Here is a 1153433-nt window from a genome sequence, read left to right on the forward strand (position 1 = left end):
AGATGGAAAAAATAGGAGTGCACATTTTGCGATACCAGCAATAGGTCATGCTCCATAATTAAAGTTTGTGGCTTTCTAGGAGACAATGAAAGAGCTGCTGCAGGCAATCGTGTTTCAAGAAGTTTCCTTCAGTGGTTTACATTTTCTCTCACCGATGGCTTAGCTCTGCAGTAACTATTGCCCTGCAGTTCCATAATATAAACCCCCCAATCTAACATTTCTTACTTTTTCCCTGCGGCCCCATAATATAAAACAAATAGTCCCACATTTCTCAGTTTTTCCAATTAGAAACCTATGCCAGGGACCGTAAAAGCATCTACTCTCTATGGGATCCATTGCCACCAAGACAGCCGGCGTGGGCATCAATGCGGGGTGGTACAGTATGACATTTGGATCAACTTGTTGATGGTGATATAATACAATGTAAAAGATAGGCAGCAGATTTCAGTAGCAGGCAATAGCTCTCAAAGTAATGTTGCCTTACAAACACATGTCTGCCATAAGAGAAAACGATTGGTTAGGATCTCTGCAAATGTTTGTCTATATTAGACTTGGGTCTTGAGTTTGGCAGACAAATTAATCCGAATATGACAGATATCCCATCCACCTTATTACGAGTGCCATAGGATATAATGTACTCATAATAAGGCAGACAGGATATCGGTCATGTTTGCGACTGGGTAACCCATTCATCAAACTGTCATCAGGAAGTAAATTTGATACTTTGTACAACACTCTTACCTTGAGCCCTGCCACACATCCATAATCATAAAGGGGAGAGGCACAAATTAACATCTGTGTGTCACTACTTGCTACCTATCTTATTATACCTGCCATGAAATACGATCCACTCCCATTGGCCCTCCCATAGCCTCAATGTGTAGGTGTTGCTAAGAGTCAAATTTGTGGATTTACTAGCTTTTTAGCAGAAAGCTGGGAGCAGCAACCTTCCCATCAGAGGAAGACATGCCATTGCTGGGTGTTGGGCCTGTTCAACATCTCTGCTTCAGAGGGCATTTCCCTCGGGACAGGCTATCAGACTAGAGAGGTGACTATGTGCCCCTGACTTTTGCCTCTGGTTATGACACTCGACATCCAGATATGAGTAAGACACAGCAACACATAGAAATTGTTATGTATATCAGGCTGTTTTTCTTTTAACAACTGTACTGCACCAAAGGCAAAGTGCACCAACTGTGTTGAATAAATAACAAGCATTGGCAATCCCATTGGGCCTGGCATACATTTTTGTTTAGAAATCAGTTTAAACATATGGCACGAAAAGCAAAAAGAAATGGTAAAATAAAACATGCCACGGTCTAAACATGCCAGCCATATGCTTGCAATAAAAACTCTAAGTTAAAAAAATAGCTATTGTAAGTACTTTTAATAGAAAATATGTTTGCTTCCTAGCAGGCATATGTTCTTAAGAACAAGTGTAGAAACCAATTTTAGTTTTAGGGCCATCACAGGAAATTATGATTCCCTACAACATGCAGAAAATGTACTATTCGCTTTGAAATACGATAACCTGAAGACACAGTGTAAATGTACAAATATGACTAAAAAATAATAAAAGGACAAAGAATGTCATGTAAAAAGCATCGGCATAGTTAAGAATTGGCTGATGAGCTCTGATTCTTTAGTGCATGTGCCCTTGTGATCTGGCAACATGTTGTAGCTTAGAATGAAAGATAATATCGCAAGTAGGCGGATTTTACGCTCTTCCCTTTGCTCCCCCGCCTATGACGTTATGGTGGGTGAAATCCAAAAGTTAACGACAGTTCAACAGACCAATGGTTAAAGAGGGCTGACCAAAATCCTTCTGTGTTTTTCTAAGAGTATGTATTTGTATTATATCGTACTAGCAGCCCGCCCCAGCGTTGCCCGGGGCAGAAGGGAGCTGGGGGCGGCATTTGAGGCTTGCGTGCACTAAGGGCTCCCGCCCGTCCCTCTGTGCGCACCCGCTCCCGCCCCGACCCCCTCCCACCGGACTCCCTCCCGCCCCGACTCCAATGTGTCCCTTTACCTTACCTGAGCCGCCGCTGGGGGCAGCATTTGAGGCTTGCCGTCCCTCTGTGCGCACCCGCTCCTGCCCCGACTCCAATGTGTCCCTTTACCTTACCTGAGCCGCCGCTCCATGTCCGCCGCTCCTCCTCGTCATCACGCACGTCGCGGCCATCACTACGTCGCGGCCAGCGCAGCGTCGTGGCCGGCGCTACTTTCAGGGCAGTACTTTTTTTTTAAAGTTATATTTTTAGATTTACGTTTTAAAAATGTTTTTTATAGCCTATGTCCATCTGCACACCCTGCCAATTTCTACGATGTATCGGGTGTGTGGATTGGCGCTGTGGTTCCCGAGTTTACCTGGCTCAAAGGTTTGCATTCTCTCTTTATAATAGTAGTATAGATTAGGATAACGAGTGTTCTAAAGCTGAGTCTAGGCCGGGTCTATAAAATGATATGAACGGCATATGAATAGCGTTTTGAAGAGAAGTTGGAAATGTGACTTTTTAATTGTATGCCTAGGCAACGTGAACATGTCCCACCCACAGCACAGTCTTTCAGGAGTGAACTGGGGCTTATAGTATACAAGATTCAGCCAGCTCTGAATTTAATAATCAGTTGCACTGTACGAGTAAGATAAGGTGTAGTGTAATAGCTGTAAAAGAAGAGAAACATTTCCCCTCCAAGATATATGGATTAAATAATAGCCATTTGAGGGTTTGAGAGTAATGCCTCCAGTCCTGCCATGGTGTCTCTTTATTCCCTAGTTGATTCTAGGAGATCTAACACTCTAAAGGAAAGTTCTTTTTAGGGGTGGGGATTTGACTCTGTAGTAGTTAATGAGATTATTGTCCTAAAAGCTAAGAAACAGGGATGAGAATGCTAGAACATGGTAATCGAATCAAACATTTTCAAATGGAGAAAATGAAAGCATTGAAAATTAGAAATGCACCTTTCCGATGCATGATAAACGGCAAAGCTGTCAACTTCAAACGGTTGAAAACCTTCCAATAAATGATGGCAGAGATTCAGGCTGCAGTCTTTCCGTGAGTAAATATTTCATGATCACGGCTTGCCCTGTCCAAACCATTTTCTTACAGACACCTGGTCCTCGTCTGCAGCGGTAGCCATCCATGAAATGGGGAGCTGATGTCAGGCTTGGTGTTCACTGTGACAAATGTGGCTCTGTCCTCTCCAAATGATGTGAAAACTGAGGTTTTGCCTGAGATGATCGCGATCGATGAAGAACTGCCCGGGTTTACGAATTCGCCGAACCAGCCTTTGGTCCTTATTTATGAGGCCTTGCGTCACTTTAGCGAGGCTGGTGCGTCACTTTTTTGGGATGCACCAGCGGCGTACAAAATGCGCCTTGTTGCGCCATATTTAAAAAGTGACGCATCTAGGTAGATGCGTCACTTTTTAAACCCCTGCGCCACATTATACCTGCGTTACGTATAATGTATGCAGAGGGGGCGTTCCCCCCCAAAAAAGCCTCATAATAGTGACGCAGTGAAATCTATGAGATTTCACTGCGTCACTTTTAGGATGCTGTTGCGTCAAAATCTTGCGCCTGCCTCACAGCAGGCGTAAGACTGACGCAAGCCCTTTCACATGGGGCTTTCCCTATGTGAAAGGACGCATTGCTGGAGTTGTGTCACTTTTGTGACACACTCCAGCAATGCGTCACTTTTGCGCTTACAGATGCGTCAGAAATACTGACGTATCGGTAAGTCCTTGCGACATGATGCGTCATACATTAAATATGATGCATCATTGGTGTCGCAAGGAGTGCGCAGTGAAAAGTGACGCATCACTGTTTTCACGCAGCGATGCTTCATTTTTCATAAATGAGGCCCTTTGTTTCTAGGTAGTTAAGTAAAGAAGCTCCAGGTTTGACCAAAGATACCCTTATGGGGCTGATTCGAGTGTGGTCCGGTGAAAAATAAGGCATTGTAACATCACACATGGAATTAGCGAGTCAGGTGACGTTACTGTGCCTTTCTCGTTACATTCCGAATTTCAACATCTGGAATGAGCTATAGCAGCTCAAAAGTAAAATCAGTTTCCTGGGTATGTTTCTACTTAATGTTTGCAAATGGATATGTGCTAATAAATACTAAGTCATGTGTAACACTGTTTCTGCCAAACACACAAGGTTGTGGCATTATGCAGGACCACCAGGCCAGGCTTCTCCGTAATGACGGAGGAGTGTCGGCCCACTGCTCAGAGCCAGCAGATGAAAAATAAAATGATAATAAAACAATGGTGTTATCATTTTATCACTGACTGACTGAGCCGATGGAATCTAGGATTGGCCCTGGCCAGGCCATGGCAGTAAGGAAGAGTTGTGGACACTGGAAGTGCGCTTGTTGGTTTGGCCATACGTCTTAGGATGGCCAAATCGACATGCACACTTATATTTCTCCAACCCAGCTTCATTGCACAGCCAGGTGTAGAAAAGACACATGCTCCCTGTGCCTGAGCAAGCATCAGACCAGAAAAACGCTCTGGTCAATCACACTGCTTCTCTCATGTTAGGTAAAGCATCAGACCAGCATCTGTATTGGGTGAAGAGCCTGTGCTGTGTGGCTCATGGACTGCAGGGAGGAGAGGAGCGCCGAGGTGGACGGCAGCATCAACGGAAGGTAAGTCTTTTATTTATTTATTATTATTCCCCTACCCCTCAGCGCCACTCCAACACTTTAAATTGGGGGCAGCTGCCACTGAGGATTACCAGGCCACTTGGAATCAGCGCCTATCTTGGACTCTGAAATCCTGGTTAAAATGCTAATTTCTGATTTACTGCAGAACTCAGTATGCACCTATTACATTAAAAGGGCTACTGTTGTATACAATTCTTTCACAGGGCTTATTCTTTCAATGCCAGCTTGATTTTTTTTTTTAAAGTGAGCGATGTCAGCTTGATTTTTTTTTTAAAGTGAGCAAAAGGTTATTTTTGTTTTGCAGGAATGAAACCTTAATTTGCCTAGAGCATATTTTATTTTGCTAGCATCACGGACAACAGCTCTCCCATCTTGTTGCAGTTCTCTTACTACTGGTACACATTTGCCCTTTTAAGAAAGAGAAGTCTGACGTCCACAGTATGAACTGAATGTTACAATTTTTAGACAGAAAGTGGGGGAGATGGGAGGGGGAGGAATTTCTAAGTAATGCTGTGATCGATTATTCAGAACGGTTACTTCTGAGGCTTGTTGCAAGAAGTGCAAATTGCAAGTGAGTTTGTCTTCTCTTTATTGAGCATCTAGGGCCAGATTTTTGAAACACTGGTTGCAAAATACAAGTCACAAATGCTGAGTAGTTGTTTTGAAAACAGTTGGAATTTTGCAAACCGACCTGACCTCCTCTGGTCATGGGCCATTTTGAAACATATACAGCTGATCACATAACACTTCCTAGACATATGCATGTTCCATCTACTCCTGCTTATCAGGCTCTGATAAGACTTCAATTCAGATCTCACAAACATTTCCTCCTTACGATCAACTTAACCAGCTAGCACACATCTCTTCCTCTGCTATTACTAGACATACTCTGCATCTTCTCAAAGGTCCAGATAGGTACTTAACTCCAGATATTTGACAGACCCAAGTATCAAAATGAGATATTCAATCAACTTCAACAAGAATCCCACTCTAGAAAAATCACAGTCGACCTGTCACCTTTTATCATGAATGAGATAAATAGATCAATTGAGAAAGGACTAAAAGGTGGTTGGCTAACTAAAAAAGAAAAGACATTCCTTATAAATAAAAACCCAAGTACTCCGGAATTATATATACTATTGGAAATCCACAAAGACCCCTTATATCCACCAGCTCATCTAATATATCTGGGGGGAATTCAATCTAGACCCCCTAGCAAAATATGTAGATGTTTTCCTAAAACCTTCGAGACAAGAGATCCCAAGTCATGTAAAAGATGCTACAGATGTGTTGAATAAATTGAGCCAAATTAAATTTGATGGTGAAAAGGGCCTGTTTGCTACTCTTGATATCACTAGTTTATTTGCAAACATTTCACAAGATGCTGGTCTTAAAGCAATGGAGTATATTTTGGAAAATAGGCATCATCCACACAAAGTCCCCATGTGGTTCATCTTGGAACTGGCACAAATTTGTTTAAAGATGAATTTCCTTTACTTTAATAACGAATTATATGTGCAAGTAAACTATACCGCGACGGGGTGTTCTTTCACCCCGGAAATGGCCGTTATGTTCATGGTGAAATATGAAGACAGATGGATATATTGAGAAAACCCTTTTAGACATAACATCATGACTTAGAATAGATTTATAGATGATATATACATGATTTGGAGAGGTGGAGATGATTACCTACTGGAACGTGTGGACTGGCTTAACAAGGCAGTAGATATAAAATTTACATCACACTGGTGTAAGGATTAAATACATTTTTGGGACCTCCCCATAATTAATTTTTTTGACCTCACCATTAAGCAAGAAGGAGGCAACATTTTTACTACACCATACACAAAAGAAACTGTTAAGATTATGTTCCTATATTATTCAAACTGAAAAGAAACGTGCTCCTACACTCCTATTTGTCAATGTATTCAAGTTGTAATCTACTTTTATTCATTTAACTAAAGTGTGCGTGCATCTACCTGCATGAGAGACGAGGCCCCCCTCTCTCTCTATATAACACAAAAAGAGGGCTGAGGAAACACCACAGCCTAGCTAGTGCATAGCATCAGACACTCAATGTCTCATATAGTTTCATCTCATGAAAGCAATACATGTTATATAAATGTACCAAAATTGATTGCAACGTTTGAAAATTCTTATATTTCAAAATATAATTTATACAAAAACATATTAGCAGTCCTATAAATCAAGTTATCAGGGCGAAATATTTTCCAATGTCTTAAGGAATAAGGTAAAAATTATGTGAAAAATGCCATTTTACATCTGCAATTCAATACATATAATTTTGTACACAAAAACAATCCCAATGCATTTCGAGTTCGTCTCTGAACCCTTCGTCAGGGGTAGAAGTAGAATCCAAAATGTGAAAGATACAGATGATAAGGTGGTTCGCCACAGCAATCTATAATACAATGTTTTCATAATTACATGAAGACTGAGTGAGAATTTGGACTCAGATAATAAGTAAAATCACAGCTAAATGAACATGAAAAGAAAAAAAAGAAAAGAAAAAGAAGAAGAAGGAAAAGAATGGACCCATCTAGATCCCAAGCACGTATGTTAAAGATAAAGGCTCAAAAAATGATGTGTATCCCTCGTGCGCTAATCGTTGCGAATAAACAGAGGCCACCCATACTGGGTGTTTACACACGCACCTTATGTCCCATTTGTGTAAAAAAGTGCCAACAAACAAATAACAGTAAGCTTACCCAGTCAGGGCAAAGGTTCTACAAAATAAAAAGCACATATGTAACCGCCTGTATTCACGTAAAAACCACATACCACTTCAAAAGTTGTCCGTGAACATAATATTCTTACCCCTTCTAATGTAGAAATTAAGAGATCCGCCCTTTAGTATGAAGTATGAAAGACCCTGTATACAAACAATAATCCACTTTTAAGTTTCTTAAGATCACAATAACTAGTCACATGATAAAAAAAACACTGAGTCAGACGTACCGACTTACTGAAACGACGTTGTTTGAACTATCAATCTTCGTGTGCGATGCCGGGAAAAGGTCTCAAGCATTCAGGTTTCTCTGAAGAAAGAAACGTAACTACTGTCACCTCTCTTATAGGTCTTTTACCAATGTCAATAATCATCCAAACTGAGGAAACAAAGCCTCACCTCCGTAGAAGCAACAACGCTGCCGACTGAAACGCCGAACAAGCAGGTTAGCACGCACGTCCCCGCACTTCCGTCTGCATTTAAAGAAGCTGTCTCACCATTTCTCCTGTCATCACGTGGTCCTCGCCGCAAAAATCAACAAAAACTTTATGCACACAGTGTGCTTATCACAAATTATTTTGCCTCTTCCTGATGAATACCTGCGGCTTCATGAATTGCTCTATCTGCCGCAAAATGTTAACTCAAGTGGCAATGAAATAGAAAAGTAACGGAATTAAAGGGTATTATGTGGCTGAATATGCGTGTCACGCGTTCTTGTCTATAGTGATCTACTATCAAGTATGGCGTCAGACGTACCCTACCAGAAATAGTAACTGATGAATAAAAAATAAAACAAAACGAGAAATAAGCATAACTCAAAGTGGAAAATTAAAAAGGTTAAAGAAATGTGAGTGCAAATTCTTTACATAAATGAAAATGAGTTCATAATGTACCTTAGTAACAGCTATTATCTACAGAAAACATACCATTTCGTAATGGTCATTGAGGCCCCCTGGTGTAACAGCTCCTAAGTTTTTAATCCAGTATGTCTCTCTTCTCGCTAAGGATGTGTTTATTTCCACTCCTGGACTTGTCTGAATTTGTTCCAAAATTGTAAAGCGTAACTGTGGTATAGTATGTGCAGCCTGTTCCCAATGTACTGCTAATGGTGAGGTGGTGTTATGGTTACGAATCCTGCTCTTATGCTCAATTATCCTGGTTTTTATTTTCCGACTCGTTCTCCCTACGTACACTAGCCCGCAGGGACATTTAATTGCATATATGACTGCTTCCGAGTTACAATTGGATGTGTGTTGCAATTTTATAGATTGTCCAGTGTGCGGGTGCATGAATACATCTCCCGGGATGACATTACTACATTGTCCACAGTTGTAACACTTGCCCATGCCTTTAAACACTTGTGTATTACCAGGAAGTTTTGTTTTGAGTAGATCTCATAAGTTTCTTTTTTTTATTTTTTTTTATTTTTGAAAACCTTTATTTATGTAGATGGTGACACACAAATACGGGCCTACAACCCAGAGGCCGGCCACGGAACAAACTGGAGAGCACCAATAGCAATAAAAAGTACGGAGTGGTTACGCAATACTACACAATGCTGCGAGGTCATAATGCTAACTGAGCGTAACCCCCCGGTAAAGGATCACAGAAGGTTAATTTTTATATATAAGAGTAAAGGATCGGTCGTATAATAAGCGTCCTGGTACACATGACGGGGAACAGAACCAACAACATTATAATAGGGAATCCGCCAATCAGTCATCAGAATAGTCCAAAGCGTTCAAGCCATAGATGCCCTTGCTATTCTTCTTCAGTCAGTGTCCACCCAAAGCCTCATGTGCCCAAAGACAAGCAAAACATCACTCTCATGATAATCAAATCATCAATGAGATGGAGAAAGTTGCAATCACTATACAACCCAACCCGGAGAGTAAAAGAAAACGAAACTATTAGAAAAAAAAAAAAAGAAAAGGAAAAGGGGAATCCACGTTACTGTACCCGCCCCACGGCGACAATGGCGATCAACAATCCAGACAGCAAACATTCTTAGGGGCGGGGCGGCTAAGTCAGGAAAAACAAAACCTGAAAGTACCATATCGTATAGGAATACCCAAACCTCCCCCCCCCCGGGCACTCATCCCGCAGGGTGCACGCACAACAATGGAGACCCAAGAAAAGGACACAAAAGAGCCATAGAAAAAAAGAACTATCTAATAGACCCCCATCCTCCCGCCCCACCCTGCACCCCTGCAGAAGGCTATGGCCTACCCCTCCCAGCAGCGTGCCTGTCGCCCTAAGCATGAACCCGAAATATAGAATGAGATAATGTAGGGAAAGGGAAAGAAAACAGATAAAAAGGAAAAAAGGAAAGTCAGGGGGGAGGATACTATGTAACGAGGCGCACGGCCCCCGGCCCCCGCCCATACAAACATTCTAGTGTAGCCCAAAACTAAGCTGGCATGGTTTCAGGTAGCCATACATGTTAAGGATTCGACAAATTGTCTCAATTGGGGGCAGTCCATAACTCCGTGCATCAAAAAGCAGTCCTCCGGGTGAAAAACCCGGGTTCACCCCAGTCCTTTCTTAGCCATCGCCTCGATGTATGGAAAGGTAGCGGGCATAAAACAAAGTGGTGAGAAGAGGTCATGGAGTAATCGTTGAACGGCCAATGGAAGCCACCCACGGGATCTCCTCCGCCGAAGGCAATACAAAAGCTGTTCACAGCAGTCATGTAAATCAGTGTCAATGATCGCCAGCGAATCTTCCCGCATGCGATCCAAGCCATCGCCGCCCCCGCCAAAGTGCAGGAAACAAACAGTAACCACCTCGGGCCCATCCGCATCTCTGAGGGACGGCTCGGGAGCAGTGGCGATCACCACATCGTCTTGCACACAAGAATCCCGGGCCAGGGTTGCTTGCCATATCTTCAGTGCTCGTAGGACGTCGCCAATCGTGGGTTCACACTCCCCAGTGAAGATCACATCACGACACAGAGGTACAGCATCAACATCCCAGGGCGTTCCACAGCGTACGGCATCAGCCGCCATTTTGTGATTGCTGCGCCGACTTTTCGAGACCGACTCCTGAGGTGGGCTCACAAGCAGGGCCCCCGTGGGATCCCCCTCAATCATCCAAATAGCAGCCTCGGTGCAAAGATGAGGGCCACCAAAAAAGAGGGACCCGCCGGCGCCACCGCTCCGCCGAAGCCACAGAGCGATGGAAGTCAGAATGGCCGGGCGAGGCAACAAGGGGGGAAACCACCAGCACGGCGTCCCCCACACACAACTTGCCGCACCTCACCTCTGGACCACCGGACGGTAGTCCCAGGCGCGTTCAGTTGCCTTCGGCTTTTTCGCACAACGGCCTCCTCCGGCCGGCCTCCACCCGAGGCCGCCGCCGACACCGTCTCGCCGGCTACTTGCTGAAGGCAAGGCCCCTGATCTCGTAAATTTCTTGATCTGTTGTGCGCAAACAAAGGTTGAGCCCAAAAGATATTAGAAAAATCTGGCTCTTCCTCAATGATTTCCCAGCGTTTCCGTATAATTCTCTTTATTTGAGAAGCCTGGGTAGAGTATTTCAACACAAATACTTCTCGTTTTAGGGTTTTCTTCAAACTGGGCTTCAGTAATTGATCCCTGTCTTTTAAGGCAACGGTTTCTGCCGCTTTGATTAGTGTTTCAGTTGGGTAACCTCTGTCTTTAAATCTTAGTAGCTGTTTCTCCATTTCTTGAGTGCAAGTGTCATCTTCCGAAGTTATTCTTTTGATCCACATAAGTTGTTATACTGGAAGGTGTTGTTTCAGGGAGATGGGATGAGCACTTGAGAAGTGTAAGGCTTTATTTACATCCGTTGGCTTCCAATAAACTGATGTCGCCAAGCCAAATGCAGTCTTCATAATCTTGATGTCCAGAAAATGTATACTTTCATTGCTCATGTCATGTGTAAAATATATCCTAGGATTACACCGGTTGTGTTCAAGTATGCATTCTTCTAGTGACAATTTAGAACCCCTCCAGATCACCAATATGTTGTCTATGTAACGAAAAAATGCCACAGTGTTTTCTTTCCATATCGGGTGTTGCAAGATATGTGTATATTCGAAGAATTATTCAAAGCATCATCAAAGAAACCTTAAAGTTAATTTACCTTCTAGTCAATTCTTGCGAATCAGAAGAATCTGCTGCAATAAAGAGGACTATCTTTCAGTGCAGAGTTACTAATGTTTATGTTAAAAGAACATCAATATCCACAATGACTCTTTAAACAAGCAATGAAAGGGGCCTGGTATACACCATGGGACTCTCTCCTAGAACCCACAGAAAAATAAGAGCTGGTTAGAATGGCTTATGTGACGTTTACTTCAAGTGTGAACAATGTGAAGAAAGTCATCAGAAAACATTGGAATGTAATCTGATCATTGGACTCCTTTAAAGAGGTACCCCTGTTTGTACTGAAATGTTATATGAACCCTAAAGGCAAATAGCTCTATTCAAATACAGAAAAAACCACAATGGAATCTGAGAAGCCTTTAGGGACTACCACTAATACTTGCCCACCACAAATGGGGTAACTGGGGTGTATGCAAGAATACTATTGAGGGGACCAAGGTTACATAACATTAAAATTAAACACATTGAATTTATGAACTGTAAATCAAAGATTGCCACAGCGTGTAAACCTGCCCCTGCCAAAAAGCTTATATTGGTAATGCCAATGGTCCAACATGTTTTGCAGCATAACCATGTGATCTCACATTTAAAATGGACAGTATTGTGACCGGTACAAGTGAAATCTTATGGAGAATCTGCCTTACATAGATAGACAAGAGACATTTAAGATGATGGAACTACAGACGGCTGGTACAGTACTAAATATAATTTCTGAGATCACTAATATTTTTTGAAAAAGTCTGATACATTTGTTCCCAGAAATAGCTGTTTGAAGATGTTCTGCTGTAACCAAAGTTTAAAATTATTGGATCTCCAAGTGTTTTCGGTTTTACTATTTCTGCATAACCAGAGCGAGTTTTGTCATGAGTCGCTTGTAAAACCATGTAAGAGAACACTGGAAAAAATATTATTCTACCTGAGAGTTCAAACCGCTCTTCCTTGCAGCCCTCTTACAGATAAACGACCCAACTAGTTAACAAGAGGAAATAACTTCCTTCAATATGTTACTTTAAAACTACATTTGCCAGCATCCTTCAGGTAGTATTGATTTCCATCCACAAACAATATATTTAGCAAGCCCGTCAGCCCTGTGAATGCCATTCTACCTGATGAGTGCAGCTTCCTACAAGGTACACGTGAGTGTTTTTACTGTAACAGAGGCAAAACTCGATACAAAGTGGCCACATGCTGGATAACTACACAGAGCCGGATTGTCTTTGTTAAATCGTGAGTGACAATCACTCTTTCAGATGCACAAATATCCTAACGGTTAACCACTTCAGGTCCCTATAAGGGGACAATACTTTACTTCTTTTAGGTTCCAAGGCAATACCGTACGTGCTCTAGGGGAGCACATTTAAACAACTTACTCCATAAGGGTTCAGCGGAACAAATAAAGCGCAGGTACCAACCTTGGGGTCCAAACGTTTTCTCCCCTGCTATTAGATTATTCAGTAAGAGAACCGGACATCCTCTTTGATGTAGTGGGTATGTATAAAATTTATAAAAATTAATAAAGTCACTGAAATGGATAAACTATTACTTAAAAGAAACTGCCTTTTTAATTTAATAGCCATACAGTAATGGATACACGCCCTGATGATGACCTCACTAAAAGTAATGTCCCGCCTCTATTGATGTCGAAACTTGTCAGTGACATTTAATGAGAGGAGCATGGAGGAGTTTCCCCCTCTTTAAAATTGAAATTAATCTTTGAGAAAGAACTGAAAAGGAATTAGAATATACATTCGTAAGGTGGAAAAAATCTTGTTAATGTACCACACCTTCCTCACTTATGGGATACTATTGAGTGTTTATATACATAAAGAGAGTACATTGATATACACTCTGTATTTTGTGCTTGTTATCCTGGAAATATGTCTACACCTGAAATGTATATGTTGTATCTATATTTAACACCTTGGCTGCTAGGGGGTTTTCCCGTTCTGTGCTGAGCATACATGATCCCCATTGTTCATGACAATGTCAACTCGTCATAAGCACAGGGCAGGTAAAACCCATGACGAGTTGACCTTGTCATCAGCACTGAAGGGGTTAAATGGTACAGTTTTATGTACTTACATGATGTGTGATATGTAATCATGATGATTTGGTGTATAAAAGTACAGCTTGTCCTTTTTTTTGCTTTACATAAAATGAATTATTTTAAGTGTTACAATATTTTTGAGTGCCCAAATATAATTCAATAAAGCTGGATTTTGAAAAGGCTTATTGACACACATTATTTGTGTTCATGCCGTGATGGAATAACTAATATGGTATCTACGGCTAATAGCGAGCCTTTTGTTTTGACTGTACCTCCAGATATTCCCATTGTCACATCTACCAAGGTCTCAACTTCCACAATAGCCCCTTCATTTACTTAGTACTGGACACACATTCCATGATGAGTACAATCAATGCCCTCACAAGTCAAACCATATTAATATTATATGCCCTCACACACTTCCACTTCTCTATGATGAACTTAAAAAACACTGTCAGAGCCCCCTTCTTTTCTGCTCTCTCCTCAAATCTTCCAAATCACAACGCAAGTCGATTCAATAAAATAACGGAGAGTACCACCCAATCAGATTCATGCACTCATTATCCGATAAATACATTAAGGAGCTATAGTCTTCTTACAACACATTATATTGTAACTCATAACTCAGCCTCTCCATTTGAAGAGATTACCAGCCTGATTCATCAAGCCGAAATCGGCTCGCAAAGGGCCAGATTCTGAGAATCTGACCCTTTGCGAGCGCTATTTTTGCATTTGGGATTCATCATCCCAAATGCAAAAATCGGTAATAGCAATTTCGCTATTTTGCGAGGAATTACATTTAAGGAATCTCAAATAGAGATTCCTTAAATGTAATTCATCATCCATTTTAAAATTGCGAATTCGCAATTTCGCCCCGCTATTTACCGCGAGGTCAACCCTTGTGGTAAATAGCGAAAACTTAGAAAAATGCTTTTAAAAGCATTTTTCTAAGTTGCATGTTGCACACACACATGTCCTCTGGACATGTGTGTGCGCAACACCTGTTCAAATTTGCATTTAAGGGGTGCTACAGGGTGTCCTTTGGACACCCCTGGCACCCTTTAAATCACTATCTTATTTGCGATTAGCTAATTGCTAATCGCAAATAAGGAATATGTAGGAATAGCATTTTTATTTGCGATTTCTACATGAATCCCGTTTTGCGAGTCTGTAATAGCGATTCCTTATGAATCGCTATTAAAGACTCGCAAAACGGGTCTTTCATGAATCAGGCTGTAAAATCATTATGCTTGACAAAGTGCTTCTACATTGAAACAACAACATCAGCTCCAACCCTTGCAACCTTACTAATATTCGGATTCACACATCTTATATCACCAAAACAGAGTACTGCTTCCTCGAATGTGTTCTTCATAATTGCAGAACACTTAACAAGCCGACCGATTCGCTTGATAACCTTGGTCTACTCTTCTTAATGGAAGTGTAGGTAACAGGACCCTCAGAACCAGTCTTGCATCTACTTCTTCCATAGGGGTTCTCCATAATTCATCTAGAGCAGGTGCTGGAGCCGAGTGGCGGTGTTGCTGTGATTCATAGATCAGACATTCATCACACATCCCACAATTCTGATGAGTTATCCACTTTTGAGTGTTTATCTATCAAAGTAAAAACTGCAGAAAGGCTACCCAACAATTTTTCATCTCTTGTACTACCCTTCAGTCGAAAATGAACTATTAGCTTGAAAGATGCTAGAACTCTTGATAAATAGCACCAACTTTAATGTAAACCAGATTCTCCTTGATGATTCAATCTCCATTGAAGACACCAGAGCAATGAACAGAATTCTCTTCTAGCTTATTTCTGAAAAACAATGACTTCAAACATCTTTTGCCATGTGATAGGTTCAACGGCCCACCTCCTTTTAAAAAAAAAAACAGACACTGTGAAGAGTGCAAATACCATTTCGAAGGCTGGTCTTCTTGCTTCATAGTTCTGTTTACCCTGCCCTGCACCAAATCGTATGTTATGGGTCAATTAAAGTTACCAGCAAAAGTGTATTGGAACATAGGATCTCTTTGTTACTAATAAATCCCAGTCCTAACCCTGATGACTGAACAATATAACTCAATATTACCTGAAGGTGCTGATGAACTTGCTCTTTTCAAACTTTCAATCTGATTAACTCACCAGAAAACTACACAAGAAAGGAAACTACTTACAGTAATAAAAAGGATATAGTGATCAAGTGCATTTTCTTTTAACATCACTAATCTGAGCTCTAAAACCTAAATATTCTGAAAATAACTTGAAAAATCAATCTAAAACGCTATTTAAACTTGAGAAAAACAATTCCCACTCTCTTATCTCATTCACCATCTCAGACTCTATTGATAAGTGCAAAACAACTCGCAAATGTCTTCAAGAATAAAATAAGGAAGATTGAATGTTCACTTACCTCCTTGTCCTCAGAATTTGTCTTTGATAACCTAACCTACAAAGACACTAATTCCTGGTCATTATTTCTAAATATTTCTCATGCTGGGTTGTGTAAGATTATTGTAGATCTTTAGAACTTCATCTCACTTCTTCAACCCCATTACTGTTAATGTAGTGAAAGACATCAGCCCTTCTCTTACCCTATTCCATACATCCATGGTCAATGTCCACCTAGGGCAAGGCATAGTCCCGAATGCCCTGAAAAAGACCTAATCACCCTGCTAGGTAAAAGCAGAGAACTGAACAAGAAGATTTTACTAACTTTAGTCGGATCCTGAATTTTCCATTTCTGGCTGCAGCACAAGGTCTGTCATTTTAGACACTGTGGGTGATGCGCTCTGTCAGACAGTAGAAGCTGTCACTGCAACCTCTTTGACCTGTTAGTGGCATTGAACACAGTATATCAGGTCTCTCTCTTAAAAACCATGGAATGGTGGTTGGGAATCAAGGCACATTCCTCAGGTTGGAGATCCATACTTCCCCAGGTGCTCTTTAATCTGTAGATGAAACCCATGGGCTCCTTCCAAAGGAAATCGAACACCTTCTTTCATCTCTATTCTGACGATTCCCAGCTGTACCTCAAGCTGCTCTGCTGAGTATACTGTAAAAGAGACAAACAACATAAACGACCTCCAATCCAGGATGTCAATACCTGAAATTCAACTCTTTGAAGACAGAGTTCTTTCTCATCCCTCCCATTAATTACTCCACAACTTTTCAAGCCTGGATACATATTGCAAACCTTCTGGATTATGCTAAAACAGCTAATTCATTAGGTTTCATTCTCAGGAAAAACCTTAACATGCAAGCACTCTTTTATGTCCTTTCTAAAAGTGTGCGCTACCAAATTAGACTCCTAAGTGGAATCAAATCCTTAATCCAAGCAAATGACTTCAAATTGATGATACAAGTCCTAGCTCTAGTTACTCTCTGCTATGGCATCTGCTTCTTGCTGGTACCCTGAAATCTCGTTTACTTCATTAGCAGCAGCCAGTCAGTTCTTCATTTGTAAAAATATAAGTTCTGGTCCTCAAATTGGATGGCATGTCTTCAGTGTGACTGCTGCCCAAAATCTATATAACTCGCGAGCTGGACGCACACCGCTCAGGAGAAAGAGTAGCAGTCCTCTTTTCTTTTCCAGTGATGTTCATGAAAATAGAAGAAGGGGTACCAATGCAATAAAATGACACTGTATTGGCTGTCCTTCTTTGTCCCTGCTCGTTGGAAATAAGGAAGGCTTTATAAACCGGCTCTTCCTCAGACAAGGACCAAGACACTGCATGAGGTAGGAATAAGTGCCGGTGGTGGGCACAATGTAACCAGTGAGAGCAGCTCTCAATGCCATGGCTCATCTGTTTTCCGACCAGGAGTTCTGACCCATTACACCATTACTCCAGTTTGTTCTCTCTCAGCTGGCTTGATGATGAGAATATTCAGAGCATATGGCATCATCAGGTAAGCCTCTTTGTGGACGATCTCCCAACTAAGTAGGAAACTGATCATCTCAGGTGCCTTACTTTTTTTGCAAAGTTAAAACAATCTCCCAATAGAAACATAAGCATTCAAGAAAGCTAACACTCGAAATCAATATTTCTCTGGCAGTGGACCTAAAGTGTGGAACTCTCTACCACCCCACAATAAGTAAACACTACCTACATGCACCTCGAAGAATGAATGCAAAGTACTAATCTTCCAGCAACACTTCCATGCAGAAATGTTTGCAGGGTGAGTTACCCATATCCCCATCTCCCGTTATGGGCCACTAGAGGTTTACAATATATTGACTTTGTTAATTACTGAATAATCTACCTGTATATTTGTCTAACCCTATTCTAGTTGTGTTCATCCACTCTGAAACCTGTTCTTGGTCCCCCTAAAAGTTGAACCTCTGTATCAATTAATGTCGACTGACTTTAATCTCAGCTCTTTCCTCCCAGTTTTTGTTATATATTTTTCTTGTTAACTATAAAGCGCTGTGCTACAATAGTGGGCCTGATGAACCCAACATACACATAAATCATCCAGCTTTTAATTTAGCGATCTTTCAAGCTACCACTCGGACATTAGTAGAATGTACACCACATTAAAAACAATGGGGCAGATGTATCAAGATTCCATTTTGTGATTTCTAACTAGAGATTTTTAAGAAATTGCTATTTAGAAATCGCAAAATGGAATGTATGTAGAAAATCGCTATTTATTTGCGATTTCTTAGTCTTCCTTATTTGCGAATTCGCATTTTGCGAATTCGCAATTAAGGAATAATTTCCCGTGCATTCCTATGGGCCAGGAGGCCCATAGGAAGGATTGTGAAAATATTCGCAATTTGCGATTTGCAATTTGCTAATTGCAAATTGAGAATAATTTCAAGGGTGCAGGGGTGTCTCAAAGACACCCTGCTGCACCCCTGAAATCTACATGTTTGTGCATTGTGCATATGGCGCACATACATGCCCTATGGGCATGTATGTGCGTCACATGCCACCTTCACAAATGCCAAATAGGGCATTTTAAAAAAAAATCGCAAATTACCACCAACTACAAGTTGGTGGCAATTTGCGATTTCTTAACCCATATTCGCAATTTCGAAAACCTACATACATCGCATTTAAGGAATCACAAAATTTGCGATTCCTTAAATGCTTAAGCAAAATAAGGAATCACAAATTTTTGCGATTCCTTACTTTGCGATTTTTTGATACATGTCAAAAATGCTAATAAGCTTTTTGCGAGTCGCAAAGGCCGGAATTCGCAATCGCAAAAGGCTTGATACATCTGCCCCCAACATTCTGTGATTTGGTGAATGTGTTACTTCTGTCTCTCCGCCTTTTAGCCAATGACTGCTGGTCACATGGTTGGACAGGGACAAAAAATAGGCCTAGGGACCAAAATAAAATTGCCACTCACTGGTGAATTAGAAAGTTTAAAAAGTGGCAAAGGTTTCCAAATTGGGGCAATTTTGTACTTGGAGAGACAAGCTTTACATTTGGTGTGAAAGCTATGAACATCTGTTTGTATTCGAGCTTTCTGCAAGCGATGTTTTTTTTAACATCAGGGAAATCCACTATAAAGGATGGCCCAGCAGAACCTATTACAGATGGACAAGCAGCCAAAAACCGACCGACGTAATAACCTGTCAGACCACCCCATTGGCCACTGCCTGATTGCCCAATTGCCAGTCCGTCCCTGATGCTGGTAGTTGTCTTGGTACATTGTAGGGATTTTGTTAAATACATCAGCTTCTTGTCAGTCGGTTGCAGTCGGTAATATCTTAGTGATAAGAACCGTAATTTTGAAAGAGCTTCTGTCGTGTTTTGACTGCCACTGCCCTATCTATATGAAAAATAATGGCGGATACTGAAGAAACCTGTGAGAAAGAAGGAGTGTCTCTGATCTTCAAGAGTGAGCTTAGCTGGTAAATTTGGAAAAATATTAACACTTTTTAATTACTGAGGTCCAATCTACACTAACTTAGAAGAACCCATTTTGTACTTACCCTTGAAGATAACAAAATTTAATTGTGTAACCCTTTTATTTTTGTGAAAGGTACATCATGTTATTGTATTGTCTCGCACTGTTGTGACATATGCGTAAAAACGAGCACTGGCATTGTCCATCCTGCTGAAAAGATTTTTTCCTTTTAAAGATTGTTTATCTTGTTCTCTAACATATCCGTCTTTCTTGCTGCTAGAGATGGCTTTCGGCTGTCTCCGGCTCAATACACTCATCGTTGACATTCTTCAGCAGCTTTTCTCAAACAACGTGATTCCCCCAATGATTACAAAACTTTTCACTGGATTTTAACAGAAGCTGCGTGTGCCACTATGTCAGTTCCCCCACTTGTTTGGAGCATCGTAGCGCAAAGCCTGCAGCACATGAAGTGGTTCAAAAGATGCAGCAGTTGTTATTTTCTACTGCACTGTACTGTGGAAAAGTTTTGGGAAACTGAGTTAGCGCTTTAAAAAGCAGCAGGGAAAAGAGCTTCTGTCTGCTTTTTGCAGACTATATAGTCCTGAATGGCAACATTCATACCTGCTTACTGTGAATATGAACTGTGCAGAGGTGTTCGTGACTGACATAATTTTAGATAAAGGGATCAAGTTACCATTTTTAAGTGTAACTACAGGATTTTCCTTATTATTCTCAAATATGTAGTCCTGAACATACCATTTGGGGTTGGCGGAACTCGCGCAGTTGACTCAAAGGAATTCTGATGTGTTAAGTAAAAACTCTGAAAGTTTCCTCTGAGTTCTGCTACCGGGTGAAATCGACAAATTTTGCTGATTTTGAGTATGGGTAGCTTGTTCCGTGCTGCAAAATCAGCACAAACGGCACCATACTTCATGCCAGAGGACACTGCTTCTTTGCTGTCACTGGGGTAGATTTTCTACTTGATTAGCAGCTTTCTCACAGTGAACAGTCGCAAACCACCTGCCCGCGTTGAGAAAATCTTGCTGGGTGCCATCCTATCACCCAAAAGTCACGCTAGGGGGCACCAGTTCTCTCTCGAGCTCGTCAACTTACTGTTAGGGAGCCGCTCGCGAGAAAGAACTCTGCTGCACAGAGGTTGGCTGAGGTTTGCCAGAACTCCATATTACAAGCATAAAGAGGAGTGGGCAAAACTCAGCGGACTCCAATGGCGGAGTGGAATTTATCGCCCATCCCTACTTACAATGTGATAAAGTTGACTGGACACATCACCCGAACCCTGAAGGAACTTAATTTGCTTTCCCTTCAAGTTCTCATCACCTTCAAAACCATCAACATTACTTAAAAGACCATCATAATGCCAGCCTCACCTATTTGGTAGGGATGCCTTTTCCTCCGGTGGATTCCGCTAACTCCCCTGCTGCACTACACCACTCTCAGAGCCAGGAGATCGACTTATTGGAGATGAAGAAGTGAAAAAAATTAAAGTTTACCTTCTCCATCCACATCCTGAGACAGCGCAGGTCCTCTGCATCGTTAGCCTTGAAGGATCTTCACTGGTTACCAATCCTGCAAAGAGTTCAATTTAAATCACTTTGCATCGTCCACAAGGCTGTACACGGAATGGGACCCAAACCGCTGCAAAGAAGATTTACCTGGTATCTCCCAGCCAGAAATCTTCGATCGTCGTCAGCTAAACTGGTCTGCATACCCAGATTTTAAAAAAAACAGCTGGGGGGTACAGCCTTTGGCTCTGCGACCTCAAGAAGGTGGAATGAATTACCAAGGGATCTTAGACAAAATGAGAATCTAATGCTATGCAGAAAGAAACTGAAAACGTGGCTCTTTCCCAGAAATTAGCTCAGAATAGTCACTTACCCCTCTACTAGGCTCGTACAAATGTACGCACAGTGTTTTTAGGTAATCTCAGCGCCAGGATACCCGTTGGGTAACAGCTGCGCTATATAAGTTGGACTTACATTACATTACATCTAAAACTACAACCTTGTGAACATCAGAACTGCCCTGCCCCTTCGTCCAATTAGAGAAGGAACTGAAAAACTTCTCTCTTCAACAAGCACTAGGGGCTACATGCATGACACAATTTTTCATTCACATACGGTGCGAATCGTGAAATTTGGTCATTTGTGAATACAATATAGCCTTTCATGATGTTTGAAAGGCTTTGTAGTCACAATTTTAAGTAATCACTAAAATTGTGATTACCTAAATTTCGACTACAAATAGGGAATTGTAAATTGCGATTCCCTTAGCACATGTACCGCAGATTTTCTAAATGCAAACTATGCATTTAGAAAATGCTATTACCATCGACTCTAAGTCGATAGTAACCATATGCAAACTTTGAAAAATGCACAAAAATGCATGTGTGTACTTTACATGTGCACATTTATTTTTTGAGGGGTGCTTCGGGGGGCCTTAAGCTCCCGGGCACCCTTGTCTTTGCATTAGCTAATTTGCAATTACCAATTAGGTAATCGCAAATTAGATAATACAACACCATTCACACCAATGGGCTTTTAGGACAATAGGAACAAATGGCGAAGTACTACCTAATAGCGATTACTTATTTAGTGAATCACTATTTGGTAATTTTAAGGAAATTGCTCAATCTTTGACGATTCCTTACATAATAGGATTTTGTAATTACCAAAAAGCGATTAGCTAAAAATCACTATTTGCTAATCGCAAAATGCTTTTTTGATACACGTGGCCCTAAATCTCAACACAATAGAACTGTTCTACCCATCATACTGCATCTTGTAAACAGTTCTCCAATGCACTTCTCCTTATCCTTAACAGCTATCTGTTGCTTCTATCCAGGTTTCTGGTTTGTAAATACCTATGCATACATAAGTGATTACTCCAACCAGGGTGCAAAGGAAAAGAGATGGGCTGATTCAGCTATTCATTCTTAGCACTGGGAAATTTGAGAGTGTTGTTTACATGGCGACTGAGATGTGTAATTTGCAGAACGGAAGGTGTCCTGTACAAGGTAGCTTTAGGAACATTTGTAACTTTTGATATGCTAATAAGGAAGAATAGGAAGACCACAGAAGAGCTCTTTGCAGCTATCCTTCTGAATAGCGTTTTAGGCTGAAATTGAAGACCCATTTGTTTCCCAAGGTTTTAGTTGCAGTAGGCTCCTTTTGCTCTTTCCTCCCCTATATGGTGGGCCCGTTCTGTAGTTCTGACGGTATGCATTCACAGCGCGGGGACGCACTGTACTTCTGTGTAACCATGCGCTTAATAAATGTTTTTATTATTATTTCATGTGATGCCTATCTTAAATCATGGTGGACGAAATCACCCACCGTACTTATAGGGCATCGGTTCCTCGTGTTTATCTCAATTAAATTATTTCCCAAACTCAGAGAAAATAAGTACCATAATCATTAAATTCACAGCATATCTGTTTTATCATCACGGAGGGGCACACATTAGATACCTATCTTTGGCATTACACATTCAAAATGGGAAAGGGTCCCCTCTAATGTTTTCATACAATAGTCAAGTTTACTGTAGGACTGCCACACAAGAGTATTAAAGCTTCTTTAGCGCTGGCAGCCAAGTATATTCAAATCAATGCCCCCAACCCCCTCCCCCGAAACAAAACGCAGGAGACATTTGTATTTTAGAATTAGAAATGTGCGACGTTTTAATTTTCAGAGATGGCTTTTGGGCGACGCAGCAGCAATGGGTGCTCACCTGAAAGGGGGGGGGGGGGCAAGCAACTGAGTTTGGGGGTGGGGTGGAGGCGAGAGATAGCAATAACTGAGTTTTTTGTGCCAGCTTTTAGGCAGCAAGAAAACTCCTGTTATTAATTTTTGTGCTACAGAGAGAGATCAGAGTTTTGTCTAGTGGCAGATTTGACTTGCCTTAAAGTAGCACAGAGGGTTAATGTGCCTGCTGCAAAGAACAGATCTGCATTTTATGTGGATAGCCGAGTAGATTTGTAAAGCCAGTCTTTACCAGTGCTTTAAAACAAATGCAATGCAGATGAGAGAGGGGCTATGGCGAGATACGGGGCAGTTTTACTGGGTGGTAGTTAGGGGATCGGTGGAGGAGGTCATGTGGGTAAAGGGGGTGGGGGGGTGGGGGGGGGGGGGTCAGTACTTTTCAGTCGCAAAGTCTTCACATAACTTCTCCTGCAGGAAACCCGTGCTTCTAAAATGTTTGCAGAATTAATAGATTAAAACTTTATTTTGAGAACATTATAACACTGAAAGTAGGGCTCTGGGTGTGAGGACGGTTACTGCAAAAACAATTGTGTGTCGTTTTTTATTCAAAGCAAATGTTTTTTCCACAAAAGTTTTCATCTTTTGCCGATTGTTGTGCAGCTTGAGAAGTTTTTCAAAAAAGCTTCCTAAAGTTTGAAGAGTGCGTTCCCCTACATGTAAGTGTTGGTAATCTTCGGTTTCCGTAGTGGCATAAAATGTAATGTTCAGACTGGATTTTGAAATCGCTGATTAAATTTAAAGCACAACCGAAATGGAAATTCGCATTGGTTGCAATATTAATCCTGCCGAGGAATTCTTTTTGTTCCTTTGAATGGGCAATCTTATCCCTTGGCAGACTGCTATGAGTGAAGAATGGTGCAGTGCACGCAAAACGCTGTTGTCAAGAGATAGATGCCAGACATCCTTTTCTCCGTGCCTTCTTTGCTAAAACGTGTCAACGAATGAGGCGAGCTGGGGACATCAATATAGTGACTGCCTGCGTTGCTATAAAATAGGATGTCAAGTAGTGGCCGTTTTTTTTTCTTTTCTCGCTGTGCATTATAGATGCCAACTTTTACTATTCTGAGGAGGGCCAAATGACCCGGCTGAGCTTCTCAGGGCAGAGGTGTGTGTGGGAAGGGAATTTTTTATTCTGGCCCGGCGTCTTTGGTGTACCATTTGTAATTCCTATGAATATTTGCACCTGAGCTTCTCTGTTACAATACTGAGGTGCGCGTCTTAAGTTGGTCCCACCTGTAACTGAAGACAATATTTACAAGATGCTCATCACCAGCAGGCTGGCCTACGGCAACATTGCTACTCAACCTCCCCTGCCACATGCACATCACACCATATCACCAGAAGCATCACTGGTTCCCAATCCACAAACGCAGCAAATTCAAACTTTTCACGCACACTGTTAGAACTGGGTGTCTCTTGTTGGCAGAGGCAGGTACTTTTGACCAAATAGGGACCCTTGCTTCTAGTCAGGGTAATGGGGATACATTCTTTAGATAACCCCTGCTCACCCCCTTGGTAGCTAGGCACGAGCAGACAGACTTATCCCAAAGGCACTGTGTGAATTATTTTTGCCAACACTCACAGTAACATAGTGAAAACACAAGTTCTTTGTGCTTGTTTGGTGTAATCTCTATTTTTCCCCTGTATTTGCGCTTATTTGTGCCTGTTTTTACTGTAATCTCTTTTTTTTCCGTGTTTGCTCTCCTTCCTTGTTGTCCGCCTACCTCGCCGCCCCCCGCCCTCCCTTCCCGCCACCGCCGCTTGTCCCCGCCCCTTTTTGCCTTCTGTAACCCTCCCCGCTCCCGCCTCCCAGCTGCTCCGCCCACCCGCGCACTTGGCCTTAAATGGCGACCGTGCGACGCAGGTGAGTGTGACCCACTTGTGGGACACCCCCGCGCCGCACGGCCACCAGCTGCTGCGTGTGCCCCCTGGCGCCCTCTGCCTCGCTGCTGCCTCGTTTGCCGGCTGCCGCCGCTGCGAGTGATTTTGCCCTTGTTTTTACGGTTCTTTGTGCTTGTTTGGTGTAATCTCTATTTTTCCCCTGTATTTGCGCTTATTTGTGCCTGTTTTTACTGTAATCTCTTTTTTTTTTCCGTGTTTGCTCTCCTTCCTTGTTGTCCGCCTACCTCGCCGCCCCCCGCCCTCCCTTCCCGCCACCGCCGCTTGTCCCCGCCCCTTTTTGCCTTCTGTAACCCTCCCCGCTCCCGCCTCCCAGCTGCTCCGCCCACCCGCGCACTTCGCCTTAAATGGCGACCGTGCGAACGCGCAGCGGTCACGCGCAGCGGGCGCGCCGATTGTGCGCCGAAGGCGCGCCAAAGGTAAGCCCGTCTGCGCCCGTCCGCGACCGGATCGCGCCCAGCGCCAGGACCCCTGGCCCACGAAGACCCCGACCTACCCGCCTGACGTACTCCGCCGCCACCCTCATCGCACTCAACACCAGCCGACTCCCAGAATGCCACCAAGCCACTCCTAGACGCACCCACGGACCTTTCAGCTGCCACACCTGCAAATTCTCCTGCATCCGGCCCAGCCCCGCCAAGTCGAACACCAGCAGCACCCACCTCAAGTGCATCCTGCTCAACACCCGCTCCGTCCACAGACACGCCATCGAACTCTGGAACCTCCTAGACGCCACAGCCCCTGACATCGCCTTCCTCACGGAGACCTGGATGAACGCCTCTTCAGCACCCGACATCGCCATCGCCATCCCAGAGGGCTACAAGATCGTCCGTAGGGACCGAAACGCCAACCAGATGGGAGGAGGCATCGCCATCATCCACAGGAACACCATCCGCCTCACGACCAGCACCGACAACACCCTGACCAGCGCCGAACACCTGCATTTCCAGATCCACACCAACCCGAACACCACCCTCAGAGGCACCCTGATCTACCGACCCCCTGGACCACGCACGCATTTCAGCGAGGACATCGCCGACTTCATCAGCCCGCATGCCCTCCCCTCCGCTGACTACATCCTCCTGGGAGACCTCAACTTCCATCTGGAGAACAACAACGACCACAACACCAGCACCCTGCTCGCCAACCTCGCCAACCTGGGACTCAAGCAACTGGTGTCCACCCCCACCCACCTCGCCGGACACACACTCGACGCCGTCTTCTCATCCAGCACAGACATCGACTTCAGCCACGCCACAGAGCTTCAATGGACGGACCACAGCTGCGTCCACTTCACCTTCAAGAAAACGACGACCCACCATCACCAGCAACAGACCGCCCGCAGAAGCTGGAACAAGATCACAGCAGACCAGCTCGCCACCTCCCTGAGCCAGCACCCTCCTGCCAGCTCAGCGAACCCCAGCCAGGCCGCCGACAACCTCACGAAGTGGATCAGCAACTGCGCTGACGAACTCGCCCCGCTGAGGACCCCGCCTAGCAGACCCGGCAGCAAGAAGGCCCCATGGTTCACCGACGAACTCAAGAGCTCCAAGAAGAACTGCCGAGCCCTCGAGAAAGTCTGGAAAAGGGAACCGACACCGGACAACAGGACCTCCTACAAACTTGCCACCCGGAAACACCACCAGCTGATCCGCGCCGCCAAGAAAACAGCATTCAAGGACCGGCTGGACAACAACGCACACAACGGCAAGGAACTCTTCAACATCGTGAAAGAGCTTTCCAACCCCAGCGCAGAAAACAACGACATCACCCCATCGCAAGACCTCTGCAACTCCCTCGCCTCATACTTCCACAACAAGATCACGGACATACACAGCAGTTTCAACAACCAACCAACGCACACCATGACCGACCATCCTCCCCCCCCCACCACCACCCTCCACGCCTGGACCCCGATCAGCACCGAAGACACCATCCGCACGATGAACTCCATTCACTCCGGATCACCGACCGACCCCTGCCCTCACCACGTCTTCAACAGGGCCGACGCTGTCATCGCACCCCACCTGCGAGACATCATCAACACCTCCTTCGAAACCGCCATCTTCCCTGAGAGCTGGAAACACGCCGAACTCAGCGCCCTACTCAAGAAACCAACAGCGGACCCCACCGACCTCAAGAATTACCGCCCCATCTCGCTCCTCCCGTTTCCAGCCAAAGTCATCGAGAAGACCGTCAACAAGCAGATGGCCGCCTTCCTCGAGACGAACGGATCCCTCGACCCCTCACAGTCCGGCTTCCGAGCCAAACACAGCACCGAGACCGCCCTCATCGCCGCCACCGATGACATCCGAGCCCTGATGGACAATGGAGAAACAGCGGCCCTCATCCTCCTAGACCTCTCCGCGGCATTCGACACGGCGCCTCAGCAACATCGGAATCCAGGACAAGGCGCTGGAATGGATCATCTCCTTCCTCGACGGGAGAACACAGAGAGTCCGCCTACCACCGTACAAGTCAGAGGCCTCCGAAGTCATCTGCGGCGTCCCCCAAGGATCATCCCTGAGCCCCACCCTCTTCAACGTCTACATGAGCCCCCTCGCGGCCATCGTACGCAAACACCACCTCAGCATAATCTCCTACGCCGACGACACCCAGCTGATCCTCTCCCTGACCAACGACCCCGCCGCCGCCAGAGCCAACCTGCACGAAGGGATGAAAGAGGTAGCCGAGTGGATGACGACCAGCCGCCTGAAACTGAACTCGGACAAGACGGAGGTCCTCATCCTGGGCTCCTCACCCTCCGCCTGGGACGACTCCTGGTGGCCCCCCGCCCTGGGCACCGCACCCAAACCGACAGACCATGCACGAAACCTGGGCTTCATCCTGGACTCCTCCCTCTCCATGACCAGGCAAGTCAACAACGTCTCCTCGGCGTGCTTCAACATCCTACGCATGCTACGGAAGATCTTCTGGTGGATCCCCACAGAGACCAGGAAGACCGTCACCCAGGCCCTCGTCACCAGCCGACTGGACTACGGCAACGCCCTCTACGCCGGCACCACCGCCAAGCTCCAGAAGAGACTCCAGCGGATCCAAAACGCCTCAGCCAGACTCATCCTCGACATCCCACGATCCAGCCACATCTCCGGACCTCTGAGAGACCTTCACTGGCTCCCCGTCAACAAGAGAATCACCTTCCGCCTCCTCACCCACGCACACAAAGCCCTACACGACCAAGGCCCGAGCTACCTCAACAGCCGAGTCAACTTCTACGCTCCCAAACGCCACCTCCGATCAGCCAACCACGCCCTCGCCGCCGTCCCCCGCATCCGAAGAGCGACTACAGGAGGAAGGTCCTTCTCCTACCTGGCCGCCAAGACCTGGAACTCCCTCCCGTCCGACCTGCGCCTGACCCAAGACCACCTCTCCTTCAGGAAGAAGCTGAAGACCTGGCTGTTCGAGCAGTAGCGGCACCCCCCCCCCCCCCCCCAGCGCCTTGAGACCCTACGGGTATGTAGCGCGCTTTATAAATGTCACTGATTGATTGATTGATTGATTGAAAACACCACACCAGTTTAGAAAAATAAAGTATCTTTATCTAAACTATACACACCAAAAGGACAAAATCCAACTTACACAGTTTAAAAATATGACTTTAAAAAGGTTTCAAGAACGTGTACCATAGAAATCTATGGATGTGTGAGTTTGCGACAAAGTACCTGGAGGTGCGACAAAAGTTCCCAAGCCAAACAGCTACAGTGTCGAAAAACAAAGATATGCGACACTCCTGAGACCCTCGGGAGGCGATGCGACAGCCCCCTGCACGCAGTGGATAGGTTGTGTCAAGTCGGGTATGGAGAGGGAGCGATTCGTTGAGTCTTTGTGCCAGTTCTGGGTTGCAGGTGATGCATTGGGAAAGCGTCTCAAACAGGTACGATGCGTAGATCTTCGGGATGCGACAGCGATAGTTGCAGCAGTGTTGCGCGGCGTTGGTCCTCTTCAGCTGCGATTCCTCGATGCATCAGTTCTTGTGACAGGCGCTGCGACGATCCTCGCTGCAGCACGGCGATGCAATGGAAATCTTCTCGCACCGTTGAGATGCGCCGGTGAAACATGCCGCAAGAAGAGCGATGCGACGGTGTTTGCAGTTCTTTTCATGCTTCTTCTTCTTCCAGCTCCCAAACCACAGCAACAACCTCCAGAGGCCCCACAACTGGATCAATCATTCTAGGCAGATCAGAACTCACACAGCAGAGTTCAGGGGGAGCTGGAGTGAAGTCCTTTTGTTCCTGGGACTTCAAAACAGGTGGCTAGCTCTCCTCAGGCCCTTGGAGAACTTCTTCAAGCAGGGGACACAGCACAGACCAAAGTCCTTCTCCTTTCCTTGGCAGAATAGCAACTGCAGGTTAGCCCCAGAACACACAGCAAGGGCAGTCCTTCTCTTAAGTTTCTCCAGCTCTTCTCCTCGGCAAAGGTTCCTCTTGAATTCCATGAGGATCTAAAGGTCAGGGGTTTCAGCTCTCATATTTATACCCCCAAAATCTTTGTTCTCTAGGTGTAGGGGGTCCTGGACCCAGTCCAAACCAGTTCTGGGTGCACTCTGCCAGTGCACAACTTCTTCCTTTGTTAGTGTGGGCCAGGGTCATCAGACACACCACATTGGGTGGAGCCAGCATTGTGTAAGGCTGGCACAGCCCTATTCAGGCCCAGGTGCTACTCCTCCCACCACTCCAAATGAAGATCTGCCTATTCAGCCTAGTGCTGACTCACCCAGACTCCTGAAGCCACCCCAGATCCTGTCACTCTAAAACCAGACAGTCATTTCACAAACAGGCCAAGGCACACAGAAAGGTTGAACAAGAAAATAGCCACTTTCTTAAAGTGCTATTTTCAAACACAGAATTTAAAAAACATCCTTACTAAAAGATGTGTTACTGAATTCTGAATTCAGGGCTACCCGGTTCCAATTTTCTATCTCACTCCTATGGGAAGGTATGCAGGTAAACATGGTACACAGCATCCCCATTCTGTCCTATGGGCAAGATAGCCTTTCAATAGTGAACAACGACATTGGCAGTATTTCACTATCAGGACTTGTTGCACATAACAATACATGTCCTACCTCTCACATACACTGCACCCTGCCCAGGGGGAAACCTTGGGCTTGCCCCAGGGGTGTCCTATGTGTAAGAAAAGGGAAGCCTGGCAAGTGAGTGCACTGGCCAGGTCAACATGGCAGTTAACAAACTGCACACAGGCACTTCGGTGGCAGGCTTGAGATATCTTTTCAGGGTTTCTTATGTGTGTGGCACAATCAGTGCTGCAAGCCCACTAGTAGCATTTGAGTTACCGTCCCTAGCACTCTCAGTGCACTTTACTAGGGACCTACTGGTAAAAAAAAATATACCAATCATGGATAACCAATCACAATAACAATTTACACAGAGAGCATATGCACTTTAGCACTGACCAGCAGTGGTAAAGTGCCCAGAGTCCTATAGTCGATTCTATAAGCTTTATTCGGTTCAGATAGAACAACCATAAAAGCACAGTTAAAACAATTTTTAAAAACCAATACAGTTCATTGAATTAATGGAATACAATCATAGTTATTAATACAGCTTAAAACAACATACTCTTCCATGCATGAATTGATCTCAGAATGAATGTAGCAGTAAAAAAACAAATAGGCTCTAGCATTGTAAACAACAAACTCATCTGACCATCCCCAGTCACATCAATTATAGAAAACACAACCCGGGGAGAAAGATCTTCTTCTGATGGTTGGCCTATATTGCCATCAGGGGTCACTCCTTGCTCTATGCTTAAGTCCCTTTCTTCCGAAATAATTATGACCCCCTATGAACTTGAAGCCTGTCCTGATAACATCTGTCCGCCTGGCCTCACAAACCCTTGTTGACCATAACTCCTAGGGCCCCCCATTCCTTTAATATGGCGGGCAGGACTTTGTCAGTCATTCTCTTCAAGGGTACTGAGTGGTTGAAATCTGTTATAGGTGGGAAGGGCAAAATGTGGCAATGGTGCCATTGACCAATTAGCTCTACAGTATTCCTGATCTACTCCCGTAGATATATCTTGTTTTAAATGGCTATAAAAGAAACCAAGTGGAAGGAGTACAATACTAAATTCATTATCTGACAGAGCAGTAGCTCTTTCCAAAGTAATCCTAGCATAATGTGGGTTCTTAAAATTAATAATAACACAGTCACCCTTCGTTGATTTTCTTAAAGGGCCAATCCAATTTACTCGTCTAGTCATAAGGATCTGGTCTGCATGATTAACAGGGTAGCCACAATTTCGATTTAGCCAATCCACCACTTTATTTTTGAGGGATGCATGTGTTTCCATTAGACACGGACTGAGAGGGGGGACATTCACCAAAACTGCCACAAACTGACAGCAATCCGGGGGTAAATTAATAGATCTAATCCTTTTTCCTTCCTCTGGTTCTTTCTCTGTCCGATTTATAGGCACCTGTATAGTCTCCATATTCCTAGGTCCTTTATTTCTTGCATCACAGGGATAGCTATTCCACAAAGATTGCTTTCTTTGGCCTAAATGGGCTGTATTGACTACTGTGTCAGGTACACTAAGATTGGAGCTTGCCACTTCTCCAGTCTTCCCATTCCTGGAAATATCAGATACAACACCTAGGACCGATGTTATTCCTATATTTTTACCGTCATGTGATCCTTCCTGCTGCCTAATTGTATTTTCTTTAGGTAGCTCATTAGGGTGGTTAAATACCCCACTAAGTCTAGCAACTTCACCATTTAATTTATCTATTTTATCATGAAGTGGTTTGAGATATGTATCTAATTTGAGAATTAAGGCAGCAATGATCTGATTAACCTGCGCATCACACATAATCCCCATGCTCCACTATAAGGTTAGGAGATGGAACTTTTGTGCCTTTACTGGCTGTCCCTTGTTTTTTACTGTATTTTCCTACAGCTCCTTTTCCTTTATGGAGTAGGTGATCCATTAGAAGTCGGTAAACAGCGAACTTCTCTAAGTTCAGGGGAATCTGAAGCAGGATCTGGACATAAAGAATTCATTGGACTCTAAATTAGACTCTACTTGTAAAGCAGTCGCATTTACAGGGCTGGACACGCTACCTAATCCTAATGAGAGGCGACGTTCTGCCCTGTCTATTTCAAAGCTAATGACCCAACCGCCTTCACAAGATAACAATCAATGGTGGAACCTGGGGGCTCAACTACATTATTAATTCCTTTTTGTAATTTACGTTTCGACATGTGAATAATGTCGTGTGTATTATGAAAAATGTTACAAGAGCCAAAAAGCCCCCAGTTGCCAATTGCTAGCCTTATAATATGCTTGGTGATATTTATATCGAAAAAGAATACACAAGTACCCCTATACACAAAATATTGTGAGTATTACTAGTATAAAACAAAACACCTAAAAATTGTACTTTGAGTCCGATTAATATTGTATGAATAATACAATGGTAAAATATAATATCAAATATATATATCCTAGCCACTTAATCAACCTTAGTGAATCTTAAAATAATTAAAGCTTATCGATCACCTAAATTTAAAAAATAACATTAATTAGTGTCAATGCCGCAAGAACTCTAGGGTAGCTTGTGCGGAGAACCGGGTTGCATAAACATTGCACTTCGAAGCGTAACCGGCAACTCATGAGTTCTTTGTTAATCCGTGATTACAAAACCAGGGGGGTTTAGCCCAGCCCAGCCCAGCCTCGCACAGTCTCGGACGGGCTCAGATGGGCCCGCCCTTGGCCCGGGCTTCGCACGGCGCACGTCCGCACGTCCGCACCCGTTCCACAAAGCAGGTAGCGTGATGGATTATATTACAGCTGGTGGTGGGAGGAGGCGTAGGCAGGACAGCTGGTGTTGGACTTGTGCACTCCTGGGACCTGGAGTTTTATGCTGTTCCGATATGCCCCCACACAAAAGTCAGCAGCTGCGAGGCATCACCCGCGGAGTGGGTGGCGCGAGAGGTTTAAATGCGGCTAGTGGTGGGAGGGGCGAAGGCAGGACAGCTGACTTTGGCCCCGTGTGCTCCTGGGACCTGGAGCCTTATGCTGGTCCGATATGCCCCCACACAAAAGTTAGTAGCTGCGAAGCGTCACCAGCAGAGTGGGTGGCGCAAGAGGTTTAAATGCGGCTGGTGGTGGGAGGGGCGAAGGCAGGATAGCTGGCATTGCCCCGTGCCCTCCTGGGACCTGGAGTCTTATGCTGGTCCGATATGTCCCCACACAAAAGTCAGCAGCTGCGAAGGGTCACCTGCGGAGCGGGTGGCGCGAGAGGTTTAAATGCAGCTGGTGGTGGGAGGGGCGAAGACAGGACAGCTGTTGTTGGCCCCGTGCGCTCCTGGGACCTGGAGTCTTATGCTAGTCCGATATGCCCCCAAACAAAAGTCAGCAGCTGCGAAGCATCACCCGCGGAGCGGGTGGCGCGAGATGTTTAAATGCGGCTGGTGGTGGGAGGTGCCACGGCAGGACAGCTGGCGTTGGACCCGTGTGCTCCTGGGACCAGGAGTCTTATGCTGGTCCGATATGCCACCACAGAAAAGTCAGCAGCTGCGAAGCATCACCAGCGGAGAGGGTGGCGCGAGAGGTTTAAATGTGGCTGGTGGTGGGAGGGGCAAAGGCAGGACAGCTGGCTTTGGCCCTGTGCGCTCCTGGGACCTGGAGTCTTATGCTGGTCCGATATGCCCGTACACAAAAGTCAGCAGCTGTGAAACGTCATCTGCGGAGCGGGTGGCGCGAGAGGTTTAAATGCGGCTGGTGGTGGGAGGGCCGAAGGCAGGACAGCTGGTGTTGGCCCCGTGCGCTCCTGGGACCTGGGGTCTTATGCTGGTCCGATATACTCCCACACAAAAGTCAGCAGCTGCGAAGCATCACCCTCGGAGCGGGTGGCGCGAGAGGTTTAAATGCAGCTGGTGGTGGGAGAGGCAAAGAGAGGACAGCTGGCGTTGGCCCCGTGAGCTCCTCGGACCTGGAGTCTTATGCTGGTCCGATATGCCCCCACACAAAAGTCAGCAGCTGCGAAGCGTCACCCGTGGAGTGGGTGGTGCCAGGTTTAAATGCGGCTGGTGGTGGGAGGGGCAAAGGCAGGACAGCTGGCATTGGCCCCGTGCGCTCCTGGGACCTGGAGTCTTATGCTGGTCTGATATGGCCCCACACAAATGTCAGCAACTGCAAAGCGTCACCCGCGGAGCGGGTGGTGCGAGAGGTTTAAATGCACCTGGTGGTGGGAGGGGCAAAGGCAGGACAACTGGCGTTGGCCCCGTGCGCTCCTGGGACCTTGAGTCTTATGCTGATATGCCCCCACACAAAAGTCAGCAGCTGCCAAGCGTCACCCCTATAGTCAACAACCACAGGTCAGGAAAAACAAAGGAGGAAGAAGCAAAAAGTTTGCGGATAACCCTGCAAAAAGGGCCATTTCCAACACACACATACAAAGCCCTACACAATACAGGACCAGAATACCTGAACTGACTCACAACCTTTCACCAATCCACCAAGCAATACTAAAGCACTGATAGCTAAAAATCGGCACCTGGAGGAAAGATAACACAATAAATAAAATTTGCACATAAACAGAATAAATTCCAAGTCTCTGGTTGACAACCTGGGGACCCTATTACCTGGAGATCCTTTCCGCTTTCCAGGTCTGCTTGCTTTCTTGACCTTGTTGGAGTTCATCACACCTTGAAACCACAAATCAAAGGATCGCTTATAGATAATATTTTTATTTTACTTGTTGGCATATCTTTCCTACTACAATGGTCCCATTCTCATTCTAATGGATGTTTGGTCAACAGACTTCAGTAATGGGCTGATCATTGGCATCTATCAACGTTCGCCCTACTGTCTTCAGTAAAGCTATGTCAGCAAAAGAGGCTTCCTCATATTAGCATGCCTGATCCACCAGGCTGCTCTAACTCATACAAAGAGCCCGTAGTGATGACCCAGGTCAAAAGGAATTCAGGGAAACCAGGTCAGTGGAGGTGTGCACCACGGAGAGAGATCTCTCCTTCTACGGCTCCTCAAAGAGTGGCTTGATGAGGTGTTCTAGTGAAACTGTGAATGAAGCCGGCCACATGGTGCCTTGAGAAATGCCATTGAGAAGTGCTAAATGCATGGAGCTACCTTCTAGAAGGCGTGTTGAGAGCACAATACATTTTCATAAAGGCTCTTGACAGATGCAAGGAATAATATACTGAGAGAGCAAAGGCAGATGTGGAGGGTAAGAAATTGGGTTACTGGTTGAGGGGGGTGAAACCCTATTCAAGCTGCAACCACAATCATTGGCAGGGTGAAGTCACAAGCAAACCCCAAATTGACCTGTGCTCAACTCTCTGGTAACATGGCATAGAGCAGTCAGATTTAGGGGTAATGTGTAAAGTATTTGTGCAACACTTCATACAGTAGTAAAATGAAAACACTACATTAAAAGGACCTCACACCAGATTAAAATAATTGAGTGAATTTAAATATATAGAACAAGACCACAACAACAAAAATCCAATCAGTAGAATCAGAGTTATGTAATTTTAAAGATTTAAGTGAAAATATCATGAAAAAGCACCAACTGTGTATATCTGGTTGCGTCAGACCAGGACAAAGTCACAAGTTCAGTATGATCGCGATGGAGTGTGGGCCAGCTACAGGGGCCCACTTAGGCTCGCTAAACAAGAGTACCTTAAATCTTGGTTGATCAGCATTGCGAGGTCTTCCATCTAGAATGTGATGCACAGCCAAGGTGATACATTGGTTCCAGGGAGCTGCGCAGCTGCGATGCAAGGTCCTGTATCTTTGTCAAGTAAGCCATTGATCGAAGACACTTGTGATGTGAAGACCTGCATCGAGGATGCATCTTACTCAGGCTGGTTCTGAAGAAACTGTTGGGCTTGTGATGCAAATTTCTGCATCGTCGGGGGTCAACCGCCATCAGCGAAAAGTTTGCTGTGTGAGGGCCTTCGTTGGGGATGCATAGTGCAGCACGGTTCCTATGCGGCTGTAGGCTGTGAGGTCAATGCACAGTCTTGCACTGGAAGATCCCTCACAGCAGAGGTTATGTGTCATATTTGCAGGAATCATGGATAGTCTGTCAGAGCACCTTTAGGCCCACATCCAAGTGCCCAGGCCTGGGGTGGCACCGCTTCTCAGGGCAGGACTCACAGTTGCAGATTATAGGTGCTGGTTACAAGAGACTAGCCTTTGAAGTCACTCTGGTAGTCCTGCATTCAAGTTACATGGCTAACCCTTTTCACCCAGGCAAGAAGGCAGCAGGTCAACACAGCAGGCAGCAGTACTTCATGGCAGCAATCCAATGGAGTGGATGTCCTTTCAGCAGCACAGCAGTCCTTCTTTGTGGTAGAGTCTTCCACAGTTCCAGAGGTGTACTGAATTGTTGGTGTCTGAGGTGCAATATTTATACCTGGTGCCTCCATTTGAAGTGCACAGGCTTTCTGCCTCCCCTACCTTCATGTATGCCCATGGTAGTTCCTGATATGTGGGGAGTGCAGGAGCGAGTTTGATATATACGAACTCGTGAGATTGAATGCTGCGTGATGGTATATGCGGCATGACTGTGTCTAGTCTAGAAGTGCCACTTTTAGAAGTTGGCATATTTGGGTAATTTGTGTCTGGCGTGTGATTGGCTGGTGAGCCTGGCCCAGAGTGCATGGGCCTGCTGTGGATTGACTGTCTGGTTTGAGGGTGACAGGGGCTGCAGAGCCCCAGGAGGTTGTCTGAGTCAGCCCGTGTATGAAAGGCAGCATCTGCTGCCAGGGAAGTGGGAGGAGATGGCACCTGATAGTGAAGGGCTGTGCCTGCCTGACCACAATGCTGGATCCACCCCCCGCTGGGCGACTGTCACCTCTATCCCTGATACTGAAGGGACTTCCCTATAACCAGTTCTATCTGGTTCTCACACTGCCTGCACAAAGACTTCAAAGACTTTTCCCTGTATAAGAAGGGGCTGTGTCCCCTTCCAATTTGTTCTTGTTTTCAACTTGAATCTGCCAGGGGCGTGCTGCTGCTTGGGCCCAGGGGAATCCCTGGGCCCTGCCCAGCCCCTGGGTGCCTGGAGGACTTTGTGGGGACCCCTCTGCCTATCCTGGAAGGATGGGGGACTTTGCTTTCACCCCCAACGCCTGGGGGCGCTTTATCTCTGATGTTAGCGCAGGGAGCGCTTTAAATTTCCTTTAGCGCTTGAGAGAGCTTTATTCCTGCTCTAAAAGCGCCTGGGAGCGATGTGGATTGTCATTTAGCGCTGGGAGCGCTTTATGTACTTTGCAGGTGCCCACCCTGCTTATGGTGGCCCTAGCGAGTGCCCACCTCGCTTATTTGCTATTTTTAGATTTCTATGCGAGGGAGCCCACTCCTCGGTAAATTCTCCCCCAGCATCTGAGTCCCAGAAACGGGCCGTCGCACTGCCCGCGGCGACCCGGAAGTGCTAGGCCGGCCGGCCAATCCCAGCGCGGCCCCCGGAGTAGGACCGGAAGTCCCGCCCTGAGGCCGCGGCACGAGGGAAGAAGGCTGGTGGTGCTTGCGGGGCTCCCATGTGCTGAGGGAGCCCCGGGAACGAAGGAAAGCGTGAGCCAGCGAAGACCCGGTCCCGAGATGGGGGACCGGGTGAACAGAAGAGCGTGGCCTGCTGCTGGGGCTCCCGTGTGCTGAGGGAGCCCCAGGGAGAGAGAGAGGACCGGCGCGCTGAACCGGTGAGTGGGGCAGAAGCAAGGGAGGGGCGCCGGGACACATTGTCGGTGTCCGCCCCCCCCCCCCAGTAGTGCCAGCTCGCGCTCATTGGCAGTGTGAAGCCACGAGGGCTTCAAGGGCGGCCCCGGTTGGCAGTGGGTCGCCCCAACGTGAGGGAGAGCCCGGAGAGGCTCTCAGGGGGCCTTTTATAATTTTGAGTCCCCCGAGTGGGACTCCTACGGAGTTGGGTGACTTCCCTACGAGCCCTGAGAGGCTCCAACGAAGGCGCATATTTCTTCAGAGCCTGAGAGGCTCAGGTGCCATTCTGATTTACGAGCCCAGTAAGGTTCGAGGGCCATTTAGTTTCACGAGCCCTGCGAGACTAAAGGGGGCACAGTTGTTTTCAGAGCCTGTGTGGCTCCAACGTTTGGGACATATGCGATGTCCAGAGCCTGTGTGGCTCCAACGGTCTGCGCAGTGTGATATAGAGCCTGTGTGGCTCCAACAGTGGGTGCAGTTTGCGCCCAAGGGTCAGTGAGGGCCCCATCGCAGTTTGTCTCCAGCTGCCCAGCAATTAGTGGGCAGCTACACCGTTTAGGCGCAAGATGGAGAGCGAGTCCCTGAGAGGGACAGAGATGGCACAGAGGTGCCCGGCCAGTCACAGCTGTGCAGCACTTAGTGCCAGCGACAGCGTTTAGGCCCTTGTGAGTGTTCCCAGGTGCCCAGCAAGTAGTGGGCACCTGCTACGTTTAGGCTTGTGCTTTGACTGGCGCTGCATGGCAGCGCGCCCTGACATTTGGACACAGGGCGTCTTAGCCCCAACAAGGCCAGTTGGCCTAGGGACTGCCACAGAGGGTGGCTTATGTAAGTTCTGCGCAATGTGATTTCTATGTTTTTAATAGTAATTGCCTACTGTGTGTTTTTGCGCTATTGTATTGTACAGGCACCTCTGAATGTTTTTAGGCATCATGTGTCTTCCTTTTCCCTGCGCTGCACCTCTGAATGTTTTAGGCATCATGTGTCTTCTGGCGCTGCACCTCAGAATGCATTTTTATTGCATCATGTGCCTTGTTCTTAACACCGCTGAATGTGTAGGTTTATGTATCATGTGTTTCTCTTTACTACTCCTCTGAATGTATATTTATGCATCATGGGTAATGTGTTCTTTCCTAGACCCCTAAACGCTGTATGATACTTAGGTGGTTTTCCTTACACCTCTGAATGTTTTAGGCATCATGTGTTTTCCTTTATTACTCCTCTCAATTTGTTTCATGCATCATGGGTAATGTGTTCTTGTTTATACCCCTAAATGTATTGTATTCTTAGGTGGTTGTTCTTTTTAGTACAGGTGGTCCTAGTGAGGTCCTGATGCCTGTTCCCAGTAGTTACTGGATGTGATTTATAACTGTTACTTTTTGCTACAGTGATTTTATATCCTTTTATTCTAATTTCTGACAAGTATTTCTATTTCTAAAAGTGTTGATTCTGACAGTGGCTCATGTGGCCCTGTCTTGTAAATAATCCCTTATGAATGTTGCCCGTGCCAGTTGGCACAATGTACATGTGTGATTTTTTATCTGATTTGTGTTTACAATACAAACGTTATTTTAATATAACCTTGTGTGGAGTCCCTTTTGTGGTGTGCCTAGGATGTTGTTGTTGTTGTGTGCTGGTTCAAATGCTTTACACATAGCCTCTGAGTTTAGCCTTACTGCTCATGCCAAGCTACCAAGGGGGTGAGCAGGGGTTATCTTGGCGTGTGACTCCCTTGCCCTGACTAGAATGGTGGTTTCTGCCTGGCTTTGGCGTCAGCCTTAGCCAACCAGAAATAGCCAGTTCTAACAGAGCCTATGCTAGGATGACTTATATGTATTAAAAAGGAAGGTTTGAGACTAGCAAAAGGTTTATTTTGCCAGGTTGAAATGGCAGTGTAAAACTACACACACAGGCTGAAATGGCAGGCCTGTGACATGTTTAAAGGATTACTTAAGTTTGTGGTACAATAAGTGCTGCAGGCCTACTTGTAGCATTTAATTTTGGGTCCTGGGTACATGTAGGACCACTTTATGAGGGACTTAAGGGTACATTAATTATGCCAATCAGGGAAAAAACAATGTCACCATGTTTTAACCACATGGCTGCTAGGCGTTTTCCCGTCCTGTGCTGCAAATTATTGTTTTTTATTGTTTTATGACGAGCTCAGCTCGTCATCAGCACAGCTCAACTGTGCATCATGACGAGCTGAGCTCGTCATCAGCATCGAAAGGGTTAAGTAGTATGTACATGCACGTTAGCACTTGTTAGCAGCTGCAAGGTGCACAGAGTCCTATGGTCAACAAAAACGAGATCAGAAAATTATGGAAGAGTAAGGCAAAAAGGTTGATAGGTCAAATGGAGAGAATGAACAATCTATTGTGTTACAGAATGTGTCAAATCACAGTCTAAGTCTAAGCTTTACGCCATGTATGTCCAAACAATTACCAGGCACTTCTCAGCATTACGCCCATTCCAAATATCTTTTTCTTTATTATCTACGAAAGGTGGGTTAAGGAGCATTTTCCTCCAAAAAAGTAAGGTTGTTAATGATTTACAGTGGGTGCATGTTTGCTAGTATTCTCAACAGAGAACCTTTTGGCACTTCTAGTCCATGGGGGGAACAGTCTTTACAACGAGGTCAGAGCCACTCACAGCCTTTACAATGATTCAATTACAATAAATGCGTCTTCACCACGAATGTCTTCAGAACGAATGTAGTATTGTTTTTTTGGGTGTGAAGGGAATTTTTAGGGTTTAGTGTGGGTATGAGTTTTTGGGTGGCAAGGGTATTTTTAAGGTTAAGAGTGGGTGTGGGTTTTTGGGTGGCAAGGGAATGTTTAGGATTTAGGGTGGTTGAGGGTTTTGTGTGGCAAGGGAATTTTCAGGGTGTAGGGTGGGTGGGGGAATGGGTGGCAAGGGAATTTGTAGGGTTTAGGATGTGTGTGCGTTTTTGAGTTGCAAGGGTATTTTTAGGATTTATAGTGCATATATACAAAATCTGGGGTCTTCAACCTTTTCTGTAGTGAGGGCTACTTTTGATCCGTGAAAATCATTGTGAGCTACTGAAGGCTAAACAGCTTGTGCATTGTTACCAGACACTCCCAGCTTCACCTACCGTACAAGTCAGAGGCCACCGAAGTCATCTGCGGCGTCCCTCAAGGTTCCTCGCTGAGCCCTACTCTCTTCAACGTCTACATGAGCCCCCTCGCGGCCATCGCACGCCAACACAACCTCAACATAATCTCCTACGCCGACGACACCCAGCTGATCCTCTCCCTGACCAACGACCCCGCCACCGCCAGAGCCAACCTGCACGAAGGGATGAAAGAGGTAGCCAAGTGGATGACGATGAGCCGCCTGAAACTGAACTCAGACAAGACGGAGGTCCTCATCCTGGGCTCCTCCCCCTCCGCCTGGGACGAATCCTTGTGGCCCCCCGCCCTGGGCACCGCACCCAAACCGACGAACCACGCACGCAACCTGGGCTTCATCCTGGACTCCTCCCTCTCCATGACCAGGCAAGTCAACACCGTCTCCTCGTCGTGCTTCAACATCCTGCGCATGCTTCGGAAGATCTTCTGGTGGATCCCCACGGAGACCAGGAAGACCGTCACCCAGGCCCTCGTCACCAGCCGACTGGACTACGGCAACGCACTCTACGCCGGAACCACCGCCAAGATCCAGAAGAGACTCCAGCGCATCCAGAACGCCTCAGCCAGACTCATCCTTGACATCCCACGACACAGCCACATCTCCGGACACCTGAGAGACCTGCACTGGCTCCCGGTCAACAAGAGAATCACCTTCCGTCTCCTTACCCACGCACACAAAGCTCTCCACGATCAAGGCCCGAGCTACCTCAACAACCGCATCAACTTCTACGCTCCCAAACGCCACCTCCGATCTGCCAGCCACGCCCTCGCCGCCGTCCCACGCATCCGTAGAGCCACCACAGGAGGAAGGTCCTTCTCCTACCTGGCCGCCAAGACCTGGAACTCCCTCCCGGCCGACCTGCGCCTGACCCAAGACCACCTCTCCTTCAGGAAGAAGCTCAAGACCTGGCTGTTCGAGCAGTAGCGGCACCCCCCACCCCCAAGCGCCTTGAGACCCTACGGGTAGGTAGTGCGCTCTATAAATGTCTTTGATTGATTGATTGATTGACCTTAAGCCTAATGTCCGTAGAGTCCGATACTACAGTATGAACAAAATACTTTGACTAGGGGCACTATGACAGGGCTGCCATGTGTATCATTGAGAGCGTGGTCTTTCAGGATCTATGAACATGGCTGCCTATGCCTCGGATATATTTTTAGGGGTCACTGAGTGCATGTGTCATATGAACTTGCAGCACAGGGCATGCAGCAGGGCACTGTTTCATATGTAGCACACACATAGTATAATTTATTTTAATTGAGAGAAATTTTAAGTGCAGAAAATGTTCTGCAAACATGTTCATGATATGAAACATTTTTCTGCACTTTTAATTTCTCTCATCAAATAGAATCCTGTATTTTTCAGTTGGACTTAAGACACAGTGTCTATTGGCCACTGGGAGCAAGATGCCTGCTGTTTGCAAATAACATGTCTTATAGGGTAGCACACCAACTGTTTACTCAATGAATTCTGTTTATTTAAGTCATGTCCATCACTTTGCAAATGCCACACTTAAAATGGGACAACATTAAAAGGAAGAGTTAACTTAATCATTTAATAACTTTTCATTTTAATGTTCTCCCATTTAAAAGCATTCAAAAATATTATTGTTTTCACAGCTGCAACACTGATTTGACAAGGGATTTCATTTAGGAGTTAAATACCTCAGTGCTTCAGTTGTTCACCTCCCTTCCCATGCACTGCTCTTTATCAGGTCCTGCAATCTGCTGTCTGAAAATAATAATGTAAAATAAGCACAGCCTTCCCTTAAATTTAAAAGGAAAATATGACCATGTGCTCATTCAAAATGAACTCAAGGCTGAGAGCTACTCTGATGGTGTCTGTAAGCTACTGGTAGCTTTAAATCTACTTGTTGAAGGCAACTAATATATGTGTGTGTGTATGTGTGTACATATATTATAGAAAAAGGGTTTATTCTTACCTTCAAAATACTTACATTTTTGTGTTAAAGGAATGTTTGTAAAAAAAAAAAAGAATATTGGTAAGGACATTCATTGTAAAGACCTGTTCGCTGTAATGGAGTCGTCGTAAAGGCATATGAGGTTCAGTCATACAACTGTTCCATAGTCATTATATAGGACTATGTAGTGCACTGTTGTTATCATCTTTACTTCTGGTGCCCTCAAGGCTGCTTTTTGTCTTGTGGCAACATTCAAGTGTATTATTCACTCAACAACAGCGTGTAAAAGATTCAACCTCACGCCAGAAAAAAGGCTGCAAATCGAATTGTTTTTGTTTGCTAGAGATAAAGGAATGTGCACTACCCTTAGCTTGACGTTGAAAATTGAGAAAAGGATTTAGTTGTATTGGTCGTTGTAGTATCCTGTCCATGTTAATGTTATGCCTTTTCACCACCTGCTCAGTCAGTGGAATGTTGCAGTGATGATGCGCTTAAGAATGTCGGGAGTCTGTGTGGAGATGCCACAGTTGAGATTGGGCTCAGTAGCATGCTGGCTGCTTCTGATGGGGCTTATTTACAGAACATGTAACCTACTACAATAAAACATCTTGAAGTACATCAGCCTGTATGGACTGCGTTTATACAATGATTCTGCGACTTTGCGATTTTGATTATTCCTATAGCCCAGAAGTTATTGAGATGTGTTCTTTCCTCATCTGTGTCTTTTTCTTCTTCCTGGCATAGTGATCCAAAATACACAGGATTATGGCATGGTGTGTCGGAACCTCTTGAACAATAGGACCAATTACACTCTCCTGACAATAGACCCTACCCCTGAATTGAAGGCACGCATCCACAACCTGGTGAAAGATGCAGAAGAGAACTAATAGGTCTTCAGGCAGGAGGCTGCATTTCTTATGGCAGGTGGAAGCACAATTCCGTATTTCTATACTCTGCCCAAGATGCATAAGAACAAAAATCCACCTCCGGGCCGACCAATTGTGTCGGGAATCGGATCTCTCCTCGAACCCCTTTCGACTTTCAGTGACCATTACCTAAAACCCCTCATACAGAAGACCTCCACGTATCTCAAAGATACTAAAAATCTCTTACAATTACTAGAACAAGTCACTTTTGCGGAAAACTCCATCATCCTAGTCACACTTGACATTGAGAGTCTCTACACCAGCATTCCCCAGGACGAGACTCTTAGAGTCCTAGGAACAGCTTTAGACTCAATCATGTGGGATTACAGAACACCTAAAGAATTCATATTACAATGTGCGACCATGGCCCTAAAAGAAAATTATTTCGAATACCAAGGAAAGTTATACCTCCAGTGTACCGGAACTTCCATGGGCAGCACTTTTGCTCCGAGTATAGCCGGACTATATGTCCATGACTTTTCGAGACCAAGCATATCTTACCAACCAACAACCCTTTCACCTCCTCCATAGGATTATGGAGGAGGTATATTGATGACATCTTCCTGATCTGGAAGGGTGGAGAGACTGATCTAGAAAAATTCTTTACTTGGATAAACACCCTAGATCCATACTTAAAATTCACCCATTGCTCCAGCAAGCAGTCAGTGGTATTCTTGGATGTGGTCATTACAGTGCATGGCACGGTTCTAACAACTAAAAGTCATTACAAACCAACAGCCAAGAACAATCTGCTTGAATTCTCAAGCTTCCATCCAGGACCTCTTAGGGAGAACCTACCCTATGGCCAGTATCTTAGGATACGTAGGAATTGTAGTGACATTAGGGACTACAAAACCCAAGCAACTGACCTCACGGAGAGAGTGAAATCTAGAGGTTATCCTACCAGGATTCTTGACAAAGGAAACAAACGTGCAAGGAACCAAACGCGTGAAGCACTTCTGGTGGATACCGTCAAGGAATCCGCAGATATGCCTCTCACATGTGTTACCACATACAGTTGTCTATCATACGCTATGAAAAAGTCAGTCAATAGACGCTGGAAGATCGTCACGAGTAACAAAAGGACCTGTGAAAAACCACTCTTCTCGTTCAAAAAAGCAGGAGCCTGAAAGACTCCCTGGTACATACATGACCAAAAGCAGCGACGTCTAACTCTCTCACTGAGAGATCCATCACAAGTACATGGGATTTACCACCAATTACCGGACATTATCCATGTTCAAATTGCAGTGTATGTCACTTGACGTCACATACGAAACAACTTTCTTTGGAACCAGGCAGAACATGGACACAGATGACACACACAAACTGTAACTCCACCAATGTGGTCTATCTGATCACGTGCCCCTGTCAGAAAAGATATGTTGGAATGACTACCCGCAAAGCGAAACAGCGCATCTGCGAACACCGCAGTAACATCAGATGCCATAAAGTAACAACCAAGATGAGTGAACATTTTCTCCAACATAATCACACCCCAAATGACCTTCACTGGACCATCATTGAGCAAATCACCACTGAGAGAAATACTGCCAATATCCTTTTTGAAAAAGAACAACGCCGGGTATACAGACTGGGGACCCATCTGAATGGCCTCAACGACCAGATCCCCTGGTCTTCAATACTTAAACATTAGGATCTTCTAATGATTAGAGATCTCCCTTCTACACCCTATCTGCAAGTTACTAATGTGACGTTATGATATTTATCTTTATTGATTACGTCATGTAGAAACTCGTGTCCCTTAACACCTCAGTGTGTATCATTAAATGTGCCAACAGACACCTTTTATGAAATGACCACTAACAACCTGTGTGTTTTTAGTCCTCCAATCTCAGTTGCTCGTTAGTTCCCTCACTAGTTGACTCCCATGAATCTCCACTGCTAGCGTTTTTAGACATTCTTTATAAGCGCTTCTGTAGTTATTTTTGGGCCTTTCTGTACCTTTTGAGCCCCTTGCGCACTTTCCCAGAAATCGATAAAGTTACAGTAAATCAAAACATGAACTGCTACTGCTTGCGTTCACAGCCTCTCTCCCACAGTGGAGAAGTGTGGCTCACTGGTTGGAGGAGGCAGACCCTGAAGCAGAGGTCAGGCCCGGGACCAGGGTTCAATTCCTGACGCGGCAGGGTCTTGAGCCCAAATATCCACGGACTAGATAATTCTCGTTTCGGTGCCTACTCGAATCACGGGTTCACACTCTGCAGCTCTGGGCATTAGCCTGCTTAATCTCCACTATGGCCCCCTCGTGGAGGAATGCCTGGCTTTCACCTTGGGGATGCCCAGTACGGGTATCTCACAGGTAAAAAATCCAGGACGGGTTCCCAAGGCAAGCGCCGAGATGCCTCTGGGTAATCGAGCGCTATATAAGAACGCATAATAATAATAACATTCTAAAGTGATTGGCTGCCTCTCCGCCTATGACGTGGAGTGAGTGGCTTGCATTCCAAGCCTCACTCTCATGCCCGTGTTTTGACTGGTCTACTCACCTCCCCAGCAAACTCCTCCCCCGTCGGCTCTCTTCTTTAGCGTTCTCCGATCCCGGTACCCCATCCATGAGGTCCGGTAGTAGGAGACGCTAGGTGCCGAGCGGGTGTCAGGCGTTGCGGGCGTAAGATCCTTCCTCCTTCTCTCCATCACAGAGATAAGTAATCTGCGATTTCGCTACATACTATGTGTCTAACCCTCTTTTCGTAATTCTAATGTCCCTCTACAGGGTGTGCCATTGTCGCCTTCACCCCCCTCCCGAGACCTATGGGGTGTGGATCTTTTAACTTACAAGTGAGAAATCCTCTCAGTATTCGTCAGTTATTTATACTGCTTTGATGTTTTTACATCACTACTGGCCCTACATTCGGGCCCTTTGATCGCTAAACCACGAGTGATGTATAATCAGCCGCTCTGTCATACGGCCATTTCTTCTTGCCATAGTGCATGTTCACACGCTTGTCTGATTCCCAGAACAGCGTTTTCTTGCACTAACATACCTGTTATGGCACTATGCTCACTCATATTGACTAGCCTTTAGCACGTCCACGCAGAGATCATTCTTGCAGAAAACATTACAGACGGATCGCACTAATTATGTGTTGTTGTCTTCTTTGTATGTATGTCCCTTTCATTTTCAGACTATACAGGTTCCTCTAAACTGAGGGAAAACCCACAACTTGATGGTTTGTTTTTTTGCACCCTTTAATTTTCACACCTGATTTTAACTTTGACGTCCTCTGGTAAGGGTAGGCCTTAGCGCGCCCATACCGCTGAGGTACACTACTAACGGTCCTGATGAAAGCCCAGTAAAATTACACATAGATGGGCAGAAACATGTCGACCCCACTCTAAGTGGAAATATCCAAAACATTATTTGGTAGATTCCCAGACACATATATTTTTTATTTATGTCAGGCTGACCACTGAATAAATCTTTATTGTGGTACAGCCCTTGACATTTTTAAATCACATTCTTTTGACACCATTGCCACGAATAACCAGCTCCGCAGTAACCTGGCATTGTAGCACACCAGGGAGGCATTCGGCTTCTCCTGGTGGCCCCTTTGATGAAGCATGTCACCGCCCAGGGTGGTGAATGAGGGCTTCCTAAGAAATCCCTAATGATTTCCAATGTGATTCATTTAGGTTGATTTTTCCTTCTCTGTTTTCTGTGCTTATACATTTGTTTTTCACGACACTCTTTTGTTGTTTGAAAAAATTATTCCTATAGCCCAGAAGATATTGAGATGTGTTCTTTCCTCATCTGTGTCTTTTTCTTCTTCCTCGGTGAGGCCTAAATAATATGATTCTTCCCAACACATTAAGCCAGGGCTCCAAGTAACTCGTCACTTTGATGTACAAGAATGCTCTCTTCTACAAAACAACAAAGAGCAGTCAGCTCGAGTGTTTATTAAACCAGGATAAAATTGCAGCACTGTCAAGTAGTGCGTCGAGAGACAGGCGAGCGATCGGCAGCTCTTCACCCTCCTCATCACTTTGATTCGCACATCTTTTGTGGTTGCTTCTCTGCTGTCAAGCCTTGTGTCATTATGATGATTCGGTCCACAAAGAAACTGAGAGAAGTGAAACAACATACCAAAAAGAACATTCTTCTGTAAGTCCAGAGAGTGATACTCCTTCATACTTACAGTTTGAATACATGGACTATCTGGAGTGATAATATTTTTGTTATTTTTTACTGTTTCACATTTGGATGCTTTTTAGTCTAAAAAACATGTGTAAATGCTGTGCTATTTTCGCCCTTTCAACTTGCAGCAGTTATCACTCAGTAGCATCCTCAAAATCTATGTTTGTGTTTTCTACAGACAATAAACTCGCATTTGAGAGTTTGAGCTATTGGCCTTGTAAATAACAATGTCTTTTACCAATGTGGTTTTTTTGGAGTGGAGTTGAGGCATGTGGTGTGGAGTGGAATTATGTGGGTTGAATTGGAATTGTTAGTTATGGAATTGTGTGGTGTGGAATTGTGTGAAGTGTAGTGCATTTGTGTAGTGGAATTATTTGGCATGGTTAACAGAAAGGGGTGAGAGCTGCACAGAATAGACAGAATGGAGGATAGAGAGTGATGGGTAGCTTGTGCACAAAGTGGTGAATGAACTCCAGTCAGAGGAGCAGAAAGATTTTGTGAAAAATAGAGAAAGAAGGAGACGGCAGGCCATAGTCACATAAAGAGGGAGAGCCTGTGTACAAGAAGAGGAGGAGAGCGTGGGTTTGACCTGAAGTGAGCCACATCAGAAGCGGGAAGAGTGCATGAGAGAGCGAGAGAAAGGTGTAAGAACAGAGTGCAATAGAGAGAGAGGGAAGAGTGGTGGGGCACCCAGGTGGTTGGTGGAGGCGAGAGGTGAACCAGTGCACAGCAGAAGGAGGTATAGGAAGGTAAAATGTGTGAGCATGTAGCATAGAGAGGAGACAGATAGTTGAAACGTTCAGTAAAATAAATTGCAATAATTTATTTCACTCCGGCTGCCATTATTTGTATGCAATCCCGGTAAAAAAAAAATATCTTGGCTTATTTATTATTATCATTTTTTTACTTTTTCAGGAGAGGCAACTAAGCCCCTAGTCTTGTAATGCCAACCTCAACATTCCTTTTCATGTTGAGGAGACATCTGGTAATATTTTCATGAATTGGAAAGCGTTTAAAATCAGCGGACAAAGTGGCAAATAGTTAGGCATATTTTCTGTACGGCAGTTTGTCCGAAATGAACAGAATGACTGGCCCAAGGTGAAGTTTGCTCTGCATATCAACTAAATCCAACAAGAAAAACTTACTTATGTCAGTGTAATTTACCTACAACCTAGTAATGGCTCTTCAGTGTGAGTAATTAACACAACAAACCAGCCGTTTGTCTGTACAACGCTACATGTCTTTACGGTCTCAAAGCCACAAGTACCTTTACAAAAATATGAATAGCATTAAAAGTGGTGTTTTGTGAGAAGGAAAACGCCAGAGGAAAATACAAGACAGCTTACAATCCTGCAAAGATGTTCCATCTTTTTCAGATTAATGGATCTTGGTGATATTCTTGTTTACTTTTATTATTACACCATACCCCCTCCTTATAGTATTCCGTAAGAAGCGGCAGATGGCGAGGTAACTTAGCTGCAGGGAATCAGCAGTATCCCACTAGTGCCAAAATGTCAACTTGATGAGAAGCTATTACTGCACACCCAAAGTTGGTGAGGTAAGAAGAGAAGGCACACTGCACACTTCGGGGCATGCAGTGAAACTCGTTTTAACCACTCACCTATTCATTCCCTAATCGTGCATTACTGACACTAAACACTGCTTGCTGTGCTGGGCATGGAGCTAAAATGACAAGTGCTGAACTGAAAACCAAAGGCAAATCCTGGTTAAAAAAAAAAAAAGTTTAGACCTGCCCATGTTTCACTGAGTAAGTGAGCCCGGCCTTCTGCTGCAACTACTGGGGCGACCGAGCACAGCACGACTTATAGCAATCTGTCCCTTCCTTTGTTGATTAGTCTCCATATTGTTCTTCCCTTACTTTCTTGTTCAGTTACTATGGCACTGGCTTTTTTTCTCAAATGTTGTTGACCTTTTCTGCCTATTTGACTCTCATTATCCTTTTGCTCACCTCTACTGCTTAGCTGTTTTCCCTCCTTTCTTGTGTTGTCCAGTCTCTTCCTCGCCTTGTGTTAGCTCCCAGAACCCTTCCTCCTGATTCGAGCAGCACACCGTAAAAACAATCTGTATTATAGCAAACAATAATGCTTCTCGTTAGATAAAGCTTCATAGTCATCCCTGACAGGAGGTGTGTTGTTAATCGGTATACTCAGCCTGTGGGAAATTAATACGTCTACCCCCCACGTGGGGGCAGTGACTGGTGGAATAGGTGTGAACTGGGTGTGAACTGGGCCAGGGAGTCTGGGCCGAACCCACTGTATACCGTAACCTGTAAACGGTCGAAGGTGTAGGTGATATATGGACGAATTGCTCCGCCTAGTGAGAGCTGGCCGGACATCTAATAGTCAACGTGATTCTAAATATGCGTTTATGTCAGATAATGATGTACTTTTTAGTTTTATTTTATGTTTTTATATTCGACATGGAACATGCTAATAAAGGCAAGTAAAAATAAATAAAATAGAGAATACATCTACCTAGGCCAACACGTACAAGCACAAACCATTGGCATTCATGCCAACTGCCGCTTCTGGATGTCTAGAATGACCTCTTTATAAAGAGCATTACTGAAGTGTATTTCAAAACTCGGGTAGTATGCGTCCACTGCACACACCTCGACTTTTAACTAGGTAAAATGTAGAAAGACTGCATCTATTTCGTTCGGTTACAAGCTGGTAACAGAGCTCTAATCCATAACCCTCTGCCCTAGACACAGCCACGACCAATGCTTTGCAGTGATGTCAACCTGCCAAACCATGCCAAACCTCAAAGCTATGAACCAGCTCCCTCCAGGGACATCATCCACTGCCGCTCTGCAATCGGAATCTCCGATGACAAACCAAAGTCCAGAGAATTCATAACGGGAGACTTCTACCTTGAGGCCAAGAGGGTCAGAGATCCTTCAGACGAGCGCTTTCCTGATTCCAGTACTCTCCTGAAGTACACATAGTTCTTGCAGTCCTAAAGAGGTGTGTCTCATTCATCAGCTATATTTTAAAACGTGAATCCGTGAGATGCATGTCACAGTGTGTTTTAAGTCACGCCCGCCGGAGCCACTAAGCTGTTGGAACGGGCCTTAGAGGCAGGGAGTCAGCGGGGAGGGAGCCAGCGAGCGAGCAAGAGATGTGATCACGCCGTGAGCCATACGTGTGCACATCTCCTGTCCTCTGAGTAGTGCGAACGCAGCTAGACACTTGCCGGGGAGCGAGCAGTAGGTGTGATCACGCCGTGAGCCATAGGTGTGCACATCTCCTGTTCTTCGAGTTGTGCTGATGCCACTGTATGCATGCATAACTCTTGTCATCTCTACGCCTTCACATGTCCTGTCCCCCTTCGGCAACAAAGTCGACAACAATAGATGTCACCAAGGCAAGCAACGCATGCACTATGTCGCTAGGCGAGACCTAAAAAGGGATGGAGCAACAGACCACTTATAAATATGTACCTTGATGCCCAAAGAGGGGCCTTAAAGAAAGCTAAAGGCGTCTCCCTCTCCTCCTGGAATATTGAGGATGAGCACTGCTCTGATGGCATGCATTGGAGTAAGGTCAGAGGAGTCATCCGCTCAAAGAGATCACACTCTTCTTCTGTGGTTCAGCAGACAGTGGCAGGGCGGACTGGTAAACAGTGTGCTGAGGCAAGAATTTCTTCTGTATGTGCCCAATTGGAATCTTGATTTTTGGGGGGCTTGTGCCACTCTAATCCAGCATGTTCAGTGGCCTAAACCTGTCCATGGTACTGCAAGATCCAGAGACTGTTCTATGACATGGAGGGGTGCACAAAGCATGCCATCATAGTTGTCATTCAAGACTGTCCATACCCAAGGTGTATCACATAAAGCAATGTTCCATGTTTTGTGAATCTGTAGAGTAACCAATTTCTTTTTTCTATCTCAGTGACAGTGAGGTCCATTGACCCTTCCACTGTTATATGAAACCTAGAATTTTGTGCTGGCATTCTTTGTGCATTTAATTGTTTATATGTGTAGTACGTATGAAACACATTTATGGTAGGAAAACTCTGTGTGTTGTAGGAGTCTTAATACTGGGGCCAGTGGGATCCATGTTGCATGCCACTAAGTTAGCATGTAACAATATGGACAACGAGGACAGCTTCCACAGATGCTGGAAGTGTTTTGCCTGCAGTCTTGTGGATGGAGGGTGGAGACCCAGCCATTGACGTGAAGGACATTGGAGACAAGGCTTCCCTTTGAATTTCAGCAAGGGGCTTGTCAGCAAGGGACTGTTGATTAGTTCATCCCCTTACTGCCATTTAGTAGATGGTAGAGGTGAGGGGGTGGGGTGGGGCAAAAGATTCTGTTATTCAAAGGGTAGATGTTTCTAGACAAGGCATTCTCTTTTAATTGTCTCTGAATGCTGCTATAGGAAGACATATGGCAACCAAGTGTAGAAATCTCAATTGTGTCCATGTTATGGATACTCCTGCTTGTAACCAGTCTCATTGATAACTGCTGTGAGAGCCATCACTTTGCATAAGGCTGTGTCTGAGGAGCAGCTTGAAAATGACATCTAAAAGAGAGCGAACCCAAACCATTTCAGAAGCCTTAAATTGTTATTCCCAGCCCCTGTCTGGAAAATGTGTACAAAGGTGGGATCGATACTACCTCACTTAGTTCCAGTTCCAGGTTCTTCTTGACAAAGTAAGGGTGTGCTCCACAGAGTACCTGAAGAGCTGCTGCACAACCACACAGCGTTCTGCCTGACAACCAGTCTCCCAGAGGTGAGGGGACATCACCTGAAGTCTAGACCTTTTGGGGGAGGAGCAGAAGTTCTGCATTAAGTGCCCAGAAGCCTGCCTTCTTGTTTACAGGGATGAGCATGCTTGACCTTGCAGGAGAACATACTGCCCAAGAAGAGAAGCCCAGTGTGTTCCTGATGTGAGATTTACTCAGTGAAAGTGCATTAACTCAGAGAGAGAAGCCATATGTAACCCATCCAGTGAAGGCGTCCCCTCCATCTCTCTGAGCAATTCCTGTGACAGCTACATTAAGACCTGTAAAGATCAAGACCCACTGTGTCACTGAGCAGTATGCTAAGGCCTCAAAAGACTAGTGCGACCACTGCCAACATCGGAGAGAGGAAAGCCACGGTGTCACTGCTAAGTGAATCCTGTTTGGCCTGGAGGCTTTAACTGCTGAAGACACTACCCCATGTATAACTTCACCTGAAAGTCACAACTGCTGAATCGGGCCACTTGTCTACAACCAGCCAGGAAGACTGCCAATGCTGAAGATGAGTGTTGCCCCGAGATCTTTTTCATCAGTTCCATTCCTTGCACTCTGTCACAAAAAGGACACTGCTCTCATTTCCCCCCAAAGGAGAGGAGCCACCCCTGTGATGGCAGGAGTATGAATTGCACCCTCGGCGACTGCTACATCTGCAGCTGTAACGAGCAGCTAAACACGGTGCTTCACCTGCAACTGGAAGATTAGAAAAGTGTGCTCAGACTTGTGTACTGCAAACCTTTGAGACTTTTGACAGAAGGGTAAAAGACATTGAACCGAGTTACACATTTGATCATTAGGAGTAGTTGATGCTATCTGCACAGGTGCCTGATTGCCACACTTTAATGCAATGGGGACTGTAGTTGTGGGATTCCGACCCAAGTGGGCACTGGAAGAGGAGAGGCTGTAGTGCCTCACTAATATATTTGATTTCGATTAAAACTCTATGTTAAGCTCCTATCGAATATATTGCATTTAGGTTTGCTGTAAGATAAAAGTACTTATTTTACATAAGAGTATTAATGGTTTTGATAGCACATTATTGTGCTTGATAGATCACTGGTGAGATCTGAACTATTGTCCACCCACCACATTACGTCCCTGACAAGCCAGTGACTGCTTGCTCTCCCTAACATGAAAGTCAAGTGCAGAATGAGTGCTCCTTAGCCCATTTTGCATATTCATAGTAGGAGGGACACCAGTGGCATAGGACCTCAACCACTATGGTTGAGGCCCATAACCCCCTACTGCCCTTTGTCCCCCGCCACCCTGAATACTGAGGAATACTATGGAACTATGGAAAGAATATTATACTGGACATTCTGGAAAAGCCTACATAAAGATCAAGGTTATGTATGTTTGACGTATCATGAGGAGATAAAGAATGGACAAACTAGATGCCAGCAGTTACAATTAGGTAGCCCCGCCCATATTACCTTTATTATTTTTTAGGAAAGGAATGTAAATTACCAAAATAATTTTCATTGAGCCAAATCAATTCTGGGCATAGTTAGGAATACATTTATTTTGATTCATATTGTTTTCAATACTAGAACAGTGAGAATTAACGGGTCAGACATAGGCACACACTCACTGACGTATGACTACATATTTCTACTCCAGTTCATCCTTCTGAGGTCTTTGTCAGTGGGGTATCACCTATCTCAACTCTATTAAATAGTGTTTATATTCCTTGTGATGGGCAAATTGTAGCTAAATGGATAAAAAGAAAGCTAATGTAGACGATTCTGTGACATTTCGGTCTCCAATGTCAAAGTGTACATGAGACTATCCTCAAATAAACACAAATGGCAAACCCTCTATATTGATCCTAAAGAGAAAAATTATAGATCAACATTAAAATATTAAGGACATACAAAGGTACTCCAAAGAAGTACACCTAGAAGATTTGACAAACACCCAAAAAACGTAGGGGCCGATTATGATGGAGGATTTTCCGCATCCTCCGGGCCAGCGGAAAGCCACCGCCGGCCCGGAGGATGCGGAAAATCCCCTGCGGACCCACCAAAGACCCACTGCCACATTAGGATGGCTGGTAGGTCTTGTTTTCAGTCTGCCACTTTTCCGCCGCGGTTGGCTTACAACAGCAGCGGAAAGCCCTAATATGATGGCGGTGTCTCTCAGACACCGCCAGACATATTAGGATGGCTTCCCAGACATGCTTTTCCGCGGCGGGTTCTCCGCCGTGGAAAAGCATACGGATCTTCACTTCGGGGGCCCGTTGCGGGCCCCCTGGGTGAAGGGGGCGTGGTACCCCCCTGCATTTACATGCAGAAAGCGGCAGACACAGCGTGGTGCCTGCCGCTTTGTGCATGTAAATGCAATGCATGCGTTTTTAACATTGCGGCGGGTGCATCTTGAACCCGCACCCGCCGCAATGTTAAAAATAGAGGATGTGACCGCCAGAGTGGCGGTCACATCCTAATTGCACAGGAGGGAACGCCGCAGCACATGCGGACGTTCCCTCCTACTCAGGGCTCGCGGACGGATGCAAGTCCGTCCGCGATCGTAATGTGCCCCTAAATGTGGGCCAGTCTCCCACAAGCAGTAAGTTTGAAATTGCATTGCATGCTGAATAACCGCTAAAACCAATGTAGCATATACAACAACTGTATTGTGAAGGATGAATAAAACCTCCTGCAAAGTAACTCACCACACTTTTGGAGTGGATCAGAAATGAATATCCAAAAACCTCCACTTAGGGTTATAGCCATATCCGAAGGGTGAAATATTTACAATTTGCACATTACATCTTTACTGGAAGTGTACAGCATCTTTTTGTAATTGTGCAGTGAGCTGCCTGATATGCAGTTTATATGAGCTCAAGAAATTGAAGAGAGGAAAACCTCGTGCTTTTTATTAAGACAGCGCAATGGCCAGCATAAAAAGCCAGTGATCAGCGGAGGAAGTATCCCAAGGGTTCACCTGTGGTAGAACCAGCAGCTTGGGGTTACAGTGAGTGTGTCCTCTCAGCGTCTTCCCAAATATGATAAGGATACATTAGCTTTTCCTGTGAATGCCCTTTCTTTGCTCTTGGACATCCTAACCATGGGCTTAGGAGACGCTTAAATTCTGGGGAGTATCAGGAGATGGTAGTAATGACCCCAACTAAATTACGAGTGGCCCACGGAAGATCGCAAATCCCCATTTACGTGTACAAGCAAGAAAAACCGTATGGTGTGGAAGTGAACGGGGACAAAGGAAATAAACATTTTGCAAAATAGTGATACCTATACCTTCTACAACATAGGAGGCACTGCCAGATGTGCTTTATATTGCTGATGCACTCGGGCATTAAAAAGGTGCTTTAGTACTTACAAAACACGACTACAGTGTTGATTTCACCCTCGAAGAGGCTGTGAAAGACTTAGAGTCCTGATACTTTGCATGTGTGTATGGCGTGTGTGTCACACAACTTCAGGTATTTGGAACTTCTGCCCAGGGACTTTAGAGAGAGGTGCAGTCCCTGGCAAATGCCTCCTGGTTTTGCTCTTCTGAGTGGACTATAGGCACCTCCATGACCATGATCACCCCTCACTAAAAGCAGCTCAACAGCTGCAGATTCAGACTAATAAGCCTGTAATGGCCCAGGCAAGAAAATATAACTTTTCCGAAAGTTATATTTCCTAATTAATTAGAGAAAATCTGACTTTACCAATGATTTGGATTTTTAAAAGCAGAGAAGGCATTGAATTTTTTCTGTAGCTTTTACCTACTGTATGATGTAAAATTGGTGATTTAATCTGCTTCACCAATATTTTATGTGGGAGTCGCTAAACCTAATACAGTGAAAAAAAGTGTCTGGTTATTGATTCTTTAAATTGGACATGTACCACTTGAGGCAGTATATTTAGGAGCAATAATGTACATTTAGGGTAGTATATTTAGTGCTTAGAAGCAGCTTTTATGTGTGTAAAACAGTTTATTTTCAAATGTCTTTGCAGGTTGCAGGGGATTAGCCCTCAGTGGCAGCATGTGCCATACTTTTAGGGTCACAAATTGTATGGCACAACAAAGTGCTTAAGTCGACATGTGGTATTGAACTTATACATGCCTATGTATATTTGTTACGCCATTAACAATTGTAGTCAGGTCCACTGGAATTATTCTTCAGGAGTGGGTCAAATTATGCTGCAGAGTTGAGCAAATTATGAGGCAAGAAAAGTCCAATTATGCAGCATAATGTGGTGCATTTTGTAGAAGTACTTAGTCATTTTGAAACTTGGTAAAGCTGTCTGGGCTCATTAGTACCAGTTTAACACCCAAATATAACACTAACAGCCTGATTCATCAAAGTCCCGTTTTGCGAGTCCATATTAGCGATTCATAAGGAATCGCTATTACAGACTCGCAAAACGGGATTAATGAAGGAATCGCAAAAAGAATTGCGATTCCTACACATTCCTTATTTGCGATTAGCAAATTGCTAATCGCAAATAAGGAATAACTCCCCATTCATTCCTATGGGCCAAAAGGCCCATAGGAATGAATGGGGAGTATTCCTTATTTGCGATTAGCAATTAGCTAATCGCAAATAAGATAGCGATTTTAAGGGTGCCAGGGGTGTCCAAAGGACACCCTGTAGCACCCCTTAAATGCAAATTGAAACAGGTGTTGCGCACACAGATGTCCAAAGGACATCTGTGTGTGCAACATGCAACTTAGAAAAATGCTTTTAAAAGCATTTTTCTAAGTTTTCGCTATTTACCACGAGGTTTGACCTCGCGGTAAATAGCGGGCCGAAATTGCGATTTCGCAATTTTTAAATGGATGATGAATTGCATTTAAGGAATCTCAAATAGAGATTCCTTAAATGTAATTTCTCGCAAAATTGCGAAATCGCTATTACCGATTTTTGCATTTGGGATGATGAATCCCAAATGCAAAAATAGCGCTTGCAAAGGGCCAGATTCTCAGAATCTGGCCCTTTGCGAGCCGATTTCGGCTTGATGAATCAGGCTGTAAGTAACAGAAAGCTAGCCAGTACAGTTTTCCAAAGGGCCTTCCACCGTGCTACAACATATGTTGCTGCATTTTTAGTAACTTTTGAACCATTTGATCTAGAAACAATTTGTTTTGTTAAAAGCTGCAGATTATTCAGCAGATGTCAGATTATGTGGCAAATGTGACAATTCTATCAGTAAAAGAAAATCGCCACAGCCGCACAATCGCAAATTTGAGTACCCCTGCTTACGGTAAAGTACATTATGCTAAATTTTGTTTTAAGCCAAGGGGTCAGAGCACTGAACTGCAGTATCCTAGGGTTAAAGTTCAATATTATCAGCTGGTGAGTCAAAAAAAAAAACTGAGGTGACCTCCAAAAATGGGTCACTTTGCAACAAATACATTATGGCTGCTAAATTTTTTCTCAATTGATGGAAAACAAGTTTTTTATTTAGTACTGGGCTCACTTCACATTAATCATGGATGCTTGGCACTAATCGGTGTGATGAAATCCCTACAGCATGAAATATTCTATGTTTCATCCACAGGTACCCAACAAAACATCAGTGTTCAATGCGATGATGTTGTACGTGATTTCATAGAAAAGCAATTTCATAGAATGCCATTACTGAGAAACCATTTAATCTTAACTATTTAATGGACATTTTCAGAATGAATGTCATTTACCTTTTCGTGGAAACTAGGGTCGATTAGGATCGCGGACGGACTTGCGTCCGTCCGCGACCCCAGAGCAGGAGGGAACCTCCGCATGGTATGCGGAGTTCCCTCCTGTGCAATTAGGATGTGACCGCCACCCTGGCGGTCACATCCTCTATTTCTAACATTGCGGCGGGTGCAGCTTCAAGCTGCACCCGCGGCAATGTTAAAAATGCACGCATTGCATTTGCATGCAGAAAGAGGCAGGCACCGCGCGGTGCCTGCCGCTTTCTGCATGCAAATGCAGGGGGATACCATAGGTACCCCCCATGTGCACCCCCCACCCTCCCTTCACCTAGGGGGCCCGCAGCGGGCCCCCGCAGTGAAGTTCCGTATGCTTTTCCACGGCGGAAAGCCCGCCGCGGAAAAGCATAACTCACTGGCCATCCTAATATGGTGGACGGTGTCTGTAAGACACCTTCACCATATTAGAGCTTTTCCGCCGCGGTTGTAATCCGACCGCGGCGGAAAAGCTGCGGACAGAAACCAGGACCCACCAGCCATCCTAATCTGGCGGTGGGTCTTTGGTCAGTCCGCTGCGGATTTTCCGCATCCTCGGGGCCGGCGGTGGCTTCCGCCGGCCCCGAGGATGCGGAAAAACCGCAATCGTAATGACCCCCTTAGTCTTAGAACTTCTTTTTGGTCTAAATTTGCTTTTTAATGCTTATTTTTTAAGTGCAAATGCACTGGTTGCAGGTCTTACTTTCAGAACTAGTTTTGAGGGAGGTATTTATTTCAGTGCTTCAGTTTTGTTGGAGATGTTTATTTCAGTGCTTCAGTTTTGTTGGAGATATTTATTTCAGTGCTTCAGTTTTGTTTGAGAAATGTATTTCAGTGCTTTACTTCAGAGGATATTATTTCATATTAATATCTGCTACATTGTCAAACAATTACTTTGGAGGTCTACACCGATTCATAGACCCTTAAACCCCCTTCTACACCCAGAGCCCACCTATATCAAACCCCTTAAACACCTTAGCACACCCAAACTCCACCCATCCCTAAACGCTTTATAACCCTCACCGCCCTTAAACATCAGCCATTTATGACCCTTAAGAACTCCTCATCCCACTAAACTACTAATCCCTAAACCCTTAAAAAACCTTTCTACATCTAAAGTCCACCGATCCCTGAATCTTTAAAACTCCTCACCACCCTAAACTCCATCTCATCCTGAACCCTGAAAACTCTTCACAAGTTCAGCTGCTATCCATAATTGAATCTTAAAAACCCTCATCAGACCCAAACTCCACCTATCCATGAACCCTAAAACCACTCAACACCATTACACTCCACCCATCCCTGAGACCTAAACACACCTCTCACACCTAAATGCCACTAATTGGTGAACTCTAAAATCCCTCACCACACCTACCCTCAATTAAATCTGTGAACCCTAAAAAGCCCTTTCTATGGCTGAATGCCATTTATTCCTGACTCCCTAAAAAAAACCTCATCACCCTAAACATTACTCATCCCTGAACCAGAAAACCCCGCAGAAGTCCTCAACACCACTCAATGTTAATGTAATATTGGATTTTTCCTTCAAATTATCTTTCCTTTAAAATGTGTCCTTTAATTTTGGATTTTTGGGATTTCTCAACACTGCCTTCCTTTGAAATTGGTTTTCCATGATTTGGTTTCCTACAATGTGGTTTCTCAGTTTTTGATTTCCATTAATTCACACACATCAATGGGATGTTTCTGAGCAGGGGGTATTGTACAGCTAATTGCACTGACTGAGTTTCTTATGAAATATGCCCAAACTAGAAGCTGTGCATCCTGGCTGACTCTCAAAGCACTGTGAACAATGCCCCCACTCAAAAATATGAGAGGTGAATAAATCCCTTTGATTTCCCCACTTCATAAACCCATGAGGCTAGCCTCGGTTGGAATCCCTTTACTGGTGCAATCAAGCAATCAGCATTTCGTTGATATATCCTTGATTGAGAGATGGTGGCTTGTCCAAGACAAAGTGTTTTTATTAAGTATACGTTTAATTACTCTGTAGTTCAAAAAACACCCAAGGGAATCATGTTGCTGCATAATTTAACATATTTTTAATGATGAGGCAGTCATTAAGGTTCCCATTCAGGAAATTCATGAGTTGCACAGAAGATACACAAAAGCACCTTTCTAACTAGGATCTAGTGTCGGACTGAGGATCACCTACTGTATATAATTGTGGTTTGCTTATATGTTAGTGAAACATGATAGCTTGATGGTGCTGTAGGATTAAGGCCTATTACAAGTGGGCTGGTAAATTATGACCAGTGCATGAATATGGACCCTGTTCAAGCATAGGTCGGAATTATGAATTGGGTTGTATTTAACACATCCGATCCTTTTTGGGTGCAATAAATAACTCAGCTGTCGTTAAACTTTGGCAGGTTAAACCTGCTAAAATATAACAGGGGGAAATGTATGGTATTTACCATACCAGGCGGAATTTGGTGCGTTTAACACCAAAATGCGCATGTTATTCTCCACAAACTCGTGATAGGTTTTCTTTATCGCACACGATAAATAACATACCCTGTGGTATCATTATTTATTATGTGCAATACATAACACCTAAACTCGTAATCAGTCCCTAAGTCATCCACCTCAGGGCTGCCTTACATGCTCTCTTCATGTACTCTAAACCTGCTAAGGTGTGTTTGAGACTGGTACTTTCCACATAACTTGAATTCTTTTTCATGTGAGTTTGGAAGAGTTATTGCTCATGGAGAGCTTTGAAATGTTCGAAATGTGCTGCTCTGCTTCATTGCATGCCTCCTTTACTCTCTGTCTCTCAGGTGCTCCCTGCGCCTCTTGGCATCTTTCTTCTTCCCTTCGCTTTTTATTCCTCATTGCTATGTCTCTCTTTCTGCATTGCTACCATTTGTAGCTCTCCTCTTTCTTTGTTTTCTTTTTATCGGTCTCTCGTTTCGTATATTTTTCTTTCTTTCGTTTTTATCTCCTAGTCTTTTAGTTACCTCCTATAAAGTCCACTCGCACCACAGAACGCGAGGAAGGAATGCGGAATGCCAGATATGCTGTAACACTTTGTTGAATCACAGATCTGCCGGCTTTGTGTTATTAATGATTTGGCAGGGCCAACATTACTCTGAGGATTCCCTGCCAACCGTAGTGTGTCTAGAGGACAAAGGTTCTTTGTCAGCATTGAAATTGAGCTTTGGGACATCATTATGGCCTTGTTTCTTAAAAAGATGCGATATACGATGTGGTTGTGGCTGTGTGGTCAAGCACTGACCAAACACTTATCCAAACGGTTTCCATAGCACCAGTGTCCTAATTGCAGGCGTTACTAGATTCAACATTGCTCTTAACTCCTTCGGTGCTCATGACGGGCTCAGCTCGTCATGAGCTGGGCTCGTCATAACGGCTGCGCTCCGCCCACGCGCAATTTATTCCCCGGCTTTGCAGGCGAATTAATCAGTGGGCGGAGTTGTGATGAGCCCAGCTCGCCATGAGCGCAGCTCCACTATGACTCATGACGAGCTGGACTCAGAACTGACACATCGCTACAGCTGTGCAAAACATCTTAAACACGTATCATTGCAACGGTCCACAAGCCAGGAAATAAGGTTCTTTTTTCAGTAGGCCTATTTGAGTCCCTGTGGTTGGCTCACATTCCAGTGCTGTTGGCCTGAACTTGTGACTTGGTCCTGGTCCAGCACGACTAGATATCCACAGCTGGTGCTTTATGCTTTTGGCACAATTTATTACTAAAACTTTTAAAATGTAACATTTCTGGTTCAACTAAGTAGATTTTTTCGGTTTGGTCTTGTTTTATTTATTAAAAACGACTCTATGTTTCTAACTTTGTTGTGGGCCCCTTTAGTGGTGTGCTTTCACTGTTCTACTGTTTGAACTTTTGCACAAATGCTTTACACGTTGACTCTGAGCTAAACCTAACTGCTCTGTGTCAAGCTAACTGAAGGTTGAGCACAGGTTAATTTTGGGTTTGCGTATGAATTCACCCTGAGAAGAATTGGGGTTGCTGCTTGAGAAGGGATCCACCCCCCTCAATCAGTAACCCAATTTCTTGCAGTCCACAAACTGTCCAGTAGTTTATCAGGGAACCATTAATGTACATGATTGCCTAGAGAGTGTCCAGAAATTGATGTGTCATTAGCAAGAGAAGTTTAACCCCTTCACAGCTGGGCAAATTCCCATGCTGTGCTGGGGGGCTGGGGCGCGCACAGCACCCCTGCGCTCATGACGAGGCCAGCTGGTCATGAGCCACAGTGGTTGTGTGCTCATTACGAGCTGAGCTCGTCATGACCACACCCGTTTCTTTAGAACGTTCGCACAGCAGGGGAATTAGCCCAGCGTGCGAGCGTTCTAAAGGTCATGACGAGCTCAGCTCGTCATGAGCACACGAGCAGCGTGGCTCATGACGAGCTCAGCTCGTCATGAGATTCGAAGGTGTTAATGGGGACAGATTGGCAATACCATAATGACACTCCCCTTTTGAGAGCTTGCCATCTGCTGAACTTCCTAGTCACCTGTGTTAAAAGCCTTTCTCTCATTTCAGGTTTTTTTCCATTTTGTTTTCGCCAATAGCAACAAGCATTAAAAATGCAATAGGTCTCGGATTTATTTGAGTTAGAGGTAATGGCATTGTAAATGGCAATGTCTTTTATCCATGTGTTATGGAGTGTATGCATGTGGTGTGTAGTAGAAATATGTGGGTTTTATTGGAATTGTATCAATGGTGGCATGCTGGGGTTTAGATGAATATGTTTAAAAGAAAAGCGCACCATACTGTCATTGCTACAATAGTTTATTGTGGGTGCGTTAACAATTGATGTGTGCACTGATGGCTGGTGGTGTGTGTGCCTATAGAAATTGTGCACTGATGGCTGGTGGTGGGTGTGCCTGGTGGAAGCGTTCACTGACGGCTGGAGGTGTGTGTGCCTGGTGGAAGCGTGCACTGACGGTTGGTGGTGTGTGTGCCTGGTAAAAGCGTGCACAGATGGCTGGTGGTGTGTGTGCCTTGTGAAAGGGTGCGCTGACGGCTGGTTGTGTGTGCCTGGCGAAAGTGTGCACTGATGACTGGTGGTGTGTGTGTGTCTGGTGAAAGCGTGGACTAACGTCTGGTGGTGTGTGCCCGGTGAAAGCAAGCACTGACGGCTGATGCTGTTTGTGCCCGGTGAAAGCATGCACTGAACGGCTGGTGGTGTGTGGTTGTGTGTGTGGTGGTGAGAGTGTGTGGTGGTGAGTGTGTGGTGGTGAGGGTGTGGTGGTGAGAGTGTGGTGGTGAGAGTGTGGTCTTTTGTGTGTGTGTGTGTGTGGTGGACTTAGTTCGAGTTTTCGTATCCTGCACACTCACACACTGCCCCTACACACACACTGCTCACCCTACACACTGCTCACCCTGCACATTCACACCCTGTTCACTCTGCACACTCACACACTGTTCGCCCTGCACACTCACACACTGTTCACCCTGCACACTCACACACTGCTCACCCTACACACTCACACACTGCTCACCCTACACACACACACTGCTCACTCTGCACACACACACTGCTCACCCTGCACACTCTCACACTGCTCACCCTGCACACGCTCACACTGCTCACCCTACACGCTCACACAATGTTCACTCTGCACACTCACACACTGCTCACCCTACACACTCACACAATGTTCACCCTGCACGCTCACACACTACTCCCTGCATACTCACACACTGCTCACCCTGCATGCTCACCCTGCATGCTCACACAGTGCTCACCCTGCACACTCACACACTGCTTACCCTACACACTCGGACACTGCTCACCCTACGTAATGCGAAAAGACGTAGCTCTGCCCTTTGAGTTTATATGTGTAGAGAGAGGTTTGTGTGTGGTGAATAATTCTCCCATGCTGTTTGTAAAGAGCTCGGTGTGTGCTACAGGGACCTGCGGTGTTCCTTTGCTTCCCCCACACACAGCCCCTCTCACGACAGAGGTTTCCTCCTACTGAGCTCAGGGCCCAGCAGTTGTGTATCCGCCCAGAGGGCCAGAGCCGTGGGAGCTGCTCATTTCCTGGTTTTCAACAAGTGAGGGAGAGAGATTCCGTGCTAAGAGCACGCGGTTCGCGCTGAGAAGCCCCCCAGTAAACTTCGAGCCGGTCAGCCTGGAGGGACCTTGCAGACTTGAGGTAATGGATGCAATGTTATGGTGTGATATATTTACTTCTTAAGCGCGCGTTTACGCATGGGTGTCTTGGCGCTAGCTTGAACCGAGTTAGAACCACTAGTGCTCATCATGCGGTCATACAGAGGCGCTACCTTTAAGGTTGGACAGCCCTGAAATATCCTGATCACACACATTGTGGTGTCTGGGGGGAGTGGGGATATCCCTATAGTACATCCCAGTCCAGAATGCTGTACACAAAGTTACACATAGATTTATAACTACATATGGCAACTCTTTGATAGATGTCATGTGCATGCACTTGAATTTGCTCATAATTTGTTGAAACAAAAGTAGCAATTTATAATAGGTCATTTTCACATAAAGCACTATATTGTTGAACAATTACGAACTTTCCTTATATTGGTCTGGGTGTCATTTTAAAACAAAGGCTGGGCATTTCGTGCCAAACTGCTTAGGTCTGTAACCACAAGGGGCCGTCGCGCGCAGTTTCTGGAAAGCTGTAGTTTGTGCCTAACATGCAGGCTGTGGCTCTGTGCAGTGTATACACCTGTGCAGTGCACCACGTGTACATCAGCTGAGGTGACCATTAGCTGCAGGTGCCTGCTTTGAGGGTCTGCACGCCACTGCAGCCATGCATTGCTGCAGCGCCTGTCCCCGCCCCGCCTCTAAACCACCACGCAGCGCTACAGTGAAATATATAAAGAAAGGGCCCAGGGGGGGCGCAGGCGGGCTCAAGCCGCGCAGATCTGCCAGACAGGCCGCACACAAAACGAGGTAATTTCAGAGTTCTGTTCGCTTGCTCTCATGTATCTTTTCAAAAGTTTTGAAAGTTGATATGGCATTGTTAGGCCCCGGAGTATGAAAATGAGCTGAGCAGCCCACCCCTCATCTCACTTTTATAAATTGAGAGAATGCACCAGTCGCTGCCTTGGCCTCACGGATACTGATTGCGAGTGCGACGTAATTACTCAACAGTAATATCCAACTACGTGTTACGTTTTCATGCAGTTCAAATCGGTGTTTCACGCACACACTCAATTATGATCATCATTGCAAATTTATTTTCCATTATATTATTGTTATTATTGCTAACGAGATCAACAAAAAAATATAAAAAACTGCTGATAATCATAACATTAAATTTGAAGCATAGACTGGTTCAGACTTCGACACACTGAACTTCTGTCTTAATTTTACTAAAAATACCAAAACAAAATGCCATATCCCACACCTTTTTACCGTTTTCTTTAATCTCGTACCACATTTGTGTCACAATTCGTGTGACACTGGTTGAATTTTGTGAATTATAAAACATTAGTAAAAGAACGCACTCTTTTTGCGGCTTCTTCGGATGTGTCAGACTCAGTTCTATTCACATTTTACCCACTCCTCAGCTTGGAGTGAGAGATAAATTTAGAAAATGTTCCCTCGTGGAAATTAACGCCCTTCAAAGAGCGCTTTTGAAAGGTCGCGCCTAATTCTGATTTGACTGCTGTTGCATACAATCTAGCCGGCCCGGCTGTGGCGCTCTTTCTAAAACATTCCCGCGCACTGTCCGCTCTGAGAGCGCACTAGAGCTCGAGTGGTGCCAGGCGCGCGCCACTGCGACCGAAGAGCAGAGAGTAGCCGGAGGCATCTGAAAAATGCACGGCGAAGAGCGGGACGGTTCGTGGAGGCACGTCTGCGCTGCGAGGGGGCCTATCCACGAGAACACACTGCAAAGAATGGTGCACGCGCGCCCAGCATCTGTCTTCAATTACCGCAGGCCCTGACAGCTGGTAATTGAAGATATATGCCCTTCTGCTGCGCGTGTCCGCACGGAATATGCAGGAAGCGGAGCAACTCTACAGCCTACGGCCTATTGCATGCTGGCTTGTAAAAAGACAGCCATGCGAGGGCCAATTGCCATGCAGCTGACATAAATAACGACCAAAAATCACGAGCTTCTCTGGAATTCGTAGGTTAGATTTTCAAAGTCCTCACTAAAGGACTCTTAAGCCACGCCCACTTCGTGGGATGAAGGCCGAGCCCTAAAAACCAGCATGTAGTCTTTTATACTGAGAGGTTAAAGTACCATTGAATAAACTGTAGGTCTATGAATATATATGTATCTTGAGAATAAGATCAGGGAGCAAAAAAGTGAGTAAAATGTAGTACTACACATAGCACAATACCTGTACTAGAGAAAGGCGAAAGATCAGGGAGGGGGGAAAATACGTTTCTATATATTGTGTTAAGTTAGCATGTGCTTATTAAATGTTTAAACGCCATATTTTCTTTCTGCTTCGGTTTGCACACGACACCTAATTGTTATTGTAGCTTTCAACCTAGACGAAAGATGTGATTTATTTGAGAATAATATGTTATTGCCTTGGTATCAGTCGTGCTTGGTACACTTGGTACAACTGTCTGCACACTGAGAACTGCACACTCTAAGAATAACCTAACACAAGGTTGTTGAAGGCCTGATCCTCGCACCACGTTAGTCATAACACAAATAATGTTGCTGCCAACATTGGGCTCTACGTGGGTTTAAGATAGAGTTACAGAGAATGAAACAACACACTTGATGCTTCGCATGCTGAGAGCTGGTAGCGGTTGATGTGATCTCCTCCTACTGAGAATTAGAGGTATGGGTCCGCCCTGCTAAGAACCCAGATGAGACCTTCTTAGATATAATATAATATGCTAATTAGGGTGCGCGAAATATAGGTGATACAGAATTATATAGATCTTTGCATCATAACATGCTATCACCTTTTGCTTATTATGGATTAGTGACTATGCTGCTAACTCTGATTTTTATAATATGTATATTGATATTATATAAGATGCTGCGTTTGAGAATGTTGCATTGAAAAATAAACATTTCAAACTTGCACGTGTGTTCTCTGCCTCCCAGTTTCGGTTTGTAATGATTATATAACGAAAGAGTGTTCATGTGTTCCACGATACCTGAGGTATTCTAAGTTCATGTTCTGGATTGTCTAAGTCATTGGGAAGTATTTACTACCGATGAGACACTGTAGCTAGCTTGGTAAGGGGATTTCTGAAACAAAGGTGAGTTCTGGGTCACCCTGACTCACCCAGGTTCTAGATCTCTGTGCACAGTTCTGTGGGAGAACGGAAACCCTGCTACATGGCGCCCGTACGTTGGTTGGCCTTATATCATAAGCCCAATATCAGCTTCGATAAGCTGGAGAATCTGCGTCCCATCTCCCTTCTACCCTACTTCTCCAAAGTGGCAGAGAAGGTGGCTAACTTGCAACTAATGCAATTTGTGGAGAACACGAGTCTCCTACACCCTACCCAGTTTGGATTCCGGCCCCGACACTCAACGGAGTCGGCTCTTCTTATGGTAACCGAAACCATCAGACAGGGTGTTGACGAGGGCCACTCCATGGCCCTGATCCTATTAGACCTGAGCGCCGCGTTCGACACTGTAGCTCATTCCATCCTGCTACAGTGTCTGAACAATGGAGGGGTAGGAGGCGCAGCTCTAAAATGGATCCAGTCGTTTCTATCCGGACGTGGTTTCCAAGTCAGACTGGGTGACTGTTACTCAGAGCGAGTGGCCCTCGATCAGGGGGTCCCGCAGGGCTCATCTCTGAGCCCGACACTTTTTAATCTCTATGTTGCGCCGGTTGCCACCATAGTGGAAAGTCACGGCCTGCGCATGGTATCGTACGCTGACGATACACAGCTCGTCATCTCCCTATCGCGAGCGCCCGGTCTGTCGGCAGACATCTTCAGAGCATGCATGCAAGATCTCGCTGCCTGGATGTCTGCCAACTGTCTCAAGCTCAACGGAGGCAAGACTGAGGTGCTGGTGGTGGGGGGAGACCAAGCAGCCTGGACATCAGAGTGGTGGCCACCCTGCCTAGGACCCACACCAGTCCCATGCCAGGAGGCGAGGAATCTCGGTGTCTGGTTCGACTCTAAGCTCACTTTTGGACCTCAGATCAACCGTGTGATCGGCTCATGCTTTGGGACCCTCAAGACCCTGAGGAAGGTCTTGGAGTTCCTTCCCATCAAAGCCCGCCAAACACTTGTGCACGCCTTAGTCACCTCCAAAATGGACTATGGCAACCTGCTCTACTTGGGGACCTTCGAGAAGAACTTAAACCGTCTGCAGGTTTTACAAAATGCCGCAGCCCGGCTGGTCCTCAGACGGCCCAGAAGATCAGCCTCAAAATCCGCGCTCCAAGCACTCCACTGGCTCCCGGTGAGAAACAGGGTGAAATTTAAAGCACTCTGCACGTGCCACCGGATTATCAACGGTAGGGCACCCCTCCCCTTGCAAGATCTTCTGGCACAATATGAGCCTGTGCGTGCCCTCAGATCATCCGGCACGCGACGCTTGGCCATACCTAGGGTGTCCAAAGCCAGGATGGGTGGTAGGTCCTTCAGGTACCTGGCAGCGTCCAGTTGGAATGAACTCCCTATGGAGCTCCGCCTGGAACCCTCAGAATCCACCTTTAGAGCTAAACTGAAAACTCTTCTCTACTCTCAATAGTGTTCCTCCTCCCTCCCCTCCAGCTTGCACCAGGATCTCAGCGCGGGGACACGCCGTTGGCGTCACCATGCGCTCTACAAATCTCCCTATTATTATTATTATTATCATGACACTCGAGTAGTATAACATTCAAACCCTAACGCCTTCATTCCCGTTTCCGGAAAACGGCAGTGTCGGAAAAACCTACCTATTTTTGAAATAGGTCTTTTTCAAGCTTGAATCTATCTGTAAAAGGTTTCTTTGAATTACTACCCAGTTGTGCTACAAAGTAATCTTTGTGTTTTCACTTTTCTGTGCTGGCATGGCACAAGCCGTGGACATCCCGCAGCATAGTCGCATTGCGGTGGATGACCATTTGCGGATGTATGATGTTCCTGTGGAAGGCTTGGCTGTTGTTCTGGTAGTGAGTGCGGAACATGCTTACCCATACGAACTGTTTTATTCGTGGTTGACGTTTCCGCCAGTGGACGCTAATTCTGGAGTGTTCCATTCATACACTGCTACAGCTGTACCGGCTGCGTATGCTCCGTACAGAGCACTGGAAGTTCCTATAGATGCATGGCAGCATGGATTTTGGTTTGGTGGCGCCCTACCACACTCATTATCGGCTTCGAGGTTAGGTCCTTTGTACATTCCGGGCACACCTTGGCCCGCTTTAGCTGGATTCACTCCTCACCCTCAACGCGCCACTTGTAACGTGGCTGATCTGCGGCGGCTTCATGAAGTCGCAGTGGCAGTGATTAGAGCGCTTGTTCATTACACTAGCCGTAATGTTCAAGACGCTGCCCCACGGGGCGCACAGCTTAGGGCAGGACATGCTGGTCTGAAAATCAATCCGGTCATGGTTAATTCCGTGATGGGTAAAAAGCCCCAAGAAAAGGATGATTTTCCTTTCTGGCTTGCTGAGAAATTCGGCCAGCTGGAAGCTGTGTTTCCCAACACGAGTCCGGGTGATAAACACCGGATTCTTACACTAAGTTTGCCGAAGGATTTGGCTCCTGACCTTGTTGACTGTGAGACCTGGGGCAAGACTTTTGCAGCGGTCTATTCGAGGTGCTATGGCTCCCCGTCTGTGACCAATCTAGGTGGGGTCCTTAAACGTGTTCAAGACGAACACGGACCGGAGTCAGCTGTTGAATTGGGTATGTGCCTGTGTGGCTCCTTTGATGTAGTTTGCGATCTGATCCTTGCAAATGTCAAGGGGGATGCAGTGAACTTACAAGTTGCTAACGCGTTAGCGTTGGTTTCCGAGGCTGAACGACCCCGACGGTTGGCAAGGATAATTGTAGCTGCTTACAAAATGGTTGGCCGCAATGCAATGGGGGTTAAAGCTTTTCCTGATAAGGAGAAGAAACAGCCCCAGGGTCAAACTTCAGAAACTAGTGGTCAACAAAAGTCCAAGAAGCAAAATTGGCCTAAAAAGCAGAATCAGGGTAAGCAACAACAACAATAAACACAGGTTTCTGCTCCTGCGTCTCCGTTGCCTGCGCAGTCGGATCGTGTTTATGATTTGCGCGACCGCGCGATGATTAAATCGCCTGAGGTTTCAGGCTTCTGACCAACGCTCTCCTCGTTCCTTTCAGGACTCATCGGCTCCGTCAACCGGTGGTGGAGGGGGCGGCAGGGGCAGGGGTGGCCAGCAAGGACTTGGTCAGCCCCGCCCGCGAAATGGTGGAGAGCAGCAGGAAGGCTCTACGCTCAAGAGACCACAGTTTGCCACGAAGAAAGTCGCCGCCCTGACAGCGCATCGTTATGCCCCAGATAGTGAGAACGCGGCTTCGGAATCTGACGTGGGCTCTGACCTTGCTGGACAGCGCAGCAGAGATTACCATAGTGAGAGAGGCCCTCCGTCCACTGTTGAAGGTGACAGCGACTGATTCTTATGTCGTGATTGAAACTGCTGACACGCATGTTGCTCCCCCTGAACGACTTTTTGAAATTGTCCTGTTAATTGAAGGTGACATGCAGCGAACTGTAAAAGGGGTATTTTGGGAAAATCTCTCGTCTACATATGACATTTTGCTTTCGGAGGCTGACTGGCCCCCACCTTTTGTTCTCGCAGCTCCGCGAGGGGAGGAGGTAATCCTGCCCAGTTTCGCGCACACTGTACCGAGAGTGGAAGCGCTGCATTTTGCAGAAGAGTGGGCTCTGGCGCTTGCGCCGGCTGTGTACCGTAATCAGTGTGGCTGGGATAAATTGTCACCAAGCCACGAGATTCCTTTACGGTCTCAACCACAGCCTCAACCTCAATATCCCATACGACGTGAAGCCAAAGCTTCAGTCGCGGCTATCCTTGAACAATTGGAATATCAAGGTGTAATTGAAACGTGTGTGTCACCAATGAATAACCCACTTTTTACTGTAAACAAGCTGGACGGCTCATATCGTTTGGTTTTGGATTATAGGCATTTGAACACGCATTGCCGTAACTGCGCAGTACAGAATACTCATGGCTCTGCGTTAGTGAATAGTCTTGAGCGTAAACGGTTCAAAACCACGCTTTCCAATGGTTTTTATGCCCATAGATTAGACGGTCTAAGTTCCAATGGACCAGTTTTACATGCGGCGGTGTGCAAAAAATGTTTCGGCGTCTTCCAATGGGCTATAAGAACAGTCCTGGAGTATTCTCCGCCCGCATAGTCTCTCTTTTGGAGAGCTTCGACCCAGTTGCTTGTTCATATGTGGATGACATTTATCTCACAGACGACGATCTTTGGGAGCATCTGTGTCGAGTAAATAGCATAATTTGTAACTTTGCTGACATAGGTTACAAGTTTAACTTTGCAAAGTCGCACATTGCAGAGTACACAGTGTTGTTTCTAGGTTACGAGCTTAACAACGAAGGGAAGGGTTTAGCACCTCACTTCCTGGAGAAATGCGCACAGTTGCGTTCTCCGACAACACTGAAAAAATTACAATCTCTGCTGGGATTTTTGAATTTCGGGAGGACTTACATTCCGGAATATGCCCAGCGTATCAAGCCTTTGTATGCTTTGATACAACCATCTTTTTCCAAATCATGCTGGCTGCCTGAGCATTCGGCCATTCTGCAGTCTTTGCAGGCTGATTTGCTCGCTTCTGAATACTTACAGACTCGTGATAACCAGACCAACCTGGTGATAAGGATTATCCCTGGGGCGGTGGGTTTCACGTACCTGACTTTTAATGAAGGAGATACAGTACCTATTGCTTACAAGTCACACTTGTACACTTCGACTGAACTGCGATTTTCCACTGTAGAAAAAGTTTTAACGGCTGTGCAGATGGCGATGCTTAAAGAACGTGCCCTGTCACAAGGAAAACGCATGTTGGTTGTTACCCCGTGTCCTGCCTTAGAGGCGGTTACGAAAGCCAGTGTACCTAATTCCAAAGCTTTGCACCCTCGGTGGATTCAATGGGCTGCATCCTTGACGTCCCAGGATGTCACGTTCATTTTTGACGCCACGTTACGGTCGCAGGAGTATTTACAGTATGAATTTGTTCATCCTGCTCCTTTAGCAATGCGGCCGTTGGAGGATTTTCATTGCATCATTTACACTGATGGTTCGGCGCAGGTTGCGCATGGCTCTAAACATGCCTACGTTTCCGCTTGCGCCATTGTGGTCGGTGCCATGGTGAACGATGAGTTCAAGTCCAGTGTCGTGCACACGCAGACGCTTGGGGACTGCACCGCACAATTAGCGGAGCTTCGTACTCTGATGCTTGCATTGGAGTACGCAGATCCTAGTGTGACGACTTTGATCGTAAGTGACTCTTACTACTGTGTCCAGTCTTACAATGAAAACTTGTTCTTTTGGATTCAGAATGAATTTCGTGACTCCAAAGGTAGCACAATAAAACATAAGACGATCTGGGTCCGAGTGGCGGAACTTAAAGAGAAGTTGCCACTCGTGTTTGTGATTCATACTCTCGGTCATCAGCGCGTGGGGGTCCACGCTGTTGGCAATTCGCTTGCTGATGAAGCAGCGAAGTCAGCAGTATCGAAATACTTAGTTGCAGCAGTCACGAGATCCAAAAGCAAAATAGATGATGACATCTTGGCAGCAGTTGCTGCAACAGAGAAGGGAAGTAAATATCCTGCGGGGTTCCCTTCTAAATACACATACCACTTAAGTCCCGATAAGGTTCCTTATGTGAAAATCCCTGAAGTTGGCGAACGTCTAGTTCCCAACTCGGATCGCAGGGCTGCTTTGATTACAGCGGCTCATGAAGGTGTGGCGTCTGCGCATGCGGGCGTCTCAGCCACTGTAACTCAGCTACAACAGAGGTTCTGGTGGCGGGGACTGTACAAACAGACGCGCGATTATGTCCTTCAATGTGACATTTGCCAGCAGATTAAGCCTTCAACTGCTGCGCGTCCGCCTCAGACACAGTTGTACATCTCGAATAAACCACTTGGGTGCGTTTATTTGGATCACTGCGGTCCATTTTCTTCTGATACTGCGTATAAGTACATCTTAGTAGCAGTTGATTCATGCACACGCTTTGTGTGGGTTTGGCCTCATCGGAGCGCTGATTCACGTACTGTCATTAAGGATTTGCGAGTCTTTGTGGGAATTTTTGCCTGTGGTACTTCCCATTCGGATCAGGGTCCGGCTTTCGCCTCTAAGGCGTATAAGGATGCTATGGTTTCGATGGGGGTCCAAGTCAAGTTTTTGAGCCCCTACAGACCTGAGGGTAATAGTGTAGTTGAACGAATGAACCGCGACTTAAAGCAATCTTTGACAGTTCGAGTTATAGGCACTGGCAGAAACTGGTTAGCCCACCTCATGGGCGTGCAGCGTGCGCTTAATAATCTCCCTAGAAGGTCTCTGGGTGGGCGGACCCCATACGAAATGCTCTTTGGTATCAAGATGTATGTACCTGACTAAGCATGGGTGGAAAATCCATTTCGCTCGCGGATTTTGCGGATTTCCGGTAAATTCGCAATCCGCGAGATTCGCGAATCTCCCGCAAAATCCGCAAATCCGCGAGCAGAGGATTTCATGGCTTGCTCGCACTGTTCGCGTGAGTTCGCGGCTTCCCAGTACAACTTCGCGCCCCGCGAATAAGCGCAAAATTGCAGAAATACTATCTTAGCAAAACTGAAACTACTTACCAGGTTCAAAAGTTCAGGCTCATCATTAGTAGCCATTTCCTGTAGTGCTTCCTGAGGGGCCCCTCCAGAGTTCAGTTGCCAGTTGCAACTATTATGTGACCCTGCTCTGAACCTCAGAATAGTTACACATATGCCACAAAGGTCCTGAATTACAGCTAAGGGAGACAAGCAGGAGCCAGGCTGGAGGTTCAAATCCATTAATCAGCCCCTAATTCATTATTGTCAGTTGGGGCAGGGCAGGTGTTGTAACTAATTTTGCAACAATGAAAGCACTTAGCAAGTGCAAAAGATCACTAATCAGGAAGCACTAAGGAAGCAGGTGCCAGCTAAAAAAATATTCTGTGACACATTAATCAGCCCCAAATTAATTCAGGTCACTTGAGGCAGGGAAGGTGTGCTTGCGTTGCCACAATAATGTACACTGACTGGACAACCAGAGGGTGCTGTGATGAAACAGAGGGTGGCATGGGTGGGCCAGAGGGTGGCATGAGTAGTCAGAGAGTGGCAGTGGTGACAGAGAGTGGCAGTGATGAAGAAGAGTGTCCCAAACAGGCTGGACACGTAGAAACAACAAGTTCGCGAAACTTGCGACCCGACAGGTAAGTTTGCGTTTTGCGAAATTGTACAAAACCCTCGCGAACTGGCAGAAACCCGGGCGAACACAAAAAAAAAAAAATCCGCAAATTCGCGAGAATTCGCGGATTTTGCGGATTGCGAGTTCGCAAATCCTCAAAATTCGCGAACGCGAGATTCGCAAAATTCGCCCATGCTTATACCTGACCTCGATGGGCTAGACTCCAAGGCCCAGGCCACGGCCTTTGACGTAGATGAACATTGCAATGTTTTACAGAATCTACAAAAGACCAGAGACAGTCTTGCAAAGGAGCATTTGCCCTCCACATCAGATGATGCGCTGCAGATCCCGGTAGTTGGCTGGCTACCCCGAGTTGGAGAACTGGTTCGAGAGAAGATCGATAACAAGAAAGAGTTTGGTCCCTCATATCGAGCACCGGTTCGAGTTCTTGGAGTGAAGGGCACAAGAACAGTCATTTTACCACCACTTCCTGGTCGTAAGGAAAACAGATTTATTTCTATTAACAATGTCAAGACACACAGGGTGGCCGATTCTTCATAGCATGACACCGGCTGTATCCTGTCCTTCCATGGTGAGGCACTCTGTCCTAGCAATAACATCTGGCGCAGAACAGGAGGTGTCCCTCGAGATGCCTGCCATATCCAGTCCTTTATTAAATACTATTCCTGTTACTAACATTGATGAGCTGACCTACACCTATCCTGCTGATTTATCAATGCCTGATTTGCAGACCCGTTTGGCCAACCAGTCCAGATTCTCTTTTGACTCTGTTTCGGAACTTTCAAAGAAACCCTCAAACATTGCAAGATATGCCACGTTGTTTAAAAAACATTTTTTAATTCCCCCTTGGACATACATTTGGTTGATCTTATTTTCATTTTATCTTTTTATGTCAATTGGTTTTGTGTTTTATTTTTTCCGTCTGATTGATGGTCACTACGTTAAAGAAAGAACAGGAATTTGGTACCTTAATGGAACATTGGTACCTCTTTCCTCTTCACATTCAGCGCACAGACTGAAACGAAACTTAAATACAGTTAACATTACTGCTTGGCCTGTCCTTGATGGGATTGTGTGGGATGCGGTTAGGTTTCAGATACATGGGCCCACTGAAGTGATTAATGTTCCAAATGTGCTTAGAGTAAACATGGGAGATGTGATTAAACAAAATATACGTTCTGATGATTGGGATATTCAGGCCGTAGAAGCATTATTCTCTGATTTGAAGTATTATGCTGCCTTCGATGCTGAGGATCTGTATACAGATTCTATTAATTATGGCGATTTGTTTTGTTTTCAACACTATGGTAATCATTTTTTACATAAAACAAATTCCAGGAGGGTTGCTGTGAATTATACACAATGGGAACACTGCCCTGCTCCATTCGGTGGCAGCTCCAATACGTTTCTGAAAAAATACACCTATTTTACAGACTTTAATCAATCAAATCCCGAGTCATTCTATTTTAAAATGACACAAAAGCCCATGTCCAAAGTTAAACTTACAGATACAAAAATGCTGTATTCGGCGTTCTTTCTAGACAAGTTGGCTGTAGATGGCTACGAGTTTTGGAAAGGAACAATTGACCTTAAATCGGTTTGGGGTACCAAAGATTGGCAGGTACAAGGCACTGAGGCTTTGCACCGTGCATGTCTCATCCCGCATCTCATGTTGTTTTTAAATTCAACCATTTTCCAAACAACATGCTTTGGATTGGCTACTTCTAAAAAATTAAATACACCGACCATCCCAGATTTAGAGGAATATACAGGTTGGGGTAATTTTACTGATTTGTCCATTCATGAGTTGCAAACTCTTTTACACAATTCGTCCTTTAACATTTCCAGTTTGGATTCCAAGGGTTGGCTGGTGTGGCATAGGAGTGCTGATTCTTGCCAACGCCGTTTTCTGGGTTTGGCTGAGGGGTTCACAGAAGTCAGACTCGATCCCCGTTTTGAAGAAGACTATACTGTCACGACTTAGTCTGTGGGGAAGCTGTGTCAGAATTGGTTACAACATTCCACATTAGCTGCAGTTAAACTACAGCTGTCTCTATTGAATGATAATGTGGATTTGAACGATTTTATAAAAGGCCCAGCTAAAGGTAGATCTAAACGATGGCTGTATGCGATTTACAATGAAATTTGGAAAGTTACCCAGGTTGAGGCTGCTAAACGCCTGAGAGCTATTGATCAAGCAAATTTAGAAAAGGTGCTTGCAGTTGTTGATAACAGTATTAACACGCTTTCTTCCCGGATTTACACGTTAAACAATATTGTGTCTTCTGTTGTTGACATTGTACATGATGAAGTGTCCGTGTTATATCATGGTCAAAATCAATTACGTCTGTGATGCAGTTTGCTTGGACACTACAAACTCTTAAGAATGGTCGAGTGCCTTGGAATTTTATGAACGTCTCATCACTATTTGCCCCATTTAATCTGACTGAAAAACAGCGCATGCTATCAATGAGAGATGCGACATTTTCTATGTTACACATTGAAAAATTAGAATCCTTGCCTTTTTCTGTGGCTGAAGTGACCGCTGCTACATGGCTTATCCATGGTGTGATTACCTTACCTTTTGCTTTGTATAAATTTACAAATTGTATGAAATATATAGCCATCGGGCGATATGAACCATTAGGCAGTGCTTTTCTCCATGAGACATGGTCTTTACCATACACTTATAGATGCCTAAAAGAGGGAAATGAAGTGAATCTGAATGGTGAAGAATGTACACAGTCACCTGACCGCTCACTAATATGCAGACACATCCAGTTGCATGGTTCTTGTAATCAGGACAAACCTAATTTGGCCTGTGTTTTGAAAGGGACACCAGTTCCTGCAATAGTTCCCACGTTCACTTTGTTGTCCAACGGTAGTTATTTACTTTTGAATAACGAATTTTGTTGTGGGTTAGAGGCCGGTATCGCATATGTGGTTACCGTGTCAGAAAGGGTGGTTTGCTTCAAGAATGTGTTATATCCACCCACGCATGGGAATTCAGATGTTTTAATTTGGCCAAGAATACCAACCTTGAAAGCTGAGTTCAATGGTTTAGGCCGTATAAGGGCCCTATTGTCTCAAAAGCAGGTGGCCCTGAGCTCTGCCCGCGAAACTTATGTCCTTCACATAGCAAACACACGCACAGAAGTACAGGCACTTTTAAGTACTGATTTGCCGTTTCATTTCTGCGAGCTGGTTCATCAAATCTTCAATGCCTCCTCCACAACTAGCCTGGCTCATTTTTTTAAAATGGTTAGCAGTGGTCTCGTGACTACATTTGAAAAAGTATTTGGTATTATCCCTGCGTTCTTTCATTCTATATTCGCTAGCCTGTTTGGCGGATTTCCTGTTTTGCTGGCTTTGGCTGCAGGCGTTCTGGTGATATTTTACTTTATAAAACATGGATGCCCATCCTGCGCAAGGAAACGCTCAGCACCTACTGATGCAGTTTCGCAACCGGATGCTTGATTACTATGGCTCCCTGCCGCTTGCGACTTTAAGCACGGCTTTTGGATTATCCTTCAGATTTTCCTATTTCACATGTGTCCAGCCCGTGTTTCATTGCCTGAGCCTTGATTTCGACTGGGCCATTGATTTGTGTCTCTGTTTACCCACTTCTCCTGACGTCAACTTTGATTAGCTGATGAACCCCGTAGTGGCTCACGAGCTGGTCTGTTCTGGCGAAAGGGTTATGGCTGTGGCAGCGATGCATGGACTAATGGGTCAGTGGGACATATTCGCAGCGGCGCATGACTTTCTGGCACAGAGCGTTCTCGAGAACCCACTGAGTTGTCCTCTGATGTTGCTAGAGGAATCGGTGTTGGAGGAGCACGTATGTTCTTTCCCATTGCTTAATTGGATGGCTGAACTGTTTTCGGATGATGACAGTGATTTCATGTTGGAAGCTGTGGCTACCTATTTTGCATATTCATTCAAGCCATGAGTGACTTTGAAGACTTCCATCATTATGGCACGTGACTTTTTAGTAATTCTGAATGGTGCCTCTTTCAATATGAACATTCGATTTTTTCAGATGTTCCGGGCCTATTAACTGAGAGTAGGCCTCAAGTTCGACTTTTTATATTTTGTGTGGCCACTATAGGCATTCATACATGAATTTTATTTTTAAATTTTACATACATTTACATATATTTAGCTTGGCTCAATATCATTGAACTCTGCTTTCATGTCCTGCCTCTCATAGAGTATTGGCTTATAATTTTTCTTTTTTAACTGTCCTCGGATCATTGGGGGGGTGTCATATGGTTACTACATTTCTATATATTGTGTTAAGTTAGCATGTGCTCATTAAATGTTTAAACGCCATATTTTCTTTCTGCTTCGGTTTGCACACGACACCTAATTGTTATTGTAGCTTTCAACCTAGACGAACGATGTGATTTATTTGAGAATAATATGTTATTGCCTTGGTATCAGTCGTGCTTGGTACACTTGGTACAACTGTCTGCACACTGAGAACTGCACACTCTAAGGATAATGTAATAAATTAAGAGAAATCCAAAGAAATGTAGATAAGTCCAGGTTTTATTCAGCTGCAGCACAGTACTTCCAACCTTCAAAACTCACAGATCCAGTATATCATTTCAGATCATAACAATTCTAAATGGAACCACCTGAATGGTGTGCATGTGCAACATAGGACAAAGGTTCTATTAAAAGGGAAATATGTACAGGGAAGGATTAAAAGGGAAATACCAAGAATTGAGAATATAACACATTTCCCCCCTTAAAGAAAAGAAAGGTACATTCAAACATCAGGATGCGTAAGTAAAAATCAACTATGGTACACATTTCGAAACTCTTCTAACATTCCATCTTTTCCCATCCTGAGTAACAACACTATTATGATAGACACGCATAACTTTCATTGGCTTACCAAATTTGTTCTCTCCTTTAGCAATGAACCCTGGTTTGCGAATCCTGACAACATCACCAACCGTGAATACTGGTTGTCTAACCTTCATCCTAGAATCATAATTACATTTGTACTTGTCTTGTTTGAGCTCCACTTTTTCAGCCACATCCTTAATATTCACATCAGTCACTTGTTGACTACAACTTTTCTTAAACCACCAAGGACATAATCCCGAAACAGGGTCTCTACCTTTTAGTAAACGGAAAGGAGAGACTTCAGTAGTGGCATGAGGTGTAATACGGTATAACCATAATTTCTCTCTCAACTTATCTTTCCACAGACCTCCTGATTTGCGAGCCCAAACCAAATCTTCCTTGAGGACTCGATTATATCTCTCCACTAGACCATTACCTTGTGGTTCATAGAGAGCTGTAGTACAATGCTTGATGCCATATGTGCTCAAAAACTCCGACATAAGTGAAGACTTGAACTGTACCCCATTATCGGATACAATACACTCCGGAGAACCTTCTCTGGAAAAAATCTCTTTTAAAAATAGAATAACACTTTCAGTATTTGGATGAGGCACTAGTTTGACCTCAGGCCACTTTGAGTGATAGTCCACAGCAACAATGGCAAATCTACATTCTTGTGGTAAGAAATTGAAAGGACCAGCTATATCAATTCCTAACTTTTGCCACGGATGATCTGGCCACTTTACAGGAACTAAAGGTGCAGGATCACACTTACACGATTTATCACTCTCAATGCACTCGGGACATTCCCTGACAAACTTATCCACTACTCTATCAACCCCTGGCCACCAGAAATTGGACCTAATAAGTCTTTTCATAGAAGACATTCCCATATGACATTCATGACTCATTTGTAAGATCACACTTCTTATAGCCAACGGTGGAATACATTTCCCAGCTCTGAACAAAAGATCTCCCTCAATGGCCAACTCATCAGCAACGTTGTAGAATGGTGTGATCTCAGCAGGAACACGTTCTTTGGAAGGCCATCCCAACCTCACATAGTCTCTGACCTTACACAGCAAATCATCCTCATCCATACCTCTCTTCCACATATCCTCCGATATAACTTTGTATTTTTCTGAAAACATTTCAGAAATACTGGTTACCACCTCTGTATCCTCTTCAACCCCAGAACTTGTACACGGCAACCTAGACAAACAGTCTGCAGTAACATTTAGCTTCCCAGGCACATATTCAATGTCAAAACTATATTCTTGCAAACGTGACATCAATCTTGCAATGCGAGCTGTGGCATTTAACCCTCCACCAGGTGATAGAATGCTCACCAATGGTTTGTGATCAGTGCGTATGAGGAACCTTGCACCCCAGATGTAATTTCGGAAATGCTCAACACCCCATGCACATCCCAACAATTCTTTTTCTATGACAGCATACCGTCTTTCAGTTTGATTCAACGATCTGGACGCAAACGCAACATTCCAATCTTCCTTTCCAGAACGTTGTGAAAGTACACAACCTAAACCATAAAGGCTGGCATCTACCGTCCAAATGCAAAGTTTATTCAAACAAAATGGCCTTAAAGTAGGTGCTGACACCATATCGAGTTTGACACTTTCGAAAGCATCCTGCTGTTTAGATCCCCACAAAAATTCTACCTCCTTCCTTGTCAACTCCCTTAACGGTTCCATCTTTGTAGCAAAGTTTGCAATAAACTTACTGTAATATTCGCACAGTCCTAGGAACGACAACAACTTGTCCTTACAATCTGGTGCAGGAGCCTTTAAGATTGCATCCACCAAGGATCTTTTTGGAGCAACACCCTTACCAGAAATTGTGTGTCCCAAATATTCTATAGTTTTTTGAAATAACTTACACTTCTTACTCTTAATGGTAAGTCCAAACTTATCTAACATCTTGCACACATTCCTCAAATGCTCCATGTGTGTTTCATCATCTTTGGAGAAAACCAAGATATCGTCTTGGAAACACTTCACGTACTCACTCATGTCCTTAAATATATGGTACATAGATCTCTGAAAAACAGAGGCTGCTGACGCCAAACCGAACGGCATCCGTTTGAACTGGAACAAACCCTGAGGTGTGATAAAAGCAGTGAGATGGCGTGACTCCTCAGCTAACACCACCTGATGATACGCCGATCTCAAATCCAACGTGGAAAATATCATACCACCTCCCAGCATACTCACGACCTCGTTGATATTGGGAAGAGGATGACAGTCTACTACTATGTTAGCATTTAGTGCTCTCAAATCTATGCACAACCTCAAAGATTTGTCAGGTTTGCGTGCCAAAACCATTGGCGAAACCCATTCGGATGACTCTATTTCTTCTATGACATCATTTTTTAACATGTCATTCAGTGCATCACTTAATTCTTCTCTAACATTAAGTGGTACAGGCCTAAGTTTTTGTACAACTGGTATAGCTCGTTGTTTAAGCTTAATAACATGAGTGAACCCACTTAATTTACCTAATTTGTCTGAAAACACACTAGGAAACTCATCAGAAAGAGTCTTCCAAACATTACTCTCTTCAACTGATCTGATTTTATCCTCTGACATATCACAATCATATGACACCATGACAGGATCTTTGTTGCGTGGATTCAACGTAATGTGAAGTCTGAACTGATCCCGCCACCCCAACACATTCACTCCCTTCACAACCACATACAGTTTGATAAATGCAGATTGGTCTTTAAAATACATCATGGAGGCAATGTACCCTATAAAATCAATACTAGAACCATTAAAACCTTTTGCCATGACATCGGGGGGACACAATTCACTCTTAGAAATAATGTTCTTGTACATTTCATCAAAATATCTTTCAGTTATGATGGTCCAAGGAGACCCCGAGTCAGCCATCAATTCTAACTCTACTCCTTTAAACCTAACTACACATTTTGGAGACTCCAAATAATCTTCTTCAAGAAGACTTATACTTATAATAGACACAATCATCCCACTTACTCTGTTGGGTTCATCAGACACAACACGTTCATATCTAACTAAACTTGAATCATAGTCTGTCTCATCTCTCACACAAGAAACTTCTTTTTTCTTGAAATAACTGCCTTTATCCCCAGTTTTCTTTCTGTCTTCTCTACATGAGTTGGAAAAATGACCCACTTTTCCACACTTGTTGCACTCCTTACCCAAGGCAGGACAAAATTTAAACGTAGCAACATGATTGTAACTCCCACATCTAAAACACACGATGCGGCTACGTGGTCCAAACTTATGACTTGGGGAACCTCTAGCAACATTGTTCATTGCACACACTTCTTCAGTTAACTTATCACTCTTACTACTCTTATTGCTTGTCTCCTCTATCGTCTTCATCCACTTGTTAGACTGTTCAAAAGCTTTAGCAGTAGAGATACACTCCAACAAAGTTGGGTTGCCTACAATCCACAATTGTTCTTGTGTTTTCTTGCACTTAACATTCACAATAATATTATCTCTAAGCATCTCATCTGTCATATTACCAAAATTACATGGCATCACTAGAGCTCTCAAACCTGTTAGAAAATCATCAAAAGATTCATTTTCTTTTTGCGTTCTGGTATAAAACTTGTACCGGTTTAAAGCTAGACTAGTGGTGGGTTTAAAGCGTGTTTCTACACGAAGCATAGCTTCATCAAAAACCCCATTATCACCAGGAATGGCTGGTAAATTTCTGAAAATAGCTTGCCCCTCGGATCCCAAACAATGTAAAAAGATGTTTTTCTTTCTTTCATTTCCCATCCTTTCCCCATCAATAGCCTTTAAATATGTCATAAACTCCTCCTTCCATCTATTCCACGGAATGGGAGGATCACCTTTGTTTTGCAAAAATTTTGAAGGAGGGTCGAACTGCATGTTAATCAGTAAAAGCAAAAAATAATTGCAAAATAAACAGTATCAATAATAGTAATACAATAAGAGCAAATTGCTATAACTTAATGACAGATAAGTTAATGAGTACACAAGCTGTGTACATCAGCGAAATTGAAAAGAAGTCAGCGTAGGATTCAAACTTGCAACATGTGGTAATTCTTCCTGTGGAGTGATTTCGTTGTTTAAATCACTTCTTACGCGCGTTGCAAACAGTTTCAGGCAGGCGCGCTTTAAAAGTACCTTCAGCAACGGTGTAAATAGATGTCCGCTCTTCGGTAGCGTTCAGCAGATGCGTTAAATATTGTTTTTAAAGTATCTTTACCTTCCGTTGTGAAGCAAAGCTCGCTCTTCGCAGCGCTCGGCAGTAACGTTGAAATTAAAGTAAACAAATATGGCGGCTACCGACGCGTTGCGCATTACGTCATGCGTTGCGTGTAGCTTCCTTCGTTACTATAGATACAGCGCATGCGTGTGGCTTTACTTGTTACCTTGGATACAGCTTCCTCGCCGGCGCATGCAAGCTGTAACCGAAGACTCCGCTTTTGAAGGAAAACACTCGTAAAAGTAAGATTTTAGTTTAAAATCTGCAGAATTACACAGGAAATGCTCAAAGTCAACGCAATTTTTGTAAAATGAAATAAATCAGGAAACTTGAAATGAATTGTAATTCCTTGCAGTAAATCCACAATGAAGAAGTTGAAAAACGAATCCTTTCTTGAATCTTTCCCAGTAGATTTACAAGTCACACTCCAGGTTACACATCCAACGATAGTTTCTGGAGGCAAATCCAAGTACTTTTGGAGAATAAATCCTCAATCCAAAAGCTTCTGGAAATGGGTAAATACTGCAAACAGCTCAAAAATTTCCCAAAATTCCAGTTTTGTACCACACCTGTGCTGCTGATGTAGAAGTAGTAGGTACTGGTCACCCTCGTCGCCAATTTTGTAATAAATTAAGAGAAATCCAAAGAAATGTAGATAAGTCCAGGTTTTATTCAGCTGCAGCACAGTACTTCCAACCTTCAAAACTCACAGATCCAGTATATCATTTCAGATCATAACAATTCTAAATGGAACCACCTGAATGGTGTGCATGTGCAACATAGGACAAAGGTTCTATTAAAAGGGAAATATGTACAGGGAAGGATTAAAAGGGAAATACCAAGAATTGAGAATATAACAGATAACCTAACACAAGGTTGTTGAAGGCCTGATCCTCGCACCACGTTAGTCATAACACAAATAATGTTGCTGCCAACATTGGGCTCTACGTGGGTTTAAGATAGAGTTACAGAGAATGAAACAACACACTTGATGCTTCGCATGCTGAGAGCTGGTAGCGGTTGATGTGATCTCCTCCTACTGAGAATTAGAGGTATGGTTCCGCCCTGCTAAGAACCCAGATGAGACCTTCTTAGATATAATATAATATGCTAATTAGGGTGCGCGAAATATAGGTGATACAGAATTATATAGATCTTTGCATCATAACATGCTATCACCTTTTGCTTATTATGGATTAGTGACTATGCTGCTAACTCTGATTTTTATAATATGTATATTGATATTATATAAGATACTGCGTTTGAGAATGTTGCGTTGAAAAATAAACATTTCAAACTTGCACGTGTGTTCTCTGCCTCCCAGTTTCGGTTTGTAATGATTATATAACGAAAGAGTGTTCATGTGTTCCACGATACCTGAGGTATTCTAAGTTCATGATCTGGATTGTCTAAGTCATTGGGAAGTATTTACTACCGATGAGACACTGTAGCTAGCTTGGTAAGGGGATTTCTGAAACAAAGGTGAGTTCTGGGTCACCCTGACTCACCCAGGTTCTAGATCTCTGTGCACAGTTCTGTGGGAGAACGGAAACCCTGCTACAGTAGCACAGTAAGCTCGTGGACTCGTAAAGAGTGATTCTTGAATCGTTGGCACCAACAAAATAATTGAACATACATTGCAGAAGAATCCATTTGAATTGGTAGCAAGTTTTTCGCTTTAAGCTACATATTCTATAAAAAATGGATCAACTTCTTTGCTTTTCCTCTGTGTGTAGGTATTAATATTTGCGGCACTAAAAAGCAGTCACCGTTAACTGGAATCACCTAAGAAGTAGACTTAGTTTGGGCCTCAATTGGAATTGATAAATGCCCACACAGAAAGGATGGTGGATGCCTATATTTTTTTTTATTAATTCTCTTTATACCTCAGTCTCAGAAGCATAGTTGTAATACTGTGCTTGTTTCATTATGTCAAAGTTCAGTGGTCCTTGCTCCTCGGTATTGGGTTTCTGTATAGTGAACAAAGACATTTTGCCCTATTATTGTTTTGGGAGAAAAGTGGTATAAGTAGCCAAAAAATGAATGTTGAGGAATGTGTAGCAGAGCATACACATGAACGATACACAAAAAAGTAAAGACAATAAGACTTTAGAGAAAGTGGAAACCGCCACACTTTAGTTATACTGAGATGTACTGGTCTGAGGATAACCTGATATCCTACTGAAGACTTAGCAGGAGACAGAAGGACCCTGACTGTATGAGTGAATATATTGAATAAAACCAAGCACGAATGAACCATTACTGGAATTAGACAACCTCGCCATGTCCACAAGTTCCCTGTTCTCATACATGTCGGTTACTGCTATTGTCTGTGTCTTGGTCCAGTATATTCTCTATCACTCATTCTTTCTCTCGCTCTCTTTGTCGCGTTCTCTATTTTTATAATGACTTCTCTGAAAGCCCATACTCCTGGCCCCCAGAATATTAAAGAAAAATCCAAGCCCTTGTAAGCACATCTGCTGTCCCCTAAGGCCTACAATGCCTGTGAGCAGAGAAGGCCTTAATCCATGCCTGTTGGTCTCCTCTCCTCTGAGGGAAGGAGGTGTGACTAATCCTAAATATCTGTGAGTCACAGTGGTCTCAGCTGCAGGAAAAGGAGTAAGGCCACTAACAAACACTGACTACTTAAAAGGGAAAACTGTCACCCCCTGTTGAGGTAACCTTTTCAGAATAAATCATTCAACAGTGTTGACTTTCTTTTTCTCACAGGGCCATTGGCCGCAATGAGGGCCTATCTACCTTTTCTATTGCCGTAATTCGTGAACAATAGGTGTTAGTAAAAGTTCATAAGCTGAGAGGTTGGGCCCACAAAGTGTGCGCTATCCTTTTAAACGTAAGTGTGTGCACAGCTAGCATATCAGCTGTGACCACAAGGCAACGGTGCAAAACGTTTGCAAGGCACAGGTACAGCTCCATCATACATTTTTAACCTAACAGTTTAAATGTAAAAATTGGTTCAGTATTTACTTTCAACAACCAAGCCCCGTATGGGTTGTCACAGAGCCGATTTTAACCCCATGTTGTCAGGTTGGCTCTAAAAGTAATTGCAGGAAGTAGTCTGTCGGCTCACATTTGAAATTTGACAGTTAGATGGGCGATGCCATTTGTATGTACTTGACAGGTGATTTATGCAAATGCTTAATAATTGTATTTAGTACGCCATCTTTGAAATCGTGACCTAACAGTGGTGAACGGTATGCGATATCCTAAAAAAACGTGTATTTGAGTCAGGGATTTGTAAGCAAATGATTCATGGATTAATCAGTCACACGTGCCGGTAACTCCCTGGTAGGCCTTATTGTGACGGTTTTCCCCATGAGACAAATCACTTTATTTTTGCTGCGCTTTTTAATTGACGATGTATACCATTGCCTGATTTGTAACATAAATAACATTTCAAACTGGAAAACACCAATGTAAATAAAATGTTATTCGTTATAGGACGCGGATGAGTAACTGCGTAACTTGTCATGCGGGGGCTGACATTGACAACTGAGAACAGCTGAATGTATGGATGCAATCTAAAAACAATGGATGGCTGCTGTCAAATTAAATACCGAATACAAAAGAGAAGCAATTCATAAATGCGTTATTTTGAAGCCAGGATGATACCATAAATAATGCTGTCACAAACGGGTACTGTGCGACTTGTAACCTTTGTAGTTTCATAGAAGAGGTTGTGTGTTTGACTGACGTTTCCATCAATGTACTGTCTTGATATGAGTGTATTGCTCGGAGATCCATTACAGCGGTTCTCTTAGGTTATACAGTAAGTGGCTGGTCGCTGAGCCATTTAACCATTACTCACTACTGAACTAAAATTTAACAACTCTTGTCTGTGAAAGCAGAGTTGACTATTAAAAACACAGGGGCATATTATCAAGGGGGTTTATCTCCGCTTTTTTGGCTTTAAAAGCCAAGAAAGCGGAGATAAAATTATCTCCCTATTACCAAGCTGTCGCTAACACCAGTTAGTGACAGCTAATAGGAGATAGCGACCATCTTGGGCCCCGCTTTGCATGTCAGTGATATTTATCACTAATGACATGCAAAGTGGGCGTGCCAAGATGTTAGCGACTGGAAACAGTCCCTAACATCGCTATCTCCTATTACCAACTTTTGGAAATATTCGCGCTAAGCGCGAATATCTCCAAAAGCTAACACCTGCCCTGAGCAGTTCTTAGTCATGTTATCCAATGGGAGGTGGATAACATGGCTAAGAGCATTTGCTCGATAATGCATGTATATCGCTGACTTTTCAGCGATATTCATGCATTGCGGCCGTTTTTTATCGCATTTGCGATAAACCTTGCTATCTGCGATAAAAATCGCCGATTTGCGGCGATAATTTTTGTCTCTAAACAAGTTAGAGACAAAAATTATCGCTAGTTGTTGGTAATATGCCCCTCAGTTTTAGCACTACACTATAGAAGCCCGTGATTATTTCGCGGTGGTTCATCTAGGAATGTTGTGACCAGATCTATCCCAGACACTCTACACACACTCTATCACAGGCCCAAATGCAATAGATGCACACACTTGGTGTGATAGCATCCCAACATAGTCTATGCAATTGTTAAGATGGTCTATCGTGTTTGTATGTAAGTTAAGCATCTATAATTGTGATGCCAACTTAATTTTAGTGTCGTAGGACAAATATAAAACTTACTGCCATGCATAGGCATACAAACGTATACAGAGCTGCTTGTGAATTAATCGGCAAAAATATCCAGATGGAGTTAACATTTGCCATTTTCCCAAGGCTATATTGACATTTAATGTCAGGTGACTCGTTCCATGGCTCCTATTGCCACTCTGCACTAGCAAAGAAGTCCACACATGGAGACAAATTTCGTTTTTCCTGTGGAGAAAGCCTTTCCCCCTACACTCCAAACAAATATGGTCTTGATCAGTTCTCTTTTCCCACACTGGGAGGAGAGTAACTCCAGCCCTGTGCTAAAGTAAATCTCTAACCATTTTCAGGGTGAAAACGAATTGGATTGACATTTGGAAACACCCACAAATGTACATGTTTGTGGGCATTTCCAAACTTCCAAGGTAAATCCATGGAATGCTCTCCTACCATGGAGGTGTCTGTACCCATAACAAAGGCCTTTGTGATGTCTTGACAGGCATACAAAAGCTATGGACACAAATATTCAAATATTTTCCGCCATGTATAGGGTTTTGTAGAGTTTATGGTGTGGCTCAATTTTCTAAGCTAGGGTTTAGGGCTCGTGGTGGCATCAGCCATGAATCCGAAGTGTGACTGAAAGTCTCAATGTCACATTTATGTTCTAAATCTCCATTAACTTTAACAGGCAAATGCAATGCAGTTTAGCAGGCATCCTGCAATTTTTTAATAGCTGCATTATCTTTCAATTTCACCGAGTCTGATGAAGAGCACTTCTACTCTTCTATCGTGCCAGAATCAAATATTTCTTACATGCGGCAGAACATCTTAATAAGTGAACAATTATCATTTTGTATGCCTATATTTCTTTCCAACAAGGATTGCTCCATGTGGTTGTATGGTACTTTTCTATTGGGATTAGATGGCCAATTTTAATTTACAGCTGCTTCGATTATTTCAACATGTGCTTTCTGATAAATACATTAATTTATTTTATTTTGAGAGGTATTATTAAATAAACCTCTGCCTTTAACATTTTAAAATATTCAAAGTTATATCTAACATCTCTTATATCTGATGAGCCTTTCCAAAGTAACTACTTTTACATAAATGTTTGCAAAATGATATCAGAATAAGATCAGAGGGCGTTTGAAATCTATTTCTCGACCCACTGTATTACCTGGGCACACATTTCTTTTAGACTAATCAATTGTCCGGTCTGCCATGCGTGAATCATCCTCACCAGTATGTTACGTTTAAATACTTCTGTGGTATTTAAGTAAATATAAATTTCAACTCATTGCCACCCTGCTTTCAGTGATTTTGTTACTTGAGTATGCCATGCAAATAACGGCGTTGTAAATCTTTTAGCAATCGTATTTAAGTATGGCATACATTTACAGAGAACACTGCAATTCGCCTTTTCTAAAGGAATAGATTTGTTTTGTTACGTTATGCACGCCAACATGTGTTTAAGGCTAAAAGTAAACCTACTGATTGCATCTTCAAATCGCAATCCCAAAAAATACCTCAAAATGTTCCAAAGTAATGAGTAGAGGCAATGATGTTTGATTTCCTGCATATTTTTCCACTCATGAAAAAAACAGTTTTCCTGTTCGTGGTGAGTAGAATTTAGTGATTAGACCTAAACCTATTTTCATGTCAAAATTTGATTTTGCACACCTTCAGAGAGAATGGTGTTAGGACCCAGAATAAAATGGAATGAAAGATTTTAAAAACTATTTTATGCTTTTTCGACTTCACAAACTGACAGGCCCACGAAAACCTATTGGCAAAAGTTTGGGTAAGCACTGGAAATCTACAACAATTACAGCTCCAGCTGTGTACTACTCCTTCCCAAACGTGCATAGGCATTTTTCCACTATTTCATAAATCAACCCTAATAACTTGCGCAGAAATGTACCTTTCCAGTTTTTTTCTGTACATCACCATGCTCTCTGAGTTTGTTCCCTTCCTTTTTGTACCCAGAAAGGTACCTATTCCTGCCTTTTTGCAGAAGAAAGTTTACAGGCAAAATATTTGACTGCTATTAACCAGATTCTCAAAAACTGGTGTAACAGTAGGTGTGACTTACTCTTGTATTAATGTTGGTTTACTCCTAAAATTCAGACGTAAGCCAGGAGTCATGGTTTCCTTCTGGAATTCAAGAAGCCGTGAGTAGGTAACACAAACTCTTGGCAAATTAGCCTTAAAGTGTTTATGGACACCCACAAACGCACGATTTCATTACAGTTCTCATCTCCACTGCCCATCCATAGTTCCACATTTTGTGCCCATAACCCTGATCCTGTAATGGAGGGAATCCCAACAGATTGCCAGAATGATACCATGAAAATCCATTGATTCTAACTCTGTGAAATTGCTTTTTACCCTAGTTTGCAGGGTGAACTAAGTTAAACTGGAATACCATTTGTGAATTAGGTCATAACAGTTTTATATTACTGCTAGGATCGCATTTCAACATTCCACATTACAGAAACAGATGATAAATATGATGTTTCGCAGTGAGAGCATCAATGTTTGCTTGTTGGTGAAATGGGCCTGAAGAAACATTGGTATAAAGCATTCCATTAGTATTTGCATGATTTAAATGCAATAACATTGACCGCTGGTTCTAGATGACCAGCTATAGGGTAAAGTAGTTATACTCAATGCTTACACTTGGCATCTTAACATACAAAAATGTTTACTTTGTGAACTAATTTAAGATATTTTTTATTCTTTTTCAGTTTCATCCTTGTCTTCAGTTGCTTGATTTTGTCTGTGTTTTCTACAATCAAAGAGCACCAGGATCTTGCTGCACATTGTCTCTTCATTCTGGTGAGTTAATCATCATCCTGAATCAAAGGTGTGCTAAGAACTGGCATAACATATTATGTTACGTTATGGTATGTTATGTTATTTTATGTTATGTTATGTTATGTTATGTTATGTTATGTGTTTGTTCAATTTCTGTCTAAAAGGCATTGAATTGAAAGAGGTATCCCTTTCTATATGTTTTCTGTATAATTAAAAAAAGAATGATCACCAAAAAAAGTAGCTCTAGTTCTGGGTGTATTTAGCCCAAAAAGTTGTCTTAAATATCTAGAGCCTTTGTGCCACTACACTGCTTCAGCTATGAAGTGAGGGAACTGTTGATAGTTTGCAGGGTGAACGATTGATCACCATTGCTTTAGAATCCTTTGGTGTACTGGAAGCCAATGTAATTGCCTTAGGATGGGGCAGATGTGATGTTGTTTGGAGGTTCAAGTTGGCAAGTGGACTGCCGCGTTTTGGCCCAGCTACAGCTGGTTCAAGGTTTCGGCAGAAGCTGACTAGAAAATGTAATTGCCATAGTCTAGCCCAGATTGAATTATAGCACGTAGCACAGCAACAGGATGACACATATTTATATAGGGAAGAATATTTTGATTATTTTAAAATAGTAGAAACAAGTGCTTGCTGTTTCATGGCTTGTGAACCAAACTGTACATTTTGATCCAAGGAAATCAGATTAGGAACTTCATTTGAACAGTCTTTAAGAGAACAGTTATAGCCCTACAACTCTCTTGTATGCAGAATGTTTTCTACCTCCTTGTCATTTATTTATTCATTAAGAAGTCTTGCGATGTGCTATGTCTGACATTTCAATTATAGTACAGGAAGGGATGGGAACACTGAACATTCTGAAGATGGAGTGGGTAGGGGAGGACGCATCCAATCAGAAGGGAAGAGCGTACAGCTCATGATCTACCTAGCAAGTGAAGTGCTTTCAAAGCAGACTTATTATGATCTATCTTGGCTAAATAAATGTTTGTTTTTGCGGTTTCTGAAGCCTGTAATTTAAAGTTATATGGAGGCCAGTATAAATGATGTTCCAGCAATCCAGAAGGGATTGAAGGGTACTACTAAGCTGCTTACAATGACCAGACAAGTGTAATTGTGATATTCATAAAGTATGTCCATAACTGGAGATTAGACCCTTTTACAAATGGTTTTACTGCAGGGTTATTCCCATTTTGTTTAGCTTCTTCCTCATATTTTTCCCAACATGTTTCTGTTGGCTTTAAGACTCTGGGCACTTTACCACTGTTGATCGGTGCTAAAGTGCATATGCTCTCTTTGTAAATTGTCATTATGATTGGTTATCCATGAATAGCATATTTTATTTACTGGTAAGTCCCTAGTAAAGTGCACTGTGTGTCAAATTCTACTAGTGGGTTTGCAGCACTGATTGGGCCACCCACACAAGTAGCCTGTAAATGTATCTCAGACCTGCCAGTATAGTGTCTGCACGCGCAGTTTTAAACACCTGCCAAGCCCTAACCTTCCCTTTTCTTACATGTAAGGCACCCCTCAGGTAGGCCCAAGGTACCCTCAGGAAAAACAACAAGTGATGGACTGAATGTGGATCAATGTCACACACTCCCCCAGTCAAAAGATCTGGGCCCAAATCCATCGTTTTTTTGCACTCCACACCACCCTGGGTTAGACAATGGCGATATGCAAATCAGCTCTGACCCTGTTGCCCCATGGGAACAGTCCAGTCCGAACTACAAAGGCCATGTCCTTCCCAGAACGGAATCAAGCATCCGAGGACCGGACCGGTTTCGAGGTAACACCTCTCATCAGCCCGGCTAGCTTGACTCCAAGTGGTGTGGAGTGCCTGGGACCCACGTCTGGGCATCCCCAGCGCACTTACGGCGGCAATTGCAAAAACAACAAGTGATGGACTGAATGTGGATCAATGTCACACACTCCCCCAGTCAAAAGATCTGGGCCCAAATCCATCGTTTTTTTGCACTCCACACCACCCTGGGTTAGACAATGGCGATATGCAAATCAGCTCTGACCCTGTTGCCCCATGGGAACAGTCCAGTCCGAACTACAAAGGCCATGTCCTTCCCAGAACGGAATCAAGCATCCGAGGACCGGACCGGTTTCGAGGTAACACCTCTCATCAGCCCGGCTAGCTTGACTCCAAGTGGTGTGGAGTGCCTGGGACCCACGTCTGGGCATCCCCAGCGCACTTACGGCGGCAATTGCAAAAACAACAAGTGATGGACTGAATGTGGATCAATGTCACACACTCCCCCAGTCAAAAGATCTGGGCCCAAATCCATCGTTTTTTTGCACTCCACACCACCCTGGGTTAGACAATGACGATATGCAGATCAGCTCTGACCCTGTTGCCCCATGGGAACAGTCCAGTCCGAACTACAAAGGCCATGTCCTTCCCAGAACGGAATCAAGCATCCGAGGACCGGACCGGTTTCGAGGTAACACCTCTCATCAGCCCGGCTAGCTTGACTCCAAGTGGTGTGGAGTGCCTGGGACCCACGTCTGGGCATCCCCAGCGCACTTACGGCGGCAATTGCAAAAACAACAAGTGATGGACTGAATGTGGATCAATGTCACACACTCCCCCAGTCAAAAGATCTGGGCCCAAATCCATCGTTTTTTTGCACTCCACACCACCCTGGGTTAGACAATGGCGATATGCAAATCAGCTCTGACCCTGTTGCCCCATGGGAACAGTCCAGTCCGAACTACAAAGGCCATGTCCTTCCCAGAACGGAATCAAGCATCCGAGGACCGGACCGGTTTCGAGGTAACACCTCTCATCAGCCCGGCTAGCTTGACTCCAAGTGGTGTGGAGTGCCTGGGACCCACGTCTGGGCATCCCCAGCGCACTTACGGCGGCAATTGCAAAAACAACAAGTGATGGACTGAATGTGGATCAATGTCACACACTCCCCCAGTCAAAAGATCTGGGCCCAAATCCATCGTTTTTTTGCACTCCACACCACCCTGGGTTAGACAATGGCGATATGCAAATCAGCTCTGACCCTGTTGCCCCATGGGAACAGTCCAGTCCGAACTACAAAGGCCATGTCCTTCCCAGAACGGAATCAAGCATCCGAGGACCGGACCGGTTTCGAGGTAACACCTCTCATCAGCCCGGCTAGCTTGACTCCAAGTGGTGTGGAGTGCCTGGGACCCACGTCTGGGCATCCCCAGCGCACTTACGGCGGCAATTGCAAAAACAACAAGTGATGGACTGAATGTGGATCAATGTCACACACTCCCCCAGTCAAAAGATCTGGGCCCAAATCCATCGTTTTTTTGCACTCCACACCACCCTGGGTTAGACAATGGCGATATGCAAATCAGCTCTGACCCTGTTGCCCCATGGGAACAGTCCAGTCCGAACTACAAAGGCCATGTCCTTCCCAGAACGGAATCAAGCATCCGAGGAACGGACCGGTTTCGAGGTAACACCTCTCATCAGCCCGGCTAGCTTGACTCCAAGTGGTGTGGAGTGCCTGGGACCCACGTCTGGGCATCCCCAGCGCACTTACGGCGGCAATTGCAAAAACAACAAGTGATGGACTGAATGTGGATCAATGTCACACACTCCCCCAGTCAAAAGATCTGGGCCCAAATCCATCGTTTTTTTGCACTCCACACCACCCTGGGTTAGACAATGGCGATATGCAGGTATCCTCAGGAGCAGGGTACCATGTATGTGAAAGGTGAAACATATACTGGTGTGTAACTTGTCCTGATAGTGAAATACTGCGTATTTCGATTTATTACTATTGAAAGGCTATCTGTCCCATAGGCTAACATAGGAGGTACTTTGTAACATCTTACAAATATAACTTTCCATTGGAACAAGATAGAAAAATTGATTTTAGGCTCTCTGAACAAAGAATTTATTAACACATCTTCCTTGGGAGATGGTTTTTACATTGTGTGTTTGAAAATGCCACTTTTAGGAAGTAGCTAACACAAGGAGATGATGGATGGAGCGCTGAAACTTTTCAGACACTCACACCCAGTCACAGATCTTGGTTGAATCCATCATCATTCTTTTGCTCACTTCGCCACCTCAGTTCAGACCCAGCTGCATGCAAATCAGTCTTGACCCTGTGCCTCATGGAAAAGGCTCAGCCCGAACTGACAAGCCAAGTCTTCCCTGAACTGGAAAAAATCATTCTGCGACCCGTTTCTGGATAACACCCTTCATCAGCCAGGCTGGCTTGAATCCAGTGGCAAAGTGAGCAAGGGACCCACATCTGGGCATACCCTGCCAACTTGGGGCGAACAAAGCAATCACAAGGTGATGATGGACAGAGCGCTGAAAATTTTCAGACCCTCACCCCCAGTCACAGATTTGGGTTGAATCCATCATCATTCTTTAGCTAATAAATGTGTTTGCACTTTTAGAAAGTAGGCATTTTCTTATTTAACCATTCTGTGTACCTCTGCTGGCCTGTTTATTGACTGTCTGGTTTTGGAGTGGCTGGGGCTTGGGATGTGCATTCACTCTGGACATCCACTGGGAGGTTGAGGTGTGTCCTGGCTTTCCTGGGTGACTCAGAGCTGATCTGAATAGACATTGGCCGCATTTAGACTGATGGGAGGAGTTTCACTTACAACCGAATGGGCAGTGTCTCCTCTGCATAATGCTGTCTACACCTCCTGTAGTGATACTGCACTAAAGAGGACAGAACTGGTTTGGACTGGGCTCAGAGACCCTTGCTACAAAGGGAAGAAAGCCTAAATGGAGTATACCGTTATCTCAGAGCCAATAAACGATGAGGGTGACTTCACAAACTCTTCGACTTCGCACTGCCTCACCGGAACAGATGCCTAATTGCCTATGCCACAGTCTTCGCCTGCCCTGGACTCGACACATCACCTCCTCATGGACACGATGCCTTGCCTACCCTATGGCCTTGATGTTGACACTGATACCTCACCTCCACCATGATGTGCAATATCCATTGACTTTTTTTCTAAGGTACTGCTATTTGGGGGCTCAATGCTGAGCACCTTGCAGTCGGTGCCGTACTTTAGATTTATGCCTGTGATGACATCATAATAGCCCCAGGTGGAGCTATTTGTTTCTACAGGTGTTATTTTTGCAAGAATCTCTTGGGTTGCCGTAAAAGTTGAAAGAAATTTTTCGGAGAATTTTTTTTTTTTAAGGAATTTGTTTTTTAGAATAACTATAACATAATCCCTCCGGTTGAATTAAAATGTTTATATTTTGTTAAAAACTATGAGGACTAGAACAAATTGAGTTATTATCGCAAACTCGATTTATAATATTAAAGTTTTTTCATTTAATAGTGATGTTATAGTACCCAACTCAAAGATGGCACTACCTCAAAAGGGATGCCAGTCATGTGATTTTCACACGTGACATAGAGGAGGAGGCTCCATGCACGCTACACGATAAAAACTCGTCAACTATGCGAGTCCGCGTTTGATCGAACCGCATAGGAGACAAGACGCCAGAGTAAGCGAACTCTGTGAACCTAATAGTTAAGCGTAAGGCATGAGCAACAGGCATAAGTGAGCGGCTACATTTAGCACGAGTAGTGCGCTAGAGCTCTAATCATCATGGAAGGGGGTGGTATAAGTAACATATGGTATACATAAAAAAGGTTTTGTAAATAAACCCATTACAGAGTGCAGTCTTAGAGGGGTACTGTCTTGAGGGGGAAGGTCAGTTATATATTGACAAAGGCTTACGTTATAACTTTATGGTAAACATAATATGAAAAAAGCCACATGAGAAGTAAGGTCCCTAGTAGTTAGATATTGAGATATGCTGTGAAAATTGCTTAAGTCGGCAATCATAACTCATGTTAATAGCTGGGAAGGGGATCCGTCATAGGTTTATGGTGAGCATAGTGAAATTGTTTTTTTTTTACGAATAAATAAATAGTGCCTTTTCCGAGAAGAGCCCTCTTTAGCAGGCATGGTAGGAATAAATTGTCCCATGCTTATGCTACATTCTATAACAATATGGCATGAATATGAAAATATCACACTATAAATATGGTGACAAATAGTTAGAAATTAAGAGATATTGTGAAAACTACTCTAGCCGACAATTGTAGCGTGCATTTTAATAACTACACTTGTTCAAATCATATGACCATCAGTGTAGGAGCGGTGGAAATGAATATTAGAGCACATATGCCCAACAGATAAATAAAATATTTGTATTAAGCGCATTAATATGTATTGTACTGTATGTAGAAGTGTGATAAGTGAGAGAAACACTTAAGGACTATGTAAACTGTCGCGTGTACCTAAAACCTATGCTTATATTTTTATCATAGCCAAGGATAAGTGCTCTGGTAACAGAACAAACTATTGAGATCAGGTGTATTGAGACCAGGTGAGACTTTGAAATATATAGAATGGAGGACATTGGAAGAGTAATGATAACAGAAGGGTGGTCCTAAAACTTAATCGATCCTCTTTTTATGTATAGGGTGAATCTGATCAGAACTGGATCACCGATTGAATAGGGTAAACCTCATATAGGATCATAAAGGAGATCCATAGGTAAAAAGATTGAGAAATCAATGATAATTACAATCTTGACTACAATAAAACATAGACAGAATAACAATTAGTTTATCCGTATGTCTTTAAGTGCTGTTTTGTTATATGTATATTGGATTTTTGTCATTTTGGTCTTGTTTGGTTTAGATAATAATACCTAATTTTTCTAAACTGGTGTGGTGTCCATTTGTAGTGTTTACACTGTGTTACTGTGTGTTAGGAGTACAAAAACTTTGTAGATTGTCTTTGGGATACGCCTATCTGCTTGTGGCAAGCTACCAAGGGGATGAGCGAGGGTTATCCAAAGTGTATATTCCCCTTACCCGGAATAGAATCGTAGGTCCCTACTAGGACAAAGATACATACCTCTGCCATCTAGAAACCCCGATATCTAACATTGGTTGTCAGCAGTTAGGATTGAAATTGTATGTGTACATGACCCACAGTGATTGGTGTACATCACTAGTTTGTGCAGACCACTACGCAACCACATACTGTGTTTTTTGGTTTTATTTTTGATTGACCATTGATTTATCCACGCACCTTGTCTCTAAGTGGTAAACCAGCGAATGAGGTTGCAGAATTGGAATTTGAGATTAGAATGTTGCCTACATACAATGTGGATTAACTCAAACAATTTAGCAAAAGATTTGGATGCCCAATGAGGAGCGCATCTAAGAAAGAGAAGCTGCAGAAGGCCTTGAGTGCCTGGTTGGAGCCCAGAGAAGCTGGGGAGACAGAATATGCAGATGTGGATATGGTTGTGCCACAAAGGAGCTTTAGGTCTCAGGATCTGCCTTGAGGGAGAGTGCCTTCCAGTCCTGGAAACAGTGGGCCTTCTACTAAGATGTCTCCAGAGGATATGGAGGGAAGACAGAGGGTCAGGGATCATGAATCGAAGGTTATGAGGCTCCAGCTAAACCAAATGGAAGAGAAGAAATTGATATTGGCACATGAGATGAGAATAGAAGAGCTTGATGAGGAGCTTGAGAGTCTCGAGGCAAAGAGTATCCTAGCTAAGAAAAAGGAAATGTGTGTAACTCAAGAACTGTAAGCGGAGTGGCACTAAACGGAATTCCGCAAAATTCCACGGAGTCACCTAAAAACTCGGGAATTCTGCTTCCCTCAGCCCTATGCAGCAGCAGAGTCCCAGAACTGGCTGAGCAGTGTACTGCGTGTTTGTCATGGAGGGTTCTTTCCCCCTTCACCTGACACCCAGACTGCCTCCTGCATTCACCGGCTTGCCTCTGCCTTGGCGATGATCCGTAGTGTTTCTTCTCTAGCCCTGTGCTGCAACTAATGAAACTGTTTTGCTGCAGGACTGGCGAGGACTGTGCATGCGTGTACATGGAGAGTGGAGACCTTAACCAGGTTTCCATTCCCCATGCACGCTCATGCTCAGTCCTTGCGAGTCCAGCAGTGCTTTCAAAGGGTTAGAGCCCAGGAGAAGAATCTAGCGATACCAAAGATGATGATGGACAGAGAGCTTGAGCAAATCAAACACTCACTCCCAGTCAACTAATCTGGGTTTAATCCACCATCATTCTTTAGCTCACTCCACCACCCCAGTTCAGACATGGCCATATGCAAATCAGTCTGACCCTGTGCCTCATGAATCCGAAACCGGTCCTATGATGTTTGTTTCCGGTCCAGGGAAGATATGGTTTGGCAGTTCGGGCTGCACTGTTCCCATGAGGCACAGGGTCAGACGGATTTGCATATGGCCATGTCTGAACTGGAGTGGTGGAGTGAGCTAAAGAATGGTGATGGATTAATCCCAGATCAGTTGACTGGGGGTGAATATTTGATTTGCTCAAATGCTCCGTCCATCATCCCCTTTGGTAAGGAGAAGGATCTGGCAACACAGAGGACAAGGAGACAGCCTGGGCACAGAGAACATTAACCAGAGATTTAGATAAGGACTGGGTAGGAGCAGATTTTCTTTGCTTGCTTTGCAGTAGTAGTGGGCGGCAAACCTCTGGCACATGGTGGAATCAGAGTTTTTTTGCCAAACTCGGCACTTCCAGCTCAAAGCTGAATGGCCAACTCAGCAAACTCCGCTGGTGCAGCAGAGTTTGTCACCCACCCTTACAGTAGACATGCCATGTCCTGGCTGGGGCCTACTTGATGACATGCCCAGCCGCTGTGATGTGTAAGGAGAGTTAGACCCAGGCTTTAAGAGAGAGGTATGGGAAAGCTCTCCTGCCAACTCTAGCTCTGGGGATACTTGGGGTGTGAGCTAATAGGAGGCTGGCTGAGTGGCTTGTTCTGGTTGTGGTGTGTAGAAGCTGTTGCCAATGATGTGAAGTACCTGGTAAGTGTGAGGGAGATGTTTGAAGAGTGCGAAAAGTGTGTGTCCGTGAATAAGGACTCAGTGAAGCTTTTTGAGGTGGTTGGTGATGTGAGTGCTGGGGGAGAAAAGTTGGAGTATGAATCTTGCTGCTGCTTTCTGAATGACCTTGATAAGTTTTGTGAGGTGAGTGGGGATGCCCACATAGACAGTGTTACCTTAGTCAATTTTGCTAGTTATCAGCACCTGGATTTTGAGGGGAAGACTATGGAAGATTGCCCTGAGGAGTTTAGGGGAGAGGGTGTGGAAACAGGAAGAGGCAATGGTGCCAGCTTTGTTGCTCATCAAGAGTTGCTTATCCTTCACTATACTGAGGTGCCTACTTTGATTAGTGGGGTTGGGTGCTTGCCCAAGTTCAGCTGTCCAACAGGCTGTCCAGAGAGCTGTGTCTTCTTGGAAGAGCCCTACTTATGTTTAGCCAGAGATGAGCTTGAGACAGTTGAGCTTCATCTAGTTGGCAACTTCGGACAGGCAGTTGGTGAAGATGGTCTAAGTGTGGGGCATATTGTCGGACAGGGAAAGGATGTGTCGGGTGTCACCTGTAAAGGAGATGATGTTGATACAGTGGGATCTGATTATGCCAGTGAGCAGAGTTGTGTATTTCCCAATGGGACTCTGCAGATTAGGTTGGTGGCTGTGGAGGTGTGAGCTGTCAGGCTGACAGACTGTGTGTGTCCTATGAGGAAGGAGAAAATCTATTGGAGTCGTGGAAGCACTGGATGAGGATGAGGTGTGAGACAGAGTCAAAATGGTGGATCTGTCGCTGTGTCCACCTTAGTCCATGATCAAGTGAATATCATCAGTGGCCACTATGAGGGAGATTTTGGTGCCGTGGGTGGCCACTAAGCCCCATTGATAGGGGTCTAGGAGGTGGTTTATTGAGATTTGTGATCAGCTGGAAAGCAGGGAGATAGGACGATAGTTAGCCAGTATCCTCTGACATTTTTGGAAGTTTTCTCTGGAGGAGAAGAATTTTGGTATGCTTCCAGGTGCCTGGAAGGTGGAAGAAGTGAGGATGTTGCTGAGGAACACAGTGACTGCAGAGCAGATGGGGCTTCAGAGTGGATGGATTGCATAGTTGAAACCGCTTTTGTCTGTAAAGCTGTTTAGTGAGCTTACCCTGTAGTTGCCTGTGATGACCATTCCAATCTGGTTATTTGTGTTTGAGAAGCTTTGACCACTGGTGTTCACATTTTATTTAATATGAGGGTATGGGAAACTTGCACTGTTGTTGATTACACTGTACATTAAAAGGGATGTAAGTTTCTTTAGTGTATTAGGTAAGCTATTACATCTGCTACACATGTTGCGCCTATTAGGTGTGTGTTTTAGGGGATCTTAGACTGGTGCTGCCTTGCTGTGATGTGTGTGTATCTTGAACTACTGCCCTTGTAATGTACTTATTCTATCTTTGAAAGAAGGTATCTAAGCAGATTTACACATTAGTATTCTGTTAGTAATTCCGACACATGAGCATAACCTATTCACTATATAAAAGCAAACCTTTGGCTTTGTCATTGGATGTTTTTTTTTCTTAGTGACCAACAGAAGCTTCAAAAACGTATGTCAATTTAAGTTCTTCAAAGAGGTAAATCAGATATCAGTCAGTCTGTGATGATTTCTTTAAACCTCGTTAAAACACTTTCGGCCAAAGGCTTACGTGTCATGAATAAATAAAATGCCATCGAGGTATCATAATATTGAAAAAACGCATGTTAAACACGAGGCAATTAAAAACGAAGGATACTCATATTGTTATGTATCACACTGTTCGGGTTATTAGGTAACACTTTTTTTCTCACTCCTTTTTCACATTTTATAGGCCTCATGGATTTTATCGGCCACTTTTGCTGTTACATCTGAATTTTGATTTCTTTAAAAAAGCAATAATTTCGTCCACCCTATATATGCTACTATCCGTTATGTCAATCTTTACTATTACTTATACATCATGAGATATCGTGAATAGAGCATGATGAAATGCTGACGCGTTTCCTTTGCTTCCATTGTGGTATTGCATTTCTATGTCACTGCTACACACCAACTTCCCAGTCATGTTCTCATGGCAAGTTATCATCTCTGGACGTCCTGAAGAGCCGCCTTTCTTTAAACCAGTACTGCACAAATGAAGTGTTTCGGATATCTGTCAAGGAAACACTCGTTTCCATATAATTGATTTCAAGTTCTGAGTACCCATTTTTTCGTGTTCACTACTGAGGACTTGCCAGTTCCTTTTTTGCTTTATTGTATAAGGCAGCCTTTGAAGGTGACCCAGGATGGACGTGAGAGACGATTTTCTGCATATCTAATTGTTCGCCATATTGTCTAGCTTTTGCCTCCAAGGGAACTATATAGAAGCACCCGTGCATTCTAACCAGCATTGCTTCAACAGATTACTCTTTAGCAAAACCTGCCTTTTCATGGAATGGTGAATAGCACTTGAGCTTACCCAGCCCTTTACAGACATATAAGCTGCATTGTCTAGTAATGTTCCTGTAGGAGGACGTCAAGGGTCCTACAATGGTACATTCACCATCCACCTTTCCAACTTCTCTATTGTATCTGAGGGTTTTACAAAGTGCCACAGTTCTGGCCCATAGATTATGATGCCTCCTATCTTTACATCCTTAGATTTGTCTTCAAAGATGGCAGAGTTGTAGCCAACAGCTCCAGCAAACTTGTTGATGCACTGCATGACTTCTAAGGCATGTTCTCAGCACTGTCTAAATGAGCATTTATTGTCTGCAAGGATCCCCGATATGGATTATGGGGGACACTTTCAAATCTTTTTTGTTGATTTGAAGCTTATCGCTGGTCGTTTTTTGGTGGTTTTCCCTATATTCACGTTCTTGCAGTTAGTTGATCTTCAGCTTGTTTGCCTTATGGGACTCTTCCATACATTCCGCTAGGCTGTTAGAGTCCTTGTCAGCAAAACAGACTCATATGGATATATAAGATTGGGTGTCATCTCAATATGTCAGAGATTAGTTGTTGTCAGTAGCAATGCAGTTTGTTTGTGTACAGATTGAGGGTCTAATGGGCACCCCTGCTTCACACCTCTGTTTGTATCCAGATTTCTGTTCCTTTGGCCAGTTTTCACCATTCGGACATGAATGCTTGTATGAACATTTGGGTTCATGGTCGTGGTCCTTCCTCAATAGCATCTCTATATTCATTGCTTCAATCTTGCTTTAGGTCAATATCTAGCTGATGTATTGGCCGATAGGGCTCTAGCTTATTCTCCCCTCCTTTGTTGTATATTAGGATCTTTACACTATTGTGCCACTATAGATCTGGGAATGAATAGGTCATTGTTAGGTGAGTTAGTGTTCTGTTCAATGTTAGAGTCTACCAGCTTACAATTTCATAAAAACGTTCTGATGGTATCATATTTGTTTCTGGAGCTTTCAGGGAGCTGGGTTGTTAATAGCCTTCTGGTTTATATGACTATCAAGCATCGTGCATTTTACAAAGTGTTCCATCCACATGGGCTCAACTACATTGACCTCTGTGTTTTTATGCTGGAATGTCAGTAGCCTGTACTACAATCAACCAAAACTCTCTGTGGTTTGCTCCATAGCTGCTTCTATGAACAGTCTCCAACAGTTCTCTTTGAACAGTTTTCTTTTCTTTACATATTTCTTTATAAGAGCTCCTGCATCATTTAATCTCATCCCTGCCCACTCCTTCATTCAGTTTCAAGATGAGCTGATGTTTGGCCTCTTTACACTCTTGAACCAACCACCTTTGTTTGCACTGGTGGGGCACTTTCATCCTCTCCACTGCTGATGTTACTCCAAATGTAGGACCTTGAGACACCCTCAGAGTTACTAACTCCATTGGTACAGTTGCAGACAATACACAGCATAAGGGGGAACCAGTATGCACTCTTTAGTGCCTGTGCCTCAGTGTGCACTACTGTTTCTCCAGGTCTGTGGCTGATATCTCCACAAAAGTACTTCGCACCACTCAGAAAAATATTCAATATTCAACGATGTGAAACAAGACCAAAATGACAAAAATCCAACATACACAAGTCAAGATATGAATTTTGCAAGATTAAATCAACATGCAGTATTTAGAAGTCAATAGCTCCAACTGGGGCTACTTGGTCACCCTTGTGCGGGGCAAATCCAAATGTTCTATCCGACCTCCTGGATCTAGGGTTGGATACAGGAGTCACGTAGATACGCTGACAGTACCTCGAATGCATCGATGCTTAGGGACGATGCGTTGAGATGCGGAGGTGATGTGTCGCTTTCGCAGGCGATGCGTCGGTTCCGAAGTTGGGTTAAGTCATTGAAGTTAAGAGGAATGTGTGTCAGTTCTGAGGCATTGATGTAGAACCATCTGGCTGAAGGAGATGCGTCATAGATGTCGGTGAAGCAGTGTCCGAGACTTCAGAGATACTGAGGCAAATAGAGGCTGCGTTGTAAGTCGAGGTCATTGTGTCGCACAGTCTGACAGTGGTGACCACAGCATCACTGCAAGCAATGTAATATGTTGTCAAATTCAGGGCTGCTTTGTAAGGCAAGGTCGATGTGTTCCACACTCAGCAAGCAGGGACCACAGCTTTGGTGCAGACAGCGACGATGCATCGGTTCTGCAGTGATGTGCCATTCCGAAATGACGCTTTGGAGAGTACAAACAATCACTTGCAAGCACCAATGACTTAATGTGGCACGGCAGAGCAGGACTCACAGAAGAGGAGCCCAGGTGCTGGTAGCAAGATGATGGTGAAATCTTTGATATCTCTGAGGGTTCACTGATAGAATATCGATGGTAAAAATATTGATGGTAAAAATATAGGGAAAAGAAATATAGATTGTAAAAATATCGACTCCCTATACTTAAACAGATAAGCACAAAAATATAAAATCAAAAATATTAAAGTTAAAAATCGATAAAAAAAAATAAAGAAGATAAAATAATATATAATAAAATATAAAATATTAATATCATCGTTAACAAAAAAAATAACATTTAATATACATTTTAATTAAATATAGAAATCAAACTTAATTAAAAAATATAAACAAACAAACATAATAATGTATACATATACATATATTTACTATAAAACATGTATTAACTATTATCTTTATTTAATTTTTAAACTTTTAAATGATATAATATCAATAATTTAAAATAAGAAAACATTCTATAATTAATAAACAAAATTAAAAAGTACATTTCGCAACACCATAAATACAACAGTAGGGAAAATGTTGGATAGCGAAAAAATTCAATTTACTATTCCAACTGCAATAAACGCAACAGTAGGTAAAGTGTTGGATAGCGGATGGGTAAAAATGACTATTCCCACTCCAAAGAGTGCAACAGTAGGGAAAGTCTTGAATAGCGGAGGGGTAAAATTTACTATGCCCACTCCATTGACTGCAAAAGTAGGATAAATGTTGGATAGTAGAAGAATTACATTTACTATTGCAACTCCAGTGATTGCAACTGGAGGGAAAATGTTGGATACCCGAGGGGTAAAAATTACGATTCCCACTCCAGTGAGTTCAACAGTAGGGAACGTGGTGGATAGCGAAGGGGTAAAAATTACTATTCCTACTCCAGTTTAGTGGAACAATAGGGACATTATTGGATAGCGGAGTGGTTAAAATTACTATTCCCACTCCAGTTAGTGCAACAGTAGGGAAAGTAATGGATAGCGGAGGGGTAAAAAATACTATTCTTACTCCAGTTAGTGCAACAGTAGGGAAAGTACTGGCTAGCGGATAGGTGAAAATTACTATTCCCACTCCAGGTAGTGCAACAGTAGGGAAAGTGCTGGATAGTAAAAGGGTAAAAATTACTATTCCCACTCCAGTGAGTTCAACAGTAGGGAAAGCATTGGATAACAGAGGGGTAACAATTACTATTTCCACTCAAGTTAGTGCAACAGTAGGGAAAGTACTGGCTAGCGGATGGGTGAAAATTACTATTCCCACTCCAGTTAGTGCAACAGAATGGAAAGTGCTGGATAGTAAAGGGATAAAATATACTATTCCCACTCCAGTGAGTTCAACAGTGGTGAAAGCCTCGGATAACAGAGGGGTAAAAATTATTATTCCCACTCCAGTGAGTGCAACAGTAGGGAAAGTACTGGATAGCAAAGTGCTAAAAATTGCTATTCCCACTCCAGTGAGTGTAACAGTCGGGAAAGTACTGAATAGCGGAGGGGTAAAAATTACTATTCCCACTCCATTGAGTGCAACAGTAGCAAAAGTATTGGATAGAGGAGGGGTAAAAATAACTATTCCCACTCCAGTGAGAGCAACAGTAGGGAAAGTGCTGGATAGCAAAGGGGTAAAAATTACCATTCACACTCCACTAAGGGGCCGATTCCGATCTGGGTCCGAAAACACTCCGACCGATCCGGATCCGGGGTGTTTTCAGACCGATCCGGACTCCTGCAGACCGACCGAGCGAGTACGATGCGGCCGTATGCTGTCAGACTCAGTTTGGTTGGACTCCCATAGAAGTCAATGGGAGCCGGTCGTACGACGCGTACATGGGCTCCCATTGACTGAATGGGTATGTCGCGAACAAGTGTGCCCCCTACAGTGGGTACGTGTGGGTGCCATCCGCACCATACATGCCTGTGTTGGGGAGAACCATGGGTCTCCCCCTGTGTCCAAGTCGTAAGGCTGCGGGTGACGGGGTGTCCGACGCAGACCCCCGAAGTTCAACTCCGGGAGCTATGTTATGTTATGTTATGTTATGTTAAGTGCGACTTATAGAGCGCGCTGACACCGAAGCTTCCTGGCGCTGACAGACAGAACAGGTGAGGGGGGAGTATAGATGACAAAAACTAGCCAGAGATGGGGAAGAGGTGGGTTTTTAACATTTTCCTGAAGTTCAAGAGGGAAGGGGAGGATTTGATTGGGAGAGGGAGGAGGTTCCAAAGCACAGGGGCTAGGTAGGAGAAACGGCGGCCGCCGAATCTCTTAGTTTTACTCCTGGGGGTGATCAGCAGATTGCGGTGAGCTGATCGCAGATTGCGTGTGGGACAGTGAGGGTGAATGAGGGATTTTAGGAAGGCGGGACCAGGGCAGTGAAGTGCCTTGAAGGTGAGACATGCCACCTTAAAGGCGGCCCTTCGATCGACTGGGAGCCAGTGAAGGCTCATGAGCAGAGGCTTGGCTGATTGCCATCTGGGGGTTCCATGAATCAAGCGAGCCGCTTGGTTCTGGACAACTTGAAGACGTTGTATCAGAAATTGCGGCAGACCGTGGTAGATGGCATTAGAAAAATCCAAACGGGAAAGTACCAGCGAGATAACGATTTGAGTAAGTGCCGCAGGGGGGAGAAGGCAGCGAACTTTGCGGATCCTCCGAAGTTGGTACATACAGGAGGAAACCACCGCTCCAACTTGAGCCCTGAGGGAGAGCTCGGTGTCAATGATGACACCCAGACTCTTTACTGTTTTTACTGGGGTAGGGGGGGAGCCGAACTCTGGAGGCCAGAACTGTGGGCCCCAGTAGGTGTGACTGAGCCCAGGGAGAAGGAGCTCAGTTTTACCGGGGTTCAACTTCAATTGGTTCTGGTTCATCCAGAGTTGGATGTGAAGCATGGCTCCATGGAAAGTTTTGATGGCATGTGGTGAGTTGAGAGAAAAAATGATTTGTAGATCGTCAGCATAATTGTAAGTGACGATGTCCCATTTCAAAAGTGTCTGAATAAGTGGCCGAAGATAAAGGTTAAAAAGGAGCGGGGAAAGGGAAGAGCCCTGGGGGACACCACAGGAGGTGGGGGTTTGTTTAGCAGTGTAGGGACCTAGGCGGACCGCTTGGGTTCTTCCCGTGAGAAAGGATTTGACCCACTCAAGAGCAACGCCTTGGATGCCCGCCTGTTCGACACGGTGGAGAAGGATGTTATGATCCACCGTGTCGAACGCGGCAGACAAATCCAATAGGACGAGGGCTTGGGGGGTTCCCGCGTCCGCATTACTCCTGAGTGTATTGAGAACTGCCAAAATGACAGCTTCTGTGGAATGGGCAGGTCTGAAGCCGGCCTGAGTCGGCTCGAGATAACAGGAGGATTCTATGAAGCTTGACAGGCAGCGGGTGACATGGGCCTCCATAAGTTTGGAGAAGTAAGGGAGGAGGGAAATGGGGCGGTAGTTCGACGGCACTGACATGTCAGCACCCGTTTTTTTTAGAAGGGGTACCAGGATGGCCTCCTTAAAGGAGCTAGGACAGATGCCACTGCTGAGCGATCTGTTAAGTAGGTGTAGAACACTATCTGGTAAGTTAAGGCAGATGCTCCGCAGGACAGATGGTGGACAACAGTCGTTCGGAGAGCCAGATTTCACGCGGGTGGCTAGTTCCGCCAAGGAGGTGGAATCTAGAGCAGGGAAGGAGGTGAAGGTCGAGGGATTGTTAAAGGAATTATCCGGTAGTGGTGATTGGGGAAGTGGGGGGATAGATTTTTTGATTATTGCAATTTTTTCTAAGAAGAAGGAGTTCAGGGTGTCACAGGCCACAGCTATTGCGAGCCGGACGCACTGACTCGATCTGGCTGTCCTAATCGAGCATCGTACTAGCTCAGTCGAGAAACGTCTCCACTGCCTGCCACGGTTTGCATGTGACTGAGTGTTACGGAGCGGTTCGGACCCAGAAACGATTCAGATGGAGATTTTGCGCTTGTTCGCATCGTACTTCGACATCCGGACCCGTGTACGTCTCGGACAGAAAATCAGCCTCCAAATCGGATCCGCTAATGCCAAACTCGATTCGGTGCCCTTCTGACCGAGATCGGAATCGGCCCTTTAGTCTACAGTAGGAAAAGTACTGGATAGCGGAGGGGTAAAAATAACTATTCCCACTCCAGTGAGTGCAAGAGTAGGGAAAGTATTGGATAGCAAAGGGGTAAAAAATACTATTCCCACTCCAGTTAGTGCAACAGCAGGGAAAGTTCTGGATAGCGGAGGGGTAAAAATTACTATTTCCACTCCAGTTAGTGCAACTGTAGGGAAAGTATTGGATAGCAGAAAAACAAAAATTATTAATAACATTTAAACAATTAAAAAAATTAAATAATCTTAATAACAAATAAACAATATTTAAAAAAATATACAATTAAATATATTGACCATATAAAAAGAACACATATTATAATGTTAATTACATATAACAAAAACCTACAATTATGATATAAAAAATACATTTAAGAACAATATTTATTTAAAAGGAACAAATATTCACAAACAAACAAATTATTTAAAACATACATTTATTTATTTTATTTCCTACCCTATAACATCACACCCAAAAAAAAGACATCAACATTTGATTGAAATTTATTTCCATAATAAACATAACTAATAATGAATTTAAAATAGATTATTAGTAGAAAAAGGCGCAGGTGATGAAACAGGCTCAAACAAAGATTTCGAGGATCTAACGGAGATCACTACTCAAACTTCTACCGACACGGGCAAAACAACTGGGGGCAAGAAAGGGAGAGGGAAGCCCAAAAATAAAGTAAAAAAGGCAATTGGTGGGCAGAACACTACAGCTCCACGTGGAAAAGCCATTTCTTATAATAGCCCTTTACGGAAATGGGTGCAGGCAAAGGTCGGTGTCAAGTCTATGGCATTATGACTCTCGGGTACTAATCCTACGGATGGAAGTCTACCGAAGGTTTATCCCCTGCCCATAATAGTATCCGACAGCTCTAAGTTGGGCTCCCCAGATGGGAATCTATCTACACTTTCAGTTTCCAGAGTGGTTCAAACTATAGAAAGCACTAGTTTGACTCAAGCGGCAACTCAATCGAGGGATGGGGCTACGGATAATCAGGAACATAAGACATCATAATTTTGTCTTATATTACAGACCTTAAATGAGCAAAGACAGGAAGCCCAACAGCATTATCTGCAAGTATGAGAAGATACCAGCAGAATGCAATACTCCCTGCTGGAGATGGCGGGTAAACTTGGAGAACTAACTCAAGATATCTCAGAGCTGCAGCAGAGAGTTGCGGGTGCTGAAGAACTGTCAGCTTGTACGGAGGTTCTTGTGAAAAAGCGTGGGGGCTGAGATCTCAAGCTTAGGCTAAGCTGGAGGATATGGAGAATCACCAGGGCGACAAAATCTTGGACTTTTCGAAATCCCAGAAAGGGCTGGAGGGGCAGGTCCGAGGGCCTAAATAGTCCAATTATTCCAAAAGGCATTTCCTGACCTCACCCAATGGGACTGGGATTCGCAGCTACAAAGGGTCCACAGACTATCGTTAGTCCAGAGGAATAAGGGGTGGTCAATACCCTCTGTCATTTTTGATCTACTTAGGAAACTTTCTATTGAGACAGGCTGTCTCATTGAAGGCTCGACCTAACTCTCCAGTCTCAGTAGAATCTGTCACCTTTTTTGTAAGGTCAGACTGAAGCAAAGCCACAATGGAAGGGCGTTGGAAGTTGCGACAGTTTATAGTTCCAATTAAAGCCCTTGGTGGCCAAGTTTTTTGGCAAGAACCAACGCATTTAAAAGTATTCAAGAGCGGCCACACATATTTTTTCATGAATGAAAAGGAAGCTGAACAGTCAGTGGCCAAGTGGCAACCAGGAGCTATGGAGAAGATGTAGAACAGTGGCCTGTAATAATTATGGACATGGTTAAAAGAATACTTGGTGTTTGAGGGGTTTCAGTGAAATCAAGTGGGGTTGCTAGTGATTTCTTGTATATTATACATATCTTACAAACTTGAGTATGAATAGGGTATATTAAGTGCAATCTTTAAAATTGGTAATGTAGAACGAAGAGGTGTGGGGTAGACCACCATGGCTGTGACTCTGTATGGCTGCCCAGACAGCGGCAGCTGGATAAAGAGGGGAGTCCTCCTCTATGGGACAGGGAAAGTGGGAAGGTGTGGGGTGGGGGGCAGGGGTCGGGTGGGTTCACGGGTGGGGGAAAAAAATCTAGTAAAAAACAACATGAGGATAATGCGCATCAAAAGCACCAATAGTAAGATCATCTTGGTTAAAATGAAAAAGGAAGGAAGGAAAAAATTACTAGGATGGATCGGTTGAGATGTTTGGCCTGGAATGTGGCGGGTTTGATTAGTAGAAATAAGAGGCGGTTAGTTTTCGAAGAATTAAGGATGTACAACTTGCAAATAGTTCTACTTTCAGAAACGCATATCTCCTATAAAGACCGAAGTTTATTAAGGCAATTAGGCTATGATGTAGTTGTTAGTTCAGATTTAAATGCTTCAATACGAGGAGTTGCAATTTTTAAACATAAGCAATTTAGAGCCGAGATTATTAATACAGCTTCAGAAAAAGGCGGCAGATGGGCTATAGCACAAATAATGATGGAAGGCTGTAAATATACGTTCTGTGTTTTATATGGTCCAAATATAGACAACTCCTCAGTTCTTGATTGGGGTAAACATCGAGCTGTTGGGTTGGGAGGGAGAACGGGTAGTAATGGGTGATTTTAATTGCATCATGAATTATGATATTGATACTACCAGACGAGAGGCCTTCCAGAGGATGCAGAAGACACATGTCACAATCAGAGAAATGGGCCGAATACATGCTATAAAGGATGCTTGGTGGGTATTACATCCAAATGTGGCAGGCTATACCTATTATCCAGCTGCACATAAATTATGCTCACGTATAGACATGGCCTGGGTATCAGATAAGATGTTAGAATCAAATATTATGGATATTTGCCCATGGGTCACTTCTGACCACAACCCCATCCTCCTCTCCTTTAGAATATCAGCAGAGAGGCAGAGACCTCAGCTTTTTTAATTTCCCAGGTATCTATTTTCACATACAGACTTTATAATGCAGCTTAAGGTATATTTGAAATATTTCTTGGAAATCAACATTGACTCAGCCCCGCCCACCGTGTGATATGGGATGCTTGCAAGGCTAGTATTAGGGGTTTTACTTAACAATTTATACTGAGACAGAATTATGAACACAAGAAGGAAACAGAGAAAACTATTGCAAATATACTTATAGAGGAGAATCAAATGGCTGAGGCGCTACTCCAGGGCTCGACAAATGTAGAGGATCTGGGATACACTTTGGTTGACCTTAAATCTGCTCTAAAAAACACACTCTGGGAAAAAAGTATTACTATTCTAAATAAATATCATCTATCCCAGTATGAGAGTGTGGAAAAATAGGGAAGATCCTGGCATACAAAGTAGCAGACGATAAGGCTAAAACTCTTATAAAGGTCATTAAGGGGCCTAATACCTTTGTCTATGAGCATCCCAATCAGATAATGGAACAATTTGCTAATTATTATCAAGAACTCTATGCCCCGGAGAATTGGCCTGTGTTGGGCGATATACATAAATAGAGGATGCAAAATCTGACTCATTACTAAGTAATCTGACAATGGCAGAAATCAAACTTGCAATTACTGCCTTGCCGTCGAGTAAAGCATTGGGAGAGGATTCAATTCCCCTGGAGTTATATAAGACATGCATGGACGAGCTACTTCCACTGTTCAGTCAGGTTGCTAGATTTATTGGAGCAGGAGGAAAGGCCCCTAATTCATGGAATATTACACAGATCGTATTCTTTTAAAAAAATTTAAAAAATCAGCTGACGAATGTGGATCATATAGACCCATATCGCTCATAAACACCGACGCAAAAATATTTGCTAAAATTTTGGCGACTCGTCTGGCACTGATAATGCCTGGCCTGGTGTCCCATGGGTTCATCTTAGGAAGGGATACCATGGCCCATGTAAATGTGGCTGTGCCAGCATTTGATGCTGCTAGGACTAAGTCAACCCCGCTCAGTATGATATTATTAGACGCTGAAAAAGCTTTTGACCGAGTGGGGTGGGACTTCCTTTGGACTACATTATCAGCATTTGTATTTAAAGGCCAGTTCTTACAATGGATACAAGCTTTATATTACCATCCTAGTGCCAAAATCAGCTATGCAGGGTTGCAATCTTCTAAGTTTTTAATATCTTGTGGCACTCGTCAAGGGTGCCCTCTGTCACCTTTATTATTTGCACTATCAATGGAGCCATTTTTGTCGGCTCTGCAAAACCAACCCCGAATAATCCCCTTTGTCTCTGTATCGAATTCTCTCAAAATCACTGTATACGCAGATGACATTGCAATATACTCAACAGATGTTGGGGACTGAATACTAATAAAACTCAAGTATTGATGAACTATAAGTCTCCAGCTCCAGTACAGGGAGTTTGTAGTGTTGCTACTTACTTAGGGGTTATAGATGAGATAGTTGCGTTAAACTATGAGGTATTACTGAAAGAAACAGTTATTCCACTAAAAAAGTGGCACAAGGTGCCTCTAGGTATTAGCGGGTGGATAAATCTAATAAAAATGAAGATTTTGCCTAAATTTCTTTATTTGTTCCGGTCCATCCCTTTGCCTGTTAATATTTCCTTTTTTAAACGTTTATATGTGATTTGTAGCAGTTTCATTTGGGGCTTCATTTAATCAGGGGGGTCTTGATTTCCTAGATTTCAAAATATATATTTTTGGTCATCTTCTCTTGGGCGTCTTCGCAGTCTACTAAACCCTAGTAATAATTTTATTTTTCATGTATTTATGCTGGGGGAAGATTCTAATATGTTTCTGCACAGAACTAATGACCCAAACTACTATGAGCGGGTCAAATTTAAGACCGCGCGGGATAGCGGAATTATTTGGCGTGCTATTCTTAATAAGTGCAAGACATCGCTTTGTCATCCTAAACTTCCCTCGTGGGATAATCCAAGCCTCCCAGAAATCTTTCATGATGGGGTGGGTAAGCATTGGTCTAGTTCAGGCATACAAAATCTGGGGGATCTGTATGATTTTAGCTGGTTTCTGACATTTGAAAGACTGAAGATCATTATATATTCTCTCAGAAAGCTTGCAGTTCAAATACTATCAAATTCGCGATTATTTCATACGTAGTATGAATCTTACAGCTATACTGGATTCTGATATATGGAATTGTTTATATGAGGTCAAGGATAAATCATTGATCAGCCCTTGATATAAAAGTTTTAACTCATATGAGGAGGATGATTGTGCAAGATTAGCTGAGCACTGGAGTCAAAGAATGGGAACCACTATCACAGTTAACACTATCTCGTCAGTACTCAGCAGTATCTGTAGGTCAGTACATTCTTCTAATCTGAGACTGCAGCAGTATAGAACAATATGTTTGTTATATTATACACCCAAAAGGATAGCAAAATGGTCTCAAATAATTCTACTATTGACCGGACAAAGTGTCCAAAGTGTGATCTATTGGCAGCTGACCTGAAACATATGTTTTTTCTCTGTCCGGAACAAGCAGAGTTCTGGCGAAGGGTTGCTCAAATTCTGACGCAGAAACTTGGGAGATCTATATCACTTACTGTATTGGATGTAATGTTGGGTGGGCAGAATAGGAATTCTAGCCAGAAAGATCTAGTAACTATCTTATTGGCTTGTGCCACCCTGCCAATAGCTCGGGTCTGGATCTCGCAGGGTCCACCACTGGTTCTGGAGTGGTGGGGACTGGTTAAAGAAACATATGATATGGAATTTGCACTAGCGAAAGTGAGAGGGGTTCGCTCAATATGTAAACTTAAAAAAATCTGGGTTTCATTTATTTAAAAATCTTTTCTTGGACACTCATGTTTTGCTAACATGATTTTAGGTTATTTACCTATCTACTGAGTTCTAGAAAACTGTATTTCTTTGTCTATATTGATGCTATGTATTTGTTTATTGCTATCTCCTCATGTTGTCAATAAAAACAATTGCAAAAGATATATATTAATAGAAAAAGATTTAGAAAAAACATTCATTAAGTACACATTCTTTAGCACTATCTATAATATCCACAACACACACCTAAAATTAATTACAAAGCTATTTTAATTAATTACTAATTAATCAATTTAAATTAATAAACACATAATTATTAATTGATTAATAACAAATAAATTACTTCCCACCCTTTACACCATTTATACCTATAAACACCACAAAACACACCTAACATTAATCACACAATTATCATAATTAATTACTAATTCATTAATTTAAATTAATAAAAACAAATACTTAATTAATTATTAATACATTAATTTACACATTTAACACTATAACATCACAATTATACAAATATTAATATATAAAAAGTATTCAACACATTTTAAATAATTAAATTACTTCCCACATTATTCCCCTATAAACCCATAACCTGCGACTGAATGAAACACGCAAATTTCAATTAATTGTTTTTAATAACTACTATAAACAAGCATTGGCATAGCCAATAGGTCCCGCCTTTGGGACCTTATAAGTGTTTAGCCATGGAACAGTTGATGTTGTTGCACCAAGGGTATTGTGCTGGATAACTAAACACTGATAAGGTCCCAAAGGCAAGGCCTATTGGCAATGCCAATGCTTGTTTATTTATATGTTTACTTACCTGTATTTGGCTGTATTCCGTAGTTTATTACCCCAAAACCTGCCCCTCCCCGCCCCAGGTCACCGCCCAGCAGCACTCCCACCACCGAGGTATGTGGCTGCTCAACAAATAAACTTTAAAAAAAACACACTGGAGGACATATTGACAGGTGGTAGCGTGACCATCTTCTACTGGGTTGAAAATGACAACATGGCTTTTCAATTCACCATGTGTGTTTCTCTTTCTGGCAGACACTTATGGTTGAATTGAATAACAATTCTACGTTGGAAGACAGTGAGCCCTTGCATTGGCCCACCTGACCTGAAATTAACTCTTTCCCCAAGGGGTTTAAGGAAATTCAAAATCCTTCTGTGAGGCAGAAGCTGAGGAGGAATTATTGAGGGGAGCTCCCTTAAAAGGGAACCACGCCAACCCCTTCTTTCTACCCCACATTCTTCTCTGACGCTGATTAGGCCTGGTCCTTATTCCTAAATAGGCCCCTGTCAATTAGCTTCTAAGCCCTGAGAAGTGGCCGCTAGCTGCCCCATTCACACGTGTGACGTGTGCTGGGGCTGTTGTCCGTCTTCTTTGACAAGACTCAGAAGGAGAGGAAGACAAAGCTGTTCGGGAGTCAGATGTGTCCGGTCCAATTAGGCAACGGGAATTAGCGCTCTTGTGATCTGTGCGGAGGGCTTAGCTGGCAGAGTGGCAAAGGAACTGAACTAAGCAGCGGAGGGGAAAAACTGAAAAATAAATGCATAAAACAAACAGCAGCAGATGCCTGACAAAGCAAGGGTTGAATGTATTAATCAGCGCATGCAGACGCCTGGGGCTAGAGTGTGCTATCGAAATTGCGCTGTGATGCCAAATGCATTCTTTCTTTTTGAATTGCTGCGAGAAAAACGGACTTGGCGTGGAGGCAATAGAATTTATGGTCCCTCTGGATTCATGTTTTTGATTCGCCGTTGCTGTGTCCATTTTGGCAAATGGTTTTAGTTACAATTCGAGAAGTTTATCTACATGCTGTGTATCTGTTCTTTGGGAATGTTAAAGTTCAACCTGGTAATTACTCAGCTGGGATGCATTCAGGAAAAAACGCAAGTTTAAATTCCTCCTGCTGAACTGTGACTTTGTGGTGCATTATGTTAGTTTGGATGCAATTCGCATCAAACCGCGTTGCGCAACAGAATGCATTGTGGTTGATGGGTAGGAAAACAAGCATTGGCAGCGCGGCCGTGAAAGGCACACGCCCGCACAGCAGCGAAAGTGAAAGTGATCGCGATCAAGGGCCCAGCAACAGTGCGCGCCTGTGCTGCGAAAGTGAGAGCACCTGATGGCATCTTTGCATGTCACACGCGCGCTTGTGCGCATGATAGTAAGCTGATCGCCGGCAAAGTAGCATTTTGTCAGAGCACCTACTAAATGTCTCGGCCAGTGCAGCGCATGCGCTGGATCAGGCCGAGACCTAAAAATCAATACAATTTAAATAATTAAATTACCACCCACCCTATTCCCCTGTAAATCCACAACCCGCTACGGAAATAAAATTGGAAAATTCAAATTAAAAAAAATTAATAACTGCTATAAATATTCAATAAAATGTATATAAGTAAATTAATTCCCACACTATTCCCCTATAAACCCACAATCAGCTACGGAACTAAAAACGCAAAATGCAATTGAATTTTCTTTATTAACTACTAACTTTGTAACACATATAATCAAATATAAACAATTCTTAAACAAAAAAACAAACATGACACACATATAAAATATGTACTAAAATACATACCATTAACAAAAAAAATGATATTTTTAACAGCTAAATTTTAACAAACGACATTAAACACTTCAATATTTTTTAAATCAATATTACTTACCTAAAATTGATGTTCTTGACCACAAGGATTGTACTGTTGATATTCCTGACCCACGATATTTTTGCCACAATATTTGTGCAATTTGATATTTTTACCTCAATATTCTTTCTCTGCATCATCCCCGAGTCTTCCAACAGGAGGCAAGCACGACAAGCCCTTGGAGAACCTTTAGAAATTCAGGATGTAGAGAGCAAACTCCAATCCTCTCATTCACAGGCACGAAGCAGCAGGCAGTAGGCCTACACAGCAAAGCAAATAGCAAAGTGGCAGTCCGACCTCGCAGCACAACGGCTCTTTTTCCTGGCAGAATGTCCTCAGTCCAGAAGTGTTCTGAGGATATGGTGTCAGAGGTTCAGTACTTATACCCATTTTAGCATTTGAAGTAGCGTGAGCACAAGAAAGAGCCCTTTCTGAGTCTTGCTACAGACATACTACTGGGGGCTAAGCAGCTCTTTGTGTAGGAACAGGTTCAGCTGATATGGGTGCGAGTGTCAGCTCCTCTCACCACTCTGTCTCAGGAAGACCCATCAGCCTGGTGATCGGTCATCAGGATATGCGGGGCAGACCTTAACTCCCTTTGTGTGACTGTCTAGAAGGAATGCACAAAGCCCAGCGGTCTGCCTGATCCAGATGTGTATTCTGGGAGCAGTCAGAGGCACAGAATGGTTAAAATAAGAAAATGCCAACTTTCTAAAAGTGGTATTTTCAGACCAGCAACCTAAACACCCAACTTCACAAAAAGATGTGTTTTGAAATTGTGAGTCCAGAGACACCAAACTCCAGTTTTCTATCTGCTCCCAATTGGAAGTTAGACTTGTAAAGTGTTACAAGACAGCTCCAATGCTAACCTGTAGGACAGATAGGCCTTGCTTTTGTGAACAACGAATTCAGCTGTTTTTCACCACTGGGACATGTAAAACTCAAAAGTACATTGCCCTACATTTTAAGTACACTGCACCCTGACACAGGGCCATGGCCTACCTTAGGGGTGCCTTGTAGTAACAGGGAAAGGTTTGGAACTGGCAAGTAGGTGAACTTGCCAGGTCAAAGTGGCAGATTAAAACTGCATGCTCAGGCTCTGTAGTGGCAGGCCTGAGACAAGTTTGAAGGGCTACTCTTGGGTAGCACCATCAGTGAAGCAGGCCCACTAGTAGCATTTGATTTACAGGCCCTCTGTACATGTAGTGCATTGTAGTAGGGACTTATCAGTAAATCAGACATGCCAAACATGAAGAAACCAAATGCCATTACATTTTAGACACAGAGCGCATGCAATTTAGCACTGGTCAGCAGTGAAAAAGTTCCCAGAGTCCTAAAACCAGTAAAAACTAAGTCAAAAACAGAGGTAGAAGAAGGCAAAAAGTTTAGGGTAACCGCGCAAAACAGCCATTTGCAACAGGAAGTGTACTAACTTTTCCACTGTTAATATTAATTCGAAAAAAGAACGACTCTATCAGAATGTTATCACGCAATCTAAATTGCATATGTTTTTAAAGTGGCATATGTTAAATTGCTTATAAGCTGTTTTTGCAACAAATTATTAGAAACATATTGGTACATTAATTTTCACATTACAGACACCGCATTTATTCTACATAGCAATAAGCATGCTATCTTGTTCTTATGACAGAGCAAAAAAACAAAGATTTAAGCTTTGTTGGGGTGGGTAATGCTGTAACTATGTATTATAAGGAATAAAGTACTTTCTGGTATATATTATTAGGATATTGCACATCTAGTGGGACTTGGGAGATCTTATAAACACACTTGGACTTTGTCCCTCTGTATGATTAAAGAAATTCTTGGTGACTTGAAATTAGGCCTAAGTGAAATTTTAATTATGTTATTAAATCTAAATGATTTCTGAATTGTGAGTTAGCCAAATTTAGTGAACCTTTTTGAAATTTTGCATTACTCAATTAAGCCCAACAGTTTGCATGTGAGAGGCCTATTTGTGCTAAAAAATGCCTCACCGAGAAACCTATTTTGCTAAAATCACTCTTCTGTTGGGCTCTTGTGAGGCATTTTTATGCAAAAAACTCACATGAAAAACATCACGAGATACCCTAAATCCGGGAAACATCCTTTACAACGCAACTTTTACCACGCAGTGCCTTTACATCGCAACTTTTACAACGCAAACAATTACAACGCTTTGCTCTGGGTGGCGCTCTAGGATAGGGAATAGATTTAATTTACTATCCAACACCTTCCCTACTATCCACGGGGACTGGAGTTGGAATAGTAAATTAAACTATTCACTATCCAGCACCCCTCAACACTATCTGTTGTAAAGGCATGCGTTGTAAAACTTGCGATGTAAAAGCATGCGTGGTAAAAGCATGCGTTGTAATGTCATACATCCCCTAAATCCATATTTAGCCCGAAGAGCCAACATGTCCAACATTTGCATGTAAGTCCATAAAGGTTAGTGAAAAAATTAGCTTTTTTAATAAAATTACTTTATAATGTACAGCAGAGTGCACTTCTTCCCTTATATTTCCTATTGTATTTTTTTGCTTGTTATTTAATCATGTTTTCCAACACGATTCCTCCGCTCATTAGCAGAGATGTGTGATATGTTTAACCAAGGAAAGAAGATATATGGCATTTGCATGTAAATAAATGCAGAAGATGGTTCATTTGAAAATGTTTAAGTATGTCAGTTTTGATCTGCTTCTGCTCAAAATATAGCCTAGGAAATCAGATTGCATGTTTGAAATATTTGCCATCAGATTTTGACGTAATTGCTTTTGATTTAAAAAAAATAATTCAATCTGCTTCATTTCACATTACAAATCAGTATGATGCCATTAATAAAAAACTACCCAACAAACTACAGGCTGTTGTAAGATTCTAGTAATCTAAGCAAATAGTATCACTGCTATGCTCATTATTGATATATAGTCCATCTGTCCTTAAACTTTCATTTATTTTTTTCTGATTTATACATGAAAAGAAGTGCTTCCAACTGTGTGTAATTAGAATATAGTGAGCCACAGAAGACTTCTGTGACTGCATATGGGCATAAAGAACTACTCGGAGTACTCATATACAGAAAATGTGAGTCAAAATGACTTCCAATAACCGTATTATGAATGTTAGAGTCAGTTGCAGCTGCTACGGAAAGGGGTGGTGGGTGAAAGGGGTGGGAGAAGAAAGAACCCCACTTACCTCTGTACCTCCGCCACCTCTTCTCCATCTATTTCGATTACCGGAAGCACACAGGCTCCCAGACTCACCTAGCCAATTATGACGCTGCTGTCACCAGCATGACAGCTGTGTTTCTGAGTGGTCTGGCTTGGCGTTCGGACAGGGACTGAGAGCATGTGCATGTTTTCCACCCAGGCTGTGCAATACAGCTGGGTAGAGAACATGCTAAGCGTGCATGACTGTTTGGCCGGCCCAAGGCAGACGGCCAAACTGTCATGCGCACCAACCACTCCTCCCCCGCTGACTGCAATGACAGCCCCACCCCAAAACTGGCTCAGTACGGAAAAATAAAATGATAACAACATTGTGAAATTCTCATTTTATTTGTCTTTTTTTGCGCTGCTCAGAAAGCAGTGGGGTGACGCTGCTCCAACTCAGGGGAGGAGCCAGCGTTGGTTAGGGTATCCCTTAAGCCTTTGGTACATGGTCATCACCCCCACTTAGTCACTTTGCCAGTGCTCAATTTGTACAAAAAAATAACTGCCAGGGCTCTTGACAGGAGGCCACTGCAGCTTGCACCACACATTGCCCCTGCTTTGCTATCAGTGATAGTAACAACACAACGACTGGCCATCTCACTGCGGATAATTTCAGGCCCCCAAAGCTGTAAGAATGGCTAGGACAGGAGGTAATACATTTTTTGTCTATTTTGAATTCATAATTTAGTGTTGCTTTGGTCATCTCTAAATTAGCCAAATAGCCCCACCTTGTGGCAGACTGTCACAAGCGTGGGTGTCACCAATTAAGTGCCAGTGCTACCACCACAAATCCCAGCTATCATGCTTCCTTAATGTTCAGGTGTGTAGATCCACCAATCTGGGTGAAAAGGTGCTCTCTTACAAGTCCTAGTATAATACTCCCATCCATACCCAGTGCTGCAAATATCCCTTTTTTTAGGTCGAGTGTGAGCCAGACCGTAAGCGTTGCTCTGCGAAGAGCTGGGGTAGTTCAGTACGGAGAGAGCTCCGCCCACTCCCCCACCCTTATCTTTCATTGGCTTGTGTGTTTGTCCTTTGTTAATGCTGCCGTCTGATTCACTACAAGGCTTGTTAGTCCCTCCTTATGATGGCCATGTTGTCATTTGTATCCTCCCATGGCTACTGGCCCCTTTACTTGGTTGTTACACAGGCATGCACTCATTTACTTTTGGAGCTGGAGCCCGCAGCAGCTCCAGTTGTTGTGCCTTCTTTCCCCGTCCACCCTCCCTTCCTTTGTCCATGTCTTCTTTTCCCTGTCCTCCCTCCCGTTGTCCAGGACTTTTCTCCTCTCTTCACCACCCCCTGTTGTCCGTGCCTTCTCCCTCCCCCGCCAGTTGTCTGTGATGCCTAGATGCCAACCATTTGCTATGCAATAGGTCTCGCTTAAATTGGAGACCTTTTGCATTGCAAATCCTTGTTATTGCTGGCTATGCCTGTTATATTTCATGTATTAGTTTAGTTTTAATTAGCTCCTAGCAACAAGGTTCTACTGTTGGAATCCGGTATGAGGAGTCCAGCAAAAAAGGTTGGCTGTGGAGCTGAGAGGTTGGCTCTGAGGGTCACTTTCTATAATCTTCATTAAATACTCATTTTAACTTGAATTGGCTCCTGTAATCACAAAAATGGCGACGAGGATGGGATCCAATTATTGAAGAGAAACATATGGAGAAGACTACAGTGATTTTGAAAAAAGTTATTTTCTTTTCTTCATATAATTCTGGATTAGAAGAAATAATTAACAGAGAAGACCCCCAGATTGATCAACGCAATCATCTAAAGTCAGTGATGGATGTCTAACTACCTTTGAGGATGCTTTCGTGAAATTTCGTGAAATGACCTTTGTGAAATTTGAATGAAAAACAAGGTTGTTGTGATTGAAAATTGACTGTACCTGAACATTGTTACTAGAGTGGATTGCGTGTTGGATTCACTTGAACTGGTGATAGCACTACATCCACGGAGGTCAGAAATTGTGTCTCAGGACTGGTGGCAGCTGTGTTTGAATATTCAGATATCACCTTGATTGTGATTTGGATATTTTCATGTAAACGTCCTTTTGTTGTGGCGAAAATTCCCTGGAATCCACGTTGAGAGGTGCACGAGATGCGGCGCGGGATGTAGAGCGCGGAGCGGTTGCCAAGAAATGAATACATAACAAAATTACAAATTGTCCCCGTAGGAGTTATTTAAATAGTTTTCTTCAATACACTTTTAGTCACAACAGTGATCTAACATTCATATGAAAGCAAGGAGGATACAGTCTTTTACTGGTATTTATTTTCATGCATTGTTTTCTTTATCAAATATGACATGGCAACAAAAATCCTACACAATGTACACATTTGGTTTCTCGTAGTATTTGACATCTTATGTTCTTTACATGGGAAATCAAGCTACCATGTGGACAGGATTATATCTCAACATATTATATTCATTGTAACATCACACAAACAATGGTACAAATGAAAAAAAAACGGTGTCGTGCGTCGACGTTTCGGTCGTTAGCTCATGTATATTTAATGTTTACATACGTTGACAGTGAAAATCCTTCAAAGTTGTTTTTCACTGTGGCAAGGCTGGCTCTCCCCTAGGGTAATACTGGGTTACACTATACCAACTTAGAGTGCTAAATTCAGTTTTGGAGTAGCTATTTTTATTTGTTTGAATATATTTTATTGGTTTTACAATATACAATCACAACACTTTCCAGTGCCTCAAGCAGTAAGTAGTGCAAACCATCCCTTCAAACCATCACATTAATCAGAAACAACGGTAATGTATCTTGGAACTGTAGTCACTTATCGCATTTTCTAGGGCGGGTACAATAATAAATGGAAAAGGAAATAAAAAAGTGAGCTGGGCTCAGCATCCTCAGACAGCGTACTGTAGTTGAGGATGCATGTCTTCTGCACGGCTCAGCGTGTATGATACAGGAAGGTGCTGTGCAATAGGAGTGACATGTTCCCGGTGCTTCGGTTTGCATGTATGTAAATAAGGCGTGTTGCAATAGGCAGTTGAAAGTGAACTGCTGTGTCTGTGAGCCATGAGGGCGGCATGCGGCTCTTGGTGTTTCTTGTTTTTCCTTTTTTTTTTTCTCTTCTCTTCTTCCCCCGCATCACGGCTGCGACTTGCGGGTTTGCCAGACTCACCGCCGTTTCTAGATCTTTAGTAAATGGTACGCCATACTTGGTGGTCCCGTGTGTGTGCGTTGTGTGCTGAGTGAAATCAAGGATTAGGGTGATATATTCAGCATGCTATGTCTCAACCTGTCAAACAAACGTGTCTTTTGGTTAAGCCGCCTTGACACCAAAATCTAAAATCCAACTATATACGAGGAAAAAGCAGCCAAGGGGAAAAAAGGTGGCTGAAATATAAGCAGAGGAATACTGGTCGAAAGGGGGAAAAAGAAAAGGGGGTGTGGAGTGTATGTAGGTTAGATGTATCCATCCATGGGTGTCATTAGCGTATTAGTGCTAGGGGGGTTGCTTGCGGGGGTCCATCGCGGTCACAACCTTTAAGCGTCAGGTCTCATGTGTCGTAAGGGAAAACAAATAAAGGGGGGGTGGGCAACTACCGCTTCGCGGGGTGGTGGCATCCCTATTTGACGTGGGTACGGTATACTGTGTGTTGGTGAGAGGGAATCCCATCCCATGCGCTTATCACTCCTCATCGCATCTGTTACTCAGTTCCCACCCAAGGGGAGGAGGGGATCTAGGTGACTAGTTGATCTAGGCACGCCTGGTGTAAAGACTTCAGTGTGTCGTCCCAGATTTGCACTATGGGGAATTTCCTGAGCCCTGCTATCTCTTCCCTTTTAGGGTAGTGCTTTCTGCCCTTGCCCAGTTGTCAAACGAGGCGAGCCAGTGCTTGATATGCGGGATTCGCTGTGTTTCCAGCGTTTGGTGAGGAGTCTCTTGGCTGTAATTAGTCCTCGGTCCCAAAATCTGGATAGATCTTTGTTGTGCTATGTCCGTTTATACAGGCATAGCAAACACGTCTCCCATGTGTGTTGCAGCTGTGTGTCAGTCCCTTTTGCCAAGAGCGACGTCACGGCGTGCCAGTACAGCTGTATCCTCGGACAGTTCCAGAGCATGTGGAGGAGATCTGCATCAGTCAGTGAGCATCTTGGGCACGCAGCAGTGTCTGTTGCGAAGTATTGGTTAATCTTATTCGGCGATAGGTATGCCCTATGCAATATATAGAATTGTATGAGCTTAAGGCGGGAGTTACGTGGGACATGGGTGAGTCCCTCCATTATCATTGCCCACTCCTTATCTGTGCATTCCTTTCCCCTGTCTGTCGCCCACTTGTCCCGCAATGGCTGGAGAGAGATCTGTGTGTGGGACAATAAAGCCTGCGCTAGCCAATGAATCACATGTGATCCGTTCCCCATGACATGCAAGTATTGCACCAGCTGATGCGTTGGCAGTTCCACAGTGATGTCTCCCCAGGCTCGCGCGTACGTGCGTACTATGGATGCGTGCTGTAAAAACTGCCCAGCCGGGAGGCCCGTGTCATCAGCTAGTGTCTGGAAGGGAATCAGGGTTCCATCTGTGTACAGATCTGCCATGGTGTCCACCCCAGCCCGCCTCCATTGGTCTAATGCAACTTCAGTCACTACCCCATCGGCTCGAGGTGTGCCTAAAAGAGGGAGTATTGGGGCATAGGGTTTCGTTGCGCGTGTGAGTCGCAGGCTACGTATGTAGCATTTGCGGGCCACAGCTAGATGTAGCTGCTGAGGGCAGACGACTTTGGTCAAGGGGTGAAACAGTGTATGGATCTGCACAAGGGTCAGCATTGTCGTGTCCGTGGCTGTGTCGCCCAGGTTCTTGCCGCTCAGCCAGCCGGCCACCCATTGCAGCTGTGCCGCAAGGTAGTAAAGTTCTTGATTGGGAACTGCAAGGCCTCCCACACCTGTGGATGCATAGAGCTTTGCCAACGCTACCCGGGGTCGTCCCGTGTGCTAAATGAAACTCCTGATCAGGGTTTCCAGTTCTCGGAAGATTCGGGCCGGAACATATACTGGGATGTTGGAGTAGTAATACAACAGCCTTGGCAGTATTATCATCTTTGTTAGTGTCACTCGGCTGGGTACATTAAGCGGAAGGTTCTTCCACAAGGATATTTGCGCCTGCACAGAGGAGATTGCTCTTATTAGGATGCCCTCCAGTACGTCAGCTAGGGACCTGTATATGTGAACAAAGAGGTGTCGGAATGTAGCAGGGTACCAGGCGAGTCGCGCGCTGTTGATGCTGATCTCATTTTCTTGAACGTCTGGGTTAAACGAGTATGCTCCAGATTTGGTCCACTTAACCCTGAGCCCTGACATCGCCTCGAAATTGCGGAAGATGTCATACAGCGCTGGTGGCAAGTGGGTCAGATCTTTAATGTACAGGAGCAGGTCGTCTGCATATAATGAGAATGCATGTATGTTGGCTGCCGTGGGATTCCCCACTCCGCACCCCAAGTTCTCAGTATTTCCGCAAGAGGTTCCATCGCTAGCGAGAAAAGCAATGGGGAACGTGGGCATCCTTATCTGGTGCCTCGTCTAACTCTAATGGTGTCCGACAGTAATCTGCCTGTGCGGACCCGTACTTCGGGCTTCTGGTATAGCAGGCTCACCATATCTATATATTCGTCCCCAAGATTAAACTTTCGTAATACCGCCATCAAGTAAGGCCATTCTACAGAGTTGAATGCTTTTTCTAGATCTAATACCAAGCACCCCGACTGTGGCCATTGCCGCGCGGCGTACTCTTGCACCCTAAACAGCCGCCTTATGTTATGCGAGGTACTCCTCGTAGGGACGCAACCATTTTGATCTCCATGCACTAGGGTGGTTACCAACGGAGCTAGTCGTTGGGCCAATGTAGAGGCTAGTATCTTCTAGTCAGTGTTTAAGAGGGCTAGTGGCCGATACGAGCCCAGCTGCGTGCTATCTCTGTCTGGCTTCAGGAGAGAGACGAGGTTAGCCTCATTTAGCATGGGGGGGAGAGAGGAGTCCTCGAAGGCTGCCGTGTATACTCGGAGTAGTTCGGGGATCAGTACGTAAGAGTAAGCTTTGTAGAACTCAGCGTGTAGTCCATCTGGGCCTGGGGATTTGCCGTTGGAAAGTGTGAAAATGGCTGCACGCAGCTCGTCTGGTGTGAGTGGGGCCCTGGGCCCTAAGTCGTCGCGCTGGTTATCATCCAGCTCCACTAGGGTAGTGGCGCTGAGATATTCAGTGATATCTCAAGAGTGACTCTCAGCCGAGAGCCGTACAGTGCACGGTAGTGCGTGGTAAAGGCCTCATGTATCTTGTCTTGCGTGTATACCATTACACCCTGTTCAGTTTAAATTGCCGTCACTGACGCCATGCAGTCCTCCTGTCTCATCAGCCAAGCCAACAGCCTACCAGGCTTGTCACCCATATGATGCGTGCGCGCTGAATGAGCGGCTTAATTAAGATGGAGTAGTTTCTGTCCTGTAACTCCAGTTCTGTAGTAGGGGTATCTCTGTTATAGTCATAATCTAGTGAATAGTCCCGCCCATGTGCGTGGACCCCGGCAATCAAAAATAATCTCTTAAGTTGTCAAATCATGCAGACACTGCAAGACACTTAAGAGAGAATTTAAAGACAAATAATGCAGCCTATCTCCACAGGCTACACTGTCCAGTACTTCAACTAGAAATTCCACCAAACAACACCACACACAACCCAGCCTGCAGTTTCTACCGTAGAGAAACTTGCCTCCACCAGTAAAAGACTCTGGAATGATAGAGAGGAAGGCATGGACAGACAAGCCCCATAGGCTGCCATTATGTGGCTTAAATAGGATACTGTGCCTTTAAGAGAACTTTCCAGAACTTTCTCCCAGTATCCCAGAATGCATAGCAGGTCCCTCTTACTTTCAGTTCTTTTTGAAGGTGCAGCACGCCAGACCTGTAGCATTCCTTACATGAAGAATTATCTCCACCGGGGAGGAGGGCGGGCGCTTATGACTATAACAGAGATACCCCTACTACAGAACTGGAGTTACAGGATGGAAACTACTCCTTCTGTAGTAGGGGATCTCTGTGTATAGTCATAATCTAGTGAATAGAATGGCAAGCCCATCCCCACACCAAAGCGGCAGTGGAGAAAGAAATTAAAACCACTATTGTGCGAACAAATTCCGCAGCGAAGCCTGTCCAACCTGAGCATCTGCCCTGGCATCAGTGTCCAGACAGTAATGCTTAGCAAAGGTATGAACCGACTTCCAAGTGGCTGCTTTGCAGATTTCAGCAATCGGCACGTTACGGAGCAAGGCTGTCGTGGCAGCTTTGCCCCTGGTGGAATGAGCCTTAGGCTTACCTCCTAAGGTCTTATTAGCTTTTTGGTAACACAATTGTATGCAGGACACAATCCACCTAGAAATGGACTGCTTAGAGGTAGCAAGACCCATCCTGACTGATCCATAATTGATGAACAATTGGTCTGACCTACGAATATCTTTGGTCTTATCCAGATAACATTTCAACACCCTCCTAACATCCAGGGAATGGAGAGACCTTTCCGCTGGAGATGAAGGATTCTGAAAAAACGTAGGCAAAGTTATGGTCTGGTTGACATGAAAATCAGAAATAACCTTGGGAAGAAATTTAGGGTGAGTACGCATAACAACCTTAGCCGCATGAAATACAGTATAAGGCTCTTGGCAACACAACGCCTGAATTTCACTCACCCTGCGGGCCGATGTAATGGCCACGAGGAACGCCGCCTTCCAGGACAGGTGCTGCAACGAAGCCTTATGTACAGGTTCAAAAGGCTCCTTCATCAACCTGGACAGCACCACATTCAGTTCCCATGAAGGCGAAGGAAGCCTGACAGGAGGGAATACTTTCTTCAAGCCTTCCAGAAAATCTTTGATCACAGGGATCTGGAAAAAGGAATTCTGTGAAGGGCATTTCCTGTAGGCAGTCAATGCAGCGAGATGAACCTTAATGGAATGAACATTAAGTCCAGACTGCGCCAAATGTAGAAGGTAAGGAAGGATGACATCTTCCTTACACGTCGTCGGGTCATGGTTCTTAGACTGGCACCAGATACAGAACCTCTTCCACTTGTAAGCATAGGAAGTCCGAGTGGAAGGTCTCTTAGACTCCTTCAGTATGTCCATGCAATCCTCGGGCAGATTCAGATGGCCATATTGCACTATCTCAGGATCCATGCCGCCAAACTCAAAGACGATAGGTTGGGGTGTAACATCTGTCCCCCGAACTTCGTGAGAAGGTCTGGCCTGCACGGCAGCCGAATGTGAGGAAGGAGAGACCGGTGAAGCAGGTCCGTGAACCACCACTGTCTGGGCCATTCTGGGGCAATGAGTATCATCCGAGCCCTGGACCGGGCCAGCTTGATGAGCACCGCCGGAATCAGGAGAATGGGAGGAAAGCGTACAGAAAGCTGTTCGACCAGTTGATCCATAACGCATTCCCCAGCGTTCCCTGCTGGTAGTACCTGGAGGCGAAGTCTCGGCATTTGCTGTTTTCGGCGGTGGCGAACAGATCTACGTCTGGAGTTCCCCACCTTGCGAAGACTTCTCCTAGTACTTCGTCATTTATGACCCATTCGTGGTTTTCCTGAACCAGTCTGCTCAGTGCGTCTGCCTGAACATTCTGCACACCTGGCAGATGGGTAGCCGTTATCGTCAGTCCTCTGGCTAGGAGCCAGTGCCAGATCGCCTGCGCCTCCTGCGACAGAGTGCGTGATCTCGAGCCCCCCGGCTTGTTGAGGTAATACATTGTGGTGGTATTGTCCGTCTGTACAAGCAGAGAGTTGGTCTGGAAGGACGGAAGAAAGGCCTTCAGTGCCAAGTGAACAGCTCTGAGTTCCAGGAAATTGATGTGATACGTGGCCTCCATCGGGGACCACGTGCCTTGAATCTGTAGGTTCCCAGAATGCGCTCCCCACCCCAGGAGAGAAGCATACGTCACGACAGTCTGCGAGGGAATGTCCTTGTGGAAGGGAACCCCTCTGAGGAGATTCTCAGCTGAACACCACCACTTCAGAGACTGAAGTGCATGCAGAGACAGTCGTATCTTGTCATCCCAAGATCCTTTCCTCTGATCCCACTGGTCTTCCAATCACTCCTGCAGCGGTCTCATGTGCAGCCGTGCATGTGGCATCAAGAAGATACAAGAGGCCATCGATCCCAGTAGAGAAGACACCATCCTCACTGTTGTAGATGGAGTTGTCATAAGAGCCTGAGCCTTCCGAAGGAGAGATAATAGTCGCTCTTCCGAAGGAGACACGCTTGCTGACAACGTATTGATGGAGGCTCCCAAGTACTGTATGCATTGGACCGGAGTCGGGACAGACTTGGACATGTTGATGTGCAACCCCAGCTTGTTCAAGAGAACGCACATCTTCTGGAAGTGTGCTCGCGCTTCCGAGAAGGAGGATGCCTTGATCAACCAATCGTCCAGGTACGGGTAGACAAACCCCTTGTTCTTCTGTAGGTGTGCTGCTACCACCGCCATGCACTTCGAAAATGTTTTCGGCGCAGACTTTAGTCCGAATTGGAGTACTGTGTATTGATAATGATTGGCGCCGACTTGGAACCGCAGGAACTTCCTGTGTTTGTGTGCAATGGGCACATGGAAGTACGCATCCTGTAGGTCTATAGCACATAGCCAGTCTCCCTGTTGCAACTGAGGATAAATCTGATGCAACGACAGCATGCAAAACTTTTCCCTGCGAATCCATCTGTTTGCCTGTCGCAAGTCCAGAATGGGCCTGAACTTGTTCTTGTCCTTCTTGCGAACCAGGAAGAACCTTCTATCGCCCTTTTCCTTAACAGGATATCTGCCTCCGCCTGAAGCTCGTGCAGCTGAAACCGCAAGCTGACCGGTGGAATTGCTGGAGGAGGGCTGGTGAACCGAAGACTGTATCCATTGCAAACCATATTCAGCACCCACTTGTCCTGAGTAATTTTTCTCCACTCTGCCAGAAAAAATGTAATGCTTCCCCCTACCGGAGTGGGTAACCGATCCGGGGGAAGTAAGTGCTCAGGGCCTAGACCCGGTCGGGCCTTTGGTCGCTGGAGCCGATTGTTGGCCTCCTCTGCCCTTCTGGCGTTCATGGAACGGCTTACGGAACTGTTGATGTTGCTGTGACTGTCCCGAAGGTTGGCCACGTCCCCTGCCCTGCCCACCGAACCGCCGCTGGAATGGGCGGTACGATTTCTTCACTTCTTTGGGCTTTTCCAGGCCCACAGCCGTGAGCGTTTCGGCCTCCGCCTTCATGCGGGCCATTTCGTCATCCGCATGTTTCCCAAAGTGGGTCTCGCCAGAGAATGGAAGGTTGGCTACCCTCTGCTGTGCGTCCGGTTTCAATGACGTAAGGCGGAGCCAGGCGTGCCGTCACTGGTTAACTCCATGGCAAAACCATGTGCCGCTAATAGGGATGAGTCTGCTGCAGCGCTGATAATATGATTCGCTACCAGCATCCCTTCATTCAGCACTTCCTGGAAGTCCTCTTGCTTCTCGCGAGGTAAGTGTTCCGCAAACTGCTGGAGGGAGTCCCAGAGGGTGCGGTCGTAGCGTCCCAACAAAGCCATGGCACTCACAGCCTTCATAGAGGTCGCCGATGTTCCACATACTTTCCTTCCTGCGATATCCATCCATCTAGACTCCTTATCCGGGGGAACCGTGGATGACGGGTGGTGGCATGTTGTTTGCGGGCCGCCGTCACAATCACAGAATCCGGAGGAGGTTCCGCCCTTAGAAAGGCCGGGTCCGAATCGGGTGCCCGGTATTTTTTCAGCAATCTCGATGGAGCGGCCTTCGTCACCGCAGGGGTGAGGAAAAGGTCCATGGCCGGTTCCTCCAGGCCCGGCACCAGAGGCAGCAGTGGACGAGACAGGTGTTTCTGGTGCAATGTCTCGAAAATGACTGATGTCTTAGGCGTATGCACCGTCAAAGATATGCCCAACTTCGCAGGGCCTCTCAAAAGCACATCATGAAACGCCACCAGGTCATCAATCGGAGACACCCTCGTGTCCGGTGATCTCGACAAGGTCGGAGAGTAGTCCCTGGTCCCTGAGGACCTCGTGTGAGAGCGAGATCTGTGCCTCCTATGGCGGTGTCTCGACCGCGTAGACGATCTGTGGCGTGATCGCTCCTTCCTTCTAGAGCGAGAGCGTGATCTGCCAGCCCGTGGCCGCTCCACAGGTTTCCGTGGGGGAGTCTTCCTCGGTTCTTCCTGGGGTCTAGGTTTCGGTGTCCCCTTAGGAGGTGTCGGCAGAGGAGGTTATGACGTGGACCTCGGTGGAGGGACCGGAGGTATCACCGACCGAGGGGCAGGCCCATGCGGTGGAAGAGGTGGTAGTGGTCGGCCTGGCGGAAGTGGAGGGTTGGTGGGAGGGTCCTCCTTAGGTACAGGCGGAGGTGGCGACCTGGGCCGAGATGGTGTGTACACCACCGAGTACACCGAGCCCGCTGACCCCTTCGGCGAAGGGGGCTGAGATCCAGCCCCTTCAGCAGGCGATCGCTTCCTCTTGCGTCCTCCACTAGATGCAGTCTGACTTCTGGCGCCAGAGCTCCTCTTGCACCACTTAGGAAAGGTGGAGCGACTCCTAGACGCCAATCTCTTCCTTCTCGACGCTGAGCGTCGCTTTACCGGCATCGAATGTCGCCTCCGCGACTCCGGCGGCGAACGCCGCCTCCGCGACGTTGATCTCTTCCTCCACGACGTCGAACGCCGCCTCCGCGACGTCGACCTCTTCTTTCTTGATGCCGTACGCCGCCTCCGCGACGTCGAATGTTCCGTTCTCGACGCCGAGCGTTGATTCCTCCTTCTCGAGGTCCTCGACGTCGAGGAGCCCCTCGACGACGACCGTTGTCTCGATGGTGATCGGCGGTGTCGCCTCGACGGCGAGCGTCGATGCTTGTCGCTACGTCTTCGACGTCGATAGGTCAACTCCGACGTCGACTATGACGATGCCGTCGACGGTGGTTTCGACGGCGGCCTCTCCAGGCCCTTCGACGTCGAATCGTCACGCCGTCTCGACCCGGAGCCCCGGGGAGACGGGGAACACACCGTCGTCATCCCTCTCGACGTCGTCGTCGATGCAATCGACGCCGACGGAGACCGGGACCGTTTGCTGGTCTTCCTGCCTCTGGGGAGCCCCCCAGAGGCCTCAGCAGAGGCAGAGGGAACCTTCCCAGCCTGCCCAGGCCCACCTGCAGCCTGCAGATGTCTCTCTTCAAGGCCTTGAAGCCTTATCTTCAGCCTGTCCCTCAGGGTCCTTGCTGAAAACCGCTGGCAGATGTCCCAGTCTTCAGGGACATGTTCTTCAGGGAGACAGACGATGCAGACGTCGTGTGTATCACTCTTGGTCTTCTTCCTTCCACATGCTGGGCACTTGTCAAAAAGACCAGGCATTTTAGAGCTCTAAAAGCCTGAACCAACACACAGGGGAGAAGAAAGCACCAAGAGAGCTAAACTCAAACACTTATACAAAAAAGTAACACAAAATCCAATAAACCCTTGAAACAAGGGAGAGCTCAATGCCAGGGTCCTGTTAGCAGGAGCCGGAAAAAAGAACTGAAAGTAAGAGGAACCTACTATGCATTCTGGGATACTGGGAGAAAGTTCTGGAAAGTTCTCTTAAAGGCACAGTATCCTATTTAAGCCACATAATGGCAGCCTATGGGGCTTGTCGGTCCATGCCTTCCTCTCTATCATTCCGGAGTCTTTTACTGGTGGAGGCAAGTTTCTCTATGGTAGAAACTGCAGGCTGGGTTGTGTGTGGTGTTGTTTGGTGGAATTTCTAGTTGAAGTACTGGACAGTGTAGCCTGTGGAGATAGGCTGCATTATTTGTCTTTAAATTCTCTCTTAAGTGTCTTGCAGTGTCTGCATGATTTGACAACTTAAGAGATTATTTTTGTTTGCTAGGGTCCACGCACATGGGCGGGACTATTCACTAGATTATGACTATACACAGAGATACCTTACTAGAGAAGGCGCAGTCTATCCAAAATCTCTCATGTTCCGCTCGAACCTCTGTTAACCTTTCCTCATTACCCTCTCCCGGATCCCGCTCCCCCTGTAGCAGGTCCAACTCTATCTGTGTCAGTTCTCTTTTCCAGCTGTTTCCTAGCATTAGCCTGCGTGCCCAGGCAGCGCCCCCTGACAACTACATTGAATGCGTCCCATTCTATTTGGGGGGTGGATGCATTGCCCGTATTTTCTTCAAAATAGTGTGGCACTTGGCAGATATGGCGTTTCGGAAGGGAGCATCTAGTAGTAAATCTGGTTGTAGTCTCCAGGTAGGTATGGGTGGATGTGGCTGTGTCCATGTCAGGTCCAGTATGTGTGGGTTATGGTCCGAGTGTGTGCGGCCCATATAATACGTGTCCGTAATGTGGGGAAGCAAGTCGCTAGACACCATGTATCTGTCCAGTCGTACATGCAGTGAGTGTGCTCCTGAGTAGTTGGAATATACCCTGGTGAGTGGATTGCGGCTGCGCCAGGCATCATGTAAGTCCCACTCCATGGCCCATCCCAAGAAGGGTCGCATGGCGCTCTGTACTGGTGTGCCAGGTAGTGGTGGAAAAGAGCGATCTAGTGTTATATCAAGTATGCAATTGTAGTCACCACCCAGCACCCATTGGATCCCGTGCCAAAGCGATAGGCCAGTAGACAGGTGTGTAAAAAAATCAGTTTGGTCCTTGTTAGGGGCGTACAACGAAGTCAGAACCACTGGGCGCCCGTCTAATCTGCTGTTCACTATCACAAACCTACCCTCCGGGTCTGTGTGTGAATGTGTGACCGCCAAAGGGGTTCCTGGTCTCACCCATATCATCTCTCCCCGGGCATAGGACGAGTAGCTCGTGGCACAGAGTTGTCCTCGCCACCTGCGGTGTAATGCGCGGGATTCCGGCTCATTAAGATGTGTCTCCTGCAGAAGTGTGACTTGAATGTGGTAGCGTGTTATGTATGAGTAAATTTGGTACCTGCGTGATGGTGTATGCATACCCCGCGCATTCCACGTACAAAGTTTTATTGTTGATATTGTGGCTCTTCGAAGGGGCCCCCCACCCGCTCCACCTGTCACCCCCCAGCTGGCCACAAAGGCTGTACCACCCAGGCACCCCCACATGGATTTCCTAAAGACACAACCACGGCTGCCCACTACTCCAATGTAGGAAAAGGGTGAAAAAACAATGCAAATAACACAATAAACCATAAAAAAACAATTCAAATAAGAAATACCAAAAGGTCGGTTGCCAAACATGCCGCCGTCCAAACTATCAAGGAGATAGTCAAAGTCTAAATCTAGGGGGGTCGCTGTGTGTTGAGCACTGTTGCGGTATCATAACTGCCAGGTATGAAAAGGGGGCTCCACCCCTCCCAGTTCCCTTGGATGAGGCTGTATTATTGCCAAGGGATCCATGATAGAAAAAAATGCCACACTCAACGTGTCCTACATGACTTGTCTCAGCTGGGTCGCCTCCAGGCGGGTCGTTGAATTCTTGCTGTCCCAAGCAGGCCAGGACGCCGATCGTCGAAGCCCCGGGACTCCAGGGTGGTCGCAGCCCTTCATCAGCGCAGTTGCCCCCAGGAGGCCAAGTGTCGAACATCCCCAACGTCCCGGGCCTGACACTCAGTTCCAGGTGCGTTCCAGTTCCTAGTTAATGGATCAAATCCGCCGTCTGTGGTGTGACGTCTGGTTGCTCCGTGGAGATCCGGGAATCTGGCAACCCGTAGATAGCCTCATCATCGCTAGGGAGGTCCCGAGGGCTGGCGTCCGGGGCCGTGTCCACAGTCGGGGACCGGCTGAGTTCCATCATCATGCGGAGGGCATCTTGTTTTTAACGTTACGTGATCTCTGCAGGCGGGCCAGCGCTCTCCACCACTCGTGTCCAACTGGCCAGTGTAGATCTGTTTCTGCGTTTTTGCCTAGGACCTCTGACTCGCTGTGGGCCAGTGACTCCTGATGCTTTCCGGGGAACCGTCTCCGTTCCGTTGTCTAATCATGCCTCGACGTCTTCCAGGTTAGTGAAAAAATGTGTATTGTCTTGTGCCACCACTCTCAGCTTTGCAGGGAACAAAAGGGAGTATTTCAGCCCCAGCTGGCGCAGACGCTGTTTAACTGCAAGGAAGGAGTGTCTTTGTCTCTGGACTTGTATCGTGTAATCCGGGAAGAACATTATTTTGGCGTTATCTATTCAGACTTCCTGGAGTAGGCATGTTTCACGTAGGATAGAATCGTGGTCACGGTAGTTCAAAATGCGAAGAAGCATCGGTCTGGGTTTGGACCGTGTTGGGAGTGGCCTCGTAGGTACTCGATGCGTCCGCTCCACCACAAAGTAAGGCGACAGTGTGTCCTCAGGCAATAAGTTCTTCAGCCAATCTTCCATGTGCGCCGCAGGTTCCTTCCCCTCCCATCGTTCCGGTACACCCACTATTCTTACGTTATTTCTCTGCACCCTCCCTTCTGCATCTTCCGCACTGTCTTCTAAGAACTCGACCCTGTTCAAGAGATCTTGCACGTGTTTATCAGTTTGAGTAACTCGGGGTTCGAGTTCCGACATGCTGTTCTCCACGGTCGCGGTGCGGTCTGCCAGTTTTTTGTTGTCGGCTCGTAGGTGAGTGAGGTCAATTGGTACACTGTCTATTTTTGTTTCCAGAGAGGCACGGCTGAGTTGGATCGACTCTTCCAACCTTTCCATTGCGGCCAGCATGGTGTCAAGTTTAGCCGCCATTTGGTCAGCATCAGCACTTTTTGCGGGTTTCTCCATTTTTCCCCGTAGCTGCGTTCCTCCGGTGCCGGTACGCGCTCTGGTGTCCCTAGACATGAGCAGCTCTGCGGGTGTGTGGCCTGCCCCTGTAGCGATGATGGGCGCTCGTCCGTGGGATGCCAGCGAATAGCCAGGGCAGTGCCGGGACAGTGGCGCGCGGGCTTCAGTATGGCGCAGAAAGGCGCGTCTCACCCAAGGTTGTGGTGTCTTGCCGTCCTGGCTGCACGGGTCCGTTCTGGCATTAGACACGTTCCGGAGGATACCCGCCCCAGGCAGACTATACCGAGCAAGGTAGATCGTTATCCCCTCGCTGGCCAAGCGTGACGTACCAGGGCCTTTACTGGGCCTCCCTTCAGCAGGTGTTCAGCTTATGTTGTACTGTAGTTGTGTCCTCGTCCCTTCTCGCTTATACTGTTCGGCGGTGTCCTCTCTCAGACGCCAGCCATTCAGGTCATCCCACAATGTGCCAGGCTACTCAGGAAAAGGGGGGCCGGGTCAGTGCCAGTCTCGTTCCCCGTGTATCCTCAATGTGTGGCTGAGGCGGCCCCTCCGCTGCACGCCCTCCAGATCCACCTTCCGTGACCAGCACACCCGCCGCCTCCTTGGTCCTATCCCTGCACATGGGGCTGCAGCGCCAGCATCCTCCGCAATGGCGGGCACGTGTCTCTCACCTTTTTCTTAGCGCTCCAGCGCTCATGGATGTTCAGCCAGCCGTATTGTGGTGTGTGTCTTGCCTCTCAGGTGCCTATGGGTTCCAAAGGCGGGAGCCTCAAGTAGCCATCATGTCTCTCGGCAGCTGCGGTCTTCCCGCACTCCAGGCCACGTCCAGGGCCAAGCGGCCAGGCCGAGACCCCGGGTCTCCCAGACTTAGAGCATCCGGTCCGGTCCCCAGGTCCGCAGCCACCTCGCCTTCCGACCACTTCTAGGCCCGCGGCTCAGGGGTGCCAGCATCTCCTGCGGCAGCGGGCGCGTCTCCTCCGCCACCACCTCAGTGCTCCAGCGCTTGCGGGCGTCTGGTGGGGCGATGGGTGGTAGGCGCTGTGCCCCCCGACGCCCGCTGATCTCAGCCGCAAGCGTCCAAGGCAGCCTCTTTATCTTCGCTCTGGTGTCCCTACACATGAGCAGCTCTGCGGGTGTGTGGCCTGCGCCTGTGGCGATGATGGGCGCTCGTCCGTGGGATGCCAGCGAATAGCCAGGGCAGTGCCGGGACAGTGGCGCGCGGGCTTATGTATGGCGCAGGAAGGCGCGTCTCACCCAAGGGTGTGGTGTCTTGCCGTCCTGGCTGCACGGGTCCGTTCTGGCATTAGACAGGGGCAGTGGTCAGTCAGTCTCTCCCGAGACACATTCCGGAGGATACCCGCCCCAGGCAGACTATACCGAGCAAGGTAGATCGTTATCCCCTCACAGGCCAAGCGTGGCGTACCAGGGCCTTTACTGGGCCTCCCTTCAGCAGGTGTTCAGCTTATGTTGTACTGTAGTTGTGTCCTCGTCCCTTCTCGCTTATACTGTTCGGCGGTGTCCTCTCTCAGACGCCAGCCATTCAGGTCATCCCACAATGTGCCAGGCTACTCAGGAAAAGGGGGGCCGGGTCAGTGCCAGTCTCGTTTCCCGTGTATCCTCAATGTGTGGCTGAGGCCGCCCCTCCGCTGCACGCCCTCCAGATCCACCTTACGTGCCCAGCACACCCGCCGCCTCCTTGGTCCTATCCCTGCACGTGGGGCTGCAGCGCCAGCATCCTCCGCAATGACAAGCACGTGTCTCTCACCTTTTTCTTAGCGCTCCAGCGCTCATGGATGTTCAGCCAGCCGTATTGTGGTGCGTGTCTTGCCTCTCAGGTGCCTATGGGTTCCAAAGGCGGGAGCCTCAAGTAGCCATCATGTCTCTCGGCAGCCGCGGTCTTCCCGCACTCCAGGCCACGTCCAGGGCCAAGCGGCCAGGCCGAGACCCCGGGTCTCCCAGACTTACAGCATCCGGTCCGGTCCCCAGGTCCGCAGCCACCTCGCCTTCCGACCACTTCTAGGCCCGTGGCTCAGGGGTGCCAGCATCTCCTGCGGCGGTGGGCGCGTCTCCTCCGCCACCACCTCAGTGCTCCAGCGCTTGCGGGCGTCTGGTGGGGCGATGGGTGGTAGGCGCTGTGCCCCCTGATGCCCGCTGATCCCAGCCGCAATCATCCAAGGCAGCCTCTTTATCTTCGGACTGTCGCGGCCGTCCAACTCCACAGGCCACACCCAGGGGCCCAGTGCTCAGGTTGAGGCCTCGGACTTTCCCAGTGGTGGCGCCCGATCTGGCCCGAGGCGCACGGCTGCGACACCTAAGGAGGATCCAGTGCGGCCGGGATCCTCCGATCTCCACTAAACTCGACAGGGTAGGGGGTCTTGGTGCCCGGGTGTTGCGCCCGAGTTTTCAGCCGGGTTCGTCAGATAATTTGTGGGGAAATACACCGGGAAGGGGAGCTCAAGACGGAGCTCTACCCGGAGACGTCCATTCCCGCTGCGTGCATAGCCACGTCCCCCTCAGTTTTGGAGTAGCTATAACAGTGGTTCAAGGACTTATTTTATAGCACTCCAAGTTAGTTGTCAAGTCAGAGATTATATTACTTTTTGTAAATGGAACTTTCAGAAAGTTGTCATTTTCCTTCCTAAGCCCAAATGGGTCTTCCTACCAGAGTGTAGTGCCACTTGGCTGCAGATGCCTTCCTTATGATGAGATGTTAATTGCTTCCAGACAGTGGACAAAGGGTTTGGGTGAGAAGAGGCTTCCCTCCTTCATTGACGACAGCACCGGAACCTCATTCTTCAGGAACCCACCATTGTCAAGCCTCTATTTGGATCCAGCTTGCCCCTCTGATCCATGGATGACTACCTTTTCTTCATAAAAGTTTCTAAGTCTAAAGTTAAACTTTCTACAGGAATGAATGTGGTCTCTATATCGACCCACGCTGAATTGTGGTCAGCCTTAACTTTTGACTTTGAGTCAGTTTAGCGTGACCAGATCACAGTGGTTGGAGGTTTGGGCTATCTGACGATATTTTTCATTCAGGTTTAAACATTTGCATCTCCAATTTAACTTATTGGATTTTTAGCATAATGGCTTCATTTTATTTGTAATAATATTGTCTATTTTTCTAAATTGGGTTGTGATTCTTCTTCTGTTGTGTTTTCACTTTATTACTGTTTGAGAACTGCATAAATACTTTGCAAATTGCCTCTAAGTTAAGCCTTCCTGCTATGTACCAACCTACATAAGAGTTGAGCATAGGTTTATTTACGGACTTTAGAGGTTCACCTTGATAAGGATTGTGATTAATATTTGAGGTGGGTTCTCCCCCCTCAACTAATACTTCAATTTCATATACCCATGAAGTAGTATTGCAATTCCACTGCAGGAAGGAAGGCACATCTGTTCATGCTGACCAAGTGTAACCAACAAAACCCCAATTATAACCACCCATTGTCAATAATACAAGATCTGTAGCAAACTCTAGTGGGGGCCACAAGCCATGAGCTGAGAACCAGGGGCAATACCAGTATCAAAAAATAATTTGGCTGAAGGAACCTCCTAGGAATTAAGCACAGAAAAGCCAAGAAACATCTGTCCACGAAAAAGGAACCCAGCTATACACGGCCCACATCAGGATGTTTGGAGTTCACATAACCAGATGAAAGATTTCCTGTTGGAAGATGTGAGCTTGGAACAGAAGGAAGCACACAAAAGGACCCATGTTTGACATCAAGGCTCAATAAAGTTCCAGTCTTAAAGCCAAATTCAAAAAGTCAGAATTCAACAATTGGTAAGTGGACTTGAGCCCTAGGTCCATTGATTAGAACACATGTATGCATGTTTAAAAAAACATGTTTTCAAAAGCCATGACCTGACTCCTGAGACTCTGTCAGCTCTTAGGCTAGACAGAAACCTTGTTCAGCGATAGGTTATTCAGGGTCATAGATGATCTGTTGTCTCCTGAATGCTTGTTGTCTTCAACTGATGAGGAGTACACAGAGTGGTAGCTGAAGTCAGTGATGAACTGCTATTTACCATGGTCCCAGTTTACATACAGGTAGTATAGATGCACACTCACTGCTGTGCACATTTCCATATGACTTCGCAGGAGAACTGTTGAGGCAGTGTGATGGATGCATGGTGTTATGAGCACCACCCACCCATGAAAGACCATGCGGTCCATCAGAGTGTAGCACACTCTTGCTCTTCGACAAGCTACCATTGGGTTGCTACCTTAGGTAGCCCCTATTAACTACTTTTGGGGGCACCGATTCCAACATTGAGGTAATGTCCTATTCAGCTGCCACCTCTCTAAAATGTACAACAGGATTCATATTCTGTACACCCTATTTAATTATTACTGGAAGTCTGGAAAATCCCACTGAATCATTATTGGAATCAACAGACCCCCACTGAGTTGCCATTACTGGGAACTGGGGACCCCAGCTTAAGCATTTTCGATGAATTGAAGCATAAAACAATACACAAGATATACAGAAGCAAACATGCCTTCACTGTTATTTGGCAGAGATTTTGGAATTTCCTATCTTCGAAAATCAGAATCAATTTGTCAGCTACATCGTTCAAAAGGCAGGTGAAAATGCTTATAGATGAACAAATGATTGCACTAGCTCCCATTATCTTGACTCTCTGATACTGATAAGTCACCTCCTGACACTATGCCTACTCTGTTGATATCTCTATTGGACTAGAAGGATTTCTTCAACCCAACCTGAGTACAACCTCATCTGGCACTATTGTTGTGAACTAATGTATTGTGTACTATGGCCTACCCTACCTCTCCCTCTCTCCCTTTTTTACAGTTTGGAAGAGCTCCTGGTAGCTCTCCATTCCAGCCTACTTCCCACTACCTCCGGTTCTTTTATTGTGATTGTTGTATGGTTTATTGCTGTTCTGATTTACTGGTTTGCTCACCTGAATATATGTAAAGCGCTCTGAAACCCTTTAGGGTCATCATCGTGCTAAACAAAACTCAAAAAATATATACATAAATTAGTCAAATACACATATGATTAAATACTTTATTTAATTTACAAATCAATATTTAAATAAAATCGAAATTGTAATTGCAATGGGAAGGTTGGAGCATTTCTAAATTCAAATGAGGCCATTCATACTTCATACTAAATCCCGTTGGACGCACGTAACCTGCCCCCACAAATCAATCTGAGCATCCTAACTTCATATTTTGCCTCCAATTTCAAATTCTTTCTCATTTACAGAACATTTTAAAATTTCTAATTTTACATTCTGCTTTTTTCTTTATATACAGTTTATTAACCTGTTAATACTATTTAATTTTCCGAGCATTCACGGATCCCCTGAGTAGTCTTCGCAGATCATCAGCGGCCACAGGTTAGAAACGCTGGTGTACAACACTGACAGAGCTCGAAACGTACTTTGTACCTCCGTCAGTTTGCTCTGGCAGTAGATCATTCTACAGCACCTGTGAGTTCCTTCTGCTGAGATCTGAGGCATTTATCAGTACAACAAGCAGACCTTACTACTGCTTGAAACCTGATGGATACGGGACATTCATATTGAGAAGATGTGCTCCAAGTAGCAGCGGCTCCTCTGCTAAGGCGGAGGAGCGCGCTCCACTGCTCAAAGAGTAGTGGAAAAAGGACAAATAAAATGATAATAATGCAATGTTATTATCATTTTATTTTTCTGTACTGAGGGAGGTTTGTGGGACCGGGCTGGGCTGTCGTCACAGCCTTAAGGTGAGGCGTGGTGGGGGCACTTAAGTGTACATGGTGGTTTGGCCAGCCGTCTTGGCCGACCCAAACAGTCAAGCGTACTTTGCATGTTCTCTACCAGCTGTATTGTCCTGCCTGGGTGCAGAACATGCACAGGTTCATAGTGCCCATCTGAGCACCGAACCACGCCACTCAGACCAATCACGACCCTGCTGGCATGGTGACAGCGGCGTCGAGATTGGCTTATGGGAGCCTGTGTGTGCTTCCTGCTTCTTGCAGGAACAGAAGAGGGCGAAGGCGAGGCAGCGTGTGGCAGCCAGGTAAGTCATTTTATTGATTTTTCTACCCCCTCGTCCGACCAGTACTTTTCGGTGGCTACCGCTACTGGTGCCAAGCAGTCTGTTTGTTGTACAAATGCCTTAGATCTCAGCAGAAGGAACACACAGGTGCTGTAGAATGTTCTATTGCCAGAGCAAACTGCCGGAGATACAAAGTATGTTTCGAGCTCTGTCAGTGTTGTACACCAGCATTTCTAACCTGTGGCCCTGGGGCCACTGGGGATCTGTGCAGACTACTCAGGGGATCCGTGACTGCTTGGAAAATGAAATAGTATTAACAGATTAATAAACAAGGGTGGCACAGATATTGGTATTTTTAGCAAAACACATGTGTTCGTTTGCGCTTTATTGAGCTGTCAACACTCAGTGTGTAGGCATATCAACTGCAGTCTTATCCATAGGGGCATTCTTGGATCTAAAAAATAGACTGATACATTGAAAGGGGCTAAGAACTTCCTGACAAGTGATCTCTTCTAGGTTGCACTGAGATGTCAAAGGAAGAAAAAACTCAGTAATTCTAAATTTCCTTTTCATTTGCAGTGTACAAGTGACTGCTGACATCTCAATTTCTCCTGTTTTGAGTATTGGCAACCTGTGCTTGATGCTTCTAACTGGCTGGATCTCCTATAATGTAGAATGTGAAATATGAAGCACAATAAAGAGTGCTGACACCTGAGTTGAGTTAGTATCTCTTAGCTGAAGGATGTTAACCATCAAGATCCTGGTTTGCTTATAAAGGGCATTGTAACATATTTTAGGGGAAGGGTGATGACAGGAGAGAGACGGCATTGGAGGATCCATTTTGAGAAACATAGTCATTGTCTGAGGTTTGAGGGGATTTCAGCAAGGAGCAATGCCTGCAAGGTAAATGCAATTCCAATACGGCAGGTGATGGCTGTCTTTTCTTAGAAGTCATTTGAAAGGCTCCTTGAGTTTGTTTAACAGTTCGGATTGGTGTTTCATGATTCACAAAACCTCTCGATAACAATCCTGAATTAAATACCAGTGGTCCAGCTTATTCTCCATCTATGTTTGTGCTTTACAAATACCAATTTATACATACACACATGAATATAGTCAATATATTCTACCCCAGGCTACAGAAATGCTTCCCTGCAGGTGTCCCTTGGCCTAATGTTGCATTGCAAACAGCAGCTCAGAAAACCGGACTGCTAGACTATTTCAAACTGTGAGTGGATATACCCAGGGATAAAAGATCATCAAAATTCAAAACCAACCTGTGGGTCAAACAAATTGTGAAAGGTTCTATGCACAAAGGTGACAAAATGGTAGATGTTATTCTGACATAGAACACTGAAATAATAAAAAGTATGACTAGAGGCACAGATGTGTTGCAACCCTCTCTGACCATGCTCTAGCTTTTGAATACGACAAGGATGCCACCACCTCTTCTGTGATTCACAGAACACAGGTGCAAGAGTGAGTCAAATGAAGAATCTCGACAAAAGCCTAATTTGTCCCAGAACAAAGACCACCACCAGACATTATGGACACTGAAACCCTTCTAGATGTGCTTCACAGAAACATTAGGAGAACACTGAACAGTTTCACCTTGATGGAAATTAGAAGTTCTAAACAGGTAACCAAAGTTACCAGCAAGTGAGATATATATTTTTTTGCCAACCTGAAAAGACCAGCTTGAAATGTGGAAGGCCCGTCAGAGTAATCTTACCTCAGGAGTTATAAGTGTAGCGATTACCCATAGCTGGAGAGCTTGTATTCGGAAATACCGATGCAGCACTACATCTCCCAGAAATCCCTGGGACCTGGTTAAACGGCATACGCCCTCTGGGGGCGTATAAAAACACTCTCGTCCCACCACCGGATGCTTGTCAATCCTTCCGGTTTATTGATCGTGTTTGGAACTAGCCTTCCGAGAGCTGAGGGTGCGCGGACGCTTGCCTTCCCGCTGAGGACGCCGAGAGCCGAGGGTGCGCGGATACACGCTTGCCTTCCCGCTGAGGACGCCGAGAGCCGAGGGTGCGCGGACGCTTGCCTTCCCGCTGAGGACGCCGAGAGCCGAGGGTGCGCGGACGCTTGCCTACCCGCTGAGGACGCCGAGAGCCGAGGGTGCGTGGACACTTGCCTTCCCGCTGGGAACGCTGAGATACTTTGTGAATTTCTAGTAAGTAGAAATCTGATATATACATTTAGCACGGCCGTGCTATCCGAGTGTAGGTATCTACTTTCCTTCGGATATTTCCCAGAGGATATTTTTGAACCTAACACGTACTAAAAACATATTTCCCTCCCGTTAGTGAATCGAACTACTCGAGGAGAGAGTTAACTTAATTTTCCTTCTTGTGAATCGAGCTGTGAGTTAACAGCCCCCCTCCCGCTTGAACTAGAGTCTCCATCTTTCCCAGAATTCAGGCCGTTTCAAGCGGTGGTTATTCGTAAGTGACTACTTGATTATATGTGTATATGTTACCACTGTGATCTTTGCCTGATAGTAGTACTAAACAAGTGTTCTTGTGTTTACAGACATTGTTGTGACTTGAAGTCATCCGAAGCCTTAGACCAGACCTTGAGGGGTGTCTTCACAACAACCTTTCCCGAGCAACTATCCTTCCCCTTACCTGGAGGACTACCTGTCTCCGATGTGTATGTCACACGGAGAGGGTCAGTGTTATCGGGTATAGGGAAGACTATCTTCTCTCTGTGGTCCCCGCTGGCTAGACACCTAAGGTTAGTGGCTTGTGTATTCTTCACTTGGGTTACTTGTCTGCTGCTAACCATGACAGATTGACAAGCCCAAGGAGAAGACTAGCCTGGGCCATGGATACGAGTGCAACTTTGGCCTCGTTACTTGAGGGTTTTAGCTTACTACAGCAATAAGTTCATGCATCCCGAGTTGAGAACCAAGAGCTGAGAAAAGATATGAACACCATGCGTAGAGAAGTCGCTGGCATGTCACGAAGAAATCCCGGGGCAGGGTCTTATATTAAAGAAGCCACGCTTCCTCCTCCAGGACAAACCATATCACAGCCCGCGACCCCAATGGCAGCTGGGGGTGGATTCTTTTCACCTACAGCCATACCTTCATCCTCCACAGACCACACTCCGACAGTGCACGTCATTCAGAACACTGGAATACCTTTGGCTCCCCCGGAGAGGTTCTACGGAGATCCCAAGAAATTTGAGACATTCTTAAACCAGTGCCGCCTCCACTTTTTATGTAAACTTTCCGTGTTTCAGGATGAGGCGACCAAGACCGCATTCATGATGTCATATATGGGTGGAAACGCTGCAAGCTGGACTATCCCTTTAATGGAAAAGAATGATCCCGTTTTACACTGATTCCCCGACTTCTGTTCCGCCTTAAGGAAACTCTTTGATCGAAAGACCCACATGTTATCCTTAGATAAAGAACTCCTGACACTGCGACAAGGGTCACAGGACTTATTATCGTACATCATCTCTTTTAACCGGCTCTTAGCCGAGACTGATTGGCCACAAGAAAAGAGGACCTCGCTGTTCTATCAAGGCCTGAGGAGTGAATTGAAGGACGTCTTGTCCCAGGTAGTCCAACTGCCTGCGACTTGCGAAGAACTCATCGACCTAACCGTACAATTAGATCATAGGCTGTTGGAGAGAAGAGGAGATCGGAGCAGGGGTGATGGACATGGATGGTATCCTAAATTCAAAAACCCACAGGAAGACAGCACCAAAAGTTCTGATGGTACTGAGCCCATGCAGATCGGGGGTATTCGAGGTCCTCTGACGTCAGAGGAACGAGAGCGACGGAGGAAAATGAAACTCTGCATGTATTGTGGAAAAGGGGGACACTTTATACGAGAGTGCAGAGCAAGAACCCCGCAAACGGAGAAGAATCCCGCACCAAGAAAGTCGGCTACTCTTGGAACACGAGAGACGTCGGAAAACTAGAACGTCCAAACCAGATTGAGATCTCTGGGATGGACCGGCAACCAACAATGATCTCCACATTACTTGCCAATACGATGATGCCTGCTGTAGCACACATGAACTTGCCAATATCCCTGTGGACAACCCGGGATAACTTCACGCAAATGGATGCGCTGTTAGATTCAGGAGCCACGGGAAATTACATGGACATTGACTACGCAGACTCCCTTGGGATATCGTGGGAACAGAAGAAAGAACCAGAACAGATAAAGGCCGTGGATGGATCCGCCTTGTCATCCGGGCCTGTTGTTAAACACGCAATCCCTTTGCGAATGCAGCATGGAGAACACACGGAGTATATCCAATTTGACTTGATTGCTGCTCCTCAGTTTCGCCTTAGGCATGCCATGGTTCACGTTACATGATCCTGTAGTAAGTTGGTCAGCTCGCACAGTCGCCTTAACCTCACCCTATTGTATGGAACATTGTCACAACCTTTTTTCTGTGTCTACGGAAGAAGAAGAACGTCCTAGTATTCGACAACTGGCTGTGGCAGGCTCCGAGAAACACCTATGCAGTACTTCCAGTCTACCTGAAATTTATAATGAATACCGTTCCCTGTTCGACAAACAGAAGGCTACCGGTTTGCCCCCACACAGGGTCTACGATTGTTGCATCGAACTCCTCCCGGGTGCAACTATTCCGTGTAGTCGAGTGTATGCCCTGAATGAACATGAAAACATCTATTTACAAAACTACATTGAGGAGAATCTTGCTACTGGATTCATCAGCCATTCCACGTCACCTGCTTCTTCGCCCCTATTCTTCATCCCGAAGAAGGACTGTGCAGAATTAAGACCCTGCATCGACTACAGGGCCTTGAATAACATCACGGTGAAGAATAGATACCCCCTTCCATTGATTCCAGTCATGATGGACCAGATAAAGGGCGCTTGTTACTTCACCAAGTTAGATCTCAGGGGGGCTTATCATCTGGTCAGAGTAAAAAAGGGCGACGAGTGGAAGACCGCGTTCCGAACAAAGTTCGGCTTATTCGAGTATAATGTCATGCCCTTTGGCTTATGCAATGCCCCTGCGGCATTCCAATTTTTTATGGACGAAGTGGTCAGGGGCCTTCTGGATACCATCTGTATGGTGTACATTGACGATATCCTTGTGTACTCCAGTACTCTCCAGGAACACGAACAACATGTCAAGGAAGTACTGAGTCGTCTGCAACAACACCAGCTGTTCGCCAAACTGGAAAAGTGCCTCTTCCACGCAACAGAAGTCTCCTTCCTGGGGTACGTGATCAACGCCAATGGCTTTCAGATGGAAAGTGGGAAGGTTGAGGCCATCACGAACTGGAAAACCCCACAAGACGTGATTCGGTGCAAAGCTTCCTCAGCTTTGCAAACTATTACCGACGTTTTATCAAGGACTTCTCAAAAATCATCCACCCCATTTCCAATCTGTTACGGAAAAACGTTCCTTTCAAGTGGGGTGAGGAGGCAGAACAATCTTTCCGCATTCTGAAAGACAGATTCACCCAGGCCCCCATATTGAGACATCCCGATGCCCAACTTCCATTCATTTTAGAAACCGACGCCTCACAGTATGCCTTTTAGTGGAGTGCTCTCACAACGCCACCCTGAAACAGGACAAATCCACCCAGTGGCCTTTTACTCAAAGAAGCTCAGTCCCAGCGAAGTCAATTATTCGATTACGGACCAGGAGTTGCTGTCCATCAAGAGAGGTTGTGAGGAATGGAGACATTACCTGCTAGGAGCACGATATACCATTGAAATCTATACGGACCATCGGAACTTGCTGTTCTTAAAAACAGCAAAGGCTCTAACTCCTAGGCAGTTGAGATGGACTCTCTTTTTCTCTGATTATGATTTTGTCATAAAGTATCGGCCAGGCCCTCAAAATGGAAAGCCCTTTGTGAATCATTAGCTATTGATGTTAGGCTCTCTACGAGTTACCACCCGCAGACAGATGGCAAAACGGAGAGGCTCAACCAAACTATCGAACAATATCTGCGTTGCTTCACATTGCAAAACTCGACGGATTGGGTCACCCTATTATGGCTAGCTGAATTCACGTATAACAACTCTGACCACTCCACCCTGGGTTGTTCCCCCTTCTTTTGCCTTCTTGGGTACCATCCGAACATTCTTCCATTCGAGTGGCCAGTAACAACCAACCTGCCCAGTATTCAAGAATATCATGCTCATTTACAGGCTGTACGGATAGACGCGAAACGTCACTTGGCGGAAGCTCAGGCATCGCAGAAACGCTATGCCGGCAAGAAACGCACTCCTGAACCAGTCTACCAGGTGGGGGACAAGGTATGGCTTTCCACTAAAAACATTCATCTCCGGGGTATCAACAAACTCAAACCTAGATACATTGGTCCCTATAGTGTTGAGGAAGTCATCAACCCTGTGGCCTTAAAATTATCCATTCCCCAGAACTGGAGGATCCATCCTGTTTTTCACGTGTCTCTGCTCCTACTTTGTCCCTTAGACACTAGATTGCCCGTTCATCCTGCACCGGTGTTGGTAGAGGGATTGGAGGAATACGAGGTAGAGGAGTTGTTGGATTCACGGATCCATCGGGGCAGAGTGCAGTATTTGGTTGGTTGGAAAGGGTTTGGGGTCGAGGAGAGAACGTGGGAACCAGAGCAGAATCTCCACTGCCCCGATTTGGTAACTCAGTTTCATCTGCAGAATCCAGGGAAGCCGGGTCAACCGCCGGGTCGGCGATCCTCTAGAGGGGGTTCTGTAGCGATTACCCATAGCTGGAGAGCTTGTATTCGGAAATACCGATGCAGCACTACATCTCCCAGAAAGCCCTGGGACCTGGTTAAACGGCATACGCCCTCTGGGGGCGTATAAAAACACTCTCGTCCCACCACCGGATGCTTGTCAATCCTTCCGGTTTATTGATTGTGCTTGGAACTAGCCTTCCGAGAGCTGAGGGTGCGCGGACGCTTGCCTTCCTGCTGAGGACGCCGAGGGTGCGCGGACGCTTGCCTTCCCGCTGAGGACGCCGAGAGCCGAGGGTGCGCGGACGCTTGCCTTCCCGCTGAGGACGTTGAGATACTTTGTGAATTTCTAGTAAGTAGAAATCTGATATATACATTTAGCATGGCCGTGCTATCCGAGTGTAGGTATCTACTTTCCTTCGGATATTTCCCAGAGGATATTTTTAAACCTAACACGTACTAAAAACATATTTCCCTCCCGTTAGTGAATCGAACTACTCGAGGAGAGAGTTAACTTAATTTTCCTTCTTGTGAATTGAGCTGTGAGTTAACAGCCCCCCTCCCGCTTGAACTAGAGTCTCCATCTTTCCCAGACTTCAGGCCGTTTCAAGCGGTGGTTATTCGTAAGTGACTACTTGATTATATGTGTATATGTTACCACTGTGATCTTTGCCTGATAGTAGTACTAAACAAGTGTTCTTGTGTTTACAGACATTGTTGTGACTTGAAGTCATCCGAAGCCTTAGACCAGACCTTGAGGGTGTCTTCACAACAACCTTCCCCGAGCAACTATCCTTCCCCTTACCTGGAGGACTACCTGTCTCCGGTGTGTATGTCACACGGAGAGGGTCAGTGTTATCGGGTATAGGGAAGACTATCTTCTCTCTGTGGTCCCCGCTGGCTAGACACCTAGGGTTAGTGGCTTGTGTATTCTTCACTTGGGTTACTTGTCTGCTGCTAACCATGACAATAAGGTCTGTTATAGGAAGCACATCCTTGATACAAATAGTCATATTTGGAATATCTCTTGAATTGTTTAAGAAATAACAAACCATACGTTTTTGAAAAATGTCCCCAAATAGCACCCAAAAATGCAGCAAGGACCACCTTAACCTTTTAAATCATTAAACGTATCATTAGGAAAACATCTAGCTGACAACCACAAGGAACTGCCATTAGGCCAGTTAGCTCCTCCAGCCAGTAACTCACCTCTATCTTCGTTCAAGCCTACAGCAGTGGTCAAAATGGAGAATCTGTCAAAAACCTCACCATGCTGCCAGGACCATGAACTAGGGAAAGCATGCTCAGCAGTAGCCAAATAACTCATGAAATTCCCCAGCCCGTCCATCCCAACAAACACAAAACATCCACTAATGACTGCATTTGTGAAGAAACCCAATGCTGATCTCAAGGTTTTAGCTTGCTTTAGACCTATTTCAAAGGTTTCTTATAAAAGTGTTAAAGAATGCTTAATGACCACCCGTTACGCAGCCTACTCTTGAATGTCACCAAAGTGATAGGAGCATGTGTATGTGAGGGTCTCTTCAATGTCTTGGCTGAAGCACAGCAGTTAGTTGGAATGCTTCGTAACCTTTCAGCAGTCTACGGCGCATATCAAAGGGAGAGCCCATTTAAACTATCTCATGTTCAGAGAGATGCTGTAAACTGAACCGTGCAAGGAACACTCCACTGTGATCAAGCAGAGTTCCATTCTGACCTTTCCGGTGGCACATGCTCCTCTTTGGATCGCAGACTACTGGAACTCATCTCCATCAGGAACCATTGTTGGGCATTTATTTGCTCTCCCAAGAAGTGCACCACCACTCCATGACTTCCATTGGGAATGCAGCCATATTGAGTCTTTTTCCCCCACCATGGTGCCCAAAATCACAGTCAAATCATTTTCTGTCCTTTATGCTACAGCTGCCTGGTGGCGAGCGGACCACTTCCAGAACACTGCTTGTATACTGGTTGGGTAAATACAGCCACAAGTACACAGACGGCTGTTCTTGTGTGGATGTGCTTAAGAACAAGCCTCCCACATTTTCTGATTACTAAGAGGAAGAGACCTTCATCTTACTGTTACTTCTCAAAAATTGCCGCACTTCAAAACTTTACCTTTGGCCTAATCCATCCCAATACATTATGAGTTCCAAGTGTCCTGTGACCTCTCTCCTGCAATTTAAGGGGCCTTTACTTGGAATCTTCATCTCAACACTTCAGGCTCTTTTTTATTGGGGTAATCGCCCACTTGACTAATGTGTTCAATCTATTATTTTTGACTAGTTAGGATGGGCCCTTTGTGGTTGTTCCTTGCCAGTTGCGGCTGGGATTATTCGCTGGTGGCTCATGCTGGTAAGGTCGCGCGGAGAGGGGGTGGGATAAATTTAATAATTCATTTTCAAAACAGAGCTGTCCGACGGCCGGGTCCCGCGTTTTCTCGGCTCCTGCTCTCCTGCCTCCGGCAGGAACAGGAACCAGGCAGCCTCCCTCCCCTCACCCAAGCCAATCACAAAGCTGCAATGGCAGCATTGTGATTGGTGGGAACGCTGCCCAGCCAGGGGCTTATGGGGAGGCCCTTTTCTCCATGTATGCTGCATTACTGCCTGCATGGAGAAAGGGCAGAGTGCACATGACTGTTTTGGGCAGCTCCAGAGGGCTGACCAAACAGTCATTGCGCCCTCAGGAATGGGGACACCACTCCTCCCCTGCCCAGCCCTGCTCGCAAAGCAACCCCACCCACCCGTGTGCCCTCAACCAAACCCTTCTGCTTTCTCACAGTGCGAGAAGCAGAATTATAAAATGGTAGTTATTTCCATTTTATGTTTCTGCTTCTCGTACTACGAGAAAGAAGTGGGGCGACACTACTCCGCCCTCTTGGAGGAGCCACCCCTGTTCCTTGCATCTGATCCTATTCTTTTCTGCTTGCGGCACACTCTAGAACCTGGCCTTTTCGACATTACAGTTCCTGGGAATTTCCCTACCTTAGGTCTGTCCTGACTCTGAAGGACTTTTCTTCCTTTTAAGACCTTTTTCTCCACTCTCAGAAGACACTAACTGCTTCCACCTGCATAATCAGAATGTTAAGGAGCACTGTAGCTACAGGCAGAAGGTGCAGTTTCCTTTGGCAAGCAAGTCATGAGAAAGAGGCACAATTGTTGCATCCATTCCATTCATCCAAACCTAGGATTGTTGCCCTCATTAGTAGAGCAGCAAGCTGTATTCTAATGCACCCTGAGTCTCACTTTTCTATTGAACCATGTACTAAAATGCTGTATGTTGACAGCAATTTGACAAGTGGCACTAGTTAAATACAACTGTAGGCAAGTGTTTCCAGTGTTTTATGCATAATTGTCCTTGCCCCCAGGCTTTGGAGAAGTAGAGGCTTCTTTATGCTGGAAGACTGGGAAAATCTTACTCATCTTCCTTTACCAAGAAGAGAGGAACACACATTTGATGTTCCAGTGATGAAAGTTCAAAGAGTTCTTTCTAGGAGAAGATCTGCCCACTCTTCTTTCAAAATGACACGCTCTTTATTCTTTTTCTTACAACATGGTTACACGCTTGAGACCCAAAATGTACTGACTCTAAGATTAGGCAGGAGTTCCCTCCCTATTCCTCTATTTGAGCGTGAACGGGATGAGGCTGGATTGTCCAGTGATGGCCCCTTGTCCTGTGTCAAGGACTGGAGAAAGTAAAAAAAAGCATCTAAAAGGTAATCTACATTATTGTCAGTTTTCTCCAAGAGGGCAAAATAATTTTTAAATAGTACAACAATTCGGAGTACTGTACATAGCTTGGGGGAGGATTACATGATGGAAGTAAATTTAGCTCATGCTCTGTCATAGAAGATGTCCTTAAAGTTAAATAACATTTCTCACTAGGAGTACTGCTGAAAAGATGCACCCTAGTTTGCTGGTTGTGGTCCTCTGGAGTTATTTCCCCAGGTGGTCCAGTTCCACTTGATGAAGCTGTTTAATATTAATGTCTCGGAGAGTATAGTCCTCAATGGAAGACACTTTATCCCAGATATCAATGTTCTCAACATCCGTTCACACTCACTAGGAGGCAGAGTCAGGAAGTTAAATTGCTTTTTCTGTGGATATGATTTCTGGGGCCACATCAGGAGTTACCTCCACCGGCGCCATTCCTTTGGCTCCAGCTTCCAGATTTTTTGCTGAGATTGTGTTAAACCCCTTTCAAGAATTTTATTTTCTTGCATGGTCATATATACTCTCCCATAATGGAGTTTCTTAGACATCATATTTTTCGATTATGCACCTAACAGGTGGGCGAGTCAGATACAAAAGCCATGGATAAAAGGCACACAGAGCTGATGGTAAATTCCAAATGTTTAAAAATAACCAGATTGCCCGGTAATTCCAAACACAGATTCACAAATCAAGCAGAGGTGCATCCAAAAGAGCCTATCTGCTATGATAATCAAATACTCATGTGATCTTGAGCTGATTGAAGTCGAAATGCACAGTTGGAATATATTAGCACAGGAGCCAACACTCCAGAATGAAATCTGCCTCTTCATTTATAAATCAGGACAATATCAGAGAGGTGCTGAGAGTAGAGGAGCAATTGCAACCAATTGCCAGAAGGCTCAGTAAATGCCAGATAGATGCCTGTTAGTTGTTATCTGGGAACACTAGGGGCTGCAAGCTGTACCCGGGACGCAAGCCAACTACCTCTGTGCAGCAAGCACACACACCTGCACTTTCCTAAGTCACCCCCGATCCCCAGAAGTGCCAGCAACCACCACCTTAATGGGCCCCCACCAGACTCACCATTAGTCTCTGCTGCTGTGTTATGGGAAAAGCTGCATATCACTATTTTACCAAAATTAAAAATATTGTTGTGCATAGGTATACATTTTTTACCAGGTCACAAAAAACAAGCAGAAGTATAGATATGTTCATTATAGCATTGTACGTATTAGCTGCGAAATGTGAATTTGATAATTTCACTTTACAATTAATCAGAGATCAACTAATTGCTAGTTGTCATTCTAAAAAAATTGAGGAGAGGTTATTAATTTGTAAAGATGCTTCATTAGATAAAGCTATCGGCTTTACGAAAAGCATAGAATGTTCGTGTGAAGAGTCATAATCCAATACAATAATATCAGGGGCAGTAGCTAATACAATTTCCTCAACTCAAAACAACGACAGCAAGAAACAGGGCTTTAAAACAGTAGCAAATTAATAGCCAAGTCAAAGACGTTTAAAGGATCCGTTGTTACAGGTGTGGGTCTTTTTCAAATGTATCTTCATTTAAGAATAGTCCAGCTGTTGATCAACAATAGAGAGTTTGTGGAAAAATGGGACAAAATAAACAGTGTTCGCTGTGTTTTAAATGAAAGTGAAGACAATGAGTATGACAATAGAATTATAATAAATAGTATGTACAAGTAGTCAGAGGCACATAATTACAGAACAGTAAAGTGATTGTGGATCCTGATATTGGAGTTTTAATTGATGGGGTAGAAATCAAACTTTTAGTAGACACAGGTGCACGCAATACCATTGTGTGACAAATTCAATCAATTTTGGAATAATAAGGCACTGCAACCTCCAGATGTGTTAACAATAGCTGTTGAAGGAATCAAACTAAAGTGTAACAGTAGGGAAAGTGGTGGATAGTGGAGGGGTAAAATTACTATTCCCACTCCGGTGTGTGTAACAGTTGGGAAAGTGTTGGATAGTGAAGAGGTAAAATTTACTATTCCCACACCAGTCAGTGCAACAGTAGGGACATAGTTGGATAGTGGATGGGTAAAACTTAAATATATAAATATGTTAAATATTTAAATACAAATATATGTATTATTAATTTGTTTAAAAACATATTATGATGTTAAATACATATGATAAATACCTACAAATATTATATTAAATCAAAATAAAAAATAAACTCCCAACAAATACATATTTTTAATTAGAAATTATTTTGAAACAAAAACATTAATTACATAAATGTACTTTTTTAAATTTCCTACCCTATACCACCCCACAATTCACAACCCACATCTAATGGTTTTTAAAATATACTTCCTTAATTAACATAAATAGTTACCAATTAAAAACAATATTATTAATTAAAAAACAAATTAAAACTTAAAAATTACTTCTAACACTTTACCCCTATAATCCCCACATCCCACAGCTAAAATTATACTGTAAAAAAACCGAATTGCACAATGAAAACCTATTTTCAATTAAAAAACTAATAGCATTTAACAAGTAATTATAAAGTAAGTAAAATAATTTACTCCCCACACTGTACCCCTATAACAGTAAAACCCACACACACGAAAATATAAACAAATACCCTAATTACACGTCAATGAACTAATTAGTATTAATGATCAACTAATTATTAAGGATTAAACATTACATTACTTTCCACCCTTTACCCCTATAAACCGCACAACCCACACTTAAAATAATTGCACAATTTCCATACTTAATTTTCAATTATTGAATTAATAACTAATTAATAATTAATTAAGCAAACATTACTTCCCAAGGGGGCAGGGCCCATGGTATTTAAATATACATGTCTATGGGACTGTTGCAATTAGCCTGAAATAAAATGTAAGGAGTTACTTACCAATGGTGTTGGCGTTCTGAATAGGGCAACCTTCTTTGTGTGTAATAAATTTGCGGCGTGCCTCGTCGCCGGAATGCCCTGCACCTCTTCAGCAGACCAGCGGCACTTGGAGTTCCTGGTGTCAGCAGGAGTCAGTAAATCCACTATTTCATGGCGTAAATATGGATAGTAACTTGTGTGTCTCTCCTCCACGACCTACATGGGGAAAGCAGTTTTTAATTTCACCTTCCCGACGGTACTCACTTTGACTACCATACCTAGAAAGTGAAGCATTGAGCACAAAGTCCCAAGGGGGCGGGGCACATGGTACTTAAATCCACATGGCTATCGGGATTGTTGCAATTAGCCAGTGAACAAGGGCATGGAGCCTTTAATGCATATGGCGCTTTGGGGGAACAAACAATGTAACTGCAGCCTTAAATAAAATGTAAGGAGTTACTTACCGATGGTGTTAACGTTCTGAAAAGGGCAACCTTCTTTGTGTGTAATATATATATATATATATTTATGTGAATGTGTAAAATTGGATTTTTTTTTTTTTTTTACAGTATTTCCTGTACGGTGTTGATACAGGCTACCATTATTGTCTATGGAAGTGTTCTGCAGTACCAATATTTGGCCATGTGTGGCGCTTGCCTTACTCCAAGCTTGGGTTAGAGAACTTTAAGACTGTTTTGTCAGTATTAGGAATGTAGTGGGATTAGAAGTGTATTTTGTGAATTGCAATTGTCTTAATCTAATGTCAGGGTGTGTTTTACACAAACATGTCCCTCCCTAAAACTCTCTTTAAATTTTCCTTAACCCTTCAATTCAGTAGCAATTTCCCATTTTCTCAAAGCTACCCTTGTCCTCCCCAAATTTACTGCTAAAACATATACCTACATGTGTGGAGAACACGTCGGGGCTGAGTGGTAGGCACAGAAAAGATAGGAGTGGTGGAGATGGAAGTCTCTGGTCATAGGTTTCTGAATTGCATTTTGTTGTATTGAAGGAGAACTACTTGAGTAGCACAATATGCAACTTAAGACACTACAGCATGCATAAATCTGGGATTGCCTATCAATGCAATGTGCAGTAATGACACAGGAAATAAAATGTCTAACTATAGCTAAATTTGAGCCGTTTCATTTAAGTTCTCCTTGATTTGCAAGTTTGAGTAAATCCTTTTTTGGAGACTGTGTTTTAAGCCTATCAGTTCATGGTGTGAGGTGGCAATTTTGTGGGGGTAGTTCTGCTGGAATCATGTCAGGTTTCATCTATGGCCATGAGCATTTCAGCAGTTCATGCAGTTTACTGCAGATATTTCTGTAAAATGTTCAGGGTAAAAGTAAAATTTAAAAAAATATGTGAAAAGGGTTCGTCGTAAGGTACATATTCTTTTCTGTCTTGTGCGTCTGCACGCTTCGTCGCAGAGTATCTCAAAGGTTTGTTGCCCAGAAGTCATAGTCTGACTGAAATAGGCCTATAATGTGTCATCTACCTTCACACATATGCAAATGTTCACCTGCCTTTTAATCTTTAAGTGACCCATGGACTTGCCGTGAAAAGTAATTCTTATAACAGCATGTATAGTACTTTTGAAACCTAGGCTGAAACTGATTGAAGTTCCAGGAGCTCGCAATGTCTAAGAACTCAGTCAATGGCCCACCTTGTCAAACATCCAGGAGAGATCAATGAACCGCCAGCATACACTTCTCTTCCTGTCAGAAGCAGTGAAGTGAAGCTATGTAATTAGTGCCCTTTGCTTAACCCAGGCAGTGTTGAATTCAGAAACCAGTGATGAGATCGACAACTTGCAGCAGAAAGGCCCTTTCCTCAACAATGTGTACCTGTACAAAACTGGTTTGTACACCTTCAGCTGGTCAGCTGCAGCCTACTTTCTGTGATATGTACGTGCAATACCAGAGGCAGTATCATGAACAGCTGCCCGGCGTGTCTTTACACTTGTGCACTATCCAAAGAGTGTACATTTAACTCAGAATTTCTCTGAGTAACATTTAACTCAGATTTGCAGGATTTGCGCAGATAGCAAAGTTCAGAAAGAGAGAGGTAGTCACTTTTCATTGTTTTCGACCTGTATTGTTTGCACTTCATGGACTAACTGAAAAGGTTTGAGTTCAATGCATATCCTTCAGACACTGTAAAGGTACAAAAACAAATGCTCGTCTCTGCCCAGAGCAACTGTCCCTTTTACAGTCCCAGTATGAGCACATGCCAACTGATGTGATAGCAGACATCCACATATTATGGGGCTTATTTTCAAGCCCCTTGTACAGCTGGTACGTCACTTTTTCCCATATTAAAAGTGAAGCAATGGCATCGAGAGGGCTTGTAAATAAGCCCATATATTTTTCATCACTTATTATGAAACGGTTCCTAACTGATAATATTTTAAAAACTGATTGGATTAAGGAACACCTTCTTTAAAAAAGTAATCACATCCCCAATTGTTGCTTTGTGCTCGATTACAAACTCAAATTCCAAATTATGGTGCTCATTAGGATGGTGGGTGGACCTGGGTCATCACAGTGGTTTTGGGACCGGCTCCAGACATGCGGCGGTCCCGTACCACGAATTAGGATGCAACCACCACCATGGCAGTCGCATTCCGCAATTTAACATTGCGGTGGGTGCTGCTGAGAGCAGGACCCGCAGCGATGTTAAATCGCATGGTAGTCATTTCACTGTACCACATGGCAGGCACCACACTGTGCCTGCCACTTGGTGCAGCGAAATGGAGGGGGTACCAAGTGCACCCCACCTCCCCCAGACACAGAAGGGGCCCGCAAAACGGGCCCAAACACAATCCCCGCCAGCCTTTCCACCATGGAAAGGCCTTCCATGCCCGACATCCTAATATGGAGGACGGTGCCTGCTAGGCACTGCCACCATATTAGAACCCCTGCTCCACCCGGCAGGCAATCGTGATGATTGCCACCGGCGTAAAAGCGGCGGATGGACTTTCTGTCTGCCGCAATACCCACCGCCATCATAATATGGCGGGGGTAAATTTCATGGCGATCGCGTAACGATCACCACCGCCTGCCCAGCGGTGGCGATCAATACGCCATCATAATGAGACCCTATGTTCTTATAGGTGCAGGCACATATCCAAGTGCAAGGTTCAGTTATGCACAGCCACACATTGTCCGATAGTCCCAAAATTCCTAATCTTTGCTTTAAATGGCGACACTGGTCCAATTGCCCAGATGTGCTGTCATTGTGCAAGGGCACAGCCTCAAAAGTCAAGGGCACATACCAAAGTTGTTGAGGAAAAGCCCTCAAATATAGAGGCACACCCAGAGGCGTAACGTAAAATATTCATGCCTCCCTGCAGAATATTGTTAGGCTCCTCTGAGGCTCACATACCTTAGAGGTATGCATAAACCTTAGGTTGAATAGGGGCTCCTGAAGGGTGGTGACACGCATGTGTTACGTCCCAGGGCACACCTTCTAAGGCTCAAATGCTTATACACAGCCATCATTGAAAGCTCACCTGATATACTTTGGCCTTGATTACGAGTCTCCCTGTGTCCTGCGTGATACATTATCAACCACTATACAAACCAACACCAACATGTTCAAAATGTATCAAGTGCGATAATTAGGACTGATTTAGGATTTTGTCCTAAAGTGATTAATACCATATATCAGAAGGATTTTGAAGCTTAATCCAGCCTATACTGTGCCTTTTACCCCCTGTAAACTCGATAGGTGTGACCTTCCAAAACTTACCTTGGGGAAATTGTGTGTTGGGGGAGAATGGCAAGTATGTTGTTAATGCCTATAGTTATAATTCTGATGTGTGCGGTGATAGAATTACCACACATATTGAAGTTTTCTAAGGCACTCATATTTTCAGGGAAATAACAGGAATATCATGGGAAACAGCCCCGCATGATAGCCTTATACTCCTAAACAACTGGTGCATAGGCAGCACAGTGTAAGCACTCATACTTGGACGTAGGTTGGCTCTAGCCTATTACACAAGGCCATCTGGACTCACATATTATGCAGAGAAACCTGAATCATGTAATTGTAGAGCAGGAAACAATAGCAGCAATCTACCCAATGTGAATCAAACAGAGTGTAACCACTGCATTCGACCAGCATCTACCATAGTCACTGTGGAATTTGTGAGTGTTCCTGGCCAGGACAACAATAATTACTGGTCAGTGCAGTGACTGCTCATTCCCACATAATTTACTCATTGCATAGTGAGATATGTTAAAATCCAATTTCCCTAAAGCAGCATAGTTTCTTACTCTTTCCAAAACATGCTTAAGAATTTGAGCCAAATGCAATCTACAGTGGCATGTATGAACTGCTGATGCATACACCCATTAGAAGACTAGGGGCCAGATGTAGGAGCCCTAATACCGGTCGGAAACGGCTGATTTTGGCCGTTTCCGACCTGTATTAGGGTTTTCAGATGTAGGGCATGCATTGGCCGAATCGGTATTTTACAGATTCTGTATTTATCGATTCGGTAAAATTACCGAATCGGTAAATACAGACTCGGTAAAATACCGATTCTGTAAATGCAGATGTAGCTGGCACATGTCAGAGTGCCACAGGGCTTTAAGAATCGGTATTTTACCACCCAATCCAATTGGGTGGTAAAATACCGAATCCAGGTGTGCATGCACATCTGTGCATGCACACCTGTGCCACGTGACACACAGACATGCCCATAGGGCATGTATGTGTGCCACATGGCACACAAGCCTGAAATTGGGGTGCTAGAGGGTGTCAAAGTGACACCCCCTGCACCCTTGCAAGAATAGGTAATTACTGAATCGGTAAATACCAATTCGGTATTCCACATTGATTCCTTTGGGCTTCAAGGCCCATAGGAATCAATGGGGGATACCGATTCGGTATTTACAGAATCGGTAAATACCGAATCTTACAGATTCGGTATTTACCGAATCAGAATTACCTACATTTCCCCCCCTCTAATTTACCACTTCTTAAATACCGAATCGGTATGATTCGGTATTTTAGAAGTGGTAAATTAGATTTACCTACATCGGGCCCAAGATACCTGAATTGCTTCGGAGAGAAATAATACAGTTCATTCGATTTGCAAATCACCAATGTGTGGTACCTGGAATTCAGCTTCAAAAGATTATTTTACCATAATATCGTGGTCAAAATATTGTCAGTACTAAAAATAGTGTGGGGCGTCATTTCAAGGTGAGTATATTATTTTTATTATCTTTGTAAATAATTATGTAAAATATAGTGTACTAAATATTCGGGGATATAATATACTTTTTATGTCATGTGTTTTGTATGTAATTTTATTTATACATATTTGTGAAATTATTCTTTCGTTTTAGAATTTTAAGATTTTTACCTTTTTTGGTTGTTGGGTTTGTTGGGGTATTAGTGGATAGTGTTTATTTTAGTTTAAAATTCCTTATTTTTCTAACCTTAAATATTATGTATTCATGAATTTAAAATAAAGCACATTTTATTTGATTTTTATTTTAGATTATTCATAATGCAAAATTGAATACAAATATGTTAAAAATGTGCTAAAAGTTTTGAAACTAAATTTATCTATTTCTATTAAAATATTTATTACGAAATACAATCTTTAGTGTTTTTTTATTCCCATGGAAAGTTATAATGCATTAAATTATTTTAAAAGAATAAATCTTTTATTTTATGTTTAGATGCTATTATTTATTCAAACCTACATTTTAATAATATAACTTCAATATTCTTGTAAGCTATATTTTGTAGTCAATATATATTTGTACTTTACATTATAAGTATGCAGAGCTTACTATTTTGATTTTCATATTTTGATGCTGACATCTTTGTACCACAATCTTTTTCTAGTATATATATTTCTGAGATACCTTCAAGCACCATATGCAGAGTTTTGAAGAACTTGAAATAAGGTCCATCTATGTGCTCCTATAATCTCACAACATTTTAAATATCTGTCAATGATAGAGACACAGGAGAGTGAAGGTGTTTGTAGAATTTAGCTATTTTGTGCAAGGTCATCCCCAAACTGTTTGCCCTCATCCTCCTGTTTTCTGCACTCATTTCTGTAGGCTTTTAGAACTCCGCGCACTTAACACATCTAACCTTGTGCTAACATGCTTGCGCTCTATCCCTTAAAATTTGTGAAATTGCCTTACACCCAATTACATGCAGTAAGTGATAATTCACAGTTGGAAGCAGGTAGGAATCTAGAGTTTGGTGTCTAACCAATTGTAATTTAATGCCCTCTTTAATGGTAAAGTCGGATTTTAAGTCACAATTCTGAAGATGCCACTTTAGGAAAGTTGGCATTGATAACTTTCAATTGGGAGCAAATAGGAAGTTCAAGTTTGGTGTCTGAGAAATTGTAATTAAAAATCCTCTTGAAAGATAGCAAGCTTGACTGTACGCCATGTAAGCAGGTACCGTGGAAGGCCATGACAAAGTCAAATGGATGGCAATTGAGGAGGAGGGGACATGAAGACACAGGTTTATTGAATTATTGCATATTTTTTTTCCATGTTGACAAATGTATAGCGCACAATGTATAAGTAGCTGTGACTCCTCAGTTAATCACATTGCAATGTAACGAGGTGCTGCTATTTGTTTGTCCCCCAAGGGGTTGGGGTTCAAGTTGTGTTCTGTTTTTTTTGGGTTCTTTTCTGGTTAATTTCCTTTATGCTTCATTGACACATCTGGGTGATTTGACATTCATGTTAACATGCACACCTTGATAATTACTGTACCACTTTGCTTCTCTATGCTGGGCTGCCAGTGATGACAGTAGGTATATTACAGTCTAAAATTATACTCCTGAACATGTATATGAGACAATGTACTGTGCGCTGCTTTCTTTGTCAAAACTCGAATAAATAAATTTAAAAAAGGAAAAATAGGGAAAGAAAAAAAAATCCTCTTGAATGGTAAAATCGGATTTTTAGGTATAATTTAGAATATTTCACTTTTAGGAAGTTGAAATTTACCTGCCCTATCTATTTGGTGCCTATTGCCTGTTCCTCGGTCACATGACTGGGTGTGGTTGACAGTTGAACTTTTATTATTCCTTCCACACAGTCACACAATGCAGGGATTAGGTGTGACTTGATGGGTCATCAGCTGGCATGGGGGGTGGAAATGGGCACACCCCACTTGCAACTAAATTGGTTTTGCCCTGTTTTCACACAAAGGACTTGTCGCAATTGTATAGTTCATGCAGCCAGCTTGGAGCAAGGGCAGGCAAGGCTGGAAATTTCAAGGACTTCAAAAGGAAACCCCTAGAACCTTCTCCTACTTCAAAGTGGGCCCAGATATAACTATTGGACCCTCAGACTCAACTCTACTGTATACTCCTCGACCTGTGGATGCTACAGAAGAAGGGTTGCTGTGCTGTGTTGCTTTACTGCCAGAAGGGCTGCATCTCTCCTGCTCTGCTTCTCTGCTGCTCTTTGGCCTGCTGCCCTGCTTGCTGAGAAGGAGGGCTGGGCCTGCACCGTTCATCTTAGGTTGAAGTGATCCCAAGTGTCAGCAGACTGACCTCCTGTTTTGAAGAGCTGACCTGCTGCCTGTTCCTGCAGCTGGACCTGCCTGAGCCCTGCGGTCCTCTGCTGGAGTAAGTTCCTGACACCAAATAGGAGCCTCTCAGGACCCTAGGAGTTGCCCCAGTAGAGCCTCTCTTCAAAGAAAGGGAGAAATCAATAGGTGTTGTTCTCTTCGCTGACTTTGCCACCCACCAACGCAGTTCTGGCGAGTCCAACTCATCATGCCACAGAGACCCCCAGTGACATCCGGCAGAAAGAGATCTGCACTTCATGCTACAGCATAGGCAGCTCGCTGTGACCTCCAATGCAAAGCTCCAGCAACAATTGTATGTGACACACAAAAGGATCTTTGCGGTACAGTGATACCCATCCATGACACCCGGCCTGCTCTTTGCGCTACATTGACCACCATCAGTGACGCTTTTCTTGCTCATGGCAACCCCTCTCACCGCGAATGGAACACTTCACGCTGGGATTTGAATGTAACTCTTTCAACAGATCTAACCTAGTTGCTGAATCTAGTCCGTGCTCTATTACAGTTGGCCTGAAAATGTGACTTTCACCTGTTCTCTCATGACCAGATAACCGGGGAAGCGCTTTGTGCTTTTAGGACTTTCAATTAGCTGAAATCTTTAAAATCGCATGTCTTTGGTTCTACTGATTGGGTTTTTGTTGTTTTGGTGTCAAATAATTTATAATATTTTGCTCTATTTTTCTACTTTGTTGTGGTATTTTTCTTGTGTTGTGTTTTCACTTCATTACTGCTTGACATACTGCATACATACTTTAGGCATTGCCTCTAAGTTAAGCCTGACTGCTTTTGTACTGATAGCACAGAAAAATGTAACTTAAAATAAGTGCCATACTTTACACTAGATATTAACATATAAATGCTTAAATAGAATGAAACTTAAGAAAATTTGACTTTTCTGAGAGGTACAAAATAATGTGTAGCATGAATTTTGCAGTAAGCATTAATTTCTATTGTAATTACACTACTAGGCCAGACTAGGCCTCTTCCACTTTCTAACTTTCAATTCATTGTCTTCTTTAATAAAGAAATGATTTTAGGAAATACTGAACTATGCAATATGATTTGATAAATGATTCACACTTGACTTGCTTAAACGTATCATCTCTGTTGGCTGTGCTGACTTTAAAAATGTATTTCTTTTCAGAAGCTACCTGTCCTCATTGAGTTTAGTTAGTTTTCTAGCTGCCAAATATTTACAAGAATGAATGCTGAATAGCATATTGAAACAATAATGCTCACATGAAGATGTGAATCTCATGACTTAATATGTAGGTTACAACTGGTATGTTTTTGCCTTTAGAACAGTTCATTGATACACAGTGGAGTACTGAGTAGCTAATAGTTTAGACTGCAGGGTTCTTGTGGGAACACAGAGTGATGCTAAAGCACGTGAACGTATAGCAACTATGTTGACTCTTGTCAGATAGCACCTTGTCGACTTTGTACATTTACTGTGGGAGTGAAGGAAGAAGCAGCAGACCATCGGACAATCCTTCCCTAGCAGCTCGAGTTGATCTAACACCAGCTTGGATTGTTAGATATGTTTTGTGTTCTATAATATATGTGTTTCTACTTAGAGTTAAGGCAGTACAATCCTCTCTAGGCCATTCTTCTGCAATCATCCCTTTTTCCCTTAACACTTTTTGCCATATTTGCTGTGAGCTACTGCTGATGGTGATCTCTGTTACCCACTACTTTGTATTTGACTGTTCTCTTTAATGGTTATTGCTACTGCTGTGGCTATTTTCTTGGCTTAACTTTGAACATTTGTTACTGTGACTGTTGGTTGATGCTGATTTGAGAGAAGAGACTTGGACGAGTTTCTGGAACTCCTAATCATGAAACATTCAGCTTTAATCTGATTCTATTTCAATGCTCCTTTAAATCTTGTTATTTTCTAAAGCACTCCTTAGGGGTTCCTGTAGGCTAGAATCCACTTAGAATAGAGTAGGGATTAAATTCCTTTACGGAACACACTGTCATTTACTAGCCATGATTTTCTCGATATTTCCATGAATGGATTTATCTGATTTACTCATTTTAATACAGAGACCAAATCAATATACTAAAACCTAATAGAAAATAAAAGTTGTTTGACGTGAACCAAAACTCTCATCATTGACTGAACTACATGACTAAATTGATGATGCTTATTGAGGGTTGGAGACCCATATTGTAAGATAAGAGTTGAACTGATTAAATAATTGAAAAAAGCTTCCGCACCAGCAGTACCAAGCTACCAGAGTGTTAAGCACAAGTTAATTTGGGGATTGCTAATGTTTCACACTGACAGAGAATGTGGTTGTTGCCAGTTCCAATAGAAAAATGCACTGAGATGTTTCAAAATGAATTAATCTCCAACAATCTTTCTTTAAAAACATTGACCACTTCCACTCTTAACTGTGTATTCAGTATTGTTAGATCTGGGGGTCTCTAGTTGGTAGAGGTAGGTACCATTGTCCAAATAGGGACCCTTGCTTCTGGTCAGGGTGAAGGGGATACACTCTTTGGATAACCCCTGCTCGCCCCCTTGGTAGCTTGGCACGAGCAGACAGGCTTATCAAAGGCAATGTGTAAAGTATTTGTACCAACTCTCACAGTACCACAGTGAAAACACCACAAATGGACTCCACACCAGTTTAGAAAAATAAAGTATCTTTATCTAAACTACATAAGACCAAAACGACAAAAGTTCAAGAATATAATTTTAAAAGATTTCTAGGGTTTGTCTCAAAATAATCCACAGTTGCGTCAGTTTTAGTCCAAAATACCTGTAGATGCGACAAAAGTTCCTAGCGACAACTGCAGCGTCGAAAAACAAACAATGCCTCTCTCCTGAGACCTGGGGAGGCGATGCGACAACCCCACTGCACGCAGCGGGCGTGTTGTGACAAATCTGCTGGGTATGGGGAGAGATGGGATACCTTGTGTGGATTCCCGGGTGCAGGTTCTCCGGTAGAAGCGTCTCGCGCAGGCACGATGCGACAATCTTTGGGTCGGCGACGATCTTCGGTGCAGCGGCGATGCGCAGCACAGCGTTCATCCTCTTCTGCCGTGGCCCCTCAATGGGATGGCGTTGGACTCTGCGACGATATGCGGGCCGCAAACATGCGGTGTGATGGTTCTTCACAGTGATGACAGGCTCTGCGACGATATTCTGCAGCAACAGGAATCTTACCGCACCGGAGCGAGGCGCTCCGCAAGCGAATGATGCGTCTGTTCTTGCAGCTGCAACAGGCGCTGCGACGATCTTCGCGGCAATGGGAATTCTCTTGCACTGTCATCGAGGCGATCCGCAAGTGAGCGATGCATGCAGATTGTAGATTCTCTTATTTTCTTCTTGTCAAGCTCCCCAAACACCAGGCAACAATCTCCAGAGGCCCCACAAATGGATCAAGCACTCTAGGAAGGTCAGAACTCACAAATCAGAGTTCAGTAGGGAAGCTGGGAAAGAAGTCCTTTTGTTCCTGGGACTTCTTAACTGGAGGTCAGCTCTTCTCAGGCCCTTGGAGATCTCTTCAAGCAAGGGGACACAGCAACAGCATAGTCCTTCCCCTCTCCTTGGCAGAATAGCAACTGTAGGTCAGTCCACAATCACACAGCAGGACAGTCCTTCCTTTCAGTCTTCCAGCTTTTCTCCTTGGCAGAGGTTCCTTCTTGATTCCAGGATGATCTAATTTTCTGGGGTCTGGGTATCCCTTTTTATACCACTATTATCTTTGTTCTCTGAAAGCAGAGAGGTCTTTGCCTAGTCAAAACCAGTTCTGGTCAGTCCTGGAGCACTCTGTTTACATGACTCCTTCTTTCCTTTGAGAGAAAGGAGCAGGGTTGTCAGCTGCCCAGCAGGAGGTGAAACCAGCATTGTGGAAGGCAGGCACAGCCTTATTCAGGCCCAGGTGCTACCCCCTCCCACCACTCACGATGCAGATGAAGCTATTCAGCCTAGGGCTGACTCATTCAGCCTCCTGGAGCCAACCCAGCCCCTGTCACTGACAAACCAGGCCAAGGCACACAGAAAGCTTAGACAAGAAAACAGCTACTTTCTAAAAGTGCCATTTTCAAACACAGATTTAAAAACCATTCTTCTTAAAAGATGGGTTATTAAATTCTGAGGTCTGGGTTACCAGACTTTAATTTTCTATCTTGCTCCTATGGAAAGATATGCAGGTAAACATTTTACACAAAATTCCCAATTCTAGCCTATGGGCAAGATAGCCTTTCAATAGTGAAAAACTAAATTGGCAGTATTTCACTATCAGAGCATGTCACTCACACTAGTACATGCTCTACCATTCACATACACTGTACCCTGCCCAGGGGGGTACCTTGGGCCTCACATAGGGGTGTCCAATGTGCACAGAAAGGGAAGGGTTAGGCCTGGCTAGTGGGGACACTGGTCAGGTCATCATGGCAGTTAGCAACTGCACACAGGCACTGCGGTGGCAGGCCCGAGACACCATTTTAGGGCTACTCATGTGGGTGGCACAACCAGTGCTGCAGGCCCACTAGTAGCATTTGAATCATCAGCCCTGGCACACTCAGTGCACTTTACTGGGGACCTACTGATGAAACAAATCTGCCAATCATGGATAACCAATCATAATAGCAATTGATTTATATAAAGAGCAGATGCACTTTAGCACTGATCAGCAGTGGTAAAGTGCCCAGAGTCCTATTGCCAACAACAAAACACACAAGATGATGGACGGAATGTTGCATAATGGCAAAACATTCACCCCCAGTCACAGATCTGGGTTTAATCCATCGTTATTTTGGTCATCAAGCCACCCCAGTTGAGACATGGCCATGTGCAAATAAGTCTTGACCCTGTGCCTCATGGGAACAGTCCAGCCCAAACTGCCAAGCTATGTCTTCCCTGGACCTGAATCAAGCATCCTAGGTCCGGTTTCTCGCTATCAGCCGTCTTCAGTCAGGATAGCTTGACTCCAGTGGCTTAGTGAGCAAGGGACCCACGTCTAGGCATACTCTTCCCACATACGGTGAACAGCAAAACACACAAGATGATGGACGAAATGTTGCACAATGGCAAAACATTCACCCCCAGTCACAGATCTGGGTTTAATCCATTGTTATTTTGCTCACCAAGCCACCCCAGTTCAGACATGCACATATGGAAATCAGTCTTGACCCTGTGCCTCGTGGGAAGAGTCCAGCCCGAACTGCCAAGCCATGTCTTTCCTGGACCGGATTCAAGCATCCTAGGACCGGTTTCTGGCTATCAGCCGTCTTCAGCCAGGATAGCTTGACTCCAGTGGCTTAGTGAGCAAGGGACCCACGTCTGGGCATACCCTTCCCACATAGGATGAACAGCAAAACACACAAGATGATGGACGGAATGTTGCACAGTGGCAAAACATTCACCCCCAGTCACAGATCTGGGTTTAATCCATTGTTATTTTATGCACCAAGCCACCCAAGTTCAGACATGGCCATATGCAAATCAGTCTTGACAAGGGGCCTCATGGGAACAATCCAGCCCGAACTGCCAAGCCATGTCTTCTCTGGACCAGAATCTAGCATCCTAGGACCGGTTTATGTCTATCAGCCGTCTTCAGCCAGGATAGCTTGACTTCAGAGGCTTAGTGAGCAAGTTACCTACGTCTGGGCATACCCTTCCCACATAGGGTGAACAGCAAGATGATGGACGGAATGTTGCACAATGGCAAAACATTCACCCCCAGTCACAGATCTGTGTTTAATCCATGGTTATTTTGCTCACCAAGCCACCCCTTTTCAGACATGGCCATATGTAAATCAGTCTTGATCCTGTGCCTCATGGGAACAGTCCAGCCGGAACTGCCAAGCCATGTCTTCCCTGGACCGGAATCAAGCAACCTAGGACCGGTTTCTGGCTATAAGCCGTCTTCAGCCAGGATAGCTTGACTCTAGTGGCTTAGTGCGCAAGGGACCCACGTCTGGGCATACCCGTCCCACATAGGGTGAACAACAAAACACACTAGATGATGGACGGAATGTTGCACAATGGCAAAACATTCAACCCCAGTCACAGTTCTGAGTTTAATCCATCGTTATTTTGCTCACCAAGCCACCCCAGTTCAGACATATGCAAATCAGTCTTGACCCTGTGCCTCATGGGAAGAGTCCATCTGAATTGTCAAGCCATGTCTTCCCTGGACCGGAATCAAGCAACCTAGGACTGGTTTCTGGCTTTCAGCCGTCTTCAGCCAGGATAGCTTGACTCCAGTGGCTTAGTGAGTAAGGGACCCATGTCTGGGCATACCCTGCACACATAGGGTGAACAGCAAAACACACAAGATGATGGACGGAATGTTGCACAATGGCAAAACATTCACCCCCAGTCACAGATCTGGGTTTAACCCTTCGTTATTTGGCTCACCAAGCCACCCCAGTTCAGACATGGCCATATGCAAATCAGTCTTGACCCTGTACCTCATGGGAACAGTCCAGCCCGGATTGCCAAGGACCGGAATCAAGCATCCTAGGACCGGTTTCTGGCTATCAGCCGTCTTCAGCCAGGATAGCTTGACTCCAGAGATGGTCCAGAAGTTCTTTAGGTCCTTGGGTTCCGCCTTGGGTTTCTTGAGTAAGGCGTTGATCTCGGCGTGCTTCCAGCTCTCCGGGAAGGTTGCTGTCTCGAAAGAGGTATTGATGACTTTCCGGAGACGGGGCTGTGCTGGCTTTTTTGAAGATGTGGTGTGGGCATGGGTCTAACGGAGATCCCGAGTGGATGTTGTTCATGGTCTTGATGGTGTCTTCGTCGTTGATGTTGGTCCAGGAGAGCAGGCGGTTAGTGCTGATGGTGGTCGTGGGGGCATAGGTCTCAGTGGTTGTAGGGGCGGTTGTGGCGCTGAATCTGTCGTGGATGTCATATATCTTGCGGTGGAAGAAGGTGGCCAGTGAGTCGCACAGGTCTTGCGAGGGTGGGACGCCATTGGTGTCGGTGCTGGGGTTGGAGAGTTCCTTCACGATGTTGAAGAGCTCTTTGCTGTTGTGCGCGCTGTTGTCTAGGCTATCTTTGAAGGAGGCTCTTTTGGAAGATCTGTTGAGGTGATGGTGTCTGCGGGTGTTGTTCTTGTGGGGTGCGTGGCTGTCAGGTGTTCGCTCACGGAGTCAGATCTTCTTCAGCTTTCGTATTGTATTGTACTGTATATTGGATTTATATAGCGCTTATCACCCAGGGGTCTCTAAGCGCTTGCCTTGGGAACCCGTCCAGGCTTTTCCCTGTGAGATAGCCCCTACAGGGCATCCCCAAGGTGAAAGCCAGGTATCCCGCCGCGGGGGCGTTGTGGAGATTAAGCAAGCTTAATGCCCAGAGTTGCAGAGTGTGAACCCATGATTAGGTCAGGCACCGAAGCGAGAATTATCGAGTCCGTGGACATTTGAGCTCAAGACCCTGCCGCATCGGGAATTGAACCCTGGTCCGGGTCTGACCTCTGCTTCAGGGTCTGCCTGCTCTAACCAGTGAGCCACACTTCTCCACGTCAGCTTTGCTTGGAGGTCCGGAGGTCTTCAGTGAACCAGCTGACTTTCTTGTTGGAGAGTTTCTCGATCGGGGCAAGGGTGTTGGCACAGTAGTTGATCCACTGTCTGAGGTTGCGGGCGGCGGTGTCAGGGTCGGTGAGGTCGGCGGGTGGGCCCTGGGTGAGGGTGGTGGTTAGCTGGTCTTCAGTGACTTTGCTCCAGCAGCAGCGAGGCATCTTTTGGGTGCGGTGGTGCATGGTGGGTTTCTTGAGGTAAAGTGGATGCAGCGACGGTCGATCAGTGGAGTTCGGTGGTGTGGTTGAAGGAGACGTGGGGGCTTGTGGAGAAGTGGGGTCAAGCGTGTGACCGGTGGAGTGGGTGGGTGTTGTGATGAATTGTCTGAGTCCGAGGTTGGCTAGGTTGTCGATCAGGGTGGTGGAGTTGGTGTTGTTGTTGTTCTCGAGGTGGATGTGCAGATCCCCGGGGAGGATGTAGTCTGTGGAGGCAAGGGCATGTGTGCTGACGAAGTCGGCGAAGGAGTCGCTGAACTGTGGTCGGGGTCCGGAGGTTCTGTAGATGAGGGTTCCTCTGAGGGTGGTGTTGGGGTCGATGTGGATCTGGAAATGCAGGTGTTCAGCGGAGCTGAGGGTGTCGTCGGTGTTGGTCGAGACTCTGAGAGTGTTCCTGTGGACGATGGCGATTCCTCCTCCTGCTCTGTTGGTGCAGTCCCTGCGGGTGATCTTGTAGCCTTCCGGGACGGCTATGGCTATGTCGGGTGCCGAGGCGGGGTTCAGCCAGGTCTCCGTCAGGAAGGCGACGTCTGAGGAAGTTGAGTCGACTAGGTCCCAGAGTTCAACGGCGAGTTTTCGGGCGGAGCGGGTATTTAGAAGGATGCATCTGAGGTGGTTGGGTTCTTTCCTGGTCGGCAGCATGGTGGGGCGGATGCTTGTGAAGCTGCAGTTCCGGCAGGTGAAAGCTCTGTGGGTGCGCTTCGGGGCAGCCAGGAATCAGGTGTGTGATCGCCTGGTGTTGAGTACTTGGAGGGTTCTGGCATCGTAGCGTTGTCGGGCGTCGTGGTGTTCGCGGGTTCCAGGGATCGTGGTGCTGGACGCGGTCCTGGCACGGACGGACACAGACGGGCCTCCATATGAGGGGATGTGGGAGGGAGGAGCAGCTGGAAAGCGGGAGCCGGGCAGCGAATGGGATTGCCAGGGGGCGGGCCGCAGAGACGCTGGGGCGGGAAAAACGGGCTGGGGCTGCAGGAGATCTGGGCACAGGAAGGAAAAACAAATGTAGGCAAGAAAACAAGTACAGGCACAGAGGAATAAAAACAAGTCTGGGCAAGTAAACAAGTACAGGCACAGAGGAATAAAAACAAGTCTGGGCAAGAAAGCAAGTACAGGCACAGAGGAATCAAAACAAGTCTGGGCAAGAAAGCAGGTTAGGCACAGGGGAAAAATACAAGATTAGGCAAAAACAATGCAGGCAGAGCCGTGCAGCAGCGTAGGGAGCGAACTGCCTGCCCAGTTCAACAAAATATGAGATACAAATACTCCCAAACAAACCACATCCTCTGAGATAACAGAGGATGAATTCCGAATTCCCCACAGGGAAGACTTCACTTTTCCTATCCAGATAATGCCTTAGAAACACAATATCAGTGAAAGAGCATTAGACTGTGATTGAGAAGTATCACCATTTTAATAACTAGTCCCGTATAAGACAATATTTATACTCTTTTGCTTAGGGATCGGTTATCAAAACCTCGAAGTTGGATAATTCATACCTCAACTATTAAACATGGCAGTCAGTTTAAAGTCTGCCTTGGACACCAGTGCTGCAGAAAGCGATCCTGAATCAAATAAATATAACTTACTTCTTAATTTGGAGGTACACTGTAATAAATATAATCATCAACATTGGAGTCAGTATGTTGGTTAGCCTGAAAAGGGCAAGTGTAAAGCACCCTAAAATAAATGTGGCGTTTGGTATGAGCCATTATTATTCATGCAGCCAAATCGAAGTAGTGAGGTTTCCACATATTTTGCTTGAAATGACGCTCAATTCAGAAAATTGCACGAAAACATGTGTGCTTCAAACCTTTTATCAATCTTGGCCCACCATCTGCCAGCTCATCGCTATAAAGAAATTGAAGGGAGGGACTCCAATAAGCATGTCAGCATAACATTTAAGAGCTAATAATAGTGCCTCGCCTAGTTCCTTGTTTTTTTTAAGAAAGGGTCCAGCCCTGCCTTTCTGTCTCACCTATTATATGTTGTATCCTAAAGAAATGCTAGCAGAAGGTGTTGTAATTCTAGTAGGCAAATTCACAGTCTCTTCTACAGTAGAGAAATCCAAGAGCATTCAAAATTATATCAATATTAGCCTGGTTGTAAAATAAATGACCACATTACAATTCTTGGTTATGGAACATAGATTACAATTAAAGCATAAAAAAGGCAGAGGGAAGCATAGAAGGGAAATGATTTTGAGAATGAATATGGGTCTAGTGGGGGGTTGGGTGTGAGGGAAGGGGTAATCAGTAGAATGTGGTGATTTGAGGGGGCAAAAAACATATTTTGAAAATGGGTAAAGAAGATGAGGTGACATTGCCCTGTGAGAGCGCACAGGAAAGGGAATGAAGGGGAAAAGGATTTGTTTAAACCTGTTATAAAAAAAAGATCACTTTTTTAAGACGGGTGGTAGCTCCACCTTGAAAAAACATATAAAAGGCAACTTTGAATAAAAAAAGACTTTCTATGAATTGTATTCAACCACATGGTTAAATATCTGGTTTACCCCAAAACTAATAGAGCATACAGGTGCACAAAGGGATCTTATGAAGACCAATAGAGACATTAAATCCCCCTGGTTAAAATACATCTCAACATGGTGCAGGCGATTGGGGCTGAGCAGATTGTGGGATAGTCCTGAGAACATTGGAAAGTCTTCGGCTGTTGTACTAAAGAAACAGATATTAGGCCTTCTTACATGATCTACAGTTAACAACGGCTTTTCTAGGTCATCTGACTAATCAGTTCTTTGAGTTGAAGCTTAGCCCAAAGTTTGACATTTTTCTTGACACAGTTTCTCCTCCTCGGACAAAAAGTATTTTTGTGAGTTTTCGGTTGAGTAGTCTACCACTAAAAACTTTTACACGTAAGTGGGCAAGAGAGTGAAATTCATACGAATATCCAAGGTGTGGGGTAGTCCCAGAGACAGAGGAACACAATTTGTTTTTTCTGCCCAGAATATCACGGCCCCCACAGGAAATGGATACACCCTGTCTGTATAAATTTGAAGGTAAATTCTTGCAAAATCGCATACAGAATTTTAAAAACGGACACCTCAGGAGTAAGTAATAGTTTTTTTTAAGGTTGTACTTTAGTGAGAGTAAGAGTTTATTATTTCCACCTTTATCTTACTATGGGCCAGATGTAGGTAGGCGTTTACCGGGTGGTAACGGCCGAATTCGGCCGTTACCGACCGGTTAGAGCAATTTGACATGTAGGTCCCTGTATTTTACAGACTCGGTAAATTTACCGATAGGTAAATTTACCGAGTATGTAAAATACCGAGTCGGTATCATTACGGATTCCGGTAAATTGGTATGTAGGTGGGACTCTTCTGAGTCCCACAAGCAGTACAAAATCGGTATTTTACCATCAAATACTACTTGATGGTAAAATACCGTTTCTGGTGTGCATGCACATGTGTGCATGCACACCTATGCCATATGACAGGCAGACCTGCCCTTAGGGCAGGTATGCCTGCCACATGGCACCCGAGCCTCTTTTGGGGGTGCCAGAGGGTGTCAAAGTGACACCCCCTGCACCCTTGTGACAGTCGGTATTTTCCGATGTGGTAAATACCGACCGGTAAATGCCCAATCTATCCTATGGGCTTCAAAGCCCATAGGAATGAATGGGCATTAACTGGTCGGTATTTCCCGCATCGGAAAATACCGACTGTTTCCGATTCGGTAATTGCACATCTGCATTTACCTACATCTCGGTACTTTTATTTTCCGACCTCTGAAATACCGAGTCGGTATGACTCGGTATTTAAGAGGTCGGAAAATAAAATTTACCTACATCTGGCCCTATATGTGAACTGGGTAAAATGTCTACATCCAAAAAAATTAAATGAATTGAACTAAATTAGGACACTTCTTTCTATGGTGTTGTTTGATGCTCATAAAGTGAAATATCGGCTATAGTAGTCCCCTGTTAGATTTGTACAGATGCAGTGCCAGAAGACTGATGTTGTACCTTTGGTATTAAAGGAAATGTTTTGATCAGATTCTTTCATATATTTGAGAAAATTCTCATGGTCTCTTTTATTTTTTTTACTCTTTTCCTGTACGAATTGTATTTTATATTCGTAATGGTATACATGTTTTTTATCTGTACACTTTGATGTTTATTGGTAAACTGATTAAAGCTTATTTGATGATGATGATGAAAACATCACACAAAACGGATCCCAAACGAAGTTAGGAAAATAGAGCAAAAGTTAATTCATAAAACAGGACCAAAACAACAACGGTTACAGTCCCTGGATTAGTCATGCTTCTGAAGTTTACCTTTTCAACTTTGTGCCAGGGTCCCGTTCATGTTGGAGAGGGCCATGAAGAACAAGAAGAGCATAGTGGGAGGCAGTCCTCATAGCGTGAAGAGCAGGCAGGGTATTGTGGACGGGTGGGCTAAAGCATCATGTTGGTGGTCTCCCATGAGTGGTCGATGCTAGAGTTCGAAGAGCTGGGCTGGCAACGCTTCACATAGAATTGTGCTGCAAATGGCGAGGTCTTTGTGCAAGCAGGCCAGTTCATGGTCGTGAAGAGCCCAAAAGCTTGATTTAGGCTTGCTGAGCCACACCAAGAGTACAGGACCTGAGGGGCGCCACTTGGGGGTCAGGGACTTGCTGTAGCTGTGTCCAGGGGCTGTTGCAGGATGATGGGGAGCATTTATGTCTCTGAGATCCAGATCACAAGGCCAGCAAACTAGCCCTTGTAGTCTTTCTACATTCATGATGAAGTTGCAGGTCCAGTTCTTCCTCCCCAGGCAGGAAGCACCCAGCCGCAGGTCAGCACAGCAGAACAGCAGTTCCTTCAGAGCCACAGTCCAGCAGAGTGGCATTCCTTTTAGCAGCACAGCAGTCTTTCTTACTAGCAGAGCATCCACAGGTCCAGAGTATACTGAAGAGTTGCAGCCCGATTCATCAAGCTAAATTGCTCTCGCAAAGGGCCAGATTCTGAGAATCTGGCCCTTTGCGAGTGCAATTTTTGCATTTGGGATTCATCATCCCAAATGCAAAAATCGCTATTTGCCAAATCGCATATTTGCGAGGAATTGGATTTAAGGAATCTCTATTAGAGATTCCTTAAATGCAATTCATTAACCATTTGGAAATTGCGAATTCGCAATATTTGGTCGCTATTTACCACGAAGTCTGACTTCGTGATAAATAGCGAAAAAATTGTAAAAAGCACTTTAGTGCATTTTTTTCTGTTGCATGTTACACACACACATGTCCTTTGGACATGTGTGTGCGCAACACCTGTTTAAATTTGCATTTCAGGGGTGCTACAGGGTGTCCTTAGGACACCCCTGGCACCCTTGAAATCGCTATCTTATTTGCGATTAGCAAATTGCTAATCCCAAATAAGGAATACTCCCCATTCATTCCTATGGGCCTTTAGGTCCATAGGAATGAATTGGGAGTTATTCCTTATTTGGGATTAGCAATTTGCTAATCGCAAATAAAGAATGTGTAGTAATCGCAATTTATTTTGCGATTCCTACATGAATCCCGTTTTGCGAGTCTGTAATAGCGATTCCTTATGAATCGCTATTAAAGACTCGCAAAACGGGTCTTTGATGAATCTAGCAGTTGGTGTCTGAGATCCAGTATTTATACACAGTTGTGCTTTAGAAGTGAGGGGAAACTTCTAGAGACCTACCTTAGGAGTGCACTGATGCCCTGTCTTCCTTGCCCTGGCTAACTACAAACAATTACAATAATACACTGTTCTCTTGAACACATTGTTACACCTTGAACAAGGTGCTGTTTTCATAAATAGAGATGAGGCAAGGGTTGTAATGAACTGACACATATCTATTTTATTTTAGATTATCCACACATTGAGTCAGATCAGAAAGTGAGAAGCCCTGATGAGAGTTCCATGAATCCCATTGGAACTTGAAACGCGTCTGCATTTTTTTGAGAAGCATTTTTTAAAGGAACTGATTGGCCTCTCCTTTTGTTCCCTTACAGTCTATATGGGATCAAATTGCACACGTTTTCTGTCAAAACAATGTGTAACAATGTGTTAAAGAGAACAATGTATTATTGTAATTGTTTGTAAATATTGCACATTTACAGTTATGAATTTTTGTTTATTTGTTTGAAGATCATGATTTTGAATGTATATAAATGTAAAGTGTTTCCGTCGTGATCAGATGCTTTAAGATCTATAAGAAGCCTTAAAATTAAAAAAAGTAAAAAAAGGTTAAATAAATAACCAGATCTAAGCGTAATATAATGCTAGTTCGTCATGTGTATCGGTTGAATTAATGAGCAGGAACAATAACCGGTAGCAAGGTAACTTCCCCAGTTTCTCAGTTTAAAAGGCCCCACCTCGCTAAGGTCCCAGGGCCAAACCTCCCTTTTGAACAGCTTTCTAAATGTTGCATTTTCAGAATTGCAATTTAAAATCAGACTTCACCATAAGTTACGATTTTAAATTGTGATTCCAGAGACACCAAACGTAACTAGTTACCTATTCACATTTGGAAATTACACTTATAAAATGTAATAAGGTAACTCCAAAGCTATCCTTTGGCAGAGGCAGGCCTTGCAGTAGTGAAAAACGAATGTAAGAATTTTTCACTACCAGGACATGTAAAGCTTAAAAGTGCATGTCCTACTTTTTAAACACATTGCACCCTGCCCTCCGGGCTGTCCACGGCCTATGCTGGGGGTGGCATATGTATTAAAAAGGAAAGTTTAGACGTGACAAAAGGTTTATTTTGTCAGGTAGAATTGGCAGTTTAAAAGTGCACTCACTGGCTGCAACGGCAGGCCTAAGATATGTTTAAAGTGCTACCTGAGTGGGTGGCACACCCAGTGCTGCAGGCCCACCAATAGCATTTATTTTTACAGGCCTTGGGCACAGATAGTGCCTTCTTAGTAGGGACTTACAAGTAAATGAAATATGTCAATTGGGTATAAGCCTATTGTACCACATTTCGAGAAGGGGTGCAAGCACTTTAACACTGGGCAGCAGGGGCTTTGTGTGCTGAGTCCTAAGACCAGCAAAAGTAAAGTCAGCAAAAACAGGAGGTCTGAAGGCAAAAAGTTACCATGCCAAGATGCCAGGTTTAACAATATTAGGAAGGAACTGCCCTGTTGTCACTGCTTCCTTAAAGAAGAGTGGTGATTCACTGGCGGCAAGCCCCCCCCCCCCCCCCCCCCGAGATGTGGGAACTGGTTGAAGGATCTTAAATATTGCAGGGAGTAGCTGGATATCTACTTGGGATTGATACCCCCCCTACAGCTAAATGTAAAGATATATGGGAGCCCCTCAGGGCATACCTCCTTCGATACTCCTAGATGTGACCTTAAGACAGCTGTCAGCACTGCACCTACACACAATCTACACTGAATTATAGACAGCACAGAATACAACCAAGATGCCCGTATTAAAAGCTGTAATGTAATTATGACCGTAACTGCTCTGATGATATAACTCCAGATGTAAATGTGGGATTTATTGGATTATGTCATTGATTCGTGGCTAATTGTTACTGTTTTCACTGTAGATGCCGCACAGATTTTGACTCTTGTTGACCCCTTTTAGACAGGTTTACTTTGAAAACTTTTGCAAGAAAGAAATGTAGACTTTGTTCCTAATTTGGATAAGCAAAAAAATGGTCTGATTTGTGTGCCTAGTGCACATAACATATATTTGGCAAGTTTATAAGCTTCTAGCTTTGATTTTCCATCAATGAGTACAGCTTCTCCGTCAGAGGTTCTTCCTTCAGTTGCTGCACTTCCTCATGACCCAGGAAGACACCTTAATGCTCGAGTGATACATTCAAAGCTGGGACTGTTTCTCCGTCGCATTGGCTGGCTGTGGTGTAATCGTCTTCTTCCCCAGGTGCCGCAATTGCAGGGGTTCCGGAGTTGGGACCGAATTGGCATCTCTACTTTGGCTGACGTTCTTCAGGGCATAACCCTCAAATCCTTTTCTGACCGTCAAAACGAATATGCCATACCGCACTCCCAGTTTTATAGGTATCTTTAGTTTTGTCCTGCCATCACCTGCATCTCTGTACTTTCTGAATTCAATCCATTAGAGGAAAAGCTTCTCATAGGTTACCTAATAAACCATAAAATCTCTAAAATATACCAAACATTGGTCACCCATAACGCGTCAACATTTGAGTCCCCCAGGGAAGCCTGGCAAACAGACCTTGGTCCTCGGGACAATAATGATTGGAGTGAGGCGGTGAAGTCCCCCAATGGGGCTGCCGTCTCTTCGAGACTGAGATTTATACAGCTGAAATATCTATGCAGAATATACTTCACCCGATCACGACTTTATAAAGCAGGCCTTATTGCTTACCCGCAATGTCTTTGTTGCGGAATGGAAGAAGCTACTTTCATTCATACAGTGTGGTCATGCCCGATTCTAGACACATTTTGGAAGAATATACATAGTTGCTTGGCTGAAGTATTGGGATGGACTATACCAAATACACCACGCCTGGCGCTCCTAACCATAGCAGACGACATCCGGGGCAACAGATATAAAAATCTATGTCCACATATCGCTATTGTGTGTCAGCTGAGGCTAGATTAGATAATTTGTTATTAGTACCCTGGACATGTAACAGAGACAATTCTTCAATGTTTCGTAATGCTGCAGTTTTTATATTATATATAATTTTGTTTTGCTTTATGTGTTATAGTTGATTTCTCCTTTTATATAAATGATATAATGTAGTTCATGTTGGTCAATATAATTTCATATATTGTATAATCACATTAATGTCGGTGATTATCATGTAGTCAAAGAAAATATCAAAAAAGTTTGTTCTTAAAAAAGAAAGCTGGAACAGTTTGTCACCAATCGCACTGCTGTATGAAGCACCATATTTAACCTTAAAAGTGATCAAAATGAACATCGTTGTTTGATGAGAAACTATTTTCAGTATTTAGAACGGTATATTTTTAAATGTGAACTTCTTACCGTACCATGGTACGTGCCAGATTGCGAAAAATTCATTCTCGTAAAGTATTAGGGGCAGATTTATGAGGCCGTTGCGTCACTTTGAGCCGCAATTGCGTCACTTTATTTGACGCAACTGCGGCGCAAACAATGCGCCCTATTTACAACGTGATGCATCTATGAGATGCGTCACGTTGTAAAGCACTGCGCCATAAGAAGGCGTTCCTGCGCAGGGGGGGGCGTTCCTGCGCAGGAACGCCTCCTGAAAGTGGCTGAGTGAAATCTATGAGATTTCACTCAGTCACTTTCAGGCCAATGCTGCGTCAAAACCCTGTGCCTGCTTGAAGCAGGCGTAAGGCTTGAGGCAGCATTGAAAGAAGAGGCCCCCCCAGAGCATTGCTGGAGCTGCGTCGCGCTTGCGACGCAACTCCAGCAATGCGCCACATTTCCGGCACAGATGCGTCACGCATCTGTGCCGTTTTTGCACCATGGTGCGCCGCATTATAAATGCGGCGCACCATGGGTGGCGGAGCTGTGGCACACTGTGGCGCACGTTAACTGGCGCATCCCTGGCGATGCGCCAGTTAACATAAATCTGTCCCCTAGTGTTTTTTGAGAATCACATGGCTCCTGAGCGAATAAGCAGCATCAAATAATACAATAATGTTATAATAACCTGTCAAAATAAGACCATACATATAGCAGTATGATTCAAGCAATCGGAAGCAAATCGGTCGCAAGAGAAATCAAATCGCTATTTCTGCTTAATTTATATAATTAATACAACCAGCTTCGTTTATAGTTGTCAAGTGCATGAGTCAGCTTTTCCTAGAATTAAAGCCCAGTTGGAATGTATTCAAACTTTGGCTGTGATTGAGCGGAAAGGCAAAAAGGCGAGCGTGCACTTGTGCGCCGTGCCTTTGTGTTTCAGCCTGGATCACGCTGAGCTGCTGCAGACATTTTCTTGAAAGGTAAGTACTAAGAATGCATTAGATCTTTGTACTAATTCTAATCCTGGTGAAAGATAATTACTAACACTGTGAACATATTTCAGTGTTAACGCTATAAGTGATTGGAGGAAATCTGATTGCTAGGGTGTCAGGGCGGGAGGCCACAAACTTGGCATGAGCTGCAGCAGAAAAAGAAATGGTAAATAGACTTTGGGGGAACGAATGTCTCTTCAACAGTTTTGGGTACAAACGTTTTAAATATGAAAACAAATTGCAGAAAGCAGCAATAGCAACAGTATTTTTGAAATACCAATTTCCTAACAATTGACTTATCAAGTCACGGGAAATGATAAAACATCCAGCACTAATAGGATACTCTGTAATCCAGAATGGCAAAACTGCAGCAGTGCAGCAAGACTATTCAACAGAGGCCGCTACGGCTTGCCAAAGTGATTTTTCACTGAATCACCATAGTGATGTTACTGATTTTCCAATATATAGGCTGGGGCTCTGCAAGTGTTACATGAAATAGTCAATACAGATTCCTCGTGACACAGTTTCCGCAGTTAAAGACACTGGGGTAGTTCCTTCGACCGGAATAAAGTCCTCCAAGTACATTTCGAATGGACTTCTACCAGTTACTACAGGTTTCATTCATTGCAGGAAAGCCTATATTCCCAAGCATTCCAGACCTTAGGAAAGAGTTTGAGGCCTAGGGTCCAGGTGTTTAGATCAGACTTCTTCACCCTGTATAATCTTTACATGTGCACTGATAGTCCCAACAATTCCGGTCCATTGTGAGTTCCCTATTGAGCAGTCTCTCTCGTTTCAAGACCTTTTTACTTCCAGAAGACAAAAGACAAAACCAAAGCAAACTGCTGAGAGTGAACTTAGACCCCCCTGTCCCTGGGGTAAAAATCAAGAACTTGACTGGCTGCAACCCTGAAGAAGACCTTTTCGACAGGAAAGCTGAAATGGAAGGGTTGAACAACTTCTGAGATATGCTTGTCCTCACATGCTCAAGTCCATATTGTCTAAATAGTATGGTGTCTCTAAGATCCTATGAGATTTGGTCTTTGTAAGCCAATTCTTACAGTGAACATCTTCATCTGGAAATCGATATTTCAAAACCCTGATTGCCCTCTCACTACTCAGTGGCAGCATTGCTCGGAGAGCTGTCACACTTGAAAGAAGATGATAAACAAAACATGAATAGTTTCCTGGCCTTTTCACTCAGGTATTCCTAACACTTGTATGGTGTGTTGGGAACACTAAGCGATGGGACAGCTTAAGAGAGAAGGTAGTCAATGAGATGGAAAGACCTTTGAAAACAGGCATTGTCAAAGACAATAAATCTCACCTACACAAAAACTGTAGGCTTGTCCGCTTTTTTAGCCATGCTGTAAAACAGTGCGACTGTTGTGCAGCATGGCTGAAAAAAACATTACGAAACGGCCAATGCAGACCACGTCACAGAGTTTTTTATTTTCTTTACTTTTGGCCATGCTGTACAGCACCTCTGCAGCTGTACAACGTGGCTTAAACACATTGACAAAGACAATAGTTCTTGCATAGGCAAGACCTGTTGGCTTTGACAGTGATTGCTTTGAACTGATGCTGTACATGTTTGAACTCTGCACAGAGCACATGCACTGGGTCCGGCTAACTAAGCCACCGTGCTTGTGCTCTGACCCCTAAAAATTGTCATATTTGCTAAAAAGTTGTCAAATTTGCTAACAATCCTAATTACAACTTTTAACTTACCTGTAAGTCCCAGGTATATGGTACCCGGTGTACTCTAGACCTGTACGTTAAATGTCAGTAATTGACTGCAGCACCTATTGTACCACCACAAGTGACCATGGAAAATATGACTCTAGGCCTGTCACAGCAGCCTGGCATGGCAGTTTTAAAGCTGCTAATATGGTGTGTTAAAATCACTCTCTTAAGAGGCCTAAAACAACCTTTTTAAATACCTATGCCATCTCTAACTAAGGCCCTAAACGCCCACAGGGCAAGACATGGTGTTTATCATGTAGGATATGTGTGCTTAAATTTAACTTGTCCTGACAGTGAAAAATCTCCAAAGTCGTTTTTCACTGTGGCAAGTGTGGCTTCACATAGACAAGCACTAGGTTACATTATAACAGCTTGCAATCTACAACTTCAGTTCAAAAATAGCTAGAATCATGATTTAAGTACTCAAATTAATAGTCATTTAAAACCCAATCTGATTATAAAGTCAGATTTTACATTACTATTTTGAAAATGCTCTTCATATTTTCCTGACTAAAAGCTTTAATAACTCTTTTAGAGATAATCCGTCAGATCGCAGCGGGCTGAGAAGAGTGAATTTCTGTCCAGGAAAGGAAACAAAAGAACATTCAGCCCCTGGCAGAGGCAGATGTAGCTCACACTTAGGCCTGTCCTGCCATTGTCCAAGTAGCCTGAGTGGCACCAAGTCCAATGGGGGGGCAAAGATGGCCTAGAACTGGTTTTACAGGGGGAGTTCATCATTTCCTCAGACACACGTCATTAGTGTGCCCAGACCTATGACCAAAGAAAGAAAGATTATGCCATTTGGAGTTTTCAAGAACAGGGCAGTGTGGAATTGTTTAGAGCCATACCACCCAAATTGAGGTCAAAGTGAGAAGGGTTGCCCATGGAAACTTTTTGCCCGTTGGTTACGGAGTGACATCCACTCACAAGTTGATACCAGGCATAAAGGTGTCACCCCTGGATATCTTTTTCAGAACACTGCTGAACCTGAGGACGACAGTAGAAAGACTGCACCTGCTCGACCCTGATTTCAGAAAGAGGACTGCACCTGTTCTAAACTGTGGAGAGAAACCCCAAGGGCTGGACCTGCTCCCAAATAGCCAGCCAGATTCCTATGACTGGATTTCCTGCGCGTCGACAACCGTCCACAGCCTCTTCCCTAACTGACTTTGCCAAGGCCAGAGTGGAAACATCCTCCAATTGCCACAAGACCTGCCCAGATACAGACGCCGGATTTTGCCCACACGGAGATCTTTACATTGACAACAACTGCCCTGCATTTCTAGCCAACACAAAGTGCTGACCTAGGACTAAGAATTCCTCAGCCCACCGTCAACAAAGTGTGCCACATATATTTGACAGGATTTGGGCATCTGCACTTAACATTATGTTCGTTATTAATAATTTTCTTCTCCAAGTAACTGACTTTGCGCTGTCACAGGGTATGCAGTGGGTGGTTCGTGTTAGCAGACCTCAGAAAATGTTGAAAAAAAAGGAGCCTAAAAAAGGACAACTGGAGGACAACGTCCAGAAAACGACATCAATAAATTATTGTGGTGGTCAATTTGTCACTTTGGAAAAAGCCAAAATGATTTCCCAACTAGCATGAAAGGGGCTTCCATGGGTGGTAAACCTGTACTGTCCTTTTTTCTAAAACTTTTAATTGGGTTTTAGGAGTACAAAAATTGTAAATTACAAAAATACAAAATGGAAAATATAAATTATAATAGTTATCAGTAAACAGAGAAATGTCCTTGGGCTAACATCTTAAAATGTTTAACCATTCTAAGATGACCAGTGGTATCAATTGCAAGATTACACCAATAATACTTTGAAAAATGTATTAGAAGTAAATATATGCTATATTAAAAATTAGTTTGTGCTCAGTTTTTAAGTGATCTCGCAGTGAATAGTAAAAGGAGTTTAGGATGTTCATCTACAACAAAACAAAATATTGGATCAATATGATTTTTGTAAAAGAGACCTTTTATCAGAAAGTGATGTGTGTTTCACAATCAATGTTAACTGACCTTAATGTAAACATTACAGCTCACTGTGTGATCACTTGAGCACTTACTGATAATTATTCTATTTTCTTTTGAAGTGGTTTTTGCTCCCTGTATAAACTGTTCATTAACCCACTTCTCAATCACTGTAGCGGAGTCTTCAAGCCATTGCTGTAAAAAAAACATTTGTAATTTACATTTGATATTTTCTCTGCCTGCCTTTCGAGTGCAAGTCGGTACAGTGGGTTTGTTCAGCAAAGCCCCTCATGGAAGGAAAATACTATCTATTCATCATTTCACAATGATGAGCTAGAAATAGCTGGTGCTGGGGTCTGTTGTTGAACTGGAACTTGAGAAAATGTAATGCTAGGCAAACTACTAAATGGCCCAAAACATGAACACATTAAAGAGATATAAAAATGTCAAATAGAAAAAAAGAGATTATGCTTTTCTATTAAGGGAAAACACTAATGGAAATTGCAACGAAAGAATGACTTTAACAACATAGTAAAGATTAGACTGGGAATTCCTCGCACAGAGAACATGTACCACGTGCTGCTCTTCGTTCCCTCTTTGTACTAATATCTGTTTTTAAACCGTGCTGTAGCCAAGAAACGATCCTGGATGAAGTTTCAACAAAACAACTGACACGTGTATGACATCATTAAGAAATAATCTAGATCAATTTCAATTATTCTTTTGATTCTTGATTTACTAGGTAAAAGGCTTGTCTTTGCTGGCGAAATTGAAACAAACCAAAAAAGGACTAAACTGTGGGTCCACTTGTGTCGATCGTATATGTCCGCATGCGCAAGAAGAAATACAAATAAAAACGAGGCTACAATTGCCCAAACATGGCAGAAGTATTTCCTGCTTTCTGGCTGATTTTGTAACTGTAGGGAGGGAATGAAAAGTCCCTTTTCCACCATTATAAACTGGCTCCTGTCTTCATATACTAGTTTAAATGATGTAGCGGCTAAGCTGGTATTTGTGGATGCAACGTACTTGAGTTTTAACCCCAGGTTTCTCATTTGACCACACTCTGTGACCGTGGCCAAACAGTTTATGTTCCTGAACCCCAGTTTCATTGTGAGCCAAAACTGTGACAAAATAAAGTGCTATATAAATGGCAGTGGCTGTACAGATGTTATACATTTCTTACAATAAAGAAGATTAGTATACGTTTTCATGTTACAATGTTCTCGTGATACTTTTAGACCAGGTGACTAATTAGGTTATTTAAGTAACTGCTGTATTGCCGGCTATTGGATTGAAAGATTGTCATAAATTCTTTTAGTATAAGGTCTCAACTGGATGTGCTGATTGCACTACTCAGACAGGGTGAATTCCGAGGATGAAGCCAAGTGCAACGAGAATCGATGCAAAACACATCCCAGAGGTTAGGGATTATTCAATGCTGTTTTTTTCATTCCACCAGGGAAGGGTAGGCTGAAGGACGAGGCCATGACTAATTGGTCCAATTTTATAGATCAGTCCACACTCTATAGGAAATGTATATAGTTTGTCCATGGGTTAAATTAAATATGCAACTCAATGATGAGACTCAAATTGCGCAACTAAATGCTCAAATCCAATGCATTAATATTTTTATTATTCCACAGATACAAGTACAAACCATTTTTAATACAAAGTACACTATTTTTTTGTGGGAAAATGCATGTAGTGAGAAAAAAGGATTGCATCCATTTAATGCACTTTGCTTCGTAAAATGGAAGCAATTGCTTAATCAATAACGTCTCCAAATCCATATGTTAAAAGGTTTCCTGTGTTGGATTGGATGGATTTCTTCACCACGAAACCAACGAAGACCATCTATAAGATTGTTAAAAGAAATCCATTGCTAACAGGGTTTTTGAAGGTTAGGGATCACTATCATATGATTTTCTCATGAGATTCTAGACTCACGGGTTATATCTGATTCACACGACCTTTGCTGCTGCTGTGCAGTTAGTCAATGCTGTCGCATTTGCTCTGATAATGGTCTCTTTCAGCCACAAAAAAACAGGAAGTCGTACCCACAAAACATATGTTGGCCTGCTGTAGCCTTCTTTATAAAGAGAGAAATGCTTACTATGAACTGATGAATTAGGGTTCAAAACATGCAAATCATATATGGTAAATAAGGATAAGAATTTGAAATAATTGGACTTAATGTCAACTTAGATATAATTTGATACTAACAGCTTAAGAAAAAGTATATTTAATATATACATTTGGAGATATTGTTGATGAAAACATTATTGCATTTTAAATAGGACTGAGGCTTATATTGACAAAATCTTTCCCCCACAAATAAAATTGTGTGTTAATTTGTATTACAATGTTGTGTACTTGTTCTATCTGTAGTATAATAAAATGCTTGTGTATATGGTGTAAAATACATTTGATATTAGCTTACCCGCCGCGCTTTGCTGCGATCTCAGAAGAAAGGAAATTTAAGGAAACTTGTTATGATAACATTCAATTTACATTGTGTCATTTTTATTGAAACTTATTCATTTTATTATGGAAAACATTTTAAAGTGTTGTTTTAATTCTGTTTATTTATTCGAGTGCTTGTGGATACACATTATTTTTTGTTTTTCCGTCTGGTGCGTACACAAATAAATTGAAAGGTTTTCCGACGCATGAGCTGGCCACATACAGTTGTCTATGTGAGAAGCACGGATTTTGCCAAATCTAGTCCACACACTTGCAGCGATTGTCCTTGTGCTTTGTTGATAGTCATTGCAAAAGCGAGTCGCACCGGAAACTGTAAACGTTCAGTATTGGAAAGATTATGAGGGCCCTGGTGGGCCGGGGGGCTGACCGATATTTAACAAATGTTTCTTTTTTTGTATTTTTTTTACCAGAAACCTTTGAGGGAGTGTCCTCAACAACTTTTAACAATTTTTTTTTTTTTTTGCCAGAAACCTTAGCGGGAGTCTACTCAACAACTTCCCAAAGTTTCATGGCGATCGGATGAATGGTGTAGTAATGCATAAAGGACAAATTGACAGACATACATTTGTTTTTATATATATAGATGAGCTCTCTCCTACACTGTGTACTTAGTTGCACAATTTGAGTTGTAATGTTGATGACAGTACAGGGTTCTGTCACTAAGATAGTATCTCCTGCAGGCCCATTGGGAATGTCTTTCATTCTTATTTATACCTGTGATACCCTATATACTTTGGAACTTGACTCAATGCTGAGCTTTCCATCCTATGGCCATAATACACTTCTTGCTTCAGGGGTGCAAAGGGAGTATCCGCACACTTTCATGACCCCGGGGCACTGTGGTGTTACAGGAGGGAGAGGCACCCTTCTGTAATAAAGATTGTGCCGGCTCTTCATGTCTGCCTGTGCAATCTCACAGTGGTTTTTCCCGATTTGCATGGGTGCTTGGTCTCATAAAAATGAGAAAACACTTTGCAGCTGGTGATGAGGCAAAGAAGTTGTCAGAGGTATACTGACTGTGCACTACAAAGAGGTAGCGCATAGTCCGTGCACCCCCGTCCCTGAGGGTGCCCTGTGAAAGGAGGTAAAGTGGATTCCATGGACCAACCAGACATCCACTAATCACTAATGTGCTGCATCCATGGCAGACAGGAGTTCACAGCTGCCCTAAGGTAGTGACTTAACTTCAATAGGGACAATGAAAAGGTCTCAGTGTGACCCACCTATTTGAAGATGCACCCCAGTGCAGACCAGGGACGTTTCCCACATACTTAAAACTGTCTCATGAATCAATTTGCATGTCACATAGGAGCATTTCTTCCTCTCGATTCAATGTAGGCATCTGGGTGGTTGTTAGTCACTGTGATAAGCAAGGCATCTTTGGCATGTATGAAACTAACATGTTTATTTCCTTTACCCATTTAGTCATGACATACCACGATGTAATTTTTATTTCAGTGAGAAAGTTTAAAGCATGTCTGCAGTGCACTGTATTCCTGCAGCCAAATCAGTGGGGGACTATCCCACCTTACAAGCTACAAGTTTGGAGCATTTACATTTGCACCTACGTAACTCAAGAAAAAACTTGACTGAATAATTGTCCTCACCATTTTCTTCGCAAGTCACTCACCTGGGCAATATCTCAAGCAATTGGAATGGGAAAGAATGGCACAGGAAATTGTATTTTGAACATCGCAAAGACAAAGTAAAAGATGAGAAATGTTAATGAGTTATTCTAACTTTAATGCTTCACTTATGCCTTATCCTCCTACACGTAACTCAATTATACTTGTATCATAAGCAGTTTTTCACAAGTATGTTACTCCAAACTACATTGAGTTTCCAAGATTCCAAAGCAAAACAGGACCTATGTGCAAGATTATGTATCAACCACCAAGTCCCTCCACACAAAGACTGGCTTCAGGTGGAAATATTAGACCTTTAGAGACATGCTTCAGAATACTCCTGGACCTGTTAAAGTTACAGAAGGACTGCTCTGCTGTCAGAGCACTGCCCTGCTGCTTGAAGGACTACTTTGCTGTTTGAGAATGAATGCTGGTCCTGCTTACATTCAACCCAGGCTGACTAAAGTGACTCCAAGGATAAATTGATTGAGCTGCTGCATGAGGTTTTGGGCCACAACAAGCTTCAGAGACCTCCTGCAACTCCTCCAGCTGACCTGCTGCAACTGGACTTGCTGAACCCTGCTGTCCTCGGCTGGATCGAGTCCCTGATCCCCAAGAGGAGCTTGGTTCTGGACTCTTGTCTGGCGTAAGAATTTAAAAATCTGCAAAAAATCCTGAATTTTGAGTTTCTCGCGACTGTGAGCTATGTTGCCTGCAACGACCACCAATGCAAAGTTCCAGGGAGACCTGCTCTTCTTGCTACAGCAACCGCCAACAACACCCAGTAACTCAAGAGCGGCACTTCATGCTACAGTGCTGACAGCCCATGGTGACCACCTGCTTGAGGCTTCATCAACGACCATCTGCAATTCCTGACCATATCCTCGCACTAAAGCAAGGACATCCCTTGATACTCGGACTGCTCTTCGCATTAAAGCGACATCCATCCATGACGCTCTAACTTCCCCTCGTAGCCTCCTCCGACACAAACACATTTATTTTTACCACACTCAGAAGGTAGCTCTTCTGAGGGACTATCCTGGTCCTTGTATCTGACCCACACACCATAGCAGTTAGCGTGAACTGGTGACTTTTCCCTGTTCTAGCACGAACACATTACCCAAAGTGGCACTTTGTGCTTTTAGGTATAATTTCCACTAAAAACATTGAACTTACATATACCCGGTTCTACCGATTGGATTTTTGTGTTTCTGGTGTTATTGTATTTATTGCATTTCACTTTATTTTCCCAAATTATTGTGGAATTGTTCTTGTGTTGTGTTGGCATGTTATTACTGTTTGTGTGCTGCATAAATACCTACTCATTGCCTCTAAATAAGCCTGCCTGCTTTTGAGCTAAGTTACCAGAGGGTTTAGCACAGCTTAATTTAGTGACTTTTGTGGTTTACCTGGACAAGGATTGCATTTGTTGCCCAAGTGAGACTTTAATGGCCCTCAACCAATACAATAATTTCTTACAAGCACATTTAAAATGTTAGATTTTTTCCTTTTCAAAGACATTAAATCATGAGTCAGCGAAGGCACAATGGCTATCTCTTTTACCTTTTTAGCATGGTCTCATTTCATTCAATCAATTTAAAAATATTGTTTTTGAATGGACTTCAGGTTTTTTATCAGCAATAGATATGCTTTTTTCTACTCACTGCCAGTTGTTTCAACACACTGAGGCCTAGATGTATCAAGCATTTTGCGATTCGTTAAGGCCGAAATTCGGCGAATTTCGGCCTTAACGAATAGTAAACTGACATTTTGCATTTTTTGAGATGTATGTGAAATTAGCAAAATAAGGAATCGCAAAAAATTGCGATTCCTTATTTTGCTTAAGCATTTAAGGAATCGCAAATTTGCGATTCCTAAAATGCCATGTATGAAGCTTTTTTATTTTGCGAATTCAGGTTAAGGAATCGCAAATTAACACGAACTTGAGGTTCGTGTTAATTTGCGAAATCCTTTAAAAAACCAAAATGTGGCAATTTTGAGTGTGGCATGTGACACACATACATGCCCATAGGGCATGTATGTGCGCCATATGCACACACATGTAAGTTTCAGGGGTGCAGCAGGGTGTCCATGAGACACCCCTGCACCCTTGCAATAATTCTCAAATTGCGATTAGCAAATAGCGAAATCGCAATTTGAGAATTTTTTCCAAATCAATCCTATGGGCCTCCTGGCCCATAGGAATGAATGGGAAATTATTCCTAATTTGCGAATTCGCAACGTGCGAATTCGCAAATTAGGAATCATAAGGAATCGCAAAAAAAAAGTGATTTTCAACATACATCCCATTTTGCTAATTCTTAATAGCGATTCGGTAAAAATCGCTATTAAGAATTCGCAAATGAGAACGATGATACATCTAGGCCTGAATCTTGGATGCCACTTCTGAGATTATCAACCTATTAATAAACTTATTCTGTAAAGTTTCAACTTCCACCTTTGAAGTGAGCAGCCCATGCTGAGTATGTGAAGCCTCCTCTGGAACAGCAGGTGGCATGGTTCACACCTGTGTAAGTATTCTACTCTCAATTATCCTCACGTTAATCTGTTGCTCTACAATGAGCATGCCAAGTCTGTAAAGAGGTATCGGACGTATATGTGGACAGAGACAATAATGAATGGTTGCAATGTGTTGCCTTCGAACTGCCCCATTAAGTTTACAATAGGCTTGTGTGGTCTTAAAAAATCTTTTTATGTTATTGCTATATATGCTCTAACCGTTTTAGATCATTTATTAAAAGTGACTCGCAAGTAACTGTAGAGTTTAACAATCCCAATCTTTTCATTAGCTAATGTTCTCCTAAAGTCACTTTCTAACTTGCAAAATCTTAGTCTTACTCTTATTTGTTGTCACTTTGTATCTCAGCACTAAGTTAAGAATGCATTGAGTTGATGTTGGAAGTCAGTTGGTATGAGAGAAAGTAAAGCCAAATCATGAGTGGAAAGTGAGTCTTCACCACTCGACCATAAGCTCACAAATTATATTTAACTTCTGAATGAAGCAGGTAAGTTGACCAAGAACAAAGTGAACAGTAATGGTGCTAGGACACAGCAGGGGTCTCCAACCTTTTCTGTAATAAGAGCTACTTATGTTCAATTAAAATCATCCCGAACTACTAATATTATTAGTAATGTAATATTGACCATATAAAACAAGATTACGTTAGTGGGCACCATATGCATAATTACGAGCAGTATTCACCTCTCTTCATCATACATGATTGCAAAAGTAATGTACAAAAGCCTTTGTTCAAGTGAAATGCCTCTTCGTGGGTAGGACCTAACTGCAATGCCCCTTAGACCAACGTAATAGTAATATTATTAATTCTTCCCAATTCTGATGGTTTATCACTCAAATTACAATTATAAATATATTTTGGATTTTTGACAATTTTTCTCCAAACATCAGCTTATACTTTCTGAAAATACACACATTTTGTCTTGAATATCCACTTTTCAATTTTGGTACACATATATTAATTCAACCAAGCAAATCTTCTTACTCAATAAAATGGTGTACCCACAAGAGAGCTACCTAGAGGTAGTTGGAGAGCTACAAGTAGCTCACGAGCTACCTATTGGAGATACCTGATTTTGGTTATTTCTTGTCCCAGTCATCACAGTCATTCTACAGAGGGGAGCTGTACCCATACAAGCCTTCTGGTCATTATTATAATAGTTGAAAGGCATGGCAAAATCCCTTGTCCATCAAGCTTCCCCCACAATAATCCTCCATTTTTACAGTAAAAGGCTGCCCGAAATTCAACAAAACAGGCAATTATGTTTCCATCAACTATATATTTCCATTTCAATATAATTTCATGCAAACATATAATGATGATTGCCTGATTCAAATCTAAACTCTGCATCTTTTACAGGAGCAGCTTGTATAGATAACAGCGGGGCGGTGGGATGGGTGGATATTCGACAGATGACCATGAGGGTAAATGTAGTATTTATTTCATTTTCCCTCGTTGTCTGTCAAATCCCCCTCACTCCACCACCCCACCACCCCAATACCCTACCGCTATTACCTGCACGAGCCACTCCTGCTCTTTTATGGGTATTACATTATCAGGTTCTCAGGCTAAACCCTATTCTTCCAAGGCCTCAAATACAATTCTTGAGAACAAGTTAGGTGAGCAATATAATTGGGAAATAAGCAAGTGTGATGATGATCTACCAGACTGCTCATATTTTCGGATATTATGTTAACATTAATACCATTCTATTAAATATAAATGGCCTAGTTTTTCAGCATGCATTAACACCGAACAAAGTATGCTAGCCAACGAGGCGGCTGTAGTAGTAGCAGCAAGTGTAGTAGCAGCAGCAATTGTAGTAGTATTAATGTAAGTTTACGGGGTACCAGGTTTTACACTTTTGTTGAATATTTATTATGCCAAATCTGCTGTTGGAGCACCAATATTACACGAACATAAGTATTACCAAATTCAACTGACCGAATTACAGTCAATCTGCAGTTGGAATGAATGTAATGAAAGTGAGGAGTGACAAGTGGAGTGAAGAGAGTAGGGAAATAAGGAGTGAAGAAAGTGGTGATGAGCATGGGGCATTTTTAATGTTAACTGAAGAAAATCTCCAAAAAGAATGTTTTTCTTCTTATTCTGAAATAGACATTTACAAATGTTAACAAGATGATAGGGGACGGTGAAAATGACAAGTTTAGGTACTGATTTAGAGTTTGGTGGATGCATGACAGATATCCTGAACACCATATAACAAGTGCCATAGGATTAAATATATTAGTAATATGGCTGACGGGGTATCCGCCACATTTGTGACAAAGTATCCCATCTGCCAAACTCAAAACCAGGCCATTAGCCTGTGTTTTTTTTCCAAGCCTCGGACATCTTCACTTCATGCCTACTGAAATTGCACATTTACCACTTGAACTTGTTTGCCACATTACATGTCAACAAGGTAAAACTCCAAGATGTTACTCTTACCAGTGATATTATCAGGGTCCTGCTTCACACTTCTGGGTTCCAGGTGAATATGCTAGGGTGACTTAGTAACATCAGAGTGCGGCTCAATAAGCCATATGCCCAGGGTTGGCTTCAGTGATGGTGGCACCCGGCATGACAAACTGTTTTGATGTCCTCTAATTGCCTCTTTATCCATGCATTGTCTCACTACCATCCTCCAACTGTGCCCCTCGTCTTTCCACAGCCCCTTTTCCAGTCCCATCTAGTTTGATAAGAATTTTTCAAGCAAAGGAAAGACAAAAAAGAACACTCAGTCTGTCAAGATTATCAGCAATGGTCATGGAAGGCAACTAACTTGATAAAAGGTTCTATATTTACTATCTTGTGTAGCAACATTGCTGTTTCTAGTTTCAGTTGTCATTGTCCATCTTTACTATATCCTTTCTTTTTTCCAGTTCTCCAGCTTTGATCCTGGAGTCTTCCGAAGAGCTTTTCCCAACATAAGGCTTTCGTATCATTAGCCATCTATAGGTTTATTCTTGTGTACTTGCACCATGGTTACCTCCTGTCAAATTGGGTTGTCCAACTTCTCTGATGTCTGCTTATTCCTGCTACTTTGATCTTTCTTTGTCTACTCTATGAGAAGATCATTGTAGTGGAAAAAAACAGACACCATTTTCATCACACAAGGAAAAGAAGATCCACCACCAAGGTAAGACCTGTACTTTTGGCTGAGTGTCCATTTCTAAAGATGGCCATTGTAAAAGGCAACTTAACCCTTTAGCAGCTGATAATGACACGAGAGAGCAGGAGATTTCTAAATTACATTCATAGTTAATCTGATGCCTCCAAGATATCATATACTAGTGAAAGTGCTCTATACCATTCCACTCCACAAGCAAATGTGCACAGAAATACATGACGATCACAGACTTCAGCATTCTACCCTGCAATGAAGAGAATTATGTAAGGCACACAAAGGCTAGATTAAATAAAAAAAAGTGTTAAAGCATAGTGTGAAACATGGTTTTGTACCTTTGAAAATTCAGAGGCAGCTGCAAATGATGTGAGTATAAATGTTGGGGCATCCTGCCGTTCATCCGACGTGACAAAACCATGCATCTTAAATGTATTCCTTCATTTTCAAGCAATCAATTATTTGTGTTGAATTATGTTTTGTACCCTATGCAGTATCTCTTCAAATCTGTTGTACATTATCCAATTGCAGTCACACTCATTTAAACTTCGAAGATCTGAGCAACTCCTTACATACTCTTTGCATATACACCCATGTCTAAATTAAGGGTGCGATACAGAAAAGGGGGGTGGTGATGAACAGAGTGTCTGAATTGAGCAGACCACTCTTACCCAGTCCAAAGATCAGGGCTTGATCCATCACCGTTATTTATCTCACTGCCCCATCCCAGCTCAGAACCTGGCTATATGCAAATTAGTCTGTCCCTGGCCCAGTGCATCATGGGAACAGGGCAGACCAAACTACCAAGCCAATTCTTCACCAGAAAGGAGACAAGCTACCGGGGACCGGTTTCTGGCATTTCAGCCTCTTCGGCCCGGCTTGCTTGAATCCTGATGGAGCAGTGAGAAAGGGACTCATGTCTGAGTATACCCTGCCACACCTATAGTGGCCAAAAACGATACAGAAAAGGGGGGTGGTGATGAACAGAGTGTCTGAATTGAGCAGACCACTCTTACCCAGTCCAAAGATCAGGGCTTGATCCATCACCGTTATTTATCTCACTGCCCCCATCCCAGCTCAGAACCTGGCTATATGCAAATTAGTCTGTCCCTGGCCCAGTGCATCATGGGAACAGGGCAGACCAAACTACCAAGCCAATTCTTCACCAGAAAGGAGACAAGCTACCGGGGACCGGTTTCTGGCATTTCAGCCTCTTCGGCCCGGCTTGCTTGAATCCTGATGGAGCAGTGAGAAAGGGACTCATGTCTGAGTATACCCTGCCACACCTATAGTGGCCAAAAACGATACAGAAAAGGGGGGTGGTGATGAACAGAGTGTCTGAATTGAGCAGACCACTCTTACCCAGTCCAAAGATCAGGGCTTGATCCATCACCGTTATTTATCTCACTGCCCCATCCCAGCTCAGAACCTGGCTATATGCAAATTAGTCTGTCCCTGGCCCAGTGCATCATGGGAACAGGGCAGACCAAACTACCAAGCCAATTCTTCACCAGAAAGGAGACAAGCTACCGGGGACCGGTTTCTGGCATTTCAGCCTCTTCGGCCCGGCTTGCTTGAATCCTGATGGAGCAGTGAGAAAGGGACTCATGTCTGAGTATACCCTGCCACACCTATAGTGGCCAAAAACGATACAGAAAAGGGGGGTGGTGATGAACAGAGTGTCTGAATTGAGCAGACCACTCTTACCCAGTCCAAAGATCAGGGCTTGATCCATCACCGTTATTTATCTCACTGCCCCATCCCAGCTCAGAACCTGGCTATATGCAAATTAGTCTGTCCCTGGCCCAGTGCATCATGGGAACAGGGCAGACCAAACTACCAAGCCAATTCTTCACCAGAAAGGAGACAAGCTACCGGGGACCGGTTTCTGGCATTTCAGCCTCTTCGGCCCGGCTTGCTTGAATCCTGATGGAGCAGTGAGAAAGGGACTCATGTCTGAGTATACCCTGCCACACCTATAGTGGCCAAAAACGATACAGAAAAGGGGGGTGGTGATGAACAGAGTGTCTGAATTGAGCAGACCACTCTTACCCAGTCCAAAGATCAGGGCTTGATCCATCACCGTTATTTATCTCACTGCCCCATCCCAGCTCAGAACCTGGCTATATGCAAATTAGTCTGTCCCTGGCCCAGTGCATCATGGGAACAGGGCAGACCAAACTACCAAGCCAATTCTTCACCAGAAAGGAGACAAGCTACCGGGGACCGGTTTCTGGCATTTCAGCCTCTTCGGCCCGGCTTGCTTGAATCCTGATGGAGCAGTGAGAAAGGGACTCATGTCTGAGTATACCCTGCCACACCTATAGTGGCCAAAAACGATACAGAAAAGGGGGGTGGTGATGAACAGAGTGTCTGAATTGAGCAGACCACTCTTACCCAGTCCAAAGATCAGGGCTTGATCCATCACCGTTATTTATCTCACTGCCCCATCCCAGCTCAGAACCTGGCTATATGCAAATTAGTCTGTCCCTGGCCCAGTGCATCATGGGAACAGGGCAGACCAAACTACCAAGCCAATTCTTCACCAGAAAGGAGACAAGCTACCGGGGACCGGTTTCTGGCATTTCAGCCTCTTCGGCCCGGCTTGCTTGAATCCTGATGGAGCAGTGAGAAAGGGACTCATGTCTGAGTATACCCTGCCACACCTATAGTGGCCAAAAACGATACAGAAAAGGGGGGTGGTGATGAACAGAGTGTCTGAATTGAGCAGACCACTCTTACCCAGTCCAAAGATCAGGGCTTGATCCATCACCGTTATTTGTCTCACTGCCCCATCCCAGCTCAGAACCTGGCTATATGCAAATTAGTCTGTCCCTGGCCCAGTGCATCATGGGAACAGGGCAGACCAAACTACCAAGCCAATTCTTCACCAGAAAGGAGACAAGCTACCGGGGACCGGTTTCTGGCATTTCAGCCTCTTCGGCCCGGCTTGCTTGAATCCTGATGGAGCAGTGAGAAAGGGACTCATGTCTGAGTATACCCTGCCACACCTATAGTGGCCAAAAACGATACAGAAAAGGGGGGTGGTGATGAACAGAGTGTCTGAATTGAGCAGACCACTCTTACCCAGTCCAAAGATCAGGGCTTGATCCATCACCGTTATTTATCTCACTGCCCCATCCCAGCTCAGAACCTGGCTATATGCAAATTAGTCTGTCCCTGGCCCAGTGCATCATGGGAACAGGGCAGACCAAACTACCAAGCCAATTCTTCACCAGAAAGGAGACAAGCTACCGGGGACCGGTTTCTGGCATTTCAGCCTCTTCGGCCCGGCTTGCTTGAATCCTGATGGAGCAGTGAGAAAGGGACTCATGTCTGAGTATACCCTGCCACACCTATAGTGGCCAAAAACGATACAGAAAAGGGGGGTGGTGATGAACAGAGTGTCTGAATTGAGCAGACCACTCTTACCCAGTCCAAAGATCAGGGCTTGATCCATCACCGTTATTTGTCTCACTGCCCCATCCCAGCTCAGAACCTGGCTATATGCAAATTAGTCTGTCCCTGGCCCAGTGCATCATGGGAACAGGGCAGACCAAACTACCAAGCCAATTCTTCACCAGAAAGGAGACAAGCTACCGGGGACCGGTTTCTGGCATTTCAGCCTCTTCGGCCCGGCTTGCTTGAATCCTGATGGAGCAGTGAGAAAGGGACTCATGTCTGAGTAAACCCTGCCACACCTATAGTGGCCAAAAACGATACAGAAAAGGGGGGTGGTGATGAACAGAGTGTCTGAATTGAGCAGACCACTCTTACCCAGTCCAAAGATCAGGGCTTGATCCATCACCGTTATTTATCTCACTGCCCCATCCCAGCTCAGAACCTGGCTATATGCAAATTAGTCTGTCCCTGGCCCAGTGCATCATGGGAACAGGGCAGACCAAACTACCAAGCCAATTCTTCACCAGAAAGGAGACAAGCTACCGGGGACCGGTTTCTGGCATTTCAGCCTCTTCGGCCCGGCTTGCTTGAATCCTGATGGAGCAGTGAGAAAGGGACTCATGTCTGAGTATACCCTGCCACACCTATAGTGGCCAAAAACGATACAGAAAAGGGGGGTGGTGATGAACAGAGTGTCTGAATTGAGCAGACCACTCTTACCCAGTCCAAAGATCAGGGCTTGATCCATCACCGTTATTTGTCTCACTGCCCCATCCCAGCTCAGAACCTGGCTATATGCAAATTAGTCTGTCCCTGGCCCAGTGCATCATGGGAACAGGGCAGACCAAACTACCAAGCCAATTCTTCACCAGAAAGGAGACAAGCTACCGGGGACCGGTTTCTGGCATTTCAGCCTCTTCGGCCCGGCTTGCTTGAATCCTGATGGAGCAGTGAGAAAGGGACTCATGTCTGAGTATACCCTGCCACACCTATAGTGGCCAAAAACGATACAGAAAAGGGGGGTGGTGATGAACAGAGTGTCTGAATTGAGCAGACCACTCTTACCCAGTCCAAAGATCAGGGCTTGATCCATCACCGTTATTTATCTCACTGCCCCATCCCAGCTCAGAACCTGGCTATATGCAAATTAGTCTGTCCCTGGCCCAGTGCATCATGGGAACAGGGCAGACCAAACTACCAAGCCAATTCTTCACCAGAAAGGAGACAAGCTACCGGGGACCGGTTTCTGGCATTTCAGCCTCTTCGGCCCGGCTTGCTTGAATCCTGATGGAGCAGTGAGAAAGGGACTCATGTCTGAGTATACCCTGCCACACCTATAGTGGCCAAAAACGATACAGAAAAGGGGGGTGGTGATGAACAGAGTGTCTGAATTGAGCAGACCACTCTTACCCAGTCCAAAGATCAGGGCTTGATCCATCACCGTTATTTATCTCACTGCCCCATCCCAGCTCAGAACCTGGCTATATGCAAATTAGTCTGTCCCTGGCCCAGTGCATCATGGGAACAGGGCAGACCAAACTACCAAGCCAATTCTTCACCAGAAAGGAGACAAGCTACCGGGGACCGGTTTCTGGCATTTCAGCCTCTTCGGCCCGGCTTGCTTGAATCCTGATGGAGCAGTGAGAAAGGGACTCATGTCTGAGTATACCCTGCCACACCTATAGTGGCCAAAAACGATACAGAAAAGGGGGGTGGTGATGAACAGAGTGTCTGAATTGAGCAGACCACTCTTACCCAGTCCAAAGATCAGGGCTTGATCCATCACCGTTATTTATCTCACTGCCCCATCCCAGCTCAGAACCTGGCTATATGCAAATTAGTCTGTCCCTGGCCCAGTGCATCATGGGAACAGGGCAGACCAAACTACCAAGCCAATTCTTCACCAGAAAGGAGACAAGCTACCGGGGACCGGTTTCTGGCATTTCAGCCTCTTCGGCCCGGCTTGCTTGAATCCTGATGGAGCAGTGAGAAAGGGACTCATGTCTGAGTATACCCTGCCACACCTATAGTGGCCAAAAACGATACAGAAAAGGGGGGTGGTGATGAACAGAGTGTCTGAATTGAGCAGACCACTCTTACCCAGTCCAAAGATCAGGGCTTGATCCATCACCGTTATTTATCTCACTGCCCCATCCCAGCTCAGAACCTGGCTATATGCAAATTAGTCTGTCCCTGGCCCAGTGCATCATGGGAACAGGGCAGACCAAACTACCAAGCCAATTCTTCACCAGAAAGGAGACAAGCTACCGGGGACCGGTTTCTGGCATTTCAGCCTCTTCGGCCCGGCTTGCTTGAATCCTGATGGAGCAGTGAGAAAGGGACTCATGTCTGAGTATACCCTGCCACACCTATAGTGGCCAAAAACGATACAGAAAAGGGGGGTGGTGATGAACAGAGTGTCTGAATTGAGCAGACCACTCTTACCCAGTCCAAAGATCAGGGCTTGATCCATCACCGTTATTTATCTCACTGCCCCATCCCAGCTCAGAACCTGGCTATATGCAAATTAGTCTGTCCCTGGCCCAGTGCATCATGGGAACAGGGCAGACCAAACTACCAAGCCAATTCTTCACCAGAAAGGAGACAAGCTACCGGGGACCGGTTTCTGGCATTTCAGCCTCTTCGGCCCGGCTTGCTTGAATCCTGATGGAGCAGTGAGAAAGGGACTCATGTCTGAGTATACCCTGCCACACCTATAGTGGCCAAAAACGATACAGAAAAGGGGGGTGGTGATGAACAGAGTGTCTGAATTGAGCAGACCACTCTTACCCAGTCCAAAGATCAGGGCTTGATCCATCACCGTTATTTATCTCACTGCCCCATCCCAGCTCAGAACCTGGCTATATGCAAATTAGTCTGTCCCTGGCCCAGTGCATCATGGGAACAGGGCAGACCAAACTACCAAGCCAATTCTTCACCAGAAAGGAGACAAGCTACCGGGGACCGGTTTCTGGCATTTCAGCCTCTTCGGCCCGGCTTGCTTGAATCCTGATGGAGCAGTGAGAAAGGGACTCATGTCTGAGTAAACCCTGCCACACCTATAGTGGCCAAAAACGATACAGAAAAGGGGGGTGGTGATGAACAGAGTGTCTGAATTGAGCAGACCACTCTTACCCAGTCCAAAGATCAGGGCTTGATCCATCACCGTTATTTATCTCACTGCCCCATCCCAGCTCAGAACCTGGCTATATGCAAATTAGTCTGTCCCTGGCCCAGTGCATCATGGGAACAGGGCAGACCAAACTACCAAGCCAATTCTTCACCAGAAAGGAGACAAGCTACCGGGGACCGGTTTCTGGCATTTCAGCCTCTTCGGCCCGGCTTGCTTGAATCCTGATGGAGCAGTGAGAAAGGGACTCATGTTTGAGTATACCCTGCCACACCTATAGTGGCCAAAAACGATACAGAAAAGGGGGGTGGTGATGAACAGAGTGTCTGAATTGAGCAGACCACTCTTACCCAGTCCAAAGATCAGGGCTTGATCCATCACCGTTATTTATCTCACTGCCCCATCCCAGCTCAGAACCTGGCTATATGCAAATTAGTCTGTCCCTGGCCCAGTGCATCATGGGAACAGGGCAGACCAAACTACCAAGCCAATTCTTCACCAGAAAGGAGACAAGCTACCGGGGACCGGTTTCTGGCATTTCAGCCTCTTCGGCCCGGCTTGCTTGAATCCTGATGGAGCAGTGAGAAAGGGACTCATGTCTGAGTATACTCTGCCACACCTATAGTGGCCAAAAACGATACAGAAAAGGGGGGTGGTGATGAACAGAGTGTCTGAATTGAGCAGACCACTCTTACCCAGTCCAAAGATCAGGGCTTGATCCATCACCATTATTTATCTCACTGCCCCATCCCAGCTCAGAACCTGGCTATATGCAAATTAGTCTGTCCCTGGCCCAGTGCATCATGGGAACAGGGCAGACCAAACTACTTTTTGTAAATATTTTTGTCCACCCTAAGCGTGGAAGGGTATTCTCAGATGTGAGACCCTTGCTCATTGCACCATCAGGATTCAAGCAAACCGGGCCGAAGACGGCTGTAATGCCAGAAACCGGTCCCCGGGAGCTTGTTTCCTTCCCAGTGTAAGAATTGGCTTTTGTAGTTTGGTTTGCCCTGTTCCCATCATGCACTGGGACAGGAACAGACTAATTTGCATACAGCCAGGTTCTGAAACTGGGATGGTGCAGTGAGCTAAAAAACGGTGTTGGATCTAGCCCTGATCTCTTGACTGGGTGAGAGCTTTCTGCTTAATTCAGAGACTCTGTCCCTCACCACCCCTTTTTGTAAATAAATTAAGGGTGCAGCAACAATGCAAAAGCTTCCCTGATTTGCAAAGGGGCACATGCTCATGCATTTTAGTGACAGCATCCCTGTGATGACGCCAGCACAAGATGTGCACTGGAGATATAACAGAAAGGCCTGTGTAAGGATTTGCACCCCCTTCTGTAGTACCATAGTGCCTTAATGGCCCATAAGACAGGTGCAAACACTATATACACCCCTATGACATTGTCTGACCTGCGGTATGCAAGTGTAGTGAAAGCTTGTCATCCACGAGTTTCACATTTTCGACAGTTGCAGTGTACACAAAATGTGACTGATATCAGGTGAAGCTTTGCTGAGTTAGTACAGTTTCTGCCACCTCCTTTTCCTCTCTCTTCAGATGGTGTACTTGGTACAAGGTATTGTCAGACGGCATAATCCCCGAATCCTGCAAGGTCTATGACAAGGTCAAAGTGTATTATTGTGAGCTGTAACCATACCCTTGACTTTTCCCCTGCTCTGATTTAGAACTGGAGGCCATACATCAGAAACCCTCAGCTTCAGATTTTCGTAATTTGACTGTGTCAAAACACTTCAATATCAAAATGAGCACTTGGAAAGGTAGTCATCTATCACAGATCGTGTTCTGTCTGTATCTCAAACTACTTTTATTATATGTTTAGAAGCAATCCTCTATTATACTCCATTCTACTTTCCAAATAGACCATCTTTTTTTCAGTCTCTGCATATTATATTGCATTATGTAACATGGATCCTACCTATGCCGTTGATCACTTTACTAAGCTAACAGAAACATTGCATTTTAATTAGGGTGCGGATTTAACATTAGAAGAGCACACAAGCTTATTAACTAGGATAAAGGTGCAGAGTTTCCATTTTAATGATATGTTATTCAATATTTAGGATCAGAATCATGCCGATGAATAGATATATTTGGAAATAAAGCATTTATTCCCTCTAAAGGAAATGGACCGTAGGCGGACAAAATTAAGCATATCCCATGATCTTTCTTAAAGGCTCAAAATGACGAAAATGTTAATGCGCCCTAAATGTCTTTACTCGTGTTGTGCTCTGACATCCTGTATTCACAATATATTTTTTAAAACACTGCAACTTAGAAGTAATCACTTCGTCTGTGAAGCTTAACAAATACTTTGCATCAATAAATTGTTACAACTACCTTGTATCCACGAGTGTTAGAAATTGGGATCTCTAGTTGGCAGAGGTAGGTACCTTTGTCCAAATAGTGACCCTTGCTTCTAGTCAGGGTAAAGGGGATACACTTCTAAAATAACCCCTGCTCACTCCCTTGGTAGCTTGGCAGGAGCAGACAGGCTTATCCCAGAGGCAGTGTGTAAGCATTTATGAACATACAGTCACAACACTACAAATGGACACCACGCCAGTTTAGAAAAATAAGTAATCTTTATCTAAACTAAACAAGACCAAAATGAAAAAAATCCACAACACAACAATAAAAAATATGACTTTCAAATGGTAGAAATAGTTCAGTTCAAAGCAAATTGCAGATGCAACACTTTTCACACAAAGTACCTTGGATGCCTCACATACACACACAGAAAAAGGGTCGCAGGGAAGGTGATCCATGGTTCCTTACTGCTGCGCAGGGGAGGTGATACGTCGATTCCTTACCAGTGAGAAGGTGATGCATCGGTTTCTTACTGCATCCCCCAACGATGCGACAGACCTGGCGCCGCGATGTGACAATCCGGGACGATGCATGGGTTCTTGCAGCCGAAAAGCAGGTCTTGCATCAGAATCAGTGCAGTTATCTCGGACTTCGGAGAGCGGAACACTCGATGCGGCGTGCAGCGATTTCTCGAGCTGCTGGCAGGCGCTGTGACAGTTTCTTCGGCAATGCATCGGAAACAGGTGCGGATGTGCCGCGCTTCTTGTATTTGCATTAGTTTTCCAGCTCCCAACAGCCAGAACAACCTCCAGAGGCCCAGAACAGCTACAGGCACCACTTGGCAGGTCAGAACTCCCAGCAAGGAAGTTCAGGGGAGCTGGGGGTGAAGTCTTTGTGTCCCTGAGGCCTTGGAGATCTTCCTCAAGTAGGGGAGCAAACAGCGAAGTTTTTTTCCCTTTCCTTGGCAGAAAGTAGCCACTGCAGGCCAACCACAGAATGCAAACAGCACAGGGGCAGTCTTCCTCCTCAGTTTCTCCAGCTCTTCTCTTAAGCAAAGGTTTCTCTTAACCTCCCAGAAGTGACCTGAAAGCCTGGGCCCTTCTTTTAATACAGTAAATCTCTTTGTTCTCTGCTGGCCCAGGGCTTTGAGCCCAGTCCAAACCAGTTCTCGGGAGCACTTTGCAAGTGCACAACAACTTCCATTGTCAGTGTGAGCCCTGGCTTTAGACACATCACAGGGGGGGTGCAGCCATCATTGTGGAAGGCAGATACAAAGCTATTCAGGTGCAGCTGCTACTCCTCCCACCACTCCAAATGCAGCCCAGGTCTTTTCAGCCTAGCGCTGACTCATTCAGACTCTCTGGAGCCACTGCACATCCCCAGCCCCAGTCACTCCAAAGCCAGACAGTCAAGAGACATCCTAGTAGAGGCACACTGGATGGCTAAACAAGAAAATACCTACTTTCTAAAAGTGGTATTTTCAAGCACAGAATGTAAAAATCACCCTCACTAAAGGATGCATTTTAACAATCTATAATCACGTAAACTAAACTTTATTTTGCTACCTTGTTCCCAGGGGTAGTTATGTTTATAAAGTGTTATTGCAAACTCTCCATTCTATCCTAGGGGAATAGGTTGCCTTGCAATAGTGAAAAACGAAATTTGCAGTATTTCACTATCAGTACATGCCACACACACCAAGGCATGTCCTACCTTTCACATATGCTGCACCCTGCCCACAGGGATATCTTGGGCCTACCTTAGGGGCGACTAACATTTAAGAAAAGGGAAGGTTAGGGACTGGCAAGTGTGTGCACTTGCCAAGTCGATAAGGCAGTACCAGACTGCACACAGGCTCTGCAGTGGCAGGCCTGAGTTACATTTACAGGCTGCTGATGTGGGTGGCACAATCAGTGCTGCAGGCCCACTAACAGCATTTGATTTACAACCCTGGGCACATACAGTGCCATATACTAGGGACTGTCTAGTAAATCAAATCAGCCAATTATGGAAACACCAATGCATACATACAATTTACAGGGAGAACATATGCACTTCAGCACCGATCAGCAGTGGTAAAGTGCCTAGAGTCGTAAAACCAACAAAAACAGGTCAGAAACAGAAGGCCACAAAGCAAAGAAATATGGGGATAAACCCACTGTAAAAGCCAGGTCTAACAATGAGGATTTATCACTACCATGCTTAGGGCACTACTTTTGGGAAAACTCTGGGGAGGGAATACCACAAACTATTCTCTCAGCCGTAGTAGCAGGCACAGAACATCTGCTAAAATATAACCAGTCATTTTTAAAGCAGTTCGAACTGAAGACTACTGTGGTTGGACTGCGTATTTGGCAGGATGTATGATGTGAATCTAAGGTATCTAGGCTCCCCAGACATATTCTGATAAGAATAAATGAGACTAAATAACTCCTGCATTCATAATGAAACCAGACTGGAATGGGGTGCACAGGGAGTTGTTTGTGTGGTAGATCTATTGACTTTCAGGAATGTTACATCGTTTGAGTGTCTGCTGACTCAATATCTTCATCGATAGAACCCCATCTATGTTCTTCCAGAGCAGATTTTGCAAGCCACATTACTTTAAATGGCTTACACTGTGGCTCTATGTCATTGATAGATGTTTTCTCAGGATTGGCTAGGATCTTGGTACCAGTAACCCAATTACTATTGAATGTAGCTTTAGGAGACTCAAAGCAACCATTTTAGATAATGTCCTGAGTAATGCACCAGTTAACTGGGAAGTTGCCAAATGGTGAAGATAGGATCCTCTCAAAAGACAAGCATGATTTCCAGGCAGCAAAGGCAATCATGCTATCCCCAGCAGGGATAGGCTCCTATTCAGTCCTAAGTATTCTGGCAGAAAACTGGCACACACTGATCTTTGGGTAAGTTCTTGCAAACAGGTTTCAGGCTACCAATTGGAATAACTTTTCAAGGTTTCCTGGAACAATCAAATAGGGAATATTCTCAGCAGATAACAGGGAAATGTTCTGTTCTGTTGTTTCTGACTTACTTCTTTAAAGGTAAAGCCATAATTGATGAGTCCCTACCTTTAGTCCCAACACCTACTTGTTAAACTATTTGATATGTTTCTTGGCCTTGCCAAGTACCCAATTGCAAGAGCTATTCACTTGCATGTAAAATTCATCAAGGAAGATTTTTTTTTTTAGCCAGGCTAATCTCCTTCCCGCCTCCCAAATGTATCACTTGAAAACCAGCTCAGCCCAATCTGATATAAACCAAAACAAGATATGCCACGGTTAAGGAAAACTGGCAGTCGGATGCAATGCCATAGTTTATTAGAGTGGTAGCAAGTCCATTCCCATATTGCTTGTAAAGTAAGAAAGTCCAGGTAAACACCTCTCATCCGTTTTGTAGCTTAGACATCAGGATCCCATGAATGGGAAAAGAGGCAAAGAGCGAATCACAGCCCTTTGTAAGAGTTAGTTGTTTTCTCTCTCTAGGCTGTAAGGTGGGATTTAATTTATCTTGACTTGAAAATTACCAATGTTTTCCATGATTACCAAGCCAATCCTAGCAATAATGGACACAATATTTAGTATGTGGAGATGTGGCTAATAGACCAACAGCCTGTAAGCAGTTTATGTAACTCCTATAAATATACATGAAACGTTCAGATGTGTGCAAGATGATCCAGTAGCAGGAATAGGGGAACATTATTTATGGAATACTCTAATAGCTTAACATATGTATATGGTCTGGTGAGGTCTAAAACTGCTGTGGCTCTCATATTATGGGAGGAGATGTGGCCTAACTGCTAGAGCTGTTGACCTTGAAACTTGGGTACTAGGTTTGATGGCCAACATTGGATGAACTTCTTGAGATCTTTGACAAATCACTTAATCTCCCCGTACTAAAAAAAAAGGCAATAGTGTAGTGTAATGTAATCTGGTGCTCTTGTAATGTAAACTGGTGCTCATTTAGAGTGCTATGTTAAACTGTTAAAATAATGAAAACAATATTATGTGCAGATTTAACACTTACCTGTGCCAGTCTTGTGACATGACGCAAAACCATGACAGTGCAGCGTTCCCTGGACCGGAATCAAGCATCCTAGGACCGGTTTAGTACTATCAGCCGTCATCAGCTAGGATAGCTTGACTCCAGATCTGTGACTGGGGGTGAATGTTTTGCCATTGTGCAAAATTTCATCCATCATCTTGTGTGTTTTGCTGTTCACCCTATGTGGGAAGGGTATGCCCAGACGTGGGTCCTGTGCTCACTAAGCCACTGGAGTCAAGCTATCCTGGCTGAAGACGGCTGATAGCCAGAAACCAGTCCTAGGATGCTTGATTCCGGTCCAGGGAAGACATGACTTGGCAATTCGGGCTGGACCGTTCCCATGAGGCACAGGGTCAAGACTGATTTGCATATGGCCATGTCTGAACTGGGGTGGCTTGGTGAGCAAAATAACAATGGATTAAACCCAGATCTGTGACTGGGGGTGAATGTTTTGCCATTTTGCAACATTCCGTCCATCATCTTTTGTGTTTTGATGTTCACCCTATTTGGGAAGGGTATGCCCAGACGTGGGTCCCGTGCTCACTAAGCCACTGGAGTTAAGCTATCCTGGCTGAAGACAGCTAATAGCCAGAAACCATGTCTGAACTGGGGTGGCGTGGTGAGCAAAATAACAATGGATTAAACCCAGATCTGTGACTCGGGGTGAATGTTTTGCCAATGTGCAACATTCCGTCCTTCATCTTGTGTGTTTTGCTGTTCACCCTATGAGGGAAGGGTATACCCAGACGTGGGTTCCGTGCTCACTACGCCACTGGAGTCAAGCTATCCTAGCTGATGACGGCTGATAGCCAGTAAGCGCTCCTAGGATGCTTGATTCCGGTCCAGGGAAGACATGGCTTGGCAGTTCGGGCTGGACTGTCCCCATGAGGCACAGGGTCAAGGCTGATTTGCATATGGCCATGTCTGAACTGGGGTGGAGTGGTGAGCAAAATTACGATGGATTAAGCCCAGATCTGTGACTGGGGGTAAATGTTTTGCCAATGTGCAACATTCTGTCCATCATCTTGTGTGTTTTGATGTCCTTCCATAACTGTCATTTAGTCCAACACATATTTATGCCACATAATCATTACTCTCATGGCTCGCAGCTTTTCTTTGATTGCATTGAAGCTGTCTTCAGTGGCGTTAATGGCCTTCATTAACTCCCAGCAAGTTATCTGGGTCCATAGCGCAGTTGCTTGTGCTTGAACAAACTGAAGGGTGCTGCTAAATAAGATTTGGGCATCGTTAAACAGCCTGTGCTCTTGCAAGACGTCTTCCCAGGATGTAGTACTGTAATACTCTGCAGTTCTTTTCCTCCGATAATGTTGCCTCAAGGTCGTTTGACGGCTCATGGGATGGTCATGCAGTTCAGAGATATCAACACCTGGAATCTCCAAAGAAGGGAGTGTGCACAGTCACCACGTATACAACCATTCACTACAGTTCCAGTACAGATCCATTAGACTGGAGGTGCCTCATTACATGTCGGAGTTGTATTTTCTGATATTGCAATTGATGTTCTTTCCCACTGAGACTGTTGCATTTCCCCTGGAACACAAAGAGAAACAATGGAATTTCTACCGGCTTGAAGAGTTGTAGTAGTATCTACCTAATTTAACCTAGATATATTCTCATCCCACTCTGCCTGACACCTTTGTTGTATACCATTATCAATCTTGTTTCCCTTCCATAAAGATAGGGACCTGCACTCAAACGTAATGCCATGGTGCATGACCATGAATGCATACAGATCCATTTACTCATAGATATGGTCCTTCTTGGTAATCATGTGACCTAGGTGTTGGGGAGTAATTCTTGCAGAAAAGTGTGGGTCAGAATACCCTAAAAATCCCTGTTGCAATATTTTAGCTCTCCAAGTTTCACCCTTGTACATCATAACCCCTGTCTGTGCCATTGCATCTAACTTAACTACAAGCTCTTTACAGTCTGTTAAAGCTTTCATGACATCTGCTCCCTCTTCCTCATATTGCATGGTACTTACTAAGAATGTTACCTTTCTGACCCACAGTGGTTGCATCTGTGCTTGTCTCCTACAAAGGAAAAAGTGTAACAAACACACGGTAACATTTGGAGGTACCTCCTTAGATGGATTTAACCTATCTGGACTCAAAGAGCAAACAAAACATGTTTTAGTAGTCTGCATACCTATCTCTGTCATGTGTTGACCATGGACGTCATTTAGGGGCTTGCCAAGGGTAGCAAATGTGACCCCTGGCTTGCCCTTGGGACCCTGACACTGTCTCTGTGACCCCTGGCCCCAAAGGCGGCAAAATCAATGCCAGGAACACAGAACAGCCCCTCCTTATGGACATCAGTTGGTGCTCCACGCTCCTTGTTTTCAGTCAATTTCTTTATTGCACTAATAATGAATAATATTACATTATTTACTATTAGTGTATTAAAAATGGAGTGCAATTAGCTGGGATGTGACATTCCCTTATAGCTGGGGTAAGTAAAAAGGCTTTTGAATTTATCGTGGGGGCGTGCTTGAGGGTGAGAATGTATTTATGTGAGAGTGTTTGTAAGAGTGAATGTGTGTGTATGTGTAAGTGTGTGTGTGAGTGAAAGTCAAAGGGCAGGTGATGTCAGGCCCACTACACCAGGCATTTTGGTGAATTGACGTCAATGGTGTTGCTATTGCATGTTGTCTAATAAGCCAGCATGAACACTATGGGATATATTTTCTTACTCAAGTACTGCTCTCTGCAAGCACTTAAAACTGTTGCATAACCCGTCCATTAAGTAAAATACAATTTGAATGTAGCTGCCAGCATAAGTAGACATTACAATACAAATTAAATAGCAACACATAATTGTGAGCTAGTAGGGTTCGCAAAATACTTCACTTGCGCTTTGTATGCTGACTGTTAGAACTGGGATTTCTGGTTGGCTAAGGCTTGCGCCAAAGCCTGGCAGAAACCACCACTCTAGTCAGGGAAAGGGAGTTACACGCCAAAGATAACCCCTGCTTTGGGACGGGAAGTCTCCTGCATGTCTCTGGAGAGAGTGCTTTCCCTGCCTTATGCTAATCTCCAGGCAAGTCACTCAAAAGCTACTGTATAGTTTCTAGATCCTACCTCAGTGAGCATGACAATCATACATGTCCACTGAGGGTCTCCCTGTTTACATGGATTGAGACCCTAGAGCTTGGCTCTGAGGTCAAGGGGGCATTCCTAGTGCACCCCTATTTTTCAGAGAGTGGCTACTGCCCTCTCTATTAAGGCTGTGGTAGACTGACAGTGATGGCAGCAATAAATCTATAGTCAGGAGGGGTGAGTCCCTAGGCACCCTCCTGACCAAGGCTGTGCAGTTTACCATGCCTGTGGGCCTGTTGCCTTTGTCTGACTGATGTGTGTTTGAGAGCCCGTGGGTGTACAGGGGAAGAATGGGGATTTGAGCCAGTGTGAGGAATGCGAGCTGTTCTGCTGGACATCCCAGCTCCCCCGCGCCCCTCCCTATTTCCTTGGAAAGGCCTGGTGGGCTGGGGGAGACACTCAGCTCTTATCTGGGGTTAGCTGCACTAACTGTGTGGAGAGGCCCCTCCCCCACTGGTCAGGGCATCCTGGGCTGGAGTTAATTAAAATTCCTTCTGCACCGCCTGATACAGGAAGGGACCTGGTACATGCTTGACCCATGCATTGAACACGCGGTGAATGATTTGTGATTGGAGGTGTATTCAGGATGCAAACCCTCTGATTGGATGAGCCTATCAATCAGAGGTGATAAAAGTCTGGCCTGAGTGGTCAGCTGTTGTTCAAGACTGGTCTATGGCTGAGGAGGGGGCTACATGAGAGCCCTCTGACGGTAACCAGCCGCGATCCCGTGGTGTGAAGGCAGGAGATAAGACTCTGTTCACTGCAGTCTGGAAGGAAGGCATCAGCAACATTAAGGAGCAGGTGGTTTCTGTGAGGCTTGGAGGAGCGTTCGCTTTGGACCAAGGAAATTACAGACAGCTGCCCAAGGTATGGAAAGGAAGCTTGCGGCACATCACTCAAGGTGTGGAAAGGAAGCTTACAGCACATCACAGAGGCTGGTGGAAAGAAGCTTGCAGCACATGACGAGAGCCAGAGAGGAGGAAGCTTGATTCTAGTTTTTGAAGGTGAGATCAAATCCCCTCTAGGCTCCTCCCTTGCGCTGTTGGAGCCTGTACAAGCAGTAACTGGGAATAGAGGCCAGTGAAGCAGGCCCCCACCTATCTTTTTGTGATCTCTGAGGGTATCAGGGTGAACTGGCACTCTGCCCAGCCACTACCCTCCTACAGCTAGCCAGTGGCTACTGGACTAGTGGGACTCCAGTAAACTGTGCCAAGACATCAGGCACCTATGATCAGATCCCTGACACCACTAGAGCGGTTTCATCACTCACAATGGGAGGGCACTTCTGTTGCTTTGGGTGGGGGGTTATGGGGCTGATCACGAACATTTGACTTCACATCATATGCTGAAACTATATCCTTTCAATGCAAAGTTTGGTATCAAGCTCTAGTGAATTAGAACAGCCCTGTGTAACATGATCTGTAATATGCAATGCTTACTGTGTGTTTTCATGTTAACTGTGTTTTTATAGTGCTTGGCGTCTAGGCGCTATAATACTGTTTGGGGTCAGAACTCTGCCCCAGAGGGTTCTAGAGACTTCTGGTTTTCACTGTTTATCCTAGTTTTATGTGTAGTATAATTATCTTATGTGTATTAAAGTACTTTTCTTTTATAAAAAGTAAAGCACTGACTGGACATTGAGTTTATCAGCTGATGGTACGGTTTACACTGTATTCTGAATGTCTAACCCCACCTCACCTCCTTGAGTAAGCCTTGGACTGCTCTGTCTCGCTACCCTGAGAGAGTCAAGTGCTGGAGAGGAGTACTTGGTTATCCAGTTTTGGGTCCCATAGTACTGAGGCCCCAGGACACCAGTGAGGGAACACTCCAGTTGATGCGATTGGAGCGCAGTTACCCCTGAGTGCCCTGGTGCCCAGGAAGCCGGGTCTAACATTGGTGGCAGGGGTGGGATCACTAGACTTCAGGCTCAGTGGACACTGAGGCAAGTGGATAATTCCAGCAGATATCCATAAGATATATGTAAAATGGCAGATAACATTGGAGAGGAATTGTATTGCAGAACTTGACTGTGGAGCAATTAAAGCAAATGTGTGCTGAAAGGGGTGGAAGGTCCCAAGGTCTAAGGACAGGGAGCACCTGATTAGCCACATGACAAAATGCTATGAGCAAGAGGTCACGGTTGTGCAAGAGTTGGAGAGCACTGTTACCACAAGCCTGCCAAGTCAGTCAGTGCAGGCTTCTCCTGTACCAGCCCCAAGGCATTCCCCAAGGCTTTCCCCTAGGTCAGGGGTCTCCAAACCGGTCCTGGAGGGCCGGATCCATGCCAGATTTTTTAAATTACTACATGTATCTCAATGGGGATATCCCAAAAATCTGGCATGGATCTGGCCCTCCAGGACCGGTTTGGAGACCCCTGCCCTAGGTATTCCCTAGACCTTCCCCTAGACTTTCACCTCCCCCTATCTCCAGGGCTACCTTTTCCCCTGTCCCAGGATTCGCCTCCTTAGGAGGGACTGAGCTAGCAGAGACCCTTAAACTTCAGCTGAAACTCCAGGAAGCTAAGGATTTAGCAGAGGAGAAAGCAAGGGAGTTTGAAAGGGGGAAGCTAAGGATGTCCCGCCAGGCAGAAGAGGAGCAGCGAAGGGTCAGACAGGAAGAGTGGGCTTGGAAGGAGAAAGAGAAAGAAAGGGAGAGACAGGAGAAAGAGAAGGAGAGGGAAAGGGAGATGCTGGAGAAAGAAAGGGAGAGACAGGAGAAAGAGAAGGATGGGGAATTGGAGAAAGAGCGGATAGCCCTAGAGAAAGAGAAGCTCAAGTTAGCAGCTGATAGAGGGCTTAGCTCTGTGGATGGTGCATCCACTTCAAAGTCCCAGGGAAAGGAAAATACCACCAAGGTACCAAAAGAATTGATACACATGTATGTCCCTGGCACTGATATTCTCAGTTGGATGCGTGCCTTTCATCTAGCATGTAAGGCTCAAGGTCTTAATGGTCAGTCCAAAGCAGCGACTTTACTGAGTCGCCTCCCTCGGGAAGGGACTGAAGTGATTGAAAGGATGCCTGAGAAAGACAGTCTGACATATGAGTGCATGAAGGATGCTTTAATTAGGCGGTTTGGGTTGAAACCAGCCCAATACTTGCAGAGGTTCCGTGAGAACAAGAAGGCAGAGGGGGTTCCTTTTGAGAATTGGGTCCATGACATAGTGAGAGACTGGAATGAGTAGATGAGAGGGATGGAAGCAAATGATTACCAGTCCCTAAATCAGGTGATGATTGCAGAGCGTCTCCGGGAGGAGTGCTCTGTCCCACTCAGACAGTATTTGTCTGACCTTCCTGAGGGATTATTTACACAGGACAGGGCCACGTGGGCCACTGTCAGGATCAACACTTAGCAGAAATTGATATAAGTGAAAAATAGATCATAAACCTACAACCAGTAACTACTGGTAATCACTGTACTCCACCTCAACCTGTCACATAAATTACATTATGTACAGTCACATCAGGCGTGAATTACATCCTGAGCCAACCTCACCTACATAAACACATTATGCAATCTCCTCACTAGTCTAAACACATTGGACCCTACCTCCTAAGTATAACTCACATTAGGGGTGTAAATCACAGTGAAGTACAATCTCACTAACACAAACCTCCATAGGTAAAACCATCTCTAGAGGTATAAAACACAGGGTGCGTAAAACATACTAAATGTATTACATTTCCTAGCACCACAATCACTTCAGCACATAAATCACATTAGGGTCTTGCGCCCTATACCTCTACCCGCCCCCCTGGCCAACTGGCCATCCAAGAAGGGGCTCAAATGCCCTGTGTCCAGAATGTCAGGGCGTGCTGCCAATGCAGCGCCAGTCAGGGGTGTGCCATCTGCGCAAACCTAAACGTAGCAGCTGCCCACTACTTGCTGGGCAGCTGAGAACAATACAATGGAGGCCTAAACGCTGCAGCTGGCACTAAGTGCTGCACAGTTGTGAAAGGTCAAGGTAGGTGCAAAGGAGAAGCGTGGCTCAGTGGTTAGAGGCGGCAGACCCGGAAGCTGAGATCGACCGTGGACCAGGGTTCGATTCCCCGCCTCGGCGGGTCTCGGGCTCAAAATTCCACGGACTCGACAATTCTCGCTCTGGTGCCTACTCAACTCACGGGGTCACACTCTGCGACTCTGGGCAATAGCTTTCTTAATCTCCACTACGACCCCTCGCGGCGGGATGCCTGGCTTTCACCTTGTGAACACCCTGCCGTGGTTTCTCACAGGGGAATACTAGGACGGGTTCCCTAAGCAAGCGCCGGGACGCTTACGGGCAGCTGTGCGCTTTACAAGTCCAGCACATTTACATTCACATTTACTTCCCACTCCTGAGTCCAAAAGCACATGTCCCCTGAAATAAATGCCCAACAGTACAGCTGCCCACTACTTGCTGGGCAGCTGTGAACTGTAAACTGCGGCATGGGCTCTCACTGGCCCTTGAACAAATCTGCGCCCACACATTGGAGCCATCTAGGCTCTGGAAATAGGAGGGGTCAAACTGTGGAGCCACCGGGCTCTAAAAGATCAACATGTCCCCTGGAGCATACTAACTCCAAAAGTAACTTTTGCACCCAAACACTGCGACATATTACAGGGGGAGACCCGGGCCTCTCTGGCCCCTCATGGACTCTTTGAAACGATTACTGCCCCCATCGTTGGAGCCACCTAGGCTCTAGAAAGAAACGTGCCCCCAAATGTGGGAGCGACGGGGCTCAGGAAAACAATTATGCCCCAAGACGGTGGAGCGGCCCGCTGCAAGACGGGGCCGCTCAGGGATGTAGCATTGTCCCTGTTGGCGCCCCGTAGGCTCTGCACCACAAAACATGCCCCCATAGGTTGAAGTGGTCCCCTGCACGACGGGCTGCTTGGTTTCTGCCTCTTCCACCCCCCCGGACTCACTTGTAACGCACCGAATGGGGGCGGAGGCAGGACTCTTCTCCAGGTCAGTGCGGCTCCAGATGTGGAGCCCTCCAGGCTCCGGGCTCACTCTTCTTCCGGGGTGGCAGGGCTTCTCCTGCGGGGCTTCCCGGGACTCCTGGGAGCCCCGCACTGCTGTTGCTGGCCTCCTCCGCCATTCTCAATTCACCCGGGCAGCAGGCGGGGCTCTCGCTCCTGAGAGCCTCACTAACGTCAGCTGCCATTAGCTTTACCTGGGACTCCTCTAGATGCCTCAGGGCTCCCTCCACTCACGGGATCCCTGCCAACCAGCCGCCATTCTCCATGCCTCCCTCCTCATGGCACGGCTTCCTCAGGACTTCTCTCAGGCCTCACGAGGTCACGCCCCTGTCCCAGCGAGGGTGCCTGACTTCCAGGTCACATTTGCAGCGGCCCGGCAATAGTTGAAAAGCGGCCCGGGCTGCGGCGGTGAGACGGGGGTGGGCACCCGCTGGGATTTAAATAACTAATCCGGGTAAAGTCGCTAGGTGGGCACCCGCACACATAATTAATTAAATAAGTGGGGTGTCACCCATAAAACAGGTTCCAAAAAGCCGGGTGGCAAGCCACAATGCAGGGTGGGGACCTGCTCTCTATAGCAGTAGCGAGGGGGATCCCCACTTTGGGATTCCCTCACACAAGCTGCAGCCCAGCGCTGCCATGGCTAAAAGCGCTCCCAGAGGGAAATGCAGCGAAGGAAGAACTAGGGGCATCAAAAGAAATGAAGCCAGAACTCACACGGTGCTGGGGCAGCCCCAAAGTCTCTCCAATGTCCAGAAAATAATTAAACTAGTAGAAGGGTCCCCAGAAGGCCTCCAACATCCAGGGGCAGGGCATCCAGGGGCTGGGCAGGGCCCAGGGAGGCACACCTTCCCCTTGGCCCCAGCAGCAGCACGACCATGGTAGATTCGAATTGAGCACAAAAACCAAATCATGGGATCACAGCCCCTCTTTTATACACAAAATCCCTTTGTTCCCAAAGGTGCAGGCAAGGGGCGAACCAGATGCAACTGGTTCTTGAGCACTTTGTTTTGCTCAGCTCCTCTGCCTATTCACAGAATGGGTCAGGGACATCAGACACACCACAGGGGTGGAGCCATCATTGTGGAGAGAAGGCCCAGCCCTATTCAGGTCCCATTTGCACTCCTCCCTGCCATCAACATACAGATCTCCCCATTCACCACTGGGCAGACCCAACCTGACTCCTGGAGCCAAGCACACCAGCCAGCTCCTGTTAATCACTAGCCAGACAGTCCAATTCACATTCACTGCACTCTCCACACATCAGGAACTACCATGGTCACACATATTCCCCATGCATTCCTACGGGAGGGCAGGCCACTCTCACCACACATACACAGAGAACGCCCACACTTTACACTGGACCACAGTGAAAAAGTGCACAGAGGCCTAAAATCACCAACCCCAAGTTACAGAAACAGGCTAGGAAAATGCAAAAAGTTTCAGGGTGAACCTGCCAAAAGGGCCAAGTCCAACACTGACAATGTCACTTTTGTGTCTCTCTGTCCCCCTCTTGATCCCCTTCTGTCTGTGGAAGTCTTTGAGGCAAAGCGGGATCCAGTCTACACATTTTTCATATGTATCCATGGTATTCTGCCATCCACCTTCACTGCAGAGGGAGTACTCATTGTCACTGAGAAGGGACCTCTGTACTTGAGACCCTTCTATTGCTGGACGAAATTCTCCACATAGACTTTCTGGCCAATAGGTGTCGGACTGGTCTGCGGGGCTGAGGCAGTCTTCTCTCTTCTCAATACCTGTTTAGAGAAGAACTTGACAGATTTCATTAGCTTGGCAAAATAACAACTCATTTCATCCTCTAAATTTTCAGCTGTCTTATTGTTAAAGGGATGGGCATGAAATGTCTTGTCACTATTTGATGTGGTGTTAAATGGGGATCTCTTCCTGATTGATTTCTGAGGGCGTACAAAGCCAGTGGCTGGAAGTGCAGCCATTTCTTTTGCAGAGTAGCACATAGTTTGCTTATTTTATTCTTGAAGAGGCCATTCAGGTGCTCCACTATTCCATTACTTTGGCGGTGATAGACAGATTTCAGTTATATTTATTCTAAGGCGGCGCAGATGTCTTGAAAGATTTCATTGACAAAATGAGTCCCATTACCAGAGCAGATCTCTTCCGCCACATCCCACCTCAGTATCACCTATCTTATCACAAAATTAGGTGCTGCTTTAGCATCATTATGTAGACAGGGTCCTGCCTCAATCCATTGTGAGATTTAAAAGAACCAAGTACTACAAGGTACCTATAATTGTTAGATCTTTCTATCATGTCGAAGAAATCTAACTGTAGATTTTTAAATGAACCTGTTGGGCTTGGTATTGTTGAGGTGATCACCTTTAATGTCAGCTTGGGGCTATACTGTTGAAATAGAGAAGATTCTGCAATGTGCATAGTGATCATTTCAGATATTTGTGGAATAAACCAATCTGTCTGTAATGTAGCAAGAAAATACTCTTTTGCAGTTTTTGCTGGAGGATGGAGGTGCACTAGAGCCGTATACAACAGATCTTGTGGGATTTCTTGCTTACCTGTAGGTGCTTGCCTATAAATGAGATCTGTTGGTGAATGAATGCAACCTCGCTGTTCCCACAATTTCCTTTTGTGAGGTAATGCCTGTTCTTGCAATTCATGCAAATGTAATTTAGCTGTCGAGTATATGAGGGTGGTAATTTTGTAGCATCCTGTTTCCTGCTTGTCATCATTCCCAATGTATGTTCATCACATTAACTACAATTTGGGGATGCGTTAGCTGCTTCTTAGGATAAGGGATACTTATGTGCTCTGGGCAGTATTGCTCTGGGGTTCAGTGTGATTTTCGTAGGCTCAGCTGCTTTAATCAGTCGCACATTGTGTGGTACCTTTGTCCACAGACTCTCAGCTACCATTGGCAAGTGCATTTCTCTTATTGTACTGTCTTGTGCATGTTTTGGCACTGTCCTATATCGCAACTGCACTCTAATGGGAATATCTATTTGAAATACCACTGTCTCAATTGATGGGCTATCGTCAAACATTACGTCATCTGATATATTTCTTAATTTGCCCTTTGCATTTGTAATAGTAACATAACATAACAGGTGTATTTGTAAAGCGCACGTTCACCCGGAGGTATCTTGGCACTGAATAACAGATTTTTATAGTTACCCAACTCAATGGTACTCATTTTATCGACCTCAGATGGATGAAAGGCTGAGTGAACCTGCTGGGGTTTAAATCTGTGACCATGAGGTTGAACACTAGCCCCTACAATGGACGCATTAGTCCATTGAACCACCAGGCCCGGCTTGATGCCAACATTGCTTGTCTCCTGTAAAAACATCTCAATAATGTATAATGTGGTTTTATTTCAAGAACCATTATCTATAGCACATATAATGTTCTTCTATGGGATCCACAGGATTCTCAGGTCTGAGCGATAGTTCTTTTGGTATCTGTGCTGACTTCCCAAGTAGAGCTGGTGTATACACTATCAAAGCATATATGTAAAGCAAAAAGGCCTCTATATCCACAGGAATTGTTCTGATCTGCTGTCCCAAGTCCTCATGAGCTATGAGTGATAACATTCTACCTGGGGTGGTACCAGGTGTGTAGCATACCATCGACCCATCTTCCAAAAAAGAGATGGTCACATTCAACTTGCTCATCAGGTCTCTTCCCAGAAGTTTGACCGGTGCCTCTAGGGAATAGAATAAATATAATAATGTCCTTCAATTCGCGTGTCTTCTATTTTCATGCTCACTGATTCAGTCAGGGAAATCCCTGCGGGGGTGGGATTTTGATTGCTATCTTATCACCTTTGATCTAAACCCCGTTCTGGTCGACTGAACCTTTGTTGCCTGTCTTTGAGGAAAGAAGGTGCATCCCTTACCAGGTTAGTTCAATCAATACTGGACTCCGCTCGGAAGGACCACAAACAACTTCTAGCTTTCAAGGATTTATTATAAAGTCAGGGTAAGTTGCAAATACAAGCATCTCAGCATTATATTCACCAGATACATGGGTACGATTACATACATGTGCTCTCTGAAAACCCTCAGACGAGCAAAGAAAACTACCAAGACTAGCTCCAAGATTAAAAGAGCTGCAAGCATAGACACATATTGTGATCTCTCAATCATTTACAGGCGGGATAAAAGGGTCAGGTTAGGCTGTCCCTACCCTGTTCTGGATGGTATCCCTACTTAACAGAATCCCAACCTACCAGAAGGTGTCAGCGGTGAATGACTCCCAGGGGAGATCACCCACTCTTAGTCTCTAGATGAAAGCCTATGGTCGCCGGTCATGACCCCTCTCTCTGCCTACCCATCCGCTCTCTAAAGGGTCCTCAGGCATCTGCTCTAACTCCACCCAGGGGTGCTGTCCCTAATACCAAAATACAATAACATTTGAGACGTCCCTTGTGAGACGCCCCTCACGTGGTGTTGCTCCTGGCTTTTTCCATGATGATCCTCGTTGGGGCCTCGTGCGTTAGAGTTGACCTTGCTTCTCAGACTCTTCTCCGGCCCGCCGATACCCCCCAACATTCCTAAACCCTCCTCCATGTCTGTTTCCTTCTCCTGAACAGAACCCTATTCATCCAACCTTTAATTGGATCCCTCCTCACACCCGCAGACAGACATTTGCAGTTAGGATCCCATTTCTCATAAACTTCTAACAGAAGTTGCAACATTAGGTCTCGGCGTCCTTGGCTCCTACCAATACGTGTAAATCAAGCATGGCTAAACAATTCAGGCCTATAACATTGCTCATAATGATTATATTCTTCAACTTCTTTTATTAATCAATATCTCGTGTTAATACTCTACTTTAGGACTATATAACACATCTATATAATATAAACCTATTGCAACATAACTACTAAATATCATTTAGTGCAATCCACGTCGTGCAAATGAATACCTTTCCCAACCCTTTCAGCTCTGGCCCTGAGGCCTACTGGGTTCCGTGTTTGCATCATGTCATTCCTTCAATTTAGCAGCTACACGACATGGATTCAGGATTAATCACGTCTAATAAGGTTATACATGTTCACACATTTCTGCATTAGTTCCACTTCTACATAAAATCTCTAGAATAACTACACATTTCGGAATACAGGTGAATATAATATTAGCACTCATGGCATTTCTCTTCATGATTGTGCGTACTGCATGTAAGTGTGATGCACTGCTACAATTCGTTCAGTTTGCGCTCTCTCAGTTCCCCCCTTTGATGACCTCTCGGGGTCATCACTAACATTTAAACTGAAGTGATTGCTAGTGCTCCTCGTTTCTGCGTTTCTAGAGCCCTCAGGCTCCTGTACTGATTGTCTTGTATGGCAGCTAATCTCTGTAGCTGTTCTCTCTGGGCTCTCTCCAATCTCCTTGATCTATACCATTTGTATGCCCTCACCAATCCCCACAACATGATCACACAGATCAATATTATGATGATAGGTTTCAACACATACCACGCGAAACTCTTTCCTATGTTGGCGAACCAACCTCCAACGTCACCCATTCCATGGCCCACTTTTTCCCAAACATTTTCTCTACTCAGGTCTTTGATCTCCTTGTGGATATTAGTTATGTTCATAATAACTTTCTCCAGGGGCTTTGAATTGTCTGGAATGTAAGTGCAACATTCCTGGACCTTCAAAGCCTTACAGACTCCGCCCTCTTTTGCTAGTAGGACGTCTAATGCAAGACGGTTTTGAAGCACCATGGCCCTTATCGATTGCATCTCTCCTTCCACCAGCATTAAGGACCTTGCAGTGCTAGCAGACAACCTGTCTACGACTGTTGCCAGTCGTCTAATTTTAACATCATTGAGGATCAGTCCTAAAAGGGGAAACACGGCTCCAAATACATCTCCAACCATTTCCGCATCTCCTAGGTCTCTTCTCCCCCTCGTTGAAGCCTTGCCCTCGATGATCTCTAAGTCTTGGGCATGGTATATTTTGGGGAAGATAATTGCCAAGTAACATGATCCATACCAGTTGTCTGGCAGTCTCACGTAGGCATTTCTTCCACACACAAAATATACATTTGGAATCACTTGCATTCCTTTCAAGAAATCTTTCGTGTAATATTCTAAATTGAAAGCATGCTCACAACTGACTTCTCCTACGTATACATTCTCATAATACGTTTTGGCTCTGTGAAGACATAACTTTCCTCTCTGCGCTTTATCCAAAGCTATTGGACCACTACTACCCTTTCTCTTGTGTGCCTTCTCTTCCTCGGTCCAATCTGTTTTCCATTGTCCTGATTTTTTCAAAATCTTCTGCCTTCTGTATCGATCATCCACCTGCCCTATAAACTTCTTCTCTATTTCTGACACCTTACATGTCAAATTATTTCTGCGGGCATGTGAAGTATCTAAGGTAATCCAAGGAATGAAGAACTTGGCCAATCTGTCTTCGCTCTTCCAGTAGTCCCATTTATTCATTTGTTTATAATTTGGGACTTCTGGTAACACTGAATCATAATTGGAGAAATAGTATTCAAAACTATCTCTCCCATAAAATATACTAAGCAATAAGCTACATGTAATGCCATATGTCAGCGGGAGGTGATGGTATCTAATGCCTTCATCTACAGACGCCGGCAACTGCATGCAAACATAGCAGTCCTTAACCTCCATGGCATCCACGTATTCATACAAAAGTTTAGCATAAGCGTTTGACCTAAAGTCACCTTGGGACTCATCCATGTGTAATCTGCGGGCTTCTGCTGCTAATTACGTCTTTTCCTGTATGTTTTCTCCTTTCTCACTAGCAACAGTGGGTTTTGGTGTCACTACAGGCTCCTCGTCTGATACCCTTGCCTCCCTCTCATGTCCCACTACATACGAAACTGTGACTACTAAAGCTATCAAAAATATCACTCCTACTATTAGTGTGCCTATTATACATTTGGCTCTACGATTCGGGGTGCCTGCCTCCATTTCGTCAGACTGTAGGATTCTCTTCCTTATTTCAACACAAAGCTCTTTTCTTCTCGTCCCTTTACAGTCTCTTTTGTTCCTTCAGTCTTTAGAACCACAACTGGAAGCTGGCAACTCCTTTGCAAAAGTCTTTTAAAGCTTCAACACAGACAACCCTAGCCCTTCTCCGTCAACTTATGGGAAGGTCCCTAAGAATTTCTGCTTCCTGGGCGCTAGGTAATCTTCTTCTTCTTGCTTATTTACAAAAGTCTTTAAGCATCTACAACTAATTTCGGACCTGCGGCTTGAATTGCATAGTTCAATATTTCCAGGCGAAGAATGTGCTCTTCATGGCTTGTTATCTTTGTTCCAAAGTCAGGGAATTGCAATTCTGTGAAAAACATGTGCTTTAACTTACTGAGGCGGGGAGGGCTGGGGAGTGTGAAAGTTAGTGACCCTTCTGCTTCGACTCCGGGTACTAACAGCTGTACTTCCACTGTGATGATGGGCTCAGAGCTGGACACCACCACCGCTCGTATCCTCCCTGTCTCCCGTTCCAAAGACATTTGTCGCCAGATATGTCCACTCAGGGGTGGCGTATCTTCTGCTAGGCACACGTACTCTTCTTGACCTTCTTAGATCTGGTGCTTCAGAGCCTTGAGCACCTTCCTCCGGGTCTGAGTCCTCTGATATCGGAGCAAGGGTTCTCTCTGGAGTTGACCTCAGGCTAGAGCTCCTTCTTTGTGGCCAATTAGCTTCTCCACGTACCCTTCTGCTCCTTCTCCTTCTGGTCTGTTCACGCTCTCTTTCAGACAGGTCGGTGTCTGATTCGTACTCCCAGCTACTTCCTCCTTCAGTAGCGTCGTCTGTCTCGCTGTTGTACTGACCGTCCTCAGCTTGGTCAGACTCGTTCTCTGCTTCCTCTGGCACCTCTACAGCTTGGCTAGCCCCCTCTATGGCTTCTCGGTCCGCAGCTGGACTTCTATCCGAGAGAGGAGCTGTTTCTTCCAGAGGTGCTGGAACCCTCCGCGTATGCGACGCGTGGATCCAATTGGGCAGGCCTCCCACCTTCACTGCGGTGTTTGTGATCAGGATGATCTGGTAGGGCCCTCGCCAGCGAACATCCAGGCAGCTTCTTCTCACGTGCTTTCGCACAAGCACCCAATCACCTGGGCACAGGTCATGGCACAGTTCTTGGCACGACGGAACTTCGGCAGCCTGCACCTGAAGGGACACAGAATGAATGGCGTCAGACAGCCCCTTACAATAGTCCAGGATCATATCATCTGTGATGTTTAACAGTGCAGCAGTTGGGACAGATGGCAACCTCATTGCTCTCCCCATTAACACCTCGTGAGGCGGCAGCCCCGTTCTTCTGTCTGGGGTACTACGGAGGCTCATAAGGACCAATGGCAGAGCGTCAGGCCAACTCAGGGACGTTGATGAACACATCTTGGCAATTCGGGCCTTAATGGTGCTATTTATCTGCTCCACGATCCCTGATGCTTCTGGTCGGTAACTACAATGCAATTTCTGATCTATGTTCAGGGCCGCACAAATCATCTTCACGAGCTCACTGTTGAAATGCGTTCCCCTATCTGATTCCAAAGAGGCCGGCACCCCGAATCTAGGGATAAGTTCCCTAAGCAGTAACTTGGCTACTGTGAGGGTGTCACACCTGTGTGTAGGGTATGCCTCGACCCATCTGGAAAATACGCAAACAACCACCAAGACATAACGTAGGCGGTTGCACCTTGGCATTTCAATAAAATCTAACTGCATTCGATTGAATGGACCTCCAGACCTCCCTATGTGGCTCAGTGCGACTGGTGTTCTTTTTCCTACATTCAGCTGCTGGCAGGTCACACAACGTTGGCACACTGCTTCGGCTGCTACTCTGAACTTAGGGTTATACCAGGTCTGTCTAAATACCCTCATCATTGCGTCTCTCCCTAAGTGTACTGGACCATGGATCTGTCTGGGCATTGGGCTCACCATCTCATTGGGTAGCACTGCTCTTCCATCTGCTGAGACCCAGAAATGGGCCTCACCTATTACACATCCTGCCTTTTCCCAGGTTTGCTTTTCAAAGTCAGGTGCGTTTTCTTGCATGCACTTCAGTTCGTCCCAAGTATCAACAGTTTCTAATATCATGGCTAATTCAGTTCTTACATTTATTCCGCCCACTTCCACCTCCGTGAAAGAGTACCCTTGTTCCGCGCAATACCTCGCAACTTCGTCGGCATATCTATTGCCTTGTGACACGAAGTCCATATTTCGAGTATGGGCGGTACATTTTACAACGGCGATTCCTGCTGGACATTGCAAAGCTTCCAACAGTAGACGCACAAACTCTCCATTTCGAATGGGGGAGCCTGAAGACGTCATGTAACCTCTTTGAGACCATAACTGCCCGTAATCATGAACTACCCCGTAACCGTATTGGCTGTCGGTGTATATGGTGACTCGAATTTGGTTGCTTGCCAGGCAGGCACGCGTCAATGCAATAATCTCGGCTACCTGAGCGGAGTGTACTCCTTCCAGGCATCCAGCTTCCACAATTCCAGAAATTGTACAAACAGCGTAAGCTGCTCTCAACTGCCCAACTTCGTCTCTTACACATGAGCCATCGACAAAGAAAATTTCATCGGGGTCAGTCAGTGGCTCATCCACGATGTCGGGTCTCGGTTATGTACATAGTTCAGTCACATCAAGGCAATCATGGTCTGTACATTCATCGTCATCGATATCACTTGGGAGTGGCATCAAGGTAGCAGGGTTCAAAACAGAGCATCTCTTGAGGGTCACGTTCTCTGCAGCAAGGATGACTTGCTCATAGCGCGTGAGCCTGCTGTTGGTCAGATGCTGTGTTTTGGTCCTGGTCATCAACAGTTCAACAGAGTGGGGCACGTACACCTCTAACGGGTGCCCCATCACGATATTCTCACAACGCTCGATACTGACACCTGTTGCAGCAACGGATTTGAGACATCCGGGCAACGCTGCGGCTACTGGGTCTAACGTAGCCGAGAAATAGGCAACTGGTCTACGGGCATTCCCATGAATTTGGACCAACACAGATAACGCACAACCTTCTCTCTCACAACAGTAAAGCAAGAATGGTTTATCGTAATCAGGCATTCCCAGAGCAGGAGCACGACACAGGTCCTCTCTCAGCTGCAGGAACGCCATCAAACAGTCTTTGTCCCATGGTACCGGATCACTCACTTCCTTGTGCGTCAGTTTTTGTAAGGGTTTTGCTTTCAGTGAAAAGTTCGCGATCCACTGTCGGCAATAACCCACCATCCCAAGAAACATCCTGACTTCTCTCTGTGTTTTTGGCGCATTCATTTTCATGATCGCCTCTATTCTGTCTGGTGACACTTTTCGTTTACCCTTCTCTATTCTGTGCCCCAAGTACTGCACTTCTGTCAGACAGTACTGCAATTTTCCCGGGGACACCTTGTGCCCATTTACAGCTAGGTGGTTTAGCAAAGCAATGGAATCCTCCCTGCAAGCTTCTTCTGTCTCTGACGCCACAAGGAGGTCGTCTATGTACTGGACCAGAACTGACTTCTGGGGCAGCACTAGACTTTCAAGATTTTTCTTCAATAGCTGGTTAAAGATCGATGGGCTCTCTGTATACCCCTGGGGAATACGACACCATGTTAATACGCGATTTTCCAGCTTAAAAGCAAAAAGGAAATGGCTATCCTCATCCAATGGGATCGAAAAGAAAGCCTGGCAAAGATCTATCACAGTGAACCATTCGGCTTGAAACGGTATCTGAAACAGTATCACTGATGGATTCGGTACCACCGGACAACATGAGACAACTATGTTATTAATCTTTCGGAGGTCTTGCACTATCCTGAATTTCCCATTTGGTTTCTGCAAACCCATAATCAGGGAGTTACATGGACTACCCACGATTTCCTTCAATATTCCCTGCTTAATCATGGACTCGATCACAGGCTTTATGGCTGCAATCGTTTCTGGAGTCAATTTATATTGGGGTGTTCTTGGAAACTCAGCATGCGGTTTCACTACAATTTTCACTGGGTCCACTCCCTTGACCAGTCCGATCTCTTCCCCAGTGAAATCCCACACTTCTGGTGCTACGGTCTCTCTCAGATCCCATGGGAGCTCATCCACGGTCAAAGTTGGATACAGCTCCACACATATTCTTGAATTTGCGACTTTGAAGTCCGCATCGTCATCATTGGTCAACACCTCCACTCCTTGTGGTGTGCAGTATATTGTACAATTTAATTTGCACAAAAGGTCCCTTCCTAACAGACATACAGGACTAGAATCGCAAACCACAAACTGATGCTCATCGCTGTATTTCCCTATTTTCACCTGCACTGGTTCTGTCAATTGGCTAGTCATTCTCCTGTTTGCGACCCCCACCACTTGTATGGTCTCTCCAGACATGGGCAGTCCTGGCACTGCGGCTGATCTTATCGTGGATCGAGTGGCTCCTGTGTCCACTAGGAATGTCGTGGGGCACCCTGCCACTTCGGCCTCAACGTAGGGTCCCCTTTGGTCCATGTCTAAGGCTGCCCCGAGGGTACTGTCTTCTCTTTCTACTCTCTGTCCTGTTAGTGGATCGATATAATAGCATTCTTCCCCTCCTACAAACAGAGGCATCTGTCTATATGTCTTACCCATGGTCCCTACTCTGGGTGGCTGGGGGAACTGGGCTCGTGGGGGTGGGGTCCCCCCTTTGAGCACCTTTCCTTGGTAGGGTGTTACCCCTCTCGCCGGAGTACTCTGAACCTCTTCCTCCTCTACCTCCTGTTCTCCAATTTCAACGTTGTAGGGACACTCGCGTTTCCAATGCCCCACCTCGTTACACTGGTGGCATCGAGTCGTTTTCTTCAATGCGGCTATATCCACCCTTGGTCTAAAGGTGGAGTTCTCCTCATTGCCCTTGCTCTGGCTATACTGTTTCTTACCCCCAGTTCCTGTTCCCTGCTGCTGTTGCTGCTGTCCACCCTTACCAGCTGCCTGCATCTGCACCACCATCAGTTTCTCTTTTAGCTTCTTTGCCTTGGAGTCTATCTCATCACAGCAGTACCTGGCATATCTCAGGATTTCATCTAAAGGTTTATTTTGCCAGCAAATCAAGTGTTGTTGAATCATTAAACTAATATCCGGTCTTAAACCCAAAACGAATTTAGACACAAATTGCCCTATATCCTTAGGATCCATTACATCCAGTCCGCTATACTGTTTAAACGCCTTCAGCAATCTCTCGTAATACTCATGAACGGTCTCTTTGGGTTCCTGTCTAGTTCGATCTATTTTGACCCAATCTATGTCCTGCATTGGCACCTTGTCTTTCAGCCAAGTCATCACTCTCTCGTATTTTACCATTACTGTCTCGGACGGCCCATTGGTCCGTGGATCCCTCTCTGGTTCTGCTGTGGGCCACTCGGCACTAACCTTACATGCGGTCCACAGATCTCCTGGTACCACTATGTCAAACAGTGTATTCAGATCTATCCACAGTACCTTGGAGATTTTCACGAACCTCTCCACTTGCTTATACAACTCAACGGGGTTCTCCCTCAATTTAGGGAAGGAGTTGGTAAAAGCTGCCAAGTCCCCCCTGCTCCATGGCACATGTACATAGTTCCCATTTGCAACCTCATGCAAACGGTATGCCTCTATTCTCTGTAATCCTCCCGGTGTCATACCAAGCATGCTTCTCCTGACGGTTCCCTTCTTGGACCATCTTTCTTCCCATTTATCCAGTGCCCTCCACGTTCTTATTCCAGTGATCAGTTCCCTTATGTGTGTTTTCAATCCTATTGTCCTTCTCTCATCTAGGTCTCGATCTGAATAATGTAGCCTATGGTTACCCTGTAGTGCTTTGGTCCTCGACAGGTCCACCATATATTTGCCTGCTAGTTCTACTAATTTCTCATGGATTGTTCTCGCCTTTCGAGTGATGTCCTTTGCCATGAACAGTATTTCATCCTGCTCATACATTTCCATTCTTTCTAAAGGCAGGGTACCATCCACCATGTCGTCCAGATCTGACCTTAAGCTGGCGACATCGAGTCTCTTGGCTTTTATCTCAGCTCGCAGTATGTCTTTCGAAGGGGGTTCACTGGCCTCTCTACCATCCCAACTCCGAGCCCTACGCTTGGGCTCAGGAGAGTTAAGGAGAGTTCTTCCCTCCTCCCATCTCTCTAAATCCCATGCTCGGCCATCCTGCCTTGGAAGGTGATGGAACACGGGCCTGTTACCCCCAATCTTATTTTGTCCACTCTCTCTTTCTTCTCTCTCTCCACGGCAGGTTTCCCTGCTATTCTCCCTCCGGTCGCCATTCTCTCTCTGTCTAGTATCACTCAGTATCTGGTAAGATCCTTCTCGGTTCCCCATATCCCCTGGACTTTGTTCTTGTCCGTAATCACGGGGGCTATGGCGAGGCCTCTCGCAACTCCCATTCTGTTCACCATTGCCAGGCACACAGTGGGTACACTTAAAGCTGTCTCTGTACTCCTGCGTTCTCCTGTCTCCTTCACTGTGTATTGGGCGAGACACCCCCCCACACTCGGGGCCCCTGTTTTCCAGGTCTGATCTACCTCCACTCCTGGCCCAATGGGTGTCTCCCCTACTGTCCTTTTCCCTCCCGTCCCACTCCGGACTGCTTTCATCAGCCCCGCAGTGAGTTCGGGTCCTGCTATCTTGGCTTTCCCTTCCAGCTTCCGCTGCAATGATGCTCTTGTGAGCCTCCACTGCCTCATCCCATTTCTTCATGTACTCACTTAGCTCCTGGAAGGATTTTCGTCCTGATCCCCTCAGATCCTCCGGCCATCTAGGGCCCCCCGGATCCCCTATCGGATCTACTGCTGTATGTACTGGGGTGCTCCAATCCCTCGGTCCTGGCAACTGACTTGGGGAATTGATCGTATCGTTCCTCCTTGCCATCTCTGCTCTTTCTCTGTCCCTCCGTACCTGTTCCTCCCCTCTAGCTCTTTCTGGGTCATAAATCGATACTATAGGCCCTATAGTAACAGGTACTTGCAGGGCATCTGGCAGTGCGTAAGATGTGGCACACTCCGTTTCCGGCACTCTTTGTACCACAAACCTCCCGACTACCTGCTGCACCTGGCTAGATTGGGACAGTTCTTTCTTTGCAGTGGGATCCCAATCGGAAATGGGAAGCGGTCCATGTTCCCCTATGCTGGCTCCCCCCTCTCCACTGGTCTCTACTCTTCCTGGCTCTTTGTTATACGGGGGTGGCCTATCTGTCAGTAACCTATTTATCAAGCTGTCCTCTGTCTCGCTCTCTTCATCTTCTTCTAATGGACTCTTATTTCCTGGCATTTCTAACACTGGGTACAGTTTATTTACTTCAATGTTATGCACTCTCCATCTTTTAGCATCCGCATCCCATTTGGCATCCTGCACTGCTCTTACCGATCGTTTCACCCTTTCTTGTCATCTATTCAGGTTCCTCTCGTGCGCTGCCCTAATCCATGCATTGAGAGCTTCGAACTGGGTCTGTCTAGGCATAGGTCTCATTGAGGTCATGACTGCTTTCAATCTGTGTAGCACCTCTAATCTGAACGTCCCATACTTTGGAAACGTCAGTTCCTCATTTCCCTCTGTAATCTTACTCCACTCTGATATCCACATTATTGTATGGAGCCCAACATTTGCCGCCATATAATAAGCCGGCGTACCCTCCGGCGGGGCTTCTTCTCCTTCATAAGATCTCCGCCTCTCTCTTTTAAACGCCGCTCTTAACCATTTAAAACACTTCATAATTATACGCACAATTTCCAGCCTCACTATTCTGTTTACTTCCTGATGACAATCCACCAATCCTAGCGCGGCTCTGCTAGCTGGCCTATCGCAGCGCGGTCTTGCTCCGGCCGGCCAATCCCAGCGCGGCACTTTCTGACGTCACTCGTCTCCGCTTCACAGCAGCACCCCTCCTTTCTCAGCTCGTCTCCCGGTCATGCATGCGTCCCATTCATACACCGAAAAAAGACTACTTCCGACCAAGCCGTCACTTCTCTTGACTGTACGTCCACAGTCTATCTGTAATTGTCACACCAATTGACGAAACGTCCTCCGTCTCTCTGATAGGTTGCTTACACACAGTAACTTCCGACCAGCGTCCGTTACTCATACACTCACTCTTACGTTCCCCCTATCACGGTCCTGCGGGCGATCAATGGTACCTCTTGACCCCCTTCACTCTGGTTGACAATTACTCTGGATGTCCGATACACCCGAACCACTTAAGCTCTCCTTGAACTTAAGATTTTCACCGGTTGCGCGCGCTCACAACCTGTTCCACAATCACTCTACAGGCATTCAACTCCGCCAGACATTACAACATAGATACAACACAAAAATACCGCAATCTAACACGCATGACCCTTTATACTCACTCTCGACCGATACTGCTGCTTTTCTGTCTCACGTCATCCGGACCTTCTTCGGCGGGCGGCTCTTCCGATCATCGATCTCTAGGGGCCTTGGGGTAATCTAACCTGGCCTAGGTCACCTTCCTCAAGAAGGCAACCATCCTCTATAGCTACCAACTGCGGGGGCGGGATTTTGATCGCTATCTTATCACCTTTGATCTAAACCCCGTTCTGGTCGACTGAACCTTTGTTGCCTGTCTTTGAGGAAAGAAGGTGCATCCCTTACCAGGTTAGTTCAATCAATACTGGACTCCGCTCGGAAGGACCACAAACAACTTCTAGCTTTCAAGGATTTATTATAAAGTCAGGGTAAGTTGCAAATACAAGCATCTCAGCATAATATTCACCAGATACATGGGTACGATTACATACATGTGCTCTCTGAAAACCCTCAGACGAGCAAAGAAAACTACCAAGACTAGCTCCAAGATTAAAAGAGCTGCAAGCATAGACACATATTGTGATCTCTCAATCATTTACAGGCGGGATAAAAGGGTCAGGTTAGGCTGTCCCTACCCTGTTTTGGATGGTATCCCTACTTAACAGAATCCCAACCTACCAGAAGGTGTCAGCGGTGAATGACTCCCAGGGGAGATCACCCACTCTTAGTCTCTAGATGAAAGCCTATGGTCGCTGGTCATGACCCCTCTCTCTGCCTACCCATCCGCTCTCTAAAGGGTCCTCAGGCATCTGCTCTAACTCCACCCAGGGGTGCTGTCCCTAATACCAAAATACAATAACATTTGAGACGCCCCTTGTGAGACGCCCCTCACGTGGTGTTGCTCCTGGCTTTTTCCATGATGATCCTCGTTGGGGCCTCGTGCGTTAGAGTTGACCTTGCTTCTCAGACTCTTCTCCGGCCCGCCGATACCCCCCAACATTCCTAAACCCTCCTCCATGTCTGTTTCCTTCTCCTGAACAGAACCCTATTCATCCAACCTTTAATTGGATCCCTCCTCACACCCGCAGACAGACATTTGCAGTTAGGATCCCATTTCTCATAAACTTCTAACAGAAGTTGCAACATTAGGTCTCGGCGTCCTTGGCTCCTACCAATACGTGTAAATCAAGCATGGCTAAACAATTCAGGCCTATAACATTGCTCATAATGATTATATTCTTCAACTTCTTTTATTAATCAATATCTCGTGTTAATACTCTACTTTAGGACTATATAACACATCTATATAATATAAACCTATTGCAACATAACTACTAAATATCATTTAGTGCAATCCACGTCGTGCAAATGAATACCTTTCCCAACCCTTTCAGCTCTGGCCCTGAGGCCTACTGGGTTCCGTGTTTGCATCATGTCATTCCTTCAATTTAGCAGCTACACGACATGGATTCAGGATTAATCACGTCTAATAAGGTTATACATGTTCACACATTTCTGCATTAGTTCCACTTCTACATAAAATCTCTAGAATAACTACACCTTTCGGAATACAGGTGAATATAATATTAGCACTCATGGCATTTCTCTTCATGATTGTGCGTACTGCATGTAAGTGTGATGCACTGCTACAATTCGTTCAGTTTGCGCTCTCTCATCCCCCAGATAGCACCAAAAAACCTTTCTGTGTCCATTAAAGTGTGAGAAAGTGGTAGTGTTCCTTCCTTTATACAAGATTTAGTGGTCCCAGTGTTGATTAAAAAACTATAGGGGTGACCTTATCTGGCTACAATCCCAATGGTATCCTAATCTAATCTGTTGTTTAATGATAGTATTGTACACATATTGGTTGTCTGTGGGCTCTCTCATTGTGTATAGCTGTTGTTTTTGTGTGTGATTCTTTAGAGTTTTATATGGCGCAAAATCTACCCGAAGGTATCAGAGCGCTTTACATCAGCACCAATTACGTTACAGAGTGACACATTTCATTTTTGTAGGCACAGGAAGATTAAGTAATTGGCTCAGAATCACAGGATGTTGAGCGTCCCTGCTGAGACTTGAGTCCGGTTTCCCCAGCGTCGAAGTTGACCACTCTACCTGTTAGGCTACATCCTCTCCTCAGAGGTTGGTTGGCTTCCCTCTGGACATTTGGGGTTGTGTAGAAATGGGGTTACCTCCTTGTACCGTTACTCCTCCCATTTGGACCTGTATAGACCCTCCTGTAGTATTTCAAACAACTTGGGGCATATTAAGTAACATTTGCCCTGTTCTGCAGTCTACTGACTTTGAGGGACCTGCAGGGGCTGTTGGGGAGCCCATTGCATCTTTTGGGCCCCATCTCTCTCTGCGAACGTACCCATCCCTGCGCCCGTTCGTTGTTTTTTTTCACACTGCTTTCCTTTGCAAAATGACCAACATTGCCACAATAAAAACACAGTTTTCCTGCCCTTTATCCTCATTGTCGATTTCCTTGCACAGGGTCGTGGCCCCCTGGAAAACCTCATGTTCCCTTTCTCATGTTACTTTCTGGCTGCCCTCCTGGTGCTTGCACCTGCACTAGCGATGTGATAGCCACTTGTGGTGCTGCTAAAAGTGCCCCTTCTATACTTGATTTTGTACGTTTCAGTTGCACTAACTTAGCTGTGGTCCTCTCTGCCTTTTTTGTCCTTTCCCTGTCCTTTTCTGTTTTTTCGTTTGTAATAATGTATTATATGGGCTTGTATTTCTGGCCATGGTTTAGCCTCTATTCCCACCACTCCGTCTAAGCTTGCTTGTATATCCGTCAGCATGCCCCGTTTTAGAACATTATAAAATAACATCACAGTTCCTCCTGCGTTTTCCCAGTTAACTCCTGTTTCCTGTACTCATCGTTCTTTCAATTCTGATTAATTCTGCAATGTCTTTAGTTGGTTTTATACTCTCTGCTATGAGGGCTCAAATGTCTGGCCTGTCTGGGTATGTCTGCTGGAGTGCATTGACCGATATTCCGGTGGGTCTAAGAGGATTTGTGCCTGACACAATGCAATATTATCACGAATACAAACAACTATTATCGGTGCCCGAGAATGTTGCCTGCAATTCATATTTTAAACACCTGAATCATAAATATCTGAGAGGAATGCACCAAGAAGGGCCTCTAATATGATGGTGACTGGTATTATGTGAGTTCGAGGGGTATTACATGGAAGCTGGGGTAATCCATGGAACACATAAATATAAATTCTAATTCAATCTCATCTGTTACCTCTCACAGTAAATATCAGTCCCACTCATAGGGAATTATTGATAATCTTTAGGCTTGTCTTGGGGCATTTTAATCAGTTTCAGCCCATGAATCTGGAATTTTACCCGTTAGTTGTATGCCAGTAAATAAATCAAGTAAGAGGGGCTGTATGACGGTACCTAAAATTTTATACATTTCCAGAGGAATTTTATCAGGACCGGCCGCCTTCCCGGAAGCCAGGCCCGAGAGAGCTAGTTGTATCTCGGTAATGGTGATTTCTTTATCAAGATCTATTTTAGTTAAATCATCTAAAGTTCTTATTGGATCTGCGCTGCCAATAAATTTCATCACAGCGTTTCTAACTTCTGTCTCATTATAAAGACTATCATCATCAGAGTACAGTCCCTGATAGTACTGTCGAAATACTTCTATTATTATTTTAAATTCATACAGGTCAAATTAATCCTGAAGTCCAAAACTCCTAAGATTTTATTAGAAAAAATACCACTTTTTGACATTCTTGCTACCAAATCAGCTAAAATATGGAAAATATATAAACCGCTATTAAATAATCTGAAGGATGATTTACAACACACAGAATCATCTTGGGCTGCCAGACTCTTTAACTCTAATGTAGATATCGATAAGAGTTTACTAATGGCATCCAAGATACTTATGTCCTCGAATTTAAAAGCCCAGCTATATAAAACTATATTCAACTTATGCTTTACCCCCGCTAAGTTGTTTACATGGGGAAAAAGATTGGACGATCATTGTCCAAGTTGCAGGCTCGGTCCTGCCAACTTAACCCATATGTTTTATGAATGCCACAAGCTAACCTCGTTAAAAAATGTGCTTGGTAAATATTGGGAAGAGGTATTCGGACATCAACTACAGGTTTAACCCACGTTATTTATTTTAGGTTGTGATAGTACATTGGGATTAAGTAAGCTCCAGGAAGCATGCCTGTTCATTGGAACAGCGGTTTATAGAATTCTTCTAGCGGCCAGCTGGAAGGATACGGCTCCTCCATCCTTTCATATGTGGCTGGCCAGGTTTCTGGCTATATATAATCAAGAAATGGCTGTATACTCAACTAGGGGGAGGCGCTCTAGATCAAGGGGTCAGAAAATTTGACAACCTGTTGAAAAATGGATGCAAGGATTAAAAGGTGGATCCTAACCAGTTGATATTTGATGTCTTGGCATACACTTATCCAATCCAAGCTATTTATATATGTAAATATGGAACACTCAACTGTTGCAAACTTTTCTTTTTTTTTTTCCCCATCCAAATTCTAACGCTGCTGTGATTATTGATTATTGATTCCTTTTGTATTAATCCAATGTCATTTTTGTTTTAGTATACCCTTTATTTTTTTTCTTTCTTCTTTTCTCTTTTTCCATAGAACATTTCACATTGCTGCTACAATTCTAATGTATTTTTCTTGCTGCTAACATATATGCTATGTATACATTAACTGCGGTGTATTTATTTGATGCTGCACAATAAAGAAATAAAAAGAAATGAATGCCTTTCTATATTATAATTGCCATAGGATCATGCAATCTAAAAATTTAAGGAATGAAATTCGCTCTTTCCCCCACCCCCTTTGACAGCAACCTGGGACTCTTACCTGCCCATCTTTTGAATAGGCAGACTTTAGTATAACAGTCGGCGTCTGCTTACCTGATATTTGCGCAATTTCTATTCAATCGAGGGCAGGCAGCTCTTCTCTCGGGCGCAATCTGGGACAGTCGAAATGAACTCTTGGCTGGCTCACCAAAAATGTTGCTGGATGAAAGAAAAAGATGGCACAACCTCTGTTGGCAATATAGTAGATAGTATATCTAAAAAGCCAATGCGCGTACGGAAGGTCAGTCAGCTCAGTGGAAGTTGAATCTGAGCTTTGACTGCCAATACGACAGCCAGTTTCTTTTATATTCTCGTAACCATGAATATGTCATACATTTGAATATTAAATGAATATCTGTTAAAGCACAACATTAGTATTAAAAGGTTATACTTCTGCAAAAATAGCTAGTCACATGTTTACTAAATGCGACTCAGGTGCCCACGTTATCAACTGCCACTACACTACTGGTGTCCTTGACTTGTCTCGTACTTGAAGGCTAGCAAAGCTCTACTTCCTACACGTCTGCTGCTTGGCGAAGCCTAACCTTCCACCTATTCTGTGCTGCCTTATCTACATATTTTCTCAGATACTTGTCTCTCAATGCAGGCTTGTGCCATTCCATTTCCACTGTGTTTAATTGTATTCCTCTATTCTACTAAAGCTCTTATCTACTTCCCTTCCCCTGGGGCCTGAATCCATCTGTGCTTTTTTTTATTCTGTCACCAAAGACAGTATTTCTCCTTTAACAGGTACATTTGTACACATCTTTCTGTTGGTGGTTTCATTGACATGAGTAAGTCTTCATTTTCTACTTTCATTATAACAGTTTGTGGGCCTGTTTTACTATTGCTTTCCCTATACTTACCACAAATATTGCATGCAGCAAGCACAAATGCATGTAGTCTTGCCTACTCTGAAAAACAGCTACACAATGTGTCATTGTAAAGTCAAAACAGTCCCATTTTCAAACCTGAGCCACTTTTTTTTAGCTATCTGATTCACTAATGGGGCCCCTTTTATTTTGGTGCCCAAGTCTATTTTCTGTCCCAGTCCAACGCTGGACATATCACACAACAACCAACGTATATACCTAAAACAAGCCAGGCCTTTTGTCTATGCCCATGCTTGTGAGCTGTTAAAGCTATTGTATTTTTCCAATGCTTGTAAGTTCTAACATATAAATGAAAAGCAACAACGATTTTGTTTGAATAATTAGAATTGAAAATATTTATATTAAAAAATGTGAGATTGTGAAATAAACAATACTAATGTCTGTGGAGTGGACAGCGGCCTTTGATTCAGACACTCATGTTCTCACCTTCACCCTGCTTATATCTGCAGTCTCTCACCCGAGACACTTATTTCTCTTCACAACTTTCTGTACTCCACCATCTGTGTATCTAATTAATTCCTTGGTGTGTGAATTAATTATTTAGGAAATGGATGACCAAGTGGACCTGAACAAAAATGGACACACTGAAAGGCCAGAAATAAGAAAGACATTATTTCAAAAATATACATTTTTATTATTTTTATAGATTATGTTGTAAAAAGTTTTTTATATGTTTTCACAATTATATGAACACGAGAATAAAAATATACAATCTTTAATCATGTTATGAAGACATTTGTTTGTTTGTAAATGGTTTATACATCATGAAACGAATGTTCCTATGGATTGTTTGAAAGGCTAATAATACACACATATCCATTCACACAAGGCCTAGCACGCGTATACATGAATTATGATAGCCATGACCATGTCTGTTCATTTCTTTTATGTTTAATTCAATTTATTCTATTGTTATAGGTCATCTACTGCTGGCACACTTATCCAAGCTTTATATCAACAATATTATGTTTTGATATATGTAAAAAGAACTGAGGCCTTGTGTGAATGGATATGTGTGTATGATTAGCCTTTCAAACAATCTATAGAAACATTGAATTCATGATGTATAGGCCATTTACAAACAGGTGTATTCATAACATGATTAAAGATTTAAAGATTGTATATCTTTTATTCTCGTGTTTATATCATAGTGAAAGTATATAAAACATTTTTACAACATAATCTATAAAACAAATACAAATATATATTTTTGTATGTTTAGGCCCACTTGGTCATCTATTTCCTAAATAATGAATTCCCACTTAGGGACACTCCCTAATTTAGGGGAACCCCTTTTTATTACATAAATCTAATGAATTCCTCTACAGAACCTTCCTTTCACATCTCTCCATCTGCACATACTTTATTTCATCCCCTCCACTTCAACATCCCCTTCACCCGACATACAATCCACCCACTCACCAGTAAACACGCGTAGTCATTTCCTTTGGTGATATCTATATTTCATCTGCTATCTAACTCTGTCACACAATTACCCACAGTTACAGTATTACTTATGCAACCCTTGCTCTGTGAGCTCTGCAGAGAGACCAAGGACTAGGTTTGCTTGCAGTCTGCACACCTGAATGACCCACTTTCAAGCAATGTTAGAAACTGACACTGTCTTCAGGCTCAGCTTTAGCACTCTCAATCGTGTGTAATCATGAACACTCACGCACAACCTGAATTCACTCAGACACCTGGAGGTGACTCAGCACAAAGTGTGCACTGCACAAGTGCATGAAAAAAAATCAGCTGAAACACAAAATCTTGAAAAAAGTAAATACTCCTAGGGAATGCAAGATGAAGTAAAACGTGAAAAGTAAAGAGGGATTGCTTAGATGATTGACTTAAGGGTTTTTCCAATAATTGTTGCCAAATCAATGAGTATTTTTGATTCAATATGAAAATGGTGCCTGCATGGACGCATTTCAAAGTCTGGTTTTAATTAGTGCCTGGACTTAAGCGCCTGATAAGATCGCATCATATTCTTTTAAACAGCACAAGATGATTTTTCGTAGTTTCCTGTTCTTAACCCCACTCCTGCTCATTAGCATATAATTAACCTACCAACCTATAGCTGTCCTCCCTGTCCCTTTACGCTGAACATCTACAACAATTCAGGAGCTACCCGGACCCAACCAACTCACACTAATCGGGACAACATACACTCAGCGCTTATAAACTCCTGCTCACTTCCCAAACACAAATATGAATTAGTGGACTTCCTAACAAACCATAACCTAGACATCTTATTCATAACAGAAACCTGGGGAGACCCCTATTCTGGTGCAGACTTCTGTACCGCAATCCCAGAAGGGTATTTCATAGTTAGACAGGACAGGATCAATAAAAAAGGTTTCGGACTGGCAATAATGCACCAAGATAAATGCTTGGTCAGGACAGAGAAAACCCCCACTATGACATGCAAAGCTGTAACATTTACCATAAAGTTCAACCACTCTCAATCCTTCAAAGGAACCCTCCTATACCGTCCTTCAGGCCCTCAAGCGGAATTCCTATCCGCCCTGGGCAGCCTTCTGGAACCCGTAGCAGGAGAAGCAGATTTCACCATCTTGGGTGACTTTAACTTCCATCTGGAAAGCCTCGATGACAAGGATACTGTCACCCTGCTCACAGAACTGGAGGCTATCGACCTCCGCCAATTGGTAACCAGCCCTACGCACAAAGCCGGTCACAAGCTCGATAGGCTTTTCACAAACAATACGCATCTATCACTAACAAAAACTGTACCCTTACCTGGACCGACCACTGGGCAGTCATTTACAACATTCAGGCAAAAAAAAATTCCCCTCACACACACACCCATACGGCCTACTCATTTCAGAGCTTGGAACGTGTAGATCAGCAGCTCCTCAAAACTCATCTGCTGTCCTCCAACTATGAGCCCACACCAGACCCTACACTAGCCTCCTCCAACTACTCAGAATGGCTCTACAATTCCTTTAACGCATTAGTACCTCTGAAAAATCTCTCTAAAAACAGAACCACTCGGTCAGTCCCTTGGTTCTACGACTCCATCAGACTTGAAAAACAACACTGTAGGAACCTTGAGAGATGCTGGCGCAGAGACTATAATATCACCAACAAAACTCGCTATAAGGAGCCATCTCCCAATATAAACATCTCATCATTTCGGAGAAAAGCAAATATTACTCCAATCAAATAGAATCAGCCCAAGACTCCACTAAACTACTCTTTCAGGTCGTCACCAAACTATCAGGATCCACAGTAAACCACTCACCAGCACCCACCCAGGACATGGGCAATGCTCTAGCCAGCGCATTTCAAGAAAAAGTCAGCAAAATATATGACAACTTTGCCACGCAACCTAAAACTGACTACCCGACCCCCATTTACAATAACGATAATTTTCCTTCCTTCTCGAATTTCAATCAAGTCTCACCCAAACATATCAATGACCTCATCCTAACCATCAAGTTAGGTTCCCCAACGGACCCATGCACAGCCTTGGTCTCAAAGCTCATTTCTGATCTACTAGCCCCAAAACTTACAGACATCTGCAAAGCCATGTTCAACACCGGTATCTACCCTGCCACTTGGAAAAAGGCAACAATTAAACCTCTGCTGAAGAAGCAGCATCTTGATCCACTAGACAGTAAAAAGTATAGACCTTTCACGAGCCTCCCCTTCCCAGCAAAAAAATGTGCAAAAAAGGTAATGAATCTACAACTAGCTCATTGCATCGAAGAAAACAATCTCCTGGATGAGACACAATTCGGTTTTAAGAAAGGACATGGTACAGAAACTGCCCTCATCAAAGCAGCAGACGAAATCAGAGCCATTCTAGACCAAGGGGGAGCTGCAGTTTTAATACTGCTGGATCTATCAGCGGCTTTTGACATGGTCGACCACACCACTCTGATCGATCATGTCTCAAACATGGGCATTAAACTAAAGGCCATAGAACTATTGGCCTTGTTTCTGTCCAACCGCACGCAGCTAGTGAGTTTCGTCGAATACAAGTCCTCTCCATTCACCCTCCCGGGGGTGTGCCACAAAGATCATCCTTGAGTCCGACACTGTTTAATATCTACGTGTCGGACCTGGCCAAGGTCATCAAGGCCCATGGCTGACATTATACGCCGATGACACACAGCTGGTGCTCGCAATTAACAACGATGGAGGAGCAATTGCGGCTAGTTTCCAAAATGGAATGCTTGCCATCAGCTCCTGGATGGTTAAGAAGTTCTTAAAGTTAAATTCCGACAAAACGGAGGTACTGATTATTGGTAATCTACACCCAGCATGGTCCCCTACCTGGTGGCCTACCACCCTGGGACCACCGCCCCCACAGTAACGAAAGTAAAAAATCTAGGGGTCATGTTCGACAACAAACTGGCTTTCACAGCTCAAACCAACGCCATTGTCTCTTCATCCTTTTACATGCTCAGAATGATTCAAAAACGAGTACCCTTTCTCCTGTCAAGTGCAGGAAAAACCCTGAGCAGCACCCTAGTAATGTCTAAAATTGACTACTGCAACGGCCTGCCGACAAACTACAGATGGTGCAGAATGCTTCATCTAGATTAATAACAGATACCCCCAAGTATAAATCAATTTCTCTGGTGCTTCAGAATTTGCACTGGCTACTATAATAAGCCGCATCAAATTCAAAGCCCTCTGTATTGCCTTCAAGGCCATTCATAATACCGGACCCAACTTTCTGAAGAAAGCCTTCTGTGTTCATGTGCCAAATAGAACCTTATGTTGCTCAACTGCCAACCTCCTTACGGTCCCCCGCACAAACAAGGTTTTCTGGGGTGACAAAAGATTCACTCTCGCCACCGCCAAACTATGGAACACCCTCCCATAGCAAATCAAATCCTGCCCAGCACTACCTGCTTTCAGGAAACTTATATAAACCTGGCTTTTCAACCAATGAGCTCCATACTATGTGACTACTTCCTCTTTCAGTCCTCAGAGCCAAGACACCCACCAGTATTTGCTCGCTCTACAAATTGCTTAAATAAATAAAAAAAGTTAAACAGTCACCGTTAGATGATCATGAAAGAAAGTGTGGCTAGGTTTGCTTGTTCAACCAGTAGTGAAATCTAATTACTTTTTCAGACAATCTTCAATGTATGAAAAAAGTGTGAATTTTTTGTGTAGTGGTTGCATGTTGCTTGGTCATTAAAAATACACAACCAAATTTTGGTATTTGGTGGCAGAATGGCTGCAGGTCTAAGAGAAACTCTGTAATATTATGAAATTTTTAAAACGGCAAAGTCCACACTCGATGATGAAGACAGTGAGTCAATAAAAAGGCTTACACTTTATAAATATCTAAGTACAAAGCAATAACTATGTAAGTAAAACTTAAAGGGTTAAATCTGAATAAATCATCAAATCTATAATGAAGAACCAGAGGGATATACCATCTATGGTTAATTATATCACTTTTCTTCTGATTGATTCATTACACAATATGTATGTTTTTTGCATGAAAAATGAAGTACAATTGCCAAGGTTTTATATTAATGGGACCTAATCAAGTCTTACTAATGGCATAAAAAAGCATCCATGTAAAATGTTATCACTTTCCTGTTCAATACCTTAAGGTGCCGTAAAGTATTAGCCACAGTAACCAGGCGAGCAAATTAACCGAAGGTTATTTAGTGTTTTAATGAACATTGCTGCTAAATACACCGAAAAGAGGAACAACAGTTTACAGTAATTAGCCAAGCTATTCCCTTGACCTCATCTCATCCCCCATTTCCCATACTAATGGAAGAATTATAATTCTGAATCCTAATGTTAGGCAGATTTAATAAGAGCTGGGCATTATAGGAGACATGCAATGCTGCTGTCTTGTCTCCATTTCTGATTTTCGTTATTATGCCAGCTACTTTAAATTGGCCAATATACAGATATAATAATGCTTTCCCAGATTAAACAGGCTTTGACATAAACAGTTATTGAGATGCATCCTTTTCCTGGATTTGACCAGATACCTGTATCACTTACAGGAACTGTAAACACATATGACAGGCTAATGCACGGCTTGTAATGGAGGCCCATTTTAGTAGAGAAGTGTGGCTCAATGGTTAGAGCAGCAGACCCTGATGCAGTAGTCTGGCCGGGACCAGAGTTCAATTCCCGCCTCGGCGGGTCTTGGGCTCAATTTCCTCGGACCTGATAATTCTCGCCTCGGTGGCTATTCTGATCATGAGCCCCACTCTGCACCTCTGGGCAATAGCTTGCTTAATCTCTACAACGACCCCAACAACGCTGAGGATGCCTGACTCCACCTTGGGGATGCCCAGGAGTGGGCTCCTCGCAGGGAAAGGCCAGGAAGGGTTCCTCGGCGGTATTCGTACAAGCGCCGAGATGCCTCCGGTTAGTCGTGTGCTATATAAGTGCGTAATTATCTTATTTTATTATTATTATTTTTCAGGTTTCACCTGCAGAACACTTGCGCTGTGCTTGTGAAATGTATTGTATTTAATAAAAATCTTAAAAGGAGCTCACATCCCGCCCCCTTGCTTTGCTTGCTTTTATTTGGTTTCTGTGCTTGCCACTTACTTTTCCTCCATTTCTATTGGCTGTAGCATACTGTTTCCTGTTGTTCCTAGTGTTTTCTCCCGTCACCACAGAACGGTTTCCATCCTCTTTTCTGAAACTATTTTTTTAAGGTTTTTACCTGCACAGCACTTGTGCTGTGCTTGTTATTATTTTTAAAGTGCTAGTATTTCTATTTGAAGGCTTAATTAGTTTGTCAAAAGTTTTTGCCTTCCGATTCAGTGTCTTTCATTAGTTTATCTGATTTTTGTTTCACTCGCACTTTACATTTTATTTCTAACACCAGGCTTGGAACACATCATTTTCCAAGCCTCACTTTCAGCTTTGAGCCCCACCCCGAGGTTTCACCTTCGAGTCCTAATTCCCCTTCCTCTATCGCTCTTGCACGTGAAAGAAATGACACCCACATGAAGCCGGAAACATCATAGGATGCTCTTCAGTCACGCTTGTGAAGTCCTCCTAATCCACAGCACCCAAGGGATATTGAAGCAGTGTGCTTCTGCCTTCATATGTATTTTGTCTCTGCATTTGTATGTCACACAGTCTCGCTCACCTATGTTTATTTTATCTGAGCGCTTTAAAATGGTGGGGTTACTGACTTTATTTTCTATTTCGGTGAAATAGCTCCACGTCTCCCATCCCACACCCACTAACTTTAATGTGCGTTTCCTGGTGAGCCCGATAATGCACCCAGAGACAGATACTGTGCTCACCCTGTGTGTAATTCACTCTTGCATATACTATACTTTGTAATAAAATCATTGTGAGTCTTTTCTACCCACCAGTTGACCGGACTCTCCCCCTCCTTTCAACCATCTGTCCGATCATTACGTCTCTCAATCAAGTCACCCACTCATGCATTCCCTGATTGTTCCTGTTCCATAATTCCCAGGGAGGAGTGACACATGGCAGCATACATTGGCTGCTTGTTGGGAGAATAGCAGCGGAGTAGAGGACTGATGGACTTCGCGTCCAAATATGTTGCAGTTCACTGCCAGAGAGAACATCATATGCGAGCTGGAGAGCGCTATTTAATATAAACTTAGGAATGCCAGGCCTCTTCTCTTGAGAATGGCATTTTTTCTGAAAAAGGTATTTGATACCATGCAGTGTCCAACAGGTGGTGTTGGGCTGTCCTCCACCAGCTGGGCAATGTCTGGAATTTTCTACACAAGATAGTGATTTACAAGGCTACTCAGCTTGAGCTGTTGCTCTTATGCAAAGGTGGTCTAAAGTGGGGAATTCATAGCTCATTCAGCAAATGGTGCAGTACGTACTCATGATAGTGAGTCCCCAGTCACCTGCATCAGGTGTCTGTCTGCAGACTCATAATTATTAATCCCAGACTCATCCAGCAGGTGGGAGTACACACCCCACAGAATTGAGTGTCTAAAGTTGACCGTTGCTAGTAAAACTGAGGGTAAATCTCAGTCCTTTTACAGAAAGTCACGGTCTGTGGGTAAAGTTGCTCGAGATAGCAAATTGCAAAGATTCTCCCCCCAAAATGCTGTCCAAACATGCATGAAAATGAATATCAACACTATTGGACAGTCTGTGAACAAGCCAGTCACTTTCAGCCTCCACCGGCACACACAGGTGGTAGTACACACCACACAGATTGAATATCTAAAGTTGTCCGTTGCTTGTAAAACTAAGCATAAATCTCATTATTTCTACAGAAAGTAGCGGTCTGTACGTAGAGTTGCACGAGATAGCAAATCGCAAAGCTTTCCCCCCACAAAAAGGCTGTTCAAACAAACATGAAAATGAAGTTACAAATTCCCAGTTGGCACACACAGGTTATATTCTACATTCAGTTTACAATAATGATACAATCTTCAGTTGATATGTTCTTTCAATTCTTGGACTTTATAAGTCAAAACATGATACTGTACGCCCCCGGGTGCTAGAGGGCCCGAAACTTTTCCAGCTCAGAAGAGGCCCCTCAGCCAACTGTGAGCAGAAGTGGCATGTAAAAAATGTGATTAGCAGCTTGACAGCACCTGTGGCTGTGTATTGCAACAGCAGAAAATAAAGTTAGTTATTGTGAGAAATTGGGTTACTGGTGTCAGGAATGGAGGTCTCTAGTTGGCAGTAGTTTGCACTCTGTGTAAGTAGAGACATCACTCTAGCCAGGGTAAGGGGATCACACCGCTAAGATAACCTCTGTTCACCCCCTTGGTAGCTTGGCATGAGCTTTATCTCAAAGGCAATGTGTAAAGCATTTGTACATACACTCACAGTATAGTGAAAATACCACACAATTACCACATCTTTTTAGGAAAATAACTAGTATTGAATAATGAATTTAAAAATGACCAAAATGACAAAAATCCAACATACACAAGTCAAGATATCACTATTCAAATGTTCAAAATAGTTTAGTCAATAGGAAACTATGGTGGAACCTCTTTTAGCACAAAATACCTGGGATGCCTCAAAATCAAAGACGAAAACAGGCAAAGGGGAGTTGAGTTGAGTGCAGGAAAAGCAAAGTGATGCATCAGTTCCTTACAACCCAGGGGAGGTGATGCTTTGGTTTCTTACAGCCAGGGAAGGTGATACGTTGGTTTCTTACTGCAGCACAGGGGAGGTGATGCGTCAATCTCAGGACAAGCAACCTTGTTTCCTTACTGCTGGGCAACATCAATAAAGAACTTGATGCCCAGGGACGATGTGTCAAAAATTCATATGGAGATGCGGCAGCAGAACAGGCGGTTCATCGATATCACAGCCATGAATCAGGGGATGCATCAATTTCTTCAGCCGCACAACTCTGCTTGTGCCGGAGTCGGAGCTTGTGCCACAAACGTCAGTGACACGTGCTTGGGACTCAGGTTGAGGGGATCTTTTAGCTGCACATCAGGCGCTGCATCCATTTTTCGGCTGCACAGTGGCAATGTGTTGGTTTTGCAACTGCATGGCAGTGCTGTGTCAGATGAACTGAGAGTCATTGCACTGATTTTCTAATTCAGGTCATCAGATTCTACTTCCAAGGGCCCAGGGACTGGATTTGGCACCACTTGACAAGTTAGGGCTCTCAGCAGAAGAGCCCAGACACTGGTGGGTGAAGTCTTTGATGGTCTTGAGAGTTCTTAACAGGAGGCAAGCACGCACAAGCCCTTGGAGAATCCTGGAAGCAGAAGGTAGAAAGCAAGGTCCAGTCCTTTCACTCCCAGGGCAGAAGCAGCAAGCAGCAGCCCAGCACAACAAAGCAACAAGCAGAGTGTCAGTCCCTCCTACAGCCTCCGGCTCTACTTCCTTGCAGAATGTCCTTTAGTCCAGAAGTGTTCTGAAGTTATGTTGTCACAGCTCCAGTACTTAATCCAGATTCTGCCTTTGAAGTAGGCAAACTTCGAAGGAAAGACTGTATAGTGCACAAGACCCTGCCTTTCCCTGACCTGGCTCCAGACACACTACAGGGGGGTAGAGACAGCATTGTGTGGGGACAGACACACCCCTATGCAGGCTATACCACTTTAGCTCAGGAAGACCTATCAGCCTGGTGATGGCCCATCAGGCTATTCAGGTCACACCTCAGCTTCCTTTGTGAGACTGCCTAGAGTGAATGCATAAACAGACTAACGGTCACCCTTCCTTAGACATGGATTCCACAGGCAGGCAGAGGCACAGAATGGTAAAACAAGTAAATGCCCCCTTTCTAAAAGTGGCATTCTCAAGCACAAAACCAACTTCACTATAAGATATATTTTTAAATTGTGAGTTCAGGGACCCCAAACTCAAAATCTCTATCTCTTACCAATCAGAAGTTATACTTGTAAGAGGTTACAAGGCAGCTCCAATGATAATCGAGGGGAGAGATAGTCCTTGCAATAGTGAAAAACACAATTTGCAGTATTTCACTATCGGGACATGTCAAACACACCAGTACATGTTCTACCTTTCAAATACCCTGCATCCTGCCCATGGGGCTACCTTAGGGGTGCTTTACATGTAGTAAAATGGAATGTTTGGGCCTGGCAAGTAGTCGTTCTTGCAAGGTTGACATGGCAGTTTAAAACTGCCCACACAGACATTGTAGTGGCAGGTCTGAGACATGTTTGCAGGGCTACTCATGTGGGTTGCCGAATCAGTTCTGAAGGCCCACTAGTAGCACTAAATTTACAGGCCATGGGCACACACAGTGCAGTTTACTAGGGTCTTACCAGTAAATCCTGAATAACCAATTACAGATGCAATTTACACAGGGAGCACTTACACTCTAGCACTGGTCAGCAGCAGGAGCGGACAGTGCAGGTAAGAACGGTGGGGTGGGGTGGGAGGGGGGACTTAACAGACAACGACGAGGGAAAATTAATTATCTATTTAATTTTCCCTCATCATAGTTTGTTGATTCTGGCTCAACCCCACCCACCACTCTTACCTACACCGGACGCTCTTGATCTGCAGGCTTAACTTAGAGGCAATGTGTAAAGTATTTTTTGCAGCACTTCAATCAATAATAAAGTGAAAACACAAGAAAAATCCCACTTCGAAAATTAGAGCAAAATTTTATTTAAAAACCAAGACCAAAATGACAAAAATGTAATCAGTAGAATTGGATATATGCAATTTTAAATCTTTAAGTGAAAAAAAGCCAAAAATCCCAAAGTGCCACTCGTGGCTTTCTGGTTGTGTGTGACCGGGAGAAGGTCACAATTCAGGGTGACCGCTATGGAGCATGGGTCAGATACAGAGAACAGGTTAGTCCAGCTGAAAAGTTACCTTCTCGGTCTACTGCAAAGAGTCCTGATACAGCATTTTCTGGGCCCACTTGGTTATCATTGGTTCTCCAATGGGCCTTTTTCGCCACCTGAGGGATGATGGGAGTTAGTATTAACATCATTCAAATTCAATTAACAGTACAACCCATTTGGCTACATAATGAGGACACAAAATTGGTAGCTAGGGTTAAGGTTTATCTCAAATTCAAAATCAAGTTCAGAAACACTACTCTTACAAACATGCTAAAGAAATAAAAAACAGCTGCAGGCAGTCCTAGCCTGCGGAAGATATCAAGGCAGACCAGTATAAGGCAAACAAGCAATTCATTCACAGCAATACAACAAAAGATTAAAAGTAATATATGATACTGAGCGAAGAGCCACAGGTTCTGTTGTCCATGCATGAATACATCTAAAATTCCTATGAAGAGTTCCAGCTAAATGGATGGTTCAAAATCTAAAGAGTCTCTAAATCAGAAATTTCCATAAAGGAAATTTCTATTCAAGCAATAGAAAATTAAGTAGGGAAGTTGTCAGCATTTCAGAAGATCGGTCAAGAGTCTTGTAGGGGTTAGAGAGTAAGTGTTAGCCTAAGCCACACTCAGCGACAAATCAAAGTAAGCATTGAGGTCTAAACCTCTCGGAGTCCAAAGGAAAAGGTAGTCTCTAAAGGGGCAGAGAAGGATCGAAAGAGACCTCCTAAAGTGTCTCTGGAAAAAGGGTTCTGAAGTCTGCTGGTGTGAATTCTAAATTATAACACACAAAGTCTTCTAGGTAACATCCCCTATGTACTCATCATCAGGGGTCCATTGTTCTCGTCCATGTCTCATGTTTCAGACTGCAACATTGGTGGTAATTCTCAATCAAGACATGGGAACATTTCTTCTCATGCACAAGTTAGTTTGTAACATTGCTCAATAGGACTTTAGGTTGACGCTCTGGTTCCCCATGTTCTTTTGTCAAAGTATTTTTCTCAGGCTCTCTCCTCTGTCTCTAGTACAGTAATGTATCTATTCTACAACTAACAATGCATGCAAATACCTGCAAGAAATGTCACATTAGCAGAGAATGGAAAATAGTATTTATGCAGTATGGTGAAATACAGGCCAATATAAGTTGTCTTCAATTGGCCTGTATTTCACCATACTGCATAAATACTCTTTTCCATTTTCTGCTAATGTGACATTTCTTGCAGGTATTTGCATGAAACTCAATGGTGCACATTTTATAAATGTGTGCACATTTAAATAAATTAATATAAGTTTAAAGAGCAAGCAATAAATTCACATTGAATGCAACATTCAGTAAATCTTTAAAATAGTCACGTCAGTATGGCTACGAACAACATTTAAATGAACTATATGAAGTATTAATGCACACATTACATAAACGTTCATTTTAAGTGAAATCACATTCTACATATGTGAGGGTGGTCAGTTATCTAAACAGTAAGTTTTGCTTAATATATTAGGGAAACACAACAAGATGATGGAAAGAGTGCTAAAACTGTTCAACCACTCACTCCCAGTCAGGAGGTTTGGGTTTAATCCTTCATTATTTTGCTCACCATGTCACCCCAGTTTGGACCCAGCCATATGCAAATCAGTTTTGACCTTGCACATCATGGGAATAGTCCAGACCAAACTGCCAGGACTAGATCCTCCCTGGACCAGAAACAAACATCCTAGGACCAGTTTCGGGTTATCATCCCACATCAGCAGCCTAGCTTTAATCCAGTGGCACAGCGAGCATGGGACACACGTCTGGGCATACCCTTGGCCACTTTAGGCAAACATAGCAAACACATCAAGATGATGGATGGAGTGCTGAATCTTTTTAACCAATCACCCCCAGTCAAGAGATCTGGGTTTAATACATTGTACTTTTGCTCACTATGCCACACCAATATAGACCCACCCACATGCAAATCAGTATTGACCCTGCTCCTCATGGGTACAGTCCAGCCCAAACTGCCAGGCTAGGTCCTCCCTGGACCGGAAACAAGCATCCTAGGACCAGTTTCAGAGTGTCACCCCTCATCAGCCAGGCTAGCTTGAATCCAGTGGCAAAGCGATCAAAGTACCGATGTCTGGGCATGCCCTTGGCCACTTGGGGCAACATAGTAAACACAACAAGATGAAGGACAGAGTGCTGAAATGTTTCAACCACTCACCCCCAGTCAAGAGATCTGCATTTAATCCATCACTTTTTTGCTCATTAATTTATATCACCCCAGTTTGGACCCAGCTATATGCAAATCAGTCTTGACCCTGCTCCTCATGGCAACAGTCCAGCATGAACTGCTAGGCTAGGTCCTTCCTGGACTGGAAACAAGCACCCTAGGACTGGTTTCGGGGTATCAATCCTCATCAGCCAGGCTAGCTTGAATCCAGTGGCACAGCGAGCAAGGGACTGATGGAACTGGTGCAACTTTGCATTAGCTGGCAGAGCGAGCAACAATGTTGTGGTGCCAATGGGTTGATTGGAGGTAGCAAGAGCCCAAAAATGTAAATTCAGCTCCACTGAGGCTACACCATGGGTCCAGGACCTGAGGAGAAGCACTTGTGGGTCAGGGTCTTACTTCAGCTGGATCTGGGTGCTGGTTCAAGTGCTTGTAGAGCCTTTTATGCCCCCGTGTCTCTAAACAGGAGGCCTGCCGACTAGCTAGTGAAGTCACTTTGGGAGTCCTGGTTTCAGCTGCAAGTCCAGTAAATCTCTGATTCAGCAGGAGGGAACCAGGTCCTCAATCCAGCAAGGCAGCAACCCAGCAAGGTGATAGTCCAGCGGGGCAGCACTCCAGCAGAGAGGCAGTCCTTTCAGCAGCACAACAGTCCTTCTTCCTGGCAGAGTCTCCACTGGTACATAAGTGTACTGAAGAGTTGGTATCTGAGGTCCTGGTGCATTCTTTGAAGTTGGAGAAGCTTCTAGAGGTTTCCCTTTAAAGTGTACAGGTTTCCTGCCTCCGGTGTCCTGGCACCAGACTAACTACGGTGGGTATGCAATCCATTATGTGGAGGCAGGATCTAAACTATTCAGGTGTAAATTGGGCTGTGCCTAACTCTGCCCTCCGATCCTGTCACCGATGGCCCATCCAGACACACACACCTAAGCTCTCTATTGTGTGTGGCTATCTAAAAGGAATACACAAAGACCAACTGCCAACTATACCCAGTCATGTGACTCAGAGACATGCTGTAGGCACTAAATGGCTAAGGCAGGATAAAGCCAACTTTCTAAAAGCGGCATTTACAAGATTGTAGCCAAAAATCTGAATTCACCCTAGAAAAGGATTTTTCTTTGCACTTCCAAAGACATCATACATGATCTGTTTACCTGTTCCCATTTGGAAGTTACATCTTATTAAATGTAATATGGTAACTCAATGTTATCCTATGGGAGAGCAGACCTGACAGTACTGAAAGAAATGTAAGTGATATAGCCTAAGGCATGTCAAAGTAGCCACAGTAACAAAAAGAGGCACAAGGTGAAAAGGAACTGGAACGAAATAGGAATCAAGCAAGGTAGATGGAGATAGAATGGTAGGGCAAAAGAAAAGAAAGAATGGAAAGAGGAAAAAGAGAACTGTAAGAAAAAAGATAAAATAAAGAAATGTAAGAAATGTGGGAAGAAAGATAAGTTAAAAGGCTATATGGATAAAGGGATAGGAGTAAAAAAACGACAAATGGCGGAAGGACAGAAAGATGTAAAGAAAAATGAAATGAAAATAGAAAAAATATGGTGGAAGAATAGAAGGATAAAAGAAAGGAAAGATAGAAAATGGAAATAAACAAGGATATAATTATGGGAAGGAAAGAAGGATAAAGAAGGAAACAAAGATGGAAACACGTAAGTTAGGATAGAAGGATAGAATTAAATAACATGGGCAAATGAAGGAAGGACAGTTGGAATGAAAATTAAAATTAAAATAAAAATGGAAAAAAAGGAACAAGAAGATTGAAGGAAAAAACAAATTAAAGAAAGATGGAATCGTGTAAAACTGAAACAAATATGGGAAGAGAAATAGCAAAGGAAAAAAGAAAGAAAGGAATATGTAATCAACTAAAGAAAGTAAAGAAACAAAGAACAGAAAATAGAAAAAGGACAGACAAGGTGAAATGAAAAATAAAGATTGCTGGAAAGAAATGTGAAAGGAAAGATGGAATATGGAATAAAATATTAAACGGCTATATTGGGGTAAGAGCAAAATAAAATAATAGTAAGGGAAATTGTAGTGAACAAAAGAGTAGATTGGATGAAATCCGAGAAAAAAGGAGAATTGTAGAGAGGTAAAGAGAAAGAGCAGTAGATTAATGGAAAAAGGGAGAAAAAGAAGATGGAAAGGAAAAGTTCAATACAAAATGAAAACACGAGGTATTGGGCAAATAAAGGAAATAGCAAAGAAAATAATGAATGCAGACACAGCCCAGAATGAGGTGAAAAGAGTGGATTGGGGTATGAACGTAAGAGTGGAAAAACGGTGCAATAGAGAAAAATATGGTAATTGGACAGAAGGTACAAAAAAGACAAACAAACTAAATGATAGGAAAGAGATTGAAGGCATGGGTGTAAGAAAGATGAAAGAGTATAAAATAAAAGATCAAAGATTTGGAAAGTTAAATGTTTCTACGAAGAATATTGGCAGCATAGGACTAGGAGCAAGGGGAAAAATAGAGGGCTAACATCCAAAGTGAAGGAAAACATTTAATTGAGAAAGACTGAGAAAGGAAAGCAGTCATATGTATACGAAAAACAATGAGAAGTGTGACAGAAACATTAATTTGGAATGCTAAGAGGAAAATTGGGAAAGGTAAAGGTCAGAGAGGTGGGTATTTGGATGAGAAGAAACGTGCGTAAATGGAAGAGAGAAAAAAGTAATGGAAGTGATCAAATGAGATGGTAATGAGTATGACATTGTAAGATTCAAGTGACAGTAATGCTGGCAGATATTCAAGTCTCTATTTAAGCACCATGGCAGCCCTAGTATGAGGTTGTGCTACCTGATAATGTGTTGAAAATCTAGAATTTAAGATGTCCTCCTTGGTATACTGTGGGTATTATAGTCATTATCAAGGCCCTGACATAAGGTATCCCTTTTTAGCATATTGGGTGCATTTTAGGCATCATGGGTCCCTGGTGTAAGGTAGCCCATCTTGACACTTTGTAAACTTAAGGGCATCATGAAGGCCCCTGACATTATGGAGGTGGTACTCCTTGGCATATTGTGGATGTGTCAGACATGATGCTGTCCACCCCTTGCATGATGGTGGCCTTGGCATAAAGTGGCTATACTTGCCATCTTGTCCGCATCCTTGATATCATTATGTCTAGCCGTAAAAAATTGATGTCCCTGACAGCTTCAATTTTCAATTGGAAGTTAACTCTTTTATTGGAAGTTATGCAAATGTACTTTAGCTCCACTGCCCGGGCAACAGATGTGAAGTACATCTACAGGTCTGTGACTTGAAAGGTGTGGATGTTTCGTGCCCCCCTAAGGTTTTGTTATGCCATGGAGCACACACATAATATGAACTGCAGGGCAGATTTACAAGCCCCTTGTGCAACCCCCTTGTGCAACCTGCTGAGTGATATTTACAAGCACACGTAAAGCCACCCTGTGTGACTTTACCTCAGCTTGTAAATGTCTCCACTTTCTCCGCAGAGAAAATTTTGGAAAAAGAGTGGGCAAATGGTGCATTTTCAAGCAAATTTGAGGAAGCAGGAAGGTTAGTAAAGCAATTGTGAATCTGTTGATCCTAAAAATACACATATTGGCCCCCCTGCCATTAGGTGGTAAAATCCAGTCATAATTAGAGTGCAGAGGGCCCTTCAGGCTCCTCGGCCCCAGTACCACCGCACCTGCTGCACCATTGAGAGCTATGCCCCTGGTTTCACGCACAATTCCACAGTATGCAGTAGGCAGCCGCTGCAGCTTCAGGTCACAACTGGCTGGAATGAATGAGCTGCCAGAGACGGAGGAGGGCAAGGGGAAGCCATTAAGCTCACCTTTTAATAATTATTCTTGGCAGAGATGCAGCCCTGAACCCAGGGCACATAGAGTCTGGAGTCAGAGCCGAGGGGGCAGTCCACCCGGCGTCTCTGAGCCTGGCAGCAATTATCGTGGGGTCACAGGACAGTGTCCTGTTTAAAGCAAACATTATAAACAGAACAGCAGAGGTTGTGTGCTTCATTAAAAAGTGGAGAGGACTCAGGGAAGTTCGGGGAGGCATTTAGGGATGTGGAAAATTAATTCGTGCTGATTACATTGTCTGCGCCATCTTGCCTTTTTCCCAATGCAACACTTTTTCGTACAAGGCAGCCATTTTAGATGCCTTGGTCAGACCCACTCTCTGCCCGCCGCCAATCCCCAGCGCGGCTCCCCACCCTCGTAACATACTTAGGCCACCTCCTGTCCAAAGACGGGAGGAAGCTCACACCCGATCGGATCCGGACCATCCTAGAGACCCCTGTTCCCAAAACTCAGAAACAAGTTCGCTCCTTAGTAGGCCTCACGCCCATCTCTCGGCAGTGGTTGCCAAACTTTAGTCTCATAATCAAACCTCTACTCTCTTTGTTAGCGAAAGATGTCCCCTTCCCACTCCCTTGGACCCCTGAATGCCAATCCTCCTTTCAAGAACTACGAGTTCCCCTTTGCTCAGCCCCTGTCCTAGGAACCCCCGACTACACCAAGCCCTTCTCCCTCTTCACCCTCGAAAGGGAGGGGTGCGCTTTGTCTGTCCTAACACAACCCATAGGTCCCAAACAACGCCCTTGTGCCTATTTTTCTGCCACTCTTGACCCCGTAGCCAGAGCTCTGCCCGCCTGCCTTCGAGCAGTAGCTGCCGCTGCCGTCTCTATCCGACAAAGTGAGGGGATTGTACTTTCGAATTCCCTCACTGTGCTGGTCCCCCATGCTGTCGACACCCTCCTGAACCAGACCAAGACTCAGCACCTGACTAGTGCACGACTGACTGGTTACGAATTGACTCTGCTTGCACCCCACATCACACTGAAACGATGTACCACTTTGAACCCTGCCACTCTGTTGTCTCTCCCTGATGGCGACCCCAGTGTGTCCCCTATGCATGACTGTGTGACCCTTACGGACGAACAAACTAGAAGTAGAGCTGACCTCCGTGACACTGCTATCCCAGACCCTGATGGAGAGCTATGGGTAGATGGCTCGTGCATTAAGCTCCCGACGGCACAACCTCGGCTGCCTATGCAGCCACCACAGCCCGGACGGTAGTTGAGACGGCCCGCATCACCCAACGGTCCGCACAAGCAGCAGAACTGATTGCCCTCACACGAGCATGCATCCTAGCAGCAGGCACAGTTGCAAACATTTACACTGACAGCCAGTATGCCTTTGGGGTGGTTCATCATTTTGGACTCTTATGGAAAGAAAGGGGATTCCTGACTTCACATGGCATACCCATCCTTCATGGAGATCTAGTCTCTGCCCTGACCGAAGCAGTCCTCCTCCCCAAGCGGTTAGCGGTGATCAAATGCCAGGCGCACAAGAAGGTAACAGATCTCATTGGACAAGGGAACGCACTAGCTGACATCACTGCCCGAACCACAGCCGAGAATAGGACGACCACACACATGTACGTGACTAGGTCACAGACGGAGAAATGGAAGGACGCTAGAGAACACATTAGGGACATACAGATGGCCTGCTCCCCCCAAGAACTGACTGAATGGGCACGGGTGGGACTGAAAGATGATGAAGGCTGCTGGCTGACAAAAGACACAAACAAATGGCTGCTACCCAATTCCTACTTGATCCCCATACTGACTATGGCACACTCCCCAGCACACATAGGATCTGCTCCCATGATTGAACTCATCACCGAGTCTGGCACAACGACAAGATTCCCGACTCTGCTAGACGCCTAGTTCAGCAATGCTTAATCTGCTTGCAACACAACCCAGGGAAAGGAACTGTTGTCCCTTGGGGTGGGTTCGGGGTACCCGACCATCCCTTTGAAGTCCTACAGATGGACTACATTCAGCTAGAACGTTGCCTGGGTTTGAAGTACGTCCTTGTTGTCGTGTGCGCCTTCAGCAAATGGGTGGAGGCCTATCCCACACGCGACAACACAGCCATGACCACTGCCAAAGTCCTGTTAAAAGAGTTTTTCCCACGATATGGCCTTTGTCGGATTTTATGGAGTGACAACGGCCCCCACTTCATAGCTGAAGTTATCCAACTTATCCTAAAAGGGTTGGGTGTAAAACAAAAATTTCACGCAGTCTTCCACCCCCAATCTGCAGGCCTGGTCGAGCGACACAATGCCACACTCAAGCTAAAAATGTCTAAGATTGTTGCCTCCACCGGACTGAAGTGGCCTGATGCCCTCCCATTGGCATTGCTATCAATGCGTTCCAACCCCACCAAGCACCACTTGACCCCCTACGAAGTAGTATTCGGGCGACCAATGAACATTTGGGCCGCGCCTAGGCCAACTTTGATTCATGACGTCCCAGACGTCCTAATGTCTGACTATCTGTACACCCTCACTAAAACCTTAACTGTCATTCATCAGCAGGTGCTGCAAGCCATCCCAGACGCTTCCAGGGGCCCATGACACGACATTCGCCCAGGGGATCCCGTCTTGATCCGCAACTTCCAGCGTGCCAGAAGCTTGGAACCTCGGTGGACGGGCCCCTGGCAAGTCCTAATCACTACACGGACGGCCCTTCGAGTAGAAGGCAAGCGTCACTGGGTGCATGCGCACCATTGTAAACGCGTCCCATCAACCCTGACGACGGAAGAAGACATCGTGACTCAAGAAGAGCTCCTGACAAAAGACAAACCATCATTAAGCTGTTACACCGACACAGAGGCACTCGAACTGGCAAAGTTTCCCGATCCCACCGTGCCGTCCAGAGAAGGGTACAACCTACGTAAAAAGGGTGGAGCTTCGGCAAAGCAGACCACTGACTAGGTAAAATCTCAGGGCGGTAGCCTAACACACTCAAGGTTGCCCGAAGAAGAAGTCAGAGGAAGTCGGTGGTTCTGCCCGCTACCGAGCACTCTGAAGATGATGGAAGCGCCCGATTCCCCAATGATGGAAGCAACCGGATATCCGAAGATGACCTACCGAAACCCGAAGACTGACAAGCTGCACAGCTCAAAGACTATAGCCATTTTCATTACCCTTCTCTTTTGCCTCCTCCTCATGACAACCTTCTGGATCATCGAAGAAAGCACACCCGCTCACAAAACGTTGCTCCCCACTGAACTGCCAACAACTACCAAAGAACACTTCTTGATTGCCCTTTCACCACAGCTCCGAGAAAGGAGCAGGGAGTTCTGGAACAACTCCTTTGTGCAACTGCTGCACCAACACAACCTTGCCGCTAATGCCACAAATTGCTGGATCTGCGGGCTGCTGCCCCACGCAACTGGACACTCCATCCCATTCATTCCTTCGCCTTTTTCCATACACGGCTCTTGTCTTGCCTGGCTGATCCTCCTGCAAGAGAGCTTTAAAGACAACGCCACTTCAGAAAGAACTGTTTCACGTTTCTACCACGGGATATGGCTGAATAAGACTGGGCGAACCGCTACTTCTTTTTGCCCTCTGACCTCTGGTGCCTCTATTCACATGGACATCCCTGCCAAAGAGCGAGTGGAAATGCAGGTGTTCCATAACCCAGACAGACCCACTTCCTCCTACCTCCGGAAACGAACAGCCGCCACTCTGACTGTGGCCTTGTCTATCGTCAACGTCTCGGGCCTTGTGTGCATCGAAGGCCTGGGAACGCAACTGGTGGGCCACAGCGCCTGCGCCATCACCAGAACACTGGATTCATCCGACCCTCCCTCCTTTGTTACTTCTCCAAATATGTACTTTGTTTGCGGCACCAAAGCATACACCTGGCTCCCCAAAGGTTGGGGGGGCACATGCTACATTGCCTTCATTCTTCCACCTACGTATGTGGCCCCGGCAAGCCACCACCGGCAAAAGCGTGCAAGGGACATCGACCAGGCCGACTCTACAGGGGCACAGTTCTTGGATGCCGCAAAGGGACTTGTGCCATTCTGGGGTCCGATGGCGAACAGCTGTGCCATTCGACATTTGACCCAGGCAGTTGAAACCACCATGAACATCACAGCCGGCATCTTCACCAATAACACCGCAGAGCTTCAGGCAGTCCGCCTGGTGGCTCTTCAGAACCGCCTCGTCCTAGACGTGGTTCTGGCAGACCGAGGAGGAGCATGCCGCATCATTGGGTCCAGTTGCTGCACCTACGTGCCAGACAATTCACCTTCTGTTTACAAGGCCATCGAACACCTCCATAGACTATCATCTGAAGTACACCAGGAACAAGAAGGATGGTCGCTTGGGAGCTGGTTCTGGGACTCACTGAAAGCCTGGGGGTGGAGGTTGTTCACATTCATTCTAATTCTGATTGTGGTGCTATGCGGGTGTTGCTTGGGTATCCAATGTTTGCCTCCTCTGTGTTCGTTATTTTCAAATTGCATTTGCCCAAAGACTTTGAACTTACAGACTGAACACATGAAAGCTTTGTATGATGCAGAAATACGTGGCATTATGGGAATCGACCCGAATTAACAAGTTGGCGAGAAATGTTAAAAGGGAGGACTGTGGAAAATTAATTCGTGCTGATAACATTGTCTGCGCCATCTTGCCTTTTTCCCAATGCCACACTTTTTCGTACATGGCAGCCATTTTAGATGCCTTGGTCAGACCCACTCTCTGCACGCCGCCGATCCCCAGCGCGGCTCCCCACCCTCGTAAGCTCCCCCCCCCCCCGCACTGGCCACCCCCGCTATCTCTCTCCCTCATGCATGGGCCATAAAACCCCTCCATCTGCGCTGCTCTTCCCTGGGAATCACACCCCGTGCCTGCCCGACACCTCCCTTTCTTCCTATTCACTATCGCACCCTCTGACACCCCTCTTCCTCCGTGTCCGATTGTCCAGGCCAGTCCCAGGCTATCACCTAGCCCTGTGGATGCAGTTTATGGCCCCAACTGTAAAGAATCGCCCCTCTTCAAAGGAGTTACAGTAGATCAAGGCCCCCACCCCATGAGATCCGTCACGCCGCACGCATTCCGGGAATCGGCGGAATGCCCTGCTGTTCCTGTCATTTGATGACGAGCCTGTATTATGATTGGGGAGGGCATTCTCACTGTAAGGGTGTGTGGGAATGGATCCGAAGCGGAAGATTACAGGGATGTCTTTCATACTTCAAAGTACCTTTATTGTAATAAAGAATGTCTTCCTGCCATAAATGCGTGTATAAGAGGCCAGGCCTCAGAGATGCAGTTAGAGCACCTCGAGAAGATTCCCTGTTGGTCTGATCTGATGTGTTCTCCTCCGGAGAAAATAAACCTTTGTTTCCTGCCTTCCGGTCTCCAGCGCCTGCCTCTTCATTGATTCATACTCTGTGGGATAAGAGGCGACATCGCTGGGCAATACTTAAGGTCATTTCTTTTGTTGATTGCCTTCCTGCTTTACAAGGAGTGAAAAACCAGTATAAGAGATACCAAGTGTAGTAATAAGAGTAGGGTGATGAAGAAAAGCCTGCAGATGAGGTGAGGACTGCCAACAGCGTGGGGTGGTACTGTAAATACGTTGGGGGTGACACTCGGAGATGGAGGTCCCTTTATACTGCAGGACATCTAAGTCTAAAGAAATGCTGTGATTTCAGAAAATCTCAGACTTTGTGCTGTACAGCGAGTGTGCATTGCGATATTATCCTCTAGTGTGCAGCCAATACCTGTGTATGTATGCAGCTAATACTCAGGCATGTGTGCAAATATGGCGATCGTCGGATATTACACGCATGTGTGTGTGTAAATGGTACGAATTTCAGAAACCATACCTTACAGCAAGCATACCAGCAAGAATAACCGAGTTACGCAGATGGAGTTGTGCAAAATATTACCAGTCCTGAATATAATGTTATTACCCACGTATGTGTAAGTGAAGCATGTACAGAGAACTTTATTCCCTCCATAACCGCTCTTTCTCCTGTTTGCTGTGTGTTTTCAAAGTTGTCCTACATCAGGTGTGCAACGCCCATTTGGCTCAACGGTCTTCAGCCCCCCACATCGTGTTTGTCAGGCCAGGCTGAGACAGCTTACCCGGCACACAGACAGTTTTTGAGCTGCCATCCGCACTGAGTACTTCATAGGTCTTTAAAAGACCATTCACTTGTTACCAAGGCTTTGTTGTTTTTTTCACCCCTTCTTAGAGCCCCTGCAACTCTACTCTGCCTATGGCTGGAAGAATTACCCCCCTGAAATTTCTATCCCCCCCCCCACGAAATTCGCCTCTAGTTGCACCTCTGCCCTACATACAGACTTCAGGGTCTCCCACCTGTGACACCGACGGCTGCTGAGAGGTGCCAAAGGCAGCAGAGAGCCAGCAGCAGGGGCCTTAGGCACATTCTTGCTAGTGCTGTGGAGGTAATGTCTCCACATTCCTTGAGCTGCGGATGCAATTCCTCGGTGTCCCGGCGAGAGGCTGGGACAGGTCTGAGCCATTCCTGCATCAAAGCACTGTATGGTGCAGTAACTGCATCAGTGTGCTATACATGGGATAAGCAAGTGGAGAAGTGAAACAGCTCATCCATTTCGAACATTCTACTAATTTCAGAGTGTAATCAACGAGGTCTCATCACTACATCTCATTAGAAGCCTTTTATTGGGCACACCATTATGTTAAAGTCTTATACCCTGCATGAAACAGAAAATACAGAGCAGGCTGTGATCATTTCATGTGGGTTTGCTGGCCCCGCTTCTTGGCCATTAGTATCACTTTCTCTTCCCTTCCCTTGGGCCTATGACTCCAATGAGTTCTGGTGTTCACCCAAAACGGGCGCACCTTGTGCGCACACAGCCGAACCCCAAGATAAAAGAAAACATACCTAATTAGTTTCAGTTTAATGTAACAATACTGCAGTCACAGCCTGCAAGACAGGCGGTGGGAGCAAGATGGTATTAAAATAAAGAAATTTACCTTTTTCCGGATCACGCACTGCCACCTTAGCTCCTGCTGCTCCTCGCCACGTTTAACCTAGGCAGCCTCCCTCCACTCCCGTGAGCCAATCACAACGCTAAAAGCACTTCCCCATTGCCAAGAGGGCTGTTTCTGCGCTATTCGTTTTGTGTGCTCTTAGTTGGCCTCCCACTATTCCTAGTTTACATTGTGTTGCTATTGCTTTTTGATAATTGTTTTTGCTCATTGATGTATTCTAGCGCCTTTATCTCAGCTGTAAGTTTTTGTTCCTTGAGTCACGCCTCCCTTGCTCTGTCTATCTCAATTGTGACACTAGTTCCCCTTATAGTTGCTTTAAAGGCATTCCAGAGTATATGTTTAGACATGGCTTGCTCTGTGTTGTGCATAAAATAGTCTGAAATGAGAGTTGTTATGGTCTTCCAGTTTACAAGTTCTCTTAGGATTTGAGGATTGAGGCTCCATTGAGGGGTGTGTTTACTAATGGGGCGAGCATCTTTCCTCGTGAGCATGAGATGTGCATGGTCAGATATTGATACGTCCGACATTGTGGCTGATTTGAGAGTAGGTTTGAGAGTAATTAGAACATAGTCAATGCTGAAGTTGATGCATGAACATAGGGAAAGTATATGTAATCACTGTCATCTGGGAGCAAATAGCACCAAGCATCTGTTAGTCCCAAATCAGCTATTTCTTTTTTCAAAAAAGCTGACATTGCTCCTGTAACTTGGTATATATGAGTTTTTCTGTCACATTCCGGGCCCCATGCTAAATTAAAGTCCCCTCCAACTACAATATGCACACTTGCTTCCTGAAGCTGAGTATGCTGCTGGAATTGGTCTTGGGCTGTGTTGGGGGTGTAAATGTTCAGTAGGATGAGGGATTGTGTCCCTTCCGATACCACTAGTTTTAGATATCTACCCTATGGGTCTTGGGTAATGTGTAGTGGCTTTTTCCCAGATGGGGCTTGCAAAAATGTGTACCCTCTGCTGTTTTTGAGGACATAGAGGCCCAATATTTATTAGATAGCATGCAGTGTGCATCCATCTCTAGTCCTCTCTGAGAAGGTGAGTTTATTGCAGGAAGATAATGTGGGAGAAAGTTGGTTTAGTATAGCAGAATTCATATTGACCTTCATAAGCATTGACTTAGATTGGCTGTCCTGCAAGAACAAACCGGCAAATCAGCCCCTCCCTCCCATCTGTCCTGGCAAAAACCTGTGGCCCAGAAACTCTTACAAAACATGTTTGGGCTTTAGCAATTGCTGCAAAAGATTTGATGTCCTTGACAAAATTGTTACCAGAAAGAAGAACTTATGCGACGAGCATTCTTTAAAGGAAGTAATTCTCCCAACTTAGGATCAATATTTATTAATTGGCCTTTGCACCATTAGTGAGAAATACATTTCTATCTCTCAAAAATCTGAAAATAGACTACCTGTTAGAAAGCTTATCGGGTCAATGGGTGCATCAGGAACTTTACCCTGTTCAACTAACTCAAAAACCTAGATGAAGGCAGCAACAGGAACAGAAAGTAAGCATAGACTTTTGAGACCCCCTTACATTCTTCTTAGCGATTTATCTAGCTACTCAGGAGTACATAGGATGGCATGCGGGTAGGGCGAGGGGGTTAGTCCAACCATGTGAAGTAATCTGATGTCAAAGGATGTGCATTGCTACCACTGATACGTTTAGAATTCTAGTGACATGTATGATTAGACAAGTTGCAGGGTGATTGCTTAGCTGTCTTTTTACAAAAATCTCTTTTCAATTGAACATTTGTTTTACATGTTTCTATCACACATATTGGATTAGTGTTCTCAAGCATACTGCGCCAGAAAAGTTCTTGTAGAATTAAGCACACATTTTATGGTGTCTGACCTTTGCTGATGCATTGCTAAGACTAAGCTTGCAACAGTACACATTCCAGTAAAACAAGCAAAGTAATTAGTTTACTGGCAGATATATTGGCAGTCTTTAATTGCAAATTACCCCTAATGCTAATTGCTCCCTTGGTTTTATTTAAAGTAACAGCTATTATGATACGCATTTTCGTTACTGATTTTTAAATTTAAAGATCTCTGATTGGTTGCATGCATTAGTCTTCTACATAAAAATAAAGGAAGCAGGTGATGCATGGAAAAAAGTATGATAGACGCTCTTCAGTGAAATTCATTAAACTCCAAGACAATGTAGCAATACATTTTTCTAATATCAGAAAACACGGGACACAGTAGGATGCACTAGATTTGAAGACTCACTTCAATTCCAGTGTTTATTGGTCTAAATGGTCCCATGAACCATCCAAATCTAAACTCGCCCTTAAAATATGAGAAAGCTAAGCCATGTCCATCCTCACCTGACTATTGAGATGAGGTCTCTGAACAAGCAATACCCAGGTACCAACTCTCTCTTGGTCCACTCAGTTCATTGACCCGGAAGGCGTTCCTGCCTTACTCCTAAGGAAATTTAAAGCGACTGTGAATTTTTGTTGTAGTCTGCGAGTTTCAGTTCTTCATTTCCTCCGGTATGTTTAGGTTCTCTGGTCTTTCCGCACAAGAGTTGTAGTTCTTGAGCCTAACCAGTGGGCCTTGACAGAGAATATTAACACCACCCATTGAGAAGAGAACACAGCACACAGTGTGATAGGTAGCAACACATTATCCATAATCTTTATAATATATTGTAAATCAGGCAGCTGTATGATAAAAAAAATGCTACATTTTGCTTGGCTCTATCCGGGCAATAGCTACCCAGGAATTTCATAGCTAGCACCGTCGACATACTGTAATAACGTTAAAGCCCATATATCATGATGCCTTCTTCCCCAAACATCTGCTTGTGAGGCTGCTGCTGCTGTTGGAAGCCCATGTTTTCTCAGCATGTCATACTTTTTTTCTCACATGCATAAGGAAGACATTTGTGAAGATATAGAAAAGGTATCCTCATTTTAGATTCCAGACCACCAATAATTGCCCAGAAACTCTTACAAAACATGTTTGGGCTTTAGCAATTGCGGCAAAAGATTTGATTTCCTTGACAAAATTGTTACCAGAAAAAAGACCGTATGCGGAAGAGCATGCTCTGAAGTAATTCTCCCAACTTAGGATCAATATTCATTAATTGGCCTTTGAACCATTAGTGAGAAATACATTTCTATCTCTCAAAAATCTGAAAATAGACTACCTGTTAGAAAGCTTATCGGGTCAATGGGTGCATCAGGAACTTTACCCTGTTCAACTAACTCAAAAAAATAGATGAAGGCAGCAACAGGAACATTCTTCCCTGCTATTTATCTAGCTACTCAGGAGCACATAGGATGGCATGCAGGTAGGGCGAGGGGGTAAGTCCAACCATGTGAAGTAATATGATGTCAAAGGATGTGTATTGCTACCACTGATACGTTTAGCATTCTAGTGACAGGGATGATTAGACAATTTGCAGGGTGATTGTTTAGCTGTCTTTCTACAAAAATCTCTTTTCAATTGAACATTTGTTTTACATGTTGCTATCATACAAATTGGATTATGACGTGGGGATCATTGGACGCCCCTTTGCAGCGCTCCTCTGAAATATCGGATTCAACCCGATTTCATATGCGGATGACACACAACTCCTCCTGGCCTATGATAAGGACACCCACAACATTCAAAACATATTTGTGGATGGCATGAAAGCGATAACATCCTGGATGAGCTGCAATGTCATGCATCTAAACACGGGAAAAACCGAAATCATGCTCTTTAAAGATGCAGTAACCAGCTGGTCCCCCAGCTGGTGGGCAGAAGAACTTGGCTCAGCGCGTTCTCCTAAACCAGTGGTTAAAAACTTAGGAGTCCTTATCGACAACAACTTGAATCTGGTTGACCACATAGCAGCAACCGAACGAGCCTGCTTTCATTCCCTCAGTCTGCTGTGTAAGGTCTTCCACTTTCTCCCCTCGTCTACTCGCAAGACCTTTATTCACACCTCAGGCGCCAGGATACCCGTAGGGTGGCAGTTGCGCGGTATAAGAAATAAATACAATACAATACAATACACCTTAGTACTCAGCCGCCTGGATTTCAGCAAGGCTTTGCTGATCTCCACCAAGGACTCTGATTTACAGAGTCTCCAGGTGGTGTGGTTCCATGGTCCCGAATTGGGTTCGATAGTTCCGAAACCCGATTTATAAAGATTGTCGGAAATGCATGATCTTGGTGTCAGCAGACCGCAAATGGCGAGTGTAACGTGTCTGAGTGTTTTCGTATGAATCGATATAGGAGAACACTCTGCATTTGAGGATTTAGTTTAAACCCTCGGGTTCCATTTTGTATGTGGCAGCCATCTTGACTATGGCTGAACGAGTCTTTGACACGTACGCCTTAGCTGACTTCTGGTTGACCTGGCCGAACTGACTCCTCGCCTGGGGCGAATCCCGCTGAGCCAGTTCCTTGTTCAGCAGCTGCCCTGATAAAGATCAAAGAACAGGACGTGGTCCGATTTTATGGCCCTCCGTTCCCACTCCTCTATCTCCTTTCCTTCTGTTTCTGCCTTTCCTTTACGACATGTTCATCGATCTGGGTTGAAGGTTTTATGATGGGTTTGTCCGGCCTGATCGAACAGGAAACTTAGCAAATGTGCAATCGTTTTGGTGGGCTGGACAACGGAAAGTGGGATTAACTTTGACTGTCGTGATTCGCTACTTTTTGAAATGCTACTTGTTTATTGGTCAGTTTTGTATGCACCAAATGTAAATTGTGATGTTGCCAGAGGCGTAATTTTCGGCATAAAAGACCGAGTTTTGTTCATTGATGTGGTGCAGTCTTTGTCGAACTACCCGTGTGTACTTCGTAGACCTCTGTCCCTGGTTGCAACCAATAAACTTTGGTCTTTGACATCATCGAGAAGTATCCCGTGTCTCTGTTTGCCAAGACAGGGGAATCCGGGGTCTTTGGGTGTTGCCCTGACACCGCTGGGTTATTGTAATAGTATCGGATCTGAGAAAACCCAGTACCTCAATTGGCGCCCAACGTGGGGCGACTTCAGCGGTACCGGTCCAAGCCAGAGGTTCGTGAGGAGCTTTGTGTGAAAATTCCAGAGGTTGGCCAGCCACTTCAGCGACCCCTGTATGTCGACGTGGTTCCGAAGGTCTTTGCTGCGAGGTTTCCCGCGTCCCGACGGCTACGAAGGACTGCTGCCCTGACTGTCGCCCTGTTTTGGAGCCTTAGACGTTTGTAGAGCGAGACGATTGACGGGTCTTCTGGTGATGCCATCGACAACTCATTTAAGTATAAAGGGAGCGTCTCCTAGTTCTTAGTTTGTTTTGTATCCTTTAGTGGATAAAATTGATTTGGTACCTGCAGGCCCCAAAGCCAAGGGATTCGTGTATTCACGAGCTTATCGATTTTAGATTGCCCTTGTTGTTTGAAGCTAGACTAGTGAGCAAAATGCCTGGTTTTAGCAGTCTTAGGAAGTTGTTTAGTTGTGGTACTATGAGGGATTCCCGGTTAGAGGATTTGTGTCCGGTTCCTCCGATTGGAACTCCTACATACGATTTGTATGTGAAGCATGGTGTGGGTCCTATTGGCTATAATGAGGTCTGGATTAGATACACGAAGAATGACGGTGTCCTACAGTGGCCCCGTTATGGTAGTTTTGAGACAGAAGTCTTAGATAATCTTGAAGTGAAGTTGTTCAAGAAGAAGGCCCGGCCGGCGATGTTTGACTCTTTCCGCATATGGCGTAAGGAAGCAAAACAGAAAGAAATTAAGTTAGCAAAGAAGAATAGAAAGGGTATGTCAATGGTGCAAGCTGCCGTTGCATACAGAGATAATGAAGAAGGGAAAGACAGTGAGCAGATTCTTAGAGTGAGAAAGTTAGCGGTAGACAGATGCTACCCAGTCTTGCCGGCTAGAGAGCAGAAAGACGAGAAGGATCTTGTGAAAGACCCTTTGATGTCGCATTTGCTAAATTCACCACCACCTTATGTGCAGAATGCTACGGCACCACCACAACCTGTTGTGGCCGCGCAAGCACCTGTTGCTTTGCCTCCTGTTATTCCTCCGCAGCCAGCTTCTTCGTTGGCTGTTGTTCCTTATGCGCAGCCTTCTCAAGGGTTGCCAACTTTGCCTTTTTCTGCTACTACTGTTTCTATGTCTGTTCCGACTATGGATCCTACTATTACTACTGCTTCGTCTCCTCTTGTCCTTCCGACTGTTCCTTCTCCTAGACAGCGGGTGACCGCTGCCTTTTCTAATTTCTAACTCCTATCTTGGGACAAATGGGTATGTCTCCTGTGAGTGAGCGTAGACAATCGCGTAGCCAATTGCCCGATACAGATGAGCGAGTGGTTTTGGGCCATATGGCACATAGATGGGTGACGTATAAGTCCCAGTATGATCTAGAAGGTATTATGGATGTTTTCCGACAATGGGAAGCACCAAAGCAGCGTTATGTTTTTGAGCTAATGTGTGTATTCCTCCATGAACAATGGATGGACGTATTGGGTAGAGTTCCTGTGGAATTGTCTCGATTGCGTTCGGAGTTTGCCAAAGGAACGATTGTGAGTTTACATGATGTCGAGAAAGCGGTATCGACGTTACTGTCGCTTCGTAGCGATGTCCCTACTGAACGGCTGTTCGAGCCAGATTCATCAGTTAGGAGGCATGCGCGTCAGTATCCGATGCGAGAGGTTCCTCCAGTATGGAGACCTGCTGATGCAAATGCTCATCCACCTGTTCAAGCACACTTTCAGTGTGTGTGGGTTCATGTACCATGGAAGCGTGCAGAAGTTCTAGCGTTTAAGCAGACTTTACCAGATCCGCGGAAGAATCCGGCAGGATATTATAAAGAACTTACGCAAACTGTGAGTTTGTGCGTCATGAATTTGGCGGATATAGACATGCTGTTTGGGAATGTTGTTCCACAGTCCATCTGGAATGTCATTCGACATACAGATCATGATAATGAATTGGGCGAATCGTGGGTGAATCTTGTTGCAGCAAATGATAGACAAGTTAGAGGTGCTAAGCCTGAAGATGTTATTGCTGAACTTCCTGGTAGAATTATCACTTTCATGAATACTTTAATGCCTGAAGTCCGTGTTAATTGGGACAAATTGTCAGCTTGTAAGCAGAAGAAAGATGAGTCTGTTTCAGACTTTTTCTCGCGTTTCGAGGAAACTTTTGTTGATCATAGTGGTCAGGATATGGCTACTGAGGGTGGCCAGAGATTATTCATTGATAAATTCGTGCACAATCTTCTTCCCGAGTTGTGTACTAAGTTGAAAGATTCCGAGAGTGCTTGGCCTGTTTCTACTTCGGCGCAGATTCTTGCTACGGCTCAATATTACGAGAATAGGCGTAAGGATGAGTTAGAGAGAGCGGATCAGAAGACTAAGGAATTGAAGACTAAAGTTCTTCTACAACAAGCTTATCCACCACGTGTTAATAATCAACGTGATTATCAGCAGCCTCAACAGTATTCGAGGAACTCGCAAAGAGACGAGACTCCTCAACAACAGCGTATTCAGTATGGGCCTAATCAGTGTGCATATTGTAGGGAAGAGGGCCATTATAAGAGTAGTTGTCCGGTTCTGTTGCAACGCGCAAATAGTGCTCCTGGTGTTAGAGGTAGAGGTGCTCAACAAGTGCCTAGAGGGAGAGGTCGCGGACAGAATGCGCGCCCTTTGCCTCCGCAGAATTCAATGAACAGTTTTGATCAACAGCAGAATTCTTCTGGTAGGTCTACACAGTAATACGTAGATGATTACTATGCTGAAGGCGATGGAGAGCAAGGTAATGATTGTTAGGACAGCCATGGACAAAGAGAGGAAGTTGTTTCAGTTCCGGTAGATCAGAGTGGACCTTAAGTGGAAGTGATTGCATCAGGTGTGTCAGAGCCTTTTCTGCTAGACACTGGTGCTACGAAGAGTTCTATTATGCATTCTAAACTCCCTGGCGCACCTTTGTCTGGCTTTAATAATGTTTCTATAGGTTTTTCTGGCGCCCCCGTTATGAATCCGATTTCCGTTCCATTGCCTCTTTCTGTTGGTCCTCGTAGGTTTGAAGCACCCCTTCTTTTGACTACAGGTTGTAATGAGAACTTACTAGGCCTTGACTTGTTGAAGAGATTGTATGCGACTTTGTATTGTTCTCCGTCAGGAGTACATCTTACTTTAGGTGAGAATGTAATCTCTCAGACTCCAGCTATTCACACCTCCTCCTGATAAGTAACTGCTTCTGACTGCTTCCTTCAGTTCCAGCTCACTATTCAACTCAGCTCTCTCTCCAGCTTGAACCCTCTCTCTCTGCCAACTCCACTCCACTGCTTACCACTCCTCCACCTTAACACGACTGACTGGCTTCGCCACCTCCACTCGACTCCAACTCTACTCGGCTCTCTGGCTCCGCCTCTGCACTTCACTGATATAGAATGCTGTTTCCTCATGGAAAGTTCCAGCCATCAGCCTGCCGCCCACCAGGTCTCTGCATCACCTCGCATCAAGGACACACACCCAGCCGGCCGGCCTTTTGTTGTGTCTTCCACACAGAGAATAATACAGCCTACCGATAAGGGCTGGCCCAGACCGGTTCTCTCCAAGTGAAAAACAGCCTTAACTATAAACTTTGCCTTTACCCTGAAAAGCCTCTCAGCTTCATCAAGATGGAGTCCCTCTAGCTCTAGGCCTGTAGGCCTGAAAGGGATGAAATGCCCCTTAGCTCTGTCAGAATACCTACATAAACCATACCAATGTGTCTAATATGTCAAAGCCAATAGGCAATAGACAGGTTAGAGCCAAGAATAAAGGATCTATTATCATATTAAGCAGCTATCCTCTTCTAGGTCTGGAAAAAAGGGCTTAAAAGGGCCAACACAGGCTAAGAATACCTATACTAGATGTGAGCAAGACTAAGGTCTATATCACTGCTAAATAGAGCCCAAAAACTCTGCCATTACACGCGGCTAACATACAGGGAAGTGACATGGCTGTATTTCTGAGCTGTTGATACTAGGCTCCGGTCAACTGTGATTCCAACAATAAGTAAGTGAAGGGCTTATAAAACGCACGAATGCCGAGGCGTTTAACAGGAAAGGGCATCATCAGGTAAGCTAAAGTAAGGCCCCCGATTGTGAAATAAAAATATCTGCAAACTAAGATTAGACAAAAGTTCAACTTCACAGCTTCCAGTGGGTCCTGAAGATGACAATGTCAATTTGAATGCAGATTTTTTAAAGCAGTGAGGAATACTCAAATTGGAAAAAACAAACAAAAAACTAATTTACAGGCCAACTGGCAGTTTCTTTTTCGGGAAATTAGCTTCTGGTGTGCAACCCTTGTAAAAGTCTGGTCCTCCGCGCTAGATGCATGTCCCCATTCTAAGTTATAAGTGTCTGCAGGAGTGTGTTTTGTTATGATTGTCTAGTAAATTTTTGGTTGGCCACTCAATACTTACAAAACTTGAGTCACCTAAGGTTCCTTAGCTCATTTTAAGCAGACGGTAAACAAGACTGTTTGATATCTTCATGCCCACCTAAGAACCTTCAGTCAGATCTGTAAATAAGTCACTATCACAGTGGGATTTTCTGTTTTGCTCTACCGTTTTAAGTATGGGTGTACGTGTTCTAGCGCGCAGAGGGATGTAGGTTAATAACGAAAAACACAGGGCTTGCTAACCCAGCACATGGGAAAAGCAAACAGAGATGCACCAATATCTGCATATTTCAATAATTCTCTGCATATTTCTGTTGATTTTGGAGAAAATAAATTCATGTATTGTGGGCTCAAAACCTTGCTTTCTGTTCTAAGTTTTGTTTATGTAGGCCAACATGGGCATGGCTTGCATTGGTGCAAAAGGTGCTGTGGCACTGGGCCCCAAAGCTCTGAGGACCCACTGAGTCTCGACAATGCTGCATGTTACTACTCAAACAGCAGTCAAAGGAGCCATTACCTTTGCTTGCATCAGGACCCATGGCCCCCTTGCAACACAATTGTATGCAAGCAAGGATGGATATGTGCGTTCTACCAAATATTTTAATTAAAAGAGTTCCTTGACCTATACAACCACACAACGACCCTGCGCCCTAGGGTGCCTGGGGAAGAGGTGTCCTGCCTCACAAATCCGGGAGGCAGTGATGCCCCGGCAGGGGTGCACACATGGGCACTAGAACATCCCAGAGAGAAATCTAGCTCCCTCCCATGAGGTTAGTTAGGACTGGAGCTGTACTTCCGTAGAGCTGCAGAAACTTTAAACATGCCTATTGCAAAGTGAAATATTCTGCTGAAACAGTTTCCATTGATTTCAGACTGAAAATGAATGACTATGAGTCAAATAAATTGCCGCAAAAATGCCGCTAAATTTCCATATTTATGCCGCTAAATTTCCATATTTTTGCCGCTAAATTTGCTAATCCATGCCGCTATATCCTGGGGGGTCTGTATAGTATTCAAAGGCCTAAACCAGATGGGTCCGATCTATCTGGCTGACAAAATGATCAAATACACACCATTGGGCACCCTTCGCTCATGAGGGAAAGGTCTTCTTGTCACCCCCCACATCAGACAATCCAAACTGGGGGGTAAATCATTCTCCTATCTTGTTCCCAAACTCTGGAATCAACTTCCCCGGGATATCTGTCTTTCCACTAGCTACCTAAGTTTCAGAAAAAAATTAAAAACTCATCTTTTCTAAAAAACACTGTCTGCACTACCTCTTTACACCTGCAGTGCGGAGATACCCCATTTTGGGTGATTCAGGCGCTTTATAAATAATATAAATAAAAAATAAATGAATTAGTGTTCTCAAGCATACTGCGCCAGAAAATTTCTTCTAGAATTAAGCACACATTTTATGGTGTCTGACTTTTGCTCATGCATTGCTAAGACTAAGCTTGCAACTGCACACATTCCAGTAAAACAATCAAAGTAATTGGTTTACTGGCAGATATATTGGCAGTCTTTAATTGCAAATTACCCTTAATGCTAATTGCTCCCTTGGTTTTATTTAAAGTAACAGCTATAATGATATGCATTTTCGTTACTGATTTTTAAATTTGAAGATCTCTGATTGGTTGCATGCATTAGTCTTCTACATAAAAATAAAGGAAGCAGGTGATGCATGTAAAAAAAGCATGATAGACGCTCTTTAGTGAAATTCAATAGTCTCCATGACAGTGTAACAATAAATGTTTGTAATTTCCGAAAACACGGGACACAGTAGGATGCACTAGATTTGACGACTCACTTCAATTCCAGTGTTTATTAGTCTAAATGGTCCCATGAACCATCCAAATCTAAACTCGCCCTTAAAATATGAAAAAGCTAAGCCATGTCCATCCTCACCTGACTATTGTGATGAGCTCTCTGAACAAGCAATACCCAGGTACCAACTCTCTCTTGGTCCACTCAGTTCATTGACCCGGAAGGCGTTCCTGCCTTACTCCTAAGGAAATTCAAAGCGACAGTGAATTTTTGTTGTAGTCTGCAAGTTTCAGTTCTTCATTTCCTCCGGTATGTTTAGGTTCTCTGGTCTTTCCGCACAAGAGTTGTAGTTCTTGAGCCTAACCAGTGGGCCTTGACAGAGAATATTAACACCACCCATTGAGAAGAGAACACAGCACACAGTGTGAAAGGTAGCAACGCATTATCCATAATCCTTATATTATATTGTAAATCAGGCAGCTTCACAATAAAAAATGTTTACATTTTGCTTCGCTCTAGCTGGTCACTAGCTACCCAGGAATTTCATAGCTAGCACCTTAGACATACTTCATTAAAGAATAAGCCCATATATCACGATGCTTTCTTCCCCAAACATCTGCTTGTGAGGCTGCTGCTGCTGTTTGAAGCACATGTTTTCTCAGCATGTCATACTTTTTTCCCACATGCATGAGGAAGACATTTGTGAAGATATAGAAAAGGTATCCTCATTTTAGATTCCAGACCACCAATAATTTCTATGAGAAAAACATGAGAGAAAACTGTATTCTCTTCAAGATGGTTGATCAAATCCCACCAGAGTATCAGCAATATTCACTGGGAATCACCGTGGAACTCCTACCATTTATTATCAGGGTGTGACCTATATGCAAGCTTGAAAAGACGAGCAATGCTGGATCTCCCATGGGGCCTAACTCTATTGACCAACACTCGAGAGTTCTCTGAAATTAATTCCCAGAGAGGGACAGGAGAGTGGCTGGGAAGATGGGGAGGGACTGCATGTGCCCAAAGGCTACCACAATGCCACTGCAGAGGAGGGCCGGCCTAGTTTACATTGTGTTGCTATTGCTTTTTGATAATTGTTTTTGCTCATTGATGTATTCTAGAGCTTTTATCTCAGCTGTAAGTTTTTGTTCCTTGAGTCATGCCTCCCTTGCTCTGTCTATCTCAATTGTGACACTAGTTTCCCTTATAGTTGCTTTAAAGGCATTCCAGAGTATATGTTTAGACATGGCTTGCTCTGTGTTGTGCATAAAATAGTCTGAAATGAGAGTGGCTATGGTCTGCCAGTTTACAAGCTCTGTTAGGATTTGAGGATTGAGGCGCCATTGAGGGGTGTGTTTACTAATGGGACAAGCATCTTTCCTCGTGAGCATGAGATGTGCATGGTCAGATATGATACGTCTGACATTGTGGCTGATTCGCGAGAAGGTATGAGAGTAATTAGAACATAGTCAATGCTGGAGTAGATGCATGAACATAGGGAAAGTATGTGTAATCACCGTCATCCGGGAGCAAATAGCGCCAAGCATCTATTAGTCCCTAACCAGCTATTTTTTTTTCAAGAAAACTGACATTGCTCATGTATCTTGGTATATATAAGCTTTTCTGTCACATTCCGGGACCCATGCTAAATTAAAGTCCCCTCAAACTACAAAATGCCCACTTGCTTCCTGAAGCTGAGTGGCTAGAGTATACTGCAGCAGTTGGTCTTGGGCTGTGTTGGGGGTGTAAATGTTCAGTAGGATGAGGGATTGTGTTCCTTCCGATACCACTAGTTTTAGATATCTACCCTATGGGTCTTGGGTAATGTGTAGTGGCTTTTTCCCAGACGGGGCTTGCACAAATGTGTACCCTCTGCTGTTTTTGAGGACATAGAGGCCCAATATTGATTAGATAGCATGCAGTGTGCATCCATCTCTAGTGCTCTCTGAGGAGGTGAGTTTATTGCAGGAAGATAATGTGGGAGAAAGTTGGTTTAGTATAACAGAATTCATATTGACCTTCATAAGCATTGACTTAGATTGGCTGTCCTGCAAGAACAGGCAAATCAGCCCCTCCCTCCCATCTGTCCTGGCAAAAACCTGTGGCCCAGAAACTTACAAAACATGTTTGGGCTTTAGCAATTGCTGCAAAAGATTTGATGTCCTTGACAACAGTGTTACCAGAAAGAAGACCTTATGCGGAAGAGCATGCTTTAAAGGAAGTAAGGCTCCCACCTTAGGATCAATATTTATTAATTGGCCTTTGCACCATTAGTGAGAAATACATTTCTATCTCTCAAAAATCTGAAAATAGACTACCTGTTAGAAAGCTTATCGGGTCAATGGGTGCATCAGGAACTTTACCCTGTTCAACTAACTCAAAAACCTAGATGAAGGCAGCAACAGGAACAGAAAGTAAGCATAGACTTTTGAGACCCCCTTACATTCTTCTTAGCGATTTATCTAGCTACTCAGGAGTACATAGGATGGCATGCGGGTAGGGCGAGGGGGTTAGTCCAACCATGTGAAGTAATCTGATGTCAAAGGATGTGCATTGCTACCACTGATACGTTTAGCATTCTAGTGACATGTATGATTAGACAAGTTGCAGGGTGATTGCTTAGCTGTCTTTTTACAAAAATCTCTTTTCAATTGAACATTTGTTTTACATGTTTCTATCACACATATTGGATTAGTGTTCTCAAGCATACTGCGCCAGAAAAGTTCTTGTAGAATTAAGCACACATTTTATGGTGTCTGACCTTTGCTGATGCATTGCTAAGACTAAGCTTGCAACAGTACACATTCCAGTAAAACAAGCAAAGTAATTAGTTTACTGGCAGATATATTGGCAGTCTTTAATTGCAAATTACCCCTAATGCTAATTGCTCCCTTGGTTTTATTTAAAGTAACAGCTATTATGATACGCATTTTCGTTACTGATTTTTAAATTTAAAGATCTCTGATTGGTTGCATGCATTAGTCTTCTACATAAAAATAAAGGAAGCAGGTGATGCATGGAAAAAAGTATGATAGACGCTCTTCAGTGAAATTCATTAAACTCCAAGACAATGTAGCAATACATTTTTCTAATATCAGAAAACACGGGACACAGTAGGATGCACTAGATTTGAAGACTCACTTCAATTCCAGTGTTTATTGGTCTAAATGGTCCCATGAACCATCCAAATCTAAACTCGCCCTTAAAATATGAGAAAGCTAAGCCATGTCCATCCTCACCTGACTATTGAGATGAGGTCTCTGAACAAGCAATACCCAGGTACCAACTCTCTCTTGGTCCACTCAGTTCATTGACCCGGAAGGCGTTCCTGCCTTACTCCTAAGGAAATTTAAAGCGACTGTGAATTTTTGTTGTAGTCTGCGAGTTTCAGTTCTTCATTTCCTCCGGTATGTTTAGGTTCTCTCTTCTTTCCGCACAAGAGTTGTAGTTCTTGAGCCTAACCAGTGGGCCTTGACAGAGAATATTAACACCACCCATTGAGAAGAGAACACAGCACACAGTGTGATAGGTAGCAACGCATTATCCATAATCTTTATAATATATTGTAAATCAGGCAGCTGTACAATAAAAAATGTTTACATTTTACTTCGCTCTAGCTGGTCACTAGCTACCCAGGAATTTCATAGCTAGCACCTTAGACATACTTCATTAAAGTATAAGCCCATATATCACGATGCTTTCTTCCCCAAACATCTGCTTGTGAGGCTGCTGCTGCTGTTTGAAGCACATGTTTTCTCAGCATGTCATACTTTTTTCCCACATGCATGAGGAAGACATTTGTGAATATATACAAAAAGTATCCTCATTTTAGATTCCAGACCACCAATAATTTCCATGAAAAACACATGAGAGAAAACTGTATTCTCTTCAAGATGGTTGATCAAATCCCACCAGAGTATCAGCAATATTCACTGGGAATCACCGTGGAACTCCTACCATTTATTATCAGGGTGTGACCTACATGCAAGCTTGAAAAGACGAGCAATGCTGGGGCTCCCATGGTGCCTAACTCTATTGACCAACACTCGAGAGTTCTCTGAACCTCTGTACACCCTTACTGCATGTGACCAAAAGCTACCACAATGCCACTGCAGAGGGGGCCGGCCTAGGTCAAGTCGGCACAAAGGATATGCAAGATGGCACTAAAGAGTACACGGTAGCCCGAGGCCAGTCAGCTAGGGATGACCATGGCCTGACAGGAGATTGAGGCAGGTCTGTTTGTGCCAATTAGAGACCAGTCAAAAGAGGCAAGGAACGAGCACAATCCCTGAGACTTTGGACAGCTAATGACTAATGAATGTGACTGGGATCAGAAATGTGAAGAAAGCACCTATTGGAGCCCATTATTAATGAGATACAGATGACATAGCCAAAGGAGCACTCCCATCCTCCACTATTTGCACTCAAGTTAATGTGGCGATACAAGTCCAACCAACGAACAAAAACTAACCTGTCCTGAAATGTAACTATCTGTGATAAATCTGACAGAGCAATAGCGAACACCCCCCAAACTTTCATCCCTTGCTGGACCCCAACCACTCGCCACACAAAGTCCATCCAATGGTCACCTGAATCTTCGCTGTACTCCCCTCATAGGCCCCTTTTAAAGTGGGTCACAGAGCCAGACAGCTTCCCTGAATACCTGAGAGAGAAAATCACCAAAAAACGGGAAATAGCCTTTACAACAAGGTTTTTACCAGGTGCCTTTACCATGTATATTTTTAGCACGCATGTTTTAACACATGTATGTTTTTATAGCACATCCCTTTACCATGCATTTAAGGTGAGTTGGGGGTCATGAAGGTCTCCCCGCACAAATATATTGTTTTTTATGTATATATAAACAATGCGTAGTAAGGGGTAGTGTTGTAAAAGCCTATGCGTTGTAAACAAATGCAGACTAACAAATGCGTGGCTAAGGCATGCAATGTATTTTCCTGCTTTGTTCCGTTTTACCACCCCAAAAATGAACTGCAGTGGTCTTTCTGAGCTACATTACAACAGTACATAAAATGGGACACCACATTAGTCAATGGGTCCCATGTCCATCGATAACCACGCAATAGAGAACCACAAAACAGACTTGCTATAGAAGTCACCCAGTCCCTGCAATATTACAGGACATTCCAAGTTACTGCCATACAAACTGAAGAGGAAGCTGGTAATGCATGTCTCTGAAGAAGCAAATTCAGAGGAGAATTACAAGCTTCTTTATTTTCACCTCTGGTCCATGTAACCATCCCACAGATCTGGAAACTATTACACGGTCCACTGTGGAAAATATGGCACTCACAAAAATGGACCTTCTAGCCAGTTTACACCTTTTCAAAATTAGATATAGGAAAGAGATAAAAGCAGATCTCCTCTCAAACCTAAATGAGGATCTAGTAGCTAAGATCAATCAATCTGGATTTGTATAGTGCGGCTAATCACCCTTGAGGGTATACAGGTGCAGAGAGTACTGCTGCAAGGGGCTCAGGAACAACCAGGTCTTGAGTCTTTTTCTGAAGTCCAGCAGTGATGATGAGGTCCGTAAGGGAAGTGGAAGTTTGTTTCAGGACTTCGCAGCATGGTAGGAGAAGAAGCATCCTCCACTTTTGCTGCGGCAGATGCGCGGGTGTGTGGGCGAGGTTGAGGCAAGCAGAGCGCAGTTTTCTGGAGGAAGGTGAAAATTCAGTTTGGGGTTGATGTATGCTGGACTCTGGTTGTGGAGGGCTTTGAAGGTGTGGATCAATATCTTCAACTAGCAGCTTTTCTGAATTGGGAGCCATGTGAGCTTCTTGAGGTGGGGGTAATGTGGGTCCAGTTGGGGAGAACTCAGATGAGTCTGGCCTGTGAGTTCTGAATTATTTGCAGTCTCTTGAGGAGGTACAAGGTGTTTGCTATGTAGAGTGCATTGCCGTAGTCCAGTCGGCTGGTGACCAGGGCTTGTGTGACGTTGCGTCTTGTGTCAATGGAGTGACACTTGAAAATATTGCAGAGCAAAGGGTGAGGAACTTTTCATGGTATGCTTACTGTCCGGGATGATGCCAGGGCTTGGTTGGACGACCGTAGCTGGCGGGTGGGGGTGTAAAAGGAAAGGCGCGTGTTGAGGCAATCCGGTCCAAGTTCGTAGAGGGCTTTGTGTGCGTGGGTGAGGAGACGGAACGTTATCCTTTTGTTGACGTGGAGCCAGTGCAGGTCTTTCAGGTGACCGGAGATGTGGTCTTTGGGAGGGATGTCTAGTATGAGTCTGGCTAAAGCATTTTGGGTGCGTTGGAGTTTTTTCTGCAGTTTTGCGGTGGTACCGGCGTAAAGGGTGTTTCCGTAGTCTAGACGGCTAGTAATCAGTGCGTGGGTGACGGTTTTTCTTGTTTCGGTGGAGATCCAGCGAAATGTTTTTTTGAGCATGCGTAGGATGTTGAAGCATGATGATGAGACGGCACTGACTTGTCTGGTCATCGAGAGTGAGGAGTCCAGGATGGTGCCCAGGTTCCGTGCGTGGTCAGTCGGTATGGGGGCTTTTCCTAGGGCCGTTGGCCACCACGAGTCGTCCCAGGCTGAAGGGGATGCGCCTAAGATGAGGACTTCCGTTTTGTCCGAGTTCAGTTTCGGACGGCTGTGCTTCATCCATTCGGCTACTTCTTTCATCCCTTCATGTAGGTTGGTTTTGGCGGTGTTTGGGTCTTTGGTGAGTGAGAGGATCAGCTGGGTGTCATCAGCGTAGGAGATGATGTTGAGGTTGTGTTGACGTGCGATGGTTGCGAGCGGGCTCATGTAAACGTTGAAGAGGGTGGGGCTGAGTGATGATCCTTGCGGGACGCCGCAGATGACTTCGGAGGCCTCTGACTTAAAAGGGGGGAGGCGGACTCTCTGAGTTCTTCCAGCGAGGAACGAGATGATCCAGTCCAATGCTTTTCCTTGAATTCCGATGTTTCTGAGGCGTTGTATCAGGGTGCTATGACAGACTGTGTCGAAGGCTGCAGAGAGGTCAAGGAGGATGAGGGCGACAGTGTCTCCGTTGTCCAGTAGAGTTTGGATGTTGTCTGTTGCTGCGATGAGGGCGGTCTCGGTGCTGTGTTTGGCTCGGAATCCAGACTATGAGGCGTCGAGTGATTTGTTGGTTTCGAGGAAGGCGGCGAGTTGATTGTTGATGGCTTTCTCAATGACTTTGGCAGGGAATGGGAGGAGCGAGATGGGGCGGTAGTTTTTGAGCTCGGTGGGGTCAGCTGTGGGTTTCTTCAGAAGGGCGCTGAGTTCGGCGTGTTTCCAGCTTTCTGGGAATGTGGCGGAGTTGAGGGAGCAGTTGATGACGTCTCAGAGATGGGGTGCGATAATGGAGTTTGCTTTGTTGAAGATGTGATGGGGGCATGGGTCAGTAGGGGATCCTGAGTGGATGGAGTTCATCAGGTGAATGGTGTCTTCTGTGGTGATTGGGTTCCAGGCAAAAAGGTTATTCGGAAGAGGCACAGGTTCGGAGGTGAGAGGGGTGGACTGGTTTACGGGTTGGTTGTCAAAACTGTTATGAATGTCGGCGATTTTGTCATGGAAGAATGAGGCGAGGGAGTCGCAAAGGACTTGAGAGGGGGTGATGTCGTTGGAGCTGGCGGTAGGGTTGGTGAATTCTTTGATGATGTTGAAAAGTTCCTTGCTGTTGCGAGCATTGTTGTCTAGTCGGTCTTTGAGTGTTGATTTCTTGGCTGTCCGGATTAGTTGGTGGTGTTTGCGGGTGGCGTTTTTGAAGGCGGCTAGAGTGGTAGTGTTTGGGTCTTTTTTCCAAGTTTTTTCCAGGGAGCGACAGAGCTTCTTGGATTTCTTAAGGTCATCGTTAAACCAGGGAGCGTTCTTGCTTCCTTGCTTGATTTGATGTTTTTTCAGGGGTGCAAGTTTGTCGGCTGTTTGGGTTAGCCATTGTGTGAGGTTGATAGCGGCTTGGTTAGGGTTCGTTGAATAGGTAGGGGGTTTTTGAAGAAGCGATGAGGAGATCTGGTCGATGGTGATTTTGTTCCAATTTCTTCGCAAAGTTGGTTGAGGGTGGTTGTGGGTCGTGGTCTTGTTGTAAATGAAGTGGACGCAGCTGTGGTCCGTCCAGTGGAGGGGTGTGGTGTGAGTGAAGGAGATATGCTTGCTGGAAATGAAGATAGGGTCGAGTGTGTGTCCTGCGTAATGTGTGGGGGTGTTAACAAGTTGTTTGAGTCCGAGATTGGCGAGATTGTCCAGAAGGGTGGTAGTGTTACTGTTGTTGCTCTTTTCCAGATGGAAATTGAGGTCTCCCAGTAGAATGTATTCTTCCGAGGGGAGGGCGTGTGGGGTGATGAAGTCAGTGATGTCTTCGCTGAATTTTGTACGGTGTCCTGGTGGCCTGTATAGGAGGGTGCCTCTGAGTGTGGTCTTGGGGTCAGTGTGGATCTGGAAGTGAAGGTGTTCGGCAATGGCGAGGTTGTCTTCAGAGCTGGTTGTGACGCGGATGGTGTTCTTATGGACGATGGCGATGCCTCCTCCTGTTTGGATGGTGCGGTCCTTACGGATTATCTTGTAGCCATCCGGGATGGCTATGGTGATGTCTCATTCAGTTATCTATGATCGTCATGCACCCTCACAAATTTGCCAACGTGGCCGAGGAGTCTTCTGACAGTGAAAGGATGAGCTGGGTATTATCGGCATAGGATATGATGTTCAGTCCATGTGATATGACGACGTTGGCCAATGGAGTCATGTTGGTGTTGACAGGGTAGGGCTGAGGGACGAACCTTGAAATACATTGCAAATGGTGTTCTTGGGTTCCGAGGAGAAGCGAGGGAAGGCAGATTCACTGGGTCCTACTGGTGAGGAAGGGCTTCTACTTGAGTTCCAATGTTGTGAATCCTTTTGATAAGGGTGTGGTCCGATACTGTGTCGAACTCTGCTGAGAGGTCGAAGACGATCAAGGCCGCCCTTTTTCTTTGGTCGAGGAGGGATCTGATGCTCCAGTGGCAGCTGGTGGAATTTTAAAGTGGTGTGGCATATTGCTTGCGAGTGTATTTCTGTAACATGTACAAGCTGTGACATTATCATGACACACGAAAGCACTGCACTGAGAAGCATTTAATAGTGCTAGTCCCTAAACATTAACCTATAATCATTCTGCCCCCACCCTGGTGACAGTGACATCAATGCACTAAGAGGCAAGGCAGTTGTCATGTGAACTCTGTATGTGGGCTAGATTCCATTACCAAGAGCAACATTTCAGTCTAATAAATCAAGCACACCATGTTTCTGTACAGCGTGCATTCTAAACATGTAATGTGCTCACGGTTAAGGAAGATCAGTGAAATAAAATATTCAGAGTTTTAAACTCACCTTGCCTGACGTTTTTAGGCTCTGTCCCAGTCTGTCCTGCAGGTTGGTGAGATGAGGCCAGAGTTGGGGTGCTGCCTGTTGTTAGAGAGGTGCCCGATTCCCAGCCACAGTTCACAGAGGAGCTGAAAGTGAAAGCTCTACTCTGCAAACACAGCAAAAATGCTATAAACAGATACCCTGAGCACAAGCATGCCCGGTCTATCTGTTCACAGCATTCAGCATGTGACTGACATCAGAGTCATGAGTTGAGTCTCATGGCTCTGTGAAGTCACGTCATACTAGCTCAAACGCATTCTTTTTTTTACAAAATGCAGTGTTACTTCATTAATTACAGCACAATCCACTGTGCTTTGATTAATGTAGTTAGTTGCTAACGTTGTAAAAAAAAAAAAAAAAGAAGAATAAATCACCTCCCCCTTTCCCCTCTCATCAGAGGCATGACTTGGGAAAGGGCGGGTCATCAATGTTGCTCAAGCAATAAGCAGCCTCTGGAGGTACAGGGCTGTACCACTGCTTTAAAACATGACGCTGCCTCATGGTCATTTGTGGACAGTCTCCGAGGACATCGATATGTTGATTTGCCGGGCAGACACCATGCCGGCCCATATTTCCAGAGGAGCATTAGAGCAATTTTGCAACACATGCGCATGTGTCACAAGAAAGCTGGCTGACTGCCTGCCATCTCTGTTGTCCGTGTCTGAACGTCATCCATCAGACAGGCAGTAGTGCTGGAGGAGTCCGATTCTTAGCACTGGCGCAAGGCTTCCACATTTCTTTTAAAATGCTAATGAACATCGTCACTGGTGTTACTTAGCATTTTAAAAGAAATATGAATGCCGGTAATTGCTATTAGCAATTACCATAATAGTAATTGCCAATAGCAATTTCCGGCATGAACCACAGTCATACAAATAGAGTGGGCAGAGTCCTAGAGTCCTAGAGCCCTAACAAAGAAATCACCACTGGCATCTGTGCCTTCAATCAAGGTAGTTGCGGTGCTGTGGTTGGTGCTGAATCTGGATTGGGAAGTGTCCCGAAGATTCTTGGGGCATATTACCTAGAAATAGCGATATTTATTGCTAAGTAGGGTTAGCAGGAATAATTTTATCGCCGCGCTACGACGATTTTTATCGCTGAGATACCTTGCTATTATCAAGGTTTATCTCAGAAACGATAAAAATCATTCGAAATGCGTGAATATCGCTGTCAATACAGCGATATTCAGGCATTACCGCTACAATGCTCTTAGCCATGTTATCCACCTCTCATTGGATAACATGGCTAAGAACTGGTCAGGGCAGGGGTTAGCTTTTGGAGATATTCACGCTTAGCGCAAATATTTCCAATACTAAGCCATTGTTGGTAATAGGAGATAGCGATATTAGCAACTGTTTCCAGTCGCTAACATCTTGGCACGCCCACTTTGCATGTCATTAGCGATAATTATCGCTGACATGCAAATCGGGCCCCAAGATGATCGCTATCTCCTACTAGCTGTCGCTAACTGGTGTTAGCGACAGCTAGGTAATAGGGCGATAAAATTATCGCCTCTGTAGCGGGAAAAAGTCCAGCTAAAGCGGCGATAATGGCCCTTGGTAATATGCCCCCTTGTTCTCCAGGGGACCGATTCACGGAACTAACTCAAGACAAAATCCTAAACTTTTTATTACTTTTGGTATTCACGGAAGGCATTTAGTAGTAGTAAAGTTAGGATTTTGTCTTAAGTTTGACTTAAGACAAACTTAAGACAGACTTAAGACAAAATCCTAACTTAAGTCTGTCTTAAGTTTGTCTTAAGTCAAACTTAAGACAAAATCCTAACTTTACTACTACTAAATGCCTTCTGTGAATACCAAAAGTAGTAAGTTTAGAATTTTGTCTTAAGTTAGTTCTGTGAATCGGGCTCCAGGTGTTCTGTGAGTTGAGGAAGGATAGCCTTTTGGAGAACTTTGGCGGGAAAGGGGGGCAGAGTGATGGGGTGGGAGTTCTTGCATATGTTGGGGTTGGCGGATGGCTTCTTGAGTAGGGGCTTGACTTCTGTGTGCCTCCATTCTTCGGGGAATGTGGCCATGGCAATAGATGAGTTGAGAATGGCAGTGTGTTGCTGCTGATTGTCTTGCTCTCGAGGTTGAAGATGTGGTAGGGGCAGGGGTCTGTGGGTGCTACTGAGTGGGTGGAGATAATGAAGGCTGTGGTGTCTTGTGTGGTGAGTTTTTTCCAGGTGGTGAGTGGGTGCGCGTGTTCCTCAGTTATGAGGTTGCAATGGCTGAGGAGGTCGGTGGGTTGGGTCCGAAATTTCTGTAGATGGTGGAGATATTGTTGTGGGAGAAGTCTGCTAGGAAGTCGCAGAGTTCCTGTGAAGGGGTGATGAAGTTTTTGGGGGCTGAAGGGTTTGTGAACTCTCCAATGACACTGAAGAGATTCTTGCTGTGGTTGAAGCTTGCTTCAATGCAGTTGGCCAGGGTGCTTCTTTTCGTATTTTCCAGGAGTTGGTGGTATTGGTTGAGGGTAGTTTTGAATGTTGTTCAGTCTTGGCTCCATGCTCCTTTCGGGTCGTGCTGATGCACCATTTCCTTTAGAGTCAATTACAGGTGCACTACATGCCTATTAGCTGCATTGTGTACCAACTGGATTGCTTGGAAGGCTTTTGAGTTGGCTGGGGGCAACTCTCTTGGCGCAGTCTGTGATCCAGATGGACAAGTTCTTGACTGCCTTCTCTAGTTTGGTTGGGTTGTGAGGACAGGAGGTGTTGGAACGTCAGTTCATTGGCTCTCTGAGATCTTGTTCTAGCTGTGGTGTGATGTGCTGGGCAGCTTGGGGGCAGTGGCAAGGGATCACGAGATGATGTGGTGGATGCAGCCATGGTTGGTCCAGTGGAGCTTGTTGACTTGACTGGCCATGTCGAGTGTATGTCCTGTGATGTGCATGGGATTGGTAACCAGTTGGGTGAGGCCGATGTTGCGTATGTTTTTGAGGAGGTTGGCACTGTTGGTATCGGTGGCGTGTTGAGGTTGCTGAGGAAGATGCCATTTTCGGAGTCAATGGTGAGTGAAGTGATGAACTTGGGAATGGTGATGCAGAAACTGGGGTGAGGTCCTGGAGGTCTGTAGGTGAGGGTGTCTCTGAAGGTGGTTTTGCTTTTGGATCAAGGTGATGTTGTCTGCAGTGGTGGTGCAGTGGATGGTTTCCTTGTAAATGATGATGATTCCACCTCCATGCTTATTGATTCAGACTCTGTGTGCAATCTTGTAGCCATCGGACAGGGCTGAGGTGAAGTTGGGTGCAGATGCGGAGTTGAGCCAGGTCCGGGTGAGGAACATGACGTTGGGGTTGAGGGAGGTCATGGTGTTCCAAATCTCGGTGGCATGTTTGCAGAGATATCGAGCATTGAGCAGGAGGCATTGGAGGTGGTCCAGGGTGGTCATGGTAGGTGTGGTGTGGTCACCATGTGTGCTGGAGCTTCTGTGTTGCAGGAGAAGTGGCAGTGACGGCTGGTGAAATGGGAGAGGTGCAGCAGTTGTTTTTGTAGTGTCCTGGGTCGAGGGCTTGGAGTTCAGCTGTGGTGTATCTCAGATGGTGGTAGGACCAGAGTCCCTGGCGCAGGCATAGTCCAGGCTAATGGATGCTGATGGGCTTGCCTCTGAAGTGCCTTTGGTGGGCTACTACAGGTGTCCACGCTGCAGCATCTATAAGAGTTACAAAACAATTGTTACAAAGCAATTGCCGGACTATGTAGTCCCATATACCAACAAGCGATCTGCAGCCTCCACAAGTAGTCCTGGGAAGTGGAACAGGCTACCAGTAGGCGGAAGGGCACGGAGCAGGAAAATACGGTGGGCACAGCGAAAAACAATGAACACAATAATAATGCAACAGCAGCAAAATACAAAACAAAAACACAGAAAAGAAATTTCCAAAGCAATTGTAACAAAGAAATTGGGGGGCTATGGCAGTCCTAGCTACCAACGAGCAATCTGCAGCAGTGGGGGAGTGGTACACAGGCCAATATATCGAGCAGCAAATCTACATATAAGTATTGACAAGGTTTTAGACAATGATACCAAGATCTGGAGGCTCGAATAATTTGACAGCTCCTCTAAAACAATGCTAAGCAGTACCCGGAATGACCAGCAGTATTCTTGAACAGTGAAATCCTTGAAAATCATGCAACGAGAGACAATGTATGAACTGGAAAAAAAAAGGAAGTAAAAAAACTGACATGGAAACCTTTCTGGTATGGTCATTCTCAACCCTGATTGGAGATGGTCACCCTGAAATCCAATTGAGAAGAGTGTTTCCAACTGGCCCACCAGGGTCAGATGAAACCACAGATCCAAAAGCTATTCTTTCCAAGGTTATAGTTTTATAGCTAAGGAACAAGTCTTCCGGACTTTAGGAGGCAAGGAGACAATCAAATTCCAGAACTTTAAATGTGTTCTATATCAAGATGTAAACCAAGCAAAAAATATACAATGGTTATCAACATAAACACCCCTCAATCATGAAAAAAACAGAAATTTCTCTTATCACAATGTGCAAATTTATTTAAATCATGTCTCAATTAAAAACATTAAAAAACATTAGCACATAAAAAGAGTATAGACAATATACAGAAAAGGAAGAGAGACTGAAAAACCTGTGATGTTCAATCTAACACATCGGAATGTTAATTCACAGGAATCTTTACAGAAAAGTCAGAGTTATCATGGATTCGTTCTGACAAGTCGTTCCGTGAATTTAACTTGAAAAGATTACGTTGACGCGTTTCGGTGTATTTGCTCTATAGGCACCACCTTTATCACGACTAGTATTTCATTACATACAACCAACTGAATAGGCGACAAATAGAAATACCATATAGATTATCCTGCAGAAATGTACCTCCTAATTGGTGATGGAAACTGAAAGTCTGTGTTCAGATGGGGTCCAGAAAAGTGGGCTGAGGATCTCCAGGTTGTGCCCTCCACCCGAAGGGGAGCTCTGTATTGACTACTTTATTTTATCATAAAGCAGAAAATGGAAGGTCAACTTCTCCTCTCAGCATAGCTTCTTTCCCTTTCTTTTTCACCCCACTTCCTTCTCTTTTCTATATGCATTTGCAAATGAGCGGGAGGAGGACGGTGTGTCCCATGGGGACCCAAGGCATGACCACACTTCTTGCGTAATGGAGCATGTAATGATCATGCCTACCATGACTCTCCTATAGATGAGGCGATTCACCCTAAACTCTGGTTAAAGGTCCTAATTCTTTTATTTTCAGGTACTCATTGTAGTATATGAAGTTTAGTTGTGTAGGGAAAATTATTGGGAAGTGGCAAGGGTTATAATAAATCTCTCTAATGGATCTTCTGCAGATTCACACCAAATTTAAGCCATGAGAGTGGGGAAGATGATGATAACTGAGAAGTCATGCTGCACTGGTGAGAGGGGGTGTCTTGATTCTGCAAGATGGTTAGAATTGCCTTATTATTAAACATGAAATACCTCAAGTTGCCCCATAAATCTCTTGCATGCCCAGTGGGAGAAACACTGTGGCATCTCAGCCCTAAAGGAGACATAGTTGAGAACGTCAGACAACCTTTGACTTAAACTTAAACACTACCCAATAGCCTACTGGTCAGTGTCATCGGCAAAAATAATGATGTAGCTATTTTCTTTCAGTAGTCATTTGAGTTGACCATAGTAAATAATCCAAATGTTAGACAAGGTACTCTTTAATTACCTTTGTTGACACACTGGCTGGGTGTGTGGAGGGAAGAGAGGTTTTTAAACTGGTTTAAGATGCTGGGAAAAATAGATCATAAAAGTCAGTCTCTCGCTCACAAGTTGAGGACCCTTCATCTATATGGTCCCAAAGAGAACAAGACATGAACGAGAGGGACTTCATATTTTGTGCCAGTGTTAATCAAATATGTTCTAGAATCTACTACATATTAGTAAGCAATGCCCTGATGTCACTTGTACACAAAGCTAGTATACATTGAGTAGTAATCTTTAATCACACACCAGGCAATCTAACCTTGCATTGGTCTCCTTTGATCCCCCTCCAAAGGGCAAAGGGTGATGCATCCTTCACTACCCACTGATTAAGATCACATAGATAAATATTTCTAACAAAATGACTCCAGTCAAATGGGCCCTCTATTCCTTTGGGATGCCTTTAGGCAGCCGTTCAGGCAAATACATTGGAACCATGGCAAGTAGGCCTACAGAATAAGGAACTTGAGCAGGGATGTAAAGATAACGTGTCAACCTAGGAGTGGGCTGATACTTCTTCTCCTTGATCTTTCAGGATTGTAAGGAGAAGAAGTATCCTTACAATCAGCCTGTCCCCAATTAGGAGCAGGTCTGAGCAAAAAACATCCGCAATCAAAATGCTATCCTCAATTTTTCCCAGGAAACAAAATAGATATCTTTCAGGAAGCTGTGCTGCAAGATCTATATAAATTGAAAAGATCTAAATATAAAGACACCGTAACAAAACTGGAGAGAGAATCCCTAGAAAATCTGATGAATGACCAACAAATTGTAATAAAAATAGCAGATAAGGGCGGCAATATCGTCATCTAGGACCGCCCTGCTTATCTGACAGAAGCTCACCGGCAACTGGAACATTATCAATTCTATGGGAAACTGAAAAATGATCCAACGATGCAAATCAAAAAAGAAATGGATGAAAAAATAAAAATCTGGACACAGAAAAATCTAATCGATGAAGAGGAATCTAAATATTTGACAGTAGATTTCCCAGTCATAGCAACTTTCTACTTCCTAACCAAAATACATAAAAACTCAAAAACACTACTGGGGTGCCCTATTCAGTCTGCAAAAGGCTCCTTACTAGAACCACTAACAAACTATTGATTTCTTCATAATACTCTATGTAATGGAGCTAAGTTTGTACATAAAGGACACAAGCGATCTGCTCAAAATCTTACAGGATATCCTGTGGCACAACAACTACCAACTGATCACAATGGATGTAATAGGGTTGTACACTAACATAGACAACACCTTAGGCACAAAAGATGTCCATTACTTCCTACAAGAAAGAAACATACATTATAGGAACCACAATGAGATGCTGATAGAAATGATCTTACTATGCCTAACAAAAAATTGCTTTGTCTTTGGAAAGGAGGTTTTCCGCCAATGTAACGGAGCGGCAATGGGGTATTCTTTTAACCCTAGTTACGCCTGTTTGGTAATGGGTTGCTGGGAAAAAGAAGTGGCATGGAATCCAACAAACAAAAAAGCAGAGAAGAAAATAGTAGGCTGGACACGCTTCATAGATGACCTACTAATCATCTGGGATAGGATTGTGGAGGATTTTCAGGACTACTTTGAAGTCCTAAACTCCAGTGTAACCAACCTAAAATTCACGTATAATATTAGCAGTGAGAGAGTAACATTCCTTGACACAGACATTTATATTAAAATCATGAAGATTGAAACCACCCTCCCTCGAAAAGCGACTGCCACCAACTCGACCCAGTTTCCATCAACCAGCATTGATATCTAGCATCCCATTCGGGGAATTCCTCCGCCTGCGTCAAATTTGCAGTGAGGAGGAAGAATGGCGGCAACACAGTGCAACAACAATGGAAAGATTCTCACAGAGAAAATATAACCAAAAAATTGTTAAAATATGTTGGACAAAGGCAAATGAGAAGTAACAACATGAAAGTCTAACCCCAAAGAAACTACAGGCAAACGTGGAACAAGAACCAATACGCCTAATTTTGGACTGTACTCAAGAATCCAAGGACATTGCCAAAATTTTAAGAAAAAACTGGAAAATCTTGAAGCTTGATGGCACAATGGGAAAATTAATGGGAAATCACCCTACCATCACTTATCGCAGAGCAAAAAATCTCAAGGACCGGCTTATGCATTGTCACCTAAAAAGTAAACACAAAAGGGATTTGTGGTTGAAAACAAAGGGCTTTGTGAAATGCCATTGCTGCAAATTGTGTCAGATTTTGAAACCAATGACAGAGATTGAAAATTTGGAGGATTCGTGAACTCATAACAAGCAAGAGCCAATACACAGTGTATATAATTGAGTTCCCATGCAAATTAAAATATGTGGGCAGCACAATTTGTGAACTCCAAAAATGAGTGCTGGAACATGTACGAGCCACAGTGAATAAGGATAGGAATAATGCTGTGGCAAAACATATGGAGTCACATCACAATGGAGATTGGAAGACCTTGAAATTGTATGGCATAGAAACTGTTCCCGAAAATGAACGAGGAGGAAATAGAGAAAAAACGCAACTGCAGAAAGAATCCCGACATATTCTTAACTTCAGAAGTCTGTTCCCTTATGGGTTAAATCAATCAGAAGAGTTGCACATGCATCTTTGATCCTCCCGGAAATTAAAACTGTTCATGTTCTTTTTAAACAAACTATGATGGCCTAAATATACAATTAGAAAGATTGGTAACATCAAATGGGCACCGGCATGATATGCACATGGACTACCCACTGGAGGGTTATAAAAGAGATGTGACTATCCCCAGGATGGTCAAAAGTAATGCAAACGCTAAAATAACAAATTAACCAAACCCCCCCCACGATTGGTGGTTTCAAAGAGAGAAATGGGACAATTAAGTTATATTTAAAAATAGACACTAAATAGCGGGTCCAATAGAAAATATATTGAAAGAAAATATATTGTAAATAATTATACAAAAAAGTTTAGTGAAATTGCTTAAAAAGGGTCATTAGCCATTAGTTTGTATATATTTATGATGGACTAAAAAATCTGTTGCATCTAAGATTGTGATAATTAGATGGCATATCAGGGGGGACTACAATAGGGGGTTGCTGAACTGTTCCTATGGAGAGTTAGGGAAGAATTAACTGGCGTGACCAAAGGTGTTAAAGTAACACCCTGGGGCATCCATTTTGTTGGATGTAGTTGCCTCACACACCCAGAAGGGTGTCATGCTTCATCATCGGCGGTTGCTCCTCGTCGGGGAGGCGGTGCAATCCCCGACGGGCTCACCTCAAAGAGAGGCTCTTTGGCGGAGATCTTTTTATCCAACAGCCTTATGGTGAGGTGGGGGTGTGTGGGCAGGGCTAGGTGTAATGGTGTGAGGGATATTAAAATGTAGCAAGGGGTACCGGAATTCAGTTTATTCTGGGGGTCCCCTGGCTGCAGTTAAAAAGTGGGGTTAGCTCACTAGGTGTCAGCAGGTTAGGTCGGGTGACCCTAGATGAGACTAAGAGTGAAGATGGTCGACATGTTTCTCGCTGTGGGTATAGTCACCCGCGATTCATCAGGACCTTAACAAAGTGAAGGGAAACATGCTAGTGTCATGTGTGTGATTATTGTTACCTCTGTGGGTTCTCCTATGCCTATACATAGAGAAAAAGGAAACAATGATTAAATACAAATCTGCATTAAAAAACAAGTCACGTCAATGCCAGGGCGTGTAAAGAAAGTGGCATGCTGTTGGTGCTGTGTGGCAATGAACACAACCACTGCATGCCTTGTAAATTGCGTGTGCAAAGTGCAAAGTGGGGAGCACACACAACTGCTGAGTCGGTGAGGAGGGTTGTGGTAGGGTGCTGGCTAAAAACAATGGTTCAAAAGTAGTTAAGAAGGGTAAGAATGCAGCAGCTTAGGTGAAATGCACTGCTCCTCTAGTGTAAAATGAGCAGGTTTAGTGTAACAGGCCCCGTTTGTAATATACTGTGGCTATATGTAAAACACACACACACTGTGACCAAATGAGCTCTAGGTTGGGAAAGCCCACGTGCCCCACTTACCTAATGGCCAAGGACTATGTGCCACATGAGGGGTCGGCGGGACAAAACATCAGGGATGAGCCCAAGGGTTTAGCTGGAGATAGAGCATAACATTGCGCCTGTGGGTTGCTGCTAAAACTAGTGTTAGTATATCTCAATGAAGTATTTAGGCTGAAAGGCTAAAAACCTCCATACTATCGCCCTCCGCTTATTTTCCGCCTATTTGACTCACCTCCATGCTCCTGTGTCCGCGTTGTTAGACCTACCCTTCTCCGCCGAGCTCGAGTAGATGTGTGAGCTCGGCGGCCGGGGCAATTTAAACCACATTGACAGGTCGGCGTGTGACAACGCGTCTCCGCCTCCTCTGTCAGGTCACATGGTTTTGGGAGGTTTTATGGCGGCCATCTTAAGGCGGTGAGCTGGTGCGCTTAGCGCTAGTTGATTTTAATTTATTGTGCCTGATCTTAACACTATTTGGCATGGAGCGGGGGAGTCCAAGGGACAGGAGTCGTCCCGTGTTGCCATAGAATTATCCCTGCCGACTTATGTGTAAAACAGCGTGTTCAAAAATCGCCCGGTCTGGTGAGTTAAATACACGGCGGCCATGTTGTGATGGGCACAGGAGCTGTCCTGAGCATACAGTGTCAGGAACGAGTTAAGGAAGTGGTGGTGTGTTGTAACGTGATATGCCTACGTACTGAGAGCCGTGTATGGCATGTGGGTCACGGTATGTAGTGTGTGGTGCCAGCAACGGAAATTAATGGAAAATGATGTTTATACTCTTGTGGTGGATCACTGTCAGGGGTGCGACCAGTGTACAGGATAAATGGTTGCCCATGGTGCAGAATAGGGAACTGGACAGTTTAAAGTGAGTGCCACGGAATATCTTCGTTGAGCCCCTGTTTGTCTGAAGACAGTCGATGGATCCATCTCTGTTCCTTCCGGAACAGAGCATTACTCGGGCAATTGGGGCTGGCTTCTAGTACCACCCATCTCATAGAATCTTCATTATGATTTTGTTCTACAAAATGTTTGCACATCTGAGTATGAGTCTTCTTGCAGCGGAAGTTGCTGCGGTGTTCAATGATTCTGGTTTTGACGGGACGGGTTGTCATCCCGATGTATTGTAGGTCACACGGGCACTTGAGCTTATATATACAGTGTGATGTATTGCAATTAGTGTGGTGTCTGATCTCCCATTTGAAGGTCTCAGAGAGCTGGATGGTCTTGAGTGTCAAGGTGTACCTACAAACACCACGGGGGGGACTACATATCCCAGAATCCTATGTGCATAGTTTTGAACTGAATAGGAAATGATGTAATGGTATTATTTTCAATAGGGAAATCGCAACATTCTATTGGGAATAACTTTGGCGCCGGTTGAGGAATCTGCCTGAAAATTTCCTCAAATTTGCCTCGCGGCGCTTCGGTCCTTCCCTGAAAGGTTGGGGCGGAATTGGTCAAGCGGGGCCGAGATGAAAGGAGGGTCCCAAAACGTGTTTTCCCCATGTTAATTTCCATAGGGCGGTCGACCTCACTTTTAGCCCGAACGGCTGAATGGATTTCCACCAAACCTGGCAAAATTGTAGGGACTGGTAGCTCGATGTGCCTTTGCTATGTCTCAAGATAAGTTCTCCAGTGAATTTTGAGTAATTTAGGTTCAAAAATATATATATATCTATAAGCGCGCCCGGGTACACGCACCGGGCAAGCTACGCGAGTTCGCGAGCGGAGAGCTGATTGGCTCTCGGGTGTCTGTCAACATTCCAAACAGTCCGGAGCGACCGCCATCTTGTGTCTCGGTAGGATCGAGACACAAGAGGTGGCAAAAACAAAGGGGGAAATGAGCGGAAGGGGGCAGGGTAGACCCCCCCTGACCCCCTAGGTTTGATGTGGGGGCCATAAAAGGGCCCCGCGGGGCAAAACATTTTTTTTTTATTTTTTTATTTTCGCAGGGGGGAACGCACGGTACACGCACCGGAGAGCGTACGGGAGAGCGTAGCATGGGGAAAACCCAGTTCATTCACTGCGTCATCTCTACGACCCTTTCTTGCGTCAATACGCCCCTTTTGCATACATTACACCTGACGTAGGTATAATGTGGCGCAGGGGTTTACAAAGTGACGCATCTACCTAGATGCGTCACTTTGTAAATATGACTCAATAAGGTGCATGTTTAACGCTGCTGATGCGTCACAAAAAGTGACGTACCGGTGGCGTAAAAGTACAAAGTGATGCATCTACCTAGATGCGTCACATTGTAAATATGACTCAATAAGGTGCATTTTTAACAGCACTGGTGCGTCACAAAAAGTGACGTACCGGTGGCGTAAAAGTGACGCATGGCCTCATAAATGAGGCCTTCAGTCTTCTACTCATGCGTCATAATAAATATATGACGTATTATGTCGCAAGTACTTACAGATACGTCAGTATTTCAGACGTATCTGTAAGCGCAAAAGTGATGCATTGCTGGATTGTGTCACAAAAATGATGCAACTCCAGCAATGCATCCTTTCACATGGGGCCAGGCCCATATGAAAGGGCCTGCATCAGTCTCACGCCTGCTATGAAACAGGCGCAAGATTTGGACGCAACAGCGTCATAAAAGTGACGCAGTGATATCTCATAGATTTCACTGCGTCACCTCTACGACCCTTTCTTGCGTCAATACGTCCCTTTTGCATACATTACACCTGACGTAGGTATAATGTGGCGCAGGGGTTTACAAAGTGACGCATCTACCTAGATGCGTCACTTTGTAAATATGACTCAATAAGGTGCATGTTTAACGCTGCTGATGTGTCACAAAAAGTGACGTACCGGTGGCGTAAAAGTACAAAGTGACGCATCTACCTAGATGCGTCACTTTGTAAATATGACTCAATAAGGTGCATTTTTAACAGCACTGGTGTGTCACAAAAAGTGACGTACCGGTGGCGTAAAAGTGACGCATGGCCTCATAAATCAGGCCTTCGGTCTTCTACTCATGCGTCATATTAAATATATGACGTATTATGTCGCAAGTACTTACAGATACGTCAGTATTTCAGAAGTATCTGTAAGCGCAAAAGTGATGCATTGCTGGAGTGTGTCACAAAAATGATGCAACTCCAGCAATGCATCCTTTCACATGGGGCCAGGCCCATATGAAAGGGCCTGCATCAGTCTTACGCCTGCTATGAAACATGCGCAAGATTTGGACTGAAGGACTGGGTTCTTTAAGACCCAGCGGTGCCAGGGCACAACACCTGAAACCTTCGTGGGTAACCTGCTCCGGCGTATGAATCACAGAGACACGGGACACTTCCTTCAACGTCAAAGATTCAAGGTTTATTTGCTGCAGGGAACACAGAGATCACGACAAGTACACAGCGTGCAACTTGGGGAGACTGCTTCAAATTGGTTCTGTGGATCGCTCCTTTTATACAGTTTTTACCCATAGGATTACATTGGACACAAAAGTTTACAACCCGGTTCCCACCATTATCCCCCAGAGGGGTCGCTTTGGTCACTTTGAAACACATCAGGTCCGGAACATAAGTGCGGAAACATTTGGCGGTTCCCAACTGTAAAAACCATCTTCCCACCATTAGCAAATTCCAATCAGCAGAAAAACAGATCGAAATAGGAACAAAGACAGGTGCAGAGGAAGACGGAGACAGTGGGGAGATCGGAAAGGGTGTAAAAGGGGAGGTATCGGGAAACACGAGATACAGGCATCAAAGGGACGTGCCTAATGAGATGCACGGCTGAGACAATAAGTCCGTGCGGCAAGATGAGCCTCGAGCGGCGCCATCTGCCTTACAGTAGCAACCCCCTCGTCATAAAGACACTTACAAAGAACATGTGTCTTCCGCAAATATCTTGGGAGTCCCAGGGTCGCGAAGCGGACAACGTCCGTTCGCTGGCTACTTGAGGGCAAGAGACAAAATGGATGCCGTATCTAAGATGGAACCCGTGGGTACAGATAAAAAAACCCACATAACAAACGAACGGTTTAAGTTAGCACAGCGAAACTGCGCACACTTTCTAAACTCGTCATTTGCGGTTCATAGATACCAGACTCGACTATATTCGTGCGAGTCGAAAACACCACTTACAATTGTCACGGAACCTCAGACGCTCCTTTTGCCCTCATGTAGGCAAGCACTAGTCGGAATCATATTCGATATTCATCAGACCATCGAGATGTTGCTGTAGCATAGCTCTGTCCAACCGAGTCCCCTTGGTAGCAGATGGTTGTCTCATACACGTTGTAGCACAGAGGCCACATAAGGCAGGACCACACTGCACACAAAGGCAACACGTGAACAGGAACATTACAACGACTCCGATGATCATCAGAATCTTCCAACCCCAAGTCGACATCAGGCCCCAAAACCATCCAAGTAGCGTCCAATCCCCTACATCCACGTGTATGGATTCGGAGATCTTATGCAACCTCGAGATGGCTTGATAGACAGTAGGAGCATTATCTGGAATGAAAATGCAGCAGCTCGAATGGATCACCTTACATACCCCACCTCGATCTGCTAAGATGACATCTAAAACCATACGGTTTTGTAACGTCATAAGTCTCTCCGCCTGAAGTTCTGTGGTGATATTACCAAGGGCACTGGCAGTAATATTAGCTGTCGATTCTACCACTCGAGTCAACTGTCTCAGGTTCCTACTATTGACCATAGGTCCCCAAAACGGGAGGAAACCCTTGAAAAAGTCTCCTGCCTCTTGACCGGCAGTATCCTCTTCACTAATTACGCCTCGCACAACTCTAGTCTTATGATAATCGGCATCTACAGTGAACGTCGGAGGCAACAGATTTGCAATAAAACATGAGCCCATGAAGTCAGCGGGCAACCATGTGTATGCACGATCATAACAGATAAAGTATGTACCCTTGGCAGCCAGAAACACAGGGGACGAGGACATCGGCAGAATGTAATTTTCAGTGCAAGCACTTGCTCCAAGTCGGGCTTGCGATCTTCGGCCACGACCCATAAGACAAAAATTACCAGTGTGGGGTACGACCCATATTGGAGGCGAGCTTTTAAGCTGCTTTTCACTAGTGAACACACTATATTCACCTCTACTTAGGACTCTATAGGCCTGTACCTCTTCTTCGGGAATAAGCGAAGGATCATAGATCTCACTATCTAAATCCTCTATTGCTATTGACAAAGGTTTTTGATACGAGGTAGGACCAGAGTAGGGGGAACGTGGTTCTCGAATGGGGTGGAAACCCAGTGCGCTTCGAAACATTGTTTGGAATGCTCGAGCTGACCCTTGGGAACTATACGGTAGCACCAGATATGGAATTCCCTTATCCGTAGTATGTGGCATCAACCCACACACCCAACAATTAGTAGTATTAACCACTAACTGATGCTGATGGAGGAGCTGAATAAAGGAATTATTGCGGAATTCTACACGTCTAGCCTGCTCGTGTTCCGGTAACATATGAAAGGAATGGGGAGAAGCAGTAGAGGTAAGATTAGGGTAAGAAGTAGGAGTAGGTGTAGCAGGTAAGAAGTAAGACATCGTGTAATACACCCCACCCGCCAATAATGCAGAAGCAGTCAAAAACAATACAAACAATTGGAATATGAAGCATTTGGTACGACTGAGTTGCTGCAGCTTGAATCTGTGGACTTGAGCTTCCTCCAAATCATTCAGCTTCGAGAATGCCATTCCCTACGACCGTCCGCAACGTTTCTTGACGCACTTCGTTCTGTGCAGCAATAGTCAATCCCTAGGAGTTCCTAGGAACCGACGGCCTTTAACCTAGCGTCAAGACCTACTGTCCAGAAGGAAGTACGCGCGCGGCCCTACGGCCTTCAATGCACAATATGTACGTATGCAAAAACAAAGTCTCTCAGCTGTAAAGGCAAAAAAAGTATAAGGAATGAAGCTCAATATATATACAGAAATAATTACAGTAATACGAAAGTTCAAAACTGATCACGGAAAACGGGATAATGCAGTTGTCAATACAGCAAGGCAAAATCTTTTTATTTGTCCTTAGTGCGAGATCGCAAAAAGTATCGAGTTTTCCCAGGACGTGTCTGCTCGTCGAACAGAGGATCCGTTGAAGAGACAGCGTCCTGCTGATCAGTTGAGTGTTCTGGTCTTGAGTCTTTTAATGCCAATTGTTCAACAGTGTCTTTCTGCTGCGCTGAGGATTCTTCAACAAGCTGTGCGTCGCTAAAAGGTACAAACGCCGGCAATGTTTCTGTTTCAGATGACGCAATGCCTCTCCTTACCCACGGGTCTGCCGGCAAAGGGATGGGGACTCGCTTGGTGTGCGTAGCATGCACCCAATTTTTGCGTCCCTCAAGACGAACGGCAGTCCTCGTGGCCAGGAGCACTTGATAGGGTCCGGTGAACCTCGGGTCCAGGTTATTTTTGCGTGAAAAGTTCCTTGTCACCACCCAGTCTCCGGGCTGGAGCTGGTGGCCTGGACCCTCTGTCTGCGTCGGCAATGCGTCGTAAACCTGTTGGTGAATTAACCTCAGTTTAGCAGTCAAGTCATGTAGATAATCGATCAACATTGGGTACTCAAGATCAGAAAACATTCCTGGCCTAGGAACCCCCCACACATTCGCAGGACGGCCGAACACTATTTCATAGGGACTAAGCCCTACTCGGGAGTGTACAGTCGCCCTAGTTGACAGTAATGCTAAAGGCAAAGCGTCAGGCCACGAAAGACCAGTCGTAGCCTGAATCTTCGCTAACTTTAGTTTAAGGGTGCCGTTGTACCCTTCAACCAATCCAGCTGACTGGGGATGATTGGCGCTATGGAATTTCTGATTAATTCCAAGGCCCTTACACACACTCTTCATCACACTTCCAACAAACTCACTTCCGTTATCTGACCACACGACTCTAGGCATTCCATACCGAGGAAAGTATTCCTTCAGTAGGATTTTCGCAGTAGACAAAGCAGTATTGTCTTTGAGGGGATAGGCCTCGATCCATCGGGAAAATGCGCAAACCACAACTAAAACGTATTTCAGGTTATTGCATCGCTCCATATGGATGAAGTCCAATTGAATCACCTCAAAGGGATACGAAGGAGGAGCAAAACTGCCATGAGGAGTTGGGGTTCCTTTGCCAGGATTGTACATCATACACACCATACAATTCTTCACCAAACGTTCAGCACACTTCGTAATACCGTCATTCTTCCACACAGGCGCCAGCAACTTACAAATACCTTTCGCGCTAATATGTGCTAACCCATGTGCCATTGTCACAACGGCCAGCACATACGCATCAGGCAACATCCATCTTTTCTGATCCGACAAATCAATCCAACAACCATTCGCATCCAACTTTCCCGTACTTTCTTTCCACTTCGTCTTTTCAGTCTCAGTGGCCTCACTCTGAATTGCTTTCACGCTCTCGATAGTATCTTCACACATACTTGACTCTGTAGGCCACCTAACCGAACTTGTCACATACATTCGAGTGCTAAGGTTCCGGGCAGTCTCCTTAGCAGTCTCGTCCGCAAACGCATTACCACGACCAACATCATCCGTCACCTTACGATGCGCACTACACTTAACAATCGCAACTTGCGTAGGCAAAGTCAATGCATCCAAAAGATCGTTCACAAGCTGGCCATGCTGTATCTTCGTACCGTGCGACGTCAAGAAACCTCTCTCTCTCCACAATCGTCCAAAGCTGTGAGCAACACCAAACGCGTATTGACTGTCGGTAAACACATTCACACGTTTCCCTTTCGCCAACACACACGCTCTAGTAAGAGCAATCAGCTCCGCAGCTTGGGCAGAATTCTGATTCAACCTTGCAGTCTCAACAACAGTATTCAATGTTACAACAGCATAAGCAGTAGTCACATCGCCATTCGGCAACTTAAAACATGACCTATCCACATACAAAGTGCCATCCGGATCTTCCAATGGGGTGTTTTTAAGGTCCACTCGACCTTTCGTTTCCTCTTCAGTCCTCAAGTAGCAGTCATGTTCTGCTATGTCATCTGACTCTGTGCTAATTGGTAACAAAGTTGCCGGGTTCAGAACGTTACAACGTTTTATCTGAATGTGGCTTGCCAAGAGCGTCAATTCGTACCCAGACAACCTCGCACTCGTCAAGTGCTGAGTTTTCGTTCGATTCAAAAGAGTATCGACTGCATGCGGAACCATCACCGTAAGCATATTATCCATGACCAATCCTGCTGATTGTCGGATGGAGACCGCAGCTGCCGCTGTTGCTCGTAGACAACTCGGCAATGCTCTAGCTACTGGGTCCAAGGTCGAGGAAAAATATGCACATGGACGTTGCTTACCACCAAAAGGTTGCGTTAGAACACTCAAAGCACAACCTTCCCTCTCGTGAACATATAACGTGAACGGCTTACCGTAGTCAGGGGTACCTAACACAGGAGCCGAACACAATGAATCACGCAGTTCAGAAAAACGTTTCTGACATTCTTCCGTCCATGGTAAAGGAGTTGAAACATCTTTGCACGTAAGAGCCACCAATGGTTTCGCTAGCAATGAAAAATTAGGAATCCATTGCCTGCAGTACGACGTGATACCTAGAAAGGCACGCACATCTCTTTGGGTTTTTGGCACAGCCATTCGCGCAATCGCTGCAATTCTCTCTGGGGTCAATCTCCTTCCCTCCTTTGACAATAAGTGACCTAGATAGGTTACTTCTTGACAACAATATTGGAGTTTAGAAGGTGACACCTTGTGATTTAACTCACAGAGATGTTGCAGCAACGACACCGTAGCAATTTTGCAAATGTCCTGAGTATCAGCAGCCACCAATAAGTCGTCGACGTATTGAATCAAGGCCGCACCGACCGGCAACCTAAATGCATCCAGTTGACCCTTCAAGGCTTGACTGTAAATAGATGGACTTTCACAGTAGCCCTGAGGAGCGCGTTTGAACCGGAAACTGCGTCCACCGAGAGAGAAACCGAAAAGGTCCCTGCTCTCTTCGGCAAACGGGATGCTGAAAAACGCATTTTTCAAGTCAATCACCGAAAACCATGATGCAGAAGCTGGAATCAGAGTCAGTAGCGCCGTGATGTCAGGCACAACAGGAAATTGAGGAACCACAATTTTATTTACCTCCCGTAAATCGATAACAAAACGATAAACAGGCGGTTTTGAAGGATCAGTACGTTTAAGAATTGGCAGCACAGGGCTGTTGCACACGTTTCCCCGAGTCTCTTCAATAACATCTTTCTCGATCAAATCATAGATGATCGCCAATAGTGCTCGTTCACCATCAAGGGAGATACGATATTGGGGAATACGTGGCAGCCGCACATTAGATTTCAACTGAACAACATAAGGGGAGATATCAAGCAGGCCCACGTCATTTGGACCTGTTGCCCACAAAGACGCAGGAAGAGAACTCAATTCCGGTGGGAGCTTATCGAGGGACAAATACATGGGAGAGACAACCCTCTCTCCCAACGTAAGCTTTACACCCGCAGGAGAACAATACAAAGTTGCGTACAAACGTTTAAGCAAATCCAGGCCCAAAAGATTTTCGCCACAACCCGTGGTTAAAATCAACGGAGCCTCTAGCTCGCGTGGCCCAATTTGAAGGGGCAAAGGGCGCGAAACTGGATTGCTAACAGGGGCGCCAGAGAATCCAACGGAAACATTTGTTAAGCCAGACAAAGGTGCGCCAGGGAGTTTCGAATACATGATAGAACTTTTCGCTGCACCAGTGTCCAACAGAAAAGGCTCAACGACGCCCGCTGTCGCAACTGCGACGTAAGGCCCTCTCTGATCAACCGGAACTGATACCACTCCCCCTCCTTGTCCTTGGCTGTCCTAGTAATTACTGTCGTCAGTTCCCTGATCGACGTAATAATCGTCTACATTATACTGCGCAGATCGTCCTTGCGATGATCCACGTTGATCGAAACAATTATTAGAATTGGATGAGTTATCTGAGCGATCGTTCTGAGCACCACGGCCTCTACCTCGTGACGTTTGCTGCGAACCACCACGACCTCCTCTAGTCGAGTTACCACTATTGCGTTCGTTTAAAACAGGGCAATTGAATTTAATGTGTCCCTCCTGTCTACAATAAGCACATTGATTGTACCCTAACGAGGATCTTTGGGAGGAGGAATCGTTACGGGTTTGGGATCTGTTTGATTGCGGCTGCGACCTATTCTGTTGCGAATTATTTTGATTTGACCGCGGAGGATACGCTTGTTGCAACAACACTTTAGTTTTTAGCTCTTTCGTCTTTTTATCAGCACGGTCAATCTCTTCTTTCTCTCTATTCTCATAGTATTGTGCCGTAGCCAATATCTGAGCCGAAGTAGAAACGGCCCATGCACTTTCCGAATTTCTCAATTTATTGCTCAAATCGGGCAACAAATTCGAAACAAATTTATCCACAAACAACCTTTGACCACCCTCCGTGCCCATATCCTGACCACTATGGTCGATGAATGCTTCCTCGAACCTCGTAAAGAAGTCGGAAACACTCTCATCTTTCTTCTGCTTACAGGCTGACAACTTGTCCCAATTCACCTTCATAGCTGGCATAAGAGTTTTCATTAATGTTATGATTCTTTGAGGGAGAGCAGCAATCAACTGTTCAGGCTTAGCGCCACCAACTTGCAACCCATCTGCCGCTACAATGGCCGCCCAATCACCACCTAGTTCGTTTGTGTGATCTTCCTGGCGAATCTTAGCCCATACCGGTTGCGGTACGACATTGCCAAACAACATGTCGATATCGGCAAGATTCATTATCGTAGCATCTACGAGCTGCGATAATTCTTTGTAATACCCTGCAGGATTTTTGCGAGGGTCAGGCAAAGATTGCTTCACCTGCAACACTTCTGATCTTTTCCATGGGAGATGTATCCATACTCTCTGGAAATGCGGCGGAATAATAGGAATAGCAGTAGCATCGCCTGGCATCCACACTGGTGGAACTTCCCGCATAGGGTATTGGCCAGACTCGTCTGGTTGTTTTTCAATATCCTCAACAAACAATGCATGAGGGATGGGAGCGGGACGAAGAGATAGCAATCGTTCAACAGCACGTCGAACGTTGGTATCCACTATCAGCCCATTTGCGAACTGAAGCTGGAGATCAGACAGAGCGGCGAGCACCTCGTCAGGCGCATCGGTCGCTATTTGATCATAAAGGAACTTACACATTTCATTAAACACATATCTCTGGGTTGGCACATTGAATTGACAGAATGTTTCAAGGACAACACGGGGTGGACTTCTCTGCGGATTTACCATCCAACCCATCGCCATATTATATAGCGCAACGCGTTCTCTGTTTCCAGGAAGCTGACTTCGTCTCTGAGGACCATCGGAACCAGCGGACCCATGAACAGGTCCGAGTGAATGAAAGAAGCTAGCCGCAAGAGGAGAATTGCGACTACGAGTAGAGGGAGAAGAATAAGACACAGGGCTAACAAGAGAAGGAGTAGAAACAGTAGCAATAGCAGGGGTTAACAAAACAGGAGCAGTAGCAAGAGCAGTAGCGGGAACAGGAGTATATGGAAGCGGAGGAGCAGTAGGAATAGAAACAGACAAAGGAACAGGAACAGTCGGAAGAACGGGTGCAGGTTGAGGAACAGGCGGAGGAGGAATAGGTGCAAGAACTGGTACGGCAGGGACCACAGGAGCTGCGGTACCCTGTACGTACGGAGGTGGTGACTTCATAAGATAAGACATTAAGGGATCCTCAACTGGCTCTTCCTTCTTTTCCGACTCCGTTGGTAAAGCGGGGTAACACTTATCTACAGTCATATGCTGTAATCGGTCAAACACTTCCTTATCCTTAACCTCCTTATCTCGCTGAAATTGCTCTGCTTTCTTCACTATGGTAGCAACATTATCTCGCTGACTACGTTTATTCTGTCTGATTTCTTTCTGTCGGGCTTCTTTGCGCCACAACCGAAAAGCATCAAACATGGCCGGCCTTGACTTTCTTTCGAACAATTTAATCTCTAGATTATCTAAGATCGGGGCCTCGAAGCTACCATGAGGTGGCCAACGAAGGTCGCCGTCCTTTTTCGTGTATTTAATCCAGTAATCGTTAAAGGTAACTGGGCCTAGCCCATGCTTACTATAGAGCTCATACGTGGGAGTTCCAACCGGAGGTATCAGACATGAGTCCTCCAATCGGGAATCCGTACCACAAAGTCTGAAACAACTAAACAGAGTACTTCGACCAGGCATCTTGCACACTAGCCGAGTTTCACAAACTTCAAGGGTTACGGGATTTACCAAGTCCCAGCAAAGAACAAAACCCTCGGTTTTTGGCGGCTGCAGTCGTCAAACAACACAACAAAGTACGCTAGCAAAGTGTCACCGACAAAAACACTCACACAGCGCTAACAACAAAAACACTCGCTAAAGTGTCAACAACCAAGAACTATGGGAGCGACCCACAAATACTTAACTCAAAGATCAATGGCGTCTCCAGGAAGGCCCGTCAATCGTCTCGCTATACCAAGGTCTACGCCAGGCGCCAAAACAGGTCTACAGTCAGGGCAGCAGTCCGTCGCAGCCGTCCGGAGGCGGGAATCTTCGCGGGAAAAGTCTTCGGGCCACTTATTTCGACAACAGGATCGATGAAGCGGAGTGCACCTTCCCTCGGAGATTTCACACGAAGTTCCTCACGATCGTCGGGCTTGGACCGGTACCACTGATGCAGCCCCACGTTGGGCGCCAACTGAAGGACTGGGTTCTTTAAGACCCAGCGGTGCCAGGGCACAACACCTGAAACCTTCGTGGGTAACCTGCTCCGGCGTATGAATCACAGAGACACGGGACACTTCCTTCAACGTCAAAGATTCAAGGTTTATTTGCTGCAGGGAACACAGAGATCACGACAAGTACACAGCGTGCAACTTGGGGAGACTGCTTCAAATTGGTTCTGTGGATCGCTCCTTTTATACAGTTTTTACCCATAGGATTACATTGGACACAAAAGTTTACAACCCGGTTCCCACCATTATCCCCCAGAGGGGTCGCTTTGGTCACTTTGAAACACATCAGGTCCGGAACATAAGTGCGGAAACATTTGGCGGTTCCCAACTGTAAAAACCATCTTCCCACCATTAGCAAATTCCAATCAGCAGAAAAACAGATCGAAATAGGAACAAAGACAGGTGCAGAGGAAGACGGAGACAGTGGGGAGATCGGAAAGGGTGTAAAAGGGGAGGTATCGGGAAACACGAGATACAGGCATCAAAGGGACGTGCCTAATGAGATGCACGGCTGAGACAATAAGTCCGTGCGGCAAGATGAGCCTCGAGCGGCGCCATCTGCCTTACAGTAGCAACCCCCTCGTCATAAAGACACTTACAAAGAACATGTGTCTTCCGCAAATATCTTGGGAGTCCCAGGGTCGCGAAGCGGACAACGTCCGTTCGCTGGCTACTTGAGGGCAAGAGACAAAATGGATGCCGTATCTAAGATGGAACCCGTGGGTACAGATAAAAAAACCCACATAACAAACGAACGGTTTAAGTTAGCACAGCGAAACTGCGCACACTTTCTAAACTCGTCATTTGCGGTTCATAGATACCAGACTCGACTATATTCGTGCGAGTCGAAAACACCACTTACAATTGTCACGGAACCTCAGGACGCAACAGCGTCATAAAAGTGACGCAGTGATATCTCATAGATTTCACTGCGTCACCTCTACGGCCCTTTCTTGCGTCAATACGTCCCTTTTGCATACATTACACCTGACGTAGGTATAATGTGGCGCAGGGGTTTACAAAGTGACGCATCTACCTAGATGCGTCACTTTGTAAATATGACTCAATAAGGTGCATGTTTAACGCTGCTGATGCGTCACAAAAAGTGACGTACCGGTGGCGTAAAAGTACAAAGTGACGCATCTACCTAGATGCGTCACTTTGTAAATATGACTCAATAAGGTGCATTTTTAACAGCACTGTGTGGTAAATATTTGATTTACCGTCTTAATTTCTATGCAGGTAAGTACTTAATCAATAATAACTCAATCGGAAAGAAAAAGGCAGAGTCCGTGGTGTTAGAGTTCTTAGGGGTTTTATTCCTTAAAAAGGAATGGTCATGACCTGGATATCATGTTCCTGCAACCACAGGGGTTCAGGAAGGGATAGAGCAATATTTTATTGACAATACATAGCTTATATACTTAAATCACATCATAGAAACCAATATAGTAGGCGTAACAGCTGAGAGAAGACAAGATAACAGCATCCACGTGTTAGTAATACGTAATCAGAAGGCGTGAACTAGGCGTGAACTAGAGGTGTGTGCTAGAAACGTCATAGGTAGGTGTCACAAGTGGGTGGCACAAAGCAGAAATGTTGCAATGTCAGCAGAAATCTGAGGCTTGGATGTGCGCGCAGCTGCATGACGTGTGATTGACGTGAAACTGGAGGGTGCAGGGGACTTGACATTTACACTGGCGGAAAGAGACAGAAGTCTGGCATGTCAGATCAACTCGTACTTCTATCATATCTGATATCTGATGTTTGGGAACCATATTATCTAAACGGAAAAGGTCTCTGGGGCAGAAGCTATTCTATACTGACTGTGAGTGCGTGTATAAGCGCCTAAGTGTCTACATGAGAATGCGAGGGGCATGGGCCTTCCATGGTAACAGGGCTATGAATTACTTGCACGTAGACAGTGAGGCCGGGCCCTTTGCTCTGCAGCTGGGGGGATGTTTACTTAAACTAGTAGGCAGGAATGTATTTTCGAGGAGCGGAACAGATAATTCGAAGGTTGAAGTCAGTCTTGGCAGGCAGCAGGCTGTGCTAAGCGCCGGGAGCCGCACAGAAAGTAAGTCAGAGGTCACGGGTACAGAGACAGCCTGGGCTGAGGCTTTCAGAGTCAGAAGGCAGGAGAAAAAGGCTCGATGGCAGAATTCAGGGCCTACTTTGCCAGAGCTGAAAAACGTGTAAAGTACACCACAAAAAGACGTTGGCATAGCATACTTAGGAACGGACTATTCAACCCATTCAGGGTGGGTCTGAAAGAGGACATGTTAACGTTGGACGCAAATGTATTTACGTCTTCATAGCTGGCACAGGAGGGAAGTTACATGCACTTTAAGCTGGTACATGGAGACGGTGGGGTACACGCTAGGGAACACAACTTGACCATAAAATTTATATTTCCTCATTCCCTCCTTGTTCCCTACGGACCCTTCATGATATATCGATCCTCATGAATCGATCAGTTTGTTCTTGTAACATCATTTGTTCTTCTTTCTTTCTTTCACGTTTTGAGAGAAAACTGGAATGTTCAATGCATGATGTGGCACACAGTCCACAAATCGCTGGCCCACACTGTAGGCACAGGCAACAACTGAATACTATGACTAGGCCAACGCCTAGGAAGGATAGGATCTTCCATCCCCAAGCAGTTAACGTTGTCCAGAACCAACCGGACCAAGTCCAGGTGCCTGGATTCTGATGTATCAGATTTGCAATCTTATGAAGACGTGTAATAGCTTTGTATACGGATGGCGCGTTTTCTGGAATGAAAACACAGCAACTTGACCCGATGACCTTACAAGCTCCGCCTCTATCTGCCAAGATGACGTCAATAACAAGACGATTCTGAAGAACAACAACCCGCATGGCGGACTGCTCTTCTGTTAAGTTACCTAGGGCGGAGGCAGTTTCATTTACTACTGCTTCAAGTGTTCTAGTTAATCTGCGTATTAATTTACTATTTTGGACGGGGCCTGTGAAGAAAAAGAATCCTTTATTGAAATCTGTGTACTGTTCCCATGCCGTTTCAGTGTAGTCGACAATCGGGAGATCCCTTCGGAGTCTATTCTTTACTAGATTTGTATTTCTGTGATAATCAGGAGGAGCTAGAAAAACAGGGGGCAGAAGGAATGCAATATAACAGGTACCATCCCAATCTGGAGGTAAGCGTATGTATGCGGTATGACCACAAACAAAGTAGGAATGACGGGTAGCTCTAAAGGAAGATTTACCTTGATCACTGAATTCGACCACAGTAGTACATTTACTATGACCTAAGTGTACTGAACCTTTCTTACTGACACATAATTCACCAGTGACTGGTAATACTGACATAGCAGGGAGAACTGGTGCAGCTTCGGATTCAACAGTAAGAATCATAAGGTTAATTGTGTAATTACCTAATCCATATACTTCATTTTCTAGATCAGTTCCTATTCTAGTGGGGAGTCCCTTCTTATCAGGGTAACAGACATTAAGCAGAACTAAGTTCAAGTTTCCCCAAACCCAGCTCCCTTTGAAAACAGCAATATCAGGATCTAAGGAATTAATTATTCTAAACCATGCACCACAGGAGCCATTGTGAGTGAACGGGTACGGAAAGAGGGGCAGAACTCCCTTGTATTTCTGGTAGGGAGGGAGTCGGCCACATATCCAGCAGTTTGTAGCATTATTAGTCTGATGGGAGTGATGTAACATACTAATGAATGTGTTGTTGCGCAGCGCGAGTCTGTAAGAAAGTTCGTGTGGAGGTAATTCACTAAACGAATGTTCAGCAGTGACATTGTAAGCAGATTGTTCACGCTTGAAAATAGGGTAGTAGATAGGAAGCAGTATACTGGCAACAATAATCAGAAGACTTAGGAAAAACATAATCAATAATGTCACTATACAGTGACTGCGGAGTGATTTGCAATATGTACGTTTCTTGAGTTGTCTCTCTCTCTCTCGATCTAGGGGATACATGTCAGAAACTATTTAACCGATTCACCTAGGGGAGGACTTAAACAATTAAACTGTCTGACTTGCTAGATCGAAGTTTCAGTCTATACTCCTCTTGGGGAGTTTTCTCTCGTTCGGGAACTTTAAAGTCACTTGGCTCAATACAGTCTTTGGAGGGGGTGGACGAGTCTGGGTCTGGTTTCAGTTCGTTGCACTTTTTAATATGACTCGTATGTATCCACCCCTTTCTGCCTTCCACCTTTATTGCTGTCCTCGTAGTAAGAAGGACGGTCTTCGGCTCTTTCCAGCGGGGCTCCAGCGGACTTTTCCTGTCAAAGTTCCTAATCAGGACTGTGTCACCAGGACGGACATCATGCGGCTTTACATCAGTGTTGTCAGGGAAGGCTGCGGCAACCTGTGAACGACATGATTGGAGTGCAGACATCAAGGAGGCAAGGTAATCTGTCAGCATATTACAATCGACATCGGTAATTTTCTTAGGAATGGGCGTCCCCCACATATTCGGTGGTCTGCCAAAAACCACTTCATACGGGGATAGTCCTGATCTCGAATGGGCAACCATTCTCATGTAGAACAGTGCAACCGGCAGGGCGACTATCCAGTCGACCCCTTTCTCTTTACATATTTTACCAAGGCGGGTCTTTAGTGTCTGGTTATGCCTCTCTACAAGGCCAGCGGCTTCGGGATGTCGGACACAATGGAATTTCCACTGATATCCTAGCAGCAGGGAAACCTGTCTCATAAGTTCGGAAGAGAATGGCTGTCCGTTATCTGAGTACACGACACGAGGCAAGCCGTACCGTGGGAAGAATTCTCGAACCAGCTGCCTGGCAGTGGTCGGAGCAGTGTAATCTGGGACTGGATATGCTTCGGTCCAGCGGGAAAGTGCACAAACAATTACGAGGACATATTTGAATCCTCGACAACGGTCCATCTGGATATAATCCATCTGGAGGACTTCAAAAGGGTGATCGGGAGGATGAAATCCACCTTGCTCTACGGGGACACTTTTTCCTGGATTGAACTGACAACAGATCATGCAAGTACGCACTTTCTGTTTTGCTGCTGCTCGTAAGTGTTTATTGTACCAGAGATTCTGTAAACTGTCTAACATCGCTTTCTCTCCTAGATGCGCCGGACTATGTGCTGTATTGATTATGATTTGAACCATAGAGTCGGGGAGAAACCATGTAGATTTTCCCTTCGTCATCCAACCTTGATCTGTCTGGATCCCTCCTAGTTCAGTCCATTTCTTTATTTCATCTGTAGTAGCATGTGTCTGAATATCGATTACATCTAGTGCGGGATCCCTGACTGTCATACAATGTGTCGGTACTATTGTCTTTGTCACGTCAGTTGTCTCGGTGTGAGTCAGTGCTGTATGTTTTGCTGTCTGGTCTGCCAGGTCGTTACCCTGGGAAACAGAATCTGTAACTTTAGTATGTGCTTTACACTTCATGACGGAAATGCCTGAAGGCAGATGTATTGCATCTAACAGTGCTTGAATGAGGGGACCGTGTTGAATCTTGGCACCATGAGAGGTCAAAAAACCTCGTTCTTGCCATAACATTCCGAAGTCGTGTACAACTCCGAAGGCATAACGGGAATCAGTGTATATGTTGACATTTCTGTTCTTGGCTAGTATACAGGCTCGGGTCAGAGCAATAAGCTCTGCCGCTTGAGCGGACAGTGTATCAATACGACATGTTTCTCTAACTTCGGTTTCAGTGGTCACTGCATACGCGGCCACTAATTCTCCTGTACTTGTTCTCATACATGAACCATCCACATAAAGTGTCAGGTCTGGATTTGTCAATGGAACATCGGTTAAGTCTCGTCGAGGCTTTGTTACTGCATTAATGATCTCTAGACAATCATGCGGGGCTGGATCTGTCATAATGGAAGGTAACAATGTTGCGGGGTTCAGAATGCTGCAGCGTCTGATTTCTATGTGTGGCTGGAATAGCGTTAATTCATAACCTGTCAGTCGTGCTATAGTCAAGTGTTGAGTCTGGGTTCTGTTTAAAAGAACCTCTACAGAATGTGGAACTTGTACTGTTAATTGATGTCCTAAAACAATTGAGTCGCTCTGTCTGATTGCTAATGCTGTCGCTGCTACGGATTTCAAGCACGCAGGGAGTGCCTGGGCTACTGAATCCAATGTACTTGAAAAATAAGCGCAAGGCTTATGTGAACCTGCTTGATCTTGGGTGAGGACAGACAACGCTGTACCATCACGTTCTGTAACAAAAAGTGTAAAAGGTTTGCTGTAACATGGTGTCGCTAAAACTGGTGCTTGGCATAAAGCTTTCTTTAATTCTTCAAAGGCTTGTGTGTGTTCCTGAGTCCAAGGGAGGGCAGTCGAAGTCGCTGCCTCCTGTGTCGTTAACTGAATGAGTGGTTTAGCTAGAAATGCATATTGAGGAATCCATTGTCTGCAGTACGAGGTGAGGCCTATAAAGGCCCGCACTTCCTTTTGTGTCTGGGGTTGTGGCATATTTACAATTAACTGAATGCGATCGGGAGTGAGCTGTCTCCCCACTTTGGACAGCAAGTGACCCAAGTACACAACTTGCTGAACACAGAATTGTAGCTTCGAAGGAGACACCTTGTGTCCCTTGTCGGCCAGAAAATGTAAAACTGTCAGTGATGCTTGTACACAATCGGGCTCACTTCGTGCGGTGATCAGCAGATCATCGACGTATTGCAGTAAAGCGGTGTTAACTGGCATTTGAATACAGTCTAGTTGTCTTTTCAGTGCTTGACTATAGATGCTGGGGCTTTCTGTGAATCCTTGAGGTGCGCGTGAAAATTTGAAACTTCGTCCATTTAAACTGAATCCGAAGAGATATTGGCTCTCTGGGTCAATAGGTACACTAAAGAAGGCGTTCTTGAGATCAATTACAGTAAAGAACGTTGCTTCTGAATCAATAGCAGTCAATAGGGAAGAGATGTCGGGGACCACAGGGTACTGTGGTACAATGCATTTATTCAGTTCTCGTAAATCAATCACCAGCCGATATACTGGCGGTGCATTGGGATCAGTACGTTTAAGAATTGGAATGATAGGGGAATTACAGATATTGGAGTCGGTCTCTACGACCACTCCTTGGGCGATGAGCTCTTCAATGATTTCCAGTAAAGCCACTACAGCATCGGGTGGTAACTTGTATTGTCTGATTCTGGGTAGAACAACACCTGGTTTGAGTGTAACACGGTATGGTGTGATATGCATACAGCCTACATCAGTTGGGCCTTGTGCCCACAAGTGATCTGGTACATTTTTCAATCTGACATCAAACTCTCGTAATACATAATGACCCTTGAAATCCCGCAGAAAGAGTCTAACTCCCTCCGGGGAACAACATATCACTGCTCCTCGAGCCTTCAATGTTTTGATACCTAACAGATTTTCTGGACATGATTTCGTAAGTAACAGGTCTGTAACACGTGATAACGGACCCACAGCCAGGGGAACGGGTTCTGATACCTCATTTACAATAGGCTGTCCTGAAAAACCAAGGGAAACATTCTGTGAGCCTGAGAGGGGTGCCCCTGGGACTTCATTATGGCTGATTGTTGTGCGGCTTGCCCCTGTGTCAATTAAAAACTTTCTGTCTTTTCCCAATACTTGACTGTGTACATAAGGACCCTCTTGATCTACAGGAATTTCAATAAGAGGCAAGCCAAATTCCCTCTCTAGGCTGTTTCATGTGTATCGTGGGTAATCGGGGTAAGCGGATTGGGCATACTGGTACATCTGTTGGGAAACTTGTTGAGTCGCGGCAATGGGCTGTGGCTGTGATACCGCTACTGTCTGTGCTGCATGTGGTGAAGCATGCATAGGCTGTGTATTCTGCATGGGCTGTACATTCTGTGAAGTCTGTTGCTGGGCCTGGTCCTGTCTTGGCGGATGCGGTCTTTCCTTAGTTTTACCTGTTGATATGTTATGTTTCAGAACTGGACATTCATGTACGTAGTGACCTGGCTGCTTGCAATAGTTGCATGTCCCTTTAACGGGAGCTGCGGCGTGACCTGTCTGGGTCGTACCCTTTCTCTGGCCGTCGGCTGGAACCGATTGGGCCACTAACATTTTCATTTTCGTGTCTTTCATACGTTTCTGTTCATGATCCTGTTCTTCCCTAATTCTGTTCTGATGGTATTGTAACATCTGTAACATCTGTGATGGCGTGTTTGCTTGCCATGTACTCTCAACCTTGTATACACGGTTTTTAACTGCTAACAGGGAATTCTCTACTAACTTTGATACAAAAAGATGCGGGTACGACTCGCTACTTGGTTTAAGACCACTATTAATAATGAAACATTTCTCGAATCTTGAATAGAAGTCACTAGTATCTTCATCTGGTTTCTGTTTACAGGCCGAAATTGCGTCCCAATCTTCCTTTCTAGTTGTCAGTAATCTTGGCAGAACCTGTACTATCAAACCCGGTAATGCTTTAGTTTTCTCCCCAAGGCCTAGCCCTGGGGTACGTTTTTCCTCCTCGTCTTCTATTTCTGCCCATACAATCTTTTTCTCTTCCACCTCCCATTCTTTTTCCTTGAGTTTCTCGTAGATGCCGGTAGGCAACAATACCTTTAACATTTTCATGATATCTTCATATGTGTAATCCCCCATCAGTAACATGTCTTTAAGTTCTCTATGAAAACCTGCAGGGTCTTTATCATGACAGGGTACTAGTTTCTTCATTTCTAACAGTTCTAACTTAGTCAGAGGCGTGTGTACATACACACGTTTCAAGGTCTGATCGGCACCCATAACTGGATGTACTTCTCGTAAGGGGTTCTGACTTTCAAGACCATGCAGACGCTCCATATGATACATTTTTCTTTCTGGGGGCGGAGCGGGAACATATTCGGAGCTTACGAAAGTGTTATATCTATGTCGTTGTTCTAGAATTATTTGTATTAACTTGGTACTTAGACCTCTCCATCTATCCATGAGTAGTGCTTCTAATGTATCGTGTAAGGGACCTGGATCGGAATGTTGGTTTCTGTATAACGTGAGGAGGTGCTGAATCATGTATACACCTGCTAATTTCTGCTCGTCTGGGGAAAGGTTCAGAAATGTCTGCGCTACTGTGTCATCATTGTATATGTTCGGATTGTCAGCCCATAATACTGCTGACCGGGCTAGTTCTTGTTCATCCATAGAATTGAGTACGTGGTACCCTATTCGGTCTCGAAGCCTTTTATCAGTCTCCTGGAACTGATGTTCAGGAGAATTCGGTTTTGTTATGCCAGAGAGAAAAACTCTCTTGCTTTCCGGACGAATGCCTTTCCTAAGGTAAGTTCCCTTACCTACATACGCTATCGTATCTGTAGTCTTTTCTGGTTCTTCAGGTTCTTCCTCCTCCTCCTCTGAAGCTTTTTCTTTCTCTTTTTCGTGTATTTCTATCACTGCTTTTCTTATTCTCTTGTACATACTGGCTATGCAACTTCCTTTATCATGTTTTCCTTCGGATATATTTTGACCCCACTTGTTGAGTCCATCTAATTCCTCCTGTTCTGTCTCAGGCCTGTCTCGTTCTCTTATTAGGCAATTTATAAAAAAACGTAGTATATATGCTTGAGTGTCAACTTTCTGATGTGCCATGGCATCCTTAATACTGTCTGGGTCTTCCCCAGTCTGGACAAAATGATATATTCTATCTAGGTGCTCTTTCATTCCTGAGAAAAACAGTAGGTAATCTGTAGCATGTCGTAAGCGTAGTGATGCTATCATCATTCTATCGTCTTTGCCGGGTACTGGATCATATCTGCAAACTGAAAGCGGTTCTTTGAGTATGTCGAGACGGGGTGATTGGAGCGAAAAAGGATTCTGCATATCCCTAAGGTGTAATCTGTGTGTTGGTGGCGGGGTCCGGTAACCCCCGGTCGCACCTCCTGAGGCGGAAGCCTGGACATGCGGGCCTTTATCTCTCTGCGGAGTCTGTATCTGTACTTGAACTTGTCTTTTAGTAGGATCAGGTAGAGGCGGTTTCGGTATATCAATTTTAGGTGCGGGAAGTGGTGGAGGTGGAGGAACGACAGGCTGTCGGACGGGAAAACCTGATTGCAGTAACGGTGGGATATGGTCTGGAGGCGGGTTGCCACCTCCGTCACCGTCAGTAGGCGGGACGCGGACAGGCAGATTAGTGTAAGCGGGTGCTACATCCTCTAGATAGGAATTCAGAAATATGTCTTTAGTAGTCCTGTGATTTACTTTAGTTGGAACCAATGGTGGCGGCAGATTTTTCGGTATTTCTGAAGTGGCCTCAGGCGAACCCTCGGCCACAAGATACATACCATTTACAAGATTGTTTCGTGCGCGGTCTATTTGTTCTGATTTTACTCGGATCCCTTCAGTAACTAATTCGTTTTCTTGGGCTTTATCTGATTCTTTAAGTCTGTCTTCTCTACGGAGTGCTTTTTCAGCACGCTTATGTGATTCCTTACGCCAAAATTCTATGGCGTCCTTCTGAGATTGTCTGGCTTTCTTTTTCCATAGTGCTTCTTCTACCTTCATGATGCACTCGGCATCCCATGTTCCGGTAACAGGCCATCTGTGTCTCTCGTCTAGATGCTTAGTATAATCGGCCCATAAATCTAGATACAATATGGCATCTAAGCCATGCTTGTGGTACATAAAATTTCCAGGAGTGTCCCTAGGGGGGATAGGAATTTCTTCCTCTAGTATCCCTTTCCTAGTTCCTATCTGCTTTAACTTGTTGAAAAACGGCATCTTGTTTACTTAATACTGAATGCTCAATCCTTGCTACTTAATATTGAATACAGCTGGTTACACACGAACACAATAATGCACATTAAAAACAGTCACACTCATACCACGACATTAATCACATGAAAAGACATTTGAGACATATATGACTACCCCCTATACCGGATGTACTGCTAAACAGCACAGATACACTGTCAGAGACAATGCAAAAACTTGAATAACTGATGTACTGCTAAACAGCACAGATACACTGTCTAAAACAGTGCAGACCGAATTTGTGTACCCAAACCCGTCTTGATACGTCCCAGCAATGGTACTCACCGGGAAGCACGGAAACAGAAGGCCTCGGAAAACTCGACTGGACTGGACCGGACTCGACTCGACTCGACACGTGGATACTTCGGAAACTGGTGGGCCTCTTGACACCTCGGACCTTGCTTCTTTCGGCTAGGCTCTGGTCGGGATCCTCCGCACTCCTCACCGCCTCGTCTGGGTGCTGATCGCAGTCTTCGTCACCTCCGTGGGCCAGAGGGAGATACAGGAAATCCTGCCAGTACGCGTAGTTTCCGTCTAACTGATGGCAGGGGACAGAGCTTGCAACGCACCAACCGGCGCGTGGGGTGGGGGAGGGGTCCCTGTTCGGGCGCCAGAATAATGTGGTAAATATTTGATTTACCGTCTTAATTTCTATGCAGGTAAGTACTTAATCAATAATAACTCAATCGGAAAGAAAAAGGCAGAGTCCGTGGTGTTAGAGTTCTTAGGGGTTTTATTCCTTAAAAAGGAATGGTCATGACCTGGATATCATGTTCCTGCAACCACAGGGGTTCAGGAAGGGATAGAGCAATATTTTATTGACAATACATAGCTTATATACTTAAATCACATCATAGAAACCAATATAGTAGGCGTAACAGCTGAGAGAAGACAAGATAACAGCATCCACGTGTTAGTAATACGTAATCAGAAGGCGTGAACTAGGCGTGAACTAGAGGTGTGTGCTAGAAACGTCATAGGTAGGTGTCACAAGTGGGTGGCACAAAGCAGAAATGTTGCAATGTCAGCAGAAATCTGAGGCTTGGATGCGCGCGCAGCTGCATGACGTGTGATTGACGTGAAACTGGAGGGTGCAGGGGACTTGACATTTACACTGGCGGAAAGAGACAGAAGTCTGGCATGTCAGATCAACTCGTACTTCTATCATATCTGATATCTGATGTTTGGGAACCATATTATCTAAACGGAAAAGGTCTCTGGGGCAGAAGCTATTCTATACTGACTGTGAGTGCGTGTATAAGCGCCTAAGTGTCTACATGAGAATGCGAGGGGCATGGGCCTTCCATGGTAACAGGGCTATGAATTACTTGCACGTAGACAGTGAGGCCGGGCCCTTTGCTCTGCAGCTGGGGGGATGTTTACTTAAACTAGTAGGCAGGAATGTATTTTCGAGGAGCGGAACAGATAATTCGAAGGTTGAAGTCAGTCTTGGCAGGCAGCAGGCTGTGCTAAGCGCCGGGAGCCGCACAGAAAGTAAGTCAGAGGTCACGGGTACAGAGACAGCCTGGGCTGAGGCTTTCAGAGTCAGAAGGCAGGAGAAAAAGGCTCGATGGCAGAATTCAGGGCCTACTTTGCCAGAGCTGAAAAACGTGTAAAGTACACCACAAAAAGACGTTGGCATAGCATACTTAGGAACGGACTATTCAACCCATTCAGGGTGGGTCTGAAAGAGGACATGTTAACGTTGGACGCAAATGTATTTACGTCTTCATAGCTGGCACAGGAGGGAAGTTACATGCACTTTAAGCTGGTACATGGAGACGATGGGGTACACGCTAGGGAACACAACTTGACCATAAAATTTATATTTCCTCAACTGGTGTGTCACAAAAAGTGACGTACCGGTGGCGTAAAAGTGACGCATGGCCTCATAAATCAGGCCTTCGGTCTTCTACTCATGCGTCATATTAAATATATGACCTATTATGTCGCAAGTACTTACAGATACGTCAGTATTTCAGAAGTATCTGTAAGCGCAAAAGTGATGCATTGCTGGAGTGTGTCACAAAAATGATGCAACTCCAGCAATGCATCCTTTCACATGGGGCCAGGCCCATATGAAAGGGCCTGCATCAGTCTTACGCCTGCTATGAAACAGGCGCAAGATTTGGACGCAACAGCGTCATAAAAGTGACGCAGTGATATCTCATAGATTTCACTGCGTCACCTCTACGACCCTTTCTTGCGTCAATACGTCCCTTTTGCATACATTACACCTGACGTAGGTATAATGTGGCGCAGGAGTTTACAAAGTGATGCATCTACCTAGATGCGTCTCTTTGTAAATATGACTCATTAAGGTGCATTTTTAACAGCACTGGTGCGTCACAAAAAGTGACGTACCAGTGGCGTAAAAGTGACGCATGGCCTCATAAATGAGGCTTTCAGTCTTCTACTCATGCGTCATATTAAATATATGACGCATTATGTCGCAAGTACTTACAGATACATCAGTATTTCAGACGTATCTGTAAGCGCAAAAGTGATGCATTGCTGAAGTGTGTCACAAAAATGATGCAACTCCAGCAATGCATCCTTTCACATGAGGCCAGGCCCATGTGAAAGGGCCTGCATCAGTCTTACGCCTGCTGTGAAACAGGCGCAAGATTTGGACGCAACAGCGTCATAAAAGTGATGCAGTGATATCTCAGATTTCACTGCGTCAGCTCTATGACCCTTTCTTGCGTCAAATCGTCCCTTTTGCATACATTACACCTGACGTAGGTATAATGTGGGGCAGGGGTTTACAAAGTGACGCATCTACCTAGATGCGTCACTTTGTAAATATGACTGAATAAGGTGCATTTTTTACAGCACTGGTGCGTCACAAAAAGTGACGCACCGGTGGCGTAAAAGTGATGCATGGCCTCTTAAATGAGGCCTTCAGTCTTCTAGTCATGCGTCATATTAAATATATGACGTATTATGTCGCAAGTACTTACAGATACGTCAGTATTTCAGATGTATCTGTAAGCACAAAAGTGATGCATTGCTGGAGTGTGTCACAAAAATGATGCAACTCCAGCAATGCATCCTTTCACATGGGGCCAGGCCCATGTGAAAGGGCCTGCATCAGTCTTACGCCTGCTATGAAACAGGCGCAAGATTTGGACGCAACAGCGTCATAAAAGTGACGCTGTGATATCTCATAGATTTCACTGCGTCACCTCTACGACCCTTTCTTGCGTCAATACGTCCCTTTTGCATACATTACACCTGACGTAGGTATAATGTGGCGCAGGGGTTTACAAAGTGATGCATCTACCTAGATGCGTCTCTTTGTAAATATGACTCAATAAGGTGCATTTTTGACAGCACTGGTGCGTCACAAAAAGTGACGTACCGGTGGCGTAAAAGTGACGCATGGCCTCATAAATGAGGCTTTCAGTCTTCTACTTATGCGTCATATTAAATATATGACGCATTATGTCGCAAGTACTTACAGATACATCAGTATTTCAGACGTATCTGTAAGCGCAAAAGTGATGCATTGCTGGAGTGTGTCACAAAAATGATGCAACTCCAGCAATGCATCCTTTCACATGAGGCCAGGCCCATGTGAAAGGGCCTGCATCAGTCTTACGCCTGCTGTGAAACAGGTGCAAGATTTGGACGCAACAGCGTCATAAAAGTGACGCAGTGATATCTCAGATTTCACTGTGTCAGCTCTACGACCCTTTCTTGCGTCAAATCGTCCCTTTTGCATACATTACACCTGACGTAGGTATAATGTGGGGCAGGGGTTTACAAAGTGACGCATCTACCTAGATGCGTCACTTTGTAAATATGACTGAATAAGGTGCATTTTTTACAGCACTGGTGCGTCACAAAAAGTGACGCACCAGTGGCGTAAAAGTGATGCATGGCCTCATAAATGAGGCCTTCAGTCTTCTAGTCATGCGTCATATTAAATATATGACGTATTATGTCGCAAGTACTTACAGATACGTCAGTATTTCAGATGTATCTGTAAGCACAAAAGTGATGCATTGCTGGAATGTGTCACAAAAATGATGCAACTCCAGCAATGCATCCTTTCACATGGGGCCAGGCCCATGTGAAAGGGCCTGCATCAGTCTTACGCCTGCTGTGAAACAGGTGCAAGATTTGGACGCAACAGCGTCATAAAAGTGACGCAGTGATATCTCATAGATTTCACTGCGTCACCTCTACGACCCTTTCTTGCATCAATACGTCCCTTTTGCATACATTACACCTGACGTAGGTATAATGTGGCGCAGGGGTTTACAAAGTGACGCATCTACCTAGATGCGTTACTTTGTAAATATGACTCAATAAGGTGCATTTTTAACAGCACTGGTGCGTCACAAAAAGTGACGTACCGGTGGCGTAAAAGTGAGGCATGGCCTCATAAATGAGGCCTTCAGTCTTCTACTCATGCGTCATATTAAATATATGACGTATTATGTCGCAAGTACTTACAGATACGTCAGTATTTCAGACGTATCTGTAAGCGCAAAAGTGATGCATTGCTGGAGTGTGTCACAAAAATGATGCAACTCCAGCAATGCATCCTTTCACATGAGGCCAGGCCCATGTGAAAGGGCCTGCAGCAGTCTTATGCCTGCTGTGAAACAGGCGCAAGATTTGGACGCAACAGCGTCATAAAAGTGAAGCAGATATATCTCATAGATTTCACTGCATCAACTCTACGACCCTTTCTTGCGTCAAATCGTCCCTTTTGCATACATTACACCTGACGTAGGTATAATGTGGCGCAGGGGTTTACAAAGTGACGCATCCACCTAGATGCGTCACTTTGTAAATATGACTGAATAAGTTGCATTTTTTATAGCACTGGTGCGTCACAAAAAGTGACGCACCAGTGGCGTAAAAGTGACGCATGGCCTCTTAAATGAGGCCTTCAGTCTTCTAGTCATGCGTCATATTAAATATATGACGTATTATGTCGCAAGTACTTACAGATACGTCAGTATTTCAGACGTATCTGTAAGCGCAAAAGTGATGCATTGCTGGAGTGTGTCACAAAAATGATGCAACTCCAGCAATTCATCTTTTCTTACCCTTCCACACCCCGTTCCTTTTCTACATTTTCTTTGAATATCCACATTCCCCATGTTCACTCTCCTTCTCCTTACTTTCCTTCCCAACACTCACCTTCTTTCAGTCCCCCTACTTCACTTCCTTTCTCCTCTCATACCTTTCTGTTCTTTCTTACTCATTTTCCTTTCCATTATCAATGCACTCCACTTCACTCACTCTTTTTCATTTTTTTAAGAATATAGCTCTTTGATGAGAATTGGAGGTAGTTCTGAAAAGAACTTTTTTTTTCTTCTTTTTACTTTTTTTAGAACAAAAACAAAAACAGGGAATGGAATCCCCTCAACAGGAGCAAAAAAAAAAAAAAATTAGGGCTGGGAATGGCAGCGATGGTTCTCCAATGCTCGAACCATGAGCAGAACACTCCCCATAGCAAAGTAGCTGATCACAGTCTCTGCATTTAAGGACGCCTTTGTTAAATGCAGGCTGAATGTTCGGAACCAGCTCTTGTGATCTCCCCCTCACCGATGTTGTTGGTCCTCCGGTTGATGTAGAGGCACCATCACTGGAAACCTCTTGTGCCAGAGCCCTGACACTTTCCCGGGCAAAATTCAGGGGGTGCCTCCTCTCCACATGGCGAATCATTGTGGAGTTCCCAAAAGAATATTTTTTAGTGGGGTCATCCCGTGACAGGACTGTGTGACAGATCCTGCACTCCACATTTTGGAGCATTTACCTTCTTCTGGTCATCAGGTATGGAAAAGAAATTCCAGAAGAAATGTTCTTTGACTTTTGGCTGAGGAGGCTCTTCATCGATGAATTCATTGGAGTCATCTTCACTGCTGGATGGTCTGGCAGCCATGATAATCCAAGATATCCAACAAAGAACCGAGAGCAAAAAGGCAGGTCTTTCAGTCACAAAAGTGAAAGAAGAAGTGAAGGAAATGGGTGGGGATTTCATTCTTTGTAAAAAAAACTGTTAGCAACCAATGAAAAGTGTTATTTTAAGGTCACATGACTTGACGCGCTTACGCTGCGCGCACCGAAGCGCTTCCGGGAGCGCTAACACGGCACGAACGTAGGCGTTTCCGGGGGCGCATACGCGACGCGAATGAAGGCGCTTCCGGGGGCGCTTACGCGGCGCGCCTAAGTGACGTTTTGATAGTTTCACGGAAATGCAAAATCATTTTCATTTCCTTATTCAAAAATACTGCTTTTATATGTATGGTACTAAATGTCTTGCGTTAATATTTACTTTTCATTCATATTCCTTTACACGAACGCAAGTAGCGCTCTGGGTGCGCTTTCCGGAGAGCTTACCGGTGCGCGCACCCAGAGCGCCCCAGGAAAAAATGATAAAAAGAAAAAATATATATATATATTATTATTAAAAAAATAATAATAATAATTAATACTTACACAAAACAGCAAATAAAAAAAATCGTAGGTTAGAAACTCGATATAGAAAGGAAATAGCTTTTTAAAAACCTTTGAAATTCAGTGAAAAAAACAGAGGTTTCACAATCGTTATAGTTAGGAATTAGCATTTAAAAAACCTTTGAAATTCACAAAAAAAAACATAGGTTTCACACCAGTTATAGTTAGGAATTAGCATTTAAAAAACCTATTAAATTCACTGAAAAAAACATAGGTTTGACACCAGTTATAGTTAGCTTGAAATTTTACTGACATAAAACCATTGAAATTCCCACTTTATAGTTAGTTGGACTCACTATAACTTGCTCGCCTGCAATGCACTGCTGATGACGTCACATATTACATCACTCATGACATGGTCAGTGACATCACTCATGACATCACTGATGACACCATCCTTGTGACAGAGTGACAGACCTCCTTTCAGTGTAATGTAATCCTTGAAACACATATTCAAAAATAGAAACTAAAATGTTCAAAAAAATTGAGATACCCATACCAGTTACAACAGCCAATTCAGTAATTCAACCAACTATATACACATCCACTCATTCACCAACATTCTATATAGTCACTCATACATATACTCACTCATCATATCTAGTGATACACCTATACATCCTGTTACACACCAACAGTCATCCAAAAGTTACTCGCACACATACTCACACATGCAAATAAACTATTGAACATCCATTTATTTGCATATACAGCTATACACCCACTACCCCCTTACTTCTAAGGAAACTTACACATACTTACTCTCTAAAACAATCACTTATAGAAAGACATACTTATTTAAACAGGAACTCTTACAATCTCTCACTCTCACGTATACTCACTTATATACATCAATACTCACATATACTAGATTGAAACAAATGTAGTTACTGATAAAGACACTAGTGAGACAGTCATTCACTCACTAACACACACATATACACACTCATCCACCCATACAGTCCTGCACATATGCTGTCTTCAAAACACATACAGTGAGTCAGTCATTGATGCATCTATGTGCTAAGTAATACCCCCACCAAACCATACAGACACTCATACTGATACTAAAAAAAATCTAATAACCCATATACACACACATGTAGCTACTCACCAACCTATGCAGCCACTTATACACAAAGTGAAACACTGATACATATACTTAAATGTTTAAACATTACTCGCTAATATATGTATTCACTAAGATACACTTAATAAGCCAGTTAACCAATCAATTTTTTTTTTAAACATTCATTTAGACACTTACTTAAACATTTATTCTTACATCGACCTTTTTCATATACATATAGAAAACATATTTATTTTTCAGAAAGACACACATTCACTGGATGGTGTCTTCAGTGATGTCATGAGTGATGTCACTGACCATGTCATGAGTGATGTAATATGTGACGTCATCAGCAGTGCATTGCAGGCGCGCAAGTAATAGTGAGTCCAACTAACTATAATTTGGGAATTTCAATGGTTTTATGTCAGTAAAATTTCCAGCTAACTATAACTGGTGTCAAACCTATGGTTTTTCAGTGCATTTAATAGGTTTTTTAAATGCTAATTCCTAACTATAACTGGTGTGAAACCTATGGTTTTTTCAGTGAATATATATATATATATATACCGGAAAGCGCAGTTTTCCGGCGCGCACCGGTTTGTGTCCCGTTAGTGCTATTGCCGCGAACAAAAACATCATTGTGACGTATCGCGTAGCCGCATCTGCATGGCATCTGCATGATACGCACGGCTTAAGTGCACCCGGAAGCACTTGAGCGCATACGATCGAGCTACATACCCATCCGACGCGCTTACACGACGCGCCCCTGGGCGCGCCCCGGGGCGCGTAGCGTAAGCGCGTCGGGTCATGTGACCTAAAAATAACACTTTTTATTGGTTCAGGACAGTTTTGGGTTCCAAATGATGAAAGCCCTGGTGATGTGACCTTAAAATAACTCTTTTCATTGGTTGTTATCAGTTTTTTTTTACAACTAATGAAAACCCCACCCATTTCCTTCATTTCTTCTTTCACTTTGGAGACAGCAAGACCTGTTTTTTCTGTCCTACCATTTTGTGCAAAGAATGGCAGCTAGACCATCCAGCAGTAGTGAGGACTCAGATGGCTTCATTGAGGAAGTAACTGGAAGTAGGGGTGGGTAACCCAATATACCCTTGCGGGCATGGGCAGTAGAATTGTTTTAAAAAAAGTTGCCAGCAAGGGGTTTGTTTGTGGATCTGTGTTAGACAGTATAGCGCAGTCTGTATTAGTTAGACTTGGCAGCTGAATGAAACAGTTACTGTTCAAAATCTTATGAATCTGTCAGCCCAAAACTATAGAAACTACCACACTAGCCCCATAGAAATGCAATGATTTGGACAGATTCTAATTCAACAACAAACTTGTGTTTTCTGGCAGTGAATGAGAAATGAAACACAAGAGAACAAGTGAAGCAACACGAAAAGATCAATTTTTGGAAAAATTATTTTTTATATTGAAATAAATCAATGAAAATCAAGGGTGTACAGTTATAGACAATTGCATGTGTTTCTAAAGTAAATGGAACTGAAAAAAACAATCCATAAATACAGAAGAAAGCAATCCAGTCAGAAAAACATTAAATTAAATTGAAAAAGAAGTAAATTTAATTTAATGTTTTTCTGACTGGATTGCTTTCTTCAAATTACAAAATAATTTTTCCAAAAATTAATCTTTTCGTGTTGGTTCACTTGTTCTCTTGTGTTTCATTTCTCATTCACTGCCAGAAAACACAAGTTTGTTGTTGAATTAGAATCTGTCCAAATCATTGCATTTCTATGGGGCTAGTGTGGTAGTTTCTATAGTTTTGGGCTGACAGATTCATAAGATTTTGAACAGTAACTGTTTCATTCAGCTGCCAAGTCTAACTAATACAGACTTCATTGAGGAAGAGCCTCCTCAGCCCAAGATCAAGGAGCATTTTATTTGGAAATTTTTTTCAATACCTGAAGGATTAAAAAAGGTGAATGCTCCCAAAGTAGAATGCAAAATCTGCCAAACTGTGCTTTCCCGAGCGGACCCAAAAAAGAAGTACAGTTTTGGCAAATCGACAATGATTCGCCACGTCCAACGCAGGCACCCCCAGGACTATGCCCGGGAGAGTGTCCGAGACGTGGCACGTAATCCCCCAAGGGATGGTGCCTCTACATCTACAGGAGGAGCCACAACATCAGGGAGAGGACGTGCAGCGGAATTGGAGATGATTCCAAACATTCAACCTGTTTTTAGTGACATTACTATAAAGTGCAAGCAATGCGATGAACTGCTTTGCTATGGTGAGCAGAGCATCAAGCTCATTGCACGCAAGAGGCAAGAACACCGCTGCCTTCCCCAGCCCTAATTTTTCCCCTTTTTTTTGCTCCTGTTGAGCAGTTTTGCATTCCCTGTTTTTGTTTTTGTTCTGAAAAAAACATAAAAAAAGAAGAAAAAACCTGTTTTTTTTAGAATTACCTCCAGTTCTCAAAAAAGAGCTATATTCTTATCAAATTCAAAATGAGTAACTGAAGTGGAGTGCAGTGAGAGAGGAGAGGAAATGAAAATGAGTGAGAAAGGGACGAGAGGGGGAAGGGAAGTGAAGTAGGGGGACTGAAAGAAGGTGAGTGTGGGGAACGTGAGTGAGGAGAAGGAGAGTGAACATGGGGAATGTGGATAAGTGAAGAAAATGTAGTAAAAGAATGGTGGTGTGGAAGGGTAAGAAAAGACTGACGCAAGCCCTTTCACATTATACCTGCGCCAGGTGTAATGTATGCAAAGGGGGCGTATTGACGCAAGAAAGGGTCATAGAAGTGACGCAGTGAAATCTATGAAATTTCACTGCGTCACTTTTAGGACACCGTTGTGTCAAAATCTTGCGCCTGCCTCACAGCAGGCGTAAGACTGACGCAGGCCCTTTCACATGGGGCTGGCCCCATGTGAAAGGATGCATTACTGGAGTTGCATCACTTTTGTGACACACTCCAGCAATGTATCACTACCTCTAAGCCCTTTAAAATATTATTTTACTGTTTCACTGGTTTTTCACCATGGTACGCTCCCTGGTACGCTCCCCGGTGCGCGTACCGGACGCTCCTCCCGCGCAAATCGAATTTTTTTCCTCCCGAGGGTCCCTTTTATAGGCCCCACGTCAAACCTAGGGGGTCAGGGGGGTCTACTCTGCACCCTTATGGTCAATTCCCCCTTTGTTTTTGCCACCTCTTGTGTCTCGATCCTACCGAGACACAAAAAGGCGGCCGCTCGGATTGTTTGGAATGGTTACAGACACCCGAGAGCCAATCAGTTTTCAGCGCGCAAGTCGCGTAGCGCGCCCGGAGCGCTCCCCGGTGCGCGTACCGGAGCGCAGCCATAGATATATATATTTTTTTTAACCTAAATTACTCAAAATCCACTGGAGCACATATCTTGAGACATAGCAAAGGCACATCGGGCTACCAGTCCATACAATTTTGTCAAGTTTGGTGGAAATCCATTCAGCCGTTCGGGCTAAAAGTGAGGTCGACCGCCCTATGGAAATTAACATGGGGAAAACACGTTTTGGGACCCCCCTTTTATCTTGGCCCCCGCTTGACGAATCCCCCCCAAACTTTCAGAGAAGGACTGAAGCGGCGCGAGGCAAATTTGAGGAAATTTTCAGGCAGATTCCTCAACCGGCGCCAAAGTTATTCCCAATAGAATGTTGAGATTTTGCATTGAAAAAAATCCTAACTATAACTACCTACTGGCGAGCGGCAGTAGGTAATATATATATATATATATATATATATATCGCAAAAACAATATGTCGGGCAGTACGGGGCTTCTAAATTGCGGGTACCGGATGCCCACAATATAAAAACCCAACTTCTTTCCTTCTCAGGAATAGAAAACGCAGGACACTGCAGGATGCGTGGTTCTTTTTATTACAGAATCAAAAGCTTCCTACTGACGTGTTTCACCAGTTACGGTTTGGTCACGGTCCAAACATTTGTATGATTCCAACAAATATTTAGACTGGACAAACTGAAAAGATTTCACTATAGCCAGCCCCAGATGTGGGTAATGAACCCAATACCCAAATAAGTACCTGTAACCTGATACCTTTTGAAAAACTGTGACATTAGAATGGGACACTAAAGGGACAATATCTACCTTATATAACTTTTGAATAGAAGTTTCCTTCATCACACCCGATACATATAAGCTGCAGTGACAAAGCGTCTTGGAACGGGAAGTAGCGGAGACCCAATAGAACCACTTATTGTGAGAAATCACAAAGAGCTCAGAGTATCCTGGAAGTTAAGCTCATTACAAGGTACTACTTGACTAGTACTTGCACCCAGTAAAACAAAATAAATTATTCTACTACATGGAGGGAATCTTGCTGAAAGTGGTGTGGATATTGCCCATCTTTCAAACCGTTCTGGGTGGAATCCTTAGTGGTCAGGAAACTATCTAGGATACCCTAAACCCTCAGATTTTACTATCAAATTACACCTCAAATCTTTCCTCTTAAAGCATCAAGCATCAAACATTGTCTGACCATCAGTTAATGTAGAATTGTTTGGAGGAAGCAAAGAGTAGCTTAGCTTCCTGCTAGATGAAGACAGAACACCCTCCAGTTTCACATTGGCTCTTAAGGTTGTTGATTAGTATGGAAATGAAGATATGTACAAGAACCCTACCTGGCTAACACAGAGACTCTGAAGAAACTCAGAAACCGCCTTTAGCCATCCTGTCCAAGGGTCTTTCAACTCTGTCATGTCCCCCATCATTTCAAGCCTTAACCCTCTTTACCTATTGATAGCAAATGTGAAATTTCAAAATTATATCCAGAAGTGGGGTGTGTGGAAGATGCCATGTATTAGAAACTGGGCAGCTGAAATGGATAGAGCCATGATCGCAGAGAAAGATGTTTTGTTTTCAAACACAGAGAATGTCCCAAAAAAGTGGGCTGCATGGAATGCTTATCTCCAACGGTGGAGCTACAATGTAGTGAATTTAGATCACAAGACCCATTTAATGCTGTCAGAGAGACAATAGACTGAAGAGTTATTGTGGTATTGATGTATGCTAAATAACATATACATGCTCTTATCTGATTGTATGTTTTGGATGAACTGCATAGCTGTGCCTTTTGTTTTGCGATGATGAATAAAAAGAGTTATACAAAATAATAATTATTTAACTCAATCCTAGTTTACCTGTGCTAACTATTCACCTGAACTAAAGTGCTGTTAAATCTGGGATCTTTTGGCATGGTCTCCCCTGACTTTGTGGCTTCCGACCTCCTGTTTGGACCTTGTTTTGCTTGCTTAGGACTTTGAGTGCTTTGACACTGCCATTCAGTGCCAAAGCGCTGTGCTTGTCGTATACATATTGATGATTGGTCTATACATGACTGGCTGGTTGAAGTTATCTGTAAGTCCCTTGTTCAGTGGTAAGAATTATACCTAGGGCATGTAACTCAGATGCTATTCCATGGGCCTGCAGCACTGGATGTGCCACCTATGGAGGAAGCTCTTCAAACGTACCACAGGTTGTCATGGTGGGGCCTGTGTTTGTAGGTTACTGGTACTCAGCTTGGTATTTAAAAGCTACTTGTCAAAGTTCTGCATGTCTCTCTGACTCTGAGCGGCCTTTCTGGGACAGGTAAACGGGGGTGGAATTGGCACCAGCATTCCGAGGGACAGGGTCCTGGCCCCACTAAAGATATTGATCAAGCCTCCCAGAGTAGGATGGCTGACAGGACTTAATTTAGAGGAGGCCTGTACATTTCAAACTTGGACTTTTGAACTGATCTCATCTTCAAAGGCCATTTTGGGTATACCTACTGAGGATCCATGCTCAGGAGGTTAGAGATTCTTTTGGAATTGGATCCATACTACCCTGCTTCAATGCTGGGACATCAACAAGCTGAGCCATTGGGGCAGGAGAGACTGCAACTGGATTATCCACAGACTTGTGGTGGCCTGGGGCTTGTTGTGCTCCAGGAAGGGGACTATCACTTGGTGGATTTTGCCAGGATGTTTCTTGCGAGCAGCTAATTGGCAGCTGTTGTGGCCTGAGTCCATGAGCACTCTCTAATAGCCAGTTGGCTGCCTCCTGTCCATGAAATACCAGGGACAGAACAAATCTCCCCATTTTCATGAGATTGTAAGGACTGTGCAGGGCATGGCGGAAACTGATGGAAGGTATTGTTGTTTGGGACAAGGACTGTCCTGATGTATGCTGTGATCACACTTAGCAGAGAAGTGTGGTCATAAATATCAGTGGCCGACCTGGGGTGCCAAAACATGAGGAGTATGAAGAATGCTTGGGATGTTTGGCGAGTACGAGGGACCCGAGCTTGCAACTGGAAACCTGTGCTAGATCGTACTTGGTAGTGTATGGTGTCCAAGAGGTGATGGGGGGGATGTTTGCTGAGTCTGAAGGACACGAGCCGGAAGCCTAGGCTGTCTCCGAACTCCAGATCTGGAGGGCAACAGTGAATGATATGTTATGGTATGTTATTTATATTTGTAAAGCGTGCTGTTACCCGAGGGGTGTCCTGGCGCTAATAGCACAACTCTACTGAGAGGCAGGGTGGCACGGAGAGAAATATAGCTGGGAGGCACCATGCGTTAAAAAGCCAGGTTTTGAGTTGTGTCTTGAAGGCAAGGAGGTTCGTGGAGTTCCTCAAACTCCAGGGGGGGCATTCCATGATTTGGCTGCACAATTAATGAAACTCCTCCCCCTCTACAAGACTTTCTTCGTGGGTGGTATGCACACCAGTTTAGCTCTTAGTGAGTGCACGGTTCTTTTGGGAGTGTACCATCAAAACTGGTGGGTCAAAAAAACAGGACCCTGACCATGTAGTACCTTAAAGACAATACAAAGGGCCATATGTATGAAGGTACCCATTTGCGAATCTCAAATAGTGATTTTTAAGAAATCGCTATTTGAGATTCGCAAATTGGTATGTATGTAGAAAATCGCAGTTTTTGCGATGTCCTAAAATTCCTTAATTGCGATTAGCAAATAGTGAATCGCAATTAAGGAATACTTTCCCATTCATTTCTATGGGCCAGGAGGCCCTTAGGAATGAATGGGAAGTTATTCTCAATTTGCGATTCGCCATTTGAGAGTCGCAAATTGAGAATAATTTCAAGGGTGCAGGGGTGTCCAAAGGACAACCTGTTGCACCCCTGAAATTTGCATGGGTGCACATGTGGTGCACATACATGCCCTAAGGGCATGTATGTGCTTCACAGTGCACTTTGAAAAATGCAAAAAAGTTCATTTTTTTGAAGGAATTCGCAAATTACCACCAATTTGAAGTTGGTGGTAATTTGCGATTCCTTAAGGCCAATTTGCATTTTTTTAATGCTTCTTAGATTGCATTTAAGGAATTGCAAAATTTGCGATTCCTTAAATGCAATTGCAAAATAAGGAATCGCAAATGTTGCTATTCCCTAATTTGCACGCAGATTTGCTTAATTCATACCATTAGGCCAAACTGCTTTCGCAAACGCTGAAATTCTGCGAATTTTGGCGTTTGATACATATGGCCCAAAGTGACTTCAATTGCACCCTTTTTCTAATGGGCAGCCAGTGTAGTCTTTTAGGGCCATATGTGCGAAGGTACCCATTTGCGAATCTCAAATAGCGATTTTTAAGAAATCGCTATTTGAGATTGGCAAATTGGTATGTATGTAGAAAATCGCATTTTTTTGTGATTTCTTAAAATTCCTTAATTGAGATTAGCAAATTGCGAATCGCAATTAAGGAATACTTTCCCATTCATTTCTATGGGCCAGAAGGCCCATAGGAATGAATGGAAAGTTATTCTCAATTTGCGATTCGCAATTTGAGAATCGCAAATTGAGAATAATTTTAAAGGTGCAGGGGTGTCCAAAGGACACCCTGTTGCACCCCTGAAATTTGCATGGGTGCACATGTAGTGCACATACATGCCCTAAGGGCATGTATGTGCTTCACAGTGCACTTTGAAAAATGCAAAAAAGTGCATTTTTCAAGGAATTCGCAAATTACTACCAACTTGAAGTTGGTGGTAATTTGCGATTCCTTAAGGCCACTTTGCATTTTTTTAATGCTTCTTATATTGCATTTAAGGAATCGCTAAATTTGCGATTCCTAAAATGCAATTGCAAAATAAGGAATCCCAAATTTTGAGATTCCTTATTTTGCACGCCGATTTGCTTAATACATACCATTAGATTCGCAAACGCCGAAATTCTGCAAATTTTGGCATTTGCAAATGCAATTTGGCTTGATACATATGGCCCAAAATGTCTTTGGCTACAAATGCAAATTTGGGGTTGCTATTCACCAGCCTAGCTGCTGCATTTTGCAAGATCTGCAATCTATTCAAATGTTGTTCTAAGATGTTCAAATAGAGCCCATTGCTGTAGTCTAGGCAGGACAGGATAATGAATGAGACGACTGTTCATACGCTGTCTTCTTGCAAGAACAGTTTGACCTTTTTTTAGCAGTTAATGGGAATGAAAAGTGGCCGAGGTTATCTCATGTATCTGGTGTTCATAGTTCAGTCTATCGTCCACTACAATACCTAGATTCTTTGCCTTCTTCGTGGGTCTGGGGAAGATGCCCAGAACTGCTGGCCACCAGTCTGGGGTCCAGAAATTGGCCTTATTTCCAAACGTGAGGACCTTCAGGCAGCTTTGTGATATCCACGATTTAACTGCTCCCATACAGTAATGGAAGTTCTTGCCGATGCCTACTTCATGTCCTGGTCGAAGTGACACAACTATTTGTGTGTCTTCTGCATATTACGTGAGGCTTAAGCCATAACATCTGATCAGGGGAGCCAAAGGCGCTACATGCACATTAAAAACGGTAGGGCTAAGAGCCAATCCCTGTGGAACACCACAAGGCAGTGAAAAAGATTTACAGTCAAAATTCCCTAAGGACACTATTTGTTTCCTGACCATTAGAAACGCTTTTAGTAACCTCCATGCCTTTCCTTTGCCTCCAATCTTGGACAAACGGTCCTTCAGAAGGTTACGATGGACTGTGTCGAAGGCCGCAGACAAATCCAGCATGAAGAGGGCCGCTTCACCACCTTGGTCCAGGGCTTTCCTGATTTCTTCTGTTGACTTTATCAATGCAGTCTCTGTACTATGCCGTGCTCAAAAACCATACTGTGTGGGATCCAGTAACTTATTTTCGTGAATAAATGCACTCAACTGAGTTTTTATTTCTTTTTTCAACACTTTTGCTGGTAGTGGGAGCCGGGAGATGGGCCTATAGTTATTGCATCCATTGGGTACAAGTAATTTTTCTTCAGAAGTGTGAGTATCAACGCGCACTTCTAGAATCTAGGAAAGTCGCCTGTTTCAAACATGGCATTAAATGCTGATGTCTAGCTGGTGGCAATTGGTTTCAGGGCTTATTTGGCCACTGTCACTGGGCAGGGGTCAGAGGGAGATCCGGATTTAACAGAGCCCGGTAACATCTTTGTGTCATTGATACTGAGTGGGACGAATTTCTCATGTATATGACATGCTCCTGTGACTTGCTTTGAGCCCACTGTCCTATTTTCTATGGCTCCCTGCAGGAGTTGGTTACAAGCTGAGAAAATAACTTCTACCGTTTTTGAGAACATTTTTACAATTTCCTGACTCATTTCTTGACTTGGCTCGACCCTAGGTGAGCTTGGGGACGCTAGCCTAGATACTGTTTTGTAAAGTTCTTTAGAGGAATTTTTGGCTGTGTTAATTTGGTTTAGAAAGAAGCACTTTTTTGCGTTGAACACAGCTTATTTATAAATGATGAAACCTTGTTTATAAACTTCCTTCTCTGATATAATGTATTTTTTACACCAGTTGCGTTCAAGCAGTTTATAAGTAAGTTTCTGACTTCTGAGCTCTTCTGAGTACCATGGAGAAGTTGGTGTGGCTCGTCTGGGGTGAACGAGTTCATCCGGACCTAGTTTTCTACAGGCTGCGTCAACCCATTGGGTATATGATCTGGCTGCATCTTCCACGGTTATTGGCTGTGGCCACAGGGTGGTATCAAGAAGTTCTTGTAATTCAGATCCCACCATCTTTTTCCAGTCTCTTGTTTTTATCTGATTTGAACTGCCCTCTGGTTTATGACGGTGGACTGGGGTGGTTAATGCAAATAGGATTCCTGCGTGGTAAATTCAGGCCAGTTGGGTCGTTCTTGTGTAGGTTAAATGTGGATGGTTGGAAAATACCCCATCTAGTGTATGTCCTGCCTTATGGGTAGGCTTGTTTATTAGGTGGTTCGGGTTAGCGCTGCTCATCAAATCTAGGAGCACTTTGGTATCTGGATCCATAGGGCTTTCCAGATGGAAATTAAAATCTCCCAGAATGGTGAATAAGTTGGAACAGAGCCCTTCTTCGAGTAGGGTCCCAAGCGTGGCTAGAAAGGGTGTTCTGGACCCTGGCGGTCTATACATTAATATACCCTTAAAAGAGTGATGGGGCGATATGCAAACAATAAATGAAAATGCTTCACAGGTCGTGCTGTTTGTTGTCTGCACCGCTATTTTTAGAGTATTATGATAGATTATTGCTAGCCTTCCTCCTCTCTCCATAGGTCTATTTAAGGAATACAAGAAGCCTGGTGGAGTGGCCGTCACTAGGTCTGGCCCTGACGCCTCATCCATCCATGTTTCCGTGATAAATGCCAGTTTTATATCCTGCTCTTCCAGGAGTCTGGCACACTTGAAGCTATGCTTCACTAAGGATTGGGGATTAAACAGTAGACACTTTATCACACAGTCATTGAGTTTTGTGTGGCCCATCCCAGAGGACAACTCACTAGGTCTGCTGGGTTTGATTCTCCTATATAGGATCCTGACAAGTGATCTATAGCAGTTTGGACAAGTATCTGTTGTTACAGAATTTTTGGGTTGCATAGAGATACTGTTACATTTTGGTCTGTCACTACCCACATTCAGCTTCAGCAGTTGCGCTCTGGAGTATTTTAAAGCTTTTCCATGTTCCTGCGGGACACGGGCAGCCTGCGTGGCTTTGCGCGATCAGCGCCCGGATCGGTGCAAACGGGCTTGCCTTAGGCACGTCAGCGGCGCCTGCGATGTGCATCCGCGTGCCCATTTATAGCGTGTTAGGGTAAAGACTGGCCTGTTGACCTGTCAGTGGCCCCTCTGTGTCTCCTGGGAAACGCTTACTCCACAGGATGTGCCCCACACTCCCACAACATGCAATAAGCCCTATGCAACACAAGTAACCAGTATTAAGCAAGTGGGTGATCAAATTCAAAGTTGCAGCGAAATTAAAAGTATTGAGTCTGACCGGCAGAGGGCTGTCAGGGCAAAGAGCAGCACAGTTTTAAAAGCACATTAAAAGTAAAATGATTATCACAATTTTAAATGAAGTTAAAAGTAATAGATGAAGCAACAATGTAGCTGCAGCAATGAGATTACAGGAAAGCAGAGGACCCTGTCAAATATCTCCAGGCTCAAGCCTCAGTAATCTGAGTGGCCTCAGTCCGATGTCGACGGCTCTCTCTCCCCAGACCCAAACCACAAGTTACTCTTTTGTTGGTAACATCGTAACTGAACCCGAGGGGTCTCGTTGTGCCTTGTGTGTACCAACAGCTGGCTGCCTGGAGCAACTGCAGCTAGCCCCTCTGCCTTGGGGGATACATTTCTCCGAATTAGAAACGCACCAGCTTCCTGAGTCGCAGTCTTTTGCATACGGGGGCAAAGTGATCCCGCACTTGTGAATGTGCCACTGGGTGCCTTGACGGCCAAACCTGGATGGGCGAAACCAAGTAACTTTACCTTCTGCTTTAGGTGGTGCCAACAATCCAATCAAAGTATCACCAGCGGGTGCAACGTGTATCGTTGGCTGTGTAACTTGAGTGGCTAAGGGGATGGGTCACGAGACGTAATCAAAATCTGCGATTTATCGACATTACAACTGTACGGGGTATGCTATATTTGAGAATACAGTGGTTTATGGTAATATGATAGCAGGAAAGTGGAATGCCTCTGATGCAGGAAGGATTGCTTGGATGGTGAATACCTCGGGGGAAGGATGCCCATACATTTTTGTAATTTTCGAGGCTGAGGGCATGACGGAGTAAATTAATTCCCAATGAGGGTACATATATGTTCATGTCTTCCTACTGCTGGGAGAGTTCCGCTAATGGGAGAGTTCGACAATTGCCTATAAGCACATATCCAATGTGTATGTCGTTTTGATTTCAATGTGTGAGCAATACAAATACCAGTGTTTTATATATAAGGTCTGCAGTCTTTTTGTAGTGTACTCACTGAGTTGCAAGGGTGGTACTGTGCCCATACTTTACACTTTGACCCTGCCTGCTCTGTGCCAAGCTACCAGAGGGTGAGCACAGGTTATGTGATGAGTTTATTGTACTCATCCAATCAAGGACGGTGGATTCTGTCTGGCTTAGGTGCGTCCCAGTTAGCCAGAAACTGCTGGGTCTAACACTAACCATACCTTTGCTCATCTTCAGATCATATTATTTCAACTTGGTGTGCTTAACCAGTGGTATATGGATTTTTCAACAAGGTTCCAGAGTCTCCCGGAGGAAAATTTATCAGTATTATCCATCTGCTGACTGGTTCAGATAACAAAAAAACAGTTGATGGAGGAGTACAAAAAAATGACTTTGAGGTCACTAATAAGAAAATGTAGGGGCATATTTACAAGGGCTTTATCTTAGCCTTTTAGGCTTAATAATAACATTATTATTAGGCTCGGATTTCACAGACAAAAAACCATAGAAATTCAGAAGTTATAGTTACCTAAGAAACTAAAACATTTGCACCCACAATGCACTGCTTATGATGGCACATATTACATCACTCATGACATGGTCAGTGACATCACTGATGACATCTCCAATGACATCACTGTTTACATCATCCAGTGAGTGTAAGTGTTTTATATGCATTTCTGATACTTAAAAATGTTTGTTTGTTTTGTGTATCTTATATAGCGCACAGCTACCCCAACAGGGTGTCCCAGCGCTTGCATTGGGAACCCGTCCTGGCATTTCCCTGTGAGATAACCCATACTGGGTATCCCCAAGGTGAAAGCCAGGCATCCCGCCGCAGGTGGCCCTAGTGGAGATTAAGCAAGCTATTGCCCAGAGTTGCAGAGTGTGAACCCGTGATTCGAGTAGGCACCGAAGTGAGAATTATCGAGTCCATGGACACTTGGGCTCAGACCCTGCCGCGTCGGGAATTGAACCCTGGTCCCGGGTCTGACCTCAGCTTCCGGGTATGCCTCCTCTAACCATTGAGCCACACTTCTCCACAACTACTGCATAAGTTAAATTACTATTCTTTCTGAACTACTAATGGGTGATACCATTTCTAACGAATGATCTGAGTGGCTGTGTAACTGCCTGTATCAGTGTGTGAGTGGGTGCCTGAATGGCTGTATGAGTGTATGAGTGCTGTATTGATCTGTCAGTGGGTGTGTGATTGACTGTATAGGTCTATCAGTGGGTATGTGAGTTTTCTGGACATGTGATTGGTTTTCTAGGTGTGTGTGTGTGTAGTTGTATGTGTGTGTGAGTGGTTGTATGGGTGCATGAGTGGTTGTATGGATGTATAAGAGGTTGTATGGATGTATGAGAGGTTGCATGGGTGTGTGAGTGGGTGTCTTAATAGCTCTGTGAGTGTGGGAGTGGTTTAATGGGAGTGTGCGTGCGTGTGGGCATGTATGTGCGCCACATGTGCACACATGCCCATTTCAGGGGTGGAACCCTTGCACCCTTGAAATTGCGCCCACAATTTACGAGTGCCTTTTTGGTTACTCCCAAATTGTGGGAACAAATCTTATTCAATCCTATGGGCCTCTTGGCCCATAGGAATGAATGGGTTAGTATTCCTTGATTGCGAATCTCAATTTGCGATTCGCAATTAAGGAATATTAAGGAATCTCAAATATTTTTGCGATTCCTACCTACATTCAATTTTGCGAGTCCTTAATAGGGATTCAGTAAAAATTGCTATTAAGGACTCGCTAAATTGAATTCACCTACATCTGGCCCTTATTCCCCTTAGCTCCATCCTGGAACGTTTTGGGATGATATGTCAAGTGGGAGCAGATGAAACAGGTAAGTCCCAAAACACATTTTCTCCATTCCTTTTTCCATAGGAACAGTTAACAGCGATTCTGCAAAAACTGCTGGATGGAATGACACCAAATTTGGCAGAAGGCTAGATCCTAGTCCAGAAAGAATGCTTTTTGTGATTTTGTGTAAATCAGTTCAGTAGTGTTTGAGAAATTAAGGTTCAAATCTCTGTATATTGCACTCTGTGGACAATTTGCGGATCCATTGCTGAGGATCCGCAGATCATGTCCCACTCAGATAGTTTGGCTGCAACTATTCTTGAGGGATCTATGAGTCTGAGCGCAGGATCACATAGGCTAGACGCAACCTGAGAAAAATGTTGCACTTGAAGATTCAGTCACCAAGTTGCAGAAACAAATTGGAAAAATGTTCTAAAGGGGCATTGTAGGGGCACCCTGAGCAATTGGGTCCTGGGTTCCAAAGATGTAAATGTCACCACTCAATGGATTCAGGGATCCATTACGACGCTCAGCAGGCCCCCCCGTGGAGACTCACAATGCATCCGCAGATCCGGAGGATTGCCCAAGCAAAAAAATAGTAAAGGTGGGTGGGTGCCCTGGGTGGGTTGGCCAGGCGGTGCATGGAACGAGGTGGGCACACAAACCCACACCACACACGGCAATGGATATCTTCCTTTACATAAAAAACTAGAAAATCACTCAAACAAACAATGGTTAACGTGACAGTTATAGCTAGTTGAAACTGTCAGTAAAAACATACTATTTTAAATTAACAAAACCACTGATATTCATCAGTTATAGGTATGTCAAGTAACTATAACTTGCGCCACCATCATGTACAGAGTTGTAATCGGTGATGTCATTTCAGAGATTGCAGTGATGTTATCAATGATGTCATAGAACATAAGCAAAAGGAAAAAGATGCCATAGAACATGTCATGTATGATGTAATATGTGAGGCAATTAGCAGTGCATGGCAAGGGTGTGAGTTATCATTACTTTTGGGCATGAGTTTTAGTTATTTGCGATTTCAGTGGTTTTGTTCATTTTAAACACTGTCTTTTAACTGCCATTTTCACCTAATTATAACATCACTTAACCTTTGCTTTTTAGTGAATTTCTATTTTTTTATGTAAAGTAGGATGTCATTGAGATCCCAATCCCTCTCATGTGCCCATTTCGTCACAGGCGTGCATGGCTGACTGTATAATGTAACAATATTGAGGATTTCATTTTAAGTAAGGCAGACCTCCTGACTTTCAAAGACCTACAGACTTTGTCACAGGATCAAAACACCAAAATATCCTCATGGGTGACAAGAAGAGCTCTACAAATCTACTGATTGATTGATTGAAAATATTAAAAGCAGGCCTATTACCTTAATCAAGAGGTCAGCACATCAACATGTAAAAAACAGACCATTAGTCTGTTACAAAGTCGCCAATAACTATAATCAAATGTTTAGTCAATAGATTTGCGCATTGCAATTTTTAATAAAGGGATTGTCTCTAAATATTTGAATAAAGTTGTTTTTTTAACTATTAAACACGTATTTCAGTCTTTCTTTAAACCATTTTCAGGCCACAAAGTGCAGCCATATGACCAACCTCAAGGGGTCACTGCACTCCACCTGAAGAGCATAGAACACCAGCTCAGAGTGTTTTAACAAAGTACGGTAAGCTCTCCTGGGGTCATGGCTTCAGGCACCCAGGAGATTTACTGTGTGTGTTTTTTTTTTTTTTTTTGTGGGATGATGCTGCTCTTCATGCAGCCCTCCACAACATTGAAAAATGCTTTGTGGTGCCCCTGCCACCTGCACAGTGAAAGACAGAGCGACTACTTTAATCAGCCGCCCAATATTTTACTAATGTGCTGCCCTCAAGGCACTGCTAATTTTGGAATGCGCTGGGGCAGCATAGAGGTGGGCAAGCCACTTATTAAGGCTCAAGCTTGAGGTCTGGCAATAGATCAAGGTCGTCTACGACCCTCGCGGACAAAGTGAGCTGAGGTTTAATGTGGCTTCTGGCTTCTGACTGACACCCAGGCTCTACCTTATGTCCTTAGAATTAAAACCAAAGCATAAACCTTTGGTGTTAAAAAGAACAGAAAAGGTAGCTAAATGGGGGAATTGCATAATGTGAAACTAGAAAACCTGGCTTTCCCATATGACCAAATTGTGTGATCCGAGGAAAATATTTTATGTTAAAGAGCCCCGATTTTTTTCATTGTCACATAAATGTCCATAATTTGTAAAGCGCGAACAATTACCCGAAGGTGTCAAGGCGCCCCCTCGGGAAGATTAAGTGAGCTATTGCCCAGAATCACATGGTGCCGGGCTGATTTGCCGCCGGCCCCAGCGATCGAACCGTGAGCGCGAGGTTCCGGAGTCAGTCACCCTGGCTGCTGCGCCACACCTTTTCCACAAAATATGACATAATCTTCCAACATGTGAGTTTGGGGTGTGCAATCTAATGTATTACGGTGAAAAGCTTCCTCATGTTAAAGAAATACCTTTTTAAAAAAAATGGAAGAGAGACTCATATTTTCATGTGATGCTTGTTGCATGATTTAGATGCTGACTATTTTCAGGGCTCGGCTCGGGCACATACAGATAGATTCCAGCCAGACCCTTGGCTTGGGTCTGCCTCAGCTCTCCCTGTTAATTTGTTGGCAGCGCATTCTATGTAATAGGGACCTGTTCTTGTCCAGCACACAATTATGAAGGTGTGCCACAGCACAAACAGGCAGCCGCAGGTAACAGCGGTGGGGCCGGGTAAGGAGGATTTCGAGGACGAAGCTGAGGGCAAATTGAATAAATACATAATTTTCCCTGTGCTTCATCCCTCGAAACCCCCCTTACCGGGCACCACCGCCCCACATCTGTTACCTGCACAGACCGCGGCTGCAAACATGGACTGTGCACCCTGTTTGTAATACAGCCCCTGGTGCTCCTACTAAACACGTGTTAAGAGATTGAGGTACTTATGAATAATACTTTAAATTAATTAGAGCCGACGTCAAGATAATGTTTCTTATTGCTTTGCTTGCTTTCGCCTTCAATGCTGAGCTTTCTGTAGTCCTTCCACACGTCCCCTGTCCTGTCGAAAAGAGCGCAATAAAATAGTTGACTGATTGGGACACCTTTCTTCTTGACAAGGAGATATTTGTAACTGACAGAAAAAGTACATATTTGTCACCACCAAATGATGCACATGCCAAATCGATTAACATCAGCTGTCAGCTCCTGTCATTGAGCTCCGCCTCCCTAGCTAATAGTTGAAAAGTACTAAATTGTGGGGACCGAGTGTGTTTTATTTTATAGTATAAAATCTCTGCATCCATTTTTGAGAACGTGGTGTAATTGGCATATTTTGCACACACCCCAAGCCTAGTTAAGAGTAAGGTCTAATTCACGTAAAACGGTGCTTTTTCGGTCAGATTGAATGGTTTTTTTTATGCTGTATTAAGTAAACACATTTCTGACAGTGACAAATTTAATTTGTGAGCACTAAAAGCTATCTGCATATAAAATGTGTCTGCTGTGAATTGCTGAGTGCTTCAGGCGGACCCACATTGCAGCATGTCGTATATTTTTCATTGTTGCCAGTGATATTTCAATAAACCCAAGTCTGCCCAACCAAGGAAAAGACCTCCAGCAGCTTTTACTGCTGTAAAATGTAGATACCGGTGACGCAGATCTGTTTGTGATCTGTACTTGCTGACAAATTCCATTACTCACGATGGTGTTTTTTTCACTTCCACCTTGTAGGAATTCGTCATGATTGTAGTGTTTGGGTTGGAGTACATCATCCGCATCTGGTCTGCAGGGTGCTGCTGTCGCTACCGAGGATGGCAGGGAAGGTTACGATTTGCACGGAAGCCATTCTGCGTCATAGGTGAGTATTTGAATACCACATGCAAAAAGTTGATTCATAAACCGTCACCAGTCTACAAGAAAAAGTGAAGTGTGTTCCTATCAAAATCTTTAATGCCCCGCGCGATTGACTGTAAAAAAAGTATTTTCCTGAACTTCCTGATGGTTGGCTCAACATTTAAAAAAATCAACTCTGTACCAACCAGTACCCTACAAAAGTGATCAGTGTTTGCCATTTGACCAGTAAATTACAAATAAAGTTGTTTGCTTTTCTGGGCGACCAAAGGCAACATTATGATAAAATCAGTACATGACTGAGTTTTCACCTTTGTTAAAAATACAGCTTAATTTCCAAAGTAATTTTCAACACAGAGAATTTGCATCAATTAGTATTCAAGTAGCAGCACCAGGGGCTTCCAAAATCATATAACTTTCTGTGGCAGTAATAACACAAATTACACTAAAAGAAGTTGAAAGAAGAAGATGCAGTGTGAATGACTCATCACCACAACCTCTCCCTCTTTATATACATAACAACTTGAACATTAAATAAAACAAGTGTACTTTCCTAACAAACTTTATTGATGCACAACAACTTTCATAAATAGATTCATTAATGCCAAGAAGCATAGATATTCCCTTGTGGAAAAATCCGCATGACATGAAACAATAACACATATGAACAATGGCTAAGTATTACTGATAGTGACACCCTTTCCCATTGATCCCTCCCCTCTCTCTTGCTCTAACTTTTAATCTATCATGCTCACCATCTACGAGTGGATGAACTTCAGCCAGCTGAAGCTCAACCCCAGCAAGACTGAGTTGGTTCTGATCGGTGGGTCCGCGAACCCTTGGAGTCCTAATTTCTGGCCCCCAGCCCTTGGTTCCCCCCCCTGCCCAGTCAACTCCGTGAAGAGCCTCGGTGTCATCATCTCCAGTGACCTATCGATGAGGCCCCAAATCAACTCTGTTACCTCGGCCTGCTTTTATCATCTACGCAGAATTGGCAAAATCCGAAGGTTCCTATCCTCAGAGGCTCTCATCCTTGTAATCATGGCCCTGGTCACCTCACGTATCGATTATGCCAACTGTCTGTACGTGGGGATTCCCGCATACCACCTTCACCGGCTCCAGCTGGTACAAAACCAGGCAGCCAGATTGGTCTTTCAACAACCCAAGTACCAACACGTCATGCCCTTGTTGAAAAGACTGCACTGGCTCCCGGTTGCGTACCGCTGTATTTTTAAAATGGGATGCACTGTTTTCAAATCTTTATCTGCTTCTGCCCCTGCCTTTATTTCTCTCAGCCTTAATCGTCACGTCCCCTCACGGCACCTCAGGTCCTCTGCTCACAATCTCTTGATTACCCCCAGGTTCAAACGGAAGAAACATGGCGGTGCCTGCTTCTCCTTCCTTGCTCCTTCTACTTGGAACTCCTTTCCTCTCTCAATCCGGCTTACTCCGGATGACATCACTTTTCGTAAAAACTTGAAAACTTATCTGTTCCAATTAGCTCACGATTAGCCCCGTACTTACCCACTTTCTCTCTCCACTTGTCTCTGAGCGCCATGAAACCAATTGGTGACCGTGCGCGGTAACAAGTACTTTTAACATAACATAACATAACACAAATCATTTGCTTCAAACCTAAACATCACATTATCTCATTGGTTTTGACACCGCTTGTTTGGTTTTACGCGCAGGCAAGAGAACTTGCCTCCACTTGGGTTTAGCTTAAGTATTGGATGACTAACTTTGGTGTACCAGAAGACAAAACCTTTACCATTCTGCTTTTGTGCCACGATTCATGTTCTTTTTTACAAACAGCATTCTTGGATACTGCATCCACCCTCACAGGAGATCTAATTTTGGACTCTCCCTTGGCCACTTGGGTGGGATATTTTACACTTAGCGAATCCACCACCTTAATCTCCCCTCTGACCACCTTCCATCAACTTGTGATTCATTTTCCCCACAAGTCCATTTGCTTGAGGGTGATATAGCGCAATGTGCTTGTGTTTTATCACATTGAATTCCAGAAAATCCTTTATCTCCTTCAAGACAAATTAAATTGTACTCCGTTGTTGGATACAATTTCTTTTGGGACCCTTTTCTCAAAAACTTTTTCTTCAGGACTTCTATGACCATGGTAGTATTGGGCTCCTCCATAAGTCTCCCTCCCACCACTTGCTGTAGCAGCCAAAACCACTATTGTGAATTTACACCTCTGTGGTAGAATGTTGAATGGACCAATAACATCTGTCTCTAATTTCAACTTCTGGCCCTCAGGTAGAGCACAATTCTCCAAAGGTACTGGCTCTGTTGTCAGCCCTTTGTCACTGATAGTGCATATTACACAAGCTTTAATGATTTCAATGACTTCTGTGTCCATACCTGGCCACCAATCACTGTCCCAAATTTTTCATTTTGTGATGGCTTGTCCCAAATGTCCTTTATGTGCATACAATATTTTCCTATCCCTTAAAACATTGGAGGGGAATGAATTTGCCACCCCTCATTACCATTCCATTCCTCTCAACCGACAACTCATCTACTAATTTGAAATAAGACTGAATGGTTACTGGTGACGCTTTCTCCTAACCCATCCCTCTTTGACATACTTCTTGACACTCTTGAGATCTTCATTAACTGACATTTCAATCATCCATTCATCCTCAATAAATGCATTGCCCTGACACACATGAACAGTAGCTATCAAGCGTTCCTCATCCTCCACCTTACACTTAATGTATTGTTCCTGATTAGGATCTGGGAAACGCGATAAATAATCAGCTCTGGTGGTTTTTCCTCCGGAAATGTATTCAATATTGAAATTATACTGCAAAAGCTTGGAGCTCAATCTGACCAGCCTAGGGATATGAGCTTTGATCACTGAGCCTTCAAGTATATTTACCAATGGAATGGAATCAGTTTTGAGAATAAATTTCCTCCCACAAATAAAACATTTAAATCATTCAATCGCCCAACCACAAGCCAACAGTTCTTTCTCTATAACAGAAATCAAATTCTAATTTTCCTTCAAAGACCTGAATGCAAACTCCAGAGTTGATTCACCTTCATCTTCTTTCTTCTTAGTAAGAGTGTCACCCAATCCGTTATTACTTGGGTCTAAGGTGATGATGGAATCCCTGGCAGAATCAAACAGTGCCAATACTTAGCAGAAAGTATGTCTTTCTTCAGAGCTACGAATGAATCCTGGCACTTATCACTCCAAAAGAACACTTGCTTTCTCTCGAGAAGTTGTCTCAAATGTACAGTTTTAACCAAAGATTTTTTTAATGAATTTATCACAGTAAAACTCCTAAGACGGATGGAACTTGCTCTTAGAACTGGATGCTTTCGCAATAGCTTCCACGAGACCGGTCCTGGGTTCCACTCCTTTCTCAGATATCACATTACCTAAATATCCAATGCTGCTTTTTGCAAGTTCACACTTTTTATCATTTACTACAATGCCAAACTTGTTCAACCTTTTAAAAACCATGTGAATGTGTCTGACATGACTTTGAAAATCTCACCCTGCTGCCAGGATATCATCCTGGAACGTCACGACTCCCATGTCATTTTTTAATATATCCTTCAACACATGTTGGAACACTGAGGCTGCAGATGCCAATCTAAAAGGCATCCTTCGGAATTGAAATGTGCCAATCAGTGATACAAACGCTATTAAATGTTTTGAGGATTTGTCCAACTCGTCTCAATGTTAAGCAGACACCAAGTCAATCTTACTAAACACTTTGGTACCTGTAAATGTAGTAGTTATATCGTCCATGAAAGGATGAGGGTGAGAATCTACCAATATTGCCATATTCAGGCTCCTCAGATCAACACAAACTCTCAGTTAACCCTTTTTTCCTCGCTATCACCAAAGGAAATAATCATAGTGATGAGTCAATAGGTTCTATAACACCATCTCTGCTCATCTTCCTGAGAATCTCAGTTAAGTCTTCCTGGACACTAAAAGGCACATTACTAGGCTTGTGCTTAACAGGGCACACACCAGACTATATCTTAATTTTGTGTTTAAACCCTATGATCCTACCCAGTTAATCACTGTAAACCGCCTTGTACTTTTCAGTCCAATTGTTTGTGGGATCTTGAACCTGCTCGCTGGGTCCACCATCTGTAACCAAAGGCACTTTAACCTTCCTTCCTGGCCTCAACGTCATGGCGAATAAACCCTGATGATACCAACCTAAAATATTCAATCCTTTTTTAAGTCATATGCCTTGCCAAATATCCTTCTTTCCTTAAATCTCATGTGACATTCAAAATAACCTTTAAGTTCAATCTTTCTTCCATAATATGTCACAGGATTTCTGTCCAATGGCAAAAGTTTCTTCTCACAACCCATGTTTGAGGCCATAGCTCTTTGGTAATCATTGTCATCCTCGCTCCTGAATCAATAAGTAGATTCAACACCTTCTCATCAGGTCTACTGTTATAATATGGGTCTACATAATTTGCCTCACCAACCTGCAAAACCAGTACTACATCCTTTCTACACTTAACTAATCCTCAGAACTGTTACAACTATTCTATCAGGCACCAAGTTCACCTTGTCCTTCTGAGATTGACACACCTAGGCAAAGTGTCCTATCCTTCCACATGTTCTACACTACACATTTTTCACAGTGCAAGGACGACCATTAGACAAATTACTTGAATATCCGCATCTAAAACAAGTGTTCTTTTGACTGAGAAATCCCTTCTTCACTTCTTTCTTTTTGGTAAACTTGTTGTACTACCCTTTTTGCTTAGAATTTGCAATTTCTTTAACCACAGCTACACCATTTTGTACTTTGCATGTCAGTTCCTTATACAACTTTTGGGGTAACTCTATACTCTTTACTATATCTATAATCTGCATAAGTGTGGGATTCTGCAAAGTTATCAACTTTTCCAGGACTTCTTTTATCCCAACAATGCCGAACTATCTGATCCCGGATAAGTTGTGAAGTGAAATTCTCAAATTCACACTCAGCAGCAAGCATTCACATAGCTGCCACAGAGCAATCTATTGATTCATCTTGGTGTTATGTTGCTTTCTGGTAAAGAACTTGTGTCTGTTATTATTAAACTCGGTTGCATGTCAAACTGCTTTTCAAGTCTTTGCACAGCCAATTGATACTCATCAATATCCTGTTCTTCGACTAACTTGTATGGTGGCAAATGTCCATATATGGATCCTCCCTCAAACCCTAAATCATGTTCTAACAAAAATCTTTTGCCGTCTGGACAATACCCGATGCATCCAATAGCACCAAGATATTTAGTAAATGCCCTGTACATATTCCTCCATGGAATATGTGGTCAACCAGTGTCTGGAGAAATGGCAGAGGGAATTAAAACTCTGCATGTTTATATGCAAGTACATCAAAACTAATCAGAGACAAAATCACACGTAAAACGTGAAACGTTCTCGCTCAAATTAAAAAAACCATACAGATTTAATTACTATGCATATGGGTGAAAAGACTAAAAAATAGAAACAAAAACTGTCTGTATAGGCGTAACATTACTGAATGTATCTCAGTATCACACACAACAAGGTGGCTGTTAAAGTATCACTGCTGGCCTCCAGCACTTGGATCACGTATAACACAAACTTTACATATAAAATAAATGGAGTTAGAGTTGGTTGTAACTGGAGAGTATATGCAAAGTTACTGTAAAAAAGCTGAGGTAAATGCACCGCTCCTGCTGACAGTATCATGTAAATCACACCAAAAACATGAATACCAGAGGTATAGAGTCACAATGTGTGTGTTTCACCATTGATCAGGGTATTTGCTGTCTCAATGTGATGTGTGCATATCACAGCTAATGCATGTTAGTCTTGAGACACGCATTAATAATGTGTGCATATCGCAGCTGATCCTCATGATCATTGTAATACGATCCAAACTCCTGTGATGTATGTGAATCACAGTTGAAAATGCCCCAATCAAAGATGGCCACTGACGTGCTTCAGACCCTCAGGCAATGTCGTGTGATGTCAGACATGGTTTTCAAAGCTGTGAAACCATGAAGAGAAAAACACACAGGGCGGGCAGTGCGCGCAAACATAGAAGTAACCACACGTTGGGTGAATGAGAGGCTACTACGCCCAAACTCAGCTGATCTACATGCTGCCTTGGAGATGAGCATTGACCATGCGCTAGACTCCAGACATGGCCTGCTAGCACAGCACTACAAAAGTCTTGAGACACGTATTAATAATGTGTGCATATCGCAGCAGATCCTCATGATCATTGTAATACGATCCAAACTCCTGTGATGTATGTGAATCACAGTTGAAAATGCCCCAATCAAAGATGGCCACTGACGTGCTTCAGACCCTCAGGCAATGTTGTGTGATGTCAGACATGGTTTTCAAAGCTGTGAAACCATGAAGATAAAAACACACAGGGCGGGCAGTGCGCGCAAACATAGAAGTAACCACACGTTGGGTGAATGAGAGGCTACTACGCCCAAACTCAGCTGATCTACATGCTGCCTTGGAGATGAGCATTGACCATGCGCTAGACTCCAGACATGGCCTGCTAGCACAGCACTACAAAAGTCTTGAGACACGTATTAATAATGTGTGCATATCGCAGCAGATCCTCATGATCATTGTAATACGATCCAAACTCCTGTGATGTATGTGAATCACAGTTGAAAATGCCCCAATCAAAGATGGCCACTGACGTGCTTCAGACCCTCAGGCAATGTCGTGTGATGTCAGACATGGTTTTCAAAGCTGTGAAACCATGAAGAGAAAAACACACAGGGCGGGCAGTGCGCGCAAACATAGAAGTAACCACACGTTGGGTGAATGAGAGGCTACTACGCCCAAACTCAGCTGATCTACATGATGCCTTGGAGATGAGCATTGACCATGCGCTAGACTCCAGACATGGCCTGCTAGCACAGCACTACAAAAGTTAGGGTGCCTACAGTTCCTATGCACTCAGGACTTTGGACTCAATTTTAGGGCAGCAAACGTGCAGTCAGACCGTAAGTAAATGAAGATAAAAATTTGCTCCTACTGGCCTCCCTAGCAACTCCTTTGAATTTTGAAAAAATAATCAGACGGGTCATGTCATTCTCAGAATACAGCATACGTGTGGCTCCTTGACTGTGGCCAGCTCGTAGCCAAATTTGTGGAAGTAATGACTCAAATTACAGCAAAGCAGTTGAAAAGTAGAATAGTCGGTTTATTGGCCACAGTATCAACAGCCTCAAGTCTTAAACTGACTCAGATAGAACTTTCCACTGGGTATCTTTCCCCTTGCATTTCACACCTTTAAGCAATGGAACACAGAACTTGGAATGCAGCGTGAAAGACTCATTACAATATGTTCCCTCCTAGGTCATTTAATATGGCACTTTTAATTGTCCAGATGAAAACTATAGTACGTACACTCAGGTATTTTTCACACTCATAAAAATACATAACCAGTGTTTGGTATTAGGTGACAATAGCTTATTTTATTACATCAACCACAAACCTCTGAAGTAGCAGGTGAAACACTTGCCAATTTTAACTTACTCTCAATACCTTGAGTACACAGTTTGAAATGTGAGGAATAAGACTTGATAAACATTAGGACCATATGATTGTGATAACACATCTTTCAGACTGTTACATCATGACATCATTGCAAGTCTTAACATCTTGATAAGCTTGTAATAGCTTCCTTTTTCTAGCATGGTTGTCAAAATATATGTATCATGGGCATTATATTATTTCTTTACAATGTGGACTATCAAGAATTTAGAAGACTGATGTCAAATAACCAGTGAGAGCCACCAATGATGAAGGCATATCACAGGCCCCCAACAAATGAATACACCTTAATGGGAGCAACCCCAGGTAGAGCTAGAAGGCAAAGGTTACCAGCAAGGCCACCTTCCCTCAAGCCAGCCCATAGCCCACATCAAAGTGAGTTTAGAGCAATTTCAATAGCACGCCCTCTCTATGTTTGAAATCACAAATATTTTAATATCTCTGATAGTCAAACAATTTCGGACTGATTTATATTATTTTTCAAATCATAAAAACACCTTAACTTCTCTTAAAAGTGCACTCAGTCTTTAGGTTTAATACAGCTTCGTATACATTATAGTAAAATGCATATTTACAATAATATATTATGTACCGATTTGTCTGAAAATGTCTTCACACTTTTGAGTTCTAATCATTTGGGTCATACACTAAGATCCGATCAATTTAGACATTTGATCTTCCTGTTTCCTATCTGTTGAGTTTGCACTGCTAAGGATAAATACATAACCTTAGGAGCTTCTTTAATAATATCTTTTTATATATGTTACCAATGCATGGTAACTCTCAGTGCCCGCAACTGATGCAGCTGCACCTGACACTGAATTTAGTTTGCTCTGTGTTCAGACCTAATTCATGGGTTTAAAACCACCCACTGCAAAGTTCCTTGTATGTTTACCAGTTTTCAAGCAACGATAAAAGTGTCCAGATAGCTTTAGTGATTACTGTTAATGCTGAAGAGAGATTGGATTTTGTCTAGTGGCAGTTTTGACTCATCGCAAAGTAGCACTGAGGGTTAATACTCCTGTTGCAAACAATGTGAACCATGCAGATCACATAACTGTATTTTATGTTTATAGCTCAGCAGGCTACTGCTTTTGTCACAGCGATCAATTTGTTACTTGCAGTTCTTAAGTCACAATCCTAATATAGCACAGTGACCTATGAACTGTCATCAAAGAGCTGCAGGCAAATTGCATGGGATAGGTTAAAATATTTTTTTTTGTTGCCATCTTTCATTATCCTAACGTTGCTAAGAAGGGTCAATTTGTGTAGAAATGCATTCTTATTAGTAAACCCAACCCTAAACACTGTGGTATGTTTTAAATGCTGAGTGTGGGCTTCTCCAGATCAGACACACAAAATATACTTCCTACCAGTATGGATGACGTGATTCTTACACCTTGTTATCTTCGTTGTCTTAGGTAATACTCCCTATAGACTGATTTACACACAAATGATTAATTCATTGTCTTTGTATAATGTGTGCTCTGACACCCTGCAATGGTAAGAATAGCGCTATAAAGCAAATGAAGTGAATGTTAGAGAGGGGCTATGGAGGGATAGCGGGTACTGTTGGAAGATGGTATTGAAGGAATTCATGGAAAAGGTGGTCAGTCGGACTGGAGGTGCGCCAAAAAAGATTAAAGCCCATGGTGCCACCAGCATGAAAGGTGGTTATGAAAACTCTCTGGATACGTGCAAAGTTTGAATCCTTTGTCAGTTCTTTGGGATTGTCCAATCTTGTCTGAAACATTACCATAAATTAGTACTGGTAGTTTGAATGTTGTGGCTTGATTTATGACTGTTTTTAATTGTCCAATATTTTATTCTGTTGTACTGCCTTACTTTCCCACATTATACAAACTGGGCTGCTGAGTTGAATTTTTTTGTAAATCTCTTTAACCTGAAAATAACACAAAGTAATTAGCAGGTTTACACAATGTGCCTGGAAAAGGACATATAACTTGTGCACAAAAAACACCAGGGCTCTCAGTACCAGCGGCCCACACATGGTGTGAAATTTATAGCACCTGATAAAATCCAACTAAGCAGATTCAGAATTTATCAGGTGCGATAAATATCACCAGAGTAAAAGTTTTTGGGGAATAACATGCTGACTTTTGTAGTTACCACATCAAAACCTGCATGAACTAACCAATACCAGGCATTTTGCCTAAATACATTTCAGCAAGTTTGACATGTCAGAATTTCTCAAGGTAAAACTACGAGGTTGTGATAATTATCACACAACTTGTATTTCCGATCCTTTGCACAGGTATCCGAATTTAGGATCGCGGACGGACTTGCGTCCGTCCGCGACCCCAGAGCAGGAGGGAACCTCCGCATGGCATGCGGAGTTCCCTCCTGTGCAATTAGGATGTGACCGCCACCCTGGCGGTCACATCCTCTATTTTTAACATTGCCGCGGGTGCAGCTTCAAGCTGCACCCGCGGCAATGTTAAAAATGCACGCATTGCATTTGCATGCAGAAAGAGGCAGGCACCGCGCGGTGCCTGCCACTTTCTGCATGCAAATGCAGGGGGGTACCATAGGTACCCCCCATGTGCACCCCCCACCCCCCTTCACCTAGGGGGCCCGCAACGGGCCCCCGCAGTAAAGTTCCGTATGCTTTTCCGCGGCGGAAAACCCGCCGCGGAAAAGCATACTTTACTGGCCATCCTAATATGGTGGACGGTGTCTGGAAGACACCGTCACCATATTAGAGCTTTTCCGCCGCGGTTGTAATCCGACCGCGGCGGAAAAGCTCCGGACGGAAACCAGGACCCACCAGCCATCCTAATCTGGCGGTGGGTCTTTGGTCAGTCCGCTGCGGATTTTCCGCATCCTCGGGGCCGGCGGTGGCTTCCGCCGGCCCCGAGGATGCGGAAAATCCGCAATCATAATGACCCCCTTAATCCTGAATTTGTGATGGGAGCCTCTGTGTCTTTCCCATTCCTTTTTGTTATTTATGCTGTTTTGTTGGCCTGTGATATTAAGTTTACTTTGTCTGATTCCTACTTTAGTACTGAACTTAACAGTGTGAATAAATGATTGAAATGGGTATCTGTTTGTAAGAATATTTATTTACTATTTATTTGGGACATTTTGGAGTATCTATTTTTCTGCGTATTCATTTCATTTGTAGTCTAAATCTTCAACATTTTTCCTTCTGTCTTTTTTCCCAGTATTTTTTGGTAGTATGTATCTAGGAGCCTTATGTACAAAAGGGTTTTCCACATTCTGTGTCTGTGGGAAAATCTGTGTGTACAGATGGACCTAAGTCACTTGCTTTTTAGTGTGGTGCTCTATTTGCACAGATTTTAAACAAGCATTACCAAAGCCAATAGGTCTAGCTGTAATGTGTTGCACACTGTATTCTCAGAAGCACACCACTTATTCTTTACTCACAAGCCTGGGTCTTTTATCTCTGGTGTAGTGAGCATAGGACCGAGAAGCAAGTCAGTGTCTGCCTGCTCTGGAGCGAAGGAACTTGAGCACAACCATGAGTGCATAAGAAGAGAAACAAAGTATGTGAGGGGGAACATAGGGCTGAAGCTTGGAGCTCAGCTACTAAGAATAAGTGCCAGCAGGTGTCCTGTACACCATGCAAAGTGTCTTTAAAAATATCAATTTATTCACTTTGTTAGAACTAACATCCTTGGCTGAGTCTTCCCCCAAACTTTTTGGCATTAGGACGCTTTGTACTTTACCACTGCTACCTAGTTCTAAAGTGCTTGTTTTCTTTCCTTTAAACATGATGAAATTGGCTCACATCCAATTGACACATTTAATTTACCTATAAATCCCTAGTAAAGTGGTACTACATGTACTCAGCACCTGTAAATTAAATTCTACTAGTGAGCCTGCCAACCACTAAAGTACACCTTCAAAACATGTTTCAGGCCTGCCATTGCAGCCTGTGTGCTGTTTTAAACTGTCAACGTGGCAAAATAACCCATTTACCAGGCTTAAACCTTCCTTTTTATACATATAATTCACACCTAAGGTAGGTGCTAAAGAAGCGGGAAGAGCAGGGTGTATTGTAGTTAAAATGTCCCAGTGAAAAACTCCTAAATTCCTTTTCCACTACTGTAAGCCATATGTCCTGGGTCACATGAATGTGATTAGCTTGGAGGTTGGTCGTTGTGTATTCCTCTCAGACAGTGAGGCAAAGGGGGAATAGGTTAGGCAGGATGGATGGGGCAGAGCTGTTGAAAGGGCTGCCTCCGGCACACACACAATGACACTGCACAAGTCTTTTTTCACCCTAGACATCTTGGAACCTTGACAGGTGAAGGAAAAGCTTTCCAGAACCAGATGTAGGGGTACCCTAGATGATTCCCCCAATTCAAAGACTGGCACCAGATATAAATATTGGACCTCCTGCATCATCCCTTCAGTACACTCCTGGACCTGTAGAAGTATTTAGAAGGGCTGCCCCGCTACTGAGGCCTGCCTAGCTTGTTCTTCAGAGGTCTGTCCTACTATTATCAGAGGACTGCCCTGTTGCTTGCGGCCTGCCTTGTTTCTCAGAGGACTGCCCAGCTGCTTGAGGTCTGCCTTGCTGCTTGAAGGGGAGAGGACCATTTCATTGAACCCAGAACTACTAAGGTGACTCCAAGGGCTAGTTGGCTGGCCTTCTGTGTGAACTACAGTGACATCACAAGCTCCAGAGACCTTTAACATTGAACCTGGCCTCTGCTGGAGTGAGACTTGTTCACCAAGTGCTGCCCCTCAGATCCTGGGCCGAGATTTGCATTGCAGCTCCTGATCGGCAGCTTTATTGACATCAATACAGCACAACACAACTTGGCACAGGACGTCACATCAAAGCTCAACACCAGACTTCACATCAAAGCTCCTGATCGGCAGGTCAACATCAGACCTTACACCCACAACATAATATAGACTCTCAACTATTAACCTGGTCCCTATATCCGACCCACACACCATCACGGTCAGCCTGAATTTGTGACTTTGTCCTAGTCTGCAGCAGTCGGGGCTTTGATCTTCAAGATGCTAGACTACACTATACACTTTAAAAATTCATAATTCTGGTTCTACTATTTTGATTTTTATTATTCGGGTATTATGTTATTTATCAAAAGTTACTATGTGTGTCTAAATTGAGTTGGGATTTTTCTTGTGTTGTGCTTTCCCTTAATTGCTGTTTGTGTGCTCCTTAAATACTTTACACGTTGTCTCTAAGTTAAGTATGGCTGCTTTTGTGCCAAGCTACCAGAGGGTTAAGCACAAGTTAATTTAGTGGCCCTTGTGGTTCACCCTGGCAAGGATGACGGTTGTTGCCTGGGAGGGGCTTCCACCCCCTGAACCTATAATCTAATTTCTTACACACTGATAACAAGTGCAGGAATTCCAACTGGAATGTAACTGAAGTGTACTGAGGTGAATTCAGAAGCAGATGTTGTCGATGTATTTTGTATAATTTAAAGGTGACAGACATGAAATTTAGGTAAACCAAGCAAGACTGCTGACCTACAGTCTAAACAGGATAAGATAAAAACCTGGATCACCAACCTTCACTCTTCAACTCGGAAGCAAGCAAGATATTTCCTTAACCTCTTCAAAGGGATAACAAGTACCAGTAGTCTTGTGGATATGCAGCCAAAAAGGAATATCATCGTTGATAGTAACATCAACAATTTTTGTCACAGAGAGTGGGCCAAGATCTTGTGACTTCCATATGAAGATCCAAGTCTAACACTGATTCTCTAGAATGATAACCTCCATTTTATCTTCATTGAATGTCAAAATGTGATTGGTCAACAAGCATGGGACCGAATCAAAACATTCCTGAAGTTTGAGAGGAAAGTCAGTGTCAATACCAGCTTGTTGTATCCAGAATTGAATATCAACTGTTTAGTGAAAAAAGGAACTTCAAATGAACAAATTAGTAGAATAGTTACATACAATTAAAGAACCCCACAACTTGCACAATAATATTGTTAAATAATTATTGACCAGTTTCTTTACTTGTAAAAAGAAAAGCTACTTTAATCTATACACAATTAAATATTAAACCTAAAATTGCAAGTGTAATCAATGAAATCAGGATCTATCTAGCACCACCTGAACTAGAGATCTGTTAAAGGAGGTCTCTTCGTGTTAAAAAATGTATAGACCTTCTCCCTAGTGTTCGTCAGGGAGTTCCGAAAAAGAAACCTTTTCCTCCTGCATTTTTGAAGCAGTTCACAGTGTAAACCCCCTTCCTTGAGCATTTGTCAAAGAATTAAAAATGTAATACCTGACTCTCCGGGTATTGAAGCAGCGTGGTGCAAGGCTAACTCGGGGAGGTGTTATAGGTTAGAAACACAGAACTGACCACACGCAAAAATAATAATCAATACATTCATATCCCACCAATACTTTTTCTTTAAAATTGAGAAATACTTTATTGCACACACCTTTTAGGGTCTCACAGAACTAAACTAACTAGGTAGCAAACCATTTACTATTAAGAAATATCATACTGAGAAAATAACACTATGTATGTAGTTTGCTCCCATTATCTGTGAGGTGCTGTGTGGCAATTTGTGCATGAGCAGGCTTTTGTCTTAAAACAAGTGATGCTCCTATGCTGGCTTATTTGAAATAAATATGTCTTTTCACAAAGAAAATGGTCAACTCTACAGGTTTTGGTGTGTCATTCAAAATGAAGAAAAAATGAGACGCTACTGCTTTATCGCCATATTTATTAATCAGTAAAGTAAGCCTGTAGGTTTCAACATGAAATAAATAACTATGACCATGTGGTTTCTGCCTAGCGATCTCATCAAACATTTTACAAATTCAGGTAAACAATGATATTAACCTTAAATATCTGTTAGCAGATATTAAGCATTTTCTAGTGCCAGCAAATGCACTCTTGACGTTGGTCCCTAGGATCAAACGTTGTAAGAGAGATGGCTCTTCCTTTTCATTTTTGGTGAATAAAGCTTGGAATCTGCTACTACGGCCTGGTATGATGGCCGGGTTCTTAGCCCAGGGACACTTCTCCAAGTAGATGTGCACTTTACATGCTCTACTTTACTTTACTTTAATTATTGCATTTGTCCCAGAGGTGACCATGTAAAATCCATTCCTTTTGTACTTGTTCGATAGTTCATAAAGTAAAGCCCCTTTGTGTGTTTTGGGCTTTTTTTGGCAAGTAGTTCCATAAAGGTTTGTTGGATTTGACATATGCTTTTCACAAGAGATAATTGAGACCTACTGCCTTTGTCATAACTTTTCTAAATAAACAGATCAGAACTATGGCATCTGATATAACTTTTCACGATGAACGAATCAGGTCTACAGCCTTGATCATTAGCTTGTCACCATAACCAACAAAGGCCCATCATTTCAGGAATAACCTAAGCATTAGAAGCACAGAGCTTCTGCTTAGTCAAATGCAGCAGACAGGGCGATTAGCATGTGAACGGAGCTACCCCTCACTCAATGATGCTTTTAAAGCTCTTTTTCTGTTGATCACATACAGTCTTGAGACAGGTGTGATGCACTAGACCTTTTAAACGGTGCACCACAAACTTTGTATATACTTAAATCTTTTAAAATCTCGAACACCAACCAATGACTGGCATGTTTCCATTACAATGACACAACAGTAGAAAACAAATGAAACCTACGCTACTACCAGTATCTACCAAGCCCATCTAATTCAGGCAAACATGCAATTCAATATAAATACCACTGACCAATCACATTTGTTCTTCTACTTGTAGTCCTCAGACAAAATCACACTGGCAATCAATTCACACACAGGAAGTACTGATTAAGCACTATACATACAAAACAAACGTATTCCAAGCGTATTAACCTTGACCACGGTTGTGAGGCAGATATTCAGTAGGACTATTTAGAAAATAGAAATGTGTAAGCAAGTAGTTCATTTATCAAGCTCTTGTTCATCAATGCGGAAGCAAGATCTGCATAACTGCAACTAATTAGAGGATACTGAGAGAGCTGAATCCTCAACTTGAAATGTGACATTCAGATATCCAAAAGGGTCCTCCTCTCAACCCCATCCCTTGGATATTGCTGCTTGCCTATATAAAATAGGGAGTGCAACAATTCCAAATGCTTGCTGATGACACCCATATTCATATGCAGCTAAACAATAATCCAGGAAAACATAGAAACATCACTAAATGCATTGACTTTCAATTTTATTTGATGGAAGAGTACTTTTTTTGACTGAATGGAATGAAAATAGAGTTCTTAGTTCTGGGAGCTACTTACTCTGCAAAGTTTCCTTCTGAATACCCTACAAACCCGTGCACTTCCCGAACACTGCATAAAATGCAAAAAATGCGTGGGTCATTTTGACACCCATCTGTCTTTCTCACCATTGACCCAAATTGGCTTTAATGAAGATTTGGAACTAATTGCTTTGTGTGAGAAAGAAAATCACTTTTAATTGTGTACATTTAAATATTACATTTTAATGTATGTTACCCAGTCAGTTGTGAATACATATCCAATGTAACAACATACATTTCCCGTCGTTCCTTTTGCTTTTCTGGCATATCTTTACCCCACCAGATTGACTCGTGTTCAGAAGAGGACCATTCTTCTTTCTGCTTGTAAGTTATGACTGGAGACGAGACTGGTGGTTCATTTTTAAAAGACAGTCTCCCTGACACTCACTAAACATGCAGGTGTCGACTTTCTCTCCTCTACTGTCTACTGTCTACTTCTACTTAGAGATCAGGCATCCTGAGTCGAGTCCAGGTAAGTATTGCGTACAGGCACAGCAGCAAGGAAGCACTTCTAAATAGGTATGGAAGATTCTTTAAGTTATAATCGAAGGGTTGTTTGAAGAGAGTGAGCAAGATCCTGTGTCACTAGAGGGTCTTAATAAAAGAGAAGGTGTATTTTTACCTCATTAATGTCTTCAGTCCTAACACATTCAGTCTGTCCACTCTCCTGTAAAGGATGCTGAATATGTAGAGCATTATCTCCAGTCCATCTTTTAACAAATGTTCCAAGGCATCAGATGGCATGTTCTCCAGTCGGGGCCAGCATGACTCGCGGGTGGGGGGGGAGGGGTCGCGCGAGGAGGAAGTCACGCAGGGTGGGGGGGGGGGATAATTTTAAATAAATGTAAAACAAAATTAACTTTCCTTAACGGCCTGTTCTGGTCTGGTCCTGCGTTGTCCCGTGTCCTCTCCTCCACACAGGAAGCAGCCATCAAGGCATCCTGCCTCCCCTCCCCTAAGCCAATCACAATGCTGCAATGGCAGCGTTGTGTTTGGCTCAGACGCTGACCGCACAGGCGTCTATGGGGAGGCCGTTTTCTCCATGTAAGCTGCATGCAGCCTACATCGAGAAAACAGAGAGTGTGCATGACTGGTTTGGTTGGCCCTGGGGCCGACCAAACAGTCAGCGCCCACAACAGTGGGCAAGCCACTCCTCCCCTGCCTGGAGCAGGACTGCCCACCTACCCGCTCCCAACCAAACCCTTCTGCTTTCTCGCAAGTGAGAAGCAGAAACATAAAATGGTATTCATAATGACATTTTATGTTTCTGCTTCTTGCACTGCGAGAAAGCTTTGGGGCGACGCTCTTCCGCCCCTGATCTTCTCATCTGTGAGTTCCTAAGCATTCTATTATCCCACAGACGGACTTCGCCTGAATATCCAGATTAAACACAGAACCTCTGAGCAGGAGGGCCACATCAGCAACTACATTTCAAAATGGATGACTATTGAATTTTTTAATGGGTAAGTAAAATATGAAGTATTCGAAATCAGGGAGGGCATATGAAGTGGCCTGCACTTCTTAGCAATGTGAGACATTTGTGGGTCCATTCTCATCACTGTAGCTGTGCTTTGAAATGGAGCAGCAGTATTAAAATAGTCCTGGTTTAGCCACTGACCTCACCAGGGGCCACAATAAAAAGTACTCAAAAAGCCTTTTGTGAACATTTGGTTGCCCACTTACTGAAAGTCAACATCTTGTTGGGTTTTCATGTATACTGTCATAATGGTCCTCTATCTTAAACAAAAATTGTTTCATGAGAGTTATGTACTGCAAACCAGATCAGTGTGAGACATTTTGGGTGGGCTTATTAGAGGTTCTTAGAGTTACAGCTGTAATAAATATTGTGTCCTGAATATTATTTACAAAAATATTTTTCCATTGGGTGCAGATTTTCTATTAAAACTCCAATCTAAAATCAAAATCCGGTATTTGTAAAGCATAAACTACTCACCCCTAAGGGTCTCAAGGCGCTAGGGCCGTCGGGGAGATTAATTGAGCTATTGCCCAGTGTCAGATGGTGCTGAGCTGAGCTGCTTCCGGTGATCAAACTATGAGCACTGCGCTCCTGAGTCAGCCACCCTGGCCTCTGCGCCACACCTCTCCCACCGCTGTGCTGCACTTCTCAATGGATCTAAGAGGGGGGTTCTACCCAAGGAATCCACATGGGACCTGGGTGATATATGGTGTAGGAAAGAAGGGTCCCAGTAGAGCTTTATACATTTGCTTAAATTTATTATAGAAAAATCAAATGTAATAACAAACAATGTCAGTTAATCACAATGCATGAGCCATATCATTTGGTCAATGAAAGTGCCCCAAGAAAGGAAAAGGGAGTGGGATAGCGTGATGCTGTGAAGGAAAAGGACAGTGAGGGAATACAGTTCGTGACAACTTATATATTGCAATGTTAATTTAGAATGCAATACAGTTTCATGGCTTCAGATCCCTGAGCCGAAGAAATTGGGGGATTATAACATATCCCAAATGTTTAAACTATTTCTGTTGACACCGAAAAATTCAGAATAATGGGGGAGTGTCAACTGAACAAGAGATGGAAGTAGCCGTCGACGTTTCGACCCCACGCTACACTTGTAGGCGTTTGTATAGCCTTACATCGGGGTCTTCATCAGGACAAGGTAATCAGCAAGGGAGCACTACAATATCTGCTCAGGTCGAGCAAGTGGCATGGTTATGTCCACATTAATCACGTCGGATAATCAAGCTGGATCAAAGGTTATGAGTATCCAGCTCCTATAACATCTCTCCGTAACGGCGGTTCGTCACTAAGGATCACATCAGATGTGCCGCGTCTTATCTTAAAATTCACGGAGTTTGAAAATGAAGCCTTTCGCGGTTATTGACTGCAGAAGATGAGCGTGGCTCGTTGGGGAGTTTAAATCACGTAGCATGAACACACTGGATCTATACAGCCCATGAGGGTCGGAGTATCCTTATCACATATCTCGGCGGAGCGTCGTAAAGATCGCATCAAATATGCCGCATCTTTGTTAAGCGGTCACGGAGCTCTAAGTTACAGCCTTCCCGCGGTTGCTGAATGCAAGCGAGGGAAGGCTGTAAATTAGAGCTCCGTGACCGCTTAACAAAGATGCGGCATATTTGATGCGATCTTTACGACGCTCCGCCGAGATATGTGATAAGGATACTCCGACCCTCATGGGCTGTATAGATCCAGTGTGTTCATGCTACGTGATTTAAACCCCCCAACGAGCCACGCTCATCTTCTGCAGTCAATAACCGCGAAAGGCTTCATTTTCAAACTCCGTGAATTTTAAGATAAGACGCGGCACATCTGATGTGATCCTTAGTGACGAACCGCCGTTACGGAGAGATGTTATAGGAGCTGGATACTCATAACCTTTGATCCAGCTCGATTATCCGACGTGATTAATGTGGACATAACCATGCCACTTGCTCGACCTGAGCAGATATTGTAGTGCTCCCTTGCTGATTACCCTGTCCTGATGAAGACCCCGATGTAAGGCTATACAAACGCCTACAAGTGTAGCGTGGGGTCGAAACGTCGACGGCTACTTCCATCTCTTGTTCAGTTGACACTCCCCCATTATTCTGAATTTTTCGGTGTCAACAGAAATAGTTTAAACATTTGGGATATGTTATAATCCCCCAATTTCTTCGGCTCAGGGATCTGAAGCCATGAAACTGTATTGCATTCTAAATTAACATTGCAATATATAAGTTGTCACGAACTTTATTCCTTCACTGTCCTTTTCCTTCACAGCATCACGCTATCCCACTCCCTTTTCCTTTCTTGGGGCACTTTCATTGACCAAATGATATGGCTCATGCATTGTGATTAACTGACATTGTTTGTTATTACATTTGATTTTTCTATAATAAATTTAAGCAAATGTATAAAGCTCTACTGGCACTTCTCAATGGGGCAATAGTTTTGTAAAAATATATTTAGGACAAAATATTTTTGGCAGACAATAGTTAGTCCATGATCTTCTTGTATCTCTTTCAATGGCTTTCCTCCCGCTTCTCGTATTTGTCCCTCCTCAGGAGTATAGCTGAGAGTGGATGTACTCTCTTGCTCTCGTCCTTTTGTCGCTTACCCCACATATTCATGCACTGTTTACCAGCACCCACCTCGCTTACCCTAGCTTATCCTTTGCTTCCTCAACTCAGTTTCATTTTTACTTATTTCGTTCTCCTCTGTAGTTCCCTCTCCCATTCTCTTCTCCCTTACCTGCTCCTCTATTGCTCCTACTTCTCCCCACCCATTGTGGTCCTTTAACTAAAGATTTTTTCATTTTATTTGCCTGGCAGCCGTCATTTGGTGCTGAGCAGACCCATTTTTTCAAAGTGCTTTCACTTGTTTAGATTCAGTTTTTTAATTTACCGCTCCAAGTGGTGGCCACAGTTTGGAACAGATAAATGATTTAAAAAAACAAATAGCAGCCTTGTTGTGCTGTATGCCTACACAAATGTCATCATCCCGGACTGTCATCCCATTTTGGCCTGTATGCTTGCATTTTCTCGTACATGTCATCTCACTCTTTATTTAAAAAGTTTTTGCTGAAGTTGTACAGCATCAGCAAAAAGCATTTTTGGCCAACGCTGCACAGTAGTGAGATCTACTGGTTTTGCAAATGAGTGGTATAAGTTTATTTGTTCTTTGCTTTATTCGTTTAATTTTTTGAACTTGGTTTAGCTTCGTTTTATGTTCCTACTTATCTCATCATCACGACTTTTAAGACACATTGTGCTTTGCTAGTACAATAAGGTGAGCACCTTGTCAACTTAGAAGAAACCATTGTTCTGCTTAACGAGATTAATTTAAACAACCAGGGACCTACCGCAAGAGACTGTTAGGTCAACCTATGGACTTCTATCCTTTGGTGGTAAGGAAAACTAATCACTCTTTCCTTTTTTGCAACACTATGCCAGATTCTACTTTTTCGCTCATAGTTACATTATTTGTGTTCATGAAAATGTGAAGAAAGTTACATTATTATTTCGTGCATATGTCAAAGTATCATGGCTATCAACAAAAAATGCTCCTGGGATTCAGTAATTTTGAATGTGTGTATCATCCACGCACAATAACCAATAACTATTGACTCATGAGCTGTACATGTCGTTTTTTCAGCTCGTAATAAAAGGTCTCTGACATGAATGCATCATGATCCAGCTTAGTGGATACGGTTCTCAAGTGTTTCCTATAAAAGATGTGTATCCTTCCCTTCGTTAACTGGCATGTCTTTCGAGAACCAGCATCCCCCTACGTGACCTGCAATAGGGTGTTGCAGTTTCCTGTACAGAGATGCCCCTGTGATTTGAGTTGTGAACAGAGATCGAAGTGGGCGGGATCGAAGAGGTGCGGAATGCCCATACCTTTTTAGTTTATGGAAAACCATTGCCCTACTTTTTTTGTACAAACAAAACCATCCCAGGGCTGTTAATTCTGATGGTTCAAATGCTTCAGCTGAAGTGTCATTCCGTGAGTCTCCTGTGTGTGAAACCAAAGCCAGGCAGAGAGCTAAACATGCCTTCCTGTCAGGGTTCCTGCTTACCTGAAAGAAATGTAAATGTGTGCACTGAGTTCATTTGCAAATTTAAAGGGTATTCTGCAAATGAAAAGGATGATTGGGAGTCGGTACTGGCTTTAATTGATCGAATCACAAAAAGCTTTGTGCTGACAATGATGTATTCTTTTTGAGTGGTTGTGCAAAGAGTTAACAGCTAGCTGTGAAGTGTGTGCTTTTAATTGTAATTGTATGTATATAGTGCTTACCACTCATGACGTGTTGAAGAGACAGTTATGTAAAAAAAACTCATTACGTACAGTCTGGGTATTAGTCAGGAAACAGGTCCTAAAAAAAGAAGTGTGGGGGACTAACCAAGTTAGGCAGTATGCAAGTGACATCATGGCACTTGACATCACAGTGTGTGACATCATAATGCATGACATTGCTCGTGACATCACAGGAAGTGGCAAAGCCCATAACCTCACATGAAGTGAGATCACAAGACGTGGCATTAGATCTTAAGATCTAACACATGTTTTTTGCTGGTCTATCATGGCAACATTTAAGCACATTGCTATTTTTAATAAATGAGATTTTGCGTTGGGGTTGTGCCAACAAAGTGACGTAACCCAGACACAAAATATGGGCCTTCATTTATACATTTATTTTTTAGAACCCTGCCAGAAAGAAATTGGCAACAAAGAGCAACTCAGTAGTAAGAATGTTCTTCTTAATTAATTGCAAAGTCTACATTTTAAAATATCTTATGGGGTTAATCAATCAATCAATCAATCAGAGTACTTGTAGAGCGCGCTACTTACCCGTGAGGATCCCAAGGCGCTGGAGGGAGGGGGGGGGGGGGGGGGGAGTGTGCTGCTACAGCTCGAAGAGCCAGGTCTTGAGGAGTCTTCTGAAGGTGAGTAGGTCTTGGGTCTGCCGTATGTGGGTAGGAAGGGAGTTCCAGGTCTTGGTGGCGAGGTAGGAGACGGATTTGCCACCGGAGCTCGTTCCTTGGATGCGGGGCACAGCGGCGAGGGCGAGGCTGGCGGAGCGGAGCTGGCGGGTGGGGGTGTGGAAGCTGAGTCTGCTGTTCAGGTAGGCTAGTCGGGTGTTGTGGAGTGCTTTGTGTGCGTGGGTGAGGAGCTTGAAGGTGATCCTCTTGTCGATGGGGAGCCAGTGTAGGTTTCTCAGGTGGGGGGTGATATGGCTGCGGAGGGGGATGTTGACGGTCAGTCGGGCGGAGCCATTTTGGATGTGCTGTAGTCGTCGTAGGTGTTTGGCTGGGATTCCTGCGTAGAGTACCGTATTTTCTGGCGTATAAGACGACTCGGCGTATGAGACGACCCCCTACTTTTCCTTTTAAAATATAGGGTTTGGGCTATATTCACTTGCATATTAAATGCCAACGGCGTATAAGACGACCCCCAACTTTTGAAAAGATTTTCAAGGGTTAAAAAGTTGTCTTATACGCCAGAAAATACGGTATGTTTCCGTAGTCCAGTCTGCTGCTGATGAGGGCCTGTGTCACCGTTCTCCTTGTTTCGGTCGGGATCCACTTGTAGATCCTGCGGAGCGTGCAGAGGGTGTTGTAGCAAGAGGGGGAGACGGCGTTGACCTGCTTAGACATGGAGAGGGAGGAGTCGAGGATGAATCCTAGATTGCGTGCGTGGTCATTGGGTGTTGGTGCTGTTCCCAGTGTGTTCGGTCACCAGGACTCGTCCCAGGCTGAGGGGTTGGATCCGAGGATGAGGACCTCCGTCTTGTCCGAATTCAGTTTCAGACGGCTACTCCTCATCCAGTCGGCGACTGCCTTCATTCCTTCGTGGAGGTTTGTTTTGGCAGTGTGTTGGTCCTTGGTGAGGGAGAGGATGAGCTGGGTGTCGTCGGCGTAGGAGATGATGTTGAGGTCGCGATGGTGCGCCACTAGTTCAAGGGGGGCCATGTAGACGTTGAAGAGCGTCGGGCTGAGGGATGAGCCCTGGGGGACGCCGCAGATGATGTCTGTGGCTTCGGATCGGAAGGGTGGGAGGCGGATGCTCTGGGATCTGCCGGTGAGGAAGGACGTGGTCCAGTCAAGGGCCTTCTCTTGGATTCCGGCTTCTAGGAGGCGTGTCTTTAAAGTGCGATGGCAGACCGTGTTGGAGGCTGCTGACAGGTCCAGGAGTATGAGGGCTGATGTTTCGCCGTTGTCTAGTTGGCGCCTGATATCATCTGTGGCGGCGATGAGTGCTGCCTCAGTGCTGTGGTTTCGTCTGAATCCGGACTGGGACTGGTCCAAGATGTTGTTGTCTTCCAGGTGGCGGGTCAGTTGCATGTTGACGATTTTCTCGATGACTTTAGTCGGGAATGGGAGCAGGGAGATGGGCCAGAAGGTTTGTGTTCCTTGGGGTCTGCTTTGCGTTAAGGCACCTGCTGCAGAGATCTTTGTGTACCAACTAAATCTCAGGGAATAATAATTATGGTGAAAACTTTGGAAGTGTACATATTTGCTGGAGAGATCTGCATTTTGTCGAGTCCCAGTTTTGAATCAAGGTAGCATAGTAGGTTAATATGTCTCCTGCAAAGCACATTATGTAACACGCAGATGACAGATTTTTATTTTATGTAAAGTGGATTATGGCTTTTAACATAGAGATCCTTATGTTACGTGCAGTTCATGAATTGTAACCCTTCCATTATAGCACAGTAAGGTATGAAGGTTTTGCAAACATGGTTAATCGTCAATGAAATATGCATATGTGGTGTAAAGCGTTCTGACACCCTGCATTGGGATGAGTAGCTCTATAGAGCTATAAAAGAAATAAAACAAAATAGTGGTATTGAAATTGGTATTTATGTAAATACTGGGACAGACCAAAACATCTGACATTCTTACTGTGCATGCATATCTCAAATATACAGGTACTGAACACAGCCAAAATAAAGCCTCTCCATTGCATTTAGGTGTGAGGCTCCCAATAGCTCCAAGCCAGCATACTCCAACAAAAGGAGGCCTGATAGCCCCCTATTTTTGGTCTTTGTTATAGGCCCAGCTGGAAACTGAAAAGCCCCATCCCCATTTGCATGTTGCTGTTCAGAAGGAAAGCAGACAACACAGAGAAGCCACTGAATGTGTCTCAGTGTCTTAAAATTACAGCGGGACACGTTTACCATGTTTCTGTGGTGGCCCAATCTCTTGGCAGGGTAGATGGCATCCCCCAGGTGAAAAGAGTGGGTAGACATTGTATACCTGCGTGTACCCTCGACTTGTGCCCTGGCATTACTAAAATCTATATTTTGAAAGCACCAAATTTTTCTTAAACTTCTTTGTGCATTTTGTACCAGTCTGTTTTATACTGTATGTAATGTAAGTTTAAAATAATGACTTAGATATTCACAGTACTTTCTGTCACAGGTTGTGACCTCCTTGCGCTAAAAATATATGTCACATTTCTCCACTGCAACAACCAAGATTTAATTCTGTAGCCCTCTGATTGCGCTGAGACCTCTGTTGGACATTAACTAATCGACGTTTCATAATGTACTATAGTGCATTTTCCAATGAATAACAACTTTTTAAAATATATTTTTCATTTAAGCTGACGGTGAAAGGCGAAAATAATATACAGAATATTTTGTTATTTAGCCACACATTTAGCCCTGACCCCCCCCCCCCCCTCCATCACCCTCTATTGCATGCACCATCACAGTTTGCATACTTTTTTAATGCACTTCGACCACTGGCCATGAGTGAAACAAATTACAATTATGGAATATGTCTGGCAGTAAAATTTGGATAAGAGGATCTCATGCATGCTATGTTGCTCTTCACAATAGTTCTTCTCATTGCAATACTATTGTCTGCCTTTCTGCATGTTGAATCACCATTTTGTAGCAAGAAAAAATGCACATAACCAAACTAGATAGCTAATCAGATCACTAGGCACGGCGGGTGTACTGTGTGTATTTCTTGACATTTCAGAAGAATAGAGGTGATTTGGCTAATCACTAGCAGCACCTTTAGGATGGATTCATATTGAGAGTTTATTGCTGACCAGTCGCAGCAATTGACCTCTCTGGGTATTTTGACTACCAAAGGCAAATTGTGTTCTCCAATCGCGGACTGCTTGAAATTATGAATGTGTAGGTCACTCCAAAGGTCAAGTTCTGAATGTTTCCTATATTTTCAAAATTGGCCAGCTCGAATGTCGGATGCCCAATAAAGAGCCAATGTGCAACCATTGTATTTGGGACAGCTCTTAGGGTAGTAAGCCTGACAGTTATATAGACTACATTATTTAATTCACAATGAGTTTTCAAGGACCCGATGTAGGTAATAAGGAAATACCGAATTCTAAATACCGAATTTTACCGATTCGGTATTTAGAAATCGGTATTTCAGATGTAGGTAAGAATTCGGTAAAAAATACAGAATTCTTAATAATCGTAATTACCGAATCGATAATTGAGATTCTGTAATAACGAATACCTACCCATTCATTCCTATGGGCTTGGAGGCCCATAGGAATGAATGTGATGACATTCGGTATTACCGATTCGGTATTACCCAATCGGTAATACTGGGAGGTATTTCAAGGGTGCCAGGGTGTCTGAATGACACCCTGTTGCACCCCTGAAATGTGCATGTGTGCACATGTGGCACACATTCATGCACTAAGGGCATGGATGTGTGCCACATGGCACATAAAAAAAGAAGAAAGTGCTTTTTTAAAGGAATTCGGTAATTACCACCAGCTTGAAGTTGGTGGTAATTACTGATTCCTTAAGGCCCAAAAGCACTCTTTTATGTGCTTTCTACATTGCATTTAAGGAATCGATATTACCAGTTCCTTAAATGCAAGGCCAATTAGGAATCAGTATTAAGGAATCAGTATTTACCGATTCTTTAATACCGAATCCTTCCCTACATCACGAATGCCTAAATACCGGTCGGTAACAGTGAAATTTACCGAATTTTACCCTTATCGACCAGTATTTGTGCCATCTACATCGGGGCCCCAAATGTATGCCGGAAGAGACAGCCTGTGCACTTATGAACACGTGCCTTTTACCGCCACATCAGTAAGATTCATTAAGCAATGACACATAATCCTTATATTAGCCTAAATGAAGTTTGTTGCAATCTGTAAACCTGCCCTTCGTTTAGACGTCTTAATTCACATCCTTCTTTCCAACATTAAATTACAATTCCCTGTGGAGTTTGCAAGTTGAGTCAAACATGGTGTTTACAACTCTGTTCGAATTTATAGGCTATTTATTGTCAGAACATTAGAGTGGTCCCTCAAAATGGCGAGCAACAAAGGAGAGTTTAAATCAATTCTCTGCACTCGCCGCTTCGCGTGTATAACATGTTTACCTGTCACTATCCGTCTCCGTTTGTGAGTATCAGCACACCAACTCTACTTGTGTGCCTGAGGGGTACCGGTCTCGGGCCTCCTTACTAATGTAGCCTGACACCCCCTTCTTCCTGGGTTGGAGATGATAGGGAAGTGTGTTACATCAGGCAGGTAGTTGGCAGCAACGTGAAATGTGTGACCCTCGTGAATGTAGCGTTTTCCCCTTCCAGGATCCTGCAGATGAATTACCTCACATCAAAGCTGTAGTCAAACATTATTTTATTCTTCAGCATACACTCACACACTGCACATTACATCCTAATTTAGGTTAACAACACCCAAACACCTCCTGCATATTAGTCTTTCCTCTTCAGAGTCCGCTCAGAAGCATGATGGTCCTATACAGTGCACAAGTCCCAAAAAAAGAAGTGGGATGACTAACCAAGTTAGGCAGAATGCAAGTGAAATCATGACGCGTGCCATCACAGTGCATGATGTCACGACACGCGTCATTGCACGTGACAAAAGCAGGAAATGACCGCAATGGATGTGATATCACAAAAATTAACATCAGATATTAAGACCTCATACATGTGTATCAAGTATATAATGAGTACATTTCAGCACATTAGGAAATTTAATAAATGAGAGTTGGCGTTGGGTTGTGCCAATCAAGTGGGGCAATTCCAAAGCAAAATCTGGGCCTCAACAAATATATAATTTTTTTTAACTATATCACAAAGAAATTTGCAACGAGAAGAAGCATGGCAGTAGGTCTGTTCTGCTTAATTGGTTGTAAAGTCTGCATTTTTAAATATTTTATGTGTTAGGGCATGTGCTGTAAAGGTGCCCAGTAAATCTCAAGGAATAGTAATAACGGTGAGATAACTGTAGGTGAACAGGTTTGTTGGAGAGATCTGTGTTTTGTGAAGTCCCAGATTTGAATCAAAGTAGCATAGCGGATTAATGCATCTCCTGCAAAGCACATCACATAACATGCAGACGACAGATTTGTATCTTATGTAGTAAATTGGGTTACTGCTTTTAACACAGAGATCCTTTTGTTACCTGCAGTTCATAAATTGTAATCCTTGTAATATAGCACAGTGAGAGTGAGCTATGAAGGACATGCAACTCCTATACCTTGTAACCCTGTCTCATGTAACTCTCTTTGTACATTGATTCACACATGTACATGATTTATTGTCAATGCATAATGTGTATAGAGCTCTGACATGCTGCATTGGGTTGCGCAATGCTATAAAAGAAATAAAATAGTGCTATTTAAATTGTTATTTCTGTAAATACTGGGACAGACCAACACACCTGACATTCTTACAGTGCATGTATCTCTTATATACAAGGACTTAACAAAGTCAAAAGCATGCCTCTCTTAAGTACCTGTGAAGAGATAACAAGCTGTGTTGTTATCCTACTGTGACATTTACATTTAAGGGGCTGATTACGATGTCGTTAGGAACCACTCTGGATTGTAGTCGATATTATCGAATCCAATTCGGAACCCTAGTTTCCTACCGAATCGTACAGTTTTCCCAATGACCGATTATGATGCCCAGAACACATTTAATCAGACCAAATCGGTTCCGAAAGGCATCCGGACAACCCAAGTCTTTCAGAACTGATTCGTGCAGCTCTATGGACCCAGGTTCGGGGCGAGTGATCACAATGACTGATTCGGATAGCTGTTCTGATTCGGTTTGCCCAAGACGAAGCAGCTTTTAGAAATGGTCTTTGGGGTCCTGTTGTGGGCCCCCTTTCACTCAGAGGCTTCCAAATGTGGCCCGTGGGGGTACGCAAGGGACCACTCTTTCCAACCATGCACAATGTGGCAGGCAACATGCGGTGCCCACCATAGGGTGCAAGGTTTTCCCCAACCACTTCTTTTCTCAATAGGAACATATGTTCGCGTATGGAACACAGGCTCCCATTGAATTCAATGCGAGTCCTACCGAACGATGTTGGTAGTCATCATAATTGGTCCTCCGATCTCACAGGACCTGATTAGTTTGAACAGTTTCCAAACGACATCGTAATCGGCCCCTTAATGTGAGGTTCCAGGCCGCCTCCAGTCAGGATATTCAAACAAAAAGAGACATGATGGTCTCTTAACTTTGGCCCAGCTGGAGGTAAAAAAAAAGCTCCCTCACAACCTGCACGTTGCTGATCGGAATGGAAAGCAGACAGCATACAGGCGCTGCTGAACATGTCCTGGTGTCTGGAAATTCAGCATATTTCTGTGGGGCCCAAGTTCTTGGCAGGGGGTGGCAGCATCGACCCCTTGAAAATAGTGGGTGGACTCTGTGTACCTACATGGACCCCTGACTTGTGCCCTGGTCCTAGAACAGATAACATCAATATGCTACAGTTAACTCAAGCCATAAATAAATGTCATTCTAGTGCCACAGAAAAGGCTGTCCCACCAGAGATTTATAAGCTACTGTGACAATTATGTCTTCTGATAATAATTCTGACAATAATTAGTTATTTTAAAATTTTAATTGATTGTACAGGAGCTGTATCTTTTGATTTATTGATTTGTAATTTATTTATTTTCTTATACATTGATTGAAAATCACTAGAAATCTTCTGGAATGCTCGAAAAAGGTCTGCCCTGTGGTAAGAAAAGCACCTTAGAGAAAAGGTTACTAATAGGGGGAATTGCGCCTTTGTTCTACTTTACAAAGAGCAGAGAAAGACCTGATATCTTTTCTATTAAAATAATAATTCATGCACCCAACATAGGTGCTTCTAATGGAAGGGTAAATCAAAATAGTTTAGTGATTACGGATGATCCTGTTTTGGAGGTGTGCCTGTGCTGTGGAAAAACGATTCCAGGTGCCCTGATGCGTGTGGTTATATTAGAAATTTACAGTTTCTAGACTCTGCCTACTGTCTGTTTTGGGCTGCACGTGGAGATGGGGACTGGTAATTATCGAACCATTATATCATGATATACCTAACAGAAAGTAAAGCATCCACTCCTTAATTTTCCCAGCTGCCTAGAAGCAGCTGTGCTGGCAAACATGGTATTTACTCTGAGAAGGCATAATGAGCATTTGTAGGCCCCACCTCCCCCCACAGAAAGGACACAAAAAAATCTGTGCCTGTTGCCCCCTCGCCAGACATTTCTATGTCATGCAGCAATATCTTAAGGGTCTGGGTTATTGAGTAAATAAATCAGTGATCCAGACCAGCATTTTGAAGGTGGTGACACTGGAGATTAAACATTTTAAGCCTTCACTGGGAATATTACAGAAGGCTGTTCTCAGGGATAGGTTTATTCATTTGGGGCAGTAGCGTCCCTATCAACTTAATAAATCTACTTTAATTAGGTCGACACACAGTTCTAAGAGAATTTCATGTCAGCTCTGACACAAGCAGCAGGCAATCCCCAGAGAAACAGGACTAACATCTTAACAATAAAGAACACAGCACATTAAAATACCCAAACCACTTTAGGAAAATAGATGAAAAATGAATGCGCAAAAAGAGACCAAGAGCATTGAAATAAGTTAAGGGGAACTGGGAATATATATTTTTATAAAGTGTTAGGATAAAAAGTTCCAGAAACAATGAAGCTCATCAAAGGTAACTGTTTGAGGTTCACTTGGACTTATGGACAATTTCAGGCCAACAGCAATTTTGGTGGAGGTCAGATACAACAAATTGGATATCCCGTTCAAGGTTTATACTTTCAGAATTAATCTCTGAAAAGTAAGTCAAATTCTTCCAGCAAAGCAACTTCCAATGCTGTGGCTAAAGAGTGTCAGTCAATATCAGATACATCATCATTGAGCTCTCACTGAAACCATTGGTTAGGGCAACAGAAGCACTGGGCAGCATAAATCTGGATTTTGTGGCAACTGATATTGTGTTGTGGGTTGGCTAGATTTGCTGCCTCACTTGAGTCCAAGGTTTTACATTGAACTCAGTCACTTTTTTGGAAGTCAAAATCCTCTAGCAGGGCAAGGCAGGAAGGTATAACTGGGCAGGGCTTCTTGAGAGTAAATCCCTTTGCTGCAAGGTCCATCTGAACACATTTTCAGTGTTGCAAAAAGCTCTGAGTGAAAGCCTGGTTTTCTTGCCAGTCCTGGGTATGACCTTTTTTGGCAAGACAAATCACCCCGCTCTGGTCCTTCAGAAGTGTCAAAAATACTAATTCCCAACCTTTTCCAAGTGTTGGAAAAGTTGTTTGTGATTTGTTCTGCAGCTACGAACTCCTCAGGACAGGCTTCTAGGCAACAGGTATCTCTGCAGCGGGGTCTCTAGCAGGATTCAGTTAGTATGTTCAGCTGTGCCCTCTGTGCAATCTGGAGTCCTTCTGCTTTTTGTGTTCCTGAAACAGGCGAACTGAAAGACACTAACGTGATGCTTGGAGAGCAGTTATAATCCCAGGATGCAAGCAGGATTCAGGAGGCCTTGAATGAGTCATCTTCTTCCAGCAGGAATGTTATTCCTGCAGGGCCATCTTCTTTATATGCAGTCTTTCCAGGGTCAGGAGCATTCTGAGGTGATTATGGCTGAGATACTATACTTATGTTGTTCACAATCCAGAGATTGGAGAAATTCAACCATTCAGTCCTAACTGTTTTCTCGTAGTGCTTCTACCTTCTTTTGTAGCACTTCCTCTTTGCCTTCCTGTAAAAATTACCCATTAGCCCGTGTTTCAAAATGGCAGGACCCGGCTGCTTTCAGACAAGTCTGTCTTCAGCTCCTTTCCACTTCCTTATTTAGAAAAACTGTGACTTGAGTCAGGCTGCATGGCAGCATCCTTGGAATAAGTAGGAGAAGCCCACCCTTGCATTTATAAGACAAAAAAGGTAGTGCTAAAGCTGTCCTTTGTTATGCCAACTGATCCTGTTTATCCCAGAAAGATACACCATGCTATGTAGTTGAACATTACCACTTCTCTGCTTTTCCTGGACTCAAAGGCAGTTTAGTGTTCCATAGGACAAGGCTGTTACCTCTACCAGCCAAGCGTGTGTATTCCAGCTCTCCAGGTTTGATGAGTGGCAGAATTGATTTAAGTCAGTTCTGGCAGCCTAAAGTATATTCTTACAAAGTTATGTTTCCACTTACATTATCAAAAATGCACTATTAAACCAGCTTTTGAAAATTATGTTGGAAACAACTTTGTAGCATTTTTTAGTATTTCCCCAGCAGAGAAAAGAAATGAAGATTTTAAGGCTTGATGTACCAAAAGGCCTTACCCAGTCTGTGCCTTTTGGGAAATGCATTAGTGCGTAAGGGTATTATTCCCAACTAGGCCTATGTCCTAGAAAAGCCTATTCAGTAAAATAATGTGTTGATTTTATTTTATTGTGAGAGCATACCAACCCCAGTATTTAGAGTGTCCTATATTTATGTAAACTCACCCTGCTCTATAAGTTTACCAGACACAATTTAGTGGTGACCTATAAATATATATAAATGTAGGCGTTTACTTAATGGCAAAGACACTTTTCTCACCATTGTGTCACTAAAGGGCATTTGTACTGTAACCATACCAGAGCACAGTAGTGGTGCTCCTGGCAAACAAATATGTTATATATATATATATATATATATATATATATATATATATATATATATATATATATATATATATATATATATATATATATATATATATATATATATCTCCTACTGGCGGTCGCCAGTAGGTAGTTATAGTTAGGATTTTTTTCAATGTTAAATCTCAAAATTCTATTTGGAATAACTTGGGCGCCGGTTGACGAATCTGACTGAAAATTTCCTCTAAATGGCCTCGCGGCGTTCCGGTCCTTCCCTGAAAGTTTGGGGGGGTTCGTCAAGCGGGGGCCGAGATAAAAGGGGGGTCCCAAAACGCGTTTTCCCCATGTTAATTTTCATAGGGCGGTCGATTTCACTTTTAGCCCGAACGGCTGAATGGATTTCCACCAAATTTGGCAAAATTGTAGGGACTGGTAGCCCGATGTACCTTTGCTATGTCTCAAGATATGTGCTCCAGTGGATTTTGAGTAATTTTGGTTCAAAAAAATATATATATCTGTAAGCGCGCCCCGGTACGCGCTCCGGGGAGCGCACCGGGCGCAACACGCGAGGTGCGCACGGAAACCTGATTTGGTCTTGGGTGTCTGTAAACATTCGAAACAGTCCGGAGCGGCCGCCATCTTGTGTCTCGGTAAAATCGAGACACAAGAGGTGGCTAAAACAAAGGGGGAAATGACCATAAGGCGTCAGGGATAGACCCCCTCTGACTCCCTAGGTTTGATGTGGGGGCTATAAAAGGGCCCCGCGGGCCATTTAAAATATTTTTTTTTTTTCGTTTTGCGCAGGGGGAGCGTCCGGTACACGCACCGGGGAGCGGGCCGGGGAGCGTACTATGAGGAAAAAAGAATGACAGAGTTTTTAAAAAATGAAGCCTTTTTTTAGAAATTGGAGGTCGTTTTTTTTTTTCTTCTTTTTGTTGTTTTATATTTTTTTGTGTTTTTTGAACATTTTGTACTTTTTTTGGCTTTTCAAAACAGTTTTATATTTTTTCTGTATTTTTTTGAGGGGGAGAAACAAAAAAAAGGGAATTGAAACTGGCTCAACTGGAGCAAAAAAACAAAAAACCCAAAAAAATACATCTTTTTTGGGCACTTGTGATAGGACGATGAGCTTTACGCTTTTTTCACCATAGGCGATAAGCTTGCCACATGCAGAACAAGTGATTTTCAAATCAGCAAATCGTGGCTGAATACAAGGCATCATCTCTGATGTTTCTGGTCCCGATGAAGTGGGTTCGTTTCTTTGGGAGGTGGTCCTTGAAGACTGGGGGAGGTTACTGGCCAGTTCCCTGAGCTCTGCACGAGAATAGTTGTTAGGGTGCTTACGGGTCATATGTCGAATCATGGTATAGTTACCAAAGGAATATTTTTTGTTTGGGTTGCCCCTTGAGAGTTCTTCCTTACAGATTAGGAAAGTTACCTTGGCCGCATTCACTTTTTTCTTGCCCTCTGGGAGTGAAAAAAACTCCCATACAATGTGTGACTTGGGCTTGTATGGGGTATTTTGTTCAGGCAGCCATCTTTCATCATCCTCCTCTTCCTCTTCCTCCTCCTCCTCTTGTTGACCACCAATGTAATCTTGAGCTGGTCCTCTTGGTTGTTGTGGTGGTGGGGCAGATGCACCAGCTGCTGCTGCTACTGAAGCCATTATAAAGATCAAAAAGGTTCAGAGAGGTACAAACAGGTCTTCCTCAGTCAAAGGACAAAGTCAGAATAAGGAAAAAAGGTGGGGTCTTTCATCATTTGGAAAAAAAACTGTCCTGAACCAATGAGAAGTGTTATTTTCAGGTCACAAGACTAGGGGCTTCATCATTATGAAACCAAAACTGTTATGAACCAATGAAAAGTGTTATTTTCAGGTCACATGACCCAACGCGCTTACGCTGCGCGCCATGGGGCGCGCCCGGGTCGTGTCGCGTAAGCGCGTCGGTTGTTTACGTTGCGCGATCGTATTCGCTCGAGTACTTCCGGGTGCTCTTACGCCGTGCGTATCACGCGGGCGCGGCTACACGATACGTCACGATCATGTTTTCGTTCGCGATATTGGCGCTTACGGGACGATCCCCGGGGCGCGCACCGGGAGCGCTCCCAAAAAAAAAAAATGGGAAAAATTCTAGGGACTGGTAGCCCTATTCTTAAGTGGTTTTTACGAAAATTAACTTTGAAAAAATATGTATTGTGCTACATTGGGCTATATATATGTTAGAGCCAAAATGTAGCCCAAATGTAGCCCAATGTAGCCCAATGTAGCCCAAAGATGGCCACCAGAGACAAAAAACAAATATAGGCCAAATATAGCCCAACTGTACCAGAGTGTTCTAAACAACTAGAGCGCTAACAGTCTTACTTATAAAGTGAGACTCATAGTTAGGAATTAGCATTAAAAAAAACTATGAAATTCACTGAAAAAACCATAGGTTTCACACCAGTTATAGTTAGGAATTAGCATTTTAAAAACCTATGAAATTCACTGAAAAAACCATAGGTTTCACACCAGTTATAGTTAGGAATTAGCATTTAAAAAACCTATTAAATTCACTAAAAAAACCATAGGTTTCACATCAGTTATAGTTAGCTGGAAATTTTACTGACATAAAACCATTGAAATTCCACGTTATAGTTAGTTGGACTCACTATAACTTGCGCGTGTAATGCACTGCTGATGACGTCACATATTACATCACTCATGACATGGTCAGTGACATCACTCATGACATCACTGATGACATCATCCTTGTGACAGAGTGACAGACCTCCTTTCACTGTAATGTAACCCATGAAACACATATTGAAAAATATAAATTAAAAATGTTTTAAAAATGGAGATACCCATACCAGTTACAACAACCAATTCAATAATTCCACCATCTATATACACATTCACTCATTCACCAACAGTTCTATATAGTCACTCATTCATATATACACTCATCATATGTAGTGATACACCTATACATCCTGTTACACACCGACAGTCATCCAAAAGTTACTCACACACATACTCACACATGCAAATAAACTATTGAACATCCATTTATTTGCATATACAGCTATACACACACTTCCACCTTACTTCTAAGGAAACTTACACATACTTACTCTCTTAAACAATCACTTATAGAAACACATACTTATTTAAACAAGAATTCTTTCAATCTCTCACTCTCACATATACTCACTCATATACATCAATACTCACATATACTAGATTAAAACATATGTAGTTACTGATAAAGACACTAATGAGACAGTCATTCACTCACTAACACACGCATATACACACTCATCCACCCATACAGTCCTGCACATATGCCGTCTTCAAAACACATAAAAACAGTGAGTCAGTCATTGATGCATCTATGTGCTAAGTAACACTCCCACCAAACCATACAGACACTCATACTGATACTAAAAAAACATCTAATAATCTATATACACACATGTAGCTACTCACCAACCCATGCAGCAACTAATACACAAAGTGAAACACTGATACATATATTTTAACATTTAAACATTACTCGTTAATATATGTATTCACTAAGATACACTTAATAAGCCAGTTAACCAATCATTTTTTTTTTAAAACATCCATTTACACACTTATTTAAACATTTATTTTTCCATCTACCTTTACATATACATATATAAAACATATTTATTTTTCAGAAAGGCACACATTCACTGGATGGTGTCATGAGTGATGTCATGAGTGATGTCACTGACCATGTCATGAGTGATGTAATATGTGACATCATCAGCAGTGCATTACACGCGCAAGTTATAGTGAGTCCAACTAACTATAACGTGGAATTTCAATGGTTTTATGTCAGTAAAGTTTCCAGCTAACTATAACTGATGTGAAACCTATGGTTTTTTTAGTGAATATATATATATATATATATATATATATATATATATATATATATATATATATATATATATATATATATATATATATATATATATATGTATATATATATATATATATATATATATATATATATATATATATATTCTCACAATTCAAATATTCCAGCACTCCGTTAGTTATGAAGATTTTGGTTTATTCAGTGCAAAAAGTACAAGCCTACGCGTTTCGAACCCACTGGTTCCTTTTCACGGCGGCATAAACAATTGTCCTACTTCACTTTCAGTATTTAAGTGATTGTAGTTACTAAGTGCATTGTGGGACATGTAGTTGGTTGTAGAAAAGCTACAACCACCATCATTTATAATAATGACATTTACAGGACAGTTAGTGTTGAATATATATATATATATATATATATAGGTGGTGTAAATACACACTGCAGCCCACATACGAGAATTAGCTCCCTTGCCATAGGCGCGTTTTCTGCACTATCTATAAAAGTTTTACAGAACCATTAAACAGTTCGATTGAGTGAAACCAATTTTACTAATACCATTTATGGCAAACACATGGCACTGATTAGCCGAAAAACAGGGAATAGAGTCCTTAAACTTGAAATAAATGAACGTAAAAAGACAATTCAATAGGGATGACCGTACAGCAAAAGTAAATTTCCTAAATCTGTGAATAGTAAGTTGAACACACAATGGAGGGCTGGAGTCACCAAATATAATTAGCATACAAGTGTTACTAAAACAAAACAAATGTGTGTTTGCTAAACAACTACACTCCCAATTTCTGAGACCAAGGCAGCTAAACAAAGGGTAGATTGGGCATAGTTTTCCAAGTCATATAACTGAATATCTAAAATGAAGGAATTAGTGTCTACTTCCAAGATAACTAAAAATCAACCCCCATTCAAATTGTCTGTGAGGCCGAGAGCCACAAGACAAGACCTAGGAAACCAGAGCAGAACCTGATGAGGTTGCAGCTGCAGGTGACGATACAGTAGTGGGGAACAAGGAATGAAGGACGTCCCCAGGCTTTGCACTGAAGCCGCCACAAGTCAAGAGAGTTGTGGTTTCCCAGGTGAGTGAGACAGGAACTGGCTCACCGACAGAAGTTTATTGATTTGTTTTTAACTTACCTTTTCCTGTTCTGTTTTCTTTGTCTTGTCTTTTTTTAACTAAATCTCTCTGGACAATGTAATCTGCATTCGGAATCTTTGTCATCTAAAACACAGATGGGAAGGAAAAAACTTAGCAAAACATTTCTGGAAAAGAAAGCTGTTAGACCTGGCATCTATGGTGTATTTTCACCTGTCTTTTTGCTATTGACCTCCTCATGAATGGCATATTTGATTTACTGGTAAGCCCCTAGTAAAGTGCACTATGTCTCCCCATGGCCTGTAAATCTAATGCGTCTAGTGGACCTGCAGTACTGGTTGTGCCACCCAAATGAGTAGCCTTGTAAACGTGTCTCAGGCCTGCCACTGCAGTGTCTGTATGTGCAGTTTTAAACTACCATGTTGATATGGCAGATGCATCCACTTGCCAGGCCCACACATTCCCTTTTCCTACATGTAAGGCACCCCCAAGGTAGCCCCAGGTTAGCCCCATGGGCAGGGTGCAATGTATGTGAAAGGTAGGGCATACCGGTGTGTCTTACATGCCCTGATAGTTAAAAACTGCCAATTCCGTTTTTCACTATTGCAAGGCCTAGCCTTCCCATAGGTTATCATTAGAGCTACTGTATAACATCTTACAAGTGTGCCTGTCAAATGGGAAGAGCTAGGGATTTGGAGTCTGTGCTCCCTGGACTCACAATTTCATTCCACATCTTTTAGTGACGGTGGTTTTTAAATTGTGTGTTTGAAAATGCTACTTTTAAAAATAGTCCTTGTCTTGCTTTACCATCCTGTGCCTTTGCCTGCCTGTGAAATCAACGTCTGATTTTACTGACAGCTGGGTTGTTTGTGCACTCACTCTAGACAGTCATGCAAAGAGAGTTGAGGTGTGTATTGCATTTCCTGATTGTCCATCACCAGGCTGATGGGCCTTCTTGAACTAGAGAGGTGGGATGAGCTGTCACCTGCACCTGAATAGAGCTGTGCCTGGCTTCTTACAATGCTACCCCCCCCGTGTGTTTCTGGAGTCAAGACCAGGCAGGACAAGAACTTGTGCAATGCAAAGGTAATCCTTGATAGAATGCCTACTTCAAAGGCCAAATGGGGTATATGTATAGAACCTAAACCCCAGACTTTTAGAACACTTCTGAATCAAGAGGAATCTCTGCCAAGGAGAAGAGCTGAAGAGCTGTGAGAAGGAGTACTTCCCTTCTGCTGTGTGTTGCTTTGCTGGGTTGGCCTGCAGTTGCTGCTTCTGCTTTGGAAAGATAACAGACTGTACTTTGCTGTGTATCCTGCTTGGGAGGCATCTCCAAGGGCTTGTTTGTGCTTGCCTCCTGTTAAGGAGTCTCAGGGCCATCAAAGATGTAATCTGCAGCTTCCCTGAACTCCACAGCTGGGAGTTCTGACCTGCCAAGTAGTGCCATTTCCAGGTCTGGGACTTGGAGGTGTTTCCTGCTACAAAAGCTACAAAACCCAGCAAAATTGATGCTTCGGCCGTCCAGGGCCTGTTTTTCTGATGCAGCACCTCAGAGCGGGAGAAATTTCCACGCACCGCCACCGCACAGCTGAAGAAATCGACACAGCACCTGCCTGCGGCCTGAAGAAACAATGTAGCCCGATTTGAGCGCACTCGTCTCCAAAGTCCAAGACCACCGAACTGACTCCAACGCTGGCACTGCTGTGCGGCTGAGAAGATTGAGGCATCATGGACCGCAGCTGAAGAAATTGACACAGTGCCAGTTTTCCATCGCCGCATTGACCTCCAGAGCATCCAGATTTCCAAGCATCGCACCTGTGCGCAAAGTCTACATCAACACTGGGCTTCAGTAAGGAACAGAGGCTGCAGTCAAGAGAAACAACACATCACCTCCCTATGTAGTAAGAGACCGACGCGTCACCACTTCTCACAGTAAGGAACTGATGCATTACCTCCCCTGCATAGTAGTAAGGAACCAACGCATCACATCCCCTGGGAGCAAGGAACTGACGCATCACCTTAACTGCGAGTAAGGAACCAATGTATCACTTTGCTTTCCGGCGCCTCACCTCCCCTGCTCCTGTTTGCGGATTGTAAATTGATGCATCACAGATACATTGCACAAAAATTGACGGGTCCATAGTTTTGCATGGACTGAACTGTTTTTAATTTTTAAAAGTGATATCTTGATATATGTATGTTGGGAGTTTGGTCTTGATTTGATTAGATACATATTGGCTATTTTTCTAAACGGGTGTGGTGTCCATTTTGTAGTGTTTTCACTGTGTTACTGTGTGTTTAGGTACAGATGTTTTAAACTTTGCCTTTGAGATAAGCCTGACTGCTCGTGCCGAGCTACCAAGGTGGTGAGCAGGGGCTATCTTAGCTGTGTAACCCACTTCCCCTTAAAATAAGACAGGGTCCCTTCTTGGACTTAGTGCTTACCATTGCCAACTAGAGACCCCCATTTCTAACAAAATCTACAAAAGGACTTTCAGAGAAAAGAAGCAGAGTGATTACAAGTATCTGGATTTTGGTGCTGGCGGTAAATGCAAGTTTGTTTGCTATCAATAAGTAAACAAGCTAGCCCTCAGATTCCAAGAGTGCCATGAATATGTCATTGTTAGCTCCCATTGTTAGAATCCTTAAAGTGAACTCATCAGCTTCTTGGGAATATTGGAACAAAAGTGTAATATTCTATCTTTCCATATCAATTTTTCTTAAAAATTAAAGTATGGCCTTTTCTGGAAAAAAGTTGGGTAGCCCGTTAAATGTAAGAAATCTACTCTGAAAAGCAGTTCTGTCTGTTTGGGATATGTAGCTGATTTCCATTTGTAAATAATATACATTCTGGCAGCAATAAGAAGCCATTTAATCCTAGGATATGCACCTGTGCTTCCCATCTAATCTAGTGAAGCACTCAACAGAAAAATCTCTGGTGCTGGTCGGGAGGGGCATTTCTGTACCCGTCCAATATAGCTCAGCAACAGCCTCCAGTAATTCTCAAATACAGGACAGGGCCACCGTATGTGGACAAATATGCCTAAAGACCAACATCCGCACCAACCAAGACAATAGGAAACTTGTTTAAATCAGATTAACCAGAGTAAAGTCCCACAGATGCAAGATATTAAATGATGACCCTGCTATTTAGAGCATAAAGCAACTCTCTCCAGAGTGGTGTCCAAAGCCACCCAAGATGTAAGCATCCTGTCATAACTGCATTGACCACACACACGGAAAACCTCCAATTCTCCTAACTGATGCTGAGACTGCCTGCAGATCAATGTTAATGATCTTTTTAATATCTTCAATTAGCATAATTTCAGCAGATGATTTATTTGATCGATCATTGTGACCAAAATTCACATATGAAAATAGCCAATATATGTAGCATGCTTATTCCGGTATATAACTGAATTATGGTAAAGAACAGGTGATTTAAAAGGCAGGAAGAAGAAAGAATAGTAACTGCTGATACCCTAGTGAAGGAGAGCTGATTTATACTACTGGTTAGTTTGTAATAGAAGATGTGTAAATCTACTAGCTGCTGTAGTACAACATTATGTACAAATCCAAATGGGGATTTTGTTTAGGTAAAGTGAGGGTAAAGAAGCTATTAAAGACTAGGCCATAAAATGTTGTACATGTTCATGTCTGAAGACTGTCATAAGCTAATTGTTAGCATTCATTCCTTGTTTTTGGAACTATCCACTAGTAAGCATATAAGGATGGAACGGAATATGGTTTAAGACGTTCTCTTTCTAAGAAGCACTGCAAGAAAGTTTCGCAGTCCTGTCAAATGAATCTCACTGAATGCAGTATTTTAGCTTACGCAGACAAATTTGAACTTAGTGCTTTCTGAAGCCTCACTCTTTCAGTAAATACTGGCAGGTCGCGCTCTACACTGTAAAAAGTAGATGTAAGGTGTATGCACCCAGTATGGAAAATACCAAATACCTTTTAATGTTTTGGGCTGAAATTATACAAGGAATAGTAAAGATGTCAAGAAGTCAAAAAATACTAATCTGAACTTGATTCTGCATCTGCAGTTACAGAAATTGTGAAACACAGAATCTCCTTGAATTGGATAAGAAGGATCCTCTTAGCACTGCTGATGGTTTGGGAACTTATACTTTGGTAGCATTGTTGATGAACATTTTAATATTCTGACCCGTTCCATGAAATAGCTGAATAATGACTGGGCTAAGCAAGTGGCCCAAATTGGACCGGACAAGTCAAACCCCGATTTTGCATGTCATCAACCTTGTCGAAACACAGTGTGGCTATCGACATACCCAGGGATGCTTTCTTCTCATTAACTGGGTCTAGCCCCAGGAGATATCCCGAAAGTCTATGTAACGTATACAGGGCATGGTGCATACACTCTTCACTTACCCATCCCTATGAGAGTAGAATAAGGTCTTCTTGGTCCTGACAAAATGTCATGATCCGCTAGGGACTCTTATAGGCATGAAACATGTTGGCATTTGAACTCACACCTTTTGCAGCTTAATAGATCATTATATTTATACCATGCTCCAACCACATTTTCATCCTTAACTAAGGGATCCTACCATTAAAATTTAGCTCTTGCTTAAATCCCCTTAGTCAATTTTTAATACACCTAACTCTCACCCATTCTACTCACACCTTGTCACTCACTCATGCATATCACATCTGTGGAAAAGATAAGATCTCCCGCAAAAAGGGACCAATTGGGCATTGCAGCGCAGTCCCAACGAGGAACTGCCCGATAATGAAGCATGGCCCACCTGGGGGGGTGTGAGGGCCCTTACTCATAAAAGGACCACTCCCCTCCGCTAACCATTCTCCTGACCTAGATTTTTACATAGGGACAGTACACTCCTGAGTTTCCCAAAACAGGAGGCAAGCACACATAAGCCCTTGGAGATTCTTCCCAAGCAGGATACCACAGCAGAGTAAAAAGAGTCAGTACTTTTCCTCCACCACAGACAGCAGCAGTAACTGCAGACCAACCCACCCCTTATTAAAAAAAGACACCTCTCCTCACACAGTCCTTCCACTCTTCTTCTTGGCACGGTCCTCTTGTTCCTGGAGGTAATCTAAAGTCCTAGGATTTTAGATGCAATACTTATACGCCATTTTTTGTCATTGTTCTTTTTACTGTAAGGGTCCCTGAACGCCACCCATACCAGTCCTGCCCTCCTTGGTGCAGAATGACCACAGTGGAATGGAGACAGCATTGTCAAAAAGGAGACACAGCTTATTCAAAAGCAAACAACACTCTTCCCAGCACCCTATATGCAGACCAGGTCTATTCAGCCCATTTGTGAGTCACTCAGGCAAGGCAGGGCACACCTCAACCCCCCCCCCTCCTAGTGACTGTCTAGAGTGAATGCACATCCAAGGCTCCTGTCACTCAAAGACCAGACACTAAACACACAATGAGCCAGAGGCACACAGAATGGTAAAGAAAGATAATGCCCACTAGTGGCATTGTCAAACACAGAATTGAAAAAAACACCTTTACCAAAAGGTGTATTAATAAAGAGTTCAGAGAGCCTCAACTCAATTTTTCTATCTTGTCCCTATGGAAAGCTACACATGTGTAAAATGTTACAGCGTAGCCCCAATGATAAACCTATGGGGGTGACAGCCTTTCAATGGCGAAAAACGAAATACACAGTGTTTCATTATCAGGACATGTCACACACTAGTACATGTCCTACCTTTCACATACATTGCACGCTGCCCATGGGGGTACCTTGGGCCTACCATAGGGGTGCTTTACATGTAAGGAAAGAGAAGGTTTGGGCCTGGCAAGTGGGGCCACTTGTCAGGACAACATGGTACTTTACAACTGCATGCGTAGACACTACAGTGGTAGGTCTGAGACACATTTGCATGCTAATCATGTGGGTAACACAACAAGTGCTGCATGCCCACTAGTAGCATTTGATTTACAGGCCCCGGCACATACTATGCACTTTGCTAGGGACTTACCAGTAAATCAAATATTCCAATCATTATCATAATTTATACAGAAATCGTATGCTTTTTAGCACTGATCAGCAGTGGTAAAGTGCCCAGAATCCTATAGCCAACAAGAACAGGGTCAGAAAAATAGTAAGCTAAAAGGTGTAGGGATAAACCTGTCAAAAGGGCCAGGTCTAGTACGATTGATAAAATTGGCAACTTTAATTATACATATGCAATGTCCATGCTTACTTTGCTGACATTTTGATGAATATCTACTTGAGTTAATATTAGAAATGGGGGTCTCTAGTTTGAAGGTTGTTACCCTGTCCAAGTAGGAACCCTTCTTCCTAAAATAACTCCTGCTTACCCCCTTTTTAGCTTGGCACGAGCAGTCAGGCTTATCTCATAGGAAGTGTGTAAAGCATTTGCACATAACCTGCAGTAATACAGTGAAACACCACAAAAGGGCACCACACCAGTTTTAGAAAAATATCCAATATTTTATCTGTGCAAAACAAGACCAAAAATGATCAAATAAATCCACCCTACAGTTATTAGAAATATCAGTAAGCAAAAATTGGCTTAAAATACAGTTCCTTGAAGTTGATAGCTCCATACGGGGCAATCACTGCGGTTGGATAACAAATCCAAACAGTTCTGGCTGACCTCGGCATCGCGGGCCAGCTACAGTGTTGGAAGTATCCGCAAAACAGTATCTTTAGAAATGTATGGCTTCTGGGACCGCATGGTTAGCTCCGAAGAGCCAGCGTTTGCAGGTGTTGGTTACGGAGGCCAGTTCAGGAGTCATCAGGCCCTTGAAGTCACACGTGTGGCAGATCGAACTCCATGCGGTTGAAGTCAGGAGCACTGTTGTATGTGGGTGGCAGGGCGGAATGGCTGTGGGTGTGAAGTGCGGCAGGGAGAAATATGGTGACCTCAGGTTGCGGTGCAGGCAGCAGCTCAGTGACGGCATCCAGCGGCGTCAGTGAGACCAGGGATGCGGTGCAAAGTAGTGCTGTGCTCATCACGGTGCTGGCAGGGAACGGTGTAAGCAGCGGCATTGTCATTGTTGTAGCACTGTTGTCGGCTGACGAACTGGAGTTGATGGCGTTGTGACAATAGGCCAAAGCTGCATTTGTGTAACTTACAAGTGGTGCCTTCAAACCATGATGCAAGCATCGGCGTCGATGTCGACATGGAGCAGCATAGTTTGGGACACCAGGGCGGCGGTGCGGAGTGAGCTGTCCACAGGTCATGGTGCAAGCAGTGGCTGGGTGGCGACAGCGGGCGGCGTTGTTGGTGAGACCAAGGTTGCGTTGCGAAGTGTGGCGGTGCCCTCTGCGGTGCTATCAGGACATGGAGCTGGCAGCAGCATAGTTGACGGTGCTGGTTGCTTTTTCTTCTGTTGCAGCACAAACACACAGTTCCCAGTGCTGGTATCAGATGAACTTGAAGTCTTTGCTGTTCCTGAGACTTCTTGAACAGGGGGCAATCTCTACCTCAAGCCCTTGGAGGAACTCAAATGAAGAAGTTGCAGAAAGTTCAGTCCAGTCATTTCTCTGCCCAAGACAGATGCAGCCACTGCAGGCCAACACAGCAAAGCAAACAGAAAATTGGTTGTCCCTCCTCACAGCTTCTCCAGCTCTTCTTCTTGGCAGGTTCCTTGATTCAAAAGAGTTCTGAAGTTCTGGCCTCACTGCCCCAATATTTATACCACATTTCCTCATTGTCCTCTTTGTGGCAAGGGTCTCTGAGTCCAGTCCAAACCTGTTCTACCCTCTGGCCCAGCTTCACTACAGGAGGTGGAGACAGCATTATGTAGAGGAGACACTGCCTATTCAGGTGCTATTGAAAACTCCTCCTACCACTCTATATGCAGACCAGGCCAATTCAACCCAGCAATGAGTCACCCAGGAAAGGCAGGGCACACCTCAACTCGCCTTCTGACTGTCTACAGTGAATGCACATCCTCAGACCCTGTCACTCCAAAACCAGACAGTCAATTCACAAACCAACAAGTGCACTCAGAATGGTTAGGCAAGAAATTACCCACCTTCTAAAAGTGCTATTTTCAAACACACAATATAAAAATCATCAGCTATAAATGTTATCAGGAAAAAGGGAGGACAAAAATTATAGCTTTGCAGCCAGATCACTATCTAGAAGTGCCAACCTAGTGGCAATGGTGCACTACTTGGTAAGAATAGCCATGTCTATAATTCAAAGGGATTAGCACCTCAACTATGTATTCGATTGTATCAACACTAAATTGTTACTCAGCAAAAATATAATTTCTTTCTTTGTTAAAATGCTGTTCTGGCAGACTTCAAAAGTGGTGCACCAAACAATGGAGTGGGCTAGATTTGCGGGGTAGAGCAATAGCGAAGAGTACACAGCCTTGAAAGTACAATTGTTACTCGTCTGCTCAAACACTGAAGTAACTTTTAATGGATATCTACTTTTAAGCTTTTATGGTTTTAACAATAGGTTGATGATTTTATGAACTGACAGTTCCACCTATACAAAGCTCTTTTGTTTAATCCCTTCTAGAAATATGCTTTTATTATTCCCTGTACCATTGCGGATACAAACCAATACATGCCGATGTTTAGTCATAATGGTATATTGATATAATTGCGATTTTGCACACTGATCAAATATGCACTTTTTTTTATATACTGTAATAATTGCAATTTTTCACATTCATTGCACATGCATTTTTTAGAAATCGATATTGACACAGATTAAATAGTATTTTGCTATCCTTACATTGCATAGGCCCTTTATAGCTGCATAAGAGACTAGGGCAACCAATGGATTGTCAAGACTAACTCTTGAGACCCTTCTAAACTCGAAAATAGATGTATCCGGATGTAACGAAGAGAACAATGTATGAGCATATTTGAAAAGAACTGTTTTTGTATTTGTTGAATTTTAACTCTTTGCTTACTTTTACGACCTCTCAGGCCGAAATAAAGTATTTTGAATTGAATTGAAAAATCATCTTTACTAAAAGATGCATTTTTTAATCCTGAGTTCAGGCATACTAAACACTATTTCTCCGTCTTGTCCCAAAGGAAAGTTAGGCTTGTAGGATGTTACAAAGTTACTCCCATGTTAGACTATGGGACAGATAATCTGTCAATAGTGAAAAATGAAATTGGCAGTATTTCACTATCAGGGCATGTCACACACCAGGACTTGTCCTACCTTTCACCTACACTGTACCCTGCCCATGGGGGAAACCTGGGCCTACCTGAGGGGTGCTTTACATGTAAGAAAAGGGAAGGTTAGGGCCAGGCAAGTTGAGGCACTTGCCAGGTCGACATGGCAGCAAAAACTGCTCGCAGACACTGCAGTGGCAGGTCTGAGACACCTTTGAAAGGCTGCTTGTGTGGGTGACACAATCAGTGCTGCAGGCCCACCAGCAGCATTTGATTTACTGGCCCTGGGAACACACACTGTGCACTGTACTAGAGACTTAGGGGTAAATCAAAGAAGACAAACATGGAAACATCAATCCATAAACACAATTTACACTAGGAGCACTGGCACTTTAACACTGAGCAGCAGTGAAAAAGTGTGCAGAGGCACTAAACCAGCAAAATGAAGTCCAATGTACCATTAAAAACATGAGGCAAGAAAGAAAAAAGACTAGGGAAACACGCCAAAAGGTGCCAGGTCTAACAGGTACCTTCACATAAAAAACATTCAAGGCAAACTGCCACTGCTTCAAGAAGATTGTTTTGCATGGAGACCAGTTGGCATGTTCTCCCTCTTCCAGAGTGAATGTAGTATCTTCTAAAATCCTTTCTTCAAAATCGGTCCAACCTCTGGCACGCAGAATGATCTAAAAAAAATGCAACTAAGAACCTATAACCTCACTCATAATTCCTTTTCACTGCCAGTCTAACTAAGCACACAAGTAGCCTCCACAATGTAAAATGTCACATTCGTCGTCTTGGGGCACTTCTGCACAGCAAGGAAGACCTATACCTTGAAATTCCATTCTTCAAAAAGCAATAAACGCTTAACTAATATTTTCCAGCAGTAGGCCCCTTGGATGTTTTGGTGGGATGAAGCCAGACATATGTAGGTGGACTGAAGCCCAAATAAATGACACGTTTTTGGAGTGGATTGATAATTCTGATTTTCTGGTAGAACTGTTAGTGGCAGATAGAGATGGAAGGATGATGTGGCATCTCTCAAATGTGTGTGCGCCTCACTTTATTGAAGAACACTCCATCTCCCTTCCTAAACAGACAGACAGGCAGAGCTGAGAACGAGCCTGGAAATAAATAGGGAAGGACCAGCCTTACTGTCGACCCCAGACTGCAGCTTTGAGTTTAGGATCCTGGCTTATAAAATCCTGGACTCTTCTGCGACCTTATCTAAGGCTGGTTGCAGCAGATTCCTTATTCTCACCCCATCCCTAAAGAGAATGGAACCTGCTGAAGCGGGGGCCAGTGTGGACTCTGTTTAGATTGAACCTGCTGAAGCGCTTAGAGTAGAAGGCACTGTAGATGCTAGAGTCTGTGCACACTGCAGAGGGTGAATGGCTGGGAAGTGCATGCACAGAGTGTGTGGTCTGTCATGAAAGACGTTTATATGTCCCCCCTGGAGGACATTATCATCCCATTCGGCGTCAAAACAGTAATGTACGCTGACGACACACAGCTGGTGGTTTCAATCAACCAGTCAGACACCAGCCTAGAAAATCTCTCCAGGTGTCTAGAAAGAGTCTCCCAATGGATGTGTGACTCTCGACTCAAACTAAATGGTGACAAATCAGAGATCCTTCTCCTAGGTAATCCAAACAAACTCCCAACAAACCTCATCTGGCCACCCTGCATGGGAACTCACCCAACCCCAAAAACCGAGGTTAAAAGCCTAGGCATATGGCTCGACAAGGACCTTAATTTTAAAACCCAGGCCAGAAAAACCTCAGGGACCTGCTTTGGCCTCATCCGCATGTCCAGAAAGATCCTCCACCTGATTCCCTTCCAGTCCAGAAAGTTACTGATGCAGGGGTTGGTTAACTCCATGTTAGACTACGGTAACGTCTTGTACCTGGGAGCCCCGGCATCGGTAATTCAGAGACTACAGGTGGCCCAGAACGCGGCAGCTAGAACCCTAACAGGAACCAAAGCAAGAAGCTCGGCCAAACCAGCCCTCAAAAGCCTGCATTGGCTTCCAGTGAAGGAGCGAATCACCTTCAAATCAATGTGCATCTCCCACAAGATCATGCACAACAAAGGCCCCCCAATCCTCTTATCCCTGATGAAACCCCACCAGTCCACTAAAAACCTAAGATCTGACTCACTTGCCCTTGCTAGCATCCCAAGAATAAAAAAGTCAAGATCCGGTGGTCGCTTGTTTGCCTACAATGCGCCAAAACTATGGAACACCCTCCCAGTTGCCATGAGGAGAGAACATAGCCTCCTCTCCTTTCGGAAGCAATTAAAAACCTGGCTCTTCCCCTAATTCCCGTCTCCCTTCCCGCCCCTCTTCCCCTCTGGAATACCAGGTCTTGTTAGCGCTGGGATGCCCGAGGGTAGCTATGCGCTCTACAAATCCCTACTCAATCATTGTGTGATACCGAGGAAAGTAAGACTAGCACAGCAACGAATCACCAGGGATGAAAGGGAGAGCAGCCCAGCTCCTACAGAAAAGTTGCGGCTGCCACCAGGAGAGGCTGTGACAGACTTAGGGTATCCATTGTTCTATGGCCAAGGGGGGCCTTGCTACTGCTACAGGCTGCTGGGAGGTTGCCTTTGGAGCAAAATCCAAACCCAGATCAAATTGGTTAAGCTGGGACCAAGACACCTTAAATTCACCCTGCAAAATGAACAGAGCTTTGTTTTACCCTGCAGGGATGTCCTGAGTCTGGGAGCCCCAGGCAGACACAGAAAATCTAGAGCACGAGTATGTGCTCTGAAGATACTGCCCTGGGTAGTGCCCCCCCTGAGAAAATCTAAGGTTTGGCCTTGTTCTTCGTGAGAATGTCCTCTTTAGTTAGAGGTGGTGAGCCAGCTGCTGCTCACCACACCAAGTCGTCCAGGGAAATTGCTCCTCTGTCCAAGTTGAGACTCCATACCTTATCTGAGTGGCCCTGTGCATGGATGTCCAGGGACCGCGCCATGCTGCTATTTTCTGCAATATGCCAGCACAGGAGTCATTGCACCTCTTTTTTGTGTCTTGTGTGCATATTAACACAAAATGTCTCCAAGATAATGCATGTGTTTTTCTGATAAGTCAGCTCGGAAACACAAAGAGGCAAGTACCGAATTCTACTGTTAGTAAAACTAAGCATGGGCGAATTTTGCGAATCTCGCGTTCGCGAATTTTGCGGATTTGCGAACTCGCAATCCGCAAAATCCGCGAATTCCCGCGAATTTGCGGATTTTTTTTTTTTGTGTTCGCGCGTGTTTCTGCCAGTTCGCGAGGGTTTTTACAATTTCGCAATTTGCGAACTTACCTGTCGGGTCGCAAGTTTTGCTACGTGTCCAGCCTGTTTGGGACACTCTTCTTCATCACTGCCACTCTCTGTCACCACTGCCACTCTCTGACTACTCATGCCACCCTCTGGCCCACCCATGCCACCCTCTGTTTCATCACCACACCCTCTGGTTGTCCAGTGTACATTATTTTCGGCAAAGCAAAGCACACCTTCCCTGCCTCAAGTGACCTGAATTAATTTGGGGCTGATTAATGTGTCACAGAATATTTTTTTAGCTGGCACCTGCTTACTTAGTGCTTTCTGATTAGTGATCTTTTGCACTTGCTAAGTGCTTTCATTGTTGCAAAATTAGTTACAACACCTGCCCTGCCCCAACTGACAATAATGAATTAGGGGCTGATTAATGGATTTTAACTTCCAGCCTGGCTCCTGCTTGTCTCCCTTAGCTGTAATTCAGGACCTTTGTGCCATATGTGTAACTATTCTGAGGTTCAGAGCAGGGTCACATAATAGTTGCAACTGGCAACTGAACTCTGGAGGGGCCCCTCAGGAAGCACTACAGGAAATGGCTACTAATGATGAGCCTGAACTTTTGAACCTGGTAAGTAGTTTCAGTTTTGCTAAGATCGTATTTCTGCAATTTAGCACTTACTCGCGGGGTGCGAAGTTGTACTGGCAAGCCGCGAACTCACGCGAACAGTGCGAGCAAGCCATAAAATCCGCTGCTCGCGGATTTGCGGATTTTGCGGGAGATTCGCGGATCTAGCGGATTGCGAATTTACCGAAAATCCGCAAAATCCGCGAGCGAAACGGATTTTCCGCCCATGCTTAAGTAAAACATGCATTAACTTGGAGCTATTTCGCGGTAAAGTATGCCCTCAAAATGTCAAATATAAGTGCACAGACCCCCTTCTCCACAGTCCTTATTTCTTACCATGAATCAAAAGATCAGGCAGTCGGGAGAGTGGGGAAAGGCAGCTCTGCCACCCAACACAAGGGGAAGGGTATTGACCACACAGAAAAGCTGGCAAGGCAGCCCAGCGTAGTAAACCCGCTGCGCAGTCTCTCTGAAGAGTGTGTTGGGTGCCCGCAGAGAAACCTGGGCAACTGACGGAGATAATGAGCCCGTCAGGGGAGATGTGATTCCCTTTAGCGAAGAATGAAAAATGAGAAAAGACACTGCGCAGTCACGTCATGAGAACGTGGGCAGGAGCTCGCGATCTTCCACTCTTCCTAATTGTCTGGCTAATGATGAGTTGGTCTCTGTAGGGAGCGACCTCATGATCTTATTAATCTTTTAGGTCTGCTCAAATTTAATTTTTGTACCCAGAGGGAAACTTCCTATTAAAGTTATGCTTTTTGTCTGCCTGAGTGTTGCTTCGTCTATCTCTGGACAACCTAATGTTAATGTTCAAGTCCGTGGGCTACTTGGGTTGCTTTTAAAAAATGTTGTCAAACGCAATATGCATTTTTTTACAATAACTTCACAAAGCCTCTGGGTCTGCGATATTTGGTTGTGACGAGCTAATGTAAAGGCCTTTACAGCCTTATTCATCATTCTCCCGTTTCGCGAGCCCCTAATAGCGATTTATAGCGAATCGCTATTAAGGACTCACAAAACGGGATTCATGTAGGAATTGCATAAAGAAATGCGATTCCTACATAATCCTTATTTGCGATTAGCAAATTGCTAATCGCAAATAAGGAATAACTCGCCATTCATTCCTATGGACCAAAAGGCCCATAGGAATGAATGGGGAGTATTCCTTATTTGCGATTAGCAATTTGCTAATCGCAAATGAGATAGCGATTTGAAGGGTGCCAGGGGTGTCCAAAGGACACCCTGTAGCACCCCTCAAATGAATCTTTACACAGGTGTTGCACACACACATGTCCAAAGGACATGTGTGTGTGTGACATGTAACTCAGAAAAATGCATTTTAAAGCATTTTTCTGAGTTTTCGCAATTTACCACGAGGTCTGACCTTGCGGTAAATTGCGGCCAGAAATTGCGAATTCGCAAAATAAAATTGGATGATGAATTGCATTTAAGGAATCTCAAATAGAGATTCCTTAAATGTAATTCCTCGCAAAATTGCGAGCTCGCAATTAGCGATTTTTGCATTTGGGATGATGAATCCCAAATGCAAAAATCGCACTCGCAAAGGGCCAGATTCTCAGAATCTGGCCATTTGCGAGCCGATTACGGCTTCATGAATAAGGCTGTTAGATTTTTAAGGGGGTAGAGCTGCTTGACTATCAGCCTTATTCATCATTCTCCTGTTTTGCGAGCCCCTAATAGCGATTTATAGCGAATCGCTATTAAGGACTCGCAAAACGGGATTCATGTAGGAATTGCATAAAGAAATGCGATTCCTACATAATCCTTATTTGCGATTAGCAAATTGCTAATCGCAAATAAGGAATAACTCGCCATTCATTCCTATGGGCCAAAAGGCCCATAGGAATGAATGGGGAGTAATCCTTATTTGCGATTAGCAATTTGCTAATCGCAAATGAGATAGCGATTTGAAGGGTGCCAGGGGTGTCCAAAGGAGACCCTGTAGCACCCCTCAAATGAATCTTTACACAGGTGTTGCACACACTCATGTCCAAAGGACATGTGTGTGTGTGACATGCAACTCAGAAAAATGCATTTTAAAGCATTTTTCTGAGTTTTCGCAATTTACCACGAGGTCTGACCTCGCGGTAAATTGCGGCCAGAAATTGCGAATTCGCAAAATAAAATTGGATGATGAATTGCATTTAAGGAATCTCAAATAGAGATTCCTTAAATGTAATTCCTCGCAAAATTGCGAGCTCGCAATTAGCGATTTTTGCATTTGGGATGATGAATCCCAAATGCAAAAATCGCACTCGCAAAGGGCCAGATTCTCAGAATCTGGCCCTTTGTGAGCCGATTACGGCTTCATGAATAAGGCTGTAAGTCACAGCTTTTAGGCGCATATATTGTCATATGGAATCTTTTCCTTGAACTGGGTGGTCATTTCAGTTTAAAAGAGAGCAGGGATCTGTACTTTGATCACTCTGGGAAAGAAAATATTTTTACTGCCAGGCCTCAATATGATCTCTCTGCTTATTCATGGTTTCACTTTTCTTTATGGATTGACTGAAAGCAAAAGGCAAACCATCGGGATTGTAGAAAAAAAGCATAATTGTATTGTCTGGTAATATGGTTTCTAAAGGCTGGAGCATCCAAAACATTAAGTTAAGGAAAATATCTCGTTCCCTAGAGCTTCACAAGAAAGAGTGATTTGCGAGTTTTTCTCTTTGAGACCGAACTCTGAGAGCAAAAGAAAGAAAGCTAGGCACATACTTTAACAAACAGTCAAACTGACAGCTCTTGTAAAGTTTCAAAATATGTCTCCCTTTAAACCAATTGTACACAAACCTGACAGCAGGATACATACAGCCTGAGGGCCAGGGCATGACAGCGTATCTTACATTAGTGGGAAATTCCAGTGTGCCAATCTATTTTAGTCCCCACATCTCAGCAGTCTGAACTACTGTACTGTACTGTTCTGATCTGGTGTGACTGCGAAAGGAACACCGCAACCCAGCCAAAAAGAGGGGGCAGGGAGGCGGGGGATGAAGCTAAAAAGTAAAAGTATTAGAGAGGATCTATAGCAGCACATCGGTTATCAGCCACCTTAATTTGGCTGACGAATTAATGCATACCTTGTATATTGATGGTACGTTGTAAGTTCCACCTTAATCTTTTTGTAACATCATCAAAGACATTTTCCCATTGGTCGTATAGACCTTTATTACTTGAACTGAAATGCTGTAAGGGAGCAAACATCAGAAATACATTTCAATCAGGGAAACCAATTTGACTCCACAATGAGGACCATGAATCACATTTTAAGATTTAGGGCCCTATGTAGGTCGGTCGGTAACGGCCGAAAATCGGTATTTTCGGCTGTATTCAAGGATTGGCATGTAGGGGCACAATTTTACAGAATCGGTAAATTTACCGATTCGGTAAATTTACCGATTCTGTAAAATACCGAATCTGTATTTTTACCGATTCGGTAAATCTCAGATGTAGGTGGGACTCTTCTGAGTCCCAAAGGCCCAACAAAATCGGTATTTTACCACACAATCCTATTGTGTGGTAAAATACCGAATTCAGGTGTGCATGCACATGTGTGCATGCACACCTAGCCATGTGACAGACAGACATGCCCTTAGGGCATGTCTGTGTGCCACATGGCGCACATGCCTATTTGTGGGGTGCCAGAGGGTGTCAAAGTGACACCCCCTGCACCCTTGCAAAATTCGGTATTTACTGATTCTGTAAATACAGAATCGGTATTTTCCATTGATTCCTATGGGCTTCAAAGCCCATGAGAATCATTGGGAATTGCCGATTCTGTATTTACAGAATCGGTAAATACCGATTGTTACAGATTCGGTATTTCCACATCTGGAAATACCTACATATCCACCCTTTAGATTTACCGATTTTTAATTACCGAATCGGTAAAATTCGGTAATTGAAAATCGGTAAATCTAATTTACCTACATCTGGCCCTAAGGGATTTATTTACAATCTTTATAAGTCCTGTTTATGGGCAAAATAAGAGTACTTTCACATGATACAACAATATAGTTTTCAGACAGAAATGTCTCAATAAATTGAGCAGGAATAATACAAGCTACAAGACAGTAACAGCCACAAAAAGAATAAAGTAAATGGTCGCAAAGAGATGTTCCATTAAGAAAGGTATCCCTTCTGTTCTAAGCATAATAAAGGGATTTCTTATCCAAGGAGCAGATAAGAAGGCTTCACTATCAGTCGTGAAAAATGAGAATGTACTTGCAAAAGGAAAGCTTTCAAGGGTAAAACAACACATACTTAAATTGAGGTTCGTAGTCTGGCAAAGTTGACTCAAAAGAAAATAACTTTGGTTGCACAATTATACATACACATACATGTATAATGAAACTAAATGTTATTTATAGGTATATGAACATAATTACATAAATCCAAATACATTTATATATGAAATTCTAACAAGTACAATGATTACATTCTATTAATCCTTTTAAATCCAACACACATGTAAATGAAACCGGATCACACATTATATGAATGTCATATATTAATATATAAATGTATAATTATGGTGCATAAAGTGTGAAGCCCAAGTTACGCCGCTAGAGTATCATGGTTCTGCAAACTAAACTGGCTCCTATGCTTCCTGGTGAAGAGTTGTTGCACAGATTATTGAGAAAGTGTGAATGCATGACTGAGTAAGGGAAGGAATAACGTGTTGAAAAATGAATTAGTACGTTTGAACATAGTGGAAGCATGCTGTGCCACGTTCTAGAACCCCAAGGTACTAAAGAGCAATTGGACCCAATTTGGATATTATCTCAATGGGAAGAGGTCCAGACCACAAGTGGACAAGTGGATACGCTACAGTACTTACATAGAGTAAAGTAAATGACTTAGATTCTGCAAGTGGAACCAGATTTCATATGGAACCTGCTCCTAGAACAATTCACAATCATAACATAGGTAATAAAAGAGAGGAAGCAAACTTACTGAACAACTAGCCAGCATAAATGAAATAGTCAAAAAATAAATGAGCTCAACTTGAATAATTTGCAGCCTATCATCTCAGCCAAATACTACAATTGACCCCTTGTATGTGCGTTCTCATGCTTTTAGTATGAACTCTTTCGCTGGAATGCTTTCGCTTACTGAAGATGAAGGCGGTGACCATTACAACATCACCATGCCCTAGAGGATACCTAGGCTCATATTGATCAAAAGGGGAAAGGACTATGGGCCTGAGTACAACTTTGATGCAGTGGCGACGGCGCAATGTCCCCTCCACTGCATCACAGCAGCGCAAGCACCGCTGACTGTACAACGAGTTACAAAAGTGCAACTCGTAATACAACAGGAGGTCCTTTGTCAGTCAGTCAAAGATCTTTATTCGGAATAAAACATCCATAAAAGTGCATAACAAAATACAATGGCCAAAAATACAAGGAAAGAATAAACAACAAAAAATGTAGTTTATCTAGCTTCTACAACAATGCATGTAAATATTAAAAGAAGACAGTATATATAATTAAAATTTTCTTTTTTGAATTATTTAAAAATAGCGACAACTATGGAATATAGGACAAAAACAAGGATAAAATCAGAACATATTTAAGTGCAAATTACAGATGTGCAAATTGGCAAACGATGCAAAGTGCAAAGTGCGATGTGCAAATTTTTATCATTCAATGTGCAAAGTAGCTCGTGAGCGGACTGCAGCTTTAAGGAAACAACTCACTCTAAATATTATTTCATCTGATCCCAACATTAATAAATTTCTCGACGCTATCTTGAAATCTAACAGATCATTTTTCCGACAGTATGGCATTAAATAATGGACAGTAAACAATTTATAAAAATCACAAAAGAACATAAAATGCATGAGACTTTGTTTCATGGTCGGGTTACATGGACAACCTAAGGTTTCGAGATGTTTATTATAACCCAAGGGGAAGTTTAGCGGATTTACAATGCTCCCGTCCCGAAAGCGGAACAGTAAATTCCTGTTCCATCTACCGAGATTTAAACGTAGATATTTCTGGGGCGGGGCAGGGTAAGTAGCAGGGGACTCCAGATGGTCCATATACTTTACGACTGTACACTTTGCGAAATTTTTCACTTCCCGCTCTTCTCTGTAGAGGTTGTACAGAGCCCTTTGAACCAGGATCTTATGTGAACGCTCTATAAGATTAGGAGATGTAAACAGATGTCCTTGCCCTACACTTCTTAGACATTCATTTACGGCTTTCAACCATGGTGTACAATGTGCCCTGTCACATTTTAAACAGTCTGAGATTATATCACGTGTCAATGTGGCTGCAGGGTTCGTCCATATCTTTAGCCAAAAAAGGGGCGGCTTTGATCTAACAAAGTCCTCTATATAAGGGATATTTAATTCACTGTGGCATATATAGTTTGAGGCATAGATAACTCCACACAACACCTTCCGACAGGATCTATTTTCTTCTGTCTGGATATAGAGGCAATTTGTATGTCCATACCTCTGCGCCATAGGTGCCTGTAGGGATGCATTGGGTCTGATAGATCTTTAGTAATGACATGATCACATCAGCATGATTAGGTCAGCTCAGAGAAATTATTGAATTAATCGCTTTACCTAATTTATTTCTCGCATAGGAAACATGTGGTTGCCAAGAACCAGTGTTAGAGAACAACAGCCCCAAGTATGGAAAAGTGCAGGTGCTTTTTAAAACATTTTCCCCTGACATAATCTCAATGATTTTATTTTTTTTAGGACCGCAGGTCATAATAAGTGATTTTTTCAAATCTGTGATTAAACCTAAGTCAGCCATAAAACTAACAAAGCCTGAAATTAAAATACGCAGTGCCTTTGGGGTGCGGCCCATTAGGACCACATCGTCTGCGTAAAGGAGGGTGGGTATGGGAGTGCCATTTACATACGGTACATCTTTTGTTAGGGTACTCAGGGAACTACTCAGTTCATTAATATATAAGATAAAAAGCAGAGGGGCCAGAACACAACCCTGTCTGACCCCCCTGCCGATTAAAATATCACTGGAAACTTCGCCAGTGTGGTTAATACGTACACGTGGTTTTAGGTCGCTATGGAGGTAAGATAAAAAGTAAACTAAATAATCATCTAAACCATAATTAAGTAGGACGGACCATAAACGGGAGCGATTTACAAAATCAAAGGCAGAACTCAAATCCATAAAACCAAAATATAAGGGGGATTTTTTTGCAATGGTATATTTAGCCATTATTAAATTCAGATTCATACATTACTCTACTGTGCCCACATTAGAACGGAAACCTAGCTGGCTCGGGCGTAGAATGGTACTTTCCTCCGCCCAAGTTCTAATTCTTTTAAAAATTACCCTACCTAAAACTTTCAGGGTATTATCGATTAGTGATATTGGGCGGTAACACCCGGGATCCAGCCTGTCGCCTTTTTTAAAAATGGGGACAATAGTACTGCTGGACCATGTTTCAGGGATAGATTCATATGTTAGGTTGTTAAAAACATTACACAGCAACGGGGCCCAAAAATTAATTTCACATTTTAGTTGGTCAATAGAAAGGCCGTCAGGGCCAGGAGCTTTATTACCGGCACTTTCTGCGATGGCATCCTCTACCTCAAGCAATGTAATATTCAAAGGAGTTGGAGGGGGAAGGGTTACTGCGGGGTTGCCGGATACAGCATAGATCTTTGAAAAGTGGTCAACCCACACAGGCCCTGTGATATTACAGTTAATTGGTGTTATATTTGAACCAAGGGATCTTAGGTTCTTTACCTCCCTCCAAAACCCTGGGGTATCTTTTAGTGCAGCAGAACGTACAAGGGATTCCCAGTGATCCATAACTAATTCGTTGGATCTAGTACGTAAGGTGGATTTGTACCTTGCTCTTAGGAACCTTACCCGGGGGATATCCCGCGGTTTGGCCATGAGTGCAGCCCTTAAATCCCGGTTTGCCTTTGAGCAAGTGGCATCAAATCATCTTGGGGCTTCCTCAGTTTTCCTAGATGCTGGTTTAGAGATCTCGCTTTTTATTGCGGAGCAAAGTTCACAGAAAGATCTAATCATGTTGCCCCCGCTACTATTAATGGCAAGATAGTCCGAGATCAATACAGGATGTTTTTTTATCACACTGGCTAAAACACCCCTGTTGTCCACCCCCCTCCAAACAACCCTTAATCTATCCGTCGAGGCTTCCAGGTTTGTTGCCCCGATTTCACTATGTGATATTTTTCCCCCAAATGATTTTAGGTAAATGACAATTGGGTAGTGATCACTGTATAAGTTACACACTACCTCAGCTTTTAGTAAGACATCAGCAAGGGAGGGCGAAACAAATATATAATCGATTGTTGTTGCGCTCCCATGACCGATATAGGTGGGGACCGGGGCAGTGCTTGTACCAGTACCGGCAAACTCCATGGAGTTAACGAGTTCTCTGGTTGCAAGGAGATCAGATAGTTCTACACCTCTCTTACAAGGGGGATTTCTTAAATGGATGTGTGCATTGAAATCCCCTCCTAAACAAATGCCATCAAACTTCCCATATTTCCGTCCCTCCACTATTTCATCAATGAAATTAAACAAGTTTAAAAAGTTACAATTGGGGTGGGATGTAAAATCATTGTTGTAGAAATTAATCAGTCAAAGTTTAACCCTTCTTGTGTATATCAGTGCCATAAAACGTGGGTTATTAATTCGTATTACTTCAGTTTTTACCTCTGCAGTTATCTTTACCCAAATCGATGATCCCCTGCTAGGACGGCCTGAAGGAGGAGCCGGTACGATCCTATTATGACAACTATACCCTTCAAGTGACAAATGGGTTGTACACCAAGTTTCTTGAAACATTAGGACATCATAGTGGTTTACCCAATCTTTCCAGGCTTTGATTTCCATCTTTGCCTTCAGCCCTGCAATGTTCCAGCTTATGATGGACAAGTGCTCGTCGGGCAGTGGGCAAACATTCTGGACAGACACCCGGGCAATGGCTGTTGGATTGGCCAATGGAACGCATTGTACATTCGAAGGCAGGGGAAAGTCGGATGGTATTGAAGACACCTCAGACTCTACTCTCTGCAAAAGTTCAGCATCGGGCACCGCTGCAGCTAGATCTTCCTGGGTGGCTGGCAGTCAGTCCAAAGTGCCCTGGTCAGAAAGTGCCGAGAATCTATTCTGTAACGGAAACAAGGGGGGTGGTTGCAACATTCTGTGTGGGGGTCTGTAAAAGTAACTCAGAGGTTAGGGGGTCATCACAGTGGTTGGGCCGTGCCGGGTATAATTCCTGTTTAATAAGAATTTTACTGTGCCGGGGTTCCTAAAGTTGATTGTAATACAGTCTCCGTTGATGTTTTTATACAGAGGTCCAACCCAGGTCACCCGGCGTGTAGAAAGAATTTCTTTGGATATGTCATAGCCGACCCCCTTATGTTTAGTTAGCCAGTCAATGCATTTGTTATGTAACTGGACCCAGGATTCTCCTTGACCCTCCCTAAGCGGTGGTATACCAGCCAAAACCAAAACGTAGGGGCAAGCCTCAGGAGGAAGATGTAAAGCGGGACCTTGATGTTTTATTGGCCTGTTATCCTCCGGTTGTCCCCTATGCTGGCCAGGGTTGGAAGATACCTTTTGCTTAGCTATACCTCTGGGGGGATCACTCTTCTTAGTGTTATTAGTGGGTTTTGTAGTGCTGGGTAGACCGGATGGAGGTAGAGGAATGGATGGCGGAGTAGAGGCAGAAAGGTTTTGCCTTTTATTTACTTCCACCAGGGGTAAAGTAGGTATAGAGGGGGTACTGGCGTTTGGTGCCCCTTTGGCCCCTTTAGCTAAAGCTGAGTTACAGTTTATGGTTGGACCTCCACTGGATAGGGCGCTAGTAATAGTCTCCATATCTTTTAACAGGCATTCGCCTCTAATTTGTTCTAGGCAAACCATACCTTTCCTCTTAGCTTCATCGTTTTTCACGAGGGTTTCCAGTCTATCGAGTCTCTTAAAAATGATATTAAATTGTTTGATCATTTGACCTTCCAGTTGTTTAAAAATTGTATCGGCAATGGTCTCTATGAGATTTCCCTTTGGTTTAGATTGGAGGGTACTTTCATTAGGGAAGTCAGTCTGTGTACAGATAGAATTAGTATCCTCATTTGGTATAACAATACCACAATGTTCCCCTGAGTCAGAGCATACTGTTTGGACCCCTGCTTGTTGTTTCTTCCCCCTAGTCCACATACTCTGTGGAGTTGGCTGGTCATTACTCCTAGGGGGCTGCTTTCTCTTGTTTATTGTTGTCTTAGCTGGACCCCTTTTACGTTTTGCTCCGGTAGTCTCGGTATTCATAGTTGTGGGGGGTGGCGCTGGTTGCGGCGCAGGATCAAGATCAGTATCAGTAGCTATGTCATGGGTGTTACCCTCCTGTGGTGATTCAGATAAACTGACCGGAGGGGTAGATCTCACCACAATGACTTCTGGGAGGAGAGGCATAGTATGTTCGGGACTGACTATGATAGTAGGTTGGCTGATGTTAAGGGAACCCAATGACAACCTCCTCTCAGTCTCTGCAATCTCGTTAAAAGACATTGTCCAATAGTCTCTCAAAGGAGAGGTGGAAAGATGCAGGATCTGCAGTAGGCTGTGTGTCTGCACTGGTAGGGGTAATGGTAGTGTTACGTTTACCCATGATGAAAATGACAGGCTCACCTTTGGATGAGAGTTAGATGGGTGGCCCGCCCGACCACTGTTGACCTCTGAGGGCCTCAGAGGGCCCGCCCTTTGCCCGGGCTTAGCCCGGCGCCCGCCCGCGCGCGTCCCGCGGCGCGGGAAGTGAAGCCCCTTTATGAGCGCCTCCTGGCGCGCTCAGCCTCGACGTGACTTCCGGTCTGGTCGCGGAGGCTTCTGGGGGCTGTAGTCTCTGACTCCCCCACTCGGCGGCAGCACAGGTGGTCAGAGGCTGCGGCGGGGGGAGGAGACCGGCGATGGCAAGGCAGCGTTCTGGGCAGCAGGCAGCAGTACCGGCAAAGGAGATGGGCTGTGGCGAGGCAGTGCCCCGGGCGGCAGCAGCGGTGATCAGGTGAGGGACTCCGTGCAGCTGAAAGGAACACCTTTGCTATTTCAATGGCGGTGCCTGGAAAACAGGCACTTCAATGGGAACAACAAAAAAGTTCCAGCATGACATGGACGTGGGCTTCTATGCCGTGCTGGAACAATGTGGGGGTACAGTTAGGGGGGCCCATGTTCCGCCCCTCTGAATGTTTCCCCATGCCAGGAGGGTTGGGGGGGCCCATAGGGCCCCCTTTGTTCCCACACTGCCTGCCTTTTCATGGCTGGTCTCCGCCATTAAAAGGCTGGCGGTCCAGGAACTCGTAATATGCTGAGTGGGACTGCGCCAGTCCCCGCTCAGCATATTGCGTTGTGGCTTTCCTGCGCCACCGCCAGGGAACAACTGTTCCCTAGCACAGCTGATGGTTCACTGCAGCAACGACTTTAGATGTTGTAAGACACTGCTGAGCAACCGCGAGTCTGGCAGTCGGAAGACCGCCAGACTCGTAATCAGGCCCTATGTGTCTGGACCACTGGATTCTGTGGCTTGTCCCTGTTGTTGTTCACTTCTACAGTTCTTGTGCTCGTCACATCTGGATGTTGCCCTGAAGATTTATTTTATCCCATGTTGTGATCTTGTGCGCTTCGCAGGTGAAGGAGGTATATTTTAAGTACTTAGTGGGTTTTTGGGGTCTTGTTTTGCCATGTTTGCTCTGGTGTCCATGAAGTGTTCTGATGACGTCTCTATGTAATGCTCTGTCTGGGAACGAATCAATATAAGGTGCAAACTATATTTGATGTTGTTTTGAATGATGACCTGGCCCCAGATTTTCACCCCTGTAATTAAAGTCTGCCCTGGAATGTTATTTACTTTAATGCTATTTTGTGTTCAGTAGACCACAGAGAAGAGGATTCTACATTAGACATTGCTTAGCAGATAAATAAAGTAGTTAAGCACAAATTAGAATCCTCTCTGTAAATCAAGAGAAGCGAGCTTTCTAAATGTAAAACCACGCACAAACTTCTTGGGACTTTTAAATACCTGATAAAAAGAAGTAGAATGCTTTGAAAAGTTCTTCACAGCGGCAGCCCACACGGATCAATAATGAAAGACACATATCAAGCATGCACCAATTGAGAAAGATGCAGGCAATTCTCTAGGTGCAGTCTGAACTGTCCTAAGGGAGTTTGTCTGGCTGCCCATGGAACAAAAAAACCATGGTGAATGAAGGTACAGCGGACATGAAAGACTCCAAATGATTAATCATTTGCCAAAGTACACCTACTTAAAATGTTTTCATTTATATTGAATGCAAGTACACTATACAATATAATAGTAATATGAAATATCACAACCACTGTAAGCTTTGAACATTTAAGCCAAATGAATTTCCAGGATGCATTCAATGACATTAATTTAATAAAAGACAAACAAATCACTTATGACAATAGTGATGGAAACATCAAATGCAAACATGTATGTGTAGCATTCATAAATGGATTGGCATGCATTCAGAAAAGTAGAAGCAACACATTGGAGGACTGCAAAAAAATCCATGTGAAAGAAAAGAAACGATGAAAAAACCATGTGGATGGCAGCCAAATACGGAACCATGCATCAGAACGATAAGCCACAGTGGTGAAGGCACTTATAAAAAAACCTAACCTCGACCCGGACAACCTGGCTAACTTCAGACCGATATCACTCCTCCCAGGCATTAGTAAACTGGCGGAAAAATACATCAACTCCCAGCTCTCACATTACTTGGAGTCTAACGAGCTGCTAAAAACCTCTCAAACCGGTTTCCGCCCGGGCCAAGGGACAGAAACGGCGATGGTAGCGGTAGTCGAAGAAACCAGGAAAATCATCGATGCAGGAGGATCAGTGGCAGTGATCCTCCTGGACCTCAGCGCAGCATTCGACACCGTTAACCATAGCATCCTGGCCCAACGCCTGGAAAACCTCGCCATCACTGGGACGGCCCTCGAATGGCTAAAATCCTTCCTCCACAACCGCTCCTTTCAGGTGGCGGAGGGAGACTGCATCTCTAGGGAAACTCCGATACATTGCGGAGTGCCCCAGGGCTCTTCATTGAGCCCTACACTCTTCAACGTATACATGGCACCTCTTGAACAAATTGTCATCCCCTATGCATTAAACTCCTGACCTACGCGGACAACACACAGCTGGTTGTCTCCCTCAGCCAGTCAGAACCCCCCACCATCGATCTGTATTCCTGTTTGGAGAATATAGTCAGCTGGATGAGCGATTCCCACTTAAAGCTCAACGGGGAAAAAAACGAGCTAATGGTACTGGGCAACCAGTCCCACTTTCGCCCGGAGTCTCTATGGCCTCCCAGTATGGGCCCACCACCAATTCCCAAAACTGATATCAAAAGCCTGGGGATTTGGCTGGATGACAAACTCAACCTCAATATGCAGGCCAAGAAAACTGCAGGAACATGCTTTGGCCTGCTTCGCTCCATCCGTAAGATTCTCCCACTCCTCCCATTCCAGTCAAGAAAACTGCTCATTCAGGGCCTTATACTGTCTAGACTTGACTACGGCAACGCCTTATATCTTGGTTCCCCAAAAAAAGTCATCTCTAGGCTGCAGGTGGTGCAAAATGCGGCCGCCCGAATTCTCACGTGCACCAAAAAACGCTGCTCGGCCAAACCTGCACTCAAAGAACTCGATTGGCTCCCGGTGGAACAAAGGGTGCATTTCAAGGTCATGTGCCTAACCCACAAAATCCTGCATGGAAAAGCCCCCCGGTCCTGAAAGATCTCGTGACTCCCCATACGACAACAGAACCCTGCGCTCAACCAACGCCCATCTGACCAAAATACCCAAGATCAAAAAGACACGCTTTGGAGGTCGGCAGTTCTCATTTCAGGCGTCCAAGATGTGGAATACTCTTCCACCAGACCTGCGGGCCCAACCTAATCTCCTATCATTCCGCAAATCCTTGAAGACATGGCTGTTCCCCTGAACTCTTCTTCTTCCCGCCTGTCCCCTCCTCTGGAGATCATAGTGGATTTCAGATAGCGCTGGGACGCTTTCGGGCAGCCATGCGCTCTATAAATCTCCAAAAAAAAAAAAAAATATATATATATATATATATATAGTAACTATTCACTATCTATGTGAAGTTTCACAAACAGAGGGCACAATAAGAACTACAGGAGAGTGAAATAGTCATACTATCCATCATATTAAACAAAATAAATGCATTATTCAAAGTTGCTAATAGATAGACAGACAGTCAGTCAGACAGACAGACAGACAGACAGACAGACAGACAGAGAGACAGAGAGATAGATAGATAGATAGATAGATAGATAGATAGATAGATAGATAGATAGATAGATAGATAGATAGATAGATAGATAGATAGATAGATAGATAGATAGATAGATAGATAGATAGATAGATAGATAGATAGATAGATAGATAGATAGACAGACAGACAGACAGACAGACAGACAGACAGACAGACAGACAGACAGGGAAAGTAAACATATTGCTGCATTTGAACCAGCCAGTAGTTGGTCACTTGTTAAATCAGCAGTACAAATATTATGGTTTGGCAATATGGAACAATTTAGGCTCTAATCAGAAGTCAAAACATTAAGTGGAGATATTCAAAGACCCAAAGGTGCAAGTCACCTTCTTTATAGTCATAGTCAGAAAATCTATATGTTTTTAACCGTACGACTAAGAACGACTGTCCCTCAAACTCTAATAAAAGGATTTTCTGCAATATCTATCCCAGTTCTGCACTGTATTGGAAAACCGAAATAACCTTGGGCACTGCCAAACAAGGAGCACACTTCTTACGCAGCAACAATTGCATGGGGGTTATAAAGTCCCATAGGTTATATTGTGTTTAAATGATGACGACTTTGAGGAGTTTCATAAAGCCTGTGGTGAACTTTCAAGTTCAACTTTGAACTTCAGCTACTCAAGTGGTATCTGATCATAGTGTCATTTTGTGAAACAGTTCACTAAAAGTTTCAAATCTTCCCTTATGTTCATGAATTGTGAAAGACAGGTGGTGGTGGTGTCACAAACACTCAAATCTGCCCCTGACTTATGAGAACTTCCAGATTTCTCCTCTGTCTTTAATAAAACCAAATTGTGCAATATCTACGCAGGTCAGAAGGTAATTGAAGGCGCTTATTAAAGTTACCCAGGACCCGGACTTACCATCATTATTACAAGATGGGCAATTAGCCTTATAAAGGACAGTCGACCACTCATTGAAATATGAATGCCCTGGATCACCATCATTTGTTAGACTACACTGCACTTTCCGAAGCCAAAGGTGGTAGCTGAGACTTCTAAATAGTGAGACTTATGCAGACTGTATTATATTTAACGTGTCTGCTCTCCATGTTCTCCTCAAAATTAGGACTATCTGGAAATGATTGTCCGATTATTTCTTTGTTTACTTCTATGATTGTATGTAGCTTGCACTGATAGAAAAAACACATTACAAACACAGTAAGAAGAAGAGAGAAAGAGCACTCAGACATAGATTTGGGGTACATTTGCATGTGTTTCTTTAATTTCAGAAGAAGTATTAGAACACTGTTTCAGTTGGTGAGTCTTGGAGAGGTCCCTTAAATAAGTGCCTGAATATCCCGTGCGGGATATCTTAGCAAATAATAAACTAAAGTTGGTCCCCTTGGTGAAAGCCAATGATTGACATGTGCAAAAAAATTATGCATAGGCTTTTTCTTCAAAATTATCCAAGTCTCTCACTCATATGTTAAAGTGCACTTTTATGATGTCAATTTTACCAACATAAATATATGGCACCCCTAGTTAGTATGAAAATGTATTTTGGGACTTTGGTGCCATGGGATGGAAGTTTTAGAAGCATCCCCTGGGCGTTGGAATTAACTCACTATTGCCTCATTATGAGTGGCCTTGGAAATGGGGCGGATCCTCCTCAACCCTGATGCTACCTATACCATTGTTCCAAATAGCTCTGGGGGAACGGGTTGGAAAGTCTGGCGCATTGCATGTTTGACCATAAGGGTCCACTAAGAAATATGGAATTACTGTGGAATCAGTAATACATAGTTTTATTACCTGAGAGGGAAAGGCTGTGGAGCCCCTGTTTTGCAGTTGACAAAGCAGTGCAGCAGGTTTAGCAGGTAGGAGTCTGATTAAATTTGTGGTTGCACCATTCTATTACGACCCTCTGTATTATGTGGTAAGGCTAGGTCAAACGCATCTGATTGAGCTCAATGGATCACTCACTATCAAATTAAAGCTCATGGAAGGCTGTCCTCTGTTTAGAATTGAGTCTGGTGTTCCTGACACTTAAATCACCAATGAACAGGCTTTTCTTACCGTTAAGGTATGCCGATAGAAAATCATTTTGAGAAATTCATGGAAAAATGTTGGCTTCATTGTCCAGGCAAGACGTCACCTTACCCTATGCTCAGATACCTGAGTTGTTTGATAGTATATTTTCTTATGTTTATAAAATAAACAGCACATGTAGACACTAAAGCTTTAACAAGAATACACAAATATGGTGATAAATGTGTCTTAACGATTCTCATTTTGATTATATACTCCTATAACCATAAAAACAACATGTCCTCAAATAGACTGTTATTGCAGTGTCCAAAACTCAAAAAACAAATAAATATGTCAGCCTAAATAGTAAATAATCATAATGCAACATTTCTGTGTTTGGGTCTAAAAACTTCACATTTTCTAATAAGAGATTAAAGCCTATGAAAGCAAGCACAGAACAATGCTAATAGAGATTAAATGGGAACTGTCACAGTGTTCACAACAGTGGGTCGAGATAATCTGTTAAAGGTTTTAGGGGGAAGGGATCTCTCCAAATCCATGGGAGCAGAGGAAGAGTCCATTGATGGTACACAGTGGCTATTTCTTTGACAAGGTGAAATTCTAGATCAATTCCTTTCTTGACATAGTGGTCAACCAGAGTGTTGCAGAAAAATTAAGAGGTCACTGAATCAGGTATGCTTGATTCAGGGTTGTAGAATTCTGACAGGAGTCTCTTGAAAGGCAGCCATGTTCACTAACATTGGTGGTACAGTATATCTTAATATTTCTCAATGATTTACACTTATCTTCCAGGGTATAATTCTTTGATTTGAGCATGTAGAGCTCTTTGATCTGCCACATGGAGCTCTGGAAAGGCTGGCAACTGTACTGGCACATGTATGATGTCAAGGATTTGAGGGTATATCTAGTGTGGTTGATGGCCAAGATTGTGTGCACCCTTAAAACAAAGGATTGCAATCATGGCTCTGCTTGAATACTATATTTGCTCCAAGGTTGCATGAAGGTGCCAGAGGTACCTTTGGCCAGCAGAGTCTTACTGGGAGAGATATGGCTATGGAAGAGGATGTTGCCATAGTCAGTCCAGAAGAAAGTATAGTGTTGATCTGCTTCAATTGCTTGTTGTTTAAGAAGATGTAAATCTGGTTAATATGGTAACGGTCCAGCTCAGTCCCGGTCGGCATTACTCGCGGGTGGGGGGTGCAGGGTTGCACGGGGACGGTCGCTCCCTTCCCTAAGCCAATCACAATGCTGCTGAAGCAGCATTGTGATTGGCCAGGACGCCGACCAGCCAGGGGCTAAATGGGAGGCCATTTTCTCCATGTAGGCCGCATGCAGCCTACATGGAGAAAAGGTAGGATGTGCATGACTGGTTGGGACAGCCCCAGGGGCCGACCAGTCTTTGCCCACTCAGGAGTGGGCAGGCACACCACTCCTCCCCTCCATTGCTCTCAGAGCAGCCACACCCACCCGCCGCCCACAGCCAAACATAAAATGGAAGTAAAGAATGTTATTACCATTGAATGTTTCTGCTTCTCGCACTGCAAGAAGCAGTAGGGTGATGCTCCTCCGCCCTAGTGGAGGAGCCGCCCCTGGGCCAGACACATGTTAGTAAAGGTCCAGGGCTTCCTGAGTAGATATGACTGATTATGCTATGATGCAATGGTCAAACCGGATATTGAAGTCACAAAGGATGATCAAGACAGTTGCTTGAAAATGATCACAACAATGTAGTTATTCTTTAAAGAGATCGCAAAGACAGAATTCAAAAAGGAATGCTGGAAGTTTAGAAGGAGGTTGATAGAAAAGAAAAGCTGCATCTTACCAGGAAGGATTCACATTTCAGAACAGGATTTGTAATGTTTAGTCTCATAATTTTGTAGCCACATGGAATTGTTTCATGAACAACAAGAGTCACATCATTCCCATGCCAGGTCTAAGCAATGAAGAGCAGTTCAAGTATGAGATCAATAAGAAGATTGTATACGTGATTACATTTTTGGTAATAGATTGTTGATCAAGGGATAAAGATTGGAAAAGAAAGTTTGGATTCTAAGTGGTAGAGGAAGTAGGGTAGAGTGAGAGAAGACAAAGGAAAAGGATGAACTAGAAAAGACAGTGAGGTATAGGTTGGTAATTTATATCACAGGTACTTGACTTTGGAAAAGGTTTTGGAAGCGGCAAACGGAGGCTATAAATGAAGGGAGGAGGTGTCAGATGGCAGGCAGATTAATAGAGGAAGTTTTCAAGGTAGTGTCTTAAAAGGAGATAGAATTTAGGGCTGGGATTACCATCTTTCGTCATGCCAAGGAGAGCAGTTGGAACAATGGGGTGTGGTAGGCTTGGTTGAGTGAAAATGAAGCAGTGAGAGCGTTGAAATGTAAGGTTGAGGCCAGTTGAGAAGTGTGTTGGGGAGATAAAAGAGGTAGGGAAAAAGCAAGGGAGGTGTGGTTGTTGACGGAAGGGTAGGAAGAAGAGAATTGGGACGGTAAGGTGGTCATGTGTGGGTTATATGGTGCATACCATGGAATGTGGAGCATAGATGTTTCAATCATAGCAGCACAGAAAACGAGAATAGGAAGGTAATTAATGCAGGATGGACACAATTTGAAATGGAGAAAAGAGTAACAGGTTGGGTAGTCTAGGTGCATGTAAGAGAGGATGAATGTTGATGAGTATGAAAATAATTAATGGGAAGGATTGAGTAGGTAAGGCAGTGGGAAAAGACTAGGGATTGGGGAAGGAATGAGCCTAGGCACAGTGATGGTACATGAGTGATGTGGTGAGTTTGAGATAAGAGGGTGGGGAAAGAGTGAGGAAAGGGAAAGAATGAACTGAACTGAAACAGTGAGAGAGCAAGGAAATAGTAAATGTAGGTTCGGAAAATGATACAGAGATCATAAGAAATTGAGTGGGAGCAAATGGAGAAGGAGTAGGAGAGAGGAGATGGAGATGTTGTCTATAATTGATTAGAATGACGGCTCCCGTGTGGGTTTTGACTCATTTGAAGTTCTTTCGATCTCTATCATGATGCTAACGTAAAAATGCAACAGTGTGGAGTGATACAGATCGAGAGTGGTGGTATTTTGAACCATGGAGCAACATACTTTCATGACCTGTCCAGCTTTAATGGACATGAGGCAGGCGGTGCTTTCATGTAACTAAAGCATTGTGTGGTAGCACATTGTCGTTTATAGACAGCAAATTTTCCATTGACATTATCACTACATTTGCACAGACATACTGTTTTATTGAAAAAAACTATTTTGCACAAATGATAAGGTGTGGAAATCAGATTTAAGTTAATAATTATTTTTTGTGCTTCACCAAGTAAAGTGTATTTTATTTTTGGATGTATGATGTTACCACGCGATCAAAATGATCGCGGTACATCACAACGCAGTTTTTACAACGCAAGTCGTTACCATGACTTGCGCTGTAAGGTGTAGTACTTAGGAATAGTATAATTTACTATTCCAACTTCAGCCTACGTACAGCAGGGAAGGTGTTGGCATAGTAAATCAAATATTCCTTAGTCTAGAGCGCCCTCCAGTGCAGGTCGTGGTAATGTCTTGCGTTCTAAAAGCTGCGTTGTAATGGTACTGCGGTGTTTTGACCGCGTCGTAAAGGTTGTTTACCTTATTCTTTCCGATATTATTAAAATATTTGTTTCCTTCACACTTCAGACTTACAAAAAAAATGCTACATTTTTGCTTTTTAAACTGCGGAATGTGTGCAGTTAATTTACAGGTCATTAAATGTTTTTGTGTGTTACTAAAAAATGATATCATACAGCCTGTCCTTTGGCTCTTCATGTACCCCAGCAAGGCTGTCATATAATTCACTTCACTTTTCTTTCTCTGAATGCAAAGTGAGGGAGTCAGTAAACGCCATTCCCTATGTTAGCGACACAGACTGACATTTGACCTCTGTCTTTGAAGAGCAGAAAATCTGACGAGGTAAATACAGAATTTAAAGACATCTGTATTTATTGCTTATACTTTTGTGACCTACCAAAAACCGGCTTTTGACTTACAGTTTGATAAACACTGATTTCAGCAATGCAAGTTCAATGTCTGTATAAAAGCTGACAAGACGCCAGTAACTGCTAGGGATAGAAAAATAGGTAGCAATTCACAGTAAAAAATGTATACCCTGGTGTAGAATTAGCAAATTTAGTGGAAGTACCAAATGTAAGAAACCTGCAAACAAATATCTAGTAAAGAGAGACAGACATATCATGGAATCCAATGGTATATCCCGTGCACTGGTTAGCATATAGGCAACACCATGATAAGATCATTGCACTGACTGGCAGAGGGTCTCCTGGGGTAAATCAGAACTGTTGATGGCATTTACGCAAAATCATAGGACTTTTTTTCCTTCCCCTTTAGATGCTCTAGTCTTGTCCATTGGTTGTTAACTTTTTGAATCCTGTGGTCCCCCATTTAATCAGTTCTGGAACCTGATGACCATGGCCTAGGGAATTTCTAAGATATGAAACTCTGAACAATAAGTATTCAAAATATAGCAACAAGTACACCTACATACACAAATTATGAAATATTTTATTTAATTTGTCGGTTCATAACAGTGCTTCAATTGAGACTCTAAATGTCCATACATGATACTCTTTGCTGCATTTGCATTTATTCATGAATCAAGATAAATATACCAACCACATTTTTAGCCTCCAATATCAAATTATTACACACTTACAGAGCGTGTTAAAATGTACAAGTTAGCAATTTTTATGTACATATATTTTATTAATCTCCCAATGTTATATTTAATTTTCTAAATAGGATGGACCGCATGAAAAGGCCATGCGGACCCTGGTTAAGAATCATTGTTCCAGTTCACCTCACGCTAAGAACCACTTATCCAAATCACCCATTAAAGTAAACAGGGCTGCAGGCAGTAAAAACATGCTGCCTCTGTTTTAGGTTGTTTGGAGAGATGCAGTCACAGGCAGTAGCGGTCGGTAGTGGGAGTGCTGCAAGGCGGTGAAGTGGGGAGGGGGAGGGGCAGGGGGGTAGTAAACTAGGGAATACAGCCACAGACAGGTAAGTAAATATAAAAATAAATAAAATGAATTTCGTTGCGCGCACTGCATTGCATTTGGCGATGCAGTGCGCGCAACGAAATTCGTTTTATTTATTTTTATGTTTACTTACATGTATTTGTCCACATTCTGTAGTTTACTACCTCCCGCCGTGCCCCTCCCCCTCCCCACGTCACTGCCCAGCAGCACTCCCACTACCGACCACTACTGATCACAGGTGCTAGAGAGGAAACCTTTGCTAATTGCAAGTAACAATTTTAATTATATATACTTGCTTCTATTTATTTTGATTATTCAGTATGTTGAGACAATTGATGTTGATCCACTGGAAAATGATGACAATAAATGATCTATAATTATTTACTAAAAGTTAAACACTGGTTTTACACGAAACGAAACTTGAGGGGGCCCCCCTGCAAAACACAGGGAGGGCCCCCCACTGGCCTGGCCCACCACCCACCACTTTGCCCCACCGCCCAAAAATCTGGCATATTTTGATTTGAAACCTCCAACATTTAAATGAAATGCCTCTATATTGTCTTTTTCAAAGTTCTAATGAGATAGTGGGAAACCTTCTTAACATATGAGCTACGCCATTTGTAACAATAATGTCAAAAGCAGATTATTTAACTGAGGCAGCAATCAGAACAATGCCAAGGAGCAGTCCTATTGTCTCAGGAACTGCCTATGGCTGAAGAATAACTATGAAGGGTCTGAATTAGAATTGACATTAATGGACAATAACATGATACGTTGAAAAACAAACCGAAACCTGCGATTCCATAAAAACTCGACTGACAATCAGTGGTGTCTGGTGACATTTGAAAGTGGTGGGGTGTAAACGGTCTGTGGGAGAGCACCGTGGAGAGCGAGCACAGCGAACTTTCTTGAATAATTATAGGCGGGTTCGAGGGGTTTCCCCCCCCCCCCCCCCCCCCGAGATAATTTTAAAAAAAGACTGGGTAAATGGTGCATTCTCAAGCAAATTTGAGAAGCAAGAAGGTTAATAAAGCAATTGTGAAAGTGCAGTTCTAGGATTAATAAAGGGATGTCATATAACAACAACATGGAAGCGTCTTTCAGTATAACCACAGAGCTTCATAACAGACTTCAAGATACAATGCTGAGAACCTCACAGATTTTTTTATTTAAACTGCAAACAACTAAACAAACAACTAAACAGGTCACAAACTTGCAGCATTCAAGAAGTAATGTTATGATTAATGTATTGTTCACTTTCTGTAGACAAAAACTAGAGAAGTAGTCACTCTGCACTTCAAAAAGTGTTAATGTTTATATAGCGGGAATGCAACTTGAAAGTATTAGCGCAGCTGGCTTTACATGAGCGCCAGTCAGCACACATGGAGAACACAATCGGTATCAGTCAGTGTCCTCCCTCCAGTCCTCATACACACAAAGTCAAGCACTGACAAGTGCAAGCAATACCATAAATAACACTGCATGTAGAATAAAATCAAACCATATCAGCAAGTACCTAATGACAATCTATACAAACTGTAGTTGGTAAAGCAAAAGAAAAGTGCATCGAGGGTGGAGGAAATAAATCATGTGCTGATCCTGCAACAAACTTCCAGTCTTATGATTAGGATTGCTAGCTCATTATTTTGATTCCCATACAGGACAAAAATAGGCAGTCACCTAAAGCTGTATTTTCAGCACTTATCTGTGCATACTTGGAACAGTAAATATAAATATAAAACACTTTTAATTGTGCTCTAGGGCTGCCTGAATTATTCATGACTGATAATTAAAGGGAACAAAGACAAAAAAGTCACATTAGAAATGAATGCATAACTTTTTATTCATAACCCTATTTAGTATCAAGAAAAAGGTCATCCAGTGTCTTTAAACAACACATGGCTGGCATTTTTCTTTTGGCAATCCTACTTTATATTCCTTTTCATGAATTGCATTCTCACACTACAGCAGTAAATGTGAATTTCAAATGTAAGGAATAGGCAGAGTGGGGGTCCTATTGTTTTGGTCACAGCATGCCTACGCTTTCGGGTGTCATCCTGCCTCAGGCCCATGGTTTGTGCTGCTTGTGTTCTCTATTCATGCTTTGCCTATGCTCTCCTATTCCCACCGGCCTGCACTCGTTGGGGCTAACCTGGTTGTACAGATACTGTATCTTTCATGTTCGTCCACGGCATTACCATACATATGTCCCAGATACCAACATGTCTATTCTCTCTCTCCCTATCTCTCTTCCCCCTCTCTCTCTCCCCCCCTTATTCTCTCTAGCCCCCTCTATCTCCCTCTCACCCCCCCTCTCTCCCTCTCTCTCTCTGCTCCGCCTATCATGGTATCACCTTGCCTGTGTTACCCTATCTTACTCTGGATTGCTCACTAGCCTGAATGTCTGCATGTAGAGGCCCCCTGTTCCACCCACATTTAGGGGCTAATTATGATTGCGGATTTCCCGCATCCTCCGGGCCGGCGGAAGCCACCGCCGGCCCGGAGGATGCGGGAAAACCACTGCGGAGCCTCCACAGACCCACCGCCAAATTAGGATGGCTGGTGGGTCTGATAATCTGCCCGCAGCTTTTCCGCCGCTGTCGCCTTCCGACCACGGCGGAAAAGCACTAACATGTCTGACGGTGTCTATCAGACACCGTCAGGCATATTAGGATGTTTGCATTTGTATGCTTTTCCGCCGTGGAAAAGAATACGGACCTTCACTTCGGGGGCCCGTTGCGGGCCCCCTGAGTGAAGGGTTGGTGGGGGGTGCACATGGGGCGTACCTATGGTACCCCCCTGCATTTGCATGCAAAGAGCAGCAGGCACCGCGCGGTGCCTGCCACTTTGTGCACGCAAATGCCGTGCATGCATTTTTAACATTGCGGCGGGTGCAGCTTGAAGCTGCACCCGCCGCAATGTTAAAGATAGAGGATGTGACCGCCACCCTGGTGGTCACATCCTAATCTGCACAGAGGGAACGCCGCAGCCCATGCGGACGTTCCCTCCTACTCTGGGGTCGCGGACGGACTCAAGTCTGTCCGCGATCCTAATGACATCCTAAATGCCGTCCTTACTAATGGATTGCGGAGTCTTATAGTCTCCCAAAGTGACTTCCTGTACTTTACTACCTCCGGTTATAAAGCTACATATTGTCTCAGCAACTCCTGTTGTTATTCAGTGTGCCCTTAAGTGTTCATAGATTGGCTACATCTGCTACACACGTGCTGCTCAAGTGTGCACAGCACACTCCGTTGAACTAAGTGAAAACTAACGGCGGCAAACAGCAGCAGCAGCACGCAACGCAACACCAACCATAATTTTGGGCAAGGCAGCCACAGGTTCTGTCATTGTGAGGCACACACTAGTTCAGGCTGCAGCCGACCGGCAGCCTCGAGCCTGTATCAATGCCCCGCAGGCCAGGGGGGATTTAACTAGTTCAGCAGTAACACTACTGGCAGGCAGCTGATCGTGCGGCACGCACTGCAGCCTCTGACTCCGCTTTCCAGGTCGTGAGGTGAGCTGCAGCGGTGGGAAATTACCGCTGAGGAGGTATGACCGCCCGGGCCTGGTCGCCCGCCTACTCCATTCCTGGCCTGGCATATGTTACTCCGTCCAATACTCCCTGAACCCCATTTCTTACAGCTCTGACTTCTCTCAGCAGTGATAAAATGAGCATCAAAGCTGGTGTTCTGACGGACGCTCATTTGCCAACTTCCTGGACTCTGGAGTCGAGACCTGAATAGGGCATGGGAGTGCGCATGGCACTCTTGCGTCACCGAGAGCGAATCTTCTGCGCACACCTGTACCTTCCGGGGAATAGTCGTCCCGCCGGCGAGCTTCTCTCTCTCATAGAGTCACTGTCAGCCAGCACTGCCTCGCTTTCACATTCAGAGTGTAGAGCACAACATGGCAGGGTTAGGGGTAAGAGAATGAGAGGGCAGCAGGATTCCAGATATATTTTGTTTGTGGGACTGAGGCAGGGGTATTGCCGAGCAGTGGTGACTGGCGCATTTTAAATGGCTTGGGGCAGAATCCTTTGAGTTTTATATAAGTGCGATCTTGCTTGATTTATATCACTACTATTCTATTTGCACCCACCCAGGCACACCACTGAACCTGCACTCACACAGACACAACACTCGGAGTCAGTTTGAAAATCAACAGGACTTATAAAATACTTTGTGTTCTATCTATGGATGGTTGAGAAACAACTCCCTAAAATTGAGTGCAGAAAAAATTAGAAGTAGTAATCAATTCTTTTCAAAGCCTTTAAGAAGCGCATAACACCTTTATTGAAATAACTACATTGGCTGCCTGTAAAATAAGGATCCTGTTCAAAATCTGTTGCCTGGTTTTTTAATCATTTCATGGTATGGTAGCACAGTTTTAGTGAGTGAACCTCTATAATGTGCACCCACAAGTGCCTTACGTTCAAGCACAGTAACTAAGGAGTGGAGCAAGCAGGGGACAGCCAATATAAGGAGCATAGATTCTAAAGTCACCTCTATCAAAAGGGTGTAGCATCTGATGACAGAAACATCTGTATCCAATGGACACAGTTTCTGATCTACACTGCATCTGAATCTCACTGACACTGGTTTTGATGGGTATTGGATGCTGTATCTCAAGGGTACTGCAACTGGTGAATGCTTCTTCTTTTATGAGGTATTCCACTAGAATATCATAAATGACAAACCAGCTCCAATGGAGTAAGGAGGGGCAGACGCAAATACAGGGTAGTCAACCATGGGGTTTGGCAGTCTAGACAAGACTGTTGGCTATATTTTCAGAGGCAGTATTTTGGAATGGGTCGTAGCTGATTCAGAAATATCTCCCCGTAGAACTAACAGCTAAATTTGACTAATGCACTGTACGAGTGACTGTGCATTTGGGCTAAATAGTGGCTGTAAAATCTAGCTGACAACTGGCAGCAGAGTCAAATCAAAGATTTTTAGTCTGGGGTAAAAGAGTGTCAGTGGCAAGCTAACACATCAATTGTGATTGTGAGGAGTTCAGAATTTTGGGGCACATGCTCTCTCCCTTGTTCGCTCATGTGCAGTTTATCTAGCCCACAAACAGTGTAGGATGCACTCCATCTGTGCACAAGTACACTGCAGGATCCACTGGCTCCTGGAAGAACTGGAAAGGCCACACCATTTAGCGCTCAACAATGCTGCAGAACTATGGCATCTTCTGATTTCTTTCTCATTATGGTGGCACACAGTGTGGTTCCCTGGGGTAATATAAGGATAAGGAATACTTTCAGCTGCCTGCAGTGAAATTCAAGATGAAGTTGGGTCCTCCCTACTTTGTTACTGGATAAAAGGTAGCTGAGCCCTGAATAAAGGGCGGAACCAGTGAAATAAGTCACAAAAATGGGACATGCCCAACCGTACCAGCACAGAATAGGGGAATGGAGTATGACTAAGAAAACTCCCATTGTGTTTACACAAACCCACAGCCCAGGTTACATGTGAAGTGTGGGTGCCTGATGGCGAAGGATCTGGGAGTACTTTCCATGCTGCTCAGTACTGGACAGACTGACCACGAAGTTCCTGATCTGCCAGACTTGATCTCAACAGAACTTTCCAAAAAGACAACTTCAGAAATAAATGATAAACATATATTCCAAGACACCTTCAGTTCTTGGGGAGCCTTCTCAGCCCAAACGCGACTGCAGTCATGTACACACACATAGAACAATAACAGAGACAGACAGTCCATTATATTCTGGACAAACACAGCACTACAGCGGAATGTGGCAAATAATGAATGCAGCCCTTCCCTTTCTATACTTGTCTTGGCAGGCCACCCGGAAGGAGAAGGGTGCCTCATTGTTCACCGTGCATGGTGAGTTTGGGGCAGGTCTTTCCTGTCACGTCCCTGCCACCTCGGACGGTGCTGGACTATAGCTGGCAGTGCTGTGAAAGCCTCGAGTGTGCAGAAACCTGACACTTTCACTCTTCATAATGATGCTGAGCATTCATGACTTCTTCCAGCATCCACCGCCAATTTACTGCCCCAAACTATCCTTTCACTTGCCTAGGTGTCTCTGCGCTCCACAAAACTGAGCGATCTTGTGCTAGCAAAGGTTGTGGTTAATCAGAAGTCCAGTACTTCGATCAACTTGTTTAGGACGATATGTGGTTTGAAATGGACTGAGTCGCTTGTTAGCTGGGCTCTGCTTCTGCGCTTTCCTGGACTTCACATTCTTGTGCTAATTTCCTGAGATTTCAGTTTCCCTCCCAAGATTGAAGCTTTTCTCGGAGATGGGATATTTCAAAATCAAATATACACCTGTCCTAGGCCCTTCTCACAGTCTGGCCAGACCTTGAGGCGCTATTGGCCCATGGACCACAGGACTTCCAGTAATAAGGGAACTCCCTGATTGCAGCATCAATACCCCCCAGTTGAAGAATTTGCACAGGGTGCATCACAGGAGACCGGCTCACCCTAGACCTAATCTAATTTGGGCTGCATCTGTCTCAAGAAGTTATGTGGAAACACCAGATTATCCCCGGTCGTGCAGATATATGCCTATATATAAAGATATGTAGAAATGCAGATATATGCAGGTATGGGATACGATTGTGTAAAACGATTCTCAATGTTGTTGAAGCTAAAAAAAAATGTGTGGGTGGTGATATTCTATCACTCTTAGGCAAAGGTTCAAAGTGAATTGCTTCTGATGCAGCACTTCAGATGTACACATTAGTGCTGGAAAAACATACACAGAGAACGGTAGTGCTGCTTTGTTTGTGAAATTCAAAGTGTGCGAAACAAGGAAGCGCGCGTGCAGAGGACCGTCTCCTACATTCCTAAAGTGCTGGAAGGAACCATCTTCAAAGTGGCGGGTCCTGTACATTTCCACAAACCGTAAGGTGCTGTTTGGGATGGTGGCAGCATACATGTTAAAATATTCCTCCCTCTCAACCTTACCGCGCACGAGAAAGAGCAGCAAGGCACAGAAAAAGCAGACTGTTGGCCTTTTCATGAATATTATTCAGCGAATACTCCCTGATATTTCAGATACTGAACCTGTGCCCCCATCGAAGAGCCCCAAATGAAGTCACTAAAAGCTCTGGGAACAGCTTGCGCCGAGACTCCAAAGAGTAGAGGCCTGGCTGTCTCCTGCCCGACCTGACTCGTCTTGGACAGACAAACTCACTCACCTAAGGCCTGGCCTGGCTGCAGCTTCAGCCTTCAGAGACAAACGCGAGTGGGCAGCAGGACAGGGCAAGGCTAGCTGCTAGCCTAGCCAGGCAGGGACTAGTACTATAATAAATAAATTATGCTCGGCGGCCCAGCCCCACAGTGACGGTCCACTTCTTCAGTAGTAGTCTCGGGATGGGCTCGGTCGGGTCCTCATGGATGCCTCACCTCATCACAAGTCCTGAGTCACGCGCACTTTTAGCTGCAATGCGCATGACAATAGCATTATGCCCCCACCCAGAAGACCGCGCACACGTGCCGTTTTGGCGATGACAACTGCGCGTCACCGCGCACGTGCACCATTTGATTTAATTATGAGAGCGAGAGTCTCAGAGAGGCCCGGCCGGGGCCCGGGCGTGCGCACGGCACTATTTAAATACCTAAAGAAGAGCAGGTCGCCGCTGGCCGTGACGTGCACGCTCCGCGCACCATTTAATTTATGGGGACTGGAGCCTGAGACCCTGCGCAAATGTGCCCACCATGTGCGCACCATTTAAATTAATTCATGAAGACTATTCTGCTGAGTGAAGGGGACCCTGGAGCATGGGGTCCCCCCCTCCCCCCCCCCCTCCCCCCCCCCCCCGCACCGCTGGGGCTGTGGGGGCTTGTGTTACGCCCATGGTTTTACAGGTGATGTCATGATGCTGATATGGGATAAATGCGAGCCTTTTCGGTAAATGAAAAGTTGCTTTTATGCCTATGTACTAAAATGAAAAGCTAGTAGTCTGGGAAGCGCTTAATAAATTGTAACAACAAATAAGCTAATAAATGGGGAGTATCGGGTTATTTAAGGTGCTAGAAGTGTATTTTCTTAAAATCACAATCCGTTGTTTGGACTGAAGACAATCATTGTCTTTTGTCAAGAAAATGATGAGCTGATATTTCGGACAAAATTAGTATATTTGCAAAATTTACTATACTGAAATTTAAGTGATAACTCATACTGATTTAGGGCACATGATGCCCATTTATTCCAAAGAACATTTTCATGCTGCAGTGATAGTTATTTCCTGGCTAATCAATTGATAGTTCTGTTGTGGAAGATTTCTTTCACGTTGAGCCTTTTTTATTCAATGATTTCAAACTTGCTTATGTCTTTTATAATGTGATTAATATACAGGTATAGTATTCATAGGCTAGTTGGATTTGTATTATTCTTAAGACCCTTCAATTTGTACGAGTAGGCATTCCTATTAATTTGCTTAATGCTTTGCCAATTTATTGCACTTGCACTGTAACACATGCAAGATTTCTCATACTGTCTGATGATTGTATCGAGGAATATGACTATTTCTTTGACATCTTTATGTAAAATGAATTTTAGGAAATATTTTTAATTGTTATGGCATAACTGATGATACAATACAGTTAATTTGACTTGACTTGACCTGATAGCTTTCTAAGACTTTATTATGGCCATATGTGAATACATATATTGGGTGGACATTGGAGGAGGAAAATTAACTTTCATAACAGGTGTGGTCAGAAGGACATTCCAGTCAATATAAATCTTAAAGTATGGTTGTTTCATCCTTTGGTAACATGGTTCAAGGCTTACATTTGGGAAGAGATAAATGGGTACAAAACAACAAAATTTCAAGCCATACAGTTAAAAAGTAAATATTGTAGGACAAAACACATTCGAAAAACATGAATTAATAACCTCGAAAAATAGAAGAAAAACAATCAAAGCAATATTAATTTAAAAATATTATCCATTAAATGTCCAGAGTGTACCACGATATTCACCAGAGGACCTCCACACACAAATTGCCTCCCATTTGGCTGGAATTAAACCATTTAACTTGGTAAATGCATGACTTGTTACTGATGATTTTGCAGGTGTCAAACGTGTTGGTTGGTATTTAAGTCTATAGACAGGAAACGTTTTTAGTTTTCTAAGAGAGTCCCGGCAAATAAAGTTAGTGGTGTCCTGGTGACAATGGCACAGAGGGTGAAGACTGGATGAAGACTGAACAGCAAATATTAGGAATATTGAGTACCTAAGTGCGATTCTCGCCAAACCGCTAATTAGGATATCAGTATTCCTAATGTATGAAACTCACTGAGTTTCCTGTAGGGAGTCCTTGTGGGTGGCAAGTCAAGCTACTTCATGAATATTAATGAAGTAGGTTGCAGCTACCCATTCGGAATCACAACCATCACAGGGATGGTGCCCTGCTAAGGTCAACAGACCACCATGTCTGTGATTGCTTTTTAATAAAACAATATTTTTTTAATGCAGTCCATTTTGCTTAAAGGAAAATTAATTTCTTAAGAGTAGGCAGGTGTCCGTGGGACCACTGCCTGCTCTTTAAAAATATTATTATTTACATTCTCAAAGAAGAAGGGGTCCCTTGAGGACCCCTTCCCCTTTGTATAATGGGTTACCAGCAGTTTTAAACTGATGGTAAAGTATTACTGTTTTGCAACCGAAATTTGGTCACAAAACAGTAATACATACCATAGCAATTCGGTTTTTGAAGGGATGGTCTAAACATATCAGTTACACATTTAGCATTTTGTACCTTTGTAAAAGCCGCTTCCGGTCACAAACGTTCTGATTCTGCAAATTGGGCCATTTGCGACCAAAAAAAAGCTTTGTACATCTGGTCCAATGTCCTGACAGTAACATACATCCAGAGAGTGACACCTTAATCTCTTTCACTCATACTTTACATAACCAAGTAAAGGGTAAAGTCAAAGATGTTCAAAAATATCAATAGCGCGAGCGCCGTGTTCAAAAAATGTATTCTCATAGGTTCAACAGCGTTGATTCCAAATCTTCTTTTATTGAAGTTTTGATCATAAAATGATGGCAACACTTATTTCATCAATGTCCAATTCTCCATATCATATCCAATCGTTATATAACAAAACAGGTACAGTTAAACAGCCAACGCGTTTCGTCTGGGAACGGACATCATCAGGGCTGTCAAAGCAAATTCAAATGAACACACAGTCAATATCAATTATTTATCATAACAACATAAAATCACTAGTGTAGCAAACTGTTACTACAATCATCGTTCTAAAACACCTGCCTATTTAACATACTAATCATATTCACATTACATTATTACCCATTCATGGAATAATTAAATCCAATGTATTTTACAAACCTCATTGTCTACCCGCTCACATTTCCCTAATAATAATGACTCCACACATCACAGCGGCCTACCTCTAAAAGTATTCACTATCTCCACGTGGTTTCGCAAAAAGTTAATCTCAGAGTTGTTCCCAAAATTATCTGGCTTATTGTGTACAATGGTAAACCTGCAATCAATAACAACACCAGTTTTGATCTTCCCATTAAATCCTCTGTGCTGTAACATATATCTAAAACCATCCTTTGAGTTAGGGTTCTTGATATTCTCCTCATAGAAAGATTTATTATGCACCTCCCCCTACCCCCAACAAACTGTGCAGATATTATATACATATACCATTATGCAATTTTCCCAATATGACTATATGAGGTGTTCTGCCTACCTTGACTCATATCCGATGTTATTCTACCTCATGGGGCGGAAGTCAGTTCACTATCCAGAAATCACAAATTCTTATTAATTCTATAGAAAAGAAAAGGTATCAAATAAGCTTCCAGCTAAATGTATTGCTCACTAACATTCACTATTCACCTTCCTCTTATATGTAGACATCACTACACCGAAATCTCTAGCCACACCCTAGGTCCTGCAACCCCTCTTATTCACCAAAGTGGTATAATCCTCAACATGTCTTACTACATGTACAGTAACCTCATATCATGACAGTAATACCCTCTTCTCCCCACACCTGTAGACCACTGCTTTGGATTCCATTCCAATCCTTATCATGTTCCTCACCTTAGTTATGGTGTACTCTAACTCGTTCAGGCCTGGACTCCTACACACATTCTTGACTTGACTTATCTCCAATCTAAAATATATAAAGAAGAACACACCTCTAATATCTCACTATATAGCCATCCTGTTCCCCTCGCCCCATTAAGCATACCAGCACCTCTCTCTTACGTCCCAATATATTGAACAAATGCGCGGTCAATTCTTTCTTAAACATTAATTAAGAACCTCAATAAAAAGAAGAAAACAATCAAAGCAATATTAATTTAAAAATATTATCCATTAAATGTCCAGAGTGTTCCACGATATTCACCAGAGGACCTCCACACACAAATTGCCTCCCATTTGGCTGGAATGAAACCACTTAACTTGGTAGATGCATGACTTGTTACTGATGGTTTTGCAGGTGTCAAACGTGTTGGTTGGTATTTCAGTCTATAGACAGGAAACGTTTTTAGTTTTCTAAGAGAGTCCCGGCAAATAAAGTTAGTGGTGTCCTGGTGACAATGGCACAGAGGGTGAAGACTGGATGAAGACTGAACAGCAAACATTAGGAATACTGATTTCCTAATTGCGATTCTCGCCAAACCGCAAATTAGGAAATCAGTATTCCTAATGTATGAAACTCACTGAGTTTCCTGTAGGGATTCCTTGTGGGTGGCAAATCAAGCTACTTCATGAATATTAATGAAGTAGGTTGCAGCTACCCATTCGGAATCACAACCATCACAGGGATGGTGCCCTGCTAAGGTCAACAGACCACCATGTCTGTGATTGCTTTTTAATAAAACAATATTTTTTTAATGCAGCCCATTTTGCTTAAAGGAAAATTAATTTCTTAAGAGTTGGCAGGTGTCCGTGGGACCACTGCCTGCTCTTTAAAAATATTATTTACATTCTCAAAGAAGAAGGGGTCCCTTGTGGACCCCTTCCCCTTTGTGTAATGGGTTACCAGCAGTTTTAACTGATGGTAAAGTATTACTGTTTTGCAACCGGAATTTGGTCACAAAACAGTAATACATACCGTAGCAATTCGGTTTTTGAAGGGATGCTCTAATCATATCAGTTACACATTTAGCATTTTGTACATTTGTACATTCCGGTCACAAACGTTTTGATTCTGCAAATTGGGCCATTTGCGACAAGAAAAAAGCTTTGTACATCCGGTCCAATGTCCTGACAGCAACATACATCTAGAGAGTAACACCTTGAATCTCTTTCACTCATACTTTACATAACCAAGCAAAGGGTAAAGTCAAAGATGAGCTACAGTTTAAAGGATTGTCTAGAAAGAGTACCCCACTGGTCAAGGAAATATATTGGGATGTTGGCTGGTCTGACTTTGGTCTGACTTTTGTAGACAGCTTCATTCTGATGAAGGCTTTGGCATAGGAAACAGGTTTGAAATGAGTGGAACTCAATGGGGCTTTTTTGCAGTAGTCCAGCTTCTTCAGCAGTCACATCCCAATTCTTGGCTGGTGCAGTGTGCTCAGATGACAAGGTGGTGTCAACCTACTACAGGCTGGTGCAGGTAGATCCCATTGCAAGGTAGTTATAACCCACCTCTGGGTCAGTATAGAGGGAGCCAAAAGACAATGGGCGCCCACTTGCTAGCCAGTGCAGGTGTATCCCACAGCAAGGTAGTTGCAGCCCATCTCCAGTCCAGTGCTGACCGATGTATGTTCCTGGCAGTCACAGCCTTCCTATGTCTATTGGCTCTCCATCAGCTGCATAGTGGCTTCTCATGCTATTTGTAACAGTACCATACTGTGACACACAGCCGTAGTGGAAGTTGCAGCTTCAGTAGTGTTTTGGTGAAGTTCTCAATTGGAACCACTGAGACAGACTTGCATACCAACTGCAGAGAGGTTCACTCCTGGCTTTGCTCTGTCAGGCAGTCTACTTTTTCTGGGTGTTCCTCAAGCCAGTAATATGCTGGGCTTCTTCTCCCGAACAGTCGCTCCTCCTTCAGGGCCAGAGATATTCCTTTCCTGTCTCAAAAGGCTGGCCGGCTTCTAGACATTAGACAGACTTCCAGCACCTCCAGCAGAAAGTGCAGACTTCAGGTAAAATCCTGCTCCTTTGGCAGACAAGCTGTCAGGCAGACACCAGCCCTGGTCACACAGCAGTCCTCCGAGTACTGTGCAGTGCTTCCCCTCCTTTGCCATGAAGGATCTGGAACAAGGTGGGGTGGTTTGGTTCCCACATTTATACACATCTTCCAGGCACGAGATGTGGATCCACTGACTCGCCCTTCAGAATGGAGTTGGCTTGGTTCTCTTTCAAGGTTTCATTATCTTGCTATAGTCTAGCCACAGTATTTCCTTAGACAGATGCCTCTCAAAGCAGGTGGCAACGGGATTGTTTTCAAGCAGAAGCACCCACCACAAGAACACAGTGATGTGTGAGGTTTCTCATTTGTCTGTCATCAGACTTTCTGACCACTTGTCAGGGTGTAAGGTAGGATGCCAGACGATTTTATATTAAAAAAGGATTTATTGTAGGTGAAGAGGCACAGAGCATCCAGCTGAACAGCAGGGCAGGCTTAAACTGCCACACAGGGAATCTGGAACACAGAACCAGGAAGGCTCACGCAGGAGCAGGGTTCTAGTTCCAGCAAAGGAAATAAATAATTAAAAGGTGAAATGCAACACATCTCCTTCCTATAAAACAAACCAAACAGTACAGTGAAAAGGAGAATTAAGATAAAAACCTAGAAGGCATAACAACAGGTCTGGCATTGGTTTTAACTCTATGAGCGACAGATTGAGAGGACGGAACACAGTTGCTGTCGCCATGAGAAGAACTCTGAGCAGAACATTTATCATGAGTAGAAGTCTGGGCAGAACCTGGAGGAACAGACTTACACTTGGCAACCCTCCTTATGTTCCAGGATCTGCCATCTTGGGTAATTACAGAGTTCCTGAAAACTTTGACAATCTTAATGGGATTGCCGAACTTGGAAAGACCTTTGAGAGTGAACCCAGGTTTCTTGATCTTGACCCACTCGCCCACAACAAAATCAGGAACTTTGACATTCATTTTACGGTCAAACAAAGACTTCATAGTGTTCTGCTTGGTTTCAACCCGACTGGCCACTTGCGAGATGTCTAAGTGGTCAGCCTTAACATCCAACTTCTTAACCCACCAAGGACAGATTTCAGAACTGGGAGTTCTCCCTTTCAGAAGCTGGAAAGGACTGACCTCAGTGACGGCATGTGGAGTGATGCGGTACATCCAAAGTCTTTCCCTTACCACATCCCTCCAGGATTCACCTGAAGAACAAGCAAGCTCCACAGCATTTTTGAGGACACGGTTAAACCTCTCAACCTGGCCATTTTCTCTAGGCTCATACAACGAGGTAGTGTGATGCTTGATGCCACAAGAAACAAGAAAATCCTCCATGTCCCGAGAGATAAGTTGGACACCATTATCAGTAATAAGGATTTCAGGGGAACCCTCTCTAGCAAAAACTTCCCTAAGAAAAGAAATAATGACCAAGGTGGTGGCACAGGAGACAAACTTAACTTCCGGCCATTTGCTGTGATAGTCAATAAGAACTAAAGCAAAACGAGCATTCTCTGGTAGACGATGGAAAGGACCAGAAATGTCAAAAGCCAGCTTCTGCCAGGGATGGTCAGGCCAAGAAACAGGATGAAGGGGAGCAGAAGACACCTTGAGCATCTTATCACTACTAATGCAATCCACACAGTCACGGACAGTTCTATCTACCATCTTGTCGAGGCCAGGCCACCAAAAGTTGGTCCTAATGAGACGTTTCATAGAGGACATCCCAATATGAGTCCTATGGGCCAACGAAAGAATTTTGTTGTACAAGGAAGCAGGAGGAATCATTTTCCCAGCTTTAAACAAAATCCTTCCTACAGCCTCAATCTCAGATGAAACCTGACAAAAAGGGGCAAATTCAGGTAAAACAGATTTATCCTTGGGCCAACCTCTTTCTAAACAATCAAAAATAAATGAGAAAATAGGATCCTTCTCAACTTCCGACATCCACTCAATCTCAGTGACACCCCTGAAATCACTGGAAATATAGTCATTAACTACAGAAACAATATCAATTTCAGGATTATCTGGGTTGGAACCAACATCAGGGCAAGGCAACCTAGAGAGAAAATCTGCCGTGACATTACTCCTACCTGGAACATACAAAACCTCAAAATCATACTCCTGCAACTTTGAAGATAAGCGTGCAATGCGAGCAGTTGAGTTCCAACCTCCCCCAGGAGACAAGATTCCAACCAAGGGCTTGTGGTCAGTTTTAAGAATGAATCTGTTGCCCCAAACATAATTGCGAAAATGCTCCACAGCCCATGTGCAAGCTAACAACTCCCTTTCGATAACCGCATACCTCCTCTCAGTGAGAGATAGGGTCCTTGACGCAAAGGCAACACACCATTCTTCTTTGCCAGAAACCTGACCTAACACAGCTCCAAGACCATAACAACTGGCATCCACGGTAATAATGCACTTCTTGTTGAGAGAGAAGGATCTCAAAGTGGGGGCATTGACGATATCTTCTTTGATAGAAGAAAAGGCAGACTCCTGCCTTTCAGACCACACAAAGTCAGAGGACTTCCTGGTAAGCTCCCTGAGGGGTTCCATTTTCGTGGCGAAATTGCGAATGAACTTACTGTAGTACTCGCATAAGCCAGCGAAGGAAAGCAATTTCTCCTTGTTGTCAGGAGAAGGGGCTTTTACAATGGCATCAACAAGAGAACGCTTGGGAACTACACCGTCAGCAGACAAGGTGTGACCCAAGTATTCGACACTCTTACAAAATAATTTACACTTGTTAAATTTGAGGGTAAGACCAGCATCACATAACTTGTTGCACACATCCTTAAGATGAACACGATGATCATCCACATTCTTGGAAAAAATGAGGATATCATCCTGGAAACACTTTACGAAAGAGCTAACCTCCTTAAAAATATGGTGCATGGCCCTCTGAAAGACCGAAGCGGCGGAGGCTAGGCCAAAAGGCATCCGCTTAAATTGAAAAAGGCCAAACGGAGTGATGAAAGCGGTAAATTGCTTTGCATCATCAGTCAATTCGATTTGGTGATAAGCGGAACGCAAATCAAGAGTAGAGAAAATGCAAGCACCATCCAACAAGCAAACCATTTCGTTTATATTGGGGAGAGGGTGACAATCAGTAATTAAGTTGGCATTGAGAGCCCTCAGGTCCACACATAGCCTGATACTTTTATCGGGTTTTTGAGCCAAAACGATGGGCGAAACCCATTCAGAGGACTCCACCTCCTCAATGACACCACCAAGGATCATGTCATCCAATAAGATCTTGAGTTCAGCTCTTATACTGATGGGTACACCCCTCAACTTTTGTTTGACCGGGATGGCACCATTTTTAACTTTGATCCTATGGGAAAAACCTCTAAGTTTGCCAAGTTTCTCAGAAAAAACTTGAGGAAATAGCAAAGGAAGGTCTTTCTCGAGATCACATACATCCCTGGAAGATTCAGAAGCAATCATACTCTCATCAGACAAAGGAGTACTTGTAGAACAGGAAGCAGTGTTGTCCAAAGGTGCAGCATCACACGTAATGGCAACTACAGAAATAGGGTCTTTGTTCCTGGGATTTAAGGTAATACCAAGTCTGAATTGATCCCTCCAGCCCAGAACATTCACACCTTTGATGGCAATGTACATTTTGATCCAAGCACTATTCCCCCTAAACTCAATCCGGACTTCTTTATAACCAAGAATATTAATGTAGGACTCATCAAAGTTTTGTGCAACAATATCAGACTCACATAAGTTAGTTAGATCAACTAGATTACCAAAAACTTCATTGCAATATAACTTGGTGATAATGGTCCAGGGAGAGCCTGAATCAGCCATAAGTTTGAGCTCTTTACCCCAAATATTAACGATACAATCCGGAGAACTCAAAGTTTCTGCAGAATTAGTATCAAACACATTGCGGATAGAAACAACAATACCATGTTCAAGGTCTTGGGATGATGACATACCTTGTGACACAGTGGAAATTTTGCCTTTAGAGGAAAAAGAGGAATCCTTTCTAGAACTAGTGTCTTTGCACATTTTAGAAAAATGACCTGGACGTCCACATTTAGTGCACTCTTTTCCAATGGCAGGACAACGAGAATACGAAGCAATGTGGTTGGGATTACCACATCTAAAGCAGTAATAATTTTTTGAATTGACCTGAGTTTTCGTATTAATATTGGGCTTGCCAGTGGAAAATGAGCTAGAGGATGAAACAGCACTAACATTACCCTCATCAACACTAGAAGATAGTTTACTAACAGTACCAGAGGAGGCTTTACTTTCTAAAGTTTTCATCCAACGTTCAGATTGTTCAAGAGCTTTGGAGGTACTGATGGTCACTTCTAAACTGGGATCGCCCAGAATCCAAAGCTGTTCCTGAACTTTTTTACTTCTCACGTGTACAATAATTTGGTCCCTGAGCATTTCGTCAGTCATTAACCCAAAATTGCAATGAAGGGAGAGAGCTCGAAGTGCAGTGAGAAAGTCATCAAAACTTTCATTCTCTTCTTGAGCTCTAGTATAGAATTTATACCTGTTCAATGCTACACTGGTATTGGGTTTGAATCTATTTTCAATTCGCAATAAAGCTTCATCGTAAACGTTGTGATCACCTCCTGAACGCATAGGAGGAAGAGTTCTGAAGACATTTTGACCCTCTGAACCCAAGCAGTGGAGGAAAATATTTTTCTTCCTCTCAGCAGACATACGCTCACCATCGATGGCTTTAAGGTAGGTGATAAACTCTTCTTTCCAACGTGACCATGGAATAGATGGTTCACCTTTGCTCTGCAGAAACTTGCTTGGAGGATCAAATTGCATGGCTAAGTAATATGTTAATAACACAACTTAAATAAAGTATCAGTATCTGTAAATAGCATAGATAATGCCAATGGTGTAGAATGCACACAGAAAATGATAAGTAAAGTGTCAAAATATCCAAAATATACTTGCACTATACTGGACACAGCAAGGATGAAGAGTAGCAAAAAAATATATATAGTACCAATCCTCAAAGCAGGAGAAGAACAAAGCTCTGAGAAAAGAACAATTAAATAAGCCTTTCAGCGTTTAAGCACCAAACAGTGTAGCGTTTTCAGTCTGGAAATGTATGTCTTTAAAACGCTAAGAGTAAATAGCAGTAAATGGCAGTTTTAATCACGTTGTTGCTGTCAATGTTGTAGCGCTAGCGTCAGGATTTCACTCGGTCAGGCAAGTTACCTGGGCGGACGTTGATCCAGGAGGCTTTGACGCTGAGGCGGCGCTGATCCAGGGCACCGCTTGTGACGCGCCTCGAGATGCAGGTATTGATCCAAGACGCTTTGACGCTGAGGCGGCGTTGAATCAGGACACCCTTTGTGACGCGCCTCGTACCAGCAGGAGAAAACAAGGCGGATTAGCTCTAGAGAGAGCGTGATCCGCGTGATGACGCGTTAAGCGCGGTGACGTTTAGAACGCGATGACATGCAGGCTGATAGGTTGTTATGGCAACCTGGTAACGCTATGTAGATAACGGCAAACCTCTCGTAATGAGGAAAGTAGTAAAAAAACAATAACTTCCTCCAAGTACATACCCCGAGGCTGCCAAACGAACGGATGAGGAGAGGCTTCTCTCAACAGCAGTCCGACCACGTTGAAAGTGAAGAGAGGTGGATGGGTTCGTTTTTCGAAGAAATCCTCGCACCTGTGCCTAGGAAATGCCGCAAAAGGATTTCTTTGGTTCTCCAATCGTCGCCAATTTTGTAAGGTAGGATGCCAGACGATTTTATATTAAAAAAGGATTTATTGTAGGTGAAGAGGCACAGAGCATCCAGCTGAACAGCAGGGCAGGCTTAAACTGCCACACAGGGAATCTGGAACACAGAACCAGGAAGGCTCACGCAGGAGCAGGGTTCTAGTTCCAGCAAAGGAAATAAATAATTAAAAGGTGAAATGCAACACAGGGGTAGACAAAAAGCCAGATCTGACCTAGAAACTTCTCCATCTGCACATCAGAAAGGACAGTCCCACCTTTCAGTTCTACCATCAACCAAATGGCAATGTTCAAGAAGAACTAACAAGCCGTACTTTGATTACAAAGTGTTCACTGAATTTCTATAGGTAGCCCCTTTCTTCTTCCTCTTCACTTAAGTGCTCATATGCCCATCCTGCAGCAATAGGAATGCAAGCAATTCACTTCCACTGTCTGGGGAAGCTGTCACCTTCCATCTTGGGCCATGTCAAACATCAGGTACCCAAAAGGGATGCCACTGACTTTTGTACTCAGACAGAAAGTCAGACAGACAGACACACACACACACAAGTTTCCGAATCTCACATAAAAGTGGAGCAATTATTCAGAGTGGACATCAGGTCCGGTTCTAGAGGGTGGGCCGGGTGGGCCAGGCCCACCCAAATTAGATCCCGGCTGACCCAAGGCCATTCAGAAGTAGAAAACCAGGGGCACATATCTGGGCCAGCTTTCCTGCTGTTGTACAACCCAAAAGGCTGCTACAGCTAGAGTGTGACTCTCTGCAAGCCACAGAGTCAGCCGGTCCATTGTCATGGGCAGAATGACATTGGGCCGGCAGAGCAGGCACAGCATGGTGCACCTCTGCCCATTCCAGACCTCAGGATGCGACTTTGATTCTCTGGGACTGCTGATGCTTTTGAGCAGCACAATTAACAAGTCGTAGGCAGGGGATGTAACCTTTAGTCGCCTACACCAGGCCTCAACGATCGGATTGGAAAAGTAGCGGGAAAGGGGGGCCAGGGTCAGAATTCTTGGTTTGAAAACTGTGCAGTGACATATCAGATTGAGATTGAAAGTTTCATTCTAATGAAATTCCATCCATTTGTAGATTGGGGAGGGTGCTTTACACAGTTAAGAGTGTTGGAAATTCAGAAAAAAACACTAAGGACTAAAATAAATTTACATTTAAAGACAAGCTTGTGCAATGCAATAAGCCTTGCATGTGTGCGAGTTTGAGCTATTGACATTGTAAATGACACTGCCTTTTATCTATGCATTTTGAAAACCTTCCGACGGTGCGTAAGCATGCCCTTTGTACTTTGCAGGTTTTCTTAACACATAAAGGCATGACATTGTCATGTACAATGCCATATTGCATTGTTAATGCTTTTCGCAGTATTATTTATTGTATAAACTGTCTCTTCTGTGCCTCCCCTCTCGCATCTTTTCCGTCATTCTCTCCTTTTCCAACGTTCCTCCCTCCCTGCATTACTAATACAATTTAAACTGCAATGTAGTTAAAATAAAACAAATCAATACAGCTATGCACATGCTTCTTGGCGTTTGGATCTTTCACAGAAACAGGTTGCAGCTAGTGAATACTGAAAAGCACTTTTGAATGTGACATTGCAAATATCGACGTGGATAATGGTTTTCATGACTAGGATGCGTGAGTAATGTTCCTGGAAATACTGTAATGCTGGTAAAAACCACAAACAACTCTTCCTACGGGGAAATGAAAGAATAACTGGGACTTAATCCTATGTTACATTCAAGTTGCAGATGCCTGGTTTGCGGAATGGCTGCTGTCGCAAAGCACAGTGAAACTGTCTGGTCGGTGTTGGCACGAAAAACACTTTATTACGTCACCAATTTTATTACTGCCATTAACGTGGTAGTCCCAACACCTCCACAGAAGGAATTTTGCTGTGCATGGCGATAGCTTAGAGTTGTATAGCAGCCAAGAAGAGTGGGTGTGGCGAATTGGTCCTGTAGGAAGTATAATCTTGTATTGAAGAAGACGCTTTCGATTTCAAATAAGCTGTCCTCAGTTTGGGAACCATGGAAGCTACTGAGAGGAGAGTGGTAAAGATATACACATGAGAAAACATAGTTTATTGTTTTTCAGCTTGTCAATCAAGTAATCCTCAATACAATTAGCAAATACCCCTCCCGCCCATAACACATTTATCAGTGGGTTCAATTACATATCAACTAGACAGCTAGTTAATGGTCACGCACATTATTCACTATACCGTGCATTAATAATTCTGCACAGTTCCGCAATTTCCTCATGCTCCGCAATTAGTTAACCAACCCTACTTATAAGCTATTCCTAAGCTAATGACCATGATAACTCCCTCTCCCCCCTTTCACCGGTGTGTTCCACGTATCTGCAAAAGAATAATGTGCAGCGGCGGTTTCTCCATGGGGGCGTTTGGGCGCCGCCCCCCCTGCTTTCTCGCCGTGCGAGAAGGCAGAACAAATGCTAGTTATCATATTATATAACTACCATTGTTTCTGTTTCTGCCTTCTCGCACAGCGAGAAAGCAGAACTTCCTTGTTTACAGTACTCGAGGGCAGGTGGAGTGGCTTGGGGGAGTGGCTTGCCCACTGTTGTTAATACTGACTGTTTGGGCAACCTGAGGCCGCCCAAACAGACAGTATTTACAACAGTGGGAAAGCCACTCCCCCAAGCCACTCCCCCTGCCCTCAAGTAACTCTCCCTGTTCTCTCTGTATGCTGCAGCAGCAGCATACAGAGAGAAAATGACTAGCCTGGGGCAGCCGGCCGCACCAATCAAGAACGCGGTGGTGGAGAGGGAGGCTGCCTGCTGCACCGCCTTCCTGATGACGTGTGCAGGACAGGACTTGAAAACGAGGACGGCGGGAATCGGGACGGCCAACGGAGTCTCCGGACAGTAAGTAAGTTTATACTATTCTATTTTAAATATTATATTTGTTGTTGTATGTTTCCAAACCCCTCCCGCCTCCCCCTTCATCCCCTCAGGACCCCATTTCCCCCCCCCGTAATGTGTCTTGACACCGCCTCTCCTTTGGAGTGCACTTGTGAAAAGTAAACTGAAATGAACAACAGTTGTGAGTGTTTTCGTCTGAAAGCTAAAACAACAATGGCGTCCGCTGATTTCTTTTAATTGACACAGTGTCAGCTCAACATACTGTGATTCTGGGCACATTACTTAATTTTTCTGAAAATTAATGTCACCGTAACTGGTGCTCAAGCGCCGGTGTTGATGATCAAGTGCTGGGGCTCAGGATCGGAAATCACCAGCTCAAACTTCCGCAACCCCACAATTTTGCAGAACTTCAAATAGTCAGGTCGCGACGCCTCTGCACACCCTGGGGCCAGCTGGGCATGACGACACAGTTTCTCATCGGTCGGTAACAACTGGGCAGTGCACACTCGCCTTGCAGAGAAGCCGTTGTCCGCTGTGCTGTTGCACGGAGGTGTGGTCCCCTCCAGTGGCTCTAGCAGTAGGTAGTTGCCTTTGCGCGAGGGGACGATGGGCGGAGAGCTGGCTGGGCAAGGCCAGGGTGGGGCTGGAGGCATCAGGGGGACGAGTGCTGGCAGGCTCCTCTGGGTCCGCGCCCTCGCATAATGTGACAAAACGACCATGGGGTTCAGCAAAGGTATGTTAATTGGGACTTCGGCTGCCCGGCTTGGAAGGTTTCCCTGCTGGAGGCAGGTTCAGGGAGTGGTTCTCGAGCCAAATGGAGCATAAAAATAGAAGGGACATTGGGCTCACCGCGGCCAGCAGTAGTAAAGAAGCGACTTGGGAAATGTATTTTTTAATAATAACCAGTAGCTCTTTAGAAAGCCACAACGTGGATGGACAAAAGGCGACCAAATAACCAAGCCCCTCCCCTCATCAAAGCAAAACCAGCACAGCGCTCGTGAAAGGGTGCTCCGCTGATATAAATACCTCATCCTGCAGTTCTCCCCGGAGACCAGAGCCAGTCCACGGCTGGGGCAGCTGCTAGAAGCAGGACAGGCACAGACAGCAGGCTACCTCGCTTAGCTTGCAACATAACACTCATCCACCACGACTTTTACGCCCTACCACTTTCAAATGTCACCAGCCGCCACTGATAATGCGTAGGACTTGTGTTGACTGAAAGCCAGGATTCCCCTACTGGGTGTGACAGTGGCCTTTGTGTGCCCGATCACTCTATTCCCGGTCTTCCCCTGACAGTTGGTTTGTCAGTATTTGAACCAGCTCCTCCCAAGCTCTTGCCGCGTCCAGCGCCTTTTCGTTATGCATACGTCGCGCCTGTTGAAAGCGAATAGCACCCTCACCACTAGCCCATTTAACCAGCTCAGCCCTCCATCTCTTACTGCTGGGACCCTCCTTTGACGCCCAGCGCATTGTTAATTCCCTTTTTGCCAGCACCAGCCCCATATCCACAAACGTACTTATCACCTTTGTCTTGGAGGTATGAGGGAACCAGTGTAATATGCATGAGGCCATGTCAAAGTCTAATTGGCGCTCTGTAATTAAATTTAATAGCTCTCCTACTTCTCCCCAGTAGCTCCCCAAGTTTGGGCACTCCCATAGCATGTGCTCCAACTCCGCTCCCACCCTAGTGCATCTAGGACACTCCGCATTATCAACGTTATAATATTTCATGATCTTACCAGGGGTCAAATACGCTCTGTGTATTATAAAGAAATGCACCAGTTGGAATCGTGCATTTCTGGTGCTTTTCCACGCCCTGCGCAGTATATGTCCCCATGCAGTTTCCGGTGTGGGCTTTCCAATGCTCGCCTCCCATTTTAGCCGTAGTGTACCAAGTGGAACTAATCCCTCGTTCAACATTCTCGAATATAGGCATGTAACTGCTTTAAACGTTCCTGCTGCCATCACCACATATTGACACGCCATTGTTGTTTTAGGCTCTATCAATCCCCCCTTCCAATGTCAATCTCAATTGCACGCACCAGAGCAGCGTGTACCAGGAATCCTCCCCTAGGGAGATCATACCTCTCCTGCAATACTTGATACGGGAGCAGCTCTCCATCCTCATATAAGTCCCCGAGCACTTGAATCCCTGCCTGCTCCCACTCCAATAACGACGTCCAGTCTCCTCCTTGGGGTAATGCTGTCAGCATCCCCAGTGGTATTTCAGGCGCATAGGGGTGCAGCCACCCGCTCTCCGCTGACTCCAATTCCAGCACAACCTCAGAGTCTTCTCTTCCATGGAGAGATCTCTAAGGTCCAATTGTTGCTGCAATATGATAAAAGATAGGACATGTCTCGGTATTCCTCCAACTCTCAAGGACTCAGAGCCCTGAAACTCCATAGCAATCGCCTGTGTAAGAACCTGTAGTTGTGCTGCTATATAATGCAGTTCCAGGTCAGGAACCGCCAGTCCGCCCTCCGCTTTCGGCCTCATCAGTGTTTTTTGAGCCACCCTGCACCTCCCAGACCCCCAGAGGAACCCCACGACCATGGATTTCAATTGGGTAAACACGGAGCACGGTATCCATATGGGTAATGTTCTGAAAAGTACAGTAGCCTAGGGAGTGCCACCATCTTCAGCAAGGCTACCCTCCCCATCACTGATAACGGAAGGGTATTCCAAAATGCCATGCTCCCCTTTAGGGCTTGCACACATCTCCCTATGTTGCCTTCAGGTATAGCACTGGCTTCATGGTAGATATGTACACCAAGGTATGCTAAAGAAGACGGCTCCCACCGTACGGTCCGCGGCACCGTAGGTGCCGTCCTCCCCGGTTTCACTGGGAATAAACATGTCTTAGACCAATTAACCTTTAGCCCTGAAACATCGCCAAAGTCTGATAACAATCGTGCCGCCCCTGCCAGCGCATCCTCCGCATCCGCCAGAAACATCAACAAATCATCTTCTTATAGCGAAATGTGTTGTTGTTCCCAGGGCTGGACTGGGAAGTGAAAGCAGCCCTGGCAAATTTTGCCAGACCAGCCCCCGTCCGGCGCGTAGCGAGCCAGCCCCTGTCCGGCGCGTAGCGAGGGAGCGCAGCGAGCGAGCCTGACTGCCACTAGGGGGGTTTGGGGGGGTTCTCCCCCCAATTCAAAAATGACAGACCAAAATGGTGAATTTTACAGCACATTTTTCATTTCATATTCAAATTGTATCAACTTTCAAAGCACAGTAAACAGTAGATGATGACCTTAAAGAACATCAGGTTACCCACCCAGACATATGTATCCATAGGCATTCTTTCAGGAGCACCAAAAATAGACACAAGTAGTGAATAAGAGAGAACAAAGTAAAAGTGAGACCAACCCCCCACATGGTGTGTAGCGAGCAAGCGCCGTGAGCAACCACTAGGGTGAGTTTGAGGGTTGAACTTCTACCCCCCAAGAAAATTTGGGAGACAGAAAAGCCAAAACAATGAGAGAGAGAGAGGGAGAGAGGGATAAAGGAGCTGAGAGAGAGAGAGAGAGAGAGAGAGAGAGAGAGAGAGAGAGAGATAGATATAGATATAGATATATATATATATATATATATATATAGAGAGAGAGAGAGATAGAGAGAGAGAGATAGATATAGAGAGAGAGATAGAGAGATAGAGAGAGAGAGGTCACCAAACCAGCAGCCTGATTATAACTTTAGAACTAACATGAAAACTCTCAACAATGCCATCAAACCCATACACCTCACACAACCACTTTTATAAGCATTCCAATAACACATAGGAAAGAACAGACACACCCCATATTAACAAGATCTACCAAGAACCCAAGCAGGTGGATTAGCAGACTCTACTAACACAGGTTAGGTGGAAGGTCAAATTATCCACACTCTACTGTGATATGTCTACAAGTACTAGAAGTGGGCGAGCAAAGAAATTAACAGGGAGAGCCGAGACAGAGCCAAGCCAAGGGTGGGCTCTGGCTGTAAAAGCTCATGTGCGAGCTGAGCCCTGAAAATCATGCAAGAAACAACATATTAGAATATAAGTTGTCTTCAAAATTTAAAAAAAGTGTTTCTTTAATATTGAGTGTTTCACCTTAGTCCATCAGATTGTATCTCTGCATCGAGAAGTATTTATTGCAAGCGAAAGGTTTTAAACAGAAATTTACAAATATTCCTGCCCACGCCATGCTAAAAATGCTATTCGTGAACTAAGAAGCAAGTGAGTTGTCATTTCTACCCTATATGTGGCCTAAATTCTTATCATACAGAGAGTAACATTAAATCAATCACAAAAGAGGTTTTTGTACTGCACACAACCCAAACACACTTATTTGAAGCTGCTCTGATATGTGATAATGATGAAAAAGGAGGCTCTGAGGCAAAATATTTGCTCAGGATTACACTGTTTGGTCAACCACGGAAGCCGGGGTTGATAGCAGATTTTCGAGTTTCCCACTGTGCAGTTCAGCCACTTGATGGGTATCTCTTTCTGACATCAAAGATTAATGGTTTGTCCTTAATTCTTGGAAGAGGAGATTAGCGTGTGGGCGACAGTCTCAATCCACATTTTATTTTCGCGGTTTTAGATAGAGCGCACTTGTAAAAGCTTAACAACAGACAAAGACCACCTTGCATGCGGTTTTTTAAATGTTGCAGGTAGATGTGTCAGATTTACAGAATGCGGAGCTGAGGCCAGGATTTAAACATTGTTCCCCCCCATGTTACATGGTTGTCAGCTGTAGCCACTAGGACACATAACCTTCGTTCTTTTTGGGCTCAAGATTCTAAGATGAACCCGAGCTGAGACAGAGCCGGCATTTACCTCAAGCCTGGTTTGAGCTTTCAGTGGCTTGCTCCTGTCTAGCAAGTGCAACCGTTAGGTAACATAACATAAAATAACATTGGATCTCTAATTGAGTCATATCCTTCCATCAGTTGAGCGCTTGCTTTTTTCAATTCAGATCCTTCTGCCACAGTTTTCTATGATAGACCCACCTCCACTGGTGTGAGTCATTCCTTGCTTGACTTGAATCTCATTTGCCTGTAGTTTGAGGTCTATACTTCCTCCGAGGAGTTTAATTCTGTCCTGGATTGAGTCTTATCTTCCTTCTTTTTAATTTTAATTTTTTTTATTTTATATAGCGCAAACTCGACCCAAAGGTATAAGCCAAGTTACATGAGCACCAGTTGTGTTACAGATGGACACATTCATTTTGTTAGGCAAAGGCAGATTAAGTGGTTTGCCCAGAATCACAGGATGTTGAGCGTCCCTGCTGAGACTCCAACCCAGTTTCCCAGCTTCGAAGACGACTGCTCTAGCCATTAGGCCACATCCTTGGTGGGGAGTTCTAGCATCTATAGACTAGTTGAATCTTATAAATTAAGTCGTCTCATAGTTAGAGTTCTATACCTCCATTAATTGAGGCCTATAATCCAAGGGGTCGAGTCCAAACCTTCATTGGTGGGAGTCCTACAGTCCCATGGCCTTATCCTAGTGAAAGAATATAAACAGGATCTTGTCTCATGTCCTAGCAACAATAACCCTGGGGATGTACTCCTGAGGCGAAATGACCAGAAACCTTTACAATATGTGGCAAAGCAGCAAACCTCAGCCAGGCTTTAAAGATCACTGTGTATAAAACAGCATGTGTAAAGAGCTCTCATGAATATTCATCATGTGCCTCGTGTCTGAGCCCAACCACTCCAGTAAGGTAGGGTTGTGAATTGGGAGCGGCAGCTACTGGGATCCGTGTACAAAATAATTTATGGATGGAATAGATGGTGAACTGGGTCAACTCCCCGGTTCAGCTCTTCATTGTCTTTAAGAGAGAGTTGTTGTTGTGTATTAATGACATATAATTAAAGTTCCCATTCTGGTGAGCGCTATATGATGTAGAGTTGGGCAAGCCACTGAAGCTCCAGCCAGGCTCGAGTCGAGACAGATGCCTGTCTCTGGCTCAGCTCGAGGTCCTCTGGACCCTCCAAGACCAGAGGGAGTAGAGCTCTGCTCTGCCGGCCAAAGCAAAAGGGATACCAATACTGTGGCTTAGTTGTACAATGTGATACATGGCATCAATTCCGGCTGAACACATTTTGTGGCACTAGGCAATATTTTATTTCACCAAGCACCTTTTTCTTCATTATCACATCAAAAGTGCCTACAAACGCGCGAGCTCAGGCTGTGGACTGTACAAAAATCTGATTTTTTTTTTTTTATTATTTTATTTTTGTTGTTGCTGTCACATGGTACACAATAACGGACAGTATGCTATCAGTGCAGCGTCAACATTCAGCTGCCGTAATCAGTAGAGCAACTTTTTTATATTTTACCCCCCCAACTTCAACCTGCTACTTATTAGGGTTAAGATCCACTATTCATAACAATTGTTTACATCATCATCGGTGTGTCCAAATGCAACTATCGGGTCTTGGTTCAAGTATATTTTCCAGTATGTTCCTCTACCTGTAGGTTCCCAGGGCCCTGTATCATTCACTGTCTCCACGTTCCACTCCCCCTCCCCACCCATCAATCCAGATCCTCGTCATCCCCTGAGCTGTCCCCATCCTCCTCCTCGGGCAGAGGCTCACAGATGTCTCCCCTATAAGTGTTCCAGGGTGACCAAGTCCCGTTCCATTTTCGAGGGTTATGTCTCTGCTGGTATACTGCCCGCTCAGTCAACATGATCACATCCATATTTCTGCACCATTGCGCCAGTGTCGGTGTCTCCTGTGCCCCCCAGTTTTTCGCGATATCACGCTTTGCCAGCATTACACCTATGATCACCCACCTCTTCGCATGCAGTGATAGGTCTGTTGGGCCCCACACATTCAGGAGACAAACCCTAGGGTCCGGTGCAAATGGGTGCTGGAGGGTCTGACCGATCGTGCGTGTGACACGCCGCCAGTAGTCTTGTATATGTGGACATGTCCATATGGTGTGGTACAGCGTACCCTCCTCCCCGCAATTCCTCAGGCAATGTGGGTGTTCTGCTCTATGTATTTTATACAGTGTCGTGCGGGTGTAGTAGACCCTGTGTAGTACTTTGAACTGGATCAGTCTGAATCGAGTGGAAATACCTGCCTCCCTGGGCGATGCTAGGGCTGCGTTCCAGTCCGCTTCATCTAGGTCCCCTATCTCGTCCTCCCAGTACTCCTTTAGCTTCCCCAGGGGGTCCGGCAGGTTATTCATGAGTTTACGGTAAGTGAGGGAGGTTGCCCCGGCCTCCATGTAGTCTGTAAGCAATCGGTCCTCTAACGGAGCCGACTCCGGAAGCGTCGCACCAATCTCCAACACCGACAGGAGTGCGTGTCTGATTTGTATGTATCTGTATGTTTCGGTTTCTGCAAGGCTGTATTGTTCCCTCAGGGTCGTAAAGGAGAGCACACCCTCTCTGGTCCATAGGTCGCCCACCGTTGAGATCCCAATGTTGTCCCATTGGTCGAACCCCTTGGAGCTGCGCAGGTTACCGAGGGCCTTGGCGTCCCATAGTGGCGTGAGTCTGGTGATCACTCCCTCCCATCCCAGCCGTCTCTGAGCTTTGTGCCATAAGGCTACAGTGTGTTTGGTAGGCCCCTCTAACTTCCTCACCATCCCTTTGTTATAGAGTGGGGCTAGCAGGGTGGACATGCCCAGTTGTTGTCTATCTGCCCTGAACGCCGGGTCGTCTTGCGCTGCGTGGAGCCATTGGTTAATCACCTTAAGGTGAGCTGCCCAGTAATATAGTTCAAGGTTGGGGAGGGCTATTCCCCCACTATACCAGTCTCTGGTTAGTTTCAACTGGGCGACCCGGGCCGGTTTGTCTCCCCACAGAAGACTGGACAATTGCGCCGAGACGTGGCGGAAGAACGACACGGGAACCATTGCCGGCGTGTTCTCCAGAACATAAAGGAAGCGAGGGAGCGCCAGCATCTTAAAGAGCGCCGCTCTACCTAGCAGCGTTAAGGGGAGATTTTTCCAAAGGCGCACGTCAGTCCTCAATTTGTCCAGCTGGGGCTTAAGATTCAGGTCAAGGAAGGTCGAGTGCTCCCTTGTAATCCGTATCCCTAGGTATTTAAAGGTGACGTGTTCTACGAGTAACTGGCAATCCTCAGGCAAGGCTGGAAGGTCGCCCTTTATCATATAGAGAACGGATTTGGACCAATTGAGCTTATAGCCCGAGGCCGTACCGTGGCTTTCACACAGTGCCAGTAAGACCGGGATACTGTTCGTGAGATCCATGAGGTAGACGAGCATGTCGTCGGCAATTAGGGATACCCTATCTTCACCTCCACCTTCCCATTGTATACCTTTCAGCAGCTGGGTGGTTCTGAGGATCGTGGCCAAGGGTTCTAGCACTAAGGCGAACAGTAGTGGCGAGAGTGGGCACCCCTGTCTCGTGCCCCTTGCCAACGGAAACTCCCTCGATATGTGTCCGTTTGCGGTTACTCTTGCCATGGGTTCGGTGTATAGCAGTCTGACCCACGATATGAACGTTGGGCCGATACCGATGTGTTCCAGGACCGCAAAGAGATAGCGCCACTCCACCATATCAAATGCCATTTTGGCATCTAGCGACAGTACCGCTGCCGGTTCCTCCAACTGCGGGGCTCGGGCTAATACCCCGTGTAGCCGTCGCAAGTTCAGCGCCGTACTCCGGTGTGGCATAAAGCCCGATTGGTCCGGGTGTATAAGGTACGCCAGATGGGGCAGTAGCCTGGTGGCCAACAGTTTCGCCAGGATTTTACTCTCGGCGTTAAGGAGGGAGATCGGGCGGTAGGATTCGCACTCCTCAGGGGGTTTGCCGGGCTTAGGTATTGCGACTATTGTGGCCGTGTGCTGATCAGGAGGCAGTCGCCCCTGTTCCCGACACTCCTGAAACATATCGAGCAATGGTGCGGACAGTGTCTCTGACATGAGTTTGTACCATTCTATTGGCACACCATTGGGGCCCAGTGCTTTCCCGGGGTGTAGTGCTGTTATGGCTGTCTGTATTTCTTCCTCCGTCAGATCGGAGTCAAGCTCGTCCCGTTGGTCTGGGGAGAGAGTGCGGGTCAGCACTCCCACCAGGGAGCTTTCCGCCATTTCCCGTGTGATCTCATAATCAGGGGAGTATACGGAGTGGAAGTGGTCTGCTAGGAGTTCCACTATGTGAGCCGGACTGGTCTGCATCTCACCCTTAGAGTCCCTCAGTTGCAGTATCGCCCGCTGGCCTCCCCGCGCCCTTTCCAACCACGCCAGGAGCTTCCCTGCCTTATCGCCAATGTCGTACACCCTGCTCGCCGTTGCGGACATATTGTCTCGCGCTTTGCGGCGCAGAAAGTCGGTGTGACTCTGCTGGGCCAGTCTGAGTGTGTGCTGGGTGTCTCCAGTCGGGTTCCCCTCGTGTTCCTGTGTTGCTTTATCCAGTTGTTCCTCTAGGTCTGTTAGCTCCTGACGTTGTGTGCGCCTGTGCTGTGCGATCACCGAAATCGCCTGTCCGCGGAGAACTGTCTTGTAAGCCTCCCACAGGACAGTAGGCGACTCCACCGACCCCACGTTCTCTGCCAGGTAGGACCGTGTGCTTTTCTTCAAGGCCTTGGCTACACCCGGTTCTCTAAGGTAACCCGGGTAAATAGGGTAGATCCTTCTGCGGGTTCTCCCCTGACTGGACAGAGTCAGCGTAAGCGGGGAGTGGTCAGAGATCCCTCTCGGCCTAATTTGGGAGTCAGTGAAAGTGAGGAGACCCCCCCCCAACGTCAGGAAATAGTCTATCCGCGACAGGCTGTCGTGGACTGCCGAGTGGTATGTATACTGCCGGACATCTGGGTGTAGCCGCCTCCACACATCCACTAAGCCCTGCGCTTCCATGAAGTCATGCAATTTGGAGGGTCCTGGTGTTCGTGTGCGCGTCGGGTGGCGGTCTAGGGAGTCTTGTGCCACTACATTGAAATCTCCCCCCATGACAAGATCACCTTCAGGAAGATCTAACAAGAATTTCCCTAGTTCCGGGAAAGCTATGGTGTGTAGCGCTGGCGGGATGTAGACCGAGACCACATTCAGCGGTTTCCCTTCCCACTGGCCATGTACCGCTGCAAAGCGCCCCTGTGTGTCTGTTGCAGTTGATTGGGCTATGAACCTGGATGAGCGATGAATTAATATCCCGGAGCCCCGGGACCCCTTTGTAAAGCCCGAGTGAACCACCATGGTATACCCTTTTCTGTCCAGGGCCTTCGTAGCTGTGCCGGTGAGGTGTGTCTCTTGTAGTAGGACCAGGGCGGGGTGCAGCCTCTTTATAGTTTGCAGAACCAGCCCACGTTTAATCTTGTCGCCTAGGCCCCTTACATTCCAGGACATGAGGTGTAGCGGGGACGTCTGCCCTACATTAGTGTCCTCCCCCATCCTGTGTGGGTGTGCGGTCTGTGAATGTGCGCTCGTGGATGACCAGGAGGTCTGTGCAGTGACCCTGTGTGTTGCATTGTGGCATTACCATCCTATACTCGTGTGCCCCATTGTAGCTACCCTGTCCCTGTGTGGAAACAAAAAACCAAAACCCCCTTATACCCCCAACTCCCCCCCTCCCTGCCCCCCTCCTCAACGGACTCAGAACTGCCCGCCCCCCCAACTCAGCAGAGTGCCTGATCCCATCCCATAACATAGTACTTGCTCGCTGGGGTGAAGGTTTCTCCGTGGTCAGCGGCCCCCATCTTCAGCTGCGGAGGCCTTTCCGCCCAGTGTCCAAGGCGGCGTTGCCTGCTTGTATCATCTTCCGTTCAGCCGGACCATGGCTGTGACTTATTGATCCCCGTCTGCATTGTCCTCCTGACGGTCGGATAAGGGGGAATGTAGCTCTGCATCTTCGTCGTTGGCTTGTGAGCCCTGTCGGGAGCCAGCTGTACGGTGTTTGTTCTGTCTATTGGAGCGGCGAGGGCCCGCCGCTCTCCATCCTTCCAGCCAATCCTGCGCTACCTCTGGGGAGTCAAAAAACCAAGTCTTGTTGTCCGCTACGACCCGAAGCTTGGCCGGGAAAAGCATTGAGTATGGGATTTCTCTGGCTCTGAGTTCTTTTTTGACCTCAAAAAAGGTTCGTCTCCTCCGCGCCACCTCGGCCGTATAATCAGGAAAGAATGCCAGCGTCGCATTCTGGACTTTAATGGGGGGCGAGTTCCTTGCCGCTTGTAGGATGGCGTCCCGATCCCTGAAATTGAAGAGCCTTGCTATGATCGGTCTGGGGTTAGCTCCGGTCTTGTGGCGTCCCCCCGGTACCCGGTGCGCCCTTTCCACTGTGAAAAAGGCGGAGAGTCCTTTGGGCTTCAGGGTGTCTTTGATTAGGCTCTCCACATATAGGTCCATCGCCCTCGTATCTTCCGATTCTGGCACACCAATAATGCGGATGTTGTTCCGCCTCGAGCGCCCTTCCTGGCCATCGAGCTTGTCGCGTAGCTCTCTGTTCTCCTTCGAGATGCGTTCCATACTAATCTGGAGTTCCGAGACGTCCTCGACCAGGGACTTGGTCACGACCTCCATATTGTTCACCTTCTCTGTCATTTTATGGAAGTCCGCCCTTATAAGTGTGATCTCGGCCGAGATCGACCCCACCGTGGCCTGTACTTGCGTGAGGGCCCGCATGACGTCATCAATGGTCGCTTTCTTGCCTCCGGTCACTTTGGTTGTCTTGCTCGCTTGTGCTTTGGCGTCCTGTGAGGGAGAGGGCGAGCCGGGTTTGTCATATGCGAAGCGGTCCAGGCGTGATTGTGTCGCCCCGTTTTTAGAGCCCTTGCCAGCCATCTTGGTGCCGCCTGGGCCAGGCCACCTCCTTCAGACGGTTACCAGGGGTCTTCCTTGGGCCCACGCTGCGCTTAGTGGGGGGAGAGTGGCCCCTGCGAGGTACACCGGTACCTGCGTCCCGGGATGTTTGCAGATCTGATCGGGCCTCCGGTGTGTGGTGGCCGGCCGGGTCTCGGATCAGTTAGAGGGGCGCGCAACCGATTGTCGCCGCCCTGGAGGACTCCTTCTGTCCCCCTCCGGCACCGCGCGCAGCGCCCCTGGGTCGCCGGCGCTACGTGCGTGGGTCCCCTGATGGCGATGGGGGGCCCGGGTCAGTCCCAGACAGGACCTTCCGCCGTGAGGACGGGTGCCCTGCGCAGGTGCTCCGTTGTCTCCTGGGCGGGGGTGCCCTCGGGTCCGTTTCACCTTGTCAGGCACTCCGATCGGCGAGGGGAGGCCGCCGTGCAGACAATGAGGTAGCGCGGTTCCTTCGCTGCCAGACTCTGCGCTCTGGTCGCCGCTGCTTAAGATGGCGGCGTCAGGCCCCTACGTCGTCGCTCTGGGCGCCGGGCACCGTCCTCGCCGGGCGTCCCCCTCACCTCACATGGGCCTCTCGTCAGGCAGATCGGCTCCCCGCAGTCCGGTGACGGAGACTGGAGGGCTCGGTCTCTGTTCACCCCGTCGCTCTCCGTGGTCGGGTGTTTCCGGTGGATTGCTGCCCGACACGGGCCACTTCCTGTCAGTGCGCCGCTCACTGTGCCTCCCGGTCCGGAAGCCGCATACAGGCCCGCTCGGGGCGCTGACAACAACTGGGGATCCCGACCTCGGATTGAGGTCTAGCTAATTCGGACGGCCGCCGCCTGGTCCTGGGCTTCGCTGCCTTCCCGCCTGGGAAGTTTTGTCGACGGATAGATGTGCGGATTGAACTGGGAGCCGCTTTAATCACGGAGCTCTCCTTCTAGGCTGCCGCCATCATCGGCTGCTAGCCACGCCCCCACACAAAAAAAAAAATCTGATTTAATAGAATATGAAGTTGCTTAATTTCTGATATATGTTGCTGTCATCTTGCGAGAAAAACGTCAGTCATCATAAGTTCAGTGTAATTATGAGTGACTGTCAGTCACTCATAATTACACTGAACTTATGAAAATGTCACACACATAGCAATCTGAAACCTTGGCAGCTACGGCCGGGCACTGTCAGGCTCAGGCTCAGGCTCTAGCTGACGACTCCGACTTAAAAGACAGTAAAAATAGACAGCTAACAGGGGAACATAGTCACTCATAATTACACTGAACTTATGAAAATGTCACGCACATAGCAATCTGAAACCTTGGCAGCTACGGCCGGGCACTGTCAGGCTCAGGCTCAGGCTCTAGCTGACGACTCCGACTTAAAAGACAGTAAAAATAGACTGCTAACAGGGGAACATAGTCACTCATAATTACACTGAACTTATGAAAATGTCACACACATAGCAATCTGAAACCTTGGCAGCTACGGCCGGGCACTGGCAGGCTCTAGGTGATGACTCCGACTTAAAAGACAGTAAAAATAGACAGCTAACAGGAGAACATAGTCACTCATAATTACACTGAACTTATGAAAATGTCACACACATAGCAATCTGAAACCTTGGCAGCTACGGCTGGGCACTGTCAGGCTCAGGCTCAGGCTCTAGCTGACGACTCCGACTTAAAAGACAGTAAAAATAGACAGCTAACAGGGGAGCATCTTAACGAGGGAGCTGAGGAGCAGGTGGTCAGGGGGAGAGGCCTTTCTCTTGTTGCCGCGCTTGGTTTCTCTCGTCCACATGCATGCAGAGCGCGGGGCCTGTGAAATCAATCGGCCTACGGCTGGGCCCGGCCCCTGCTGAGAACACACTAGTTCTTACAAAATACCCTCCTCTGAGGCCTGCCACAGCACACTCCTTAGGACAAGATACCTGAACACATCCACCCGAAATGATGTTTTCTTTGCAATTCACACCGAAACCGCATTAAAGCAGGGGATGATAACTCAGGCCTGACAGCTCTCTGTGCTATCAGTTCACCAATAAGGCCTCGCAAAGACCTGGCAATCCTCTGGATAAATTGCGCCAACTTCAGTGTCATAGCTGCCAAGGTTTCAGATTGCCATGTGTGACATTTTCATAATTTCAATGTAATTATGAGTGACAATTCAACGATTATGAGTGACATTTTCTCACGAGCTATATAATTAGAAATTACAAGACTAAAATAGCAGCCTCAAACCTAAATAAAACCATTAACCCTAGCTGAGCAGTCCTCCCCATTTGGCGAGAGGTGCCTACGTACCCAGCCCTGCAGCAGGCACGAGATTACACCAGCCGCAGGCAGCCTGTCACAGAACTAAAGGCTCTGTTGACTGTGATGCTGTGGATCAGTGCTGAAAGTAAAGTAGTTGCCGTTGGACCTGGGCCGACTGGCATATTTCTGAAGGGAGAAATTAGGGGTAGGGTTCCAGGCGCTCCTGACAGCTCTATGTATCCATAAACACTGCTTCTGTGACTGCAGGTTGCCAGATCCATGTCCTACTACCCCATCATGTATATAGAGAAGAGATCCCTAATCTAGTTAGAGATGAGAAAACAGGGATCCAATGACAGACATTAGTACGGTGACTAGATAATCCCATGTTACCAAGGATGCCTTGCTTCTGTTGTAGGTTTTCATTCAACAACAAATCTACTACATTCTGGGAATTGCAGTCCTGGAGCGGCTCATTTGAACTAACAGGACTAGAGCATTGTGTCTCTACTTACATGGAGTCATCTAATTCCCTTAGGCATCAGAATTAACAGAAAAGTTATGTTACCCAGTAAAGGCCTTAAAACATACCAAGACCCACAAGAGGCAGCATAGAGCAAGTGGTATATCACCACACAGTGGTCTTTTAGGGAGAAAAGCTAATATGACGACCCTAGCAAAAGGAGGATCGAGTGCAGGCAAAGCCCTTCCCACACGCAGGTCTCTTGTTATGTGTAATTTTAATTGAGTCTCTTGTCCCTGTCATGCGAGTCAGGAATCACTAAAAAGCAGCATTAGTATGAGTAAACTACAAAGACTGATGCAGCTCACTTAGTCCTTGATATACTTATCCTATTTCTTAGCGCAGCTTTTTACGTATGCTGTATACATTTTAGATAAGAGCATTTTTAAAAACATTTCTGTGGAATGTACAATTAATTTTAGAGACTTAATCAAGTGTGTACATATCACAGCAATATAGAACACTTCCGATGGTTGCTTGGTTGTGATATGCAATGAAAATATGTCGGCACATTACAGAAAAAGAGAAGAATGTAACAAAGTTAGTGTCCTACCAAGAAAACTAAAGAGGACAGACAGTCGTGTATCTTGCAACACGGAGATGTTATTCCTACCACTAACACACTCTGTGGTAAGGGGCACCTCCTGGTAGGAATGAACCATCTAGGTAAGCCGAGCAAAGACTTTGTGGCAGACCCTCTTCTACATTTTTAGACTAAATGACGGTCCGCACACAAACAAATGACCTTTTCGACCCTCGGGTACAATAGAGGTCAGCACTGGCCAAGTAAAGCATAGTCACCGTCAGGGCTTACAAACGTTTTTAAAAGGGTTCACATGAGCTCTGGAAATGTGTGCACTATCAAAGCTCTCAATTGCGTGACCTACTGTCCTTTCAAATTAATCAAACAGTAGTGCGAAACTCGTCGAGGCACCCTCCCAAGCGCAGCCTCGTCTGAGCAGTGAGCAGAGTTGGAGCAGGCGCAAAGTCAATCAGCAGTGACATGATGACGCTCTAAAATAATTAACTATACTAGAATAATAAATTACCCGAAACTGAAGCAGAGAGAGAAATCCACGCTACAGGCCAGCCTCATGATGTTCTTGAGGCAACAAACTCTCTTCAGCAGCTGGGCCCGGTCCGGACTCGAGCGGCATTACTTTATGAGGCTGCAGACACCAAATGGGGGTGCAACAGATGGCGGTGCGAGCAGCAGCGGCGGGCTCAATGAGACGGGGCACTGCACGGGGTCGAGGCTCACTGCTATGCAGTCTCCCTGCAGTGTCCGATGCTGTGATGACCATGCCACGCAGTCATGACCTGACCTGAGTGAGAGTGGTAAGGTCACGAGTGTTTGCATTAAAGACAGACAGTCAAGATACACTTACTCACTCACGGTCACGCCGTCACGGACCACGGGTCGGGCCATGTTGTTGGTGGCAGACACAGGACAGGAGGGCTGCCTACTTCCAGGGGCGGGCAGCGTGCCAGCGGCCCCGGGCCTAGCCTAGCCACCCCACCACAGTACAATAAATTCAATTATGGTGGCCGCTCGGCGCTCCGGTCCTCTCCTGGCTCTGGCTGGCTCTCGTGATCAGGGCCTGCAACCTGCTGTAGTAGGGCACACTGACTGCGCAGTTTAAAATACCCCCATTCAATGCACATGCGCAAAAGACAGCACCCTAGGCGGCGCGCAGCCGCGCCGGAGGAGGCAGGGCATAACTGCGCGCTGCACACAGTCAGGCACCTCTCCCTCTCCTCCAAAATTACGCTTCCGCTTTTTTTTTTAGGTTGCACCGCACGTCAGTGCAAAGGTCGACAATCAGGCTTGTTGCTGCCTGCTGCAGTGTATGGGCGGCGCGGGACTCTGAGTGAGTACAGTACTGTCTGGGTGGGGGGCCGGTTTTGGATCAGGGGGCCGGTTTTGTGAGTGGTGGGACTGGGGGCCGATTTTCGGTCCGACCCGACCGGTACAGAGTGTCAGTGTCAGACTGTCTGACACTGACACGCTGTACCCGTCGGGTCGGACCGAAAATCGGCCCCCACTCACAAAACCGGCCCCCTGATCCAAAACCGGCCCCCCACCCCCTCCAGCCGACCGGGGGATTGCCCGGTGCCCGAAAGCACCAGTCCGGCCCTGGTTGTTCCCCTCTAAACACTAAGCCCTCGTACCACTGTCCCAACCAAGCCCGCGCTGCCAGAGGTTCGATTGCCAAAGCGAATAATAGTGGAGAGAGTGGGCAACCCTGTCTCGTCCCACGGGATACTTTAGAGCGGGCGGAGATCATCTGCCCCATCTTCACTCTAGTCACTGCCGAAGTATACAACACTGTTGTCCACCCCACAAATGCATCACCCAGCCCAGAGTACCCCATTGTTTTATACAAATACGGCTATTCTAGGCTATCAAGGGCCTTTTCTATGTCCACCGAGAGTATTGCGGCCATGGGCGAGCCAGCGCAGGCCTCTCCCAAAACCCTCACCAATCTCCTTATATTTGTTGTAGTACTAGTATTCCTGGTTGGGATAAACCCAGCCTGAACCTCATGCACCAGGCTAGTCATATGCTGCAGCAGAAACGCCGCCAGGATCTGACTTAAGATCTTATAATCCGTGGACAACATTGACAATGGACGGTACGCTGCCGTGTCTGTACTCTCTGGACCCGGCTTTAGCAATGGGATAGTGAGGACTTCTCGCATAGTCATCGGGAGCTAGCCCAATTCTCGCGCCTCACTATAGACCTCTAGCAGCCTTGGTGCCAACAAGTCTATATACTGCAAATAAAATTCTACAGGCAATCCGTCTACTCTGGGGTCTTATTCCGTGCCATCTGTTTAATTGCACTCCTAATCTCTTTGAGCATTATGTCACGGCCCAGCTGTTTCACCTTCTCTTCTTGCAGCTGCGGAAGTGTCACGCTCTCTAAAAAGGACTCGATATCTGCCTCACCTGCCGCCAGCGTACTCTCATATAACTTCTCATAATACTCCCGGAACCTAGTCATGATTCCACTCTGAGTATATACCGTAGTACCCTCACCCACCCCCAGTGCCATGATCGGGGAGCCCTGCGGTATAGGATTAGCCAGCCATGCCAACAGCGTTCCTGCCTTGTCTCCTTCCGCATGAGCCTTCTCAACATATTTCTTGTAATCAAAACATCACAATCTCTCTATCTCTGTGGCTAGTGTTTCTTTGGCCTCTACTACTTCATTTTGTATCTCCGGGTGTTCAGGCCTTGCTTGTTCTGCTGGTCTTAATCTTTGTTCTGCTCTTTCAACGTCCTGCAACAGGACTTTCCTTACCCCAGCATACTTGCTTTTGCATAGCCCTCTTACCACCACTTTAAAGGCGTCCCATTCCACTGCCCTTGTAGAAGCGGTCCCTACATTTTCATTAAAGTAGTGCATTATCCCCTCTTCCACCTTCCTTTGGAACACTGGGTCGTCCAACGTCTCAGGGCACAATCTCCATGTAGGGATTTTGGCCTTTTCCCTCGTCCAATGTATGGTCAGAGTGGGTTATGGAAGGCACCACCAACTTGGAGCATAGTATTGCATCCAGCCGAACATGGAGCTCATGCAGTGCTGAGAAATAGGAATATTCCCGGTCCTGCAGGTGATGTGTCCTCCACACATCCACCAAATTCCATCTAGTTTGCCAATCAAGTCTATATGTGGATAGTCTGTGAACTGGGGAATCCGGCAAGGGATGTGTGACCTGTCCATGGAGGTATCTGCTATCAAATTAAAATCTCCTCCCAATATTATCGGGCCTGCCAAGTAATGGGCTAAAGTGCCAGACATCCGGTCCAGGAATCTCGCCTGAATCACATTTGGGGCATAGATACTACATAATGTTACCTCCCTGCCATACAAGCGCCCTTCAACCACAACAAATCTGCCCTCAGAGTCTATTGTTTGTTGAGTTACCTGAAAGGGAACCCCTGCCCTGACCCAAATCAATGCCCCCATTGTGGAGAAGTGTGGCTCACTGGTTAGAGGAGGCATACCCTGAAGCAGAGGTCAGACCCGGGACCAGGGTTCAATTCCCGACGCGGCAGGGTCTGAGCCCAAGTGTCCACGGACTCGACAATTCTCACTTCGGTGCCTACTTGAATCACGGGTTCACACTCTGCAACTCTGGGCAATAGCTTGCTTAATCTCCACTATGGCCCCCCCTGCGGCGGGATGCCTGACTTTCACCTTGGGGATGCCCAGTACGGGTTATCTCACAGGGAAAAAGGCAGGACGGGTTCCCAATGCAAGCGCCGAGATGCCCAAGGGTAAGTCGAGCGCTATATAAGAACACACATACATACATATATCGCAAATGCCGAATAAGAGGAACTAAAAACCTGTCCCCTCCATCTACGCTGCACTGCTAGTCTCTCCGATTTAGTGAGATGCATTTCTTGGAGCAGTGCTATATGTACCCCTCTCCTGACCAGATACGCATGAACCTTGTGGCACCTTGTCATCATGTGTAGCCCCCGTACATTCCAAGTGATACAATGCAAATCAAGAATTGCCCCATCACCATAATTCAACCACTTCTCCTCTCCTTGTACAAAACTGAACACACCGGTGAACCCCATGCCCCAACCATACCCTGAACTCCCCCTCCCCCCACCCCACCAAGAACCGGTCCTAAAACAAAACTGTTAGTCCCCATCCAAACCATTCCAACACATACCACACACCTAAGCCCATCATTAGTCACTGCAGGCATGCCTTAAGGGCAATGGGGGGGGGGGCCTAGCACCAACGGGTGACCGCACGCGTTCATATAGTAACCCTGTCGCAATCCCCCAAGAAAACACAGCTACCTTCTCCCACCCGTGCACCCTTCTATGGTTCAACAAGTTACTGCGCATTGAGGGACTTTCCCAACCCGGAGCGGCCTCCCAAAATATCCTCACAAGCCACCTCGTGCCAACAGCTCTCAACTACAGTGTAGCACATGGTCAGTGTTCATCTTTCCCGCAAGCATTTCAACCACAGTCTTCTGAAGTTCAGCCCATCACTCATTCATGAGTCCATCTGCTGTGGCTGGGGTGACCTACGGCATCCGAACACTCCCTACTTCCGAGGTCTCAGTGTCTGACTGTGTTTTGTCCTTCTCCGAGTCCGTGCTCCCCGGCGACTGCAATACCTGCCTGCCAGACAACGCCGTCACCGCTTCCAACACTTCCTGTCTTTCCAACTCAGTTTGGGACTGCGATGGTTTTCGCATACCTTGCCGCCTGCGTCGATTGGCACCGGGGCAGCTCCCCAGAGGATTCCCGAAAGTGTTGCTCCTTTCGGCCCTGTAGGTTTCCAACCACGCACAAGCGTCCTCTGGTGTATCATGGAAATGGGTGCCACCATCTAGCATTATTTTCAATTTTGCTGGGAATAACAACGAGTATTGAAGGCCTTCTGATCTCAACTCCCTTTTAACTGATAGGAACGACACGCGACAGTGTGTAATCCGGGAATATAGTCACTTTGCCATTGTCGACTTGATACGGCCCATCTGTTTGCGCTTTCTGGAGTAGGACGTCCCTGTCCCTATAATGTAGGAGCCTAGCTACCACCGGGAGGGGGCCGTCCCGGCTGCTGCGGCTTAGCAGGCACTCTGTGTGCACGCTCCAATGTGTAGAAGGGTGATAAACCCTCCGCAGCCACCACCATCTTCAACCAGTTCTCCAGGTATCGCACCATATCTGACCCCTCCACTGTTTCGGGTAAGCCCACCATGCGAATGTTATTACGCCTATTCCGGCTTTCCGCATCCCCTGCACGCTTCTCCAATGCTTGTATGCGGTCCAACACTTCTGTAATTTTATTCTCTAATACAGTTTGGGCCGGCGTCACATCCTGCAGTGTAACTTCCACCTGTTTCACTCTATGCACCAGCTTAGAGTGGTCTGCCTGCAGTAGTCCCAGCCCCGTCGCTACTTGGGCAATGTCTTGTTGCAGGGCAGTGCGTGAGTCAGCAATCGCCGCCAGTATGTGATCAAACTGTTTTTGCAACTGAGGGTCTTGGGCCTCGTCCTCTCTATCCAACTCAGCCTGGGATTGCATTTCACTGTCCGGTAGCTGGGGCACTCCCCCCCTGCTTCCCTCTCTGTTTCCCCATGGTCTGGGCCTCCCGAGTCCGGTCAGGTGTGAGTGGGTTCGCAGCGGTGCCCCGGACTCCCAGAGTGTCACCAGTGTCCAATTCTTCCCCACAGGAGTTCCGGTGCCCTGCTCGTCAGGAAGGGCATCTCTCACTAGCACCGGTGCCCCAGCGTACAGTTCATCAGCCTCCTTCTACAGCCCAGAGGCAGGGGTTTCTAACTAGAGCCAGGCTTCTCCAGTTCCCAATCTACTGTTGTTTGCCCTCGCACCTGTTAGTCGCAGCGTCGGTAGAGGAGCCACGACCTGGATCTCCCTGGAAAGCCAATGTGTCGCCGTCTCACCGTGCGTAGTGCCATTCAGTTCATGCCCCTCCTACAGTCCTCTACGTCCTGTGTACCGCTATGTGGTAATTGCTGGCAGCCTGGTTCTCTCATTCCTGGTAGCGCTGGAACATACACGGCCTCATTCGCTCCCTGCTCCGCTGTTCCTCAGGCTCGAGCACTCGCCATCAGCTCCCTTCCGTATCTTGCTGCGCACCCCTGCCTGTTTTTTCCCAGCTCGCAGGGCTGTCTCTCCCGGGTGCTCGCCTCATGAAAGTGGTAGCGCCCCACTCGCCGATCAGCAGGGGGACCCATAGTAGTTCCCTGCACACGGGCATCAGCTCCCGTCACGCGCCCACCTCCATCCCCAACGTGGCTTGCAGGCCACAGCCGCCCCACCGGGCCCGCTACCGACTCCGCAGCCAAGGGCTGCAGGTCAGGCCGCACCCCACTCACCCAGGCAGGTTGGAAGGTATCCGCGCTCCACCACTCGTCGCTCTGCGGTTCCTCCCTGGCGTACCGCCTCCTATCCACGGGGCGCTGTATAAGGGGATCTGGGCCGCAGGGTGCGTACACTTCGTGTCTGCTTTTTCCCTGTCTGCAGGCCGCCCCCTCGCAGAGTGTCTGCAGCGTAGGCGCCACAGCTCACATCCCACTCGGGCACAGCTGCACTCCGTTATTCGGCAGACCCCAGGGTGCAGAACCACTCCAGCCTCGGCTGTTTCCTGCACTCCCAGCGGACAACTCCGTGCCGCCTCAGTCGTATGGCCCGTCGCTCTGCGCCAGCACCGCTGCCATTTTGCGGTTTACCACCGCGAGCAGTCCCGGGCCAGTAAAATTGCCCAAAACACTAGTACCACGCCTTATGTTTCGGTGGGCAGGCGCCAGGGCAGGTCCGCTCCCCTCTGACTGTGCTTGGTGCCACCAGGTGGTCCGAAGGGCCGCGTTAATTCAGGATTTTGCGGGGATCACTTCGGAGCTCGGCGCTCAAGCAGCCAGCTCCATCGGCCTCCAAGCCACGCCCCCTGTAAAGATATACACATGAGATCACAGTGTAAGGGGACGGAAAAGATAATGTGGAGAGTGGTAGAATACAAGTCCGGAGGCAGTGACAATCAAGGAGTATTAGATTCATAACTAGATAAGGTTCTAACCATGGACGGCAATTGAGGACATAAACTGGGGTTGGAGAGAAACCCAGTGAAAGATATTGATAAGCTAAAGAGGCAGGAAGTGTGACCTATTACAGGGACAGGGTGGCTAGGAGATTAACAGATATGTAGGAAGGTGGAGGTACCTGGGTGCCATGCTGATTAAAAGCAAGTGGTTGCAGGTCAGCATGTTGCTATGTTATGCAAAAAAGTGATTTAACAAAGTAGTGCTCACAGACTGTAAATAAAATGCACAGAGCAACTACACATATAACAGGAGGTGTCCTTATGGGAGGTAGCAGAAGAGAGGGAGGTACAAAGGAGGGACTAATAAGCCCACTGACCAATGAAAGTCACCATTTACAAAGGTCTGTGACTGGAGCAAATTACAAAGATGGTCGGAAAATGGGCCGAGCTTCTAGTCCATATCTGAATACAGCATGCCTCGCAGAGCAGAGCATGCGCTGCCCATGCTCGACCTAAAAAATGACGACTAGATAAAGGTAAGAGGAAAATTTGATTTTGACAATGTTGCCCCGAAAAAAATAATTCACCCTCTATGTTGGTGCAAAAGGACAGGTAAGAACAGAGGAGGGATAAAGAGAGAGACTAAAACTAAAGGAAATAAGAGCTTGAGTGGGGAGAAGAGACAAATGGAGAGGGGGAAAGGAAAGAGGGAGAAATCATTGACTAGAGAAGAGAGGAAAAGAGGCTAGCGGAGAGGGAAATAACTAGAGATAAGCACAATGAGGAAGTGAGAGAGGGGGAAACGAGAGAGGGACACATCCAAGGAAAAGATGAAACGAGGACAGACTAAGTGGAGAGAAGGGTAGAGCAAGAGATTGGTAAAGGTAGGGTGGGAAACAAAAGTGGAGAGAAGGGCGATGGCAAAGGAAGAAAAAAAATAGTAAATGATAAAGCAAAGGATGGGTGCAGTAGAGAGTGTTAGCAGTTTCCTGGTCAGTAATAAGGAAGGGATGAAATGAGGCCTTAAGCACTTCTGAGTTTTGACGTTCCCCCCAGTATACAGCTTGATATAGAGGATGGCAACACCAAGGGGAAGTGCCAAATCAAGAGTAGATCCCAAGAAAATGCTAATACAATATTAACCCTACAAGGAAGAGATACTATGGTAAAAGAATTGCCATCTGTGGAGTCTCCACTGTGTCTAACAATTGCTCCAGAAATGGGTGACTGACATGAGAAAATACAATTGTAGAAAATTACAAGTTTCGAGTCAGGAAAATACCTAAAGTAAAACTCAAAGATGCAATAGGAATTGAGAGAGTGGGGAATGTGGACATTAGAGGTAGAAAAGAAAAGAACAACCTATATAGTGTATGTGGGTGACAAAGGAGTCGGAAAGAGGAAGAAATTATAGACTGAGAGAGAGGGAGGTAAATAGTACAGGGGCAATGGAAATGGGGAAAATCAGGGCAAAGAGAGAGAGAGAGAGAGAGAGAGAGAGAGAGAGAGAGAGAGAGAGAGGCAAGAAAAAAGAGGGGGATGACAAGAGAGATGGAAAAAATGAGAGGGACAATGATAAACTAGGGTATTAAAATAGATAGAGGCGTTTGCAGAATGACACTAAGGCAGAGGGACGAAGACAGAATGAAAAGTAGTTATGGACAGACAAAAACATAGAAAATCTAATAGATGTGATCATTGAGAACCTTACAGTGCAGGTGAAGTGAGAGGGCAAAGAAAGAGGAAAAAGTGATAAACCCTAGCAGGAGCAGTGATGGGCTGTTCATACTTGTGGGGGAACGAATGAGAGTAAGGACACAGGTGCTATATAAAAAAAATGAAAAAAACATCTGAAGTGATTTCCTCCAGCATGTCAAGCAGATTTAGATCATGTCTCTTCCCACAGTATAGAAGTCACCAAATACCAAGCTATGTTATACCTCCAAGATATCACATCCAGAGAGAGAGAGACTTCTGGGTGGCAACCAAAAGGGTCCATTAAAGACTTGGGTGTGTACAGCCACTGAAGCATGACGTTTTGCAGTGAGTTTTCTGACTTATGAAGTGAGGGCAGGTATATCAGGAGACCTCCAGGTGGCCAGGAAAGTCAGTGATCTGAAGGTAAACAATATCTTCTGATAGTTCAAACTGAGAAGAAGATTCAGCAACTTGAGAATGACATGTGCCCCAGGGGTCTGAAGTGGACAGCATCTTCGGTGATTAATTTCCCTGAGCAGGAATCTCTAGGCCCTTGAACAGGGCCAGGCAGCACAATTAAATGACACTGAGTAGGAAGCTTGGCACCTCTGGTGAGCCAGAGCCATTGGGACAAGCAGGAGCCTATGAGGCATTGGAGTGAGCAGGGTTTTGGGCAACTTGGAGAAAGCATAAACCTCAGGACCCTGATAGTGAGCTTAAGGCTCAAGGACCTGAACTGAGCTATCCTTCTGGAGCATATGCTCACCCCCCAAAGCCTACTGTGAGGATTGAGGGTGAGCAGAATCTTCAGCCGTCTTGTGGTGACAATACACCTCATGCCCTTAGGGTGAGCAAAACATCAAGGAAGCTATACGGATATATAGGTTTTACGGAATGTCATGGTAAACATGATCCTCAGGGAAATGAGGATGTCCTGGAGCTTCCAAGTAGGAGTGTGCAAGAGATACAGGGTCTGACGGTGAACAGGGAAATCAGGTGACCGGATGATGAGCTGGAATCCAAAGGCACCTGAGAGTGAGCTGGAACCTTAAGGATCTGAGCCTGAGCAGGAGTCTCATAGGATTGGAGAGTGGAAATAAGCTTCAGGGTCTCTTTAATAAATGGGTAGCTTAGAGACCAACTGATGGTGACCAAGAGTCAGAAAAGAGAATATGCATGAGCTTCTTGTGACATGTTGGTCAGGGCCAAGCTAGGAATTATAAGAATGACCAGGAGTTTTAGGTCCTGACTGCAGAGAGAGGATTCAGAGATCATAGAGCGAGTAAGGGCTTAGAAGATCTATGCGTGAGCAACTGTATCAGGGACCGATTCGTTGAAAGATGTGTGAGTGAGCTGAAGAGAAATAATACTGTTTCCAGCAAGTGGAGAACGCTAATGGTCCTAGAACATTTGAAAAGTTTAATTTATCACAAATGCTTCCTGATACTATCCAAGCAATGTTTCATGAAAGGTTGTGATCTGTAAAGGTAGGCCGCTTGCTTGTGGGTGCCCAGGCCTTATTTGGTACTCCGTTTTTAACTTTGTTTCTAAAGAACATATGCATAGAGAGGAAGGATAAATAATTGTAAAGTCTGCATTATTTCATTATGTAGGGGGTGTCTAACGATGCCAAAGGGCTTACTGCACTGCATTTTTAAACTTCAGTGCTTTGCAAACTGCAAAGTTGACAATTTTGTTTTTTTAAAAGCATGAAAAGCTGCAAAGCGATGTGTGGCAGCAGGAATGTTTCTGCTGCTGCACATGACCAGAAGCAGACTGCAGCCGATCTATAAGCTGCATTCCTCCCCTTCCACAAAGTCAGAAGCGAAGCAGGGAAAGTGAAGTAGACACCACGTTTGTTGGTGTTTATGGTGTTAAAATAGCAAAAGTTGACAATGTTAATACCTAAAATATTAGATTTCTGCAATATTTTGTACCACTGCCCATTTATTTTCGTGGCCCACCCATCCTTGTTCATGGCCCACCCATAGCAAGAAGCGGGCCTGGTGGACAGTAGATCACGTTCCCCTGACTTAGATACAAAGAGGGGCATCAGTCTACTGTCTCTATTAGGACGTTATTGGCGCATCCCTCTAGGTCACAGGACTGGTCCAGGATCTCTCATTGTTGGCCTAGGCCTCTCTGAATATGGTTATTAGCATAATTGACCATTCACCTCACCTTTCATTTGGTGAAAGGACATAGAGGCATAGCTGTTTATGAGCTTGGTTTTTTGCAAAGGGGTCCGTCCTATATACATGCAGCTGGTTGATCACACTTATTTTCTGTTTCTCTGTGGAATTATTCTTCATTTCATCTGCCTTTGCCATCTTTTTTTCTTAATTATGCTATGCTATCTATCAATTCTACACAAATTACTGTATTCACGTATTTTGAAAAGTGGTGTGGATGAAAGTGCTTTAGCAAATACACTAAAATAACAAATATGTGCATGTGTAGTTTGCTTAAATTTAATTAAAGCATTTTTGAACAATCTGTTTTTTAATGAGTTCTTTAAATATATCCACATTAGAGTAGAGCTTAAAAACAGAGGGAAGGGATCATTTTTAAATGAAGAAATCCTTCATTGGTGTTCGCTAAACTTCACATCTCCCATTTTATCTTTCAATGATTTTAAAGGTTTATATGCCAGAGTAATATTTATGTGCTAGCATATCTGTGTCACCCTGTCCTCTGATGCCAGTGGGAGTTCTGTAGTCCTGGTCATCATTGATGAGTTTTGCAATGTTACCAGAACATGAGATAGTAAGACCGAACAGAAAAACTGAGTGAGGCAGAACTTGTTTTTACATTTAGCTGTTTGCCCACTACTAAAGAGGGAGTGAGAGAGCGCAATTTGAATGAAACATATATCCGTACCATATTTACAAGACTGTAGCATATTTAGAACTTGTAACGTGAAATTAGAAGCTTATAGCATGAAGTTAGCACATGTAACTTAGTAATAAGAAATGTATCTGTATTTATTCTAGAATGTGCATTAGAATTAGAAAGGCCCGTATACATAGGTTGGGCTAATATAGAAATGTGAAAATGCTTAAGAACAGTAGAACGTGCTAAACAGAGTTCATGAACGTATGTAATTATTAAACGGAGAAAGCGGTGCAATGTAAAGTGAAAAATGCGCAGACTATATAGCACTGTGTAGGAACGAGAGTATAACATTGTATTTTATGTAACAAGGATTCGATTATAATGAATAAGTTACTAATTCGATTATATATATGTGTGTTAAAGGTCATACTGTGTAGAAGAGTTTGTAGGAATTTTAGAATAGTGTGATCATATTAGGTATGGGCGGAAAATCCGTTTCGCTCGCGGATTTTCGGGAAATTCGCAATCCGCGAGATTCGCGAATCTCCCGCAAAATCCGCAAATCCGCGAGCAGCGGATTTTGCTCGCACTGCTCGCACTGTTCGCGTGAGTTCGCGGCTTCCCAGTACAACTTCGCGCCCCGCGAATAAGTGCTAAATTGCAGAAATACGATCTTAGCAAAACTGAAACTACTTGCTAGGTTCAAAAGTTCAGGCTCATCATTAGTAGCCATTTCCTGTAGTGCTTCCTGAGGGGCCCCTCCAGAGTTCAGTTGCCAGTTGCAACTATTATGTGACCCTGCTCTGAACCTCAGAATAGTTACACATATGCCACAAAGGTCCTGAATTACAGCTAAGGGAGACAAGCAGGAGCCAGGCTGGAAGTTAAAATCCATTAATCAGCCCCTAATTCATTATTGTCAGTTGGGGCAGGGCAGGTGTTGTAACTAATTTTGCAACAATGAAAGCACTTAGCAAGTGCAAAAGATCACTAATCAGGGCGCACTAAGGAAGCAGGTGCCAGCTAAAAAAATATTCTGTGACACATTAATCAGCCCCAAATTAATTCAGGTCACTTGAGGCAGGGAAGGTGTGCTTTGCTTTGCCGAAAATAATGTACACTGGACAACCAGAGGGTGTGGTGATGAAACAGAGGGTGGCATGGGTGGGCCAGAGGGTGGCATGAGTAGTCAGAGAGTGGCAGTGGTGACAGAGAGTGGCAGTGATGAAGAAGAGTGTCCCAAACAGGCTGGACACGTAGAAACAACAAGTTCGCAAAACTTGCGACCCGACAGGTAAGTTCGCAAATTGCGAAATTGTAAAAACCCTCGCGAACTAGCAGAAACACGGGCGAACACAAAAAAAAAAAATCCGCAAATTCGCGGGAATTCGCGGATTTTGCGGATTGCGAGTTCGCAAATCCGCAAAATTCACGAACGCGAGATCCGCAAAATTCGCCCATGCTTAGATCATATGTGATTTTAACCTAACGGACCAAGGGTTCGCAAGAGTGTAGTCCACTGCATATAATTTAGTGGCCTCTCAGGAAGAGGGGGATAGCTTTGATCTGTACGTGCGAGCCAAGAGTCAAAGGTCTTGTTAAATTAAAGTGACAATGCTGGACGAAGTTTATGGCTTAAGTGAGATAAGGGACGCTTGGAATTTGGGGTCTTGTTTAGAAGTGACTGTTCACAGGACCAAAAGAGGTTACAATCACATCTGTAATGAATAGAGCTCTGTTGAGGTGATAGACTTTGCTCTGAAAGTGTCAACTGGAATGTCATGAGGTTACCAGCACGATGACGAAGATGGCGCCTAAGAAGCAAGGTCAACTTAACAGACGACGCGAAGAGATGAAGCTATGGAAAAACCCAGAAGCGGGACTACGTGAAATGTGTACGTGGTGGGCGTCTCAAGTGGGCATTCCACCCATACTGTGATTTTGTATTTAGGGACAGCACCCAGGGGAGAAGAAGTCAGAGAGAGCAGATGGCCTGAGCAAGAGAGCAGAAGAGAGCAGTAGGCCGAGGACCCTTAGAGAGCGGATGGGTAGGCAGAAAGGGTACTGCTTCTCGACATAGGTTTCCATCAAAGATTGAGAGAGTTTGAACTTCTTTGGAAGTCAAACTGCTGACACCTTTTTAGGTAAAGGACTTTCTGAGTAGGGATGTCATCTAGCATAGAGTAGGGACAGATTTAACTTGTTTATTCACTTTCTGTAAATGACGCATCATATTCATTTTGTGTCTATGCTATTCAATTTGTTGATTCTGGAATTGGTTCTAATCGTTTTCTTTTGTAGACTGAGATTCTTTAGGGAATTTATGTTCCTTTTAGTTCCTGTATACTTGTTGAATCTTATCTTGAGAGGATTGTATTTACATTTGACTTTAGTTTTATATTAAACTTTTAAACTTTACCAGTCGTAAGTGGTTTTTCAGAGTTGCGTCAGTCTATGGGGTTGATTTAACTTATGTGGGTTTGCCATTTACTCAATGACAGTCAATAATCGATCCAAAATTGGATGAATGAGATAAGTATCTAGGTAATCAGAAAAGATACCAAAATCTCATTCCCCGCAGGAGGATGGGAAGGGGAGTTGTGATAATAGCAGAAAAGAGGCCCCAAGACTCACAAATCTTAGGGCTTTAACAATTGTTTAAGGGGGTGGGAACGAGAGGGCTGGGTTAGCTGAAGGGGTATTTACTGTCTCGGATTTATAGCATCTTTCTCAGGAGTGACAATACTCTACCTTTGAAAATCAAACAAGGGTGGTGTTAGGGTTGCAACACCTCTCTCTGAGACCCAAGTGTGAGCCTGTTATAACATATTAAACAGTAGTATGTATACAACTCAGTCCTTTTATCACACAAGACTTGTTTATCAAAACACTTTTTCAAGTGTTCTGATGTAGCCCATTATTCCTGTTAGAAACGAGTCCGATTTTATGAATTTCCCAATGTTTTTGGAAGATCCTTACTACTATTGAACATTCCCTCAAGACATTTTATACATGAACGTCTTTTCTCAAGAAAGAATTCCACTTAAACACACTCAAGAAGCCATTTATAAAAACATACATTCAAATTTTCGACATAAGTTGTAGTTGTAATTCTTTATGCACGGTTGCTAAATATTTTCACAAAGGTTATTGCTTTTGAGCATTATTCTGCTGCTAGTATTGAATGAATATCGGTTCTGTTCTGTCATGGACGTCAACTCACTGAAACGCGAGGGGCAGCTAAAATGACATCACACACACGTTGGCCACCAATTCTTCAATATAGCTGAGCCCTTGATTCGCCTGAGCTTCTAAACACCTCACTCATTCCCATTCAGTATATAGCTAGAGGCAAATGATGCTTAGAGCTACATTTATTTTATTTTCATGCCTCTGCTTCCATGACCGCGGAGTCTAGGGGAAACCAGGGTAGTGGAAGGGATACCAAACATTAAGCCTGACCTAGCAGCTGCTAAAACCTGTTTCCTCTATTTGTGGCCTGTCTGCACTGTCAGGCACCATGGATAATAATTCAGTCTTGGGCCGCATTACACAGTGCTGCCAATGCACAGGTGCACTTGCTTTGCAGAACTCCAAGCACTGGTTTTGCAGAATGGGCTACCGATACCTATGCAGTCCCTTCTGTAATACAAATATGCTTCCTCGCACAGTGGAGGCACAATCTTAAGGAGTGGCTCACTCATTTGCGTGGGTTTGTGCTCATACATATGACGAAGCATCTCTGCGTCTTAATCCACATCTACAATACAGCACAGAAGCAGTCAGGCACACTACTGTGAACCACAAGCAACTGGTGCACTTTGCGCTCCCTGGGGTGTCACTTGAAAAAGGTGTGGGGGATGGAGGGTGCCAGGGACATCCAAGCATCTCTCGTACAGATGTAGTGACTAGTACCTGGCTGCGTAGGGATCTGCCTGCCTTTGATGTGCAGACCAGGCGCCACCTGCCGTGTCAGATTGCAGTGATAACTCAAATATTCGTTGTCAGTCTCAATTCTATACAGGCACAATGCAAGCGACAGTTGATAACGTTTACCACCTCTTACAAACCTGAGCCCATCTGATGCCTAAACTAGAGTTGGGAGAGCCAGAGAATTTGAGAACTGTGCTAGAGAGAAGGCTTTGCTCTAAGAGGCAAAGCATGATCCAAGATAGCAAAGTCAATTGTAAACCATCGCAAGCAATGCCAATAGGTCTGGCTTATAAATACATGTTTTCATTGGTTTAGTTAGTCAGTAAGTTACCTTTACCTTTAACGTATGCTTTTCACAATAAAGTTGTGTCTCCACGCTTTGTCATAATGTTCCATAATAAACAGATCAAACCTATGGAATATGGTACAACTTTTGCCAGTGAGCTGAAAGCCTCTAGCCTTTAATGATGTCTTGATACCGTAACCAACACATGCCAAAAAGTGCCTAAACTGGCAACCATCATTTACAAAATTATAATGTAGACAAATGTTTTTCAAATCAATATGCAACCCCTCTCAGTAGGGCCTAACCAGTATAATCGCAATGAAAATCTCCACTGACAGAGGAAGTTGCCAACGCTTAATCCCATGCCTACTACAGTAATCTGGGAGATTACATGTCACAAAATACTTATCTAGCATCGAAGCACAATGCAATAACAGCCCATTTTTAATAGGCTAGTGGCTTTATTAAATGTTTTTCGCAGTAACTAAGCTAGGCCTCCTGTCTTTGTCATAACTGCCCTATGGCTTTGAACATAAGCTTTCCCACATGGCAATCCCACATGGCAACCATCGGTATGCAGTCCAGAAATTACAAATATATGCCAAATAACATTCCACACTAAAAAGGTTTGTGATTAACATATGCTTTTCGTAATAAAGGTCGGACCTACTACTTTTATTGGACACTTCAGATCCGGCCTTTAAGCTCTATTGTGTGCTTACCACTCTATCCCACCTTTTCCTGTTTTGAGTGTAAACTGTGCCAAAAGCCAAAGTGAAGTAGAAGTACTCAATTTCGGCCCTATCAAATATTTTACTACAGGCACCAACCTGTAGCTCGAGTAGAAGTAGTCTTCAGTCCTCTGCCAGCTCTTTGTTGGTCACATGGTCTAACAAATGCGCTGTCAAGCCAGCCTTAAAACGGTGCGGCGGCGGGCCGCAGTCTCTACAAGTCCGTCCCTCCCTCTAATAAACCGGATAGGCCGGCAACGTAGTGACTGCACCTCATGGCTTCCCCAGTACTCTAAAACAAAATGCTGTTGCAAGGAATGTCCAGCTTGTTATGGAAATGCAACGCATCAGTGCATTCATAAGATGAGCCCCAGTCATTCAAAGAAGACCTAAATCGGTTTGTGTAGAGCATTTAATGATCGGATTATTCCGATGCAGCTTCCTCCTTGAGGGGCGGGGTAGAGAGATTAGACGCAGCTCAGACGGGCTGCCCAGAGCTTGCACGCCGTCATGGACGGATGGAGGTGGCTAGTCTCGGCTCCCGGTCCTGTTGCTCTCCTGAGCCTCCAGCTGCGGCTGACCCGCGTGTTGATTGCCATGAAGCACACCACCGGCGGGCTGAACACGCGGGGCACAAACTGGGCGTTTTTGCAATGGTTGCTGAATTGTCCATGCGATCGGAGAGTTGCAAATACGGAAGGACCTCGGCGCTCACCAAGATGGCGCCCACCTCCCCACGAGTGGCGAGGATCCTCGGTTCCTGTGAGGAGTTCGGGGAGCGGAGCTGACGCTGCAGCGACTTTCCACTTGCCGTGGCTGGTGGAGCGGGACATTGGAGAGGGACATTCCACATCCCGCTGCCGAAGCTGTTCACTGCTTCTGCCTTGGACCGAATCGCCGCTATTGACAGTGGCGCCAGCCTTTTCGCAGCTTTGCCCCCACCGGCTGTCTGCCAGTCTCACCTTTGCCCCGCTGCCCCCCCCCCCCCATGCAGACTATCTTCCTGGATTTTGCCTGGCCTCTTCATCGACTTTGGAGACCCCAGTGAACTTTTCCCAGGTGTGGGGGCGAGGAAGCCACGACCAGCTGACTGTCCTTGATGTTGCTCCAGAGGGCCCGAGCCCACACGCTCCTCTCCCTTCCTGTATTTGATTTTTGCACTGTGTACCCCCCTAGGACTTCTTCTGGCACTTTGATTCATACTCACTGGGTCACTCCCATGGAGTTCTTTACTTTTGTCCTACCTGCCATTTTGCTGCTGTTCTCAGACGCTTTTCTCTGGACCCTTACCCACCATCTTGTTCATTCCCTCGTCCTTTAACCCTTTTCTCTCGTTTCCCCCTTGACGACCCTCTGATTTGCCTTTTCTTCATTCCCTTGTATCCCTCCCACCCTCCCTTGGTGCTGTGACTACGTCCCCCCTCCGACCTCACTTAATGGAACTCTGCTCTCCTGGTTTTTTGAGTCTTGCCCTGAGAAAATCTACTATTTGTATATATATGTATATAGAGATAACTCTAACCACTAGTATATGTAGTAGACCTGTACTCTCTACCATTCCTATGTGACTCTTAGAGTATATCCATTTATATCTCTTCCTTGAGTGACAGTTTTTTCAGTGTGTATCTCTACCTTGTGTGACTCTACAACTTGTACATTTGCAATTTTTTTCAGTTTCTATCCTTTATGTAACTCATGTAATCCCAAGTCCTTATGTATCGCAACTGGTTCTTATGTAAAGCGCTCTGACACCTTCGGGTAATGTTCGTGCTATAATAAATCGCATTAAATAAATAAATAAAAAATATCTGTGCTTCATGCTACCATCTTTGCATACTTGGGTGGCATTTAAGGCTGTGGGAGTTCTCAATCATATTAAAATTGTCGATATTTATTGTTCTCAGGATTTCTGGGCCACCATGTTATACCATGGATGGAAGCTTAAACATTCCATGTGCTATAGAGCCTGGAAGTGATGCACCCTTCCCCGAGACTGGAAAAGATTGTCCTGTTCTGCAAATAATGCAAACATATTGTGAACTAGTAAATGCAGTAACAGAAGAATAATAACTAAAGAAAGGTTCCTGATCAGCACTATTTTCTATCAAAATTCATAAAGATACTTTGAGAGAAGGATGCCTAAATACAATGTAAATGTTTTGAAGGTGTAACCGGTTAAGACCAATTCAATTTACACAGTGTGTTTATGAATGCACCCTAAGACCGAACTTATTGGCCAACTGTGCTGAAAAATGTACAACTGGCTATTGTCAAAAGAGTCTGCACAAGTTATGCAGTTTACAACTGTTAGAACCAGGAGTCTCTATCTTTGTCCAAGTAGGGACCCTTGCCTCTAGTCAGAAGAAGGGGGATACACACTTTAGTTAACCCCAGCCAACCCCCTTGGTAGTTTGGCATGAGCAGACAGGCTCATCCCAAAGGCAATGTGTAAAGTATTTCTACTCAAAATACACATTAATACAGTGATAACACCACAAATGGACACCACAGCAGTTTAGAAAAATAAAGTATCTTTAGCTAAACTCAACAAAATCCAACATATATGAGGTAAAATAACACTCAAAACAGTTGCTTTCAAAATAAAGCTTGTAGAAAACAAATAGCTCCACCTGAGGCTATTACGACAGCAATAAATCCATAATACAGCACAGACCGCAAGGTGCGTGGCATCGGGCATGGAGTCACATGGTCCCCCCAAACAAACAGTATTTTGGAAAACGAAGACTATGACAATTCACGGCATCATGGAGTTTAGAAGTGCAGAGGTCGAGGCCGGCTCCCTGGCTACCATGGCTACCATGGGGCGGCGAGGCATTGTGTCCGCTAGGAGAGGACATGTCAAATACAGAACAGGGGAAGTTGGTTGAGTCGGCGGTGAGGCGTTGGTTCAGATGAGGCAATGCGAAGTTTGCGAGTTTGTAGAGTTACCCTCTGCGGTTCTTGGCGCTGCAATAACAGGATGCAGGTGCTGGCTATGACGAAGTCGGTATGAGCACTGGTGTTGGGAAATGCCTGTAACTGCAGGTATCAAAGGGCGTTGAAAGATGCCAGAGCTGCGGGCAGGCTGGGCTGTGCGTTGTGCACTTTATAAGTGGTGCCCCTGGCCTCGGTACTGGTCACAGCAGCGTATCTGATGGCGTTGGAGATTGCTTTTCTTGCTTCTGTTAGGTTTCTTCCAGCTCCCAACAGCAGAAACAACCTCCAGAGGCCCAAACCTGGAACAAGCACCTACTGCCAGGTAAGAACTCTCAGCAATAGAGTTCAGGGGAGCTGGGGGTGAAATATTTGCGTCTGTGTGACTTCAGACCAGGATGCCAGCACACACAGGCTCTTGGGGATTCTTCTTCAAGTAGCTTTCTCAGCAAAGTTCCTGTCTTTTTCTTTTCCTTGGCAGAAGCAGCAACTGCAGCCCAAACCCACACCGCACACAGCAAAAAGAGGCAATACTCCTTCTCACAGCTCTCCAGCCCTTCTCCTTGGCAAATGTTCCTCTTGAGCCCAGAGGTGATCTAAAGTTCTGGGGTTTAAGGTCCACTACTTATACCCCATTTTGCATGTGTTCTTCCTTGTACAAGGGTCTCTGAGCCCAGCCCAAACCAGTCCTGTCCTCACTGGTGCAGTATAACCACAGGGGATGGAGACAGCATAGTGTAAGGCAGGCCAGTCGTATTCAGGTGTAAGGAAATCTCCTCCCACTACTCTAAATGCAGCCCAGGTCTATTCAACCCAGTTGGGACTCATCCAGGAAAGGCAGGACACACCTCAACCCCCACCCCCTGGTGTCTGTCTATAGTGAATGCACATCCCCAGTCCCTGTTACTCCAAAGCCAAGAAGTCAATCCACAACCCAGCAGAGGCACACAGTGTGGTTAAGCAATAAAATGACTACTTTCTAGATATAGGAATAATGATGGATTCAACCCAGATCTGTGACTGAGGTTGAGTGTCTGAAAGGTTTCAGTGCTCCATCCATCATCTCTGTGTTTACTTTTATTTCAAACTTACAATTTAAAAAACATATTTACTGAACGATGTATTTTTAAGTTCAGGCATACTAAACTCCATTTCTCTTTCTTGTCCCAATGGAAAGTTATACTTGTAAGAGGTTACAAAGTAACTCCCATGTTGGTCTATGGGACAGATAGCCTATCAATAGTGAAAAACTAATTACACTGTATTTCGCTTTGAGGGCATGTCACACACACCAGTACATGTCCTACCTTTTTCATGCACTGCACAGTGCCTATGGGAGTTCATTGGGATTCCCTGCGGGGTGCCTTACATGTTAGAAAGGGGAAGGTTAGGGCCTGTCAAGTGGGTGCACTTGCCAGGTCGACATGGCAGATCACAACTGCATGTGCAGACACTACACTGGTAGGTCTGAGACGCACTTACTGGGCTACTCATGTGGGTGACACAATCAGTGCTGCAGGCCACTAGCAGGATTAGCTTTACAGGTCCTGGCACACTCAGTGCACTTTACTAGAGACTTACCAGTTAATCAAATATGCCAATCATGGATAACCAATTGTCATTATAATTTACACAGAGTGCTATAGCCAACAAAACAGGCCAGGAAATATAGGAGGAAGAAGCAATAATATGGGGAAACTTCTGAAAAAAAGGCAATTTCGAAGAACAACAAAATAAATGAAGCCCCCCCCCTCACAAGTAATTTTGACTTGGGTTATCAAGATGTCTCTCCCACCATTGGTAGACACCCCCCTTTCGGAGTTTAGGCCTATTTGCACCCCGGTTTAGGATACATACTGATGCATATATGATCATAAAGTACAAAGCTTACTTTCTTTATGTTACATCAAGCAGTTTCCAGCTGGCTGGGATGCCTAGAAGCTAGTCAGAATTCACAGTTCTAGATAGGATGAGTAAGAAACACATATCCAATGACCTGTTCTTACCCTTAAGTAGCTTGGCACTGAGCAGTCAGGCTTATTGTCATGGCTCAAATGTAAAATATTGGCAAAACACCACCTTGGCAACATATTGCGTATCTCCACAAAGTCTTTGTATTAAACACACACACATCAAAATCAATATGATATTTAGGTTAAAATCAAAACAATCTGCTCATTGAATATATACTTTACGGTTATAGGCAATTTTCAAACTTTACCATTAACAGCAGAACAGCATATGCCCTATTCAGAGGTAATCAACAAACATGATGTTCCCAATATTGAATACTCCCAACAGTTGCAATGGCCAAGCAATCACAGGTCTTTGTCTACGCCTAGTGGCCCAGCCCCTCAGTCACTTACCAACACCAGCCAACATTACACGTTCCCCCGCTGGTGCCATGTTGATGAGATTGTTGGAACTACCTAAAACAGAAAGAAACAGTTACTTAGTTTCATCCATCCGATTATAACTCGAGGCGACCAGCGGCACCCGCACGACTGTGGTATTGATATCTCCCCGTAGACAAAAGGTTTAGACCCATAAAGCTGCCACGCTTCCAAGTCTGAAGAAATGGTTCCCCTCAGGTGGAAGTACAAGCTGCACTAGCTCCCAATAACCAGCAGTTGGTGCCTACATGGTAAAACGAAACCCCTCTGGCCCTCCCCGATGTTCTCCACAACAAAGTACCTTGTGGCATGGGTCAAGGGAGAGGGAGCCAGCAACCGCGGATGGAAGCGGCGATGTCAGACACTGTTGACCTCCTGATCTGGAGGTTGAAGACAGTCTCAGCTCCCAGTTCAGGTCCCCCAACACCCGTCAGACACCACATGCCCCGGAGTTCAAGCTAGCACAGGACCCTGATTGCAACCATGGGTCCCTCTGACTCTGAAAGCTTTCTCCACACTCCTTGAACTCCTCACGTCCCAGCACAAGAACACTCCTCGCCACAGTCTGATGACAGTGTACATCATGACATTCCTTGTCCTAACCAATGATCACTTCCACCCGTTTCCACCACATCCTGCACGGTTCTTACAATCTCATGGAAACAGAGAGATCCTTTGTATCCCTGGAATCTCTTGGACAGAAGGCCAGCCAACCGGCCCTTGGAGAGTACATAGGGAGCTGGGGCATGACAGTTGGCATTTAGCTTGTAGGCCAGCAATGTTTACCAAGTGATAGTCCCTTTCCTGGAGCATGTGAAGCTCAAGGATACCAATCATGCCTATGTATATGAGAAGCATTGCACTTTGGCACTGAATGGCAGTGCCAAACGCGCTCAAAGTCCTAAGGTAGTATCTAGAGCAGCGAAAAATGGGGATGGCTTAAGTCAAAAAGTTTATGGAAAGGGCTATTTCCAACACTTTAGCTGCATTAAAATAAAAGTTCTCCAAATAAAGGCGAAGATTTTTTAAACGCAGACACCTGACCAGCTGCGGCTTCTTCGCTAAGGCAGAGGAGAGTCACCCCACAGGAAAAATAAAATGATAATAACACAACTTCATTATCATTTAATTTTTCCTGTACTGCCCTAGTTTTGTTTAAGGGGTGGGGCGGGAGGGGCTGCGATGAGCTATCAGCCAGCAGGGGGAGGAGTGGTATTTGCACCCAAGTGTGCATGACGGTTTGGCCGGCTATCTTGGCCGGGCCAAACAATCATGCACACTCTGCATTTTCTCACCCATGCTGTATTACAGCCTGGGTGCAGAACATGCACAGACCCATCTAAGCGCCGAACCACAGAGCTCAGACCAATCACAATGCTGCTATTAGCAGCGTCGTGATTGGCTACACAAGTTTGGAAGCCTGTGTGCTTCCTGTACCTGCATTTATCCACAGAAGGAGGAGAGGCGGTGGTGGCCAGGTAAGTGGCATTTTTTTTAAAAAAACAACCCCCATCCAGCTGCCTCCCCCCACCACCATCATCCCATACAGCACCTGACCTGTGTTTTCAGAGACATGTGCACGCACAGTAAAATAATTAGTCATTTGAGCAGAACTAAACCATATTAGGAGTGAGACAGGTATATAGGGCGAGCACTTTGCTAGAATTAAAACAAGAAACAAACCGAGGCACTCTTTACAGTAGACAAAGGAAGCTGCCCTATGAGATTACTCTCAGAGGCCTGTAATTCCTGTCTGTCTCAAGGTCTGTTTTTGACGGTATAACCCGCCTAATCTTAGATACAAATTGAGATTAATTTGTCTGTTTGAGGTTTTCACTGCCTTACCATTTTCGTTCCAACTAGATTCTTAGTCATGTTAAGTGACAGACAAACTTCTTGGTGTGATCAGGGAGGGGCAATGGATGGAAGTGGGATGTTGCAGTGAATGCAGGTGCTTTATATTTTTCAGATAACGTTAGCAGTCGACATCAATTTACATTCCAAGATTGTTTGAACCATCTTTATATTCTTTAACCATTTTCTGTGGAAAACAGTGCTTCAAAAAGCATCTCCTTTAACTCTTTTCATGTAACATTGTCACTGGTCCTCATTTTGTTATGCCATAACAGCGCTACAGTTAACGCCTTTATTTTTTCCCTCATAGGATCCACTTTTCTCCCCCTCTCTTGAATCGCTTGTGTCCGAGGGCGCTGGTGAAAGTGAAAGGGGCATCACATCCGAGCTTTAAAAATCGGCCTCTCATAGCTCGATCGTCCGGGAAAGTGCCAGTGCGGCCTTGGACATCAGTCTGTTAAAATATCTTTATCAGTCTCAAAACAAATGTAAACAGACAAAAAATGAGAAAATGTTTTTGCGTGTTTATAAGCAGGACAGTTGAGTTCCCGTGTAAACTGCATCTTGTGAATTATGTGCATTGCTGAAGCAATCCTAACAACCGCTGCTACAATAGTGACACCTAGTGGCACATATTGAGCATGCATTGGCTACCAAAATTGCCAAAGGTGTCACTATGGAGTTGACCCGGTTCACGAACATTTTGCTATTAGTATTTGGCACGTCACGTACTCTTTTAGTACTCTTGGCCTACTCTTGAATTCCAGGAGTAAGCCAAAGCAAAACAAACATTGTGAATTTGGCCTATGAGTCTGAAAATTCTACTATAGTACTCCTAGGTATTATTTATTCTAACTCACAGTTTAGACCACTCGTCCTTACAAACTATCCTTTCACTGAAAGTACTGAAGTTGGTGAAACTGCAGACGTCCGGTCACATAAAGATGTGTGTAATTAGTTTATTATAATCATGTGAAAATGCCTAAAAATTCCATGAGATTACGCATAATTACGCAAGAAGAGTAATTCAACTTTGAGCGCTATTTCTTAATGCAAAAATGTCCCCTCGCATCCAACATGGATCCAAGAATGCCATTTGCCAGTGGTCGCCCCACTGAGAGGGTTGAAAAGTTCAAAATAAAATGATAATAAATCGTTATTATCAAGTTATTTGTACGTCCTTGCTCTGCTGGAGCGGGTGTGGGGCTGCTCTGCTCACAGAGCAGGGCAGGGGAGGACTCCTAGTGCTCATGACGCTTTGGCCAGACCTCTAGGCCCAGCCAAACCATCATGCACACTTTGTATGTTCTGCATGGAGAACATGCCCAACCTCCCATTCTCTAGCTGAGTGCGATCCATGGTGCACAGACCAATCACAACACTGCATTGTAGGGTTGTGATTGGATATCGGGAGGTTGGGAGCTGGGTGCTTCCTGCCTTGGAAGCGGGCAAAGAAGAGGACTACTGAGAGGAGGAGAAGGCAGCGGCATCAGCAGACAGTTAAGTGTATTTTTATTATCACTCCCTCGCCCTGCACTCCAGGACCTGTCACTCCCAACAGTCACAGACAGCCAGGGCTTTAAGTGGGATGAAAAAACTGGGGGGTCTCTCAAAGGGGCGTGGCCACTAATTAGGGGCATGGCTTTTAAACACTTGCGCTAACAATCTGTGTTTAGTATAGTGTGCCGCCCAAATTGTATTTTGCTGTTTCTGTCATTGCATCCAGATATGTGATACAACAAGTAACATACCTACAACAAGTAAGGACTATTGGCTTTGTCAATGGTTATTAGTTGCATAATATAAATAAGCTGCAACTATATCTTGTTACATATAATATTGAAAAAGCTTCCAATTAAAGCCCTGGTGACACCACAACAATGTTGCTGTTCTTGCGTTTCAGAAAGAGAAGGGAAATCCAGAGAGAACATCTCTCTCTAAAGGATTTCCCTTCCCCCACCTCACCTGGCATGACGTCATGCCGTAACTTCTCCATTAGTGAGAAGTGAGCAGTGTGGGCAGCGCACATCCATGTGCTTGTTGTCACGAAACGGGTCTCTATCTGGCTGTTTTGCGCCCTGGCACTTTTTTCCGGACTGCAGTGACAGTAAACTGCTGTCTCTGCAGTCTGGAAAAAAACGGACCGCTTGTGCCAGGGCTCAAAACAGAGCCCAATAGAGACCCGTTTCGAGGCCTCTTTTACAAAACTCCCAGTGCTCAGACCCCTTGAGACCCGGCCCACTTAAAGCCCTGCAGACAGCCCAGAAACACCACCCAGCACTCACCAGGACCGCCACGGTCACACCACCTCCCTCTGTGTATGTTGTCAGTACAGGCAGCAGCTGGAAAAATCTACAGCGTGGCACACCCATATTTTGTGGTGTGACCTCTCTGCCACCTCCTCCTAGGTCCTCACAGGATTCGCAGGCCTGAGTATGTCGGCCTCATGGGTCTGGGCTCTCCTCTCCCCATGTGCTGTCAACAACCTCTGATCAGCAGGATCCCGCAGCGCTACTGCCCGAGGGACAGCCTGTCACTCCTCAACTCGATCCTAGCTAGTTTGCTGCTCTAGACGCGGCAATCCCTCACCGCACCGCTGAACACGGCGAGGCCCAGGGCCGGACTGGCTGTAGCAGGCACTGGGTATTTCCCCGGTGGGCTGCCATTGTGGCGCCAGTTTTGGGTCCCTGGGGGGCCGTTTTTGTTACCAGGGGTAGGTAATATCGACCCCCTGTAGCAAATTCGTCCGAAACCGGCCCACACAAACAGCTCGGCTGCACTCCCACTCCCTCCAGGGTGGGCCGGCCGAGCAGTTTGCCAGGGCCGGTTTCGGTTCCCAGTCCGGCCCTGGTGAGGGATGAATTCCCCAGAACAGTATGGATGGGGCCGAGAGGAGCAGGGTGGAAAAGCAGGATATTAAAAAAAGGGGCCGAATGGAGCTCAGAGAGAAGCGACTAGTCAGTCATCTTGGTTAGCCCTGCCTCCCCACAATATTATATTATTAATCATTTTCATGGGGCACTGCACATAGTGAGGCACTGAAATAATACGTGTAATCGACCTGGACTTACTCTATGGAATTACAATGTGGGGCATAGCATTCATGAAAAGCAGACAGCCCCTCTCTCAATAGCATAATGGTTTACCCGCATCTGTCATATTGTAGAAATGAAACGGATATCACACAACCTAGCTAAAATAGAGTCAACGTTCCAACGTTTGCGGAAGCCTCTAATTCATTACCTCCTACACATAGAATTTACCTGCTTTAGACCAGTGAACCTCTGGATCTTCCAGCTCTTTGACTAAATCACCCTTTATATCCCACTTTACTGAAACGGCCAATACTAAATGGAGGGGAATACCATGCCCCTCATTCCACACATGAATGCATTGCCCCTCCTCATGCTCTCTCTCCAGCAAATCCCAATCTGTACCTACCTGGCTATTGAATCAGTATCTTAAACTTATCTGTTGTCATTTTAATGTTGCGGATATGATTCATACTACTTTGTTATTCTGACACCACTGCCTATTGCTCCTATGCACCAACGCTGACACTATGATGAGTATGTTTTACCTTTTTGATATACAATAAAAAGACCAAGGGGCATATTATCAAGGGGGTTTATCCCCGCTTTTTTGGCTTTAAAAGCCAAGAAAGCGGAGATAAAATTATCTCCCTATTACCTAGCTGTCGCTAACACCAGTTAGCGACAGCTAGTAGGAGATAGCGACCATCTTGGGCCCCGCTTTGCATGTCAGTGATATTTATCACTAATGACATGCAAAGTGGACGTGCCAAGATGTTAGCGACTGGAAACAGTTGCTAACATCGCTATCTCCTATTACCAACTTTTGGAGATATTCGCGCTAAGCGCGAATATCTCCAAATACTAACACCTGCCCTGTTCTTAGCCATGTTATCCAATGGGAGGTGGATAACATGGCTAAGAGCATTAGCTCGGTAATGCATGAATATCGCTGACTTTTCAGCGATATTCATGCATTGCGGCCGATTTTTATCGCATTTGCGATAAACCTTGGTAATACCAAGGTTTATCTGCGATAAAAATCGCCGCAGCTCAGCTGTACATTTTTGTCTCTAACCAAGCAATAGCGATAATTATCGCTATTGCTTGGTAATATGCCCCCTAGCGTGCCAAAAAAAAAATTCTCAATATGTCAAGATTCTGATTCCCAGTCTCCATTTGCAAGGTGGGAACACATACTGTTTACCGCCAATCAGCTCTACTTGTACCTGCCTCCCCCAACAAGCAGCAGCCCTGCTCCGACCATGTGAAAATCAGTTGGCGTAGGACCAGCCTGATTTGATTTTCACATGCCTGCATTGAGCAAGTTTAGCATTTAGGAGGTTATGGGGGCCTTTCACGTCTGACTTGGCATTAGTCCATAAATTCCTGGGTAAAAGGCTCAGAAAATCTTTGGGCGTTACCTGAACCCACCGGAAGGCGCAGCAGCTCCCCCTACCCTGCTTACTAAGCCACCATAGAAATCATTGGGATTTCCTTCCTTTCACATAGCAGGGAAGGTAATCGTACAGGTCACATGGTGCATTGTATACCAAGAAATATGGGGACTCCCTAGAATTACCCCGAGACTCTCTTGCATGCACTGCAGCAGGATTTTCCAGGGCTGAGAAATCTCTGGCAGGTACGTGTTCTGCCAAGTACAACAGGGACATCAACATATCACCGTTATGCTGATACCTTCCATCGCCCTGCGGGAGCCAAACCCCAATATTTTACTGCATCCCAATATTTTACCCACCCCAAAATGTACTTACCTCAGAGAAGAGTCACCACCCTATCTGACAATCGGCCCACAATTGACCTTAGAGGAGTAAATAAATAGCGACTAGGACTAATCAATAAATTAGTTTTAAATCAATAAAAAGTGTATTAAAAAACTCTCAAACTAGGCATTACAGAGAAATGCAAAATATATGCTTTGGGTCAAACAAGGGCACGGTACGTCCAAAATTCCAACGGAGGACGGACTGAAACAGGGCTGTGTCCTGGCCCCATGTTTATTTAACCTATACCTGGCCGACCTAGGGAAAAAACTCAGCCAAATAGTAAGTCACGCTCCGAAGCTTGTTAACATCCCAATGCCAATCATCCAGTTTGCTGATGACATTGTTCTTTTAAGTGGAACCCCAATTGGTCTGCAAAGGCTGATAAATGCCCTATATCTCTATCTGAACGAAGAACATCTGGAATTGAATAGAGAAAAGACAAAAGTAATACGTCTTATAGAGCGAAAGCCCATTAAATGCAGCTGGACATTTAACCATCTAGCCATTGGGGTACAGCCATACTACCGGTATTTGGGGGTCACCCTAGGCAATGACAACTCAAAAAAAGAACACTCTGCAGTGTTAAAAGCCAAATCCCAGACGCTAATTTTCGAATATAGGCGACTCCTCCAAAAACTGGGTGGTCCAAACTACACTCATCTTTTAAAAGTAATGGCTGCTCAGATTTTACCGTCATTATCGTATGGTCTTGTTACATGGCTTGGAGGGGAGGCTGGTTTATTAAACACTTTACAAACTAAAATCTACAAAGTTGTATTCAAATTACCGAAATGTGCCTCGCCAGCCCAGGTGCGATTAGAATTTGGTCTTCAAAATCAAATCTATAGGTCTAAGTCAAGGTTTGTTAAATTCTGCCACAAACTCCGCGCAGCTGATCCAGACTCATTAAACCATCTCTGTTGGCAGGAAATCAATCTCAACTCTACCCAGCCCTGGGACACCCATCTGCAGACTTGCCTTTCAGACCTTGGTTTGCTCGAAGCATGGAGCAAAAAAATTGATCAGGCTAGTTTCTGCAAAACTGCAAATTCAAATGCCCAAATAAAGTCATTATTGGAAGACAAACAAACATTGACCCATCATCGCCATGCCTGGACAGTCATTTCTTCATATTCACGTCAACAACCCCAGGCATACTTGGCAACTCATTTCAGCCAACACTTAAAAAAGATCCTTATTGATTTCCGTATAGGCCTTCACGAATCCAAGGATATAAGTCCATCTATGAAACCCCATGACACTTGCTCAAAATACAGACTCTGTGGTTACCAAAACGAATCTTTAATTCATTTGTTTTGTGTGTGTGTGTGTTTTGTGGCGGCTAGAAGGAATTTTTTACGGGATATCCTAATCAAATTGAACATAAGAACATGTCGCCAAGCGGTTATAATCTGGCTGGGAGGATCATCACCAATTCTGACTTGCAGGGGTCTTAAATTTTTGATAGAGACTGGGAAACAGCTGCAGGTCCGTGTATGATCTTTTAAAGCATTGTCTGAGGCTCACTCTTCATGTATTATCCCCCATGCTCATTCCATAAATCTCTATGTTGTTAGTGGGGAGGTCCGTCGTAGAGTTTAAGTTTTAACTGTTTTTAACTTTGATATCAATCGTCGCTTTTGATCTTTTATGCAAATTGTACTGCGGACATTCGCTAATTGTATTTTTTTCTAATTGTAAGGGTTTTTATTAATTCAACAATAAAATATTCTGATTCCATATGCTTTGAAGGCTCAGATACATAGTCAGAAATGGAAGTTAACTTTAACAGCCAATAAGCTGCAGAAATCAACGGCTCTCTCTAAATGGACAGAGTCCTTGGAGAAAAACGAACATTCTCTGTCTCACCCTCAAAACCAGGGGCTTTTATACACATTTTATGCATAAATTCTGCATTTCATGACTAGCTATAACATATATAGGACAAATCAGAATGATGTTCGTTACACAAGTAATTATAACACTAACCCATATCTAAGCTAACACTAACCCAATATGACACATTTTCATCCAAAGATTCCTACACCAGTTTGCAAGCAAGCCTGCACTGGAAGGCTGGAGAAGTGTCCTTTACAACGCTAGATTTTGAGCACAAAGAAAAAGTTTAATTTTCAATACATGCGTTCTGAGGAAAATAACCAATTGCTCAAAGTGTTGTGTGCTCCATGAAGACTTGCAGAGGAACAGTGATTTGGATGGGTGATGAGCAGGAACAAGATGAGCAGAACAACAGAACAACATCCATTTTCATAAATTAAAATAAAATGGTGTCTCCTCCTCAAATATTTCTGAGCAGGAAGAATCTACTTCCCTGCAGCCTCTGTCTGATGCAGCCTTAGCAATTTGGAAGCATAGCCACTTCAAAGGTTGAACTGTGGTTTCTGCTTCAAACGCTTTAAAAAGTGTAATGACATTTTTGCATTAGCAATTTTCCTGAAATCTTTAGCCATCTTTCCAGTGTACCCGTCCACTTGTATCGTGGATTGTAAAGAGGGTGTGCCATCTCAGGTCTGGCTTGCCTTACGCAACAGGCATATGTCCACTTTAACCACTTCAATGCTGATGACGAGCCTCAGCTCGTCATGAGGCTTACCTGCCATGTGCTGATGACGAGCTGAACTCGTCATGTAACGCGGTAATTTTAAAAATGCAGCAACAGCGGGAAAAAAGCCGCCGCAGCGATGCGGTTAAGATAGTAATCTCTCTTTGAAAGAGACACTAGTCACAGGTTAGGTGACTCTCATGAATTCACAGGCCCCTCTGTAAATGACAGCTTATCAGAACACACAGTCTTAAGAAGGCTCTGCTGGCTATCTTAATACTAGGTAACTGTTTATATGCTTTAGTCACCCGTCCCCACCGATAACATCACTATGATACCTTGGTTGTTTAACAGTGCCTCCGTGGTTGTGCCTGATTACTTCTTGGTGGACCTCTGATGCTGAATATATCCTTGTTGTTTAACAATGCTGCCAGGGCGATCTCGTGCTTCAAGATATTCCTAAAATAATATGCTTCCTGGTAGACGCCACCTTTTCACATGGTATGCGCTCTATGATATTCTCAACGCCATGAATTAATCAATCCTAAAATAATAGGTATGCGCGCTACATCAATGTATGGAACAAGTTTCTGAAACACACACACACATCACTAAATGGTGTTCCATCACGTCGTTAGTCGACTTGACCCCCACCCCCACCCCCAACCCCCTTACCCGATGCACACCGGGCCACTGCATTTACCTGTGTTGGCCCACCTGCTTTTAAGTCGTCTCAAAGGTAAGCCGTAATAATGCTATTATACAATGAATTAAAATGAACAGTGTCTCCAAATCCCCGAAGCTTAGTAAAGAAGATTGTCCCAATGCACCCTACATATAAGTCCTTTCTAGAAAGGGAATTCAAGTGTGTTTTATAAAAACTCCAAATGTTTCGTTCACATGTGCCCAGGAAGTTTCCTTGCTTTTGGTTCCTACTTAAACACTTTTACAGCTAAGTGTTCCTTCTGTGTTCTTAGAGGAAAAATGTTCACCTCATTAAATAAGAAAAACTAGCCAAACCTAGAATAATTTCTGCCCTGAACACGCCAACTTGTAAAACAAAATTACACAAGCATAGTGTTGTTAGAGTTTTTTCAGTAATGTTTATCCCACAGAGACTTCTAACTAGCCTTCACTGCAGTGTGTGGGATCCTGAAATTAAATGTCTTTTCACAAAGAATAGGTGGCCTCTTTATTGACCAGGACGTTTTGCAAAAGTGCAATGAACATACCTGATCCAGAGTTCATCCTTTAACAACTTCTTCCCTTTTTCTGTTTTTGTCCATAGAATCATTTCAATTTCCACTGTTGAATGATTATCCCTACCTGTAGTGTCCTGCAGGACATGTTCTAGTGTTCAGGAGGATGATAATATACACTGTACACCCACCCATCCCAGTGGTCACCAGTTAGGTGCCCCTGCTAATAAAAGAGACCAGGTGCACATGTCCTGGGCCCAGTTCCAGAACAATATGCACCATGTTTGCGTGCCTTATTTGCTATGTATGTGAGCCTAGCATCCACTACCTTACACAACAAATCTGATACATTAGTGCAAGCTAATTATCTTACCAGTAGCCCACTGTGTCATATATCAAAAAAGTTAAACAGGTTCTGCCATCCGGAATAGCAGATCATATTTTGAATAGAAAATCATTGGCTTAAGGTTTTAATGAATATATACAACCACAGTGCAGTAATCGGACAGCTTTTGTTGTGATCAACCACATCACAGCTATATATTTCAGGACTGTGGGATACGTCCCACATAATGGAACATATCTCTCTCACTAGGTAGGCCTTACATCTTTTGACAGTTAATGTATGCATTTTCAATTATTCATTTTCATATATCACTCTATGGCACCTGATGCAAATATCAGAGTCAAGGGCAAAGCAAGAGAAATTTGCTTACAGTAGACAGTTATCTGCTGTATGACATTAAATCTGACCCTGAGTACCGAGTCCTGCAGAGAAGTACATGCTGTGAGCCTTAAAGTCTCTCCAGTCCAGCTGAGCTATGTTGGCTCATTTGATATAAATGCAAAGGGCCAGGGAGGCTAGAAGGTCTTATTTACTATGTCAAAATGCCGCAAAGAAGGAGTGGGAAGACAACTTCTGGCAGGAACTCCTGACGGCCAGCCGCGGGAGAAATGCGAGAAGTTTTTGGAATTTGGTGGGTAGTAGGAAGCGTCCTGATGATACTATGAGGACGTGTACTATTACTGCCAAGGTATGGTTTGATCACTTTTTGGGTCTCTACTGTGCTATTGAAGGCCCACTTAACGACCAATTCATTCTCCCCTCCTATCTTATGGATAGAGATATGGTTCTTTTCTCAGCCCAAGAGGTTACGAATATAATTAAAACCCTTACTCCACTAAAAGCAGCAGGCCCGGATGGGCTACCTGGGGATCTTCTTCGTGCACATCCAGGTGACTGGGGGGTGTTGATTTCCGCTCTCCTCAATGCCATCATGGGGGGAGGGTTGGTTCCAGAGTCTTGGAAAGGGGCCGAGGTAGTCCCAATATTTAAAAAAGGAAATCGGGACCTACCTGGAAACTATAGGCCCATAAGCCTGATTGACTCAACCCAGAAGGTGGCGGGAAAAGCAATTTTGGGTAGGATACTCTCATGGGTAGACGAAAACCATATACTATCCGAGATGCAGGCTGGGTTCCGTACTGGCACAGGAACCATTGAACAAGTCTTCAGACTCCTGTTACTGTACTGGAAGGTGGTGGTACTGGGCAAGGGCAGTCTTTATTTGGCCTTTATAGACCTGAAGACTGCCTTTGACCTCGTCCCCCGGGAGGAACTCTGGAGGGTGCTGTACGGCCTTGGGATGCCCCCATACATCGTGGACATCCTAATGAAATTGCATAAAGCCACCTATGCTCAGGTCAGATGGGGCTTGAATGGGGAGAAGACTGACAAGATCAAGGTAGAGAGGGGTGTACGGCAGGGCTGCGTCCTAGCACCCACCCTTTTTTCGCTTTATGTGAATGGGGTGGTTGACTACTTGCTCGAAGATCCAGCAGACGCCCCCACACTCTGTAATGTTAAAATTCCAACTTTGTTGTTTGCTGACGACACCCTCCTCATATCGAAAACTCCCCAGGGCCTCCAAAAACTCCTGAACCGGTTCCAGGACTTCTGTTCAATGAGAGGTCTCGTTATTAATGTACAAAAAACTAAATACTTAGTAATGAACCCTCCCAGGAAATTGGGGTGTCCCCCTATCTTAAATTCGATCCCGCTGGAAAAAGTCGCCGAATTTGACTATTTGGGAATTCGGCTGAGCGACCGTATGAGTTGGGTACCCCATATCACTAAAATGACACTGGTCCACAAAAGGGTGGGGGGAGCCCTGCTCAAGGAGTATAGCACATCATCGAAACATTGTGTATCACCAATCATTGATATATACAAGGCTAGAGCGGTACCTGCATCGCTATATGGAGCAGAGCTATGGGGTTTGGGCTGCGTGGAGTCCTTGTCCAAAGCAGAGAACAAATTTATTAAAGATTTGATGGCACTCCCGATGAGCACCCCGACTGTACCGATGCTTATGGATGTGGGTTGTAAACCAATGAAAGATCTGGCCCGTCTGCGGCCCCTTCTACTGTGGGCGCGACTTTGGAGAGTCCCGGAACTCAAATCCTATGCAGATGGGCTGGCAGAGATAATGCATTCGGTTGGGTGGTCAAAGATCAAGTGGCTCAGGGACATTAAATACCTGCTTGGGGAACTAGGTCTGGGCAATTGTTGGCTTACTCACTCAGCCCCCCCAAAGGAGATCCTGAAGAAAATATACTGGGGTTGGGTGTCCACTAAGCTTATGAGCAACCATCACCACTGCAATTCCACCGCAGCATATTTAAGGATTAAAGATGTCACTGCCTTCGAACCCTTTTTGGACATTATCACCATCCCAATGGATCGGGCTTTGTACATCAAGTTCAGACTAGGAATTCTACCTTTAGCTGACCTCCTTTCCAGATGGAACTTGCAAAATCAGGTATCACGCTTTTGTGCGCTTTGCTCTGACTGTTGCGAAACTGTGGCGCACTTTCTTCTTGATTGTCCAGACTATGCGCGCCCGAGATCTGTTTGGCTTAAACCCCTCTGCAACGAGATGGGCATTCGCAAGCATTCTGAGGCCCTACGCATTTTATTGACTAATACTGCCCCCCCTATTGTTTGTGCTGTGTCTAAATTTTTAAAATGGGCTTGGTTGATACGTCTCAAAAGACTGTCCTTATCGATTTAATGCTTTTCTTAACTAAATTATCTATTTATTCTGTTTTTACTATGATGTTTGTACAGCCTATGAGTCCTGATATGTCGTTTTTTATATATTTTTGTGTAATGCTTTTATGATATACGCATATCGAAATAAAGCTATCAATCAATCAATCAATCAATCATAAATGCATTGCAGTTCTAATGCAATCTGCCTACAGAGTGTCTTTAAATCAGCTTCTTGCCTCACTGCAAGTACTACATCCATGCAGGTGCATGGCCATGCTGCTTCCTCTGCAGACCAAGAGCATGCAATGCAGAATTTAACAATACCAGGGTACTAATGGCACAGTTTTATGTCCCCAAGGTTTGATTAAATAATACTCTGGAAATAAAAGCACTGTGTGTAGTTTTTTTATTTGATTAACAAGATAAAGCTGGACATTAGCGATCATTGGAGTCAAACCATGGTCTTCCAGCCTGCATTACCGCAGTCGTGCATGCCAGTGACAACATTAATGCCAAAAACATGGATATATTTATGAACAGGGTGTTAAGGGTGTTAAAAACATTAAGGCACTGCATGTCAGCTATTCAGTTCCTCTCTCATTTCAAGTTTTACTGGAACTTGCCACCCTCAAAACTTAGCTATTAAATCATGATGGGCCCGAATCACAAAGGTCATTTACGAGTAGTAAATGCTCTTTCAGTCCCACCCTTCCAGCTTACCGGGAAAACACCCAATGCCCGCTAAGGCCAGTCCGGGCCTGCCTGAGCAGGCTGAAAAGGTGCTCCACCCAGGACAGGGAGTCTGTGGGGTTTCTCCAGTCCAGCTGTTCAATGCAGCCGATTTGGAGAAACCGAAGTGTGCATGTGTGTTTGCCTGAGATGGCAGGCCAAACACACATAAGCACTTAGAAGGGCACATAACACTCCTCCTCCCCCTCCCATGCCTCAGCCCAGCCCCTCTTTGCATGCACTGGCTCGGAGCCAGCAAATTAAAAATAAAATGATGAGAGAATATCGTATTATTATTTAACTGCTGCCTCTGAGCCAAGCAGTGGGAAGATGCTCTTCCATCATTGTGTAGGAGCCGCCACTGGCAAGCACACACTTTAAATGGCTGAAGTTGTTGCATTGTACAATTTGCACACTTCAGTAACTATAGAACATGTTAATTCAGTAAGATATAGGGTAATTGGTTTACATGTTTAATGTTTCAGAACTATATGTTCCTACTGCTTTATAAGCCTTGCTTTATAACTAAATTAATTTGTTTTGAAATGCACCATTTGCCAATCTATTTTTCAATGTATTTCTCTGGAGGAGAATCTAGCCTGGATCCTACATTTGTCCATTAAGCTTGTTCACGTCGCTGACTACATAAAAGTCATACCAAACGTTTAAACTCACCACTTTCAAATGTCACCAGCCGCAACTGTTAAAAGACCAGCCAGCGTTTCTAACAGTCAAACATTGAACCAATGAGGCTGGTGTGTTGTTTGCACTTCAATGAAAGGCAGGATTTTTTAAAGACTTCTTGCCCTCTTAAAACAACATTTGTTTATACTTTATAAAAGGCTTCTAATTCATTTGATGCATGGTTCAATAGTATACTCTTACTTATGGTTGAACCGAATAGTTTGATCAAAAAAAACTTTCTTAAATCTCCTAGTTTTTTCTATTTCTATACTTCTCTGAATAATTCTGTAAGCAATTAACAAGTTAATGCAGTTATTACATTAGCCTGACTAAAAACAGAGAAATTCCTCTAACCATAGCATTCAAGTTCTAATTGACACTTTGTGTGTATAATTAATATGCCACTTTTCCTCAGTCCAGCGCCAGTCGATTCTTTAAACATTGGGTAGTTGCAGGATTAAAGGGCCACTGAGAGGCAGGATAAGTAGGGGCAGGGATACAAGCTTGAGAGCCACTGGAGCATGATAAGTGACCATGAATGTACCTAAAAAGCTGATATTTTGTCAATTTTCAAAGGAGGAACAAATGTACGATCTCCTCCCAGAATGGTGTCTGCTGTGAAGGAAGGTGCGCTTTTTCCCATCAAGTGGATGAATAACTTGTTGTCCACTGAACTGAAGTCTTTTATCAGTGTTGCCTCCAACTCCATCTGGTTATCTATAGGCCAATGAGAACCTATAATCAAGATTACCGTGAAGTTGAGTTTTCAGGGTCAGACTGGCCTATAGGGCAATCTGTCAGTCCCCCGATCAGTGGTGTAACAATTGCTTCCGCAGCCCTTGCGGTGCAGGGAGACCCCGAAGCTCCATGGGGCCCTGCCCAGCACTATGCACATGCAGTCCTGAGAGCTCCCGACTGGGGCCAAAGCAAGGGGCCCCTCCATGCACTTTGCAGGGGGCACCCAAGCTTTCGTACCACGACTGTGCCCGACGGACTGGTCTGACCGGTCACTGTGTGGGCCGGTTTTATGGCTGCTTGTAGACCTGTGTTATGGTCTACTGGACTGGTTTTTACTGTTAATTTCCCTGATAATGCAACACACATTGCCTTTAGAGCACTCAAATCTATGCAGTCTTCCATACCTATTAAAAAACACTTACACTGCGTGTCTTTACACTTTCATAACTGCCCCAATTTGTAAATATGGGGCACTTTTTTATTATTTAATGCAGCAATGGGGGCCACTTTTATTTCGGTGCCTGGTGCCTAATTTCTGTCCCAGTCAGACCCTGGCGTGTTTCGAAAAATGAGGCGTTTTACTACCAGAATGGAAGTTCTTTATTCGTGGAAAGTTAACAGGGTTTTCTTTGTACCATTTGAAGAAAGAAAATCATATACATAATAAAGCTATTTCAATTTTTTAAAAATGTGCCGAAGAAAGGAATATTGCAGTGAATAAATAATATACAATTTACTATAGTATCTTATGAGTCGAGTAGTAATCAAGATTTGAATATGAAAGTATCAAAAATGCTCTCACCACTGGGAGAAAAGCTTTACCACATACGGGTAAAGTATCCATTTTAATGTGGAATACTGGCTTTCATCTTTATTTTTCGAAGCCTTTTTCCAATACTCTGAGCACAGTTTGATTAAATCCTAAGTGCCAAAAGAAAAAGAAATTTCCCAAAAGAGAGAGCAGTCAAGTAACATTTTGCGCAACAGCGAATTAAAGTGTGTGGGTGGGGATTATTTAAATATATCAAGCATGTAGTAGCTTTATCCCACTGGTTAACCGCTGTGTGCTGATGACATGTACCACTGATTCAGCTGGAGTGCTAAAATAGATGTGATGCACAGGGCAGGCTCGAGTTTGTGCCAAAGACGCCTGACATCTACTTTGAAGCCAACTAGGTCAATCACACATCAACAGCAAGAGCGTAACCCATTTAAACACCTTTTGTGCCCAATCGGTAGCTAAAAAAAAAAGCCTGCCTGTGCTGGAGTTTTATGATTGAATCGTGTATTAAACGGTGCCGGCATGTGCTCAGCGGCATTCATAACAGTCTGGATTCAATTAGGAGTTTGTAAAACAGATACATAACCAGAGCAGCGTTCAAACAGAATTAAAGTATGAAACATTATAACCTCTGGATGTACCGCTACGCTGGAAAAAACGAAGTTTATGGTTCCAAAAATAGCAAACAATAACAAGATGAGATGCCTGCTCTTCTCTCCAAATGTAGGAAAATGTAATACAGAGACTTTAGCATTTATAAGAATATAAACAAAGGGCGATTGAAACTCTAAAGTATACAAAAAAAGTGATGGATTGAATGCTTGAATTAATCTCAGCCACTGGTAATTACTTGGGCCGCATCCAAATCCATTGTTATTTTGCACACTGCTCCACCTCAGTTTGGACCCAGCTATTTGCAAATCAGCCCGGAACCTGCTCCACAGTCCAGCCCAGACTGACAGGCTCCCCCCTCCCTGAATTGAAACTCAAGCCACCCAATTGAAACTCATGTCTTTGTCCTGAGAAGTGGGGGCCCCCCAAGGATGCTCCCAAGCTGGCCACTCCATGCTAGTCCTCCATGACCTACAGTCTCCCTTGAGATAAATCTGCTTAGAAAGGGATGATTGCACATCTGCACTCCAAAAGATGATAGACCCGGTCCTGTTCATTGAAATATGCGCATACAGGACCCAGCCACGTGGGCTTGCTTCTGACTGTTATGGTGGACGGACTCATTAGGGAATGTCTTGCACTCTGACGACTGTCCCATGGAGTGGTTTCTGGAGAGCATGGAGTCCTTATTGACAAACGGTTTTCAAGCTCTTGTCATGTACATCCAATTCGCTTTGGCAAACCTTTCTGAAACTAGAACACTCTTCAGAGGACTGGTCAGACTTGCTTTGTGAATATGATAGGGTACTCAAATAATTTAAACTAACATTCATATATTTCAAGAACTCAACCTTTGCTGGAAGACCATGCATAGATTGCATCAAGCAAACTACTGGGGCAAACATTGCTGGAGGTGCAGGAATTGTGGTTTACTCCACATACCTTAGACCTGCGCCCGCACTGCAACAATATTGAGATGCGGTTGGGATAAGTTGACTGTCACCCATATGTCCATCCTCTCCAAGGCACACTCTTGACATCCTCCATGACTCTTCTGATATTCCAGACTTTACTATCCATAGCCACAGATGGCTCTCGACCTGGTGCAGCAAAGAGATAGCTCCAAAAGTCCATGCCATAAAAACGAGACTATAAACAACACCAGTAGAAGTTTCCCAAATGGAAAAGATAGAATTGAAATACCTGGTGAAAAACAACAACTGCTATTTAAACTATAAGTTACTGAGGAATTTAGTAACTGTTCATGTTGGACAAAGTAGTCTCTTGTGGCTGGATACATTAAATGTAACACTTGAGTATCACTCTTTGCCCAGCAGTGGATGCTGTTTCTGTAATGGGTGGGCACTATTTCACCAGCAACGCATTGAAGTTTGCGTCCCTCGCATGCATAGACTCCTACCCAGCGGCAGCTCCTCAGTTATGATTGAGTAGCATTACCCCACTGTTGGAGCAAGCAGGCGAAACCTTCATGTAAAATGAAATGATAATAAAGCAATTGTATTATCATTTTATTTTTAATGATGGAGATGGAGTCGAGTCTTGGGGGCGGGCCATACTCTGACAGCAGCAAGCAAGAAGGAGGAATGGTGAGAAAAGCATAAACACATCTCGGTTTGGCCGGCTGTCTTAGGACCGCCAAACTGACATGCACACTTAGATATCTCCAGGTTGTTGCATGGAGAACAGCAGGCACAGGCTCCCAAGCCCTGTGCGAGCGTAAAACCAGTCTACTCCCCTCAATCCCAGCACTTATCTTATGCTGGGTAAAAGTATTACCAGCATGAGTGCACTGTCTGGATAAGCACAGGGGATTCTGGAAGCCTGTGCATCAGGAGCAGAAAAGCACCGAGGCAGGAGGCGGCAGGTACATTTATTTATTTATTTATTTTTTATTATTGTCCCCCACACTACACACCACTTTTCCCTGTTAGTAGCCGCCACTGCCCTTACCTCCAAGCAAATGATGGAATGACCATTGACCCTGTGCATACTCCTATTTTGGGGCATGCAGTGACAAACAGGGTCCTGATGAATGCTTGTACAGTCTTCTTCCCTTGAGATGGGGGTCCTTTACTGAGACCATGTGGAACACTAGTTACCATCAACCTCCTGAAAGCTACATGGAGGGGTTGCACGTTGTAGGAAATTGGGTTACTGGTTGGGGTGGATAAAACCCTACTCAAACAGCAACCACAATTTTGGTCCGAGTAAAACATAGACAAACCCCATTTTGGCCTATGCTTATACCTCTGGTAGCTTCACACAAAAGCAGTCAGATGTAATTTTGAGGCAATTTATAAAGTATTTATACAGCACTTCATGCAGCAAAAGTGAAAAATCCCACACCAATGTATATAAATAAAGTAAAATGTAATACATTATTTGAGATAGAAATGACAAAACCAGAGATATGCAATTTCAAAGATTTATGGTAAGTATAGCACCTATGAGCACAATGCACCAATTTCAGTTATCTGGTCATACGAGACCATGTGAATGATAGAAGTTCAGGCTGATCGTAATGGAGCACAGGCAATATAAAGGGACCAGGTTAGGGCTGCTAAAAGAGTTACCTTCAAGGGTTTGGCCTGAAAAGTTCTGTCAGCGGTGAAGATGAAGAGCATTCTGGGTGATCATCACTATAGCGTGAAGAGCAGGCCGAGCATTGCGGATGGACATCGTTGTAGCACGAAGATCCTGTCGGGCACCGTGAACAGTCATTGATGGAAGTTCGCCTTGGTGGTCACAGCAGGCTGTCAAGGCTGTAGCAAGAAGGGCAGATCTTGCTTTGCCGATCCTCACTGGCGGTTGCTGTAGCACAAAGAGTTGGGTCCACCAGAGCTTTGTATTGGCAGCCAGCATCTGCAGCAAGATCTTGGCATGAACAGGCCCATTTGAGGTCTCAAAGAACCTAAAACTTCAGGATTTCTCCTTTTCTTGAATCAGTAACTCAACTGATGGCACACCAATGGTCCGGGACCTGAGAGGGACATCTTGGGAATCATGACCTCACTTCAGCAGAGGTCAGCAGGGCTCAGGCAGGTCTAGTTGCAGGTCCAGGCAGCAGGTCAGTTGGGTAGCTGCAAGGAGGCCTTTAGAGCTAGTTATGTCAATGTAGATCAGAACAGGAGGTCAGTCAGGTGACCCTTGGAGTCACTTCAGCCTGGGTTGAAGGGTGCAGGTCCAGTCTTCTCACAAAGCAGGGCAGCAGGCAGCAGGGCAACAGAGTAGCATGGCAGCAGAGTAGCAGTCCTTCTGGCAGCAGTCTAGCACAGCAGTCTTTCTTCTGTAGTATCCACAGGTCCAGAGGTGTACTGAAGAGTCAGGTCTGGGGCTCCACTATTTATTCTTGGTGCCAGCTTTGAAATAGGTGACTTTTCTAGAGGGTTCCATCACCAGTGGTGCTTGTAATTTCCTTCCGCCCTGCCCTGGCCCAAGCTTGTTTGGGGACATAAAAGACTAATGTGTCACTGCTTGTGAGTCTGACGAGGCAGAGCCTTTGTAAGGTGCAAGTGTGGTAGGTGAGAGTTCCGTCCCCCTATCAAGCCATCCTGCCAACACATATTCCCACTTTATCTCACTGCCTGGGAGCAATACACAAAGAGCAACTACCATCTACACCCAGTCACGTGACCCAGGATACAGGCTGCAGGCTAAAAATGGTTGGGACAAGAAAACGGCAACTTTGTACAAGTGGTATTTTCAGAATTGTGACTCAAAATTAGACTTTACTAATTAAAGAGGGTTTTAAATTACAATTCTTTAGACACCAGACTTGACATTACTACTTTCTCCCCATTGAAAGTTGTCACTTCATAAATGTGACAAGGTTACCCAATATTATAGTTTGAAAGAGTTAGGCCTTGCAGTAGCAAAAAAAATATTTGAGGTTTTCACTACTAGGCCATGTAAAAGTTTAAAGCACATAACCTACTTTTTAAATGTACTGCACCATGCCACATGGGCTGTTTAGGATCTACCATGAGGGTGGCTTATATGTAATAAAAAGGAAGATTTATGCCAGGCAAAAGGTTTATTTTACCAGGTCGAAATGGCAGTTTAAAACTGCACCGACATGCTGACATGGCAGACCTGAGACATGTTTTAAAAGGCTACTCAAGTGGGTGGCACCTAAAGTAGTGCAGGCCCTGGGTATATGAAGTACCACTTTACTAGGGGTATGCAAGTAAATTAAATGTGCCAATTGGGTGTAAGTCAGTTCTAATATGTTTAAGGGACACAGTACAAGGACTTTAGCACTCATTAGCCATGGTAAAGTGTGCAAATTCCTAAAACTCAACAAAAACGAGTTCAGAAAACAAGAGGGTGAAGGCAAAAGGTTTGCCAATGACCCTGCGGAGTGGAGCAAGTAGAACACTTAAGTTTTCTAACTTGAACTATGGGTCTTCAAGGTGAGCATTTGTTCATAATAGTACAAAGTGACTCATCCAATAAAGACAGATTTATATATAGGCCAAAATAGAACTCAGTGCATCTGGTTGATATTTAGAAAGATGCAGAGCCTATGTTCATTCCTGGCTGAGCAGTGACAAAGATTCTAACTTCTTCAAATATTCACAAGATTGGATGTAAATGAAAATTGGAGATGCGTTCGATAACAGCAAATGCATCCCTTGAGAACAGTTTACTACAGAAGGATGCTTTTCACACAACTACATAACACTCCTACTGAATTATGAAAATCCTAAAACAGGATTTGCCAAATTTCCCCAAAAGCCAGACTGAGTTGAAAACAATGCAGTCTGCTTTGAATACATAATGTGCTGTTTGCCATTGAGATTATTGTAAAAACTAAGTGAAAGACAGACATGGATGAGGAAACAATGTCATCATCATCATCATCAAAATCTTTATTCGGTCTTGCGAGCAAAAGACCATAAAAGTACATAAGAAATATTGCACAAAACTGTGAACACACCTTAAAATTTAGATGATACAAATGTAAAAAATATTTAAAATACTGGTAAAGGACGTACAGTGTGCGGAACAAGGCATGAAATCATTCCGTCAAGTGTCCGGGGTGACATAAAATTGAGACTATGCAATTACATAAAAATATTACACACAAAATACATCAGAAATTTAAAAAGCACCTAGGGTATAAAAAAACATTCTGAATAAGTGCACTGTTATGGACTAAGGGGTAAGAACGCGGGTTTAGCACCAAGAATGGAGAATGGAAAGAGGGAAAAGACCTCAAAAGGGTCCGCCATGCGCTCCTTCTACCCCCCGTTAATGAGAGAAACGCGCTCACCTACCGAGATCAGTGTACTTTACCAAGCTACCCATAAAAGATTCTGTCTGATTAATCCAGCATAGTTTGTCTGGTTCTGAGTGCAGCTTTCAAGAAGGCACAGGTTTGGAAAATAATTTTGAGGGAGCTGAGAGTTTGTAAGTGAAGCAGTGCAGACTGCAGTGACAAAGACCAAACCTCCTTGATAAGGGAATTAGAAAGCGTTGACGTGCGAATCTGTGCAAATTGCGGAAAAACATAAAATGCAACAAAGATTGGCCAGAGTTGTTGTTACACGGGCACAGAGAGACCTTACTTCCCTCTCAATCTAAATAATGTTTAAAAAAAAAGACCAGTAGATTGAGCCAGCGAAAAAGTATAGATTGCTCCCATCTGGTCAGCTCCGAGGCCAAATAGGGCAGAGGCTCAATGGTATAAATAACACTGTAATATTGCAGCACAAGAGGTTTGGATAGCTCGGTTTTCAGCCTAATGTTTGCACAATGAGCTGTAAATAATAATTTCACCTCGAACTTTGAGTTATTGGGGATGCGATTAGGTTCAGTGTACCACCAGGGTATGCATAGGGAGCTGAAAGTTTCACATAAATAACTCAGCCAAGGTTTGGTGGAAACTTTGTCCAACTTCATCCAGTTGGAAATAATGTCCTTACAAAGTTTAGCAGCTGAATTAAAACTTAGAAAAACTAAGTGAAAGGCAGACATGAATGACGAAACAATGTAATTTTTGATCGCCCAAGCGACTTTTAAGAGCTTCCAGCAAAACGAGTTAGATGCATTCCATGTTTATATGAAGTATGTTATTCTCCAGTGAAACTGTTTACTATTGATCGACTGGGGCTGGTGAACCATGCTTGGTCGTTGCTCTACAGTGAGGTCTGGTTCTCTTCATCTTGGTGGGTGTGTGGAGAACTACAAACAACCTGGAACAATGTAATCTCATCAACATTATGGAAAGCATAGCTGGTAAGCCCTTGGCCAAACTCGTATCTACTAATTGATGGGGCTTTTGAGAGGATAACTAGGTTGTACCATTGAATGTTGACATAGTAATGTAGTCTGACTTACCAGCCCAGTGTGGCATCTGAAGGACCCAGATAGGAGGCAAGGGCTACTACTACTAGCTTTCCCCTGCTTCTCTGCAGTTGCTCTAGGCTAGAGAGGCTTTGATGGAAAAGAGGAGGCAGGTACTGTGATGCAGCTTTCATCCCATTTGTGACCCGGAAGAACAACAGGATATGAAGGTGCTGCAGTAATACCTCCATGGCGACCCATTCTCACAGGATCTGTATAACTGGGAGGAACAAAAGAGCTCTCCATTCTCTATCCTTGATATGCTAGTTTAGAGGGCTCCTGTCATGCCTGGTTTGTTTCTTCTTACGAGTCCGCAATGAGAGTTGAGATGAGATGGCACAGTCACTCCTGGAGGGGACTAAGTGTGGGGCCAGGTACAGTTTGTCCAAGTATATGTTATACAGTGGCACTCCCTGAGTTCTTTCTATATATTGTAGAGTGAAATACGTCCTGATTAAGTGTAAAAGAGTAAGGAAGGGGTGGAAGAAGTGACTCTAGATGAAGCTGACCTATTTAGAAAGACCATCTTACCGACCATCTCTCTTTGTGGAGCAAAGAAGGGCTCTACCAATAAAAACACGAGGAGATGTGATGGGGAGGTTTGAACCAGAGAGTCCATTGTATCAGCATTAGCTATAATTTGCTATTCATACATTCTGGTAAGCAGCATTTAGCCACGCGTAAACCGAGTCAGCTTACCCTTCACATCACTGTATTTATAATCAAAGCATAATGTGTGCAGACTGATAATTATTGTACTCGTGTTTGTCTTAATGACTGACTTCTCTCGATGAACATTCACTTTGCCACATTAACTAGTGACTTAGCATAGTACCCACCTGCTTCTCCTGTATGGTAGGGCACCAAGTAATCCTTGTAAACCATGGGGTGGTAAGGTCAGAGCAAAAGCACAAACACACTGTGGTCTGGCTTTCCTAACTGTATGTTTGTGTGTATTCTTTCAGCAAGTTTAGAAATATGTTGTCATTAACTAGAGACACAAAGAACATTTCACATTTTCAGTCTGCAGAATACATTTTACAGAAAGGGAATCAGAGTAGCTGAAATTGTCGCATCTGAATTTTGTGGCAGCACACATCTAAAAATACAGTCATGTTGCGCTGTAATAAAGTTCAAGAACAGCAGGCGCTACAGAAGAGGGCACTTTCAGCAGCTACGATAATTAACCCTGCTCCCATCCGAGGACCGTAATGCATCCGAGAGCACCGGAGACCTTTTGGCTTGAGTTGCGGCTCCATCTGCAAAGCTTGAATCTCCCCACATGCCTTAATCATTTCTTGATGCTATCCTGCCAATTACTTTCACTGGGAGGTGAGGATTAATCATAACCTATGGGCTACGTGAGCAGCCGGGTCACATTCTTCACAGTATCATATTCTAGTTAAGCATTGCCATTGTAGGAGAATGAATAACACTAAACACAGCGTGGCATCGTTTATTGTTTGTTGATATGCCAATGCAGGTTTGCATAATTTAACCCAGGGTGACAAAAGTTCGTAGAACAGAATTCATTCAACTAGCATTGTAGACGATAATGGTAAAAACAATTTAAGAACCCCTTTACGATGGAGCATAACATATTTTACTGAAACTGGAAAAACAAGCAAGAGTATAAATGTAGGATTTACTTCTATAATCTCCGTGAACTTTGATTATAAAGGAATGAATACAAACTATGTATTTTGTGCCTAAAAAATGAGAGCAAATAAGCAAAAGTAATGTTTTCAATATGTTAATACATCATGATGAGTACTAATTATGTCATAATGAGCAGACTAATGTCTATGTTAAGGTGTATAAGGTGTGTTTACATACTCATAAAGGCTAATTCATTTAACTGAGCGAAAAATATGCAACCTAATCTATGTGTTATCAAATGGCTTTCTTTCACCATTCTGCACAATAATAACGTTTGACCGTATAAAGGTAAATACAAATCAATTCGAAAAATAAACACAAGGGTCTTTGCGTTTTTTGAAAGGATGTCTCCCCTTTCTACATACCATTGGAAAAGTATCACTTTTCTGGCACCCATTTTGCCAAAATATATTGGGATGAAATTAAATGTTACTCTTACAGAATATTTGGATGTGACATTTAAAGCGTATTACGACGGTAAAGGTCATGAAACTGACTTCATTTGAGATTATATTCTATTTAATTATAAACCAAAGTATATTAAATTGGCTCCAAGTATAGAACCCTGGGACTAGCCCAGATAGATTGACGTCAAAGGAACACTGTTGTTTGCGGGCAGTCTATGTTCATTGAAAGTCTAAATTAGAATGGAAGAGGTGGCTGGTTTTGCCTGGTTGTAGGGACTGAGATGGAAACAAGTGCTAATAGGTTTATCGGCAACATTCTGCCAGAAGTTAACAGAATTTAATTGCCATTGCACCTCAATATGTGCCCTCCCTTTTGTCTCGTCTGTTTAATTTCGGAGTGAACAATTAACATTTTCTAATGCCATCAGAATACAGAATTAACACCTGTTTTGAGAAAGGCATTCTTTTTGCCCTCTTCACCCCCATTTTATTGACTGATACTGGTGTTAACTGGGCTCTGCTAACCAGGCCCAGGGCCAATACTCTGATGGAAAAGGTATATGCCAATTAGGTATAATTACAATTCGCAATGACAGACCTCTGTTAGGGCCATATGTATCATACTACCGTTTAGCGAATTCCAAATAGCGAATTGTAAGGAATCGCTATTTGGAATTCGCAAAACGGTATGTATGTACAAAATCGCTATTAAATAGCGATTCTGTACCATTCCTAATTTGCGATTAGCAAATTGCTAATCGCAAATTACCCATTCATTTCCATGGGCCAGGAGGCCCATAGGAATGAAGGTGCAATTTGCGATTAGCAATTAGCTAATCGCAAATTAGGAATTTTTTCAAGGGTGCAGGGGTGTCTCATGAACACCCTGATGCACCCCTGAAAAAGACATTTGGGGGCATATGGCGCACATACATGCCCTAAGGGCATGTATGGGCGTCATATTGCACCTTTGGTTTGTTTTAAAAAAGCATTATTAAAAGAATTCGCAATTTACCACCAACTAGAAGTTGGTGGTAATTTGCGATCCCTTAATGGCATTTTTTGCATTTTTTTTCTTTGATACATTGCATTTAAGGAATCGCAAAATTTGCGATTCCTTAAGTGCAATCGCAAAAAAAGGAATAGCAATTTTTGCAATTCCTCATTTTGATGCAAAAATGTTTCATACATACCATTTAGGTATTTAGCATTCGCAAAGGCCGAAATTCGGCCTTTGCGAAGGCTAAATAGCTTGATACATATGGCCCTTAGTCCCTAGTAAATAAAAACGCAAGGGAAATTCAAACTACCTATAAGTTCCTACTATACTTAAGGGCGGGATGTTTACAGGCCCAGTAGATTTCCTGCACTAGAGTGTGCACTGCTGTGTTGCCTGCTGACATTTTTAAAGCATGTACAAGATGATGATGGACGGTGCGCTAAAACTTTTCAGACACTCACCCCCAGTCACAGATCTGGGATGAATCCATCATCATTCTTTAGCTCACTCTGCCACCCCAGTTCAGACCGAGCCATATGCAAATCAGTCTTGAACCTCTCCCTCATGGGAACAGTCCAGTCCAACCTGCAAAGCCAGGTCTTACCTGGACAGAAAACAAGCATCCTGGGACCAGTTCCAGGGAAACACCCCTCTTCAGTCAGGCTAGCTTGAATCCAGCGGCAAAGTAAGCAAGTGACCCACGTCTGGGCATACCCTGCCAACTTATGGCGAACAAAGCAAACACAAGGAGATGATGGACAGAGCGCTGAAACTTTTCAGAAACACACCCTCTGTCACAAATCTGGGTTGAATCCATCATCGTTGTCCAGCTCACTAAACCATCCCAGTTCAGACCCAGCCATATGCAAATCAGTCTGATCCTGTGCCTCATGGGAACAGTTCAGCATAACTGCCGAGCCAGGTCTTCCTCGGACCGGAAACAAGCATCCTGGAACCGGTTCATTTTTAAAGGCAGACAGCTTTAAAAGTAAATTATATGCAAATTCGACTTTGGAATTAAATGCACTTCCAAATTGGTAATCTACCCTATTTATACATATAAGTCACCCCTAAGGTCTCCCATAGGTGCCCCAGGGGTAGGGTGCATTTTAACTCTGAGCAGGGACATAATAAACGATGTTTTATAAGCCTTGGTGAGGGAAAAACTGCCAAAACATTCCCATTGGAGATGCTTAGCCCCATAGGCTAACATGGGCATATTTTATTTAAGTATAAATATTGCTAAGAAGGAGCTAAGAAATCTAATTCAAGGACTTAAATGATGGCAATGAGAAATCCAACAACTTGTCACTGTTGAATTTATCATAACAAGTATAGAAGAAGTTATTGTACTTTCGTTTTTGTGAGCCAAAATCCAGCCTTCTAGCTACCTCTGCTGATTGGTCAGCTTTAACGGGCTTAGCCAAGCTGTTTCAATTAGGTGATAAGTGACCTGAAAAGAGTAGAAGTTATCTGATGGAAGAGCTCTGCAGAGAACAAGCCAGGTTGTGGGCAGGGTAAATCAAACTGGGCTTCAAAGAGAGCAGGACAGTAAGGAATGACAGACAGACCTGCCCCCTCTTCCTGTTCCCCCAGCTAGATGGCAGGCCCAGGAATGTTATTTGCAGAAGGTCTGGAGGTGCAGTGTTAATTGAATTGGGCAACACCGGTAGGTTGGTTTAGCAAGGTCTTACTGTCTTGGGTAGGAATTCTCCATCTCGAATAAAGTGTAATCTTTGTGGGACAAAAATTTGCCATACTTTGGAGGGCGCTATCATGCTTTTGGGTGGCACCCTGTGCCTCATTGAACAGGGGTGCAGCCCTTCTTGTCCCCCCTGATCATTGATTAAATATTTGAGAGCTGCTTAGCAACCCAGATCTGCTGCTGAAACCCTGGTCTGAACTCCAAAGGATTGCAATCTGAAGGACTGCTCCTGTTGCACACTAGGAACTACAAACCTGAGGGCTTTAGTCCTGCTTCAAAAAGAGTTAAGGAGCGGACTCTCTGAAAGCAACAAGTTAACAGAGCTTCCGTGCACCATCTCTGACAAGAAGTCCCTCATCTGGAATGCTTCCAGTGGACTTTTATGGATTTGGCCAGGTGCATTGTGCTTTGGATACTGAACCCTCAAGGGGAACTTCAGGAAGAGGTTCCAGAAGTTTGGAGTAACTTTTGGAAAAAGCTCCATAAGCGGCCCGATCTGACGTCGAGAGTCAAGCCGGCTAACTTTAACTGCAATCCAGCCTGGATTTCAGTTTCATCCCTCTGAAAGCTCCGGAACTCCAGAATTCCAGGATTTGACCCGGCCTCACTGAGAAGCAATCAGACGATGTTGCATTGAAACCGACCTGATGGAGGGGACCGCACAACATCTAGAGAAAATCCTCCAGAAAAGTTTCTGCGTGCAAAGGTAACATTTTGGCCAGGGCCTCCTTCTTAGTATACCAGGGCTCCATTGCAGTCGACCTCAAACTTTGACTTTGTCCCGGTCAAGTGTGACCAGATGTCCCAAGTTGATACTATATGGTTTTAAGCACTAGAAAGTGTTTCATCTTTAAACATTCATATCTTCAGTTCCCTATATTGGATTTATGTTGTATTGATGTCATTTTAAAGATACAAAAATGTTCCTATTGTTATAAATTTGTATGGGATTTGTATTGTGTGTTGTGTCTTAATTAAGGTATTGGTGATTTTAAATGTTTTACATACCTGTCTCCTAATTTAAGCCTGCCTGCTCGCAGGCAGCTATCAAGGATTGAGTATACTTACCCGTTGCTAATAATCCACCTTCCAACACCTGTGAATAACCTTGATAATGGCCTATAATGCGTATTCAGCTCACAGCAGAAGTATTCCATTAGGACTGACTGTCACGTAATGGTTAAAAGAGATTATTCAAAGTCATATATTGGAACAGGCTCAGAGTACGTAGCTGTAAGCACACTTAACCAATGATAAAAGCATGGAACACATTTGCATTGCCATTAGGTGGAAAAGGAATCATCAACTGAAAGACACCTCTATAGGACAGCGTAGAATTAAAATGGGGCAGTCTGATAGAAACTCTGTGGTCAAATGGCCGGTGGCCTTCCAATCTAGGCACTTGTCCCTCTCCCAAGTCGGCAGTTCGTAACCTACAAGTGCTGATTGGCAATCAACTTTCCATGTCGGACCACGTCAAACATGTGGCCAGCGTCTGTTATGGACTATTGCGCAACCTTCATAAGATCTTTAAATGGGTCCCACTGTCATCTCGTATGCCTCTGGTGCAAGGACTAATCATCAGCCAGCTGGATTACGTCAATGCCCTTCTGGTCTCCATCAATGAAGAGCACCTAACAAAACTCCAGGTCCTTCAAAACATGGCAGACAGACTAGTTTTAAATCTACCACCTCCATCTTCCTCAGCTCCCAGTTTGAGAGCTCTTTACTGGCTCCCTGTCAGAAAATGTATAACATTCAAGATCAACTGTTAAGTAAAAGAAAACTCAATGGCCACGGCTCTAATTACCTTGTTATTAAACTGAAAAAGTATCACCCATCAAGAATTCTCTGATTCGCGATTAAATATCTTCTCACCCTTCCCAAGATCTGCACCGCTAGGAATGGCGGAAGATCTATCTTGTTTCTCACCCCAACTCTGTGGAACGCCCTCCTTTTCCATCTCCGTACTGAGACCGACCACAGAAAGTTTTGCAAGTCTCTTAAAACCTGGCTGTTTTGAGGCTCTTCTCCCTCAGTCATGGGCCCCCTCTCCTCCCTCCCAGTCTCCTGTTGCAGGCTAGCGCTTTGAGACCTTTGGGTGAAATATGCTCTCAATAAAAATCCATACATAACATAACAGAAACTAGGCCAAAAACAGACTATTGCATAACCCTGCTGAAATCTCAAAACCAAAGCCGCCATCTTGGAAGGATACATGTATAACTTGAATGTGAAAAATAATCAATGATACCAAATGCGGCCATTTGTGATCCTTTCTCAAGAAGCTGTTCTGTAGCTCTTATTAATAAGCTACTGTCATTAGGATTCTTATAAGTACAACTTAACCATAACTTTGTGTCTAAGTTCTAAAACAACACTCATCCAGAAGAAAAGAAAGTCCTTCATAATTGAATGCATAGACTTTGCTCTTGAAATGTCACAAGTGTTTAAATATATGCAACTGAGATATGTACATGGAAAATATATAAAGAGGGTTAGGAATGATGAGGACTGTTAAGCATTTGGAGTATTATTGGAATGCATGCCTGCTAGGACATTTATGGACAATTGCCTAAAGCCTCTAGACAAATTGAGAACCAGATGTGAGGCAGAACTGAAGGAGAAGGAGAAGGAATTATATCAGACATAGCAATACCTTAGGGAATTTAAAGGGGTATTTATAAAGATTTTGCATCAAATGTATTAGTTGTATAAGAGCAGAGAGGCGCACACAGTGAAGTCAATAATGTAAGAAAGTCCAAAAGGAATTGTAGATCTTCGGTTCTTATTTATAAAAATATTCTTTATTTTCATGTACAGCGGCACAGCCAACGCGTTTCATTCCCATTCGTGCCTTGGTAATTTCATCAGGGCATGTATTAGACAGTTTCTCTCGGTCGTACTTCTTCGAGAGCAGTATATAAGACAATCACGGTAGGTCACAGTGTGTGCCTGCAAGCTGCTTTGTGCTTGGTTCCAAGTCGAATACTGATCCAAGTCCCCCCGGAGTGTCTGATCACTGTCACTAGGGCAAGTCAATAATGAGGAAAGTTCTGGATCCCTCGGGGGAATTCCGAAACAGAAGGGAGGGTCTGAATGCTCGGTGAAGTATCCGGCTTCAGTAGGGTTTTAAATAGCGTGTTAACGCAACGCTGCCTTTGATAAGGCCCCCGTTTTCCGCCGCTCCTCCTCGTGGAATACTGGATGCATGTAAATGTATTATATATGTATGATATTAGTAACATTCTGTAGGATAATTAATGGCTCTAACTTGAAAGGATCCAGGATAGAAGCTACATTCATTTATATATTAATTTATGATATTGCCCCCTTATTTAAGCCTTTTGCCCTATTGTGATGGACATCCATCTAAAGTCCTGGAAGCGAGTATTCAACGACTCCTAAAAATAGCCCCACTGTCTATCTAGAGTGAGAAGGTCCCGTGTAAATATGGAAAAAGTTTCTATTATGTGAGCCAGATGGTGGGGAGGTGTGATATAGCTAGAGTGTGCAGTGACCGGCTTGGCAAATTTTGGCATCCTGCTGCTCCTGCATGAATGGTGAATGAGTGCTGATCCAACCACAAATAATAGTAGAGGATGATGTACAAAGTTGACTAAGATTTAGAGCCAATGGGTGTATGAAATTGGGTTATTGGTTTAAGGAAGTTAAAATCCTACTCAACAACCAAGAAAAATCACAAACCAATTTAGAAAATTAGAGTACATATTAATAAATATTAAAATGGCACCAAAATGAATTTAATTTGATCAGCGGAACAAGGGTTATAAATTGTAAGGTTTTTAGTGCAAAAAACAGCACCTAAAAGATTGATGCGCCAGATACGTATCTGGTTGCAAGAAAGTAAATAAAGCATGTACAGTATGCAGCAAAATTAAATATAAGTGAGCAGAACTTAGCAGCGTGCAGCTGCCAGGCACTCACAAAAGCAATTATTAAAAAACATGAAACAAAAAATAAAATTGGGTGGTATGGAAAAGGGCAGAAATCGTAAGAGGTGCCCATAGACTGGGGGTGCAGAAAAAGAGAGCAGAAAATGGGGAGGCCGAGACGGAGTGCGAAAGAAAGCAAGAAAAACAATGCACTCCCAAGAAGTGGTAAAAGTAAAACAAAAAACAGTTGCCTCAAATCAGCAGAACCTATTAGATAAGATAAAGTAGAAATACTCTTAGGGAGGAATACACACAAAGATAAAGGAAAAAGTAATTTATTAAGGGGTAGGAAGAGCTGATAGACAAGAAAGCCATCCAATCATGAACAATTTACTGACCGAAAAACAACTCCAAATATATGTTTTAAGTATATGTCCACCAGCAATGATTGCCGAAGAGGAAAGCTTCCCCATTACATATCAAATAATATCCCAATTAGGGTGTCAGTAACTGATCAATAGTTTGGACTGCAACTTTTATCTAAAACAATTGATGACTACCATTGCGACTTGGAATGCAGAAGGACCACTTCTTTCAATCACCCTACTATTTGGGATTTTAAAAAGTCGTATACATGTAAAAAGGTATTTTGAAGTTTCAGATACTTTCAATAGGCATACCACAGGAGGTGCGCTGCAAAATGTCAAAATAAATCATGTCCCTGATCACTATACCATAATGATGTTAATAGATGTCAGCATTCTCCTGTCATTTACTTTTTTAGTTTGCTTGTCTTTTAGGAATCTAACAGCCCCTCTACGAAGGTCCCATGGGTTAAATAAACAACTTTCAAGTTTTACCTCACAGATTTATTTCTTGATATGTTTTCCACAGCAATCTCATTCCTTATGCAGAATTATGTATTTCTTTTTGCAACTTTAAATGTCAAGCAAAGCTCTCACCGTAGCCGCATATTTATGCATTATATAGTAATTGCTTCAATATATGATATCACTAAGCAAATTATTAGCTAATTGCAAGTGTACAATACATTTCCTCATGGATTGCATAATATCAAGAACTCCAAATAAATGTATTTTTAAGACCATTCTATCCATATTTTAGGAGTGGCCCTATACCCCGCTTTTTCCACCAATTAGGCAGTCTGTACTTTTATCCAGACTCTACCGAAGGAATTCCAATGTTTGCGGGCAAAATTTAAAATTGCTCCAATAAATTGCTTCAGTGTAAATATTGTCTTGCTTTTGTGCTTGGTTCAAGATAGGGACTCTGTAAATCTATACTCTAGATAGTAATATGAGTTGCCATTACACAGATGGTATTTTTTTGTGATGGTATAACCTTCCCCATTTACCCTGCCCACAAACTTTTCTTCAACACAAATTATTTATACAAATTTGACAACCTCTGTTATGCATTCCTGATTTTAGCTATTAGAACAGCATCCAATTTATTCAGGCGGTGCGCTCGCTTTACTCTGCTCCTAAGGGCATAATTAGATTAGGCACTGATCAATCGAGATCTTTTTCAATCACGAGAGGGACTAGACAAGGGTGCCCTTGCTCCCCGCTTTTATTTGCGTTATATTTAGAACCTTATTTGAGTAGACTTATTTTGGAACCTAATATTCCACCAGTTCGTCTTTTTGAAATTGACCATAAAGTCCTAGCGTATGCGGATGACGTCGCAATTGTCACTTCTGATGTCTCCTCTGCGCTACCCACAATAATCGATCTGGCCAATGAGTTCGGGAAGGTCTCCGGCTACAAGCTAAACATAACGAAAACTCAGATTATACATTCGGAAACGGGTAAACCCACTGATATTCCACTAAATTCTACTGGTTCATATCTTGGCGTTACTTTATCTTCTAAGGTTGAGGATATTGTCGCATTAAATTTAGACCCCCTACTCATATCTACCAACAGAACGTTAGAAAGATTTAATAATTTACATTTGTCATTGTATGGTCGAACTAATGTTATTAAGATGATGATTTTTCCAAAATTTTTGTATTTTTTCCGTACTATTCCTCTATTTTTCCCAATGTCCCTTTTCAACAGAATAGACAGAATGGTGTCGAGGTTTTTGTGGGGGTACCATCGTGCTAGAAGATCTCTAAAATGGTGTACTCTTCCATCAGATTGTGCTGGTTTGGGGCTTCCTAATTTTAAATTGTATTACTGGGCTATTGCTCTGAAAACTTTTCGGGTTCTGCTTTTCCACGATTACGTATCAGACCCAGCTATTTCACCTTCTATTTTTGAAATGCTCCTAGGTACCCATGCGCGGCAATGCCTGCTGAAAGTAATTGAACCCAGTTACTATAAAAAAACAAAATTCAAGGTGCTTCTTGCTGCATGGTTAATTTGGCGGCAAATGAACAAAATTTTACATATAATTCCAAAATTGAATTATTACACCCCTTTATCTGAAAATAAGATATTACCCGGAATATTCCAAGATAAGGTAATTTATCGATGGCGTATGAGTCAGATTTATTTACTGGGCCAATTGTACCAAAACGGGTCTCTTATGTCCTTTTCTAAATTACAAGAGACATTTGGTTTATTTAGGAACGATTTTTTTAAATACCTACAGATTCGCAGCTTCCTGGAAAAAAAAAATGTTTTATTTACCGATACTATGGAAACAATTGACATTCTAGAAAGCTCCAGAAAGAACAGTTGTATTGGTATCATTTACCAGTTAATGAATAACAGGATGCAGAATGATCTTGATCATCATACCCTGAAATGGGAGAGAAAGATCGGCACTGCAGGGATTGATTTGGTAAAAGTGTTTGAGATGAGCAATAGGACACTAATTAATAGCTCTCTTAAGAGTCAACATTTTATGTCCACCTTAGATCTTTATTATACACCTGCAAAACTGGTAAAATGGAAATCTTCAAAAGGTATTAACTGCAGCCGCTGTGGAATTTTAGCAGCCGACTCAATTCATATGTTTTATAGCTGTACCAAACTTGCTGTATATATTGAGAAGATTGAAAAGTTTCTGTCTAATTTGCTACATGTACGGATTACGCTTCATCCTACTATTATTATCTTTGGTGTTTATTTTCCCTCTCGGAATTTTAAGACAGATCAAGAACATTTTTTGTTTATGGGAATGTCTATCTATCGAGCTTGTATTACTTCCAGATGGCTGGATGTTGATCCACCAACTTTTGAACTATGGCTGGGAAAGCTGCTAAATGTTTATAGAATGGATAAAGCAGTTTATAAATTGAAAGGACTCAAAAAGAAGACTTTTGGTCGGAAGCTATGGTCACCAATTGATAATTGGATTTAAAGTGTATAACGGTTGCTTTTTGTAAAGAATTATGTTGGATTTCTCATTTTTGTTTTATCCTTGTATGTATTACCTCTGCCAGAAAATAATAAAAAAAAAAAAAAAAAAAAAAAAAATTAGAACAGCATCCTCTACAGGAAATAATTTTCCAGTCTTAATGTCACCTATTATTAGAACATGCACCTCATTTCCAGAAAGGGAGGAGCATGTACCATAATTAAACAAAATAATCAGGAGTGACACCAGCACGCGCCAGCACACGCCTCTTTTGCAGCACCTCCCGTTCCTCTATTTCCTACTCTACTGAAGTGGTGCTCCCATCATGCAATAACACTATGCAATTTAGTAGTCTCTTTTCAATTGCAAAGTTAAGCAAGGTACACCAAAGGTTTCTTCTACTAGCAGCATCAAGATCTGCCTTGATGAAGTCAAATAGGATGTCACTATTAGCATGAAGAGCTTTAGGAAGTAGTAAATACAGATTTCATGACTGATCTATGGTATTCTGTATGGCATGAAAACCAATATGGTAGTATGTCAATGAACTCATATACTACAACCAATGAAGGAGTATATCATACAGTTCTCTACCAAAGATTTATATCCATTGAAATTGATCCTTATGCATCTGGCCAGGAATAGGAAAAATAAAATTATCAACACATAATATTAATGGGTGCTGAAATATTCTTTCCAAAAGAACTTCCTGAAGACGAATGTACTACACACAACATACAGGTGGGAGTACTTTGTAAGCAATTATCTTGTAATGTTAGGGTGGTGGAAAAGGTCCATTCCTCAATCTGAAGAAATAGGATTTATATTATTTCAATCAGTTGCAGTAATTAGCATTTTATCTCTTATTGTGCCAGAGGAAGAAGGAGACAAAGCCGTAGGCTTACGACAATGACTGTGAAGGTCGAAACACGTCAGCAGTGTAATTGAAAATACTGTGGCATTAATCCCTGGTAGTGTGAGTCATTTTATCTGTGCCATACGAAACACGCAGGATACTTGTATTTATGTTAGTGAATCCTGTTCCCACTAAGCTTGCACCGACTCTGTGAGGTATATGACATCAGAGGATGACAGGAACTCAGTATATATATATTGTTTTAAAAGGAATTTATTTGAGCAATCATTAGCCAAAAGGACAACAGTGATCAATATGCATTTTGAAGGAATGTATAAATAATTGTTTTTAGGGCTGTATTTATTCGTTTCATTTTTGGAGGTTTGTCTTTTAGAAATGTAATCAAATGTGTGATTTCTTTAAAGAAACCTTGGATTCCAAATATTTATATGCCCCATGGATTTTAATAATCATGATTCACTGTACTGTAATGTTAATTATTTATGGTTGCAGTATGTCCTTTATGTCTATGCCTTTTTTGCACTGAATGCGACCATTTTCTCTGCACTAGCACTTTAAAAAGCCGCCCTGATCGCTCGCAATATATCATGTGAACAAGCTTCGCAAGGAAGCGAAGCGTGTTATGGCGGACATGCTGGGCACAATAAAGGCACTTTAAACAGAAACCTTAGGTCTGCTCTTCGTCATTGTCTTGCACCGGAAAGCAGTTGGTGGTGGCGAATTTCTGCATTTATATATATAAATATAAAAAAATATATATATATATTTATTTATAATATATATATATATATATATATATATATATATATATATATATATATATATATATATATATATATATATATATTACCTACTGGCGATAGCCAGTAGGTATATATAGTTAGGATTTTTTCTCTATGGAACTTTTGAAAATTCTATGCCTAATAACTTTGGCGTTTGTGGACGGAATTGGCTGAAATTTTCAGGAAAATGGCACATTTTGTTTCTGAGCAGCTCCTGTAAATTTGGGGGGGTTCGTCAAGGGGGGGCCGAGAAAAAAGGGGGGTCCCAAAACGTGTTTTTCCCATGTTAATTTCCATAGGGCGGTTGGCCTCACTTTTAGCCCGAACGGCTGAATGGATTTCCACGAAACTTGGCAAAATTGTAGGGACTGTTAGCCCGATGTGCCTTTGCTAGGTCTCAATATATGTGCTTCAGTGAATTTTGAGAAATTAACGTTTAAAACAAGATATATATCTGTAACAGCGCTCCGGGCAGCGCTCCGGTTCGCGAACTTTTCGCGTATCGGAACTTTGCGAAGCGAAGCTGATTGGCTCTCCGGTGTCTGTCAACATTCTAAACAGTCCGGAGCGGCCGCCATCTTGTCTCTCGGTAGGATCGAGAGACAAGAGGAGGCCAAAACAAAGGGGGAAATGAAGGAAAGGGGGCAAGGTAGACCCCTTCTGACCCCCTAGGATTGATGAGGGGGATATTATAGAGCCACACAGGGCCCCAAAAAAAAAAAAATTCCGATTTTTTCGCCGTAGAGACGCGTCTTGGTACGCGAACCGGGCAGCTAACCGGGCAGCTAACCGGGAAGCTAACCGGCAGTGTAACGGGAGTCTGAGGAGTAGCTGATTGGCTGTCAACATTGTAAACAGTCCGGAGCGGCCGCCATCTTGTCTCTCGGTAGGATCGAGAGACAAGAGGAGGCCAAAACAAAGGGGGAAATGAAGGAAAGAGGGCAAGGTAGACCCCTTCTGACCCCCTAGGATTGATGAGGGGGATATTATAGAGCCACGCCGGGCCCAAAAAAAAAAAAAAAAAATTCCGATTTTTTCGCCGTAGAGACGCGTCTTGGTACGCGAACCGGGCAGCTAACCGGGCAGCTAACCGGGAAGCTAACCGGCAGTGTAACGGGAGTCTGAGGAGTAGCTGATTGGCTGTCAACATTGTAAACAGTCCGGAGCGGCCGCCATCTTGTCTCTCGGTAGGATCGAGAGACAAGAGGAGGCCAAAACAAAGGGGGAAATGAAGGAAAGGGGGCAAGGTAGACCCCTTCTGACCCCCTAGGATTGATGAGGGGGATATTATAGAGCCACGCCAGGCCCAAAAAAAAAAAATTCCGATTTTTTCGCCGTAGAGACGCGTCTTGGTACGCGAACCGGGCAGCTAACCGGGAAGCTAACCGGCAGTGTAACGGGAGTCTGAGGAGAAGCTGATTGGCTGTCAACATTGTAAACAGTCCGGAGCGGCCGCCATCTTGTCTCTCGGTAGGATCGAGAGACAAGAGGAGGCCAAAACAAAGGGGGAAATAAAGGAAAGAGGGCAAGGTACATCCCTTCTGACCCCCTAGGATTGATGAGGGGGATATTATAAAGCCACGCGGGGCCAAAAAAAAAAAAAAAAAAATCCGATTTTTTCGCCGTAGAGACGCGTCTTGGTACGCGAACCGGGCAGCTAACTGGGCAGCTAACCGGGAAGCTAACCGGCAGTGTAACGGGAGTCTGAGGAGAAGCTGATTGGCTGTTATCATTGTAAACAGTCTGGAGCGGCCGCCATCTTGTCTCTCTGTGGGATCGAGAGACAAGAGGTGGAAAAAAAAAAGGTGTAAATGAATGAAAGGGGTAAGGCAGACCCCTCCTGAACCCCTAGGATTGATGAGGGGGCTATTAAAGTTCCCTGGGGGGTAAAAAAAAAAATGCGATTTTTCGCGGTAAAGGTGCTTCCTGATACGTTAACCGGGCAGCTAACCGGCAGCGTAACGGGAGTCCGACATATTGTGTTTTTTGAACATTTGTGATATGTGCACGTGTGGATTTTGTCTAATTAAGGTTAAAAAAATATCTATATATCTTTAAGCGTGTTCTGGCGCGCTTACGTTTTGGGTTTGGTTTGCGCTGCAGAGACGATACGTCACGGTTATGCGATGCATCATGAGGCGTCTCACGGGCTACGTGATACGTCACTTAATAAAGAATATATTTTACAGCTATAGATATTAGCTTTTAAAAAACCAATAAAATTCACAGAAAAAACCATAGGTTATAGACCATATATAGTTAGGAATTTGCATTTACAAAACCTTGAAAATTCACTGAAAAAACCATAGGTTATAGACCATATATAGTTAGGGATTAGCATTTAAAAAACCTTATTTTATTTGCACAAAACCATTGAAATTCCATATATAGTTAGTTGCACTAACTATATATCGCGGACCCGCAATCCACTGCTAATGATGTCACATATTACATCATTCATGACATGGTCAGTGACATCACTGATGACATCACTGATGACATCTCAAATGACATCACTGATGACATCACTGATGACATCTCAAATGACATCACTGACATCTCATTTGACATTACTGATTACATCACTGATGATATCATTTATGTGATAATACATCTTCAGACTCTAATATAACCTTAGATACACTCAGTGTAAACAGGCACTCACAGACTGTCACACATCCATGGAGTTACTCACACACCTAGTCAGTCATGCAAAGAATCAATCACACCTCCATTTCCTCAACTATACAGTTATACACACCTTACTTATTCAAACATATACTAACACATATTTACTCTCTTATACAATCCTTGATACAAGTTCACAATGATTCATACAGCCACTCTCACATTCACTGGCTCTTATGTTCAGTTATTTATATATGTCAACTCTCACATGGAGTGTGTTTTACATATGTACTTACTTTGACATGTAGAACTGAGATATCCATTCACTCGCCAATATACTCATGCACACAGTCAACTGTCCATACAGCTGTTTCTACATGCACTTTTGAACCCATACACCTAGGGAATCAACTGCTCACACATCTATGCACAGAGTTATACACCTCCCAGCCACCCACACACATACTCAGTCTCCCATACAAATACTTGGGCAACCATTCAATAACCCATATAGTTACTGATATAGCTACTGATTTAAACATGCAGCAGTTTACAGAAGAACATAAATAATGATCGCCAAATTAAGACACTTTAATCACTAACCCATGCACTCAGTGAGACACATTTAATCATTCTCTCATACAGTCAGTCATGCACCTACTAAATCCTTCGTCCAGACACTTATACATCCACTCATTCTTCAATATGTAAGACATATTTTAACTTTACAGAAACATACAGTCACTGGGTGTTGTCATCAGTGATGTCATCAGTGATGTCATTTGAGATGTCATCAGTGATGTCATCAGTGATGTCACTGACCATGTCATGAATGATGTAATATGTGACATCATTAGCAGTGGATTGCGGGTCCGCGATATATAGTTAGTGCAACTAACTATATATGGAATTTCAATGGTTTTGTGCAAATAAAATAAGGTTTTTTAAATGCTAATCCCTAACTATATATGGTCTATAACCTATGGTTTTTTCAGTGAATTTTCAAGGTTTTGTAAATGCAAATTCCTAACTATATATGGTCTATAACCTATGGTTTTTTCTGTGATATATATATATATATATATATATATATATATATATATATATATATATATATATATGTGTGTGTGTGTGATCAAGACCGCAGGCGTGCGGTTGAAACACGTTATTGTGACATGTTAATGCAATAAACTTTGAATGACATCTTCAATTGGAGTCTGTGCCTGTGTCTGACCCAGCGTGGTCATTCAGTGGGATCCTGTTTTTAAATATATATGTATATATATATATATGTATATATATATATATGTATATATATATATCTTCACCACTCCACTCCACGAGCAAGATGCAGGCGCTCTCTCCTCTCGAAAAGAAACGTGGAGCACAGACCCAGGTACGTTTTTAAAATTTGCTGGTTTATTGAGCTGTAATTCAGTCGGCCATTACGCGTTTCGGTACTGACGTACCTTGATCACATGACATATATGCAGTAACATAAGCATACAAGAACATTTTCTAAAATGAATTTGATCTACACTTGCGAATAATTGCTTTCATATTATTGACATATTGAGTTGAATGATGAAATATTCAAAATCAAAATTAGACTTGTTGCAATAATCGAACACACAAGATATCTAGGGGTCGATTATGATGGCGGTGAATCCGCATCCTCCGGGCCGGTGGAAGCCACCGCCGGCCCGGAGGATGCGGATTCACCGCCGCGGTGACAGAAAACACCCACCGCCAGATTAGGATGGCGGTGGGATGGCATTGTGAACAGCGGTGGACGGCAGGTTCGTCCAACGCTGATCCGCGGGATGATGAGCGCTATATGGTGGCGGTGGCACCGTCAGCCAAATTAGGATGTGTGGGGAGACATGCTTTTCCACGGCGGCTTTTCCGCCGTGAAAAAGCATGTGGAACTTTGCTTCTGGGGACCGTTGCGGGCCCCCAGGGTGAAGGGGGGGTGCACATGGGGGGTACCTATGGTACCCCCAGCATTTGCATGTAAAAAGCGACAGGCACCGCGCAGTGCCTGCCGTTTTGTGCATGCAAATGGAAAGCATGCATATTTAACCTTGAGGCGGGTGCTGCTTAAAGCAGCAACCGCCGCAATGTTAAATATTAAGGATGTGACCGCCAGGGTGGCGGTCACATCCTAATTTGCACGGAGGGACCGCCGCTGCTCCTGCGGGTGGTCCCTCCACCTCGGGGGTGGCGGACGGACGCTGATCCGTCCGCCATCCTAATAGGCCCCCTAGTGTACAAACAGTATTTCTATGTAATGGAAAACATACTACAAAATGGCGACTATGTTTACCTACCCATTGATGTGGGGCAGTAATCCTATGTCTATGTTGATGTTTTTGGTAATGTCTTCACATATGTTTTCTTTATATGCTTTATTGAAACACATGTTTGTTGACCCGTGACAAAGAAGCTGGGCTCCGAAACGCTTGGGGACAGGATTTGCCAATGATAATTGATAAAAAAATATCCACACGCATACGGAGTTTGGGCTCGGTTCTTTCGTTCTTTTGTTAAAGAATTCACGAAGGAGTTTCTGTATATATATATATATATATATATATATATATATAAAACGAAGAAGACCGCCAGGTCGAAACGAGTCGCCAATAAACGCTTTTTTGAACACGGACCCTGGAGTGCAAGTCTTTTGTGGTTCCTGGGGCTTTACCTTGTGTGGGGAACCCCTTCTAACCTCTAACATACATATATATATATATATATATATATATATATATATGTATATATATATATATATATATATATATATTTTTTTTTTTTTTTTCATCAAAGTTGCCCACGCAAATAAGCCCGCACACCAAACAGGTAAGTTGCAATCCACAACTTTTATTTGAAGATGAAGTGGGCATTTTAGTCCGTGTTACTCCTTCTGTAATCCTGCCTGACGCGTTTCAAAGATAACCATCTTCTTTTTCAAAGGCACTCCGAGGTTGCAAAGTCTTTCCTGCCACAATTCCGCTTCAGTTGTTTTAAGGATTTTCAAAGCGCTCCTGCATGGCTTTCACTTCATCAGTTCATTAAGCTCAGTTGTATTTATGCAGGGCATTACGGTATTTGTAGTTTCTAGGCACTTTCTACCCTCCAATGGGTTTCATGCAACTTCGTGAATTTTTTTTTTCTTCCAAAGAAGAGAGCAGCCCTCCAATAGGCAGAGACTGAAAGTCCCACTTCCATTGCTTTTAAATACCTCTATTGCCCATGTCGATCTTGCATAATTCCAAACCTAGGGTCCCTTCATTTTAGTGTGGTGCGTCGACTTCATGGCTGGACCTGCCGTGTAAAGTATTCATCAATGATGTCCACGCAAATAAGCCCGCACACCAAACAGGTAAGTTGCAATCCACAACTTTTATTTGAAGATGAAGTGGGCATTTTAGTCCGTGTTACTCCTTCTGTAATCCTGCCTGACGCGTTTCAAAGATAACCATCTTCTTTTTCAAAGGCACTCCGAGGTTGCAAAGTCTTTCCTGCCACAATTCCGCTTCAGTTGTTTTAAGGATTTTCAAAGTGCTCCTGCATGGCTTTCACTTCATCAGTTCATTAAGTTCAGGTGTGTTTATGCAGGGCATCACGGTATTTGTAGTTTCTAGGCACTTTCTACCCTCCAGTGGGTTTCATGCAGCTTCGTGATTTTTTTTTTCAAAGAAGAGAGCAGCCCTCCAATAGGCAGAGACTGAAAGTCCCACTTCCATCGCTTTTAAATACCTGTATTGCCCATGTCGATCTGGCATAATTCCAAACCTAGGGTCCCTTCATTTTAGGGTGGTGCGTCGACTTCATGGCTGGACCTGCCGTGTAAAGTATTCATCAATGATGTCCACGCAAATAAGCCCGCACACCAAACAGGTAAGTTGCAATCCACAACTTTTATTTGAAGATGAAGTGGGCATTTTAGTCCGTGTTACTCCTTCTGTAATCCTGCCTGACGCGTTTCAAAGATAACCATCTTCTTTTTCAAAGGCACTCCGAGGTTGCAAAGTCTTTCCTGCCACAATTCCGCTTCAGTTGTTTTAAGGATTTTCAAAGTGCTCCTGCATGGCTTTCACTTCATCAGTTCATTAAGTTCAGGTGTGTTTATGCAGGGCATCACGGTATTTGTAGTTTCTAGGCACTTTCTACCCTCCAGTGGGTTTCATGCAGCTTCGTGATTTTTTTTTTCAAAGAAGAGAGCAGCCCTCCAATAGGCAGAGACTGAAAGTCCCACTTCCATCGCTTTTAAATACCTGTATTGCCCATGTCGATCTGGCATAATTCCAAACCTAGGGTCCCTTCATTTTAGGGTGGTGCGTCAAATTCAAGTCTGGACCTGCCTTGTAAAGTATTCGTCAAAGTTGCCCACGATGTCTTGGAATTATGCCCGGAAATGAATGACAAGCTGGTATTTCAAAAGCAAAGTGAAAGCAGGACTTTCAGTCTGTGTTTCCATGTTTAAAACTTATGTTTAATATAGAAACCCATTGGAGGGTAAGAACTATGGAAGCTCTACAAATACCGCAATGCATTGGGAAAATAGCACACCGGAGGCTGGGGCACACCAGAAGCTCATTAAATGAACAGAGCAGTGACTGTGGTGCTTTTAGTATTGAAATCTCATATGCCTTTGAAAAAGGAGAAATGTTCTCTGAAACGCGCCAGGCAAGAGACAAGCAGTGAACTGGAAAAAAGCCTCGGAATAAAATGCTTGCTTTACTCTGAAATAAATGTTGGTGTTCCAACTTGCCTGTGTGGAGTGCGGGCTCATTTGCAGGGCAAACTTTGGATGATATATATATATATATACAAATATTTTAAATTCCACAGACCCAAAATGTATGACACCCATAATGAAATCAGTATTTTTCACTAAAATTAAATGAGTCCCATCTTGTTCCAGAAAAGCTTGGGAAATGACCAGTCCAGTTTTCAGCCTGGTAGGGGTACTGAGTTGACAATGATTGGATTAATGTCTGCTAGTTAAAGCAAACAAAAAAGGGTAGGTAGTTTAGAGGTAATACTTGACTTCTCTAATGATTATGACACCATTGTCACAAAATCGTATTGTAATGACCCAAAGTAGTAATAGTGGTATTTATACAAAATATTGAGTTCAAAATATCAGGAGACAGAAATATCAGAGAAAACAAGTTGTGATTCAAAAATATCATGATTTAAAAATATCTTTGTAAAGAATATTATTTTTTGGGGACTAAGTATTATTGTTTTAAAAACTATTCTTGTTTTTAATATTGTTTTCATAATTATATTTGTAAAATATTATTTTTTAATTATATTAGTGTTTTTGTTTATATATTAATTTTATGTGATACTATTGTTTGTATAATTGTTAAACAATTTTAAAATATAGAATTTTAGAATTTTTTATTTTATTGTTAATATTAATTTATAGTGTTATATCCGGTTGTTGGGTTTATAGGGGGGATAGGGTAGGAAGTTAAATAAACATTAATTATTAATTGTTAATTAATTATGTAATTGATAATTATGTTAAAGGTATTTTAGTTATATTTTAGGTGCAGGATGCTTGGTTTGTAGGCATATAGTGTGGGAAGTTAATTAAGTATTAATTAACAATTACATATTTTTAATACTTTTGATTGATTATTAATTATGTAAATTGTTTAATATTAATTTATTTTAGTTATATTTTAGGTGTGGGCTGCTGGGTTAGTAGGGGTATAGGGTGAGAAGTTTCATAAAATTAAATGTTTTTTAATATTTTTTTATATTATTTGTGATTTCGTTACTATGTAAAATAATTAGTTTATTAATATGTAATTGCTTTACTGTTCCATTTCTTTTCCTATGGGTTTTAGTATTTATATGTGTATTAGACATATATTTTTAAATGCTGAGTTTTACTTTTTTGGATGAGTTGGTTGGGAAGAAAATAAATATATATTTTTTTCATAACTATTGATATTTATATGTAATTTATTACTTGCTAATTCATTATGTCAAATGTTTAACAATGTATATTTTTTTCCCATTTTACATTTATTTGATAGTGTTGTGAAAGTTTTTTTTTTAACATGTCTCTATTAGCATTTAATATAAAAATAAGGCACACAGGAATAGCACGAGCATCATGCAACCACAGGGCAACAACATAACTGTCACATCATCTAGCTCGGCCACAGAAAGATTAAACAATCAAATACATGTCATGAACAATAGTGAAACAGTACAACATGTACCTGTAAATTGAACATTAAATAAACAGCAGCATAACAAAAAAAAGAGGCGGCAGTTCACAACGCGGGAGGCTTTCCCCTCCTTCCCACCCAGACACTGCGTGCATTACCATAACACATTTCGAAATGAGTTATGAGGACAATAGGGAGGGTGGTGGAGGGAGCAGAGGCGAATGGACAATAGGGTGGGGGGGGCGAACGGCCAGCACCTGAGCATCCCAATGCACCATCATATTCGATCCGGAGTACCCTGAAGATGTAACATCTCACAAGGGCTGTAAATCACAGCACACGAATCAACCACGCAGGGTGGCTCAGTTTCCTGACCTCGGAAATGGGGGAGAGGGTGGACTCCAGCAAATCCACCTCCAACAGGATATTCAACATATCCTACCACATTTCCAGATCTCGCTCAGCATGCTAATCAGTGCGCATAGTTCACAGAGTCTCTCTTCTGCCCCTCCCCATTCCTGCATGTCTCATAGCCATTTACTGCATGTCGGGGTCATGGGTTGCATCCAGTGTATGGCTGCTGTCCATTTGGCCAGCAGCAGTCCCAATAGTTAGAACCTGTGGCATATTCGGGGCCCATGCTCCTACCAAGCAGTGTTCGACGGATTTCTCCACCAACCATTGTGTGACTCCCAGCAACGTCATCAAGACCTCCTCCCAGCACCCTCATAATTTGATAAAGTCCCAGGTCATATGAAGGGAGGTCTCCGGGGTTAACCCACAGTGAGAGCAGGCCTCTGAGCGAGCACTGCTAATCCTGAAGAAACCCAGTGGGGCAGGTAGGCTTAGTACAAGTGGTAAAACTGCATGAGTTTGAACCTTGCATTGCTTGCTACTTCCTTAACCTTTGAGGGGCGTTGTGAGTGCTCTCCCACAATTGTCCTCAACCACTGTCATATCAGTGTGGCGATCCTAATTAAGGGCCCAATAAATGCACAAGACCAGGCCTCGAGTTGACCTGGGGTCCAGTGTTATCTGCAGAGTCTGAGACTCCACAAACATGGGGGTAAGGTTAGCCAGATCTCAAGTACTGTAAGTGATACCTTGGCGTATTGTATGAACTGGCCCTGGTGGAGACCAAACACATCTCGACTTTCTGCTATAGTGAGGAACACACCATGAGAGTATAAGTCACCAACAGTATTACAGCCACCCGTAAACCATTGTGTCAAGTCCATCGCTGATTGGATTTTGCATTAGGGTTTTAACCAGAAAAGAGGTTAAAGTCAAGCATACGGGACCCAATGTAGCACCTGCGTTACCGCATGTTCCCAGGCCACTGCCACCTGTCGGACGACAAAGGGGTGGTAGTCCAGAGCACCAGTATAAGGCAGTGAGGGAGGTCCGCTGCAGCACTCCATGTGCCTAGTAGTTTTTTTTCCACATTAGAGTCATTGGAACACCACTGAGCGGCATATTGCAAAAGGCTTGTGAATTAGTACAGTCTCAGGTCTGGTAGTACCAGTCCGCCTAGGTCAGTATCTAACTTCAGAAGATCAAGTTTAATCCCGCTATGCTTACTTGCCCACACTAAAGACACTAGGGGACCATAAAGTCTGGTGAAGGTTGATGGTGGAATTTCATGCATAGCATTTTGAAGAGCATAGGTAAAAGAACCCTGCCCATCATTGACAGCGGCAGACGGACCCGGAAATGGATGGAGTACTCCAGGCCTCTGATATCATCTGCTATTGAGATGATATCAGGCTACCAGAGGACTCGCTATCCAGATCCCTAGATACCAAAAATAGCCCCTTTCCCATTGAAGCTCAGTCACTGGGAGCACGGCCGGCTGAGCCCTCTCCATAGCGGCCATACGGAACTGCACCGTCTTCTGTTCATTGATGCGGAGGCTGGATACCACTCCGGAGTCAGAAATGATAGCAGCAGGATCCTCATGGACTGCTCGGGGCGGGTAACATACTACTAGCGTGTCATCTGCGTAGAGTAAGACAACATGTGTGATGCTACCAATTCAACTCCCCATTTCGCCATATCGCGGCGAAGGCATTTTGCGAGGCGCTCCATGGCCAAAGCGAAAAGCAGTGGCAACAGGGGGAATCCCTGTCTAGTACCTCTCTCAATAGGAAAAATTTCTGACACCACGGAGCCAGTCCAAACCTGCGTAACTGGACCGGCATAAAGTAGTTTCACCCAGGACAGAAATACCAGTTCAAACACCATTCTCCGGAGGTACTCCCAATCACGTGTGTCAAATGCTGTTTCAATATTTAAAGCAATCAGTGCCTCCTCTATCTATCAGTGACTAAGTGCAACACATGGGACAATCGACATAGATTCATGTGGGTCCTCCGCCCTGCATGCAGCCACACTGGTCATCATGTACCATATTGGAGAATATGCCGCACAGTCTAGTGGCAAGAGTCGTTGCCAGAATTTTTGCATCTACTCCCAGCATGGACAGGGACCAATAGGAGCCAGGATTCAACAGGTCTCTGCCCGGTTTGGGGAGCATGACTATCTGTGCTTCCTGCATTGTCTGCTGTAAACTCTCACACTCCCATGCCTCGAGCAATGTTTCTAGTAGGTGGTGAGAAGTAACTCTGAAAGTGTGTAACAGCTCATCTCGGCCCAATACCTTACTATGGTCTATCTCCCAGACCACCTCCTTCGACTCCTCCATCAAGAGATGCCCCTCAAGGCTTTCACTCTGCTCAGCCGTGAGGCAAGGGAGTGACAGTACAACCAGACATCACAGTCCCCTCCGGGTGGCTAACCTCCGTTGTGCCATGAACAGATGTGAGGTGATGCCAGAAAAGGAGATTAATCACAGCCTGGCACCCCACAAAGGTATTATTGTGGCTACTCAAAGAAAGAATCACTAGAGGTGGGTGTTCCCTTTTGAGCAACCATGACGGAAGGCACCCTAATATGTCACCCTTGGTGAAGCAACTGGCAATATTCACTTCGGACCAACTGGTCCAGCCTATCCCAGGTCTCCTCCACTGCCCTTCAGGCCATCCGCAGTAACACTCACTGAGTTCCTGGTGCACAAGCAACCCACTAGAGGGCTGCCAGTTTTTTCGCTTCCTCAAGCAGTTGTGCCTCCAAATGACAGCTGGTGCCACTAATATGGGACAAGTACTCCCTTCGTGTTATTGCTTTCAGCGCTTCCCATTCTTTACCTCTATGTATCGTTGTTGACCGGTTGGAATCAAAATATCCGTCTGTCACTGTCTTGAGCTCCTCACCAAACAATGAATTTGTAAGCACCTTGGGCCGTAGTTGCCGCAGGGGCACAAAAAGTTTGTCTCCTACCACTCAAAAAGTACAGATGCATAGAACCTACCCAGTATCTGTGTCTGCACCACTTCAGCGGCAACATCCGCTGTGGCTAAGAATTTGTCAGCTGACTATATGTATCATGTGTCGGGACATAGAATGTGTGTTCCCTGATGTGTGGATGTGTTGTGCGCCAGACAGCCAGGTAGTCCGTCCATTCCATCACCCCATGCAGTGCAGCCAACATACTAGGTTTGGTACCCAATCTGGGGGGATAACGATCTCAACCACCATCCAGCACACAGTTATAATCTCCAGCCCAGAGTAGTGGGACTTAGAGGTGGGAAAAGAGCTCCCAATTCAGGCCTAGATAGAATGCTTGTGATCTGTGTTGGGTGTATATACATTCAGGAAGCACACTTCATGTCCATCCAACAGACCACATAACAGAAGGTACATACCCTCGACATCTGCCTTAAAATTTCACATCCGGAAGGGGCTCTGAACTGCGACCCATATGAAGACACCACGAGCATGGTTAGAATATATAGTGGAATCAAACTGTCCCCTTCATTTCCTTTGCACTTTTTGGGCTTCGCTCTCCAAGAAGTGAGTTTCCTGTAGTAAATCGATCTGTATACCCTGCCTCTTGAGGTAAGTGTGTACCCTATGACAATTAACATAGTAGTTAAGGCCCTGCACATTCCTGCACCACTTTAATAGGTGCAGCTATACTGACTTGTAGATCATAGTGTCCCACCCAGCCCGCCCTTTCTCACCACCCATCTGTATGCCGCTGCTGCAACCTAAAACATGTCAAACTAGAACAACCCATCCCTCCCAGCGGGTAAACACTTGAAAACAACACGTCTTCCCAATCATTTCAATCCCGCTACACTCCCCCAACAAAGTACAGTTGACTATAAAGGTGCCTCGCCTCAAGCTATGCACAATCCTCAGTCAACTCTCAAAAACAATAGTATAGATGGGGAGCCAGAGCCTAGGGACCACAGTTGGCCACCGTTACCAGACCCAGTCTGGCACCATTCGTACACTCGCACCAACCCAAGCTCTCATATCCACCAACTACACATCCAGACTTTCACACATACATCTCTGCCATACAGTCCAAAAGAAGGCAATATAAAGAAAGAATAAGAAAAGAACAAAAGAGAGAAAAAGTAGAGGGGAGTTAGGCTCGGCCTGCCCGGTTAAACTCAGCACTGTCCACTCACAGGCCACATCCAACCTTCCACATTGCAGGTATAGCGGCTGTGCCAAAAACCTGTCTCATGTAGGTCATCTGTCCCTCTATACACCGCAGCCATGGCATGTACTCCCCCCTTATGAAGGTAGGGGACCCCCACTCCATAGAGCAATGTTTGGGAGGTAGTCAATATAACTGGGGGCAGTCACCAAAACTCGAAGTCAAACCTCTCTGTGGTCCGGCGTCTCCTCCCCCACATCTATGGCTCTGCCGTCCGAGCTGGAGGCTGTCACCACCTCCACCATTGCCATTGCCTCCTCTCATTCCGACCTCTGCTGCTCTAAATTCAACCTGCCTTCTCATCTGTCCACCACCCAAGAGGTGGATCTGAAAGCACCACCGCTCGTCTCCTCCAACTCCCCGATTGTCGTGAGCAGCTGGAGCCCCCACTCCAGTTGGCTGATCTGCGAGGAGGTGGCGCTGGGCTCCTGTTGTTGCCCTAGATCTCCAGCGAGTGCCACACCACCTCAGGGTTGTTGAAAAAGCATGAACGATCCTTGTGCAGTACCTTTAATTTCACTGGATAAAGCAGCATGTAACGGAGTCCCATAGCTCTCAGCTTCTGTTTGACCACCCCCATGTCAGGTGCAGCTGCTGCACCTGCCTTGTATAGTCCGGAAAGATACTGATCACATGATTCCTGAATATGTAACCTCCGTCCTGCCATACCGCCAATAGGATAGCATCCCTGTCCCTATAATTAAGCACTTTTGCAATGGCTGTGCCTGGAGTGGCCCTGGCAGGGGGCTTTCGTGCCAAAGCATTGTGGGCTCTCTCTACAACAAAATAGGAGGGAAATTGAGTCAAAAGGATCATTGTTGTAATTCAGCATTCTAGAAAGAGTTCTAGACTCTGACCTTCCACAACCTCCGGAAAACCAATGAAACGGAGGTCGCAGCAGCGGGAACAGCCCTCTGCATCTTCGGCTCTAGCTTCCAGCGCCATCATTCTGGCTGAGAGGAACTCCAGATCAGCTTGTAAAGAGGCCACCTTCTCCTGCAATTTGGAAACATCCTGTCCGGTGGACAGGGAGCGTTCTGCCACTCATCGAACATCCACATGCAATAGACCCACATCTTGAAAGACAGCCTTAATTTTTCCCTGAATTACAAAAAAGGTGATGCCAAGGTGTTTTCTTCAAGAAAATTAATTATGAGAACAAAAAATATTAATTATCTGTCTCGTCACAACATCAGTTGTATGATATCTATCTGTCATCTATTATAACGTTCATCCGATGGTTATTACCAGCAATTACAAATACAAATAACTTAAACGACAAAACACAACAAAACAGTGATTCGGTTTGTGAATTATTTTAAAGATCCTTTTTTCATTTTATACATTCTTAATATCCATCAGTCAACCAAACAATATTCAATCTTGTAAGGAATGACATGTTTGAGTCCAAAAACCAAATATTCAATTCTAGATCCAGGTGGTCCAAGTGTCCTATTGTTGTGGACCCTCAATTCAAGGTTTGTGTAAGAAGCCCAATGATTTATTTACAAGGAAAACATGGCAATGTTTTTTCTTAGCCTAATTTCCTTTTCGGACACCAAACTAACAAGAAGCACGGGAAGCCAAACAAAGTTTTTATGGCTTCAGAACCAAATAATGCTCTTGGGGAATATATCCACACAGTCTCCAAATCAAAACAGGTGCCGAAATAGATAATAACTGTCGACGCGTTTCGGCCTTTCAATTACTTATAGGCCTCATCAGGACAAAGGGCAATATTTCTTTTAAATGATCCAAGATGTTATTATCCAAATAACAAAACCAAATATGGGTAAGGTCGTCCAATGTTGCGGATATAGTTCAACAATGTCACTCAAATCCGGGCGAACTTCATATATTGGGCACACCTGTGCAATCCAGGTTTCTTTAGAATCTCATAAATGTGATGTAATCACCGGCATCTGCAGGGTATCCAAACCCACATTGCATACGGGAAACGAGCCAGAGTCTCCTAACCCTCGGCGTGTATTTCAAATACACCCTCGGCGTGTATTCCTAACCCTCGGCGTGTATTGTGTATATATAAATATATATATATATATATATATATATATATATATAATACAAATATAAACACACAAAATGGATACACAAGTAAAAAACATACAAAATACCAAAGATTTAGTGACAAAATATATTAATTAATTTAGCCAATTAAAAAAATATAAATAATTTAATATCCCAAAAAACACTTTTACTTAAAATACTATTTTAAAAGAAAAAATCCCCCCCCCAAAAAATAATATAAAATATAAAAAATGAACAAATAATACTATATATTATGTTTAACAAATATGAGGAAAAGTATTGGAAACTGGGAGTATTGGATATACTATTCCCACTCCAAACAGTGCAACAGTAACACAAGTGTTGGACTTTGGAGGGGTTAGATTTACTATTTCTACTTCACTCTAAGCAACATTAGAGATAGTACTTCACTTTAAACTCATTACATATATGAGTTATCCTAATAATATAGAAATATATTAAACTCTTATTATAAATATTATTAACATTAAAACATATATAGATATATATCTATTTAATAACTAAAAACAATTAAAAACCCGGAAACATTATAAAATCTGGAAGAGCTGGGCAGATTATCGGGGTCTGGAGTTAGAGCTGCCGCAGAGGGGCCGAGGCCGTGATCCGGGGTAGCCTGATGGCTTTTCACATACTTTACGCTTTTCTCCTGAGTGGCATGCTGGGGGCTCAGCGGGAGATGCTATTGTGGCCCTTGGGTATTAGTGTAGATGAATGGCGGTCGGGTCAGTGATATATTGTTCCGGAATAAGGAGACGGTGCTTTGGGGGTGGGGAGGGAGGGGGAATGTTAGTTGTTTTGCAGGAATTGATTTTATTTGTATTGCATTTCATATTTTCTTACAGAAATGTGTAAAATCGTCAAAGTCTAACTTTTGTATCTTATATGTGGCAGTTGTCTCTGGGATTCAGAGATCTGCATTGTATGTATCACTCTGACAAATAAAATCTGTTCTAAAAAAAATAAAAATAAAAATATACAATTAAAAAAAAAGGGAAAGCTGCATTTACCAAATTCAACTTCCAAAACTACCAAAAAGATAACGCCATTAGCAATAGATTTAATTTCAATTAATAGATAAAACAAGGGTGTGCCCAAAGTAGCAACGATGGCAGCCTCAATTCTGTAGACTCCGTAACGGACTGCCCCAGTATCCTGCATCAATCCTTCCCCACGGAGCCATCCACCAGGGAAGACTTGCAGTTTGAACAGCTCTCATAAAAAGGATTCCGGCAACCTGTTTTTAATCTGATCTGACCGGAGTGGCACCGACCTGGGGAGACGCTGCTTGGGAGCATGACCCACGCTACATGGCCAGCTTCAGTGGGACAGTGGATTACCGGATGTGATGTGCATACATGGCCCATGCCTGAGCGCAGTCAGACTACAGTCCAACTGCGCTTAGGCATGGGCAGTATATGCACCTCAGGGCATGTGCACTGTGGGGTGAGGGATTGCACCCCTTCCCTGCACCACGGATCGGTGCGGCAGATGGCCTGCTTGGGATCCACAAAACCACACACAAGTGAGATGGTTGAGGCGGCCCGAACTGCCAGACAGCCTAGGCCGCCTTCCTCCTGCAAGGGGCCTGGACTGGGCTGTACCTCTTTGGCTGGCCGGCAGCTGGCTCAAAATCTCTGTATTTAGCCCCCACCTACATGTGAGGATCATCCTGCCCTGAATGTTTAGCTGGTGGTGCTTGGGAGTTAGGCTGTGGCAGGGTAAAAAAAAATAATGACACAGAGCTGCTGTGTCGGTCCTGAGGTTGCGGCCTTGTTTGTGGCGGGACGGCCTCCCCCATCCCACTTCCTCTGATGGTGTGATCTAGGAGAGGGTGTGATTGCTGCCGGCAGTGGGTGAAGAGCGGCCCTGAATCCTTTACTGCAGGTCCCAGTGCGTAAATCAACCTGGGGGAGCTCTGACTTTTAGCTATACTGTCCCTGGACGTCTCCATACAAACTGGGACCCTGATTAATATGTATCACCCAGCCTCATCATTCCTCTATTTTTGTGCCCTGATGTACTATTTACAGTGGCCTGGCAGGTCTGCTTTTGGCAAAGGAGCCCCTGATAGTGCCTGCGGGCACCAGTGGTATGTGTTGCAGAGCTTGCCTCAGGATTATGCGTCTTCACCACCACTCCTGGATGGTACATACATTGGATTGGTCTCCTGGTCCCCGGAGGCTAATGATGGCTTCTCATGACACTGTGAAGTGGCTGGCACTGACGCTATTAAGAGGCCCGAGGACCTGAACTGGTGTGTCACCTGTCAGAGTCCTCTCCTGCTGTGATTGGTTGTGGGAGGCTTTTTGGGAGTCCTCTTTCCGGGTATACGGGACTGATCATACTGCACTCCGCCAGGGATGTAAGCATGCCCTGCTCCCCACTGGTGTCAACTCCCGTGTTGTATTTGTGGGTGCGTCAGACCCCTAAGAAACCCATTGCTGGCCACTGCGGGCTGCTCATGCTGCAATCCCCCAGGGAGCCTGGGAGTGCAAGCGGGCCCTGCTCGCGGTTGGTGCTGGCCACCATCATGTGGAGTGACCCAGCCTCCCTGCCCCACCAGCCGAAGCCCACCATGAAGAAGAACAGACCACATAGAGGGGTTCAGCAGACTAAAATGGACAAATTCACAGTCCTGGTGTCCAGCACGGTGAGGAATCAGCCACCACAGGAGAACTTAGATTGTATCCAAGAACCACAGGATCCAACCAATGACCAGATATTGGATGGAATTGAGGCCTCAAGTGCGCCTGTTCAGGGAAAAATTAAATCATTATATACATATATATATATATGTGTGTGTGTGTGTGTGTCTATATTTATCTATCTATCTATATATATATATGCCTTCTTCTAGTAGCACATTTAAAATATTACAAAAATAAAATGTATATAATGTAAAATGTATATTCTTTAATAATTGTGTTACAGTATATATATATATACATAAGTCATATGATGCACAATTGGGCCCTACATTTGCACATGTATATACTGTTCAAGATGTTTATATGTGCCTAGACAAATCTTGACCTGTTTTGTTTGTAAATGGATTTAACCAGGTATTGCATTGTTTGCATGTAACTATGGGTTTTACAGATTTCAAGGATTTACCCTAATACTGGCATTTTCGTTAAGGTTATGGTGTATGTTGAATTTCAAACATTTTAAGTTAACATGTAGTATGTTTACTATGTTCATTACACCGTTGTAAATACTGCTATGTTGATTGGCTAATGCTAAATGCACTTGCACTTTAAAATTCTGCTGTTCCCCTTTGGAACACCATGTGACCAAGGCCTCTGGGAGGCCGAAACGTTATGCTGTCTGTGTGTTGCAGAATAAATTAACTCACGGAAAAACTTCTGGGTCTGCTGTTTTCTGAAGGCGGTGTTGTTACAGGATACTTCGTCGCTGCTTGCTGAGAACCCGTGTGGATTTCGTAGCCGGTTGAGTGCTTCTCCGGCGTAGCAAGACCCCTCCTTCGTTTGTTGGCTTTGCGGCAGGAAGCCGCGATCTCCGGTGACCCGGAGTCATTTGTTTCTCCTGTTGGGGAGTGACTGCGAAGCCCCGGAATATCCAACCACATCGCCAGTTTGAAAACGGGTTCCGACTCGGCGTGTTGACGGCTGTCGCACGCACGGGTTGTTGAGCCTTTTTGGGAGAACTTGGCGGTTACTGGACACTTTCCGTGAAGGAGTCATTTCCAGGCTCGTCGGAGAGCTGTATTAATCTTCTAGCCGACGAACTGTGAGTAAACGCGGGATAACGCGTAAAAATATTTTTTCACACGCAACATGGCAGCTGGTGTAAGAAGAGGGAGGGAGGTGGCAGCCCTCGACGTATTTGACGATTCCCCGGCTGGGGGGTCGAGTGTGGCTGGTCCTACTGAGAAAGTCAATGATGGTGCTTTAAACCTGCGCAGTATGTACAAGAAACTGGAAAAACTGATAAAACGGGAACAAGCTAAGTGGTGGGAGCACCGCTCTCTGAGTAGATACCTGGAGGTCGATCGAATACCGAGAGGGCTACGAGTGATGTTGGCCCCAAGTTACGACCAACCGGACCCTGAAATGCTTAGAGAGTGGGCGGGGTGCAATTTGGAATCTTCGAAAAGACTAGTCCAGATTTTAGTACGCTACGCAGAATCAGACCGGACCAAAATTCAACAACAGATCGATGAATTGAATTTGGAGATTGAGGGTTTGGGTGCTGAGAAAGCGGCGGAAAGTCTGAAACTCAGAGAAGAGATGATGGTCCGAGTTCAAAAGGAGGAGGACATCATTATCAAAAGGAAACAATACAAGTTCCAGCGTGATAAAACCGACTACCTGGAAGGGCGTATTTTTACGTTTGCGCGTAAATATGATGCCAGGAAATTGTCTCAACCTCCTAAAAATCGGGGGGGTTTCACAGAGCGGAGGGCTCAGCGTGCAGCCTCACCTGCCAGTTCCTCAAATGCAGACCTGAGTTCTAACATCGATAGTGGTTCAGAGTACGAAGGAGGCAGAACCGGTTCGGGTTTGGGGTTTACCCGGTTCACTATGGCGCAGGAATTGGAATTAGTGAGCCAAGACAAGAGGGATATACTGCGCCCCAGGGTGGATCGTCAAAATGCCACAAAAACCCCAACACCAAACGAAGAGAGCGCCGCAAAGCAAGCGCAAGACGACACTCCAAAGCGCAAACCGTACAAGAAGCAGTGGAGCAAAAAGAAGAAACAACAGTAGAGCCATCAGATGTGTCTAACTTTTCAATTATCAATCTAACCTCTATGACATTTTCAGATTCCGAATTAAAAACACTATCCATGGGCTTATCTTTCTGCCCACCTCGAAACTTCAACTATGCGGATACGCACATTGACTTGTTTAAATTCACACGAAAATTAAAACTGAAGAAACATTTTGTGAACAGCAAGTCTCGGAATTCTGAGGTTAGAACTGATGTTAACATCTCCAATAGCCCGACCCTTATTGGTCATGATTTACCACATATACAGGACTTGGAGAGTTTACGATATGAACAATCTCTGACACAACAGACTGTTACCTCTCCCGCTGCTACGGTGGGTGGCCTTACAAAATTCAAACCCAAATCAACGTATACACCTCAGATGCTGCACGACAACATCGACATTTTCCAGGAAGCTGCAGTTAAGGACATTAAGGCACTATACTCACAGACACTAAGGAACAACAAATATAAGAACATTTGCAACAAAAAATATACTGATCTGGCGGCTAAAATCCAGAAAAATGGAAATGTTATTGTTCGCCAATCGGACAAGGGGGGCAATATTGTATTATGGGCGAGAGAACTGTACTTAGAGGAGGCAGCCGTACAGTTGAATGACATCACCTGTTATAGACATTGCGATCTGGCTGTCATCAAGAAATCTCACAGTACATTTTATTCCATGCTTATGGGTTGGAGATCATTGGGCCTCATCAGCATGGATGAACTAAAATATCTTAAAAATGATTTCCCCATAATGCCTGTCCTCTATCTGATCCCTAAAATTCACAAGAATCCCGAGAAGCCCCCAGGCAGGCCTATTATCTCTGCATGTGGGGGTTTACTTGAAAAGACTACAATCTATGTGGATTCATTTTTGCAGGACTTTGTTGGGGGACTGCCCTCGTACATCCAAGACTCAAGTGATTTTCTGAGGAAGCTCAGCAGTGTTCAATGGGATCCAACATACCTGCTTATCACACTTGATGTTACCGCCCTATATACTAGCATTATCCACGCGGATGGGCTAAGGGCTGTAGCGCATTACTTGGGGCAACGTCCGATTGCATTAGTAGAACATAACAAGATGCTGCTGTCCATGATAAATTTCTGCTTAAATAACAACTACTTTATGTTCAACAAACAACATTTCCAGCAGGTCAGAGGGGTAGCCATGGGGGCCTGTTTCTCTCCTAGTTACGCCTGTCTCCACATGGGGTACTGGGAGAGACAGGTCCTCAGTGGCGAACACTCTGATATATGTAGGGATCACATCGTTTGATGGTATAGATACATCGACGATGTCTTTTTGATCTGGAAGGGAACTAGTGAACAAGCAGCAGTGTTTATCGCTGAGTTGAACGTTAACAACTACAACTTGTCCTTTACCTCAGACATCAGCAATTCACATGCCACCTTTCTTGATGTAGCAATTGATGTCAACAATGGAGAAATAGAAACATCTTTGTTTAGGAAGCCCAGAGCAGGCAATACAGTGCTGCATGCTCACAGTCATCATCCACCACATCTAATCCGAAGCATCCCCTATGGGGAAATGCTGAGGATTAGAAGAGCATGCAGCACTGAAGCCCAAAACAAAACAGCGCAGGAAGCATGCAGACTGCGATTTTTGGCCCGTGGCTACCATGAAAAAGTAGTCGCGTCAGCAATAAGAAAAGCCAATGCCATACCCCGTTCTGAAGCCTTAATACATAAGAGGTTGCACAATCCCATCACGACAACGGTGAAACAACCTGTCAGACTTATATGGTCTTTTAACAGCCAACATGGGGCTTTACGTAGGATCGTGAACAAGCATTGGGACTTGGTTAAATGTGATCCGATCATTGGTAATAGCATGCCCAAAAAAACGGCAATAACTTACCGGAAAGCCTTTTCACTACAGGACGCACTTGTGAAATCGAGTCCCGAATTAGTGGTTGGGCAAGATTGGCTGGCAGGCAGTAAAGGCTTCAGGAAGTGTGCTTCATGCAAAGCCTGCATACATGGGGTTAATCAGACAGAATACTGTACCCCCTTCTCCGATGCCCCCTGTAAGATCAACAAAAAGCTCACATGTAAAAGCGACTTCTCAGTATACGTGCTGGAATGCCCGTGCGGGTTAAGATACGTGGGTAGTTCCAAACTACAGGTACATAAAAGGGTCCTACAACATCGGAGGGCCATAAAGACCAATGACCCGGTGTACCCTGTGGCCAGGCACTTCAGGGAAAAGCATAACAGCAACAGTGCATTACTGAAGTATTATGCCATTGATTCCATCGCACCCATGAGAAGGGGTGGCAATAGGGAAGCTGCATTAAGGAGATTGGAAACGAGGTACATCCTCATGCTAGACAGCAAGACTCCTAATGGGCTCAATGCATCGGAAGATTTTTACACCTGTCTTTAGATTATTCCTTCATTTCTCCTAAAGTTGCATGTCTGTTCCTTCATGACAACACAGTTAGGCATTTCAAATAATCACGCTAAACGGCTATTTGTATGTATTTCCAGCTTGGCCGGAGCGGTTTTTTGACCCCCTGTTTTTCATATGTTGTCATAGTGTCCAAGAAGATGCTCAGAGATCCTATCACTTCAACAGACAGACTTGATTAGAATCATTTTAACATCTGTGATATATTTGTAATAATATCAGGTTGCCTGTCTTTTTTAACCACATTTCACTTAGCACTTTATGTTCACAGTTATTTAGCAATCAACGTGGTGATTTTACTACTTTCTATGCCAGCCCGATTTGTTACAATTGTCTACATGTTACCGAAGGGTTTTAATCTTTTTGTCACTAATGAATTCTAATGAATTCTTTCATTGATGATCCCCGCAATATGAAATATTCCGGTAAACACACTGGTCTCAATGTCTATACAAGTTGATTAAATAGCACGGCCTAGTTTTAAAATATGGATTTAGCCATACATAAGTCATATGATGCACAATTGGGCCCTACATTTGCACATGTATATACTGTTCAAGATGTTTATATGTGCCTAGACAAATCTTGGCCTGTTTTGTTTGTAAATGGATTTAACCAGGTATTGCATTGTTTGCATGTAACTATGGGTTTTACAGATTTCAAGGATTTACCCTAATACTGGCATTTTCGTTAATGTTACGGTGTATGTTGAATTTCAAACATTTTAAGTTAACATGTAGTATGTTTACTATGTTCATTACACCGTTGTAAATACCGCTATGTTGATTGGCTAATGCTAAATGCACTTGCACTTTACAATTCTGCTGTTCCCCTTTGGAACACCATGTGACCAAGGCCTCTGGGAGGCCGAAACATTATGCTGTCTGTGTGTTGCAGAATAAATTAACTCACGGAAAAACTTCTGGGTCTGCTGTTTTCTGAAGGCGGTGTTGTTACAGGATACTTCGTCGCTGCTTGCTGAGAACCCGTGTGGATATATATATATATCTATATATCTATATATATATCTATATATATATATATATATATATATATATATATATATATATATATATATATATATATATATATATATATATATATATATATATACCTACTGGCGGTCGCCAGTAGGTAGTTATAGTTAGGATTTTTTTCAATGTTAAATCCCAAAATTTGGAATAACTTTGGCACCGGTTGACGAATCTGCTTGAAAATTTCCTCAACATGGCCTCGTCGAGCTCCGGTCCTTCCCTGAAAGTTTGGGGGGGATTCGTCAAGCGGGGGCCGAGATAAAAGGGGGGTCCCAAAAAGCTTTTTCCCCATGTTAATTTCCATAGGGCGGTCGATTTCACTTTTAGCCCGAACGGCTGAATGGATTTCCACCAAATTTGGCAAAATTGTAGGGACTGGTAGCCCGATGTGCCTTTGCTATGTCTCAAGATATGTGCTCCAGTGGATTTTAAGTAATTTAGGTTAAAAAAAAATATATATATCTATAGGCGCGCTCCGGTGCGCGCACCGGGGAGCGCACCAGGCGCGACACGCGACTTGCGCGCGGAAAGCTGATTGGCTCACGGGTGTCTGTAAACATTCGAAACAGTCCGGAGCGGCTGCCATCTTGTGTCTCGGTAGGATCGAGACACAAGAGGTGACATAAAAAAAGGGAGAAATGACTATAAGGGGGCAGGGTAGACCCCCTCCTGACCCCCTAGGTTTAATGTGGGGGCTAAAATAGGGCCCCGCGGGGCATTTTAAAAAAATATATTTTTTCGATTTGCGTGGGGGGAGCGCCCGGTACGCGCTCCGGGAAGCGCACCGGGGAGCGAAGTACGGGGAAAATCCAGGACCTTATTTATGAAGGCCTTGCGACAGTCTTGCGCCGCCTGCGCGTCACTTTTTGTGACGCACCAGCGGTGTAAAAAAATTTGCATAGTTGCGCTATATTTAAAAAGTGACACATCTAGGTAGATGGGTTACTTTTTAAAACCCTGCGCCACATTATACTTGCGTCAGGTATAATGTATGCAGAGGGGGCGCTCCCCCGCAAAAAGCTTGGTAATAGCGACGCAGTGAAATCTATGAGATTTCACTGCGTCACTTTTAGGATGCTGTTGCGTCAAAATCTTGCGCCTGCCTCACAGCTGGTGTAAGACTGACGCAGGATCTTTCACATGGTACTTTCCCCATGTGAAAGGACGCATTACTGGAGTTGCGTCACTTTTGTGACGCACTCCAGCAATGTGTCACTTTTGTGTTTACAGATACGTCAGAAATACTGACGTATCTGTAACTCCTTGCGACATGATTCGTCATACATTAAATATGACACATCTGGAATGTCGTAAGGAGTGCGCACAGAAAAGTGACGCATCGCACCAGCGGTGTAAAAAAATGTGCCTCGTTAGGCTATATTTGAAAAGTGACGCATCTACGTAGATGGGTCACTTTTTAAAATCCTGCGCCACATTATACCTGCGTCAGGTATAATGTATGCAGAGGGGGCGTTCCCCCGCAAAAAGCTTCGTAATAGCGACGCTGTGAAATCTATGAGATTTCACTGAGTCACTTTTAGGATGCTGTTGCGTCAAAATCTTGCGCCTGCATCACAGCAGGTGTAAGACTGACGCAAGACCTTTCACATGGTGCTTTCCCCATGTGAAAGGACGCATTTCTGGAGTTGCGTCACTTTTGTGACGCACTCCAGCAATGCGTCACTTTTGTGTTTACAGATACGTCAGAAATACTGACGTATCTGTAACTCCTTGCGACATGATTCGTCATATATTAAATATGATACATCTGGAATGTCGTAAGGAGTGTGCACAGAAAAGTGACGCATTGCACCAGCGGTGTAAAAAAATGTGCCTTGTTGCGCTATATTTAAATAGTGACGCATCTAGGTAGATGGGTCACTTTTTAAAACCCTGCGCCACATTATACCTGCGTCAGGTATAATGTATGCAGAGGGGGCGTTCCCCCGCAAAAAGCTTCGTAATAGCGACGCAGTGAAATCTATGAGATTTTACTGCGTCACTTTTAGGATGCTGTTGCGTCCAAATCTTGCGCCTGCCTCACAGCAGGTGTAAGACTGACGCAAGACCTTGCACATGGTGCTTTCCCTATGTGAAAGGACTCATTACTGGAGTTGCGTTACTTTTGTGACGCAATTCACAAATGCGTCACTTTTTTGTTTACAGATACATCAGAAATACTGACGTATCTGTAACTCCTTGCAACATGATTCATCATACATTAAATATGACACATCTGGAATGTCGTAAGGAGTGCGCACAGAAAAGTGAAGCATCGCACCAGCGGTGTAAAAAAATGCGCCTCGTTGCGCTATATTTAAAAAGTGACGCATCTAGGTAGATGGGTCACTTTTTAAAACCCTGTGCCACATTATACCTGCGTCAGGTATAATGTATGCAGAGGGGGCGTTCCCCCGCAAAAAGCTTCGTAATAGCGACGCAGTGAAATCTATGAGATTTCACTGCGTCACTTTTAGGATGCTGTTGCGTCAAAATCTTGCGCCTGCCTCACAGCAGGTGTAAGACTGACGCAAGACCTTTCACATGGTGCTTTCCCTATGTGAAAGGACGCATTACTGGAGTTGCGGTACTTTTGTGACGCAATTCACAAATGCGTCACTTTTGTGTTTACAGATATGTCAGAAATACTGACGTATCTGTAACTCCTTGCGACATGATTCGTCATACATTAAATATGACACATCTGGAATGTCATAATGAGTGCGCACAGAAAAGTGATGCATCGCACCAGCGGTGTAAAAAAATGCGCCTCGTTGGGCTATATTTAAAAAGTGACGCATCTAGGTAGATGGGTCACTTTTTAAAACCCTGCGCCACATTATACCTGCGTCAGGTATAATGTATGCAGAGGGGGCGTTCCCCCGCAAAAAGCTTCGTAATAGCGACGCAGTGAAATCTATGAGATTTCTCTGCGTCACTTTTAGGATGCTGTTGCGTCAAAATCTTGCGCCTGCCTCACAGCAGGTGTAAGACTGACGCAAGACCTTTCACATGGTGCTTTCCCTATGTGAAAGGACGCATTACTGGAGTTGCGTTACTTTTGTGACGCAATTCACAAATGCGTCACTTTTGTGTTTACAGATACGTCAGAAATACTGACGTATCTGTAACTCCTTGCGACATGATTCGTCATACATTATATATGACACATCTGGAATGTCGTAAGGAGTGCGCACAGAAAAGTGACGCATCGCTGTTTTCACGCAGCGATGCGTCACTTTTCAAAAATGAGGCCTCCAGTTTATTCACTGTGTCACCTCTACGACCCTTTCTTGCGTCAATACGTCCCTTTTGCATACATTATACCTGACATAGGAATAATGTGGCGCAGGGGTTTACAAAGTGACGTATTTACCTAGAAACGCCACTTTGTAAATATGAATAAATAAGGTGCATTTTTTATTGGACTGATGCGTCACAAAAAGTGATGCTTTGGTGGCGTTAAAGTGACGCATGGCTTCATAAATGAGGCCTTCTGCCTTCAACTCCAGCAATGCATCTTTTCTTATCCTTCCACACCCCTGTTCCTTTTCAACACTTTCTTTGAATATCAACATTCCCCATATTCACTCTTCTTCTCCTTACTTTCTTTCCTAACACTCACCTTCTTTCAGTCCTCCTACTTCACTTCCTTTCTCCTCTCATACCTTTCTGTTCTTTCTTACTCATTCTCCTTTCCATTATCAATGCACTCTATTTCACTTACTCTTTTTTCATTTTTTTTAGAATATAGCTCTTTGATGAGAATCGGAGGTAGTTCCGAAAAGAACTTTTAGTTTTCTTCTTTTTTCTAAACAGGAACAAAAACAGGGAATGGAAACTGCTCAACAGGAGCAAAAAAAACAAAAAAAATTAGAGGTGGGAAGAGCAGCGATGGTTTTCTAATGCTCGAACCATGAGCTGGACACTTTGTTCTCCAAAGGTAAGCAGTTGATTGCAGTATCTGCATCTGAGGGCACCATGGTTAAAAGCAGGTTGAATGTTCGGAACCAGCTCTTGTGATCTCCCCTCCCAGAAGAAGTTGCTCCTCCGGTTGATGTAGAGGCCCCATCACTGGGAACCTCTTGTGCCAGAGCCCTGACACTTTCCCGGGCAAAATTCTGGGGGTGCTTCCTCTCCACATGTCGGATCATCGTGTAGTTTCCAAATGAGTACTTTTTTAAGGGGTTACCCCGCGACAACACTTCTTTGCAGATCCTGCACTCCATTTTTGGAGCATTCACCTTTTTTTGATTAGGTGGGATTTTAAAAAATTTCCAAATAAAATGTTCCTTAACTTTTCGTTGAGGAGGCTCTTCATTAATGAATTCTGGTTCTTCATCACTGCTGGATTGTCTGGCAGCCATGGTAAAACCAAGAAATATCCAGGAGCAAAATGGCAGGTCTTGCAGTCACAAAAGTGAAAGAAGAAGTGAAGGAAATGGGTGGGGATTTCATTCTTTGTAAAAAAAACTGTTAGCAACCAATGAAAAGTGTTATTTTAAGGTCACATGACTTGACGCGCTGACGCTGCGTGCACCGGAGCGCTTCCGGGGCGCATACGCGGCGCGAACGTAGGCGCTTCCGGGGCGCATACGCGGCGCCTACGTAGGCGCTTCCGGGGCGCATACGCGGCGCGAACGTAGGCGCTTCCGGGGGCGTACACGCGGCGCGAAGGTAGGCGCTTCCGAGGGCGCTTACGTTGCGCGCCGAAGTGACGCATCATAATTTTATGGAAATGCATAATCATTTTCCTCATTAAAAAAAACTGCTTTTATTTGTATGGTACGAAATGTTTTGCATTATTATTAACTTTTCATTCTTATTTTTTTCACGAACGAAAGTAGCGCTCTGGGTGCGCTTTCCGGAGAGCTTACCAGTGAGCTTACCGGAAAGCTTACCGGAGAGCTTACCGGAGAGCTTTACGGAGCGCGCACCCAGAGCGCCCCAGGAAAAAATGATATAAAAAAAAACTCAAAAATTAATACTTACACAAAACAGCAAATTGTAAAAAAAAACATAGGTTAGAAACTCGATATAGAAAGGAATTAGCATTTAAAAAACCTATGAAATTCACTGAAAAAACGAGTTATAGTTAGGAATTAGCATTTAAAAAACCTATTAAATTCACTGAAAAAACCATAGGTTTCACACCAGTTATAGTTAGCTGGAAATTTTATTGACATAAAACCATTGAAATTCCCACGTTATAGTTAGTTGGACTCACTATAACTTGCGCGCCTGCAATGCACTGCTGATGACGTCACATATTACATCACTCATGACATGGTCAGTGACATCACTCATGACATCACTGATGACACCATCCTTGTGACAGAGTGACAGACCTCTTTTCAGTGTAATGTAAGCCTTGAAACACATATTCAAGAATAGTATTTAACATTTTCAAAAAAGTGGAGATACCCATACCAGTTACAATAAACAATTCAGTAATTCCACCATCTATATACACATCCACTCATTCGCAAACAGTTCTATATAGTCACTCATACATATACTCACTCATTATATGTAGTGATACACCTATACATCCTGTTACACACCGACAGTCATCAAAAAGTTACTCACACACATATTCACACATGCAAAAAAAGTAATGAACATTCATTTATTTGCATATACAGCTATACACACACTACCACTTTACTTCTAAGAATACTTACACATACTTACTCTCTTAAACAATCACTTATATAAACACATACTAATTTAAACAGGAACTCTTATAATCTCTCACTCTCACATATACTCAGTTTTATAAATCAATACTCACATATACTAGATTAAAACATATGTCGTTACTGAAAAAGACAATAGTGAGACAGTTGTTTACTCACTAACATACACATATACACACTCATACATCCATACAGTCCTGTACATATGCTGTCTTCAAAACAAATACAAACAGTGAGTCAGTCACCAACCCATACAGCCACTTATACACAAAGTGAAACACTGATACATACATTTCAATATATAAAAGTTGCTTGCTAATATATGTATTCACTAAGATACACTTAATAAGGCAGTTAACCAATCAATTCTTTTAAAAACAAACATACATTTACACACTTATTTAACCATTTATTCTTCCATCGTACTTTACAAATACATATAAAAAATATATATTTTTCAGAAAGACACACATTCACTGGATGGTGTCATCAGTGATGTCATGAGTGATGTCACTGACCATGTCATGAGTGATGTAATATGTGACGTCATCAACAGTGCATTACACGCGCAAGTTATAGTGAGTCCAACTAACTATAACGTGGAATTTCAATGGTTTTATGACAGTAAAATTTCCAGCTAACTATAACTGGTGTGACACCTATGGTTTTTTCTGTGAATATATATATATATATATCACAGAAAAAACCATAGGTCTAAAGGCATTTAATCCTTCTCTTCGTAAGAGTAAATATACTACCATTTCTAGGGTGGGAATGAGTCAGAAAAAGTTTGAATCGTCCCTTTATCTTTCCTATAACATGTACAGAGTATGTATGTGTTTTTACATGTCTATCAGTATGTGTCTGTGGGTGTGTGCGCGTGTGTGTGTATCACATGAAGGGATTTAAAGGAATGTATTAATATTGTGCAAAGGTATACCACATTTCCCAATATTTGCCTGCACTCTGTTTATGTATTGTATATACACCATTTATATGTAAAATGCCTATGTACGTTTATTTCAGATATCATCGTTCTCATCGCATCAGTAGCAGTTGTTTCTGCTGGAACTCAGGGTAACATTTTTGCAACATCAGCTCTCAGAAGTCTTCGCTTCCTACAGATCCTTCGTATGGTGCGCATGGACCGAAGAGGCGGCACTTGGAAACTATTAGGTTCTGTTGTGTATGCTCATAGCAAGGTGGGTACCATGCATTCTGAACATCATATTGATCTTGTTGCATACTTTATCACTTTAGTAAATCTGCCTGGGAGAGAAATGTCACAGTCTTTTTGTGACCTATACCCGAGCTCTCACAATGCTCAAATTGAAGTGCACATAATGATCAATAGGTTAAACTAAGGGTGACCTTGTCTTGCCTTTGGGAACTTGACCCCAGCAGCAAGAAAGTCCATTGAAAAATAGGTGGTGTGTTGTGTGTAAGATACTTACTAAACAACAATACTGTTAAAGAAATAACGACGGTAAAGGTCCAAACCAGGTTTACTAGAGGAAATGCAAAGAGGGTCACGTGTTTAAACACAAGGAAACTAACTCTATTTGAAACAATGGGAACAAGTGTTACGTTGTAATTGGATTCAGAAACAGGTGAAAAAGACATCATTTTGTTTTTGTTTTTGGCTCAGTGAAAGCCCTGTTTTAAACCTCTGAACTCCCACTTAGTTAAGGAGAGGAAAGCACCAGGAATGCACCTGCTGAGCCTCATCTATCTCCACCTCAGTTGGACAGGGGATGTTTGAGTGACAGATGCACCACCAATCACTGAACCGAGAGCCATTCTTTCAAGAGTAATATAACCTGGATGAGTCTTGGAATGGTGTGCACATAACGAATAGTAGGTTGAAGAATAGTGGGTAGAAGAGTGGAGTGATGTAGGAATAACTGAAAGCAGAAAGACTAGACATTAAAAGCGAAAAAGTGATGCACACCTGGCAAGATTTGTGCTGCACAGAATGCCTTCTCCAAGTCTCTTTTTTGCCCAGGGAAGAAGTGGCCCGGAACAGAAATTTATGCACGGCAGGAAGTACTTTTCCGCCAAATTAGAGCAGCGTCCCTGCCTTAGGAACGCCTATCCGGAGCAGGGGGGGGGCTTGTTAAAAGCTCAGATTATGGCCTTCACAAATTGTGCTTAAGTGGCGTATAACTAACTATAAGTAAACTTTACTTACTGAGTGTTAATAGTTACCAGCACACTATCATGGTTTAAGATTTGAATTGTAAGACAGTTCAAGTCTTGAATTGCGTGGTTGGCCCTCACTGCTTTTACAGGTAATATGCAGGAATGGCCTTGTAGGACAGGTTACAAGAGTGGGATGCCTAGTATTTTCCTTGGATCAAAAGCTCCTTTTCGATTTATTAAATGGGAAAAGCTGAAAAATGGCCTACATGAGGCTGCAAGCGACTCAAATAGATGCTATATTAACAACCCTCTTCCTTCCTGAGTGATAGGCCCGAACTGCAGGCAAGGTCCTATAATTCGCGAGAGGGCCTTTAACAACTAGTACAAACCAAAGCAGAAGGGCTGTAATGCTACGATAATATTTCACCCACAGATGGCAGACTGTTCTAAAATAAACAGAGAGAAACAGAAAAGGAACCATTGGAATGTTAGACCAGAAGGTCTGAAGCAGCCATCGTTGGTCGTGGGCCACTTCATCATCTTCAATGAAGCTCTCACTATACCAATGTTCTCATAAAATTATTGACTGGGTGGTGTCAAGGAGAAATTTGAAATATAGTGCCATTTAAGTCTTAATTTACCGAAACGCAGTTACCATTTGGTATGAGAGGAATAAGAAATAAATCCTTTAAACCTGCCTTAATATAAGAACGTCCTAAGATTGGAAATATCTCTAATGCTATTCACTTCAGAGCACATTGCTCCATGAAAACTTGGGAATACTTGGGAAATGGTACAACATTCTATATAAAGCGATAATATGTAAATGTGGAATGGGTCGGACAAAAGAAATGGTGCATGTTATTCCTAGGTGCTCATTATATCCTGATCTCAGCCATACGTACTCCAAGCCTCTTCTCCTAAAGGTGAAAGTGCATACAACTATGGATGACATTCAATGTGTCATATAGTGTTTTCTTAGCATAAGCTTATATTATTTGCACTTACCAGGAATACACAGATGGATTCCTGGTGGGCATATATGCATTTCCTACTACTTATTTCTGTGTCACAAGAGCAGCGAAATCATTAGTAGAAAATCCTATTCATCGAGTAGGCAGTGGGTATTCCAAGGCACGGTTTGCCTTGAAATTTTGGGACTACCAACAGACATGTACATTTGTGGGCATTCCTGAACTTCGACCAATCCCTTTTCCACCATAGAATTAGAGGTTTATCCAGCCAAAAGCTGAAGTAACTTCTTTTTCAGGATGAAGAGGGAACAAAGTTTCCTGCAGTATGTGCAGACAGAGGCGTAAATCTCCATAACTCTCAAGTCTTTCACATGCTTTTTGTGAATATGGTCCAATTTATTTTTTAAATGGTAATTATCGAAGTATTGACACTTTATTGAAAGTAATTCAGAAAAGAATAATACACACGGTAAAATAACATAACTATAACAATATGGAAGCTTTGATTATTGTATAATAAAATATTACTTTTTATATCATTTGTTTTCAAAATAGTGATGGGCATTATATTTTTAATGAATGTTAATGTATAATGTGAACTGTGTATATAGTTCATAATGTTCCTGTGGACCTTTGTGAGTCTGAATGAACGTGAATTTAAAGTAAACATGCAGATAATTTGTAAAGTATCCTTGGCCATGCATAATACAAATAATATTTACATAAATATTGTTAAAAGAGTGGAACATTTGAAAATCTGTAATTATTCAAAAAACATATTTTTCTACTTATATATCATGCACGTCTGAAAGTTGTTAACAACAGGCAACAAAACAATTAGTGAAAACCAGCAATGCCAATTCTCCAATTGCATGTCAAGGATATCAGGATATTATCAAAGACATATTGATTATCATTCCCTATTGCCACTCTTACTATAGCTTTTTTTAAATTAATATAGTCTTTAAAAATACTGAATATCTTGACACCATAAATCTTTTCAGCATTCCAAAATGCCTCCCTTCAGTTCTCTAAATCTATCTTGACCCTGAAACTGGAAATGCAAAACATTTGTAGATACGTAAGAATGCTTTTCATCCTCTCCACTCAGTCATTATTGATTTTCTAAAATACAGCTGTAAAAATTTGGTTACTGGTTGGGGTTTGGGGGGGGGAGGGGGAGGGGATAAAACCCTACTCAACCAGCAACCACAATCCATTTCAGGTTGAGGCACAAGCAAACCCCAAATTGACCTGTGCTTAACCATGTGGTAGATTGCCGCACAGCAGTCAGGCTTCACCTAGAGTCAATATGTTAAAACGTTAGTGCAGCACTTCAAATAGTAATAGAGTAAAAACACTAACCAAGAAAAATCCCACACCAATTTAGAAAAATGTGGTAATGTTTAATAAATAAATCAAGACCCAAAGGGCAAACATAAATTCAGTAGAACCAGAGATATGCAGGCTTAGAGATTTTAGTGTTTATAGCGTCAAAAAAGCACAAAGACCATCTGTGCCTATCTGGTCACTTTAGACAAGGACAAAGCCACAAGTAGAGGTTGACTTTGATGGAGTACAGACCGGCTCCAGGGACCAAGCCGGGCCTACTGAACAAGAGTAACTTAAATCCTCGTTGTGAAGAGTTGCAGACTCCCGTTTCAAGCATGTGTCATACAGCTGAGGCGATGCGAGGTCTTGGTCAGAGATGCATTGTGCAGCGTTGGTTCTGATTAGCTGCAAGGCTTCAATCTGAGGTCCTGTGTTGTCGTTGAGGAGGCCATCGACAAAGGGGTTGCGATGCAAAATCCTGCGTTAAGGCTGCGTTGCCTGCGTTGCCTGCGTTGCGAACCCGGAGGTTCTAAAGAAGATGTAGGGCTTATGTTGTGGAGTCCTGTGTCGTCGTCAAGGCTGCTGTCGATGAGAGTCTTGTATCTGGGATGCGTCACACAGTAGTGGTTCCAATGGCACTCTGGACTGCAATGCAAATTCCTTGCATTGGGAAAATCTATGCAGCAGAGGCAATGCGTCTGTTCTCCTCTGGGTTGCACAGCAGAGGAGATGTGTCAGGTTTGCTAGATCCACCATCAGAAGGCAGAGTGCCTTTAGGCCCTCTTTCAAGGGTCAAGGGCTGGGCTGACTCCACTTGCCAGGGTAGGACTCACAGATGGCAGAACCCAGGTGCTGGGTTGAAGGTTGTTGGAGCCTCTGTCCCTGAGGCTTGAGTGAGGAGACCAGTCAACTGGCCCTTAGAGTCACTCTGGGATCATGGGTTCAACAGATGCAGGACCAGTCCTTCTCACCCAGGTAAGACAGCAGCAGGCGGAACAGCAAGGCAACAGTCCTGCAGAGCAGTAGTCCAGCATAGTGGAAGTCCTTTCAGCAGCACAGCAGTCCTTAATACTGGCAGAGTTCACAGGTCCAGAAGTGAACTAAAGAGTTGGGGTCTGAGGTCCAAGATGCATACCTGGTGCCCACTTTGAAGTTGAGGAAGCTTCTGGAGTTACCACCCTTTCAGGTGTCAGGCATTTCCTCCCTCCCTGTCCTGGCCCTAGATTGACTGGGGTCACAATAGACTAGTGACAATCCCTTGGTGAGAGTGCCAAGGCAGTGTATTTGGGATGTGCAAGCGTGATAGGGGACAGTTCCTTCCCGTCGTTAACTCAGAGTGGCTCATTCTGCCAAAACCTATCATACTTTTGTCTCATTGTCTGGGAGCAAACACAAGGCTAACTTTCGACTACGCCCAGCCATTTGAGCCAGGAACAGGCTTCAGGAACCAAATGGTTTGGGGAACCATATACCAATTTTTCATTCTATGGGAGAGGTAGGCTTTGCAGTAGTGAAAAACTACTTTAGAAGTTTTTCACTGACAGGACATGTAAAACTTAAAAGTGCTCAGGAACCAGCCATGTGACCTTCCTTATGTCCGTCTGGAAACCAAAGAACTCCAGCTCTTTACTCAGTTTCAAAGTCAATTTCCACATGTTTTGCACATCTCCAACTGACTCTTCAACTCCAAAGGGATCTATGACATAAGAAGTATATTGTCTAAATAATAATCAGTATTGCACCTCTCACGCTGAGGTAAGCCATCCCAGGATGCAAAACCTTGGTGAAAAACCAGAGGGTTGAAGAAAAACTGAAAGATTCCTGAACGGGCTCCTTCCCAAAGGACCTGCAGATAATACTAAAACTTTTCCATTATCAGAATAGAAAAAAATGTGCCCATAAACATTACTTTAGCAAAACAATCCCTTTCCTAGTCCCTCAAAAGAAAAGTTTCTTCCATCTTGAATTGTCATTTTACTATTCACTTGCTTTATTCCCTCAAATGTACTACTAGCCTCAGTCCTCTGTCCCTTTTTTTCTAGCAGAAACAAAGTACTCACAAAACCTTTTATCTGCTTCTGAACCTCCACAGGTGTGCCCTTCTGAAGTATCTGTTCTATTTCCAATTCCACCAAAACCTCTTGGATTTATTTAAAATATTTAATTCATGGTTTCTTCCTTTGAAACTGAATACGTATGAACTCAAACTTGTAACCCTGAATTGCAAGGAGTATCCAAGAGTTATGGCTTATCTTTCATAAGTTGTTCACTTAGGGGCGATTCTTATCCAGGTCGGAAGGGCACCGAACGCAATCTGTCCGGAAAAACTACGAGCCGTACGTGTGTTTTCTGCCCGACTCGTACATCTGTATGACCGAGCAAGTACGATGCAAGCTATGTGAAAATCACCGACCGAGTCGTTTTCGGGTCTGAACTGCTCCGTACATCTCGGTCGTAAGCCAACCGTGGCGTGAAATGGATGTGATTTACGACCGAGCCAGTACGATGCACGTGTCGGACAGCCGGTGAGAGCCAAAGTGTCTGGCTCGCAAAACATCCAGGAAGTTGACTTTGGGGGTCCGCGCCAGACCGCCTGTCACCCGTAGCCCTACGACTCAGATACAGGGGGAGACCCAAGGGTCTCCCCAACACAGGCATGTACGGTGCGGATGGCACGGATGTGTACCCACTGTAGGGGGCGTACTTGCACGAGACGCACCAATTCAGTCAACGGGAGCCCATGTACGCGTCGTACGACCGCCTCCCTATCACTTCTATGGGAGTCCGACTGAACCGAGTCCGGCAGCATACGGCCGCATTATACTGGCTCAGTCGGACTGTAGGACTCTGGCTCAGTCGGAAAACACTCCGGATCTGGCTCGCTCGGAGAGCTTTCCGCCCCAGATTGGAAACGGCCAATTAATCTGTAAATTATTCTCCCACCTCTGTGAGATAAGAAACTAAAATGTATTCCATAGTTACCCTGAAGGCAGAACTGCAATTTCACACATTTTGTTCCACCTTTTTCTCTTTGATATCTTTAATGTTGCATGAAAAACTCCCATCGCTGTTTGGAAACCCCTAAAGGTCTCTCCTCAGAAGGTAAAACCTAGTCCTTGAAAAACCACAACCAGAAGGCCAACCCTTTTTCCAGCCTGCACAAAAACATCAGTTTTACCAAACACCTTCACATAGAAGCATGTGCTTTCTTAAAAGCAGTATGCTTGGGCATGTACTTGCCAATGCCTTCTCCTAAGAAGAGAAACTTAGGTCATTAGACTATGCGTCTGCCTCTTCAGTAGACAGCCTCTAAATGCATTGTTTATTATCATTAACAAAACCCTCCTTTCCACTAAGCATCAAGAAACAAAATTATCTTTGCACATATTACACTAACATGGATAAATCAACTTGTAGCACCTTAGTTTTAGCCTCTTTTGCCTCATCAGAATTCCTGACTAAGGGACCTACAGCATCCAACAAGATGATCAAGGACTGTACACTGAGACGGCCTCTTAAATTTCCTTCTTGATTTCCTGAGGAAAAAGTGAATCCTCACATTTGCTATGCTGCAACGCTCTACTTAATAATCACAGGAAATGGGAAATGTTACTACTGAGGAGGGTCCCATCTAGGAGGATAACAACACAAATACCTTCTTGGCAAATCCATGTTATTAATTTGTATGGATGATGGTTAATAGGAGGGCTGATCAACAAGCCACCGAAACCACCCTGAGTAAGAGCCAATAATAACATTTTCAGAAGTGGAGAATCCAACAGGAATCCAGCTGCAGAAGAATATAGCTAAACAATCATGGGCAAAACTATTCAAAGTTGGTGACGAACATGACACTAAAGAGGGGAATAAATTAATTGTGATGCATCAATTTCAAAACATCCAGGTAAATATAGCCCTGGAGCAAAATTCCATCACAGGAAAATGGGTTTGCACTATCTTGAATTGACAACAAACAATGGAATGGTAGCCATTTTGGATAGGAGTAGATTTAAGACTAACCAAACAACCTTCTTCAGAAGAGTGGTGTCTTCTAGCCACAAGAAAACAAACTTCTTTTTTGACATCCTTTCTCTTTTCCACAGCCCTGAGCTCTGCCCACTGCCTGTATAGGTCAGAAGTACACTCTTGGCTGGCCCTGTCAGAGGAGACACATACATTGTCAAAGCGTATGAGAGAAGACACCACACCTTGCACTGAATGTGAGAACCAGAGACATGTTGTCTGGTTGCAGACCCTCCCAAACCAGCCACTGTCTCAGCTGAGTCTCCTGTGTAGATATAACAACATCTTCTGATATTGCAAAACCTTTCCAAGTACACCCCTGAATCCTTTCCTAATTTGAATAAAACACTTGTCAAATTTGAATCGAAGTCAGGGTTCATGCATGCCTTTCCTTACAATGATGGGCGAGAAAATTCTGGCTGCATCACATTCTTGACACCTCTATCTAAAGTCTTCTTAATCCATTAACTGATAAATTCCCCAACATTATCTTTAGGCCACGAATCGGTACTTCTGGGTGTCTAATTTCCATTGGATTAAACATGTTCCCACACTGTGAATTGTTCAAAGCATCTTTGGAAGAGAAGACTCCTATCTAACGTCATTCAAATTATCTGACACTGTGCCATCAAAAATGTATTCATCTTACCTCTCTTTCCCCAAACTTGGAAAATCATCTGATCTACAACAAAACAAAAAGATATCCTCTCTAAACACTTGCTTGGATTCCACTGTGCAGCTGTGGACACCAACTCCTTGTTTGCCATGTAGGACACCCATTCCATGCATGGCCACAGGGCCATCTTTCCTCTTCAAAAGGAACTTTGTTTTTTATGACACCAAGGGCTAGATGTAGGTAAATAGGTTTTACCAATTCTAAAATACCGAATTTTACTGATTTGGTATTTTAGAATCGGTAAATCCTATGTAGGTAAGTATTCGGTAAAAATTACCGAATCGTTAAGATTCGGTAATTACCGAATCGGTATTTACCGATTCGGTAATTGCCATTCATTGCCCATAGGAATGAATGTCAATTACCGAATCGGTAATTACCGCTCGGAAATTACCGATTCGGTAAAATTGGGAAAAAAGTCAAAGGTGGCAGGGTGTCACTTTGACACCCTGCTGCACCCCTGATTAGTGCTCGTGTGCACATGTGGCACACATACATGCCCTAAGGGCATGTATGTCTGTCACATGGCACAGGTGTAAATGCACATATTTGCATTTACATAGCAATTCGTTATTTACCACCAACTAATAGTTGGTGGTAAATAACGAATCCTTAAAGCCCAGAAGCACTGTTTACAGTGCTTCCTACATCTCATTTACCGATTCGGTAAATACCGAATCTGTAAATGATGATTCGGTAAATACCGAATCGGTAAATACCGATACGTTATTTACCGAATCGGTAAAAAAGCCTCCGACATAGGAAAAGGCTATTACCGGTCAGTAACAGCCGAATTCGGCCATTACCGACTGGTAAAAGCCTACCTATATCTAGCTCCAAATCCTTCCACCAAAGCCTCTAAAGACTTTCATAACTTTCTTAACATGTTCCCTGTGCTTCTCGTTCCTTACCAATGCCTTCTTACTAAAAAAATTCTCCCTCAGAAATATAATTTCCCCTTCTACGCTGCCGCATTCCAAATCATAAAGCCTCCCCAACTGAGGACTGTATCACCCTTTGAAGACAGCGGCATCATCTGGTTTTAAGCATCACCTCTACTCATAACGCCATCAAAAACGTATATAATTAAAGTTCCAAAATTACTTTCAAGGCTTTAAACTTCTATTAGATAGCACCCACACTCTGCCAGGAAAAAATGCTAAACAATCTGTAAACTAGTCAAATTTAACTTTAAAATGTATTGGTCATTATTGGAGAGACCCCGCAAGTAGAACTATGCATCAGTTTCTGCTAGTTACTTAGGGACGAAGGAAGGCTTTGTTTACCTTATGCAAGTTAGTCTCCATTAAATGTGGTCCTTTGAGACCTAAAGGGCATATCAGTGCGAGGATCATTATCGCCGGCTATTGTTGGATTTTATCGCAGAGATAGCGCGCTATCAGCAACGCTTATCTCCAATGCAATAAAAAATCCAGCGATAGCTGCAAAATGTGAGATTATCGCTGGAAATCCAGCGATAATCACACAGCGAAAGGCAAATCCTTGTAGATAGGGCAGGGTGGTCTCATCCTTATAATCCACCACCCATAGGCTATTTATTTATGAAGTTTTCTATAGCTCGAACTTGACTGAAGAGGGTATCAGAGCGCTTTACATTTAGTATTGTTACGTTACAAGTTACATGAGATACAAGAGCATAGTAAGGAACAGTGCACATGAACAATGTTTCAATAAATCGTAGGAGTGAGGGGAGGAAGGAGTAATAGCAGGCAGACAAGGAGGAACTATGCCCAATGTCTGGCTAGGTAGGTGACGGTCAAGGAGGGAACCAGGGCCAATCTCCTCATTAGCTGTCAAGCAGCTCCAACGGTCATCAGCAATGTAGCTCAGGTCTCAGCGTTCAAGAAAAAACAGTTTTTAGTTTATTTGATTTGCGACGGTTATATTACACTATCTAGACCCGGAGGTATCAGAGCACTTAACCAGGGGAACATTGCATTAGGAGGTACATCAAAATGATTATAAAGCGCTGGCTAGACCCCTAGGTATCAGAGCGCTACAACAGAGGAACATTGCGTTACAAATTGCATCAGTTGCAATATTGTAATAATGTACAGTAAACAAACAACAAGGTTGAGAGGATTTATAGGAAAGGATAAGAAGAAGGAGCAGTAGCAGGGAGACGAGGAAGAACTGTGTCCAATGTCCGGCTGGGTAGGTGACGGTCGAGGGGAAAGCCAGGGCCAATCTCCTCATTAGTTGACTAGCAACTCCATCGGGCATCAGCCATGTTGATCAGGTCTCAACATTCGGGAAAAACAGTTTAGAATAGATGTATAGGCTACGAGGATAGAAGTAAAAGAAGAAGGTAGGAGGGAGTTGAGACACAACAGGGAGACAAGGTGAACTATGCCCAATGTCCGGCTGGGTAGGTGATGGTCAAGGGGGTGAACCGGGGCCAAGCTCCTCTACAGCTATCTAACAGCTCCACGAGGCATCAGCCATGTTACTCAGGTCTCCACGGTCGGAAAGACAGGAATAATCAATTTTGAGTAGGTATATTACCTTCAGTTACATAGACAAACAGGAATACCAAGTCCCCAATAGAGGATATAGGAGAGGCCACCCTGCTGGGATTCCCTGCTCAGGGGAACATCCCCACTAGATGACGTTGCTGCTGAAATCAACGTGTAGGCGGAGATGGCGATGCATGGCGTAGTCCAGCTCGGTATCAGAGAAGGAACTGGGGTCTGTCATAGTGGCTGTGTAGTTTGGTTGATTTGCCGGTTCAGTGCCCGGGGCGGCCATCTTAAGCTCAGGCATTGATAGATATGCCCAAGTATGCCCAAGTTGCGGTGCCCAAAGCACTACAGTATGTAAAAGGTGACTTGGCAGCACCATTGTTTCTTTTAAGTCGTTGCTGAGTCAACTGCGTAGTTTTGTCAATTTGCCGATTTTGCGCTGGGGCAGCCATCTCCAGTTCAGGCAAAGGTGGTTCTGGAGTGGAGCTCATCCATAGCTCACGCAGTACTTTGCGAGTTGTTTTAGTCGAACTTCGGTGCCGGTAAAATAGAGGCAGAGTTGCCAGGTCAAGTATAACGGGATTCTTGTGGGTCCAATACGGTGTGTCCTGGAATTTCGTGAGGACTGCAGGTTCTGCCGCTACTGAGGTCTCGCTGTCGCCATCTTAAGAGCGCTGATGGTAGCAAATTATAGTCTGATTCGCAGTTCGCTACTGTAGTGGTGCAGTGCCTGACAAGTTCTATGCAGCACGGGGGGCGGGTGCTGCTCCCCCGACAAACATGTGTAGCTGCATCCGATGAACACCCCTGCCGCATACCGCACTATGGCATAGGCCCCTGCAACCCTCACTTCCAACTCACCCACGCAGCAGCAAGAGGATGGCTTCCAGTCCGCACATACCCCGGGCAGGCCCCTGGCAGATGCCCGCTAAGGCGCAGTAACTACTACGGTCCAGTATCGGGCCAACCCTTCAGGCGCAGTCTCCAGTAGTGCAGCATTCCCCCGTCTCTGTTCGATCGCCGCCTGATGTAAATGGGGAAGCCCCGGTCAGTGCCGCCAGTCCTCCACTGCGCTGGCACAGTCAGGCCCGACCAAAGTCAGACCTCACTCTGCCTCTGGGTACTACACGCAGCCTCTGACTCACAAACCGGTCCCGGAGAGATGAGGCGCGGCGTGGTGAACGCTGGCCGCGTTGTGCCCCAGAGTGGTACACTGCAGAAAGGGTTACGTGCTGGCGTCAATTTGAAGCTGTTCCTTGCCTTATCTGTTCCTCAGTTAACAGTCCTCCTGGACTCTCTTGGGGCCTTGCTGTGATCGTGAAGGAACCGTCAGTGGTGCTCTTCGCTGGTCGCACCTCCAGGGCCGTTCCTCGCTTCCCAGAGGTAACGGGGTGCGGATCGACACGCACTGCTGATTCCTGCAGAGGACGTAACGCTCGGTTCGCCCCAGTCTCCTGACTTTGAGATTTGCAGTTTACCGGTGAGTTCTTGATGTTACGTTGATTTTGGATTGTCTCTGTGTTCGTGTGGGGAGGGGCATAATGAAACCTGCGATAAGCGCTACTTTAATCGTCGCTATGCAGGTTAGCGTGCAGCTTGATATTTGGAGAAATGTCTGTTAACGACATTTCCCACCTTATTTTAGTCAGTTATGCCCACTTTGCATGTCATTAACGTTGAAAAAGTTGGATGTTGAGGGAACGGGCGCAGAGGCATAGGAACACGCGCTAGCGTGTCATTGCTGATAGTGCGATAAAATTATCGCCGATTTTCACTTGAAAATGGACGCTAAAGCGGCGATAATTTTATTGCGGGGCCTTGATAATATGCCCTCAAATTTGCCCCTGCTTCATAGAGTGAGCTAAGCAATAGAGCTGTCTGTCAGGACAGGCACACAGGAGCATAGAAGATAGTCGTCACACGTACACATAGATCAACTGTACTCCACGAGGGCATGAACACATAACCCACTGAGCTCATGTCCACAAACAACCTCAACTTAAAAACACTATAGCGCAAAAAAAAAACTCGATTTTACTTTCCCTCACAAAAACTCTTCCTAAACTACTTTAAATACGGCACAGTAATTTAAAGATTTACTTAGCAGGGAGATTACTTTTTTAAAAAGGTAAACTTACTTTTTCCTTAGACTTGAAAACCTAGAATATATTTTATAACAAATCCTCGCAATTCAAGTTTAAATTAAAAAATACCTAACTGATTAAACATTCTTCGGCCTCCCTCAAGAACATATTCAAATCATCTGTCTGAGCTGCAGCTTTGGAAACGGAGCGTTATGGAATGTTGAAAGGCGTTTAGGGTGTTTGTATAGTTTACATTTTAAAATACTTAAAGTTGCTACAATAGGGCCGGCAATAAAGAAAGAGGTATGCATAAAGCTACCCCCTGGTCTTGGCTTAAAATTCATGGTGAACAATTATACAGACCTTTAATTTCTTTAGTAGAAAGAGTTATTACGTAAAATTACTAGCTACATGTATGTTCTGTTTCTTAATTCTATATTAGCTTTATCATCGTATAGGTCAACAAATTAGTTACTTGTATGATAGATATACAATATTTGCAATCTGCAGGATTTAATGCTACAATGCATATGATATTTACACCATCTGATATATGCAAACAGACTCGATAAATGCCATATAAATATTAAGATCAGTTTGCTTGTTTGCTAAATGAAATGACTGGAATGTAATCGTTTACCTCTTGCTATATCATAAATGTTTTTCTGTAAACATTATGTTATTTTTCACGTGGTTTATTTCTATTGATCTTTTTGTTATCTAGGAACTAATCACTGCCTGGTACATAGGATTTTTAGTTCTCATCTTTTCATCTTTCCTTGTCTACCTGGTGGAAAAGGATGCCAATGCACAGTTCTCTACTTATGCCGATGCTTTGTGGTGGGGGACGGTGAGTACTATCAATACTGGAGACGATTTGAAATATAATTCTTACCTAAACCTGTAAGTCCTTGAAGAATACATTACAATAGTATTATTTTGGCGCCTCCGGACGGTGTTCATTGATTCGCATATTTATGTGCAGAATAGCTAAATGAAAAGAAGGCAGATCACTTCACAATCTAGAGTGGCTCTGTGAAATGGAAATCGTAGTATTGAGTTGAAATCCATATGTTTTTGTAAAAAGATTGGTCTACTGCTTCAATCTATTCCTGCTCTCGCCAATCATATTGGCTACAATGCTCCTACTAGTACACTCGAATGGACTGTAGGGCCTTGCTTTCAGTCGCATCACTCACATGTCATTAACCAAGTGTTTTGATCTTTTATTAGTGAATTCTAATTAACAGGTAAAATTCTATTTGTGTATGTTAGTCAACACTCTTGATATTAACTAAGTCTGTAGGCTTTGATTAATAGGTCCTTTATGGTTTTCATGTCCAATTCACCCTGCTCAGAGAAGATGATGACTATTACTGTTATCAGAACTAGATCACCACAGATAATTTGTGTGGCATTGTGGTTATTACTTTATAGATGTAACTCTACTTTGTGGTTGCATTTTATACTGGTTGTCTTCGGTACCACTATCTATCACAGCAGTGGCGGCTCCTCCACTAAGGCGGGGGAGCTTTGCCTCACTGCTTTTTAGCAGTGAATTAAAGGAAAAATAAAATGGTAAAAACTTGACGTTGTTATCATTTTATTGGTTCCTGCTGTGGCAGCTTTGGGAGACCGGATTGCTCTCCTCTCAGAGCAGGGGGAGGAGTGCTAGGCACACTGTAAGTGCGCATGAATGTTTGGCCAGCCGTCTCGGGCCTGCCAACATTCATGCACACTTTGCATGTTCTCCCCCCTGTCAGAGTGTGAACCATGGCACTCAGACCAATCACAACGCTGCATTGCAGTGTTGTTATTGGCTATTGGGAGCCTGGGTCTGCTTCCTGTTCCTGCTGGATTAGGGGCTACGCAGGAGAGACTGTGGAGGAGAGAATGAGCAAGGAAGTGGCGAGAAGGTACGTTTTTTCATAATTTTTTACACTCGCCTACCTCCGTCTTCCCCCTTCTGCCCACCTCCCACCTCCCCTGCTCTGTGCCAGCCGCCACTGTATCACAGTGGCTTCATGCTCACTTCATTTTGTTATAGACTACAACTCGGTGTTGCTTCGTATTATTTTGATTTATTCATTTTGTGAATATTTATATTGTGCAGATTCACTTCTGGGGCGGTAGTGGAGCACTTCTTCAAAGAGAGTAGGTCTATATTTTACTGCATGCAGTTTATAGAGGCAATGATGAAGCATACTGGTTACAATGTTATATATGGCAAGTAAGCCACTTGTTGACAGGTGAAAAATGGTTACAAAAGTAACAAAAATGTTTCAAAACTTTACATGATTTGCAGGTTTACAAAATGTAAAAGATTTGTATTTTTCAAAACACCCTCTGTGAGGGAAGGGTCAGTTTAGGGGTTGATGTAATAAGAAGAGGCAAGTGCTAGTAATTTTTCTGAAGGTGAGTAGAGAACGTATCATTCTTTGGAGCTCCTAACAATTGTTTGTTGCAAAGGGGAAGAAGATTGTTTTATTACCTTGTGTTGAGACAGTACAAGAGCCTTGGATGGTAATGTTAGTGATCCTTGACCCTCTATGAATGAGAAGTTGATTGATATCTATTCAGGTTTTTGCATATGTATGGATTTACAGGTGATTTTTAGACCTCTCAGTATTAGGGTGGTTTTCCGCCAGACGTTTTGTCTCCTCCCCTCCTGTTTTGCTCAATACCTTTATGTTGGCCTGAGGACTCTGTACACGTTACCACTGCTAACCAGTGCTAAAGTGCTTGTGCTCACTAACTGAAACATGATATAATCGGCTTGCACCTGATTCGCACATTTAATTTACATACAGGTCCCTAGTAAAGTGGTATAATTATACCTGGAGCAGGTAAATTGAATGCTGCAAGTGGGCCTGCAGCACACATTGTGTCAGCCACTTAAGTGGTCCCTTAAAACATGTACATGTTTCAGGTCTGCCATTGCAGTCTTCGTGCAGTATTAAACTGATAATTCAACCTGGTGAAAAAAACCCTCACTAGGCCTAAAATTCAATTTGTAATACATATAGGTCACCCCTAAGGTAAGCCCTAAACAGCCGGTAGGGCATGGTGTAATGCAGGTGTCTCCAAACCGGTCCTGGAGGGCCGGATCAATTCCAGATTTTTGGGATATCCCCATTGAGATACATGTAGTAATTTAAAAAATCTGGCATGGATACGGCCCTCCAGGACCAGTTTAGAGACCCCTGGTGTAATGTATTTAAAAGTGGAAAATGTACTTTTAAGATTTACATTTCCTGGTAGTGAAAAACTCATAAATTAATTTTTCACTACTGTGAGGACTGCCTTTTCCATAGGATGGCATTTGGGTTACCTTATTACATTTAATAAGTGATATGTTTTGTTTGGGAGCAGGTAGAAACACCAGGTTTGATATCGAAGAAATTGTAATTTAAAATCTTCTTTCATGGTAAAGTCGAATTTTAAGTCACAATTCTGAAAATGTCACTTTTAGAAAGTTGCCATTTTCTTGTCCTAACCATTTGGTGCCTGTAGTCAGTTCCTGGATAACATGACTAGGTGTAGTTGGCAGTTTGCTTTTGTGTATTCCTCTCAGAGAGCCAAACAATAGGGGGACCGGGACTGGCAAGATTGGCCATCCTGGGAGAATGATGGGGCGGAGCTTTGCACAACCCTAAATGCACTTCAAAGACACTGACTCAGCTCATAAATAAAGAACTTATCTGACTCCAGACATCCTGGGCCCAGGGTAGAGAGGAAGGAGGTTCCACACACCTCTGGGGGGTGCTCCAGGCCTATCTTCCACTTCGAAGCTGGCACCGGGTATGAAAGCAAGCCCCCTCAAACCCAGCTGCACCAAGAAGACTGCCCTGCTGCCAGAAGCCTGTTCTGTGCCCTCGGAGGACTGCCCTGCTGCTTGAGACCTACTACCTTGTTTGAACCCAAGACTGCCAGAGTGACTCCAAGGCTAGTTGGCTGGCCTCCTGATCAGAGCCTCAAGGACAGAAAAGGCTCCAACCATCTTGAACTCGCACCTGGACCCAGCCTGAGTGAGCCTGAGTGAGTGCTGACCCTCTAAGTGGTGACCCTCCAGTCCTCGACCATGGGAAGTGGTGCTAAAGGTACCAGATAGCCCAAATCCAAAACTTGTGACTTCAAACATTTTCAGCCAAAAAGTGTAGTCAGAACCGGGAGAAGACTGGGACTAACCTGCTCACCGATCCACCCAAGGTGCTTTGCCAGTTAGTCTGACTTTATGATAGCACCCGTAACGCTCTTCTCCGCAGCACCAAATCCTGTTCAGGGGCTCCTTTTCAGAAGGGCATGTGGCCTCATGGAGCCCTATCCTGCAGCTCCATCCACCTGGACATTTTCAACTTCCAAAAAAGAGACTGAGTCCAAATGTAAAAAATCTTCATCACAACTTCGTATAGAAGCTCCCCGACGACGACAACTCCTCCTTGGACACCCCTGACTACCTAGCCCTGGTGAGCTTTACCTTCTCAGGCATTTTTTTATGAAATGTCTTTTAAGTATGATGGTAAGCGGGGACCAGGACCAATCCACTTCGTATATCCAAACCACACTCCATCGCGGTTGGCCATAACTTTCAACTTTGACCCCGTCTCGTGCAACAAGATGTCCATTGCTGACATTTTGAGATTTTAGGTGCTATATTTCAATTTAAACTTTAAACATTCATAACTCCGGTTCTACTGATAGGATTTATTTTTATAATCTTTTTGTTCAAGTTTCATTGTGTTACATGTTGTACAATTGAAAACAATACAGTACCCTCACAACCCCCATGAAAATTTAACACAACCTCCCCAGAAATCACATACATAATATTGTGCCGAACGGTTCCACATAGTTTATACTCTTGATTTCCCCCAGTAATTCAGAGATATATGAGACTCTCATACTGATTGGAGTTGTGTTGTTTTAGTGTCAAATAATTTATTAAATGTTACTTTATTTTTTTTTAATTAGTGTGGGATTTTTCTTGTGTTCTGTTGTCACTTAATTGCTGTTTAAGTGCTGCATAAATACTTTACACATTGCCTCTAAGTTAAATCTGACTGCTTTTGTGCCAAGCTGTCAGAGGGTTTAGCACATGTTAACTTCATGAATGTTGTGGTTCACCCTGACAAAGACTGTGGTTGTGGCTTGAGTTGGGTTGCCACCCGCTTCAACCAATAACCCAATTTTTCACAGCAATGCATAACAATTTGAAGTTGATGCTTACTGATAGTGAATATGGGAAAAAAACGACTTGAGAGTGAGAGAAATGTGGTTGAATTTCCATTCATATGTGACCTGTATGACTGCTGTGTGAAAATCATCTTGGGTAACGTTTGGGGGCATTTCCCGCATCCACACAGGATAAAAGGAGAGCTTTTGGGGACAGCAGGAGCTTGGTTTGATTTTGCACAGAACACTCATGTTGTGCCATGTTATTTGAGTTTTCTTGTTGATGTGATCTTCAAAGAATACATTGTGATTCATTGGAAAGCCAAAGAATGTGGTAGTGGGAGAAAGGTTAGGTTGTCAAGTTGAATTTCGTGTAGCCATCTCATAAAACATCAAGTTTTTCTCTGTTGAATACTAATAATTGTGTTTCTTTGGAGGTAGAGTTGTAATTGTATATATGCATCTTTAATGTAAAGTGTTCTAGTGTGAGCTACATTGATACTTCTCCCCAGTGCTTAATTTGTAAAAATATAAGTATTCAACTGCAGCTGGCACCACCCCAGCCCCTGCCACTGCTACCGAATGCCAGTGCCAGCTTTACCTACTAATTATCACACTTAAACAAGTGCAACACTTTGCACTATTGCAGGTCACCCAAAGCTGTAGGGATAGCCCATAAGTAGGAGTTTCATAATGTTGTGATAGCTTAATTTGCTAAAGTGTATGCTGTGCTCACAAAAATAGGCTGAGGATGCCACAATTTGTATAAACATGTGCTAGTGTTTATAAAAATAAGTGCCTTTGCTGAGCCAACACCAACACAAATTTAGCACTGTCTGAAAAGATGATGCTCAATGACCTTCCTGAATACTATCTATGTGGAGAAGTGTGGCTCAATGATTAGAGCGGCAGACCCTGATGCACAGATCTAGCCCGGGACCAGGGTTCAATTCCCCGCCTCGGCAGGTCTTGGGCTCAAAATTCCACAGACCTGATCATTCTCGCCTCGGTGCCTATTCCAATCATGGAATCCCACTCTGCAACTCTGGGCAATAGCTTGCTTAATCTCCACAACAGCCCCCACAACGCTAAGGATGCCTGGCCTCCACCTTGGGGGTGCCCAGGAGTGGACGCCTCACAGGGAAATTCAGGATGGGTTCCACAGCAGTATTTGTACAAGCGCCTTGAGACCCTTGCGGGTGAGTAGTGAGCTATACAAGTATTAATTTACATTCTCATATAAGAAAATTGCTCACAAAATAACTATAGTAACAAATGGTCCTTTCATATTTAGATACTGTCATCAGTAAGATGTTACTTTAACTAAAGTAGGGGTTTTCGATGTATCAGTGGGTTTTGCTCAGGACAGTTTGTATCACTGTACCATTCATTCCCTGACTGATTTTTAAAAAAAATCTTTATTTGTATAAACATTAAGATTGTGAAAGTCAAAACAGGGTGCTGGAAGGCACAAAATTGGGGGGAACAGCGTCCAGATGTCAGGTCCAACAAATACTGAAATGTTTGCCACATATGTCTATCCCGCAAAAGGATAAAAGTGAAGGCATTTGGTATTTCATGTCAGCTGCAGTGAAATTGCACATGACAAATGGATACATCACGCAAAAGTCTACATCTAAAGCAACTCAGTTTCCATTCAAATACTGCAATGGTATTCTTGAGAAAAACTCAGTCTTCCTTCTAGATATCTGTAGCTGTTACCATGTAGTGTGGTACAGAGGCCTTAGGAATGGAATCACCTACCATATTGGCATAATTGCCTATTCAGTGCGTGTATACTTTTGCAAAATAAGTTAGAGGAGACAATGCGATAACGAAACAAAAATAGGGCACAGGAAACGAATCCCGAAAGGTGATTGTGGGAGAAAAACTATCACACGGTACTTATAAATGCAAATAATTACGAGATGTGCAATTTAATGAGTATCAAACGCTTTACTTTTGCGCCGCTAAGTCGCTTGCATATCTGAATCCTCCCAACATTATGATTGTGAAAGTCAAAATATGGAGTGACCGCTGCCTTAATAGCTGCCTAAAGTACAGAAAATGAGTGAGTATACTGAATACACCAAAATGGGAGTGTACTGGAAGCTCAAGGTTTGTTTCCCTGATTAATCAAACTGCTGATGGTTAGATGAAGTAGGAACAATAATGGCCCAAAAGACCCAATCTTGCTTGTTTCCAGTGCTTAATTTGTAAAAATATAAGTACCAGGGCTCTTGTCAGGAGGCCACTGCAGCTTGCATCACACATTGCCCTTGCCATGCTGCCAATGATAGTAACAACCAGGGGCGGCCCATGCAGGTAAGATCGGTTCGGCGGTGGGGCGGGGGAGTCAAAAGACGGCAAGGAGGCAAAATAACATTTTTAAAAAAGAAAACACTTACCTTGCGCTCGTGGCATTGCCGTATCAGCAATGTGGAGAGCGCAAGTTAAGTGGTTTTCTTTCTTTTATTTTCCCTCGTCGTCATCTGTCGACCTCTCCTGCCCCGCACCACCACCCTACCACTCCTACATGCACCAGCCACGACTGGTAACTACAGAATACTAACCATCACACTCCAACAAGTGTTACAGCTTTGGAGGCCTGAAGTCGTCCGAATTGTAAGAATGGCTTGGGCAGCATGTAGTAGTAATTTTTAATATATATTGAATTAATAATTACCTGTTTTTGAGGTAATCTCTAAATTATTCTGACAGTGCCACCTTCTGGCAGACTATCACAAGTGCCAGTGTTGATAATTAAGTCCCTGGTGCTGAGCACCAGAAACCACCGGCTCAAATTAAGCACTGCTTGTTTCTTATTTATTTAATTTATATTTCTTGCAAAGTGCTTACACACTGAAAGGATCAGAAGCTCGCATTGAACGTAACTAACATCTGTTATCAAGTATAATTTCCAACCTGCTCGCACCAGTGATTCCAGGTGAATGTTTATTGCAGGTACACGGTTCTCATCTGGTAAGTGGGAGCATGTAACAGCCATGAGTATTGAGAACCTCATTAGCTCCTGCAAAGGAAGCATTTCAAATGCCCAGGCAGATTGCTGTGGGAAAATCACTGGCGCAGGAGTTCAGAGCAGTAGAGTGAAGCCTAATTAAATAGATGCGCTCCTCGTGTATGGATGATTCCAGCTTCTTCAGGCACAGGCCCGTAATGGAAACAAATTGCTGCCAGCTGAACAACAGTCAAGAATATAGCAAATGTATCAGTGTTATGAAGTGCAACATTTCCAGTATCCCTACAAATAAACAGTTATTTCTTTCAGGGACAGTTTTTAACAAACGTTATATGCTTGAAAAAGGCATTTTATATAATTTAAACATGCAATTTCAAGTTTCCAGAAGTAAAATAAATATGTATATACAGTAGAAAATAATCTTTCCCTGTTATCCATCCCATTACCACACCAGCCTATATGTGGCACTTTACTAATGGTATACACAGATTGTAAATGTTCTGTTTAATTCGTGGAATTTAGATGCGAGAGTCTAATATAGCCTTATAGCCCACCATAGCGGGCGATGTCGGCCATTAAAGGCCCGAGCCAAAGGTGAGGCCTTTTAACAAGGGAGCGGGACTTTAATGGCCAGTATAGCACAGCTACGGAGGGCTATAAGGCTATTAGAACATTCTGATGCTAAAGGGCAGAATGTTCTAACAATATAAAACAAAGGCCTCTCGGAGCCTGAGGGGGTTAAATCCCCTCAAGTTCTGCGAGGCCTTTGTCCACAGCAACAGCTGTAAACAAACACAACATGGAATGTTGCTCTTAGGGTTTTTACTGGCCCATAGAAGCACGGATCACTCCATTGTATTCAATGGAGTGCTCCTCATTTTAATGTTCTAATAAGGCTAAACATGTTTTACTGAGCTCCGCAAAACCTTAATTTAGTTAATCACAAAAAAAAGGTGTCAGAGAACGTTTTCAAAAGTGCCCTTGGCTTTCTCTTCCATAATTACGACAAAACTCAAGGTTAACTTTGGTATACAGGTCAGCGAATGAAGGCAGAGGAGCACATTTGTCAAAAGATGCAGAGCGTAATGTCCGCACCGAAAAATAATAAACCTGCCCCACATACTTATCAATAAAAGATCAGGGGTGAGAATTGTATAAATAAAACAATAAACGAATTTACATTTAGAAATATAATATATAATTCAGTAGAATAATGGTTTTCAGTGGTGGCCATAAATATGTTTATGGAAGATATAAAGGTGCATTAAATCTGCGCCTTTTTGAGCCTCTAAGCAGAGCACGGATCAATGGGTCGCTAGGAAAATTGAATCAGTTCATATCCTCACCAAGGGCTTGTTGTGAGGACGGAAGCCCTTCAGAACATAATCTCAGTGAATAAACCGCAAAACCCTGTCAAGGTCTGATACAAATACGGTTTATCCTGGTAAAGTCTTCTATGTTTGTATTTAGAAACCTTTAGGCAGCTCTCACATCTTCACAGAGACCACCCAGAAGGCTGAACCCAATTATATTTCCAAAAAGGTGGATATTCTAGGAATGAGACCTGTCTCACACCAACTACTCCAGGTAAAAACGTTTTTTTGGTTCAATGAAGGTCAATACAATTTACAACTGTCCTTCATCAACTGCACTAGCTAGAAATTCAGCACATTTCAACACCTTCCACTGGATACAGGACCTATTCCAAGCCACACCTTCCAAATACAAAGTAACTAGCATTCAGAATGCCCACTGCTGTCCCTCATCCCAGTATCCCCACACTCTGATTCAGGATGTTGGCTAGTTCCAAACCTAGAGCTAAGAGCTAGTCCAATCAATGTCCAAGTCTTTCCTTCACAGGTGAATTATACATCTTCTTCCCTATGCTTTCCTTTTTCAAGTTTTGAACACTAATAAATGGCAACAGTAGGACTTGTAAGGAGCAATACAGCTGCACCATTGAAGTAAACTCTAACTAAACCTGTTGGGAATTGGGTTATGGTTTGAGAGGGGTAAAATCCTAATCAAGCAGTGGCCACAATCTCTGTCATGGAGAAACACAAGCAACCCACAAATTAATCTGTGCATAACCCTCTGGTAGATTGGCACAAAAGCAGACAGCCTTAACTTGGAGTCAGCGTGTCCAATATTTATTCCTGGTGCCCACTTTGAAATAGGAGAATGTTCTGGAGGTTGCCACCATACCGGAGGAGCTTGGAATTTCTGACGCCCTGTCCTGGCCCCAGGTTGTTTGGTGCCACAATAGACTAGTGTCAACCCCTTTTTTAGTGTTCTCAGGCAGAGACTTTGCATAGTGCAAGTGTGGTATGTGACAGCTTCTCCCCCTCATCAAGTCAGAGAAGGCTTGTCCTGTCAACACCCATGCTCCTACGTTCCACTGTCTGGAAGCTATATGCAAAGACCATCTGCTACCTACACCTATCATGTGACCCAGGAAGCAGATTCGAGCCACCAAATGATTAGGACAAGAAAATGCCAACCTTCCCAAAATGGCATTTTCAGAAATGTGACTAAAAATCTGACTTTACCCTTAAAAGGGTTATAAATCACAATTGTTTAAATTCTAACCTCAACTTCCTACCTGCTCCCAATTGAAAGTTATCACTTATTAAATGTAATGAGTTAACCCAATGTTACCCTTTGAGAGAGGCTAGCCTTGCAGTAGTTAAAAATTAGTTTAAGAGTTTTTCACTACCCGGACATGTAAATCTTAAAAGTGAATGTGAAACTTTTATATACAATGCACTATGTCCTATGGCTTACTTAGGGCCTACCCTAGGTGTGACTTATGTGTATTAAAAAGGTAGGTTTAGTCTTGGCAAAAGGCTTCTTTTACCAGGTCGAAACTGCACCCACAGGCTGTAATGGCAGGCCAGAGACTTGTTTGAAGGGTTACCTAAGTGGGTGGCATAATTAGTGCTGCAGGCCCACTAATAGCATTTGATTTACAGACCCTGTGAACATTTAGTCCTATTATACTATGGACTTGTAATGAAATTAAATATGCCAATTGAGGACAAGTCAATGTTACCATGTTTTAAGGAGTGAGCACAAGCACATCACCACTAGTTATCAGTGGCTAAAAGCACAAAATCCTACATCCAGCAAAAAAATAATCAGGAAAAACACAATTGGGGGGAACCGCGTCCAGATGTCAGGTCCAACAAATACTAAAATGCTTGTCACATATGTCTACTCTAATTTAGCACTGTCTGAAAAGATGATGCTCAATGACCTTCCTGAATACTATCTATTCTCATATGAGAAAATTGCTCACAAAACAACTATAGTAACAATAGGTCCTTTCATATTTAGATACTGTCATCAGTATGATGTTACTTCAACTAAAGTAGGGGTTTTCGATGTATCAGTGGGTTTTGCTCAGGACAGTTTGTATCATTGTACCATTCATTCCCTGACTGATTTTTAAAAAAATCTTTATTTGTATAAACATTATGATTGTGAAAGTCAAAACAGTGTGCTGGAAGGCACAAAATTGGGGGGAACCGCGTCCAGATGTCAGGTCCAACAAATACTAAAATGTTTGCCACAAATGTCTACCCCGCAAAAGGATAAAAGTGAAGTCATTTGGTATTTCATGTCAGCTGCAGTGAAATTGCGCATGACAAATGGATACCTCACGCAAAAGTCTACATCTAAAAGTAAGTTTTCATTTAAAAACTGCAATGGTATTCTTGACAAAAACTCAGTCTTCCTTCTAGATTTCTGTAGCTGTTACCATGTACTGTGGTACAGAGGCCTTAGGAATGGAAGGACCCAACAATCACCTACCATATTAGCATCATTGCCTATTTAGTGCGTCAATACTTTTGCAAATTGGGTAAGGAGAGACAAAGCGATGACGAAACAAAAATAGGGCACAGGAAACAAATCTTGAAAGGTGATTGTGGAAGTAAAACTATGACAAGGTACTCGTAAATGCAAATAATTACGAGATGTGCAATTTACTGTCTATCAAACGCTTTACTTTTGCGCCACTAAGTCACTTGCCTATCTGAATCATCCCAATAATTTGTGTGATAACAAGAAGAATTTGAAATAAACTCTTGGCTGAAACTTATTATTTCAAATCCGTATTGCCATCCAAATGTTCATACATGCAAATGATGCTAACTTTATCTATCTGACTATGTGAACAAAAGATAAATATACAAAAAAACTCTAAGTAAAGCTTACCTTAATTAAATAAGTCCCAACAGCTTACAATAAAATGTTGCTTCAAAGGGGAGAGGAAATCACAAATGTCATACATGGTTTGACCAGTGGCGGCTGATGACATTTTGAAGTGGTGAGGCATAAAAGTTTGGCCTGAGTGCCCTGTGGTGGGCAAGCGTTTCAAGCAAGCCCAACCATCATAAAGGGGGTTTGGTGGGGTTCTCCCCTGTGAAAATTGTGAAAATAAGTGGGCAAATGGTGCTTTTTCAAGCAAATTTGAGAAAGCAAGAAGGTTAATAAATCTACTGCGAAAGTATAGTGATGACATCCTTTAGTAAAATATTTGTGACAGTGTACCCCTGAGCTACTACACATCTTACCACTTTCATTCTGAATGGGTGTAGGCTGTTGCAAATTTGCAACTCTTGTTCTTTGAGCACTGCTACACTTGTATTTTTCACAAGCCCTATTACTTAAGTCGGTCACGCAACATTGATGACAGTACCCTCCTCTATTCAGAAATTGTTCCAGCACCACTTCAGCCTTCAATCATGGCTGACCAGATCAATAATCCTTCACCCAAAGCCTGCCCATGCATTTCCCCATTCTGGAACTAAACCCAAGAGTGCTGAAAATAAGTGGCACATTCAGCAAACTCACCTCAGGCCCACAATGGAATCTGCTCATCTGCTCTACATTTAAATGGGAGATTTGCATATTCACTACACATTGGAGGCATCCAATTCCAGAGGGCATCCTGGATAGTAGGCGCTGCATGCTTGCACACACACCTTCATTGAAAGAAAGCCATTCTGCAACAGGGGACAGGAGAGTTTATTTATTTCATGAATTTGTTTGCTGGACTTCTATAAACACTTTTATACTAAAGTACTTTGCAACATTTAATGAGATAGTACAATATAATGGCAAACGACTACGAATAAGGAAACCAACAACCACAGGAGATCTGAAAATAAAAGAGGTGATGGTGAAAAGAAAGGGTGGAAGTCAGTAAGGCATGCTGGTAAAGAATAAAGCCACAGCAGGCAGCATCATCATGGTAGACGGTTGATAACTACTTGACAGTGTCACACCTCTAGTTATCTTCCTGTTAAATAATAGAGGCAGGTGGGTATTGGTAGCTGCTACCAACAGTGTAGATTCTAAGCACATGAGTAGACAGTTATCTAGATAGTAAACAAATTACTGCAGCCATCTATCTAGATAATAAACGAGTTCTGTCACTGGTCTAAATAGCAAAGACATTCGTACTGCAATTATTCTAGATAGTAAATTCAGCACTACTGCCAGTGACCTAGTTAGTAAACACAGGAGTACTGCCAATGATGCAGGAAGCTAACACAAGTGCTGCTGAATATTCAGATTGTAAATACAAAAGCACTGCTGCCAGTAATACAGATGTTGCAGGTTAAATAGTCTGGTATTAAAGGTACAACAACGAAGCAGCAAACATACAACCTGAAAAAAGAAATAAGAACACAAGCAACTTTTTAGTGTGTGCAGAGATGCAGATTAATGCTGATGGATGTGAGTAGCCACTGAGACTTTCTGCAAAGCACAAAGTGACAAATGAAACAGACCCTCGAGTGGCTGCAGAGCTACCGTCAGGCATTTGTAGTGATCAACCCCATCACAGCAGACCCTGTGTTTGTTATACAATCTGCTGGTTGAAGATGCAGCAGATAGCCACCAACAGGAAGATACAGGCAGCACACAGCGTATCTCCCACTTTATAAGTGTTCTTAGTGCAGTGAGTGTCCTAGCACCACCATTCAAGCTCGGTCTCAGTCAGATTTGTTGCACAGATTTTTCTGCAGACTCACATGTGAAAATCATATCTTAGAAGTTTTGAAATGAACACTTCTTAGGATATAAATCCACTGTCTGGCCTCTAATGGCAGAACGCTTTCAGACCACTATATGAGGCAGAGTGGTGCATGTACGCTGAGATCACACTGCGCGTTCGGCAATGCAGCCGCCTGATATCTATTTTGGGGGATCTCTACGAGACACACCACAAAGTCTCAGTCTCAGCCTCTGGGCTGCTTGCTAGCTCTTCCAATGAACAGGACGCAGCATTTTTTTTAAAGCATCCTTTGCTTCTCCTCTTGAATTAGGCCTGTGAATATGCAAACTGCTTTTCCCACAGCCACATGATTAAAACTAAAATCGGCCCATTAAGGAACAGGTTAACAGAACTGAAACAGGGAGAAAGTAGAGTTTGGGGCAAAACATCTGATGACTGCACGACACCAGCGTAAAAACAACACCAGAGCGGTGATTGTCTGTGGAGCATCTACAATTCCCAAACACTGCTGGTATCCATCAGACTGAAAACAAATGTTAAATTAACGAACACAGCCACATCCACAAGGACTGTAACATGGCTGCCACCAGTAGCTCCACAAAGCTCCCTACATCACAGCGCTGGGCACCCAGCAGTCATGCTGCCCTCCCCATCGCATGCTTATTTATTTTATTTATTTTTGACATTTGTACAGCGCTCTGTTTCCCGTAGGTGTCCTGGCGCTAAGTGTTACTCCTGAGTTAGAGACAGGTTAGGGAATCAGATGGTAAACAGCCATGTCTTTAAAGCTCTTCTAAAGGTCATAAGGTCCGTCAGTTTTCTGAGGGCGTAAGGCAAGGCATTCCAAGCTTTGGCTGCGCCCAGCACAAGGCTTCTGCCTCCCCAGCGCACTCTCTTAATACGCGCCACCGCGATCAGCCCCATATCAGCTGATCTAAGATTTCAAGTCGGACGGTACCAATAAAAGTACCGCCGAAAGAATACAGGTCCCTTGCCTTGTAAGGACTTGAATACTAGGCATAAAGCTTTGAAAAGAATTCTCTTTCTCACTGGGAGCCAATGCAGCTTGACCAGCTCCTGAGACACAGGGACAAATTTAGGGATCCCCAAAATGAGCCTAGCCGCCGCATTTTGTAGTACCAGCAATTTATTAAGTACCCCCTGTTGGGCACCAAGAAATAAACTATTACAATAATCCAACTTTGCCATGACCAACGTTGTGACCACTGTTTTCCTATCGCTGCCAGGGATAAATGGAAGGATCTTACGGATGGATTTGAGCAGGTAGGCCACGAAGAAGATAGTGCATTGACCTGGGGACGAAAGGTGAGTTGATCATCAATCAACACCCCCAGGTTTTTCACCTTAGCTACTGGGGTGGGGGCCTTGCCCATCTGGCCTGGCCACCAGCTTGGGCTCCAGAGGTTAGTGTTTGAACCAAACACTATGACTTCGGTTTTAGCCGAATTTAATTTAAGGCAGTTAACTGCCATCCAGTTACCCACCGCCAGCATACACTCCTGAAAATTCCTAGCTACATCTTCTTCCCTCCCTGGTAATACCGACACCACAATCTGGGTGTCGTCAGCATATGATGTAAGATCAAAGCCATATGCTCGACCAATGAGCTAACATAAACGTTGAATAACGTTGGGCTCAGAGACGAGCCTTGAGGGACTCCGCAGGGCAAGATGAATGGTTTTGACTCATGGTCTCCTAAGGCCACACTCTGGACTCTGCCGGACAGGAAGGCTTTAAGTATGTCAAGAGCTTTCCCTTTAACTCTGCAGGCCTTCAGGCGGTCAAGCAAGATCCCATGGTGGACCGTGTCGAAGGCAGCGGAGAGGTCCAGCAGCACCAGGGCCGCCCTTCCTCCCGCATCGGTCACCGCTCTGATCTCCTCAGTTGTTTTAATGAGGGTGGATTCCGTGCTATGGTACGCTCTGAAACCATGTTGAGAGGGGTCCAGAGATTGAGTGGCAGCCAGGAAGGAGCTTAGTTGGGTGTTCAGCGCCTTTTCTATTAATTTAGCTGGTAAAGGAAGCCTTGCTATTGGGCGATAGTTATTTGGGTCCCTGATGTCCAGGTTAGGTTTTTTTAGTAGGGGCAAAATTGATGCCTGTTTCCAACACGCTGGAAAGCCTCCTGTCGCAAGCATTTTGTTAAAAACAGTCACCAGCGATGAAACTATCGGATCTGGGGCCATTTTTATCACAGCCACCGGACAAGGGTCTGAAGGGGCACCTGATTTTGCTGCTAACAGTAGCCGCCTGATTTCTTCCCCATTTACTGGCGAAACACTGTCGAGGCTTTGTCCTAAGGATGACTGCATTGCGTTTTCTGTCGAGACCGCCTGACTATTCAACCTCTCCTTACTAGAGAAGGCTTTGAAAATCGTCTCCACCTTACCTAGAAAAAAACTGGCAAGGTCTTCACATAATTCGGAACTTGTAGGGATGGCCGCGGGAACCGGGTCAGCCAGAGCTGCTACCGTAGTAAACAGTTCCTTCGCAGAGTTCTTAGCCAAGTTTATACGATTGGTATAGTACTCTTGTTTTGCCTTCCCCACCGTTTTTTTTTATATTTTAGGAGACTTTGTTAAGACGACATCTGTCACTTTCCCTGTATTCCTTCCGCCAGACCCTTTCCAGTTTTTTACATTCCAACTTGTAATTTCCGGCAGGGTGCGTGGCCCTAGGCCCGGGCCAGGCTCGGATGGGCGCAGACGGGCTTGCCTTTGGCGCGCCTTTGGCGTCATCGCGACCTTTATGCACCAGGGGAACAGGGGAACAGGGGAGGAGAAAGACTAAACTGCTCGGCCTTGGCCCACCACAAGATGACGGCCGTCCAAGCGAGCGTCCGATCGCAGTTCCCCCCTCCCTGTCTCCGACCTTGTGCTAGGTTAAGGGCAAGGAGCTCGTGATTCAGCCTGCCCCTCCTGCCAGAAGATTGTTGTTTTTAAAAATGCGGGGTGAGTTGTTTAAATTTCCTCCGTTACTTGGGAGCAGCGCACCTGACCCAGTAAAATACAGTATCACATAAAAAACGCTAAAAGACAGAGTAAAATAAGTATGTCTTCCCTAGCTCCCGGCCACGCCTCAGGAGCAATACAGGTCGCGCGGTCGCGTCATCACGACCTTTATGCACCAGGGGAACAGGGGAGGAGAAAGACTAGACTGCTCGGCCTTGCCCACCACAAGATGGCGGCCGTCCAGGCGAGCGACCGATCGCAGTTCCCCCCTCCCTGTCTCCGACCTTGTGCTAGGCTAAGGGCAAGGAGCTCGTGATTCAGCCTGCCCCTCCTGCCAGAAGATTGATGTTTTTAAAAATGCGGGGTGAGTTGTTTACATTTCTTCCGTTACTTGGGAGCAGCGCACCTGACCCAGTAAAAGACAGTATCACACAAAAAACGCTGAAAGGCAGAGTAAAATAGGTATGTCTTCCCTAGCTCCCGGCTCACGCCTCAGGAGCACCCTGCCCTAGGAGCCCTCTGGAGCTGCTTGTAGCCGAAGGGCAGAAGTCAGGTCCCTAGTACCAGTCATGCAAATCTGAAGATGATTACAGCCTATTAAAGTCGCTCCAAGGCCGGACTAACCAAAAGAGAGTTTTATAATCTATCTCCAAAAGTGAACAGAGCCAGATTCACGGATTATCTCACCTGATTATGGACAACTGGGCCTTTTTTGTCCACCACAGCACACAGTTGTTAAATTGCTTTTCTCCAGTCTGTGTTCGAGCTGGATTCTGGAAGTCTGCTAATTAGAAAGAACAAGCATTGGCATAGGCAATAGGTCTCGCTTTTGGGACCTTATAAGTGATTAGCCATGCAACACTTGATGTTGTTTAATGAAGGATATTGTGCTTGATAACTAAACACTTATAATGTCCCAAAGGTGAGACCTATTGGCTACGCACTGGGGGGCCTTATAATTGTTTAGGTAGAGCTATTGACTTTGCCAATGTTTCTAAGCTGTGCTGTAGAGAAGTGTGACTGCTGTGCAGCATGTTCAGAAGTTGTAATTAAAAAGTGTAAGAAGCACTGAGTGATGCTTTGGTGTCGTTGAGTGATGCTGTGCTGGCAGTGAGTGATGCTGTGGCTAATGTTAATGTTATGGGGGATTTATAAAGTGCGCGGCTACTCCGAGGAGTGTCCCGGCACTGAGAAAATCCCCCTTGAAAAGAGAGACACTAGTAACTCACAATCCTGCCCATCTTCACAACTGATGGAACAGCCAGGTCTTGAGTTGGCGTCCAAAGCTAAAAAGCTCAGGTTCTTGTCTAAGGGAAGGAGGCAACGAGTTCCATAGTCTTCCCACTACCACCTGGAAGGAACGACCCCCCATCCTGGTCCGAGAGAATTTTGGCACCAGTAACAGATGTTGTGTCGATGACCCTAAGGTCCTGGCTGGGGTGTAGGGTAAAATTCTCTTCCTGATCTACTGAGCCCCACTATTATGCAGAGCCTTAAAGGCCAACACAAGAGACTTAAAATCAATCCTGTTTTTCATTGATAACCAGTGGAGAGTTTTCAAATGACTCAACATGTGAGTCCTAGGCCCAGCCAGAGAAATCGCTCTGGCTGCCGCATTTTGCCCGACCTGAAGGCGTCCCAGTAAGTAATTCGGAATGCCCAGGTAAAGTACATTGTGAGAACAGTAAACAAGTAGCAGCCTTAATGCACTCAAGAAACAAGTTTAAACATAATACGCTAAAAATAACAAAGTTAATCGTATCATTCACAAGTATGTGTGCAACGGGTGAGAGGCCCTGCAAGCCATTTGGGAGAAACAACACAAACAAAACCCAGAAATCTATCTGGGAAAACCCGATGCACTACACAAAGTGTCGCAAAATTGCGTTTCAACAATAATTAAATGATTACAAGATGAAGGGCTATCTTGTAATGCCCGAAATGCATTGGGATTTTTTAAGGTCTGGTATGCTGACTTGAAGCATTGTTCATCCTATTTTTGTGGAAATCTTCCAGAAGACAGTGAATAAAATTCACCTGGAATACGCCGTCATTGTGATAATCTTGAACTTCCTGTTTTTTTACAAATACTTTGATTACATGATATACCTGTGTGAATAATGTATTAGCTTGTTTACCTCATTTCAAGTTTCATTTAATTATTGTTGAAATGCAATTTTGCGACTCTTTGTGTAGTGCATCGGGTTTTCCCAGATAGATGTCTGGGTTTTGTATGTGCAGGTAAAGTACATTGGCATAATCCAGCCTTGACATAATCAAGGCTTGGAATACCGTCTTCCTGTGGGACAGTGGTAGCAGTGGTAAGAAGTTCCTCATCATTTTTAGGAGCCTAAAACACGTGCCCGCCACAGATTGAACCTGCGACTTCATAGAGAGATCTGAGTCACGCATGACTCCAAGATTTTTCACCGTGGTGACAGGACTGGATGAGAAGGTTGATCCTGTGGCCAACCATTATGCCATTCATCTCCAGGGGTATGACCCAAAATAAATAATTTTGCTTTTGGCAGAATTGCATGACAGTTGGTTCTGTTGAAACCAGTCAAATACCCTAATCAGGCATTGGTGTATTAGACTTTCATTTAACGGCTCATCCTTTTCAAACGTGAACAATAGTTGGAAGTCATCGGCGTAAGTTATAATCTTAGCCCCGAGTTTCTCCGCTAAAAGTGCCAATGGTGCCATATAAATATTAAAAAGAGTTGGACTCAGAACTGAGCCCTGCGGCACTCCGACAGTCAGCGAAGGAATATCAGCTGAAAAAGGTGGGGACCAGACAAATTGCTGACGGCCTTCCAAAAAAGAGGAAAACCACCTAAGAACCATGCCCCCGAAGCCACATTCCCTGAGTCTCTGAAGGAGTCGTCTGTGAGACACCTGAGTGATGCTGGTGGTGGTGCTGACTGATGCTGTGGTGCTGCAGAGTGATGCTGTGGTAGCGCATAGTGATGCTGTGGTGGTACTGAGTGATGCTGTGGTGTTCCTTAGTGATGCTGTGGTGGTGCTGAGTGATACTGGGGTGAAGGTGAGTGATCCTGTGGTGGCCCTCAGTGATGCTGTGGTGGTGCTGAGTGATGATGGAGTGGTGCTGATTGATGCTGTGGTGGTGCTGAGTGACGCTGTGGTGGTGCTGACTGATGTTGTGGTGGCGTTGAATGATTCTGTGCTGGCCCTGAGTGATGCTGTGGTGGCCCTAAGTGATGCTGTGGTGACCCTGAGTGATGCTGTGGTGGTGCTGACTGATGCTGTGGTCATGCTGATTGATGATGTGGAGCTGCTGATGGATGCTGGATAGCTAATTCTTTTGACAAGGCAACAAAACATTGAGTCAGAGACAAACGGAAATGAAGAAAATAAAATAAATGCGCTTCCGCCTGTTTCACCAACTCCGCCAATACATACCCAACTCATTTTTGTAACGGTACTGGCATCTGGTAGATATAGGTGAGGACAGGCATTCAATATTACACATCTTTCATTACTGCTGAGTGTTCTGACCTGCTCTCAAATCAGACATTGCCAGTAAAGGTTTCATGGTGGCAAAGTTCGGGTCATTTCAAACAGAACAGGGGCTGACACTTGTGCAGCAGGGTTCAGAACCCCATAGAATGTAAGAGCCCACAAAGCAACAGTTAGAAATGGTTGTGGCCTACTACACGTACCAGTTTCCGAAGTCCTCATTTGCATTATAATTAGTGACTTTACAAGTCATAGGATTATCTCTACTGTTTCATAAAAGTGTTTATTTTTTGGGATTGTTAAAGATTCTATGGGCTATACAAACATAGATTTCAATGTACGTGTCTACCTAAACAATCAGATTGTCCACTGGTGAAGCAGGTGTTTTTTAGAGGTTCCCTGTTATATTTGAAGTGTAAAAGTACCCTAAGTTTTGTATGTCTTCCCATGTGGAGTTCTGTTTTCCGTACATCCCAAGAAAATACAAGAATATGTCAGGATCTCCCACACACTATTTGGACACTTCCTCTCAGAATTTTCCCCATTTGATTCCTGCGCATGATTTCATTTTTTTACTTTTTACAGTTTATTTATAATGTAAAGTTGGCCCAATTGCTTTAGAGTTCTTTACATGAGCACCAGATTACAACACGCAAGGTCAGATTTTTTTCTTGCTTGGCTTAATGCATGGGGAGATTAAGTGATTTGCCTAGAATCACAGCATGTGTACAGTGGCCGCTCGCCGAGGGAGTGCTGCGGGCGGGGGGCGGGGTGGGGCAGGGTGGGGGGTAGTGCAGTCCCACATACAACAGACAGGAGTAATGTAAGTAATTAAATAAATAAAACTTTTTATCTTATGAGCGCTGCATCGCCGAGTTGCAGCACTCAGAGACTAACAATAAAATCCCTCTCAATCAGTCGGGATTCCACAAAGGTGTTGGCACCACTACTAATCTTCTTGCACAAGGATTAATGGCAGACAAGAGTTTACAGCAAGAAAAGAGCTTATACCTTTGCTTCATGGACTTCAAAGCGGCGTTTGAGCGAGTAACTAGAGGCCTACTGTGGCACAAACTAAGGCAGTGGGGACTCCCGGAAACAACACTAAGAGCCATTCATCTACTATATACAGATACTTGGTCCAGGTCAAATTTGCAGACAGTAATAAGCTTACCAGGAAGATCTATACAAATGCCAAATTAAAATAAGGGTGTATTTTGGCTCCACACCTGTTTAATCTTTTAATGGCTGATCTCTCCCCTAAACTAGATGAGGTGAATTCAAATCCACCACGCCTAGGCATTCTGCCCATCACCCATCTATTTTATGCAGATGATATAGTGTTACTAAGCAACACACGAAAAGGCCTCCAGAGGGTGATTAATGAATTGGCTACATTTGCTAAGGAAAACCTGATGGAAAATAACACTCCAAAAACAAAAGCCATGATTATAAGTAGACATACTCAGAAACCCCTTCCATTAAAAATCAGCAAAACAGACGTGGAAGTGGTTAGCACCTATAAGTATCTGGGAGTGCTCATGGATAATCGACTCGTTTTTCGAACATATAATGAGTCCCAGACAAAAAAAGGAAACAGGCTAATATTTGCTTTTTGCTCAATGGCAAGAACTTTGAAAGGTCCATCATTCACCCTGCTGCTTGCAGTCATTAAAGCTAAACTCTTGCCCACAGTGGCATATGCAAGTGAAATCCAGTATGGAAAGACGCAGTAACTTTGGATGCTTTACAAACAAAAGCCTACAAGATAGTTTTCTCTTTACCCTGCAACTCTTCACCGGCCCAGGTAAGGTTGGAATTCGGGCTGCAGCAGCAACACGTGCACAGACGGCACATAACAATAAAAAAAATGGTACAAAATGTGGTCCAACTGGCAAAATTCAATCACTAATGCGCTGTGGAGGGCCTTAGATGATGACCCCCAGTCTGCCTACACTAAGGGGCCCATTAAGATGTCTGGAGGATCGCCACCGCCATTGCGACCAGGGCGGAAAAGGTTTACTATAGTGGCAGTGTCTATCAGACTGCCAGGCATATTAGCATGGGCCAAAACAGATGCCTTTCCGTGGCGGCAATGCAGCAACGGAAAGGCAGGGGTCTTCACTTCGGGGGCCCCCTGCGGGCCCCCATGGTGAAGGCAAGGGGGGAGTGCACATGGGGGTACCTGTGGTACCCCCCTGCATTTGCATACGCAATGCGGCAGGCACCGCGCGGTGCCTGCCGCTTTGTGTATGCAAATGCATACATGCATTTTTAGCATTGTGGCAGGCGGTGCTGAGAGCACCGCCCGCCACAATGTTAAAAATGCAAGATCCGCCGACCACTGCGGCGGGTGCATCCTAATGCCCCCAACGGGACCCCCGCCATTATGGTAGGGGGTATGGTATATGATAGGATGGCGGGCGGACTAAGTCCACCCGTCGTCCTAATGACCCCCTAAGTATCTACGATCATTTTTAAGTCTCACAAATACCATAGGTCTTTGGCAAGTAAATCTTCCATTTTTTTCCTTTCAGCTAATGCTAAAAAAAGCAGCCATAAAGCAATTTTAAGTAAGTGATCCCATGCATGGATGGTCCTGCAATCATATATCAAGCTACAACCGGCAATTTATCCAGGTCAGATGTATGCTCCATATCTAAAAACAAAGTTCATCGCTCGACGCCTTGACTCAATCCCATCAAACGCCGATCAGCCAAGCTGGAAATACAAAGGCTCGAAAGCATGTAGCTTATGCGGAGCACTGAAGCAGGTTCTAATTCACCCAATTTGTGTCTGCCCAATTTTAAAACCATGTCACCTCCTGTTATTAAAAAAACATTTTGATATAAGTGGTATTCGCACCTGTAGAGCAGCAATATTAAAATGTATTGATCCAAATGAACCACAACTCAACTGTAACCTGGTGAAATGTATAACTCTGTATGAAAAAGTAGTAAAGTCCGTCCTGAGGGAAGTTACGGAATAGCAACTTGGAGTTCATATGAAATACAATAGCCCTCCTTTGGCCCTGATTTGCTATTATGGTTTTACTTCAATATGTTATTAAGTATAATGAATTGAGGTGGTGAGCCTATTTGTCCCCTCTGAGACTGTTTCACAAAACAGACTACTTTTTTCCCATATTTTTTTCACTTTTAACTCTAAATGGGCTATGTAACCGCTGCACTCTGAATCAATTGATGTTTTTACATTTTGAATACGATTCTTTTAAATTTATTTACAGCATATTGTCATAGTTTTAATTAACTAAAACAATAAAGAATGTGCCCAGCCCCTCGCCTACTATTCCCTCACATAGGCCCCAATTACGAGTTGCAGTATTCTGTTAGTGTGGTAAATATGCAACTATCATTAACTATGAATGAAACCCCTTGGAATATGGAATAATTGTGTAGACTCAGTTTGACTGGGCAGAATTCCGCACAATCCTCACATTTACCACCTAAAGAGTCTACATTGGTTGATGTTCGACCTTCACTTGCCGTTGTTGAAGGCCTGGAAGGGCACACAAGAGGCGTTTGAAAATGAATAATAAAAAAACTAAGGTGTAAATATGCTGTCTCTGTATTGATTGAAATTAAGGAAGAAGAAGGGAATAAGGAACAGTGAACAAATGGAATATATGTTGAAAGTTGGATAACTCATGAGGAAGCGGGAGGAATTACGCCCTATTTTGCAGTGTGACGGATGGGTGCGCGAGTCAGTGCCCTGTGGGACACTTTCTAAAAGTGGCATTTCTAAAATAGTATTGTAATATCCAAAATCACCAGTAAGGAGGATTTATCATTCCCATTCCAAACATACCAATCATGAAAAGGTTACTCCTTTCTGGTCAGGAATTTACACTTTAAAGTATATAAGGAAATGCCCAATGCTAGCCTATGATAGGTGTAGGCCTCACAGTAGTGAAAAACAAAATATGCTGTTTGTCACTACCAGGACATGTCAAACATAAAAGTATGTGTCCTAACTTTTACTTACATAGCAACCTGACCATAGGGCTACCTATGGGCTACCTTAGGGTTACCTAGGTGTAATAGGAGGGGAGTTTAAGGCTTGGCAAGTGTGTTTAATGCCAAGTCCATGTTGCAATAAACTGCACACGCAGGTCCTGCAGTGGCAGGCCTGAGACAGGTTTGAAAATCTACTTCTGTGGGTGGCACAACCAGTGCTGCAGGCCCACTGGAGCATTTCATTTACAGGCCCTGAGTAATGATATACCACTTCACAAGTGACTTACAAGTAAATAAAATATGCCAAACAGGTGTAAACTAATTATATCATGTTTAGAGGTGAGAGCGCATGCACTTAAGCACTGGTTAGCAGTGGTAAAGTGCCAAAAGTCCTAAAGCCAACAAAGAGGAAGGTCAGAAAATAGGAGGAGGAAGGCAAATAGTTTGGGGATAACACCGCAGAAAGGGCCAGGTCCAACACATACCTTTGTAGAAAGAAGTGTTATTGAGACAAACTTTGATGACCAAATCCTCAAACATGTCTTCAGAGCCTTGCTCTGTGGTCTGCATGAAACAACTCATTCCAACTCATCTTGGACCCTGTACCTTATGTATGATAAATGTTTAACTCCAAGAATGTTCAGTCCCTTATCCTTGCAAACAAGTTATTATCTCACAACTGCTAAAAACACCAACGACGGACAGACATATTTTGACCTGTCTCCATTAGATCTCCAACCTGCTTTTTCACCAGCAGAATCCTTGAAAAAGATGTTACAAATAAATGAAAAAAATATGTAGAAAACCTTCTACACCATCACCAGTTATGGTTCAAATTCTAGAGAGGCACCAACCTATATAGTGGATGAGATTTGTAGTCTGTTTCAATACTGGTCAAACTCTGAGCTCCATATGAGACAATTGATCACACAATACTGTTGGGAAGGCCCTAGGACTGGAGAGGCCTCTCAAGGAAAATTCTAAATTGAATTCTCTACGACTGTAGCAAACAAGTACAACTTGGGTTTGGAACATCATTTGCTTGGAAAGTGGTTTATGGTGTATCACAGGTCTCAGCCCGCTTGCTGCTACTGTTCAATTTATACATGCATCTCTCACCACAGGTCTTTGGAGACCATGGAATACACTTTCAAATTGATGCCTTTATCCAGCAGAAAACTCACTGAAATAAAATCACAAATTGCCTAAGCGATATTTACCATGGGATACAAGAAAAACCTTTTTGTTTTGCCATCCTCATTTTGTGGAATAGTTAAAAATGCCATTACTTGAATGACCACAGAATCTGGCATGTCCACAACTACGTCCATGAATGCAAATGAGTTTGTGTTCGAAGTCGTCATGTCCTTTTCAACCCAAGTAAATGTCTTAGTCAATGGCATCAACTTGCAGCTATCTGTGCTCCAGTAGAGCCTTCTCCTAATTCAATCTAACTGTTGTATGTAACCGATGTGAGATTCGGTAATGGAATGGTTGGCCCAATGTAAAGTGGCGTATACTGCACAGCAAAAAGCTGATGGTCTATGTATAGCTAGCATTGAAAACAGTTGTCTGCTTGCAAGTAAATTTGATAATCAAGTTTAAAAAACTTACTGAAACAAAATCCCACAGTACATGTAAAATTGCCCATATTACAGCCCAGCATTTGCATCCAAATACACAACAAACCTTCGAAAGACTAAAAAAGACGCTGACCCTTAGGAGCTCAAAGCCCAAAGCTGTGGAATGTGTTGAACATTACCTTGAGGGACATCTATGCCTTTGACCAGCCCTACGAATTGGTGGCAGCCTTTGACTGAATCTAGGAATTAGTAGTAGTGAAAAATATCATAAATGACTATTTCATGCAGAAGGTAGACTTGTTCCACACCTTAATTCTAGACTTACAGTTTGAACCATGTATATGGTATTTCCATAACACAAACCTAGCCAAAAGGCAGCGACGTGATGTACATGGTCAAAGGCAAGCTTAAAGCTGGCGAGTAATAAGAGAGGAAGCTGAGTTGTGGATGGGTAATGCATTATGATGTATTGATCTTAAAGGAGATGAGTCTTGAACTCTTTTCTAAATTGGAGCAGGGTTGGAGTGGTCCTGATGAATACAGGGATGTTGTTCGAGATTCTGAGTGCATAGACGAAAAAAGCTCTCCAAAGTAATTATAAGGCAGCGCACAGAGAACTATAACTCCTAAATAAATAAACATCAAGCAGAATGTATCTGAAGCATTGTGTGGCTGTGCTATCATGGGAGAAGATTTTGAATTTTTTAAAACAAAATATTACTGATGCATGCATTATGAATGATGTAGTTTTTCATGCAACTCGTTAAAAAGTTTATGTCAAAACAACAAAATGAACATACATAATTTAGGATTTCAAAAAGCTAAATCAAAATGACGATTTTGTAAACCGAGATGCTACTTAAAGGGCAGAAGTTATTTAACGTCATATTAAGTCATCTATAAAAAGATGAGGGCAGTTTGAACTCCTATGAAAACATGATGTCGATAATTATTTCGATTAGTTTTGTCTCATCAATGTGTACTAGATAAAGCCCACAGATAATATGTTGCCATTTTCAGTGATATTCCCCAGGCAGCGGTACAATGGAAGTGCACTTGTTTTCATCTATTTTTCTTTATTCATAATCAGATGCTGCAATCATGTTCCTTCTAGTAAGCAACGGTGTTATAACGAAAACGATATCTATTTTCCATATATTTTCTGAATTGGTTCTTTGACTTGCATATTCTAGGTTTTTTTTATCAGATAATGATTTTTTCTCTAGACTTCTGAAGGCTGGCAATGTTCATGAATAACAATGTTTAGAAATTGAATCCAATTTTTTTGCATAAACCATATAATTCAGGTAGAAATTAAGTGCCATGGTTGCAACCCACACACCGTGACAGGCATTAAACAATTTCGTTATAGTATGGATATTTGTGGGAAGTGCCTAAGAATATTACAAAGTTCAACAAAAGTATTTATTTGTTAATATCACCTCTGATACCTTAATTGGGAGTGGTATCTGCTAATAAAGTACATAATTAATAATCAAATCTCTATTTTAATAATTAGTGGTGTTGCCCCTCTAAATAAAATACTATTGTTGGAAAATGGGTCACTAGTTGAGGGGAGGTTAAAACACAAGCAGACCCCGAAAGAACCTGTGCTTAACCCTTTGGTAGCTTGGCACGAAAGCAGTTAGACTTCACTTAGAGGCAATGTGTAAAGTATTTATGCAGAACTTCTAAAGGTGATAAAACACAACACAAGAAAAATCCCACAGAGTAATGTTTAACACTAGATTTGAGATCAAAGCAACAAAAATCCAGTTAGTAGATCTGGAGATATGCAATTTCATGGTATTCAGTAAAACTAGTGCCCAGAAACACTAAGTGCCATCTGTGGTTATTTGGTTGCTCTGGACTGGGACAAAGTCACTAGTTCGGACCAGGCCGGATTTAGGGAGTCAGTTAGTCCAGCTGAACAAGAGCACTTTAAATGCTGGTTGCGGAGTGTTGCGAGGTCCCTCATCGAGGATGCGTTGCACAGAGGCAGGTCCGAAGGGATTTGACAGTGATGTGAAGCCTTGAAACAGGGATGCGCTGATTAGCGGTGATTCTGATGAGAAGCCTTGCATCTGGGATGTGTCACGCAGCGCTGGTTTTGATAGGCTATGACTGTGATGCAAAGTCCTGCATTGAACAGGATCAACATCTAAAATACGAGGCTGAGCATGAAAGATGCATCACACAGCAGTGGTTCTGATGAGAGGTGGCTGCGATGAACCAACACTAGCAGAAACAACTTCGTAAATTGCATGACCTGCATAATATACTGGATGAAACAGAACTGCCTAAAGCTCAATGCAGACAAAACAAATGTATGTAGAGCTCACCCTGGGAAAATTCCTGGTGGTCTGCGGAACTAGGACCCATGCCAATCCCATCGTAAAAGGCAGAAACATAGGACTCATCTCGGACAATAAACTTTCCATGGCACCTCAGGTAAACGCCATTACCACCTCTTGCTTCCTTATCTTACAAATGCTACGTAAAATATTCAAGTGGCTATCCCAAGCCACCAGGCACTCTGTCAATTAAGCCCTCCTCACAAGCAAACTGGACAACAGCAAGGCACTCTACAGGGAAAACACAATCCACCTCACACACAGACTCCAAACCATTCATAATGCTCTTATAAGACTCATCCTCGACTTCCCCCGTTGCACCCACATCTCACCTCACCTCAGAGAGCTCCACTGACTCCCCATCCAGAAAGGCTGCCAATTCAAGCTGCTCACCCATACATTCAAGGCCCTCCACAGCATTGGACCTGCCTACCTCTACGACACCTACACTTCTATCAACCCAGCAGACAACAGTGATCAATCTCTCTTTCTCCCACACATATCCCACGCATCCGCAGGAGCCGAGCTGGAGGTTATGCTTTTTCCTACATCACTGCCAAGGCCTGGAATGACCTCCCAAAACATCAGGATCCCTTTTCTCTGCTCTACTTCCTCAAGAAGCTGAAGACCTGACTCTTCAACTAACCCTGTAGATCTTCTCCGGATAAACCATAACTACTCTCGCTCGACAAACATACCTGATAAGCACCTGAATAGCCTCACAGGAGCTCAACAAACCTACATAACATAATATTTGTGCTTCAGAACTCATAGGTTTTTGCTACAGTGCCCTTCATTATTTCACTTGTGGATAATATACTGACACTTGAGCATGCTTCTTAATGTTTCATGTTGAATACATAATACTGCCTCATGACTGTTAAGAGTGGCATTCTAGCTCACATATATTCACCTAACTTGAATGATAGTTGTTGGACCTTTGTTGTGTGTCCAACGTTGTGATAGGTACTAATCCAACAGTTCACCACCGACCCCGAGAAGCGCGGGATGGCTATGGAGTCAGACGAAGCACCAGTAACAGTACCTTGAAAACGATGAAAATAAAGGACGTTGCACGGCGTCGTGGAGGTGAGGTGTCACTGGTGCTAGTGCAGCATCGGTTTCTTACTGCTACACAGGGGAGTTGATGCTGCATTGGCAGCAGGGTGGCGATTCCCTGTGATAGTGTGGTGTTGATAAATTCAGGAGGTCACCCACGTTCGTTATCAACTCTGCAATAATGCTGCTTACTAACTGAAATCAACAGGCATCAGGGCTGCGGTGTAAGCTGGGGCAGTGAGCTGTGCTCTTCACAAGCGGTGGCTCGGCTACAGTGCAGGCAGCAGCATACCGTCGGTGCAAAACACTGTCGTTGGAGAGGTCTGGGCTGTGGTGCAAGTCGGGTGGTGCATTGTGCACTTCATCAGCAGTGCCCCTGTCTTTGGTGTAGGCAGTGGCTTTGCTGACGAAGTTGGTGTGGATAAGTTGCTGCTGTTTGCAACACCTGGGGCTGCAGTGTAAGTTGGGCAGTGTGTTTTGCTCTCAATAGTAGTGCCCTTGGCTTCGGTGCAGGCAGTGGGGTTGCTGACAGTGTCAGTGCTGCTTTTCTTGGGTTTCAGCACCAGCCACATGATTTCAAGGGCCGGGGAACTAGAATTGGCACCAATTGGCAATTCCTGGCCTCCTAGCAGTGAGGTCCAGGTACTGTTAGCAAGATGCAAGTGAGGTCTTTTATGTCCCGGAGACTTCTTAACAGGAGGTAACCACACACAAACCCTTGGAGAACCTTGGAAGAAGGGTGTAGAAAGCAAATTCCAGTCCTTTCACTCCCAGGACAGAAGCAGCAGCAACAGGCTAGCACAGAAAAGGACCAAGCAAAGTGGCAGTATCTCCTATCAGCAATCCAGTCCTTCTTCCTTGCAGAACGTCCTCAGAACAGAAGTGTTCCGATTTTGGGGTGTCAGAGAATCAATATTTATACCCCATTCTGCCTTTGAAGTAGGCAAACTTCATAGGGAAGTCTTTGCAGTGCACAAGACCCTACATTTTTCTGACCTGGCTCCAGACACACTACAGGGAGGTGGAGACGGCATTGTGTGAGGACAGGCAAAGCTCTAGCTCAGGAAGGCCCATCAGCGTGGTTATGGGCCATCAGGATATGCAATGGTACAAAAAGGGGGGTACACCCAAAACAGTCGCTGGGTCCTGGGCTATATATGGTACAGTTGCAGATGGTCCCAGCGTGAAACCATAGAAGGATATATAGAGAATAAATTGAGATTTGGAAAGCACAAGTTAGAAAGGAATAAAGATTCAATGTTAAGAAATCATATAGAATCGGAAAACAATGTATGATTTACGTTATATTTTAATTTTTATTGGTTCAATGTTCTTCAATCTTGACCAACAAAAAGTGCCCCAGGGTGGGAGGGGAGGGGTGGGGTAGTGCTAGGATTGGTGTTGGATAGGGAACATAATGGTGAAATAATACTGGTCAGTAGGACCCAAATTATAACAAGAAATACAAGGCGTGTTGGCTCTTAAGTTCAGCCACACTAGGTACATACATGTCATTCAACGTTTATAGACAGCCTCTCAAAATAACCACTCAGATCATTATCACAATGTGGTTGGTTGTGGGTAAGGTGGAAGATCATCGAGGTTTCGACCCCTTATGTTCTAGGGAAAAACTGACAACGTTAGGCTGGGGTCTTCATCAGGACAAAAACGCTAAGGGCATGGATCATGTGGGGAAAGAGGGCAAGGGGTAAGGATAACTTCTAGAAAATGCAAGTGCGGTTAGTGAGGATAATGATTGCCAAACGAGGCTGTAATTACCGTGATGGAATTGTCATCACGGTTCAAGTACTTCATGGTGTGACTGGGCCATAGCTCCAAGCGAGGGAATAAAATCAAGGTCTAAGGAATAAAGGAGGGAGGAAACAATGAGTAATTGGGCACAACTAGCAGAGTAAAATAGGCTGGCACAGAACTAGGTACATACTCACTTGCTTATAGTGGTATGAATGCAAAGAAAAGAAAAACGCCGCCAAAGCCTGGTCGTAGAAGGAACCTGAAATGGTTGAAGGGGTGACGATCAGTAATAACGTAAACAGGGTGCATCGGGTGAGCTACATTATTGTTGCAAAAAAGTGAGACAACCCCATCAGGGGGTGTGAGTCGGCCTCCTAGTACGTGGGACCAGAAATGTGCCGGACACTCTGCAGCTCAGGAGAGCGCGTCGAGCACAAGTGAAAACATAGAACAACCCGCATCCTCGCGGTGACAGCACCATTATCAAGCACTCTAAATAAAAGGGGGGTTTTGCTTGTGTGTTTGTGACTGAAAACGGATACCTCAGTGCAAAAAACCTCGCTCAACCGCAGTGGTGTGCGAGGTCGTGAATGTTAACCATAAGGGTATTCGGTAAATAAATGGTTATGCGGCAGACCCCGGGGCATAGCCCAATCCAAGTGATAGAGGCCAGCAACCAGTGGGGGGGGTTTGGAACGCGCGAGCAAGATAATGCAGAAATACTCACGGGGTTGAGTCCCAAAGTCAATTCGGGGGACGCGGTGGCCGCCTAAGGAGGTCGGGACTCGCGCTCAGGTGGGGGAGTAAGAAGGAAACAATGAATGAGCGGCATTTGGAAGGAGGGATTCCTCACAACGGCTGGGTTTTCCGGAGAGGGGGTGGCTTACCGGAGCTTCCAAAGTCGGACCGCAAGGATGTCGGTCTCGTCTGTTTGAGGGATAACTCTCATAACGGGCCGCTTAAATCGTAAAAGGTGGGCGGGGTGCGCACGCATATCAATGACATTACGGGAAATGTTCAGAGTTTTGCCAAATTTCCATGGGGACCAACCCGGAAGTTAGATTGAAATACACGAGTGGGTGGGGAGCCCGAAAGATTTCGGAGCCATGTGATGAATTGCTAGCATTAAAGCTGTGCAACACGAACGGTCAACTGAATACATGCCACAGAGTATATGTGTAATGACTCCACATACAGATCATTGTCAAAAGGTCATAAAATAAAATACCATACGGGCATTTCGACATATGTAAAGCAGAACGTGTGCATGGAACAGGAAAACACGAAGGCTCGACAGCATACAGGCCACAGAGTATGAGTGCAATGGTGACACAAAAGAGAAATGACCTAAGCATGTATTCCACAAACAAGTTTAGATCGAAGTGGGATACCCCATGCTGGCCCGCACCTCTCACACAGGAGGGCGAAAGGGAAAAAGGTTTGATGTACAAACAATATTGTGGAATTTGACAGAAAGAGGCAAACACCAGAGCCTCTCACCACAGGAGAGCATAGGTGTAAATGCCAGAGAGAATGTAGAGGTATATAGCAGAAGTAATCAGAAATAGTTGTGGGAGACAGAGTGCAATCCCTGCAGGTTAGTATACAGGGGGATCACAGTGTGGCTAGTTGCGCTTGACTCCCATCTAGTTCATTCAGGCCATTCTCAACCAAATCAAAAAAAGACATCCACTTGGACTCCCTGACGTTGAGGATTGTACGGATGTCACTTCCCCGGGGGCCCAGGGTTGCTTTCTCTAGGACCAACCAACGTAATGACTCAGGTGTATGTCCCTTGGTCTTGAAATGTTCCACCAAAGGGGCACCAGAGACTTCGCAGCAGATCCTGCTGCAGTGTTGTAAAATGCTGGCCTTGGGTTTTTGTTGTGTTTGGCCTATATACGCCAGATCGCATGGGCAGGGAATCAAGTAGATGACCTTATCGTTGTTGCAGTTGGTGATTGTCTTGAGTTGCACCTTGAGTTGTTTATATTGAAGATCCTTGGCTTGCATCGTCATGTCACATGCCTTGCAATTTCCACAATGATGATGGCCCCGGATTGGTGGAAGGTCCCACAATGATTGTATGGAGGGCTGGTCCGGAGTGTCTAAAAAGGAATGGACTACATGATCCCGAATACTTTTATCTTTTTTGAAAGAGTACATAGGGGGTGCCGGTTGGTCTATGTCATCTGACACCAAGCTCCAGTGTTTGTTGACTACCTTCTTGAGTGCATTGCTACAGGTGGAGAAGGTGGATACACAGATCATTCTGTGGTTGACATTATCCTCACGTGCTTTGGGTTGTAGGAGGGTCTCTCGGGGTTAAACCAAGCTCGCTTCCGGGCTCTTTTGACTAGTCTCCTCAGATAGTCGCGCTCGATCAAGCGGTGGATGAGGTCCTCAGATTCCTTCATGAAGTTCTCTTTGTTGGAACAGTTCCTCCTTATCCTGAGGAACTGCCCGAAAGGGAGGTTATCCCTAAGCCCACGGGGATGATGGCTGGTGTATTGTAAGAGTGAATTCCGGTCAGCTGTTTTACAATATAGTGTGGTCTGTAAACAGTCATTCTCAGCGTAAATGGTGATATCAGGGAAGGTCATATTGTATGGGTCATACTGTATGGTGAATTGGATGTCGGAGCTGCGTTGATTGAGCCATGTGTGGAAGGTGTTTAACTCCGCCGCTGTGCCTGTCCAGATGATAAGAATATCATCTATGTAACGCTTCCATAGATTTATCTGAGTCACATGGGGATTGGCCTAGTTGAATATATGGGTGCGTTCAAAATGGTCCATATGTATTATGGCCAGGTTCGGAGCAAATGTAGCACCCATGGCTACTCCCTTTGTCTGCAGGTAGAAGGTTCCTTGAAAGATAAAGAAGTTGGGCATCATAGCAATTCTCAGGAGATTGATGATGAACTTGGTGGGTACAGTAAAAGGGGCCGGTCTTTCATCAAGGATCTCCAAGGCAGATTGTTGGGGGATGCTGGTGTACAGCAGACAATGTCACATGTGGCCAGAAGCTGTTTGGTCGTGTCGAAGGGCTGGCCGTCGACCAGGTTGATAGTTTGCATTGTGTCATGGAGATAAGTAGATGTACATTCGGCAATGGCTTGAGAAAAAAGTCAATGCACCTACACAAAGGCTCCAGAATGGAGCCACACCCGGATACGATGGGGCGCCCCGGGGGGTTGTTGGGATCTTTGTGTATCTTAGGTAATGTATATATTGTTGGTAAACGGGGGTATGTTTGATTCAAAAATTGGTACTCATGCTCACTCAGAAAGCCCTGTTCTACGCCCTCTTACGTAACTGCCAGAATATCTTGAGCTTGCTCTCTGGTTGGGTCTGAGTTGAGCTTCTTGTAGCTCACCCCATCATTCAGCTGGTGTGAAATCTCCTGTTGGTAGTTCATCCTGTCCTGTACAACAATGGCACCACCCTTATCGGTGGGCTTGATGATCACATTCTTGTTGTCCTTGAGGGAGACGATGGCTGTCTCCCTCAAGGACAACAGGGCATACCTCAGCTCCCTTTGTGTGACTTCTCTAGGGTGAATGCACTAGAGCCCAACTGTCAGCCAACCCAGATGCATATTTTACAGACAGGCAGAAGCACTGAATGTTTAAGCAAGAAAATGCCCACTTTCTAAAAGTAAAAAGAACAGATGATGGACGGAATGCTGAACTAATCAAACATTCAACCCCAGTCATAGATCTAGGTTAAATCCTTCGTTTTTCTGCAAGCCAGAAAAACCAGTTTGACCCAGCCATATGCAAATCAGTCTTGGCCCTACTTCCCATGGGAACAGTACAGCCCGAACTGCCAGGCCAAGTCCTCACTAGACCAGAAAGAAGTATCCAGATCCCTTGACTAGGGGAGAGTGTTGGATTCATTCAGCATTCCATCCATCATTTGTTGCCGCGGCACTTTTACCCTAATTGTGATGGGTATGCCCAGATATGGGTCCCTTGCTCGCTGTACAACTGGATTCAAGCTAGTTTGGCTGATGAGGGATGATATACCCTGAAACTTTTCCCAGGATGCTTGTTTCCGGTCCAGGGAAGACCCTGCTTCGCAGTTCGGGATAGACTGTTCCCATGAGGAGCAGGATCAAGAATAATTAGCATATGGCTAGGTTCAAACCGGGGTGGCATAGTGAGCAAAGGATACATAGATTTAATCCAGGTCTCTTGATTGGGGGAGAATGTTTGGTTCGTTCAGCATTCCATCCATCATTTGATGCTGCAGCACTTTCAAAAAGTGGCCTTTTCAAACTTACGATTCATAAATCAACTTCACCGAAAGATGTATTTTTAAATTGTGAGTTCAGAGACTCTAAACCCCAAATATCTATCTGCTCCCATTGGGAAAGCACACTTAAAAGATATTTCAGAGCAATCCCCATGTTATCCTAGGAGAAAGAAAGTCCTTGCAATAGTGAAAAACGAAATTAGCAGTATTTCACTATTAGGTCATGAAAAACACAACAGTACATGTTCTACCTTTCAGATGTACTGCACATTGCCCAGGGGGCCCCCTTGGGTCTTCCTTAGGGGTGACTTACATGTAATAAATGGGAAGGCTTGGGCCTAAGACTTGCCAGGTCGAAATGGCAGTTTAAAACTGCACACACAGACACTGAAGTGGCAGGTCTGAGACAGGTTTGCAAGGCTACTCGTGTATCTGGGTGGCACAATCAGTGCTGCTGGCCCATTGGTATTATTTGATTTACAAGTCCTGAGCACACCCGGTGCACTTTACTAGGGACTTACTAGTAAATCAAATATGCCAGTCATGGCTAAACCAATCACTAATACAATGTACACAGGCAGCACTTGCACTTCAGCAATGAACAACTGAGGTAAAGTGCCCGGAGTCATAAAACCAGCAAAAACAAAATGAATGCAGAAAAATACACTAGGGAAGCAAAATTTTTGTGGATAACCCTGAGCGTGGTTTTCTCCAAACCTTTTGCCTTCCACCCTCCTGTTTTTGCTGAATTGGTTTTTGCTTGTTTTTGGATACCCAAATGGCATATTTAATTTACTTGTAAGTCCCTAGTAAAGTAGTACTACATATACCCAGGGCATGTAAATCAAATTATATTAATGGCCTGCAGCATGCACTCATTGTGCAGCCCACTTAAGTAGTCCTTGAAACTTTGCAGCCTGTGTGTGCAGTTTTAACTGCCATTTCGACCTGACAAAATAAACTTTTTGCCAGGCCTAAACCTTCCTTTTTAATTCATATAAGTCACCCTTAGGGTAGGCCCTAAACATCCCAGAGGGCAGGGTGAAGTCTATTTAAAAAGTTGGTTGTGTGCTTTTAAGTTTTACATGTCCTGATAGTGAAAAACTCTTAAATGTGTTTTTCACTACTGCAAGACCTACCTCACCCATAGGATAACATTGGGTTACCTTATTACATTTAATAAGTCATAACTTTTAATTAGGAGTAATTGGGAATGTCGAGTTTGGTGTCTAAAGAATTGTAATTTATCAATCAATCAATTCAAAGCTTTATTCGACATTTGTCATAAAAGCATCCTTCCTAACCCTATTACAATAAATACTACAGCTAAAAATACTTTCTAAAACACATATTAAACATTGACAGTCGAATGCTATACATGTTAAAAATACAAAAAAAGTTTTTCCAATATTCATAAAAGTTATTTTTCTTTTAAAAAGACAATTCATACAACGGAATGATTAAATTATAGCAGCCATATTTCATGTTGTTATTATATTTGACATTAAAGTGCAAGTGCGGATTGCCCATGCCCAAGCGAGAAATTTAGCTACAGCAACTACAAATGGTGTGGAACAATCGGATTCTAGTATTCTGAGGGCTGTCAATTAACTACGGGTACCAATATTTGAGCACACTGGCTTTAGCCATTTGCGCCTAGGGCTGGCATACAATGGGCAACAGAACAACAAATGGGAAATGTGCTCTATTTGATCCTTACAATAATAGCAATGTTCATCCCACATTGGAGATCAAACAAGACATATATATTGCGGGCAGTCAATGTGCTGAGAACCTGCTGCTTATGGATCTTGAGTCTCTTCCTGAATTCCAAAAGAGAAAATGAAGTTAGGAGGTGATGGGAGAGGATGTTCCATGACTTTGCAGCGAGCAAAGAGAAGGAGCATCCTCCACTGTTGCTTCAGCCGATGGGCGGAGTGTGAGCAAGGGAGCTCCAAGCGGAGCGCCTTCTCTCTGCCTAACCTCCTTTAACCCCTTCCAGGCTCATGACGAGCTGGGCTCGTCATGGTGTAGCCTCCTCGCACACTGATGACGAGCCCAGCTCGTCATGGAGCATGGGTTTTTTTAAATCTCAGCATAGAAGGAGAATTCCACTAGCGCGGATGTGGTTAATGGTAAAGTCAGATTATAAGACACAATTCGGAACATGTCACTTGTAGATAGTTAGATTATACAAAAGTGATGGATGGAAGGCTTGAATTAATCTTGAAGAAACAATTACAGTAGTGAACCTGTTAACCCAGGTGATACCGGGTAAAGTTTGTAACAAACCAACAGTCTCTCAGCTGGAAATCATTTGAACAGAGCAATTAAAATAGTAGTGTACATCACAAAAGGCGGGAGCAAAAGAAGGGAGACCACAACGGGAAAGGTAAAGCGAAACAATTATTATTTGTAGGTAGTTGTTAATGCACTACAGTACAATTCAATATACAGTGACCATACCCCACAAGTGAGCACCAAGCGTGCTAGTGGCAGTGAATGGCGCATTAACACAGGGGTGAAAAATTACAGCATGAACGGCGAAAGATTAAGAACAAATACACTACTATTTTAATTGTCCGTTCACATGATTTCCAGCTGAGACATTGTTGTTGAATTAATCTTGGCCACTGTTGATTACTCAGACCGCATTCCAGTCCATCGTAATTTTACACACCATGCCACCTCGGTTTGTACCCAGCTATATGCAAATCAGTCTTGACCGTGCTCCAATGGGAACAGTCCAGCCCTGACTGCCAAGCCAGGTCCTCCCTGAAGCAGAACACAAGAAACTCAGGACTGTTTGCGTCCATGTTAAAGATTTATCAGCTGGATAAAGCTTTGCTCCAGTGATACTGTGTGCACGGGACCAATGTCTGGGCAGGGAGGACCTGGTGTGGCAGTTTGGGCTGGACTGTTCCCATGAGGAGCAGCTCAAGACTGATTTGAATATGGAAGGTTTAAAGCTAATGTGGTATAGTGGGCAATAAACAATGTATTGGGATTTGGCCCGAGTAGTTGCCTTTGGCTGAGATTAATTAAAGCATTTTATCCATTACTTTTCAAAAGTTGCCAATTTTTGTTCTAACCATTTGGTTTATGCAGCCTGTATCCTGGGTCAAATGCCTAGGTGTAGCTGACAGTTAGTGTTTGTCTATTACTCCCAGTCAGTGAGAATGAGGGGGAATAGGTGTTGCCAGGATTGACCATCTCTGATTTCATAGGATAGGGGGCAGAGCTGTCATCTACAACACTTGCACATCACAAAGACTGCGTGACTCTCCTAGGGCCACATTTATGAGACTCACCTAGGGCCTCATTTGTGAGAGTCTTGCATCATGCCTGCACCACGCAATGTGGTACATGTGTGATGTAGATTGGCTTAAAAAATCTGCATTAATGCAATGCAGTTCAGATTACTGTGTTGTGTTATTCTGGCCTGGGTAGCCGTTCCATGGGCTGTGCATGGGTTTTCCCACTCAACTCCCATGGATTTTGATGCATTTTCAGATATACAAGAACATGTAAACCTGGGGATGTGACAAAAGCTTACACCTTCCCTGGGGAAGCGTAACATGGAGAAATATCTATATTTCTCCTTGTTTCTTCCTATTTCTATTTGTGCTGCATTATGCAGCAGAACAAATAGAAAGAGGAATATGCCTTCCAGGATTGGCTTTGTGCAGGAAGGTTCCTCTTCCTGCACAAAACCAATCCTGTAAGCAACACGGGCACCCTTGCACTATGGTGCAAATGTGTCTGCATTAGTGGTAGGCTGCCAAAAGAGCGCCTGCGCAAGGGAAAGGACAGGAATGAACTGTATTACCTTAAATACAGGACATTCCTGTCCTTTCTCTGTCACACAGCTCAGCAGGGTGACTTGCTGCACTGTCCTGCATGACTTCCTCATAAATGAGGCCCAATGTGTTTAACACCAGTCTATTGTGACCGCAGGCACGTTGGAGAAATTCCAGGCACCTCTGGGTTTATAACTCTCTAGAAACTTCTCCTATCTCAAAGCTCGCACCAAGGATAAATGGTGGACCCTCAGACCCAACTCAGTGCACCACTGCACCTATGCAAGACTGGAAAGGACTGCTATGCTACTCTGCTACAAGAAGGACTCCAACTCTGCTGCCCTGCTACTCCTCTAACCTGCTTCCTGAGTGAGTAGGACTGAACCTGCATCTTGAAACCAGGGCCACCAGAGTGACTCCAAGGGCTAGTTGACTAGCCTCCTGATCAGAGCCTCATGGGCAGAAAAGGCTCCAACTGTCTTGAACCCTGCACTTGGACTTTGCCTGCTGTGAGGTCCAACCCCCCAAGTGATGCCCCTCCAGGCCCGGACCCTCAAAATCAGAGATAAAGGTGCCTTGTCAGCTCAGCAGTGATCTTCAACAAATCCAGTGCAAAGTGACATGAAGCCCCACAAAGTTTTGTCGCTCAGTTAAATGCTTTTTCGGAACCAACACAGAGTGATGCGGAGTCGTGCAGTCTCGCCACACAGCTGCCAGCCTGAGCGGGATTGACGCCAAGCAGCGCTAAGCCTCACCAAGCCTCGCTTCTCACTTGCGAGCTTCATTGGAACTAGCTCGACTCGGTGCAAAGTTTCGCAAAGCCTTGCTGCACAGTTTAATCTGCACTGATGCACTGCGATGCAGGACCTTGCGTTGCGGTCCTCGCAGCCCCTCGGAACCAATGCTGGGCGAGCAAAGCCTTGCAAAGCAACACCACGCAGTCCGCACACCAAGGACATCACATACTTTGTTAAGTGGGCCTAACTGAGTCCCTGGAGCTGGTCCACACTCCATCACCGTAGGCCTGCACTTGTAACTTTGTCCCAGTCCGGTGCAATGAGAAAATCACTGTTGACACTTTGTGTTTGTATCCACTATTTCCACTTAAATCTTTAATTCTAAGTTTCTACTAATTGAATTTTTGTCGTTTTGGTCTCAATTCATTTATTATATTGTACTCTATTTTTCTGAATTTGTGTGGGATTTCTCTTGTGTAGTCTTTTCACTTTAGTTTTGCTTGAAGTGCTTCATAAATACTTTACCCATTGTCTATTTCATTGTGTGTTTCACCCTGTCAAGAATTCTGATTGCTGCTTAAGTAGGATTTCATCTGCCTAAACCAGTGACCCAATTTCCTACAAAAAGTGCATGTACTCTGTATCCCAAGAGTGGAATCAGCCTCCGACCTCATTGCCCTACTTAAAGCCAACTGCATTATGGCTCTCCCTTGTGCTTTACCTCCTTGTGTTTCGGCGACCTCCATTCCCGCAGGCAGTGCCACATTTCATCAAAAGCTGCACCCCCAGTCGCACCAGCTGGCATAGAAAACATGTCCAACATCTGATGGACATGTGTCCTAACTCTCCTTTTCTTTTTCTTGTGATTCAGTGGGTGAATAGATATGGAGGAGGTGAGGTGAGGCAGTAAGAGTACAACACCCTAAGGTGGCTAATTTGGATTTCAATTTCTCCTGAGCATCTCTCATATTCTGGACTTGGGATTCATGTTTACGTTGTGTGCCTTTTCATGCCACTGAATGGAAGAGAGGCCATTGTTCAGCATCTATCTATTTTTTGTATCCTTCAGTTTTGTCTTTAAGTTAGCATATCTTTCTATATCGAAAGCACCATGTTCAAAAAAGGACTTCTTTCCATCTTCATTAGTGAGTCACACCCACTCTCGTAGATATTTGCATGTGTGTTTGCCATATTGGCTGTATATAGTATCAGGAGGAGATCCTTTTGATGGGGGCTTGCTGCATTTTATTTGCCCAGCACCCTTCAGGGTTTCTTGTAGTTCACTCACACACAGGGAACAGGGGAAAAGGTCTGCATGACTTGCACCTGCAGCTCAATCCATGGATGGAGGTAGATAAGGAAATAGAAAATGAGATAGAGATCCTTTCATTTATGTTTTTTCTAACTGTCTTGTCAAAGTGGAGGAGGTGCACTCAAACCGAAAGATCTCCTCATGTTCGAGGAACCTTCAGGAAACACCTGGAAGGGCTAGTCTAGGGCTCTGGATGGCTAGATCAGAGGGTCTCTTTCTCTCACATAATTCCTCCTTCAGGGGTCTATGCTTTGAACCCCAGAACTCCTGCCCACCTTCCCCAAGATCACACTGTTTCTAGAGCCCATTCAATAAACACCATGAGTTCACACTTGCACTCACTTCTGTTTTCTACCTACTCAATACTCAACCAATTTATTTTTATATTTATCATTGTCGCCTACTTGGATGACATTTTTGCACACGCTTATTAACTATACTTTCCAGGGGAGAGGGGCAGCACTTATCCTGCTAGGACTCTCAGCAGCCTTTGATACCGTCAATCACAGGCTGTTGCTGGACCGACTAGCAAAAATTGGGATCACTGGTTTAGCCGTAGCGTTACTGAAATCCTTCCTCCTGAGTCGAGAGCAGTCTGTCCATTTGGGCAATTTTACCTCTTTCACTTCCATGCAGGGTCCCACAGAAATCCTTGGTCAGTCCAACACTCCTTAATATTTAAGTCGCTCTATTGGCTGACCTAATAAAAACCTTTGGTATTTCCTTGACCTCTTATGCAAACAGCAAACAACACTAAAATCATCATCTTCCTGGCTAATGATAACAAAGGCATAGGGTGCAGGTTCTGTGACTGTATGCAGGCAGTTAACTTTTGGATGGATAAGAATTGCCTAAAGCTTAATTCAGGAAAGACTAAAGTCTTATTGTTTGGAGCTCAAACCTCAATTTGGACCGGACTTGCTGGCCTCAGAAAATAGGCTCCCTACTGTCATCTGCTAGGAAGACTTGTAACCTGGGAGTTCTGATGGATGGTAAAATTACCTATACACACCATGTTAATGCAGTGCCCTCTTGGCCCTTTTTCACTCTGAGGACTCTAAAAAAGATTATACCTTGTCACATCACTGTTTATGGCACAGTTAGACTACTTTTATGGCTTCCTTCTTTCTGTATACCAATACATACTGAACAAATTGCAAACTCTGCAAAATGCAGCAGCCAGACTCCTTTTTTAGATTCCTAAACACCATTTGGTGGCCAAATCTATAAAACAAAACTGCATGGTCTTCCTATAAGATAATGCATTACCTTTAAGGCACTCTGTATCACATACAAAGTTCTTCATGGTCGTGGCCTAGTTTTCCTACAACACAGTTTCAATTGGTACAACACAGGCAGGACCCTACGGTCAGCCATGGCTAAATTTGCAGTGGTCCCTAGGTTCAAGTAAACAGCTTGGGGAGGCAACAGCTTTGTGCTGGGGCCACAAAAGCTTAGAACATGCACCCAATGCACATCAAGGAGGCACCCAATCTCTTAGCTTTCGGGAAAACTATCAAAACTTGGCTATTTAGCATTCTGTAGCTTCTTGGGTTCATTGTTTCTCAGCCTGTCATTAAAGCTAGTGCCAAGACACCTTAGGATAATCAAGTGCTTTAGAAAACCATTTACCATAACATAGCATGACCAGTGCTGGGACATCAGAACACCATGCCAATCCTTCCTGTGCTGGCACATAGAGGACCAGTTAAATGAGAGCCTGCAGCATACACACAAAAGTAATACAAAGGACCAGGGGTTAGCAGGTCTTGTTACATTTCTTAACTGAAGGCAACTTTTATTCATTTTCCTACTCTCATGGCACATCAGTACAGCAGTTCTCAGTGAATGCAAGCCCCTTTGCAAAGGTAGCAAGCAATAGCCCAGGTGTCACAACTGTGATCTCTAACAATCCCCAGATGGCATTAAGCACAAAAAGGGTAGTTGTTTATTCCAAATTCCTACACTTCTCCAGGAAGGCAGGGGTGACACCTCCATAGGGGGAGCTGATCTCCTCTCCCCCTCCCCTCCAACCCCCCCCCCCCCACATTCAAGTCTAACTTGCACTAGCATCAAGCAGTGCAGCTTGTCAGATAACAGTAAGTATGAGCCTCGCACCTTTTTGGGGAATCGGCTTGCAGAGTAAGATGTGTGTCGCGGTGCGTATGAGGGAGAGCATGCTACTGTTGTTTATGTGCATCTACGAGGACATGCCAGACAGTGTGCATGTGAGCGTGTTTAAAAGAGTTTGTATGTTAGATTGCTCACAATTCTCCAAAATAGTAGCATACAATTGGTGTGGGCAAGCAAATAAATAAACTGGAAGCTCCGATGCGAGTCTTAAATGCACTATTTTGAGTCCCGGCTACTGTTTTTTGCTTCAGACTGTCTCCCATGATGCCTCAGGGCTTCTGTCAGTGGCAGCCGAAGGAAAGTCCTAGATCTGACAACCAGTTTGAACTGGGTGGCATAAAAGAACTCAACCTGAAGTAAAATGAAGCATTGGCTATGCCACTAATTGCAGTTTTTTATTAATGAAAGTGCATGGTAATTAAGGGGGCGTGTTTTTGTTTCTGTGTGGTTGTCTGGATGGTAAGTAAGTGAATAGATGGACTGAATGGGCTTCATGAGGTCTGCCCAAATGAGGAGATGTAGAAATAGCATTCCAGAGCACATGACCCAGGAAAGAGTGTGTCAGGATATAGTCATCTTCACTTCCAACTCCTACTGACAGCTAATGGTAATTCTTTAACCTTAATTCCTGGAGGATGAGTTTAAAGCGTTGGTGACAGACAGAATCTATTTTTTATTTTTAGATGTTTTACATAGAGATAAAATTGGCCAAGTACATAATGGTGCTTAACCAAAGTAACAGACTATGTTAAGTTTTTCAGTACACTGAGATTCTATGGGATTTGCAACTGCTTCCCTATGTTGCACAGTCACCACCAGCTGTAGCCACGAGGAGGCCACATCACCTTCCAGATATAAATGTAGAAATGGACGCCCCCCACGTCTCCTGACGACAATGTCACTGGTGAATTAAAAGGCAAGTGTGTTGTGATGCACACCCTTCATGTCAAAAGATCCACAAACGATGTGCAGAATGTGGAACAAATCACATTCACCCCTAGTCAAGAGATCTGGGTTAAATCAATCTTTCTTTTGCTCATCATTGCACCCTAGTTTAGACACAGCCATATGCAAATCAGCCTTGACCCTGCTCCTCATGGGCTGGTGTGGTTGACTCCAGGAGCCAGGATGGGTCTGCCCGGTGGTGAATAGGGAGATCTGCATGTAGATGGGAGGGAGGAATTGCACCTGGGACGTGAATAGGGTGTGCCTTCCCTCCACAATGCTGGCTCCACCTTCTGTAGTGCGTATGATGGCCCTGGCCTGTCCTGTGAATAGGAGAGAGGAGCTGAGCAAAACAAAGTGCTCAGGAGCTCCCCATAACCAGTTGTAGCTGGTTCTCCCATTGCCTGCACCTTGTAGACAAAGGAAAATGTGGTATAAGAAGGGCCTGTGACCCCATGTAAAATGTTCTGCTTTGGATCCTGACCTTGCGGGGCGTGCTGCTGCTGGGGCCCAAGGGGGGCTGCCATGAGGGCTTGCCTCCCTGGGCCCAGGCTTGCCCCTGCACCTGAAAGACCTGTTTAGGACCCTGTTACTTGGCTTCTTATTCCAGGACCTTAAAAAGATGTTGGCTGCATTTATAGCTGCCTGGGAGCTCTGAAATTGGGCCCCTGAATGAGCACTGGAGCTCTGCAGTGTGCCGCTGCCTATTGCCTGAGGGAATCTCCCTACTAGGGATTCCCCCACGTTTTGCGGAGCTGAGCGGGTGCCCACCCTGCATTTTGTTTTATGTATTAGCGGGAGCCCATCCCGCTGTTATAGTTTTCATTATGAGGGATTCCCCAGATTGCTCTTGTGTGCTTTAGCGGGTGCCTACCCCGCAGTATTGTCCCATTCATGAGTTATTCTTAGCGGGTGCCCACCCTGCTACAAAGAGAGATCACCGTCCCGGGTGAAAAGCGGAAGACAGGCATATCCGCCTGACTCGGGCAGAGCTAACCCTGGAAGCGGAAGTGCAGCCGGACGCGAGGGGGAAGTGTGAGCCTGCCCCTCAGGGCTTCCGTATGCCGGTAGGAGCCCTGCGCCATGCATGGGAGAAGTGCTGACCATGTCCCGGTCCCAGGAGGGGGCCCGGGTGAGGAGGTGAAGCCGGTCTGCGGGGCTCTTGTGATGGAGAGCGAGCCCCGTGTTGTGAGGGAACAAGAGGAGCCCCGGGTCCCAGGAGGGGGCCCGGGTGAAGAAAAGGCTGACCCCGCCATGCACCGAGAGAGAGATAGTCCCCAAGGAGCGGGGTCTCTCCAGTGCATTCCGCGAGGGAAACACTGTGAGTTCCCCCAGCGAGGAAGAGGAGTGCCTCCAGACTCATCCGGTAAGAGGGTGCTCGAGGGGGTTCCCTTTTTAGTTGCTTTCTGAGCGGACCTGCCTTTGCGGGCCGCTCCAACGTGTGGGCCTCATTACTTTCCGAGCCTAGGTGGCTCCAACGATTAGGGGGAATGTGTTTGTGGACAGAGCCTATGTGGCTCCAACATTTGGAGTAGATATTTTCTTGGATCCTCTGCGCAGCTCCAACAACGTGGGCATATTTGTTTGAAGGGCCCCAGTGAGGGTCCCAATGGCCAGTAGGCCCATGCTTTACCCCAGGTTGGCCATATTCCCAGCTGCCCCACCTGACAGTGGGCAGCTGCACCATTCTTGGGGGTACGTTCTGTGTTGCGGCATGTTCCCAAGCTACCCTGCGAGAGCGCAGGACGCCACCGCTTTTTGGGGGGCAATCTTGCCTAAAGAAACCCAGCGTGCTGATGAGGCCCAGATGTGCCGTGGCCCCTTCATGATGTTCATTTCCAGCTGCCCAGCAAGTAGTGGCGAGCTGCACCGTTTAGGCCATTGGTTTCTTTGGGGGACATGGAGTGTAGGTTAGGAGTGAAATACACTCCTTTGCCCATCCCTGCACATCTGTGCAGCACTTTGTGCCAGCTGCACCGTTTAGGTTTGTGCAGTGGCGCAATTGGATTTCGCTGCATTGGCAGCGAGCCCTGACATTCTGGACACAGGGCATTTGAGCCCCCTTTCTGAGATGGCCAGTTGGCCAGGAGGATTGTTAGATTTGTAGGGTGCCAGGCCCTAATGCGATGTGGTGCTAGGAAATGTAATGCATTTAGTATGTTTTACGCACCCTGTTTGATACCTCTAAATAGGGTTTATGATTATGAGGTTGTTTTGCATGTCATGTGTTTATGCTAGTGAAATTATGTTTCACTGTGTGAGGTACGCCCTTAATGTGAGTTATACTTAGGAGGTTAGGGTCTAATGTGTTTAGACTTGCAAGTGATTGCTTAATGTGTTTATGCTGGTGAGGTTGGCGCAGAATGTAATTCGCGCCTGATGTGATACTGTGCATAATGCAGTTTATGTTACAGGCTGATGCTGAGTATAGTGTCTACCAGTGGTTACTGGTTGTACGTTTATGATCTGTTTTACTTTTACTAAGTTCACTTTGTGATGGTTCTGACAGTGGTCCATGTGGCCCTGTCATGTGTATATAATCCCTTGTGAATATTGCCCATGCAAGTTGGCACAGTGTATGTTATGTGTTTACTATTCTAATGTGTTATGAGAATACAAAGGCTATTTTTTATATTACCTTGTGGGGAGTTCCTTTTGCAGTGTGCTTGGAATGTTGTTGCTGTGTGTGTGCGCAAATGCTTTACACATTGCCTCCTGGATAAGCCTGACTGCTCGTGCCAAGCTACCAAGGGGATGAGCAGGGGTTATCTTATGCGTGTAACTCCCTTGCCCTGACTAGAGTGGTGGTTTCTGCCTGGCTTTGGCGCAAGCCATTGCCAACCAGAAATCCCATTTCTAACAATATTGAAAAAGCTTTCACTAACAGCCCTGGTGACACCGCAACCATGTTGCTATTCCTGAGTTTCAAAAAGAGAAGGGAAATCCAGAGAGAAAATGACTCTCTTTAACATATGTCCCTTCCCCTACAATGCTCACCTGGCATGACGTCATGCCGTAACTTCTCCACTAGTGAGAAGTGAGCAGTGTGAGCAGCACACATCAATGAGCCTGCTGTCACTTCAGTCCAGGAAAAAAAATGGACAGCCTGTGCCAGGGCACAAAATAGAGCCCGGTAGAGACCTGTTGCGAGGCCCCCTTAAAAAAACTGCGATGCTCAGCACCGGTGAAACCCCGCCCACTTAAAGCCCTGGGTAGAGGCTTGATGAAAGAAAAGTGATGGAAAGGCATAATGGGGTAGAAGGCATGGGGAAAGTGAAGGATAGAAATGAAGCGAGATATGGGAGAGTCGTAATGGAGGAGAAGTGATGAAAGCAAAAAGGGAAGTGATTGAATGAGAGACGCAGTGGGAATGATATGTCGAGCCATGCGGCAGAAGCAATAGAGAAGTGACTATGAAAGCCATGCCAGTGTGTATCCCAGAACCAGAGGCGCACCTACAGCCACATTTCGGGTGAGGGGGGCTAGTTCTTTATTTCGCCTGCCCTGCACAGAGTGAAACAGGAGGCAACTAATAGAAACACAATACAACTCTTAAAGTGAGCTATGTATGGGGTAGATTAAGTTAAGGGTGGGAAGCTGTGGAAGTCCAGAGGTGCACTGGAGAGCAGTGGAGAATTCGGTGGGTGAGAATGACCCTATGCGAGCCAAGAAGTATTGGGATATACAAACATAAGTGAAGGAAGTTCACCGCTGTGTTGCCGGGGTCGTTGTCTGCACTTAACCCTCTGTGCACCATTCCTTTTACATCACTGTGCGGAGAAGAAGCCTAGTCTAGGGTGCACAGAGGCAGAATAAATCCCCTGTCAGCTTGGCTCAAGGAAGAGATCAGCAGTTTGAGGATAGGTTTTGGCAAGAGAATAGTCTGGCAGAGAAATCCACTGCGGAAATGAGTTTGCATTGATTTTTAGGAACTTGTTTTAATTTGTCAAACGGGAAAAGAGCGAACCTATAAAACTGCATGCGAGCTGTACTAGCCTTCTACAAAATATTTTCTGTGAAATAACATGTAAAAAGGTAAAAAGTGACTCAACCTCATCCAAGCGGAACTGAAGCGCATCTGTTGTCCACAGTGACCTCTCGTTCCTTGCATCAATCGTGTCTTTGGGTCTCTCGCCCGTGTAAAACCGCGACTGAATCTAACCTGCCCTTATATTGATAACAAATTGATGAATACGAGTTTTTAAAACTTCTAGTCGTTGTTCTAGGTGCACAAAGACTTGTGTCTCATATGAAGCTTGGTAACAGCGTGTTTATGAAGCTTGGTAACAGCGTGTTTCTGTGTTTTGTTCTAGATTACGCTGACAACAATTGGCTACGGCGATAAAACGCCGCACACGTGGCTCGGACGGCTCCTGTCTGCGGGATTTGCGTTGCTTGGCATTTCTTTCTTTGCCTTGCCTGCTGTGAGTATATTCACGTGGTTTAGTAAGTAGGAAGTCTAACATTGCTACTCGTTTCCTGCAGGTGTCATACAAAATCAACCTGGATTTTTACTAACAGGCACCAAGATCACTTGGCTTTTGAGTGGAAATGTTTTTTTAGTAAAGCTTCGCTTTTAGGCACAGAAGCCGGTGTCTGATACAACTGTCGCACTCACACACTCAATAGTAAAAGCCTGGGTAGCAGTCACACTAGGGGGCATATTATCAAGCAGCGCCTTAAAAAATGTCGCTTTTTTAACGGCAGAAAACTGCCGCTAATGCGGCGATAATGGGCTTGATAATATGGCCTTGTGAATTCCAATAGAAACCCATGTTCTGGTGTGAGCATGGGCTTCTATTGGAATTCTACAGGGCATATTATCAGGCTTATTATCGCCGCTTTAGCAGCAGTTTTCTGCAGCTAAAACAGCGATAATTTTAATGCCCTGCTTGATAATATGCCCCTAGATTCCCTCACACAAAACCGGTGAATAATCAAATCTAGGGGCCTCATTTATGAGAAATGACGCATCGCTGCATGAAAGCAGCGATGCGTCACTTCTCAGTGCGCACTCCTTGCGGCATTCCTGAAGCGTTATATTTAATGTACGACGCATCATGTCGCAAGGAGTTACAGATACGTCAGTATTTCTGACGTATCTGTAAGCGCAAAAGTGACGCATTGCTGGAGTGTGTCACAAAAGTGACGCAACTCCAGCAATGCGTCCTTTCACATGAGGCAAGCCCCATGTGAAAGGGCCTGCGTTAGTCTTACGCCTGCTGTGAGGCAGACGCAAGATTTTGACGCAACGGTGTCCTAAAAGTGACGCAGTGAAATCTCATAGATTTCACTGCATCACTTTTACGACCCTTCCTTGCGACAATATGCCCCCCTTGCATACATTATACCTGGCGCAGGTATAATGTGGCGCAGGGGTTTACAAAGTGACGCATCTACCTAGATGCGCCACTTTGTAAATATGGCGCAACAAGGCGCATTTTTTACGCCACTGGTGCGTCACAAAAAGTGAAACACCAGCGGCGTAAAAGTGACGCACAGTCTCATAAATGAGGCTCTAGATGTGCAACTTTCCAACCCACATACCACAGGACGGTATGGGAAAGCTTTTAAACACACAGAACCGGAACATTTAAGTCAGAAGCAGGTCAAGCTTTTGATTCATTTCGGGAAAAAAAAGTGCTGGGGTCCTCGTCAGGAGGCCACCGCAGTTTGCACCACAAATTGCCCCTGTACTTACACAACTACTAACCATCAACCTCCTACAAGTGTAATAATGCAGACTGTACGAGGCCACCAAAGCTTTAAGAAAGGCTAGGGTAGGAAGATGGTAGGTATTAGTTATTTTTAATGTATATTGAATTTCCAAATAACTGCTTTTCTGTTCATCTTTGAATTGCACAAACAGCATCACCACATGGCAGCTGTCATAAGTTCAGGTTCTGGCAATTAAGTGCCAGTGGTGCGAGCACTGGAAACCAGCAGCTCAAATTAAGCAGTCATGCACACAAACCAGGCACAGCGGTACAGGAGCCCGCCATGCCTCTATCAGACAGAATAGATGCAAGATGGATAGCAGCATAGTGGCAGAACAGTCCACACGCAAACATCCCTTCAACAGCACAGCCAGCAGCTGCTGCCACACACAACCAGTGCAGTATAGCTAGTAGCATCTCAACCCTCAAACACACAGAGCAGGTACAGCATGGCACAGGGTTGGGCTGGGACAGAAAACACGCCCAGGCATCAACATAAAAATAGTTATTAGTGAATTAGAAAACTGAAAAAGTGGTCCTAGTTTGCACATTCACATTGGGTGGTTTTAAACTTGTAAAGACACTTACTTAGGTGTTTTTCAAGATATGGAAGACTTCATGGATTGGAGCTTGCTGAATGCGGTTTGTTTTAATATCATGAAAACTTTAAAAACCGGCCCACAGAGCATAAAACAGGCACTGAAACAGCCAAAAAACTGGCCTGCACAATGTCCTGTGAGACCAGCCCATTGGACACTGCCTGATTGCCCTATATTCCAGCCTGACCCTGACATGGCAGCAGCACTGGCCAAATAGGCATATATTACAGCACATGCACTAGACGTTCAAGTTTTACACGCACACACATACGCACACGCACATTCACACACACACACACAAACGGACAGAACAAACCTGTGCCTGAATTATTTACCTGATGACCTGCAAGCACTTCATCTCAGACCTGATACAGGTGATGAGACTGTAGCATCATATTGTTTCTGAGACATTAGTGCTATACAGATATATTGACCTCTAAAAGATGAAAGTCTGAGTTGGCCATGCCAAGATTCAAACCTAGGACGTGCAGATTACACATTTCAGTGCCAAATACTTTACTCACTGAGCTACCGTATGCTTTTTCCAATGTTAACGCATGCTACCACTATATAAAGCCTAAATAAAATATTCAACCTTAGAAGCATTCCAGTGACTCTCATTATTTTAGGCATTGTTGGGAGGCAAAGAGAGCCAATAAAAGTGTTCACTCAGCCTTGTATAACAGATGTCCTGAGCTGGTTAGACTCCTTGGGTTAAATTAGGTGAAACTTCACCATCCATACCTCTTCTTTTCATTCTAATTGAAGTCTAAGTATTGGCAAAAGACTACTTTATACTTACTCTGAGATCCTTCACTATAGTCATTTGGGGCTTTTGTACAGACGATGGGTGAAGCACAACATGAGATTCTACATTTTTGTACTCGCATAATTGGATTGCTTGATTTAATGTAGATTCTTTGGAAGTATGCTTCTAGAATGTAAGTACAGCAAGGGATCTGTCTGGCCTGCTGGAGATGATGGTTTGAGTTCTTTATTACCAATGCCATACAATACCGACTTTAGGGGTTATAGCGGAATATTTAAGATTCTGGATCGAAACTGGTTCTTGTCATTTCATGCATTTTTTTCAATGAATAGGTATCTGAACACCTCACATGCTTAATGCGATTCAAATCTGCCACGGCTCCATTTAAATATTGATATATTTCCATCATTTGGAGCTTGATTCAGAAAATTATTCCAAATGCATTCCCTACTGCTGCCATCAAACCAAGCCGCTCGTTGACTGATAATAAACAGGGCAGGCCTCTTGGAACGATATTCTACATACTCTTTTATAATGTCTCTATCTCAGGAGGGACATTGCGTTTATAATCAGTCGGCAAGGAGCCCGGAAGCACCGCGCTGTGGAGTAAATGCTGACAAAGGTATCTAAAAAATAGATGCTGCAGAAAAGAAAGCAGTCCTTTGTTTCTGCAGCATCCATTTTTCAGATGCTTTTGTCTTCACATGTTCTCCAAAACACATAGAAGCACAGACAAGGCCAATAGGTTTTACATTTCTAGGGCGTGAGCACGCCCGATACAGACTCAAACCAATTGCCTTTGCCAATGCATGAGAATCTTGACTATCACTTCTTAAACATCTTCTTAATTTCTTCTAGTTCCCACGGGAAGTAATTTGTACAGGAGTCGGTAAAGCTGGCCCCTCAACACATCATTCCCATATTAGATACAAACAAAGCCTGTGGACTGTTTGTTCTATAGTTATTTCCAGTACTTGGATAGCCTATTGTGTCATTGTTAGTGGTTTCACACACGGCGTCCAGTTGCACCGTTATCTTAGGTACAGAGTTTTTGCCCAACAGCTGATTATTGATTTAAACTTGGATCTTGGTCAGTGTTTGGATGAGTGTGGGACACAGGGATGTGTAATTCAGGAGCACAGAGGTGACTAATACGCAACAGTGTACTCCATGTAAATGAGGAAAATATGAAAGAAAATCACAAAGGCTTGCCGTGGATGGTGCGAGGCTAAAAGGGAACACGTGGTCAGGAGAGCAGAGGGAAAAGATGTTAAGCAAGGAGACACACGGAAAATATTGCAATAAGAACACTGAGACAGGAAGCAACATGAAACAACGTCCATGAAGCACGAACACAGCAACAAAGAGAGGTTAACCTCTTCCATGCTCGTGACGGAACCATTCCGTCACGAGCCACGGGTGGGCTGTGCTGGTGACAGAACGGTTCCGTCACGGCCCTGCCGCCGTGCCTGCGTGGCGTGAATTCCGTACCTGCGCTAACGTTCTAAAGAACGGGCGGGGCCGTGACGGAACCGTTCCGTCACAAGCACAGCTAACCCGCGAGCCGTGACGGAGCGGTTCCGTCACAAGCATGGAACCGCCGCGCGGCCGTCCCACCCCCTTAGCGCTGCGGCGGAATAGCCGCCGCAGCGAAGGGGTTTAAAAGATCAGCAGAAAGACACAGGGAGAATAGGCCCTGGAGTCACGTGGCAAAGGCAGGGTAAGGGGGTGCGACACAGAACACAAGACTAAAAACCTTTGTGCAACAAAAGTACTTTAAGCAACCATTGGCAAAGCCAATAGGTCTTGTCTATGATAGAGCTATTTGCTTTGGCAATGTGTTTTTAGTCGTTATGTACACCAGTGTGGCTGCTGTTCAACATTACTAAAAGTAAGAGGTGTGAATTGGGGTGGGGTAGATTGTAATGGGGTAGCTAGGAGTAGGATAGATCGGGGCAGATTGAGGAAGAGTAGATGGGGTATATTGGGGCAGACTGGAGTGAAGTAGGGTCAACTGGGGAGGAATGGATTGGGATGGATTGTGGTAGATTGGAGTGGAGTGGTGTAGACTGGATTGGAGTCGGGTCGATTAGATTGGAGTCGGGTAGAATGGAGTGCGGCGAGGTAAACTGGAGTGGGATAGATAGGGTAGATTATAGTATTGTACAATGGAATGGCGTGGGGGTAGCTTGGGGTGGTTTGGAGTTGGGTAGATTGGGGTGGAGTGGGGTCGATTGGAGTTGTATGGGGTAAATTGAGGTGGAGTGGAGTAGATTGGGATAGAGTGGAGTAGATTAGAGTGGAGTAGATTGGAATAGGGTAGATTAGGCAATGTGTTTTAGCCATTATGTACACCAGTGTGGCTGCTGTTCAACATTGCTAAACGTTAGTGGCGTGGAGTAGGGTGGGTAGATTGGAGTTAGGTAGAATGGAATGGGGTCGATTGGCGTATAGAGGACTGGGAGTAGAATGGAGTACATTGGTTTGGGATAGGTTGGAGTGGGGTGGAGTGAGATACATTGGGGTAGATTGGAGTGGGGGTTGGGTAGATTAGCGTGGTTGATTGGAGTGGGGTAGATTTGGTTGGGCTAGAATGGGGTGGAGTGTGGTAAATAGGGGTGGAGTGAGGTTGATTGGAATGGAGTAGATTGGGGTAGATAGGAGTGGGATAGATCAGGGTAGATGGAGGTAGAGTGGAGTAGAGTGGGGTAGATTGGAAACAAATGGAGTGCGGTGCATTGGGGTAGATTGGAGTGCAGTGGGATAGACTGTAGTGGAGTTGGTAGAGTGGAGTGGAATGGGTTAGAATGGAGTGGGGTAGATTGGGTGGATTATAGTATGGTAGAATAGAATGAAGTAGGGGTAGATTAGGGTAGTTTAGAGTGGGGTAGATTGGGGTGGAGTGGTGTGGGCTAGATTGGGGAGTGGGATAGATTCGAGTGGTGTGGAGTCGATTGGGGCCAAGTAGATTGGAGAGGGGTTGAATGGAATAGATTGGGTAGATAGGAGTGGAGTAGTTTAGAGTGGAGTAGAGTGAGCTACATTGGAGTGGGGTAGATTGAACTGGGGTAGATTAGGTTCTGCTAAAAAAGCAAAGTCTACAGTAAAACATAAAAAATATTCACTGTTGAAGCTATGAGAAGAGGTCTGTAGACAACCTTCAGTGGTCATTTTAAAATGTTTAATATTTAAATTTGCAACTTGTTAGAATCTGAAAGACACAGTAGTTTTTCAAGGGTGAGCTAAAAGCTGAAAGCTGAGGTTTGTATAAAATTTAATTATTTTTTAAAGAAAATACTTTCTGTCAAATTAATTTTCTGTTGCCCCTATTTTAATTGTTTAAAAACTGTTACTAATTTGTGTCTATATGTTTCATAACTAATTTCTAATCTTATAGTAGTGCAAATTGCTACATTGCATAGTTACATTGAACCCATTTCAAGATTAATTTTAGTCCACTAGCATCAGGACAACTGTTGATCAACTAGTATTTTTTATAGTGACTATGTACAATTGAAACAAAAGCAATCACAAAAATGTTCCGGTAAAGGGTTAAAGAAGTGCTTGACTGCCTTGAAAAGCACTTGATTTATGTTGCTTGCTTCACTAATAGAGGCCATATATCAGGTTGCTTTAGCTGTGGTGATAGGGGATTTGCATATAGTTACAAGTGTTTTGAATTGGGTGAGGACATCATAGACTTTAGTCAGTCTCCTTTTCTTATCCTTATATGGAGTATTTGTTCTCTGATATGTATTGTAAGTAGTATGATACTGCTAATTTGGATTTGGAGGATCGTGTTGTGAATGGCACATCGAGACCCACATGATTTTTCATGGTACTGTTAGATACATTGAGGAGTGTGTTGATAACAGATGTCGCCTTGAGGGAGTTGGAGAGTGTTAGACCTGTCAGCCTTAGGGTGGTCTTCCCCCAAACTTTTAGAATTACTGCTCCATTTTTTCTGACCTAGTTTTTGCTGGCCCACTTTACCACTGCTAGCTAGAGCTATAGTGCAATTGTTCACTCCTTAAAACATGGTTACATTTGGCTTATACCCAATCTGCACATTAATATACTTATAAGTCCCTAGTAAAGTGGTACTATGTTTACCCAGGACCTGTAAACTAAATGCTACTAGTGGGTCTGCAACTTTGCTCACGTAAGTAGCCCTTTAAACATGTCTCAGACTTGCTACTGCAGCCTGTGTGGGCATTTGTAAACTGCTGTTTTTGACATGGAAGAAAAACCTTTGCCAGACGCAAACATTCCTTTTTAATACATATACATTACCCCTGAAATAAGCCATGGACGGTCCCAGATGGCAGGATCCAATGTATTTAAAAATGTAGAATATATAACTTTAAGTTTTACATATCCTGGTAGTGAAAAACTCTCAAATCCATTTGCACTACTGCAAAGCCCGCCTGTCCCATAGGATAATATTAGGGTTACCTTATTACATTTAATAAGATGTAATTTCCAAATGGGAACAGGTATCAGTTTATGTTTGGTGTCTTTGGAACTGTAATGAAAAACCCTATCTTATGGTAAAGTCAGATTTTGAATTACAATTTTGAAAATGGCCCTTTAGGAAGTTCTCATTTTCCTGCCTTAGCCATTAGGTGCCTGCAGTCTGTCTCATGGTCACATGACTAGGTGTAACTGACAGTTGGGCCTTGTGTATTCCTCCTAGGCAGCCACTCACCATAGAGATCTTAGTTGTGCCTGGATGGGCCATCACTCGGAGGTGGGCACAGCCCTACTTACACTTGAATAGACTGTGTCGTGCATCCACACAAAGTACTGCATACCCCTTTGTAGTTAGTCTGGAGCCAGGGAAAGGAATGCAGGAAGCCTGTGGACTTCAAAAGAATACATATAGAAGCTTCTCCACTGCAAAGGAAGAACCAGATATAAATATTGGACTTCAGAGACACAATATACTTCAGGGCCTGTAGAGACTCTGCCAGGAAGTAGAACTGCTGTGCTGCTCAAAGGACTGCCACTCTACTGGACTGCTGCACTACAGGTCTACTGCATTTCTTGACTGCTGCCTTGCTGTATTACTGCCTTGCTGCCCACCTGCCTGAGTCAGAGGGATATTAATCTGCCCCTGAACTCAGGACTCCCAGAGTGACTCCAATGTTTAGTTCGTTAGCCTTCTATCCAGAGCAACAGGGATATAACAGGCTCCCAACCACCTGAACCAGCATCCAATTCCAGCAAAAGCAAGCCCCTGACTTCCAAGTGGTGCCTCTATGGTTGTGGACTATTGGTGTGCCCACAGAGAGGATGAATTGAAGATGTTGGGCTTTCTGCAACCACCAGAAAGCCTGTTGGCACCAAAACCTTGTCAATCACACAGCCCGCCAATGCCAAGTTCTGTCAGCCCAACCCTTCACACTCCAGCATCCACTGCTTCTGGGGAGCTCCATCAGGAAGCACCAGTTCGCGACAACAACAGGATCGTCATGCTGCAGCGACACCAGGCCTGCTCTTCTGTTACATCAATGACAATCTGTGTCGCTTCCCTATTCCTGGCAGCCCTCTTCCACTGTGAATGGAACTGTATGAGCTGGACTAAAAAGGTACGTTTTCAGTGGGACTAACCTGGTCCCTGTATCTGACCAATGCTCCATCACAGTCAGCCTGAACTTGTGACTCCCTCCTGGTCTCGCACAGTCAGATAACCGCAAGATGCCTTTTGGGCAATTTGGTGCTATTTTCATTTATAAATTGTAAAATTGCAGATCAACAATGTTGTCATGTTGGTCGTGTTTTATTTATTAATATCCACTCTAGGGTTCTAATTTGGTGTAGGATCTTTTTTATGTAGTGTTTTAATTTTAACACTGATTGAAGTGCTGCATAAATATTTTACACATGGCAAACCATGTCAAGCTATCAGAGAATTGAGCACAGTTTAATTTGGGATTTGCTTATGATTTCATTCTGACAAGGATTGCAGTTTCTGTAATTTCTTACAGAAAGCCAGAATACTTAAGGACCCAATGTTTAAGCCAGGCATTAGAGAGAAAATACAGAATTATTGTATGGAAAATAGAGGCAAAGCTTCCTCACTGTAAATTGAATGGAAAACCTTTAAAGCAGTAAGTAGGTGGCATTGCATCAAAATCCTGGTGGAAGTTTGGGTAATCTTCCTAAAGGAGGTGAATAAGTAGGAAAAAGCGATGAGAAATATTGAGATTGAGAGACCCAACTGACTGCAATTACAGATCCCTCTAGCAAAGAAAGACTGATGTTATGACTATAGGAAATACTTTGCAAGACCACCTGATACGGCCAATAAAGCTGGCAGATCACTGGGATAGATGGCAAACCCAACAAATAGAGGATTTCCCATACTAAGCATATAAACGTGACATGGAGATCTGAAATATATACAGGAAAACAACAATACTGGTTTTGTGGGATATTATGTTGAGTTACCAAGGCATTCCATACATTTAGGTGGTACTTTTTGCATAAAATTTTATGGAAAATGGGGCTCAGTATTGACTTCCTTTCTTGGAATGAATTGCTATATACTGTTCAGAGAATGTTAATGGAATGTACAATAGGACAGGGAAAGATACAGAGGTGTCTCCTCTATCTACTACTTTTTGCATTGGCCTCTAAATAGCTGGCCCATTTAGCATGATGGGGAGAGGCATATTGGGGCACGACAGTTGCAGGGATGCATCACCCCATATTATTATGCATTGATTTCATGGTTTTATATTTGCATGGGCATTTGGAACTGGGAGCGGTATGTAAAGCATTGGAACAATTTGGCAGATTATCTGGAATCTAAGTAAACTGGACTAAATCCAGTGTATTCTCAATGTGGCCGGATGAGAGTATTATGAGGGATCCCACAAATGTGCACAGACTAAAATAGGAATCCCACACTATGAATTACATAGGCGTGCACAGTTATAGAACAGAGCGGGACTTACAGGAATGTAATATTGTAGCGGGAATTCCGTTCTCCTACAGAACTGTGCATAGAGATTCGGAACCTCAGTGAATTAGGATGGCCCAAAACTCACCTCAGTACCCAAAATCCCCTTACCGAGCTAGCTACAGTGTCTCATTGGTCATAACAAACTCCCAATGTTTAGACAAACCAGAACATGAACTTAGATTACCTCAGGTATCGTGGAACACATGAACACTCTTTCGCTTTATAATCATTTCAAACCAGAATGTGGAGTAAATGAGAACACGTGCATATTTGAAATATTTATTTACTAATGCAGGGTTCTCAAACGCAGTATCTTATATAATACAAGCAAACATATTATAAGAAACAAAGTTATCAGCATAGTTACTAGTCCATAAAAAGCGAACGGTGACAGCATACTAAAATGCTGAAATGAATAGGAATTAACAACACCTATTTCTCACCCTCCCTATTTAGCATAGTATATTATATCTATGAAGGTCTCTTTTGGGTTTTAGCAGGGCGGGCCCATACCTTAAACCTCAGTGGGAGAGGATCACATCATCTTTCACCAGCTCTCTGCATGCGAAGCTCCATCAAGTGTGTTATGTGTGTTTTCAGCAAAGCAATATAAAACCCGCTTAGAGCCAGATTTGGGCAGCAGCATGTGTTTTATGTCTAGGAAGGTGCAGACAGTGTACCAAGCAAAGCTGATATCCGAGCAATAACATATTATTTCTCAAGTAAATCACGACGCTCTTCTGGGTTGAAAGCTAAAATAACAATTATGTGTTGCGTGCAAAATGAAGCAAAAGGAAAAATTGTGTTTAAACATTTAATAAGCTCATGCTAACTTAACACAGTATATAGAAACAAAGTAGCTATATGACACTTCCCCCCAATGATCCGAGCACGGTCAAAAATAAGGTAAGGTAAGACCAGAATAGGGGCAAAACATGAAAGCAGAGTTCAATAATAATGAGCTACGGTAATTTTCAAAAGCAGATATGATGGCCTTACAGCGGCCAAATAAAAAAGGTCTAAACTTTTCAACTCAAGGCCCACTTTCGTACAAGTCAATAGGCCTGGGGTGTAGCAAAAATTGTTTGTACGCAAAAAGCACCCCCAAAAAAAATGCAATCAGGAACGTGCTATTAGCAAAAGTCCCGAAGGCTTCTCAGGATAGGACTGAATATGCAAAATATGCAGCTACAGCCTCCAGCATGAAATCACTGTCATCATCCGAAAACAGTTCAGCCATCCAATTAAGTAGTGGGAAAGAACATACGTGCTCCTCCAGCACTGGATCCTCTAGCATCATCAGAGGACAACTCGGTGGGTTCTCATGAAAGCTCTGTGCCAAGAACTCATGCGCTGCTGCGAGTATGTCCCAATGACCCATTAGTCCATGCATCGCTGCCAAGGCCATAATCCTTTCGCCAGAACAAATCAACTCGTGAGCAACTACGGGACTCATCAGATGATTAAAATCGGCGTCAGGAGACACCGTCGTGCAGAGACACAAATCAAGGGCCCAGTCGAAATCGCAGCTCAGGCACTGAAACACAGGCTGGGCACATGTGAAATAGGAAAATCGAAACGATAATCCAAATGCCGTGCTTAAAGTCGCAAGCGGCAGTGTGTCATAGTAATCAAGCATCCGGTCGCGAAACAGTGGCAGGAGGGGCTGTGCGGCTTCTAGCGCAGGACGGGCATCCATGTTTAATAAAACAAAATATCACCAAAACGCCTGCAGCCAACGCTAGCAAAACAGGGAAGCCACCAAACAGGCTTGAAAATATAGAATGAAAGAAGGCAGGGATGACTCCAAATATTTTCTCGAAGGAAGTCACAAGACCACTGCTTACTTTTTTTAAAAAGTGAGCAAGGCCAGAAGTGGAGGAGGCATTAAAGATTTGATGAACCAGCTCGCTGAAATGTAACGGCAAATCAGTATTTAAAAGCGCCTGCACCTCTGTGCGCGTGTTAGCTATGTGAAGGACGAATGTTTCTCGGGCCGAACTCAGGGCCACCTCTTTTTGAGACAAAAGGGCTCTTATTCTGCTCATACCATTGAACTCTGCCTTCAAGGTTGGAATGCGCGGCCAGATGGAAACATCTGAATTCCCATGTGTCGGAGGATTCAGAACGTGTTTGCAACAGACCACACGTTCTGATACTGTTACCACATAGGCGATACCTTTAATTAACCCACAACATTCCTCGTTATCTAACAGTAAACAACTACCGTTCACCAGTGAAGTGAAAGTTGGAACGATTGCGGGAACTGGAGTACCTTTCAAAACACAAGCTAAATTCGGCCGGTCCTGATTACAAGAACCGTGCAACTGGATGTGTCTGCATATTAATGAATGATCAGGTGTCTCTGTGCATTCCTCCCTATTAAGATATACTTCTTTCTCATCTTTCAAGCACCTATAAGTGAATGGAAGCGACCATGCCTCATGGAGAAACGAGCTACCTAATGGTTCATATCTCCCTATCGCAATATATCGCATACAATTAGTAAATTTGTACAATGCAAACGGTAATGTGATTAATCCGTGGATAAGCCACGTTGCAGCAGTGGCCTCAACTACAGAGACCGGTAAAGATTCCAACCTCTCAATGTGTAACATGGAAAAGGATGCATCACGCATTGAAAGCATGCGTTGCTTGTCTGTCAAATTAAAAGGGGCAAAGAGGGAGGACACGTTCCTGTAATTCCAAGGCACCCTACCAGCCTTAAGCGTCTGCAGAGTCCAAGCAAATTGCATAATGGAACGCAATTGATTTTGACCATGGTATAACACAGACACTTCATCATGTACAATATCAACAACAAAAGATACAATATTATTCAACGTGTAAATGCGTGAAGAAAGCATGTTAATACTATTATCCACAACTGCAAGCACCTTTTCCAAATTAGCTTGATCAATAACTCTAAGGTGCTTAGCAGCCTCAACCTGTGAAGTTTTCCATATTTCATTGTAAATCGCATAAATCCATCTTTTAGATCTACCACTAGCCGGGCGTTTTATGAAATCATTTAAATCCACATCATCAGTCAGCTTGGATAGATGTGATTTAACTGCAGCGAATGTAGAATGTTGTAACCAATTCTGACACAATTTGCCCACTGAGTAAATGGTGACAGAATGATCAGTATCAAAACGGGGATCAGGCCTGACTTGTGTAAAACCTTCAGTTAAACCCAGAAAGCTGCGTTGGCAAGAATCAGAGCTTCTGTGCCACATCAGCCAACCCTTCGGATCCATACTGGATACATTAAAGGATGAATTGTGCAATATTGTTTGCAATTCTTTTTTTTTTTTTTGGAAATCTTTATTGTACAACAAAAGCTTACAGGTACGGGCCCACAACCATTCAGGCCGGCCGCGAAATCAAGTGGTAGCACAATAGGCAAAATCAAAACAGCTCAGCAGTCCCTGAGACGAGGAGCAGCAATTATCTGAAACATCACATACTGGAAAAAGGGGGGACCACTGAGTACAGGATAAATGAGGTTAATTTTTATTTGTTTGCAATTCTTGAATGGAAAACTGTGTAAAATTATTCCAACCTGAATATTCTTCCAATTTGGGGATGGTAGGTGTATTTAATTTTTTAGAAGTAGCCAATCCAAAGCATGTTGTCTGGAAAATGGTAGAATTTAAAAACAACATATGATTTGGGATGGGACATGCATGGTGCAAAGCCTCAACGCCTTGTACCTGCCAACTTTTAGAACCCCAAACTGATTTAAGGTCAATGGTTTCCTTCCATAGCTCGTTGCCCTCTACAGCCAATTTGTCTAGAAAGGACTTCGAATACAATAATTTTGTATCGGTAAGTCTAACTTTCGACATGGACTTTTGAGCCATTTTAAAATATAAGGACCCAGGACTTGATCAATTAAAGTCGGTAAAATAAGTGTACTTTTTCAAAAACGTACTGGAGCTGCCTTGTAATGGTGCTGGGCAATGTTCCCACTGTGTGTAATTTACAGTACCCCTTCTGGAACTCGTTTTATGCAGAAAATGGTTACCAAAATGTTGAAAGCAAAATAAATCACCATAATTAGCAGACTCTAAATATAAATCTTCAGCATCAAAGGCAGCATAATATTTCAAATCAGAGAATAATGATTCAACGGCCTGAATATCCCAATCATCAGAACGTATGTTTTGTTTCACCACATCCCCCATCGATCAATCAATCAATCATCGTATTTATATAGCGCACTACTTACCCAGAGGGTCTCAAGACGCTGGGGGGGATCCGCTACTGCTCGAACAGCCAGGTCTTGAGTTGCTTCCTGAAGGCGAGGTGGTCCTGGGTCAGGTGGAGGTGTGTGGGGAGGGAGTTCCATGTCTTGGCGGCAAGGTAGGAGAAGGACCGTCCCCCTGTGGTGGCTCTGCGGATGAGGGGGACGGCGGCGAGGGCATGGCTGGTCGAGCAAAGCTGGCGTTTGGGCGCGTAGAAGTTGAGGCGGCTGTTGAGGTATCCTGGGCCTTGGCTGTGTAGGGCTTTGTGTGCGTGGGTGAGGAGACGGAAGGTGATTCTCTTGTTGACCGGGAGCCAATGCAGATCTCTCAGGTGTCCGGAGATGTGGCTGCGACAGGGGATGTCCAGGATGAGTCGTGCTGAAGCGTTCTGGATCCGCTGGAGTCTCTTCTGGAGTTTGGCGGTGGTTCCGGCGTTCACTCTGAGCACATTCGGGACATTAATCACTTCAGTAGGGCCATGGATTTGAAATTTAACCGCATCCCACACAATCCCATCAAGAACAGGCCAAGCAGTGATGTTAACAAAATTCAAGTCTCTCTTCAGTCTGTGTGCTGAATGTGACGAGGAAAGGGGGGCCATTAGCAAGGATGAGATCCACTAGGTCAGTGAAGGCAAGTGCGGCATTCTGAAGAGGTTTTCCACTGTCAAAGGTGGTAATAATAACCCCGTTGGAAATGATGTCACTACTAAGTGTATTGTATTATTTTATCACCCTACCCATTAGAATCCCTATGGGTATTCAGATGGGTTAATGTGAATTTAAAGTGCCTAGGGGAGGAAAACATGCTCACAACACTGATGAAGTCTCATTAATAGCACAGTCAAACCTGAATAAGATCTGTTTGTTGAAACTCACCATTTGAGGAACAAACTACGTGACTTTGTCTGAAAGAAAACGAACAACCTTTCACATATCAGTGACTGTGGTCACACGGAGCACTTGCAGCTGGTTATTTTCTCTTGCCTGCTATTTATTGAGTTTCTACGAATCATGAGATCAATAGACAACAACGCCGCTTGTAAGGGGCCACTGGGGACAGAAAGGCACTACAGAGGGGATGCCTTGTCCAACCAATTATAGAGTCCAAGTGGTTAAATCAGGCATTTAATCAGTAAAATTGAATCTGAAGTCACTGGTTGGAGTCCTAAATGTTAATTAACAAGAACCCCTGCTCAAAAGAGGGTACAGAAGATTATCAGAAATAAAACTGGTCGAATTAATGAATGGTGCTCAAAGAACGACTAATATTTAAAGTCCATTATCGCAGCAGAAGTTGATGTCAAGTAATTACAGTCGAGTACATCTTTCTATAATGCTAACCTAGCTTTGCTGCACTGTGTCAGCTTCATGTAACTTTGAGTTGTGTTCAGGGCACAAGTCCTAAAAGGAGAAGTGGGGGGACTGACCTAGTTTGACAGTATGCAAGTGACATCACAGCGCATGACATCACAGCGCACGACATCACAGCGCACAACATCACACATGGCATCATAGGAATTGACATCATAGAAGGTGGCATCACAAGCCACAACTTTACAGGAAGTGGCATCACAAGAAGTGACATCAGATCTAAAGCCCTCACATATATGTTTAGCAGCTCTATCGTGTACGTGTGAGTGTATTGCGAGGATAATAGCACATTGAGCTATGAAAGATGATATGTGACTTCAACACCTTGCAATCCCCCAGTTTTATGTAACACAATCTGTACATTAATTTAGAAAATTTATATAATTTATTGTACGTGTAATATGCATGTGTTGATGTAAAGCGCTCTGACACTCTGTATTGGAATGAGTAGGGCTATATAAGAAAAAATGGTGGTATTTACAATATTTCAACGCCTCCTCAGGGGATGTAAGCTCTATATAAATGCAATTTGCTTTGTGTAAGTAATGGAAAAGACCAACACATCTGATATACTTACAGTGCATGCATATCGCCTAAACAGGGACTGAACAAAGTGAAAAGCTGACTCTCACATATGTGTGGAGTGCTCCCAAAGGTATGAGCCTTCCTTTCCCCTCCGCTTCTTTTGCATCAGGTGTGAGGCGCCTGACTGCTCCCAGTCAAGAGACGCGAACAAAAGGAGGGCTGATGACCCCTCAAATTTGGCCTTTGTTATGGTCCCAGCAGGAGTCTTAAAGAAGAAAGCCCAGTACCCACCTGCACATTGTTGCCTTGTTGCAGATGGTATGCAGACAATGTGCAAGTGCAACTGAAAGTGCCACAGTGTTTGGAAATTCTACCGGGACGAGTTCAGCACATTATTCAATGGGACCCAATTTCTTTGCAGGGCCTTGTGAAAAAAGTGGGTGGACGCTGTCCACCCACGTGTACCCCCAACTCATGCCCTGGTTGTGTTAGAGTTGCTGCACCTGCAGACAGGTAATCCCAAGCAGAGTTTGCCTGTCTGTGAGTAGCTCGCCGTTCACTCCTGCCTGTCATCTAAGAGTTTGCCTCGGATTGTGGCAGTTCTTACATTACCACTTCATGGAAGTATGCTTCACATCTGTCGTGTTTTTTTTGTGCAAACTTCAACATTTTGTTTTCTATTGTCTTCAGGGAATTCTTGGCTCAGGGTTTGCATTAAAAGTACAGGAACAGCATCGGCAGAAACATTTTGAGAAAAGAAGAAATCCAGCGGCCAGTCTTATCCAGGTATGTGTTGGTGCCTTGCAGTCTTGTGTGCGATATCTACTTGTTAGACGGCGATGGTAAGTCTTCGCAGTATGGATATGTAAGACCCTCAATCTACCCATGCTTTAGCGACAACTGAACCTACACTTAGAGGGAAACATGCGTTGACTCTTGGCTTTCTGTGGTCATGCATAATTCTTATGTAGCTCCTGCAGAGTTTTGGTAAAGTCATGGTTTGTTGGAATCAAGGGCCCGATTGATAGAATGAACTTAAGACTCAATCCAAACCCAGACTTAAGGCAGACTTAAGACAAAATCCTAACTTAAGTCTGTCTTAAGTCCGTCTTAAGTTTGTCTTAAGTCTGTCTTAAGTTTGTCTTAAGACAAACTTAAGACAAAATCCTAACTTCTGTGAATACCAAAAGTAGTAAGTTCATTCTGTGAATACCAAAAGTAGTAAGTGCATTCTGCGAATGCCAAAAGTAGTAAATGCATTCTGTGAATACCAAAATAGTAGTAAGTTTAGGATTGAGTCTTACGTTTATTCAGTGAATCGGGCCCCAAAATTATAGTAGGAGATCCTCGGCCCCGAATTCTTATTGAAATGTGTAAACCTACAACAAGGGTGTTATAGTAAAGGGCTGTGCTGACCCAGTGCAGAGCCTAGCACCTGATTTTATGACCTGCAATGCATAAAGTAAATTCATTAACATGTCATATAACCTGACATTTCTCTGAGTTAGCGCTTGATTTTAAAATAGTACAGCTTAGAAACAGTGAGCAGGGTTGAGCTCTTTCTGGTTCTTAGCTGTGCTGTCTAAATTAATGCGCTAACTTGGAGAAAGAGGCGATTAAAATAATTCACTGTACACACTGCAGGCGCATAAAAACAAGTGTTCGGCTCTGTGATGAGCCAGTGCAGCCTATCGGAATACAGCTCTTACAGGTTTATTGACTTGGATTGGTGTAGGTTTATGTACTTTTGGAATACACAAAGAATTCCCAGGTTGCCAGTGGTGGCTCCTCTGCTATGGCGGAAGAGCGTCGCACCCCTGCTTTTGAACAGTGCAAAGTAAAGGAAATATAAAATGATAATAGCTTTGAGTTATTATCATTTTATGTTTCTTTTGCGGGCGTGTGGGTGTGGATGCTATGCTCTCAGAGCAGGGCAGGGGAGGAGTGGTTTGCCCATTCCTTAGTGCACAATGACTGTTTGGTCGGCCCTCTCGGCCGCCCAAAACAGTCATACGCTCTTTCCCTGTTCTCCATGCAGGCTGCATTACAGCTTGTGTGGAGAACATGCCCAGGCCCACATTCCCTGGTTTAGGGTCGAACCAGGACACTCATAACCAACCAGAACACTACATTGCAGCATTGTGATTGGTCAGGGGCAGGGCCGGACTGGCCATAGCGGGCACTGGGCAATCCCCCGGTGCGCCGCATGGGTGGGGGCCGGTTTTGGGCCCCTGGGGGACGATTTTGTTAGAGGGATGTTTTTGCAGCTTAGCTACAAAATCGGCCCTGTACCAAAATCGTCCGAAAACCGGCCCGCAAAGAGCTCGGCGACACTTCCAACTCCTCCCCCACCTCCCAGTGGGGAGGGGGGGGGGGGGGGGGCGGCCAAGCACTTTGCCAGGGCCGGTTGTGGTTCCCAGTGCAGGAGCAGAAACGCGGGACCCAGCGGTAAGTGTATATTTTTCATTTTTAATTTTATTTTTCGAATTGCGCAACCCCAGAACCCCCTTTCCTTCCCCCATGCCCACCTCTGCCCACCACCTGCAAGTCATGCCGGCCGCAGCTTCAGGTTACACGTATAAAACATTTGTTGGTTAACAACTACATTTATGTAAATGCATTTCCAAATGTGTAATTTTATAAAGTTCACATAAGTCTATGTGAAAATGGCATAAAATGTGTGCAGTGCAACCAGAAATTTATAGCAAATCAGTGGTACATTGCATATTGAATTACACTTTTGAAAGAAAGTTCCTTTTACATCCCTCCCAAAATGTGATTCGGTAAGAGTTGTAAAACCCATTTTACTCACCAAGGGGTTAGAAACTCTTTCCTTTCCCTCAAGGTGAAAAGGCTTGGACATGTTTGACTAAATACGGTAGGTTTGTATGTCTCAAGTTAGTAAGTAGACAGCTATGAAGGAACCGATAGCTGGTTCGATCATGGCGAGTACCCTAAATCACCTAGCTTACATATTCAGGAAATGTGGTGTTAAGAATGGCTTTTTATAAGTTCACCCTCACTTTTGACCCCATTTTTTTTCTATTATATACTTGTGTAATGACTCTGTAATGCACTAGAACTTGCTGGCAGGAGCTCAGTGTATGTGCTCTGATCCTTAAAGTGTATATTCAATTGACGTATACCCAATTGGCATTGGTTAACTTACAAGTTACTAGTATATAGTACCAGGGGTACCCAAGGCCCATAAGTTAAGGTGTCCCTCATGGACTGTGGCATTTATTGTGCCACCACTAATGTGACTAAGTAAAACATTAAACAGCTTGCCTGTTCATTATCCTCACTGGAATAAGAGGCCTTTTACCATGGGAACGAAAAGACAAAGATTTGTTTAAAGACTTGCCCACATTTTCGTGGCATACTTTATCGTTGGATAGTCAGCCACACCATGTTAAGATGATACCAGCATAGTGGCCTCAACTTTTGCAAGAGGGAGAACAGAGTTATGGAGCAAGGAAGGGAACTGGTGATTGTATAGGTTTCTGGATGGTACATGTGTCTTGATTAATGTGTGACTTCAGGAGTGGTTCCCCACCAGTGTGACTATCAGGCTTGAACGCTGTAGGAAGATGGTTGAAAAAAACAACTACATTATTAGCGGTAAGACCTACATGTACATATGAGGATGTAGGATGGACTTTAGGGGTACCTGTGTTGCTGTAACGAAGGCCCTAGACCCTCCCTTATGGGCTCTTAGAGTGTCTGAAACAGGTTGGCAGAATAGAGTTAGAAAGACATAAGCTCATGATATCATTCTGTATGTTGTTTTTAAACCTGCACTGTGCACTCATCAAATAAAGGTATTGCCTGGTTTCACATAGAGGTTATTTTTAGGGCTGGGCAGAATTTTTCAATCTGCCGGTGGAATGGGAGGAAGTTATTAATTCTGCGTTACTCTTGTAACACAGAATTACTTGTAAATTATGCCGCTCCGCTCCCAACAGTTAAGTCCGAAGGAAAAAAAGAGCATGCAGGAGACACCACTCACCATGCTCGTTGGCAGTAAGGTTGCAGCCCCCCCCCCTTTTACAACTATTCAAGCTGCTTCAGGATTTAAGCCTGGTCAATACATCAATGTTAAAGTTGATACATTGGCGACATAGCACAGAGTCCATTAGCCAGGTTCGGCCTTTGTGAATCAGTAATTGCAGTGTGCGTGCTGCAACATAATAAACCTACTCTGTCTCAGTTAATGGACACACTTAAATCGTGTGCTTCACTACTTCAATGCTTTTTAATCATAAAGCATACAAGGCTCATAATGAAGTGAAAGTTAAGGTGGGCGCAGCCCTGCAGGATCACACAGAGTTTTTATGTAACTCCGCAGAATTCCGTGGAGTAAAACTCTGAGTTCCGCCCACCCCTAGTTAATTTATTGACTTACCTGGACCCCTTATATGGCCAGATTTACTTATTCTGTTCTCACTCTCGCAGATTGTTATTATGTTGGTATTATCTTAATATGGTGGGGTTGACTAGCCAATGATGAAGCATGCAACGATAATGTGGGTGAGCCTATTCCGTCCAAATCTTTGTCTTGATGTTCCCATGGAAAAGACCTTCCGCCCTCTTTGGGGGTAGGTGTGAACGACTCTCAGGAAGGACCTCAAAGGGCCTGCAGTTGGGAGAGATGTGACCTCTCCCTGGCACAAAAGCCAAACGCGGTGTGAGCCAAAAAGTTGAACTTCAAAGGTAAAGCTGCCTTAGAAGTGCAAATAATAATTACACAGGTCGCTGCCAACTTATTTTTTTTTAGGGGAGCAAAGCCCCCAGGTAGCCACACCTCTGGGTTGAGCTAGAGAGCACCCCTCACCAAGAGAAGGGCTCTGCTCTGTTGGGAGTGGGTAGAATGGTGCACTATGGCAAAGCTAGATGCCACACTCTACAGAAATCATCACTTGGTGGGAAAGGACCTGGTAGCCCACTAAGATTTGTCGCATCCCTTGACGGAACTACTTGGGCACATGCCCTGATGTTCCCCAGGCCCAGCAAAGAGAGACTGCACAAAGATTAGACTGCAACTCCTTGGGTTAGCAAAAAGAGGACTGTGCCTGTGGGGCGCTGCTCAAGGAAAAGCCATCCCTGAGCCTCGGACAGAAGAGGTGACTTCAAGAGTCAGTTTGCTGGCTTCCTGTTACAGTGACAGGGCCATTTAGTGAGTTGGTAGCCAACAACGCCTTACCCCAGCTTTCTGGCAAAGTTCAGCCCGGGGTACTGAGGCCCAACCCTCAAAGTTGCACCTGAGCCTGCTTGACCTGGGAGAGTCATCGGAGTACAGTTTGATCAACTACAATGGAAGTTACAACCAGTTAAAGTGAACCACTCGTTTTGTTGCCTTTAGCACCACTGCATTAATGTCTATGGTGGTTCACCCATGGAGCTTGGAATACTACTGGACACTTCTTTGACTGTGAGATAACTGTTCAAACAAGCTTCTTTGGCCCTTGTGATGTGCTTCCTGCCGAAGTTGGTCACCCAAAGTAGTTCAGAGTAGTAGTTAAGTTTTTCAAAGTTTGACTGTGAGCGCGGTCCATTACAATGATTTATTGCGTTGAATGAAAAGGCAGTGATTTATTCATATCTCTAAAAGCGTCCAAGGGATTTTTGTTACTGAGGTGTCATTTTAAAGATAAAAATACAATCTAGTTTATAAATTGGTGTCAGATGTTCATTGAGTCAGGTTTCTTTCTTATTCAACAGTTTTCGTACTTCCTAATGCTTTACATTTGTTTTTTGATTAAGCCTGACTACTCCGAGCCACAGCTACCCAGGTTTGAGCTAAGGTTTTTCAAATAAATCTGACTGGAGCTAGTATCAGTAGTGAGTTTAATACACAGTGAGGTCCCACAACCACTTAATATAATAAACCGCTTTCTTCACTTGTGGGAAGAGATTTAGATTGGTCTCTAGTCTTTTGAAGGGGGAATGGGAATTGTCAATTCTGAACGTCTGAGCATTACAATAGCATAAAGATGCATGGCAAACACTACCGTTGGTAAAAAAAAAAAACATTTAATGAGTCAGTAAAATGGGTTATGTACATTTGAAGACGGCACTTAGCAGTTGCAAATCCAATGATTTTGTGAATCACAGGGTTTGCAATCATAAAATATCTATGTACCTCTGGCCCAATGTTCCCAAACTTTGCAAGGAATCTCTGCTATGAAGGGTCTACTCCTTGCCACAGGAAAGGAATGTATTCATGCTCATTACAAAAGTAGACAGTGATGATGAGCAGTTAGTAATGCAAGGTATTCTTTGTTGAATAATTCGCACAAGTAAATTGAGCCTTTGTGTAAATTAGATTTACACCACCAAATATTTTTCTACACAGTGTTCACCTTTTCTCATGCTGCAGTCTCCTAACAACATGAAGAAAGTGGGATGGTCATGAACGGGGAGAGCTGAGAGGCGTCACTGCCTCCTTTCTATTATTTGCAGTCCTCTTTCCTTCCTAGAAGGGCCAATGACATGCAATAAATATCATCCATCTTTAAGGGTTTCCAATCTGCTGACTCATTCTCAGCCTCACTTGATCATAGAGTTAGAAATCATTCAAGGAATTGCTCTCGGACAGAAAAGGTGCCAAGCGGGATTTTTTGGCAGTCATGCGAAAACTGTGGCGCTGCAGAAAAGAAATAACCAAGACCTTTTTTTATGAATTAGTAGCTTCATATCTAGCTGATTTATTATTAATTAAGACTAGCGAGTGGTTTCATTAAATCTTTAAACATTAAACGTGTTTCCCCTTGATTACAATTGATTTCGCTTGAATGAAGGGGCTCTTATCTGCCAGAACGTAATGTGGCTGTCAATGCACACAGGACAAAGCAGCCATTTACAGGATGCTGATCAATGCAAACTGTAAATGTGAGCTGATTTTCCTGGCTAGTCATTGGTTTTAGATGATATCTGGGACGGCGCATTCCAATTTATATAGCCATTTATGTTGAGAGCATCTGAGCACTAATATTGTGTTATGCCTAAAGACGTGCATAAGACATTTCTTCAAGCATTTGATTTTCTTACTTTTGGCAATATGTAGTCTTAAAAAATGTTCTCTCTCTTATATTGTCAGTAAACGGCGGACAAAAAATTTTGTTGTGCTTCTCCATCGTTACTCCCTTCAAAGAATGCATTTTGGAATTGGAATACAAGTATTTCCCCTTGTTCTCTCTTCCAAATATTACAACATGAGCAACAAGAGGCCGCGCTCAATAAATCGCTCATTCACTCCTTCTTCTGCTGTATGCGGAATATTTCAGCCATGCACTCGTTGGCGAGATGATGACATCATAACAAAGTAATGACGAGCTTCCTGTTCCTGGTTAGTCACAGGCCCCTCACACCACGGAAATCACAGAGTTACAAGCTGTGGAAGTTGTAAGAGAGATACCCCCCAGGCCATGAGTGGCACAGGATCCATCTGTGAGCCTGAGTCCTGCACAGTCGACCTAAACTTCTGCTGGGGATCTTTCTTTATGTCCATACTTTGGGTCATTTGTGCACCACCAATAAAATAATCTATTGCTATAATCAGCCACTCCCTATGTAAATCTCAAAGTGAACAAAGGGGTGCTAGGACTGAATCATACGTTCTCAAGTATTTTCTTGAAGAGAGTGAGGTTGCCTTCTTCAAGGTGGTGATCTTAAGGTTTGTTTCACTCGAAGGATCCATCCAGGGGAGAAGTATTTGCCTACAACTGTGATGATTTTGCGTTTAGGTGTAGTAGTTCATTTTATATGACTTTAATTAAGGGTCAGTGAGAGAAGCTTGCAGTCCTCTTTCGATCTAACAGAGCTTCCTCAGGTTTGGTTTCAAGAGAGACTTTGCACCAACCGCAGTACTTGCAGGAGGGATATGCAGCCGCTGTGACCTGCAATGTCAAAGTGTTGCTCCAATGTAAATTGATTTGTAACACTTCGGCAGAATGGTCAAAAGGAAATGGCTGAACTTTTATGAACAGTTTGACGTGCTAGTGAGTTATATCAGCACTTTTCATTGGAATCTCTAGGGAGAAATATTTATCAAATAATAAACCCTCAGTTGCCGACTGTTGCGCTCTACTCTAGACAGTAATCAGCCCGTTCATGTTTTTATCCGTCTCTGGCTGAAGTCTTTTACAATAAAAAGAACATGTAATGTAATGTAAATTAGTTTTATATAGCACACAATTACCCAGGGGTGTCTTAGTGCTAGCCATTAGACATCAGATGAAAAGCGGTAAAGCGGGAACGGGGCAATAAACTTCACTGAAAGATTCTGTGATGAGACCAGTCTTCAACTGCTTTCTGAATTGCAACAAGGTGGGTTGGCAGTGTTGAATTAGTGGCAGTGAATTCTAGAGTTTCCCCGCACAAAAGGAAAATGTCCTTCCACCCCATCTTGCTTTATTTATTCTGGGGAAGATTACCATTCTAGCTGCCTTGGATGCCTTCTGGGAATGTACTAGATGAACAAATTCTGAAAGTATACAGGACTGGTATAGTGAAGCACTTTATGGACCAGGCAAAGTGCCTTGAACATGACCCTCTTCCTGACGGGTAGCCAGTGCAGAACTTGCAACGATTGGGCTATGGATGCAAACGTAGTAATTTTTAGTAACATTCTGGCCACTGCATTCTGTAAGGATTGAAGTGTTTTCACCTGTTGCTTCTGGGCGCCCAAATAGAGGGCATTACAATAGTCGGCTTTAGAGGTAATAAGTGCCACCATCCCTGTCTGGTGTAGGTCCTGGGGGATGAATGGAAAGATCATCTTAAAGACTCTGAGCACAAAAAAGACAGAAGAGGTGGTTTGATTTATATGTTCTGAGAAGCCCAGTTTGGTGTCAAACATGACACCAAGTTTTCTTACTTCATGAACCAGCACCGGTAGCAGGCCAAGATCAGAGGGCCGCCATGGCGAGTTCCAGAAAGTGGTGTCATTTGCAAAGGCAAAGACCTTTGTTTTTTCTGAATGTAACTTCAGGCAATTCCTTTTCATCCAGCTTGCAATGTGAGACACGGCTCCAAAAAAGTATTGCCTCTTTTTTAATGTCCAATTATATAGACACCCCATTTTGTGTATCATCGGTGTAGGATAACACGGCAAGACCATAGCTACAAATAAGATTAATCAAGGGGGTAACATAGATGTTAAAAAGTGTGGGGCTAAGAGAGGAGCCCTAAAGCACCCCACAGATGAGGGAGTAGGGAGGGAAGCTAATCTCTCCCATCTCATTTAGCTGTTGCCTGTCACCTAGAAATGGAGCTCAGAAACGCCAGAGCCGAGTCCCGAAAATCTAACAACTGGAGCCGGTTTGAGGAGCGAGTGATGAACTGTGTCAAAAGTGGCAAAAAGATTTAATAAAATCAATGTGGCTTGCCTCCTTTATCGATCACCATCCTCAGTTCCTCAGATGCAGCGATTCGGTACAGTGGCCTGCTTTGAAATCGTACTGTGAGGAATCGAGAAGCTGGTTTGCATCTAGGAAGGATAAAATGTCCTCATTTGTCACCTTTTCTAATGTCTTAGCAGGAAAGGGGAGGCGAAATTTAGGCCTATTACTATTCACATCCTTAGGGTCCAATGAAGGTTTCTTCTTCACATGACCCTGTAATCATTATCGTATTTTATAGTTCCATAAGTGGACCAGCAACTGAACTGGAGATTACATCTGCCCCAGTCACTCTCATAATTAATTCAATTTACTCCATTCTTGAATTGTAAAAGCGCAGTGATGAGTTTAGATCTGGGGCACTGCGCTTAATATTCATAAAAAGAATAATGACCCAGTGGAACTTAAACTTTGCATGTCATAGGTTTCCTCACATCGAGGTAGCCTCGATTTTATTTAAATTACCGCACAATCAATTATATATATTGTAGATTAACTAAGACCAGACAGTACTTAGTGATAGAATTATAAACTGAAAGTAGTGATTTGATACAAAACAACCTCAAACAAGCATTGGAAATGCAATATTTCTCACGTGTGCTTGAGTTAGAGCACTGTAAATGACAATGCTTTTTGCCCATGTGCGATGGAGTGTATGTATATGGTATGCAGTGGAATTATGTGGGTTGGATTGTAATTGTTAGTTATGGAATTGTGTGGCGTGGAATTGTGTCTTGTAGAGTGGATTTCTGTAGTTGAATTATGTGGAATGATGTGCAGTGGAAATATGTGGTTTGTAATTATGTGGTATTGAGTGCTCTGGAACTATGTGGAGTGTGATGCAGGGGAGTTCAATTATGTGGTGTGCTACTGAATTCCAGTTCTCCTTCCTGCTGTCTGGTGAACATCAGATCCAAATGATCATTCCTACCCCTGATCTCACAGCAACTTAGAGAAAACTCCAAGGACTGAAGAGGCAGGAAAGGACTATCCTCATGCTCTTTCACTTTTTCCACACAAGCATGCTGCTTCATCCTGTGGCTGCTGGCATTAGAAGCTTATTGTATTTGCTTTAAAAAAAAACATATTCCCTCTGCGCTGTTTCTGTGGGCTCGTGTAAATACAGGTCAACAGAAAAGTACATTCCAGCAAGGATGCAAAGTGGAATTACCCTGTCCTGCGCTCTCCTCTACAGGGCATTCTGGGAGCTGTACTTCACTTCTGAAATAGGAAGTGGCTACTCTGTTATGTAATGATGGAGTTGGCACCCTGGATTTTAACAGTCATCCAGTGAAGTGGTATGTAGAATCTAAAACAACTATGAACACCATACAACAGTGGACGAAGTGCCGAAAACACATTAAACAACACAATACGAGAGTGCAATGATAATAAAGGTTACCAGTACAAACATGAAAATTTAATGAAAGCGCGGGTAACCCTTGCGCTCGTTCCTACTCCTCTGGTGCCCTCTGGCCAACCCACCGAATAGCCACCACTCTTGGAGAGAAAATGTCTATTGTTATTCAACGCAGATTCACTTTGATACGTCCACGAAAATATGGAGGAAGTTGGTGTCACAGCAAGAGGGGTCCCAAGCAATGCAGGCACAGGATCTTTAAGTTCCTCCAAGCCTAGTTCCGGCTCATCACGCATTTTATGGGTATAAACTAAAAACAAAACAGGAATATTTGGAGAGAGGATGTGGCGTAACATCCAGAAATACTGGCTGTGGAACAGGGGAACCCGGTTCAAGACTCGGTTCTGTTCTCTCTGTGCCTCATTAAAAAAACAATTTAATTGCATGATGATCATTTGTTAACAAAATAAAACAATGGCCACAGGAAAAGAAAATGACAAACGTAGAATGCCGATAGAAGTACGTTTATTAACAGTACAGGCAAATGAACTCCCATCAGGTGAACGCAGGAAGATAAATGCATTTGGTTTAACAAACAAAATACACAAACATCTTTAAACACGAGCGAAGGCAACTGAAAAAAAATAGTGAGACAAAACTAAACAAATGGCCAGAAGTGAACTGATCCATGTAACATGGTCAGTCTCCAGGGCAGAACAAAACAGCCAAATGGCCGAACAAATGTAAACCTAAGAAACCCCAGGAATTTTGAAAGGCAGACGAATGAACAAATGATAAGTGATCGGGGTTCTGAAAGTCAACTGACGAGATAAGAGCATGTCGGGAGACAGTGCATGTGCTGCATAGGCTAGACCTAAAAAAGAAGCAAATGTGTTAAGGTTAATCATCCTGTTACAATCTTTTGTTAAAATACCTGTCTCCGGGAAATGAGATACATTGTGTACACTTGTAGCGCTTTTGAAACTGAATTAAAGTGATTTGAGTCAAGTCAAGTCAAGTCAAAGATCTTTATTCGGAATAAAACATCCATAAAAGTGCATACAGGATACAATTGCAGAAAATACAGTACAATGATATAACAACCAATCAAAAGGCATAATCTGACCAATTCCACGAAAACACAGGGATATTTTTAAAAACAATATATACAATTAAAAAGTTCCAAGACAGCTAAAAATAGCGACAAAAACTGTAAAAATCTGAGCCAATGTATATACAAAATACAAATGTGCAAATTAGTAGAGATATAAAGTGCATGGTGCAATGTGCGAATATTATACATCAATGTGCAAAGTAGCCCGTAAGCGAACAGCAGCTTTAAGAATTATTTCATCTGAACCCAACAATAATAAGGTCCTCAGTACTATCCTGAAATCCAACAGGTCATGTTTCCGACAGTAAGGCATTAGATAATGAGCGGTAAACAGTTTATAAAAGTCACAGAAGAACAGAAAATGCATAAGACTCTGTTTCATATTTGGGTTACATGGACAACTTAAGTTTTCCAAATGTTTATTGTAACCTAGGGGGAAATTTAATAAATTTACAATACTCCCATCCCGAAAGCGGAACAGTAGACTCCTGTTCCATCTACCAAGATGTAGGCGTAGATATTTCTGGGGAGGGCCAGGTGACTGCTGGAGTGGCCCATATACTTTGTAACAGTACACTTTGAAAAGTTCTTCCTTTCCCGCTCCTCTCTGTATAAATTATATAGGGCCCTTTGAATCAAGGTCTTATGCGAACAAATTTATTAAACTAGAGGAAATAAACAAATGACCATGCCCTACGCTCGTTAAGCATTCGTTTACAGCTTTTAACCACGGTATACAATGTGCCCTATCACATTTTAAACAATCCAGGACTATATAATGAGTCAATGAGGCGGCCGGATTCATCCATATCTTTAGCCAGAAGAGTGCTGGTCTTGATCTAACAAAGTCCTCTATATATGAGATATTTAATTCGTTATGACATATATAGTGTGGGGAACAGATGACACCACCCAACACCTTCCGACAAAACCTATTTTCTTCGGTCTGGATATGGATACAGTTAGTATAGCCCCATACCTCTGCACCATAAGTGCCCGTTGGGATGCATTGGGTTTGATAAATCCTTACTAGTGGCACAATCACATCTGCATGGTTGGGTTGGCGCAGGGAAGTGATCGAATTTATCGCTTTACCCAACTTGTTCCTTGCATAGGAAACATGTGGTTGCCAGGAACCAGTGTTGGAGAACAGCAACCCCAAATATGGAAAGGTGCAGGTACTTTTTAAAACATTTTCCCCTGGTGTAATCTCAATGATTTTGTACTTTTTCGGGCCACAACTCATAATAAGGGATTTTTTAAAATATGTGGTTAAACCTAGGTCGGCCATAAAGCTGACAAAACCTGAAATTAAAATACGCAGTGCCTTTGGTGTGCGGCCCATTAGGACCGCATCATCTGCGTAGAGAAGGGTAGGTATGGGGGTCCCATTTACGTATGGTACATCTGTTGTTAGGGTGCTCAGGGAACTGCTCAATTCATTAATATATAAAATAAAAAGCAGGGGGGCCAGCACACATCCCTGTCTGACCCCCCAGCCAATGCCGATATCGCTAGAAACTTCACCAGATTGGTTAATACGCACACGTGCTCTTAGGTCGCTATGAAGATAGGATAAAAAATGAACCAAATAATCATCTAAACCATAGTTAAGAAGGATGGACCATAAACGGGAGCGATTTACAAAATCAAAGGCAGAACTTAAATCCATGAAACCAAAATATAAGGGGGATTTTTTAGCGATATTATATTTTTTCATTATCAAATTTAAATTCAAACATTGTTCTACCGTGCCCACACTACTGCGGAAACCTAGCTGGCTTGGGTGTAGAATTTTACTTTCATCTGCCCAAGTTCTAATTCTTTTAAAGATTACCCTACCCAGGACTTTCAGGGTATTATCAATTATTGATATGGGGCGATAGCACCCAGGATCCAGCTTGTCGCCTTTTTTAAAAATAGGTACAATAGTGCTGCACGACCATGTTTCGGGGATAGATTCATTTGTTAGGTTGTTAAAAACATTACATAACAGTGGGGCCCAAAAGTTAATTTCACATTTTAATTGATCAATCGAAAGCCCATCGGGACCAGGGGCTTTATTACCAGCACTTTCTATGATGGCATCCTCGACCTCAAACAAAGAGATGTTCAAAGGGGTTAGGGGAGGAAGGGTTACTGTGTGGTTATCAGATATGGCATAGATTTTAGAAAAATGGTCAACCCACACAGATCCCATGATGTTACAATTTATTGGTGTTATATTTGAACCTAAAGATCTTAGGTTCTTTACCTCCCTCCAAAACCCCATGGTATCTTTTAGGTCAGCTATAAGTACCAAGGATTCCCAATGATCCTTAACTAATTCATTAGATCTGACGCGTAGGGTGGATTTGTACTTTGCTCTGAGCAACCTTACCTGGGAAATATCCTGTGGTTCGGACTTGAGTAAGGCCCTTAAGTTCCGGTTTGCTCTAGAGCAAGAGGCATCAAACCATCTTGGGATGTCCATAGGTTCCCTAGGTACAGGTTTAGAAATCTCACTTTTTATTGCGGAGCAGAGTTCACTAAATGATTTAATCACATTGCCCCCACAACTATCAGTGGTAAGGCAATTAGCAATCAATGCTGGGTGTTTTTTAATTACCTTTGCCAGGACTCCCCTGTTATCCACTCCCCTCCAAACAACCCTTAGTTTGTCCGTTGAAGCTTCCAAATTTGTTGCTCCAATTTCATTTTGTGATGACTTACCCCCAAGAAATTTCAAATGAATTACAATAGGATGATGGTCACTGTATACTTTACATACTACCTCTGCTTTAATTAAAACATCGGCAAGGGGGGGTGAAACAAATATATAATCGATCGTTGTTGCACTAAATGTGGGGATCGGGGCAGTGCTTGTTTCAGTACCAGCAAGCTCCATGCAATTTACAAGTTCTCTAGTTGCAAGGAGATCGTTTAATTCTGCGCCTCTCCTACAGGGGGGATTTCTTGAGTGTATATGTGCGTTGAAATCCCCTCCTAAACAAATACCATCAAATTTCCCGTATTTCCGTCCCTCCACTGATTTGATTTGAGTCAAAACACCAAGACCCAGTGAGGGATAACTTGTGGAAACATGGGGCAAATAGTCGCAAAGATCATGCTTCAGGTTTGTGCCGTCCGACAGCTGAAACACCATTGTAGAGCTTGTCAGACTTGCAGACGTCTTTCCAAACACCTTATACTGCTGGGCTTTGCATAGTCACCATTTAGAAGAAAGTAGATGTGGCTATTGGTGCATTTTGTGGGTATAAGTAGGGGGATATCCAGAGCGACAACAAGGAAAAGGTAGCGGGAATGGGGTAGAGAATGCCCTCTAAGTGTGTTGGCCGGGCCTTCTTTTCGGTACACTCATAGGTTGTGGATACAAAGGAGCCAGCTATAGGTGAGATAATGACTGTATAAAGTAAGCCAAATATTTAAACAAGGTAGGGTTTGAGAACTGTCATACTGGTAGAAAGTGCTGTAACAAGCTTCTAATAGACCAGGATACCAGACTAGAGCCCAGAGGACGGGCAGGTCACCACCTAAGGAGAAAACATAGCATGACCACAAAAAAGAGGCAGATATGGAACAAAGAGGCCATGAGAGAGTGCAGGCGGGATACCCAATCCATGAGGGAACTGGAAACAGTTAATCAAAAAACGTGCAGGGACGGTAAACAGGTGTGAACTAGAGCAAAGCAGAAAAACCACAACAACACTGTAACATGTTGCCAGGCATCTGGTCCATAATGTCAGGGTTCTAAATACTAGCTCTACCACTAATGAGCTGGAAGAGATCGCATGATTCAGGTAGTTAAAATCTGAATGGAAACGGTGTTGTACAGCCTATTGTTTGCAAAATCCCAGTTTCCAAATCTCTGCCTTCCCGAGCCTCCACCTTTTTTTGATCTTGCATAAGACTCTATGTAAATCAGTCTTCCTGATCCTGACAGCTAGATGCAGTTCCTTCCTAGAAAATGGAGTAGTCTTCAAAAACATTCCTCTTGTATTCATCCCAAAAGGCATTAATCCGTGGCAAAAACACAAATAATCAACTTCAATCTGTGTTTAGTCGAAGGACAAATTATATAAACTGTTGGATATTTACAATTACATCAGAGGGAATCATTTTGGTGAAGGCCTATCATTAGCTACCCAAATTAATGTCAAAAACGTCACTTCTGCGGGGCAAGGTTATTATTAGTGAATAGTGAATAAATAATCCAAAGCCTAATGCTAACCTGAAGTCTGGTCTGACCACTAGATCCTCAACCAATGACTGTCTCCACCCAAGCCTGCAGGGCTCATCTTAAGGGTAGAGGTCGAAGCAGGTAAATAGTGTTTCCCAATAGGTGAAACACGGAGACCTGCATCCACTTATAACAGCAGCGTGCAGGCCATGCAGGATACTTGCATACTTGTGGTACATTTAGGTTGACCATAAGTCATCTATTTCATGATGTTGAGGCAACTAAGCAGGTGGTGGGAATTGTACATTCCATGTTAATTGGTGGCCTAGAAAGTGGAATGTCGGGCATTATGGGTGAGTTCTACTGCTTTGATCTTTGGACAGGGCTTACAATGCCCAGAGCCCAAACTGTTACTACCCTTGTAGAGTAGTGTTTAACTCCCGCAGCTCTTTTTCAGTTACTTTATAACCCTACAGATAGAAAAGACAAGATAGTCACAGGTTTCTGAAACTGCATTTAACCTGGAAGATTAATCCTTTAGTATGTCCTCATGAACTTCCACAAATTAATTGAATGGGAGACAGAAGGGGAGAGAACCTGGTCCAGAGCTTTAGCCCAGGAGCAGATTCACACAGAAGGAAATCCTGGTTTAAGTGTTAAACCCATGAGGGTGAATGCGGACAACTAGTCAGATGTATCATGACCTGAAAGGTGAGTGGAGAATGTTTCATCAGTCAATGCCCCCCTCTAGTCATAATTCTCCAATGCACCAGTCAATCAGGAATTAGAAACTACAAATGAGACAGAACCATGCCAAAATTATGATCTCTAGCTCGTGGTGTATGCCCTACTTTGATTATGTGATTCATACAGGACTTTGATATGGCTATGCCCATGGCTCATCTGAAAGTCCAGTGACTTACTATTAGAACTTATAGCAGGTCCAAGGTACCTTGAATGCCATCTAATCCATACAGAAAAGTGTATTCCTGCTTGGTTTCTTCTTGTGCATTCAATTGCAAAATGCCTTGTTCCTCCATCGTACCTATTACTGACAATTATGGCTCTGAAGGCTCCTCATTTCAGTTTACTGAGGTGGTTTCATTAATTTTCTAACCACGAAGACCTTCATTTTTTAAACAATCACACTCAAAGACTTCTAGGCGAGGTGATTTAACTTCTGTCTATTTCATCCTATATCCGAGTGCTTTCCAAGATAATTTGCGCTAAAGGTACCCCGCAAGACTTATTCCTAAAATAGGTTTACCCTGCATTCTGTGTCAAGAATTTATTCTTCCATTCTATTTTTCCATATGTGCGTCCATAGAGGAAAGATTAGAATTAATTCTATGGAATTCAGGCGATGTGACAAATATTTTCTTAATTGTGGCAGTGCAAAGAATGGCCCTACACTATCCAAAGTGACCTTTCTTGAAAGGATAAAATAACTATTTCCCAGACCTATTCACTGACAGAGGCATATCTGCCTGCACAAGCGCTGCACAGGTTCACAATCACATCTCCAGCTGGTAGTCAGAGGCTATCATGGCTTTTTTTATGGCATGTTGGCTTGGCCTTCCTCATGGACTTAGTACTTTTATTAGACTTGAAATGGATTGTTCTATATAGGGAAGTTATTGTAAAAGTCCACTTACCAATAGTTCAGGAGTGATTTGATTTGTAATGTTTTTGGAATATTCACAGGTAATTCATGCACCTTTTTATCGGGTGTCTTTCAAGGTACTTTGATCTAAGCAGGAGCAGGCTGATGGGGTTTATCGTCATTATGATAGTAATGTACTCAACTGAACAAAAGGTTGAGGCGGTAATGCCATCATTACTTATCAGTATTCTTGAATAGTCTGCATCCGTTTCCTTACTAATGAGGAGGACACCATTTTCGATACAGGAACCTCTGTTGCTATCAACTTAAAATGGAAGCTTAGCCCTGCACGCTCAGCGTTAGTGCTACAAACGGAGTTGGACCACTAGAATCCGCCTGAGAATGCCCAAGCGTACACTAGACTCAACTTCTTGTCATGTAGCAGAAAGGTGTTCAGGGCTTATGGACAGTGAGGAGGACAATGCATATTACTGGCCCGCAATTCAGATAATGTCCATGCCCATGTTTGCCATCCCATTCCTTTCTAATGCAGTTTAATAAAGAAGAGTTCAATGTTTTGGACCAGTGCAATTCCAATAATATCCCCAATCATACTCTGAAAGTTGCCTCAGATATTCTGAACGCCCACTGCAAAACACATTGCTTTGCCATCTTAAACTGGAAGGGAAAACATGGGAAAAAAATAGTTCAGCGACATACACAACACCTTTGTCAAGAATTCTACCCTCCCTCACTGGAGAGCAGGTATGTGGAAAGTCCGTTAATTTCTCCTGGCAGAAATCTTTCTCCACATAATATGCCCAAGAAATGGATTAAGGATAGCCACTGAGTATCTACCACCGTTAATCCAAAGTCCAAAGCATGGCAAATGAGTTATCCGACTACCCAAGCAAGGCTGAACTTTCATGTAGACGAACACTGCCCGTCAAACGTCCAACCTACACCACAGTTTTCTTATCCTAATGGAGGAGGAATGAAAAAGTGTGAAGCACACTTCCTTGAGCCTGAATAAAAGTCGATGTTGCTTTGCGCAGGAATGGTTCATCGGTATACACAGTCAGTGCTTAGAAGTAGATTCTCAAAAAACCCTGCCCAGCAGCAGGGCACACCCAGTGGCAGAGACTATGAGCATCAAAAATATTGCTTTTGTTTTTAGAAAAGCGCAAACGACTGACTACTACAGTACAAAAGACGCTACTTAGAATCACCCAAAAAAGTAGTAATTCCTGAAGGACTACCCTAAAAAGTTATTGATCATACTTGAATAGAGAGAAATATTCATGCACACCTTTCATGATAATAACCTATACCTGTATTCCTGGGCTATCCGATGCGTTTCCTATGACTAGCAGGAGACTGATTCCTTGTAGCCCCTTCAGGCTAACTGAATGTGGTGGGGTAATTTTTCATTACTATGTGAGTCTTACATTCTGGATGTCCAACAATGTGTGTTTATTCTTGCACTCAATAAAAGCACACAGGAAAGGCTGCAGTCACCGGGGTTGATACCAGATTCTCAAACTGATGGACCCGCTCCTGAAGCGGTAAAAGGAGATCATCACTGTCACCTTCTCCCATATCCGTACTAGTATAGACTTGGAAACGTGCACATGTCCTGTCATCAATCGGACTGCATGGCTACTCTTAGTGAGCCCGCGACCCAAAATAAGCAGCCCTAAGTATGTTAGCCAATTGTTGCAGCTCCTAGCTGCTGTGACCCGTGCCTGTATAGCAGAACACCCACCATTCAACAGCTCACAAGAAGCCGAAATCAAATTAGTATTAATTTATGACCAGCCCACATAATGTCAGAGACCTGCAGACATGCACCACTCTGTATGGGCAAGTCATTCTATTCATGCCCATCTCTTGTTCATTGAATTCATAAATCCCATTTAAGATAATCAAATATTCTCAGTCTCACACTGTGCTGTTTGCCCTATGGATGCTATCAAAGAGCTATGGTCCTGGGTAAACTTTAGGGCGTGCTGATTTGCTTGCATCTTGTCTGCCCCATTGCAAGCCTCAAGGGAAACTCAACCATAATATCTTCTTCTGCTCATGCCTTCCCACCATGCTTTACTTTCTGAACACTGCAAGACAGAGCAGTCACCTCAGCAGTAAGCTTTTTCTTTCTTTCTTTTGGCGAGCTCTTTCAGATACAAATAATGATTCTTTTATAAGTATTGTGAGAAGTTAGCCTGATATATGATGCTCACTAGTTTTAGTGATCACCTTGTATCAGTCCAAACAACCCTTATGGTGATTAGTTGTAAGTCAACCTCATAGACCAGCTATCCTAATGGTAGCATGGACAAAGCAGTCTTAGGCTAAACTCTTTTGGCATGTGAAGCCAGCTGTTTTACCACATATAACCCCTTGAATACCAAATGAAAGGACACCACACCGGTTGTTATGAAAATAAACAAGATATTTATTACTAACAAAACACCTCTGAACTCTTTATGAGATCAGAGGGCTAAGCACATGACAAGACTCTTAAGAAAAATATGTTAAGTTGCACAAATTGCAATGGTGCCCTAGGGGCACGACAAACCATATACTAAGTAAATTGTATAAGGAAATCGATAGAAGGAATGGAGCTGACCAGAGGCTGTAGGATCGCTGGGACTACACTACCCTAACCTTAGGTAAGGGGCAGGAGGCCCACGGGACGCGTGTGCAGAGCGTGAACTCACACGCAAGATCGTAACAAAGTCAATGGACACTACAAATTACGAAAAGGTAAGTAAAAGACAGTTCCGACTGGTTAGGACTAAAACGACTGGATATCTAGACACTAGGAGAGTCAATCTACCCTTGAGCACCGAAATTCTCTCATTACCTCACCCACGGGCTGCGGGTGCATAGGTGTGAAAGTGTGTCGGGTTTCCACATTGAAGTCAATGGAGCCTTGAAGAAAAGATGCTGCAGGCGACCAGGAGGAAGATGTCCGGAGTGATCCAAGGGTGGATCAAGGAAGATGGAGACCTGAAAGCAGAGGGGACAATGTTCAGTCACTAGCCAGTGACTGGAGTGGGACCAAGAAGGAACCAGATGCTGTCGTCGCAATCAGGTGAAGAGTGGATGCTTGACTCTGCAGCCACGTTGACCAGGAGGTGTCTTCGATCACCAGAAAGGAGGCACGAGCTGTCCCATGCAGGCTCTCGCTGTCGGCGGTGTCTGTTCCAAGTTCAGCGTCAACAGGCCTTGGCAAAGGCAACCCACGCGGTGAGTGGAAAAGGCCTTTGGTGCGGACCAGGAGTGTCTGGGGTTCTTCTTTGCAGGGAAGCAAGGGCCAGTCTGGAGCAACCAGACCAGCGGTGTAGATTTTGTGGATCATCGTCTAGGAGGCCACTAGCCAGCCGGCAAGTGACCAGACAACGAGTTGAGCAGCAAACAAGCAAAAGGGCCCCACGCAGATCTCGTGGATGCTGGAGGCCTGATATTCTGTGCTGGAGCTGCTCGGGGCTGGGGCTTCTCAATCCCCAAAGCACTTTCTCGAGGATGCCTCTGAAGTCGTGCTGGAAGCGAAGTGCAGTTTCTCCAAGATGGCCGGTCCCACGTGTCTCGTCGCACCCACAGATCTCAGGTGTGCTGCAGATGTAGGTAGAGGTTGGAGAGGTCTGGAAGTCTGGATCTCGTTAGGCTCTGAAGTCTGGTTCAGGCAGGAAGGACCACAAAGTGAACCGCTAGGACGCTTGATGGTGCCTGCTTGTGCAGGGTGGTCACTCCTTGGCCACAAGAGAGATTTCTTCAGTCTTCTGTGGAGCAAAACGTCAAAGTCCAGAGTTTCCTCTTTGTAGTTTCAAATCAGGATTAATCTAATTTGGAATGTGACCAGCTCCTACCTTTATTCTCCTAAAGGGGGCTGTACTGTGACTAGGTCCCTCCTATGGGTGGGACCAGGAAGGGGGGTGGTTACACCCACTATCCTTTGTCCGGTTTCACGCCAGAGCTGGGGCTGGAGTGCCCCAGCAACTGGTTTGAACTGGGGTATGCACAGGGACACCTTGTGTGCCCCAGGCATGTCTCATTCCTTTCAGCCTGTCCTACCTAATACACAAAATCCTGTCTGGGATGGTGCTAGCACCTCCCAAGGCAGGAAACCCTTTGTCCAGGCCTACCTCGCTGGAAGGACTCCCGGCAGCAGGAGGCATTTTGTGATGCTGAGGCTCGAGTTAACTTTAACCGGGGTTCTCAGTTACATACATGTCGTGTCCCTCTAAAAGGGTGGAATGCTACCGCCGTCACCAGAACTGGCGAGGGGGTAGTATTCCAATTCGTATGACACCTTATTCGACATGTTTTGATTGTGCTATGCCAAAGTTAGCAATAACCGCGAGGATTTTAATGCACTTAAGAGTATATGGTATAGCGTTATCATGGAAACAGCCAAAGGACTTGGTTCCGAAAGCTGCAGACAGGCTCAGCTCATGCTGGAGCACCATCTCACATAATTCCAAGCACTCTGCCTCCAGGATTGTTAAGGCCTGCCATAGGAGTGACTTATAGGAGGATATGTGTCCATTTTAGGGTTAGATATAGGTATACTATATCTAAAGCAAAGAGTGATTACACCACCTTGCCCCAGCTGTGTTACCAGCCAGTTGTGTCAGTTTTGGATGGCCAGCCAGGGGTGGCATAATACATGCTGCAGCCCCTGGTAGGCCTTGGGTGCACTCATGCCCTGGGTACCTATGGTACACTGTACAAGGACTTACAAGAGTGACCCAATACCAATTAGATATGTACCTAAGGTACATGGAGTCCATTTTAACAGTGAGAGCAGGAAGCCTGGGGTCCTGGATAGCATGATCCCAGGCCAACTATGTCGAAAACCAGCAAAACACTAGGCAAAAAGTTGGGGCAACCATAGTCAGATATCCACCTTCCTACAAGTATGTCCTACCTACTTTCATGCACTCACTGCCTCTCAGGTTTCTCACCTCATATCAATCCCTCCACTTTGCACAAAGGGAGTCTAAATGGTAAAGTAGTAGGACATATTCTCAACTCTTTTGTAGCACCAACCCTGGTTAAGCAGGATTAACAATTTTAGAAAAGCGCAATTAGGTCCTATCTCAGAGCATTCATTTGTTAGAAATTGGGCTGTTTATTTAGCCAGTGCCCTCCCAGTGGGGCAAGGTGCAAGTCTGTGGCCAGCAAGGGTCCCTCAAGGATCCATACATTGTTGATCCCTCCCGAAGTTGTTGATTTTAGCACCAAAAGCTCAGAGCAAAACAAAGCCGGATTAAATGGGTGTTCAGGGTGTTTTGTTGATTGAATGGATTTGCCAACCTTCACTCCAGGATAGGATGTTATCTTCGAGCTTAGTAACGTTTTTTGAAGATCAACGTTTTCCAGGTGAGGCAAGTCTGGAAGCTGGGCAGAGACCGGTGAGGCCAGTGAGGCCGGATACCGTTACCACAAGGTCCAGATGAATTTGTTTTCAGCTCAGCAAAATGCTCAAAGCGAGACAAACGAGGTTTTCTAGACCACCTAGGGTGGCACCTTACTTGGCAAAATTCTGCACATTGTGTTAGTCTCCTGGAGGTTGAAAACGTAACAAAGTCACACTTTTCTCCCACTGCAGAGAAAATTCCTCTGTTCTGCCTTCCGCCCCTAGCTCCTCAGGGCAGGCTTCTATGCACTAGAACTCTCACCAGCCGGGTCTCTTGCAAGGTGCAGTCCTCTGTTGTCAGGTGGACCATCTTTGAATCAGGATTTTTTCTGCTTTTGGTATTCCCAAATCAGGCAAACATGAGGCCAACCACTTGACCTTTGGAGAGTAGTTCCAGTCCCTGGTTGCCAGCAAGGTTTCTGAAGTCCTTTTGGGAGTACTCTTGTTCCAACAGCAGTCAGGAGTTCCCAGCAGGGCCTCCTTTTTCAGGTGGAGTCTCCCCAGGAACAGGATTGTTTAGAGGAAGTGATGGTTGAGGTGTTAGATTTATCCTGTGTTCTAGCCAGCAATTGGAGAAATTCAACCACCCAACTCTAACTATTATCTCAAAGTCCCCCTGCCTCTGTATATAGCACTTCATCTTTGCCTTACTGTAAAAATTACCCAAGACTCCCAGTTTAAATATGCTAGAACCAATCTGTCATCAGGTAGGTCTGTCTTCAGTTTCTTTGCCAGTTTCCTATTTAGATGAGCTCTCCGCACCTGACAGGATCCAAACCGGTTCTCTCTCCCATTGTGACTGGAGCCTAGCTGCCTAGGAGGTTCCTTGGAAGGATTAGGAAAAGCCCTCCCTGGCCTCTCTAAGGAAAGAGGCAGAGCTAAGTTTGTCCTTTTTTCTGCCATATGTTCCTGCACACTACGTTCTCAGACAAGGGGTTTGTCTTTCACAGGAAACCTATGAATTTAATGATGGCAGAAATGTGTATACGTGGGTGTGTGTAAAATAAATCATTTAACAATATATGTATCTATTTATATTTATATATATGCACACACGCACGCACACACATTTAACATGTCCTGAGTGACGTAATATGTGAAGGCATAAGCACTGCATGCTAGGAGCTCAAGTTATAGTTAACTCCTTAAACTATTACTGGTGAATTTCTAACACCCCAAGAGACAACAGATATGTCACTGACTCCAGTCTGTGGCAGATCATTTGCGCTAGCACAGGCTTAGTTGGCCTGTCTGTATTCATTTGGCTTGTTTCTTCCTTGCCACAGAAGCACAACCGCTCAAAGACTAATCTGTGTTGTTTTCAAATGAGCATGAAATGACTCCCCTTCCTAATTCTTGAGATTGACCTAAATTGTATGCGCTGTATTTAATAGCTGAAATGATGTGCTCTTTGACAATGAAGGGCGCAGTGATAACATTGATTTTGTGATTATCACAGAACATTACGGTTTCAGCGATGTCTCCATTTATCACTGGTAGGCTTTTTCCTCTTCCTCCCTCATCTCGCACGGTCAGCAGCAAAGCACAAGAGTCCATTTTGTTTCTGTCGTCCTGTTTATCATGCTACAGGATGCCTTTTCTTGAATACTCCTGACAAATGGCCTCAGCAGCACAGGACAGCCCTCCCAATACATGGCAAACCATGTTGATAATGGTCAGTCTTTAATTTGAGCCAGTGGTTTCCAGTGCTCAGCACAGGAATTTAATCATCAACACTGACGCTTTGCATGAGCAGCACTTAAGGACACATTCATTTATGGGGAGATTAAGTGATGTGCCCAGAATCATAGGATTTTGAGCAGACGCCGAGACTTGAACCTTGTTTCCCAGCTGCTCTGGCCATTAGGCTACATACTCTCCCCACTTTCATGGTTAGCAGTTGGTTCTGTTTTAGGTGGCACTAACAGGAGAAATGGGCTGATGCAAGATGCCTCCTGACGAGAGCCCAGCACTTATTTTTTTACTAATTAACCACTGATAAAGTTCAAGTGCTGTAAAAGGCATGGGTGTCAATTCATTACATTTACATTTATTCTTTATTTCGGTTAGAAATTACCATAAAAGATTACACAAAACGATACAATTATTTCCACAACACATCCTGTGCAAAGTAAAATACAATGCTGAAAAATTCATTTTGAAGTAAACCTGAATATAACCAGACAGTTTAGCGATATTCTAACGGTATTACAATTCCATAGATATTAAATAATTAAAATTATATTTGTAAAAGGCGGATTTGGGGAACAGCTCTTCCAGGACTTTCTAAAAAAAATACCTTTCAACCAATAAATACTAATAAAATAGTTTTTTTTTTTTTAAAGAATGTTCTCTTAAAACAGACTTTGTACGTTTATACAAATAGCTATATATTAAACTAGCAGCCCGCCCCAGCGTTGCCTGGGGCAGAAGGGGGCTGCGGGCTGCATTATCCCAGGGCAGAACTCCCTCCCGCCCCCCGCCTCCCGCCCTAGACTTAAGCAACACGGCGGTGCACCCGCCAACTCCCTCCCGCCCCCCGCCCCCCGCCCCTCCGCCTCCCGCCTCCCGCCCGGACTTCAACAACACGGCAGTGCACCCGCCGACTCCCTCCCGCCTCCCGCCTCCCGCCCAGACTTCAGCAACACGGCGGTGCAGCCGCAACGTACCTCTCACTGCTCCTCCGCTTCCCGCCGGCTCCTCCGGTTCTCTCATACCGGCGCTGTTGTCCTCCAGCTCTTCCTGGTTCTGCTTCTCGCCGCTCCTCCCCTCACGCAGACGTCACGGCCGGCGCTAGTTGCAAGGGACTACTTTGTTTTTTAATTTTAATTTTTTAATTTACGTTTTAATTTTATTTTATGGAGCCTATGTCCATCTACACACCCTGAGGATTACAAAAATGTATTGGGTGTGTGGATTGGCGCTGTGGTTCCCGAGTTTACCTTGCCAAAAGGTGCAAGTTCTCTCTTTATAATAGTAGTATAGATTTGTTCTTGTAAAGTGCACGTGTCAAAATTCTTAAGAATCTCCCATTCATTTTCTCAGTCTAGAGCTTCAAACCGTCCCTTTCCCTTATCAAGCTTACACCAAACAGATATCGGCTAACACTGAAAACCACACTCAGCTTGGTATCAGAGTGTAATAATCTTTCAGCTTCAAGGTAAAATCTAGTACCAAGCAAAAAGCAGATAGGTTTTATCCTTTTGTTCATAGAACGCGCATACGCCGGACAGAAGAACAGCAGATGCAACTTGTTCTCCATTGCACCTAAAACACACGAAACACATCTGCCCTTCTCGTCCTTGTTGAGCGCCCATTTTACTGTATTTGATGTAATTTGTAGGATGCCATATCGATATTTAAGGAATAAGGACTTAGCTAGTTGTGGCTGTATTTCATCTATTAAGGGTTCGAAGATGTTTTTATTTGGAAAAATCGTGTGGTTAGTGACCCAGCCCTGGAAGAATGGGACATAGCATCTTTTATAAAAGACCAGTAAGTTTCCTTAAGGAGCTTTTTTTAGGCCAGTGTCAAAACAGACGGCACGTCCCAGTAATGTCTTAAACCCAGTTTAAAAAAAAGAATTGCGGATCTGCTTTAACCAAGGTAAACCCACACCTTTGTTTATTCAAGAATTTCTTCAAGAGCCTCCCTGTAGTGGATGAGCTCTTCTGTGCACCATAAGCGGACCTAAAACAACAATGATCTAAGGTTAGCCTGGATATCCATACGCCTAAAATTTAAATCCATCAATACAGGAGTCAGTGGTGTCCTTGTGGGCAACCTTAGAATTTTTCAAAGGAAATTATTTTCACCCACCTTGAATGTTTCTTTTACCGCGGGACCCCCACAGCTCTGCCCCGTGCAATGAAGCAGACTGTGCTTTATATTTGTACACTTCAAGAGCAGGTGAAATTGCTCTGGATATACTATCTTCGATTTTCCTTATTAGTGGGAATGTGTTCTGGAGAAGTATGGTTCTGCTTTTTTCTAGCTGGGGCCTCCAGATCAGTTCAGAATCAAGGGTAATACCCAAATAGTTAAAATCATGCACAAACTTGATTATCTGATTATCCGTGGTTAGGTTTTTCTTAAAAGTTTTGTGTGGGTTAATTGACATATATTTAGCTTTACTGGGATTTATTTCTAACCCCTTGGCTTTACAATATTCCCCAAATGAATTTAATAAATTTTGTAAGCCATTGGGTGTTTGGGAAATTAAAATCGTGTCGTCAGCAAAGAGGAGTGCGGACACAGGCAGCCCTCCTAGCCTATGGGAGTCGTGATCACATCCCAAGAGATGGTCATGGATGTCGTTAACATATAAAGAAAATAAAGTTGGGGCTAAAACGCATCCCTGTCTTACTCCTATTTACCCTAATTGGCTCAGTTAGTTCGGCTCGAGGACCCCACCTTTGCCCAGTTATCTTCATGTAATCTTATCATCTGAAAAAGGACTTCCACAGGAGATTTCTGGGCACAAGGTCGAACGCTGCTTTAAGGTCCACAAAGGCGACATAGAGATGTCCCTTCCTATAATGTGATGGATTGTGCCGATCACCCTTTTTAAATATGGTTGTGATCTCTGCCCCCTTCCAAGTTTTAGGTAATGGTGTGCCTGCTGCAATAGAATTACTCAACAAGTTAATATAGGGGCCCCACACACTTTTGTCATGCTTCCATAGATCTCCAGGCATTTTATCAGGACCAGTCACCTTTCCTTGCTTTAGTGCGACTATGGCTGTGAGGGTTTCCTTTAAGCTGAAAAATAAAGGTGCAGCATTTAATGTAGTTTCATAACTCAACGGGCAATAATCAATATCATTTGGGGAAGAGGAGTAGAGACTAGAAAAGTGCGTTGTCCAAGGATCAGCATCTAAAAAGAGGTCCCAACTACATCTGCCATTTTTGTTGCCCTTTGAGATTAGCCGCCAAAAGCCTACTTGGTAGTTCGCTTTCGCTGCTGCTAGTAGTTCATCCCAAATATTTTCCTCCCATTCTTTCTTTGCGGAGGTTACCAATTGCTTGTACTCTGCCCTTTTTTTCACCACCCCCTTTTCTGAATCGGTTTTGGCCACTATAGGTGTGGCAGGGTATACTCAGACATGAGTCCCTTTCTCACTGCACCATCAGGATTCAAGCAAGCCGGGCTGAAGACAGCTGAAATGCCAGAAACCGGTCCCCGATAGCTTGTCTCCTTTCTGGTGAAGAATTGGCTTGGTAGTTTAGTCTGCCCTGTTCCCATGATGCACTGGGCCAGGGACAGACTGATTTGCATATAGCCAGGTTCTGAGCTGGGATGGTGCAGTGAGATAAATAACGGTGATGGATCAAGCCCTGATCTTTGGACTGGGTAAGAGTGGTCTGCTTAATTCAGACACTCTGTTCATCACCACCCCCTTTTCTGAATCGTTTTTGGCCACTATAGGTATGGCAGGGTATACTCAGACATGAGTCCCTTTCTCACTGCACCATCAGGATTCAAGCAAGCCGGGCCGAAGACGGCTGAAATGCCAGAAACCGGTCCCCGGTAGCTTGTCTCCTTTCTGGTGAAGAATTGGCTTGGTAGTTTAGTCTGCCCTGTTCCCATGATGCACTGGGCCAGGGACAGACTGATTTGCATATAGCCAGGTTCTGAGCTGGGATGGTGCAGTGAGATAAATAACGGTGATGGATCAAGCCCTGATCTTTGGACTGGGTAAGAGTGGTCTGCTTAATTCAGACACTCTGTTCCTCACCACCCCCTTTTCTGAATCGTTTTTGGCCACTATAGGTGTGGCAGGGTATACTCAGACATGAGTTCCTTTCTCACTGCACCATCAGGATTCAAGCAAGCCGGGCCGAAGACGGCTGAAATGCCAGAAACTGGTCCCCGGTAGCTTGTCTCCTTTCTGGTGAAGAATTGGCTTGGTAGTTTAGTCTGCCCTGTTCCCATGAGGCACTGGGCCAGGGACAGACTGATTTGCATATAGCCAGGTTCTGAGCTGGGATGGTGCAGTGAGATAAATAACGGTGATGGATCAAGCCCTGATCTTTGGACTGGGTAAGAGTGGTCTGCTTAATTCAGACACTCTGTTCATCACCACCCCCTTTTCTGAATCGTTTTTGGCCACTATAGGTGTGGCAGGGTATACTCAGACATGAGTCCCTTTCTCACTACAAGGTTTCAAACAAAAGGGGGAGAGAGAGAGTCAGTGGATTCAGTCTCCCTAGTCATGCGAATAAACAAAGTAGAATCCACTCAGAGTGGCGGTGATCCCTAAAGTGATGGGGAACACACAGTGTTGTTTAAATGCCCCTCACACACCAACAGGCCCCTTGGTGTCATGCTTCATCATCGGGGCCTTCGCACCCCTCTACGGGATGCGGCGTGCTACGACTCGCGGATACGCAGGAGCACTAAATAGTGAACTATGTGAGGGGGTGTGTTACTAAGGAGTGAGTGAGGTGAGGTGAAAAAAGTGAATAGTTAAAAAATACCTGGCACGTAGGTGAAAAAATAATTTTATTAAATCCCCGGCTGGTATTGTTAAAAGAAGTGCAAGATGGGGTTGTAGGAATACGTATTAGGGTATTACAACCACTACAAAGGTGTCAACATGTTTCGGAGCGCGAGGGCTCCTTCTTCAGGACAAGGATAAGCACATACCCTCCCCTTACTCACATGTAAATGTAAAAGTGTAAAAAATATTTACAACAATGTGTAATATACCTAACAGTGTTATATATGTAGGTAGATGTAGTTGCGCCCAATTGGCGATAGATGAAAACTTATAGTTCTCAAATACAAGACCTCATGAGCCTATGCGTGTTATTGGGGGATCCTTCCTTACTGCTCAGTAAAGTAACGGTTACTGCAATGGCTAGTTGCCTGCCTTCCCTCAACGCGGCTCCGATGAGTAAATTGCAGTGTATATCTGTTATTGGAATGTCTGATGCAGAAAAATCTACATACACAGAGGCCCTGGCTACAAAACTATCATAAATCTGTTTAATAGCCACTGGATTATTCTCTATCGAAGGCCATTTTAAGACTCTCCTATTGTTACTTACAAGTGGGTCTATAAATCCACTGTCGAATTCCCCCTTTCTCAAAATGACAGGATTGAAAAGGTGAGCTAACAGTGTCAGACTTAGTGGATAGTGGCCACTCTCTACTCTAGTTTGAACTTTTAGGTCAGATGCCATTGGCCAAAGCTCAATTGAGATCATTATATAATCTAGATTGCTTTTTGTATTATTCCTAGTGATTGTGTGGACTGCTGGGCTATCAGATGGTAGACAGCCGTTACAAGCTCTCAAGCAGTGTGCTGATAGAAGTCTTAATAACTGAGCAGCCGCTATTGTACAAGGCACTACTAACTGGCTATCCAGGAGCGGGATGTTATTGGCCAAGTCTTCTTCTTGGAAAGTATTTTCTGGCCCCACCACAGGTTCATATTTGCGGTTAAAATCGCCTCCCACTATTTTCAATGCCCTTACCTCAATTGTGCTTAAAAAATTATGTATCTGCTCAATTACCATTGAGTGTTTGCTTGTTGAATATGGTCTAGAATATATATTTATTATGTAGACTTCCTTTTCATCGGATGTGTAAAATTTTACTCCCAGGATGTCCTCTGAGCATATATCAACTGGTTTAACGTCTAAACCAAGAGTAACCTTTACCCATATGCAAAGGCCTCCTGAAAGACCTCCCTCTAGCAGAGGGGATAGCACATTTACTAAAGGTTTTGTAGCCTACTTTGTGTAGAAGTTCTACAGCTCAAGTTTCTTGCAGCATAATTGTATCTTTCTGATCGATATATTCCTGCAAAACAACGTCATATAAATTCCTTCTAAGGCCTGCAACATTCCAGGAGATCAATAGTATCTCCTTTGGGCCTCCTACCACACTTTTATCCATACACCTAATTACTGTGCTTGCTTTGTAGTCCGGCGTAATATGACTTTTGTGACACCTAACATTGTTTACAGGAGCCACATTTAGGTTAATGGTAGTAACCATGGCAGGTCCTTCCTCCTGGAGTTGCGGATGAGATGCAGAGGATTCTACACTTGGCGCTAATAATTGTCAGTCTTGGGCTTCCAAGTCTGACAATGCATGATATCTATTTGTCAGTGGTACTGTATACTGCTTAGATATAGGGTTCCATAACGATGGTCAATAGAAAACACCCAATGGAAGTGTACAGATATTAGTATTCATCAAACATATTTCCACATTGCTATTCAAAATATGGCACACCAACTGCGGCCGCCGGAAATTTACCACTATACAGCCCCCTTCTATATTTTTAGGAGAGTAGCCAAGCCAGCCCACCCTGCGAACCATTAAAATTTCCTTTGTTTCCCTTAGTTGAAAATCCTTATGTTTAGCTAGCCAATCTATGGTTTTGTTCCTGAGATCTTCCCAGCTTTCTCTCTCAGTTGTTTTGAGGGCAGGAACGCCAGCTAGTATTAACGCATAAGGGCACGAAGCAGGGGGCAGATTTAGAATCTCCATGTTGGCAATTCTATTTGAAGTATGAGTCCTCACTAAATTCCATGTGTTATGTACGCATGATACATCATGTGTCTTATCTGTATTAGGGAGTGCTGTACAGTTCCTCTGTGTCTCTGTTCTGAAGTCCACCAGCGACACATGGGTCCTGTCACCTGTGCTAGTCTGTATAATTGGAGTAGTATTTCCTCCTTACGTCAGTTGATGTGTGATTCCTTGTGTAATTCTATCCACCCTTTCAACCCTTTCGATGTCCCCCCACCCCCAATGTGGTCATCAACAAGTCTGGCCTCTCTATTATTGCCTAGGTTTTTTCTAATGTTTCTAAGCTATTCAATTTTCCCCATAGCTGTGTTAGGCCCTTAATAAAAAAAAGCCCTGCATCTCCTTAGCCATTATTTCTATCATTCTAGCATGACTGATGGCGTCAATACCAGTTGCAGCTTCTTTAACAGTACTTGTGCCTAAATCAAAAAATGCAGGATCTGTCTGTGTGCCGGTAGAAATAGTAGAAATTTGGCATCTACCTGGAACGTGCTCAGTGTCAGGTCTAACCATTACCTCTGGAGCCACCCCAGGTTTAGATTTTCTTACAGGAGCCAACCGCTTCCTTTTTACAGGGACTGTAGCTTTTCCCTTACCAACCGCACTTTGTTGTACCCTAGGCCTAGTAACTCTACGCGCCGCCGCCACTTCCGGCGTCAGTTCCCGGGTGCAAACAGTATGAGGGGGACATAGCAAAGATGAAGGAATGGTAGGGGAGTTAATAAGTGAACCCTCTTTACACTCTGACCCATACCAGCTGCTAAATTTCCTCTTTGTGTTAAGGGATCCATTGATAATCGGCGCTCAGTTAATTCAATCTCATGAATCAATAGTGTCTCAGCCCTAACTAAAAAGGCATCCAGTGTCCCCGCTGCACTCTTGCGCTTCTCCATGACCTTAGAGTGCTTAGTTATTTGGCTATGCAACTTGGTCAATCAGAGGGTAAAAGATGACAGTATCGGGAGTTTTCACAAAACACAGTACCTTCCTGAGGTGACAGCAGCGCCCTGCCGATGTTCCTGAAGGCGAAATGTTAGTGGGGTGGCTCAGCCCAGCCTCTTCTGGGCTATGACAGGTGCGGAAGGGCCTCCCCTTGGCCCGGGCTTGGCGCGGCTCGCGAGGATCCTTCGCCGCAGGAGCCCTGCCAGTGATTTATGAGCCGGGAGTCTCTGGAATGGTGCACGGCTCCTGCCGCGGTGTTGATGAGCCCCCTGTGGCTTGTAGTTCAGCCCTGTGTGGTCCCCACTCAAGCTGTGGTTGAAGCAAAACAAACGGGCGAGGTGGCGAGGTGGCGTGGCAAAGTAGGAGGCAGGAATGTGTGCTTGGGCATCGCCAGCAGCGGCAGCAAAACTTCAAAAGAACCTTCACAAGAGCATAGATTCAAACATCGCCCGCATGCACACAGAATGACGAGACACAACCACTGTTTAAACAACCTCTGCCACAGTAGTGCAACTGGTGACAATGCAGTGGTATTTCCCCGCACACTATGGTGGCAGCACAGGCAATGCAGCGGCTCATTAAATTATGAAAGCGCCACTAAAGTGAAGCAGCAGTCTGAAATATCCATCAGCGTAGGCATAGTAGAAACCCAGCTTCTTAGGGTGTCACAGTGCAGGCGAACAGCAGATAACGTGTCACAAGCCCAACAGTTTCGTCAGACCCAGCAACAGTGTCAGCACGCACACCCCTCCAAGAATCACAACGCGAGGCCTGTGCAACAGGCTCACTGTGCTGAAGAGCGGGCTGACGTGTCAATTCACCATAACGCCAGGGGTAGCAAAAGTGACATCACATAATTTCCGTTTGAGCCATCACATAGCAAGAAGTGAAATCATACAATCTGACACTGAATCCTCCTAGAAAGTGATCTATACTGCACTTCTGCAACTTATTTGTTTTACTGATTAAAGATTAAAATTCTTTAATTAGCAGCTGGAGCTGAGGAAAGTAAATAGTGCACTGTCAGCCTCTGAGGCCATGGTTCGCAAAGGTAGAACCAGGGGCCACAAGAATCATGCTAGGAGTCAAAGCTGCGACCCCGACAACCCCTAAATGACATCCATGGTAACAGGATGTGCACTACAGCTCTGATCTGTACTTAACTATGTAGGGAGGGCCAGGGTTCCTTGTTTTGGAGGGGGTCCCCTTACCTACCAAAGCCTCTGCCGTGCAGAATGCGTGCAATGGCATGGATAAAGAAAAAAGTAAATGCTTGCAAAAAGCACTCAGCTTTCCCGAGCAGGCCACTTGCAGCATAGGTGGGTTCCAACCCATTGAACCCAAGACCAATTAATTTCTGTGTCATGTGGGAGACGACAGGCCCCCCATCACATTTTGAATGGTCACAGGACATAAACTAAACATAGTGTCCAGATATATGCATGCTTATGTTTCTTTGTGTTAGCTCAATGAAACAATAACTATTGGCCAAATGTATGAAGTACATTGCAGTGGGACAGTGTTAGAAATTGGGGCTCTAGCTGGCAGAGGTATGCATCCTGTCCAAGTAGAGACCACAATCCTAGTCAGGGTAAGTCAGATACACACCCTAAATGAACTAGGGTTCACCCTCTGGTAGCTTGGCACAGAGCAGTCAGGCTTAACTTCAGAGACAATGTGTAAAGTATTTGTGCCACACTTAAGACCATTAAACAATGAAAACACCACACAAAAATAATTAACAGGTTAGAAAAAATTTATCTTAATTTAATGAAGAAAACAACAAAAATCCAATAAGAAGAACCTTAGTTATGAGTTTTTAAAGAATATCTGCCAATGCAGTGCTTAGAAGCATAAAGCACCAACCGTGGCTATCTGGTCACGCTTGAGTGAGTCAAAACCAGATGTTCAGGCTGTTCGCGATGGTGCTCGTGTTAGATACAGGGACCAACTTCGCTCATTGAAAAAGTACCTTGTGGCGCTGTCGATGAGGCCTTATGTGTGGAGTTGAGGAGGTGATACATCTTCGTCAATCCCTCTGGATGTCGGTAATGCTTCGGTTCCAAGCCACGCAAATCGAGATGTGGCGTCACCAGCTCCTACAGATATAGGCAATGCATCGCTGTTGAGCTGCACAGCCAGCGATGCTATGTCTTCGTCTTCGGCGGCAGCGCCAATGCGTCGGTGTCGAGGTGAGATGTGTCCGTTCCGTCCTGTTCAACGATGGTCGTGCTTGGATTTTGGTAGGTTTCAGCACTGAAAATCCTCCTTCAAGGGCCCAGGACTAGATTAGCACCACTTGGCAAGGCAAGTCTCACAGGTGGCAGACTCCAGGTGTTATTGGAGAGTTGATTGAAGTCTTTGATGTCCCTGAGTCTTCTGAACAGGAGGCAAGCCCTTGGAGTCATTTTGGTTCTGGGACATAGAGTTACAGGTCCAGTCCTTCTCATTCTCAGGCAAGGAGGGCAGCAGGCAGCTGGACAGGCATAGTAAAGCAGGAGTCCAGAAGAGTGAAAGTCCTTTCAGCAGCACAGCAGTTCTTCTTGGCAGAGTATCCACAGGTCTAGAAGTGTACGAGCTGGGGGTGTCAGGGTCCACTATACATACCCAGTTGCGCCTTTGTTAATGTTCATTTTAATTGAAATTTATAAAGCGCTTAATACCGACGGGTTTCTAAGCACTATGAGAAGAGAACTAAAGTACCCTCAGGTGAATATGGCCCATAAACGAAATGGCATTAAGCCCAGGCTTCAATGAAGAGGAGGGTTTTCAAATTCTTTCTAAATGGTAGGAGGGCCTTCTCGGATTGAAGATGGGATGGGAGCCTATTCCATAATTGTGGAATGCAGACGGAGAAGGCCAGTCCACCTTTTTTTGTAAGGTTAAACCGCGGGCAGGATAGTTGGTTCCCCGCGGAGAACCTTAGGGAGCGGCTTGGAATATACTTCACAAGGCACTCTTTGATGTAACTTGGGGCATGTCCATATTTGAAGTGGGGGAGACTGCAAAGAGAGGCCTTTGAAGTGCACAGGGTTCCTGCCCTTCCTGCCCTGGCTCCACACTCCTCTGTGTGGGGACAGGACACGGCCCTTTCAGATGTAATTGTCAGCTTCTTCCTCCCATCCTGCCTAGGATGGCCAATCAGAATGTGGATGGTCCATTAGTCACACCTAAGCTCCATTTGTTTTGTGGCTGTCTGTGCACCAAGCTCGCCTGTCACCCACCCTAGATGTATCCAAAGAGAGGCAGAAGGTGCCAAATGTATGGAGTAAGAAAATTCCAACTTTCAAAAAGTGGCATTTTCAGAATTACAATTTAAAATCTAGCTTCACCCTAACTTTGGATTCTGAATTGTGATTCCAGAGACGTCAAACTTGGAGGTCCCATCTCTTTCCAATCGGAAATTTCACTTATAAAATCTAATAGGATAATCCCACTGTTAACCTGTGGGAGAGATGGGCCTTGCAGTGGTGAAAAACGAATTTGAGAGTTATTTTTACCACCTGGGCATGTAAAACCTAAAAGTACAAGTCCAGCTTTTTAAAGACACTGCACCCTGCCCTTGGGCTGTCCAAGGCTTACCTTAGGGGTGCCTTATATGTATTAAAAAGGAAGGTTTGGGCCTGGCAAGAGGGTTAACTTTCCAGGTCGACATGACGGTTTAAAACTGCACGCACAGGCTCTGCGGTGGCAGGCCTGAGACATGTTTAAAGAGCTAGTTAAGTGGGTTGCACAATCAGTGCTGCAGGCCCACTTGTAGAATTTAATGTACAGGCCCTGGGCACCTGTAGTAAACTTTACTAGACTCTTATAAGTAAATTAAATATGGCAATTCTGGATAAGCAAATGTTATCATGTTTTAAGTACAGAGCAAATGCATTTTAGCACTTGTTAGCAGTGGTAAAGTGCCCAGAGGCTTAAAGCCAACAAAAACCAATTCATCAAAAAGGGGAGGTGGAAGGCAAAAAGTTGGGGGGGGGACCCTGCAGAAAGGGAATAATTCAACATACAGGCTGAGGAACACTCACCCAACCTGAAGGGAAAATATGCATGCTTACTAATTACCATTATTATGCAGGGCATTAGTGAAAGAATCATTAGCATCCTAAATCAAAAACATTAAAAATTGTGCAACTAGAATGACCTACCTATCTGGAGTAATCTTCATTCTAAAAAGAACTACCACCAGCCCAGAAGTAACCTGTATTGAAATCAATGTTTTTGTAATCCATTTGATAAGTAAAAAGTCAATTCCTCTAATAAACTGGTCATTGTTGTCAAGACATCTCATAACACTAGAGAAGGGTCCATATTGACTTACCAAATTGTGTTCCCCTTATGTTTGATGTGGCAATATGAGGCAGGTAAAGACAACATATATTTCGATATTACAAGATAATGATGTCATATTAAGGAAACAAAAGCAAACCTTAAGCACCTCTCACCTTTTAAAGCATGTGTACATAACTAAAAAATGACCTGAAAGACCCTGCAATCTTACCTCTATGAATAAATGTATAGAATGTCATGGTGGCTTGTAGAACAGCAAAGGGAGAGGTAGAGGCCAGTATATCAAACCCACTACAGTAGTACTCAGAGGTTAAGCACCAGTATAAATACATATAAATGTGGCCCTCAGTTTTTATGTATCCTTATTCTTTCCCATAGGGAAACATGGCAATAACGGCAACTATATCCAGACAGAATGCCAACAGAATCGAGAGTAAGAAGTATATGTGCACTTATAAAATCCTGATCCGCAAGTAGGACTATTTTGTAGCCACCAATGATAACAGTCACAGTCATGCAAGAAGTCGGCCAGCCATGTTGCGGGCCGGGCCATTCCGATTTGCAAAGTGATGACACAATAAAGTTGCAGAGGGGTAATTGGTAGACTGGTATTAGATGTCATTACAATACAAAACACAGTTATATATAAAGTTATAGACAAAAATCAGACACCATAAAAAAACAAAGAAAAAACTAGAAGAAAACAAAATGATATCCAAACGGATTGCCAAGTTATGCAAGCGATAGCAAATTAGGTATGAAACATGATCCAATGGTTTTCAAACATGGTTTGGAAATGAATGCCATATGCACAAAACATTAAACGTCGTGCTATATGTGAATATCATTAACCAGGAATTATCTAGGTTTCTGTGCTGAAATTCCACTTATTTAAGGCGGCAAAATGTTGCTTTTAGTGGGATAAGCCTTTTTTTATTAGGGCTTCTATGTCCAAATACTGCTCCCTGCCAGCTACAGCTGCTACTGAAAGAAAAGCACTTTAAAGCTTGAAATGGATTCACTCTCTAGAATGTATAAGATTGGTCCCAACATGGGGCCCATGATGGTAAGAGAGAAATTCCCCTCTGAATCACCCTCTGTGTACATTTAGGAAAACACTAGTACAAGGTCTCGCAGATATCAAACTTGTTCGTAACCAGAACTAAAAAGGTGCATTCAAAACAATTTATCAGTTAAGAGACTTCATATTGCATATACTTTTCCCGCTTTTATTGTTTTCGCGTATGTAATTCGGCACAAAGCTAATCTATAACATGTTCTTAGTATTATTATTGGGAATCGTAATCAGTTGAACATATATCTTAAAACAGAGGATGTTTTCATGATTTGGGTTCCAAAATTCAGCAAATCAACTGCACTTACATTCAACTACAAAATGTTGGATGTTTTTCAGTTAGTGATGGTGTACAGTAAACAGTCAAAGTAAAATCGGAAGGAACCAAGGGACGGTAACTGGAAAACAATGTCTGTTCCAGGAACAGAAAAGATGAGTTGCAAACTAGAGTGAAGTGAAATGCGGTTAAAAAGGGGAATGACTGAGCGCACGTCGGGGAGCTTACATAAGATTGCTTTTGTAGCATGATTAATTTCTAAGAAATGTGGTACAGTAGCCCTTGGACAGTGAATAGAGTTAAAATTAACTTAATTTCAGTTTCTCTCACAGGCCCAATTGTTAGCTGCAGCGTGCGCAGTAACAAGGGCAGGGAAGAGTCACAAACCTGTATGTAATTCTAAATGTAAACGTACATGCTAGCCACTATCCTCAATGGGGGAAATGGGGCGGTGCACCTGTTTTAAGGCACGCCATCTGTTGTTTCATCACAGCCACCACCTCTGCTTCTAGAGCGGAAACAGAAGGGGTGGATTTGTGCTTTATACTCATTTCTTGCTCTAGGGCACATGGGCATCACATAAGACAGAGGAAATTATGCCCTGGTGCCAATGAGTGGAGAAAGTTCATTTAAGGCAGCAGTGTCTATAGGGCAATCAGGCAGCGCCCGACCAGCCGGTCTGAGAGGTCAATGTGTGGGTCGGTTTCCTGACTGTTTGTGGGCCTGTTATATGATCTGCTGGGCAGTATTTTACTTTTGATGTACCCAATAATAAAACAAAATACTGCCTGCAGCCAGCTGAAATCCGTATAGTTTTCCATACCTTACAAAATGGCAGCAGCTCAAACTTTATTCGGAATAAAAATCCATAACAGAGCACAGCACATATAAATACACTGCTAGTGATCAAAGAGCTAAAAAATAAACCTAATGAAAACCATTAACTTAACAATTTACAAGTACATAGCAGTCTGTGCAGTTCATGATTTACAAACAATAAAAAACACATAAGGTTAAAATACATAAATCTTCCTAATAATAACAGGCATGAGTGTTAAGAACGGTCCAAACTACAACCGTATAAAATGCATAAAAGAGATATAAGAGCCCATCACAAAAGATTTTGCACCCATTGTCATACTCTAGTAGTTTTGAGACCTATGTAGAATTAGGGTCCATCCTTACTCAGTGATATAGCTATCAGGTGGCTAGCCTTTTTTTCCCTGAGCCACCACATGTTCAGTAAAAAAAAATGAGACCGCAAAAACAATAGAAGGTCTTACATCGCTTCTAAGGACACAGGTTGCCATGCCCGAGCTTCTGATCCCCAAATTGAGACAGAGTACTAAAATCCATTTCCTTCTAAGCCCACCATAAGACGGACAAAAGATTAGGACAAGGACAATGGTTTCAGATATCTCTAAACAAAAGGGGCAGTTCCTGACTGAAAAAAGGAAGCATGCGACCATTTGGCCATGACTGACTAAAAAAGGCACTGATCCAAACCACAATTTCATGTATAGGGTTTTGGCCTGGGGTGGTTCAATCTCGTCACTATAACCCTCTGTAACTTTGTGGTCTAGAAAGGCAGTGGTGTGGGAACCCATATTAGCAGAGTCCATTATTAGAGTATCAACGTATTGCCAGTATAGAGCCTCCTTGGGAGTGAGCCACGGCTTACCATGACCCATCTCACTCAACTGCCGTTGAACATATCTTAACCATGGAATTTGGAGACCTTTAAACATCCTCCAGGTCTTGCCGATATGGCATCAGTGCAGGGGAAGCCCAGATTATGCATCAATACACTAATGGTTTAATACCCACTTTTTTTGGAAAGCAGTATAAAACCCAAATCAGGCCGCAAGGCAATTAAGGGGGTGCTAGCCGGCAGGCTGGTAAGGAGACGCAAGAATTTGCTCTCTAAGTTTTCCAAGCTCTAAGTGTCCATTTTAGCCCACAGGTCAGATCCCCACCATAGAGAGCAACTCCTAATGTTTGGAGATTATAGATTTGGAGTAGGGGGAGATTGGACGAAAAGACGAACTATGATGGAACTGTATAATAGCCCTTTGTGTATGTCTGGTAACCAGTCAAACTGTTCAGTAATTGTGATCCCTAGATGTTAAAAAATGTGTACCCTCTCAAATGGGACACTAATAAGAGACTGAGGGGAATGAGCAGATGGGCAGGGGTTGAAGATTGTATACTTGGATTTACCTAAATTAACCTCCAGGCCCGTCTGTTTGCAGAAAACTCAGAATTGATCCAATAGCCTCTGAAACCCCATTGGAGATTTGAAATTAAAAGTGAGTTATCTGTAAACAAGAGGGCCTTACGACCTGCATACCAGCGAGTTGTGGGGCATCATTTTCACACAACCCAAGCTGGGACACTAAATCATTGAAGTATAAAAGAGCACATCCGTGCCTCAAACCCATTGTGACTAGTATAGCTAGTGTTAGGGCACCCTGTGGTCCACATCTAAACTGGAAGAGTGAAGTCTGATGATGATATCAAGGAGGTATTTCAGGATGCCTAAATCTGCCAGGATCCTATAGAGCAGGGGTCTCCAAACCGGTCCTGGAAAATCTGGCATGGATCCAGCCCTCCAGGACCGTGGAGACCCCTGCTATAGAGGGAAGCCCTGGGTACTAGGTCAAAAGCTGACCTGAGATCCACGAAAACTACATATAGACGTCCTCCCCAAGGTAACTTGTTTCCAGTAAATCCGCTGGAGGGGAAACACCTGGTCTATGGTGCTATTGCCAACCCTAAACCCGGCTTGTAATGGGGTAAGCAAATCCACATCTGCCATCCAGTCCTGTAGCCTTTCAAGTATAATCCGACTAAAGACTGTCTGTGTGCTGTCAATCAGGCTGATGAGCCTGTGATTGGATGGAAGATTCATTGACCCCTTTTTAAAAACTGTAATAATTTCAGCCCAAGAAGGAGGCACTGCTCATCAGGGAATTGAAAACCAAAGCAAGAAATGGTCCCCAGATAACCTTTTTGGACTTAGAAAGGTCTAGAGGCATCAATTGCTTTGTTGACTTTGTCTATTGTAATGGCCCAGGCTTCAGAAACATCAGAAGTGGTAACTGGGCACCCACTATGAGTGCAGATGCTCCCACTAGCCAGAAATGAGCTGCTTTCCTGACACACAAGGGAATCCAAACTGGTGTCAGTAGAGTAGAGTTTGGTCTACCCATGCAGATGCAGATACATTGCTTTTAGTAAGTGTGTTAGTGTTGGGGTGGCTGTTAGCTAATATATTTCTAAAGGAACGCCTATCCTTGCTCTTAACAGCATTTAACCTGGCCTCCCAGTTGGAAAACGCCTAGCTTTTCTTGGCCTGCTTAATAACAGCTTTGTAGCGGGACCTAGCTGCTTGTATCTGGCTACTATTCTCTCCTTTAATAGCAGCGGAGAGAGCTTACCTCACAGATATGCAAGATTTCGAGTACCAGGGGGCCTTTATCTCTCTCTTTGGTAGAGCCCGACACTCCACAAGGAACATATTCTCGAGGGAAGAGAACATGGCATTATGGATCTCACTAATGTTCTCCTGGCAGTCTGTATACAACGATTTCCGACCCTCTACCTGCACCATCTCTAAGCTCAAGGCAACCACCTTGTAAACATGTCTTAAGATGGACAGGAAGTTAGACACAGACCTCCATATTAGTCTGCAGTGATTGCTTGAGATTGTAAGCCTATGATCAAAAAGATCCAATGGAGAGCTAGGGCTACTGGGTCCAAGTGGTCTCAAACTGAGGCTCAAGGTTTTATGGTCACTATTGTAGCGGTCTACCACTGTCATATCAATGATTTTATGCCATAATCTAAGATCGAGCAAGGTGTAGTCTATAAGACTGGTCCTATGCTGATGGTAGTTTGTGTCTTCCCTCATTGTCAGATATCGATCTCTCATTGAAAGCTCTAATTCCGTTGTTCAATGTAAAGACGTGTAACTGAAGTACTGCCACTGACCACTTCTTGACAGGGGGAGTGTCAGCGCTGGGACCGAATAAATTGTATCCTCCTCCTCAGTTCTCAGACTCAATGCCCAGCGGCTCAAAATTGCAGTTGTAGTCACCCGCCACTATTTTTAGACAGCTTGCAGGGAGGGTTGTCAGATGGGCATTGATTGGATCAATAACTAATAGTTTCTCTCTAATAACCCAGCCTACAATAAACATGATATACACACAAGGAGACACCCATTGGGAACTGTAACTGGACACACAGGAAATCATGAGAGCCAAAGACAATAGCTTTAGACACGCATTGAAGAGCAGCTTTGATCCAAGTCGCCAATCCACTGGAAGGTCACCCTTTCCCCGAGGATAGTGCAGTTAGATCAAAGCAAATGAACCCTGAGTAAAACTGTGGCGTCAAAGCCCATGTTTCCTGGAAAAAACAAATATCAAATGGGTCAATAAATTGACACCAGTCTGGACACGACCACTTCGACCCAAGGCCAGTAAGCAGGCGCGGTGCGTCCATTGGGGCGTAGGGGCGTAGCCCCATTAAGCCCCATGGACCCACCGCGTTGTCACTAAAAACCAAATACAAATATTTCAAAAAATCGCGCTACCTGCCGGCCGGGAATCCGGGAGACACCCGACTTTTCCGGAGTGAGGGGGGGAGAGGATGGGCCTGCTGCAGCTGCGCAAGTGGGTTTTTGGGCACAAACATGCCCGCGCATGCGCAGATTGTTTCCCTGTGAATTTGCCCTTAGAGAGAGGACCAGGGGGCGGGCCGCAGCCCCCGGGGTTGCACAGGGCGACTGGGCGAGCACTCATGGTGCCCCCCCCAGCCAATCCCGGCGCTGCATACAGCGCCAGGATTGGCTGGTCAATACATAGCCCGGGTACATAACCCCCTGTCTGGGGGGGCAGGGCTCTCTCCCTCCCTCGTACTGCGCCCTCTGTTTGTTAAGACTCCTTCATTTTCAGAGCCAATGTACATGGGGTGCTGTTGATAAAGACGATAGGGCAAAAAGATGAAAAACGAAACTTAACATGTATTGTAGTAAATTCATCCACTTTTAAAAGACTGTCCCATGAAACCTGAAATCCAAATAAGAAGTTATACAAGTGAAAGTCAGTACGTGGAAAAAGAGAAGACCTATTAATGATTGAGGTCACACTTTCAAGTTCTCTTTATGTAGTGTCCCCGATCTTCTTGACCCAAATAGTGCAAAAAGCACAGCAGCATTTGTTTTTGTTTATAGAGTTAGTTTGCAGAAAGGGCAAATATTAAGATTCAGCCAATGATTGAATCTGGGGCTTCTGCTAATTTTGTTGATGCTCATTTTACTAAAACTATGGGAATAGCTATTGAAAATAAAACAGTTCCAACACTAGATTGAACCCTTGGTGGGTAAGAATTGACATGTGGAGGTGTTTGGACAACAGGACGCAGGGATTATTTGAGATCTAATTGATGCCTTAACTTTGCTGTCGGCCATTAATGCTGTCACTGTGTGGATGGATGGGTGTATGGGTGTATGGATGGATGCATGCATGATGGGTGGATGGATGCATGAATGATGGATGCAGGTGAGATGGGTGGGTGGATGGATGGATGGGTGGATGCATGAATGAATGATGTATGGATGCAGGATGGGTGGGTGGATGGATGGGTGGATGCATGAATGATGTATGGATGGATGCATGGATGCATGCATGATGGGTGGATGCATGAATGAATGATGTATGGATGCAGGATGGGTGGGTGGATTGATGGGTGGATGCATGAATGATGTATGGATGGATGCATGCATGATGGGTGGATGCATGATGGATGGATGAGTGGATGCATGAATGAATGATGTATGGATGCAGGATGTGTGGGTGGATGGATGGGTGGATGCATGAATGATGTATGGATGGATGCATGGATGCATGCATGATGGGTGGATGCATGATGGATGGATGGGTGGATGCATGAATGAATGATGTATGGATGCAGGATGGGTGGGTGGGTGGATGGATGGGTGGATGCATGAATGATGTATGGATGGATGCAAGGTGGTTCGGGCTCGCTCGCTGCGGTGCAATATGCAAATTAGTTTACGGCCCACCACTTTCAAATGTCACCAGCCGCCCCTGCCAGTAAGGTTCCAAGAGAGAACATTGCTGGGTGGGGCAACAGGATTCGTAGAACTATCGAAAGATAGAGAGCCCGGCTCCCGGCTCTTTGGAAGGCAGGTGCTTCATCAGGACCCTACAAAATAGCTATACAGTGAGTCTTTAAAAGATCAACATTTTAACGATTTCCAAATATGGACTTATTTCTGATTTGCTAATGGAGGCCATTTTTGTTGTTAGTTCCGTGGCCTATTTTCTGTTCCAATCCGACCCTGGAAGGCTGTGCAGTAAAGCATCTCTTGCTGCTAAAGGTATGGTTGTCTTGCACTGATTTGCGTGTCGCAGTCTAACACAAAAAGACACAGCCAGAACTGTAACACACCGGTTGTCAGCGAGCAGTGTGCAATGTGGTGCAGATTATCTTCTGCATGCGTTTATCGTCATATGTCAAAACTATTGAGGTGTTGGCACACGCCGAGGAACCCTGCGTCACTTTTCCCACACTGCCCACAACTAAGGGCCATATGTATGAACACATTTTCCCTTAGACACAGAATGGGTAAAACCCTTTGATACATCTGGCCCTAAGACTATTATCCAGTAATACTGTAAATAGGAGGTGTTTCTGTTACCTAACTTACTGCCACTCAATTCATCAAAATGAAAAAGATTGACGGTTGATTGTACCCAGCCGTGTTCAAATGTGTGACCTTCAGGTAGAATCTGGAGCAAAACACAAAACTGGTAGCTGTATTATTGAAGACTTATAGGATTTCCTAATATAAATTGATATTGTTTTTTTCTAAACACCTCTAAGAATATTGTAGTGTATGTGCTTGTCTCAAGGAAGGCACTTCAAGAATATAGTACACTGAGAACAGCTGGCAAGGAATATGTTATGTGCCATTAACGTATGTTCCCTAGACATGGGGCGTGGTCTTGGTGGGGCTTGGTATATTTCTGTGAAGTTAAATGAATATTTCCTCATGTCATATTAAACGGAATGATGCATGCTTGCTGGGCATTGTGGGACTACCATACCAGACTACTGTGATGTTCACTTGATATGCACCAAGTGAAGATAGTCCAGACTCAAAGTGGTACCCTGTGTGTTTCACCCTCTGTTGGTTCCCTTGTGCTTTTTTATTGTTTCCTCACACCAGACGACTTGGCGGCTTTATTCCACTGACTACACTCGGACTTTTCTGACAGCCACCTGGCGATATTATGAAAGTATTCTGCCACCTCTCAGGCATGTATCAATGCTATGACTGATGAATGAAGCCATGATATGTACTGGTTTACTAATCTTCCTTTCAATTTTTGTTTTATCCCCGCTCCCTTTTGCCTTGTTTTTCTTTTTCATTTTATATCCTGCACGTAGTGTGTATGGCGTAGTTATGCGGCTGATGAGAAATCGGTTTCCATTGCTACCTGGAAGCCTCATTTGAAGGCCTTGCATACCTGCAGCCCTACAAAGTAGGTACAAATATCGCAGCTGGTATTATTTCTTTATGTCATTTTAGCGTTTATGTTTGCTTTGTCTCTTTTTCTCTCACTATCTAGTTTCATTAATTTACATTGGCTTACAAAATTGTCGAGCAATCTCCAGGCACCACCTAAAATTTTTTTTATTAACGCTATACCTATGAAAAGTGTACAGAAAATGCACTAATCACAGTATTTCATTTTCAATTTAGATAACACAATTTACTGTAATGTGTTCAATTACATTTACAAATGAATACTTCGAAAACAGAATGCTCAATAAATGGTACATTTGCTTCTTTATTTGTTTTCTGCTTAAAGTACCTTTCTGCCAAAATACACATGACACTCCGTGCACAGAACCCTCGTAATAGCAAGGCAATTGCAAACAATTTGGGAAAAAAATCAGAGGTCAATGTAGATAGATAAAGAGTGACAGATGGTAATAACAATAGGTCAGTAGTTAAAGCAATCTCTTAAGCTGTATGAGGGAAATCAAGTCTTCACAACTTGAGAGACCATTAAGTTGAAAGGCAATCATTAATGACTTTGGAAATACTCAACAACAGAATGGTAGAAGAGGTTGCACTTAAAGGGATATTGTTAAAACCTAAAAATGTTACTCTTTGTTACCCACTTGATATACCTTCTTCTTAGGTCTTGCCTGTGTCAGCGCATGTGTTAGCGTATGCGCTCTTGTCTGTAACAGATATTGTTTGCTGCAAGGAGTTTGATGCCCACCCATTACTTACCATTCTTTGGCTTCATTGTCAATCTTATTCGCTGCCTCCTAATTTGTATATGCATGTCGGCTTCACTTCCTCTTCTTTCACCTGGAGCATGGGCCAAGTGGTGTTTGCTTCATCTTGATCAGCGTCCTTCGCCTGTTGCTGCTGTGATTGAGGTATTTTCTTTCTGCTTCCAGTGTCTTTCTTGTCCATGTTGCTTCTTCCCTCCTACCCCACCCCCATTGTCCATATTGTTTCTTCCCTCCCACACCCTGCTCTCACTTCTGTGTTGTGTCTTCCCCCATTGAGCACATTACGTCTTCCCTTCCAATTTCTCTCCCACCCCAAACCCTCCTGTCTGTATTGTCCCTCCTCCACCCGCCATAACAAAAAAAAGCTCTATGATGTAGCCAGCGCTAACCACATCTGTACCGTTGCCCATTCTCTGCCTCACTCACTCCCAATGCAATGGGAAAACTTTCAGTCTTCTTTTTACATAAGTTGAAAATAATTCAATCAAATCACGGACACTGAATTGGTAAAGAATTATCTTTAATGAAGAAAAGCAATCATGATTAATATTTCATAAGATTTCTTCTTCTACATGCTCTATTGTTCTAACTAACCCTGAGCAGGTAACTCGGCTCCACCAACGGAGTTTGTAGAGATTTGCCTACTCCGCGCTCCGTGGCAAACACGGAGTAGGAAAAAACTCCACCTCCATGGTGGAGTGGAGTTAGCCATTCCCTCCCCACTCCCAAATGATGTCAAAGAATTTCAAAAAGACACTTAGCTGTGTTTCTGCCGCTTCCCCTGCCTGGCCGCTCCCCTTCCTGCTCCTCCTCTTGCGTCCTCCATTGGGTAAAACACTACGTTGAACGTCTTGCGACGTCCAACTTAGTTTTTTTTCCTATGGAGAAGGATTCAGGCGGACGCACAGTGCCGAGGAGCAGGGAGGAGAACGCGGCCAGGCAGGGGAGGTGGCAGAAACACAGGTAAGTGCTTGTATTGAAATGACACAGAATCTCGGTAAGAAGAAGTTTCCTTTATTTGTAATGCTGAACCATCAGAGCAGAGCAGCGGCAGCGCAGTCATAAAACAGGTAACTCCAACTGCCAGCCCTGGAACAGAGTGCGAGAACCTTGACACATAAAAGTTCTACCCACATAGAGGTTCTGAGACAAGCATACATTACTACATGAGTCTTTCCTTAAATAAAACATTAATGCAAGAAAATAAAAAGAAAAACAAACAACTCAAAACAAAAAGAAAATAGAAAAAGAATAGCAAAAACAATGCAAATGTACATAATATTAAACTTCCCATAAAAGATGGGAAATTCACTGTGACAAGATAACTCATAAGACTAATAGGATTTTAATCTCTATAGCGAACAGGAAGATTCTTGACTCTGACACTGTGTCTCAAAGCAGGAAGGTTGTCAACATCTGAGCTACTTTTAATAACCCTTCCCGAGTTATTTTGCTTTCTGGCAAACAAGATTTTATCTTTCATTAATGAACACATATTCCACCACTGTCCATTCTCCAATTTCACAGAACTACCCTTCACCTTGATCACTCTAAAAGAAGGACCAAACCCAGTGAAACCTTTCTTCACATGAAAAGGTTTGTTCACTCTTACAAAATCACCCACAAAAATCTCCACATCCTTCACTTTTTTTGTGGAACCAAAATAGTCTTTCTGCTTGCACTGCGTCATTCTCACACAACTCCTTACACAATCATCAGGCCATTGTTCTCCTTTACCCACTTGTTCATCCAACAAGGGCTAAAAGTGGTTGAAGCTCTCCTGGAATGTAACAATTCAAACGGTGATACCCCTGTGGTGGAATGGAGAGTAGTCCAATAGAACCACAACATGCTCTTCACAGAATTCAAAATAAGACACTCTTTGGCAATCGCCCACCGTATGCACTCGCCCAACACTCTGTTCATACGCTCAACTAAACCATTTGTCTTGGGATGGTATCGAGAACTTTTAGGGTGTGTGAATCCACACGCATGAAGAACATTTTCTACATTAGAAGCAACAAATTGAGTACCATTATCCGTCACTAAAAATTCTGGATAACCTTCTTTCATGAAAATGTCATTGAGGAATTCAATCACTGCCTTAGAGTTCACCTCTCTCACAAACTTGACCTCTGGCTATTTGGAACAATAATCCATCAAAACCAAAGCAAATTTGGAAGAAAAATCAAGAGCATTAAAAGGACCCACAATGTCGAGTCCCAACTTAACCCATGGTGCAGATGGTAAATCAACTGGGGAAAGAGGAGGAGTATGTAATTTAGCTGTTTTGTCACAACTTGAACAAATAACACAAAACTTCATCTACCTCCCTGTCCATAGGAGGCAACCAAAAATAAAGACAAACTCTTCTCTTTGTCAAAGTAGCTCCCAAATGCCCCTCATGAGCACGCTTGATGAAATCTAATCTCAAGCTAAGAGGAGTAACCAACTTGTCCCCACTCATCACCAAACCATCCTCAATTGTCAATTCATCGGAAACCTGGAGATAAGTCTTATACTCAAAATTAAGATTCCTTTTCTTAGGTTAACCATTTTCAATAAAAGACATCACCAAAGACACATCATTACTAAGGGCATGGTGCCAACAACTTTCTGAAACTGCACAAAACTGTGGAAGATCCACTGCAGCAACTATAAACTCTTCCTTATCATCTTCACACCTGACAGATTCCCCCTCAGGTATGCTAGAAGAACGTGAGAGGAAATCTGCACACCCATTTTTTCCTCCAGGAATGTATTCTGCACAAAAATCAAATTGGAAAAGCTTCGAGGATAAACATGCAATTCTGGGAGTGAAACCTTTAGAATTTTTGCCACTCAGAATAAAAACTAAAGGTTTGTGGTCAGTACGGAGACGAAATTTCCTCCCCCAAATGAAATTCCTAAATTTCTTTACCGCCCACCAACACACCAGTAATTCTTTCTCAATCACAGAATAGCTCTTTTCAGAAACAGATAACACTCAGAAACAGATAACACTCTTGATGCAAAACCAAAAGTTCTTAAAACACCATATTTTTCTTGAGTTAACACAGCACCCACACCAACATTGCTGGCATCCACAGCCAGGGTGCAAGTGAGAGAGAGATCATAATGTTTTAAAATTTTAGGAGGAACCAATTGTTGCTTCACCCATTCAAAAACTTCTTGGCATTCATCATTCAAATCAAATGTAACACCTTTCATGAGCATGCATGATAAAGGTCTAAACTTACTTGCAAAATCTTGAACAAAGCAAGAATAAAATTCACACAATTCCCAAAAAGATTTAAGACCAGGTTTGTCAGATGGAGCTTTTGACTTAACAATAGAATCAACCAAACTGTTTTTTGGGATAATACCATTTTTATTTACAAGATGCCCTAGGTATTCAACTTCCTTGGCCCTAAAAACACATTTGTCTCTATGTAAAACCACCCCAGATTTCTGGAATCTAAACAAAACTTCTGAAAGAATGGCATCATGAGTATGAGTATTGGGAGCAAAAATCAAAACATCATCCTGCAAAATAGATAAACCATCAATTTTTTCAATATATTGTTCATTAATCGCTGAAAGACTGACGTGGCTGCTGCCAAACCAAACGGCGTACGAACATATTGATAAGTTCCAAAAGGAGATACAAATGCTGTAAGGTGTCTTGATTCGGGTGCCTACTCAACCTGATGGTAGGCTGAAGCCAAATCCAACTTTGTAAAAATCTTTGCATCTTTGAGACCCGCCAAAAGCTCATTGATGTTGGGCAATGGGTGAGAATCCACTTAGATTTCTCTGTTGAGACAACAAAGGTCCACAAAAACTCTCAAATCGCCATTTTGCTTACAAGCAACTACCAGTGGAGATATCCAAAGTGAGGATTCAATTGGTTAAATTATACCCTTTTCACACAGTGAATTAAATTCACACTCCAAATCATGTCTTAAGGTAAAAGGGTCATTTCTGAACTTATGTTTTACAGGGATGGCCCCATCTTTCACTATGATCTTGTGCTGAAAATCTCTAATTTTTCCAAGTTCCCCAGAAAACGCAGTAGGAAATTTAGTTGTCAAATCTTCTAAATCAGGATTATCCCTCACCACTAGAACTTGTTCAGAAGACCCAGGTCTAAGTACCATTCCAAATAACCCCTGGTGGAACCATCCCAAAATGTTTAACCCTCGCTGTGCTACATATACTTTCTCATTGATCTTTCTTCCCTTAAATTCCATAATGTCGTTAATATACCCAGAGAGATTTATCTCACAGTCTTCATAAGAAACTGCTTTATGGTCTGGCAAAATAAGTGGTCTTGTAGACCAAGTTTGATCATACAAAACTTAAGTGATCATGGAAATACGAGCACCGGAATCAACTAAAAGTTTCAAAATGTTATCTCCCACCATGATCTCAACATATGGATCCACACACATTCCAGGATTTTCGACTACCACCCCAATGTCTGGTACAACAGAGACCATCTCACTAAGGGGCATATTACCAAGCAATAGCGATAATTATCGCTATTGCTTGGTTAGCGGTAAAAAAATATCGCCTAGCACCGAGGATTTTTACCGCTGAGATACCTTGATATTATCAAGGTTTATCTCAAAAGCGGTAAAAATCCTGCGAAATGCATGAATATTGCAGAAGAATCAGCGATATTCATGCATTATCGTGACAATGCTCTTAACCATGTTATCCACCTTCCATTGGATAACATGGCTAAGAACTGCTTTTAGCAGGCGTTAGCTTTTGGAGACATTCGCGCTTAGCGCGAATATTTCCAAAAGTTGCTAATAGGAGTTAAAGATGTTAGCGACTGTTTTCAGTCGCTAACATCTTGGCACAGCGGGCATTTAGGGGCCCACTTTGCATGTCAGCGATAATTATCACTAATGACATGCAAAGTGGGCCCCTAAATGCCCGCTATTGCCTACAAGCTGTCGCTAACTGGTGTTAGCAACAGCTTGGTAATAGGGTGATAAAATTATCGCCGCATTAGCGGGAAAAAGTCCCGCTAATGAGGCGATAATGCCCTTGGTAATATGCCCCTAAGTTCTTTAGTGATACATTTTTCGTCATCATTATGTCTTCTTCTGTCAACCACACATTTAATTGAAATGTCTGACATAATATCGACAGACAAAATATCTACATACAAAAATATCGACACATAAATATCTAAATCAAAAATATCGGAGTTATATCTTTATAAAGGTAAGTACAAAAATATCGGAAAATAAATATCGTAGTACAAAAATATCGAAATTAAAAATATTGGGTTTTTTAATGTATTAATAATAGTGTAAAAATAATTTAAAAATACATATAATTTTACAAATATTAAATAAAAATATTAAAACATATTTAAACAATAATAAGTAATACATATACATTTAAAATAAATTAAAAAGTCTACATATAAATTAATATATATACTTACTCCACATATTGCAACAGTAGGAAAAGCATTGGATAGCATAGGGGTTTAAATTACTATTCCCACTCCAGAGGGTGCAACAGTAGGGAAAGCGTTGGATAGCGTAGGGGTTTAAATTACTATTCCCACTCCAGAGGGTGCAACAGTAGGGAAAGCGTTGGATAGCGTAGGGGTAAAAATTACTATTCCCACTCCAGAGGGTGCAACAGTAGGGAAAGGGTTGGATAGCGTAGGGGTAAAAATTTATATTCCCAATCCAGAGAGTGCAAAAGTAGGGAAAGCGTTGGATAGCGTAGGGGTAAAAATTACTATTCCCACTCCAGAGGGTGCAACATTAGGGAAAACATTGGATAGCGTAGGTGTAAGAATTACTATTCCCACTCCAGAGGGTGCAACAGTAGGGAAAGCGTTGGATAGCGTATGGGTAAAAATTACTATTCCCACTCCAGAGGGTACAACAGTAGGGAAAACGTTGGATAGTGTAGGGGTTAAAATTACTATTCCCACTCCAGTGGGTGCAACAGTAGGGAAAGCGTTGGATAGCGTAGGGGTTTAAATTACTATTCCCACTTCAGAGGGTGCAACAGTAGGGAAAGCGTTGCATAGTGTAGGGGTTAAAATTACTATTCCCACTCCAGAGGGTGCAACAGTAGGGAAAGCGTTGGATAGCGTAGGGGTTTAATTTACTATTCCCACTCCAGAGGGTGCAACAGTAGGGAAAGCGTTGGATAGCGTAGGGGTTAAAATTACTATTCCCACTCCAGAGGGCGCAACAGTAGGTAAAGCATTGGATAGCATGGGGGTAAAAATTACTTCACACACTACTCCCCCTTTAACACACAACACAGTACACATACAAAAAACACAATTAATATAAATATCAATTAATAACAATTAATATTATTAAATTGATGTAATTTTAATTGAACTAATTAACACATACTAATCACCAATTAATTAACAATAAATACCAATAAACAAATACAATCTCTTTAATTATTTACATTTAATTATATGACACCCTATTACCCTATGAACACACAACCCACTACACATAAAAAATCATATCATTTAATCACTTAATAATTATTAATTACCAATTAATTATTAATTAACAATAAAAAAATAATAAATATATTAGCACATCAACTCTAACTAATTTAAATAAATAGTTAATAATCTTTTATTACTAATTATTCATTAATTAATAATAACAAAAATTTACTTTTATGACCACATTAACTCTAATTATTGTAATGACCTAATTAATATTAATTAATTACCAATTAATTACTAATTACCAATAACAAAATATTCAATATATTTGCACAATAACTCTAATTAATGTAATTAACTAATTAATATGAATTAATTACCAATTAAATATTAATTAACAATAACAATAAATTAAATGTATTACCACATTAACTCTAATTAATTTAATTAACTAATTATTATTAATTATTTACCAATTAATTATTATTTAAAAATATTTAAATAAATATATAAATTAATTAATTATTATTAAATTACTTCCCACCCTATTCCCCTATAAACCCACAACCCGCTCTGATACTAAAACGCAAAATGTAAAGTAAATTACTAAATTTCAAACATACATTTAATAACATATTTAACAAACATATAAACAACATAATAAAATACATAACACTAAACATAATTTCGATATTAGTAAATTTCGATATTAGTAACATAAAAACTATATTCTGTCTGTCGATATTTTGGACATCGATATTCTATACCATCGAAATTTAAACTTCGATATTATTGTATATCGATATTTAAATTTCGATATTTTGTCTGCCTACCATTTAATTGTAGAAGATTGAGGAAAAGACTTGTTCTTATTAGTCTGACACACTTTTGAAAAATGTCCTACTCTATAAAAAATTTGGCATGTAACAAAGTTAGCTGGACATTTACCATTCCCAAAATGTGATATGTAACCACATCTAAAACAAATTTTACTTTGTGAAAAAAACGGATTCTGTCTTTCTTCAGATCCTGAATTTTGTTTGTCACTTAAGTTTGCACGAGTTTTTTCGGTATTATTTTTTTTTTCTTTCTCCATATTATCTTTTTCTTTAACAACAGATACTGGTTCATTACCTTTCCCATCCAACTCCTTAGCTGAAATTTGTGACGTTTCAATACTGTTTGCAACTCTTATTGTTTCTTCAAGACTAGGATTTCCTAACGAAAGAAGCTTTTGCTTAATAGATTTATCATAACAGTGACAAATGAATTGGTCACGAACCAATTGGTCTGTAAAGGTTTCAAATTGACACTCTGATATCAGTCTCCTTAAAGCTGTAATATAACTGTCTACATCTTCACTGGTATTTTATACACGTAAAAAGAATTTATGACAAAGAACGAAAATACTTGGTTGAACATCAAATCTTGCTTGTAACCTTTTTACAGTGTCTTGGTGCCCATACTCAGATTTCTTCATTAACAATAACAGGTGGAGGGAGATGTTTTAATATTTCCCTTCCTTCAAAACCTAAAGAATGAAGTAATACACATTTTCTACGTTCAGCTCTAAACCTACTTGCACCTATTGCACCAATGTAAGTTTCAAAACCATCAAACCGTTGCTTTCATTTGATGGGTAGATCCCCTGGTGTTCCCAAAAACGGTGGTGGTGGTGTAACAACTTGCATGGGAAACAATTAGTGTGTAGAAAGCAACATTAAAAAAACACAGTACCTAGTTTGTTGTAAATAATCTTCACAACCATATAAACTTAAAATATATAAATTGTACACTCTGTTCTACACCAAATGTGGCTTAACAAACTTGAATTGGAAAAAAAATTATTAAATCTTCCCAGCAAACTGCAATATTCAAAATATTTAAAGAAATAACATTGCTAAATGTCGTGCCACACTTTGACTTATTACATCATTTGCGAGGGGGGAGGGAGCGGGCAGGGGGCGGAGCGATGCATAGCTCCACAGAGTTTTTTTCAAACTCCCTGGAGCTACGCGTAGAGGCACTACACCAGCTCGGCCCACCCTTAGTTCTAACCCTGCATGGCCAAAGGATTGTTTGCACTCCATCCCTTTCAAAACAAACACCACAAACTTACAGTCCTCTGAACAATCCCAACAAGGTAATTAGGCACACTGGGTCAAGATACATTACTTGGGATCACACAGTTTGGTTATATGGAGAAGCAGACATTCAAACCACCTTTCTTTATGCTTATGTTCAAGCCTGCAGTTTAGTAATCCACTTTTTCCCACTTTGCTCTGTCATTTGGGTTGTTGCTTCCCTCCCAACCTCACCCCAATTGTCCATTTTGATCCTTAACCTCACGTTGACCGTGTTATTTCTTCCCTTCCATTCAACTTCACACCTTCCCATTCTCCATGTTGCTTTTTCCCTCCCACCCCCTCCCTCTTCATGTCTATGTTGTCCTACACCACCCACCATAAAAAAGAGCTATGACAAGGCCAGTGCTGGACACGTCATACCACGTGTTTTTGCTGTTCCATTGCCCGTTCACTGACACCCTCCGTCCCTTTGTCAAAGCTTGTTTACTTTTATGCTCTTGCTCAAATTTCTTCTAATACCTTCAAACAGCTAATGATATTTCTGGATGTAAAATTTAAAAAGTTTGAGGGACAAAATCCTGGAAAAGTAAATTTTGCGAAGAAAACCCATTAATAAGTACTTTTAGTATTGGGGTCTCTTTTGAAAAGACCTCTTATGCACAAAGTTAATTTTGTACAATTTTTCACCCACAAAGAATGTTTTGTAAATTTGTAAAACATTACACAGCAAATTCACAAAGCAATTTTTGGGTAAGTGGGTTGGTACTGCAGTAGTCTACTTTACTTTCTAAAACAGGCCTTTGTGAATTGGCCCCAAAATGTTCAACACCTTATAAGCGAAAATACAAAAGGACAGAGTCCTTTCTATTTGTACTAATTGTGGTTGAATATTCCCTGAAAATTCGCATTTTAGATCTTCTAGGGCCAATTCAAAAAGGTATTTAAGAGTATGCGGAGGAGTACTATTTCAGGTACACATGAATGCCGTTGAATCAGTCCTACAACTTTGAGAATTTTTTCAGTTTTCTAAGACATTGAAATCAAAGTTTAGTCTGTTTTGAAGCACTGAAAACAGTACCACAGTAGTATATCTATTAGTGCCTTAATCAGCAGCTCAATATGTAGCAGAATTATGATTTGCTGTAAGACTTTTACTAAGAAGCTTATTTTTCTTCCACTAGTCATATTTGAAGATTTATATATCCGTGCATATAGTATAATGCATGATAGTTCCTTCACTGCTCCATTCGGGTGCTCTAAAACCTCCTAACACAGATTATGCAGCTGGACTGATTTCACTGGATCTGCTAATCTTCTTTGGTACACTGAATCATACCATTTTACTTCATGGAATCTCTCACATGGGTGTATGGGGTAGAATTAATTGGATCACCTTGTCCCCTTGAAGCACCTCCAAATAATTTCTCTCCATACCTTTCCTCCCCTCACCCAGCTATTTCAAAAGTTTCACAGCCATTCATTGTCAGCCTCGTGCTGTTCAACATCATTTCTCAGTTCCTGCCCACACTCCCTGCAGTATTATGACCTTACCTGCTACATATTTGCTAAGGATAGCCAGTTCCTGCTGAAACTATAATAGTCACCTGACTCCTACACAGAATTGCTAAGATGTTGGCTCTTCACAATTCATCAATGGAAAACATAAAAACTGAAAACTATCAAACAATAATCATGACATCCATCAGGTGGCCTTGCACTCAAATGTCCCTTCACTGGCAAGCAGAAGAGGCCATCTTTCCATTTCATACCTCCTGGGTGAAGAGCAATGGAATACACTGGGCCTTACTTCTATCACATTGCTACTGGGTGATCAAGTCTTCCACCTTCTTAGCTCCCCTTTGGCTTAGAGTTAAAAATGGCACAAGCCTCATTCTCTCTTGTCTCATCTAGACTAATGGACTCTACCTCAACTCACCCGAATGCCTAGTCCACAAGCTTCAAAGGGTTCAAAACCCAAGAAGTCTCTACATCTTTGACTCTGGGGCCATATCTTCCTGGCCATACAAAAACTCCACTAGCTTGCTGTCACCAAGACAGTCTCAATTAAGCCCTCCTGCACTACAAATAGAGTTCTCCAAGGAACTGAGCCAACATGAAATCAATGCAGTTGTCTACCTAGGTCAAGTCTGCAATTTGACACCAAGCTTATGGTACATCTTAATTACCAAAAGTCAAATCTGGGAGCTACATCTTTCTTTGCTCACATTACAAAACTGTAATTATTTGTATCAGTTTGTTTCTGAAAAGTCTTGAAGCCTTGGACTATGAACATTTATCTGTTCTCTCTCCTCAAATTCCCGAAGCACTCGGCCCACGAAGAATTGGATTCTTTTTCTACCAAGGCCTTCTTGGTGTTTCCTCAAATAATGACCTTTTAATTCACCAGCACTAAATCCACTAGACATAAATATTTAGTCAAATTCATAGCTTTGAGTAATTTTCTCAATGGTATTGATGAGAATAACTGCTACGTAAACAATGCCTTTTCCATGACTGATGCAAAAACAACAATTGAACAGTCCAGCCCGAACTGCCAGGTCAGGTCCTCCCTGGACCGGAAACAAGCATCCTAGGACGGGTTTCGGACTTTCCGCCCTCATCAGCCAGGATAGCTTGACTCCAGTGGCATGGAGAGCACAAGGTTCACGTCTGAGCATACCCGTCCCACTAGGGGTGACAAATAAAAAAGAACAATTGATGGACAGAATGCAGAACAATGACATACATTCTCCCCAGTGCCCTAGCTGATGAGGGCTGAACGCCTGAAACCGGTCCTAGGATGCTTGTTTCCAGTCCAGGGAGGACCTTGCCTGGCAGTTCGGGCTGGACTGTTCCCATAGGGCACAGGGTCAAGACTGATTTGCATATGGCTGGGTCCAAACTGGAATGGCATGGTGAGCAAAATAACAATGGATTTAGGCCCAGATCTCTGTACTGGGGTGAATGTATGACATTGTTCTGCATTCTGTCCATCAATTGTTCTTTTTGCATTTGTCACCCCGAGTGGGACGGGTATGCTCAGACGTGAGTCCCGTGCTCTCCATGGCACTGGAGTCAAGCTATCCTGGCTGATGAACGCTGAAAGCCCGAAACCGGTCCTAGGATGCTTGTTTCTAGTCCAGGGAGGACCTGGCCTGGCAGTTCTGGTTGGACTGTTCCCATTGGGCACAGGGTCAAGACTGACTCACATATGGCTGGGTCCAAACTGGAATAGCATGGTGAGCAAAAAAAACGATGGATTTGGGCCCAGATCTCGGTACTGGGGTGAATGTATGAAATTGTTCTACATTCTATCCATCAATTGTTCTTTTTGCATTTTCCATGACTGAAGCACATCTCTCGCCTAATGCACCACACAGCGTTTTACACTAAGGACCCCTCTAGCCACGTATCTTCTCTTTCAAGCTTTCCTGCTACCAACTAGAAAACCACAATATTGCTGCATCCGTCAAACCAGTGACAGTTGCCCACTACACAAAAAACATATTACATCAAATACTATTTATGCAGTCTACGAAGAGCTTGTAATGGCTCTTGGGTGAATGTAGCATATGCTAAATAGCAGATCCTTGTACACGGATTCCTAAACAGGCAATGTTACATCTTTAAATAGGTCTAAAGGCTGGAGTGGGGCTTGCCAGGCCATTAAGAATTAAGGTAGTGCCTCACAAATTTAGAGGTTCCTAAATGACAGCTATTTGCCATCTTTATAAATTGTTTGAGTTTAAGTGTCAATACAATCTGGACGATGTACTCCACATTCCTCACATTTAAGTGCTTATATGTATTGAAGAACATGGCTTATCCCAAGCATATGCCAGTGTGATATAGAGATGGGCTCATGACAGTAAAAACAAGCCTTTGCAATGCAATAGTTCTCGCATTTTGAATTGCAATTTTTTTTGTCCGTACTAGCACCCATGCAGCGCTTTCACATTCATAGTGGCCGGGCCCCTTTCTTTAGACAAGTCGCATCTAAAGGAAGGGGCATGGCTGACATTAATGTGAATCCGCGGAATGCAGCGCTTTGACAAAAAAAAGCATCTGTTTGTCAAGTTGACAAACAGATGTTTTTTTTGTAAAAGCTCCCATGCCGCACTTTCACTTGAATAGCAGTCGTGCACCTTTCTTTAGATGCGGCTTGTCTAAAAAAAAGGGTGTGGCCTCCATGGATGTAAAAGCTCTGCATGCGCGTAAGCAAAAAAAAATAATAATAAGTAAGCGAGGCCGCTATACTTAGAGCGGACCGACATTAGTAAGTTAAATAAATAAATAAACGCGGCCGCTATAGTTAAAGCGGACCACCATTAATTAGAAAATAGGGGCGGTGTGCTGCTGTCTAGTGGCTGGAATAGGGTCAAATCATTAAATAAAATTGTGCTCAGAGCCAAGATAAAGCAGATTGTGTAACAAGACCAGTAAAAGGTCCAGTTGTTATGGTAGGTAACAAATGCAGACAAGGCGGTAACAAGGAGGGACTAACAAGCCTAGTACCCATCTAGGATGTTGAGGAATGTCTGTTTCAGACGACTACAATATAAATACTTACACAGGACATACCTGACACCCAAGAAGATAGGCAAGATGTATCTGAACTGCCAGATGTTGAACTGCAGAAACTGATTTGTTACCACATTGTGGTATTGTTCATCAGGTTTCACTCATTAAATAAGTAAGTTATTCTCTCAGACATTTCGGGCAGAGAAGAGCTGAACCAATAAAGAGTGGCAATACAGCCTAGCACACACTAACTTGGAAATGAAAACTCAAACCTTAAACTGAGCTGGTCAGTAGCTGTTGATCATGGATTAGGTGCAGAGTAAATTCAGTTAGGAGCACTGTGGGGGCACATGCACTATCTGCATGGTAGTGACGCCTCGATGCGGGTTTGTGGATGGTGTTGACCTTTATAATAGATGAAGGAAATATTTCCCTAGAGACAAGATTTAAAGCAGCATTTAAAAAATACAGCCAAAAAAAAGAAAGAGTGGTTCGAAATCAGTCATTTAGGAAAAACCATGAAGATTTGTTAACATATTAAAGTACAATACACAAGCCAAAATATAGCTCAACTTAATAAATCAATCAAGGGACATAGAGATCAGTCGCCATTAAGACTCCCAGGAATAGAAATAGATGCAATAATGAGAAAAATGAGGAAAGTAGCCCATGTTTAAACCGTGCTGCAAATCGACAAGAAATTAGGCAGCATCCTTAGGAGAGACCCAACAAGATGTAGCTCACCTCAAAATTCGAGGGCCTTTTATGATTAATTTTGCTGTAGAAAGCAATGAAGAATTGCACAGTCCGCATTGGATGCGCAAATATATCTTTTCAATAGCAAATCACAGTTCAGCATTATAAAATGTCTTATAAACCCACTATGTTAGCACTATCCTCTAATATGGATGTATTAAGCTCTTTCTAACCTAATACCTTTGGAGGTGGCAGAACAAATGTGTCATAACAAACAATGATAAGACTCCTAGCAGAATTTTCTTCAGCAACAGAGCAAGAAGGGTCCTCAGGAGTACTCTGAGAACAGCATATCAGTAAAAAAAAAAAAACTGTGAGCATTTTCCTGCATTCGGTGTCAAATGAGAAAATATAAACACACAATCATTATTATGAGGAAGCGCAGCCATAATATTCTAATTGGAAATGTGGCCTAGTTGAGGCCTTCTTAAGCACACAACAGAAATAATTATTTCTAAACATCTCAGTGTTTTGTTTTCTTTCATTTGCAATTCATTCGTGTTAATATGCACATCTGATTCTAATCGGAAAATATCTCTTCAGCACCCAATTTGTTATCACTAAGCTCAGTCGTGGCTGGTGCAGGTAAGCATGGTAGGGCGGGGCGACAGGGAGTCTATAGACGATGGAATTGGGAAAATAAAATAGATAAAACTGTCTCCTGTCGACTTCCCTCCCACTGCCCTGCCTCACAGCGCTGACCTGAACCGGCCGCGGCTGACTAAACGACTGAGCAAGAGCCCTTTTATTGATGGCTGACGCCTGGAGACTTAGTCGTAGGGCTCCACCTGCTGGTGAGGGCTATTACGAGGGTCTTTCTTAGTGTCCAGGGGCCTCATTTATGAGAAATGACGCATCGCTAGCAGCGATGCGTCACTTCTTAGTGCGCACTCCTTGTGACATACCCGATGCGTCATATTTAATGTATAACGCATCATGTTGCAAGGAGTTACAGATACGTCAGTATTTCTGACGTATCTGTAAGCGCAAAAGTGACGCATTGATGGAGTGTGTCACAAAAGTGATGCAACTCCAGCAATGGGTCCTTTCACATGGGGCAAGCCCCATGTGAAAGGGTCTGCGTCAGTCTTACGCCTGCTGTGAGGCAGGTGCAAGATTTTGACGCAACAGCGTCCTAGAAGTGACGCAGTGAAATTTCATAGATTTCACTGCGTCACTTTTACGAGACTTTTTGCGGGGGAACGCCTCCCCTGCATACATTATACCTGACACAGGTATAACGTAGCGCAGGGGTTTACAAAGTGACGCATCTGCTTAGATGCGTCACTTTGTAAATAGTGCGCAACAGAAGGCATGTTTTACGCCGCCGATGCGTCACAAATAGTGACGCATCGGAAGCGCACAACTGACGCAAGGCCTCATAAATGAGGCCCCTGGAGTGCAGCGTCATTATACAAGTATTGCCCACAAAAGGCCCATATGAAAACGCTTACCATGTATGTTTAATACACATCAAAAAGGGGGCCGGCCCATATATGAAAACGAACCTTGGACCTGGAAATATTTATGATCATATATCAAAAATGTTGTGTCAAGACAAAACGGCCATTCAATTGTAAAAACAGCAGTTTTTACCAATGCATTAGCAAGTAAGCATAGGCAAACGTCCAGGATTATAACTTGTCCGACAGTCACTGCGATCTGATCCAGGTGAGACCCAAGCACAACGGAATGATTCAGTGCGCCCACCTCGACGTGTTCAGAACCGTAATTGAAGCCAACCTGTTTCATTCCAGCAAATATTAACGCTTTCTGTTATGTGTGTCTGCAAGTCATTTGACCTACGTGAGCGCTTTGCCATCTCATTGTGCTGCGGTATGTACCGTGCACGCTCTGCATGCGGCCAGCTGACTCACCATTGTGCTTTGCACGCGCTAAATACGAGCCTGCGCATGCTAGACTAAGCCTGCACTGCATAATGGCCGCCGTGCTACTTGCACATGAACGCATAAAATGCTTTAACTTCTGTCTAATAAGAACTGTGACGTGGTAGTGAGGATGCTTTATACGTTTGCATAATGACCTTGTTTTTCTTTTGTTTACTAACACCTGAAGGAAAGAACAAGGGGAGGCTTCTAGCAGGTTTGTATTATTTCTGTTCGTGAAGTTTTTAACTCTATGCAGATTGCCAGGGTGTTTTGCTCACGTTCAATGCAACTGTTCTGGAGCCAAGCAACCAGCATGCGATTGGAAGCTTGCAGTGTATGGCTAGCGCTGGTTGCTTGGGGCCGTTGTATCATTATAGGCCCAGAGGGCCTGGGTTCTAAGCTGCTGCGTTGGAACTCAAATACCCATCGAGCTGGTAGTAATATCACTCAAACCTTTATCGGATCCTGTCACTGAGTCTTGCAGCTATTTCATCTTTGAATGCAAAGAGTGCTGCTGAGTGTCTGTATCTGTCATTTTATACATTCAAAATTGGTATCAAAGGAAACAATACTCAACACTTTTAGAGAAGAGTACATTTAATTACCCTCTCAGTACAAATCATTTGTTCAGAACAAATCAATCTATCGCACACACAGGACAAGGACGCCTGTTCAATAAGTCCTGGTGTGAAATCGAAAGCAGAGTGCAAACGGAAATTGACTACTGACTTCTTCCTGGTTAAGTTTACTAACGCTGATACTAAGGAAATGTACTTACAGCATAATGCTCGTGGCTGCTACCCTAAATACAACCAATACAGCTGGAGCTCCAAGCAGTGAAGAATGCATAAACCTGTTACCGGGAGGGTGGCACTCAGGAGCTAATGTCGTGATGGACCATAATCGACAGTGGGCTGGTTTCATATGCATTCTATATGGACAATATGAAACTAGACCCAATAGATCTTGTTCCCCTCATTCGCTCTGCTTCTTGAGCTAGTTCCTCTTTGAAGAGCTCAGTAACGAATCCCTATATTCCCATCAAATACTATAACCAAGAGGTCGGACACAGTGTTCCTGATGAGTTATTTGGAGAGAAAAATGGGGGGAAAGAGGAAGACACAGGATTTTCTAGATACTCTGGAGCCTTAATGTATAGGTACATCACGTTTAAACAGTATCAAAAATACTATCCCTTCCAACGATCTCCCTAGTTTCATTGCAATCACTGGACTCCTTGCAGACGCCCACCCTGAAGATGAGAAGTCCAAAGGTGGTGTGCCAAAGGAATCCAAAGCGCAAGCCAGGTAAATGCTTTCAAGCAGGAATCCATGACCGAACCAATCAGGGTACACATGTGAGTAAGTGGGAAGAGATGAGGCACAAACTATAGTGACAGGGAAACAAATCAAGAACCATCAACCATTGCCAAGCAAGGAGTGACTGGAAGAATGTCCATTTATGCGCTACCCACACTTCTTGCTCCAGACGTCCTCTCTTCAGTAGTTTCCAGTGAGTCACCAAGTAGCTGCTGTCATGTGATGGAGATCTTGCTGCCATGCCATATTGGGATTAGAAGACCTTTCTTCCCGTGGGGTATGCCTATGCTGCATTCACATTGTGTTTCAAGTACCACAAGCAGCATACAAATTAACATGAAAATTAAATGAAATGAAATCCAGTATTGGTAAAGCGCGAACAATTACCCGAGGGTGTCAAGGTGCTGGGGGCCATCAGTAAGATTTAGCGAGTTATTGTCCAGAGTCACATGGTGGTGGGCTAACCTGCTGCCGGTGTTCGAACCGTGAGCCCCTGTGGTCCAGAATCAGGCTCCCTGGCCGCTGCGCCACAACTCTTCCCTTGACAAGAATGGACAAGAAACCTTTCAAAAATGTTGCCTGGTAGGATGAGTGATATAAGGGAACTAAGGAAATGAGTATGATCAACCTGAATAAATCCAATAAACCGAGCCAAGAGGCACCGAAAACCAAGTGTTTGAGATCTAATGTAATACAAGATATAATGGCTGAGTAGAGCCATTAGGCTGAAAGTTCCAGACCAAAGACAGAAAACAAGGAAATCCATTAGTTCAACTCATTCTTCCATGCTATCTGTCGCACTTTTGACTTTGGACTGCATAAGTTTTACTTAATCAGTTTAATAAAAAAACGCGGTGAGGCAGTTGTGAACATTTACAGTAGGCAGACAAAATATCGATTTTTAAATACCGACATACAATATTATCGATGTTTAAATATCGAAGGGACAGAATATAGAAGGTAAGTAATATCGATATATCGATGGGACAGAATTTCAAAGGTAAGTAATATCGATTTTGTTAATATCAATGTTAGTAATATCGATGTTACTAATATCGATGTTAGTAATATCAATGTTACTAATATCAATTTTTATATGATTTTTATGTATATTATTATGTATTTAATATGTATTTTTTTAATGTAATTTATTTAAATTTTGTATTTCAGTACCCTACTGGGTTGTGGGTTTATAGGGGAATAGGGTGGGAAGTAATTTAATTATCCTAATTTAATTATTAATTTTAGGAATTATAAATTAATTTTAATTAATTGGTAATTAATTTTTATTAATTTAAATTAATTGAATAATTGATAATTATGTTCTGTAGTGGGTTATGGGTTTATAGGGGAATAGGATGGGAAGTAATTTAAATGTAATTAAGTAATCATTTTAATTTAATTAATTGTTTTTGTTAATTATATAATTGTTAATTAATTATTAATGGTAATTAATTTTTATTAATTGCTTAATTGATCATTATGTTCTGTAGGGGGTTATGAGTTTATAGGGGAGTAGGGTAGGAAGTAATTTAAATGTAAATAAGTAATAATTTATTTTAAATAATTATTTTTGTTAATTATATTATTGGTGATTAAGTATTAATTGGTAATTAATCATTATTAATAGATATTTATTATTAATTTGTTTTTACTTAATTATTCATTGGTAATTTTGTTTTTAATAATTAGGTATTGGTATTTGTAAATAGTTTAGATGTATTTAATATTTTTTTTAAATATTTTAAAATATTAATTTATTTATAAGTATGGTATTTTTAACTTCTACGCTATCCAACACTTTCCCTACTGCTGCACTCTCTTGAGTGGGAATAGTAATTTATATCCTACGCTATCCAACACTTTCCCTGCTGTTGCACTCTCTGGAGTTGGAATAGTCATTTTTACCCCTACGCTATCCAACACTTTCCCTACTTTTGCACTCTCTGGAGTGGGAATAGTAATTTTTACCCCTACGCTATCCAACACTTTCCCTACTGTTGCACTCTCTGGAGTGGGAATAGTAATTTTTACCCCTATGCTATCCAACACTTTCCATACTGTTCTACTCTCTGGAGTGGGAATAGTAATTTTTACCCCTACGCTATCCAACACTTTCCCTACTGTTGCACTCTATGAAGTTGGGATAGTAATTTTTACCCCTACGCTATCCAGCACTTTCCCTACTGTTGCACTCTCTGGAGTTGCAATAGTAATTTTTACCCCTACGCTATCCAAAACTTTCATACTGTTGCACTCTCTAGAGTAAAAATTGTATCTTTTACCCCTACGCTATCCAACACTTTCCCTACTGTTGCACTCTCTGGAGTTGGAATAGTAATTTTTACCCCTACGCTATCCAAAACTTTCATACTGTTGCACTCTCTAGAGTAAAAATTGTATCTTTTACCTCTACGCTATCCAACACTTTCCCTACTGTTGCACTCTATGGAGTGCGAATAGTAATTTTACCTCTACGCTATCCAGCATTTTAATTACTGTTGCTTTTTTTGGAGTTAAATTAGTATTTTATTCCCTCTGTTATTTAATATATTTTGTATAGTTTTAACTAATGTAGTATATAATTAATTAAAAAAATATAAATTTCATTTTTTTATTTGTTTTGCATAATTATTTAATTTTTATTTATGTTAATATTTTATGTGTATAGATGAATTTGTAATTTATAATATTTCGTATTATTTATAATTACTTTAAAATAATTATTAAAAATCATTACTAAGTAAGTATATATAGTATATATTATATGTATATGTTTAATTACTTTTTTATTAAGTTATGTATATTACTTATTAATTTTAAATATTATAAAATGTGTTTAACTATGTTTATTATATTTAAAGTATTATTTAATTTATTTTACATATTTTTTTAATTTAAAAGTCACTATATATTTTTTTAACAATATTTTTGACATCGATATTTTTCCCCAATATTTTTGTACTTACCTTGTTGTAAATAGGATGTCGATATTGATGACATCGATATTAATGCTCCAATATTTTTGTACCTCGATATTATGTCTTTCTATATTTTGTCAGATATTCAACATTTACAAGTCAAGCAGAAGCTGTTATCTCCGCATAGACCACGATGTTCTATTGATCAGATGAAAGTAAACTTTGATGCGATCATCAAAGTTTAATGTTTGATGATCTGAAAAATTCTAGTACGACTTTGTACAATATGAATCCGGGGTGCTATTTGGTCATTCTAGTTCTCGCTGCTTAGAACCTTTGCTAAGAAATGAGGCGCCATTACAAATGTATATTGCCCCGTTGTATTTGATTTAGACACAAGCCCTAAAGGCGGAAAGCTTGTAAGAGGTACATTTACAGTAATTACTTTTAGGCGGTTGGGAGCCTCCTATTGGCCTGACCCTTTCCAGAACCTTTACTGCATTGATATAAACACTACAGTAAGATACCAGCTCTGCCCTCAGATCGAAGAGATCAGATGAAAAAGAAACATATAGATCCCTCATAAGATCTCCCGTCTTCACACAGTCAGTGAGTCTGTAGATGGAGGAGGAGGAGAATGTCAGTTGCCATTTTGGATCTGAGCTTGCAAGTAAACCAGTGGCATTTAATTGTTATGGTATGTTATGTTACTTTAATTTGTACAGCGCACAGCTACTCGGAAGTGTCCCGGCGCTTAATTAATTGGAAGAGCTGGTTTGTTTATACCGAGAGAGCCCCAGTGAGCAGTGAGCACTGTCCCCTGCTGATGAGAAATGCTAAAATTCTTGTTCAGACGTTGTTGACTTTCAAAACAGTGCAGAAGACTGACAAAACAGAAAACAAGCATTGCCATAGCCAATAGGTCTCGCCTTTGGGACCTTAAAAGTGTTAGCCAGAGCTATTGGCTTTGGCAATGTTTTTAAGCCATGTCACCAAAGCGGGCAGAGATGTTTAATAAAATGTGTGGTGTTTTCAATATATCAACTTTAGACACCCGGCTCTAAAAAAAATACCCCTCAAAAAACGGGCGCATTGCCCCAGAATCATGACCGGTTTCTTTGACGGTCTATAATGAATATAGACCAGCGAAACTGTGGGGATCTTCACGGCAATTCCACTGTCCCCTTTACTTTTGCAAAGCTTCTGATTGGCTAGTCTTCTCCTTGTTACATCAATCATGAATACAGTGCTCACCACGATTACAGGAAAGAAATTATTTGATCAAAGGAACACATTCAGGGCATATTTCCACACTAGGGTACTTGAAAAGTATACCTACCTCCTCTTTTTAAAACCCCATCCCATACAAACACCTATTTTGCTATCCCTCCCTCTGTCATAGGAAAGTTAAGCATGAGAACATTATATGTCATATGGGCAGACCATGGTTTTTAAAGGGCAGCTGGTGAAAAATCAATACAAAACCTTGAGTGGGGTGTCTAAGGAAAATTTTTAAGGACCAGTGCGGATATATACCCCACAACCATTAATACATCAACCAAGTTATCCGCGAGTCTGACAAACTTAAAAAAAGCTCTAAGGCACAAGCAGTACAAGCATGGGGCCTCATGCTTTTTTTGGGTATCAGAGCGCTTTACATAGCACCAGTTGCATTACATGAGAACATATTCATTTTTGTTATGCACAGGAAGATTATGGGGCCGATTCCGAATCGGGAAAAAAAGCGTCCGTCCGAATCGTATCCCGAGCTCTCTCCGTACGAATCATACATGTCCGTACGAATCGCGTTGTACGATCCGTATCTTGTCACTCCGTCGAATTGTCATGAACCGTACGAATTGCAAGGGTGAAACCGTACGACACGGACCCTCACAGTGAACCGTACGATTCATAAACATGCTGTATGAACCGATGAGTACGATCCGGACCCGGGTATGATGACATGATTCGAAGGGTCAACGTCAGGTAAGGGCGATTCGTACGGACAACCACACAATCACATACACACCGTATGGTGCGTACACCCCATGATCGCAGGGTTACGGTGCATAGCCCTCCGATCATGGGGTATACGCACCGTACCCCATTATTGCAGGGTGTATGCTCCACACACCCTGCGATCATGGGGTACAGTGCGTACACCCTGCGATCATGGGGTACGGTGCGTACACCCCATGATCGCAGTGGTATGCACCGTACCCCTGCAGAGATGGAGTGTACGCACCGTACCCGGGGGGACCGATCCATACCTGTTTCAAGGCGAACTCTGCTTCTTCAGTTGTTTTGGGCTCCCGTAAAAAATGCATCGTATGGTGCGTACCCGACACAAATCTTACTTGCCGGGTCTGGAAAACCTGCTTTGAACCGTACGGATGTCGCATACAGCGGGTTCCGAGGGAGAATCGTGTGGAGATTAGAGTCGTATGGTCTTTGTACGATTCGTACGGAGTCCTGCTCCTAGTACGAATCGTACTTCATCGTATGGACGGGGATGTTGCAGGTGTCTGGTGGGTGCTCTGAAAGGGTGCCCTGCCCTTCTTCTGCACAGACTTTAGTGACTGCACCATGCTAACCTTTTTTATTGTGCTCGATACCTCTTTGTAGCAATTTCACAGTGTGCTAACTAGTGACAGAGAGAACAAGACTGATGGTAGACATCCAAAAGTGAAACTAGCCCGAATGATAGAAGCAGCAACAGGCTTGACGTGGCGCGATTACAGAACATTGACGCTGGAAATTAACAAGCTGCGAGGGGCGGGAGGTGTTGGGGAAGGCACGGGGTGCACTGCAAGCAGTGCTGGGTGCCAGCGAGCGTCAAGGAGAGGAATAAAAAAGGAAAAGTGGTGCACTCAAACAAATACATATAGTGAAAGGATCCATGTAGCAGGGGTGGTCACCAGGGTAGGAACAAAACAAACATAAGGTGAGACAAATGTACACTATTCTCAAACGAAAACTATGGAATTTGAAAAGGCAGACCAAGCAACCAATGAAAAGTGGTGGGCTTTTGGTGGGTGTTTCCAAAGCCCACAGAGGGATCACAGCATTCCTCGCATAGCAGTGCATGTGCGCTGCTTCTAGGCTCGACCCAAATATGACCAAGACCTTGAGAACTGATCAAGATTTGTATACCTGGAATTTGTTAAGGTAGTCGATGCTTGACCTGTAGTCATACACTTGCCATGATTGTTCTAGAAATCTTTAATTTTAAAGTGAGGTCACATTATTTATTCAGAGAGGCCCATCTCTTGAACATCCTTCCTGCTGATATTTTCAAATGAGTCTGTAGATGGAGGAGGAGGAGAATGTCAGTTGCCATTTTGGATCTGAGCTTGCAAGTAAACCAGTGGCATTTAATTGTTATGGTATGTTATGTTACTTTAATTTGTACAGCGCACAGCTACTCGGAAGTGTCCCGGCGCTTAATTAATTGGAAGAGCTGGTTTGTTTATACCGAGAGAGCCCCAGTGAGCAGTGAGCACTGTCCCCTGCTGATGAGAAATGCTAAAATTCTTGTTCAGACGTTGTTGACTTTCAAAACAGTGCAGAAGACTGACAAAACAGAAAACAAGCATTGCCATAGCCAATAGGTCTCGCCTTTGGGACCTTAAAAGTGTTAGCCAGAGCTATTGGCTTTGGCAATGTTTTTAAGCCATGTCACCAAAGCGGGCAGAGATGTTTAATAAAATGTGTGGTGTTTTCAATATATCAACTTTAGACACCCGGCTCTAAAAAAAATACCCCTCAAAAAACGGGCGCATTGCCCCAGAATCATGACCGGTTTCTTTGACGGTCTATAATGAATATAGACCAGCGAAACTGTGGGGATCTTCACGGCAATTCCACTGTCCCCTTTACTTTTGCAAAGCTTCTGATTGGCTAGTCTTCTCCTTGTTACATCAATCATGAATACAGTGCTCACCACGATTACAGGAAAGAAATTATTTGATCAAAGGAACACATTCAGGGCATATTTCCACACTAGGGTACTTGAAAAGTATACCTACCTCCTCTTTTTAAAACCCCATCCCATGCAAACACCTATTTTGCTATCCCTCCCTCTGTCATAGGAAAGTTAAGCATGAGAACATTATATGTCATATGGGCAGACCATGGTTTTTAAAGGGCAGCTGGTGAAAAATCAATACAAAACCTTGAGTGGGGTGTCTAAGGAAAATTTTTAAGGACCAGTGCGGATATATACCCCACAACCATTAATACATCAACCAAGTTATCCGCGAGTCTGACAAACTTAAAAAAAGCTCTAAGGCACAAGCAGTACAAGCATGGGGCCTCATGCTTTTTTTGGGTATCAGAGCGCTTTACATAGCACCAGTTGCATTACATGAGAACATATTCATTTTTGTTATGCACAGGAAGATTATGGGGCCGATTCCGAATCGGGAAAAAAAGCGTCCGTCCGAATCGTATCCCGAGCCCTCTCCGTACGAATCATACATGTCCGTACGAATCGCGTTGTACGATCCGTATCTTGTCACTCCGTCGAATTGTCATGAACCGTACGAATTGCAAGGGTGAAACCGTACGACACGGACCCTCACAGTGAACCGTACGATTCATAAACATGCTGTATGAACCGATGAGTACGATCCGGACCCGGGTATGATGACATGATTCGAAGGGTCAACGTCAGGTAAGGGCGATTCGTACGGACAACCACACAATCACATACACACAGTATGGTGCGTACACCCCATGATCGCAGGGTTACGGTGCATACCCCTCCGATCATGGGGTATACGCACCGTACCCCATTATTGCAGGGTGTATGCTCCACACACCCTGCGATCATGGGGTACAGTGCGTACACCCTGCGATCATGGGGTACGGTGCGTACACCCCATGATCGCAGTGGTATGCACCATACCCCTGCAGAGATGGAGTGTACGCACCGTACCCGGGGGGACCGATCCATACCTGTTTCAAGGCGAACTCTGCTTCTTCAGATGTTTTGGGCTCCCGTAAAAAATGCATCGTATGGTGCGTACCCGACACAAATCTTACTTGCCGGGTCTGGAAAACCTGCTTTGAACCGTACGGATGTCGCATACAGCGGGTTCCGAGGGAGAATCGTGTGGAGATTAGAGTCGTATGGTCTTTGTACGATTCGTACGGAGTCCTGCTCCTGGTACGAATCGTACTTCATCGTATGGACGGGGATGTTGCAGGTGTCTGGTGGGTGCTCTGAAAGGGTGCCCTGCCCTTCTTCTGCACAGACTTTAGTGACTGCACCATGCTAACCTTTTTTATTGTGCTCGATACCTCTTTGTAGCAATTTCACAGTGTGCTAACTAGTGACAGAGAGAGCAAGACTGATGGTAGACATCCAAAAGTGAAACTAGCCCGAATGATAGAAGCAGCAACAGGCTTGACGTGGCGCGATTACAGAACATTGACGCTGGAAATTAACAAGCTGCGAGGGGCGGGAGGTGTTGGGGAAGGCACGGGGTGCACTGCAAGCAGTGCTGGGTGCCAGCGAGCGTCAAGGAGAGGAATAAAAAAGGAAAAGTGGTGCACTCAAACAAATACATATAGTGAAAGGATCCATGTAGCAGGGGTGGTCACCAGGGTAGGAACAAAACAAACATAAGGTGAGACAAATATACACTATTCTCAAACGAAAACTATGGAATTTGAAAAGGCAGACCAAGCAACCAATGAAAAGTGGTGGGCTTTTGGTGGGTGTTTCCAAAGCCCACAGATGGATCACAGCATTCCTCGCATAGCAGTGCATGTGCGCTGCTTCTAGGCTCGACCCAAATATGACCAAGACCTTGAGAACTGATCAAGATTTGTATACCTGGAATTTGTTAAGGTAGTCGATGCTTGACCTGTAGTCATACACTTGCCATGATTGTTCTAGAAATCTTTAATTTTAAAGTGAGGTCACATTATTTATTCAGAGAGGCCCATCTCTTGAACATCCTTCCTGCTGATATTTTCAAATGTTTCTTCAGCTGGTATAGCTTCTTTTTCCATTTTGTGAGATTAATACTGCACTCCTGCACTGAATCATCAATATTCAGCACTATAAGCATGGTGTCCAGAAACCCCAAAAATAATTTTTTCATGTAACAAAAATAAATTAGCCTCTTTGGTTTAAAGCATTGTTTACTTCTACATTTACGACCATTAGCACCGCAGAAACATGATATTCCCCTCCAAAACAAAGACAGTGGTTACTTTAGATTTATTAAAAATAATAGCCTCTTACATAACATCCACTCCTAAAATCAAGTAAACTTATCCTACTTGATTCCTTCAATATTTTCGTGCATGCCTTTAATATAATCTGTTGTACTGTCCTTTCTTAGTACCAAAGTGCTAGTATATTTGTTTTCATGCACTATTTAATCTCTGGCTTTTTGATGCTTTATAATTTTCTCTCTTTCTCTTTTCCTAATCTAATCTTATGTGAGTCTGTTTGTCATGAAGCAGCTACAGTATATTTACCAACACCTGCCTCTCTTCTGCTTTTCTCCTTCCTCAGATCTTTACCAATCATCATCTTTTCATAAATATATTTGACTTCCCACTAGAGCACCCCCAGCTTCAAGATTTGCCTGAAAATATGTTTCATCTGGTCCCGGGTGCTGTTTTCCGCTCGGCTGGAACGGCTACAAGTGGCATGTTGTGCAGCACAGAACATAGCGGAGTAAGGGGAGGAGCCAGCTTGAAAGAGGCACATGGGCATTGCTCTCAGAGCAGAGATATCACCTGGGACCAGATCAAAACGCCTTTTCAGGTAAGTGTGAAAGGTAGGGCAGCTCACTAACAGTGGGAAATGGGATTACACCAAAGCTTTTTGGTTTAATCTCCATTGGAGGAAGGATAAAATAGAAACTCCAAAATATAAACATAGTGATCTGGAAATTTGCTCACACTGTTGTGTGTTTTTAGTGAAGAGGACGAAAAATAAAGCACCTATGTCTCAAATGTCCTTATCAGTGTCAATGTGGGTCTAATGATCTTCTGCTCTGTAGAATTTGAGGTTACTTTCTAGAATAGGGTCTTAGAGATTCATAAATTCATAAAGCAATGATGACCATAAACCATATAGGAGTCCAACTGTGCATCCTCTCTGAATCCTCCATTGGGGGAATTACCCTTTAATTGGAAGTTGCTCTCACAAAAAACATTATGACTGTCTGCGTTCTAGTGTTTCCTTTCTTTAGGCACTAATGATGTAATACTTTTCAACACAATACATCATGGAATTGAACACATGGCTTGCCATTATGTAGCTAAACTACACTAGTGCCACCTACTTCCAACAAAATGTTGCAACGGGATGCACAGCAAACACAGCTAGTGAAACCCTACACAAGAATGTCTGCGTGCTCTCAATGCGCTCCCTGCAACAGGCTTTTCTTCCTACAGCGGGTATTTCATGTATATGTGCATGTCAGTGTTGTGATGAAAAAAATGAAAGTAACAGTTAGATCCTATGGGTATTTTGTATAGAATACCTAACCTGTGTCCTATTAGTGCAATGCTTAGTAATGTCATCCTCTATTTCCCCTCACTCCTAGTAAGCTTTGTAGTAGTAAGCAGAAGCTCTTCAGGATGTACTCCTCTCGGAAACATAGGTACCCAGCATCCTGTCTACCCAAATGATATGCGAGAATGCCAACTAACAGCAGGTGCATGCTGACTCCTTTGCCCGACGATGCTTTATAATTTCTTCCCTCCTCTAAACCCTCGGAACTGTATTGATGGTCACGGGGAGGTTTACAACGACAATGCTTTAAATATCTGTTTTCTGCCTGTTGCCTGCTATGAGATTACTGTACATTGGCAATGCCGTGTAGCCTTGTCTCGAAATACATCTCTTGAATTGCTGAGGAACTGACTTACTTTGAACTAGCATGCATGGGCTTGTCTAACCCTAGAAATGTTATTTTAAGGAATGCTTGAGTCACCTAAGAAGAGCCATGTACATTTATTGAACTTATGAACAAACATATGGCTCAGACTCTATGAAGATTCTTCCAGTGTTGTGCCTCCATTTTGATTTCAGTGTGTGGGAGAGAAAGGTGTGATGCCATTGTGCATGAAGATTGGTGTGCGCTGGAGCATAGAAGAAAGCCACTTGTGGAGTGCCTGAATGAAACCACTGAATCTTAAAAAATATGGGAGATGCCCATATGATTTACTTTAGTCAGAGATTGTAGCTTAATCTCACTGTGAAGCTTGAGCAAGGTGGGGTTGTGGGTGTTTTGTAGATCGTGTGTTGAAATCATTCGTTGCAGTGATGTGGCACCATCAGACCCTGGCCAAACAAGTGGCTGCTTTAAAGGGCCCTTTTATTAAAACATTCAGTTCTAGCAACTCTTTTCCCCAACCCCTATCTTAGATAATAGCAGGAACCCATTATTATAATTCTGGACTCCCTATTGTTGATGTCAAAGGCTGTAGGGAACCCTATCCTGGTAAGGCCCTTGAGCAGTCAGTAATAACATTACAACATCCATCAACGGAGTTACAGATCAACTGTAGGAGCAGTTAATCAAGCAGTAGTTCACTTCAGAGAGTGCTCCAATAACTTAATGCCTGTCAGAGTATGCAGTGCATACACCAAATGGCATCAAAGCCCGATCCAGCCATGCAGCCCTATGCTTTGTAGCCCATTGTGACCTCTTTCACTGTGGTTTACTTGGTGGGCCAGCCACGGTCCACGGAGGGCTTCAATAGGTGATATAACGGGATCATTTCCTTTATGAATGTGTGAGCACAGAAGTGACCCTCTGCCAACGAGACCAGTGGAGTTTAATATCCCTAGAGCATAAGGCAGCTGTTTCAAGATGGACCCTTATGACAGGACCTATTGTTTGTTAACTTTAGAACAGACTAATTCAGGGCAGTGACATTCCAGGGATCCTGTTAACCCTGATTAAGACCTAAGGCCCTTCTGGGCTGTAAAAGAGCTGAAACATGAGGGAGACATACTATCTCACCTCAACCATTTGTTTTATTCTAATCCTGCCTGGTGTTCCCTTCAGTAAAGAGAAACTTTGGGGTTAACAGCAGGGTATTTTTATCGCTGCGTCTGGATCCAACTTCTATCCAGAAAAATATTTTTTATGATCTCCCTCTCTCAGAGGTTGAAACATCCTGGTGGAACTATCCAACCCAAGGTGGGACATAATTGCCTATGATGAAACATGCCACAATAATGTGGTAACACTTTTTTGTCCATTCTTATAATGCTCTCGGTAGGGCTTTTGGATTCCTCCACTACCATTCCTATTGTGTGCATGGTTATTCTGTTCGCCACCAGGCAAAAAGGAGCATGTCCCAAAGACCTGTTTCAGCACTATTTATTATTAAATGGAAATAAATGCTTCGAATGCCAGATATTAAAGAGTGACCTATTATAACGCTAACAAGGCATGTTCACACACGCGCCTTATTTCAATGTGCGTTACCTCGCTTGCACGGCTCAGTAGACTTGACGTTAAGAGGCGGCAGTAGGAAAGCTCCAATAGCCACACTCAATCTAGAGCCCAATTAAACTCCGTTAATGCACCTTTCTATTTTTATTCTCAAGCGCCTCTCTCGGCTGCTGAATGTCACAGAAAATGAGGCCCTTGAGGGCGAGATGCCAGGCAGCTGTTCGACCTACCGTTCACACCTGCTCGGTATTCCTGTGAAAAGTCACGGCCTAACTGCCTCAGTTACGTGGTGTCAAAGCAAGAAAATCCATGCAGGCCACTTTGTGCTCATTAGACGCAGCAATGATTTTCACCTCGAGCCCTGAAAGGGCCTCCGCCATGTCTGCTGCCCGGTCTGGTGAGCAGCAGATGCATTGCTCAGTAGCAAGCCAGCCCATCTTTGGGAATCAGCGTCACCATTCCTCTGTTGGACCATGCTAGTGATCCCGGCCTACCTACATTTACTCATCTGTAGGACGGGAAAGCCTGCAACTGGAGTTTCCTACTTGCATGTAAATGCATTCGAAAAATATCTGAATTCATGTATTTATGCCAGGTCAAACAATAAAAAAAGTTATGTGGAGTAGGTGTACTAATAAAAGTACATTTGCATTTTTATTGTTGTTTTAAATGTTATCATAACAAAACAGAATAGCAAAAATTCTGAATTCATTGTTGCCTGCCTGGCAGGATCTTTATCACCTTGCAGGGGAAATCAACTGGATGGACAAGGCCTTGTTAATGAGATCTTTCTATGGCTTTAAACTTTGTGCTCTAGTTAGGCTAAAATAACATTTTTATATATTTAAAAAGTGGCATCAAGTCAACCATATGTTCAAATGAAGACAGAGTATATGCTATTCATTACCTTTGTTGAGGGAGTGGAGCACACCATGATTCCTCCTAACACTCAACAATGGTGTTGTTTACAATATCATCTGCAGCACACCTCCATTTGTTATACATATGTAATTCTCAGTTATCGGAAACACCACAGAAATAGGAAAACCTAAGAAGTGAGACACCCAAATTAATACATATTTTGAAATTCACAAAAGAGATTAAGCTTCAAAACCCGGTGTGCAGGTATGGCCTGGCAGTCTGAACTTAGTATCTGCATGGCATTGCATCAGTAATGCCTTGCAAACCATTGAACAAGCAACATTTTCCAATGTTAAGAGCAATACCTTCAAATATTATAATTCACTTTTGTATTTCCTGCTGGGCCAGTTTGGAGTAAGAGAAAAGGAAAGCATGACATATATTTATTCTTTTCCCATTAGTTTATGTAGCGCATTCAATTTGGCAACTCCGGGGATGCTTTGAAAAAAAAATCTTTTAAAATGAGTTTCTTGTCAAACATTTTTAAGTTCTATTATCCGCTGCTTGAAAGAGAGAGTCTTCTCAGCAGACAGTGGCTCTCACCAAATGCAAAGGGCCTATTTTTAGAAATATAACTCCCTGCAGTTTATGTCACATGCAGTGCAGGTCAATGGTCCTTAAATTGTAAATCCTGACCAGAAGAGGCTAAATTAGTGTAGTGAGACTAAATCTCATTGAACAAACCTTCCAGTTTCTCCTCACACAGGTGAGCCCAGTATTTGGCGCCGTCTCTGCTTTTGTCACGGTCAGACAGATTCAAAATTCAACCTTTAGTGGACAATTAGTGCCATCCAAGGCACTAACTGAGTGCAGCTGCTTCTTGCATTAGAGTTTAATAGTTTGAAAATTGAATTCTGAACGATGAAGTGCACCTGCTACAGTTAGAATTAAAAATTAAAGACGTTATTCCTTAGATGTTGGGATTATGTAATCTGTAAAGTGCCTTATTTTAGCCACAGGCGGCTCCAGCGACTTTTTCATGCACTCATTTTCAACTTCACTTTAAAATTCACAAGACGCTGTGTTAATCCTACAACCTCAAAACTGAAGGATCAGGATTTAGATCTAAGAGGAGATCCCATGACCATGATAAAAGTATCTTGATTGCCAGTTGGCCATATTTCCCCTCATGAATTTAATTGCCTTGAGGAGTCAGCCACTAAAATTTCTTACTATGCAAGTAATTGCCTCCTCTTCAGGCATTTCTTGTGCTTTATTGACATGCACCATGCACATCGGCTTTTACCTGCAATACCACCTTAATTATTGCTCAGCAAAACCATGCCAGAAAATGCTTATAAACCTGTGTATGCTTATTCCTCCAAAGAGTCATAAGAGGAAATACATGTAGCAGTGGACCTATTGCCGGGAGCAATCAAGGTGTGTGTGTGTTTGTGTGTGGACGCACACATATGTGCATGTGTTGTGCCTTTAACAAATCCCAAGACCTGGCATCTGTTGTCTTAGGGGCCATTTCACTCATACAACAGTCTACACTGGTTGTACAATCATCCACAAATAAATTAAAGGAAGGATACAATGCATGCCTTTTGGACAAATATTTACTTTTGAATTGTGAAAACAGGTAAGACCTCAAGTGAGAAGTAAATCTGTCCCAAATAGTGAGCATAGGAAATGGAAACTAATTACAGGAAGTGTTCTATCCTTGTAATTCCATGCAACATGAAACTATTGCAGTCTTGCTAGCATGTGTCTTGTTTGATGCATTTATTGTAATGCTTTGCTGCTTGGGTTTACCATTGTCTGCTATGCTTATTTTTGACCTGATGAGTACAATGGCTGTATGGGCAGAGGCTATGACTCTGGGAAATTTCATGCCCATCGACAAGTTTTACTAAGCTTATACCATCGCCCCATTTAAAAGAGGTGCATTGAGACTGTTTTTCCCCATTGATGCTTTTGCACACGAAGCAGTAAGTCATTGCGAATCTGCAATATTATTTTAACTTTTACCATATACATCTCTATCAAAACACTGGATCCATTGCACACCTGAGAAGCAGAAGCCGCCCATTTCATCCATTCCATCTCTTGTATGTTTTGTTAAATCTATGGTTTGGAAATAAGTTATCTTTTTACATGTCATTTGCTCTTTCAATACTGCATGGGTGTTGTATATGCTTGAACATATTGAGAACCTTGCTAAAGTGGTATATTGCATGCAAAGGTGACTGACAAAAAAGATAAACAGAATTATTTGTATCTGTTATTCTGCATGAAGCAAAAATAATGCACCTCTAGAGGTTTGTAGTCGCTTTTGCTGGTTGAAATATAACCAATCCCTTGTTATTTTTCAACATGTGCATTAAATGCTTCGACAGTTTGGTATATTCTTTTGATAAAGATTTAAGGTACTCATTATTGGCAATAGAACTCTTTTAGAGTCAAACTTATTACAGATATGAGTGTTTTTTTGTAGTTTATTCTCTAGTAAGAGTACAAATGGACGTGTTCATGCTTAAAGTAGAAGTGCACATTCATACATTCTAAATTAGAATTTTATTCTCCCAAAAACAGTTGTTTTGTAATTAAATAATCTATGCATCTTTTCGCAGCCAGAAATTAAGTTTTAAAGAGCGTGTGCGGATGGCAAGCCCCAGGGGTCAGAGCATGAAGGGCCGACAGACGTCAGTTGGAGATCGGCGGTCGCCAAGCACCGATGTCAATTCTGAAGGGAGTCCGACAAAAGTGCAAAAGAGCTGGAGTTTCAATGACAGAACTCGTTTCAGGCCCTCCCTCCGGCTCAAGAGTTCACAGCCCAAGATGGTGCCTGATGGTAAGCATCTTGTTTTAAATCTTTTACAGTGCATTTGTGGAAGGGCCTATCCCATGTTAATCGGTCAAACTGAGGCAAATTAGGAAATCATGAAATACTAAATTTAAAATCATTATCTATTATCACTATTTTTCCTCACCCTCTCTTTTCAGTATCTCCCCACCCTATGCAGTGGCACAGTAAGCAGTGGGTGGCAGATGCTGCAGCAACCTATATAGACTTCAAGGATGTCAGATAAAGAATGAACAGAAAAGAAGCCTTGATGAATTTGTCTTGAAGCATTTACCATGAGTTTACCATATCGTCATTGGGCCCTTTTTGATCACTAATTTTTTATCTTAATACTTGCCTTAATATAATTTATTTGGTCTGCTGATGGACCTTGCTTCATGCTGAGAGGGGTCGGAGATAGGGATCCAACTCGAGTTATCCAATGAGGACCAGGAATTGGGTAACTGACCTACAAACTCATAATTAGATTCAAATATATAACTCTCAGAACTAAGCTATGCAAGTAAACTATTATCACTGCTAGACAAACCTCCTAAAGAAATTCAGTTGAATCAAGATCATACAAACCAATAATTCAGTCACAGCTATGCAGAATAATAACATTAGTATCTGCTGGCCAGAGATCTATCTATTTTAATTCCCTACAACCATCAACAACCCAGTTGCAATGCACAATCAGTTATTAGAGACAGATCATGGAGAGGGAGAAACAGGATTTAATTAAAGTTAGATTTATAATAATTATTAAGAGGAGTAGCTACATTAATATCATGCATTTAAGACCTAGGAGCACAAGTCAGGCAAATCAAAATATGAGTGTCCCATTTATTACCAAAGCTCTGGGAAAGATCAGGAAGGGACCTGAACTATAACAGCTTAAAAGTACTCTCCCATTAGAGGAAAAGAAGTCAGAGAATAGTGCACACAGCATATGTGTCAGCCAAAGGAAAGCCAGTAGAGTCTGCAAGGAAGTTCTAAAAAAGGAAGGAGAGGCGATGTGGAAAAGTGTCCCTCAAAGAGTGCAAGTGTGTGTGTTTCCTTTCGTCACATCAACATATAATATAATCCTAAAGTTCCAGGTTGACACCTCCTGGGTCGCCTCATCTGGTCAGACCACTCAGTCCATTGGTCAGTTTGTATAGGATGATTGTCATGCAGCATAAAGCAGCCACATATTATAGCAAAAAGGTGATGATCATCACTTAAGCTGTCGAACCATCAAGTATGTATAACTTTTAAACAATAGTCCTTTTGCAAAAGTACATGAGTGAGTTCAAGAGGACAGTTTCTCATGGCAGATATTCCCAAAGTAGCAAAATTGTTGCAAGCTGTCCTCATATGCGAATGGGAACTCTCCCTATGTGACATAGTTTCTCTTCACATTGCAAGTTTACAAAACCCTTTCTATGAGAACAGAATCAAACAAAGTAAGGAAATGTAGGCCTAAACTGAATTTGGTTCATGAAATACAGAATATAAAATAATGGAAAAATGCATTTCATTTATAATCTTTGGGACATTATGCATATTTCTTTCAACTTATTTGCACTCATAAAGTGTTTTAGTTTCGTTGTGAATATAGCACATGTTACTATAACATAGTACTGCATTTTTAAAGTACCATTGTGTAAAATTATTTTACAACATAAATTATTAATATTGTTTCTGGTGATTCATATTAGTAAAGGGATGAAGATTATTCCCTAAATGTTTCAGAGCAATTGGGTGTAGTATAAACATGCAGCACCCTTTTCTCCTTTCTCACTTGGTGCACAATTTCACATATGCAAAATATGGAGTTTATAATGAGACTCCTCAATAATGTACATAATATCCTCTAGATTTATATTAGTTTCCTTTAATTCTCCTCACACATTATTATTTCCGAAGTATAGTTAGAAAGATTTTTGGCCTATGTGAATTCATCACTTAACATCTTCTTCTGAATTTAAAAGATACACCAATACTAGTAAATAGAGTACAATCTATGTTATACAAGGGACTCATTTTCATCTAATTTTCTCATCTGCTTGCTTTTATGATGCAGTAACTAAGTCTTCTCATGATTTTTCTCATCTTTCTCCAACGTATAATTCACATAGTTAGTGCACATTTGTCATTTTTCTCTCAAATGTGTCATAATTGGTTTTATGTGTCAGTTAAAGGGCTCAGCAGTTTCTCTGCTTCATCGAGTTCAAGTACAACTGTACTGCAACTTCGTGTGACAGTGCTGCTGATTTCTTTACCATAAGAGCTGTATTCACTATACCTTTCTCTGACTGCATGTTTTAGATATTTGTAATTTTAACTAAGAACACCCATGTTAGCTAACAAATGAAAGAGACGGCCATCGAATTCAAGAGGTTTTCTACCTCATGTTTAAAGACCTGCTTGATTTACAAAGTGAAGCCAACTATCTCAATATATATATATATCATAAGCATGGAAAGCGCAATCAAGGTAGTAGGTCAGGTGAAGTCCGAGGCCAGCATCCCCACTGAAAATTCTTCCAGCAACACTGCTTCCTTTGCTCTTCTGCCGACAGACCATGACTCAAATTTCACTGCACCAATTCTGGATGGTATGTTTAACTCAACATTTAACACTGACATGATGTGCGAACCAAAAAATGTTATGCCAAATGCCACTTTTTCTAAGAACTTTTTTAATTAGGACATTCATATCATATAAATAGGGAGCTTATTGTTTATTAATGTATTTATGACTTTTAAAAAACCTTCCAAACAAACGTTGGTGAAGTAGTTGGTGCAATGTTGACGCAGGAGTCCTTCTCGAACTTCAAAGGCTGTCTCCAAGATGTAGCACATTGGATGAACACAAATAAATTAAAATTAAACGCCAATAAGACCGAAGTAATCTTCTTTGGTAGAGGCCCCACCCCCGACTCAGAACTTTGGTGGCCGACGGAGATGGGCCCAGCCCCCTCACCCAGCCGCACAGCAAAAAATCTTGGAGTGAGGTGGGACGATAGCATGTCCTTCACCTCCCACATCCAACAAGTCGCTGGCTGCTGCCTGAGCAAACTGAGAAATCTCCGTAAAATCCTGAAACTCCTCCCGGAGAGCTGCCGAAAAACGGTTATCCATGCCACTGTCACATCACGGCTGGATTATGCCAACGGACTCTACTTAGGCCTACCAAAATACCTGACGCAAAAACTTCAGGTAGTTCAAAATGCCGCTGCGAGACTGCTACTGCGAATCCCTCTCAAGCAATCAGTCTCTTCGCATCTTCGATCACTGCACTGGCTGCCAGTTGCCAGCAGAATAAAATTCAAAGCACTTACGCTGGCGTTCAGATCTCTGCATGCTTCCTGCCCAGAGTACCTGAAAAACCGCCTCCCGAGATACTCCCAAACCCGCGCACTGCGGTCCAATTGCCGCGTTCAACTGGCCGTCCCGCGCACGAAAAAGGCTCGACTAGGCGGGCGGACTTTTTCGGCAAACGTTACCTCTCTATGGAACACTTTACCGCAAGAAATCCAGCAGGCCCCTTCTGAACCTTGTTTTAAGAAACTGCTGAAAACGTGGCTCTTCACCCAACCCCGCTAGCTCTTCTACTCTAGCCTCTAGGTCAACTGTGTTCTCCTAGCGCCGGGACACCTCCTAGCGAGGTAGCTGCTCGCGCTTTACAAAATGCAGTATTATTATTATTATTAATGTGCTAACACTGGACTACGTGACTTTCATTTGGGTGTGCTAAAATGAAAGTCTATTTGAATGATCTTCAAAATAGTTTTCTTTGATGCATCACCTGAAATAGTATATTTAGAGTAGGAGGTGTGTAACCAGTATATTATACAAGCTTAGGTTTGTGTAGTTCCCAATCAGTTAATTTCATATGGTTCACACAGTTTCCTTCTCTCCCTCCCCGACCTTCAAGGTTAGTTTTTCTCCGCAATTAAACACAAGCATTCATTGAAACATCCTTCAATTAGGAAAATTATGTTAGTTTTCATTCTGTCTATGATGTCTACTACATGCTGATACATACCTTGCATTTAGTGCTTAATTTGTGCAGATGATTGCAGGTGGTTAGCACTAGCGCTCATTCTGGTGAGAAATGAGAAAGGTGCTATAAGAGTGCCTATTGGAGAAAGCAGGGCTTAAAAGAAACATGCAAGAGTAGAAGAAATAGGCATGAATTTGAATCAAGGCTAGGTAACCCTGGTGTTTGGTAATTCCAGCATTCAAAAGTGCTGGCAGCAGGCTTCTAAGTAAAACCTTGCCCCCTGCACTTATATGTTTATAAATTAAGTGCTGCTTATGTAACTTCTCCTCATCAAGGGTACGCTGAATTACACTCACTCACAGACTTGCAAAATAGTGTCTATACGATATTAGAAAGCTGGTTCCAAGTAAAAGCTGAACCATTTATAAATTTGTGACCTTTGCATATTATAAGTATTTTTTTCAAGGTATCAGTGAGTTTTGCAGGAAGAAACTTCGTAAATTTTAATGGCTTTAATTTCAAGTTGAAGTCCTTGTGTATTGATGTATTTTTATATAGCTGTTTAATTTGTGCCTATGTTTGGCTTTGATGGGCACTAGTACTTTTTTTTGAAGACTCAGTCTTATTTTTTCATCTTCAGGCTTTGACCTTGAAAAACAGAGAAGCTCCAAAAATTGAGAAAAAGTAAGAGAAAGATAGGGAAGTAGTCACATAGGGACAATGCAAGAATGGAAAAAAAAACTTATAAGAGGGAGATTAGGAGACGAAAGTGTAGGGTGGTTAAAGAAAGATGCATGAGGAGTGAGGGGGCCAGGTTCCGCCTTCTGGGTTTCCTGGGGAACCCCTGGGCGCCGGACCATTGGTTTCTGCTTAAAAGTGTGGAGGGGAGAAATATCTTTCCCAATTTGGTTTCCCAATCTCAATAAATCATGACTCCAAAGAATGACTGACTCCAAGTTCTTCATTTAGTTAGTTTGTTACAAAGCCAATAACAATCAGACATACAGACACATTAGAACGAGGGTGTAGAAATACATCGGAACTATTACAAAGCTAAACCTATGGTCAAGATTCAATCTATGAAGTATACAGAGAATGACCAGTTCTAAAATCAGGACGCAGATGATCACTACTCCAACATCAAGAGTATTCTTTATTTGAGGTTAGTAATTAAAAAGCATTAGTCTGCCCCTACACTAACGTGACATCCCTACTTAGCGTTTCCCAAGGCAAGTTCAAGAAAAAGTTTGTCAGTGCATGAAGACTTCCTAAGAAGTGCATTCACGTTGAATGGGTCACGTAGCATAAAGCTACAAAGCTCATTCTAAGATGCTCCTTCCCTCTCCATCAGATTTCTTCTCCTAACTTAACCTCCTGAGCACTGCCCCTAGTTCCAACATCAAAATACTAGGCCACACCCATCTTCGCATCACGCTATCATCCATCCAGCTGAACACCTCCTTGTAGGTAACTTTCCTGATGGCTTCGATAATCCCAGCCTCTGGCTCGATGACCTCGAGTCCCAGGCCTTCTCCAGTGAGAAAGAACATCGTCCCACATTATCAGTACTCTTTGTTCAAATGTATCCTCTCCTCCGTATGCCTATCTCCTAAAACAAAAGCGTTATTCTTACAAAGATGAATTTCTCCACCTGCAACAAAAAACGTGAGAAAGAAAAGATTCTGCATCCACATGAACATTACAAATGCTTCAATTATGAGCGCCAGGGAGAAATACACATGAGGCCTACAGAAAATCGGCTAACATAAGAATCACCATGAATCTTCGTTAAACATACATGAACATGAACATTATTAGTGTGCACGTTTAAATCAGTGTGTTATACTTGTCAGTGACTTAGATTCCCATTAGTCACTTGTAAGGTGAGCATTAAGACTTCACCATTTAGAGCACAATTACAATATATTTTCTCCACATTGCATGAAATCCCTTTATCACATAACTTTACATGTTATTACATTTCACATTCTTATGACTAAATGTTAACACAACATAAGGATATATGCAGGTGCAAAACTCGTGATTATATTGCACCCCTACAAATTGAAGAGTGCAATCGCGCTGTATGAGTTGGAATTAAGAGTCTTAATATACACCACCCGCTCTATTTAGCAGTGGGAACTCAAGCCTCCCAAGAAACACCTTTGGCCCACGAACTGCTCCCATTACATGCACATGCTCTGCTTGTTTGTTTGTTTGGCCCTGCAAACATTCACTGTGCTCATGACAATATTTGAGTTCTTGGAAGTAGCCGTTCACTATCAACACGTGCAGAAAGTGTCGGTTTTGCAGAAAAGTTTGTATTTCAATAAAGACTTGCCGACAGATCAAATTCAACTACAGTTTATTTTTTTTGAGCAAAGAAGATTATGTGTCCCAGATTTAATTGTATTTCTTAAATGTGTTTTTTTTTGCAGTCCTTACCTTTAAACGTTCCCTAATAATAATATCAGAAAAGTCCATATTTAAAGACACCTAATTTTTGCCTCGATGTTGAATCACATGTCATTCTTTTCTGCCCAGCTTGCTTTTTTATTAAAAGTATGAAACTACCTCTGCAAGTATCTGTCTTTAATGTGTTTGGCCGCTGCTTCGTATGCCATGCACACACCGATCCTTCTATTCCCGTATTTTCTATTCGCCAAGGAGCTGAGTTGCAGAGTGTTGTATAAAGGAGCGTGGCCTCTGAACACCTCTCTGCAACGCAGCTCCCTGGCACAAACTGGAGGTACCTGTTGGGCTAGTTGGCCCCCAGGGGACCTCTGTATTGAAGATGAATTAATTCCCCAACTTAAAACGCGCCACAGGGCATGTTTGCACACATATCACCTCAGGCCCGCCCCCTACCTTCATCACTGTGCAAACGCGCCCCATGGCGCGTTTTAAGTTGGGGGATTGAGTCCCCTTGAATCCTGAGGTCCCCTGGCAGCCAAATAGCCCACCAGGTGGCATCGACGACGTGGGGTAGCCCTTCCCGCATAGATCCTGAGGTGGGGCTCCCTGAGATGGAGCGAGCTGATCGCTGAAGGGCCCTGGACGTTTGGACCACTGAGACCCCGGCGAGGTCGACAGCCGGGGACCTTGATTTTTTCGCAAGGCCCGGCAGTGAACTTGTGGAGGAGCTGGGGGCCTGGCCCTGGCAGACGCTTGCTGGGAACCATCGCGGGACCGCTGCAGCCCGGACCACAGCATTGGGGGGCCCCGTCGGGAGAGTGGAGCTCAAGGGGTCTGGCCAACCCTGGATCAAGGTACGCGGGCGGGGCCCACACTGAGTTAGCAGAGCAGCGTCTGCGGCGAGGGGATGTGGGTCCCCCGGGTGCCGGAGTGATGGAAAGGCTTTCAGTCAGTGTTTCGTGACTGGGCTTGGGGCTGGGTGCATGGTGGCTGGAACGCGCCGCGAAGGCTGGTGGCGGAGCGGCAAGCCCTGGGCCCCCCCTGACACAACTTTGGGTTGGCTCCCCACCCGAAAGGAGGCTGCGGAAATTGGAGGCCGGTGGTGGTGGTCTGGGCCCCATTTACACTCAAGGCTGATGGTGGAGTAGAGATTTGGAGGGGCTCATGCCAATGGCGACCTGCCTGGGGCCTTGGTGATAGCGGTGGGGTGCCTTGCTCAACAGCTCGGTGGTCAGATTGGACCGCGGTGGGCTCCTAGGTGGAGTCGCAGGCAACGATCCAGAGGGTTTTCTTGGCGGATTTGGTCACGGACGCAGCCAGGCAGATATGACATGCGGCGCAGGTGGTGAGGGGGGCCCCAAGCATGGCCCAATTGACAAGTTTATGGGGCTGGGGGGCAGCGTGGGGGCCTCTGGTGGACCCCAAGAGTCTGGGCCTGACAATGCGGCACTTATGGCGGCCATCACTCACTCCCGAGATGTGTTGGATGCAAAGATTGGGGCAGTGGGGTCTGATGTAACACTGCTGCGCCAGATCTGCAGAATGCGGTCTCCTGCATTACTGAGGCCGAGATACGAATCTCTGAGGCGGAGGACGATATAGTGACTCTTAAACGCAGGGTGGCCAGCCTGGAATCTGTCCAAAAGGGATTGGCGCTCCGTGTGGAGGACGCAGAAGGGCGTGCCAGGCGCAACAACCTTCGATTTGTTGGTCTGCCGGAGTGCTGTGAGAAGGGTGACATGGAGGGCTTCCTGGTGTGGTGGCTTGAGGGCTGGCTTCCGCCTGATACTCTATCCCGTTGCTTTGTCATTGAACGGGCGCATAGGGCCCTAATGCAAAAACCGCCGGAGGGGGCACGGCCGCGGACGGTGATTGCTAAGCTCCTCAACTACCATGATAGAGACATGATCCTAAAACAGGCCAGAGCGAAGGAACGATTGCGGTATGAAAATCACACTATCCTGATTTTCCCTGATTATACTCGCATGGTTGAACAACAACGCCAGTCTTTTACTGCGGCAAAGGCCCGGCTGCGGGATCTGAAAATACACTACGCTCTTCTATATCTGGCCCGTCTGAGGGTCGTGTTTCAGTCTCGCACACACTTCTTTGACTCCCCGGAGGAGGTGTTTACATGGACAGATGAAATCAGGCCAGTGAAGGTGCACACACCCCCGGGGCAAGATTCAGACTCCTCGCATGATGGGGCACAGGCGAGGCCCTCTCGCGAAGAGAAGCGCCAGAACAATTGGAGGTCCAGATCAAGACAACGGTCTGTACCGGGCACGGCCTCCGAGAAAGAGACGGGGGCTGCAGAGAAGCAGAAGAAGGGCACATGACAGCTCAGAGAGACATGTTGTTGATATATTGCTTTAGCCCTCTGCGATTAGGGGTTCTGCCCTGGGGGTAATAAAGTCCCGTTTCCGCGGGGAGGGGAGAGTGCCTAGGAGGAGGGGTGATTTGGGGGTGACTGGGATTGGGGGGGTACTTATGGGTGGGGAGGGGTCCCCTAGTAGTGGGTTGGTAGTTGCAGGTGTTTGGGGAGTTGGGTAGCGTTATGGGGATCCATTGGTGGGCTGTCATCAACCTCGAGTTGGGGTGGAGACCCTGCTACACCGCGACAGGTACTTCATTGTTTCTTGAGGTATGGGGGGGTTTCGGAGGGATGTTTGAGGTTGAATTGGGGGGGGAAGCACGGTCCTGGCAATGTTGCTGTGGGGTTGAGTATACACATACTTGGTGCGTGTGGAGGTTCTTTGATAAAAGGGGTCCTGATTTCACGTCCGGATGATGGGGCCGCTGGGCCTAGGGGCACACTTCGTGTCCTTAGTTGGAATGTACGGGGAGTGCTGGATAAGACCAAGCGGGGGGCAGTCCTGAAACAGGCCAAAAAGGCGGAGGCGGATGTAGTGATGCTGCAAGAAACACATCTACTGGGTAATAAAACACTATGCCTCCAGCGATATGGCTATCATCAGGTTTTCCATGCTGGTTTCGCCAGGGGCTCCAGAGGGGTAGTCATACTGGTGCACCGTAGGGTCCCATATGTCCACTCCACTCACTGGTTAGATACACAGGGCCGCTACATCTTTGTTCAAGGTACATTAGGGGAGGAATCTGTTGTGTTTGGTTGTGTGTACGCCCCACCCCCTTTGCAGTGGTCTCTGGTGGAAAAGATATTTGCGGTATGGGCTGATATCCCGAATGTACTGGCAGTTATAGGTGGTGACTGGAATGATGTGGTGATAGTGCATGTGGTAGGTGCAGGCCTGAGGGGGGACGGTGGCAGCTGGTCCTACTAAACTGAGTGATATGATTAGGAACCTGGGCTGGGTGGACACATGGAGACACATACATGGCGCACAGCGAGAATACACCTTTCTCTGAGCAGTCCATAAATCTTTCTCCAGACTAGATTACATATTTGTTCCTCTGGCGGCTCAGGGCAGGTTGGAGGCTGCAGACATATTGCCGCATGGGCTGTCGGATCACTCTCCTACGGCTGTAACTATAGGATTGGATCGACGGCAGCAGCCATTTCATTGGCGCCTCTCTGTCTGGCATTTGCAATTAGGGGATTACCAAGTGCATATGCGGGAGGCCATAGCGCAGTACTTAGTCGAGAATGTCGGGACAGTGGCGGACACGGCAAGCTATGGGAGGCTATGAAGCCCACACTGCAGGGCACAGACATTGCTTGTAGTGCCGCGGCCCGGAAGAGGCGTAGGGAGGCCCTCGACCATGCTGAGGTGGAGATTAGGGATTTGGAGCAATGCAGTAGCCCTGAGGGGGGGAGCCGGACAGTGGAGCAGTTGATGTTGGCGCAGCAGTCTTATGCCTCGTTGTTACTGGATGAGGCGCGGCAGCTGTGGCTGACGACCCGTAGCAGGATATATCAATGGGGGAATAAAACTGGGACGATGCTCCATAGACTGTGTCAGGGCCACTTCCAGGCTCAGACCCCTCCGAGGATCGTAGATGATTCCGGTTCCCTGATTACAGACCCCAAGTCGCTTGCGGAGGGCTTTGCAGCCTACTATGCTGAATTATACTCCCCGCATGAATGCATCTCTGCAGACCTAGTTGATAGATTCATAGCTGATTTGCCGCCGCGAGCGGTTTCGGATGAAGCCCGAGACCGCCTTGACTGTCCACTAACAGAGGACGAGCTGGGAGTTGCCCTGGGGGAGTTGAACACTGGGAAGGCCCCTGGCCCTAATGGCTTCCCCAGCGAATTCTTTAAGAAGTTCCATCTACAACTGGGGGCCCATTATAGAGCGGTGGTAGAAGAGGCTAGGGAGCATGGCAGCCTGCCCCCGGACTGGAGACATGCTGAGGTGTTGGTGTTTCACAAAACTGGTCAGCCCCCAGAGCAATACGCCTCGTACCGCCCAATCTCCCTTTTAAACGTGGAGGCCAAGGTATTGGCCAAGGCGCTGGCAAATAGGTTACTGCCGTAAATCACTGAACTTATGCACCCTGATCAGGCCGGCTTTATGCCCCAACGGGCGACACAGGACAATATCAGGCGGGCCCACGTTGCACTGGCGGCAATTCAATCCATCGGGGCGCATGCGGCGCTATTCCTAGCCGATATGGACAGAGCGTTTGATTCGCTTAGTTGGGCATACCTGTTCTCGCTCCTGCCGCGGCTGAATCTGGGGCCCGTATTCTTGTCTTATGTGAAGTTGCTGTATACAGATCTAACGGCTTCGGTCAGGGTGGCGGGGGAGTTGTCCTCGAGCTTTGCCATCGAGCGGGGCATCAGGCAGGGCTACCCCCTCTCGCCTTACCTGTTTGCCATGACCACGGAGCCCCTAGCTGCTTGGGACCGTGTGGATGCACAGATGAAGGGGTTCGAGTGGCCGTGGGGCCTGTCTGATCGAATTGCGCTCTATGCGGATGACGTCCTGTGTTTTTTTTAACGGATCTTAATAGGTCGGGGCCTCATTTCCTACATGTTGTGCAAATCTTTGGCGATACATCGGGCTTATATATGAACCCACGCAAATCTACGCTCTGGGAGCTGGGGAGTGGCTGGCAATTGGAGATTGGGCATCGGAGCTTCAGAGGGCAGTCGGGGGCCGTTGTGGAGATGAGGCAAGCTAATGCCCAGAGTTGCAAAGTGTGATCCCTGGTAGAGTAGGCACTGAGGAGAGAATTATCGAGTCCGCTGACCCTGGTCCACGAACCTGCCGCATCGGGGATTGAACCCTGGTCCCGGGCCGTCCTCTGCTTACGGGTCTGCCGCCTCTAACCAGTGAGCCTTCGGGATTTGCGGGGTGGGACGCCATTGGAATTTCTAAATTGGGTGTTGTCATGACGGGGACGACGCTCAAGTCGTTCCAGGATCTGAGTATGGAATATAATGTGCCTCGCACACAATTCTTCCGCTACTTACAATTTCGCCAAGCCCTGGCCCCTGACCTGGAGGGATTGACCCCGCTTCCTGAATTTAGTCCGTTGGAGGCCCGAGTTTTCATGGGGGATATCGAGATTAAAAAGATATCACGCATATACCAATCCCTGGTCATACATTGTTCCTCTGATTTGCAAAAACTAAAGGAGACCTGGGAAGGCTGATGTTGGGGCACTGAAAGAGGAAGACTGGAATGAGGCGCTGGCGGGTCCCAGGTTCGCGGCGATTGTGGTTCGCCTTAGGCTAATTCAGTTCAAATACCTCCACAGGGTGTATTACACATGGCGGAGGCTGTGGAGGGCGGGCCTAATTGCGTCTCCAGACTGTACTAGGTGTGGATGTAAGGAGGGCACTTTCTTTCATACGGTGTGGAGTTGTGGATGTCTAGATGGATTCTGGAGAAGAGTTTGGAATGGTTTAGATGAGGCGCTGGGCTGGGCTGGGTGCTCCGCGCACACCGCGACTGGGATTGTTGCATGTGTTAGATGGAGTGGGAGGCAACCTCTATAGGAGAAATTTATTGTTACTAGGACTCACGGTGGCCAAACGAGATATTGCAAGGGCATGGAAGGACCTGTTGGCCCCGTCACTTGTAGCATGGAAAAGGGGCCTAGATTTTTGTATGGGGATGGAGAAGCCCATATTTCTTTCTCGAGGCTGCCCCCGTAAACATTACAAAATTTGGAAGCAATGGGCCGACTACAGGGGCCTGTGGCTGGAGCCTCCACCAGAACAAGACCTGAAGGTGGATGTTTGAGCGAGCTGTGCCACTGGATGTGTGTACACGGATGGTCGGAATTGTCAGAAACCGTCCGGGGTGGGAGGGATACGGGCGGGATGGGAGTTGGGGGTAGTTGGGGGGGGAGGTGGGCTCATTATTTGCAATGGTACTACATGTAAAAATCTTGATGGATTGCATTGTTTTATATATGTACCTATGACTGGCAGATACCTTTGGGGTACAGGGTTCTGCGATTTTTGTGTGATCTATCAATAAACTCTGTTTTGAACAAAAAAAAAATTGTCATTTACAAAACCTTTGAAATTCACTGAAAAAACCATAGGTTTCAGACATGTAATAGTTAGGAATTAGCATTTAAAAAACTTTAGAAATTCACTGAAAAAACCATAGGGGGTTATATTTAGTTGGACATTTCACTCGTACAAAACCATTGAAATTCCCCTGTTATAGTTAGTTCTCTAACTATAACTCGCGCGCCCGCAATCCACTGCTGATGATGTCACATATTACATCATTCATGACATGGTCAGTGACATCACTGATAGCATCACTGATGACATCTCAAATAACATCATTGATGACATCACTACCACTACAACCACCCCCACGGACCCCTCCCCTCTACTACCTCAGAGGCAATGCAAAAGAGGACAGCGGACCTTTCCAAAATAATATATCCCCTCAACAGCACACTAGCTCAATCTACAAAGATGTGGCAACCAAGTATGTATAAGCAGTGGCTTCTGATGGCATTTAAAAGTGGTGCGGCATAAAAGTTCTTGGTGACTAACCTGTGGCGAGCGAGCGTAGCAAGCGAGCACGACTGCTAGAAGAGGGGTTCCCACGAAAACCTTGGAAAAAGAGTGGGGAAATGGTGCATTTTCAAGCTAATTTGAGACTGCAAGAAGGTTAATAAAGCAATTGTGAAAATGTAGTTATGATATCAATAAAGAGATTTCATGTGATAATAATGTAGGTAGCTGCTTTTTAACTGTAACCACAGAACTAGATTGCTATATGAATATACCTCCCTTGAGGGGACCATACATCGTCTCAGTCAGATCATCTGGAAATTCAGTGCTAACACACTGCATGCCACATGCTCTGTTGGACTCTCTTGACCAAAGGCAAAATGGAACAGTCATAAGACTCTGCTGCCTTGTTTCTCTCCTGCCTCCACACCACCACTGTCCCGTGGTCACCTCGTAAATGATGATGAAGCCTTTTGCCCAGTGCAAGAAGCGTGTTATACCTGCAAAGTTCTTTAGCCCAGATAAGATTCTGCAGAGATTATTTAAACACATGTGACTTGCCTGGTGTAACTGCAATTCTCACCCCCTGAACTCACATTATATTGAAGAGGACGTCTAGCAAGAATAGAAATGATAAATGGTACATCAGGGAGCAGGTGGTATGCTACGGCAGTGTACTCAAATGTGGGACCCGCACTGCTTACGAGTATCTATTGGGGTTTGCAGTGTTCCTCTTATATGAGGCAGGCCAGTGGTTCTGAGAGGAAGGTAGGTTTGTGGAGAATGCCTCAAATCTGGGACAGGGCAGTGCCTCATGGAGGGATTTATGGTTTGCTCAGAGTACCTCAAATGAAAATCAGAGACGGATATGGTTAGACACCAGAATGGCAGCTACCCAGTTGTCTGCCACCTGCTCTCACAACTAACACCAGTTTTGAAACGCACTAATACGGCTGGTTAAGACATGGCGAGGGACCCCACATTTAACCCCTCCACCTCACCTCCCATCTACCTTTCATCTTCTTCACTCCAAATAAATACAGAAGTTGCAAAGGAGTCCTCCCTACACCCGTGAATATATACAGATCACTAGTCGGGACTTGCGGACAGCTGTTGAGTCAGTGAGAAATTTTAGTCTTCCTCCGCCGGGATCGTATGCGATTTTAAGCTGACCACTCATTAACTACTTTCAGAGATTTTGTAATGTTTCATTGCCTACTCCCCGACAGACCACGATTAAAGAGACATTAAGCATTTAAGTTTACCATGCAAAATGTAAAAACCTCTGAAATTTGCCATTTCCTCATGGGTGAGTTTATAAGCAGTGCACTTGGAGGAGTAGGGTGGTGGTGGTGCATCAGGCATTCCTGTTCTTTTTAGGTTCACATATTAATTCTATCCCTTAAATGGATGTTTAAGGGAAGATGATGATGTTTTTGTTTTTGCACTGTAAAGAAAATAGCGACCACTATTCCATCGTCACACTACACAACCCTTGGAACAGTCAGCCACGTTTTTCTTTTTAATTAAATTACAAGGAGTTAAACTCATTCTACTGTCCCTTCAAACCACTGAAAATTAACTGTCCCATGTGCAGTGTGTGCGCGCCGATCAGGGAACCTTATGCTTTTGTGTATATTAACAAACACTCCCCTCTGAGTGAACTGAGGGTCTCTCTAGACCTCTGTGTGTGTGTAGAGCCCTCTCCATTTACCAGACACTGTACAGCCGATGCGATGTGTAGTGTGTTTGTGCGCACCAGAGCTCCCATGTGTGTCAGCTGCAGCAGGGCTCCCTAAGTATATGTGTGCATCAGCGCTCCCCTGTGTGCAATGAGCCCTCTCCGTTCCTCGACCTCTGCACCGTTTGTGTGCTCCAAGTGTCCCCTCTGGAGTGGGTGCGCGCGCAACTCTGGGCTCCCCAGGGTATGCTCTGCAGACCCTCTCTCTGCCTTCCCCATCAGAGTGACACTTCCTCGAGCCTGTATAAAAAGCAATTCCGTAGGGACAGGAATAAACTTGCTGAAGACCACATTTATTTTCACTTATCACAACGTACATACAGTTACGGCATCTTCCGCTCAATCTGATGCACTTTTACAAACCCAAACACGACGCTTCACAAACAAAATACAAGCATGTGAATGCTCATGCCCATTTCCAAATAAAACAATTCTGGCCTCATTCAGACTTCAGCGGCCGAGCTGCCGAGCTACTGGGGTGTCGGATGTCCTGTCACCTCTGGGCCCCGCAACCACGTGCTGACTTCACCGATTAAATGACATGTGGACTTTCACTGAAATCAGTTACGGCCGGCAAAACGGGCGGGTGGGTTCAGGGGTGGGGGGTTGTTAAATGGGCAGAAATAAAAAAAAAGTACCTTCCTCCAGTTCCACCATCAAGCGCCGCCGCCTCAGATCCTGGGTTTTAGGCAGCCTCCCTCCTCCTGCTGCCCTAAGACAATCACAACGCTGCAGTATCAGCGTTGTGACTGGTGAGGCGCAGGGGAGAGCCCCCCAGCTGTGCCATTTTCTCCCACATTGAGGAAAAGAGAGAGTGGGCGGTTGTGCTTGAGGGCAGGGGAGAGTGGCTTACTCACTGTTGTGGGTACTGACTGTTTGGTCGGCCCTGGAGCCGACTGAACAGTCAGTACCCACAATATTGGGTAAGCCACTCCCCCTGCCCTCGAGCGGGACCTCCCACCCACCAACCAGGCACTTCTGCTTTCTCGCAGTGCAAGAAGTATAAACATATTGTTGGTAGTTTTTACCATTATATGTTTCTGCTTCTTGCACTGCGAGAAAGCAGGGGGGCGACGCCCAAATGCCCATATGGAGGAGCCGCCACTGTGTATAAGTGAAAAAACTCAAACATCAACAATAATGTACACAACACTAAGACTACGGGTGAAATACTATACACAATTCACTATAGAAATCAAAAACTGTTCAGTGTGTACATATACCATTGATAATTGTAGTTTACTGAATAGTGGACCCAACCATATTATCTCAGACACTAGGGATTATTTTGGTCATGTAGCTGTGTTCACCTCCCTCCTTTGAAACAGAAGCACAGTGGGCTAGTCCAACGTAAACAACGTCAACGTACGACTAGAAATAATTAGGCTACGCCTTGGGCATGGTTCACTTCTGCAAAGAGAAGAAACTGCGGCGCAGCGGAGGTCCCCACCCTGCCACGTGGCTGCCGCCATGACCATGTCCCTCCTCAATACAGGCCAATTGCGAACTCAGCGCCACAGCACCGCAGACTTCTGTCTGTATCGCCTAGTGGTTTACATCGACACTGCGAACAGCAGGGTTCACAACTTGAATTCAACTTTGGATCTAAACTTGTCTTCAGTATCTGTGCTGAGAAGTCTATTCTGCGGTCAGTAGAGTTGACAACTTGATACCAGTTGAATTCAGCTTTGCATCAACACTATGGACAGCATTGAATCCAGCCTTGCTTTATTTAAGGCAGAGACAATTGTACTGTGTCCTCAGATTTTGTTAACTGTGCAAAATAGCATTCATCGATCTTTGTGTCGACTACTGTCTTCAATCTACACTACGTACAACAGGGTTCTCAACTTCAATTCAGCTTTGCATCAACACTATGGACAGAATTGAATCTAGCCTTGCTTTATTTAAGGCAGATACAATTGTACTGTGTCCTCAGATTCTGTGACAAAATAGCATGCTTCAATCTTTGTGTCGTCTACTGCCTCAAACCTACACTGCGTACAACAGGGTTCATAACTTGCATTCAGCTTTCCATCTACTCTACGGACAGCATTCAAGATATACTTGATTTATGTAAGGCAAAGATAATTTTCTTAAAGGATGCCACAAAAAACATTCCTCAATGTAGTGAGTTCTGTTTTCAAGTGTACACTGCGATCAAAAGAGTTTACCGCTTGATATCAGTGCCGCATAAGCACTACAGACAGCATTAAATTCCACCTCGATTTATTTAAAGCAGAAAAAAAATAGTGCTGTTGCACTGTTAGTATGTGCAAGCACCTTCAATAGCTGCATCACGTGAACTATGATTAAAAACAATCTACAAATTTGCGCCAAAATGTGCCTCCACCATCAGCAATACCAAGTACCTCTGGGGTATCACCCTCAACATCGCCACCAGACATACGTCCCCAATTTGTGAAAGTTACAATGCACCGCGTAAAGAGGAATTGTGTAATTTGTTATGAGGAGCAGTCAGTACACCTAGTTTTCACAGCATTTGATAACCATTGATGCTAGTTTTTTTCACCCCTCAAAGTTCATATACTCCAGTATGCAACAGTGAATGATTTCAGTGCAGCCCGTTCAGACCACGCATAATCGCAGGGTGAGCACACGATAAACACCAGACGTACCACTAACTCAGTACACCGTAAATAATTGCCACTTGCCCTTGTTAAGGCAAAATTCAATAGTCAAAACACATTTTTACCAGTGTGGTCTGCCTGAACCATGCATCATCGCATGCTCCACACAAACCGCCCCTACGTCAGTCCACCACAACTCATGGACTCTTTAGGATAGAATCTTCTGTGTATTATTTCACACACAATGCTCCTACCTTTGTACAACAGAAGTCATAAACCGTTTATGATTAAATATCTGTATATGTTATCATGATTACTATTCTACTTGTTACCAACAACAACGTGATAAAATGGAGTCGAGCACACGTGCATGTACCCACTTTAACTATCTATCTGTGTCTGTGTATTTATTGTGTTTGTAAAATGCTGCTCCTTCGCCCTACCCGCAACATTCTATTTGGAATAACTTTTGCGTTGATTGATGAATCTTCTTGAAATTTTCCAAACCTTTGGCCAGCTCAGTTCCGCTCCTTCCCTGAATGTTTGGGGGTGATTGGTGAAGCGGGGCAGAGAAAAAAGGGGGTCCCAATACATTTCCCATAGACTCTTTACCACTGCTACAGCCCGAACGGATGAACGGAATTACAATTTTGTTCCGTGCCCTGCATCGCATTTTGCGATGCAGGGCACAGAACCAAATTTGTTTTATTAATTTAATAGGTTACTTACCTGCAATCATCCATATTCCAGTGTTTATCACCCCCCAACCTGCCCCTCCCCCGCCCCGCCTGCCTGCCCACCGGAACTCCCTCCACGGACCGCGGCAGTGCTTCCGCTCTTTCAGTGTCGGAAAACAGTTCACTTCTACTCCTCGTGCTGCGTGCTGCAAAGTTAATTAGTTTGTATCCTTTCCATAAAAGAAATAATATATATATATATATATATATATATATATTCACTGAAAAAACCATAGGTTTCACACCAGTTATAGTTAGCTGGAAATTTTACTGATATAAAACCATTGAAATTCCCACGTTATAGTTAGTCGGACTCACTATAACTTGCGCGTGCAATGCACTGCTGATGACATCACATATTACATCACTCATGACATGGTCAGTGACATCACTCATGACATCACTGATGACACCATCCTTGTGACACAGTGACAGACCTCCTCTCACTGTAAAGTAACCTTTGAAACACATATTGAAAAATAGAAACTAACATTTTCAAAAAATTGCATATACCCATACCAGTTACAACAACCAATTCAGTAATTTCACCATCTATATACAAATTCACACATTCACCAACAGTTTTATGTATTCACTCATACATATACTCATTCATCATATGTAGTGATACCCCTATTCATTCTGTTACACACCGACAGTCATCAAAAACTTACTCATACATATACTCACACATGCAAATAAACTAATAAACATCCATTTATTTGCATATACAACTATACACACATTAGCACATTACTTCTAAGGAAACTTACACATACTTACTCTCTTAAACAATGACTTACAGAAACACATACTTATTTAAACAGGAACTCTTTCAATCTCTCACTCTCACATATACTTACTTATGTACATCAATGCTCATATATACAAGATTAAAACATATGTAGTTACTCATAAAGACACTAGTGAGAGAGGCATTCACTCACTAACACACACATATACACACTCATCCACCCATACAGTCCTGCACATATGCTGTCTTCAAAACACATATAAATAATGAGTTTTGCATTCATGCATCTATGTGGTAAGTAACAGCCCCACCAAACCATACAGACACTCATACTGATACTAAAAAAGCATCTAGTAACCCATATACACACACATGTAGCTACTCACCAACCCATGCAGCCACTTATACACAAAGTAAAACACTGATACATATATTTAAATATTTAAACATTACTCGCTAATATATGTATTCACTAAGATACACTTAATAAGCCAGTTAACCAATCAATTTTTTTTTTAAAAACATCCATTTAGACACTTATTTAAACATTTATTCTTCCATCGACCTTAACATATACATATATAAAATATATTTATTTTTCAGAAAGATACACATTCACTGGACGATGTCATCAGTGATGTCATGAGTGATGTCACTGACCATGTCATGAGTGATGTAATATGTGATGTCATCAGCAGTGCATTGCACGCGCAAGTTATAGTGAGTCCGACTAACTATAACGTGGGAATTTCAATGGTTTTATATCAGTAAAATTTCCAGCTAACTATAACTGGTGTGAAACCTATGGTTTTTTCAGTGAATTTAATAGGTTTTTTAAATGCTAATTCCTAACTATAACTGGTGTGAAACCTATGGTTTTTTCAGTGAATTTCATAGGTTTTTTAAATGCTAATTCCTTTCTATATCGAGTTTCTAACCTTTTTTTTTTTTTTACAATTTGCTGTTTTTTTGTAAGTATTCATTTTTTTTTTATATAATTTTTTTTTCTTTTGCGCTCTGGGTGCGCGCTCCGGGAAGCTTTCAGCTAAGCTCTCCGGTAAGCTTTCCGTGAGCTCACCTGAAAGCGCACCCAGAGCGCTACGTCGTTCGTGAAAAAAAATATGAATGAAAAGTTAATAATAATGCAAAACATTTCGTACCATACAAATAAAATCAGTTTTTTTTTATAAGGAAAATGATTATGCATTTCTGTAAAAGTTTGATGACGTCACTTCGGCGCGCAACGTAAGTGCCCTCGGAAGCGCCTACGTTCGCGCCGCGTAAAAGCACCCAGAAGCGCCTACGATCGCGCCACGTTTGCGCCCCGGAAGCGCCTACGATCGCGCTGCGTAAACGCACCCGGAAGTGCTCCGGAGCGCGCAGCGTAAACGCGTCGGGTCATATGACCCTAAAATAACACTTTTCATTGGTTGCTAACAGTTTTTTTTACAATGAATGAAATCCCCACCCATTTCCTTCACTTCTTCTTTCACTTTTGTGACTGAAAGACCTGTTTTTTGCACCTGGATCTTTTGTGATTTACCATGGCTGCCAGAGAATCCAGCAGTGAGAATGAACCTGAGTTCATCAATGAAGAGCCTCCTACCCCAAAGGTGAAGGAACATTTCATATGGAAATTTTTTAAGATTCCAGCTGACCAGAAGAAGGTGAATGCACCAAAAGTGGAGTGCAGGATCTGCAAACAGGTCCTGTCACGGGGTGACCCCCAAAAAAAGTACTCTTTTGGGAACTTTACGATGATCCGACATGTGGAGAGGAGGCACCCCCAGAATTTTGCCCGGGAAAGTGTCAGGGCTCTGGCACAAGAGGTTCCCAGAGATGGGGCCTCTACATCAACCGGAGGAGCAACTTCTTCTGGGAGAGGGCAATCGCAGGAGCAGGTGCCAAACATACAACCTGCTTTTAACCATGGTGTCCTCAGATGCAGATACTGCAATCAACTGCTTACCTTTGGAGAACAAAGTGTCCAGCTCATGGTTCGAGCATTAGAAAACCATCGCTGCCCTTTCCACCCCTAATTTTTTTTGTTCTTTTTGCTCCTGTTGAGCAGTTTCCATTCCCTGTTTTTGTTCCTGTTCAGTTAAAAGAAGAAAACCAAAAGTTCTTTTCAGAACTACCTCCAATTCTCATCAAAGAGCTATATTCTTAAAAAAATGAAGAGTAAGTGAAATATAGTGCATTGATAATTGAAAGGAGAATGAGTAAGAAAGAACAGAAAGGTAGGAGAGGAAAAAAGAAGTGAAGTAGGAGGACTGAAAGAAGGTGAGTGTTAGAAAAGAAAGTTATGAGAAGAAGAATGAATATGGGGAATGTTGATATTCAAAGAAAATGTTGAAAAGGAGGGGTGTGGAAGGGTAAGAAAAGATGCATTGCTGGAGTTGAAAGTAGAAGGCCTCATTTATGAAGCCAAGCGTCACTTTAACGCCACCAAAGCATCACTTTTTGTGACACAACATTCCAATAAAAAATGCACCTTATTTATTCATATTTACAAAGTGGTGTTCCTTGGTAAATACATCACTTTGTAAACCCCTGTGCCACATTATTCCTACGTCAGGTGTAATGTATGCAAAAGGGACGTATTGACGCAAGAAAGGGTCGTAGAGGTGACACAGTGAATAAACTGGAGGCCTCATTTCTGAAAAGTGACGCATCGCTACGTGAAAACAGCGATGCGTCACTTTTCTGGACGCACTCCTTATGACATTCCAGATATGTCATATTTAATATATGACTAATCAATTCGCAAGGAGTTACAGATATGTCAGTATTTCTGACGTATCTGTAAACACAAAAGTAACGCATTGCTAGAGTGCGTCACAAAAGTGACGCAACTCCAGTAATGTGTCCTTTCACATGGAAAAAGCACCATGTGAAAGGTCTGCTGTGAAGCAGGCGCAAGATTTTGACGCAACAGCATCCTAAAAGTGACGCACTGAAATCTCAAAGATTTCACTGCGTCGCTATTACAAACCTTTTTGCGGGGGAACACCCCCTCTGCATGCATTATACCTGACGCAGATATAATGTGGCGCAGGATTTTAAAAAGTGACCCATCTACCTAGATGCATCACTTTTTAAATATAGCGCAACGAGGCGCATTTTTTTACACCACTGGTACGATGCGTCACTTTTCTGTGCGCACTCCTTATGACATTCCAGATATGTCATATTTAATTTATGACTTATCAATTCGCAAGGAGTTACAGATATGTCAGTATTTCTGACGTATCTGTAAACACAAAAGTAACGCATTGCTGGAGTGCGTCACAAAAGTGACGCAACTCCAGTAATGTGTCCTTTCACATGGAAAAAGCACCATGTGAAAGGTCTGCTTTGAAGCAGGCGCAAGATTTTGACGCAACAGCATCCTAAAAGTGACGCAGTGAAATCTCAAAGATTTCACTGCGTCGCTATTACAAAGCTTTTTGCGGGGGAACACCCCCTCTGCATGCATTATACCTGACGCAGATATAATGTGGCGCAGGATTTTAAAAAGTGACCCATCTACCTAGATGCGTCACTTTTTAAATATAGCGCAACGAGGCGCATTTTTTTACACCACTGGTACAATGCGTCACTTTTCTGTGCGCACTCCTTATGACATTCCAGATATGTCATATTTAATGTATGAGGAATCATGTCGCAAGGAGTTACAGATATGTCAGTATTTCTGACCTATCTGTAAACACAAAAGTAACGCATTGCTGGAGTGCGTCACAAAAGTGACGCAACTCCAGTAATGTGTCCTTTCACATGGAAAAAGCACCATGTGAAAGCAGGCGCAAGATTTTGACGCAACAGCATCCTAAAAGTGATGCAGTGAAATCTCAAAGATTTCACTGCGTCGCTATTACAAAGCTTTTTGCGGGAGAACACCCCCTCTGCATGCATTATACCTGACGCAGATATAATGTGGCGCAGGATTTTAAAAAGTAACCCATCTACCTAGATGCGTCACTTTTTAAATATAGCGCAACGAGGCGCATTTTTTTACACCACTGGTGCGATGCGTCACTTTTCTGTGCGCACTCCTTATGACATTCCAAGTAACGCATTGCTGGAGTGCGTCACAAAAGTGACGCAACTCCAGTAATGTGTCCTCTCACATGGAAAAAGCACCATGTGAAAGGTCTGCTGTGAAGCAGGCGCAAGATTTTGACGCAACAGCATCCTAAAAGTGACGCAGTGAAATCTCAAAGATTTCACTGCGTCGTTATTACCAAGCTTTTTGCGGGGGAACACCCCCTCTGCATGCATTATACCTGACGCTATTTTTAAAAAGTGACGCATCTAGGTACATGGGTCACTTTTTAAAACTCTGCGCCACATTATATCTGCGTCAGGTATAATGTATGCAGAGGGGGCATTCCCCCGCAAAAAGCTTGGTAATAACGACGTACTGAAATCTATGAGATTTCTCTGCGTCACTTTTAGGATGCTGTTGCGTCAAAATCTTCCGCCTGCCTCGCGTCACTTTTATGTTTACAGATATGTCAGAAATACTGACGTATCTGTAACTCCTTGCAACATGATTCGTCATACATTAAATATGACACATCTGGAATGTCATAAGGAGTGCGCACAGAAAAGTGACGCATCGCACCAGCAGTGTAAAAAAATGTGCCTCGTTGCACTATATTTAAAAAGTGACGCATCTAGATAGATGCGTCACTTTTTAAATATAGCGTAACAATGCGCATTTTTTTACACCGCTGGTGCGTCACAAAAATTGACGCACAGGCGGCGCAAAACTGGCAGCGCAAGGCCTTCATAAATATGGTCCTGGATTTTCCCCGTGCTTCGCTCCCCGGTGCGCGTACCATGCGCTTCCCCCGCGCAAAACGAAAAGAAAAAAAAAATGTAATGCCCCGCAGGACCCTATTTTAGCCCCCACATCAAACCTAGGGGGTCAGAGGGGGTCTACTCTTCCCCCTTATGGTCATTTGCCCCTTTTTTTTTCAAACCCCTTGTGTCTCGATTTTACCGAGACACAAGATGGCGGCCGCTCCAGACTGTTTAGAATGTTTACAGACACCCAAGAGCCAATCAGCTTTCTGCGCGCAAGTCGCGTGTCGCGCCAGGAGCGCACTCCGGTGCGCGCACCGGAGAGCGCCTATAGATATATATATTTTTTTGAACCTAAATTACTCAAAATTCACTGGAGCACATATCTTGAGACATAGCAAAGGCACATCGGGCTACCAGTCCCTACAATTTTGCCAAGTTTGGTGGAAATCCATTCAGCCGTTCGAGCTAAAAGTGAAATCGACCGCCCTATGGAAATTAACATGGGGAAAACGCGTTTTGGGAGCCCCCTTTTATCTCGGCCCCCGCTTGACGTATCCCCCCCAAACTTTCAGGGAAGAACCGGAGCTTGACGAGGCCATTTTCAGGTAATTTTCAGGCAGATTCGTCAACCGGTGCCAAAGTTATTCCAAATAGAATTTTGAGATTTAACATTGAAAAAAATCCTAACTATAACTACCTACTGGCGACCGCCAGTAGGTATATATATATATATATATATATATATGTATATATATCTCCAAAGGTCGTCGTATTTGCTTCTGCTTCCCCCACAGAACAACGAAAGGAGCGAGACCACAAAGTAGGTGCAGTTTCTTCAGTGCATTTATTTTGTGCGTAGAGTTACAGCCTGCAATCCACCATGACGCGTTTCACCTCAAGAGAGGCTTGATCACGTAGCGTGCCATGGACACAAACAAGGGAATTTAAAGTGCTAGTGCTTAACTGGATACAGCTGTGCTAGTTACACCTAGTAAACAGTGAAAACATACTACATTGAGTTAGCGAAGGGTAGAGGGCATGGTGCCCTACGGGTTCTAGAGCACGTAAATACTAGAATAAAGGATGTATTAACTTTAAAAACATACATATAAATAAATTCATATATATATATAAACACACACATATATATTGCCCGTGAGGTAGGAGTAATTTTACTCCGAAACGCGTAGGTCGTTGTGCTCTGAATAAACTGCATCCAGAATAGAGGCCACGGCTCCTGTGTGGTTTCTTCCCGCTATTGGAGGAGCTTGCCATAATATATATATATATATATATTAATGTGTGCGTATGTATATATATATTCACTGAAAAAACCATAGGTTATAGACCATATATAGTTAGGAATTCGCATTTACAAAACCTTATTTTACTCACACAAAACCGTTGAAATTCCATATATAGTTAGTTGCACTAACTATATATCGCGCACCCGCAATCCACTGCTGATGATGTCACATATTACATCATTCATGACATGGTCAGTGACATCACTGATGACATCTCAAATGAGATCACTGATGACATCACTGATGACAACATCCAGTGACTGTATGTTTCTGTAAAGTTAAAATATGTCTTACATATTGAAGAATGAGTGGATGTATAAGTGTCTGGATGAAGAATTTAGTAGGTGCATGACTGACTGTATGAGTGAGTGATTAAATGTGTCTCACTGAGTGCATGGGTTAGTGACTAAACTGTCTTAATTTGTGCATCATTATGTCTGTTGTTCTGTAAACTGTTGCATGTGTTGATAAGTAGCTATATGAGTAACTATATGGGTTATTGATTGGTTGCCCAAGTATTTGTATGGGAGACTGAGTGTGTGTGTGGGTGGCTGGGAGGTGTATGACTCTGTGCATAGATGTGTGAGCAGTTGATTCACTAGATGTATGGTTTCAAAAGTGCATGTGGAAACAGCTGTATGGGCGGTTGACTGTGTGCATGAGTGTATTGGTGAGTGAATGGATATCTCAGTGCTACATGTCAAAGTAAGTACATATGTAAAACACAGTACATGTGAGAGTTGACATATATAAATAACTGTGCATAAGAGCCAGTGAATGTGTGAGTGGCTGTATGGATCATTGTGAACTTGTATCAGGGATTGTATAAGAGAGTAAATATGTGTTAGTATATGTTTGAATAAGTAAAGTTTGTATAACTGTATAGTTGAGGAAATGGAGGTGTGATTGATTCTTTGCATGACTGACTAGGTGTGTGAGTAACTCCATGGATGAGTGACAGTCTGTGAGTGTCTGTTTACACTGATTGTATCTAAGGTTATATTAGAGTCTGAAGAGGTTCATCGTATTATCACATGAATGATATCATCAGTGATGTGATCAGTAATGTCAAATGAGATGTCATCAGTGATGTCATCAGTGATGTCATTTGAGATGTCATCAGTGATGTCATCAGTGATGTCACTGACCATGTCATGAATGATGTAATATGTGACATCATCAGCAGTGGATTGCGGGTGCGCAATATATAGTTAGTGCAACTAACTATATTTGGAATTTCAACCGTTTTGTGTGAGTAAAATAAGGTTTTGTAAATGCGAATTCCTAACTATATATGGTCTATAACCTATGGTTTTTTCAGTGAATTTTCAAGGTTTTGTAAATGCTAATTCCTAACTATATATGGTCTATAACCTATGGTTTTTTCAGTGAATTTTCAAGGTTTTGTAAATGCTAATTCCTAACTATATATGGTCTATAGCCTATGGTTTTTTCAGTGAATATATATATATACATACATATATAAACATATATCATCTGTATATCTATATAAATACAAACATAAATGCATGCATACATATACTTATATGCATACAGATGAATGTTATTTACATGAAAGTTGAAAAAACACTAATAAAAGCAAAGCTAAAAAGCCACCTCATTACAAACAGAATGGCTTTAACTTAAACGAGGGCGAGATCTATTGCATTTTCAATGCTTGTTTACTTTGGTTCCATCAAGAAGGCATTCAGATGTGTCACACATTTGCCATAAATTCTGAATGTTAGCACTCTAGTTGCACATTAGATCACTGTAGTAAAGCTACTGCTCACCAGGGACGTCTGCTGCTGGTATTCAAAGTGCATGTTTCAGTCTGCATGTCAGAATTTTTTTTTAATGAAATAGAAGAGGATTTGAGAAGTCACTCAAAATGATCCCTAATTTTTCTTTCTGAAGCACTAATCATACTTTCTATGGCAAAATTAACCCCCTCATGTTGTTCCTTTTTAAATTGAGTGTTTTCAGACTTACCACTTCATTCCAATCAAGATGGCTTCTGGTGTGCCATACGTTTGTCATAAGTAAGACTGTTAGCACTCTAGTTGTTCTTTAGAACACTCTGGGACATTCTGTCATTGGGCTATATTTGGGGTACATCTGGGTGATATTTGGGCTACATTTAGGCTCTTTTGTCTCTGGTGGCCATCTTGGGAGACTGTATGTCAGAATTTTTTAATGAAATTGAAGAGGGTTTGAGAAGTCACTCAAAATGTGCCCTAATTTTTCTTTCTGCAGCACTAATCATAATTCATATGGCAAAATATACCCCCTCATTTTGTTCCTTTTTAAATTAAATGTTTTAAGAGTTACCACTTTATTCCAATCAAGATGGCTTCAGGTGTGCCATACCTTTGTAATAAGTAGGACTGTTAGCGCTCTAGTTGTTCTTTAGAACACTCTGGGACATTCTGTCATTGGGCTATACTTGGGCTACATCTGGGTGATATTTGGGCTACATTTGGGCTCTTTTGTCTCTGGTGGCCATTTTGGGAGACTGCATGTCAGAATTTTTTAATGAAATAGAAGAGGATTTGAAAAGTCACTCAAAATGTGCCCTAATTTTTCTTTCTGCAGCACTAATAATACCTTCTATTGCATAATATACCCCCTCATTTTGTTCCTTTTTAAATTAAATGTTTTAAGAGTTACCACTTTATTCCCATCACGATGGCTCCAGGTGTGCTATACCTTTGTAATAAGCAGGACTGTTAGCGCTCTAGTTGTTCTTTAGAACACTCTGGGACATTCTGCCATTGGGCTATACTTGGGCTACATCTGGGTGATATTTGGGCTACATTTGGGCTCTTTTGTCTCTGGTGGCCATTTTGGGAGACTGCATGTCAGAATGTTTTAATGAAATAGAAAAGGATTTGAGAAGTCACTCAAAATGTGCCCTAATTTTTCATTCTGCAGCACTAATCATACTTTCTATGGCAAAATATACCCCCTCCTGTTGTTTCTTTTTAAATTAAATGTTTTAAGAGTTACCACTTTATTCCAATCAAGATGGCTTCAGGTGTGCCATACCTTTGTAATAAGTAGGACTGTTAGCGCTCTAGTTGTTCTTCAGAACACTCTAGGAGGCTGCAGTAGAACACAAAGGAATCAACTGACAGTCTCTGTCCTTGTTGGATGTACATGTTTTACTGAGAATGTCAGACTTCATTTTCACATGACTGAGAAAGATAATGTGAATTTACAGAAAATATGCTTTCAGTTTAGCTTATAGATCCCCTTCCAAACCACTGTGGGAAAATCATGAGATATTAGTTTTCTTTCAAACAATATTCATGATATCACAGCAGAAGGTTTTTTCACATGGTAAAATCACCTTAGAACCCACCACAATTCCTAAAACGAGTATGGTACCATCAACAAATGATTTATAATGTAACTAAAGTCCTAAAACCCTCTATTAACTACAATGCTTTTTAATGAGGTGCTATCATGTATATTGGTCCCAAGATGGCTGCCAACACTTCTTGGATGAAGTGCTGACAGCCAATCAGATCAGATGTGTGGTTAGGCTCCGCCCAGATATATATCTTTTTTTGAACCTAAATTACTCAAAATCCACTGGAGCACATATATTGAGACCTAGCAAAGGCACATCGGGCTAACAGTCCCTACAATTTTGCCAAGTTTCGTGCAAATCCATTCAGCCGTTCGAGCTAAAAGTGAGGCCAACAGCCCTATGGAAATTAACATGGGAAAAACGCGTTTTGGGACCCCCCTTTTTTCTTGGCCCCCCCTTGATGAAACCCCCCCAAATTTTCAGGTGCTGCTCAGAAACAAAATGTTCCATTTTCCTGAAAATTTCAGCCAATTCCGTCCACAAACGCCAAAGTTATTAGACATAGAATTTTCAAAAATCCCATAGAGAAAAAATCCTAACTATATATACCTACTGCCGACCGCCAGTAGGTAATACATATATATTCTGAGTGTCTTTTGTGATGTATCCATAGATCACAAAAGATTTGACTTCTTAACCAAAAGATGTTCAAAAGCAGCAGTTGTAGAAGTCTTTTTTATAGAAACTATTATTTAGAAAATGGATTTCTACAGATGAATTGTGTGCTTTAAAAATGTCCTACATCTACTCATGTGTGGAATAGCACATTTACTCTGCACAAATCGATTTAGGAAAACAGCATATGTGCACTCTTATTTTTTACACTGTTTCATTGTATTGTAATTCATGTTTTTAAAGTATTTTTATTTTGTGAGCGTTTATGGCACTTTTGATTCCGAAATAAAGTTGTTTGATGATCATCATCATGTGTTCAACTGTCAGAGGAGTTTCTCCCCTAAGTGTAACTTTTACACAGATACCAACACTTATGAGGGTAACATCCGCTTCCAAATTAGGAATAGCTACAGTTTTGCCTCAGGTATGAGATTTCTTGCAAATGACAATTTGAAAAGTATGTCAAATTTTGTGTCAGGAAATATGCTTTTGATGCAGCTTTGAGGGCGTTCTAGCGTGGGTCTATACGTAAATATGTACAATTTGATGAACGCCTAGAGTCTAGCAGCGTTATGGGTATTCCCAAACCTGATGCAGCAGCAATGAAGTTCATTACAGATATTTTCAAATTGAGGCAAGGGGATGCGTTTCAGTTGATTCCAGGTTAGAAAAACTAGAATGTTATGGAAATAAATCTTTAGGACAGCACTCTGGGTAGCTGTTTTTTTCTGTTGCTGACACTTCCTTTACATTACACGTGTTTACAAAATGTACATTTTACGTCGCAGAAAGCCTATAATCTCCTTAGGTGCTAAAAACGGGATTGGAACCTTGTCCTAAAGTCAGATACTGAACGACTAGACCACTTATGCTTCTCTGCTTAATCACTGCGACCCATAAAAAAGATTGTTCGTTCCACTTGTGTTTTTGTAGGAACATTTACAACTATATATGAGAGAGAATAGCATTAATCGTCTGTGATGGCCAGCTCATGACCTCAGCTCTCTCTACTAATATTATGATGTGATCAGCACATTTAACTCCGGAATTATTGCGGACACAATGGTCTTTGAGCAGCTCACTAAGCACTTCAAATCATCACTCAAAAGAGAAGAACTTTTCTTTTAATTAAGTTCCAGGAGCCAGTTCGTGAAATATTACCTGTCTTATTGCAGAACCGTTTTCAGGCAGAAAGCAGTTACAACATCGACACATATTATTCACTAGAACGACAACTGCACTGAGACCGATATATTTTTTAAAGATGAAAAATATGCTGCAATAGTCAATTGTGCTTTGACTAGCAATTTTCATTTTCTGTGAAAAGAGAATCTATGTGTGCCCATTTAATGTCAGCCGTTTTTTAGGTCGAAGCCTGCATTGCAGGGCATGGTCCTGCTGCAGGCAAGGAGATATTGTGAGCAGGGGATATCAGTATGGCGTGAAGCCACGCCCCTTTTTTCCATTGGCAGGCCTCTGGAAACGGAGGCCTGCCATTGGAAAAAGCTCCTGTTTAGCAGATTTGTCTGCTCTGGATCCCGCCTCTCGAGGACTCCATGACCTGCCTTACGGTAGCACGACAATATTTTTAGAAATATTGCCTTGGCAACCATGAGGCCGGTCACGGAGTCCTGGAGGGGAGGGATTCAGTGGCTGTTTCCGCCCCCTTTTTTTTTTTTTGCGCATTTTTGAAGTCATTCCTGCGTGAGGTAGCGGAGAGGGGTGCTGGTTCCTGAAAGCTCCGAGTCGACTTCTTTTATTTGGATCCATTTCACGGCTGCTCCCTCGCTGTCCTCCCTGTCGGTGCGGAGAACAAGGGGCGGCTCGGGTTTCTGTTGCTCCTCCCTGGGCTGCGCTGTAGCAGGGCGGAGCGGGTTTCATCTCACGGGTAATACCTGTTGCTTTGGAATAACTGCGACTGGATTTCTTACCAGGTGCGCGCAGTTCTATCTTATTTCACCAGTTACTGAAATTGGAAATATTTTAGCGTTGAACTTGAATTTCTCACCGAGGGCCTTTTCCGACCGACGCTTCTGTTTCAGTCTAGAATTTAAACCCCTAGCCTAGACTCCTGCCATGCACGACCTGCTCAGACCTCGTGTCTGTGTTCATTCTGTTGCGACTCTTTAACCGCCTTTGTTCATCTTGCCCTTAACATGTTCGTCTGTGTAGTGTTGTCTCTTTTTTCTTTGCTTTGTTTAAACGGTGATGCGTCACGGCGTGTGGGGGGAGGGGGGGGCAGACTGCTGCGTAATCATGCATCCCCCTCAGTAAACCACCATGCTTAATTAAATACATTCCAGGCCCCGAATAGAGCCTCGTCGGCAGGTGCACAAATTAAGCCGTTCATGCCTCAGTGTCGGTTTCCATCAATACTTGGCTTACGTCACTGACCTCTCAGCCATCAGTGGCTGGCTCGGGGGAATGCAAAGGATTGGATGAATATTTGCTTTAATGACATATGTTGTGTTGCCAGCACTTGTATAGCGCCTTTACTATCGGCATGGCACTATTACGCTTTCTTGATCTGGGTGCCATTTTCATACTGTTCGGGGATTTCCTTTGATTGGTTGAGTTTAGTATGTTATGCTAAGTTAGCTGTTCTGCCATTCTTCTGAATAGCGTGTCTGTTTTCGGAAAGGCAAATTATAAGCGCCTGTGCTGGGTCTGGTGGCTCAGTGAACTAATGTATCCACATCACGCTTAAAAGTTAGACTCCTGGCACGGCTACTTTGTCTTTCATCCTCGTGATGTCAAAAGAATTAATTCCATTTAGTTAGGAAACATTCAATATGCTATTCTGTGCTAAGAGCCCTGGGCAGTGAATGTGCGCTTCGGGAATGCAGATAAGAAAATCAATGCAAAGCACTCATTTGTGGGGATCGGGACTTCAATTTCCTCATCAGACTTTAATTCGGAGCAAGGCAGAAAAGGAGAAGGAACAGGAAGCCAAGAAGAGTGGTGTAACTGATAAAAGCGGAGATGAAAAAAAACCTGAAAGACGGAGAAAGAAACGGGAAACGTAAGGAGGTGGAAAAGGAGGCATTCCATGGAATTAAGACTAGCCTTGGCAGTTGGCAACCTAGGATTTTTGCTGCACTCTCAAAGGGCCCCTAATAAAAACATGGGGCCCTTGCACTTAGTTTATATTCGAATTAAGAAATGCCTGCACAGAAGCTCTTTAGTTATTTTGTCACTTTACAGAGTTCTGTGTAACTGTGCAAACTGCACCCAGGCCTACTTCCAACACTCCACTTTAAGTGCAGTGCTCCGTTGCGCTTTTTTTTTTTGCGGTTTTATGTATTGTGCTAACTCGACCCGAAGGTATTGGAGCGCTTTACACGATCACCAATTACGTTACAAAAGTACACATTCATTTTTGGTAGGCACAGGATTGCGCATTTATGAGGCCGTGCGTCACTTTTACGCCGCCGGTGAGTCACTTTTGTGACGCATCGGCGGCGTAAAACATGCCTCCTGTTGCGCACTATTTACAAAGTGACGCATCTAAGCAGATGCGTCACTTTGTAAACCCCTGCGCTACATTATACCTGCGTCAGGTATAATGTATGCAGAGGGGGCGTTCCCCCGCAAAAAGACTCGTAATAGTGACGCAGTGAAATCTATGAGATTTCACTGCGTCACTTTTAGGACGCTGTTTCGTCAAAATCTTGCGCCTGCCTCACAGCAGGCGTAAGACTGATGCAAGCCCTTTCACATGGGGCTTTCCCCATGTGAAAGGACGCATTGCTGGAGTTGCGTCACTTTTGTGACACACTCCAGCAATGCGTCACTTTTGCGCTTACAGATACGTCAGAAATATTGACGTATCTGTAATTCCTTGCGCAATGATGCGTCATATTGTAAATATGACACATCATTGGGGTCGCAAGGAGGTCGCAATGAAAAGTGACGCATCGCTGTTTTCTCGCAGCGATGCGTCACTTTTCATAAATGAGGCCCAGGGTGATTAAGTGATTTGCCCAGAATCACGGGATGTTGGTCCGAGATTCGAAACCCCAGTTCCAAAGTCGGCAGCTCCTCCTAGGTTTGTGCTACATAAATACTAACACATGCATACAAGCAAGTCTGATTATGAGCATTTGTCTGAACTGTGGAAAACATGGGAGGCCAGAGCACGGCTGTCAAATGTGAAATATTAGTCAATGAAAGCATCCCGATTTCAATAAAAAGAATAGGAAATCTTTTTTACATGTGCTTACACTAATCTATGGCAATTAGATGGCGACAATTCTAACAACTAGAGCTATGTATTTTCTTTGCACAAAGTTGTCCAGGAGGCAGTCATTAGTCTGGAATTGCGTCATATTCGTTTGCATGGCGTGGGTGAGAAAACGTCATTTTGGGTTGGTGGTGGTGGTAAAATGGAGCATCCCCCTCGTTGCAATACATTGGGTGACACATGTAAAAGTGTGCTGTGTTCAGTTTGATGAGTAAATTAGGTGTACTGTGAGAGAAGTGTCATCATTGGGTTGGTAGTTTGTATTTGGAGGCATTGTGTTTTAAAGTTTTCATTGTAGTTTACACCGAATTTACAGTTAATGTAGTTAATTCATTTTATACCGCAAGTATCGCGCCTTTTTGCTACTTCAGTGCTCTTTGTGCACAACACCGGCATGCATCCTACAAATGCCTATGACCGAGGCAGCATTTAAGACATAGTGGGTGCAGTGCCTGCCTTCAACGCGGTGAGCGCGAGTGGAGGACACAGGCTGGTTATTGATGTTGTAGTTCATGACACATGACTGTCTGACGAGGGATGCTTTCAAGTTGGTCCCTGAAAAGGCAATGTTTCTTTAGGTTTTTGGACCGTGATATTGGGAGTAGAGGACCGGCATCTGGCTCTTTCTTTCGTTCTATTGTTCGATGATTTGGGTGGTTGCCTTCAACTCTGGTTTCTAGGAGGCGGGCGAGCCTACGTACGTAGAGAGGCCTTTGTGTCTTGGGGTCCTGCATTCAGTATCCAGGACTATGACTTTGATCCTCTGTTCCATTGGGAGTCACTGTAATGAGTTTTGTTTGGGTTTGAAGTTGCTGTGCTTGGTGCCACATGCCATGGACCGATGTGCTGAATCGTTAGTGACTACACAACCCAGGGTGGTGACCCAATCCAGCTAAGATTCTACACACTGGGGGATAGCCTCACGAATAAAGAGCGTGATCCCGAAAGGTAATTCTTTCACAGTCTCATCATCTCAGAACGGAAACATTTTCAATATTATATACAACAAAACCATAGCTGTTGCATATTTATCTTAGGCAACTAAGAACCATTGACAAAGCCAATAATCCTGGCTTGTTGTAGGTATAATGTTGCGTGTATCCTAAAGCTGGATGTAATGACCGAAACAGCAAAATGCCAGTTAGGTGGCAAACTATGCTAAGCACACAATTTTGGCATGCGTGTTTTTAAGCCGTGCCTTAATTACTACGGCCACACCCCGTTGAGAGCCCCCGCGCAGTTTTTTCCTTTCACTTAAAACCCTGCATAACACAAAAAAACACTTGCCTTTACGAATGCGCCCAAATGTATTTATTTACAGCCCAACTTATGGACAATTGTCTGTATTCTTTGTTGTGTATACATGGCAATTGTGAAGTAGCTTTCTGGCTCCTAAACATTCAGTACTATTCTCAACATTTAAGAAATAAAATTATCAAAGTGGAATGCTCATACAGTGGTCCGGACATGATGGTGCTTTAAATTAAACGCTTGCTGTTGAAATATGCAGTGATCCTTAAGTTACGAGTGAAATACCAGCAAGTTCTACTTGGCTTTCCATCTAGTCAATGTTATTTGCAACGCACAAAGATGAAGAAGTTACAAATGAAACTGTGCAAAAGCAAGTTACTTAAGTATGAATTGCATTTAAAATACATTATCGCAGAAGGCGTAAAAACAAGACCAGTACAATTTCTTCAGAAACTCCTTAAAACCAAAAACTTTATGGAAATCAGCAGTACTGAAATACTTTTTGGGAAGGGTAAGAATATGTATGACTCTGCAAAATCTGACAAATTGGATTTGCCTGTGGCCTCGGATTGCGGGAATGAAACATTAAATGAAGAACCATCTCAATCATTTAACAGAAGGTGAACGGAAAAGGCTTCCCGCGCATGGTCAAAATAAGAGCACTAAATGGCGCATTTCTGTCCTCGATGTTCCCTAACTGAGATATTGAGCGACCCCTCTATTCCTTAGTGATGACCTATCTTAAGTAAACTGTGTAAGGGTTTTTCTCTTTCTCTGTTCTCCTATTATGCATTACACGTTTGACCAACATGCCCTCTTGCATATATGATCAAGTGAGCGTTTTCTATAATTTTGTTGTGATGGTTGATGCTTGTGAGTTCTGTAGTGAGCGTACTAGTCTATGCACGTCACGTAGACGTGACGCGCGTGCGGCCATTTTGTAGGAATGCGCGCGCTTAGCATTAGCGCGCTGGAGACTAGGAGAGGAGGCAGCATCATCCGGCGCTCTTCAGCATTACTGTATTTGTGAATAAAATATACAGTGGAAGTACACCAAGGCATCAGAGTGGTCATTGATAAGCGGCGACATTACAGTGGCGACGAGGAAGGGATCCGCCCAGCAGAACCACGCCAAAAAAAAAAAAAATCAGGGAAACGGGCCCACCACGTGGACGACGGTCGAGAGCACGGCCCCCAGTCCACCCTGAGCGGGCAGCTAAACCGAACACCACGAGGGTCTCAACAGTGCGAACCGAAGGTATAGTGAACCTGAAGAGCGTGGCAGAGCCACGGCTACCCACCCAGGCGGCAAAAGAGGTCGTGAAGGGGACACAGACGCCTTACTGCAGCCAGATTAGACGTGCAGGCCCCGCAGAACACGTCAGGGAGGATTAGAGCTGGCTACCAAAGAGGAGGAAGTGGGGACTAGCACGGAGAGTCCCCAGGCGAAACACAGCATAGTCACGAAGGACAACACCCCAGGGAGCCCCACCAGCAAGAAAGACAAAGCAAGCGTATCCAGGGAAGTCAAAATGAGCACACCAGCAGGGTACGCAATTGCACCAGTACAATTCCTACCGAAACCAGGGGACCCACTAATGAAGTGGGAGGACTGGAAGGAATACATTGACAATTTCATAGGGGTCCTGGAGGACGAAAATGAGGAAAAATTTACGCCACAAAGGAAGAAACGCATTCTGCTACTCAACTTGGGACCGGAGGGACTCAGGATCTACAAAAGCTTGGTGCCCAAACAGAGAGAAAGTACTGACGATGACGTGTATGCCCACGCCATCGAAGATCTAGATGAACGTTATTGACCCACGGTATGTGTGTCAGTCGACAGATTCAATTTCCAGCAGAGGAAACAACGGGCTGGAGAGTCCATAGAGGAATATGTCGCGGCGTTGAGGAAGCTGGCGACCACGTGCAGGTATGCACTGTGGGAAGACGAGTTCATCAAGGATCAGATAGTGATGCACACGACCAGCACGAACGTGCAGGATAAGCTGTGGGCGAGTGGGGACAACAAACTTAACGACTTAATGGTCATTGTCAAGAGAGCGGAGCTCGCACGGAGGTGCGCAGATGCGACCAAGAAGGACGTAGCAACCCCAACCATGGTGAACAAGATACAGGAAGAAGAACATCACAAAGACCAAAGACATACGAACCCAGTACACAGAGGAGCCAACAAATGGCAGGGCAGTTCCGGACCACAAGGAAAGCAAACAAGTAGCAACAACAAGAGAACGTGCTATAGGTGTGGAAGCTGGGCCCACGAAGCACAGGACAGGAGATGTCCGGCGTTCCGAGCCAAATGTCTGCATTGTGGCATCATAGGCCACTACAAGAAAGTGTGTCGGAAAAAGTTATCCAAAGGCGTTGTGAAATGTGTTGACCAGGGCGAAGCGGACCAGGAAGAGGTCACAGAGGAAGATGTGGTCACTGTCCTATGCATATATGACCAGATATTATGCTTGGAAGGGGAGAGAACAACCAAACCCGTACTGGAAATGACTATGGGTGGTGTTAACATCAGCGTAGTAGCTGACACAGGTTCCCCTTACACTATAGTCCAAAAAGCTGTCTGGGATGAAATGTTCAGACCGAAATTAGGGCCGGAGTTGGAGAGATTGGACATTCGACCAGTCACGTACAACGGCGATCGCATCCCAATGGTGGAATTCCGACGCCTGAGTTTCGAATTCAGAGGACGATCGGCGTTGTGCAAACTGTACATAGCAGAGAGGGGGCCCTCCGTCCTAGGTTGGCTAGATCAAGGCGATTTAGGAATCAAATTGGACCCAGGAGGGAAGGAACAAATACTCCTCGCGGAACCGGAAGAGCGGCCTGACCGGAACAAATGGAAGGAGAACTACCCAAAAGTGTTCGGGGGCACGGTTGGAAGAATGGAGAGATTCCAGCACAAGATAGTGCTCAAGGAAGGGGCCATCCCAGTAGCCCATAAGGTGAGGAATGTACCCATAGCGGTGAGAGAGGCTGTCCAAACAGAACTCCGAGACTTGGAGAGGAAGGGAATAATTGAACCAATCACATGCGCTGAATGGCTTGCGCCCCTGGTAGTAGTCATGAAGCCTAATGGGAAGGTCAGGCTCTGCGTGGATTTGAGAGAGCTCAACAAAAACATAGTGGTAGAGAAATTCCCCCTCCCGAGGATTGAGGAAATGCTAGCGAAGACCAGGGGAATAAGGTGGTACTCCACAATTGACTTGATCTCTGCATACCACCAAATAGTGCTACACCCAGACAGCAGAAGCCTCACGTCCTTCATCACCCCGTTTGGGTGCTACCAATTCTACCGCATGCCGTTTGGGCTGGCCTCGGCTGCGGCAGTGTTTCAGAAAATGATGCACCAGCTATTCGGAGATATCAAAGGTGTCCAGTATTTTCAGGACGACATCCTGGTAATGGGATGTGACAGACTAGACCACGATCAGAAGCTTGGAAGGGTACTAAAGACATTGGAAAGCAAGGGCCTCACAGCAGAGTGGGCAAAATGTCGATTAGGCCTAGAATCAGTGACGTACCTGGGCCACGAGATAGGTGCGCGGGGCATCACACCCAAGGCAGAAAATGTTAAAGCAATCGCAGAAGCACCGCCCCCCAAGAACAAGGAAGAAGTCAGATTGTTCTTGGGGATGGCGGAGTACTACAGCAAGTTTGTGGTACACTTTGCCTCGAAGACCCATCATATGAGGTTGCTGACCAGGGAGAGCACCTCATTCCAGTGGACCCCGGAAACCCAAGCAGAGTTCGAAACTATAAAGAAGGATGTCACCGGAGCCGTGCCGCTCAAAGGATATGACCCCCAAGGTGCCACAGTACTCACCACTGACGCCAGTGACAAGGGCCTGGGTGCAGTGCTCATGCAGGAACGGGGAGGAGGAGAAATGGAGACGATCAGCTTTGCATCGCGGGAAATGACCAACACTGAGAGCAAATACAGCGTGATTGAAAAGGAAATGCTGGCGGTGGTATGGGCCATGACGAGATTTCTGCAATTCCTATGGGGTACCCGATTCCTACTCAAGACGGACCATAAGCCGCTAGTAAAAGTGTTAACGTCAAGTGGACATGCCAGCGCCACTCCCAGGATATCCAAAATGACTCTAAAACTGCTTGAGTTTAGGTATGATGTGGAATACATTCCCGGAAATCGGAACCGAGTAGCCGACTACCTGAGTAGAGCAGCTGCCATGAAGCCAGGGGAGGAAGATCCCGCAAGCAAAGGGGAATTGGTGGCTCTGGTAGACGACATGGAGAAGGTGATCAGCCACCAGGAGTGGACAGAGGCATATGAGGAGGATAGTGACATGAAGGAAGTGAAGAGACACATCACGCAAGGATGGCCAGACAAAAGACACGTGAGAGAAGGTATGAGACCATACTATGAAGTAAGAGAAGAACTGTCGGTAGGAGACACGGGGGTGTTCACTTACCGAGGAGACAAGGTGATTCCCCCGAGGAACCTCATCACCAAACTATTAGACATGCTACATGAGGGCCACTTGGGCATCGGCAAGCTAAAACTAAGATCCAAACAAAACTACTGTTGGCCAGGCATGAACAAGAGGGCGGAAAGACACGTCAGAGAGTGTCCGCAGTGCCAAGGGGCGGACAAGACACGCAAACCCCTGCGCCCAGCGTTAGGGAGGTTCGACCCCCCGTTGAACCCGTGGGAGGAACTGTCTATCGACATATTAGGACAAGTCTTAGACGACCAGGGCACACAGAAATATGTGTGTGTCCTCATGGACCGATATTCCAAATGGCCAGAGTTAAGGGTGGATGAGACCATGGACACAGAGAACATCCTAAAGTTTCTGTCAGAGACCTTTACTAGGGAAGGTATCCCCAAGTCCATTCTGAGCGATAACGGCCCCCAGTTCAGGTCAGAGAAATGGACCACGTTTATGCAAAGGAACAGCATTACTGTCAAACACACGGCAATATACCATCCAGCTGGAAATGGACTAGTGGAGAGATTTAACAGGGTAGTGATGGGAGCCATACAAGCTGCGATTTCCAACAACAAAAACTGGGAAAAAGCACTAGAGAACATGGTATGGGCCTACAGGATCACGCCCACTGGCACAGGGTACAGCCCGTTTCAGATACTGAGAGGGCGAGAGCCCTTCACGCATGACAACAGGATTTGGAAGGAGAAAGTCATCACAAGTGAATGGTCCCCGGCAGTAGTGCGTGCCAATCTTGAGAGGGCACAAACCATCTACACCAACCATTACAACAAACGTCGGAATGTAAAAGGAACTGACCTGGAGAGGGGAGAGTGGGTAAGAGTGAAATTAGCTACCTTACAGAAAAAGGGAGACAGCAAATATAGCAAACCCATGCAAGTCAAGGAGATATACGACCGAGCGGCTCTGCTGAGTGATGGAAACGTGTGGTCACAGGACCGCGTGGCCAGGTGCAACAAGGTGTTACGATGGGGGCACCCCGGAACGGAATGGGAGGACATCGAGGATTCAAACACGGAGGAAGGACAAAATGTAAGTGAGCAGCAAGATGGAGCAAGTGAAGAAACAGAACAAGGGGAAGTAGAAGGAGCGAGCGGAAGTCAGAGGACTGACAAGGTCTGGTTGGGAAGACAGATGGAGGAGAATGTGAGGGCGAAGGAAGGAACGGAAGGTTCCGAGGTGCAGAGCCAAGGGACCTTGGAGAACCCTATCAGGATGACAAGGAGCGGCAGGCCGGTGGTAAGGCCCTCCAGATTTCGAGATTTTGAATTGGACAATGAACTGTAAGTGACTCTTAAATGTTTGGTAAAAGGGGGAGATATGTAGTGAGCGTACTAGTCTATGCACATCACGTAGACGTGACGTGCGTGCGGCCATTTTGTAGGAATGCGCGCGCTTAGCATTAGCGCGCTGGAGACTAGGAGAGGAGGCAGCATCGGCCGGCGCTCTTCAGCATTACTGTATTTGTGAATAAAATATACAGTGGAAGTACACCAAGGCATCAGAGTGGTCATTGATAAGCGGCGACATTACAAGTTCATAGGGGCTTTTTGAAAAGTACGGTGGATTATTCAGAAATTAATGGAATAAGGGCTCACCATAATTTCTAGCATCCCCTCTGTTACTAAAAACCTGCCCAAATCATCCGTTTGGACCCTCGAAACTGCTAAAGGGAAGGACTTGTGCAGTAGGATCACTGCCCCTCTGGAACACTTGTTTCTTTGTGTGATGTACCGTCAGTGGGGCTTGTCTCTATGCGTAGGGTCTCTCTACACCCCTCTCTCTACACCCCTCTCTCTACACCCCTCTCCCTACACCACTCTCTCTACACCCCTCTCTCTCTACACCTCTCTCTCTACACCTCTCTCTCTCTACACCCCTCTCTCTCTACACCACTCTCTCTCTACACCCCTCCCTCTCTACACCCCTCTCTCTCTACACCCCTCTCTCCACCCCTCTCTCTCTCCACCCCTCTCTCTCCACCCCTCTCTCTCTCCACCCCTCTCTCCCCACCCCTCTCTCTCTCCACCCCTCTCTCTCTCCACCCCTCTCTCTCTCCACCCCTCTCTCTCTCCACCCCTCTCTCTCCCCACCCCTCTCTCTCCACCCCTCTCTCTCCACCCCTCTCTCTCCACCCCTCTCTCCACGCCTCTCTCTCCACACCTCTCTCTACACCCCTCTCTCTACACCCCTCTCTCTACACCCCTCTCTCTACACCCCTCTCTCTCCACCCCCTCTCTCTCCGCCCCCTCTCTCTCCACCCCCCTCTCTCCACCCCTCTCTCTCCACCCCCTCTCTCTCCACCCCCTCTCTCTCCACCCCCCTCTCTCTCCACCCCCTCTCTCTCCACCACCCTCTCTCCACCCCTCTCTCTCCACCCCCTCTCTCTCCACCCCCTCTCTCTCCACCCCCTCTCTCTACACCCCCCTCTCTCTACACCCCTCTCTCTCTTTCTACACCCCTCTCTCTCTCTCTACACCCCTCTCTCTCTACACCCCTCTCTCTACACCCCTCTCTCTCTACACCCCTCTCTCTCTACACCCCTCTCTCTCTCTACACCCCCCCTCTCTCTCTACACCCCTCTCTCTCTTTCTACATCCCTCTCTCTTTCTACACCCCTCTCTCTATCTACACCCCTCTCTCTTTCTACACTCCCCGCTCTCTTTCTACACTCCCCTCTCTCTCTACACCCCTCTCTCTACACCCCTCTCTCTACAACCCCTCTCTCTACACCCCCTCTCTCTACACCCCTCTCTCTCTCTACACCCCTCTCTCTCTCTACACCTCTCTCTCTCTCTACACCCCTCTCTCTTTCTCTACATCCCTCTCTCTCTACAACCCTCTCTCTCTCTCTACACCCCTCTCTCTCTCTACACCCCCTTCTCTCTACACTCCCCTCTCTCTACACCCCCTCTCTCTACACCCCTCTCTCCACACCCCTCGCTACACCCCTCTCTACACCCCTTTCTCTACACCCCTCTCTCTACACCCCTCTCTCTACACCCCTCTCTCTACACCCCCTCTCTCTACACCCCCCTCTATCTACACCCCCTCTATCTACACCCCCTCTATCTACACCCCACTCTTTCTACAGCCCACTCTCTCTACACCCCACTCTCTCTAGACCCCTCTCTCTCTACACTCCTCTCTCTCTACACCCCTCTCTCTCTAGCCCCCTCTCTCTAGCCCCTCTCTCTAGCCCCCTCTCTCTAGCCCCTTCTCTCTAGCCCCCTCTCTCTAGCCCCCTCTCTCTCTACACCACTCTCTTTACACCACTCTCTCTACATCACTCTCTCTACACCCCTCTCTCTCTACACCCCTCTCTCTACACCCATGTATTTTTCTGTGTGTGCGTCTCTATCTCTGTGTGTGCGTCTTTATATGTGCATTTGTCTCTGTAAGTACGTCTCTTCTCTGTGTGTGCATCTTTGTTTCCATGTGTGTCTGTCTGTGTGTGCATCTCTATACATATGTCAGTCTCTATGTGTGCGTGACTGTCTGTGCGTCTCTGTGTGTATGTTTCTACATGTGTCTGTCTCTCTGTGCGTTTGTGTGTGTTTGTCTCTATGTGTGTATCGGTGCATGTGTCTCTCTGTATGTTTGTCTCTGTGTATATATCTACTGTTAGCCTCACTGGCAATGTAAACATGGCATGGGAACGCTATAATACACATTCTTACTCCACAGATACATACAGACCTGCCATTCCCTAACACACACAGTACACAAACCAGCAAACATATCCAGCTAAATATAAACAATTCCAAATTCTCTAACTCTAACTAATGCGAGACCTGTTGCATTGCAAATGCTTGTTATAATAATAATCACTTGCCTTTATATAACGCTTCATTGTTCTGCCAAAAAATAAAACTATTGCTTTTGCCCAATATAATGGTATTGAATTTACAGTCCTCAAAAGAACGTGGAAGCCTTGATGGCATTAAAATGTGAAACCCATGGCTCTCAGAAGCATGGGTGTATTTTACTGGCCATCAAACCTTCAGACAAATGATTGACACAGCCTCATCTTACGGGGCATCACATCTTCAAGTCATCAATGACTAGCTATATGGCCAAGTAGACGACACTATCGCATACACTAGGTTGCCCACCAATCCTCTTCCAGATCTGACAAAGAACATTGTTAATTCTGTAAAGTGACAAGATGATTGCCTGCTGACTGACTTGTAGTACACCTTTCTTAATCTTTAATTTCCAACGTCCCCTTGCCTTTACACACTACCTAAGGTACAAAAACAATGGATTCCCCCTGTCATCCCCCCAGAAATTTGGGCATTAACTCATCAACAAAGAAAATGTCCGAATTCATCGACCATTTTTTACAAACGCATGAGGTGAATCTGACCTCGTATTTACAAGATACATGAGACTTACCCTACTATTACACCCCCCTGGAGTTAGAATAGTAATTTTAACCCCTACACTATCCAACACTTACCCTACTATTTCACCCCCCCTGGAGTTACAATAGTAATTTTAACCCCTACACTATCCAACACTTACCCTACTATTACACCCCCCTGGAGTTAGAATAGTAATTTTAACCCCTACACTATACAACACTTACCCTACTGTTACACACCCCTGGAGTTAGAATAGTAATTGTAATCCCTACACTATCCAACACTTACCCTACTATTACACCCCCCTGGAGTGAGAATAGTAAATTTAACCCCTACACTTTCCAACACTTACCCTACTATTACACCCCCCTGGAGTTAGAATAGTAATTTTAACCCCTACACTATCCAACATTTACCCTACTATTACACACCCAAGGAGTTAGAATTGTAAATTTAAATATATTTTAAAAAGTTAAAAATGTATTAAAATAATGTAATAAACAATTTTTGTAATTTAATTAAAATTAAAAATATATTAATACAATTAAAGACTTACCTATACTTACGTTGTAATGGCATGCGTTGTAATAGCACCTGCGTTGTAATGGCATGCGTTGTAATGGCACCTGCGTTGTGATGGTTGCGTTGTGATGGCATGCGTTGTGAATGTATGCGTTGTAACATCATAGTTTCAAGCAATCATGGGTCCCTTTGAAGACTTTGAATGGTTGGCCGCACTGATTACCCCCACATGAATGTGCAATTATGAGGAGGTTTAGATTGATCCAGTTCAAATGCCTCCACCATATATATTGGACTCCACATTGACTATGGATGTTGAACAGGAGTGACAGTCCTAATTGTCTGCGATGTCACACAGTAGAGGGAGAATTCCTCCATACTACATGTCGTAGGGAGCTTCGACCCTTCGCAATGATATTCCAGATACACTTGCGGTCTTGTTGGTCAAAGTGATAGACCGAAAATGTCATTGTTAATCATAATCGATGATGCGCTGCAATCTTCAGATTGCTAGCAATAGGCCTCTGATCTGCGCCACGCCACAGAGGAGGGAAAACGGCTGTCCTTCCTCCCCCCTCCCTCCCCCTTCATGGCAGACCGGATGGCACGTCATGACTAGCATATCACGGATCCAACAACCATGCTGCGGCGGCCGGGTGGCCTGGGAGGCCCTCTGTTGCTCTGTAAGCCTGTTGTAGTGCTTGGAGCGCCCGAAGCGCTAGAGACCATCTCGGAGAAGACTCTTCATCCAGGTGGGCACGGCGACTGAGTTGCCCTCCTGAAACTCGATTTGCTCCGGATCCGCTTTGATGCCTTGGCGGCACGGGTGGACACCACAACCAGCCGTCGTCATGGGGAAGGGCGATAAGACCCAAAGCAAACTCCCGTTTGAGCAGCGGCGCACTAAAACTACTGAACCCCAGGAAACAGCTACCTCTGACCCAGCGGACGGAGGGGGAAAAACTGATCACTCGGACATCAAAAACCTGCTGCTGGCCATGGAAAAGGGCCTGCAGGACACCATGGCGTCGATCGGCTCCAAATTGGACTCACTCACCTACCAGATGGACAGCATGGCAGAGCGCGTAGACAAATATGCGGAGCGCCTGGATATGTCCGAGCGTCAGCTCACCGAGGTTGAGGAGGCGCAAACGGAACTGGACTCCAATCAAAAAAAAATAGGGAAACTCATTCAAACACTCCAGGAGAAGACTGAAGATTTGGAGGCGCGCTCAAGACATTCTAACATACGTATCACGGGGGTTCCGGAGACGACTCAGACTGGCCTCATGGAAAAATTCGTGGAGAAGCTCCTTGTCACATTGCTGGGTGAAGAAATGTTTTCGCCAATGTTTATAGTGGAACGCGCACATCGTTCGCTTGGCCCGCGACCCCGTCCCAGGGCTCCGCCGTGCCCTATCATCGCCAAGCTCCTCAACTATAGAGACAGGGATGCAGCTCTCCGGGAGGCCAGAAATAAGAAAACCTTGCGGTTTGAGGGCTCGGAAATCTCCCTATATCCTGACTTCACTGCGAAGGTACAGGAGGCACGCAAGCACTTTGCCCCATATAAGAGAGAACTCCGGGAGCTTGGACTGGATTACGCCATATTGTAACCGGCAAAACTGCGAGTCAACCGGCAGGGGCATTCTCACTTCTTTACGGACCCTAAATCACTCAACAGGCGTTAAAGGGTTGGTCCAAGGCACAACGCATAGACTCCTACAGCCAGGCCGACTGCGAGGAACGTCAAAGTCGACTGGATGAACAAGAATAGAGACTTCCCACAGCTGGCTACTACAGATCTCTACCTCTGCAGGTTCTCAACGATAGCATAGACTGGGCCTACTTTGACAGGGCTCTCAACTTGAACTGCTACCATATCCTGGAGGCGAAGCGACGGCGGGGTACCCCCGGAGGAGCCCTCTCACCCTGTAGGACCTGCTTACTGGTGAGATCAACCTGTGCTGTGAGTCCGGTGGTGAGGCGCCAAGTGGAGCTGTTATTTGTTAGTTTGCCCAGGCTGGCGCTGGGAACGTGCAATAGTTTAGAAACAATGGCAGATTAGAGCCCTTTGGGCGCAAGCGTGCTACCTGACATTTAACGTGTAAGCTGATGTTATTGATTGATGTGGCAGCGAAGTGGGGTGGGGTTGTCCGAGGGCGTTAACACCATCACACTAGATTTCTGCCCGGCAACCTTGGCCTCTGCGCGTTATGCACCTAGAATGCCCGAAAGGGGATTCAACAGTTGAGGATTCAGTTGGGGGTGGGAGGGGGAAATACGAGCAAGACCTTGTTGGGGTTGGTCTGCTGTGGGAAGAGGGTAGCTGGGCTTTTTGAGTAGGGGAAGTTTGAGAAATGAGGGGAGGGGTACGATATCTGACTCCAGCCACACTACAGACCTCGGGCGCAGACAAGACAATCACTCTAACAATGCTCTTACCTTACTTTAATGGCTGACATGGCTAACGCAAGCGATGCCGCACACACACCCAAACTCAGAGCCCTTACTTGGAACGTGCGTGGCCTGAATGGCCACCGTAAAGTTAGGAAGGTCATTAGCTATTTACAGCGCCAGCACACAGACGTCGCTTTGCTGCAGGAGACCCACCTCCCCATGACCAGTAAAATGCTGCACTGCCGAGGACAAGAGGATAATATAACTGCGGCAGGCTTTACGACACACGCAAGAGGGGTGCTCACTTGGGTCAACCCAAAGTCCGAACTCTCCTTACACCCGCTGTGCGCAGACACTGAGGGCAGATTTGTCATCTCCAGATGTACAGGGCCTAACACAGACGTGATGGTGGTCAACTCTTATGGCCCCAAATATGACTCCCCCAACTTTTTTCATACACTAGCGACCGCAGTCAGGCACTACGACACTGACCGCATTTTATGGGGTGGGGACTTCAACCTGGTCCTAGACCCCGCTCTGGACAGATCAGCAGGCCCTCCCCGCCGTCCCTCAATGGTAGCCCTAGCACTGAGAAGCATCAACACAAGTATGGGTATTGAAGACGTGTGGAGACACAGACACCCAGAACAAGGGGGGTATACCCACTATTCAGCATACCATGACATTCATACCAGGATAGATTACTGGGTAGCTTCGGCCTCCATGTTGGGGCAGATCAGGGATTGCAGGGTCCTTCCCAGAACTCTGTCGGATCACTCGCCAGTGCTTTTGGTTCTGGCCATCCCGAGTAAAGCCATACCACCCTTCACGTGGAGATTTCCCCCCTACTCCCTCCTAGACCCAGTATTTAGAGGAAAGCTTGCGGAAGCCATAGACGTGTTCTTTGAGACTAATGTGGGCTCTGTGGACAGCTTCCAGGTACTCTGGGAAGCGTTTAAAGTCTATATTAGGGGCATAGCAATGTCCAAACATTCCGGAGTGCTCAAATCCATTAGGCAGAGACTGACTGACCTTGAACGGAGGCTAGCAGCCCTAGAAGTCAGACAGAACATACAGACGGACGCTACGGTAGGTGCAGAGATTAAGGCTCTCCTTGCGGAGTATCATGAGGAAGCAGACAGAGAAGTGATGCATATGCGAAAGTACGCAATAGCAAGAATGTATGGGGAAGGGGAGAGGCCCGGCTCGGTCCTAGCCAGAGTTATCAGCGAGAAAAGAATCTGGCAACAAATCAATGAGATAAAATCGGAGAATGGGGAAGTACTTACGGAGGAGACTGACATCAATCAATCAATCAACAGAATTTGTATAGCGTGCTACTCAGCCTTTAGGGTCTCAAGGCGCTGAGGGGGGGTCGCTACTGCTCGAACAGCCAGGCCTTGAGTAGTTTCCTGAAGGAGAGATGGTCCAGGGTCAGCCGTAGGTGAGTGCGGAGGGAGTTCCATGTCTTGGCTGCCAGGTAGGAGAGGGATCTTCCTCCGACGGTGGATTTGCAGATTCGTGGGACAGAGGCGAGGGCGAGGCTGGCGGATCGGAGCTGGTGGGTGGGTGGGTGTGTAGAATGTGAGTCGGCTGTTGAGGTACTTCGGACCCGTGTCATGGAGAGCCTTGTGTGCGTGGGTGAGGAGTATGAACGTGATCCTCTTGTTGACGGGGAGCCAGTGCAGGTCTTTCAGGTGGGCAGAGATGTGGCTGTGGCGAGGGATGTCCAGGATGAGTCGTGCTGTGGCGTTCTGAATGCGCTGGAGTCTTTTCTGGAGTTTGGCTGTGGTTCCAGCGTAGAGGGTGTTCCCGTAGTCCAGACGGCTGGTGACGAGGGCCCGGGTGACCGTCTTCCTGGTTTCGGTGGGGATCCATCGGAAGATCTTTCGGAGCATGCGCAGGGTGTTGAAGCAGGATGTCGAGACGGCGTTGACTTGCTTGGTCATCGTGGGGTGGAGTCCAGGATGAAGCACAGGTTGCATGCATGGTCCGTTGGCTTGGGTGCGGTGCCCAAGGCAGGGGGCCATCAGGAGTCATCCCAGGCGGAGGGAGATGGTCCGAGGATGAGGACCTCCGTCTTGTCCGAGTTCAGTTTCAGATGGCTGATCTTCATCCATTCCGCGACGTCTTTCATTCCTTCCTGGAGGTTGGCTTTGGCGGTGGCGGGGTCGTTGGTGAGGGAGAGGATCAGCTGGGTGTCGTCGGCGTAGGGGATGATGTTGAGGTTTTTTTGGCGTGTGATGGCTGCGAGAGGGCTCATGTAGACGTTGAAGAGGGTGGGGCTGAGTGAGGATCCTTGCGGAACGCCGCAGATAACTTTGGTGGCCGAGGATCGGAACGGAGGCAGGCGGACTCTCTAGGTTTCCTCCGTCGAGGAACAAGATGTTCCACTCCAGGGCCTCTCCTTTGATTCCGGTGTTTCTGAGGCGCTGTATCAGGGTGCGGTGGCATACAGTGTCGAAGGCTGATGAGAGGTCCAGGAGGATGAGGGCAGCAGTTTCTCCGTTGTCGAGCAGGGACCTGATGTCGTCGGTGGCTGCGATGAGGGCGGTCTCTGTGCTGTGGTTTGCTCGGAACCCGGACTGTGAGGGGTCGAGGGATCCGCTGGTCTCGAGGAAGGCGGAGATTTGTCTGTTGACGGTCTTCTCGATGACTTTGGCTCGATGACTTTGGCTCCGCCGTGCCCTATCATCGCCAAGCTCCTCAACTATTGAGACAGGGATGCAGCTCTCCGGGAGGCCAGAAATAAGAAAACCTTGCAGTTTGAGGGCTCGGAAATCTCCCTATATCCTGACTTCACTGCGAAGGTACAGGAGGCATGCAAGCACTTTGCCCCATATAAGAGAGAACTCCGGGAGCTTGGACTGGATTACGCCATATTGTAACCGGCAAAACTGCGAGTAAACCGGCAGGGGCATTCTCACTTCTTTACGGACCCTAAATCACTCAACAGGCGTTAAGTTAAAGGGGAGGAGCAAGATTGGGCGGAAGTTCTTGAGGTCCGTGGGGTCCGCGGTGGGTTTCTTCAGGAGGGCGCTCAGCTCGGCATGTTTCCAACTCTCCGGGAAGGTGGTGGATGCGAAGGAGCTTTTGATGATGTTCCGGAGTCGGCTTTGTTGAAGATGTGATGTGGGCAAGGGTCGGTAGGGGAGCCGGAGTGGATGGTGTTCATCAGGCTGGTGGTGTCTTCGGTGCTGACCGGGGTCCAGGTGCAGAGGATGGTGGTGGGGGGCGTAGGTTCGGTGGTTGGGTCCATGGTCAGCGCGCCAAAGCTGTTGTGTATGTCGGCGATCTTGCGGTGGAAGAACGAGGCGAGTGAGTCGCAGAGGTCTTGCGAGGGTGTGATGTCGTTGTTGCAGGCGCTGGGGTTGGAGAGCTCTTTGACGATGCTGAAGAGTTCCTTGCTGTTGTGGGTGTTGTTGTCCAGTCGTTCTTTGAATGTTGTCTTCTTGGTGGTGCGGATAAGCTGGTGGTGTTTGCGGGTGACGTTCTTGAGGGCCGTCATGTGTTCTGCTGTCTGGTCATGGCGCCAGGCTTTCTCGAGGGTGCTGCAGGTTTTCTTGGAGTTCTTGAGGTCGTTGGTGAACCACGAGGCTTTCCTGTTGTCGGGTCGGCTGGGAGGATTCTTCAGTGGTGCGAGTTCGTCGGCGCAGTTGGCGAGCCACTGTGTGAGGTTGCGGGCTGCTTCGTTGGGGTCCGTCGTGTTGGTGGGCGGGTTCTGGCTGAGGGTGTTGGTGAGCTGGTTGGCGGTGATCTTGCTTCAGCTTCTGCAGCGAACCTGTTGCGGGTATTGGTGGGTCGTGGTTCTCCTGAAGTTGAAGTGGACGCAGCTGTGGTCTGTCCAGTGTAGTCCGGTTGAGTGGCTGAAGGAGATGTGCTTGCTGGAGGAGTAGATGGGGTCGAGCGTGTGGCCGGCGTAGTGGGTGGGGGTGTTGACCAATTGGATGAGTCTGAGGTTGGCGAGGTTATCCAGCAGGGCGGTGGTGTTGCAGTCCTTGTTGAGGATGTAGTCTGTGGAAGTAAGGGCGTGCGGACTGATGAAGTCTGCGATGGCTTCGCTGAATTGTGTGCGTGGTCCCGGGGGTCTGTAGATGAGGGTGCCTCTGAGGGTGGTCTTGGGGTCGGTGTGTATCTGGAAGTGAAGGACATAGCGCGAGCCTTTAAGGCATTCTACACTGAACTATACAGGTCCAAAAGTGGAGACCTCGAGGAAGACATTGTAGAAGCACTGACCGGTATGCGGTCTGGTAGCGCACCGGGGGCGGATGGCCTCACGGTTGGGTTCTACAAGGCCTTTCAGGACAAACTACTCCCTCACCTCTCCACACAATTCGATGATGTCTGTGTGGGAGGGCAGTATGCCACAATCCATGAGGGAGGTGATATTGGTCGCGATACCAAAACCAGGCAAGCCACGGGACGAGTGCTGCTCGTGCAGGCCTCTCTCCCTACTGAATGAGACACTAAACTGTTCGCTAACGTACTAGCTAACCGACTGGCACTTCTGGCGCCAAAACTGGTGGCCCCCCAAGCAGGCCGGTTTCATTCCCAGCAGGAACCTGATATACAACATCCACACAGTCTTAGGCACGATGCAGCACATACGGCAGGATAGGAAAGCACTAGCTGTATTCCTTGACATGGAAAAAGCATTTGACTCAGTGGAATGGCCATTTATGCGCCTAGTGTTGCAGCGGATGGGCCTGGGGCTCCGTTCCTCCAGATGGTAGGGGCACTGTACAACTGTCCGCACGCTAGGCTCCGACTAGGTAACTTGGTGACTGACGATTTCCCCATCAGTAGAGGCACCAGACAGGGGTGCCCGCTCTCGCCCCTTCTATACGCCATGGTTGCCGAACCGTTAGCTTGCGCACTCCGAGAGTACCACAGCAACGAGGGCATAGGCTTCCCAACGTATAAGATAGTGGTGTCCATGTATGCCGATGACACCTTGCTGTACGTTCGAGATCCTGAAAGCAATTTACCTTCCGTGCTTAGAGAGGTGGTTCGCTTTGGCACCCTATCGGGCCTAAAAGTAAACTGGTCAAAGTCGCTAGCATTCCCCTTAACCCCTATTACGCAGAACATTGACATGGAATACCCGATGCAATGGACTACTGACACAGTCAGGTATTTAGGAATACAACTTCACACAGATGCCGAGCTATTATTTAGAGCAAACTATGGCATGGCCTTCAGCAGGCTAGAGAACGACGTAGAAGCTTGGCGTAGACTCCCACTCTCCCCACTGGGACGAATATCTATAATGAAGATGGTTGTACTGCCCAGGTTCCTGTTCCTATTTATGACCCTCCCGATAGTGCTTCCCAAATCCTTCTTCAAGAAACTAACCCAACTCATGATTAAACTGGCATGGGCGGGAAAGCAGGCCCGGGCCAGGTGGAGACTACTTACACTGTCTTACAGCATGGGGGGGCTCAGCGCCCCAGACTTAGAACTTTATTACAGAGTGGCGCAGGCCGCACACCTACACACCTGGCTCCATGGCGATGGCAGAGTCCCACACGTCAGAATGGAAACACTCTTTGCGAGCCCCCTCTCGCTCCCGTCCACGATCTTCCAGCCTGTGGATCGCAGAACTGGTATACTAAACTCAATTGCTGTGACCATCCATGCATGGCACAATCTTTTGCAACGGCAGGGGGGTGCCCTGATGTACACCCCAATAATGCCGATAGACTGGGCCCGATGGCTGCCGCCTATCAAAGAGAGGGGAGTTGTCCTTGCGCTGCACAATGTTAATATTAAAGCGGCAGGAGATCTGTTCCAGGATGAGAGGGCCAAAACCTGGGACCAGGTGGCAACTAATGGGACACATGGGATGTACCATGTTACAACGCATACCGTTACAACTACCTACCATTACAACGCGACCATTACAACGCATACCATTACAACGCATAGCGCTTTGAGGTGCTGGATAGTGGTAAGTATAATTTACTATTCTAACTCCAGTCCCCGTGGACCCTAGGGAAGGTGTTGGATAGTAAATTATACTTATTCCCTATCCTAGAGCGCCCCCCAGCGCAATGCGTTGTAATGGTATGCGTTGTAAAAGTCGCGTTGTAATGGTAGTGCGGAGTAAAAGATGCGTTGTAACGGGTGTATACCGGACAAATGTGACACTGCTGACCCGCTTCCAGTTTCACAGGGTGCGACGCGCTCTTACAGATCAGTTAGGTGAGGACATGGCAGAGCCTCCTGAGGTGCCGGAGCTCACGTATGTCTTTAAAACTGAGACTCCACGGAAACTGTTGACCAACCTATATAAGATTGCACAGACGCACAGGGAACATACATATACAAAGGCACGCTTGGCGTGGCAAACTGATCTGCAGATGGTTATCGACGATGGCATGTGGCGATACTGTTGTACTAACACTAGGAAGCTGTCTCTAAATGGCAGACACCGACTAGTCCACTTCAAGTTCCTTAACAGGGTGTATTACACTCCGGCGCAACTGCGTCGATACGGCTTATGTGACACTGCGGACTGCGAGAGATTCTACGCCCCGGACACAGATTTCCTGCACCTGGCATGGCAATGCCCAGACGTATGGAAATTCTGGGACAAGGTCTTCACAGAGATTAGCGGGATAGTAGAACTAGAACTTGCGCATGACCCTGCAATGGCTCTCCTGGGCTGCACAAGGAAGCTTCCCAGAGCCACAAGAAGATTAGTCGACATGGGACTGCTCATAGCTAGGAGGGTGGTGGCCTGCTGCTGGCTGAGGGGCCCAGCGCCTACACCCAAGCGCTGGGCACAAGATATGTTGTACTGCTGCACACAGGCTGAGAACTGCAGTGAACTATTGCCTCCTACCAGTCGCCCAAAGAACTTCTGGGGGCTATACCAAACATACCTCATTAGCAAGAAAAATGCTCCTTCCCCAAGGGGCGACCAGGGACCCTAGATTATGACTGTGTGAAGGTGACTGAGGCACTAGCGTGCGGAGCGGAGACTGTGCTGGCGCCGCTCTGGGGGGGGGCTCCCTCTGGGGAAGAAAGGTTATGCTGACCATAGGCGTACATGCTTACAGATATGATATGATCGCCGCCTGCCCACCTAAATGGCTGTGTATTCACTTGATAGGGGATTGTCGTACTGCTGCTCATACAGTATTTGTACTCGTAGTCAGATTGGGGGGTGGGGGGATTGTTTACTTGTAATGCCTTAACCACTGCAAATTCAATAATTTTTTTTAAAAATCCTAATCGATGATGAGGGCTTTATTCCTGCGGAAAGAACCTTACAAACATCTGGGATTAGTGAGAGGAAAACGCAACATTGCTATGCTATGGAGGCACCCAACTCCTCCCTTGGCGCATGCAGGAAGGCAAGTATGGATATTTGATGTACAATGGAAAATGCTGTTTATGAGGCCCTGGTCTGTCCCCAGAAACACGACAGAGTGTGTGCTGAATTCTTGCGCTAAAGAGACTAAGTCTGATTGCCAGTTCTGTGTAATCTTTTGTACCTTGAACTGTAACATACGACCTGTCGCCTCTCAATGGTCGTTATGTGAATATTTAATGGCTAATAACTGGAAGTATAGAGATATTGGAAATAACTGTGATGCCATGTATACATTGCCAAAGTGTTTCTTTATTGTTTATATTTCACTTCTTGCTTACTGGTTAAAAACCCATAAAAAGAAGGCGTAAAAACTCCACAGTGATACAAGTTATTTATTTAGATGTGCCTGATTACCGCATCCCATCTGTAGGTCATGTCATTTACTTCATATCTTCATTTCAAAACATAAAGCTTCACAGGATCAGTACATTGGACCATCTGCATTATTAATGTTGTTGCAGAAGTCAAAGTTGAGTGTCATCGCAGCGGGAACCGCCCTCTTCACACAGGGATTTTAGGGGTGGTGATGAAGGATGCAGAGGCATATGACGTAGCAACAGCATCATCACTATAACCGTACACGTTTAAAAGGGTTTTACAGTTCATCTGCATGATGAAAAAGATGGTGGTGAACAGAGTTACACTAGTGGTGCAACTAGAGCCACATTTCGGGGGGGGGGGGGGGGGGGGTAATAAAAGTTTTGGGGAGGCTAACTCTCCCAGCAGTAGGCAGAGTGGAGATGCAGGTGCTCTAAGAAGGGGTGAAAAAACAACAAAGCCATGTTAGCATGTAAATGGTCGTTTAAAGACCTGTGAAGTACTCGGATGCGGCTGAAATAAGACGATGCCAGACCAGCCAGCCAGCCTACAGCAGCTGTCTGTGTGTGTGCCGTGAAGCTGTCTCAGCCCAGGCTGACACACAGGACAGAGGGGTGCGGAATCCCTTTGAGCCCTATGGGCGTTGCACGCCTGCCTAACACTTTATGTAGGACCCCAGTAAATCAATCAACATTTAAGCAGTCAAGGCGGCAACAACAGATTGAATCAAAGAATATATGTCACATACTCGTATTTTCACTTCCAAAGAATTTTAGTTAGATTCATAAATAGACACAGTAATTTCAGCAATTTCATATCAAATCATAAACCCTTAGCTCCAAAGAAAATTAGTGCTAAAATGAAAGCTCAGAAAGGGTGCTCGTGAAAGTTGAGAGTAGAAAGGAGGGAGGGGCGGTTCTGGACCCATTGCTTAAATCATATTACATCATATGAAAGCCTGTCCTTTATAAAAGTACATGTATAACTTATGTTACATCTGTGGATAGCTCGTTGTTAAGTAACAGTTGCCACCATCTGATTAATCCAAGCTTTGTTTTGGGGCGTCTGCGTTTCAACCCGGCATATGGGAGGATCCACTGTATGGATGGAGCAACCTACATCAAGGGGACAATCTTTTAGCTCATATGGAAGAACTATTAAGAGGCAAAATACATGTGTGTGCCTTAGAAAATATATTAATATTGATACAACTGCCCTCACCTGGATGCAAGCATCGTCCCAAAATTAAAAACAAAATGGATACAACGTCATTCAAGTATAGTCAAACAACCAACAAATGTAGGAAAATGAAGGCCCACTGGCTCGGCCTTAGAGGGCGAGATTATTTCACCTAAAAAACAATAGCACACCATCACCAATTCAGACAGAAACAAGCATTAATGTCTCTGTCTCTACAGAAAAAATGAAGTAGTTGTCTGTTAAAACTACAGCTGTTCTCACCTTGATGCCACCGTCATCAGCATTTAAAGTATTTAAAATGACTGTATTTAAAGGGAGAAAAGTTCTACCTCAAAAGATGATAACTAACAAATGTTGCAAGTTATCCCTATTTATGACTATCATGTTAAAGACGGAGAAACTCCATCACTTATGTGGCTCACCTTATCAACAAATAAATGATAAAGTCTGCTGTGGTAACCTTAAACAATATTATGCAGATGAAAAAATCATGGAGCTTTAGGAATTTAATCATAAATGAACAAATTACAGTTTGAAGGATAAAATTGTGTACTGTAGTGTAAAGCATTGCCACCCTACTCAGCCAACCTCCTTCTGCGCCCACCTGCATTGCCATCAACCTCTTGAAATGGTACTGATTAAGAATGCGAGCAAGGATAACGTTGATAACATGGCAATGCCAACACAACAAGGGCAACATCCGTGTTCAGTGCAGTGGGCTGAGTTTGGTGGCATGTTTCTCCTCCTCCCGTCTGGATGACAAGAGAAATCACCAGACAAAGAGGCGTGGACTATTTGTCTGCTAGTCTCCCCCATCACACTGTCATCACTGTCTGGTGATAGGCCTTGCAAATGTCACTGAACATATTCCTGATACATCACTACTATGATGTGAGAAGCATCCCTGACATGCGACGGACACCTGTGCAGTGTCCTGCTGCACGCGTCATATAGCAGCCCCTTTCTAGGTGCAGAGTCTACACCCACCCCACACCCATCCAACACAGGTGTCATCAGTGAGATGACACTGCCAGTAAAAGGGTCTGGCCACACATCCCCTGCGTCAGTTATCGCTCATACCACCAGGGTTGTCTGGTATTTTATTTCAGCTTGTGGGCCTAGGGGCAGGGCTCGAGTCGGGGTACCAACAGCTGGACGGCGTCCCCCGACTTAGTTTACCAGGTGGACGCCGTCCCCGCTGCCAAACAGCTGGACTTCACTCTTTGGCCTCTCTGGGATGAGATCGGAGCGCACCTTTCGTGACGTCACTTCCGGTCGTGGCGTCACTTCCGGTGACAGCGTCCTCCCACTTCTCTTTGTAGGACTTGTGCCCTGCCTAGGGCTACTACTTTATATTGCCACCAGCCCGCTGAGGAGAGGGAGAATCCCTGCACTGCCGGTATGATGTGTCCCAGAGGACAGAAAAAGGACAGATGAGATGGGTCGGGCAGGAGGCCCATTCTCAAGCCCCGGTGCACAAACAAAATATCGACTCCAAAATATCGACTGGACATAATATCGACTTTTAAATATAGACTGGACAAAATATCGACTGGACAGAATATCGACTACAAAAATATCGTTTTTAAGGTAAGTGAAGTAATATCGACTGTATAAAATATAGATAGCAAAAATATCGAATTTTTCATAATATATAATATTTAATAGTGTATTTTTATGTAATAATATGTGTGAAAAGTGTGTATTAATGTTATAAAATATTTTATTAAATGAATTTTGTTTTTATAATAATTGCGTAATGTAATTCTGTAGCGGGTTGTGGGTTTATAGGGGAATAGGGTGGGAAGTAATTTAATAATAATTAATTAATTAATGTATGTTTGTAAATATTTTTAATTAATAATTAATTGATAATTAATTCATATTATTAGTTAATTAATTATTATAATTTTGTACATATTTTTTATTAGTAATTAATTGGTAATTAATTAATTGTAATTAGTTAATTACATTAATTAGAGTACATTTTTAATATATATAATTTTGTGTTATTGTTAAGTAATTAATTGGGAAAAAATAATATTAATTATGAAATTAATTACAGCTAATGTGCTAATATATTTACTTTGTTGTTATTGTTAATTAATAATTAATTGGTAATTAAATAATATTGATTAATTTTGGGTAAAGGAGTATTTTTAGGGTTCAGGGTCAGTTTTCAGTTTTGGGGTAAAGGGGCATTTTTAGGGTTCAGGGTCAGTTTTCAGTTTTAGGGTAAAGGGGTATTTTTAGGGTTCAGGGTCAGTTTTGGGTTTTTGGGTAAAGGGGTATTTTTAGGGTTCAGGGTCAGTTTTCAGTTTATGGGTAAAGGGGTATTTTTAGGGTTCAGGGTCAGTTTTCAGTTTTTGGGTAAAGGGGCATTTTTAGGGTTCAGGGTCAGTTTTCAGTTTTAGGGTAAAGGGGTATTTTTAGGGTTCAGGGTCAGTTTTGGGTTTTTGGGTAAAGGGGTATTTTTAGGGTTCAGGGTCAGTTTTCAGTTTTTTAATGATATTTTAGCAAGTTGATAATGTGACCGTCGATACTCTTTGGAGTGGGAATAGTATTTTTTACACTTCTGGTATTGTACGGTAATATAATAGTATCCTATTTAATTATAGTATGTTACTATATATATATGTTTTAACAAATATGATTGTAAAAAATTATTTTAATTAATTTCATTTATTATTTAATTAGTATAAGTTAATTTAAGTATTTTTAAGTATATTTTAGTAATTAAAATTTAATATTAATTTAATTAAACACTGTTTTTAATAAAGCCGATATTTTTTATAACTATATTATTGTAAACGATATTTTGTACTCGATATTTTTGTACTTACCTGTTTGTAGATACAAACTCGATATTTTGACTGTCGATATTTTGTCCACGATATTTTTGCAAGTCGATATTTTGTCCCTCGATATTTTTTCAGTGATCCTCAAGCCCCATCAAAGGGAGGATGATACCCAAAATCTACAAGACCTTACAGAGAGGGCTCGAGTCGGGGTACCTCGCAGGTAGGTGGCGTCCCCCCACTTATTTTACTGGGAGCTCGATAACTGGAGCAAATGAAGCCACACATTCACTCTTTGGTCTCTCTGGGGCGAGATCTGAGAATTCTGGATGGAGCGAGGCTGTGGGTCTGTGAAGAAGGGACAGGCACAGTGAGTGCTGCCTGGCCCCTAGTGTCAGTCTAACACTACCACAGGAGGAAAGGTGTCCGGCCTGCCTCCTGCGATGCTGCCACAGTGCCAGCAGCGCCCTCCAGCATAGGGTGTCCAGACGTCCCCGTTTTCCCAGGACAGTCCCCGTTTTTGGAGAAGTGTCCCAACACTTTTCTCCAAGTGACTCAAATGTCCCTGTTTTTAAACAGTGTCCCGGTGATAAGGCGGGATTTTGGATCTCTTATCTGTTCGCTATAGATCTAGATCCCAACTCAGGTCGACTGAACCTTTGTTACCTGTCTTAGAGTAAAAAGCAATCCACTACTAGGTTAATCAGTTCAAGACTTTACGCAACTCTGAAGAACCACTTACCACAAATAAGTTTTAAAGTTTTATTATAAAGCCAAAGATAACTGGAGATACAAGCATCTCAATATAAGGTTCAAAAGATATACTGGCACCAATACAAACATGAATTCTCTAAACGATCTTAGGCGACAGAAAAATATCACCAAGACTAATTCAAAGATCAGCAGGTTTGCAAGAATAGACACAAGTTGTAACTTGAGCGTCATTTACAAAAGGGAGAAAAATCCAGGTTAGACTGTCCCTACACTAGAATAAGTGACATCCCTACTTAGCAGAATCTTAACCTAAAAAGGTGTCAGCTGTGGTGACTTCCAAAGAAGTACACTCACTTTCCTTTAGTCTCTGTTGTAAATCTGTGCATCGCAGTCATGCCCTCGCTGCCAACCCATCCGCTCTCTAAGGTTCCTCAGGCCATCTGCTCTAACTCCACCCAAGGGTGCTGTCCCTAATCCAAAATCACAATTACAGTTGAAACGCCCCTCAGAGACACCCCTCATGTACACCTCTCACGTGGTGTCGGTTCTGGCTTTTTCCATACTGATACTCCTCTGGGCTTCTTGTTAGCGTTGACCTTGCTTCTCAGGCTCTTCTCGGCACGCCGGTACCCCCCAGGAAATTCCTGAAGCCTCCTCCAGGCCTGTGCCTGTCTCCCAGAACAGAGCTCTATTCATCACTCTCTTGATTGGAACCCCCTCACACCTGCAAACAGACACCCATGAAGTGGGCCCCAAATTCCGGCCTCCAACTTATCTCTCAAGTCGTAAAAACTTCGAACATGTTCTGCAATTTATGCTTAACAAGACTCGATTTTAACTAGCACATGCAGAACAAAGAAACAACTTTATCTTTCCAGGCCTACTAAATTACTTGAAACAGGCCTGCACTCTGTGAACCTTTATTTCTTAGCCTAAAACAATATTCTAACCTATTACACTCTGATTATATGAAACACTTCTATAAAACATAACTTTAACGTATGATCAATAATATTCTGAATAATAGAAAATCCATCTTATGCAAAAATGTAAAGGCACGTTTTCGTTCTTCATACATTGCCATGAGGCCTGCACAGTTCTACGTTTGGCAGCATTACGTTCTCTTCTGCAACAGCTACATAACATGGAATCTAATAGCATTCTAACATTTCTAAACATTACTACATAAGCTTCACACTCTAAAATATGCATTCTATATTGATTAAACACTCGTGAGTATGTGCATTCTATATTTTCGACACTCTTATGTGCTTTAACTAAATTCGTGCATCTTACATGCAAATATGGTGCACTTATACATTTTACTCAAATTGCGCACTCTCAGTTCCCCCCTTTGATGACCTTTAGAGGTCATCACTATCACAACACCATCACTGAAGGAATGAATTGAATCAAACAGAACTCGTTGCAATGCTCCCTCGCTTTATCATTTCTAGAGCCCTCAGACTCCTGTATTGGTTATCCTGCATCGCAGCTAATCTCTGCTCCTGCTCTCTCATGGATCTTTGCAACCTATTTGACCTATATCATTGGTACAGCCTCACTAATCCCCACAGTGTGATGACACAAATCACTATTATGATGATAGGTTTCAGTATGTACCAAATGAAGCTTTTCCCTAGGTTGGCGAACCAACCTCCAACTTTACCCATTCCGTGACCCACTTTCTCCCACACATTTACTTTTGACAGATCCTCAATTTCCTGATGGATTTCAGTTATGTTCTGTATATATTTCTCAAGAGGTTTTGAATTGTCTGGAATGTAAGTGCAACATTCCTGGACCTTCAAAGCCTTACAGACTCCGCCCTCTTTGGCTAACAGAACGTCTACAGCAAGTCGGTTCTGAAGAACCATTGCCCTTATCGATTGCATCTCTCCCTCCACCAGCATTAACGATCTAGCAGTACTGGCGGATAATCTATCTACAACTGTTGCCAATCTCCTGATCTTGACATCATTCAGTATTAACCCTAGAAGAGGGAACATAGCACCAAATACATCTCCAACTACCTCATCATCGCCTACCTCGAGTTTTTCCCTCTATGATTTCTAGATCCTTAGCGTGATATATTTTGGGGAAGACAATTGCCAAATAACATGATCCGTACCAATTGTCCGGCAGTTTCACGTAGGCGTTTCTTCCACAGACAAAATATACATTCGGGATCACCTGCAATCCCTTCAAGAAATCCTTTGTGTAGTATTCTAATTGGAAGGCATGTTCACAACTTACTTCTCCCACAAACACATTTTCATAGTAGGTTTTACCCCTGTATATACACAATTTCCCTCTTTGTTCTCGATCTAAAGCTATTGGACCATTACTACCCTTCCTTTTGTGTGACTTTTCCTCCTCGGTCCAATCTGTTTTCCACTGGCCTGAAGCCTTTAGAGTCTTCTGCCTCCTGTAACGGTCATCCACCTGCCCTATAAACTTTTTCTCAATTTCTGATACCTTGCAGGTCAGATTATTTCTTCGGGCATGTGAAGTATCTAGAGTTTTCCAAGGAATGAAAAATTTCCTTAATCGATCCTCACTCTTATAATAGTCCCATTTATTCATATGCTTGTAAGCCGGGACTTCTGGTAACACAGCATAAAAATTTGAAAAATAGTACTCAAAGCTATCACGTCCATAAAATATACTAAGCAATAAACTACATGTAATTCCATAGGTCAATGGAAGATGATGATACCTAATACCTTCGTCTACAGAGGCTGGCAATTGCATGCAGACGTAGCAATCCTTAGCCTCCATGGCATCAATGTATTCGTACAGTAACTTGGCATAGGCATTTGACTTAAAGTTTCCCTGTGACTCATCTACGTGCAACCTACGAGCTTCTGCTGCTAGTAAAGCTTTATCCTTCACTGCATTGTCCCCCTCTTTACCAGCAGTAATAGGTTTCGATGTTACCACAACCTTTGCTTCTGTTGCTTACATTTCATTTTCATGTCCCACTATGTATGATACAGTAACTACTAAAACTATAAGAAAAATTACTCCCGCTAAAAGTGTGCCTATTATGCATTTTGCTTTGCGGTTCGGGTTGCCGGCCTCCATGATCTCAAGACAGTGTAGTTTTAATTTTCTTCTTCAACACAAAGTCCTTTTTCTTTGTACCTTCTTCTTTGCTTGTTCAGTCTTTTCGAACTACACCTGGAAGCTGACAATCCCTTTTGAAAAATCAGTCCTTTGAACTATAGCAACAGACAACCCTAGCCCTTCTCCGTCAACTATGTGGAAAAGTCCCTAAATTTCTTCTTCTTCCACTTGGCGCTAGGTTATCTTCTCAATCTTGTTTATTTACAAAAGTCTTTAGGTGTCAACAATCACCCCCGTTCCAGCAGCTCTAATCACGTATTCTAACAGTTCTAAGCGAAGAATGGTCTCCTCGAGCGCTGACACCGTTGTACCAAAAGTCGGAAATTCTACTCTGTTTAAAACCAGTTCTCTTATTCTGCTCAGATAAGGAGGATTGGGAATAGTGAGTGTCAGCAACCCTTCAGCTTCTACTCCAGGTACCAACAACGCCACTTCCAACGTTATGATTGGATCAGTGCTGGTCACTGTCACTTCCCTCACCCTCCCGGATCTCCATGCGCCAGACATCTGCTGCTAGGTAGGTCCACTCAGGAGTGGCGTATCTTCTGCAGGGTACACGCACCCTCCTTGATCTTCTTGGACCCTCCGTTTCTTGATTCTGTGCACCTTCGTCCAGATCTGAGTCTTCGGATATAGAAGCAAGGGTTCTTCCTGGAGTTGACTTCAAGCTCGGCCTCTTCTTCCTTTCAGGCCAACTAGCTTCTCCACGCCTTGTTCTCCTATTTCCTGTCCTCACACTCGACTCTTGATCACTTGCGGCTTGATCAGTGTCTGATCCGTACTCACAGCAACTTTCTCCTTCTGTGGCAACGTCAGTTTCACTGTCATCCTGTCCTTCTTCCACTTGATCTGACACGCTCCCAGCTTCCTCCGACACCCCCACAGCTTGGCTGGTCCCCTCTATTGATTCTTTGTCCACAGCTGGATTTTCATCCATGGGAGGAGCTGTTTCTTCCAGGGGTGCTGGAACTCTTCGTGTATGGGAGGCGTGTATCCAGTTTGGCAGCCCTCTGCACTTAACAGCAGTATTCGTTGTCAAGATTATCTGGTAGGGTCCTCGCCAACGCACGTCCAAGCAATTCTTCCTGACGTGCTTCTTCACCACGACCCAATCACCAGGGCACAGGTCGTGGCACAGGTCTTTGGACGATGGAATTTCAGCAGCCCGCACCTGAAGAGACACAGAATGAATGACATCAGAAAGTCCCTTGCAATAATCCAGGATCAGATCATCTGTGATATTCAACAAAGCTGCAGTTGGAACTGATGGCAGTCTCATTGCCCTCCCCATTAGAACCTCATGTGGAGAGAGACCTGTTCTCCTGTCTGGTGTGCTACGTATACTCATGAGTACCAATGGGAGCGCATCAGGCCAGCTTAAAGATGTCGATGAACACACTTTGGCAATTCGGGACTTTATCGTCCCATTAATCTGCTCCACAATTCCCGAAGCCTCTGGTCGATAGCTACAGTGCAATTTCTGATCAATATTCAATGCAGAGCAGAGCATCTTCACAACTTCGCTGTTGAAATGTGTTCCCCTATCTGATTCCAAAGAGGCCGGCACCCCGAACCGTGGTATTAACTCTCTAAGCAACAACTTTGCTACTGTGAGTGTGTCACACCTGCGTGTAGGGTATGCCTCGACCCATCTGGAAAATAAACAGACAACCACCAGAACATACCTGAGGCGGTTGCATTTTGGCATCTCAATAAAGTCTAGTTGCATCCGGTTGAAAGGACCACCAGACCTCCCAATGTGACTCAATGTAACTGGTGTCCTTTTCCCTACGTTCAATTGTTGACAGGTTACACATCTCTGACACACTGCTTCTGCTGCTACTCTAAACTTGGTATTATACCAGGTCTGCCTAAATACCCGCAACATGGCATCTCTTCCTAGATGTACTGGGTCGTGTATCTGTCTTGCCATTGGACTCACTAATTCATTTGGTAACACTGCCCTTCCATCTGCTGAAATCCACAAATCCATTTCAATTTTTACACAACCCGCAGTTTCCCATGTCTTTTTCTCAAAGTCTGATGCGTTCTCTTGTATGCCTTTTAAATCATCCCAGGTGTCTACAGTTTCTAGCATCATAGTTAACTCTGTCTTTTCCTGTGTCCCACCCCCTTCCACTTCCGTGAAAGAGTATCCTTGCTCTGCACAGTAGCGTGCGACCTCATCTGCGTATCTGTTTCCCTGGGATACAAAATCTGTATTTTTCGTATGGGCTACACATTTGACAACGGCAATTGCTGCCGGACCTTGTAATGCTTCTAACAACAATCGTACAAATTCCCCATTTCGAATAGGTGAACCTGAGGAGGTCATGTAACCTCTCTGAGACCACAATTGCCCATAGTCATGAACTACCCCGAAACCATATTGGCTATCGGTGTAAATGGTGACTCGAATTTTGCTACCCGCTAAACAGGCGCGTGTCAATGCAATAATTTCAGCTACCTGAGCGAAGTGTACTCCTTCCAGGCAAGCGGCTTCCACAACTCCAGTAATGGTGCAAACAGCATAAGCTGCTCTCAACTGACCAATATTGTCTCTTACACATGAGCCATCAACAAAGAAAATTTCATCGGGGTTAGTCAACGGCTCATCCACAATATCTGGTCTCGGTTTGGTGCATAGTTCAGTCACATCAAGGCAATCGTGATCTTCACATTCTTCGTCTTCTATATCATTAGGGAGTGGCATCAAAGTAGCAGGATTCAAAACAGAGCACCTCTTAAGGGTCACGTTCTCCGCAGCAAGAATAACTTGCTCGTAGCGCGTGAGCCTATTATTGGTCAAGTGCTGTGTCTTGGTCCTGGTCATTAACAATTCCACAGAATGAGGTACATACACCACTAATTGGTGTCCCATCACTATACTCTCGCACCTCTCAATGCTGACACCCGTTGCAGCAACGTATTGGAGACATCCGGGCAACGCTGCGGCTACTGGATCTAAAGTAGCCGAGAAGTATGCAACTGGTCTACGGGCATTTCCATGGATTTGGGCTAGAACTGACAAAGCACAACCTTCTCTTTCGCAACAGTAAAGTAAGAATGGTTTTTCGTAATCCGGAATTCCCAAAGCAGGAGCACGACACAAGTCCTCTCTCAGCTGTAGAAATGCCATCAAACAATCCTTGTCCCATGGTACCGGATCACTCACCTCCTTGTGCGTCAGTTTTTGTAAGGGCTTTGCTTTCAGGGAAAAGTTAGCTATCCACTGTCGGCAATAACCAACCATTCCTAGGAACATCCTGACCTCTCTTTGTGTCGTGGGCGAATTCATTTTCATGATCGCGTCTCTCCTGTCTGGTGACACCTTCCGTTTCCCTTTTTCAATTCGGTGACCCAAGTACTGTACTTCTGTCAGACAGTACTGTAATTTGCTCGGAGACACCTTGTGTCCATTCTCAGCTAAATGGTTCAGCAAGGTGATGGTGTCTATTTTACAAGCTTCCTCTGTTTCTGACGCAACAAGTAGGTCGTCTATGTACTGAACTAGAACCGAGTTCTGTGGTAGTACTAGACTTTCAAGATTTTTCTTCAGCAGCTGGTTAAAAATCGATGGGCTTTCTGTATACCCCTGTGGGATACGACACCATGTTAATACGCGATTTTCCAGCTTAAATGCGAAAAGAAACTGGCTCTCCTCATCTAATGGAATTGAAAAGAAGGCCTGGCAAAGGTCGATCACTGTGAACCACTCAGCTTGGAATGGTATCTGAAACAATATCACTGATGGATTCGGTACCACTGGACAACATGAAACAACTATGTTATTAATCTTTCGGAGGTCCTGAACTATTCTGAATTTCCCACTAGGTTTCTGAAAACCCATAATCGGGGAGTTACAAGGACTACCCACGATTTCCTTCAGTATTCCCTGCTTAATCATGGATTCGATCAGGGGCTTTATTCCTGCAATCGTCTCCGGAGTCAATTTGTATTGAGGCGTTCTTGGATATTCAACATTTGGTTTTATCATGATTTTCACCGGTTCCACTCCTTTAATCAGTCCTATCTCTTCTCCAGTGAAATCCCACACTTCAGATGACACAGTATCCCTTAAGTCCCAAGGGAGCTCTTCCACCGTCAAGGTAGGATACAGTTCTATGCATACTTTTGAATTTGCAACCTTAAAGGTGGCATCATCGTCGTTAGTCTGTACCTCTACTCCCTGAGGCGTGCAGTATATTGTGCAATTTAGTTTGCACAATAAATCTCTTCCTAACAGACACACAGGACTAGAGTCGCATACTACAAACTAATGTTCATCACTGTATTTCCCTATTCTCACTAGCACTGGTTCCGTCAAAGGGCTAGTCATTCTCCTATTTGCGACTCCTACCACTTGAATGGTTTCCCCCGACATTGGTAGGTCCGGAACCACTGCTGATCTCAGAGTTGATCGAGTGGCCCCAGTATCCACCAAGAAGGCCGTAGGACACCCTGCCACCTCAGCCTCAACAAACGGTCCTCTTTGATCCACCTCTAGAACCGCCCCGAGGGTACAGTCCTCTTCCCTACTCACTCGCCGTCCAGTTAGTGGATCAACGTAGTAACACTCTTCTCCTCCTACCAAAAGAGGCATCTGTCTATAGGTCTTTCCCCCTGTCGCAATCTTGGGTGGTTGAGGGAACTGGGCTCGAGGGGCCAGAGTCCCCCCTTTGACCACCTTACTCTTGGGTACTGTCACCCCCTTTACTGGAATGGTCTGAACTTCTTCCTCCTCTACTTCCAGTTCTCCATTCTCAGGATTATAAGGGCACTCGCGTTTCCAGTGTCCCACCTGGTGACACTGGTGACACTTTGTCGTCCTTTTCAAGGTAGCCAAGTCTACTCTAGGTCTCGGATTTTCCTCGTTGTCCCTATTCTGATTATTTGGTCTCCTTCCCATGGTTCCTGTTCCCTGTTGCTGCTGTCCACCCTTTCCAGCCGACTGCATCTGAACCAACATCAGCTTCTCAAAACGAGTTTCGACACAAACTGTCCTATGGCTTTGGGATCCATTACGTCTAGTCCACTGTATTGTTTGAACGTTTTCAGCAATCGCTCATAATATTCATGGACTGTCTCCTTGGGTTCCTGCCTAGTTCGATCTATTTTCACCCAATCTATGTCCTGCGGTGGCACCTTCTCTTTCAGCCATGTCATTACCCTTTCATATTTTTCCATTACTCTTTCTGACGGTCCATTAGTATGGGCATCCCTCTCTGGTTCTGATGTGGGCCATTCGACACTAACCTTGCATGCTGTCCACAAGTCTCCTGGGACCACGATATCAAATAAGGTGTTCAGGTCAATCCACAGTACTTTAGAGATTTTTACAAACCTCTCTATCTGCTTGTACCACTCCACGGGATTTTCCCTCAGCTTAGAAAAGGAATTGGTAAATGCCGCTAAATCCCCCCTACTCCAGGGCACATGCACATAGCTCCCATTCGCTATTTCTCGCAAAGGGTATGCTTCCATCCTCTGTAGCCCTCCCTCCGGGGACATCCCAATTGTGCTCCGTCTGACAGTCCCTTTCTTGGACCACCTTTCTTCCCATTTATCCAGATCTCTCCATGTCCTTATTCCTGTGATCAGTTCCCTTATGTGTGTTTTTAATCCAATTGTCCTCCTCTCATCAAGGTCCTGATCTGAATAATGCAACCTATGGTTACCCTGTAATGCCTATGTTCTTGGCAGGTCTACCATGTACTTGTCTGCCAATTCAGATAATTTCTCGTGTACTGCTCTCGCCTTCCGAGTAATATCCTTTGCTATAAACAGCACCTCATCTTGCTCGTACATGTCAATCCTTTCCAAAGGCAACGTACCATCTATTATCTCATCCAGATCAGATTTTAAACTGGTTACATCGAGCCTTCTTGCCTTTATCTCAGCTTTCAGTGTGTTATCTCTAAAGAGTCCATTGACATCTCTCCCATCCCAGCTCCGAGCCCTACGCCTGGGCTCAGGCGAGTTATGGGGAGTCCTCCCATGTTCCCATCTTTCTAGGTCCCACGCGGTTCCATCCCCTCTTGGTGTGTGGTGAAACAATGCTCTATTTCCCACAGTCCTATATTGCTCATTCTGCTTGGTTTCTCTAGGCGCATGATAAGACTCTCCATTATTCCCCGTGCTTTCGCAATTCCCCTGCTGTCTAGTATCACTCAGCACATGATAGGACCCTTCGCAGCTCCCCATGTTCCCGCGATCCCAATGTTGTCTCCTATCGCCAGGTGCATGGTGAGTGCACTTAAAGCTGTCCCTGTATTCTTGCGTCCTTCGGTCTCCCTCACTGTGAATGAGACGAGACGCCCTTCCACACTCTGTACTTCTATCTTCTTGCTCCTGTCCATTTCCACTATGGAAACGACGTGTAGCTCCTCTACTCTCCTGACTTTTGCCATTACACTCCTGACCACTTTCACTAGCCCCTCAGTGAGACAATGTTCCATCGACTCGACTTCCCCACTCTGCTTCCGCTCCTGACCTGTTACTCTGGGTTCCTGTGTTAGCATCCCACTCTCTCAAGTCAGCCCTCAGCTCCTTAAAGGACTTCGGCCGTGGTCCCCTCAGATCCATCGGTCCTCTCTCAGCCCCCTGATCTATTATGGGATCCACTGCTGAATTTAATGGGGTGCTCCGATCTCTTGGTCCTGGCAACTGCCTTCAGGCATTGGTCATATTGTTCCTTCTTTCCATTTCTGCTCTCTCTCTGTCTAGTCGTGCCTGTTCCTCCTCTCGTGCTTTCTCTGGGTCATAAATCGATACTATAGGACCTATGGTAACAGGTACTTGAAGAGCATCCGGCAACTGATAGGACTTAGCATGCTCCATTTCTGGCACTTTTTGTACCACGAACCTTCCGACTACTCTCTGTACTGGACTAGGTTGAGGTGTTTCCTCACCTTTGGTGGGTTCCCAATCCGTTATAGGGAGTGGTCTATACTCCCCTTTGCCAACCCTATCTTATCTTTGGAGCTCGGCTCCTTCCATCTCTCTATTGTACGGAGGCGGTCTATCTATCAACAACCTATTTATCAGGCTATCTTCTGTCTCGCTCTCATCATCCTCTTCTGGTGTTCTTTTATCTCCTGTAACTTCTATCACTGGGTACAATTTATCTACTTCAATAGTCTGCACTCCCCATTTCTTGGCTTCCTCATCCCATTTGGCGTCTTGCACTGCCCTTACCGATCGTCTCACTCTTTCTTGACGCCTGTTCTGGTTTCTGTCGTGCGCCGCCCTAATCCACGCATTAAGGGCTTCAAACTGTGTTGGTCTGGGCAGAGGTCTCATTGAGGTCATAACTGCCTTTAACTGGTGCAACACTTCTAGTCTAAACGCTCCGTATTTCGGAAAAGTCAGTTCCTCATTCCCTTCTGTAATCTTATTCCAATTCGAAATCCACAGTATGGTATGCAACCCAACATTCGTAGCCATATAATGAGCGGGTGTACTCTCTGGCGGGGCCTCTTCCCCGTCTAAAGATTCTCTCCTTTCTCTCTTAAAGATTGCTCTCAAGCATTTAAAACACTTCATGTTTAAAATCTACAATTTTCCTTAATTCCCTGCGTTTGTTTACTTCCTGATGACAGTCCACAAATCCCAGGGCGGTTCTTGCCAACTGGCCTATCACAGCGCGGTTTGCGTCAACTGGCCTATCACAGCGCGGCTTCACACCAACCGGCCTATCCCAGCGCGGCTCTCTCTCTGACGTCACTTGTCTCCCTCTCGCAGCATTTTCCCTCCTTTCTCAGCTCGTCTCCCGGTCATGCATGCGTCCCATTCATACTTTGAAAAATGATTACTTCCGACCAAGCGATCACTTTTCTTGACTGTACGTCCACAGTCTAACTGTAATTGTCACCTTAACTGACGAAATGTCTTTCCGCGAACGTCCAGACAGTCGTCTTAACTGATAGGTTACTTACACACGGTAACTTCTGACCAGCGTCCGTTACCCATACACTCACTCTTGCGTTCCCCCTATCTCGGTCCTGCGGGCGATCAATGGTACCTCATGACCCCCTTCACAATGGTCGACAATTACTCTGGCTGTCCGATACACCCGAACCACTTAAGCTCTTCTCTGAACTTAAGATTATCACCAGGTTGCGCGCGCTCACAACCCTGCCTCAATCACACTACAGGCATTCAACTCCGCATGACATTACAACACAAATACAACACAAAACACCGCAATCTGACAACGCATGACCCTTATTATACTCACTCTCGACCGACTCTGCTGCTTTCTCTCGCACCGTCAGCACCTTCTTCAGCAGGCGATTCTTCTGCTGGTCATCTCTCGATCTCTAGGGGCCTCGGGGTAATCTTAACCTAGTCTAGATCACCTTCCTCTAGAAGGTAACCATCCTAATTCTGCTACCAACTGATAAGGCGGGATTTTTGATCTCTTATCTGTTCGCTATAGATCTAGATCCCAACTCAGGTCGACTGAACCTTTGTTACCTGTCTTAGAGTAAAAAGCAATCCACTACTAGGTTAATCAGTTCAAGACTTTACGCAACTCTGAAGAACCACTTACCACAAATAAGTTTTAAAGTTTTATTATAAAGCCAAAGATAACTGGAGATACAAGCATCTCAATATAAGGTTCAAAAGATATACTGGCACCAATACAAACATGAATTCTCTAAACGATCTTAGGCGACAGAAAAATATCACCAAGACTAATTCAAAGATCAGCAGGTTTGCAAGAATAGACACAAGTTGTAACTTGAGCGTCATTTACAAAAGGGAGAAAAATCCAGGTTAGACTGTCCCGACACTAGAATAAGTGACATCCCTACTTAGCAGAATCTTAACCTAAAAAGGTGTCAGCTGTGGTGACTTCCAAAGAAGTACACTCACTTTCCTTTAGTCTCTGTTGTAAATCTGTGCATCGCAGTCATGCCCTCGCTGCCTACCCATCCGCTCTCTAAGGTTCCTCAGGCCATCTGCTCTAACTCCACCCAAGGGTGCTGTCCCTAATACAAAATCACAATTACAGTTGAAACGCCCCTCAGAGACACCCCTCATGTACACCTCTCACGTGGTGTCGGTTCTGGCTTTTTCCATACTGATAATCCTGTGGGCTTCTTGTTAGCGTTGACTTTGCTTCTCAGGCTCTTCTCGGCACGCCGGTACCCCCCAGGAAATTCCTGAAGCCTCCTCCAGGCCTGTGCCTGTCTCCCAGAACAGAGCTCTATTCATCACTCTCTTGATTGGAACCCCCTCACACCTGCAAACAGACACCCATGAAGTGGGCCCCAAATTCCGGCCTCCAACTTATCTCTCAAGTCGTAAAAACTTCGAACATGTTCTGCAATTTATGCTTAACAAGACTCGATTTTAACTAGCACATGCAGATCAAAGAAACGACTTTATCTTTCCAGGCCTACTAAATTACTTGAAACAGGCCTGCACTCTGTGAACCTTTATTTCTTAGCCTAAAACAATATTCTAACCTATTACACTCTGATTATATGAAACACTTCTATAAAACATAACTTTAACGTATGATCAATAATATTCTGAATAATAGAAAATCCATCTTAAGCAAAAATATAAAGGCACGTTTTCGTTCTTCATACATTGCCATGAGGCCTGCACAGTTCTACGTTTGGCAGCATTACATTCTCTTCTGCAACAGCTACATAACATGGAATCTAATAGCATTCTAACATTTCTAAACATTACTACATTAGCTTCACACTCTAAAATATGCATTCTATATTGATTAAACACTCGTGAGTATGTGCATTCTATATTTTCGGCACTCTTATGTGCTTTAACTAAATTCGTGCATCTTACATGTAAATATGGTGCACTTATACATTTTACTCAAATTCACTGGTTAAACACAGAAATGTCCCTGTTTTTCATTGTTCCGATTGAGCATGCGCGCGTATGCTCTCTTTGAACTGGCGTTTGCTAGCCTGTGATGTTTTATTGACTTTTGGCAAATATATGCTATAGTCCTCAAAACTGTAAATGTAATAAGAAGTACTAATCCTGCTGTGTAAAGGAGAGGGGTGACAATAAAAGACCTCGGATTTGTTGTCTGTAATGCTTCACCTCGGTCTGTGGAGGGAGCTGTCATTGTAGTCCTACTTCTATGTCTATGACCTGTCCCTCGTTTTTTTGTTTTGAGAATCTGGTCACCCGACTCCAGCATCAAGAGGGAAGGAATGAGGCCAGAAGGTGCAAGAGCGGCCCGTGACAGGAATATGTGGCCCCAAATATGCTTGAAGTGAACACAAAAATACCTGCCTTGCTCCTGAAATAACACAAGTACCTGGAGCACCTCCTCGTCCTCACCGGGATTGAGAGCTGGGAGGCAGGGCAGCCGTGATTGGGTAAGAAGGGACTGTGCGCCCTGTGGTGGCTGCTTGACATCACTACCATGAAAAGAGGAGACTTGTTTGCCTCTGGCTGCTTCAGCAGTGCTACGTCAGCAGTAAACTAGAGACCATTCAGTGAGGCGCTCAGAGTGCATCACAGTTACAGGCGCAGATAGCCATCGGAGTGCCAGTTCATTATTCCATAAATTGAGCTGCCTCTGTGCAGCAGCACCTCCCAGTGGCCTTCATTTTGCATTGCGCAGTCTCGTCTGAGCTGACAAGGTCAGCTCAGACGAGACTGCTGAATGCAAGATTAAGGCCACTAGGAGGTGCTGCTGCACAAACAATCAAATGAACAGCGGCCTCTGCTGTGTTTCCCTGGGCCAGGTTGCAGTCATACTGTAGGTAATATTACACATGGAAGGACAAGCACAGTATCTGTGAGGTAAATCCTGAGCATGTGATGATGGCATATAGACATATGAAGATGCGTGGCATGTATAGCAGAAAAACTGTACTTTATTTGGGTACAGAATTAGTTTATGAACCAAAGATACAAAGCGATCTGTTGAGACCTAAATTACTGTCATTTTAGAAAATTGTAAGCTGATGTTAGGGGACAATGTTGCTTTCTTTAACTTAAAATTAAAGAAATTTGGGTCAAAGCAAATGTATTTTCAGAAAATAATCACATTTTCTTTTATATTAAGATTTTTTTGCCGCAATTCAATGCTGGTAACTGTGGCAAATTATTCAGAAACTGTGACTCTATACTTTAGAGACAAAATATTTTATTTACACAAATGTATGTGACATAATGATATTTAATGGCATACTTCGTTTATTTCCTGGAAATGTTAAGCTGATGTTTCGAGAGAAAATGACTGCATTTACTAGAAATTGCTGGGCAAAATAAGTGTATTTCAGGGAAAAAAGCTATTGTTTGGGGACACAATTGGAAACACAATTAGTACATTTTCAAGATATATTCAATGCTGATATTTGAGTGATAATTCGAGATGCAATGGGACATGCTATCACTCACGTTTTAGTATTAGTTTCTCTGTGACCGAGGGCCGGAGGGTCCTCAAGGGGAGGCATTTAATGGTCCATACAAAAAGCTTTTTGTAAAATTATTATTTCTACATATAACTGCAAAGAAAGTTCTGAGCCTTTCTCTAAGCTGACAAATAGTTCTGCTTTCTGAAAATACATGTTCTCTGTAACCTAAGAATTACCTCTGCTCTCAGTTCACCTGATATCAGGAGACTCCAGTTAAGAACCAGCCCACATTCCTTCCCATGCAGACTGTCTAATGATGCTCACTGAAATGCAAGATTATTTTGAGATAGCTTAATTTCTGTCATAAAGTTGAACTACGATTCTTTCAAATAAGCAAACTAAATATTAGCCAGTATCCCCGTCGAAAAATGTACCTTAAAGTTCACTGGCCTTGTACGTTTCCGGACATCCTACACGACATTCTGCAAAAAAACATCGTCGTAGCACCTCCCAATCAAACGTATTGGCATGTCTTAATGTATTTTTCTTTGTATTTTTATTTTTCACGACTTAACCTTACAGCTCCTACTACAGTATTACAGCTCTTCGACATAAATCAACATCTTTATCCGGGCTATTTATCCTGACTACCAATGGTGCTAATCCATGTATTTAAAACTATATTACTAGATTAATTTTACCTTTGAATGTTCTTTAAATCTATCAACGCTGCCCAGACAAGTGATGAACCCCAACATGTACTTGTGTATTGTTTTTCTTTTTTCGTGCTACTGTGCTCACATTGACCTATGATGCACAGCAGAAAAACGCAAATAAATAAGTAAAGTAGCGCCTGTGGCCTGAGATTCTGCGATCTATGTAACTTTGTATTTTCTCATCCTGCCCCATCTACAAAAATTCTCAGGATGGTCTGCTCTTTCAACATCGGTGCACAGGATGATAGAAGTGGAGAAGTATTTTGTTAATTTTAACAAACGATTTAAAGCGTTTCAAATTGAAAAAAATATAAAATGACTTTTAAATTAAATTAAAAGAGTTTAAGAACCTAAGGCTTTTAAACTAATTTCTCAGAGGCATTTAGCCCGATTCACTAAGAAAGTAGTAAATTTGAACTTGCCGTTTCACATTTAAATGCAAGTGTAGATATACTACTTTCTGGAATTCACAAACATTCCAGGAAATATGTATGAAAGCTTAGCCAGGTTCATGTTTCCAGCATTGTCCTGGGAAGGTCATGTAATTCCCAGCATGATCCTATGCCTCTATGCAAAAAAGTTGAAAAATATTTGATGGCCGGGAACTCTCCACAGGGGAAATTGGATCCCCTGTACATTCCATTATTAGGTTTTGCCAGCACAGCACTTGCACTGTGCTTGTGAAATCTCTTGTATTTAATAAATCTTAAAAGAGGGCTCTTATCAGTTCCCAGACCAAATTACTGTGTTCATTCACTTTTGTATGAAACTTTTTGTTGTTGTTACCTTTCCCTTGCTGTACGCATTTACGATACTTCTACTAAAGCTGTTCACACTGTTGAAGCCCCATTCACTGCCAAAATAAGATTTATAAGATCTATGCCCATGGAAAAGATTTGCTTCTAACACTATGCTGGAATGCTTGCTTTTTATAACTTAGTTGTGTAAAGAAGATGCTTTGGCCTTAGAACGTTTGTGGCATTTCCTATTCATGCACCTTTCTTTGCACTTTGGAGGCATTATTGGATTGATTTCTTTCAGCTTAATCTATTTGGTCACTATGATCAAATTCTAAATGTTGTAATATATATTGCACATTAAAAAATAAAGTTAATATACAAGAGCTGTGCTATATTTTACTTCTAAACAGGCAGTCACAAGTGCAGTTACTTTGCAGACATCAGGGTCATGATTTGAAAGGTGCAGCAGGTGCAGTGGCACTGGGCCCAAAGTCAGAACTCCTCTAAACACCTAATATTTCTATATTACTACTATACAGGCAGTCACAATTGCAGTTACGGTGCAGTTGAAAGTAGCTTGATTTAAATGGTGCAGCAGGTGCAGTGCCACCGGGGCTAAAAGTTGTCATAACTCCACTAAACACCAAATATAGCTACGTTTTACTACTAAAAAGGCAGTCACAAGTGCAGTTATCTTGCAGGCACAGGGTCATTATTTGAATGGGGCAGCAGGTGTAGTGGCACCGGCCAAAAGGAATCAGAACTCCTCTAAGCACCTTATATTGCTATATTTTACAACTAAACAGGCAGTCACAAGTGTAGTTATCTAGCAAGCACTAGGGTCATGATTTCTATAGGGCAGCGGGTGCAGTGGCCCCGGGATCAAAAGCTCCAGGCAGTCCACTTAACACCTAATATTGCTATATTTTATTCCTAAACAGGCAACTACAAGTGCACTTATCTTACAGACACCAGGGTCATGATTTGAATGGTGCAGCAGGTGCAGTAGCACCAGGCCCAAACGTTTTTAGAACTTCTCCAAACACATAAAATTGCTATATTTGACTACTAAACAGGCAGTCACAATTGCAGTTACCTTGCAGTTAAAAGGGGCTTCATTTGAATAGTGCAGCAAATGCATTGGCACTGGGGCCAAAAGCTCTAGGGACCCCACTGAATCCAGATTATTGCTAAATGTTACTACTAAACAAGACAGTTACAAGTGCATTTATCTAGCAGGCAATAGGTTCGTGATTTGAATGGTGCCGTAGGTGCATTAGCACCAGAAGCAAAAGCTCTAGGCACCCCACTAAACACCTATGCTATATTTTAGTGCTGAACAGGCAGTCTCAAGTGCACTTACTTTGCAGACAACAGGGTTATGATTTGAATGGTGCAGCAGGTGCAGAGGCACCGGGTCCAAAAGCTCTAGGGACCCCACTAAATGCAGAATATTATTAAACTTTATTAAAAAACAGTCAGTCACAAGTGAAGTTATCTAACAGGCTCTAAGGCTGTGTTTTCAATGGTGCGTAGGTGCAGTGGCACCCGGACCAAAAGTTGTCTGAACTCCTCTATACACATAATATTGCTATTACATCAAATAATTCTATTATTTCCCTCTTTCATTTCATTTTGCTAAATTTTGCTACGACTTACCAGCACTATACCACTAGTAACAGCACAGGATATTGCCTTTTTGTACATAAACAAGTTATAACACTTTAACCTCTTCACTGCAACGATAATTTTGCCGCGGTGCGGGGATGTATTTAGGTGGCCTAACCCCTTGCGTGCTCAGGACGGCCCCCGGCTGTCCTACATCACGCTGGGCATGGGCCCAGGACGGCCGGGGCCATCCAAACTCCTCCCACTAATTAATTCCCCAGCTCAGGCGCGGAATTCGTGCCAAGCTGGGGAATCGGCAGCGTTCGGACGGCCCCCGGCCATTCTGAGCACACGCCCAGCGTGACGTAGGACGCCCGGGGGCCGTCCTGAGCATGCAAGGAGTTAACAGACTTTCTGCAACTTATATTATACAACTACTTAGCAAGCTACAACTTACAACAAAAAACAGCTTATTATTAATCTCAAAACGTAATGCATTTACCAATGCTTGTTTTTCTCTGCATCAAAAATATTTTTTCGCCTCTGGAAAAATCCTTTCCCGTATGACCTCACTAAATGGGGTTGTAATCCATTTCCCTTTCTACCTTGAAAAGGGATTTATGCTACCCGTTGGCTATTATAAAAATATGACCCTTTCCAGTTCTGATACCAGAAGGAGAAGAGTTTGTAAATGCTGACTGAAAGCTATATTTGTGTGCATTGACAAACTTCCATGGGTAACCAAGCCTAGAAAGGCCTACTTTCTCACGCATTTAGTGGGATTTAGCACTTGTAAGTGGGCTTATGTGAGGATTCCTGGCAACAGTGTGACTAAGGTAAATTTGGTCATAAATCTATTCATACCGTTATAACAAAATCTACCTTTGTGAATAGGCCCATTGCAATATATATTGTGCACCATTTGACCCCATTTATTCAAACATTTTTTCGGTGGGGGAATCACCCAAACACCCCATAGAATCACTTTTAGGCTGAATTGTTAGAATATTTCACTATTTTCAAAACTGCCTATAAACACAGTGATTTTATAACCAATTTATTTGAAAATTGTGGCATAATATGCACAATGTTATCTTATTTTTTTTTAAAAACATTTTTTTTGGGGGGGGGGGGGGGAGGGGCGTGCGGGATCACCTAAACCCTAATGGAAGGGGTCACTCTGCCAATCTTTGTGGTGATTTTTGTCAGACAACCTTTAAAGTTCCCTAGCCACAAAATGCAACTTCAGTGCCATTTACCTCCATTTAAAGAAAAAAATAAGGCGATCACCTTCTGGAATGAGGGATAACTTGGAGATACGTTCAGGAAGCCAATCATGTCTTTGATTCCAGGTCACGACCTACCCCATATAGATGTCCATGTTGCCTCTATTCTCCCTGAAAATACAGAGTTCTACAGAATGGTGTCCCAGGATGAAAAAAGAAATGTACTGGCTAGCAGAGAGAGGATCCTGCATGTAACAGATAAAAACTAAGTTAGGCAGAGATTTCATTAAAGGAAATTGAACTGCATATAGAGTACATTGATCATATCATACAAACCCCAACCACTTCGACCCGTATAACGAGTTTAGGGCTAAATTCCGATCCCTGTGCAAACACATGTTTACACAGGGTTTCAGAATTATGAGTTGTGTGGTAATTATCACACCCTCCTAGTTGCCACCTGATACATTTTTGGAGATCAAACATGACAAAATTTCCTGGGCGAGAAGACCCTGAAAAAACATAAAAGCATGCAGAATTCAGTGCATTAAACACTGATTCTGCATGTTATGCCTCGTTTTGCTTTTGAAAACTTGGTAGAGGTGGCTTTACCACATGTGTTAAATACCTCACTCAGGGGTAATGGTGTTTACCATGTGTAATCATATCCCTTAGTCTCTTGCCAGGATAGCCTCGAGAGGAGGTAGTATATCCAACAGTAGCGTGAAAGCATTCATTATGTAATATTCACTAATGGAGTAAAGAGCGTTGTTGCATCACTCCATGTTTTTTGACACTCACAGATAGCATGACTCTCACTGTGCTTTGGGGTGTACCTTTCACATGAATACACTAGTGAGGTATTACGCTGGTATGACATATTATGACAAAGGGATATCATTGCTTGTATAATGTTCTGACCATATACTATTTCTATCTCACAGTAATCCCAAGAGGTGGATCTCTGTTGCCCATTGGTGACTACTGTTTGTACTAGTATTTTTTATGACTTTACATATATCACTTTTATTTATAGCGGAAGGAATCTATTAGGTCCTGATGAATGCCCACTACAACACTTTAACTGCATCGCTGCGGCGGCTTTTCCCGCTGTGTGCGGCGTTTTTTAAAATACCGCGTTACATGACGAGCTCAGCTCGTCATCAGCATACGAGGGGGTTAAGGGTGATTTTAGGGAGGAAACATGTTAAACAATATACCTAGTCAGGGATAGATCTCTTTCCTGCTTCACTCCATTGCTTTGTAATCCTGTCCCTGGTAGACAGAATAAAATTGTAAAGTCTGACCAGGGGATAGTTTTAACTTCACCATACTACTCGTTTTTCACTGTCTCGAAATGCACCCACAACTTAGACTTCCATAAATTCTGGTTTAACATCAAAGAGCTCATCCTGTTTCAGGAATTGTAGCCCACACGACAATAGGTGTTTGTGGTGTGAGAAGGGACCCTATGATGAAGCATGCCACCTCAGGGTGGGTGAAAATTCTCGTTCTAAAGAAGGCTCTCTTCTCTTTCTTGTCATATTTGTCAGGTACAGTTTTGTGATTTACATCTTATATTACACACAGAATATGCAAGGTAGTGAAAAGGAGCAATTATAACTGAATCCTTGTTTTTTGCGGCATGATAGCAACCAGAATAGATAATTATTTGTTATGGCTGGTGGAAGGGTTCACACAGGTGTCAATATGGGGTCCTTAAAAGTTACATCTAACAAAGAAAAGGTCCATTATTTTGTTCATCTTTTATTTTTACTAATTACATTATTTGGCTTGATGAACAGGCTGACCATGGCCCCCAGGGACTACTATCTACAAACTTCACAATCTCAACAATAATATCTCAAAATGCAGTAATGAAGTAGTAGATGCTATTTCTGATATGTGATCATTCTAAAGAAAATGTTAAAAAACATATATGTGCCTCATATCATATACTAATAATATTAATAACATTATGTATTTAGCTTTGTAACTAGAAAAAAAATATGGATACATTCTGCATCCTACTACATGTTAGGAGCCGCAGAACAGCCCCTCTTGCTTATACACGTTGTTGGCCTTTAGTAATAAATACATTTCTGAATGACACAGCCCAGAACATTCAACTCTACGAAAGATGGTTGAAATAGATACCTTCAACAATCACGTGACAAGCTGTATATGCCCTGGAGCTGCATTATGGGCCCCAGAGAGTTTCTACCAAATCAAAGAATAAACTAACTTGACCAAAAAGAGTACAGCCACTATTGCAACGTAGTATCGTTCTGGGTATGTTATTTCTTTTGCAGAATTAAAACAAGAATACAACATACCACCTGGCTAGATCTCTGTGGGGCCCATCTCATGAGAAACCTGAAACAGTTGTTCAAACGTTGCAGATACCTTTGATATGGGGAAGAAGTCGCTAGATGATCTTCATTATCTATAAATCCTTAGATCTACACAAAGCAAGGACCTAAATCCTCTGAAGTCTTGTTGGGAGAGCAACCTGGCAGTAGTTCTCACAGACCATGAATGAGAGGCCTCTCTCGGGTGTGTTGGTAAAAGCTCAAGGAACGCTCGTCTGAAATGTTTACAATGCAGCTACCTACATTGCTCTTACCTCATCCCATCTAAATTGCACAGGATGCTTTCTACTGTTTCTGCCTTAGATATTCTAATCCTGAAGCAACATTATTCCATAGGGTATATTCGTGTCAGAATATCTGAAGTTTTTGGGATAAAATAACAGACGGATTTCTAGCTGGACAGATAAACAGTGGTTACTGAAGCCAAAGATTTGTCTTCTAGGGCTATTGCCTAGACCCAAGACAGACCCAATAAGATGCAGCCTCATTGATTTGGCTTTCTTGATAGCTAAAAACATATCACAATCTGTTGAAAGTTATCGTGTGTACTGGAAATTACCAAATTGAGATCTGAGCTTTATAAATGTGCATATGCAGGATACTCTGTACTTCGACTCAGTGACGGCTGGTGACATTTGAAAGTGGTGAGGCGCAAAAGCTGAGGTGAGTGCACTGTGGCGAGCAAGCGTAGCGATTGAGGCATAAGAGGAGTTCTTGTTGTTACAGTGGAGAATAGTGACGTATATGTTTAGTGGTACAAGGTTCAAGTCTGCCACACTAAGCACTCTGGACATGTAAGTCATTATTTAAAACTTGCATTACATACAGTAAATGCACAAAAATGTTTAAGATAAAAAGTGTTACCAAAATATAGATTTTCTTTGCAGAGAGTACGTAGTGAAGTTTTTTTAACTGTCTTTTAAAACCACACACTTCACAGTTTAGGTGGTAGTGCCTTACAATACCCCTCAAAAAGAATGAAGGTGTATCAGGAAGCTTCAAGTGGATATATCAATTAAAGCCAATTCCTCCCAGGCACCCTTTACATTTGCAGATTGAAAATGTGTGCACATTTACATTTCTTTCGGGGAAGCAGGCAAACTGGGCCTAGGTGCCGTGGGCTCACTGCTCACCCGCTCCAGTATACTACTGGTGTGGTTGTGTGGTTGTGTGGTTGTGGTGTCCATCAAAATTAAACCCCACCCACCCACTTCAAAGCCACTGATGCCTGTGGCTGACGGCTGACTGCGGCGAGCGCATGAAATCAAACAAAATGGCAGTAGTCATTGTTTTAAAACTTACCTTTATATGCACATTAAAAGGGGGTTCAGGAGGGCCATAATACCTGTGGGTCAACCCCCCAACGCAAGGCAGGAACCGTAACTGCTTCGACTTCTGTGATAGTGCACAGAAAAACAGCGAATCTCACTGAATGGCATTCTATTTTGCTCAAAATAAATTCAAAATCAGATTAGAAACCACCGTAGCCTAAATTTATTAACTCTAGCTTAATATGCTTGTTAGCGCCATCTTGTGGCATAATCTTCCTAGCTGACAATGTAACATTCCTTTTGATCTGATGTACGTTTTTGTTTTGCCATAGTTTGCTATTATTTATGATGACATTATGATAAATTGTAAACCTCTCGTCTGTTATTGTCTTCAGTCTCTCACTATTAGTAGTTTTATTATACCATGACTTCTTTCTTGCACGCCTCTTGCCTTTTGCTGCTAATGGTGTCTTTTTGAAATGGATACCTGTTATATGTAAAACCAATAAACACATTAAAAAAACTCTGGAACATATATTTGAGTTAGTGAAAACCTCCTCATTATCAAAACTAGTGTAACTTGAGGTGACAGGAGTAAAGTTACCAATGTTTTAAATTGCTCTCAGTTTCTTCGAATAGAGTTGTCAGGAGTATCTGGTTCATCTAAGAACCAGGTACTAATCTTCCAGACCAGGATTAATGGAGATTTGCTTTATATTTTTGGCATATGTTGACAAAGATAAAAACACAGAATCTATAACGGGAAAGGTTCCTTGCGAGATAGCTTCCTGGTGCAGTCTGCTTGGAGATCTAGTCAACAATTGTAATGCTGGGATTTACTTGCAGGATAGCAAACCTATTTTTAAGTATCCTGACATAGAGAGGTATTCCACCACACAAAGAGCTGGTTGGGTTTTCATAACATTGCAAAGGACTTTGAATCTTTTGTTGATTGCGCGGTTCACTCCGTCATAGCAGCTTCTTCTTTGTTTCAATAGTTAAGAGGATTGTTATCTCTTGTTAATGTAGGCTTTAACCTATTGTGAAATGTATTTGCTACTTCCTACTTGAGCTTACCCAGAATTTCTGATTTCCCCCAGTAATTCCTCATTTCTAAGGGGACCTTCAAGATCCCACTTGTAATAGCCCTGATTTTCCCCACCCCCCTAGTTACCAATATCCCCAGTATTTGTTACTCCAACAGTGGGGAGAATCTAGTGCATTTTCCAGGCCCCTCGCAATGAGGGCCAAAGTGTATTACATATGTCATACTGCAGCAACAGTAGTGCCACCTGGCCAGGAAGATATTCAAACCCTTTTCCTGCAGATGCACCAGAACTTGCAGGAGTTTATTTTGATGCTCTTTGAAAGTTATTTTTTCAAGGATATTTATATGATATAGATTAACAAGGACTTTGCAGAGGCTTATTACCCAGAGAGTGCAAAATTGTCTTTTCTGCCCAGAAATAGAAGCTCTAGACTATGCCTGTACCTTTTTCTTATGAAAATGAAACATAATCTGACGAGAGTTTGATACATAATAGCCTTTGGTTCAATAAGGCTGGATAATTTTCATTACATGCTTCTCCGGGCACTTGAGTTCCTCTGAGTCAAGCTTTTGATTTAAAATCACAACTTTTTAGGGAACCATATGCAAACTGTTATTTAGCTTTGATAAGTGCATTTGATGTTTCAAAATGCAAGAAGCATAATCCCTTTCAGAGGCAGCACTAGATGTTGCTCCAAGAATTCCCAGTCGAATGACTTAATGTATTGAAAATTTGAACCCTCTGTCCTGAAAGCAGTGCAAGCAATCCTTCTAGCTACATGAGGAAATCTACAATAGGATTCAGTGGCAGATGGATCACTGATCTTCTCATTTTAGTACTTTAACACTCTTGGTATATCAGGTCAGGACTGAGTAGTTCTCTTTGCAAGTTCTTAAGCAGTTTGTTCCTGGAGCAATTAGTCATTTTTGTGTAGTTTGATTTTAGTAAATGCTCAGCGTGATGGTCACCCTTTGACGGCTGGAGGATGATCTCTACTAGGTGAGGTGTGGTACTGCTGGGATTTGGAACTAGATATTATCTTACCAATCCCTAGAATATTCGTTCGACTAAATCTTTTTGTCTACTAAGAAGTGTAAAGGGAAGATCACTAATTTCATACTTATGACAATTTTCAAATGAATGACCCAATCCGATTTCAAAGGACCACTGACTACGAAATTAAATTTAAAAAATGTATTACAAAGCCAAAAATAACTGGACATACGAGCACCTCAGAAAGAGGTTCAGAAAATAAACTGGCACTAATACAAACATGATCCCCTGCAAGAGTCTCAGACGACTCAAGATAAAGATCAATATAAGTTCAAGAAGCATTAGGCACACAATTACAGTTCTTGCTTGAAGTCTCAACTGCATTTAAACAAAGGAAAGAAAAGGTTAGTCTGTCCCTACACTAACTCTAAAGTGACATCCCTACTTAGCATCCCTCCCAGATAAGAGAAAAAGGTGTTAGCAATGAAGACGTCCTAAGAAGTACACTCACTTTCCATAAGTAAGTAGCCTAAGCCACAGAGCTCGTTCTCAGATGCACCTTCCTACACCTCCTCTCCTGCCTGTCTTCCTCCAAGTCTATATTCTGTCTCAAGATCTGTTCTAAAGTCCGCTCTTCTCCTCTAAGAACTGCTCTCACTCTGCTCTCCACCTCATCCCTCCTCTACCTCATCTGCTCTCCACCCTCGGGACACTGTCCCTAATACAAAATACTAAAAACAGTAAACACGCCCAAAACACACTCCTCTAGGCAGGTGCTTCATCCTGGGTTTTTCCAGCAAGACTTCTATTCCATCCAAAAACCGTTTCTGTGTCCTTGGGTCCCAGGCACCTTCTCCGCCAAATGTTGCATCTCGGCAATCCAGTCAACTCCCTTTGTTCTCACCCCTACCAACCTAACTCCTAAACAATGGATTTTTCTACCTAACAAGCTTTGTATCCTTGCCACTGCAACAGAAACGTATGAGAACAACCTTGCATACACTCCAAGTTACAATCTGAAATTCAACTGCGAACAGGAGCCTTTTCCAAGGTAAAACTACACATTTCAGATCTACCTTAATAGCTAAGCTGAGAAAAATACAGTTAGGCCTCTGCTGGCTTTTTCATGTCTCAGGCCTTTACACTTTTAAATGCATTTCTAATACTACAACATAAGCATTTCATTAATCATTCCAAAGCATTACATTTCATTATATTTCTAAGGTATTTTCCTTCCCATGTTAGAGCATCACATGTTTTCATTAATGAGCAACTTACACGTGCAGCTTCTAATATGGCACTTTATTCCTAATGCAACATTTTAAACACAAAGCAATAATTCCTGCAGTACTTAAGGCATATTCTCAGTTAAAGCACCACATTAGTCTTCAAATATTAGGAGCACTTTACTACATATTGCAACAATCTCAGCCTAGTACTACATTTCTAATAATCACACATTAACATGGTCCTCTATATATGCGGGTGCTGACTACTGATGATTATAATGCACCCCTACAATTTTCAGAATAACATGGTGCTCTATCAGCCGTTACCCTTTTTAATCCTCCCGGTTTATCATCACTATATTGAAAACTAGGTGGTCGTCACAGGGTTATGGATTTTGTGCTTTTTTTTCTTGATGCATGAATGATCTGCACCCTTATCCACCTTTGAGTCTTGTTTATTTCATCCTCTTGAATTACTCACAACTTTCCAATGTACATATATAGCAAAATGGGCTCCACTGCAATATGACCAAACTGGATAATAGTAACAATAATTCAACACAACTTTTTGGAAACACCAAAAGACTTTTAGCTCAAGCAATTTCTGATTAGTATATTTCAAAACCAATCGAAGCAAGATTAAAAATTTGCTAGGAGCTTTGAGCCAGTCTTGCAGAAATCGACCCCTATAAGTGCGGCCTTATGTACATTTTTCCAGATACCACAGCGGCAAAGCCACCAAAATACCTGCTGGTGGGGGAGGGGGGAGAGAGAGAGGGGTTCGAATTGTTGTTATATAAAGGGGTCCGTGTTATCTTTTCACAATACGAAAAACGGGTCCTCGCCCAGTCTTTTATCTTTGGCCTTTAGTTAAGTTTGAAGGGGTCACATTTCTATTATGGCCCACTATTGATTTACCCACTTATGTTTTTTTATAGTGCACTAGCACTTTTCAAATGATTGGATACGTGTAATTGCTTGAAAGGGTAACACTATGGATTTTGGTACGAAATCTGTCTGCGGAAAAAGTTTTTTTTCTTAGTGGAAGTATATGTGGTGTGTCCCCCTTTGAAATGTAAGTTTCGATTCGAACCTCTATGTGGGTGCATGTTTGCAGGAAACAACACAAAAAAAAGACAAAGATATCAAATGCCTAATACGATTAAACTAGATAGTACTAGATAATGACTGATCAAAACAGGTGCAATCACAGTAAGAATTCATCTAAATGCCCTCTGTAGTTTAGGATGATAGCCATAGAATAAATGTGTAATATAAGCCCCATCAAGGGCAGCATGAGTACAATAACGTTTAGAGAAATGGAACTCGTGTTTTTTTTTTAACTTTGTTCACGCAAGTAGGAGCAGCTCTCATATAATATCTGAGGAAACCTCACCAAAACTTTCTGGCTGATGATTTCAGTGAAGGAGGCTTTACATCATGAAAAAGCTCGGGATCAGTAATGTTGAAAAATGAAAGAGGATGTGAGATTCTTGAATCAATCAATACAGAAATATTCCTTTAGCCAGTTCTTTTGAGGTTTGTGTTATAAGGCAAACCATCTTCCCAACAGGGTCCACAACTGCTTAATACTTTAAAGATTGCGAGTTGAACTTTTTATTTAGTTTTGATGCCCTTTGAACCAGTGAAAGTCACATGCAGTATTTGAAAGTGGCTTTGTTTTAAAATAGGCTTTTTGCGAGAACTCATATTTCTCCTAGAGAGTGCTTAGCTTTTGTACACAAAAAGATGTCCCCTGTAATGATAAAGGCAGGGAAACGGGGGTAAACAAGTCATAAGCTACACAAAAGTAATATGCCTTCAGCTGCTAGTTAAGCAGAAAATCTCGCTGTAATGAAGGAAAAGCTCACAGTTGCAATAGACTCATGTGATTCAGACAATGTGTAGCAAAAAGATTTCATGCAAAAAGATAAATCTAATTTTATTTTTAAAAACTTACGTTTTTAATATAAATGAAGGTCAAATAAATATTAATAACACATATCAATTATATTAATTGAAAATTTCAAAAATGAAATTAGATTTATCTTTTTGCTTGACATGATTTTTATATACATTGCCTGAATCACGTGGCTCTATTGCGACTGTGAGCTTTTCCTTCATTACAGCAAGATTTTCCGCTTAATTAGCAGTTTAAGGCAGGTTACTTTTGTGCAGAATTTTGACAGGGATGACTCATGGTGGCCACCGGCCCTGGGCACAGCACCCATACCTACAGACCACGCACGTAACCTGGGCTTCATCCTAGACTCCTCCCTATGACCAGACAAGTCAACGCCGTCTCATCTTCATGCTTCAACATCCTACGCATGCTCAAAAAAATCTTCCGCTGGATCCCCACCAAAACAAGAAAGACAGTCACCCACGCACTGGTCACCAGCCGTCTGGATTATGGAAATACCCTTTACGTCGGGACCACAGCCAAACTACAGAAAAAACTCCAACGCATCCAAAACGCCTCAGCCCGACTCATACTGGACATTCCCTGTCAAGCTCACATTTCCGGTCACCTGAAGGAACTCCACTGGCTCCCCGTCAACAAGAGAATAACGTTTCGTCTCCTTACCCACGCACACAAGGCCCTCTACGACCTAGGACCCGAATGCCTCAACACACGATTGTCCTTCTACACACCCACCCGCCAACTACGATCATCCAATCTAGCCCTCGCCGCAATTCCGCGCATCCACAGATCCACCATGGGAGGAAGATCCTTCTCCTATTTAGCGGCCAAAACCTGGAATTCTCTCCCCACTCACCTCCGACTTACACAGAACCACCTCTCCTTCAGAAAGCAACTAAAAACCTGGCTATTCGATAAGTAATGCACCCACCCCCCCTCAAGCGCCTTGAGACCCTCTGGGTGAGTAGTGCGCTATACAAATGCCTGAACTTGAACTTGAACAGAATAGTGCTCAGCATTTGTCTTATAATTATTTTTATTGTCAATATTATTATTGTACTTTAATTTTTATTGCATTTTTATAAAGTACTAATCTACTGGAATATGTGTAAGCGGTAAGCAGAGTACAATTGAGAAATGTATGTAATCCCTTTCAGAGAACCATAAAATAGCGTATTTAGGAAAATGATACAGAAGGACATCTTTTGTAAAATATAGGTTAGTGCATAAATTAAGGGAAATAGGGGGCAAGATAAAAAAGAGAAGGAAAGGAGGGTTGTAGTTTTGCAATATGAGGAAAGGATCTTAGAGAGTGGAACTGAGAGCAGATCAGAAAGTGTTTTGATATATTTGGGGTAAGGAGAGGATAAGCGATCTGGAAGATAAAGTGGAGCAAAATAGAGAAGAAAGAATGAGGTGAGAAGAATGAAAGTGGGAGGTGAAGAACAAAGGTAGAAGGATAAAGGTACTGAAAAAGGAGAAATAGGTAAAGAATAGGGAAGAGAAGTTTAGGCGGGTGCACATAATTCTAGGGAGAGTAACACAAGAGGAATTAGAGTGGAGAATGGAACTAGCTAAGCTAAAGTTACCTTGTTTGAGTTTTTAATATCCCCAGTCTAATAGATGGTCCTCTGAAGATACATTTTTGTTCAACTGGGAGCGAGTTCTAAATAGACCTAAGCTGAGTAGCATGGCATTCTACCTAATATCATTAAAAAAAACATTGTGTTTTAAAAATATTATGAGGAAAAATATAGTACGCCAAAACATCAATACGTTAAAATTAAATAGGTAAGTATAGGTTTGTTTTAACAGAATCTACACATATGCACCACCACAATATCTATATCTTCGATGTGCAACGCTAATCTTATCTGTATGCATTTGCCTTCTCAAAATATTGGTCCTCAATATTTTGCTGCCTGTACGTTTTTTGTTGACACATTTAATTACCCTAAATACTTGAGTGGTTGGTAATCCCAGGCACTAGGGACAGTTTCTAGTGCTGTTCAATGCTTCTAGGCACTCCAGAAGAACATCAGCCCATAATTCCAAAAATGAGGCGGCAGGGTCACATTGTTCCTGGCGACTAGTCGTGAGTAGGGAAACCCACTCTAAAAACTTCCTATTGGCTAGGCAACAACTCTTCACAAGACAAAGCTCTTCAGTCGTCAAATATGCGCTGTATCTCAGAAATGTTTTACAAATTGAAATCCACAATGGAGACATTACAGTTAATTTGTGTAGGTACTTCTTTTTTTCTCTGATCTCATGTCGACTTAATGTGGCTTCCATGAAATGGAGAACACATTTTGTTCTAGAGAAAGGAGGCTTAAAGAACATGCATACTAAGTGCCTCCTCCTGTACTAATATGTCCTATTCCTAACATTTTGGCAGTAGAAAATGCATCTTTGGGGCTACAGTAGAGCGCAAATGTTTCCCAGCCTACTGAGACAACAATAGCCACATAAGTGCTTAATTTGAGCCTGTGGTTTCCGGAAATCGGTTCTGGCACTTATTTGTCAACCCAATCACTTGTGACAGACTGCCACACGGTGGCGCTGTCTGGCCAACAGTCAATTATTAATTCAATATACATTAAAAATTACTATTAACTGCCACCCAAGCCATCCCACAGCTGCAGAGCGTGCGGAACTCTCTCTTGAAGAAGAACAGCATAGTACGCGAGATAAGGAAAATCTTTGTATACTTTTGATGGATGCAGGTGGGTGGAGGAGAGAAACCTTAGCTCACGTCGAAGAGGCAGTGGGGGGTGACTGAGAGCAGTTCACAGAAGTCTCATGTGGTTTCACCGAGCTTTCTCAGAACTCTAGGGCTGTCTGAGGAATATGAGAAAAATGATTGCCGGAATATCGTGCTGTAAATTCATAATATCGGCAAGGGGCCGCCGTAGCCTCTTTGTCATTCAGCTTCAGGAAGGTTACAGAAGCTCGCAGGAGGGGTGTGGGGGGGGGGGGGTGGGAGGGAAGGGTCGCGAAGTAGGGGGGGGCGGGACAGTGATCAACATAAAATGTAAAACTTACCTTCCTCCCACTGCTTCTTCCGGGTCACGCGCCACCGCCTCAGCTCCTGCTCCCGGCCGGCCCTGCGTTTAACCTAGACAGCCTCCCTCCTGCTCCCCTAAGCCAATCACAACGCTGTAATGGCAGCATTGTGATTGGTGCGGCACAGCAGACGGAGCCCAGCCGGGCGCCTGTAGGCCAGGGAGCCATTTTATCTATGTAGGCTGCATGTAGCCTACAGAGAGAAAAAGAGATTGCGGAACTGCGCATGACTGGTTTGAACAAACAATCAGTACCCAAGACAGTGAGCTAGCCATGCCTCCCCTGCACTCGAGCAGGAACGCCCTCCTGCCCACCCCCAACCAGGCCCTCCAGGCACTTATGCTATCGCGCTGTGCGAGAAGCAGACACAAGAAATGGTAGTTTTTCCATTTCAAGTTTCTGCTTCTCGCATTGCGAGAAAGCAGTGAGCCGATGCCCCCACACCCCAATGAAGGAGCCGCCACTGATAGGACATAGGCCAATGACAATGGTATGGGTGAAATGTAGCATTTCAAGCAGCATAGTTGGAAATGTAGTTTTCATGTATAGTCAGTGCAGTCTCTGACATTGCAGTGGGCATATTTACAAGGGTTAAAATACACATGTATGTTTACCATTTCTGAGTGTAGATTTACACCAATGTGTAGACTTGCATGCCTCCACCCCCTCAAATAAGTAGGTGGAGCCTCCTACAACAGAAATGAGGAGTGTAAAGTTGCTATTAGCAACTTTGCACACATATCTAGTGATCTCTGAAACCGTTACGGAGATCTCACTATTGGAAAAAATATGGAACATTAATAAAGTTTACTATTATTTTTTAATGATATAAACATATTTGAATGAAAGATATCATGTAAATTAATTTTAAACATTTATTTTTAACATATAACTACTAGATTAAAGTGCACACTAATTTATCAAAGTAAATGTATATTGAATAAGTCATTCATTGAAATATAACAATGTATTTATAAATAATATTTTGAAACAATGAAACAAAATTCCACTCTTACAAATCTTTTTATTTTTATATAACATATAGTTAAAAAAAGTGTAAGTTCATTCATTTGTTTCAATTAAGTTTTCAGCATTAAGACACATTTTGAGCTGATTGTTGCACTTTAGAAATCACATAACATAACAATGAATCATTACACATATGCATTTGTTTAACGATAACATGTGCCAAGGCTGGGCTATAATACATTTACACTTGTTTCGACACTTTCATGGCTGCAATAAATTTAGAAGTGATGTTTCTGAATAGGAATGGTTTTACCCTTTTGTGAGTATTTTGTTTTATTACCATGTTCCTCCCAAAACTCTCCTTTAACTACCCTAAACCCCTCCCGTTTAGTAGTATCTATTCCGCATTTTCCACCCACTCTCCTTTGTCCCTCCTACTTTACCACTGAAATGTATACCTCCTGTGGGAAAGATCTGCTCCTGTGGCAGAAATCTCCACACACAAAATATAGGCCAGGTGTAGGTCTCTGGCCCTAGGTTTGTGAATAGCATTTTGTAGCAAATCAGGAAGTACTGCTTTAGTAAATCTTTACATACTACAAAATGCAGTTTGTGAATCAGCCCCCTGTTTGCATTCCTAATGCTGGTCCATATTTGACAGACAACATTGAACATGTGAAATATGATCAGAAACTCAACCTTTCAGGTGAAACAAGAAAACTCCTTGAAGGGCCCCTGATCTTTTGGAATATCTTGGGACATCATTTCCCCTCAAATGCATATTTTTCTGAGCCAAACATCAATCCAACTTTCCAGTAGAATACGGTTTTCTCCACCCTTTATGGGACTATTGGTCAGACAGATCCAACTGCTTCTGAACATCAATAGAAAAGCCGCAGTTTGGAACATGGTCAAATATTATGACTGAACTCCACATATCCACAGCCTCTGGAGCACAGATACCTACGCAATGTGTTTTTTTCTGGGGGGTGTTACTGGGGACGTGTGGACGCGAATGAGCTGTATGCGCATATACATTTACATTCAGTTTACTTAAAGCCAACCGGGAGACTTATTAGAAGTGGCTGCTCATATGTTCCACACTTGGGCACTTGTAAATGTAAATGTACAGGAATTTATATAGCACAAATCACTGAGCGGTTTCTAAGCGCTTGCTTAGGGAACCCGTCCTGGTATTCCCCTGTGAGATAACCCCAGCAGGAGATTAAGCAAGCTATTGCCCAGAGTCGCAGAGTGTGAACCCGTGAATCAAGTAGGCACCGGGGCGAGAATTGTCAAGTCCATGGACATTTTAGGACTCAAGACCCCACCGAGCCAGGAATTGAACCCTGGTCCCGTGCTGACCTCTGCTTCCAGGTCTGCCTCCTCTAACTAGTGAGCCACACTTCTCCACTTCATATAGCTACTGTTCATGGGCTGCTGGTTTTTGTGATTTGAGATGTTTTTCTTTTAACAAAGGAAGCTTCTGAATTAAGGTTACATTTGTAGACTAATTAGGCCCACTGCTTATTTCATATATTGCTCCATTTACTTCGTATTTCATCCCACTGTGCTGAGTGCCTTATATAACTTGGTATTGTCTGCATATTAGTATTCAGGGTTCATCTTATCTTTTGGAAAAGCACATTTTAGATTACAGCCTTGCTTCCTTGTCAACTTTTTATAGAAGGTTAATTTGATTTGATCTTGTTTTAATTGCTTTATTTCCATTTATGAAAGAAACTATATTATTAAATCGCTGAACCCTTTTTTGCATCATAAAGGCAGCATGGTCTTCATCGAAAGAATGAAGCCCAACATCTTTTCTAAAAATATTTCGACCTTTCTGATTATATAATCTGAGATATATAGATCATGTAAGCTTGTTCTTTATTCATCCCGAAACTTTCCAGTTTTAACAGAAGCTAGTTCTGGGCTAATATGCCCTCTACTGCAGTAGCGTGTATGATTATAGACTTTAATGAATTCTTTTAATTTTCAAATTGAACAACTAATTTCAATGACTTGTATTCGTATTTCACATTATTTGAGTATGTACAGTCCTTCAACAGCTGCTACATCGCTTGGCAAAATGCTAAAATGTTATGTTAGAACATTGAGAGCTCTACCGAAGACAATGCATGGTTAAGGGTCAATAATGTCTAGTATAAACTTTCTTCTCAAACTTTCTAATGTTTGTCTTTCTGTTTCCCCCTCTTTAAACTTTGAACATTCAACCATCAGTGTGTGTAATGTTCTCATAGCAATGTCAGTGGCGACTGATGGCCTTTGAAAGTGATGGGGTGCGTAAAAGTGAAACATTTTTATAAGGAACAGTATATGCATTATGAATAGAATAGACGCAAACGCCTCTGCAATACGAATTCCATTTTGAAGCATAGCATTGCTGCAAAATGGAATTTGTAATGCAGAGGGGATCTGGCACATTCTATATATAAAGCATTTCCTTTACAAAGCATGAAGTACTGTAATAATAAACATCAACTTACCTTATGTGAACACCTTTATTTAGCAAAAATGTGGAATCAGCACCCATCAAAAAGTGTCTTCCATAGTCACTAATATTCTTCAATCAAGGATAAAGCTGTTTCCAAATGAACAGGTCCGTACTTGAATGTGGTTTATTTTCAGTTCTTTATTTTGGTATTCAACAATAGATAAAAAGCGTTCCAGTATTACAGCAAGTTTTTCTCTTTTTTAGCCAACGCGTTTCGTCTTATAAATGAGACTTCTTCAGGGCTCATGGAATTGTCTTAAAGAAATGAAATATAAATGGAAAGTCCCTCAGTTCAGACACAATTTAGAAGATCTGTCAATTCAGATTTGTATCCTGAAGAAACAGTAAAGGCATGGTAGCCTAAGATATTTGATCATCCGACGTAAAGCAGCAACTAAAAGGTTTATTTAGCACACATTCAGCTTGCAGGACACGTCACCCGAGCTTAAATTACCCCACATTGCTCTCCCTCGCTGTAAAATAGGTGAATGCTGGTTCAAGAGAGAGCAAGCCTGAAGCTTCCCAGCCAATCTAAGCACTTCTCTCATGCTGCCTATAATACTAAACCACATAAGAGCAGTGCCAAGATTGGTTGGGTCATGCAAACACAACGCTCCATCTGAGACCGATGGGGCTGTGTCTCAACTATTCCAGCTCCCTCATAGCATTGATTCTGGAAGCCTGAACTGAATGTTAGGCTGGCCACAGTGAAAACACCAGCCAATCTGACATGAGCAGTCCAGTTTTCATAACCTCAGCCGGTCCTAGTCAGCAAAGAGTGAGCGTGCCATAGCCCCGGCCCAAGTGGAAAAACTAGTGACGTGCGGATATGTTTTGAGAAGGGAAAGTATTTTAATAATGAGTCTCTCGGCCTGTGGGGACTCACAGGAGCCGGTCAACTCCCCCATGCTCCTGTAGAGGAACCGCCCCAGAGCAATATAGCCCTTCTGCTTAGCGCTATACCTGTTGGTAAAGGTCCCCATGCCAAGTATGTTCCTTTCGTCGGCAGCTTGGGCCATTGGTTTAAGTTTAGAGCCTATAACCGTTGTTATCATCCTCGAAGAAGAATATAATGCTATAATAATTTTGAGATATATGAAAGCAGGTAGGCAGGATAGCCATTCCGATATGCACGGTACATGCTGATAAAGCAAGAGAGACAGACCTCCGCGCTCTACAGCACAATTCCCACTTAAATATGCAAACGAGCCCTAGGTACTGAAAGGAAACTCATGAAATATGCATGGAACCAGCATCCCGTTCTCAGAATACTGTGCATAAATACTTTGTCCTAAATAAGGGCCTTTTTGAGTTAATAATAGAGCATTCCCAGGTGTGCTGGGAGTGCACGCATACCAAGAAACAAGAAGAAATGGTTGTACTCTTTCTACCAAAAAAAAACCAGTCTGAAACACCATTGGTGTTACACGCAATTCAGAAAACATAATTTCACCCGGCCTATACATTTTCTAGCAACTTTTTCACTTCTAAGTTTCAGTTAATTGTATTTTCCATCTGACCATTGCACATAGATTCTCAGCCAGTTGTTATAATGGAGGATTTCTGTAGAAGGGGTCGAGGAGTATTATAAAAATGTGACGATGTGAGGCCACAGACCGCAGAGTTGGGCAGATTGTACAGGATCATGCAGCACTGCTATCACTCAGGTTACGGATACCTTAAATGTGCGGATAGCAGGCTGTTTATACCAATACTACAGGGTGGAGTAACAAACTACCTACAGCAATGGCGAATATCACAGAAATATTGGCTTTTGATATATGTATGGTTATGCAATCATTTTCCCCATGTGTTAACATTTATTTTATGAAAAAACGCACAACACTATCAAATAGAAAATGTTTATTTTTGGAAAAAGATGTAATTCCCCAAAGCAAATGGTTTTCATTTACATGAAGGGAACTTTAGTGCTGATGTAGCACGGCTTCATTTTTGGTAAATACATGTCTGGTGCCCAAATAGCAGTTTGTCATTTTCATCAGCTACTCACTTATGCCACTTTCACACATGGTTTGGTTCTGCCTAGCATGACTATGTTTCCTGGTCTCATGGCAAGTATGCCCATCATAAGCCAGGAATTACTATCATTATACAACAGTCAGCATCATACCAGATTTGTGCATAATCGTGTCATTGACGTTTACATTATGTCAAGAGTTACCATCAGAGTAACAGGACAGGGTTGTATGATACCACAACGCATGCCTAAACAACGCAGTCTGAACCACGACAAGGTTTTTACCACACATGCCTTTACTACGCATGGCTTTACAACGAATTTTGGTGTAACGGCATAATTGGTAAAGCGGTATGCATGGTAAAGATCACACGCCAGCCTCCTCGCCCTGAGGCCTAAAACCCGATAACCCAGCCCTTCAATCCACCCCACCCGGCATAAAAATGATCCCACTCCCCACCCTGAGCCCTAAAATCCAGCCCCCTGCCCAACAAACTACCCTGATTAGCCCTACAACCCTGAGCACTAAAACTGACCCAGCTGTAAACATTGACTATTCCCCACCACCCTAACCCATAAAACCGGCTCCCAGACCTAAAAACTATGCCGCCCCCCCAAAAAAACACACAGCCCAAGCCTCACTTACCAAACCGCATCCTGGTCCTTTCTCTCCTGATACTTCCTGGTCCTCTCCCCGCCCATCCGCTCTGCATTTAGACCGCTGACTGCGCTAACCACGTATATGCTTGGGTAAGGCATATGCGTGGTTCAGGCAAGCTTTGTTCCGCTTGCATTGAAACAGCACACGTGGCTCAGCCCACTTTGTAAATGCTGTTTCCTCCAGGACAGCATTATATATAGCACGAGCACCTTTATGCTCTGGGGGTACACAATATGTGTAGAATTACCACGTTTTATTATCTGGGCTTGGCATTAAATAATGCTGTTGTTGCCCACTTTAAGGAATTTGCCTTTTCTGCATGTTCCCCCAGATTTGTATTTATTGGTGTGTACATATACTGCTGACATTTTGGACCGCTAGGCAGTGGGAGGTTGATAACCAATGTAGTGAACAGTTAGAAAACATTAACTGGACTATTTAACTTTTATATCATTTCTTGGTAAAAGTGTACAAAGCCTGTACAAGCTACATAAAGGCCAAACAACCAATTCAGGACACAGCACAACTTTAAGCCCTGCAAAGGTGGAATTAAAACTTGGAAAATGGGCAACCAGAGGGCTGTGTAACACTGCAGACAAGGTTGTAGTGTTAACATTTCAAGGCTTTCTATTTTTTACACATGTATATATATTTTATAAATGTGAGATTTAGTAAGCAATCTATGTGTGTTGAACCTTCTGCTACACTATCAACCAAAGCAATGCTCTAAAACTTGTAGAGATTTTGACCAATCTTACTTATCACAGTATTGTCCTTAAGGAGGAAACAGAGGATATTTTTCAGTAGGCATAGAATGAAAAAGCATGAACTAGCCACAGACTTGATATGCAATTACTAAGACAAGAAGTATTCTAAGTGACTGAACCTTTGGAGCTGTAGATTGAAGACAACCAATATAGATTGGCCACAATTGTTGAGTAATTTCCCAATAATGCAGTTTTACTCTTGTGTATGAGCACTGAGTGCAAAGAAGGAATTTGTCTAGTATGATAATCAATTGAGGATCATCTGCAAGGATGAGGTTGGTGCCCAGAAGATCTTATAATAGTATTTGGGCCTGAACCTAGATATAGAACAATACTGGTGATAGTGACGACCCTTGTGGGATTACACAAGTCCGGTGACTTGAGGGATTGCAGCTCGGATTGAAAAAAACATGCTGTACTGAGGATCTAGCTAACATGCTCCACTGTGTCATCAGCAGTAAATTGATCCAATACGATCAACCCCCACATCCAGAATCACCCTGATCTCATCAAACGTAGGTAGCATTATACATTTTGTTTGCTTCTAACAACAAAACACGCCTGTCAGCAATCTAAAAGATATTTTTTACAGTTGTTTTGTAACCTGCTTCTCCAATTGATTTCCCAGTGCAGGGACAAGAGTGCTATACCTATAATTATTGGTGTCAGTTGGGTTACGGTTAGGCTTTTTCAGAATGGGACTAGTGCCCTCAGCTTCAGGTCCTTAAACACCAGCCTGGAGGTGAGGCTTTCACTAAACATTGAGTAACAAGACTGTCAATGTAAGGTTACAAACTCACCACTGGGCATAGATTGTTTGGGGAACCAGATTTGGAGATCAGAATTAGAGTTTCCACCTCATCCACTGGGATCAATCAATCAATCAATCAAATACATTTATAGAGCGCGCTACATACCCGTAGGGTCTCAAGGCGCTTGGGGGAGGGGAGGTGCCGCTACTGCTCGAACAGCCAGGTCTTCAGCTTCTTCCTGAAGGAGAGGTGGTCTTGGGTCAGGCGCAGGTCGGTCGGGAGGGAGTTCCAGGTCTTGGCGGCCAGGTAGGAGAAGGACCTTCCTCCTGTAGTCGCTCTTCGGATGCGGGGGACGGCGGCGAGGGCGTGGTTGGCTGATCGGAGGTGGCGTTTGGGAGCGTAGAAGTTGATCCGGCTGTTGAGGTAGCTCGGGCCTTGGTCGTGTAGGGCTTTGTGTGCGTGGGTGAGGAGGCGGAAGGTGATTCTTTTGTTGACGGGGAGCCAGTGAAGGTCTCTTAGATGTCCGGAGATGTGGCTGGTTCGTGGGATGTCGAGGATGAGTCTGGCTGAGGCGTTCTGGATCCGCTGGAGTCTCTTCTGGAGCTTGGCGGTGGTACCGGCGTAGAGGGCGTTACCGTAGTGCAGTCGGCTAGTGACGAGGGCCTGGGTGACGGTCTTCCTGGTCTCGGTGGGGATCCACCAGAAGATCTTCCGTAGCAAGCATAGGATGTTGAAGCACGCCGAGGAGACGTTGTTGACTTGCCTGGTCATGGAGAGGGAGGAGTCCAGGATGAAGCCCAGGTTGCGTGCATGGTCTGTCGGTTTGGGTGCGGTGCCCAGGGCGGGAGGCCACCAGGAGTCGTCCCAGGCGGAGGGTGAAGAGCCCAGGATGAGGACCTCCGTCTTGTCAGAGTTCAGTTTCAGGCGGCTGGTCGTCATCCACTCGGCTACCTCTTTCATCCCTTCGTGCAGGTTGGCTCTGGCGGTGGCGGGGTCGTTGGTCAGGGAGAGGATCAGCTGGGTGTCGTCGGCGTAGGAGATTATGCTGAGGTTGTGTTGGCGTGCGATGGCCGCGAGGGGGCTCATGTAGACGTTGAAGAGGGTGGGGCTCAGAGAGGATACTTGAGGGACGCCGCAGATGACTTCGGAGGCCTCTGACTTGTACGGTGGTAGGCGGACTCTCTGTGTTCTTCCGTCGAGGAAGGAGATGATCCATTCCAGCGCCTTGTCCTGGATTCCGACGTTGCTGAGGCGCTGTACTAGGGTGCGGTGGCAGACAGTGTCGAATGCTGCGGAGAGGTCTAGGAGGATGAGGGCCGCTGTTTCTCCGTTGTCCATCAGGGCTCGGATGTCATCTGTGGCGGCGATGAGGGCGGTCTCGGTGCTGTGATTGGCTCGGAAGCCGGACTGTGAGGGGTCGAGGGATCCATTCGTCTCGAGGAAGGCGGCCATCTGCTTGTTGACGGTCTTCTCGATGACTTTGGCTGGAAACGGGAGGAGCGAGATGGGGCGGTAGTTCTTGAGTTCGGTGGGATCCGCTGTTGGTTTCTTGAGTAGAGCGCTGAGTTCGGCGTGCTTCCAGCTCTCAGGGAAGGTGGCGGTGTCGAAGGATGTGTTGATGATGTCTCGCAGGTGGGGTGCGATGACAGCGTCGGCCTTGTTGAAGACGTGGTGAGGGCAGGGGTCGGTCGGTGATCCGGAGTGGATGGAGTTCATCGTGCGGATGGTGTCTTCGGTGCTGATTGGGGTCCAGGCGTGGAGGGTGGTGGTGGGGGGTGGTTGTTCGGTCATGGTGTGCGTTGGTTGGTTGTTGAAGCTGTTGTGTATGTCCGCGATCTTGTTGTGGAAGTAAGAAGCGAGGGAGTCGCAGAGGTCTTGCAATGGGGTGATGTCGTTGTTTCCTGCGCTGGGGTTGGATAGCTCTTTCACGATGTTGAAGAGTTCCTTGCTGTTGTGTGCGTTGTTGTCCAGCCGGTCCTTGAATGCAGTTTTCTTGGCGGCGCGGATCAGCTGGTGGTGCTTCCGAGTGGCCAGCTTGAGGGTGGTCCTGTTGTCCGGTGTAGGTTCCCTTCTCCAGACTTTCTCGAGGGCTCTGCAGTTCTTCTTGGAGCTCTTGAGTTCGTCGGTGAACCACGGGGCTTTCTTGCTGCCGGGTCTGCTGGGCGGGGTCCTCAGCGGGGCGAGCTCGTCCGCGCAGATGCTGATCCACTTCGTGAGGTTGTCGGCGGCCTGGCTGGGGTTCGCTGAGCTGGCAGGAGGGTGCTGGCTCAGGGAGGTGGCGAGCTGGTCTGCTGTGATCTTGTTCCAGCTTCTGCGGGCGGCCTGTTGCTGGTGGTGGTGGGTCGTCGTTCTCTTGAAGGTGAAGGGGATGAGTGAAAATGATCCCAATTAGGTCAAGACCAAATGTTGGGAGGAGAGTAGAGAGGATATTTGTCAGGATATTTGTCAGTTAGCTGTTTGCTTTTAATGCTCTCCTAGATTCCTCTCCCCTTTGATGTAATATATTTAACCAGGTCATTGCAAGATTATTGCAAACAAGATAGTGCACTGGAGAAACAGAAATGATTACTGAACACCCGGAGGGTGAAAAACAACTGACAAAAGGAGATTTCTGCCTCAATGACTTTGTTGCACAGATACCTTGCCATTGACTTTACAATATTTTAATGACACAAGTGCACCTGGCAAATGTGTTGGGTCTCCAGTTGGCAGGGGTATGCAGCCTGTCCAAGTAGAGACCACAATCCTAGTCAGGGAAAGTTAGTTACACACTTAAATTAACCTGTGCCTGCCCTCTGGTAGCTTGGAACAGAGCAGGCAGGCCTAACATAAGAGGCAATGTGTAAGGTAGTTGTGCACACTTTCAAAAACAGTAAAACCATGAAAACGCCACAAAAGACTCCACACAAGTTACCAAAAAAAATATCTTCTTTACTGTTCAAATCAAGACCAAAACAACGGAAATTCAATCACTATTTCTCAGGATATGAATATTCAAATAATGTATGCAATCACAGCACTGAAAACACATTTGTTTCTCAGAGATCTTTTACAGTAAGCTTAAAGATGGGAGTGCTGAAAAGAGCACTCGCTTTTAGTAGGCTTGTTGCGGTTTTGCTAGATCAGGGTAACTGACAAAGATCCCGGCAGGAGATCAACAGGCACTCATTCGCACAGTTTCTGACTAAAGCTATTCACGGTCACCCAAATGAATGTTGGTCACAAGTCCCTTGGGGCCGATGTGTTCAAATAGTTTCAGCCGCCTGCGCAGGTCAGCCACAGGTGCCCTGAGGATCCGGTTCACATGCACAGTACTTTTCTCCATAGGAGATTGGCCCGTTTCACTGGGGGCTCTCCACTGGAAGGCGGGACAGCGACGACCATGCTGGGCTGCCCTCGAGCGGGCAAGGCTGGTTCAGCAGTTCGATAACATGCTAAACACAGATGTGGCGATCTCCCTCAAGGTTACAGTGAGCTGCCAGCGTGGCCTCGACTGATATGGGTGGGCTGAGCTGCTGTGTTAAGTTGGATTTATAGAGACGGTAGAGAGAAGTACTACCCAAGTAAGAGGTAGCAGGCCAACATCTGGGATCAACTAGTAAACTTGCAGTCCCTCCTTCAGCACAGCAATTATCAGACAGCAGGCCAACACAGCAAAGCAGTTAGCAGAGTGGCAGTCCCTCCTGGTAATGCAGCTCTTCTTCTTGGCTGAGTCTTCTCAGGACTCAACAGTAAACAGAGTACATGGTGTCAGATACCCAGGACTTATACCCATTTTAGTCTTTGAAGTAGGCAAACTTGAAAGAGTCCTTTGAACCTCATAAGGTCCCAGCCCTTCCTTCCCTGGCTCCAGATGAACTGCAAGGGAGGTTTAGGCTCTTTCTGTATGGCAGGTATAGCCCAATTCAGGTGCAAGTGTTAGTTCCTCCATCTCACTCTAGTGCGGGAAGACACATCAACCTGGTGATGGGCCATCAGTATATGTGTGGCACACCTCAGCTCCCCTTTTGTGTGACTATCTAGAGGGAATGCAAAAAGCCCAGCTGTCAACCAACCCAGTTGTGTATTCAGAGACAGGTAGTAGCACAGAATGGTTAAAGTAAGAAAATGCCAACTTTCTAAAAGTGGCATTTTCAGACTTACAATTCAAAATCCAACCTCGCCATACATTGTGCAAAAAGTTTGGGGCAACCCTGCAAAAAGGGCCATTTCCAACACAACCCCCTCCAGCCTAAAGCCAGGGTAGAGTAAGCAATACCTTGAGGGACTTCCCTGCTTTGGATGATAGAACATGGACAGTGGCCCACCACTTCAGGGGTACTTTCCAGTTCTACGCCTCTCTGAACCCAGTTGGATTCCTTTATTTATTTTTTATTTTTATTTTTTTATTTGAAAAGTTTTATATAACTCTGGCTAGACCCGAAGGTATCAGAGCGCTTTACATGAGGACAAGCATTATTTCAGAGCATAGTTACAGGTTACACAGTTTTAGAGCACAGTTACAAGTTGCTGGAGTGTAGTTACGTGAGTTAAAAAACATACGTAAGGTAAAAAGCAGGTAAGCATAAAGATTCAGGGGTGAGGGGATAGGTGCAGGGGAGATAGACAAAGAATGAAAGCGGGAAAGAGGTGGGGGAGGGTGAAAGAAACACAACCAGGACACGAAGAAAAACCGTGTCCAATGACCGGTGTGTTGTGATCCCAGTGGAAATGGTGTCATTCCCACACCTCTGCTGTGTGTGGCTCCCTTTACACTGTGGAATCTCTCAGACTCCAGGGTATACATACTGGATCCGTCACCAACAAGGGAAGAGGGAGTGCTTTGACAAGGGGCGCCATTCCCACACCTCCGCTGTGTGTGGCTCCCTTGACACTGTGGACTCTCTCAGAGGGGGCTCTGAGACTCCAGGGTATAAATGTTGGATCCCTCCCCAATAAGGGGAGAAGGAGTGCTTTGGTAAAGGGCACATGGTTACAATAGTTAGAGTTTCAAAAGTCCAAGACAGAAGAAACAAGGCCCCAGGAGAGGAAATAGGAAAGAGGGAAGAGGGGAGGGGGACAGGGAAGCAAGTCAGATCTGGCAGAGCAGCAGTGGGAGTTAAAATACCTCGTGGGGGCCCAAGAAGTTAGAGTAAAGGGTCTCCGTGTTTAGATGGGGTCTCATAGTTATAAATTAAAGTCTGGGCGCCATTTTAGAGTCAGGCAAGTCCCAGGTAGCTGGGCACAATGATCCCTGGGCAGTAGCGGTCGGCAGTAGGTGTTTCTATAGGGCGGTGACGTGGGCAGGAGGAGGGGCAGGGTGGGGGGAAATAATGTATGGATTACGGAGTTTTACAGGTAAGTAAACATTTAAATACATAAAACGAATTTCGTTGCGCACACTGCATCACATTTGGTGATGCAGTGTGCGCAAGGAAATTCGTTTTATGTATTTAAATGTTTACTTACCTGTAAAACTCCGTAATCCATACATTATTTCCCCCCACCCTGCCCCTCCTCCTGCCCACGTCACCGCCCTATAGAAACACCTACTGCCGACCGCTACTGTCCCTGGGCACAACAACCGCCATGTTAGGGTCAGGTAGCTGGGATTTGGTCAGCCCTTGCTGAATCCCCCAGAATCAGGGTATCTTCCGAGGCGCACACTCTCAATGTCAGGGAGACCCTTGGCGTCAGTGGTAGTCACCAACCACCAACATCAGAGGTCTCCTACCGGTGCGCCCCACAGGGGCTATGCATTGACTGCTACGGGCAGGCAGTTGCACTGGTTGTTATCACGCTGAATATGTAGGTCGCAGCAAATGCAGGAGGAATCCCGATGCTCCTGCAAGCAGCCGCCGGTTTCCAGAGGACAGACACGGGCCTCGAGTTCCAGCCCTAAAATGGCGACACACAGAGCTCCCATATCGGTAGCTGCTCTAGATTAAGCGTGTTGCAGTCCAATGTGCCCCCGCAGGTCCCAGGAGCAGAGCCCAATGCCCGAGGTGGTCTCCTCCAAGGAGACAGACACAGGCTTACCCCAGGGGCACAATTCCTCCATCTATACTCCAGGCCCCACTAAATTGACCCATATGGAACCCATCTCCTCACTTATGGAGCCCATCTGTGCAACACGTAACCTTACTTTGTTCACAGATGCATCCCAGTAGGCAGACCGTATCACCAACGCCAACAAAGTGATGTGCCCATTCCACCCCTTGGGTCTGACTTCTGTCCCCAACCCAGGGAAAAGTCAGACCGCAACCAACAGATACCACTGACAGCTGTCAGTGTCCAGAGCCCAGGATATTCAGGGTCTTCGACCTCTGTGGTTTCTCAAAGTGGGGGGGAGGGGGGTGGGGGTAGTAGCCCCAGGTGTCTTACACCCTTTTCCACTTCACCTCCCACGAGTTCAAGGGTGGTATCCCGAAACTGGTCCTTCAACCTAGTGTCTGTACTGCAAGGTTAAACCGGTTGCACTGAGGTTTCCTTCACCCTGTCCCTCCATCTTAGGTCCTGTACCCTCCACTTGGGAGTAGTACTACCAGAAAACTGAACTTTCAGGGTGCTTGTGGTGGCCGCCCTTCCCAGTTCTCTTGATACCGGGGCTACCTTATTCCCCACAGAGCAGTCAATGGTCATCTGGGGACTAACTATGACCCTCCTCTGTGTGACCTCCCCACCCCACTCTAGGGATAGCAGGGCCATAGGACGGACGGAGTCCTGCCCATGGGCTTGAGTCAACCTGCACAACTGGCCGGTGTATTGCTCTGGTGAAACTTTTTTTAAACCACCATGGTCTGGTTAGCCACCGTGTCACTCAGAGCAGTGATTGGTACCCCATTTACATCCTCCTGGTGGAGGTGACAACTCCCACCCTCAGGGATCACCAACTCACCCTCTGAGTTCACAACTAAGGGTGTTCACAGCATACTCTATGACATGCCCCTGGGGACTACCTACCCCTAACGCCACATTGGCCACCCCTGTAGAGGTACTACCAGTAGGTGGGTTTTGAGGACAGACAGCATTCCCCTGCTTGTGTACTAGCTAAGAACACTCAAAGCAGTGGTTTTAGATAAGGGGCGCCCTGGGCCACTGCCCATCAGAACCTCCCTCCTTCTTTTCACAAGGGACATGGGAACCCTTTCCTTCCCCTTTACCTGGGACCTGTATGTCTCCCTTGACCTCCTCCTCACTCTGCTGGGGGGAGGCTTAGTGGTCTCTCACGGGTACCTTCTGTGGACCCTGGTGCTGACACAGTGGTCCGCCTCCTTAGCAAGCTCCCGTGGGCCAGTGAGCTTAATATCAACAATATGTTGACGCAGATCTGTAAAATCATGACTGAACATATGCACTGTCGCAAATAAATTATACAGCCCTGGTATTATTTTACCTCACTACCTCTCACCCAACCATCCAATGACTTGTAAAAGGAACCCACATAATCCACCCAGGGCTTTTGGGAAATCTTTTCACGATCCCAGAATTTCTGTCTGTACTGTTCTAGGGTCAACCAAAGTTCTTGATTAGGCCCTCATTCATTGGGGGATACCTCATCCTGTCACTCCCTTCTAGGGCCAGTAGTGTGTCCCTCCCCTCACTAGGCAAATGTCTCTAAAGACTAGTGTAGAATTCCAATGAAGGTCATACAAGGTTAATTATATAGTGTATTTATTAGCATAAATACAATAAACTATTTCTTAACAGAGCCTGGGCCAACTGACCCCAGATAGAATGTGAAGCATGTGGAACCCTGAGCCATGGTTCTGTAAGACACCATTGGTCAAGATGCCACACATCCCCTTTCGTTAATATAAATTTACAAAAACAACATTTTAAATAGATCTGTGTGTTACATGTTATCACTGAATCATTAACAGAAAATGAATAATTAAATAAAACAACAAATATCAAATTTCCAGTGTTAAAGTAGATAAAAGCTTATTTAAATGCTACCTTGTACATATATTCAAAAGTAAACAAGGATAACAAACTTTAGTAAATATATTAAGTCATTACATAATGATTACACCAGGCTGGTTTGGATTTCAACCTTGAGGTAGATGAATTTCTTGTAACATCACAGTTTTGTTGATTAAATGAGGTAGTCAATGAACCAGATGTAGTATCAAGCTTAGACCATAAACATGTAGGCACTTTAACTACCTTGCTCATGCTCCACACATTTCCATCAGTTAATTCTACAACTTGGTGTCCAACTCTTACAATTTTCATTGGCCTAGAAAACTTGGATTCTCCAGCTTTTATTAATCTTCCTTTCTTTACCCGAACCCAATCTCTAATTTTAAATTGAAGCAAAGAATCATCACACCTCTGAGATGACGTTTGTCTTTCATTGGATGACCAACGACACATACCACTGGAACTCCTCAACACTTTGGATTGATGTACTTTTTTACTCATTTCGAACATCCATGATTGGTTCAAGTCACAAACAGCCTTCCTTCCTCTCATTTTCTCAAAAGGAGATAAGTCTCCAGGCACTCTAGGAGTAATCCTATAATTCTACACTAAATCTTTGAGAGCTTGTCCACAATCCTTCCCATTAGCTAATGCTAATTGTACACCCTCTTTCAACACTCTTATCCTCCTTTCGACAATTCCATTGCTTTGTGGATAATATACCGATGTTCTTATATTAGAAATGCCATGTTTACGCAAATACTCTTCCATTTGAGTAGAAATTAACTGAGTACCGTTGTCTGTTAATAAGCTTTTAGGAAATCCTTCTTTATCAAAGACTTCATTAAAAAATTGAATGATTGTACGAGAATCGACTTGACGAACAAACTTAATTTCTGGCCACTGAGAAAATTGATCAATAAGAACAATTATATACATCTGACTTTTGGACAAACAAATTGGACCAGCAATGTCAAGAGAAACTCTTTCCCACACACTTTCTGGTTTTGACACAGGTGCTTTTTCATACTTCACAACTTTTTGTGACTTATCACTTATTGCACATTCCATACAAGATCTAACTTTCAACTCAATGGATTTGTCAATCACTGGCCACCAAAATTCAGATTGTAATCTGTTTTTCATGCTAGACATGCCGGGATGTCCTACGTGGGCCAAGCATAGTACCTGTTCACGCAAATCCTTGGGTACCACCAATTGTACACCACGAAATAACATGTCATCAATAACTGACAATTCATTGGCCACATACAAATAAGGTAACAATTCCTTATCTAAATCTTTCTTAAATGGCCATTGCGTGCTATAATATTTGATAACTTCTTAAATTTCCTCATCAACAGCACAAGCATTTTTCCACTCATCTTGTTTAATACAACCATTCGATACCACACAAACTGATATAACTTTTTCGGTATTTTCATCAGGAATACATGAGTCACAGTCTTCCTTGATGGGCAAACGAGATAGACAGTCTGCTAAGATGTTTTTGACACCTGGGATGTACTCTACATTAAAATGAAAATCCTGCAGTTTGTACTGCCATCTGGCAATCCTCGGTGTGGCTTTTCCACAACCTTTAGTAGTAAAAAATTCCACCAATGGACTGTGGTCTGTTCTAACTTTAAATAAAGTACCATATACACATTTCCTGAAATATTGTATACCCCACCAACATGCCAGTGTTTCTTTTTCAAGTGTTGAATATTTAACCACAGCATCTCGTAAAGGTCTAGATGCAAAAGCAATTGTAACCAATCTACCATTCTGATTTTGCATCAAGACTGCACCAATACCAATATTACTAGCGTCAGTAATGATGACAGAATTACAACGCGTGTCAAAAGATGCTAAAGCAGAAGTTGAGGATAGTTCTTTTTTGAGATTTGAAAATTCAGTAGCACAATTCTCGCACCAAATACATTTTTATTTTTTTTTCATTAAATTTCTCATGTGATTGGTCTTATCAGCAAAATAACGGAATAAATTTGGCATAGTATTCAGCTAGACCCAAAAAGGATCTGAGCTGATCTTTGGTTTGGGGTTCGGGAGCTTCTTCAATTGCTTTAATCAAATTCAGTTTGGGTGATATACCTTTACTGCTTAAGCTATGACCTAAATAGTCAACAGAGCTTCTTTCAAATTTAGATTTTTCCTTAGTGAGAGTCATACCACAATTTTGCAAGATGTTAAATACTTTACATAAAGTTTCAGTATGGTCTTGCTTACTATTTCCAAAAACTAATATGTCATCTTGGAAGTTCAATGTGTTTTTGACATCTTTACACAATTTGTGCATAACTCTCTGAAATACTGCAGAGGTTGAAATAAGACCAAACGGCATTCTTTTGTACCTAAAAGCACCTTCAGAAGTTATAAAAGAGGTGTACGGTATGCTATCTTCATGAAGGCAATTTGGTGACAGGCATTTGACAAGTCTAGTGTTGAAAATACAGTGGGCCCCTTTAAAGCTGAAAACATCTCATTTATATTTGGTAAGGGATGCCGATCTACCGACACACACTCGGTTAAATTTCTTCAATCCACACATAATTTAATTTTGCCGTTGGACTTATGAACAACGACCACCGGAGACAACCATTCGGATGACTTGATCTCTTCTATTATGTCTAGCTCGCACAATCTATCCAATTCTTCTTTTACAGCTTGTCTCATGGATAAAGGAACATTACGAACCTAATGGACTTTAGGTGTACAATCTTGTTTCAATATTATCTTATGAACATAATTCTTGAACAAACCTAATTTGGATGCAAAAACATTCTGAAACAATTTCTCCCAGTCAGTTGTCTTATCATCATCCACCTGGGCAATAAAATCACTGTATCCTAATACCTGCTTAGGATGGTTGGGATCTAAAGTGATGAGCAAATCTCTTTGTTGTGGCCATCCTAATAAACAAGAACCCTCTTTGGCAACATACACCTTGGCTGAAATGGTCATGCCTTTAAAACTGATTTTCGCAACAAAGTATCCAAAAACATCAATGGATCTGTTGCTGTAACCAACCAATCTTATATCAGGAGGTAGTAATTTGGTGTTGGGAAATTTCTCAAAATATTTATCACCAATTAAAGTGTGGCGGGCACCAGAATCTGCCATAACTTCTATTTCTACACCATCCACATTGATAATACAAAATGGGGAGTCATTATTTTTATCGTTGACTTCATTAATGCAAAACAAAAATTCCTTGTCTAAAACTTCTGGTTCTTGGGATATTTCTCTGATCTAAGCAGGTTTATTGGAAAACTTATTCCTATTCCTGCACATTCTGGAATAGGATTCAGAAAAGGGGGTGGTGATGAACAGAGTGTCTGAATTAAGCAGACCACTCTTACCCAGTCCAAAGATCAGGGCTTGATCCATCACCGTTTTTCAGCTCACTGCACCATCCCAGCTCAGAACCTGGCTACATGCAAATTAGTCTGTTCCTGTCCCAGTGCATGATGGGAACAGGGCAAACCAAACTACCAAGCCAATTCTTATACTGGGAAGGAAACAAGCTTCCGGGGACCGGTTTCTGGCATTTCAGCCGTCATCGGCCGGGCTTGCTTGAATCCTGATGGTGCAATGAGCAAGGGACTCAGACATGAGTCCCTTGCTCCTGCACCATCAGGAGTCAAGCAAGCCGGGCCGACGACGGCTGAAATGCCAGAAACCGGTCTCCGGAAGCTTGTCTCCTTTCTGGTGAAGAATTGGCTTGGTAGTTTGGTCTGCCCTGTTCCCATGATGCACTGGGCCAGGGACAGACTAATTTGCATATAGCCAGGTTCTGAGCTGGGATGGTGCAGTGAGCTAAATAACGGTGATGGATCAAGCCCTGATCTTTGGACTGGGTAAGAGTGGTCTGCTTAATTCAGACACTCTGTTCATCACCACCCCCTTTTCTGAATCGTTTTTGGCCACTATAGGTGTGGCAGGGTATACTCAGACATGAGTCCCTTGCTCACTGCACCATCAGGATTCAAGCAAGCCGGGCCGACGACGTCTGAAATGCCAGAAACCGGTCCCCGGAAGCTTGTCTCCTTTCTGGTGAAGAATTGGCTTGGTAGTTTGGTCTGCCCTGTTCCCATGATGCACTGGGCCAGGGACAGACTAATTTGCATATAGCCAGGTTCTGAGCTGGAATGGTGCAGTGAGCTAAATAACGGTGATGGATCAAGCCCTGATCTTTGGACTGGGTAAGAGTGGTCTGCTTAATTCAGATACTCTGTTCATCACCACCCCCTTTTCTGAATTGTTTTTGGCCACTATAGGTGTGGCAGGGTATACTTCGACATGAGTCCCTTGCTCACTGCACCATCAGGATTCAAGCAAGCCGGGCCGACGACGGCTGAAATGCCAGAAACCGGTCCCCGGAAGCTTGTCTCCTTTCTGGTGAAGAATTGGCTTGGTAGTTTGGTCTGCCCTGTTCCCATGATGCACTGGGCCAGGGAAAGACTAATTTGCATATAGCCAGGTTCTGAGCAGGGATGGTGCAGTGAGCTAAATAACGGTGATGGATAAAGCCCTGATCTTTGGACTGGGTAAGAGTGGTCTACTTAATTCAGACACTCTGTTCATCACCACCCCCTTTTCTGAATCGATTTTGGCCACTATAGGTGTGGCAGGGTATACTCAGACATGAGTCCCTTGCTCACTGCACCATCAGGATTCAAGCAAGCCGGGCCGACGACGGCTGAAATGCCAGAAACCGGTCCCCGGAAGCTTGTCTCCTTTCTGGTGAAGAATTGGCTTGGTAGTTTGGTCTGCCCTGTTCCCATGATGCACTGGGCCAGGGAAAGACTAATTTGCATATAGCCAGGTTCTGAGCTGGGATGGTGCAGTGAGCTAAATAACGGTGATGGATCAAGCCCTGATCTTTGGACTGGGTAAGAGTGGTCTACTTAATTCAGACACTCTGTTCATCACCACCCCCTTTTCTGAATCGATTTTGGCCACTATAGGTGTGGCAGGGTATACTCAGACATGAGTCCCTTGCTCACTGCACCATCAGGATTCAAGCAAGCCGGCCCGACGACGGCTGAAATGCCAGAAACCGGTCCCCGGAAGCTTGTCTCCTTTCTGGTGAAGAATTGGCTTGGTAGTTTGGTCTGCCCTGTTCCCATGATGCACTGGGCCAGGGACAGACTAATTTGCATATAGCCAGGTTCTGAGCTGGGATGGTGCAGTGAGCTAAATAACGGTGATGGATCAAGCCCAGATATTTGGACTGGGTAAGAGTGGTCTGCTTAATTCAGACACTCTGTTCATCACCACCCCCTTTTCTGAATCGTTTTTGGCCACTATAGGTGTGGCAGGGTATACTCAGACATGAGTCCCTTGCTCACTGCACCATCAGGATTCAAGCAAGCCGGGCCGACGACGGCTGAAATGCCAGAAACCGGTCCCCGGAAGCTTGTCTCCTTTCTGGTGAAGAATTGGCTTGGTAGTTTGGTCTGCCCTGTTCCCATGATGCACTGGGCCAGGGACAGACTAATTTGCATATAGCCAGGTTCTGAGCTGGAATGGTGCAGTGAGCTAAATAACGGTGATGGATCAAGCCCAGATCTTTGGACTGGGTAAGAGTGGTCTGCTTAATTCAACACTCTGTTCATCACCACCCCCTTTTCTGAATTGTTTTTGGCCACTATAGGTGTGGCAGGGTATACTCAGACATGAGTCCCTTGCTCACTGCACCATCAGGATTCAAGCAAGCCGGGCCGACGACGGCTGAAATGCCAGAAACCGGTCCCCGGAAGCTTGTCTCCTTTCTGGTGAAGAATTGGCTTGGTAGTTTGGTCTGCCCTGTTCCCATGATGCACTGGGCCAGGGACAGACTAATTTGCATATAGCCAGGTTCTGAGCTGGGATGGTGCAGTGAGCTAAATAACGGTGATGGATCAAGCCCTGATCTTTGGACTGGGTAAGAGTGGTCTGCTTAATTCAGACACTCTGTTCATCACCACCCCCTTTTCTGAATCGATTTTGGCCACTATAGGTGTGGCAGGGTATACTCAGACATGAGTCCCTTGCTCACTGCACCATCAGGATTCAAGCAAGCCGGCCCGACGACGGCTGAAATGCCAGAAACCGGTCCCCGGAAGCTTGTCTCCTTTCTGGTGAAGAATTGGCTTGGTAGTTTGGTCTGCCCTGTTCCCATGATGCACTGGGCCAGGGACAGACTAATTTGCATATAGCCAGGTTCTGAGCTGGGATGGTGCAGTGAGCTAAATAACGGTGATGGATCAAGCCCTGATCTTTGGACTGGGTAAGAGTGGTCTGCTTAATTCAGAGACTCTGTTCATCACCACCCCCATTTCTGAATCGTTTTTGGCCACTATAGGTGTGGCAGGGTATACTCAGACATGAGTCCCTTGCTCACTGCACCATCAGGATTCAAGCAAGCCGGGCCGACGACGGCTGAAATGCCAGAAACCGGTCCCCGGAAGCTTGTCTCCTTTCTGGTGATGAATTTGTTTGGTAGTTTGGTCTGCCCTATTCCCATGATGCACTGGGCCAGGGGCAGACTAATTTGCATATAGCCAGGTTCTGAGCTGGGATGGTGCAGTGAGCTAAATAACGGTGATGGATCAAGCCCTGATCTTTGGACTGGGTAAGAGTGGTCTGCTTAATTCAGATACTCTGTTCATCACCACCCCCTTTTCTGAATGGTTTTTGGCCACTATAGGTGTGGCAGGGTATACTCAGACATGAGTCCCTTGCTCACTGCACCATCAGGATTCAAGCAAGCCGGGCCGACGACGGCTGAAATGCCAGAAACCGGTCCTCGGAAGCTTGTCTCCTTTATGGTGAACAGGGCAGACCAAACTACCAAGCCAATTCTTCACCAGAAAGGAGACAAGCTTCCGGGGACCGGTTTCTGGCATTTCAGCCGTCGTCGGCCCGGCTTGCTTGACTCCTGATGGTGCAGGAGCAAGGGACTCATGTCTGAGTCCCTTGCTCATTGCACCATCAGGATTCAAGCAAGCCCGGCCGATGACGGCTGAAATGCCAGAAACCGGTCCCCGGAAGCTTGTTTCCTTCCCAGTATAAGAATTGGCTTGGTAGTTTGGTTTGCCCTGTTCCCATGATGCACTAGGCCAGGGACAGACTAATTTGCATATAGCCAGGTTCTGAGCTGGGGTGGTGCAGTGAGCTAAATAACGGTGATGGATCAAGCCCTGATCTTTGGACTGGGTAAGAGTGGTCTGCTTAATTCAGACACTCTGTTCATCACCACCCCCTTTTCTGAATCATTCTGGAATAGGGACCTTTGTTTCTACAGAATCTGCACATCTGACCAACAGCAGGACAAGATTTGTCGTTAGACAAATGCCCTGGTATACCACATTTAAAACAAATATAATTGTTCCTTTTTGTATTTTGCATAATAAACCTTGTGTTCTCTGTACCGCTAATAACCTGTTTAGACTTATCTTCCACTTTGACATCACTCATTTTTTTCTTTACAATTTATACTTCTGAAGTAGGTTTCGCATCCAATTCTTGCATACCTAATTTCATCTCCTCAAATCTATGACTGATGTCAATTGCTTTCTCTAGCGTAAGATCTTTAGCAGCAAGTAATTTTTCTTGTAACTTGGTATCAGCAATCTTATGTACTAGTTGATCTCGTAACATCTGATCTTGAAAATTACCATACATGCATTTTGCAGCAAGAATTCTCAAACCATTTAAAAATTAATCAACAGATTCATTAGGTAGTTGTGCCCTACTTAAAAACGTATGCCTAGCAACCACTTTGTTGGTTTTCTTTATATACAACAAGTCTAGTTGTGAAATAGCCATGTCATAAACATTCACATCGTCTTCTTCCTCCTGCAAAACAATAGGTGGTAAAAGACTCAAAACCCGTCTCCCTTCTGCACCTAAAGAATGTTTAAGAATAGCTAATTTACGTTTACTGGTATAATCTTCACCTCCAATGGCCTCTAAATATGCCAAAAATCCATCTTTCCATTGTTTCCATTCAAGCACAGGATCATCCCATCCTCGTCGCCAGTGTAGAATTCCAATGAAGGTCATACGAGGTTAATTGTATAGTGTATTTATTAGCATAAATACAATAAACTATTTCTTAACAGAGCCTGGGCCAACTGACCCCAGATAGAATGTGAAGCATGTGGAACCCTGACCCATGGTTCTGTAAGACACCATTGGTCAGGATGCCACAACTAGCCCCCCCAATCTGACTCAGAGACCATGTGCATTTAGAATGCAATTTCATAGGCCTCAAACCATCTGTGTATGTCATCTCCTACCACAAAATTAGACACCCGACTCTTGGGTATATGGAACCTCCTGTCAGAGGGCACTGCAGAAGTACTGTCAGCATCTTGGCTGGACTCAGCCCTACTGGCTTTGATGGCCATCTCTCTCATGCTCAACTCGTGAGTCAACATCATTTTCTTCTCCACTATAGCCAATCTGGCTTTCTGCTCCTCCGCCTCTATTGTAAGCCTTATCTTCTCTAAGGCTCTCTCCCTGGCCAATTTCAGCTTAACCATCTCTAGTCTTAATTTCCTCTCTTCCCTCCTGTGACAGGCCACTAGATGGCACGCTGCCTCCTGCCTTGGAAGGAGCCCATTCCCCTTGTAAGTTGGTTGCCCCCTGTCCAACTGTAGTCCCAGATTCTCTATTGAAACCTGGTCCAGCTTTTCTTCCTCTTCTATATCATCATCCTCATTCTCTTTAGTCTTATTTGCTACATGCCAAGTTTCCAAACAGGCCCTGAGTGCCTTTTGTAGCTGAACCTTCTTGGTGAAGCCTTTGGTAATAAACCTCAAAATCTTTGAGTTGTTTCACTATGTAGGTTTCCATGTTAGATAACTCAAAATCCATGCTGACAGAGGTAGGTCCAGTTAGGGAACTTCTAATCAGAGACAAGATTTTATGAAAAAGCGAAAATGCCAATCGGAAAATAAAAAAATAAAAAATGGCATTTAGAGAGAGTGGGGAAAAAATAGCAAATGGGGATCAGAGACATTTGATTTGAAATGGTCTTAAATGTGGATAGTAGTGTACACCAAATCACTGAAAGGAAATACACAAACACCCAGTCCTATCCTCACTGCTGATCCCCAATGTTAGAAATTGGTTCTCCAGTTGGCAGGGATATGCATCCTGTCCAAGTAGGGCCTCCAATTGCCCTTCCTGTTTCTCCTCTTTTTATGACAGTGTCCAACCAGATAATTAAGCTTGAGATTCGACACGGACACTGCTGAGACCTCATAAAGTGTTCCAAACTTGGCCCCCATGACTGCTCAGTCTATATATATATATATGAGAGAAAAAACATAACTCGGGCCCTGCCACACAGCTTTCTCATCAATAATTTAATTACTAATTTTGCAGTGATATTATCAATTATGTCATAGAAGATGTCATGAGAGATGTAATATGTGGTATAATTAGCAGTGCCTAGCAGCATTGGCCTCTTTCACCTTTGGCCTTAGTTCTGCTGTTCCATGCTTTGATGCTTTTTCCTTAGCAGCCCACTGAAGAGGAAAGGCGAGAAAAAAAGCTAATGAGTGCACGTCTCTTCAACTTTATGTAGATAAAAGAATATCTTTCAGTATTAGAGTATTAAATGTGATATAGAATGACAAAGGCAAGTCAGCCATTCCCTTTTACCATGCAAGGTTATAATTTTCACATACCACTTTTAGCAATGGGTGGCTGGTTACCAAAAATGCAGTAAAACACACAGTATTTCTCAATGAAGCATTATTTCTGTATGTTATTAAAACAAATGTCATAAGTGATACCTTAAACAATATCACCCTGTAATCTTATATGACATCTATTATAACAGTAAAAAGAAACATATCCGTGATTTGAAGGTCAAAAGTTGATGATTGGTTGGTACAAAGATGCATGGGTATTATGTGGACATGTTATGGATGATACTTGTAATTGTATTTTCTATACACATTACATGACAATGCACTTTTGTAAAAATGTTAAATGTCTGGTTCACACTGTCTATTGTGTGTCTGACATGACAAAAGTTACATAGCTTGTATGCGTTGTGTGAAGTTAACATTAGCAATTCTCTTAGTTTAATAAACATGGTTATATGACAATGTTGAGTTGCACTTTTTATAAAAACATATTTGAATTAAAAAGTATTGTGTGTAAATATACAACAAATAAAAATTATAATATGTTATAAAATTGTATATTTATAACAATCATTTAACAACACATTACAGAAGACAACATACAGTATTGACAACATAAAACTAAGCAAACAAATTAGACATGAGAGATGACACTATGAAACTTTCCGTTCACAAGTAAGGTTTTTCCTATTATATATTGTAAGACTTGCCACCTTGCTGCTGCTCATGGACTACCAGCTGAGAACTGAGTGTTGGAGAACCGAGGCTTGGATAGGCTGCTCTGTGGACCCTCCTGTGCAGCAGGGAGAGCTAGCTTAGGATATGGGTTATGGGGCTGGGTGGATACCTCTGGCACATCTTCTGCCTTACTCTCATAAACTGCAATACACACTGGCTGTTCAGGTATGAACATACACTGCACTGCAGCACATAGCAATGTCTTTCCAATTATCATTTCATGCGTCATTGCTCAACTGCATTTCAAGTCTACCTGCAAACATGGTTATAGTCCTGGTTGACTCTCTCCTTAATGAGTGTCATCTCTCATGTCTCGTTGCAAACGACTTGAACGTTTTTGGCGACAGTCCTATGATCCAGTGGCCAAATCACTATATAAGTCAGCTTTGAACAAATTTCAAAAGCTAAAGCGGTCCACAATGAGAGGCTATTTCTCACAGTTAATTAAAAAAGCTGAGAACTCCACCAAAACCCTCTTCAAGATTGTGAAGGATTTTGTTAATCCTCCTGCTCTGAAGGCCCAGGACTCTCCTAGTCAGACCCTTTGCAATGGACTCTCTGATTTTTTCCAAGATAAAATCATTAAACTATCCTCTTCATTTCAATCTACCTTATCCTCCCCTTTGAACACTGAGCCTGACACTCTGAAATGTTCATTGAATTCTTTTGATGAAATTACACCCGATATAGCTGTCAAATTACTCCATCAGGTAACCTCGGGGTCACCATTAGATCCTGTCCCCGCTAAAGTGATGGGTAATCTTGCTCCGATCCTATCCAACCCTCTCCTCTCTATCTGGAACGCCTCTTTAATCAGAGGGCAGTTCCCCACATTGTGGAAACAGACGATGTTGGTCCCCATTTTAAAAAAGACGGATGCAGATCCCTCACAATTTTCTAACTACCGGCCAATATCTCTCCTTCCCAAACCGGCTAAAATTCTGGAAAAGGTAGTTCAGAGGCAACTGTCTCACTATCTAGAAACAAATCAGCTGCTGCATGACTCCCAGTCCGGCTTTAGAACCGGCTTTAGCACAGAAACTGCTCTGCTGGAGGTATCAGAGACCATTCGAGAGTGTGTGGACAGGGGAGAGGAGGCTATGCTGGTCCTCCTCGACCTGTCCGCCGCTTTCGATACGGTATCTCATGATATACTATTGGATCGCTTGCGGCGGCTGGGTATTGGAGGCCCTGCATTGACCTGGATTAGTTCATTCCTTACTGGGAGGACACAGAGAGTTCTTCTGCGGCCTTTTGTATCAGAAGATAAACCTCTCCTGTGCGGTGTGCCTCAAGGCTCGGCCTTGAGCCCTTTGTTGTTTAATGTTTACTTAGGCCCTCTTGCCAGAGTGGTTGAGTCGTGGGGGGTCAGGGTGGTCTCTTATGCTGATGATACGCAGCTTATTTTTTCTTTTAGAAACCACTCTGATCACCACTTCTCTAACTTCCGCAACTGCCTGGGCAATATTTGCTCCTGGATGGCTGCTAACCATCTGGTTCTAAACGCTGATAAAACGGAGGTCTTATTTTTCAACCAAAAATCTGCCCCCCCCTCCACTCTTTGGTGGCCTGCTGTTCTGAATCCACCCCCTACACCAGTTCAGTCTGCCCGTAATCTGGGTTTCCTTTTTGATAATACTTTATCTTGCAAAGCCCAGATCAACAAGGTGACATCCGCCTGCTTTGGCAAACTGCGCATGATCAGGAAGATTTTCCCTTTCTTCCCTTTAGACTCTTGTAAGACTGTTGTCCATGCCCTGATCACGTCGCATTTAGATTATGCCAATAGCCTTTATGCAGGCGCCCCTCTCTACCTTGTTGAAAGGTTACAAGTGATCCAAAATGCAGCCGCCAGATTAATTGGTAATATCCCCTACCGTCACTCTGTTGCGGCTTATCGGAAGGAACTGCACTGGCTTCCCATATCCAGACGCATCCAGTTTAAAATCCTGATCCTGGCCTTTCGTGCCATCAATGGCACTGGTCCTGCCTACCTGAGTACTAGACTTAAACTTTCCCGCTCTGTCAGAACTTTAAGATCAAATAGCCTACGTCTCCTGGTGGTGCCCAGATTTCGACGCACCAGGTGCGGTGGCAGAACGTTTGGAGTGGCTGCTGCCAAATATTGGAACTGCCTCCCACTGGACCTCAGGTTTATTGACTCAGAACACGTGTTCCGCCGCAAACTTAAGACCTGGCTGTTCACTCTCCCTTAAATTCTCCCCCTGTTCCTACCTGCTTTTCCTTCCCCTCTGATGAACAAGTACTCTGTAGCGCCGGGACACCCCCTTTGGGGGTAGCTGTGCGCTTTATAAGCTTCCTAATAAATAAATAAAATAAATAAATAAAACCTGGTCACCCTCGCCTGTTGATTCTAATCCATATGGGAGATTTCTTGATCACAAAAGAGCAGTAGTATTGAGGGGGATTGTGTGATGTTATTTGGATGGCTCTGAAAATGGCTTACTTCTTGTTCCTGTATATCATGTCCTATTTGTTACAGTTGGAGGAGAACTCCACCCCGAATACGGAGTTCTCCACCTCCGATATCTAGTTTCCCACCTACATAGTAGAGTCAGAGAGTTAGAAATTGGGTCACTGGTTGAGGGAGGTGAAATCACAATTCTTCTCAGGGTGAAGTCACAAGCGAGCCCAAAATTAACCTGTGCTCAACCCTCAGGTAGCTTGGCTTGGCACAGAACAGTCAGGCTTAACTCAGCAGCACTGAATAAAGCATTAGTGCAATGCTTCAAGCAGTAACACTGTGAAAACATACCACAAAAGGAGCCCACCACAGAGTTAGAAAAATATACTTGTAATCAATAAAACAAGATACAAATGACAAAAATCCAACCTGTAAAACTACAGATATGCGACTTTATTATTATTTTAGTGAGAATATCGCCAAAAGACATAGGGCCAGATGTAGGTCACTAAATACCGGTCGGTAACGGCCGATTTCGGCCGTTACCGACCGGTATTTGGTGATTGAGATGTAGGGGGCCTAAATTTTACAAAATCGGTAAATTTACAGAATCAGTAAATTTACCGATTCTGTAAAATACAGATTCGGTAAATCTATATGTAGGTGGCACTGCAAACAGTGCAACAGGCTCCTAAGAATTCATTATTTACCATGTAATACTCTTGCATGGTAAATAACTAATTCCTGTGTACATGCACATCTGTGCATGTACACCTGTGCCATGTGGCACACAGACATGCCCTAAGGGCATGTCTGTGTGTCACATGGCACACAAGCCTGAATCAGGGGTGCAACAGGGTGTCAAAGTGACACCCTGTCCCCCTTGTCAATTCGGTAATTTTACCGAATCGGTATTTACCGATTCGGTAATTGCCATAGGTTCCTATGGGCCTCAAGGCCCATAGGAATTTATGGCAATTAGTGAATCTGTAAATACTGATTCGGTAATTACCGAATATTCCCGATTCAGTAATTGATTTATTAAAAATACCTACATAGCATTTACCGATTTGTAAATACCGAATCGGTAAAATTCGGTATTTACAAATCAGTAAATACTAATTACCTACATCAGGCCCGTAAAGTGGTAACTGTGGATATCTGAACGCACCAGACTGGGACAAAGTGCCAAGATCAAGCCGCTCTCGATGGAGCACAGGCCGGGCTACAGGGTACCCAGTTAGTACCGCAGCACAAAGTACCTTCAATCCTGGTGACGAGCTGCATCGAAGATGTGTCAAGCAGTCAAAGCAATGTGTCTGTATAGAGATGCAGCGAAGCTGCAGTGTGAGATCCTATTACATCGTCGTCAAAGATCCAACAGATGAGGGCTTGCAATGCAAAGTTTGTAGTCGGGGATGTGTTGCGCACTTAGTTCACTGCATTGGTTCTGATAAGTCGCAAGGCAGTAATGTGGAGTCCGGCGTCATCGCCGAGGCTGCCATTGATGAGGAATGCATGGTCCTGCGCTGAGGATGCATCATGGAGCAGCACTTTTAGTGCAGCGACGGGCTGTGATGCGATGCGGGTCTTTGCATCGGTTCTGTCCGGGCCGCAGCAGTGATGCATCGGTTCTACTCGGACTTGCGCTGCCCACCAGCAACAACTTGATGAGCGAAAATAGAGGGGGAAGGCAAATGTTTGGGGCAGGACCACCCTTATGCTGAAAGGTCTAACAGAGAATATTGCAACGTGGGTGGATTAAAAAAGTATACGTCAAGGTCACAGCAGTGACCGAAACGCATCATGACAGCTGGAGCGGTTTTGAGATAAAACAGAAGTTTTGCACAGAAGTGGAGTCGGTACCCTTTGTTTGACGTCGGAGTGAGAATCATTTGGGAACGTGGCAATTGAAAATATATATATATATATATATATATATATATATATATATATAGAGAGAGAGAGAGAGAGAGAGAGAGAGAGAGAGAGAGAGATAGAGAGAGAGAGAGAGAGAGAGAGAGAGAGAGAGAGAGAGAGAATAAATGAGAACAAGCATTTGCAATGCAATTGGTCTCGCCTTTGGGAACCTATAAGTATTTAGCAATGCAGCACATTATCGCACATTACTGCAACGTAGTTTTATCACAGAAGCTTCTTGTTATGACACATTTTTTGGGGAATCGCCCGTTCTTTCCCTTCTATTCTTAGATTAAAGACAGTATCACCATACATTCAGCAATATGTTTGTCTATAGAATTCATCATGGAACAGAATCCTAGTAGCAGATGGATTAGACACAGCAGCCAAGAATCTAAAGATCAGGGATTGTGTAAATAGCAAGTCTAACTGGACTGAAGAAATGGCACATTACTGGGTTAATTAAGTGTGAACATCCTGGCTCTCCTCTGTGACATGCTGGGCAGGCCATTATGACTGGGCAAAAACAAGTTCCCCACTGTACAGTAAACTTATCTTTAACTTTCTTTCGAACTGCACAACCTGGCCAATCTTACGAGTGGCACGCTATAATTAAAATAGGAAGAGCGATAGTTACCTTTTCTGTTACTTATTTCTCACCTCAGTTAACGCTGTTTGATAAATATGGGGAAGCCAATAGTACCATTTGTTTGAAGGTCACAAGAGCACCCACTCCCAAGAGAGAACCCCTCATTGAATCAGCACAGCCATAGGAATTTTGTGAATGGTAGTTAATAGGTTTCTTTGTAAGAAGACTTGATTTGAAGCTTCGAACTGGGCAATAAGCTTCATGGAGATTCAAAATATCTTGATCTAGAAATGCTCCTCCTGCATTGCAACATACTACTACCTTTAAAGCACTGAAAACACCGGATGGAAACGAACCGGCTCTAACTAGCATGGGCTTAAGAGGAGCAATTGGGCCCATGGCTCAGCACGATATTTGTCAGCCAGGGTTACAAATATTCTATCATCCAGAAAAGGCCAGATGTTGTAATCTTAATTTCACATCAAATTCGCAGGAAGATAACTGTAGCTGGCTGTCTGCAGCCGTAACAAAGAATAATACAAGCTGAAATAGGGAGGAAAACACATAGCCCCATCAAACCTTAGTGTTTGCTCATGAAAAGTGAAGGGGTCTGTCCTGGGTAGCGTATGATGCAGACATACAAAAATGTTGGCAGAATTTTGACATCCTGTCCCTCCAAGAAACGACTTTCCCTAATAGTTTATACAGCGTACCAAATGCCTGCCACACGTGCATTTAATAAGGGCATCCAATATGTAGTCTTTCAAAATACATTGCACATTCGTGCTGCAATGCTTGGCGAGACCTAAAAACTGTCTGGGGTTGTTAAAGTCTTCCTAGTAATACCTGAAAATTTAAGGGACAGATTTTTTATGATGCAGAAGTTAAAAGTCTATGAATACAAAGATGTGCAGATGTAATCCTATATGTGTTATGTTATTGTACTATTCTACCCCTGGGTTGTAATTATGTGAGTCAAAATTGCAAGTTTGTGTGAATAAATAATGTATGTGTAAATTGGACAATTTAGATGAATAATTGACCGATGTGTTAGTGGTTGCATGTTATATTGCAAGCTTCGATGTGACATCATTCTAGTGCAACAGTCATGTCTCAGGGTGGTATATGTAAACAGTGGCAAAGTCCTCCACTCATCATCAGCACTCTTGCAGCAATCACACAAGCATCACACACTGATGCAGCAATCACACAAGCAGCTCACATGAACTGAGAGGCTACTAGTTGGTCATGCACATGAAGATACTGGCCTCCGTTCTTCTGTGTCCCACCAGAGGGACCCTGGATGGGAGCTGAGTTCAGGAGTAAGATTTGCATTTAAACCGAGCAGTGTTCTGCAAAAGGTTAAAATAATTCGTGCAGAATTTGTCTGGGGAGTACTGCAGGTCTCGAGCTTACACTCACGACGTCTCAAGCTTGATTTAAGGATGCCAAAAGTACACTCAGTGATTGGATTCATATGTGTCTGTGCTCGGTTACAATTATGTTATGGCTGTATTGCTGGACATTGAAGGAGATAGGGAGAGAGTATAATCAGCATCACCTGCAACAAAGATGAATGTTAATTGTTATGATGTGGATACCTTGAGAATGTAGCAGGCCTTCTATGCATGTATGAATTCACAGTGAGTGTTGTTTGTTTCTGTTGTGATGTGTTGAATTTATGAGAGACTATATTTGTGATGCCATTGCCTATGTAGACATGCAATCTCAGTATGAGTTAGTTAAACTTACCTAGTAGCCACATGCCATGAAATCCTCAGCAACCAACAGACATACAAGACTGTTTGAAAATAAAGGTGTTGTGTGTATTTAGGAAATACAAGGTACACATTAATAGAGCAGTCCCTGGCATTGGCGACAACTTGCACGTTGATGAGGAGCCAGTGTTGTCTGTAGCTGAAATGGTGTTCCCAGTGTTAGGGAAGCTGAGGTACTTTGGCTACACCTAAAGCGCTTAAAATCAAAGAGATGTTGGCCAAAGAATAGAATCCCCTTGCCACTCTTTGCCTTTGTGCCATTGACTTTGGCATGATGATAAACCAGTGCACTTGGCTGGTGATGCGTCTGAGTACGTGACTTGCCTATGAGATGCCCTCGGTGGCCACATCAACTGACTGGAAAGATCCAGTGGCCAGGAAATCGTGTGCAGTCAGTATTGTAGATGGCCTGGGATTGAGCTGTAGGTGACATCAGCTCCTGCTCCCAGGCTGCAGTCATATTAAGGAACGCATCTGAAGATAAGTGATGGCTAGCAATATCAGCTTCCCTGGACATCCCAAGGATGCCCATTCTCTGCTTGTCAAACCACTCACTCCGACTCAAGTAATAGTTCTCAAGAGAAAGACAGGAAAAACCTTTGCCTACATGATGTAAGAAAGATTTTGTTTGGCACTTGACTTCTTACCTGGCAGTCTATCTGTGACTGGTGGATGTTGTGGTAAGTTTCTTCTGTTGATGGGTGTGGTGGAGATTCGACTTTTCACCCCCTTCCCTCTTGCAGTAGCAGGTGTGATTGTAATTGATTGGAACTATATAAAAATATGTGTTCTCTACTAATTGCAGCTATGATAACTATTATGTAAAAATATATTTTCCCTCTGTGGTATTAGCATTATTCCTTGCCTCCGCTGATTTCTATTAGAGTGCCATGTAGTACCGTTGATTTGCGATGTGTGGTGTGTGACTTATTCCAGGACTTGGTTGGTGCAGAGCTTAGGCGGTTGGGTCTGGAATAGATGTGGGTGTAAGTTTAAGTACTTGCTTCTACCTCCCTTTGCCCCTTCTTGATTTCCTCTTTACTCTTCCCATTTAGTAGTAGATATTCCCCATTTTCCAACCACTCCCTAATATCCATCCAACACTTACACCAAAAACGTTTACCTCCTCATGCAAAGTTCTCTGTACTCTTGGCAGAGAACTCTTTGCATGAGAGATAGGGCAGGCGTAGGCAGAGATCACGTGCCAGAGATTTGTGAACACTTGATAAAAGACACGGGATAGCCACATTTTCTAATTCTAAAAAGGATTTCAATTTGATTTCTGCATGCAGAAGGCAATGTATAAAATAGCAGATTCTTGTTCGACTGAATTACAATGCATAAATCTTCATCAGGTCTACATCGAGCTGCCAGCTCATAATTAAAAGATCATCTGTGCTCTTCATACTCAATCTTCCATCTTAATATAAGGTTTGGAGTAAACCAAATTGCTTCCCTATTTAGAGTAGAACTGAATCTTAAAGGTACAAGCCATAAAGGTCTCTAATAAGACTGAAATTACATGTTATTGGTTATAGGCCAAGACAAATGATAAGTTCTGTTAGCCCTCTGACTAATATTCATACACACAATGTTCATATGGTCTGATTTTCAATTGGCAGATCAACAGTAGCTAAACCAGCTTCAATGGGAGTTAGGGTCAGATAAAGGACAATGGTCATTGCCAGCTTTAGGAGGGGCTGCAGTATCACCATTTCGGTCGCTAAGCTCAAGGGAGCGCCATTTGCATGACAGGCTGAGGCGAGATAAGACTAGCCTGTAGATATCTTTGTGTGCCCAGCATTTTTCAGGGGATATTAATAACGACTTCACAACTTGGTGGTTAATGCACTTGATGGAGATATGTAATGTGGCCAGTGCTTGTTTTGACTCAAGATAAAGTAGCATAGATGGGTAATCCTCCTGCTGCAAAGCACAACATTGTATCAAGATATCTTACTGGGTTACTGCTTTTGCCACAGAGATCATTCTGTTACATACAGTTCATAAATTATCATCCAACTAATGTAGCACAGTGAGCTATGGGCTGGCAGCAAATTGCAACACATAAACTGCAAGGCATATGTTTAGAACCTGGTTCCATTTTTCTCACTTTTTCATCCAATGGTTGCAAAAAAGGATTCCTTTGGGTAGTAATACATTTATATTAGTATAGAGCACCCAATCACTGTATTACATTTAAATCCCGAGTTTGTTAGGCATATTTACAAACACTTTGCACCTGGTTTGCGTCACAAAACTGATCAAAACCAGGCAGAAAATGTTGTTTTTTGGATTTACATACAGCGCAAAGTATAGTAGTTTGTAGTGCAAAGATAGCCTGTCAGTACAATGACCAATACTTGACATCACATACAAACCCTTGCACTATGGTGCAAGGCAATGGTGCTGGATGCTAGCCAGTATCTTTACCTTACTGAAGGCATTGGGCAAATGAGGCAGTCTGTTTTTGGAACAAAAGTGCTCCTAGAAGAAAACTTTTCAATGTCTCTTTAAGGTTAATTTTCTGTCTAAACTCTTTCTAGTGTTATGCGGGTGCTGTGGCACCTGCCACATCCCTACTTTCTGTGATACTGTTAAGGGTATGTGTGTCATCTTATTGTTTGTTTTCATTGGCCCGTGGCTCCTCCCCGCTCCCCGCCTCCCAGCTGACCCTCCCACACAAGGATAGTTTACTATCGCCCCGTCCTCTCCTTCCCTGTGACCACCTGGATCCCCTCCATTGCGGTCGCTCACCCTGCACTCGGCTAGCACTACGGAGGCTTCTCTTCCAGCTGCCTGCCTGTCCTGAGACCTGCTGCCTGCCTGTCCTGACACAGCGCACTGCGCTATCTAAAGCGCCTGGTATCGTTATCAATCAATTTAAAAGTGCTGTTTATGCTACATTGCACGCGCGCGCTATCGCTCTATCTAGCATTTAACTGATTTGCATACAGAGCATTGTAGTGCGGCTAAGGAGCGGGACTTTATACTTTATTAGTATACCTCACTCGAACTCGAAACCCAGCTCTGCCCCAGTTTCGATTTTAATAGCGAACGGCCATCTTATTGTTTGTTTTCATTGGCCCGTGGCTCCTCCCCGCTCCCCGCCTCCCAGCTGACCCTCCCACACAAGGATAGTTTACTATCGCCCCGTCCTCTCCTTCCCTGTGACCACCTGGATCCCCTCCATTGCGGTCGCTCACCCTGCACTCGGCTAGCACTACGGAGGCTTCTCTTCCAGCTGCCTGCCTGTCCTGAGACCTGCTGCCTGCCTGTCCTGACACAGCGCACTGCGCTATCTAAAGCGCCTGGTATCGTTATCAATCAATTTAAAAGTGCTGTTTATGCTACATTGCACGCGCGCGCTATCGCTCTATCTAGCATTTAACTGATTTGCATACAGAGCATTGTAGTGCGGCTAAGGAGCGGGACTTTATACTTTATTAGTATACCTCACTCGAATTCGAAACCCAGCTCTGCCCCAGTTTCGATTTTAATAGCGAACGGCCATCTTATTGTTTGTTTTCATTGGCCCGTGGCTCCTCCCCGCTCCCCGCCTCCCAGCTGACCCTCCCACACAAGGATAGTTTACTATCGCCCCGTCCTCTCCTTCCCTGTGACCACCTGGATCCCCTCCATTGCGGTCGCTCACCCTGCACTCGGCTAGCACTACGGAGGCTTCTCTTCCAGCTGCCTGCCTGTCCTGAGACCTGCTGCCTGCCTGTCCTGACACAGCGCACTGCGCTATCTAAAGCGCCTGGTATCGTTATCAATCAATTTAAAAGTGCTGTTTATGCTACATTGCACGCGCGCGCTATCGCTCTATCTAGCATTTAACTGATTTGCATACAGAGCATTGTAGTGCGGCTAAGGAGCGGGACTTTATACTTTATTAGTATACCTCACTCGAACTCGAAACCCAGCTCTGCCCCAGTTTCGATTTTAATAGCGAACGGCCATCTTATTGTTTGTTTTCATTGGCCCGTGGCTCCTCCCCGCTCCCCGCCTCCCAGCTGACCCTCCCACGCTCCGCCCCCTCCACCATCCATTTATGGCCAATGCCCCCACGCGCAGCGTCCACGCGCTACGTACACGCCGAAGGTGCGCCAAAGGTAAGCCCGTCTACGCCCGTCCGCGCCTGGACCGCGCCCAGCGCCAGAGCCCCTGCCCCTCGCGCTGCCCAGCCCTCCCGCATTACCTACGATGCCGCCACCCTCCTAGCCCTTAATCCCGGTCGCGCTCCCAACTGCGTCCAAGCCGCTCCTGGACACACCCATGGACCTTTCTCTTGCTACTCCTGCAAATTCATTGGCACCGACAACATCTCCGCTACAACCACACCACAGATTCCCGACCCCAACCACCTACAATGCATCCTGCTCAACACCCGCTCGGTCCACAGGCATGCCATTGACCTCTGGAATCTACTAGACACCATCTCTCCAGACATCGCCTTCCTTACAGAAACATGGATGAACGCTTCCTCAGCCCCAGACATCACCATTGCCATCCCTGAAGACTATAAGATCACACGCAAGGACCGTACCGGCCACACAGGAGGAAAAATCGCTATCGTTCATAAAAAATCAATCCACATCTCAACCAGCTCTGACGTCAACCTCGCCAACTCTGAACACCTTCACTTCCAGATCCACATCGACCCCAAGACCACACTCAGAGGCACCCTCCTTTACAGACCACCAGGACCCCGCGCAAAATTCAGTGAAGACATCACAGACTTCATCACTCCACACGCGCTCCCCTCCAAAGATTACATCCTTCTGGGAGACCTCAACTTTCACCTTGAAAAGAACAACGACCGCAACACCACCGCCCTCTTGGACAACCTCGCCAGCCTCGGACTTAAACAACTGGTCACTTCCCCCACCCACATCGCAGGTCACACACTCGACCCCATCTTCACCTCCAGCAATCATGTCTCCTTCAGCCACACTACGGATCTCCTCTGGACTGACCACAGCTGCGTTCACTTCACCTACAACAAGCCGAAACCCATCAACCACCTCCAACCAACTCTGCAAAGAAACTGGAACAAAATCACCATCGACCAGATCTCCTCATCGCTCCTACTAAACACCCCAGCCCACTCTTCTAACCCTGACCAAGCCGCCGCCAACTTCACCCTATGGCTATCCAACACCGCCGACATCCTAGCACCACTGAAAAAACGTCAACGCAAACCTGGCAGCAAGAAGGCCTCATGGTTCAACGATGATCTTAAGAAGTCCAAGAAACTCTGCCGCTCCCTTGAAAAGGCCTGGAAAAAAGACCCAACCACTATCACCAAGGACGCCTTCAAAAACGCCACCCGCACACACCACCAACTAATCCGAAAGGCCAAGAAAACAGCATTCAAGGATCGACTAGACAACAACGCCCACAACAGCAAGGAACTTTTCAACATCGTCAAGGAATTCACCCACCCCTCGGCCAACTCCAACGACATCACCCCTTCTCAAACCCTCTGCGACTCCCTGGCTTTATTCTTCCACAACAAAATTGCGGACATCCACAACAGCTTCGACAACCAACCCGGAGACCAACCCACCCAACCATACGCTGAACATTCTCCCCCCTCGAACACTCTTAACGACTGGAACCCAATCTCCACTGAGGACACCATCCGCCTGATGAACTCTATCCACTCAGGATCCCCCACAGACCCATGTCCTCACCACATCTTCAACAAAGCAGACTCCGTCATAGCACCGCACCTCCGAGACGTCATCAACTGCTCCTTCAACTCCGCCACCTTCCCGGAAAGCTGGAAACACACTGAACTCACCGCCCTTCTGAAAAAACCCACAGCGGACCCCACCGAACTCAAAAATTACCGCCCCATATCGCTCCTTCCTTTCCCAGCCAAAGTCATCGAGAAAGCTGTCAACAACCAACTCGCCTCCTTCCTCGAAGCCAACAAATCCCTCGACTCCTCACAATCTGGCTTCCGAGCAAAACACAGCACTGAGACCGCCCTCATCGCAGCAACAGATGACATTCGAACTCTACTGGACAATGGAGACACAGTCGCCCTCATCCTCCTCGACCTCTCTGCAGCCTTCGACACAGTCTGCCACAGCACCCTTTTACAACGCCTCAGAAACATCGGAATACAAGGAAAAGCACTTGAATGGATCACCTCGTTCCTCACCGGAAGAACCCAGAGAGTCCGCCTTCCACCATTCAAGTCCGAGGCCACTGAAGTCATCTGTGGCGTACCACAAGGATCCTCACTCAGTCCCACCCTCTTCAACGTATACATGAGCCCCCTTGCGGCCATCGCTCGCCAACACAACCTCAACATCATCTCCTACGCGGATGACACTCAACTGATCCTTTCTCTCACCAATGACCCCAGCACCGCCAAAACAAACCTACACGAAGGAATGAAAGAAGTTGCCGAATGGATGAAACAAAGCCGTCTGAAACTGAACTCAGATAAAACAGAAGTCCTCATCTTAGGTACATCCCCCTCTGCATGGGACGACTCTTGGTGGCCGGAAGCCCTTGGAAAAGCACCCATCCCGACAGACCACGCACGGAACCTAGGCGTTATCCTGGACTCTTCACTCTCAATGAACAGACAAGTCAACGCCGTATCCTCATCCTGCTTCAACATTCTTCGCATGCTCAAAAAAACATTTCGCTGGATCCCCACCGAAACAAGAAAAACAGTCACCCATGCTCTGGTCACGAGCCGACTGGACTACGGAAACACCCTCTACGCAGGTACTACCGCTAAACTCCAGAAGAAACTCCAACGAATCCAAAACGCCTCAGCCAGGATCATATTAGACATCCCGCGTCACGAACACATCTCTGGCCGCCTGAAAGACCTCCACTGGCTACCCGTCAACAAGAGGATCACTTTCCGACTGCTAACCCACGCACACAAATCACTCTACGACATCGGACCAGAATGCCTCAACTCACGACTGTCCTTCTACACCCCCTCCCGCCAACTACGTTCTTCCAGCCAAGCCCTCGCCACTGTACCCCGCATCAACAAGACCACCATGGGAGGCAGATCCTTCTCATACCTGGCAGCTAAAACATGGAACTCACTCCCCACCTACCTTCGTCTTACCCAGAACCACCTAGCATTTAGAAAGCAACTTAAAACGTGGATATTTGACAAGTAATCCTCCTCCCCTCCCTAAGCGCCTTGAGACCCTCTGGGTATGTAGTGCGCTATATAAATTTTCTGACTTGACTTGACTTGACTTGTGTTTTGGTGCACGGCAGTCTAGTGTAAGCCGGTGCTAGGGAAAAGAGCAACAGTGCCTTATCTATGTTTATATGGCACTGTTGTGCTCTATCCCTTTCACACAATGTAGCGCAGCAGCTTTGGTTACTGCATCCCAAAAACATATTAAATATGCTCCTATGTTTCTGCAGATAAAGCAATTTTAACATTTAATGCCTATCAGTATGGGTGACATGTGACTCCTACACTTTGTAGCCCTCATTGTTTTATGTAACCTTGCCTGCACACCGGTTTACACACTTGTATGATTCATTGTCTCTGTATAATATATGTGTGTGATATAAAGCACTGTGACACCCAACACTGGCATGAGTAACGCTATAAAATAAATTAAATACATGTGAAAAAGGATCCAAGGAGAAAGGAGAGGCATCATCATAGGGTAATCGTGTGGGAATCCGAGGAGAAGGAGGTCATGGGGTTAGGTGGCTCCAACAAAGACTGTCGTACTGGGCGCCAGCAATGCTTCAGCCAGCCCTAGCACTGGTCTTTGAAGGTGCCTTTAGATTTCGGTTCCCAGGAACCTTGAATTCACCTGTGTTTCTCATCACATTGTGATGTGCTGTTTGATGTGCTCCTCTCACAGGTAGGTTGCAGGGCTGCCAGAGGCACAGCAGGCATTAGAGCTCAGTGAGGAGGCTTCCTTCCTGCAGCTTGGTGGCTCCACTTCCCCAGCAAATCACTTTCAGTTAAAGACCCGTGGACCTATCACATAAAGTGAGCACTGCAGGTGCTAAGTTAATGCACGGTTTCGGTCTCAGTTTTGGGCTGACTGGTTTCTTAAATAGTTGAAGAGCTGGAGCAGCATTTTTTTAATCAAAGAATGGGGTGAAAAAGAGGTTAGCGCAGCGCTCACTCGGGATTACTACCAAATTATTATCACACAAGAATAATAATTACAGTGCACACAATGAATGAATGTTCACCCAACATTCATAAGGAAAGGCCCCTATGAGAAGTTCCCAATGAAATAATGCACGTTCATCTGCAATGCATTGGAATCACAATCAGTGGCGGCTGGTGGAATTTGAAACTACTGAGGCGTAAGAGCAACGCTCGCTGCTGACATCTGCTTTGTAGTTCCCCAGATTGCATTCAGACAAGGCCACCTTAGCAGGATCGGTAAATTGGGTATATTAGTTCGGGCAGTAGTAGAAGGTGGTCGGAGCCTCTTGTAAAATCTAGACATCTGAATTACATTCAACAGTTCTTTGTATTTTGTGCTTTCTGCTTAAAAAGAAAAAAATACCACCACTTTGCAAGACAAATTCGTTCTAGTTCTAGTAAAATGTCATTGGAGTGGTGTGGCTCACTGGTTAGAGGCGGCAGACCCGTAAGCAGAGGACGGCCCGGGACCAGGGTTCGCTTCCTGACGCGGCAGGGTCGTGGACCAGGGTCAGCGGGCTCGATAATTCTCGCCTCGTTGCCTACTCCAGTCAGGGACCACACTCGGCAACTCTGGGCATTAGCTTGCCTCATCTTCACAATGGCCCCCCCAGACCGCCGGGGATGCTTGGTCGTACCTTAGAGATACCTATTAGGGACCATCTCTCAGGGTGAGCCAGGACGGGTTCCCCAGCGGTCGAAGCGCGGAGATACTCCTCCGGGAGTTGATTCCTAGAGCTATATAAACCCGCAATTAAATTAAATTAAATTAAATTGAAAGTCCCGGTTTTCGACTGTGACATGTTATGGTGAATCACAAATAAATAAATGAATATTCCAATGAGGTTGTGACCAGTCGAATATGCAATGGGCGTATTTAAGCTCATAGAGACCAGGAATAAGAATGGACTTAAAGTAGCTGTTCTTGGGAAATCCGGGGCAGGTTTGCACATGGGCGTATGCTCTGGGTTTACACTCTGACCTTGGGCGCTCTGAGAAGTGCAGTGCACCACCTTTCAGAAAAACTGCCCTCTCTCCAGCATATGTGCCCTCATGAAACTCCACATTGATAAGCTTGAAACCCCTGACGTTTTAGAACGGGGGTTTGAAAGCCACCATGAGGGTGGATGCGGTCACAGGGTGTGGAAGCCCCAAACACTCACTGAGGTTGTGACCTTGCTGCACAGGGAGAAAATTACAAAAAACTATTTGATGGACAGAATGTAGATCAATGTCTTACATTCACCCCAGTACAAGGATCTGGGCCTAAATCCATCATTTTTTGCACTCCACACCACCCTGGGTCAGATAATGGCTTTATGCAAATCAGCTCTGACCCTGTGCCCCATGGGAACAGTCCAGTCCGAACTACAACAGCCATATCTTTCCCAGACCGGAATCAAGCATCCGAGGACCGGACCGGTTTCGAGGTAACACCTCTCATCAGCCCGGCTAGCTTGACTCCAGTGGTGTGGAGGCTCTGGGACCCACGTCTGAGCTACCCCAGTACACTCAGGGAGAAAATTACAAAAAACAATTTGATGGACAGAATGTAGATCAATGTCTTACATTCACCCCAGTACAAGGATCTGGGCCTAAATCCATCATTTTTTGCACTCCACACCACCCTGGGTCAGATAATGGCTTTATGCAAATCAGCTCTGACCCTGTGCCCCATGGGAACAGTCCAGTCCGAACTACAACAGCCATATCTTTCCCAGACCGGAATCAAGCATCCGAGGACCGGACCGGTTTCGAGGTAACACCTCTCATCAGCCCGGCTAGCTTGACTCCCGTGATGTGGAGGCTCTGGGACCCACGTCTGAGCTACCCCAGTACACTCAGGGAGAAAATTACAAAAAACAATTTGATGGACAGAATGTAGATCAATGTCTTACATTCACCCCAGTACAAGGATCTGGGCCTAAATCCATCATTTTTTGCACTCCACACCACCCTGGGTCAGATAATGGCTTTATGCAAATCAGCTCTGACCCTGTGCCCCATGGGAACAGTCCAGTCCGAACTACAACAGCCATATCTTTCCCAGACCGGAATCAAGCATCCGAGGACCGGACCGGTTTCGAGGTAACACCTCTCATCAGCCCGGCTAGCTTGACTCCAGTGGTGTGGAGGCTCTGGGACCCACGTCTGTGCTACCCCAGTACACTCAGGGAGAAAATTACAAAAAACAATTTGATGGACAGAATGTAGATCAATGTCTTACATTCACCCCAGTACAAGGATCTGGGCCTAAATCCATCATTTTTTGCACTCCACACCACCCTGGGTCAGATAATGGCTTTATGCAAATCAGCTCTGACCCTGTGCCCCATGGGAACAGTCCAGTCCGAACTACAACAGCCATATGTTTCCCAGACCGGAATCAAGCATCCGAGGACCGGACCGGTTTCGAGGTAACACCTCTCATAAGCCCGGCTAGCTTGACTCCAGTGGTGTGGAGGCTCTGGGACCCACGTCTGAGCTACCCCAGTACACTCAGGGAGAAAATTACAAAAAACAATTTGATGGACAGAATGTAGATCAATGTCTTACATTCACCCCAGTACACGGATCTGGGCCTAAATCCATCATTTTTTGCACTCCACACCACCCTGGGTCAGATAATGGCTTTATGCAAATCAGCTCTGACCCTGTGCCCCATGGGAACAGTCCAGACCGAACTACAACAGCCATATCTTTCCCAGACCGGAATCAAGCATCCGAGGACCAGACCGGTTTCGAGGTAACACCTCTCATCAGCCCGGCTAGCTTAACTCCAGTGGTGTGGAGGCTCTGGGACCCACGTCTGAGCTACCCCAGTACACTAAGGGAGAAAATTACAAAAAACTATTTGATGGACAGAATGTAGATCAATGTCTTACATTCACCCCAGTACAAGGATCTGGGCCTAAATCCATCATTGTTTGCACTCCACACCACCCTGGGTCAGATAATGGCTTTATGCAAATCAGCTCTGACCCTGTGCCCCATGGGAACAGTCCAGTCCGAACTACAACAGCCATATCTTTCCCAGACCGGAATCAAGCATCCGAGTACAGGGGCAGTCCGGCTTTCTCTCCGGAAGGCTGCCGTGACTACACCCCCGCCCCCCCCACCACCCCCCAGCTGGGGTGCAGTGTGTGCCTGCTCCATCGGTGGTGTTGCCACTGGCCCCTCACTGGTGCATCTAAATGTATCTGTAAGCTACATGTGCCCCACCTCTGGATAGCAGACACATGGATTGTTCCACTCACACCTTGCAGCCTGTTCGCCTGCATCGACATGAAGCAGCAGGTGCATTACGAGAGCTGGCAATGCTGGTAAAGCTGGCATACATACAAGAGGTACCAAACCTCACATCAACAATAACTACAAAACCATATTAACCGCATCGCTGCTGCGGCGATTTTTGCGCTGTGCGGCAATTTGCGAAAAGCCGCGTTACATGGCGAGCTCAGCTCGTCATCAGCACACGCCACCCGTAGCTGATGACGAGCTGAGCTCGTCATCAGCAGCGAAGGGGTTAACGTGTAAAGCATGACAGAGAGAGGGTGAAAGAAAAGTCTTCATAAAAACCCTACAAGAACTCACCTAACAATCTTTTTCTAGTAACTCTGTTTGCTTCTCAGGCTACACGAAAAGGTTACGTTTGACACACACATGACACATACCACTCCCATGCTCACAAATTTTGAAAGCGTTTGGCAGAGGTAGATCCACGTAATTCGTGCATCCCATCTCCCTTGTGAAATCCTTGCCCAGTGTGTGCGCAGGCACAAAATGCACAGAAACGGTCTTGCAGGTGCATCGAGTAAATTTAAATGCACACTGTGTTGAGCTGGCCCGAAACTCACAGACACCCTTTAACAACACAATAGCAAGCAATTAAATCCGATTGCATATACGTAGTACGTACACATAAACGTACACCAGTCGCGGCCGGCATTACGGGCGGGTTGGAAATGGGGTCGCACTCGCGACGCGACGACCTGAGGGAATGAGGGGGAGGCGGGAGGCAATATATATATATATATAAAAATAAAGTAAACTTACCGTCCACAGACTCCGTCCGACTCCCGCCGTCCTGGTTCAAGTCTTGCAGCATGTCATCAGGAAGGCGGCGCGCAGGCAGCCTCCCTCCCCTCCACCGCAGCGTTCTTGATTGGTGCGGCCGGCTGCCCCACCTACGTCATTTCTCTCTGTATGCTGCTTGCTGCAGCATACAGAGAGAACAGGGAGAGTGAGTGGGTGGTGTTACTCGAGGGCAGGGGGAAGTGGCTTTCCCAATGTTGTTAATACTGTCTGTTTGTCAGGCTGCCCAAACAGACAGTATTAACAACAGTGGGCAAGCCACTCCTCCTGCCCTCAAGTAACACCGCCCACTCTAAACCAGGAAGTTCTGCTTTCTCGCCGTGCGAGAAGGAAGAAACAAATGGTAGTTATTACGGCAATAACTACCATTTGTTTCTGCCTTCTCGCACGGCGAGAATGCAGGGGGAGCGGCGCCCAAACACCCCCATGGAGGAGCCGCCACTGATCACAATAAACAACTTGCTAAGAACAAGATTGAAGGAACCACGTTTGATGATTACTTCATAACTGTTATATATACGTTTTTATGTGTGCTTGATGAACGTATAGTGTGTTTACCAGTTTGATCAGTGATAACCGGATGCTTGCTGGTAATGGGTACTGCAAAGGAGTATGCTGCTCTTGGCTGGCAATGTCAACATTTGTTGACATATCGAAAGTAAGCAACATAAGTAAACTTACAAAACAGTACAATAAAACATAATGGGGCCTAACGCAACAACCACTGTACAGTACACGGTGAAGTTACGGTGCTGCAGTAAAAAACACTTATATTCCAAAAATAACAGAACACATCACTTCCACAACAAAATATGACACATATGCGCAAATGTTCTCATCAGACATCTCTATCACCAGAAACTTGCTTTCATAGTACAATCTTAAGAGGTTTTTGCACCAAGCACTGCCTTGTGGTACCACCAAGGAAACGAAATAGGGTCAGTGGAAATTGCTTTGTGATCCTTCCCGACCTTCATTGCCAACAAATGCATCAAGCAAAGAATTACGGGGTATATTACCTAGAAGTAGCGATATTTTTCGCTAAGCAGGGTTAGCGGGAATAATTTTATCGCCCCATACGACGATTTTTCATCGCTGAGATACCTTGCTATCATAAAGGTTTATCTCAGACACGATAAAAATCATTCGAAATATGTGAATATCGCGGGAAATACAGCGATATTCACATATTATCGTGACAATGCTCTTAGCCATGTTATCCACCTCCCATTGGATAACATGGCTAAGAACTGCTCTGGGCAGGTGTTAGCTTTTGGAGATATTCGCGCTTAGCGCGAATTTTCCAAAACTACACCTTTGTAGGTAATAGGAGATAGCGATGTCAGCGACTGTTTTCAGTCGCTAACATCTTGGCACACCCACTTTGCATGTCATTAGCGATAAATATCGCTGACATGCAAAGCAGGCCCCAAGATGCTCGCTATCGCCTATTAGCTGTCGCTAACTGGTGTTAGCGACAGCTTGGTAATAGGGCGATCAAATTATCGCCGCTTTAGCGGGAAAAAGTCCAGCCAAAGCGGCGATAAGGGCCCTTGGTAATATGCCCCCACATTCTCCTATTTATGTATTTAATGGCAATTATTCTTATTTCAGACGACTTGTCATTTGTTTCTGGACCCTTGAAGGAAAAAAAACCACTGCTAAACATTTTTTTTAATTATATATGAATTTGAACAAATTTAGAGAGTGTGTTGCAAAATTAACGCATCAGATACAGCCTATTAGACAGCATTGCTTTACAACAGTGTTAAATGCAACGTGACCATGTAAAGTGCTTAAAGCTTTTGTGACTCATTAGGCAGAGTTGCTATGCTGGCTTTTCATGGTCGAGTCAATAGGAGAGTCAGCAATGTGATTAGCGAAGAACGGGGAGGTGTTTGGGCCTAGAATGGCGTTTCATTCTATATATTCTGTGTGCATATATTCATCCTTTAATTTAGTCCCGTATTAAAGTGGGCAAAGGACACTATATAGATATTGTGCTTGCATTTTTTTCAATGGCAATTGCTAATATTGCTGTTTTGCTGCAGTACAACTATAACACTCACCCCTCAGTAACTTGGGCACATTTTGTTAGATAAATGTCTGCTCCTAGTAGGTCCAAAATAAAATAATTTGAGGCCAAGACAGGAGTAAAAGAGAAAAATTGGATATTCAATAGTGTCAGCGTCACAGTGTCTCGACCTCGTGAATGGGATAGGCACCAATGTGTCATACAGTCTCAAGAATCGTTATTCGGCCAATAGTGATGGCCATAAAAACACAAAATGAAACCATTCTACATTTCACAACATGAATAAGAACATTTAATACAAAATTACGTCAGTATTCTTAAAAGCCTGTCAGCATCACCACAAATCATCCCAAACAAGTTAAAAATACATAACATCTTTAAAACCACTTATAATTAATTGAAGACAATAATGCTCTAATGAATGGTTATTATCTGCCCAAAGGCTAAAGTGCATAGTTTCTTCTTAACTTAATTGCAGTTGTCACACAGTCTTTCGGCCTTTTCTTGTGTCAGAGCCGACACCGGGGCCCTTGGCCCAAACACATAGCTGCCACGTTTGCAGATGAATTATTTGTGACATTTCCATGGTTTCAGTGCACTTCACACTGGAACATTCATACATGGCTTGTTCTTAAGAGGATCCGCTCCGTCTGGTGTTCATGCCATTGGGAGATATTTTCCATTCCAGGCCATGCTGCTCCTTAAAGGGTGGTGGCAGAGACGTTTAAAGGCATGGGCAAAGTGGTCCATGGCCCCAGGGGCCCAGCTTTTCAGTGCCCCCTCTGATAGAACCAGCTCTATGCTGCAGAGAGTCTTGCCCTAATTAAGTATAATAATTCTCAACTAGATTGTTTTAGATACTGTTTTCCTTTCATTTATTTTTAATGTGGTGAATATTTGACTGTATTTCAGACATTTTGCAGAGAAATGTGTGTTTATGTTTCATGCAACATCCATAAAAAAGTTACTTTTAGATCGAAACAGGACCTCATATATGAGAAATGGGATGGTGTCACAGGGATTTTTTGCAGTAATATTAGTGAGCTGCTGCTGTGTTACAATCGTCAATATCACTAAATATTAGATACAAATATATTTAGAATTTGAACGAGTGGGCATTTGCACTATCTGTGACCTGGTCAAAGAGGGCATGAAAGAGCTGAAATTGGATTATAAATTCACAGCTGTTCCGATCAACTGCCTTCAAAATCCTTTTGGTCCAATGCCCCGAAAATCCTTAAAATGTTCCTGGGTGGTGGTGCAAACAAATTTAGAGACTAGAATTGAAGTTTGTCACGTAGCCTCAAATTTGTCTTGAAGAATGCTATGTTCAGAATGACACCAACATCGTTATGTGTTGCAGTCCATCTTGGTGACCTTCTTATAAATAAAGGCGGAGGGACAGGGCTAATTGTTGTGACTTGACTCACGCTGCGGTCGAGCCCCCACGCCGCAGTGGTATCTTCCAAATACCAAACGTTCCAAGGTGAGCGCCGCTCGTTGACAGTCAGAGACCTTTCGCTGGCTGAAGACGGCGGGCGCACTGGTGTTGTGTCTATTACTTGAATAAAGCTTATATGAGTAAAGTGATGTCTACGCCTCCTGATGTGATTACAACATCCTCTTGGCGACGAGGACAGTCTTCAGACGGCGGAAGACACAACACACAGCGAAGAAAGTGACGGAGAGGATCGGCGAAGAAATCGGAAGCTATCAGCTGACAGGAGCAACATGGAGTAAGAGAGCGCATTCCTGTCCGTGGTGTCGCAGCTGAGAGAGTAGTAGCGGTGCCTGCAGAGTTAAGGATGACGGCAACGTTCATGCGGCGAGCGGCGATGGTAAGAAGTGCCTGAGAACAGCTGAGTGCCAAGCGGTGGTTTTTTACATACGTCATCGTGGCGAAAAACTGTATTGCGGTGAGCAGAGCGAGTGAGGAATACAGCAATACAGTTAAAAGCGCAGCTGAGACACTGAAAGTAAATACTGTGACTGGAAGTGAAATGAGGGGCACCTTTTGAGGAAAACTGCAGAGCGATGTGAGAGCATTATCATATAATGCTGCGAACGCAGGAACGGAGTGTGAGGCAAAATATAAAAGCGAGGAGCAGTAGTGATCTGGAAGGTTGTACAGATCGGCAGAAAGAAAGACTGTCACACGCTAAGCAACGATTTGTCATTCCTAAACGCCACAGCTGTGAGAATGGAAGAGCTGCGCGCGAGGGAAATGCCAACCTACTGTTGAATGCCCAGAAGGGAAAATTACATACGCTTTTGTGGAGGAAAGCAGCATTTCAGTGAGCAGAGCGGAAGTTCAATGATACAAGCGACAGAAACGCGTTGACCGATACAAAGCTGAAGGGGCATCTTCTGTGAGGAAAATTGTTGTGCACAAGATTTTGAACTGTGATTTAAGACAACAAGTTGAGGGATGTTTGGCGCTGTAATGTGATGGACTAGAGACTACTTTTACTGTGATTTTCATCTTATCACAGGTGGTCAGCATCTTAAAGTAACCCTGCCATCTTTTGACGGAAAGTGGTACATGCTGGTCACTAAAGGTATCACATAAGCACACATTCAGGAGAACATACTAGGTAGTATAGTGCAAGGCACATGTTACTGTAACAAAGCTTCATCCTGTTTTTGTCCACTATATGTCTTCATACCACTTAAAAATAAAGACAGGGAGAAAGGTATTTCTGTCAGGCAAATTGAGTGACACATTCAAGTAGAAAATGGATGTTAATGCCCTTGATCTTTCCGCCGTGTCTACGCCTCCTCATTTTCTAAATCAACCAGGTAATCCAAGTATAGAATGGGATGAGTGGGTTGAAATGTTCGATAATTACCTAAAGGCATTAGACGCTCAGGACTATGCTAGCAGTAGGAAGAAATCTAATCTACTTACTAATCTAGGGAAGGAAGGTCAACACATTTTTAAATATTTACCTGTTGCTAATGATGAAAGAGGCCAACCCATTGCAGATGTGTTTGAGGAGGCCCGTAAAAGGTTGGAATTGCGCTTTGCAAAAGAAACTAACATAGCATTGAGGAGATATAAGTTTTATACTCAGCAACAAAGAGTAGGTGAGTCCATTGATGACTTCGTCACTAGACTTCGGGAACTTTCATTGAAATGTAAATTTGGACCCATGACAGAGGAGATGATTAGGGACCAATTAATTGTCCGATGTAGGAACAGGAAGACTCAGGAACGAATATGGGCTGCAAAAGACCCTCTCTTAAGGACGCTATTGACATTGCAAAAATAATAGAGGAGTCTGATTCATGTATGAAGGAAATGGATCGTAGAGATTCAAAGGTCAACATGTCTGGCGAAAGCGAAACTTCTGTTGTGGAGGGTAGTGAAGGCGAAGTGGCTGCTTCAATGAAGTTTAAAGGCATAAGAAATACCCCTGGTGGTAGGACATATCCCAAAAGAGCCAGTAACAAAATTTGTGGAAAGTGTGGGAGTGCTTACCATGCATCTGACTCCAGGCAATGTTGGGCCATAGGGAAAGAGTGTTTGAAATGTGGCCGCAAGGGTAATTTTGCTAGAATGTGTAGGGATGTCAACAAAGGTAAAGTAGCTATGTTATCTGAGGAGCGTGCTGTCCATTACACACAAGACAGAATCTTGTGCGTGGAACCATCATCATGTGATGGTGGCAAAAAACGTTGAGATCCTTTTCACTGAGAATCATAATTCTGATGATAGGAGGAGACACAGGCCAAAGGCAGGATTTATCATTGGGGATAAGAGTGTTGAGCTTATGGTTGATTCAGGGTCACTGTATACCATTATTCCCAAGAGAATCTTCAAGCAGGAGTGGCCTAACAAGAAGCTGATGCCCAAAGACATAAATCCGGGTGGTTATCAGGGTGAAAAAATAGACATTTTGGGTTACATGGCAACTGACATTATGTTTAAAGGAAGATCTGTGAGGGGGAAGGTGTATGTTGCAGAATCTCGAACCCCATATTAGGGTGGTATCATCAATTTGACTTACACATCAAAATTGACCCACATGCTATCGAGCAAGTCATGGTAGTAGATGACCTCTCGGTAGAAGACATCTTAGAAGGAGGTAAAGGTGTATTCAGAGAACAACTAGGCAATTTGAAAGGTTATGTACACAAAATTAAACTCAAACCCAATGCTGTCCCTGTACAACACAAGTTGAGGAAAGTTCCAATTACAGTGAGGGGGGAGGTGAAGAGAAATGCTGTCCAGTGGAGTTACAGAGCCTATTGAATGCTCCTCATGGATTTCCCCGGTTGTAATTTCACAGAAATTACGCTTGTGTGGACCTCAGAAGTCTGAACCAGAACGTAATCCCTGACACCTTTCCCCTGCCCAATATAAACAAGATGATGGTGTTGCTAAAAGGGGCTAAGTACTTTTCAAAGCTTGATCTTTGTCACGCCTATCACCAAATACGTTTGCATGAATCTTCCAAACACTTGACAGCTTTTGTCATCAATGAAGGCATATTTCCATTCACGAGGATGCCCTTCGGGCTATGTTCAGCTGCAAGCGTATTTCAGAGGATGGTCACAGAAATGTTTAAAGGTGTGGAAAATGTAATATATTTCCAAGATGACATCTTAGTGTTTGGTGAGAGTGTGAGTGACCACAATTCTGCCTTGAAGAATGCTCTTGCGAGAATTTTAGAATCTGGCTTGACACTGCGCAGGGAGAAATGCTCTTTTTTGGCAACAGAGGTAGAATATCTGGGGCATTCCATCTCGTCAGAGGGTGTTAAACCAAAGAGAGATCTCCTAGCTTCCATAAAGTTGGCTCCTGCCCCCACAAATAAAGAGCAGGTGCGCTCATTCATTGGGCTTATTGAGTACAACTCGAAGTTCGTAAAGAACTTTGCTAGTAAAACTGAACAACTCAAAGTGCTCTTGAGGAAAGGGGTAAAATTCATTTGGGAGGATGAACAAGAGAAATGCTTTAGGGAAATAAAATTCGTGATATGCAATGCAGGCATTCTGGTTCCATTTGATGTGCAGGGAAGGACAATCATCACTGTGGATGCGAGTGATACCGGCTTAGGAGCTGTGTTATCACAGAGTGACGGAAACAGCGAAAGAACAGTAGCGTTCTCATCTCGCACCTTGACAACAACTGAGAGATGTTACTTAATTAGAGAAAAAGAGACCTTAGCAGCTGCTTGGGGCGTGGAATATTTCAGAATGTACATGTGGGGGAGTAGATTTAAGCTTCGCACTGATCACAAGCCCTTGCTAAAAATACTCTCACCAGGAGCAACAGGAAAGGGGTCAGCCAGACTAGCCAGTTTAGCCTCAAGATTACAGGAGTACAACTTTGATCTTGAGTTCATTTCGGGCTGGCGTAACGTTCAGGCTGATTGCATCTCACGTTTGTCTTTGAAATGGGAGGAGGTGGACAAGACAGAGGTGTCTAAGAAAGAGTGTGAAGGAGCTATCTCGTGTGTTGATGAGGTAGTTCAGGGGAGTTGTGGTGCTGTTAGCAAGGAAGAGTGGACTTTAGCTATGTCTCACAACGAGGTTTTGAGAAATGTCAGGGGCCTCATCTCTAAAGGCAGACGTAGGGAGTGTACCTTACCAATTAGTGTCCGACCCTATAATGCAGTCATAGACGAGTTATCTACCGTCAATGATCAGATCATCATGCGCGAGGATAAGTTGATTCCTCCTGTTGACGTCCGCAAGAGACTCTTTGACTTAGCCCATGAAAGGCATCTGCGCCAAACCATAACAAAAAAAAGGTTGAGGAATGAGTTCTGGTGGCCTGGAATGGATGGTGACATCGTTAGGTGGGTGGAGAGGTGCAGTGAATGCTGTGAATCTGAAAAGCGACTAAGAGTGGGACCCCAATCCGTCCCTAGTTCCATCCAGGATCCTGGTGTGGTATGGCACAGTATATGCCTTGATTTTATTGGGCCAATGCCAACCCAGCAAAAGGTTTGGCCTAGTAGTTATGGATGTTCACACTCGGTGGCTCATTGCTTATCTACTTCCTGAAATTACCACCCGCATCACTATCAAAGTTTTGCGCAACATTTTTAAGGAGGAAGGCTGTCCCTCGGTCCTTATCACGGATAATGGGACCCAATTGTCTTCAAATGAGATGAGAGAATTTCTGAGTGAGTGTTGTATAAAACATTCGTTCACAACTTTGTACAATCCACAATCTAATGGGATTGTCGAGAGGGCCAATCGCATGATCAAGGGTGCGATAAATCTGGCACTTAGCAATAATCTTGATGTTGAAAGGACTCTGAATGACTTGGTATGGGCATATCGCACGACTGAGAATTCAACAACTGGTGTGATCCCCTTTGTAGCCATGCGAGGCAGGAGACCAGCCTCCAAACTGCTGCCTGCTTGGATCCGGAATATGGTTGAAGAGAGGGAAGGTGGAGGTTGTGATGCGAGCATTCCTGTGCGTGATTCAAAGAAGGCACAAGTCAGGGAAAAGAATATGTCTAACATTCGGGTTGGTGATGCGTCAAAGTTCGTTCTGGATGTGTGGTCAGAGGTCTGCATAAGTTCCTTGGACCATTCAAGGTTAAAGAAGTATATCCCTTCTATGTTGTATTAGAGAATGGTGACAAATGGAACCTGCGCAGGGTAGCAAAGTATTGTTCTGGAGATCATTCTTCCTAAACCTTTAATAGAAATGCAGACAACAAAGATACATGCTCAGGGTACATGCTAGCCCATGTTCGCCAATTGCTTGACAGTGCCCGCATAGGTACTGAGATGAGGGCACCAGGCCCCAGTGGGGATAACTTGGGCACTGGCCAAAGAGCAATCAACTCAAGTGATGCGCCTCAGAACCTTCATGGCGCTCTAACATATCAGAGACCCTTATGGGCCAGGAGGCTTCCTCAACACTTGCATGACTTCCTTGTTGGCTGATTTGTTGAATTTTTTCCTTGCTCGTGTTTCCCATCAACCCTGTTCCTTTATTGTTCACCACTCAATTCCCTACCTGCATGTAGAGGAAAGGGGGGTATGTTGTGACTTGACTCACGCTGCGGTCTTGCCCCCGCGCCGCAGTGGTATGTTCCAAAAACCAAACGTTCCAAGGTGAGGGCCGATCGTTGACAGTCAGAGACCTTTCGCTGGCTGAAGACGGCGGACGCACTGGTGTTGTGTCTATTACTTGAATAAAGCTTATATGAGTAAAGTGATGTCTACGCCTCCCCATGTGATTACAACACTAATATAGTAAGCAAGAGGTTTTGGATGCTGGAGAGATGAGTAGACAAAACAGCTACAAGTGTCCTCAATGTCTATGATGGTCACGGTGTGAGGGAGGGTAAATGTGGAACCACTTGCTTTTTATGCACTGCACTAATTCTTCTCATACCTTATTGCTAGTTTTAGAAGGCGAAGATTGTGTCAGTGAAGTCAGACCAGGAGCAGCACAGACCAAAGGAGTGTGACAAACAAGTATTGCACTTAGGTTGGGTTTGCCTTCTCCTATGTAGGAACATCCTTGTTTTTAGTTGGTAGTGCCACTCCACATTGCAGGTGAAAAGACAAGCGCCTTTCTTAAAAATACCTTGGCATTGCTGGTACTTGTGAACACAACTTTCATCATATGTAAAACATACCTGTAGTAGTTCCTTTGTTTTGGACACATAACCTTACTCAATGGAAAAGCAGATCTCTTAGAACGAGCAGTATATACATGTAGATTGAAGAATTCATGTATATTTTTGCCATGTTTCAGGGGCTCATATTTCGTGTTTTAGAATAGGTGAAATAAACGCTTCCAATTTCACTTCAGATAACAGGCAACATTTTCTAGCCATAACAGGGTCCGCATTTCAGCCTCCTACTCTTGTCCCGCTGTTGAGACTTATGTACATATTCGAGTGAGGCCCGCCCTCTACATAGTCTCCATCTTATTCTCTCACAGCGCTTCCCATATAAGGATGTCCAATGAAGGTCTAACAAACTATGTATTATTGGAGCATCTGGTCAAGTGTTCCTTCACCATGTTATTTGAAAGAGGTGGAATTATTTACCCTATTCTGTCACAAGTTCGGCCCCCATACATTTGCACATATCATAAAGCTAATGTCAGTTTGTGGCAAAACACTGATATTTTAGGCACCGTCAGTCAGTGTTTTGGTTAGGACAAGTGCCAGATCAGTTTACCTCCCTTTTTGTATTCCACTCTTGTTCCTGTGACATTCTCTTAATGTGTATTTCGGTGCAAAATCTAAGGCAACCTGCCCTGTCATCTCTGTGATTGACTTTAAGGGGCAGATTTACAAGCCCCTTGCGCCTCATTTACGCCGCCGTGGTGTTACTTTTGTGACGCAGCGGCAGCGCAAATCCTGCTCCATGGTGCGGGGGTACTTACAACATGACGCATCTGGGAGATGCGTCACGTTGTAATGCCCTGCGCCACATGTAGGCGTTCCTGTGCAGGGGGGGGGGGGCGTTCCGGCGCAGGAACGCCTCCTAAAAGTGGCTGAGTGAAATCTACAAGATTTCACTCAGTCACTTTTAGGCCCATGCTGTGCCAAAACCCTGCGCCTGTTTGAAGCAGGCATAATGATTGACACAGTATTAACTAGATAGGGCCCCCAGAGCATTGCTGGAGCTGCGTCGTGCTTGCGACGCAACTCCAGCAATGCGTCACTTTTACGGCACAGATGCGTCACGCATTTGTGCTGTTTTTGCACCATGGTGCGTCGCATTGTAAATGCGGCGCATCCATGATGGCGGAGCTGTGGCGCACAATAATTGGCGCATCCCTGCTGATATGCAGGGATGCGCCAGTTATTGTAAATATGCCCCTTAATTGCTAGACGTCAGTAGGAACCCACTTGGTGACAACGTAAAGTTCTGCTGAGTTTCTTAGGGCCAATGTAATATGCACCCTCTTTCTAGCATGTTCCAAATGTCTGCATCTTAATAAAAGACCTGGATACCCAAGTAGTAAAACAAATATGTCACCCATTGTTAAGGCAGTAATAGTAGATCAGGTGTCTGCACTTTCTTGATGGCCGTGAGTTTCTCTAGGCAAGACTCACCCCTGTCTCTCCATAGACAAGTTAATATTACAAATCTATCCACTCTTTAACTAAAGCTGGCACCGCCTCTGCCAGATTGTAGATGTCTGGTAGGGTATCGCCTACATAATGTGAGATGAGATGTTGGTAATTACCCAAACAAAAGTCTGTTATAGAATCTTCTCCAAGCAGCACATGACAGAGGATCCAGTCCTAGGGTAAAGATCCCCAGGAGAATGGAGCCCTGCCTCATGCCCTTCAGTGTTAGCACCCTCCAAACCCCCCGCTGATTAGCGTGTCAATATACAGCAGTTGCGTTATATATGACCAGCCTCAAAACTTTCAGTTCTGTCAGCTTGCTCTGCGACACACAACAGTCCACCAGCCACCCTCATACCGGTCTTAGTAGCTGTCTGGGCATACCTCCTACCTCACATGCCCGGCAACCGCTATCAGTATAGACTGCATCATCCCCTCATCCAAACGCGAAATTTGGGATGCAGGGTGGCAGCCTAGATGTCCATCAGGGATATTTCGGATCCCGACTCCTCTAGTTAGAGTAACTTGTGGCCCTTCTGAAGAATTCTGAGATCGGCCACAAGCCCAGCCCTTCGAGCTTAGGGGCATATTTACAAGAAAGTGACGCATCTGTACAGATGCATCACTTTCCTTGCGCCAACATTAGAAATCCTTGAGCCACTATGGATGTGCCGTATTCACAATACGGTGTACATGGCGCAAGGTTTGACAGATGCATCAGAAAGTCTGACACATCTATAGATAGGCCTCCCCCTGCATTGCTGGAGTTGTGTCACAAGCACGACTCAACTCCAGCAATGCAGGGGGAGGCCTATCCTCATTGTTCTGTCTCACTCCTTACGCCTGCTTCACGCAGGCGCAAGAATTTGACGCAGTGGCGTCCTAGAAGTGGCGCAGTGAAATCTACAAGATTTCACTGCGTCACTTCTACAAGGCTTTTAAGAGGAGGAACGCCCACCCTGCATACATTATACCTGACGCAGGTATAATGTGACACAGGGCTTTACAACATGACACATCTCCCTAGATGCGTCACGTTGTAAATGGGCCGCATTTTTACGCTGCTGCTGCGTCACAAAAAGTGACGCAAGGGGCTTGTAAATCTGACCCATAGTGTTTTCAGCGCACACTATCACGCATCAGCATCCATCTTGTATCTGGAACCTGGAAAAAAATGCCACTTATTGGTCAGCAGTGAAATCTGACGTTTGGAGACATCCACGTTAAAAGTGCTTAAGGCATCTTTAACAAAAAAAAAGTGCTTAATGTGAAGTCCGCTCATACTGCTCTTTGACCTCATTGAAACGTCTGTAAACATCTGGTACACCTGCTGCTCCATCTATCACTGTCAGGTACTCCTGGTGTGTTCACCACATGTTCATCGCTGGCACTTTCTGATCGCCACTGCTAACCACTGCTCTGCAGCAGGGCCAGCGCCAGGAGCACAGCCACAGTCAACAAGGTCGCTTAAACAGCCAGCCACTAACATCCAAGTAGAAAGTGGCCATTAAAAGGCTGGCTAGTCGGCAGATGAGAAAGCCCTCTGCGATGGCTGAAATCCTTGAAGTCACCAAGGACGAGCTTGCACCCAAAAGGTATCACCAAGAAGGATAAAATCCTGTGAGCCACAGTGCTAGACAAACAAGGATAGCAGCAGGAGAGAAAAATAGAAGTAGGGGCATTCGGCGCTTCCTTGCCAAAACCCTGAAATATAGAAGTTTGGAAATATAGAAATTATAGGAAACACAAACGCACAATGTGAGTTGGTCTGGTGTGTATCGACTAAAGTGTTCTGCTAAAATATTGCTGAATCTCCAACATGTTCTAAAAATTACATCCTGATTTTCTGAGTTTCTGATTCTAGAAAACTCAGCAAAGTTAAAATGTGGCAAGAGTAACATATTCATATACCAAATTTATCAAGTTCCTCAAACAAAAGACAATTTCAAAGGAAGTGGGGTCGACTTCCAATCACCTGAGGTTGTTATTTGCAAGACAGCACAGACTAAATTACCCAGATTCCTGGAATGGCAAAATGGAGCAGACACTGATAATCTGATCTCCAACAAATGGTAAGAAATAACCTTTCAAAGAAACTGGGTATTATAGTTTATGAGCTTATGAACTCTGGGTATCATGGTATTATGAGATCATGACCTCCCTTCTACTATTGGTCTGAAAAAGATGCTCCCAAAAAAAGAATGTAAAAATAAAATCACAAATCTAGGATGGTTCAATCAAAAATGCAAAGCAGTAAAAGAAGGCCTGACGAGTAGACTCTTGTGCAGACAGATGGAGCACCAGAAGAAATCAAGAAATCAAGATGCACCTACAAACAGCTGAGTAAACAAACGAAAGAATAGCCCCTTCAAAACAGGTGGCAAGGAAAATGCCTTCAGCTATTCTGGTGTAAAACTGGTGAAAGCTTAGAAACAAAAAGAGATTTTTTTTTATAAAAGCCAGTTTATCTGAGGTAAACTGGATACAACACCTCTCTTCATTATTCAATCCATCCGATGAAAGTTATGCAGAAGAATGTAACAATTACCTCACTAAAGGGAAAAATACAAACGCTGACATAGTTGCAGGAAGAAACTTATTTGAAGTATCATCAAAAAGATGAACCTTTTATCAGCAGTAAATGATCTAGCAAAAGGAAAAGCCTCAGACCAGAATATGATACCATCAGAGGGCTTCAAACAAAAGTCTGAATGGTGGCAAAGCATTCTAACAGCAACCTTCATCGAGGTTGCTGTCTTTAACATATGCCCTGGATAAAGCACAACAGCATAATTGCACATTTGTAAAAAAATAAAATAAAAAGGGCCCCAAAACAACCCTGTTCAATCAGCATGATGGACATTGTTTGAAAACTTTTCTCAAAACTGATATTAAAGTCCATTGATGATTGGGCACACCATTAAAAAAACTCTAAGCTCATTTCAAGAGGGGTTTAGAGAAGGCCTGCCAGTGATTGACTTCTAATCCATCTGGGCTCAGATTGGCGCAGAACAGCTCTTGATCCCCTCCATGTGGTCAACTGTTTATTCTATCTATTCCATGAAATATAAATTCATGCTTATCTGGATGTCTTTCCATAATATGTTGGGATATTGGATATGAGATGTCATTTATTATTGCTCTACAATGCTCTTGAGTAAGTGTTGTAAGTGATCTTACAGTACTCCTAGGAACATGAAAAACCGAGGTTTGCACATCCTAGGACTACAAAAATATACTCTCTGATTCAAACACCGTTTTATCAATGCTGTGGACAGATACAAAAGAAATTCTGGAACCGAACTTCTGAATTCTGACTGAAAGATGTGAGAGAATAAAGTTTACATCCACCACAGATAGGCAAAATTCTAGAACTCAAAATCAGCAAAAAATGGAAAATATATGCTTACAAACGCATTTGTAAAGTTTACTGAGTGAAATAATTTACTGAAATGTAATAGCTTTCTTCCGTCACACGATGAAGGGCAATATCCAATTGAAGTTATGATCCTGGCCAGAGTAAAGGCCAACAGGATATGCAGAGGTAAAATTTTGCAAAAACTGTGGATTTGAATCTAATATCATTATCTTTGTAGCAAATATTCCAACCGATTTACCAGTAACATTATAAAAAAACTATGGCAGCCACTAATTTTGGTTAAAACTCTTTGGGCCCGATTCACAGAATGAACTTAAGACTCAATCCTAAAGTTACTACTATTTTGGTATTCACAGAATGCACTTACTACTTTTGCCATTCACAGAATGAACTTACTACTTTTGGTATTCACAGAAGTTAGGATTTTGTCTTAAGTTAGCCTTAAGACAAACTTAAGACAGACTTAAGACAAAATCCTAACTTAAGTCTGTCTTAAGTCTGTCTTAAGTATGTCTTAAGACAAACTTAAGACAAAATCCTAACTTCTGTGAATACCAAAAGTAGTAAGTTCATTCTGTGAATGCCAAAAGTAGTAAGTGCATTCTGTGAATACCAAAATAGTAGTAAGTTTAGGATTGAGTCTTAAGTTAATTCTGTGAATCGGGCCCTATTTATCTATATTGGACAAGCAACTGTTTTTAAAAATGGTAATCTTGCCCCGGTTCCTATATTTCTTCATAAATATACCAGTATATTACAGACCCTGAAATGGGGAACAGATGGGCCTGGAGTGGCCTTCAAAAAACATCAGCCACATGGGACAGAGGAAGCATTAGGCACCCCTGATTGTGTAGTGGCCTATGTCAGAGGAGAAGAAATGGCTGTGGGAGAGAAAACAAACAACAACAAAATGGATTTAAAAAAAGGACTTACCTGCATCCGGCCGCATCGCCGTCTTCTACTCCTCTTGTGGCTCCACTGCAGGCAAAGACTCTCAGATTCCCCTGCGGCCAATTCTGAAGCTGCTTTCACGCATGAGAGCAGCTTCAGGATTTGCCTGCGCGCCGATGATTTGCAATGACAGGGAGACATAGCCTATGATTTGCTGTCTGCAACCCAGCAATGTAGTGGGGTTGGAGAGAGCATTAATGTGCATGAACTATTTGGCCAGCCAAACCATCATGCTCATTGATAACAGGGCATGCCACTCCCCATGGGGGCTTGTTATCCCCCTTGCCCCACCCCCAAGACGCCTGTAAACAAAACAAAATGATAATAAACACAGTATTATCGTTTTACTTTTATTTTTTTGCGTTGTTGACAGGGTTGCGACGTTCCTCCGCCATAGCGGAGGAGTTGCCCCGTCCTGATTATGAGACCTAATATTTGTCAGTGCAACTACAATGGAGAGCACAATGGCAGCCAATTTAGAAACACAGAATGCCCGCTTTATACAAGGATCACTTGGCAGAAAAACGCTCCTGGAGCCTTTTTTAGGGCAATTAAATGAGAGCTGACAATACCCCGGATCAATGATCACTGTTAGACATTGCTGGAAATGTTCTTTTTTATACATACCAAAACTAAGGTTGCCTAGTGGCAGAAGCTACAACTGGTGTGGTACCCTTAATTACGAGAGAATGCTAAAGTGATTGATGCCACATTGCAGAAAGAAGTAAACACAAGGAGACGATGGACGGAGTGCTGAAACTTTTCAGACACTCACCCCCAGTCACAGATCTGGATTGACTCTATCGTCGTTCTTCAGCTCACTTCACCACTTCAGTTCAGACCCAGCCATATGCAAATCAGTCTTGACCTTGAGCCTTATGGGAACAATCCAGCCGGAATTGCCAAGCCATGTCTTCTTTGGACCGGAAACAAGCATCATTGGACCGGTTATGGGGCAACACCCCCTCATCAGCCAGGCTAGCTTGAATCCAGTGGCAATGTGAGCAAGGTACCCACGTCTGGGCGTACCACAGAAAGAGGCAGACATTTTACAAGAGTCAGCAGTTATTCAACAGAGGTAGAGTAAAAGTATTCGCAGCCCTAAGGCAGGCATGTCAAATAACAGTTTAACAGTTTTTAGAAAAAGCCCCCTCCAAGAGCGATAATAGAGACATAGGAATGCAGAGTGGTAAAATCACCAACACTCAATGGAGTACATATCTTGTACAATATATTGCAGAGAGGAAACAGCATTCAGAACAGCATCTTTACCATACAATGCCATTACCACACAGCCTTTACTATGCAGATGCTTTTACTATGCAGATGCCTTTACTACGCATGGTAAGTATAGGTAAGGTATGTATATATAGGGGTGGGCAGTGGTAAAGGGAGGTAGGGGTACATTTAGGGTCTAGGAGTGGGTAGTGGTAAAGGGAGGTAAGGGTAAATTCAGGGTTGAAGGGTGGCTAGTGATAAAGGGAGGTAAAGTTAATTTGAGTGTTTAGGGGTGAGCAGTAGTAAAGGGATGTACAAATACATTTAGGGTTTAAGGGTGTGTAGTGGTAATGGCAGGTCAGGAGTAAATTAAAGCAAAACATTTGGAGTGGGGAGTAGTAAGGAGGGCAGGGTATATTTTGGATTTAGGTTTGGCTAGTGGTAAAGGGAGGTAAGAGTATTTGTCAGGTTTATGGGTGGTGTAGGAAATTGAGTTACTGTTTCAGGGGGGAAAAATCATACTGGAGCAGCAACCACATTTCTAGTCAGGGTGAAGCACAAGCAAACCTCAAAATAACCCGTTCCTAACCCTCTGGTAGCTTGCCACAAAATAGTCTTGCGTAACTGAGAGGCAATGTGTAAAGCATGTATGTATTCAGCACTTTAAACAGTAATAAGGTGAAAATCCAATGCAAGTAAAATGTTACATTATTTGAATGCAAAACAACAAAACTCAAATTAGTAGAACCAGAGATATGCAATTTTAAAGATTTGCAGTGCATCCACAGGCACAGTGGGTGCACAGTGGGAGAGCAAGCAGTAGTGGCTGGGCTCCACAAGAAGCATGTGACAGAGGACATGCTGGCTACATTAGGTGTAGATTCAAACACCGACCCGAACCTTCAGAAAAAGAACATGGAATGGAAGTTGTGACCCTGAGATCAGCAGATGAACTATTATGGTCAACACATGGATACAGGAGCACTGGCAATATGCTAAGTGTGATGCTAGACTTTCTATCATTATGTTCTAAAAGCTGCTGAGGGTCGTAGTGAACTATGATGGAGTCTCGTGGAGCCCCAGTGCGGATTGTAAATATAAATAGATACTAGTGTCCCTCCCCCACCCTAAGGCCTTTTTCTCATTTTCTAAAGTTGGCTCCAATTTAAGGTCCCAGGTAGGGCCTGTGTTAGGGCTCAGGGCTGGGGATTTTTAGGGGCTGTGGACTGGTGAGGGGTGCCCCTGGGGCCAGATTTAGAGCTCAGGGTTGGGATCAGGGAAAACCTTTACCATTTATGCTTTTACAACTAAATTCATTGTAAAATCAAGCATGGTAAAGGAAAAATCATTGTACAAATATGCATGATAAAGGTTATGCGTGATAAAGGCATTTGGGTTGTATCTGCCTCATTGTAATGACATGCATTACAATGGAATGTGCTGTTCCGTCGTACATCCCTTGGAGTAACAAAGGCTAAAGGCAGCAGGATAAAAGGCAACTGCACTACCTAGGCTAGTCACAAAAGTGATTTGCACTTTTATTGACCACCTTATACGGCCAGCTGCCACATGACCACAAATAGATACAGAAGAAAAGGTTGATGGGAGGCAATACTCAAGATCAACAATAGTACAGTAGAAAAATAGGAAAGTTCATTTAGCAGGCGTTGTGGGTTTCTGTTGCAAGTCTTTTTATTTTTCAAAATCCTTTGTACAAATGTGGAAACAGCCAACGCATTTCACCCTTCACAAGGGCTTCTTCAGGGCACGGATAAGGTGACGAAAATTTGCATGTCAATGTAATGAATCCAGCGGTAAATGTACTTGCGAAGTGTCCATATTGGTGGACGATGTCTCCAGAAATGGAAGCCTTATGCCGGTAGCGTGTCCCCTTAGACCATTTGTCCAATTTCAACATGTGTTGCCTCCAAAAGATGGAGAAGTAAATCCTATGGCACTATAAAGCCTCCAGTGTAATCGATAATAGTACTTCAGGTATCCAGGTATCAGTATTCCTGGCGAGCCTGTGTCAGGCAGCAGGAGTTAACGAGGCATGAGTGGCACCACTCATGCCTCATACTTCTCCACCTTTTGGAGGCAACTAAGCGCTGCTTGTGTTGGTCCAATAAACTCTATAGGGCCCAGCACCTTACAACATAGCATAGTTTAAAACCTCAGCTCAATTTCTAAGTCCGAATACAGTAAATAAACCACGCCACATTTTCCTGTTTAATATAATTGCAGTTTTGTTTCTCCTGGCATTTCAGCTCAATAAAATATTTGAATTTTCATTTCTAGTTGCAGTGTTAGCTTTTATTCTGAAAGGTATCTTTTGAAGGGGTATGAAATGTAAACCTGAAGATCCAAACTGGCCTGTGTTCACTTAGTGCGTCACAGTGTTTGTGTGATGGCAGCTATTTACCCTTCGTATTTTATCTTCCAGCAGATGCTAGCCTGGGCGCAGATGAATCGCACGATGAGAAAGGTTGTCACTGTGATGTATCCGTCGAAGATCTCACCCCGGCGCTTAAAACTGTCATCCGGGCTGTCAGGTTAGTAAAAAAAAAAAAAAAAAAACAGGGCTCAGGGTTTGTTTATCACCGAGTATGAGGATTTTTTTGAGATATATCCGTTCATTGCAAGCAAATCAGGAAGGATAATTGACGGCCTGTAACTGTGCATCACAATATCGAAACGCGTAGAACTAATCCCATCACTGAAAGTACCAAGAATTAGTTGGATTTTTGGGGGAAGTGGGACAGATATCAGGGAATGCTATGTAGCCCAATTACAAGACAGGATCAGGGGCAAGAGACAATATAACCAAAGGTGGACGGATGCTTGGGGGTTAGGGGAATGGGGGGAACCTAGAGGTTATCAACCATTATAAGAAGATTGTTATTGATTTATCAGTCTGTTGGAGAATTGTCATATTATCATAATGTGTATTGTCTAAAAAGAGATGCCATGTTTTTGCTTTAATAAAAAAAGTTACAAAATAAAAATAAAGAATTATGTGGATTAGTGCTTCATAAATCCTATCTCATGTAATGAAGATGACTTTCTCTGGTTCTCTCAAGCGATGACACTGCTGATTGCTGGAAGACAGCTATTACAGACTTCAGGGGCCACGTGTTCCATGCAAACTTATAAGTCAGTCAGTCAAAAAAGCTTTACTATCTGTTGAAAACCATAAAAGCACATAGGTAGACATTAGATAAAAACGTCCTTTTAAAACATTAGATAAAAAAACTTTCCTTTAAAACTAGTAGTGCATACAAGATTGCGGACCGAAGTCCTAGAATGGTTTACACAGAATAATAAAAAGCACGACAGAGTCCTGTACAGGTTAGAATCAAAAAAAGAATAGAAACAAGAACAAAACAGGCAGACATTTTTTGAAAAAGAGGAAATATCAGACTCTGGGCGTATAGTGTGTGGAACCTACTAGATTACACAAATTACGCTGGCACAATTGGGGCAGTTAGGGATTTTTTTTATTTTTAGCGCCTCTTGCACACCACATAGCCCAAAGGTATCTGGACGTTGCAAACACAATCAGAGGGAGGTATCATATTTTAATATTCGAAATACCTCCCTATAATCCCTTAGACCCCTGAACTTACATAGTTGGACAATCCATTTGGCTCTAGCCCTGGAGTAGAACGGGCAGAAGAGCAGAACGTGCAGATCCGTCTCTTCACTTATTTCACACCCCAGGCAGGAGCTTAGGACTTGGGGAACGTTTGTCCACTGGTTTGTCACTGCCCTCACTGGAAGAGCTCCATGTCTAAATTGGACATATAGTTTCTTTGCCGATACGGGCTGGAAGTCGTCCAGGAATTTCTCAAAATGATAGTTGTTCTTAACCGCCAGAAAGCTATCGGTCAGCCTGCCCAAGGAAGGGTTTGATAATAAAAGGTGCATACAATATTGTTTAAGTTCGGCCCCTAATGTCCTCTTATTTATCAATACTAAAATATTGGGAGGAACCCTTTATGGAGAAAGGGAATGGGTCTGTTTATGAGCAAAAAATACAAAAAAAAATCCTTTTCCTTTTTTGTTGAATTTTGAGACTATTTGTCTCAGAAAGAACCTTGGTTCAAGGTAATAAACAAAAAGGGCTTTTAGAGTTGCGACCAGATTAACAACATATTTGCAGTATTGGAATGTTTCAATTATAAACGACAGGCATCAAAGATAACAATGAGAGTGGAGAAACAAGAGGATAAGTTATATCTCTTTTTTAATTTGTTAATTATTACATGTATTCAAGTTAAAATCATCAAATTTATTCATAAAAAACATATTCATATATAAAAAAAACAGTTCATGAAGAAAAAAGATTATATGTCGGCGCAGCGTTTCGGTGATAAAGGTCGTCACCTTCTTCAGGACACTTTTTTCATTAAAAAGCAGTCTAAGTTAAAACAAAGATTTAAAACACTTGTTACATAAGTAGTTATACTTGGTTCATATTGTTTACAGAGATATTTGAATATAGTCTTGAACCTCAAAACTAATCTTTACACTCCACTATTTATTAGCATATTCAGATCATGGCCATTGTACCTAATTTATTTACACTTCAATTATATAAAACCAGGAGACATACAGTCTTTTAATAACTAATAGATGTGATTTCAAACATATGTGTATAAATATTTGTGCAATATTTGTTAGTCTAAAAACTCCTAAACTTGCCCAAAACATTTGTTACACCTTTACCTGAGCCATATATATTCTGTATGGCTCATATTAATATGGTTGAAGAGAAAACCTACCTAGTTTTGCTGCTGGCTATTCGCTTCGATCAATCAGCGACATAGACTTTTGCAGTTTATTTTTGCAGTTTCATTAAACTTTCTAATGAACAAAACAAACATATCTGATTCAATATAACATTCTCAAATATGGCTCAAGTAAAGGTGTAAAAAAGTTTTGGGCAAGTTTAGGAGTTTGCAGACTAACAAATATTGCACACATATTTATATACACATGTTTAGTATAAATGGAAACATCACATCTATCAGTTATTAAAAGACTGTATGTCTCCTGGTTTTATCTAATTGAAGTGTAAATAAATGAGGTACAATGGCCATGATCTGAATATGCTAATAAATAGTGGAGTGTAAAGATTAATTTTGAGGTTCAAGACTATATTCAAATATCTCTGTAAACAATATGAACTAAGTATAACTACTTCTGTTACTAGTGTTTTAAATCTTTGTTTTAATTTAGACTGCTTTTTAATGAAAAAGTGTCCTGAAGAAGGTGACGACCTTTATCACAGTAACGCCACGTTGACATATAATCTTTTTTCTTCATGAACTGTTTTTATATATGAATATGTTTTTTATGAATAAATTTGATGTTTTTAACTTGAATACGTATAATAATTAACAAATTAAAAAAGAGATATAACTTATCCTCTTGTTTCTCCACTCTCATTGTTATCTTTGATCGTTGATTTTTATAATTGAATTATTCCAAAACTGTAAATATGTAAATTTGTTAATCTGGTCACAACTCTAAAAGCCCTTTTTTTTATTACCTTGAACCAAGGTTCTTTCTGAGACAAATAGTATCAAAATTCAACCAAAAAGGAAAAGGGAATTTTTTGTATTTTTTGCTCTTATTAATCAAAACACAGGATTCCTCAGGTGCGAGCCACATATCTCCCCTGCCGAATACGTGGCAGAGCTGTTTAACAAACTTCAGCCAAGGGATTTTACCCATGCCCCTTATGGACAAGAGGTCCCCTAATTCTTCCCTATAGCTTAGGAGCTCAGGGGTAGACCAGAGACACCTCCAATACAACAGAGGACGATTTGAAATAACCTCCTGTATGGGGTCAAGCCGAGGTCTAGCCGTAGAGGGGTTAGAGGTGTACTCAGGGGAAGTCTCACTAGGAGCCTGATTAAACTATTCTCAGAGGTGGACAGAGAAGCGGCACTGGCATGGCCCCAGAGTTCTGCTCCGTAGAGCGCACCCCCCTCTCGCCTGAGCCTTGTAAATTTCTACTGGTGGTCCCAGGATTTTAGATGAGCACTCGTTAAAAGCCTTTAGGATACCGCCAGAGGATTGGGCCAACTTCAGATTAACCTTAGCGATATGCAGCCCCCATTCCATCCCATCATTAAGAGTTACCCCTAGGAAGTCAAAAGTAGACACTCTTTTCAATGGCAAGCCATCCATATGAGGGCGGGGACAGTTGGATGATTTTGCATTATAAACCATGTACTTGGTTTTGGAAAGATTAATCTCCAGGTTTCTAGATCGGCAGAAAGTGCAAAATGCCTCCAATGTTCGCTGTAGACCCATGGAAGATTTTGATAATAAAGGTTGTCAGCAGCGAACATCAGGGCTGGTATCTTGCAGGTGGCTAGGCTAGGAGAGTCCAAATCCCTCGCTCCCGCCAGGTGATCAATCAGTCCATTTAGGAACAGGGAAAATAGAGTGGGGGCCAGCACGCACCCCTGCCTCACACCCTTTTCCACCGGGAGGGAGCTGAAAGCTCCCCGCTCCTTCCATACCTCACCCTTGCAAATGTGCCTTGGTGCATGCGTTTAAACAATTGGCAGAGATATGGCTGGGCACCCATCTCCAGCAGAATCACCCAAAGCTTATCTCTCTTGACCAAGTCAAAAGCAGATCGGAGATCCACAAAGATCAACTACAAACTATCAGCCCCCATGGTCACTGTCTTCCAGTAGACCATCTGGAGTCTAAACAGTTGGTCGATGGTAGAGACCTTAGCACGAAAGCCCGCTTGGAGGGGAGTAAGCATGTGATGTTTGTCCATCCAGCTCTGCAACCTCGTTAGTAGAAGGCGGGCAAACAGTTTCTGCAAGACGTCGATGAGTCTGATAGGGCGTAGGTTGGCTGGATCGAGGGGAGAAGCCATTTTATGAATCGGGATAATCTTGGCTCCCAGCCAGGTTTGGGGGATCTTCATGCCAGATAAAATGGCATTAAAATATAGCCAGATATAGGGGACCCAAACCTGCTGCTTACTCAGAAATAGATCTCCCGGAATCCTATCTAAGCCTTCCCAGAAGATAAGCTTTTAAGTGCCACCTGAATTTCAGACATAGTGCAAGGGAGCAAATCAGGGACCCTGACATCCAGTGATGCTCGAGCAGATGGACTCTTCAGTGTAGGTACTAGGTCTGCAGGGATTGCGGATTCAGTATGGGAAAAGAGGGGCCTGAAGTGGGCTAGCCAAACCTCTTCGCTCAGGTTAGGGATTATAGCGGACGAGCCCTCCACCGAGCCTGTTCTAACTAAGTTCCAGAAGGCCCTGTAATCACGTCCATCCAGGGTTTCTTTTATACTTTCTCATCTGTTAGCCTCCCATTCCGACCTAGACTCTGAGATCATACTTTTATAGGTTTGTCTAGCTACTCTGATGCCCAACACGGACCTGGTTTTGACCTCCCTTACAAGAACATGTTTAGCCGCCCTGCAGTTTTTATTAACCCATTGGGCCCGGTTTTTAGCCCGTGGCTTCTTAGCGACTGGAATATAAAAATAATCGGCCAGAATGGTGACAAGATTAGTGTGAATGTGCTCTAAATCCTGAAAATAAGTAAAATCATAATTATCTGACAGGAGATTAAAAGCCTCTGCTAGGTAATGGGTAGCATGTCGATATAGGTCAGATATTTTGTTGGGGGCTAACACAAACGTAGCCCACCTAATACGTCTGCCACCCGCTACTGAAATTTAATTCAAATCCGGACAGGTCTCCATTACCCCCCTATCATATTGGTGTCCCAGTGTGAATTTTGGTTCTAGTGACAGAAGGTTATGATCACTATCTACCCTTTGGATAACAGTAAAGGCCTTCAGAAGGGACCAAAATTCCACATTGACCATGATATAGTCAATGGTTGTTGTTTTCCCCACTCTATACATACCCGGTGAATCTGGTGGGTGCCTGCCATTGCAAGCCCTAAGAGAGTGGGTAACTAACAGTCTATTAATCTGGAGGGCGAAGGGCGTTAATCGCTTTGCTGGGTACATTGAGCACTCCTGGATGTGCCAAGTCGCATCCTCCTCTAGAGTTACAGAAGGGATCCCAGCCAAGGGTTCAAAATGACAGTTAAAATCACCCCCAACAATTCTATGAATAGGTGAGGGAAATAAAAAGAGAAGTTGATCAAGAGCCTCTAACATTAAAGAACCGAGCAATTGCGGTGTAGGGCGCAAGTAAATGTTGAATACCACCACCGTGGTGCCATCCGGGTATTTAAGTGCTATACAAAGAATATCCGGGGAATGAGAGTCAATTACTTTAACTGAGCACCCCAGATGTGTAGCTACCCAGATACACAAGCCCACCAAAGGTCTTCCCCTGAGACCTTGCACTGCCGGTATATAAAAAGTTGCAAATCCGACCCTTGGGGGGGGCTGTCAACAGCCAAGTCTCCTGGAACAAACACAAATCGTATTCGTCCATCAGCTCCCCCCAGTCTGGGTCTGGCAGCTTAGACCCAAGCCCTGCTAAGTTCCACGACCCAATTAGCGACCTACAGGAATCTATCTCTTCCACACTGACTATAGTAGATTCTGCCCTTCCAGGACTAACAATGGTAGGTAAGAGCACGGTAAGTGGGGGAAGTCCTATATCGGGATCCGGCCTAGGAGCCATCCGGGCGCTCCCTCCTCAATTCACTCTGGCTCCTCCACCGAGCACCAAGCTACAGTGGCCACCGCTTTGTTAGGCCATAGGGGGGCGGGTTAGTCAATCTACATTGTTCACAGCACTGAAACTATTGGCTATCGGTAGATTATACTCTACTGTCTGTCCCCCATGGTGAAGATAAGTTGAAGCTGGCCCTCCCGGAAGTGGATCCCAGGAGTAGGAATACCCCAGTGGGCGAGAGTTAATTGGGCCCGGGTTGCAAGGACCACCCCACTATAACATATTGTAAGAGCAAGCTGCTGTTTACCCACTAACTCATACTCAATCACGCAGTCAATCATACATTCTCATCAAACTATCCTCGCACTCATTCAGCTAAATCACATTGCCTTACCTGTTCATTGTTTCATTCCAATTACTGAAATATGTTATTGGAGGCAGCTGGTTGCGTTCATTCAATTTTTAATTTTCAAAGTTTTAATAAGCTTTTGTGTACCCATCGTATTTCCACAGTCATCCACCCAGTTACTCACTCAACTACTCGCTCAAGATCATTCCTCTACCTACCCCATTCAACAATTATTTCACTATCTCCTACCCACTCATATTCACATTCATATCAAACTTCCCACTGTCATTCACCAAATTCATGTAACCATAACATTTACCTATTTACACAGTCAACCCCCACATTCAATGTCTCACCCATTCACACAAACACACCAAACATCACTCATCGAGTAACCAGCAATTATATTAATAAAAAAGTAACACCTTGTTACCACCTGTTTTATTTTCCTTGCAGGTTACATCTAGATGCCCCATGTCACAATAAGCACATATAATCTGCAAGAAAAAACAACTACATGCAGTTGTCAGTAAAACGTTTTTCACTGATCTGATTGGTGTCGCTGATTTGGAAAGGAAGTAGGAAAGATAGCAGTTAGAAAGGAAAATAAAAACAGAAAAGAGATCTGCCATCAGAAGAATCCCTTCTCTGGCACGCTTCAAAAAGCAGGCCAAAACCTTTGTTATGGGTAAATTCCTCTCCTAAATGCTTCCTCCTGCCGGTTCTCAGTCCTTGACCAATACACAGACCTTGACCAAATACGGACTAGCGCATCCCTTCGGAATCCCAACCTACCTCTTCAAGAAATTGGGGGCCTCATCTGGGTTTAATTATATGTAAACTGTTTCATAGGCACACCCCCAGGATATAGCGGCATGGATTAGCAAATTTAGCGGCACAAATATGGAAATTTAGCGGCACAAATATGGAAATTTAGCGGCATTTTTGCGGCACTTTATTGTACTCATAATCGTTCCTTTTCAACCTTAAATCAATTAAAACTGTTTTAGCAGAGTATTTCAATTTGAAATGGGCATGTTTAAAGTGTCAGAGAGTGTTTGTTTGCTATATTCTCCAGTGTGGTAATATTTTGGAGCATAGTTTAATCCAAGCAAAATAGCACAGGTTTGCTGTTCATCCTTCTCCGTAAATGGAGTTCATACGACTCCCAGGGCTTTCTCATCGCCCTAGCCGACTCTTGCCCAGTGAATCACGACCCCAACGACATCGATGGATTAGAACAAGACATCGCCTCCTGGTTAGAGTCGGCTAGCGACTTGTTTGCCCCCCTAGTCAAATTCCCCTGTACTAGACACCGGAATTCTCATAGGTGGTTCTCCGACGACCTGAAAGCCCGGAAATTAAAAACACGCCAGTTAGAACGCATCTGGAGACGTGACTACTCTGACTTAGCCAAGCAATCTTATTTGGCCGCACGCAAAGACTTTAAAACAGCTATTCGCTCAGCCAAAATGGAACACTTCTCCAGCAGGATTTTCCTGGCAGTCGACAAATCTAAGGAGGTGTTCAGAGTCTTGAATGAGCTAACCACAGACGACAGAACCCTCCCAGCCCAGACCCCCACCCAGGAGGCCTGTGACACCCTGAACTCCTTCTTCTTAGAAAAAATTGCAATAATCAAAAAATCTATCCCCCCACTTCCCCAATCACCACTACCGGATAATTCCTTTAACAATCCCTCGACCTTCACCTCCTTCCCTGCTCTAGATTCCACCTCCTTGGCGGAACTAGCCACCCGCGTGAAATCTGGCTCTCCGAACGACTGTTGTCCACCATCTGTCCTGCGGAGCATCTGCCTTAACTTACCAGATAGTGTTCTACACCTACTTAACAGATCGCTCAGCAGTGGCATCTGTCCGAGCTCCTTTAAGGAGGCCATCCTGGTACCCCTTCTAAAAAAAACGGGTGCTGACATGTCAGAGCCGTCGAACTACCGCCCCATTTCCCTCCTCCCTTACTTCTCCAAACTTATGGAGGCCCATGTCACCCGCTGCCTGTCAAGCTTCATAGAATCCTCCTGTTATCTCGAGCCGACTCAGGCCGGCTTCAGACCTGCCCATTCCACAGAAGCTGTCATTTTGGCATTCTCGATACACTCAGGAGTAATGCGGACGCGGGAACCCCCCAAGCCCTCGTCCTATTGGATTTGTCTGCCGCGTTCGACACGGTGGATCATAACATCCTTCTCCACTGTGTCGAACAGGCGGGCATCCAAGGCGTTGCTCTTGAGTGGGTCAAATCCTTTCTCACGGGAAGAACCCATGCGGTCCGCCTAGGTCCCTACACTGCTAAACAAACCCCTACCTCCTGTGGTGTCCCCCAGGGCTCTTCCCTTTCCCCTCTCCTTTTTAATCTTTATCTTCGGCCACTTATTCAGACACTTTTGAAATGGGACATCGTCACTTACAATTATGCTGACGATCTACAAATCATTTTTTCTCTCAACTCACCACATGCCATTAAAACTTTCCATGGAGCCATGCTTCACATCCAACTCTGGATGAACCAGAACCAATTGAAGTTGAACCCCGGTAAAACTGAGCTCCTTCTCCCTGGGCTCAGTCACACCTACTGGGGCCCACAGTTCTGGCCTCCAGAGTTCGGCTCCCCCCCTACCCCTGTAAAAACAGTAAAGAGTCTGGGTGTCATCATTGACACCGAGCTCTCCCTCAGGGCTCAAGTTGGAGCGGTGGTTTCCTCCTGTATGTACCAACTTCGGAGGATCCGTAAAGTTCGCTGCCTTCTCCCCCCAGCGGCACTTACTCAAATCGTTATCTCGCTGGTACTTTCCCGTTTGGATTTTTCTAATGCCATCTACCACGGTCTGCCGCAATTTCTGATACACCGTCTTCAAGTTGTCCAGAACCAAGCGGCCCGCTTGATTCATGGAACCCCCAGATGGCAATCAGCCAAGCCTCTGCTCATGAGCCTTCACTGGCTCCCAGTCGATCGAAGGGCCGCCTTTAAGGTGGCATGTCTCACCTTCAAGGCACTTCACTGCCCTGGTCCCGCCTTCCTAAAATCCCTCATTCACCCTCACTGTCCCACACGCAATCTGCGATCAGCTCACCGCAATCTGCTGATCACCCCCAGGAGTAAAACTAAGAGATTCGGCGGCCGCCGTTTATCCTACCTAGACCCTGTGCTTTGGAACCTCCTCCCTCTCCCAATCAAATCCTCCCCTTCCCTCTTGAACTTCAGGAAAATGTTAAAAACCCACCTCTTCCCCATCTCTGGCTAGTTTTTGTCATCTATACTCCCCCCTCACCTGTTCTGTCTGTCAGCGCCAGGAAGCTTCGGTGTCAGCGCGCTCTATAAGTCGCACTTAACATAACATAACATAACATAACATCCTCCTGCCTCTGTGGGAGTGAGTCCTAACCACAAGGGCTGTCCTTGAGGTCCTGGATTCTTGCTTCAAGTTAGAGTGTACTCTCCCGGCTGACCTGAGGGTTTCACCTGTTCCCCAGCAGATTGATGCAGAGCCATGAATCACAGCACTGCATGGCTCACCAAATCCAACACAGAACCTTGAATTGAGTACACCTCAGCTCCTGATCGGCGACTGCACAGGGCCCAATGCAGAGCGACGCAAAGACTTGCTTCACGGCAGTGGGTAGCCCCTAATTGATCAGCGGCTTCAACGGATCGCAGCACCAAAAACACAGACAAGAATCCAAAGCAGGCATAGTTACAACAAAGAGAGACATGCAAACATCCAAGTTGTGCCATGTGCCCTAATACCTTAAGTGCTTCAAAGAGTAAAAATGAAAAATAGTGAAAGACCCTATATCAGGCTGGGATTTCCAAGGATGAAAGGGAGCGAAAACTAGTGGCCATCCTAGTTAAAGTAGGAGGACCATTTGGAGATAGAAACAAAGTGAGCTAAATGAAGCTCTTATACACTGGTAAAGAGCAAGTAGCCCAACCATACAACTGATTACTAATGAAAGAGACAATCAGCACAAAAGGAAGCAAGCCCATGCTGTGCCAAGTGCACTCTGCTTGTTAAGAAACAAAGAGTGGCCCTGCAGAAGTGAGCTATTGGCTAATAATTTACTGTGAGACAGCAAAAGGCACAAAAATGATGGACGGAATGCAGAGCAAATCAAACATTCACCCCGGTCAAGAGATCTGTGTTAATCCATTGTTTATCGTAGTGGACATAAGCCACTTCAAAGAGATGTATGGTAATGTTCCAAATGCCCACTGTAATGAATAACGGGACTCCAGCAGAATGCCTGTGAACATGAACATTACATGAAAAGAGAGGGCAGACTAAATACATTTATTTAAAGCCGAAAAAAAGACTTGCCGACTCAACAACAAAATCACCACTCTGAAAGGAACAAATGACACGCGGCACTTCGTAATGTTAAATTGTCTATAATGTGTGGTATTTGAAGAAATATCCCAGATACTTATTATTCTGAATAACAGAGCCCGCAAAAAGCCTGTGAAAATGAACACTGTATAAGAGAAGCATATTGCACGGGAACAGACTGATTTAAGCCTATCAAGCCCTTCAATAATGCAATACTGAAAGAGTCAAATGTTTGGTGCCAAATACGCCAAACGTCAAGAACACAACCACGATGTAAATACGCCTGAAGAAAAGTTAAAAATGAATAATCCCTAATAGTACTCAACTAAACGTAAAGGGTCCATACTAGAAACGTGAGGTATACATTTACCTGTTCATAACAGATGCAGAAGAGGCAGAACCACTCCAAGCTGTAAAAACACGCCGTCTGCGAAGAGGAAGGGAGTATTGTAATCTCAGTGTAGGCCTCAAACTTTCGGGGCTGTAAATCACTGCCCACGAGTCTGCTAAACTCAAATTATTTCTGTAGACTGAATGTCTTTCTAACAGCATCAAAACGAAAACAGACACATGGCAAGAAGCACGAAAAAAAAACACCTTCGGAGAAATGTCAAAAACACCACTTTCTTATCTCCGAATATTATGCAAGCTGCATCCAACCAGACCTACCACGTGCCCAGATTATGTCCACAATGCCATTTAAGAGTGGTTTAAAACTATTGGTTTCTAAACCCTTCCTGCTCCCAGTACTCCTGCCTGTCCTCTTATCACAATGGTCTATCTCTTTGATATGAACTGGAGGCGCTGGGATCTGAGGTATGTTAACAATTGATGCCGATTACCACTAATCAGCCACCCGAGGTGCTTGCAACACCCGATTTCGCGGGCACTTTTGTAAAAAGCGCTGCCTTTTTGCAAAAGTGCCGATTTCGCAATTATTTTGCAAATCGCGAAATCTCGAAATCCTGGAGGGTCTGCATAGGTGTCCGCTAAACTATTGTGATTCCTTGCCTATTGTACACTGCTATGTTCCCTTGTAAAGCGCTATGATACGCTAGGGTCAAGTTCACGCTCTATAAAACAATAAAATAAATAAATAGAATAGATTTTATTTTTTTCTCCAAACTTAACAGTGTAGTTTTTTTTGAGGTAGCTGCTGATTTGTTAGCCTTGCATGTAAAGGTTACGTCAGGTCACACGTATCAGGATTTCTTTTTTTAAAGTTTAATATACCGCAAATTTGATCTGCTTTGGGCAGCTCGCAGTTCAGAACCAGATCTTGGCTTCTCATACATGCTTTGCTGGGCAGGAATGTGCTCGTAAGTACACTAAATCTAGCGCAAACTGACACCACAGACTGAAGAAAATAAGTTTGTCTGCAGCGTCTTTTGGACACTTTTTAAACCCACCCTTATATATCACCTCACATGACGGGGTTTAGTCACTCAAGCTTGCTGGTCCCGGCTCTCCCTGTGAAGAGATATCAAAGGGTAGGGTAAATGCTGTTGAGTGAGATGCAAGCTTGTAGAGCCCGGGCTTGACAGTTAAACGGCTGAGGCTGGTTTTAATGGGCACACTGGCAGAAGGTGTAGAAAGGAAAGCAATGTCACGGCGCTCTGAGGAAAAGACCAGGGCTGGGCATGGATAAGCCCTGCTAGTACTGAAACTGGGATCAAACAAGGTTGTGTATTGGCCCCACTTCTTTTTAATTTGTTCATATCTGAACTTTCATCAGTACTCAACAGCGGAAACTGCCATCCCCCTCAATTAGATGGGACGCACATTACTAACCTGTTGTATGCCGATGACCTGGTGCTGTTAAGCCACACAAAAGTGGGTCTCCAGTGGCTATTGGATGAACTGCTACCATACACAACAAGAAATTGCCTCGAACTGAACCTGTCAGAAACCAAAAAATGTAAATTGCAAATTGATACTTGTATAGCGCACTACTCACGCGCAAGGGTCTCAAGGCGCTTGTACGACTACCTCTGTGGAACCCATCCTGGCTTTCCCTGCGAGGCGTCCACTCCTGGGCACCCCCAAGGTGGAGGCCAGGCATCCTTAGCGTTGTGGGGGCTGTTGTGGAGATTAAGCAAGCTATGGCCCAGAGTTGCAGAGTGGGACTCCATGATGGGAATAGGCACCGAGGCGAGAATGATCAGGTCCGTAGAATTTTGAGCCCAAGACCCGCTGAGGCGGGGAATTGAACCCTGGTCCCAGGCTAGACCTCTGCATCAGGGTCTGCCGCTCTAATCATTGAGCCACACTTCTCCACCACCACCACCACCAAAACAATATCTTTTGGGAAACAAAAAAAGTCAACAGAAAGGTGGCACTTCAACGACACAAAGCTTGAATCAACCCCCAGTTACAAATACTTGGGCATCTTTTTCGAACCAAGAGGCACTTTTACCAAGCACAAAAAAACACTGAAAACCAAAGCCTTGTCGTTAGAAGCGGCCACTGCAAATTTGGCAAAACAGTTACTAGGTCCCAGCCTAACCCCCATGCTGCAAGTGATGAAGGCTAAGGTAATTAATTCCATGACGCATGGGCATGAGGTTACTAAGGCCACAACCAACGTGTTAATTAACAAACTAATAGTCAACATTTTTAAAAGAGCTTTTCGGTTGTCAAGATCTGCCTCTCCAGCCCAAGTGAGACGTGAACTGGGATTACAAGACCACCACGGAGTGGAGGCAGGTGCATTTATTATATCATAGACTGCGCCATACCTGGGAGGGTTCCTTGGCGGCCCGACTATGGCAGGAAATACAGAAAAACCAGACCAGCCATAAGCATCGGCAATGCTTGGACCGCAGTTTACAGTTACTAGTAGCAAAAGACCTCTGGGAAGCAAACCCCTCCCACCTGGTGCTAAAGACCGCCATTAAAAAAACTGTTAGATTGTGGTCCTTACACGCGGACAGGGCAACACTGTCAAAGAGGAAACATGCCTGGGCAGTGATCTCCAATTTCAAAGTGGGTACTCAGCCACTCTATCTTTCAAGCACATACTCACTTTTTTGGAAAAATAAGTTTTTAGCGCTGAGGATGGGCAACTGGCCCTTTCTGAGGAACCTCCCCGAATGGCGACGGCCAAGTAGCAGTACTGAATGCAGGCTGTGAGGTTACCATTCAGAAACAATGGAACACATCGTCTGTGCATGCCCTGCATTGCTCACAACCAGACGGTCACTGCTGCGAGGACAATGTATCATGTTGGGAGTTCGATCTTTCCCCCAAGCAATAATTGCAGCTCTTAACCCTGACAACACCAAGCTAAATATTGGGCTTGCAAAATTCATTCATAAAGCGTCAAAACAATTGGAAGCCATATCCACATCTAAACCCTCCCCATCTTAGTACGGCGGTCGAGTTAACAGACTCAATAATCAAATCGGATTCCAGACCATCGGAAAGCTAGAGCGATGTATTCCAGCAGAACATTATTAGCTCATAATTCTTCATTGAATTTTTTGTGATTTTAAATACACAGTTTTTAACATTCACTATTGTCATTTTATTGTTCGATTTAGCGATGTTTTAACCCGTTGCCTGCTGATGACGGAACCGCTCCATCATCAGCTGCGGTGGCGCTGTGCTGATGACGGAGCGGTTCCGTCATGGCCCGCTAGGAGCGCCTGCGTGGCGCGAATTCCGCGCCTGCGCTGAGCGTTCCATTGAGCGGGGCGGGCCATGACGGAACCGCTCCGTCATAAGCACAGAGCCACCGTCGCTGGTGACAGAGCGGTTCCGTCACCAGCATGTGGCCGCTGCGCAGCTGCCCCACCCCCTTAGCACTGCGGCGGAATAGCCGCCGCAGTGAAGGGGTTAAATTGTAAATGGTTTGCTAAACCAATCAATAAAGAGTTAATAATAATAGTGCTGGATCAGCCACATCCACACAAAGGGGCAAGTCTTTCAAAAATGCCCAGGCCCCTCCTAGATGTTACTACAAACCTAAGCAGTTAACCAGAAATATCAAACAAGTCCCAATTCTTGAACTTGAATCCAAGATTCGTGAACAACTACAGCATCTCCCCCTCAGGTACACCACTGAAGATCTCCCTACACACTACAATACATCAATTTTGGATGTTCTCAATCAAATGGCCCCACCTAAACTAAACAACTGAGATCACCAAATTCAAAATCACAGTTTAATTCAGATCTCAACAGCGAAAGAAGAAAACTCAGACAAGCAGAAAGGACATCGAGACAAAACCCCTCGACAAAGCACCAAGCACTACTCAGAACTATAAGGCTAGCATACAAGAAACTCTAATAAAAGAGAGAGGGACCCTCTACCAAAGGGATGGGGTACCAACTATTGACTTTGTCAAAAAAGAGAAATTCCCTTTGGGCACATTACCAAGGACACAATAGCATAACTTACATCAATTCTTCAAACATAACCATATAAATCAGAGCAATGCAATAATTAACCAAATTCTGAAAAGACGAATAAATTCAATATGCACAGTTTATTCTTATAGTTAAAAGTAAGTTAAAAACACATTAAAAAAGTATATAAATCAAGGGAAAACAGGCAATATACATGGGAACAAATGATACACAAAAGTTCATCAAGTTAGTTCCTAAAACCCAAAAGAGGGAGATACAAAAGAAGGTATATTCAGCACCAGTCAGAATACTCCTTAGTTAGTCTAAGATGGATATTCTCCCCCAATTCTCAACGCGTTTCGACGGACATAATGTCATACAGCCGTCTTCCTCAGGAAAAATATTAGCTGTCTTCCCCAGATAACTGTAATTTAAGTAAAAGGTGTCTTAGATTCAATATTATAACAAATCAAACAGACTGTACATAAGGCAGAAATCCACCTACTAAACAGAATTGGTATTTTCTCGCTATTGCTCTACACATTAAAACAACTCATAACATACTTCTATGACATTTCTCACATTATAGGTGTATCAACGGACATTTTATCATTAACACTGGTTAAAACAGCAAGTCTTCTCCAAATGATTCAGACTTACAAAACATATGATTTCATAAAGTACTCTCAATAAGCCATCTGTGTTCTACTTCATTAGACATGATTTCATTGTCAATTTATGCCTATTTACATAATCTGAGGCTGGTTTTTGTGATTCCACGATCGTTCATACTGCTAGGACCCAATGGGTTTATTCTCCCAGGTGGTCCCAATATATAATGCTACATACCATCCTCCCCATTCGCCAAGTCCCATACTAACCTTTGAAGGAGGCCTGCTTAATAGGTAGGGGATAGATACCTCCCTCCTCTCTGATAAAACGAAATTCCAGCTGCTAGCGGTATTTATATTGACCTTTTTGCAGAAATTGTAATATATAGAAGAACACGAATAAGATACTGATTTAATTTCTTCTCATTAATCTTAGAGTATAAAGAGATAGCTATGTTTCCCTATGTATTTTCAGTGACTCATGGGCACTGAATCTTAGGTTTTATCATCTTTATTTATATTATCCTCCATTGCTGGTCAATACCATTCTCAATTAGCAATCGCCATTATGTCTATGAATATTAGCCTTTTGTCAGTTCAGGTAGGCGAAATATAATACTCACATCCTATTTTTCTCTCAGGGTCCTATCTGTGGATGCTAGATACTGCCTCTTCACAGAGCGGATATATGTATCTCTTTGTGTTTACCTCAATCCTGCAGAATAGGAATATAATTATCAGTCTATACTGCCATGCTCGCTAACCTGTTTTTAAAAATATACTAACTCCATACTTACTTTAAAAGTCCTTTTTATCTTGCTTACACACGGTAAACCGTTCTGATTCTTAGAATTCGAAACTGATACCATACTGGTAAAAAAGGAACAGATATAAAGTCTATTAAGGTCCTATAGTATATGTATATTCTATAGGTATTTTCTTAATCGGACCCGTAGTTATACTCACATAGATTTCCAAGCAGGCGCGCTAAGACTTTGAGAGAGTGCCTTGGTCTTCTCAGTCTTTAAAATCACTGCCTCTGTAAAAAGGAGTTGCCGTTTTATAATTAATGTTAAGGCAACCTGCACAGATATTATCTCTCGCCTCATAGCCTACTGACATACTGACATACCTCAGAAAAATGAAGAACTTGATTCCCGCGCGTAGCTCCCGTGGTGTTCAATAGACAACAGGGTTTGGAAAAAACGCGCCGTTTATATATCCTTAAACAAACGCGGAAATGCGGAAATGCCTGCAATGCCAGTCACTCTCGGACCCTGAACATGGAAATAGAAAGCGGGCTCCGAGTTAGTAATAGAAAAGGGGCAATGTGAGCGCCGGTCTTCAAACGGACTGCAAATGTAAATGACACTGAAGTAGGACCGATTTCCTATTTTTAGCCGTATCCTATTGCAATAGGAATTACCTCACATTCTCACATTTTATAGAACCGAACGTGTTATAATTGTAATGGTGAACGGAACAAATTCGCTCATTTATTCTAGTCTCCGAGAAAGTTAAAATAAAAATAAATATAAAAATAAAACATATTTGCTGATCACCCAGTAGCACTAGTTGGTTGGTATTTGAAATATTTGGCGATTCTGATACCGTTAACGGCGATCCGTCATTGAGATTAGTTTTAATACTAGAGTTGTTTTATAGCCTAATTTAGGTTTAGTCAATATTTTATAATTCAGATCATCCTGGAAATTGTTATCTCATGTGGATACCTAAATGTGAATTATGAGAGATACGACCCGTCAGCACCTCTATATAGGTACCACCTTGAGAGCATAGTATTGATAGGTACCATGTGTCTAACCGTCTCAAACTTACTCACTTCACATTCAAATTTATATACTTTTTTAATGTGTTTTTAACTTACTTTTAACTATAAGAATAAACTGTGCATATTGAATTTATTCGTCTTTTCAGAATTTGGTTAATTATTGCATTGCTCTGATTTATATGGTTATGTTTGAAGAATTGATTTATGTTATGTTATTGTGTCCTTGGTAATGTGCCCAAAGGGAATTTCTCTTTTTAGCATACAAGAAACACATCTTCAAAAAAAAGCCTCCTTCTTCTGCAACCAATTGGATCGTGCAAAGAATAGACTCAGGAAGCTCTTTAACATTTTCAAACGACAAACAACATCTTCACCCCCTCATGATATAATCGCAACTAATGAACAATGTGAAGAAATTGCTACCTTTTTCTCTGACAAAGTCGCCAAAATTGAGCAATCCTCCTTACAAGTCTCCACTCTTCCCTCTGCCCTTACCACCTCACCGACCCACCTCCCCATAGGGCAGCTTCACCTCCATATCCCGTTATTGAGCAAATGACCCCTAAAGGAACTAACGGCTATCCCAGTTACTCTAGGCTGAAAAACGCCAACTGGCCTGACTTAAAACCCTTGACTGAAACTGAATTATTCAATATAATCACGAATTTAAAGCCATCAGCACACACTAAGGTTCCCCTCCCAACCACAAAGGTAAAAAATCTCAACCACATCATTGCCCCCTTCTGGACTCTAATCATCAACACAACTCTCACCATGGGCTGAGTACTGAACTCTCTCCAACTAGGACAAATCATACCCATTCCCAAAAATCCCAGGGCTGATCCTAATGATCCCAACAGCCTCAGACCTATCTCCAACCTCCTCTTCCTATCCAAAACATTGGAACTTCCAGTCCTGGTTCAGGAAAGGCTGTGGTGCTGAAACTGCCATGCTCAATATATCTGGTGACATCCACAGATCCTTGACGAGGGAGACGCTTGTCTACTTATCCTACTTGACCTATCTGCAGCTTTTGATACCGTTAATCACCCAGCCCTACTTGAATCACTGAAGTTTCGCTTTGGTATCCATGGCACCATCCTAAAATGGTTCACATCCGACGTACAACGCCGTTCGCGACAAATCAAAAGCAACTCATGTCTATCAAAACCCACACAGGTCAATATTGGCATGCCTCAGTGCTTAATTCTCACCCCCTCCCTTTTCAATCAGTTCATGGAACCCCTTACTGTCATCTTGAAGCAGGCAGGGATCAAATATCACCTTTATGCTGATGACACTCAACTGTACTACAAAATCAAATCAACCAGTGTCATTCGACATCTCAACACCACACAGAACAAGTTACAATCTTGGTTTTACTCTAATCACTTTAAACTAAACCCCAACGAAACAGAAATAATTCTAATCCCCCCCAAAATCAACCACCTAACAAATCCATGAATGGCTCAGCGACCTGAACACTTGAAATTGCTCTCTCATTCTATCCCACGCTGCAAAGTCCCTTGGCTTCTTCCTGGACAACAACATGACATTGAAAGAGCACACCAAAAATTCAGCTAAAGGAGCGCTTTGCACACTAAAACACCTCAAGAAAATTAAACCAATTATTCCCTCCAATGATTTCAAGATTGTGGTGCAATCTCTGGTCCACGCCAAACTGGACTATGATAATGCCATTCTTACTGGGACACCAAAAACTCACCTTGAACCCCCTTAGATCAGTTCTAAACACATTGCAGCCCAGCTCATTACAGATGTTAAATGGTTTGAGCACATCACTCCTGCTATCAAGAGCCTCAACTGGCTTCCCATGGAAGGAAGATGTACTTGCACGACTGCCTGTATTATCCACAAAGCCCTTCACTCACATACACCCAACTACTTAGAAAGAAAGCTTAAGAAAGCAGGGATTACTAGATCATTGAGAAGCTTCAACACACTTTTGCTCCTACCTCCCAACCTAAAAAAAAACATCAACCAAGTCTCGCTCTTTTTCTGGAAATGCTCCGAGCATATGGAACTCTCTAACTCGTGATCTTCGATACAACCCGTCCTTCCCTTGCTTCAAAGGAGACCTGAATATCCTCCTCCTCAACAAATACTTTAACTCCTAGATTACTGAGCTTGGTTAATTATCTCTTGTACATGTCTAGACCCTCTGTCATAGACGGCTGTTTGTTTGCTTATGCTGTCTATTGGATCCTCTCGGATTGTTTCCTTGTTTTGGTTTTGTGTTTTTTCTTTCATATGACTATTATCTATTTGAATCTCTCTTCATATGTTAATGCGTTCCTGATTTACTGTATTCTTTCACAATCTTGTAAAGTGCTTGGATACCTTTGAGTCTAGCTAGTGCTATATAAAATTTATAAATAAGTAAATCTTCGTTTTAATTCTGTTTACGTAAGCTTTTGTTCTAGGACGCTATGAAAGTTAAGAGGGTGCAGCCCCTGCGCCCATATACAGGAGCCGCTGCTGGGTAAAGGGCAGTTATGGGAACAATCAGCGTGAACCTGAGAGGAGCAAAGTGCCACCACACATTCACCATATGTAGAGACAGAGCCCACTGAGCATTCCGCTGAACTGCCAACACCTATTGTGCTTATGCCCCCTACTGCCCTGTGTGCAGATGATATATCCCTAATCACAGAGTTGTCTATGGTTCTTTAGTAGGGCAATATGTTTTTGGGAATTCCAGAACATGGCACAAGAGAGGGTTCTCTAGACTCTCCGGCACTAAGAACTCAGTCAATGTATCCAAATGAGACAGAGAATGCAATGAACTGCAACCTTCCACTACTCATTATGCAATACAGAAGTAAGGTGCACAGTAGATAATGATCAGTCCTGTAAGACTCAAAGAAATAGTGGAACCCAGTCATTCTTTCATCATGAATAGTCAAACTCAAGAACACTAGGAAAGTAGGAGTATACTTTCAAGATTTATTGAAATCTAAATCCTATTCTAGTGCATGCAATATGAACAGTATTTATTATAAAAATAAGCTAGATAGTAGCTATGATATTTGTTAATAGTCAGAACAGAAAGTATTGGAACATTATGACACTAGTTTATGGTTTCTATACATCGATATGTCCAGATTCTCCCTTCTAACAGAGCTAATCTTAGCACCAAGAGGAGTCTAAATGAGTTTCATATATGGCCTTGCTTACACCTGCATACCTTTTCCGAACAACAGAAGCAGTGTTCCATAAGGAAACAGCTGCTTTTGTCTCTGCACCCCAGCGCCTATGGGGTTCTTAAGCAGGCAGTTATAACTGAGGACTGATGGGCTTTTTCTGTAGCTCTCTGCAAAGAAAAGTGTTTACAGCTGCTGCACAACCCTCAGCATGGAGGCTCTGGATCATAGTCCCTCTTCATCTATTAACCGATTGATGCAGGTTAGCTGCTCTATCTCAACACTGTTGAATATTTTCAAAATAAATAACACCCTCAAGCCTTTAACCTACTGATAGTCTGTGAAATATTGCTTACTGCTTCAAAACAACTGAAAAATCAAGATATCATGTCCTAGGAAACATTGCTGTTAGCTTAGGAATAACAAGTATAACATCAAAACATCAAGGCATGCTAAAATAAGCACTACTATTCGAACAAGGTGAATTATCACATTGCAATGAAACAAGTGTTTTAAAGATATTGATAACTGGGCCTTTGTAATTGAAACATACACCTAAATAAATGAGCATGTATAACCCAAAGTGCATACCTACCTATAAAATATACGATTACATCAAAGAGGTGTGGGCCAAAGGGCTATTTACCCATGATTCTGGTCTCTGTCAGATAGTGCAAATGTTCCTGTAACAAGATCCTCACCCTTCCATCAGAGAGCCTTAGCCTATCTTATCTGTTCTCACTGTTCTGCTACCTTGATATTGATAGAGCTATAGGTGCCTTCCAGAAACTCCTCCAGGAGTGGTAGAAAAAAATCATCGGGCCATCTCACTAGTTTTACTAAGGCTCAACATCATGCAGTTCATGCTTGTTCAAGAGTAGCTTGAAACTATACTAGTTTGTTAAGCATTTTCACATTACACCTGTTCTGCCAAGACAGGTGCAGCCATCATCCTTGCATGGTCTAATCTCTTCATAATTTCATTCCGCCTTCACTATTCGTAATCAGGAGAACATATATAGTTATTGAAAGCAGTACCACTATTAAGTAAGATGGGCTCCTCAACAATCAGCTGTCTTTGGCTACCTTCCCCCACAAGGTTGACTTTTCTGAGATTACCTTAGTAAGGTGGAATAACCCATCCGCGTCTAAAAGTATGCATTTGTTAATTGATGCATTAACTTACAGAAACCCGACTTTGCTCGTTTTCAGCCATGTCACTTCCAACTGCTAATAGAACCAGACAAGCCAATAAATTGGACAAAACATATGGGAAGACTGGTCAAAGGACCAGAAATACAGGGTTCTGATGTAGATAAAAACTTGGTAGTCACTAGAATACGTGACAGTATGTGTATGTATGTATGTATTGGCATTTATATAGCGCACTACTTACCCGTAGGGTCCCAAGGCGCTTCGACCGCTGCGAAACCCTTCCTGGCTTCCCTGAGAGATGGTCCCTTAATGGGTATCTCCAGGGTGAGACCAGGCATCCCCGGCAGTCTGGTGGGGCCGTTAGTGAAGATGAGGCAAGCTAATGCCCAGAGTTGCCGAGTGTGATCGCTGATCAGAGTGGGCACCGAGGCGAGAGAATTATCGAGTCCGCTGACCCTGGTCCAGAAACCTGCCGCGCCGGGAATCGAACCCTGGTCCCGGGCCGTCCTCTGCTCTCGGGTCTGCCGCCTCTAACCAGTGAGCCACACTACTTCACTTCACAGTGATACAAATTGTAGGCTGATGCAGGCGTGTAGGACCACTGCTGAACTATACTGGGCATGGGTATCATCAGCATTAAACTCAGTAGCCAATGGACACAGTTTTGGCAGCAGAGGTCTGATTCCTAGCCTAATCCTGCAACCCTCAAACAAGCAACAGCCGTTGTTAGAAAAAAATATGTATTAGAATGTGGGCAGATGGAAGCGCATAGCTAGAGATAATGAATTAAGAATTTTTCTTATTTGACATATTATTTTAATTCAAAAAGCCAGTAGTTTAGAAATCAACCCAATTCACGGACATGAGGCATTCCATAAATAGTCCTTTGAGGTCACAGGCAAGGGAAGGCCACCTGGGGGGTTGGGCCATACTTGGTACTACTAAAAAGGCATATTGAATAACTGACTAAGGTATTGCCTCTCAAGAAGCAGGAGCTCTTAAAAGAGTAAATTCTGAGAATTATTAATGTATCTCCAACAATAAGGCTTACTTCACCGTATCTGGTGAATTTACAATGAATCGCACACAGAGTAGTGTGTGTCCTGACTGGGTAATCAAATAAAATGGCTATTGGGAAATCAAGGAAAGCAATTCCCCTCAGCAAAGAGTAGACAGTTTCCGCCTGATAATGCTTATCTTTTTGCACTGTGTGGGCCTACATGGGTGGTTTACCTCAGATTCCCCAATGCACTACTCATGTGTCAAAACATTGGCATAATATTCTAGATGATGACTTTGCTACTTGGGTTTAGCATAAGCTCAAGGCTTTAAAGTGACCACTTACTTCAAGAGGTTAGGTATTTGTGCTGCCCCCAACAAAGCAATAGCTCAGAAAGTATGACAGTAGACTAATCACAGATTTACAAAAGATAAAACAGGTATCACCTGCTTAGGCAAACCTAACGATCTGTGCCGGATACTGACCATGACTTCCTGACCACTCTCTTAAAACGAATACCTCATTGGATTAGTTTCTGTACTTCATTAGTGGGATCATTATCTCCACAGGAAAATATACCTACTCAATAAAACTTGCAACATAATCTAAAGATCTCTGGTCAATCAATCAATCAAAACACTTGTATAGCGCGCTACTCACCCGGAAAGGTCTCAAGGCGCTTGGGGGAAGGGGGCCGCTACTGCTCGAACAGCCAGGTCTTGAGCTGTCTTCTGAAGGTGAGGTGGTCCTGGGTCAGCCGAAGGTGGATGGGGAGGGAGTTCCATGTCTTGGCCGCCAGGTAGGAGAAGGATCTGCCTCCGGCGGTGGTTCTTCGGATGCGTGGTACGGTGGCGAGGGTGAGGCTGGCGGACCGTAGCTGGCGGGTGGGTGTGTGGAAGGTCAGGCGGTCGTTGAGGTACTTGGGGCCCAGGCCGTGGAGGGACTTGTGTGTGTGGGTGAGGAGCCTGAACGTGATCCTCTTGTTGACGGGGAGCCAGTGCAGGTTCCTCAGGTGGCTGGAGATGTGGCTGCATCGAGGGATGTCCAGGATGAGTCGGGTATGCTTCTCCTCTGTATCAGTTAAAGAAAGCTTTTAGCAGTGAGAAGAGAAGTGGTAATATCCAGGGTCACTGGCTGAGAGATCTTCATAGGCAAAACAAAAAGGCTCTGACATCCTCATGAAGATGTTATGTTGAGTGTTTTGGCTCTATTAAGTGCAACTAAAAAACAAATAGCATTCTGGTCCTAAAAGGTAATTGAACCGGATACAAGTAGGAAGAGAGAGAAGTGTCGACTTACTCAAATAGGAAAGTCTTTAGCGATCTTTCTAAACTATAAATTATTAGAAATAGCTTTAGAGAATAAAGGAGGGCATTCCAGCACTTGGCTGCAAGAAATCAGAAGGCACAACCACACTTTCTCACTTTCCTAAAATAGGGAATCACTAGATTGTAGTGAAGAGAAGACTGTAGACATCAATTGGGAACACATCTCTGAAATTTGTGCAACAAAAAGTAAGGACCAGATATAGTTACATTTCAAAGTGCTTTATTCGAGTGTTTACTCATAAAAGCAGACAAACAAACACATAATAAAATACAATTAAATTACTAAGTCAGCATGACTTTGAGCACAATACACAATAAAAAGAAGAGATTAAAACAACACATTTCATCAAGTTATATACCATCGGGGTGCAAAGTTCATATTATAAAGTCATATTTAAAAAAACAATCCAATTACATAGTTAAAAATTAATTTAAAAATGTTTTCGTCAGACAGACACCTGGCATGGGAACAGAGAATAGATGAACTAGCAGTCTCTGATCAACTAGGCAGAGAGTAGTCACCCTACTAGCAATCTCTGCCTAATTACCCACGCCCACCCCAAGTACTTTGCGGTTGCTGTGATAATCCAGTTTAAGGAGGTAGTTTTAACAATACGTAGGGCTACCATGGAGCTTTTAGTACCCAAATTTCTGCACATGGGGGCCGACCACACACGTCTAGGAACAGAATATGCATAACAAACAAACAAGAAATGTCCCAGAGTCTCATTGCCTTCCCCACAAACTAAGCAAGTTGCTGGACCTCTATTTCTCCATTTAGATGTTAAATTACCAAGAGGTAGAGAGCCAGCCCTCATTTGGAAAAACAGTTTCCTGTCCATGGGTTTAGTTATAATATCCCAGTACATTTCAAACATTGGAAACAATTTAGCTTCAAGGAAGGCGGTCGTCATAGACCCATTGTTGTTGTTAAGGAGACTCTTGTTTTCAACCTGTTCCCAATAAAGGTTTTTTATAAACAACTTTGATGGAAAGGATGACCCGGTTGGATCCGACCACAATTCACTCAACCCTAGTTCACTTAATGCATTTCTCAAAGATTTAAACCATTTAATTTCATGAAATTGATCTGCTCTGATCACATCAGCAAATCCTTCTGCATATTGTGACAACTCGGGAGTGGTCCAGATTCTACGCCAATATAATATTGGTCGAAGTTTACACATAGCCGAAATTTCCTTCCTACCAAGATCATATCTGAGTGGCAAGACGGGACTGCTCTGTGGGGTGCCAGTTAGTTTTCGGAGGAAGCTGTTCTCTGACCTCTGTAGCTCCTGGAGGTTTTCTTGATATAGTTACTGTGCAACGAGTGAGACAAAATGTTTTCAAAACAATTATTTTTTTCCGTGGGAGCCAATGTGGTTGGTGTCTGTAAGAGGAGAATTTTCTCTGGCAGTTGAAACTGGAATCATGTGGACTGCTGTATACATGCTATTGCATTGATCAATTATTGAAATTATTAGCTTCCGAAATCCCTGCCTATGATAATTAACCATAAGGAATGGTAAACAGACAAAATATCGACTACAAAATATCGAATGGACATAATATCGAGTACAAAATATAGACTGGATAGAATATCGAAAGGACAGAATATAGACATCAAAAATATCGTTTTGAAGGTAAGTAATGTAATATCGAATTTTAAAATATAGATAGTCAAAATACCGAAGTACATAATATAGGTTAAGAAAAATATCGACATTTTAATAATATCTGATTTTTTATAGTGTATTTTATGAGTTAAAAGTGTTTATTTATGTTATAATGTAATTTAATTAATGAATTTAATGTTATTTAAATTTTGCGTAATTTAATTCTGTAGCGGGTTGTGGGTTTGTAGGGGAATAGGGTGGGAAGTAATTTAATTATAATTAATTAAATATGTAAATTTATTTATTGGTATTTGTTTATAATTAATTGTTAATTAATTTTTATTTAGTAATTATTTACATTTTATTTTTCAATTAATTTTATTTAATTGATTAATTGATAATTATGTTAATTTACCTAATTTAATTTCTGTAGTGGCTTGTGGGTTTATAGGGGAGTAGGGTGGGAAGTAATTTATTTATAACTAATTACATATGTTAATATTTTTTGTGTATTTATTAGATTTTAATTGTTAAGTAACTGTTTAATTACTAATTAATTAATTGTTAATTTGTACATAATTTGTGTTAATAGATAATTAATTGTAATGAATAAATTAAATTAGTATTTGTAATTAATTAATTATTATATTATATTAAAGTAGTAATTGCTTTTAATTAATTTTTTATAGATATTAATATATATATCTTTTTAAATATTATATGAAGTATCTACTTTCTCTACTGTTGCACTCACTGGAGAGGAAATAGTAAGTTTTACCCTTACGCTATCCAACCCTTTCCCTACTGTTGCAATCTCTGGAGTGGGAATAGTAATTTTTACCCCTACACTATCCAACGCTTTCCCTACTTTTGCACTCTCTGGAGTGGGAATAGTAATTTTTACCCCTACGCTATCCAACGCTTTCCCTACTGTTGCACTCTCTGGAGTGGGAATAGTAATTTATACCCCTACGCTATCCAATGCTTTCCCTACTGTTGCACTCTCTGGAGTTGGAATAGTAATTTTTACCCCTACGCTATCCAACGCTTTCCCTACTGTTGCACTCTCTGGAGTGGGAATAGTAATTTTATGCTTCCGCTATCCTACGGTAATAATATTGGATATATTTTAATTATATTATGTTACTATATATATATGTTTTAACAAATATGATTGTAAAAAAGTTTTTTTATAACTTTAATTAATTATTTAATTATTATACGGTAATTTAAGTATTTTTAAGTATATTTTAGTAAATAATTTTTTATTTTAATTTAATTTAACATTGTTTTTAATAAAGTCGATATTTTTACTACCTATATTATTGTCAATTATATTTTTTATTCGATATTTTTGTACTTACCTGTTTGTAGATACAAAGACGATATTCTGTCTGTCGATATTTTGACGCTGATATTTTTGGTACTCGATATTATGTCCCTCGATATTATGTCAGTGATCCATAAGGAATGCAGTAAACATTTTAAAAAAAAGAAAACAGGAGAACGTTGTCTTCTTTACCTGTTGTACAAGTATGAGGGTGTCATGTATCGAAAAGTCCCTGGTTTTTAAAAGTAAAGCTGGGGCTGATTGGGGCCAGGTCTGAAGGCCACCAATCATCCAACCAAACAGAGTTGGATTGTCCCAGAATCAACAGTTGCGTTTCGTCAGTGGTGGGTTTGAGGACATTACACTGCATCAATCTGGCCACTAGACAGATATTGCAGTTGTCCTAGTTTAATCCTGTCAGACCATCAAGACAAATAAGGAGCTAGCTTTCATCAGCGTTTATCATGAACATATTTAGCCAAAAGATCTAATCACCTCAGCAAAATGAGTTGAACATTGTGGGTCTCAGAGAGGAGCTCTGCAGGTCAGCAAGATTTACTTTTTTTTGGTTCCAACTAGGAGGAAGCAACTCTAATTGCATATGACCAGTTGTTTCGAAAGAAGGTTAACCACTTCAAAGATGAGCCTCTCACACCAACTCCATGCAACCAATTAAAAAGGAACTCCTGGGAGATGGTGTCAAAGTCTGCAAAAAGGTCCAATAAGACCAAACCTGGAATGTTATCTTGATCCAATACAGTTCATCAACCACTGCTACAAGTGCTTACGCAGTAATGTGGATGTTCTAAAGCCAGATTGTATGGGGTACAGGGTCCAAGATGGACTAAGATTCAAAGAATAAAGACAGAATCTCATTCATATGGTATTACAATATTTTAATGGGAACAGGCAGCATTGAAGTTAGAATATAATTACTTGGAACATTTGGGTCCGCATATTACTCTTTTTTTTACAATAAGCATGGCCACAGAGTGCTTCCAACTAGTAGAAAGAGAGATATTACATAGCAGGATATAGCTTTTTAGTGCCTAAATAACACAGCTGGACCGACTTCCTGGGTTGTTCCAGGTTTAATGAAAATAGTAATTTCTAATAAACGACCCTTCAACAGGTGCCCCCAGTGCAAACAATGAAAATGCACTGTATTATGATGAAGGCGCTGTCCCAAGAGCAGCACATTCAGGTGAAAAACTGAGGGGTTGCTTTAAAGCCGGTCCTTGTTTTCACAGTGCAGGCGGCCACCACCTGCACTTTGAAGGGGGATTAGAGATCCCCTTGCAGGCAGGTGCAGTGAGTGACTGCACCCGCCTTTAGGGCTCTGCACATGTGTTTGTAATAGGGCGCGAGTGCAGGCGCAAAGGGATTTCCCTCATTTAAATAGGGCACACCCCCATTCGAATGTGGGCATGCCCTCTGAAGATAGTGCTTTATGTGTGCCAGAGCCTTCATTATTATAAAAGGGCACAAGCATCTGCGGCCCCTTATGTCATACCAAAGTGTCCCTGGGGCGTGCAAAGTGGGCACAAACGCTCACTGTAACCCTGGTATTACAAGTATGCAAGTGTGTAAAATCACCTGGAAGGATTGCCCTTTTGACATCGCCCTGTCCACCTTAGTAGTATGCAAAGGTCTTACAGGCTATTGCCAGGATGATGGACAGCTTATCAAAAGGCCCACCAGCACGTTTCCCGCTGATTTTGGTGACACATTCTTGATGCCGAAGAATATGAGGACATCTCCACCAAACAAAAAAGCACTTGCTTTATATAGATAAGAGGTACCCTTGTTTGGTGGAGATTTACTTCTTTGTAGTCTCATTGTCTTCTCTATATGAGGATTCATGTTATCACAGATATCTGGAAGAAGATGCACAGGGAACAATCACATCATTAAAATGCGCACAAGGTCATCAGAGACATTTTCTTGTGGTCCATTACGCAGCTATAGTGTAGAATATTCATTACACATTTACCCAATGAGGTAACACTTACTAAATAAACAGTAAAAAGTACTTCAGTTGGGTAGATCTTTTCTACTAAACTGTGGACTCCTGTTGGATAAAGGGGCAGGTGGTGTTCTGTTCTGGCCCAGTCACTCACACAGCAACAGACACTCCCTTACCCACTCACACACCCATTCAGGCATTCTCACATACACTCACAGACTCACACAGAACCTCACACACGCATCAGCCACTCACATACCCACAAAACCACACACACATCTATTAACAGACCCATACAGCCATTCGCACGCCCAGAAAACTACTCACAGACCCACTCATGCACTGACACACCCACTTACAGATCCATACAGCCACTCACCCACCCACTTACAGATCCATACAGCCACTCGCACACCCATTCACAGACCCATGCAGCCCCTCACACACCCACTCACACACATACAAAACTGCTCACGCACCCACTCACAGACCCATACAACCACTCTCAAGGGTTACAGTTAGGAAATAAAATGTGAAAACCTCAGAAATTCACTTTAAAAAGCCTAAAGGTTACACGGACCTTATAGTTAGGAAATAAGATTAAAATAACATAGAAATTCACTGAAAAAAATAAAGGTTACAGGTGACATTATAGTTAGGAAATACAGTTTAAAAACATAGAAATTCAATGAAAAAGCCAAGGGTTACAGACACATTATAGTTAGGCTCAGATTTCACTCATACAAAACCAGTGAAATTCAGCAATTATAGTCACCTGGTCTAACTCCCCTGGAATGCACTGCTTTTGACCTGACATATTTCATCAGTTGTGATATTACTGAGACTGTGTGTATTTATGTATAAAATGGTGCTTTTATGTGCTTTACACTCTGTAGTTCTCTCTCGAAAAGCATTTAGAATTTCCCTTCTGGATGGAGGCTTCTGGCAAGTCCTGAGTTGTCTGGCTGAATGTCCATGACCCTGGCCTCTTAAGCACTGTTGGCTCACTTATTATTTCTTCTAAAACTGCAACATTACAAAACATCAGCCCCTGTGAACAGCACCCACTCTTCGAACATAGGACATTCTCCAACCACACATACAGGCTGTGTCCCTTAGCAATGCTACATCAGTGGCATTTGCCTGCTGACTAAATAGCAGTCAATATATTTTGCAACTGGTTCATTAAGGTGTCAATTTGGAAATGGGGAATATGTGGAAAGAAAGGCAAAATGTTTGTGAATATCCAGAGTGTTACAACCTTGACCTCATTTCTATCGGGCACTCCAGAGACAACACTTGTCACTACTCCCCTTGGTGACATGAATTTAGAAAACTTTGAGGGGCAGATTTACAATAACTGGGGCATCCCTGCATATCAGCAGGGATGCGCCAGTTATTGTGCGTCACGGCTCCGCCACCATGGATGCGCCGCATTTGCAATGCGGCGCACCATGGAGCAAAAATAGACAGATGCATGACGCATCTGCTGCCGTAAAGGCGGTGCATTGCTGGAGTTGCGCCGCAAGCACGACACAGCTCCAGCAAGGCCCTATGTTTAAAATTCTGTGTCAATCCTTACGCCTGCTTCGAGCATGCGCAGGGTTTTGACGCAGCATTGCCTTAAATGTGGCTGAGTGTAATCTTGTAGATGTCAATCAGCACTTTTAGGAGGCGTTCCAGTGCCGGAACGCCCCCCCCCCTCTCCGCGCCGGAATGCCTACATGTGGCGCAGGGCTTTACAGCGTGACGCATCTCCCAGATGCGTCACGTTGTAAGTACCCCGCACCATGACGCTGGCTTTGTGACGCCGCTGTGTCACAAAAGTGATGCATCGGCGGTTTAAAAGAGGCACAAGGGGCTTGTAAATCTGGCCCTGAATGTATAAGTAAGAATTTCTCATTTTCGAGTTTCACGTGTAGGATCTGAGTTATGCGGACCAGCGGATGTAATTCTTGGGTTTCATGTATAAAAGCATTGTGAAGTAATCTCTGAGTATTTCATTATACTTTTCTGCCCTCTTGTGGCAGATAAACATATAACAGCTGCACTAATAAAATTGGCTGTACAACAGGCAAGTGTCGGGAAATTTTCCCATATAGATCAACAAAAAATGCAATCTCTCCAATTACTATTTTAGAAAGACTCGCTAATTGGCTAAAGTGTCACACATTTAGCAAATTACTTATCACGGATTTAGCTATTCGCAAGTGTAGAGAGATGCACAGCCCATGGAATAACGGCCTGACACTATTTATGTTTGAGCTCGAGCGACCCACAACCCCCATTATTTATGCCCCTTGGCCACTTCTGGCCTCCTGGTTATGTGGTGCGTGTTTGTGGCTCACGTAGAGGAAGGGTGGCTCTCTACAGCAAGCACTTGTTTCTTATTCTTTAAAAATACTGCAATGAAATTCAAAGCCACTCTTCTAATTCTTTTTAAATTATTTTACAAATAATAACTATTTAAATTTAATAAAATGCATTTTAGGGTTCTAACATACAGCACTAGGAGCCTAGATACGTAGTCAATAGGTAGAGAAAACATGCTGTGTAAGTCGGCTGAATATAAAATGTTTGCAACATTCATTACCAGTGTTGTTGTCTTGGAGGCTGCTTCTTTCAAGGCCAATCTATCGCATACTTGTATCTCTCAGGATGCTACTAATTATAATTTCAAAGAGTTTAAATTAAGCAGCAGCTGGTTTCCAACGGAGAGACTGTACCGGTGCGTTAAAAGGTGCACACTAATGCACGAGTCTGTGTTACATGTATGTGACATGTTCCTACTTCAAAAGAGGAGTTTTGTCTAATGTTCTACTCTGTACTTACAAGCCCGCAATCCTTCAGGAAATGTTGTTTCTGGTACCATATAAGCTAAAAGCGCGAACAACATAATGTGTGCAATATGGGCACCACAAATGATGCAGGCTTTTTCTTTTGTGATTGCACTGTATTTGCCTTGCATCGTAGCTCGTTTTTAAGAGCTTTCAGCTGACCTTAATTTACCTTTCGCGCCGCTCGCTCCGCTCTGCATTGCAGCGCGACATTTGCTGTGGCTCTCTGTGCTTGCTGGCGCTTTGGCTGTACTCTAGGCGCCTTGGTCCATTTGCTGCCCCTGCCTTACTTTCCCTTTGACCCTCCATTTTGTTTGTGTTGGTGTTCCCTGGCCCGCCCCTCCTCCCCGCTACCGTCTCCCAGCTGCTGCCCCTCCCACGCTCCGCCCCCTCCACTATCCATGTTAGGCAGCTGTCCCAACGTGCAGCGTCCATGCGCTGCGGCCGCGCCGAAGGTGCGCCAAAGGTAAGCCCGTCTACACCCGTCCGCGCCTGGACCGCGTCCAGCGCCAGACCCCCTGGCCCCCATACCACCCACCCCTCCCGCATTACATACGACGCCACCACCCTCTTAGCCCTAAACCCCGGCCGACTCCCCAACTGCGCCCAAGCCGCTCCTGGACACACCCATGGACCCTTCTCTTGCAACTCCTGCAAGTTCGACGGCACCAAGAACAACTCCTCATCCACGAACACAAAACAGATATCTGACACCAACCACCTACAATGCATCCTGCTCAACACCCGCTCGGTCCACAGACACGCAATCGACCTTTGGAATCTACTAGACACCATCTCTCCGGGCATCGCCTTCCTGACAGAAACTTGGATGAACCCCTCATCAGCCCCAGACATCACCATTGCCATCCCGGACGGTTACAAGATTATCCGTAAGGACCGCACCAAACAAACAGGAGGAGGCATCGCTATTGTCCATAAGAATTCCATCCGCATCTCAACCAGCTCAGACGTCAACCTTGCCAGCGCCGAACACCTTCACTTCCAGATCCACACCGACCCCAAGACCACACTCAGAGGCACCCTCCTCTACCGGCCTCCAGGACCCCGTGCACAATTCAGTGACGACATCACTGACTTTATCACCCCACACGCCCTCCCCTCCGAGGAATACATTCTATTAGGAGACCTCAATTTTCACCTGGAAAAGAGCAATGACAGCAACGCCACCACCATTCTGGACAATCTCACCAACCTCGGACTCAAACAACTTGTCAATACCCCCACCCACAATGCAGGTCACACACTCGACCCTATCTTCACCTCCAGCAAACATGTCTCCTTCAGTCACACCACAGCTCTCCATTGGACGGACCACAGCTGCGTTCACTTTATCTACAAAAGACCACAACCCACAACCATCCTCAACCTACTCTGCGAAGAAACTGGAACAAAATCACCATCGACCAGATCTCCTCATCGCTTCTTCAAAACCCCCCTGCCCACTCCTCAAACCCCAACCAAGCAGCCATTAACCTCACCCAACGGCTAACCAACAGCGCCGACAACCTAGCACCGTTGAAAAAACGTCAAATCAAACTAGGCAGCAAAAACGCCTCCTGGTTCAACGATGATCTTAATCAATCCAAGAAACTCTGCCGCTCCCTCGAGAAGGCCTGGAAAAAAGACCCAAACACCAGCACCAGGGACGCCTTCAAAAACGCCACCCGCATACACCACCAACTAATCCGGTCTGCCAAGAAAGCCGCATTCAAAGACTGACTAGATAACAACGCCCACAACAGCAAGGAATTATTCAACATCGTCAAAGAATTTACCAACCCCTCAGCCAACTCCAACGACATCACCCCCTCTCAAGCCCTTTGCGACTCCCTAGCTTCATTCTTCCACAACAAAATCGCAGATATCCACAACAGCTTCGACAACCAACCCGGAGACCAACCCACCCAACCCTCTGCAGTACCTTCACCCCCCTTGAACATCCTTAATGACTGGAACCCAATCTCCACTGAGGACACCATCCGCCTGATGAACTCCATCCACTCAGGATCCCCCACAGACCCATGCCCTCACCACATCTTCAACAAAGCAGACTCCACCATAGCACCACACCTCCGAGACGTCATCAACTGCTCCCTCAACTCCGCCACCTTCCCGGAAAGCTGGAAACACGCAGAACTCAGCGCCCTTCTGAAAAAACCCACAGCTGACCCCACCGAACTCAAAAACTACCACCCCATCTCGCTCCTTCCATTCCCGGCCAAAGTCATCGAGAAAGCTGTCAACAACCAGCTCGCCGCCTTCCTCGAAACCAACAAATCCCTCGACTCCTCACAGTCCGGCTTCCGAGCCAAACACAGCACTGAGACCGCCCTCATCGCAGCAACAGACGACATTCGAACTCTACTGGACAATGGAGACACAGTCGCCCTCATCCTCCTCGACCTCTCCGCAGCCTTCGACACAGTCTGTCATAGCACCCTATTACAACGCCTCAGAAACATCGGAATCCAAGGAAAAGCACTGGAATGGATCACCTCGTTCCTCACCGGAAGAACTCAAAGAGTCCGCCTCCCACCATTCAAATCAGAGGCCTCTGGAGTCATTTGCAGCGTGCCACAAGGATCTTCACTAAGCCCCACCCTCTTCAACGTATACATGAGCCCCCTCGCGGCCATCGCACGCCAACACAACCTCAACATCATCTCCTACGCTGATGACACTCAACTGATCCTCTCACTCACCAATGACCCGAACACTGCCAAAACCAACCTACATGAAGGAATGAAAAAAGTAGCCGAGTGGATGAAGCACAGCCGTCTGAAACTGAACTCAGACAAAACAGAAGTCCTGATCTTAGGTACCTCCCCCTCCGCCTGGGATGACTCTTGGTGGCCAGAGGCCCTTGGAAAAGCACCCATCCCGACGGACCACGCACGGAACCTGGGCGTCATCCTGGACTCCTCACTCTCAATGAACAGACAAGTCAACGCCGTTTCATCATCTTGCTTCAACATTCTTCGCATGCTCAAAAAAACATTTCGCTGGATCCCCACCGAAACTAGAAAAACGGTCACCCACGCACTGGTCATGAGCCGCCTGGACTACGGAAACACCCTATACGCCGGTTCCACCGCAAAACTCCAGAAAAAACTCCAACGCATCCAGAACGCTTCAGCCAGACTCATACTAGACATCCCGCGTAAAGACCACATCTCTGGTCACCTGAAAAACCTCCACTGGCTCCCCGTCAATAAGAGGATTACATTCCGCCTCCTAACCCACGCACACAAAGCACTTTACGAACTTGGACCCGAATGCCTCAACACACGACTTTCCTTCTACACCCCCTCCCGCCAGCTACGACCCTCCAACCAAGCCCTTGCTACTGTACCTCGCATCAACAAAACCACCATGGAAGGAAGATCCTTCTCCTACCTGGCAGCTAAAACCTGGAACTCACTTCCCACTCACCTTCGCCTCACTCAGAACCACCTAGCATTTAGAAAGCAACTTAAAACTTGGATATTCGACAAGTAATTCCCCACCCTTCTTCAAGCGCCTTGAGACCCTCTGAGTATGTAGCGCGCTATATAAATTATTTGACTATTTGACTATATAATGCTCCCCTATCTCTGGATACGCCAACCGTTGGATGGGCACATATGTTTTTTTTTCACTTTAAAATATTTCTTATAAATATGCAGCTGTAGTGCCTTCAGGGTGAAGATGGTCTCTGTTAGACCTGACATCATTGGCTTGAGTCTCTCCTCCATTTTTTCTGTTTGCCTCTACTGTTTTACGATGTTTTGCTGGTATATGCTTTGGGCGCCGTGTCACTGCTGATCAGTGCCATAGCGCAAGTGCTCCCTATGTTAAATTGATGTATCTATTGTATCCATGTTTGGCTTATTTGGTTTACTGTCAGTCCCTCGTCTAGTGCACCAGGAGTGCCGGGGCTTGTAAATACAAATGCCGCTCGTGGGCTTGCAGCACGTGTTGTGCCACCCACAGGAGCGGCCTCGTAAAAGAATGTCTACGGGTCGGTCATTGCGAGACCCACGTGCAGCCTAGTGCCGTCACGCTGGCTGCGCGAGAATACCTACTTGCCAGCCCCCAATCTTCCCTTGGCTTCATGTTAGTCACCTCTATGGTAGGCCCGCGGGCAGGGTGCATTGTAAGTCTAAGGTAGGACGCGCCTGACCAAGTTGGCATGTCCTAATAGTGAATTACCGCCATCTGTGTCCTTCACTATTGCGAGGTAGCCTGCTCTCCATTGATTAGCATGGGCAGCCGGGATTATTAATGCTATGATCCTAGCTGGCTCGGGGAGCATGGTGCAATGTCGACTTTGGTATCCCTGAACTCGGGGTTTAATTACGCATCCGTTGGTGTGGATGGTTTTTGGACTCTGGGTTCGAAAATAGCACTTTTAGAAAGTGTCTATTTTCTTGTCTAACCATATCTGGTTTCTGCTGGTCTTGCGTGTGTGTGACAGGAGCTGGGTGGCTCCACAGGTCTGGATGAGTCAGTGTGGGATGAGTGGGACATTTACGTTGAGAGTAGGGGGAGAGTAGTTGTTGATAGCCTGCCTTGCCTGATACAATGCCGGCTCCACCTCCTGCCAAGCGGCTGATGGCTCTGTGCCTGCCATGGACAATCCTAGCCCCACCTCCTGCCAGGAGGCCGATAGCTCTGCTCCTGCCAGTGTCAATGCTGGCTCCACCTCCTGCTGGGCGTCTGAGGACCCAGCCCTGCTCAGTGAATAGGCCAGGTACTTCTGCCTGGCTCCGCCCACAACAGACCCAGGATGTTGGGAAACCCCCGGCATAGACGAAGGGATCAAAGACGAAAAGGGGTATAAGAGAAGGACCCCTGAACTAAGAAATCAGATCACTTCTGACAAGGAACCCTGTAACCAAGGACAAGAGGCCTGCTGATCTGAGGACTGCCTACCCCTTCTGCCAGTGTGCTGTTGTTGGGGGAATCCTGCAGTGCTTCTTTATTTTCGCCAAGGAACCAGGAGAGAGGAACTGTGTGTGTACTCTCACGCTTGCTAAGAAAATCTCCAAGGACTGGAAGAGTGCCAGTCTCCTGCTGAAGTCACAGGGCTAAAGGACTTCATCTGCTAAAGTGCTATTTGCTGGAAGCGTGAATCCAGCACCTCTGAAAGAACCAGCAATCACGACGACCGGACGCCGGGCCCGACCGACGCCAGCTGCACCGCCAGTGAGTGGGAGTACGGCTCTAGCTCCAGAGGACCTCGTGTCTGCACCGCTGCTGATCGCATCAACTGTGTGCCCTTCGACGCCGTGAGCGCTGCTCATTCTGTGCAACCGCATCATCGACGACGCCTGCTGAGGCCTGATCGACACCGAAGACGCGACGCCGGATTGCTCAACGCCGCTGATCATCGTGTGCTTCATTTTTCCTAAGGTACTGTGTTGTTGGGGGTCCCTGTGACTCCGGGCTCGACGTAGCGCTCCTCGCGGTCGACGCCGAACCTTTGGATTAACTTTGCCTCGACGTCGTGTAGCTCCCGTGTGAGTTACCCTGTTGCTAAGAACTGTGTTTCCAAGAAGAAGATTTGCCTGATACTAAAGACTTTGTGCTAAAGAGGAAACTACCTTTGAACTATCCTTTTTCCCTTCCCCACGTATTTATTCCGATTGTGTACAGTTTTTCGTTATTTGGTCTTGTGCTAAGCCTTATATAAAAATACTTATTTTTATAATACTACTGTGTCGTGTCCATTTGTAGTGTATTCACTTTGTTACTGTATGTGGTCATAATTGCTTAACGAACAGCCTCTGAGATAAGCCTGTTCTGCTCTGCCAAGCTACCAAGGGGGTGAGCAGGGGTTATCGAAGGGTGTGATACCCTTGCCCTGACTAGAAAAGGAGTGTCCCTATTTGTCAGAAGTGCATACCTCTGCCAACTAGAGACAGCCGGTTCTAACATTGGTGGGTCAGCGGTGAGGATTTGAACTTTGCATTTGTGACCCATGTACAGTGATTAGTGTGCGCTACATAGTGAAAGCAGACCATAACGCAGTCACAATCTAATTGGGGAGGATTCTATTTTTTGTTCTCCGCTTTCCTGAAGCTTGATTTTTTGAACACTGCCAGTTTTGACCATGAGTGACAATGGAGTCACTACCCCTGTTGTTGTTGTGGAGGAGTTTGAGAGGAATAAGCTAAAGAAATACAAGAAAGATGAGCTGAAACACTTTTGCGACCAGTTTAAAGTTCCTACCACCGGCCTCTCGAGAAAAGATGATTTTCGTAAAGCATTACAGGCCTGGTGGGAGTCCAGAGATCCCTCTGATGTGGTGGTGGTACCCACAGAGGAAGGGGATGAGGAGGTGCCAGTGAATGGGCCTGTGTCCTCTCCCGGTAGCAGTGTTTCCTCCAAAGGTCTTTCCCCTGAAGAAAGAGAAGAAAGGGCGAAAGAGCGAGCTTACAACATGGAAATGGCAATGCTAAAGATAAATGGGCAGTTGGAGTTAGAAAATGTAAGAGGTAGAAGGGAAGCTGAGTTGGAGATCAAAAAGTTAGAGTTTGAACAAGAAAAGTTAGCTTTGGAGCGAGAAGCCAGGTTGAGGGAGCTGGATATCCAAGCTAAAAAGTTAGAATTGAATCCCTCTGGTGGCAGCATCCCATCTGGGCCTGCAGAAAGTAAGTTTTACTTTCCGAAAGATGTGATAAAAGATTACAATAGGAATGAAGATATTGGTCAATGGTTTAAAGCATATGAGTTAGCATTGTTGGCCCACCAGGTCCCTGAGAAGAATTGGGGAGCGGGGTTGTGGGGTCGCTTTGTGAATGAGGGAAGAGATACCCTGTTAGACATGCCTGTTGCGGATAGGATGTCGTATGCTCATATGCTTTAATGTTGCGGTATGGCCTAACCCCCGAGAAGTACAGACAAGCTTTTAGAGAATGTAAGAAGTTGCCTGGTACGACGTGGGTTGAATATGTGTCTTATTTTTGCAGAGCCATGGATGGTTGGGTAAAGGGCAGCAAAGTGGAAAGTTATAAAGCTCTTTATGATTTGTTTGCTTGGGAGCACTTGTCTAATAACTGTTTTCCAGAGCTGCGCCAGCACCTGATTGATAGCAAGATATCTAACCCTAGAAAACTTGCTGAGGAGGCGGACCGCTGGGTCAGTACCAGGGTCCACAAGGGTCCAGTGGGAGACTCAGCCAAAGGTGGGCAGGGTCCCCAGCAGAAGAGTGGGGGGGACAAGGGTAAACAGAAGGAGGCTCAGAAAGGGCCCCAAAGTAATCCCCAAGGGAACCAAGGGAAAGGTTCCCAGCCTCCCCCTGAGAAGAAGCCAGGGGCCCCGACGGGTAAACCTGTTCATAGGGGCCCCCTAACCTGCTACGGTTGTGGGCAGGTGGGCACCGGTTTGATGACCCCCAGTGTCCCAAGAAGGATTCGAATGCACCGCCGCGTGCACCCCCCGTCAGTTGGCGAGTGTAGCCTTGGGAGGGGAGGAGATGGTTGTCCATGGTGGGAGGGGTCCCGCAGAGATGTCCCTGGTCTCGCTAGGAGACATGCAAATGGTCCCTCCACCCCCTCTGCTTAGTAACACTAGTAAATATAGGCAGTGGGTGACCATTAATGGCCATAGAGTGGAAGCTCTCAGAGACACCGGAGCGAGTGTGACAGCTGTCAAGTGTCACTTAGTGTCCAGAGAGCAGGTGGTTCCCCACGCATTCTACCCCGTGATAGCTGCCGACAACTCCCAGAAAGAGTGTGAGGTGGCTCAGGTTTCCTTTGAATGGGGGGGAGTTTCAGGTACTCTTCAGGTTGCTGTGAGGCCCGCCATGCCTGTCGATTGTCTCCTGGGCAATGATTTAGAAGACTCCCCTTGGGCTAAGGTGGAGAGAGCGGCGCACTTGAAAATGTTGGGTGTGCCAGAGTGGGTGTGTGCAACCACTCGATCCATGACAGCGAGTAAGGGTGTTGATGGGGTCCCGGAGAGCCTGAAAGTACGGCCCAGGGCCCAGCTGTGAAGAGAAGAGGCGGGAGGCGCGGGAAACCGGCCCCCGTAGTTCCCGTGGTCCAGGAGGAGGTAGACCCTGAGGGGGATGCCCTGGAGCCCACAGGGGAACAAATTGCCGAACTGGGAGATCTGACCGAGCTGACCCATTGGCAGCAGGATGGTGGTCCCTCCAGGGAGGAATTCTGTGCGGAACAGAAAGTGTGCCCTTCTCTTGTGGGCATGAGGCAGCAGGCCTCAGCCCAATCCTCAGGTGATCAGTCAGGGTCACATTTTGTGTACTGGGAGAAAGACCTCCTGTATAGCGAGCCTAAGGCTGCTGAACCTGGGTCAGCCCGTGTGCTGGTGGTACCCCAGCGCTTCAGAGCCTTCCTACTGGGGTTGGCTCATGACGTTCCGTTAGCTGGACATCTGGGGCAGGACAAGACCTATGATAGGCTTGTCACCCATTTTTATTGGCCTCAGATGCGAAGGGATGTAGACATCCATTGCAAGACTTGTCGCACTTGCCAGGCAAGTGGGAAAAGCGGAAGGAAGCAGAAGGCTCCCCTCCAACCTTTTCCAGTGGTCAGTACCCCCTTTGACTGGGTGGGCATTGACATTGTTGGGCTCCTGGACCCCAAGACAGCCCTGGGCAACAGGTTCATCCTGGTCTTGGTGGACCATGCCAATAGGTACCCGGAAGCCATCCCTCTCAGAACAGTGACGGCCCCCGTGGTGGGACGGGCACTGATGGGTGTTTTCTCCCGGATGGGGTTCCCCAGAGAGGTGGTGTCCGACCGAGACACCAACTTCATTTCGAATTATATGAAGTCTCTGTGGAAGGAGTGTGGGGTAACCTACAAGTTCACCACTCCTTACCACCCTCAAGGAAATGGGCTGGTTGAGAGATTCAACTGGACCTTGAAAGGCATTATTATGGGTCTTGAAGAACCAATGAGGCGGAAATGGGACGTCCTCTTGCCATGCATGTTGTTTGCTTACCGTGAGGTGCCGCAGAAGTCTCTAGGGTTCAGCCCCTTTGAGCTCTTATACGGTCACCCGGTAAGAGGACCTTTGAGTCTGGTCAAGGAAGGCTGGGAGCAATCTCCCAGGAAACCTCCCCAGGATGTATACATCTACATGCTGGCCTTTCGGAACCAGACTCGGCGCTTCAGAGAACTTGCTCAGGCAAATCTGGAGGCCAGCCAGGAGGAGATGAAGCGCTGGTACGACCGGAATGCCACTCTGGTAGAGCTTCAGCCTGGTCAGGAAGTGTGGGTCATGTCCCCTGTGGAACCTTGTGCGCTCAAGGACAGGTGGACTGGACCGTTTAAGGTTGTGGAGAAGAAGAGCGATGTCACCTACCTGGTGGACTTGAAATCTCCCAGGAACCCCTTGCGGGTCCTGCATGTCAACCGATTGAAGCCCCACTTAGAGAGGTCAGAAGTGGGCATGCTCCTAGCTACAGATGATGGAATGGAGGAGGAGAGTGAGCCTCTTCCTGACCTCCTGTGTGCTAAAGAGCAAGACGGGTCAGTGGATGGTGTGGTCCTCTCTGACACACTGACCCTTGAGCAGAAACAGGATTGTCGCCAACTGTTGGGACAATTCCCGGATCTGTTTTCCTTGGTTCCGGGTGTCACGCATTGGTGTGTCCATGACGTTGACACCGGGGACAGCCCTCCTGTGAAGCACAAGGCTTACAGGGTGACTGAGAAGGTCAGAGTGTACATTAAGGAGGAGGTCTCCAAAATGTTTGCGTTAGGGGTGATTGAGTCCTCTAGCAGTCCTTGGGCCAGCCCAGTGGTCTTGGTCCCGAAGGCTGCAGCGCCTGGTGCTTCACCGGAACTCCGGTTCTGCGTGGACTACCGAGGGCTCAATTCAGTCACGAAGACTGACGCGCACCCCATCCCCAGAGCTGATGAGCTCATCGATCGGTTGGGGGCTGCCCGGTACCTTAGTACGTTTGATTTAACGTCTGGGTACTGGCAGATCGCCTTGACTGATGGGGCAAAGGAGAGGTCAGCATTCTCCACACCAGATGGGCTATACCAGTTCCGGGTGATGCCCTTTGGAATGAAGAATGCCCCTGCCACCTTCCAGAGGTTGGTCAACCAGGTCTTGGCTGGACTGGAGGATTTCAGTGCCGCCTACCTGGACGACATCGCAGTGTTCAGCGCCAGCTGGGAGGAACACTTGCGCCACCTCCAGGAAGTGTTGTTGGCCCTGCGCGGAGCAGGCCTCACAATCAAGGCCAGTAAGTGCCAGATTGGGCAGGGTTCTGTGGTGTACTTGGGGCACCAAGTAGGGAGCGGCAAGGTTGCCCCCCTGCAACCCAAGATTGATACCATCCTGGTTTGGGCGCCGCCCAAAACCCAAACACAGGTGAGAGCCTTCTTAGGACTCACGGGTTATTACAGGAGGTTTGTCAAGGATTACGGCAACATTGTGCACCCCTTGACGTCGCTGACTTCCAGGAAGCAGCCACGAAACGTGATCTGGACTGACGCCTGTCAGACGGCCTTTGACACCCTGAAAACTGCAATGTGCACAGCACCCATACTCCAGGCACCCGACTTTTCGAAAGAATTCATTGTTCAGACGGACGCTTCAGAGCATGGCGTGGGGGCTGTTCTAGCTCAGGTGAATGAAGAGGGCCGAGACTTGCCTGTAGCCTTCATCAGTAGGAGGTTACTTCCCAGGGAAACGAGGTGGAGTGCGATAGAGAGAGAAGCATTTGCTGTGGTCTGGGCGCTGAAGAAGTTGAGACCCTACCTGTTTGGGACTCACTTCCGGGTTCAGACAGACCACAGGCCCCTCAGATGGGTGATGCAAATGAGGGGTGAGAATCCGAAACTGTTGAGGTGGTCCATTTCTCTACAGGGGATGGACTTTACGGTGGAACACCGCCCTGGTACAGATCACGCCAATGCTGATGGTCTGTCCAGATTTTTCCGCCTTAGTGATGAGGACTCCCTAGGTCAAGGGTAGTTCTCCCCACATTTCAGCTGGAGGGGACACGTGTTAGACCTGACATCATTGGCTTGAGTCTCTCCTCCATTTTTTCTGTTTGCCTCTACTGTTTTACGATGTTTTGCTGGTATATGCTTTGGGCGCCGTGTCACTGCTGATCAGTGCCATAGCGCAAGTGCTCCCTATGTTAAATTGATGTATCTATTGTATCCATGTTTGGCTTATTTGGTTTACTGTCAGTCCCTCGTCTAGTGCACCAGGAGTGCCGGGGCTTGTAAATACAAATGCCGCTCGTGGGCTTGCAGCACGTGTTGTGCCACCCACAGGAGCGGCCTCGTAAAAGAATGTCTACGGGTCGGTCATTGCGAGACCCACGTGCAGCCTAGTGCTGTCACGCCGGCTGCGCGAGTATACCTACTTGCCAGCCCCCAACCTTCCCTTGGCTTCATGTTAGTCACCTCTATGGTAGGCCTGCGGGCAGGGTGCATTGTAAGTCTAAGGTAGGACACGCCTGACCAAGTTGGCATGTCCTAATAGTGAATTACCGCCATCTGTGTCCTTCACTATTGCGAGGTAGCCTGCTCTCCATTGTTTAGCATGGGCCGCTGGGATTATTAATGCTATGATCCTAGCTGGCTCGGGGAGCATGGTGCAATGTCGAGTTTGGTATCCCTGAACTCGGGGTTTAATTACGCATCCGTTGGTGTGGATGGTTTTTGGACTCTGGGTTTGAAAATAGCACTTTTAGAAAGTGTCTATTTTCTTGTCTAACCATATCTGGTTTCTGCTGGTCTTGCGTGTGTGTGACAGGAGCTGGGTGGCTCCACAGGTCTGGATGAGTCAGTGTGGGATGAGTGGGACATTTACGTTGAGAGTAGGGGGAGAGTAGTTGTTGATAGCCTGCCTTGCCTGATACAATGCCGGCTCCACCTCATGCCAAGCGGCTGATGGCTCTGTGCCTGCCATGGACGATCCTAGCCCCACCTCCTGCCAGGAGGCCGATAGCTCTGCTCCTGCCAGTGTCAATGCTGGCTCCACCTCCTGCTGGGCGTCTGAGGACCCAGCCCTGCTCAGTGAATAGGCCAGGTACTTCTGCCTGGCTCCGCCCACAACAGACCCAGGATGTTGGGAAACCCCCGGCATAGACAAAGGGATCAAAGACGAAAAGGGGTATAAGAGAAGGACCCCTGAACTAAGAAATCAGATCACTTCTGACAAGGAACCCTGGTTAGAGGCGGCAGACCCGGAAGCTGAGATCGGTCCTGGACCAGTGTTCAATTCCCCGCCTCGGCGGGTCTTGGGCTAAAAATTCCATGGACTCGATAATTCTCGCTCCGGTGCCTTCTCGACTCTCGGGTTCACACTCTGCGACTCTGGGCAATAGCTTGCTTAATCTCCACAAAGGCCCCTCGCGGCGGGATGCCTGACTTTCACCTTGTGGATACCCACTGGGGCTATCACACAGGGGAATATCAGGACGGGTTCCCTAAGCAAGCGCCGGGACACCCACTGCAGGTAGCTGTGCGCTATATAAGCTCAACTACATTTACATTTACATTTAACCAAGGACAAGAGGCCTGCTGATCTGAGGACTGCCTACCCCTTCTGCCAGGGTGCTGTTGTTGGGGGAATCCTGCAGTGCTTCTTTATTTTCGCCAAGGAACCAGGAGAGAGGAACTGTGTGTGTACTCTCACGCTTGCTAAGAAAATCTCCAAGGACTGGAAGAGTGCCAGTCTCCTGCTGAAGTCACAGGGCTAAAGGACTTCATCTGCCAAAGTGCTATTTGCTGGAAGCGTGAATCCAGCACCTCTGAAAGAACCAGCAATCACGACGACCGGACGCCGGGCCCGACCGACGCCAGCAGCACCGCCAGTGAGTGGGAGTACGGCTCTAGCTCCAGAGGACCTTGTGTCTGCACCGCTGCTGATCGCATCAACTGTGTGCCCTTCGACGCCGTGAGCGCTGCTCATTCTGTGCAACCGCATCATCGACGACGCCTGCTGAGGCCTGATCGACACCGAAGACGCGACGCCGGATTGCTCGACGCCGCTGATCATCGTGTGCTTCATTTTTCCTAAGGTACTGTGTTGTTGGGGGTCCGTGTGACTCCGGGCTCGACGTAGCACTCCTCGCGGTCGACGCCGAACCTTTGGATTAACTTTGCCTCGACGTCGTGTAGCTCCCGTGTGAGTTACCCTGTTGCTAAGAACTGTGTTTCCAAGAAGAAGATTTGCTTGATACTAAAGACTTTGTGCTAAAGAGGAAACTACCTTTGAACTATCCTTTTTCCCTTCCCCACGTATTTATTCCGATTGTGTACAGTTTTTCGTTATTTGGTCTTGTGCTAAGCCTTATATAAAAATACTTATTTTTATAATACTACTGTGTCGTGTCCATTTGTAGTGTATTCACTTTGTTACTGTATGTGGTCATAATTGCTTAACGCACAGCCTCTGAGATAAGCCTGTTCTGCTCTGCCAAGCTACCAAGGGGGTGAGCAAGGGTTATCGAAGGGTGTGATCCCCTTGCCCTGACTAGAAAAGGAGTGTCCCTATTTGTCAGAAGTGCATACCTCTGCCAACTAGAGACAGCCGGTTCTAACAGTCTCCAAGTACAGTCAGCTAGAGCTGCCAAGGTTACCTGGATATATTCAACCATCCATGGTTCATTTAGAGAAGAGCAGACCAGTTCCCTCAAACAATCTGCATGATCCTTGCCACCAAATGTGGTAACTTAGTGCACTAACATGGTCACTGAAAGGCGACAGATATGAATCCTGGCTGGTCTAAGCATCATTTCATCCTTCAGAGATCACTAAATGAACACTATATACTTGGATCTCTTCAGTTACATATGTCAAGAAATTGTTTTGATGATCGACGAGTGATTTACAGAATACCCTTCTCTGCCTTACACAGTGGTTTCCGGACTCTCCATGTGAAACCGAAGGCACTCTGGCTCGTTCGCTCCATCACTTTTGACCTTTTGACACACAATGGCTATTTAATTTTAGCCATTTTCTGCTCTCTTATTCCTACCTCAGGCCCAACATCTTGAACTGTCTTACATCAAACTATATATGAACATGAGAACCGTCCTCAACTAAGCACCAATGGGGTCGCATGTAGCATCCAAGTGTAGTTATTCATTCTCAGTGCCACAAGCACTTACGTTCAATTAACTTACCACTCTTGAAATTTCCTGGGCTCCACCTAACTATATGCTTGATGGGGTAAAAGGTTTCAGTCAGTGGTGCTGAAAGTGATTTTATCGATAGCAGAGCAAATGTTTGGTTAGGAGACTGTAATATCCAGAAGGGGGCTAGTGAAGTCACAAGGAAACACTGTTAACTTGAAGGATCTTTATTAAGCTAAACAGCAAATGACCTCAGCGGCAGCACACATCGCCGGTGCTCGTCGTCTACTCTCAGAGAGCTCTACTTGGAACCTTAAGTGCGGCAAGATTCCACAGCAACTCACATAGGGTGAGAACATTGTGACCTGAAGGGGAGTGGTGCGGCAAAGGGACAATAATCCCCACGAACAGAAGACACCACACATCCCCCTCCTCTGCAATAAAAACAAAATAGGATTAGCGATACATAGAACAAGAAAGCTCTAGATTACTTATCAACATACTGTTCCAAATATTTAGGATGACCGACAACTCTGCTGCTCAACCTACGGTGAGTGTTGAACTTCTCCGCGGCTGTTGACCCACTAGACATGGCAGAACCTGGCTTGCCTGACTTCACACCTTTATGCATGTCCCCAAGTGCTGTGGGAACAGTGCATCTTACCACTTTGCCCTGATTCCAGATTCGCCCATCCTGAGTCTTGACAGCATTCCTGAACAGCTTGAAAATTCTTGTGGGTTCTGTGAACTCTGACCAGCTCGGTCTCCCTGTCGAAGCTCTGATCTTTACTAGGTCACCTTCTTTGAATTGAATCTCTTTTACTGCATGAGTTCTGTCAAACCTCCTCTTCCTATCTGCCATGTTTTCCCTCTCTCTATCGCTCTATGGTTTCTCTTTGGCTAGAGTGGTCCACCCCTTGTACCATTTCATCCACCCTGGTACCAATCTATTTAGGTTTTCTAGCTCTCAAAAACTCAAACGGCGTTATGCCTGTGGTTTGAAGAGGAGTTAATCTGTAAGCCTCTAGGCATTTGACAACCTCCTCTTTCAAGCTCAACTCACTGGTCTTAGCTAACTGGATGCTATCTTTGATGGTCTTGTTAAATCTTTCGACCATCCCGTTACCCTCAGGATGGTAGAGAGCACACAACTTGTGTTTGATCCCATTGCACTCTAGGAATTCCTTCATTTCCTTAGAACAGAGCTGTACCCCATTATCCGTAAGAATGCTGCTGGGTAAGCCCTCCCGTAGGAACACCTCCAGTAGAAACTCAATGACTGACTTAGTTGGATTTCTCACAAAACCTTGACCTCAGGCCACTTGGAGTATGAATCCATGAGTACCAGTATGTATGAAGTGCGGTTTTCTCCTGTTAAGGGTCCTACTATATCTAAAGCTACATCAGCCCACGGACCTTCCGCCAGTGACCTGCAGTGCATGGGAGGTGTGTGTTGTTTAAGCACCTTATCACTGGCGGAGCATGGTACACACTCTCTTATTTTCCTCTCTATCTCCAAATCCATATTTGGACACCAGTAGTCCAGGCGCAACTTCTGCTTAATTTTGGTGATGCCCAGGTGGCCCTCATGAGCCAAGTTAACCAGAATCTCTCTCAAATTCCCTGGAGGAACTAATTTTGTACCACGGAAGAAACAATTTTCCATGATGGAAAGCTCATCTCTGACTGTCCAGTATTTCCTGAGAGACTCTTCCCTCTTGTCTAGATCAGACCAGCCCCCCAGGGTCTTCTCACATACTCTTTGGAGAAGCGCATCTGCACTCAACTCCATCCTTCCATTGTTCTTCATCCACCACCCCTTGAGTGATGACACACACATTCTCACCCCCATCTCATAGTCTTCCTCACCTTGCCTGTTTTCCTCCTTGAACCCTTCTGGAGTTTCCTCCACAAGCCACGAGAGACAGTCAGTGGCTAAATTCCTCATGCCAGGTACATATTCTACCCCAAAGGTGTATTCTTGTAGGCTCACTACCCATCTCCTGATCCTGCTCGAGATGGCATCCAACCCTTTCTTGGTAAAGACTTTGACAAGGGGTTTATGGTCAGTCCTTACATCAAACCTAATACCCTGCACAAAATCTCTGTATTTGTTAGTGGCCCAATGTACCGCAAGAGCCTCTTTCTCAATAACCGAGTAGTTGTACTCTGCCTGGCTTAGAGAACGAGAGGCGAACGCTATGGTCTCTTCCCCCCTTTCACCTTCTTGGGCCGAACGGCACCCAGCCCTTTGAAGCTAGCGTCAGTAGTTAAGTTAGTCCTCCTCCCCGGAACAAAAGCTTTGAGATTAGGTGCCTCAGGCAGTGCCTTCTTAGTGTCATCAAACTCTGTTAGAAATGGGGATTTCTGGTTGGCTAAGGCTTGCGCCAAAGTCAGGCAGAAACCACCATTCTACGTCAGGGCAAGGAAGTCACCCGCCAAGATAACCCCTGCTCACCCCCTTGGTAGCTTGGCACAAGCAGTCATGCTTATCCTGGAGGCAAGGTGTAAAGCGTTTGCGCGCGCACCCAGCAACAATACCCAAGGCCCACCACAAAGGAAACTCCACACAAGGTTATATATAAAAATAGCCTTTGTATTATACCAAACCCATTAGATAATAAATACATACTTTACAGGGGCCACCTGGACCACTGTTAGCAATAAGCACTTGGTAGAATCAGTACTTTGTAGGAATAACGCTTAGCACTTAGAACATATAATAGCAGTAGCACAAAAATAGCAAATGTAGCACACAACGAGTAACCACTGGTAAAAGGTAAGTACCACCTACGCAACCCTAACCACCTTAGTAAAACATCACGCAGGGAATCATGAACTCACTAGTAAGACCTATATTAGGAAAAACAACCTCCTAAGCATCACAATACATTCAGAGGTATAGGCACAAAGGCATTACACGTGATGTAGCAATGACATTAGGTAGGTGAATCACAATTGTGCAAAAATCACATAGGGCCAGAAACATGTACCCCACGCACGGGCACAACACCAGAACTGTCCCCAGGCCAACTGGCCTCTCAGGGACTGAAACGCCCTGTGTCCCAAATGTCAGGGCAGGCTGCGCAAGGGTTCCTGGGGGGACTAAACGAAGCATATGCCCACTAAGTGCTGGGCAGCTGGAGACCTCCTCTAGGCTCTAAAGGAACAATGGGGCCCAAAACCACATGGCAGCCTCACGAGCCTCGCAGGCTCTATGACCAAGACAACTATGCCCCCGTGAGCCTCGTGGGCTCTGAACAAAGATGTGCCCACTAGGGGAGCAGCCCGCTGCCAACCGGGGCCGCTCTACCCTCAGGAATGCCCCCTAAATCATGGGAATCCCTCTCGGGGGACTCAAAATCAATGAATGTGCCTTAGCCTCTCAGGCTCGAAGAAAGAATGCCCGGTTTGAGCCTTGTGGGCTCAAGAAACTGAATGCCCCCTGAGCCTCTCGTGGGCTCAACAGAAATGCGTGCCCAGACGTTGGAGTTCCCCCGCACTCACCGGTCTGCTCCTGGGGCGGCGGCTGTATGCGGTGGCTCTCTGCTTCGGACACCGGAGCCCCGCCTGCTCCTCCAGGTGGCGGCTCCTCTCTCGGGGCTGATTGGCTCACTGGCGACTCTTAGCTGGTGTGCAGGAGTGCGGGTTAGGCTCCCGCCACTTCCTGCTTCTTCCTTCCGCTTCCGTGCTCCCAGCACTCAGAAAATAGCACTCCCCACTCGCTTTTAGAGGAAGAGTCCTAGCAAAAGTCCAGCCAAGTTCTTAGGAAGGCATGGGGGGCAATGGCTGGGCCCAGGGGCCAGCTCACAGGGCCCTCCAGGTAGGGAGGCAGTCCCAGTGGCGGTCCTCCTGGCGCCCAGCAGCAGCAGGCCCCCTCCAAGATAGGATCAGGAAGAGAACATTTTGCAAGGGGACACAGCCCCTTTTTATACACAGAAACCCTTTGTCTACAAGGGTGCAGGCAAGGTGCGAACCAGATACAACTGGTTCCTGAGCACTTTGTTTTGCTCAGCCCCTCTGCCTATTCACAGGATGGGTAGGGTCATCCGTCGCACCACAGGGGACGGAGCCAGCATTGTGTGGGGAAAGCCCAGCCCTATTCAGGTCCCAGGTGCACCCATCCCTCACATTAACATGCAGATCTCCCATTCACCACTGGGGCAGACCCATCCTGACTCCTGGAGCCTGGCACACCAGCCAGCTCCTGCCAATCACAAGCCAGCACATTCACTGCACAGGTACACCAACTTCTAGAAGTGGCACTTCCACACTAGACACATTCATGCCACACACATCATCGTGCAGCATTAAAACACACGAGTCCGCACATACCAAATTCAAGCTTGCACTCCCCACGCATCAGGAACTAACATGGACATATACATTCCCCATGCATTCCTATGGGAGGGCAGGCCAACCTCACTACACGCACACGCACTCTACCCTGGGACACAGTGGTAAAGTGCGCAGAAACCAAAAATCACTTACACCAAGTCACCTTAACAAGCAAAAAGTTCAGGGGTGAACCTGCCAGAAGGGCCAAGTCCCACAAACTCCCTTTGGCATGCCTCACTCCAGTCAAACATTACCCCATTCCTGAGGAGATTCCGAATCTGATATGTACGTCTTGCAAAATTTTTAACAAACTTACTGTAAACTTCAATCATGTCCCAGAAGGATTTGATCTCCTCTTTGCTTCTGGGAGGGGTTAAGTTAAGCATGGTGTTTTGCAACTCTGTCTTGGGAAGTATCCCCTCCTTCGTTACCTTATGTCCCAGAAATTCTATTTCCTAGCACCCACTCCTACATTTCTCCCTCTTCACAGTAAGGCCTTGCTCTAAGAATCTGCCTAGGACTTGTCTGAGCCTACATTCATGCTGTATGTTGTTATCTCCAAAGACCAGGACATCATCCTGGTAGCATAGAACCCCCGGAATCCCTTTTAGGTGGGTGCTTAAGATCCTTTGGAAGACGGCTGCGGCCGAGACAAGTCCAAAAGGCATACGTTTGAACTTGTAGGCCCCCATAGGTGTGACAAACGCTGTGAGGTCTTGTGACTCTGGATGGAGCCTAACTTGATAATAGGCTGATGTTAGGACCTGAGTGGAAAAGACCTTAGCACCAGCAAGTCTGTTCATCATTTGAAAGATGTTGGGGAGGGGAAACTTGTCTACAATCACCTCTCTGTTTAGCGCCCTAAGGTCTATGCACAAACGCACTGCCCCATCTCCTTTCTTGGCTGCTACTATGGGTGCCAACCACTCTGTGGCTTCCACCGGTTTGATCACTCTCAAGCAACACAGTTTCTCCAATTCCTCTCTCACTGGTTCCTGCATGGAATTCTGCAGACTCCTGACCTTGGCTGACACTGGTTAAGCGTTCTCTTTGACTCTAATTTTGTGCACATAGTTTCTAAGACAACCCAACCTTTCAGAGAACACCTCTTTGAACTCATCTTCAATTCCTACACATGCTTTGCCCACCTCTTGTATAAAAATGTGCGTTTTCTTATTTGGATTGCGATAGATGCCCAGATCTTTCTGCGCTTGCCATCCCAGTATGTTGTCTCCTCTATTTGACACATAGACCTTGGTTACTGCAACTCTATCTTTATAGCCAACCGTGCCTCAAAAGAAACCTTTCATGCGGATGGGTTGACCGCCATAGCCCCCTGGCCTGGCATCCATTCTTTGGAGTTTCAACTTGCCTCCTGCCACCTTCTCAAATCCCTCTGCAGAGATAATAGTCAATTTGGAGCAAGAGTCAAACCTGGCTTCAATCTCTGTTCTTCAACAGCTATGTAGTCTTTCGGGTTACTTGCAGCCCCGCCCTCAACTTGTAACACAATTTCATCACAGACTCATGTTGTGTCATCTCTACTGCTTCTTTTGTAGTTAATATTGCTCCTGCAACAGGTTCTAAAATGTCCTCTCCGACCACACTTGTTGCAGGTTACCTTGAGGGCAGGGCACTCCATGCTATTTGCCCAATGGCCTACTTTACCACACCTGTAACACTTGCCTTTAGTATTCCAACCACCCTTGCTTTCCTTCTGATCACTTTTAGCACCTTTCACTCTCACTTGTTATTTCATTTATCTTTGTCTTCCCTTCGTAATCTTGCTTAATCTCACTGACACACTTCATCATGTCCTCAACTTGCTTAGCAACAATTAACACCTACCCCAGAGGTGGGTCATCTATTCAGCCAGAGTTCTTCGCATATTCTTTCTCTTTCACACAATCTCTTATTCTTTCTTCGCATGCCCCCCAAATTTGCAACTCACTGCCAGTTTTCTTAACTCAGACACAAATTCTTCTACTGTCTCGCCCTCTTTCTGTCCTCTTTTTCCAAAGTGGTACTGTTCCATGATGTTGCTGACTTTTGGCAAGAAATGTATGTCTATTTTTTCAAACTTATTTCATATTCGTTTAGACCTCTGGCATCGTTAGCATTCAGGTGGGGAAGATGTTCCAGAATTTCTTGACCCTCATCCCCTAGGTAGTGTAATAACAATGCTACTTTCCTTTCCAAACATAGACTAGGACCACATACCACTGCATAGTTTTGAAAAACCTTTTTCCATTTGATCCACTTCAGAGTAGGCTCCCCTGGTGTGACCAAGAAGAATGGTGGAGGTGTAACATTCTGCATTTTATGTATATAGGATAGAACACTTATACCAAAAAATTAATTTAAAAACTCCCTTCCTATTTTGTCCCTACGTTCTCAACACCACCCACCAGTTACAAATTCACACACCACCCAGTAAACAACTGAGTCGAATGTTTTGATAATGAAATTAGAAATGTGCTGTAGCAATGAAACAGCGCTAGAACAAAAACCTTCCACTAGATGGCGTTGTTAGTCCATTTAGTGCCTTTTGAAAGCTATAGCCTGCTCTTTTATGTGTTATAAGCTGAAAACTCTGTCTTGTTCATAGACACCTTGGCTGACATGAATGGTTGAAAGTACCTGAGCACTGTCATTCGCATGTAGACTCAGCTGAGACAGCGTGCGCAAAAAGAAAATTCAGTTGGAAATGCGTGCTCCTTATGGGACAAGTCCAACACTCCATGTTTAAATCTACTCTCTAATTCCTAGTGAATTCGCTGTGCCAGAACGTGACTGCATTGCTGCAAAAGGGTTAGCTCTGCAAACCAGTCCGATGAGCAGCTGTGCCAGTAAGCGCGACAAACACTCCCTGTGCTAGCTGTTATGTCGGGGCCCCAGGCCCACATGGTAGAAATGACTGCGACACGGACACAGGCTTTCTGGTGGGTTAATGAGCCATGAGCACATGCGCTCGGCTCCTTTTATTAACTGTGTCACGTGATGTCGTGACATCAGTGGTGGGTGGGTGTTAAGTGTAGGCATACATTGTTAACCCCTAACTGTGTCAGCTAGGACACAACATTCCTCCCAAAATTTGATAAACATTAAGGAAAGACAAAAGTCCGAACCTGTGGGAGAAAATACACAAATATACAATAATTACAAAAGTTACACTGAGTCTCTTCAGCTGCTTGCTTGATGACGACGGTGGAAATTGCTGCTGAAACTTTAGTTCTTCTTGGCTTGACGTCTTGGTTCTTGGTGGGCGTGCGCTTGTGGGCTTGCACCGTGGGAGTGTGTTGGTCAGTCCAATGAGATGTTGTTTTTGAGGATGACGTCAAACAGGATGACCAGATGTTAGACTGGGATGATGTTGCCTTCCGCTGGTCCGTCGGTTTCTTCACTGTCAGCAGCTTGGCTTCACATTACAAAGGATGGAGTGTCTGAAGGACATTCTTCTCACTAGGACACCCCTCTCTCGGGTGTTCTCCTGCCACGAGATGTACCGGAGGCCCTTTACATCAGGTTTCCACTGGGCCGGGTATTATTCCACAGCGTTGCTCCAACTCCACAGTCTGCGTGTGAATGGAGGAGAAGATATGGGTACTACCTCACAAAGTCCGTAGCTCCACCTGAAGGGTAGTAGTTAACTCCTGCCTTTGCGCACAAGTTCCTCTTCTTCTTTGGACCTGCAGGTGAGACGGCGATGGATCCATCTCTCATGTCGGGACCCTCTGCCACCAGTGTCCCTGAGGCCTTTGTCCCTTGGATCTCCACAGGCTGGTGTGGATTGGTCAGTTCTCCTTGTTCAGGCCGTCTAGCTCCCTCCGCCTCCAGGTTTCCGCTCGATCCCAAAGGTGGGTGTTGCCAATGGTCCAGCCTGTGCTCTCCTACCGTCCACGGGTCGTCGGGGTCTTGTGAATGGGTGCCTGTTCTGTTCTTGGTGCATCAGTGTTCTCCTGGACGTGTGGTTCACTGTACACAGTGTTGTGGTGTGTGTCACCTCTTCTTCTTCTTGTAGGAGTGTGGACTTGTTACACCTCTCTTCACCTTTTCCAGATGTTCCTGATGGCGTCGTGCCACATGACTTCTTACTTCAGTTCTTTTCTTCATGGCATCGTGCCACTCTTCTCCCTTTCCTTTTCGCGACACGGTGCGGTCACCTTTCTTTCTTTGTCTTGCTGACCAGGCTTCTTCAAGAAGCGTGCACTCCGCCTGTTTCCCTCTGGTCTTGTCCTGGCTTTAGGACACTGTCTTCTCTCCTTTCTTCGGTGACTGGACCGGTCATTACGTTCTTCTTTCTTGCCTCCTATTACTTCTTTTCTTGTAAGTGTTGCATCCGTCTCTTCGGGTCTTCTTTCGGACATTCTCCTGATCTCTCAGTTGACGGACGTCTTACAGCAGGACATCTTCATCCTGACTGAATACCTTTGCTGAGCCTTTATGGCGGGTCAGTATTCCAGCGACCTGTTGGCAGGTCGGTTATCTTCTTTTTCCTTCAGGCGCGATCATCTTGGTGATCGACTTTTGCATTGGCGCACTTTTGTCTGCGCGTTTCTTATGCTTTCCAGGTTCCGGAGGGTTACGTCACCTCTCCTTTGACCTTCTCCGGTGGGTGCACTTTTCGTGCACTCTTCCGGTGAAGCTCTTTAGCTTCTTGGGGCGTTGACCATGCGTGGTTTCTTCGCCTCCTTTTGGCTGTGAGGTAACTTTGCGTCACTCTCCCATTGCACATCAGTGTGCATTTCGGTCACAAGTTCTTGCTTCACTTCGTACCGGCCGCGGTACATCTTCAGTGTAGCTTTGTTCCTTGCACTTTTAGTTTCTTTGGCGTTGTCGCTCTTCCACTTGCGTGTCGCACTTTTCTTCTTCATACTTGGGTACTTGCCTCGCATGTCTTATGGTGCTTTGGGTGTGGCTTCCTCTTTGTTAGGCACTGTCCTGTACTGTCCGCGTCCGGGGTACACTTGGGCGCTTCCAGTCGGTTGCCTTTGAATCTCGCTGCTTGCGGTAGACGTCTTGACTCTTCCCTTGCCGTCCAACTTGAGGTTGTTTTCTCTCCTGCTTTTGCGGTGAGCACCTGTGGCCACAGGCGTCACTTCAGCAGTGATGATGGGTCTCCGTCTTCTTCCGCGTCGCTGCAGGCTTGTTCTCGTTCTGTAGGCTTTCCCTTGTGCTGTCATGTGCTTGTTTGCTTCTTTGCCCTTCTTGGGCTGCAGTACCATCCAGTTTCCACTAGATGGCATTGTAGGATTCTGGTTTCCCTCCGCAGCTGCTTCCTCCTCTTGGTAACTTTTCTTTCCTGTTGCTTCTCTTCTCTCTATGCTTAGAGTCCCAGGCTTGCAGGGCCTGCTGTTGCCAGGAGTGTGCAGGACAGGAGGCTGTAGTCACTGCTGACTAGGTAAATCCCTTTTCTTTTTGTTTTAAGCAGCGCTGGCTACTTGCAGACTGTTGGGGCACATTTGCTTTTTGCCGGGCCGGCGATTGTCCTCATTCTCGTCGCCCTCCCTGCCCGGCAGCCTCTCAGTCCTCGCGCGGGCAGGGGGGGGGCTATGGGCCATATTTAGTCATGCGGGGGTGAGAACCCGCTGGCTTCTTCATTCCACCGGCTTCTCCCTTCACTCCTCACGGGAAGCTTGCGGGGTGCGGGCATCTCTCCCCACCTGCCGTGGTCATGCTCCACATTGTCTCTTCCTCCTCCTCTGCCCTAGCAGCCTGTTGCGGTCGTCGGGCAGGAGGCTCGGTATTCTCTCCCAGTAGCTGCGGGTGGGCTCCGCTGACAGTGTGCTCCCGACCGACCGCTCTTCCCCACGCTGCGGGCGCTTCACTGCGGGGCACACAGGGGTGCTGGCGGCCCGTCCCAGGGCTGCTCGCTGCTGTTCGCGTTGCCACCCTGTGCCACGCGGGGGGGGAGAAGAAAGTGTCTTCTCCAACGGGTGGGCTCCGCTTTGCCTTTTTTATTTTAGGGCCCAACAGCTCTCCTTCCCAGTTTGTTCACCCCCCGCCGCCGCAGCCTCTCTCTTCACACGCTGCGCGGCGGGGAACGCTGCAGGCAGGCCGCGGGTGGGCTCCGCCGGCGCTGCTTTATTTAAAGTTTATTTTCGGCCCCATTTCTCGCTGCAGGGCACCATGGCCTGCGGGTAGGGTCCGCTTGCAGGCAGGCTTTACTCTCGTTGCGAGGGGGGTCGGGAGGCGGTTAGCTACTCCGCTCCCTCCCCCTCATTGTTCTTGCGGTCACAGAGGCCGGTGGACTCCCGCAGACCTCCAGTCACCCTGGTCAGTCTCGAGCAACCTGCGGGCTCACCTCGGGGTCTTGCTAGCGTCGCAGGTGGGCTCCGCTTCATTCATGCATGCCCGGCAGGGCGTCACTACAGTTGCGGGTGGGCACCGCACGACTCTTCACTGTGGGGCACAGTCGCGGTCGACCCGGGTGGGCTCCGGTCCTTCCGCTTGGGGCCCAGTTGCGGACGGTGCAGGTGGGCACTGCCCGGTCCGCTTCTCCTCTTATCAATGGCTCGGCCCGGGGCACAGCACACGCCCCACGGGCCGATCTCCAGGGGGTGCCCTTTGCTCGGGCAGCATTCGCTCCCCCTCACCCACGACGGAAATGGCTGTGGCACGCGTGGACACAGCCACCACTCTTCGTCACCAAATGTTATGTCGGGGCCCTAGGCCCACATGGTAGAATTGACTGCGACACGGACACAGGCTTTCTGGTGGGTTAATGAGCCACGAGCACGTGCGCTCTGCTCCTTTTATTAACTGTGTCACGTGATGTCGTGACATCAGTGGTAGGTGGGTGTTAAGTGTAAGCATACATTGTTAACCCCTAACTGTGTCAGCTAGGACACAACACTAGCAATAGTGTGAGGAACGCCTCACCAAATGATGAAAATGAAATGCTGTGCCAGTCAGCGTGATCGGCAAACGCTTTCTCCACACAACTGCTAAAAAGCACAAGTGAGCTAAACAGAATGTTGCATGGTTCACCAACCACCCTTTAATGTTAAGTGGCGTTATTATTCCCCCCAAAAAAACTCAGGCAGATCAGGCACCCACGACCAGCGGTAGTGAAATCCCCATGTTCCAAACACTTTACTCCCCAGAATGCTCTCTCCACATACCACTTCGCATTATCAATGGGCTTCAAAGCAGCAGTCTGATAATGGTGCAGAGAGGATAAGTTGGTTCGAGCATGAATTGCTTAGCAGAGAAAAGGAGAGTGATGTGCCACAGACGACTTGCCAGTTACCATACAACGTCATACATCAAACGGGTTGTTGACAGTTCCACCAATTGCTCATTATTAATACGAAGGACACATCCAGGCTCGCATTGCGAAGGGCATCTCAGTATTTATCCACTGCTCTGCAGCACTCAAACATCCATGAAAAGGCACCAGATACTTGGGCGAATATTCCGGTTGCCACAGCCCGCAGTCAGCTTTCCAAAACGTAGAGAGATGTCACACTTCCAGTACGACCACCCACAGACAGTATCCGACTCAGCAGGGGCTTACAAGTAATTACTCACAACACAGCAGCCTCAAGTTCTGACTAGATCGAAGAACTTAGCGTGTTGAGCTCAAATTCAGCGATCACACCTGCGTTCCTGTGCCCATCCTCAGTCACCAGTGTAATATCCAGAAGGGGGCCAGTGAAGTCACAAGGAAACGCTGTTAACTTGAAAGATCTTTATTAAGCTAAACAACAAATGACCTCAGCGGCAGCACACACCGCCGGTGCCCGTCGTCTCCTCGCAGGGAGCTCGACTTGAAACCTTCAGTGCGGCAACATTCCATGGCAACTCACATAGGGTGAGAACATTGTGACCTGAAGGGGAGGGGTGCGGCAAAGGGACAATAATCCCCACAAACAGAAGATACCACAGAGACCTATGATGTCAGACCTGCATTTCACTCAAAAGCCTATTGATGCTGATGAAGGTCAAAGCAACCAGATCCCTCCACTGGCATATTTAGTTGGGACAGAAGTTATGTGGGGTGTGGGTCTGCCCACCTCAAGGAACAACTACAACTCTTGTCTAGCTAAACCCTCAAAGTCACTGAATTCAATCAATGTGCAGATATGTGGAGTGTTTCTTGTCACCCATGAGAGAGTCCTGACACCTAATTAAGCTGAGCTCAACCCTTTGGCAGCAATTACACAGAGACAGGCTTAGCTTAGGGCAATGAGTAAAGTATTTACACACACACGACACAGGGACCGTTTGGGTGAGGAAATGCGATAGCCTAACTTTTGCTTAACAACTTATCATGGTTGCAAGTTCTACTATTTGAGAAACACAGGCCTACTTTCGAGTGTTTGTTCTAATGAACCTGATACTAACAGACGTGTATTTACTTATCGACTAAACGTATAGCTAGCTTATGAGCTGTGTCGTATTTGACTATCGTGACTGTTGCTACAGACCAGAAGGCTTTCCTCATTTCGTACTCTGTTTAACTACCCTGCCATCTATACTATTGATATTATACTTCATTGCTAAATCATGGCTTATTTCGTTCAACTTGATGTTCAATACATATCTCAGTTCGCCGTGTTCATGCCTTGAAAAAGTCCTTGTGTAGGACGAAACACGTGTTGGTGATCTCTGTTTTTGCTGGGAATATCTGTTTTATGGAATTGAAAATAAAGACTGAAGAAAACAAACTAAGTGGACTATACTTTGAAACTTTCTTTGGAAATCCCCATTGAATATAACCCTGTCATTTGCTTCTCTTGGAATACTCTATTACTAGTAGAGTGTGGTATATTGAGGGTCTATAACTCCTGCCTGGATTATTAGAATTACTAACTCTCAGGAGTGCTGTTAATGGATTCTCAAAATTTGTTTAGAGTAAAGTATTTATGCAGTGTCAAAACCGTAATACGGTCAAAATTCAAACAATACAAATCCTAAAATAAATTGGAAAAATAGAGAAAAATGTATTGAACAAAATAGCACCATATCAACAAAAATCCAATAAGAGGACTTGACATAAAAACTGCACTAATAATCGCAAGGCGCCAATGTCAGTCAATTGTCGTGATAGAGCTCAGGTCAGACACAAAAAGTGGATTGGTGCCAGTTGTCAGAAGATCAAAAAAAATTCAAAGAACTAATCCAAAAAGGGACATTATTATTTGTTTGAAGAAAAAGCTGTCTCCCTATATGAAAAATCTGAAATTGTAGCTGATGCCACACCAATCGCAGGCTGGTGCCACTAATGCCCTGGAGCTTTTGAAGTGTTAACTTGTAAAAGTCTATGAGTCTCAAAACAAAGAATGACATTCACTCCTCATTTAGGGCTACAAGACCTACATAGGGCTGACAGACTAATATTTAAAATAAAAATATAGATCTTTACCTGTTAAAAAGGGTTGTTTTGACGGATGGCACTGCAGGTTTTACACTGCAGCAGGCAAGCTACACAGGGTAAGCCTATAACCATATTTGTGCTACCATTGTAAGGATGGCACCAAAAGTGATACAATCCACAGGTCATATTTAACTTTCAGGCTTCAAGTGCACTTTCTTCAGCATGTACTGGAGACTTGCAGGCAGGTTAAATGTGACAATCAGGAATAAGCTGATTTAACAGGGTTTGAAGGTGAAACATTAGCATGTTGCTGTTGGTTAGCACAGGTGAAGTGTATAGTGCTCTAAAACCAGAAGAAGTCAGGTCTAGCAAAAAGCAAAAAATCTGGGGTGAACACACAGAAAAAGGCAAATTTCCCACAGAATACGAGTGAGATGAGAATGTACTCTTTAGTGGAATTTATTACCTGGGTACAAAATCAATCTAGAGTCATGACCATAAGGCTTCCTCACTTTCAGAACCCAACCTCAGAGACAACATCTAGAAACCCACCTAACTCCTAAAATTCAGATCATCCATTTTATGTCAAAAACATTTAGAAGGGAGCGAACACCTTCTTTGGATAAGGGAACAAAGAAAAGGGTTTTGGAATACTGGATTTAGTCATTTCTGTAAGGGTTTGGCTGGAAAGAAAGGGGAATAAATAGATTTGTCCAGAAACTCTGCAACCATAGCCTCCAACCCAGTCCACATGAGAAATTAGCTGAAGGGTTTCTGCCTATGGTAGGGGAGTGTATCTGCATCACACTGCATTGGATGTATCCAACTGAATCTTAGCGAATCTCTTTCTGAAAAAACAAATATGGCTAAACTTCTACTGAATGGGTCTGTGTCCTGATATTTCACGAGCTTGAAGAGAAAACAGAAATCTTCCTGTAAATTGTGATTATGATCGGTTATCCATGATTGGCATATTTGATTGACTGGTACGTCCCTAGTAAAGTGCACTGGGTGTGCCCAGGACCTATAAATCAAATGCTACTAGTGAGTGTGTAACACTGATTGTGCACCCTCTTGCCAGGCCCTAACTTTCTATTTTCTTACATATAGGTAACCCCTAAGGGAGGCCCAAGGTAACCCCCAATGGTCAGGGTACAGTGTATATTAGATGTATGAAATTTACTGTTGTGTTTTACAGGTCCTGGTAGTGAAATACTGTGTATTTTGTTTTTCACTATTGCAAGAACTAGCTTTCCCATAGGCTATCATTGGAGCTGCCTTGTAACATTTAACAAGTGTAACTTTCAAGTGGGAACAGCTAGAGGTTTGGAGTTTGGGGTCTCTGAACTCAGAATCTAGTAACACGTTTTAGTAAAGGTGGTTTTTAAACTATGTGTTTGAAAAGGCCACTTTTAGAAAGAAGGAATTTTCTTGTTTAACCATCCTGTGTGCTTCTGCCAGCTTGTGGATTCACTGTCTGGTTTTAGACTGACAAGGGATGTTTGTGCATTCACTCCAGACACTCACACAAAGAAAGCAGAGGTGTGCCCTGCATATGCTGATGAGTCATCCTCGGCTGGAGTGGTGAGAGGAGTTGTCACTGGCACCTGTCTAGGCTGTGACTGCCCCGCACAATGCTGTCTCCACCCCCTGTAGTTTGGCTGGACTAGGGAGGACAGAACTAGTTTTACTGAGCAAGAGAGACTTTCTAAATAAAGACTTCAAAGATAAAAAGGAGTATAAATATTAGACCTAAAACCCCAGAACTTTATATTGCTTCTGGACTAAGGGCACCCTGCCAAGAAACAGAGCTGAAGAGCTTCCAGGAAGAGTACTGCCTGTTTGCTGTGTGTTGTTTTGTTGGGTTGTCCTGCAGTTGTTGCTTCTCTCTGTGGGCAGTGGACGTTTGCCTTACTGTAGTAACCTGCTCAGAAGATCTCCAAAGGCTTGAAGTAGAGCATGCTTCCTGCTCTTAAGTCGCAGGGACAGAAACCTTTACTTGTAGCATCCCTGCACTCCACTGCTGGAAGTTCTGACCTGCCTTAGGTGCCAAATCCAGTTCTGGGCTCTTGGGGGTTGTTCCTGCTGCTAAGAACTACCAAGAACTGAAGAAATGTACAAAACCGACGCTTCGCCCTTTTGAGGCTGAAATTTCCAACTGTGCACTGCCGTGCGGGAGAACATCCTGACAAACTGCCATGTGGCCGAAGAAATTGACGCAGAGCCTGTCAGCAGCCCAAAGAATTGACGCATGCCGAGTTCGACGCACGGATCTCCAAAGCCCAAGACCCCCGCACAACTCCGACACAGGCCCTGCTGTGCGGCTACAAGAACGACGCATCGTGAGACTACAGCATGCCCCGGATTTCTTTGCATCATTTCTGTACACCATGCATCACCGACGCAGTACCTGCAGACTAGAACCATCTTGCAATTGACGCTTCTCTTGCCCTTACAGTCTAAATTCGACGCATCACTTCTCCTGCATCCAGCAGAACTGACGCATCACCTCCCCAAGGACCCTGGAACTGATGCATTGCTGTGTTTTCCGATGCTTCCCTCCTCTGCGGCTATTTTGCCTTGTGGAGTTTGACACATTTGAGGTAATGTGTGTAAAAATCATACATCTATATTTTTTTATGTATAGAATTTCTTGAAACCTTTTAAAAGTCATATTTTGAGTTGTGGATGTTGAATTTTTCTCATTTTGGCCTTGTTTGGTTTAGATAAAGATAGTTTATTTTTCTAAACTGGTGTGGTGTCCATTTGTAGTTTTTTCACTGTGTCACTGTGTGTGTTATGTACAAATACTTTACACATTGTCTCTGAGATAAGCCTATCCACTCGTGCCAAGCTACCAAGGAGCTGAGCAGAGTTTATCTAGGTGTGTAACTCGCTTATCCTGACTAGAAGAAAGGGTCCCTATTTGGACAAGGTGCATACCTTTGCCAACTAGAGACCCCCATTTCTAACATTTCCATATCAGGTTACTCACTTTTTATAAAAATAACTGTACCGAGATACATTTCCCTGGTTAAATTTAAATAAGGTAGTCAGATGTGCACTGCTAGCATAGTGTTGCTTGTTTTGTACTGCCCAAAAGCCCACTGTGACATGATGTGAAAGGAAGTAGCAGCAGATTCCTGGAGATTGATATTTGCATTTATAGGTGAATGTTCACTTTGCAGTACTACATAAATGTCTTTTGTGGTGTTTTTGCCAGATGTGTGGCTCAAGCAGTGTTTTCTGTCATGTACTGAATAAATTGAATGAATGAATGAATGAGCTATACTTCTATAAGAGATTTGAAAATGTGTGTGGTTTGTAGGCAGTAGCTTGTAATGGTCATCACATTTTGAGCAGGCAATGTGGATAATGGTAACGCTCTAGCGGAGATGTGTCCTCCACCATTATTAAAGGGTGGTATCTCCCTTAAGGGATGTCGACCTTAATGTACACTATGCAAATGATATATTCCACGCTAACTTGGTGAATGGTTATTCATAACTATGAATTTTTGTCTTCAAACTAAATTATCTCCAAGCAGCCTTGACTAATGCATCACAATTGGACAGAAGACACTTTTATGTAGAATTCTAGGGTCTATCTCATTCCAATTAAAAGCCTACTTTGCCAAATGATCTTAATTGACACTGATGTGATAACATAGACTAACATGTAGACAATTTCCTCCACAGAATCATGAAGTTTCATGTTGCAAAGAGAAAGTTTAAAGAGACATTGAGACCATATGATGTGAAAGATGTGATTGAGCAATATTCAGCTGGTCATCTGGATATGTTGTGCAGAATAAAGAGCCTTCAGACGCGGTGAGGATTTATTATCTGCACTATTCTGATCGTTTACGAGAACAATCCGTTACTCATTTATAATAATATAATTGTTATTTTTTTCATATGATGCCACTGCTCTTCAAGCAACATGTAGTGATAATGAAAAATGCCAACATCTCGCCTCTTGTGTCACTCCAAGTCTCTGTACAAGTTTAGAAATCACAACATGGAACGAGTGAACGTAACATCTCATTTGTGCAGTGGAAATTGAAGAACAGGTGCATAAGATTTAGAGGAACGTGATTACAAAAAGCACATTTTATGTGTTGGGGTCAATATCTACGACTATCAGAGAGAAGGGTCACAATCTAAACATGAGCTATCGCTAAGGTTTAAAATTGCCCAAACGCAAAGACCCACAATAGGTTTCAACGAGGGTTAAGTATGGATGGCCTGCTAGCCATCGAGCGAACAAAAGGAAGATAGTAACTACAGAATATTTGTGAGACTACAAATACAAATCCAGTACAATCAAAGAACCGAAAGTCCAAACTAATTATAGTTAAAACGATACACATGTAATGGTAATGATGCAGTGTTTGGGACATCCCTCTTACCATTGTCCTCAGACAGACCTTATTTCCGCCTGAGAGGTGAGGATAGCTAACATTACATCAATCAATTTCAATTAACAGTGTAAGCCATTTGGCTATAAAATAAAGATTAGAAATCAGTGAATATAGTTAAGAAGATTTATTACAAATTAGAAATCAAGTTAAGGTACACAATTCTCAGCACCATGCTATAAAAATACAGAATAACAACTGGAAACCCAACCTCCTAATGAGGTTTAGGCATACCAGTATTAAGCAAACAATATGTTCAATCAGAGCAATACAAAAGAATACATTAATATCTGGTGCTCAATAAAGAGTTTTGATTCTCTCTTTTATACATCAGTAAATCTAAAATCATTTAAGTTAAAGTCTAAACTAAGAAGATGTTTTGATAGTTTAAGGAATCTCAAATTTGAGGGAAGTGCAGAAATATAGGAAGATCTGGGAAAATGCTGGAAGTGAGAGCATTGCAGAAGCTTAGTCAAGAATCTTTTCGTTTCTAAATGGTGATTTCTAAACTATACATTGCTAAAAACCTAGCAAGCCATTGGTGGTACACTGGTGAGTTGTGGTGCAACCAGGAAGATGCAATACAAATCATCAGGGGTTCCATTGTCCTTTTCCCTTCTAACGTTGTAAGCTGTAACATTGGCAAAATATCCCGCACTAAACATGGGACAGACATCGTCCTTACTCAAGCAAGCCATGCTGAAACATTGCAGAATAGGATTCTTCAGTTAATGCACTGCCTCTCCATGTTCCTTCATCAAGTTCTTTTTCTTGACTCTCTGTCTCTGTCTCTACTACAGTGTTGCATCTATTCTCAAACTAACAATGCGTGTGAATACATCTGCAAGGGAAAGTCACGTCAGCAGACATAGAAAATAGTATTTTCTGCAATATCAAAAATAGGCCTACTGAGACAAGTTTAGAATATTAAGTCAGTGGTGCACATTTAATATGAGTGGGCAAATGAATATGACATGACAGTGCATTAGATTTGTATGTTACGTGGCATACAGTAAATCTTTAATAAGCAAGTGTAAATATGTCTAAGAACTACATTTTATATGAAATATACGAGTAACATTAGAACACATATTATATAAATCCATTATCGTTCTGGAGTAAACACAGTCTAAATATGTGAGGATGGTTTCTGTTCAATCATTTAAGCGGTAAATCTTGTTTAATGAGTTAAGGCACACAGTGTTATGGAAACATTCCCTAATCCTAACAGGAACTGTCAGTACATCTGGGGCACTTGGAGCAAGTGAATTAGAAGGAGCTATCATTCCTGAACTAGCTATAAATAACAAAAGGAGGGTCTGGGGCTTTTTTATTAGGTCCAGCATACACACCCCTATAGATCAATGGCAAAAAACAGAGTATGCAGTTCCTAAGGAAGGCGGTGACTGGGGAGTAGAGAGGGGTTGTGTCCCAGGTGCCAAAAGGTTGAAAGGACAACTAGGAGCATCGCTCCTGATAGAGCGCGAGCTCACCCGTTCAACATACTCACCTGGGCCCATATATTTATATATATATTAAAACAGGTAAACCTGCAGTCAATCAATTTAGATTTTACCATTCAAGATCTATACCATTTTTCTTACCAATCCAAGTCATCGATACCTATAGTCCTAAAGGATCAAGGGAGTTAGCAAGAAAATAGGCAGTAAATAACATTTAGTATTTCATAAAATAGCCACAAACTCAAGGAAAAGTTTAAGTTCTTTTATCTAAGTAAATCTTAAAAGTTTTGAAAACCATGAAATCAATAATTTATTTTTCTATTTCAAATGATGTAGATTAAAACATACATATGCAAATAATTTGGAAAGTAATAATTTTAAGCATTCTGACAAAGGGTGGGTAGAGAAAAGGAAAAACAGTAAAATGACAAACCCACACTTTATAGTTACCTAGAATGGCATGGTGACCAACCCTTGCCACGGGCTAATGACAAAGAACAAGAATCCCAAAGTGCAGGTGCCAGCGAGAAAGAAAAGGTGCAGATCAGAATTAGGACAGGTTACGGACCAAATTGGATCAGGACAGGACCACCACAGGCTAAGACCAGCACCACAGCTAAAGTTCAAACACCAGCGTTGTAAACCCTCTCCGCAGCTAACAGTCGAACCCCGATTGGGTCATCAAACTCCTTCCCAGAACCCCGATTGGGTTATCGAATCTTCTGACCGAGTGCTCCTCCAGCAACTCTGTTCTCGATCACCTATTGAGTGCGGTGGGTCAGTGACAGGTCAGCTATTCGGACAAGTCGGACAATTTAACTAGCTAAGCCTACCCTAGTTATACTATTTTCCAGGTCAGTGTACCACCCCAAAATGTTGCAATTTTATTGGACAAAAGATGAGGAGTAGTCATCAAACCATATTGATATGAAGTAACTTGTCAATCATGTATTTAAATGTTCCATCCCATTACTTTACCTTCCCATGTACTTTTTATTCCGCCCGGTAGTGAATGTGGTAGACAGTCAAAATATCGAGTTGTTAATGTCGATGTACCATAATATCGAGTCCAAAATATCGATGGTACGAAATTTCGAAAACAAAAATATCGTCGTAGAAAATATCGATTTATGTGTGTGTCAAAAATATCGAAGACATGAATTTCGAAATCAGTAATATCGATGCTGAAAATATCGATTGTCAAAAATATCGATATGTAAAAGTGATGTTTTAAAGTATGTTAAGTAATGATTTATTTAAATGTTGTTTATATATAAGATAATTTTTACATTTAATTTTATTATTTTTAGTTAGAAGTCTAGGAGCGGGATGTAGAGTTTATAGGGGATAAGGGTGGGTAGTGTATTAAAAAAGTATAGTGTAAATATGGAATAATAAATTTCGCATTTGAAGTAAATTTATAAATATGCGAAATTTTAATCAAATTATTTATAAATGCGAAATTTTATATAAAATTATTGAGTATTGTTCAATTATTTGTTCTTTGATTTTGGATGTAAATTTATAAATTTGCGAAATTTTAATAAAATTATTTATAAATGCGAAATTTTATATAAAATTATTGAGTATTGTTCAATTATTTGTTCTTTGATTTTGGATATATATTATTAAATTGTGTAAATATATTTAAATATTTATATTTTTACTAAATAATTGTATATTAGTGTTAGGAGCGGGATGTAGAGTTTATAGGGGATAAGGGTGGGTAGTGTTTTAAAAAAGTATAGTGAAATTGTAAAATTTTAAATTTCGCATTTCCTTTAGATTTCAAATTTTCGATATTTATAAAAATTGTTTGGGAGTAGTCGAAATTTGATCGAAATTTTGGGAGTACATTAAACATTATGAATAATTTTTGTGTATGTACAAAAATGAATTATAAATATGAAAATATTACATTACATTTTTATAATATTTGTACTATAAATTTAGGAGCGGGATGTAGAGTTTATAGGGGATAAGGGTGGGTAGTGTTTTAAAAATATATAGGGTAATTATATAAATTACATTTTCGCAATTTCATATAAATTTGCGAAATTTCTAAAATTTAAAATAATATTTCGATATTTGCGAAATGATATCGATTTTATTCGAATATAGTACTTATTTTTTAAGTTTGCTGTTGTCTATGTACTAAAATATATTAGTAATTATACTATTTTCATATATTTTCTAAAAATATTTGTCTAATTATGTTATGAGTGGGATGTATATTTTCAAGGGGATAAGGGTGGGTAGTGTATAAACAAAGTATACTCTAATCATAGAAGTAAAAATTTCGCCTTGTATTTCATTTCAGTTTCGAATCGAAATTTTATATAAATATTATTTAAATACGAAATTATGAACACTATTAGGTTTTTGTTCTAAATTGAGGTATTTTGTGTATGTAGTAAAAAGATTCAAAAATATATTATGTAGTAGATATTAAATAAATAAATGTACCATATTTGTAGGAGTGGGATGTAGAGTTTATAGTAGATCAGTGTGGGTAGTTTTATCAAAGGTACATTTTGTGCGTTTAGGGTCTGTTTTTTGTGTATGTGCGAAGGGGTATTTTAAGTGTTCAGGGTCAGTTTTTGGTTTGTGGGTAAAGGGGTATGTTTATGTTTTTGGGTCAGTTTTTAGTTAGTGGGTAAAGGGGTATTTTTAGGTTTCAGGGTCAGTTTTTAGTTTGTGGGTAAAGGTGTTTTGTAAGGTTTCAGGGTCAGTTTTTAGTTTGTGGGTAAAGGGGTTTTGTGAGGTTTCAGAGTCAGTTTTCAGTTTGTGGGTAAAGGGGTATTTTTAGGTTTCAGGGTCAGTTTTTGGTTTGTGGGTAAAGGGGTATTTTTAGGTTTCTGGGTCAGTTTTTAGTTTGTTGGTGAAGGGGTTTTGTCAGGTTTCAGGGTCAGTTTTTAGTTTGTGGGTAAAGGGGTATTTTTAGGTTTCAGGGTCAGTTTTTAGTTTGTTGGTGAAGGGGTTTTGTAAGGTTTCAGGGTCAGTTTTCAGTTTGTGGGTAAAGGGGTTTTGTGAGGTTTCAGAGTCAGTTTTCAGTTTGTGGGTAAAGGGGTATTTTTAGGTTTCTGGGTCAGTTTTTAGTTTGTGGGTAAAGGAGTTTTGTGAGGTTTCAGAGTCAGTTTTCAGTTTCTTGTTAAAGGGGTATTTTTAGGATAAAAAGAGTCATTTTTATTTCTACTACATTCTATAGATTTTATAAAGAATAGTTATGTTTTATTTATGAACTTACCAAGAGAATTATAGTAGTAGCAGAATGTTTGTTCTTTGATGTGAATTATCTGTTTTCTGTACCTTTGAGTTCTGTTTAGAGAGAAAGTTGATGAAAATTACTAATGCGTTTATATGTAATATAAATAATACACATTTGTTATAAAGCATTGTTACTTAATTGCTAAAAAGAACCGGGGACGATACATGTATTATGAGTAAAAGCACAAAAAAACATATTTAAGAATAGGAAGATTATACTAACAGATGCATAACAAGAGGCATTTTATTTCTAGTACATTCCATAGAGTTTATAAAGACTAGTTATGTTTTATTTATGATCTTACCAAGAGAATTATAGTAGTAGCAGAATGTTTGTTCTTTGATGTGAATTATCTCTTTTCTGTACCTTTGTGTTCTGTTTAGAGAGAAAGTTAATGAAAATTACTAATGCGTTTATATGTTATATAAATAATACACATTTGTTATAAAGCATTGTTATTTAATTGCTAAAAAGAACCGAGGATGACACATGTATTATGAGTAAAAGCACATTAAAACATATTTAAGAACAGGAAGAAAATATTTTTTACACAGCATTGTAACTTTTTTTCCTCAAAAAATTCTGGCTGCACAGTATGTATTAAGATTTACAGGCTAAGAAACAAAGTATAGAGTTTTAAATTAGGCCAATAATTGGCAAAGAACGTTAAGTAAATGTTAAACATATGTAGATACCTTTTTTAAATTTAAAGTGTCCTGTATCTTGAAGTTGAAGTATAACTTGATTTGTTTGTAGAGTCTGTTTAAAGGTAAAGTATATAAAGAAATAACAAATTAGGTTACAAATCTTGGTCTATAATTAATAGACAAAAAAATTAGAATTTATTAACAGAGCTATATGATTACTTACTTGTAGTTTCAGGACGAATTTTCTTGAAGAGAAGAATATAGATGGTGCTCCCAAAATTGGCAGTATGTGGTCACGAAGAATATTTCCTGCAACTTGTATGGCGGTTTGTGATTGGTTTATATAGTCTATGTGTAATTAAGTTTGCCATCTGATTGGTCAGATATGTAAAGACGAGTTACTATTGGTTAGTTTGAATTTTTTTTAAGTAAAACATTTAAGATATATCTTCTTATATAGTTTATGTTGAGGAATTGAAATGATATATTTATGTAAAATAAAAGTCTAGTAATAAATAAAGATTATGTAAAATGAGTACTAAGTATTAAATAAGTATGTTTACAAAGAGTTTATATACAAATTTCGTCAGTTTGCGAAAACACAATATTGTACACTAAATGTTACTTAATAATTTGAAAATACATTAGTGAAGTCATTAGAAATATGTGCATTACTTTGAGAATAGATTTATTGGTGTTATATATAAAAAACGGAGTATAATTTAGCTATCGATATTTTGATATTGACGAAAATAGTGCTATCGAAATTTTTGTATTCGATATTATTGTAGTGTGGTATATGTAGTATTGAGTGTCGATATTATGGTATTCGAAAATAATGCTAACGATATTTCTGTAGACGATATTTTTGTGCATCGATATAGTTTGCTCGATATTATTGTAGTTTTCATGTTAAGTATAGGGTGTCGATATTAGTGCTATCGATATTAGAGACTCGATGTTATAGTAGGTCGATTTTTTAGAAATCGATAATCTGTCAGTGATTCAGTGAATGTAACAATAAGACATTCAAACAAATTATTTAATTTCAGCTTCCTCTGGCAGGGTGAGAAGTTCACTCTTCTCATAGTTTTTTCCATCCATGTCAGATTGGCATGGTTTCAATGCCACAGCTTCAGCAGCTTGGGAATTCTTTCGCACAGGCGCAGTTTCTCCAAAGATGGAGTTCAGAGGTACATTTAGGCCTAAATACGATGCATGCAAGAATAGAAAAGAAACAGTTTTAGAGACACAGAATAAAATGAATGCATTGTATACCACTTCTTTCTACTCTATTCCCATTATTTTATTTAAACTATTGCATTAGAGGTTAAGCAAAACAAACAGCTTAGTCAAGCAGCGACTCAAGCATCTTGCAATTTAGGACACAGAACAGCCATCTTAATTTTAGTGCGCAGAAACAAAAAGTTTCCCACCAAGTATGTCACGTGAGTGTAACAGACGCATGCACACTACAAAACCACGCATAGAAGCAGCCATTTAAATGCAAGCGGATTATAGTTAGTAAAAGCACATTAACAAGCTTCCCCTAGATACCTAATATGTCGTATAATGCAATATTAATATGACAAAACATGGTCGTTAGTACATTAATATTATTTTCGAGAGGGCTGAATACAAGCAAGTCACTTTATGTGTGCAACCTTGCTCCCTCACTCCTATAAGGATCGAGGGCCCTCACACACCCTGGAAGGTGACATGCTTCTTCAACAGGCAGTTCCTCGTTGGGCTGGCACTGCAATGCCCAACAGGCCCCACGAAGGGGCCCTTTGCCCCGCATACTGTAATCCACTGATGTCCTGACCTGTGTCACTTTCTTTACACCCCAGTCCAATCGCATAAAAAAAATTCAGAAACTTTGGCCAATATTACAGACAGGGACCATGTCTCAGGCTAGACCCAGATTTTCTTACAAAAGAACTGCAAACATTAAGGACATCATCGTGCACACAAGTCCAACCACTCCCAGATTAAGACCACAACAATCATTGTGGGTGCTTCCCCCTGTGATGGGCAACGACCTGTGCAGGTCCTGCAGTGTGTGCCCTTTGACGCATCCCTCAAAGCAGATTAGTCTGAGCCCTACTGACACAATGATCCAAAAAACTCATACTAACAGCAACACGAAGAACTGCATATATATCATCATATGTCCCTGGCAGAAATGCTGTGTAGGGGTGAATACCAGGGCAGTCAAGACCAGAATCACCAAACACTGCACCAATGTGAGGTGCGGTAGGAGTTCGACCAAAATGCTCACCCACTACATAGAGGTGGGACACATCCCGGACGATATGTACTGGACGATAATAGAAGCCCATACCAACATAAGCATGAGCTCTCTGTTTTACAAAGAGCAATATTGGTGTATCGCCTTGACACCCACCACACAGCCCTGAATGATGATATACAATGGGTAGAGGTGCCAAGGTGATATCTTGCACCACGTTATGATTCTGACCCTTCTCTTCTTATGTAGGCTCACCCATACCTTTGAATGTGCTCCATCTTACCAGTTTGCATAAGGCTTGCCTCTAGGCCACACAGAACCGACCATGGCCTCACGGCTTCTCCGTGCATACAACATTTTTTGGAGGGGAGAGATTTAATTTCTAGAGTAATCCTATATACTTTAATCAATACGGAGTGGGCCATTTTTATCCAACTAGGGACACTATGCCCCTGCACACTCATGCCCTCCTGAATGCCTTGCATCATTACTTCCTGGGTAGTCATCAATGCCTTCGACCACATAACTTGACCTACACTTACAGAGGTTTGCAAGATCATGTTCGGAACGCTTGTAAGATGGCCCCCATACTGAAGATTCCAAGATGGCGTCTATGCCTTGCTGCACTACGCACTAGGTCCTCGCGCCAGCCAGGACCAGTCATGCTGGCATTAAGTTCCCCTCCCACTCTGAAGCACAGTACTTTATGTGTGCACCAAACCTGGGTAGGTCGCATAACCTGCGGAGCGCAAATCACTGTGAGTACCTATGCTACCCCCCCGGATATTTACCATGACCTGCAGCGACACTGTTGCATATTTGTTACGAGACCTGGACCACCTCTCTCCTCCACCTGAGAGATCGGGTCACAGCCTCTAGGGGCCTCAGCCATGAGGCCATCCCCTTTCCTTACCACAACTGGGCGTCCCACATGGGACTGTGCCCCTTTAGCACTACCAAGGACCCTGTACTTACAGTTTGTTATTTTTCCCCAGATTTCGCTAGGGGTACGCTTGACAAGAGGTGATTCAGGCTCCGCCCCCTCCCTCCCATGCTCATTGGCATCCCCAACTATGCCTCGGGCTACCGTGTTTGAGCGGACATCACCCCTCTCCCTGTTAGATTCACCGCTTTTCCACAACTGGACTTTTACAGTGCCCTTCGTTATTAGGCTCAGTATTAAAGCCCTTTTTCCTCTGGGTTGCGTCTCTTGCCACTGCGCGTATGCCCCGAATGACACGAGGGTGCCAGTAGTTCCCCCCTGTAGGTAAGCCATTTTCCCAGACCTACAACTCGTGTGGCCGGGTGTTGGGGCTACATATTGGTGGGGGTGCGCCTCTCCCACTATGACCATCACCTTCTTCATGTATTGTAATTATCACACTATTTTCATAACACTGCACAATGATTGTTTATATTTTGAACTGCATAGCTAATTAACTACCACCGTCAAGGATGATTAAAGAACCGTACAAGGAATAGTACATTGCTTTATTTATTTTGAAGCCTTTGAAGTTATTTACGTTAGTTTGTGTCCCCTGGCCTGTTTATTTAACATATCTGTTTCCATTTTTGTCCTGCAACAATCCAACATCGCACACCCCAGCATCTGAACCCTGATTGCCTGGGTGAATTAACCGTGTCAGTTTTATTCTCCCTCCAGGTGTAACCAGAAGGTACCTTGTTTTTTACTTGTGGTGGACTACATCACGAGTACAGCTATCGTGGTACGTCACTTCACACACACTCAATCCATCCCTGTTCGAGTAGACGAGGATCACTTGGTCCTGTCGAAATGTCAAGATCCCTTGGACTTTAAACAGACATGAAACATGTTGACCCCATTCACTACACACATACTATTTTGAGCTCGAGAGGTTATATATTTCCCCTCTCCAGCCACGACTTTACAGTCCTTATTTTAAATATAGCATACAAACCCAGTGCATAAAGGATATCTTGTGGGTTTGCTTATAGCTATTTTTAATTCTCACTCGCACTTTCCCGTTTCTTCTCAATGATATTTTTGCTCCCGCCATCCCTCAAACTTCACATCCGCAAAAAGAGAAGACCTCCGGCAAAGAGCCCCTACACGAGTCCCGTTGGGTATTGCAGCACCGGCTCAATGAGAAGCTGCTTGATACTGAAGCATGACACCTTCCGGGGTGTGTGAGGGTCCATGCTCCTTATAGGAGCGATCTCACATGCTGTCCTTTCAACCTCCTGGCACCTGGGGCACAATCCCGCTCTTTTCCTCAGTCACCGCCGTACTTAGGAACGGCATACCTTGTTTTTTGCCATTCCTGAACTAGCTCACATTGGATTAGAATTTAGGTTTACTGGTTTAAGTTTGACGAAGGAGCAAGCCTAGATTGTACATCTTTAATTGCATGAATCAGTTTTGTGTTTTAACTCAGCCGTGATGCGTCCCTACAAAAAAAAAACAGTTATGTATATTAAAAATACCTTCAATTAGGACATAATCTGTGCTTCAGCTAATTATTGTCCTGCTTCTGATAAAATATCATATTACAAAGGATGTTTTTTTTCAAACTCCCAAGCCTTCCTTTTAAGGTTCCAGTAGAATTTCTCTTCAGATAGCACAGACGACATTTAGCCATGATCAGGTGCGTTGAACGGATCATAGCAGGGGCGGCCTTAGGCATGTGCAAGCTGTGCACCTGCACAGGACCACCAAACCCCAGGGGCTTCCACGCCAATATATATCCTTAATATAATAATCCTCTGAGGATGGATACATATTTGCGTGGCGGCCCCTGGCAGGGATTTGGCGGCCTCCGGTTCTGTTCCGCTTCCAAACACCCTGAGCCCCCCCCCCCCCCCCCTCTTCATTGGCCTCCGTGCTCCGTCCCGCCCGGACCCCCTCTTCTGGAGCGCCCTACCTACGCTCCCTCCATGAGCCTAGAGCCGCCCCTGATTATAGCTTCAGCTGTGTTTGAATTTGTTTGTAACTGCACTGTTCATCATCTGCGAGTCAGAATTATGTTGTTCTTGTGATAAACTTAATTTTTATTTAACTTCTGGTAATTATGTTCCTTAATTTTAGTGTTGATCAAATTCTTGGAAAAGGTCAAATCCCAACAGATAAGAAATTCCGAGATAAAAATGCTGTGGAAAATGATGCAAGTGATGACATCAGTATGTTAGGTCGTGTTGTCAAGGTGGAGAAACAGGTATGTTATGTTGATAGTGTATATGTTCTTGATACAAAAGTCGCATTCACAACTATGTATTTGATCTTTTTTTTTTTAAATATCAGACTCTTCCAAATACCTGGTGGAGGTAGATAGATCACAATCTTTGAATTTTGATCAGCTAAGATTAGAAAAACGGAAAGCTGTGGTCACAAATGACAGGCCGAGATGTTAATTGCTATAGCTTTTAGCGTCAAAGCTGCTACCATCTGGAACTCTCTTCCAGTTGAAATCCGCCTGATGGTGGATCTCACGCTCTTTTGGAAAGCCATAAAAACTTTTCTGTTTTAATTAGTTATTCTTAAATTTCTCTCCATCTTGTTCCTGTTATGTTATGTCCTGCCTTGTCACTGCGCCGGGACGCTCCTTAGCTGGAGCAGCTGTGCGCATAACAAATTTCGTTAACATAACATAACATAACATAACATAGGGCCTCATTATCGCATGCCAGGTGCCTTTCTCTCAGAGATTACAGCTTCTGCAAGCAGGTAAAGTTTCCGGGCAAATAGTCCACGCCACAGCATTCTAAACTATAAAAGGAATCATGTCACTTTTAGTTTAAACCTAACTGAATATTAGCTCAAACATGAAATTACTATAGACCCAATTCACAAAAGAAAAGTGTTCGTATGTACACCTGCCTCTAATCTACATCATTCAGATCGATTACTACATGTGAGGGGATTCATGAACATTTTTAGACATCCTTGTCAGCTTCAATACTGACCCACACAGTTTGATACTAGAATATTTTTGACCGGATATAATTACCTGCCCCTAAATATCGCTTACTAAAATATCACCACATTGGAGTTAAATAACAGACAAACTACACACCAGCAGACTATATTTAGGGCACAATAATTATAATCAAACAGCATTTCGGTAGAGATTCTTCTGATATACAACCATGTAACACCAAACTGATGTATATGAGTAGCTTTATCTTTTATATGTTCTGTGCTCAGCATCTAATCACTGGTGTACACCTTGTTTATTCTTTGGTTGTTGTCTTCTTCAATTGGTCTGAATACATGATGTTAAACAAAGATGAATGTGGAATTTGAATTGTGAGTGGCTACACACAAGTCCTGCCTCTGGGGTTAGAGGGTAGGGATACTGGATTGCAGGGTCAAATGCTTTCTTGAGATTCTCAGATTGGGATCCATCTATTGTGCAAAATGAAGCTGTGCAACTGGTGACTTTTTCTAAAAATGAGAAAATACTTTTCTAAAATGTCCAATTTTGGTGTGTGGCCAAAATGGTGGCATAGTGGGGTTGGCCGATCGCATCTCAGCCGCCCTGACCACCATTCGCTGCTGAAAACTGAGTCCTGGGACACTGCTGGATCTCAACATACCCCAGAAGGGCTGCCATAACTGGGCTTCTGACAGAGGGCTAACGCAGGCCCCAGAGATGCCTGTTCACAGAGCAGCAGCCCACCAGCGAAATGGCGACTGCCCAAGTCTGAGAACTGCCTCCTGCTCACTCTTGCATCTCCGTGCAGCAGCAGGTGCCTACTGGCATACCAACCCAACTGGGCCTACTTGTCTCCGCCGGGAGATCTGCATCACTGCAAGTGATTTCCTGCCATCAGGCATGTTTTTTGTTTTTTTTGTTGTTACGGCCAAGGAGGGACGAAATGGCAACCATCAGCATCCGCGGCTGGCTGATCTCACAACAGTATTCCCTGCAGTAGCAGAGCCCGGTTTCTCAGGTGGGGGACAGAGTTGAGGTGGAGGAGCAGCACGTGGAAACTTTGAGGCTCCAAGCAGTCTAGCAATGTAAGCATGGGCCCCCACGACCACAGCTACACCAGAACTTCAGAGAGAGCCTGTCATCTGCACCAGGGTCCAAGGGGCAATGGCGTGAAATTTCATGATTCCTGGACCTGGAGCGGAGTGCTCCAGCTGGGCCTGATGGCTGAAGCAGCCTTGCAGTGCGTGTTCCGTGTGCTGCCCGGGCAGCCTCCTGTTCTGCAACAGGAGCAGGACCCCCCCAGCTGGAAGACTAACAAAAGCGACTGCTGGACTTGCCAGGAGTTTCGCTCCATTCTTCTCTGAAGGATTTCAGCTTGACCTTCAGGACTCAGTGAGTATGGGGATTGGGTGAGCCGTGCGGCATTCCCAGAGCAGAACACTCATGACACTGACTGAACAAGCTCCAGAGGGTGCACCAACACACCGTTCTGCCTATCTGTGGCCAGGACATACCAGTACCGGCATCTCCCCCCTCTGTGAATACTTCCGGTGAGTGGGGTGATCCGAGCAGGACCTTCCTGCAGTGAGGCCAAAAATCTATGTCTGCCTCAAATCCAACATGGCAGCAGCAAAAGACAAGCATGAATACTCAGTGCCTGACATGATCACCAGCTCTACCTAGCGGCCTCCAATGATCCTCTACTGGGCCTTCAACAATCTCCCCAGGAAGACCACGAGTAAGACCCCAACCAGGATCAGGCGCCAGTGACCCGGGCCTTCTTGCTGTCCTTGTTGGACTCACTCAAGGCAGATATTCAAGACCTCAAACAGGACCTCTTTCAAGAGCTGTGTGAAGTGAAACAGGACCTGAACTCTGTGGGTGAGCCGGTTTCATCCCTGGAAGAGAGTGTACTGGCAAGGAGCGAGTATGTTGAGATGCTGCAGCAAGAAATTATACGCCTGAACGAACAACACGATGAGCTTCAGGCCCAGGCAGATGACTTGGAGAATTGTTCCCCCGGCAACAACGTCCACCTCTGGGGTGTACTAGTGGGCTCCAAGGACTCCGACATACAGAGCTACATTCAAGCACTGTTCTGCTCTATCCTGGGTTGGGACGAAAACACCTGCTTGGGGCTTGACAGGGTGCACAGAGTTGGTCGCCCTGGCAGCCCCAAAACCAAACCACTGGACATCCTGGCCTGTGTTCATGATTTCCAGACCAAAGAAGGTATCATGAACAAAGCAAGGGCTGCGCAACATATCCATTTCTGCGGACACCAAATAGGGTCTTCCATGATGTCTCAGTACTCACCCTCCAGCGACGCAGAGACTTCAAGCCAATCATTGAGTTCCTACACTATAAAGAAGTGCCCCACAGTTGGGGTCACCCCTTCAAACTGGTTTCCGCTGGGAGGGCAAGCGGTTTTAATCAAAGATGCTGGGGAGGCGCGCTGCATCCTGGTCCTGCCCGACGTCTCGCCTACACAATCGACATCTGAGTTCCCCGAGGCTTTCCCCGCGTGAATTACTGTGGCAGAAAGTTAGCAAACAGAAGACTCTCGAACAGGCCCTAAAGAACGGTCTCAAAAACATCAAGCTGTGATGAACAGTCTGGCATCTGGAACTGCCAAGACGACCGCTTGACCATTTACACCTCTTGTTCCTGGGGACTTTAGCACGCAAATATTTCCTGGGACTATACCTTCCTGCATGGTCTGAGGCGATTGAAGGAGGGCTAAACACCTGCACTCAATGAAGACCGTGCACACCTTTCTTGGGGTGACCATGCCCAGCTTCCAGTTCTCCATTTGCATTTAATTTACTAACATTAAGGCTTTGTTGTTAATGTTGTTGGGGGGTTGTTATTCCTTTATCCTGCACATCTCACAACTTGGATCACATCTATTCACCTGCTACAGGGCTCAGCTGTCCCCCATCCCCTGGCCTGGCTTGGCCTCTCCAGCATCGAGGATGCTTCCCTATAGGGTAGAGATCTGATGTCTATCTTCCCAGGGCCCCCTGGAGATTACTACCTCCGGAGCTATGACACCGGGGAGATGGCGGTGGCCTCACTTTGGGGGGCATTGAAGCTGGTAGTCAAGGGGGAACTGATTGCTATCTCAGCTGCAGACAACCGCCCCAGGAAGTAGAAACAGCAGGGTCTGGAGCAACAGGTCCTCGAGCTAGAAACCATCCACAAATGCACAGGGGCTAGAGGGTTTGGAGAAAGTTAGCAAAGGAGCACCTACAAATTAAACACCTGGACCTCGACAGGGCGATCACGCCCTGACCTGTCTGAAGCTTTGGCTAAAACACATTGGGACACTGTCAAAATGATACATAATCCTTGGGGAGCTGAGGTTTGAGGAAATATTCAGATCGCTATTCAGATCGCAGACATCTTTCAGGATTTCTACTAAACACTATGAACAGCCGATGACTGCCCTGTAGATAAATTCTTCTCTTATCTAAAGGCAACACCGATTATCCCTGTCACACCTCGGGACTCTGAAAACTTGGAGAAACCTATTGAGATTGAAGAAGTGATCTCAGCTATTGCCTGTTATCCTCTACGAAAAATTGTGGATATGCTTATGTTATTAAAAGGAACAAGAGTTTTTAGCACTATAGATTTGAGGTCCTTGTATCACCAGATCAGATTAGATGAGGAATCTAAAGATTTATTGACATTCGTCACTCCTCTTGGGACATATCGTTTCGTTAGACTCCCTTTTGGCTTGGTTTCAGCCGCATCAGTTTTTCAAAGGGCGTTAGAAAATGTGCTTAAAGGTCTTACAGGTGTTAGAGTCTACCAAGATGACATATTCATTTTTGGACAGGATAACAAGGAACATGATGTGTTGTATAGGCCTAATGAGTTTGGTCTGACTGTCAACATTGAGAAATGTAAACTTAGGAGGAGTTCTATTAATTATTTAGGTCACACTATCTCGGAAGGAGGTATCATGCCAAAGGAAAGTCTGATTATTGCCATAAAGAAAATGTCATCTCCCACTAACAAAGAAGAGCTGATGAGCTGATGAGTTTTCTAGGTATGGCGGAATAATATAGTAATTTCATTTATGGTTTTGCGTCTTTGTGTGTCCAAATGAGAACTTTACTCCGGGAAGGTTGTGAGTTTATTTGGGATGAAAAATGTGAAAAGGAATTTATTGTACTTAAAGAAAAGTTGAACTCTGCACCCAAATGAAGCAGTTTTGACCAGGATTAAAGGTCAATTTTAGTGACTGATGCAAGCCTAAAAGGTCTGGGGCAGTTCTTTTGCAAAAGGATAATGGTCAGGAACAAGTTATTCTGTTTTTGTCAAGACGTTTGAGAGATGCTGTACTCGGTACTCTGTGGTGGAGAGAGAAGCACTTTTTGTTAACTGGTCAGTGAAGAAACGAAAGAATTTATTATGGGGAGGTGTCTTTGAGATCAGAACTGATCATAAACCGTTGTGCGAAATTCTTAAAAAGAAAGGTATCGATGCTGTTTCAAGTAGGATCACAAGATGGGTTGTAGGTTTACAGGACTACAACTTTGATGTTAAGTATCTGCCTGGTGTAGAAAGCAAAGTAGCTGATGCCTTATCTCGTCTAGTTCCCAAAGAGGATTTTAGTTTTGAAAATGATGAAGAGGACGAAGAAGAATTGGTTTGTGTCATTGAGGAGATTGTAATTGACAAAGATAGTCGGAAAAAAGCTTTGCTTACAGATCTTGATTTGATGGAGGTTTTAAAATTTATCAGCACAGGTTGGAAGGTGAAACTCAAGGATAATGAAAATGTAATAAAGTTTTGGCATAGGACATCTTGGACTTTCTAAAACAAAGGAGAAATTACGACTCTTATTGGTGGCCGGGTATGGATGTACAGGTGGAGCGGAAAATTAGAGATTGTGTTGATTGTGAGTTGAGTGAAAGAGTGGCAAAACCTAAGGTACAACCAATGGTCATAAGAGATCACCCTGATGGACCTTGGAAATCGGTAGGATTAGACATTCTTAGTCCAATTTCTTCTGGTACAGAGTGGTATGTCCTTGTTGATTTTTTTTCATGATGGCCAGAAATAGCCGTCACTTGAGGGATTGAGACCAAAACATGTTCTTTTGTTCTTGGATAAACTATTTGCTGGGGAAGGCATTCCCAATGCAATTCTTACCGACAACGGCATACAATTAGTTTCCAGGGAAATGTAAGAATTTTTGTCTAAGCATGGTATTAAACACAAAAAAATCTAAAATTGTACCACCCAGAAACCAATGGTATGGTTGAGAGATTTAATTGCCACCAAACGAACCCCTTTTGAACTTTTAGGGGTAGATGTGCCAACCTTGGGTCAACGACATGCAACCTGATTTATTTTCTGAGAATGAAAAGGGTAACTGGAACTTAGTTCAGTCCAAGTAAATAGAATATAGGAAAAGACTTCATGACTTTAAAAAAAAAGTGTAGAAAAAACAATAGTGAATGTTGGTGATTGGGTTCTGATAAAAAATCCTTGCAACAAGTAGTCCGCTGCACCATTTTTAAAGCCCATCCAAGTTATACAAATTTTCATCAATGCTGTCAAGTCTGCCGACCATCGCCTTTGCAACTTGAACAGGGTTGTGTTGGTTAGGAAAGACTTTGTTCTTAACTTTGATGACTCTTCCTCACCGTCACATCATACCTCTGTTGTTCCGCAAAGCATTTGAAAATCATCCAGAGTTTCTCATTCTCCTGCTTATTTAAAATATTTTGTTAAATAGATATTTATGTTGCTTCCCCAATGTTTCTTTATTTTTTTTCTTGTTATAAGGAAGGGGGTGTGTGGTATCTTTAGCTTACTTACTTGTTGCTAGGTATATAGGAATGTGATGCTGTCATGCTGAAGAGTGTTATGTTCTGAGTTATCCAGGCAGTTGAAGGCTGGATGTTCACCTGTTAATACCTTCCTTGTGGATGGGATCCTAAATATGAAATAAACTACTTTATCTAACTTCGAGCTGACCCGGATTCGAGTCTTACAGCTCCCCTTTTAATTGACGCCGAAAAGGCATTCAATAGGGTACATTGGTCTTTTTGTAACCTTGCAACTCTGGTTGCTACTGGTTGCTACTCTGGGCCCAGAGCATCTATAGCTCGTCATAGGCCTCAGTGAGAGTCAATGGAAGTTTTGCCTTAACTTTTTCCAATCTAGAGGGGGACTCAGCAGGGGTTTCCGCTCTCCCCTTTGCTTCATATATGGAACCACTATCCCAACAGGTGAGAGAGGATGCGGCTATCACAGGATGCCCTTTGGTGGCGAATCACATCATTAACCTTACGCTGAAGACTTTATTTTCGCCATCTCTGATCCATGTCATCGCTCCTCGCCCTGATGATGGAACGTTCCTCATTTGGGGAAGTCTTCCGGTTCAAGGTTAATCTACAAGTACTAAGCCTGTTCCTTCTACCAGAGTACAATGCATATATCCATGCCACATTTCTTTTTGAATGGGCAGGAGGGTTTATCCCATACCTCTGTATTCAGTTGGCCCCTGATGGCATTGGGTCAAAAAGACAGTGATGCTTAACTACACTGCCCTCACCTCCCAGGTCTTGTCCAACTTAGTGAACTACTGTAGGGTGCAGCTGTTGTGGCTGGGATGGATAGCAGCTGTCAAAATGAGAGTATTCTTGCTGATTCTCTATGTCTTCCGAGCCCTTCCACTGACACGCACCTTAAGGACCCTACAGCTGGGGATCAATAAATGTATTTGGGATAGAAAGAGACCCGTGGCTTCATAGGCACCTACTTTCCTGCACAACCACGGAGGGGAGATTAGCCGTACCCTAATTGGTCAGATATTTCCAAGCCTCCCAACACTGCTTCCTAGTGGAGTGGAGTGGAGTGGATTTGACCTGCCTCCAAGAAATACTGGTGCTTTATGGATCAGATGGTGGTGGGGTTCCATATCTGGAAGGAATCATGGCTACCCTGTAAACACAGAGCGTGGGGTCTCCTCTTGTCCCCTGTGACTGGCTCCAACGTCAGGGTGTGGGATAATATGGCGCAGCAAGCTGGCTTGACTTTCTCCTTCCCATTGCTCCCATACTAGCTAACCCTGACTTTTTAATTGGCATGCAGCGGGAGAGGTTTAGACGTTGGTGGGAAAGAGGTTGCAAAAGCAAAATTTGCATGTTAGACACCCAGGGGATCATTCCATTTAACTGCCTGAAAACAGACTATGGCTTAGACGAGGCTGACCGTATTCAATACTTACAAATTCAACGTTGGGTGATGCAACCGGCCATTAGGCAATATGCAGATCATCCTCTGACACCTTCCGAGAAATAGGTCTTCCTTAAGAGGGATGACAGATGACTTATCACTGAGGTCTACGCAGTCTCGGTGGGGCAATGTCACCAGACAAGACAACAGGTCAAAGATGATGGGGAGAGGAGTTGGGTGAGAAACATATCTTCAAAGAATGGGAGGACAATTACTATTAAGCCCGACACACTGCACATTACATGGCAAGTACGGAGATGGCATTCAAAATAGTTTCCTACTGGTACCATACTCTTGCATATCTTCAAGCATGACCTCAAGACATTTGAAAGAATGCTGGAGGGGTTGCTACGGTATGGGGAACTTAGTACACCTACTCTAGCACTGTCAGAATCTGGTCCATTACAGGGACCGAATTTTGGATGATATAGATGGGGCAGATCACTGACAAAATATCAACAGTCAGAATATCGAGGTACAAAAATATAGACGCAAAAATATTGATGTCCAGAATATCGAAGTCCTATCTACATAATGGTAAGTACAAAAATATTGACGTTAAAAATATTGCTGTTAAAAATATTGTTTTTAAAAAAAAATGTAAAATAAAGTAAATAATAGATATAATAAAAGAACATAGTTCAAATGATCAGAAATTGTTTAAAATGATAAGTAATACATATAATGAAAAAATAAATTAAACATATTTATGTATAAAATAGGCCTTTTAATTTGAACATATCAGGAAATTGACTTTCACTGACACTGCGATCCTGCCTGCCGCAGACCACTTGGCAGTACAAACCCACGCACCACCTACCTCGACAAAAATGCATCTTGGGACTTGCAGTTCACTAGAATCCCGTGAACTGTGAATGGGTGAGCATTTCACTGATGGGGGCAGAGCGGGTTTCCACCAATGGAAACATGGCAGGACTCATTTAATGTGGTGGGTGGCAGCCTCCTTATTACTTGGCACTGAAGAAGGCCGGAAGGGCTGAAATGCATTTGCCGCTGTTTAAATAAAAGTGTTTGCAAGATTCCCCTGCGTGGCCTCTGCTCTTTCCAGGAGGAGGTTTTTGGTGATGTGACAAGCGTCAGCCAGAGACGTGTTTCAGAGGCCCCCGCTGCGCAAGCTGGCTGGGACATCACTGGTTTCTGCTACGGCGGCTTCGTGTTGTTTTCCAAGGTATTGGAATGGTCTCAGCCCGCCTCTGGGATTAGGAGAAGAACAGGCGGTACACTGAGGTCATTGACCTTATGCCGGGCGGAATGGATCGCCAATTCTGCCCCCGCTTGAATGAATCCTGTGCTTGGGGGCTGCAGCGGTTTTGGGGACCGGGGAGGCCTTTTAATTTGAACAAATCAGGAAATTGACTGTCACTGACACTGCGATCCTGCCTGCCACTGACCACTTGGCAGTACAGAACCCACGCACCACCTACTTCAACAAAAATGCATCTTGGGACTTGCAGTTCACTAGAATCCCGTGAACTGTGAATGGGTGAGCGTTTCACTGATGGGGCGGAGCGGGTTTCCACCAATGGAAACATGGCAGGACTCATTTAATGCGGTGGGTGGCAGCCTCCTTATCACTTGGCACTGAAGAAGGCCGGAAGGGCTGAAATGCATTTGCCGCTGTTTAAATGAAAGTGCTTCCAAGATTCCCCTGCGTGGCCTTTGCTCTTTCCAGGAAGAGGTTTTTGGTGATGTGACACGCGCCAGCCAGAGACGCGTTTCAGAGGCCCCCGGTGCACATGCTGGCTGGGACATCACTGGTTTCTGCTACGGCGGCTTCGTGTTGTTTTCCAAGGTATTGGAATGGTCTCAACCCGCCTCTGGGATTAGGATAAGAAGGAGCATAACACTGAGGTCATTGACCTTATGCCGGGCGGAATGAATCGCCCTTTCTGCCCCCGCCTGAATGAATCCTGAGCTTGGGGCCTGCAGCGGTTTTGGGGACCAGAGGAGGCCTTTTAATTTGAACATATCAGGAAATTGACTGACACCGCGATCCTGCCTGCCGCTGACCGCTTGGTAGTACAGACCCCATGCACCACCTACCTCGATAAAAAAGCATCTTGGGACTTGCAGTTCACTAGAATCCCGTGAACTGTGAATGGGTGAGCGTTTCACTGATGGGGCGGAGCGGGTTTCCACCAATGGAAACAAGGCAGGACTCATTTAATGCGGTGGGTGGCAGCCTCCTTATCACTTGCCACTGAAGAAGGCCGGAAGGGCTGAAATGCATTTGTCGCTGTTTAAATAAAAGTGCTTCCAAGATTCCCCAGCGTGGCCTCTGCTCTTTCCAGGAGGAGATTTTTGGTGATGTATAAAATATATGTATACTTACTTAATAATATTTCTAAATAATTATTTTAATAACTTTCAAATTGTTAAAAACATATTAAAAATTATAAACACCTATATCTACACATACACCAATAATATAAATAAAAAATAAAAAATATATAACAAATTAAAATATTAAAATATTTTTAATCTGTTTAAAATACATTTTACATTACATTAACTAAAACAGTAGAGAAAATATTGGATAGTGGAAGGGATAAAATTAAATGTCCTACTCCACAGAGTGCAACATTAGGGAAAGTCTTGGACAGCGTAGGGGTAAAAATAACTATTCCCACTCCAGTAAGTGCAACAGAAGGGAAAGTGTTGGATAGCATAGGGTTAAAATTACTGTTCCCACTCCAGAGAGTGCAACAGTAGGGAAAGTGTTGGATAGCAGAGGGGTAAAAATTACTATTCCTACTACAGTGAATGCAACAGTCATACCCCCCAGGATATTGCGGCATGGATTGGCAAATTTAGCGGCACAAATATGGAAATTTAGCGGCACAAATATGGATATTTAGCAGCATTTTTGCAGCACTTTATTTTATTCATAATTATTCATTTTCAGCCTGAAATCAATAGAAGCTGTTTTAGAAGTATTACACTTTGCAATAGACATGTTTAAAGTGTCTGCAGCTCTACGGAAGCAAAGCTGCAGTCCTAACCTCATGGGAGGGAGCTGTATTTCTCCCTGGGATGTTCTAGCGCCCATGAAGGCACCCCTGCCGGGGCACCCCTGCCTCCTGGATCTGTGAGGCAGGAAACCTCTTCCTCTGGCACCCATAGGGTGCAGGATCATAGTGGCTGATCCAAATAAGTGAGACAGTCTGCATAGGGAGTTAACCTCCTGCTTACTCATTGTTCAGACATGAGTAATCCGATATGGTAGAAAAAGGTGAGGAGTGAAACAATCTGCTATTTGATGAATGGTGTCCAGAGATTCATGGACCTCCAATTGTATAAGATTAAATACATCACCTTGAATTATATTGGTGATCAGATCCTCTCCTATGTTTTGAAAGCTGGTTTCAGTTCCCCCTTGAAGGTGGAGACGTAATCATTAGCTCATCAATATTCCATATGGATGCAGGCAAGAGGAGTGTTGTAATTGGAGTAACTAATGTAAGGAATTCTCAGTAATATCTTATCCTATACCTATCTCAGTAACATATTACCCAATACCTATTTGAGTAACATCTACCAAATACGCCCCTCAGTAACATCTTGCCCAAAACCTCCCTCAGTAACATATCACCCAATACCTATTTCAGTAACACCACACCCTAAGTAACACCTTACCTTTTACATCTCTCAGTAATATCTTACCCAATACCCCCCTCAGTAACACCTCACCCAATACTGGGAAAGTTTGTAGTGAATGTCAGTGATCCGGAGGGGGCTCTGTGTGCCTAGAGGGATCTGTGTGTCTGGAGGACTCCGTTTGTCTGGAGGGCTCTGTGTATCTTGAGGGCTATGTGTGTCTGGAGGGCTCTGTGTGTCGGGGGGCTCTGTGTATCTGGAAGGCTTTGTGTGTCTGGAGGGCTCTGTGTGTCTGGAGGGTTCTGAGTATCTGGAGGGCTCTGTGTGTCTGGAGGGCTCTGTGTGTCGGGGGGCTCTGTGTATCTGGAAGGCTTTGTGTGTCTGGAGGGCTCTGTGTGTCTGGAGGGTTCTGAGTATCTGGAGGGCTCTGTGTGTCTGGAGGGCTCTGTGTATCTGGAGGGCTCTGTATGTCTGGAGGGCTCTGTGTGTCTTGAGGGCTCTGTGTGTCTCGAGGTCTCTGTGTGTCTGGAGGGCTCTGTGTATCTTGAGGGCTCTGTGTATCTTGAGGCACCTCTGTATCTTGAGGGCTCTGCTGTGTATCTTGAAGGTTCTGTGTATCTTGAGGCATCTGTGTATCTTGAGGCGTCTGTCTATCTAGAGGGGTCTGTGTGTCTGGAGGGCTCTGTGTGTCTGAAGGGCTCTGTGTGTCTGGAGGACGCTGTGCAGAGTCGTTTGAATGCATTGCAATGTGGGCTCTGACCCTGGGCACCAGCCTTTCAGGGGCCCCTGATAGAGCCAGCTCTGTTCTGCAGTCTTGCCGATGACCTGAAATCAATCCTACACTGATAGTTTTACGCACCGTTTACCTTTCATTTATTTTTAATGTGGGAATGTGTGAGAATCTATTTCAGACAAATGCAGTGACATGTTTTGTTTGTTTCATGCAAGAGCCATAAAAGCAAGTTTCTTTTAGATGTAAACAGGGTCTCGCATATGGTAAATGGAATGGGGGGGTGATGAGGGTCACAGAGATTATTGTAAGTGCGCTTTTTGCTTCATTCTTTATTTACAACCACTCTCTGCTTACGCTTTACGTGAACATTGATTTCTTTGGTCTACCATAGTGCAAGTGTCCGGTCCAAAAACTCAGAGTGGAAACATAGGGTACCAGTGACAAAGCGCCATCTGTGTCCTCTCAGCGCATGCTCCTGGAATCATACTCCCCTGAAATAAATCATCCTGCTCACCTAGCCGCATGCCTCCCCCCTTCAAACCACGCCTCCTCACAGACCTTCCTTCTGCCTCCCACCTACTCAGACCAACTCACACTCTACAGACCTGACTCCCCGCCTCACCTCACATACCTACAGACCGCCATGAACCGAACCATGTGGCGTGTATTTGGTGAGTGTTTGCTAAACTTTCCCCCCCCACACACACACAACAGCATGTGATGGTTAAGTGAGAGCACCACCCAAGCGCTCTCTTACTCTGTTCTTTTCCACAGACTTCCTCTTGCCCAGATCTTGTAACCTAGGTCTGTACTCCTCCCATTACCTTCCCACCTGCCACCTCACACTTGCACTACATCTCCCAGCAGCCCTTGCGCTGGGGGTCTGCTGCAGCCCTTCTCTCTGGACATTGTGCACAGGCCCTTCGTGAAAAAAATAAAAAAGATCACATTTTCGAAATTTCGCGGGCAGTTTCGTAAAAATGGCAGCATTTTTAAAAAACTGCTGATTTCGCTGAAATCGCAAAATCGCTAAATCCTGGAGGATCTGAACAGTAGGGAAAGAATTAAATAGTGTTGGGGTGAAAATTACTATTCCCACTCCAGAGAGTGCAACAGTAGGGTAGGTGTTGGATAGCAGAGGGTAAAAATTAACATCCTTATCAATTAAATAATTATGAAAATGCAATAACCCATTAATAATAAATTAATTATAAATTAATTATAAATACTAATAAATACATATTATTAATTACTTCATTATAATTAAATTACTTCCCAACCTATTCCCCTATAAACCCACAAACCACTTCTAAAAACACACAATCAATGGAATTATCGATTAATTAATTGTTAAAAATGTATAAGCAATTAATAAGTAATTAATAATACATTAATTATGAATACTAATGAATAACAATTACTAATTTGCCTTTTCTTATATTTAAATTACTTCCCACCCTATTCCACTATGAACCCACAACCCACTCATAAAAAATAACACAATTAATATAATTTTCTATTAATTAATATTAATGAATAACCAATGTATAATTCAATAATAAATTAAATATAAATAAATACAAATGTATAATAACTTTCTTTATAATTAAATTACTTCCTACCCTATTTCCCTATAAATCCACAACCCGCTCCTAAAAAACACACACAATTGATATAATTATCTATTAATTAATTAATATAAATTAATAACCAATTAATAATTATTTAATTATAAATGTACTATAAATAATAATAAATATTTACTTTATTATAATTAAATTACTGCTCAACCTATTCCCCTTAAAACCCACAACACGCTACAGAACTAAAATACGCAAAAATGTATTCACATAAAAGTAATTACTGCTAAAAACGTAACACATATATAAAAACTACACTTACACCACAAAAGTACAGCACATACTTTTAACACACATACTAAAATACAGAAAACTAATATAAATATCGATATTATTAACAACGATATATGTACAAACAATATTACTGTGTTCGATATTAAAAAAACAATATTTCTTACCTTACTGTCGATATTCCGTACCACGATATACTTGCTGTTGATATTCTTGTACCTCGATATTGTTATTGTTCGAAATAAACAACTCGATTTTCTGTCTGTACACCAGATGGGGCCTGCAATACTATCCCAAGGTACCCGCTTACACTACCCTAGGGCTCCTTATTCATCTCATCAGGTGACCTGGGATAGAATTTGGGATGCCACTAACCAAGTTATCAGAGATGAACCCATTTTATACTCCTCCAATTGTTGCTGAATTGGCCACGATAAATAATCTGAACTCAAAATACAAGTACAACAACTGTGTGTCCGTTTTTCTGTTTGCAGTGTCAAAAGAGAGTCATTTACTCATTGTTTCTGAGCTATTCTCTCTGCATGTCTTGCACTAACCTGGACAAATTCCGAGTTAAATATATGCACTTTAGAAACTGCAAACACGCAAACGTGCTCAGAGGTGTGCTGATCTAGCAGAGCTTTTCATGAAACACCTTTTGGTGTCCAAATCACTGTTCCTGAGTCATTTGTATGTGTTAAGTAAACTTTTTTGCAAAAACATTATATCAGACTATTCTTCAATAGTCACCTTCCATACACAGTAGAAAAAGCATCTACATTCTTTTTCATTCAAAATCCATGAATATGTTACCGTCTTTTTGAATTATTTTTAAAATGTTTTACTTGTATGGCTTAAGGATTGGTTTTTATAGTTATGGATATTATGTGTCAGTGACCTACGTTTGTGGAAGCATTAGCATGACTAAGAAAAAAAAAATATTTGAAAACACCATTGCTGAAATTTATTTTAAAAAAGTAGCCTGGCAATAAAGTGACATTTTCCATACAAATGCATTTATCACTTTCCACCACAGTAAATATCTTCACATGAGAATGCAGTTTAAATAATGTATATTATTATTTTCAATAAGCTCTTATTCTTATTTCCACAGGTTCAATCCATAGAGTCAAAACTGGACAGTCTATTAGATATCTACCAGCAGGTCCTAAGGAAAGGGTCTGCTTCCGCACTTACATTGGCCTCATTTCAGATGCCACTTTTTGAATGTGAACAGACTTCAGACTATCAAAGTCCGATTGACAGCAAGGATTTGTCTAGTTCTGCACAAAATAGTGGATGTATATCCCGATCAGCTAGTGCCAATATCCCTCGTGGACTACAGTTTATACTGACACCAAATGAATTTAACGCTCCAGCTTACTATGCCTTCAATCCAGCTATGCATAGTCAAGCAACACAGGTGCCAGTGAATCAAAGTGATGAACCTGTAATAGCTAACAGCGTATCAAACCAAATAAACCAGGTGCCCAAACCAACAACACCCACGACATTACAAATACCCCCTTTGCCATCCTTAAAGCATATTACTAGGCCGGAGCCTATACATATCATTCCTGCAACCATGCAGGAGGATGTTTTTGATGTCACCGCCTGCCTTGTTGCCTCAAAGGACAATGGACAGATTGCACAACCTAAACTGACCAAGGGTTTTTCAAGGAGAAAAAGTCTTGATGCACAAGGGGGAACGCTGTCTTCGGTCCCTTTAGCGCCACGCAAGGAATTTGGAAAATCATTATCCGTGCAAACCCTGATACAGTCAACAGAAGAACTGAACCCACAGCTTTCCCCTACCAACTCCAGCTGTTCAAGAGTAAGCCAAGAGGTTTACCCTGGATGGAGAGAGTCAACATTGTTCATAGCAGACGAAGAGTTAGAGATAGAGACTGAGACCGAGACTTTTGAAGCCACTTCTCAGACAACAATGGAAACAGCTGTCTCTTCTGACTCTCTAAGGACTGGAATTGCAAGATCATCTCAAAGCATTTGCAAGACAGGGGATGGTACAGATGCGCTTAGCCTGCCTCATGTTAAACTTAAATAACATTTGAGTTTTATTCATAGGATTAGTAATTATTTTACTCATACATATCATTGCATGAATTTGTTTGGAAAGCCCTTTTAATGCGATAACATTGCAAGAATCAGGAAGAAACTGAAAGGCAGTTGTTTGAGCCCATATCTTCTAATTGCATGGAAATGCATGTTTAAGTGAAGGCTACAAGTTAAAATCTATATCTATGCTGACCCATTCATGTAGTAAAGGATAGTAGATTAAAATACTAATTGATCTACAAAGGTAACGCTACAGGGTTATGAAACTTCAGAGATGATCATTGTGGAATACCAGATGTTTCACGATGCAGACATTACAAAGCACTTTGCTTGTGGGTTCACTAAAAAATGTAGGTCCTGAATTCGACAATAGTTTATGTTTACAAAATATCATCAACAGCTGCTACCGAGGTACCAAGAAAAGGAATAGTGTGGGATTATAATGACTGCTAGTTGGAAGGTACACACACGTTAACTCATTCTTAATTTTGTTCATACTAACAGAATTAGAAAGCTAAATTTCTGTATATTTTTGGTGATTCAGTGTTGGGGCAAATATTTTGCACACCACGTTCAGGTTGTTCTTTTTGATAAGAACATTCTTTTGCTATGAATTGTACGAATTCCGAAAATTTGTTATACATCAGAAATGTCACTGCAGTCTTAACCTTGGCTAAATGCTGTACACGGTATTGTGAAGGACTTGAATTTCTTTTACAGAAGTATTCTTGAATGTTTAAGGATAGCCTTGTTATGTGAAAGTACTTGCTGTAGAGTGTTTTTTACTGCATCCATCGTGTCTCGGAGACATAGCTGGATGCACAGCTGTGATCCATACTTTATGCTTGATGAACAAATTCAGTTGGTAAATTTCGAAAGTTGTCTTGAAGCACAATTAGCTGATCACTGTTTCGCCACAGGATTTACCTGCATCCAGGTTTTCTCGTGCTCTGCAACATCGCTGACCTTATCAATACTTGATTGCTGATAGAGGTTTTGCAAAGATTGATAGTTTTTTCACCTTCTGAGATCGATTTAAATATTAAGTTATTTAAATGTCTGCATTTGTCTAGCCAAATGACCTATATCTTTAAAAAAACAAGGTCTTCTACGATATATTCAACCTCTATAAAGTTTTTAGGATTATCTTATATCTAATGTTTTATGTGCCTTTTTTTATTTTACGTTAACTTTGTCATAATTGTTGAAACATGAGTGTGAATTTAAGGCCAAGAAAATGGTGTGGAAAGAGGTCAGGAAAGTATCCTGAAATTAATGTGTCAATTCAAGCACTTCCCTCTTCCATTGTATAACAACAGGGGTATCCAACATGAATTCCTTTTGCCAATAATTTATCACAAAGAACTTGGTATATTTGCCTTAAATTACATTCTTTACAGCTTGAATTCTCTCAGTTTAATTTAATTTATTTGAAGCGATCATGTGCGCATAACTGAACAGTTCTATAAATCATGTATGAAAATGTAAATGTCTTTTTCTCAAAGTACAAATAAATCAGGAATACCTTATACTTTTTTAGTTACTCTTGAAAGTTCTGGTATTTTTTATTCTTTGAATATGCATTCCACTTCACATTAACGATGTGATACATTAGAACGGACATTTCTTCATTTTAAGAAAACTGCACACTAGGACCAACACATTTATTTCATGGCACAAATGAGCCCAGAGGAGGTTTAAGAGGTCCGTAGCATGCCACATTTATAGGATAGTAATGATGTGCTCTCTGTCATTAGAGAACGTCCGTCTGGGTGCTGCAATATATGAATTGCGTAGGCGAAATTCAGGTTTTGCATTCAACTCTGAAGAACTATTTACATGCTTATATTTCAAGGTTGAATTTGATCTTTATTCAAGCCATAAAAATATGTTTTTTAACATCAGTGAAGAAATATCATCCAGATAAAGTCACTTGAACTCTTTGTCAATTTTCCCAATGCATTTCGGGCTCAAAGGGGCCCTTCATCAGGGAAAATCTTCCGTATTTTGTGAAGTTAGAAAACAGCGTGCCCCATACATGCGAACACGAAGTATGGGGCACGCTGTGTTCTAACTTCACAAAATAAGGAAGATTTCCCCTGATGAATGGTCCCTTTGAGCCCGAAATGTATTGGGAAAATTGACAAAGAGTTCAAGCGAATATCAGGATGATATTTCTTCGCTGATGTTAAAAAACATATCTTTATGGCTTGAATAAAGATCAAATTCAACCTTGAAATATAAGCATTTAAACAGTTCTTCAGAGTTTAATGCAAAACCTGAATTTCGCCTACTCGGTTCATATATTGCAGCGCCCAGAGGGACGTTCTCTAATGGCAGAGATCGCATCATTACTTTTGTGACATTGACACTCCAAGGTTCAGAGAGTGAGACCCCTGAGGCACACTACAACTTTGTAATCCTTAAACAAACCAGCTTGTGCGCATTCAACCACCATTTATATATTTATAGGATAGCCATAACCCCTGAGCCACAACCCCTGACTAAGCAATTGATTCCCATGTAGATTCTTTGTATATAAATTCCTACATGGATTGCTTGAAAAATGTAAAGGTCCAGCACTCCTATCCACACCTTATTGCACTACATACCCTAACATTAGAAAATAAGGATGTTAACATATTAATAAATTCAGACTTTTAGCGGATTTTGACAAAAATATACACAGAGTTCCATTAGAAAGACTCAGTGCACAATTTAGGAAGGTGCTGCAAGAAGAGGTGTCTTCCTTCGTTCAAGAACAATCCAATCCAAACTCAGTTGTTAGCCTAGGTTGCATACATGTTCTTTATTTTATTGCAAGAAACTATAATTTAACCCCATCCTTGCAACATACATCAGCTTGTCAGCGAATGCTATCCTGTAAGGACAATTGAGGACTGATTTAGACCCAAGTGGTCAGTACGCTTTTCTGTCAGGGCAGCTGAGGGATGTACACCACTGAGCTAGTAGACTACAGCCTGCCATATTTACAGATTTCCGCCTGCCTGGCTGAGATAACTGCATCTTCCACAGAACCACTGCCACAGTGGATCCGCTGAAGGCACAAATGTTTTGCGGTTAGGGTACAACGTTCAATTAATTTTATGTTTTATTCCCAAAGAAGGATCAGAATATCTGCTCTGAATAGGGCTGACAGTCTGAAGTACATAGACCAAAGAGCTGATGTCCATGGGACTGTCAGTCTATATTTTTTGCAGGCAGAAGGAGGAGGCTGAGCCAGCAGAAACCTGACAGCTCGCCCAACTAGAAATAAAGCAGACAAGACCATAGTTTGGTGGCAGGATACTCCTTGAGAATTGTGGTGGAGTACCTGGTTGGCCAAACAAGGCAATAGGCCTGTTGAGCAAACAAAATTCACCAATGACAGTTATATGGCTATCTTATCTTAAAATGGTTTACTGTAGTTTTTACTTGATTTAGTTTGGCTTCCCTGAGAATGAGTCATAAATGCTTGCAAATCATGATGAACAAGATCTTGGTTAAAAAATAGAAACAGGAGTAATGCTAGTTCTCCAGTATTGGGGTGTCTTTCATAGATTCACATGCTTGAATATTCCCAGTCATCGAAGTGGGAGTCCCACGGTACATAACATAGCAATGTAGTAATAACATAAGTATATATACATATAAGAAAGAAAAAAACAGAGTTTTTCTAGATAGAGAACTTGTCCCTTCGATAACATATCCGAGTCATTATGTTTTGGTCCAAACTCTAGGCAATCAGGCGCCAACACCCTCGTAGAATGCTCTCCTCGGAGGCTCAGGTCATCAGATTTTATACCGCACGTCTTGTGAAGTGGGTCTCCCTAAGCTCAGCTCAGTTTCCTTTTCATTTCTTCTCAGAAAGTCAACTTTATGATGTCTACCACCAAGAAGTCCCTCTTCGGACCTTGTGGAACATGTGGAAAACAGAGACTTCATTCTGAAGACCCTCATAAAATTGTATGTATTGCTTATTTCCTGAACACAGGGTAAAGGATTGTAAAATATGTAGGACCTTCTCTCAGAAGACTCTGAAGGATAGAGAAGGGTGTCTCCTTCTCTGGCTGCAGAAGTTGAAGACTGCAGAGAACCCTCTCTCAGATGTGGAGAGTGTGTCATCAGTCAAGACTTCTTCATCATTGGAGAGAACCAGTGAGTATCAAAAGGTTTCTCCAAAACCTAAAGTGGTGAAGAAACATCATGTGGATAAGCCCACTATCCAACCTTCAACTTCAAAAGAGGTGAGTTCTCCCCCTCAGAGTCTTTCCGCACCTTTTTCACCCCGAGATCTGACTCTCGGGTGTCAGAGACTCCATCTGCACAGTTTTTACCTCAGAAACTGCCTATCTCGTCAACAAGCTCGTCTTCGCATCCCCCGTTAACGAGAACTGCCATTGTCGCGTCTACGTCGACGACTTCAACATCAACATCTATGAAGCAGGCTATGATCCTGTCGTAGGCATCTTCACCCTCGACATTTGTATCCGTTAAGGTGAGGCCTATCGCGTCTACGGTGCCTTTGACCTTGTCTACGGTGTCAAGCAAGCAGAAGAAGAAGAAGATTTTGTCGACGCGCACTGAGTTGTCAACGGTGGCTTCGTCGACGGTGGCTTTGTCGACGGTGGCTCCATCGACGGTGGCTTTGTCGGCGGTGGCTTTGTCGACAGTGCGTCTATCGTCAACGGTGACAGCAACAACTGCTTCCATGGATCTGGTACCATTGAAATCTTCAAGCTCTTTACTTCAACAGCGAAATTCCTCTTCTGGATACACTAATGCCAATTCAAACTCCTTCTCAACCTCGAGCTGAGTTATTTTCTTCTGATGATGAGGAATCTGAGGATGATGAAAGATTTCGGGCTGCTCGCAGTCCCTCTGAGCTTCTTATAAAATGTCAGAACTCTGATGATGATGAGGACCTACAAGAAGAAGAAGATTTTTCTACTAGTGACACGCAGACCGATCCAGAACTTCCTATGGCACAGATGCCTTTAACTCTTATTGCCAACCTCCAATTCATGCTGGATGATTACTACCGCCATTTTCCAAGTTCAGTACAGTCCTCTCCACCGCCTCAAGCACCTCTTCAACTTCCTCCTTATAAAAAATCAGTTGCTACACCTTCTTCATTGACGACTAAGGATCAACACCAGGATGCTCCTCAGGTCATGGAGGAGGACAATGAAGATGATAATGATGATGACAAGGACAGGGAAGAGGGTGAGCCGGTTGACAGATCCCTTCTTTCTGAATGGCACAACTACCAGATTCAAACACCGTCTCCCACTCCAGCTCCTCTGGATTCTCCACCAGTGGACATAGGTGGTTTTCATTTACTCATGGATAGAGCGGCAAAAAGATTCCAACTTCCTATGACAGCAAGAGAGGAAGATTGTTTCTTATATGATTTTAAAGATCAGCCTCAGAAACAAGTTTGTTTAATTCCCATCATCGATTTTATCTGTCAAGAAGGGCTCAAGCTCATGCAAAACCCCAATTCAATTCCATCTGTTCTACCAAGGCTGGATAAGAAGTACTAAGCCCCTACAAATTCACCTGCTTGTCTCATTTCTCAAAAAAAGCCTGATTCCATTATTCCTCAGGTAGCACAACGTCGGGCTACGATCCTTCATCTCCATTATCTGCACCGCTGGACTGAGAAGGTACAGGCCTGGATGCTATTGGCAAGAAATTTTCCACTAAGGCTGCAACTACAGTTCGTGCGGCCAATTCTCTGGCTATCCTTGGTCATTACGACCGACAAATGTGGTCAGACCTATCATCACTTGCAGATCTAATGTCGGAGGCATCTAAAGGAGAGGCATTAAAAATTCTTCATGAAAGAGAGAAGATTTCTTCCGAAATTATTGATTGTGCTGTGGATGTGTCTTCCACTGGTTTCCGTCTTTTAGCTGGTGAAGCAGTCCTCAGGTGACAAGGCTGGTTAAAAGCCACGTCTTTTCGGCAAGAAGTACAGACGAAAATATTAGACATGCCTTATGATGGCGAATCTTTGTTTGGCCAACATATCGACGATGCCCTTCAAACAATAAAGAAAGACACCGACATGGCCCGTGCTCTTGGAACTCTCCAGTTTAAAAAGCAACCTTTTCGAGGCACAAGAGGTCGTGGGCTCCACTTCTTCCTTTCGAGGAAATTCCAATCAATATAAACAAGGGCAACAACGTTACTCCTCCCAGAATCCACAATCCTACAGGCAACAGCATTCTTCATCATACAAACAAGAATTCCTCCAAAAAACAATGACTTTCACCGTGCTCCGTCCCTGATTCCTCCCGCTTTTTTAAGAGTTGGAGGTCGAATCTCCCATTTCTACTCCAAATGGTCACTGATTACTACTGATCAATGGGTTCTGGATATTGTGCGTAGGGGACACACATTGGAGTTTGTAAAGATTCCACCCAATTCTCCACCAAAAGGTCCTCCTCCTGTTCACCTAAAGTAACTTTTAAATCAACTCACAATTTTATTAAGAAAGGGTGCTTAGAAGTGGTACCAAAACTACAAAAGAGCAGAGGATTTTATTCAAGGTTCTTCCTCATACAGAAAAAGTCAGGAGAATGGCGCCCTATTCTGGACCTACGTACCCTGAAAAAAAACATCAAAAAGCAAACTTTTTGCGGGAAACCTGCGCACAGGAAGGATAAGATAGAATGTAATTGTTATGATATGATTGTTTTTTTTTCTCGTGTGGAAACCCGCGCACAGGAAGGATAAGATAGAATGTAATTGTTATGATATGATTGTTTTTTTTTCTCGTGCTATTTTTGGTTGTTATGAATTTTTATGACATGATTGTTTTCTTTTCCTTTGTTATTTTTCTGGTTGTTATGAACTGTAATTCTTAGTTACGAGCCTATGTAATGTGCTGTGCGTTGTTCTGTCTATTTTGATCAAATGAATAAATATATATTTCTTTTTTAAAAAGCAAACTTTTCGCATGTTGTCCCTACAGGAGGTACTTCCTTTACTACCCCAAGGGGAGTATATGACTTCTTTGAATCTTCAAGATGCTTATTTTCATCTTCCTATTTTGCCGAGACACAGGAAATTTCTCAGATTCAGAGTGGCCGGAAAAGACTTTCAATTCAAGGCTCTTCCATTCGGCCTTCGCTCCACTCCCCGAGTCTTTACCAAAGTCCTCGCACCTGTGGCAGCTTATCTTCCCCTACAAGGAGTGCAAATCTTTCCATACCTAGACGACTGCCTGCTGAAGGCACAGTCATTCGAACAGGCATCCAAACCCACTCTATGCAGGTCCCTCTTCCAGTCCCTGGGCCTCTCATTCAACATGGACAAGTCTCATTTTCTCCCAACTCAAAACAAACTGTTCTTGGGAGCCATCCTGGACACCAAACAGGCAAATGCTTTTGTGTCACACGAAAGACGTCTACGACTTTGCAATCTAGCGGCCTCCCTCTGTTTAAAAGAGTCCCCTTCTGTCCTACCGTTGAAATCTTTCCTAGGGATGTTGTCCTCCTCCATTCCTCTAGTCCCTCACTCCCGCCTAAAAATTAGACCTATCCAGGAGGAATTGGACAATCAATGGGCTCAAGTCTCAGGATCCTTCAACGATATGATCAAGGTCACATCTCGGATGAAAAGAGCGCTACTGTGGTGGACTCTCGAGGAAAATGTCTCTTCAGGTTGTCCATTTCTGGTGGACACTCCAAGTTTCACTCTCACTACAGACGCTTCTCTCGAGGGTTGGGGTGCACATCTGCAAGGATTAACAGTGAAAGAAAAGTGGAACATTCATCAAAAGACCTGGCACATCAACCTGCTGGAGTTACTGGCCATTTTTCTGGCTCTAAAAGCTTTCCGAACCATCATACAAGGAGCCTCAGCGTTGATCCGGAAGGACAACACAACGTGCATGTACTACATCAACAAACAAGGGGCACAAGGTCCATCCACCTGTCCCTTCAGGCTCAACAAATCTGTGATTGGGTGATTCAACATCACATCATCCTTACAGCAGTGCACGTTCCGGGAGTATCGAACAATCTTGCGGATTCCCTGAGCAGGTCATCCGTGCCCAATCACAAGTGGGAACTTCACCAACCCACACTGGATCACATTTTTCGATTATGGGGTCCCCCCAATCTAGATCTGTTCGCATCACATCTGAACCGTAAATGCCTGTACTACGCAAGTTGACTTCCCCAACCAGAGTCATGGGGGAATGTTTTTTTTATGAACTGGTCGAAAATATATGCCTACGCTATTCCACTGATACCTCTAGTCCCCAGAGTTCTTTGAAAAATTGGGAAGGAACCCTGTCACATTATTCTAATAGCTCCCAGGTGGCCTCGACAAGTCTTGTTTACAGAACTCCTGCTCCTGTCACAGTGCGACCCGATCATTCTTTGCCCTCTTTCGAATCTTATGACCATGGATCAGGGCCAAGTTTGTCATCCCGACCCAGCATCTCTATGCTTAGTGGCTTGTAACCTGAGCACTATGAATTTGAAAATTTGGACATTCCATTTGGTTTGTAGAAAGGTCTTGGCTAAGGCTAGAGCATCTTCAACTGTGAAAACATACAAACTCAAATGGAAAAGATTCTGTCTATTGTGCTATTAAGCTCAAGTGCATCCTATTCATGCCAAACCAGAGCAACTCTTGCCTTTCCTTTTACACCTAGCAAAATCAGGCCTCTCGTATTCTACCCTAAAAGTATTTCTAGCAGCAATCTCACGGTTTTGTCCAGATGGCTCCAACTCTCTCTACTCTTCAAGAGTAATTCAACAATTCCTCAGAGGTCTTTTTCGGATGTTTCCACCAATTTGTCGACCACCTCCTCCTTGGCATTTGAACATTGTATTTGCATAGCTCATGAAACCCCCGTTTGAGCCTATCCAAAAGGTCGATCTCAAATACATTACTTGGAAGACTCTCTACTTCTGGCTCTCACTTCCTCACGTCGAGTCAGTGACATACAGGTATTTACTACTAAACTGCCTTTTCTTCAATTTACCAAGGACTTTGTCTTGCTCCGCACCAATACAGCCTTTATCCCCAAGGTGCCATCAGATTTCCACCTCAATGAGCCAGTCATTTTAAAAACGTTTTTCCCTAATTCTCAAACACCTGCAGAGAGGACACTTCATTCTTTAGATGTCAAGAGATATCTAAAATTGTACCTTCAAAGAAGGGCTTCTATTCGTAAGACGGACCAACTTTTTGTGGCCTATGGACAGATGCAAAAGGGGCATCCGATCACCAAACAAACAATAGCACGCTGGATATCTACTGCAATTACCTTTTGCCATCAACAAGCAGGAAACCACTTACTGCAATGGTTCAAGCGCATTCTACCAGGAAAGTTTCCTCTTCCACTGCACTGTTTGCTGGGGTGCCTCTTCAACACATCGGCAGAGCTGCAACATGGTCCAGCAGACACACCTTTACAAGACATAACTGTCTGGATGCAGCTGACAACGCTGACACAGCTGTGGGACAAGCAGTCCTTCGTAACCTTTTTAAATAAGGTGAGCCTCTGTTGCTTCCCTCCTCCTGTATACAAGGTACTTTTTGTATTATTATTATATGTATTCATATAGATATATATTTATACCTTTAGTCTCTTTGTACTGGGTATTCTTATCATATTCAGTCTTATGTACCTAGTATTGTTATGATACCACTGCTCACTACTCTTATTCAAGCATGTGAATCTATGAAAGACACCTCAATCCTAGAGAAGAACAAAAGTTACTTACCTGTAAACTGTGGTTCTCCAGTATTGGTGTCTTTCATATATTCACATGCGACCCACTCTCCTCCCATCAGAGGCTCTCTTCTACTTTTGGCTCTATGTCACTCCTGTGCTACGAAAATCTGAGGGCCTGAGCCTCTGAGGAGAACTAAGAGGGTGGTGGCACCTGCTTGGCTGGAGTTTGGACGGCGCTCGACCTCGGACCTGGGGAACTGGGTTCGAGTCTGGGTAATGACGCCAAAAAACATCCTGTGATTCTGGGCAAATCACTAAGGGCCCGATGTAGGTAATTCTAATTTACCACTTCTAAAATACAGAATCATAACGATTCGGTATTTAAGAAGTGGTAAATTAGAAGGGGGGAAATGTAGGTATTTCAGATTCGGTAAATACCGAATCGTTAAGATTCGGTATTTACCGATTCTGTAAATACCGAATCGGTACAGCCCATTGATTCCTATGGGCATTGCAGCCCATAGGAATCAATGGTCATTACCGAATCGGTATTTACCGATTCGGTAAATACCGATTTTTGCAAGGGTGCAGGGGGTGTCACTTTGACACCCTCTTGCACCCCAATTCTTGACTTGTGTGCCATGTGGCACACAGACATGCCCTGCCCTAAGGGCATGTCTGTGTGTCACATTGCACAGGTGTGCATGCACAGATGTGCATGCACACCTGTATTCGGTATTTTACCACCGAATTGGATTGGGTGGTAAAATACCGATTCTTAAAGCCCTGTGGCACTCTGACATGTGCCAGCTACATCTGCATTTACAGAATCGGTATTTTACCGAGTCTGTATTTACCGATTCGGTAATTTTACCGAATCGATAAATACAGAATCGGTAAAATACCAATTCTGTTAATGCATGCCCTACATCTGAAAAACGTAATACTGGTCGGAAACGGCCGAATTCGGCCGTTTCCGACCGGTATTAGGGCACCTACATCGGGCCCTTAATCTCCGCGTGCCTAACAAAAAAATTAATGTGTGTCATGTAACTTAACTGGTGCTTTGTAAAGCGCTCTGATAACCGATTCGGGTCTAGTTCCCGCTATATAAAACTCTTACAAAAAAAAAAAAATGACTGTGATATGTTATAGAAGGGACAAGTTGTCTATCTACAAAAACTATGGTTTAGCTTTCTTATATGTATATATACTTATGTTATTCCTACAACATGGGACTCCCACTTCGACGACAGGGAATATTCAAGCATGTGAATCTATGAAAGACACCAATACCGGAGAACCACAGTTTACAGGTAAGTAACATTTGTTGCTTTGATGGAATACATTTTACACTTGGTGTGTATTGCTGTTAGGTGTGTGTTCCCTTAATTTACGATGCACCTTTTGCTTTGAGTCATAAGTAACCTCTTCACAGTAGCTCAAGATGGTGAAGGAAGCAACATGGAACACCTGAAAGAGAGCAGTGTTTCATATACTTAAATATTTGATGTGAAGAAGAAGCAGTGAATGGAATTCCTGCCACAAAGAAATTAATGGAAATCCAACATTTCCATCTCCGTTAAAGGCACTGGATGAATGTATGTGGTGGAAAATGTCTGCTGTTTACAATATTACAGTTTTTAGCTATCATTTCTGAGTTGGTTTACACAGTTTAAGGCTTATTGGCAGAGTTTTGGGTGGGCACGTTTTGCAATTTTAGAAATACCACTAATTAAAGAAAAAACATTGAACTGCTGATGACTTTTCCGTTCCATGAAATTTCATAATAAAAAGTGAAGCGTTACCATGTTCTGAGGGGTTTGGGTTCTAGTTCAGAGGAACTGGGCTTATCATTAGGTAACATTTAAATATCTTCAGTCAATGCTAGTGCCTGGGTTGTGTCATCTGTTGTGTTACTGATGAATTTTTGAAGGATGAAGGAATCTGAAACTAGTAACTCAGAGTATGTAATTAATTCATTCTTTGTACGTATTAGAGTGGTTGAAAGGCTTGAGTAATGTTGCAAATATTAAGTGAAAAGACAATTTATCCGTTCACTTCCTGTAATAGATCCATGGTTGCTCATGAACACGTCCATTATGAGACACTTTGCAGGCGTCCTGGTCAGTGGTTCATGAGCATCTAATTTAAGTTACAGGCATGCAAATATGATTCAGCCACTCCCGTGGCATAAGCTGCCAAAATGAACAACAGTTTTAAGATGCTGTCAAGTAACAATCATAGATCTGTCTCAGGACTGATGTTATCTACTCAAGGTTCTTTTGCTTCCTCTATCATTGTTTCCTGATTTCTGATCCTGAAGTGTCCACAGTGACGTCTATATAGGTGATTATTAGGGGGTACACAATAGGCCACCAATAAAATTTGTGGCGGCACAAAAATAAGGTAAATATTTTAAGTAGATTTTGAACTAAATATTACTATGGTCTGGGTGAAAGGGTAGTGGTCTTCACTTTGACTTAGTCACTTCCGTTCTCCTCTAAACAATGCGCTCTACAGTAATTTCTCAGTTAGACACTTACACTCTTTTTCTCCTCACTTGTTTTTGAAAAACTCAAATCTGTATATCTAGCCTCATTTATTTCATCTTCAACAACCTCTTTTTATTCTCTCCAGCATGTGCTTCATTGCATCTCCTCCACTTCCCCACCCCCTCAGACACCTCCTTCACATACTTTCTAATAGAATCAAAATTAAAATTGGCACTCATGACCAATGCTCTGTGCGCTCTGCATAGAGGCCAAGGACTTAGGGCCATATGTAGTAAGCCAATTCTCAGAATTTCTGCATTTGCTATCTCAAATTAGCAGTGTGCAATGTAGCACACAAAACCCCCTGGCAAAATAAGGAACCCCAAATTTAGCAGCTCCTTATTTTGCAATTGCATTTAAGGAATCGCAAATTGCAATTCCTTAGAAGAAACACAAAAGAGAATGCGATTTGGCCTTAAGGAATCGCAAATTACCACCAACTTCAAGTTGGTGGTAAATTGCGATTTAACTTAAAAATGCACTATTTAGCATTTTTTAAAGTGCAAATTTCAGGGGTGCAACAGGGTGTCCTTTTGACACCCTGCACCCTAGAAATTGCATTCTCAATTTGTTATTCTCTAATTGCGAATTGCAAATTGAGAATGCCTTCCCATTCATTCCTATGGGCCTTCTAGCCCATAGGAATGAATGGCAAGGTATTTCTTATTTGCAAATCTCAATTTGCGATTCGCAAATAAGGAATATGTGGGATTCACAAAATTATTAGCAAATCCCACATACATTGCATTTTGCGATTCTCAAATTGTGATTCACAGAAAATCACAATTTGAAAATCGCAAAACAACATTTTGATACATATGGCCCCAAATGACTATATACTCTAAACCCCTTTATGACCCACTGACATTCACTTTGAGAACTTCGCACTGCCTCCTGCTTGAACTTCAAAGCTTGGAATCGTGGCCCATTATCAACACCCTCCTGCAACATCCTTTCGCATAGATACACACAGGCAACTTTTTTCATAGTATACACTCTACAATAATAATATTTTGCATGGAAAAAACAGAATCATACGATCTTGAAAAAATAAAATACTCTAAGACAATGTAAGAATACGTAAAACGTGGATTATAAACAGGAACAACAGGATGAGGGAGTAGTGTCTGGTTTTGCTGCCTGCTGCTATAACTTTTGTTGTGGCACAAGGGAGAGAGGCAGGACAGGTACAGTGGGGCATTGGCCTAACCTAACACCCCCTAGTGATGCCGCTAACTATCCATACTCCGAAGGTACCTCCTGATTTTGCTTACCCCACTTCTGTTCCCATATCATTCTATTTTTTGTACCCTGTGACTTCAGTATTTACATAACTAGCATTGGAAAATTCATTTACAAATGCATATATTCAGCCATCATAGCAAAATAGCCATATTTACAGTACAGGCTATGGGTAGGATTGTGTTTATTTCCCTGTGATCTTTAAAGTAAGCGAATAACCACACATTTGGATATGCGTGCATATTTCCATAATTATTCTAGATAGATAATCCGCCCTTAAAAATTATATTTAATAGAGGTCATGGGAAGAAGTATCTGCTGTGGGAAAATGACTTTCCTGTTTCGAAATAGTTACTTGTGCAAAAAAGCGCATTTACATCCTACATTTACACATATAGAAGTTTCCAGCCTTATGGAGAATCTACACGTATCAATATTATGTGTTAAAGTACTCCATGAAATGTATGGCTGTTGTAGATTAAGCATTTTACTGCTTGTATATTTTATGAATCTCTGAAAAGTCAGAAACTTGCTACGAGTACTGGAGTAAACCTAAGTTCTAACATGAAAACTTGGGACTTTGTAAGTGGGATCTCAGTAATTACTTAATGGACTCCATGAGGCCCATTCCAAGTTAGCTGGTACCTACAAGTGGTTAGGTAGGGTCTGGAACTACCTTTTCCAGCTAGTATCATTGCCCAAATTACCAACATAATTCATCGTTATCCCTGAGTGGGGATTAGCATGCAGATTGCAGAACCCAGAATTTCTGGGTCCATTACCTCATGTGGTTCTTAATTTTGGTCCTCATTCTCCTAGACATGTTCTTTCTGTGTTCCTGCACCTGCAAAAACTCGTAATCGTGTGGTTTAGTATTTTCCTTACTTAACTCAGAATGTGCCCCATATCCAAAATGGTACTTTATTATATATATATAACTTCATTCTGTACTTACGTCATTTCTAAGCTGTAAATAAAGGTACTACAGTTATCCAGTTTAATGGTGCTTAAGTTGCTGACTTTGTAAAAACAGAAGACTAAGCCAGCTTTTACAGGGTTTTAACTTGTGACCTGCAGGTTGCCACGTATAAAAGTGACAATTGTTTAACACTGAGCATCCTGCTAGCCTACACAATATTTCCCTTCTTCCCTGTGAATGATAAATTGTTTCTTCATCATTCTAAAACGAAAGCAGTCCCTCACACTGAGGGGCATATTTACAAGAAAATAATGCAGCGTATCATTGTCTAATAAATATGCCCTTGTTGCCAACTAACAACAGATTGAGGGTTGGGTAAAGGTGAGTTGTTCATCTCAATCTACAGTTTTTTTGTTTAAAATGTATTTTTTTCAATTTCCAAGACAAAGAAAACAACGAACGAGCCAATTTGCTCTATAGTCATCGGGAAGTGCGTTGTCATGTATGGCCAAAGAAATAACAAAAATAGCAAAAAGATAACACCCCCTCCTCCTCCCAATCTACAGTTTTAATGACTGACTTTTATTTTCCATCTCAAAAGCCTTCAGCAGAGTCACGCTGTTCCACAGTAGCTTCAAAATTTCCGATCAAAAGCTCCAAATGGGATAAACCTGGAAAAAGGAGCTACAGAAGTCAAAATATTTGGGTATGCTCTGCACCTTGTCCAGGTTCTCTAGGAGACTAAAATTTTCAACTTTACCAAAGGTTGAATATTTGCATTCAGGATGCTCTAATTGTTCATTTGGCCACAGTTAACAGATTTAAATTTGTGGCAAAACCCTTAAGCACTCTCTTTTGGGTCACAGCCAAAATGACAGTTCCAACACATTGTGTTGGTTGTCTCTATTTTAGAGCAGTGAACACTGTTCCTCAGACCCTCTTCCTTATTCTCAGCAAAGGGAAAACTGAAGGCACATCAGTGGCTCTCCTGGTTCAGTCGTGGGTCTCCCTTCTGTCTTGTTAGATGAGAGTGGATATCATCTGTGAAGAAGAAAACCTTGAAAAACAGGCCTTTGGATATTCTCAAGGCCATCCAGAAATCAAACTCATTGCTACAGAATAAAATCAACTTCATATTACACATAATGGACCTAACTAAGATGGACCTGTGTGCGGTAGCTGATAGAGTGTGGGGAATGGAACAGGCAGTGGACCCCTATTAAGCAAAATGTCAGAGAACTATGAAAGACAGTTGAAGATGACACATGCTGGAATTGTAAGTCGACGATGCTTATGCTAGATAAACACAAAAAAATCTACACATTATTTGATACTGGTGATAGCAGAAGGGCCAATCGTTGAACTGTTCCTCAGACCCTGTTTCAACTTGTACTCCAAGGACCTTTCTTCATTGTTTGGTATAGAGACCAACAGAGCTTTGCCCCCCCCCCCTTTTCAGGGATAGGAATACCCTCAGAACCATTTTTCTAAGCTACTTAAGTGATAGAGACACAATATAATAATATCAATGAAGAACTTAAACTTATATCTTTACAAGGACATATGAATATGACCCTCCCAGTGTACAAGCAACAAGGGCAGAAGCAAATCCTATGAAGGAAAGAAAATACATAAATGCAGGAACATACCATGTTATATATAGTTTTGTGCCCAGCAAAACAGAAAGTGATAAGAAAAGGGAAGACATACTTTTACACTGATTCAGAATCTAGCTGTGACTGGGACAGTGGCTAAGAGAAACCTCAACAGACACCCAACCACCAGGCAGGTGGAATCCTACACTTCCAACTGCTTCATTGGTTCCTCCTGTTTTGGAAAATATTATCCAGGTGCAGTAATAGTGAATGAAGATTTTAACCCCTTCCGTACTCCCGTCGGCCGTTGGCCATTGCGAGTACTACCTCCCTGGTGCTGTGAACGGCCAAAAGCCGACGCAGCCCTGCCCACTCCGTGGAACACCCGCACTGCGGGGAAATATTAACCCGGTAAATGGGTTAACCCCACTGCCTTAGCTCTAGGACATGAGGGCAACTAAATGTGGAACTATGAATATGTTCTGTTATACATGATACTCTGCAATTCTCACAATATTTTTGGGTGTGTATCTGATTATAGCAAATTGGTACTGACCTGCTCAGATGTTTGTTACTAGAGCCTGAACCTACGAGGCGTATCAAACTGGAGGTGCCCCTGGCAGTGAAGGAGCGAGGACAATGAGCACAAGGGGAAAACAAGCCCTGACCTAGGGTACGGGACAGAGTGCGTTGGTACCGCTCAAGGAGGACGGACATAGAAGTGGCAGTGAAGGAATCCAGCCAGTGAACCCTACGCCTAGAGACAAGTCGGAGTGGTTTCATCTCCATAGGGAACACCTGTATATTTTGTCACTTTTCCGTGCAAAGTTTGGGAGGCACTCGAGGCGGCCCGGAAATTTCTGCTGGAAAGTTGGATGTCAACTCATCTAAATGGCGACAGGGGGGAAGGTCCCAAGGCAAACACGCAGAAATAACTAGCTAAATTTGCCTCGTCCAAGGCTGGGAATAAAAGTGAACCAACTCAGATGGTAGAGCAGCTGCCACTAAGCAGGAAACTGAGCCAACCCTACACAGTGTTATGGCAGCGTTCAGGGGGGTGCGTGCCCCTTTAGACTCAGTCACAGTGGAAGTCTCCCTTATCAGGGCAGACTTCCGGAAGATGGATGAGAAAGTCAAGGAGTTGAAGATAGTTACTGGCGCATTACAAACGGATACTGCTGAACTACAATCCCAGATGGTCAAAATGCAAAAGAAGCAGGAGCGGATGGCACAACATCTAGATGACTACGAAGGCCGAGCACGGCGCAATAATATCCGCATCCTAGGCGTTCCGGAATGGGCTGAGGGACCGGCGGTGGACCTGTATGTCGAGGACTTGATCACTAAACACCTCAAGCTAGTAACTCGATCCAGCAATTTATCGACTAAAAGAGCCCACAGAGTGCCGGATGGAAGGCCAAAGCGGGAGCGCCCCGAGGCCTCTCATAGCCCGTGTGCTCAACTATCGGGACAGAGACATTAACCTACAGACTGCAAGATCTGGTCCCCCATTGAAGATAGAGAACTATGAGGTGACTTTCTTTCCTGACTTTACGGCCAAGGTTCAGGCTCAGCGTCGCAGCTTTCAGGCAGTGAAGGGGAATTGCGGGACCGGAAAGTGAAGTACGCAATGCTCTTTCCAGCTAAGCTCAGAGTGGGATTCAATGGTAAAACATGTTTCTTCGAGTCGCTGGAGGCTGTTTGGGACTGGATGGAGGGCTGGAACAGAGTGAATGGTCGCAGAAAGGATCGCCCTGTCAGATCTGGTCAGCCTAGAGGCAACAGTACAGAAGCTATGCATAGTGGCCCGACGGAAGAAGACAGCCAGATGACGGAGAGGGGCCGACAACCCCCAGAACAGTTTGTAAACCAGCTCCTCGCTGAAAGCGCAAGTATGGGGGAGGAAAAGGTTCTTGATGGCTAAAGGGGCAGGACATTGCAGAGGTGCGTTTGCCGAGCAGATCGGGACTGTTAGGTTTCTGCAGTGTGATTTGAATGAAGATTGACTATGTGGCATTCGTGGATGGCTAAATTTAAGAATACTATGATTGGTATATGTGGGGATGGAAGTCAAATAACCCCATGCATTCTTAGCATTCTAGCGGGGGATAGAGGCACTCTGCCATGTTTAGAGTGGGTAGTCCTAAATCCACGGGCAGGGAAGCAGGGAGGGGGGAGGGAACCGGAGAGTCAGGACTTTGGGGATGTTCACTTGTTGACTGTTTTATTGGTGTGCACTGTGATTCTGTGGTCCTAATGAGTAGAGGAGCCATACTAAACATTGGACGGAAAATGGTGAGTGGGCGGGTACAAGTTTTTTCCCAGTTTACGTTAATCCGTACAGCTGGAGATGATGTGAAGCATGAATTAGGCTCCTAATGAAGCAAGATGAATACAGGATAACAACTTGGGAACACATGATGGCTAAGTACCGCGCCACCCAGCATAGGCTCTATGAACTTTGTGATAGGGCGGGTAGGACACTGGCATGGTTAGAGAGGCGAGAGCAGGGATCTAAATGGGTACACACACTGATGACACAGGGAGGGGCAATAGTTACACATCCACAAGAAATAGCGGAGGAATTTGCTAACCACTTCGAAAAGGTGTACTCCCCCTCTACCCACTACACAGCTCCCGTCAGCTCCTTCACGATAGTAATGTGCCAGGCCTCTCAGATGTAGAAAGGGAATCCCTGGAGGGAGACCTCTCAAACAAGGAAATAAGCAAAGCCCTGGGGCAGTTTAAATCTGGGAAGGCGATGGGGGAAAACGGCATAACGGTGGAGTTTTTGAAAGCCACTGCTTCTCTGACTGTGCCACATTTGAGACTCATGTATGAAGGGAGCCTGGAGATAGGTAGGTTGCCAGCAGACCAGCGGTTGGCCATCATTGTGGTCATCCACAAACAGGGTTAACCAGCAGATAGCTGTGGCTCCTATAGGCACATTTTGCGGAATAATGTTGAGGCAAAAGTGTTGGCAAAAGTCCTGGCGAATAGGCTGGTAACAGTTATTACAGCATTAGTCCATCCTGATCAATCTGGATTTAAGCCAGGGAGGAATATGGTCCTTAATATACGGCATCTGCCTAACATGATGGCTCGTATGAAATATATAGAGGCAGATGCGGCGGTGCTATCTCTTGAACCCTCAATGGCTTTCGACTCTATAGAGTGGCCCTATATGTTGGAGGTCCTAGGAAAGATGAGACTGGGCCCTAACTTCATAGCCTGGGTGAAGCTCCTATATAAGGATGTGTTGGGGCAGGTTAGGGTTAATGGCTTTACATCCCGGACGTTTAAGTTAAGAAGAGGTACTAGGCAGGGATTCCCGCTCTCCCTGTTGATATTCTCACTCCTGTTGGAGCCTCTTGCAGCCTGGGTGTGCCGAGATGTGATGGTTCGGGGGATGCGCTGGGCGAAGGATGTGGAAGATCGTATATCCTTGTATGCGGATGACATACTGTTATACCTAGCCTCTCCATACAAATCAATCCATGTTTTCACCAATTTTGGCAAATATTCGAGGAACGCGATCAATTGGCACAAGTCTGTCTTGTACATGTTGAGGGGCCAAGTTCCCCGATTACCGGCTAACTGCACTATAGAGGTGACAAAGGAGGGGTTCCGGTATTTGAGAATCTTTGATGCTTCAGATCCAGCACGCTTTTTTAGCTCCAATCTGGCGACCCCTTTTGCTCGGTTACGAGCAGATGTGAAGCATTGGAGGACTCTGCCTTTAACACTGTTGGGGTGGGCTGCACTTTTCAAAATGCTGGCCCTCCCTCGTTTCCTTTACATACTCCATAATTGTCCACACAGAGTCCCTGATTCATATTTTAGAGCAGTCGAAGGCGAAAACAGTACGCTGTTGATAGCACTAAAGAAAAAATTGACTAAAGGCTGGAATGACGGAGGCATAGAACTCCCAGACCTGCAGTTATATTACTGGGCGGCGCAACTTGTGACGGTTAATCACTGGATGTATCACCCCCCTGACGACCCAGCTTATGCTCTAGATCGTTACCAAACTGATCGCTCCCGATATCTGGGGGCCCTGTACACCAGTGATAGGAAAAATAAGGGGAGATTTTTTTGACCTACCCAGCATACATTAGAGATTTGGCGCATTGTCAATTCCCGGTTGGGGTGGGTGGGTGTCCTCTCAGAGGCGACACCACTATGGTACACACAGAAACTGGGCATGTTGTGCCATCAGCCCAGGTTTGACAAGTGGGACCTCATAGGTATCTCCACAGTGAAAGACCTGCTGAAGAAGGGAGCTGTACTAACATTCGGCAACCTTCAAAAGCAATACCATTTGGCTCAAGGAGAAGTATACAGGTACTTACAGATCAGGCACGCGGTATAGGCGGCCTTTCCGTCTCTCAAAGATTTATCAGAGTTGTCACCACTGGAGGACCTTTTACTCGATGGCCCTCTCACTTCAAAGGCAATATCTCTAACGTACAAGGAGTTGAGTAATAACCTACCAGACACCTTTCCAAGCTCAGAGAGCGTGGTAGGATGCCTTAGGTCCGATAGACGATGAGGATTGGCAAACGGCTCTTATGTCCCGCCCCCCCCCACCTTGAGAAGCGGCCATCACTCTCAGATTCAGGCTGATACAGCTTAAGATACTCCACCGATCATACATAACAGGGAAAGTGTTGGTGAAATTAGGAGCTAGACCTGATGATCTTTTTCTGAGGGGATGCGGACAATAGGCCACATTTTACCATACGCTGTGGACCTGCCCAAAGATATGTGCCCTCAGACCACATGCAGGCGGCCTTGAGAAAGGAAATAGCATTGTAGTCACAACTGGGTTTGTTGAACATTTGGGAGGCGACTGACCTCACGGAAGTCGAACAGCAATTTACAACACGGGGTACACATTGGTGAAACAAGAGCAGGCGAAAGGCTGGGGGGGGAGCGAACCTACAGCTCATTACTTTATGGGCAAAAGAAATGGATAGATTCATGCTGGCTGAAACTGAGGTTTTTAAGGCTCGGGGGTGCCCCAAGAAATGGGATAAGAAGTGGTTGCAATAGAATAGATATAGAGAGGATCCGTGTGTGTTGCCTACTGTTGAAATGGAAATGCATAGACAAGCGGAACGAGAAAGTACTGTATGAGATGCAATGTTAACCAATGTCTGCTCAGTTACGATGTTTATTATCTTGAACTTATCGTCCAATAATGTGTGTATGCTGAACTTAAAACCAATAAAGAAAAGTTTTTTTAAAAACTAAAAAAAACACTGCCCTGTGTCCTGCAACCAACGGGTCTACCCCCTCCCTCATCATTACACCAAGACATGTGACATGCTCCCGCGATTGCTTCCAGACCATGGGTTTATTGATGTATGGTGTCACATACTCCCGGATGAGAGGGAAGGCACTTATTATACAACAGCACACTCTTCCTGGTCCTATCTGGATTACTGGATTGTTTCCAGAGGGTTTGCTTCCTGGATACTCTTGGCGGAACCTTTGACCCAGACTCATTCAGACCATGCCCCGGTTCTTCTGATGAGCTCACTCCCTAACTCTATTGCCACTAAACGATGTTGGCGGCTCATGCCTGAGACACTGTTAGACACAGCCTTGAGGCGGAACTTGGAGAAGAAATAGCTGATTTTTTTAGGAGAAATAAAGGCTCGGTCACGCATATGAGCACAATCTGGGAGGTTTTTAAAGTCACGATGCGCGGCTCATGTATTTCGAAGAGTTTCGGTGTCCTCCGAGACATCCAACATAGTCTGCGCCAACTTGAAGGGGAAATGAAACAATTAGAAGCAGTCATATGGTGCGATACATCAGGGGCTCAAAGTGTCAAACTGAGGGACAAACTCACTGAGTATAAAGCCACAGCGGAGCGGGAAGATTATTTTTTAGGCAAATATTTTACTGCTCATAAATTTGGGGAGGGGGAGAGACCCGGTAGGGCACTTGCAATGACAATTCACCTGCCCCACTTTTCCAACTATATTCTAGACATAGTTGACAGTACTGGAGTGCGACACAGAGATGGTCTTGATATTCTGCACACTTTCACAGAGTTTTACACTGACCTCTACAGCACTCACAGGACTGAACCCATGACCTTTCTCATTATCTTGAAGATGTAGCACTAAGTTGGCTAGGGGACAATCAAAGGGAATTCTTAGTGGTGCCTTTCGAGATGAGAGCTGCGTGCTGCAATTATGCAAATGAAATCAGGAAGGGCCCCACGCTCTGACGGACTCCCCATTGACTTTTACAAAACTTACCTTGACCAATTGCTTCCTGTATTGAGGGAAGTTTATATGGAGGCCCAAGAATTACAGATCTTTCCAGGCTCGATGAGAGCACCTCTCTTCTAAAACCTGGCAAACCTGCAGACCTCTGCAACTTTTACTGTTCCCTCTCTCTTATCAATACGGACGCGAAGATTCTTGCCAAGGTGCTAGCTAACTGATTCAGTCTTCTGATGGACAAACTTGTTTTGCCAGACCAGGCTGGTTTTATTCCGGGTAGGGTGACGTCCCACAACCTCTGCACTCTTTTTTCCATACTACAGAATGTCGATCCCCAACTGGTACCAGTGGCGGTCTTTCTAGATGCCACACAGGCCTTTGTTTCTGTGGAGTGGGACTACCTGTTCACCATTCTCCAATAAATGGGACTTCCCAAAGGTTTTTTAACATGGATACGCCTCTTATATGCCTCTCCAGAATCAAAAGTTCTAATCAATGGACATACTTCCCCCTCCTTCTCTATTACCCGGGGCACCCGGCAGGGCTGCCCGCTTTCTCCACTTCTTTTCGCCCTTGCCATATAACCCCTGGTGGCCAAGATTAGGCAACACCATCAAGACAAAGTCTTTTGTTGCTTCCTCTGCCCAATCCTCATCTCCCTTTACGCAAACGATATTACCCTTTATGTCAGGGTGCCGTTGCAAAAGTTCAACCCGTTACTTCTTGAGTTTGTCCGATTTGGTGGTCTCTTTGCTATCCATATCAACTGAGCCAAATCTCAGTTCTTCCCACTTACTACTTCTGTACTGCCATTTGCCACTGACTTTCCCATAGAATGGTGCAGCACTGACTAAAAGTACTTGGGGGTGCACGTCACCATCGATCGCAAAGAACTGATGAGGCTCAATTATGGGAGAACGTTGGGACATATTATTAACTGCATAATGAGATGGAACGCTCTCCCTCTCACCATGGCGAGTCGTATTTCCCTCATCAAAATCGCGATTAGAGTGGAACACACTTGCTCGCTCCTACTCACAGGGGTGTTTCAACGCCCCCAGTTTTGAACTGTATTATCTCTGTGCCCACTATTTGTTCCACCCCCCCAGATACACACCTCACGTAGTGACCGAACACTGGCTGGTGGACCCCATTCCGCTGAACGGGGCTATACTGACTACACGCGCACCTCGCGCTAGCAGCCCGACCTTTGTGGACTGCATAGTGAAAGCTTGGCAAAGCAGTTCTACTCTACTACAACCCCCTATGCTATACTCGCCTTTGCTCCCCCTTGCTTATCACCCGAAGATGCCAGTCCTGCAAGATGGCACTTTTGAAAGAACTAAAGCCAAATACAACATCACTTGCTTGGGGAACCTCTATCTTAATGCCAAATTTCACACGTCACAACAGCTCTTTCCCAAGCCTCCGTCCTCCCCATGGATATTTTTCTTTACGTGCAACTGCGACATAGCCTCAAGGAAAATATACCCCTTCAAACCCTCTAGAACCCCTTGACGTCACTCCTTTGTGCCATATACTACGCACTGACAGTGCCTCACACTTAGTATCCACCCTATATCACAGTTTATCTACTGATATCACTTGCCTGCACTACCCGGGTTAAGTGGTCCATTGAGCTGGGGAAAGAAGTCACTGATCAACAGTGGGTGTATTGTTGTAATCAGACTGAACAGACTGAACAAGTCTCCTCTAGTAGTTAGCTAGGCCTCATCCATTATAAGTTCCTACACTGGTTATAATATACCCCGGTTAAGCTACGCAAATACAAATCGCATGCCACTGATAAATATGACAGGTGCGGGCAGAAGCTGCCGACTTCCTACATCTTGCCTGGGAGGTTAGTTCTGTTCTAGCCTACTGGCATCAGGTGATCAGCACGCTAGAACTGGTGAGGTCCTTAACACTTTCGCTATGTCCCCTTTCCTCTTTCCTTGACTACACAGAGAATTTATCCATAGCACATCGCAAATTTGTCTCCTTTAGAGTCCTGCTGGCCAGGCGGCGAGTGGCATGTAGATGGGGTTGAGGCAGAGCACCTATATTTAAGGAGTGAATTGGCAATATGAGATGTTGGCAAGACCAAACATACTCATATTCTGAACTCCTCACCCTCACCTCTAGCCCCAGAGATAATTGGGATCCACTTAAGCTGTACCTCCTGGAGCACCCGATCGAGGCCAACCATAACCCACACTTCCCGCACACTGCATGCATGAATTGATCCTTGGTAGCATGTAATGCATATATACTTGAGTGCACAGATTTGTTCTCATTTCCACTCTGACCTGGTATTATCACCTTGCATGCGGCAGGAATTCCATCCTGGTGCTAGACAGTCCAATCGTGGATGGGGTCATGACAGAATCCAGCCGTTATGCGCACAGGCCACCCGTGGCTCATGGCGGTTGGGTTCTGTCATGAGCATCGAAGGGGTTATACAATGTGTAAGAATTTTTTAGTTTTTTTAATAATGCCCCTGCTAGTGTTGTCTCCTGACGATTTTATTATGATGGGTTATATACTGTATCGACTTGGTGAACCGGTGCTGATGCCACACATGTATCTATCTATAGACTGTACCTATCATGCTTGCTGTTTTCAATGTGTTATAGAAGCTCAACAAACAAATAAAAAAATTAAAAAATGTCAGCCAGTACTGAAAGCAAAAACGTAGTTAGTCAGTTTCAACATCAATATAGTTTATTAGTGAAAAGGTGTAAATATAAGGTCAAATGACAGTCTGGTATGGGGACTGCTCTGTATGAAAGTAGGGCTGGGCCACATCACTGGAAAAAGGCACATTCTGTAGGTTCAGAGGAGAAGAAATCCACAATCTCAATGGGTGTGCAGTGGGACCACAGGGCTGAACTAGTAAAGTTACCATACCTAAATCAATCAACATTGCAGAAAGTGTGTTACGTAAAGTAGGATACTTTAGGGACCACCCAAATTATTAATAAATAATGATCCCCTTTACTCTACATACAAGTTAAATGGCAAATATTGAACAATAAACCATTTAAAATAAAAGCTACACGTTGTGGCTGCAAGCCGCAAAAGCATTGATTATTGGATAATGTGAGATTATCCCCAACATGGCTTCCTCTGAATATTTACGGTTCCATACAATACAAGAAGCATTGCATGAAATGAATCCCATTTCAATTATTTTATAAAAAAAGAAAAACATAGAAGGGGAAAGAAACATGCATTCAAGGAAAGTATATTTGCAACTGTAAAAGACACATTTTCAAATGTCAGTGCAAACAGACAAAATCTCAATAAAATAATTTGTGCAGCCTAGCTATACTAACTTGAATGCACCAAAAAACTATAATTTTCTAATTAATAAAAACACTCCATCAAATCTCCCCTACTGATTTTTGAAATTTTCACAACGTGCACTAAACTATCCTGCAATAAATTATCCAACACTTTTTGTTTCTTCAACTTCATCTTCAATAAGGCATTTAGTTCATCATACACTTTGGATTTAATGTCATCAAGCACAGCATTTTCTCTCTCTTTCTTTTTCTGGTCTTTGTCTTATTTCCACAATCAAAATTCTTTTTGAACAGATAATTTAAAATGTTTTGGTAGAACAAATAGACCAATTAGACTGAGACTAATTATAATAGTAGAGGTTAGTATAATAAGCCACCACAGCATTGTTAAACCATTCACCAATTCTTGAAATTCCTTTCCAAACTGTACTAAACCATGAACCAATCATTTCCCACTCAGCAGTCTTTTCCAAGGATTTAGCTTCATTCAAAATATTAGTTATATTATTAATATATTTAATAATAAGAATGCGATTATCAGCAACAAATGTGTATCACTGCTGCAGGTTTATTACATAGCAGACCCTACCTACTTTTGCATGCAAAATATCCAAAGCCATATAATTTTGAATAACCATCGCACGAGTAGCTATCATTTCTTCAATACTTTCAGTAAGTGCACCTGCAGTATTAGTAGTCAGAAGATTCACGAAAGTAGACAAATTTCTAAACTTCACATCATTCAAAGCCATTTCACATCATTCAAAGGAAGAATCACCACACCAAAATATATCCATAAGCACTTATTCAAATCTATGTTTTACTCTTTTAAGACTTATTTCACTCATCTTATTCATTCCACCTACCTGATACACTCTTGGAAAAACTAATGCAAGGTAGCAAGAACCTACCCAGTTACTTGGAATGTTAAAATAAGCTGTTTTACTTCAGACACGACAAATAACTCTAAGTATAGGGTCATTACCCAACATATTATCTTTCCTAACTTTATTATAACTGCATTCACTTATTCCAATCATCTCTGAAGATTTGCATTCATCATGTTTATCACACATCATACATATAACTCCTTTCTTCTCCTGATTAATTTTAAGTCTGGGATGTATCGTTGAGTTTCTAAATCTCTTGTCAGGTTTTTCCAATAATTGACTCCCTTTTGCTTCTGCAGTATGTTTAACAAATGTTCATTCTTCCATCACTAAATTCTCTAATACAATTGGGCTCTACATCAGTCAACTTACACACACTGTTCTTGTAGGTATTGTTAATATTTTTTAGATACCATAATAGGTCTAATCTTTTTTTTTTAGCAGAAACCAAATATTTAATTTCAGGGAACTGCTTAAAAGGAAACTATTAGTGTGCTTTATAAACTACCAGCAGATCATGTCCCAAAAGAATTGACAAATAGTTGCATCATGATATAACATAGCTTAAGGGGAGTGTGAGAAGTTGGCCCGATATGCAACGTTCGCTATTCTAGCGACCGCTATGTATCGTTCCAACGACCCTTATGGTGTTTGGTTGTAAGTCAACCTATAGACCAGCTATCCTAGTAGCGTGGATACGAGCAGTCTAAGGCTAAAGACTCGAGAGGGCGTGTTAAGCCAGCTGTTATACCACATATACCCCTTGAACACCAAGTGAAAGGACACCACACAAGTGTTATGAAAATAAACAGTTATTTATTAAGAATCACAACAGCCCTGTACTCTTTATGAGGACAGGGTACTAAGCACAAACCAAATCTCTTTAGCAAATACTTCAAGTGCACAATTTAGAAACAAGTGTCCGAGGACACGGAAAGATTAAGGTCTCGGGCGGACCCGATAAGGCAAGTCGGAAGCGAGGGACTCGGGACCCTAGAGTAAGGAGGCTATGCAGGCACCGAAATGCCGAGTTACCTAGCCACGAGGGCTGCGGCTGCACAAGTCTTACAGGCGTCGGGGTCTTCGCTGACGAGCCAGGAGCCGGAAGAAAAGGAGTTGCTGGCCGGCGACCAGTGCTGAATAGTTCGTAGAGATCCAAGCCTGGATCGGAGATTGAAGAAACCTGAAAGCAGAGGGGACCAAGTTCGTACTACTAGCCAGTAGTCAGAGGGTACCAGGAAGGCACCGGTTGGCCGTCACCTCGACCAGGTGAGTGGGCGACGCTAGGCTCTGCAGTCTCACGGACCAGGAGGCGTTGTCGGCGACCACGGTGGAGGTGCGAGCTGTCCCACGAAGGATGATGCTGTCGGCGTCGCTGGGCCCAGGATGGGGCAACAAGCCTTGGCAGATCTCAGGGCCACGTGGTGGGCCTAAGATGGCGTCTTGAGTGGACCAGGAGGGTCCGGGGTGCTTCTCGCAAAGATGGAAGCAAGGGCCAGTCTGGAGCAACCAGACCAGCAGTGATGATTCTCGGATGTCGTCACAGAAGGGCACAAGCCAGCGGCTAGTGACCAGACAACGTGCTGAGCAGCGAGCAGAAGGGCCCCACGCAGATCGTGGAGATGCTGGGAGACTGCACTTCGGTGCTGGAGCGGCTCAGGGTCGGGGCTTCTCGGACCCCAGAGCACTCACCAGAGAGTTACCTCGATGGTCGTGCTGGTTGTTAAGAGCGTGCAGGTTCTGATGATGGCCGGTCCCTCGAGGTCTCGTCGCACCCACAGATCACAGCTGAGCTGATGACGTGGGTAGAGGTCAGAGGTGCCAGGGAAGCCGGTTCTCGTCGAGCTGGGCCGTCGGATTCCTTGAGGAAGGACTTACAGCAAACCGCAGAGTTCTTAGTTGGTGCCCGCTGATGCAGGGTGACTACTCCTTAGTCACAAGGGAGAAATCTTGAGAAGAGTCTTGAATGTCCTTTCGTAGAAAGTAGTTCTTGAATCAAAGATTATCTAATTTGGAAGGGTCCCCGCTCCGGTCTTTATGCTAAAGAAAGGGGTGGGTACATGACTAGGTCCTGCCCTAAGGGTGGGACCAGGAAGGGGGGTAGTTACGCCCCTCTCCCCTGCCGGACTTTCCCCAGGCCAGGGCTGTCGCCCCTGGAACTGGTTCTAACCGGCAGATGCGTAGTGAGCACCGGGGTGCCACTTCGCAGTCACCTTCTCGCCAAAGCCCTACCTACCCAGAATACACAAACCCTGTCTGGGACGGTGCGAACAGCGCCCTCGACAGGAAACCCTTTGTCCAAGTGCTCCTCGCTGGAAGGACTCCCAGCAGCAGGAGGTCAGACTCGTGTCTGTGGTGGCAGCATCCATTTTGTGGAGCTGAGGCTTCAGTTAACTTTAACCGGGGTTCACAGTTACGTACATGTCGTGTCCCTCTAGAAGGGTGGGATGCTAACCTCATCGCCAGAATTGGTGAGAGGGCAGCACCCCGATTCGTATGACACCTTACTCGACATGCCTTGATAACGCGACACCGGAGTTACCGATATGGTACGCGTTATCATGGAACAGCTATTGGGTCTTGATTCCGCAAGCTGCAACCGGGCTCGGCTCGGGCCTGAACCTAGCTCACACGAGCCCACGCACTCTGCCTTCAGGATTGTCAAGGCCTGCCATAGGAGTGACTGATAGGAACTCGGGTGTCCATTGTATGGTTAGATATAGAGCTACTATACCTACAGCGAAGGGTGGTTACACGGCTTCGCCCCAGCTGTCGTGCAGCCAGTTGTGTCAAATTTAGGAGGCCAGCCAGGGGTGGCATAATACATGCTTCAGCCCCTGGCGGCCCTGGGTACCCCTATGCCCTGCGTTACGGGGTCTGACAAGGTGGCCCAGTACCAATTGGTAAATGCACCTAGGGTACATCTCGTAATTTAGAAAGAGAACAGCCAGGCTGTGGGTCTGATCAGCAGGCCCACAGCCAGAGAAAGTCGTAAACCAGTGAAACAAAAGCAAAAAATCTGGGTGATCATAGGATTGCAGACCCTACTCTCCTACATGACCCCCCCCCAAACGTCGGAACAATAAGCTAACCTTGACCAGGTGAGTCTTCTTGTTCTAAGTGGAAATATCTGGAGAGCCCATCGGCATTGCCATGATCAGTACCAGGTCTATGTTCCACTGTAAAGTCCATCCCCTGTAGGGAAATGGACCACCTAAGTAGTTTGGGGTTTTCACCCTTCATCTGATTTAGCCACAAGAGGGGCTTATGGTCGGTCTGAATCTTGAAGTGAGTACCAAACAAGTATGGCCTCAGCTTCTTCAGGGCCCAAACCACAGCAAAGGCCTCCCTCTCAATAGCTGACCAATTCTTCTCTCTAGGGGTCAGCCTTCTGCTTATAAAAGCAATGGGCTGGTCTTGACCATCAAAATTCAGTTGAGAAAGAACAGCTCCCACACCCAACTCAGAAGCATCTGTTTGGACAATGAATGGTTTGGAGTAGTCCGGACTCTTGAGGATAGGCGCCGTGCACATGGCCTGCTTTAGGTCATCGAATGCTTTTTGACAGCTCGCTGTCCACTGAACCTTTTTTGGCATTTTCTTACTTGTCAGTTCGTTTAATGGTGTCACAATTGAACCATAGTTCCTGACAAACTTCCTATAGTAACCAGTCAGGCCCAAGAAAGCTCGAACCTGAGTCTGGGTGGTTGGAGGAGCCCAGTCCCTGATTGACTGTATCTTGCTCTCCAGTGGCTGAACCTGACCTCCACCTACAAGGTGGCCCAGGTATACAACCTGTGTCTGCCCTATCTGGCACTTGGTGGCCTTGATAGTGAGTCCTGCTGCTTGCAGTGCCTCTAACGTCTTCCGCAGGTGGACCAGGTGATCCTCCCAGGTGGAGCTAAAGACAGCAATATCGTCAAGATACGCCGCACAGAAGTCATCCAGCCCAGTAAGGACTTGATTCACCAACCGTTGGAAGGTGGCAGGTGCATTTTTCAGACCAAAGGGCATCACCACGAACTGGTAATGCCCACCAGGGGTTGAAAATGCGGTTTTAGGCTTGGCGTCCTCAGCTAACCTGATTTGCCAATACCCAGCTGTCAGGTCAAACGTACTTAGGTAGTTGGCCGAAGCCAATCTATCGATAAGCTCGTCTGCCCTTGGTATTGGGTGGGCGTCAGTCTTAGTGACTGCATTGAGACCCCTGTAGTCTACGCAAAACCTCATCTCTCTCTTACCACCCTGGGTGTGAGGTTTCGGCACTAGAACTACGGGACTAGCCCAAGGGCTATCCGAGGGTTCAATGACTCCCAACTCCAACATTTTCTGCACTTCACTTTTGATGCAGTCTCTAACGTGATCAGGCTGCCTGTAGATTTTACTCTTGACTGGCAAGCTGTCACCAGTGTCAACCTCATGGGTGCACCAATCGGTCTGACTGGGTGTTAGAGAAAACATATGCCTGAACGACTGAAGAACCTGTTTACAGTCGCTCTGTTGATGTTCGGAGAGGCTGCCACAAAAGACAACACCATCTACCGAGCCATCGTCAGGATTCTGAGTGAGCAGGTCGGGGAGAGGGTCGCTCTCCTCTTCCTGTCCCTCATCTAGGGCCATGAGCAAACTCATGTCCTTCCTGTCGACATATGCTTTTAGCCTGTTGACATGAAGCACCCTGTGGGGGCTCCGGGGAGTTCCCAGGTCGACCAGGTAGGTGACCTCTCCCTTTTTCTCCAGGATGGTGTAGGGCCCGGACCATTTGTCCTTGAGTGCTGCTGGGGCCACTGGCTCCAACACCCACACCTTCTGTCCGGGCTGGTAAACAGTCAAGACAGCCTTTTGGTCATGCCAAGCTTTTTGGAGTTCTTGGCTGGCCTTAAGGTTTTCAGATGCCTTTTCCATGTACTCAGCCATCCGCGAGCGGAGGCCAAGCACATAGTCCACTATGTTGGCTGCAGGCTTTTTGAGAGGTCTCTCCCATCCTTCCTTCACCAAACACAGGGGTCCCCTTACAGGATGCCCGTACAGAAGTTCAAAAGGGCTGTAGCCAACCCCCTTCTGCGGGACTTCTCTGTAGGCGAACAAGAGGCAGGGGATCAGGACGTCCCATCTACGCCGAAGCTTTTCCGGTAGTCCATGAATCATCCCTTTTAGGGTCCTGTTGAATCTCTCAACAAGCCCATTGCATTGTGGGTGATAGGGTGTAGTGAACTTGTAGTTAACACCACATTCCTTCCACATAGCAGTTAAGTAGCTCGACATGAAGTTTGCACCTCTGTCGGAGACGACCTCCTTAGGGAAGCCCACTCTGGAGAATACTCCAACTAGGGCTCTTGCCACAACAGGTGCTGTAGTGGTCCTAAGGGGAATAGCTTCAGGATACCTGGTGGCATGATCCACTACCACCAGTATAAACTTGTGCCCTGAGGCTGTAGGTGGTTCCATGGGACCGACGATGTCGATCCCCACCCGTTCAAAGGGCACCCCCACCACAGGCATTGGTATAAGGGGGGCCTTTGTCGTGCCACCTGACTTACCACTGGCTTGGCAAGTGACACAGGAGCGGCAAAACTCCTTGGTATCCTCGTTCATGTGAGGCCAGTGAAAGTGTGAGACAAGCCTGTCCCACGTTTTCGTCTGGCCTAAGTGACCTGCTAAGGGAATCTCGTGGGCCAAGGTAAGTAGGAAACCACGCTGAGACAAGGGTACAACCAGCCTCCTGGTCATGCCAGGCTTGGGGTCTCTTGACTCAGTGTACAGGAGTCCATCTTCCCAGTATACCTTGTGGGTACCTGTGGCGTTCCCAGCAGCCTCAGCAGCAGCCTGCTGTCTGAGGGGTTCAAGAGAAGGGCAGTCTAACTGGTCCTTCCCCAGGTCTTCCCTTGAGGGTCCCCCTGAACCCAAGAATTCAACTTGATCAAGTTCGAATTCCCTTGGCTCAGTTTCCCTCAATTCCTGTAGGTCAGCCTCCTCTGAGACTTGATCCTCGACCTGGGGCAAGGGGGAAGGCGCAGCCTTAACCCTACCGCTCTTTTTCTTGGGAGGTGTCTGGTCCGTTGTTCCAGGATCCAGCACCTGTTCAGTGGGGCATTTCCTGACCTGTGACCTAGTCACAGCGAACACATGTGCTGGCAAACCTAACATTTCCATGTGAGTCCGGTGCTCCACTTCTGACCATTGTGACGACTCCAAATCATTGCCCAACAAACAATCCACTGGGAGGTCTGGACTAACTACAACCTTCTTTTGGCCAGTTACCCCTCCCCAGGAGAAAGCTACAATTGCCATACTGTGATTGGTAGTGACATTGCTTGCATTGGTCACCAGGAATTCTGTACCTGGCATGATCTGTCCAGGGTCCACAAAGTTAGGCGTCACCATGGTGACGCTGGCACAAGTGTCCCTATAGGCCTGAGCCATCTTTCCATTTATGAAAGGCGTCTGTCGGTATTTGCCCAAAGTATTGGGGCTTACGTCAGGGGATACGTCTGCGTCCCCTGTACTGACAAGGACAGCCTGAGTGAGTGTGCCAACTAAGTTGTCACGCCCCTCAGAACCCAGGGTTAACCCTACTAAACCCTTGGGAGGTGCACTACCACTGCTGACTGTACTAGGGGGCACAGGTGCCTTAGGGGCTGCAGTGGCAGGAGTCTGCCCTCCTCCTTTCTTGGTGCACTCACTAAACCAGTGAGACTTACTTTTACAGTACTGGCACCATCTTTTGGATTGGCCTTCTTTATTCTTTTGGGGAGCCTGACCCCCACCCTCTTTGGGTTGTTGGGGACCTGTCGAAGACTTCTGGTCATTTTGTTCCCCTTTAGAATCTTTACCCTTCTGGTCTGCTTTCTTCTGACCACCTTGATTCTGGCCCTGGTTCTGCTTAACTCTTGTACGAACCCATCTGTCTGCCTTCTTTCCCAATTCTTGGGGAGAGGTCAGATCCGAGTCGACAAGATGCTGATGCAACAACTGGTTCTGACAATTGTTTAAAATTTGTTCTCTCATCATCAAATTATACAATCCTTGATAATCAGTAACCTTACTGCCCAGCAACCAGCCCTCAAAAGCCTTAGTGGCACAATCGACGAAATCAGACCAATCTTGAGACTGTGTTTTCTGGGTATCCTTGAACAGCACCCTGTACTGCTCAGTGGTTAGGCCGAACCCTTCAACGAGTGTATTTTTCAAGATTTGGTAATTGTTAGCATCCTCCACCCTTGTGGTGAGGAGCTTGTCTCTTCCTTTTCCTTCAAAGGAGAGCCACAAGATAGCTGCCCACTGACTCTGGGGAACACCCTGCACAGTGCAGGCCCTCTCCAACGCAGTAATCCATTTGTGGATGTCGTCCCCTTGTTTAAAGGGGGGCACTATCTTACCAAGGTGTTTCGTATCGAAACTCTTTTCCCTATTACTAGGTACATTGCTGCCACCAGTGGGGACTGCCCCACTTAACTGTTGCTCTCTAGCAAAGGCAAGCCTTTCTTTGGCCAGGGCAAGTTCTTCCCTTTCGATCCTCAGATTGGCTGCCCTTTCCTTAGCTTCGTACACTCTCCTCTGAGGGGACGTCATCCCTCTCTGAGAAGAGTTGTGAGAGCCATTGGTTCGAAGGGACCCGCCAGAGTCTCTTGACAGAGATCGGGCTCGTCCATTCCCAATGTTAAGCTGACCTGATAGTGGCCCCAGGGGTCCCCCAGTACCGCTATCATGTTTGCTTAAGTTGGACCTGCTTAGTCTGACGACTTCTACCTGTCCCTTATCTGCCTCATCCCCAGAGAGATCCTCATCCTCATCCTCCTCCACATCCTCGTTCTCAGTTGCGAGGTGAATGAGGTCAGGATCGTCTCGGGTTCCCTCGAGGGGAGGCATGTCTCCTTCTGGATTAGAAGAGCTACGAAGTTTCTCAGCTCTCCTGGCATCATAAGTCTCCACGAGACCAATCAGAAAGGACGTTGTGGGGTTAGACCCCTGCTGAATCTTCCTGGAGTGACACAGTCGTCTTAACTCCTTGAAGCTCAGCACAGTATATCCTGAAGGGATGACCTGTGGAGGGTCAACTGACACAAGGGAAGACCCAGAGTTTCCTCCTTTGTCCGACATACTGGTTCTAGTGTGGTGTAAGTGATGCACCTACCTACACTACGTGTTTACCTACTGTACCCTTGCTAAGAGTTGTAGCCAAGGTGTGCTAAGCCTTGAGGAGCTACAACAGCTGGTTCAGTAGAACTCAGAGTATTCTAAGCTTTTAGTTATATGTACTAACAGTACTTTGTGCGATCTTTCAACAAGATATTCTTAGGATACGTGTGGTAAAACAACAGCAAGCTCAAATCCCAACCGCTGCTCACCAATGTGAGAAGTTGGCCCGATATGCAACGTTCGCTATTCTAGCGACCGCTATGTATCGTTCCAACGACCCTTATGGTGTTTGGTTGTAAGTCAACCTATAGACCAGCTATCCTAGTAGCGTGGATACGAGCAGTCTAAGGCTAAAGACTCGAGAGGGCGTGTTAAGCCAGCTGTTATACCACATATACCCCTTGAACACCAAGTGAAAGGACACCACACAAGTGTTATGAAAATAAACAGTTATTTATTAAGAATCACAACAGCCCTGTACTCTTTATGAGGACAGGGTACTAAGCACAAACCAAATCTCTTTAGCAAATACTTCAAGTGCACAATTTAGAAACAAGTGTCCGAGGACACGGAAAGATTAAGGTCTCGGGCGGACCCGATAAGGCAAGTCGGAAGCGAGGGACTCGGGACCCTAGAGTAAGGAGGCTATGCAGGCACCGAAATGCCGAGTTACCTAGCCACGAGGGCTGCGGCTGCACAAGTCTTACAGGCGTCGGGGTCTTCGCTGACGAGCCAGGAGCCGGAAGAAAAGGAGTTGCTGGCCGGCGACCAGTGCTGAATAGTTCGTAGAGATCCAAGCCTGGATCGGAGATTGAAGAAACCTGAAAGCAGAGGGGACCAAGTTCGTACTACTAGCCAGTAGTCAGAGGGTACCAGGAAGGCACCGGTTGGCCGTCACCTCGACCAGGTGAGTGGGCGACGCTAGGCTCTGCAGTCTCACGGACCAGGAGGCGTTGTCGGCGACCACGGTGGAGGTGCGAGCTGTCCCACGAAGGATGATGCTGTCGGCGTCGCTGGGCCCAGGATGGGGCAACAAGCCTTGGCAGATCTCAGGGCCACGTGGTGGGCCTAAGATGGCGTCTTGAGTGGACCAGGAGGGTCCGGGGTGCTTCTCGCAAAGATGGAAGCAAGGGCCAGTCTGGAGCAACCAGACCAGCAGTGATGATTCTCGGATGTCGTCACAGAAGGGCACAAGCCAGCGGCTAGTGACCAGACAACGTGCTGAGCAGCGAGCAGAAGGGCCCCACGCAGATCGTGGAGATGCTGGGAGACTGCACTTCGGTGCTGGAGCGGCTCAGGGTCGGGGCTTCTCGGACCCCAGAGCACTCACCAGAGAGTTACCTCGATGGTCGTGCTGGTTGTTAAGAGCGTGCAGGTTCTGATGATGGCCGGTCCCTCGAGGTCTCGTCGCACCCACAGATCACAGCTGAGCTGATGACGTGGGTAGAGGTCAGAGGTGCCAGGGAAGCCGGTTCTCGTCGAGCTGGGCCGTCGGATTCCTTGAGGAAGGACTTACAGCAAACCGCAGAGTTCTTAGTTGGTGCCCGCTGATGCAGGGTGACTACTCCTTAGTCACAAGGGAGAAATCTTGAGAAGAGTCTTGAATGTCCTTTCGTAGAAAGTAGTTCTTGAATCAAAGATGATCTAATTTGGAAGGGTCCCCGCTCCGGTCTTTATGCTAAAGAAAGGGGTGGGTACATGACTAGGTCCTGCCCTAAGGGTGGGACCAGGAAGGGGGGTAGTTACGCCCCTCTCCCCTGCCGGACTTTCCCCAGGCCAGGGCTGTCGCCCCTGGAACTGGTTCTAACCGGCAGATGCGTAGTGAGCACCGGGGTGCCACTTCGCAGTCACCTTCTCGCCAAAGCCCTACCTACCCAGAATACACAAACCCTGTCTGGGACGGTGCGAACAGCGCCCTCGACAGGAAACCCTTTGTCCAAGTGCTCCTCGCTGGAAGGACTCCCAGCAGCAGGAGGTCAGACTCGTGTCTGTGGTGGCAGCATCCATTTTGTGGAGCTGAGGCTTCAGTTAACTTTAACCGGGGTTCACAGTTACGTACATGTCGTGTCCCTCTAGAAGGGTGGGATGCTAACCTCATCGCCAGAATTGGTGAGAGGGCAGCACCCCGATTCGTATGACACCTTACTCGACATGCCTTGATAACGCGACACCGGAGTTACCGATATGGTACGCGTTATCATGGAACAGCTATTGGGTCTTGATTCCGCAAGCTGCAACCGGGCTCGGCTCGGGCCTGAACCTAGCTCACACGAGCCCACGCACTCTGCCTTCAGGATTGTCAAGGCCTGCCATAGGAGTGACTGATAGGAACTCGGGTGTCCATTGTATGGTTAGATATAGAGCTACTATACCTACAGCGAAGGGTGGTTACACGGCTTCGCCCCAGCTGTCGTGCAGCCAGTTGTGTCAAATTTAGGAGGCCAGCCAGGGGTGGCATAATACATGCTTCAGCCCCTGGCGGCCCTGGGTACCCCTATGCCCTGCGTTACGGGGACTGACAAGGTGGCCCAGTACCAATTGGTAAATGCACCTAGGGTACATCTCGTAATTTAGAAAGAGAACAGCCAGGCTGTGGGTCTGATCAGCAGGCCCACAGCCAGAGAAAGTCGTAAACCAGTGAAACAAAAGCAAAAAATCTGGGTGATCATAGGATTGCAGACCCTACTCTCCTACAGGGAGTTGAAAGTAAATTATCCCTTCTGCAGCAGACGTTGGTAGGTACATACATATATAACAATTGTTATGTTCATTATTTGATGATACTCAGTAAAAAGATCAACATAGGTATTTGACCTAACATTTCCAACAGAAACATATCTATAATCTATTCTATAATTGTACAATAACTATGAAATAAATACATTTTACCTTCAGAAGCTTATTCAGCAGGAGTGCACACACTCACTACAATACCAATTCAAAGTAGTGAAATAAGAATCATAAAAACTATTTTCATAGCCAAGCAGAGATTTTGCTTGCAAGTAGGCATCTTCTCTCTGATACAAACAGCAACTAAACCTCTAAACAGCATGTAAAAGAAAAATATCAAAAATACATTCTTCAAAAATATTATAAATTCTGGTGTGAGTATTTCAGTTCTAGAAATCACTTTGTGTGAGCAGATATGGGCATGTAATTCTAACTATGTTCAGTTGGGTACCTAAGGTACAAAATTAATCTTCTTCAAAATGGACATTTACTATTAGAAATTGTGGCCATAAAATCTAACTAAATTTCTAATCTAAGGGAGTTTGTAAGCACACTATAAAAAAATGTCCTTCTAATTATATACAAAAATCCAGTTCCTTGATCCAATCAGGAAATTATTCAATGTTGATCGCCTTCATTTTCAGGTCATGACCATTCATAGAGGTTCCTCCAACAGAAACCAATAGTCTCTCAGATCAATGCCTCTTCTTCTAGCTCAATCTTTGCCAAATATGCCCAATTTAGGAGTTGTGTACTTCTTGTTTGGTAAGATCTCCTGACCATAGGCTTTACAGAATCCATGTCATTTAGATCTGTTATTATGTCAGCCGATTTTTCTCCATTTTCTTCGAGATGTCAATTCCTTGCAACACTCGTTTTCCATTCCTTCAGGCAAATTAGCTTGTATCAAACTTATATCTCCAGTTTGATGTCTTCCACTTGTTTCATCATCTTCATATGTTTCATGATTAGTACACCTTACAACTGAAACACCTTGAGTTGCATTTGGGGTTTCAAGGTTTGAGTTTTTGAGGTTTGTTGTTCTTTCTATCGTTGATCTTGTTCTTCTTGATGTTTATGTTCTTCTTGAATTCTTTGCTCTTTCTCCTCCAGATCCACGTAGCGAAGTTTAACTTGACTCCATGAATTAGTGGTACGTGCCACTACTTGGTCATTAACAGACTTTTCTCTCTTCATGTGAGATGCGTGGATCCAATGTACAAAACCTCCACACTTAACAGCAGTATTCATCACTAACATTACTTAGTAAGGTCTGTTCCATTTAGCTTCCTGACAACTCATTGTAACATGCTTCTTCACCACTGCCCTTTTACCAGCCTATAGTTTAATGCTGGGTTCTTCCTTTGCTGAAGGTGTAGCCAAATTCACCTGGTGTGAGATAGAGTGTACCAGATCAGCCAAACTCTTACAGTAATCAAGAATCAGATCATCAGTAATAGTCACAATTTCAGCTGCAGGAATACCAGGAATCCTCATTGCTTGGCCCATTAAGACTTCATGAGGAGACATGCCTGTAGCATTTTTGGGTGTGCTCATCAGACTTAACAGAATTAAGGGGGGGAATCTGGTCATTGCAACATCGGAGATGCACACACCTTCACTAACTTGATATCCATAAAAGAATTTTTGCTCCAGCTATAGTGCCATGCAATGGACCTTCATTACTTCAGTTTTAAAATAAGTTCTAAAGAAGTTGGCAAACCGAATATGAGATCAACTCCCTTAACAAAAGCTTGACTACAGTGAGAGCATCACATCTGTTGGTTGGGTAGACATCCACCCACCTGCTATACAAACAACGACCAAAATGTATCTTAAACTATTTCATAGGGGCTAATATATTAACCCCTTCCATGCTCATGACGGAACCGTTCCGTCACGAGCCTCGGGTGGGCTGTGCTGGTGACAGAACGGTTCTGTCACGGCCCGCTCGCCGCGCCTGCGCTGACGTTCTAAAGAGCGTGCGGGCCGTGACGGAACCTTTCCGTCACAAGCACAGCTCACCCGCGGGCCGTTACGGAGCGGTTCCGTCACGAGCACGGGAGCGCCACGCGGCCCCGCCTCCCCCTTAGCGCTGCGGCGGAATTCGCGCCGCAGCGAAGGGGTTAAATGTACGTATAATCCTGTGGAGAGACTGTCTGATTTCCCTGTATGCAAACACATTCTACACCAGCATCACAAATCAACTCTAACAAAGACCTCAGCCCACCCAGAACGCTGCAGCCAGACTCATCCTCAACATCCCCCGCAAGTCTCACTTCACGCCCCCTCTCAGAGAGATATACTGGCTATCAGTACAGTAACAATGGCAATTCAAGCTACCCACTCATGCATACAAAACTCTCCAGAATGTTGGATCTGTCTACCTCAACCAATGCCTCAACTTTCAACAACCCGTCAGGAAACTGCGCTCAGCCTCACTCCACCTTGCACAAATAACTCATATCGGATCACTGACATAATATCGAGGGACATAATATCGACTACCCAAAATATTGGCGAAAAATTATCGACAGACAAAATATCGACTTTGTATCTACAAACAGGTAAGTACAAAAATATCGAGTAAAAAATATCGTTTACAAAAATATAGTTTGTAAAAATATCGACTTTATTAAAAACAATGTTAAATTAAATTAATATTAAAAATTATTTACTAAAATATACTTAAAAATACTTAAATTACCTTATAATCATTAAATAATTAATTAAAGTTATAAAAAAATACAATCATATTTGTTAAAACATATATATATAGTAACATAATATAATTAAAAAATATCCAATATTATTACCGTAGGATAGCGGAAGTGTAAAATTACTATTTCCACTTCAGAGAGTGCAACATTAGATAAGGCGTTGGATAGCGTAGGGGTAGAAATTACTATTCCCACTCCAGAGAGTGCAACAGTAGGGAAAGGGTTGGATAGCGTAGGGGTAAAACTTACTATTCCCACTCCAGAGAGTGCAACAGTAGGGTAAGTGTTGGATAGCGTAGGGGTAAAAATTACTATTCCCACTCCAGGGAGTGCAACAGTAAGGAAAGAGTTGGATAGCGTAGGGGTAAAAATTACTATTCCCACTCCAGAGAGTGCAACAGTAAGGAAAGCGTTGGATAGCGTAGGGGTAAAAATCACTATTCCCACTCCAGAGAGTGCAACAGTAGGGAAAGGGTTGGATAGCGTAGGGGTAAAAATTACTAATCCCATTCCAGAGAGTGCAACAGTAGGGAAAGCGTTGGATAGCGTAGGGGTAAAAATTACTATTCCCACTCCAAAGAGTGCAACAGTAGGGAAAGCGTTGGATAGCGTAGGGGTTAAAATTACTATTCCCACTCCAGAAAGTGCAACAGTAGGTAAGATGTTGGATAGCGTAGAGGGAAAAATTACTATTCCCACTCCAGAGAGTGCAACAGTAGGGAAAGGGTTGGATAGCGTAGGGGTAAAAATTACTATTCCCACACCAGAGAGTGCAACAGTAGGGAAAGTGTTGGATAGCGTAGGGGTAAAAATTACTATTCCCACTTCAGAGAGTGCAACAGTAGGGAAAGCGTTGGATAGCGTAGGGGTAAAAATTAATATTCCCACTCCAGTGAGTGTAACAGTAGGGAAAGTAGATACTTCATATATTATTTAAAAATATATATATATTAATATCTATAACAAAATTAATAAAAATTAATTACCAATTTAATATAATATAATAATTAATTAATTACAAATACTAATTTAATTTAATCTTGACAATTAGTTATCTATTAATACTAATTAATTACAAATTAACAATTAATTAATTAGTAATTGAAAAGTTACTTAACAATTAAAATATAATAAATACCCAATAAAAATTAACATATGTAATTAGTTATAATTAAATTACTTCCCACCCTATTCCCCTTTAAACCCACAACCCACTACAGAAAATAAATTTGTAAAATTAACATAATTATCAATTAATCAATTTAATAAAATGAATCCTCAATTAAAATGTACTTAATTACCAAATAATAATTATTTAACAATTAATTATAAATAAATAACACTACATAAATTAACATATTTAATTAATTATGATTAAATTACTTCCCACCCTATTCCCCTATAAACTTACAACCTGGTACAGAAATTAAATTAGTTACATTAACATAATTATCAATTAATCAATTAAATATAATTATTATTAAACATAAATAAACACTTTTAACACATAAAATACACTATAAAAAATGTGATATTATTAAATGTTCGATATTTTTATTAACCTATATTATGTACTTCGATATTTTGACTATCTATATTTTAAAATTCGATATTACATTACTTACCTTAAAAACGATATTTTTGATGTCTATATTCTGTCCATTCGATATTCTGTCCAGCCTATATTTTGTACTCGATATTATGTCCATTCGATATTTTGTAGTCGATATTTTGTCTGTTTACCCTCATATCTACAGGATCAAGGCAAGTGGAATCTCCTTTTCCTACATCGCTGCCAAATCCTGAATGACCTTCCACACCACATCAGGACCTCCCCATACCTTCTAGAATTCCACAACAAACTCAAGACCTGGATATTCGACTAGGAGCCTGATCAGCCTACTCATCTACTCCAGCACCTGAATACCCCTTTGCTGTATGCTATACAAATCCTCTTAACATAACATAACTATATAGCTCATGGCCACATTTTCCTTTTTGCTAGTGATCACTTGCTTCCAGGAACTGCTACTCTGATTGACTGACTTCTGGTATTTATAAAGCGCACTATTGCCGAGGTGTCTTGGCGCTGAGGTAAGGAGCTATAATCACTAACACATTAGGGTTGGGAAAAAAAACATGTCTTGATTTCTTTCCTAAAGGCTGATCGATTAGGTACTTTCCTCAAATATACACGAAGTGTACTCCAGAGTTTAGATGCTAAAAAGGAAAACCGTTTTCCTCCACATCTTACTCTTTTTATCTTAGGAATTTGTACTAGACCAGAGGTGGATGACCTTAAAGGCTGCAGAGGAAGGTAGTGTGAGAACAAGGATTGCACTTCCTCAGCTCCGCCACCAAACAAAGCTTTATGCACCAGACAAAGCGTCTTGAAATCGATATGTCGCCATACAGGAAGCCAGTGAAGCTGTTTTATAGCTTTCGATGTGGGATGATGTATAGGTAACCCAAGCAAAATTCTGGCTACCACGTTTTGAATAGATTGAAGTTTGGCAAGTTGAGCTAAGCCTGCTCCTAAATAGAGGGCATTGCAATAACTGATTCTAGGTAAAATAGGGGCTACTACCACTGTTTTCCTCAAGGAGAAAGGGATATATGTAAGAATCTTTCTCAACCCCCTTAACATTAAAAAGCATGGGGAAGAGACTTGGTTAATCTGCGATGCCGATGTGAGATTTGCATCAAACATGAATCCAAGATTCCTATCCTTTGTAACTGCACAGGACAAGTGCCGGCTGTAGTGGGCCACCATAGTTGATTACAAATAAGAGTTTTTGGACCAAACTCCAAAACCTCAGTTTTCTCAGTGTTCAACTTCAAAAAGTTAGAGCTCATCCAGGTCATCAAAGCTGAGCTGCAGTTACAAAAATCAGTTGTCGTAACATCCGCTGAGTCAGTTACAGAAACTATAAGCTGCGTGTCATCAGCCTATGGCACCAATGTGAAGCCGTAACTGTTTATTAATCTAGCCAGAGGGGCTACATAAATGTTAAAGAGTGTAGGTGATAAGGCCGAGCCTTGAGGGATTCCACCCGGAAGTGTAAATTCCTCCGATCGATATTATCCTGCCCAATGGATCATTTGTGTTCTAGACGATAAAAAGCAGGATAGGAGAGTAAGAGCTGTACCACTGATACCTGCATCCTGTAATCTTTGAATTAACACCGCATGACTCACAGTATCAAAGGCTGCTGTTAAATTGAGCAGGACCAGTATGGCCTTCCTCCAACATCCTTCACCTTACGAATCTCCTCCGCTGCCATGATCAAGGCTGTCTCCGTAGAGTGTTTTGAGCAGAAACCATGTTGCGTATTATCCATAATCTTATTTGTCTCTAGATATGATGTAAGTTCTAGATTTATGGCCTTCTCAAGAACTTTGGCAGCAAACAGTAGACAGGAGATAGGACGATAGTTCTTTTCGTCAAACGGATTCAGCTTGGTCTTTTTTAGAATGGGACGGATACAAGCTTTTTTCCAGGCCTTGGGAAAGTCTCCTGATAACAGGATTTTATTTCATACCGGAGATAGTGACATACTGACCTCCTCTGAGGCTAGATGCAGTATGCAGGGTGGACAGGGGTCCAGGGGGAGCCTGATTTGATGTTTAACAGTAGCTCTGCCACTTTATCCTCTGTCATTAATGGAAAATACGACAGGCCACTGCTTTTAGCCCTAAGTTCAAATTCATCTAGGGCATGGGTACTCACAATCTTTCTCTCGGGCCAAATTTACAGTGTGGCTTTTACCGAGGGCCCCACTGGTGGGGGCGGGGTCAGTGGGGAAGGGAGCAGGGCTAGAGCAAAAAAAAACTGTGACCATGAGGTCGATCACAGGTCCCTGCAGCGGACGCTTTCGTCCACCGAGCCACCAGACCATACACACATCTATCTCTCTCTCTCTCTGTATCTCTCTCTCTCTGTCTCTTTCTCTCCCTCCCTCCCTCCCTCCCTCTCTTTCTCCCTCTCCCTCCTTCTCTCTCCCTCCATCTCTCTCCCTCTCTCTCTCTGTCTCTCTGTCTCCCTCTGCCTCACTCACTCTGACTCTCTCACTCCCTCTCTCCATCTCTCCCTCTGTCTCATTCACTCTGACTGTCTCACTCCCTCTCTTCCTCTGTCTCACTCACCCTGACTGTCTCTCTCTCTCTCTCTCTCTCTCTCTCTGTCTCCCTCTCTCTCTGTTTCCTTCTCCCTCACTCTATTTCCCTCTCCCTCACTCTATTTCTCTCTCTCTCCTTACCTCTCCCTCCTTCCTTCTGTCGCCCTCTCTCTCCTTCCCTCTCCCTGATTCCCTCTGTCTCCCTCTCTCTCTGTTTTCTTCTCCCTCACTCTATTTCCCTTTCCCTCACTCTACTTCCCTCTCCCTCACTCTATTTCCCTCTCCCTCACTCTATTTCCCTCTCCCTCACCCTATTTCCCTCTCCCTCACTCTTATTTCCCTCTCTCTCCTTCCCTCTCCCTTCTTCCCTCTGTCTCCCTCTTTCTCCTTCCCTCTCCCTCATTCCCTCTGCCTTCCTCTCTCTCCTTCCCTCTCCCTCACTTTGAGGTCTCCCTCACTCTGAGGTCTCCCTCACTCTGAGGTCTCCCTCACTCTGAGTTCTCCCTCTCTCTCCTTCCTTCTCCCTCACTCTGAGGTCTCCCTCTCTCTCCTTCCCTCTCCCTCACTCTGAGTTCTCCCTCTCTCTCCTTCCCTCCCCCTCACTCTGAGCTCTCCCTCTCTCTGAGGTCTCCCTCTCTCTCCTGTCTCTCTCCTTCTGTCTCCCTCTCTCTGTCTCCCTCGCTCTGTCTCCCTCCCTCGCTCTCCCTCCCTCCTTAGCTCTCCCTCCCTCGCTCTCCCTCCTTCGCTATCCCTCCCTCTCTCTCACTCTCCCTCGCTTGCTCTCCCTCCCTCCCTCACTCTCCCTCCCTCGCTCTCCCTCCGTCCCTCGTTCTCCCTCCCTCTCTCTTGCTCTCCCTCCTTTGCTCTCCCTCCCTCGCTCTCCTCCCTCCCTCTCCCTCCCTCCCTTTTGCTCTCCCTCCCTCGCTCCCTCGCTCCCTCTCTCTCGCTCTCCCTTGCTTTCTCTCCCTCCCTCCCTTGCTCTCCCTCCCTCACTCTCCCTCCCTCGCGATCCCTCTCCCTCCCTCCCTCTCCCTTGCTCTCCCTCCCTCGCTCTCCCTCCCTCGTGCTCCCACTCCCTCCCTTCCTCACTCTCCCTCCCTCCCTTGCTCTCCCTCCCTTGCTCTCCCTCGCTCTCCCTCCCTCCCCCGCTCTCCCTTGCTCCCTCTCCCCCTTGCTTGCTCTCCCTCCCTCCCTCACGCTCCCTCTCCCTCCCTCGCTCTCCCTCGCTCCCTCTCTTGCTCCCCCTCCCTCCCTCACTCTCCCTCTCCCTCCCTCCCGTACTCTCCCTCTCCCTCTCTCCTTCGCTCTCCCTCTCTTGCTCTCCCTCGATCTCCCTCCCTCACCCTCCCTCCCTCTCCCTCGCTTGCTCTCCCTCCCTCGCTTGTTCTCCCTCGCTCTCCCTAGCTCCCTCGCTTGCTCTCCCTGGCTCTCCCTCCCTCACTCTTACTCCCTCCCTCCCTCACTCTCCCTCCCTCGTGCTCCCTCGCTCTCCCTCCCTCTCTCGCTCTCCCTCCCTTTCTCTCTCTCGCTCTCCCTCCCTCCCTCTCCCTCGCTCCCTCTCTCTCACTCTCCCTCCCTCCCTCGCTCTCCCTCCCTCATGCTCCCTCTCCCTCCCTCCCTCTCCCTCCCTCGCTCTCCCTCGCTCGCTCTCCCTCACTTGCACTCTCTCTCTGGCTTGCTCTCCCTCGCTTGCTCTCCCTTACTCTCCCTCCCTCCCTCGCCCCCTCCCTTGCTCTCCCTCCCTCGCTCTCCCTCCCTCACTCTCCCTCCCTCCCTCCCTCACTCTTTCCATCCCTCGCTTGCTCTCCCTCCTGCCCTCGCTCTCCCTCCCTCGCCTTCCCTCACTCCCTCGCTTTCTCTCCCTCCCTCCCTCGCTCTCCCTCGCTTGCTCTCCCTCCCTCGCTCTCCCTCACTCTCCCTCCCGCCCTCACTCTCCCTCCCATCCCTCGCTTGCTCTCCTTCCCTCCCTCGCTCTCCCTCCATCCCTCGCTCTCTCTCGCTCCCTCGCTTGCTCTCCCTCCCTCCCTCGCTCTCCCTTGCTTGCTCGCCCTCCCTCTCCCTCCCTCACTCTCCCTCGCTCCCTCGCTTGCTCTCCCTCCCTCGCTTGCTCTCCCTCCCTCCCTCCCTCTCCCTCCTCCCCCTGCCTGTGTGTGCCCGGGCTGTGACAGCTTCTAGGCGCACACACACAGCCGCACCCAAGCAGTTCTCCGGTCTTTAAAAGACCATGGCCATGTTAATGAGGCTTTGTTCACCACTCAGCGCCCCTGCAGCCCCACTCTGACTATGGCGGAATCACCCGGCCCCCACAGAGCAGCAGAGTCTGAGTCGCGCTCTGGTTGCAGACATCTTAAAAATAAAAAATAAAAACTCGGGTACAATGTCTGCAAGGTCCGCGGGCCGCCAGGGAAGGCTTGCCGGGCCGCCACCGGTCCGCGGGCCGTACTATGAGTACCCCTGATCTAGGGCATTTCCTCCTGTATCCTTAGCTGATTTTTCCAACCCGTTATATACAGATTGAACCTTGTTTTGAAAGAAACCAGCTAATTTTTCTACAAATATTTGGTCTGGTGTATAGATTACATCCCGTGGGAGACTGTTTGAAACTTCTTTTGGAGAGTTAGTGGCTTCTTGGTTTTTAGTAGTGAGATAAGCAGCTTTAGCTTGTATGAGAGCTGCCTTATATTCTTCATGGGCAGCACAATATAATTTCGTAAGCGCATCATCATATTGGGATCTCCAAATACGTTCTTTTTGCCTGCACTTAATTTTTTATTAATTTAAGGTTGGCAGAGTACCAGGGAACCAAGACTTTTTTATGTCGTGGTTTCATGGTCACTTCAGGTGCAACCTTATTTGCAGCTATCTTTAACCAGCTGTGAAAATCTGTGGCAGCTTGATTTGCATCGTTAGAGATTACTGGTCTGTTACTAAGTGCCAACACGAAGTCTGATTTACTTACTGACTTCCAGGCGTGATATTTGTCAGTCAAAGGTCTAAAGCTTAGTCCATAAAGTTAAAGTAATGGGTTTTATAGAGCGCTCGTAGACCCAACGGTTTCTTGGCGCTAGGACAGACGTAAGGGGAGGCAGAGAGGCGGACTACTCAGCAAATGCTTGCAAGGAGAGCCAGGTCTTCAGTTCCCTGCGAAAATCCATATAAGAAGCAGAAGTCCTAATAGTGAGGGGTTAAGAGTTCCAAAAAGAGGGGTCCAAAAAAGAAAAACTCATGCCACCATGTTTCTTCCTTCTGCAACGGGGGATCCATAAGAGATGTTTGGAGGAAGACCGGAGGTCACGAGTAGGGACGTACGCCTTGAGTTTAGCAGCGATGAAGGCTGGAGCTGTGCCGGCTAGAGCTTTGAAGACCAGGCAACCAAGTTTAAAGCGGGAGCGCGAAAAAAGAGGCAACCAGTGTAACACTTTTAAAAGTGGAGTGACATGATGGTGTTTAGGAAATTTGTAGACTAACCTAGCCGCCTGGTTCTGAATTCGTTGAAGAGGGCGAAGCTCGTAAGCCGGAATACCAACGTACAGAGCATCGCCGTAGTCAAGACGAGATACGACCATGGCTCGCAGGATAAGTTTCAATGGCACGTAGGAAAAGAAGCGAGCAATTTTACGTATAATGCGTAAATTGAGAAAACAAGATGAAACCACCGCACTAACTTGAGAGTGCATGGAAAGATCACTGCTAATTCGGATGGCAAGACTCTTGACAGAAGCAGAAGGGCAAGGTGACAGACCAAGGGAAGAAGGCCAAAAAGAAGGAAACCAGGGACTGGAGATACCCCCAGTAAGCACTAACTCGGTCTTATCAGGATTGAGCTTAAGGTGGTTAGCACTCATCCAGTCGCTGAAAAAATCCTAACTGATTGAAAGTTAGAAACAGAGGAGGAAGAAGAAGAAATATTAAAAATAAGTTGGAGGTCATCGGCATAATTGAATACTGTGACGTCCAGTTTTTGAAGAGCAGAGATGAGAGGAAGAGCATACAGGTTAAAGAGAAGAGGGAAAAGAGAAGACCCTTGGGGGACACAACAAGTGATAGAACAGGCAGCAGCAGAAAAGCCGGCCAACTGGACGGCCTGCTGACGGTTCTCCATAAACGAGGAGACCCAGGCCAGGGAAGGGCCCCGAAGGCCAGCGGCCTTGACATGATCGATCAGAATGGTATGATCGACTGTGTCAAAGGCCGCTGACAAGTTCAAGAGGACCAATGCCTGGAAAGAATTGGCATCGGCTCCACATCTGAGTTCATCCATCACAGAGTGGATGACCGACTCAGTAGAATGCGCGGGCGAAAGCCTGCCTGTTGAGGATCTAGAAAATGTGTATTCTCGATGAAGGAACTAAGGCAGGCTGTCACGTGACTCTCCAAGATTTTTCCCAAAAAGGGGAGCAAAGAGATGGGACGAAAATTACAAGGAGAGGATGGTTCAGCTTCAGCTTTCTTCAGGTTGGGAATAATTTCAGCTGATTTTAAAAAATCGGGGACCGTCCCTGATGAAAGAGAGTTGTTGAGAAGTGAAAGAGGGGGGTCCAAGCAAACCAAAAAAACCTTTTTTAGTATGTGAGCAGGACAACTGTCAGAAGGGGAATCGAATTTAACCTTATTAAGTAGGCAAAGGAAAGTTTCCTTAGAAATATGAGGGAAGTTTTCCAGGGAACAAGAGTTAAGGGGAAGATCTCTACATTGAAAATTGGGAGAAGGAAGGGGAATATTGGTTTTGATTATGCAGATTTTATCAATAAAATACTGGTTAAGAGAATTGCAGAGGGTTTGTGAAGGAAGAGGCTTGAGAGTAACTCTTGCAGAGGTGGACAGGTCATGAACAATAGAGAAGATGAGGAGAATTTTAGACGTGAAATAATCGGATTTGGCCTGGAGAATGGATTTCTTGTAATCTTGTAATAACGTAAGGTACCGAGTTTTTGAGGTGGAACAGTACCTATGCCTCCAACAACGTTCAGCCTGCCTAAGAGCCAACTTTTTACATTTTAGCTCAGGGGTGAACCATCTATTGGCATCATGAAGGCGGCGGGTCTTGAGACGTTTTAAAGGGGCCACATGATCACAAGCTGAGGAAAGCCAGTTGTTAATTACAATAGCCTGAGCATGAGGAGAAAGATCACATAGATTAGGGTATGACGTGGAGAGAGAGGAGCAGAGAAGTGGTATGTCCATTCGTCCCCAATTACGAGCCCAGGTGTTGGAGGGGAGCGAGAGTTTACTGGCCTCCACAAGTTCAAAAGAAAATGAAATAAAAAAGTGATCAGACCAAGGACCAGTCCATTGTTTGATATTGTAGACATGATATTAAAGTGCACTGCAAAATGGTCAGATCAAGGCACAGGACGGACCTTCTTGACCTCTATACAGGAATTATTGGTATATATACCATCTAGCGTGTGCCCTGCTGTATGTGTGGGCACAGCGACAATCTGATTAAGTTGAAAACTGGCTAATTTGTCAAATAAACTGGCCGTATCTGAATTATTATTATCTTCCAAATGGAAGTGAAGATCACCTAGTACAGTAAAGAAGTCTGTATTCAAGCAGCATTCCAGAAAGGTGTGGAAAGAATTTAAAACGGAGATAACCTGGAGCCAGGGGGTCTATAAATTAGTAGACCGGGAAATATTTTTGCATTGTTGATTTTTATAGAGAAGGACATTGCTTCCGCATCTACTATAGACTCAGAAGTGAATCTGACAGTATAGTCAGAACAATAGATTATGGCAATTCCTCCACCTCTTGCCATCAATCTATCAAGTTGGCGACAGTGTATCCTGCTGGCATTGCCAGATTCCAACCAGGGTCACTGCTCTTATTTGCCCAAGTTTCTGTGAGAAAAACAAGATCTGGTTTTTCTACTTGTATCAGGCATTCTGGCTGAAATTTATGTTTCACCATCAACCTGGTGTTCAGCAGAATGAACTTCATGGGTTTAAGATTTTTGTGTGTGGATGTGGAGCTATCTCGTGCTTTATTAGAGTCATTGTTCTCATACCCTAGATTAGTGATACTTTTGTTGGAAGGGTTTCGTTTAGCAGTACACCTAGTTATTGCAGGAGATGCCGACCATCCACACAGATTACAGCACACAGACGATAAGGAAGCAGGGTTCATTGTATGTGAAGCATACATTGTATGTCAAGCAGGGTTCATTGTATGTGAAGCATACATTGTATGTCAAGCAGGGCTCATTGTATGTGTATCTTAATTGAGATTATGTAATTGCTTATGTGAATAAAAATGCAGAGAAAAAAGGACAGGGGTTATGGCCCTGTGCGCGTTTTGGGCGCTGACGGGGGCAGACGGGCTTGCCTTTGGCGCGCCTCCGGCGCGGACGCTGCATCCGCCCTAATATAGGAAGTGAAGGAGGGAGGAAGCCTCCAACAACTCTGACATAGTGTCTCTGAAACTTCCCTGAAATGTGGATTAAACCAATATCACTTGAAGATCGACAGAAAACCGTCGTGCCACACATATGTAGACCCATGAATGTATGTAGCCATCTGCAGCAACATTGAATCAGGTCATTCAACCTTCCTATGTGAATAAAAATGCAGAGAAAAAAGGACAGGGGTTATGGCCCTGTGCGCGTTTTGGGCGCTGACGGGGGCAGACGGGCTTGCCTTTGGCGCGCCTCCGGCGCGGACGCTGCATCCGCCCTAATATAGGAAGTGAGGGAGGGAGGAAGCCTCCAACAACTCTGACATAGTGTCTCTGAAACTTCCCTGAAATGTGGATTAAACCAATATCACTTGAAGATCGACAGAAAACCGTCGTGCCACACATATGTAGACCCATGAATGTATGTAGCCATCTGCAGCAACATTGAATCAGGTCATTCAACCTTCCTATCAATTGGCAGACAGATTTAGTTTTATCTTTAGAACATCCTGCTTTTCCCGGCGTTTTCTTCTCATTCTCTGGCACCTGATTTTGCAGACCCTGCAGCTCCTCAAGTTACTGACCTAACATTGACAAGAAACTATTGAGATTTTCACTTTCACATTCTGATTGTTCATTTGTTCTCAATATACCAGTTGCAAGAGCACAGTACTTGCCAATTTTGTCTGCATTAATATGGCTCCTCGAAACCATGTCATTGCCACCCGTATGTGCGGCACATTTTACAACAGTCATTTTCTTAGTAAATTGTAAAGCCTCCAATAAATCCAGAACTTGTGGCCCATTTCTTATGGGGGTACCCGCGGTTGTCCAGAACCCTCTTTGTAACCACAAATAACCCAAATTGTTTCCACTCCTAAACCTTATTTGGCTATCTGTATAGATTGTAAGACTCAATCCATTGGCTACGCAGTGTGCACTTGTAATTGTTATCAATTCTGCCACTTGTTGTGAAAATACATTACACAACTATGAAGCTTCCACAATAAATGTTGTGCAAACTGCATTGCTAATCAAAGAGTTTTATAATGGTCTCTCAGACAAGAACCATCTATATATTAAATCAAATTAGCCAGTTTGAGTGGTACATCTTGGATATTTGGTCTTGGTTTAGTGCACAAATTTGTCTCCGCAATAGAATTTTGATCACTTTTATCTATTTTTTCATCCGCTTTCTTCCTCATCAACGGTACAAGTGTTGCAGGAATCAGAGTTTTACAGCGTTTAGTTCAGATATTCTCTTCTGCCAAAATAATTTGTTCATAGTTTGTTAAGCAACTGTTTGTAAGATGCTGAGTACTTATATATTCCAGCAATGTCTCAAATAAAACACCAAAACAAGTTTGTGTCCAACCACAAGCGTCTCGCTTTATACAATTGTCGAAAAAGTAGCATGCACCCCAGAAGCGTGGTGGCCATTATATCTAATGGATTAAACCCAGATCTGTTGACTGGTTGTGAGTGTTTGATTGGTTCAGATGCTCCGTCCATCACCACCCCCTTTTGTACCGCTTTGTTCGCCATAAGTTGGTAGGGTATGCTCAGACGTGAGTCCCTTGCTCACTTTGCCACTGGATTCAAGCAAGCCTGGCTGAAGACGGCTGTAATGCCAGAAACCGGTCCTAGGAAGCTTGAATCTGGTCCAGGGAAGGCATGGCTTGGCAGTTAGGGCTGGACTGTTCCCATGAGGCACAAGGTCAGACTGATTTGCATATGGCCATGTCTGAACCGGGGTGGCAGAGTGGGCTAAAGAACGGTGATGGATTAAACCCAGATCTGTTGGCTGGGTGTGAGTGTTTGATTAGTTCAGATGCTCCGTCCATCACCACTTCCTTTTGTACTGCTTTGTTCGCCATAAGTTGGCAGGGTATGCTCAGACGTGAGTTCCTTGCTCACTTTGCCACTGGATTCAAGCATGCCTGGCTGAAGACGGCTGTAATGCCAGAAACCGGTCCTAGGAAGCTTGAATCCGGTCCAGGGAAGGCATGGCTTGGAAGTTCGGGCTGGACTGTTCCCATGATGCACAGGGTCAGACTGATTTGCATATGGCTGTGTCTGAACTAGGGTGGCAGAGTGGTCTAAAGAACGGTGATGGATTAAACCCAGATCTGTTGACTGGGTGTGAGTGTTTGATTGGTTCAGATGCTCCGTCCATCACCACCCCCTTTTGTACCACTTTGTTCGCCATAAGTTGGCAGAATATGCTCAGACATGAGTCCCTTGTTCACTTTGTCACTGGATTCAAGCAAGCCTGGCTGAAGAAGGCTGTAATGCCAGAAACCGGTCCTAGGAACCTTGAATCCGGTCCAGGGAAGGCATGGCTTGGCAGTTCGGACTGGACTGTTCCCATCAGGCACAGGGTCAGACTGATTTGCATATGGCCATGTCTGAACTGGTGTGGCAGAGTGGGCTAAAGAAAGGTGATGGATTAAACCAAAATCTGTTGACTGGGTGAGAGTGTTTGATTGGTTCTGATGCTCCGTCCATCACCACCCCCTTTTGTACCGCTTTGTTCACCATAGGTTGGTAGGGTATGCTCAGACGTGAGTCCCTTGCTCACTTTGCCACTGGATTCAAGCAGGCCTGGCTGAAGATGGCTGTAATGCCAGAAACTGGTCCTAGGAAGCTTGAATCCGGTCCAGGGAAGGCATGGCTTGGCAGTTCGGGCTTGACTGTTCCCATGATGCACAGGGTCAGACTGATTTGCATATGGCCATGTCTGAACTGGTGTGGCAGAGTGGGCTAAAGAACGGTGATGGATTAAACCTATATCTCTTGACTGGGTGTGAGTGTTTGATTGGTTCAGATGCTCCGTCCATCACCACCCCCTTTTGTACTGCATTATATCTAATGTAGCAGAAAAATATTCATTGGGCTGGTGGCCACTGTATCTAATGTAACAGAAAAATATGCATTGGGCTGTTTCTGAACCCCACCTCCATTCTTCTGCGTGAGAATTGAATATGCACTCCCTTCTCTTTCATGAAAAAATAAATAAATATCTTTCTCGTAACTTGGCATTCCTAGAACAGGGCAAACACAAGGAGATGATGGACAGGATGCTGAAACTTTTCAGACACTCACCTCCAGTCACAGATCTGGGTTTAATCAATCATCCACTCCGCCACCCCAATTTGGACCCTGCCATATGCAAATCAGTCTTGACCCTGTACCTCATGGGAACAGTCCAGCCCGAACTGCCAGGCCAGGTTCTCCCTGGACCGGAAACAAGAAACCTAGGACAGGTTTTAGGGTAGCACCCCTCATCAGCCAGTCTAGCTTAAATCCAATGGTACAAAGTGCAAGGGACCCACGTCTGGGTCTACCCTGCCATCTTAAGGTGAACAAAGCAAACACAAGGAGATGATGGATGGAGTGCTGAAACTTTTCAGACGCTCAATTCCAGTCACAGATCTGGGTTGAATCAATCATTGTTCTTTAGCTCACTTCGCCACCCCAGTTTGGTCCGAGCCATATGCTTTGTTCGCCCTAAGTAGGGTATGCTCGACTTTCCAACAGCCGCTTTAGTTTCTTCCAGTGGCAACTCTCTATATTTCGTGCCTCCCGGGCCACCGTTGCCTTTTAATGTTGAGCGCCTTGAACACTGCACCTTTAGCTACCGAGGTGCCAGCGAACATATCAATGACTCAGTGTGAGGTGAGGCCTTAAAGAATCTTGTAGACTTTGCACTCCATGCACCACAGTGTTAAATAAGGGTCACACAATTTCAGAGGGGCTTTACCGATTGCAACCAATCAATAAACAAAGCACAAATGCAAGAAAGTCAGAACTAAAGCACGTCACAAGTGTAAATCAAGTTCAGAAGGGGGTCATACATCTGGGACATTACACACGCCACGTCTTGCGAACCAGACAACAGAGCGTTTAGTGACATCCGGCGAACCAAAGACAAGATACACATTACAATGACGAAGTATTATATAAGGGTGAGATAAAACAGTCTTAAAAATTAGCTCAGAGCCACCACCACTGAAGTACGCACTCTGTACCACCTTACCAAACTCGGTGTGGGAGGGAAAAACCGACGTGAATTAATTTACAGTAGGCAGCCTTATACCCTTATACACTGATTCAGTGGGCCATACCTGAGAATGACGACTGCTAAAGGGAGCCGGGGCTCACAGCAACCAAAAACAGATAAATACACTGGCCATAAGTCATAGGAAGGGGGTTCAATCAGAGCGAGTCTTGAACAGGACAACAGAGAGGGTCTTAAGGAGCAAGACGCACCTACACTACAAGATATCATGGCAGAGATAAACGGAGTCCACACCTCCTTAGAAGAACGCATGAACTCAGTCGCCACTGCTATCGGCTTGCTCAGAGCAGACCTTAGGAAAATGGATTCTAGAGTGCTGGAAGTTGAAGACTGCATGAAGGGCCTAGTGGTTGACACGGCAGCATTGAAAAATCAAGTCTTGGAGTTACAAAGTCAAACCCAACTACTTTCATGGCAACTAGATGACTACGAGGGGCACTCAAGAAGAATCAATGTTCTCATTTTAGGTGTGCCGGAAAGAGCGGAGGATCCATCGGCAGATCTATTTGTCAAAGAATTAGTACTGAAACACCTACAACCTAAACTCCTCTGAAACTACTCCACTATAGAGCGAGCACACTACATACCGGGGTGGAAACCCATACCAGGGGCTCCACCCCACCTAATTCTCGCAAGGGTGTTTAACTTTCGCAATCGAGATGTTATCCTCCAAACCGCTCAAAGTGTACCACCTCTTAAATACGAAAACAGCATTATATCCTTTTTCCCAGATTTTACTGCTAAAGTGCAGAAGCAGAGACTCTCCTTTCTAGAGGTAAAACAAGCCCTCAGAGCACAAGGGATTAAATATGCTATACTTTTTCTGTCAAAATTGCATGTAGAGGCGGAGGGGAAAGCTGGTTCTTTGTGAAGCCGGAGGAGGCCCGAGACTGGTTGGTAGGTTGCCGGTGAGCTTGCTCTAAAGGAAACATGGACCGACAGGAGAGACGAGGGAACAAGCAGCAACAGCGACACAATCCACAACAGGACGATGGAGACCAGCACACCACAGGAGGATCCTGATCGACCCAACAGTTTTGTTCATAGTTTTAGGAGCGCACAGGAAAAAAGTACTTACTTACCAAATAGGCGGAACCAAGCACATATCAGCACATTTGCAGTAAGCCACCACCTAGTGATAGAAGATGACTGCATACACTACCCAGAGGCAGGAAGAGCAGCAGAGGGGCAGGTGGGCTGCGATGTCCCCGTCCCGGATCATGAGGAATACCGAGACCACAACAAACTAGGGACGAGAACGATGATAAATACACCACAACATGATAAAACACATGTTCCACTCACATGACTATGATTAGTAAGACTGGTAGAGATTTGAAGTTCCTCACATGGAACGTCAACGGTCTGGGTGATAAACTAAATGAGGGGTGGTGCTCCAATACCTAAAACAACACACACCTGATAATGCCCTTATACAAGAAACACCCTTGGTGGGTAATACACGCAAGACGCAGATGGGGCTACCGACTTGTCACACATGCTGGATTCACAACTAGCTCCCACGGGACGAGTATACTCATGGGAAGATGATCAGGACCGATTTGTAGCAGTGATCGGAACATGGGAGGGGAAACCATTGAATGTGTTATCAGTATATGCTCCTCCTGCACTGCAGCAAACCACTTTGCAAGACCTTAGCAAGTTCATACTTGACCTGCCAGTGGGCATTGTAGTAATCAGTGGAGATTTTAATTTGGCACTCAATGGGATGATGGGCCGCTTGCACCCATATAACGGGTCTAGACTAACTAACTTTCTCTCGTCTCTGGGCCTAGTCAATATCTAGTGACAGCTCAATCTCAAAACTAGTCAATTTATGTTCCACTCTGGTGCGCATAACACCCAGTCCCGCATAGACTATATGTTTACACATGCAGCCGACTGCCACGAATTTTCGGGAGCCCGCTGTCTCGCGAGAAGCATCTCGGACCACACTCCAGTGTTGATAAAGATGCACGGGTTTCAACCAACACGAACTACCCTCACAATTAACCCCTGGGACTGCAAATTCCACACATTAAGACTAAATTACTGCAAAATACAGAGTTATATTTCCAGGAAAAAGTAGGCTCAGTGGCGTCATCCCAGACACTTTGGGGCGCATTTGCGGCAGTCTTAAAACGACAGGCATTGGCATTAATGATGGGGCACAAAAAGGAACTGACAAAGGGAATAACACAAATAGAGAGGGAAATTCTGATGATGAGTCTATACTTGCCCAAGCCACTGACGAGGCGGCACAACAAGCACTGTCAGCTAAAAGATTAGATTATAAACTCTTAATTACAGAGCCAGCCAGAGCCAGACAAAAGGCGGTATACCATAAAATATATGAGCTGGGCGAGAGAACTGGCAAACTACTTGCATGGTTGGAAAGGAGAGAACAAGCGAGCAGAAGGGTTCACCAACTTAAGGGGTCAACAGGAGAGGTCATAACCTATCCACAAGAGATAGCTGAGACATTCGCCACCCATTTTGAAACAATTTACACCTCGAGTATGGATACAATTCCCACAGATAGCCGAAACCTACTAGCTACTATCCAGATCCCGGACTTTGCATTGGGAGACAGAGAATCACTGGAATGTGACCCATCAATAAAACAATTACAGCTAGCAATCCGAGATATAAGCTCGGGCAAGGCAATGAGACCAAATGATCTCCAGATCGAGTTTTTTAAGTTGGTGGAGACCAAGTTGGCACCACACCTTCAGCAAATATATCTAGAGAGCTATTAAAAAGGACTATTGCCTATCGAGATTCGACTCACGTCAATTGTTGTAATATATAAGTAAGGTAAATCTGGAAATGACTGTGGAGCATACAGGCCGATCTCTCTTTTGACAGCCAAAGCCAAAATACTCGTGAAAGTCTTGGCGAATAGAATCATCCCCTTGATTAGGAAATTGGTGCATCCAGAGCAGGTGGGCTTTATGCCCGGCCACAATACAGCCTTGAACCTGCGGCGTTTACATAGCGCCCTAGATCGGAAAAACACAATACGATTGGTAGCAGTCCTGCTTTCATTGGACGCAAAGATGGCTTTTGATACCCTTGAATGGCCATACCTCTTTGCAGTGTTGGAGGGAGTAGGGTTGGGCCCAAAATTCATACAATGGACCACGCTCTTATATACTTATCCAGTCGCACAAGTGGTTGTCAATTGACACACATCACGAAAATTCCAACTCAGTAGAGGAACCAGACAAGCGTGCCCTTTTTCACTGCTAATTTGTGCATTAGTATTGGAGCCCCTGGCGGTTTGGGTCAGGGGAGACCCCTTGATACAGGAATTGAAATGGACTGACCAACATGAGGACAGAATATCCCTATAGGCAGATGATATTTTATTATATACGGCGGCCCCCGCATACTCAATTCATAGTATCCTGCATATCTTTCGTATATTTGGCAATCCCTCCGGTTACACAATCAACTGGTCAAAATCTCAACTGTTCCTTATATAGGGTCCCAGACCAAAATTGCGGAAAGATTACGACATCCCGTGGCGGAAGATGGGTTCAGCTATCTAGGGATATACATAACCACTGATCCCAATAAATTCGACAAAGCTAATCTACAAGGTCCCTTAACACGCCTACGAACTGATGTTAATCACTGGTGCGGTTCCCACTGACTATGTTGGGACGAGCAGCACTATTCAAAATGCTAGCATTACCACGCTTTCTATATACATTACAAAATACTCCATTTAGGATTCCAGATTCTTTCTTTTCAGACATTGACAACGTGGTCTGCACTTTATTATGGGGAGGGTGGGCACCACATATTACAATGCAGATGTTAACGGCGGGGTGGTACGATGGCAGGATTGCTATCCCCGACCTCAGGCATTACTATTGGGCTTCTCAACTTGTAGTAATTAACCGATGGGTATATCAAGGCCAAGATGAGCCAAGTATCCGTACTGACCTATGGTTGATGGGACAGGGGGGATACCGTAGAGCCCAATATACAAACCCAGAAAAGTTGAGCCTAACTGGACCAACGGCCAAAACAATAGAAATCTGGCACACAGTCAACAAGAAATTGGGTTGGGACTAAAGAATCACGCCGACGACCCCTCTCTGGGAGCCAGAATGGTTGGGCTGCTTGAGCTCCTGCCCAGGGTTTGACAAATGGGACCTGATTGGTATTTCATTGGTGAAGGATATGTGGTCCAAAAAAGGCCTGATCAAGTTTGCCGACCTTAAGAAAAAATATCAATTTGCACAATAAGAAACCTTTAGCTATCTGCAGATCAGCCATGCACTGAAAGTGGTGCTGCCCAGCAATGGCCAAATTACGAAATCATCTCCACTTGAAGACAGATTACTCTTAGACCCAATGCCCAGGAAAGTCATCTCACTAACATACAAAAAAATTATTAACAATCAACCGGATCCGCTGATAAAGCTTAGACAACAATGAGCAGCAGATGTGGGGGAGTAGAAGATGATGAATTGGCAAGAGGCCCTGGCTTCCCCTAGGGAGGTCGTCATACCAATGAGACTGAGACTAGTCCAACTAAAAGCTTTACATTGTATATATTTGGCTGTAAGTGTCCTAGTGAAGATGGGAAAACTAACCGACTCCCAGTGCCTTCATTGATGTGGCTTGGAGGACACCTTTTTCCATACTATATGGGAATGCCCAGCCATTCAAAAATACTGGAAGGCGGTCACACAACGGTGTGGGGGGAAGAAGTAGGGGGGAAAGAATTGCACATCTCACAAAAACTTTGCTTACTGAATATATGGGAGGCAACGGACTTAACCCAAACTGAACAATCATGGGTCTCACTAGGATGGACACTGGTGAATCGTACTATTGCACAAAAATGGGGGGTTGGGAAATCACCACTACTGAAGGGATGGGGAGGAGATATGGACAGGGCCATGGTGGCAGAAAGGGACATATTAGAAAACAGAGGATGCCCTAAAAAGTGGGATTGAAAATGGACTAGATGGAATATACATTGAGGTGGAATATGCCTGTCTCCCACAACTGAGCTTAGTCGGGGCGGATGGGAGTCCAGATCATTCAATTACAGAGGGATAGAGTAACAAGAATTAAGTATACCCACAGTTACAATGTAATTGAATCAATGTACTAAAATGTGCTTTATCATGGGTAACTGACGAGTTATTGTACTGTGCTATTGATGTTTTGTATAATAAAAAGATTATTAAAAAAACACCTAATATCACATACTAAAAAAGTCAAACCCCTGATACCCTTAGAAGATAAAAAGAAATACAGATTCCAGAACACTTAGCAACTACACATAACAATGAACCATTCCTCCTACAAAACAACAGAAAATGTTTAAAATTAAAAATAACCTTTTACGACTAAATCAATGTGAAACAGGGATGATGGGCGGTGTAAGAAATCGTAGTAATTAGTTGTGCGAGCTCTACACAAGTGATAAACACAATGCTTGGCAGAGTGAACCACCAAGTCACTAAATAAACCTGTGCTTAATCCTCTGATAGCTTGCCACAAAAGCAGTCAGCCTTATGTTGGAGGCAATGTGTAAAGTATTTATGCAGCACTCAAACAGTAATAAAGTGTTAACACCAGTCAAGTTAGATTCCATAGAGTACATTTTAATACATAAAATGACACCAAAATAATAAAAATCCAATCAGCGGAACCAGAGTTATAAGTTTTTAAGTCCAAGAAAAATTTGCACAAAAAAAAGCACATTGGACTAACTTCTTGTATCTTGTCACGCCTAACCGGAACATAGTCACAAGTTCAGGCCAACCACAATGAAGAGCTCGCCTGATACAGGACCAAATGTGGCTCACTGGGAGTTATGCCATTTGTCCGTGGTGAGGGGGCTGCACAGTGCTGCGATGCAAAGCTATGCATCATGCTGTGTCAGGTCAGATGAGCCATTGATCAGGAGTTGAGCGGTGTTAGGATACAAGGCCCTTGTGTCATTCTGTGTCGTACTGCGTCGGATCCAGTAAATTCACCGATCAGGAGCTGCAAGGGGCTGTGGTGTGAGGCCCTACACTGATCTCTGGTGCTTTACGTCAGATCAGGTGAAACTGCTGATCAGGAGCTGTGAGATACGATGATGCAAGGCCCTGTGTCAGTCTGCATCGTGTTGCATCAGATCCAGTAAAACAGGGCGCAGGGAGGACTATACTCTGAATCCAGCCAGGGGTGCAGGCCTAAAGGACAGCAGTTCGAGGGTCAGTGCTCACTCCCACAGAGGGAACTAAGTCAGGTCCAGTTGGCTCTGGTCAGCTGGGAAGCAGGACGGGCCTCTGGAAGCTTGTTGTGTCCCTGTAGCACAAACAGTAGGTCAGCCAAGTGACCCTGGGAGTCTTGCACAGATCAGGTAGTGTTCGGGTTAGAGGTTCTTAGGGTGCCATTCTTCTCAGGGCCAGATAGGTAGGGGAATGCCCCTTTTATCTAACCTTCCACCTTTTTCGGGTTTGGCTCCTATCTGTCTGGGGCAAAGGCAGGCAGGTCTTGGTGTGAGCTGTATATGTCAGTGTCAGGGCAGGAAGTCAGGAAGTGGGTGGGCACAGCCATCGGGACCATCCTAATCAGTAGAGGAACATTCTGTCCCACACCCAAACCTTCTGTCCCCAAGGAAGGAATACACAGCGCACCACAGGCGAGGAATTAAAAGTCATATGACATTTGACACTGGCAAAACAACACATTTGTTGTAGGCAGACAAATACCAGGGTCTTAAAAAACAATAATTTAGGGGGCTTATTTTGACAAATAACTAGGGCATATTTACAAGCCCTAATTAGGGGCTTTGCCTTATTTACCAGGCAGCGTTACGCTACCAAATGTGGCTTAACGCTGCCTTGTAAATAAGGCCCCCTTTTACGCTATGCATTAGAGTGAAAGGGGTGGGCAGTGGGTGTTGCAGTGGGCTTACCACTACAACACCCGAGGCGGGGAATTGAACCCTGGTCCCGGGCTAGACCCTTATGCAGAGGTCTTGGGCTCAAAATTCCACGGACCTGATAATTCTCGCCTCGGTGCCTATTCCAATCATGGAGTCCCACTCTGCAACTCTGGGCAATAGCTTGCTTAATCTCCACAACGGCCCCCACAACGCTAAGGATGCCTGGCCTCCACCTTGGGGGTGCCCAGGAGTGGACGCCTCACAGGGAAAGCCAGGATGGGTTCCACAGCGGTATTCGTACAAGCGCCTTGAGACCCTTGCGGGTGAGTAGTGCGCTATACAAGTATCAATTTACAATTTACAATTTACAAGGGCAGCGTAAATAGGAGGTAGCGCCAAAATTAGGACCAGGGAAAACCTGGTCTTAACATGGTTAAACGAGTAGAAATGCATTATTTCTCCTCGTTTTTGCTTATTTCCTGTGTGCTGCATTTGTGCAGCACACATGGAACAAGCAAAACGTCATGTATTGTTTATTTTCAGGAAGGTGACCCTTCCTGCGCAAAACGATCTTTAAAAAAATTACATTTTGTAACTTCCATGTGTGCTGCATTAACCCCTTCGATGCTGATGACGAGCTGGTATGTGTAAAGGAGGGTTTACCCCTGGGCACTGTCTGCTATCTTAACAAAGACTTTAATGGCACACATTTTTGCCTAATGATGTTAAGTACCTCAACTTCCATAGTGCACAAGGTCTTTAACTCAGTCTGCTTGATGTTTACAACTCAATCTGTTTTTTCTTTTGCTTTAAGTGTCAATGCAGTTGCAAGATAAACTAGGCACTATCACAGGTGAGAGCGCAAGTGTTCCTTACTAACCAGGAATCTAGGCAATTGGTCTGCAAAAGAAAGATGACTTCCTCAGACTGCTTTAATTTCTTGGCTCCCATTGACCCTAGTTTGATCAGTTCCTGTTGTGGGCACTAGGCCCAACCACACACATGGGGTAACGTTTTATTGGGACAAGTGAGGGAACACGTGGTAGTCAGACCTTTGTTAATCCCTGGAGATTCTGGGAGTTTAAATCACAGAAATGCAAGAAAATGTGTGATTTTAGGCAGAGTCTGACATTTGCTGGGCATTGTGGGTCAGAAAAACCAAAGGGGATGATGGACGAAGTGTTGGACATTGCAAGCACTCACCCCCAGTCAACTGATCAGGATTAATCTATCATCATTCTTTAGCTCACTCCGCCACCCCAGTTCAGACATGGCCATATGCAAATCAGTCTGACCCTGAGCCTCATGGAACAGTCCAGCCCGAACTGCCAAGCCATGTCTTCCCTGGACCGGAAAAAAGTATCCTGGGACCGGTTTCTGGCTAATCAGCCATCATCAGCCAAGCTAGCTTGAATCCAGTGGCAAAGTGAGAAAGGGACCCAAGTCTGGGTATACCCTGCCAACTTAGAGCGAACAAAGCAAAACCAAAGGGTATGATGGATGGAGTGTTGAACATTGCAGGCACTCACCCCCAATAAACAGATCTGGGTTTAATCCATCATCATTCTTTAGCTCACTGGACAGTCTTAGAACCATCACTATGGATGACTTCCGCAACACACTCACTGCAGTGAAGAGCGGGTCTCCCTCTGACCCTACCCCCATGTACATTCTCCAAAAAGTGGCTGACACTATCACCCCCCTTGCAACGGACTTACTGAATGCTTCCTTTGCTAAAGGGGTGGTTCCACCCAGCTGGAAGCAAGCAAGAATTAAGACCCTTTTGAAAAAACCTGGCCTAGATATGGACGATTTGGCCAACTATCGCCCTATCTCGCTGCTGCCTGGTCTAGGAAAAATTGCTGAGAGAATTGTAAATAAACAGCTCTCTGGGTATTTAGAAACCAATGACCTGTTGAGTGGCTCGCAAACGGGCTTCCGCCCGGGTCAGGGCACGGACACAGCCCTCATAGTGGTAACTGAGGAGGCAAGATGCATCTTGGATTCAGGGGGGTCTGGAGTTCTGATCCTCCTGGATCTAAGCGCTGCATTCGATACGGTGGACCACAAAATATTAGTCCACCGTCTTGCAAGACTCGGGATCACGGGACTGGCCCTGAAATGGTTGGAATCCTTTTTGGACGAACGAGCATTTAAGATCTGGGAAAATGGCATTATGTCCAAATCTACTCCCCTCCAGTGTGGAGTCCCCCAGGGCTCATCCTTGAGCCCTACCCTATTCAATGTTTATATGGCCCCACTGGAGGAGGTAGTAGCCCCGTTCGGGATTAAATGCGTCACCTACGCTGATGACACCCAACTTGTCGTCTCGTTGACGCAAAATTCGGGATGTTCAGACAACCTTTCAGCCTGCCTCTCGGAAATTTTCTCCTGGATGACCAACTCCAAGCTCAAATTAAACGGAGCAAAAACTGAGATTTTAATGCTGGGTCACCAACTCTCCTCTCTACCTTCTACATCTTGGCCCCCGTGTATGGGAGAGGTGCCCTCACCTAAAGACAAAATCAAGAGCCTGGGGGTATGGTTCGAGCCCGAACTGACCTTCAGGGCACATGCCCAGAAAGTGGCAGGCACATGTTTCGGCTTGCTCCGAACTGTGCGGAAAGTCCTGCCACTACTACCCTTCCAGTCCAGAAAACTATTAATTCAGGGACTGATCTTGTCCAGACTGGACTATAGTAATGCTTTGCTCCTGGCAGCCCCGGAAGCCACTATCAACACGCTACAACGAGTACAAAACGCTGCTGCCAGGATGCTCTTGGGTGCCCCAAGAAGAGCATCAGCAAAACCATTGCTGAAAACCTTGCACTGGCTCCCAGTGCGTGAACGCATCTCTTTTAAATCATCATGTATCATCCACAAAGTTCTTCAAGGTAAAGGTCCCCAAGCCCTAAGCAGTCTGATACGTCCATACAGACCCTCACGAGCCCTGAGATCGGACCTTGAAAACCTGGTCATAGTCCCCAGAGTCAGAAAAGCTCGCTCGGGAGGCCGTCGCTTCTCGGTAAACGCGGCAAAGACCTGGAACGCCCTCCCTAGACACATTCGCACTGAACCTTCCCTTAGCAAATTCCGCAAATGTCTTACATTTTTTCTTTTTCCCAAAGCCTCTTAAAATTCCCCTGCCCCTCCTCAGAGCTTTTTAATTTTGCATGGTAGCGCTGGGACGCTTACGGGCAGCCATGCGCTTTATAAATTCAATTTCATTTCATTTCATTTCATTTCCGCCACTCCAGTTCAGACATGGCCATATGCAAATCAGTCTGACCCTGTGCCTCATGGGAACAGTCCAGCCCAAACTGCCAAACCATGTCTTCCCTGGACTGGAAACAAGCATCCTGGGACTGGTTTCTGGCTATTAAGCCGTCATCAGCCAGGCTAGCTTGAATCCAGTTGCAAAGTGAGCAACGGATCCACCCTGCCAACGTAGGGCGAACAAAACAAAACCAAAGGGGATGATGGGCAGAGTGTTGAACATTGCAAGCACTCACCCCCAGTCAACTGAGCTGGGTTTAATCCTTCATCATTCTTTAGCTCACTCCGCCACCCCAGTTCAGACATGGCCATATGCAAATCAGTCTGATCCTGTGCCTCATGGGAACAGTTAAGCCTGAACTGCCAAGCCATGTCTTCCCTGGACCGGAAACAAGCATCCTGGGACCGGTTTCTGGTTAATCCGCCGTCATCAGCCAGGCTAGCTTGAATTCAGTGGCAAAATGAGCAAGGGACCCACATCTAGGCATACCCTGCCAACTGAGGGCGAACAAAGCAAAACCAAAGGGGATGATGGACGGAGTGTTGAACATTGCAAGCACTCACCCCAAGTCAACTGATCTGGGTTTAATCCATCATCATTCTTTAGCTCACTCCGCCACCCCAGTTCAGACATGGCCATATGCAAATCAGTCTGACCCTGTGCCTCATGGGAAAGTGTAGCCCGAACTGCCAAGCCCTGTCTTCCCTGGACCGGAAACAAGCATCCTGGGACCGGTTTCTGGCTAATCACGCTGTTCAACATCTACATGGCCCCCCTCTCGCACAAGTGGCCCACCAACACGACCTCAACATCATCTCCTACACTGACGACACCCAGCTCATCTTCTCCGTCACCAAGGACCCGCACACCGTCAAAACCAACCTCCACGAGGGAATGAAGGCCGTCGCCGACTGGATGAGGAACAGCCGTCTGAAGCTGAACTCGGACAAGACAGAGGTACTCATCCTCTGACCCATCCCGTCAGCCTTGGACGACTCCTGGTGGCCGACCACACTGGGAACAGCACCGATACCCACTGACAATGCACGCAACCTAGGATTTATCCTCGACTCCTCCCTCTCCATGTCTAAACAGGTCAACGCCGTCTCCTCCTCCTGCTACAACACCCTCCGCATGCTCCGCAGGATCTACAAGTGGATCCCGACCGAAACAAGAACGGTGACACAGGCCGTCGTCAGCAGCAGACTGGACTACGGCAACTCACTCTACACAGGAATCCCAGCCAAACACCTACGACGACTACAACGCATCCAAAACGCCTCCGCCCAACTGATCGTCAACATCCCCCGCAGCAGCCACATCACCCCCACCTGAGAGACCTACACTGGCTCCCCGTCAACAAGAGGATCACCTTCAAGCTCCTCACCCATGCACACAAAGCACTCCACAACGCCGGACCAGCCTACCTGAACAACTCAGCTTCTACACTCCCACCCGCCAGCTCCGCTCCGCCAGCCTTGCCCTCGCCACTGTCCCCCGCATCCAACAAACAACCTCCGGTGGCAGATCCTTCTCTTACCTCTCCGCCAAGACCTGGAACACCCTCCCTACCCACCTACGGCAGACCCAAGACCTACTCGCCTTCAGAAGACTCCTCAAGACCTGGCTCTTCGAGCAGTAGCGGCACCCCCTCCCCTCAGCGCCTTGAGATCCTCATGGGTAAGTAGCACGCTTTACAAGTACTCTGATTGATTGATTGATTGATTGATTGAATCAGCCGTCATCAGCCAGGCCAGCTTGAATCCAGTGGCAAAGTGAGCAAGTGACCCACGTCTGGGCATACCCTGCCAACTCAGGGCGAACAAAGCAAAACCCATTGTGAGTAAGAAAACATTGTGGGATCCATGTGAAGCACACCACCCTGGACTCCTCTGGTGTCTAGTTATCAGCCAAGTCTAGGTTTAGTAGGTGTCCCTGTGTGGCTGCCGAGCCCAGGAACAAATACTGCAGCTACCCGCATTGCTAAATTGAGAGTTTCCAAATTGTATTTTGGGCCCTTTCCTCTTGCAGGCGCTATGCCCACCCACACAGTTGAGGTGCCATTTTTATCAAGCGACTAGAGGGAAATCTGAGTGAAAGAACACTTGTTTCTCCCTGCAGATTTCAGTACTATCACTCAGAGAAATGTGAAGAAAATGTGTATTTTTAGCCAATGTGTGAATTTTGCGAGGGTTTCTGGGTAAGAAAACTTTGTGGGAGGCACACCACCCTGGAGTCCCTGGATGTCTAGTTTGCAAACATTTCTGTGGTTGGTAGGTTTCCCTAGAGATAATCTATATCCTGGCAGTGAATGTCAGAAAAGACAAATATTACTGCAGACTCATCCACTACTCAAGTACACACACATACTGGTTTGATGAAAAATATAAGAAATCAATGTTAATAAGATAAATGAAATTGCAGAATACTGTTCCTGTGAATTACAGCTCATGAGTTGTAAAGTCACAGCAAGGCATCAACCGCTTTACAGACCATTCACGCACCTTTCATACATCATACACAAAAAACCATTCACACCACTAGCTGTAGGACGAACACATTACTCACATAAACAAACTGCGCCAACTTACAAGCACACCAGCAGGAAGTCACTACACACACACTGTCAGCTGCAGCCATTGCACACACACCATCAGTGAACAACCACCGCACACACAGACACACACAGTGCCAACTAACCACGACTACACACCCCGCCATTCAACTGCAACTACACACGCACCCCCAGTCAACCCCCATTACACACATTCATAGTCAGTCAACCACTACTGAACACACCACTACCAGTGGAGAAGTGTGGCTCAATGGTTAGAGCGGCAGACCCTGATGCAGAGGTCTAGCCCGGGACCAGGGTTCAATTCCCCGCCTCGGGGGTCTTGGGCTAAAAATTCCATGGACCTGATAATTCTCCCCTCAGTGCCTATTCTAATCATGGAGTCCCACTCTGCAACTCTGGGCAATAGCTTGCTTAATCTCCACAACGGCCCCCACAATGCTAAGGATGCCTGGCCTCCACCTTGGGGGTGCCCAGGAGTGGACGCCTCACAGGGAAAGCCAGGATGGGTTCCACAGTGGTATTCTTGAGTTGATTGGCCCTGAGGAGAATCCCAAAATCCATAGGGGATTCGAAACGCGTAGGTCCTTTGGTCTGCTGGTTTTACCCTTTTGCTAATTTGTTTTTGCATTTTTATTGGCAATAATACACCCAAATTTTGTTGTATATGTCTATATTTAGTTATTTAACTGAATCAGATATGGTGTATTTTCCTTAATAATATATATTGCTTTTGACTTTTGTGACAGGCCAAGTACTCTACATATTGGTGCATACATTCTCCATCTTGTTTGAGTACACTGTTTGAATGAATGAATGTGAGACGTTTGATTGTGATATGATTGAAGAATTATGAATGACGGTATGTGTGATGTTTTAGTTCATTTCCGTGTCTTTATTTCCATTGTTGTCATATAAATTTGTCTGAATTGTATTCTGAATCTCTAAATTTTTGCAAGTCAAATATGTTTGAATAAACAGCTATTAAATAGCACACAGATTTATTGAACTGTGGTCTATACATTTGGCACCATTCTTTTGCTGTAAATATAGTATCAGTACTGGCATTCTCCTTTGTTGTTTATTATACTAGGCTCAGCCTTACTGGTTAGAGCCAGCCCTTCCTTTGTTATTAGTAAACTTTTAATTAGCCACATCCTCAGCAGCTCCATTTCTAGGAACACTTGCTTGCTCTCCTTCAAATGGCTGCCTATTACAGTCTGCTGAAACTGTACAAAAGTCCTCTTGGAATATAGAGTATGTTCTTTAAACAGCATATGCATTAAAAGATGCCAAATTAACCAAACAAACAGACTACTACTTGTAGCAGACGTATGACTTTTGAGCGGCATTGTAAGGCTCCAACCTTTGATGTACTCTATCTTTGTGTACTTGTTGTAGTGTAGAATTTACACTGGTTTGTGTGATCTGCTTACGGACTCAAAACAGTCACAGATATAGTTCTTCATCATGAGTAGCTGTGAGCATGTAGACATCTCTTCTGTTTGAAATTTTCAAAGCGAGTAGTTCATTGCAATGCAAGGCACTGTTCTGTCCCCCTTGACATTTCTTACACCAAGCTCTTTAACTTAACCCTTATGGTTAGAGCGGACTGTGCAATTTGCCACAGTGTCCACTTTGAACAATTTTGTGTGGAAGTTGTCAACGTATAAATGGGGACCTTTTGAAAGAGTGTTCTGGCAAGTTTCAACACAATTTTTTCATTGACTTCAAAAGTGGAAGGACACCTGGGGGTCAATTGAAGAATCTCTACCAGTGTACACCGTAACATGATATGCATATCCAGTGGCAATTTCACATAACATATACAGCTAAATACTATAATATGCTCTCTTGCTTTCTAAATGGTCAAGGGCAGGCAGAATCTTGATGAGACAGTCACAATCAAGGTGATCTTGTAGCAGCGCTGTAGCATTATCCACAAAATGCAGCATCCACTGCAGAAGCAAATAGTGATTTCGACTCATGTTTGCTTGAAAAATAACAGTCGTCATCAAGCAACTACTAGACCAATATATGGACAACTATGGCTTCCCCAGAACTGCTTCACATCATGGAGCCCACCAGGTAGCTGAAGAGTGGATCTTAAGTGTGGCACTGATGCCCCTCCAAAACTTTCTGCCAAACAATTGGTCTTCTCAGCAATATCGAAAAACATATCAACAATAAAAAGCTGGAAGGAATGGATAGACAAAAGGTTCTCTGTATTACCTCTGCAACCTAAAACACCGCTAAAGGCAGCACAAACAGACTGCAACATGTTAGGGGCAGCCTAGGGTTCAGCACTTCCAATAGGAAGTCTTACAGCCACTTGCTCCAGTTTGCTCATACTACACTACAGGCACATCAATGTCCTCGTCTAAATCAGGCACTTCATCAGCGCAAATAGCAAATTCATCGTCAGATAATACCTCTCACACAGAAAATCTGCCTCTAGAATCTTGTACTTGGCCCTCTGTCTTAGAAGCAGGGTAAATCTCAGAGCCATGTTTGGAGGTAGATTCAGAAAGCAAACCAACAACCTGCTGTGTGGTCAGACTGCAAGCAGCCATAATGCTTACGAATAAAACTGTCCCAAAAAAACAGACAGCTATAAACAACCCTGCATCAAATAAGGAATCTTCAAACTGTGCCTGAATCAAACATTAAATACAACAATTGAAATATAGTGATCTGGAAAGAAACTACAAATACACACCACACAGTGAACTTTCAACTACAGAAAGATACCTAGATACCTCTTCATTGCCACGGGCAGCTAGAGTGAGGGTCAACTACACCTACTCTCCACGGACACAACAAGCACCAAAAATAACCCACTAGAAAGGAAAAACAAAAATAAATACACACAAGACAACACATTATAGATCTTGCACAAATCCAAAAGTGAATTTGAAAGACAATAGACAATAACCTAAATATGCTAAAATAATTACAACAGTAAAAAAGGACAATTCAAGCAGCGAAATGATACACATTTGAAAATTAAAAAAGTTTCCTTACCAAACACATGCAACTACACAAAGTACAGATCTACCAATGCCGAAACTGCAAGCAGGATACACCACCAAGAAAACCGAAAGCTTTGCACAACAATAAATGGTAAAGAAATAAAGTCACAAATGCACATGATAAGAACTAAAACAACATTTTAAAAAACAATGAAGTCTAATCCGAGGGGCAAATCGGAATAAAAAAAGGCTGATCTACTCCCAAGTGGGGCACAACGCGAAGGCAAAAAATTTGCACCCTAGAGGGAAGCGATCCTACCCCAGGGGCAGCTCCTTCTACAAACAAAAACATATTCCCTGATGTCTAGTGGATTTTTAACCCCGGAGTACAGATTGGTCTATAAAACGGCTGATCTGGCCCGGGTGGGGTGGAACCAAAAGAAAAATGCCCCCTTGAGGGGAACAACCTTTGCCCAAGGAGCCGCCCTGTATAAGTAAAATATATGGCGACACATCCCGGATGTCTAGTGGGTTTCCACCCCACAGGGGCCAGATCCATCTAAAAAACAGTTGATCTGCCCCAGGAGGGTACAGAAACAAAAGGAAAATGCCCCAGGGGACCCATGCCAAAGGGGCCACTCCCATAAATAGCATATATGACAGAAATTCCTGGTGTCTAGTGGGCCCCCCACCTCCCCTTGGGTCCGATCGGCCTAAAATATGTTGCGAACTGCCTGCTGGGGGTTAGAAAAGAAAATTGCCCCACAAGTGGCTGCTCCCCATAAACATAATTATTACTTTTATTCTTGGTGTCTAGTGGTTGCCCTCCATGAGCGCAGATCAGTCTATCTTTATCACTGAGTTTCCGCCCCCGGGGCGCAGATCAATATAAGAAACAGTTGATATGCCTTCAAGGGATTGGAGGGGTGCAAACAGCCAAAACATGTGTGCTAGAAATGGAGGTCTCTGGTTGGCCATGGCTGGCGCCAATGTCCAAATAGAGACCCTTCTTCCTAAGTCAGGGCAAGTGGGCTACCCCCTTTGACAACCCCTGGTGAACCCTGTGGTAACGTAGCACGAGCAGGTAGGCCTATCTCAGAGGCAGTATGTGAAGCATTTATGACCATGCACAATAAGGCAGTAATGACACCACAAAAGGACACAACTCAAGTAGGTATAGAAAAATAATATCTTTATCTAAAGTTTAACTCAAGACCCTCAAAGGGTTTCAACAAGCTACAATGCACGCAAACCAGTAGGGACTCAAAAAGGCAATAACGTATTCCCCACAACAGGACAATGACTGAGCTCAAGGCCGGGGCCTACGCGACCCGTTGCGCACCAGGTGCCTGCCGGGTAGAGGGGACACAGCACGCAGCTTCTTGAAGAAGCGGAGACAGTGACAGGTGAGAGAGTGCAGAACTGTGTTAGAAATTTGTAGGGGTGCAGCATATTCACAAGTAATCCGCACCCGCATATATAGAGGTTTATAATCATGTTTAAATGTGACACGAAGCTATGAACTCATGTACCAGGATTTACATAGCTGTAACGTAAAAGGGTTTTGAAATACTAATGTCATGTTAACCTAGAAATGTGTTTGTAGCGTAATAATAAATCAGTTAAAGGATGCTTTAATAGGCATTGATGTATTTAAATGCATGTTTAGTAATTCATTATTGTATTCATATAACGACATAGAAGTATATAGTTAGAAAATGTATTCTTTACTTTGCTATAATTGTGTGGGCATAATGAGCAAAACTGTTTGCCAATGTTAGGGGGTGACATCTCGAAAACGTGCAGAGGCCCAGGTGGGGATAGAGGATTGTGTAGGCCGAGCTAGGAATGTTTCCTTAACATTAAATCATGGAACTGCCTTTTTCCTAGAAGTTTGCCTTAGAGAATTAATTGCAAGTAGCATGTTCATGTGAATCAATTAATGTGCGTTCCTTTGCAGGTGCAAGGTTAACCAAAGATAGTAGAGAAGGGCCCATTGTGTATGAGAGTTAGGATGGTAGTTCCAGACCCGGAGGAGTGGCTGTGGAATTTTAGGGAAGCAACTTCAAGAGGAGACGACTGTGGGACCCAAGCCGTTTTTCAACGAACAAGGATGAAGACATCATTATGAAGCCACTTTGAAAACTAATACTCTGAGAGGGGCGTCCCTTGGGGCGTGTCATCTGAATTGTGGGTTTCGTATTAGGGACAGCACCCCGGGAGGAGAGCAGAGCAGAAGCGCACGAGGACGAAGAAAGATGCTGGGTAGGCAGAGAGCTACTATGCGAGATGAGCTCAATAGGCTAAGTCCGAACTAAGTGAGTGAACTTCTTTGGAAGTCACCACGGCTGACACCTTTTGTTAGGAGAGAACCGGGTTTTAGGGATGTCACTTAGGGCCCGATGTAGGTAGCCAAATACCGGTCAGTAACGGCCGAAATTCGGTAATTTCGGCCATTACCGACCGGTAAAAGAGAATCGAGATGTAAGAGACGGAAAAGGTACCGAATCAGTAAATACCTGTCGGTAAAACACCGAATCGGTAGTATCCGAATCGGATTTTACCGAATACATATTTTCCGAATCGGAAAACAATAATCGGTAAAAATCCGAATCGGAAATCACCGAATGCACATTTACCGACTCGGTAAATAACAAGTGGTAAAAAATGCCTATTGAGATGTAGCAAAAACTAAAAATACCGAATTCCATGGAATTCGGTATTTAAGAATCGGTATTTACCATGGGCTGGGAGCAGGTGGTAACCAGGAACAGGATATAAAAGTAGGACCCAAAATGCAACAGTGCAACCACAATGGCGGCATTGTACGTAATAGCCAGGCGTCTACGGATACAGGCAGCAGGACAGAGGGTCTGGCTAAGGGAGGAGCAGGTATATAGACAGCGGATCACCCTCTTCCAATTGACAGAAGCTGAAATCCTGCAAAGGTACAGACTGCACCCCAGGACCATCCTTGACTTGATTGCGGACCTCCAGCCTTATTTGGAACACACAACCCCAAGAGCACATGCAATCCCACCACATGTGCAGGTGCTGTGCTGCCTGCACCTCCTCGCCTCTGGTAGCTACCAGCACGTCATAGCCGCTGTCGGTGGTGTGTCTCAGAGCAGCCTATCAAGGATTTTCAGGAAATTCTTAAACGCCATGATGGACAGGATGGAGCACTACATAGAGTTCCCTGAGACCCTGGCAGAACTCGCTCGGACCAAGACCGAGTTCTATCAACTCGCCCAGTTTCCGCACATCATAGGCTGCGTCGATGGGACACACATCCCACTATGCCCACCTGCAGCCACGGAACATATTTACAGAAACCGGAAATCCACACATTCACTCAATGTGCAGGTGATCTGCAACGCTGGCAACATAATAACGGACATTGTAGCAAAATATCCTGGGAGCAGCCATGACTCCTACATATTCACCAACAGTGGGATTTATAGACGCCTTGTGGCTGGCGACTTTGGTGATAGATACCTGCTGGGTAAGTATGTGCAAGACACCATGATAGTCCATGCTGTAGGAAACATTGAGAGTATGTGACTAATAAAATTCTCATTACCCACCTAGGTGACAGTGCATATGCCCTACGGTCATTTGTACTCACCCCGTACCTGAACCCATCCAACATGAGAGAAAAGAGATACAACATGGCACACCGAAGAACACGTAGCGTTGTTGAACGCACATTCGGACTTCTGAAAAGCAGATTCAGGTGCCTCCATAAGAGTGGGGGTGCACGCCAATATACACCAATTATCTGTTGCAAGATAATAGCGACCTGCGCCATGCTGCACAATCTTGCAACAAAGGAGGGCACAGACATCGAAATTACCTATCATGAGGACATAGATGACGTGCCTGAACAAGGCGATTACGCAGCAGCAGGAGCAGCACCTGCAACAGATGGAAGACTGCGACGCGCAGAAATAACCAATAGATACTTTTGAATCACAGAAGACACACAGGCATGTCCATGCTTTGTAACACTAACTTTAATGTGCACAACTGCACTATTCTAGATCACAAAAAAACAAAAATAAATTCACCATGCACACTGGGTTGCCAAAGTTGAATTCACTATGAGCAGTCCCTTTAATGTTACATTCCCTCAATGCTTGCGCTTGCGTGTGTTGTTGAGTGAGCCACGGGGCTGGGGTTCAACCTGCACAGTGGGAACCGTGCTATCAGCATTGAGTCTGCTGCTCCGACGAATGTCCTGCACTGGTGTGCTTGCCTCACTCCTGCTTGTGGACTCTTCCGTGTCCAGTACACACGTACCCCCAGCAGTGGCTGTCTGCTGTGTTAGCAATACCTCGATGGCAGAGGTCACCCTCCTCATCCCCCTGGACATGTCACTGCAGCAGTGAACAATTTTACTCTGCATGGTCACAGACCTGTGGCATAGCAGTGTATTAGAGGTAGCCAGACGGTCAATGGACTGACTCAGCTCCTGTACCTTGCGCCTGTACCTGCGCCTTTCCTGGTGGTCAGTCTCCAGAGTGTCACAGAGGGTGCCCATGCGCGCTCCCATGTCCCTCACCCCCTCTGCCATGGACTCTATTCCTTTTCCCATTGACTCCATTCCTTTTCCCATTGACTCCATTCCTTTGCCCATGGCCTCCATTCCCTTCGCCATGGCACCTATCCCCCGATCGATGTCAGCCATCCTTTTGTTAAGGATGCGCACCTGTCTATGCACGGCCAGGATACCCTTTGCCTGTATGCGTTGCACCCTCACCATTGTGTCTTCCAGGCCGGCAAATACGCCCTGCTCATACTGCCCCTCATCCTGCTGACGTGCCCTACGGCCACGGTCTCTTTCACCGCCGCTCCCCATTGACCCCTGTTGGCCTGCGTTGCTAGCCGGTGGTGGTGTGCTTGGTCTGGGGGCCTGCAGCACTTCATCATCAGAGCTGTCCATTATGTGCAATGGCAGTACGTCCTGCCTCCTTGGCCTCACAAGCACTGGGGAACCGGAGCTCGGTGTTGTGGCACCTGCAGGTGGTGCTGCTGGCTGTGTCTTGAAAAGGAGGGGTGACAGTGCCTGTGCATTGGCGTCTTCCTCTGTTGGTGTGGGTGCTTGCGTGGTCTCCGTGTCCTCATGGACAGTGCTAGGTCCTGCAGTGTCTGTGCTTTTTTCTGTCTGTACCATTGTTGGTGCTCTTGACTCTCCTCCCTGCGCTGCTCTGCGCGATGTCTCTCCTGTGGAGAGACATGGAAAATGATCAGATGTGTGTTCTCATCACACATATTCCTGCTACACATTACTCTGTCACTCAACTGGTTGTGTTTGGTGTGTGTGAAATGGCATGCTGTGTTCACTATTGGCATCTTTTATGTTTATGTCTACGCCTACAACTACCATGATGCATTGCTGCTGACTACTGTGATGTGTACAGGATTGTGAGTGATTCACCTACATTGGGGAAGGGGACAGGGAATGTGTGGGGTGCATTGACATGCATCTTACCTTTCTTCCTTGCAGCTCTGTCTGTGCTATCTGCATCCCCGAGCCCATGTATGCTCTCTGACTCCATGGTGGATTCAACAAGCTGCTCCAATTCAGTCAGGCGTGGTGCACGGTTACTCCCCCCACCTGTGAGTCCAGATTCCCTCCTCTGGCTGGCAAGCTTCTTTTTGGTGGTGATCCTCAGATCATACCACCTTTTTTTCATGTCATCTATTCCACGGTGAGTCACTCCCAGCGCATTCACCTTGCTCTGTATTTCCAGCCAGGTGCTCCTCTTGATGGACTCTGGTACTTGCAGTGAATGCCTCCCAAACAGCTGACTGTAGTGCTGCACGACCTCCTCCACCAGCACCTGGAGCTCTGTGGGGCTGAATTTTATTTTTCTATTCCTGTCACCTCCATCCTTCTGTGCCTCCTGGCCCTCCATGTGTTTGCTGTGCTGGGCTCAGTGCAGCCTGCTCCTCTGTCTCACCTCCTGCTCTTTCTTTGCTGTTCTGTTGCTCTGAACCAGCATGGGTGTGGCCTGCTACAGGTACTGGGGTGTGGTACTTGCTTCTGATTGGTTGGATTCCCTGAGGCTTTGTTGTTGGGTGTGGTGGGTCTCCCTGATTGGTTCACTGTGCTCACATGTCTGTTTTCGAATTTTCCAGAGCGGATTTTACCGAATCGGTAAATACCGATTCGGTATTGTCCGATTCGGTATTCTCCGATTCGGTAACTCCCATTCATTCCTATGGGACTGTCGGTCCATTGGAGTGTATGGGTGTTACCGAATCGGAGTTTTCCGAATCGGACATTACCGGTTCGGTATTTACCGATTTTGGATACCGATTGGTACCGAATCGGTATTGTTTTCCGACTTTTTACCTACATTGCGTTTTCCGGTTGAGAAATACCGATTCGGTATCGTTCGGTATTTATCAACCGGTAAAAAAAAATTACCTACATCGGGCCCCTTAGTATAGTGTAGGGACAGATTTATCTGGATGTATTTCTTCTTTTCTTCCATGCCTACCAAGACCCAAATCATAGCAATTCTTGCGAGCCTAGTGGTCTTGGAAATCATATTGGTGTTGTTCCTTAGTCGACTGAGACTTTTCCGTAGGATTATGTTTGTATTAGTACCCATATATTTACTGAATCTCTTACTGAGGTGTTTATATACACAACTGCTTTTGGCTTTATAATACATTTTCAAACTTGTCCTTTTGTCAGTGGTTCTTTGGGGAAAGAGATGGAAGTGGTTCGAATTGATTTGTTGAAAAAGATTACCTTCTACACTCTATGACAGGTAAAAAGGTCTAATCGACCTGTGACAGGATTCTAGAGTTGTGATTCTAATTCTAGATTGAATTTCCCACCTTTCCAGTTGGTAGCAGAGTAGGATGGTTTATCTTCGGGAGTGAAGGTAATCCAGATCGGCTAAGATTTCCCCAAGGCCCATAGAGATCTGGAGATGTGCGTCCATAGAGCAGCGGACGGAGGATGGCGATTCACGGAAGATGACAAAGAGTGACGGTGCGGCAGAAAGCAGCAGGTCGTAGGAGAGTGAGTATGAAAAGGGTCATGCGTGTTAGATTGCGGTGTGTATTATGTTGTTGAAATTGTATTGTCTAGCGGAGTTGAGTGCCTGTAGTGTGAAAGGAGATCAGGTTGTGAGCGCGCGCAACCGGTGAAAATCTTAAGCTCAAGAGGAGAGGTTAAGTGGTTCGGGTGTATCGAACACCTACAGTAATTGTCGACCATCGAAAGGGGATCATGAGGTACCATTGATTGCCCGCAGGACCGAGATAGGGGGAACGAATGTGTGAATGCGTGGGTAACGGACGCTGGTCCGAAGTTACCGTGTGTATGAAACCTATCAGAGAGGCGATTGTTTGGTCGTTAAGCGGACAGACATTTGCCAGTCGGTGACAATTACAGGCAGACTGTGGACGTACAGTCAGAGAGGTGATTGCTTGGTCGGAAGTGATCATTTCAAAGTGTATGATTGGGACGCATGCATGACCGAGAGACGAGCGGAGAAAGGAGGGGAACTGCTGCAAACGGAGGAGAGTGACGTCAGGAAGCGCCGCGCTGGATAGGACGGTTAGCGTGAAGCCGCGCTGAGATAGGGCGGTTAGCGGGAAGTGAGTGACGTCAGCGAAGAGCCGCGCTAGGATAGGACAGCCAGAGTGAAGCCGCGCTGGGATTGGTGGATTGTCATTGGGAAGTGAACGAGCATAGTAAATAAGGAACTGTTGTGGGTTACATCATGAAATGTTTAAAAGGATTGCGAAGTTGTTTTTCGGGAGAAAAGAAATTAGAACCTCGGGGTGGGGAAGAAGCTCCGCCCGAGGATACTCCAGCTCATTATATGTCTACGAATGTTGGGTTACATACTATATTGTGGCTTGAGAACTGGTGTAAGATGACTGAGGGGAATGAGGAACTGACGTTTCCTAAGTACGGGACATTCAGATTAGAAGTGTTGTACCAGCTAAAAGCGATTATGTCTTCTTTGCGACCTTTGCCTAGACCAACACAGTTTGAGGCGCTGAATGCGTGGATAAGGGCAGCCCACGAGAAGAATAGGGACAGAAGACAAGAAAGAGTGAATAGATCAATTAGGGCGGTGCAGGACGCGAGGTGGGACGCACTAGCCAAGAGATGGAGAGTACAGACCATAGAAGGGGATAGGTTGTACCCATTGTTGGTTAGTGAAAAGGAAGCGCAGAAAAAGAGTACAGAAGACGATGACAGTGAAACGGAAGATAGTCTGATAGAGAGGCTGTTGTCGGACAGACCACCTCCGTATAATCCAGAAATAGAAGGAAGCTCACCACTACCAACAGAAAGGGGAACATCGACAGTGGACGGTGTAGTCCTAAGAGAGAGTGACTTAGGTCTGGTAGGGAACAGGGCTGGCTCAGTGGAAAGGGAGGTACCTCAACTGGCCCCAGAAGCAAGAGTAGTGGGAAGATTCACTGTACAGAAGGTACACTGTGAAGAGGGGGCCAACGCTCAGAGGTTACCAGATGCCCTTACGGTACCTGTTACCATAGGTCCGATAGTGTCAGTATACAATCCAGAACAAACACAAACCGAGAGTCTGCCACAGATGGACAGGGAAAGAAATACCAGCGAAGGTAGGAGTAATGTGGCAGACGAGTGGAATCAATGGTCCAGACCAATAGAAAGGAGCACCCCTTTGGCAGGATTCCTCAAGGGAACAGGGGGGCTTAAGAGGGCCGATGGATCTGAGAGGACCACGGCCCCGGTCGATTAGAGAATTGAGGCCAGATTTGAGATCCTGGGAGACAGTCGCGGATACCCAGAGCAATAGGTCAAGAGACGATTGTAGACATTGGAGTTCAGAGAATAGGGAAATATCCCATTGCAGGTCTAATGGAAGCAGACAGGAAGGGGACCGTGGGAGTGAGGAAAATAGGGGTATGTTTACCCATGGAACTGCAGAGAGAAGACAAGATGGGGACTGTGAAAGATGGGAGAGAGGAAGTGTTCCTCATAACACCCCTGAGAATGACAGAAGAGTGAGTCAGGAATGTAAAGGGAAAGACCCGAGCGAAACCTCTAGTCAAGGCACACTGAGAGCGGTGATAAAAGCAAGAAGAATAGATGTGCTAAGACTCAAGTCAGAGGTAGAGGAGATAGTGGAAGGTACAATACCCCTGGAGAGAATAGAACTTTACGAACCAGATGAACGGTTGTTTTATAGCGAAAGATGTTACTCGCAGAGCTAGGGCAGCTCACGAGAAACTAACGGAATTAGCGAACAAATATTCAGTGGACCTGACCAGGACAAAGGCGTTCCAAGCTGGCCATAGGTTGCAGTATACAGACCAAGATCTAGACGAGAAGAGAGTGATCGGATTAAAAACCCACATCAGAGAACTAGTAGTGGGAATCCGGATATGGGTTCAACTGGACAAATGGGAGGAAAAGTGGTAAAAAAAAAGAGTGTTAGACGGAGCACTATAGAAACGTCTCCAGGAGCAGGGCTGATGCATGCAGAAGCATATCCCTTGAGGGAGGTATCCCATGGGGGATATGTGCACGTACCCTGGAGCAGGGGAGATTTGGCAGCTTTTACGAACACATTTCCAAAATTGAGGGAAAACCCAGTAGTATGGTACAAGCAGGTAGAGAGGTTTGTCAAAATTTCAAAGGTACTGTGGGTTGATCTGAACACACTGTTTGACATTGTGGTTCCGGGAGATCTGTGGGTAGTGTGCAAGGTCAGTGTCGAGTGGCCCACAGAGGATCCAGAACGGGAGGCACTCACGAATGGACCTTCACCAAGAGTGATGATAAAGTATGAACAAGTGATTACGTGGTTGAAAATCAAGGTGCCACCACAAGACATAGATTGGGTGAAAATAGATCGAACTAGACAAGAACCAAAGGAGACAGTTCATGAATATTATGAGAGACTGTTACAGATATTTAAGCAGTGCAGTGGCCTGGATGTGATGGATCCAAAGGACATGGGACAGTTTGTGTCCAAGTTTGTTTTGGGCTTGAGACCCGAGATCTGTCTAATGATACAGCAACATTTGATCTGTTGGCAGAACAAACCTCTAGACGAGATCCTGAGGTACGCAAGGTACTGCAGTGATGAGATAGATTCTAAGACTAAGAAGCTTAAGGATAAACTGATGCTAGTCCAAATGCAATCGGGAGGACAGGGTCAGTCAGGAAATGGAACATTGGGGAGAAGATCGAGCAGCCAGAAAAGGAACAGTGAGGATGGCCCAAGGCCAAGGGTAGATCTGGCCACTCTGAAAAAGATGACAAGGTGCCATCAGTGTCACGAGATCGGGCACTGGAGGCGTGAGAGTCCCCACAACCCAGAGAATCAAGTACAGGAGGAGGAAGAGGAGAGCCAGGCTCCCCAAGCTCCGAGATCAACAGTCGTCAAGCTTAAGGTGGCAAAAGATTCCTACTCCTGAGGCGGATAGCCGGGAGCTGTACTTCCTGATTGCTTTTTAACATTTTAATCATTTGAGTGTTGTTGAAAACCTGTGATTTTAGCTAACTATTATCCTACCTTCAGACCCACTGCTCATGTCCTGGGAGCCTGCTGATCACGAGCAGCGCCTCCCTCACTCAGACAAAACGCCCTCTGGCCGCCGCCATTGACGGCGTGCAGCGAGGCCACGCCCCCTCTCTGGCCACGCCCCCCCCCGCCGAGCTTAAAAGCGCTGAACGCGAGCGCATTTCTAAAGATTCCTACTCCTGAGGCGGATAGCCGGGAGCTGTACTTACTGATTGCTGTTAAACATTTTAATCATTTGAGTGTTGTTGAAAACCTGTGATTTTAGCAAAAATTATCCTACCTTCAGACCCACTGCTCATGTCCTGGGAGCCTGCTGATCACGATCAGCGCCTCCCTCACTCAGACAAAACGCCCTCTGGCCGCCGCCATTGACGGCGTGCAGCGAGGCCACGCCCCCTCTCTGGCCACGCCCCTCCGCCGAGCTTAAAAGCGCTGAACGCGAGCGCATTTCTAAAGATTCCTACTCCTGAGGCAGATAGCCGGGAGCTGTACTTCCTGATTGCTTTTTAACATTTTAATCATTTGAGTGTTGTTGAAAACCTGTGATTTTAGCAAACTATTATCCTACCTTCAGACCCACTGCTCATGTCCTGGGAGCCTGCTGATCACGAGCAGCGCCTCCCTCACTCAGACAAAACGCCCTCTGGCCGCCGCCATTGACGGCGTGCAGCGAGGCCACGCCCCCTCTCTGGCCACGCCCCCCCGCCGAGCTTAAAAGCGCTGAACGCGAGCGCATTTCTAAAGATTCCTACTCCTGAGGCGGACAGCCGGGAGCTGTACTTCCTGATTGCTTTTTAACATTTTAATCATTTGAGTGTTGTTGAAAACCTGTGATTTTAGCAAACTATTATCCTACCTTCAGACCCACTGCTCATGTCCTGGGAGCCTGCTGATCACGAGCAGCGCCTCCCTCACTCAGGCAAAACGCCCTCTGGCCGCCACCATTGACGGCGTGCAGCGAGGCCATGCCCCCTCTCTGGCCACGCCCCCCCGCCGAGCTTAAAAGCGCTGAACGCGAGCGCATTTCTAAAGATTCCTACTCCTGAGGCGGATAGCCGGGAGCTGTACTTCCTGATTGCTTTTTAACATTTTAATCATTTGAGTGTTGTTGAAAACCTGTGATTTTAGCAAACTATTATCCTACCTTCAGACCCACTGCTCATGTCCTGGGAGCCTGCTGATCACGAGCAGCGCCTCCCTCACTCAGACAAAACGCCCTCTGGCCGCCGCCATTGACGGCGTGCAGCGAGGCCACGCCCCCTCTCTGGCCATGCCCCCCCGCCGAGCTTAAAAGCGCTGAACGCGAGCGCATTTCTAAAGATTCCTACTCCTGAGGCGGCTAGCCGGGAGCTGTACTTCCTGATTGCTTTTTAACATTTTAATCATTTGAGTGTTGTTGAAAACCTGTGATTTTAGCAAACTATTATCCTACCTTCAGACCCACTGCTCATGTCCTGGGAGCCTGCTGATCACGAGCAGCGCCTCCCTCACTCAGACAAAACGCCCTCTGGCCGCTGCCATTGACGGCGTGCAGCGAGGCCACGCCCCCTCTCTGGCCACGCACCCCCGCCTCCCCACACTATAAAATGTGCCACTGGAGGAAGCGCAGCAGACGAGCGCAGCGGGAGCGCCGTCTGCACGCCGAAGGCGCGCCTAAGGCAAGCCCGTCTGCGCCCGTCCGCAACCGGATCGCGTCTAGCGCCAGCCATGCTGCCTGTGTCCATTCACACAATCAAAGGATAGTCTGGTCCAGTGCGGAGCTCCGGTCACTGAATGTCGCCACTACCTGTCAATTGCCTGAGCTCAATCTGACGACTTTGGATCTCCCTCCCCATTGCCCACGTTGCCAAAAGTCCCTAGGCATCGTCTCTCCTCAAACAACCTCACCTCTCAAAATAGCAAGTAAACCATCTCGTAACACCTCCTCCACCCAACTTAGGATCGGTCTACTTAACTGCAGATCCCTCCCCAAGCATGCTGATGATTTATGCTTGCTAATAGCGGACTCAAAATGGGATGCCTTGTGCCTCACAGAGACATGGCTCAATGAAGACAACATGGCATCCATTTCGCTAGCAATCCCGCCAGGCTTTAAAATGAGTTTTTCTAATAGAAAGGAAGGCCGAAGAGGTGGTGGAGTGGCTTTCATCTACAACGAGAAATACACATTGTTGTCCTCCACTCCCACCACATTCCCAAGCATTGAGGGGTTACACTTCTGCCTCCAAATTACCCCCCAACTGTCTCTTACAGTCCTAGTTATTTACAGACCCCCGGACTGCCCGACATCAGCCTTGAGTGAGCTCATGGACTTTATAGTCCTAAACTCTCTAGACCACTCCTATTATATCGTAGCCGGCGATTTTAATCTTCACGCCGACAATCCTGACTGTCCTGAGGCCACTCACCTTATCTCTACCCTGCAATCGGCCAATCTAATTCAAGCTATTGCAGGCCCCACGCATCGGGCGGGGCATATGCTGGATCTTTTCTTTTCCAATATACTGAACACAACAGCCAACTCTCCGCTACCACTGCTCTGGACGGACCACTACTTAATCACCATGGCCATCTCAATCCCCTCCCAATCTCAGATCACAGGGAAACGATCCTATGTGCGGAGAAAATGGGACAATCTAACAGCGAACACACTGTGTCCGGCACTTCGTGCAAACCCCCTACCCCTTACCTCGGATGTAAACTCCGATGCGGCATCTCTAAACTTGTGGATAGGCAAAGTAGTGGACTCTATAGCGCCGGCCAGTATCGCTACGTCATGCAGAGAATCTCCCTCTGCTCCGTCGTTCTCCCCTGAACTCATGGCCGAAAAAAGTAAATGCAAAAAGCTGGAGCGCCTCTGGCGAGCAAATTATTGTGATTCAGCCAAAACCAGCTATAAAAAAGCCCTTCATGCTTTACATTTATCCATCAAAAAAGCCAAAAAAATCTTCTTTGAGACCTCCATCCAGCAGGCGGAACAATCAAGCAAAGAAGTTTTTAAGATTGTTTAATCTTTCTTTAAGCCCAGAGCTATCGAGACGGATATCATCCCATCCGTAAGACTCTGTGAATCCATATCAGACTTTTTTGACACCAAAATATTAAAGGTGTATGATACTTTTACGGACCCCGAGCCGACATTAATGGATGAGTTGGGAGTTTCTGAGTTTACCACTACCCCCTTAAATCAATTTCAGCCTATCTCTGAGGCATTGAAAGAAATACAAAAATGTAAATCTGGAGCTCCTGATGATCCTTGTCCACCTAAACTGTGGAAATTAATGTCTGAGGCAATTGCAGTTCCCCTCTTACACATATGGAACACGTCCATTGCAACGTGCACGTTTCCGGACTGTTGGAAACAGGCCACTCTTCTACCGCTGAAAAAAAAAACCCAAGGCGCACCGGATGATCTGAGCAATCTCCGACCCATCTCTCTCCTTGCAGCCCCCGGCAAAATGCTTGAAAAACTGATCCAACGGCAGCTAAACAACTTTATTGAAGAAAGCGGTGCCCTACATGAAACTCAGTCTGGCTTTAGGGCCGGCTTCAGCACCGAGACGGCCCTCATTGAGGTTGCCGAGTCAATCAGGTGGCCCTTAGATTCAGGGGCATCAGCTATGCTGGTGCTCCTGGATCTATCCGCTGCTTTCGATACTGTAGATCATAGCAGACTGTTGACTCGGCTTAAGGACATTGGCCTTGGAGACAAAGCACTTAACTGACTACTCTCCTACCTCACTAATCGCTCCCAGAAAGTGGCCCTGGGCCCCTTCTCTTCTGGACCTAAAAACCTCTGGTGTGGTGTCCCACAGGGGTCGGCACTCAGCCCTCTGCTGTTCAATGTCTATTTGGCCCCGCTTTTCACCTTGATTGCCAAATGGGGGGTCAAGGCAATATCTTATGCGGACGACACTCAATTAGTCTTCCCATATACAGACAAGTCTGAGGCAGCCTTCAGCAAAATCAGGGGCTGTCTTCGAGACGTGGCCAAATGGATCAATACTAATAAGCTCAAAATGAATGCGAGCAAAACGGAGGTGCTATTCTTCGGAAAGCTCAAACATCCCCCTCCGGACCTGTGGTGGGCAACGGAAATGGGCCCTGCCCCATCTCCCGGAACCGATGCAAAAAATCTAGGAGTAAGATGGGATGAGAACCTGTCTTTCTTGCCGCATATACAACAGCTCACCGCTGGCTGCCTGCACAAACTCAGAAATTTGCGGAAATTTCTGCCTCTGTTACCAGTCGAGTGTCGAAAAACGGTTGTTCACGCAACAATCACATCTCGACTTGACTATTCTAATGGCCTCTATCTTGGTCTGCCCAAATATGCGGTGCAACGCTTACAGATCGTGCAGAATGCGGCTGCGAGATTGATAAAACGTGTCCCTTTCAGGCAGCACATCTCTCCGCATCTGCCCGAGCTGCATTGGTTGCCAGTGGCAAGCAGAATTAAGTTCAAGGTGCTTACCCTGGCCTTCAGAGCGCTAAAATGCACGTGTCCCAATTATCTAAAACTCCGACTCCCCCGCTACCACCAAAAACGAGAGCTGCGCTCAAACTCCCTGCTCAAGTAAACTGTACCGCGCGTGAGGAAAGCTAGACTTGGAGGCAGGTCCTTCTCGGCCGGCACGGCGAAACTTTGGAATACCCTGCCCCCTGCCATCCAATCCGCCATGACAGAAGCCAGCTTTAGGAAGCTCCTAAAAACTTGGCTTTTTATGCAATAACCCTGATCTTCCTCCTGACTACTCGCTCTTTGCTGCAGGACTCGCTAGCGCCGGGACACCTCCCCAGAGGTAGCTGTTCGCACTCTACAAGCATCTGTATTATTAAAAGGGGGGACTTCCGCTCCTAGAGCTCCCGTTCCCCAGCCACCGAAGATCGGAGCAGGGAACAAGATATATCAGCAGATGCCTCTCCTGATAGACGGAGACGAATACTATGCCTTTAACCCAGTGACAGGAAGGTGTCTGGACGAGGAGGAGGAATGCACCTTAGGAGCAGCATTAGAGATAGATCAGAGAGGACCCTTTGTAGAAGCGGATGTAGCCGGACACCCCACTACCTTTCTGGTGGATACGGGTGCGACTCGTTCTACTGTACGGTCCGCAGTGGTTCCTATCCTGCCTCTGTCAGGACAGACCATTCAAGTTGTGGGTGTAGCAAATAGGAAAATGACGAATCCACTGACCGAGCCAGTCCCAGTAAGGATAGGAAATTTCAGGGACAACCATCAATTTGTAGTATGTGATTCTAGTTCTGCGTGTCTGTTAGGATGGGATTTATTGTGTAAACTAAACTGTACCATCTACTGTACACCAAAGGGAGTAGAGTTGGAGACAAATGATAATGATGCTGCCTTTAAGGTTTGCAAACACACATCTGTGCATAGAATTGTATCCTGCACTGACAGTGGAGGAGCTCCCCTGGGACTTAAGGGAGACAGTCAGACAGGAAGTTTGGGATTTTACAGGAGAAGAGATTGGGCTGATCAAGGGTGTAGAGCCAGTCAGGATACAAGTAAGACATGATGCAGAATTTCCAAGAACACCCCAGTACAAGTTGACCCCAGAAACAATTGCGGGAATAAAACCTGTGATTGAGTCCATGATTAAACAGGGAATCCTGAAAGAAATAATGGGCAGTCCGTGTAACTCTCCGATTATGGGCTTGCAGAAGCCTAGCGGGAAGTACAGGATTGTGCAGGATTTACGAAAAGTGAACGACATTGTTGTTCCATGCTGTCCAGTGGTACCGAATCCGTCAGTAATACTGTTTCAGATTACAGCACAGGCTGAGTGGTTCACGGTGATTGACCTATGTCAGGCATTTTTTTTCAATACCATTACATGAGGAGAGCCAATTTATTTTTGCTTTTAAGCTGGAAAACCGTGTATTAACATGGTGTCGTATCCCACAGGGGTATACCGAAAGTCCATTGATCTTTAATCAATTATTGAAGAAGAATCTTGAAAGTCTAGCACTGCCCCAGAACTCGGTTCTTGTGCAGTACATAGACGACCTCCTTGTTGTGTCTAAGACAGAAGATGCCTGTAGAATAGACACCATCGCCTTGTTAAACCATCTGGCAGAAAATGGTCACAAGGTATCTCCTAGCAAGCTACAATACTGTCTTCCTGAAGTACAGTATTTGGCACACAGAATAGAGAAGGGAATAAGAAAAGTGTCCCCAGACAGAATAGAGGCAATAATGAAAATGATGGTGCCTACCACACAAAGGGAGGTTAGAATGTTCCTGGGAATGGTTGGCTACTGTCGCCAGTGGATTGCAAATTTCTCCCTAAAAGCGAAACCTTTACAGAAACTGACGCTCAAGGACGTGAGTGATCCGGTACCATCGGACACAGACTGCATGATGGCTTTCCTAGCATTGAGAGAGGACTTATGTCATGCTCCGGCCCTGGGAATGCCTGATTTTTTTTTTTTATTTAAATTTGTTTTTATTGTTGCAGTAAAGTATTTCAGTACAGCTTAAACAGTCCGCCGACGTGGCCTCAACATTCAGCCACGAACAGCTATGTGTGCAACATTTTCTGGCTATATAGAACTGGTACACATAAACATGATTTCGGTGAATCAGTGCAGTATAATCATGTAAAGGCTCCTGTAGGCTGAGAGGTGATGGGACGGTATCGCCATAGGGGCGATGAATAAAATCATATGGGCACTCTCATGCCGTAACAGCGCCGGATCTAGATCTGCACTGTGCACATAACAGTGTCACCAGTGAACAGGGGGGTAACAGAACTGTGGGAGGGAAGCATGTAGGCGCTAGCAGGGTCTAAGTAGGAGAATGATGGCGGCGGGTGCCGAGGGGGGGGGGGGGGGGTGGGGGGGAGGGAGAAGCCCCCGGATGGCCGGGCATGCGAGGGGTTGCCTAGGACGTAGGGGGTTATCGGGGCCCGGCTCTGGGGTGACTCACTTCAGGTGAAGGCTACCGGTCTTCTTGGGTGGGGGGAGGGGAAGGGTCAGGCGGGTCTCCAGCCTGCGTGGACTGGCGGAAGCTGTGAAGGAGCATGGCCCATTCCATGGAGATGGGGAGTTTGCGCGCGCCCTTGGCTTCTTCTTCCCTTAAAGCGTCTTCCTCCGCTGCCGCCCATTTGCTAACCGCTCCCTTCCAGTGTGTTATGGGGGGACCCTCTGGGGATCGCCAGCGCATGGTTATACATCTATTGGCTAGTAGGAGCGCTAAGGACACGAAGCGCCTATGCACCGGTTCACGCTTAGATATGTGAAGGATGCCTAATGCACTGGACTCCCAGGTGGCTAGTGTAGTGAGACCCGTGAGGTCCCGCAGTGTGTTATGTACGTCCAGCCAGAAAGGTTGAAGATTGGGACAGTCCCAAAACATGTGACGGAAGTTCGCAGCTGGGGAACAGCATCTGGGGCAAAGGAATGGCGTGGAGGGGTAGAACTTCTGCAATCGCGCTGGGGTTAGATATGCCCTGTGTAATATATAATATTGAATATTTTTGAAGCGGGCGTTCCTAGAGACGCGTTTAGGGGCCTCGAGAGCTTTAGTCCACTCCGAGTCGTGCAGAACACGGCCTATGTCCTCTTCCCAAGTGGCTCGAAGGGTCGCCAGGGGGGTGTATGAGAGTTCCCGGATGGATTTGTATAGCCATGTGACCAGGTGGCGACCCACCCCCATATGTAGAATAGTATGTATTACTGGATGCGTGTCTGGCTCGCCATTTTGGAGATTGAAATGGGGTCGGTATCCGTCGAGTAGTTGCCTATACCTGAGGAATTGGCCTGGGGAGAGCCCGTATTCTGCGATCAGGCGGTCCAGCGGTTTCAGTTGACCTTCCTCGAAGAGTGATTCTAGATCTGTGATACCACAGCGGGACCAGTCGGCGAGTAGTGGGGCCGCAAAGTAGGAATCCTGCTTGGGGCCGCCTATTAACGGCAGCTGCGGGGAGTATGGGGGTCTAGCGGGGGACAGCCGGTGTATCCGCAGCATACATCGGCGCGCGATCGTCACCTGGAGGGGGTAAGTGCGCCGTGGCTTGGTGCCCGGGAGGAGCAGACGGGTGAGTTCCGGAGTCGTGATTCTACCAGTAGGAGTAACCGTCTCCTGAGGGTAACGGTCCGCTGTCCAGTAGGACAGCCACTGGAGCTGTGCTGCGAGGAAATATGCCTCGAAGGATGGAGCTCCGAGTCCCCCCTGTGTTGTGGGGAGTTGAAGAGTTTTCAGGGCGACTCTGTGGCGGCCCGCTCCCCAAATGAGAGTTCCTAAGAGGGAATCAACGTCGCGAAAGAAGGACCTGGGTGGTATCACCGGCAGGTTTGTGAAATGGTAGAGGAGCCGGGGGAGCATCACCATTTTAGCAAGGGCTATCCGTCCAATCGGGGCCAGTGGTAGTTTATTCCAGAAGGCGACCGTCGGGCGCAGACTCTCGAGTACCGTGCGGTGATTGCCTTCAAGGATGTCCGCCGGAGAATGGTATAAGCGGACGCCAAGGTATCGGGGAGCTTCCGTGGACCATGAAAGACTATGCGGTCCGAGGTCGATGTCCCGGGGGGGCAGGTCCGGGTGTAGGGGGTAAACCGCGGACTTGTCCCAGTTGACCTGTAGACCCGAGGCAGTTGCAAAGTCCGCCAACGTGGCCCCTATGGGGGTTAGGTCCATTTCAATGTCTCGGACATATATGAGGAGATCATCCGCGTACATGGACACACAATGGGTCCCGTCTGCAAGCGGTACTCCCCAGGCCGCACCCTCCCGACGCAGTCGAACCGCCAGCGGCTCGACCGCTAGCGCGAACAAGAGGGGCGACAAGGGGCAACCTTGTCTTGTGCCTCGTCGGACTGCAAACGCCGGTGAGATACGTTTCCCAATGCGAACTCGAGTAGTGAGGTCGGTGTATAGGAGGCGGGTATATGCCATGAGCGTCGGGCCGAGATTAAGGCGTCGCAGGACCGAAAACAGGTAGGGCCAGGTGAGGGTGTCAAACGCCTTCTCTAGGTCCATAATGAGGCAGGCAGCGCAGGGAAATCTGTCACGTACCTGATCTTGGATATGGAAGACTCGGCGGAGGTTCTGGGAGGTATTCCTCCCGGGGACGAAGCCGCATTGGTCGGGGTGGACCAGCGGGCGTATGATCTGCGCATAACGATCAGCTAGGATCTTCCCCAGTATCTTACAATCAGCCGACAGGAGAGTGATAGGCCGGTATGACCCCATGTGAAGCGGATCTCTGTGGGGCTTAAGAAAGGTGACAATCACGGATTCCCGCAGCGACTGGGGTAGTTTCCCCAGGTGGAGTGACGCCCCAAACATCCGTGACAGACGGGGAACCACCAGGGAAGAGAATGTTGCGTAGTATTCTAGTGGGAAGCCGTCCAGCCCCGGTGCTTTATTTCGGGACATGGCGCGTATCGCTCGGGTGATGTCAGAGGGAATTATCTTGGCGTCTAGTGTGCGCTTGTCAGAATCCGATATCGTGGGCAGCGTCAGAGGGTCTAAAAACTGATCCGCGGTAAACAGGGTACAGCACGCCGGGGCTTCGTACACTCGTGCATAGTGGCGGTGGAATGCTAGGAGAATCTCAGCTTGTGATTGGACCAGTACACCCTCCGGGTTGAGAATGTCCGTGATCGGCTTAATTTCGGTGTCCTGCTTCGCCATCCAGGCCAGAAGCGCCCCGGTTTTGTCTCTGTCTTTGTGCACCCGAGAAGCGTATGCCCTGAAATTATACTTACGGAGGTCAGCGCAGGCAGTTTGATATTCCGTTTTGGCCTCTGCCGTGAGTACGGCGTGTTCCTCCGAGTCGTCAGGCCGTTTGGTGAGATCAGCTAGAGCCTGTTCCGTCGTTAAGAGCGACCGTTCTAAGGCGCGGCGGACCCCCACTATCTGTTTGATGCATTCCCCTCTCGCCACCACTTTATACGCGTCCCACTCCACTAGTACCGATGACGCTGTGTTCTCGTTGTGCAGAAAGTAGTCGCGTATGCTGGTTTTGTGCGCGTCTGTGAAGACCGGGTCCGTTAGGCAGTCCCTGGGGAGGCGCCAGGTGGGGACCGGTGGATGCGGGGGGCGCCAGGTAAGCCGTATTATGTGGGCATCATGATCTGAGAGGATCCGTCCCAGGTAATCTGTAGATGTAACCTTAGGAAGGATCGGAGCAGAGCAGAGGAAACGGTCTAGGCGGACCCGAAGGTTGTGTGGTATCGAGTGGAAGGAGTAGATGCGTGCCAGTGGGTGTAAGTGTCGCCATGCATCGGTGAGCGCCCAGTGTGTGGTCCATGCCCTGAAGAGGGCCGCCTGCCGGGGGGCTGGAGAGTGCGCGGGGGGGGGGATGTGAGCGGTCCAGCGAGGGGTCTAGTGTGCAGTTAAAGTCGCCTCCCAGCACCCATGGGACTGTGGTGAACTGGGCTAGGACGCCCGTAAGGTGATCCCAGAACCGGTCCTGATCCGTATTAGGGGCGTATATGCTGCCAAGAAGTACCCCTTGCCCGTCAAGAATTCCCTCCAGTAGTGCGTATCTGCCCTCTCTGTCAACTACTCGCCGGAGCGCCCGGAAGGGAGTGCCAGGTCTCACCCAGATTAATGCGCCGCGTGCAAACGCTGAATATTGTGTGGCGCAGATGGTCCCTCGCCATTTGGCCTGTAGGCGAATGAGTTCAGTGGCGTTAATGTGTGTCTCTTGCAAGAACGTTATGTTGGCCGCCATGCGCCGTGCGTAGGAGTATACAGAGTAGCGCTTGCTGGGCGTGTGTAGGCCCCGTACATTTAGTGTAAGGATACTAACGTCAGAGTGGGGGACAGCCATTTCTAGGGTGACGTGGTTGGGGGAGGGGCACCCCTACAATCCCCGTGTGCCGCCTATGTGTGCGTGTCGTGTATGTTCCTGCGCGCCAAGCTTCCTTAAACGTGGGGGGGGGGACTGGGGGAGTTAACAACAACTAGAACTTTGGGTGGGCAACTGTCCCAATTCTGAGGATACGTCACTGGGGGCGGCATATCCAAACTAGTGTCCCACTAGGGGAGAAAACCAACAGAAAGTTGCGGGGGTGGCAGCATGTGTCGCTGCTGGGCCTGTGCGCGGGTCGGGCTCTAGCAGGAGAAGTGTGTATCGCTCGCTGGAGCTCGCAGTTATCTGGTAGAGCAGTCTAGGCTTCTAGACGTCGCGCATTACAACAGGCAATCATGAAAAGGATATGTCAGTTGACAGTTCAGGTGTTCACGAAGAGGTGGTAGGCTGGCTGGCCAGGGCAGCGTCCAATGTGTGTGTCACCACCAGGGGGGAAGAGATTGGGCCAAATCCTGACATAGTTCCATCACTGTCCCGGTCTTTCTCTGGGGTGAACAGGTGCGGTTGGCCTTCCAGGTCCGAAGCCGGGGGTGACAGATGTAGTCCGGTGGCCGCCCGTATAGCGTCTCGTCGTTCCTGCATGATTTGTGCGAGATCGGGTGAGCCCGCCTGGGAGGACGCCCGACTCTTGGAGTGGCTAGCTCGCGAGCGGCTTGCACCCCGTCTCCTTGATCGTCCGGAGTCATTGTTGCGTTTCTTCTGGGGTCCTGGTTTAGGGATTATCGGGCAGTGAAATTCGGTCCAGTCCTGCGCGTCCGCTGCCGTGTCGAAGAAGAGAGCTTTCCCTTTGTGGATCACTTTAAGGCGGGCAGGGAACAGCAGGGAATATTGAAGATCATTCGCGCGGAGGCGCCTTTTGACTTCCAGAAACGTGGAACGTCGCTGTTGGACCTCTCGGGCATAGTCTGGGAACACCATAACATGTTGGTCTTCAACCTGCAGGGGACCCGCCGTCCGGGCCGCGCGGAGGACCGCATCCCGGTCTCGGAAGTGCAACCTGGGAATGCCTGATTATACCAAATTGTTTTCATTGTTCTGCTGCGAGCGAGAGTGCTGCGCATTAGCAGTTTTGACCCAAGATCACGGAGGTGCCCTCAGACCAGTTGCATATTTCTCGGCTACCTTAGACCCAGTAGCCGCAGCGTTGCCCGGATGTCTCAAATCCATTGCTGCAACAGGTGTCAGCATTGAGCGATGTGAGAGCATTGTGATGGGGCATCCATTGGTGGTACACGTTCCACATTCAGTAGAACTGTTAATGACAAGGACCAAAACGCAGCACCTGACTAACAACAGGCTCACACGTTACGAGCAAGTTATACTTGCTGCAGAGAATGTGACCCTAAAAAGATGCTCAGTTTTGAATCCTGCTACGTTGATACCATTGCCAAATGTTTTGACGATGATTGTGAAGACCATGACTGCCTTGAAGTGACTGAATTATGCACCAAACCAAGACCAGACATTGTTGCTGAGCCTTTGGAAGACCCAGATGAAATTTTCTTTGTAGATGGCTCATGTATAAGAGACAATGCTGGACAGTTGAGAGCGGCTTTTGCCGTTTGCACGATTCATGGGATAATCGAAGCCGCCTGCTTAGAAGGAGTACACTCCGCTCAAGTGGCTGAAATAGTTGCGTTGACGCGTGCCTGTTTGGCAGCCAACAAAATTCGAGTCACCATATACACCGACAGACGATATGGGTTTGATGTGGTTCACGACTTCGGTCAGTTATGGTCTCAAAGGGGTTATATGACATCATCAGGTTCCCCTATCCGGAATGGAGAATTTGTCAGGTTACTGCTGGAAGCCCTGCAGTGGCCAGCAGAAATTGCAGTGGTGAAATGCACAGCACATAGCAAAGGTGCTGATTTTGTGTCCCTGGGTAACAGATATGCGGATGAGGTAGCACGTTATTGTGCCGAGCAAGCTTACTCCTTTACTGACCAGGTTGTCGAGGGAATACACAGAGGGACCGAGCTAAACATGGTACTTGAAGTGGCAGATACTTGGGATGAATTGAGGAAAATGCAAGAGCAAGCATCGGACTTTGAGAAAAGAGTGTGGGTGACTTCTGGTTGTACAAAAGGGGATCTGGATTTGTGGATTTCGGCGGATGGGAGAGCTGTGTTGCCAAAGAACTGGTGAGCCCGATGGCTCGACAAATACACAGCCGAGTCTGACCGCTGTTCTCCGCCGCCTAAAGCTACTGCTCCTCGCGCTAGACGCTGTTCGCGCTAGACGCGGCTCGCTGTCACCGGGGCACAGAACACTTACTTTAAGGTGACATAAAACATTCCCAGCGAGAAAGAGAGGCGATATTCCTTCTAAGTCACCGGAAAGCCCTGTGGGGACACCGGTATGACTGCCCTATTACATAGATCATTTGGTATTACATTAAAGAACAGATTGACCTACTCAATGAATCACTCCTCAAGCCATTAGGTGATTCAAACCCTGGAAGCTTGAACTGAATTCCCAGTTGACCAGTCTTATTGGTGCCCGATCCAGACCATTCATTGGACTACGGCCAAGCCAACCCCCCCAACCCTCCCCCACTCCCCCCGTCCTGAGGAAGACCAGCCGCCGAGGCCCTAAACATCCCATGAGCATCAGGGTCGAAACGTCGACGCTTTTACCAATGTGCCTGTACCTATAACGTCCCCATCCTCTTCCTATCCCCCAAACAAATAGTGCGGACAGGCACACATCAACAGCGGAAGGTTGCCCGCTTTGTTCTATTGTAAATATCAGAACAGTATACTAAATTTCTTTCCTCCTTTTTCTAAACACTTGAGCACCCTTTTCTTTCTCACTGACTATACTTAATAGTCCTTGCGCCGTTTTTTGATGACTACTGTTTTATAAAAATTGTAAATTTTGTTGATACTTTAGGGTACTATTTCGGTTTCATTAAATGTATATAGAGCTAATTCAGATAAGACGTATATCCCCCTTTTCCAGCTTGAGTCAAAGTATGCTGATTTAATCTGCATTTTCAAAATTAAAAATGTTTTCCATGTAAAGTTTGTTTTCTAATTGATAGTCTAGGACCACTGTTTTTTTCTTAAACTGATTGATACCCAGGTCCTTTGACTCTATGGGTGATACCCCATTGATTTAATGGTCGACAAATACATGGCTCTGTGCATTTGGGAAGAGATGCTATGATACGAGTGTTTAGGCAGACCTGGTATAATCCGAAGTTTAGAACGGCTGCAGAAGCAGTGTGTCAGAGGTGTGTCACGTGTCAGCAGATGAATGTTGGAAAGAGGACACCAGTCATGTGGGGAGGTCTGGAGGGCCTTTCAACAGAATGCAACTGGATTTCATTGAGATGCCAAAGTGTAACAGCCTCATATATGTTTTGGTAATTGTATGTGTGTTCTCCAGGTGGGTCGAGGCATATCCCACTCGTAGGTGCGATACACTCACAGTAGCTAAATTATTGTTGAGGGAGTTAGTACCTAGATTTGGGGTCCCGACCTCTTTGGAATCGGACAGAGGAACACATTTCAACAGTGAAGTTGTGAAGATGCTCTGTTCTGCACTGAACATTGATCAGAGATTGCATTGTAGCTATCGGCCAGAGGCTTCTGGCATAGTGGAACAAATAAATGGAACTCTCAAGGCACAAATGGCGAAAGTGTGTTCATCCACGTCACTGAAATGGCCAGATGCGTTGCCGTTGGTGTTAATGAGCATGCGTAGTACCCCAGACAGGAGAACAGGACTTTCACCCCATGAGGTGCTGATGGGAAGAGCTATGAGATTGCCATCAGTCCCCTCAGCAGCTTTGCTGAATATCACAGATGATCTGATTCTTGATTACTGCAAAGGACTATCTGACGTCATCCATTCTGTGTCCCATCAGGTGCAGACGGCAGAAATCCCGACTTCTAGAGAACCCTGTCACGACCTGTGTCCCGGAGATTGGGTTCTAGTGCGGAAACACGTGAGGAAGAGTTGCCTGGACGTCCGCTGGAGAGGGCCGTTCCAAGTCATCTTGGTGACGAACACTGCTGTGAAGTGTGGTGGACTGCCAAATTTGATCCACGCTTCCCACACCCGAAGAGTCCCAGCGCCCCTGGAAGAAACAGCTCCTCTCGTTGAAGAAAATCCAGCTGTGGAGGAAGATCCACAAGAGGGGACAAGTCAAGCTGTGGGGGCGTCTGAAGAGGCTGGTAACTCACCCGACAGAGCTGAAGGAGATCATAACGGCAGTGACACTGAATCCGCCACTGAATGGGAAAGCTGCTGTGAAGGTGATCTCAACTCTGAAAGAGCTGAAGGCAGGGATGAGCAGGTAGTGCCGACAAGGAGCAAAGGAGTGAAAGGCACCGAGGCAAGTTGGCCTGAAAGACGGAAAAGGCTGAATGTGAGGCTGACCTCCGAAAGAGATCTTGCACCTGTGTCTGAAGAATCAGACCCGGAAGGAGAAAGTCAAGAGTCAGAGGAAAAGGGTCCGAGGAGATCAAGGAGGGTGAGAGTACCTTGCAGAAGATACGCCACTCCGGAGTGGACCTACCCTTTGACAAATGCCAGGTGTACTGAGATCCGGGAGGGTGAGGTCGGTGCTGGTGACCGATACGGCTCCTAATTATAAGTTGGAAGTGATACTGTTGGTGCCTGGACTGGAAATCGAAGGCTTACTGACAATCACTGTTCCTAACCCCCCTCTCCTAAGCAAAATAAATGACATGATCTTAAATAGATTGACTTTTCCTACATTTGGTCCTGAAATACCTGCCTATGAATCAATAGTCCTTCACATGGAACTCTTGGATTACGTACTCAGTGCACTTGGAGAAAATCTTATCATCGCAGTAAAGACTTTGTAAATAGCTGCTGGAGGCACTTAGAGCCGAGTGGAAGAAGAAAAAATTTAGGGACATCCCTTTAGAGGACGGAGAAGGGTAGGGAAACCTGAATACGAATGGACAATGAAAATTTGAAAGGAGATCTCTGTTTTTAGGTGTGGTTCAAGAATTTCATAAAGTCAAGCAAGAGACTTTGTAGTGCCAAGACTTTGTGTTGCTGCTAGAATCGAATCACACTGTCTGAGACCATAGAGGCTGGGAACCCGACTCGTAGGGCAAAATGTATTATCGGTACACTATTAGGAATAGTGATTTTCTTTATATTTGTAGTAGTCTTAGTTTCTTATTTAGCACCACAAGAGCAGGAAGTGGAGGTCAAGGGAACACCTACACCTACCACTCCTAGCCACAAAGAGGTAAACATAGGGGCCAAGAAAGCTTTGCTAGCTGAAGAAAGCCGTAGATTACATGCTGATTTGTCCAAAGGAAACTTTGGGAAGAATGCTTACGCTAAATTGTTGTATGAGTACATTGATGCGATGGATGCGAAAGATTGTTATGTGTGTATGCAGTTGCCAGCTTCAGTAGATGAGGGTATTAGATACCATCACCTGCCATTAACGTATGGAATTTCATGTAGTTTGCTGCTTAGCATATTTTATGGGAGATCTCCTTTTGAATATTTCTTTTCGAATTATGATGCTGTGTTACCAGAAGTCCCAAATTATAAGCATCTGAACAAGTGGGATTATTATAAATCAGAGGATAGACTTAGATACTTTTTCATTCCAACGAAAACCATAGATACCTCATATGCACACTGACACAACTTGACCTGCTCATTGACGGAGGTAGAGAAGAAGTTCGTAGAACAGGTTGAGGACAGATACCAAAAACAGAAGCAGTCACAGACGTCAGGTCAGGGTAAGGTAGATTGGACGGATGAAGAGCTCGGACATAAGTCAAAGGGAAGTTATGGTCCGATAGCCTTAGGTGTGGTACAGAAAGGGAAGTTGTGTTTGCATAGGCCAAAGACGTATTACGAAAACGTGTATGTGGGCGAGACAACTTGTGAACACACTTTCAAATTAGAGTACTACACCAAGGACTTTCTGAAGAGTGTGGTGCAAGTGATCCCTACGGTGTATTTTGTTTGTGCAAGAAACGCGAATGTGAGGTTGCTGGATAAGTGGTATGGGACATGTTACCTGGCGATTATCTTTCCTAAGATCTATCACACAGAGGATTTTGCTCAAGTAGAGGGTGGCAAGTTGACAAGAGTAAAGAGAGGAGAAAGTGCCGGTGCAATAGTGGGAGATGTGTTTGGAGCTGCGATACCAATGTTGGGAGTGATCTTAAAGGACGTAAAGATACGGAGATTAGCAACGGTGGTGGATGAACTATAGATGAGTACGGCAAAATCACTGGTGTTGATCCACGGTGAAATGTTGTCGATACGGGCGATGGTTTTACAAAACCGCCTTGCCTTAGACATCCTATTAGCAAAAGAGGGCGGAGTCTGTAAACTTTTGAAGGTCCAGGAATGTTGCACGTATATTCCAGACAATTCTAAAGACCTGAAGAAATATATACGCAACATTACTGCAATCCACTATGAGATTAACGATTTGACACAAGAAAACACATGGGAAAAGGTTGGCAAGGGATTTGGAAGTGTTGAAAGTTGGTTTGCAAACCTGGGAAGGAGTTTTCTTGAATACATATTGGAGCCCCTCATCATCATAGTGGCCTGTGTGATTGGAATATGGGGTTTGTTGAGATTGTACAAATGCTATAGGTCCAATAGGTTGGCTAGATCAGTGAGGGTACAGGCGCAGAGAATGGAGGAGTTGCAGGACAATCAATACCGAAGCTTAAGAGCTTTAGAAATGCTCAGGCGAGGGAATGTTGCAACAAGTGCTGTTTAGATCGGTCCCTACCCTAAGGAATGTGGGATGGTGGTGATGACACAGGTCATCAAAGTGGGGACTGAGAGAGTGCAGAACTGTGTTAGAAATTTGTAGGGGTGCATCATATTCACAAGTAATCCGCACCCGCATATATAGAGGTTTATAATCATGTTTTAATGTGACACGAAGCTATGAACTCATGTACCAGGATTTACATAGCTGTAACGTAAAGCAGTTTTGAAATACTAATGTCATGTTAACCTAGAAATGTGTTTGTAGCGTAATAATAATTCAGTTAAAGGATGCTTTAATAGGCATTGATGTATTTAAATGCATGTTTAGTAATTCATTATTGTATTCATATAACAACATAGAAGTGTATAGTTAGAAAATGTATTCTTTACTTTGCTATAATTGTGTGGTTATAATGAGCGAAACTGTTTGCCAATGTCAGGGGGTGACATCTCGAAAACGTGCAGAGGCCCAGGTGGGGATAGAGGATTATGTAGGCTGAGCTAGGAATGTTTCCTTAACGTTAAATCATGGAACTGCCTTTTTCCTAGAAGGTTGCCTTAGAGAATTAATTGCAAGTAGCATGTTCATGTGAATCGATTTATGTGCGTTCCTTTGCAGGTGCAAGGTTAACCAAAGATAGTAGAGAAGGGCCCATTGCGTATGAGAGTTAGGATGGTAGTTCCAGACCCGGAGGAGTGGCTGTGGAATTTTAGGGAAGCAACTTCAAGAGGAGACGACTGTGGGACCCAAGGCCGTTTTTCAACGAACAAGGATGAAGACATCATTATGAAGCCACTTTGAAAACTAATACTCTGAGAGGGGCGTCCCTTGGGGCGTGTCATCTGAATTGTGGGTTTCGTATTAGGGACAGCACCCCGGGAGGAGAGCAGAGCAGAAGCGCACGAGGGCGAAGAAAGATGCTTGGTAGGCAGAGAGCTACTATGCGAGATGAGCTCAATAGGCTAAGTCTGAACTAAGTGAGTGAACTTCTTTGGAAGTCACCACGGCTGACACCTTTTGTTAGGAGAGAACCGGGTTGTAGGGATGTCACTTAGTATAGTGTAGGGACAGATTTATCTGGATGTATTTCTTCTTTTCTTCCATGCCTACCAAGACCCAAATCATAGCAATTCTTGCGAGCCTAGTGGTCTTGGAAATCATATTGGTGTTGTTCCTTAGTCGACTGAGACTTTTCCGTAGGATTATGTTTGTATTAGTACCCATATATTTACTGAATCTCTTACTGAGGTGTTTATATACACAACTGCTTTTGGCTTTATAATACATTTTCAAGCTTGACCTTTTGTCAGTGGTTCTTTGGGGAAAGAGATGGAAGTGGTTCGAATTGATTTGTTGAAAAAGATTACCTTCTACACTCTATGACAGGTAAAAAGGTCTAATCGACCTGTGACGGGATTCTAGAGTTGTGATTCTAATTCTAGATTGAATTTCCCGCCTTTCCACAGGCGAACCCCCAGCGACCACAAGTCTTCTCTGCAGGGGCCCGCAGCGTGCACCCACAATGCTTTGGGCACTCAGGGACAGGCGGGCTCTCAGCGGCAGCAGCAAGCGGCTGCAGCGGCCCTGGCTGGTGGTGGCAATGACTCTCGTCTTGCAGCTCCGTGGTGGGCTCACAGCGGCAGCAGCTCTCTCTTAGCTGCATCGGCCCACAGGATGATATCGCGAATCGTCGACAATGGGGAACAAGCTGCGGGCACTCTGCGGCAGCAGCTTTCTCTTAGCTGCGACGTCCCACAGGACAAATCACGATGAGGCAAAGTTAGCAAGGGTGCCGGCACTCAGCAGCAGTAGCTCTCTCTCAACTGTGGCGGCCCACAGGACAGATCACAGTGATGCAAACTTAGCAAAAGTGCAGGCACTTGGCGGCGGCAGCTCCTTCTTAGCCGTGGCGGCCATACCATGGATCACGATAATACCAAGTTGGCAACTGTGCGGGTGCTCGGCAACAGCAGCTTTCTCTTAGCTGCGGAGGCCCACAGGATGAAGGGTGATGCAAAGTTGGCAGAGGTGCGGGCACCCAGTGGCGGCAGCTCTCTCTTAGCTGCAGCAGCCCAAACAGATTCAGCAACGGTTCCGAAGTTTCAAATTCAGGCGGGCTCTCAGCAGCGGGAGCAGTCTCTTAGCGGCAGCGGCCCACACAGATTCAGCGAAGTTGCAAAGGTTCAAATTCAGGCAGGCTCTCAGCGGCAGCAGCTCTCTCTTCAGCGACGGTTCCGAAGGTTCAAATTCAGGCGGGCTCTCAGCAGCGGGAGCAGTCTCTTAGCGGCAGCGGCCCACACTGATTCAGAGAAGTTGCAAAGGTTCAAATTCAGGCGGGGCGTGGTCTCTGAGGCGACCAAGATGGACGCCTCCTGCTGAAGCTCTGCCGATCGGGCAGGCTTTTCTTCACCGTTACCTGATGTCGGGGTGATTTTCTCAGACCGGACACTACCCAGCTGTGCCCGGGGACATGCTGCACATGCCGCCCGTACCGATGTGCTGAGCCTGCCCGCTAAGAAGGAGTTCCAGCTTCCGGAGTGCCCGTGACCATGCCAGGGCCTGCTCCGTCAGTCTGGGTCGCTGCCGAGGTTAGTGGGTGCCCGCTTCCGCCGCTACCATTTGGCTCGCTCCGGGGCCGTCCTCTCCCCTCTCCCTCCTGTTCGCTGCCTGCTTTCCGGCTGCCGCCCTCCCCGTGTCGGGTCCTGGGCCTGGGACGCGGCCCAGGCCTTCGTGGCCTGGTGCGATCCCTGGCGCCGGGGCCTCGAGTTTCGGGGTCGGCGGGCCGGGAGGGTGGGGCTGCGTAGGGATTGGGCTATGGGCGGGGGACTGTTCTTTGGGACTTTGCTGGGGCAGCTGGGGCTGTGAGGTCTTCCCCCCCCTCAGCTTCCAGGGATTGCCGGACTTTTGCAGGGGTGAGGGGTCTGCACTGGGGGACTCCCCCTGGCATCTAGGCCCCCGTTTCTGTGTTTGGTCCGGTGTCCCTGAGGGTGTCCAGCGTGACAAGGCCATATTTGGGCCCCTGATTGCAGCGACCCTGCTGCCCTCTCCTTCTGTGCCATTGGTGACCGGCCTGCCCGCTTTCCCGGCTCGCTGTTCCTTGTTCGCCGGTGCCCATCTCCATTTGCGGCAGGCGTGGCTGTTATCCAGCTCCTGGAGGACTGTGTCAGGCCTATCTTTGCTTTGCCCTTTGTGGATGGCCCTGCTTCAGTGCCCACAGTAGACCGGCGGCTGCCGGTTTGCACTCCTCAGGCTTCCTCGCTGCCCTCCCTGCCACCCATAGTATTGAACTGTCGCTCTCTGGTGGTCGCAGCCTGATTGCTTCCCCTAGCTGTCCGGGGTCCACATTCTGTTGCGGGCTGGAGACAACTACATATCTGTCAAGCAGAGTGGCCTTGCTGACATACGCCACTGGTATCTCCTACCTGGTCCTTGCATCTCCCACTGAGCACAGGAGCCCCCCCCCCCATAACTTTGGTGACCATGGTTAAAAAGGACCCCGGCAGCCCAAGCTCCAGTTTAACAAGGCACTGGGCGCTGCGGCGGATGTCTCGACTGGCCAGACATCGGAGGCCCGCCCCCCTCAGACGCAGATGGATTGGCACCCTTGGTTGCGGCCATGCTGGTGGAGATGAGAGCGGGGCTTAAAACACTGGAGGGCCGGTTCGACGATTTGGACACTAAGTTGGAGGGAATGAATACGAAGATCCAGGCTCATGACCGACAATTGGATGTGGTCAAATCCAGGGTCTCTGATATAGAGGACGGGGCTTTCTCCTCCTTAAAACGGCTGGAACGAGTCGAAAAGATCCTTAAAGATGTCACCATCAAAAACGAAGATTTGGAAGCCAGGAATCGACGCAACAACATCCGAATCCTTGGCGTACCGGAGTCGACAGCCACTGGCCGCATGGACACATTCGTGGAACATCTGCTCTCTGATCTGTTTGGCAAAGAATCTTCACTCAAGGCTTTGTGGTCGAACGAGCTCACAGATCACTGGGCCCCTGTCCTAAGCCCGGTCAACCTCCAGGGCCCATCATCGCCAGGTGTACAGGGGTGGCCGGGGCCGAAGAGATGGAGTCGGAGGCCTTAAGTAGAGTTCTTAACGAGGGCTTTATTTTTATATATGATCTTCTTTTTCTGCTGGTTATTCGCTCTCGAGCAAATGCTACCGGGTCTGTTGCGGGCTTCCGTAGCGGATCCAGGATGTCTTTGGATGGGTGGATCAGTCCTCCGTCAGGCACGGCAACCGGGAGAGAAGGTAAGAAATAGGACCGGGTTAGGGAAGGTTTTGGCTAGGGAGAGTTCAGGGCCGGGTGTGAGGACAACCACGTGTGCAAGTGCAATTAACCCTCGGTAGGAGGGAGGGGGGATTATGAGACTATACACGGGACTTTACAATATGTACAGGTTACTCTGAAGGTTGGACACGCCGTCTCACCCAACCCGCTACTTTGCCCCGTACCTGTTAGAGCCACGCTCCTCCCGTGGGAGCGTGGCGGGGCAACTTGTGAAGTCGGTGGCCTCCTGGCTTCTCCGGGTCCTCCTCGTACTTCTCCACTTCCTCGCTCGAACTTCTCCAACTCCTTCCTTTGCACCGTAGCACTCTCTCCTCCTGGGAAACGCAGTCCGTCGCTTTCTGAATTCCTTCTCGTTTTGACGTGGATCGGGTAGTGACGCAGGCTAGGGGCGGGTCCTCGCCATATGTATCCTCCCATTTAAAGGCACCCTGTTCCGACTCCTCTTGCTGCAAATGGTTGGTGTCATCTTCGTCCGGCCAGTCCTCTCGGAGGCAGGGATCGGGCTCCTGCAGAGAAGGGACAGAAGTAGGTAAAAGCGGGGCCACTGTCCACCAGTCCAAGTCCGAGGTTTGTCCCTCGGTCGTTCGACCCGCCCCGTCACACCAGGTTTATGAACTTTCGTGATTGCGACACCGCTCTGCGTGTGGCTCGCGACCTTGGAGAGATCCAATGGCAGGGGAGTCGGCTTTCATTCTTCCCAGATTGTACTATCATGGTGCAGGATGCCAGGCGCAAATTCCAAGGAGTCAAGACCACAGAGAAACTTGGGCTTGCGTTATGGTATGCTTTATCCTGCCCGGCTGCGGATGGACATAAATGGCAGAGCACGGGTGTTTGACACTCCCATTGAGGCACAGGAGTTCCTCCGGGACTACAAAAAAGACCATGCGGCCGGCTGTGAGGTTCCGAGACCCACTTCTCCATCGACGCAAGCATTACAGTCTAGTGTGGACCTCTTTACCCAACCCGGGACAGGCTGACTACCCTTTGTGCTACACTGTTCCTTTGTAGTGTCCTATTAATGGTTGTTTTTTTTTTTGCTCACATGTACTACTCCGCACCATTCAATATTTGATCGCTGATTTACCCGACCGGCGTGGCGTTGCCATGCCCCATGGTGTACACCACGTTTTTTTTTTGTTCTTTTGAAGTTGCACTTTGTTTCCTCGGATCCATTCATTCCGATTAGCTCTTCGTCCTTTAAGTGCATTGGTAGCTATGTTTGGTTTAGCCTCTTCTGGGGATGTAAGAGGTTGGGTGGATGCGGTGGGGGGTTTGTTTTTTGTTTATTGATATCTTTTCCGGATTGCAGAGGATGTTGATTATTTCATGGATTGTTATACATGCATGTACTAATTTGATAAATTTGATACACCTTAGATGGTACAGTTAGGGAATGTGCCCGGTCCTTCCGGGCTTTCATTATAACATGGAACGTGGGTGGCCTAAATAACACCAGGAAGCGTAGACAAGTGCTGAACTATGTGGCGTGTTACAAGGTTGATGTTCTTTTTATGCAAGAAACTCACCTGTCTGGCATGTATGGTCCCTCAATGGCTTAAGGCTGGGGCCCCCACAGGTTCTTCTCCAATTACAGCAGGTATGCACGCGGAGTCTCTATTTTCATACATAGGAGATTTCAGTTTGCACATTATAACATATATCAGGACCCTGATGGCCGCTTTTTAATTATCACTCGACTGCTACTGGGACACAAGGTCACCCCGGTGGGAGTATACGGCCCAAACACTGACTCCCCTTCCTTCTTCCACTCTTTATTGGCTCGCCTTCTCCAGATCGACCCCGGCCTTCTGATCATGGGAGGGGACTTCAATCTCCTGATGGATCATGCTAGAGATAGCACGGCCGCCTCCCCTGATGCCAAACCCCATGCCCTTTCTGCTCTTAGGGAGATCTGTGCGCAATACTCTTTAGTGGACATGGAATCCCAGTTACACACACAACACCCCGCTTACACTCATTACTCTGGGTTAGGATTGATTACTGGCTGGTCTCCCCTGGGGTGGCTGGCTGGATTGGGACAGTTCTCATCCTTCCCGGCACCCTACCCGATCACTCCCCGGTGGTCCTGCAGTTACACATTCCCAGAGCGGGTGGTTTTGAGAGGCAGTGGCGGTTTCCTGGCAGCGCCCTGATGGATCTCGTTTTTAAAGAAGAAGTTCCGCAAGCCTTTGAAGATTATTTCGACTTGAACACCGGTTCTGTCAATACATGGGTGGTCCTATGGGAGGGCTTCAAGGCTGTCTTGGCGATCTGCGCTCCACTTTGGACGGTATTGAGAGGGATATCGCTTCTATAGATCATACATTGCTTACTGCCCCCACTGAATCCCTTCGAGCGCGCCGTTTGGAGCTGGGTATGGAGTTCAGGGACGCCGCTGACAGGGCGTTGTCCTTCCTCAACAAACATAGCATAGCACGCCGGTATGGCGAGGGTGAGCACCCGGGTAGGCTCCTTGCCAACACATTGCGGCCACCCCGAGGCCCCACTTACATCGTCTCAATGTCTGGGCCCGACGGCTCCCCTTTACACTCCACACCTGCTGTCTGCGAGTTATTCCTCTCCTATTATAAATCCCTTTACACTTCCCGCTTGTTCGGGGCTCCTAGTAATCAAGAATCTTATTTGTCGGAGGTGGCTCTGGTTTACCTGGAGCGCTATATGCAAGACTTTCTTCTCACCCCTATTACTCCCAACAGAGTAGTTGAGGCTATTGATTCCCTGTGTGCATCCTCGGCTCCTAGTCTCGACGGTTTCTCCTCTGACTTTTATAAGGCCTATAAGGACATATTGGTACCACGTTTAGTGGAGGTTTATGCCGAGGCTCTTGAAGCCGGTATCCTTCCCCCCCTACGTTCCGGGAGGCGGTGATTATCCCACTTCCTAAGCCCGGTAAGGACCCCATGCTCTGTGGCTCTTATAGGCCGCTATCCCTGTTGAATTTGGATTACAAGATCCTGGCCAAGGTCATAGCCATCAGACTATCATTGTTAATGGAATTCCTTATTTCCCCGGTACAGTCCGGCTTTGTCCCCCGTCGGTCCACCTTTCTCAATCTTCGGACGTTGTTTACAGTGTTACACAGAATTGCGCCCTCTACTCCTGCCGCTGCCATTTTGCTCGACGCTAAAAAAGCGTTTGACTCTCTCGAATGGCCCTTTTTCCTTTCAATCATGCGTCGTATGGGCATGCCGGAGTGTATTGTCGCTACGGTGGCTCTATTATACACTAAACCTTTGGCTCGCCTGCGCCTTAATGGCACATTGTCTGAGCCCTTCCCACTGTTGCGTGGCACGAGACAGGGCTGTCCCTTATCCCCTCTTCTTTTTATATTAGCAATGGACCCTTTAGCCAGGCAATTCCATGAAAATCACCTACAACGCGGGCTTCAATTCCGTACTGGTCCTTTGTTGTTTTCAATGTATGCTGACGATACCGTTCTCTATGTTCGCATGCCCCAGGTCAATCTGGCACTTTTAATTCTGGAAATCGTCCGGTTTGGTGTGTTCTCCGGGCTCCACATTAATTGTCATTAATCAGTCATTTTTCCCTTTACAGCTAACACCAAGCCCTGGCAGTGCAAGTTCCCATTGGAATGGTGTAACGACTCAGTTCGATATCTTGGGGTCCATTTACATCTTGACACAGCCTCGATGATTTGCCTCAATTATGGCAGAGCTATCAGCTCGGTGGAGTCACAGGTCACAAAGTGGCTGCGTCTGCCTCTGTCCATGGCAGGTAGAGTCGCTAATATTAAGATGGTGGTTCTGCCTCGATTTTTGTATTATTTTAATAATATTCCCATTCCCCTCCCCAATTACTTTTTTTCGCAGCTTCGCTCCATATTGTTGTGCCTGTTTTGGGGAGACAAGACACCCCGGGTCAGTTGGTCCATCATTGCTCCTAAAACAACTAACCCTTCTGCACAGTAACACCTGGATACAAGTAAAGTTGGGGGCAGGTGACCATCTATCGAAAAAGATCAACACAACCTCAGGACTAAAACAAGGGTGTGTATTAGCCCCCACACTATTCAATCTATTTATGGCTGAGCTCTCAGTTCAACTCAATGGAAGCAACGCGCATGCACCAAAGCTAGGTGGTCACCAGCTATCTAATCTCCTATATGCAGACGATTTAGTACTTATCAGTCGGACACCCATAGGTTTACAACGTCTGCTGGACATTACATCTCAATACTCGGATACTAACAAACTAAGCATCAACCAAGACAAAACAAAAGTCATGTGTATAAATTACCGGAAAACAAAAACAAAACACAACTGGCACTTGGCAAAATGCAAGCTTGAAGTCGTACAAGACTACAAATATCTGGGGGTTATGATCGATAGCAAAGGCAATTACAAAGTACAATTTGAAGCAATAAAAAAGAGGGGGCTTATGACAGCAGTAGCACTAAGAAACCTGAAGAACATAACTGCGGGCCCGAGCTTCCTCCCTCTGACCAATGTGATACAGGCCAAACTCATACGATCTATCACCTATGGAAGCGAAGCCATGAGAGGGAGGGATGCGGAAACATTAAATGGTACCATCGCCAGAGCGCTAAGAATTATATACGGGCTGCCTGGATATACATCTCCAGCGCAAATGAGGCTGGAATTTGGTATACAAAAACAGGAGCTGGACAGGAAAGGAGCCTTTGTTAAAACCTGGTTTAAGATCAAAAAAGGGCAACCAGAAACTTTAAATTTCTATTTGTGGAGAGAAGTAGAAACGAAAGTAACTTGCCCAGCCAGACTGTTCTTGGACACTGCACTGGACCAGTTGGGCTTACGGCAACTCTGGGCAACGCCTGGGACCATGGCAAGCTTCAAGAAAATCGTAAATAACACTGTTAAAAAAGGGTCAATCTTACAGGACAAAGCGGCCTTGACTGAACGTTCGCATGGCTGGCTAACTATACAATCTTATAGTAAAGCGACTCCTCAAGCTTACCTCCTCTCTAACTTCTCCAGAACCATCAAAGAGAAGTTTCTAAAATTTCGGTTAGGTCTGCTGCCGACAGCATACCACCTGCCCCCTTGGCTGCGCCCTCCAAAGCCAGCAGTGTGCCGCCTTTGTGGGGAAGGAGAGGAGGACATAGTCCACATTATAACCATTTGCCGCGAGCTGATGCAGGAGCGCCGGCAACTACTCAGACCAATTTTCAACAAAAACCAAATACGGTCATGCAGACAAGCGGTGCTTGCAAGCTTCTCTGGCCAAGATACTCAACTAAGCTGCTGTCTGGTAAAGTTTTTAATTGCAGCTGACCTACATTTAAAAAAAAAGTGCACACAACCATAACAGTGTGTTAAGCATACAATGTCAAGTTTCTTTCTCCACACCCAAACCTCAAAGGAAACCATTGAAAGGCTAACTATACGACATACTTTGCACAAACCAACGGAAGCCGAGGCAGCACTATGCACTTTAAATCGGCGCATCCCGGTCTGTCATCGTTCTGAGTCAAGATTTTAATAAGGGGGGTACTTTTATCTCACGGACTGCCACTGATATTCGCCGGCCGAAGTGAAGAAACAAGATTATGGACTACCGAGGCCGGGGGTGTGGATTTTCTTCCCAATCTTAACGCATGTTTTTGTTTAACTATGGCTATCAGCTTTTTTATAAAGAAAATTGAGGTTTTATTGTTTATAATAGTGGGTCAATCATTGTAATGGTTTTAATTAACTGCACAATAAATTTATTACTTACTTACTATTATCCCCTCTTCTTTTTATATTAGCAATGGACCCTTTAGCCAGGCAATTCCATGAAAATCACCTACAACGCGGGATTCAATTCCGTACTGGTCCTTTGTTGTTTTCAATGTATGCTGACGATACGGTTCTCTATGTTCGCATGCCCCAGGTCAATCTGGCACTTTTAATTCTGGAAATCGTCCGGTTTGGTGTGTTCTCCGGGCTCCACATTAATTGGCATTAATCAGTAATTTTTCCCTTTACAGCTAACACCAAGCCCTGGCAGTGCAAGTTCCCATTGGAATGGTGTGACGACTCAGTTCGATATCTTGGGGTCCATTTACATCTTGACACAGCCTCGATGATTTGCCTCAATTATGGCAGAGCTATCAGCTCGGTGGAGTCACAGGTCACAAAGTGGCTGCGTCTGCCTCTGTCCATGGCAGGTAGAGTCGCTAATATTAAGATGGTGGTTCTGCCTCGATTTTTGTATTATTTTAATAATATTCCCATTCCCCTCCCCAATGACTTTTTTTCGCAGCTTCGCTCAATATTGTTGTGCCTGTTTTGGGGAGACAAGACACCCCGGGTCAGTTGGAGGATCCTGACCTTGCCGATGGACCGAGTCTCGGTGTCCCGGATTTTTATTTGTATTATTTGGTAGCACTGTGTTGCTACGCATATGCTTGGTTCCACCCGGATGCGGCGCATTCCATATCTAAAACCAGAGGCAGATCTGGTGCTCCCGCATCAGCTTCTCACACTCCTCCCCTCGGGCTTCCCTCGGGATCCTCTGGATGTTCAGACCGTCTCCACCACGTGCTGGGCCTGGTGTAGATTACGTAGACTTATGGGGCTGGATTTATTATACTCCCCTGCTTTGCTAACTCTTCCCTTCTTCCGATCACTGGGGAAACTTTGGTCAAGCGCAGAAATTTAATGTACATACATTCGGGGGCTTGTTTCCTGATAGACACGCATTTTCAATAACAGAGGAGGCTCGCTTTAGTGAGCGTTCGTTTAGGGACACGTTCATCATGACCCGGGTGCGCTCCGCTCTTCGGGCCAGGTTTCCTAGCTTCCCCACGGCCCCGGTTGAGGCTCCCCCACTTACTCTATTGATTCAGAGCCCGAATGGCACACACCTGATTTCTATGACTGTATAGACAGTGCGCTGCCCTCAGACCCATAGACGATTGAAGGGTTCGGGCGGCTTGGGAGGCAGACTTGGGTGGACCGATCTCAGATGACCAATGGGACCATTGCTGCGGGGCCACAAGTGACATCTCCCTGAACAGCTGACACAAATTACTTCATTTTAAATTCCTTCATCAGTTGTACTTCACCCCTGCCCTTTCTCACAGAATTGACAGTTCCAGGCCACATCACTGTCAGAAATGTTTAGCTCCCTTTGCCGATTTTGCTCACCTCACCTGGACCTGCCCTAAGATCCACCAGTATTGGTTAAGCATTCCCTCCACCCTGGGAGACATACTCTCCATGCCACTCCTGCCCACCCCCGATATTGCTCTTCTCGGCAATGTGGTTAACTTCCCCAAGAAGATCCGTAAGCTGGCTGCGTTGGGTTTCCTCTTAGCCAAACGGGAGATTGCACTGTCGTGGGGCTGTAGACGCGCTCCTACACTGCGTTCCTGGTTGAACAGCCTTGCATTTTGTAATATCAACTGCGAAGAATTCAGTACTCTACTCCCCAGCTCATCCAGACCAACTGATATATGGGGCCCATACAGGGACTATGTCGCCCGATTCAAGGCTGCACACGACTCTCAAACACAGGCCGGCATTACTCCCGAGGGAGTAGGTTAGATCTTTGCTGCCGTTTACCCCGTATTGTGGGACTATTGTTGGTTTCTATGTGGTGTTTCATTCTACTGTTGTCCCTGGCTATGTGAAGCTTTTTTGTCCACTGCACGATATCATGCTTCGATATGTTTTATGTATGTTCGCTGTACCAGATCTGTTTTTATTGATTTTCATAGCTGATGATTCATCCAACTGCATTCTATCATTAATGTTCAGACCTTTTTCTTTTTGAAAAAACTGGAAAAATAAAGGTTTAAAAATAAAAAGTTCAAATTCAGGCGGTCTCTCAGCGGCGGCAGCTCTCTCTTAGCTGAAACGGCCCACACCGATGCAGCGAAGTTGCAAAATTCAGGCGGACTCTCAGTGGTGGCAGCTCTCGCTTAGATGCAGGGGCTCACACAGATTACGCAAAGTTGCAAAGGTTCAAATTCAGCGTTACTCACAGTAGAACCAGAGGCTCCGGATTACTCGACGGAGGCCTCACCTGCAAGCAGTATTCCTCGCACAGGAATTCCGATGGCTGACAGGGTGAAGTCTAATGTCCCTGAGACTTCAGCAGGAGGCGCTCTTGATTCAGGCCCTCGGGTAGTTTCTTCGGCAAGCTTGGTGAAAGTTTCCAAGTCCTTTCCTCTGTTCACTCGGACAGAGTTTCGTCTTGACATCCAGAAGGAACACACTTGAACAAAGCACCAGCGCAGCGTTTTATACTTAAAAAGTCTTTGTTCTCTATAGTCACAAATCACTCAGTCCAGTCAGAACCAGTTCGGTGGGGTCGGGGAGCACTTGGTTTATTATTATTATTGCATTTTATTGAGCGCACAGCTACCCGGAGGTTTCCCGGCGCTTGCCTTGGGAACCCGTCCTGGCTTTTCCCTGTGAGATAGCCCCTACAGGGCATCCCCAAGGTGAAAGCCAGGCATCCCGCCGCAGGGGGGCCGTTGTGGAGATTAAGCAAGCTTAATGCCCAGAGTTGCAGAGTGAGAACCCATGATTAGAGCAGGCACCGAAGCGAGAATTATCGAGTCCGTGGACATTTGAGCTCAAGACCCTGCCGCGTATGGAATTGAACCCTGGTCCCGGGTCTGACCTCAGCTTCCGGGTCTGCCTGCTCTACACCGTGAGCCACACTTCTCCACGAGGCGACATCCTGCCCTTTCAGAATGAGTGGGTCTGCTATCAGACGGCCGTGGAGGTGGAGCCATCATTCACCTTGCCAGGCACTGCCTTGCTCAGATCAAAGAGTCATCCCTCCCCATGCTCTGAATACCGATCTCTCTCCAGCTAGGTCTGACCCAGCTGGCCCTGCTGTTCCAAAACCAGACGGCCAATACTCATACTAGCGAAGCCTACAGTAAAGCTTAGGCAAGAAACTACTGCATTTTCAGAACAGGCATTTCTAAACATGGGATCTATAAACGGTCCTTGCTAAAAGGTGTATCTCGAGACCCTGAGCACAAACATATCAAACTCGAAGTTTCTATCAGGTTCCTGGGGTCAGATAGGGTTATAGAAGATAATCCTCAACCTGCCTATTCTGGCCTATGAGAGCGGGTCGTTTCACAGTAGTAACTGTGAAATGGAGGGTAACTCGCTATTGGAGCATGCTACACAGATCTAGGTATTATGGTTATTCTAATTCATACAGTTATCTTTACACATGGAGCATTCATGCTGTGGCACTGATTAGCAGTGGCACGGCGCCCAGAGGATCTAAATCCAGCCAATTTAAAACATAGGAAGAGGAGAGAGGAACGGAGACCCACGCCAATGACGACAGGTCTAACAATGTGTGGCCCAAATTGAGGAGTGACCCCTACCAAAGATGCCGCTCCCCTAGTAAGAAAAAAACATCCCTGGTGGTCTAGTGGGTACATTCCTGCTGAGGGATCACTGGCCCCATCCATGATCCCCCAGCAGGAATGCATGAAAGAGACACCAGGGGAAAGATGTCTCTCTTGCTGCCCGTCCCCAGTAAAGAGAACTTACCGTACATGTCCTCCTCCCCCGACGGTTGGAGGCATCACCGGCTAGTCATCATGATGTTAGCCTGCACTGCACGCTATGAAGTCAACATTTTGCCGGTGGAGGGACCGATGACAGCCAAAGTGCTTCCGCTTTCACCCACAGTGAATGCCCATGGTGGAGGAGAGCCAGAGTTTCCACCGCAGGTGGAGGCTAGGACGTGCTAGACAAGTCCTTAGCACATGAGTCACAGTGCTAATAACATGTCCAGCACGTCCTTAGCACCCTATTAGCATACTATGTTACTCATATTTACCTTGGATTAATAATTCTGTTAAATGTCCAAATAGTGTCCAAATGTCCCAAAAATATTTGTATAAAAGTGTTTAGATAATGTGATGTGCATCATAATACATTTCTTGTTCCAATATAGTCCTTTTGTGTTACAGAGTAAGGATCTCTTGAAGTGGGCAATGAAGCTGCAGAATATGCATCAACATCAATAGCAGGGCACTCATCAGATGCTAAAACATGTGAAACTAGTATTCAAATCATAACACTAAAAAAGGCAACAGCTTCTTCTGGGTATACTTTTAAAATACTTCCATAAAAGAAAAAAGTGCTGCTTTGTAAAAAAGTGCTACGAAACAGTTGCAAGATCATCCTGTAATTATAATGCTTTAATTATAAAGAAGAGCCCTAACAGATTAGTTTGGGGAACTATTATCCAGCTGGAATTAGTGCCCATTGTGAAGATCGGCCCTACACATTGGGTGTACCCAAGGAGTTTTTATTTGATGAAAAATTAAGTCCTGATGATGGTCTTATTGATGACAACATACAAGACCGAAACGTCGACCAAAGACATCAACTCCTCAGCATTGTTTGCACTGAAGGATACCACGATACATTTATGATTTTGGTTTTCCTCGTTTATTTATGGAACTGATGTACTGTTATGAACTGACCAGTTGATATAGATATACTGCTTTTCATGACTTTTATTTGAAAGTTTTGCTCTATTTTTTGTCCCCATGAATTTTCATTGTGATTAACTTCAATACAATCAATTTCCAACATAACCTCTCTTTGCTGTGTGCTTCTTCTCTTCTCTTTATTGTATTGTTTTACTTTTTAAAATAATTGGTGATTAATGTCAAAGTAATCCTGTGGATACATCGGGTTTAATTTATCAAAGAACCTATAATTAATAATCATCATATTTAAACCAATTGATCAATGAACAAAATCCCTTGTAGCCACCACTGTAAAGAAGACAGAGTTTACTTCTCAGATCAGCCCTTCAAAACTAGCAACATCAGAAGCCACCATCACTTTGGGTATAGTGCCAACATTAACACAAGTCTACACTATATGTAAAGCGACAACCATCACCAACTCTAAAATGACAGTTTGTGTCACTAGTAGCAGTCTACCAATAAGTAACACTGTATCACCAATAGAAATTAGTAACGAGGAAGAAGGACTTATCTCGTCTGAACACATCACCCGATTTCAAGTTGAGACTATGGAGGAAGTGACAGAGGTGATATTGGCATTAATAAATACTAATGAGGACTAGTGTGCCTTTAACTAGGCCGGGTCACCCCTCCTGCTGCCGACGCCTTCCTGCTGCCGACGCCTTCCTGCTGCCGCTGCTCCGAGCGACCCAGCCGCCACTGAGCCGCCCGTCTGTGCCGATTTTCCGCCGCTGCCTCCCTGCGGCCCCGCCCACCACCAGCCCATTGGCCGCCCCGCTCCCGCCTCCCAGCTGACCCGCCCTCCCGGCTCCTGATTTATGACGCCCCCAGAGCGACCGCGCAGCGGACGCGCTCAGAGGGGACGCCGACGGAGCGCCGAAGGTGGGCCAAAGGTAAGCCCGTCTGTGCCCGTCCGCGCCTGGACCGCGCCCAGTGCCAAGGACCCCTGGCCCCCGCAGACCCCAGCCCACCCGCCGGACGTACGACGCCGCCACCCTCAACGCACTCAACGCCGGCCGACTCCCGGGCTGCTACCGAGCCACCCCGAGACGGACCCTTCTGCTGCAACTCCTGCAAGTTCACCTGCATCCGGACCTGCACTACTCCAGCACCAACCAAGACCAAGATGAGCAACAGCAGCAACCACCTGAAATGCATCCTGCTCAACACCCGCTCCGTCCACAGACACGCCGTCGAGCTCTGGAACCTGCTCGACACAACTTCACCAGACGTCTCCTTCCTCACGGAAACCTGGATGAACGCCTCTTCAGCGCCCGACATTGCCATCGCCATCCCAGACGGCTACAAGATCATCCGAAGGGACCGCATCAACCACACCGGAGGAGGCATCGCCATCATCCACAGGAACACCATCCGCATCACGCCCAACACCGACGACACCCTCGTACCCGCCGAGCACCTGCACTTCCAGGTCCACATCAACCCCAAGACCACCCTCAGAGGCACCCTCATCTACAGACCCCCGGGACCACGCACACAATTCAGCGAAGACATCGCCGACTTCATCAGCCCGCACGCCCTCTGCTCCGCTGACTACATCCTCCTCGGGGACCTCAACTTCCACCTGGAGAACAACAACGACCGCAACACCACCACCCTGCTGGACAACCTCGCAAACCTGGGACTCAAGCAGCTGGTCACCACCCCCACCCACTACGCCGGACACACACTCGACCCCGTCTTCTCATCCAGCAAGGACATCGCCTTCAGCCACGCCACCGGACTCCACTGGACGGACCACAGCTGCGTCCACTTCGGCTTCAGAAGGACCACGGTCCACCACCACCAGCAACAGGTTGCACGCAGAAACTGGAACAAGATCACAGCCGACCAGCTCGCGACCTCCCTGAGCATGAACCCGCCCACCAGCGCAACGAACCCAAGCCAGGCGGCCACCAACCTCACGAAGTGGATCAGCGACTGCGCAGACGACCTTGCCCCCTTGAGGACCCCGCCTAGCAGACCCGGTAGCAAGAAAGCCCCATGGTTCACCCACGAACTCAAGAGCTCCAAGAAGAACTGCCGAGCCCTCGAGAGAACCTGGCGCAGAGACCCAACTCCGGACAACATGACTGCCCTCAAGCTCGCCACCCGAAAGCACCACCAACTCATCCACGCCACCAAGAAAACCGCATTCAAGCAACGACTTGACAACAACGCACACAACAGCAAGGAACTCTTCAACATCGTGAAAGAGCTCTCCAACCCCAACGCCGGAAACAATGACATCACCTCTTCGCAAGACCTCTGCAACTCCCTCGCCTCCTACTTCCACAACAAGATCGCGGACATACACAACAGCTTCAGCTCTCAATCGACGCACACCACGACCGAACCACTGCCCCCCACCACCACCCTCCTCGCCTGGACCCCGATCAGCACCGAAGACACCGTCCGCACGATGAACTCCATCCACTCCGGATCTCCGACCGACCCCTGCCCTCACCACGTCTTCAACAAGGCCGACGCTGTCATCGCACCCCACCTGCGGGACATCATCAACACCTCCTTCGACGCTGCTACCTTCCCGGAGAGCTGGAAGCACGCCGAACTCAGCGCCCTACTCAAGAAGCCATCAGCCGACCCCACCGACCTCAAGAACTACCGCCCCATCTCGCTGCTCCCGTTTCCTGCGAAAGTCATCGAGAAGACCATCAACAAGCAGCTGGCCGCCTTCCTTGAGACGAACGGATCCCTCGACCCCTCGCAGTCTGGCTTCCGGGCCAACCACAGCACCGAGACCGCCCTGATCGTAGCCACCGATGACATCCGAGCTCTGCTCGACAACGGAGAAACAGCGTCCCTCATCCTCCTAGACCTCCCCGCAGCCTTCGACACTGTCTGCCACCGTACCCTAGTACAGCGCCTCAGCAACGTCGGAGTCCCGGAGAAGGCACTGGAGTGGATCATCTCCTTCCTCGCCGGAAGGACACAGAGAGTCCGCCTCCCCCCGTTCAGATCTGAAGCCACCAAACTCATCTGCGGCGTTCCTCAAGGCTCCTCGCTCAGTCCAACCCTCTTCAACGTCTACATGAGCCCCCTCGCAGACATCGCACGTCAGCACAACCTCAACATCATCTCCTACGCCAACGACACCCAGCTGATCCTCTCCCTCACCAATGACCCCGCCACCGCCAGAGCCAACCTTCACGAAGGGATGAAAGAGGTAGCCGAATGGATGAAGAACAGCCGCCTGAAACTGAACTCGGACAAGACAGAAGTCCTCATCCTGAGATCCTCACCCTCCGCCTGGGACGACTCCTGGTGGCCCCCCGCCCTAGGCAGCGCACCCAAACCTACAGACCACGCACGCAACCTGGGCTTCATCCTGGACTCCTCCCTCTCCATGACCAGACAAGTCAACGCCGTCTCTTTGTCTTGCTTCAACATTCTGCGCATGCTACGTAAGATCTTCAGGTGGATCCCCACCGAGACCAGGAAGACAGTCACTCAGGCCCTCGTCACCAGCCGTCTGGACTATGGCAACTCCCTCTACGCCGGAACCACCGCCAAACTCCAGAAGAGTCTTCAGCGGATCCAGAACGCCTCAGCACGACTCATCCTGGACATCCCCTGTCGCAGCCACATCTCCGGACACCTGAGAGACCTGCACTGGCTCCCGGTCAACAAGAGAATCACCTTCCGTCTCCTCACCCACGCACACAAAGCCCTACACAACCAAGGCCCAGGATACTTCAACAGCCGCCTCAACTTCTACGCTCCCAAACGCCAGCTTCGATCGACCGGCCACGCCCTCGCCGCCATCCCCTGCATCCGAAGAGCCACCACAGGGGGACGGTCCTTCTCCTACCTCGCCGCCAAGACATGGAACTCCCTCCCGACCCACCTCCGCATGACCCAGGACCACCTCGCCTTCAGGAAGCAACTCAAGACCTGGCTGTTCGAGCAGTAAAGGACCCCCCTCCCCTAGCGCCTTGAGACCCTCTGGGTGAGTAGTGCGCTTTATAAATGCTTTGATTGATTGATTGATTGATTGATTGATTGAGAATCCACCACATCTTAGTCAAGAAGAGGAGGCAGCAGTCATAACTGAACCTGAATACATATCACAGAACAACTCATTCTGCACATGACCAAACTAGAGCAAGGGTAAGCAGAGTTACTGGACTCACTTAATGAGCAGGTAGAGTCACCTGTAGCTATTCTGCAGATCAGAGACAGCTTAAGGGAACAGCAACAGTGCATGAAGCAGTACGATATTACACAAAGATGCATTCTAAGATCTAACACCCGGCCATGAATCGAATGACAGCAGTAATCTAAACTCTAAGTCTACAGATGGTGGAAGGACCTGGATATACTGGATCAGCCCTAAATGCCCTGATGCTACAATTTGCTTCTAGGGAAGCACCACTCCATTTTCTCCAACTACAACAGCTACCTCTCCATCTTCACAATAATCTTGACAGAGAGGATGGAGATAATCAACAGAAACTGCACTACTTCTTCCACCACCAGAAGAGCCTGCTTGTACAAAATTAATATTGGGCATAGGTAATGTATTATATATTACAATTAAAAATTACAGAAATACCTGACGTCATAGTTGTGAAAAAAAGTATTAATAAAATATAAAATGATTGATAATTGTTTACTGCCAAGTTTATTAGTATGGAAAATAATGTTTTGTTTAAAATTGGAAACATTTATAAAGTTTTTTCCAAAAATGTAAAATCTTACTATTTAAATTTATAAAATTTTAAATAAATGTTTTCAAGGCATAACAAATACTTGACTTTCCACCAACCGACCACACTTCTTTCAAATAAGATCAAATCAGGGACATTTGTAGAGCGCACATATCACTCGGAAGTCTCATGGCGCTTGCAGACGGCTCTGATAGAGTACTCGTTTAGAGGGATCTGCCTCCCTCGCAGACACCCCACAAATCTACCAAACCAACAGTGGAGGACGTTCATTCTCACACTTGGCAACCAAGGCCGGAAACGACTTCCCACTGCAACTTAAGACTGCACCATCGCGCCAGCAATTCCGGAAGCAACTCAAGACCTGAATGTTCGAGTGATCACTCCACCAAGCAGCAGCAAACTTCTCAAGTGCCTCGAGACCTTATTGGGTGATTTGTCACATTTAAAAAATGATTGATTGATTGAACTGAGTTTTTTTTAACAGTTTACAAAATTCAATGTCAATAGTCATTAGGATATGCATGTACATGCATTGAATTGTCGAGAATACAAAAAGTGCAATATTGAAATTTTTAATTCATCATGCCAAAATATGTGTGTATTACAAATGGTAAGTTAAAAGAACATATACAATGCCATCATCTTTTGATTAGGTTTTTTTGATAACACATGTTATTAACTATATCACAGACAATGACATAGACCACATAATCCACCATTGTATACACAAGTTTACCATTGAAATTGCCCCCCCAGAGATCCTCTATAAACATAAACTACTGAGCGATAGTGACCCCTGTTCTCGCCCTTCCCCCCCACCTCCAGCTCATAGAGTCTACTTGTTCCCAAATGTCCTATGGGAGGTGATGCCCTGGGAAGGTGACTTCCAAGGAGGGAATCCCCGGCCTGTCTCCCCTATAGCTAAATCAGGTAGCTCCATCGGGCATCAGACAAAATAGCTAGGTGTCAATTGGGCTTACTTGTGACCGCCTTGTCCTTTTCTGTTTGTTCACTGCAGTTTCTCCTTACTCTTCTGTATTGCCTCCACGTAGGTTGTGAAGTCTAGAAATGCTATTGTTGTCTTCGAGAGGGTGTATGTTACCTCAATACCCCATTTGTTAGGGGAAAAGCCGTCATCACAACATTGTTTTAAGAGTATTAAGCTAGGTCTCAATTGACGAGGGAAAATTCACAGATAAACAGGGTGGGGACTAAAGGCCAGGACAGGTGAGTTCAAAGGGCAGTAGCAGGAAAGTGGAGAAGAGTAGAGCGGAGAGTAAAGTTTTATATAGCGCTGGCAGCCAATTAAAAAGAAGGCATGGCTTAAAGCCCCTTCTCGAACCGTATCGATTCCAAAATCCCTCGCATGGCGAGGGTATCGCATGCGCTGCAAACGCCAGGCGAGACCTAAACACTAAAATGTCCAAATGAAGATGACATGGTGTAGACACCTAGCACAGAACAACAGAGACATCAGAACGTCATACAGGCAGTTGACTCAATTCACATTGATCAATTTTGTTGGACTATGAACAACACAACACTTAAACATTGCATGTGTGTACACCTCTTAACACATACAGCCAAAGCCATCTGTCCCATAACCTACATTGTCACACTCACTACCCACTAGATGTGCCTCAACATATCATTGCTTAAATATTTTATATAGAACACATTTTACCACATATCTGATTTTGTGAGAAGTAGGTCTGGATAAAGTGCTGCCTGACATCTTCACCTTCATCTTCATCACTGTCATCATCCCCACCCGGTGGGTTTTTGTGACCTACATCATCATCAATGAGATAGATGTTGCGTCTTAGGGCAATGTTGTGGAGGATGCAGCAGGCCACAGTGATCTGACACACCTTCATAGAGGAGAACCCCACACCTCTTTTCCAGGCATGGAAATCTGGCTTTTAAGAGCCCGAAATCCCACTCCACTAGCCAATGTGTCCTGCTATGGGCGTTTTGGTAGTGGACTTCCCCTGGAATTGTGGGATTCCTCAACGGGTCAATAGCCATGGCAGGCTTGGATACGCTAAGTCACCTAGATGAAAGATAGAAGTGCACAATGTAACCACATGCACTTGGAACACCTTACTTGATATCTCACATGCCAGAGCTTAAACACATCACATCACAAGCCAGGCCCTCTCCTGTCTGAATCATGACATCAGCTGTGGAATGGTGCCGTTCTGTAGTATGAAGCCATCATGTGCAGATCCTGGGAACTTGGCACAGACTTTGGTAATGTACAAATCCACCAGGTAGACGACTTGCAGGTTAGTGGAATATAAGTGCTTCCTAATTCAGGACACCTGCTCAAGGGTGTGTGGTGGTACCAAGCTAATATGTGTGCCATTGATGGTTCCAATGACATTGAGTATGTGATCAAGCCCATAAAAATCTGCCTTCACAGTGGCCAAATCTTCACGTCGTGGAAACTGGATGTAGGTGCTAACGTGTTTCAGCAGAGCTGCAAGTACCTCTGTGAACACCTTACTGAACTTTGGTTGTGACATCCCACCAGAAGTGGCAATTGTGAATGGGGAAGTACCTGTGACAAAAAAATGCAAGACGGCCAACACCTTTACGAGTGGTGTTATATTTCATATTGGTACCCTGATGTAGGTCCAGGGAACATCGTACACTTTCCCTACATCATCTCCCAGTCATTTCATATGAACGAGCCTTATCAGGACATAACTCCAAATAAGGACAGACTGCCTTGATTGGACATAATGCCTTATAGGGACTGCAGATTTTTATGAACTAAACATTTTACCTAGTTCCATGCCGAGGGTGGGTTTTTCCCAATCGATATTGCTAAGACGTCATCCTTAGCATATATGAATAATTTATGAGTACACTCTCCAGGAAGTACACTTCACCTCTCCCATTGACGCACAAGGTTTACTCCCCCATATCATCCTCATACTGAACAATTGGGAACACACGCACACAGACTGTATAAATACAGCACATCTTGCTATCAGAAAGCAGGAGGGAACCGAGACTTCAAGGCCGACACACTGACCAGAGACGCTGCGACTCCGGCATGCCACTCCAGCTGACAGTGGTCTTACGATCCCTTGCGGGGTGTCCAGCTCAAGTCTAGGATGAAGTCCCACACTCTCACTATTCAGGTATGGGGGTACAACTAAATCCTAGCGGGATTCTTGGCTCTTAGGCTCTTGGACATAGGTTCTTAGGCTTAGGCTCTTTCGCACCTACTCACATGCTAGGTACACTTAGGTACATCTAGACAGGCATCTTAGGAGTAAGCACTTTATTTTATAAATGCATTTCATATTCATGCATGTGTCCATGACTATTGTAAAATTGTAGAACAATACTATTCCTTTTTATTCACTGAACTGCTGGTTCTATATCTCTGCTACTGTGTTACAGTTGTAGCAGCGCACTTATTTTACATGAGAAGAACAATGGTACAATAACTTCTTATTGTAAACACGCTCAACTGTTTTTTCTGTGTATCTCTCTAAGAGCAAAACAAGCAAGCACCAGTGACTGGGTGAATAGTAGTATATTGTTTCCACGAGTCTGAGGTTATTATGTTCTCAGGTTGCCAAAAACGAATCTCGCCGATAACAGGAGATTCTAGTGGCACTGCGAGATAGCTAATGCGAAAACATAGGCTGATATATTCGGTGGGAGGGCCTTCGAAGAAGTTCCCACAACATTTCACAGTTCCAGCTTGAGAGGGCCTCCCCACGTCATAGGGGCGCGTGCCAGACCCTGAATCCCATATTAGGCTGTATTCTGGCGGTAGCCTACTCAGAGCTAGATGGGCTGTTTAGAGCCCAACAGCAGCTTGGAGGGGATGAGTAATGTGCTGAACATGCCACCTAAAGCCTGACCACTTTTTAATTGTTACAGGAAATGTCCATCACAATTAGCTGGAGGGTGAGCGGTTTTCAAGGTTAGGTCTGCTTGGGTTTTGCAGCACGTCATTTGGCTGCCAGCATTGGCACAAAGGTATCCGACCAGTTAACTGCTTGTACATAGTTTCCCTACTGGCAATCTTACAATTTGAGATGATAGCCATACCGGGAAGGACAAATGTACCCGGTGATAGACATACATGTTAGGCCTCATCAGTGAGAGGGTTTATTGACATGGATATGTGGATCACAAAGACATGAACACTACAGTCTATGCTAGACAACTGATGCAGATAGAGAACTGAGTACTCACACAGGTCAGAAGACTGACAATACTGTCCGACATTGTGAAGTTCCATGCTGGTGATATGCCAGTACTTATGTATGTGACATGCAGATGTATGAAAGTGGGAATATTGGTAACTGGTTGCTTAATGTCTCATCATACGAGTGTATACATGTGAATGACATCTTGGTACACGTGTGTCAGTTACACCTAGTCAAGAGGGGTTTCATATTACACCTGTAGCTGAGATTGGACTAGTTTCAGCACTGCAAAAAGTTATTTTTTGAAACTGTGCATTTCACATCCAATTGAGTTAGTACATGTAACTGGTGCGTACAGCCATCAAGAGTCATGTTGGCTTAGCTCAGTTGGATGAAAGTCTCCAACTTGGCCAAATATTGGGGTAACAGTGGCCATAGGGACAACTGGTGTGGGACACATGTGACATTGCTGACATATCTATGGTATCAGGACATAGATGCCATGTGCCAGTGCACATCTGATGAAGTTTGAGTAAGTTTGAGACTACAGTTCAACATTAACTTTTTCACATGACCTGATTCCTCTCAACTAGCCTTCTGGTTTTGTGTTCCATGTTGCAAGCTCACATTAATGCTGACTAACAATCTGCACAATCCAGCAGTTTGGTATAGGCATGTCTTCTTGTGTAATGTATACAATTGCTGTCCAACATGGCCATGCCAGTTGAAGTCAGATGGTGTATTTGGAACTAAGGGGCCCATTAGAATGTCGGGCGGATCGTCACCGCCCGTATGGCGGTGGCGATCCGTCCGACATTCCCTCCCGCCTGCATGCCATTTATTTTTCCCTGCCATATTACTATAGTAGACACCGCCATCCATATTAAGACACATGCAGGGATTTGCCTTTCCGTAGCGGCAATGCCGCCACGGAAAGGCATGCGGTCCTTGCCATTGGGGGCATGTAGCGGGCCCCCAGGTATTTTGGGGGGTGGGGGTGCACAATGGGGGGTAAATATGGTACCCCCCTGCATTTGCATGTACAACCTGGCAGGCACCGCGCAGTACCTGTCACGTTGTGCATTTTTTGCATTGCGGCAGGCGGCTGAAAGCACCACCCGTCGCAATGTTAAAAATGTGGGATGGGCCCGCCAGTGTTTCGGGTGCATCCTAATTGTATGTGCGGGACTGCTGCATGCATTGCAGGCGGTCCCATTTCCCAGGGCTATGGCAGGCGGACAAAGTCCTCCTGCCATGCTAATCAGCCCCTTAATGTTGGTTGCAGGTGAATATCTTGCGTTAAAGTCACAAACGTGATTAAAAATTGTTAGGCTACAGGTGAAATGTTCCTTTGTGGCAGAATGTGGTCCATAGGGCATTGTGTGTATCTGCGTCTGACTCATGGGACCTATCTACAAGTACTCCAGATAACAATCTTGTCAATTACTCTGTTCAAGTAGTCTTAGGGATAAGTGCTAGCTTTTATGTACAATGGGGCCAGATGTAGGAGCCCTAATACTGGTCGATAACGGCCGAATTCGGCCGTTACCGACCGGTATTAGGGTTTTCTAATGTAGGGGGCCTATATTTTACCGAATCAGTAAATTTTCAGAATCGGTATATTTACCGATTCGGTAAATCCAGAAGTAGCTGGCACTTCAAAGAGTGCCACAAATGTAAATGTAAATGTACAGGAATGTATATAGCGCAAATCACCAACCGGTCTCTAAGCGCTTGCTTAGGGAACCCGTCCTGGTATTCCCCTGTGAGATAACCCCGGCAGGGTATCCGCAAGGTGAAAGCCAGGCATCCCGCCGCGAGGGGCCGTTGTGGAGATTAAGCAAGCTATTGCCCAGAGTCGCAGAGTGTGAACCCGTGAATCGAGTAGGCACCGGAGCGAGAATTGTTGAGTCCATGGACATTTTGGGACTCAAGACCCCGCCAAGCCGGGAATTGAACCCTGGTCCTGGGCTGACCTCTGCTTCCAGGTCTGCCTCCTCTAACCAGTGAGCCACACTTCTCCTTTAGGAGTCGGTATTTACCACCCAATCCTATTGGGTGGCAAAATACCGAATTCAGGTGTACATGCACATCTGTGCATGTACACCTGTGCCATGTGACACACAGACATGCCCTTAGGGCATGTATGTGTGCCACATGGCACACAAGCCTGGAATTGGGATGCTACAGGTTGTCAAAGTGACACCCCGTTCCCCCTTGCAGGATTCGGTATTTACAGATTCGGTAAATACCGAATCGGTATTTCTCATTGATTCCTATGGCCTTCAAGGCCCATAGGAATCAATGGGAAATACCGATTCGGTATTTACCGAATCGGTAAATACCGAATCTTACAGATTCGGTAATTGTAGAATAAAAATGACCTACATCTGCCTCCTTCCTATTTACCTACTCTTAAATACCGAATCGGTAAAATTCGGTATTTAAGAGTAGGTAAATCGGAATTACCTACATCTAGCCCAATGTCTTTAAAGTATGTCCAACTGTATATCATGATGGTTGCATATAACCAAGATTACTTGTCATTTCAGCATCCACCCAGCAAGCGGAGGAGACAGAGCCCAGGATCCTGGGCCCAAGTGGGTAAGTTCGGGGTTCCGACACAAATGGACCCAGTTGCCAGGAGGGAAAGGGGAGGGGAGTGCCAAAGAGGACACAGGACACCTCAACATCAGTCGAGTTAGACTGCAGTGGCCAATCCCTGGTGCAGAAACATCCTTGTCCGCCATCCCATTCCATCTCCGTCCTCCCTGCTGCTCCCCAACCAGTTTACCAAGCCCGCTCCCTTAAGAGGGGAGCTGTCTCCCCACCTCCAGGCACCTCTGACCTTGTGCCCCCAGTTGCCCTTGGTTAGATTGCCATTGACCTCCTGAAACAGAATTCTGTCGGACAGACTCCACTTCTGAATGCCATCCAGGGTCGGGGAGCCAACGTGCTCAGATGGCTGCCTACCTAGTTGGCATTGATAGTGGTATTTGTGTCCAACAGGGATCCTCTCAGGCTTTGGCATCCTCACCAACTGCAGCATTACATCCACCCCACCCTCCCCCGCATCAATCCTCTTCCAGATCCCTATTCCTGTACCTGTTCAGAGCCCACACACACGTCCATGAATGCACCCAGACACACACATCAACCCACCACACCTGCACCCAACCAGCCATCCCCAACCACTGTCACTCAACCCACCACACCTGCACACAGCCAGCCATCTTCACCCACCATCTGTAAACCCACCACACCTGCACAGCCAGCCCTCCCCACCCACCGTCAGTCAACCACCACACCTGCACCGAGCCAGCCATCCCAAACAACCGTCAGTCAACCCACCACACCTGCACACAGTCAGCCATCCCCACCCATCATCTGTTAACCCACCACACCTGCACCCAACCAGCCATCCCCAACCAGTCAGTCAACCCACCACACCTGCACACAGCCAGCCATCTTCACCCACCATCTGTAAACCCACCACACCTGCACAGCCAGCCCTCCCCACCCACAGTCAGTCAACCCACCACACCTGCACCCAGCCAGCCATCCCAAACAACCGTCAGTCAACCCACCACACCTGCACACAGCCAGCCATCCTCACTCACCATCTGTAAACCCACCACACCTGCACACAGCCAGCGATCCCCACCCATCATCTGTAAACCCACCACACCTGCACCCAGCCAACCATCCCCAACAACCGTCAGTCAACCCACCACACCTGCACACAGCCAGCCATCCCCACCCATCATCTGTAAACCCACCACACCTGCATCCAACCAGCCATCCCCAACCACTGTCAGTCAACCCACCACACCTACACACTGCCAGCCATCTTCACCCACCATCTGTAGTGTAAACCCACCACACCTGCACAGCCAGCCCTCCCCACCCACCATCAGTCAACCTACCACACCTGCACTCAGCCAGTCCTCTCCACCCACCGTCAGTCAACCCACCACACCTGCACCCAGCCAGCCATCCCCAACAACCGGCAGTCAACCCACCACACCTGCACACAGCCAGCCATCCTCACCCACCATCTGTAAACCCACCACACCTGCACCCAGCCAGCCATCCCAAACCACCGTCAGTCAACCCACCACACCTGCACACACATCACATTACAAGATTGCAGATCATTCCTCTCCCTCTACCTCACAACCTGATTCCAACCTTTCCTAGACCCTCTGATCAAACCCGATTCCTCATGTTTGTTGGACTTTGCCTTGTAGGTAACCTCGCTTCCAAGCCCCCACCCAGGCCCGCCTTTACATTCCCATCCCATATACCACCATGGCCAGACCCACCCCTAACAAATCAGTCCCCCTAAAGAGGAGGAGGAGGAAAGCCCGCCCTAGAAAAAATAAGGCCCCTTCCAGGGCAAAGTCCACACGCCCCAAACCCAAATCATCCCCCCACACCTCAGCCCCCTCTTCCAAACCTCTTCTAAACCTCCCACTTGTGGCCCCTGAGGTACCTGGCTTGTCTACCTGTTGCTCCTCCTCAGGAGGCGATTCTTTGCAGTGTACAGTATGCAAGTGTGTTGGCAGACCTGCAATTCAATGCATGTTTTTGCTGTATGGAATGGCCTAAGGCATTTAAACCTGTACATAGTTGACACATTTTCGCCATTGTGAAAATATTCAGGCATAGATGTTATGTGAGTTGGGATGTCTGATGACATGTGCTGTTAGAACGACTGGAGTGGTGTTGCTTTTGCTGAGGTGATCGTCTTGTAGGTCTTGTCACCCGATGTTGGATGCCACTGGAGCAGGGCAACAGTACCAGGAATTTAGCTGTTGCTAAACATGGAATTGACTGGAAAGGCACATGGTGTAAATCAATGTAGTTCATGAAAAATGACCAATGCATGCTTCGAAATCAGATTTATTTGTGTAGTGGCCATGTTACAGATGTGTGATGCTACAAACTTGCACCGCCTCACTTGCATGGAAATATGTAGGGCTGTGGGTGATAGAGCACACGTACTTGTGTCCACATATGTGTATTGGCCTTTCACTGAACCAAACTCCATATTGCACTAAGGCACTACCCGCTGCCTTTCCTAAACATATGTACAGTTGCACACCTCATTTTTGTGCATGTCTGCAAATGATATTCAGATCTGCAGCCTCTGTATGTGAATCACACTGGTACTGGGCACATGCTGTTTGATTGCTAAGTGCTGCTTTCACAGTGGAGCTTGCCCTTAAAGCTGTTCATGAACTACATGTTTCAGTGAGTGACATCATGTGCTAGGATTCACTTTCATTTGTGTCGTGCATTGAGACAATGGTCACTTACATGAGGAGTAGGTCAGGAGTTGAAATGAAGGGTATTTCATTCAATGTAGTCACTGAGCAAGGATCAGCATATGTGTGCACTACATATGTCCTGTAATAGGTGCGAGGGTCAGCTGTGACATCAGTGCAGTGCAAGCAATATTACAACAGTGTGCACAGAAACTGCTGCATAATGATCTTCAACAAGTACATCCAGTATGCTCATGGCTGATACTATTACAGTGGATGTCTGCCCTAACTGACCTCCACTTGTGTGCATCTCAGCGTGGTATGTGTTATAGATCTGGCGATTCATAGAGCAACACATGCTTGTCTCAAGTATGTAGATTTGAACACCATACCTGCCGTCAGAAAGGTGCTTCTACTCACGGTGGATTTGATGGGGACATCAGGGGCAATGGAGTGGACATCAGTGTGTGGAGGACTTTTACCCAGGGATTCGTATAACTCCATCTGTGGACATGTCAGTACATGGCTGAGGGCAGTGTGTTGCGTGGGTCTCATGATGTTCACTCTGTGGACGAGCGCCTTGTCACATGTGTGGCCACGCTTAGCAATAATTTGTATTTCAATTCATGCAAGCGGATGTTTACTGAGCGGTAGGTGGTCTTGAATGTGGATTGAACTTCCTTTGAATTTGGAGGAGCTGAATGTCGCAGACCACTGGTAGGGTGGGCGCATGAAGTAGGTTGAGTATGTGGCTTATATGTAGGTGGCAGTGCTCTGGCCTCTTCACTTGCTTACTGACACCGCCGCAATATAGACCTCCTTAACTGAAGCTGTTATTTGCCTTCTCTGTGACTCATCGTGTCCCATTCGAAAGGGTTGAAGGCCCTGGCCTTCTATCCGAAAGAACTTGAAAAACTGATTGAAGAGGTCCTCCCTGTGTATGGACAACTTTATGGCTCAGCAGAGCAGCAGGTTGTGGTATTCTCATGTCGTGCTATTATGTACTACGTTATATTGTTCCTAGCTGCTCAACCAGTGTGAATGTTTTGTGTGGAATGTTGGTGTGTGGGCCATGAGTGGAATGCTTGAGTGACTGGGTATGAATGGTGACAGTTGGTGGAAAGGCTGAGCAGGTAGCAGGCTGCTCCTGGTGGGGCTGCTGTACAGGATCTGAGCTACGTGTTTATCTACTTGAATAAACCTACTTGGATTTCATCATACAGCGTGGACTACATTACTACACAGGTTTTACATTAACTCAGCCATTTTACTTGTTTTAGAATCATGCCTTCATGTGTGCTGTATGTCATGTGATATATGTAATGGTGTGCACGCATGTGACATATATATGTGATTTAGAGCAATAAAGTCTACACTATGAAGAAATGTAAGTGCCATTATCTAACCAGTTCTGGTTAGCATGCATAATGGTTTGCCTGGGTATGATTGTTGCTGGACCTAAGGATTTTCCTTCGTGGGTATGGTGCAGGTCATTTATGGCTCTTTTGCTCACTGATTGTTCTGTGTATGTGTCCGGTGATGTGAAGGTGGTGATGACAGCAGGCCGGAGTGTAGATGTCACATATGGGGGGACACATGTACCTATAAGCAGCCTGTGTACTTATTTATTATTGTTAACAAATGAATGCTGCCAAGTTTGGCAGGGTATCCAGTCGCACTCTGTTGGGGAAATTAATCCCTTTTCGCCAATGATTCAACCTGATTAGGCAATGATGGTCATAAGTCAAGGTAGACTTTTAGTTACACATATTTATTCACTTTTGGTTTGAATGCTTTGTCCTTTTTAAAAAGGTAAGGCTGTTACATCACAGCCATGTATCATTTCAATGTTTTTCCATATACAATTGTTCATCCACAAAATGAAATTAGGACCCAATGCATTTCGTGCTAGACAGCACTTCGTCAGGGGAAATACATATCTGTGGGTTAAAACCAAAGGTAAAGTGTAATCAATGATAGGGAAGCAGTCCACAATCATATTAAAAAAAGTGAGAATGGTAAGAATAGAAACAAAGGGTAACTCGAGTCTCTTAATGCAAGCGTGTCCTCTTATTTAAACGCGTTAGTGAAAATGAGGTGAAGGCTCCAAATGGCAGAGCATCAAGACGGTAGACTCGGCTAGTAAAGAATCCGATAACATGCGAGTGAAAAGAAGCCGATAACATGCGAGTGAAAAGAAAGTGTCCAGGTGCTGGCATCGCGTTACCCAATATATTCCTACTGCGTGGTAAACATGGTTATCTCGAGGTTCATGAAGTGCTCAAGTACAAATCACCAGTGTGCTCGTTCATTTAGTGCATGCAGTTAAAACGCCTCTAAGGCGTGTGTTCTGAACTAAATGGTAAACGGGCGAAGGCGCGCAATCAACTAGGTCTATGAACATGCAATTGTGGTCAAAACACTCGGGTCTTACCGGTCTGTTTAACGCGTGAAGCGCATCTCAGCTCTGTGCTCGGAATCGTGTTAGCTCGCGCATGCGTGCAGCGCGTATTATCAGAAAGTTACCACGTGACCCGGAAGAAGGCGCAGATTACGAAAAGAAGTTGAGAGAATTGAAGGAATATAAACAATTTAAGCAATGAAGTACGTGGAGTGAAATGTACAACAAATAAACACTGTGCTTAAATGTGACAACGTTCCGTATTGTATCCAAGCTGTGGGTGCATCGGAAAGAATAGTTAAAGTCGCGGCCATCTTAAGATGGTCAAAACCAGTCTACCTGCATACAACTACATTCTGGGTGGAAAGGACACTCGTAATTGCAGGTATTACTTTCAAGTGAAACGCAATCAATTCAACAAGAGACACTGTTACTTGCAATAAAGTCAACCCATCATTAAAGCAGTTTGAATGAAAATACATTCATGTGAATGTTTATCAGTGAAAATTAATGTGAATAATTATCAGAAAAAAAATTATCAGAAAAAAAGTCTGAAGTAAAAGTTCATCACAGGAAGCTACTATATTCAAGGCGTTCATTTAACCCCATGGGGTTGCTGGAGTTCAGTTTTTTGATCCAGAACATTTCTCTTTGGAGTAATCTTTTTCTGTTGTCACAGCCTTGCCTTGCGGGAACACACTCCAAAACCAGAAAACGGATTTGGCTGATGTTATGGCCATTAGAAATGTAATGGGCAGCTACCGGAGCTTTGGTGGATCTATTTCTGATAGTGCTTTTGTGTTCTGTTAAGCGAGTTTTAATTTTTCGCTCTGTCTTCCCCACATAAGGGAGTCCGCATGGACATTTCAGCAGGTATACCACATTTTTGGTGTCACATGTGGCATTAGTATAAAGGTTGATGAGTTTTCCTGTTGTTGGATGGTTGATGCTGGTACCACGTATGATGTTGTTACAATGGCCACAGTTTGCGCATGGTATTGTTCCTGTGTATTTTTCCAATTTTTTATGTGCCTCTTTTTCGATGAAATCCTTAAGGTTTCTAGACCTTTGATAGGCAAACAACGGTTTACTAAATAATCCATGAAAGTCTGGTTCTTTCTCAATCATTTCCCAATTCTTAAGGATGATTTTCTTCATTTGGAAGCTCAAGGTGGAATATTTTGATACAAACACTGGTCTATTTTGAGTCAAATCCTTTGTGCGTGTTTTCAACAACTCCTCCCTAGAGATGGTTTGGGTTCTGGTTTTAGCTTCTTCCAAAATGTTGTCCGGATATTTCCGCTCTCGGAATTTGGTGATCATGGTGGTGGCGTTCTTCTCATAAATCTGATCACTGGATGAAATTCTTTTCATCCTCAACAATTGCGAGTATGGTAAATGGCGTTTTAAAGACATTGGATGACAACTGTCAAAGATCAGCATATTATTTCTATCTGTCTCTTTGGAGTATACATCAGTTTGGAATTGGTTGTTTTGCAAGGAAACTAACACATCCAGGTAAGGGATGGACCCAGTGTTAACGGAGTGTGTAAATTGGATGTGATCATCAATGTCATTGATGTTCTTGATGAAGTCCTCGATCTCAGTTGGTGAGCCTTTCCATATGAGAAAGATGTCGTCAATGTAACGCCAAAATTTCAGAATTTTGTGTTGCCATCTGGGATTTTCAAGAATATTCTCTAGTTCCAGTTTGTGCATAAAAAGGTTCGCATAGCTGGGGGCTGCACAATTCCCCATAGATGTCCCTGCCAATTGTTGGAAATGTTGATCGTTCCAAGAAAAATAACTATGGTACAGTGTAAAATGTAACAATTCCAACAGGAAGATCTTAAGTTCTTGTTTAATGTCATGATTAATCAGAAATGCCTCTATAGCTTCTAAACCTCTATTATGTGGAATAGACGTGTACAACAAGCATACATCAATGGTGCATAATGTTATTTCCGTTGTGTTATCTAGTTTAACTTCTTTGAGTTTGGTGAGAAAGTCGGTGGTATCACGGAGATAGGTTGACATTTTCTGAACAAGTGGTTGTAGATGACGGTCCAAATACTTTCCTATGGGTTCATGAATTGAACCTCTTGTAGACACTATAGGTCTAAAAGGTGGTTTCTTCAAGTCCTTGTGTATCTTAGGTAGCATGTGGATACTTGGGCATTTGGGATGGTCTTGGATCAGGAAACGTTTTTCTTTGTCAGAGATGGTCCCCATCTCGACTGCTTGGTTGATGATGGTTATCAAAACTCCTTTAAATGTATTGGTAGGGTCATTTGGCAGTGCCATGTATAATTTGTCATCGGACACGTGGTTGTTCACACTCTCGGTGTAATACTCCTTATCCATTATGACGATGGCGCCTCCTTTGTCCGCCTTACAACATTTGATTTTGTGATTTTCAGTGATTTGGTTGATCGCACGAATCTCATGGACTGACAAGTTGGAGCGCTTAGAGCTTGGTTTTTTGAATAGTTCCTTTATTTCATTAGATGTGATTGTTTCATAAGAATCCAAAATTTTATGGCTTACAGGAGCCAAAAAGGTGCTCTTGGTCTTTAATCCCAACAACGTATCTTCTGTTTGAGTTGAGGATGAAGGTTCAGGCACCACATTTGTAAAAAAATGTCTCAATCTAAGAGTCCTCATGAACTTGAAAAAGCTCACTTCCATTTCCAATTCGTTGGGTCTGTAAGTTGGTACGAATGTCAGACCACGTTGTAATACAGAAAGTTGACTCTTGGATAAGTTCTCTTTGGATATATTGATAACTAGGTTGTTTTGCTCCGTGTCGATTGCGCTATTGACGAGCCTGGTTCTCTTTGTGCTCTTGCTCCTCCTGGTTCGACGTGCTGGTTTTGGCCTCTCCCTAAAAAAGGCCTCTCTGATGTAGCAGAGCTAGAAGTACTGGTGGTATCCGTCCTGTTGTCTGTCTGTCTTCCTCGTCTGTCAGACCTTTGGGAATCTTTCTGTGTGGAATCAAAGGATGATGTACTACCTTCATCAGAGGATGGATTTTGGAATGGTCTTTGTTGTCTTCGTTGGGCGTACACCTCGGCCCAATTATACACCTCCCCTAATTTATAATCAATCGTATCGCGCTTGTATTTGCGAATTTTTCTGTCGTTTATTTCTCTTGTGTATCTGTCGAGTTGAATGTTAATATCTGTTGGAGCTCGATCCAGATCATCTTTAGAGAGGTTGCTTTCCAAGTTGGTTTTGATTCTCTTAATATCTTTGTCAAGATCTTCAATGACTCTAGATAATACATCTTGAAAGTAATACCTGCAATTACGAGTGTCCTTTCCACCCAGAATGTAGTTGTATGCAGGTAGACTGGTTTTGACCATCTTAAGATGGCCGCGACTTTAACTATTCTTTCCGATGCACCCACAGCTTGGATACAATACGGAACGTTGTCACATTTAAGCACAGTGTTTATTTGTTGTACATTTCACTCCACGTACTTCATTGCTTAAATTGTTTATATTCCTTCAATTCTCTCAACTTCTTTTCGTAATCTGCGCCTTCTTCCGGGTCACGTGGTAACTTTCTGATAATACGCGCTGCACGCATGCGCGAGCTAACACGATTCCGAGCACAGAGCTGAGATGCGCTTCACGCGTTAAACAGACCGGTAAGACCCGAGTGTTTTGACCACAATTGCATGTTCATAGACCTAGTTGATTGCGCGCCTTCGCCCGTTTACCATTTAGTTCAGAACACACGCCTTAGAGGCGTTTTAACTGCACGCACTAAATGAACGAGCACACTGGTGATTTGTACTTGAGCACTTCATGAACCTCGAGATAACCATGTTTACCACGCAGTAGGAATATATTGGGTAACGCGATGCCAGCACCTGGACACTTTCTTTTCACTCGCATGTTATCGGCTTCTTTTCACTCGCATGTTATCGGATTCTTTACTAGCCGAGTCTACCGTCTTGATGCTCTGCCATTTGGAGCCTTCACCTCATTTTCACTAACGCGTTTAAATAAGAGGACACGCTTGCATTAAGAGACTCGAGTTACCCTTTGTTTCTATTCTTACCATTCTCACTTTTTTTAATATGATTGTGGACTGCTTCCCTATCATTGATTACACTTTACCTTTGGTTTTAACCCACAGATATGTATTTCCCCTGACGAAGTGCTGTCTAGCACGAAATGCATTGGGTCCTAATTTCATTTTGTGGATGAACAATTGTATATGGAAAAACATTGAAATGATACATGGCTGTGATGTAACAGCCTTACCTTTTTAAAAAGGACAAAGCATTCAAACCAAAAGTGAATAAATATGTGTAACTAAAAGTCTACCTTGACTTATGACCATCATTGCTTAATCAGGTTGAATCATTGGCGAAAAGGGATTAATTTCCCCAACAGAGTGCGACTGGATACCCTGCCAAACTTGGCAGCATTCATTTGTTAACACAGAGAACTCCCTTGGAGGTCAGAGGGAAACAACCGGCCAGCACCTAAGAGATTGAAATAACTGCTATACATAATTTACCCACAGAGTGCCACACCCCCCCCCCTCTTTTAGACTTATTTATTATTGGACACATGTCGTTTTTTGAAAAAACACTGGGTGCCGCAGCCAAGGGATGGTGCAAGCTTAGGCACATCCTTTCGCATGACAGAGGCAGGGTTACAGCAATGATTTGTGTCAAAAGTTGCCCATAATACCCTTTTATGTACTGCAGTATATTAATAAACAGAATTATTGTCATTTATCAAAGAAAGACTAACTCTATACATCATTTCTAACGTTTACCCTTTGTAATGTATATCTAAGGTTATTGCATCACCTTCAGATATCCTTTGTCTTAAACAACAAACAGATTTCACATGTAAACAAAATTGAGAACAAAACATCATATGGTATTATGACAAAAACTTCCTCTATATCTTTTCATTTCATATTCTTTTTCTGTAATATCCAAAACTGGGCATGCAAATGGAAGGTATGAAGAAATGCCCAAACTGCGTACATTGCAACAATGTGATTGTTGGCAACAATATCACACACCCTAGAACTGGCAAAATAGTGTTTCTGAAATATTCAGCTGATTGCAACACCACTAACATTATTTATTGCATTAAATGTCCTTGCGGCCTTTTATATATTGGCAAAACTTAAAGTTCAGTTCAGTTCAGTTCAACTTTATTTCGGCTAATATAGTCATAAAAGCAGGAAGTACAGACAAGAAAAAACATTTACAAACAGGAGTTAAAAAAAAAATGCCTTTGACAACAATTGATCACATGACACATTACAATTAATATAGTGGGACAGATTAACAATTAATTATGTGCAATTAATTAGGCATATTATATAGAATCTAATTAAAACCATAAAAAAGGTTAATTCCTTATAAAAAACCAGATTAAACCTAGATTAAAATCTTTAAAACCACATGATTTGTACAAAAAGTGGACTCAGTGCATTCTACGTTATTTAACATTGTGGGAGAAGACTGCAGATTTCATTATTACATTATAGTTTATGTCCAAGAGGTTTCCTGATAAGGAACACATTGAATAAGAACCTGCTTATACAACAAAAACACCAATTGTGAGGTATTAGACCTTATAATACGCTCAGCCTCTTTATACGTCCTGACACCCAAATTGTTACACAAGGGTTTTATCCAGCGCTGTCTAGGTGACGCATAAACGGAACAGAAAAACAATAGATGGGCATCATCTTCCTTGGCCTTTAGTGGGCAAAGGGTACAGACACCATCCTCATTACTATCTCCCCATTTGCTTGTATGAGCATTGGTCTGTAATACCCCATATCTAAATTGCAAATATAAAGTTTTTGCTAGTGGTGGGTTTATCTCATCCATAAACGATTCGAATGCAGCATTGTCTTTTACGGACAAAAATTTCTGAGTCAATATACCAGTAGATGGACAGTGAGATGGCTCGTCATTAACATAAGACCAATAGGTAGTTTTTAAAATCTTTTTACACACAGAAGTCATATTCTGGGGTTCGTCCCAAAGATGGGACAGCCCTAGCTTGATACACCAAAGTTCAATGTGTTTTAGCCATGCAATTTTCTTGTACTCATTAATCTGGGTAATTTCTATCAATCCATTTTTATAGTTAAACAACTCAGGGGTTGTCCATAACCTTACCCAATACATCAATGGCCTACTAGCTGCTTGATGATCTGTCCGTTTGAGATCCAAATCTAGGAATACTGGAACTAGGGGGGTTCTAGTTGGTATTTTTAATAACCTGCGCACAAAGTGGTTTTCTTCCCGTTCAAAGTTATGTTTACAGCAATGCCCCCAAACCTCAGCACCGTAAAGTGCAGCCGATTGGGCCTTTGCTTTAAAGACTTCCAATGCCGGTGTGATAGCTTTAGAGTCACTAGCTCTGTGCACTTTTAGGATGGGCATAGAGTTTTGCTTGAAAGCCAACCTACTCTTTGTCAGGTGTCCCTTCCATGAACTGTTGCTGTCCAGTGTAATACCTTGGTAGTTAAAGCTCTCCACATATTCCAATTTTTGATTGTTTAAGGCCAAATTCTTCTTAAAAGACTTTTGTAGATTTACTGACATGTATTTTGTTTTGGATGAGTTTATTTCCAACCCCTTCTTTTCACAGGAACCATTAAAGGAATTCACCAGATTTTGAAGGCCCTTCGGGGTCTGTGAGATGAGGATTGTATCATCGGCAAAAAGTAGTGCCGTGATTGCCTCATCTCCTAACCTAGGAGAGTCGTGGTCACAGTCCCTTAGATACACGGGTATATCATTAACGTACAATGAGAATAGCGTAGGGGCCAATACATATCCTTGGCGCACACCACGGCTCACAGGTATGGGCTTTGATAATTCACCATCTTTTCCCCATCTAACTTTTGCATAGTTCTCTGTGTGTGATCGAATAAGTTCATTAAGTAGCTCGCCTGGGACCCCCATGTCTCGTAATGTAATCCACAGGAGATTCCGTGGGACAAGGTCGAAGGCGGCCCGCAAGTCTATAAATGCCACATACAAACTACCCTTCCTTATGTTAATGTACTTCCAGCAGATGCACGTGAACCTGAACACTTGATCTACTGTACTAACTTTTGATCTGAACCCTGCCTGAAATTTGGATAATATTTGAGTCTCATCTATCCATTCTATAAGTCAGTTTAAAATATGCCTGGCAAAAACCTTCTGTAAAAGGTCAATTAAACTAATTGGGCGGTAATTTCCCGGATCATAACGATCTCCTTTTTTAAATATTGTTACAATTTCTGCCCCTTTCCAACTTTCAGGGATTGGCGTTCCAGCCACTATAGAATTACATAAAAAGTTAATGTATGGTCCCCATACTTCCACATCGTGTTTTAATAGATCTCCAGGAATCCTGTCCGGTCCTGGAGCTTTGCCCGCTTTAATAGACCCTATTGCCTGCATAGTCTCCTCTATACTAAAATGTAATGGCACAATACTCAGTTCTAACTTGTACTCTGGATTTTGTGTGTGCAACCCCTCTTCATCTTCTGAGTAAAGTTTACCAAAATGGTCACACCAAGTTTTTTCATCTAAATAAACGTCCTTGGGTGATCTACCCTTTCTGTTCCCTTTGGATATTAAGCTCCAAAAGGTGCTTTGATTTCTTAATTTGGCAGCTGCTGTTAGTAAGTCTTCCCATAATGCATCATCCCAGGTTTTTTTCGTTTTGGACAACATTTTATTATAGGCATGCCTGCATTCTCTTATAAAATGTTTTTTTTTAGTTTTAACAGCCTGAATGAGATTGGATTTTGCTGTGCGACATTCCTTATTGTACCAGGGGTTGACCAACTCTAAATGATTTGGGGTTTTTTCTCTTTTGCAAGCTTTACTCAAAAGGGGGCCTAGAGCATCAACCAGTTTATAGTGTAGGTCTAAGACATCCTGGCTACTCAATAAGGTTTCCTTGCAAGATGTAATAGTATCAGAAAAAGTATTATAGATATTTATCATTACATCTTCTTTAGCCAGGATATTGGGCCATCTTAGTGCACGTCTATTATTAGATATCTGTGGTTCCCCTGAGAAGCTATTTCGTGCAACCTCCTCATCTCGATTGGATATAAAAGGTTGTGAATTTACCCATAATTGGAGTGGGAGGTGGTCACTCTTGGTTCTGGCGTCTATTTTTAGATCAATAAGTAGGTGCCATAAACTCAGGGAGACCAATATAAAGTCTATATGTGTCTTGCAATTGGCTTTGCAGAAAGTTGGGGCTGCCGGTCTATCTGACTGCAGGCGGCCATTACAGGCTCTTAATTCATGACCTACAGTTAACTGAAAGATTTGGGTTACTGCTACAGCGCATTTAACTGACCCATTAACATCCAAGTTTGGAATATCATTTGCAGTGTCCTGCTCTTCAAGTAAGTTGTCCAGGCCCAGTACCGGTTCATATTTACAATTAAAATCCCCTCCTACTATTACTTGGGCTTTTGGTCCTAAGGTATCTAAGAAGGTGTCTAATAGTTCTATTACCTTAGATTCTTTAGTGTTGCCTGTGACTTATTATATATGTTTATTAAGTATATGGTATCATTCCCCCTTGTCACCATCTTTAATCCTAACAGATCTGGGGAAGGGATATTTAATGGGGTAACTTCTATTTCTAGATTAACTTTAACCCAGATCACCAAGCCCCCTGATGGTCTTCCTCTTATTGAGGGAATTGCATCACAGTTAAAGGTTTTAAACCCAAGCCTGTGTGGAGCTATTAAAGACCAGGTCTCCTGAAGGAGGATGATATCATAGTCCTCAATGTAGGTACACCAGTCGAGGCCCCAAAGGTTCTTCGCTAGCCCCGCTATATTCCATGGTTTTAAAAATGATTTTTCACTTGGTCTGGGTAAGGGTACATCCAGCAGAGGGACTTGTGTGATTTTAGCGGCCAGGGGTTGTGCATGGCTACATATTCCATCCGCGGTATTATTTGCTATATTAGAATCCTGAAGCACACTCCTGTCTAACTGGCATATAGTTCCCTCGTCTGGGATATCACAAATATCACCAACACAATTAGCAATCTTATCCATTTCATCTGCCATTTGAATGGGCTCATGTGTTAACCTGTCATTGTTATTAGGTGTGTGCACCACTACCCGCTCCTGCGAATATTCAGCTTCTAGACTAGTCATATTTGGTTTACCTACTTCATTGCTTAAAGTTGTCCCCACACAAACTCTGTCAGTCAGTGGGAGTCAATCATTCTGATCCATCGCACTCAGTGCCTGATATCTGTTGTGCGTTGTGATCTCAAAGATTGAACTCCCATAAGAATTAGGGGGCCTTGGTGGGTTGTTACGCTGGGGGGCCTTGTCTAAATGGCTATAGAAATATCCCAGGGGGTGTACACCCACACTATTTTCACCCTGTTTTAGGGCGGCAGCTCTAAGCAATACAGTTGCAACACGCTGGGGGTGTCTAAAATTAACAATAACACAATCACCCCTGCAAGTTTTCCTGGCATTTCCAATCCACGGTGCTCGTCTAGTTGAGAATATCTGGTCAGAGAAATGTATCGGGAACCCACAGTTTTTGTTCAGCCAGAAAACTGTTTTATGCTTCAGTGAGTCGTGTGACTCCTGGCGGAAATGAGACTCAGTTGGGTGTACAGGTGGAACATTTGAAAGTACAACTACATACGGTTCACACGCTGGTGGGAGGTTGACTGGTCATATTCACCTTACTGGGATAGAGGGCCCCTCCATACTTGTTGAGGTCACTTTGGACTGAGTAGATTGGCCATCCACTACACTCGTCGCCTTAGCTGTGGCCATATTTGATTCGCCCACCGTATTTTGGCTGTACAGCATTGTCAGTTGAAACATTCTTATCCCGCATTTTAGGTTTCTCACCATTGGTTGTTTGGTTTAGAAGCTCCCCCAGTCTAGACACTTCAGTAGTAAGGGTATCGATTTTTGCCACTAGAGGCTTAACAAGAACTTCTAGTTTGGCTTCCAACAACTTAGAAATATAATCTAGAAGATCAGAGTTTGTGTTAATGCCAATGTCAGTGGTCATAGTTCCCTTGTGGCTGGGAGTACTCCTCCTGGCTGTATCCGGCTTTCTCTTAAGGTGTGTTCCTCCTCGTTTGGACGCTGTTTTCCTACATTTTCTTACTGCTCTCTTGACCGGGGAGCAGTGAGTGGAAACATCTGTAGGATCCACAGGATAATCAGGTGCATCGTCATCCAAAGCGTCCTGATCTATCAAGTTTGCCTCCTGGGGTTCCATTATAAGAGCGCTGGGAATGACGTCAGTAGTGGAAGGGGGGAGTGAGTCCGATCCACCACTGGCATCTGATACAGCCATTATTGTCTCAGGCAGATTGTCCCGTCCCAGTGACTTCCTTCTATCATTGTTAATTTTGCTCACAATTTTAACTAGGTAGTTGTCCATAGTTATTTTGCTTTTAGCCATAGCTAGTAACAGAGTGCTGTCCCTTGTGATAACAATATATTTTAGACCCCCGCTGGTATTAGGCAGGAAAGCAGTAACAACAATTTTATAACTTCTATGTACTTCCGTATTTTAGAACCGAAATGACATGAACAATATAATATTAAAAGTTTGTGGATCTTACTTCTTAGGGGGGTGGCCCAGCCCAGCCTCGTTCTGCCCGGACTGCACAGACTACCCCGCCCTTGTCCCGGGCTTCTCCCGCAGTGCTCCCACGTGGGACTCGCGCTGCGGGAGTCGCTCCGTTCACTTATGTGCCTCCGGGCGCGCTGGTGGCGCGACGCGGTTGCAGCGCGACTCCCTCATGCTGCTGGGAGTGGTAGTCCGGAAGCCGTTCCCCTCACGGCGTGACCGGCAACAGCGATGTCAGAGCCGTTCCCCTCACGGCGTGTCCGCTGCGTTGTGCTGCCCCCAGGAGCTCCAGGCGCTCCGTTCACTTATGCGCCTCCGGGCGCGCTGGTGGCGTGACGCGGTTGCAGCGCAACTCCCTCATGCTGCTGGGAGTGGTAGTCCGGAAGCCGTTCCCCTCACGGCGTGACCGGCAACAGCGATGTCAGAGCCGTTCCCCTCACGGCGTGTCAGCTGCGTTGTGCAAAACTTAAAGAAAAGTTAAATCAAGAATAACTGAGCATAAAAGCACCATTCGGAACAAGACTAAAAATTGGAATTTAGTGGTACATTGGCTTGAAAAAAGTGACAACATAGCACAACGACGATTTCTTGCGTTAGAAATTGTGTCATGTAGAGCAGGTGTAGATCCAAATAAAATGTTGCTACAGAGGGAGATTTATTGGATCAAGAAATGTAATGCAATGGCCCCTATGAGTTGCTTTTCTTAAATATGCTTATGTAGTGATGCAACAGAGGCTGATGATGGGTTCATCATAAGGTATGCATGCTTTTTTGTGATATCCTAGCGATGAGGTTTCAGAAAACACATGACGATTGTTTGTAAATCTGCATTTATTCAAAAGAAATGTTTATATGCAAGAGAAGAATGGCTCATCTGTTGGAAATATTGTTATGTGTAAATTTTGTTCATTGTTGACGAAATTTACATGTGCACAGATTATGCTTAGAACATACATTTTAGAATGTATATGTAGTTTATGGTAAAAGGAAGTTTACAGGGCGATAACATTTGGAGATTGTTGTTTCATTATACTGGTTACGTGTCTTGAGCCGGCGGAAGGTCTAGCATGGGAAGACAGGTCGGTGACACGAATCAATATGGCCGACACGGGAGCCGAGCAAATGAGGTTACGTAGTTAGTCCATTGTAGCTTTTGATCATTTGTGGTACAGGCAAATTATCAACTTAAATCATACATCGGAGTGGATAGATTGAGATACCAAAGTTTCAGAGACAAAATACATTTGCATCTTAATTAGGCAAGATACATTTCAGAAGATGCAAACCTATAAGAAATTGATCGGGGAAAACCATCCCTCAGCCCTAAGAAGTGGTGGGGATTCCCTGAACTAGAATCAGGGAGAAAAGACTTCAAGTGACAGATACGGGATAGGACAGAAACAGCTAGGCCTCTCTGCAAACCAACAGACAGCGACGCATCTCTCTCTAACACACCTTCCAGCCCAAGCGTTAACCGTACCCCAAAATACACCCCTTGTTATACCTAAAGAACACAAGTCCATCCCACAATAATTGCAAATCTTCACTCTTCTAGCTAAGGGATTGGTTAATTTCTGTGGGTGGGATGTCACCCCACCTTGCGCTCATCTACTTTTTGACTACCCCATTGTTCTTAAACGTTTTACATAAGCAGGCATTTAGTTCTCTCTCATAAGTACAGGTGGGATACAAATATTACAATTTTATTAAACAAATTTGGACATCTGTTGTCATAATTGATGGTTCCCACGTTCGCTCTGTTTCGTGGCGAAAGTTCAATGTTCTGGCCTTCACCGTTGTCAGGTCCTTTCTGCTGTGCTCAGCCCTTTAAGCTGATCTGCCATCATAGACTCGCTCTCTCACATGGCCCCCACCCGCACCACAGTTAACTTTAGCAAGATGGAGGATTCACCTGATACTAAATGAACGAAAAACAGACATTTAATAATTATGTGACAATGCAATTTCACTGTTTACCACCCATCTCAGCTCTACTTCGTGTTATATATTAACCTAGCATAGCTTAAGCAGGAAAACAGCATTATTTATTAGTTTTAAAGCAACACACACCATGCTTTTTACTAAATGCACATTCGGCCTGGCCACTTAAGTTTTCTCATTTTGTTCTGAGCACCATTTTATTACATTTCTGGTTATTTACGTATTATTCTGAGTTAGTTCATGCATATGCAAAGCAGATTTCCCAGTTGTAGTGTAAAATTTACATTAATATTCTATTTCTACTTGCTGTTAGTACGTATTATGGGGAGGTTTGTTCGAGCAGGTTTCTTTTTGCAAAATCCTGCTCCATCAATAGTCATTTGTGCCTTCAAAAAATCAGGAGTCTCTTTTTGCTGAATAGGATGAAAGAATCAGTCAACGTTCAGAAATTGACTTGCAATTCCCTACGCCAAGCATTGGGCTGACTGAGCTGACTTAGAACAGGAAACCAGGTCAACTCCATCGGAATATTTGCATTCTGGTCAGGTGCTCAGTAAAGGCCGCTGTTTTCCCCTAAATAATGGAATGTTGTCTTCTATAAGTTACAGTCTCGTACTGCCAGAAACTCTCTTTCCCTCCCATACAATATTTTGACAGTATTTTTGCTTTTCATCCTTTTGCCCAGGTTTGCGTTATACAAATACCAAATATATATACTAGGCCTGGGCAAAGTAAAATGAGGTTTCCATAATTGACGTATTTTGTGGAATTTTACACCTACTACATGAAATTATGCACCATTGAACATGCAATTTGTGGTAAAAATTGACTGCATACGGATGTGGATAACAGAACGTTTGCGGTCAACAGAGCGAGCATGGAGAAGAGCGTACTGCCCTGTTCTAAAAGCCACTTACTTATCTGTCCTCAAGACATACAAACAAGGCATTCTTGACGCCAAAACTGAACTCTACTCCAATAGGATTCTGGCAGCGGAGTCCCAGTCAAAAGAAATGTTTGCCACTGTGCATGAACTGGCCTCATCTGATAGAGCCACGGCTACGATTCCCCCCTCCCAACCCCTCTGCGATTCGCTCAACGATTTCTTCATTGAAAAGGTCGCAAAGATTAAAACCAACATTCCTCCTCCATCCTCCACATTTATTAATCCCTCCCCTCCTTCCACCACTTCTAAACTAACCACCATTCCCCCCCTGACCAAAGCCACTCTCCTCCCCTTGCTTCAAAGGGTGAAGTCGGGCTCCCCCCTGGACTTTGCCCCTGCCCATATCCTTAGAGAAATCTTTCTAGCTTGTCCTACTCCGCCCCTCACACTCCTTAATGATTCACTTAGCAACAGGGTCGTCCCTACCCCCCATAAATCTGCGGTCGTCATCCCATTCTTAAAAAAGGCCGGTGCCGACCCATCATCCCCTTCTAACTATCGCCCCATCTCTCCCCTGCCTTACTTGGGTAAGGTCTTAGAAACCCACGTGACTAGCTCCCTGAGCACCCATGTGGAGACTAATCACTGCCTCTCCTCTTGCCAGGCGGGCTTTCGGCCCCTTCATTCTACGGAGAAGGTGGTGATCTCAGTGATGGACGGGCTACGTGAAGGCATCGACACCAACCTCCCGCAAGCCCTCATCCTCTTAGATCTGTCCGCCGCTTTTGACACGGTGGACCACTCCATCCTTCTCACCCGTGTCAGGGCGGCGGGCATAGAGGGCTTAGCCTTCTTGTGGGTCGAGTCTTTCCTGAGCGAGAGGGCTCAGGCGGTCCATCTTGCTGGTTTCACCGCTGCCTCCCGCAAGGTAGTGTGCGGTGTTCCCCAGGGCTCTTCACTTTCCCCTCTTTTGTTTAATTTATACATCTACCCCCTCATTGTTATGTTGCAGCAGCTTGAGGTCACGGTGTTTAATTACGCCGACGACCTCCAGCTAATTTTCAACCTCTCCCACTCTCCCTCATCCGCCCAGAATGTCCAAACTGTCATGCTGTTCATTCAGGACTGGATGAACTGCAACCACCTCAAACTCAATCCGGACAAGACAGAGCTGGTCTTGACCGGAGGTGGTTGCAGCCCCTAGTCTCCGTCCCATTGGCCCCTTTCACTTGGTGTTCCCCCACTCTCAGTTCCCAAAGTCAAAAGTCTCGGTATTCTTCTTAATTCCCAACTTTCTGTTCACTCTCAGGTTAGTTATGTTGTGTCCTCTTGTTTCTTTTCCCTCAGGACAATCAGGAAGATTTCCCGCTTCTTTTCCCTCCCGGCTCTAAAAATCATTGTGATGGCAATGGTGCTCTCACGCCTTGATTATGGCAACATAATCTATAATGGCGCGCCGGCCTATGCTATTCACCGCCTGCAACTAGTGCAGAACCAGGCTGCTCGCCTGATTCATGGCCTGCCCAAATTTCACCGTGCCATCCCCCTTCTGCAGGCGCTACACTGGTTGCTTGTGAGAGAGCGAGCCCTATTCAAACTCGGCTGCCTCACCTTCCAGGCAAGAATGGGCACCGCCCCTGAGTTTATATGCTCTGCCATCAAGCCCTATATACCAGGAAGAGAACTTCGCTCCACTCACATGGCACTCCTGACCACCCCACGCTTCAAAAAGAAAAAGGCTGGTGGAACAAAATTTGCTGTCCTCGCCCCAGCTTTTTGGAACTCTCTCCCTGTGGGACTTCGCACTTCTTCTTCCTACACAGAGTTCCGGAAAAACCTTAAAACCCTACTCTTCTCCCGAGCTTTTGCTGCCTAATCCCCCTTGCCACTGACGCTGGTCGCAATCTGTAAAGCGCCATGAAACCGCTTGGTAAAAGCGCGCTAAATAAATATTTTTAAATTCAAAATTCAAATTCAACGTGAGTAGCTGTTGCTCACGGTACATTTGTGTAAATGCGTCCTTGCACCAAAAACAGAACAACATACAAAATTATGGATTTGCATTTCAAATAATTAACACAATTCTGTGCAATTTTGCTATAATTTTGTGTAATTAATCGTAAAACAATTATGCAGATTTTACACTCCCTTATATACATGTACATACACATGATTTAGCAGACTATTTTCATGTGAAAGATTGAAAATGCAGTATTAATTGCAAGGAGTGATAAAGTCAATCGGTCTGACTTTTGATTAGAAAAGGGCTTTGCAATTAGTGGGTGAGTAGATGTATAGTTATTTAAAATCCCTATGCCTTGCACACAAAATCTTGCAAGGCAAAGGCCCTCCCATCCTTCAGAAGATGGTGACCCCGTACAAAGCGAGCAGAACTTTACGCTCAGACTGTCAACACCTGTCTGTCATCCCCAGGGTAAAAAAGGCCCGCTCCGGAGGAAGGAGATTTTCAGTCAATGTTTCCACCCTCTGGAACGCTCTCCCCATAGGTTTGCGCGCTGAACCGTGTCTCTTGCGCTTCCGTAAACAACTTAAGACCCTCCTCTTCTGTTAATTCTTCTTCGTTTCTGCTATTTCTGATGCTGGTTGGTGACAAAAGCGCAGGGATGCTCCAGGGTAACCGGGCGCTATATAAAACCGATCTAATAATAATAATAACATTGGGAAGCACTTTCTATCCATCTCTCTGTGTGATGAAAATGGAGGCAGGTGAATATTCACCCTTCACCAACAAAGTCGGGAAACTTCACCCTCTGTGAAGATGCTGACGCTTCCCAAGTTCACCAAGGCAAGGTTTTAGCACTTAACCTGAAATTTGTCCATTGGACTTTTTTCCAGCCACAGGGTGTTCCAACCTTGGGTTTTCCAAGGTAGGACAGTTGACAGTGAAAAGGTGGACACTGGGGTGACGCTCCAGCTCTGGAAGCAATGTCTATAAGGGTGTAGGACCAAGTGACTTAGCTCAGCAGCAGGAGTTGGTGCATAATGTTAGACTCAGAATCTGATTAGCAAACATGTTTAAGGTAGGGTCTCTGTTGGAGACCACAGCCACCCACCAAAAGTTGCCATAGTAAGAATGGTTTCTCACTGCTGCAGAATTCTGCTGAAGCTGCTATTTTTTTATTACTTTGCCGTATCGCACTTTGCACAATTAAAAAAGTATGTAACGTTCCAAGTTGCTCAAGCCTGTAACCCCTTTTTAAAATGTCAAGTAGCTAAATTTCGCAATTTCACAGAATGTGCTGTATAATTAGCATTCTTTGAATGTATACTTTGTTTTACCCAGATGCATGGTTTAGACAATAATTCCCAATAATTTCATACTCCATTGCTGCCTAATTCCATTGGCCCTACCTACAATTGATCGAGTGGAATCAAAATTAACATGTTTTGAACATTTTATTACAATATACTTGTTAATTCGGATTATTATAAATAAAACTGATGTAAAATAATAAAAATCAACATATTTAGCTGTGTCTTTTTTTCATAGTCTCGTGAAGTACACTGTATGCTATTTGCATTTAAAGAACACTCGTTTGATACCTAAATAGTGTTCACTGAGTAGTAATCAGCAAATAATTCTGAAAGCACTCAGCAGGTTGGACCTTTCTGACAAAAAATGAAATCAAAATAGTGGGTATATTCTTGGGGTAATCAGCAAATCATTCTTAAAACATCAGGAGCAATTACATCATGTTACAAAGAAATGATATTTGTGGAGTTTTGGATGTTTATTTTCAAATCATCATCAAGTACAACTGGACCATATTAGGTAATCAGATACTCATTCTTAAATCCTCATGAAGTCATCAGGAATAGTCACACCTTTTGAAGTCATCAGATACTCATTTTCAATTCATTCTTGAATCATCAGGCTTAAGTTTCTAAACTCTACTGATGACTTCAAGAGCTTGATGATGTCTGATGATGTGAAAAGGACTTCTACAGTAGTTGGATGATCATCCAATGACTCTGTGATGACTTCTAAAGTAATCATGTTTGACCTGGGTGAATGGTAGTTGATAGTATGGAGACCTCGAACGAGAGTTGTTCAAAACTAGGTCCAGGAAGTGAGGCCTCTTGTTATGAGACAGCGGCATGATTTTGTCATTAGTTGTGTAGACGGGTCTGAGACGGTAATCATGTGTGTGCCAGCCCTTCACTTCCCTGAAGGTCCGTGCCCTGGTGGTGGCCTATCCAGAACTTGATGGCCAGTTGAGAGCCCAACAGCTGCTAGAAGGGGGGAGTGTTGTGCAGAGTCTACCATTGTGCTCCGACTATTTCCTCCCTTTCCAGATATATATTTCTACACAAGGGATGTGTGCGACTCAACTCTTGAGGCTGATGGGTCTTATGCCATGGGTAGATTGAAGATTGGTGTCCGCAATTTGGGCATGGGTCTTATTTTGGGTTCTGGATTCAGAGCTGATGAAAAGAGACTAGTGTGACATGTCACATGGCTTAGTCATGCGGAATGACGCCTACACATGTGTAATGTTGTGTTTGACACAGGTCCCGCTTACGACAGTATACTCATTTGTGTTAAGAGAGTTGCTCCACCAATGATGTGTGGCTTGTCAGTGGAAGCACTCATATGTGTCATGGTAGACTATTGCCAGACGATGCAGGCACATATCCTGATTTGGCCTTGTAATTCTGAGTATGTTGGACATTGTGATGTATGACTTGACACTAGTTCGTGTACGTAACAAGGATCCCCTGAAAAGAATTTTTTTTAATTCCTAGGTCAGGGACAAATATATATGAAAAGTATGCCACAATTGTACTCTTGCTATAAATTCTGTTGGGACGAAAACTATGGAGGATAGAATCAATAAGAAATATCCTAATCATGACTCAAGATTATTCTCATTTCTCAGCCTGAACTGCCGTTCCCTACCAAAACACAAGACTGAGATATTTAATCTATTACTAGATGAGGCTCCAGACGCCTTGTTCATAACCGAAACTTGGCTTCAGGAAAGCTCCGGACCTGATGTTGTTATGGCTCTCCCGGATTCATACGCGATCACGCAACTTGACCGGAAAAATAAGTTAGGTGGAGGCATAGCAATCATTTTTAAAAAGATTTACAGCTGTGATTTCAAAAAACTCCCATGCGCCGGATGTGAAGGTGCCATCTTTAAACTTATACTTGCCCCAAATTTCACCTTTTCAGGAGCGCTTATTTATCGACCGCCAGGTGCGGCGTCAAACTGGTTGACCAATATGTCAGAACTTATTGGCCCCTTAGTAATGAAAGCCGCCAACTTCACAATCATTGGTGATATGAATTTACATTTGGACAAAGAGGACTGTATAAATGCCACCGAACTTATTGCTGATCTTGCGTCTCTTAACTTAACCTTGAAAAACTCTGGACCTACGCACATTGCCTGTCACTTATTGGATCCAATTTTTTCCAATATTAATGACATGGACACCTTCCCCGCCCTAACCATTTCTTGGTCAGACCACTTTCCCATTAAATTCTCATTTCGAGCACAAATGTCAAATAAGGATATAACATCGGTTCCAACCCATGTTGTTAGGAAATGGAAAAGATTAGATATTAACATTCTGAATACTTTTTTGGAAGACAACTTACCCTGCAACAAATCAAGGGTGCAACATCTTTCGACATCTGTCCAAACATGGCTTATGACAGCCATCGACTCATGTCTGCCCAAAACAAAGGGTCAAAATCAGCGCCCCCCTGCTCCATGGTTCAATGAAATGTTAAAGCAAGAAAAAACCAGATGTAAAAATGCTGAGCGTCAGTGGAGGAACACCTACTCCCTAGAAGCTAAGAAGGAATACAAAATCAAACTAACACACTATCAAATGATGTGTAGCAAAACTAAAGCGGAATTTGTATGTACCAAAATCACAGAGGCTTTAAACCAATCTAAAACACTTTTCAAAATAGTGAAAGAGCTGGCTGGCTCAAATACCTCACAAACCCCACCTGATCTCAATAAAACACAGTGTGACCAACTAGCTACCTTCTTTGTAAACAAAGTGGATAAAATATATCAGGGCATTGAACAAGCACAGAATGAACAAAATAAGGCTAATATGAATGTTCATAACTCCTCCCCTGACAGACCGAGCAATCAAACTGACACACTAGGCCCTAGTGTCTGCGACATTCATACTGCCTCACTAGAAAACTGGCCTATGCTCAACATCAACACCGTTATAGACCTACTCAATACAATCAAATCGGGCTCACCAAGAGACCCTTTACCATGTTCTGTCTTAAAACAACTTAGTAGGAAAGCTATGTCTATTATCACCAACCTTCTAAATACATCCCTGCAGGAAGAACATGTGCCAGATGAATGGAAACATGCAATGATTCATCCACTGTTAAAGAACGCTGATGCTGACCCAAACTTGCCCTCAAACTTCCGGCCAATCTCCCTCCTGCCCATCTTTGCTAAAATTCTGGAGAAACACGTTCACCGGTCTCTCACGGAATTTATAACCATGCACGACTTGCTGCCCTCCCATCAGTCAGGCTTCCGCTCAGGCTTCTCTAATGAGACTACCTTGCTAGGTGTTACAGAGAGTATCCGAGCCTTGATAGATAGAGGAGAAATGGTGGCACTTGTGCTTCTTGACCTCAGTGCCGCATTTGATACGGTGTCACATGCGGTACTAATGCGGACTCTCCATTCGATAGGCATTTGTGGCGCTGCCATAAATTGGATTAAATCATTGTTAGAGAATCTGCCTGACTTTCAAACACGGAGTACCGCAAGGCTCGATTTTAAGCCCGCTACTTTTTAACTTATACATGAGCCCGCTCGCTAAAGTAGTAGAAGAGACTGGATTGCTTATGTTCTCCTATGCTGACGATTCTCAGCTTCTCTTCTCTCTTTCCTCTGCGGAAAGCGATAATCCCTCTACCTTAAAACTAGGATTGGGAAAGATTGCAGGGTGGATGCAAGAAAACTTCCTCAAACTGAACGGTGATAAGACCGAGTTAATTGTCCTGGGAAAAAATAAAGAACTTTGGGGGCCCCAACATTGGCCATCTGAAATGGGCACTCCCCGATTCCAACCACACAGGCTCGTAATATAGGTTTCATCGTCGATGATTCGTTGAATATGCACCAGCAAGCTGTGAAAACATCGGCCACTTGCTTTGCAATACTAAAATGGCTAAAAAAAATCTGCTGGATGCTACCAGAACACACCAAAAAAACGGTCATCAGTGCCTTAATAACATCTAGGCTTGATTACGGCATTGTGCTATATCTGGGGGCAAAAAAGGCAACGATCCGTAGACTACAAACAGTGCAGAACGCAGCGGCGAGACTGTTATGGAAAATCCCCATTTCCTCATCCACCACCAAATACATCCGAGAGCTGCACTGGTTGAGAATAGAGAACCGGATCAAATTCAAATCCCTGTGCTTCATGCTCAAGATCTCCACTAAAAAAGCCCCTAAGTACTTACAAAAACTAGTCCGCCCTTATCACCCCTCTCGAGCTTTGAGATCTGCAACAGCCAATAATTTTGTCATCCCTAAAATAAAACTATCACGCATGGGTGGTAAATCCTTTGCATTTCTTGGACCCTCACTGTGGAATACTATGCCAGATGCATTGCGCTCTGAGGTGAGCTATATGAAATTCAGGAAGGCCTTAAAAACTTGGCTATTCAACATCTAAATTGCCTGTCCTGTCATTTACTACTGAATCATAGCGCCGAGAAACCCTTTGTTGGGTAGCTGTTGCGCTATATAAGCTAAATTAATAAATAAAAATAACCACCTAGGTAATTATATTCTTTTGTTTGTACGATGACAACTATGAGAGGCAACACAAAAACAACTAAGGTTCTGCTGTTTATTAACACAAATACAATTTAAAATACATAACTCATTAAAAAAAGACTTATTTCCATATACAATATGGAACTAGCATTGTTATGAAGACAAAGTTCCAAAATGTAAAAAACAAAACCAGTGGCACAATCAATTAAAATTCGACGCGCGTTTCGGCAAACCAGCGCCTTCTTCAGGAATAACCACGTATTACCTGGAAAGAGTGCACAATCAAAATACATCCATTAAAAATAAAACATATTACATATATTCCTTGTGTGGTGAATCGACTGATCCCTGCATTACTTTATGCAGACGACGCTGCCCTATTGGCACACTCAACGGTGGGGCTCCAGCACTTGGTGACCTCCTTTGCAGACTTTATGGGCTCACTGGATTTAAATGTAAATCTTTCCAAATCACACACCACGAGTATGGGAGCGAAGTCAAGTGGGGCGTGGCTTGCAGCCGATGATGGTGGCTACTTAAGCGGGTAGCACCGCGATACAGCCCATATTAATCCTGCCGGATCAGACCTCGGGACCCCAGCCTCTCTCACGGCGATAGGGGAAGCGAGATTGTGGGTCGAGGGAGGAGGTAGCCCAGAAGGCCCGCAAACTTGAGCTCCCAGGCTGGCCGGGGCGCCGCAAGAGGTAACCCCAAGATGGCGACCGCAAAGTTCGGCCGGACGCCCTGAGCAGCATTATAAGAAGGACGGCCGGGGACGTGTGAGGCTCCCGTTTCCAGAGCAACAGAGAGCGAAGCCCACTCGAACAGCCACACGAACAAGCTGCGGAGGGAGAGCGGCGACGGCACTCCGCCGGTCGGCGGCGGGAGGAGGGCTGAGACCCGCAGTTGACCGCGCCGTCTCCTTCCCTGTTGCCTCAGCCTGTGGTCTGCAGGAACCCTGCGGCGCTCCGTGGCGAGAGGACGTCTGCCCGGAGTGGCGTTGGCCCCTGTGTGGTGCTGTGTTCGCACCCGGGGAATGCAACCCCTGCAACCGCTGCAGAGGATTTGCTGAAGCACGAGCGCTGCTGCCAGGGTGCCAGAGGAGGACAGACGAGAGAGGCCGCTGAAGCGAGGTGTGCTTGACGGGCCTCGCGGAGTGGCCCTGCCTGAAGAGGAGCTGTGGCCCCCCTGGGGGATTTGGAGACAGGAAGAGCGTGACTGCCTGGACTCTCGCAGAGCGGCCCTGATGCCGGGGCGGCTGGGTTTACCGGGAGATGCGTAGAGCAGCTAGCTAACTGGCGTACAATAGACATTGGGGTCTGCGACCGGCGGCAGAGACGGCCTCCGGTGACCGGACACGGAGTGGACCTCTCAATCCAAAATGGCACCCGTCGGGCCCTCCGGCCGCTGAGTCCAGGATGGCTCTGGCTGAGCTTTGAGGATGGTGGCAGGTGGACTTTTAGAGGATATCCCCATTGATATTTGCCCACATATAGCCACACCACGCCCCGATTGGAGTGGCGCACCCCCTGCTCGTGTCGTCCATCGTGGACCGTACACGGCGCAGGGCGGCGCCCGGAGGGAGCGACGACGAGGGATACTTCCTGAGGAGTGATTGAACAGCGCTACCCATAGGAGAGGGCCAATACCGATTGTGCTGGCTACACCTGATGATGGGGAAGCTAAAAGGGAGCAAGAGCGGCACTCAGCCACCAGGGGAGGAGGACTTGCCCGACCGTGAAGAGCGGGGGGGACCTGAGCAAGTGTGGGACCCCCACTTACAGCAACAGCTGGATAAAATTCTGGTGGCAATTGCAGACTCCCGAACAGCGCTTCAACACGACATAGCTCAGTTGGCCACGGGGCTGGGCTTGCTGAGGGCCAATCATAGCAAGCTGGCCGACAGAGTCACGTCAGTGGAGGGAATGCTGCAGGTAATTGAACCGCTACAAAAAGACCCTAAAACTACTCTGAATAACGTACTGGAGCGCGTAGTTGCCTTGGAAAGATGAGCAGAGGACACCGAAGGGCGCAGTGGGCCTGCCAGACAAAATTGAAGGGTCTGACATGGTACAGTATCTTGAGACTTGGCTAAAAACTGTGGTAGCACCAGAGGGCTTATCTACCTTCTATACCTTGGAACGGGCCCATAGAGTGCCAGCCAGGCCGCCCCTACAGAGGCGACCTCCGCGGCCGGTGGTGGCTCGGCTGTTGCATTTTCGAGACCGAGATCTGATTCTTCAAAAGGCACAAGTGGATGGCCCCTTCCAGGTGGAGAATAGCCGTGTCAATATATTCCCAGACTACACCTATGATACCCAGCACCGTCACACTCCTTCTTGGCCGTCCAAAGAGAACTGCGCACTGAGGGACTCCAATACTCTCTCCTCTTTCCCGCCAAGCTGAGGGTCATTGTGGATGGCAAAACGGTCTTCTTTGACACCCCAGACGACGTCTGTACTTGGTTGGAACTATATAGAGCAGGGAAAGATGACACCGAGCAGAGGCTACAGACCGCCATGGAAGGATTACCACCGCGAAAATCGTGACGGCTTCGCAATCGACAACGTGGATTGAGGAGACCTTCTTCATCACAGACGGAAGCGGAGCACCGAGATGTATTGGCAGCGGTATCCACACTGTCGAATGCGCAGGGACTTCCATCCTTGGATGGTACGGAGTCGGAAAGAGACAATGCTCGCTCTGACACTGAACACTCGGAGGCGCACAGCGAACGCTTGCCGAAGGTCACACCTGAGACGGCCGTAGGAATGCTGGATGAGGGGTAGCTGGATTTGAGGGCCGACGGGATTGCGTACTTGAAGCCACGATGGACTTCCTCGGGTTTGGTGTCGAGAGAGTGGTTGGCTGATTGAGTGCTTATTGGGGGGCGGGGGGCCTCTGGAGGAGCTACTTCTTTAGGGGCTCAGCAGAATACTCAGAACTGTAGAAGTAAAGTAGCTACCAGTTGGCGCGCGGCTCCCCCTCATTGCCCTGAAGGCATGCCCGCAGTGTCTACTGCTGGGTTTAGGAGTGTGTTGGAATTTATTATGGTTTGGATGGGAACTAGGTGGTTGTTGCTAGGTCCTGTTCTTGTTGGGGTGGGCGGGATGGGTGATTCAGGGGTGCGATGGGGAGAGATAGTCACCGACGCAAACGCAGGGTCCTGTTGGATATTGCACAGGCCACTGTTAGATAATGGGTGATACGGCTGACTTGAGCTGTATACCTGGAATGGGAGGGGGCTTCATACCATGAACCGACGACATAAAATCCATGCTCATTTAGTTCGTAGAGGAGTACACATAGCACTACTCCAGGAGACTCACCTGACTAGAGCTGAGGGTGTAGCGCTGCAGCGTAGGTGGAGGGGTCAAGTATATAACACTACATACTTGGCATTTGCTAGAGGCGCTCTGATCTGGGTGAGGGCGGGAGTCCCATTTCAGTTAACCAGTCAGATGGTTGATCCTGAAGGCAGATTTGCATTACGGGGAAACTTAGAGGCAGGGACATAGCCTTCTGTAGCTTGTATGCACCTAATGTTGACCAGCTGGGTTTTCTGACACGGCTGTCGGGATGTCTGGCGCACTACCTTGCGAGCCCGCTAGTACTGGGTGGCGACTTTAACTCCATTACAGATGTATCGCTGGATAGGTCTCATCCCCCATTGGCCGACTCCCCGATACACAGGTTAACCAAGGGTAGGCTGGAATGGCAAACGAGGTGGGATCTTGTGGACGGGTGGTGTAAACAACATCCGTTGGATCGGGACTACTCATATTTCTCTGGGATGCATGAATTGCATGTCAGGCTGGACGCGATGCTGTGCTCCCCCACGGTGATACCAGCCATTGTACAGTCCGAATATCTGACCAGGACGATTTCTGACCATAATCCTTTGCTGATCACCTTGCATTGGATGACGGGAACTTCGTGCATACCCACCTGGAGGCCACGTCCAGAGACGTAGGACAACCCGGTTTTCTCTGAAGCACTGAAAGAGGGGATTACCCATTATTTTGCGGAGAATGATAAATCAACAGCCACGAGGGCAACAGATTTCTTAAATCCATTGTCGTTTCTAATGTGGATACATGAAAATACTGTGAGGATGGTTTGTTCATTCACCTAAAAAACAAATGTTCATTTGATACAGTTATATCACATTGTATATATCAATTCTCAAATCCTACATGGAATGCACTTCATTAATGAAGTCAAGTGCAACACTTTACATTAATATCATTAAGGCAAACAGAGAACAGGTGCATACTGCACATTTACATTGCATATTTGTAACGTGTAAGGGTGGATATTTAGTCAGTTAGTCAACAAAGGGAGGGACAGTTAGGGCTTGCTAAAGTAAGGGTGGAGCCATAAATTACGCTGCTCCAACAACATGAGTTGAAAAAGTAGTAATGTACCTATAGTTATATTCACTGTTGCTCAGAGATGACACTGAAGAACTTTAGGAAGATGACTTTAATGATGATCAACTTCGTTTAGTCTCAACTTGCTTCAATTTTTGGCTAGAATTTTGGTATGGCTAGAATGCTGATGGAATTTTCTTGTGCCCATTTTCTCATCTCGTCGTGATGCACTAAGTTTCTCTTTTGCTTTTCAGACCATTAGAAAATGTTTTTCTCTCCCACAGCCTCTGCATATCTGTACAATGGCTAGACATTCACCTTTGTGTGGAAACGAGAATCCACATTTAAAGCACACCTTCTTTTTCTTCAGAGACACTGTGTTCTCTGCCTCCGCTTTGTGATTCTGTTTACTCTTCATGATCAATGCTGAATCATCCTGGGTTGTTCCAGCTTCCAAACCAGCAGCCTGTCGATCTGCACGTTTCTCCTAGTAGCCATGAGTTCCATTTTCTAGACTGAGTGCCTCTCTCAGCATGAGTCATCTGAATGACTCAGAGAGGCCCCCATTGATGACTCTAAGGCACCTGGCCTCTTTGTCATTGAATTAATTGAATTTACAGTGCTTAATGAGGGTATCAAGTATTTCAAAAAAGTCATGCCTTCATTTCACCAGCTTGCTGTCCTGCCTGGTTGTAAAGGTATCTTTCTTAGTCGACACTTGGCATTGGATTGAACTTGGCTTCCAATGTTTCCTTGATTTTACGGTACAATAGTTCATCAGCTTGTGATATTTTCTTTAGCACTTCATTCACACCATCATTTGCAAGGTTCTTTAAATATTTGAGGATCTTTTTGTCACCTAGTTCTTCTAGAGATCTATGAAGCAATAAAATGTTTCAATCCATGCAGTCTAACTGGCGCCAATATTCTGCGTTTTAGAGGCTTTGAATGGCAGTGGTAGCTTCCAGACACCCTTATGGTGATTTCAGTGTTCTAAGACACCTATAGAAAGCTAATTGGTAACTGTGGAGAGCAGCCTTCAGGCTTAGTTGAGAAGGAGTGTTAAGCAGCTTGTTTCACCAGAACTAATCATATAGTGTTGGTTAAATGAAAAAGAACCACACAGGTTAGTTATAAAAAATAAGTGTATTTATTATACACACTTACTAACACATTTGTATATCTCCTACCCAGAGATATCAACACAATACACACAATATTTCAAATATAAACAGGTAAGCACAAATACACAGTGACCTCCAGGGGGAGATCTATCATATACTAAAACAGTGGAATATGAACTGCAACCGAAGTTGGGACCTAGACCAGAAGACTGAGGAGAGCTGGGGACCCAAGGAACCACAAAAAAGGAAAGTACCCAGGAAACCCACGGAGGTTGTAGCAGAGGGGAAACACTGATGCGTATTCAATGTAATTCAATGGGAAAGTCCTGGTTGCAGTTTTTAAGAAGGACCCTTCCCAGTGGACCCTGAAGAACCCCCATGGGAAACAGAAGGTTGGAGAGTCAACCCACTCCTCCAGACCCCAGGAACCAGGATACCTACAGCAGAGAAGCCGGGTGCATAGGTGCAAAGTGATGTTGGTAACAGCCGTAGACCACAGACTTCAGAAAAGGTGCCACTGGTGAAGAAGGTGAAAGAGTTTGGTGGAATCCAAGGTTGGATTCTTGAAGAGAAGTACCTGGAAGCAGAGGGGACAGAGTGTATGCCACTCAAAAGTGACCGGGAAGCACAGAGGACCAATGACCACTGATGACAGAAGAAGCAGGAGTGATGATGGTGACCTTGTCGCTGCAGCTGTGAGGACCAGGCGACACTGTGGAAGACCAGGAGCTATTCACATGCTTTCCCATGTCTGAAGTCAAGAACCGGGGGGTCGTTGTCTGGCAGGAGCACCAACAAGCCTAGGCAGCAGCAACAGACACGGTAAACAAAAAAGGTGCAGCGTTGGGACCAGCAAGGTCCAAGGGGCTCACCATGTGCAGGAGAGTCAGAGCAGGCCCTGGGCCAGCAGGGGAGCCCACAGAAGTCAAAGTAGACCCTCAAGAGGACCCATAGGTCGAAGGCACGAGTCGTAAGAGAACCTTGAGCAGCTCATCAAAATGCAGGCCCACGGTGCAGAGAATACAGTGAGGACAAAATTCTTAGTGGGAAGAGATGCTGGAGGCTAGAGGGTCCTGTAGCCCGAAGATCTTTGAAGGACAGAGTCAACAAGCCTTGGCAATGTCCAGTCGACGCAATGCATAGGGCTTCTGTTCCAGCGGATCAGGGATACTAGACTCAAACTTGCTGAGAGGACATGTCAGGCCTTGAAGGAGTTGTTGAACCACTACATTTGTTGCAGAGCCTTTTGAAGTTCGTGGACGTCAGGAGCAGCAGACCGGTCAGCTTTGAGGCGGTGCCTGCAGATGCAGGCTTCACTCCAAGGGAAATTCCTTCGGGTGTCTTTGATGCCCACAGGCCTGTAGAGGAACCCGGATGAAGAACAGGCACAGACAATGATGAAGACTCGCAGAACAGCAAGACCAGAAGCAGCAGGAGTCTTCCTTGATGCAGCCTCGGTTCCAGGAAAGGTCCAGCAACGTCCAAGGTGCCTAGATGGTTGAAGCTGAAGTGGTTATGAGTTTGAATCTTGTCCCACGACAAATCTGAAGAGCCATCCACAGGTAAGCCCTTAGGAAAAGGGTTGGGGCGATTAAGGATCCCTCCCAGAGGAGGGGCTGGATAGAGGGGAGGATACTCCCAAGTCTTTTGTCCAGTTTCACGCCAGAACGGGAGCAAAGGGCTCCCTGATCTGGCTCAAACTGGAGTATTCATGGAGGGCACCAAATGTACCCTTCAAAGAAATCTGGTGGCGCTTGCAAGCGTCCCCACCCCAGCCCAATACACCAAGTCCTTTCTGGGAGGTGGTCACACCTCCCAGTGGGAGGAAACCCATTATTCTGCCTTCCCCACCTTGAGCTCAGCTCCACAGCAGGAGGGCAAAAACGTGTCTGTAGTCGGCAGCAGCACTAGCTTGCTGTTAAGACCCTGAAAGGCTGGTACTGGGAATACAGGGTGGCGCCCCTCAGTACATGGAATCCTACATCCAACACTGGAATCGATGTTGGGGTAGGATTCCAACATGTTTGATACCGGTTTTGGTTTTGGTGCAGCCAATATATAGTTAGACATCTCGTAATTGACTTGATGTCCACTATATTATTAAATGGCTGACCGCACTTACAAAACCTGGAGAATTGACTCCGGGGTTTGTAGGGGTACCGTGCTCATGCAGAGGCACCCTCACACTTGTAACCAAGCACCCTGCACTTAGGGCTGAAGTGCCTGCCATAGGGGTGACAGGTTGTAAGTGTAATGACCTCAGATATAAGGAAACATATCTGTAGTGAAGGTAGCCAGCACCCACTCACACAGGCTGCAATGGCAGGCCTGTAGTCACAGTTTGAGTGGTCTCTCATGGGTGGCATAATACATGTTGCCACCCATGGAAGACCCCTGGTGTACCTATGCCCTGGACACCGTAGTGCCATATACTAGGGACTTATAAGGGTACACCAGTAGCCAATTGTGTTGGTACCAAAGTACTTGCCATTGTCAGATTTCGAGAGAGAACACCGTGACTGGGTTCCTGATTTGCAGGATCACAGTCAAACTAGTCAGAACACAGCATAACACCAGCAAAAAGTGGGGGTAACCATGAAAGCAAATCCTACTTTCCTACAACGTTTCATTGCGCTTTGTCGTTTCTGACACTAGCGCTTTCTTGCACCTGGTTTTCTCTGCCTTCGGCACTTCTTCATACCTAGTTGTCACTGCCTTCAGCATTTCTTTGCACCTGGTCGTCTCCGCCTCCCGCACTTCCTTGCACCTGGCTGTGGCTGCCTTTAGCACTTCTTTTGTATTGATGTTGCCTCTATGTTAATCTGTGGCTCAGTATCTCTTCTTTTGGCCTTACCAGTAGGCTTCTGGCAGGCTTTCTGATGGTACTCCTATGTAGGGCCTTCACCTTCTACAAGGGCCTTGTGCAAGCTAAAGCCAAAATTGGCTTGCTTCTTGGGGCGCATGTGGCATGCACGACCGGTTTGCTGGACCTCTACAAACTTTTAGGGAGAACAGTCTTGTTTCTTCGAGGTACGTATCCCCTACTCATCACCAATTGCAACATCCACCCCAGATCTGGAGCATGCAAATGACAACACCACACACGTAGCTCTGTAATACTGCTTCTTAAACTTTGTTGACCACACCTGTTAGATCTGGGGGTCTCTAGTTGGCAGAGGTAGGTACCAATGTCCAAATAGGGACCTGGCTTCTAGTCAGGGTAAGGGGGGATACACTCTTTGGATAACCCCTGCCCACCCCCTTGGTAGCTTGGCAGCTTGGCACGAGCAGACAGGCTTATCAAAGGCAATGTGTAAAGTATGTAAACCAACACTCACAGTAACACAGTGAAAACACCACAAATGGACTCCACACCAGTTTAGAAAAATAAAGTATTCTTATCTAGACTACACAAGACCAAAACGACAAAAATCCAACATACACTGTTCCCAAATAAGTCTTTAAAAAGAGTTCAAGGGCTTGCACCAAAATAATCCACAGTTGCGTCACTTTTAGCCCAAAGTACCTGTAGATGCGACAAAAGTTCCAAGCTGCAGCTGCAGCGTCAGAAAACAAGCGATGCGTCACTCCTGAGACCCTCGGGCGGGTTGCGTCTAATCCGGTCTGTATGGGGAGGATTGCGATACCTTGTATGGATTCTGGGTTGAAATGAAAGATAAGGAATCAGCACCCATCCAAGAAGTGTTTCATTCATTAAATGCACAAGTCCATAATATGTATGAGAGTCCTGTGATAAATGAATCCGGAATTCAGTAGGATTTTTCTTTTCAAAAGTTCTTTATTTTCACAATACAGGTCAGGAAAAAATCCAAGAACACAAATGGATTCCCTTCTTAGCCGACGCGTTTCGTCTCACACATTGAGACTTCTTCAGGGCTCCGAAAACGAATAGTTATCAACATTCAGTACATCTTGTTGTTGTTTCTTGAAAGCAGCAGATTAAACTAATTTCTTGGAGGCTGGAGAGTAATCTTTGTATCTTGAGGACGTGATTTACAAAAATGTAGCTCATGCAGGTTCTGTAGTCCCTGTCTATAACCTCCTTGGGCCTGTGCTGCTGTTCTTGTCGTGCTCGAACTTGTTAAACAGAGAGGGGCATGGTGGCCAGCACAAGTTTAAACATCACAGGTAGGACAGCATCTCCAGGATTCTGGGTTGCAGGTTCTCCGGTAGGAAGCATCTCGTACAGGCACAATGCAACGATCTTCGGGCGGTGACGATCTTCGGTACAGCGGTGATGCGCGGTGCAGCATTAATCCTCTTCTGTCGCTGCCCATCGATGCGCTGGTGCTGGTGCTGGACCCTGCGACAATGTTCGCAGCGACGGGATGCAATCCGCAGGCAAGCGAGTGACGCGTCAGGTCTTGTAGCAGCAGCAGGCGCTGCGACGATCTTCACAGCGACGGGAATCTTCTCGCACTGTCGACGATGCACTCCGCAAGCGAGCGATGCGTGCAAAATTGTAGATCTTCTTCTTTTCCAGCTCCCCTAACAGCACAAAACAGCCTCCAAAGGCCCCACAACTGGATCAAGCACTCTAGGCAGGTCAGAACTCCCACAGCAGAGTTCCGGAGGGAAGCTAGGGTTGAAATCCTTTTGTTCCTGGGACTTCTTAACAGGAGGCCAGCTCTCCTCAGGCCCTTGGAGATCTCTTCAAGAAGGGGACACAGCAACAGCAAAGTCCTTCCCCTCTCCTTGGAAGAATAGCAACTGCAGGTCAGCCTACAAACACACAGCAGGGCAGTCCTTCCTCTTCAGTCTTCTAGCTTTTTTCTCCTTGGCAGAGGTTCCTTCTTGATTCCAGGGTGATCTAAAGTCTTGGGGTCTGGGCCCCAATATTTATACCAATATATTCTTTCTTCTCTGAAGGCAGAGAGGCCTTTGCCTATTCCAAACCACTTCTGGTCAGTCCTGGAGCACTCTGTTTCGTGACTCCTTCTTTCCTGTGAGAGAGAGGGGTGCAGGGTCATCAGCCCCCCAGCAGGAGGTGGAGGAAGCATTGTGAAAGGCAGGCACAGCCCTATTCAGGCACAAGTGCTATCCCCTCCTACCACTCAAGATGCAGATGAAGCTATTCAGCCTAGTGCAGAATCACCCAGCCTCCTGGAGCCATCCCAGCTCCTGTCACTCACGAACCAGACAGTCAATTCACAAACAGGCAAAGGCACACAGAAAGGTCAGACAAGAAAACAGCCACTTTCTAAAAGTGCTGTTTTCAAACACAGGATTTAAAAACCATCCTTCCTAAAAGATGAGTTATTACATTATGATTTCAGGGATATCGGACTTCAATTTTCTATCTTGCTCCTATGGATGGGTAGATATGCAGGTAAACATTATACACAGCATTTCCCACTCTAGCCTATGGTCAAGATAGCCTTTCAATAGTGAAAAACCAAACTGGCAGTATTTCAGTATAAGATCATGTCACCCACACTAGTACATGCTCTACCTTTCACATACACTGCACCCTGCCCAGGGGTGTACCTTGGCCTTCCATAGGGGGTCCAATGTGTACATAAAGGGAAGGGTTTAGGCCTAGCCAGTGGGGACACTGGTCAGGTCAGTATAGCAGTTAGTAACTGCGCACAGGCACTGCAGTGGCAGGCCTGAGACACAATTTTAGGGCTACTCATGTGGGTGGCAAAATCAGTGCTGCAGGCCCACTAGTAGCATTTAAATCATCAGCCCTGGTACACTCAGTGCACTTTAATAGGGTCCAGGGACCTACTGATGAAACAAATCTGTCAATCAGGGATAACCAATCATAATAGTAATTTACCCAGGGAGCATATTGTGATGTGCACTTACCATCATTTGTTTACTCAGCTTTGTTAGAGCCCTCGTGGAACTTCTACCTTTCTTGGAGTTTCCATGTTCTTTGTGTTCTGCATGCTCGTGCCTAGAATGTGAGGTTGACGGCACTCCAAGACTGACAGTTGCAGCTGGGTCATGGAGGTGGTCGGATGCCAGGTTGTGCTGCCAGTAAACTTCTGTTCTGCATTTGATGTTTCCTGGTCATTCTTTGGAGGTTTCATCACAACAATTTTGGCGACGATCCTGGTCTTCTTCCAGCACAACCTGGTACTTTTTTGGCATTATTCCTTGTCTTCCTCTCCGTTTTGGCTCCTACAAGCTTCCGAAGATTACGCCAGCTATTCTTGTGCTTCCGCAGTGTTTCTCTGTCGTTTGCTGCCTTTTGAGGTACTATTTGTGTTCCTTGGCTGAATTTGGGTTCACCGGACGTTTCCTGCGCGAGCTGTGCCCTTCAGCGCTGACGTCACGTTCTGCATCACTGGAACGCAGGTCTCACACTATAACGTTATTGCGTGTCAAGCCCTAACGTAGCGTGATGTGCCGCCATCTTGTCCGTTTTTATTTTATCATTTTCTGAATAACTTTCTCTGTCCATTGAGTTAATTGGCATCCATCGGCTGACATTTCCTTTATTTTACCTGAATGCTTAAGAATCTCCTCAGCCCCAGGTGAGGAGTTTCCTTCCATTTAAACTGTGTACTTCGTCTGGTCAATCCACACAACGAGCTAAGCACGCAGTTGTGAGAGTCTGTTTTCATCGGTTTGGAGACTTTCGGCACAGCGTGTATTAATTGCTTGGTGCATCAGGGCATTTTTGTGACAATTTCAAAGCTACAAAGCCAGTCGAGTTGGAACACTGGTATTTGCTGTAACTCTTGAGACATCTAGTGGTCTATTTTGGTGTATACCATATTACATTGCCAAGTACTTTTAGTTCTGGAGATATGAATGTTTCTTTTTGTTGCCTTTTAGTTCTTACTGCTTTCAGTTTATGACTTATATCAGCTTACTTGTTCATAGTTTCTCTTTCACTAATTGTAATATTGTATTTGAACATGGCTGCTAATTCATCCAATGTAATTGTCCCTCCAATGTTCCTTTCCAATCCAGGTTCCCCACCTATAATATGGGAAGATTGGATTGAAATGCTCCATAATTATATTGTAGCTCTTGATGGTATTAACTTTTCTTCTGACAGGAAAAAAGCCTTGTTATTGAGTGCTCTAGGTACTGAAGGTCAACGAGTGTTTAAGTATGTACCTGTGGCTATGGGAACTAACGGGCAACCCATGGATGATGTATTTAAAGAGGCCATTAAGAGACTGGAAATTAGATTCTCAAAAGAAATTAACTTGGTTCTAGTTAAATATAAGTTTTATACTGAGCCGCAACTGGAAGGTGAAAGCATCGATGATTTTGTCTCTAGGTTATGTGAACTTTCAGTCAAGTGTCGTTTTGGAACTATGGCTGATGAACTGATCCCTGATCAGTTGATTGTGCAATGTCGTGAGAGAAAAATCCAAGAAAGGCTTTGGGCTGCCAAAGACCCTTCCTTGAAAGAGGCTATTTATTTAGCTAACATTATTGAAGAATCTCAGAGATGTATCAAAGTATTAGGCAAAAAGACAAACCTCCGCAAGAAATTGGAAATGTTGAACCAAGTGACGAGTATGTTGATGTCAATGCTGTAACAAAGAAAACTGTTAAATCTACTAGTGTGTCTGGAGCTATAGTCAAATACAAGCCCAGAGAGTTTTTACGTTGTGGTAGTCAGTATCATTTGGCTGACTTTAAAAAATGTTTTGCCATTGATCAGATTTGACGACAATGTGGGCGGAAAGGGCACTATGCTAAAATGTGCAAGCAGTCTAATTCTGTCGATAGGTCTAAACCCAAAGTAAATGTGGTACATGAGAGCAATGATTTTTACACTTTTCCTTAAAAGGTCTTAGTAGTAGGAGAGGAGCACAATCTAACTATGGTAGTTGCTACTCAAGATTCTCCTAGATTGAACAGACCTACAGCTGTATTGCATGTCTGTGGTAAAGATGTCACTTTAATGGTTGACTCTGGTTCCATGTACACGATTATCCCTGAGTCCCTCTTTTGAGCAACATGGGAAGGAGTGTCTTTATATGGAAAGGATATCAACGCAGTAGGTTATCAGGGTCAGCCCATAGATGTGTGGGGTTACATGTCTGGTCAGATCGCTTTCAAGTCACGCACCACCCATGGCAAGATTTACGTTACCAAAGAGGGTCCCCCAATTCTTGGTTGGATGCACCAACACGACCTACATATTGTCATCAACCCCAGAGCTACTGATCAAAGCATGGTAGTTGTGGATGCCATACAGGTGGAAGATATCCTTAGAGATGCCCATAAAGTGTTTGAGGACAAGCCTGGTTGCGTCAAAGGGTATCATCATAAGATCATGCTCAAGCCAAATGCATGCCTAATACAACACAAGCTAAGGAAAGTTCCTCTCTCTGTCAGACAGGGACTTAAAGATTTATTGGATGACTTACTGAAGACTGGAGATATTGAACTAGTGGAGGTATCTCCTTGGATTTCACCGGTGGTTTTGACACTTAAGCCAGATGGTCAGCTTAGTTTTTGCATTGACCTCAGGTCTTTAAATCAAGATATCCTTACTGATACATTTCCACTTCCTAATATCAATGAGTTGCTGCAGTCTGTGGGAGGTGGTAGGTATTTCTCTAAAATTAATTTGAGAAGTGTCTACCACCATATTAGATTGCATCCAGACTCAAAGTCTCTCACAGCATTTATCACAATGGAAGGTATCTTTCAATTTACTTGCATGCCCTTTGGGTTAGCTTCCGCTGCGAGTTTGTCTGGAGTAGTGTACTTCCAAGATGACATATTGGTTTCAGGAAAGACCATTTAAGAACATAACGCAGTTTAGAGGCAAGTTTTGTGGAAGCTTGAACAACAGGGTCTTACAGTTAACAAAGATAAATGTAGTTTCCTTACTGAGCAAGTTGATTATTTGGGGTATTCAATTTCTAGTGGCGGCATTTCCCCTAAAAGAAAAATCTTTTAGATGCATAAAGAATGCTTCCTCATCACAAGACAAGGACCAGCTCAGGTCTTTTCTGGGCCATGTCGAGTACTATTCCAAATTTGTGCGTGGTTTTGCTGATATGGTAAAACCTCTCAGGAAACTTCTTCGCAAAGGTTGTAAATTTGAGTGGGCTAATGAGCAGTCTAATGCTTTTTCCAAGATTAAGGCGCAGATTTGTAATCCTTTCACCTTTCAATACCTCATGCAAATCGTTTTTGAATGTTGATGCCTGTCTTACTGGCATTTGTGTGGTACTTTCCCAGTTTCAGAGAGGCAGTGAGAGAACCATCGCATTCGCCTCAAAAACTCCCACCCAAGCTGAAAGAAATTACTCTGTGATAAAGCGTGAAGCACTTGCTGCAGCTTGGGGAGGAGAATACTTCAGAGAATATTTGTGGGGATCACGGTTTGTATTAAGAACCGATCTCAAACCTTTAATGAAAATTTTGTCTGCAGGAGGTGATGCTAGGTTTGCAGCAAGGTTACAAGAATATCTGTATGATGTTGAATTTATTCAGGGTTGGAGAAACTTACAAGCTGATTGCTTATCATGCATGTCACTTGATTGCGGAGCAGTTGATAAAGAGATTGTCAAAAAGCTAGAGAGTGAAGAGGCAGTTGCTTTTGTCTTTGATGTTTGTGAATGCAGTTTATGGACTTTTTCGAAGGCACAGTGGTCTGAAGCTATGATTAAAGATTCAATTCTGCAAGAGGTTTTGACTCTCATGAAAAAAGGTTCACCTCGTGAGAGTATGGTCTCAGCACCGCTTAGGCCATATTGGAAGTCGTTAGATGAATTCTCCCTGAGTGGTAAGGATGTCATCATGAGGGGTGAGAGATTAGTTCCCCTGAGTGCTATTAGGTCACACATTTTTAAACTTGCCCATGAGGGTCATCTAGGCCAAGGTATGACCATTAGGCGCATTAAGCAAGAATTTTGGTGGCCTGCTATGGATGATCAAATTGAAGAATGGGTGGTTGAAGTTGGCCCACAGAGTCGTATGGGTCACATTGAAGATCCTGGTGAAGCATGGCATACTATTTGTCTTGATTTCATTGGTCCTCTTTCAGATTTGTCCTTGGATATGCATTTTGCGGTCGTGGTTGTGGATGTACATTCACGATGGTTGCATCTTGAGTTTTTGAGGGATGTCACAACTAAATCCACCATTACTGTGTTAGAGACTTTGTTTTTACGTGAGGGTATTCCTCAAGTTCTTCTTACAGATAATGGGACTCAGCTCACCTCTCGAGAAATGCGTTGTTTTTTAGAAAGGTGTGGTGTGGGACATTCATGTACCGCTCTTTACAATACTATGGGCAATGGGATTGTGGAAAGGGCGAATCGACTTATTAAAGGTACTTTACAACTCTCTTTAGCCAATGGTGTGTCTCCCAATCGCCTTGTTCAAGACATGCTATGGGCTTATTATACTCCACCTCACAGTGTTACATTTAAGTCCCCATTTTTGATCATGAGAGGGCGCCTTCTTGGCTCTCGCCTTGTTCCATCCTGGCTTAAGGGTTGGGCGTCTTCTGGAGGTGAGCATACCATTGAGTTTCTTCCTTCTTCTAAGATCTCGGTTGGTGACTGGGTCAAATTGAAATCAGGAAGGATTAAAGGTTGTCTGACCAAGTTCAAAGGACCTTGTTGTGTTGTCAGTGCAGGAAAGTATTAAGTTGTTATTGAAGGAAGAGAACGTTGGAATTTGCGTAGAGTGGCGTTATATCAGAAAGGTGGTTCTATTGACAAAACTTGCAAATTTTCCATTGACCAGTCTTCTACTGACAGTGAAGGCTGTTCTGGTGTGATGTTTATGCCAGACAGGGAGGTCAAGAATGGTTCAGGTGTAAAACTTACTGAAGATGTTTCGCTTTCTAATGAGTTGTGCTCTTCCCCTCAAGGATTATGGGGTGAGAATCAGGTTGAAGTGTCCAACTCTCCTGCTGTTGAGTTGGGTGTTAGGAATCGCAGACCACCATGTTATCCTTTGGCCATGTATTCCTTGGCCACCGCTCCTTTCAGGTCTGGGAGAATGACATCCGCTCCCCCGAAACCCCCCTCCAATTTGGCGTGCCCCAGGGCTCATCCTTAAGCCCGAAATTATTTAATGTCTACATGTCCCCATTGGAGGAGGTTGTCAACCGTTCGGAGTGAAAATCATCAGCTACGCTGATGACACTCAATTAGTGGTGTCCCTATCTCACCCAAACCAAGAACCATCTGATCTCTACAACTGTCTTGCTGAAATTCAAGGATGGATGAATAGCTCGTCACTAAAACTTAACGGCTCTAAGACAGACATTCTCCTCCTTGGCCAGAAGGGGCTCTCCCTACCTCAGAATATCTGGCCCCCCTGCTTGGGTGAACCCCCTGCTCCCAAGTCTGAGATCAAGAGCCTGGGAATTTGGCTTGGAAAAGACCTGTCTTTTAAGACTCAAGCCAAAAAGAATCGCTGGGACTTGCTTCGGGCTCCTCAAATCTATCAGTAAGATTTTGCCCTTACTCCCTCCTGTCTCCCAGAAACTGTTAATCCGAGGCCTTATTTTATCAAGGCTAGATTACAGCAACACCATCTATCTGGGAGCTCCCGAGGCAACCCTCAATAAACTGCAAAGGATCCAGAACGCCGCTGCCCGGATTCTCACCAACACCCCGGCTAGATCTTCAGCCAAACCAGCCCTGAAACATCTCCACTGGCTTCCAGTGAGAGAGCGAGTGAAGTTTAAAGCTCTCTGTCTGTCACACAAACTCCTACAGGATAAAGGCCCCCCCATCCTAAAAAAGATCATCAGGCCCTACAAAGCCTCAAGATCCCTCCGATCTGACCATGAATACCTCATCACTATTCCCAGAGTGAAGAAGGTGCGCACGGGTGGACGGCGCTTCTCTGTCAACACTGGCCGTCTTTGGAATTCCCTCCCCTGGGATCTTAGGATGGAACCAGATTACCTCCGATTCAGGAAGCGACTGAAAACTCACCTGTTTCCCTGATTTTCTGTTTTCCTCCTTCTCTCCCCCTGGTACCCTCTGGTTTGTTCTGGATCTTAGCACTGGGATACTTACGGGTGACTACGCGCTGTACAAAACCTAATAATAAATAATAATAATAAATAATAATCTTCAGGACTATGTTAGATCAAGATTACTTACTTCATTTCAGTTATTCTTTGTTCTTCTTGATTCTGTTCTCAGTTTGTTGTTTTTCTCTTTTCTTTTCTTTCTCTTGATTCTTTTCTGTTCTTTTTATTATTAAAGGGAGAAGATGTGTCGTGAAGTGCACTTACCTTCATTTGTTTACTCACCTTTGTTAGAGCCCTCGTGGAACTTCTACCTTTCTTGGAGTTTCCATGTTCTTTGTGTTTGCGCCTAGAATGTGAGGTTGACGGCACTCCACGACTGACAGTTGCAGCTGGGTCACGGAGGTGGTCGTATTTCAGGTTGTGCTGCCAGTAAACTTCTGTTCTGCATTTGATGTTTCGTGGTCATTCTTTGGAGGTTTCATCCCAACAGAGCACTTGCCCTTTGACACTGATCAGCAGTGGCAAAGTGCCCAAAGCATCTAAACCAGCAAAAACGAAATCCAGCACAACGTCAAAAGTACAGGAGGCAGAGGAGAAAAGTCAGTGGAAACCATGCCAAAGATGCCAGGTCTAACACCCAAATACCTCCCACCTTATTATGTAACTTTGTAAGGAGTCATCCTAGGACCACAAGGGTCCTTCTGCACATGATCACACACAACACTAACACCCTCCATCTGTCGCTGCGTCTCTCAGCGTTGGTGGCTAGCTCCCTCCTCCACTGCCTCCAGTCTTGTCCCTTGCTCCGGGCATCCATCCCGAGAAGTCAAGGGACCGCCTCCAGCTCAGCAGGGCTATAGCCCATGGTTTTCAGTGGTCGCTGTCTACGCTGGCCCACATGCTTCGAATCTACCACAGAATTGAGGAGAGGCGGCGAACCTCAGTTTAAAGCGTCTGCCATGTTCGAAGTCGTCACACTCACAACAAGGAAACCCTACCTTCTAAGGAACCAGGGTGCATATTTATATCAAAAAACAATGGTTCCAGTGGAACAGATGAGAGTATACATAATAAATACTAAACAATGTCAAATAATAATGTGAAGGTTACTTAGGATGTAAGAAGGAGAAACAAACTCATGACACCTAATGGATTACCATCAGTTGTTATTTTTGCAAAAAATACACAATAAAATACACTGTAATATACATGTCACAATGTGAAGATTTTAGAAAAAAAGGAAGGGGAAGGAAAAAAGGGTCCCAAGTGTAAAGTGTGAACCAAAGGAGTGGTTGAAGCACATAGAGAGGACAACGAGTGACAATATGTGCACGGTTTCAACAGGGGTATATTTACAAGGAAATGGGAAAATGACCAAATACACAATATTCAATGATTTAAACAATGACTATTGAATTCATAGACATTGACTGAGAGGTTCATTCCCAAAGGGCGTCAACGGCGTTTCGACCCTTTACAGGATAGAGGGTCTCATCAGGACAGGGACAGCGTGGGACATCTTTAATGAAATAATCACGGGCTTGTGGTGAAAAGGTGCCAACCATGCGTGAAGGGAAAAATAAATGTACTTACAGTGAACCCTGCTGGGTACACTGTAAATAGTTGGATAGAGCACAATAGAGTTAATCTTGTATCAAGCCAACACGCAATGCGTCCGTTTTTGAATCGTAATACTCAAGTGCTGCAATGAGCACGAGTCCGGCGCTGACCAGGAGGATACCTGTTAATCACCGCAATTCCGTTGGGCTAAAGTCCAATGAGTTTGAAAGTAGCATCTCACTGCGGTAATCGTATCCTTTCATTTCTTTTATGTCTATTAAAGAATTTGGAGTTAATCTATGTTATATAGAATGTATTGATGTAATTTTTGGTAGGTTAGAATTCATTGATGTCACAGTTTTATTTGAATTGGGGGAGAAGCAGTTGGAGATTTGCCAGAGAAGGCCGATTTTGCTATTGCACCTGTGGGTCGTTTTATGGCACTTAATAAATTCTTATTTTTATATAATTCTGACTCCATCGCTTTTTTACACTCACTCGGAATTGCTTTTTAATTACCCATGTAAAAAAACATGCAAAACAAGTTGCGTGGTAAATATTGCGATAAATTTTAAACTGCATTTTCCCCCACATACTATTTTTGCATACACTAAACCACTTCCAATTGTGTGGACAGTTTAAAACAAGCATTTTTTTTACAGAGACTTGTGGTAATCAGGGTAGTGCGACTAATTGCGATAGTAGCTGCTTTTTCGCCACATATCGCAATTATGAACTTGACATTATTTATAGGGCAATAAAGAACATGTAGATTTTGGTATGATATTCCCCAAAATCTCGTAATTGGGTGGCATCCACCGCATCAATAATTTCAGACTCAGAGATAGGGATTCATTTAGATTGATAAATACAAACCAATTACCGGCCAATCCTAATAAGGACCTTTCCCTTCCTTGAACGCCACAACATCCCCTACGGGTTCGCCTATAATGGATTCTTCTTCGCGCGTTCGCCTACAACACCCCTAGCAAATTCTCAGTATTGGCCTGTCTTTGTAAGCTGATTGGCTGCTGAGTTTTGTCGGCGTAAGGTCGGGGCGATCACGTTGGGCGTGGAAAAGTTGCTTCTCTTGAACAGACGTCTTCCAGGATTGTGTGAGACGGGAACTATGTCAGATTGGGAGGCTGAGAGTGATGACGAATCCCGGGGTAACCGGCCATTACAGGAGTGGAAGCCAAGTGGGCCGAGGTCCTATGCGACGCACGAAGTAGAAGGCCGCACTGTAGTGTTCCGCAGAGGAGGAGGCAGGTCCTTTCGCGGCGGTGCTGGTGTAGCGCCTACGAGAGACGGAGAGCAGAGCAACTGGCGGTGTCGTGGTCAGGAGGAGTCAGGACCCAGGATAGGTCAGCCGATGCGCGGGGGCGGTGCCTGGGAAAATCGGAGATCTAGTGAACACGAGCCCCTCTGCTTTCATCTAGACAACTCCTTCATAGGAACGGTGATAGGTAAGTCCCTTCCAGGATAACTAATACTTCACCCCATGCTTAGACACTCAACAGGCCTCAGTACCTTCCTACAAACATGATTATATTCTAGAACGTTTATGAATTAATGCATCATCAATTTCGCGACACATCTTACCTCCGTATGTAAACTTTGTGGTTAAACGCCCCGCTAACGTCCGGTTGTCATAGTACTTTAGTCCCTATTTATTAGTATTGAATCTGTTCTTGGCTTTCTGGGCATTTATTTACATCCCCGTTCCCAGAGACCCATCAAAACTAGAAAACCCTGTTTGATCTCTGAGACCCCCTTTGCTAACTTTACTTTAAAGATAGCGACTCGAAATAATAGATATGGGATTGGAAGAATGTGTTCCAAGTGTGACATTCCAGTGACACCATAGGAGCGGTAGGGCCTTTTAGTACCTAACACTGAGAAAATAAGTATGAAAGCCGTTAAGATAATCTCATTCTCATAGGCACCCCGGAGTTGTAATGCAAGTGATTTCAAAAGTAGAAAAGCCACACCAACTCTTTTGACACCGAGTATTAAGAAAGGGTGACGCTGTTAAGTCCGTTAAACTAAGAATCACCTTTTTGTCTTATCGCTGTTATAATGTGTGGAATTTTAAATGTTTTTTTTTAGGTTTCAATAGACCCCGTGCCCCAATTTCCATTGCTCTATAATTCTACTAACTGGACGCGTTAATGCGTCGCTCCCAGAGACATTTCCTACTCTGCACTTTGTGCGTTCTCTTTATCTCATTTCAACCAGTTTTCGTTACTATCATGCTTAACATGCCTATATTGAGAACAGTTTTGCTAAATCAGTATTGCAAGTCTGGAAAATGATCTGACAATGTTGTGACCCGTCAATCTAAGAATTACTTTATTCAGTAGTACAGATTTTATCCCACCAAGGGACATTACAGTGCTATACTAGTAAGTGGGAGTAAGTAACATGCTCATCACACTTGAAAGTACTATGCATATACCAGTGGACAATTTTTTTCTGCTGAATGTTGTGGTTGTCATTGATTGTTAGGTAGTCACATTTTTGTATGAAGGTTGTGGCAACATTTTTTTGTGGTAGTCATTCCAAATTTTACGTGCATTATTTTATCACATTTATGCCAAGAGAAGGGATCAGTCCAGCGCAGAGTTCTAAGACTTGGTGTATCTCCTACAAAAAGCAGTGAAAAAGACCATTAATTGTAAGATGGTTTACAATAAAGATTACATGTTGCCGGTACTTTCAGCCCCAGAATGTAGATTCGCGGAAAGGTGGCAAAATCAGGCCATTGCTAGAATCCAAACTCTATTGTAATGTGAATCCTAGCACGACTAGAGAGGGTATTATCAGATGTCTGACGTAATGAAACTCTGCCATTTGTCACCTCACTGCATGGCACCAAAGAGACCAGTGGATATTTTATACAAGACAAGTAGATTTATGAAGCATCTGTCCATGGACAAGTAGATATATACAATTCCACACCCCTGCAGCTGCACTACAGACTGCACCCTCACCCAAACTTTTACACAGAACCAATAGCTCTCACACTATTCACTGAGTAGCAGTTGGACAACCAACAGCACTCAAGCTGTCTTCAGAGTAGCGCTTTCACACTCCTGACCTGAGAGCGTTCACAAACTTCACCCTTTAGCAGTCAGTTATCGCGGAGTGTGGTTTAGCTCCTTGTTACTGGTGAATTTTATTGGGTTTCACATTGTAAAATTGACATAGTTTAAACTGTATTTTTCCGCACAATGTTAGCCATATTTTTACACTAATTGCTGGCTGACGAGTGAACCACAATGTTCCTCAAAAAGTGATTTTAATGAATGATTGTAATGATATATGTAACAGGTTCCCATGTCGCCTGCAACTCCGACTTCTGTGCCTCCTGCGTACTTCCTGTCGCCTATATGTATGCCCAGGATCTGCAGAGCATGACCCATGGCAATGCCCACAATCTACTGGGCATAAGGTGTACCTTGGACCATGCCCCGTGTAAGTTCCCTGGCCTTCTGCCACATACTGTGTGTTCTGCACTGCACGAGAGTACCTGCTGTGTGCTAGAAGTAACATTTGACTAAACCTGCATCCAAAAACACAGCAGTACCTGGAGTACAGTATTCAATGTGTTCTCTGCCCATTAACTCCGTAAACCTTGTACTGTATCTACTTGACATGGCATGTGGCCATATGTGGACTCCATGATTGGACGGCAAGATTATATCTTTTTCCAGAAACGTAGGGAGGAGGGTGGCTCAGGATTTTGCCTTTTGGCCATGCCACCTCGTGCCTAGTATTCTTGTCCTCCTATCTTCTGTGAATAGCTTGGTTTCCTTTCCAGTAGTTTCAGGGCATAGAGCATGGCCATTGATCCCCCTCGTGTTTAGTTCTTCTGCCTCCAGTGCCCCCAATAGGGGTGTTCTCCTTTGGCCATGTCATGGTTCGTGAACTGCAGCATTCAGTTAGCCATAGGTTAAGATTAACTAGTCTCTGGGAATCTCAGCTTCTACTTGAAAGCACAGTGCTCAATTCGCCTTAGCTTTCGCAAGTGTAAATTATTAATCAAATACTCGCCTCTTTTGAGTATGACTTTGTCTGCCCTTTGGTTGTGTAGGCAGTGATGTATTGCCTTTGCTTCCACATAAAGACAGCAAAATGGCATTTCACAGCGTAGTGTGTGTAGCCCAATATCTGATGGAGAGGTCTTCTAAACAAATCGGATTTAGATTAGGGTTCCAGAGTGGTCTACAATTTTTATTTCTTACCAAAGTATGCCAAACGGATTGCACTGAGCCATGCACAGCCACTTCTTTTGGCATAAGATCAAAGCGTTAACTCCACTTTTAGTGCACCTCTTTTTGATGTAGCGAACCATAGATATTTGTATGGGAATTTAAACAGGAAATGGAGCCCTAGTGCCCCCTCTATCTTTTAACTGCATCTTTGTGTTTCTAGTTCCTTCTTTGTAAAGGCTACACCCTTTTTAGCAGTGATCCAGATTTAATAACAAGGTGACCTTGAAAGGTGTTGATGCGTGTGCAGTCTCTCAAAATTGAGCTACTATATCTGAAGTTCTGAGATCATTGAGGTGTGGCCACCTTAACTGATTGGCTGCTTTGCTAGTTGGAAGAGGTCTAAATAGTTCATATTCAGTGTTTATGTTGGGTGTACGATTTATCTACATACCATAATATGATGATGCGTGGTTTGCTACTAAGATGAAATTCTCTAGGAAGGTACTGAGGTAGCCTCCAAAGACATGACTTAACAAAGATGCTGGCGTATTGGTGACACATTTTGGGAGTAGATATGAAAAGGTTTATTTTAAATGCCAGGCGTTCTATATCTTGCAGGGTTTAGAGTGTAGGCAGGTGGTGGTTCCCCAGTCACTTAGTCTATGACTTAAAGCTTTATTCCGAATGTTAAGATTTGCATAGAAATGCTGCACTTTCGAGGGCATGGGGTGTCATTGGAGGTGGCCATTTTGTGTCAGAAGATGATTAATCTATCCATTGACACAGGAAGCATTCCTTGTGCTTGGGAAGTCAACACAGGTCGTTCCTATAAAAAAAGACCAATGTTGACTCCATTAATCTGGCTAATTATCATCCTATATTTACTTCAGCTTTCAGGAAAAATATTTGGAGAGCGTACTACATACACAATTTTAAGCCTTTTTAGAATCTAACAAGATTCTCGACCCATCTCAATTGGGATTTAGGGAAGCGCATAGTATGGAGTCCGCCTTGGTTGCGGTCACAGAATTCATTCGACCTTCTCTAGACAAAGGCACCCCTACCATGCTGGTATTATTAGACCTATCAGCTGCCTATAATACTGTGTCTCATTCAAGGATGATTCAAAGGCAGTATGAGATTGGCATTTCTGGGTGTGCCTTGCAGTGGTTTCAAGACTTCCTTAACAACACAACACAGACTATTTCTTTAGCCATCTTTAAGTATTGTACTATGTTCATTGATAAGGGGGTGCAGGGCTCTTGTTTAAGCCCTACTTTATTTAACATCTACATAGCCATATTCTTTGGTTTCAATATTATATCATCTGCTGATTAACTCCTTTGAAAACAACAGGGAGACAATTACAAAGCAGTTTTCCAATGGCCCAAATATTCTGAACTCCTGACTGGTGGCAGTCTAATCTTGGCTCAGCCCCCTCTCCTAAGCAGTTGGTCAAAACTCTTGGCATAATATTGACCAGTCGCTTTCTATGAAAGACCATGTTGTTGCCATTAGCAGCAGCAAATGTTTTTACAAATTGCGTTTGCTGAAGAAAGCTTTCCCTTTTCTTCCACCTTCATCCAGGAAAACGTTAGTCCAGGCCCTGATTATTAGTTAATTGGACTACAGCAATACCTTGATTGCTGCTGCAAACGCGTCTTTATTAGCAAAACTGCAAATGGTCCAAAACACAGCAACCCTGCTTGTTTGCTGTCTCCGCTTCCGAATCTTCTACACTGCATTAGTTACGGTTCAAGAAAAGTCTAATTTTAAATTCTGCTGTATGACCTATAAATCCCTAATGTGCAACAGTCCTGCCTACTTAGCTCAGAAAATCAAACTGTACTGCTCTACCAGGAACTTACGTTCTAAAGATAAAGCTCTACTGTCAGTTCCCCTAATTCACTTTACGAGATGTGGGGGACGGTCTTTCGCCTACTTGGTGCTGTTTTCCTGGAACAATCTGCCACTCTATGTCCGAACTTGTTCTGACATTGTCAGTTTTAGGAAATCTCTTAAGACCACGCTTTTTTAGGGATGGTGTTTTGACGGTACCTTTCCTTAATGCTGAAATACCCCTTCAGGGGTGATTCGTGCACTATTTAAGTCATATGAACTTTAACAGGTGAACTTTATGGGTTGATAAAGTTTTACTGATAAGCAGGCCAGTAATCTTTTCTGATAGTTGGGTTTATAAAAGCGTGGCCAGTGTTTATGCATTTTTTTAGGACAGTAGTTGATGACGATGGCTCTTTCCGAGGAGTTTAAAAGGTGAGTGTTTTCCTTGAATTTCTTCCTTCTCTTTTGGTACTGAATGCGAGTGATTTCATAGCTAACTGAACTACTTAAAATGTATAGAGATTTCTATTTTTTTTATGTGTTTTGATGTACAAACGGAAAAACAAGAAATACAAACTAGGTTGTAATATATGGGTTATAAGTGTAACAACAGTAATGCCATGGAAGGTGAGGCTGAACTGTTCTATTGAAGCAGGACCAAGGTCGATTTGAATATGGATACTTTCTGTCAGAGTTGGAATGGTGGGCAAGAAACAATGGACTGAGATGACGACCCACCCAAGTAATTACCAATGATTGTGATTAGTTTAAGAATTCTACCCATCACCTTTTTTCATTCCTCAGTGGGGCGCCCTAAGTGCAACAGACATGCCCAAATGTCTGTCCCATGCTCAATCTGCTACTGAAACCAAACTACACCCTACCAATGAGCCCTAAATAGGGCAACACTGGTCTGGAATTGCTTCTGTTAAGGTTCTGAAAGGAGCTCACCAGACAGTTCAGACTGGATTGTTTGCATTGGAGTAGGGTCAGTATGGCTTGTTCCTATCTATTGTGGCATACTTGACTAAAGAGAGGGATGCTGATCCAAGTATATTCCAGTTGCTGAAATTAATTCTAACATTCCAGCATCACTATTTTGTGTTCCTCATGAGTTATAGGAAGCACCTTGCAAATGTTTTTTATTAACTAGAGTTAGCCTGATTTTACACTTTTTTTTTTCTTCTTTTTTTTTTCTTCTTTCGAACCATACGGTACATTCTTTCAGCCCATTAATTGTTTCCCACCTTAATCCCATCAAGTTCAATAGTGGTACTAGTCTTTTGGATATAGCAGGCCTATTGAAATAGCCTACAATCTATGAGCTCCTCCTCAAATATTTAGGATCCTTCCTCCTCCATGTTCTATCCCTACATCTGTTGTCCGGACTTGGGCTATATGGGATAGGCTGTTGTATACGGTTATTTGCCAGTGTGGGGACTAGCTTTGTTGCATTCTTTCATGATTTTTGACGGATAACCCATGAACTTATGGCCACCCCCAAAAGTGCTGAGCCCTTTTTTGGTTATATGGGATAGTCTGCGCTCAGGTCTCAATTTTATGCCCACATACAGTATACACAAGTTTAAGTGTTTTTTTTATGTTTCTCCAGCATCCTGGGGATTCTAAAGGTGACCATTTTTTGTGGATTTCCCTGGCGGGGTCAGAGAAAGTAGGAAGCCCATTTTTCAACCTATTTCCATTTTGTGGTGGAAACCAATGTGAAAGACCTGGGCGATCCAGAAAAGCTGTAGATTTGTGAAATGTAATCAAACTTTTGAACTCCGCAAGAGGTCACGTGTAGATCCTTCAAGGTTTTCACAGTGAAACTAACTGTTGAAATAAAGAAATATTGAAAATGAGTAGGAAAAATGTCCATTCGTCTTAATGTTGTAATCTGTAACCATTTGTCATAATGGCAGAAATAAAAAAAGCAATATACCATTAGATCCACTAGACTCTGGGGGTCTCTAGTTGGAAAGGGTTTGCACCTTTTGTCCAAGTAGGAACCCTTCTTCCTAGTCTGGGTAAGAGAGTTACACTCCTAAAATAACCCCTTGGTAGCTTGGCAAGAGCAGTCAGGCTTATCTCAGAGGCAGTGTGTAAAACATGTGCACATAACCAACAGTAATACAGTGAAAACACTACAAAAGGACACAACACCAGTTTAGAAAAATATCCAATATTTTTATATATCCAAAACAAAACCAAAACGACAAAAATCCAACATACAGTACTTTAAAAATATTTACTTTGCAAGAATTCTTGAAAAACACAATTCCTTCGTCGGTAGCTCCGTCCAGTGCTGTAAACCGATTTCAACAGTTCTGTCTGACCTCGTCGGTCAGGGGTGTCAACAGACTCGTAAATAGTACCTTTTGTTTTGCGGCCGACACGTGGGTGCGGGCCAGTTGTGGCAAACGTCGCAGTGTGAAGTGGAGCGTGCAGGCAGCGGCTCTGTGACAGTCGTCCAGCGGTGTCGGTGAGACCAGAGCTCCGGTGCGCAGGGAAGGCGGTGTTCGTTGCGATGCTGACAGATCACGGTGCAGGCGACAGAGCTGATTGCGGGAAGTTGGCGTTGGTCAGTCTGGACTGTGGTGTAGGACGGGGTGTCGTGTGACTTACGAGCGGTGTCCCCAAGCCACGATGCGGTAGGGGTCAGCGTGCAGTGACGGCGTAGGTGAGAACAGGGCCGTGAAGTGAAGTGAGGCAGTGCGGTGCCCACAGGCCACGGTGCAAGCCACGGCTCGGGTGGCGGTTGTTGTTGTCGGTGAGACCAGTGTTGCGAGATGCGGCTGTGCCCTCTGTGGTGCCTTCAGGACAGAGCCAGCAACGGAGTTGGTTCCTTTTCCATTCTCTGTGGCAACTGAAACAGCGGTTCCGGAAGCGGTACCCAGAGGTTGGTGAGGTCTTTGCAGTCCCTGAGACTTCAGAACAGGAGGCAAGCTCTACTCCAAGCCCTTGGGAGATACTCGGCACAAGTAAGTTCAGTCCAGTCCTTTCAATGCCTAAGGCAGAAGGGGCAACTGCAGACCAACCCAACAAAGCAACAACACAGAAAGGGGCAGTACTGCTCCTGGCAGCTCTTCCAGCTGATCTTCTTGGCAGAATCCTTGATTCCAGCGAGTTCTAAAGTTCTGGGGTATTGGCCCCAATATTTATACATAAAATTCCTTTGTTCTTTTAGGCAGATAGTGTCTGTGCTTAGTCCAAAAAAGTTTGGGCCTCTCTGGCCCAGCTTCCCAGTAGTTGATGGAGACTGCATTGTCCAAGGCAGACAGGGCCTATTCAGGTGCAAGGGAAATCTCCTCCAACCACTCTAAATGCAGAACGGGCCAATTCAGGTTCTAGTGAAAACTCCTCCCACTACTCTGATTGCAGCCCTGGTTCATTGAGCCCAGCCCTGACTTATTCAGGAAAGGCTGGACATACATACCCCCCTGCCCCCGGTGGCCTTCTGAGATCTGAGAGAATGCACCTCCCCAACACCTGTCACTCCAAAGCCAGACAGTCAATACACAAACAAGCAGAGGCACATAGAATGGCTAAGCAGGAAAATACCTACTTTCTAAAAGTGGTATTTTCAAACACAGAACAAAAAAATCAAATTTACTAAAATATGTATTTTTACATTCTGAGTTCATTCATACAAAACGTTAACTTCCTATCTTATCCCAATGGAAAGTTATATTTTATAAGATGTTATGCCTTTAAATCATGTTATCTTGTCACTTTTGCTCTGTTTTTAAAGACAGAGGACAAAAGTTAGTTTATCTTCCTACTCGCCAGAAAGGGCGAGTAGGACCTAAAAATAGCTCGTCCTCATCCATTCTCCCTCGCAAATGCGAGCGGGCGAGTGGATTTGTCGAGCCCTGACTCCCATTCTACCCTATGGGACAGATAGCCTTTCCATAGTAAAAAACGAAATGCACTGTAATTCACTACCAGGGCATGTCGCACACACCAGTACCTTTCCTACCTTTAACATAGCCAGCACCCTGTCCACAGGGGTACCTTGGGCCTACCTTAGGGGTGACTTGTATGTAAGAAAGGGGAAGATGTGGGCTTGGGTGCACTTGCCAAGACCACCTGCAGTGGTAGGTCTGAATTACCTTTACAGGGCTACCTCTGTGGGTGGCACAATCAGTGCTGCAAGCCCACTAGTAGCAATTGATTTACAGGCCCTGGCACTTTCAGTGCACTTTACTAAGGACTTACCAGTAAATCAGATATGCCAATCGTGGAAACAGCAATCCAAAACACAGTTTACACACAAAGTATATGCACTTTAGCACTGAACAGCAGTGATAAAGTGCCCAGAGTCCTAAAACCAACAAAGACCGGTCAGAAAAAAATAGGAGGAAGAAGCAAAAAGTTTGGGGAAAACCCTGCAAAAAGTGCCATTTCCAACACTGGATATATAGGGTTGTAAGTTTTTTAAGAACTCGAGGTACCCAGAGCCAACGACTGAGCTGCATTGTACATTGTTTTTTAATTGTGTACCAAGTAAAGACCAAATCATATGGTGAAATATGTAGAGTGATGGGATCAAGGAAATCTATGTATGTCTGAAATGGGCACAAGATATGCAGTTTAGTAACAGTGGTTATTTGTACATTTCTGATTTGTGTGCACCAATACTAGCATGTGATTCATAGGGAATTTTCCAAAATGTCTTCTTTCTTCCACACTTGCTAATACTTGGAAAGCATTAATGCTGCGAAATCCAATTGATAATAACAAATGTTCTACAATTATGTGTTTCCACATAAACATGGTGCTTCACTTGTGTGGGTAGACCTAGTGCCCGAGAGTGGAAATTGGCTAATAAGCGGCATGGACAGATCAGTTTTCGAATGAAAAATTAAAAATGTTTGCAATGCATGTAGCTGATGGGCCATTGGTCAGCCGGCACCTGGGGAAACCTAGCAAACCTGCACATTTCTGAAGACTAGACACCTGGGGGAATCCAGGGTCTGGAGGCTAGTATGGGTCTCACCAGTTTTACTTACCTAGAATGCCTTGCAAACCTCAAATTTGCACTGAAACACATTTTTTTCCTCAAATTTCTGTGCTACAAAGTTTTGGAATGTGGGCAGAGCCACAAACGTCCTGCCACTTTGCATTCCCCTAAGTCTCCTGATAAAGTGATACGTTTAATGTGAGGGTAGGCCTAGTGCCTATGACCAGAAACAAGCCAAAATGCAACAAGGACACACTACATTTTTCCACAGAAAAATTACCCTTTTTAGGTCTCTCCTAGGCAGCTCGCATGCGTTGCTCTAGGAGGTTCTTTAGCCATCGGTCTTCACTTTTGAAGCATTGCACTCATGCTTGTGGCGGCATCCACCTTGTGGGAGCGAGCAGCGGCGCGGCCACGTTAATTACAAACATATGGCCACTGCTCGCTCCCTCAAGGTGGATGCCGCCACAAGCACGAGTGCAGTGCTTCAAAAGTGAAGGCCGCCGATGGCGATGCTGCTTGCGTGTGGCATCACTTGTTTTAACCTTCTCTTCCTCCCTCATTTCTTCTCCGCCCTCCACTCTCTTGATGCGTTTGGCCTGAAGTCTTGCCCTTGCAAAGTATTCAAATCATTCTTACAATTTTTAAACCACTCTCCCCATATAAGGGGGAGTGGTCCTGATTGTAGTAAAAATACATGGTGGGGTTTATAACTTCTACACTGTTCCTGGCTCACAGATATGTAGTCAACGTTAGTTAATACTTGGTATTTTTTATAATATTAAAAACAATATTCTACTGAATATGTTGCCGTTTTAATGCTTATCTTGCGGCAATCTCTCTGTGTCTCTTCAACTAGTATTCTAGCAGTCAGGGTTCGCTCATCAAACGCTCTGTGTAAGTGGCAACTCCCTGCCTTGTGTAACAACCTTCAGTTTTCAGGATTACACCTCTGACTAAGCCATCATGCTGCTGTCCTGGTTCAATGACTGACTGTGCAAGTGAGTTTTTGTGGGCAGGCACAGCCCTGGCTAATTCAATGATGTAGTGTGCGGAGCCTTACTTCTCCAGACACGTGACCTGGTGCTCGAGTGTTTCAGAAACCGCAGTATTGCAAATGCAGGCTTACAGCATAGGTGCCCTTGTGGTTTCTGTTTATGCACAATGCCAGTGACCACGCTAGGCCGCAAACTGTAAGCAGTGCTGCATACTATTTCTACACTTATCCAAGTCCAGACGTAGAGTATAAAATGGTGGGTTGTCTTACACAAAAAGATGCACTTTTTAAAACTTTTAGTTAATTTTCAATGCATTAAGAAGCCCACCACAGGTACTGTATCACTTATCAGCTAGCAACTCTAATCTGGTCCTTCAGGGCCAGCCTCAGTATAATTCTGAGGTGCCTTAAAGGCATAAGTACTATCCCAAGTGGGACAAATGACAGGCACCTTGTGAAGGCTAATCTGTACTGAATCTCATAACCACGTGCGTGCATTAAAGAGCTGCAAAGAGGGTTGAAGGCTTGCTTCGACCTTTGGCTATATTTGGCCTACTGGGGCCTGGCATTGGGAGGCTGTATGTAGCCCGATGTTGAGAGTGAACTTCTTTAAGAGCCATATTGCACATCAACAGCCTGCGGTGACCAGCATGTGCGACTGCATGAAGCATCAGACAGGCCAGTTTAAAATGTATATGATCCATAGAATGAGCTTTTCATTGGGAAGTGTGTCACAAGATAAAACACAAACAAAGGGACAACATTTTATTATTGAAAAAATAGATATGAGATGTGTGCCTCTCCTTTCTACAGTGTGAAAGGTTTCTTACTTGAATGTAATTAAACACAAGAATTTGCATAGCCAATATGTCTCGCCTTTGGGACCTTAGAAGTATTTAGTTATGAAGTACAATATCCGCGGTTCAACAACATCAAGTGTTTCATGTCTAAACACTTCTACGATCCCAAAGGCGAGACTTATTGGCTTTGCAAATCCTTGTTTAGCCATGTGGGTAGCTGAAGATTTGGGCCTAGCTCAGCCGGCACCTAGGGAAACCTACCAAACCTGTACAATTTTGTAAACTAGACCACAAAGGGAGTCCAGGATGGAGTCACGTGCATGGCTCTCACCAGGTAATTTTACCTATAAACCTTCAAAATCCTCAAACTTCGACTAAACTCAATCATTTTCCACACATTTCTGTGAGGAAAACTTCTGGAAACTGAGGGGAGCTACACATTTCCTACCATCCAGTATTTCCACATATCTCCACATCAAAATGGAACCCAAATTTTGTGGGTGGCCTAGTGCCCACGATTTGAAAGTGCTAAAAACATAACATGGACACAATACATTTCTCCACTGAAAACCAGCCTTGTTTTGCAATGTGAATAGTTGTAGGTTTTTGGAGCTTGTCTGTGCTGCCATACAGAGAAACCTACCAAACCTGCACATAAAAAAAAAATACACGTTGCGTGGCACTCACAAGGATTTTTTTAACCAGAAGCCCTTGCAAACGTCAAGCTCTGGTTAGAATTAAAAAATAAATAAAAATGTCCTAACCTTTCTGTGATGGAAAGTTCTGGAATCTGCGGGGAGCCACAAATGTCTTACGGCCCCAAGTTCCCTTGGACTCCCATTGGCCTTGGTTTGATCCTTTCCTGTTGTGGGCACTAGGCCAAGCCATACAAGTGGTGCCAAATTTTTATTGGCATACCTGGCGTTAAAGTGGGTGGTAGCAACTTTGTGGATTCCTGCGGATTCTGAATGATTCCATCACAGATTTTAAGGGAAATGTGTTTTTCATGCAAAAATTTTGTTTTTCCGGGCCCTGTGGGTAAGAAACCTTTGAGGAGTACACACAAGGCACACCATCCTAGAATCCCCTGGTTGTCTATTTTTCACAAATGTCTGTAGTTTGTTGGTTTGCATGTGTGGCGCCACAGCATAGCCCCAGATACTTTAGCTACCCCTATTGTTTTTCTCAATGTAGCACTTTAGGAAGAGACCCACTCATGCAAGTGGGGTACCGTTTGTATCAAGAGACATTTGGGAACTCAGGGTAGTAGGGAGTCCACAGGTCCCCCAAATTCCAGTACTTCCCGTCACAGAAAAGTTTGAGGTTTTCAAGGGCTTCTGAGTATAATTATCTCGTGAGAGCCTCATAAGTCACGTACCCTTGGACTCCCATGGTTGTCTAGTTTAAAAAAGTATGCATGTATGGTAGGTTTCTCTGGGTGGCGGCACAGACAAAACCCCAAAATCCACAGCTACTCACATTGCAAACATAGGGTGATTGTCAGTGGAAAAATGTAATGTATCTATTTTGCGTTTTTGACCCTTGCATGATATGGGCACTAGGCCTACCCACAAAAGTGAGGTATCATTTCTATCAGGAGACATGGGGTTGTGAGATTTGTGAATCGCAACAGATTTCAGAAATACCCATCACAAAATGTAAATAAAGGAGTGATCTTTGTCATTTATGCTAACTTTCAAGTTTTACAGGGAATTGTGGGAAAGTGAGTAGGAACAGTATAAGCTATACCACGCTGGACACCTGCAGGTATTCGGTTGTCCAAAAAATTAAGGGTTGGTACTGAACTTTCAAAGTAAATTCACCACTTATACAGGTTGGTTTTGGCACTTCCTGAAGTCCTAGTTTGAAAGAACAAATACTAATCACAGTATCAGAATATTGAAATTAAGCCCACGGACATGAGCTATAAAGCAGCGACAAGCACCAACTACTTTATAGGCCATTCATACGACATTCACACACCACACACAAGAGTTTCATACCTCTAGTTATTGCCCAATCTAACACATCAGTGCTCTCACATCAACAAACCCCTGACATTCAAGAGCTCATCACATTCATACGGCACTGAACGGAATCCCCAATTAAACCAACTCTCACCCAGTCATTGACCATCTTGCATACAAACCCCGTAAGCAAACCACTACGCACACAGTGAGACATGTAAGCATTTGGTGTGGCAATAACATTCACAAATGAAAAAAAAAAAGTGACTATGTTTTTACTACCTGTAAAGTATCCACCACCGTCAACATTACAGAACGCGTACCTGGTAAACCTTTACTAGTGGCTCCCCATGTCAGCCACACGAGGCTCAGGAAGACGTCTTTAATGTGCCTTTAGTACATTAATTAGGCTAAATTCAACTCCTTTCAGTTTGTGGATGCAAGTTGGGGATGTCAGAGGCGGCCATGCAAGGCCCACAGTCCTCAAACTGCTTTTGAAACAAAGACAATGCTGGGCAAGACTGCCTAAGTTCCCTAAAGAGTACGTCCTGATCTACGAAGAATGTTTGACATGCAAGGTAGTCTGTGAGAACATGGCCTGTTCACGGTTATGTGCTGTGACTGTAATGCACTTGCTATTTGGCAAACTGAATATCCACTATGTTCTGATTGAAGATGAACATGGCAAGCAGGACTCGTATGTCACTCATACTTGTAGTGTTGGGTGCATAGATCTCTGTAATGTATTATGTGTTTGTGTCATGGCATTCCTATAAATCTATATAGGATTTGCGTGTTATAAACAACGTAAACTATGGCATTGTTATCCAGATTGATTCCAGCTCCCCCCCCAGGATAGGTTGGTCTGTAGTCCTGCTAGCTCACAGTGCCAATATGCACCACTCTTACCAAGGAGTGAATAGTTTTTGGCAACTATCTAACATTACAAGCCTGATCCCTCCGAATCGTGGAAACTGGACATTACTTTTCGCTCAGTCACTCATGCTCACGTTGTCTCAGAGGAATACACAGAATAAACGGTTGAGACATTTTTCAATAAGAATGTATTGAACCAGCGTCATTCTAATGTAAAATAGGTGTGCTGAAAAAACCATAAGACAGTTACAGATATACATGATTGTAAGCAGCAACAGAGTAAAAGGATGGTAGATTCCTACCCTAGTGCTAAAATAATGGATGTAGGCAAGTATAAAAATACATGACTGTAATAAATGCCTACTCCTACGATGCACTCCTAACTAGATGTATCTACGTGTACCTAGCATGTATGTAGGTGTAGAGCCAAGAATTCCCCTAGGATAAAGCCAACCCCATTACCTGAAGTGAGAAACTGTGGGATTCCGTCTTGGTCTCGAGACTGACACCACGCGAGGAATGTCAGACCACCACCGCCACCCCCCCTTAGCGTCTTGTGTCAGCATGGAAGTCCTTTTTCTCCTCTCCCTTTTCGGAGAAAACCCCAGGTCATTTAGGCAGTACTGTAACTAGGTACAAGGTCAGTACCAAGAACCGTTATGTAGTGTAATGGCAGGGGAAATAGAGGTGAAAGGTTTAGTTACTATCTGAGCCTATATCGGGGTACCTGTATGAAACATAACACCCTCTCCTCATCCGACGGGACCACATACTAAAAAAGACTAAATGTACTTCTAAAATAATCAAACCACTAATAAGTTTATAAAAATGCTAAAATTGTAGCATAAACTGTAGAAGTATAATAAAAGATGCTCGTATATAAGGTCTAAACAGCTGTAAGTGCAAGAAAGCCATGCTATTCAGCAACAAAAGCATAAAAAAAGTGTTTTTTGTTTTAAAATTCCAAGTTTGTTTGTTTTTTAAAAAGACCAAATTTTTCCCAGCACACGATGAGCCAAATGTTTGTCTCCTGTGTGGGAGACGCAACATCACTGCTGTTTGCCATGGCAGGCAACAGTCCCTGCAACACCTCAAAGATCAGGTAAATTGAGCACAGATGATCTTCTGTTTTGCTCACAGCCGATCCTGGGGAATCCTGTATGATATCCAAGGCCTTCATGCCTGTAGAGGAGCCGGCCTCCATTCCAACAGGAGCGGAAACGTCCCGTGGTGGCTCTAAGAATGCAGACATCAACATGGGAATACGCCGAGGACAGAGCAGTACAAGGGCTTTTAACTGTTGAAGTAAAGCATCCACGTCCGGTGGTGCAACAGATTGAAGTATTAGACATAGATCCTACATCTGTTCTAGTCCGCAGAACAGGCATCGGAGGACAGGCAAAACAGTCAATCCAGACTGGTCGAAACTATTTGAATCAAGACTTGCTTAGCTCCCGAAGGCGAGGTGTGCCCAGATGGAGTACCATGCGATCACTGGATCGGCGCTCCAATTGCATTTTTTCCATCTCTTTGGTGACTGGGACGTCCATTTCGTAGCAGAAAAATTACAGTCAGGATTCCAGCTATTAGCAGCAGGATTAGCGGAAGTCCTCCGAAAAAATGCTTCAGAATACGGAGTGTATAAGAGCTAGAATCACTCCGAAGACTGTCTGAAAGGTGCTTAACAGTCCAGAACCTATGGTCTTAAATAGCTGTACTATACCCTTCGTATCAGACATGTTCGAGATACGTTGTACCATTTCTCCGAAATGGAAAGGGTAGTTAGTCCATACAAGTACCTGTATCTCAGCTGAGGAACTTGCGACCTGAAGATCAAAAGTCTCTCAGGCGGAGGTAAAGGGCTCGGTTTTCTGTAAAAGCATGGCTTTCATTCGGCTCAGAGTATCAAACCGTATAAAGGAAAAATTCAAAGAAGGCCATAATGACACCTCCCTGACTGTGTGGGTCGGTGGAAACAATACTTTCATACAACAAGTAACCCTGGAGCTTACAGTGACAAGCAATGTTCCCTCTAATTTTTTTCCTCTGTGTGCGGCAGCGTAGGGTCTCTGTGCGCTGCAGCCATGGCTATGTGCGCCAGGAACCAGACCGTGCGTGTGTGCAGCGCCAAATATCCCCCCAAACTTTTGCTTGAAAAGATGGTGCATTTCCACACATACAGTGCCACATTAAACTATACTATCTTGTGTGGTTAGGTTTGCTGTAATTTTTAGAGCAAATACAAGTTCAAAGCACTTAAAAAGTATTTTAAAGTTGGGTAAACTAATTACATCAGTGGTACTCATAGTACGGCCCGGGGGCCGCCAGCGGCCCGGCAGGCCTTCATTGGAGGCACTAGGACCTTGCCTTTTCATTTCTAGGCAAAGTGGAGATGCATGTGCTGTAAGAAGGAGTGAAAAAACAACAAAGCCTCATTAACCAGTAAATGGAAGACCTATGAGGTACTCAGGTGCGCGCCCGGGAAGCTGTCTCAGCCCGGGCTGTCACAAAAGAATGGGTAATTGGGGGGAGGCTGGGACTTAAGCCCTTTCAGCCCAATGGGCGTTGCGCGCCTGGATGCAAGCACATTCAGAATTTGGACAATTGCACCTAGAGACAGAGACAGATAGGGAGAGATACCGACAGATGGGGAAAGAGACAGAGAAATGAAGGAAAGAGACAGAGACAGATAGGGACAGAGACAGATAGGGACAGAGACAGATAGGGACAGAGACAGATAGGGACAGAGACATATAGGGACAGAGACAGATAGGGACAGAGACAGATAGGGACAGAGACAGATAGGGACAGAGACAGATAGGGACAGAGACAGATAGGGACAGAGACAGATAGGGACAGAGACAGATAGGGACAGAGACAGATAGGGACAGAGACAGATAGGGACAGAGACAGATAGGGACAGAGACAGATAGGGACAGAGACAGATAGGGACAGGGACAGAGACAGATAGGGACAGGGACAGAGACAGATAGGGACAGATAGGGACAGAGACAGAGACAGATAGGGACCGAGACAGATAGGGACCGAGACAGATAGGGACCGAGACAGATAGGGACCGGGACAGAGACAGATAGGGACAGAGACAGATAGGGACAGGGACAGAGACAGACAGGGACAGATAGGGACAGGGACAGAGACAGACAGGGACAGATAGGGACAGGGACAGAGACAGACAGGGACAGATAGGGACAGAGACAGAGACAGACAGGGACAGATAGGGACAGAGACAGATAGGGACAGAGACAGATAGGGACAGAGAGGAAGGTAGAGGGAGGGAGGGAAAAGGGGGTAGAGGGTGGGAGAGGGAGGTAAGGGAGGTAGAGAGAGAGAGAGGGAGGTAGAGAGAGAGAGGGAGGTAGAGGCAGAGGGGGTAGATGAAGAGAGAGGTAGAGAGCGAGAGGGAGGGGCAGAGGGAGGTAGAGGTAGAGGTAGCAGGAGGTAGAGAAGGGGAGGGACAGAGGGACGGAGAAGGAGGGACAGAGGGACGGAGAGGGAGGGACAGGGAGGGACAGAGGGAGAGGGAGGGACAGAGAGGGAGGGACAGAGGTAGATGGAGAGGGAGGGACAGCGAGGTAGAGGGAGGTAGAGAGAGAGGGAGTGTGAGCGGGACAGGGAGGGAGGGACAGAGAGAGAGAGGGAGGCACAGAGAGGGAGAGGTAGGGGAAGGTAGACGGAGGGAGGTAGAGGAGGGAGAGGGAGGGACAAAGAGGTAGAGGGAGGGATGTAAAGGGAGGGAAAGGGAGAGGGAGGGACAGAGGTAGAGGGAGAGGGAGGGACAGAAAGGGAGGGGGAGGGAAAGGTAGAGGGGGGACAGAGAGGTAGAGGGAGAGGGGGGACAGAGAGGTAGAGGGAGAGGGAGGTACAGGGAGCGACAGAGTGGGAGAGGTAGGTAGAGACAGAGGTAGAGGGAACTAGAGGGAGAGTGAGATAGAGCGAGAGGGAGGGAAAGGGAGAGGGAAGTACAGAGTGGGAGAGGTAGGTGGAGAGAGGGAGGGAGAGGGAATTAGAGGGAGAGGGAATTAGAGGGAGAGGGAGGGACAGAGGTAGAGGGAGGAGAATGGAGAGGGGGTAGAGGGAGGGACAGAGAGGTAGATGGAAAGGGAGGGAGAGGGAGGGACAGAGAGGGAGAGGGAGGGACAGAGAGGGAGAGGGAGGGACAGAGAGGGAGAGGGAGGGAGAGGGAGGGAGAGGTAGAGGGAGGTAGGAGAGGGAGGTAGAGGAGGGAAAGGGAGAGGGAAGTAGAGGGAGGGTGAGAGGTAGCGAGAGAGAGGGACAGAGGGAGAGGGAGGTAGGCGGAGGGACAGAGCCGTAGAGGGAGGGAGAGGGAGGTAGGCGGAGGGACAGAGCGGTAGAGGGAGAGGGAGAGAACAGTGGAGGGAGAGCGAGGTAGAGGGAGGGACAGAGCGGGAAAGGGAGGGAGAGGGAGGGAGAAGGAGATAGAGGGAGGGAGAGGTAGAGTATTTGCTACTTCTGTGGACATTGTGGACAATGTGCAGCCTTTAATTTTAAACCTTTGTGTGTTCAAGAAGTGAAGTTTAATGTTTTCAGATATGTTTTTGTCCTACCCTAACAAGGGTGTAAACGTTGATTTAGGTGTTTCACTGGTAGTAACGTCAAAATGTCCGTTCTTCATTTCGGAGGTCGATTGTGGGGTAGAACATTAGCATCAAACTGCCCGGGCATTGTTCATAATAAAATCAGTGTTGAGGCAATGCTATTGTTTTAAGAGAACAACAAGACTTTGTTTTTATTAACCCTATTTTGATTAGTATTATAGATGATGGCCCTCATATGCTAGAGTCTGCATCAGGGCCATCGGATACTTTTTAGGACGACACTATACTTCCTGAATTACATTTCACATCACTATATACCACTTCATAACACACCATACCACTCAACTCAGCGCCACTCTATAACAATACACTCTACTCCACGTTAGAAGGCTTCACGCCACGCCACTTTGCACCAGTAATTTTTAGCCATACTGAGTAGCAGCCCACTGCTGTACAACATGGCTAAGACAAATTAGAAAAGCTATAGGCGAGATCTATTGGCTATGCCAGTGCATGTTGTTTATACTTAAGCATACATTAACGGATCTCCTTCTTATTTTGTCACTTTTTATGTCAATACCAGCTGGGTAACAGGAGTTTTAAATGCATCACTGCACGAATAGACCATCTCAATCTCCTTGCCCTCTCGGTCTTGTTTATTGCACCCTATCAAGGGGTAGACCTATATTAGAAGCAGAGTTGACTGATCTTTTTCCGTACAGTAATTACAAGTTAAAAGCATTCAATGCTCTATTATTTCAATCTCCATTTCGTTTTCGTTAGGATACTGCTGATTTTCTTCGTGTTGTCTGGAACATCGTTTTCAGATTCCTGGGTATGTTGTGGTAAATATATCATTTCTGAATGCCCTTCAAGACGATGTGGTTCATTAAAAAAAATTATGTCCATTCAATGCCAATAGTATCTCGTTTTTTCCCATTAGATATTTAATCTAAAAGTTTTGTTTCAACTCAAGTTCAGTTCAAGATCTAAAGAAATCTGGCCTTGGTTTAAGTTTCATCTGCTTCCCAAGTCGAATTGAAAAGTGTCTCATCACTTCTTCTTTGCAGTGTTTTATTGTCATCTTGTGTCAACAGAAGCAGTGTTGGTCCAGACGATTTTGTCTCCCACGTTTTTGACATTGCCAGTTTATAGTTTTTTCGAGAAAGTCAGAATTGTTTTTTGAGCAGATACTAACCTATGGCTCCTCTTCCTAATTCTCATCAGAATGGGAAAATTGTTCCATTGCGTTAATTTGCTGCAATTGATGTGTAAACCTTTCTTGTCACTACTGAAAATCGAAATCTTTGGACTGTAGTCTTCATATTTTGTGCCATTATGAACTATCTGCACTACAGTTTGGTTTAAAAAGAGTGCAGTTGTAACAAATAATATTGTCATGATCATGAGGGAGGCACTGATTGCTGACATCATGCAAACCTAACTTAGGTAACATCATTTACACAGTAGGTGACAGAAAATGAAACATCCTGAAAAGACAGACACTAAACATAACCCTGTTTTCTCACAGCAGGTTGGAAAAAATTGTCTTATTTCAGTTTTCAGTGTTTTTTAGATCCTCTGCACTTTTTTGCCCATGTTCTGTTTTCTTCTTTCAAGGATTGCTATAAACTCTTTCTGGGACTGATAGTGGAAAATGATTTCTGTTCGTGATTTGGATAGTGCTTCTGAATAGTATGGTGGGAAATGTAAACTGAAGCTAATGGGCACTCAGTAGGGAACCCTGGCCTTATGAGAAACCTTTTTATTAAATATACAGTCTGCACCTATGGCCAATGCAAAATGATACTTTTTTTGCATGCTTTTTCCTCACCCACCCACCAGCTGGTGAAACGATGCATAGCATGTGAATCCTGAGTAGAATCACACTGCAAAATATTCACAGCCTCAGCCACCAAGCACTGTTTTGTTAGTCCAAGAATTGCGATTCTCCTATTAACATGACCAGAGAATCTGGATTTCATTAAAGACACGGAGGCTAATATTATGCATACAACTTTTAATGCAGTCCAAGCATAGCCGCATATGTCACAAAGCAAAAGTTCCAACTTAGAATACATATGAACCAACAATAGCATGAATCACTAGGCAATCAGCCTCTTTTAAATGTGGTGACAGTGAGAAAGGAAATGTCCAAACAACTCCAATGAAACATCAAACTTGAAGAAGGATGACGGAAGAATACACCATCCACGATTGATTCAACAGATGTGGAATCAAGAAGACAAAATCAATAAAGGTTATCTGCAAAACAAAGAAAGGTTTTTAATAAACCCAAATAAAAATATTAAGGATTTGAATAATAAACAATCAGCTAAATAATAGTCCTGAAAAGGAAAAGAATGTAAGCTTGTAAGTAAAATATTCAAATAAGCATATCATATCATAAAAATCAACCTCTACCGTAATATATCATATAATCAACCCCCCAGGGAAAGGGTGGGAGGGATAATATTAGCCTCCGTGTCTTTAATGAAATCCAGATTCTCTGGTCATGTTAATAGGAGAATCGCAATTTCATTACAAGACCGGAGGCTACCATTATGCATGTTGGTAGCCATGTAAAACAACATCAGACATGTGAGATACAGGTTTGCAATAATTATGAGCAAAGGTTCTAGCATTAGACCAATCACCAGCCTTTAAAATATCATCTAACTTACCGCCTGACCAGAATGACTTACTGGCCATTGCGCCTCTAATAGAATGTGATTTAAAAATATCCAGATTGATTCCAGCAAGCTTCATGACTGTCTTAACCCATCTAGCAATAGAGGAAGAAGAAATTCCTTTGTGGGGTTTAACAAAAGAGATGAGTAATTGAGATACATTCAAAGGACGAAGAGACTTCATTCTAACATCGTATTCTTTCATACATTGAACAACACAGAGTTTAGTGTAACTATCAAAACGAGGATAGAAAATAGAATCTGACATAGTTTTAGTTCTATGTATTTCAAAATTAACCCCAAACATATCATAAGATCTATAGGAATTATCAAGAGCTTTAACATCCGAAACTCTTCTGCATGAAATTAAGCAAAGAAGAGTAGCTAATTTGATAGGAAGATTCTTCCTGCTGAGAAGAGAATTAACTGGCCAGGAACAAAAAAGGTCGAAAATTAAATTAACATCCCAAAGAGATTGATATCTAGGTTGAGGAGGTCTTCTAAGTCTGATACTCTTAAGTATTCTACAAATAATAGGATTTTTACCTACCGTTTTATTGTTAATTAGAGAATGTCCAGCAGAAATAGCAGATCTAAAACAATTGAGAGATCTGTAACTTAAACCTCAGTCAAATTGTTCTCCAAGAAAATTAACTATATCAACAATAGGTGCCTCCACGGGATCCAAGTCCCTTTCCAAGCACCAACGTTGACCAGACTTTCCAAATGTTGTTGTACCGGTAATGTGTCCCAGGGGAATTAGGAAGGGAAAAATCGTAGGTTAGTTCCAGAGCTGTTGGGAACCATGCTTGGGATGGCCAAAACAGAGTTACTAGGACAATTGAGGAATGTTCTTGTCTCACTTTCTGAAGGAGTCTCCGGATCATTGAGAATGGAGGGAAGGCATAAGCGTTGATCCCTTCCCAAGATTGGAGAAAGGCATTCACTGCTAGAGCACCGGGATCGGGCATCCAGCTGAAATAGGATACCAATTGGGTAGTCAATCTGCTCGCAAATAGGTCTATTTGGAATGGGCCCCAGAAATGATTCAGGGAGTTGAAAACAGAAGTGTTGAGTTTCCAATCGCTGTAATCCAAGATGAATCTTGAATTCCAATCTGCGCAAAGATTGGATTTCCCGGGAAGGTATTCTGCTCTCAGAGAGATTTTGTGTTCTAGGCAGAAAAACCAAAGCTTCTTTGCTAGATTGGAGAGGTCTTCTGACTTGGTCCCTCCTAGACGGTTTATGTAAGCGACGGCAGACATGTTGTCCATTTTCAATATGACTGATCTTCCTTTAAGGAAGCGTTTTAAGCTCATTAGAGCATAAAGTCCTGCAGTTAAATCTAGATAATTGATGTGGTGCAGGGACTCTTGCTGCGACCAAATACCTCCAGTGTTTTGGTCCTGTAGACAAGCACCCCAGCCATGAAGGCGGGCATTCGATTCTAGAATAAAATCTGGTGCTGAACTAAAGATCGCTCTCCCATTCCATGCATCTAGATTGTCTAACCACCATGTTAGTTCTAAGATTGCTTCTGGGTTTAAGGAAATTCGATCTCCGTACCAAAGACCTGATCTGAGAGCTCTTGCTTTTATTCTCTGAAGGGCTCGATAATTCAATGGTCCCTGAAAAATGGCCTGAATGGAAGAAGATAGGAGGCCTAAAAGTCTGGCTAGTTCTCTTAGGGTGAGATTTTTTTGTTTCAATACATGTCTTATCTCCTTTCTGATTTTGGCAATCTTCTTGGGAGGGAGAAGGAGAAGACATTCTGTTGTGTCTACTGTGAAACCCAGGAATTCCATCTTCTTTGAGGGAATTAGAATGGATTTTTCCCTGTTTATGATAAAACCCAGACTTTCTAAGAGGTCTATAACTGTCTTGAGATCTTTGATGATTTGAGCATAATCTTGAGAAAGAATCAGGATGTCGTCTAAGTGGATGATGAGACGAATACCTTTTTCTCTTAGACATGAGGCAACTGCTCTCAGTACCTCAGTGAAACACCATGGGCAGAGGAGAGACCGAAGGGGTGAGCCTGAAATTGAAAGAGATGGTTTTTCCAAATGAACTAAAGAAAGGGTAGGTGTTCCTGTGCCATGGGAATGGTAAAGTAGGCGTCCTTCAGATCTAATTTGACCAGCCAGTCTCCTTCTAGCAAGAGGTCTCTGAGAAGATGGAAGCACTCCATCTTGAAATGTCGGTAGACAAGGAATTTGTTGAGTTCTCTGAGATTTATAACCGGTCTCCAACCCTTGTCTTTCTTTTCCACAAGGAAGAGAGTACTTATGAATCTCATAAATTCCATGGGAACTTCTAAAATTGCTCCTTTTCTTAGCATTGAGGAAATTTCTTCCTCTATGATTTTTTCTTGATCTAGTGTAAGGGGAATCGGTCTTGGGAGAGGGTTCTGGATTGGAGTCTGGATGAAATCTATTGAAAAACCGAGAACAGTGTTTAGAACCCAGGGGTCTTGTGTAATAATTTTCCAATTGTGGTAAAAGAATTTCAGTCTCCCACCCACTTTTGGATTCGAAGAAAGGGAAGGGGAAGCTGTACTCGCTTTGAGGGGTGGATTCGGCAGGTGCTCCTCTAGCTCGGAATCCTCTCGAGCGGAAACCTCTGAATAGAACTGTGGTTGGTTGGATGGATGGTATCCTCTACCGAAATTCCCTCTCTTTCTTGGAAAGGGGCGTCGGTTGAACCGGCCCTTCTACCGGCCCTTCATAAAAGGGTGCTGTTGTAGTTAAAAACTTTTTTAATGTTCTGGTGCGCTTTATCTAAAGCGGTAAAGAACGATACATATTTGCCCAAACTTTTTATTAAATCTTCTCCAAAAATTAAACCTTTTGGATTAATTGAGGTTTCCTTTTCAGCCATATCGATTAGTTTAGGGCTAATTTTAGTAACGACCACTCTTCTTTCACAATTAAGTCCAGCATTCCCGTTGCCTAAGAGGACTAGTGCCCTTTGGCTCCACCCCCGAATGGAGTGTGTATCAAGAGGCCAGCCATTAAGGTAACTCTCTTCTGCTGCGTCGATTATTTTTGTTAGGGGTCCTAGAATGTCGAGAACTTTCTCTTGACAGATCTTAAGCGATCTTTCCAGGCCTTTACGCGGGTCTCTCCCTAATTTAAATAGGTAGGTAATTAATTCTGGGTCAAGGTTAGGAGTTTGACAAACTTTACCTTTGATTGAAGGTCTGGTACACTCTCTTAAGAGATTACGAGTCTCTCTTTCTAAAGGATTTCTAATCCATTTAGTTATGAATTTAGATACATGCTCGTGTGGGATCCACTCTGAGCTTCTAGGCTGTTTAATGTTAAAAGGGGAGAACATCTCCTCCCCCAAAGGGTCCAAAATATTATCGTTCGAAGATGAAGGACCGTTATTATCATTTAGGAGAAAGGAATCAATATCTTGATCATCCTCATCGAGATCAAGAATATATTCGTCAGGAAATTCTGAGCCATCATCAATAGCAATAGGATCATTGTCTAGAGCACTATGATGAATTGTGCCGCGAGGGACACCCATTAAATTTGTGCCGCTAAGGACACCTTTCAAATTTGTGCCGCAAGGGACACCTGAGGCAAATGAGGTGCGAGGACCTCCTGTAAAACCTGAGGTGCTAGGACCTCCCGTGCTCTCTGGGGTATAATCAATATTTTTACTTTTTTTATGCCTCTTACCCCTTTGTTCAGTGAGATCATTAACCTCTGTTATGTCCAGATCTGATAAATCATCGTTTTCATGGATCAAGGATCTCTTAGATGACATAACTTGAGAGAGAGTAGAAAACATACATGATCTCATTTCCTTATGGATACGTTTTTTGATGGCATCATTAGTAAAATCAGATTCAACAGTATTACTACGAATTGAATCTGAGTCAGACATGTTAGTCAAATAAATATATAAATAAATGTCTGATCCTCGAATTTTTTTTTTATAATATAATAAACTTGTAAATATCAATTATAACTGTCTGATTTCCTTTTTTTTATAATATAATAAACTGTCTGATTATTGGGGGAGTGGGAATCTTTCCATCAACAGCATAAAGTTAATGTTTAGCAATTTTGTTTTCCATGGCATGCTTCATCTCATCTTCTTCACTCAATGTTGCCACAGTCCTGCTCTTCCCACCGACTAACCAGGCCCCCAAAATCCGTTTTGTTCAACTTTTTGTCCAATTACTCCAGCTTCTTACAGCACGTTAATCATACCTTTTTTTTGTTGCAGGTTTATATTTTACTTCACTCCCTAGTGTGACAGTTACTCTAGGCTTACCATGAGTCGGATTTTATCATTTTTTGACTTGAAGTCAATTGCTGTTGACTGACAGTTGCCCTTAAACTAAACAGGAACAGGGTTACGATTAAAATATTAGTGCAAAAATATCTACTGGGGGGGGGGCATACTCAAACTGCTACTTCTGTGGACATTGTGGACAGTGTCTAAGTTATTACTGCGTGCTTGATAGACTGTCTCCCCAAATATTTTGCCACTTTCTTTTTTACATAAATGTCTTGCAGTGTTTTCAACAAACGTTCTTCCAAAGCTATTGCAGCGTTTTTAAATAAAGTTGCTTGCACTTGCCTCTCCCCTTCTTTCTTTCCTCTATCTTAGTCACTCCTTTCTCCTTTCATTCTACTTGTTCACTCATCACCGACCTCACCTCGCGCCTCTCAATCTTAATCTCTGTCACCTATCTCCTGAATGATGAGGCTCACAGGTTAGAGCAGGGCAGAGGCCCGGCCGGTGCAGCTCGTGCACACTGCGCTATTTAAATATAATGATAGAGAGGCTCCGGTGAGCCTCTCCTGACCCTCGGGGCCCAGGCGTGCGTGTGCAGTGCACCACTTATTTAATTAAGCGCCTTAATTCTCCTTGAGGAAGTGACGGGGCCCCTGGAGCGTGCCCCCTCCCCACAACACGGGGGGTGTGGGGGTCTGTGTTACGCCCCTTGTCCTCTGTCTGTTTTGAGAGCAGGGAATCTGTGTGTGTTAGGAAAAGGCAGGCTGAATGTGATTGGTTCCGGATTTCGGCGATGCAGATTTTTAAAGCAGTGAGTTACCCAGGATCTACTGAGAATGCTTTATTGCGAAGAATGCGTCTGCCTGTGCATCGTTCGATTCTTACTTTGTGGTGTTATACAGCCATTTGTTTTTGTTAGAGTTGGAGATGCCGAACGTTTTCTTACTGTATGTAAGAATGGTTTTTACTTTTTCTGGCAGCGTGAGAGGACATTCGTTTCTGAAGTTAAGTGTTGGCAAACCGTGAGTAAGAGCTGTAAGGTTTCCTTTCGAGCGCAATGCGATTGTGGCGTGTTTGACACACTGCATTGAGTTTCTTTCAGTGCACAGTTGTTGGTATGAGTTGCAATAAGCACGAATACCAATACAAAATTCCACCCGCATTTGGAAAGTGCCGCTGTCAGGGAGTGCGCGCTGAATACAGCGCACTGCGCGCTGAGGTTGACTGCTGTACGCGCGCGCTCACCCGCGCAGCTTCTTGGGAACAGTGGTGACAAGATATGTGATGCCTGGAAGCACCCCACAGCAACCTTGATCATTCAGCATTCGCCATTCGAGAGAAATCTGAACCCTGGATTCATCACGGCAGCCCGGGACCCTTTCAAATGACAGGATAAGTTTGCAACTGAACAGTTGCAGGCCCCATGAAGCATGATATCCTGGCAGATGAGAGATCCACTTAAAGAGCTTTTGCAGTCTTTACCGCTGAGAAACACTTCCATGTCTCCACTCCTGCATCGAAATCTTTACGGCAATTCCCAAGATTCCTCAATGAATTCCTTAGCCATTTCTTCATATCTGACTGCCTGTTGTTGTTCTAGGCAATACTGAAACTGGAAAGTTGTGACTGGTTAATTCATGGCCATATAACGTTACCATTCTGTGGATTGTGACTCTGCCACGGTGAAAGGTAATTGGTCCAGTTTTTCAATACGCAGCATTGTATATTTTGCTCCACTTTGTGCCATTGTAATCTGCTTTTTAGTTAGATTGTATGCAGAGAACAGGGACATACTATCGATAAATCGCCAAGGTACATAACCAGAGCACAATGAATGTAAGCATCCAGCGTAACAACACAGTTGAACGTAACTGAGGCTGTCCGTGCTGTAGTATGGACAGATCCTGTTCCATTATATCTATAGCAAAAGATACAATATTGACCAGAGAATACATTTTGGATGTTAAAGTGGTCATACCATTGTCCACCACAGTTAAAACCTCTTCTAAGTTAATTTGGGCAATTTCACGAAGTCTCTCCGCAGCTTCCTGCTGAGAGACTTTCCAAATTTCATTATAGAAAGCATATAAGAAGCGTTTCTGACGTGGCTTCCGGGGACCCAGCAAAAAGTCCCTTAAGTCCATGTCTTCTGATAGTAAGGATAAGTGTTGTTTCACCTGGGATAGTGTCAAGGTTTTTAGCCAGTCGGGGCATAACTTCCCAATACTGTATGAAGTCACCACCCCCGGATGTTCTTGTTGTACATAGCGTTGGTCCCGCCTATGGGTGCTAAACCCTTTGGTGATACCCCTGAATCTTGTTTGATACTTATTTGTGTATGTAGGCCAAACTAACCATCCCTTTCAATTGGGGTCTGATGAATTGTATGAGACTGTATGTATGATATCATCTACTGTATCCCCACCATGTGTTGTAAAGTATTTCCACCCCTCAAAGTGTAAAGGCGAGGGAATCTGAGGTGTGTTCAAATCTTTATTCTTGGCTAGTCCAAGACAGGGAGTGTGTGTTGCACAGTATTGTTCAGAAATATTATCTGGTGTGGAATGAGGCACACTTCTGTTCCCTGAACTTGCTATTCCTTTGCACCCCCGACTGATTTTATGCCTATAGTGTCCTTGCATAAGCCGAAACCCAGTTCAGACAGTCAGGAAATAAAGGACGCAGAATAAATCCGTTTGTTAGACTAATTTTCTGTGCAGTTGTAGGTGCAACCTTGTAGTAATATGATTTTGTGTCCGAAGTGTTAAACCTTGTGAAATAAGACCAATTCTGTGTGAACGTTCGTGAACTACCTTTCTGTGGTGTTGGGCAATGTCCCCATTGGTGGTATGTAAAAACATTACGTTGGATACTGGATTTATGTAAAAAGTGAGTACCATAATGTTGGTAACAGTACATTGTGTCGTAATCAGTGTCCTCTAACGTTTCAATGCCTGAAAATGCTGCGGATTGTTCTAAATCAGACAGCATATTATTTACAGTTTCAAAATCCCAATCGCCAGAAAATGTACTGGAGGTAATTTAAGAGATTTTAAATACATTCAGTATTTTCAAAAGTTCAGTGGGACCAAATGTATCATATGAAACTCTGTCCTGAACTATGCCATCAGGAATTGGAACAGCTGTAATGTTCACGAAGGAAGCGTCTCTTTGTTCCTGATGAGATGACGTATGAGGTTTCAGCACCAAGGTCACATTTGATACTGCAGAGCGTTCTGGGAGATAGTTTCCATTCATGAGTAAGCAAAAGACAGTGACTAGGTCAATCCAGAATAGAAAAAAACAGTATTCCAGTTATTATCCAGAGCTGTAGCAATGGTCCGACTAGTTAAGTCTTTTTCAGAAAACTTTAGAAGTCATGAAGTTGTTGTTTACGGGAAACTGGAGCTGGTATTGTTTCTGGTTCGCTGGGATCAAGAGAAAAGCTTCCAAATCGATGAAGTAGCCAGATGCAGTTCGATCTATTTTTGCTAGCTCAGCAGGTTTTGTTGAACTGGCAGATGTCTCTTGTAGAGGCATATTTATGTAGATATCGGTCGTAGGCCGAATTGATATTTGTCTTTCATTTGTGTTTTGATGTTCTGTTTCAATATGAAGGAGTGCCATTTTATTGTTGGTAAGTCTATTACTTTGTATTGGTGACTCTTCAAATGTTGAGAGTCTTTCTGTCTGAACTTCCTGTATGGTAGCGAGAGAAGGGCGTCGGCTACTCAGGAGCCCACCAGGCCTACTATTGAGTATCTGCCACATAGTGTGGTTTGATCAGATTGATGGAGACTATTCAACTTTCTTTTCTAACCAGGAAGAGGCGGAAGAAGTACTGTTCTTGTTCCTTCGACAGTCAGGACAGGTACAGCCTTTCTGTATGATGGCCCGAATTCTTTCTTGTCCACAATCTTTTCTCTGTCTAGATCCCCGACTTTTGGGATCCAGGCAAGTCTTTCCATGACTGATTTGACTTCCTCAGTGGCGGTGCATTTTACTTGCATGTTGCTTTGTAGTGCCCAGAATTCTTTGAGGTCCTGTAAAACAGAGAAACATTTATGGATGTAAAAAATGTTTTCATCTGCCACTGTGCTTTCATAATCGAGATCAGGTACCCATATGCTTGTCCCAAATAGGACTTTGTAAGGAGTGACACCTTCTAGGGAACTTCTTGGTATATTGTTGAGTGCCCTTTGGATCCCATATAGGTGAATGACACAACTACCACTTGAATCTAATACCCTCGCTGATTGCTTTAAGTACCAGTTTTTCCTCTCCACAACTTAATTTCCCTGTGGATGGTACAGAGAGGAGTACCACTGTGCAACACCCAAACTTCCCATGGCTTGCTTGTAAGCCCTAGAGCTTAACTTGGGGCCATGCTCAGAATGTAATGTGCCAACTGCGTATGTCCTTATGAAGACTCGCAATCTTCTGTAACATTTCGAGCGTCAGCCAAGCGCTAAGGCCAAACCCACAGAAATCTAGAGCATGAATACACTGCCACCAAGATAACTTGTAAGCCCCATATGATTGTAGGGGCTACAGCGGTCTAAATAGACACAAGCGAGTGGTCTGTCTGATATTAGTAATGGTGTCTGCGCTGGGCGACACGGTGAAACCCTTCTTCTGCTGACAGATGTTGCACTTTAAGATAAAATTATTTGTCTGTTTAGTTAATCCTGGTCACCAATAGCGTTGTTTCAGTAAAGAAACTGTTGTGGTAACTCCTGCATTTGCAGAACCCAGAGCTTTGTGTGCAGCTTGTATTAAACCTAATTTGTTATCCATGTTAGGTAGAACTCTATCCCCCACTCCTGGAATGTGAGCATACGGAATGATATTTGCATCTACCTTGTAGGAGTACTTGAGTGGAAAGGTCATTGGTACGGCTGAGTTGTTTTTGCGTGAAGCAATGACAACTACCATTATTTCTCAGTCTATTCTCGTGCTAGAACAAGTGATTGCAGCTACGGCAGCTGTTCGTACTCTCTCTTTTGCGGCTTCATCAGCCAATGAATTCCCTTCAATGTGAATGACACCGTGTTGAGACTCAGCGTGTGTATTACGTGAGCTCTTGGTAGTTCGTTTTTCAACTCCGCTACCTGTTCTCAAAGTAATTTATGCCTAATTGTGCAACCTTTTGAGTCTTCTTTAAACCCATTCTGAACCCAGCAGTAAAGATATTCACTGTATGACTGGACACAGTAAAATGAATCGCCCACAATCATTATTGGGAGTTCTCGATCCGTATTTATTAGTGCCAGTAACAGGGCTTTTAGTTCTGCCAGCTGTTCTGTGCAGTCTCCTACAGACTGTTTCTTCGTACTGCTAGGATGGAATTTGCCTTCCTGCATACAACTCTTCACAATTGCACGTGCGGTGCTGTATTGTTGTTTACTTCCTATGACCGGCTGAGCAGATCAGTCAGTGTAAATAATATATTCATACTGATCGAGAGCCATTATTTCATTCGGGAGAGGATATTCTTGTTCATATTGCAGGAATGATTATGTTTTAAGTATAGAGTCAAATTTGTAATCTACATTTGTTACAGTGAGAGAATCAGCCCATTGTATCCATCTCTGCTGCAAAGCGTAAGCATTTGGAATGCTTGCCTTTGTGACAACCTCTAAGGCCGGTACTCCAGTCACAACAATTTTTTATTTCCCCTGAGCTAGTGCTCTCTCTCTCATTACAGCAGTCTGTACTGCTGTCAAATTATTTTGGTGGCAGCAAAACACATTTCCGCGTTTGTGTCCAAGTGTGATTTATATGCTATAGGTACTGTTTCGCCTTCATTGAAGGTTCGGTAAGTGTACCCAGATTAACCCGCTATAAAATGGATCACAACTTTGCGGTGTTAACAGTTGTGTGTAGGTGCTTGGAAGCTATCATGTCCGCTTGTAAGGAACGAAGGATAGCTGTGTATCCTGTGTTCAATGACTCACTGAAAATATCAGGTCTTATTAGGTCTTAGAAAGGTTTCACTTTTTCTGCGTAATCTAAAATGTAAGTTCTGCCAGAATTTAAGAATACCAATATGGATTGTAAGTTTTTCAACGATTTAGGAGGTTGGAGCAGCACACACGTTTCTAAAATGTTGGCTGCCAGGCTTTTCTCTTTACTTGAAAGCTCATATCCTAAAAATAGGACTTTGAGGTGGGCTAATTTAGCATTTTTTTCAATTTAATTTGTAGGGCACAATTATGTTGATCACCCTGGTCAAATGACCCATTAAATCATCACCCGTCCGATAAATATCATCTACATAGGACAATGCTTCTTCATCCAAATTCGGAAGTAACTGAGAGCTATTCTTATACCCTTGAGGGGAGTCAACCGCATTGATGCTGAGAATCGAGCACTGAGAATGCTGTCAAATATCTACTTTCAGGTGCTGTATTCTGACAGAAAAATCCATTTGAGATATCTAGTGTTTTGTATTGTTCCCCACAATGTTATTAATTAAGGTGACACTGTGTGCACTCTGTACTGCAAATGTTTTAGTGCATTTGTTCAGATGTCTGTAGTCTAAAACCAGACGGTATGACTTATCTGGTTTCATTAGAGGAAACAAAGGATTATTAATTGAAAAGGTGCATGTTTCAATTACACCCTGGTATTCAAGTTGATCTAAGATCTCCCTGACTTGCTTTTTCGCTTCTTGTTTAATAGGGTATTGTCCTTGTGGAGTTGGAGTAGTTTTTTTTTTGTAAAATTTTTATTTTGTAGTATGCAAGGTGAAACGGAAAAGGGGGACGGATATAGAGCAAGGGGATCAAAGGAGAAAGAAAAGAAAAAACAGGCGACAGGCCGCCACAAATCCCCACACAGGGGGAGCAGTGAATGGGGAGAGGAAATGTCCGCAAAGCAAGGGCCAGCAGAACTCCAAAGTCCACACCATGATGCCAGGGGCCGGGCAAAGCAACAGAGGCGCGGGCAGGAGGGCCTACCCATCATAGCGTCCAAATTATGCCAGGCGTACCAACAGTAGAGGCAGTTTCCCTGGTCAGGGGGAGCAGTTCCAGTCCCAATAAAGACGTAGTGTTCATCCCAAGAGCAAAGTAAGTCGCAAAGATGAAGACAAAAAAAAAACTTCCCCAACTACCCCCCCACCCTCGTCCCTCCCCAACATTCACCTCCCCCCAGTGGTGGCGACACCAAGCACACAATCCATCACAGTCACTCTCCCAATCAAATCTGGAAAAGATGAAGGGTCCGCAGCGCTGACGGACACACTGCCAAAGGAAGGCCTCAGGACAGAAATCTCACAAGTGGGCCCCAATTGTGCATAAAATTCTTAAAATTACCCAGAAAAATGTCAGAGAGACGTTCCATGCTCAACAAGCGCCACAAGCGTGCGTGCCACAAGGAGACAGCAGGGGCAGACGGGGCCTTCCAGGCGGCTGCCAAGGTCATCTTAGCCGCACCCAAACACAACCACATGATACTCTTGTCCGCCCTAGTTTGATGCTCGAGCAGTGGGTCCCTAAGGCCTAATAAGACAAAAGCCATGGAGTCAGGGAGTGGGTAACCCAAAATATCCTTTATGTGGGAGAGAATCTCGGCCCAAAATGGCTTAATGGAGGGGCATTCCCACCATATATGGCTAAAGTCCCCCAACATCCCACAGCCTCTCCAGCACCTATCTGAAGCTGTTGGAAATATGCGGCGTAGTTTAGACTGATACAGGTACCAATCAAAGATGAGTTTCATATGGGCCTCTCTGAGGTTAGTAGAGTGGTTATGCGCCGTCACGTCCCGCCACAGGCCCCGCCACTCAGTCAGAGATGTCCCTTCCTAACGTGGATTCCCAATGGTCTCGGTACCGCGGTCTCGGAGATATAGTAGTATCTAATAGCAACTTATATAGGAAAGAGATCGCTCCTTTCATGGTGGAGGTGCGAAGGAGGAAAGATTCGAAAGTCGTCAGGGGTCTGGTGGCGGCATCCACCACTGAAGGCGACGTCGCCCAGTGCAGGAGCTGGAGATGTCGAAATCGCTCCGTTGGCAGCACTCCGTAGTCCCTCATACAGTTGTGGAAAGTGAGGGGTTCGGTGCCATGGAACAGGTGGGTAAGGGCCCTACAGCCGCCCTCCCTCCAAGCCTCAAAAGGACCCTCCGTCAAAGCCGGGGGGAAGGCCGGGTTAAAATGAATCTGGGTGAACGGGGACGGGAATGTGGTCCAGCGGTCATCGCCACTCACCGCATCCCAGACCTTCAATACCGTGGTCGTGGGGGTGCTAATGTATGCGTTCCTGGGCCAGTCCATCTTAGGCTTCCATGCCAGATCCCATATGGAGCGGCCCGCAACACTCCGATCCATGTGGAGCCAATGTTTCTCCGAGCATTGTTGGGATCACTCCACCATAACTCTCAATTGGGCAGCTTTGTAGTACAAATGCATGTCCGGGAAACCCACCCCCCCATCTAAGCGCGGGCGCCGAAGAACCGCAAACGGAAGCCGCGCTCGGCCTCCTTGCCAAACATATTTCAGTATCACGGTCTTCAGTCTGCGGAAGTAGTCCAGCCCCACCGGAATCGGTAAAGCCTGAAAGAGGTACAAAAGCTTGGGAAGAAGAACCATCTTGAGTGCATGAATCCTGCCAAGCCAGGAAATGAATTTGGGCTTCCACCGTTCCAGTTCAGCCTGGATCGATGTCAACATCGGGGGAAAGTTAGCCTGGAACAGGGCACCTACGCTGGAAGTCAGTCGCACCCCCAGATAAAGCAAGGACGATGACGCCCAAGCAAGCGAAGTGAGCATCCGGCTCTGTTGCACCTCCCCTGGGGACAGGGTCAGATTCAAGATATAGGACTTATCAAAGTTAACCTTAAAGCCCGCCACCGCCTCGTAAGTGGAGAGTACTGAGTGGACATGGGGTAGCGACTGTGCTGGGTCACGTATGGACAAGAGGACGTCGTCGGCAAAGAGCGAGATCTTATGCTGTTCACCCGTAAAGGGAAGCCCCAAAATTCGCTCATTTTCCCGCACCGCCAATGCCAATGGTTCGATGCTAAGGGCGAAAAGGAGGGGCGAGAGGGGACATCCCTGGCGCGTCCCCCGGGAATGGCTAAAACTCCCGGATCTGTGGCCATTGACCAATACCCTAGAGGTAGGACTACTGTAATTGGCCTCAATCATGCGAACGAAACGGGGCGAGAACCCCAAGGCCACCAGCGTCTTGTGCAAGAACCCCCAGTCCACGCGATCGAAGGCCTTCTCCGCATCAAGCCCCACCAGCACCGCAGGTATGCGGAACCGTTCCGCCTTTTCAATGAGGTGTACCACGCGGCGCAGATTATCATGAGTCTGCCGGCCCTTGATGAAACCAGATTGGTCAGGATGGATCAAGGCAGGCATGAGGTCCTGAAGTCTGCCCGCCAAGATGGAGGAGTACAATTTAGCGTCCAGGTTGAGGAGCGCTATCCGGCGGTAAGACGTACAGGAAGTACGGTCCTTCCCCGGCTTGGGGATTATAGTAATCAGCGCTTCGGCCATGGAGTCCGTGGTCCTACCATCAGTCGCCATTGCATTGAAGAGGGAGACTGAGTAATCACAAATATCAGAGGCGAACGTCTTGTAGAAGAGGGCCGTGTAGCCGTCAGGCCCAGGGGCCTTATGCAGCTTCAGGGCCTTGATAGCGTCCAAGACTTCCTCCCGAGTGATGGGGGAGGACAACAAGTCGTTCCATTCATTAGAGACTTTCGGGAGAGGGAGCCCCTCCAGAAATTTGGACTGAGCCTCCGGGTCGAGAGCGTCACTCGAGTAAAGCGCCGCGTAGAAGCGGCCAAATATGGCCGCCTTGTCCGCGTCCCTGTGCTGAACAGAGCCCGCGTGATCACGCACTCCTCCTATGTAATCCCGCTCGCGTTTGTCACGAAGTTGCCGGGCAAGATGGCGCCCAATCTTATTGCCCTGGGAGTAGGAGGTACGCCGGAGGCGCAGAAGAGTAAATTCCGCCCTGTTATTATAATGGGCCCTCAGCTTCCCGCGCACCGCCGTTAGGGGCCGTAAAGTCACTCTGGAGGGGTTCGCCTTGTGGGCCTGTTCCAGAGTGGCAAGTTCCGATTCAAGAGCCTCCCTCTCTTCGCGTCTTAGTTTGTTCAGGTGCGCGTTGAGAGCGAGGCATGTGCCCCTTAAGGAGGCCTTGCACGCGTCCCACATGTTGTACACCGAGGTGTCCGAAGGAGGGTTGAGAAGAAAGAAATCACCGATAGCCTTGCGTAAGGCCTTACAGGACAGGTCATCCCTCACCAGAGCCGCTGGGAAATACCATTTGCACCAACCGTCCCCTCCCCCGGGGGCCCAGTGCAGTCCCAGAACTACCAGGCTGTGATCGGATAAGGAGAGTGGAAAGATATTAGACAATTGTATATCTCCCCGGAGAGCCTGGCCAACCAAGACATAGTACGAGCGATGAACATTAGAGAAAAAAGTGTAGTCTCTAGTTTGCGCATGGACAAAGCGCCAACTGTCTACTAGCCCCATATCACTCAACTGACGCTTAGTTTCCTCCGAGAAGATGCCAGTGTCCGCCCTGCGTGTTCCAGAAGCATCCAGGTCCCTGTCCCATACCATATTGAAGTCACCCAGCAAGATCAAGTGTCCCTCCACAAAGTCCCCCACCTTATCAAGCAAGCCTTGCAAAAAGCCATTCTGACCCGCATTCGGGGCATACATTACAACAAAAGTACAGAGGCGGCCGTGCAACGTCCCCTTCACCATCAGCCAGCGGCCCTCTTTGTCAACATTCATTCCTAGGGGCTGAAAGTGTAGGGAAGCCCGGAAGAGAAAGGCCACCCCCCTATGCTTCGTGGCCGCGGATGCCCTGTAGATAAGAGGGAACTGTCTATGGCGGAGTCGCAGCTCGTCCTTCCTAGTCAGGTGGGTCTCCTGAAGGGCGACCACGTCCAAGTGGTGGTCCACAATGCACTTCCAGAGCTTCTGCCTCTTCTGTGGAGAGTTGAGGCCTTTCACATTCCAGGTTCCTACGCTAATGGTCATAACAGGGAACTAGAAATCCACGCCATGCATACGTCCGAGCAGCCACACAGCTCAATCAGAACCTCGACACACCCCGGGGCCCAAGCCATCAAAAACATGCAATCAAAAGGACCCAGAGGGAATGCCTCAGCCACACCCAGGGGGCCACCCCTCCTCACCCCGAGACTCCCGAAACGGCCACCGTCCCAAAGAAGCACCAGGGTCCAAGGACCCCCCAAACAGAGCAAAATACAAAGCACAGGAGTAAACCGCAATGTAGTCACATGCACCATACAGCTAACACACAAGGTCGCCACCACCACTCCCCCAAACCCCAACCAAAACTGTACTGCCATTACAAGCGCTTGCAAAGCACAAAGTGACCCACCCCCCCAAAACAACCCAAAAGCCAAAGAAACAGAGCACAAGGCCCGTAACCTGGAATATACGGTCTGCAGTTCCAATGGGCCACCGGTCACACGGTCCACATCAGACTGGCATTGGGGTGGGGGCACCAAATCAGGGGCCCCCAGGGCCAAGGCCCGGGGTGTCTTCTCCAAAGTACCATAGTACCCCAGGGCCGTCGGAGCAGAGGCGCCCCGGCGCCCAACCAGCAAAGAAAGCAGGGGTCAAGCCGCTCCAGAGAACTGCTGAGAATCCGCAAGGGTGGCCGAGGCCACCGACGCCACCGCCGATCCTCTCTCCTGCAGGCTAATAGAGTGGTCCGGTCGCAGCCGCTCCAGGGAAGCCCCAACCCGGTGCCATGACGAGGAGCGATGTCGGCGCCGCGAAGGCGAGGACCGCGCCGCCTGCGAAGGTGGGTCCTCCTCCAGTCCCAACAGCTCCCTCGCGGACTTCAAGGAGCGGATTTGCACCAACCTGTTATGCCACCGGAAAAGGATCCGGAAAGGGTGACCCCAGGAGTAGGAGATGCCCTGTTCCCTCAGATAGGTAGTCACCGGCCGGAATTCTCTCCGTTTCTGAAGTGTGGATGCCGCCAAATCCTGGAACAGCTGCGGCCGATGGTCTCGGAAGGTCAAGGAGGAAAGAGCCCTAGCTTTCCGGAGGATGCGTTCCTTAGTCTGAAAATCATGGACACATGCTAGAATGTCTGGAGGAGGGCCCCCTCGCCTGGGTAGGCCAACTCTATGCACCCTGTCCAGTTTAATCTCCAGAACGTCCTCCTCATCTAGCACCTAGAGGAGGAGGGCCTGCACATACCCCCTCAAGTCACCAGCCTCACCGTCCCAGGGGACCGCTCTGATACGGATGTTGTTTCTCCTGGCGCGGTTCTCCAGGTCCTCGGCGTATGCTTGCAGATTCAAGTTCTGGTCTGTAAGGCGAAGAACATCTTGCTGCAGCTGGTGGACGTCATTCGCCATACTCGGGTCATGGTCTTCTAGCACGGCCACCCGCTCACCAATGCCGTCTACATCCCTCCGTACCTCACGGAGGTCCGACGCTAGTTGGGCCCGTAGTTCGGAGATGTCCTCTTTGATCGAGGCGAAGAGTTCCGACATGAAGGCCTTAGTGGCCGGCGCCTCCTCATCCGATTGTCTTGCCGAGCCACTCGCTCCTGGGGAGTTGGGCGGTTGCGTCAAGGAGTGGCAGCAAAAGCCGGCGCTCCCGACTCACAGAGCCAGGCCGCAGTCAGCCACTCGGCACGGTGCACAACTGGACCCTTCGCCTCTGGATCGCACGGGCCCGATGGAGGGACCGTGTGGCAGTCCAGGTTCCACTAGGTAGCCGGCCGCCGAGCCTCCCAGCTGTCCAAGGCAAGTGGTGCACCATCAAACCAACGTCCCGCTGTACTGGAGGGAGCCTAAGGGCTGGGAAGGCAGAAGACGTCTGTCGCTCCGTGAAGCCACGCCCAGCCGACGCCGATCCGCTGCGCTCCAAGGCGGCCTCGTCCTCGCGCAAGGTCGGTGCTTAGCAGGCCAGTTGCTGAAGAGCTCTCAATGGCGCCGTACGACCACTCCGGGATTCGCCGAGAGCACCGGACCACCCCGCTCAGTACCGCCGCCGGCTGCTGTGGTCGTCCTGGAGCGGGTTGAGGCCCCGTAGGCGATGCTGTACAATGCTTAGCAGGTCGGGCGCCGGAGCGACTCAAAAGCACGTCTTACTCCGACGCCATCTTGGCCACGCCCCACCGTTGGAGTAGTTTTTACTGGGATTACATGGTTAGGTGACTCAGCATCCCACCCAACATGGTTGCGGTATAAAGCGGGAGCAAGTGCTACCGCCCACTCCTGCGTGTATGAATGTTTTGAGTATACTGTAACAAAGTCGGAAAAAGCCGGACAAATTACAGTTTGTCCCTTTGGGTACTCCATAACAGTTTCAGGCGGCCAATCTTTTTCAGCCAAAAGGATGTCATTATCCAGAAGTCCAGTTTTTCCCATAAGAGACCGTTCATTTTTCTGGATTTGTTCTCCTCCATTTGGAGTGTTATTTCATGTTACCTATGTGGGACACTTACCCTCGTATCAGGTGTCTCCGCCGTGATATGTTCATTCGACTCCAGTGTCACCAGAAATCCCCTCTGGTTCTGGCAAGCAATTGTTACTTCTGCTGCACTGTCTAGCAACGTCAGAGCCCATTCCCCGTTCAGAAGTTGAGTCTTCAGAGTTCTGGGCATGTCTAACTTTAAGACCTGCTACCTTCTTTTTAAATTGAGGGTTTGATTTAGGTTTTTCTTTTTTGGAAGTATAGTTTGAAGCGCGTTACGCATCTCTGGACTTGAACCCCGAACGAGAGGAACTGGTATCTGTATCTGTATCTACGCGGCGTGCAGGGAAAGACTAAATGAGTTGACCACAGCTTGCCTCGCAAGCAAGAGTGCCAATAGGAAGCTCTTTTCGCTCCCCCACCATTTCAAGTTTTATATTTATATAAACTCTGTTCCTCTCCAAATGCGAAGGGCTCCATGAAAGGTGATATCCCCTTTTACTTCTGAATTGATAGAAGGGAGGGGGAGCACCCAGGGTCACAGAGGTGAGAGTCCTGAGGAAAGCCGGGGCATTGTCAATTTCTGGCTGAAACATGTTGACACCCATGCAGAGTGTAGCGGGTGGAGTCTCATTATAAGCTCCCCTACCTAGCATCCACAATGTTTCCATTTTTAACTCTGGACAGGGGATTTAATATTACAACTGTAATAGGAATTCCCAGAGATCAGTTTTTACATTACTTCTTCTGCACCATTTCTCACCCTTGATTTCACACTGTGTGTTGTATTGTCTTCCCCTCTCTATTGCTCCACCTCCAGCGTTGGGTAAACATGGAGGTGTGTTAGCAGCCCTTTGATGAAGCATGACACAGCTTGCTGTGTGTGAGGGCAGTTTTTAGAGCATGGTGTATTCCCCTTTCACTCACTCATTTTCACTTAATATCACTATTTTCTTTTCCCTCTTCTCTTTGTGATTGAAGTCTGAGCGGGAGGTCAAAGAGGGACCTCATCCTCTCACCCCTCTGTCTTATTGTGTGCCTTATCTGTATCCTGATACCGGTCAGGTTTTTTAATGTTATCTCTATTCCTAAGGTTGTACCTCCTTTCGGAGAGCTCCTGTTTAGGAGACCCACCCCAGGCTTGTGACCTATTTGCTCTACTCTTTTGTTAATTATACCATTTTTTTCTTGGACGAATCAGGTGCTTGCTTAGTATGATCTTTTTCAGGACCACCCATTAGCTGAGGTTTTGTTGCTCTAGCTCCCAAACTATCTCTACCTAAATCGTTATAGGTATCTTCGATAATTTGAGGTAATTCAGGCTCCTGTTGTAAAGGAGTGAAATCCCTCGGTAGTTGGCGTATTGCAACTAATGCTGCCTCCCCTTTTATGTTTGCTAATATAATAATTTTTACAATTTCATCCCTAAATTCAGAGCATGTTCTGCTCCATACTCATTCTGTATTTGTCTTAACACGTCTGGTATTACTACTATTGAAGGGATACCATGAGTTCTGGTACATATGGCAGCGAAAACTGTACCCCAAGAGGTATAATCCTCTATCTGGGGAGTTATCCCCATTGGAAAGCAGATTGATAGCATTCTGTGTTTCTCTTGAGGGTTTGTGTGTGGAAACACTGCCTCTAACTGTGTTATTTTCTGAGCTATGCAGAATGGCATTTGCTCACGTCTGGTGGGCATTTTATTCATATCTGAGTGTAGAATTTGCAGAGTTATTTTAGTTGTGGATTCCTGAATTTGTCCTGTAGGTGTAGCCCTTGTTGGCTGAAGTGGGAGTGTTCTCATCACAAACTGTCAGGTTTCTGTAAAGTTTTTTTTATTATTTCTTTATGAAATGGTCATAGGTCTGCTACTGGCATTGTGTCATTGTCTGGATGCGGTGGGTAAGGCGCTAGGACTGACCAAGTTGCTCCATCTCTTCCGAGCGGACCGAGTCTCACTTTGTCTTTTGTATGTAGGAGGGCACCTTTAAACCAGTTTATGCGTGCCTGGTATGTGAGCTGAACTTCAATGTCTTCATTCGGACAGTATTCATTTGATGTTTCTTCTTCAGTGTAAGAATGAAATGTATTTTGCGTGCATCTGCTGGTGGGAATTTGACTCATGAATAGAATACCTCTGTTCGGTATGACTCGTGTGCCTCAATCACGAAATTTACTGCCCCACCCCTAGCTGTGACTCTGTAGTCTGCTAGTTTTAAAGTAAGGGCAGTTCTGATATTTTCTGAAATGTTTATTTTGCCTTCTTGTTCTCTTTCCTCTACTGTGTTCGCATGCTGAGCTGGTGCAGCGGCGTCTTCGTCAGCCATTATTGAAAAAGGTTTCAAGGGAACTGAGATAAGGTATTATGCACAACAGGGAACTATTTGAATAAACCTACAGCCAATACATAGGATACGCCTACTCGGCTGTGGCAGATTGTACCCTTCCTACTCCAGACGTCTCTGGATAAAATGTGAGTAGGGGTCTCTGAGAACAGCACGACTGAATGACTCGGATTTGACCGTTAAATAAGTACCAAACCAACATTGGCAGCGCCATGTCGTGTAGTTCCTATAAATCTATATAGGATCTGCACGATTAGACAATGTAAACTTTGGGAATGGTATCCAGACTGATTC

General features: G+C 44.5%; 2 protein-coding genes across 2 annotated transcripts in view; both read left to right on the top strand.

Moving 5' to 3' along the window:
• The first annotated feature begins 91354 nt into the window (after positions 1-91354).
• Positions 91355-941576, top strand: KCNQ5 (potassium voltage-gated channel subfamily Q member 5). Its single transcript, XM_086926499.1, has 14 exons — positions 91355-91444; positions 340124-340250; positions 537991-538166; positions 551403-551528; positions 599534-599644; positions 616114-616209; positions 661121-661215; positions 677864-677890; positions 689491-689547; positions 694851-695071; positions 848726-848834; positions 912211-912342; positions 923629-923755; positions 939072-941576. Exons 2-14 carry the CDS (start codon positions 340133-340135, stop codon positions 940020-940022), a joined length of 2346 nt encoding a protein of 781 aa, XP_086782625.1. The 5' UTR covers positions 91355-91444; positions 340124-340132; the 3' UTR covers positions 940023-941576.
• A 169694-nt stretch (positions 941577-1111270) lies between these two features.
• The window catches only part of DDX43 (DEAD-box helicase 43), a 995487-nt gene continuing 953324 nt past the window's right edge, over positions 1111271-1153433 (top strand). Inside the window, exon 1 of the mRNA XM_086925221.1 lies at positions 1111271-1111624. Within this exon, the coding sequence (XP_086781347.1) occupies positions 1111288-1111624 (337 nt within the window). The 5' untranslated portion in view covers positions 1111271-1111287. The remainder of the gene's footprint in view (positions 1111625-1153433) is intronic.

The sequence above is a fragment of the Lissotriton vulgaris genome, chromosome 6 (assembly GCF_964263255.1).
Source record: "Lissotriton vulgaris chromosome 6, aLisVul1.2, whole genome shotgun sequence".
NCBI classification, from domain to species: Eukaryota; Metazoa; Chordata; class Amphibia; order Caudata; family Salamandridae; genus Lissotriton; species Lissotriton vulgaris.

Excerpts from the sequence above, each read along its gene's own strand:
- KCNQ5 (XM_086926499.1), top strand. The coding sequence starts at position 340,133 with ATGATTGTAGTGTTTGGGTTGGAGTACATCATCCGCATCTGGTCTGCA. Across the intron at positions 551,529-599,533 it reads ATGCTTTGTGGTGGGGGACG|ATTACGCTGACAACAATTGG; the intron begins GTGAGTACTATC and ends GTTTTGTTCTAG. Across the intron at positions 661,216-677,863 it reads CATACCTGCAGCCCTACAAA|GAAAGAACAAGGGGAGGCTT; the intron begins GTAGGTACAAAT and ends TAACACCTGAAG.